General features: G+C 39.4%; 13 protein-coding genes across 34 annotated transcripts; 6 read left to right on the forward strand and 7 right to left on the reverse strand.

Annotated features, from left to right (window-relative positions):
• Positions 1 to 1,150: 1,150 nt before the first annotated feature.
• On the reverse strand, positions 1,151 to 176,426 carry cobl (cordon-bleu WH2 repeat protein). 10 transcript variants are annotated; one of them, XM_051720108.1, is made up of 16 exons: positions 176,056 to 176,426; positions 175,583 to 175,717; positions 90,069 to 90,260; positions 84,631 to 84,841; positions 70,286 to 70,514; positions 69,228 to 69,272; positions 63,924 to 64,012; positions 63,605 to 63,682; positions 43,909 to 44,082; positions 19,939 to 20,470; positions 9,392 to 9,674; positions 6,613 to 6,728; positions 4,570 to 6,365; positions 4,289 to 4,408; positions 3,251 to 3,514; positions 1,151 to 2,382 (listed from the first exon to the last, which is right to left on the reverse strand). In XM_051720108.1, the coding sequence occupies exons 2-16, from the start codon at positions 175,618 to 175,620 to the stop codon at positions 2,299 to 2,301; spliced, it is 4,251 nt and encodes a 1,416-aa protein (XP_051576068.1). In that variant the 5' UTR covers positions 175,621 to 175,717; positions 176,056 to 176,426; the 3' UTR covers positions 1,151 to 2,298. The 10 variants fall into 10 exon arrangements, with proteins under 10 accessions (XP_051576068.1, XP_051576067.1, XP_051576072.1 ...); XM_051720107.1 differs by having other exon boundaries at positions 63,924 to 64,015; XM_051720112.1 differs by lacking the exon at positions 69,228 to 69,272.
• A 2,740-nt stretch (positions 176,427 to 179,166) lies between these two features.
• LOC127453619 (C-C chemokine receptor type 5-like) lies at positions 179,167 to 182,188 on the forward strand. Its single transcript, XM_051720144.1, has 2 exons — positions 179,167 to 179,226; positions 180,125 to 182,188. The coding sequence occupies exons 1-2, from the start codon at positions 179,196 to 179,198 to the stop codon at positions 181,159 to 181,161; spliced, it is 1,068 nt and encodes a 355-aa protein (XP_051576104.1). The 5' UTR covers positions 179,167 to 179,195; the 3' UTR covers positions 181,162 to 182,188.
• Positions 182,189 to 220,033: 37,845 nt separating this feature from the next.
• Positions 220,034 to 224,230, forward strand: si:cabz01093077.1 (C-C chemokine receptor type 4). 3 transcript variants are annotated; one of them, XM_051720141.1, is made up of 2 exons: positions 220,034 to 220,162; positions 222,157 to 224,230. In XM_051720141.1, the coding sequence occupies exons 1-2, from the start codon at positions 220,086 to 220,088 to the stop codon at positions 223,160 to 223,162; spliced, it is 1,083 nt and encodes a 360-aa protein (XP_051576101.1). In that variant the 5' UTR covers positions 220,034 to 220,085; the 3' UTR covers positions 223,163 to 224,230. The 3 variants fall into 3 exon arrangements, with proteins under 3 accessions (XP_051576101.1, XP_051576103.1, XP_051576102.1); XM_051720143.1 differs by having other exon boundaries at positions 220,043 to 220,106; XM_051720142.1 differs by lacking the exon at positions 220,034 to 220,162 and adding an exon at positions 221,657 to 221,836.
• A 2,183-nt stretch (positions 224,231 to 226,413) lies between these two features.
• LOC127453617 (C-C chemokine receptor type 5-like) lies at positions 226,414 to 230,444 on the forward strand. Its single transcript, XM_051720140.1, has 5 exons — positions 226,414 to 226,488; positions 226,593 to 226,752; positions 228,210 to 228,257; positions 228,643 to 228,693; positions 228,800 to 230,444. The coding sequence occupies exons 2-5, from the start codon at positions 226,745 to 226,747 to the stop codon at positions 229,881 to 229,883; spliced, it is 1,191 nt and encodes a 396-aa protein (XP_051576100.1). The 5' UTR covers positions 226,414 to 226,488; positions 226,593 to 226,744; the 3' UTR covers positions 229,884 to 230,444.
• A 25,755-nt stretch (positions 230,445 to 256,199) lies between these two features.
• Positions 256,200 to 493,886, reverse strand: triob (trio Rho guanine nucleotide exchange factor b). 5 transcript variants are annotated; one of them, XM_051720104.1, is made up of 58 exons: positions 493,691 to 493,886; positions 470,026 to 470,076; positions 406,422 to 406,496; positions 404,336 to 404,450; positions 397,663 to 397,852; positions 395,305 to 395,793; positions 393,744 to 393,866; positions 364,397 to 364,588; positions 362,584 to 362,715; positions 362,133 to 362,363; positions 347,472 to 347,594; positions 347,049 to 347,240; positions 344,523 to 344,692; positions 341,743 to 341,917; positions 328,012 to 328,207; positions 322,549 to 322,715; positions 317,884 to 318,003; positions 317,299 to 317,490; positions 316,129 to 316,278; positions 315,909 to 316,023; positions 315,161 to 315,276; positions 311,901 to 312,023; positions 311,366 to 311,560; positions 310,797 to 310,912; positions 310,341 to 310,407; positions 309,543 to 309,652; positions 309,332 to 309,401; positions 308,556 to 308,645; positions 307,880 to 307,972; positions 306,708 to 306,819; positions 306,313 to 306,503; positions 306,079 to 306,180; positions 305,082 to 305,221; positions 304,211 to 304,310; positions 300,786 to 301,029; positions 283,701 to 283,984; positions 281,713 to 281,883; positions 279,622 to 279,717; positions 279,386 to 279,534; positions 274,854 to 274,920; positions 271,860 to 271,963; positions 271,118 to 271,187; positions 270,043 to 270,132; positions 269,837 to 269,929; positions 269,633 to 269,683; positions 269,078 to 269,155; positions 268,551 to 268,742; positions 268,260 to 268,440; positions 266,497 to 267,143; positions 265,117 to 265,358; positions 264,470 to 264,596; positions 264,329 to 264,356; positions 264,047 to 264,212; positions 263,190 to 263,311; positions 262,897 to 262,969; positions 260,970 to 261,170; positions 259,575 to 259,713; positions 256,200 to 259,274 (listed from the first exon to the last, which is right to left on the reverse strand). In XM_051720104.1, exons 1-58 carry the CDS (start codon positions 493,755 to 493,757, stop codon positions 258,729 to 258,731), a joined length of 9,051 nt encoding a protein of 3,016 aa, XP_051576064.1. In that variant the 5' UTR covers positions 493,758 to 493,886; the 3' UTR covers positions 256,200 to 258,728. The 5 variants fall into 5 exon arrangements, with proteins under 5 accessions (XP_051576064.1, XP_051576063.1, XP_051576061.1 ...); XM_051720103.1 differs by having other exon boundaries at positions 264,047 to 264,209; positions 264,458 to 264,596; XM_051720101.1 differs by having other exon boundaries at positions 256,201 to 259,274; positions 264,458 to 264,596.
• A 1,130-nt stretch (positions 493,887 to 495,016) lies between these two features.
• dnah5 (dynein, axonemal, heavy chain 5) lies at positions 495,017 to 729,852 on the forward strand. Its single transcript, XM_051720100.1, has 79 exons — positions 495,017 to 495,109; positions 516,436 to 516,570; positions 516,723 to 516,807; positions 517,737 to 517,876; positions 518,835 to 519,053; positions 519,559 to 519,696; positions 519,865 to 520,041; positions 521,285 to 521,398; positions 521,709 to 521,816; positions 521,902 to 522,024; positions 536,350 to 536,565; positions 538,895 to 539,002; positions 539,093 to 539,178; positions 539,300 to 539,621; positions 539,855 to 540,061; positions 540,405 to 540,576; positions 540,753 to 540,898; positions 541,819 to 541,987; positions 542,887 to 543,117; positions 543,860 to 544,056; positions 545,651 to 545,744; positions 549,455 to 549,597; positions 550,305 to 550,506; positions 551,503 to 551,738; positions 552,098 to 552,316; positions 552,584 to 552,646; positions 554,412 to 554,650; positions 555,226 to 555,466; positions 555,643 to 555,842; positions 555,969 to 556,122; positions 557,648 to 557,811; positions 559,013 to 559,169; positions 560,450 to 560,662; positions 560,755 to 560,979; positions 561,597 to 561,769; positions 563,552 to 563,730; positions 564,692 to 564,879; positions 581,235 to 581,429; positions 582,018 to 582,152; positions 582,360 to 582,467; positions 582,637 to 582,790; positions 583,049 to 583,195; positions 585,964 to 586,205; positions 597,193 to 597,369; positions 605,971 to 606,175; positions 607,112 to 607,254; positions 608,266 to 608,400; positions 613,306 to 613,428; positions 616,819 to 617,032; positions 618,698 to 618,921; positions 626,228 to 626,426; positions 626,664 to 626,836; positions 627,925 to 628,055; positions 631,866 to 632,019; positions 640,749 to 641,016; positions 646,507 to 646,738; positions 646,914 to 647,028; positions 647,113 to 647,289; positions 653,523 to 653,726; positions 658,073 to 658,252; positions 658,886 to 659,023; positions 661,841 to 661,976; positions 665,271 to 665,587; positions 667,332 to 667,487; positions 678,567 to 678,749; positions 689,580 to 689,823; positions 690,070 to 690,184; positions 690,474 to 690,664; positions 696,832 to 696,953; positions 702,886 to 703,035; positions 703,433 to 703,678; positions 704,098 to 704,317; positions 704,929 to 705,134; positions 705,388 to 705,591; positions 710,189 to 710,404; positions 711,764 to 711,976; positions 716,981 to 717,133; positions 719,782 to 720,013; positions 729,006 to 729,852. The coding sequence occupies exons 1-79, from the start codon at positions 495,017 to 495,019 to the stop codon at positions 729,155 to 729,157; spliced, it is 13,905 nt and encodes a 4,634-aa protein (XP_051576060.1). The 3' UTR covers positions 729,158 to 729,852.
• A 132-nt stretch (positions 729,853 to 729,984) lies between these two features.
• LOC127453613 (adenylate cyclase type 2-like) lies at positions 729,985 to 951,909 on the reverse strand. Its single transcript, XM_051720118.1, has 25 exons — positions 951,504 to 951,909; positions 938,870 to 939,067; positions 823,698 to 823,859; positions 779,679 to 779,828; positions 771,642 to 771,790; positions 767,580 to 767,691; positions 767,239 to 767,366; positions 765,052 to 765,210; positions 764,778 to 764,910; positions 762,735 to 762,911; positions 762,538 to 762,581; positions 762,020 to 762,100; positions 761,844 to 761,913; positions 761,581 to 761,678; positions 761,203 to 761,287; positions 757,361 to 757,498; positions 754,225 to 754,344; positions 750,937 to 751,121; positions 745,657 to 745,741; positions 742,058 to 742,216; positions 740,683 to 740,829; positions 740,289 to 740,396; positions 733,771 to 733,885; positions 731,692 to 731,816; positions 729,985 to 730,412 (listed from the first exon to the last, which is right to left on the reverse strand). The coding sequence occupies exons 1-25, from the start codon at positions 951,825 to 951,827 to the stop codon at positions 730,260 to 730,262; spliced, it is 3,405 nt and encodes a 1,134-aa protein (XP_051576078.1). The 5' UTR covers positions 951,828 to 951,909; the 3' UTR covers positions 729,985 to 730,259.
• A 51,121-nt stretch (positions 951,910 to 1,003,030) lies between these two features.
• LOC127453614 (terminal nucleotidyltransferase 4A-like) lies at positions 1,003,031 to 1,019,537 on the reverse strand. Of its 3 annotated transcripts, none has more exons than XM_051720119.1 (13): positions 1,018,745 to 1,019,537; positions 1,018,322 to 1,018,445; positions 1,016,632 to 1,016,678; positions 1,016,414 to 1,016,534; positions 1,015,387 to 1,015,494; positions 1,015,013 to 1,015,141; positions 1,011,979 to 1,012,192; positions 1,010,798 to 1,010,924; positions 1,009,131 to 1,009,234; positions 1,008,852 to 1,009,015; positions 1,008,528 to 1,008,656; positions 1,008,238 to 1,008,354; positions 1,003,031 to 1,004,621 (listed from the first exon to the last, which is right to left on the reverse strand). In XM_051720119.1, exons 1-13 carry the CDS (start codon positions 1,019,380 to 1,019,382, stop codon positions 1,004,463 to 1,004,465), a joined length of 2,181 nt encoding a protein of 726 aa, XP_051576079.1. In that variant the 5' UTR covers positions 1,019,383 to 1,019,537; the 3' UTR covers positions 1,003,031 to 1,004,462. The 3 variants fall into 3 exon arrangements, with proteins under 3 accessions (XP_051576079.1, XP_051576081.1, XP_051576080.1); XM_051720121.1 differs by having other exon boundaries at positions 1,004,490 to 1,004,621; positions 1,008,533 to 1,008,656; XM_051720120.1 differs by having other exon boundaries at positions 1,004,490 to 1,004,621; positions 1,008,518 to 1,008,656.
• An 890-nt stretch (positions 1,019,538 to 1,020,427) lies between these two features.
• ice1 (KIAA0947-like (H. sapiens)) lies at positions 1,020,428 to 1,040,200 on the reverse strand. The gene is made up of 22 exons (XM_051720948.1): positions 1,039,959 to 1,040,200; positions 1,039,494 to 1,039,552; positions 1,039,272 to 1,039,307; positions 1,038,772 to 1,038,789; positions 1,037,590 to 1,037,701; positions 1,036,380 to 1,036,456; positions 1,033,855 to 1,033,892; positions 1,033,590 to 1,033,672; positions 1,033,036 to 1,033,112; positions 1,032,716 to 1,032,753; positions 1,031,507 to 1,031,589; positions 1,031,367 to 1,031,403; positions 1,031,226 to 1,031,276; positions 1,031,023 to 1,031,103; positions 1,030,485 to 1,030,918; positions 1,024,576 to 1,026,948; positions 1,024,312 to 1,024,480; positions 1,023,959 to 1,024,119; positions 1,023,474 to 1,023,664; positions 1,023,267 to 1,023,367; positions 1,022,635 to 1,022,733; positions 1,020,428 to 1,020,821 (listed from the first exon to the last, which is right to left on the reverse strand). Exons 1-22 carry the CDS (start codon positions 1,040,046 to 1,040,048, stop codon positions 1,020,640 to 1,020,642), a joined length of 4,590 nt encoding a protein of 1,529 aa, XP_051576908.1. The 5' UTR covers positions 1,040,049 to 1,040,200; the 3' UTR covers positions 1,020,428 to 1,020,639.
• A 2,522-nt stretch (positions 1,040,201 to 1,042,722) lies between these two features.
• Positions 1,042,723 to 1,071,617, reverse strand: LOC127454024 (U4/U6 small nuclear ribonucleoprotein Prp3-like). Its single transcript, XM_051720949.1, has 17 exons — positions 1,071,399 to 1,071,617; positions 1,069,750 to 1,069,897; positions 1,069,351 to 1,069,481; positions 1,062,076 to 1,062,231; positions 1,060,319 to 1,060,405; positions 1,057,353 to 1,057,618; positions 1,055,640 to 1,055,758; positions 1,054,350 to 1,054,537; positions 1,054,052 to 1,054,218; positions 1,053,349 to 1,053,431; positions 1,053,060 to 1,053,203; positions 1,052,763 to 1,052,862; positions 1,052,458 to 1,052,571; positions 1,051,543 to 1,051,661; positions 1,051,373 to 1,051,450; positions 1,051,218 to 1,051,279; positions 1,042,723 to 1,044,074 (listed from the first exon to the last, which is right to left on the reverse strand). Exons 2-17 carry the CDS (start codon positions 1,069,892 to 1,069,894, stop codon positions 1,043,925 to 1,043,927), a joined length of 2,109 nt encoding a protein of 702 aa, XP_051576909.1. The 5' UTR covers positions 1,069,895 to 1,069,897; positions 1,071,399 to 1,071,617; the 3' UTR covers positions 1,042,723 to 1,043,924.
• Positions 1,071,618 to 1,082,786: 11,169 nt separating this feature from the next.
• On the reverse strand, positions 1,082,787 to 1,095,994 carry LOC127454366 (circadian-associated transcriptional repressor-like). Of its 3 annotated transcripts, XM_051721510.1 has the most exons (7): positions 1,094,908 to 1,095,994; positions 1,094,293 to 1,094,352; positions 1,092,823 to 1,093,214; positions 1,088,715 to 1,088,790; positions 1,088,229 to 1,088,307; positions 1,086,620 to 1,086,806; positions 1,082,787 to 1,086,285 (listed from the first exon to the last, which is right to left on the reverse strand). In XM_051721510.1, exons 3-7 carry the CDS (start codon positions 1,093,207 to 1,093,209, stop codon positions 1,085,752 to 1,085,754), a joined length of 1,263 nt encoding a protein of 420 aa, XP_051577470.1. In that variant the 5' UTR covers positions 1,093,210 to 1,093,214; positions 1,094,293 to 1,094,352; positions 1,094,908 to 1,095,994; the 3' UTR covers positions 1,082,787 to 1,085,751. The 3 variants fall into 3 exon arrangements, with proteins under 3 accessions (XP_051577470.1, XP_051577471.1, XP_051577469.1); XM_051721511.1 differs by lacking the exon at positions 1,094,293 to 1,094,352 and having other exon boundaries at positions 1,092,823 to 1,093,211; XM_051721509.1 differs by lacking the exon at positions 1,094,293 to 1,094,352 and having other exon boundaries at positions 1,094,908 to 1,095,992.
• A 13,006-nt stretch (positions 1,095,995 to 1,109,000) lies between these two features.
• On the forward strand, positions 1,109,001 to 1,129,873 carry ca14 (carbonic anhydrase XIV). Of its 3 annotated transcripts, XM_051721909.1 has the most exons (12): positions 1,109,001 to 1,109,307; positions 1,109,793 to 1,109,813; positions 1,114,278 to 1,114,457; positions 1,117,583 to 1,117,728; positions 1,118,516 to 1,118,611; positions 1,118,708 to 1,118,774; positions 1,122,336 to 1,122,493; positions 1,122,659 to 1,122,785; positions 1,126,574 to 1,126,597; positions 1,126,731 to 1,126,815; positions 1,127,611 to 1,127,664; positions 1,129,493 to 1,129,873. In XM_051721909.1, exons 1-12 carry the CDS (start codon positions 1,109,238 to 1,109,240, stop codon positions 1,129,590 to 1,129,592), a joined length of 1,128 nt encoding a protein of 375 aa, XP_051577869.1. In that variant the 5' UTR covers positions 1,109,001 to 1,109,237; the 3' UTR covers positions 1,129,593 to 1,129,873. The 3 variants fall into 3 exon arrangements, with proteins under 3 accessions (XP_051577869.1, XP_051577870.1, XP_051577871.1); XM_051721910.1 differs by lacking the exon at positions 1,127,611 to 1,127,664; XM_051721911.1 differs by lacking the exon at positions 1,114,278 to 1,114,457.
• A 3,393-nt stretch (positions 1,129,874 to 1,133,266) lies between these two features.
• Positions 1,133,267 to 1,135,186, forward strand: LOC127454119 (C-C chemokine receptor type 5-like). Its single transcript, XM_051721093.1, has 2 exons — positions 1,133,267 to 1,133,650; positions 1,133,752 to 1,135,186. Exons 1-2 carry the CDS (start codon positions 1,133,571 to 1,133,573, stop codon positions 1,134,833 to 1,134,835), a joined length of 1,164 nt encoding a protein of 387 aa, XP_051577053.1. The 5' UTR covers positions 1,133,267 to 1,133,570; the 3' UTR covers positions 1,134,836 to 1,135,186.
• Positions 1,135,187 to 1,153,433: the final 18,247 nt, after the last annotated feature.

The following is a 1,153,433-nucleotide window of genomic DNA, read 5'->3' on the forward strand; positions in this document are numbered from 1 at the left end:
GCTCTTTATAAAAGTACTTGAAATTGATGCATCAGATAACAAATACATTCAAAATGTGTACTGTTGTGTGCCTCCAGGAACAAGGTTGGGAAACAATGCTGTAAATAAGACTCTGTAACCGGTCCTGACTGAACCTGACTGGTTCTGTCTAATATTGACAGTAACAGTAAATGAAAAGCTGATCTAAATGTGGCTCAAAACCCAATAGAAAGCAACAGTCTGGTTCTAGAAAAAAATAAAATAAAAATCTTATCTAGGGTCCTTCTCCAATCGTTTTACAGCTAAAGCTTATCGTTACAATCAGCCTGAGCAAAGAGAGGTGCTCCCCATTTTCAATTTGTGTAATCAATCTTATGATTATCCATGCCAGGAAGGCCTATTGGCTGCATGACAGACTATTTGTCACAGTCTGTTCATTATATGGATAATGCAACAGATTCATGCAATTGCCCAATCATACGTATGTCAGACCTGTTGTCAGAGACAGCCAGGGAACAAGATAAACAAGTTGAGCAATAAACGGAGACATGATGCAAGATGTACTGTATAATCTTTCATGATTAGCCAGTTTGTCCTAACTGGAGACGAACCTTCAAAATCATGTATTAGTGCTTTAAAATGCTGTTCTATATGCTGTCAAGCTGTTTTTAACTAACATAGGAGATAGATTGTTTTTAGGTACCACACATAATGTTTATAAACATGTTAAGAAGCAAGAGGACTGGTCAAAGGATGACATTTAACATTATGTTGAAACTTTTTTAGTTAGTCGTACATCATATCAAATTTAAACTGGCATGAAATATAAATGTAATATGGTACATTTCAGCCTGTGAACTTTGTACATTTAATTTTCTAATTTGTATTTTTGTGTTCTTTTGACTCTTGAGCACTTGGGTTTGCAGCTTGGCACTCCAGTATGTTTATATTTGATTTAATGAAGTTAAAAAATGCAGTGATATGACAAACATATAGCAATGCCTAAAGCATCCAGACTAAACAATGACATGGGGAGCATAGTTTCCAGACACATTATGAAGTGGTTTATGAAGAAAATCCAGCATGAATGCATTTCTTTGGAATGTATGCCTGCAATTTTTCTTTCCTCAAAATAATTCTGCAAGTAATTTAAAAAGGAAAACTCCAATGATAAGTCAAATTTAGTTTATTGATTTACAAGTATTATTTAAAAATGTGAAAATTTCTTTCATTACACTAATGCTGTAGTGTTAAATCTGAAACTGTATATTAGTGTCATACACACACACACACACACACACATATATGTTATATAATTTTTTTTTTTTTTTTTTTACAAAATATACAACTTTTGACTTGTGTATACTTAAGTCATTGATTCAGTAAGATTACAACCATACAGGTATGTCATATAGTATATAGTACTAAATGACAACAACAAAGATTTACAACTTGTGTGAATATATTAAACAATTTACTATAAATTCTAGAAGTGTATAATTTTCCCAATAACATACAATAAAGCTGAAGCACCACGACAGCTCTAGTTTAGATCACAATTGTCTAGTAGCTTAATGAGAAGGCATTGATTATATTATAATTATGTCTTAACCATGTAATTTAGTACCTATTAGTCAAGTGTTTTAAAAATTTGCTTTAGAAAATTATTTTTAAAGATGCATTTGTATTGGTCAAACATGCAGCATGTGTATCTACAATGGTTCAAAAACAATTCACATTGTCAAGAACTGTACCTGTAAAGAACTCTAATGATTATTCTGAGAGTACTGAGAACTGTGAAACTAAACATTTAAAGAGAAAAACATTGTAAAATAACAATTAAATAAAAATATGTCGGTTTAACATACTTCCCACTTTACAACCTAGTGTTGCTTTAAAAAAAGAAAAATCAACAAGCATATTGCCAAGGACTATTGCAGGTGGATTTAACTGCAGCCATCTTATACTGTGATTCAACAGAAAATACCTGCATAATATATTCAGGTATAATAATGATAAAGATATAGAGGTCAGGCAGACTTTTATGAAAAAAAAAAACAAAAAAAAAACAATATTAAACTGCTAGCAGCATTAACCAAGAAATTCAACGTCATCATTAGCATGTCAGTAGAAGGACACAAACTGCCTGAATCTAAGCAAATTATTATTGGCACAGATGTGAAGCAGCATATCACTATAAATAAAGAAGGCTCTGAAGACTGTGTTAGCATTATCTGCAACAGCATTAGCATAAATGCTCAAACACCAGATTTGGCTGTGGATTTATTGAAAACCCAAACAATGATCCAGTGAAAGTTTCTAGTGTCCGTGAGAAAGTGGCGATGTTGCTTGAATGGTGCCAAGTCTCCCATTCACTTGCCTTCTTGTCTGTGTGACAGGTACCTGTGAAATGACGAACCTAAAGTTATACTATCTTTGTGCCATTTATCCAAGAGAGAAATGCTTGGACACGACATGTAACCCAAATCATACTATTCTTTATTTAGTGATCAGAAGTTTTTTGCCCAAATAACTGAAAAGTTTACTCGAAAGTACAGTTGTAACATAACAATATACAATTTAAATATTAACATTTGTATTCATATGGAATAATAATGATTTATTATTAATGAATAATAACATATATTACAAAATTATTTTAGAATTTTGTGTGGATTTAGATTTTAACCAAGAGATCATGTGTTTGCTTTTGAACTTGATGTCATATTTTGTGGCATCTGTAGTATTTTTACAGCATCTGTGACTCAAACAAAGTATACATTTTCATGAAAAGTAGAAAAATAATTATGTTATTGTCTTTTGTATTAACACCTATATCAGAAATTTATAGAAGAATAATGTGGATACACAATAATAAGGTTCCATTTATTAACATTAGTTAATGCATTAGAAATCATGGATTAAAAATGAACAATATTTTTAAGCAGAACTTATTACTCTTGGTTAATGTTAATTAATAAAAACACAAATGTTTATTGTTAGTTCATATTGTTTTAACCTATGTTAACATATGCAACTTTTAATTAAAAAAAAATATATTAGTAAATGTTGAAATTAACATTATACAAGATTAGCAAATGCTATAAAATTACTGTTTATTATTATTCATGTTAACAAATGTAGTTAATGTTAACAAATTGAAACTTATTTTAAAGTGTTACCAATAATGTTAACTTTTCGTAGAAAATTTTGGTTTGAAACAGATAGCGTAGAATCATTGTTATTCCCTATACTTTTGATACAGTCTTACCTTCCTCAGTCGTTGGGCTCCAGAGCCAGAGCGGATGGCCTCCAGAAGAGCCTCTCGGGCCATCTCTGGGTTCCCCCCAGCGGGCAGCACTAGAGGTGGCTTGGCTGGAGCTGGAGCAGGAGGTGGGGGAGGTCTAAAGGCTGGAGGTGGGGGTGCCACAAAAGCAGGAGGGGTTGGAGGAGGTGAGATCATATCTCTCTGGAGATTTCTTTCCTCCTCAGCCTTCCTGTGCTGCTCCAGCTCCTTAGCTGCTCCTGATTTGGTCTAAAAGCAACAACGAAATAGTTCACCGACGAGCACAACCAAACTACATGTAGTTAAATCAGCATTGTCCAGATACAGTATATGATCACGTTTAACAATTACTGCATAATTAATCAGCACAGCTGTACATTATCTGATGGGTCAGTTACACGTGACGTCAGTTTGTAAGTGCAGTAGACACACACATCTCTGCGATTTCTAGGGACATTGCTTATTTGAATATAATAATTACTGTTCAGACATTTGTCAGGAAAACGAATCACGTCTGAATAGGACTACGCTGACAACTACCAAAAACCAGCATATTTAAAAATGACAACGCATTAAAAAAAGCTTTTTCATGAGACTTGAAATCAAAATGTAAACAGGCATGTAACACTTTTGCACATTAGATGAGTCGGTAAGGACATTGGTAAAGGTGTTTACATGCAATGCAAAATTGGAGTAATGGGCAGAAATCTATGTGTGCCAATTGTTATTTGCTTTTACCCTGTTTTTGGCCTTACCCCAATAATGAAAAGCCACTTAAAGGTTTACATGACCTTATACATTGTCGGCTTATTAAGCGTAATCGGTGTAAGATCATCCAAGTAAATGAGCTCAGTGTGTGAACGCACCTTAACACTGCGGTTACACTGCAACTGAGGGATGCAATATGATGCAACAAAACTAGATTGCTCCCTTTATAATCAACAAAGCAGTCTACACTGCAAGCATTGACAGCATATTTGTATTTGTTGTAAATTGTGTAAGTCTGACAAATATTTAGCTTACCTTCTTCAGTCTGGCAGAGTTTCTTGGAGCTCTTATCTCAGATAAAAGTGCAGAATGCTCATTATCTACATCAACGAAAGATGGCTTCTTAACAGTGTAACTGCTAGAAGAATCAGATACCTGGACACAAAAAAAGCAAGATTTTAAATTCCAATCATTTTCCTTCTAGTAATTTTTTAAAAATATTTTTTGGCAAAACCATTCCATCTTATAAGGATGTTCCAAAAAAAGGTGATAATTTCACTTGCGCAGTACAATACATGCTGCGATTCTCAGTTTACCTTTTTGAGGCATTCAACCCCACCTCCAGACTGAATAGCCTCCATTAGCGAGCTATGGAGAGAAGTTTCCTTTTGGACAGGCTTAAAAACAACAGGTTTGATCTTCTTAACTGGTCCAAACATGTTACCCTGGTTTGGTTCAGACAGAATCTCTGATTTGTTTAACTCTGGCTTCTTTGAAAGTGGTGGACATGTGGTGTCTGTTGGCATCTGTCGAGGTAAGGAGATGTCTGGGAACTTATTGACTGATGTGGCTTCTTCTGAATTGGATTCAAAGGATTTAATATAAGTGGAAATACATTTTGAAGGCTGGACTTTGTTATATATGGGTTGTGAGTCCACAAATTTGGTTTTGTCTTCCCCATGCAGAATGCCTTTTTCAACACTACTAATCCGTTTAGAACTTGGCTTTTCCACAACATGACTGGGGTAACTTTGCAAGTGTTTAGAGCCCCCAAAAGAAGGCACTGAACTTTCTGTAGGTTTCAAAGTGGTAGCAGGCTTAAACAATCCCATTGGAAGTGTGTTTGTAGGTCTAATCTCATTATTAAACCTTTGATAGATGGGTAGATTTTGAAAACCAGCATTGGACTCTGTTGGCTCCAGAATGCTATTTATTTTAGTGTTGGTAAAGCCATTGTTTTTAGCAATGGCTGAAGCTACGTATTGGCTAGATGTTCTTCTGGAGGGTTTAAGAAATGAGAGATCTCGCTTTTTAGCTGTGAAATTGGAATACTCTACAGGCTCTGGGATCAATGGCTTACTTGCCACTACAGATATGGGGTTCTTTTCCAACATAATGATCTCTTTGGGCGCTTCCTCAATAAGTGATTTCTCCGAAAGTTTAGAGACTCCAGATTCAATTGAAGGTTTAAACACATCAGCTTCTCTATTCTTCACCATGGGTCCTTGGTTGGTGGTAGTTGATTGGTCTTGCTTCTCTGCAGAGCTCCAGAAAGATTTGGCTTTTCCCAGTGAGGATTCTGTTGCACTAGTGACCTCTTCAGGGCTGCCACGTTTTTCTGAGGCTGTAGTAATCTGCATTTTTGTAACCATGTTGCCCTGTTCATCAATCTTAATGGCACCTATGACTAGAGAGCCCATAGGCTTGGTAGTCTGGGACACAGCTGGCTTGGGAGGAATGACTGTGAATGTTTTCATTCCAAAACGAGAGAAAGAACTCTGGGTGATTTTACCCTGAGTTGCAGGGGCTCTGTTGGTAGGTCTTGTGTCTTCATTAGTAGTCTCTGTGCTATGTCTTTGGACCATAAGTGCGGGCTGTAGTCTGTCCTCAGGAATCTTTTGAATACTTTTAATTGTAGAATATAAAACAGGACTTGGAGGTTTCTGAGATACAATGTCTTTCTGGCTCTTTAGGTCTTCAGTTTCAGCTTTACTCTTAGTGTCAGGGTTCAAGACAACTTTCTGTTCCTTATCATCTGTGAGCTTATTCTTTTGCGACCTCTTCTGAGTAGTTGAAGATGGACTCACGTGTTTCTCAATGTCTAATAGCTTAATGTCTTGGGACTGCTTCTGAGTGGCTGAAGATGGACTCAGGTTTTTCTGCTCTGTCAGACAGGCATTGTTGTTTTTGTTTTGGATCGCCTTACAAGGTGTACAAGGTTGGCTGATGATGTTTTGAGTGCTGCACAATGACGTCGCCTCACACTCACTTGTGCTGCATCGGTCATTATCAGGAACTTCGTCAATGGTTGTAACTGGAATGTCCATGTCAACAATGGACAGTGGGATTTCATCATCTACAAAAACAGGTGCTCCATCTGATTGATTAATGTCTAATACACAGGAAAAACACAGTTTTCGGGTAATTTAGACGTTTATAAGGCAAAAGTGTAAATATTAATGTTATCAAGTCTAAATAAACTTGTTTTCTGACAGTTGCTATTAAACATAATATTAAAGACTGGTTCCATTAAGAAAACAAGAATAGTAATGACCAATTACTAAAGAAGCACAACTGAGTGTTTTAAAATATTCCTTGGCTGAAGATGTTCTGCCAGCTGTTATCCATAAGTAACTTACCAGCCAGATTTGCATCTAAATCGGCTAGGGTTAGGTGTATCTGAGCGGTGATCTCTGAGTCCTCTTCATAGGTGTTCTGTCTCTTGATTGGCTGATGTCCTCGCTGAGTTTTCCCACTATTTGGAATAAGTGAATAAAACATCTCAGCTGGTTGGGCATTTGTAAAAAGCAGCAAGGCAAAAGACAAACAACTTTTATAAAGCTGTTCCTATTACTCTTATAGAAATACTGAAGGTGAAATATGTGGCATACAGTACAGTGCAAACGTTTTAGGCACAGGTGAAAAATGTTGCATAGTGAGGATGTCTTCAAACATAATGCCATAAATAGTTTTCATTTATCAATTAATGTCATGCAAAGTCCAGTAAACATAAAAAAAGCTAAATCAATATTTGATATGACCACCTTTGCCTTCAAAACAGCACCAATTCTCCTAGGTACACCTGGACACAGTTTTTCTTGGTTGTTGGCAGATAGGATGTTCCAAACTTCTTGGAGAATTTGCTACAGTTCTTCTATCTGTTTAGGCTGTCTCAATGCTTCTCTCTCTTCATTTAATCCCAGACTGTTCAGTAAGGTGTCTGTGGGGGCCATGCTATCTGTTGTAGGGCTCCCAAATCTTCTATTCTATTCTAATCTATTCTATTTACAAAAGTAATGTTTGGGAGTCTAAAATTTATATTTCCTATTGACACAATAAAGTTGAAGATATACATAACTATCTTAAGATAAATGTTTTTGTGAAACATCTTATGTGCCTAAGACTTTTGCACAGTACTGTATTTGTCCAGCTATTGCATGTGCCTTCAGTGTATCTTGTGTCTGTACCAACACAGTCTCAAATAGAGGGTTTGAGTCAGACCAATGGTGGGTAAATTACAAAAATGTATTAGCCATAAATATTTCTTAATAATCATGAAACTGTATATTTGTGTCCCTTAGACAATGGAATTATTAAGCTGGTTTTGTTCATGCCTATTTGTGACAAACAGGGCAGGTCATTGTGTCACTGGCAGCATCATAATACGAGATGAACCAGTTTCCTTGGTAAAAATACACCAAAATATGTAGACCTATGATGACTGCGTGTGCATTTGCGTTTGGTGGCTTAATACGAGGAAAATTTCATGTGTTTTGCCACATGGAGTTCTTGATCCTAGATAAGCTAGCAAATGGTTTAAAATGATTACTTACTACAGTTCTTAATAAAGTCACAAGCCAACGTCCATTTTATTAACTCGCAAAAGACAATTTTCACTTCGAATCTGAAGAGTGGTCATTTTGAACCCTTGTTTGAGCACTTCCCTAAAAAGGTGTTTGAAAAAGTAGCACAATTAATATGTAATACATACAAGTACATTTATGTATGATCAAAGACTCTGAATTACAGTAAACGATTAGAAAGGAACTCTTTGTCCAGTGCTTATACAGATTTAGGGTCGTTTTAATCAACAATATGGATTGTCCTTGTCTTCACCAATTTCCATAAGAGCCAGATTGATTCAGAGTCTGTAAAATCATTTTTCTGGATATGGCCCCTTTTTGCACGACACAAATTCTGTTTTTTTTTTTTTTTTTTTTAATACCTTCACCAGGCACTGCAAACTGTTTAAGTGAGGTGTAAAGACAAGAATACAAGCTCAGAAAAATTTGACTTTTTACACCCTTGGAAGACGCTGCTTTTAAAGATGACTGAGTGAAAAACGAATAGCCCTTTCCTGGAAAAGTAAGGCAGCGTGAGAAGACAGTATGGAGTCAAGAAGACAATTTGGAGACAGAGCTGGAGCGACGAGTTGGAGGTAAGTCTGCAGGCTTAGGTGGGGGCTCTGCTCATATACTTCTGGATCGTAGTCAGCACTTTAAGCTCCATAAAGCAAAGTTTTGAAAAGCCAGACTCCACAGTCAGCCCTGGAAGAACACCGGCTGGCTGAAAACGTATAAACGTGAGACTGGCTGAACTGCGGGAATGAATCTATGGTGGTAAACAGACAGAATGAGAGAGATAAATCCTCCGTTCTGTCTCCACTCTGCCTGGGAGAGCTTTTGATGGCTGTCCAGTCGAGGAATAAAAAAGCAATAAAAGGATAGATCTATTTGAGTTTTAGGAGTCCAAATAATGTAGTGCAGTTTAGGCTCTTTGGAAATGACTTCAGCAATGTTTGTTTTTAAGATACTGTATCAGAAACTGTGATGAAAACTGTTCCAATTCAACTGTATGGGTAAAATGTTTCAGAGCCCTGTGTCTTTCTTTTTTTATTGTTTTTATACCAGTCCCTTCTGGAAAATCCAGCTACAACCAGTCTAAAGTCAGCATGAACTCAAAATGTAACACCCACTTTTCATAATCCAATCAATTCAAGGCAAATAAAACCAAGTATCGACCTAAATATTTTATTCTTTTTCTAACTGGATATACTGTTCTACAAAATATGTCATATTACGCAAGTCAGAAATGGTCACAAATGACATTTCATGTTGGCTTTAAGGTGTTAGCTAGTTTCAATCAGGACCAAGATGTTTTAGTTGGTTGACCAGCTTCACTACCAGAAGGTGGGAACCTGGCTGAACTGGTAGACCATCTTGGAACAGCAACAAACCACCTACTATGTTCCAAAAACCACCTCATGCCAAATCCATCTGGATTTTCCAGCAGGAAGTATCACAGGGAGATCAAAAAAATATATACAAATGGCAGTATTACCTTTGCAAGAGGTTTTTGTTTATTGTGAACGTCTGTTGCTGAAGTGGAAAGGTGAAAGTGTGCATCACATGGGTATACCTTTGTCTGGAGCCCCAGGTCGCACAGCCCTCATCGCTGTCACTGGAAGAGTCTTTGGACTGCTCCACAGGCAGAGCTGAGCCACTGTTACAAGAAATTATGTCCACAGGTGATGCAGATTGGATCCTGTCAGATGGAGACACCGGAACCTGAACCTCGGCCATGCCCTCTGATGCTGCATAGCCCTGGTCTGCAAAACTCTCACTGCTGGCCACAGACACCGTCTCCATCTCCTGCTCTGCAGTCTTCTTCGACACAGTCTCGTGAGCTGAATACAGCCATGCTGAGAGAGGAGATAAAATGGCATTGTCTTGATGATGGTACATCAGATTGGGAAAATTATGTTACATGCTTCAAGTCACAAGAACCACAAGAACACAGAGGAGTCCAAAACGTGCCTGTACACACATTCTGTGTAAGCATGCACATTGCAAAGAAGAGGATGGAGGGGAAATGATGATACATCTAACAAAGACACATGTAAGATTGCAAGCAGTCATAATATTTTGTCTCCTATCATAATTATTTAATGAAAACAAATAAAAAAGTTCATCCAAAAAATGAAAATTCTCTCATCTTTTACTCACCCTCATGTCCCTCCAAACCCATAAAGCAAGCATCACTATTACTACTGCACATACTCTGGGTTAGGGATTTGAACAAAACCCTCACCTGAAGTTTTAAACTTCAGGGCGTAACTCAACCCTTGAACTTGTTTGTGTTACGTTCATGAATGATACCTTAAATAATGAAGCTTTTTGAGAAAAGGTGTGCTATTACTATTTAGAATCAATATTTTGGCTTGAGCCAGTAAGCAATCACCTAGCATTGTTCTAGCAACCATTTACAAGACCCTAACAACTGCATAGCAACACCCTGGCAACTATCCACAACACCACTGCATCGTAGCATCGAGTTTCGCATGGCCAAGCACCAATCACATTTTCTTCAGAAAAAGTAAAAATCTAGTTATCTAATCTAGTAATCAAGACTGTTATACATTATTATATATTATACAACAGCTCGTTCCAGTCCTTGAATCTGATTGTGCGAACGGCATTCCAAGAGTGCTGATATACAGTCCAAAAGCACTGGGATGCTTCTCTATTTGTCTCATTCCGCTATTCCATGTTCATGGCTTTCCAAACAGTAATAGGGATTTTGATTTGTTGTTTAATTTGATTTTATTCACTGATTTGAACAGTGACCATTTCTGGAGACTGCATATTTATGCCAGACAAATGAGCGTCTTTTAAGTTATGAGTGAGTGAGTCATTCAATCACTGACTCAACTGATTTGCTAAAAAACAAAGTCTTTTTCACCACCAAAACGAACAAGTAAGATCTGTTTACTAAAAAGATTAGTTAAAAAATACTGATTTGTTTACAAATGAAACGCCACTTGTTCAAAACCATCAAGAGCATGAGAACAGCGAAGAGTTGTGCTTGAACTATTTTAGCAGGCAGAGAAGAAAATGGACAAACTAACTGGCCAAGTTTTGTCTGAAACGCAAGTTATTTAATACTTGTTGATTGAATCACAGTTGAATCACTGTTGTTTTGTTACACGAACAACAGCACAACTGTGATTGTGATATTGCGTAAATATAGTAGCTCTTTTTATGTGTACATACCAGTAAATCTGCACTGCGTAATTTTTCTTGTTCACCAAAGGTAGGATAGGGTAAATAAAAAAAAAGATGGAATGTGGGTCATGGATTCAGACCAAAAGTAATAAACCAAACACAATTCTCAAGAAACCACTTATGCAAATAAATGTTTCTAATTACCCTCCTATTCTTCAAACTGAAGAACATCATGATTTCTCTTTCTCTCGTTCTGCTGTTTCATTATGATTTCAGCTCCTCTGAATGTGTCTTATTCTCTAAACCAATGGTTCTCAATTGGTGGGTTACACAGATCCGTTTTGATAGGGTCAAAGACAACGGGAAAAAAAAAAAAAAAAGCATCTGCATTTTAAAAAGGAAAAAACATATTTTGGTGCAAATTCATCTGTCGCATGGCTATATGGATAATACTAATACAATATTTAGCCTGGTGTTTATTTTAAGCATTAGATTGCAGTTTATGCATTTACAAAATTATTAACTTTCCTATTTCCTATTGTAAACTGTCCTTAAGTCATGCTAACAATTTTTCCTATTGTTGGGCCTGAGCAGTTATGAATTATAATATGAATTAATTTTAATGTTTGACTATTTTTCTTTTTTTGTGTGTGTACTTTGGTACGATGAGCAATTTTGGTAATATGTTGGGTTGCAACTTGATGTCCAATGTAAAATCTGGGTCCTGATGAAAAACCAGTTGAGAACCACTGATCTAAACCCTAAAATCACTAACATAATCATCTGCTATTGCAATAAATACATCCAATTTTTCAAAATATTCAAAACAGATGGGAGATGTAAGGAAGTAGGTTTTACAGGAGGGACCTCTGGGTAAACTCAGAGCACTTTGTGAATGTGTGTGTTCAGGTTTGGGTTGAGTAGTTAGGCTGAGGAGAAGCCTGTTCCTGGATTTATTGTGACTCACAAGCTTTCCCAACCCTTTCCCAGCAGAGCTCATATATACGCCAGCTGCAACCACACAGAGTCTATGTACACACACACAGAATCACTCTCACACTATCGATTAGTGGCACATGGCATTTTGTGTCATGAGTAAACAGTGTCACATGCCACAAAATTATAGATGTTTTCATGAAATAAGAGCCACAACCCACACTGCTAAGTCAAAAATGCAAGTTACAAACACACAGTGTCTTCCAGAGTCACTAAACCCACACCAAACATGACCAAGTGCTTGCATAGGTCCTCATTTAGTAAAATTATACACTTATTCATGCACATACACTGCAAACAAGTGATTGTACCTGTTTTTTATCAAGTATTACAATTAATATTACTGAAATAGTAGCATTGTCTTGATTATACAAACACCCATGCAAAGATCTCACCTACATGCCAGCGTGCTAATGAAACAAACTACCTTAAGTTGCGGTAAACCACATCTTCCCAGGGGACAAATCGTTGCACAATAGAGGTATTCCATTGTACTGAATCTTTGGTTTATTTCCAGAGTGATTTGGCATTAAATGCATACCAAACTAACTATAAGTAGCTATAAGTAGCATTTAATTAAAAATTCCAAAGAAATGAATAGAACCTTGTGGTACTTAATATAGCATGTAGTTATGTAATAGCCTGCAGTGATGGTTTAATAAAAGATTTTCAAAACTACAATATTCAAAATGAGCATTTACTTCATATAACATTTAGCAATCACTTAGCAGACTGTACTGTAGTAAACTTACAAGCTAAACAGAAAACAACAAAAACAAACCATTGTCACTTAGCCTAAATGTTAAGTAGAGAGACAGGTATACTAAAAATACCTTATGCATGATCATTAGCGATAGACCAATATATGAGCCATGCTGATTAATTGGCCAATATTTGGAAATTTTTAGATTACTTGTGCAAAATAACTGTGCCCAATTGGCCGATTAACAGAAATGGTCATTACGCCACGTGTTAGTTTCAAAATTGAATGACATTCTTGTCAATAGGTCTGTTGTCAAATAGTTTTAGTGAATCGTGCAAATATTAAAGGAATATTCTGGGTTTAAGACAAGTTAAACTCAATCGACAGCATTTGTGGCATAATGTTGATCATCACAAAAAATCCTTTCTTGTCCCTTCTTTTCTTTAAAAAAAAGCAAAAATCGAGGTTACAGTGAGGCACTTGCAATGAGAGTGAATGGTGACGATTTTTGAAGGGTTTATAGGCAGAAATATGAAACTTACAATTTTATCAAAGCACTACCATTAATTAATTTGTCAAACTTGTGTATTATTTAAGCTTTAAAGTTGTTTAAATGGTTTTAAGGATCGTTTAAGGGGTTTAAGTTGCATTGGACTTATGCAAAATTGGATATAATACACAGATAAGGTTAGTGTGTTCTAAATAAAAGAACATATAAGATCCAGGACAGACACACTTTGTGAAATCATTTAATAAAGATATGTCACACAGACCCTTAAAGACAAAGTTAAAGCATGTCAAAACAAAGTGCCTAAAATCTGTTTTGAAATTCTGTCAAAAGGTTATAAACTGTATGTTAAACATAAGGTTAAAACCGTAAACCAAACAGCATTTACCATTTCATGCTAATTCAAAGCTAAGTACGTGTAAACATAGACAATATTATTCTCAATTGTTTTCTTGTCACGTCACTAAAATCTGTGCTTTACTTGCCATCAAATACACTGATCAACACAGTGGTACAAAGGAACATTTAACAGTTTTTTAAACAAAAGAGAACATGCTTCTTTTTCCTCTTCTGAAGCAAACCAGCATGCAACAGCATAAAATGAAACTCGTTTCTGTTATATGACCTGTGTGCATGAGGTTTGAAAACTGTGACTGACCTGTGAACATTACATCACTTGCTTTAATATCTCTCAAACCGTTTCCAAAGATCAATTTAAGCTTCTTAAATAAAGTTAAATAAAGAGCAGCCCTTCAGGCCTGATGCCAAACTCTGACCATGCTGTATGCTTCAATTCCTTCACCAGATTTCTTAAGCTAATCAGTTCCGATACAAAAAGGCTTATATTTACAGACAAATAAAAAATTGCTTGAGTCTCACGTGTTGGCTTGCTTTAAGCTTTAGGGAACTAAACATACTGAGGGGCAGTAGCCAAAGCAGAATACAGAAACAGATGAGAAGAAATCAAACAGGCAGAGGAAGGTGAAGCAGAAGAGGAGGAAAAGGTGAAGAAGGGAGAGATGTCATTTCACCGGCGTCCAGAGCGCAGAGAGACGGGTGCACAGCAGTAGACTGCAGAGGAAAAAGAGAGAGGAAAAAAGCAAATACTGCCTGATTACATAATACAGCACTGTATATATGCCACCATTATTAATTTTGGTAAAACAATAAGCCATTCGATGCCCTCACAACACCCCTTAACTGTGGTAAAATGACTGTATAGCACAAGCTTAAACGGTTCATTGCTTTTATAAAACTCCAGACACAACAAAATGATGAAAGACTTCACAAAAACACAAACTATTATTAATAGTTAATAATAATAGTAATATACATTATAAGTTATTAGCTGTTTACAGTACTCATTAATATAGATTAAAAATGTGGAGAGGAAGTTGACTATTTTACAATGGATTCGAGCATGGCACTTCCAACCTAAATTTAAAGCCAGCCAACTATCCGTTTTATAAATTATATTTTTGATTGACAACAAAACACACAGGGGGGAATTCACTAAAAAAGAATTGTGCCGGTTATATGCAAGCGTTCTCTGTGCTGGTTGAGCACCCGATTTACTTTAGGATTTAGGCAGATCAGCCAACAGTGCAAACGCACCCACAAAATGTGTACAGAACTCAATTTGAACGTGTAATTCCGATCTTGAGGGTCGATTCTAAGCACTATACAGAGGATGCAGCAGCAGAACACCGTTATACAGTATGACACACTCTGCTGGGACTGTACAGCATGACTTGCACTACTGTGATCCAGACACCTGAATTATCTCTTTAACATCCTGAAAGTGCACTTGACTACACTGCACATCTGAATATTATGCCAGGTTATAATGACTTCATTTTAACACTCAAGACACAGTGCAATTTCAGTGCTGATTGCGCCTGCTACAATAGATTGCTGGTGGTTAGTGAATAGGGCACAGGTTTTTGCACTGAAATACCAAGTGCAAAAGGGGTGCAACAGTTTTGTGAATCTGCCCCATACTGTATGATCCACAGTTGCCCCTATGTGCAGAACTAGAGTGCATAAAATAGACCTAAATTAGCCTAATCCTTGCTACCTTCTTGTTCCAGTGTGCTATTCTTCTTATGGTACACAGTGTGTAGTATTTACACAAACTTCTGTTGACAGATATGTTTTACAGTTTTGCTCTTCATTTGAAAGAGTGCATTTTTTAATGCAACACCAAGTCTTGGCCACACAGAAAGCATCTTCTGCCAGTATGTCAGTAGAAGTCAAGGACACAAGAGCATGCCAATTGATGTAGCTACACCAAATCTTAAGTGTTTGAAATCATGGCAGACCTGTCCAGAGTTCTGCTACTCCAACACAATGACTAGTATTCTCCAAACAGAAGTCCAACTTTGTTAATTTGACTTCTTAAAACACAAGCTGGATAAAGCAGTTTGCACCAATCTCTTATCAAATAGTGGCAGACCAAACAGGAAATGATACAAGCTGGAATGAACTCTGACAATGACAAGTTTCTTCTGAATCTGTCACAGTTAGGACAGTCAGAACCATGGCCTTATGGGAAATGAGCCTTCACAGCCTTCACACGCAAAGTGGAAAATGAATGACACAATAAACACCATTTACAGAGGCACATCTTCAACCATAAACAGAGATTAAGTGGCTGAGCGAAGGAAAAGTAACACCAAGCTGAAAGAAAAAAGAAAGAAAGATTGAGGTTATTGAGGTAGTAGATGTGGGAGAAGAACTTTGAAGAAAACTGATGAAACAATTTTGTGAGATACAAAGGAGCAGAGACTGAAGAGCTTTAAAAGGGGGTTTGAGGTTTAAGTTAAAGGTCTGGGACAAACACTGAGTTGCTGTCTGTATGTCATTGCATGAGGCATCATAGAGGAAATGGGTTGCAATGGGCTTTATCTCAGTTTTGGTAGGCATTTATGGTTAGCACCTGTGAATGTTCATGATACAGTGAGTATGATTGGTTACAGGAAGGAATCTTTCTCAGCTCTACATTGGGATGATCTTATGCAGCATAGAGGGTTGTTGTATACATAAAAATTTTTTTTATTGCTGATTCTAAATATATGGTTATATATAGCTGGTTTGTTTCTCAAGTACGTCAGGATTACGTTCCAGCTCCAGTCAAAAAAAACTTGAATGTTCTTGCACCCTCTTGAGTAACCCACCTCATTCGAATACTGGGCTTAATTCCAAACACTCCAATGAATAAATAAACTGTGGGTTAGTTATGGATTGAAAACAAAGACATTGAACCAGGAACTGTTTTCAGTATTGGTTTTAGTATATTCAAAGGGCATGAACTGTGCTTTATAAAAGTATAAGCCTTAGGATGCCTGTCCTCTCTTAATTTCTCTCTAAATATCCTTAAAACTAAAAACTGAAATATGTTGTTTGCTTAAGCATTCAGCTCATCCTGTTGCACAAGTATATCAGAATATTTGACAACAGAATAAAAATATAGTTTCTATACTTAAAATCAACAACTTTTTACCAATAGTTTTATATTTTGCCATTGTTTTTAAATTGATTTCATAATTCGCAATGATTTATGGGATTGTAGTTCATGCCCTCATTAAAGATGTTAATTACACTTGTACTTTTGTCTTTTTTGTCTGAATTGCAAATCATTTTTTGCTAAAAACTAAAAATTTTAATGCTGTGATTCACCTCAGAGCTGGTTGGTTTGGTTCATAACTTAAAACAGTTTCATGAAGGATTTTATCAAATCAAATCTATTTATCTAAAATTAATAGGAAAAATACTTCCGGAAAAAAGATGGCTAAAATATTGTCTAGGCACTATTGCACTCTTATTGCAGTGCCCAAGGTATACATGTAAAACAATATGGTGCTAAAATTTTTTGATGAGTTGTTTAGCACCAGACAACCAATCATAAACCGCTTCAATTAATTGAAATCATTAAATATTCATGATCTTTGTACACTTGCAGAAACATTAACGTACTGTTTCATTTCAGCAGCTGAGGAAATGCTAAAAATGACGACAGTGATGGGAAACTGTTTTTCAATTTCTTTTTTAATTTTTTATTATTCTCTTTGTTTTTTTTTTTTTTTTTTTGCTTTTTTAGAATTTCTTTAAGAAACTTAAAGGAATAGTTCACCCAAAAATAAAAATTTGCTGATAATTTACTAATTTACCAAATGACCATTTTGAACAATACACTTATAAAAATACAAATCTACAGCAAAGACAATTCAACTTTTGTACAGCTCTCATTCTCTTGTAAATAATGAAACGCTTCCTGCCTCCTCCTCCACATGTGACATTGCCAACGAGCTTACGTCATCCCTCTCGTGAGTGCGCGTCACAGAGATGTATGGAAGCAAACATTTGTAGTTAAAAAGTATATAAGTATTGTCTTGTTTCTTAAAATAATCAGTCATGTGGATCATTTTGATGCACCCTAAATATGCATTTTGGACCGTACATTCACTTGCATTGTTTAAAGGAGGAGGCCTGAAATGAAATCCTAAAAATCTTAAATTCTGTTTTGATGAAGAAAGAAAGTCAGATACATCTTGGATGGCCTGAGGGTGAGTAAATTATCAGCATATTTTCATTTTTGGGTGAACTATGCCTTTAAGAATATTCAGACATTGGAATCAGAATGTCAAAAAGTAAAATTGGGAAGGCCCCTCTCCATCTCCAACTGTGGTTTTTGTTCCCAGCTCGGAAAACTGTATGGGATTGTTATGTTTTAGATGAGCTTTTAGTTTAGTTGTATTGCCACTTTTTGTTGCCACTGTTTTTAAACAAAGTCGGCATACCGGCTCGTTCACGTTAATGGACTCTCCTCTCTCGTTCGGCTTAAAGCTAAAATGTTCCCACACCGGATATTCCTTTAAGACAGCCAAACAACCACCATTTATGTGCTGACATTTACAGAGATGGACAAGCAGGTTTTAAAACAGGTTGCCTGCTTATTGCATGCTGTAGTTGACCAATCAATGTAATTAACCTCTTAAATATGGAATATATGGGTCGTTCACACAAAAGCCGTTCTTGCGTTCAAAAACTGCTAGACGGAGCGCAACAAAATGAAACAGTAGTCTTGAGAGACATTTTTCAAAGTTTAACTAGTTTTAACATTTAAAAAATGCAGCATTCTTGGAGCGAGACTTGACATAACATCCATCTGATGCAAGTGAACAGTAAATATGCCAACAATTAAATAATAGCATGGATCGGATGCATTGTGTGAATATACAAATACGATAGTTAACCCTAGGTTGACAAATGTACAGTGTGAAATCTTGAAAACCTGAAAACCCAGGATTATTTACTAAACCAAGTTAAAGTATGAACAGTGTGAAAAATGGAAAAAGATAACCAGGGATTACGGTAGTTCAGGGCTGAACAATTTCAAGTGTGACAAACCCAAAAGACAGATTGAGCATTAGTGTAATACACAGGTGTTACATAGATTCATTACACAGCTTGTTCTGTATTGTTGTCTAGTCTCTTCACACCAGACAACTCATCCCTGAGTCTCTCTTGCAGGTCAAGATAAATCTCATTCCCTTAACCAGCTTCTGAAGAGACTCTAAGTGCAGAAGATCGATAAATGTCTCCCACACCTCTCTTTCCTCCTTTTAGCTCTCACACTGAATTTTTCCAGATGCTACTGAAGTCTGCAGCCAATGCTTGCTAAGCATTTTCCAAAAGCACAATTCTTTAATGTTGAAAGTGTTTGTCTTGTTCTACTTTTGCTATATATCTATCATGTCTCTTTATATCCCTTTAAGTCTTGCAGGCAGAGACATATCCATTTGTTTACTGTGCCACATTTAAAAGCAATGTGAGGGCTTTTTTTTTTATTTTTTTTTTTATTTTTTTTTTACAAACATTGTGCACTGTAGTTGACCCTCATCCAAAAAAAATAAAAAATAAAATAAAATAGTGGTGTAGATGAAAGCTTTGGGGTTCACGTCTATTAAAAGAAGAGTATCTGCAAGCGTGCCCATGATGTCAATTACACAATGCAGCCTCATCTCACCTGACACATGATCGTCATGCCACCTCCTAATTAAAGGTTGAATCAATCAACATAGTTTGATGTGTTACGCAACTTTGTCAGCCTAAGAGTTTCAAGGAAACACGTTTCTGTTTCCAGAGTTATCACAATGATTTTGTGCCAAACCTGAAATGCTGTCTCTGTGCTAGAAGTTTGACAAAATGAAGAGCATGGGTGGGTGAAGCAACTGCTTGTCCAAAAACATCATCATCAACTCAAGTGGTATCATCAAACTTTATACTGTGAATTTGACAGATAATCCAGTTAATTTATGTTTTGGGAAATGGGATTTCATTTGCAGGTTGAGAACTGTTCATTGTATATCGCCAGGAACAGTCTTTTTCAGGGGGTGGTATGTTATGCTCACAGAAATCAGTGATGCGTTATAAGGTTGGCATGTAGACAAAAATGGACACCAGATATACTGGTCTTCTTTATCCGTCATCCTCCACTCAATGTTTGCACTCTAGATTCAATTTTAAACTGATTTAGTGTTGTCTTTGGATATCAAGCTGGGATAAGAGGAATTATTTTAACATTGAAAAAATGACACACTTCAGTTTTAAAATGTCAAGTTTCTTGTGTGAAAGTGGCTAATGCTATGTGTCTGATAACAATGCAGCATTTAATAACTAATGTAACTGTTACATCATTCCTCTGTTTCCCAATTTGTTTGGATATCTCTAACAAAAGACATTGTTACATTACCTATTCCACTATTGCGGTTATTCTCCATCTCATCCATTTTTAGCTCCAGTGCTACCTCTGTGTCTTCTGCTATTGAACCTGGTGAACTTGGACCCGGTTCTTGTTCTGTCATAGTGTAGGGAGCTTCTTCTTCCTTGTATTTAAGCGCAGGTTCAGCTTCTCGTTTAGATGTGGTGTAAGCAGCTATCACATGTGCCTGATGTGCCTCAGGTTCCTCAGCTAGACTGCTGCTGCTGGATCCTGCAGCTACATCATCACCACTGGAGCTACTGCAGATGGACCTGGCTGGTTCTGAATCCTCAATACTGTGGCTCAGATCAGACACGGAGTCATCGGCTGGAGACTTGGTGGCAGGAGCTTGCAGAAGTATCCTTTCAGATGGCACAGAGATACTGGGGGCCCGCACAGGCGCGGTGTGCTCAGGGGTGGGCATAACAGGCTCAGGTGTACTGGGGGATGGAGTGGGCGGAGGTGCTGGAGCCTTGCGCTTCTTTAGCTGGTTGTGTGAGGATGGAGAGCCATGCTCTCTTATCTAGAGAGTGAGAAGATAAGCATAAACGTTTGAAATTACATAAAACAATTGAACACAATGTGCCTAAAATTGTTTTCCTAAACAAGTTTTGTACAGTTTCTGAGGAAAATGTGAGTGGTGTTTGCCCTAGCGAAACTTGCCACAACAATGCTAGGGTGGTTGCCAGGGGTGTTGTTGCGGGTTGCTAAGGTGTTCTCAGTGGATTTTACCGCATTGCTATGTGGTTGCTTGGGTGCTACAATGCAGCAGTATGGCTGCTAAAGTGTGGGAGTCCAACCCCAAGTCCCTATAACAGGAAAGCAACTTATGGCACGAGGACCACCACTGGCACGCTGAGGGGTAATCACTGGCACGTGAGCAACATTCAGAGAGAGAGGTATGTACTGTATTTTCTTTATGTAAATGAATTCCTTAATAAATGCATGCCAATCTACCTCTTGATGTATTCCCTCCTCATAACCACGCAGTGTGTATTAATTAGTTATGAGTTTAAAAAGGAAGTTAAACACTATTAAAGTGTGACGAAACTGCGCTAGCCAACACATGAGTGCAGTGCGTCCAATCCATTTGTGCATCATGAGCCACTGATACCGCTTTCACTTTCAGTGAGTCATGCAAGCAAATCCATCTGCTTTGCATCTGTTGCGCTGTGGAGTTAAGTGGATGCCAGACTACATTCTCTTGTTTTATTTGTTGCTTTTTGCTTTCAGAACAACACTTGATGTAAATAAGAAGATACCGCTATCAATGTTAGAGATTTTCACCCCCACACACACGCTCCTTAATCATAATGGTTTTATTATAGTAATATTGTAGTAACCATCACTGTAGTAACCATGGTCAATTTTGTGATTACTATGGTTTGACTACAAATACCATGGTTAAACTATTGTTACTGTAGTAAAACCATGGTTAATTTTCATAAAGGCTCAAAACTACATTGGTTGGCAGTGATTAACAAGGTGATTGTTGTCTAATCTAAAAGGGATTGAAAAATGGCACTTCATGTCAAAAAAAGGTTGCCAACCCATGCCATAAAGTATTCTGGTCCCCAAGTAGGGGATGGGATTTGTTTTGTTTTTTTTCAACAATTTTATTGTCTGATAAAAAGGTTGAACAAATGTTAATGGACCATAAAATGGTTGAAAAAAGTTGGATTGCTTTAAAAAAAAAAAACAATTGCACATCTCTGCTCAACAAGTCACATGATATGAAGTGTCATTGTTAAGAACAGGGGTTTGTTCAGATCCCAAACTCTAAGTACAAGCATTAGTAATAGTGATCCTATAGTAAATAATGTACAGGTATATTGAATATACAGGTATAGTGTAGAGTAAATAGTAACAGTGAATAGTGAAGTATGAGCATTAATAAAAAGGACCAAAAATGTTTAAAGGGCTGCACATAAATATGAATGTAAGCCAAAGAGGAAACTTTAACAACAGATTAATGGACAGAACGAAACTTGTCCAGAGATATTACAGAAAGATGTAAACTTCATCTGGGAGCTCAGTATGAAGCAGCCAATATTAGATCAAAGAAAATAAGTAGATCAAAAAAATACAGTGGAGGTTGAATAGAATGATAACTCCACAACATCTCATCAACTCAAGACTCAAGTTCCTATCAGCTCACTGATGTAAATATACACCATTAAGGGTGTATCAAGTCTTGGAGCACAGATGTAATCAAATTCAAATTCTAAAAAGTTGTCAGGGGACAGACGAAACTGATAAACTCTTACGCTGTAGATTCCAGGGGTCTGAAATGACTGAAGATTCAAAATGACTAAGACAGGCTGCATTATCCAAAGAGGTAAAACATTTTATACATATATATTCTAAATGTAGGAAGAAGTCAATCTCCCTTTAAAAGGGGGGCATTTTGCACATACTCTGCTGGTACATTAGCTTGCATTTTACTGATTGTTAAATCAATCAACTTTGTACAGCTCTGCAGGTTAGTCAGGACAGACAAAGGCAAATAAAGTACATTTTTTCCTGAAAAGTATAGTTTATCAGTTATCAAGAAATTAAGCTGCCAGAAAACCTGTTGTACTGCTTTGTCGTTTCGAAACATCAGCAACCAGACACAATTCCAGTCCAATTCAATGTATGAATCACAAAATCGAAAACAAGCTACAGTAGGTTGGACATAAACAAGCATCGGAGGAATGCCCCCGAGTACATGCATACTCAAATGTGGGTCAGAGGTGAGCAAAACATTGAACTCAGTGACATTTTCACAAGGGGTATGTTGAGGACAAAGCAAGTGGGTCAACTATGTCTGTTACAGCGTTTGTTTGACATTTGCCTCCCCCTTGTAACTGTTCACGTTCTGCTCCTCAAAATCAATTGTTGCAGTTTAAACTGCTTCTGTCAAGATATCATACCATACGCTTGTCAATCGGATAATGGGTCGTGGCTGCAACCACTGAGTCCTACATTGGTGCTATGGTGATGACCTGAAGTGCTTAAATGGCATAAGGTACTTGGGAAATAGACTGGCAAATGGAGAGAGAGAGAGAGAGAGAGAGAGAGAGAGAGAGAGAGAGAGAGAGAGAGAGAGAGAGAGAGAGAGAGAAAGAGACATAAATTAAGATGAGGAAGATCTGCAATTGCCCGAAGCAATGCTGAGTGAGGTAGAGGATAAAGATGTTTCTGTTGTGGTTATAGTTCGTTAAGCTCTGAAGGTGTTTTTAAAGATTTCCTGTTTCAATATCATACCCAAAATTAAAGGCTTATAACATTTAAAATGTTTTAATGATATAGATTATGATACATTCCGAGAAGCTGCAGGAAAAAAAAAAAATCACAAAAAAATGTATTCAGATTTTTACTGGCCCCAACACAAAAATGATAAATAGCTGTTTTTACCATCATGGCTTTAAAAATGTGTCTGAAGATAAATAATTTTTTACATATATTATGTTTTTAAGGCAATGTCCCACAAAATGGAATCACATTTATAATTTGAAAGATATGATTTATGCCTTATTTAATCCCATATAAGCACTTTACAGATATAAATTCATTAATACATCATATTAACCTCAGCCATACTGCCATTTACACATGAGTTTTTAAGTGAAGAGTTCTGTGGAGGAGATGATATGTTTTCAGTCACCCGTTTAGTCATGCTGTCATGCAACTTTTGGCCATGTGTAGTGTATTCACACACAGGATCAAAGATTTAATCACTGAGTTAAAGATGTGATTATTGGCTGAATGTAATAAACATATGAATCCCTGAGAAGAGACTTGCTACCAAATCGGTTGTGACGTGTAATATACATTAGGGAGATATAAGGCCTAATCTGTGAATTAAGAATGTGTATATAACATGAAATCAGACAACCTAAAGACCAACACAGACTGATGCACAAAGCACAAATACAAAAATACCTGTACGGTCCAGAAATGAGAAATGTAACTGGTGTTTCATGAGGATGAAGTAGACTTTTTTGAATATTCATCTTCACCCTGAAGCTAAACAGCTCTGATAATAATAACCTAATAGCCATAGTGATTTTGCTTCTTTTCATATCAAACGCTATTATTATGTCGAATTAATGATTAAGTTTTGAAACAAGCCTAATTAAATCTATACTCACATTTTGGATACTGAGCAGCTTGTGATTCCACATGCATAACTGGAGTTTAACAAAGTTTATTACGTTTCATCCGGCGCTTCATCTCTAAAGGTGAATTAATGAGAGAAAATTAGCTTTTTTTTTTTTTTTACAGTGGGAATAAAACTTGCACTCTGTGCCTTACTGAGAGCGCATGCGCATTAAACAGTTTACGCCTGCATGGAGAGATATGATGATGAGACATATGCACAGAGAGACATGGATTTTCAGTCCTATAGAATGAAACTGTTATTTCTTGTGTTCCAGTGTGTGGATTACTGCTTTTCACCAACATGTAAAAACTAAAAATGTGGGGATTTCACGCACTGTGAACACGGAATGTGTGGGGATACATAAAATGTTGCGCAAGATGTGCAATCCCGCTACGAAATTCATTAAGTGGGTTTTTTTTCCCTTCCATTTTCTACACATTAATAGCTGCTGCTAAGACACTTAGAAAAGAGCAAGGACAGTACTACGATAGTGCACTCGGTGTCTGCACACCACTGTGCCTTGGCACGTCCAGTATATTATGCGCTTGCGCATCTTTGCGAGCTAAATAGAATCGCGCTCATTTGTCGGTTAGAAGACTTCGTTCGCTCAGTGTAATTTTTGTGATCTCTCTCACTTGTTTTCTTGCACTAACGTTATAAATGCAGCACTGGCCCTATCGGGCAAGTGACAGTTCTAGCAACTGGCCCGAATCTCTCTCACACTGGCCCCGGGCCATCGGGCAGTCCTTATTGTCGAGCCCTGTTATATATCTCTAGGTGTAAATAAGGTGGCTCCGACTGCTTTCGTTTAGTTCCCAATCATGTCAACTGTATTTGAGAAAAGTTTTGTGTTGATACAACAAAGCAATCAAACATAATTTATCATAAAACTTCTCCATGTGTCCAAAAGCCTCTCCAAACAAATAAAACATAATAATTGTATATAAGAATGGATTACACATGCAAACACAACAATGATTAAAAGTTTGCATAGCATGCAGACATGATTTTAGTAATGAGATTTCACAGAATGTGCCTTTTGACTCAATGAGTCTGCATCAATTAGTCGGTGTCATTTACTTGGCACCATCTCCTGGTGGCCATATGTAACAATGTGCTTCGTGTGGATAATCTAATGATCTATGCATCCGATTACCTTGTGTTGGCTCGTTTTAAAGATAATCATATCCTCTAAGTAATGGTATGTGATATTTTATGTTCTGTTTATTTTTTGTTAAGTTATAAGTGAAAATGCGGCTTATAAGCAACACCAACATAATTGTCAAAGACATATACTTAGCTATTACTCGCTATCATTTTGAGTAAAACAGGCTAGTTGTATTCTGTATTCTACCTTTCTAACAACATGACACATGGCTGTTTGATGAGTTTGATGTTTTTATTTATTATAACAATATAGTTAGTGCAATTAAAAAAAAAAAATGTATCAAAATGGAACACTTCTGATTTGTCTGCAAATTTCAAAGCACTTGATCAGTTTTGGTCATAATGCCTGCATATATTGCAAATTAACGCTTCTAAGCTTTCAAACTATATCTATTTTATGTTGGTCAAGACTGTAGTTATCAATATTTTGACAATTATTTAGTTTCGATCGTGGACCCGACGGCAGGCCTGAGGGTTAAGAGAAATAACAAGATATTGTGTCTCTGGTAAAGTGTAATGACAAGGGTACATACTTTAAAGTTATTAAAAGCATGTGGATACAAAAAATCCTTTGAAAAACTGTCTGCTAGGCTTACTAGAATCTCATCTGTCATACAAGCTTTGCTGATCTCAAATGCCCATCATTCATAAACTTTTTACACTTCCCCTGCTTCTTATGTGTTTATTAAATATTTTGGCTAATTTTATAATAATTTCAGATACTAAACATGACCACTCTGGGTAGGTTTTGTTGTTAAGTAGCAACTGTTTTACAGGACTGTTCAAGTTCAGATTGTGTTTATGTTATGTTTTTTGGACCGTTCTTTGGTTAATTTGGTACATAACTATTTTTATTTATGTTATTTGTGAAACTTTTTTGTTCAGTTTGAATGCATATCTGATTTTTGTATTTATTTAATTACAAAAATGTTCATGGGTAAGTCATTATTGTTAATTCCATTATAATTTGTTTGAGTGGAATGTTTTCATTCATATTATTGATTTTGAAAACTATTAGCTGATTAATCAGTTATTGGCCTGTTTTCCCACCTTAATATCGGTCTCTGCAAAATCTACTATCGGTCGACCTCTATGGGAAACATTTGGATTTGTTGCAGCTTTTTATGTAATTAATGGGTTTGTGTGCCAATGTTTTTTAAGGTATTATTTTTACTGTTACGGTATTTGTTTTATGGTACTTTACATTTTATTTTTATGATATGTTTGCTGGGTTATGATCATTTTGATTATTTTTATTGTGATCCAGTGATTTATATGTTATTATCATTTATTGCACTTTATTAAATAATGACAGGTGTGATAATGTAATGTGTTTATATATATATATATATATATATATATATATATATATATATATATATATATATATATATATACACACACACACACACACACACTGTTTGGTGACATGGAATGCATTTTTCCCAGTAACATGTGGATTTGGTTTCACTGGGTTAAAGTTCAAAGTAATTATGTGTTCTCTTTTCTTCCTCAAAGTCTTCAAGTCATTTAATGTACACTTAAATGGTGCTCTTAATCTGTGTGGGTACCACACACTTAACCTCGGACCTTTAATCCACAACCGGGCAGTGCAATGACTGATTTCATCCCTCTGGCATGCTAAAGCTTTAATGTAAAGCGGAGAAGAGAGAGGAAGGAGAGAGTGATTAATTACAGTCACACAGGGCTGCTGGGTTACATTTCACCACAGGCTGGCTGGTCATTCATTTTCCCACTCTCTCCCTAACACTGAGCCCTACAAAGTGCTCAGAGCGGGAGCAATACAGGAACATAGCATGCTCCAGGTCGCTCTGACATCCACTCTGGTCAATCACATGTTCAGCATACTGTACTTCAGAAAGGAGAAAGATGTTGACGTTTGCAATAGAGCAATGTAGGTTGCTTCTGGTCTGGTTGTAGTACAGGTCCAATATATGATCTTCTCTGGGCGTGGGTATTATGCTGCCCACAAGTAATGCTTAATTATCATTAGGGAAATTCTGAATTTTCTGAAAACCCATGCTTTATGAATTTGAGGGCGTGCCAATTCAAGAATCACTGCGAAAACTAACTGGTATTGACCATAAGTTGTGAATGCTGAGAATTCACTAAACAGGTGTCTTTTTTGCATATTATTTCAGTACAAAAACCTGCATCATATTCACTAACCACCCGCAATCCTGTTTAACCAGGGTCACTTTACATGGTAAGATGGAAATTCATGCTGATCTAAGATGGTCTTTTCAGCAGTGAAGTATTCATTGACAATCCATTTACTTTATAAAACAAATAACTGTTTTTTTTCACATGTCTCTCTTTTTTTGCAACTTTGGGTGATTTTTCATACCGTTTCCATGGTCAAACTATGGCACCTCTCTCTCCTTTCTTTTCTTTTAATCTCTCTTTCCATCTTGCCATGGCCTCTCACATGAACTGAAGTCATGCTTTTGTTAATTATTAAGATAAATATGGAGATAAATCAAACCTCAGGTCCTTTCCCCTACACTCCACCTTTAATCCTAAAGAATGCTGAGTTTGTGATACATTTTGAATGGTCCCCCGCTAAAGCCTGAACTATTTATTACTCTGTCCTGTGCCCTGGTCATGAGCTGGAACATTTTATTTTTCTCGTCCTTCTGGTGGGACCACACATAGTTCAACTCCAACACACACACACCCACACACACACACACACACACACACGTTGGTACAGCTATCATTATGAGGACTCTCCATAGACATAATGATTTTTATACTGTACAAACTACAGATTCTATCCCCTAACCCTACCCCTCACAAAAAAACCTTCTGCATTTTTACATTTTCAATAAAAAATCATTTAGTATGTTTTTCTAAGCGATTTAAATTATGGGGACACTAGAAATGTCCTCATAAACCACATTTATAGCATAATACCCTTGTAATTACCAGTTTGTAACCTAAAAAAAAAGTCCTCGTAAACCACTTAAACCTGCCCACACACACACACACACACACACACACACACATACCATCTTCTCATCACATTACACACACACACTTTTCACTTACAACCATGCAAAATTACACACAAAAATTAAGTTTTGATCTGAGTCAAAATGTGTTAGGGTGCCTCTTAATGAGCTCCCTAGTTCAGTAGTCAGGGCACTGGTCAGGGAGTCAGTCATTTCTAGGAATATCCCAATAGCATACCATAAAAACTCGGGGAACATCGTTGCTTACGATGTTCCCTTACCGGAAATGTTGTCAGGTCTTCAGAAGTCTCTTAAGTTGACAAATGCAAGTGTAAATATAGGAAGTCAAAGCCTTATTTCTTCTTCAAAAGAGAATTATCTTTCATCCATAATGATAATGAAAAAGATTAAAACTGTTAGATAAAAAAAAACTAAAAAAACATGTGTATTTATTTTTTCATTTATGTCATTTGTCTTTCACAATAACACTGTGCGTTTTAATGTGACGGCAATATCTACACTGAAAGCCCATAATAGTGTCATTTATACAGCGATGTTGCTGATTAATCCCAGCTGTGTTTATAAGCGCAACCTCGTAATTGTATCACAGGTAATTGAGTCATAAGTGTCCCAATGCTCAGAGGATCAGTAACCTTGTCAGTGGAAAAAAATAAAAAATAATCTTAAAAGGAAAAAGGAACCTCTTAAATCACGCTTATGCAAACGCGCTTACTTCATTGTTTAAACGCTGGACAAGAACCCTGATCTCCGAGTTCATGTCACAGGAGAAGGTCAACACTTTTGAATTGATGTAAAAATGGCGAGATGCAACTGGTCAGTAACTCAGCAGAATGGGGCCGTCGTCAGGGTACTGGAACATTCAGTAACAATATGCCGTCTTCCTGTGTGATCATGTTGGCGCAATGAGCAATAGTAATACTACTGTAAATAATATTACCCCTTATAATGTGAAACAATTCATTTTTGCATCACACTTTGAAAAAAATAATAAATAAAAGTTATCCCCTTTTCTCCCCAATTTGGAATGCCCAATTCCCACTACTTAATCCACACATCTTATCACATGGCTCGTTGTCCATGACACCGCGGAGACTCCCAGCATGTGGAGGCTCATGCTACTCTCCGCGATCCGCGCACAAATTACCACGCGCCCCATTGATAGCGAGAACCACTAATTGCGACCGCGAGGAGGTTACCCCATTTGACTCTACCCTCCCTAACAACCGGGCCAATTTGGTTGCTTAGGAGACCTGGCTGGAGTCACTCAGCACACCCTGGATTCAAACTCGTGACTCCAGGGGTGGTAGTCAGCATCAATACTCGCTGAGCTACCAGGCCCCCCTGTGAATTGCAACTTAAGTCTTACTAGAAAAGCAAAAAAAAGGATGCAAATATGAAAGAGAAGAAAAAAGTACGTACGATAAACACCCCAAAATAAACATAAAGAGACAAACATACTGTACATAGGGAGGTTTGTTTTGGTAGAAGAGGCCATTTACATAAAACACAATGTTTCCCTTCATATAATAAAAAAAATGAGATGAGATGTGCTGTAAACATTCTGGTCTCAAGTCAGTAGCATGCTTCCTTGTTTTGCCACGCCTCCTTCTTTTTTATTTTTATGCATCATTCCAGGTCACATTTAGACCTCCACAGTGTTGCCTAATCAGTCATAAATCCAGCCACCGCTGAGAGAAGCCAAGAAAAACACATCTAAATAGGCCAACATATCAGTCAACGTAACAGGGGCACTGAGTCAGATTGGTTTGGGAAGGAGGAGGGATGTGGAGGGGTGTAGCAGACCACTTTATGGCCTTTCATACCTTGCACAGTCATTATATGGAATACCATAGGCCAAAGCAGGAACCTTTTTGACATGAAGTGTCATTTTTAATTTTCCTTTTTAATCACTGTGCCGAACTCCGCCCCCCCCCCCCCTCCACATTCTATGTAGACTATATGTATATATAACTGTGTTTCAAAAGTCAAAGTCCACTTCTATTTTGCATTTTTCTAATTATACAGTAATTTTTTCCCATTACAAATTATATTATCAGCATAACAGCTTGCGTAAAAACTTTAACTGAACAATTAGTACGGATTCAAGAGTTTCTTCATAATTTGGTATGCCCTCTTTCAGCTTTAATAACATACACTTGAGCTGACACAACTGATGATCATGTTTATCAGCATGTTTTGAGAATGTTCCAATGATAATCTTGTGTGCTTCTATGAAAGCAAGAAAATCTTGTATAAAAGAAGCTAAATTTCCATTTTTTCCCCCAGATTTAACTAAGATTTTGAATCAGACTCAGACTTTTAAACCCTACTAGGTGTTTTTGTGGGTTTGCCCTTTCCCCTTAATTATGTACCATCACTGTGGTTTCAGGAGCGCATAAGCTTGGATGAATATCTCAAACATTGTTTTCTTTTTTACATGAAGTATTGCAAAATGGAGCAAATAAAACAAGAAAATATAAGATATCATCCGCTCTCAACGAACAACTCAAAGCAGACGTGTTTACTTGCATGACTCACCAACAGTGAAGCGCAATACTGCACTGCGATATCAGCAGCTCGTAAGTCGAGCGCAGCTTGCGCAATCCATTCATGTATCATGAATGTCGCATTACGTCACATTTGAAGTGTTTAAATTCCTATTCAGCTCATAACTGCGTGATTATGACAAAGTATTACAACAAGTGGTTGATTGGCATGCGACATGCAGGTGCGAGGGACTTCATATAATGCTGGCACGTGTGTCCTAGGTTGCCGGATCCCGGTCCAAAGGATCAAAGGGCGCGACAATATTCAGGAGAAGATTTTAATGACTGTTATAATATTACAGTCCTCATTCATACCATTCAACAACTGTGTATAAAAGCAAGCGGATATTGTGGCACAGCTATACAAAAACAGTTGTACGAGACTACACAAAACCCTATGCATTATTTAAGCAGAGCAAAGGTGAATACTGCATTTTTGGCTAGTGACACACTGATTTATCAGCCAATATTTGGCCATTTTTACATTATCAGCATCTGCAAATGACTGTGTCCACTTGATGGACAGTGATAGATTTCCCTTGTGTCAGTCCCAAAATTTACCAACAGTTTTGCCAATAAATAAGAAAAAAATTCTGTGGAAGAGTACAAATTTAGAGGTGTTTCGAGGTGCATGGAAGGATAGTACCTCCAGATACAGACAAGCTCTGAAAGCTGCCAGATCTACATATTTGAGCAAACTCATAGAAAATAACCACAACAATTCTAGGTATTTATTCAGTACCAAGGCTACAATGACAAGGAACAAAGCTTCTACTGAACCAGATATTCCATCGGAGCGCAGTAGTAATAACTTTATGAATTTTTTTCCTAATAGAATTGAGACCATCAGAAAGAAAATTGAAATTATTCATTCGTCTGCCACAGCACCTCAGAAGATATTGTCTCTGAGTATTCCCTACAAGCAACTTCAGTGCTTCAATGCTATAGGTCAGGAAGAGCTAACAAAACATATTAAAGCATAAAAAGCAACAACATGTATGCAATAGCCTATACCCACTGAGCTACTGAAAGAGGTGTTTCCTGTAATCTTAGAACCTCTTCTCAATATTATTAATTTGTCGCTGTCTTTAGGACAAATTTTAAATAATCCACACGACTCCAGTCGACAAATAAAGGTCTTCTGAACGCAAACGATTGATTATTTTAAGAAACAAAACAATACTTATATACTTTTTAACTACAAATGTTTGCTTCCGTACATCTCTGTGACACGCTCTCATGAGAGGGATGACGTAAGCTCGTTGGCAATGTCACGCATTGAGGAGGAGGCAGGAAGCGCGTCATTGTTTACAAAAGAAGGAGCGCTGTACAAAAGTTGAATTGTCTTTGCTGTAGATTTGTATTTGTATAAGAGTATTGTTCAAAATGGTCATTTGGCATGTGTATCCTGGATGCTTCAACCTTCAGAAACCCCAAAGAAAATGCACGCCTGGAAAACTATGGATTTTCATGGATTCCCTATACAAGATCATGAGTGATTGAAGCTCTGGCTTATTGCGCTGAACCTGGATATCAGTACACCCCTACATTCTCTCAAATATTGGAGGGTGTGCGGTGAACATTTTACCCCTGATGATTTCAGACTATCAAAAAAAAAAAAAAAAGGGTCAATATCTGAATTCATCGGCTGTGCCCGTGCTGTTTTTCCAGCGAACTCAGGTATGTGTGAAAACTTTGTCATTGTCACGCCTCCCTCGGGCTCTGCACCTCCCTCAGCACTCCGCTCCTCATCATCCGATTTCTAATTCACCGCACCTGCACTCAATTCACTCACTCATCACTGCCTGCATAAATAACTCATCTTCATGCCACTTCACTGTCAAGTCTCACACAAAGGACACTTGGTTTCACTAACTACAACTTGTGTGGCTTGAATTCGAACATTTGTAGTTAAAATGTATTTTTTGGTTCCTAAAAATAATAAATTGTTTGGGTTCAGAAGAACTTTATTTGTCGACTGGAGTCGTGTGGATTATTTTGATGCACCCTAAATATGCATTATGGACCGTCAAAAAATGGTGAAAAAAAAATTCACTTGCATTGTTTAAAGGAGGAGGCCTGAAATGAAATCCTAAAAATCTAAAATTCTGTTTTGAGGAAGAAAGAAACTCAGATACATCTTGGATGGCCTGAGGGTGAGTAAATTATCAGCAAATTTTCATTTTTAGGTGAACTATTCCTTTAAGAACTAAAAGTCCATTGCTCTTTGAAAGGGTGTACTTGCATTATTATGCTATTGTCACATTTAAATGTGTTCATGTGGTGTTTTCATACCGTTTATTTTTAAATTAATCATGCTTAGTCATTAGCCATGCTGTGGTTTCCTTGTCATGTGACTCTCTTGTTACACCATATTTATTAGTCCTGTCTTTTCATTGGTTTGTTTGTGTCTTGTTATCTTATTATCAGTTTTGTTTTATTATTTTTTTCCTTTTTATTAGGGCCCAAGCACTGAAAGTGCGGAGCCCTATTGTTCTTCTAAATATTATTATTATTATTATTATTATTAAGGCCCAAGCACTGAAAGTGTGAGAGCCCTATTGTTCTTCTAAAGATTATTATTTTTAGGGCCCAAGCACTGAAACTGCATGTAGTGGGGGCTCTGCAGCACCACCTAGAACATGGGCATGTTCGGGGGGCTCTGTAGCACATCCCTTTTGAGCTACAGTCACCAAACTTTGTACACATATAGATCTCATCAAGCCGGACAACTTTTGTGCTGACAGTCATAAGCTCTGCCCAAAAGGAAGTTGGCCATTTTGGATTGTTTGAAAAATGCATGCTCTGGAATTCGATACACTCCTCCCAGGGATTTCATGTCACAGGTACCAATTGTGGGCGACATCATGCCAAGACATTGACGATGCTAAATTGCGAAAGGATTTCTGAATTATTGAACGGTGTTGCCATGGCGAAGCGATAAAATAATAATGTCAAAAAATTGGAATAAGGAAATGTTGAGATTTAAAACAAAATTGAGCCAAATGTTTGTCCTTGCAGGCTGATCACATTGATGTGGCTATTGTGGGTCACGGTCGTAGCGCCACCAACTGGCAGAAGGAAGTGTGTCACTTTTAACAGACATTGAAATATCTCCTGAATTAACCTGAATTGCTTCAAGACATTTTAGAATAATGTCAAGACTCTTTCTTATCAAGGATTCTTGACATTTTAGAATAATGTCAAGACTCTTTCTTATCAAGGATTCTTGATATCTTAAATACTGTTGCCATGGCAACACATTAAATGTCATCATTCCTTTTTGTGTATATTCACGTTTTGAGGTATTTGGCATGCTTGAATTTAAGTTTATTGTTAATAAACATATTTCAATTACAAGAAATGTCCAATAGAGGGTATCCAAGCTCCATTGTTGAATGATTCCCAACATAAGACTTCTCAGTCGAGAATGGGCGGGGACTGCTCCTCGCTGCTGGGAGTTCATGAGTTTGAGCTCTTTTCCAGTCAAATCCCATAGAAAAATGCAAACAAATGTGTTCCCACTCAATATATCTACTGAGGTGCGGATGCAATCTTTGTTAATTAAAACATATAGTTTTATATGGATGGATTAGAACCTTTAACCTCTTATGCAATGGGCGAATTAATTACAACTAGACCACTCAGTCAGACTCTTTTTACTAGTGCTGATTTATGTACTTCTCTACTGACATACAATATCTCACAGAGATGAAGTTATCAAATTTATTATGGGAATCCCATCCCTTTCCTTTATGTTTGACTGCGGCAAAACAAATGCTTGAAAAATCTGAAGCAGTCGCAACATTTCCAAATATACAGCAGCTGTTTGTATAATCTACATATTAATGGTGTATCCTTCTAAACATTTGCGGCACCGCAGACAGCACACATACATCACAGCTCGCGTTTAATCTTCACCCTGCATGCTGAGAATGAGACACCCCGCATCTATACAAAGAACCCCTAACATTCACTTAAAATCCCCATTAGTTGTGTAATAAAATGTGATTAGAATTTGAAGTGTTATTAATACAGTAGGAGAGAGCGGGGCACAAACTAACACTTTTTGGTTTTCTTAAGTTTGTGTAAATGTACTTTGGGTTCGATGTATTTTTCTTTTTTCACATTAATTTCACACGTGTCTATTACACATATGTGGTCTTATTTCATGAATACAGCGTGTACTTTTTTCGCAATCTACCTCGAAAAAATTTGAAAAAGTGAAATGTTACAATGTATGGGGCACGTTGTAACAGGAGAGGGGCACATTGTAACAAGACAATATAACAGCTTAAACCACCACCCCCAACAACTGTATCTGATCTAATTAAAAAGCCTAGAAGATAAACTACATTTTCATGTCAATAAAAGCCATTTATTAACTTTACAATAATTTTGACACTTGACAATATATACATAACAAAGCCACAGCATTGACCGAAATGATGCATGGATTGATGACAAAACGCACACACGCATTAAAGGGAATTATGTAAATTACATATCTGACTGCATGAAATTGCATATAGTTTTTTGGAATTGGGGCACATTGTAACGCAGTGTTGCCTTGTTGGCGCAACTGGGATTTAAACCTGGCTGGTCACTGCTGCTGGCTATCTGAGAATTAAAAGACTATGTAAGATGCTAGCTAAAAGATTGGAGATTAAAATGATACCAAGTTTGCCTCATTTTAAATTAACAGTAAAAACAGAAATGTAAACTGACTCGTGAATTTGTACTTTTGCTATTTTAAAATGAACTTTTGGCGATATCTTTCAAAGTTTTTTGAATTTTTCTGCAATTGTTTTTTTTTTTTTTTATCTACACAGTGTTGATATGGCAACAAGTAAACAAATGAAGTTTCATCTCACCAGCGTGTGGAAACGTTTAAACCACGTTTGTGACAACTAACCCCCGTGTTAGTTTGTGCCCGCGCTCCCCTAGGCTATGAATCTGAAAATGGCAATATATGCTGAACACTTGTATGCTGAAAGTATATATAGATATAGATATAGATATAGATATATAGATATAGATAGATAGATAGATAGATGCAATATACAGAACATGACAATATGACAATTATGAATTTTCATATAAGTATCATGTTTTTTTAAACACTTGTGGAATTTAAATGTGTACATAAATGCTCAAATATATGAACTCTAATTGTATTTGTTCGTATATGGCCAGTGGCGATTTCTCAGGGCTAGCAAAGCCTTCTCTGCTTTATAACATGCCTAATAAATACATATTTTTTCATCCTTTCATTCTCATTGACCTTTTTGCCTATGTATTTTCAATCGCTTTCTACTCATAATTAATCTACAAACGAATAGCAAAAAATAAAAATGTATCCAATCAGAATTTATTCCTTGATGCTTACAAGCAAAATGTGACAACTGTTTCGCAAATCGCATGTGAGTTTGAGCTCCACCCCGTCAAGCCTTCAGAATTCCACAGAATCCCTCAACAGTGCAAGTGAATAGGCATCTAAAGTCAGATTGTCAGATTCATCAACCAATCAGATTTCAGTGTCAGTGGGTTATGTGATGGGTGTTTGTGAGCTGCACGCAAATTCCTGCTACTGGAGCGGTAAGTTTGTGTCCGTCGCTGTCTGATCTTCGGAGTTCGCAGTTTTTTGGTTTTTTTTCAAATATAGAACGGTCAATAAATGTGTCTGTGTTTCCGCTACTCTCGTCACCCCGCATCTTTTATTGCATTTTATTTTTAAAGTGTAACACCCATCCACTGACATACAGTGGCAGATGTATTCATTTCTTTGTATTTAACAAGCCGTGAAGTTTTTTCGCAAGTGAACAGCCACAGTAGGCTATTCAGCTCTGAATACGTTTATTAGTTTTAATTCTGCTAGAAGCTGGCGCTACTTGTGTTGACGGTGTTTGTGTAATTGCATAGTCCTATATATTAGCTAATATTCAAAATATTTATTTGAAATTTCAACGCAAAGTTTGAAATTATGTTACGTGCCATTCACATGCTTGAATGCATTTGTTTTTGCACTAAAATTACACGCAGCGCCACAAAAGAGCAAAGCGTATGTGTCTCAACTCGAGACGTTTAACAGTTTGTTATTTTTAACATGACAGGGCATCTAAAAACACGAACAAGCCGTCAAAGATGTCTATCTAGCGCACGTTTACATTGAAATCAATTATAAAACAGCGCAGATGGACACAAACGCGCACAATGTGAACGGCCCCTCAATGCCATGGCAATTCACTAAATTAATGGCAAAAATAGGCAAACAGGAAGTGTCTCATATCTTCTGCGTTCATTGTGTAATTTAGATCAAAATTAAGTTTATGTTTTTTCTTGGGGGCTAATCACATGGACGTGGCTATTGTGGGTCACGGTCATAGCACCACCAACTGGCAGCAGGAAGTGTGGCACTTACAACAGACTTTGAAAGGAAGGAATGTGTGGAAGACTTCTGCGCTCTGGCCAGCAAGGTGGATTTCAATGAGATCGCCCCACAGACTTTTTCCGTTTTGGGCTAAACGAGCCCATATCCTATTTCGAGCCCAGAATTAGTTGGACTTTGGTCGAATATATTGACTTTGCTCTTTGACTGAGTGGCTCAGCCTTCACTGTGGGAGTGGCTGATGAGGAACACAGCACTCCTTCAGTAAACATCACTTCCGAGCCCTCAGCCACCCTGATTTAGAAATTGTCCGATTCCACCAAGCCAAAGTTCCCTGTCATGGCCGCCAAGCCAGAGTTCCCCGTCATGGCCGCCAAGGTCCACGAGCCAGCGCCCATGCCTGCCACGGTCAACAAGCCAGTTCTTGAAGCCTCGTCCGTCCCAGAGCCGGCGTTGCAAGCCTCGTCCGTCCCAGAGCCGGCGTTGCAAGCCTCGTCCGTCCCAGAGCCGGCGTTGCAAGCCTCGTCCGTCCCAGAGCCGGCGTTGCAAGCCTCGTCCGTCCCAGAGCCGGCGTTGCAAGCCTCGTCCGTCCCAGAGCCGGCGTTGCAAGCCTCGTCCGTGCCAGAGCCAGTGTTGCAAGCCTCGTCTGTCCCACAGCCAGCGTTGCAAGCCTCAGCCGCCACATCTTCCTCATCATGCCATGTCTACCACGTCATGCCATGTTGCCACGCCTGCCATACCTACCTCATCATACCATGTTGCCACGCCTGCCATTCCTACCTCGTCATACCATGTTGCCACATCATGCCATGTTTCCACGCCTGCCATTCCTACCTCGTCATGCCATGTTGCCACGCCTGCCATTCCTACCTCATTATGCCATGTTGCTACATCTGCCATGTCATGCCATGTAGCCATGTCTGCCTCATCATGCCATGCTGTCCCACCTGCCATGTCAAGCCAAGCCACTACGCCTGCTATGCCTAGTCTAGCAGCCACGCCTTGCCATATCGCCATGTCTGCCCGCCTTATCAAGTCAGCACGCCTATCCCATCATGCCAAGTCACCATGACCCCTGAGCCTGCCACGTCTCCGTCCCCTGAGCCTGCCATGGCTCCACCTTCCCATTCTCCCACAGCTGTGCTCACGGTCATCCGGAATTGGAAGATGAGAAGAAGGATTCCTACTCACCAGGAACTGCCAGTGTTCACGGCCACGGAGACCGTTCCCATGTCACTGCCTGTGCTCATGACCATGGAGGTCGTTCCCCTGTCCCTTCCAGTACTTACAGCCACAAAGGCTGTTCTCCTGTCAATGCCAGTGCCCATGACCACGGAGGTCATTCCCTCGTCAATGTCTGTGCTCACAACCATGGAGACTGTGCTCACAGCCACCAAGAATGTTCCCCTGTCACGGCCAATCCCTGAGACTTCCACGGCTCCATCCTCTGAGCCGCTCCCTCTTCAGCATCCGCAGCCCAGGACCCTGTCCCTGCCCTGTAGCCACCTCCCAGGCCTCCTGACCTTGCTCCCTTCCTGAAGCCGCCACTCAAACCGCCAGACCCCGCTCCCTTCCTGGAGCCATTCCACGCCCTGTCTCGCCACGCCATGCCTCAAGGACACCCCCCCCCCCCCCAGCACCCTATTGAACTCTATATGTAGTTGGGTATGTTTGGGCGTCGGGAGCCACCCCTTGTGGGGGGGATGTGTCACATTTAAATGTGTTTTGTTTTGTTTTCATGCCTTTTATTTTGAAATTAGTCATGCTTCCTGTTCCTGTTTCATGTCATGTTGTTTCCTTATCATGTGACCTTCTTGTTTCACCATGTTTATTAGCCCTGTCTTTTCATTGGTTTGTTTGTCTTATCTTATTATCAGTTTTGTTTTATTACTGGTTCCTGTTTATTAGTCTTGGTATCATGTTCATTAGTTTAGTCCCGTCATTGGTTGTCTATGTCATGTGGTTACCCATGTCCATGTATTTAAGCCCTCATGTTTGCCATTGTCTTTGGTCAAGTATTGTTTTGGTGTAACATTGTCAAGTCATTTATGTTTGTTTCGTTTTGGATTTCATGTTGTTAGGGGCAGTGGTGGATCAGCAGTTAAGGCTCTGGGTTACTGACCGCCAAGATGCCACTGTTGGGCCCTTGAGATAGGCCCTTGACCCTATCTGCTCCAGGGGCGCCGTATCATGGCTGACCCTGCACTCTGGGATATGTGAAAAAAAAAAAAAAATTCACTGTATATATGCAAATGTATAATGTGTGACAGAATAAAGGCTTCTTCTAATAAATACTGCACTTGGGTTCACACTTCATCATCATCGTCTGTTCCTGTCTTCAGCCTGTCCTGCCTGCCCGAACGTTACAATTATATTATTATATCAGTGGCATAAAATGGTCTTAAAATGACAATAATATCGTTTATCGCAATTATTTCTGGGACAATATATCGTCCAACAAATATAGTTATCGTGACGGGCCTACTTGAGACTTATGTTGGCATTTGTGGACAGGCATTTGCATGGTTTAGGTCCTATTTATCTTACCACTTCCACTTTGTTTGCGTAAACAAGGAATTGTCAGATCAAGCACAAGTCAAGTATGGAGATTGTTTGTCTCTCGATGGATGTACTGTTAAGTCGTCTTGTTTAATAGGAATCTGTCCTTTGGAAATTACAATTTCAATGTTTTATAGAACAGCATTCTTCCACCTAAGAAATATTGACACATGCTCTGTTTCTGATGCTGAAAAGCTAAATCATGCGTTCATGACCTCAAGACTAGATTATTGTAATGTACTTCATGGTGAATGTCCTGCAGGATCAATAATATATGCTTCAGTTGTTTCAAAATACAGCAGCTAGAGTGCTTACTAGAACCAAAAAATATGGTCATATTAGCCCAATTTTATCATCACTGCATAAACTAGCATTAACTTCTATCAACTGCAATCCAATCGAACAGCGTGTAACACTTCTCTGACCACTGCTTGCATCACTCCTTTTAAAATGGAATTTTAAGACAATACATAACCAGCTAAAGCCTTTATCAGTCAATTAACAAAGGATACTGCATCTTCTGTATGTGCACTTCCTTAGTCAATTCAGGATGGATTTCAAAGACAATTCATCATTAATCTTACAGTTCAATTAACATCCTTTATTTAAAAATAAAAAATAATTACCCACCAAAAATCGACTCAGTTTAGCCAATTAATACGTGACTTTTTACACATTGCTAATACTAGCATTTTGTTCATGTTATATAGCCAGATGAGAACTGGCTCCCCCAGCTGCACCTGGTTACTTCCAAGTTTTTTGTTTTGTTTTTTCTACACTAACTAACATCTTATGGTGTTTTGGGTTCCATACCACAATCGCCTTTTGCTTGCTCACTTGGGGCCTAATTTTCAATGCATGATTTTCAATGACATTCTTCAATGAAACTGCTCGACAAGGACTTTAAGACAGTACAGCATAACTTTCTGTAAAGCTGCTTTGAAACAATGTGAATTGTGAAAAGCGCTACACAAAAAAAAAATTACTTGACACCGTTTATGCTACGGACATGAATTGTACCTCAATTGTGAAGCTTGGCAAGGAAAGGTGTGTTAATACTTTTATAAGATATCTGACTAATTATTTATATCAGGTAGATGATAAAATATGCATAGAAATCCCATAGACTTATATTAAAGGAGGGACCTGGGCCATATCAAGGGAGCAGAATATAATGGGTGATATGTGATTTTCTGCCTTTTTTCTTTTGAGCATTATATCTGAACTTTTCATCATATCACAGTTGAAAACACAATCACAATATTTGTCAAAATATTTGTTACAATATGTTTGTTGGTTTTTTGACAGAATCGTGCAGCCCTAATGAGAAACACTGTATCCAAAAATCCTCATTGGGCAAACTTTTTTTTTTTACATTTAAGAGTTATGTTTCAGCAGCAGAGCAGTTTAAGGTCTCTGTCATGTGCAGAGTATTTTCTTGAGCTGAGCTCACAGTGGGGTCTCATGATGTCAGAGAGGATCATGTTGAGATGAGTGGATAACCTTCTCTAGTGCATAAGACCCCTTCAATATTCTCATCACAGATATACAGAGGAGCACACAAGGTGAACAATGGCCATGTTTACATGCACATCCTTCTCAAATATACATCCATATTCTGCATAAGATTTTATTCTGAAAAGAGGTGTATATGCTCCACAGCTATTGGAATATTCCTGTATACATGTAATAAGCATAATTTGAATAAACTAAGATGTATTCAATGCATATTCTTGTCTTGCAATTATCTTCTGGAAACACTGGAGATGCTTGCTCTCACTATTTATTTATAAATGAATAATTCTGCACAGTAATTTAATCAATTCATTCTTGTCCTTAACAAAAACACACGAGCGAGATGAACTGCAAAATGTAGGTAAACACTTGCATACATAGGACATGACATTTCTTTTGTTACAAAAAAATGAAAATGTAGATTTCACAACTGTCTGTATCTAATATCACCAAGGGGTACCTTTGTTTGGATATGCAAACATATAAATGATCGCATCATGCTCTTATGGTCTAGGAATCTGACACACACTCGCGGCTATTTTTAGCCTTCACACGGTGCGCAATATTTGAGCGCTACTCAAGAACAACATCTCAGATGTAGATGATCAATAGTTTGGTTCACTTATAATATGCATTTAGAATGGCACCGGAGGTGTATTTTACCAGAATTTGAATAAGAAGCGAATTAAACTACTGTGAACTTGCCTACAAACAGACACATACAGAACTTCCTGGAGTTAAAAAAGTTAAAACCCTGCCTGAGGGTTTTAAAGTTAAAAATTGAGAAATATTACTGTTGTATTTAAAATTCTAAAAGTCAATAATAATAGTAATAATAATAATAATAATGTATTATTATTTGTTTACAAATTATAACAATATTTAAGTTGAAGGGGTTCCAAAACATAACTGTAAATAAAAACTGAACTGATATTTAACAACTACTTTGAACAAAAAAATACATCTGAATCCTTTAAAATCCAGATAAAAAAAAAAAAAAAAAAAAACTGCCTTCTTTTCTACTGAACACTTGGACTGGAATTACTATTAATTTTGCTGCTACACTATCCAGTAGACTAGTTAACAATAACATTCTTCTTAATTAGCTATACATTTACATTGAAATAATGTGTAGTTAGAAGTTTGTGTTTCTTTACATACTACAGAGTACCTCCAATTAGTTCCACACAATAATGTAAAGATATTATAAACTGATTATGCAAAAACACAACACAGGTATCGGATCGGGATCGGTATTGGATGATACTGAGATTCCAGATATCGGATTCGAATTCGGAGAAAAAAAGTGGTATCGGTGCAACCCTAGATGGGATGCAGATAAAAAATTATGATATTAACAACATTAACATCTGTGGAAAAAATAAACACCTCATTTTATATGGCTAAATTGAAATATTCTGAGTGTAAATAAATTGGGTCTTCTTTACAGATTCCTTTCATCAGGCTCCTACTGATTAAACTACAGTCATCTCTTGGAATTTCTGAAAGCAAACAAAAAAACTTACATTTTCCTACAATCAGAGAGCATTACAAGAGTACAGATTTTACATAGATGGAAAACCGATAGCTTGGTCCATAATTATGAAAATACACCATAGTTCTTCCATAGTATCCATAGTTCTAACAATTATATTTGTAATAGTTCATGGTAACATAGATAAAACCATGCATGGCTCCTCACTACCATGGTTAGTAACTATGGTTACTATATAAAGAATTATGCCATTTTTGTAATGAAAAACAGCAGTCTAACTACATTTAGAAAGTTTTTCTGCCACAACTACCATAGGTAATACAGTACAGTTAGTGTTACTGCAGTAAATCTATGGTAAAATATAATAAGTGTTGTGATTTGAGAATTTAAAAGCCTTCTAATTTATGTTTTCTCCTGTTTTCATTGTCAGTGCCATTCAGAATGTGGGGGCTGTTTGTTTTAAACTAGATTTATCACCGAGACATGAGAGTTTTGCAACAGACAATTCTGTACTGCATTCAAACGGGTTTCGCAATCCCCGCCACACATCTTACTGCATCACAAGCGCATTTAAAATAGTCTGTTCAGATGAGACCAGTCCACGAATTTCCGCACCTGCTCTGCCTTCGTGCTGCTTTATTCATGATTAAGCCATGTTGAAAACTGACCCATGTAGCGCTGTTTCATTCCACTTTTGAAGCGAGCAAAATACACTCAAACATACAGATGACAGAGGAAGGCTCATTAATATTCACGAGGAAAGCGCTAACTGATTGTTCAGTGAAACGTTGCGATCCTCTGCAATCCTAAATTTTAGAAATGAGCTCACGGGCCACTCGAAATGAAGCAAGTTTGACACGTGTTATTATGCGGTGACGTCACTGTGAGTAAGTGCATGAATTTGTGTGTGTGTGTGTGGTGGGATCCCTTTCGCAGTGTAAAAAGCACACAGCTGACTGTGGCTGGCAAGCGTTATGTTGCGTCAAGAATATTAAATTAACCATGTGAAATCCTAACAGTGGCGCTCATAATTCAGCAGTGGCGCAGTGCCGCTGCAAAAATGCATACAGGGGACACATTGCTATCATTAGCCAATGCTGGTTATGATGGTGTGCATGTCTATGTATGTGTGTGTGTCTTTCTCAAACCTGTGATGCCAGTGGCACTGTCTGTGTGGGAGCTGGTGGGGGTGCTGGAGCCCTGCGTTTCTTTAACTCCACTTTCGGGGACATCCTGGAGATGTTCATCACAGATTGAGACTGACCCAGAGTGCTGGGACGGGTCTCCACACATGGGCCACTTACCACCATCGACATAATACCCTGTGTTTATAACAAAAAAAGAGCTACAAGTTAGAGATATATGCATAAGGGATGTGCCTGAAGCCGAATACCTTATTCGGAAAGGCACAAATAACGATTTCAAAATGAATAATGCATTCTAACAAATAATAGAAAAAAATAGTCATTTAGACTGATTATCCAATGAACACAGGGATAGAGTGATATTTTAAATAAACATATATAAAATGACAACCTGGTAGTGAGTCTGTGAAGCCAGTTTGACTGAAGTATAAACTTTCTGAATGAAAATGTGCACTGTGATTTCAAATCGGATGGCTGCATTGCAGTCTCCATTTATTGTGCACGTCTCAGAAATCTGAGCTTGTCAAGAGTAACATTAACTGCTTCCATCCAATGGTTTATTTGCGACAAAAGGTGCAGCGCATAAAAGTTTACAGATATAGCTGATGGAAATGCAAATTATCGCTAAAATTTCACAAGTGTCGACATAATATTTTTCCGTTTAACTCTAGCATGATGTCTAGTGTAAGAATGTCGATACTTCAAATGTCCCGAAAACTGGTTTGGAAACACTTTTTGGCAAGATAATTGGCATTAACGCAAAAATATAGTATCACATGAGAGAATTTACCCCAATTGTTAGCCTGTTTTAATCATGACAATAAGGAATACATCCTTGAAAGCCAATTTATTGTATGTGAAGCATTACTCGCACTGTTATGGATTGGTCTTAACGGCACACCTGCACAGACCCGATGCTGCAAACACAACTGCATCATGACACTTCCAGGAGTGCCAACACAAATATCTTGTATCATGCACCTGTCATCGACAAGTGCACGGAGAACAAATGAATGGCCACTTATTAACATTAAATTAATTTATTCATTTAATCGCGTTAGCCATCCGTTTATTTATTAAAGTTGCTTTTCCACACCATTCAAAATAATAGATGGCAGTCATGGAATTAGCCCACAATACAAAAAAACATATCACTTCTATGCACAAAGATGTTTTATATTAAAAATAAATACACAATACTAGGAGAAAAGTGTGCATTTTTGGAACACTAACAGCCCAATTCTATAAAATTGTTGTTTAGATTACTTTCGAAAAATGCCGGCAAAATTCCCTGTATTAAATTAAATAATTACCAAAGGAAAAAAGCATTAAATGAAAAAAATAAATTACCAAATGAAAAAATAATGTTAGGCCTATATAATTGCCTTTTCTTTACACAAATTTAAATTAGCCTTACCCTGTTCTGTAGACAAAAAAAGTCTGCTGAATGACATTCTCAGAATGTTCTACACTATTTTCAAAACTATAAACTATTGAAACTATTTGTCCAATGCTGAGTTCTAGGGCTGTCAAATTAAAATTTGAATTTTGAATATTTGTTGAATTTAAGAAAAAAATGCACATTCGAATGCTAAAACTGTATTCTAATTTGGGATTTGTGCCAAGCACTGACGATGACTTCAGATCGATCTTATTCTTGTGCAATAAAAGGCTAGACACAGTGCAACAAATACAGTTTAACAGAAAGCAGGTGTTTCAAGATGCTTTTTAAAATTCTTTTTAATTAGACACATCATCTAAAAAACAGCACTTCTGCACGAGACACTGAATAAACAAAAACAAAGCGAAACAATGACGTTCGTCTAGAACTTGGAAATGTGTGTCTGTCTCGAGATCCTCGCGTTCGGTTCCCGTGTTGGGCCTCATATATTCAGATAGAAGACAAAGGCAGGCCTAACACAGTCGTAAAACCTAACTCAGACCCACATACCAAGTCATAAATCTTACTGATAAAAACCGCTCCAAAATCAAACAAAGGGAGTCCAAAACAGACTACAAATCCCATGAAGCCTTGCTCACTAAAGGATCGAACTCTCAACTCCTATTGGATGAGGCACACAACGGAACGTCCCTCAACCATGACATCATCAGGAGTAGAAATACCTCTGAAATGCTTCCGGGATTTGCTTCCAGCAACTTTGCTCACTGTGTGTAGACACAGCTCATCGCTGCTCTCAGGTGTAGCCTCGTGGCACAAGGAAGTAACGTCCGACTTGAAACTGTGGCCATACAATCTCCATCTCGCTGGACGAGTTGAGATTACTCTGTGTTCATCCGAACACTCTAATGGATCCGAAGGAGATCGCTGAGCAATCCGCATCTTCATCCGTTTGCCTGCAGAAGTGAAGAGATAAAAGATTTCTCTTCCATCTTCAATCAAGTCGACGTCGCTGATTTCTCCACCAGCCCGCCGAGAATCAGCAGCCGTACCGCCCGCCGACAGAGCGAGGAAACGGCCTCCCATCATCACCCGAGCCTCAAGGAACAGAGTCGGAGTTAAAGGACGTATGAACACACATTCTACCTGTGTCCTCATGCGATTCAAGTAAGAGGTTTATGTCTGGGCAGAGATAGAATATAATAGTGTGTTATTCTTGTGTATCAAGGTTATTGCTTGTACAGTTTACGGACCACCGTGTCTGCTCATTGCGATTAATATTCAAGGTATTAATTATCACGAATGAGATTTGCTGTGTTGTAGTCCAACCACATTGGACTGTTGTGCATTTCTGCCATCGCGCGTGAGACCGGCACACTCAGTTTATCCATTAAAGAATCAAAGAACACGGGACGGAGTGATAAACTAACAGCTGCTTTCTCTCCCACGATCGCGAAATTGGCTTTGGGGCCGTCACTTTATTCTCTCTCTCTCTCTCGTACTAACCACACACACGCACCCACGTGCGCATGACCCCTCACAAACATTCTCATACACATTTTTCCCTGGACATACCCTCCTTACACACACACACACACACACACACACACACACACACTCTCTCACACACTCTAATATTGAGACTGTTATACTATCTGGTTATTAGTCCCTGATTCCAGGGTGGTGCCCCGGCAATATTAATCCTTATTAATATTCTGTTGATTTTTGATAATTGATAATTATCTTTGATGATTGTTGAAGTTGAAGGATCAATGAGCTTGTGTTCATTTTAATTCATGTTTCATCGATGTTATTGATTGGTGATTATCTTTGATAATTGTTGATTTAAAGGATTAAAAAAAGCTAACCTTGATTCTCATCAATGTTCTATTGATTTTAATAATTAATAATTACCTTTGATAATTATTAATTATTGCTAATAACCAAACCCGCTCCTAAACATAGTGCACTACATTTACTGGAGTCCCATATGAGGTTTTAATGAGTTAGATTAAATTAATTAATTTAAATATTAATTAATAACTAAAGAAATAATTATTAATTATTTCTGATAGTAACACTGATCTAAACAACCAGTAAAGCCCTACACCAGTCTGTTGTGTTTCGTCTGTTTGAACAGCCCCTTGCCTGGGCTCATAGTCTGAGCCACTTCACCACCGAGTTCAGCCGAATACCACTGCTATCTGGGAATACTGCTACCCTACATACACTGTAATGAAGAAAAAACAATGTGGTATTTCGCTGTTATTATGAAGTTTGAGTTGGGGGTAGTATACTGTGGCATCAGTAAGTGTAACACCATGTGAACTGTCTAATGAAGAATTCTATTTTTCTTTAATACCTGTGCACACAGCATATACACATCGATGGATGGTCCTTATACTTGATTGCATTTATTTGTGAAATTAAACTGACAGTAAGCTGGCTAATTTCAATGAATTGTCTCAATACTCTCCCCATTTTACAAAGACTTAAAAAGAAAAAATTAGGGACATCTGGGAGACAAAAAGGAACACAATTAGCGATATACACACACTTCTGTATGGAAACGGATTTAGTTTTCGATAAACCAAAACTTATACGACAGTGTTAAGCATGATGTCATCACACACCATTTTTATCGATAAAAGGCCATTTGAATGGAAACAAGCAGAAGACTGCAAATTTGGGAAACTTTTATTTTTTTTACGCATTTTCACGTTTTCGATAACAAAACAGCATGAAAAGTGGATGGAAACTAGATTAGTGACCAAGATTCTATATCACATATATTTTCCACATTTTGAAATGCCTTTGTTAAACACCTTTCAAGTGAGATACACAAGCCTCTGTGTCTCACTCGCTCCTCAAGCAGACAGCATACACCGTGTGAGTTGAGGGAGGGGTGATGGTTTTGATCAATAAGGGCTATTCCTTTCTAAAACAAAGTGAACACAAGTAACATGCAAAGAATAAACATAGACCCTTGTGTAGGGCTGTATAGGGCTGGGATATCATGATGATTTTGCTGGTGATATAAAATTAAGCAATATTGTGTTATATGTGATATGGCCATATGTGATTATTAACCCTCCTTTTGTTTTAAGCAACTGCACCCTCCTTTGTCCTTTGGGTAATTTTTTACCTGTATTGAAAACCATTTAAAATACATAAATTCTTAATAAATGTACAATGGCTCTAAAGACCCCCCTTACACCCTCTCTACGCCGCTGCGGTGTAGACAGGGTATTAACGCAAATCTGTTTTATTGTGATCCAAAAGTGTATAATGATTATATATACTAAATATTAAAAGGAATAACATAATTAAAAAAAAAAATATTATATATATATTTTTAATAATATCTTAACTATATTACAACAATTTCTAATTCAATCTGCTTGTAGAGAATCAACAGTGTACATTTTGGAGTTACAATTTAACCCTTGTGCAACCTTAGGGACACTTTTGTCTTTTTCATTTTAGTTTTTTCGATCATTTTGGCTATGTTAATGCCAATGGCATAAATTTAGCCAAAGGTGTGTATTTTTGGGGGAATATTGATATTTCATCCTCAGTTCCTAAAATGCATCTATAATGCACTGTGTACACAAAACAATTACACTCAGGACCTTGAGGACAAAAATGTCTACAATGAAACTGCAATATTTGATCCCAGTGCCATATTTTCCACCAGATGGCACCATTTTTTTTTTTTCATGTTTAGCCTATGAAGCAAATACATGCTTTTTCCCTATTTTCTGTATGCTGTATTATAGAGCACTGCAGGCCAATTGAATAAATGATGCAGCTAAAATTGTGAGCGTGTTTTGTATGTGTGTATTGAGAAATGTGTGTGTATGTGTGTGTGTGTAAAAAAATAACAGTGGCATTATGTGTACAAACTGGCATTTAAAGGGTTAAAATCCTGAAAATTAATGAATATTTGGTAGTTATGATCAGGACTGATGTTGGTTAAAAAAATCTAAGTTAGTGAAAGTGGAAAATAATATTTATATATAATATTTTTATGGCAGTTTATTTGACGCAGACATTTTTGTCCTCTTAAGGTCCTGAGTGTTTTTTTGTTTTTTAATCTGACAATGCACAAAAAATAATGCACCAAAATCAAAGTTGTTGCTAATCATTGACATATCCCAGACTGTGATAATGGGGGAAAAAAATTCCCCTTAGCATTTTGTATATGGAAAATAATTAATTTTTTGGGGAGGGTCCCCCCCCATAAAAAAAAAAAAAAAAAAAACACAGAGGCATTATATAAATAAACTGGCATTTAAAGGGTTAAAATCCACTAATTGAAAGTGGAAAATAATATTAATATATACTATTATTATGGGAGTTTTTTGACGTTTTAATGTTTGACATTATTGTCCTCTAAGGACCTCTGAGTAACTTTTTTTTTTTTTTTATAGACGCACAAGGGTTAAGTACATTCCTATTTCACAAATGAATCTTTATTGCCTTTGCCAGCATCAAATTGGGCCCAATTTGCATGGCCATTGCAAGCTCATTGTACAAAGTAGGGATGGGCACGAGTACTCGAGGTCTCGGGTACTCGGACATGGCAGCAATAATCGATCATGAAAATGATGATCGATAGTGATCACGCATGATGTGACTTTTCACTTAATTTGAAATCCAGTGACAATTACCTGACATAATAATGAATAGACGATACACTGAAACAACAAGACGCAATGCAGCAGCCATAGACATTTGTTAGACATGTTATATATACAGTTATGAACATGTAATTGCCTCGAGTACTCGACGAGTACTCGAGTAATTAGTCCGAGTACTCAAGTAGACAAAATGACCAAAATGCCCATCCCTAGCAGGAAGGGGCCTCAGTTCTTTCCTGGGAGGCAGCAGATGCCCTAACCCTGCCCCCACCCTAATCCTAAACATAAGCCTGTAAGGCTGAATACCCTGCAAGGAACAACCAGAGGCACCTTTCTCCCATCGCGCCATTGCAACAAATCAATTCCTTCCCACTAATGTCAAACAAGTTGTTGCAGTGTTACAGGGATTTATGAAAATTATATTCAATAGGTCTTTTACTATTGGGGGGCCTTTAGCCCCATTGTATCCTATCATATAAAAGCATGTTAGTAAACTTATTTAATAACATACTACATCTTCAAAACTGTATAATAAAAAAAAAATTAAAAAAAATGGTTCTTCCCATATGGGTCAAAATTGACCTGTTAAGACAACGGAAGGAACAGTTTCTTTTAAATAGTTATTTCTCTAAAACAATTATATACAAAAACAAAAAATAAAAATAATTTTATATAATATATATATATTATATATATATATTTTTTTTTTTATTTTTTTTTTTTTTTTATTTTTTATGGTCTTGACAATGTCACAGCATTGGGTTCCAGTACCAAAAACTATGTGGTATTTATAACATACTATTTAATTTTCCTAAAACAATAGGAGAGTAAAACCACCATGAAATTTCAGTAATGTAAATTAGGCATAGCCAAATTTTTGTAGCAATATTGCCCAGTACTACTGTTGTGCCATTAAGAATTCATGCTGTTGTTGTTTATTTCTGATTCAAACAGAATATTTTTGTATTATATACATTTTTTTTTTTTTTAGGTTTTTTTTTTTTTTTTTTTGACAACAAGGACGATGAGGGTGAGCAATCCATGGTTGACAACACATAATCAGATTTATTGTGCAAGAAAAAAGAATAAAAACAATACAGTATAATTAAACATAATAATAAAAAGAAGAAATAATTGTTTTATGGAAACTATAAAATGGAATAGAGTCACATTTAAAATGGACTTTTCATTTAGCAAGTTTTGACGCACTTCCAGTTTAAGCCACGACCACATCCGATTATAGACAGAGTACAGATACAGATAATTTCGCCATTGCAACAGATACAGATACACATAATGACAAACAATTACAGACAGCTTACAGAAACACACATTTACACAAAATTGACCATCTGCTGAATAGAATACAGTAGAATATAATAGTTCAAAACAGAGTAGAACAGCATAGAAAAGTACAGAATTTATGACCTTCAAATTCAAAAGGAAAGAATGTGTATTGGCTTTTTCCAGGAAGCAGTGCTATTTGTGTGCTATGCGTCCCATTACTTACAAATAATATAGTTAACATGATGCTGAGCTTATTATATTGTAACAATATTTAATAGACTCTTTATTTGATAAACTTTGTTTTGATTTTTGTTTATAAAAATAAAACATTAATTATTTGGAATACAATTAATTAAAATAGATTAACCTTAATTATAAAGTATTATAAAATCAATAAAATCAATAAATAAATGCCATTGTTTCCTGAGAATGATCCATATATATTACTTTGCAATTCATCAGTTTAACAGTATATTGTGGTCTAATATCCTCTGTCTCTGTGTGTGTCTGTGTCTCTGTCTGTGTGTGTGTGTGTCTCTCTGTGTGTCTGTGTGTGTGTGTGTGTGTGTGTGTGTGTGTGTGTTTAACAGCAGTCCTGCAGTGTAGCATGCAGTTATACTTTGTGTAATTATTTAGAAACAGACCTATAGGACAAGCGAGGGAGGGTGAGAAAAATTAAAATTAAAGAATGAGGGAATAAATAATACAATTATCTTTCATTTTCTTTGTGTTTTATACAGCATTTATGAGCAAGATCTGGAAGTGCATATACATTCTAGATTTTTGAGAGCCCGATATATACAGTACTAGTTTTATGCCTGTGAAGAACAGGAGGATGAAGTGTATAATTTTACAATATACAGGTGCATCTCAATAAATTAGAATGTCATGGAAAAGTTCATCTATTTCAGTAATTCAACTCAAATTGTGAAACTCGTGTATTAAATAAATTCAGTGCACACAGACTGAAGTAGTTTAAGTCTTTGGTTCTTTTAATTGTGATGATTTTGGCTCACATTTAACAAAAACCCACCAATTCACTATCTCAAAAAATTAGAATATGGTGACATGCCAATCAGCTAATCAACTCAAAACACCTGCAAAGGTTTCCTGAGCCTTCAAAATGGTCTCTCAGTTTGGTTCACTAGGCTACACAATCATGGGAAAGACTGCTGATCTGACAGTTGTCCAGAAGACAATCACTGACACCCTTCACAAGGAGGGTAAGCCAGAAACATTCATTGCCAAAGAAGCTGGCTGTTCACAGAGTGCTGTATCCAAGCATGTTAACAGAAAGTTGAGTGGAAGGAAAAAGTGTGGAAGAAAAAGATGCACAACCAACCGAGAGAACCGCAGCCTTATGAGGATTGTCAAGCAAAATCGATTCAAGAATTTGGGTGAACTTCACAAGGAATGGACTGAGGCTGGGGTCAAGGCATCAAGAGCCACCACACACAGACGTGTCAAGGAATTTGGCTACAGTTGTCGTATTCCTCTTGTTAAGCCACTCCTGAACCACAGACAACGTCAGAGGCGTCTTACCTGGGCTACGGAGAAGAAGAACTGGACTGTTGCCCAGTGGTCCAAAGTCCTCTTTTCAGATGAGAGCAAGTTTTGTATTTCATTTGGAAACCAAGGTCCTAGAGTCTGGAGGAAGGGTGGAGAAGCTCATAGCCCAAGTTGCTTGAAGTCCAGTGTTAAGTTTCCACAGTCTGTGATGATTTGGGGTGCAATGTCATCTGCTGGTGTTGGTCCATTGTGTTTTTTGAAAACCAAAGTCACTGCACCCGTTTACCAAGAAATTTTGGAGCACTTCATGCTTCCTTCTGCTGACCAGCTTTTTTAAAGATGCTGATTTCATTTTCCAGCAGGATTTGGCACCTGCCCACACTGCCAAAAGCACCAAAAGTTGGTTAAATGACCATGGTGTTGGTGTGCTTGACTGGCCAGCAAACTCACCAGACCTGAACCCCATAGAGAATCTAAGGGGTATTGTCAAGAGGAAAATGAGAAACAAGAGACCAAAAAATGCAGATGAGCTGACGGCCACTGTCAAAGAAACCTGGGCTTCCATACCACCTCAGCAGTGCCACAAATGTGAGCCAAAATCATCACAATTAAAAGAACCAAAGACTTAAACTACTTCAGTCTGTGTGCATTGAATTTATTTAATACACGAGTTTCACAATTTGAGCTGAATTACTGAAATAAATGAACTTTTCCACGACATTCTAATTTATTGAGATGCACCTGTAATGTGTCATTCAGAATTAAATTAAGAATGCCTTGTAAATTCCAGTTCAATTACTGAATTTTCATTTAAACTGAGGTAGCAAGGATGTAAAATTGTAATTTGAATTTAATGGAGTAAAGTTAAAATTGAATAAAAAGAAATTCATGACAATAATTTGAATATAAATAAATTCATATCTGCTGCATGTGTAGTTTTTAAATGGACTGTGGAATTTTCTAATTCAAGTTTATTATGAGTACATTAAAATTAGTTTCGAAAGCTGTGTTAATACGTTTGAAAGTATTAGTTTATAGAGGTATGTTTAACCAGTCGAGAAACAAAAATATATTCCACATATCAGGAAATGAATAGAAACTTTGTTGTGTGACTCTTCCGTTTATTTCAGTTGCAATTCAGTATTTTTTTCTTCCTCTCATTCCAGTTAAACATCACTTGTGGCGTGGCCAATTCAATTCAAATTCCAAATCATAAATTGAAAGGGAGCCAATTCTTGGTGCGTCTTCACACCCCATTTATTTTAGAACCTGGTGTATTTTCTCCCTTAGTTCAGTTTATTTAGGCATATATGAACATGTCAATCGCACTTGAATCTGCACCAAAACAACCAATCTAAGACCACCTCGACAAGGAATTCTTGGTCCGATTTGGTGAGAATAAAATCTGACCCAGCAGACCAACAAACCAACAAATGGAGAAGAAAAAGCTAGAGCTCATAGCCAAGGAAAGGCAATTTTTAATGCCAAACTAACACAAAAGTAACTATTAATGGATACAAATTCTAGTCCATCCAAGTGAAAGATGTTCATTTGTAGCGCAACCTCTGACTGGAATGTGCATTCTGTACCACGTGACGTTGTTTTACATAACCGCAATAAAAACGATGCTCAAAGATTTGTACCAGTTGACACATTTCTACTATTTTAACTGGTATATCATCCACCCCTATGCCATTATACACATACATTCTGACCAATGAAGGGACAGTTTGCTCACATGCAACTTTTATCAACAAAGTTTGGTCCATTTTGAAATTCCTTAAAGTTAATTGAAATAAGGAGAAAATGTAACATTATAACAATTTTAGCCCCTGTTTTGGAATAGCTAATTAAGTTCAGGTCTGAAAGTGCCCTTAAATTTAGAATTTTGCCCAACCAAGGCAGAGACAGGTATAAGTAAGCCATTTGTAGATTGACTTCTTAAAAAATGTGGCTCTGTGGCACTTTCAAAACATTGTTTTTTGATTGAGTGGTCCAATATGAAAACTTCTAGCTCAGCCAATGGTATACGTTTGGGGTGGGACTACCTGTTTGGCTAAGCAATATTATATGGGGATATAAGGAGCATTAAAAATATTTAGGGAGCACTGACTTGAGGTTCGCATGGTTGAAATCTCCGCCGACAATAAACAGTCCGTCAGGGTGTATGTTTTGCAGTTTGCTAATAGCCCGATACAGTTCACAGAGTGCCTCCTTAGCATTAGCACTGGGGGGAATGTACACTCCGATTATGAGGACAGTTGTGAATTCCCGTAGTAAATAAAATGATCTGCATCTAACAGTCACAAACTCCACCAGCGATGAGCAGTAACTAGAAGCTAGCACTGAGTACTTGCACCATTCCGTGTTGATGTAAACACACAAGCCACCACCACGAGCCTTACTGCACAGAGCTGCATTTCTGTCAGCACGAAACGAGGCGAGCCAGTCTAGCTGAATGGCTGCATCCGGAACTCTGTCGCTGAGCCACGTCTCCTTGAAAACAAAGATGCAGCAGTCTCTAAACTCATGCCGCGTAGTCAGCTGGAGTCAGATGTAGTCCAATTTATTGTCCAGGGAGCAGACATTTGAGCAGGATAGACGGGAGAGCCGGCCGACTAGGGTTTGTTTTTAGCCTAGCATGGACCCTAGCCCTCATCACGCTTCCGCTTCCTCGCACACCGCTTACAACGTCCCCTCCCCGGCCACCGGCATCATGTGACACTGAGAACTGGAGGCCTGGTCCCCACAGCAAGCCGAAATCACATAACTTCTCCAGCAGATCATTGTGCAGCTTGGTTGTTGCATGATTCTTATACTTTAGTAGTGTCTGGCGATGGTAGACATGAACACCAGTTGCTCCGATGTCCATGTGCCATAAAAATCTAGCTAAGAAACAAAAATAGCACCATTTTGGATCCGGAGCGGCCAATGCTTGCTACTGCCGCGCTGCCATCTTCTAGAAATGACCAAACCAAATAGCAAAAATTATTATTGTTTCCTAATAGGTTTCCTAAATTCCATAAGCATGTGGACTTTGCAACGAGGGGCAAATGCGCTGGATCTTGTTTACACAAATATCCCCGGCGCGTACCATGCGGAGCCCCGCCCCCACCTCGGCTACTCAGACCACATCTTTGTTATGCTAATACCAGCATACAGACCACTCGTTAGACGCTCCAAACTGGTTCTGAAACAGGTGAAAACCTGGCCAGCAGGAGCCATCTCTGCTCTTCAGGACTGTTTTGAGCACACTGACTGGCACATGTTCAGGGAGGCTGCCACCGATGACGACTCCACCAACTTGGAGAAATACATGGCATCAGTGGACAGCTACATCAACAAGTGCATCGATGACGTCACTCTCTCCAAGACCATCACGCTCCAACCAGAAGCTGTGGATGACTGCGGAGGTGCGTGCACTGCTGAGGACCCGAGACTCCACCTTCAGAGAAGGCGACAAGGCAGCCCAAAGAACAGCAAGGGCCAAACTGTCCTGGGCCATCAGAGAGGCAATGCGCGCACACACCCAAAGAATCCACAGCCACTTCTAGGACAGCGGCAACACCTGGCGCATGTGGCAGGGCATCCAGGCCATCACCAATTACAGGACAACATCACCTGCCTGTGACAGTGATGCCTCACTTCCAGATGCGCTGAACGACTTCTACGCTCTGTTTGAGGTGCAGAATGACGTGGCAGCAACGAAGACCACCCCTCATCCCAACAACCAGTTTCTATGTCTTTCCACGGCTGATGTGAGGAAAACTCTATGCAGAGTCAACTCAAGGAAGGCTTTCCTGGCAGAGTGCTCAGAGGATCTGCAGACCAGCTGGCGGATGTACTTACTGACATCTTCAACATCTGCCTGAGCAGGGTCGTCGTTCCAACGTGCTTCAAGGCCACCACCATCGTCCCCATGCTGAAGAAGTCTTCAGTGTCCTGCCTCAATGACTACCGTCCTATTGCACTCACACCCATCATCATGAAGTGCTTCGAGAGGCTCGTCATGAGGCACATCAAGACCCAGCTGCCCCCCTCACTGAACCCCCTGCAGTTCGTGTATCAACAGACAATGCCATCGCCACCACCCACCATCTGGCCCTCACCCACCTGGACAAAAATTAAAAGTACGTTAGAATGCTGTTCATAGACTTCAGTTCAACATTCAACACAATCATTCCTCAGCACCTGATTGAAAAGCTGAACCTGCTGGGCCTGAACACCTCCCACTGAAAATGGATCCTGGACTTCCTGACTGGGAGACCTCAGTCAGTCCAGATCGGGAGCAGCATCTCCACCACCACCACACTGAGCACTGGGGCCCCCCAGGGCTGTGTGCTCAGTCAACTGCTGTTCACTCAGCTCGAATCACATCATCAAGTTCGCCGATGACACGACCGTGGTGGGTCTCATCAGCAAGAACGACAAGTCAGCATACAGAGAAGTAGTGCAGCAGCTAACGGACTGGTGCATAGCCAACAATCTGTCTCTGAACGTGGACAAAACAAAAGAGATGGATGTTGACTTCAGGAGAGCACAGAGAGACCACTCTCCACTGAACATCGACGGCTCCTCTGTGAAGATCGTCAAGAGCACCAAATTCATTGGAGTTCACCTGGCGGAGAACCTCACCTGGTCCCTCAACACCAGCTCCCTCAACAAAGCCCAGCAGCATCTCTACTTTCTGTGAAAGCTGAGAAAAGCTAATCTCCCACCCCCCCATCCTCACCAAATTCTACAGCGGGACTATCGAGAGCATCCTGAGCAGCTGCATCGCTGCCTGGTTTGGACCCTGCAGAGGATCGTAAGGACAGCTGAGAAGATCATCGGGGTCTCTCTTCCCTCCATCATAGACATTTACAGTGCATCCGGAAAGTATTCACAGCGCTTCACTTTTTCCACATTTTGTTATGTTACAGCCTTATTCCAAAATGGATTAAATTCATTATTTTCCTCAAAATTCTACAAACAATACCCCATAATGACAACGTGAAAGAAGTTTGTTTGAAATCTTTGCAAATTTATTAAAAAAAAAAAAAAAAAAGAAATCACATGTACATCAGTATTCACAGCCTTTGCTCAATACTTTGTTGAAGCACCTTTGGCACCAATTACAGCCTCAAGTCTTTTTGAGTATGGTGCTACAAGCTTGGCACACCTATTTTTGGGCAGTTTCTCCCATTCTTCTTTGCAGGACCTCTCAAGCTCCATCAGGTTGGATGGGGAGCGTCGGTGCACAGCCATTTTCAGACCTCTCCAGAGAGGTTCAATCAGGTTCAAGTCTGGGCTCTGGCTAGGCCACTCAAGGACATTCACAGAGTTGTCCCGTAGCCACTCCTTTGTTATCTTGGCAGTGTGCTTAGGGTCGTTGTCCTGTTGGAAGATGAACCTTTGCCCCAGTCTGAGGTCCAGAGTGCTCTGGAGCAGGTTTTCATCAAGGATGTCTCTGTACATTGCTGCATTCATCTTTCCCTCGATCCTGACTAGTCTCCCAGCTCTCCCATGATGCTGCCACCACCATGCTTCACTGTAGGGATGGTATTGGCCAGGTGATGAGCGGTGCCTGGTATCCTCCAGACATGATGCTTGCCATTCAGGCCAAAGAGACCAGAGAATTTTGTTTCTCATGGTCTGAGAGTCCTTCAGGTGCCTTTTGGCAAACTCCAGGCAGGCTGTCATGTGCCTTTTACTGAGAAGTGGCTACCGTCTGGCCACTCTACCATAAGGGCTGATTGGTGGAGTGCTGCAGAGATGGTTGTTCTTCTGGAAGGTTCTCCTCTCTCCACAGAGAAACACTGGAGCTCTGTCAGAGTGACCATCAGGCTCTTGGTCACCTCCCTGACTAAGGCCCTTCTCCCCCAATCGCTCAGTTTGGCTGGGCGGCCAGCTCTAGGAAGAGTCCTGGTGGTTCCAAACTTCTTCCATTTACGGATGATGGAGGCCACTGTGCTCATTGGGACCTTAAATGCTGCAGAAATTTTTCTGTACCCTTCCCCAGATCTGTGCCTCGATACAATCCTGTCTCGGAGGTCTACAGACAATTCCTTGGACATCATGGCTTGGTTTGTGCTCTGACATGCACTGTTAACTGTGGGACCTTATATAGACAGGTGTGTGCCTTTCCAAATCATGTCCAATCAACTGAATTTACCACAGGTGGACTCCAATCAAGTTGTAGAAACATCTCAAGGATGATCAGTGGAAACAGGATGCACCTGAGCTCAATTTTGAGTGTCATGACAAAGGCTGTGAATACTTGTGTACATGTGATTTAAAAAAAAAAAAATTTTTTTTTTTTTTAATAAATTTGCAAAGATTTCAAACAAACTTCTTTCATGTTGTCATCATGGGGTATTGTTTGTAGAATTTTGAGGAAAATAATGAATTTAATCCATTTTGGAATAAGGCTGTAACATAACAAAATGTGGAAAAAGTGAAGCGCTGTGAATACTTTCCGGATGCACTGTACACCACACGCTGCATCCGCAAAGCCACCAGCATTGTGGATGACCCAACGCACCCCTCACACAAATTCTTCACCTTCCTGCCGTCTGGCAAAAGGTACTGAAGCATTCGGCCCTCATGTCAAACTGTGTAACAGTTTCTTCCCCAAGCCATCAGACTCCTCAACACCTCAACTACCCATTTCATCTGACACTTTCACACTAGAACTGTGTACTGGTCGACACTGCACTGTCTCTTACTGTGCCTATTGTCCTGTTTCAGCAATTATTGTACCGTCTTGTACTGTTTGCACATGTTTGCACATGCATTATATGTAGAAATGTGTAGGTCTTTTAGTTCTGTGTAGTCTCATGTGGTTCTGTGTTTGTTTTATGTTGTTTCATGTTGTTTTTATGTAGCACCATGGTCCTGGAGGAACGCTGTACTATACTGTATATGGTTGAAATGACAATAAAAGGTACTTGACTTGATGCCGCAGAAATGCCACACTTTCATATAAAATAAATAAAATAAAATAAAACCTATAGAGGAGGGACATGCTTCCATGTTCCTTTAAGAGACAGCAGAGAGATTTTGCAAACACTGCCTTGGACAACACTGGATCTGCCAGACCAGAAACTTGCAAGAGTGCTTAAGGGAGTACTCAGCTGTCAGTTGGAATGAGACAGCATTAAAGGGATGGATGGATGGATGGATGTCCTACTGCTTTCATTACACTACACAACCTCTCTGCAAAAAGTTCTGTGTATCTCCCTCTTTTTTTCTCAATCCTCTCTCTGCCTTCAGAACAGAATGTTTAAAGTAGGAATGGCTATTAGCAATCAGTTACTACGGTGTGTTAAAAATGCTTCTCGGATCAGTTTATGATGATATTCTAAATAGCATGCACCTGAACTTCTGTAATTGTGTAACACCACCCAGAGCAGGGAAGAGCCTTGCATAAATCCTTTTCTGAATTGTGAAGACTGTGTGTCATGGAAGTGTAGAGCTAGTTGAAGTTTAAAGCTGTATTTAAATGGTTACACATTTTAGTTATTTTATTTAATATTTTCTAGCACTACTTATAATTTATATTAGTTTTATTTATTGTACTTTTGCATTTTATCTCCTTTTATGTTTGACAAATAAAAATAATGTTTATAAAAAGAAAATAAAGGCATTAGGCTGTTTGATGGGTGAACAGAGAAAATAACTGGCACATTAAAGATGAATCATGGACGCCCAAGCTGTTATGTGCATGTGCGTGAGTGTGCTCAGGAACACAATGTGTTCCTCAGAGTCCAGGTAGGAGATGGTCAGAGCAATATGGGTGTGGATATAAGATCTCTGGCAGGTCGAGTGTGTGTGTATATAGTTGCTGCAGGGGTGATATCACAAAAGGGTCATCTGAGGAGCAGGTGATAAGCACCAGCAGAGATACACACTGAGCACGACAGCTAAACAGTCACATGCACTTGTGACAAGTCATCCAACTCAGATTTTGTTTGAATAGCTTTAGTAAATATTTTCATTTGAATAGGAAAAGATAATACAGTGATAGAGACTTGCAAGAAAAAAGCATAACTTATGTCGATATGTTTTAATCACATAAAAAGTGATAAAAAGTAAAACTGTAACATCTAGGTCAAACATGCTGTTTGTGCACAGAGGGAACTCACTGCATTGCCTTAGTAATTACTGACACCTAGTGGTGACAAAAAAACGAAATATTCTTATAACAAGTAATTTCAGTGTGCAAGGTCGCCTGAGACCTAAAGATCTTCTATATTTATGTTTATGATTTATGTTTGTGAAAATCCCCAAAAATCACTCTTTACACATTTTGTACTTAAGGTACGAGGCCGTGCTACTGTGAATATAATCACGACTAAAGGATGCTGTTTGGCATGACATGCAGCAAAGTGCCTGAAACCCCTTCAGTCAATGATGTATTCACAATACAGTATGGATTTGAGTGCATTGCTGCATTTATAAAACGCAATATAAAATGTAAAACTTTAACTATTTTATTAAAATATTAAAGACACAAATGATCATTAAAAGGCTATTTAATAAACAAATATAAAATACAGTAAATGAAATGCCATCCTTCAACTTGAAGATACAAACCCTGGCGTAATAATAGTTGGTCCTTATGGTGCTGCACAGTCATATACACATTAGCGAGGTAAACAGGTGTTTCTATGTTACTATATTGTATTTTATTTGTTACAATATTGCATTGTTTTTTAGCACAGTTGGAATGTCATCTTGAAAATCAGAATCAGTATACACAGTATATCGTCGCTGTCTGATGAAAAACACGTATCTACAAAATACTAATTTTCAAGTGCATGGAAAAACTTTTTCTCATAAACAATCTTACAAGATACTTGCTAAACAGACAGCCTAATTAAACATCTTTTCATTGGTCATTTTGATGCACAATTCAAACAGTAGGAAGAGGTCATTCAGCGCAGTCCGTCTATATATATATATAAATAAATATATATATATATATATACACACACACACATACAGGTGCATCTCAATAAATTAGAATGTCGTGGAAAAGTTCATTTATTTCAGTAATTCAACTCAAATTGTGAAACTCGTGTATTAAATCAATTCAATGCACATAGACTGAAGTAGTTTAAGTCTTTGGTTCTTTTAATTGTGATGATTTTGGCTCACATTTAACAAAAACCCACCAATTCACTATCTCAAAAAATTAGAATACATCATAAGACCAATAAAAAAACATTTTTAGTGTATTGTTGGCCTTCTGGAAAGTATGTTCATTTACTGTATATGTACTCAATACTTGATAGGGGCTCCTTTTGCTTTAATTACTGCCTCAATTCGGCGTGGCATGGAGGTGATCAGTTTGTGGCACTGCTGAGGTGGTATGGAAGCCCAGGTTTCTTTGACAGTGGCCTTCAGCTCATCTGCATTTTTTGGTCTCTTGTTTCTCATTTTCCTCTTGACAATACCCCATAGATTCTCTATGGGGTTCAGGTCTGGTGAGTTTGCTGGCCAGTCAAGCACACCAACACCATGGTCATTTAACCAACTTTTGGTGCTTTTGGCAGTGTGGCCAGGTGCCAAATCCTGCTGGAAAATGAAATCAGCATCTTTAAAAAGCTGGTCAGCAGAAGGAAGCATGAAGTGCTCCAAAATTTCTTGGTAAACGGGTGCAGTGACTTTGGTTTTCAAAAAACACAATGGACCAACACCAGCAGATGACATTGCACCCCAAATCATCACAGACTGTGGAAACTTAACACTGGACTTCAAGCAACTTGGGCTATGAGCTTCTCCACCCTTCCTCCAGACTCTAGGACCTTGGTTTCCAAATGAAATACAAAACTTGCTCTCATCTGAAAAGAGGACTTTGGACCACTGGGCAACAGTCCAGTTCTTCTTCTCCTTAGCCCAGGTAAGACGCCTCTGACGTTGTCTGTGGTTCAGGAGTGGCTTAACAAGAGGAATACGACAACTGTAGCCAAAATCCTCGACATGTCTGTGTGTGGTGGCTCTTGATGCCTTGACCCCAGCCTCAGTCCATTCCTTGTGAAGTTCACCCAAATTCTTGAATCGATTTTGCTTGACAATCATGAGGCTGCGGTTCTCTCGGTTGGTTGTGCATCTTTTTCTTCCACACTTTTTCCTTCCACTCAACTTTCTGTTAACATGCTTGGATACAGCACTCTGTGAACAGCCAGCTTCTTTGGCAATGAATGTTTATGGCTTACCCTCCTTGTGAAGGGTGTCAGTGATTGTCTTCTGGACAACTGTCAGATCAGCAGTCTTTCCTATGATTGTGTAGCCTAGTGAACCAAACTGAGAGACCATTTTGAAGGCTCAGGAAACCTTTGCAGGTGTTTTGAGTTGATTAGCTGATTGGCATGTCACCATATTCTAATTTTTTGAGATAGTGAATTGGTGGGTTTTTGTTAAATGTGAGCCAAAATCATCACAATTAAAAGAACCAAAGACTTAAACTACTTCAGTCTGTGTGCATTGAATTTGTTTAATACACGAGTTTCACAATTTGAGTTGAATTACTGAAATAAATGAACTTTTCCATGACATTCTAATTTATTGAGATGCACCTGTATATATATATATATACATAAATGAATGTTTATATATAAATGAATAAACTATTTAAAAATAATATAATTAAAAAAAAGAGATTGTTCATTGGTGTAATAAAGCCTATCACCAATCAAACTGACCAGAAAAGAGTATGGTAGTATTTGATTTTGAAACATTCTGAAAAGAACAAACAAATAAAATCGAAAAATTAATAAGTAGATACTAAATTTGTGTAAAGAGTGAAAAGTGAATGACAGATGGAGAGATGGAGTGCATTAGTAAAAGACAGTGGAGTTTATGGGTTAGTACTTACATTAATGTTAGTGTCTGCATTGTCAACAACACTATCATCATCAAGACTGTCCATGTCCTCAGAGGACTGATCTCCAGTCTGAAATAGGAATGTAATACTAGCACAGTAGACAGACATACAGTCCAGGGTCTAAACACTGCAATATACATATATGTTTAAATACAATTTCGTAAGCTATTCAATTCTAATAATTCGCATTCCTTCCAGTTTCGATGTTTGTTGGTCAATATTTTTCAGTGTGTTTGTTTTAAATAAATAAATGAATGCTTGAGCGTGTGAGTTTGAGAGTATTTTGTGTATGTGTGAGCATCTGTTCTACCTTTGATTTTCTGCGATTAAACTTGAGGAACCCCAGCAGACCTCTCTTCTCTGATCCACTAAGGCTCTGACTGTTAGAGTGAAGAGATTCTGCTGAAAGAGAAACATATTCATTCAGCATCTTATACAAAAATACAGGTGAAGCTGTTAGTCTAGCATTGAGTAAGAAATGTATTTATTTTTTGTTATTTATGAGGGGTTAATTGCTGGCTACTGAGAATCCAGGGTATTGGCTAGATCTGCATTTCCTGAAGAAAATACCAGTGCTTACAAACAGCAAAAGAATAGTGCTTCAGTTTTTGGAAAGATTAGGGGTTCTATTTTCGTTCTTATCCAATTTTCATTAGAGCGCTAATTCTAAGTGCAATTTTCATGCCAGTGCAAAGCTCAACTGGGCGTGGGTGGGAGTGTTTGCGCTACTGTGGGTGTACTGTATGTATATGAAGTGGAGAAAAGCGCAATTTGCTATTTCCCTAAGCATATGGTCGTTGTGCAAAGATGTTTCAATACCACGTCTTGTCTCAGTGCAAAGTCCAAATTTATTTCCTGGATTTGAAGTTTGGAGATTCCACCAGCAGGTGGTAATAAATTTCATGTCCAAACTCTTAAAATAAAGTGGGAGATTAATTCCCGGACAATCATTGTTGTAGCCGTTTTGAGAAAGAAAAAAAATAATGATGAGATTGTGCTAATCTAAATGTCATGGCTTATTTTTCAATTGTTATTATTATGTTTATATTTACAATTGCATTTCTGATCTAACTTATATTGGTATTTTTTTATGTCACTGCAAAAGGGGCCAGTGGAAGAAGTTTGACAGTAAAATGTTTTGATTTGATATGATTGTTTTGACCACTTTGCTATTTTGATTATATTTTTATTTTGTTTTAAGTGTAATTTGAATTTAGAAATATATTTGGTTTAATTTTTTTGTTTCAATAAATGAATTAATTTTTTCAATATCAAAATCGACCAGTAGAAGTGAAGTACGTTCCGGTTCCAGTTTAACAAGGTTAATACTAGCCATAATTTGTGTGTCAGCAGATGAAAATTATCAATAATACTTACACTCTTTATAATTTAATGGAGCCTACATCCATATCCTGAACCACATTTTACATGCAAATAAAAGGAGTGTGTCCCGTTTAACAAGGACACAGTTAATGCACAAAATAATGTAAATCTACAGTACTGTGCAAAAGTTTTAGGCACTTGTGAAATATGATGCATAGTGAGGATGTCTTCAAAAATAATGCCATAAATAGCTTACATTTATCAATTAATGTCATACAGAGTCCAATAAACATAAAAAAAAAGCTAAATCAATATTAAGTGTGACTGCATTTGCCTTCAAAACAGCACCAATTCTCCTAGGTACAACTGGACACAGTTTTTCTTGGTTGTTGGCAGATAGGACGTTCCAAGCTTCTTGGAGAATTCCCCACAGTCCTTCTATCTATTTTGTCTGTCTTAATTGCTTCTGTCTCTTCATGTAATCCCAGACTGACTCGATGTTCAGTGGGGGGGGGGGGGGGGGGTGGCTTGGGGGGTCTGTGGGGGCCATGCCATCTGTTGCAGGGCTCCCTGTTCTTCTATTCTATTTGCAAAAGGAACGTTTGGGAGTCTAAAATTTATATTTCCCATTGACACACTAAAGCTGAAGATATATAAAATCTTAAAACAAATGTTTGTGTGAAAAATCTTATGTGCCTAAGACTTATGCACAATAATGTATATTACTATTCTTCTAGTTCATTGCATACAGTCCATTTACACTACCAACTTATGAATGTGCTGTCTTTGTTTATATCACTGGTGCTTGACAGGGAATGGACTGTATAATAGGATGGAGACGGTGCCAGAGAAAAACCCAATTAGTACCTTGCGCGGGCAATTTCTCGAAACCCACTTGCGCCTAGACTTAGCGCATGCTTGCATGAAAATACCAAAACTTCATGGCCATGCTCATTGACTTGCGCTTATGACTTAAGGCATTGTCCTGCATATAACGCTTGTGCTCTTAAAGTAGGGCCCTAGGTTTTTAGGCTTTGGATGTGTGTAAATGAAATGCTGCATCAGCACCACTTTGCTGTTGTCATGACACAGCACGTTATTTTTGTTTTTGGCAATTTCTTTTTCTGTCGGTTGCAAACAAGAATCAACACAGTCACTGTAGAGTGTACAGATGTTTACATATGTAACTTTATATAGTGTCATACAGCAGTATAGAGTACATAATATTGCCTTTTTTCAAGTTTATAACAAAATGATTTGTATAAAAAAATAAAAAATAAAATACTAATAATTAAAAAAAAATATATACATTTTATCCTAGTCCACTGAACTTGCACGTATGCATGTGTTTGTGTGGGTAGAGTTGTTGAGAAATTTCGTATTTTACCACCAAACATGGAAATTTACCAAATAGTATTGATGTTTATATGTACAGTTGAAGTCAGAAGTTTACATACACTTAGGTTGAAGTCATTATACCTAATTTTGTAACCACTCCACAGGTTTAATAATAGCAAACTATAGTTTTGGCAAGTTGTTTAGGACATCTACTTTGTGGATGACATGAGTAATTTTTCCAACAATTGTTTACAGACAGATTGTTTCACTTTTAATTGACTATATCACAATTCCAGTGGGTCAGAAGTTTACATACACTAAGTTAACTGTGCCTTTAAGCAGCTTGGAAAATTACAGAAAATTATGTCAAGCCTTTAGGCAATTAGCCAATTAGATTCTGATAGGCTAATTGGCTAATTGGAGTCAACTGGAGGTGTACCTGTGGATGTATTTTAAGGCATACCTTCAAACTCAGTGCCTCTGTGCTTGACATCATGGGAAAATCAAAAGAAATCAGCCAAGACCTTAGAAAAAAAAACTGTGGACCTCCACAAGTCTGGTTCATCCATGGGAGCAATTTCCAAATGCCTGAAGGTACCAAGTTCATCTGTACAAACAATAGTACGCAAGTATAAACACCATGGGACCATGCAGCCATCATTCCGCTCAGGAAGTAGACACATTCTGTCTCCTTGAGATGAACGTAGTTTGGTGCGAAAAGTGCAAATCAATCCAAGAACAACAGCAAAGGGCCTTGTGAAGATGCTGGAGGAAACAGGTAGACAAGTATCTATATCCACAGTAAAATAAATCCTGTATCGACATAATCTGAAAGGCTGCTCAGCAAGGAAGTAGCCACTGCTCCAAAACCGCCATAAAAAAAACAAGTTTGCAAGTGCACATGGGGACAAAGATCTTACTTTTTGGAGAAATTTCCTCTGGTCTGATTGAAACAAAAATGTAACTGTTTGGCCATAATGACATTGTTATGTTTGGAGGAAAAAGGGTGAGGTTTGCAAGCCAAAGAACACCATCCCACCATGTTGTGGGGGTGCTTTGCTGCAGGAGGGACTGGTGCACTTCACAAAATAGATGGCATCATAAGGAAGGAAAATTATGTGGATATATTGAAGCAACATCTCAAGACATCAGCCATGAAGTTAAAGCTTGGTCGCAAATGGGTCTTCCAAATGGAAAATGATCCCAAGCATACCTCCAAAGTTGTGGCAAAATGGCTTAAGGACAACAAATTCAAGGTATTGGAATGGCCATCACAAAGCCCTGACCTCAATCTGATAGAAAATTTGTCAGCAGAACTGAAAAAACGTGTGCGAGCAAGGAGGCCTACAAACCTGACTCAGTTACACCAGTTCTGTCTGGAGGAATGGGCCAAAATTCCAGCAACTTGTTGTGAGAAAGTTCTGGAAGGCTACCCAAAATGTTTGACCCAAGACAATTGAAAGGCAATGGTACCAAATACTAACAAATTGTATGTAAACTTCTGACCCACTGGGACTGTGATGAAAGAAATAAAAGCTGAAATAAATAATTCTCTCTACTATTATTCTGACTTTTCACATTCTTAAAATAAAGTAGTGATCCTAACTGACCACGGAATGAATGAATGAATGAATGAATGAATATATATATATATATATATATATATATATATATATATATATATATATATATATATATTATTTTATTTTTTTCCCCCTTTGGCTAATTTAATGTCCCAGTGGTTGATTTTTATTAAAACTAACAGATTTCAACTTTTTTCTTTTTGTTATATGAAGGTCACATTAAAACTGGCTTGTATATAACTTGAATATTTTTTTTGGAAATAATTTCCAATAAAGCTGTAATTTTACCAAATTTTGCAAAAAGTGTGAAAATATTCTTTAATTATGTGTATTTAGGATACATAAAATGTTAGCAATGAAATAAGCATTATCAAGACAAAGGAATCGGCCATTTTATTTCAAAAACTTTAAAAAGGTAATTTCTTTCACCGTAATTTATATTAAACACAATATAGAATTTGAGATGTGGTGGAAATGACACTGGGGTGGAAATCTTCATAAATTTCTGAATAAATGACAACAATGACATAAATCTCCTGTGATGCATGTATCTACACTGTTGTAGACACAGTAGACACATTTTGTATAGAGTGTGTTGATTAAGTAGTTCAGACTGAATTAACTGCAGTAGTACTTTACTTAGGGTACAGGGTTTAGAACAAACCCCTAACTAGAATGTTTGATGGATATACATGCAGAGCTGCTTTACAAGTCCTGTAAATAATGCTTTCCCATCATGCATGACAAGACACCCAAACACTTCACTAAATTTCCACATTGTGGCCAGTTCACTAAAAACTACAAAAATAGTTTACATAAGACATTTTAGTGTTTGCATTGTGGCATTACCAAAAATAGCTTAATATATTGTAGATACTTAATACAAACTAAATGATTATGCAGTCAATATAACTAAAGGAATCATGTGAAGTGTTTTGAAGGCTAAATGTAAAGTTCTATTCTGTAGCAACATGCTATAATGCAGTACAAAGTTCTGACATAAGATGGTGCTACACATCTGCAATGCTATAAAGCCACTACATCTATACAACTGGGCAGACTACTTAAGCAGACTATATTGAAAACATCCTGACACAGGCACAAAACCAACAATTTTTTTTGCAAGTTTATTCTAAATGAAAAAAACAAAAAAACAAAAAACATAAGCATCAAACTTGCAATATGCATGGGAGTCAAACATAAGTCATACACACTGCATGTCTTATGTTTAATTTAACCTAAATAATTTTAGCATAAAAAGCTCACGCATGTTCTGTGATATATAGCAGAGTTAAATCAAACTCATAGCACATTCAAGGCAGTTGAACTACACATAAAGCCACTGTGAGTTATCTAAACAGCATCAGTACCTGAGTAGTTCAGGGCAGGTGTCAAAGCCATTTTAGGCTGCAGAACTGAAAACAATGAAACCATGATCACAAGTAAGAGTAAACAGTGAGGTGTTTATGCTTTGCTTCCACCCTGAGGGTACAACACTAGACAGTGAATGACTCTCAGCTTTAACAGTGAAATGTCACAGGCTCTTAGTACCTCTAGGTTCTGTGTATGAGTTTATGTAAAACAACACTGGCTAAACTTATATTCTGTCTTTACACTGAGAGACAAAATGGTACCATAAGTGATACCTTTGAAAAAGTATTTTTGAACAAGAAGAGTTGGACTTGCAAATAAAATATCCATGACTAAAACTGAAACTTCAACTAAAGTAGTGGTTTTCAACTGGTTTGCTTAAGGAACCAGACGTAACCTAGTATCAAAATTGTTTATCGTACAAAAGTAAATAAAATAAATCCTTATAATTCAAACACAGGTTTTTATTAATATTTAGATAAAGTGCAAGGACGACAATATGTAAAATTATTAAAACGACATCAGCTGAATAGGAAAGTTGATAATTTTGTTAATGCATAAACAACAGCAGAAGTATGATTTACCAGGCTAACACATGGAACAAACACTGGGCCAAATGTTTATTAGTATTAGACACTAATGGATGAATTTGTGCCATAAAGCCATAAAGCTGGATGCGCAGCTTTTGTAAGTGCTTTCTCTTGCCTTTTAAAAGTGAATAAACCTGTTTATGTTTACCATTACTGTGCATAATTATATGGTTAGTTGCATTTCTTTATTTGCATTTAGCATTGTTTTTTCCCTGCTGTATCACTGAAAACAAACTACTGATCAATTTTTGGGTAGCAATTTACTAGTTGAGAACCACTGATTTAAACTACTTACTTAAAATGGGAGATGCCTACTTTGCTTTTTAATTTACAGATGAATCATACATCTAACATTTTGGCTACTTGTAAGAGAGACAGATGTAAGAGAACAGAGTGTACAGATAGGCATATCTAAGCGACCACAAAAGTGGCAAATACAAACAAGCCTGATATTTTTTATCACATACCTAGCGTCTGGTCCAGGACATAGAGTTCCCTGATACCAAGCTCACTCAGGGACTTATCCAGGTCCAGCTCGTGGTGGCTGATATTGTCTTGGAACAGCAGAACGTGGGCCGGGTCAAACTCGCACTTCTGACAGATCACAGGCACCAGGGTACGCAGGGGGGGCAATGGATTTACTCTAACCACAGCCTTCTGACTACGGTGATAGTTCACCACCAAACGCACAGTTTTCTACATGATGAGAGAGAAGGAAAGGGAGACAGACAGGAAATAATAAGATAGGGTTATTTAAAGGCATACAGCTTTTAATTAAATACCCATTTTATTATAAAACACAGTCAATACAGTGATTTTATTATGCATTAAAAATGAAGTGTGAAACTTTTTACTTTGTCCAACCAATGACAGACAGGGAGTGAACTTATTTTTGCAATTCCATTTGGAGCTAGTGGTGCAGAAATGACACACTTCACCTTTAAAGGAATATTAAGGAAGTTAAACACAACTTAAGCTTTATGCTGTTGATTACCACTGAATAAATGATTATAACACCATAACGGCACATGATATGAAGTTGTATTTAACCTAAAATATTCTTTTAAAGGAGGAAAGAAATGAAAATGAAAGGTTTAAATACATTTTTGAAGACTAAACATAAATTGTGAACTAGCATGGAACATAATGCTTCGTTTTCTTCAGTTGTGTAGTAAAAATCACTCTGGCACTTGCTCTTTGTTGCTAACAGCACATGATCAAGATAAAATGCTACACAGATCTCTGAAGTTGTAGTTTCATTCAGAGAGGTGGTCAAAATGAGATCTTTCTGTACATGTACAGTAGTGTCATGTAGAGGAAATGTCATAACAATGGCATTGCTCAGAGAGAAGCTATATCAGAGAACTACATTAGGTTTCACAGAATGCCAATTTTCATACAGTATCTTATGGAACTACATGTATGCAAAAACTCATATTGCTTATTTGAAATATTCAAATAACCTTTTATCTTTAGGTCCAGAGGCAGCCAAGTTTCACTGTATCAAACGGTTAAAACCTAACTTTTAATCTAAAGGTACATACACAAGACACTTAATGTGTGCCATTTCCTGTACATAAGCATGCAGACAAACACACACCAGAGAATTCTGAGGTGCCGTTACACAGTGAAACGCAACACATGCTTTTGCTTTGTGGCACTCATGACTTCAGTTAAAGTGTAATCCCACTTAAACAAAAAAAGTGTTATTCCATTTAGTCATGTGTGTGCTCCGATAATAACACACAGCCTCACACTTATATGGATGTGAGAACGTGTGTGCAGGATATGTGTTTTCAGACATCGCACACTTAAAAGCAAAGCACAAAACTGAGGAAAATTTTTACTGTTCAAGTATTGGCATTAGTAACATGGGAGGATATTGTTGTGTTTATGTCTTGTATTGCAATAAATGTATGCCTAGACCAGGGGTGGTTAACTATTTTGGTAAAGGGGCCACATCGGGCTTTAAGTAGTGCATAGGGGGCCACACTGTATTTCTTTTGAGATACAATGTTCCGCATTCATTTGGTTTTTGTATCTTTTAAGCCCAGAAATAGTTGTGTACTCAATTTTCTGAAGTGTATATGTGACTAATGGGACTATTCTGCAATTACCTAAAGTATTCTATTGCTCTACAAAAGGTAGATACTTTTCTATCAGGCATTAAAAAAACTGAAAGGCTGAGCTTAGGTCCGTGTAACGCTTTACAATTCATTTTTCAGACCATACCAATCCAAATGCAAAAATAGAAAAATGGTTTGAAACTTTAATTTTTAATTTTTTTTCTGGTTACTTCAAGAATGGATAACTGATCTTTTCTCGCGTTTTCTTCAAATGTACTTTTTCTAAATTGTGACTTCAGAAATTGTTTTTTGGAATAATTGACTCATCACCAATTTTCTATTTTTCAATTTTTGTGTCTTGCAATTTGCGCTGTGGGCTGTACCATTAGCACGGGGGTGTGGGTTAGGGAATGGATGCTTATTACTGCATGGACATTGAGGAGTTTAAAAGGCTAGCAGGGATCGCATGGGGCTGGCTAAGTGAAGAATTCCCAATTCCGAAAATTAGTCACAAGTAAATTCCTTATAAAGGCGTTAATACATTAAAATAGATTCATACCAATACATTTATGTAGCCTTATTTATTTTTGTTTAAATCGGGGACCATTAACGCAAAAGCGGCTGGTTGGACTGACCAACCGGTATGTGGCAGTTTTCTGCCAATTCGGTAATTTGACTGCTCTAATAGAGCTGTTCAGCTGTGATGTCAATTTGTAGGTGAACCCGGAAGTCTTATTCTCCATGGGTTCCCTCAAGATTTTTCTATGGGTTTTTATAATGGGGTTTTTGAACTTATTAGAAAAAGAAGGTCTGTGGTGTACATTACTTGACAATATATGGACGTTTTGTTCTACAACATAAATTGCACACAGTCATACCTCAAACGTGAATTTTGAAGCCGCCGTGCATTTTTTTTGAAGTATGTAATTCAATACGGCTTCAAAATTCATATTTGAGGTATGACTGTGTGTAATTTATGTTGTAGAACAAAACGTCCATATATTGTCAAGTAATGTACACCACAGACCTTCTTTTTCTAATAAGTTCAAAAACCCCATTATAAAAACCCATAGAAAAATCCTGAGAGAACCCATGGAGAATAAGACTTCCGGGTTTTTGGACTACAAGCTGAACAGCTCTATGGCAAGTAAATTCCATAAAAAGGCATTAATGTATATATCTAAAAGAATAGAATAATGTAATTGTTTGGAGTTAGAGTGAACGAGGAGGGCAACATTTGGAGCTGTTCAGCGCAATAGCAGCTGGCACTCAGCCAGCCACCAATGAGCAAAAGTTTCCTTCCAGTTAGAAATTAATATCGTAAAAGGATAAATGGACCTGGTAAATTGCAAATTAACTCTGTATACAGGCCTTAATGCATAAGAAAAGATAAAAGCAATGAAAAGCAATTCAGAAGAGCTCATCAATGTTTATTGCTATCCTAGTATCCTATGCTTTGTAAATAAACGTGATAAAAAAAAAAATACGTATTTCAAGTGGCAGGAGGACTGACACGTGATCCGTCAGTGCCAGCTTCTGCCAGCCAGCGAGACGTCAAACCTTTATCATCCATTGCACATAGCGAACAACACAAAGCCGAACTGCAAAGCAACCCACTTAAAATGTAGAGACGTGCTTGACGCCAAGTTAGCGCTCAGTAGGTCGCGTGAATGGTTTGTCCACTCTCTTCCTACGGTCCGCGTGCCAACCCCTCAGCGTGGCAAAGGTGGTGCGTGTGCCTTCTGTTGTCGACCCCTGGGCATTAGCCTTTTAAACTACTACTCAACGTATAGTCCGTTCTCTAACTCACACCCCCATGCTAATGGTATAGCCCACAGAGCAAATTGCAAGACAAAAAAAAAAGTAAAAAAAATTTAAAATGTATGATAAGTCAGTTATTCAAAAAATAACTTCTAAAGTCACAATTTAGAAAAAGTAAAATTGAAGAAAAGGAGAGAAAGGGACAATTATCCATTTTTGAAGTAACTGGAAAAAATGAAAAATAAAAGTTTCAAACTGTTTTTCTATTTTTGCATTTGGATTGGTATGGTCTGAAAAATGAACTGTAAAGCATTACATGGACCAGCTTATTATAAATGATTTATTTTACCATCTCTACTTCCCTGTTAATTTATTATTCAATTTAACACTCTCTACATCAGGGGTCTGTTTAAAAAAACAAAAATGTAAATAGAAAATTATATATATATATAATATATATACATTATATAACTTTTAACGTTTGTTGCAAAGCGGGCGAGTTCACTTATTTTATTCTCAAAACATTACCCGTTTACACACTAAAAGGGCCATGATGCGGGTCTCGTCAATGGTTTGACTTTCCATTCAGCACATAACTGAATAAAACAGGCTGCATGACTATGACAAATTATTACTGCAAGAGCTAGATTAACATACAGGTGTGAGGGGACTTCAACATTTCTAAATTGCACAAATAAAAAATACATTACACATATTCGTCTCTTGCTTGCTTTTGCTCACGTGTCAGTGATGCAGAGATCTACTTTTATATTTAATTTCATCACTGAGAAGGTTTACCTACAAACTTAGTAGCGCCAAACTTCATAAGCAGCCTCAAGAATGGACATAGAGTGCCCGTATAACACTTTTCCTTGAGCAGAATATTGCACGAGAGATCGCCAAGCTTGTTCAAAGGGGAAAGCGAGAGCTAGAAAGAGAGCACTCACGTGCATGGTTGCCAGATTGCACAAAATAAGTCTTTTATCTGAATATTTCCAATTTGTGCAAGTATAAATCTTAAATTGGGGGTGTTGCATCTCTTATCTGGCAACCCTGAGCATGTTAAATGCTAGGTTAGGACCCAATGCAAGATAATTGAAATATCCAATGAAAAAAAACTCTTATGATGGGCCACATTAAACCATAAAGAGGGACGGATCCGGCCCACGGGCCATAAGTTACCCAGGTCTGCTCTTGAGAGTCTAGGAATGCAAAAACTATGTATTTACAAAATAGACAAGTCAGAGAGTTGAACGACTAACATATAACTAGGCTGGTTTAGTGTCTGGTTTAAGGTCACAGATCAGACACATTTGTTAGCGATAAATGGATGCTAAGTGCAAAAATGCAATAGAGTAACCGAAATATATTTAACTATAACTATGACTACACTTATAAGGGTATATTACTACTTGATACATCCTATAAAAATTACTTTTGCTGGTGTAACCTAATTTTTCAGGTAAATGTTGTCCGATTAAATAACATTTTTGACTTGAATAAAAGCAGTTAATTTAGATGTTACCATATCAAGCACGTTTTTTAGGTTACTTCATAATTTTTGTTTTCAGTATATAACTTTTTATTGCACAAACTATCATAGTCCTCAACAACAAAATGAGGGCCTACAGTTGAAGTCAGAAGTTTACATACACCTTAGCCAAATACATTTAAACTCAGTTTTTCACAATTCCTGACATTTAATCATAGAAAACATTCCCTGTCTTAGGTCAGTTAGGATCACTACTTTATTTTAAGAATGTGAAATATCAGAATAATAGTAGAGAGAATTATTTCAGCTTTTATTACTTTCATCACATTCCCAGTGGGTCAGAAGTTTACATACGATTTGTTAGTATTTGGTAGCATTGCCTTTAAATTGTTTAACTTGGTTCAAACGTTTTGGGTAACCTTCCACAAGCTTCTCACAATAAGTTGCTGGAATTTTGGCCCATTCCTCCAGACAGAACTGGTGTAATTGAGTCAGGTTTGTAGGCCTCCTTGCTCACACACGCTTTTTCAGATTGAGGTCAGGGCTTTGTTATGACCATTCCAATACCTTGACTTTGTTGTCCTTAAGCCATTTTGCCACAACCTTGGAGGTATGCTTGGGGTCATTGTCCATTTGGAAGACCCATTTGTGACCAAGCTTTAACTTCATGGCTGATGTCTTGAGATGTTGCTTCAATATATCCACATAAATTTCCTTCCTCATGATGCCATCTATTTTGTGAAGTGCACCAGTCCCTCCTGCAGCAAAGCACCCCCACAACACGATACTGCCACCCCATTGCTTCACGGTTGGGATGGTGTTCTTCGGCTTGCAAGCCTCACCCTTTCTCCTCCAAACAGAACAATGGTCATTATGGCCAAAAAGTTCCATTTTTGTTTCATCAGACCAGAGGAAATTTCTTCAAAAGGTAAGATCTTTGTCCCCATATGCACTTGCAAACTGTAGTCTGGCATTGGCTTCTTCCTTGCTGAGCAGCCTTTCAGGTTATGTCGATACAGGACTCGTTTTATTGTGGATATAGATACTTATCTACCTGTTTCCTCCAGCATCTTCACAAGGTCCTTTGCTGTTGTTCTGAGCGGTATGATGGCTGCGTGGTCCCATGGTGTTTATACTTGCATATTATTGCTTGTACAGATGAACGTGGTACCTTCAGGTGTTTGGAAATTGCTCCCAGGATGAACCAGACTTGTGGAGGTCCACCATTCTTTTTCTGAGGTCTTGGTTGATTTCTTTTGATTTTCCCATGATGTCAAGCACAGAGGCACTGAGTTTGAAGGTAGGCCTTAAAATACATCCACAGTTACACCTCCAATTCAGTACACCTCCTATCAGAAGCTAATTGGTTAATTGTCTAAAGGCTTGACATCATTTTCTGGAATTTTCCAAGCTGCTTAAAGGCACAGTTAACTTGGTGTATGTAAACTTCTGACCCACTGGAATTGTGATATAGTCAATTAAAAGTGAAACAATCTGTCTGTAAACAATTGTTGGAAAAATTACTCGTGTCATGCACAAAGCAGATGTCCTAAATGACTTGCCAAAACTATAGTTTGCTAATATGAAATCTGTGGAGTGGTTAAAAATGATTTCTAATTACTTCAACCTAAGTGTATGTAAACTTCTGACTTCAACTGTATGTATTATGAATAATAATGTTGCTCACAACAGGCAATGGACCACTTGCACTGAGCCTCATGACGTACTTCCGCTTTGAAATAGTGCAGCCCGCTAGTTGCCGGTTAAATGTATTTATATGTGCTGTAGGTGTCTTGTTCCCGAAATTAGTGATCGAAAGAGGATTTTACAAGTACGGATCTTTTTAGAGATAGGAGAAGAAATATTCTGAACATTACCGTGTACAGCTTCTTCAAGATTCAGTGGAAGAACAGTTTTCAGAGCTTTAATTCAGCCCGACCGGTTTCAGTGACGTCACTTTTTCCCCGCAGCCTCCATCTTTGTGACCATCAGCTGGAGGAAACAATGCGGTGAATGGAAAAACACCCGCAAAACTATATCAAGAAAAATAATTTTGATTCATGCCAAGTCCCAGGAAAGGTGTATTCATGTCTGAGGTCTGCACAAAAATGGCCAAATTTGACTTTCGCAGACATGTAAATATATTGTATACACGATTCATCTCCGTACGTTGACGAGTCTAATGTGTGACCGGCGAGTACAGACGCCTACCTGTACATCACCGTAAACATCTCTCATTCAGAAGTTACAAATGTGTGTGTTGTTTTCTGCTCTGATTTGGTCAAAATATTACAAAACGTCTGTGATGATCCTGTCTGTATGAATGTAAGAGCTGCTTTAAACTCATTAAGAATACACTAAAAGCGGGGGCATGGGTAGCTCAGCGAGTAAAGGCGCTGACTACCACCCCTGGTGGTAGGGCGTGCTGAGTGACTCCAGCCAGGTCTCCCAAGCAACCAATTTGGCCCGGTTGCTGGGGAGGGTAGAGTCACATGGGGTAACCTCCTCGTGGTTGCTATAATGTGGTTCTCGCTCTCGGTGGGGCGCGTGGCGAGTTGTGCATGGATGTCGCTGAGAATGGCGTGAAGCCTCCACACGTGCTCAACAAGCCACGTGATAAGACGCGCAGATTGACAGTCTCAGACGCGGAGGCAACTGAGATTCGTCCTCCGCCACCCGGATTGAGGCGAGCCACTACGCCACCACGAGGACTTAGAGCACACTGGGAATTGGACATTCCAAATTGGGGAAAAAATAAAAATAAAATAGGGGAAAAAAAAAAAAAAGAATACACCGAAAGTAACCAAGGCATATAGTGAATATGATGAATATACACTATATATTTACATTAAAGTGCTTTTTTATTCATTACAATGTGTTACATTTAACACATACCTTTATACAGTCTGGGTGTTATGAATAGCATCGTCCTATGTGCATTTCCAGTTTAATTGTATCCGAATCAATGATGTTATAAATATAATTGACACATGTACAGATAACTGACCTTGACTTTGGAGAAATGAAGCCTTGTCTCTTAAAATGTAAAAATGTATTGAAAGAAAAATTACATTTTGGCTCAGGTAAGTAAACAGCAGTTTCACCTTTTCAAGATTATAAATAGAAAAAAAAATTTGCCGACTTTTGCCGCATCACACAGCGCAGCACAACGAAGAAATATGGAATTTCCGTCACAAACATGGCGGCGCGGTCATGCAGTGACGTCACATGAAACAGGTCGATATACTCCACTCCCTCACTCCTTACCATGGAAAAAAATCTGGACATTACCATATAAATATGCTATTTCTAACACCTTGTCCTAACCAGACGCCACAACACATCTTTTTCATGTTAATTAGAGTTTTTGTCATAACCAGCCACGACAAATGAGCGACAGGGCTTTCTATTTTTGGAATGGTTTCTATTTCTGCGATGTCGTGCCAGACAGCAGAGTCAACAAATGGATCTAAAATTATTATTTTTACAGTATATTAAAGCCGGCATCTCACTAGCCGGTTCAGAACAAATTGATTTTGACTGAGGGTGTCACACACCTACCGAATGTTGTGCTTGAGGTCTCGTTCTCTTCAGTCGGAGCTCTGTCACAAACACACACAGTTTCAGAATGGCAAAAGGGTGACATACCGGCTCATTCTGACTTTCTCTCCATTTCCCTGTCATGTGGAGATCAGCGAAATAACAACAGGAGTATCACGTGGACATAATCATAACAGACTGAATAAGGCTGCGATTCATAAAGCAACTTTGCCCAGTGTATGTGTGTGACTGTGTATTTATCCCCTTGGGGCTTGCCATAGAAAGCCGTAAAGACGCTTATGTGAGACAATGAGTTACGTTCAATAAACACTGTTCCGTCTGTGATTGCTCAGTTTTCTAAATTTTATTGTCATTTATCATCATTTTAGTGTATGAATATTGTGGTGTCGCGTCGCACCTGGTGTGGACGGACAGATTGCTTGTTGCTGGAATCTTATCGCGCTGCGTCTGGTTAGGACAAGTTGTAACGCTTCTGGTTGTAACAAAGTAAAAAAGATAATTTATGAAATTACTCATAGATATTATCCAGTAAATGCAACCATCAGTAGATATATCCATACCATATTTGATAAGTGTACTTTTTGCAACACATCAGTTGAAGACACAGTACATTTTTTTTTTTTTTTTACTGCCTCTACTCCGTTTCGTATTGGATTGTTTTCAAAATAGACATGACTAAATAATTTAACAAAACCATATACTTAAAACCATGTGACGTTTTACTCTGTTTAGAACCCCCATATACTTCAGTGAACTCTAAATACAAAACAAAAACTATATACTACATTCTGCAACACTGATCTCAAGGTTTATATTGATACCCTTTCAAGTTTGAGAGTACAGAACCCTAGACTTGTAAAATTGGTAAAACTTTTTAAGCTTTCAAATTTATGTAAATGCCCATTATTTTTTTATTTTTCTTTAATCTCTTAATTTTTTTATAATTTCTAATATTTTGTACCTTCTAATATGTAGTATTGTACACAAAAAAAATTGCCTTTGTTTTGTCTATATATTGTTATCATTGCAAATGCAAATAAAGGAAAAACTATGTGTTTCAGTCACTGCTATGTTCCATGTGTGAGGGAGGAGAGAGACGTGATGAATGCATGCATCAACCTGTTTTTATTATATGTATGTTTTAATCTTTATTTTGTGCTATTGTTTCACTGATAAGTACTGAATATCGATAAATGTTGAAATGCAAATGCATAAGAGCTGCCAAAGATAATGAGTTATAATGTTTGAAATAGATTAAATATACACTGATCAGCCACAACATTAAAACCACCTGCCTAATATTGTGTAAGTCCCCCTCGTGCTGCCAAAACAGTGCCAACTCATATCTCAAAATACCATTCTGAGATGCTATTCTTCTCACCACAATTGTACAGAACGGTTATCTGAGTTACCGTAGACTTTGACCTCTTTCATCAACAAGGCATTTCCATCCGCAGAACTGCCGCTCACTGGATATTTTTTGTTTTTGGCATCATTGAGTAAATTCTAGAGACTGTTGTGCGTGAAAATCCCAGGAGATCAGCAGTTACAGAAATACTCAAACCAGCCCGTCTGGCACCAACAATCATACATGCGATTATCTAATCAGCCAATCATGTGGCTGCAGTGCAGTGCATAAAACAGATTGTACATTTGCTGTTGTTACAGTCGAATCAGAGAGGTCAGAGTTTTGTGAAGAGCCTCTAACTCTGCTCAGAGGTCAAACACAAGAGAGAGAGTGTGAGAGAGAGGCCAGCCAGTCAGGCTGAGGAAGAAATAATGCATGGTAACTAAAGGTAAGACACTCATCAAATATTCACACATAAGGGGGAGGAGAAAAGGACACTTGAGAATGAGAGAGAGAAAGAGAGAGAGGGCACACTCAGAGCAAAGCCTTTGAAAGACTCACTGTACCTTTACTCGAACCCTTTTTATGATCACTCCACCCTCCTGATGCATACATGTAATAAGGAAAAAATTACTTTGCCATTTATAAACATTACAAGTTACACGGGTACAACACCTTTATTACACTTTTACCTTCACAGAAGAAAAAAAAAAAACATTATCTATGGAGATAAATCTATATACATTATCTACATTATCAATGGAGTCAAGCATGTTTGTTGTTGACAAAAAAAAAAAAATGGACATTACACTTCTTGAGATTTATATATATATATTTTTTATAAAAAAAAAGGAAAAATTCCATGTAGTGTGTAATATGAACAGGGTTTCTGCAGGTTTTATGAAGTGTAAGGCTGGCACCAGAATGTCTACAACCAAAAGGCGCCATTTCCGGTAAAAGTCAAAGAACTCTGCGAGAATCAACGTCATAGAACTCTCTCACAAAAGCTGAAATCTACACCTGAATATCACCACAGTGTGATAAATTGCAAATCACCTTGCTGCCCCCCCTTCTCTCTCCCCCTTCTCCCCTTCATCAGCTCTGGACCAACACAAAAGACACAAGATTTATATGTAAAAAAATATAACAAATACCATGAAAACAAAGAATGCAACTGTATGTGTTTGATATCATTTAAGAGGTCTTTGTGCGACTGGTATAGTGGTCTCTTTCCCATGTTGATAAAACTAATGGTAACAAAGTTATAAGGTCTTTGCCAAATACTGCATAATTCTGGAGGTGGCTCCCCCTCCTTGACCTACAATTGAAATTATCTCCTGTATGTTAACAAGGTTAAACCCCAGGAAGTCAAGAACACATTCACCCCCAAATCCTCATTGTTCAAAGGATAATACCATTTGGTACACAATGTTTATTCTGTCTGGATATTTAAGGAAAGTTGGCATGAAGTTCTGGGAATCTGTATACAGCCCTCCCATGCTGTACCGGTGCATGTAGTTTTGTCAGGTATGTTTCTTTGACTTGTCTTTTATTTTTAGTAATGCTTGCTTATTCTGATCATGTGAAATTGGCTTTGATTTGAATTTCTGCAACAATGTTTTATATCTTACCTGACAAATAAATTGTTATTATTTGATTTATTCTGAATTCCTCTGAAATCATTACTGGAGCTTTAATATAGGAGGAAGCCATTTAAAGACTCTCAGTTTGAATTTAAACCACTCAGGACAACCAGGTAGGACAACCACTTAGGACAACCAGGTAGGACAACCACCTAGGACAGCCGGGTAGGATTTGAATTTCAATAGACCAGGGTAGACCAAACTGGAGCTTTAATATAGGAGAAACCACTCAGGACAACCGGGTAGGAGAAAGCTATTTAAAGACTCTGTCACAGCTCACCGCCCGTCTTAGCAAGTTGTATGTACGTGACTAAGCGGCAATATCGTCTGGTTATGAGAAAAGCCAAACCAGACGATATTAGTTAACCCTACAACCACTGACTAAGAACGGAACTGGCTATCCATTTTCGGGAGGTTTACGTAATTTAATAACGGCCGGCGTAAGTCTCCAAAGATCAAAAGGACAATGAATAGAAGAGGATTTAGAGTAATCAATAACCTAAAAATGTTGCATTAAAAGAATGATCAGAAATTAATTAGAACTTAAATATAAATTAGAGGTCAACTTAAAATTGGAGTCAGATTAATATAAAATTGGAGTCAGATAAAATGAATAACGGAATTAAATGTGTGAATTAACAATAACTGATTTACTTCAGCGCTCAGAAAAGACAGAACAACGCAGAGACCTTCAAGGGCAATTTATTGAAGTTCCGCTCCGGAACGGATATGAAAATTATTTATCCAGATTCCCTTTTTCTTTTTTACAGAAGATACATTTAAGACTTTTTTAATACCATTTTAAGACCAACTAAAGGAAATTTAAGGAATAAATTTAGGGGAACACAATGTCATCGCATCGCTCCCTAAATTTAAATGCCTTGGGAGTACGAGAACAGTCATATATACTGCATACAGTTGTAACACTTCAAAGTTTAATAACACAACTCAACAGATCTCCATTACTTTTTATTTCATTTTACAAAAAGTAACATGATACAGCTTAAATACCTCTGCCCCTTACCACCAGAGTGTGGAAATAACTTTTACCTTCTGATCAGACCCATTAAATCAACTATATTCCTCTACGACACTGCTGTTTCACTTGAATAGTGTTTAAACAACACCCAAAAATATACTTCAAAGCTCTGTAATAAAATATAAGTTATCACCACCAAACATGTAAAAGCAAGATTTTATTCAAATACATTTGGTCATTAGATCTAGAAGCTCAACAAAAGGAGCATTTTTTTTTCTTTTGTTAAGAACCTCCCTAAAATTCTGCAATCTAAATCCCTTGTCCTAGATTAGCCAATTATATATACATTTACAGAAATGTACACACTGTGCCACTCAGCTGACATGATTGGTGAACGGCAAAAAGATGCCAATGTTGGAGTCAGCACACAAGTGTGGATTATCTTTTAATCTATAGGTGGTGCTGTCTCCAAACTGCTCAGGCATATTCATGATGTCAATTATGCATACAACATTTGTTATAAATCTGACATACATTCAAAAGATATGTAACTTTTTGATCAAAATCAATATGCCAGAGAGGCAATATGACTGATATGGGAAAAATTATATGGCTGATATGGGTATCCTCGTGACCCAAAGAATTCATAGACACCAAACTCATGATTTTAGGTCATATGGTTCAAAAAAGTTATGGGCAAAAATGGCAATTCTTCACATTTCATGACCCATAGGTGGTGCTGTCACTAAACTTTGCATGTACCCTCAGATCATGGTCCTGATGAAGCATACCAAACCAAACCATTGACAAGATATAGCCTTGCTTCCTGTTTTATGTCGACCTTGTTACATTTGTGTTAACGTAACTTTTCAACTAAATCAAAAATCAATTTTTTTTATTATTTATTCTGTGCAGATCAGTCAGGAAATTATTTTTGAGCTATTGTTTAGGCAAATTTAGCAAATTGTAAAGGAATAGTAGGGAATAAACGATAAAAGTCATAATCCAAGATGGCAGCCACTGTAATGGGATGAGTTTTAATTTAAGCGGTCCATTTACTGTATATAATCTTTAGGAGGAGCGTAATTACATGCAAAAATAAATTCTAGGGCAAATCATTCAAAAGAAAAGTGCATTTTTGAACTAGTGGTGGCGCTATAGAGTGACCTAGAGACCATAAATTTGTCATGGGGCTATTCGTGCTCAGAAATTACTCTTCACTTTAAAATGACTTAAATGCAACAAGAAACCAATCCTTCATGCAACATTTAATACCATGACCTTATGAATTTAAGACTTGTTGCTCTGATTTAAGATAATTTTAAGGACTTAATTTGCAAAAGGGCAATTTAAGAATTTTTAAGACTTTTTTCAGTACTGCAGAAACCCTGATTAAGTCATAAAAACCTGCATGTATAATAATTATACAATAATTGGAAAAATTCTTGCTTAATATAGTTCTAGAGGAAGTATGGTCTGTCGCACTGCAGGACACTGCCGTCGAAATGTCATTTTACTACATATAATATATGAACAGGATGAGATCTGTGCACAGGAAGTGAGTGGAACAATTATTAATAAAATACAAAAAGTTAAACATCATATTTTGTATATCATGCACATAATGTCTTTTTCAGTCATACATATGTACATTTTGCTTGTCTATTATCAATGTGTTGCTATGATTATCTATTTTGTTAACATGACTGATGCTGTGGAATGAGAAGTAGACGGCAGTGTGACATATGCCCACCTCTGACCTGCAAACCAAATTATTTACCATACAACAGGATGTCTACAGTAGAGAGCACTTGTCAGTAGTGCAACCAGTTTAGACATCCCATTTCGCCGCTGTCGTTGGCTGGTCATAATGTTAATGGAAAGATTCTCAAGAGTGTAAACTTTATAAGCACAAGGCACACGCTCAAATATCTCTAAGACACTCTTCAGAAAGACACTCACCTCTGGCACTTTGGGTGGAGGTTTCCGGATCACCTTGTCCTCCAGCACTCGCTCTTTGATCAGGGCGCAGGATATGTCCAGGGCACCCAGCAGGGCATTGGGCTTGAAGCTAATGAGCTGAGCATCAGGTGACAGTAGCTCCAGGGTGTGATATGCTGGATTCAGATGGTACTGACTGCACAGGTCCACCAACAGATCCATCAGAGCTTTTCTGAAGAGACACGAGGAGATCCAAGGACAGAGAAAGATTGAGTTACTCACTGGTTTAGACTTGTAATTACATCATGTGATGCAGACAGGACTGCAATAGAGCAAAAGAGAGAGCGAGAGAGAGAGAGAGAATGAGAGAGAAAAAGAGGGAGTCAACTTGGATTACAGGTGTTACGTAAAGCAGCAAACTGCTACATGAATGCTGTTCTAAATGTTTGTGTTCACTAACCAACTGTCAGTAATTTAACCTGCATCTATCAAACTGCTATAGGGACACCCTTCAATCACTGTGTTCAACCTCTGCTGATAAATATTTTAACAAAATATATGGTTTTAATTAGTGGTCGACCAATATATCGCCGAGGCTGATAAATCGGCTGATTTTCAGACTTTTTTAATTAAATCGCATTTATACAGATGTAATAAACCAACCTCACACAACTTCAGCAGATCCAGCATCCTGTGGAATGCTCATAAATCTTCCTCTGAAGCGCATATTCTAACAGTCTCTCCTCAACAGTTCCCTGTAACTTTTCTAATGATAAAAGGCAAATATCAATAAAACTTCTATTATATACCATCTGCAAATATGCATATATCTCGTTTAAAAAGATGTCATTTATGCCATAAATGGCAACTGTCTAATGAAGTCTGATGAAGTTACCAGCTCAGAGTAGAATCTCTGCGTTTTCATCTAGTAATTCCAACACAATGTCAAAGCAACATTAGCTGAACCAACCTGAATATTAGTTGTAATGCAGATATGAGCTGAACTTGCATGACCAGAACTTCCTTCAAAGGACTTTAATGTAACCTTAAAATCTGGACTTCCAAATCATAAAAATTCCTCACACATCTTTGATTTGGATATGATGGGTAAATCATTAAACTACCTCAGCTCAAAATGTGCAAACAAAAAGAAGTCCAATATGGGTCCTATTCATTAATGTGCGTACAATACTTAATTTGACTATAAATGTCTATTCTTATACCACACTCATCTTCCCTTATTTGCTTTAGTCTATCTCCTTTCACATCAAAGGTTTATGATGTCTTTCAATCTCATGGCTATAAATACCAATATTTATCTTTTCAAAGCTGAGGAAACCAAAAGTAACTCTCTGTAGGTATGACCATAACTACAACAAAACAGCATACATCAGTTTACTTGGTATCAATATGTAAAACATATTGTTGATGAAAATATGAGAGAAATAAATAACACAGCAAGATATTACCAATGCACTAACAATATTTTAGAAGAAAAACAACCTTGTTTGAATAAAACTAATGATCCAGTCATAGTATTTTGAGGATTGCCCCGTCTGAGCTGCGGGAGCTGAAAGAACGTCTTGGTTACTTTCGTAACCTCCGTTCCCTGATGGAGGGAACGAGACGTTGTGTCGATGTAGTGACACTAGGGGTCACTCTTCGGAGCCCCAAACACCTCTGCTTTTTGAAAAAAAGGTCAATGGGAATTGGCGAGTGGAATATGCATGCCACTCCCCCGGACATACAGGTATAAAAGTAGCTGGTATGCAACCACTCATTCAGGTTTTGTGCTGAGGAGCCGAGACAAGGTCCCGGCCATTTCAGCAGGTAGTTCAGTGTTGTGGCAAGAGGGACACAACGTCTCGTTCCCTCCATCAGGGAACGGAGGTTGCGAAAGTAACCAGGACGTTTCCTATCTGTCACTCACTCGACGTTGTGTCGATGTAGTGACACTAGGGGTCCCTATACAAAACGCCACAACTAGCTGAACTGTGTTATGTGGACGGTGCGATGGGAGGTGCGAGACAGGCAGATCGCTGTGTGCCTCGTAGCCAGCGCACCAGGCCGTCACGTAACCTCCCCCAACACTCTTATGAGCGTCGAACGGTCCTTCGGGAACAAATTGACTGCCCAACAAATAGGGACAGGCTAGCCCAGCCGTGGCCTCTTTTCCTCTTTATTCTCCCCAAAAAGAGTGAAATTTGTTAACCGACTGGGGGCCATAAATGTCTACGTCGGGGGGGTGTCACTGCCAAGGGGAAGACACCGTGGAGACCACACCTCGCCCAGAGAAGGGGGGGGGGGTATTTTGAGTGGAAATACGTCACATGGTCTTACCGATTCTTGTCGGAAGTATGTCATGTGGAGAAGTCCCATGGTAGGTCCTACCCGAGGGGGGAGGAGTTTCTACAAACATGGTGACCAGAGGGACCTCTACCCAAGGAAGATGCAGTTTACCGACAGGGAAACGATTTAGCGGAAAATATCACATGGGGTAACCTATAGGGAACCACCACATGTGGAGCACCTACCTCAGTACAGGGCCTAATTAGCACACGTACTGGGATGGCAGCGAGTTTCTCCGCAAACTTGTCTGCCACAGGGCTAAGGAGGAAAGTCATCCAGGGATCACAACTTGTGAACACGACTGGGAGTCAAAAGCGCACATCTTCACCTCATGGGAGGGGAAAGGCGCAATGCGCAAGCGGTACACCCGGCCAAGGGGATAATCACGTACCGGCGGGTGGGGCCTCGTGGCGGGGCGGAGCCTGAGGTGCCACGTCGAGGGGTTCGAACCCCGTGGCCGTGCTGAGTCCAGAGACATCAAAGCACATACCTGGCTCCTGACGCCGACCATAAGATTGGTCGAGGAGGGGGGAGGAGGAACATCGTTCCCGCAGTCCATCGGAACCAACCCGGTGTGGACATGTTTGTGCCACAGCTGGGCATGCAGGGGTGGGGGGGTCCACCGCTGGAGCGCCAAACCTGCCAAAATGGGACGGTGGACGGTGGTCATGATGACGGCCGTGCGCATCTGACATGTGACCCAGAGAACAAGGAAACCACTCTTTTGTTGAAGTTTTGGGTACCGCAGCCTCTTGGGCATGCACGAAAGATGAAACAAAATATTCTCCTCCTGGCCTTCCACCGGGGGACGGAGTGATCTGTTTACCAGCTCCATAGAAGCGGGTCTCCTCTTCCCTGGGTCGCCCATCTCAGGGGCGCTTCGAAGCCTTCCTAGGGTTCTTGGCAGCCGGCAATGAGACGGGTGGCGTCTGCTTCCTGCGGTGGGATCCACGCTGTGTCCGGGCCGTGGGGGCGGGCTGCGGCGGAGCCAGTGCTATTGCTGCAGGAGGACACCCTTGGTGACGAGCAGACGGGGTGCGGGGTCTTGAGCCGCGCCGGGGCAGGATGTGTTGAATGGCCTCCGTCTGCTGCTTCACCGCTGAGAACTGCTGTGCAAAGTCTTCGACGGTGTCGCCGAACAGGCCAACTAGGAGATGGGGGCGTCAAGGAACCGTGCCTTGTCAGCCTCTCTCATGTCAACCAGGTTGAGCCAAAGGTGGCGTTCCTGGTACACCAGGATGGACATCGCCTGAACTAGAGACCGCGCCGTGACCTTCGTCGCCTGGAGAGCGAGGTCGGTCGCCGAGCGCAGTTCCTGCATCAATCCTGGGTCAAAACTACCCTCGTGCAGCTCTTTTAGCGCCTTGGCTTGGTGTATCTGCAGAAGAGCCATGGCGTGCAGGGTGGAGGCGGCTTGTCCAGCGGCACCATAGGCCTTAGCCATCAAAGACGACGTAAACCTACAGGCCCTGGACAGGAGATTTGGGCGCCTGCGCCAGGTGGTGGTGCTCTGCGGGCACAAGTGCACCGCGAGCGCTTTATCCACCTGGGGGATCACCGAATACCCCTTGGCCACCCCACCATCGAGGGTAGTGAGAGCGGGGGAGCTGAAAGATCGGGACCGGGTAGTAAAAGGTGCCCCCCACGATCTTGTCAGCTCCTCATGCACTTCCAGGGAAGAAAGGAACCAGGGCAGGGCGCGGCCATGAGCGGCGCTCTGGGCCCAGGAACCAATCATCGAGCCGCGAGGGTTCAGGGGAGAGTAGAGAGTTCCACTCTAGCCCGACACTCGTGGCTGCCCGGGAAAGCATGTCCGTCATCTCCGCGTCGGCCTGAGACTGGGCGACCACACCCGAAGGGGGAAGCCCAGCCGAAGCCTCCACGTCAGAGTGGACGAGCCCGCTTTCCGATGCTGCGCTTGATAGCTCATCATCTTCCCCTAATAAGAGGTTGAACTCGCCTCGAGACGAGCCGGCGGTCTCATCCGAGTGCCCGACCAGGGCAAGTAAGCATGCTGAGGAATGGGAGGTCCGTGGGGGGGTTACCCGGCGGAGGTGATCCCATTGGAGTCCCCATATCGCCCCCAGTGCTAACCGATGCGGCCTCATCCCCGTAGGTAGAAGGACTGAGGCGGGGAGCCGCTGGGGTGGCTTGCTTTCTTTCGAAGGCAAGCCACGACTGCAACGTTGCCATGGTCATGTTCTCACAATGAGGACAAGACCCATCCATGAACGAAGTCTCCACGTGGGCAGCACCCAGACATGTAAGACAGCGATCGTGGCCGTCAGAAGCGAAGAGATAACGACCACAACCAGGAATAACACACAAACGGAAAGGCATCTTTAAAAAGACGTTCCATGTGTGCCGCGCTTTTAGAATTGAAAATATACTCTTTTATTAGAATATACTCTTTTCTTTGTTCTGCCAAAGCACCCTGGGGCGTTCTCTGCACTCCACGGGTGCAGAGGGGGAGAAGCCGCTGAAATGCACCATAAATCCAGCAATTTGAGGTGAACGGTAGAGAGAATTGAATTCAGTGCACTGAATCCGCTCGGCTCCGAAGAGAAAATCTGAATGAGTGGTTGCATACCAGCTACTTTTATACCCGTATGTCCGGGGGAGTGGCATGCAAATTCCACTCACCAATTCCCATTGGCCTTTTTTCAAAAAGCAGAGGTGTTTGGGGCTCCCAAGAGTAACCCCTAGTGTCACTACATCGACACAACATCGAGTGAGTGACAGATAGGGAACTGAATAACGGTAAACTTAAAAGCTTAGTGGGTTAATCACCTTTTTTTTTTTTTACATCCTACATCACATAATACATTAATCAGCTATATCAACAACATAAATATAACATTGCCACTTACATCTGCAAAGACAAGAAAGCAAATGCACAACTGAACTTGTACTAAATTGCATGTATTTTCACAGGCAATAAAGTGAATGTACAGCATGATTTGCATACCTCGCGTTGTGAATAGGCCAGTGCCTCAAACCCGGTTTCGGACCATGCAATCGAATCAAGTGTGAAAACACTATTAGAGTAGTATAGTACTTGGGCACTAGTGCCCATTCCAAAACCAGTGTCACTCAAGAGACATATTCACCTGCCGTCCACATTGATGGTGGTCTGGTACCCTGTAGGCAAAGTGATGTGGAGATCCACACTGGGTCGAAGCATGTTTTCCTTGCTGTCTCCCCCTGAAGACCCTCCTCCATCAGGCACATTACGGAAGATCTTGCGGGGGGCAGGCTGAGGATGTGGAGGTGGAGGGGGGGCCCTGCCCTTCATTTGCCTCCTATAGAGTAAATGCAGAGGAGACGTAAGGGTTTGATGATTGTAAAATAAAATGTAATAATTGTGAAATTGTTGTAGAAAATCATCAAGTGAAGTGAAGCTTAATTCTAAGATGGTTAATCAAGCCCAAACACTCCTGAATAAACCTTGCATAGCCAGAGTGCTAAGAAAACCCTAGTTAGAAAGAAAGAGGCCTTCTGACTGAGTTGTACAATGGTCAATTCCCTTTCTACTAGACGTTTAGGGGTGGTGATACTACAAGTGGTAGCTCATTTAAATAATAGTGCAAGTCTCCGCAAATGGTTGTACATCAAAAAACAACAAAGAAATGAATGGCAATTCCAATTGGCAAATCCAATGACTAGTTCTCACAAGCGATCATTGTTAGGGCTGGGTATTGATTAGGGCTGCAACTAACGATTAATTTGATAATCGACTAATCTAATGATTATTAGAACGATTATTCGACTATTCGGACGATTATTGCAACGATTAATCATTAGCTCTTAAATGATTATTCAGCTTGTGCCCTGAGTTAAAAAGGTTGTATTAAACGTGCTTGCTAACAATAAAGAGGACAGAATCATCTTTTAAAAATACCTCTAAATGACATTCACTGAATAAAAAAAAAAAAAATAAAAAAAAACTTTGTTTAAACCAGTAAAAACAAATCACTGCAAAAAAACCTATCATTATCAAGTGTTTGTCTTGTTTTCCATTTAAAATGGTCTAAAAATACTTAAAATAAGATACATTTACTTTAGAAGAAACATTTAAGATATTAAGAATTGCTTTCAGAGAATGTATCTTAAATATAAGTGTATTTTGTATATGTGCATTTTCATAGTACACTAAAATTATTTCTTTCTTTCAAACTGCTAAACGGAGTGCAGCTATATGAAACAGAATGCAGGGTCTACAAAACTATTTTAAACTTTTCCGGTGTCTCCTGTCAAGCTAACCATGGTTTGCAAATACACGGTTTAGCCAGCCGTGATGAAAACAGTGGTGCGCACTTTAAGACAATTAAAGTAACCTAAAGGAAGAGCAGAGAGATGTGCTTTCTAAGCATTAGTTCATTGAGTTGGCCAGCGAGTCTTCATATAATGACAAAACATCCTATAATAATATGTGAAACACTGGAACAACAAGACGCAATGCAGCAGCCAAAGATATCTGTCTTTCATATGTGTGTATATGCATATACACATTTATCACGTAATGTCATACAAAGTCCAGTAAACATACAAAAATACATAAAAAAAAGCCAAATCAATATTCGGTGCGACCACCTTTGCCTTTAAAACAGCACCAATTCTCCTAGGTACACCTGGACACAGTTTTTCTTGGTTGTTGGCAGATAGGATGTACCAAGCTTCTTGGAGAATTCACCACAGTTCTTCTATCTATTTAGGCTGTCTCAATTGCTTCTGTCTCTTTATGTAATCTCAGACTGACAAGATGTTCAGTGGGGGACTCTGTGGGGCACACGCCATTTGTTGCAGGGCTCCCTGTTCTTCTATTCTGGACACAGTTTTTCTTGGTTGTTGGCAGATGGGATGTTCCAAGCTTCTTGGTGAATTCAACACAGTTCTTCTATCTATTTAGGCTGTCTCAATTGCTTCTGTCTTTTTATGTAATCTCAGACTGACAAGATGTTCAGTGGGGGACTCTGTGGGGGACACGCCATTTGTTGCAGGGCTCCCTGTTCTTCTATTCTGGACACAGTTTTTCTTGGTTGTTGGCAGATGGGATGTTCCAAGCTTCTTGGTGAATTCAACACAGTTCTTCTATCTATTTAGGCTGTCTCAATTGCTTCTGTCTTTTTATGTAATCTCAGACTGACAAGATGTTCAGTGGGGGACTCTATGGTGGACACGCCATCTGTTGCAGGGCTCCCTGTTCTTCTATTCTGGACACAGTTTTTCTTGGTTGTTGGCAAATGGGATGTTCCAAGCTTCTTGGTGAATTCAACACAGTTCTTCTATCTATTTAGGCTGTCTTAACTGCTTCTGTCTCTTCATGTAATCCCAGACTGACCCAATGTTCAGTGGGGGACTCTGTGGGGGACACGCCATCTGTTGCAGGGCTCCCTGTTCTTCTATTCTATTCGCAAAAGTAATGTTTGGGAGTCTAACATTTATATTTCCTATTGACACACTAAAGCTGAAGATTTAAATAACCATCTTAAGACAAATGCTTTTGTGAAACATCTTATGTGCCTAAGACTTACTGTGTGTGTGTGTGTGTGTGTGTATATAGAATATATATATATATATACATATACACATATGATAAATATATATATGTATATATATATATATATATATATATATATATATATATATATATACATATATATATATATATACACACACACACACACACACACACTTTGAGTACTTGAGTAGACAAAATGACCAAAACGCCCATCTCTACCTGCTGTTAGTTTGCCTTTATTTCAGCTTCAAAATTTAACAAAAGCTTTGTCAATGGATAACAAACAATTTCTGTTTTCATTTTTTGGTGAATGTTGTTTACTGTCATTAAATTGTGCCATTAAATTATGGAAATGATAGCCTTTATATAGTCCACCAGCCACCCAGCTCTAAATATCGGATCTGGCATCTGCCACTGAAAATAAATTGCAATTTCTTTGGTCAATGTTCCCAGTGGTTGAGCCATAAAATTAAAGACGACTCATCAGGAATGTATCTAAATTACCTGAATGTACTGTGAAGTCATGAGGTAATAAACAAACAAATGTACATTTAATGAAGTATATACCGTGTGTATTGATTGCTCAAAAATCAATGTGATAATACGTCATTTCACATTACAGTAATAAAACGTAAGTCTATCTGTAGCCCGATACCAAATCCATTCAGCTGATTAGATTGAAATCCTCCTTTTCTGACCATAAAAGTACAACCATAAGGACTCTTGATATTACATAATAAACTAGAGGACAAGAAAGGCAATCAGAAATCTGTCAACACCAGATTGTGTATCAAAATGTCTGTCAATGAGCTTTCCTTTATCAAAAGGCAATAAAACACATAATATTAATACTTTCAGACAATCAACAACCACTTACACGAAAATCTTAAGACTTATATGGACTAATATTTATAACAGTCCACGTATTTGACAAGATGGTAATTTCCTTCCTAGATGAAATTCAATAATATGTCAAATAGATCAAAATTTCTCACATAAAAATAGATCAAAATGTCATATAAATTCAGTATTCTTAACTAATTAAACAATACATTTTAGAGTTAAGTGGAAAAACATTTCAAGTCAAACTTTACTATTAAATAGGCAACTTAAGTTAAATACGCAGACAATAACAACACAATTCACTATTTTTAAAACCTATTGGCAACCTATTATTGACAGGAGAATCCAATGTATTAAAAGTAAACTAACCAACAATGATGTGCTCTAAGATACTACTATTCAGCTTACAATTTCCTTTGATTTTCACACACACTCATTGTTATAAGCCATAATTATAAGCACAGACAATAACATACAACTACAGGTCTGATTTCGATACAACATTTCAGTCATGATTTTGAAGTGGGTAACTGGTAAAACATTAACACATTGAAGTAATAAGAATTCATATCCCATTCTTTCGCTAACTATAACTAGGCCACAAATATCATCCCACAAATCCTGGTCTTACATTCCGCAATGACACCCAAACATAGAAAAATATGATAAGTGCTTGTTTAGTTTCAGCTGTTCAGAAAAGCTAATTCTCTTTCTATAGTGTAAATATTAGCAGTAGATAAAACTGTCCTACTTCTGTAAAGCAGCCATGTGAGTCTGTCTGTAGACTGTATCCAGGAATCACACAGGAGCCGAGCTACTGGAACATGGAGCGTCTACAATCCTGGAAGACTCTTGGCAGCTGAGAGGTGCAGAGCATGTGAGAATGCCAAAATGCTTGGACCTCAAGCAAGTCCAGTTAATGATTAATAAAGACTTGTGCCAATATGCCTGCAATCAACGTGCTGTTGTGTCATTCAACAATTATGCAACTAGGGCTGCCCTCAGCCCCAGCACTGCATCAACTGAATGACCAACAACTCCAAAGCAGACCAAATGACCGCTAAAACACAATGATTTCAATAAGACAGCATTGGAAGTAGTTCAGATTTCAAGAGCCGTAACGTTCAGTAAAACTTCATTTGAAGCATCTATATATCATGAATTAAGGTATTCCTAATCCATACATAATTTACAATATCACACAAGTGTTCTTGTACTGAATAACAGCACTCTTGTTCATGAGATATTGCTTTTTTACAACAGTTCTGCAAAAGACATCACTATCGAGTAATTTTATACAAAATATGGCCAGTTATTTGGTCTTGTGTTGCTCCATTTAAAATAGTTCTAAAAGCTCTGATTGAGAAAATATTTGTTTTTATGGCAACATTCAAAAAGCCAAAACGGATCCATGTTCGGCTTTAATCTTAAATATGGCATAGTGTGAAATTTAACATCATGGTAATGCTGATTTAAAGCCAAGTTGGGCGTTTTTAGTTTTTTCTTTTTTTTTTCTTTTTTTTTTTTGACTAGCAGTAAAAGTTTAAAATAAAGAGAACATTTTAAAAGAGGAAGTTTCATTTATAAAGTATTTAATTCAATGACTGGATTATCCAAAAATAGACAATATGGTTTTGAAATGTATAGACAATTTTTTTTAAATTATTTACCAGAAAAATTTTAATATATCGTGATCAGTGTCGGGTGTTATCCAATTACAAAGTAATTAGTTACTGTAATCTAATTACTTTTACTAAAAAAAGTAGTGTAATGCATTACATTTTAAATTCTTGTAATCAGATTATAGTTACTGACTTTCAATTAATTTAAGTACTTTTAAGCACATTATAGGGTTATGCTTGTTTCTAATATATTATTTATGTTGAATACATGAATTATGGTCCTGTAACGAGTCATCGTGAAGAAAGAATGTGAGGTGCTGAGTGTATGACTCGTGTGTGACAATGAACAAGAAATACAGACATTACTTTTAATTTGTTGGGCGGAAAAGTTTTTTAGAAAGTTACTTAAAATTCAAGTAATTAGTAATGTGATTACTTTTTCCATTAAGTAATTCATGAAGTAATCTGATTTAAAATTTAGAGAAATAATTAATAATTTGTAGTGGATTACTATTTTTGTTAATTTACCCAACACTGATTGTGATATCTACCGTCGTGATTCGTGATATAAAATTCATATCGTGATATAAGACTTTGGTCTTATCACCCACCCCTAACTACAACAACAACATCTACGAAGACGTGAACGTCAGACCCTCATAATTACAGTAATTCCGACTAGGGCAGCAACAGCTAATTGAAAAAATCGATTATCAATAATGGAAATCATCGACAATGAATTTCATTATCGATTAGTTGGATACATGCCACGAGCACAGAAAAGCTCCATCAGTGATGTCACTTTACAGTCCAGTGAAAATGAGTTGCATGATGAAACTCATTTGAAAAACAATGGAGACAAATTGAAGCAGAAAAAACAAGACCCAAGGTGTCCAGTGCACAAGAGCACTTTATAAACACTTCAAAGAAGATCATAATAAGCATACAGTTTGTGAAGCAATTGAAAGAGTGATTGTGTCGTTTGATGCGCTAAAGAGTTGTTTCTCTCCAGCACATGACTTACATTTCACTGCTAATTTGTTTTATAATGTATACATGTTATGAATTCAAAATCAAGCGTGTATTTCCGTGTATTGTGCAAAACTGCTTGTTTTTTCCACATGCAAGTCTCCTTTAAACTTATCTGAGCAAGCGAGCGCGCACATCCACGTCAATCAAACCAATCGTAATGGAAAAAAGGAGCACAATCATTTTGATTAAACTCGTGCAATAGCATACCGTGCTTTCAGTTTCAATGTAATCAATTGTGCATCATTCACTGATGTCACGCTGATGTCTCAGAGGTCAGTGTGTGGTTTAAAGTGTTTTAGATCGTTTCTCATCATGTGAGCGCATGTAATACAGTGAGCACTGGGATGAGACTTTTCAGCGCGAGAGTGAATCTGCTCTGCAGATGATTGCACTATATTAAACTGTATATAATGCTGAATATAATGTATAATAATGCTAAGGGTCCTGATATTTGATCGTCCTGATAATGCCACATGTAATGTCTGATTCCACTAGTAAATTTATACCATGGCAAACATTATTTTACTGGACAAACATACACATATTTTTGAAAACAATAGTTTAGAAAAATGTAATCCGTGACAACACCATTTTAAAACCTACAATATGAATTTAAAACATTTAAAATGTATGTATTCAGTGACAGTGTACAAGCATATGTATCCAACATAATTATGAATTTATCAGCTGGGCAGAATTATTAATACTTCTATTTTGGGGTCACCATTGCCCTCTGCTGGACTGATTTTCTGTCCCACTCCATCCCTAACGGATCATTTTACTCTTTAATGAACAGTACTTTTTGTTCTACAAAGTTTTACAAGTAATGAAAGGAACTGTTTTGCATATGTACTGAAAGTAATAATAATAATAATAAAACCTTTTCATGATTCAGGCTTTGTTCAAAGTTTTGTTAGAGTATAGAATCATGAATTCAGTACTATAAATAGAACCAAATCCTTATGCCCTTTATCATTTCTGTTTTTTAAAAAAATCATATTTTTATAAAATACAGGATTTTTTTTTTATCTGATTAATCAATTAATCAAAGAAATAATAGAAGTTTAATCGATTATCAAAATAATTATTAGTTGCAGCCCTAATTCCGACATGACATGAACACACCATTAGGCCCAGAAAGAATCTGCTGACATTTTTCAAATTTTCTTTGCTAAGGGAAAATCTGCTAAATTCTATGGGAGGGATTATAACATGGTAAAATGTGTTAATTGGTGCTGAGAGTACTACTCTCATATTGGTAGCTGAAAGTATATGAAAAATAACCAAAATAATTAATCAAAAAACATGCAAGGGGTGGGGAATATGTAGAACCTTTATAAATAACATACGTTGTAATTCTGCAGTGGAGCAGAGCTTTTTATAGAGTTTGGCACATGCAGATTCTCGGAGAGCCTGCTTTATATATAGCACATCTTGTAATCAGGTGCACTGTTTGTTCTCACAAATATGTTTTTATGTTAAATTATAATAATTACATGTTTAAGAAGTATCATGCATTAAAAGATTATATGGCACATGAAACTAGGTGATCATGTTTAAATGCATTATAGTCTTTTTATAGTCCTAGAATTATAACTACGAATAGAAAGTATTAAAATGTACCATAACTGTGATTACAATTATTCATGAAAATGAATAATGGATTACAATGTGTATCATAATGCAATGTGAAAATTTTTATTTTTCCTTCATAGGCATTATATATACATGCCAAAGCTGTATAATTATTATTATTATTATAATATAATATATATATATATATATATATATATATATATATATATATATACACGCCATTTTTAAGTGTCAAGCCCAAGAAAGATAATGGCAAAAAATGTTGCACCTGATGGGATTATGCCCTTACGTGTGTGTATGTGTATTATGCATGTGTGGAAGAACACGTCTCCGGTGCAGACAGGAAAAAGGGTTTTGAAAGTGTGGTTTTGTGTCAAGTTGACTGGCTGCTCACATCACACACCTTGTCCAACAAAGAGCCCTTTAGTGGTGAGCCAGCTTCCCTGGGAGAGCAGGAAACTCTCGGTTTCTCAGTTGGCAGCTCCAAACGGATGGCCTTCACTGCGACTGGGTTACTAATGGATTGACTTTGTACTTTTGAGATAATATAATTATCACTGAATAAACAGGGAGTTGATGTTTTACTGTATCCTACTATTTCTGCAGTACATAGTATGTATACAGTATAGTGGTCAACCGATATGGGTATTGTAATGGCCGATACCAATATCCAGAGAGCAGGGTGGCCATTAGGCCGATACAATGCACAATTTAATATAGAATTTATATATATATATATATATATATATATATATATATATATATATATATATATATATATGTATGTATACACACACACACACACACTGTATATACGTATACACATATATTATTGCTAAAACTTTAACTTAGTAAAAACAATCCTAATATATATATATATATATATATATTGTGTGTTTTAAATAGTAGATAGCCGTTTCTTCTGGTTTCTGTTTAGCCCTCCAACTTTAGTCATTTATTTGCACGTTTGAAATTGTTAATATTGTCACATCCACACCGGACTCCCCCTCTCACTCCACACTCTGCTATCTTTCCCCAGACTTTTAATCACCTACACCTGATCCCAATCCATCACACATTTACCTCACATCTATAAATACTCACCCCTCCACTGGGGACTCTCAAGTTCATGAACATTTGTATCGACTCCGCCAAGGCAGACGACAAGTCTCCGACTACGCCCTTCAGTTTCGGACCCTGGCAGCTGCCAGTGGCTGGAATGAACCAGCTCTCCTCACCACCTACCGCCTATGATGACAACATGGGGCTGGAGCGTTTTATCCAACTCTCCATCCGCGTGGCCAACCGTATGAAGTCCTGCCTGGCTGATAGCGCCACCGTAACCCTCTCTCCACCCAAACCAACACCTTCCGTCCGCCACCCCGGGTCTTCTGAGGAGCCCATGCAAGTAGATTCATTTAGTCTGAACCCTTCTGAGTGACAACACCGCATTCAAGCCCACCTCTGCCTTTACTGCGGGGCCACCGGCCATCACATCACCGAATGCCCAATCCGACCACCTAGACTCACAGTGAGTTCAGTCACCAGCTCTCCAACCATCTACTCACCCCTGAGCACCACTGTTACGGTCTCCTCTGCGACCCTTTCCTTCAGTGTCAGCCCTCCTCGACACCAGTGCGGCTGCCAACTTCATCTCACGGGCGCTCTGCCGGCAGCTCCACCTCCAACTAACCGCTTGCTCCAACATGCACCCAATCCACTCCGTCGTTGGGGAAGGGACACATTACCCATCAGACAGCTCTCATTCTCCTGTGCGTGGGTGCAAATCTCCTTCCTGGTGTTAGACGGCTTGACTTCCGACATCATCCTCAGTCGTCCCTGGTTGGTCCAACATTCTCCTGTGGTATCCTGGACATCAGGAGAGGTGCTATCCTGGGGTCCAAATTGTTTCCACGAGTGTCTAATCCTCCCCCGTCGGCAGTCGAGGAATGCTGTTCCCTCCAAGAGCCCAACTCCTACCCAAGTCTTTGCAACCTCCGTTGAGAGTCCCCTACACAACCGCGAGGTTTGCATTCCCCAAGCCTATTCCGAGTTCCAGGATGTCTTCAGCCCTCCGCTAGCCACTCAACTCCCTCCACACTGACCATGGGACTGTGCCATCGACCTGCTTCCTGGTGCCCCACTGCCCAGGGGACAAGTCTATCCCCTTTAACTACCTGAGCAGGAGGCAATGGAGGAGTATATGGAGGAGGCCGTGTCCCAGGGATACATATGACCATCAACCTCCCCTGCCACTTCCAGCTTCTTCTTCGTGGCCAAGAAGGTCAGAGGTTTAAGACCTTGCATCGATTACAGTGCCCTCAACAGTGCCACCATCCAGTACCGCTATCCCCTTCCCTTGGTTCCGGCCGCCCTGGAATTGCTTAGAGGAGCAACGGTGTTCAATAAACTGGACCTGCGCATTGCTTACAATCTGGTCCGGATACGGAAGGGGGACAAGTGGAAGACTGCCTTCATCACTCCCACAGGGCATTACGAATACTGGGTGATGCTGTATGGCCTGGCAAACTCTGTTTTCCAAAGTTTCATGAATGAGATCTTCAGGGAATTCCTCAAATGCTTCGTGAGCATATAAATTGATGATATCCTCATCTTCTCCTGAAACCTCTCTGAGAATATCCATCGTGGTGCAGGTCATGCGGAAGCTCCGCGAACAGTTTGTTCCTTAAGTCAGAGAAGTGCACTTTCCATCTGCCTTCTGTCCAATTCCTGGTTTATAATATCGGCCCAGAGGGAGTAGAGATGGACCAAGGGAAGGTTCAGGCAGTCCAGTCTTGGCCACCACTGACCACGATAAAGGAGTTACAACGCTTCCTCAGATTCGCTAACTTCTACCGCCGGTTCATCCGAAATTACAGCACCCTTGCTGCACCCCTCACTTCGCTCCTCCATTCCAAGCCCAAGTCCCTGTCCTGGCCTACGTCTGCAGCCGCCACATTCCAATGGCTCAAGGATGCCTTCACCTCCGCTCTCATCCTCATACACCCCAATCCCAAACTACCTTTCATGGTCGAAGTAGACGCCTCCACCACCGGTGTTGGAGCGGTCCTCTCCCAGAGGCAGGGGAGTCCCACCAAACTGCACCCTTGTGCTTTCTTCTCATGCAAGCTGTCCCCGGCAGAGCAGAACTTTGACATCAGCAACCGGGAGCTTCTGGCCATCAAGCTGGCGCTTGAGGAATGGCGCCACTGGCTGGAGGGTTCCTGTCACCTCTTTGAAGTCATCATCGACCATCAGGCCTGGTGGCATTGTTCTTCACCAGGTTCCACTTCCACGTAACATATCATCCAGGGTCCAAGAACACCAAGGCGGATGCTCTCTCCCGACTACACGCTCCAGATCCAATCACCTAAGACCATCCTGCCATCCTCTCTGATAGTCAATCCCATCCACTGGACCCTGGACGGCCAGATCTCTGAGGCCACCATTGCCGAACCAGCTCCGCCAGGGTGCCACTCCTCCCCGCCTGCAATTAATGGAAACAGTCCACTCCTCCCTGGGAATGGGACATCCTGGAGTCCAACAGTCCCTCTCGCTTCTCAAGGACCACTGTTAGTGACCCTGAATGTCTCGGGAGGTTCAACGAATCGTCCAATCCTGCCTTGATTGTGCCATCTCAAAGTCCCCCCGTCATCTTCCTTCTGGAAAACTGGTACCACTACCTATTCCTCATCGACCCTGGTGATACAAAAGCACCTTCACTATTTCACACCAGATAAACCCAGTCAAATACCATCTCCAGCTCCCCACACATTATCGTATCTCACCTACCTTTCATGTATCCCTCTTAAAGCCTTATCACACATCTCTGTCTTCTTCCCCTAGGTCCGGTGAGGTTGTGGGGCCCCCTTCCACCACTGCTCTTAGACGACAGCCCAGTCTACACCGTGCGTATGTCTCGACGTCGAAGAGGTCATCTCGAGTACCTCGTCGACTGGGAGGGGTACGGCCCAGAAGAAAGATCATGGGTGGCTTGGGACAACATCCTGGACCTGGCCCTGTTATCCAGCTTCCATGAAGACCATCCCCAGTGTCCTGCTTCACGTGGATGGGGCCGGCCTCGACATTGGGAGTTATGGGCCTCTGGAGCAGCCCATGGAGAGGGGGATAATGTCACATCCACACCGGCTCCCCCCTCACTCCACACTCTGCTCTCTCTCCCCGGACTTTTAATCACCTACACCTGATCCCAATCCATCACACAACTACCTCAACTCTATAAATACTCACCCTGCCACTCCATCCTTGTCTAGTCTCTGCAAGGAACTCTCAGACTTACCTGCTCATCGGACTTCCATCGTGAAGCTACATTAGTGCCCTTGTAACCCTCATCCTCAACATTCCAAAGTTTCATCTTCTTCCTTCGACTTCCTGGAGTGGTGATCCATCAGTATTCTCCCTGGGAACACGAACTCTGTCATTCCAAAGCTAAGTTACCAATTCCTCATATAAACTGTTGACTTACCTGTTCAGTATCGTCAATAAAGCTCCCGCAACAACAACAATAAAGGAAATAAAAACAGTACAACAAATAGTCCACCACCATGGATGGCATGTGCGCATTAGCAATGACATTTTCTCACACAGCATTTGAGAGTAAGAGGAACAGAGTTTTGATCAAAGCTGATAGAATACGTGCTTCAGAGGAAGATATAATATATAAGCGCTCCACAAGAAGAAAAAGCTGGATTTGCTCAAGTTTTGTCAGGTTTGTGAATTATATCTGTGTAAACTATGTCTCCATATACTTGCAGATGGCATTTGATAGAGGTTTTATTGATAGTTGCCTTAATATCATTTGACAATACTTATAGTTAAGTATTAGATCCTTTGTTACTGTGTTGTCGTTTCTTCATGCTATAGACTTATTCAATTTCAGCTTTTTAGAGACTTCAGAATTTTGCAGAACATAGCGTATTGTAATGGCATCGGCCTATTCACAATGAGAGTTAAGCATAGAGCGTAACTTGATTCAGTTCAGCCGTCCATTCGCTTCACTTTCTGTGCAGATCCACGCAGTTCAGTACAAGTTCAACTTTGCTTTTGCTTCATTGTCTGTGCAGATGAACATGTATGGGAATTCATATCCCATTCTTCCTCTAACTTCAACGAGGCCACAAACATCATCCCACAAATCCTGGTCTTACATTCCGCACTGACACCCAAACATAGAAAAATATGATAAGCGCTTATTTAGTTTCAGCTGCTCAGAAAAGCTAATTCCCTTTCCATAGTGTAAATATTAGCAGTAGATAAAACTGTCCATACTTAACATATTGTATTCGTCAACAATATTAATACTGCTTTTGAACGTTATTCAGTGCAGCTGGAAACATCATATCACCAGTGAGATCCTCTCAAAAAAACCAGACAATGTTTTTTTTTTTCTGTCAAAAAAATTAAAAACATCTGACATTTGAAAAGATTACAGCCAAGGTAAGACTGAACTACCATTTAATTATTGTCTATCTGTTTACTGATATTTAGTCGTGCTGAATATTCAAGTTGCTATATTAATAGATTTTGACACTGGAATATTTTTGGCCATTGATGTCTACATTAGGGATGTGCGAGACTAGTCGACTAAACGGTTCAGATGCTGCTAGTCGACACTGGAATTACTAGTCGGTTAATATTTCCCCCCATTAAACTGATCATAATTTTTACAAATTTACGTTTGACTTTATATTTTTACAGAGGCTGCACTTAAATTACTGTCATATTAATGTTACATATTTTAAATAGAATTAATAATACAAATATTATTTAAAAAAGAGGATATCTGGAGCAGATACAGAGTTTAATTTCACCTCAGGCTGTGCGTGCTTCTTCCCTCTTTCTGGCGGCGTACGCAGGAAAATATCCTCTCGCTAAACAAGCAAACTCAGCAAAGTAGTTATGAAATCACTTCGGTGGTGCGGGAATCGGCTTTTCAAACATCTGAAAGTCCCTAAGGATGTTTTCACATTTGAGTCTTCTTTACATCTGTGTATGCTTGGATGTTATTTTTCCACTGTTCAGGCTTTTTCAAGCGCAGGATAGCCGCCTCAGGTGAGTTAAGTCCCGTCTTTCACTGGACCATGTCGACGTGTTAATTTTACTCATCAAAAAATGTATGCTTTTGACTAAGTAGCCTAGAAAATAACTGTTTTAGACTAGGTATGCAATTTTTTTAATCTGCTGATTAAGAAGGCTATTTTCAACAAGGTGCCGACTGCTTAACATGTTAAACTATCTTTTATTTTGTGTGCACGTCATGTTTAGAATACATTAGGTTTATTGCAGGCTACATCACAGGCCTATTTTTTCTATCCTATAGCTACTTTTTTTTTTTTTTTTTTTTTTTACATCGTAACTGTTATTGGTTAACGTTCTTTACAGAACAGCTGTCATATTAGATCAATGGTTAATGCATGACTGCACGTCCTGAAATACGCGCAACTTTTCAGTGCATTTTTTTCTCTCTCATAGATTTGGCTTAGTCTACCTGTTAATTATTTTCAACAATATCCTGACTGTTTCAATATGTTAAGTAACTTTTACTTTGTGATTTCCGTTTAGAACAGGCTTTTAGGGTTGTTCCATTGATCCTGCACTATTCATTCAATTGTTTTCAATAAATAAACCTGTATTCGCTAAAGGTGAATGAGTGTCATGTTCTATATTTAATGTACAATGATCATAATTCAAGGCGAGCATGTCACAGATAAATGCCCCTTCAGTGGAATTTAGCATCGGATTTGGAATAGATTAAGTATTTTAAATGGGTTGCATAAAAACATTTTTTTATTTTTTTTTACTGTTTTCTGAAGGTTGGTTTCTCTTTAGACTAGTCGAAAACTTCCGTTTAAATTAGTCGTATGCCACATCCCTAGTTTACATGTTACCATCATATAAGACAGGCTATTGGTGCAAAAACAGTTTGCATTGGTTTTAAAATGTCTGTCTATTTTATAGTTTTCTATTATGGTATTTTGTGATATTTTGTGACATTTTACATAGGGTTTAATTTCTAAACAGTATTCGATGACATACTTTTTAAAATTTGATCCACAATAAAACACCTAATTTGGGGGTCTTTCCCCATTCAAGTAGATAGGAGCTGTGCTTTCATCCTACTTGTATCCATAAAAAACATCTAATGGATACAATCGCTGCGTTCAAATAGCCATACTTCCCTACTGTACAGTATGACAAGAACAGTATGCCAATGCAGCATTCATAAAGCAGTAAGCGAGAAATACCCAGATGACCTACCATTTCCGGTGAGATTTTGAAGTGCTGATCAACTGGACACTTAACGATCCCATAATCCCTTAGGAGCTGAGACAACATCAGGTTTAAAACACTAGATTTAAAGGAACAGCTGTGAATTGCGAGGCGGGTGGCTCTTTTAAACTGTAAGTGCTTTATATACCATGATAATTGTTCCTTCTGCTTGAATGGTGCTTGTTTAACAAAACCAGAACAGACAGTTTTTGGGGTTGTTGTTCTTACGTCATATATTCGGGTCACGAGACAATGCCCACGTCCCCGGATGATGCATGTCCGAAATCTATTCTACTTGTATGCATACCTAAAAGAACCTACTGTTTTAACAGCCGAGAAGTGCATCCTTCATCAAATACAGTACATACTGTGACAGTACGGGGATCTGGACGCAGTCAAGATGAATTTCTTGCCACCAAGAAATCCGAAATGCCGCCAAGGGGACAGACTTGCCTTGAAAGGGACTTTGGCTTAACTTTTCATTTCCAGTGTGATGATTGGACTTTTTACTTTTTTTACTTTTTTTTCTTGATTCATTATTTTATTGGACTACAAAATGTTTTTAAACAAAATTGGGCTAAAAATGCAAAATAATCTTTTTTATTTCTGAGATGATAACTGGACGCCACTAGAAGAATTCAACAATGTCTACTGTTAAAATGTTTAATGTTTATAATTCTGGGTTCCCACACGTTTTGACCAATTCATTTCCTTGATATTTATATGACTTCTCCAGGACTTTTACCAGTCATCTGGATTACTGGGAAAGGATTTTTAAAAATCATTTTATAGAGATCTTGCTCACAAAGAGCAATTTCTAGCCAATTAAATATTTTAGAGTAGAGCAAAACTAAAAATAATGTCTGGTCATCGAAAGAGATGCACAGTCAATCATGAGTTTATCATAGGCCCACTTTAAATAACAGCACAAAAACTTTACACACTTTTCCTTACACCTTAGAAAGCAAAACTACAATAGGTACAAATAGATCTGGCCAATGAACATATAAAATATGTATGCAATTTTTACAAACAAAATGTTGGAGAAAACAAATAAGCCATCATGAAAATGATAAATGCATAGCTGCCAAGGGCCTATGCTAACTAAATCTTGCTCATCTATGAGATTACAGTATGAAATATTGCCTACTACATATTTAGATTATCACATATGGATTGTGCCAAATCAGCTAGTGTGAAAGGAATAGCCCTCCACTAACCTGGCTGTTTCACCACACTGCTGGAGCACTAGCCTGATTAAAGGATTAGTTAGAATGAGCGTCAACATGACCCAAATCATGACCCAAACAAACTCCCACTTCACAGCCCCCCCCGTCCATCAGACTCTCTGCTCCAGTTAACAAAGCCATCTGCAGGAGAAGAAATGTAAGCTTTTTACTAGTGTATATTCAATATTTTATATAGTTGTATGCAGAGAAACTGAAACAGACACTGCTAGTGTGTCTAGTGCTGTCAACGGAAGTGTTAGTCAAAAAATTCAACCTATCAACTGTTACCCAGAGAGAAGGAAGTCTTCTGATGCCTTATCTGCCCACTCAACTGTGTGCTATCACATGCAAAAAGGAAAACTCAAAGTATCTCTTTAAAAATCAGATAAGAATGCATAAGTTATTTTAGTCTACAGTAGGTGGTCATGCAGACCTTTTGTTGCTGAGAGTTTAATGGATAGTCTTTTATTTCAAGGAAAAGTTCACTCAATTTATTATTCTTTCATAATTTCCTCACCCTTATGCTGTCTCAAACTCGTATGTCTGTCTTTCTTCTGCAGAACACAAACAAAGATATTTTTATAAATGTAAGATGTGTTTATATGCATACAATGCAAGTCAACTGGGTACCAAACTTCCTAAATCAACATCTTCTGAAGCGATGCGACCAGTTTTGGGTGAGAACAGACCACGGTCAGAAATAATGGGGGCTCGGGGCAAAAATGCCATGGAAATGTAAAAAAATGCCCCAGAAATTCAAAATAAAGAGGCAAAAATGCTCCTGCAATAAGTTCATGTATTTTTTTTACAACATCTGATATTGTTACAAATACATACACATGCAATCTATGTTTGAATTTTTGCTGAACATTAGCCTATTTGTTTTGCTTCGTCTGTCGTGCAGATGTTGCAGAGTCAGTGGCGGATCCTCGCACCATCAGGCCACACAGACGGGAACTTGATTCTCTCGCACCGCATCAGTTTGGTGTGATGCTTCAGCTCTTAATTCAGTGACCGTTCACCCATTCTCATTCAAAATAAACTGTCCTAGTTAGTATCACTATCGGTCCCTGTGCTGTAATTCCCTGCCCATCTCGCTTATGCTGCTATCTGTCTGTTTAAAGAACTTCCTTACCTGCTAGAGTCCAAAAGTGTGAGAGGAATGGGTGTTATATATTTAGCATGTTAATCAGGTCTAAGAAATTACAAAATACAATGTAACCAAATGCTAAAATGTACTTACTGATAATAATATTAATAATAATAATAATAATAATAATAATAATAATAATAATAATATTTCATGTATCTGATGGCGCCGTGGATGGCCGCCTCGGTGTGGAGCTCTCCAGTTCTTTTGCTGATTTTGTTTGTTTGTCCTGTGTTTAGTAATGTCTTTTCGATCAGTTTCACCAGAGACGAACTGTTAAATATTCTGCAGCAAACACCAGATAATCTTTTACCGGTATTTGAATATTCGGACGTTTTGTTGGACATTTTAGTTTGAGGAGCTGCAGTGGTGTAAAAGCACACTAAAAACGCAAACAAGGTAAGCGAGCTGGCGTGCTGATCAAACTGCGTCAATGCGGCTTCCGAACTGCAATGCCAAGCATACATCTAGCGATTCTCCACACTCTTCCTAACAAAATGGACAAACTACTTCTCCAAACCCATACAAATAATGACTGCTAACTCTGCTGCTCTGTGATTCACGAAGAACTGGCTGAGTGAAACCATTACGGACAGCGCGTTACATCTGCCGGGCTTTCAGCTATTCAGAGTTATCAGGGAAAACGAGGCAGTGCAACATGCTTTTACATCAATGCAAGTTGATGTACAGATGTAACAGCATTGAAGAAGATCTGCTGCCCTAAAAACACACTGACAAAGAATATTGGAGCGGCAAAAAGAAGCTACTCTGAAAAGATGGAAAACAAGTTTTCAGCTAAAAACTTGCACTCTGCATCAGTGTGGAGAGTCCTGAAAGACTTTACTAACTACAAGACACCATCCCCCAACACTGCAGGGAATCAACAACTGGCTGACGACCTGAATGTGTTTTACTGTAGATTGGAAAAGCCCAGTCTCACTTGTATAAAATCCTGTGCTAACCAGCTGACGGCCATCATCACACAGATCTTCAACACATAACTGGGGAAGTGTAAAATTCCCAGCTGCTTCAAATGCTCCACCATCATCCCTGAATTGCAGAAGCCCAAGACTGCAGGCCATAATGACTACAGACCTGTCGTCCTGACGTCTGTGGTCATGAAGTCATTTGAGAGACTGGTGTTGGCCCAACTGAAGGGCATCACTGGACACTTTCTGGATCCCCTGCAGTTTGCCTATCGAGCTTACAGCTCTGTGGATGATGCAGTCAATATGGGACTGCATTACATACTGCAACATCTAGACAGACTAGGGACTTATGCAAGGATCCTATTTGTGGACTTCAGTTCGGCTTTCAACACCATCATCCCTGCTCTACTATGGAATAAATTAACCCAGCTCTCGGTTACCACCTCTATCTGTCAGTTGATCACCAGCTTTCTGACAGATAGGCAGCAGTTAGTAAGACTGGGGAAATTCACAATCAGCACTGGTGCCCCAGGAATGTGTGCTCTCCCCATTACTCTTCTCCCTGTACACAAATTACTGCACTGCCAAGGACCCCTCTGTCAAGCTCCTGAAGTTTGAAATAGACACTACAGTAACCGGCCTCATCCAAGATGACGATGAGTCTGCATACAGAAGGGAGGTTGAACGGCTGGCTCACTGGTGCAGTCAAACCACCTGGAGCTGAACACGCTCAAAACAGTGGAGATAACAGTGGATTTTAAAAGGAATACACCAACATTAACCCTGCTCATCATTCTAAACAGCACTGTGGCAGCAGTGGAGTCATTCAGGTTCCTGGGCACTACCATCTCAAAGGACCTGAAGTGGGAGATCCACATTGACTCCATTGTGAAAAAGGCCCAGTTCAACCTGCCACAGGCACTGCTGATCCAGTTCTAACCAGCAGTCATTGAGTCTATCCTCTGCTTATCAATAACTGTCTGGTTTGGTTCAGCTACCAAGTCAGAAATCAGAAGACTTCAAAGGTTAGTCCGGACTGCTGAGCGGATTATTGGTTCTCACCTTCCTACCCTCCAAGAACTGTACACCTCCAGAGTGAGGAAAAGGGCTAGAAAAATCACTATGGACCCCATTCACCCAGCACACTACCTTTTTGAACTGTTGCCGGTGCTACAGAGCTCTGAGCAACAGAACCGTCAGGCACAAGAACAGTTTCTTCCCTCAGGCCATTCACCTTATCCAAAAAGGATAGCCACAGCCTGCCGGCAGATTAATATTGTAGAGGATGAGGGTATAAGAGATTTAATGCGCACTGCAACGAATACTCGTAAACTAGTTCTTTCAATTAGTCAAACTCACACTTAGACTTTGGGAAACATTTAATATTACTTCAATTGATGCTATTTAAGTGCATTTCTATCTTTATACTGTAGAAGTTTTTTTTTTTTGAAAATGTTAATAAAGCATTATTTTGTTTTGGGGTATTTTTTTTTCCTAAGAAGGAAATAAATGCATTTTGACATCAGAAGAAATACAGTATATATAATGTCAAATTCCAGCACTTTCAAAATCTGTGATTAATTGGAATTAACTATGAAAAATTATGTGATTAATCACAATATAAAAAAAATTTAATCAACTGACAGCACTAATATAAACACATCATACATCTCTGAAAATATATGTGTTTTTGTTCTGCAGCAAAATGTCATACCAGATTGAGACAGCAAAAGTGTGAGTAAATGATTAAAGAATTATCACATGAATTACCCAATTAAAAGCTACACATTTTGTACAAAGGGTACTTTGTGAGTACCACTAATGCTTTAAAGAACTGTTGATAAATTCTATAGCACCAACTGTCCCCTCTTTTATTAAATATGTTTAATGAGTCATACAAATCTGGCATCCTCCCCCAAACCTTACGTCAGGCTAAAAAAAGACAAAGACCCTCTCCAGTGTAGTAATTACAGTCCATTTTCTTTACTCTGCACAGATGTGAAACTGCTAGCCATAGTATTAGCGCGACGATTGGAACCGCTTTTTTCAACTATTATTTCAACAGATCAGACAGGTTTTATCAAAGAGTGGCATTCTTTCCACAATATTAGACGTCTTTTGAATATCCTCTATTCAACCTCCCAAAAAAAGACTCCAGAGTTAGTCATCTCTATGGATGCTGAAAAGGCATTTGAAAGAGTTGTGTGGGATTACTTGTTTTATACTTTGAGGAGATTTGGTGACCAATTTATATCCTGGATCAGGCTTTTTTATACTTCTCCCCAAGCTTGTGTGCACACAAATAATCATTATTCTAAGCATTTCCCTCTTGGTCGAGGGACAAGGAAAGATTGCCCACTCTCCCGCTGTTGTTCGCTATAGCTATTGAACTATTTGGGGTATATATAGAAATACACAACATGACAATAAATATAAATATATATATATATATATATATATATATATATATATATATATATATATATATATATATATATATATATATATATATACATATATATATATATACATACACACACACACACACACACACAGTTGTGCTCAAAAGTTTTCATACCCTGGCAGAAATTGTGAAATTTTGGATTTTGAAAATATGACTGATCATGCAAAAAAAATCTTTTATTTAAGGATAGTGGTCATAGGAAGCCATTTATTAACACATAGTAGTTTGGCTCCTTTTTAAATCATAATGATAACAGAAATCACCCAAATGGCCCTGATCAAAAGTTTACATACCCTTGAATGTTTGGCCTTGTTACACACACACACACACACACACACACACACACACACACACACACGTTTAAATGGCAATTAAAGGTTAATTTCCCACACCTGTGGCTTTTTAAATTACAATTAGTGTCTGTGTATAAATAGTCAATGAGTTTGTTAGCTCTCACGTGGATGCACTGAGCAGGCTAGATACTGAGCCATGGGGAGCGGAAAAGAACTGTCAAAAGACCTGCGTAACAAGGTAATGGAACCTTATAAAGATAGAAAAGGATATAAAAAGATATCCAAAGCCTTGAAAATGCCAGTCAGTACTGTTCAATCACTTATTAAGAAGTGGAAAATTCGGGGATCTCTTAATACCAAGCCAAGGTCAGGTAGACCAAGAAATATTTCAGCCATAACTGCCAGAAGAATTGTTCAAGATACAAAGAAAAACCCACAGGTAACCTCAGGAGAAATACAGGCTGCTCTGGAAAAAGACAGTGTGGTTGTTTGATGAGCTGCATGGTCAAGTTGCCAGAAAGAAGCCAATGCCACAAAAAAGCCCGGTTACAGCATGTCCAACAACACCTTGACCTGCATTGGATTAATATGAATAAATTTGACAACCCCCTGTCATGGTTAAGCATTGAGAATGCTTCATGCAATTCTTCCACTTTGAATGCTCTTTTATGTTTCCCAATTACACTCTCCCCGCTGAAGTACTCAGATAACGTAATAGTGAAAAACAGTCTTAAAGTCTAGATTCAGTTTTTGCACCATTATGGCTTCCAGGTCATCCAACATTCATTCTAATCCTTTGTTCCTCCCCTCTATTCTGGATGGTGCATATGCCTCCTGGAGGGATATGGGTCTCTTTTCAGTAGCTGATCTTTACATCGATGGTACCTTTGCTTCATTTGACCAGTTAACCGTTTTGTACAACATTTCTAGAAATAATTTTTTCAGATATTTACAAATACAAGATTTTGTTCTTAAAAATTTTGCGAATTTCCCCAATGCGCCAACTTCTTCTGCAACTGACACCATTCTTGAGGTTGACACAGACACACAAGGTGGTTCATAGAGTTTACTGGTCTAAAAGCAGACTTGCTCGGATTAATCCAACCATTGACCCCGAGTGTGATAGTTGTCACTTAGGACCAGCCACACTAACTCATATATTTTGGACCTGCCCAGCCCTCTCTTTGTTTCGGCGGTTAGTACTGTATTTGATTATCTTTCAGCCATTACCTCTGCAGATATCCCACCATTACCTATCGTGGGCCTGTTTAGGGTACTGCCCATCGGTCACTCACTGCCCTCTTAACAAATTTTGTTGCTTTTCTAACACTGCTTGCGAGGTGTCTAATTTTACTGAACTGGAAAAGTCCTCATGCACATTGGATAAAGGATGCCCTATATTTTACGAAATTAGAGAAAATTAGACACTCTTCACCGGCCTAACATTATTTATACTGATATTTGACAGCCTTTTCTTGCATATGTTAAAACTCTCCACCTTGACCCAGACCCCATTGTTTGACTCTGAAAAGTTTTATTTATTTTTGTATTTGTTCTTTTCTTTTTTTTTTTTTTTGTCTGTTCTTTGCTCTTTCTTTCTTTGTAATTTCTCTTCTAAAAATGTTTAAATAAATCATAAATAAAAAAAAATAACATTCTACAGCACCAAGACTCTATAAAACAATCAAAACAATTATATCTTTGTAAATACAACATTATTGATACAGTACAGCTTTATATTTGACAGATAAATAATCAAGATTATTTATCATGATGAAATCAAATCTGTTTTACTATCGTTATAAAACTTTTCATGATTATTCATTTTAGCAGAAAATGAATAATCATGAAAAGTTTTATAACGATAGTAAAACAGATTTGATTTTCATGCTGCTAAGGGGACCAATGTGAAGTTTAGTGATGTATAAAGACATTTAGTGATGTTGTAAGACAACAAACTTGATTCAGCAGTTAAGAACGATGCAGTGGGAGAGGTATGACGAATATGAAAAGCTTGTGTACTGTACTGTTAATGGGGCGTTTCACACATGACAAGGCAAAGGGAAAACAGCACGAGCTGTGAAACGGTTCTTATTATCGTTCATGGCGGCAGCTTCTCAGTCTCCACCAGGCATATGCATCTCAGTAATGACGCGAGTTACAAGATGTGGTGTAGTTCAAACATCTCTATTAAATATCTCCCGATTAAACGGCATTAACAACAGTAGCACCCGTAGAGTCCAGAAACATGCACTCATTCTCCGCTTTCCTTTCATCTCTTGCCGTCACGAGAGAGCGCGTGTTCCCCTCATTCAAGTTCCAGAAGCAACAAGTGAAAAATTAACTATTAATATAGCCATTCAACTAAATGAAAAGGCAGGGAAGGAATATATATTTAAATTTAATAATTCTTTATAAAATATTGAGATGCCATAATATAATGTATTAAATATAATGCAAAAATAAAATAAGGAATAATAATAATTATATGAAATAATGACAATGAATCAATAACCAAAAATGTCACATTAGTTTTAATTGCACCTATGAGTTGTCAGTTTGTCTTCAGTTTGATACTTATATAGTGAATATTTTGTTAGCCTATACTTGTTTTAAAGTCTTTTTAAAAGGTGTACACTACAGTCTTCAAAGACAAAGGACAACTGGCTCTAACAAGGATAGAAAGAGATGTGGAAGGCCAGATGTACAACTAAGCAAGAGGATAAGTACATCAGAGTCTCTAGTTTGAGAAATAGATGCCTCACATGTCCTCAGCTGACAGCTTCATTGAATTCTACCTGCTCAACACCAGTTTCATGTACAACAGTAAAGAGAAGTACAGGCCTTATGGGAAGAATTGCAAAGAAAATGCCACTTTTGAAACATAAAAACAAAAAGAAAAGGTTAGAGTGGGCAAAGAAACACAGACATTGGACAACAGATAATTGGAAAAGAGTGTTATGGATCTTAACCCCATTGAGCTTTTTTGGGATCAGCTAGACTATAAGGTGCGTGAGAAGTGCCCGACAAGACAGCCACATCTATGGCAAGTGCAACAGGAAGCGTGGGGTGAAATGTCACCTGAGTATCTGGACAAACTGACAGCTAGAACGGCAAGGATCTGCAAAGCTGTCATTGCTGCACGTGGAGGATTTTTTGATGAGAACTCTGTAGTTTAAGAAGTTCTGAATTATTTTTTTCAAATTGTATTAGTAATTTTTCACATTATTAATGTCCTGACTATACATTGTGATCAGCTGAATGCCACTTTGGTGAATAAAAGTACCAATTTATTTCCATAAGAGCAAATTCTGTACATTATTCCAAACTTTTGGCCACCAGTGCAAAATGAACAGACCGTCCGCATTCATACCAGAGCAGTGAGTTAAGATGAACCGCTTTAAAGTGCTCTGATGGGCGTACCGTCTACGAAGGCTCACGCCAAACTCCCACAAAAATACAAGCAAGGATTTTTATAGTTTCACTTTAATTTTATTTGCACAATGGCAAATGTCTTAAACACAATGTAAATGACACGCAGGAGGAGACGTTTGCTTGCTCCAGTACTCTCGAGATGATAGATAAAGAAACATATTTTCTAATGCACATAGAATTTCAAATGTTTTCCTTCATGCGAAATAAGGGCTTGTAGGTTTTATCGGAGAGCCTTCACATAACGTGAGAGAGTGAATAATTTAGGACAGTATGGCGGTGTTGTCTGGGTTTCATAAATGATATAATATATAAAATATAACTTTTCATGTCATTCTATCCCTGTGTAATAATTTTTAATGAACAATTCTATATTTATTTATATTATTTATTTACTATTTATTTTATTTATATTATTTTAAAGCCTTAAAATTAATCATATAGCCCCATTTTATTATATGATTTCAAGTTAAATATCAATAAAATACTACTTAAGGTGTAGGCCTTTCTGTCATAAGAATACATACACCTTAAGAAGTATGACAATTTGTATGACAATTGCTTATCATAATAATCACAATTATTTATTAAAAATTATTGTCAGCCAAATGTCATAATCGTAATAGCCCTAGCTGCAATGGGGTCTGAGTTCTTAAGGAGCTGTGGTGTGAATAACAAGAGGTCTGAGACCACATTCATGTGAAGAGGACCAAAAAAGAAACTGAGTCCTCTTTTAAGTCCACTTACATTGTGAACACTAAAAGCACTGAGGTCATTTGTGGCTGGTTCCCTTTCTGGTTCACTTTAACCAAACTGGGTTTGGTTCACTTAAAACATACTATATGTGAAACCACCCTTAAAAAATTCACATATCAAGGTAATTTGTAAAATGTTAAAAGGTCTTGTGACAACAATGTCTGCTATTTAAAAAGTGTATTGTTAAAACGCATATTGCTTCACATACTTTTTAACCTCTCTTTTATTTTATTAAAAGATCAGTAATAGGCAGTAGTGTATACTGTATATTTCCATATTAGCATTACATTCCTTAGCAAAGCCTTTGACTAAACACTTAACAAAACATAACTTTCTATCAAACTCACAGGACCAGAAGTGTAAGCAAACATAACATTATATCTTTAATGTAAGCAAAATTTTAATTCAAGGCCCATCTGAGATTGTCAAAGTTACAAGCTATGCTTAGAGAGATGAACAATCCCAATCTAAATGAGTTTTATTTCACAACTACTCTAAATAACAGCCCAACACTTCTACACACTTTTCCCCTTACATGTGCAAATTCTACACACTTTACTATTTACTGACATCAACACTTCTCATAGTTGTCATGACAACATATCCTAAAAAAAAAAAAAAAAAACGAGAGAGTGAAAGTTTAAATAAAAATCATGTTCCTGGAAAATTAGACACTCCTGGTTCCAAGTCACTGAGGGTCTTTTAAACAGTCATTAGGAAACAGCACTGTGATTCATCCATCACACAAACAAAGCTGCCCTTTTTACTCAAAGGAGAGTTCACAGACCTCTTCTGATGTTGGCTGCACTTTGTTGTGAAGTTCTTGGCCTAATCTTAAAGCTTTGCACTTAACACGGAAACCCTAAGGCTATACAATGCTGATAACAAAGAAAAAGTGTTCCTTTATAATATATTTATATAAATATTTAAACAGAGAACAGGGGAAAAAAAAAAAGTTAGAGTACAGTAAAGTACTATGAACTACATTTATACATGGGGTCTGTTCCAAAACCTAGTGAGCTACCTCCAGAGGCGCTTCCAACGCGAAGGCTGTTCCAAAATTTAGATATAATAATTATGCTGCCTCATAAGATATATCGTTTTGGCCAAATTCTAAGGTATATATCCATCCCCGGGGAGGTGATCCCAGAATGCACCGCAATGAGCTCAGCGGAAAAACAAATCCAAGATAGCAGACGAAGTGAGAAAAATTTTGATTATAAATCTACTTTTAATCCATTCAATACTTTAAAGTATCGATAAAAATTAGCTTTATTTGAAAGAAAACTATTTTACCAAAAATGTGGGTGTGCTTTGCATATTTACGCTCATTAGAGAACTTCATCGTTCCTCTCGCATCACCTATTTTGAAATCAGTTGCGAGTCGAGTTTCTCGTGTGCTGCGAGTAAGATTATATATATATATATATATATATATATATATAAACAGTTGAAGTCAGAAGTTTACATACACTTAGGTTGAAGTCATTAAAACTAATTTTTACCACTCCACAGATTTCATATTAGCAAACTATAGTTTTGGCAGGTAATTTAGGATCTACTTTGTGCATGACACGAGTAATTTTTCCAACAATTGTTTACAGACAGATTGTTTCTATTTTAACTGACTATATGACAATTTCAGTGAGTCAGAAGTTTACATACACCAAGTTAACTGTGCCTTTAAGCAGCTTGGAAAATTCCAGAAAATGATGTCAAGCCTTTATACAATTAACCAATTAGTTTCTGACAGGTTAACTGCCGTCAACTGAAGGTGTACATGTGGATGTATTTTAAGGCCTACCTTTAAACTCTTTGCTTGACATCATGGGAAAATCAAAAGAAATCAGCCAAGACCTCAGAAAAAAAAAATAGTGGACCTCCACAAGTCTGGTTCATCCTTGGGAGCAATTTCCAAATGCCTGAAGTTATCACGTTCATCTGTACAAATAACAGTACACAAGTGTGAAAAGTGCAAATCAATCTCAGAACAACAGCAAAGGACCTTGTGAAGATGCTGGAGGAAACAGGTAGACAAATATCTATATCCACAGTAAAACGAGTCCTATATCAAAATAACCTGAAAGGTTGCTCATCAAGGAAGAAGCCACTGCTCCAAAACCGCCATAAAGCGAGACTACAGTTTGCAAGTGCACATAGGGACAAAGATCTTACTTTTTGGAGAAATGTCCTCTGGTCTGATGAAACAAATATTGAACTGTTTGGTCATAATGACCACCATTATGTTTGGAGGAATAAGGGTGAAGGTTGCAAGCCAAAGAACACCATACCAACCGTGAAGTATGGGGGTGGCAGCATCATATTGTGGGGGTGCTTTGCTGCAGGAGGGACTGGTGCACTTCACAAAATAGATGGCATCATGAGGAAGGAAAATTATGTGGATATATTGAAGCAAAATCTCAAGACATCAGCCAGGAAGTTAAAGCTTGGTCACAAATGGGTCTTCCAAATGGACAATAACCCCAAGCATACTTCCAAGGTTGTGGCAAAATGGCTTAAGGACAACAAAGTCAAGGTATTGGAGTGGCCATCACAAAGCCCTGACCCCAATCTGAAAGAAAATTTGTGGGCAGAACTGAAAAAGCATGTACGAGCAAGGAGGCCTACGAATCTGACTAAGTTACACCAGTTCTGTCTGGAGGAATGGGCCAAAATTCCAGCAGCTTATTGCGAGAAGCTTGTGGAAGGCTACCCAAAACGTTTGACCCAAGTTAAACAATTTAAAGGCAATGCTATCCAATACTAACAAAGAGTATGTAAACTTCTGACCCACTGGGAATGTGATGAAAGTAATAAAAGCTGAAATAATTCTCTCTACTATTATTCTGACATTTCACATTCTTAAAATAAAGTAGTGATCCTAACTGACCTAAGACAGGGAAAGTTTTCTACGATTAAATGTCAGGAATTGTGAAAAACTGAGTTTAAATGTATTTGGCTAAGGTGTATATAAACTTCTGACTTCAACTGTATATGTATGTGTGTATATATGAACTGTATATATATATATATACACACACACACACACACACACTACCGGTCAAAAGTTTTGAAACACTTGACTGAAATGTTTCTCATGATCTTAAAAATCTTTTGGTCTGAAGGCGTATGCTTATATGTTTGCAAATAGTTTTGTAGACAAAAATATAACTGTGCCACCATATTACTTTATTTCATTATAAAACAAAAATTTAATAAAAAAAATAAATAAATATGTTTTTTAAAACTGATGACTTGGACCAAATAATAAAGAAAAGCAGCCAATAAGTGCCCAACAAAGATGGGAACTCCTTCAATACTGTTTAAAAAGCATCCCAGGGTCCTCAAGAAGTTGGTTGAGAAAATGTCAAGAGTACATGTCTGCAAATTCTAGGCAAAGGGTGACTACTTTGAAGATGCTAAAATATAACACAGTTTTGATTTATTTTGGATTTTGTTTAGTCACAACATATAATTCCCATAGTTCAATTTACGTTATTCCATAGTTTTGATAACTTTATTATTCTAAAATGTGAAGAAAAAAAATTATAATAAAGAATAAGTGTTTCAAAACTTTTGACCGGGAGTGTGTGTGTGTGTGTGTATATATATATATTAGGGGTGGGAATCATTTGGAATCTCACATTTATATTCAAAATCAAGAATTGACTTTCGCTTCTTGATTCGATATATGCATAGATTTGATTCTAGATTGCTGTTTTGTGCTACTTTTCCTATTTGACTGCAGTAGACAGTTTAATAGGTCAGAAGAAAAAAATCCCACTGAATCAAATCTTTGACTCTTGGTATAGCTGAGGTACAGCTTTCTCAGTAAAAGCTGACGGGATGGTATGCTATACCTGAGCTCAATTGTGTGGGTCATGTACCAAAAGCCTTAATTATCAATGACACTGTAGGGGCGCAGATCTTTTTAAAAGAAATAAGCTATGGACTGTGTTTTTTCCGGAGTTATTTTCTTTGCCCGTTCAGAGTTGGCTAGAAGTTTAGAAAATTGGTGCAGAGTGTGTTGGCTGACCTGAATGTTTGCTACTAGAGGTTTTTGTTCCGCATCTTTCATCTCTGGATGAGAGCATTCGATGCGAGTCCTCATGTTTGTAGTGTTCCTAACATACTTCACCTTCGCTTTACAAAGCTTGCATATTGCATATGTCCTGTCAAGCTCCTTCTTCCCCTGGAGATGATAAAATCCAAAGTTTGTCCAAACCTTTGCCCTCACTGAAAATGGGGCATGATATATTTGTTTTTCCTCCTCCATAGCTCACGGATACTCCACTGCTGCTGCACTTCCTGCTCACGGCGTGAGGTGTGCGCTCTCTAAACTGTCCGGGTGCTGCACTGCTCTCGCAGTTGACTTCTGCCTTTTTTTGTTCCGACAGCATCACATTATTAACTAACACTTAGAAAATTGATTTCTGAAATTTGTGAATCGATTCGAATCGGTAGAAGATAGAATCACGATTCATATATATATATATATATATATTTAATTTTTTTATATGTAAAGAGTACAAAAGGAGAACAAAACCTGCCATAATAAAAAAAAAAGAAAAATAAAAGAAGTTGATAAAAAGATCTAATGCTATATCTGGTGATAATACATGCAATATGAGAGATTTATAAACAATCTTATTGGGCCATTGATTTTTGACCGGGAACACAAAATGTGTTAGCACAAAATGAACACAACACAAGGGTTAAAAGAGCCGACCCCAAAGTCTGTGATATTCTGGTCCAAAGATATGGCTCAGGGTCCACCTTCAATTCAAGTCCACAGGATTTGTTCACCCGTTTTATTGCAAGTCAGTTTATTGATATTACAAATTGTTAGCCTAATAGTTTTTTATTAAATATTACTAGAGGAAGATAACAAGTGTTAAATAAATTAATCAATGGCCTCCATATGTAAATGGACTGAGCTCATGCTCTAGTGAACTGAGCAGCACAGCAAACAATAGTACTGTTATTAGCCCACATTAATCCTATTAGTTGTTTAGGCTTTTCTGTTTTAGCCCAGAGCAAACAGTAGGATTCAATCTGAAGGGTCCAGAGTGTTTGTTTTTCTCGTTCAGAATAGGCCTTTGTAAGTGTGATTCTTTTTAAGTAATTATTTCCACAGTTCAATGACTAAACATGTTGACTGTTGTCTTTGAAAAGGAAACCAAATGCAAGGGCATTTTAGCTTGAATGAATGTTGCTATATAACAGAAATCTCTGCTTAAAACTGTCATAACTGAGTTACGTACAAAAATAAACCCACTGACAGCACAATAGCACGATACTTGTTGCCTTAAACATTTGAATAATACATTTTAGCTAATATGAAAAAAGGTATGAAAGTTGTGTCTGTCAGCATGATCAACAAAAACTCTATAAATGTCTGAAAAGTCTTTTAGATTTAACACTCTCTCAATCATGGTCCATTTCTTCAAACGTTGCCACCTGTCCATCAGTTTTTGCATGCGGTGTGCTCCATTGAGGAAGCAAGTTTCCTTATTCTGAGTGGCTCAGGAGGGTGAACAACAGTCACATGCCTTTGGGGAGTCATGGTTTTGACATAGCAACCTATTTTTATATCCAAGAAGAGAGAGAGAGAGAGAGAGAGAGAGAGAGAGAGAGAGATACTCCATACCCAAGCAGCTGCAAATTTATGGTTGAAGCGTCACGCAAAGAGTGAATGACCCAGATGACTGGCAAATACGGAGGGACATTCAACCCCATACCAGTGTTTGTTTGCCGTTGCTAAGCACGCTGCCTGCTAGCGCTGCATCTGCCCTTGATCTCTGCTCACAGGGCCTTTTTGTTGACAGAAAGCCCTACCCTTTTTACTGCTTTGAGGGTTAAACTTCCCCATCTTTTGAGGAGCTATAAACAGCACACTGCAATGCTACCATACTGACGACACTAATGCTTCATGTAAAGTGTATTAAAGACTGAAGAACAGAGTGGCATATTTGAAATAATATCATACCAAAATAAAACATGCCAGTGTTTTTGAACAGCTGTTCTATAGTGCTTTGTAAAGTACTGTATGCTCCGTCACAGAAATGTATTTTGGAGCCTTGGCCTAGCGGTTGGCACATATGCTGCAACCCATTGCGTTGCCGTATTCATGTTGGAAACACAAGCTTGAGTCCGTTCCCCATTCTTCTCCCCATCACTTCCTTTAAATGGGGCATTGACATGCCCAGCTGTGTGACATGTTATACTCTGTCTAAAACCATTTTAAACAGCAGACCGATATGTTTTTTTTTTTTAATGGCTAGTGCCGATATCCAGAAAACAGGGTGGCCGATATGCCAATATATCAGACAAATATTAAAGATTATCTGATGCAGTGCAAATCTTTCTCCAATGATTCTAAATCGATTATCAAAAATTCATAATCGATTCTGAGTTAAATTACACCATGACAGTGCAGTGGAGCTTATGTGCATGCCAGAGACAGTGAGATGCTAGAGACAAATAGTCAGACACGCATATACTAAAGCCAAGCGCACACTACAGAACTGATCACAGACTGGATGTATCAACCACTTGAATTAATTCACAAACTCAAATACGTCAACAAACAACATTATCGGCTTGCGTCTGTTATTGCACTAATTTACACAGAACATGAAAAAACAGCTGTAAATAATGATGAGACAGTGGTCAGGGAGACGTGGGTGATGTTTTTAATTTTCCAATTATTTTTTGTCTCCTGCTTCCCAATGCCTTTCTCTCCTCTTGCGGTTTCTTTGGCTGTTGCTCATTGCCAGTCTCTCGCTGGTTGGCAGTGCACAAATGAGATGCTTGATTGATTTCTTAAGCAGCAACCTTGCTATTTGTGTCACTTTACTATCACCTGTGGTGTGGAAAGGAGAAGCTGACATATGCACTCTCACATGTAGCCATCCTGGACCAGTAACAGATAGTTGTAGTTATAGTTATAGGCTAAGGATCGATTAATTCGTAATTAATAATTTAATACTATTTAACACTGAGTGTGTGTATTGATAAAAAAATTGGAGGACAAGATGCATCCAACTGGGAAATCTGTATTCATACCCAGCCCTATTCTACACCAAAAGACCAGTAAAAGTTAACTACAGAATGTCAAAAGGTGATTAAAAATGGTGAAAATCTAATAGGACCGAAGATATACACTGTCCTTAATACAGATTCACATACATTTTAACCTAAAATCTTGATGTTTAATTTTTTTTTAATATATATATATAATAAATATTATATTATATAAATATTTTTTATACTTGGATAATAATACCATGCTAATAGCTGAGGTTACAGGGCGACATGGCACATAACAGGACAATCGCCACACCCTCTGTCTACCCCACAATACTATTCTGTCTCGCTTCAAACACCCACACACGGAAAGAGAGAGCAGGCTGTCTTTAAGTTCCATGGCTGCTGGAACAAAAACAGTCCATTCTCCAGGGAGACAGAAAACTCAAGAGTCTTTGGTGCAAACACACATTGGGATTATGGGGCCAATTACTCACTCTCTCCAGATAGAATGTGAAGGTGAGAGAAACAAAAAGGGTGAGAGAACAGGTTGGGGGCAAGGTGGCATTTTGTCTCTAAATGAAAAAAAAAAAAAAAAGAAAATGGTACAGAAGGAATTGGATGATCTAAATGTAATGTTTATATAACATGATGAGTTACATTTCAAAACCACCATAGCTAGTTAAACATAGAAACTGGTGCATATTTATAGTAACAAGGAAGAAAAAGTAATGTCTTCTACCCCTTGGTGACTCAGTCACAACAACTGTGTGCACCAGGTTTGAGGAAGCAACTTCTAAAGCTGCACTAGGTCCATGATTAAGTCCATTAGTGAGTACATAAAAATTCTGTTCAAAACCCTGTCCTTGTCTTACCCCAATTCAATGTGGTAAGCCTACAATAATGATTTCTATTTTGAACTGTCTGGTCGGATTTGGCACAAAATCACAGGCTTGCATCATTCGTCCTTGCATGTCCGTAATCAGAAAAGTGCCGGCTACTGTGTCGCATTTGTGTGTTTGTGGCTGGAGAAGCTATGGCGGTTCAGTCAGTCGTAGTTTAGGACAGCATTGGGAGGACAACAGTCTCCGGATGGACATTTATTTTATAATATATATATATATATATATATATATTTGTCTATACTTTACCCCTTTACACAGAAACGCAGAAAAGTTTTCACTTTACCTTGCCCTTTTAGCAGATAGTGTTAGGGTTAGAGGTTACAGTAGACAAATCAAAACTGCATCTAAAACACACTTTAGGTACAAGTTAATTCCCCATTAATGTATGCTCATCTCAAGTTGTTTATAATGTACTGATTTTATATATGAAAGAAACAATTAAAGAAATTGTATTACTGTAATTGTTATATTGTATGTTTTTGCTATTCAAGTAGACTTAGGTAGTCCCCAAAGGTTGCCTATGCTCATTAACTCTCATCCTCCACAATATTAATCAGCTGTCAGTCTGTGGTTATCCACATTGCTATAGCAATCGTGAAGCTGGATTCTTGATTCACATCAGGGCATCAACGGCATCCCATATGAAAAGCGCTGCAGACGTCTTGTTCTGCTTATAGCACTGACACTGCCCACGTAATGATACTTCATCCGAATTGTCTGGTAATCACCAGCTGATGCTTTGAAAGATCAGCAGCAACTTAGAGCAAAGTGTCAACAGACCCTCCACTTGAGAAAAACAAGCTAGCTGGCTCCAGCAGTCCCTCATCTGTGCCCTGTATCAAGTGTTTTGGTGATAGTATAGACTTGACATGCGTCTTTTGATAATTAAATTGCACACTACATGGGCTGCAAATAACTTGATTTCTGTCATAAATCACATCTGGATTTGTTTTGTACAACAAAAAGCATTAAGAGGTCCTTTCCCCATCACTTGATCACTGACATGTTTCACTGAGTGTGTGCTTGTGGTGTGTGCATCAGTGTAATAATGTCCCCAGACATATCGCAAAGGTTCTGCAATATTCAATCCAGTGTTCAGAACTCACACAGAGCTGAATAAAATGTCAAAATCTAATATCAAACTGGTAAATGCGTTTATCACGTTAATTTTGACAGCTCTAGTTTCTATATTACATTCTTATTGTTTGCAGTGCATAGACCTACTATTTTAGTATTACGGTTCACTTAAATTGTCAAATGAGGCTTTAGATTGTAATATAAAAATACATTTTCTTCAATTTAACTCAAATCAGCCATATCACGAGTTTCATTTGTTAAACTGATATGTGTCGAACAACAAAAACATTAAATTGTAGTGGACAAAACACTCTAATAAACTAGTGCTGTCATCCATCCATTCATCTTCTATAGCCACTTGTCCTATGTAGGGTCACAGGTAGTGCTGGAGCCTATCCCAACTGTACTAGTGCTGTCAGTCTGTTAAAAATTGTAATCGCTATTGATCGCATAATTTGTTTGAAAGTGCTGAAATTTGACACTATATATACTTCTTTTCCTGTAAAAATGCATTTATTTCCATCTTAGGAAGAAAATTTAACAAAATGTAGCAATATAATGTTTTATTGACATTTTCCAAACAAAACCTTCCACAGTATAGAGACAGAAATGTACTAAAATAGCACCAATTAAAGTAACATTAAACATTTCCCAATGTCTACGTAGGAGTTTGACTAATTTAAAGAACTAGGTAGGGTTGCACCAGTTGTGCGCAAGTTCTCACGTAAGTTAGGAAGTAAAGTTCACACTAAGGGCTTAGTAACGACTAGTTAGTTTGTAACTAAGTCAGTACTTAATTTGGTTGCACCACCTGTTCTTAAAGGCAAGACATAACTAGTAGGTCGTAAGCTCTCCGTAATGCGTAGTTGCATATTATGACATTTACCTGTATTGATCCAATAAGCAGCCTTCAAATTTGTACACAGAAGTGTTAAACAGCTGTGAATTTCAGTTTGATCTTGTTCAAACCTTGTTTGCTCTTAACTGTCAGCTGTAATAAATTATATCACCATTAAAATATGATACGTAATAAAAGTAGATTTGATAAATAGTATATTTGCCCTATGTAAATAACAATATTATAGGAACTGTATCTAAAATAAATGAGGGGTGATAAATAAATACTAATACAACAGGCTGTAAAAACAGACATTTATTCATTTTAATATCCTATATATTATTTGAATATGTTGAAACTTGACACCGGGCGACGCACCCTGAAAACTGCACCGTTTGAACGGTTTCAAGCTGAAGAGCCACTTAAAAGTGCGCTTTTTTCTCTCTCTCTCATACATGTCAACATCATAATGTATGTCGAAATGATTGATGCCTGTCACACAAAACATGAGCTCAATGATGTCATAAAATATCAGTCTGCTTTTTTATTCCATCAGTTACTCCTGGTCAGAGGCTTCCGTAAATATTTCGTTTATACGTAGGGTTACATCCTACCTAAGTTTAATGGTGCAACGCCCAAATATTTAGTAGTGCGTAAACTGTGACTTGGTGACCATTTACGCCACATCTAGGCTAAGTTTTAAGTTACGCACAGCTGGTGCAACCAGCCCCTAGTCCCCACATAGGTTGCATTTTTCAATGCAACAGGCATTAAATCTCTTAAACTCTCATCCTCCACAATCTGCCAGTGGACTGTGGATATTTGTTTTGCTACAGCAATTTTGAAGCAGTGTTCATGATTCGCGTCCGGGCATCAACACCAGTGCCGCTTTGAACTCATTATGAAAAAATAGTCTCATTCTGTGTTTTGGTGATAGTTAAGACTTGACGCCTTTTCTGTGGTAATTAAAATGTGCCTTACATAGACTGAAAAATACATGATTTCTGTCACAAGTCCCATCTGGGCTTGTACATCACCTCCATGATTTTACCACAGAAGCGCTGTTATGTGTGTGTGTGTGTGTGTGTGTGTGTGTGTGTGTGTGTGCAGAGATTCTTTTATTTACTGAGATTACTGCAGCTCTATAATAGTAGAGAGTGTAACAGTCAACTAGCATGTCACGACAGTGTCACCTATAGAATGTATATGGGACCACCGCGTTATGCAATTTTGTTAAATAAGTTTGTAGGCTCGCCTTGGTAGAAGGGCTCTGGTGTGTATGTGTTGTGAAGTGTGCGTCAGTTGAATGACCCCAGGTGGGCACATTACAAAGGTTCTGCCCTTTAAACCAGTGTTTATGCTGGTCTATGTTGTATTAACAGTAAATGCGCTAATTACGGTTAAGAAAAATCAACGCATTAAACTTTTTAAATTAGTCACATTCATTAATGCGTTAATTCTGACAGCTGTAGAAAAAATATATTTAAATATCAAAAGAGTATTCTTTATCTTACTCAAAGCAAGTAATATCTTGGTTATAAATGTTTAAAGAAATATCACATTATCAAAGTGACAAATCTAACTTCCCCCCATAATTGTATTTTTATTTTTTGAGAGCAAAGACATTCTATGAGAGTTCACTTGTGCGTCAGCTCACTCTATGTATTGTCCTTGGTGCCCTCAATTGGTTGTTGTCGGCTCGCTCAATAGCAGTTGTTTGTGGCAATGAACTGACACTAAAATATGGCATAAAAACAGAAATGGCTTTTTATCACACCACAACACTACTTCATGGAAAAAGTCCATTGTTATTGGAAAAGCTACACTATTTTTAAAATAGCTGAGCCACAGTCACGCTACTGCAAAATGTAGTTAAGTTAGTAGTGTTGCTACTTGTAGTAACAATAATACTGACATTTGTGTGCAATAGTCATGAGTAGAAAGACAATCTACAAATTAAGAGACGGTTAAGGTGTAATCATTCATAATACTTGCCGACTTTCTGCTGCATTTTGCATCTAGAGCTGCCTGGCATAGTTAAAAAAAAAGTCCTCCTCAGCAGATGGTTTTAGTGTGAAATTAATGGGTTGATTTCTAAGTTGTCTTTACTGGTTCTGTCTTAAACCAGCTCCTAATCCAATGCCTGTATGGATTTACTCCCACTGTCTGCTATGTGTCACTGGATGATCCATACACCTTTGCACTAATTAAGGGCTGAGAATTAGCAGTCATGTGTAGATGGCTCACAATGTCTGCGGCATTACTACAAAAATAAATGATGCTCAGTGGTGGTTATTAAAATGCTGATTTGGTCTAGCTGAAGGCATTTTCAAATGAGCTAGAATGTTAAATAATAAGTACACATGGGGCAGCGGATGTATAGAACTTTGGCCACGTCCCCATTAATACATTTTCATTTGAAATTTAATAGATGAATGAATTTAATAGATGAATTAATATATGTGCTTTAATTAAAGTATTAGCTTCACATTTTTGGTTTCAAGCCCTCCAAAAATTGGCCAAATTCACTTTCATTTTCCCCATTCACTCCTATTGAAAGTGCCACACTGCAACCTTGATATTGGCTTTTATTTAATGAAAAGGAGGGATGATTCAAAATAAATTTTTGTGGTAATCAACATTATGCCACAAATGCTGACGATTGAGCTTGACTTGTATTGAACCCGGAACATTCCTTTTAGCATTCTGGGGGAATAAAACTTTTAATACTTAACCCCTGAGCGCCAATAAAAAAAAGTTACTCGGGTTACGTGACACCATGCAAGAAACAGACATGTGAGCGACGAGCTCTGCACACTTTGCTAAATTTTTATTGATTTTTATGTTATAATCAGGTGAAATTTGATACACCCATTTACAAATTTGCTCGGAGGCAAGACATGGCAAAGAAGTCAAAATCCTCGTGCTCTGGAGACAATAAAAGACACTTACGTGTTCAGGATGAAAGCCCTGACAGGCCTACAGACCGAGGACTCGATTTGGATGGCGGGAGAGGAGATCCAGCGTCAATTGTCCAACATGTCGGTGATGTTGACAAAGGTTCTTGCTGACTTGGAGGATCTCGCTGTAATACGTCGATCGATTACGGAGATGGAAATAAAATTCTCTGAGACAGTGACTGATGTTGAGAGACTAATCGATTTTCTGGAATCTTCGGAGAGATTTGGAACATCTCCTTGAAAACTTGAAGATCTTGAGAATAGAAGCCGCAGGAATAACATTCGAATTGTTGGAATTCCTGAGCATGAGGAGGGCAAAGATATGGTGTAATTCCTAGACAAGCTTTTCCCGAGTCTGCTCGACATAACAGGCCACAAGCTGGAAATCGAGTGAGCTCAGAGTCCCAGCTCACAGATTTGCTGAGGGAGATAGGCCCAGACCGATTCTGGCCAGATTTTTGAGATCATCTGATAAAGATCTTGTGTTGCGCCAGGCGAGGAGCAAAGGGAAGCTTTCTTGGAAGAACCAAAATATTTTCTTATTCCCGGACTTTGCGAGTTCGACAAGAGAGAAACGCGATCGGTTCAAGGAATGTCAGAAACTCTTACATCAGCGAAAGATCACTTTTGCTCTGATGTTTCCGGCCAAACTGAGAATAGAAACGAAGGTCGGTCGCAAAGTATTTACATGTCCCAATCAGACAAAGTCTTTTATTGAATCAATGGGTGAGTAAACCATTGGGTGTTTCTCATGTGAGTGGGTCGACTTTTCCTTAAAGAAACTTTTGCATTGGCGAAAGATTACTTTTGCACTGAAGTTCCCGGCCAGTTTGAGAGTGGACACTACGGATGACCGCAAAATATCTACATGCTCACACAAAGGATGTCTTTTATAATGTTGACAGATTGTGTAAGTCATGGTATATACTTTTATGCGGCCTCCGAGTGAATTGACTCGACCATCCGGGGAACTGAGATGCCGGTTTTGTTTCTTTTTGTATAGGTTCCGCCTAGCGGCTGGAGCTTGTTCTTTGAAAATAACACTCATTTGGAACAGCTGTGGATTAATCTGTTCGTTCTTCGTGCTTATTCCTCCTGCTGGCTGGAGTTTGTTTTGTTGAGTATTTTTACGGGACATTGGAATGATTACGTCATCCGTTGAACTCATAACAGCCGGCTCACTGAACATATCTGAACGGTTTTATATCAGTTGGAATTTGTTTTGTGGAAGATCACACCTTTGAGACAGTTCTGTGAATGAATCTACACGTTCTTTGTGTTCATTCTTCCTATTGGCTGGGGTTTATTTTACAAAGTATTTTCTGTTATGTAATTTTGCCTCACAAATTTGCCAAAATTGAGCAATCCAATGGCAAAGTTGTCGTGGGGGCTCGTGGGCGTTCATGGACCTTTTGAGTTTAGAGGGATCATCGCCGGTTGGCACTTACGTGTGCGGGGTTAATTCGCACGTTTTTCTTTTTTCTGTTCGTTTTGTTCGGGGGGGAAGTTCAGGGTTTGATTGTTTCACTAATGGGAATGTGGTTTGTATAATTTTGTTTTTGACAGACAATTTATTTTTTGTACTATCAAAATGCCAATGGTTAATATGAGTGTACTATCTCTCTCCACATGGAATGTAAATGGGTTGGGGCACCCCATAAAAAGAAGGAAGGTTATTACTTTTCTTAAACGTAAGAAATATGATATAGTGTTTCTTCAAGAAACACATCTCTCCCCGCAGGAAGCTGAAAAATGTGGGAAGATATGGGGTGGACATGTTTTTTTTAGTCCTGGCTCAAGTAAGAGCAAGGGAGTCATTGATTAATAAACATCTACAATTCAAATTTCTCAAACAGATTAAAGATAAATTAGGGAGAGTCATTATTGTTTTAGCCGAAATTCAAGGGCAAAGATTGATTTTGGCTAATATTTACGCACCTAACGCTGATGATCAGGGCTTTTTTTATAGATCTTGAAGGGATGCTGCAAGCTGCTGGCACCCCTCATGATATAATATTGTGAGGAGACTTTAATCTTTTGATGGACTCAGTCCTTGATCACAGTGAAGCAAAAGTGTGTAAGCCCCCTAGAGCAACACTGACGCTTCACAGGATGTGTAAAAATCTTGGTCTTACGGATATTTGGAGACTTTTGAACCCATCTGGTAGGGACTATACATTTTTTTCATCAGTCCATAAGATTTATTCTAGAATAGATTTTTTTTTTTCTTATATCCAAATCCCTCATTTCATCTTTTGTTGATTGCTCAATTGGAAATATCTTAGTCTCAGATCATGCCCTGGTGAGTTTAGAGGTGTTGCCATATACAGAGAAAAAGAAATCATATAGTTGGTGCCTTAATGTGTCCCTTTTGCAAAATCCTGATTTCCAACAAATGTTAAAGACTGAAATCAATGTTTATATGGAGACCAACTGGTCCTCAGTATCCTCTGTGGGCATGGCTTGGGAGGCACTTAAGGTGGTTCTTAGGGGTCGGATCATACAGTATGCCTCATTCATTAAAAAATCCAAAGCACGAGAACTCGTGGAGTTGGAAGAGAATATTAAAAGTGCTGAGGCAGAGCTGAAGTGCCTTATGTCAACTGATGGCCTCAGAGAATTGACCCGATTGAAATATAGATATAATACTATTTTGTCGCGGAAAGTGGAGTTTTGGTTATTCAGGGCAAGACAGTCATACTTTGAGTCGGGGGACAAAGCAGGGAAGCTTTTGGCTAGATATATAATACAGAGAGAGTCTCTTTCTATTATTCCCTCAGTGAAATCTGCTGGTGGTAAAATTTTTACTTCAACCATTGATATTAATAATGCCTTTAAAGAGTTCTATCTTGATCTTTATAGTTCCACATCTTCATCTACTGATGAAGATATTAGAAACTTTATGGAACCATTACATCTTCCTAAACTGATGATTGAGCAAAAAAACTCTTGATTCTGAGATAACCTTGGAGGAGCTTGACGAGGTAATTAAGTCCCTACCTACTGGCAAGGCTCCAGGGCCAGATGGTTTTGCCACAGAATTTTTTAGATCCTGTGCTACAGAACTGGCTCCACTTTTGTTAGACATTTATACTGAATCATTAAAGAATGGAAAGCTTCCTCCAACCATGACACAAGCCCGGATCAGTCTGATTCATAAAAAGGACAAAGATCCAAGCGAGTGTAAAAGTTACCGTCCAATCTCCCTGATCCAACTAGATGTAAAAAGTATTGTCAAAAAGTTTGGCTAACCGACTAAGTAAGGTTACGACATCTCTTATACATATAGATCAGGTGGGATTTATTCAGGGCCATAGCTCTTCTGATAACATCAGGCTTCTCATCAATATCATGTGGTCAGTAGAATGATCAATCTCCGGTCGCTGCCATCATACCTGCTTTGTACTATTTTTGGGAGTAGCACACACCCCCCCTAAAGAGGCAGATGCTTTGGGAAAGGTGATTGCGGCTTTTGGAAAAGGTCATGAGGCATCAGTGTACTACTCCCTGTTAATTCAGAGTATGGGGGATGGAGCTTTAAATTCTATTAAGAGATTATGGGAGAAAGATTTGAATTTGGTATTGGAAGATGGAGTGTGGACTAAGATTCTGAAAAATGTCAAGTCTGTATCTAGAGATGTAAGGGATCGCCTTATTCAGTTCAAGATTTTACATAGATTCTACTGGACCCCTCTAGACTGTACAGGCTTGGTCTTAAAGACACACCTACCTGCTGGCGATGCCAATCGGAGGATAGAGATATAACCCATGTTTTTTGGGGGTGCGTTAAGATCCAAGGGTTTTGGTTGAGAATTCAGAATTTTGTATTTGATGTCTTGGGCACTCAGGTTTTGTTTTGCCCCAGACTCTGTATTTTGGGAGATGGGGCAGAAATTAATGTGAAGAATAAACATGTGGAGGATTGGGTCCTAACCTGTGTTATGGTCACCAGGCAGGTGATTTTGAGGGGTTGGAAGTCGGTTGGAGCACCCCCGTTTCAGAAGTGGTGCTCGGAGATGGGGAGAGTGGCAGCCTTAGAAGAGGGGTCTTATAGAAGACTAGGGAATCCGGATTTGTTTGTAAGAAAATGGGGTGGATATTTAGCATTCTTGGAGGGTTCTCGGGTGGAATAGTGGAGAGAGAGGGGTAATTGTCAGTGTGTGTGATTTTTATATTTGTATATATATATATATATATATTTGTGTGTGTATATATTTGTGTGTGTGTGTGTGTGTGTGTATATATATATATATATATATATTTTTTTTTTTTTTTTTTTTTTTTTTAATTATTATTATTTTTTCTCTTTTTTCCTCCTTTAGTTGTTTGGTTTTTGTTTTTGTATTCTTTTACGTGTGTTCATCTAAGACCACAGGGATGTTTGTTGAGGTTTGGGGTGGGGTTGGGGAGGAGGAGGGGTGGTAGTGGGTGTTAAAAGTTGATTTTGTGTATTTATAATTATGCTTTGTTTTCCTGTGTTTTAATAAATAAAAATGTTAATCATAAAAAAAAAGTTACTCAGAGATCCTAGAAGACTAGAAAACTGCCATAATATTACCATAACTACCAAATTCATTCATTTTCAGGATTTTAACCCTTTAAATGCCAGTTTGTTTACATAATGCCATGTTGTTTTTTTACACGCGCACACACACACACACACAACTTTCTCAATACACACATACAAAACACACTCTGATGTCCATACCAACACACCCACACAATTTTAACTGCATCATTTATTCAATTGTCCTGCAGTGCTCTATAATACAGCAAACAGAAAATAGGAAAAAAAGCATGTATTTGCTCCATAGGCTAATCATGAGAAAAAAATGGTGCCATCTGGTGGAAAATATGAAAAAATTACAATTTTGAAGCCAGGGCTCCGGAATGAAATCATTATATAACAGAATTCATGATTTTATGCTTTAATGGCACTGGGATCAAATATTGAAGTTTTAATGGGTTTCAATGGGGACATTTTTGCTCTTAAGGTCCTGAGTGTAACTATTTTGTGTACACAGTGTATTTTTAGATGTATTATAGGAAATGAAGTTGAAATATCAAAAATCCCCCAAAAATACACAACTTTGGCAAAATTTATGGTGTTGACATTAGCACATCCAAAATTATCGAAAAAATGAAAATGAAAAAAATGTCCTGAAGGTCGCACAAGGGTTAAAGATCCCAAATTTACTCATAATACCAAAATGTTAAATGATATTTTTAATATTATGTATGTATATTATTAATATTATGTACATTATTGCTGGTACATAGCAGGGCTGCTCACAGCAACCATTTGAAATATTCTGTTAACCACAAGGGTTTACAAACGTTTATTCGGTTATTTGTCAGGAATTGTAACTCGATAATAAAGAATGATTAAAAAGGATAAGTCAAACACTACACAAATTAGCAGGGAATTAATTCTACAGTGAGCTATAAGCTTAAATAGCACAATACATAGATCTTCAAATGATAAAACCACTCACATTAAAGTCAAACAAAAATAATCAAACTGTCACTACCTGCAGCATAGTACCGTTCACCAACAGAAAATAAATGCAAGTTCTAAACCTGATATGTGCTCTGCCTGGGCAGGTTCACATTTCTGTGAGGCAGTGAACACTAGTAATTTCATATGCGTGGAGTTACACTGCTGAGGTTTATTAGCCTCTTCAGGATGCTTTGATTTTAAACGGTTTGGCATTTAACTTGTGGAATTATTGTCTGCACACTACAGCAAAAGGGAAAAATCTGGAATCATGTGTAACAGTCATATGAAGTCTTTCTTTGCAACCTGAACTACTTCAAAATGAATCTTTGTGACACTTATACTAAAAAAGCTAGATGCAGTGCAACAAATGGTAAAACTAGTGTAGGTGTCTCGAGATGCTTTTATAAACATTGAAGTTCTTAATGACCCCATTTACACCTGGTTTTAAGATCCATTTAGAGAGAGATGGATTACGGCAGTCAGATGAGAGAAGGATGTCAAATAAACTGTAACTCTGTCAACAGCTGTTTCTGAAACACCATCAGTAGTGTGACTATTTTTTTAAACTAATGCCAGGGTAATTTAACATTAAGAATAATGTTATAAATGTACACTGAATAATTAAAAAAGTAAATTATAAAAACGTTGCTAATTTTACGCTGCTAAATAAGGCGGAAACACACCATAACAAGCTGTGAAAAGGGTTCATTCCATGCGGGCCTGTTCATGAGTTACAAAAGAGAGGATGTTTGGTGCATGTGGTGTCTTCTTCAGCCTCTAACAGATTAGAATTGGTTACTTGGTTTGTAACTCAATATTCCTAAGCTCTGACATTGATCATATGATGCAGCCATGCTTTGAGAAATATAGATCCATAGGGAGAGGTGGAATTATCTAGAGACAGACCTGAAAAGTGATTTTCAAGGTCTTCAAGCCTCACCAAATTCTGACCATTACTCTAATTATCCACCAAAATCAGACCTGAACTTGAGTTTTTTGGAACAGAGAATAAATATATCATTTTTATTAAGACAATACCATGGCAATAATCAGTCATGGACAGGAGCTTTGGTCAGGAGCACTCCTGCAGCTGAATAAGAGAAGAGGACAGCAGGTGTTTGGGAAACTGCAGGAAAAAAAGCATCTGCTCAGGCTGAGTCTGAGAGAGAAGAAGCCCCAGTGGGATCAGTGAATGGGTGGAGAGGGAACAGCAGGAAAAAATAATTAGAATGTTCCAAACCCCCAGAGCAATTGAATAAATTAGGAATATGCCCCCGTAGCAGATTTTCAATTACTGCTCCTTAACCTGGTCCTGCTGGACCCACACCCAGGTGCTAAGTGTGCTTCTTCTTGAACAAAGCACTATTTACACCATCTGCACCAATAAATCAGCTTCATTTGTTATGTGGATACAAATGTTATGGTTCTATACAAATGTAGTTTATAGCAGTTGGCAGTTTAAGGCGATCACTTTCTGTTCAGTTCTGACACTGATATTTGATCTCAGTTCTATCCTTTGAGAAACAACCTTTGATAGTTATTTTGGATGGTGCTTCCTGTTGCTCTGTGGCCTCAACTGTAAATGCTGCTGAACAGTTCTCATAATACACCACCTGTCAGCAGACTCCCAAAATAGTCACGACATAACAGGCTATGACACAGAGTAGATCAGCCAGGCCCAAAGATGACACAGACACTATGTCTCATTCTTACCAGGGTTAAACCTTGCCACTTTGAAACCTGGTAAATTGCAGTAAAAATTTTGGATTGCCTTTACACATAAGCACCAGTTTTCCATTTTTTTTCTGTTTTTCTACCATTCACACATTAGCCCCAAAATGCCATAAAATTCTGAGATGCTTAGAAATTTTATCAGTCGACAAATTGTTTTATCTGTTGGAGGGGGTACGTAATCAGGTTCCAGGGGGTACATGAAAATAATTGGATTTTGCCATGTTGAACATATTAAAACCAACAGGTGTAATAACAAAATAACAATAAGAAAACCTTTATCGTTAACTACTCTACTGGATAATGCAGCAGCAAATTTAACAGTAATTCCAGTAAAAGTCTTCAGTGAACATGAAACAAGTTCTATTGGCAATTTTATTTTAACATTGTATGTGGACCTGGAATGTGGAATGGATTCTTTAGTGGATCTCTTCTGTGTTCAATTTAGTTGTTATAGCATATCACATTACTCAGTCAATTTAAATTGTATTGTAATTTGTAATATATTATTACTGTTAATAATAATAATAAATATAGCTGCAAGCAGCGATGACGGGCCCAAGCACCATGGGTCCATTTCCACCCAGTGGCTTTCGGAAAACAATGCAAGGTGAACACATGCATTTGGCATTTGACATTATTCTAAACAATTTTGAAGCAATTTGGGTAAATATAAGAGGACTATTTTAAAGTCTGTTTTAAGAGCCACACTTCCTGCTGCCAGGTGGCGGTGCTATGACCGTGACCCAAAATAGTCACATCCATGTGATCAGCCCCCAAGACTAAACATACATCTCAATTTTGATCTAAATCACACAATGCACACAGAAGATATGTGACACTTCCTGTTTCACATTTTTTGCCATTAATGCCTCGCCATGGCAAAACCATTCAATATATAAAAAATCTGTTCACAATTTAACATTTTCAATGTCTTGGCATAATGTTGCCCTCTCCTCCCTCCCCCTCTCCTTTCCCTCATCCTGTTCTTATTCCCAGAAGCCATTCTGCAGAGCGGTGGCCGAGGCACCGCACCAACACCCCCTCTCAAGAAATGGGGGGGTGGGAGTAATTCACAGGCCCGGTGACTCCCTGGCCTGAGTTTGGCGATGAGGTATATGGTGAGCAGGGCGTGGCCGAGCGGCGTCGGGGCAGAGTGAGGACGGAGAGATAAGTGGTAAACGAGTTCCACCTGTGTGCCACACCGGTGTCATGTTCCAGGGAGGAGCGGCGGGAGTATTTAAGGAGAGAAGACAGCGGCAGACGGGGAGAGAGAGAAGCACGGAGCTATGTGTATATCTGTGTCACAGTGACTGCTGAAAAGCAAGGCTGTTGGTATTGTTGAATTTATTTGTTTATTGTGCTGAAAAGCACGTTTATGTTTTGATGTACACTGAAAAGTGTGGCATTAAAGTCTTACATGGATTATTCACCCGGCTCCCGCTTCCTCCTTCATAGGAAGGGCAGAGGTCTGCCACACATAACATTTTAAATTTTATTGCTAACTGATTAGTTTTACATTTTTGCTATAATTTAATATCATTATTTTATTGAAAAAATATATAGATCTGAAGATTATATTGTAATGAAGTCATTTACCATTTTTATATATACTTAAAATTGCTTTAAATTAAATTATCAAATGTAATTCAACGCATTAGGATTTAAGTTGGTCTAAGTAGAGTTTAATATAAGCACATTAGTCATTTAGCCTTGTAATTTCGTTGCAATTATGTGACAATAGGTCTCAATTTCTTTTAGTGTTGCATTTTTTCTCTGTTCTCTTTCAAAATAATAGTACATTAACTTTTAGTTTGCTTTCGTTATTCATATGCACAACTGTTTAAATAGCCTTTAAATTATGTTGGGAAAATAATGACATAAATTAGATTACGCTACTGCATGTCTGCCCATAGAATAATCATGAAAAGCAAAAATGACCAACGGTGGAGAAGTCAGTGGAGAAGTACATCAATCAGCTCCGGTAAATGGAGTCTGACTGGGTGGTCTAGTGGTAATTAATTTGCTCATTGCATAAGAGGTTAAAGGTTCTAAAATGTCCATATGAAACTATATATACACGTGTATACATATGATCGTCCTCCTTGTGGTCACTAGACGAACCGCTTCCGGGGCAAGAACGCTGTGCACGTTTGGCTGCCGCTTCGCACCTGGGCTATCGTTTGTTCTCTGTTTTTGTTTGTGCCTTGTTTGGATTATTTCATTTTTTGATTCCTCAACGTTTTCTGTTTTGGAGTCTCTTGGATCCTGATATTTTGATGTTCCAATTTTGTGCTGCCCGATGCTTGTTCGGCCATCGGCCTGCTGCGAGCTCTCTCCCCGCTTTGTCTGCCACCGCTTTCGGCTCGACTGATGGGCGAGTTAACGCTCTCCGTGTCAGTTGCGCTGATCGTTTACAGTTTGGATGGGTTGCCTTGCTTTTGGTGAGCTGTATATTGGTGATATGATGGTTGGGGCTCTGGCTAACGTGGTATCGCTGGTGGCCCGCATCATATCTATTAGCGTAAATATGCCTCGGGCATTAGCGCTCATTTTGCTTCTATTTTGCTACACTTTTGTTGACAAAACCGAAATGAAAATTGGATACTCACCATCTGCGCCTTGATTCTGTGACATATGAGTACTGTCAGATGCTTGGAATTGCACGTCGTCCATGACATATACACCGCTCATCCAGAAGATCCCTGAACATTCACTGTTCAATGCCTGCTGCTATCCCATGCATCTGGTCTAACAACAGGGCTCCACCTAGGTCTAAGCTCCCTTCTACTGACAGCAGAACATGCCGATCGTTGATATATCTTAACAGCGATGACCAGCACCATAATTCGTCGATCAACCCTGATGTTTCATGTTGTCACTTTGCTCTTCTAAATTGTCGTTCCATCTCTGATAAAGCCTCTAACCTCAATGAAATAATCACTGACAATAATCTTGATGTTACTACTTGTTGAAACCTGTCAAGTACCCAATGATTATTTGCAGCTGAACCTTCTTACACCAGATGGATATAAACACCTGTCCAGACCGCGGCTACATGGCAAGGGGGGAGGCCTTGCTGTCATCTGTCGAAATGATTTGCGTCTTGCCCAACTTGATTTCCACAACACTAATACATTTGAATATATGGTACTGAAGGCTGATTCTCACTGTCCTCTCACAATTATTCTACTATATCTTCCTCCTAAGGCTCAATCTGACTTTTTTTCCAAACTCAGTGAACTGTTGACTCTTGCCTGTGCTTCGTCATCTCATGTCCTCCTACTTGGTGACTTTAATATTCATGTGGATACAGTTTGCTCTAATTCATCTCAACTGTTGTCTGTTTTTGAATGTTTTAATTTGACTCAACAGGTGTCTTTTTCTACTCATACTCATATTCTTGATTTAATCTGTACATTTGGGTTTGATTTAGCTTCAGTGTCTCCTTTTGACACTGGCATCTCTGATCATAAGCTTATTGAACTTAGTTTTAGTCTACCTGCTCAGAAAAAATGCAATAGCAAAATGATATCCTATCATGACCTTAAATCACATTATTTTCTGCTTCCATCACTTCCTCTGCAATTTCTGATGTCTTTGATGTCTCCTGTCCTTCATTGATACTTTCTAAGTACCACTCTGTTATTTCAGAAATTTTGCATGAGCATGTTCCTATTAAGACTAGGTCTGTTCCCACCTCCCACACTTCCCCCTGGTATACACCTGAGATCCGGGCCTTAAAAGTCACTGGTAGACAGCTTGAGAGGCTTTATAGGAAAAAAGGTCTTACTGTTCACCATCTAGCTCTCACTGAACACCTCAGTGCATACAAAATTGCTCTGAACTCTGCACAGTCTAACTATGTCTCTACAGTTATCAATAAAGCAAGCAATAGGCCCAATGTTTTGTTTAATACGATAAATAAGCTCACCCAACCTCCAGCTCATGATGCACATGCATCTGATGAGCTTTGTTGTTCTTTCCTGAATTATTTCCAGGAAAAGTTGAATGCTGTCCGCCAGTGCTTTATAGATGAGGCTTTGGATTTTAGTTTTATGCCAGACCACTCTTGTCAATATTTGTCTAGTTTTACTCCTACAAACCACTCATCTATCAGTGATTTAATACTGAAGTCCAATTCTTCATCTTGCCGACTTGATCCTACTCCCACATCCCTCCTCAAACTCTGTCATTCTGTCATCTCCGCACCTATCTCACATTTCATAAACAGATCTCTAATTTCTGCTTCTCTCCCTTTACCACTTAAAACTGCGGAAGTAACTCCAGTACTTAAAAAACCTAACTTGGACCTTACTGTTCTTTCTAATTTTCACCCTATCTCTAACTTACCATTCATATAAAAAATACTGGAAAGAGTTGTTGCCTCCCAGTTACAATATTTCCTTGTTCAAAATTATCTTTTTGACCCCTTTCAGTCTGGCTTTCCCCCACTTCACAGTACTGAAACCGCCCTTGTAAGGGTTGTCAATGACCTACTTCTCACTGGTGACTCTGGTTCTCTCTCCATTCTTCTATTACTTGATCTTAGCTCTGCTTTTGATACTGTTTGCCATGAATTACTTCTCTACCGCCTCTCGGATGTTGGTGTCACTGGTGCTGCTCTCTCCTGGTTTTCTTCATGCCTCACGGAAAGACAGTTTTACATTTCAATGCAAAATTATCTGTCACCTACTGTTTCCCTGAAATTAGGTGTCCCTCAAGGATAGGTTCTTGGACCTCTACTTTTCATTATACAGTATATATACTGCCTTTGGGTCAACTCATTCGCTGCCATGGTTTCAGTTGCCACTGTTATGCTGACGACATTCAAATATGTACAGCTTGGAGATCTGCCCCCACTCTCCAGACCGGTCCACTATCAACATGTGTAAATGAAATTAAAAAAATGGCTTAACTCCAACTTCCTAAAATTGAACATGGACAAAACTGAGATCATTATTATTGGAACATCAACACTTACGAAAAAATTCCTTATGATTTTGGTTGTGATATTGATGGCACTTTCATCAAACCATCCAATACTGTAAAAAATTTAGGTATCAACTTTGAACCCTCCCTCACTTTTGAAGCTCATATTAAATCTGTTTTAAAATTGCCTTCTTCCACCTTTGCCGCATTGCTCGCCTTCATCCCTTTATTAGTCTCAAAGATGCCGAAACACTGGTTCATGCATTTATATCCTCACGTCTTGACTATTGCAATGCCCTCTTCATTGGTTTACCTGCTAACTCTATTGCTAGGTTGCAATATATTCAAAATTCTGCTGCTAGAATTCTTACACATACCAAGCGCTCAGCTCATATTACTCCATTCCTGTTTGAACTTCACTGGTTACCAGTTTTGTTTTGCATCAAATATAAACTAATCCTGCTTACATTTAAATCACTTCATGGTCTGGCACCTCACTATCTTAGTGAATTTCTTCTCCCCTACAACCCGATCTGCTCGCTTAGGTGTTCTGGGTCCAGACTCCTTTCTGTCCCTAGATCTCGCCTCTCTACAATGCGTGGCAGGTCACTCAGCATAGTAGCACCCAATATGTGGAATTCACTCCCCCTGACTCTTCGCAGCATCTCTTCTATCGCTGAGTTTAAATCTCAACTTAAAACTTTTTTGTTTTCTCAGTGTTACTTACCTTAATGTGTTATGTATTCACTCTCAGTGACTGTGCTATCTGAACTGTGTTTTTGTGACTGTTCGTCGCTTTTGTATTATTGTGTTCCTATTGTAAAGTGTCCTTGAGCTCTGGAAAGGCGCTATATAAATTAAACTTATTATTATTATTATATATTTTAATTAACAAAGATTGCATCCGCACCTCAGTGGATATATATCTTGAATGGGGACACATTTGTTTGCATTTTTCTATGGGATTCGACTGGAAAAGAGAGCAAACTGCGGAACTCGCAGCAAAAAGGTGCGCTCACCACCCATTCTTGATTCCTCAAGTACATCACTGCTGCACATATGTTGCTATCTTACTACTGTATAAATAACGCTTATGTTGTTTAAAATTAAAAGCAGTTCATGAGCATGACGTTGTTATTTTGCTAGCCATCTTAAATGGATCTTCATCTTTATATGTTGTTCTTTTGATAAACATAATTAACTGATGAACGTAGTTACACAAATTTAGACTATACATAACGTAAGAAAGAGGGATCCCTTCTAGACACGACCCGCAAAATCCTGGAGGGACTGAGATGTGGATTTTGAGAATCATTCAACAATGGAGCTTGTATTGTCTATTGGACATTTCTGGTACTACATCTGAACAAGTTAATTGCCACTCAGAACTGGGTTAACATATGGCTTTGATTTTCAAGTATTTTTACATTGCAGTTGATATTTTTATAATTTTTTATTTATATAAAAAAAGTTTGTTCAGTACATTTTCATTACAATAAACTTAAACTTCTATAGCTTTTTTTATTTCACTTTAAAAAACTGCTTGCCCTTACACAATAAACTGCCATTGTAACAGTATTTAAGATATAAAATATCCCTTTACAATTTTACATCAGCAGTGTCTTGACATTATTCTAAATAATTTTGAAGCAATTCACAACTACAAGAGTGTTATTTCAACGTCTGTTAAAATTGCCTTACTTCCTGCTGCCAGTTGGTGGCGCTATGACCATGACCCACAATAGCCGCATAAATGTGATCAGCCCCCATTACTAAACATACAGCTACATTTTCATCAAAATCATACAATGCACACAGAAGTTATAAGGAACTTCCTGTTTCACATTTTTGCCCTTAATTTATTGCCTTGTCATGGCAACACCATTCAAAATATCAAAAATCCGTTCAAAATTTAGCATCTTCAATGTCTTGGCATAAGATTGCCTAAGTTTGGTGCCAGTCACATGAATCCCCTAGGAGTATTCAAAAGTTCAGGGCCTGCAATTTTCAAAAAATACACACTCAATCCAAAATGGCCGACTTCCTGTTAGGTGGAGCTAATGACTGTAATTTTGAAAGTTGTCCAGCTTGAAGAGAACAATATACACTATATTGCCAAAAGTATTCGCTCACCCATCCAAATAATTGAATTCAGGTGTTCCAATCACTCCCATGGCCACAGGTGTATAAAATGAAGCACCTAGGCATGCAGACTGCTTCTACAAACATTTGTGAAAGAATGGGCCGCTCTCAGGAGCTCAGTGAATTCCAGCGTGGTGCTGTGATAGGATGCCACCAGTGCAACAAGTCCAGTCGTGAAATTTCCTCGTCACTAAATATTCCACAGTCAACTGTCAGTGGTATTATAACAAAGTGGAAGCGATTGGGAATGACAGCAACTCAGCCACGAAGTGGTAGGCCACATAAAATGACAGAGCGGGGTCAGCGGATGCTGAGGCGCACAGTGCGCAGAGGTCACCAACTACAGTCAATCGCTACAGACCTCCAAAGTTCATGTGGCCTTCAGATTAGCTCAAGAACAGTGCGTAGAGAGCTTCATGGAATGGGTTTCCATGGCCGAGCAGCTGCATCCAAGCCATACATCACCAAGTGCAATGCAAAGCGTCGGATGCAGTGGTGTAAAGCACGCCGCCACTGGACTCTAGAGCAGTGGAGACGCGTCTCTGGAGTGACGAATCACGCTTCTCCATCTGGCTATCTGATGGACGAGTCTGGGTTTGGCGGTTGCCAGGAGAACGGTACTTGTCTGACTGCATTGTGCCGACTGTGAAGTTTGGTGGAGGAGGGATTATGGTGTGGGGTTGTTTTTCAGGAGCTGGGCTTGGCCCCTTAGTTCCAGTGAAAGGAACTCTGAATGCTTCAGCATACCAAGAGATTTTGGACAATTCCATGCTCCCAACTTTGTGGGAACAGTTTGGGGATGGCCCCTTCCTGTTCCAACATGACTACGCACCAGTGCACAAAGCAAGGTCCATAAAGACATGGATGAGCGAGTTTGGTGTGGAAGAACTTGACTGGCCTGTGCAGAGTCCTGACCTCAACCCGATAGAGCACCTTTGGGATGAATTAGAGCGAAGACTGTGAGCCAGGCCTTCTCGTCCAACATCAGTGTCTGACCTCACAAATGCGCTTCTGGAAGAATGGTCAAAAATTCCCATAAACACACTCCTAAACCTTGTGGAAAGCTTTCCCAGAATAGTTGAAGCTGTTATAGCTGCAAAGGGTGGGCCGACGTCATATTAAACCCTATGGATTAAGAATGGGATGTCTCTTAAGTTCATATGCGTCTAAAGGCAGGTGAGCGAATACTTTTGGCAATATAGTGTATGTTGCAAGTCTGGTGACTGTAGAAAAAACAGACCTTACCACTTTTGTCAAAAGTTGGTGCTACGAGCTCCCCAGCCACGCCCATGTGTTAACTTTTGCCCAGGCCTAATAGCCGACAACTCTGATGTGTATGCAAAATATCATGAAAATTCAAGCATGCCAAGTACCTCAAAAGCATGTGAATATACATAAAAAGGAATGATGATATTTAATGCGTTGCCATGGCAGCACTATTTAAGGTATCAAGAATCCCTTCAGAATTTGACATTGACATTATTTAAAAAAAATTTTTTTTTAAATTAAGCAATTCAGGTAAACATAAGAGGAATATTTCAAAGTCAGTTAAACGTGCCACACTTCCTTCCGCCAGTTGGTGACGGGGCTTGGGCCCTAATAATCCTTAGAAGAACAATAGGGCCTCCGCACTTTCAGTGCTTGGGCCCTAATAATAATAATAATCATTCAGTTATATTAAATTGTAATTTCTTAACTTTAAATTCATCTTTGTTTTAATGTTTTTTGTTTTATTTTTGCATTACAAAAACTATAGCTTATTTGAGAAGTAAATGTATATGCATACTTCAATGACCTTTAAATAAGTGCTGTCTGAAAATTCGCTCCATTGGCCATCCCAGGTGCTACCCCAAAATCTTCACTATGATTGGCAAGCTCCATTGTAGGAGGTGGGCATTCAATACTGCCAGATAGAACCTTGCTGGTTTAAAACAGAGCGGGAACTAAAGCAGTGTCAAGAAATGACAGGTAATTAGGTGGACTCGCGGAACAGTGCGTACAGTCATCCGAAATGAAATATGGATTGAACACACACTATACATTGTGCAGCATTTCATATCCACGTGAACGCAACCACTGAAGCGCACCCGTGAAGCGAGCTTGATAAAGTCAGGTGTGGGAGCATTTCAATATAAACAACGGTTCCATTCATTCGAAACACCATACAACATTACGACTAGCACTATAAGTGAATAGACCAGTACTCTCAAAATTCCCTTTCAGGGTTTCTGCAGGTTCGAAGGAATGAAATGTAAGACTTTTTAAGGCCAAATAAAAGAAAAATTTAAGACCACTTTTGCAGTAATAATAAGAAAATAAAAAAACAAATTAAATAATTCATTAGTTGGTAAATACAAAACCACTGAGACTACTTGGATGTCTCTGGACATTTTTTTTTTATATTTTATTGTGCATTGTGTTTCCTTTTTTAAAATAAGTTAATACAACATTAAAACTCTAAATGAATTCATTAAGAATGCACGTAACCTAAAGTATGTAGCCTATATTGTGACCCTTCTCTTTAGTCTCGTGATGTAATAGACCAATGCTTTGGCAATGTCACCGCTTATGTCAAACACGGACGTGGTGGCAAAAAACAACTTTTATCGGATTACGTTGTTGAAAAATTATTCCGAGGGCTCTAGTTGACTGCTGTGGCTTCAAGCCATCAACAGAGCTGACTGGACTGAGATCATTTCAACTCACAAATTTGCAGCAAAAATTTATAATGAACATGGTTACATTTGTTATTAACTCATTTTATTATAGTAACTGTATCGCTAAGAATATGTTTGTATTTATGATGGTTTTGTGTCATACTTTCGTTTAATCATCTAATCTGTCAAATCTAACACAACAGTCAGTGGGCTTTCTGCCACCACTTACTGCGCATGCGCTGACATTTTTGTAAACAAGAGGATTGGTCTATTATTAGACCTTATTCACAGTAGTGCCATGTTTGATTTTTAATGGGAATGGAAATGAAGCTGTGAGGGATAGACTTACCATCTCTTCAATGGCATGCACAGTATAAATCTGTGAAAAGCTCCAATATCCCATCTGATTTTCCACAACTCGTGTTGTCTGGAGTTTTTTGTCTACTGAGTACCCTTGAAAATATATTTTTCCAATGTTTTGTCTGCGGAACGACCCAAAAACACTTTAAACTGCAGTGCAGCCCATTGAAGAGACTGTACGTCTATCCCTCACAGCCTCGTCGTCATTCTCGCCAAAACTGTAATATGGCACTGCTGTGGATAAGGTCTAGCACGTGCTGAATAACATTTATATTTTTTTTCTTGGCAGATACCTTTCTCAAATACTTTAACAGGTAGTTAAAGGGCAGTTCATTTAAAAATGAAATTTCTGTCATCACTGGTCACCACTGAGTCTGTATGAATTTTTCTCTGCCAAGGAACAAAAAAAGATGTTAAGCAAAACGTTTAGTCTCAGACTGAAACTCCCTAATATCTCCTTTTGATATCCACAGAAATAAGAAAGTCATAGAGGTCTGCAACAGCATGAAAATAAGTGATGACAATTAAAATTTTTGTGTGAAATATCTCAAGTAAAAGTCTAAACTTGTCAGTTACCTTAAAAATGACCGCTTAAAGTTGACAATATGTACTGAAAATGTTAACAAATTAAATTATGAAAGAGAACTGTGCTGCATAATTAGTTATGATGTATATTGAAAACAGATCATATACTAAATATTAAATATAGATCATATATTTTCATATTATGTATATATAAAATTATAATATTAATAATAATTATATTATTATTATTTTGTATATTACATTTTTTTTTTTTAATTGACTGATTCAAATGGCAGAGAAAATACCTGTATATGTCAGATGGAGCTCAAGAGAGGTGGAGATGAGAGATATAACAGGTGCAACTCTGCAGCGGAGTAGTTCTGTTAGCTTTACAGTTATTGACAAAGGTGATGTGAAATAAAAAAGCGGCAAGATTTGAAAGGCATCAAAAGACCGCTCTAACCTCGCGCGCTTGCAAATTGTCATGTTGACAGCTTTGTCGATTATATGCAGGAGCAACAGTGTTAGCGCATCGCTCGCTTACAGAGACGCAAAATAACGCTATTTGCATTTCTGATTAACGGGTTTATGAAGGTTTATACATGTGTAACATCGTAAGTTCAGTAAAAAATTAGCTTCCCTGCACGCGCTCACACTAAACTGAAGCATCAGCTGCTAAATGCATGAGAGAGAGAGAGAATTTTGACTCCCAAAATTTAAGACCTCAGCAAACGAAATTTAAGACTTCTTGTAATTTATTGAAGATATTTAAGACTTTTTATGGCCTTAAATTTTAAAAAGTAAATTTAAGTAAACTAATTCTTCATATTTCATCTTCTTACTCTGACTAAAACCCATTTTTGCATCATACTGTAATTCGCTTGTCAAACTTGAGGATATCTCATTTACTTGCAACTATCTGCCTAAAAACAGATAGCTGCCAGTTTTTTAATAAACATAAGATACGGGGGCCTGGGTAGCTCAGCAAGTATTGATGCTGACTACCACCCCTGGAGTTGCGAGTTCGAATCCAGGGCGTGCTGAGTGATTCCAGCCAGGTCTCCTAAGCAACCAAATTGGCCCGGTTACTAGGGAGGGTAGAGTCACATGGGGTAACCTCCTCGTGGTCGCGTTTAGGGTTTCTCGCTCTCAATGGGGTGCGTGGCATTTGTGCGTGGAGTGCGGAGAGTAGTATGAGCCTCCACATGCTGGGAGTCTCCGCAGTGTCATGCACAGCGAGCCATGTGATAAGATGCACGGATTGACGGTCTCAGAAGCGGAGGCAACTGAGACTTGTCCTCCACCACCCGGATTGATGTGAGTAACCGCACCACCACGAGGACCTACTAAGTAGTGGGAATTGGCATTCCAACTTGGGAGAAAAGAGGATTTAAAAAAATAAAAATAAAACAAATAACCATAAAATACGATGCCACGTGAGATGGAGGGGCCACCATTTCTTGGAGGGTCTGCGGCATTTTCTTGTTCCTGGACTTTGCGGGTTCGATGGGAGAGGGGTGTGGTCATTTCAGGGAGTGCGGGAGGCTCTTGCATCAGCGGTGGGTCGCTTTTGCACTGGTGTTCCCACCAGATTGGGGGTGGATACTGGGGATGGCCGTGGAGCATTCACATGCCCACAGCGGGCATTGTACTTCGTGAAGTCAATGGAGTAAGTTATTTTGTGGTGCTCACATTGCGGCCGGGTGGGCCTGGCTCACTGGGCATTCACTTGGCTGTCCAGGGAAAATGAGAGGCTTTTTTTTTTTTTGTGCTGGTTCCGCCTAGCGGCTGGAGTTTGTTTTGTAGATTGTCTTTTGTTGTGTGGTTCTGTCTCACGGGGTACGTGTGGAGGCACAGGACTTGAGCGTTCTGCCGGCAGGAGTGTCGCGGGGGCTCTTGTGGGTGTGCGTGGACAGTTTGGGTTGGGGGGGGGGTGGATGCCGGTTGGCACTGTCGTGTGCGGGGTTGGTGCGTGCCAACATTGGTACACGTTTTTCTTTTTTCTGTTTGGTTGGGGGGAGGTTCGGGGGTTTGATTGTTGCTCTGGTGTTGGAGTGTGGTCTTTGTGATTTTGTTTTTGACACAATCTATTTTTTCTTGTGTGTCGGGTGTTAGTGTATTGTCTCTCTCCGCGTGGAGTGTGGATGGATTGGGGCGCCCCATGGAGGGAAGGAGGATTGTTTCTCTTCTTGAGCATGGGAGGTGTGGTGTTTTTTCGGGGGGCACATCTTTCCCCGCGGGGGGATGGGAGGTTTGGGAGGATGTGGGATGGATGGGTTTTCTTTGGTGCTAGCTCGGATGGGAGCGGGGGAGTCATTGCGCTGGTGGGTGGACATCTGCAGTTCAAGATTGGGGATGAATTGGGAAGAGTCAGTGTTGTTTTGGCAGAGGTTCAGGGGCAGGGTCTTGTTTTGGCTGGTGTTTGCATGCCTAGCGTTGATGATCGGGGCTTTTTTGTGGATCTTGGGGGGATGTTGCAGGTCGCTGGCACCCCTCATGATGTTGTATTGGGAGGAGACTTTAATCTTTTGATGGACTCGGTCGAGGTGGGGCGGGGGTGTGCGGGCCCCCTGGAACAGCATTGGCGCTTCACGGGATGTGTAGAAATCTTGGTCTTGCAGATGTTTGGAGACTTTTGGGCCCATCTGGTAGGGACTGTGCATCTGGGTCCCTCGTTTCATCTGCTGTTGGTTGATCAGTTGGAGACATTTTGGTCTCTGATTGCACCCTGGTGTGTTTGGAGGTGTTACAATGTACGGAGAGGGGGAGGTCATGTAGATGGCGCTGTGGTGTGTCCCTTTTGCAGGGTCCTGGATTCCAACGGGTGCTGGGGTTGGTGTTTGTGTGGAGACCGGCTGGTCTTCGGCGTCCTCTGTGGTCGTGGCTTGGGAGGTGCTTGGGGCAGTTCTTGGGGGCCGGTTCGTGCAGTGTGCCTCATTCGCCGGGGGATCTGGGGCGCAGGGGCTCGTGGAGTTGGAGGGGATTGTTGAAGGTACCAAGTTGGAGCTGAGGCACCGAGTGTCGTCTGGTGGCCTCAGAGAATTGACCCAATTGAGGTACAGATGAGGTGCTGTTTTGTCGCGGAGGGTGGAGTTTTGGTTGTTCAGGGCGGGGCGGTCGTGCTTTGGGTTGGGGGACAGGGCGGGGAAGCTTTTGGCTGGATGTGTGAAACAGGGGGGTCTTTTTCTGCCATTCCCTCTGTGAGTTCTGCTGGTGGTGAGGTATTTGCCTCGGCCATTGATATTGGTGGTGCTTTTGGGGAATTGTCTTGATCTCTGTAGTTCCACGTCTTCGTCAACTGGCTTTGTGGAGCCATTGGAGCTTCCTGGGCTGGCGGCTAAGCATGGGAGTTCTCTTGATTGTGGCATGGCCTTGGAGGAGCTTGGCGGGGTGGTTGAGGCCTTGCCTGTAGGCAGTGCTCTGGGGCCAGATGGCTTTGCTGCTGAATATCGCAAAAGCTGAATACCAGTACTGAATATCAGCATGTTGTGATTCAGCCATGGCAGCCTTTTGCCTCAGGTAATCAGATTCTTTTCACTTAATGTTTTCATTAATACTGTAAAGCTCTGTTGTGCAGCTTTTTTTAAAACCAAAAATAAATTTATATATATTTTTTAAAGTATTATATTTTCATTTGATTAAAGCTGTACAGTATGTATTTGATTAAACACAATTTGATCATAACATATAATTAAAACATTTAACATGGAATCCAGAAAAATGAAAACAAAAAAGGCATAATTTGTATCTAAGACTTTATGCAGTTCTTTTAGACAAGTAATTTTCTGTGTAATTTCATAAAAAAAATCATCATTTTTTTATTTGTTGCCTAAGTATCGAGTTAGTCAATACTGAAGTACCAGGGCTGGTATCGTACCGAAGCCAAAATTTTGGTATCGGAGCAAACCTAGTATGGGGTGCCACAGCGATCAGTTTTAGGGCCACTCCTTTTCTCCTTATACATGCTTCCCCTGGGAGACATTATCAGGAACCATGGAATTAGTTTTCAATGTTATGCCGATGATACCCAACTTTATATTTCCTTGTAGCCCAACAAAATTTCACAATTCTCCAAGTTAGCAGAGTGTATCAATGATATCAAAGATTGGATGGCTAGAAATTTCTATCTTTTCAGCCAGGCATACCCCAATATATCTATCAACTCATAGTTATGCTGCATTAGTTAGGTCTGCCGGAACTGGAAACACATCTAATATTCTATAAAACTGTTTTAAAGTGAATGGCATCTACGCTAATATTATTCAATTTGTTTCCCTGTGTTCACCTCGGGATACATATCCTGAGGTTACCAGAGCCTGCCAGATCCAGCTCTGGTCCTGCATTATGTCCAACTCTGGTCCTGCCTGATGTCCGACTCAAACTACTACGTGTTGCTGTGTGATGACGACTAACAGCAGCCTCTGCCAGCCAGATATCACTTCAGTCTACTACGATGGACTTCACAGAGGATGAACTGATGCCAGCACCAACAGTAAGACATTGGATACTCACTGGACACTGCCTGAAACTTGGATTTAAGATGGACACTGCCAAATTAATCTGCAACAAGCTTACAGTCGAACTGCAGTGCACCTTTGTGACCAGTAGGTTATTTTTCTCCTTTAACCAACATCTTATGGAGTTTTGTGTTCCTTGCCACAGTTGCCTTAAGTTTGTACACTGGGGGTCTAAATATAAATATAATTATTTTCTATTATTTATTTTAAGGCACAATTTACAATCATGTCTTTTTTTTTTAAACTGCACTATTATGACTCGAAGATGTTACTATATTACAGTTTTTTCTGTTGAAGCATAATTTTCTGTAAAGCTGCTTTGAAATGATGTGTGTTGTGAAAAGCGCTATACAAATAAAAATGACTTGACGACGTGTGTGTGTCAATAACTAAGAAGCTGCGCATGCAGAGTGTAAATTAACATGTTAAACACATTCTTTGCGATTCACAAAACTATTGTTTGGCTTCAAGAGACTCTGGCTATGATCGCACAGGCAGAAAAAATCAAATTTTTTTGGACGCTGTCACTCAAATCCTTTTAGATCTTTGTAGTCTGAACAGGACAAAAACACATTAAATCCGATTTTTACAAGCCTCATCCAAACCACATTCATTGGTGGATGGAATCCGATTAAAATGTGATTTTTCTTAATGCTTCTCAGTCTGAACGGTCAGATCTGATTTCATGTGGGGGTTTTTCGTCATTTGCTGCGTGCAACGGTTGTTATACATCAGGTTTTGCGACGAGAAAACATACTGCACTCCGAAGGCATAATTAATACCTTCACAAGGTACAATTCATTTAATACAATAATGATGGTGTCACTGATGCATAGAATGATGAGGCTCAGGACCCAAACGCAGAGTGAAAAATAAAGGAATTTATTTATATACAAAAATGAAATAAAAATACAAACAAACAAAAACTCCCACAAGGGGGAAAATGAACAAGTCCAGGGCAGAGCTAACTGAAGAGGGGTTGAGGCAGACGAAACAGGGACCAGGACCGACCAGACCGAACAGAAATGGGAAGCCAGACTGATAAGAAACCGACTGGAACACGAGACCAACACCGACTGAACAAACAAGATGAACTGGCACTGGAGAGCAAACACAAGGAGACTAAAAGAGGGAAAGAAATCAACAGGTTAACAAGACAGGGCAGGTGTGACTAACAAACTAATAATGGGCAAACAAGGAGGCGGAGTATGTTGTAAGATGGAGAGACGTGGTGATACAGAAACAAAACAAAGCCACGTGCTCTCACCAGACAACAAAACACCCGAATGGCATGAGCGCACATCGCCAAGACAATAAGGCAATATACGCTCATGCCAACCGACAAAAATGCGTAGCAACGGCAATCAAAGCGATGCCATGCATTCTCACACTAAATGAAACCTGAGCATACATCGCGAGGCAAACGCCATGTGATGCACGCAACAGGCGACAAAAACAAGACAGGACACCTGTGCGAGAGTTTGGCCACACACACACCCGACACCTTAGACCGAAGTGACCGAACCTCAGCACAACATGAAGACAGCTCGCAACCCGGGCACGCAATGCAGTGCGACGCACACCCGTGTTTGCGAGAGACAAACTATTGATGCGAGTGCATGCTGCCAAGATGACAAGCACCCACGTCAATAACAGACAGACATGGAGCACGAGTGGCCGGATCCCGACACCAACCACAACCGAACCAGACAGGAAGTCAGGACCCAGACACCATACTCCAGACATGAAACAAGACAGACCGAAGAGTGCACGGTAGGGAATACAACCGAAACCGTGTGCCCACACAAAGACAACGAAACACAAGACAGACATGGCACGATAATGCCACCGTCCTGTCAGACAAAAACCCAGACTGACAGAGTTAAAGGACCATGACAGTTGGCCACGCAGTAGGATCGTTACAAACAGAATTTTCGATAAAAATAACTTCAAAAGTGAGTTCAGCCTGTTTGGAACATTGGAAGGTGTGGCAGGGCTGATTAAGCCTGAAAGGGATAAGGCCGACCGGAAATGGCAGTGCGACTAAGAGAGAGTTACAGACAGCTGTCCGACACCTACGTGTGTGTTTGTTCTTTTGGTTCAGTTTATCATTAAACCTTTATTTATATTGTAAAGCCGGTTCTCGCCTCCTCCTTTCCATTGATGTGTTACACTGGTGCCGAAATCCGGGAAGGAGGAGGGATGCGGCATAGTAGAGTCCTCGCCACTACCAGCCACCCCAATGGAGCAGCAGAGGCCATCCACCTCTTTAGTTTGTGAGCTTGTCCGCTTGAGAGTGGAGGAATGGCCGCCGACCTCGAGGGGAGGAGGGGCTCCTAACCGACCGCCTGGAGCTGTCAGGGCCACTGCCAGGGGCAGAGGAGACCCCTACCAGCCGCTGAAACGTGGCGGGGTCTGAGACCGCCGACCGCCTGGAGCAGGAGGACCGCTGCCAGGGGTGGGGGAGACCCCTTATCATCCACCGAAAACGCAGCGGGGTGTTTCGTCCGCCAGGGGCCGGAAGACTGCCTCTGATCCGCCCAGGGAGGCGCAGCTGTCATCCACTAGAGGGTGGAGGAGTTGCCGAGGACCAGGCTACGGCGTATCGGAGAACCGGCGAATACATTTTTCTCTCTCTCTCTCTCTCTCTCTCCTGCTGACGCTCCGCGTTGGCCTTTCCCTCTCTTTTTAAATATTACTGTTAATTTGGTACCATCGCCGTTACGGCGTACAAGTACCGCAAGTACCCCTTGTCCCCTCCCAGATCCAGGAAGGTGAGGATGACCTGCCGGCAGATGGGGCGGGGCGGTGTACGTCATGCGGGGGGGCTCCCCAGCCTGAAAGAACGAGGGAGGAATGTGGCAGGGCGGAGGGCGTGGCCGGGTCGTGATTCTGCACACCCGGCCCCTAATTAGGCTGATTAAGCCTGAGAGGGATAAGGCCGACCGGAGACGGCAGTGCGACAGAGAGAGTTACGGACAGCTGTCGGACACCTATGTGTGTGTTTGTCTTTTTGGTTCAGTTTATCATTAAACCTTTATTTATATTGTTAAGCCGGTTCTTGCCTCCTCCTTTACATTGTTGTGTTACAATAGGTAAACAGGACATAGAGATCATCACTTCTTAATGAAACACACCCATATGTCATTTATATGTTACAGGGCATGCAAAGCACTGCAGACCTCTTATAATAATACAGACTTTAGCTTAACTTACCCAAAGAGATGCGCTAAGGTGCAGTTACCCATTCCGGTTGCGAGAAACCACAACAAGGATGTTTCGCTCTCTGCTAAAATACAGGACCCCAAGATAAAAGGCGTCCCATATGAGACATCGTAATTTTGGCCAAAATACAGGACGTCCCCGCTAAAACGGGCAGCAACAAAACTAGCAGCAACAAATACTGCATATGCCACCTCCCATTTTTAAGCTGTTGTCTGTGAAGAATGTTAATTTTTGGATACTGCCATCATGAAAAGCATAATCAATGGTAAAACATCCACCGCTAAAATCTCATGCATGGTGAATATACGCAAGTTTGCTGCATTACCTTGACAACTAATGTGGATGTGATAGCAAAAACGACTGTAGTCTGAACAGAAAAAATCTGATCTGGCGACATATAACTTGCAGTTTGAACAGTCACTCAAAAAATTCGGATTTGAGGAAAAATCTGATTTTCCCTGCAGTGTGAACAAAGCCTTTAAATATAATGCACAAGTCTTATGGACTACTTTAATGGTGCTTTAATGTCATATTGGAGCTTAACAGTAACAAACATGACACAGTAACACACAATACCAGAGCACTGGAAATTTTTCTTTTTTAATGCGCTATTCATCAAGAGAGCGATCACTTAGACTCTGGGGTTGTGTACTTTAATGTTCAACATAAACAATGCATTTTCTCCATGTAAGTGTTTCCGTTACCGGATTTTAAAGTAACGGTTTCAGTGTTTCCCCTAGGATTTTTTTCAGCAGCAGTGCTGCTGTGCATCCACGAGCCTGCAAGGCCGGACCCGTATTTACCCGTATTTTTGTTTATTATTTACTGGAAGTTTGACACTTGAAGCGCTCAGAAAATCACTGAGTGCCACCACGTTCTACACAAGGTGGCACCAGCACCAGATTTGGTAGCAACAGTGGAAATAAATATTTTTTGTCCTTTCATAATTAATGATAGAAACTAATAGTGACATTATTATATATATTATATTATTTTCTTGCTGAAATGCACATTAGACAGTACAGCATTGATTCTGACTTGATGCAACAGTAATATCTAAATTAAAAACAAATTTATATATAGGCCTACCTAATTTATATAGGGCTCAATTGAAATATTCTGCGTGCTATCCTACTGATTATGTACAGTCATCTCTCAAAGCCAGTTACTTTTTCCAACAATCAAAGAGCAGATTTTACACCGAAGAAAAACTGATTGCTTGGTCCATAATAATTAAGAAAAGTTGCCATAGTTCCTCCATTAGTGTCCATAGTTTTAAGTGATATTTGTAACTAGATCACAGGTAGTCACTGGTAAAAACCAAGCATGGCTCCTTACTATGATAGTAAGTAACTTCAACAAAACGATCTATGGCATTTTTGTTATGACAGAAACTATACATTTAGAAACTATTAAAATAAAACAGAAACTTTTTGAAACTGACATAATTGTAACAGAAATTAATTTAATAGGACAATACGAATAATATAAAAATATTTAGTGTGAATATAACAATGCACATCTGCAAAAATACCAGTGTTAACACAGTAAGTGTTACTATAGTAAATCCAATGTACAATTTTGTTAGGTTGGTGATGTGGATTGTACAGCCTTACAATTTATGTTCTCATCAGTGTTGTTTATAATGGTGTGCCGTAAAACTCATTAAATCACTAAGGTAAGAGACACTAAGAGTTTTCATAGTGTTTTTCCACAGCCAAATTAAAATGAGTTTCGCGTCTCGAACCACGCTAGTTCTCACAGGGCTGTACAATGATTTGTGCTGCGTGGGTGAGACTGCTCTGCGCTGGTGCTGCTCTGTTCATTGAGCTGGCTGATAATTGATCCGGGTAGCGGCTAGTGCCGTTACATTCCGTTTTTCTCATATGAAACAGAAAACAGATGCATCACACATAATCAACGAGAGTTGACAAACTCTGTAGACACATTGCTGTGACCTCTAAAAAAATATAAGTCTCACCGGCAGGGAAAACCTATTGCAAGATGCGACCATTTAGTCGCAGTCTGGAGTCCTATATTTCTACTACATTTGCCGAAGAAGTTAGAGTAAAAGTCTTTCCGCTAGAAGAGGTATCATGTCTGGTCTCCTGCTTCTCTGTTGTGTATGTGTACGCACTCGCAAACAGCCTTTGATGGGCTGCTATACGATGACATCGCTGTGAATATGTGCATGTATATGGTGGGGTCCCCTTCTCTTCATACAGGTGTCCCATTTGACTGCACGCAGTATCAGCATGCAACTCACTGGTGCTAGCTAGTGTTACGTTGCATCATGGATATTAATGAACCATGTGAAATGTCAATAGATAATAGTGGCACCACTCCTGAATGCATATAGGGGAAACACTGGGTTTTTGTTCTAATATTCAGCCAAGATTTCCCACCATTTTTCTCTTTTGGCTGAAAACCAAAAATAGCATTTTATGCCATTTTTGTAAAAACAAATTCAGGGGCCAAAATTTCTATTCATCCCTACCTCCAATAAAGTATTTTAAACTATAGGCATTTCCATCTTCCTAAAAAAACACAGTGATCTCAATCCCCTCCGAATCACAGAAATCACAGAAAAAAGGAACCCTGTCCAAATACACTTTAAAATGCTTGTAGTTTTAACAAATTTATTTTACAGTAATGTTCTGGCAACCACAGTTGAAGTTCATGAAGTTGTTTATCACTGCAATTCATTTGGTGCTGCGCTGTGCCAAGAACGCTGGTATATTTGTTAAGCTAATATTAAAAGAGAGAGGCCATGTGCTGCCATGATATGCAAAGCTTGTTTCTCATCTTTCACCTATGGGACATGCTCATTTGTGAATCACTACTTTTCAGAACATCAGACATCTTTGAGTTATGTTTTACAGTTTATGCCAGGTGTGTCTCTGAACTCTAGAGATGATTGTGTTGGGTGTGGTTAGGGAAAGGTTGTGGTGATCCAGTGGTTAGTGCAGCTGATGGATAGGATTATCTGTTTTAGGCTCTATTTTAAGCAACATTGACACATAGGCAGACACAGGGAAGAAGAAATATAAGCTGCAGTGCACTGACGCATACAGATTAGGTTTATGCTAAGGGTGTCAATGGAAGCACTTTAGACTCTGAAGTTCAACAGTGAATGTTGAGATCTCATGGAATCTGGTCTTGCGTAGCTAGAATTTTCACCATTGGCATGAAGTCTAGGGTACGTTGCATCTTATTCTGGCCAAGAACTGCCTATTTAGACAGGAAGAGACTGTCTAACCAATATCCAAAGCAAACAACCAAGTGTATTATGCTTACATGCCACTCAGGGGCGGGTTTATCTGACATGTGTCAATTTTGTGATGAGAATTTCTATCCATCAAAAAGGTCATAAGTACTGATAATTCCACATACATAACTCAAAATAAAACAGAATATACAATTCTGCACATATATATCTAACTCCCGAAAGTTGTCTGAAGCCAATCAGGGATGCCTTTACGTAACTCATCGCTTAACCACCATAGTACGATGTATCATTAGATAAATTGACTAGCTAGTCACAATTGTTTCCCAAAACCGTAGTATGTCGCACATACATCTGTCGAACCACATTGTTTCAACAATGTAGAGCTTTAAAGAATTGTTAATGTTACGCAGGGGGTGGAGAAATAACTTTTGAGGAGATCAAACAAATTAAAAAAAGCCCATTCACACGTACTCCAGAAAGCGGTTTAATGCACGAAAGCTGCTGAAGACTTGAAAGCTGCATGCACTATGTAATGTGACAGATGCATTGCGCTGCATTAGTGGGGTTTCCCTTTACATCATACTTCAGGGTTCCCCCAACGCACTTGAGCACAAACGCACATACGCACTCTTCAAAAACATACACAAACTTCACTTATGGGTTAACATGGATTGGACACTTAAGCCGTGTTCCCAGACAGAAGCCATGTGTGTTTAAGCGCTTTCTCTTAACAGCCTTTAATCCCTTAAACGGCTGCATTTGCGTTTGTGACATTTCAGAACACCCCTTCTGCAAAACCCTGGAATAAGCAGATTTTTTAAGGGCATGTCAAAGTGGTCAAAGTCTTGATAGAATGAAAGATATACAGTATATGGAATAAAAGATATAGAACCCTCAGCGAAGTTAAATGATGTCCACACAGCAAACTAACAAGGAACTAGAACTAGAAATGTAAGCATGAGCGAAGTTCTAGCAGGAAGATATCGGGATTCATCTATCATCTATATTCATCCAATCACAATACAACCTCCGCTTTGAAAGCCAACCAGCCGCCTCTCACTGTTCGCATACTTCGTGTTTTTACTCTTGCACATGTGAGTGAAACATACATCAGACTACATGCTTCTCCAAGCAACACTTGCTTCGTGTCAGATTATTACCTCTATGTCACATCAGGAAAATATGCTAAGTTCTCAGTCTATTCTTCTTTTGGGGAACAATCATCAATGCAAATAGCTGGTGGTAGATGGGGTTCCAGGCCTTCTGCTTCCACTGGTCTCAATTCCCTGTTCATCATAAGCCTTAATGCAACAATACCGCTTCAGTGGCAATATTCCTTTTACTGGAGCATTCGGTCCTCAACGAACATGTTAAGTGATTGTGCGTTGTGTGTTTGATATTGTTTGCATGCCTGAGCATCCTCCTACTGGGGAAACAGGTTCCTAATTCATGCACGTCTTCACTCACAAGTACTCCAATGTATAGGGTCTGATTATGTCCGTAATATGAAGTTCTTGCATTGCGTTTGCACTCCTATCACGTTCAACCATGCGTGTTTTCTTTTCTCACATTCCACATCCACGTTTCCTTAAAGGGGAAGTATCACTATTGCTGCATGCCCTCTGACATCTAGTGGTAGGCATTGCTAATTACATTTCAACATTTCTTTAACAGCACAATGCATTTGCTGCCAATACAAGAAATAATCAAATCAAAACAAAGGGTACCATTCCTAACTAGTTATGTTACATGTTTCATTCATCAGAAGTCATCCTGGCATCTACAGAGTAGAGATTTGTATTATAATGTGCACTGTTAACCATTAATTATTTTATTAATGACAGGACCCTGGAACTTTCTAATTAGGCCTTATCAGCATTTGAATATGTGCTCGTGGTCGGGGCAGTAACATTTAGTAGCAGGTAAGTAAGGCATTCGTATTACCTTTGGTTAAAAATGTGCCGGACTAATGCTTCTTCCATCATCCATACTCATTGTGGTTTAACACAAAGCATCAAACATCACATAATTATTCATTAGTTCCATTTCCTAGGAGCGTCCCATGATACAGCAATGTGTTTTATAATAAAGCATTTAATTCCCTTCACATGGAAAAGCTTGGTTACCTTTGCAGGGGCTTGCACAATTTTTTTATTTTTTATTTCAAGCATGTCGATCCTCCAGCAAGGATACCGTACAATCATATCCGCCTTCTTACTACTGCCATTAAAAATGTTTTTTTTTTTTATAAATCTGGTTAAATCCCAAGGATAAGGGGCTCTCAGTGTGGCTCATGCATATATTGTCAATTTTACCCATTTTCATGGTCAAAACAAAATGTGGGTCACTCATTTCCTGGTCCAATAAAACAGGCCTGAAGTACAGTGAAGTACACTTTTGCAGAAACCCTTGCACAAATAACATTCGACATTGTTAATCTTTCGGCAAAGGGTATTGCACAACAATGTTGCCCTTATCGTAGGGCCCTCACATTACATTGTTCATCCTTTGGCAGAGATCTTGCACAAACAACGGCCGTCCTCGGAGGACTCTTAATCAAACACTATCTATCTTTCGGCAAAGGATATTGCACAACAATGTTGCCCTTATCGTAGGGCCCTCACATTACATTGTTATCCTTTGGATAGAATATTACACTAATACGTTTGCCCTTGTTTATCTCTTAGCAAAGGGTACTGCACAGCAACGTCACCCTTATCGTAGGGCCCTCACATTACGTTGTTCATCCTTTGGCAAAGATATTGCACAAACAATGGCCTCCCTCGTCAGAGGGCTCATATCAAACATTAATCATCTTCAGCAATGGGTTTTGTGCAACAATGTCGCCCTTATCGTAGGGCTCATGCAACATTGTTCATCCTTCAGGCAAGCTTTGCCTTTAATGTTTGCCCTTATCTTAATAAGGGGCAGTGTTGGCTCAGCGGTTAAGACTCTGGGTTACTGATCAGAAGATCAGGGGTTCAAGCCCCAGCACTGCCAAGATGCCACTGTTGGGCCCTTGAGCAAGGCCCTTGACCCTGCACTCTGACCCCAGCTTAGCTGGGATATGTGAAAAAAAAAGAATTTCACTGTATATGTGCAAATGTATAATGTGTGATAAATAAATACAATTATAAAAAAAAAATTATAAAATTATCAAAGGGCTCAAAAGAAAACATTGTATATCCTTCAACAAAGGATATTGCACAACAACTTTTGCCTATGTCGAAGGGCCAATCAGCATTGTCTACCCCCTGCAAAGACATTGCACAAACAAGGCTCACCCATTTGCAAGGGCTCAACAATTCTCATAAGTAGCCTACCCCCCTGCAAGGTATGGCACAAAATAGCATGTCATACATTATACACAGGCCATGTTGCGCCATTCATATTTATTTCTTCTTTCAGATTCGTCTCTCATCTTCCTGAGACATAGTTGCCGTCCTGAGTCTTATCAAATTGTTTGATTTTCTTTTGGGGGCTAGGTTCAAACAGGTTCCTTTGGGGTAAGCTCCACTCCCCTGCCGCCATCACCTCCGGCAGGATCTGATGATTCAAGCAGCATCTGAGCGCTGAACCATAGGACAGGGCTTACGCCAAATGATGTAAATTCTTTCGTTCGTATTAATTCCAATAATCTTGAGACTTTCTAATAGAACTGTAGTTCCAACCACACAAATTTGAGATGCTGTTTGCGTATGTTCATTTGAACTCTGGTTTTGGGAAACACCAAATCGTTGAACTATTTTGGTAACAATGGAACTTGCGACCATGGAACTTGCAGCCAACAATGCTTTTGGGAAACGCACCCCAGATTGGACCTTGCCATTTTTGTGTGCAATATAGGCCTACACCAGACGGTCAGTGAATGGACTTTGGGTGGTCCGTGGCAGTGCTGTCTAAGGCTGAGACTAGGTTAGGTTTGGGTCTAGGTGAACCTTAGTGGAAATTTGCTTACAAGTTCAATGTCAATACAAATGCATACATAGCCTAATGCTTCTGCAGTTCAGGCAAACTATTTTGAATATGAAAATTTAAAAAAATATCTTTTGACTCAATTTTGGTGAATACTGGACAAACGTAGGATAACTATTACTGAAGTGACATCTGTCCGTTTTGCAGTAGTACACAGTATGCCTCTTTTGCTTACATTAAGACCCTCAGTCCATTACAATGGACATAAAAAATTGTGTAATAAATGTAACTCTTTAATATGATATTATGACTTGTCTTCCTAATGTCACCTCTCAGCTTTACTTTAAAACTAAATATCAAAGTATTATTTGATATTATGTAGTTTTAAGATTCCATATTTTTTACCATGTCACATGCCTCCTTGCTTTATTTATAAGGAAGACTTTGATCAAAATGTAACAATGTGTTATTTAAAACTCATAGTTTGATTTAGCAGCATCTAATCTAGTAATTATTTGTGGTTTGGGTTTCACCAAAAATCTTGAAACAAGAAAAGTGATCTCCATTGTAATGACCATGGAGGTTAAGCTATTATTGCATAATAACATTCTAATATTCAATATAAGAACAACAACAATAAAACTACATAATTATTGCATATTATTATGCAGTAGTAATACCTCTTAAGGTCAATGTGTATTTAGCTTATATTGTAAGTGATGAACAAAGCAGAAAATGACATAATTAACAGTAGCTTAAATGTCATGAAAATTAATCGTCAGCCAAAATTTCATAACCGTAACAGGCCTAGGTATACTATAACTCACTAGGACTTTTCACACTTAACCCCAGGTCATTCTAAAACAGGGTTATCCTGTTTCATGTTTCACACTGTTCATCCTTTGCCGTGGGTTAATATTTAATCCTGGTTATTCATGTTCCGATGTTACACACTGTACATTCGTAAACCCCGGGTAAACGTTCTTATTTGCATATTTGCAGAGTCAATAACAATGATTGGATGAATACAACTCGCAACAGACAAGCAACCTGTCAGTGGAGCTGCTCTTCTTTAGAAATGTCGGCAAGCAAATGTGAAATATGCCACGAAAACACAGAATACAGTCTCTTCATCAAGGCAGATATCGCATTTGCCATCACCGTTCAACACTTTAACGGTCTTCCTCAGATGGAGAACATAAAAAGCGCATGAAAGTTGGGGAAAGTTTCAGCGACTGTACAACGCACATGAATATTAAATGAGGTAAGCACTGAGGCATTATATGATTGGTTGTGTGTTGCTAAACAACTTTCTGTAACATTCTAACAATGCATCGTTTCACACTGAATACCATTGGCCCTGCAAAGCGGGATTATCCCCGCAAATGCATTGCTAACCATGCTCCGGAGCAGGGTTTCATAACCCTAATTAAAAAGCAGTGCTAACCCCCTTTCAAAGTGTGAAAACTTGCTTTACTCCAGGTTAAAAGCACGGTTTTAAAAAGAAGTTAACCCAGGATTAAGTGTAGTGTGAAATTGTTAAAGATAACAAACTGTAATTTTAAAGAAAAAAAATCCTAACTGTAGGATATAACTGTACCCCTCACGGGGTGTTGAACTGCAGTCTGACTTTGTCTTTATCTGGATGTCATGAGAAGTACACTAAGTGAAACTCAACCTTTAACTGAACTACTTTGATATTGACAATATTAATCACCGTCTTCCTTATTTTTGGGGATTCTGAGTGATAAGCACCATTTCAAAATTGTAAGACCATCATGCCTAAATAAAACTTGAAGCATGAAACTCAAAAATAAGTGCAGAGACTGACGAATGACCCAGAAAACTCCCTTACTAAATGTCTCTGGAAGACACAAAAAAAAAAAAAAAAAAAAAAAAAAAACTCATTTTGGATTTAAAGGGCACCTATTATGGTTTTTCGAATATTACCTTTCATGTAGTGTGTTATATAGCTGTTTGTGAATGTAAAAAAGTCTGCAAAGTTTCAAAACTCGAAGTGCACGAAATATGGAATTATTGACACCCAAAAGAAAGAACCGATTCTGAACACCTGAAACGAGTCGTTAGTAATTCCAGACTTACTTCCTGTACTAACTTAAGTAATTTGGTAACAAAAAACCCGCCTCTGGTCTGTTTACATGTGCAGCCAGTGCACGCTGTTAGCCTGATAGCTGTTAGCCTCTGCTAACTGGCAAACTCACGTTATTGTCAAACTACATATAAACATACCACTGAGAAACGTCCTGTTCTCGTCGCGATGGTGGTTCGGGTTTATCTTCCGATGCATCATTGTCGGACTCGTGCTCAAATTGGTAAGGTAAAACAGACATTTTTTCAGACAGAGCTGAAACTCGGATTTGGTAGTGGGCGTTTCCATTACAACATGTGCTGTAAGTGGTAGACCAATCACAACAGACTGGGACATCTGACCAATCAGAGCAGAGTAGGCTCTCTGAAAGGAGGAGTTTAGAATGAATCCTTTAGAACAGATCATTGAAGGAGCCGTTTTTGACACTGGGAAAAAAAGGTAATGCTGCAATTTAAATTATGAGCAAATTAAAGTGTTTTTTGACCTTGGATGCATGTAAATCTATTGTATGAGACCTTTAAAACAAAATTAGGCATGTTTAAAAACCATAATAGGTGCACTTTAAGATGACTAAGGCCAGAAACCTATTCTATCCAAGTATGTGAACGCAGCTACACAAGCTTGACTTTGTGCATCACTGCATTCCAAAGTGTGTCATGATATGCTGTACTCTCAACATTGCCATAAGGGGTGCTATAGTTAGCATTCTGTCTTATTTACCGCCAGTTTTCTCATTCAGGTTGTGGCATGGGGGAGTGTGGTTATGTGTCGGTCTGTGGGAGAGGGAGAGCGGTAAGGATCGTCACCTGGGTTATGATTACTTTAACACCTGTCTCTGATTATAGTGGTGGCAGAGGGAGACCTGAAAAGGCACGCCAGAGCGGGGAGAGAGCACCAGGGACGAGCAAGAGAAACAAAGCAACACAGTCATCCCTTTTGTTGAGTTGGCTATAAGCCGTGACATTGTGTGCAAAATAAAGAGACTGACCTTAACTGTTTGCTGTCTCCTGACTCCTCCATTGCCCACGAACAGAGCTTTTCACACAGGTCAATTACTGTCATAGCGGAGTAACACACGCACATGATTGGTGTACACCACATCACGATAAAAACAAAATAGTTGCAACTTTTAGCTGCCTTACATTTCTGATGATGCCAGCAATCTGAACGCTAACACAATCCTGAAGGCGACACATCCATATCTTAATTAATTCTGCCGTTTTATGATTGTGACAGTACCATCACTGTAATGCCATTAAAAACTGATATGAGTATCCGGAAACTTGTGAACTGCAGCATCATTGAAAACAGCACCACTGATATGCAGAATCCCTCTGCTGTTGGCAAGACAACAACACAGGCAGAAAAATCCACCAGACTGATCACACTGTGAATTCGGCAACAGTACATCAAAAGTTTTGCTGCTGACATCATAAATGTGAACCATTGCCTCCAGTGTCCGAAGTGAGAAGTGTTGTTGAACTTATGGGCATGTGTGAGCTCCTGTTTCTGTGTGTAACGTCCAAAGAGTGTTGCCAAAAGCGAGTTGTAAAGTAAGTTGTTTTCAGTTGTAAACAGGCCTAATGTAATATAGTGAAGAGGTATACATGTTTTATACCTCTACCCCTAACCCTAAACCTAACCGTCACTGGAGTTCAAATGTAATCTTACTCCGAATCACTCTCGTAACTGATTATGCAAATGCGATTACTTCCTGGTTTCGAATGCAGGTCTGTGACGCTGCTGACACTGCTGACCCAACAAGCCATCAGTCATGTCCCAGGAGAAGGTAAACACACTTGAAGTGAGGCAAAAATGTCTGATGGGAGATGCCACCTGTCAGTAACTCAGCAGAATGGGGTCCATGTCAGGGTAAAAGTGCTGGGCGATATATCAATTATATTGCTGACAATATAAAATTAAGCAATATCATGAACATTGCAATAATTTTAATGTGCCTTATTTGGCCACAGAATTTCCTAAAGAGTGCGTCATTAGACTCATTTCTCAATCGTTCAGGGCTGCACAATTAAACACAATAACATCAGAATTGCAATGTAGTAATATGTCAATACAAAACCGCAAAAGGCTGTGAATTAATGACATGAATACATGGTCTGTGTGCGCTTCGGAGGGAATGGATGACACGCTGCTGTGTGCACTCGAGGGGCTTATGACACCAAGGAGCTCACATGATACACTGTTCTAAGAGCTCTCAGAGCAGTTCACATGCATTATGCAAGCAAAGTGCTACAGGTTCACACAATAGCACAATTATAAATATTTGAAACCACAACAAGTTATTATACAAATCTAAAAACATGACACAGTATTACAGAAAAGGAAATCTTGGTATCTCAACAGATTTGTAATACACACACTGACACTGCAGTGCACTTTCAATGTTCCAGCAAAATAAAAGCTCCAGGTGAATTTTTTTTTTTTTTAATAATATTCAGTATTATATTATAATATTGAACTTGACTGGGTTCCACAATAATAATTCAGCATTATATAATATCAAACTGCATTCCAAAAAATAAGTGAAAGTAAATTGTATATATTTTAGTAAAAATATACTTAGGTAAATAATACTTTTTATTAGGCAAAGGTTAAAATTGTGGAAAATATGCCTGTGACGAGGAGGAGAGCGGGGCCGGGCCGTGACTACACACGCCCGGCCCCCAATCAGGCTAATCAGCCAAGGAGAGGGATAACTACAGTGGAGAGAGCCACACGCAGCTGCCGTGTGTGCCTTTGTGTTGTTTCATTAAATATTATTTTGACCGTTCAGCTGGTTCCCACCTCCTCCTTTCCCATTTAAACCGTGTTACAATGCCTTCATTATTTTTAACAGGATTTTCACTTCATGCATTAAACATTTTAAATCTATGTGACTAACTGTTATTTAATTGAAATAATGTTTTCTCTGAAAACAAAAACAAATCACTTTCAGACCAAATTCATTGCCTAATTATAAAGATATATATTGAATATAGAGAACTGTTCTCTACCTTGTTTTGCTGTACTGTGTATTGTGCACATTTCTTCTGTTGTATTGTATATATTAGTAGGAAATCAGAGCTCCAGACTGCGACTAAATTGTCGCATTTTGCAATCGTTTTTCCCCCCCAGTGCAACTAAGTTTTGTTACAGGTCGCACTGGTGCGACTACAGTGTTGGCCAACTCTCTATTAAGCAATATCAAACAGCAAACACATACAAAAACTGAACAAAACAGGACTATATCCGCTACCCAGACCCATTTTCAGCACGGCTCAATGGACAGAGCAGTGAGCGCAGAACAGGTGCGTTCACTCGCGAAGCGTAAATCATTACAGCGCCGCGAGAACCAATGAGAAGCACAATGCGAGCGCAGAAAAGGTGCATTTACTTGCGGATCCGGTCTCGAGCTCTCAAACTCACACCACTGATCATTACAACGCTGCGAGAAGCAGTAAGTATGGCACGAGTCGTGGAAACCATTTAAATTCAGCACAGAATTCTCTGGTGCAAACCAAGTAAACTTGTTTAAAACCACATTAGACATTCTGAACAGCACTGACAAGATGAACACGAGCACAGATATAAATAAGACACACATTAGCACCCTTTAAAGAATTACCATGTATTCACTATAGTATTTTAGGCATAAATATATTCATAATAAATATTATCAAATTACTGCTATAGCTCTTTTAAATGTATAATAGGCTACATTTAGGGAGTGAGGGAATATCATTCATTTTTGTTACAACTATGGCAGTTTCTAAATGTTTATATATTTTTACTGTAGTTTTAAATGTGTTTAGTACTGTTTTTCATTACAAAAATGCCATGGTTTGTTTTAGAAAGCATGTTACATCTAACAGTGGTAGGGACAATCCATGCTTGGTTTTACCTGTGGTTACTATGGTCTTGTTAACCACTGTTAAAACTATTTTAAAAATATGGTACATTTTCATAAGGGCAAATGCAAAATAGTATCAAGGGCTTTAAAGCCTGGACCTGTGTGAATTATGGACAACTCTAGTTTTCCTTCTGTGTAAAATCTGTTCTTTTCTAATGCTCTCTGATTGAAGATAAAAATGTATGTTACATGCTAGAAATTTTTTTGCCTTCAAATTTCCCAGAGATGACTGAACTTGAATAAAAAAAATAACCTGATGAAAGGAGTCCCAATTCAGTCACACTGTCAGAATAATTTAGCCCTTTAAAAATTAGGAGTTAACTTTTATCGATGTTATAGATAACCTTCCAGATGTTGATACCAGTAAATTTACATCTGCATACCAACTGAAAATCAGTGCCTTTCTGTCTAATGAGCATTTCAGTGGGGCACAAAATTATTGGTTATTGGATTTATTTTTGTAATAATAATACTAATAATAATAATAATAATAATAATATCACTTTTATTATTTGTTTCTGTCTTTTTTTTTTCATTAAAATTTTTTATTGATTCCATACTCAAATTAACACAAACAGCACATGAAAACACGGAATCAACTTTTAACAATATATAATATACACTATATTGCCAAAAGTATTCGCTCACCCATCCAAATAATTGAATTCAGGTGTTCCAATCACTTCCATGGCCACAGGTGTATAAAATGAAGCATCTAGGCATGCAGACTGCTTCTACAAACATTTGTGAAAGAATGGGCCGCTCTCAGGAGCTCAGTGAATTCCAGCGTGGTACTGTGATAGGATGCCACCTGTGCAACAAGTCCAGTCGTGAAATTTCCTCGCTACTAAATATTCCACAGTCAACTGTCAGTGGTATTATAACAAAGTGGAAGCGATTGGGAATGACAGCAACTCAGCCACGAAGTGGTAGGCCACGTAAAATGACAGAGCGGGGTCAGCGGATGCTGAGGCGCATAGTGCGCAGAGGTCGCCAACTTTCTGCAGAGTCAATCGCTACAGACCTTCAAAGTTCATGTGGCCTTCAGATTAGCTCAAGAACAGTGCGTAGAGAGCTTCATGGAATGGGTTTCCATGGCCGAGCAGCTGCATCCAAGCCATACATCACCAAGTGCAATGCAAAGCGTTGGATGCAGTGGTGTAAAGCACGCCGCCACTGGACTCTAGAGCAGTGGAGACGCGTTCTCTGGAGTGACGAATCACGCTTCTCCATCTGGCAATCTGATGGACGAGTCTGGGTTTGGCAGTTGCCAGGAGAACGGTACTTGTCTGACTGCATTGTGCCAACTGTGAAGTTTGGTGGAGGAGGGATTATGGTGTGGGGTTGTTTTTCAGGAGCTGGGCTTGGCCCCTTAGTTCCAGTGAAAGGAACTCTGAATGCTTCAGCATACCAAGAGATTTTGGACAATTCCATGCTCCCAACTTTGTGGGAACAGTTTGGGGATGGCCCCTTCCTGTTCCAACATGACTGCGCACCAGTGCACAAAGCAAGGTCCATAAAGACATGGATGAGCGAGTTTGGTGTGGAAGAACTTGACTGGCCTGCACAGAGTCCTGACCTCAACCCATTAGAGCACCTTTGGGATGAATTTGAGCGAAGACTGTGAGCCAGGCCTTCTCGTCCAACATCAGTGTCTGACCTCACAAATGCGCTTCTGGAAGAATGGTCAAAAATTCCCATAAACACACTCCTAAACCTTGTGGAAAGCCTTCCCAGAATAGTTGAAGCTGTTATAGCTGCAAAGGGTGGGCCGACGTCATATTAAACCCTATGGATTAAGAATGGGATGTCACTTAAGTTCATATGTGTCTAAAGGCAGGTGAGCGAATACTTTTGGCAATATAGTGTATGTTCCCCCCCCAACATACATCCCAGTGTTCAGATACTGAATAACAACAGACACATATAAACAGACAGTCCAAAGAAAATACTCGATGACATAAAAAGACAATTAACCAACAAAAAAGAAAAAGGGTTCCACATATTAATTAATTACATATATTTAATCCGAATTGTCCCTCTCCACTGCTCCCCCCTGGCAACCCTCTAGGATGGCCAAATAAGTGCCCCACTTCTTGCCATAAGCATCCAAACTGCCCAGCCATCTGTGTGACATCTCTTCAAAAGGTGCCACTCTGCCCAACTCAGTGCACCACTCATGAAATAGGGCCACTCATGAAATGACTTCAATCCCCCAAGAAACACCTTCCTGCCGATCATCACACTGGTAAGGACCCAATTTTTTATATGTTTGTTCCCTACGTTAATACCAGCCCCATCACCCAAAATACAAAGTCTGGGGCAGAATAGAATCTGAGTGCTCAAGACCTCACAGACAAAACTCTGAACCCTTGACCAAAACTCTTGAATCTTAGCACAGAACCAAAAACATGGGCTATGTCCCCATCGTCCAACTGGCATCGCCAGCAAGTATGTGTGTCTTTAAGATCAAGCCTATACAATCTAGAGGGAGTCCAATAAAAATTATGCAGAATCTTAAATTGAATGAGGTGCACCCTTGCATCCCTAGACACAGACTTGACATTTTTTAAAATCCTACCCCATTCTACATCCTCCAGTACTAAATTCAAGTCTCTCTCCCATAACTTCTTAAGAGATGTTAAAACCCCATCCCCTAGACTCTGAATTAGCCAGGAATAGTATGCTGAAGCCTCATGACCCTTTCCAAAAGCAACAAGCACCATCTCAAGAGTGGCTGCCGCTTTAGGGGGCTGCGTACTACACCCAAAGGTGGTACAAAGTAGATGGTGCAGCTGTAAATACCTGAAGAATTGAGATCTGGGAATCCCAAAACACTGTATAATATTTTCAAAGGATCTCAACACTCCATTTTCATACAGGTCACCCAGCGTAGCAACTCCCTTCTCCATCCATTCTGTCCAGCAGAAAGGGAACTTGTTAATGCACAATTTAGTGTTTAAACAAATACTTGTGGCAACGTTCAGGTAATTGTCTGAACTTGAACACGCGGGAAACTTCGGTCCACACTAAATGCATGTGCGAGATAACGGGATGTGTCTTTAATTCTCCGGGCAGCTTGGTACAAAGACTTTGCAATGGCATAATAGTAAAATAAAAACTTGGGGAGACCTAACCCACCTTTGTCAATTGGCCTGTGTGACTTATTAAAATGCATCTGATGACATTTACCATTCCAGATAAAGGATTTAGCTATACTATCAAATTGTTTAAAATAAAAGAGGGGAACTTCAATGGGGAGAGACTGTAGTAGGTAGTTGGATTTTTGAATACAATTCATTTTATCACATTAACCTTCCCTGTCATTGATAAATGTAGTGAAGCCCAACTGTCCACATCGCTCGAAAACCTTTTTATTAAAGGGCCAATATTAATTCTAATTAAATCACACAAATTTGCTGGGAATAAAATACCCAAATACATAATGCCCTGTTTGGGCCACTGGAAGGCACCCGGCTGAAAAGCCATTACCGGGCAGTACTATGTCAGAGCCAAAGCCAATTAACTCTGTATCCCGAGAATTTAGAAAAGCAATTAATAATTCTGTGGAGGCAAGGCACAGATCTAGTAGGGTCAGAGACAAATAATAAAATATAATCTGCATAAAGCAAAAGCTTATGCGCCACACCTCCCGCCACCACCCCTGGAAAATCATCCTCTTTATCGCGGCTGCTAATGGTTCCAGGGCATGACAGAACAATAATGGTGAAAGAGGGCAACCCTGCCAGGTGCCCCTATCCAGAGTAAAATAATCTGAAATGAATCCATTCGTTTGTACTGCCGCTACCGGGTGTCTACAAAGTAACTTGATCCAACCAATAAAAGTATTCCTGAACCCGTACATTTCCAGAATCTTAAAAAGATAACCCCATTCTTCCATATCAAATGCATTTTCGGCGTCAAGTGAGATGGCAGCGACCGGAGTCTGATCATTCGCCACTGACCACATGATATTGATGAAACGCCTAATGTTATCAGAAGAGCTATGGCCCCGAATAAACCCCACCTGATCTATATGTATAAGTGATGTCATAACTTTACTTAATCAGTTAGCCAGAATTTTTGACAACATTTTTACATCTAACTGGATCAGGGAAATTGGACGGTAACTTTTACACTCGTTTGGATCTTTGTCCTTTTTAAGAATCAGACTGATCCGGGCTTGTGTCATGGTTGGCAGAAGCTTTCCATTCTTTAATGATTCCGTATAAACTTCTAACAAAAGTGGAGCCAGTTCTGTAGCATAAGATCTAAAAAATTCAGCGGCAAAGCCATCTGTCCCTGAAGACTTGCCTGTAGGCAAGGCCTTAATTACCTCGCCAAGCTCCTCCAAGGTTAACTCAGAATCAAGAGAATTGTTTTGCTCAGTGTCAGTTTAGGAAGTTCTATTGGTTCCACAAAGTTTCTAATATCCTCATCAGTAGACGAAGATGTGGAATTATAGAGATCAATATTAAATTCTTTAAAAGCATTATTCATATCAATGGCTGAGGTAAATATTTCACCACCAGAAGATTTCATTGAGGGAATGGTAGAAAAAGACACTCTGTTTTATATATCTAGACAGAAATTTCCCTGCCTTAACCCCCGACACAAAATATGACTTGCCCTGAATAGCCAAAACTCCACCTTCCGTGACAAAATAGTGTTATATCTGTATTTCAATTGAGTCAATTCTCTGAGGCCATCAGATGACATTCGGCGTTCAGCTCTGCCTCAGCACTTTTCATATTCCCTTCCAACTCCACGAGTTCTTGTGCTTTGGATTTTTTGGTAAATGAGGCATACTGTTTGATCCAGCCCCTAAGAACTGCCTTAAGTGCCTCCCAAGCCATGCCAGCAGAGGATACTGAGGACCAGTTTCTCTCCATATAAACATTGATTTCAGCCTTCAACATTTGTTGGAATTTGTAGGATTTTGCAAAAGGGGTACATTAAAGCGCCAACTATATGATTTTCTTTTCTCCATATGTGGCAGCACCTCTAAACTCACCAGGGTGTTATCTGTGACTAAAATGTTTCCAATTGAGCAATCAACAACAGATGAAATGAGGGACTTAGATATAAAAAATAAAAAAATAGAATAAATCTTATGGATTGATGAAATAAATGTATAGTTCCTACCAGATGGGTTCAAAAGTCTCCAAATATCTATAAGACCAAGATTTTTACACATCCTGTGAAGCGTCAATGTTGCTCTAGGGGGCTTGCACACTTTTGCTTCACTATGATCAAAGACTGAGCCCATCAAAAGATTAAAGTCTCCTCCCAATATTATATTATGAAGGGTGCCAGCGGCTTGCAACATCCCTTCAAGATCTATAAAAAAGCCCTGATCATCAACGTTAGGTGTGTAAATATTAGCCAAAATAAGACTTGCCCCTGAATTTCTGCTAAAAATATAATGACTCTTCCTAATTTATCTTTAATCTGTTTGAGACATTTGAATTGTAGATGCTTACTTATCAGTGTAATGACTCCCCTGCTCTTACTTGAGCCAGCACTAAAGAAAACATGCCCACCCCATATCTTCCCAAATTTTTCAGCTTCCTGCGGGGAAAGATGCATTGCCTGAAGAAACACCATATCATATTTCTTATGCTTAAGAAGAGAAATAACCTTCCTTCTTTTTATGGGGTGCCCCAACCCAGTGTTTCCCCAACTACTGTGCCTCGGCACACTAGTGTTTTGAAGACTGTCAGGTGTGCCACGGAAAATTATCAGATTCCACAAAATAAATCAAGGCTCCGGACTGAGACTAATTTAAAAAAAAAAAAATTCTAACAGTGCGATTAAACTTTGCAAGAGGTCGCATTGGTGCTCTGTCGTTTTTAGTTCCGTATGAGAAATATCAAACGGCAAACGTTCCAAACGCGAAAGGAAACAGCTTTACCCGGATTTTACTGAATTTTGTCTCCATGGCAGTGATCAATCGACGTATTACAGCAAGATCCTATTTATAGATGAAAATGCCCAATGCAAGCCTGGGAGCAAGCCTGGGAACAAGCCTGAGATCTGTTCAGAGCTCCACCTCCACCTGTACTGTGTGATTAAAAAAGCATACTAGAATTTCAAGGATGCTAGTCATAGTTTGACTAGAGTATCAGCTTTGATTACAACAGAAAATGTTCTTCCAGTGTTCTGTCTCGTAACAACGTGTTCCTGGACGCTTGGTTCTTGTGCTAGGATTAACACTGAAATTTCCTTGAAAATACACTAATAAAAACTAGGGATGTGTGAGATTAGTCGACTAAACGGTTCTGATGCTGCTAGTCGACACTGGAATTACTAGTCAGTTAATATTTCCCCCCATTAAACTGATATTTTTTTTTACACATTTACATTTGGCTTTATATTTTTACAGAGGCTGCACTTAAATTACTGTCATATTAATGTTACATATTTTAAATAGAATTAATAATACAAATATTACTTTAAAAAAAAAGAGGATATCCGGAGCAGATACAGAGTTTAATTTCACCTCAGGCTGCGCATGCTTCTTCCCTCTTTTACTCACGGAGCTTGCAGGAAAATGTCCTCTCGCTAGGCAAGCAAACTCGGCAAAGTAGTTATGAAATCACTTCGGTGGTGCGGGAATTGGCTTTCCAAATGTTTAAAAGTCCCTAAGGATGTTTTCACATTTGAGTGTTCTTTACATCTGTACATGCTTGGATGTTAATTTTCCCGCTGAGCAGGCTTTTTCAAGTGCAGGATAGCCGCCTCAGGTGAGTCAAATAGCCTAGAAAATAACAGTTTTAGACTAGGTATGCAATTTTTTAATCTGCTGATTAAGAAGGCTATTTTCAACGAGGTGCCGACTGCTTAACGTGTTAAACTATCTTTTATTCTGTGTGCATGTCATGTTTATAATACTTTAGGTTTATTGTAGGCTACATCACAGGCCTATTTTTTCTATCCTATAGCTACTTTTTTTTTTTTTTTTTTTTTACATCGTTACTGTTATTGGTTGACATTCTTTACCGAACAGCTGTCTTATTAGTTCAATGGTTAATGCACCACTGCACGTCGTGAAATACTCGCAAATGTTCAGCACATTTTTTTCTCTCTCGTAGATTTGGCTTAGTCTACCTGTTAATTATTTTCAACAATGTCCTGACTGTTTTAATATGTTCAGTAACTTTTACTTGGTGATTTCCGTTTAGAACAGGCTATTAGGGTAGTTCCATTGATCCTGCACTATTAATTCAACTGTTTTCAATAAATATCTCTATTAAATATTCGCTAATGTTCATTCAGTGAATGCGTGTCATGTTCTATATTTAGTGTACAATGATCATAATTCAAGGCGAGGACGTCGCAGATAAATGCCCCTTTCCAGTAGAATTTAGCATTGGATTGGAATAGATTAAGTATTTTAAATGGGTCGCATAAAACATTTTTTTTTTTTACTGTTTTTTGAAGGTTGGTTTCTCTTTAGACTAGTCGGTTACAAAACTTCAGTTTAAACGACAGTCAAATTAGTCATAGCGCACATCCCTAATAAAAACCAATGTACCACTAAAGCTTGGAAAAGGCAATGTGATATGCAAGTTAATAATTAGAGAACAGCCAGTGTGTTTTGACATCTGGTGAAGGCCTTTCACCTCTCTGAAATTACACAGTTCTTAATGAGTTTTGAATCTATTTGCCTTTAATAGATGTTTGAATGAATCTGTCATTCTCAGAGCTAGAAACATAAAATATTAAACATTTAGTCACATTTGGTTTAAAACACATTTCTCGAAGAAATGGTGTGTATAGTAACCACAAACACAAATTTGGGCTTAAGACCAATGTGCATCTAAATCTGAGCAAAAAGGTGAGCTCTACAAGACAGACTGTCAGTAAAGAGACTGAAAGTTTTTTTATTATTATTCAAACTCTAAATTAAAAAGTTATCTTCAATGGACATATTGCATAGCCTAATATCCAAAATGCCAACAATGCAACAAATGCCTGATTGGGTATCTTACAACAGCACTGCTATAGAAATGAAATGAAGATAGTGGTGGGAATGCTCAACAACTGTTCAGGCTTTAAATAACCACAATCATCTACTGCTTTCGCTATGTAATGGGGTCTGATTACATAAAAGCAAAGGGGGATTGTGAGTGCGATCCACAAAGCACTGTTGTGCTGTCAGAGAGAGGCCACTGACTAACATTTAAATGGCCGATGAGATACTTTACCACCACTAGAAGTTTCTGTGAGAATGCAATTCCACTGAAGTTTGTCACACCTGTGTTTATGCGACAGACCTCACAAGGCTTGACTTGAATAATAAAAAAATTGGGTAAATTTTAGTTCAAGTTACTTACTTTTGATATACATAGAAATGTTAAGCAAACAAGTTGTTCATTTAAATGGAATAATGAGCTATTGAGTCAAGAATAGTGGTGGAAAAAAAGGTGTGAGAGTGGAGCACAAAAGCATCACTGGTGGGTGAATGAGCAGTTGTTTGTTTTTAATTTCCTGGTTACTCTCACCTCATGTGGCTGTTAGAATATAGCTTTAATCAAATGTCATGCCAAGTCTTTGTTTAGGGCTGTTATTATTACAGAACAGAATCAGGGATGCATATTTATAGCTAATATGGTCAAAAACACTGCAAGTCCTCTGATGGTGTATTATGTCATCTATGATATCATTCTAACACAGTATTGTGCTTGGATCCACACTAAATAGTAAGAGTTCAACCAGTTACTCTGTGTGTGTGGCTTAAACGAATGCAAACTAGGTGGTCAAGATAGTTTGAAAGATGTTGACCATGTCAAAGTGTTGATATAAAATGGGCACACTTGAATGCACTATCAAGTTAGTGCACGGGGTGGGTTCAGAATATATAATATTCAAATCAAATCTAGTAAGAGCTTTGAACACTCACCCTACAGCAGGTCTGACAGCAGCGTCTCGCAAATTCATCTGACATAAACTAAATCTGCTTTATTCCAACGCTTCACTCTCGTGTCCAGGCGGGGACAATGGGATGAATTTCAAAAACCATTCATGTATTTGCCACCTTTAAAGAAAAAAGCATGAAAGCACTTTAGCAGAACGACATATGAACTTTTCTCCCTCTTCCACTGTAAACACAGCTGACCTTACAACGTGTCACATACAGTCAAGTATTCAGAATGACTTGTCCATTTACCTCAGTCTCACAAGTGTTTAATGTTCATATTTTCGTTCTCAAAAAAGAAAACAACAAATAAATCCCATTCAAATACTTCACTTGTCACGCCGAAGACCGCTAATTACATAAGGTTATCGCAACTATTAACATATAAGTTGCGAAGTCCAAGCAAAAGGAAAACTAACCGAAATATCGCCATAATATAACATTCTGAACATACTTACGTGGATTCCGCTGCACGTCCTCATATATTGTACAGCGGCAGAAGAGTTGTGCATGTGAATTCTGTTCTAATCCTTCCAGCGTTGCTCCCGCGTCTGCTCGAGCACGCGCTCAACGGCAGCCCGCGCCGGGAATTCTTCTGTGCAAGAGAACGCGCCTGAGAGAAGAAACCGCGGGAAGCGCGTGCGTGACAGTAAACGGTTACTGATACCGTGATACTGCAATAAATGACTTCCGCGACTTCAAAAAGTTTTATTTAGAGAATACTCCACTCTACCTTAACTGTAATGACACAATTTGTTAGCTTTGAAAATAATATTAATTTTAACTCATTAACAGTAGGATTCGTGTAAAATCAGTGTGAAACTGCTGTTGCTTATGCAAGGTTTTACAATGGTAACCGGTAATATAAGCTGCTGCGACCGCCCAATTCCATTCAAGTAGTGTTTGTTTACTTCCAGCTTTCTAGCGTTTATAAAAAATAAAAATAAAAAAAACGTCTGTCTCATTGGCTACTCACCCTAAGTCCCGCCTATTGTCCATTTCAGTTGGTCAAAACCTTGTCAAACTGATGGCTTAAATGAATATTCCGGGTTCAATACAAGATAAACTCTGTGGACAGCATTTTGTGGCATGATGTTGATTAGCACAGAAATATATTTCGGCTCGTCCCTCCTTTTCTTAAAAAAAAAAAAAAGAAAAAAAAAATCCAGGTTACTGTGAGGCTCTTACAAGGTTAGTGAATGAGGCCAGTTTTTAGAGGGTTTAAAGGCAGAAATGTGAAGCTTATAATTTTATAAAAGCACTTACATTAATTCTTCTGTTAAATCGTAATTTTTACAGTCATTTTAGTGTTTGTTGACATTATGTCATCATGGCATCAAAGTTGTAAAATTGGCAATAACTTTACACATAAATCATATTAACACTCATACTGTTTACCTCTTGTGGCTATGAAATAGTGAGTTTTTTTATGTTTATGGATTGGCCCCATTCACTTCCATTGTAAGTGTCTCACTGTAACCCAGATTTTTGCTTTTTTTTTAGAAAAGAAAAGGAGGTGAGGGGCCTGGGTAGCTCAGCAAGTAAAGACACTGACTACCACCCCTGGAGTCGCGAGTTAGAATCCAGGTTGTGCTGAGTGACTCCAGTCAGGTCTTCTAAGCAACCAAATTGGCCCAGTTGCTAGGGCGGGTAGAGTCACATTGGGTTAACCTCCTCGTGGTCGCAATAATGTGGTTCACTCTTGGTGGGGCACGTGGTGAGTTGTGCGTGGATGCCGCGAAGAATAGCATGAAGCCTCCACACGTGCTATGTCTCCACGGTAACGCGCTCAACAAGCCACGTGATAAGATGCGGGGATTAATGGTCTCAGACGCAGATGCAACTGAGATTCGTCCTCCACCACTCGGATTGAGGCGAGTCACTACACCACCATGAGGACTTCGAGCGCGTTGGGAACTGGGCAATCTAAATTGGGGAGAAAAAGGGAGAAAAAAAGAAAAAAGAAGGAGGTGCAAGTCAAAATGTATGTTTTTGGTAATCAATATTATGCCACAAATGCTGTCGATTGAGCTTTACTTGTATTGAACTCGGAATATTGCTTTAAGAAGTGAATAGAATCAAAGACTGTTTAAAAGTCTGCATTTTTCATTTATTCATAAAAGAGTATGAAAAAGAATATTTAAAAAATTTAAATAACTTTTGAGCAACAAATTGGTACATAATCATGCTAATGTTTTATAGAGCAAACATTGAATCCATACTGCAAAATGGGATGACAATATGCCATGGTCATTTTACAGTAAAACTAAAGTTCCAGAACCTAAGACTGATTAAAAGAGTACAGAAAGTCAAGGGCACTTTACCCCTTCCTCAAAGAGATTAAAATTATAATTACAACAATGCAAGGGAAATAGAAATAAGTCTTCCATGGTCCCACTGTCGACAAAGTTACAGAATAATGAACGGCAAAAGTATTGTAGTGGTGATCAATAAAGAAAATAAGAAAATTAAATGAGAAGTAAAACAGAGTCTGTCTTTCTCCATTCCAGCACAACAGGACACCTCTGAGTATGTCAAACCCACAATGAACAGATGTACTGGATGTGAAGTGCAGACAGCATTGTAAGTATCTTTGCTTGCTGACTGACACAAGAAATTGACAAACATACATTTCATGGTCAAACACTTCCTCTTAAAGTGTCTCTTCCTTCAGCCACTGCCACCATCACTTTAAAAATGCCTTCCAAGAATGATAGCTATTTATGGAAAGACTCCTTTGCACTATTGTCATGAACCCTAGGAGGGCGTAGTAACACTTCTTAAAGGTTTAACCTCAGATTCACTAGCAAAGAGAGCCATGCAATTTGAAGGTTAACATAAACATCGGAAATACAGGAAATCTGTCAAATTTGGTTATGTACTGTAAATGGAACTATGTTGCAAAAACAAATGAGTATGTGTCTCTAAGCTATATGCATGTTGGAGGTTTTGTATTTGTATCGTAGTATAAATGTCTGCAGGCCCCCTTTCGTATAAAAATATACAGTTTAAAATTTGTTGTGGGCCCCACTGGACCTGTGGGTCCCTCGAATTGTACTACCTTTCACGCTATTAGCTACGGCCCTGAATGTCTGTTTTCTTTAATGCTGAAAAATCCTCTGTTATTTCTCAAAATATTTTTTAAAAGTATTACTTAAATGCCATATACACAAAATCACTGCTAATAAGATATATTAATGAATATAAATATAGTATGCTAAAGAATACAGTGTGGACAATGCCAATATCATTAAAGTATTCATCATATCCCAAAGTGAGCTACATCCTACTATTTTGTTTTATTTATTTATTTTATATTTATTGGAATAGTTATTTTGCAGAAAAGTGTTAATCTGGGGCCATTTAAAGAAGGAATGGATGATCAGACAGTATGCTCTTGTAAAATAACTAAGCACAAACATTGGTCTGTGTTAGTATGTTAAAAATATTTTAAAAACTTTAAAAGCGGTTCATTATTTTCTTTTTTTTAGTCCCGCCTCTGGGAGTTTCAGGAAATAGCACCTCCTGTGATATGCATAGCTTTTTGTCAGTCAGTTTCAAAAAACTCTCACAGACGCAACTGCCATAACCAAGAGACATGACAGAGGAGCCAGTGACTGATGTTGAACGTAGGTGACAAAATATTCTATGATTCAGTATAGTTATGCAATCTTTAACAGTTTTAAATAATGAAAAAAAAAAAAAAAATGTATGATTTAAAAATGAAAATGATTTATCAACATTCATACTGTTTTAAATAATTATCTGTTCAAAGGTAAACAATCTGAAAAATAATAACAATACTTGACAATTATTATTATTATTACTGATTATTATTATTATTATTATTATTATTATTATTATGGGAGCAATTTAAACATTAAATACTTATTGTATCAACCTACATTTAACCTCTGCCTAAACTGTCAGTGTAGAACGGCGGTTCTCAAACTTTTTGACACCAATGCCCCCAATTGTCCACGACAATATTCAAAGGCCACCATCATCCCGAAACTAAAAATTTCAATAGATTAAACACTTAATCATGATTTATTTCATGGTTATTAACATATAAGAAAATATCAATTTATGGTGTTGATTTTTTTATTATGATTTTTGATATATTTTTTGTTAATTTTAAAATAGTTGATTTTGAGCTGCTTTAAGCATTTTCATTTGATTTGATTATTTTGATTTAACCTATTTTTATATAATTTTAAGTCATCTTGTGGCCACCTTGGACATGTGCTAAGGCTCACTAGTGGCCCCTGACCACCTGGTTGAGAACCACAAGTGTCGAACACTAACAATGCTAAAAGGAAATCATGCCTGCTGTGACCAGTAGATGTCATGAAAACCCAGACTAAAAAGTCAAGTATTATACAAGTTCCTCTTTGCTGTATTATTTTATTTAGCCTGTTTTCAAAATGAAAGTTTTCTTAGGATTGATGTTCAGATTCCACAATGTTTTACAAACAGCTGTCTAATGACCCAACATTGTGTTTTTGTGTTCCTTCCAACATGTAGTATACAACTATGAAGGGTACTACAGTTCAGAAGTTAATACTGCATCACCATGCAACTCTGGCAACACAAAGGCCTTCAGTGAGGTTTTCCTTCCAACCCTGTACAGCATAGTCTTCATCATTGGCTTTATTGGCAACGGCCTGGTAGTGTGGGTCCTGGTCAGATACCGTCAAAAATCCAACATGACAGACGTGTGCCTCTTCAACCTAGCCCTATCTGACCTACTCTTTCTTGTGTCACTCCCATTTTGGGCTCATGTTGCCATGGCTGAGTGGATCTTTGGAAAATTCATGTGTCACACCATAACAGGTCTGTACATACTGGGTCTTTACGGCAGTATATTCTTCATGGTCCTTATGACAGTGGATCGTTATATCATCATAGTCCATGCCCACAGTTTCATTTCCAGAAATCGGACAGTAAAAATGGGTTTGATTCTGGCCTCTTTGGTGTGGATACTCAGCCTGTTTGCAGCTCTACCAAATATTATTTTTGCCAAGGAGAACTATGAGAATAATCGGACATCATGTGGATATGATTTTCCAAGTAAAGGCTGGAAGTCATTTACTTACCTTATTCTGAACATCCTGAGTTTTTTCCTCCCTCTAATTATTATGGGCTACTGCTATTCAAGGATCATTCCAATTCTGCTCAGTATAAAAACACAAAAAAGGCACAAAGTCATTAGACTCATTCTGGTTGTGGTGGTTGTTTATTTCCTTTTCTGGACACCATATAACATTGCCATGTTCCTAAACTTCATTCAGTTGCAAAGCTACCTGCTGTCTTGTGAGTGGCAAAATGGTTTGGGCTTGGCAATGCAATGGGTGGAGACTATCGCCTTCAGCCACTGTTGCCTTAACCCCATCATCTATGCCTTTGTTGGAGAGAAGTTCAGAAGAGCAGTCTTTAAGGCCTTAAAAGAGCAGTTTCCAGTGTGCTTCAGCCATTGCGCAACTATATCACGAGGGTTATCTGAACGCAGAAGTTCAGTTTTCTCCAGATCTTCGGAATATTCTAACACACGGATTGCATAGTGCACTGCTGGCGTGACTCAAAGTGATACTGTTCATTCCTCCAAAGTAGAAATGATTTTTCATTCTGAGCAGCTTCTATTTCTCCCAATCCAAAATTGCTACTTTTACTGAATGTATATTGTATCTACATAAAGATTTGAATGTTTTTATTGCTTAGTTTTTGAGTGTTTTGATAAAATAATTGACATTCACTACCGGTCAAAAGTTTTGAAACACTTACACATTCTTTATTATAATTTTTTTTCACATTTTAGAATAATAGTAAAGTCATCAAAACTATGGAATAACATACATGGAACTATGGGAATTATGTTGTGACTAAACAAAATCCAAAATAAATCAAAACTGTGTTATATTTTAGCATCTTCAAAGTAGTCACCCTTTGCCTAGAATTTGCAGACATGTACTCTTGACATTTTCTAAACCAACTTCTTGAGGTATCACCCTGGGATGCTTTTTAAACAGTATTGAAGGAGTTCCCATCTATGTTGGGCACTTATTGGCTGCTTTTCGTTATTATTTGGTCCAAGTCATCCATTTAAAAAACTTTTTTTTTATTAAATGTAAGTTTTATAATGAAATAAATTAATATGGTGGCACAATTATATTTTTGTCTGCAAAACTAATTTCAAACATTTAAGCATACACCTTCAGATCAAAAGATTTTTAAGATCATGAGAAACATTTCAGTGAAATGTTTCAAAACTTTTGACAGGTAGTGTATGTTAAGTTTTAGTTTCTCATGATAATGCAGAAGTTGAAGTTAGTGCTGTTGCAGAGGTTAAAAATATTCTTCTCTGTTTCTGTGTCATTCTTACATTTCAGATTTGCAAATGTTGCAGATAATACTTTTGAGATGAATGATTTTGTTAGCAATTTTTTAGTTTCAGCAGTTTCAACTTTCAAATCTTTTTTTTTTTTTTTAAGAAATATACTGTATTTAGCCTCTGTTTTAAGTTTTTCTTGTAAATCTTTTTAGTGTGTTATTTAGTTGGTTTCTTTGCAATAAAAAATAAATAAAAATACATCCTCGTTTTAATTCATTGTTGTGTTAGTGCTTTTCATTCAACAAACACACAGTTAAATACTTTCTCTGTTCCTTGACGAATCCTCCAACTTCTGCAATGTTCAAAGTAGTATTCCTTGAAATGCAAAGGGAAGATGTCTAAAATTGTGTGCATATGGCCTCATGTGGTTTCGGGTGGGGGGGTCACTGTCTGCCCTGCACAGAGAGGAAGTAGTTTGAAGCGTAGCTGTAAACCACATAGCTGCAGCCATGTATACATGCTTATCTGCTGTTTGTATAGTGCCACTTAGAAGACAGGTGAGGAATTTATTTTCTAAATTATGGGTCCCTTTCTGTCACAAAAAGTTTTGTGTTGCCTCGCAATAAGTTCCGCTTCTGTCACTCACTCGACGTTGTGTCAGTGTAGTGACACTAGGGGTCACTCTTGGGAGCCCCAAACACCTCTAATCTTTGAGAAAAGGCCAATGAGAATTGGCGAGTAGAATTTGCATGCCACTCCCCCGGACATACGGGTATAAAAGGAGCTGGCTCGTAACCACTCATTCAGATTTTTTCTTCGGAGTCGAGCGGTTGTGTCTGCCGGTCCATTCACCTTGAAAGAAGCGTATGCTTTTGGATATACGCCGTGTTCCAGCGGCTTTCTCTCCTTCTGCACGCTTAGTGCAGACTACGCCCCTGGGCGCTTCGACAGCGCTACTAAGAGAGTATATATATCTCTGCAAAGAGTATATTTTCCTCTACTAGAGCAGCACATTGATGTGAACGTCTTTTTAAAGATGCCGTTCCGTCTTTGTGTAATTTCTGGATGCGGTCGTTATCTCTCTGCCTCTGACGGCCACGGGTGCTGCCTCACGTGTCTGGGCCTCCATCCTCTCCTGAGCCCTCGTGGCTAGATGATGGGTTCCTGGGTTCGGGGCGCCGCTCACGGAGTCTGAGACCACCGACCGTGAGGGGCTCCTGGCCGTCTGCCTGGAGTGGGAGGACCGCTGCCACGGGCGGGGGAGACCCCTACCATCCACCGAAAATGCGGCGGGGCGTTCCGTCCACCAGGGGCCAGAGGACTGCCTCCGATCCACCTGGGGAGGCACAGCTGTCGTCCACCAGAGGGTGGAGGAGTGGCCGAGGACCAGGCTAAGGCGTATCGGAGAACTGGCGAGTAAATTATTATTTTTTTTCTCTCTCTCTCTCCCGCTGCCGCTCCACGCTGGCCTTTCCCTCTCTTTTTAAATATTATTATTATTTTTATATTTTAAGTTGGTATCATCACCGTTACGGTGTGTATGTACCATGTTTTTTGTTGTTTCCCTCCCCTTGTCCCCTCTCAGTTCCAGGAAGACGGGGATGACCTGCCAGCAGATGGGGCCAGAAGGGCATGCCCCCCCAGGGAAAAGGGGGGGGGGATGGACGTCATGCCGGGGGCTCCCCGACCTGAGAGAACAAGGGAGGAATGTGGCAGGGCAGAGGGCGTGGCCGGGTCATGATTCCACACACCTGACCCCTAATTAGGCTGATGAAGCCCAAGAGGGATAAGGGCGACCGGAGACGGCAGTGCAACAGAGAGTGAGTTATGGACAGCTGTCCGACACCTGTGTGTGTTTGTGCTTTTGGTTAAGTTTATTATTAAACCTTTATTTATATTACCAAGCCGGTTCTCGCCTCCTCCTTTCCATTTACCTTGTTACGTTTATAATTTAATTATAGACTTTAAAATAAATGTATTATTCGATGAGAGAGTTTGTGTATGAAGCTAAACTTCATGTTATGAGATGAATTTAGTTGGTTATGATTTTTTTATTTTAAATGTTTATTTTATTTTATTTTATTTTAACCACTGGGTAACTTATGCACATCTTATTTTAGCCTGTATCTCTCACACTTTTGAAGGACAATTCTGTTAAATTTATGACTCAATTCTTCTTCTTCATGTTTTTGCGGTTAAATATTCTTTGGTTGGTATTTAAAGATTTCAGACTGATTGCAGACCAACGCGGCTGCCGCTCAAGCAAATCATTCATTATTATTATCATATCAATTATTATTATTATTTTTTTCATCTTCTACGGCAGCTGCTGTGAGACGCACACAGACGCATCAGGGATGTAGGTACATGAGCAGCACGCATAACTGCCCTGCATTGTGCAGTTTCCCACAAATTAACTAGAAAATCATGTCCGTGACAACATGGCCCTAATATTTTCAGTGGGCTTTTCCACTGTTTTTGGATGTAACATTTGCAGTCAAATCGTGAGATGTAACTTCTTAGCGAGTGCTAATTACTACTGTGTTGACTCATTTGTGCAGTCTGTATTTTCCCAAATAATTCAGCAGATAGAGAAAAAAGATTCAGAAAGAAATCTTAATATAGACTATTACTTCTTTAGATAGGGATCATTTTAAATAAAACTAAATTAAATTGAACTGACAAATTGAAAATTAAGTAGAAATAAAAATAAATTAAAATTCGAAAAATAACCTTGGTTGTAACAACTTATGCAGCTTTCACTTTCTTTAGTCTATGTTTGAGTGGAGGAGAAAAAGCAACAAATAACTGAAATGTCAACAGAACACAATAAGAATTGTGTTGAAGTTCAGTTTTGTCTTCATACACCTAAAGCATATGCTTTCATTCTGAAACCAATTTGAAATCTGTTCAGCAGGATACTAATCATAAAATGTATATATGAAATGCAACAGAAGTGTTTTTGTTACATTTATATAACAAATTGTTTTCTTAGTTGTGAAGTTTAAAATAAGCTTAAAATATTGATGTTGAGTTAACAGTTACAATTTTAATTCAGATTCACGAACAGATTCATTCGAGCTCGACTCAGACTGTTATGGACTCAGTCTTGAGTCTGACTCTGCCCCTTTTGGACCCAGACTCAGACTTGATTGTTTAAAGACTAGGACTTGACTCGGACTCGACTAAGGTGGACTGGAACCCAACACTAGAGAGAACACTTGCAAGTGGCAAACTGAGCCCTAAAAGAAGTGGCCAATACTTGGGGCACATAAACTTCCCTAGACTTGAGAACGGCTTAAGACTAGTGCGGTCCAAACTCTAAGCAATTGTCTTTGAACGATAAGGCCTGAAGGTCCTCAGCAGGCTTGACTGAAGCTAAAGCGAGTAGCAGCAAAGGAGAGTATGTGTAATCTTACCTAATGGCTCAAACGGGGAACCCTTAAGTGCATTTGACACCAGCGTCAAAGTCCCAGACAAGGACAGTAGCTGGGAGAGAGGACCTAAGCTGTCAAGCTCCTCACAAAAACTTACTGACCAAAGGGTGTTTTCCCACTGACAAACCACCCAGAGGGTCATGCCCCATCACTATGGCAGTGACACACCTTGAGTGTCGATGGAAGGAGACCTGCATCCAAACACTCTTGCCAAAAGTGGAGCACCATCTGCACAGGGCAACGCGCTGGGTCCTTGCTTTGGGAGGGGCACCAAACAACAAAAAGGTGCCACTTCAGGGCATAGAGCCGACTTGTTGAGAGTGCTCTAGTTTGTAGTATGGTGCGGAGCACTGGCTGCGACAACCCTTGAGTGTCAGATGAGAGGCCAGACATGAAGTCTCCACAACTCCAGCTGGGGATGCCAGATTGTGCCTCAAGTTTGTGAGAGAAGATATATCCTCAAGGGAATTTACCATGGGGGAGCATCCAACAGCTCTACCAGCTCTGAAAACCAAGGGGGGTTGGGCCGCTCCACGCCACCAATAGCACGGTTTCCTTTACTTCCCGAAATTTCCACAACACCTGGGGCCTCATGTATAAAACTCTGCATAGATTTCATCCTAAAATTTTGCGTACGCACAAAATTTTCAGATTTATAAAGCTGTACATACGCCAGAACCTGCGCAAAGTTCACTTTATAAATCCAGCTAGCGGAAGATTGTTCGTATATGCAAGTGATTTATTCCCCACCCTGTCTCCTCCCCAAAATAACCATATATGGAGTATACAATGCTTGTTTTTACTATTCGTAACCTCCTTAAAATACAATTACCATAAGCATATCGCCATCCAGACTGTACGAGATACTATGAACATGGGAGATAATACAGACTGTTAATGCCTCAAGTGCCCATAAGTTAGATGCTGGTGCTAAAAATAATTTCTTAATCTTTGTCTAGTTTTAAAGTAAAATATCTAGACATATTTTAAACAAGATCTGTTAACCCAAGAAACATTATTTTTTAAGATATTAACTTGTTTTCGGAGAATATCTTATCCATGGACAATTTTTTATTGTTGCAAGCATAAATCTATGTAATTCTGCTTATCAGAATTTTTTTTTAAAATTGTTTTATGGGTGTTTTATAGAAAAGTTAAATATTTAATACTGGAAACAAAACAAAGATTATATAGTGATATGTGCAGTAGTAAACTATTGTCTGACATAACTGGATTACTAAAAGAGATTTTTAAAAATAAAATGTGCAAGCTTATCTTTTGTGTTGTATTTGACTGGCTGCACATCCACTACCAATATTTCCTTGTTACTGCTTATATTTGAATGTCTTTTCAGTTAGTTACATAAAATTAATATATACTTTATATTAGCTGGATAACGATTCAATCTGATTCAAGTGCTTAACTACAACATACTTTTTTATAGAATTTGATGAGCTAGAGCCAACATCGAGCATCAACGAACAACCGTAGTTCTGTCTGTGCGGATCTGAATGTGAAAGAACCCAGCTGGAGACCCCCAGAAGGCTGCGCCATGCGTCTGCGTAATGGACTAAAGGGCACAGGGGCTCCTCTGTCACCACAAGAGTCTGAACGCTGCCCACCCTGGGGGGGTCGCCCAATGCCGCCGTTTTTGTCAGCGCTGGTTTTAGGCCTTGTGCAACCGCAACAAGGTTTGAAAACTTTATTGGAACATGGCAAACATTTGGCATGCTGCCAACAGCAGCACAAACAGTTACAGAGCTGGAAATATGTTCTCGATCCCGGCATGCAGCAGCGGGGAGAGCGAGAGTTTCGTTTCGGGACACAGAAGAGTGTTCTAGGCCAGGGGTTTTCAAACTGGGGTCTGCAAGGGGGTTCTAGGGGGTCCACGGAAAATAAATAAATAAAAGTGTAAAAATTAAAAAACAAATTGGACATTGATGAATTTGACATTATTACTGTTTCATTCTGCATACTTCAGAATTCATTTCATTTATTTATTTATAAAGCACTTTTAAATTACACAGTAGACCCAAAGTGCTTAACATCAACAGTACAAATCATAAAATATGCAACAAAAAAACACCATAAAAATTAGAAGGCCACAGAGAACAAAAAAGTCTTCAAACAACCTTTAAAAACAGTAATAGATGAAGAAGCTCTAATGTCAAAGGGTAAACTATCCATAACATCGGACCAGAAATGGAGAAAGCATGATCACCTTTTAATTAAATATGTGCCCGGGGAATACTAAAGTAGTTGATTAGCTGATCTTATGCTTTACCCGAATTATATATATTAGTTAAAAATCAATAGATTAATCATGATTATTTTATTCTTTTGACTGCTGTAGTTTTTTTTATAGGTTTTTAGATAGGTTTTTCACAAACCAATCTAACCTATCTATTTTGTATTCTCAATAAAGCTGCTTTGGAACAATATTTATTGTGAAAAATACATTTGAATTTAGTTTAAAATATTTCTCTTCAGGTTTACATACAAACATTAACAGTGAAAATAAGATAAGAAAAAATATAGAATTTATCTTTAGGAGATAATATTTTACAGATAATATTTTCTTCATATATTCTGGCTTTAGTAGAATAACAATATAAAAGCCAATTATTTAATTTCACCAACATGCTATCTTTAAAATATCACAAAATTTTTCTCATACAGTAAAATTGGGCTTTATACATGAAAATATAGAGCTGCTTTTATATTTTAGGAAGGGGTCCCTTGCAAGGATTTCATATTTGGGGGTCCTTGGCATCGAAAAGCTTGAATACCACTGTTGTAGGCTTTCTTCAGTGCCAGTGTGGACTGTTCCATAGTCTCAAGTCCCCGCTTCAAGGTCCTCAGACCATCAGGAATGTTTGGCTCACCCAGAAGGAGGATTTCGCTGGGAATAGAGCCAGAAAGCACAATTTTGGCTTTTGGCTGTTGTTGCCTCAACGCTGGGTCAGTCTCTGCCTTCAGAGGGAGAGCTAAAGACTCAGGGGCACTTTGCCTGTATGCAACCAATTGCTTCTTGGCTGACTTGGCTCAGGCGCATCAGGCAGAGTGCTGAGTGAGAACTTCTATTAACTCAGCATTCAAAGCCTTCCTCGCTCAGTTTTCCACTCGGCATATGGAAATACCTGCGGGCTTGTCAGTCGAGTGTGACCAGATCTCACCATCAGAGGCCTCCAGCGATATACAGTGCATCCGGAAAGTATTCACAGCGCTTCACTTTTTCCACATTTTGTTATGTTACAGCCTTATTCCAAAATGGATTAAATTCATTATTTTCCTCAAAATTCTACAAACAATACCCCATAATGACAACATGAAAGAAGTTTGTTTGAAATCTTTGCAAATTTATTAAAAATAAAAAACCAAAAAAATCACATGTACATAAGTATTCACAGCCTTTGCTCAGTACTTTGTTGAAGCACCTTTGGCACCAATTACAGCCTCAAGTCTTTTTGAGTATGATGCTACAAGCTTGGCACACCTATTTTTGGGCAGTTCCTCCCATTCTTCTTTGCAGGACCTCTCAAGCTCCATCAGGTTGGATGGGGAGCATCGGTGCACAGCCATTTTCAGATCTCTCCAGAGATGTTCAATCAGGTTCAAGTCTGAGCTCTGGCTGGGCCACTCAAGGACATTCACAGAGTTGTCCTGTAGTCACTCCTTTGTTATCTTGGCTGTGTGCTTAGGATCAATGTCCTGTTGGAAGATGAACCTTCACCCCAGTCTGAGGTCCAGAGCGCTCTGGAGCAGGTTTTCATCAAGGATGTCTCTGTACATTGCTGCATTCATCTTTCCCTTGATCCTGACTAGTCTCCCAGTTCCTGCCGCTGAAAAACATCCCCACAGCATGATGCTGCCACCACCATGCTTCACTGTAGGGATGGTATTGGCCAGGTGATGAGCGGTGCCTGGTTTCCTCCAGACATGATGCTAGCCATTCAGGCTAAAGAGTTCAATCTTTGTTTCATCAGACCAGAGAATTTTGTTTCTCATGATGTGAGAGTCCTTCAGGTGCCTTTTGGCAAACTCCAGGTGGGCTGTCATGTGCCTTTTACTGAGGAGTGGCTTCCGTCTGGCCACTCTACCATACAGGCCTGATTGGTGGAGTGCTGCAGAGATGGTTGTTCTTCTGGAAGGTTCTCCTCTCTCCACAGAGAAATGCTAGAGCTCTGTCAGAGTGACCATCGGGTTCTTGGTCACCTCCCTGACTAAGGCCCTTCTCCCCCGATCGCTCAGTTTGGCCGGGTGGCCAGCTCTAAGAAGAGTCCTGGTGGTTCCAAACTTCTTCCATTTACGGATGATGGAGGCTACCGTGCTCACTGGGACCTTCAATGCTGCAGACATTTTTCTGTACCCTTCCCCAGATCTGTGCCTTGATACAATCCTGTCTCTGAGGTCTACAGACAATTCCTTGGACTTCATGGCTTGGTTTGTGCTCTGACATGCACTGTTAACTGTGGGACCTTATATAGATGTGTGTGCCTTTCCAAATCATGTCCAATCAACTGAATTTACCGCAGGTGGACTCCAATCAAGTTGTATAAACATCTCAAGGATGATCAGTGGAAACAGGATGCACCTGAGCTCAATTTTGAGTGTCATGGCAAAGGCTGTGAATACTTGTACATGTGATTTTTTTTTCGTTTTTTATTTTTAATAAATTTGCAAAGATTTCAAACAAACTTCTTTCACTTTGTCATTATGGGTTATTGTTTGTAGAATCTGGAGGAAAATAATGAATTTAATCCATTTTAGAATAAGGCTGTAACATAACAAAATGTGGAAAAATTGAAGCGCTGTAAATACTTTCCGGATGCACTGTAAATATAAAAGGCTTATTCCTGGTACACAAACTGTTATTGTGCCAAAGAGGTGTTGTCTCAGTGTACAAAAAAAGGTCCACCTGTGATCTTTTCAACTTCTTTCAATGTATTAACCTGTTGATATGCATGCCCCCCCACAGAACTGATGTCACTTTGCTTAAATTAGTTCATATTTACTATTTAGTCTAGTCAAAAAAGAGTTAATAATGTTGAAAAATTATAAAGATGTATAATTTGTCAACATTATGAACAATTTTGAACAGCACACTATATAGTAAATGTGAACTCATTTAAGCAAAGTAAAGTCAAACCCATGGGTGGGGTCAATGAGCATCTTAAAGGAATGCACAATAATTGGTCCAAAGTTTTTTATTGATTTCTTAGACATAACAGAGAAGGGAAGGTTCTGCAGATGAATGGGGTGGGTTATATTTGCCTGTAAGACTCACCATAGGACAGGGGAGTCTGGATTAACCCAGGTTTTTAAGAATCTTGTTTGAAATGCATGATGGTATAGTTCAAATTTAGGAAATTACCTTCATCAGTTTTATACGCTGCATTGTTTTAAGCCGAATTCTGAGTTTCTTGTTCTTTCATACAAATTCAGAAAAAGCTGCATTAAAGTCTTTGAAAAAGCATGTATGTGGTGCTAGTGACAAGAAAATTAACCCTGGGGAGCATGTTCATTTTAATGGTACCAATCCTACCGTGAAGAGCTAATCAAAGAGGAGACTACCTGTCTAAGTCATCCTTGATCTTGTTCAAGAAAGTATGAAAATTACATTTTGGTATAAGTTGTAATGATGGAAGAATTGTGATCCAAAGGTAAGTGAACTGCTCTGCAATAGGAATCATGGGGGGTACGCTAAAATATTCAAATCTTGCAGCATCTTTAGGGGCCTAAATGCTGATTTGTTCAAATTAATTTTGTAACCCAAAAGTGTGCCAAATATGTGAAAGAGTTTCAGGCATTCGATTCAGGGACAAATTCCGAAATATTTGATATCTTCAGCATAGAGAGAGATTTTGTGTGATGTGTTCATGCAGGTAATAGGCCATATCATTGAAGACGGACGCACAGCTTAGGCCAGTGGTTCTATTGACAGGTTAAAAAGTGTGGAAGAGAGTTGACAGTCTTGGCGAGTGGCCCTACTGGGAGTGAAAGATGGAGACAATGAAGAGCCTGTGAATATGCAAGCTGAACAATTGCTATAGAGTGTACGAACCATTTGAAGAAATCCATGTCCGTACCCTACATATTCCAGAACAGTCCAAAGAAAGTTCCATTAAATTCTATCAAAGACTTTCTCTGTTTCTAATGAGATAACTGCAGAGGAAACCAAATAAAAATTTGATCTATTTCTGAAGTCACCTCACGTTGTCTGAAGCATATCGGTCTTTCAGGAAACCAGACTGATCATAGTTAATCACATCACCAACACTTTTATCTAGTCTTAGGGCAAGAGTTTTAGCAAAGAGATTGGCATCAGTAGTAATTAAACTAATAGGCCGGTAGCTGGCACACTCTAAAGGCCCTTTCCCACTGGCAGTAATAAAGCCCGTTTTAGATACTTTTTCCAGGGACTAGTACTTTTTGTCGCTTTTGCATCTGAGGAACTATAGTTTCTCAAAGCCGTTTTATGGGACATTTTTAGCTCCTATTCCGGGGTGGGTACTTTTGGGGTGTATAGGGACTGTGGCAAACTGTGGAAGGTGCTACTACAGCCTGTGACTGGTCTAAAACCTATGATGGGGGGGCGCTGTTGAGCATGATAACGGAGTAGATGCGTCCACCACAGCTCCTGCAAAATTCAAATAAATCTATATGTTTTGAACCTCGATATTATTTAGATTTTTGTATACAGTTCGCTGAGTGACTGGTGACCACATTTACAATGTCACAGAAGCCTTCTAAAGAGCAGAGAGATAGTAGGTCGACAAGAAATACCACCTCAAACTCTATGGCTAACTTGGAAGCACTGGCAAAGGCAACTGATGCCATACGAGCATCAACTGACTCATTTCGAGAGGAGAACCGGGCATCTATTGCCTCAAACTCGACTCAGAGTTCATATGGTCAAAGAATTACAGATTTGATTTGGGATTGAGCGAGTCTGATAGGAGACTAAGCAGTGTGGAATCATCACTCGCATCCATGATTAAAAAGAATGCAACATTGGGAGAAAAGGTGACCAACTTGGAGAACTACACCAGAAGGCAGAATATTCATATTTTTGGAATAAATGAAAATGCAGAGGGACCACGACCAACCGAATTCATCGCCAACTAGCTTATTAAAGTGTTGGTGGGAGAAAGTCTTGAGAAACCGTCGTCCATCGACAAAGCCCACAGAACTTTAGCCCCTAAACCAGCAGAGGACAGCAACACACCACGGTCATTCAACGTTAAGCTATATCACTTACAGACCAAAGAGCTGATCCTGCACCTCGTGAGGGAGGATGACCCTCTCACTTACGATGGATCAGGAATTTACATTTTCTAGGACTTGAGCCCTGATGTCAACAAGCGACGTGCTGCCTTTGCCAAGTCCAAGCAGAAAATTCACCTTTAAATGGCACATGGAACAGAGGTTAATTAACACTACCTTTATTATATTATTAATATTTGCAAGGAGGGTACAACGAAAGTTTGTTGAAATCTAAAACATCTCAGGGGGGTCGCCTTAAGGCATTGGAATATACGTTCTGTTCATTGGGTGTTAAATGATGTTTCAGGGGTGTTGTATTTTTTTTAATTATTGTTTTTGTGCATCACTTTGTGCTCTTTATCACTTCAACTGGGCAGTCATTTTTATATTGAAAGTAAATTTGGTAATTTCACATGGTAATTTGCAAGTAATCCCAGGTAAAAGCAATGTGAACATAATAAGTTGGAATGTAAAAGGCCTAAAGCATGTGATTAAAAGGAAAAGGATATTTTCCCATCTACAGCACCTTGGGGTAGGTATAGCATTCTTACAAGAAACTCATCTTCACAAATAAAGACCACTTCAGAATCCATAGAGACTGGGAAGGGCAGGCCTTTCATTCAGAAATGAATTTAAAAAGTAGGAGAACAGCTATACTCATCCACAAGAATGTTCTGTTCATTGTATCTAAATGTATATCTGATCTACAAAAGCTGAAATAAAATGGAGGAAAACTAGGCTGGCAGTTAATTGTGATATACAGTTGTGCTCAAAAGTTTGCATACCCTGGCAGAAATTGTGAAATTCTGACATTGATTTTGAAAATATGACTGATCATGCAAAAAAACTGTCTTTTATTTAAGGATAGTGATCATATGAAGCCATTTATTATCACATAGTTGTTTGGCTCCTTTTTAAATCTTAATGATAACAGAAATCACCCAAATGGCCCTGATCAAAAGTTTACATACCCTTGAATGTTTAGCCTTGTTACAGACACAAAAGGTGACACACACAGGTTTAAATGGCAATTAAAGATTAATTTCCCACACCTGTGGCTTTTTAAATTGCAATTAGTGTCTGTGTATAAATAGTCAATGAGTTTGTTAGCTCTCACGTGGATGCACTGAGCAGGCTAGATACTGAGCCATGGGGAGCAGAAAAGAACTGTCAAAAGACCTGTGTAACAAGGTAATGGAACTTTATAAAGATGGAAAAGGATTTAAAAAGATATCCAAAGCCTTGAAAATGCCAGTCAGTACTGTTCAATCACTTATTAAGAAGTGGAAAATTCGGGGATCTCTTTATACCAAGCCAAGGTCAGGTAGACCATGAAAGATTTCAGCCACAACTGCCAGAAGAATTGTTCAGGATACAAAGAAAAACCCACAGGTAACCTCAGGAGAAATACAAGCTGCTCTGGAAAAAGATGGTGTGGTTGTTTCAAGGAGCACAATATGACGATATGACTGCGCCAATGCCACAAAAAATCCTGGTTACAATATGCCCGACAAAACCTTGACACGCCTCACAGCTTTTGGAACACTGTAATTTGGAGTGACAAGACCAAAATAGAGCTTTATGGTCACAACCATAAGCGCTATGTTTGGAGAGGGGTCAACAAGGCCTATAGTGAAAAGAATACCATCCCCACTGTGAAGCATGGTGGTGGCTCACTGATGTTTTGGGGGTGTGTGAGCTCTAAAGACACAGGGAATCTTGTGAAAATTGATGGCAAGATGAATGCAGCATGTTATCAGAAAATACTGGCAGACAACGGCACGAAAGCTGCGCATGGGACGCTCTTGGACTTTTCAGCATGACAATGACCCTAAGCACAAGGCCAAGTTGACCCTCCAGTGGTTACAGCAGAAAAAGGTGAAGGTTCTGGAGTGGCCATCACAGTCTCCTGACCTTAATATCATTGAGCCACTCTGGGGAGATCTCAAATGTGCGGTTCATGCAAGACGACCAAAGACTTTGCATGACCTAGAGGCATTTTGCCAAGACAAATGGGCAGCTATACCACCTGCAATAATTTGGGGCCTCATAGACAACTATTACAAAAGACTGCACACTGTCACTGATGCTAAAGGGGGCAATGCACAGTGTTAAGAACTAAGGGTATGCAGACTTTTGAACAGGGGTCATTTCATTTTTTTCTTTGTTGCCATGTTTTGTTTTATGATTGTGCCATTCTGTTATAACCTACAGTTGAATATGAATCCCATAAGAAATAAAAGAAATGTGTTTTGCCTGCTCACTCATGTTTTCTTTAAAAATGGTACATATATTACCAATTCTCCAAGGGTATGCAAACTTTTGAGCACAACTGTATACAAAGAAGCCAAGACCGCCTATAACAAAGCAATACAAATGGCAAGAAAAGATTACTTTTCCAAGATTATTACAAACTCTAGAATATTATTCTCCACTATTGACCAGCTGCTTAACACTGCCCCACCCCCCAACATTACTCCATCAAAATGCAAAGAACTCGCATTGTTCTTAAATAAAAAAATAAATATAAAATATCATCATGATGGTTCTGTGGATGGCTGCCTCGGTGTGGAGCTCCTCAGTTCTTTTGTGTTTTTTGTTTGTTTGTCCTGTGTTTAGTAATCTTTTTCTAGTCAGTTTTAACAGAGACGAACTGCTGAACATTCGACAGCATGTACCAGACAATCTTTTCCCGGTTTTCGAATATTCAGACGTTTTGCTGGACATTTTAGTTGGAGGCACAGCTCTGCTGTTCAAGAGACGCAGGCGAGGGAGACGAGCCGGTGCGCTGGTCAAACTCCGTCGGCACGGATTTCGAACAGCGCTGCCGAGTATTCACTTAGCGAATCTCCGCTCTCTTCCTAACAAAACGGACAAACTACATCTTCTCACCCGCACAAACAAGGACTTTTCAACCTCTGCTGCCTTGTGCTTCACAGAAACCTGGCTGAGTGAAGCCATTCCGGACAGCGCGTTACATCTGCCGGGCTTCCAGCTGTTCAGAGCGGATCGCATCGTGGAGTTAACGGGGAAAACGAGAGGCGGTGGAACATGCTTTTTATATCAATGAAAGTTGGTGTACAGATGTAACAACGTTAAAGAGGATGTGCTGTCCTAATTTGGAAGCGCTCTTTATTAACTGTAAGCCTTTCTACTCGCCCTGAGAGTTTTGCTCGTTTATTCTGGTGAGTGTGTATATCGCACAAAACGCGTGTTTGAACATAGCGGTGCAAAAGCTGGCTGATCAAATCACAGACATGGAACAACAATACCCGGACTCAGTTATTATTATTTTTGGGGATTTTAACAAAGCAAATCTCACACGTGAACTGCCCAAATACAAACAGCACATCACATGCCCCACCAGAGACAGGAAAATACTGTTACACAACAATAAAGGATGCATATCGCTCTGTCCCTAGAGCAGCTTTGGGACTCTCTGATCACTGTCTGGTTCAAATTTTTCCAAACTACAGGCAGAAATTAAAATCAACCAAGCAAGTAGACTGTAAAGAGATGGACCAGTGAAGCAGAGCGGGAACTACAAGCCAGCTTTGATTGCACGGATTGGAGTGTTTTTGAGGCTGTAGCCACAGACCTGGACGAGCTCACAGATACTGTTACATCATTGTAAGGGGGTTTAGTGGAAAGGAGGAGGCGAGAAGCAGATTTCCTGGTTCAGGTTGGCGTTTTTATTTTTCTTACTGCAGCACATACACACTCGCAGGGCTTTATGTTGTTGGAAAACACAGTCTAAAAATATCCACAAACTAGCTTACACAATAAACTCTCAGCTTTGCAATTTTGACAACTTATAACTTCATCGTCCATGCCCAGGCTCTCTCTCCCATCTGAGTGCTGCGTGGCCCTATTTATGCCGCTCTCCCCGTGCTCACTGAAATTAGAGACAGGTGTTAGACATAATTTAGCTCAGGTGTAAGCACCCTTACCGCTTTCTCTCTCTCCGGAGAGATGCTTGACCACGGCCCCGCTGCCACAATCATATATCAGTTTCTGTGAGGATATGTGCATTCCTACTAGGACTTATTTAAAGTTCAACAATGACAAACCGTGGTTTACAGCAGAGCTCAGGCAGCTTCGTCAGGCCAAAGAGGATGCTTACGGAGGTGGGAATAAAGTCTTGTACAATCAGGCCAGGAACACACTGAACAGGGAAATCAGAGTGGCTAAAAGAAGATACTCTGAGAAGCTGAAAAACAAGTTTTCAGCTAACAACCCTACATCAGTGTGGAGTGGCATGAAGCAACTCACAAATTACAGGACTCCTACCCCCAACCCTGTAGGGAACCAATAACTGGCTGACGACCTGAATGTGTTCTACTGCAGATTTGAAAGGCCCAGTCTCACACCCCACACCCACTCTGATCTTCAATTCACACAAACACCAACACCTCCTGCAACCTCCCTCCTTCCCCCTCCTTCTACTCAACCTGCACTTAAGATCTGTGAAGATGATGTGAGCCGCGTCTTTTGGAAACAAAAGACGAGGAAGGCTTCAGGCCCAGATGGCGTCTCACCAGCGTGTTTTCGATCCTGTGCTAACCAGCTGGCCCCCATCTTCACACAGATCTTCAATAGATCACTGGAGCAGTGTGAAGTCTCATGCTGCTTCAAACACTCAATCATTATTCCTGTCCCAAAGAAACCAAAAATCACAGGACTTAATGACTACAGACCTGTGGCCCTGACGTCTGTGGTCATGAAATCATTTGAGAGACTGGTGTTGGCCCACCTGAAGAACATCACTGGACTCTTTCTAGATCCCCATCAATTTGCTTATCGAGCAAACAGGTCTGTAGATGATGCAGTCAACATGGGATTGCATCATATCCTGCAACATCTGGACAGACCAGGGACATATGCAAGGATCCTTTTTGTGGACTTCTGTTCAGCTTTCAACACCATCATCCCAGCTATACTCCAGAATAAATTACACCAACTCTCTGTTCCCATGTCTATCTGTCAGTGGATTACCAGCTTTCTGACGGACAGGCAGGCAGCTTGTGAGACAGGGGATACTCACTTCTAGCACCTGTACAATCAGCACTGGTGCACCCCAGGGATGTGTGCTCTCCCCACTACTCTTCTCCCTCTACACCAATGACTGCATCGCCAAGGACCCCTCTGTCAAGCTCCTGAAGTTTGCAGATGACACAGCTGTCATCGGCCTCATCCAAGATGACGATGAGTCTGCATACAGAAGGGAAGTTGAACAGCTGGCTGTTTGGTGCAGTCAAAATAACCTTGAGCTGAACATGCTCAAAATGGTGGAGATCATTGTGGACTTTAGGAGAAACACCCCAACACTGACACCCTTCACCATTCTAAACAGCACTGTGGCAGCAGTGGAGTCATTCAGGTTTCTGGGCACTACCATCTCACAGGTTCTGAAGTGGGAGACACACATTGACTCCATTGTGAAAAAGGCCCAGCAGAGGTTGTACTTCCTTTGCCAGTGGAGGAAATTCAACCTGCCACAGGTGCTGCTGATACAGTTTTACTCAGCAGTCATTGAGTCTGTCCTCTGCACTTCAATAACTGTCTGGTTTGGTTCAGCTACAAAATCAGACATCAGAAGACTACAAAGGACAGTTCGGACTGCTGAGAGGATTATTGGTTGCCCCCTGCCCCCCCTTCAAGAACTATACACTTCCAGAGTGAGGAAAAAGGCTGGAAAAGTCACTCTGGACCCCACTCACCCTGCCCACTACCTTTTGGAACTGTTGCCTTCTGGCCAACACTTCAGAGCTCTGAGCACCAGAACTGTCAGGCACAGGAACAGTTTTTTCCCTCAGGCCATCCATCTCATTAACAGTTAAATTGCCCCACTGAGCAATAACTATGTGCAGTACACAGTTTAGTCTTTCTTATGTTTATCCAACACATCCAACCTCTTCTGCCATTTCATTCCTCTGAAAAAACAAAAACAAACAGTTGCCTCTGCGGCTGAGACCGTCAATCCACATATCTTATCACGTGGCTTGTTGAGTGCGTTACTGTGGAGACATAGCTCATGTGGAGGTTTCACGCTATTCTCTGCGGCATCCACGCACAACTCACCATGTGCCCCACCGAGAGCGAACCATATTATAGCGACCACAAGGAGGTTACCCCATGTGACTCTACCAACCGGGCAAATTTGGTTGCTTAGGAGACCTGGCTGGAGTCACTCAGCACACCCTGGATTCGAACTCGCGACTACAGGGGTGGTAGACCAATTCCCTTGTTAACTATGTGCCCTCAAGAACACTGAGATCATCTGCTGCTGGTTTATTGAAAGTTCCCAGTAACAGTCGAAACAAAATCTGGAATGCAGCATTTGTCAATTATGTCCCAAAGTTTTAGGACATATTATTTTTAGGGAAGCCAGCTCACTAAATATTTTTAAAAGAAAGTTATAAACTTATATTTTTACTTCAACCTTTAACTAGCAATGACTTTTCTGAAATTCTTTTTGTATTTTATATTGCATATTTTTTTAATGCATTCTATGTATTTTAATTTAATTTTCTTTTATTATTATTATAAAGTGGGTCTCATTTTCAATTTTATGTTACATTAATTATGGCATTTTATCTGTTTTTATGTGAAGCATTCGGTGCTTTTAATATATTTTTTATTGTAAAGCACTTTGAGCTGCATTTCTTGTATGAAAGGTGCTATATTAATAAAAATTTATTATTATTATTATTATTATTATTATCATTCAAACGGGAGATATGTGATTATTGTTGGAAAGTTGTTACAGCTTCATTTAGTATAGTTCATATTTACGCCCCTAATTTCGATGACCAATTTTTTTGAAATATGTGAAACTCCATCCCGAATATGGACAGACATCATCACATTTTAGCTGGAGATTACAATCTTTTAATAGACTTGATCTGGGACCGCTCCTCTCATTTAGTATCAAAACCAAAAAAAAAATCGGTGCAAACAGTTCAAGCATTCATGGACTTAAATAATCTTGTGGACCCATAGAGGTTTAAAAGTCCCATAAAAAAAAAAAAAGTTTTTTTTTTTTTTTTCTAAATAAATCACAAATAATTTCCTAGAATAGATTTTTTTTCTTGTGGATCCTTATTTATTGAGCATAATAACAGATTGTAAATATAATCCAATTGTTATTTCTGACCATGCCCCTGTAGGCAGGTTTGGGGAGTAACAAAATTCATGTAACGAAATTATGTATTTAAAATACAAAATATAAGTAACCACTACAGTTACAATTTAAATCACTGGTAATTAGAATACAGTTACATTCAAAAAGTATTTTGATTACTGAAGAGATTACTTTGCATTTTATTGTCATTTATTTCATTTAATAATTAGTTCTTTCAGATGGAAAACATTTATGCATATAAATGATGCGATCCAAAGTGAAACACTTTCTTATGATGTGTTACATTCATACGAGCAGACAGAGAAGTAAGTTTGAAGTAAGTTTGGAGCAGAAGAAATAGAAATAAACCTTGTGTAAATTGTCAGCTTTATGCTAAGCTAAAATGCTATTTCTAGCCATTTTACATGCACGTTACCAGGCATGATCATTTTTTATCAAGAAAATTCACGTTAGATCATAATTTCTTTTTTTCTTGTAAGACCTTTGATATTAGGACAAAAATCATATTCTTGATAATTTTTTTATTGTTTTCCTGCAAAAATATCTAAAAATCCTTCAAACAAGATTAATTTGATTTATCTTGTTTTAGAAACAACACTGCATAAGATATTTAGGTTTTTCAGAGAATGTATCTTTAACATGTGTATTTTGTCTTACTGTACTGACAGAGTTTTTATAGTCAAAACAAGTGAAAAAAATCTACCAGTGCTGAAATAGTAATCCAAAGTATTTAGAATACGTTACTGACCTTGAGTAATCTAGCGAACACAATACAAATGACATTTTACAGCTTGTATTCTGTAGTGGAATACATTTAAAAAGTAACCCTCCCAACAATGCCTGTAGGTATAAACAACACTTCCAAATCAGAAGATAAAACGGACATGGTGGCTAGACCCACTCTTGCTTGTTGACTCACTTTGTGCAGTTTAATGCAGAAGAAATAGATATCTTTATGGCTACAAACAGGACTGAGGGCATCATAGCCTCAACTCTTTGGGAGATTCTTAAGGCATATCTTAGAGGACAGATTATTTCCTCGCAATGCATATGAGGAAAGTAAATACATGGGTTGGGGACATATCTTATAAAATTAATAGTTTAGATAGACGTATAGCGGTTTCTCCAACCCCTAATGTGATGAAAGAGTGGGTTTACAAGCTGAATTTGATCTCTTAACTACTACTCAAGCAGAGAAGTCCCTGTAAAAGTGTTATAGGGAAAGGAGGAGGTGAGAACCAGCTTGACAAAATAAATAATAATTTAATAATAAACTTAAACAAAAACACAGAAACATAAACACATGCAGGGTAGCTGCCCATAGTTCTCTCTCTCGAACGGCCGTCCCCGGTCGCCTTTATCCCTCGCTCACCTCATCGGGCTGTTTGGGGTCCGGGCGTGCGTCATTCCGGCCCGGCCCCACCCTCCTCTGCCCCACACTCCTCCCTGCGTTGCCTCAGGCCGGGGAGCCCCCGGCATGACGTACATTGACCGTGATTCTGGCAACCCATGGGGACACTCCTCCGCCCCTGGCAGCGGCACTACCGCTCCAGGCGGACGGGGAGTCGATTCCCTCCTCCCCTCGCGGACGGCGGTCTTCTCTCAACCCCTCTGCATTTTCTGGCGGCCGGCAGGGCACTCCTCCGCCCCTGGCAGCGGCTCCACAAATTAGAACATCTGATGGTCCTTTATCAGATGATAATCAAACTATAAATAAACAATTCAGTGAGTTTTATTCTAAATTACATTAATCGGATTCAATAGTAGATGTTAATTATTTTGATGCTTTTTTCTTGGATCTGAGCATTCCAACAATTGAATCCGACTCTAAGGAAGAATTAGAACATATTGGAGGAAATTGACACTGCAGTTAGGTCTCTTCAGAGTGATAAAATCCCTGGTCCAGATGGGTTCCCCATCAAGTTTAATAAAACATTCAAAGATAAATTAGCCTCTCTTTTACTTTTAGTTTACACAGAAGCATTAGAAAATAATGTTCTCCCACCTACACTCCGCCAAGCATCTATTACTTTTTTAATAAAGAAAAATAAGGATCCAGTTGACTGTTCATCATATAGTCCAATCAGTTTGACAAACTGAGATGGTAAAGTGTTCTCCAAAGTCATAGCACTTCGCCCCAAAAAATTTCTTCCTCAAATAATCTCAGATGATCAGACTGGATTTATTAAGGGCTGACAATCTTATTTCAATTTGAGAAGGTTGTATAATATAATCTATACACTCCATCCCCGGAAGCAGTAATAACACTCGACGCCGAAGAGGCTTTTGATAGAGTGGAGTGGCAGTATGTTTTTTAAACACTTAGTAAATTTGGCTTTGGCCCTAATTCTGTTAAACTTGTCAAGCTTATATATGTTAATCCAACTGCCTCAGTTTATACCAATCATATATCATCTGATTATTTTCCTATCCACAGAGGGACCAAACAGGGAGATCCATTAATTCCACTACTCTTCTAGCTATAGGACCGCTTTTAATTGCTCTTAAATGTAACAATAAAATACAAGTGGCTCGCTGTATGCTGATGATTTATTTTTGTATGTGTCTAACCCTATTACAACCGTACCTGAAATCCTTAATGTTCTATCTGAAATTTCTGGGTATAACCTCAACCTTAACAAAAGTATTTCCCTATCACTAGGAATGCTGATGTTTATCCCAACTTGCCATTTAAATGATCAGTTAAATCCTTTACATACTTGGGCGTTAAAGTCACTAAATCTTATTACAGTTTATTTAAAGTCAATTTTACCCCTCTATTATAACAGTGCCAAAAGGATATTAAACGATGTTCTATTTTACCGTTATCTCTTATCGGAAGAGTAAATAGATGAATATTATACCCCCATTTTTATATCTGTTTCAAGCCATACCTGTGTTTATACCTCAATCATTCTTTATGTTATTTAACCAGATGATTTCTTCCTTTATATGGAATAATAAATCAGCTCAAATAAGGAAAGAGTTTATGGTGAGACCAAAGGATATAGGTGGCTTGTTCCTTCCAAATTTTCGTTAATATTATTGGGCTGCGAATTTCAGTGCTATTTCCCTTTGGTTAGTAGACTGGAAAGGTGTAACTCCAGCATGGCTGCATATTGAAAAAAAAAAAAAACAACAAGTAATACACATTCATTGCCCACTTTACTGTGCTCATCTTAGTCATTATTAATTAATAGTTTTCCTGGTAATTTAACTGTATATCAGTCATTACGTATTGTGAAACAGTTTAGGAAATGCTTGGGTATTCAGAATATTTCTATTCAATCACCTATTTAACAATAACCTTTTTCAACCATCTTTACTCGACAAAGGCTTTCAAACTTGGTATGACAGGGGAATTCGATGTGTTGAAGAATTATTTATTGATAACACTTTTGCTAATTTTGATAAATTATCTAGAAAATGTGGGCTACAAATACCCCCCCCCCCCCCCCCCCCTCTGTTTACAAATTAGTGAATTTGTACATTAAAAGTGTAGTAATTTTCCTGACATACCCACACTATCATGCCTGGACTCTATATTAAAGGTTAAAATGTTTAACAAGGGCAGAGTCTCAAAGATTTATCTAGCGATTATGAGTAGGTGTAATCCCTCTGTATCCAATATTAAAGAGCAGTGGGAACATGATTTAGGGATTCCTCTATCAAATGAGGAGCGGAGCATGGCTGTTTCAAATGTCCATTCCTCCTTGCTCAAGGCATGCCTTAATACAGTTTAAAGTGCTACACCGGCTGCATTTTTCTAAAGCTAGACTTGCAGGAATGTTTCCAAAAAAGTCCCATATGTGACAGGTGCAAACAGACCCCAGCCACCATCTATCACATATTTTGGGCCTGCCCAGAAATAGAACATTTCTGGTTATCCATTTTTGACACTGTTTGTAAGACTTATGATTGTGATCTTATGCCCTCTCATGTTATTGCTATTTATGGTATTTTACCAGTTCAAGATGTCTCTGCTAATCTTCCTGCTCATCTACATGGGGTCATTGCATTTTCCTCTCTGTTAGCAAGACGTTTAATTCTGTTTAAATGGAAAGATGTAACTCCTCCATCACATAGCCAGTGGATTAAAGGTATAATGTTAAATATTAAGCTGGAAAAAATTAGATGTACTCTTAATGGGTCCATTAAGAAATTTTATAAAACCTGGGAACCATGAATAACTTATGTGAATAATTTACCTGGTTTGGAACTATGAATCTATACAGGTGATTAGTCCTTGATACTTTTATGTCTGTGCACAAAATGATACATACCCCTGTGTGTGTGGGTGATTGTTGTTGTTTTTGGTGTTTTTTTATTTTATTTATTTTTTATATATGTTCTTGTATAACAGATAATGTCATTGATAAGAGATAATGTTTCATTATCTTACAAATGGAAAATCTTAATAAGTATATATATATATATATATATATATATATATATATATATATATATATATATATAAAAAAAAAACTTAGCTCCTAGCCTGCTACTCAGAGGACTGTACTAATTTTACAATTTCCTTAACAGAAATAACATATCGCAAAGTATCCAAAAAGGGTCACCTGTTTCACATATGATGGGCTGTATTTCTGTACAGTATTTTATGTTGTGTCATAAAAGCCTTTATTGTAAAAGATTGTGTTGATAAATAGGTTCATAGTGCATTTTCAACATGATGTCCGCTCACTTTAGCATGTGCTGCGTGGTTAAAGAGCGCTTTGGCGAAAGGAGGGACACCTCACGTGCCCCAGTTTAAACTGTAACCTGAAGACAAAGGCTGCATCAGAAATCTGGAAAATGCCTTCAGAGGCTGTGTAAGGATGGATGAAGGTATGATGAAATAAGGTGCTTTTTAAACTGTTCAGAGGGATCAATTCATCCAAAAATGCTGTGGTTTAAACCGGTTTAAATTTTCCAATGCAGCCAAAGCTTGTATAAAACAGCCTAACAAAAGTTTTGCTCCGATCCCGGCATCCTCCGTCAGTGTTGTTGATTTTGTTGATGTTGTTGTTGCTGGTACTGAATCGCGTTTGCAAATAACGCACAAGAAAAATGGTTGATACTAAATGACTTCACTATGAGGGTTACTTCTGTGAGTTGGAATGCAAAAGAGGAAAATTCTCCACGGTTTTCCGTTCCTCGTAAGAATTCTCATCAAGAAAGTAACTAAGGGGAAAGTACTGGGACTGTAGGTGGGAAAGGGCCTTAAAGGGTCCTTGCCCTTCTTCAGTTAGAGAGTTATAAGGGCTGTGTTCTAGTCCCTATGAAGTGCTCCATTTTCCAAGGCAAAATTAAATGAGTTTAGGACAAGTGGCGCCACTATATCCCAGACATCAGGAACTAATTCAGAAGGGATCCCGTCACTACCTGGAAGTTTATTTCTTTTCATGGAGTCTAGAGCTAATTTTAATTCTTAGATTGACAGGGGGCTATCAAGCATGTTGCGGTGATAATCATCTATTTTGGGGAGATGTCTGGATGACACGTATGGGATGCATATACAGTAGCTGTTTATAGAAAGCCATAAATGTCCTATTTATATTCTGGGGTATATAAAACACACTCTTTCTTAATGGCATGTATGTTTGCTCTCATCAAGTTTGATCCTTAATGCTAATAATTTACTAGGCCACTTACCGTTAAAATAATAAGACTGTCTAGTGTGATGCATAATGTATTCAGCTCTATAACAGAGTATTCCCTTTAATTCAGATTTTAAGTGCATGTAGGCTCTTTGCTTTCCACTGACAATCATGACTTTTAAGTTTATGCTCCAATATGTGTCATGGTCCTGTCACTCTGTCAGTCTGGGTTTTTGTGTGACAGGACCGTGACATTATCGTTCTATGTCTGTCTTGTGTTTCGTTTTCTGTCTCTGTGTGAGCGCACAGCTTTGGTTGTTATTTCCCTGCCGTCCGCTCCTCGGTTGGTCTCATGTTTCATGTTCGGAGCACGGTGTCTGGATCCTGACTTCCCTGTCTGGTTCGGTTTCAGTTGGTGTCGGGAACCGGACACGCATGCTCCGTGTTCTGTCTGTTATTGGCGTGGGTGCATTGCGCTTACGTCATCTTGGAGGCATGCACTCACATCAATCATTTATGTCTGTCTCTCGCGACCATGGATGTGCTTCGCATTGCGCTGCACGCCCGGGTCGTGAGCTGTCTTCATGTTGTGCTGAGGTTCAGTCACATTGGTCTGAGGTTTGTGTGTGGCCGAACTCTCGCACAGGTGTCCTGTCTCTTTTTGTCACCTGTTGCGTGCATCACGTGGTGTTTGCATCGCGTAGGCTTTGTCTAGAGTGAGAATGCATGGCATTGCTCTGTTAGCATTGCCGTGCATTCTCATCTCATCTGTCGGTTGACATGAGCACATGTTGCCTTTTGTCTTGGCGCTTGTGCCATTTGAGTGTCTGCGGGAACATGCTTGTTAACCTGTTTGATTTCTCTCCCTATTTTAGTCTCCTTGTGTGCTGTCCAGTGCCAGTTTGTCTTGTTTGTTGGTCATGTTTGAGTCGGTCCTGTTGCCCATCCAGTCAGTCCTGCATGTTTTTCCCTTTTTCCCCCAGCCCATCCTTTACCTTGTTTTTTCCCCTTCGGGTGTAGTTTGAGTCTTTGTTTATTTTTGTATTAGTAAAGTTTTTTGTTTTTTACTCCTGCCTCTGGTGATTCATGACAATACGTAAATCTGTCTCTCTAACTTAGCTTCACGGCTACCCCTAGATTTTGGATGAAAATAAGAAAAAAATATGCTCTTCCCTCTAATGAAGCATTTCGTAGCCTCCCAGAATGTCTGAGGGTTGCTTGATGATTTGCTTTTAAAATTGAATGAACTATAATAGGGAGGTACACAATTGAGGTAGAAATTTTTCATCATGAAGTAGAGATGTGTTAAACTTTTAATGTTTGTGTCCACAGGGCAGCGAAAATGGAAGAAAACATAAAGTTACCGGAGAATGTTAACATTACCAGTGAGCGGAATGAGAGTGGCCGATATAAACAGGTAATCAATCTGTGAATAGCTCTTGTGGAGAGCTGAAAAAAATGTGGTCTATAGCACCATTATTTGTTAGCTGCCAGATATTATAAATATTAGTTTGTGTAATTAAATCATTGAGCATATTAGAAAGAACTGAATCAGATAGGTAATTCTGAGACCTGTCCAATAAGGGATAACACACAGCATTAAAATCGCCTATTACACATATTACAAGGTGGTAGTCATTAAAACTCAGAATAATATGGGCGAGTTCTTTGTAAAACTCACTATCGTGTTGGTTCAGCGCATACACCAAACCGAAAGCACATTTTATATTACTCAATGTACCGATAACATAAGCGATGTGACCTCCTGCACCCAAAATTATGTATGGAAAAGAGAAGGCACCTTGCCAACAATATCAAAACCCCCTTAGTTTTATTTGAGGTGGATGAGGAGAATGCTACTTTGAAGTATCTATTGTGAAAGCGGTGTACATCACAAGTACATGGGACACTTAGGTACGCTTTGGTCTCAAATAGTCCAAACATTTAATTCTCTTGACTGCACCGATTAGATCAATGACATTCCAAGACACCATACTTATAGCCACTGGCGAGTTGGAAATTGTGAGGAGGTACGCCAGGCGCTGAATTTTCTTAATCAGTCGGGAGGGGGATAAAGATGAGCTGGAGGTGCCAGTTAGAGAGAGAGAGACACACGCGCGGCCGCTGTTTGTGTGTCCGTGTGTTTATATTTCTTTAAGTTCATTTATGTCTTTAAAGTTTTGTTGACTGTTCTGCCGGTTCCTGCCACCTCCTTGCCCATCTTGTGAACCCCGTTACAGAAATATAACAGATGACACATCCTCATAAGTTGTCTACACAAAATGTTGTTTACAGTATACCCCTGCACAGCATGTGGTATATTAAAAGTGTAAAAGAACAATTTAAACTTATGTAGCCAGTCTAGGGCATCTTGAACAATGAAAATACAGCAACAAAAATAGAACAAAGCGACAGTAAGAAGAGAGTTAGAACCGACTCTTCTTCCTACCAGCAAAATGAAACCTTTTGGATACGTAGCCATCACAACAGTCAGTTGCCAAAGTCCAAGGGCTGACCTGGCATCCAAATTCATAAATGGAGGACTCATCAGACTCATTCACTTCAGGAAGGTCCTAGTCAGCTCCTGAGCCCTCTAGAGTGCCATCATCTATCATTTTAGATGACATGTCTTCAGGTGAAAGCAGCGGTGATGGGCCTTGCATGTTGGTTGGTGTTAGAATCAACTTCAGCAGTTGTCTTGAGAAGAGAAGTTACCCCCCGGTGAGTCACCTTGATCACGGCGTGGTAGATCATGAAGGAGCTGATCCCTAGCTGTGTAAGCTTTTTTCTGAATTGATTCATTTCTAATCGTCTTGTGAAAATTTGGTTGCTATAGTCTTGGAAGAAGAGAAGTGAGTTGTCATTGTACGTAGTATCCGACCAGCAGCTTGGGCTCCGTTGAGGATTGCGTTTCTATTGTGGAAACGTAGTAGTATAAAGTTTCTATCACCATTATAGATGCAATGTGCCCTTTGTACCTCAACTGATCTGTTGTTAAGAGAGGGAATCCACTGGGATAAATGTTCTTTTATTAAGCCCACCATGTCACTGCCTTCTTTACTTTCTTTAAGGCCAACAAAACAGATATTACTCTGACGGCTCTTGTCTTCCAGTCTCGCCATCTAATCTTGTAGCATGTCTATGGCTAACTTGACTTCTACCGAGTCTTGCTTGACTTTTTGGATTGCCATCTGCATATTGTCAAAGTTGCTGCTAATAAATCTAGTCTCTTTCTCCAGGATACTGATTTTTTTCAGCAACAGGTCTAAATTCCCTAGATTTCCCTAACAATGCCATGTTGTAGCTTTAGCTCGACAGCTAAAATGGCACATAGTGTTTCATACTCTGGCTCCTTTGGTCATTTCTTCTCAAGGGAGGACATCAAGAGCTGGCGTTATGACATTGTGTGTTATTTAACAATCACAAGGACACAAAACAATGAGCTTTTAACTAAGCAGTAACTAACCGATAACTTTTTGATGCAAGGTCAGGGAGCTTCAATCCTAAGCGACCATCTCGGTAGACAGGTCACGTGATCTCTTAGTTTAAAAAAAAAGGGTTTTTTAAGGAACAAAATTAGATATATACAGATATACTGTTCAATATGAATAGACTGATGTGTGAAGGAAAAGCTGATTGTCTGAAGTACAACAGGGAGAAGAAAATAATCCACTCACTGTTCAAGTTTGCAATTTCAAGAATATGAATCGATAAGTCGGGCTTGCAGAGTACAAGAGATGAAATCAAAACCCTGAAGAGAAAATTTCAGATGAAATAGCGAAGTGCTCCGGTGTATTTGCTCGCGATGTCACATGCATAAGGGATGGAGCATTAAGCATCATCTGCCAATGAGATCAGCGTGAATTCATACCAGCTTCAGAGATTGTCACTCCATGGAAGAGTTCCCATAGTGTCAGCATCTGATGCAGTGTCAAAGTAACAGACTTGAAAGGGAACCATGGTTTTATTACAGTAACCATAGATTAACTTTGGTACTGTATTTGAAGTAAAACCATAGTAACTACAAAATGTATCATTGTTTTACTACAGTAACTTTAGTTCAGCTATCGTATTTGTAGTAAAACAATCGTTATTACAAAATTGACAATGGTTTTACAAAACCATATTTTAACCATAATATTTGTGTTAAAACATTAGTAAGATAAAGAAAAAACAAAACCATGGTAAAAGCAAATCATAGTAAAAAAAAAAAACAAAAAAACATGGTTAGTTTACTAAAATAACACCATGGTTCTTACTAAAATAATGGCACTGCAGTCATGGTTATTGCAGTTTTACCCTTGTGAAACTTGTGAAACACTGAGAAACCATGGTTCATTTTCACAAGGGCATGATTTTTATGGTTGAAACTATGGTTTTAAAACTATGGTACTTGTACCACAAATTAACTAGGGTGTCACTATAATAAAACTGTAGAGACAATGTTTTTGATTATGAATGATTATGAACTTTATTACCATACTTTGGTTTTCCAGAATTATTTCTATGGTTAAAAATATGGTTACTGTAGTAAGACCATGATACATTTTGTGGTTATGCTTTTACTCCAAAAACCATAGTCCAACTATGGTTACTGTAGGGGGATGAATTAAACTATTGTGAAGGAACCCAAAAGTTTCACTGTTTCAATTTCAAATTTCAATGTTACTTGCACACTCGCACACACACAAAACACTTTAAATCAATGTGTTTTATGTGGCTCTTTAGCCTCTGCTGCTGGGGGGCTTTTTGCCTCAAATACTATCATTTAACTTATTGGACAATTATTAAAAAACTTTTGATTTAATCACATTGAACAAAACTTAAAATAATAAAAAAAAGAAAGTATTTTTTCAAAAATATAAATATGATAGTTTTTTATAAGCAACATCAATTTGCAACATTTAAAAACTATATTAAATATTAGATCAAATAACCGCCAAAATCAGTCTTTAGACATTGCATGCAATGATTTCATGGATCGGGAATATTTGACATGGATCGGGAATCATTATACTGACAAACAGGTGTTAAGGAAAGTACTGTGGTAGTTTTTGGTACTGTTTAGTGTTTTGGGAGAAAATACAATCAAAAGTGCCTTTTACCCTGGGGAGCCTTCAGCTCTGTTGTACCCCAATCTTGTACCATTTTGACATAATGTCACTTAAATGCATTTTATAAAGCGTACTTAAAGGAATAGTTCACCCAAAAATAAAAACAAATGCTGATAATTTACTCACCCTCAGGCCATCCAAGATGTATCTGAGTTTCTTTCTTCATCAAAACAGATTTATTTATTTTTTTTTGGATTTTTCCACTTTTTCTCCCAATTTGGAATGCCCAATTCCCAATGTGCTTTTAAGTCTTCGTGGTCGTGTAGTGATTCGCCTCAGTCTGGGTGGCAGAGGACGAATCCCAGTTGCCTCTGTGTCTGAGACCATCAACCCGTGCATCTTATCATGTGGCTTGATGAGCGCGTTGCCACGGAAACATAGCGCATGTGGAGGCTTCACGCCATCCACCGTGGCAACCACGCTCAACTCACCACGCGCCCAACTGAGACCAAACCACATTATAGCGATCACGAGGAGGTTACCCCATGTGACTCTACTCTCCCTAGCAACCACGCCAATTTGGTTGCTTAGGAGACCTGGCTGGAATCACTCAGCACACCCTGGGACTTGAACTAGCGAACTCCAGGGGTGATAGCCAGTGTCTTTACCACTGAGCTATCCAGGCCCCCAAAATAGAAATTAAGATTTTTTAGGATTTCATTTCAGGCCTCCTCCTTTAAACAATGCAAGTGAATGTACTCCATTTTTTGACAGTCCAAAATGCATATTTAGGGTGCATCAAAATAATCCTCACCATCCGACCAAAGGCTGAAAGTATGACTGCACTGTGGCATGATGGTCACATGCTGGGTGCCGTGGCACCATGCCCACCTCGGGACTCGAGTCTGTAGCCAGTGCTGAAGCGGTCTCATATGCATCAACCTGAGGGGGAGAACCGCCGCCGAGGATGCCATGTGTCCCAGAAGCCTCTGAAATTTTTTCACTGGCACTGCTACCTTCTGCCTGAAGGTCTTCTGGCAGGTCAGCACTGACTGAGCACGTTCTGTCGTAAGACGTGCCTTGAGAGTGACCGAGTCCAACTCCATACCGAGAAAAGAGATGCTCTGCACAGGGGAGAGCTTGCTCTTTCCCCAGTTGACCTGCAGCCGAGTCGGTCGAGGTGTTGAAGCACGAGGTCCCTGTGTGCAAACAGTAAGTCTCACGAGTGAACTAGGATTAGCTAGTCATCGAGATAACTGAGAATGCATATGCCCTTCTTCCTCAGTGGGGCCAGGGCAGCCTATGTGACCTTGGTAAAGATGTGAGGGGACAGGGACAGACCGAAGGGGAGGACCTTGTACTGGTATGCTCGTCCCTCGAAGGCAAACTGAAGAAAGGGTTTGTGTCGACGAAGGATCGATACGTGAAAGTACGCGTCCTTCAGGTCAATGGCCGCAAACCAATCCAATGATGTCGTACTGACGCCAGGATGCGCTTCTGCATTAACATCCTGTAAGGCTTTGTTCAGGCACGCAGATCCAAGATTGGGCGCAACCCTCCTCTCGCTTGGGCATGATAAAATAAGGGCTGTAAAAGCCCTCGTGCAACTCAGCTACGGAGACGGGCTCTACTGCTCCCTTCGCCAGAAGGGTGGCAACCTCCACCGGGCAGACGGAGACACCCTCACCCCACACTGTAGTGGAGAGGATGCCACTGAACCTGGGCGGGTGTCTGGCGAACTGGGTTGCGAAGCCGAGGCGAATCGTCCTAATGAGCCACCGCAAGGGGCTGGAGAGCGCTAACCAGGCCTCCAGCCCCCGTGGCAGCGGCACCAAGGGACGACTGGACTTACCGTGCCCAGGCAGGGAGGTTCGCGGGCTTGCAGAGCAGGTGCCCCACCTGGAAGACGGGGGGACGTGCTGCTCCGCAAGCCCGCAATACTTACCTGTTTGCTGGCTGTCTCTCGACAGAGAACGAGGGAACGGGAGGACTTGCATTTGCCTGATTGACCGGAAAGACTTCCAGCACCTGGTCATCATGAGTGCGCTGGCCAAGGAAATGAGGGGACTGCCCTTTTACTTACCATGTGGGTGCCGAGGCCCAGGGGGCACTCGGGGATATAATACACACCATGCGCTGGCCCAGGGGCGATGGTGGGGCTGGAGAGATCACCCGGGCCAGACCGGTCAGAGGCAGTCGCCACATCCCTGGGCTGCCCATGTCAGGGCCGCCCTCGAAGCCGGTATGTGGTTCTTGGGGGCTGGCTGAGGGGCAGGTGGAGCCGACTTCTCATGGGAGGATCTCTTTCTCTGAGACCGGTGCACGGACTCCGATGGTTTGGGAGCCAGGGCTGGCACCACAGGGGAACAGCTCTGATGAGAAGCAGACGGGGCGCAGGACTTCGGAGGCATGGAGGCGGTCGAGTCACGCCGTGGCAAGATATGCTTAATCGCCTTGGTCTGCTTTCTCACCTTTGAGAATTGATGGGTGTCACCAAAAAGCCCCCCTTGGGAGATGGGCGCATCGAGAAAGTGGACTTCCTCGGCATCACGCATCTCTGCAAGGTTGAGCCACAGTTGCCTCTCTTGGACCACAAACTAGTTAGCCTAGTTAGAATTCATCTGCCCAGATGTTACCTACTATGACTTCCCAGGTGTCAAATGCCTTTATGAACTGTTAATGAAACTAAGCTTCCAGAAGCTAAGCTTATGCTAACCCAGGTACAACCTTTGAGTTGTTTCCAGGGACCTGGGAACTATTAAACTTTTGGGTTGCTCTCAAGGACCGTGGCAGGAACCCCAACTTTAAGACCAAAGGGGGGGGGGGGTATATGGCCTTGGCCCACTCAAAATGGCAGCAGAGACCACATGGCCCTTTGTTCTATAATCAAAGGAGAGACAATGAAATCATTTTCCCAGGATCCTTCACAATTTCACAACTGGATGGGATTGCTATTGCTTTTCAGAGGCAGGTGGTATTAGGGGGAGGGACATTCTCATTGTAGAGCACATTTGATTGGACAAAATTGTTTTTTCTGGAAGAGAAAGTCTGTAAAAGTTAATTGTTTGCTTAAAGTTATTTTTGTCAACTTTTAGGAGAACAGTAACATATAGATGGCCACAAAGTTAATAGACATTGACTAAAACCCATAAAACTCCATTTTTTTATTTCATGGGGTCTTTAAAACCTATAAAGGTTGTTCCCTATCTGTCACTCACTCGACATTGTGTCGATGTAGTGACACTAGGGTTCACTCTTGGGAGCCCGAAACACCTCTGGTCTTTGATAAAAGGCCAATGAAAATTGGCGAGTGGTATTTGCATACCACTCCCCCGGACATACGGGTATAAAAGGAGCTGGTATGCAAACACTCATTCAGATTTTCTCTTCGGAGCCGTCAATGCTCACTGAGCTGAATTCCCACGGTTGTTCATTCACCTCTTCTGGATCTGACAGCGCATTTCAGCGGCTTCTCCCCGCTCTGCACTGGCGCACTACAGAGAATGCCCCTGGGCGCTTCGGCAGAAATAAAAGAGTATATTTCTCTAAAAGAGCCGCACACATGGAATGTCTTTTTAAAAATGCCTTTCCGTTTGTGTGTTATTCCTGGTTGTGGTCGTTATTTCACGCCTTCTGACGGCCACGATCACTGTCTTTCGTGTCTGGGCGCTGCACACTCAGAGACAGCGTTCGTGGATTGGTCATGTACCCATTGCGAGAACATGTCGATGCGGTCGCCTCGGTCCTTCTACCCACGGGTATGAGGCTAGCGCGGCTAGCACTGGGGATGATTTGGGGACCCCAATGGGACCACCTCCACCAGATATCCCCCCACGGACCTCCCATTCCCCAGCACGCTCGTCTGCCCCGATCGGGATTCCGGATGAGTCCGCCGGCTTGTCTCACGACGAGTTCGACCTCTTATTTGGAGCCCGCGAAGGTGATGAGCTCTCGAGTGCAGCATCGGAGAGCGGTGCTCGTCCAGTCGGACGCGGAAGCCTCAGCTGGGCTCCTCCTTTCGGGTGTGGTCGCCCAGTCACAGGCTGACGCGGAGATGACAGACATGCTTTCCTGGGCAGCCGCGAGCGTCGGGCTAGAGTGGAACTCTCCGCTCTCCTCTGAACCCTCACAGTTCGATGATTGGTTCCTGGGCTCGCGGCGCCGCTCACAGCCACGCCCCGCACCAGTTCTTTTCTTCCCGGAAGTGCACGAGGAGCTGACAAGGTCGTGGGAGGCACCTTTTACTGCCCTGTCCACAGTCTCACTACCCTCGATGGTGGGGCGGCCAAGGGCTATTCAGCAATCCCCCCCGGTGGATAAGGCGCTCGCAGTGCACCTTATGCTCTCCGGGCGATGAAGGTCACGGCGCGGTCTCTCGGGTGGGCGATGTCCACCTTGGTTGTCCAGGAGTGCCACCTTTGGCTCAACCTGGTTGAGATGGGAGAGGCCGACAAGGCACAGTTCCTTGTTGCCCCCATTTCACAGCTTGGCCTGTTCGGCGACACCGTCGAGGACTTTTCCCAGCAGTTTTCAGCGGTGAAGCAGCAGACGGAGGCTATCCGGCACATCCTGCCCTGGCACGGCTCAGGATCCCACACCCCATCTGCTCGTCGCCAAGGGTGTCCCCCTGCGGAGACTGCACCGGCTCCGCCGCAGCCCACCCCTGCGGCCCAGCCCCGGCATGGAGCCCACCGCAGGAAGCAGACGCCACCCGTCTCATGGTCAGGCTTCGAAAGGCTTCGAAGCACCCCTGAGATGGGCAACCCAGGGATGACGAAACCTGCTGTTGGAGGGCCGGGAGAAGAATCTTTTGTTACCTTTGCATTTAATTGCGCCGCATGCCCAAGTGGCTGCGGTACCCAAGAGTTCAGCAAGAGCGGTTTCCTTGTTCCCTGTGTCACATACCCAGTGTGCATGGCCATCATCATGACCACCGTCCACCATTCCATTTTTGCAGGTTCGGCGCTCCAGCGGTGGTCTCCCCGCCCCTGCGCGCCCAGCTGTGGCACAAATCCGCCCCTGATGTGACAGTCTCCATGGGTCATGAGGACAGGTCTCTTCCTCCCCCATCCCAGACTGTTCCGGGAGTGGTCACAAGGAGCCAGGTAAGTGCTTCGATGTCCCTGAACTCAGCCCGGGCACGACATGGCATGGCACCTCAGGCTCCGCCCCGCCACGAGGCCCCACCCAGCGGTATGTCCGACGACGTTGTCCCCTTGGTCCTCCTCGCCCGGAGCGTGGACGCGTGGCTTGCGCTTTCCAACCCGTCGCGATGGCTGGTCCGGACCGTCTGACTCATCTATGCGATTCAGTTCGCCAGGCATCCACCCAGGTTCAGCAGTGTCCACTTCACCTCGGTGAAGGGCGAAAACGCCGCTACCTTGCGTGCGGAGATCGCTACCCTCCTACGGAAGGATGCGATAGAGACTGTCCCTCCGGCCGAGATGAAGAGGGGGTTTTACAGCCCCTACTTCAATGTACCGAAGAAAGGCGGTGGGTTGCAGCCAATCTTGGACCTGCGAGTACTGAACAGGGCTTTACACAGACTCCCGTTCAAGATGCTGATGCAAAAGCGCATTCTAGCGAGCGTCCGGCATCAAGATTGGTTCGTGGCGGTAGACCTGAAGGATGCGTACTTCCACATCTCGATTCTACCTCAACACAGACCCTTCCTGCGGTTTGCATTTGAGGGTTGGGTGTATCATTACAAGGTCCTCCCTTTCGGCCTGTCCTAGTCCCCTCGCATCTTCACGAAGGTCACAGAGGCAGCCCTTGCCCCACTAAGGGAAGTGGGCATTCGCATCCTCAACTATCTCAATGATTGGCTAATCCTAGCTCACTCTCAGGATGTGTTGTGTGCACACAGGGACCTGGTGCTCTCACACCTCAGCCGACTAGGGCTTCGTGTCACCTGGGAAAAGAGCAAGCTCCTCCCAGTTCAGAGCATCTATTTTCTCAGCTTGGAGTTGGACTCAGTCTCGTTGACGGTGCGCCTCATGAACGAGCGCGCACAGTCAGTGCTGACCTGTTTGAAGGCATTCAGACAGAAGACAGCGGTTCCACTGAAACTGTTTCAGAGGCTCCTGGGGCATATGGCATCCTCAGCGGTGGCCACTCCTCTCGGGTTGATGCATATGAGACCGCTTCAGCACTGGCTTCAGACTCGAGTCCCGAGATGGGCATGGGACACATCGTGTGGCCATCATGCCAATCTGTCACTGCCTCTGCAGCCCTTGGACTGACCTCACGTTTCTACATGCAGGCGTTCCCCTAGAGCAGGTCTCCAGGCACCTCGTGGTTATAACAGATGCCTCCAAAAGGGGCTGGGGCGCTGTATGCAACGGGCATGCAACCGTCGGCTCATGGACAGGCCCGCGGCTATGTTGGCACATCAACTGCCTCGAGTTGCTGGCAATTCTGCTCACCCTGCGGAGGTTTCGGCCGTTGATCCAGGGCAAGCATGTGTTAGTTCGGACAGACAACACGGCAACGGTAGCATATGTCAACCGTCAAGGCGGTCTGCGCTCCCATTATATGTCACATCTCGCTCGCCATCTCCTCCTCTGGAGTCAGCAGCACATTAAGTTGCTGCAAGCCACTCACATCCCGGGCGACCTCAACACTGCAGCGGACGCGCTGTCACGGCAGGTTACCCTCAGGGGAGAGTGGAGACTCCACCCTCAGGTGGTCCAACTGATTTGGAGTCGATTCGGGCAGGCACAGGTAGACCTGTTCGCCTCCCAAGAATCCTCCCACTGCCCACTCTGGTACGCACTGACCGAGGCACCTCTCGGTATAGACGTGCTGGCACACAGCTGGCCCCCTGGACTTCGCAAATATGCGTTTCCCCCAGTGAACCTACTTGCACAGACCCTGTGCAAGGTCAGGGAGAACGAGGAGCAGGTCGTCCTGGTAGCACCCTACTGGCCCACCTAGACATGGTTCTCGGACCTCACGCTCCTCATGACAGCCCCCCCCGGCGAATTCCCCTGAGGAAGGACCTTCTTTCTCAGGGACGGGGCACCATCTGGCACCCGTGACCAGACCTCTGGAATTTCCATGTCTGGCCCCTGGACGGGACGCAGAAGACTTAAGCAGCCTACCACCCGCGGTGGTAGATGTGATCACTCAGGCGAGGGTCCCCTCTACGAGGCACCTGTATGCCTATAAGTAGCGTCTGTTCGCTAAGTGGCGTTCTTCCCAACACGAAGACCCCCAGAGATGCGCAGTCGGATCAGTGCTTTCCTTCCTGCAGGAGAGGTTGGAAGGGCGGCTGTCCCCCTCCACCTTGAAGGTGTATGTAGCCACTATAGCGGCACTCCACAACACAGCGGACGGTAAGTTCTTAGGGAAGCACGACCTGATCATCATGTTCCTGAAAGGCGCCAGGAGGTTGAATCCCTTCAGACTGTGCCTCGTTCCCTCATGGGACCTCTCTGTAGTTCTTCAGGGTCTACGGAGAGCCCCCTTTGAGCCCTTGCAGTCAGCTGAGCTTAAGGCACTCTCTTTGAAGACTGCCCTCCTGACTGCGCTAACTTCCATCAAGAAGGTAGGAGACCTGCAAGCGTTCTCTGTCAGCGAAACATGCCTGGAGTTCAGTCCGGGCTACCCTCACGTGATCCTGAGACCCCGACCGGGCTATGTGCCCAAGGTTCCCACGACCCCGTTTAGGGATCAGGTGGTGAACCTGCAAGTGCTGCCCCAGGAGGAGGCAGACCCAGCCCTGACGATGCTGTGTCCGGTGCGTGCTTTACACATCTATTTGGTTCACACGCAGAGCTTTAGAGTCTCTGAGCAGCTCTTTCTCTGCTTTGGTGGACAGCGGAAAGGAAGCGCTGTCTCCAAGCAGAGGATCACCCACTGGCTCATTGACGCCATAACAATGGCATATCATGCCCAGGATGTGCTGCCCCCGGCAGGGCTATGAGCCCACTCTACCAGGGGTGTAGTGGCCTCCTGGGCCTTGACCAGTGGCACCTCTCTAACAACAGCAGGCTGGGCAACACCCAAAACATTTTTGAGGTTCTCAATCTCCGGGTGGAACCGGTTTCATCCCGTGTAGTGGCACACACAAGCAGGTAAGTCCAGGACAGCTGGCCAGGTGTATCGCTTGTGCATAGCGCCTTTCACCTCCCCTGATCTGAAGATGTGCTCTGTTGACTCCCAGTAGTGTTCACAAACTGTGTTCCCTGGATGATTTCCTCCGAACCCTGTGGCAGACGAGTTCGCGGAGAAACTCGCTGCCGGCTCAGTACATGTGCTAACTAAGCCCTGTACTGGGGTAGGTGCTCCGCATGAGGTGGTTCCCCATACGTAACCCCATGTGATGTATATCTTCCACTAATTCGTTTCCCTGTTGGTAAACTGCGTCTTCCTTGGGCAGAGGCCCCTCTGCCCCAGTCACCATGCTTGTAGAAACAACTCCCCCGTAGGGTAGGACCTACCATGGGACTTCTCCACATGACATACTTCCGACAAAGTTCAGCAAGACCATGTGACGTATTTCCACTCAAAATCCCCCCCCCCCTTTCTGGGCAGGGTGTGGTCTCCGCAGTGTCTTCCCCTTGGGACGTAGACCTGGTGGCCCCAGTCGGTTAATTCCTTTCTTTTGGGGAGAGGAAAAAAAAGAGGATAAGAGGCCACGATTGGGCTAGCCTGTCTCTATCTTTTGGGAAGTCGACTTGTCCCCAAAGGGCCGATCGACACTCATAACAGCGTTGGGGGAGGTTACGTGTTGGCCTGGTGCTCTGGCTATGAGGAACACAGTGGTCTGCCCGTCACACACCGCCAGTTCACGTAACACAGTTCAGCCTGTTGCGGCTTTTCGTATAGGGACCCCTAGTGTCACTACATCGTCACAACATCGAGTGAGTGACAAATAGGGAACGTGCTGGTTACTTGCGTAACCTCCGTTCCCTAGACGTTGTGTCCCTCTTGCCACAATGCTGAACTACCTGCTGAAATGGCTGGGACCTTGTCTCGGCTCCTCAGCACAAAACCTGAATGAGTGGTTGCATACCAGCTCCTTTTATACCCGTATGTCCGGGGGAGTGGTATGCAAATACCACTCGCCAATTTTCAATTGATCTTTTGTCAAAGACCAGAGGTGTTTCGGGCTCCCAAGAGTGACCCCTAGTGTCACTACATCAACACAACATCTTGTTCCCTCCATCAGGGTACGGAGGTTACGCAAATAACCAGGACGATTCTTGTAACAAACCCATATTTCAATTTCGAATAAGCCTTCTTTTTACTAAGTTTCCTGAAAACTGACTCATTGTCAAAGGTTGAAAGATCACAGATATTATTCTTCATAGTGTTCACTGGTGTGAGATGACCTTGGTTTCTGACGATATCTATATATACTGTAATTTAAAAGCCTTCGCTGTGGGTGGGGGGAGTTATTAGCGTTCATTCAATAGCCGGCAAAATGGTTGATGACTCAGATTTACTGTTTTATCTTCTCCACGGGAATTTCCTTTGTGCATCCAGACCTGCTAACCTCAGTACAGTGACAGGAAGCACCTTACCTTCCCCTTGCAAGATACAATAATGCACAAAAGCACACTCACACACATGCAAAGGCTTCATTTTACAGGAAATTGGCTGCAAATGCACAGAAAGAAGGTTAAATTTACTAGCCTCACTTCCATGAACATATGCATCAAGTCTTAACAAGCGTAAGTGTCAATATCTCACATCAACAATTTATCATGGATGATGGGCATACAGAAAGGTAAACAGAATTTTAATTAACTTGATTTACTTTACTTCATGTTGTATTTAAAAAATGAAATTTTTATAGATTAAAGAGAGACCAGCCCTGAAATATAACCAATGTGCCTTAGTAGGAGCCCAGTAGATACAATTTTAAAGTTGTTAAAGAAAGTTTTGCTGTTAAATACAAAAAATTTACTATACAATAGTGAAAGCTGTGGTTAATACCATGTAGGACTCTTTTAATTTACTGTTTCAGAAAGTGATTCACAAAAAATAGTAGGTGAGATCTGTTGACAGTAGTGGGATTGCAGTGGGTCAGGGGCATGTGGTTAATCAGCGTGTTGCGACCTCCTTCTGTTTGTACATACTGATATTTGAAAACACTGCGATCTGCATGCTGCAAGGTTTAGTTAGTGGCCCTTCAAACCATTTTCACCATGAAATTTTGTATTTAAAATATTAGAAGTCTTTATAAAGTGCAATGCCTTCCTGTCAAATATTTAGATAACACTTAGGATAAAAATAAGGTTGTATATGTTAGCATTTGTTAACACAATTGTTAACATGAACTGACAATGAACAATACTTTTACAACAATACTTGTGCAACTTTGGCCAGTATCAGTGTTTAAATGAACAGTTAGCATAATTTATTTGATTTGTTTTATGTACAGTATTTGTGTTCATGTTTTTACTTGCATACTTTGTTTACGTTAATTGTTACAATGTTTTATGCTGCCATTTTTGCTAGGTCTCTTTCAGAAAAGGGATTTCAATTTCAAGAGACTAACTTTGTAAATTAAAGGTATAAATATATATTTTTTAATTATTCACCGGTTAATGTTTATTAATTGGTCAATTTTAATTTCAGTGTTGGGTAAATTACTCAAAAACGTAATACACTACCAATTACTAATTAATCTAATATTGTAATCAGATTACTTTACAAATTACTTCATAGGAAAATTTGTCACATTACTAATTACTTTACTTTTAAGTTACTCTCTAAATCACTTTTCACAGAAAAGTTTTTGTTTTTCCACTCAACGATTTCAAAATAATGTCTATATTTTCTCCTTGTTCATTGTTGGGCACAAGTTAATACGTACGGACATACATATTCACATAATAATTTTTTAAAATTGATTATTCTATTTTTTTTTTTTTTTTAAATATGTGCTACCCAAGTAATGTACTTAAAAGTAATTAACTTAATTGAAAGTCATTAAATATAATCTGATTACAAGAATTAAGAAATGTGTTACACCACTTGTTTTTTTACTAAAAGTACTTAGATTACAGTAAATAATTACTTTTCAATCAGATTACAACAAACACTTTACATTAAAAGTTTTATACATTAACATTAGTTACTGCAATATGAACTAACAATGAACAATAGTATATTTCTAAATTAACATTAGCCAAGATTAAGAAATATGGTGAAACAATATTGTTCATTGTTGGTTCATGATACCTTATGTGTTTGTTAATGTTAATAGAAATGTATTGTAAAGTGTTACCAGCCTTTATTAAAAGAGTTACAGTACAAACACTTGATGAAATTCATGTAAGTCTTATATACTCCATTAATTTGCCATAATAACGACATGCATCCTGTTGAGAGTGCATCTGCCATACACTCTACACTAACCATTAAGCACTCAAATATCTCAGGATTAAATGGAAATGTAAGTCTACATGCAGCACTTTGTTACTATGCATGATTAATTTAAAAAGTAATCGGCATGTGTCTCATGACTCTCAGTTTTATTAAGTTGATAAAGTTCCCACTGATAGATATGTTAATGAATGCATCATAACTTGTTGACACCCTTACTTTAGTACCTTGACACCTTGTTATTGTTGCATGTTTTCCCTCTCAATGTCAGTTCTGTAGTTTCCCTTTGTGGTTTCAATAAGCAGTATCATCAACTGTATTAAGACATTCCATAAAAACTTGCTATTGTTTTTATGTATCTCTCTAAATAACATTTACTATTTGTTACAGAATGGATACAACACTGAACTATGAGTACGAAATCGAAGGCCTATGCACTACTGAAGATTCGTACCTAAACTTGGATTTAAAGGCTGTCATTTTCTTTATGGTCTTTGCGCTTGGCCTCATTGGAAATATCACTATCATATGGGTCCTCCTGAAAGTCATGCATCTGAAAAGCATGACCAATGTCTGCCTTCTGAATCTGGCAATATCAGACCTACTAATGGTCCTTTCTCTGCCTTTCTGGGCTCTCTATGCCCAGGGTCACTACTTTAGAGCCAATGCAGTATGTCAAGCTATGGCAGGTGGATACCAAGTGGGATTTTACAGTGGCATCCTGTTTGTGACCTTGATGAGCGTGGATCGCTATCTGGTTATCGTACATGCCGTGGCGGTGCTGGGTGCGAAGATGCTGCGCTATGGAGTTTTGGTGAGTGTCATTATATGGGTGGTTTCGATCTGTGCCGCCCTCCCCGAGGCAGTATTTGCAGCAATGGTCACGGAGGATAACATTACCAACTGCCAGAGAGTTTATCCTGAAGGCACCGCCCGGATGTGGAAGCTTTTCCGTAACTTTAGTGAAAATACAGTAGGGGTTTTCATTTCTTTGCCAGTTATAGCCTACTGCTACATTAGGGTCCTATTGGTTGTGCAGAAGACCAAAAACTCAAAAAAGGTTCGGGCTATAAAACTCATCTTTGCCATTGTTGCCATGTTTGTGGTCTTCTGGGTGCCCTATAATGTGGTGGTGTTTCTGAAAACATTGCAGTTGTTTAAGATTCTAAGTAGCTGTGAAGCTTCACATCATATCAACATGGCCATGGACTTGACTCAGACAATCGCACTGATGCACTGCTGTGTAAATCCAGTGATTTATGCTTTTGTTGGAGAGAAGTTCCGGAAAAGCCTAACAAGCGTGTTTTCAAGATATCTTTTATGTGTGAAGGTCTACCAAGCAACATCTATTCATTCAAAAGTTTCAGACAATGAAACCTCCAACACGGCTTTGTAAGGAACGGATATTTTTTATTTTTTTAAATGATCCACAAAAGAGCACAACAGTCGGGTTCCGGAAGTAAAAATCTGCAGGCAACGTTATCTTAATAATAAATGATGGACCTTTAAAGACAAACCTACCATGAGCTCCGAGGCTGTTAAACGACGGTATATGAAAATTAAATGATGCATTAAATGACTTTAATTTGAGCATTTAAACATACTTTCCACTTTTGTTGATGTATGTACCAGCTTCACACTTCTTTTCCTCAGTATGTTAAAGCCATCACCACTCAACCCTGAAAAAACTTTCAGCACAGGTTCTATACAGCATAGCCAATAACCACAGGTTTCAGCAACAAAGACAACCCTTAACCACACACGCTTCAAAGGAACAACCACAAAGATAGGCTATGGTCTTAATAAAGTATCCGACGTGGTTTTCTGCTGTTGTAGTCCATCCGCCTCAAGGTTCGATGTGTTGTGCATTCTCAGACGCTATTCTGCTCACTACAGTTGTACAGAGGGGTTATATGAGTCACCGTAGCCTTTCTGTCAGCTTGAACCAGTCTGACCATTCTCCATTGTCCTCTCTCATCAACAAGAACTGCCGCTCACTGGATGTTTTTTATTTTTGGCACCGTTCTGAGTAAACTAGAGACTGTTGTGTGTGAAAATCCGAGGAGATCAGCAGTAACAGAAATACTCAAACCAGCCCATCTGGAACCGAAAATCATGCCATGTTTGAGCCACTGAAATCAAATTTTTCCCCATTCTGATGGTTGATGTGAACATTAACTGAATCTCCTGAGCCGTATCTGCATGATTACATCTGCATTTTATGCACTGCTGCCAGAGGATTGTCTGATTAGATAATCGCATAAATAAGTACATGTACAGGTGTTCCTAATAAAGTGCTCATTGTGAAGGAAGGATGTGTCAATAATAAGTGTACTTTAGTAAAGAATGTCTTTCTGTATTACAGTCTTTCTGTATTACATTCATAATGTCTGTCACTACTTATTTCAAACACACAAATGTGAATGCAGTATGTCAAGAAATTAATCAATATGTAAATATATAATTCAACCACAAACTTCTGTTTCTAAAGTGTGTTGTAATGCTATATTTTACCACACGAGCCCTCCCTAACACAAAAGGCATAATACTATAGTCACATACTCAGTTAACACTAATAACTAATCAGTCCTCGTGGTTGATTTTAAAAATAAAATAATTTTTATTTTATTTATTAAAAACAAATAACTGCCTCTGCATATAGCCTCCTAGTGTAACTAATAATGTTGAAAAAACTTGTGGTAAAATGTGTTTTGGGAGCAAAACATTCAAATGCGTCACTTTACTCTAACCTTTGACTTTATCTTTAAAGGTATAGCAGAAAGCCACATGTTTCTGAAGGACTAAAGAGAGATGCTCTGCAGAGAGACAGATTTCCTGTGTACGTTGTCTGATGCAAACACAGTACATTAAGAGTGCTGACATGACCCTGTTACTTCAAGGAAGTAGCACTAAATAGTCTAAAAGAACAAAACCTACTTAAATATCTTCATACTAAATTGATCAAATATATCTATCAAAATAATCATTTTTTACTCCAGTATTCGATGCAACTCTTGATGTATCCATAATGTAAGACACACAAGTTCATTCATTGATTTCTTTGATTGGACGATTGTGATTACACAACCACTTCCTCATAATGAGGTACATGTGATTTAATCTACATGCAAATTGTATGGTTACGACCACATTCAGTGACAACAATGCAACATCCTGAGCAGTAATAAGGAAATGTAAAGAGTATTTATGCAAAATACACCAAAATCCTTCTCAACCCTGCTACAGTGGTACACTAAACTTCACCAAGACAATTTATGTAAATTAGTCAAGCAGTTAAGTCAGTTACTAAAATAATGCTTGACAAACAGAACACAACACTAAACTGTCAAAAAGGTAGGAATAAGCATGAAAAACCACAGCAGATACTTTACTTGCAACAATTAGTTTTGGTTGTGAGATTCCAAAGGTTCAGGAAGCAGTAAAAAGGATCAGCATTAATAAAGGTTTCACCGGAATGCAAACAGATACTTGAGGCACCATTTGGGGTACCTCACATGCTACACCAGTGGAACCCTCTGGAGAACCTATAGGCACCCTTTAAAGGAACCTCAAATATCTTGTTTATGTACTTAAGGACCTTCAAGATCTTTTACTAGTGCCTTGAAGCCTTTCCCTAAGGTTACTGAAGGAACTGTTGACAGTTTCTAGAGTTATTTAGTGTTCTTGTATGAACTAAAAGGATGTTTCTCAGAGGGAGCATCTCCAGAGGGTTGCGGCCGTGTGGCAGCTGAGAAGCCCCAAATGGTGCCTCGAGTATCTTTTAGTTTTTACAGTACCTAAAACAATGATTGTGCATCCTTGTTTCCTTTCCTTCCTGCTTCCTACTGTAGCACCATCATCTTAGGATGCTAAGAAAGGATGCAAGTACGAGAAGTGAGGACAGAGTGAATTAAAAACATCGTCTTTGCCAGCTGCATTACCTTGGCGTGCTTAAGAGATCTGCAGTTACAGTATGTTGTTAAAACATTATTTAAAACTGTCAGATGTAAAGAGGGAGAAGAATGTATAGAGGATTGTGCTGCAAAAAACTATGTTGAACTCTTGCAAGTCAAGCAAACACCCACACAAGGGCTAAGGTTTAGCATCACCTCAATCTGCACCATCGTTTAAGTGTAACTAATTCAAATGTCAGATATTACATCAAGTAATGACACAGTACTTGAAGAATACTAGAGGCTAATAAAACATAAAAAATTGCCAAAAAATACATGTGACTGTTTAGTGTATGCACCTTTATGTGGCTGGGTGTGTGCAAAGTGTGTAAAGCTAACACCATTGCTCAGATGTTCTGACAACCCATGTAATGTTGGACATGTTTTTAAGTTGTTTAGTTCCAGAATATATTGTATATATACAAATCATTATAGCACTAAATTTATATTGCAATATTGCACCAATACTCTTCCCTTTCACATATATAAAAAAAGAACATCAGTTTACTCATGTAATTTCCTCTATACTTTTCGAAACATGGAGGGAGCCAATCATGTCATTGCTATTGAGTTAATCACTTGTGAAACTAGTTCTGCAGCTGCATAGACCCTAACCCAATTTACCCAAAGGAAGTGCCAAACCAGTGCCCCAAAAAGGGTCTAGATTAGATCTAATTTCGCTTGGCTGATCACAAACAATTTTATCTCTTCTCATCGCAACATATTCTGGGATGGAAGGTCAGAGGGCTACTCCATTTATCACGCTTGTGTGAGTATTCCTGATATGCTAATTTATTTTACGTTTTCTTTAAATAATCCACACAAATATATACTAAATGAGATCATTGATTAAAATTGGAATTAATATTCTAGGAAAGCACAGTAACCCCTATTTTCATGGCAAACACCTGAGGAGTATGTTTTCACACTTCCCATAGTGACACTTGGTCTCTTAAGTTGGTAAACCAGCTGTTGAGTGTCACAAAATAAACCTGAATGTCACAAGTGGTTAGCACCGCAGATCGATGCACAGGTATGTCAAATCTTCTATGTAAAAATAATAATCATCTGACTTATCTTTAAAGCACCTGACAGTACATGTTCCTACATTGGAAAACATTACACACAAACATTGTAAGAAGACTTTGGTGATATCCTCACAGAATACTATGGTAATGCAGACAGTTTTGTTTTAATATGTTTGGCCAGTACAAGGAGCCATATGTTTGTGCTGGGTTAAAGATGTAACAATGCTTTAAAGTTGGACACCAGCTTTTGTAATTAAATAAGGCAACTTTTACATTTACCACAGAGAGAAACTAAACAGTAAGTGATTCATCTTATTCTGATGAAGATGATGATAATAATTAGTATCATTAGTAGGTTAGTAACATTGAATTTGAAATAGAAATATAATAGAACAGCACAATATTTTACCAGTATAAGTGCCTGCTGATTCACTCTTGTGCTTTATGACCAAGGACATTTCTCCACTGTTTGCAAGACAAGAATTGAAATACATAATTTGTAAATATTACTAAATAAAAATGTGCATGATGTGTGGGTTTGATCTTTCACCCATGTTGGGTGCACACTTTTTCAGGGAGTTGCTTTTACTTAAAATTGCAGTCTTAAGCTGTGTTGATATGTATGCATGGAAAGTTCAAATAAAAAACAAAACAAGACTTTTACTATACTATAAATGACAAAAGTACACTTTTAGGTCCCACTTTATATAAGGTGTCTTTAACAACTATGTACTAACATTACATACAATACAATGTACTTATTGTGTAATTACATGTTGTTTTGCAAAATTCTTTCAAGATTCACATTTGCTTATACTGAGGTTGAGGTATGGGTAGGTTTAGGGTTTAGATTAGGGTAAGGGTTGGAGTAGGGTTAGGAATTAGGTTACCCGTGTAACTACAGATGTGCATAAATACATAGTAGTTAAAGACACCTAATATAAAGTGGGTCCCAATTTTATTATCCAATTTAAAAAATAAAAATAATTCTGTGTAAACTCTGCATAACTTTAGATCAATGATGTCACAATAATAGGCCAGCATGCGACAAAGTGATTAAATCCAGCAACTATTGTGGTTTATTGGAAGTGCTCATTGTAGCAGCCTGTTACCTTGTAAGCACAACATTTTTTTCTGCACACTGATAAAATTCTGTGTACCCTAAACCACTTGTGTAAAGCCACTCTATCAGATTGGAACTGGTTTTTTTTTCTTTCTTTTTTTTTTTTTTTTTTGTCAGTTCTTGCTATTTTTGTGAGCGATCAGATGGTGCATGGATGCTACTCTGCTTCTGTAGAAATTGAGCATTATGCTGATGATGATACAAATACATTAATTCAGATTTTTCTACAAATCACTAATGCTCAATCAGCCACATGTAATGTTATTAATGTCTTCCTAATGCTTTAAAGATGGTCTATTAGCAACATTATTATTAAACTGTTATTTGTCTTCCACACAGTTCTAATACCTCTGGTTCGATTATGAATTCTTCTGATTTCCTGCTGAGGTAAGACCAAATATCACCCCATAAAATATTTCTATTAGCTAGAGCAGTCTTCAATTAATCGGCTAAAATAGTCGCAGTAAAACTCACACCATTGGCCATTCAAACAAACAGCAATGTTTCGATAGTGGCATAGCACCAGTGTTTACACTTTTAGAGAGAATCTACATACAAATGGCTTGCTTATAGTTATAACTTCTGTACGCCATGACTGATGGCTATTACTGCATTACACCTAACCAGAGTGTTTTTCTTGATAGTACAGATGTATAGTTCCTACTTTCAACTACAGTATGTTCATTAAAGATGCATACAGTCTGCACTAAGTAATACATTTCTTTGATTTTCTTATTGTTGTCATGAACTTGACCACTAAACTTCCTTCCAGGACATGGATGGTAACCATCGATACCCTACACCTGAATAGTACATCACCCAGGTGAGGTCATATCATATGTTCATATCATCAAAGTACATTAAAGTCATCTTTATTAGTCAATATTTAAAGTGTCACTTTGCTTTTTTCTTTATAATCTTCTCAAAAGTGTGAATAGGACATTAGATGATGAACTACATACTGAAGCACAATATGACTATTATGGCTACTATGAAAGTATGGATCCATCAGCGTTCTCTCCCTGTGATTATGGAAATCATGCAACAAGCATCCTCCCCATGTTATACTCCCTGTTTTTCGTGGTGGGTTTTCTGGGTAACATGCTGGTGGTCTGGGTGCTCTTGATGGGTGTGAAGATGAGAAGCATGACAGACATCTGTCTCCTGAACCTGGCTTTAGCTGACCTGCTGCTGGTCTCCTCCCTCCCTTTCCTGGCACATTATGCAAGAGACCAATGGATCTTTGGAGGGTTCATGTGCACTATGGTCCTCAGCGCCTACCACGTTGGATTCTACAGTGGGATTTTCTTCATTGTACTCATGAGTATTGATAGATACTTAGCTGTAGTTCATGCTGTGTTTGCTTTGAGAGTAAGAACCAGAACATATGGGATCTTAGCCAGTGTGGTCATCTGGATCATTGCTGTTTCAGCATCCTTTCCAGAGCTGATGTACCTGAAAATCAGTTATTACAATAAAACAGAAAAACACTGTACAGCTTATCCCACAGATGATACAAATTCTAACCATTCTTCAAAGACTTTGGGTATCTTTAAGATGAACATTTTAGGCTTAATTATCCCACTCATTGTAACTGGATTTTGTTACTCAATGATTCTGAACAGACTCCTCACAGCTCGCTCTTCCAGGAAGCAGGCTATGCGCCTTGTCATCATGGTGATGGTTGTCTACTTCATCTGTTGGGCTCCATACAATGTTGCAGCTTTTGTGAAAGCCTTTGAGCTTAAAGAACTCATTGGGCACTCATGTGAAAACAGCAAGAGAATCACTCTTAGTCTGCAGTTTACAGAGGCTGTGGCTTACTCACACAGCTGTCTGAATCCCATTCTCTATGTGTTTGTGGGAGAGAAGTTTAGAAGGCATCTGTTCAGACTTCTGTACAAGACACCCTGCAGCAGACTACAGTTCATGAAGAGTTACTTTACACAGGCCACAGGATCTGTTTATTCACAGACCACAGGTGTGGAGGAAAAAGCTACAACAGCAGTGTGAAGGGAAAATAATCAGGGTAGGGAATACAGACAAAAATATTTGCATGATGCAGCACAGTCATCCAGGGCAGCACAGTGTACTTGCACAATGCTCTCCGCTTTAATGAAATCACAACATAAAATGTGATCACATGTGCCCCATTTCTAATATACGTAAATCTACTGATGTACAGTTACAATTTTGCTTGGTTAAAGGTGCACTCAGTAAAATTCATGGTTGTGTTGCACCAGCATGTTAACATAAGAAAAAAAAAAAAAGAAAAAAACTACTTTTACTATTTCTTTCTGCTTAAAAGTTTAAGAATTACAATAAATAAATAAAAATAATAATCACTGAGAGCACCTTTCCAAAAAAGTTACGTGGGCAAGTTTTGAACATTGGACTGCTCGCAATAAAACAATCATACCACAACAACAAAACACCATAAAAGCCTTAGTGTTATTTGTGAATGTTTATATTTATTTTTAATTTGGCCGTTTATTGTTTATAGATTTTTTTTTGTTTGATATATATATACACACAGTGCATCTGGAAAGTATTCACAGCGCTTCACTTTTTCCACATTTTATGTTACAGCCTTATTCCAAAATGGATTAAATTAATTATTTTCCTCAAAATTCTACAAACAATACCCCATAATGACAACATGAAAGAAGTTTGTTTGAAATCTTTGCAAATTTATTAAAAATAAAAATCACATGTACATAAGTATTCACAGCCTTTGCTCAATACTTTGTTGAAGCACCTTTGGCACCAATTACAGCCTCAAGTCTTTTTGAGTATGATGCTACAAGCTTGGCACACCTATTTTGGGGCAGTTTCTCCCATTCTTCTTTGCAGGACCTCTCAAGCTCCATCAGGTTGGATGGGGAGCGTCGGTGCACAGCCATTTTCAGATCTCTCCAGAGATGTTCAATCGGGTTCAAGTCTGGGCTCTGGCTGGGCCACTCAAGGACATTCACAGAGTTGTCCCGGAGCCACTCCTTTGTTGTCTTGGCTGTGTGCTTAGGGTCGATGTCCTGTTAGAAGATGAACCTTCGCCCCAGTCTGAGGTCCAGAGCGCTCTGGAGCAGGTTTTCATCAAGGATGTCTCTGTACATTGCTGCATTCATCTTTCCCTCAATCCTGACTAGCCTCCCAGTTCCTGCCGCTGAAAAACATCCCCACAGCATGATGCTGCCACCACCATGCTTCACTGTAGGGATGGTATTGGCCAGGTGATGAGCGGTGCCTGGTTTCCTCCAGACATGATGCTGCCATTCAGGCCAAAGAGTTCAAAATTTGTTTCATCAGACCAGAGAATTTTGTTTCTCATAGTCTAAGAGTCCTTCATGTGCCTTTTACTGAGGAGCTTCCGTCTGGCCACTCTACCATACAGGCCTGATTGGTGGAGTGCTGCAGAGATGGTTGTTCTTCTGGAAGGTTCTCCTCTCTCCACAGAGAAATGCTGGAGCTCTGTCAGAGTGACCATCAGGTTCTTGGTCACCTCCCTGACTAAGGTCCTTCTCCCCCGATCGCTCAGTTTGGCCGGGTGGCCAGCTCTAAGAAGAGTCCTGGTGGTTCCAAACTTCTTCCATTTACGGATGATGGAGGCCACTGTGCTCATTGGGACCTTAAATGCTGCAGAAATTTTTCTGTACCCTTCCCCAGATCTGTGCCTCAATACAATCCTGTCTCAGAGGTCTACAGACAATTCCTTGGACTTCATGGCTTGGTTTGTGCTCTGACATGCACTGTTAACTGTGGGACCTTATATAGACAGGTGTGTGCCTGTGTCCAATGACACATGTCCAATCAACTGAATTTACCACAGGTGGACTCCAATCAAGTTGTAGAAACATCTCAAGGATGATCAGTGGAAACAGGATGCACCTGAGCTCAATTTTGAGTGTCATGGCAAAGGCTGTGAATACTTATGTACATGTTATTTTTTTTCGTTTTTTATTTTTAATAAATTTGCAAAGATTTCAAACAAACTTCTTTCACATTGTCTTTATGGGGTATTGTTTGTAGAATTTTCAGGAAAATAATGAATTTAATCCGTTTTGGAATAAGGCTGTAACATAACAAAATGTGGAAAAAGTGAAGCGCTGTGAATACTTTCCGGATGCACTGTATATATGTGTGTGTGTGTGTGTGTGAGATTAATATTATATTACTAACACAAAACAGCTTAAACATTATTATGTTGCATGCTTTTTTTTTTTTTTTTTTTTTACATGTTTTGGGCAGGGTTGTATTTTACTGGTTGATTTTGCAGTCTATAAAATATCGACTAACTCTGAAATTGTAATTGAAATTAATTTATTTTTATTTTATTTCAACTTCTTTCTATATAAAAAAGTATTTGCTTACTAAAATTATGTCTAAATGAAACATTTTTATGAATCAAATAAATTAATTACATAAACGTATATAAGTGTGTGACTTACCTTGTAGAGTGATTATTGTTCACCAGCGAGAACATGTTTTTTTTAACAATCTAACTAAAATGCTCTTGATGTGGTCTGGCTACATGAACGGACTGCAACTTCTTCACAAACAGCAGAGACTGGATGTCTCTTTTATCACCAGGCCCACATAGAATCTGCACCTATGGAACTTCAGCTGAAGCTTCGCAGAATTTGATTGAAAATCTATCATTCACAAAATTTAAATGTTTGAGTAAATGTTGAAGTTAAAATAAAAAATAAAAAAAATAAATAAAAAAATAAAATATATATATCCAAAAGGAAATATGGCGCTTCTCGGAGGTCTATTGCACATGCAGCTTTTCAGCCATGCGTACAAGCTCAATGCGCTCTCTTAAACGGTCTTTACTCATACTTGTAGTCTGAAAGTCTGATTCATTCTAGTAAATTGTTTCTTTCGGAGAGTTCATGTTTGCCAAATGATTCATTAATTAGAGTCTCTGTGCAGAAGTCCCTGTATGGCATTTTAAGTCTTCCTTTTAAAACAAAATACTTTTAATACCCTGATTAAATATTTTAGGACCGAGTATAATTAATAAAATATATTAACTATGAAAATTCCCATGATTTTTCCATGACTTTGGAGATTTTATTAATTTCCATGACTTTTCCAGGCCTGGAAATCACAATTTTAAAATTCCCTGATATTTCCAGGTTTTCCATGTCCGTGGGAATCCTGCCACCATGACTTCACAGTTAGGAGGAAAGATGTGATATGCGATAAACTTGGATAATGTGGCAGCGATATGCGATAAATCGTCATGGTTACTGGTGTAACCTCCGTTCCCAGATGGAGGGAACGAGACGTTGGTCCCCTAGTGTCACTACATCGACACCAACGTCGAGTGAGTGACAGATAGGGAACTATAATTAATGGGTCAAAATCAAATGTTCTCTTTTTAAGAACATTTACCTCAAGAAAATGATATCCAAGGGACATGAAGTGACATCTGTAAAATGTATTATCCAGCATTAAAAGGAAATCTAAACAAAGGGTAGGGTAAATGAAAAATGTACATGTGCAAAATAGATTTAAAGTCACCTTTAGAATATCTGAAGGCAAACATGGCCAGTAAGAACAGGAGTATGATAGAACAAGAAGAAAAAAAAAAAAAAAGATTTTAACCCCTTTAAGTTTTCTAAGTTGTACTTGCCTTTTTTCCAATGTTCTTCCATTTTTTTAACAGTGGCATTTGTAATGATAAATGCCATAACCACAGGTCAGACCATGAATGGCTCCACAATATTGTGGTTAGGCTAATGTAGATAGTCTACTAAAAAATAAACTATAGGCTAGTATTTGATACGAAAAACTAATGGCCTAAACGTTTAGAAACCTTTAACTACAACTTCAAATTTAATAATTAGAATTTAATAAAAGGTGATATTGGGTGGATTAAACTCAGTCACCATTCAATTTCATTGCAGCTTTATACACAAATGGAAAAATACATTATTTTTTTCATTCATGGAAGAAAAAATTCCTACAGGTTTGGATCAAAATCAAGGTAAGTGAATGACAGAATTATTAATAATGAAAATAAAGTCTTATAGACTCGCCCTAATAATTTTAATATGCATCTATACCAGATACCAGTTAGTGTTACTGTGGTCAATACATTTTAGTTTGGTTGTTGATGTGCATTTTAAAAACCTAGTAGTCGATGTTAATGCATTTCACACAGCTGTCTCTTTACTTCTGTGCTGTTAATGTCAGGGATGTCTAGCAGTTTGAGAGGTTCAAATTCCTCCATATAGAGCTTAATACTAGAACGTTCTCTTTAGAATTCAAATGGGTCACATACGTTTTACGGTCTCAGGTCTCTGCTGGCCAACGTGATATCACGTAAGCATGCTTTATTCGCTCTGCATAGATGTGCATGCCAGATGTGAGAAGAATATTTACTGCTTATAAAGCGCTGAACACAAGATTAATACAATTAAATTTGCATAGGCTACGGCTACCCACCAATGTGGCTAGTATGAGTGACGGAGTTACTAGCCACATCTGATTTCTACCCGTATATGGCGGGTGGGAGGGTGTTAATGTCAAGCCCTAAAGACTAAAGACATTTTTGATCACAAATGCCTTATTTAATTGACAAAATATTATTTTTAAATCTATTCCGATGTTCTTCTCTAATGTGCAAAATAAAAAATGTATTGGGAGTTATACTGGCATCTTGAAATCCTGCCCCTCAGACACAACCATTCAAATTTTTTATTTGTCTTCCTCAAGAGGGCACTTACCGGCTGAAAAACATTTGCACTCAATCACCATGTGCTACACGGACGGATTTAACCATTGCGCACCTTCTCTGTGTTTACATCAGTGTCCTCCGCTGAACGTGTTTTCATACGTGCCTTCACGAGAAGGTTGACAGAAAGAATATGGTGGAGGATGCCGCAACTGGGCCCCCTTACAGTTAAAAGAGCCAATCACCTTTTAGGTACAGACATCACCTGTCAATCAACTCTAGAACGTGCATTAGTTATACAAGCGGGGAAATTTGTTTAATGTAATCTGAGGTAAAGAATCACAATTTATGATTCTAGTATTGTCAGATTTTATTGCAGATTTGAAATCTGTTCTTTGATCGTAACCTTGACCAACTGTTTTTGAGATTTCGGTGTTCCCCCATTCAAGTAGATAGGAGCTGCACTGGCAAGACTGAAAATAGCTTCCTGAGAGCATTCCCAAGAAGGCCGACAGTGGACTGACTTGCTAGAAGGACTTTGTTAGAGTCCAGCAAGAGCACGTGCACTGTTTAACAGCTTATGCCCATTTTACACATGATGCGTATGCAGCAAGTAATTTTTTCAGTGCCCATGTTAACAGGTTAGAACATTCAGACCGCACGCGGGTGCAGCAGTGCAGCAATCTTTCCGCTCCGAGTCTATTTTTGCTGTTGCACGCGCTGAATTAAAGTGATAGCGCATTGTTCGTGGTCAAAATTAACATGGATTGACACGAAAATGTAGCAATTTCACTATAAATCTCTCACGCACATCATAGGATTCTCTGCATCCCTTATTTCCACCCATGTTTATCACAGGTGGTACCACTTCCCATCTTTCTTCCGCCTCATCCAGCCAGCTTTGGTTCTCTGATGGATTTAGGAGGCAATTGCAGGATGCATGCTGCAGTGACCAAAGAGTCAGCATTTGGCTACACATTCATCCTTGTATGGAGTACTCTCCAGCTGGATGATAGAATGCCAAAGGCACACTCCACAACTATACCCAATGGTGAACTACTTACCCATTGTTGTATTTGTAGTATACAGAAGCTGCGGTTCAGTTACGCACTGCAAACGCATCTTATGTGAAAGCACAATCAAGTGTGTGCTGCTTCTACTCTGCCTACGCACCGCATCAGCACTGCATATGTAATGTATATGCATCATGTGTAAAATGGGCGATGCACATAAACAAAAGACGGTGATTCCGTTAACGGCAGCTAACTAAACATTGCCAGATGATAATGCATCTATGGTGCCTGATGCGTAATTTCTTTGCGCAAAAATAGCAAAAACAAAACAGGTTAAACTGGTGGAAATCAAGTGTCTTGTTCACAGGCGCGAGATGCTGCACCGTTGCTATGGTTATCACTCGTCAATCATTGCAATAGACCTTTTTCACACTCCAGGTTTTGGAACGTGGAAGTAAACGTTTGCAGGGTAAACTTCGACAGCGGTGAATGGAGATCACTTATCACTTACACATTTCAAGACCAAAAGAAAAAATTCACTGTTACGTTTGAATTACTTTCCAGATGAGGAAAAAAATAGAGAGCGGTGGATTACGACAGTAAAATGGGAGAAATGACAAATTTACTGTCACTCTCTCAGCAGTTGTAATAGAAACCCCCTTGCAGCTGTGGTAATTCGTTTTGTAAAACTAATTCCAGGGTAATATAACACAAAGCATAATGCTATAAACTCACACTCAATATTTTAAAAATGTATAATGTAAAACATTTGACAAGATTTACGCTGCTAAATAAGGCGGAAACGCGTCACAGTCTGTGAAAAAAGTCTATTGTGGGAGTCAGTCCTGTGTTCCGTGCACGTACATGGAATGAAGAAATAGGGGATTCATTCCCTCATTTAAATGCGGTTGTCACACCTGAAACTTTGTAGTGTGTACGTGGCCATAGAGGACACAATTCTTGCTAAGTGTTTTCAGATGACTGACAGGGAAGAAACAGTGTGAACACGTGAAATGCGCACGTTCAGCAAGACGGCTCGCGCCAATAAACCTCTAAACATTTAATTAGACACAAACAGAGTGCTGTAAGAAATGGAAATTGTTCTGTAATCAAATTGTTTGCCAGTGAAGAAGGTCTGTATTACAGAAAGTTCAACACTTGCATGTGCAACTTTTGAACAGCTCAAGACATTTTCCAACCAAAGAGTATCAAGACTCTAACCGTACATGAAAGCACAAAGTACCATAGCATTACCATGTTGTTTTTATTAGAGTACGTAAATACCATAGTGCATGAACACAGTAATGATTTAGTAACATGGTATTATTTTTTTAAATGACAACTTTGAGAAACTTCAACAAGTGCTGTGTTATGTAAATAAGTCTTTTAAGTGCTCTGTAGCCTAGTACATTGATGCAACACAATATGCAGTATGCATATGCATGTACAGTATGTGTGTGTTGTTAAAAGGTTAAAAAAATGTCCCTGTGCTTTACAGTAATTTGTCTTCTTTAAATTATAATAAGCTTGTAGGATATGCCAAATTTCCCAACACTGTTGTCAATGAATAATGTTCAAATTATAGTGAATGTTATCCATATTTTAACACATCACTTGCAAAATAGGCACTAAACAAGACATGTAGAGACACACTCATGTAGAGCTACAAACATGGAAACTGGGTCACAAGTTTAACCACAGACCACCAACCATTACTGCTGCAAAACTTTGAGTGATTAAAACTGTGCTCAGCTATGATTCTCCCATGCTGAGCAGATGATACGTAGACTCAAACTTAGTGTCATCATGAGTAATAGTCTCATTATGGCCCTTGTAATGTAATCATGTGCGGTCTCTTCTCATTTTGTTATGATGGTTTGGTTTCACCGACCAGTCAAGTTTAAACATATTGTATGTGTCAGTGTATTGAGATGCAGGACTTAAATGCAGGTGATAAAAAACTTAATGAAACGGTCAATGAAACTCTGAGTAAACAGTATAGTAGGAAAGGTCCGTGGATGGCTCGTGGAGCAGAATAGAAGGACACCCAGGGAGAGAACACACATCAGGGGCCGGTAGCACCAGCTGTGCATAAGTTAAAACTTAGCCAAGTTGTGGTGTAAATGGTCACTTAGTCACAATTTACGCACTACTAAATATTTGAGCGTTGCTAAGATGTAACCCTACGTATAAACTAAATATTTACGGCAGACTCCGACCAGGAGTTATGAATGTAATAAAAAAGCAGACTCGTTTAATGACATTAATGAGCTCATGTTTTGGCTGGCAGGTATCAATCCTTTCAACATATATGATGGTGTTGGCATTTACGTACACTCATTTACATTTACAAGATTGAGAAAAAAAAACTCTTTTAAACAGCTCTTCAGCTTGAAACCGTTCAAACGGTGCAGTTTTCAGGGTGTGTTGGCCGGTGTCAAGTTTCAACATATTCAAATTATATATAGGATATTAAAATGAATAAATGTCTGTTTTTATAGCCTGTTGTATTAGTATTTATTGATCACCCCTCATTTATTTTAGATACAGTTCCTATAATATTGTTATTTACATAGGGCAAATATACTATTTATCAAATCTACTTTTATTACGTATCATATTTTAATGGTGATATAATTTATTACAGCTGACAGTTAAGAGCAAACAAGGTTTGAACATCAACCTTAACAAGATCAAATTGAAGCTGATGGCTTTTTAACACTTCCGTGTACAAATTTGAAGGCTGCTTACTGGATAAATACAGGTAAATGTCATAATATGCAACTACGCATTACTTTACGGAGAGCTTACAACCTACTAGTTAAGTCTTGCCTTTAAGAACAGGTGGTGCAACCAAATTAATCACTGACTTAGTTACAAAATAACTAGTCGTTACTAAGCCCTTAGTGTGAACTTTACGTCCCAACTTACGTGAGAACTTACGCACAGCTGGTGCAACCCTACCCAGGCACCTAGCGAAGCATCACCACCAGCAGGTCCGTGGAGTCTGGCTGGAAACAGAGGAGGCAGACACTAGGCTGGCAGCAGAGAGGACAATAAACAGAGAGCGGGAAATCGCTCAAAAATATAAACGGCTAGAACTCTTCAGCGAGACTAACACAAGATGATACAGTCTGGATATAAACCAGCAACAAACTGTCGAGCTGAAGGGAAAAAAATACACTCGGACAAATGAGACACAGGTGACGACAGTCAGATCTCCGACCGGCGCGCTGATTACCCCGACGGGTCACACAGGAGCGCCGGCACGTGACAACTGTGACAACTGAAACACCAAACACAACAAAGAATACAAGCCTACGTGCTTGCACACACACACACAGTGCTCGGCTCAGCGTCTCGACAGTATGGTAGACATCAGTCAGTCATCAAACTTTTATAAGTAACATGCTCAAACCTCCTGAGGGACTATCCCCATTGCTGACATGAAACTGCTGCATACATTGTTTTTGCTTTCTGCAAATTTGGAAAGTTTTCTGAGAAAGAGAGAGAGAGAGAGAGAGAGAGAGAGAGAGAGAGAGAGAGAGAGATGTTTGAATTTTACTGAATTTTAAAAATTGAATTTTAAAACATACTTTAATTACAAATAATTTTCACATCAATTTGTTCATTAAAACATTACCCAATAATTGCACTACACAAAAACACACATTAGTCCATATTACACTTTAAAAATTGTATAATTCTATAAGTTCCCCTTCACACAATACAATCTGAAAAAAAAAAAAAAAAGAGTTCATCATCTATAACAAAGCACAGTACATTCTCATGATTCCATACATTCTTAAAACCTTCAATATTCTTCATAGATTTATAAAACAAAAACTCATGTCTTATCCTTGCTTTTATCAGGTTTTTAAAAGTTTCATCCACATCTTTTCCTTTTTGCTCTTGTATTTTTTTTTCTTCTTGTCAAAAATATTGCTGTCTTTGCTTGGCCAATTACAAAATTTAATAACTGCCCCCTTTCTCTATTTTCTCTCCAATATTTGAAACCATAAATAAAACCAACATTTGAAAATAAAACTTTAAAATGTACAAACATCTCTTGAAGTCTCATAAATAAAACCTTAGGTCTATCACAATATAATAAACAGTGAAATTTTTTTTCTCTTTGTTCACAAAAAGGTCATTTACTTTCAGTTGACCTGTTTGTAATACTAGTAAACGCATTCACAGCAATAATACCATGCAGTATTTTCCATTGCAAATCTCCAGTAATTTTGGTCAATGGTGGCTTGTACAAAACTCTCCACTCAGGTTTACAATCATTTTCAGCACCAAAATGAGAACTCCATGGAGCACTTGTCCTACTCTTCAGCTTGTTTTTGTTTAACACTTTAACACTCAGTTCATATAACTTTTTTCCACCAACTAAACTTAGTTTTAAACCATTCACTCTTTTTGTATCAAGCAATGGGTAAGAACAGTCTTCTTCTGTAAGCTCAAGTGAAATTTCCATATCTGGAAAAGGATCACTTATGTTGGATACATCTCCATTATTATATTTCATAATTAGACTCAGATCTTCTTTTGATAAAGTTCCCTTAACTCTCTCCAGAAATGCTCCTACTGTCCTTCTTGATTTCATTTTAAAATGATGTGCTGTTGTATCAACTGTATCAAAGTTATATCCACAAATGTCCAGCATATGTCTCAAAGTGATCACTTTTGTATTCATTAAACTGTTGAGTATCCCAGATGTTGCCATTTCAGAAATTTCTAATCTTGCTCCTCTCAACAAAGGTTCTTTTAAAAGCCAATAGAGCGACAAAGTAGATGTATTCCTCGATAACTTCACAGAAGTCCATGCTTTTAGAACGCTACATTAATATGACATATTGAAAAGTCCTTTCAAGTCTTATTCCACACACTTAGTCCAAAAGAGATTTTTTGTGAGTCCCAAACCTCCAACTTGTTCAAGAAGGAGACTAGCTCCTGCCTTCCATGTGTTGTTTTCACAATATAAGAGTTTTTGAACAACTTGTAACCTAAAAGCTGTTTTTCGACTTTCCAAGTGTACGAGACCTTGCCCACCCTCATCTCTTTGTAAGTACAAGACACATTGAGGAATTCAATGCAACTTGTTCCTAGAAAAAATCAACAGTTAGAGCTTGTATCTTTGACAGAAGACTAGCAGGTGGTTCAATTGATGCTAGATGGGACCATAAAGTTGATGCCACTAAGTTGTTAATAATAAGTGTGCGCCCCCTATATGACATTCGAGGTAACATCCATCTCCATCTTCTCAGTTTTCCTTCAATCATTTCTACTATCCCTTCCCAATTCTTCTGAACAGTTTGCTCATCACCTAGATAAACTCCCAGATATTTAACTCCACTTGGCCCATGACAAACCTCCTGGCAATCTTGGTTCCCTATCTGTCACTCACTCGACGTTGTGTCGATGTAGTGACACTAGGGGTCACTCTTGGGAGCCCGAAACACCTCTGGTCTTTGATAAAAGGCCAATGAAAATTGGCGAGTGGTATTTGCATGCCACTCCCCCGGACATATGGATATAAAAGAAGCTGGTATGCAACCACTCATTCAGATTTTCTCTTCAGAGCCGAACAGTCATGCTCACTGAGCTGAATTCTCATGACTGTTCATTCACCTCTGCTGGATCTGACGGCACATTTCAGCGGCTTCTCCCTCCTCTGCACTGGTGCACTGCAGAGAACACCCCTGGGCGCTTCGGCAGAAAAAAAGAGAGTATATTTTCTGAAAGAGTATGTTTCTCTAAAAGAGCGGCACACACACAGAACGTCTTTTTAAAGACGCATCTTTTTAAAGATGTCTTTCCGATTGTGTGTTATTCCTGGTTGCGGTCATTACCTCTCAACTTCAGATGGTCACGATCGCTGTCTTTCGTGTCTGGGCGCGACCCATATGGAGGCAACGTTCGTGGATGGTTCATGTTCTCACTGTGTGAGTATGACCATGGCAATGTTGCAGTCGCGGCTTGCTTTTTTAAGAAAGCAAGCCACCCCTGCGGTTTGAGGCCAGTGCGGTTAGCACTGGGGGCGATTTGGGGACTCCAATGGGATCGCCTCTGCCAGGTATCCCCCCGCGGACCTCCCATTCTCCAGCATGCTCGTCTGCCCCGATTGGGCTTCCGGATGAGTCCGCCGGCTCGTCTCACGGCGTGTTCGACCTCTTGTTCGGAGCCCGCAAAGCTGATGAGCTCTCGAGCGCAGCATCGGAGAGCGGGCTTGTCCAGTCGGACACAGAAGCCACAGCTGGGCTCCCCCTTTCGGGGTCGATTGCCTAGTCACAGGCTGATGCAGAGATGATGGACATGCTTTCCCAAGTGGCCACGAGCATCGGGCTGGAGTGGAACCCTCTGCTCTCCCCTGAACCCTCACGGCTCGATGACTGGTTCCTGGGCTCACAGCGCCGCTCAAAGCAGCCACGCCCCGCTCCAGTGCCTTTCTTCCCGGAAGTGCACGAGGAGCTGACGAAATCGTGGGAGGCACCTTTTACTGCCCGGTCCCGATTCCTCAGTTCCCCCGCCCTCACTACCCTCGATGGCGGGGCAGCCAGGGGCTATACGGCGATTCCCCCGGTGGATAAGGCGCTCACGGTGCACCTATGCCTGCAGATCTAAGCACCAGATCTGATTCAGGAACTGCGCTCGGCGACCGACCACGCTTTCCGAGCGATGAAGGTTATGGCGCTGCCTCTCGGGTGGACGATGTCCACGTTAGTGGTCCAGGAGCGCCACCTTTGGCTCAACCTTGTTGAGATGGGTGAGGCTGACAAGACACGGTTCCTTGCTGCCCTCATCTCCCAGGCTGGCCTATTCGGCGACACCGTCGAGGACTTTGCCCAGCAGTTCTTGATGGTGAAGCAGCAGACAGAGGCTATCCGGCATATCCTGCCCCAGCGCGGCTCAAGATCCCGCACCCCGTCTGCTCGTCGCTAAGGGTGTCCCCCTGCGATGACTGCACCGGCTCTGCCACAGCCTACCCCTTTGGCCCGGCCCCGGCGTGGAGCCCGCCACAGGAAGCAGACGAAGGTCATGGCCCCTGAGAAGGGCGACCCAGGGTCGGCGAAACCCACTGCACTGGAGCTGGTAGTAAGACCACTCCATCTCCTGGTGGAGGGCTGGGTGGAAAATAATTCGTTGCCTTTTTATTTGATTTCGCCACATGCCCAAGTGGCTGTGGTACCCAACAGTTCAGCAAAAGAGCGGTTTCCTCCTTTCCTGGGTCACATCCCCATTGTGCACGGTTGTCATCACGACCACCGTCCATGGGTTTTTCCTTGCAGGATTGGCGCTCCAGTGGCGGTCTCCCCGCCCCTGCATGCCCAGCTGTGGCACACATCCGCCCCCGATGTGACAGTCTCCACGGGTTGTGAGGACAGACCTCTTCCTCCCCCGTCCCAGGCTGTTCTGGGGGTGGTCACAAGGAGCCAGGTAAGTGCTTCGATTTCCCTAGACTCAGCACTGCCACAACATGGTGTGGCACCACGAGCTCTGCCCCACCGTGGTGCCCCACCTGCCAGTACGTCCGACGACGTTGTCCCTTTGGAGCCTCTTGCGTGGAATTTGGATGTGTGGCTTGCGCTTTCCAATCCGTCGCGATGGCTGATCTGGACTGTAGCAAATTAGCTTAAAAAGGGAATTATTTATAATTAATTATAACTGGTTATAATTAATAATAAATATTTAGATTAGATCTTAGAATTAACTGTAGCAGAATCGATATTACAATTACTTGATCTGTCCGTCCACCGAGCAGACAATATAAGTATTTATCAATTCTAGGAAGATTACTTTCCTGGCCAAGGAACGATAGCCTTCCTACTTATACAGTGCTAGCAGTAGTTTAGCATGTAGCAAGGAGCAACATTCAGTGACTTTGAATTGTGAGCGGAACACAGAGACAATCAATTGTGAATATAAGGGATTTAATAAATGAAACTATAACTAACATACAAACAAACTAAGCAAAACATACATATATAGAATGAAGGAAAGTAAGGAAAGGAGAGAGAGAGAGAGCACAGAATGGCAATATTTCACATCAATTAACCACAACCTAAATGAGAATCATCAGAGGCACAATTCACCTTAAAAGGGGTTCAAACTTAAACGCGCATCTAATCAGTTGTAAATGGTTACTTGCATTGGTTTGTTGCTGAATAAGAGTCTTGATGCGGTAGACGAGGTTCTCGACGATTTCTTTAGGAGTGAGTTGAAGAAGTCCACAGGAAATCCACAAAGTTACTTGAAGGTAAACACTGCCAGAAGGTTAAACTCAAGAGGAGAGTTTTGGAGTGTGTTGGTCTCAAGAAGAAGAGTTTTTGAGCGATGATTAGTCTGCGTTCTGGAGTTTTGATAGTTCATTGCCGCACCCATTTTGTGGGTGGAGTGGCCAATCAGAGGCATGCATTTTGAGCGGGAGAGACATCCTTTGTCTCCGTTTATGGCCCATTCGCATTTTATTGCTGATCTGGACCGCTATTGCAGCTTTTAATTCAAAACATAGTAAGAATTGTTCGATGCATTTCACGATCACATGGTGTACATTTTGGTGTGAGAAATAAAGAGAAGATCATTTTGATACCAAGAAGGTAACCTCCAGATGATATTAAAGCAGAGATACACTCATACACTTGAATATAGGCGTTTAACGTCTAACTAATACAAGTAAAGGGTTTTAACTAAGTTAATATAATATACATACAACACATGCATATAGCAGATACATTTATAACTGCTTACTATGGCCTAAATAGAGAAAATGTCTTTAGGTGTGTGTGTGACGTGTATTGGAATTACTGGAGACAGACAACTGCTCTGGTGCCTGGCACGGGGGGGGGTCACCCCCCTTTCTGTGGAATGTGTTTGAAGCTTGATGGAGACACTCCAGAGGCGACCTGTTTTAGCATCCTTTTGATAGTGATAAAGACCATCTGCAATTTAGCACCCATATAAATGTAAACGCGGAGGCCAGGTCAGTAATTTATATGCAAATGTCAAAAGGCTAAAAGGTTTTTTTTAAACAAAGTGTAATTAACCATCACTGATCTTACACAGACGTTACAGGACTGTCCGACTCGGCTACGCGATTCAGTTCGCCAGGCATCCGCTCAGGTTCAGTGGTATCCACTTCACCTTGATGAAGGACGAAAATGCTGCTACCTTGCACGTGGAGATCGCTACCCTCCTACTGAAGGGTGTGATAGAACCTGTCCCTCCGGCTGAGATGAAGAAGGGGTTTTACAGCCCCTACTTCATCGTAGCGAAAAAAGGCAGTGGGTTGCAGCCAATCTTGGACTTGCGAGTACTGAACCGGGCTTTACACAGACTCCCGTTCAAGATGCTGAAGCAAAAACGCATTCTGGCGAGCGTCTGGCATCAAGATTGGTTCGCAGCGGTAGACCTGAAGGATGCGTACTTTCACATCTCGATTCTACCTCAACACAGACCCTTCCTGCGGTTTGCATTCGAGGGTCAGGCGTATCAGTACAAGGTCCTCCCTTTCGGCCTGTCCTTGTCCCCTCGCGTCTTCATGAAGGTTGCAGAGGCAGCCCTTGCCCCGCTAAGGGAAGTGGGCATTCGCATTCTCAACTATCTCAATGATTGGCTAATCCTAGCTCACTCTTGGGACATGTTGTGTGCACACAGGGACTTAGTGCTCTTGCACCTCAGCCGATTAGGGCTTCGGGTCAACTGGGAAAAGAGCAAGCTCCTCCCGATTCAGAGCATCTCTTTTCTTGGTTTGGAGTTGGACTCAGTCTCTTTGACACCGTGCCTCATGAACGAGCGTGCACAGTTTGTGCTGGCCTGTTTGAAGGCGTTCAAACAGAAAACAGCGATTCCACTGAAACTCTTTCAGAGGCTCCTGGGGCATATGGCATCCCCAGCGGTGGCCACCCCGCTCGGGTTGATGCATATGAGACCGCTTCAGCACTGGCTTCAGACTTGAGTCCCGAGAGGTCTCCAGGCACGTCGTGGTCATGACAAACGCCTCCAAAATGGGCTGGGGCACTGTTTTCAATGGGCATGCAGCCGCCGGCTCATGGACGGGCCTGCAACTGTATTGGCACATCAACTGCCTCAAGTTGTTGGCAATTCTGCTCGCCCTGCGGAGGTTCCGGCCATTGATCCAGGGCAAGCACGTGTTAGTTCAGACAGACAACATGGCAATGGTAGCATATGTCAACTGCCAAGGCATAGCCGGCCGGGTGTATCGCTTGCACATAGCGCCTTTCACCTCCTCTGAGCTGAAGACGTGCGGCATTAATTCCCAGTAGTGTTCACAAACTATGATCCCTGGTTGACTTCCTCCGAGCCCTGTGGCAGCCGAGTTTTCGGAGAGACTCGCTGCCGGCCCAGTACACGTGCTAACTAAGAGCCCTGTTCTGGGGTAGGTGCTCCGCATGTGGCGGATCCATGTAAGGTAACCCCATGTGATGTATCTGCTACATTTCTTTTGCCCTTAGTATGGGGCAATGGAGGTACGTGGAGAGCGCAGCAGGCCTAGCAGTGACTGTGTGGAGCGAGGCCGGGTTGGACATCTGCAGCGGATTATCTCGCCCAGCTGTTGCTGATTACAGCTAATGGGCGAGAGATAAAACCGCGGCGAGAGCTGCAGTCGGGGAGAAACACATGGAGAGAGAGAGATTCAATGAAGCTGTTTATGTATAGTGAAGCTGAAAAGCAAATAGAGTTTATGTGTAGTGTTGAGCTGAAATGCAAATAGAGTTTATGTGTAGTGTTTAGCTGAAAAGCAAATAGTTTATGTGTAGTGTTGAGCTGAAAAGCCAACAGAGTTTATGTAGTGAAACTGAAAAGCCAACCTTTTGTGTACTGCTGAAAAGCGGCCTTATTGTGTGTGACTGAAAATTGCAACAATAAATGTCTATGTGTTTTGTCAAGCTGGCTCCAGCATCCTCCTTTTCCAAGAACTGCGTTACCATGTCTAAAGGATTTAAGTCTGTCATGCAAAACATGAGCTCATTGATGTCTTTAAATATCATTTGATATTTAATGCATATGATGCTTTTTTATTCCAACCATTACTCCTGGTTGGAGGCTGCCATAAATATTTAGTTTATGCATAGGGATATGTTCTACCTAAGTTTAATGGTGCAACGCTCAAATATTTAGTAGTGTGTAAATTGTGACTTAGTGCTCTTTTACACCACAACTAGGCTAAGTTGTAACTTACGTATAGCTGGTGCAACCAGCCCCTTGATATTAATTAATTTGCCTCACCTGCTTTCCCTCATTACCCACCTGATTTCCTTCCCTATTTAATATCCTTGTGCGTTATGTCCTGTGCCAATTCGTTGTCAATTGTCATAGGTACGTATGGATCTTCCAGTCATGTCGGTCTGTGTTCCTGGAGATTCCTGTTTGGAGCCCGTACCTCAAGGCCCCCCTTCTCAAGCCCTGTCACCGAATTCCTGCCAGTTGTGGAACTACTACGGGGTAGTTTCTGCTTGTTTTGTTTATTTTGTGATTATTATTAAAGACAATACTTACCCTGCACTTGAGTCCTCGCCTCTCTTATCCATATTGTGACAGTCAAATTGCCCAGTGCACATCTATGGACTGCCCTCTTCATGTCATTATACAGATTCTCAATGGGATTTAGGTCGGAAATCTGACTAGGCCACTCAGCCAACATTAACCTTGTCCTTTAGTCACTAGTATGGTTGCTTTGGCCTTGTGCTTTGGGTCAATTATCAGGCTAAAACTTGAGCAATCTTCCCATTTTCAACTACTCCCAACCCCAGAAAGACCTGAAATTGCTTCAAAGTTGCCAGTGGCCTCTTTGTAGCCTCTCTGATCAGTTTGGTGGGACAGCCTGATCTATGCAGTGTCCGGGTGATGCCATACACCTTCCACTTCCTAATAGCGGTCTTCACTGTGCTCAGGAGTAATAGAAAAATCCTTTTACATCTCTTTACATCCATCTCCTGACATTCCACAACTTTCTCTAATGGATCTTTTTAAAGGACCTGTTCGTCCATAATGGATTCTTTGTTTTGAATTGCACTACTAAGCAGTGAAATCCTCTGTAAACAAACGCTTTCATTCTGAACAAATCAAAGTCACAACATTTGATCACAGATGGAACCTAATTCACAAGATTTGTGCCTGGAAGGTGGTTGGTTATACCTCAGTAAGTTTGCAACTGCAATTTTAAAGGGGGTGTTCACTCAAACACTTTCAAATTTGAATTTTTGATTTTTTGTTTTTTGTTTCTTGGATATTGTGGGTGTAATGATAAGTCAATGGAGTTGAGATCCATGTGCAGCTTTAATCATAATAGATGTAGTAATACAGACAGGCAGGGGTTCAATCACCAGCAACATTACTATCAAAGGAACTCCAGAGTGGTAGCAAATAAACAGGCAATAGGTCAGGGCAGGCGGCAGACAATCACAGGTTATATATCCAGGAAATCAAGGCAGTAATAGTAGGCAGGCAGCAACAGGTCAAGACAGGGTAAACGGACCAGAATCATACACAGATAAGACAGAAAACTCAGAGAATGCTTAGAAATGTCAGCCAGGGCAAAACAAGACTTTGCAATGACAAAGAGTGAGTGTGAGACTTAAATAGCTGAATAGACTGGAAACAGGTGAACCGGTAATCATTGCCAGGTACGGGGATTATGGGGAATGGAGTCCAGAGAGTTAAAGTCAATCTCCAGGTGATGGAGCCCTCTGTTGTTGAGTGGGAGGAACAACAAAGGCGGAATTCATGACAGTGGGCTACTATGTTTAAATAAACCAAGAAAAAGTCTTTCTTGTTTTCATTTTAGGCTGTAAGGCAGCAAATGTCAGGATTCAGTCACTTGTGTCGGTTTGTTTATTGTTCTTTGTGACTGGATTCTGACACCCATGTCTCATTGTTTGTGTTGTGTATGTGTGCACATGCTTTCTGCCTGTTTCTCTGGTCATGTGCGCTCTTGTCGTCCTGTCTTGCTTCTTACCACGCCCCCTCGTTTGCCTTGTTATTAATGAATTTGCACCACCCGTCTTCACTCGTTACCCTGCTCATTTGCTTCCCTATTTAATGTCTTCTGTCTTGTGCCAGTTTGTTCAGTTCTGCTCTTGCCTTTTTCTTGCTTTGAGTTTTCCCCCCTGCCAGTGGCCTGCATCTTGGTTTTGGACTTTTTGGCATTTTCTGTTATTTACTTTCTTTTTTTGGATCTAGTTTTTTCATAATAAAGATTTTTTCTGTTTGCTCTGATTCTGTCTGTGTCCTGTTCCCCAATCCCTGACAGCACAAACTGGCCAGATTGGACTCTGCAGACAATGGGAATATTTTTGACACCCCTCCCAGCTGTGGACCCATCTCTTCCCTTTGTTGCCCCCATGTTGCCTGTCTGTGTGAATTTGTCTCCATGGCTCTCAGCCTCATGTTGGGCAAAAGCTCTATAGGGGATAAACTCCCCTTGCCTGAAGACCTTGTCTGCATTATGTGAAGGTATTCGATCAGTGTTTGGTCATCTCATCCGTCTTGTTCCAGCGGCCGTGGTCTCAGAGGGTTCCTTCCTGGCCGCCAGCTCCCTGGTTTCTGAGTTGCCTGAGCCCGCTGCTACTGCCTCAGTCTTGGTGGGTCCCTGAGCTTTCCCTGAGAAGCTGAGGCAGAGGAGGAGGAAAAAGGGTGCAACACTTGGCAGCTTCCCTGGAGGTGGCCAAGTGTGCAGCAGCTCCCCTGGTGGCTGCTGAACCCACCACTGACTGCCGGGGGCACCCGAGACCGCCACTAACCGACAGAAGGCGGCCTAGTCCCCAAGTGACAGCCAGAATACGGCAGATTTCACAGCAGCTCTTCCCACCACCCTCAAGAGGAGAAGGAAGAGACAGGTCCCTGTGTCCGAGTTAGCTGCAGCTACTCAGTAGGGGTCCGAGTTAGCTAAAAGGTGAATATTTTGAAAGAGAGTCAAGTAATTTTATTTGTATAGAACACACATCATTTCAAAGCAGCTTTAGAGATAATGATGCTGTAAAAGAAAATTAAGCTGTAATGTCTTAGTCATCATTGTATGGTTTGAAAGCATGATTGTAGATTATGCCTTAAAAAAAATTAATAATAATTATATATATATATATATATATATATATATATATATATATATATATATTTCACACGCAGTATACAGAGAGAGAGACTTTATGATTAATGACAAAGTCTTTCAAGTCCACCCTGAATTAAATGCAGAATTGCACACAGATGCAATATCTTTTGTACATTTGTTATTTGTAATATGTATTCCATTTAAGAGAGTGTAGTCCATCCTTTGACCAAGATGATGCAGGGAGAGGACAGTGAGGGGCATCGTTGTCCAGCTGGAAGCTTTCAGCAGTTAATTTCCAGTGAAGTCTATCCTAAGTACAAGGTTCAGGCAGCGGCCAGTTAAGTATCCCATGTTTTACGGTTGAAGTTGACAGCAGTTCCTCCTCTGTAAAGTCCATCGTAGTAGGCTGAAGTGCTGTCTGGCTGGCACAGGCTGCAGTTAGTCGTCATCACTCAAGTGGGTGTTTGACATCAGGCAGGACCGGAGCTGGACCTGCAAGGCTCTGGTAACCTCAGGATACATATCCCGAGGATGAGATAGAAAAACAAATAGAATAATATTAGCTGAGAAGGCATTCACTTTAATGCAGTTATAGATTATGAGAATGTGATGACGGAATACGATGAGTGATTGTTTGTGTTCCACGACTGCTATCATCCTTGAATAACGTATAATGTGCAAGGAAGTTTCTGGTACCCCCCTAGGGTAAGACTGCGTAATATGCGTATAGGGAGTGGCAGTATTGCATCCTTTAATAAAAGTTATTTTGCAAAGTTTAAATCATATTATAACTGGTTCGCAAGCAATCCACTCTGATATGAGCTAAAAAAAACAACAATGCACATACATAGTCCAAAGCACGGTGAAACAAGACGCGCACACACATACAGTATTATCCTGACCTGCACTGATGTGCACATTGCCAGAAATACATTAAAACGGTCAAAGATGTCCCTCTTTTGCATGTTTTCATACACCAGCAATACAAAATAGTGCATCCATGAGTTTGTGCTCAAAACAGACGCTAAGCAGTTGAATGAAATAGAATGGGGTCTCATTTTAAGAGCTGTAAATTGACACTGCATCTTTTAAAAGTGGTATGAGATACAAGTCAATGGCCGAAGACATCAGTCTAGTGCATGTTTATATATAGAAATAATTAAAAATAGTCCAGATAGGTTCGCTTTGGTGTTCAGGAATAGTTAGGCCACAGTAGACCGTTTGACCGTCTCTCTCTGTTTACGGACTGAAGCACCAGTGGACGGGGCCAAGGGTGCGATGATGTAAATTAGGCATTAATGTTGTTGCTGTAAAGGCGGTCATGAATTAATGGTATGTAGAGAATGAGGCAGTTTTGTAGTTTGGTTTCAATAAATGCTTTTATTTTAATGTGGATTAAGTTTTGAGTTCTGAAATTTACAGTATGTTTTTATAGTCGATTGACCTCTTATATGTCAAAATATAAAGGACAATTTGATTCCTCATGATATGACCCCTTTAATAGTAAAATGCTATTTATTAGCTTTAAAGCTATAAAATGGCCACTCATTTTAAACTGATTATGATGGAACACTTAAAAAAAAAAAAAAAAAAAATATTGTCACACTGCAGGGTCATTGAAAAGCACTAGCGAAATTATGTAAAAAAAAAAAAAAAAAAAAAAATTTTTTTTTTACAAATGTATAAATTTGAACCTAAAACCTTGATGTTAAAAAAACCTATACTGTATAATACCAGGGGTATCCAAACTACAGCCCATGGCCCATTTGTGGCCCACCGACTGCTGTGATGCGGCCTGCATGAGATTTTGAAAAATGTAAAGGATTTTGGCCCGCTATTGTGAAATTATATAAAATTCATATTCTGAACACTGGGTGTCGCTATCACATACAGCCACATTACAGCATTGTCTCCACTAGTGCGCTCTCATTCTCTTTGCAGTTGCCACCAGCTTCATCCAGTGGCAAACTTCAACAGGAGTTTGGAAAATTTCAGATTTCCTAAGATGAAGCATCACGCAAAAAGAATGATGTGTTTGCTATTGAACTGGATTCAGGTTAGATACTTTGCCCATTTATTCTTTCTCGTTAAAATGTCACAAAACCATTCATCATGATACAGATGAGTAGAGGTGTTGTTGTGCGAGCGACTGCACTGAGTTTATTGAGCGCGCACAGAAACGCGTGAGCCATGTTAACATTCAAGGGCTTCCCAGCACCACTGGTGTAACTCAGGGATCAGTGCTTGGACCCCTCGTTTTCTTGATCACTCGGACCTTTCATTAAGGCACATGATTTTTCCTACTAATGCTACGCATATGATATGCAGCTTTACCTGTCGTTCCAGCCTAACGACCCCACTGTCTCCGCTCTAGTTTCTGCCTGCCTCTCGGAGATCTTGGCCTGGATGAAGGAACACCACCTTCAGCTCAGTCTGGACAAAACAGAACTCTGCGTGATCCCGGCCAACCCATCTGTTGACCACAACATTTCTATTCATCTTGGCTCAACTACACTAATGCCAACCAGGACAGCCTGGAACCTAGGAGTGGTGGTGGATGACCACCTTGACTTCACTGCCAACATCTCATGAACCATCCTGCAGGTTCGCACTTTACAACATCAGGAAAATCAGACATTTCCTGTCTGAATATGCTACATATCTCCTGATCCAAGCTCTGGTCATTTCAAGACTAGACTGCAGTAATGCTTTGTTGGCCGGCTTTCCAGCTAGCACGATTAAGCCACTGCAGATGGTCCAGAATGCTGCAGCACATCTGTTTTTCAATCAGCCATTGAGGGCTTGCATCACCTCAATCTTGATTTTACTCCACTGGCTGTCAGTAGATGCCTGCATCAAATTCAAGGCTTTAACACTGGCCTTCAGTGTAGTCTGTGGAACAGCACCCTCTGACTTCAATTCACTCCTCCAGGTCTATGTCCCAACTCGCTCTCTGCGGTCAATGTACGAGCGGAGCCTGGTGGTCCTGTCTGCGCATTGTTGTCCTGTCACAAAGAGGCACAAAGTCCATTTCACAATCATTCACACTCTCTGGTCCTCTGTGGTGGAATGAGCTTCCAACCTCCACACGATCTGCTGATAAAATCTCAGCATTCAAGAATCAGCTGAAAACACATCTGTTCTGCCGGCACCTAACCAATCCACACTAAATGCACTTACTATTTAACAATAACAAATAATAAAAAAAATGTCTTCTGCGCTAGCATCTTTACTACTCCAGCCACTGTGAGAACTTGGCAGTGCGAAAATGAAGATATTTTTGACTTTTGTATGACAAATTGCTTATGTTCCTCATTTGTAAGTCGCTTTAGATAAAAGCATCTGCTAACTGGCTAAATGTATCTCCTGCTACTACATCAAGACTTTCTCTGCAGCAGAATTGTAAGTAATTATTGAAAAAAAAAAAAAAGTGAATTGTTAAATTGTTAATTGCTAAAGTTATTGTGCAGGTGTCGCCTCCTTGAGGTCATCTGTACAGATCAGAAGAGATGAAACCAAGACTAAGCAGAGTGAGGTTACAGGAATTATTATTAGAAAATTATTTTTGCTATTTCAATTCAGCACAGTGTAAATACATTACTGTATGTTGGCAAATCTGTTAAGTTCATTGAACCATCATTTTGTGTAATTCTGAAATAAATATGAGTTAAGTGCATCACAGTGAAAAAATCATCACTGTCCGACAATCATCACTATTTCTCAAATTAAAACACTATTTCAAAATAAAATGTAGAAAGATCTGCAGTGTTGTATAAGATGCCATTGTTTCTACATTCCAATGACATTGGAATTTTTACGTTTTTGTCACAGATTTAATTACAGTACGAGTAGTAATTTGACAGCATTTAAACATATAGGTATACAAATATTACATAGATGATACAAAAATATTATTAATAATAAAAAAAAAAATGTCTGACTAATGTTAACAATATTAACAAAATTAACCATCTAAAATAGAAATAGTAGTAACTTGATGTGCATGGGTAAATTTAACAATTCCAAGAATGCATTATTTGCAAGGCAATTGCTACAATATATATATATATATATATATATATATATATATATATATATATATATATATATATATATATATATACCGTTCAGCCACAACATTAAAACCACCTGCCTAATATTGTGTAGGATTCCCCCCATCCCCCACCCCACCCCGGGCCCCCAAAGCAGCACCAACCCGAATCTCAGAATAGCATTCTGAGGTTATATTCTTCTCACCGCGGTTATCTGAGTCACCATAGACTTTGTCAGTTCTAACCAGTCTCACCATTCTCTGTTGATCTCTCTCATCAACAAGGCATTTCTGAACACAAAACTGCTGCTCACTGGATGTTTTTTTGTTTTTGGCATCATTCAGAGTAAATTCTAGAGACTATCATGCATGAAAATCCCAGGAGATCAGCAGTTACAGAAATACTCAAACAAGCCCATCTGGCACCAACAATCATGCCACGTTCAAAATCACTGAGATCACATTTTTTCCCCATTCTGATGGTTGATGTGAACATTAACTGAAGCTCCTGACCTGTATCTGCATTATTTTATGCACTGCACTGCTGCCACATGATTGGCTGATTATATAATCGCATGGATGATTGTTGGTGCCAGACGGGCTGGTTTGAGTATTTCTGTAACTGCTGATCTCCTGGAATTTTCACACACATCAGGTTTTAGAATTTACTCAGCTGTTTTGGCAGCACGAGGGGGACCTACACAATATTAGGCAGGTGGTTTTAATGTTGTGGCTGATCGGTGTATATATACTGGCAAAAAAAAATGGGACGTTAACTTGAGTGATTTGTCAACTCATTGACACTACTGACAGGTCTGAACGATACACAATTGCTTGGCAACATTGTGAAGTTTTCAAGAGAGGGAAAAAAGACCCACTTATTACCAGAGCACTTTTTTTTTTATTTTTTATTTAATGCATGTATGTAATGTATATTACATATTATAATGCCCAGTAATCTCTTGAAATGTACTGTCGACTGTTTATGTATTTTATAAGAATTGTGATGTTATTATGTAGGTCAATGTGTTTCTCTATATCTTTATTTTGTCTATGTGTTTCTATTGAATTTGTTATTGCATAAAAAATACTTCTGGAATCGAGAATAAAAAAAAGAAAAGCTATACAAAGTCCACATATTAAAGAAAACAACAACAACAACATGGTTATATACAGTACTTCACATGATCTGTGAGCAGTATCCTTGATGCTTTTGATCTAATATATACTGTACTGTATCTACAAAAAGGTTTAGAAAGAAAATATGATAAATATAATATAATAATATTAATTAAAAAAAAATCTGTTAAACGCATACAATTATCAGCTAACATCAGGATTACATCATGTTTTCATGTTCCACCAAAAATGGCATTTTCAGCGAACCGGTAACTTTTTCTATTATAACTTATCAGTAATCTCGGAAGAGACCTGATTAAATCATTACCACAGTTACAAACCACAATTATAATATTCTGATAAGCTGTAGACTAAAACAAACTCAAACAGGATAACAGATAAGCGCTAGACTAGAGGACCCTCAGACCTCTTGATCTTATTCAAGTGTGCCTCCTGGTGGTACTTTGAATACAGTGTTAACAAACAACCATTTTCAAACCTGAATGACTTTTAGCAAAAGACAAAAATGACTCAAAATACCTATGTTCACAATTTCTTAGAAAGCTGTTTCAATGGGGACATTTTGATTCGTGCAGGTATGAGTTGGAAGTCTGTTCTCAATGTAAAATGTGAGATCAGTCAACTGTTAGTTATCTTGTACGTCAAGAGATTTCTCAAAGCCTCAAAAGAGTAGATACCATCGAACTGTAACTATTTAGCATAATTCAGGAGTGATGTATATGAAACTAGAGGCATATCACATGTTTTTCAAAGAGAAAACAGTTTACGGATAGTAATGTGTGGGTGCCTGCAGAGCAGCATTAGCCAGAGCGTGTACTCTAACGCCTATGCTCTGATCACACCTCTTAAAAAACAAAGCAGTTATATTCACACAATCAGACGAACAACCACAGAACCTACAAGTGTAAAAAACAACCCTGTATCAAATCATTAATCTATCAGGAAAATGCATAGTGTTTCTTTTTTTTTCTTTAAACAGGTATGTATGCATGCATTTTAGCAAAGATACAATACATAAATGCTCTCTGTGTCTCTCTCTCACATGTAGTTTAATCTTAAACTAATTTAAAAAAAATTTTCCTTCCAATTCTTCTAGAATTATTATACTTGCTACATGCTTTTATGACCTCATATTAGGTAACTGAGAGCCTACATGGAACATTTGTACTTTTAAAAAATGCATTCACACCACAGGACTTTTAAAATGAATTAGTGTAGGCAAAAAGAAATGGTGGCCAGTTACAAGACCTAAAATATACACTTTCCCTAAAATATACACATTCATATACATTTCAGAACAGTTCATGGCCATATACCAACTACCCATATAGTTTATATGAATTTACAAAAAGGTAAAAAAAAAGAAAAAAGAAAAAAAATTGGCCTTGTATACCACCTTAATTTTATAGTCTGCATCTGGAAAAATGATACTTCACCTCTGCGATAAGATCAGGGGAAATTTAATACGTCATTTATCTGCTTTTGAGATCTAAAACATTTCACAGCACCTGCAGCTGCACTTTCCACTGTTTCCTCCACTGAGGATATCTACATGGTCTGATCGAGGCCTCCAGAGACCTCCACAGGAAATAAATAAAAAGGTCATTTTAATGTGTAATGCTACTGTACTGTGCATGCACACAAGCCAAACTACAATTACAAACAATAAAAACATAAAAGACTAGTTGTACCAATAAAATGTTTCAGATGTTTAATCTCAAAAATAACTGAGGGTAAAGTAATTTATGTACAGCACAGAATGTGCAAACATGTATGGTTTCTGTACAAAGAAATATACATGCAAAATTAATATCAAGTCAAAAACATTCAAAATGACATTATACTGTAATGTAAAATACAGGGTGTCGCTACGTCTAGGTTTCATGGTGTCTGTACATCTATACATTATGAGAAACTTAAAAAAAACTGAAAATATGAAAAACCATACTTTACTGACCCATCATGTTATTTATCTCTATTTTAAATTCAGCATTAGAGTAATTGCAAATAGGTTTTAAGGACATGCGTTGACAGTTGCTTTTTTGGGTTATTGTACTACTGCAACTCGCCTCTTAAACCCACGCTTTGGTGCTGAAGAAACTAGAATTGGTGCGTTCTCCTACAACAGATACAGTATTTAAAACAAAACTAACAGAAAGCAAACATCTCATGGGAATGGAATAATTACTAACTCGTCATTTAGTCATGCAAACTTACATTAATAGGCTACTGCCACAATGAGCAGATACACAAATCAAAATTCATAATCATTTGACATCATGAAGCACTACTTATCTTCGATTAACAAAAAACTGAACAAGACACAATAAATAAATCAACAATCAATACATGTAAACTCCAGCTCTAGAAGTCAGAATTGACCACCAAACAGGGAGAATTATTTAGGTACATGAGGATTAACTTTGATATTATGATAAAACTCAGTAACAACATTCATAACGGAAGGGTGACATAGACATAAATGATTTTCACCAATAAGGTTAAGCTTTTACAAAATAATATTGAACACAGGGAACCCAGCAAAACAGCCACAGACACATCATATGTCAACTCGCGGTGGCTGATACATGTACTTAACAATGTCGATTTATCACCAAGTATTATAAATAACTGCAAAATGTTAAAGCCCCAACATTGCACATAGAAATTTCAACAAATTACAAAGAGTGCACATTTGCCGTGGTTACCAACACTTTTTGTCTTCAGTGGCCAATGAGAAAGCATTTCTAACACTGCAAATTAACATTAATGAAGGCAGGTCCAGTTTATTTACAACATAAGACTGATAGACACATGAATCGAAATGAAAAGCTCATCTTTTACTCTTTATAAAAAGAGTTGCAGCTGTTAAAAGTTGCTATGGTAGGATTTCAAATATGCATATCAAACATGAACATTTGCATACAGCTATAATGATCTTCAGAGGAATGCCATAATTATTTTCCCTATCTTTAAATAAGTTTTTTCAGGATAAAGATATCATATCAACTGTGCTTCTATACATGGTTTGTACAAAATGTAATCTTTCCTGAATGTAGCTATTCAAATTACAGTACTCTACTGAAACAACCTGATTGAAATACTGTCCGAACACAAAGCTGGTTTAGCTTTGGCTCAGGTAACGTAAAAACAAAAAACTAAACAAAAAAGACATGAACCTTTCCCCTTTTCTTTATTCACTTTTTTTTTTTTTTCTTGTGAGTGCTGTCTATACAAAAAGAGCACATACATGTAACTGAAATTATTTTTTTAAAGAGTAAGGGAAGGGGATTTCAAAGTTTTTTCAGCAGCAGTTTATAAAGACCCAGAACCATGTAATTGGCTCTAAAACAAGGATGAGATTTCAGCATATATTCTTTCTTCATTTTCAATATTTTCTCCTGCTTTCTTCCATTTTTTGCTCAAAACTGAAGGAGAGAGTGTCATTAAAGGGATAGTTCTGTTATTATTAGCTCACCATCAAGCCGTTCCAAACCCATATGACTTCCCCCCCATGGAACTCAAAAGGAGATATTTAGTAGAATGTCCATGCTGCTCTTTTCCATACAATGAAACTGGATGGTGACCAGGGGTTGTCAAGCTCCAAAAAGGAACAAAAAAGTATCATAAAAGTAGTCTATGCAACTTGGGCACTATTTTCCAAGTCTTCTGAAGCCATACAATAGCTTTGTGTGAGGAAGAGACTGAATTTTTATGTTATTATGCTATTCATTTCTCCTTTAGTGTTCCATGGAAGAAAGAAAGTCATACAGGTTTTCAAAGATGTGAGGGTTTTTAATTTTTTTGGGTTTAACTATTCCTTTAACACAGATTTTATTTTGCCACTGTAACCTTAACTCAGGAGATTGTGGTTTGTTCTTTGAGGGCTATCTTTCTTTCAGGCCTGGCTGAGTAGGCGACTATGCAGGAAGGCTTTGAGACTGGCCACAGGTCGCAGGTCATTCAGGTGTTTCCTCCGCTCTATAAAGGAGATGAGTCTGGAAGTTTCGAGGCGAGCCACTCCAGGTGCTGCGTTCGGCTGCAGCCAGGGCTCCTCCCGCAGGCAAACCTGCGCAGAGGGACGTCTGCATGGTTTTCTTTGCAGTAAGATGCATACAAAGTCCCGCGCAGCCTGACTCACGCCACGGAAGTAGTCGTCCGGGAAGCTAAAGTCGAGGCGGCAAATGTTAAGGCAGGTCTCCTCGACACTTTCATCCAGAAAGGGGGACGCCCCACTGAGCATCACATACGCAAGCACACCCAGACTCCAGAGGTCAGACTCCAGAGCTGCAGGCTCACCCAAGACCAGCTCAGGGGCGGAGAACTCCGGGCTACCCAGCAGAGGGTGGATGTAAGGGGTATTGGAGAGATGCGCAGCGTCACCGAAGTCTGTCAGTTTGACCAGAGGTTGGGTTGATGTGTGCTCGATCACTAAATTTTCAGGCTAGAAGAGTAACATAACACAGATGTTTAAGCTATTGTAACTCGAAATACTCAAAAAAAAAAAACTGCATTTTTGTATACAAACATCTGCTAAACATAAAAAAAAAGGATGGATTTAGATACATTCTAAATAACAAATGTCATGAAACTCTGCTGAAATATGTTTTCATAATAAAAACATCTCAGCACCATATTGCAGATGTGCAAACTCAAAAAAAGTTAAAAATAATACATTTTGGTATGAATAGATCTTCAAGTGACAACAGGATTTTTAATTCAATAGGAAGGCCCACTGTCTCACCTTCAAGTCTAGATGAGCTATCCTGCATGCGTGAAGGTAATGTAAAGCTTCTAGAATATCCCGTAGATAAAGAGCCACTTTTTCTTCAGTCAGGTTCCCCCAGCTAACAATATAGTCGAGGAGACGACCTTGATCAGCGCTGAAGTGGATAAAAAGGAGAAAACATGTTACAACAATACAGAAATACTAAAGGAATATTCCAGGTTCAATACAAGTTAAGCTCAGTTGACAGCATTTGTGTCATAAAATTGCTTACCACAAAAATTAATTCTGACTTGCCACTCCTTTTTCTTTTTTTTCTTTTTTTTATCCCCTTTTCGTGGCTCGTCGTGCATGACACCGCGGAGACTCACAGCATGTGGAGGCTCATGCTACTCTCCGCGATCCACGCACAACTTACTATGCGCCCCATTGAGAGCGAGAACCACTAATCGCAACCATGAGGCGGCTAGCAACTGGGCCAATTTGGTTGCTAAGGAGACCTGGCTGGAGTCACTCAACACACCCTGGATTCGAACTCACGACTCCAGGGGTGGTAGTCAGCGTCAGTATTCGCTGAGCTACCCAGGCCCCCCCCAGCCCCTCCTTTTCTTTAGAAAAAGCAAAAATGTGTGTTTCGGTGAGGCACTTACATTGGAAGTGAATGGGGTCAATTTGTAAACATTAAAATGCTCTTTTGAATGTTTCAAAAGTATAGCCACAAGTCAAAGGATATACATGTAAACACGATTTTAGTGTGATAAAATCACATACTAAACTTTTCTGTGTAAAGTTATCACCAATTTTACAACTTCATTGCAATGGCGATGTAATGTCAACAAACCCAAAAACGACTGTAACAATTACAATTTAAACAAATTTACAGCTCAAGTAATACATGAGTTTTATAAAATTATAAGCTTCACATTTTTGCCTTTAAACCCTCCAAAAATTGGCCCCATTCACTTCCATTGTAAGAGCCTCAGTGTAATTTCAATTTTTGCTTTTTTTTTAAAGAAAAGGATGGGCTAGTCAAACATATATTTTTGTGGTAGTCAATATTATGCCACAAATACTGTTGATTGAGCTTAACTTTTATTGAGCCCAGAATATTCCTTTAAGCTCAATTAACAGCATTTGTGGCATAATGTTGGATTACCACAAAAAATAAATTAGATTCGTCCCTTGTTTACGAAAAAAAGCAAGTTATATCCAATACCAGGATTAAAGGGTTTCGTTGTTGTGGCAACAAAGTTGTAACATTGGATAAAACTTAAGGTTAGTAAGCAATTTTATCACACTAAAATAATCTTTAACATGTTTTATCAATGTTACATCAAGCTTTGATAATGTAGGTTTAGCATAATGACATTAGGACACAATAGTAATATGAAAGAACCAGAGAAGTCCACGTACATCTCTAGGATGAGAATGTAACTGGCTGGGGTCTCGTAGGTGTTGAGCAGGCCCACCAGATGTGGATGCTGAAGACACTGCAGGACCCCCAGCTCCTGAACTACTTGCTCTCGACGCATTAGCTTCTTATTCACCAGCTTAGCGGCCACCGATCGCCTGCTCCCTCTCTGCTCACACCACTTTGTGACGGCAAACCTGCCTCTACAGACAGAGAGACAACACTCATTATCTACACAGCATCAAATTGTTTCCTTAATCAGTATTTTTAAGGCTGTCAATTGATAAAAATTTTTAAGGATTAATTTAGATGATTAATTAAAGCGCAATCAGTCACACATACATCCCCCGCAAATAAATATAGTTCAATATACAGTAATTAAAATAATTATACATGTATATAATAGAGTAATTCAGATAATCCCAGTACAATATATTATTGTGGCAGACTAGTTTTATTTCTATATAATTGAACATAAGCCTATCACTGGTGTACAGTCCATTGCAATTCATTTTGGAATAGAGTTTGTCAATCTGTCTGATGTAGATTTGATTTGTTTTCACAGAATGCATCCTTGCATTGCATCTGTGCTGTTTATAGTCTATGTACACATCCGTCAGATGGATGCTTTTAGAACGAAGCACTTTTGTTTCGTCACTTCTCTTTTCACTGTTTCGTTGCTTAAACAGCATGTTTTAAGACACTGTGTCAAGTTACATCGAGACCCCTAAATTATGTCATGCTCTGGTTTAAAAAAATACAAATAATCACACTTATACCATGATCTATTCGAATCCTCAATTATGATTGGCTGCAATGCGTGCATTAAAATTGTTTAATGCACAGGTTGTTCCAGTCGGTTTTAATCATTGTTATATTATATTATGGGTACATTATATTAATGGTTTGACATTCAGCAATGTTTTGCACGGAGGGGGAGAGAAGAAAACCGGGACCTATCAAATGCATCTTTCATTGTCCAACAAGACGAGGAAAAAAGAGGTAAGACAATTTGAATTGTAATATGATAAAATTCATCCAAATTTGCTGCACTTCTCAGCATACACCCACTAGAGAGAGAGAGCTGCTTGATCAAGCAGCACTGACTGAAAGCTGAATGCAGACTGTTTTATAAAACGCAGCCTTTTGCTGTTTAGTAATTGCACAAAGCCATATTACACTTTTATTCTTAATTCAATCAAACATTCAGCCACAATGGATCTCATACTGATGTCTCGGAGGTCAAAGTCTGCAGGTTTCAAAGCGTTTTGTATGGTTTTCATGTAAGTGCCACTTTAGCAACAGTCACGTCTGCATCACTGGATTTTTCTCATTAATGTAAAAAATGACAAAGGATAGAAATGTTCTTAGGAGTGCAAACCTTCTACAATATGTGGCTAGTATTATTTCTGGATTATGCATTTACATTTTTACAGAGTGTGTTGTCTCCAAAAACTCATGTCCAATTTTCCAATTTTTCATACAGCTTTTTATTTAATTCATAAAAATAATTTTAATCTTATCGCACTACTTTTTCTCTGTTTCTAATTTAGAAACGGCAGAACTCTAGATATAACGACCCGTAGATAAAGTTAACAGTTATTGTTATTCTTCCAGTCGAAATTTACACTGCAAAAATTAATGACAGTTTTAACTAATCAATGCTGACAAGAGACCGTGGTAAAATTGGTTTTAAATCTAACAATAACATAAATCTAACAAAAATGTATTTAGCCCTATATTCATATTGCTTTAAAGATGTTTATATTTTTACAGGAAAACAAGACAAAGATGCAAATTAAGAGAAAGTTTTTTTTTCAGTGTAGTCTATTTGTTTGCAGTGTGCAGAGAGACAAATGGGTTCATGTTGTTTAGTTCCATTTAGCCAGTTGAAGATGTGAGTAGGCCTAAATAGAGTATGTAGTGTACCTTCCCAGTTCCATGACCTCAGTGAAGAGGGACTCAAAGTTATCCTTCCAGAGGATACCATCACAGGAAGTGCCTGTGAAAAACAAAAACAACAAAATCAGTGACTTAACTTTATAATTATACTTTTATAACATAGATAAAGTCTAGGTTGGACAATTATGGGGAAGTTTAATTTAGTCCAGGATTCATTTTGTCAAGAACAATTTAGGTAGTGATAAATAGAAGAAAGTAGAAGTGGAGATGTTGTGGAGGTTTTATGCTGAGCATTGTGATTTGTGAACGAATTAACTGACCAAGGACTCTGAGATAGGCTGATGATGTCACTGAGCCCACGTCATTAGAGGCGATGCAGGTATAAGTGCCGCTGTCGTCCAGAGTAGCAGGTGAGATACGGAGGGTCACTTCACCTGTCTCACTGAACACAAAGTAAACAATTATGTGGCTAAATAGACTTGTCTATTTAAAGAAATATTCCAGATTCAATACAGGTTAATGTCTAAGGACAACATAAGAGGCATGCTGTTGATTACAACAAAATCATTTTGAAAGACAGTAAAAAAAAAGAAGAAAACAAAATGTGTGTACAGTAGTGCATTTACAAAGGATAAAAAAATGACTTCCCCATAAACTTTCATTGAAAATACATAGATCAATTTAAAATGTTTTTACTTTTTACATCAAAATTAGTTAACATTTTTTAATTTTATTTTTAAATTCTTTAAAGTAAGTAATTTTGTAATTTTTGGCCAACAGACCTTCTGAAACTTTTTTTAACAAAGGTTTGATATTTGAAAATGGATTTGCGCTAACATTTTTATAGCATTTATTTAAAATTTAACATTTGGCTCACGAAGGAAATCAGATTTTACATAATCTAAATACAAAGAAGAGAGTTGGAGATTTTTGAGTTTTGCTGTCCGAATAGCCAAATGTTACCTAATGTTGTCACTAAATGAAAAACTAACATTTAGACAATTTCACAGAAATATTCAACATGTTTTTTCAGTAAAGAGTAAGCATGAAAGACACAAAATGACTGTATTCATCCCACTCAATATATTGGAACAGAAACCATAGAGAACAAGTGCCACCTGCAGTCCATATAACTACATGACATGCATAATGCTGTGCATACGTGTCCTGGTTTCACCTGTGTGTGAGAGTGTATCTGCCAGCGTTGCTGAGAGTGCTCTGGTCTGGTCCTCTCCAGGAGACTGAGGTTTTGGGCTGCCCACAGATCTTACAGCGGAGAATCACGCTGTCGCCCCTGTCACACACCACCTCACTCAGAGGGACCACAAACTCTGGGGGGACTGCTGCCAGCAATATACAAAACTTACAGTCATTCAGCTATTTCTCATTATGACGCATGAGCATGTTTCGTTCATTGAAGAGAGACTTCCAAGAATGAAAGAACAATATTCTGACTTACCATCATAGATGTAGTTGGGATTCAAAAGCTGTTAAAAAATGAACAGTTAAATAAGTAACAGTGTAATGTTTCATATGTAAAAACCATGAAATGAACTCATTACATAATGGATTAGATTTAGGGCAGCACCTTTACAGAAACCTTATTGACTGTTGCATCTCTAGACTTGCGATAGCCATTCTCCGGTTTGCTCTCCTTCCTGCCCTCTTTATCTCTCTTTTCTGACTTGCGTCTGATGCGGAGAGCTGTGTGCCATGATGAAGACTTCCTGTATGTACAGTGGAGGAAAAACTGAAAAAAAAAATCTATCTATCCATATTTTTTTGTCTTTATAATCTTTCACTGCCTGTGAAACTACTTTCTTTTTTCGGCTGATGTCACCAAGCCCTCTTATTTTTTAACTACTTTTCACAATTCAATTAATTTCCAATGAATAAAATCAGGTCCCACTCAGATTTTCTTTTCTTGTTGAATATCTTTTTTCACTTTGAAATACATCACATTAAGGAAGTAAAATGGGTTGTGAACGCCATTTCACTTAAACAGCAATTTTCTGTTAAGAGGTTTTGTGTAAACATAATGGAGCTCAAAAACTGACAAAGAAGTTCTATATTGAAGCTAACGTGTAAACAAAGCAGTGACATTAAAGTTACAAGCCTGTAAAAGTTTACAAAGCTCTGACATAAACAGTCTGAGCCAATCACAATGCTCTAAAATTAGTTTCCCCAATTAGTATTAGCCAATCTTACTGATCAGTCTATCAATAACAATCAATAAGCAGTCCTTACTTGAGGGTTCCATCGGGGTAGTCGGAAATGATGGTGGAGGTATGACCCAGAACATAGCCGGGGATCCAGCCCTCGGCCGCTGGGCCTTGTTCTGTGGCGGGGCGGAAAACCAAAAACATGTTCTGCTGATTGGAGGCCAATATCTGCACAACCTCTCCTTGATATACACTGATCTCATCCTCCTTTAGAGCCACGTAGTCCTGGGTCACCAACATGGTGGACACACTGCTGCTGCTTTCACTCTAAGAAGAAAAATACACGCAGAACATCAGAATTATACATACATTTGACATTATTAATATTAAGCTCTACACTTAAGCTATATAGAGTATGTCTAACCACTTAAAAAATTAAGACTGGTGTGTTGAAGACATTTAGTGAGCTGGACTTGTTAGAGAGCAAGATTCAAGCAATTAAGACTACATTTTTAGGAAAAGACAGTTTACATGGCAAAGATACTCAGTTAAAGTCTCTTGAAGTCAAGTCATGTTGCTTGGCAGCCATCTTAGTAAGGCCCTTGGGTAGCTATTTTCTATGTAGCCCACAGTCAAAGAAGTACAGTCTCTATTTATTTAAATAGGAAAGACCAAAATCTCCAAAACGGTTTGTCAAGCTTTCATTCATGATAATATATTTAAAATCAGATATAAAATCAGGCATGATAGTGGTATCATAATCTTGGCTTCTTTAACTCAAATTACTCTTAAAAAATCTTTCAGGCTGGTCCAGTTGATGTGCCTGTGCATTCTTGGGTAAACAAACTCGTTTAATTGAAAGGCAGGACTTCCATTCTTACAGCTGCAAAATTGCATGTTATGATTTCTCCCCTTTATTTTCTACAAGTGGTCCATCTCCTCTTCCTTATACTGTCTCTGCTGCAGTTTATATGATCCTCTTCAGAACTACACTGATAGCTCTGTTGGTAAGCAGAAGGAATCTAACACCCTTAAAAGCCTGCTGCAATCTTTGTAAAAGTTGTCTAAAAAATGCAATGCCTAAATGCAAATTGGTCAAAAAAGCATGGTTAAAAACAAGTGTTAGTAATTGTTAGTTTGCTGGTGTACGTGCTCCAAATGCTTGTTTGCCGTTAGAGAAGGACAATCCTGCAAGTTCAGAGCAGACAGAGTCAGCAGAAATGCTCAACTGCTGTGTTGAGTTTCTGAGAAACTCTCGAGGAGTTATCCTTGTTACAGTGTATGTTGTTAGTTGCTTAGCACAATTAAACCAGGCTGGTTAATATCCACAACAGCCTGTGAGAATCCTCTTCAAGTTCCAGAACGATGCACGCGCACACACCCCAGCAGGTTAGTATGAAGCCAGTGGAGCAGTTGAAGCAGGACTAGGCCTCACTGAAGCCTGCAGCTAGAGTTTGGCTCTTACCCCATTGCTGTGAGTGGAGTGCAGAGACTGCTCACTGGTGGATGAGCAGGTGCTGATACGGTCCAGTTCCTTACTGTGGGTGGAGTGCCTGCGGGTCTGACTCTGGCTGCGACTTGGTGTGTCACTCTGTTCTGCGTAAGAACCATGCCTGCCAGTGGGCGAGACTGCCATCGAGGCCCAAAACAGGGAGCCCTTCTGGGCTGGGACGCCTGGTGCGAAGGGTGTGAATGTCTGAGGGCTCAAGGGGGAGAGAATGGATGAGGGGACCCCAAGACGGGGCTTCGTTAGGGTGAGAGACAGGGGAGCAACTGTGGCTCTTGGGATGGGCATCCCTGACTGGGCCTCCTCGCACAGCTCCTTCATGGGGCTCTCCATGACTCGCATTCTGGGGACCTCACTGTTTAGGCCCAGGTCAAGAAGAGGGCACGTACCTGAGGTGCGGTCGTCTGGGGCAGGGGAGTGGTGGTGCTGCACAGGCTGGGGGACACGAGAGGAAGGCTGAGGGATTCTGGAACCTCTGGACCGGGAGCCACAGCTGGGACCCATGACTGAGCTGCTGCTACCCCCTGGGAGTCCACTACTGCTGGGTCCTCCAAGACCGCTCGACCCAACATGGTTCCGCTGGTATTCAATAGGTGAAGTCAGTGCTAAGAAGAAACATTATTGAAGACATTTGTATAGATAAGAAGTAGTGTTGTAAAGTCAAAGAGCAAAGCTATAAACATTTCCAGTAGGGGTGGGCGATATACAAGTTAACTTGATTTACTAGTAGAAATGTGTAAGCCGGTATAAATTTTTGCGTATCATTTCCACCGTGGTTATGTGAAATGCTTTCGTGGAACTGACCCTCAACTTAGCTCCCTTCCCCTTAAGTTAGTGACTATGTTTACATGGACACCAGAAAGCCATTTATTGTGAGAAAGCTGCTTAAAGCTCAAAATCAGTGTATGCGTTTACATGAACTGTGTTACCCGGCTTTCTCTTTACTCCCGTATACATGCGGCTCGGTCAGTAAGCAGCTTTCTCAACAGCAATGTAATTTCCCTGTGACGCTTGTATAAATAACAAACATGACATCCGAGGAAGACTTTGCTCGAGTATTACTGTAAATGCTGATCTCCTGGGATTTTCACACACAACAGTCTCTAAAATTTACGCTGAATGGTGCCAAAAACATAAAAAACATCCAGTGAGGGGCAGTTCTGCGGATGGAAACGCCTTGTTGATGAGAGAGGTCAACAGAGAATGGCCAGACTGGTTCGAACTGACAAAGTTTATGGTAACTCAGATAACCGCTCTGTACAATTGTGGTGAGATGCAGGTTGGCGCTGTTTTGGTGGCATGAGGGGGACCTACACAATATTAGGCAGGTGGTTTTAATTTTGTGGCTGATATCATGATATATATATCGTTAACAACCAAATATCTTAAGAATATAGCAATATATATTTTGCTTATATCGCCTAGCCCTAACTGTCAGTTTTCTTTAGAACTAATTAGTGATTTAGTTGACACTTTATCTAATCTAAAATTATACTGTCAGGAGACAGTCCTCCTGGAGAAACTTGGAATTAAGTGCATTGCTCAACAGCGTAATGGTCAAAACAGTGGTTTTTAGGTCATTTTGTAACCACTAGGCTACCTCACCACTTGTAACACCTTTATAATTCACCCACTCATTTCAAATCTACCTCAGTACATCATAAAATGCAACACCTATCAGCCAGAGGTGTAGTTTTTTTGGAGATAAGTTTTACCAATACCATTGAGGAAGTTTCTCTGGTTCTCCAGGATGCTGCTGATCTGCTGCATCCAGGCCTGGCAAACTACCCGGTTGGAGGAGTGGAGTACATAGTGCTCTGTGCTGCCAGCCGATGACCTCGACGTCAAAATAAACTTACAAGGGTCATTGTCAGGACTCTCCTCCAGACCCAACCAACTGACCTGCAGGGCAGAGAGATAGATTTTCAGTCAAGAGAATAAAATGAATGTGTACAGTAAGAAAAGAAGCTTTGCTGTGTCTAGGGCACATGGTTTCAGCAAGATCTACACACCTTTATGCTGTTCTTAAACAGAAAGCCTGGCATGGAGAAGCCCTTCTTCTTATCAAGAGGTTCACTGAAGATAACTATCTGCTCAAAGAGGAAGACACGCCTCTCCTTCATGCGGGAAAGAAGACCACCGTCCTGGTCTGAGACCATGAAGGTGTCCTGGAGAAGCAGTCGGCCCTGGGCTATGATTTTACCCTGAAAATAGACATAACAGAATAAAAAGTGTTCAGACCTCAGAACAGTGCTTTAAAACAAAGGTAAACCAAACAAAAATATAAAAGTAAAACAAGAAGTACAAATGAAATTGAAATCATCAGACAAGACTTTAAAAGGAAAGAATGCACCTTGATTAACTTCTTCACACCTAGTCTGAAATATCATATAGCAATGATCCAATGATTTTCATTTATTTATTTTTGCAACTTTTGGTTTAGTTGCAGCTGATCTGCTGTCAGTGCCCTGTTCAATTTTGAATTGATTCCCATTTGCATGCTCATAACTGTAGTAAAGTAAAGAAAAAGGCTTCTTACATCAAATCCTTGGAGGCGTCCAATGTTCATCATGTCATTGCAGCGTTTAGGAACAACACACATCACCTCTACTGCTTTCTGTGAGAGAACACAAGAGAAAAATATATGTAATTTCACAACAATGTTACACACAACTAGGGTGTTGTGAGTGTTATGAGGGATTTTTAGCATGTTGCTATGCGGTTGCCAAAGTCTATATGATATTCTGGTCCCTAGATATGGCTTAAATGGAAATGGTTTATGGGATTTTTTTAACCTGTTCTATCGTCAACCAGGCAAAAATCCTAAGTCTGATCGCTTATGAAATTAATAGCACACTTCTCCTCAATAAGCAGCACTACTTGAGGTATAATTCCTGTATAAAATACACCAATGTTTAATACTTATTGTTTGGGGTTTGTTCAAATCAGAATGTTGCCTCAATAATCATTCACTTTCATTGCATCTTTTTTTAATACAATGAAAGTGAATGGTGACCCATTTTGTGTTTTGTGAACAAATAAATTCAAATGTGTTCTAGGGAGAACCATCCCTTTAACTCTGTAACAACCTTACCTCTAATTCTGTGGTGTCCAAACCAGCTTTTTTGGAGAACTTGAGGAAATCCTAAAATTAACCAACCAGAATAATGGTTAGAAACCATAAAAAAAAAGAGAATCAAGATAACGATAACTTCTCTCTAAAACACCATTCTTTACGCAAGCATGAGAATGTGTAGGTCAGTAGTACTGGAAGAGCATGTCATTTCCCCTGCCTGACCTTCAGCAGAAGCTGGTACTTCATGATCCTCTGCACTGGCTTGATGAGCAGGTCTGTGATCTGTAGCCTGTGACCCAACCTCTGCTTTAGATCCTGATGCAGATAAAGACCAGAAATGAAGAGTGTGTGGTCATGTTATGCTTTCTCATTTTCCATGAATCATGTTTAAATGTCAGGCAGGACGTGGGCAGCAACTTAGGTCTTACCTCAAAGTATGTATCGATGTACTCAGAAACAATGTGCTCTGATTTGGGCTTGTTTTGGCAGTAGACAATGTACATGTGCAATCTTCGTTCCTGTAAACATAATAAAATAATTTCAGACAGAATGCAATTATTGTACTAAATTCGATTTTTGAAACATTCCAGCTGGAGTCTGATTGGTCAATGCAGCTTTCAAGTAGTGCTGAAATACACAACATATTACCAGCCGAACTATGCTGTAAAACTAGATACCCTCTAGTCTCACTGTACAGCACCCACAGAGGCAAACTACTACCATTAGTTTACATGTCTGGGACTATACTGTATATTATTGTAGTATGATGGCATTTAATAAATTTGCTTAGTAAAATAATGTTTTAATGATATTTGTGTTCTTAATATTATTATCATGTGGGGCCTGGGTAGCTCAGTGAGTATTGACGTTGACTACCACCCCTGGAGTTGCAAGTTCGAATCCAGGGTGTGCTGAGTGACTCCAGCCTGGTCTCCTAAGCAACCAAATTGGCCTGGTTGCTAGGGAGGGTAGAGTCACATGGGGTAACCTCCTCGTGGTTGCGATTAGTGGTTCTCGCTCTCAATGGGGCGTGTGGTAAGTTGTGCATGGATCACAGAGAATAGCATGAGCCTCCACATGCTGTGAATCCCACGGTGTCATGCACAGCAAGCCACGTGATAAGATGCGCGGATTGACAGAAGTGGAGGCAACTGAGACTTGTCCTCCGCCACTCGAATTGAGGTGAGTAAGCGTGCCACCACGAGGACCTAGTAAGTAGTGGAAATTAGTGGAATACCATGTATGGTAGTAACAGTTTTAGAAAAGGAATAAGACACTCTATGCCATGCTATAATGTGGTGCCTCACAACGGCTTTTAGCTTTGACTACATTCACCACAGCAACATAATGTGACAAAACTTAATTAATGACATGATTTAGGGAGAAACTATTGGTTTCTTGACCAATGGCAGACAGGGGTGTGCTTGGGAAACTTTTTTGGGAAACTTTATTTTTAAGGTTTTCTTTTGTAAGAGTGAAACCACACATTTATCCATTTCATACTTGTCTGATAAACAGGGTTGCGAGTCTATCAGGATCCTCCAAGCACTTCTCAACTTCACCCAGAAAGAAGCTAAAAAATACAGAGAGGTAACATTACATGACAGGAATGGACAGTCGTTGGACAGTGTTGGACTGCAGACTTAACATTAAAAATGTACTGATATGTATATTTACTCAATTGTTATGGGTTCTTATTGGTTCTTTATATTGGGTCTAATGATAAATGGCAAAATCGAATTAAACTATCTCTGTTTGGAAACATTCCAAACCATTCTTTTTTCATAACTGACTTATTTCATCAACAATACTATTTTCATAATTATATTTATTATTAAAATATTCACAGTAAATTACAAAATAATGTTTTTATTTGTGTAGTCTAATGAATATTTAGATATTAGTGTTTTAAAAATGTCATAGTATAGTACAAAAGAGAGGGGAAGCTCGTACACAATGTGTAGCAAAAGTCTTAAATTTTTTTATTTTACTGAGAGGCCAAAAAGTGCTCAGTGCAAAGACAAATAGTTTTCGATTTACATCGTCATCAGTGTCCCATCAGTGATTTAAAAAATAAAATAAAATAGAAATAAAAACAATTAAAAAACATTTTCTGCATATTGGTTATCGGAAACTAAAACATTAAAATAATCAGTATTGGTAATAAATAAAACAAAACTGGTTGATCTCTGTTCAGCATGGTAATTGAGAAGGAATGGGAGCTTTGCATCTTATCATTACTTACTCTTTATGCCAGTCATAGATCTGGTGAATGTTTCCAAAGACGATTTTGTCTTTGCCCTTCATATCGTCGGGTACCCCCTCCTCCTTCATCCTGCTCATGTAGCCCTGCAGGTGCCGCAACACATGGACACAGTTACCATGGAGGCAGTGACATGTACAAAACATGTGATCTCAATGAGACACCATTCAGAGGAAGTAGCAAACACAAACTGCTCTCATTTCCTGTGCAACACTGAGGCATGACACAAAACTGTGCCAACACAGCTGACACAGGCCATCCAAGAGACACTCTTACCAGTCAAACACATCACGTAATCAATTCAAAACACAACAGTATATAACAAATCCCGCAACAGAGCACAACACTTGACTTCCAGCAGTAAAAATCCCATTCATTTTCTCCATAAAGAAACTGATTTATAACGATGATGTATACAACTTTAAGGTAAGACCAGCCATGAGCTCCAAGATTGTTAAGCGATGATATATGTTTTGTAGGAGCCACAACTTAATGTATTTTCAACATCATTAAAATAAAAATACAAACATTCCATTTAAGAACTACACAACCCATAATCCTCAAGATAGATCCATCAATCAGAGAAGTAACTGTTACTATGGAAATAAAAATCACAGCCACCACCCATCCACACAAAGCATTGTGGATGGCGTAATCAAGATGGTCTCCCTACCTTCTCAAACTACTAATTAACATATTGCAAAATAAACAAACATGTTGCTTTTTTAGTTATAATCATATATTTTAGATATAATTAATCACATATATACTTATATTAAAAAAATCAAGATGTAATTCACAGTGCTGCATGGAATATTATGGCAGGGTTTCTCTCTAACTGTCACGGTGAAGAAAGGTTGCTACATTGGATCGTGATGGAACAACACAATCAAATGCCAAGCAGCCAACAGATAAAGCTGCTCAGACAACTGCCAGACACACCTCTTATGGGCTAGGAAGGAAAGCCCCAAATCCACCTTCACGTTGGAAGGAACTTCTCATTGGTCCACGGGTTTCTTAGAGCCAAAATCCTTTGGCACACCTTGATGCCCATCCTAAGCTAAGATGGCCATAAACAATCCTTAGGACCTCCAGATGCAGCATGCTAATTAACTGCCCATATGGCAGCATTGGCTGAAACAAAAAGAGGCCACAAATTCATCAATACATATGCTTAGAATTCTTAAAATGGACATCAACTGCAACACATCCACTCCATGTTTGTTCACAGAACTGTTTATGTTAATTGCAGTTGTTTGATTAATACGATTCGCAGTAGGTGACCTATTAACATTTACATGAATGTATGGCTAATAGTTCAACCTTTCAGCATAATATTTGGACTCTTTGCATTCAGCACAATGCCAAGAGAATTTTGGAAATGGTTTGGAAATTGAACAATGCTAGGTAAAACCTTAAACTGTCCTAATTGTGAACTTTAGACTATGCAAATTAATTCCACAATGAGAAGGAAGGGTGGGCCACACTGTGTGTGCCACCACTGATTTCAACAGCCAATCAGAACACTGGAACAGAAAAGCGTCAAACTGCAATCTCCTCCTCATGAGAAAGGGATAAAAGTATCCTTCTAAAAGGCACACCCCATTCTGGTCTCCAGCCTGGAATAGGTAGAAGACAATAACAGTAACACTCCCATGTTCTGAGTCTTCAGTCCAGAGAGGAAGGAGACAATAGTAATGATACTGTTCTGAGTCTACGTTCCAGTGAGACAATAACAGACACAACCAGCAACAAGGTTAAGATCTCACAAGTAAACCCTCTCTGCACCAACATCAGGGCTTCATCTGCGTGTTCCAGATTGTAAGGACCCTCTCGGTGCTTCAGGAGATCAGCATTCCTCAGCGTTTCATGTTCAAGGATGTTGAAGCAGAATTCAGCTCCTTTCCTACTGCAATGCACCCCAGCACAACCAGTGGAAGATGTCGCCATCGGTGAGCTCATTACTCGATCAAGCGGAATGTAAATATCACTATCAAAACTTCTTTCCAGAGACCTTGGCATTAGTGTATATTACCAACTTATGATTACCGGTTTACCAGTTCTTTAGATTGCATAACCTGTTTATCCAATGTCTTGCAAATAATCTTTGAGTTATTTGTTTAATTAGTATTAATTAGTCTTCACCTTATTAGTTAACAGAGAAACAGCAGTTTATCTTTCCGTAAGATAATAGCCAACGTCTACCATAGCAACATCCAACTCAACCACTTGCATCTTTCTATCCTATGCATTCTATTTTGTTCTCTATTCATAGCTTCTTTCGCATATTAGTACCATTTTGTTGTTGTTGTTGTTATTCTCGTTTATCTTTTGTAAATAAAATTAATTTTATTACGACTGTGTCTTCCATGTGTTGATAATAAAGTAGGAGCTCTAAAGGTTAGGCAGAATTTTACGAAATCCTTCAGATTATTCAGATGACCAACTCCCTCAATTTACATATTTCTAATTTACTGAATGGTCCATTTGGATGATTTGGACACACACTTGTGGTGTTCAAAGTGTCCTATGTGAGGTCCACTGCATAATTGGCTGTGCGATTATCACTATAATATAATATAATACAGTAAAAAAAAAAAAAAAAAATTGTATAATACAATACACAAAGTACACAGTCTTGTACCTTAATGTTTTTTTCAAATTTTCAAATACTCTTGCTTCAAATCAAAGTATGTAATTAAACTCAGATTAAACTCAGAGCTGGTTAGTTTGTTTCATGGCTTGTTTTATTACTTTTTATTGAAGGATAGTTTTGAAATCCCTATAGAGAAAATGAATGGTAAAATATTCTTCTGGAACAAAGCCCATTAAAAATGTATGCGTATGCTGTCGCACTATATAGATTAGTGAACAAATATTTTTATTAATTAATGCGTTCAGTCAAATGTGGTCACCATAGTGATCTTACTGCAGAATTTGTTAGGAGTACTGTGTAAGAAAAGAAGATACACCCACCTCTACGACTGCACCAAGGTCTCTCACATAGTCTCTCTCTGTCTCCACCAGCTCCAGCAGAACATAACTGAACACAACAGAAACACATGATGTTCAAATTCAATTGAATCATTCATATTGAGTCTCAATTCCAAAGGCAGAGCTGCATGTACCATTTGCGGAGAAGGCAATCCCTGACAAGCTCAGTGAAAATATTTATCCATAATGGCAGATGATTCAAGGGAAATGTAAATTATCAATTTGTCAATACTTTATAAATCCATCTCATCAATACTGAAAATTGTAGATATAAAAATGCATCCCATTTAAAAATTTGCACTGTGTATTTCTATGCTTATTTGAATATCACATTGTTAGCTTAGCAACATGCTAATGTCAAACTTTATTTTGTCTCCTAGGTCCAGTTGCAAGAAACCCATTAAGTTTAGAAAACGTTAGGTTACATATGTAACCCCAGTTCTCTGGGCCGTGGCCTTGGGCGTGACCAATCATGGTAGCAAACAATAACAACACATCTGTCCAATGACACACAAGTCACAGCAGTGACCAGGAAGCCCCTCTCTCCTGATATTAGCCGCTGTCACCTTTACGTCATTCTCAGCATATCTCTTCTCTGTGCTGCCCCAAGGAGTTAAGTTCAGTGAGATACCTCCAGGATGCAATTTGCTGGGGGGGGATTTCCCTCCCTCTGCTTTTGATATCTCCCCTTCAGGTCATTCATTTTTTATCTCACAGAGGGGTGCAATTCTTTGGTCGAAATCATGACCCCGTACACACACATGCTAGAGGGTTCCATTCTTTTTGCTCCGCTTGGTTCAGCAGTGGCCATGATCCAGTGATCATCCACCAGACTCACCATCACTTTCTCTTATTTATCTTAAGTGAATATGATAAATGACCCCTCGATGGTGCAGCAATAATCACCAGTTCTGACCATTGGTGATCTAGAGATAGAAAAGGATATAGAAAATACCCACCGTAATTTGCTGGTATATTCCCTAAACAAAATACAGTTTTTGAAAATATCACTGCATTCGGAGACGTACCTTGAAGGCTCCATCCAAATACATCTCCACAGTTGAAGAGAACTAGAATGATGTAAAGGTAGGTGACAACGGCTTATATCAGGGCTTCCTGGTCACTGCTGTGTCACTGAACCGATGTGGTGTTATTAATTGCTGCCATGATCGGTCACGCCTGAGGCATTTCCCAAAATAAGATACTGAACAAATTTTAAAAAGAGAGCCCTTTGTTATTATTGTAAGGCTATTGTCACAAAGGGTTTTCTTAATGAAAGGTTTTTTTTTTGCAACCAGCTGCAGAGTGCTTCGGGTGAGGGGCATGTCATGTGGAGTTCCTGCCTATAGCATCCTATAGTTCTTTATGCAGCTAAATGCATTCACTCCTAAAATCTGAACAAAAATTCAGTATCAGGCTGCAGATGATGTCTGGACCACTCCACAGTTTAGCAGAAATGGGACAGTGGTAATCAGTACATAGATTGAGAATTTAGAATGTTTATTTTTATTTTAACATGGTTGGCAGTGATTGGATGATGCTGGACATTAATTTAAATCTAAATTAATTATGCTAATTTCTGATGTTATGTCTGTTAAATCTCAAAAACATGACCAACACTCCTAAAAACATAATAAACAATTTGATGAAAACAATATGACTCTCTTTAGCTTGGGACTATTTAAAATTTCACAACTAAGTCCCACTGTCTACATACACCGATCAGACACAACATTAAAACCACTGCCTAATACTGTGTAGGTCCCCCTCGTGCTGCCAAAACAGTGCCAACCTGCATCTCAGAATAGCATTCTGAGATTATATTCTTCTCACCACAATTGTACAGAGTGGTTATCTGAGTTACTGTTGACTTTGTCAGCTCGAAACAGTCTGGCCATTCTCTGTTGACCTTTCTCATCAACAAGGTGTTTCCATCCACAGAACTGCCGCTCACTGGATGTTTTTGTTTTTGGCACCATTCTGAGTAAATTCTAGAGACTGTTGTGTGTGAAAATCCCAGGAGATCAGCATTTACAGAAATACTCAAACCAGCCTGCCTGGCACCAACAATCGTCCATGCGATTATCTAATCAGCCAATCATGTGGCAGCAGTGCAGTGCATAAAATCATGCAGATATGGGTCAGGAGCTTCAGTTAATGTTCACATCAACCATCAGAATGGGGAAAAAATGTGATCTCGGTGATTTGGACCGTGGCATGATTGTTGGTGCCACATGGGCTGGTTTGAGTATTTCTGTAACTGCTGATCTCCTGGGATTTACACACACAGCAGTCTCTAGAATTTACTCTGAATGATGCCAAAACAAAAAACATCCAGTGAGTGGCAGTTCTGTGGATGGAAACGCCTTGTTGATGAGAGAGATCAACAGAGTTCGAACTGTCAAAGTCTATGGTAACTCAGATAACCACTCTGTACAACTGTGGTGAGAAGATTATCATCTCATAATGCTATTCTGAGATGCGGGTTGATGCTGTTTTGGTGGCACGAGGGGGACCTACACAATATTAGGCAGGTGGTTTTAATGTTGTGGCTGATCGGTGTATGTGGACATTAATTTTTTGGAAAAAATATAAATCTGCTCGTTTATTAGGTGCTACTTGTTGCAAATCAAAAAGGGAAATGGAAAATGCACACAGCAGTCAAGCTCAGGTCTCAGGAAGTTAACCAGCGAGCTTCCCCAATTTAAAATTTTTATGGACTTTATTCAAGTGAGAGAACTTGGCACTTTTATATTAATCAGAGTTTCCAACTTGTATTTACAAGTGATGTGAACAAAATTTACTAGTAGGGAACTCGTAATTAGAGTAATTCCAAAATGGCGTGAGCAGGCCATTTACAATTGTATAAAAGAGATACATACAGATTAGTATGTGAAAGTATACACTACCAGTCAAAAGTTTTGATCTGAAGGGGTATGCTTAAATGTTTGAAATTAGTTTTGTAGACAAAAATATAATTGTGCCACCACATTAATTTATTTAATTATAAAACTAAAATTTAATTAAAAAAAAACAAGTTTTTGAAATTGATGACTTGGACCAAATAATAAAGAAAAGCAGCCAATAAGTGCCCAACATAGATGGGAACTCCTTCAATACTGTTTAAAAAGCATCCCAGGGTGATACCTCAAGAAGTTGGTTGAGAAAATGTCAAGAGTACATGTCTGCAAATTCTAGGTAAAGGGTGACTACTTTGAAGATGCTAAAATATAACACAGTTTTGATTTCTTTTGGATTTTGTTTAGTCACAACATAATTCCCATAGTTCCATTTATGTTATTCCATAGTTTTAATGACTTTATTATAATTGTTTTCACATTTTTGAATAATAGTAAAGAATGAGTAAGTGTTTCAAAACTTTTGACTGGTATATTTGAGTGAGGAGTCGAACAGTTTCTTTGCCGCATCTGTGCTATGTGTGATTAAAATGAATTTTATTTTTACTTTTTCATCAACAACTGACTGCAAAGAACAGAAAGGATATTAAGAGACATTATTATATGAAAGTAGAGTGCATGGATCTCATCTTTGATGGACATACATTACACAGAATAAATGTTCCGTTTAAATTTCAAGCACTTTTAAGCCCTTTTCAACTAAATCAGCTGATTTTCCATGTATTCCAGTACTTACATTTTTCAAAGATAAATTCAAGCATTTTAGGCACTTAAAGGGATAGTTCACCCAAAAAAGATAATTCTCTCATCATTTACTCTCCCTCATGCCATCCCAGATGTGTATGACTTTCTTTCTTCTGCAAAATACAAATGAAGATTTTTATAAGAGTATCTCAGCTCTGTAGGTCCATACAATGCAAGTGAATAGTAACCAGACCTTTGAAGCTCCAAAAAGCACATAAAGGCAGCATAAAAGTAATCCATACGACTCCAATGGTTAAATCTGTCTTCAGAAGTGATATGATAGGTGTGGGCAAGAAACAGATCAATTTTTATGCCCTTTTTTTACTATAAATCTCCACTTTCACATTCTGAAAGCAAAAATGGAGATTTATAGTAAAAAAGGCTTGAAATATTTATCTTTTTCTCACCCAAAGTGTTTGCATTGCTTCAGAAGACATAGATTTAACCACTGGAGTTACTTTTATGCCATCTTTATGTGGTTTTTGGAGCTTGAAAGATCTGTTCACCATTCACTTGTATTGTATGGACCTACAGAGCTAAAATACTCTTCTAAAACTCTTCATATGTGTTCTGCAGAAGAAAGAAAGTCATACACATCTGGGATGGCATGAGGGTGAGTAAATGATGAGAATTTCCATTTTTGGGTGAACTATCCCTTTAAGGACCTTGTGCAAACCCTGTTCATCAGAAAGACCATGTTGGACCATGCAGATACCGACATAACCAACATTAAACAACATGACATTTCGGAAAAGACCAGCTTAGACCAGCATGAATTTCCATGCTGGTACAAGTTGGTCTTTTCAGCAGGAAATACATGAATATTTGAGGGAATGTAAGAGAGGGACGCACTGTCGTCTCTTAATGAAGCCAGTCTTGCGTTCGTCCATCTCATTGATGGGCGAGGAAGAGGACAGGAGGGAGTTATCTGAGGGGTTGCAGGAGGGGCTACTGTTGTCTCCTTGCTCTACAGGGAGAGAACTGGGCCTGTCCTCCAATTTCTGAGAGAGAGGAAGACAATTAAGAGGACCATATAAAATACTGAATGTCAAGAGATGGACTGACATTAGTTAAAACACCTCTCCTACCATTTTGCTCTTGACGAGTTCCTCAATGGCGCTGACCAGCTCAGCTGCACTCGGTGTCTCTGAGCTGCTGGGACGTCCAGAGAGGCGAGAGGTAGCCTATGTAATAAAAGAAGAAAGAAGCAATGTTAACAGTCTCACTGTGGTGGAAGTATTGTCATTTGTTATGATTACCATGCTGAATAAACAGCTTAAACCAGCTTGGCCGGGCTGGGAGACCAGCTGAAAACCAGCTTGGCCAGGCTTCAGTCTCCATTTATGAAGTGAATCTGTAATGATGCTCACCATTGTAGTGCTCGGACACTGAGAGCGGAAACATTCCAGTCCAAATGTGGTAATGGGTGTGGTTTCTCGATTCACCAGCCAGTCAGGGACTGATTTCAGAGTGGTGGATGTAATATGGGGTGGAATGGAAATAGGAACTATGGTTTGGAAGATCTGGGTTGTTTTGGGTAAAGAGTAAGTGCACCACACATGACCGCCCGCTGCATGTGATTGAACGCACTCCTGAATACATTAAAGGCACATGACGGGTCATGAACAGAAAGGCTTTCTCAAGCTAAAACTGTCAGGAGTTCACATTTGTATAAATACTAAAGGACAGGATCAGTTCTGTGCCTCAAGAAACATGTTCTGATAAAGCACAACTGATAAAGGGCTTGAGGAGTATTCAAACAACTGTTAACCAATGACAAGACAAAAATATAACATGAGGATTAGGTTTAAAGTAGAAAAGAGATTGAAAAGATGGAAAAAAGAGGAGAAGACTGCAGGAGAAAAGACTACATCGAGAGATAGGGAAACTGAGACAAAACAGAGTCAGAACAGAAATCAACATAATGCTGGAGAACATTAAAAACAAAGAGAAAACACATGGCAGTTAGAGACCTATCAGACACCTCACTGATCCTTTAAGCTATATCATCAAGGGTCTTAGGTTAAAGTCAGCATAAAATGGCATTCAAAACCCACTTTACTTCTGCAAGTGACATATATCTGACTGAAAAAGAATATTCAATGAGGAAATATTGTAGGCGATACTTGATACATTGTAGGCAATGGCGCAAACACGGCCACAAAATCTGTGCTGAACGCATTTTGCACACACAATTCTGATATCACTGGCCAGTTCTGAGCATTATATAGCGGAGGATGAAGCAGACCACTGTGAACATGGCACACTCTGATGGGACCGTACATCATCACTCCACTACTGTAATCGTAAAACATCTTTTTAACATGCCGAAAGTGCGCTTGTGCGCTTGACTACATTGCGCATCTGGATATATGCCAGGTTATAATGCTCTTCTCCATCATTTGATCATTATTTGACGAATTACTGCTGCCATGATCAATAGAAAATGTACACAAATACCTCTTTTCATCTGGTGGTAATACCGCGATATAGACTAGGCTGGACCATTTTTTGAATGAAGCGCAATCTATAATGAGCCTAATTTATTTAGAAAGGAGGCATGTTTGTGTATAAAGGAATGACAATGACTATTTTTAAATACTGAAAACATCTGAAAATAGCTGTGCTATTTCAGAGCAGATTGCTTCTGCTTAAACTAGATTGAGGGTGGTTAGTGAATAAGATGCAGCCTTTTGCTCTGAAATACCACACACAAAAGTGGCTCACCAGTTTAGTGTATTCACCCTGATGTGTTCCAAGGGTAGTAAACCCATGACCTTGACATAGCTAGTGCCATGCTCTACCAGTTGAGCTTCAGAAACATAAAATAATATGAATATGAAAGATCCCAAACATTTTTTCTTTGGAATAACTTGCACTGATGAATCTTGCACAATATGACTAAGTGTTTCAATTTGAATTAAGAAAGTAAATCATGTTAGTTTTGATTTCATGTTGACTTCAAGGTAAATACAACCTCTGAATTAATCTATAATAGTGTTATTATCCCAAAACGATCAAACAATGAATAAAACAATGCATTCACAATGCAAAGAACTCATCAAGAGCATGCAGTAAAAATGATGGCTACTGCTCAAATAATGAATGTGTAGCATCTAATGATGGTGGATGATGGAGGTTGTTGCACTCAGTGGAATGTGACACTCAGTGACATTTACCTTGTCCTCCTGTGAGTCCTGATGTAGAAGACTGTGCTGCTGGATGGCCATGGGGGGCGGCAGAGGAACAGAGTCTGGGCCTTCTTCTCCCTCCTCCTCACCACAGCTCTGCATCCCTGATGATGATGACTTCGACAGAGTGCCACTGCTCAATCCCTCGTTTCTCATCCTCTGTGTGAATAAAAAAAAAGAAAGAGAGAGAAAATATAGATAAACAGTGTTATGCTGTAAAACAGTTTAGCAGCTGTGGCACATTTTTATACCAAAATAGTTCCAGCGGAAGCACAACGCTGTTTTTATAACTGCTCTATACTGGAAACCACAAGACATAAATAACAAGGGCTGGGTATCGATTTCGAGATTCGATTCCGATTCCCAAACTCTCGATCTCGATTCAGGGTGCAGCTGCCCATGTCGCCCATGCCTAAATCCACCCCTGTATATACATTTTAGTTGCATAGCACGAAATTTGGTTGCAAATGCGAGTGATTTCCTGTCATTGTAGTGGACTGCTGCACATTGAGTAAAAGATCGATCTTGGGATTTAAGAATTGATATCGAGATCATTCAAATGAAGTGATGCATCGGAAAATACATATTTTTACCCACCCCTTTAAATAACACTTAGACCATTACAAATTATATCGTGCAGCATTTAAAAGACAGATACAGTTCCCTTTTGCCTTTATTGACATTTCAAATGATGCAGCAACCAGGATATGACTGACAAGTAACATAAAATAACATGAACATTTACTCATCTGGGAGCTGTTTTGACCAAACACACTGTTGCAATAGATCTCTTTGGCAATATGCATAAAGAAAAGTTATCTAAAAAATAAATAGGATAGCGAAATGTTAACTCTGAATGATACGACATTCAAAAGTAAGGGCAGTTGTCGCATAACATGTCTATGAGCTTTTTCTAAATCAACATCCAGTGTTGGGTAGATCACTTCTAAAATGTAATCTGGTACTATCTTTGTGATTACACATTTTAGGCAATCTAATCTGATTACTTTTAGATTTAGCATTTTTTATTTTATGAAAAACTAATTTTAAGTGTATATTAAGTGCCATTCCTTTCATTAATCACAAACAGGAAATCAAACGATGTAGGTAACGTAAACCTTATATAATCAGGTAATCCACAAAAAAGTACCGGTAACTGCAATAGTATTACATTAAAAAAGTAATGTAATCTAATTACAAGTATTATATTTTTGTAATCCACATTATATGTAAACCATTACTAACCAGCACTGTCAGCATCAAGATTTTAGGCTCAAATTTATAAATGTACACTATAAATTTACATCAATGTACATTTTTGTAGACAATATAATCAAAAAATATTTGTGATCACACACTTTTTTTAAAGATTTTTTCAATTTATGCATTTGAATTGTATGCAAAATTTCCATCAAACTGAATAATGTACATTATTATGAATTAGTCATAAATGTGAAGTATTTAAGTTTAAATGAATACTTCACATTATGCTTAATTAATTATAAAGTACATTATTTAAAGATTGCACACTTCAGTTTGATTAATTAAATACTTAACATTATTTTTAATTAATAATAATGTACATTATTACAAGATTACTAAATTCAGTTTGATGGGAATTTGTTATACAACTGAAATAAAAATTGACAGAAATATATATATTTATTTTGGACTGTTAAAATAAAAATGTATATTTTAGGTGCCACAACTGGTCATCAATTAAGTTTTTCACCATTTTTAATCACCTTTTCTCTACACTAGTATAAATATACCATGTACTCTGTCAACTAATATGAGGCCATAAAACAGTGCTTAATGATTATAAACAAAATGCTGTTTAAAATTGTTTTAGATGAAGTATAGCATGTCACACCACAGAACATGTTTTTCTTGTCAACTACTCACCGACAAACTAACAAAACTAAAGTGGCAGGGCAGTCAGGAGTAGTTTGTGCACTGGTTTCCTGGTCACTCACCTCTTCTATGGTCTCATCCTGCGGTGTGGCAGCACTGTCATCGGAGTCTTTCTGTGAGCCGGCATCTGCGTTCCTGCGCATGTCTCGGCTCTTCTTGTGCTTGTGTGCGAGTTTCTTTACATGTCCATCTGCTTTGCCGCTGCTGAGACGTCTGACGGGGCTGGTCAGCCACTTACGCAGAGTGTTTCCGGGTCGCTTGGGTCCAGGGGAACTGTGCAAATGACCCGGCTGAAGTGTGGCACTGCCTGACAGACCTCCTTCATTACTGGACACTGACAGCGTGTCTAAAAGAGAGAGTGAGAGAAGACAGAGCTGTCATTTTAGATGTTTAGCTGGACTTTACAGTTAGATAAAGTGAAGGTCAATGTATTTTCCTACAGCAGAGAACTGCTGAAGAAACATTTCATTGAGAAGACAAAGAACTAATTTTACTACCTAAAACAAAACTAGATTGTCATCTTTAATGACGCCTTGTTTTGTATAGTGGTCCCAAAAATTATTTGGACACTTAAGTTACACTTAAAATGTATGAATGTCCATTCATTATATAGCAAAGTATCAAACCAAGTGGCAAACCAATGATGTTAGACCTTTTCTCAGAACTAACTTTAAGCCATTTTTGCAATTACTTTTGCAATTAAGTTTGCCGACCTATTGTTTCATAATTAAAATCCTTCTTTATGTTAAATATTTTGCTGGAAAAGTGTGCTTGGATATATTTCTGTAAAATAAATACCACTTGGTGTGATATATTGTTATCTAATGCAATGACAATTTAAGTGTGGATTAAGTGAATACATTTAGTGGCTACTGTATATTGAGATGAAGTATAGACCTATGCAAGCAACAATAACACTTTGTGGTAATTTTCATTAATCATTAATAAGTTATTAATAAACATGATGCAATGCTTAACAGATCAATAGCATTCAAATATTCTGTAACGATATATGACACCAAGGCTACAGAAATGTAAAACTGTTTAAATATACTGTACATTAACTAATGATTTGTTTTCATTGGCATTATATAATGTGGCTAATAATGTTATTAATGAAAGTTATAATAAAGTGCAACCTGTAACACATATTTTTAAAAGTTTTTGAAAGTGTTTTTTTTTACAGTACTGTGCACCATGGGGTTTATTGTCAGGTTTAAGTGCTTTTTTCTCTCAGCAAGGTGACTCTCATAGTAATGCAAATCGTGGCTCTACTTTTCACTTCAGAGAGCTTTGTCAAAACTGAACCTGCAAAACGCTCTGTAAAGACCTCGCTCTCTTCCTTAGAAAGCATGTCCTTACATAAAGCTTGCATAAGATATTCTTTTCAGTCCATTGATGAGCAGGAGAACCACCTTCACGGCCTCTGACAGACCTCCTTCAGAGCAGAGGAAAAATCAAGAGCTAATGAATACATCTTTATTGTTCTTTCATATGCTTTATCTCAACCGTCACTGTCATTACTCTGACCCCTCACATTGGACACTATATTTTAGCTGACCCTAGTGTGACCTCTCGGTCAAAGTTCATTCCCTGTGAAACATATTTGTATTACACTAACAAAAAGTGTGGTAATGTACTTTCAGTCATGTATTAGTTTTAAGATACCACTACTTACAAGAAAAACAAGACAAGTGTATCTTTAACTACATGTTGTCATATGAACAACCAGTCAGTAATCACACTGATTTAAGTCTCATGACACCGTAACAATTCTTCCATCATCTGGAGTCAGTCATGATGAAAGTAATGCATCTCATTAAGTGAGTCAGATTAGTTCCATAATTGCTGTGACTGATTTAAAAATGTTTTTGATTCATTAAAACAAACTGGCTCATAAGATGTATTCATTCAGAAACACGACTATGCTGTAAGCACCACCACTGAATAGCGCTGCAGAAAAACACTGTGACAGTATTTTATTACGGTGTTCCTCCCGCATTGGGGGAGGGATGCACCTTCAAGTCTGTTAAGGGAAACTGAATGGTAAAAGTTCTGAAATGTTTTTTTTAATATGGAATCGGTTCTGAATAAGAGGCGATTCTCGGTTCCCATCCCTAAATGTACACACACACACACATATGCCCTTTTGCCCTCCTGTTATGAGCCCAGAAGCTCCAAATATCCATGAATGTGGAGCTGTACTATTGGTATCCCCTGAGTCACGCTGGCCCCTATGATTGGGAGAGGAGCGTGGACTGAATAACTTCACAATTATGAATCACCACGAAGCAAGATAAATATTAGGGCTGCCACTATAGATTATTTTTGTAATAGAGTAATCTAATGATTATTCTGACGATGAATCGAGTAATCAGAAAGATTTTTTGGTTCCGTTTTGGAACTTCCGCTAGACTAGCCGTTGAATTAGCCACGGCCCCACTTTCTAAAACCGCACACTCCAAAGACATGCGCGCACACACAAAAGAATGTTGTGCTGGAGCAGATGGAAGGCCATGGTCCCCCTGAACATTTCACTGTCTGACCCTTAGCGTTTTGCAGGAGTAGGACACCATACTGGCACTTACACGAGCATATATGGGCTGTCCTCTGCTCTGAACGTGCACAATAATTGACAGACAGAATGTCTTCTGATTAGCTAAATAAACAATCTGCGGACATCTTTTACCCCACTGTTTACCAAGCCTAGGGCTGTTACAGGGACAGGTGTGATATTTCATGGTACCTATTTCAATGATATATGACAGGTAATAAGGAAGTTTTCTGAATGTGATTTAAGATCAAATCCCTTGCAGCACCTTTAATAATTTAGATTGCATAATGTTGTCAAGTTGAAGTCACTCTTGGCTAAAATGCATTCATTAGCCTACGTTTAATGAGCCTGTGATGTACTCGATGATTGAATAACAAATATAAAACGATTCTGCAAACAATACCGAAAGCCAACGGAGATCCAAAGCAGGTCTATAATATATATATATATATATATATATTTCAAGCTGGCAGACATTGGCTACTCCAGGTGTGCCCAAATCTTTTTTTGCAAGATCTTCTTTTTTCATTAACTAGTTCAACACGATCTACCCATTTCAGTTTAGAACTCAAATATGGCAAAACAGACCATGGAAATAAAATATTTTATCTTTTCGAAAACACTGTCTGCCCACCAATCTTGTTTAATGAGAATTAATTATAATTATATATATATATATATTTTTAATTATCATTTAAATGCAACACGAAATACAAAAGGCTATTTGCAGTATTGCGTAATTGAGAGATGTTTTTACTCTCTTGCGTTGAGCTACAGCAGTTGCGGGCATTGTAGAGCTTGTGCTACATACTGCACAGATCGCAAAAGCTTGTCGCTTACCACATACCATGTAAAATACCATAAAAGACATTTAGTTCCTTCAAGTAAACACTCGTAATAATTTCACATGCGAGTAGTCATTACTTCCAAAGGGTAAGCCTGTTTCATATTGCGTTTGTGGTGTGGAGAGGCGCGCATCCGTGCGGCTTTAACGACAAGCTCATGTTGAGCTTTAACTGACATCATACAGACTTGCGGCTTTATTCAGTAAATAAAGTTCTCTAGGTTCCTACGTTGAGTTTTACTTAATGATAATGGCCATAAACTATAAATTATTTATCGCAAGTAAGGCATTTCCAACTATTACAAACAAAATAATGATGAAATCTAATTTACATGAGGAGAAAGATCGCATTTACTTTCAAACTGTAATTAATGTACACAGATCTCAAATCACAATTTGCTGAAAATAACATTCTTAGATCGTCTGTATACAGTCAGATGTATTAAACAGAAAGTGTTGTGCATCAGCCACTGCGTGTGTACTGTAACTTTATTTAAAGCTGAAGTATGTCATTTCTTCGCCACTAGCGCCACCAAACAGTGCATAAATAAACATTGTTTTCAAAACATCTTTCTGAAAACGCCCCCCTTCCGCCGTTGATCGAAACAACAGATAATTCTGCCCCCAACTCACGCAACTGGTCGAGTAAATGTTATTGTATCTCGAGACAGACGCACAAAACAGAGGAATTTTTATGGCGCCACAGATACAGTGTTTACAGGTTTCAAGTAAATGTTTTACTTACGACTGTCTCTGCATATTAAGCTGGGATAGGAAAAAGTATTTGAACACTGAAAAAGTTAGATACTTCAGCTTCAAGTCTGACGGATGTCTTTCTCATTACATTATTTTATGTTGTTTCTAGAGCTGTCAGAATTAATGCGTTAACGCATGCGATTAATTAAAAATGTTAAAATGTTTAATTTTTCTTAATCGCGATTACCGTATTGAACATTATTACAGATGAACAATGGTGTGAAGGTGTAAAGTGTCCAAGGATAGCCTACAACTCAGCATTAGTGGCGGTCCCATTGACATTGTATGGGCGAAACTGTCTTAACACCCTAAAGTTGACCGTTACGCTCTCTCCTACGAGGTTCTCTGACAGCGCTTCCCTGAAAGGAGCTCTAAGTGCTATTTGATGAATAAAACAAAGCCCAGATGGGACTTGTGACAGAAAACAAGTATTTTTCAGACTATGTAATGTGCATGGTGAGTTCAAAGCGGCGCTGAACGCTGGTGTTGCTGCCCTGATGTGAATCATGAATGCAGCTTCACGATTGCTGTAGGAAAGCCATAGCCAAAGTCTACCGGCAGATTAATAGTGTGTATGATGAGAGTTTAAGAGATTTAATGCCCATTGCAATGAATACGCAACCTATGTGGGGACTAGTTCTTTCAGTTAGTCAAACTCCCACTTAGATTTTGGGAAACGTTTGATGTGACTTAAATTGGTGATATATTAGTGCATTTCTTCTTTATATTGAGGAAGGCTTTGTTTGGAAAATGTTAATAAAGCATTATATCGCTCATATTGTTTTGTTTTCTTCCTAAAATGGAAATGCGCAGCAACAAAGGGCTCGACTTCTCTCCCTCATCTGGACGCAGCACCGCAATTCGCATACAGTCTAACTAGTTAACTTACCATGCTGTGTCTGGTGGGTCTGTGAAAACTGGATGTCTTCTTTTCAAATGATGTTGCATTGCTGAAGTGATGTTATGGTTTTGCAGGTCGACATACAACTAAATTTTTATTTATTTTTTAATCTGCTGACACCACTTGTCGTTATGTGTTCGGACCCTCGTCAGTGGACTGCATCACTTCTGCCTTATTTTCAATTTGTAGATTTGGCCATTTTTTTATATAAACAGAGGAATTTTTTTAATCGAGTAATCTTGACATCCCTAATAAATATAATCTGAAGGGTTAAAATCCACAACTGCATTAATTTCCAAGTACATTAGCAAGATATAAATGTTAAATGAGACAGCAGAACACAAGCATGTTAATTTTTTCCACAAGTACATTTTTTACCAGTAGTGAAAGTATGTGATATAAATGCAGTTCTATTAGACATTCATAAATGGTCCTGTCGTTAAATTCACACCTGAACAAACCCAGCCTTCAGTGCCACAGAAATGGGCCCTATGTTGCCTTTAGAGGACACTAAGAGTATTTGTCCTGCTGTCCCCTCATCTGAACCTTACAGTCATTTATACATTATATTACCAGATATAGGCTTGATTTAAACATGAAATATTGGTGAGAAATCCAAACAGAATTTTTTAAAGAACCATTTACAAAGAAACTTTCTGTTCCGACCCAGGTAACATTCATTATTAAACAGCTCTCTGGAATACTTGATTCTGATTTGTCCACTGTGGCATTCTATGGTCAAATATTTTTGTATAATGACAGTAAAACTGTATCCTTGAGCATTGTCCCAGACAATCGCTTTCCTACATATCTGTGCTAGTTTTATGTCTCTTGTATCACTCGGCAGTCTCTTTCTTCTCACAAAATATAATAATTCCAACTTAAATCAATATTTCATGTTCATTTATTTATTAATTTATTTCATAAGCAGCCATGCAATAAGTGAGATAGTGTGCTGTTAGCTAGTCTTCATTGTAAAATAAAAGACCTGCTTTCTCCCTGTCTGGGTTTATCTTGTGCTAATGACCGGCTGACTGTACATTATACTTTTCTTAACCAGTAAGGGGCATGACATCACAGTGTGCAGACATGATAGAATGATGCTGTCACATTCTTTGAATCTCTAACTTCAAGGGCTTATGGATAATATTAGAAAGAGGTTTGCATGTCACTTTATGAGCAGCTCTGATTTATGACAGAAATGTTTGAGTGTTTGTGTTCAAACAAGCTTAAATCATCTTGCCTGTTTTTAAAAAGCTTTTTGGTTCTGAATTAACAATGGTAAAGACACACAAATATTGGTTTCACAGTAGCCGCTTTCCACTATCGGGCCAAATGAGGGCGTGCTAATGTGTGCCAGGGCTAGTTGCGTTACCACTGTCACTTCCAGGACTTCATCATGCCTCCTCGGGGCTTTCTCGGGGACCAGCGGCCAATGGCCTTTGACCCGCCGATTACCCTTGGGCCAAACAAGGCCAACCGGGGTTTGTGTTCAATATCAATGGCGGAGTTTCGCCTAACTTCCAGGTTGTGTATCCAGAGCAAAATGCAGGTACAGTACAAATCCATTAAAATGCCCAATGGACAAAACAGTGCCCAAAGAAATTACTTTCCATGGTTCAGTGAAATTTCATAGATGGTGTGCTGGGACATCGTCCCATTGTTAGTGGAGGGACCAGTCGGGACACCATGACAGTTACAGTCGGTGAGTTGTCAACGCTAATTTATCTTGCTGTTTACATTATATATAAAATCGATATTCTAAATAACTAGATAAAATGATACCTCAGCCTGAGCTCCCCTCTTGCTTGTGAAATGGGCAAGGTGTGTGACATTGGCACCGCAACGGCGTATTAAGGGCAGGTTTTTGTGCAACGCTGCGGAGTTATTGGCCCGATGGTGGTAATGCAGATAGATTTTGGTCTTGCAGCTCGAGGTCCGAGGCTATTGGCCCCGGCTGGCCAGTTGATAGCCCTGGCTTGATAGTGGAAAAGCAGCTAATGTTTTGTGTGTGGGAACCTTTATTAAGGTTACAGACTAACCCAGACTGTATATCAGACAGAGCCCTTATCCAAAGCATGTAAACAGCAACATAACATCTCAATCAATCAGCTGTGAACAAAAGCCAAATATAAACACCATCAAAAATGTATCCTTTTCACTTTCGAATTCTAAACAAAAAATGCCATAAACTACTTTTAAATGCATGGCAGTCCAACCCTAAGAAAAAAATCAGGATTATGTAAACAATTTACTGAAGTGAGAATGAGGTTACACAAATTAATCTAAAGAACATTCTATAGACACCTGAACATCCCCAAAACTAATAGACGTCAATGTCAAATTTGGACAAATATTAGAATTCAGGGACAGGACAAACAGGGAATAATTATCAGCTGAAGCAGCTAATTTTATGATCAGGAGATCATAAAAAAAAATAAACAATTATAAAAATAAATAAATAAATAAGTAAATATATATATATATATATATATATATATATATATATATATATATATATATATATATATATATATATATATAATATATATATATATATAAATCAATATCACACTGTTGTACTGAATATCAGCACGACTGCAGCCTTGGGTCTACTTCCATATAAGACATAATATGGGCAGTTATTTTTTGGTCTGATAAATAATTCCAAACTAAGAAAATAACTTAAAACGAAGCCAAAGCAAGCGATGCATCGCCAAGCAACAAAGACAAACACAGACAAGTGGAATGATACATGCTGATATACTAAATATCAACACTCTTGAAGCTCTGCTTGTCCAATCAGATTAGAGGACCAAATCTAACTGTTGTATAATACTTTTTTCTGAAAAATGATGTATAATGTAGATTTCTGCATAAATCCCAAAAAAGCATCTAATATGACCAACAAAACATGCTTTTTAAACGTTCTAAAAACTTTCTAGGTAAGTTAAAGCCAAATTCATTTACACAACTTCAATACACCAGAATGTACGACAGATACTGTATTCAGTCCTGACACCATTTTTGTCCAGTGTAAATCACATACCCAAATCCAGAAGCCAATACTTGCAGTTCTCTGAGCGTCCTGAAGCCGAACCCATGTGACAGAGTGGACTGATTGATAAAAATGAGTGTATTCCATGTGCCATGTCAAAAAGTGATCCAGAAGGAGGAGGCAAACTTAACCTACTCCTTTAGACTGAAAGGATTTCACCATATGACGCTGAGAAGAGAGTGATGGACTATGAAAGAGAGAGAGAGAGGGGGGAGACGGAGAGAAAGAGGGAGGTTTGGTGTTCCATGCACAGCTGTGAGTTATGCTCAGAATGAGAGAGAGGGAGGAAGGGAAGGCCGGATGAGAAGATTCAAAGAGAAGAGAAATTAGAGCCAGCAGTGGTGTAATATATAACCTACATGCTTAATATGAAAGATGGCATTCCAGAAGAGCCAGATCTTCTCAACTTATTCTGAGAAGTGTCTTCTAATTGGATCTCATCTTATAAAAACATACCCCAAAATACTAAGAAAAAAAAAATATTGCTTTAAGAAAAGGACATTTTTTTAACGACCTTTTTTGTTGTTGTTGCATTGCAACATTTTCTGGACAATTAAGAACATTTTCTCGCATTACCGTAATGTGTCTGTATGTTTTACTTTTCACGTTTATAAATTATTATTTTTTTTTAATTCCCATTATCATCAACTGTGATTCTCATTACATTCTCATTATGTAATTCAAATGTATTTGTATTTAAATCTGTATACATTTAAGGCAGGTCAACAAATACTACCATGATGTATAAATATTTTACAATAAATAATACATTGTTGTTTTTTCGTATTATAGTAATTTTTTTAATGGATTATAGAAATGAGAATGTGCTTAATTGTCAGGAAAATGCCACAATGAATAAATCTTAACAGTAGTAAAATTAGGCTTCATTTTCTTTAAGCAAAATATAAAATATATAATTAGCATTTTTTTTCTTTGGATTTTGCGGTGATATATTACACAGATGATCTTGAGAAGTTTTGTTCGATACTTAAAATCGAAAAAAATCTGACAACATTATTTTCTATGGGAAATAATGCTGTTTTAGATCATCTTAGAGTCTGTTATATGTTAACATTGAGTATGTTAACATGCACACCAATATGCTGACACCTACCAAAAATGCAAGAAAACACTGTTTACATGAGATTTTACATCAGGTTATTTTCTGCTTCTGACATCAAAACGTAAACAGTAATGCGCACAACACTTGTGCACATTGGTTAAGCTGGTAAGAACACGTAAAGGTGTTTACAAGCAACACAAAATCAGGGTAAAGGGCAAAAATCTATGTGTGATTATTGGTTTATTCTAAATCCGTTTATGATCTTACCTTGATAAAGGACGTTTACATGACCACATACTGTATGTTGTCAGCTTATTAAGCATAATTGGTGAAAGATTGTGCATATAAACATGCACATTGAAAAAAAAAAGCCATGTGGATGATAACATTCACCAAAACAACATCAGTCAGGCTTTGACCTGTTGGCACATTTTCTGCATTTTTCAATAGGAACACGGTAATAATACGTCCCAGCGGTAAATGACAGTCTAACAGCGTACAGTGGGACTGACAGGTATGGCCAATATCAGGTCACAGCATGAATATCGCATATACAAACAACTACTTCTATATCACAGGCCTCTCACAGAGCCTGCACCGGGGCAGCTACAAAGATCTCCCTGTTAAAGTGTGTTTGGCTGCTTCACAGTAGCTGGGCTGTGGCCAGTCAGACTGCTTCCTTTGCCTACACACACACACACACACACACACACACTTTTACACATACAGACTGGTAACTGCTCATGGTAAGACTAATCAACATTCTACCTTAGTCTTACTGTGAAAAGTTAGATTTTTCAGCTCCTATGGATACATTGCAACACACCAGCAGCCTTATAAATATGCCTAGAACATTTCTTAAATAAAACTGTCCAGCAATTTTAAGAGTTGAACACACTGGTCATTATGAGTTATGGTGGCTCATATTTCACATTCTATAAATACTGATTGTCCCAGTTGAAAGAGAACCGGCAATTTGACATTTCCCACAACCTTTGCCAAAGGAAATGTGCTTGTCTACTTTTAATAATGTCATAAAAACGAGGCATCAATGACACAGGTATGGGAAATCTGAATGTGTAGAATTGTTATGGAAAGATAATAATAAAAAGTCTCTTAACACCAATAGTTCCAAAATTGACTCTTATAATACTTTATCTATAAAACATTAATTGATACAAGTTTAAATTATGACATTAAATATTGGTATTTCTCATGAAAGCAACAAGGTACTAGATTGACAGACAGACAGACAGATAGATGATAGATAGATAGATAGATAGATCAAAACACTAAACAGCATCAAAAACTATCACAGTACTTTCCTAAACACCTGTTTGTCACTATTGACTGCTAAAAAGATTTTAGCGTGCAATGTCTAAAGTTTGATTTTCAGGTAATTTGATCTAATATTTAATATATATATATATATATATATATATATATATATATATATATATATATATAAAATGTAATTAAAAAAATTTATGTAGCCAATAAGAATCCTTGAAATTATCACATTTACTTTTAGAGAAAATACTTATTTATAATTTTCAGCTTTGATCAAGGTGGTTAAATCAATAGTTTTTTAATAACTGTCCAATAAGTGAAATAGGGCTGAAAGGATTAGTCAAGGTTATCGACAACATCAACAATAAAAAAAAAATTGCCGACAAAAATATTCGTTGTCGAACAGTCGTTTGATCTCATTTAACGTAACATGAGATCAAATTAAACTCTAATGATGATGCACGAGAGCAGCACTGCAGCTCGCGCCTGACTGAGGAGAACGTTTTTTTTTGGAGAACGTTGAATACAATATTTAATATTGAAATATTAAAAAATATTAAAAAATAGCCTACTTAAAACAAGAGACATTTACCTGTTACAGCACTGGCAGAATTATGAACAAGTGAAAAGATACACTTATATACAAAATACACTTATATTTAAGATACATTCTCTTAAAGCAAGTCTAAATATCATATATGTTGCTTCTCAAGTAAGTGTATCTTGTTTTAAGGATTTTTAGATAATTTAAATGAAAAACAAGACAAAAACACTTGATAACAATAGGATTTTTTGCAGTGAATTTCTTTACTGAATTAAACTTACAAATATTTTTTTTTCCCTTTAATTCAGTGAATGTATTTTAGAGGTATTTTTAAAAGACGATTGTCTTTATTGTTAGTAAGCACGTTTAATACAACCTTTTAAGTCGAGGCACAAGCAGAATAGTCGGTTAACAGCTAATGATTAATCGTTGCAATAATTGCCTGAATAGATGAATAATCGTTCTAATAACCATTAGATTAGTTGATTATCAAAATAATTGTTAGTTGCAGCCTTAAAGTGAGAGGATGGTATTTGAGGTAAAAAGCCTCACAGTTGCAGGGGCTAAAGGCCCCCATAAAGCACACTGATTTTCTTAAGTGGGGCGAATACATTTGTTAAGAATCTTTTTAAAAGTGGGCTAACATTGACTGATCAAATCACAATAGTGATTAATTTATTTATACTTGAGATGTTATACTTAAGATACTTGAGATGTTCTGAAATACCAAATGTGATTGAAACGAACAGAAAATGTTCAACCCTTTTCTGAAGTGGTTATTCTGAATAAGTATCTTAATTTGTTCCTCAATAAAGCATCATGCAGTCTCAAAGTTATTTGCCTAAGTTGACAAATTTTGCCCTATAACTATTGTTCCTATATTTACATGATTTCACTATAACCCCCCTGGGGGCCTTTTACCCCAAATGTGGGGCCCTTTTACCCCAAGTGTGGGGTAAAAGGCTCCCTCGCCACCTTAAAAAAAATATATTTTTAATCAAAACAACCTTCAATTATCATTTATTTTCACACAAATTTTGTTGCTCCATCAATATTCATAAAAAAATGTTGATACACTTCGTGACCAGAAAAAAAGCACATTTCCCCATTGTACCCTACTATTTTCTGGTCTTAGAATCACGTTACTATATCCACATTTTTGCTAAATTATTTTTAAGTGGCTCGTTGTACATATCGAAGCAGTTTCCTTGTGAAATAAACACTAGTGGTGCAACAACAACTTTTATATATTTTCACACAATTTGCAAGTAAAACGGCAGATTATAAGTTAATAAACACTTCCTTTTTGTCATGCTCTTCACACAATGCTATCTTATGACATCTAAACACTTTTACTACAGTGCAGTGGTGTCTTTACTTTTTCTACTGAAGGCCACATGCAAAAACAAATAAGGTGTCAAGGGCCGCACCGCTATAGTAATAATAAAAAAAAGGCTAAATGCCACTATTGCATCATCTTTATATAGTATGCTTAATATTATGCAAGTTTTAATCACATTTTGTGTTATACACCAAGAATGCTTGTAATAGAACAGTGATGCAGGGTCAGAAATTAAGGGGGGCTAGGAGCAAAAATGCCCCCAAAAGTGAAGAAAAATAAATAAAATAAAAAATGCCCTTAAGTTCAAAATGTGGGTTTCTTTTTTTTATTTACACCATCTGATATAGCTCTTAAAAATTGACTTTAAGAGTAGCATTTCACACTACTACATAAAATATGTTTTGCATAAACGAATGACAGTACATTTTTATATGTTTAGCTAAAATGCCCACATAAATACAAAAATTCCCCTGAAAATTATACCCATAGGGCAATTACTGGCCCCTTTATGGAAACATTAATTTCTGACCATGCAGTAATGTAACAAAAATTATACTGGGTAAGAGCTTGTTACTTTCAATGCCCTTGGATTTTGCGTTTTTATTTTTTGACGTCTATTCAGTGTCACTGTAAAGTACAAGCAGTTTTGGGTGTGATGCATAACAATAATCAGAATAAGTTACATTTTCCTGCTATGACGTGATTCAAGGAATTACTCTTTATTTATTAGTAATTCAGTCATAGTTTCTGTTCTGTTGTTACTTGTGTTACAAATATGATTTTAATTTGATCAAAATGATTGCGCTCCCTTTATTTGGTTGATCCGCAAGTGAGAGCTGAGAGCACGCAGTACAAGCAGAGATGCAAGAGTGCATCATTCTTTTTGCATGGTGCTTCATCCGTGGATATCTGGAGGATTCCAAACTCCTGAACTCTTCCAGTGCATGAAGCTGGTGGCAACTAAAGAGAACGCACAAGTGGACACAAATGCGCTGTGAAATGTGGCTGTACGCGAATTTCATATAATTTCTCATTAGCGGGCCAAATTATGTTATTTTCCAAAATCTCTCACAGGCCGCATCAGAGCAGTCGGCGGGCCGCAGATGGCCTGCGGGCTGTAGTTTGGACAGCCCTGTTATAGTGCATGACTTGTAAGACTATACATTTTAAAGCTTGCATTGCATAACCAACTACATTTACAAGCTTGTTCAAGTGTGATCTAATTGCGCAGTTGCTCAGCTGCATACCACTTGCACTCCAAATGACTGGGGCCTTAAGAGAACACAAGTTGACACATGAGCCGAAAGTGTCATAGAAGCACCACATAATGATGTGGTTGCTTCAGCAATCACGTTTTTCCTTTCACATTTGCTTAAATCACATTAGCAGTAAGGTTTTGTTGATTTAAAACTCGATACAGCATTAACTTTTAAAACCACATCTGTTTGAAAGAACATTTAACTCACTTTGAGCACAAAAAAAGTAAATTTCACCTCAGAACTGCTTAGATATGTGTAATGAACCAAGTAATAACTTTCACAAAATTGTCGCTACAGTCATGCAATTTTCATGAGATCAGGCAGATTTTCTAGAACACTTAAGCAGCCCTTTCTTACAAAATCAAGAGCTAAAATTACTACTGTCCCTAAGTGAGTTTCAGTAAACTCCCTAGAATTCCCCAAACTGCACACCACACCCTGCACACACTAATGATCTGCTTAGATGCTGCCCAGTCATCCTTATGTGGGTGACCTCAAAAATTTTTGCCTGCTGACCCTTTGAGTTTCACCACATGCTCTTTCTTTGTAATAATTTCTTTGTCACAAAACACGGCCTGTTCAGATGTATTAACAACACTGACTAACTGTGGTGGATTCCATGTTACACATCTCTGATCATGAATTTTACACACTCTTACAAGATTTCAAGATAAAGACACTCTACAACTCTACAATTGCTGCAACTAATGTATTACAGCTGTACTCAAACCTCTAACACCTGTAGACAATAACACTGCATAGTCCTAGGATGACCTAAAGACAACATGAAATCAAATTTGAACCCATTTTCTCTCTGTGACAAGGAGCAGGGCAGGGCCGGGCCATGAGGACAAACGGCAGGCCCTGAATCGGGCTAATCAGCTGGGAGGGGGATAAAGACGAGCTGGAGGTGCCAGTTAGAGAGAGAGATGAACACGGCCGCTGTGCATCTGTGTGTCTTTAAGTTCATTTATTTCATTAAACTTTATGTTGACTGTTCAGCCAGTTCCCGCCTCCTCAATGCCCATCTCTTACCTGTTACAGTAGTGCTGAAAACCGGGAGGGAGGAGGGATGCGCTGTGGTGGAGTCCTCGCTGCTGCCACACACCAGGGGAGCAGCCGCGGCCATCTGCCTGGGGACGGAGGGGTCGCTGCCGGCCGCCGAGGGACAGAGGAACTGCTGTCAGCCGGCGAAGAAGGGGAGGAGTGGTTTTGTCCGCCAGGGGCCGGAGGACTTGCTGCTGTCCACCGGGGGAGGAGCGAGCTGGCGTCCACCAGAGGGCGGTGGAGTGGTTGAAGACCGGGCGACAGCATGTCCGGAACCGGTGAACAAGTTTTTCTCTCTCTCTCTCCTCTCTCTCTCTGTCGCTCCGCCTCGCTCTTTCCCTCTCTCCTTTCCCTCCCCTCGTCTCTCCCAGGGCTCCAGAAAGGCGAGGAAGACCTGCCGGCAGGCTGAATCAGGCTAATCAGCCGGGAGGGGGATAAAGACGAGCCGGAGGTGCAAGTTAGAGAGAGAGAGAGAGATGCACGCGGCCGCTGTGTGTCTTTATGTTTTATGTTGTTTTAAGTTAATTTATATCATTAAAATTCACGTTGACTGTTCAGCCGGTTGCCGCCTCCTCTTTGCCCATCCCTTACCTGTTACACTCTCTTAATAAACATCTCTGGTCTTTTGGTGCATTATTCTAAAGAATATTTTTTTTTTTCTTAAAATGTTATAACTTCCAAAACCAGTCATGTGGGTGGGCGAGGGGGAACAATATTATAATAGCCAACAATCAACAGTAACATGCATGAGATGACCTTCGACACTTGTTGTAGGAAACCAAAATCACAAGATTACATTAACTATCCTGTCAGCAAGGATACAGTTTAGCAGGGAAATCCCCTGCAGCCTGGCAACCCTGCTTATCACCTGACAAAGCCCATCACCATGGTTACCACATGCTCACTGCACTTCAACCCTAATAAGAATGAGCAAAGCTGGATGGCAATTAAAATTATATTCAGTTAGAGGGAGAGTCAAGAACAGACACTCACACCTGTACACTGCTTTGATCACTAGTTTCGGATACACACCTTAGAATAATCTCATCTGATTACACTTTGATTTAGCACAGCTAGAAAACCTTAGCCATAACAAATAATATGACAGTTTTGCATAAGTGACCTCAGGGCTGGGTGATAAATCGAATATTGATGATTTTGCTGGTGATATAAAAGTAAGCAATTCTGTAAATACTATGATGATAATAATGTGTTTTTCATTTGACCATTACATTTCCAAAAGACTAGTTTTTCAATCCTTTATTGTCTCGTGACTCGTGAGCATGTAAAAACAGTGTTAAAGAGTTGGCAAATTCGATTATTTAATATCAGTTAAAAATGTCTGTTTCAAATCTCTGATTCAACTATTAATTTGTCTCATTGCTCAAAAATGTTCACGGAAGTCCCCACGTTTACTAAATGTTTTAGTAAAAATATATGTACACACTGCATGTGGTAATAAATGTAGTAATAAATATGGCTGTTTATTACTGTGTAATACTAATATTACTATTGTTTTTATTAGTGCATTATAAATGAACATTATTAAATAGCACTGGCTGTATGTTCATTTAGTAAAAAATTTGCAAAAAGTACATTTTAACTGTATTTTATTTCTTGCATTAAACATCTTGGATCAACTTGGCCATATTGGCTCTTGGTTGAAATGAAACATCAGAGAAAAATAAGAGTTTTAAACCATTTCAGAGCAAATACATAAATACTGACATAAATATTTTAAGAGTTTCCCAGACAATTTCCCTATTTCCTACTGAGTCAAAAGACGTTACTTAAAAACTTTACACAAAGGAACTGCTGCAAACCCCAGACGCATGTGCTGACGTGTCTTTGAGTAATCCCTCAAGCATGCATATAAAGGATCTTCCCATGAATGGACGGGAACATAAAACACTATTCCAAATTTGTCTAAGGACTGCACAAGGTCAAAACACTGTCCAGCCTCTTTGGAATGTACTGTAAATCTAAATGAATGTCATTCTAAACCCTGACCCCATACAATTATCCCACAATTCTTTCAGATATAAGCAGGAATTTCCAGCAGGAAAATCAAATAACATGAAGAAACATCTAAAGAGAGTCTTGTCAACATTTACTCACCCTCATGTCCTTCCAAACCCATACAACTTCTGTGAAGTTTTTTATAGCCAAATATTCAAGATGTTCTTTCCATACAATGACAGTAAATCGTGACCATTGTCATTGATTTCAGTGAATTACAACTTAAATTTCATTCTGTTAATTTCAAAAATATGGCTTCAAAGGACTAAATGGTGATTTTTTTCTTTTTGGGAGCTTGCCAGCCCCTGGTTAACATCCACTTTCATAGGAAGAGACCAGCTTGGACATTCTGCAAAACTTCTCCTTTGATTTTTATGAAGAAACAAAGTTGTATAGGTTTGGACATAACTTAGTCCAATCAAACTCAACCCATCCCAATCTTAAAGAAATAGAAAAGCTTTCCATCTTACCTTTAGGGTTAAAAATGCCCTCCATCTCCATACTGCTGCGGGAATGGGCGATGCAGAGCATGGCACTGGGTACCAGGCCCTCCTGGGCAGGGGAGCGGTCGGTGGTTCGGACCAGGCACCAGTCGGGCTTGTCCTGGGGCCTTTCCAACAGCTCCACTGTCTGACCTCTACGTACTGTCAACTCTGAACCATTACTGGCCATGAAGTCATGGATGACCACCGTCAACTCTGAGCCACCGGACAGCTGTAGAGGAAGAAGTCAACATCACATTCAATATTTAAAATATATCCACAAAAACAATAACAAAAGAGCAAACAAAAAAATGTTAAAGGGATCGTTCACCCAAAAAATACAAAATCTGTCTTCAATTAATATGACTTTCTTTCTGCCACGGAACACAAAAGGAGATGTTAGGCAGAATGTTAGCCTCAATCACCATTCACTTTCATTGCATCTGTTTTCCATACAATGAGGCTCTCAGTCCTTAACATTCTGCCAAACATCTCCTTCTGTGTTCCACAGAAAAACAAAAGTCATTCAGGTTTGAAACAACATGAGGGTAAATAATGACAATTAAATTTTCAGGTGAACTATCACTTTAAGTTCAGAACAAACCTACCCACTGGTAATGTGGCATCGCCAGTGAACTCAAAAGGTGAGCCACTGACCCCGAACCTTCACACGCCATGTTTCAACCAAAACAAAACCCCTTAGTACATCCTTACGCAGACAATCACACAAACTGACGGTCTGTGTCAAAAGTCCCCATCTTCAACAATGCCGTATCCTTCAATTTGAAGATGAACATTGAATAACCGTCTCTTCTTATCAGAATAAATCTTATCTACAGAAGCATTCAAGATTCCATTGAGGTAAAGTGGCAGGCGGCTGAAGGCTGATGACACATCCTCGCATTACCACAGTGATGGAATCAGTCTGAAGGAGTGATGGCTGTGCCAAGATTTAAAGGAGCAGGAGGCAAATTAATGCTTATTAGAAGTGATGTGCAGGGACTGGTCTGCTTCTCGGAGCTTCACCTTTTCACCTCGCCATGAACTGAGAGGGCTCTACATGTGTTTAGATGCTCGAAACAGTGAGTCATTGAAAGAGGGGCCATCAGGGTATACAGTATGAGGGAATTTAGTGACAGCTAGGTACTTTTTACATGTTTGTGTATGACTGCATATTAGATCTGGGCGATATACTGAATATTCCCAATATATTTTCCATGATTTTGCTGGCAATATATTGTGAACATCGGAATTATTTTAATTGCTTTTTATTTGTCCACCAATTATTTCAAAGAGCATGTTATTACACTAGTTTTACCATTTTCCCGTGTCTTATAACTTGCAAGTATGACAGCATTAAGACAAATGTTTTAAAAGCATCTCTGAATTAAAGTTACAGTAGTAGCAAAGCTGGTGATAGAGTTGGTAAATTCGATTCACTTCTGCGAATCAGTTCAAACTGTCGGCTTATATTAATCGATTAAAAAGTATGATTCATTGATTTGTTTTAATTTTCACAGAAGTCTTTTGGTGGTATTATTGCTTTTAATTAAAATATAAGTAAATAATAGACTATGAATAAATACTGCATTTTTGATATTTTAGTAATTAAATGTTAAAATGTTAATATTTTAAAATATGAAATTATTTTCATAAAAATGATATGTAGGAAAATATTGATGTTTATATATACAGAATATATATATATATATATATATATATATATATATATATATATATATATATGCATATTAATTATTATTTTTTATTTTTTTATATAATTCTTGCTAGTGTCAAGTTAGTGAAAAACATTCCTGGTTTAATTCTCATTACATTTTTTTAGTTAGATAGTTTAACTTCTTGCTTGAAACATTATGAATATAATTGGTTAGGATGGCTGTTTGGTGAAACAATTTATATATATACTGTATATATTGAATATTTATTGAAAAGGCTGAAAAATATTGAGAAACAATTATGAGCTATACCACAATACTGTGTATTTGTGTATGTATGAGACACAGAAAATAAGACAGGAAAGAGAGAGATATAAAAGCAGAGACGGTGTGTCCAAGTGTTTAAATCTGCAAGTATCAGCAAGTGGTTTGTGTGTTGTTGTAGGAGGCTCACGATACATATCGGTGACAAAAACAGGCACGTGTGAGGGCGTGTGAGAGAACTGCTCTGACTGTGAGTGGGAGATCAAGCGTCTGTGCTGCTAAACCCAACGCAACCAAAGAAACGCTCACAATATTTCCCAGTAAGGGAACCTTCATGACGTCCGTCTCTAATCAGGTTACGGGAATATTAAGATAACTAGACGCCACCCTGTCAAAACTCTAAGTGTGGCCATTCCTCAAAGAGAACTTAATTCTTGTCCTGGAATAAACTGTACTTTCAGTGATTCTTTATTAAACAATGTTTTATTGTAGGCAGTGTCAAAAATTAAAACTCGCCAGGCACCAAAAGTGTGTAAAAATTGGCTTTGGCAAGTAAATAAAACGAGTTACTTGCCAGTGACTGGTAACTTCATTAGGAGATGGGTTAAATCGATTGTAAGAATTATAGTCTGATCTTCGCTTATGTGATAAGTGATGTGCCTGAATCACATCACAGACATACGAAGTTAAAAAAAAAAACCATATATATCAACTCGCGTGACTATTGATTTTATCATCAGAGGTTAAGACGTAAGTGTCTTGATGTATTTGTGACAGATATTGTTCAACTCGAGTGACAGTCACATGTACTGTTTGTCACAAATACGACATTTCTGAAAAGAAAGTAAACCCAAAATATTTAGGTTTTTCTGATTTTAGGAAACATGGTTAAAGGCTATAAGTAGATTTTCATTTACTTTTAACCAGAAAATGGCTGTGTCGCTAAATTGCAGAGATATAGCCTCACTTCCTTTAGCATCTTTGCTAGCAAATTTGTTGTCAGGGTTTTTCTGCTAGTGAACAATGCTGAACAATGTCTTTCAGTAGCAGTGATAGCAGCTCAGCTGTTGTCAGAATAGTGTAGCTTTTACAGTGACAAGCTAGCAACTTTTTCCATTGAGTAGTAGTGTAGCGTGTCAGAATACTACATCACTCTTAGTGTAGCTAACTGCTAAGTAAAAAGATTAGCATTTATAAAAAGATTAGTATTTGGTTTTTAAGCTGCAGTCTAAAAATTTGCTTTCCCAACATTGCCTAAAATAATATTAAAGGAGGTAAAACACATTAAGTCTTTCACCTTTAGGGTGAGGCTTTAGCATTTAATATAGACATAAAATAATTTTCCCTGTCTGAAACTGCTGCAGATCAAAACATGCTACCACAACAGCAGTGGTTTGAGCTCTGCTGAATGCTTCAGTAGGTGTAGCTGTTCATGGCACTTTTAGATGAATGTCGAAAAATGTTCACACTCACCTTGTCACTATCCAGCGTGTTCTGGGAGGTGCGAGAGGCAATGGAGACTGTGTCTGGCTGACTGCTTGCATCACCCTGGCTGTCTAGATCCTCTCCATCCCTGTGATTTTATATGTATTGGTCAAAAGAGCAAGAACTAGCTAGATTTTACATGAGTACATGTGGGACCATGTGACATCTATTGTGAGGTCCCAAAGTCAAAAAGCACATTGAAAATCTGGGATTCAAAATCTAATTCAAGCCAGGAAACAAATAGAAAGTTTTAGTACTTTGAAATATGTAAAACAAAGAACTGCTATGAAATGAGAAGATTCTGCTCTATTTCTTGGCCAATAATTAAATAAGAACATTTGTGACATTGATCATGTTAACTTTTTTGTACAAAAGGTCAGATTTCCTTGCTTCCATTAAAGCACACAAGATGGTCTTTGAAACATTTTCAGATCATGCTGGATAACATGGATCATCAGGTTTTGCACAAACTTGTGGAGTCCATGCCAGCTCGAGTGCATACTGTCATTAAAGGGAAAGGGGGACATACCAAATACTATGAACTTCTAGAATTCATGGTTATTTGTCAATAATACATTTCACAAAATGTATATGCTGATATTATCATTTGTAATAAAGAAAATCTAGAAAATTTGAAAAATGCCAAGTGCAAGTTCTCAAACCTTTGTACCTCCACTGTATGTCAAAATTGCTAACTTGAACAAAAAATTAGAAAGACAATTCTGTTTTTTTCGCGCCCTTATTTGACAGTCAACAGGACCCGGGTAAAAGTTGCTTCTTTTGTATCACGGCTGAAATTTATGGCCCTAGATCCATTCCAGTTTATCAGATTTTGGACTGATATAATTGGTTAACATACCGTTTGCCCTTGTGCTTGGATGCAGTAGCTTTGGGGATGTGAATCGGTTCTTTGAGTGCCCCCCGCAAATGGATGGTTCGCTCCTGGATAACTTCACGAACATGTTTGATCCATTCCTGTTTGTTTTCAATACAGGAAGCCTGAGGGTGCATTTACACACACAACCACACACAATATTCATTAACTAAATGTAAAGAGATATTATGTGTATATATATATATATATATATATATATATATATATATTTCTTGTGAATATCCTGTTTCACTCAGAAATAAATAAGATTATTGTAAAATATTAAGTAAAATGGGTGGTAAATAGCATTTCATGTTGACTGTAAACTGTAACCCAATCTAAACTTATTACAAGTGAACATGCAATCATCCATTTTAAATCCCTGCATGTGTGTATGTACATGTGAAACACATGGAATGCCATATGACTCAATATATGATTCACTGTTGTCTTCAGAGATGTAGGGCAATCATTCAGAGACACAAGTTACATAAGTGCTTATTTAAAATGCTTAAAGGTCTTATAAAATGCATTGATTTTATACAATAGCATGACTCAAAGCCAGAACTTCTTGAAAATATATCTGATCCAGTTCAAGGATTCCAAGAGCAGCAATACTCTTTACCACAAAGATCAATGGAAAGTCAGGTTTGATTGAAGAACAGCAGCAAACCAAAAAGTAACATACATGAATGCAGAGCCATTTTGCCATGTTTAATTAAAAATAGATTTGCTAACGCTGCTTAAACCAGCCTAAGGTTGTTAGCTGGTCTTCCAGCCTGGCCAAGCTGGTAAGGCTGCTCTGTTTTGATGCTTTTAGATGGTTTTTGGGCACGCTAGGAGACCAGCTAGACCAGCTGAACACTAGCTTATCAAGGCCAGGAAATTAGCTAAACCATTTTAAACCATTTTAAAAGTTTGTAGAGGTCAATAAGAAGTTATAATTCTACTGGTCCTCTGAAGAAACTCTCTTGGAACGTACCTTTAGAACAATTTTATTGTCTGAGGTAGGTGTCCTTCCAACCCAGAGTGCAAATTTGCAGGGATCTCCTTCCACGTGTTCAGTTACTCCCAGTCCTGAGGTCTAGACAGAGAAATCAGAGCTCAAACATGGTAAAAGTATATTATGAAGTATCACTACCAACAATAACCAGTTTAAATAAGTAATAAGCAAAAATAATAAAAATTAAAAGCTAAACATAATTTATTTCATTACCATGAGCTTGCTCTTGTAGAGGTACTTGCTCCTGCCAATGGAGTCTTTGACATCCTTGCTGAAAATGAGGGACATCTCAAAGAGAAAGAGATGCCGCTCACGGCCCTTACGGATGAGTGTCTTTGGATCCCAAACCTGGAATGACTCCTGAAGAATCAGCTCACCCTGAGACTCGATGTTCTCATCAAAACCTAAAAGAATTGGAAGAGAGGGACAGACAGAGAAAAGCATAGACAGACTAAGCATCAAAACATGGTTTCAAATAAAGATTTGGCTTTAATACTGCAGATACTGTTGGCTTTTGCATGACAAATTACTTGTGATGTTCCTCATTTGTAAGTCACTTTAGATAAATGTGTCAGCAAAATAATTTAATGTGCATGTTTGTGACTCACCCTCCAGCATGCTGAGGTGCATAGCATCATTAGCTCTCTTTGGCACGCTGAGCATGACCTCCAGACCATCTTTAATCTCACCTTTACCCTCCTCACAACACGTCAACAGTTCCTACGAACATAACAATTAAACTTTTAGACTAAATAATAATAATAATCAAAGGCATTGAATTTTTTGGTTTAGGTCTGGGCTTGGTCATGGGTCTGTGCTCAGTAAGTGTCAGGCCTGTGCTACATTTGTGTAAGGTATGTTTGGGTTTGTGATGCGTGCTCAGTTTGTGTCTAGTCTGTGCTGGGTTTGGATACGGCCTGTGTTTTGTCTGTGATGGGCTTGTGATAGGCCGGTACTCAGTTTGTTTCTGGTTTTGTGGATCCAGTTTGAGCAAGCTCTGTGTTAAGTATGTGCTTGTATTTTTGTCTGGTCATTGCTTAGTTTGTGTTAGATCTGTGCTTTTTCTTTGCTGTGTTTGTTTTTGGTCTGTGCTGGGTTTGTGTAGGGTCTGTGCTGGGTGAGTGTCTAGTTTGTGCTGGGTTTGTATTGAGCCTGTGCTGGGATTCGGTCTGTGCCATATTTGTTTTAGGTCTGTGTTCACTTTGTGTCTAGTCTTTGCTGGGATTGGGTAAGGTCTGTGCTGGGTTTGTGATTGGTCTGTGGTAGGTTTGTGTTTAGTCTGTGATAGGTCTGTGCTGTGATGTGTTGGACTGTGCTGGCTTTGTGTTGGGTCTGTGCTGGCTTTGTGTTTGATCTGAGCTAGGCCTGTGTTGGGTCTGTGCTGGCTTTATGTTTGGTCTGTGCTGTGCTGGGCTTGTGTTTGGTCTGTGCAGGGCTTGTGCTGGGTCTATGCTGGGCTTGAGTTGGGTCTGTGCTGGGCTTGTGTTTGGTCTGTGCTGGGATTGTGTTGGGTCTGAGCTGGGTTTGTGATTGGTCTATGACGGGTTTGAGTTTAGTTTGTGCTGGGTTTTATGTTGGGTCTGTGCTGGGTTTTACATTGGGTCTGTGATGGGTTTTACACTGGCTCTGTGATGGGTCGACATGTAGTCTGTAATGGGTCTGTGATGGGTTTTACGTTGGTTCTGTGATGGGTCTATATGTAGTCTGTATGTAGTCTGGGTCTGTGCTGGATTTTGTTGGGTCTGTGCTGAGTTTGTTTGATGTATGGCAGAACACAGACCTTCAGCAGCAATTGGTACTTGGTGATCCTCTGAACTGGTTTAATAAGGTATGAAGAGATGGAGTTGGCCAGCCTGTGCCTCTGTTGAATTTCCTATACAAACACACAATTCCTCTAATATAAACAACAAACATCTTCCACACAAAGCAATTTTGATAAAGCAGAGGTCAATGCTACAGTCATTCATACAGTGATTGCCTGGCAACAATTTAACACAGATTCACACAGCAACAGTGAGGCATCGTTAGTCCCCCACGCACTCCTAGACACAGGAAATGCCCTCTTTCTGAGCCCTCCACCTACCAGTTGAAAAACATTATCTGATCAGCAGACCACAAGAACCACCCCCCCCACCCCCCAACACACACTCACGCACGCACGCACACACACGCAGATTTTACCACATTTATATATATATATATATATATATATATATATATATATATATATATACACACACACACACACACACACACACACACACACAAACACAAATATTCATACACACACCCACATTCCCTTTTAAATAGACACAAAAGGGTTACATAATCACTGTATATATAAATCACTGAACTTCCTTGATTCAAGAGTACAAGAGGGGTACTTAAACAGTATCTTGTCTTTGTGAACTTGCTTGTATGTGAAGAATTTAATAATTAGTTCACTCAATACTCACATCAAAATAGGCCCCTGCATGTTCCACAATTAGCTGAGTGGAGTCAGGCTTGTTCTTACAGTAATTCACATACATCTGAAACTTATCCGCCTGAAAAAACAACATATCAAATCATTCAAACATACAAAATATACAAAACATTTTTTAACATTATGAACATGAAGATGTTTTAATTTAAAAAAATTATAATATTTGGTGCAGATATACTCTGCTGTATAGCTGTTCAGAAACTATGAGTCCAAAGCAAGATACTGTTTCAAAAGTTACTTGATTATTGAGAGGTCTGTGAACCAAAACAATTTATGTAATTTTCAAACATTATCAACCATTAACCTCGAATGAAAAAAAAGCTATTATTTGACATGTTATTTAGTAGTAAGTCTATTGTATAGTGATGGTATCAGATGGTAATGCCATGGTACTCCAATATATAACATGGTACTGAATGATTATCATAGTCATGTACCATGATTTTACATGATACTCCAAGAATACTATGGTACTACCATGGTACATGTCCAAAAATACATATATAAGGGATTCTAGAAATAAATTCAATTTTGCTTGATACTTCATAAATTACACAATCTTAACAAACTTGTGTGAGCAATATAAAAACATTATATTCCTTAAACATCTATCCTTATTTCTCTCCATGTTTTAACAGTTACAGATATGTGTTCTAATGATCTGGTTTCATGTTGTCATAACTACTAATTACTATCAAGACTACTAACTAGTCTTGATAAGATTACCCAGTACACTGAAACACTCACCCATGTGACGAAACAGTGACCCACATCCTCTGGAAGCTGCTCATATTTCTCCAACTCTTTGAGGAAAATGCTAGAAAAAAGGAAGAGAGAGATAAGGACAGAGATAAGGAAATGATAAATGGAAAGAAACACATGGGGGTTAGATCAGAATTCTTTTGAATAATTCATGATCTCAACTCAGAGGTACAGTGCATAGTTAGGGAACACTGACTTGTGATGGAACTCGTATAGGTCTTGCATATTGCCGAAGATGATGTGCTCCCTGTTGACAATCCCTGGAGGAATCTCCTCCACGCCACTGGTCATCTCCCAAAGGTATGTCTGAAACACACACACACACACACACACACGCACACTATTTAAGACAATATGTAATAGCATTTACTATTTGGGTAGGGGTGAAATATGTCAATGATATTATTAGTTAATTATTATATTATTGGTTATTTTCCCTGTCTGTGCAGTCTTAGTTACATAATTCCAGAAAAAAATTTTTTTTGCTCTTGAATGTGCACTGATAAACTGTGCACAAGAAGACCAGTGAGATTTATTAAGAAAATAAATACATTTTTAATATTACTAAAATACAACATAATGTACAGTAAGAGTGAGAAGCTCCAGTATTTCCAAAAGAGAATAATGCTAATAACATGTACAATCCAGAGTATATGGATTTTTTAATAGATTTGGAACATGTAAACCACTTTTTTGTTTGTTTTTTTGTTTGTTTGCAAAGGCAAAAAAGAAAAAAGAAAATAAAGCCTTAAATAAAATATGGACCTTAATCAGACAATGATATGCATGTAAACGTGGTCAGTGTTTAACACTCAATCTCACTCAAACAGCAGCTATTCCCAGATAAACAGGATTGTTCTAGTACTGTACTGCTGTGAACTCTACATTTATAGCACAGGGCTTTTCTTGATCTGTCTAAAGTGGACACTGGTGTACCACACCCTCTCAATGAACACTCGGTCCATACGAAGCAGACCTTGAAAACAACACTTACATCCATACACTCCCGCAGGTCTCTCACATATGCCTTCTCAGTCTGAATGAGCTCTGCCATTATAAACCTAAAAGAGAACAGGGGAATCCACCAGGCAACTATTGTCAACATTTGTTTGAAAGCAATCTTTCACACAAAGACTTTGGGAGTGGTTTCGATCTGTTATAAAACCCTCAAAATGAAAATATTGAGTTGTTATTTTGATATGCACACTCAAAAATCTAAAAATCCTGTAAATAAGATACATTTACTGATGCACATTTATCTTAATATCTTAAGCTAAATTGCTTAAGATATTAAGACTTGTTTTCAGAGAATATATCTTGAATTAGGTAATTTTTCCCACCCATTGACAAATTGTAAAAAATGATTTGCTTGAAATCTAGTGTCATCACTTCCCCTTAAGCACTGCCTGTTGTTTGTTGGTGATCATATAATGAGGCCTGTAGGACATACTCTTTTCTGCGGGCTGATTTGCGCTTCTCCTCGTTGAGTTCATGGTTAACATCTCTCAGTTTGACCTCAGCACCATGAGCACTGGCTGGAATGATGTCCAACTGCAGATCTTTACTCTGAAACCACATAGAAACATTTCAAACACACATCTATTTTTTTTTTTCATAAGTTGACCCTTTGCTAAGCTTCACCCCCTTTCTACAACATACTCATTGTGAATGGTACTGTGAACTCTTTGGTTAATATTGGAACTACTATGACTTAAATACGTAAAATAACGAATGCTAAGTCGTAACATCAATTTGCCTTGTAGCAAATATACTGTAGGTGTCCTAACTGATGTTATACATGTTCATTTTATATTATGGCAGACGGCAACAGCTGGTAAGGCCAGTACTGTTTTTAAGGCGGGGCTCAGCAAAGGGTCAATTGACTTGTCATTGCAACTCTTACAGCATAGTAGAAGACAATGCTCATAAAGAACTCAAGCCATCACACAGATCATGTCAACACTAGCATCACATCTATTCACACACACACACACATACACACACACACAGTCCTCTCACCGCTTTGTTGGAGTCTGTGGACAGGCCAAGCGCTTTCTCCAGACAGGAACGGTATTTGTCCATACGGAGGGAAAAGTCACGGTAGCGTTTGTCCACCGAGGCGACCCATTTCTGAATCTCGCTCGCATGGGCGTGGCCCTTCTCACAAAAACCATCGGCCAGCTGAATCAACAACTTTACCCGCTCTTTAGTTTGCTGGAGAGAGAGAGAGTCAGAGACCTGAGCTGATTCCACACTGACACAGATCAGAGTGTATACATCATCTGGAGTACTATTGTGCTCTACCGTGAGGGCCTGTGACTTGATAAACCATTGAGAGGCATGTGGTCATTGAAAACCACAACTGCAAAGTACTTTGAATTATCTTAGCTGTAGAATTAAAGTGATGGTTCATCCAAAAATGACATTTATGCCATCATTTACTCACCCTCATGTTGTTCCAAACCTGTATTGGATGAGCCATTGTAAAACAGCCATATATGCACACGTGACTGCAATGCACCAAGCTGTACAAACAAACATGCTGCACACACACCTTGGCTGTGATCTGGAATTCCTCATGTTCCTTGAGCAGTTCCTGTGTGTGGTGTATAGTGGAGCCTGTGGAGGTGTGTGTGGACAAATAAAACTCTCCTGTGTCGTGGATCCACTCCAGAGCCTGCAGAAGAAGTCAAAAAGATGTTTAGAAGATTAAAGCTGTTTATGTGTGTGCATTTCTCAGAGTGTATTTTTCTTAATTTGCGTGAGCAAAAGTTCAAAAATGTCCTAGCACAACCTCATCAAATCATCTTGTGTGGACGTGCTCACAAATAAATATATGGTTAAATGATGCAAAGGTGTATTTTAGGTTTAGGATTAATTTATACTAATTAGAATGGATCCTTCCCATATTTTCCAGGTTTGAAACACTATTAAACTAGTAAACTATAGCAGGGTAATCTTCTATAGCAAATATTATTTTTGCGATTCAACAGCAAAAAAAAACAAAAAAAAAAAAACACTATTACGTTTCCAAAAACTTTCCAAAAGAAGGAAAAAATATGTCAGGTGACTATAACAAAAAGAATAATGCTATAAATGTTAAATAAATTTAAAAAATGAAAATACAAAAAAATTCTTGATTTATGCTGTAAATGCATCATCGCAATCTGTGAAAAGGGTCCATTAGCTTATATTAAAAACAACAGTTGTTAAAGGGAAGTCTGTGTGTACATGTTACACTCCCATGTCTCCACAAGAGGGAGTGAAGTCTCTAAAAGCACTCAAGGGTATTCTGAAACCCTGTTCCTTTTATATTATTGTAGAAGCCAATGATACCAATACAATACAATAAAATATAATACAATTTTATTTCTATAGAAAATTTAAAAATAACTGCAACTTTTTAGTATGGTCGAATTAATTGAAATAGAAGTGAATCTGTTCCTAATCTCATTGGTGGAGGAAGAAGAATCAAAAACAATACATTCTGTCTTATCACTATTAAGCTGAAGAAACTTTCTCTCCAACCACGATTTAAGGTCTTCCAGGCACTGAATGAGGGAACTGAAAGACTGACTGTCTCCTGGTTTGAGTGGAATGTACAACTGTGTATCATCAGCACAAAGATGATAAGAGATTTTATGCTTGCAGAAAAGGAAACATAAAGGACACATATATGGTAAGAATAAAATAGGCCCGAGGACAGAGCCCTGAGGAACACCACAGCTTAGGGTTGCTGATGAGGAACACAAACTTCCAATGTTGATGCAAAAGGTCCTGTCAGTTAAATAAGATCTGAACCAACTTAAGGCAGTACCGCAAATGCCAACCAGATGAGTACCAGATCAGTGTGTCTCTTACCCACCCTATTCCAGGATAAGTTCCTCAAAAGAAAAACGAATATGACTTTAAAACAGTACTTTGTGGTCAAACAGGACATGGAGTGCTTCCTCGTAATTACAAACCATTTAAAGACAGAGAAAAGAGAGACTCCTTTTTCCATAGATTTCCTGAAACACTATACTGTAATTCTGCAACATGACACAGGTCACAAAACTTTAGAACAGTACATATGAGGAAAACTTTTACTGTTATTTTCTTGGCAGATGCTTATCATCGAAGTAGAGTGTTGTGGCCATTTAATGAAAAATACAAATCACATGCTAGTAAGACCTTTATTTTGGAGTATATGATACATGACAGTTGAACCTCTACTGAGCTTTTAAAGCAGCCACAGAAATCCCTGAATTCTTGATCTCACATGATTCTGTTTTTTAAGATTCCAGAAATAGTTGTTGTGGTCTGAGGCGGCTTAAAAAAGTTTGATTTGGATTTGAATTAGCATGAATCTCTGTCTAAACATTTTTTTTTTTTTTTTTTTTTTAAAGAAATTGGAGAGCTAAACCAACAAAACATTCTTATGGATATCTACGAAGCTTTCTAAATGTTAGTTTTGGCTTTGCTCACAGACTGTTTGATGCATTTTGCACACAAAAATAACAAAAACGTCTCATAATTGCAAGCTTTACTTTGTTTGGCTAGCTTTGATACATTTCTAGAATCAGGGAGCACAGGCTTTTATCTGTCCTACAGGAAAAAAAGTTGTGTTTAGGAGGTACAAGTTTGCTCCAATGAATGCTTCAGTGGAAGAACTGAACACTGCATTTGTCAAAGTTTGTGAGGTTAGTGGCAATTAATTAAAATACTAGAGAGTGAACTAGATAACAATGAGGAGAAATGTATATTCAGCTTTGTTCAGAGTTACTGATCGTTACTCTCCACCCTCTCTACTCTGGGCATCACAGGAACTGTGCTTGACTGGTTTATTTCCTATCTCTCAGGTAGGTCCTTCAAGGTAGCCTGGAGAGGTGAGGTGTCCAAGTCACATCAGCTACTTACTGGGGTACCTCAGGGCTCAGTGCTTGGGCCACTTCTCTTCTCTATATACACAACAACACTGGGACCCATCATTCAGGCACATGGTTTATCTTACCACTGCTATGCCGATGACACACAGCTCTACTTGTCCTTCCAGCCCAACCACACCACAGTGACTGCTCGAACCTCTGCCTGTTTGGCAGACATCTCGGCCTGGATGAAGGAACGTATCAAATTCAAGGCTCTGATGCTGGCATACAGAACAGTCACTGGGTCTGCTCCAGCATACCTAAAATCATCTCTGCAGAGCTACGTTCCCACCAGAAGCCTGCGGTCGGCTAAGGAACGGCGCCTTGTTGAACCAACACAAAGAGGCACCAAAACACTTTCCCGGACTTTCGGTTTCACTGTATCCTGTTGGTGGAATGACCTTCCCAACTTCATCCGTGAAGCTGACTCACTCTCTGTCTTCAAAAAACATCTTTTCCACAAGCACTTATACAGTCACAAAAAAAAAAAATAAAATAAATAAAATTCTTGCTGCACTTGAATCTGTCTTGAATACTACTATTCTGATGCTAGTGAAACTTTGTAATACAACACTTTTCGTACCACTGTCTCCTTAAGATGAATTGCTTATGTATTCCTCTTTTGTAAGTCGCTTTGGATAAAAGCATCTGCCAAATGAATAAATGTAAATGTACTGTATATCTGTGAAATTATCAGTACTTATTACATTTGTCAGATGGAAATTCCAGTCTACATACATTTATATAAAAAAAAAAATAATAAAAAAAAGGTTTTGCCTTTACAACCATTTGCTATACCATTATGTGAATGAATTTCCACTTTGTGGGACTTTCTGCTGTACCGGCTTTGCACTGGTTCAGACTGCTGGCTAAAACTTGTTTGTACCGACAGGTCAGTTGTACTGACCTGTTTGGCGCTGCGTTCAAACACCACGTATTGCTGACACTGATCCAGCCTCCTCTTCCTCATAGTCCAGAAGTGCAGAACCCGATTCTCCCTCTGCAGCAGTTCATTCAGGATATCTGCAAAGCGCAGAGACTGAGAATCAGATCCACCAAACACAGAACATACCTGAACGCTGGAGTAACATGAACCATATTCTAAATAAAAAATTATACAGTCTTGGATATTTTATACAATTTCAGCAAAAGGCAACATATAACATTACAACAAAAGTATTAACATATACAACTAACAAATTTAAGCTGGCACAGGACCATGGTAAAGAAACCAGTCCTAAATGTGGCTTAAAGAAATAGTTCAACCAAAAATGAAAATTCTTTCATTATATTATGACCCGTTCCAAACCAAATTATTTTGTTCCAAATCTGTATGCACAATTTTTTTTCCAGTGGAACTTCAGCATTTCAGCCTGTTCCTCACACAAAATTATCGCATGACTTCAGGAGGCTTAGAATTCAGTACCTTTTGTATGATTAATTTTTATAGTGCTTTTATTGCTTTTTTAGAGTTTGACAGTCACTAAATGGAAAAGATGAAGATTCTTAAAAATTCACAATTTGTGATCCATGGGAAAAAATAACAGCATATGGTTTTGGAACGAAAAGAGGGTGAGTAAATGATGACAAAATTGTTGGGTGAACCTTCTCTTTTTAACCATGAAAAGGCTTTTAAAATGAGAATGCAGTCATACTCTTGACTTGTTGTTCAGGGGCTTTGACATGTGCGAGCATTCCCGGCATATTCACACTGTTTCTGTGCAGATACTTGAGGAAGACATCAGCGTTGCGTCTGGCAAGTGTGCATGCCTTCGGAGAAATAAAAAGACTCAATAAGTGTAAATCTGAAATAAAGCACCAAATCTATCACACTATCATAAATAATCCAAGAGCATGTGTGTATGTGCTGTGTACCTTGAGGAAGGCCTCTTTCTGCTCCAGATGTTTACTGATCATAGGCGTCACATGCTCAGACTCTGAGTTTGGTCCCAGTTTATCGGTCCCTCCACACCAGTCCTCCTCTCGCTTGTATTCCTGCTCTAAACTCTCCAAAACACTACACACCTGCGTAACAAACAATAATATGACCAAACACACAGATACCTAGCAGGGTCAGAAATTAACTATGGATCAAGTAATTTTGATCAGGGCATCATGCCATTGAGAGCGACTGTAACACTTGGGACATTTAGGTTTAGCTTGTCCCTGTGATTAATCCCAGCTGTGTCTTGTTACCCTTGTTAAGTCTTGTGTATATAATGCCCACACGCTACCTTTGTCTTTGTCAGTTCTTTTCCTTCATGGATGTTACGGTTTGTTCTGTGGTTTTGAGTTCTTTGTTTATTTCTCTGAGTTTTTTTATTACAAAGCCTGCACATAGATCCTCCTTCTCTCACCTCGTTACTGCAAACGTTACAGTGACACAATTGGCTCAGATATTTAAAATGTTTTAAAATATATTTATATAAAATACATTTACCTGCAGTCTAACATCTGTTTTCATGTATAATATCATTTTATATGCCAATCTAGCCAATCTCTTAGTGCCTCTGAAGACAATGTAGTGATCCTGTAGCTGTTTAAAGCACACTTTTGTTGAATGTGTAGCTAATATGATAATAAAGAAATAAATAACAACCTAAAATCCTCTTTACTTGAAGAAAACCCTGCCGATACCAATAACCTGAAACAACATTCAAATCTACTGTTACAGTTTTGATTTCATTTTAAAAGTAGCTGCCAAAATTGGTTACATTTTGAAATTATTAATTCTACTGAGGTGACATAACTGGACAGCATGTTGTATGTTTTCATATGGTTAGAAATATATGTCTTAAAGTAAAAAAATAAATAAAAGCCTCTGAAAATCAATTCCAGGGGGCAAATATTCCTCAATTTTAAAGGAAGTTAAATAGGAACTTAGTAATGTTTTTAAAATAAAAAATGAAAACACTTTTCAAAAACATTATTTACATTATAAGCCACATTTCCTTTTGAGGATGTCCATATAATGAGGAACCTCCAGTGCTAAAAGAGAATTACATCACAACATCAATGGGTCAGTATAAAGACAGCCGCATTGACCTGCTCTGAGGTCTTGTAAAAGGCCACTGAGGCGTTGACCAGTTTGAGCCGGTCTTCCATCTTCAGCATGAGCTGCTGCCAGTGAGACGCCACCTTCTCTGCGCAGTCACGGATCATTTCCATGTCATAGTGATTGGCCTGAAGCAGAGCCTCTGCCTTCTGCTGCACCTGCAATGCACTCTGATGGGTTTTCTGCAGAGAAAGTGAAAGAGGAAAAAGAGTGATATGAGAGATAAAGTAAAAAAAAAAATTTTTTAAATGGTAAAGCATATTTTAAATGGGTCATTTCATACAATACATTTTTAAATGTATGTGTTGCTACTTATTTCATGCAAATATTTTAGGCAATCATAACATTTACATAGACGTCTTAAAAATTGCAAACCAATGTAACTGTAAATGTCAGAGAGAATTTGGGAAAAGTGAATGTAAATATCATGTCAAATTTAATTACAAAACAATTGTTTTTGGTACTAGAAGCCTTGACTACCATTATAAGTGGACTAAAATTATAAAATTAGATCCCTGTAGCACAGTAGTATGCTAGTACGGTTGTGCATGTGTGTGTGAGTAATTGTTTGGTACCTCAATGGCATGCTGAAATTGCTCATGTTCTCTCTGTAACTGCTCTGCCTCCTGTAGGGAGCTGGCTGTGATGAGACCTGCATTGAGCATTGACTCCCCATTACGGATCCAACCCAGCACCTGAAAGAGACACGCGCAAGGATTTAAAGGGGGCAAATATCTCAGGGCTGTCTATAGTTATCACTATCTAGAGCCATTCTCATATTTAATGAAGGCAGGTTGTAATTTTAAATGTTAAAATATATTGTGTATTAACAACTAAACAAACTAATCCATGGTCATTTTTATTATATTTTAGTTTGTTTTGGAACCATGAAATGCATTTTAGTTTAGTTCGAGTTTTTTCCAATTATGTTAGGTTTTAATTTTTATTTAGGTTAACAAAAATGTTTTTATTAAGTTTTTATTAACAATAATAACACTGGCACACACACTGTCTTGTAAAGGTAAGCAGTTAATTCAAAACCCTGACTGCACACCCACTAAACACCACAAACCCACTAAAAAACCCTGTGTCCACATCAGGAATTAAACCACACTGGCTTCTGGATATCATTCTTTCCTCTAGATCAGTCCAGACAAAATAAATATATAAATACTAAAATAAACAAATAAATGATAGGATGAAATGAGATTAGCAGCTGATGCTCCTATCCTAGTTTCTCCTCCTCATTTCAAGCCCAGTGCTGTAAAACTGCCCTGTTTACCATCAGCTCCCGCATGTTTTCTCAGAACCTAAACCTCACTTAAGTGACTACAGTTTACAATAAGGTCCCATTTACTTACATTAGTTAACAACATTAGTTAACATGAACTAACAATGAACAATACTTTTACAGCATTTATTTATTTTTTCAACAAATATCTTCTTTATTTCTTACATGGGCGTTTGCATACACACTTCATACAGTGGCCCCAAAAAGTATTCAGACACTGCTGTCACAACTGAATGTCATTTTATTAGATATAAAAAATTTAACCAAGTGGCATCCGCAAACAAATGAAGCTAGACCTTTTCTCAGAACTAACTTTTCCGAGACATTTTTGGAATTAAGGTGATTTTATTTTATTTATTTTTTTATTTTATTTTTTGTCATTAGTAATTTTTATTGATTCTAAACTTAAATTAACACAAACAACACATGAAAACACGGAATCAACTTTTATCAAAATGCCCAACTCTGTGCACCACTCATGAAATGAGGGCGCACCCGGCAACTTCCATCCCTTAAGTATCACTTGCCTGCCAATTATCAAGCAGTTAAGGACCCAGTTTTTTATATGTTTTTTTTTTTTAATTTTATTTTTATTAATGCCCGCCCCATCACCCAAAATAAAAAGTCTGGGGCAGAATAAAATTTTAGTGCCCAAGACCTCACAGATAAAACTCTGAACCCCGACCAAAACTCTTGAATCTTAGTACAGGACCAAAAAATATGTCCCCATCCTCCAACTGGCATCGCCAGCAAGTAGGTGTGTCTTTAAGGCCAAGCCTATAAAATCTAGAGGGAGTCCAATAAAAACGATGCATAACCTTAAATTGAATGAGGCGCACTCTTGCATCCCTAGACATAGACTTGACATTTTTAAAAATTCTACCACATTCTCCATCTTCCAGTACTAAATTCAAGTCTCTCTCCCGTAACTTCTTAAGAGATGTTAAAACCCCATCCCCTAGACTCTGAAATTAGCCAGGAATAGTACGCTGAAGCTTCATGACCTTTTCTAAAAGCACCATCTCAAGAGTGTCTGCCACTTTAGGGGGCTATGTACTATACCCAAAGGTGGTACAGAGTAGATGGTGCAGCTGTAAGTACCTGACGAATTGAGATCTGGGAATCCCAAACCACTGTATAATATTTTCAAAGGAACTCAACGCTCCATTTTCATACAGGTCACCCAGCGTAGCAACTCCCTTCTCCATCCATTCTGTCCAGCAGAAAGGGGACTTGTTAATGCACAATTTAGTGTTTAAACAAATAATTGTGGCAACGTTCAGGTAATTGTCTGAACTTGAACACGCGGGAAACTTTTGTCCACACTAAATGCATGTGCGAGATAACGGGATGTGTCTTTACTTCTCTGGGCAGCTTGGTAGAAAGACTTTGCAATGGCAAGATAGGGGCAAGGACCTCCTGTTCAATGAATAGCCAGGGAGGAGCTCTCTCAGGTGGAAGCGACCAATGCGCCAAATGTCTGAGACCAAAAGCATAAAAGTAAAACAAAATCTTGGGGAGACCTAGTCCACCTTTGTCAAATGGCCTGTGTAACTTGTTAAAATGCATCCGAGGATGTTTACCATTCCAGATAAAGGATTTAGCTATACTATCATATTGTTTAAAATAAAAGAGGGGAACTTCAATGGGGAGAGACTGTAGTAGGTCGTTGAATTTTGTAATACAATTCATTTTAATAACATTAACCTTCCCAATCATAGATAAATCTTATGAAGCCCACCTGCTCACATCACTCGAAAACCTTTATATTAAGGGGTCAAAATTAACTCTAACTATATCACACAAATTTGCTGGGAATAAAATGCCCAATACTTAATGCTCTGTTTACATTTATGCATTTGGCAGACAGTTTTATCCAAAGTGACTTACAGTGCACTTATTACAGGGATAATCCCCCTGGAGCAACCTGGAGTTAAGTGCCTTGCTCAAGGACACAATGGTGGTGACTGTGGGGATCAAACCAACAACCTTTTGCTTACTAGTTCAGTGCTTTAGTCCACTACGCCACTGGAACGCACCCAACTGGAAAGTTGTTACTGGGCAGTATACTGTCAGAGCCAAAGCTTCGGATTTAGACAAATTAACTCTGTATCCCGAAAATTTAGAGAAGGCATTAATAATTCTGTGGAGGCAAGGCATAGATCTAGAAGGGTCGGAGACAAATAATAAAATATCATCTGCATAAAGCAAAAGCTTATGCGCCACACCTCCCGCCACCACCCCTCTGATTATTCAGAGCTCATTTTATCCGTAACATGATGTTTTTAGTTTTCACCGTCATTGTGATTTGTATGTTAAATGATCAGGTCCACACGTGTTGCACGTTCTCCTGAGCACGATAGGAACCATTGGACTGCGGAGAATTTAAAAATAAAAGTCATCAATGTTTCTTTTTTTTTCCTCCCCTTTTCTCCAAAATTTGGAAAGTCCAATTCTCAATGCGCTCTATGTCCTCGTGGTGGCGTAGTGACTCGCCTCAATCCAGGTGACAGAGGACGAATCTCAGTTGCCTCTGCATCTGAGACATCAATCTGCGCATCTTATCACGTGGCTTGTTGAGCGCGTTACTGCGGAGATCTAGCATGTGTGGAGGCTTCACGCTATTCTCCGCAGCGTCCACACACAACTCACCACGCACCTCACCGAGAGCGAGAACCACATTATAGCGACCACGAGGAGGTTAACCTAATGTGACTCTACCCACCGGGCCAATTGGTTGCTTAGGAAGCCTGACTGGAGTCACTCAGCACACCCTGGATTCGAACTTGCAACTCCAGGTGTGGTAGTCAGCGTCTTTACACGTGTACTATTGTTAGTTCATAATACATTAATCAGTGTTCACATATTTAACTTTTAATGTTGAAGTCTGTTGATAGAAATTATGTATGTGTAATAAAATGAAATAATAATGTAGAAATGAACATTAACCAAGATTAATAAATGCTGTTGAAGTACTGTTCAGTGTTAGTTCTTGTTAACTATTGCATAAATTTAGTGAACTTAAACAACGTTATTTTAAAGTGTTACCAAAACAGCTACCGTTATGTACTTACTACTAAAATAGCCTTTGACACAAACTAGCTATGTCTCTTTTTTCTCTAGTTAGTAAGTTTAAAGTTATTTAGATTTATAATTTTCTAAAGACAGGTTGCATATATTGTAATAGCTGTTCTGAGCAAGTATACATTTATACACATCTTTTGAATATTTGCATATTATGAGATTAATTAGTATTGTTTGCTGGAAAAAAGACACCACCTATTGTAATATAACCTAAGTTATAAGATAATGTGATATCAAATATACTATATGTACCAAGGCATCAGAGGTGTTTCTGAGGTGTTTTTTAACCATAGTTTAGCCCACATTTACAACCCATGAGTCACTGCTCAGGTACAGACAGAGAAGGAAATTCCACCTCTAAAATAAGATATCTATATAATCAATTAATTAAGCATGACACATATTAAACTTGATGGTGAAAGTGTCTGGTTGTATTAGGGTTTGAAAGAGTGGCCGGTTCAGTGCAACTGTGGTAGTTGCACTACAGTCTCCACAGCGAGACATCAACAACACCTTAGTGCTGCGCTTTGATGACTTACAAGCTTTTTCTGTTGGCTGGTTGGCTAAATGTTGGTTTAACGTCTTTTTCAAGGGCACAATGGCAGTGGAGCAGACCTGAAGTGGAATTTAAACCTGTAATTTAAGTCAATGAACGTATGTGCATGTGCGTCTAAGGCTTGAACACTACACAAGTATGTGAACACAAACACTTCTAGCTATTCATTCTTGATTGTGTGCATTGTTGTGTTCTGAAATGTGTCAGATCTCAATTTATAACAAAACACAAGTATGCATAGACAGATAGACAGATCGATAGATAGATAGATAGATAGATAGATGGATAGGGTATAGGTGTACATTTTACCTGTTTGACCTCGGCCTGTAGGTGGCGCAGCTGTACGCATTGCTCCAGGTGTCGTCTGTGCTGCTCTGCAGCTGCATCCAGCTCATGCTGTTTCTCATGCAGGAAATCCAGCAGGTCCTGCACCCGCGTCGCCATGTCAACATCACGATCACACAACAACTCCACACCTGGAGACGAAAGGACAGACATGTACAGTAGAGACAGGTGTAACACAAGGGTGTGAATAATCTCCACCTAAATAAATAAATCTAGCTTTTGTCATAATGGATTTTGTTTGCTCATTCAAAAACCTGTCAAGAACATATTTGGGACATATTTCACCCCTAAAACAAAATAAGAAATTATACTTAACATACAGAAAATAATGCCAAGTTTAGGACATTACTGTTTTTGTCACATTGTGACATTACTTTCATGACAATTGATTACAATTTCCCACACATTTCTCATTACCATAATGATAAAAAATTATAAAATATTATTTAAATTGTAAAATATTTACACATTTTATTACAGTATTACAGAAAAGAAAATCTCATGGGAATAATTACTGAAAATAATGAGAATTATAAACAAACTCAGACAAACTCAGTAGTAGTACAATTTCTTTTCTTTTTCTTTAGATGTGGGGGTGATATATGATGCAGACAGACACGTTCTTGACAGACTTTGTGAGCTTTACCTATAAATATCTATCCTCTGATATGCAAAAATATGCTTAAGACCATCACCACATTTGCAAAAAAGCTTGACTTTAGAGGAATGCTGTGAGCACTTAGAGATCAGGGAATGGAATATCAACTAAATAAAACAAAAAAATCTTCACATGTGAAAGACAGGATATGTTGGTCATTGGAAAGCAAAAAGCTTCAAAGTAGCTATGATTTTTGGTGTAAATTCTGTACATAGATCAACAGGGCAAAACAATGACCTGATTACAGAACACAGGAAATTAGGCAGGCCAAAATCAACAGCACTTCGAGAAGGATTTATTTTTACTCTATATTAATTTAATGATGGAATTGCACAAAGAAACAGGTGAATTGTTCCCCCAGAAAATGACCAAACCACAGACACGCAACACTCATAGTCACACTGAACATAATGACGGAGGCTAACAGGTGATTATGAAACTGCATTCACCTTTAACTTCTGTAATGTGATGCATTTTATTCAGAATATATTCAGAAAGAAATAATAAATGAAATAATATTAGGATTTGATCGCCATTGTGTTATATTTGGATTGTTGGGTGTTATTTTTGTTACACTGGCAGCGCCTGCTATCTCTCCTGAACGCCGCCAGAGATTGCCATCTCCAGAGTACTAACTCTTCCTTCACAAACTACATTTCCCATAACCTTCCGCTCAGATTGATTACTCACCCACCTGTTTCACATTATCTCTGTCTATTTAAGTTCCCTGTTTACATATTCAGTGCGAAGTCTTGTTCTGCCTAGTCTGCAATTCTGAGCGTTATTTACCATTACTGTTTTCCCTATGTTTTGACTCCTGCTTGTTCATCATATTTCCCAGCCTGCTTGTGTGTGTTTTTGGACCTATTGCCTGTTTACTGGATTACCCCTCTGTCTCTTGGTTTGCCTTTCTTGGACTGTCTTCCTGTGTACCGAACCCTTGCCTGCTTTTTGTTTACTCTCTGATTTGCTACTTTGTTGTACTGTTTATACTTTTATTATATAATTATGGATCTTAACATTACTGCCCCAGCATCTTCACTACAGTTTTGTTGGTTAATATAATTTTTTCCCACCCACACAGCCTTGATTACATCGGCAGAAAAGAAGAGTTGTTTTAGTGACTAAGAAGTTATTACATTTTCATGAAACATTATGAAAAAACAAACCTTTTTGTCTTAAGAATAAAATGCACTGATGAATCATGTGGAATAAGAACAGGGACATTTATGAAGAAAGTAAATTGGGGCAAATTTGACTTTAATAAGATTAAAGCAACAAAACCAAACCAAAAGCACTGAGCTAAATCAACATTACAAAACATAAATAATCTATTCACAACCAGCTGAAACAGAAGGGTCTTAGCATTCTTACATACACACGCATGCCATCGCGCTCTCTCTCTCTCTCTCTCTCTCTCTCACACACACACACACACACACAAACAAACTCACATTTGACACCTGTAGCCCATAGTTGCATTGGGCAAAAGTTTTGTGTGTGCTCTAGCTTTGCATTTGTATATGTGCCTTCAAAGATGCCCAGTAGTGAAATGAGGATTCGTTTTGCTCTCTGCAGGCTGTGTGTGCTGTCAGATGTCAAATCTCATGTGTGTTTGTGTGTGTGTCTCAGTAATTTTGCTAGTGAGTCTATAGGATTTCAGTGCCGGGATGGGGGTAGAGTAGGGGAGGCTGCCGGGTGTCTGCTCGGGCCTGCTGTGTTTGGCTTTAAAGTTTAGCTTTTAGCTTTAGTAAGGTTGGCTTACTAAAGCATCGCACAAACACACTCTATTCGTCGACGACTCATGCCCAGATGTCAAATGCACATCAGCTCACAAAAAATGCATTCGTACACACACATAAAGATGGCATAAACATTATGGACCAGGACCCTTAACAGATCTGAGAGTGTGTGAATGTGCACACATTGTAACCTGTACTTCAGTGATGTACTATAAGAGGCCTTTTGTATGAAAGTGTGTGTGCACACTTAAAAATAAGCCGTTCACAGTAAAAAAAAATCATGATATTACTGTGGTAACATGTCCAAATATAAAAAAACAAAACAACAACAAAATAAAAACATAGTATTACTGTGACACCATGTACAAAAACAAACTTGATATTATCATGGTGCCATGTCCAAAATAAAAACATGGTATTAATGTGGTACCATATCAAATAAATAAATAAATAACATGGTATTACCGTTGTCTCCAAAAATATACATGGTATTACGGTGGTACAATGTTAAAAACAAAAAACAAAACAAAATTATATTACTGTGGTCCCATGTAAAAAAAAAAAAAAAAAAAACACACACACAAAAACAAAACATGATGTTACTGTGGTCCCATGTCCAAAAACACAGTATTATTGTGGTTCTATGTCAACAAAAAAAAAAAAGAAAAAAAAAAGAAAAGGATATTACTGTTGTACCATTTCCACAAAAAAAAAACAACAACAACATGATAATACCATTGTACAATGTTCAAAAGCCATAATATTACTATGATACCATGTAAAAAATAAATAAAATAAATTATATAACTGAGGCTCTATGTCTGAAAAACCTTGATATTACCATGGAAATGTTGGGCCTCATGTACTCAAATAGGAGACAAAGGCAGGCCTACATACAGTCATAAAGCCTGACTGCGGTCTGTAGGAACACTAGAAGCCTGATAACACAAACGGCGCCAGAATCAAACAAAGGGAGTCCAAAACAGACTAAAGATCCCATCAGACCTTGCTCACTTTACACCTAAGTGTAAAATTCTGAAGGATCGAACTCTCAACTCCTATTGGATGAAACGCATGACAGAATGACCTCAATCATGACATGATCGAGAATATAAAAACCTCGGAGGTCCTTCTAAGCTTTGCTTCCAGCGACAGTATGTGCCTCGTCTAGATGCAGCCCTGCTGCTCCCAGGTGTAGCCTCGCTGCCCAAGGAAATAACGTAAGTACCTGAACTTTGGCCATACAAACTCCATCTCGCTGGATGAGCCGAGATTTCTCCGTGTTCCACCGAGCACGCTAACGGATCTGAAGGAGACCGGTGAGCAATCCGTGTCTTCACTCTTTTGTCTGCAGAAGTTAAGAAAGAAGATTTCTCTTCCCTCCTCAACCAAGTCAACTTCGCTGATATCTCTGCCAACCCGCCGAAAATCAGCCGCTGTACCGCCTGCCGACAGAATGAGGAAATGTCCTCCCATCATCACCCGAGCTTCGAGGAACCGAGTCGGAGTCAAACGATGGACGAACACACATTCTACCCGTGTCCTCACATGACTCAAGTAAGAGGTTTACGTATGGGCAGAGATAGTTTATTATAGTGTGTTACTCTTGTGTATCAATGTTATAGCTTGTACAGTTTATGGACCGCTGAGTCCACTCATTGCTGCTAATAATACTCAAGGTATTATTGTAACTTACTGTTACCACGAATGAGATTTGCAGTGTTGCTGTCCAAACACGTTGGACTGTTTTGTACATTTCCACCATCAAGGGTGAGACCGGCACACTGAGTTTATCCATTAAAGAACCAACGACTGCAGCAGACAGATTACAAGCCGTTCACCACATCTCTGAGTGATAAAATAACGGTTGCCTTCTCTCCCACGATCGTTAAAACCGGCTTTGGTGCCGTCACACTGTACTCTCTCTCTCTTACTAACCGCACACACACACGACCCCTCACAAACATACCCGCACACACATTTGGTGAGCAGATAACTTGGCGATAAAGCCAAGCTTTGTCCCTAAGTTATCATAACAGCGGAGACGCGTTAAATGGGCAGACGCCATTAAACAGTCTCTCCGCCCACATTCGCGGCCACATTCTCTGGCCAGAAACCTCGCGTGACGTACTCTCCACAAGAGCCATGACTGCTATTTTGTGCCCTCCTTCTCTCCTTACACACATACACCCATTCACACACACACACACACACACACACACACACACACACACACACACACCCTCCTCTCATGTATTATAGGCTTATCTGTTACCATATCTAATCATGTTACTGTTTAGTTTGTAGTTGGAAGTCGGAAGTTTATCGACTGCACTGTATTGATTATTAATTGCTATTACTGAATCAATACATTTTGTTATACTTTAAAGAGAAGTGTTTGGTATTGTTCTGCGTGCACCTGTGTCAAGAGCTGGCAGGGGATGTCAGTGCTTGGATTCAAGCCTTCATTGTGTTCCTTTTGAATGTCGATGTTCTCCGGTCATCGACTTTTCTAAGAGAACAATCCAATATTGAGACAGTTATACTGTCTGGTTATTAGTCCGTGATTCCAGGGTGGTGCCCTGGCAATATTAATCCTTATTAATATTCTATTGATTTTGATCATTGATATTTATCTTTGATGATTGTTGATTTGAAGGATTAATAAGCTAATGTTGATTCTAATCAATGTTCTATTGATTTTAATAATTATAGTTATCTTTGATAATAATTAATATTCTATTGATTTTGATAATTGATAGTTATTGTTGATGATTGTTGATTGAAGGATTAATAAACTAATGTTGATTCTAATCAATGTTCTATTGATTTTAATAATTAATAATTATCTTTGATAATTATTAATTATTGCTAATAACCAAACCCACTCCTGAACGAAGTGCCCAACAGAACTATGTCCAAAACAACATAGCACTTTTTGGCACATTTTTGTTCAACTGCAACTGATGTCCAGTGACTTTCTGCAGACCCTCTCATTCTTGTATATGAGAGTGTGTGTGCACTCACCTGAGGCCTGCACCTCTGTGACGTACTGCAGCAGCTCCTGTCCCTGGTGTATGACGTGGAAGGTGAGGTTGTTCATAGTGAGAGCTTTATCAGCATGATGCTGCAGTCTCTGCTCAGCCAACGTCAGATCTTCAGTGTCAAACTCATTCATCTGCTGAGACAGCTCCTCATTCCACGACTCCAGGTCTGAGATCACCTATTCAAACCATACAGTACACACATACAACATCATCATGACAGCTCCAAAATAATCCCATATGAAATAAAATGATAAAACAAGACCACTTCCGCTGTCTGAGTGTGTGTGTGTGTTTAAGTTACCAGTAAGCAGAAAGGGGTTGCAAACTTTGTTTATTTCCACCAGTGTGTGGAAATACAAGAGCAAAAGAGGTTCTTTCATTGACACTCCATGCTAATAACAGCTATTAGAGGAATAGTTCACTCATAATTTTCTCACCCTCATGTGGTTTAAAATATGTATGACTTTCTTTCTTATGCAGGGGACATTTTAAGAAATATACTGGTCCATCTTTTCAATACAACAGAAGCTGATAGTGACTCACTTTAAAGTTTACAGGACCCAAAAGTATAATAAAAATAGTCCATGCAGCTAATGCATATTCCAAGTCTTCCAAAGGCATACAACCTGAAATTAAGTTATTTTTCAGTGAAAATCTTGATGTCCGTTTCGTGTTCATGACAGCTATGAGAAAAGCTTGTTTACAGTAACTTGCATGTAGCGTTAAAGCAACACAAATTCCCGCATAAATGCTCATGCCACTGTTTAAAAACATTAGTAAGAAAGGTATAAGAAAGACAGTCATATGGGTTTGGATTGAGTAAATAATGACAGAATTTAAATTTTTTGGTAAACTATTCCTTTAATAAAAAATTTATATCCGCCTGAGACCTGAGCATGACTGCTGTGTGCATTTTCCTTTCCCCTTCTTGATTTGTAACTAGTAGTCCCAAAGATCAGCAGCGGGGACTGTTGGGTAGTAGACCACTGTGGATCTCACACTGATGCGGGCTCAGCCACCGGGAGCATTGAGGGCGCAAAAGGGGCACCAGTGAGATCCCGTCTGAGTGCTAAAATGTCAAATGGGACACCCTACTGTCTCGTGGAATTCGCGGGGACGGGCAAATGAAGGCAACGAGACCACAAGTCGACATCAAGCGTGCCGTTTGGGACAGGGCCTGATTTGTTAAAAAACAACAAAACAGAATCGTTCACCACCAAAACAATGGAAGTGCACAAGAATGATTCGTTCACTTAAAATTTTCCTTCAGAAACACTGATTTGTTTGCAACGAAACACCACTAGTTTAAAACAGAGTATTGAGAGCAATGCAGAGATTGGACTTGTGCTTGATGCTTTGGCTTCTTTTAGAACTATTTTTGCTGCCGCAGAAGAAATGTACAATCTGGCCAGTTTTTGTCTTGCTTGTGTGATACTGCTTAATTATTGCATGGAAAAGAGCAGCTTGAAAAACATCTTTTGTGTTCCACAGTAGAAAAAAAACTATATGGGTTTGGAACAAGCATGAGTTCTTATTTTGGTGAACTATACGGGTCTGGAACAAGCATGAGTTCTTATATGGTGAACTATCCCTTTAAATAAAACAGATGTTAAAGAAACATAAAAAAAAAAAGAAAAAAATAAAGAAAATTATAATTAATAATTTTTAGACCAAATATTTTTCCTAAAAATGGACAGTGGGACTAAGTTGTGGAAAGTCTGATTTTTTTTACTTTTATCAAATTGTTTATTATGTTTCCAGGAGTGTTTGTTAGTCATGTTTTTGAGGCATTACAGACATTACATCAGAAATTAGCATAATTAATTCTGATTCAAAGTAATGGCCAGCATCATCCAATCACTGCCAACTATGTTAAAATAAGATTTTGCATGAAAAATTCTGAATCTATGTACTGATTACCATTGTCCCATGTCTGCCAAACATGTTGAGTGGTCCAAACATCATCTGCAGCCTGAAACTTTTGGTCGGATTTTTGAAGTGAATACACTTCAAGTGCATAGGAAAGCTCCCTTGCTCCCTAATTAGGGAATGATTTCCAGTGTGGTGTCTGTCTGCACTGGTCTCAGAACAGTTTGAAATGCACTTTATGTTCATCCTAACTCCCTATAAAGCCTCTGAAATCAACATTTTCCAGCATTTGGATGCATCCATTGATTCTCATTGTGATAATGCACAGTGAATATAAGGATATTTTAAGGAAAATAAGCCTATATTCCACGTACGTGGTCATTGTGTTTAACAGCGTGCCGTTTCAGTATAAATCGCAGAATTTTTTTAAATGGCATATCAGATGAAACTAAAGACTCTTATCTTTTGATTCAAACAGGTTTTAATGTAAAAACTTAATTAGGTTTCTTACCAGATGAAGTTGTTTTTTTATTGTTGCCGTTTTTCCCAAAGACAAACTCAGCTGAGATTGGCACCATGTTGCTTTGACTCTGTGCGTCAAAAGTTTAACCCTTTAATGACAGCCTAGAGTCTCCTGGACTGAGATCAGTCTGTTTAAATTAAATTAAATTATGCATAGCCTATAGCAAAGCCAAAATTTAATGTCCACGCATGTGGACGTGGGGTCTCAGGAGGTTAAACATCTTAAAATACACTGTAGTTGTTTTATATTTAAAGATTTCATTTTAAAGTTTTGCACATACACATGTATCTTCATATTTGAGTCAGAAGATAGTGAGCTGTTGGCAAGTTTAAATCAGGATTGGTCTTAAATTTAACAGTTCCGGTCAGATCGGGTCACATGTCTTGCTTACGGGCTGGGTTCCGGCATCAACTTAATGAACATGCAGACTGCTCTCTCTCTCTCTCTCTCTTCTCATTCACACGTATGCATGCACACACACACACACACACACACACACACACACACACACACATCAACAGAGTGAGTCATATCACTAACGCATTTCAAAAAACAACTTCAATAGCTCCTTCCTGTAATATTCCTACAATCACCTGCAACTGAAGCAGTTCATGGCCATCTTTTGAACATGCAGGAAGAAGTAAAGAGATTGATGAGTTGCCCTGACAACAAGTGGATAAAACTAGGAGCAGCATGAATCAGAGAACAAGCACTTTGCCAACTGTTCAGTAGCCAAAACATGTGCAAACACCCACACTTCTAACAGGGCACCACACAGAGCATATATTATAACCTGAACAACCTTGCTCACTGAATTACAAAAAAAAAAAAAAACTACAGAACACACACACACACACACACACACACACACACACAAAACAGTACTTCACACCGTAAAAATTGAAAGATACTTGAGGAAACCTTTGGGGCTCGTCAGATGATATACCAGCTGAACTGCTAAGCACCCTTCCCGTTCTCTGAGAAACATACTCTTAATTCCTGCAAGAACTCTAAGGACTGTCATCGGTTCCTTCAGTAAACACATCATAAGTGTTTAACGTATCTTTTAATTGTCAAAAACATGACATTTGTCATTTATAGAGTGATAGGTAAATCTTAAAAGCATGATTTTAACAAACAATCCTCTCTATTGACCAGTCAAAGGTCTGAAGCACTCACTCTGCACCGTTGTCTGGTTGACAACTCTTCGTTCCCTAATGATCACGACCATCTTTGTCCCAGTTGTCCTGAGCGAAGGGGGAATAAGGACAGAACACAACCGCTTTCTCTGAAGTGAAAAAGGAGCGCTTGGGAAATCACACACCCTCTGTTGTGCCCTGTGGCGCTCCGTCGGCTTGACTGACTGCGCTGACCCGCCCTGCTCTGAGTAATAATTTTAATACAACTACCTCACATCTGATGTATGAAACACTTCTGTGTTCACCTACCCTACCAATTGCCACCTACTACTTAATGCATACTGAAAATTACACTTGAAATCCACCTATGCTGTATGTGTATGGCTTTGACTTGGAAAACCATATCAAATGGTCCTCTCAGATTTACCTTATCTATCAGCAAGTATCAGTGGAACTTGAGCGCCCTCAAAAACTCCCCATGGAATGTGACACCCCTTGATCTATATTGGATTATGTTAAAGAGAGAGATATCACTTTTACTACAAAAGAGCTGGCCCGTTTTGTGCACTCTGATTACTTCATATAGGGTTTCCAATGTACAAAACATTCAGCTAATTTAACAGCCACCAGAGGTCAATCGCAAGGAATGATGGGTGTTTTGCAGAGGAAGTGGAGCTTGCAACTTATATAAAATTCAACATGACATCAAAATGGATCCTGTTTGCTTTCTTAAAATACGTTCCTGGTCTTATTGTGAACGATTCATCACAATATGAAATTGAATGGATTTGGCAAATGCCATTTCATGTTGACTTTAAAGACCATATGAAATCACTTGATGAGTGCAGGGTTTGTTTGTTTGTTTGTTTTTTCCTGTGTCGACATGTTTCCTATTGACACATGAATATGGGGAAGGACAATTCCTCTTTAAAAAAGAAAACAGCTAAAAGGTTTTAGTTTACATCACAGCAGTGAACCATGATTTGCTACTTGCATTTGCCAGATAGAAGCATGTGCTATTATGGGGAGGGGACACTGGATGAAATAGTGAACACACTCATAAGTGCAAGATGTGTCATGAACATTTCGGTCTGTTTTTCTAGAAAAGAACTACTATTGATTTTAAATCTGTTAAAAGTTCACTTTGTCACCTGTTAGGAGTACTCTAGCATATAGATGACCTCGAAGCTATCAGACGTTCGAATAGCACTCAGTGCACAGGAGACTGAACTCACAACTGTTCCCTATCTGTCACTCACTCAACGTTGTGTCGATGTAGTGACACTAGGGGTCACTCTTGGGAGCCCGAGACACCTCTGGTCTTTGATAAAAGGCCAATGAAAATTGGCGAGTGGTATTTGCATGCCACTCCCCCGGACATACGGGTATAAAAGGAGCTGGTATGCAACCACTCATTCAGATTTTCTCTTCGGAGCCGAACGGTCATGCTCACTGAGCTGAATTCCCACGACTGTTCATTCACCTCTGCTGGATTTGACAGTGCATTTCAGCGGCTTCTCCCTCCTCTGCACTGGTGCACTGCAGAGAATGCCCCTGGGCGCTTCGGCAGAAATAAGAGTATATTTCTCTAAAAGAGTATATTTCTCTAAAAGAGCGGCACACACGGAACATCTTTTTAAAGACGCGTCTTTTTAAAGATGCCTTTCCGATTGTGTGTTATTCCTGGTTGTGCTCGTTATCTCTCGCCTTCTGATGGTCACGATCACTGTCTTTCGTGTCTGGGCACTGCTCACAAGGAGACAGCATTCGTGGATGGTCATGTACTCATTGCAAGGACATGTCCATGGCAACGATGCGGTCGTGGCTCGCCTTCGTAAGAATGCAAGCCACCCTAGAGGCTCCCCGCCTTGGTCCTTTTACCCACGGGTATGAGGCCAGCGCGGTTAGCACTGGGGGCGATTTGGGGACCCCAATGGGACTGCCTCCGCCGGGTATCCCCCCGTGGACCTGCCATTCCCCAGCACGCTTGTCTGCCCTGATCGGGCTTCCGGATGAGTCCGCCGGCTCATCTCATGACGAGTTCGACCTCTTATTCGGAGCCCGCGAATGTGATGAGCTCGAGCGCAGCATCGGAGAGCGGGCTAGTCCAGTCGGACGCAGAAGCCTCAGCTGGGCTCCTCCCTTCGGGGACGACTGCCCAGTCACAGGCTGACGTGGAGATGACGACATGCTTTTCCGGGCAGCCACGAGCGTCGGCTAGAGTGGAACCCTCCGCTCTTCCCTGAACCCTCGCGGCTCGATGACTGGTTCCTGGGCTCACGGCGCCGCTCAAAGCGACCCCCACCCCCGTTCCTGTCTTCCCGGAAGTGCATGAAGAGCTGACAAGGTCGTGGGAGGCACTTTTTTACTGCCCGCTCCCGATCTTTTCAGCTTCCCCGCCCTCACTACCCTCGATGGTGGGGCGGCCAAAGGGCTATTCGGCAATCCCCAGGTGGATAAAGGCGCTCGCGGTGCACCTATGCCCGCAGAGCGCCGCCACCTGGCGTGGGTGCCCAAAGCCCCCGTCCAAGGCCTGTAGGTTTACGTCATCTCTGACGGCCAAGGCCTACGATGCTGCTGGACAAGCCGCCGCCGCCCTGCAAGCCATGGCTCTCCTGCAAGTCCACCAAGGCACTAAAGGAACTGCACGAGGGTAGTTCCGCCCCGGGATTGATGCAGGAACTGTGCTTGGTGACCGACCTCACTCTCCGAGCGACGGAGGTCACGGTGCGGTCTCTCGGGCGGACGATGTCCACATTAGTGGTCCAGGAGTGCCACCTTTGGCTCAACCTGGTCGAGATGGGTGAGGCCGACAGGACAAGATTCCTTGCTGCCCCCATCTCCCAGGTGGGCCTATTCGGCGACACCGTCAAGGACTTTGCCCAGCAGTTCTCGACAGTGGAGCAGTAGAGGGAGGCTATCTGGCATATCCTGCCCCGGCGCGGCTCAAGATCCGGCACCCCGTCTGTTCGTCGCCAAGGGCGTCCCCCTGCGGTGACTGCACTGGCTCCGCCGCAGCCCGCCCCAGCCCACCCCTTCGGCCTGGCCCCGGCGCGGAGCCCACCGCAGGAAGCAGACGCCACCCATCTCGCGGCCGCCCAGAACCCATGAAAGGCTTCAAAGCGCCCTTGTGACGGGTGATCCAGGGACGACGAAACCCGCTACTCTGGAGCTGGTAAGCAGATTTCTCCATCTTTTTTTTTATCTTTGCATTTAATTGCGCTGCATACCCAAGTGGTTGCAGTACTCAAGAGTTCAGCAAGAGCGGTTACCTTGTTCCCTGGGTCATGTAACCGTGTGCACGGCCATCATCACAACCACCGTCCACCACTCTATTTGGCAGGTTTGGCGCTCCAGCGGCGGTCTCCCGCTCCTGAGCGCCCAGCTGTGGCACAAATCCACCCCCGATGTGACAGTCTCCACGGGTCACGAGGACAGGCCTCTTCCTCCCCCGTCCCAGGCTGTGCCGGGGGTGGTCACAAGGAGCCAGGTAAGTGCTTCGATGTCCCTAGACTCAGCACGGCCATGACATGGTGTGGCACCTTGAGCTCCACCCCGCCATGAGGCCCCACCTGCCAGTACGCACGGAACTTGGACGTGTGGCTTGCGCTTTCCAATCTGTCGCGATGGCTGGTCTGGACCGTCCGACTCGGCTATGCGATTCAGTTCACCAGGCGTCCGCCCAGGTTCAGCGGTGTCCACTTCACCTTGGTGAAGGACGAAAACGCTGCTACCTTGCGTGGAGATCGCTAACCTCCTACAGAAAGGCGCGATAGAACCTGTCCCTCCGGCCGAGATGAAGAAGGGGTTTTACAGCCCCTACTTCATCGTACTGAAAAATGGCAGTGGGTTGCAGCAAATTTTGGACCTGCGAGTACTGAACCGGGCTTTACACAGACTCCCGTTCAAGATGCGGATGCAAAAACGCATTCTGGTGAGCATCCGGCATCAAGATTGATTCATCGTGGTAGGCCTAAAGGACGCGTACTTTCACGTCTCGATCCTTCCTCGACACAGACCCTTCCTGCGGTTTGCATTCGAGGGTCAGGCATATCAGTACAAGGTCCTCCCTTTTAGCCTGTCCCTGTCCCCTCGCATATTCATGAAGGTCGCAGAGGCAGCCCTTGCCCCGCTAAGGGAGGTGGGCATTCGCATTCTCAACTATCTCGATGACTGGCTAATCTTAGCTCACTCTCGGGACATGTTGTGCGCACACAGGGACTTGGTGCTCTCACACCTCAGCCGACTAGGGCTTCGGCTCAACTGGGAAAAGAGCAAGCTCCTCCCGGTTCAGAGCATCTCTTTTCTCGGTTTGGAGTTGGACTCAGTCTCTTTGACAGCGCGCCTCACGAACGAGCACACCCAGTTGCTGTTGGTCTGTTTGAAGGCGTTCAAACAGAAAACAGCGGTTCCACTGAAACTTTTTCAGAGGCTCCTGGGGCATATGGCATCATCAGCAGTGGCCACCCTGCTCGGGTTGATGCATATGAGACTGCTTCAGCACTGGCTTCAGACTCGAGTCCCGAGATGGGCATGGTGCCACGGGACACATCGCGTGGTCATCACGCCGGTCTGTCACTGTCTTTTCAGCCCTTGGACCGACCTCTCGTTTCTACGGGCAGGTGTTCCCCTAGAACTGGTCTCCAGGCGCGTCGTGGTCACGACGAACGCCTCCAAAATGGGCTGGGGTGCTGTTTGCAACGGGCACGCAGCCGCCGGCTTGTGGACGGGCCCGTGACTGCATTGGCACATCAACTGCCTCGAGTTGTTGGCAATTCTGCTCGCCCTGCGGAGGTTTCAGCCGTTGATCCAGGGCAAGCACGTGCTAGTTCAGACAGACAACATGGCAACGGTAGCATATGTAAACCGCCAACATGGTCTGCGCTCTTGTTGTATGTCACAACTCGCCCGCCATCTCCTCCTCTGGAGTCAGCAGCACTTCAAGTCGCTGCGAGCCACTCGCATCCCGGGCAACCTCAACACTACAGCGGACGCGCTGTCATGACAGGTTACCCTCAGGGGATAGTGGAGACTCAACCCTCAGGTGGTCCAGCTGATTTGGAGTCAATTCGGACAGGCACAGGTGCACCTGTTCGCCTCCCAAGAATCCTCCCCACTGCCCGCTCTGGTACGCCCTGACCGAGGCCCCCCTCGGCATAAACGCGCTGGCACACAGCTGGCCCCCTGGCATGCGGAAATATGCGTTTCCCCCAGTGAGCCTACTTGCACAGACCCTGTGCAAGGTCAGCGAGGACGAGGAGCAGGTCGTCCTGGTAGCACCCTACTGGCCCACCCAGATGTGGTTCTCGGACCTCACGCTCCTCGCGACAGCCCCCCCCCCGGCAAATTCCCCTGAGGAAGGACCTTATTTCTCAGGGATGGGGCACCATCTGGCACCTGTGACCAGACCTCTGGAATCTCCATGTCTGGCCCCTGGACGGGACACCTGCGGTGGTAGACATGATCACTCAGGCTGGGGCCCCCTCTACGAGGTGCCTGTATGCCTTTAAGTGGCGTCTGTTCGCTAAGTGGTGTTCTTCCCGATGGCAAGACCCCCAGAGATGCGCAGTCGGATCAGTGCTTTCCTTCCTGCTGTAGAGGTTGGAAGGGAGGCTGTCCCCTTCCACCTTAAAAGTGTACATTGCCACCATAGCAGCACACCACGACGCAGTCGACAGTAAGTCCGTAGGGAAGCACGACCTGATCATCAGGTTCCTAAGAGGCGCCAGGAGGCTGAATACCCCCAGACCGCACCTCGTTCCCTCATCGGACCTCTCTGTAGGTCTTCAGGGTCTACAGAGAGCCCCCTTTGAGCCTTTGCAGTCAGCCGAGCTTAAGGCACTCTCCTTGAAGACTGCCCTTCTGACTGCGCTCACTTCCATCAAGAGGGTAGGAGACCTGCAAGCGTTCTCTGTCAGCGAAACGTGCCTGGAGTTCAGTCCGGGCTACTTTCACGTGATCCTGAGACCCTGACAGGGCTATGTGACCAAGGTTCCCACGACCCCTTTTAGGGACCAGGTGGTGAACCTGCAAGCGCTGCCCCAGGAGGAGGCAGACCCAGCCCTGTCGTCACTGTGTCCAGTGCGTGCTTTACGCATCTATTTGGATCACACGCAGAGCTTTAGGATCTCTGAGCAGCTCTTTGTCTGCTTTGGTACACAGCGGAAAGGAAGCGCTGTCTCCAAGCAGAGGATCGCCCACTGGCTCATTAATGCCATAACTATGGCATATCACGCCCAGGACATGCCGCCCCCGGTAGGGCTATGAGCCCAGTCTACCAGGGGTGTAGTGGCCTCCTGGGCCCTGGCCAGGAGTGCCTCTCTAACAGACATTTGCAGAGCAGCAGGCTGGGCAACACCCAACACCTTTGCAAGGTTCTACAACCTCCGGGTGGAACCAGTTTCGTCCCAGGTAGTGGCACGCAATACAAGCGGATAAGCCCGGGATAGCCAGCCAGGTGTATCGCTTGCACATAGCACCTTCCACCTCTTTTTGAGCTGAAGATGTGCGGCATTAATTCCCAGTAGTGTTCACAAATTTTGTTCCCTGGTTGACTTCCTCCGAGCCCTGTGGCAGTCGAGTTTTCGGAGAGACACGCTGCCGGCCCAGTACAAGTGCTAACTAAGAGCCCTGTTCTGGGGTAGGTGCTCCGCATGTGGCAGTTCCCTGTAAGGCTAACCCCATGCGATATATATCTTCCACTAATTCGTTTCCCTGTTGGCAAACTGCGTCTTCCTTGGGCAGAGCCCCTCTGCCCCAGTCTCCATGTTCATAGTAACTCCTCCCCCAATGGGTAGGATTTACCTTGAAGACTCTCCACATGGTCAGAAAGACCATGTGACGTATTCTTCCACTTAAATATCCCCCCTCTCTTTGGACGAGGTGTGGTCTCCGCGGTGTCTTCCCCTTGGGAGGGACACCCCCCCGACTAGATCTGGCGGCCCAGTCGGATAATCCCCCTTCTTTTTTAGGGAGTGGAAAAAGAGAAAGGGAAAAGAGGCCACGACTGGGTTAAGCCTGTCTCTATCTCTTGAGTAGTCGACTTGTCCCCAAAGGGTCGTTCGACACTCATAACTATGTTGGGGGAGGTTACGTGTCGACCTGGTGTGCTGGCTATGAGGCACACAGCAGCCAATTGTGGCGTTTTGTATAGGGACCCCTAGTGTTACTACATCGACACAACGTCGAGTGAGTGACAGATAGGGAACGTCATGGTTACTTGTGTAACCTCCGTTCCTTGATGGAGGGAATGAGATGTTGTGTCCCTCCTACCACAACGCTGAACTACCTGCTGAAATGGCCGGACCTTATATCGGCTCATCAGCATAAAACCAGAATGAGTGGTTGCATACCAGCTTCTTTTATACCCGTATGTCCGGGGGAGTGGCATGCAAATACCACTCGCCAATTTTCATTGGCCTTTTATCAAAGGCCAGAGGTGTCTCGGGCTCCCAAGAGTGACCCCCTAGTGTCACTACATCGCCACAATGTCTCATTCCCTCCATCAGGGAACGGAGGTTACACAAGTAACCATGACGATTTAAATGCAGGTGATGCATGAGGAATGACACGGTACTCTATTGCAGGGCTATTCAACTTCATAGAAAAGTAGGCCAGGTGGAAAAAAATCTTCAGGGCATGCGGGCCAAGCCAGAACATTTTGTTAATGAAAAGCTTCTATCAGATATTGTGTTATAGTAGGTCTATATTTTATGTTCACTATATCGATAAAACATCGAGAGAAATTTTCCAGAAAGGGGAAAAAAAAATGAACTAAAAAGTGATTTAAAATTGGTCCATAACTGAAAAAATGTTAATCAGATTGATAAATTTTTTTTTTGAACAATACCAGTGAAGTGTGTTATAGAAGCAATGATTTGAACTTTTCAAATCAAATGTATACTTGACCAAATTAATGAAAATAACTTTTCTGTTTCTCTGAACTCACACTTGTCAGTTGTTCATGATTTTAGTTGTGTAATCTTCCCATATCATCAAAATTATGGATAATGATTATTTGTAGCGCAACCTCTGAAAGCATCTAAAAGCATGCCGCTCCTGCACGAGAGACTGTAAAAACATTGAAACCTGACGTGACTTCCGTCCAGCGCAAGTTTACATAGGAAAACTACTGAAAAACAGCACAATCAGACACAAAACATGTTCGGTGTGCCCTAACAGCCCCTAAGACAATGGACAACCTCAAGCGGGCCAGTGAAAATGTAAAACGGGTTGGATTTGGCCCACGGGCGGCCAGGTGAATAGGCCTGCTCTATTGAATACATATTAAACATACATAGCACACACATTTTGGGTGAAGTAGTCAGTTTTCTATTATTTTAAACTATATTTTATTGATAATTTTCAGTACTGAATGGATTCTAAATATACTAATAATCTAAAATAAATAAATAAAAAATGACATTTGTATTTTAGGAGGCAGCGTAATTAAGATACCTACCTTTTGGATCAGCCTTAGCGTTAGGAGCTCAACTATAATGCCTTAAAATGCCACCTTTGAATGTGAACTTGATTAGGTGAAGCTGTCGGCTTCTCAAACACCCTTTTGACAAAAGTATAACATATTTTCGCACATTTAGAGTTACAACCCTCTGTGACTCACAGCATAGACTGCCTCTCTCCAGTTCAATCAATGACTGTCATCTTTTAGCCCCTGGTTCTTTTGATCAGATCAAGGAAACATGAGAAAGATAGAAGGGACAACACATGGGATGTAGTCTTCTACCTGTGATGAACAACCTATTCACTTTAAAATAAGTGTAACCATGGAGGCACTATTGGGTATGAAAGATCTGAGTGAAAGCTGCAAACTCAGTCTCAAAGCCTTCAGCCTATGGACCAGTCACCATCTAAATAGAGATGTAGACTCAAGTTTGAGAGGAGCATGTTCATTAAAACTTGTTATTCATGAATGCATAGTTGTTAGGTGTTGGGTATCTCATGTGAAAATTCTTCCAGCATTCCTCTAGAACTTCACCTTTATTTCTAATATTTTGTGGTGCTTGCGCTAAGTGGTGCGATTGTGTTAAGGCACAATTATTTTTTATACTTTGGGTTTAGGCATTTCAACACTTAACCATGAGTGTTACACTTCAACATTTATGACCAATATACATTTTAATACAAACTTTAAATTTTGGCTTGACAATGCCTAAATAACCTTCAAGTCTAAAGGTTATTTAGTCCTAATGTAGTCTAAAACTTGGGTAGTTTGAAAAAGATGGATGGATGGATGAATACATTGATAGATGGAAAGATGTGTGAATGATGGGTGGAAATATGCATGGATGGAAAGATGCATGGATGGATGAATGAATGGTTGGAAAAATGCATGGATGGATGGATGCATGGATGGAAAGATGCATGGATGGATGGATGCATGGATGGAAGGGTGCATGGATGGAAATGTGCATGGAAAAATGCATGGATGGAAGGATGCATGGATGGATGAATGGATGGATGCATGGATGGAAAGATGCATGGATGGATTAATGCATGGTTGGATAGATGGATGGATGGATTCATAACGGATGGATGGATGGATGGATGGATGGATGGACGGACAGAAATATGGGTGGATGGATGGACGGACAGATAACGAATGGATGGACTGATAATGTATGGATAGATAGGCAGACGGACAGACAGACAGGTAGATAGGCGAATGGATGGATGGATGGATGGATGGATGGATGCATGAATAGAAGGAAGGATGCATGGATGGATAGATGGATGGAAAGATGCATGGATGGATAAATGCATGGTTGGATGGATGGACTGAAACCAGATTGATGGATGGATGGATGGACAGAAAGATAGGTGGATGAACAGACGGACTGATAACAGATGGATGGACTGATAATGGATGGATGGATAGGCGGACGGACGGACAGACAGATAGATAGGCGAATGGATGGATGGATGCATGGATGGAAGAATGCATGGATGATAGATGGATGGATGGAAAGATGCATGGATGATGAATGCATGGTTTGATGTATGGACTGATAATGGATCGATGGATGAATGGCAGACAGATAGATAGATCGATAGATAGATAGACAGATAGACAGACAGACAGATAGATAGATAGACAGATAGATAGATAGATAGAAGCCAACAGTAGGCTAGCTTTATCAAGTGTAATGTGTGCACTCACATCAATGGCATCTCGTTCAAAGATCCTGAGCTGGAGGAAAAGCTCTAGTTTGATCTTGCGTTCCTGAAACAGTTCCTCCATCTGAGCCTGAGCCTCATCCAGCTGCTGCAGCACACTCTCGATGTGAGCCATAGAGCTGTTATGAGGAGTCTTATTGCTGGAGATCGCAGAGTCTCTGCCATTAGAAAGGATGGAAAAGAGTGTGAGTGAGTATGAGAGTATTTACATACCCCATTCAACTATTATGGAGCGAGACTAGAGCTAACTTAGTCTCGGAAGGTTTGGAGATGAATTTGGTGTTGTGTGACTGACTGTAGTAGCGTGTATTTGGAAATTAATTTAATGGAAATTGATTTCAATTTGTGCTTAAAAATTGTTTTGGGACCTGAAGAGAGCAAATTTAAACAGACGTGTTGCATACATCTGAGTGTGTATTGGTCTGGAATTTCTTTTTACTACAGACTGTATAGTCCCTGTAGACACAAAACTAAATATTAGAAGTGTTAGAGAGAGTGAGAATTTGAGCAGTGGAGCTACTGAGGGACATTATAGAAAAACAAAACAGTTTTACAGATTTATTGACAGAATTGTTGGTGTTTCACTGTTAACTGCAGTTTGCTTTGCAGCAAAATATTTAAAACACGTTTCAGATATATTTTATGATGGATGAGGAGTTATTATTGGAGGTGTTAATCAAGTGTGTTTTTGAAGCCCTATAAATTTGTTCTGTTGATCTGTTAAAGGTGAAGTATGCTATTAGGGCTGTTAATCAATTACAATTTTGAACTGAATGAATTACTTGACATGCTGAATAATTATTCGAATTAATCCCAATTAATTGCACATATTATTTGCTGAGAAAGGCCCTTAAATAAAGATAATTCAATTTAATTGACAATAATAATTTAAATAATTATAAATACTTTATAACTTACAGGGTCTATAATAAATATAATTCAGAAAGAAATATAGTGCATTATTTTGGCAGACAAGTACAGCATTGATTAGAAAAAACTAAAGTGGCTTTAGAAGTTAACATATTGTCTTATTGTTTGTTTTGTTTTTTATGTCATTGAACAAGCCAATACTCATCAGCAATCCATTTTACATTGAGTTCATCAAACTAAGTTCATCAAAGGATGCGTTTTTGAATTCCATCTGTGCTAGACGCTTTTCACTGGTTTACAGCTTCATAAACGCTGCGTTTCTAGGATGGTGAGTCAAGTTAAAAGTACTTGAAACGTTAAAAATCGCATCTCAAGATCCCTGTATTCGGTTGTGTTTTGTTCAGCTGTCAACCCGTCTTGCTCTCATTCTGTGGCTACGCTGCTTGTGAGGTTTTTTGAGGGCAACTGCCGCCTTCTGTTGCAGCTCATAAAAACACATGTTCTTCAAGCTTGAATTGCTCCTATGGTAGGAAAATATGTACTTTTATTACAGAATTGACATAGGGGTCAGGGGGCATAATTAAAAGTGTTTTATTTTTATTTTTTTTGTATAGTCAATCACACTAAATTAATGCGTTAAATCAACATCTAGTCAAAATACTTTCTCCTATCCCAGCTTAATATGCAAAGAATTTAAGAAAACCATTCGTAGCATGATTCCCGTGAAAAATGTAAACAATATGGCGCTATCAAACATTGCTGTTTGTTTGAGCATTCAGACTAGCCCAACACAGCAACATTGGCTCAACCAATGGCTCAACCTTGTTTATTCAACCAATAGCTGGATTTTCATCAAACTATTTTTATGCAAATATTTTATTATCTGTAAAAGGAAATGCTTTATGTGCATAACCTCTCATAATTCGCTTGAAAGTTTATGCGCCAGGCAGGGATTTCATTTTCAAGAGTTTCACATTGTTCAAAATGCACAAAAAGGTGATGGAAACAGTTTATTCACAAAACAATGACAGATTTTGACCTTCTGAGCATGTGCTATGGGTGTGCGATAGCTGGCTGGCCCACAGAAAGGTCCAACCATGGAACACAATTATTCGAATGAAGTGGGACCTCACAATCCACCAGAACAGTTTTGAGTGCGGGCGCTCCCAAGTATTCAGAGGATGGCGGTGTATGCAATCATTACAGCCCAGAATATACAGAATATAACACTCATTCTGCGGCGTCTCCTGGCAGCTTTTAATAAAATGATGTACAATTGCTCCAATCCTGCAAATACACCTCTCTTTGAAGCAAGGAATTCATTCAGCTGCTCCGTCAAGACAAGGCGGGCTCCCTTGAGATAATGCGCATGACGTAGTGGATGGAAAAGCGAAATGAACCACATTTTCTTTAGTCGAAACGTTAGAAATGCACTTAAAATTTTTTAAACATTTGGATGGAAACACAGCTAATAGAAGACAAGGGGGGTGATCGGGGAAAAAAGTTTGAAAGAAATCATTATACTGTATATGCAATTCCATTTGGTGCACTAATGGCGCAGAAATGTTATTAATAAAGATTAGTAAAGAACTCTTTATGGTATAGAGTCTCTATGGCTGAACAGTTTGGTTGACATTTGGGTCCCATTTGGTCCCCACAATAATAGCAAACTTACAATGGTTTTTGGACCCACAGGGACAATAGCTTCATATAGGTACTCAGTAATCTCACAAACAGTTTCCAAAAGGTGTCTATGTGGGGTCTGTGAGGTTAGAGTGTACAACATACCTCAACTGGTTGTCCCCACCATTACATAAAACATGTATGTGCTTGTATGTGTGAGCATTCTCATGGCATTCCACAGAAATGAAGTTCTGAATGATTGACCAGTACCTGAGCTGCTGGATAAGTTCCTCCCCTTCTTTAATGACGTTGACGGTGACCTGCAGGGTGGTTTGCTGCTGCTGACCGAAGCGTTTGATGAGCTCCTGCACGGCCTCTACTGACTCAGCATAAACATCATCCAACAGCTCCTTCTGAAGCTCCTCCAACCACGTCCACAGCTGCAGATAAATTACATAATCAACAGCCAATCAGATTAGAGACTTGACAATGTTTGAACCAATCAGTGAACTTCTTAGATTTTCAATTCATTTGATTAGACATCCACTGACTGCATAGGGTGCATGTTAGACAAGTGATTTCAAACATTTGTGCTAAATATACATACAGTGGCCCCAAAAATCATTTGGACACAAATCTCACACTTACAATGTTATGGACTTTATTTCATTAGATAGCAAACTATCAAATCAAGTGGATTTCCATTTCCCAGCATGCTTTGCATGGGACTCGATAGGGAGAGTAAATGTTCAAATTAATTTTGTGTTTTTGTGCAAGATGTAAATAAAGGGGGATAGCTGTTAAGTGTTTAATGTTTTACTATGTTGAGATTTAGAAGAGTTTATGTTATGTTGGAGTTTTGGGGGTTACCATTACGGTGAAGAGTGAAGCTTGAGCTAACAATGAGGACAGTGCATCCAGAAAGTATTCACAGTGCTTCACTTTTTCCACATTTTGTAATGTTACAGCCTTATTACAAAATGGATTAAATTCATTATTTTCCGCAAAATTCTACAAACAATACCCCATAATGACAATGTGAAAGAAGTTTGTTTGAAATCTTTGCAAATTTATTAAAAATAAAAAACCAAAAAAATCACATGTACATAAGTATTCACAGCCTTTGCTCAGTACTTTGTTGAAGCACATTTGGCACCAATTACAGCCTCAAGTCTTTTTGAGTATGATGCTACAAGCTTGGCACACCTATTTTTGGGCAGTTTCTCCCATTCTTCTTTGCAGGACATCTCAAGCTCCATAAGGTTGGATGGGGAGCGTCGGTGCACAGCCATTTTCAGATCTCTCCAGAGATGTTCAATCAGGTTCAAGTCTGGGCTCTGGCTGGGACACTCAAGGACATTCACAGAGTTGTCCCGGAGCCACTACTTTGTTATCTTGGCTGTGTGCTTAGGGTCGTTGTCCTGTTGGAAGATGAACCTTCGCCCCAGTCTGAGGTCCAGAGCACTCTGGAGCAGGTTTTCATCAAGGATGTCTCTGTACATTGCTGCATTCATCTTTCCCTCGATCCTGACTAGTCTCCCAATTCCTGCCGCTAAAAAACATCCCCACAGCATGATGCTGCCACCACCATGCTTCACTGTAGGGATGGTACTGGCCAGGTGATGAGCGGTGCCTGGTTTCCTCCAGACATGATGCTTGCCATTCAGGCCAAAGAGTTCAATCTTTGTTTCTCATGGTCTGAGAGTCCTTCAGGTGCCTTTTGGCAAACTCCAGGCAGGCTGTTATGTGCTTTTACTGAGGAGTGGCTTCCGTCTGGCCACTCTACCATACAGGCCTGATTGGTGGAGTGCTGCAGAGATGGTTGTTCTTCTGGAAGGTTCTCCTCTCTCCACAGAGAAATGCTGGAGCTCTGTCAGAGTGACCATCGGGTTCTTGGTCACCTCCCTGACTAAGGCCCTTCTCCCCCGATCACTCAGTTTGGCCAGGCGGCCAGCTCTAGGAAGAGTCCTGTTGGTTCCAAACTTCTTCCATTTACGGATGATGGAGGCCACTGTGCTCATTGGGACCTTCAATGCTGCAGAAATTTTTCTGCACCCTTCCCCAGATATGTGCCTCGATACAATCCTGTCTCGGAGGTCTACAGACAATTCCTTGGACTTCATGGCTTGGTTTGTGCTCTGACATGCACTGTTAACTGTGGGACCTTATATAAACTGGTGTGTGCCTTTCCAAATCATGTCCAGTCAACTGAATTTACCACAGGTGGACTCCAATCAAGTTGTAGAAACATCTCAAGGATGATCAGTGGAAACAGGATGCACCTGAGCTCAATTTTGAGTGTCATGGCAAAGGCTGTGAATACTTATGTGCATGTGATTTTTTTCGTTTTTTATTTTTAATAAATTTGCAAAGATTTCAAACAAACTTCTTTCACGTTGTCATTATGGGGTATTGTTTGTAGAATTTTGAGGAAAATAATTAATTTAATCCATTTTGGAATAAGGCTATAACATAACAAAATGTGGAAAAAGTGAAGCGCTGTGAATACTTTCCGGATGCACTGTAGCATATGAAATTGACTGCTCGCTCCATTGAGCAAATGCCGTGCTAACATTAGCATAGTTTCTAAACTACATTCTGTAGTGCTTCCAAGCAGCAAGTATTTAGCATGCTAACATTCACTTTCACTAGTTGGTACATAACAAAATAAAAGAGATTTATTTGAGTTACACTGACATGTCTAATGTTGTTAGGTTTACCCAATTCAACTAGGTTCTTTCTAAGATTACACAGTAATTTTAAGTAATGGAGCCATTGCGCTTACCGCAGTCTTACCTCTTTGCTATGAGTGTGGAAGGCCACAGACATGTCGAGCAGGACTTTGCGTTGCTCAACGCGTCTAACAAAGTCCTGGATGCGGTCCTCCAGCTGGTGGGCAGCCTGGTAGATCTCTTCAGGGTCACACTCGCCCGTCTGTGCTAGCTGCTCCGCCGCCTCCAAGAGTTTGTCAGCGTTGGTGTAGGTGTTCTAAAAGACATGCGAAAATAGTTTGGTCAGATGCCCATGTCAGTCAGCACATAGAGCAGTGAAGACACAGGAAAGAGTAAGGAGTAAGTTCAAGTAATAGTTCACCTAAAAAAAAAACTAAAAAAAAACTCTTGACTGGCTAATTTTGACTCAGGGAGGGGTAAAGTAGATAGACATTTGAGCAGTAGCCAAAGTGATGCCAAGTAGACAAGTCTTACTCTTCCTTCCTACCTGAGCCACTTCTTCAAAGTCCTCATGACGTTTCTGCAGCGCTCTAGCCCTGTGCAGAGACTTCCCCACCCCTGTGTGCTTACTGAGGAATGCCTCACCATGATTCTCAATCCAATCTAGAACCTGGAAGAGAAGACATTCACAAACCATTTAACACCAAGTGAGGAACAAGACCAAATAAACTTTACCCATGATCCTAAAATAACACATGAGACATGTGAGCTGAGGGTTGTTTAAATGCAGAGGTGAAAATACAACTGTTAGGAAATTGTTACATCAGTGAAGCTATAATACATTTCAGGGTTCTTATATCTTTTGACCAATCTTTAATTTCTTTAAATGACTTTTAAAGTCATTTGTAACTAGTGAATAAGGTTTTTCTTAATAATTGCAAAAAGATGATTCTAACAAAGAGCAATTTTATCCAAGCTGGGCACTAGAAATACTAGAAAAATGTATTGTCACCACAAATTTCTGGGGTTTTATAAGATTGTATTAATTTCCAAGACCTGGACATTATATTTTTATAATAAATTACCTGAAAACTATATACTGTATACAACCCCAATTCCGAAAATGTTGGGACAGTATGAAAAATGCTAATAAAAGCAAAAAGGAGTGATTTGTAAATTATATTCACACGTTGCTATATTGAAAGCACTACAACTACACATTATATGATGTTTTACCTTGTGAATTTCATTGTATTTAAAAAAAAATTAATGAACAGTAATTTCAAATCAGATGATTGCAATACACTCCAAAAAATTGGGACAGTCAAGTATTTACCACTGTGAAACATCACCATTTTTCTAATAACACTTATTAAGCATTTAGGCACTGAAGATAGTTAAGCATGTTGGTTTAAAAAGTGGAATTGTCCCCCATTCATCCATTATGCAGGTCTTCAGCTGCACAATTGTACAGAGTCTTCGTTGCCATATTGTGCGCTTCATAATGCACCATACATTCTCAGTTGGAGATGGTCAGGACTGCATGCAGGCCAATCTAGCACCTGCACTCTCTGCTTATTTGGCCAGTATGTGGTTTGAAGTTGTCCTGCTGAAAATGCCGGGATATCCCTGGAAAAGACTGTGCTGGATGGAAGTATATGCTGCTCCAAAATTTTTACATATCTGTCTGCATTAATGGTGCCTTCACAGATGTGGGAGTTACCCATGCCATGGGCACTGACACACCCCTGGCCAATACAGACACTGGTTTTTGGACCTGACGCTGACAACAGCTTGGATGGTCCTTTTTCTCTTTGGCCCGGAGAACACGACGGCTGTGTTTTTCAAAGCTATTTGAAATATGGACTCATCGGACCATAAAACACAGTTCCACTGTACTACTTTCCATCTGAGATGAAAACGAGCCCAGAGAATTCGGCAGCGCTTCTGGACAGTGTTGATGTAGGGCTTCTGCTTTGCATAGTAAAGTCTTAACTTGCATCTGTGGATACAGTGGCGAATGGTGTTGAATAACAAAGGTTTACTAAAGTAATCCAAAGCCCACGTTCATGATATCCATCACAGATGAATGATGTTTTTTAAGAAAATGATGACTGAGGGATCAGAGATCACACACATTCAGAAGTGGTTTTGCCCTTCTTGCCCTTTACGCACCGAGATTTGACCAGATTCCTTGAATCTTTTAACTATATTGTACAATGTAGAGGGTGAAATGGCCAAAATCCTTCCAATTTGTCTTTGGGGAACATTGTTCTCAAAGTGCTGGATTATCTGCAGAAGCATCTGTTGGCAAATTGACAAGTCTCGAATGATCCTTGCTCTTGAAAGACTAGACTGTTTTTGGAGGCTCCTTATATACTATGACACGATTGCCTCACCTGTTTAACATCTCCTGTTTTACATTACCTTGTTATTTTAACTCGTCAATTTTATTTTATAAGTCTTTAATTGCCTCTGTCTCAGCTTTTTTGTAGCGTGTTATAATCATCTGATTTAAAATAACTATACATAAAAAAAATGTAAAAAAACTCACAAGGTAAAACATCATATAATGTGTAGTTGTAGTGTTTTCAATTTAGCAAAAGGTGAATATAATTTACAAATCACTCCTTTTTGTTTTTATTAGCATTTTTCTTGCTGTCCCAACTTTTTTGGAATTGGGGCAGTATATGCAGTACATATATACATATGTGTTGTGACACATTCCTCCCGTAACCATCTTTAAAATTGTCTGTGACTTGTGCCACAGTAGACCTTCTTTCAGTTGAGACCAGACGGGATAGCCTTCATTGCCCTTGCACATCGATGAGCCTTGGGCGACAAACACCCTGTTGCTGGTTTGTGGTTTGTGCCTCCTTGGACCACTGTCGGTAGGTACTCACCACTGCTGACTGGGAGCACCGCATATGCCTTGCCGTTTCAGAGATGCTCTGACCCAGTCATCTGGCCATAACAATTTGGCCCTTGTCAAAGTTGCTCAGGTCTTAACTCCTGCCCATTTCTCCTGCATTCAACACGTTGACTATGAGAATTGTTTCGCTAACCATCTAATCAATTTCTAGTGAATGAAATATATTAGAGCAGGGTTTAACTAAAAAAATGTATTCACTATAAATTTCCATGACTTTTTAGTATGTTATTACATTCCATGAATTTTTAAAGGCCTGAAAATGTAACATTGTAAATTTTTCCATGATGAACCCATCAAACAGAATCTTTCAGTCATCTTGTTTAATTTCTTGGTTACACTTTACAATAAGGTTCCATTTGTTAAAATCAGTTAATGCATTAGTAACAATGAACAATATATTTATAACAGTATTTATAAATCTTTGTTAATGTTAGTTAATAAAAATACAGTTGTTCATTGTAAGTTCCTGTTAGTTCAAAGTGCATTAATTTTAACATACACAACTTTTGATTTTAAAAATGTTTTCTATAAACTGGCGGCCAAAAGTTTGGAACAATGTACAGATTTTGCTCTTATGGAAAGAAATTGGTACTTTTACTCACCAAAGTAGCATTCAACTGATCACAATGTATAGTCAGGACATTAATAACATGAAAAAATTACTATTACAATTTGAAAAAAAAATGTTCAGAACTTCTTAAACTACTTCAAACGGTTCTCATAAAAAAATCATCCACGTGCAGCAATGACAGCTTTGCAGATCCTTGGCATTCTAGCTGTCAGTTTGTCCAGATACTCAGGTGACATTTCACCCCACGCTTCCTGTAACACTTGCCATAGATGTGGCTGTCTTGTCGGGCACTTCTCACGCACCTTACAGTCTAGCTGATCCCACAAAAGCTCAATGGGGTTAAGATCCATAACACTCTTTTCCAATTATCTGTTGTCCAATGTCTGTGTTTCTTTGCCCACTCTAACCTTTTCTTTTTGTTTTTCTGTTTCAAAAGTGGCTTTTTCTTTGCAATTCTTCCCATAAGGCCTGCACCCCTGAGTCTTCTCTTTTCTGTTGCATATGAAACTGGTGTTGATGTACTTGTCCTCTTGTTTAGTTGTACATCTGGCCTTCCACATCTCTTTCTGTCCTTGTTAGAGCCAGTTGTCCTTTGTCTTTGAAGACTGTAGTGTACACCTTTGTATGAAATCTTCAGTTTTTTGGCAATTTCAAGCATTGTATAGCCTTAATTTCTCAAAACAATGATTGACTGACCAGTTTCTAGAGAAAGCTGTTTCTTTTTTGCCATTTTTGACCTAATATTGACCTTAAGACATGCCAGTCTATTGCATACTTTGGCAACTCAAAAACAAACACAAAGACAATGTTAAGCTTCATTTAATGAACCAAATAGCTTTCAACTGTGTTTGATATAATGGCAAGTGATTTTCTAGTATCAAATTAGCAATTTAGCATGATTACTCAAGGATAAGGTGTTGGAGTGATGGCGGCTGGAAATGGGGCGTGTCTAGATTTGATCAAAAATGACTTTTTTCAAATAGTGATGGTGAAGTTTTTTTACATCAGTAATGTCCTGACTATATTTTGTCATCAGTTGAATGCCACTTTGGTGAATTAAAATACCAATTTCCTTCCGAAACAGCTAAATCTGTACATTATTCCAAACTTTTGGCCGCCAGTGTGTTAAAAATTAACATTAACCAAGATCACTAAATACAGAACAATTATTGTTAATTTTTAGTTCATGTTAACTAATTTTGTTAACTAATGTAAGCAAATGGAACGTTATTGTAAAATGTTACCAACTTCTTTTTAATGACAGCGTAGGCTAATAGGTTTATTCTCAAAAAAAGAAAAGATTACAACATTTCATTTTTTTAATAATATGTTCAGATAAATTCATATCACCACAACACAAAATCCCTGTGCCAAAAATACTGAAAGCTGAATAATATTTAAGATGAAAAGCTGCTTTATATATTGGTTTAAATGGTTTTAACTATTCTATATATGGTTATTTATATACAGTATGTATATAAAAAATTTCCGTAAGAGTTGCTCCTGTTTCTCAACTGGTGGAGCATGACACTTGCAACGCCAAGGTTGTGGATTCGATTCTCAGGGGAGACACAAACTGCTAAAATGTAAAATTAGTTAGTTCAACTTCAGTGTAATACCACCAGGGGGCAACTGAAAACAGCAGGAGTCACTGCGACATCTCAAAACCTCTATAAACATTAGCACCATGCAGGCAGTGAGGTCATCCTGCAGATTAAGAGAGCAACACTCTCATGTCTGCTCTGCTGGCATCCTAATTATGTTTTATATATGTATATTTGACTATTGGGAGTAGTATCTGTGGCTTTTTGCAACACGTATGCAGGATTTTACCTATAATAATAGTGTATTTTAAGTAACAACGCAAGATTGTTACAAACAACTGTTTGACAGGTATACCCCACAAGCCCCCCGTCTGTCCCCGTCCCGTCCAATGGAATACAGTGACTGAATTTATTCCATTGGACAAAAATGAGATGTTACCATTTACTGCATCTCTTCCATACTATGAAACTTATTGGTGTCTTTCTACCTAACATCTCCTTTTGTACTCCATGGGAGACAGTCAAACGGGTTTAGAAAAAAAAAAACATGAGGGTGAGTAAATAATGGCAGAATTTTCATGTTGGGTGGACTATTCCTTTTAGTTAGTTTCAAATGTCTGTTATTTCTGAGATGTCTCATACATCCCAATGTATAAAAAGCTTAATATTGTACCTGCCTCTAAAGATGCCACAGCACACTGCAAAAAAACACAGTGAGTTCTCTCCTCATGCATATTTCATTATAACACCTTTGATCTGGATAGATATGCCACACACAGAAATATTCAGAGCTGTGTGTGTGATGGCATCTGTCAGTACAAGTGTGTGTGTATATGTGTGTGTGTGTGTGTGTGTGTGTGTGTGTGTGTGTGTGTGTGTGTGTGTGTGTGATTAAAAGGAAATCATTTGTTGTGCAGATGTTGAGTCTCCTGCTCTCGTGGCTATTTTCTGATGTCTAGAAGGTTTCGAGGTCCCCTATGCCTGCATCATTTTATGGGGTAAATCCTAAACATAATGAGCCTGCCGAGCACGGTTACCATGACAACTGTTTTCGAACGCGTCTACAAGAAAAATAAAAAAAGAACACAGTGTGGGACAGACCGAGTGTGAAAGAGAGAGAGAGAGAGAGAAGGTGAGAGAGAGAGAGAGAGAGAGAGAGAGAGATTTGGCTACTGTTGTTAAAAAGGATAAAATGGAGAACATTTCTCATTTAAAAAAAGTTTCTAAAGTGGCGAAATAAAATGATTTAATGCAGTGTTGCCTAAAATCTCACTTTCTAATATATATTCTGTTCTTAAGTGAGCGGTAAAATTCTATTTTAAACAGATAGGAACTCACTTTATATTCAACATAACGATGCCTCACAGGCATTCTGACATCTCCATTTTTCACTAAAGACGTTCCGAAAAGGAACAAAAAAAGATATTCTTAACCACATGCTCCTGATTTATTATCAAGACTTGGGATTTTAGTGCTTTTTGTGTTTTAATGTCATTTATATTCACATGTAAACTATATAGAATCCGACTAATCAGTTTGTGTTTTGTACCACAAGATAGACTTAGGCTGTAGTTTCAGGATGAGATTTTGTGTTCCGTCTGTACACTTGCGGCAGAGGGATGCTTTTGGAGTGTCTAACAGTGTTTGTGTAATGTTTCATGGGTTTTGAGTGTCTTTAGCCTTAAACGCCACGTTTTAAAGGGATAGTTCACCCAAAAATTACAATTCTCTCATCATTTACTCCTTTTCATACCGTCCCATATGTGTATGACTTTCTTTCTTCTGCAGAATACAAACACAGATTTTTGTCTTTGTCTTCAGAAGCGATATTATAGGTGTGGGTGAGAAATAGATCAAAATTTCAGTCCTTTTTTACTATTAATATCCAGTTTCACTTTCACATTCTGAAAGTAAATGTGGAAGTGGAGATTTCTGATAAAAAAGATTGAAATTATGATCTGTTTCTCACCCAAACTGATTGCATAGCTTCAGAAGACATACAGTTGTGCTCAAAAGTTTGCATACCCTGGCAGAAATTGTGAAATTTTGGCATTGATTTTGAAAATATGAAAAAACTATTTTATTTAAGGATAGTGATCATATGAAGCCATTTATTGTCACATAGTTGTTTGGCTCCTTTTTAAATCTGATCAAAAGTTTACATACCCTTGAATGTTTGGCCTTGTTACAGACATACAAGGTGACACACACAGGTTTAAATGGCAATTAAAGGTTAATTTCCCACACCTGTGGCTTTTTAAATTACAATTAGTGTCTGTGTATAAATAGTCAATGAGTTTGTTAGCTCTCACGTGGATGCACTGAGCAGGCTAGATACTGAGCCATGGGGAGCAGAAAAGACCTGCGTAACAAGTTAATGGAACTTTATAATGTTGTAAAAGGATTTAAAAAGATATCCAAAGCCTTGAAAATGCCAGTCAGTACTGTTAAATGACTTATTAAGAAGTGGAAAATTTGGGGAACTCTTGATACCAAGGCAAGGTCAGGTACACCAAGAAAGATTTCAGCCACAACTGCCAGAAGAATTGTTCGGGATACAAAGAAAAACCCACAGGTAACCTCAGAAGAAATACAGGCTGCTCTGGCAAAAGGCGGTGTGGTTGTTTCAAGGAGCACAATATGACAATACTTGAACAAAAATGAGCTGCATAGTCGAGTTGCCAGAAAGAAGCCTTTACTGCGCCAATGCCACAAAAAAGCCCGGTTACAATATGCCTGACAACACCTTGACACGCCTCACAGCTTCTGTCACACTGTAATTTGGAGTGACGAGACAAAAATAGAGCTTTATGGTCACAGCCATAAGTGCTATGTTTGGAGAGGGGTCAACAAGTATTGTGCTCCTTGAAACAAAGCTGTAATCATTTCTTTTTTTTTAAGTCTGGGGCAAAACGAAACCCGAGTGCCAACCACGTCGCACACAAAATTCTGAACCTTCGACCAGAATTTCTGGATCTCGACACACCACCAAAAAATATGGGCCATGTATCCATCCTCCAACTGGCATCTCCAGCAGGTGGGTGTGTCTTTAAGACCAAGCCTATACAGTCTTGAGGGGGTCCAATAAAATCTATGCAAAATTTTGAATTGTATAAGACGCATCCTTGCATCTCTAGATGCAGACTTAACGTTTTTAAGAATCTTAGCCCACACTCCTTCCTCCAATGCCAAGTTGAAATCTTTCTCCCAAACTCTCTTGAGAGAAGTTAAGGCTCCGTCCCCCAGACTCTGAATTAACAGGGAGTAATACACTGATGCTTCATGACCTTTTCCAAAAGCCACAATCACCTCTCCCAAAGCATCTGCCTCCTTAGGGGGGTGTGTGCTACTCCCAAAAATAGTACAAAGCAGGTGGCACAGTTGTAAATACCTATAAAACTGAGGTCTGGGGATCCCAAAATGTTGGACCAATTTTCAAACAATCTCAACACTCCACTTTCATATAGGTCACCGAGTGTAGCAACCGCCCTCACAATCCACTCTGGCCAGCAGAAAGGGGACTTGCCAATACACAATGTTGGGTTCTGCCATATGCTCGAGGCAACATTTAAAGAAGTGTCCAATTTAAACAATCTGGACACTTTAGTCCATACCGAGTGTAGATGCGAAATAACGGGGTGTAACTTAACTTTTCCGATTAATTTGATAGAGATGCTTTGTAATGGCGAAATAGGGGCAAGAACTGCCTGTTCAATAACAAACCAGGGAGGGGCTCTCTCAGGTGGAAGTGACCAATGAGCCAAATGTCTGAGACTGAACGCATAGTAATAAAAAAAAAAATCTTGGGTGGGCCTAGCCCACCTTTGTCTATCGGCCTATGTAACTTATTAAAATGCAATCTGGGACGTTTACCATTCCAAATGAAGGACTTCGCTATGCTATCAAATTGCTTGAAATAAGAGAGGGGGACATCTACAGGGAGAGATTGTAGCAGGTAGTTAGATTTTGGAATACAATTATTTCTAATAACATTAACCTTCCCAATCATCGATAAATGTAATGAAGCCCACCTGCCCACATCGCTCTAAAACCTTTTTATTAAAGGGTCAAAATTAACTAACTAAATCAGACAAATTTGCTGGGAATAAAATCCCCAAATACATAATGCCCTGTTTGGGCCACTGGAAGGCGCCCGGCTGGAAAGCTGTTACTGGACAGTACGCTGTCGGAGCCAAAGCTTCGGATTTAGACCAATTGACTTTGTGTCCTGAGAACTTGGAAAAGGAATTAATAATTCTGTGGAGGTAAGGCACAGATCTAGTAGGTTCAGAGACAAATAATAAAACATAATCTGCATAAAGCAGAAGCTTATGGGCCACACCTCCTGGAACCACCTGGAAAATCATCCTCCTTTCTTATCACGGCTGCTAATGGTTCCAGGGCAAGACGGAACAATAATGGGGAAAGAGGGCAACCCTGCCGAGTGCCCCTATCCAGAGTAAAATAATCTGAAATTAATCCATTTGTTTGTACCGCTGCTACAGGGTGTCTATAAAGTAGCTTAATCCAACCAATAAATGTACTCCCGAACCCATACATTTCCAAAATCTTAAAAAGATAATACCATTCTACCATATCAAACGCCTTTTCTGCGTCAAGTGAGATGGCAGCGACCGGAGACTGATCATTTGCTACTGACCATATGATATTGATGAGACGCCCGATGTTATCAAAAGAGCTGCGGCACCGAATAAACCCCACCTGATCTATATGTGTAAGAGATGTCATAACCTTACTTAATCGGTTAGCCAAAATGTTAGAATTTTTTTTTACATCTTGTTGGATCAGGGAGATGAGATGGTAACTTTTACACTCGATTGGATCTTTGTCCTTTTTAAGAATCAGACTGATCCGGGCTTGTGTCATGGTTGGAGGAAGCTTTCCATTCGTTAATGATTCAGTAAAAACTTCTAACAAAAGTGGAGCCAGTTCTGTAGCATAGGATCTAAAAAATTCTGCTGCAAAACCATCTGGCCCCAGAGCCTTGCCAGTAGGTAGGGACTTTATTACCTCGTCAAGCTCCTCCAAGGTCATCTCGGAATCAAGAGTGTTTTTTTGCTCAGTCTTCAGTTTAGGATGATCTAATGGTTCCACAAAGTTTCTAATATCTTCATCAGTAGACGAAGACGTGGAACTATAAAGATCAAGATAGAACTCTTTAAAGGCATTATTAATATCAATGGCTGAGGTAAACATTTCACCACCAGCAGATTTCACTGAGGGACTGATAGAAAGAGACTCTATCTAGCAAAAAGCTTCCCTGCTTTGTCCCCCGACTCAAAGTATGACCATCTTGCCCTGAATAACCAAAACTCCACTTTCCGCGACAAAATAGTATTATATCTATATTTCAATCGGGTCAATTCTCTGAGGCCATCAGATGACATACAGCGCTTCAGCTCTGCCTCTGCACTTTTAATATTTCCTTCCAACTCCACAAGTTCTCGTGCTTTGGATTTTTTGATGAATGAGGCATACTGTATGATCCGACTCCTAAAAACCGCCTTAAATGCCTCCCAAGCCACACCCACAGAGGATACCGAGGACCAGTTGGTCTCCATATAAATATTGATTTCAGTCTTTTACATTTGTTGGAAATCAGGATTTTGCAAAGGGATACATTAAGGTGGCAACTATATGATTTATTTTTCTCTATATGTGGCAACACCTCTAAACTCACCAGGGCGTGATCCGAGACTAAAATGTTTCCAATTGAGCAGTCAACAACAGATGAAATGAGGGATTTGGATATAAAAAAAATCTATTCTAGAATAAATCTTATGGACTGATGAAAAAAATGTATAGTCTCTACCAGATGGGTTCAAAAGTCTCCAAATATCTGTAAGACCAAGATTTTTACACATCCTGTGAAGCATCAGTGTTGCTCTAGGGGGATTACACACTTTTGCTTCACTATGATCAAGGACTGAGTCCATCAAAAGATTAAAGTCTCCTCCCAAAATTATATCATGAAGGGTGCCAGCGGCTTGCAACATCCTTTCAAGATCTATAAAAAAGCCCTGATCATCAGCGTTAGGTGCGTAAATATTAGCCAAAATCAGACTTTGCCCCTGAATTTCTGCTAAAACAATAATGACTCTTCCTAATTTATCATTATACTGTTTGAGACATTTGAATTGTAAATGTTTATTTACCAGTATAATGACTCCCTTGCGCTTACTTGAACCAACACTAAAGAAAACATGTCCACCCCATATCTTCCCAAATGTTTCAGCTTCCTGTGGGGAAAGATGCGTTCCTTGAAGAAACACTATATCATATTTCTTACGTTTAAGAAAAGAAATAACCTTCCTTCTTTTTATGGGGTGCCCCAACCCATTCACATTCCATGTGGAGAGAGACAATCCACTCATATTATCATTTGACATTTTGAGATAATAGAAAAAATAAATTGGGTGTCAAAAACAAAATTATGAAGACCGCATTTCAACATTAATGCAACAATAAAATCCCGAACTTCCCCCCGAACAAAACGAACAGAAAAAAGAAAAACTTGCACATTAATCCCGTGCACGACAGCGCCAACCGCCATCAATCCCTTTAAACTCAAAGGGTCCATGTATGCCTACGAGCCCCCACGACAACTTTGCCATTGGATTGCTCAATTTTGCCTCACAAATTTGTAAGGCAAAATTACATAACATCAAATATTTTGTAAAACAAACCCCTGCCAATAGGCAGAATAAACACAAAGAACGTGTAGACTCATTCAAAGAACTGTCTCGAAGGTGTTCCTTCACAAAACAAATTCCAGCTGATATAAAGCCGTTCAGTTTCCTCGGTCAGACAAACGAATCTTCAGTGAGCCAGCTGATGAGTGCAGCAGATGACATAATCATTCCAATGTCCCACGAAAATACTCCACAAATCATATTCCAGCCAACAGGAGGCATAAGCACCAGGAACTGACAGATTCATCCATAACTGTCCCGAAGTAGTGTTATTTAACAAAACAAGCTCCAACTGCTACGCGGGACCAGCACAAAAGGAAACGAAACACGCATCCCTGTTCCTCGGATGGTCAAGAGTCAATTCACTCGGAGGCCGCAAAAAAGTATATCCCATGATTTACACAGTCCGCCAACTTTATAAAAGACATGCTTTGTGTGGGCATGTAGATATTTTGCGGTAATCCGTAGTGTCTATTCTCAATCTGCCCGGGAACTTAATTATAAAAGTGATCTTTTAAGTGTTAATCCACAAAACAAAACAAACTCCAACCACTCGGCGGAGCCAACGCAAAAAGAAACAAAAATGGCACCCAGCTTCCTCCGAGAGCCAGAGTATGTACAGTGAGTCAATCCACTCACAAGAAAAACACCCAATGGTTACTCACCCATTATTTCAATAAAAGACATTGCTTGATTGGGACTTGTAAATACCTTGCTGCCGTCCTTGGTGTTTATTCTCAGTCTGGCTGGAAACATCAGAGCAAAAGTGATCTTCCGCTGATGTAAGAGTTTCTTGCATTCCTTAAACCGATTGCGTTTCTCTCTTGTCGAATTCGCAAAGTCCGGGAACAAGAAAATATTGTAATTCTTCCAAGAAAGCTTTCCTTTGCTCCTTGCCTGGCGCAACACGAGATCTTTATTTGATGATCTAAAAAATTTGGCCAGAATCGATCGGGGCCTTTCTCACTCAGCAGATCTGTGAGCTCGCTCGATTTCCAGCTTGTGGCCTGTTATGTCGAGCAGACTCGGGAAAAGCTCATCTAGGAATTTCACCATATCTCTGCCCTCCTCATGCTCAGCAATTCCAACAATTCGAATGTTATTCCTGCGGCTTCTATTCTCAAGATCTTCAAGCTTTTCAAGAACACGTTCCAAATCAACTTTGGTTGTAGGCAGATTAGCGGCTAATTCCCTCTGTGATGCCTCCAAGTAATCGATTCGTTTTTCAACATCTGTCACTCTTTTGACTAGCTCAGTGAATATTTTTTCCATCGCCGTAATCGATCGACGTATTACAGCAAGATCCTCCAAGTCCGCAAGTACCTTCGTCAACATCACCGACAGTTGATGCTGGATTCCTTCTCCCGCCGCGCCATCCAAATCAAGTCCCCGGTCCACAGGCCTGTCTGGGCTTTCATCTTGAACCCGTAAGTGTCTTTTAATGTCTCCAGAGCCCGAGGATTTTGACTTCTTTGCCATGTTTACCTCAAACAGTAAATGTGTAACTGGGTGTATCGAATTTCACCAGATTATATCATGAAAATAATTAAAATAATTAGCAAAGTGCGCAGAGCTGTCTCTCACACGTCTGCCCTTCGCATGGCGTCACGTGGCTCTCTCTGTACTTTCACTCTTGATAATGTCGCTCTGCTCAAACCAAGGAGAATTAAGGGTGTTTCACAGCCTTGGCTAAATTACATCACCCGTGCTCTCAGACAAGAGTGTAGAAAAGCAGAGCACAAGTGGAAAAGAGACAAGCTTCAGGTCTCTTTTGACATCTTAAAGGTGTCTTTAACAAACTATCAAAGAGCAGTGAAAGAAGGAAAAGCTAAGTTTTTCTCTAAAGTAATCTCTGATAATGCAAACTGACCAAAAGTATAGTTTAATACTATCCATTCTGTCTGGCTACAGACCCTTGCACAGTACTGAATCTGCATTGCACAAGGTTACTAATGATATTTTTCTCTCCATGGATTCAGGCTTACATGTTGTCTAAGTCTTATTAGATCGTTGTGCTGTGCTCGACACTATCGACCATAACATTCTTCTCAATCGTCTCGAGTGTAGGGTTGGCATCCAGGGTATGGCCCTCCAGTGGTTTGCCTCCTATCTAAAGGATAGGACATTTTCTGTAAATGTATTAAATTTCTCTTCTACATCGGCTCATTTATCATGTGGCGTCCCTCAAGAGTCAATTTTAGGACCCTTATTATTTTCCTTGTATATGCTTCCTCTGAGCTCTATTTTACAGAAGTACAGCATATCCCATCGCTGTTATGCTGATGATTCCCAATTTTACTTACCAGTGAGCTTAGACAAGAAGTGTTCATTTGATAACATCCAAAATTGCTTCGAAGATATTAAACATTGGCTGGCAAACAATTTGTTACAATTAAACGAAAGCAAAACCGAAGTTCTGATTTTAGGTCCCTCCATGTCCTCCTTACCTGGCCTGGCCACCCAGTTAGGTCCTCTGTCATTGAATGTACAAGATCATGTAAGAAGTCTTGGAATGATTTTAGATTCATTATTAATTTTTAATAAGCAAATTATTGCCATTGTCAAAGGTACCTTTTTCCACCTGAGATCTATCGCTAAAGTCAAACATTTTCTTTCCAGCAAAGACCTGGAAATTGTGATCCACTCACTAATCTGATCAAGGTTAGACTATTGTAACTCACTGTACATTGGCCTCCCTCAAACTGCGTTATCCCGCCTACAGCTGGTTCAAAATGCAGCAGCTAGACTTTTGACAGGGTCAAGAAAGAGGGATCACATTACCCCTGTATTAGCGTCTCTACAGCATGGCTTCCCGTTAAATTCAGGGTCGATTCTAAAATTCTGCTTTATGTTTACAAGGCACTATCTGGTCTTGCGTCCAAATACATCAGTGACCTTCTCATCCTTTACTCCCCCACCAGAGCACTCAGGTCTTCTTATCAACTTCTTCTGAGGGTTCCTCGTTGTCGCTATAGAACTAAGGGTGATTGTGCCTTCTCTGTGGTAGGTCCTAAACTCTGGAATAGTCTCCCTTACCATGTGAGGTCAGCTTCTTCAATAGCCATTTTAAATCCTCTTTGAAAATGTATTTATATTCTTTAGCATTTGAACAGGACTTTTTAATAGGTTAAATTAGGTAAATACTTGATGCAGTTTTTAATTGTATCTATTTATTTATTATTATTTCTTTTTTTGTATGTATATAATTCTGTCATTGTATACAGTATTTATTTGATTGATTTGTAAAGCACTTTGGGTCAGCTTCTGTTGTGTTTTAAATGTGCTCTATAAATAAAGGTTGACTTGAGTTGAAAATGTGGGATACGGGATGAAACTTGTAGGTAACGGGATGAAACAAATCAGACACTCTCTATGGAACCTCTACAGAGTTTATACATAAAAAGCAGCAGGTGTATGAAGTACTTTTAGTTGTGAATAAGCGTCTGACCTGCTGGACGTCCTGTTGGAAGACGCAGAGCTGTAGGCGCTGATGGAGGCGGAGTTTGCGGTGCTGCCAGATATTCTCCAGCTGTCTCTGGTGGTGCAGCACCTCATGAATGATATCCAGGACGTGGTGCACTGCCTTGGAGTAGTTAGCCGTGGATGTCAGGGAATCTGCACTGCCTGGGGTCAAAGGGCGCTGTAGCTTATCTAGCAGGGCTTTGCCATCCTGACTCACCTGAGGATGTACGGGCAATACATATAAAGACTTGAAGATCTTATTCAGAGACAAAAATCACAGTCTTAACTGATTATTCTTTACTTGGTTCTTACTCGGTTTTCGAGGTGAGATGAGTTTACACAAACATAAGCAAAAATAAGTCTCATGTCCTGACTGACATTTTGAGTAACACACTTTGTGGTGTAAGTATCCCTATACAGCATTATTTTTTCCGCACCTCAGAATAGGCAGCATTGATGTGTTCATAGACACCCTGGTGGTGGTGGATGGTGTCTTCTAGGTCCTGTAGCTCAGAAGGAAGTTCTCCCTCACCACAGGCCTTACACCATGAGTCCATGTTGCTCATATACTGGTAAGAGACTAAATGAAATCAGCGTGACACATACACAAAACCATGATACTACAAAACTCAAACACTACCTCAGGTTTCCCAGAAACAGACAAATAGTATCCGAGCCATAATTTAAGGAATATTTGCTGTAAGTGAGATTTTGAACAGAAACAATGTTTTTTATTATTATTATTATTATTATTATTAGTGCTTTTGAGGAAGAACTAATGACTAGATTTTAGGGATGTGCACAAGTAATCGATTAATCGAGTACTCGTTCAGCTTTAAATATTTGACTAGTAAAAACACTACTCGAATATTGCAATTTGATTTTCCTTTGTGCCTTTGCCTGCCATGGGCAACACTGAAACTGCTTATCTCACCTAAATGGTGCCGTTAGTTCTCCCAAAAAGAAAAATTCTGCCATTAATTAAAGTGTTTGTATCGCTTCAGAAGACTTGGAAAGTATGTTTCTGTGTGTGAGTGCAAATGATTTTTTGTTTTGTTTTTTCTAATTATCTTATTGTTTATGCATAATGCTCATTTTTTCATAATAAAAACAGGTTCAAAAGTTGAAGGTTCAACTTAAATTCTAAATTTCAAGTAAACAATTACTCGTTTTTTTATGTGTTAGAGTACCGACTACAAAATTACTCTAAATGCCCATCCCTACTAGATTTGCCATCATGTTTTGGTCTCTTTGAAGTTTTGAATTAGTTATAGGTATTCAGACTTTTGTTTGAGGAAAATAGTAGCAAGTAAAGTACATATCCACAAGCAGAACTGTATATTCTGCATTGTTTCTGAGTTATATCTGTGAAAGAATCAGTACTTTTTACTTTTGAATGGACAGAAATTCCTATAACAAATTCTATATACATTTTCCTCTATCATTTCCTGATTTAGTGAGTGAATACAGTATATGATCCAATTATATAATCCAACATTACAAGTATTACAATATTGTAAAACCTTTCATTCAAGCTCCAAACAATATTTATCCAAACATCACAGTTGATATAACTGCCTTAGACTTTCAGCTGAAGTAAATGTAACTTTTGCAAGATAACTTAGGGCCGCCCACCACTGAGTGTATTACAACACTGTGTTATTTAGAAAAATAATAAATACATTACAATCTGTTGGAAGGGGGCTGCAAATACAGATGCTCTATTTTTTCTGTGTCTCACTACAGCCAAAATAAAAGCAGAACAAACAGAGTATCAGCCTAATAATGACACTGACAGCAGATAATTGCTCAAATAGAAAGATAAAAGACAAAAAGATGAAAGGAAATTATTTCATTCATCCGTTTTTAGCACACAAACCTATCTGCATGATTCGAAGATTCTGCCTAAAGCCTTGCAGTGTTTTATACACATAACACACAGATAAACATCTGAGTTATATATCTGCTAACTTCAACATCATGGATTTCATACAGGAGAAAAAGCATTAGATTTGCATTTAAAATTATGATATATCTATGCATATACGATCTCAACTTAGGGGCCATTCAGTCGAACATTGATTACCTATCAATGGAAGATGGTCAATATTCTTTAAAGAATATGTAACAGTATGTGATGTCTGTGTATAAATGTGAGCATATACACAAAGTTTGTTTGCTCAGTGTGTGTGTGTGTGTGTGTCTATATTACTGTACCTGTTTGCATGTGTCTGCACATATAGGCCTCACCTGGTCAGTCTTCTGATGGAAGTTAGCGGACATCTCCAGCAGTGTGCTCCTTTCATCCAGAGCGGCTGCGAACGCTTTCCACTCCTGCTCGAGCTGACTTGAGATCTGCTGGATCTGCTGTGTGGCATAATGACCCGCCTCCAACAGCCTGTTCCCCACTGACATGATCCGACTGATGTTCACATACACATTCTGCAAGAGACACAACAAACACTTTGAATGCTGTACACACTGCATCATATCCTAGATGGACTGTTAACAACACAAACTGAAAGTAAGCCGTTTGTAGGTTGATTCCCCCGAAAAGTGTAAACACTGTGGTTCTGTGCTACTACAGAGACATTGCCCTGTTTGTTTGAGCATTCTAATCAGCCCGACACAGCAACGTTTGCTAAACCAATGCCACAAGTTTGGGTGGGACTATATTTTGGTCTGGCCAATGCACTCCAAAAAATTATTTCAGTACCCTTTCTTAATTGAATGATAGAAAAGTGTATTTATTTATTTATTTATTTGACACGTAACTGGATGTCTTTAATTCAGAATAAGTCAGTTTTATTGAGCCAACATCATTTAGTTCGATTAGGTCAAATTAATGTATTTTAGCAGTTTTAACTCAACTTCATTAGATCCGTCAAACTCAATTTACTACGTTTTTTTATTTAGTTTTCTTATGTTGGTTCAACTTAATTTATATTATTAATCATTAGTATATGCCACGTGAGCAGGTGTAAGCACAGTGAAACTGTTGCACTGTCAAGCAGCACTAAAATCGAATATCACTTGAAAGTGAAAGTCCATCCTCAACCTAAGCACAAGAGCCAATCTTCACCATAATGGTAACCCCCAAAACTCCAGGATAACAGAGACTCTTTTTAAATACCAATATAACAGAACATTAAACATTAAAAAATTTCCTTCTATTCTCATCTTGCTCAAAAATGCATAAAATATCACTTAATTTCAACACTTGTTCACCCCATCCAGTCCCATGCACAGCATGATGGGACATGGAAATCGCCTCCCTAGTTTTATCAATACTACATTAACACCACAAAAAGTATTCATGAAGTCCCAACTCAAATGGATTAAGTAAACTTCCATTTTACAAATTTCAGTGGACAGAACACAGTGAAATCAAGACAAAATGTTTTAGAATTGTGTTGCTTTAGTCATTGTAATTAGGTAAATTGAACAAGCAGCAACAATCCTTTATTAGAGTGTAGCAGTCAGGGAGTGTATGTTCGGGAAATCATTATTATTAAAAACATTATTTTTGAGATTCGGTTTGATGACACTTTAGAGCAGAAATTACACACTTTGGCTTTAAGATGTAGAGATTTAGTCATATTTTACATGAGTACGTGGTATAGGTGCAGCTAAAAAAAAAGCGCTATTTACTGTATTTCTCAAACTAAGCAATGGGTTTTTAACGCTTAAAATGTAGAAATGTGCGTTTCAAGATCATCGCGTTCTGTTCAAATTCTGTTGTTCTCTGTCTTTTTAAATAGCCCCTGGGCTCAGATTCCAAGCGCTCCACCACTGTGTTCAGCCGAATACCAATCTTATCTGGGAATTTTATCACCCTACATACAACTGTAATGAATAAAAAACACTGTGGTATCGCCATTATTATGAAGCTTAAGTCTGGGTTAATATACTGTGGCACCAGTGCAACACCATGATTAAGCTGAAGTATGTAATTTCTGTGACACTAGCACCACCGAATGGAATTTCAAAAATAAACAACATTTTCAAAACAGCTTTCTGAATACGCCCGTCATTTGCCGTTGAGCAAACGAACAAATAGACATGCCCCCAATTAATGCAATTGGTTGAGTAATGTTGTTGGGGCAGGTCTAAACGGGTCACTAAAAACAAACAGGAATTTTTATAGCACCACAGAGACACAGTGTTTACAGTTTGAGAAAATTAACCTAAAGGAGCAAAGAGAAAGTATTTTAACACTGAAAAAGTTACATACTTAACCTTTAACACAGAACAGTCTATTGAAGATTCCCCCCATTTTTTACGTTTTACTTAATAATTGAGAAAATAAACTGAATACATCTTTTTTTTTTTTTTTACTGAATTTTATGTACTTTAACAGTCAGGAATGTTCTTTGCACAGTGCTGTTATTCGTTGCACCCTCTTATGGACTAATAAACAATGCCGATTTTTAAAAATCTGGTGACATTAAAATTAAAATCGAATTTTGCTTATATTCAAGGTAAAAATGAGAATTTATTTAACAGCCCTAGTGTTCAGTACTCTAAAAATAAAAAGGACAATAGAGCAGCTATGAAATCAAATGTATCCCTATTTTAATTTTTTTTCTTAATAAATGTCCCTTGTCTTATTGAGCACAATTCATCAGTGAGATCGGTGAGTGATTCATCAACCTAAGTTATAAAAATAAAATGTAAAAAAAAATCACAATCTTTAATTAAAATGCAAGCGCTTTGTATGCCTCTGAAATGACTTTTCTTTTCTGGTGACATAAACAAAGCAGTGTGGGCAGGGAAAAACAATGTTAACCAATAATATCGCAGCCATCTTTTCAGTCTTCACCAATCAAATTCAAAGTCCCACCCTACATTTCACTCTAGATATCAATTATTATTCATATTGTTTTAGTATAATTTGTATTATTATGTTCCCCAATCAGTTGTACTTCTGTTCCTAATATGACCATAATCAATACAGACAAGGTTAAATCTTCAGTAGATGCTTCAGTAGATCAGCTCTTCCACACTCACATGCCTCATGAATAAAGTTTGAGCTCTCTGTAATGGGAGTTGCTGTAGTATGTGTGTTCTTTAGGGAGAACTAAAGTCTTATGCATAAGAGCACTGGCAGAAAGCAGCACTCTGGTTACCACACCATTTCCTCACATGGAGGTAATTACACAGCCCAGAGGCATTCAAAAGGGTCCAGGATCAATACACGGATAGCTGCCGGATGAAAACCTGATGGGAGTTTGATATCGGCCAGAGTGCAACATTATACTGAAGCAGTCGTGTCTGTACATGTGCAATTCAGGAGCAAAATCACACAGTCAATCATTATGCAAACACTCTTGCACTCTGTGACTTCAAATCAAATTCTAAAACAGTCAGTATGTGTGACAAGGAGGAGGCGTGGCTGGGCCGTGATGGAGCATGGCCAGCGCTGAATCAGCTGATCAACGGGAGAGCGAGATAAAGGGGAGCCGGAGACGCCAGTTCGAGAGAGAGAGAGAGAGACGCACGTGGCCGCGTTGCATATGTGTCTGTGTTTGTTTACATTTGTTTTATGTTGAGTTTCTTATTAAACTTTATGTTTACTGTTCAGCCGGTTCCCACCTCCTCTTTGCCTGTCCTTTATACTGTTACAGGATGTGTATGTTCATGAGTTATATAGCAGGTTTTTGAGAAGTCGAGCTACAGTCTTCATCTGTCTGTTCAAGTGTACATGACACAATGTGTAATCGATTATTTAAAGAAAGGACATTAAATACACTCGGTTGTGCATCAACTCTGTCTTTTGGAGCATGTGCACAATACCGTGTCCAATTGTGGTCCGATTAATGTGTATACATGCTGGATGAAGCCGAGCTACAAATCGCATTATCTAGGTCTGTTAGTCTGACTTCTCAAAAATTGGACATATTTAACATTTTCAAAAGTTTTATTATTTTTTGGGTCTGACAAAAATCGAACTTTTAAAGTGCTTGTTAACATACCAAAAGATTTGTATTTTATTTTTTGTCTGAAGAAAATGTGAGGACTACTCACCTTTGGAAAATTCACTGACGCAATGCTAGGGTGTTGTGGGTGGTTGACAGGGAGCTACTAAGCAGATGCTAAGGTGTTTTGAATGTGTTTTAGTGCATTGCAGTGCGTTTGCTAGGGTGTTGCTATGCGATTTCTTACTGGCCTAAAGTGTATATGATATTCTAGTTGCTAGATATGGTTCTGGTCGCTCCTTCCTTGTAAGTCTAACATATTGTTTTTACCTTTTTTATCGTCCACCAGGCGAAAATAGTATACCACTTATAATTATCTGTATCAGTCAAAATCTCAATATCATGTTATACATTTCAGCTACGCAGAATGCTATGGACTATGGAAGATGTGTGCACCCACTGAATCTGTTTTCAATTCTACCAATAATTGCAATTGCAATTTAAAGGTGACCACTTTAACTAATCCAGCTTGCATATATAGATAAGACACTGCAAAGCCACTGGTGTCTAAATGCATGCATGTACTGTATATATTTAGCTCACATGCAACATTAAATGCATTTCTACAAGTTATTATTGCCATAGAAAATAGGGTTTCCAACTCTGTATATCACACCCTGAGCTTCGTTTCAGAGCTGTTCGCAGGAGATAGACATGCACCAGTAAACACAAATTCGTCACATCCCTCCATTATGCATAACAAGCCTTGTGGATCACATCATGGAAACAATGAAGTGCTTCTGGTATCTAATTTTCATGTAAATCTAATGCAGCTTAAAGTAACCACTGGCTAAACATATGCTAAATATGATGAGGTGCTACTGTTATGCCAATGGCAAGCTGGTGGTATTTTTGTACAATTTACTTTCACATGGAAGGCACATCAAAGAAATCAGTTTGTACAATTACATGATTTCAAGTTACTTAATGGAAAAGAAAATGCAACACAATCACGTGTGTTCCTGGAAAGACAATGAACAAAGTACTACACATTTTATAGTATGCATCAATTATTCCACATTGAAAGGACCAGAGTTACTGGTCACCAACATATGTTGTGTTTTGGATGTTGGTATGGTGGTGTCCCCACCAATATTCTTAACTAGCTTAACCAGCAAGACTTCAATGGTCAAATAGCTTCACTAGAAATATAATTTTGCTCTGTGTTGGTCAACCGGCTAGACCAGCACCAAACCAGCACTAACAATCATTAACCACCATGGACCAGCATGGGATTCAATTGGTCTAAGCTAGTCTTTTCAGTAAGGTTTCCTACAGTACATAATTTCTTTATTAATTCACAATAAAGTTATTAAACTATTTTTGCTCAATTAGTGAAATAGTTAAAAGAAAAAACTTTAGGTTACTCATGTAACCCCAGTTCTCTGATAACATGAAGTGAGGTATCTCACTAAGGGAACGCCTCAGGCATGACCGATTGCAGAAGCTCCAATGACACAATGTCTGTCAAGACTGACAGACCAATCGCTGCAGCCCTTACGGAGTCCCACCTCCCCAATATAAACCACAGTTACCTGTTGCTGCCACATTCTCCGCAAATCTCTTCTCCATGCAAACTGCAAGGAGGGCAATGGTGTGAGATACCTCAAAAGAAAGCTTGATATAACTAACCCATCAAAAACAGGAAGAACTCAAAGGTCTGTCAAAATAAATACATGAAAACTCTATTCAAATGAATGCGTGAAACTGAAGACAGAAAAATATAACTACTGTATACAAAATGTATATTCAAAAAGTGTCAGTAATACTCATAATAACAATTATGTAATATTAAATGGTTGTATTATTATTATTATTGTTATTATTATTATTATTATTATTATTATTATTATTATTATCTGTAAGCAATATCACAAACGCAAGCAGCCTTGTTCTACAGGTAATCACATTTTTTTTCATTAATATTTTCATTAATACTGTGAAGCTCTGTTGTGCAGCATTTTATTTTTCCAAAAATAACATTGAATTCTTTTGTAAAAAAAAAATAAAAATAATAATTATGATATTTTTATTTGATTAAAACTGTATGTATCAATTTGATTAAACACCTTTTCATCATAACATTAAATTAAAACATTTAACATGGAATCCAGAAAAATTAAAACGGAAAACGCATAATTTGAATCTGTAAGACTTTATGCAGTTCTTTTAATCGTCATTTTCTGTGTAATTTCATACAAAATCTGAGGCTTTTTATTTGTTAATTATAGTATCGATACTGAGGTACCAGGGCTGGTATCATACCGAAGCCAAAATTTTGGTATCTGAGCAACCCTACCGCTTATGCATCCCTTCCCAACATATTGGGCTGTTGAAACATATGTATTTGTGCTTACTGTACAGTGTATTGCATTCCTGCCTAAAGGACAGAGTGAGCCACAGAAGGCTCTGTAACATCCAGTCAATAAAATCTTAGAAATGTGTAGGGGAGATGACCAACTTGCCGCAGCACAAATCTCTTGGACTGAAATGTCCTTGAATAATGCCCAAGATGTGGCCATACCTCTGGTGGAGTGAGCCCGTAGACCCTCTGGGGGTTGATGATTAGAGCTATTATAACCAGGGACTATAAACGAAATGTTTTTCATTTCAGTTCGTTCTGAGCAAAAACTGTTCCGCAGCCTCCTTTCCAAAAGGTTACCGGTTAGAACAAAATAAAAAAACGGTTAATAACGTTCTTTTAAAAATTACAATACTCTGCACAAAGGGGTGGGTGAAATACCAATTGCAGTGTTGCCAGATCTCGCAAGAGAAACAAGCGACCTGGTCTGGAAAAACAAGCCCAAAATAAGCCACTTGCCCCACCAAAATAATCAAAAATAAGCAATTTTCTTTTTTCCTGTGAGGTGGATTTATCAGCATAGAAATCATAACAAGCAGTTAATTAACAATAAAGTATAATTTAATTTACAAATCTGCTTCTGAGTCAAAACCCAGCTGCATCAAATCTGTATTAATGCATCATATCTAGCAATAATTCAGTGAAGACTTGGAAACAACTGAGAAATTTACTTTTTTTACCTCGTAAAAAAATTATGATTTTTTTCCTTGTACTTGTATCAGCCATGCATGTATATGTAGTAATTATACATAGTTGTTAAAAAAGTTTTCATTCACAGAATGTGACATTCACAACTGTGTGATGTAGCAGTTTTCTTCAGGATTAAAGCACGTGTTTTATTTTTTCAGGCAACATGAAGTGTAGTTCCAAAAATTTACTATGATAATCCCTTTGGCTTTTAGTTTAATGAAAAAATTATCTGCACAAAATTAACCGGTTATAATCGGTTACCAGGATTTTAAAATAAAGTTTTCACTCTGGAACAACTGAAAATCACTTTGTTCCAGTTTTCTGTTACATTCTGCTAAAATTTCATTCGTTTCGGTTTTCGTTCCTTGAACCGTTTTTAGTCCCTAATTATAACATAACAAAATCGCATTTACTACCCAATGAGAGAGGCGCTGGCGAGAAATAGGTTTATCCTTATGAGAGTCAGACCATGAAATAAAGAGCTGACTATTCTCTCGTCGGGCTCTCATCTTTTGCACATATGCACACAGAGCTCATACTGGGCACAAACAATGTAACCGCTCTTCCTCGGTTACATTGTTTGGGCACAAACAATGTAACCGCTCTTGTCGGCCTTTCACCGGCGGGTACCTTCAGACCTCCCTGGGTGAACCACATGCATGATGAATGAACTGATAGTGCATGTAGTTCACTAAAACACTTAGCAGTTGTGAGAGCAAGTAACAAAGCTGTCTTTAAAGAGAGCAACTTTAATGTGATACTCTCTAGCTGATCAAACTGGGGCTGAGACAGCACGTTCAGAACCACGGACAGGTCCCACGGCGGAACGACCTGTCTAGAAACCAGGTGTAACCTCCAAGCGCCTCTCATAAAATGACAAATACGTACTGTAGGTGCTGGCCCAAAGTGCCAGAGTCGATGCCCAGAGGACATGCTGATATAGCAGCCAAATAGACTTTGACCATAGAAAAGGCTCTGCCCTTATCCAAAAGATCTTGCAGAAAACACAATACATCCATCACCGAACAAGTACGGAACGATATATCTGTCTGCATGCCATTGTTCAAACACTCCCCATCTGAGATCATATAACTAATGCGTTGAGGCTGCTCTTGCGCTCTGGATCGTTTCAATCTCTCTCAAGTCAAATCGATGTTATTTAAGTTTAGCCTCTCTCGGGCCAGGCCCAGAGATCCAACATCTGAGGAGAGGGATGGAAAATCTCCCCGTGCGCTTGAGAGAGATGATCTCTGCACAGCGGTAGAGGCCATGGGTGGTCCTAAAGCAGTTGAGCTATCTCTGCTATCCACAACTTTCCTGGCTAGTTCGGAGCTATTAGAATAAGAGAATGACCGAACTCCCTCACTCTCCACAGCATTGGTCCGATCAGGCTCAGTAAGGGAAACGCATACACTAATGCGTGAGGCCACGGGTGGGCTAGCGCAACCACACCCAACGGTGCAACGTCGCCCACCAGGGAGAAGAACAGAGGACATTACACATCTCTGCGCAATGCAAAGAGATCTACGGCTGCCTGTCCATATCTCTGCCATATGAGGCTCACCACTTGAGGGTGAAGCTTCCATTCTCCATATAGAGGATTTCCTCTGGACAGCAAATTCACTCCCCTGTACATCATGCCCGGAACATGCGTTGGACGTAATAACAACAGGTTCGTGCTGCTCTACACAATCAGTTTCTCTGCCAAACTGTGAAGCTGGTGTGAGCGGATTCCCCCTTGCCGATATATATAGACTATCACCGTCGTGTTGTCTGTTCTGATCAACACATGATGATTCCTGAGAAAACTCACGAAATTTCTGAGAGCTAGAAACACTGTTAGCAGCTCCAGAAAGTTTATGTGCTTTTCTCTCAGTGCGGGAGTCCAAACACCTCTCACTGTTCTGCCCTCAAACACAGTGCCCCAGCCTGTGAGAGAAGCATCCGTCATCACCACTTTTCTCATAAATATGGGGCCCAACAGGCATCCTGTCCTGAGAAAAGACGGGACTCTCCAATAACGGAGAGCGTTCATGAATTCTGACAAGACGATCACTCTGTGACTGAGGCGCTGACAGCCCGAGCACAGTGGCACTGACCAGTTCTGAAATTCCCTCATTCACAATAACCCCAGGGGAATCACGACCACTGTTGAGGCTATCAAGCCCAACAGCCGGAGACACATCCTTAGAGAAACTGATCTCCCCCGTTGAAAAAGGGCGATGTAGGTGCGAAACGCTTAGAGGTATCAGAGCCGACTCCACACATTTGGTAAATACCCGAGGTGCTAGAGAAAGTCTGAAAGGGATTTTCACACACTCGTAGGCTCTGCCCTGATAAGTGAACCTGAGATATTTCCTGTGAGTAGGAAAAATGTCTAAGTGAAATTACGCGTCTTAGAGCTATATTGATTTATACCAGTCTCTGTGACGAATAGAATGAGACAAAGTTCTGAGCGTGAACATTTTGAACTTGTATCTCTTGAGGTGTTTGTTGAGAATGGTATGGAGACCTCCCCCTCTTTTCGGAATAACAAAATACCGGGAATAAAAACACTGATGGTGTTCTTACAACGGTATCATTCTTTTCACTCCCTTGCTCAGTAAAGAGAAAATTTCTTTCTCTAATATCCGTGCTGCCTCCCCCTGAGCTGCTGACATAACCACTCCATTGAAAAGAGGTGGCTTTACAGTGAATTGAAGCCTGTAGCCCTTCTCTACTGTTTTTAAAACCCAGGGATGAACTGCGCATGCCCGCCAGTTCTCGGCATGAGCAGAGAGCAGGCCTGACCATCTACGCTCACTAGTGGTGCAGTGCCGCCATCTAGTGGAGAAGAGGGGAGCTGCGATAGTTCGTAGAGTGGGCTTTCTTAGAAGACAAACTTTGAACGCCTCTCCCTCCTTCTTCCGAATGTCACATTGTTGGTGCATAGCTGAAACAGTGGCACCAAACAGAACATTCGGATACACAGAGGCATCCAAAAACTCCTCACTTTTTTATTTGTCTGAAAGTCCTGACAGACTCCGCCACAAAGCTCTTTCTCCTACAAAAGCCAAGCCCATGTTTCGCCCACAGCTCTGAACTGCGCCACGTGACAAGTGCAAATTCAGTTCCGCAATTATGTAAATCAATTGCTTCGCTGGTGGGAGACGTGACGGGAGCCTTTTTCCATCATACAGATCTCAAACAGCTCCTGGGCCTGCCGGCTGGGTTTGGCCACTCTAACAACAATATGGCTGCGACCCTGTGACAGACTTCAATGAGATCCAGATCAGCTTGCACAGGGGAAGGGCCGTTTACTTCCTGTGCGCTCAGAGGCCGGGACAAATTTGGTGGGAGAATAACATCCTCATCATCTTCCTCCTCTTCCTAGAGGATATCTGACGACACTTCATCCTCGGCATCATCTTCCTCTCCCGCTAACCGGTCTTCAAACAGAGAGTATGTGAATCCTTTGCAGAAATCCACACAACGCATGCACATGGCTGAGGAAGAAGGCCTTTCCCCCCAGGGTTCTCAGGAACTTTGGCTGTGGCCATGATAGAGCTAGAATACTCTACGTACAGTAGGTCCACCACGACATGAAAACTCAGTAGTACAGAGCAGTGTATTAATAGAAAACACTTTTTCCCTTCTCTTAAAAGCGGGGTGCGCTCTGTAAAAGTCAGAAAAAAGCACTGAAAAGTGCTAAGAGTTTTCTTACAGATGAAAAAGAGAAATCTCGCCTTAACGTGTTAGTTAACACTTTTGTAGTCCACAAACTAATTAAATTGCCACTCAACAAAAACGCGGAGGGAAAACTGTTAAGCAATAATCTATAAATGCGTATTCTGAAAATCTTCCATGGGGAAGAGAGCGAGAATGAGGTAGCAACAGGTAGCTGTGGTCTATATTTGGGAGGTGGGACTCCTTAAGGGCTGCAGCGATTGGTCTGTCAATCTTGACAGACGTTGTGTCATTGGAGCTTCTGTGAGATACTGAACACATGTTAGAAAGAGAACTGCTTTGTTACCTTGGAGTTATTTCAACTTAATCAAACCTCTAAAAATGACTTTCATTGGTGTAACCCACTGTGGTCAGGTTGATTCAGTCATATCATATTTTGACTTTAGTAGAAGCAGTTAATTCAGATGTTACCGCATGAACCAACAGTCATTATCTGAAATAGAAATTAAGAAAAAGACATGGACATGTTGAGTAACTTAAGCTTAAAACATGGGTACAGACAGAGGAAGAGCTTTACCTACCTTTGCAGAGATAAAATTACAGGACCTGAACACAGCCAAGAAACATGCCACAGAACTAAACTCTTCCTCACATGATAAAATAACTGACTGCACTTGATAACTGTATAGGACATTGAAGTCTACTCAAACAGAGGCAGTCATAAAAGGACAGTCTACCCTTCACTTTAAGAGGCGTCTAAAAGACACACACATAAAGCTCACTTTAAGTTAAGGCTTAGAAACCCAACAAAATCAGAATTGTCATTTTGTTTCTTTTAGCCCATGTCTATTAGATATCAAGCCATTTACAGTATATGCTAGTGTACTCCTAAAAGTAGACAAAGCATTTTAGCAGATACACATTTATATTTGCAATCTTTCTCTACCGGAAAAAATGAACCAAAAATATTGATGACTAATCCTGTGCTACACAGATTTTTGTCCAATCAAATGCTCTCTAGAATGAGAATTTTCCCTCCCCAAATACCAAACCAACAAATAGCAAGTAGCAAATCATGGTTCATGGCTGTGATGTGAACTAAAGTCTATTGACTAGGAAAACAAAAAAAAAAATATGATCCCTTTTATACCACCTGTCAAAACTTCCGATTTCAAAGGCTCTTAAATTTTTTTGGTCATGACACATTAAAAAGTTATCAAATTAGTGTGTTAACCCCTTAAACCCTGTGGGTAGGTGGAGCCGGGAGTGTGTTTTTTAAATAGCACTAAAATAGTCATATTTGAATTATCCAATGTTATATCACAGATGTCCAGAACAAAATATGCAGTCCAGCAGAAAAAGCATTATAAACAAATCATCTGCAAAATATGTTTTCTACTATTGATGATAAAATGTTTTATTCTAAAAGATTTGTATAAATCTTTTCTCAGCTTTCCATAGAAACCTAGATTAAGCTTCTAGTCCATTCAGAGTCCGAATTAATCAACCAAAGAGCTGGGAAGGTGCATGGGAGTTATCAGCTGTGTATCAGTGCCAACTGCATTTCAGATCTGTATACTGTAATGCAAGGTGATAGAGAAAAAAAACATATCTGCTGCCATCAGGTGGAATGAACCAACACTTTTTGCAGGTACATAAAACAAACAGAGCCTGAATTTCAGGCTTTTAAAAATAGCACAAATATAAAATGTTATCCTTGAAATGTTTTATATATTTAAATGTATGTTAATCATTAGATTGTAAACACACACATTATTTATGAATTTTTGGAATCTTCGGACAGAATCACGGAATCCAGTCATAATAGCGGAATTAACTGTAAAATTAATTAATTAAAAATTAATTTAATAATCCCCCCAATTATGTTACATAATTTGAAAGTGGAGACTTTGTTTTACCCCAAAAAAACAAAAAAAAAACATAAAATACAAAACTCAGTATTTGTGTTTTTTGCTTAATTTACTCAATGCAACTTCGATGCATTGCACAATTTTAAAGTTTTGATAATAAATTCAGCAGGCTTACGCATCATGAATGTGAGACCAAACCTTGCGTTTCTTGAATTCAAGCAGATGGAGGGCTACATCTGGGGCCTATAAAATAAAAATGCGTACACTCCAGACAGGAGCAAATAATAAAAGTGATATTGTTCATATATTTTACATTTGCCTTTTTGAAATCTTTTTTTTTTATTAATTAATTATTTCTTTTTTTATAGTTTTAACATTGGCATTTGTAACAAGACCATAGCAAACACATGGAAATATGGATCTTCTTCACTACCATGGTTAGATCCAACATGATTTCTATAAAAAAATAAATTAAAAAAAACCTATGGCATTTTTGTAATTATAAACAGTAGACCTACTCTAAACACATGTAAAAACAATAAATACAAAATATAAATATTTATAATTTGTAACAAAAAATAATTATATTCCCTCACTCCCCTAATGTAGCCTATGACAAATTTAATAGAGCTGAAGTAGTGACATGACAATATTTATTATCAATCTATTTCTGCCTAAAGTACAGTTAGTGTTACTATAGTAAATTCAAGGGTGGTGATGTAGAATTCTGTGCCGAATTCAAATGGTTTCCGCTTCTTGTGACTTGCTTGTCACTGATTCTTGCAAAGCTGTGAGTTTAAGAGCTCGAGCTTTAAGAGCTTTGTGCTTGCGCTGCTCTGTCCATTGAGCCGTATCCATCTACAGAACCATACAGATGCATTAGCCGAGGTTGTGCCTCCACCTGTGTATTTGACGCTGCTAAACTTCAGATGCGTCGCTAGAATTCAAAATCAGATGAACCGTGGTACAAATGCATACCAACCCGTATAATTGAGAATCAACTGATATACTCCAAGTCTAGATAAATGTTTTATTGTAAAGGGGAACTTGACGATAGATTGAATCATTATGACTGATAAACACCCCCAATTTGTAACCTAACGCCGCCCTCTCCACTAATTTGCTCTCAGCGCCCCATGGCATCTTTTGAACGCCCCTGCTAAGAACCCCTGTCCTAGAGTGATGATTAAACTAAATAAATATACAGTCTGCATGTGCTGCGCTCTACAAAGTGTATGTGTGAAGCCAGCCGCTCATACACGAGCAAGCATCATGAGCATCAAGCGTGCTTTGTATAATAAATGGCAGTGCACTCATTCACTGCGAAGCACCCAGCATATGATGACTATATATTTATAGAATTAAATTGCAGCCTTCTGAGGATTAATAAGCACATTATGCCATATAGCAAACTGCTTATTCAGAGGTGAGAAGCTGTCGTCAAACAAACTGAGTTGGATTAATTTTTTGTTTTAAGCTAAATAAAAGCTCAATTTAACTAGATGTGTGAAATTGAAAAATTGCAACTGTCACGTATTCCCTGTGTTTTTGTTTAGACTTTTATTTTGAAATTCTTGTTTAGTTCCCCATTCCTGTTTCCTGTTAATTTTGTAGTCTCTTTTCATGATTGGTTCTCCCCTGATTGTTTCCCCCAGGTGTTCCTCATTTCCTTGTTTGCCCATTTGTATTTAAGCCCTTGTTTCCCCTGGTTTCTTTGTCAGTCTTCACGTGTTGTCACGTTCTGTGCCTGGTTTCCCGTGTTTCGTTTCGTTTCGTTTCGTTTCGTTTAATTCTGAGTAATTTGTTTATCTTTGGTTTCCATTAAAAGCTGCATTTAGATCCTCATTCCTCACCTGCCTCCTCACAGAAAGACTGACCAAGGAATGGATCTAGCGGCTGTCAGAATTCTACTCTTCAAACAAGGGGACCGTCCAGTTAAGGATCATGTCAGTGAGTTTTTAGAGCTGGCAAATGAAGTGCACTATCCAGACCGCTCTCTGGTGGTTTTCTTCTGGGCCGGTCTGAATAGTGCACTGAAGGAACTGATGCCTCCGGCTGATCCTCACTGGACACTCGGCGAATATGTGGAGAAGGCTCTGGAACTTTGCGGTTCCCATTATACAGTGGATTATGGCGGGAACCGCGGGCCAAAACTTTCGTCTTCGGCTCCCTTGTCGAAGCCTTCCACGGCCCCCGTCTCGAAGCCTTCCACGGTCCCTGTCTCCAAGTTGTATGATCTGCCACTGATGTTGGTGTGTAAGTCCATGAAGACCCTACCTCAAAAATTGTCTGTGCCCACGCTTGCCATGGTCAACGAGCCAGCGCCCACGCCTGCCACGGCCAATAAGTTGCCAGCCTCGTCCGTCCCAGAGCCAGCGTTTCCAGCCTCGTCCGTCCCAGAGCCAGCGTTGCCAGCCTCACCCGTCCCAGAGACAGCGTTGCCAACTTCGGCCTTCCAGAGGAGGAGGGGGAGGAGAAGAAAGGTTTCTGTTCCCAAGTCTCTTCCCGTGTACATGACCACGGAGGTCGTTCCCGAGTCTCCGCACATGCCCATGACCACAGAGGTCATTCCCAAGTCTCCGCCCCTGTTCACGACCACAGAGGTTGTTCCCGAGTCTCCGCCCACGACCACGGAGGTTGTTCCCGAGTCTCCGCCCATGCCCACGAATGTCATTCCCGACTCTCCGCCCACGACCACGGAGGTCGTTCCCGAGTCTCCGCACATGCCCATGACCACAGAGGTCGTTCCCAAGTCTCCGCCCCTGTTCATGACCACGGAGGTTGTTACCGAGTCTCCGCCCACGACCACGGAGGTCGTTCCCGAGTCACCGCCCATGCCCACGACCACGGAGGTCGTTCCCGAGTCACCGCCCACGACAACGAATGTCATTCCCGACTCTCCGCCCACGACCACGGAGGTCGTTCCCGAGTCTCCGCACATGCCCATGACCACAGAGGTCGTTCCCAAGTCTCCGCCCCTGTTCATGACCACGGAGGTTGTTACCGAGTCTCCGCCCACGACCACGGAGGTCGTTCCCGAGTCGCCGCCCATGCCCACGACCACGGAGGTCGTTCCCGAGTCACCGCCCACGACAACAGAAGTCGTTCCCGAGTCTGCACCCATGCCCACGACCACGGAGGTTGTTCCCGAGTCTCCGCACATGCCCATGACCACAGAGGTCGTTCCCAAGTCTCCGCCCCTGTTCATGACCACGGAGGTTGTTACCGAGTCTCCGCCCACGACCACGGAGGTCGTTCCCAAGTCTCCGCCCATGCCCACGACCACGGAGGTCGTTCCCGAGTCTCCGCCCACGACCACGGAGGTCGTTCCCGAGTCTGCGCCCATGCCCACAACCACGAATGTTGTTCCACGGAGGTTGTTCCCGAGTCTGCGCCCATGCCCACGACCACGAATGTCGTTCCCGAGTCTCCACCCATGCCCACGACCACGGAGGTCATTCCTGAGTCTCTGCCCACGACCACGGAGGTCGTTCCCGAGTCTCCGCCCATGCCCACGACCACGGAGGTCGTTCCTGAGTCTGCGCCCATGCCCACGACCACGACCACGACCACGAATGTCGTTCCACGGAGGTTGTTCCTGAGTCTGCGCCCATGCCCACGACCACGAATGTCATTCCCGAGTCTCCGCCCACGACCACAGAGGTCGTTCCCGAGTCTCCGCCCATGCCCACGACCACGAATGTCGTTCCCGAGTCTCCTCCCATGCCCACGACCATAGAGGTCGTTCCCGAATCTCCTCCCATACCCACGACCACAGAGGTCATTCCCGAGTCTCTTCCCATGTTCGCGACCACGGAGGTCGTTTCCCATTCATCCAGAACTCTTTGTCTCGACCCTCCCACGGCTCCACCCCCAGAGTCTTCCATGGCTCCGCCCCCAGAATATTCCAGGGCCTCCTGACCCTGTCTCTGCCCTGCGCCAGCCTCCCAGGCCTCCTGACCCTGTCTCAGCCCTGCGGCCGCCTCCCAAGACTCCTGACCCATTCCCCACCTTGAGTTCATCTCCTTGGTCTCCTGGCCATCCTCCTAATCTGCTCTGGTCTCCTGGCCATCCGCCTGATCTGCTCTGGTCTCCCTGGTCTCCTGGCCATCCGCCTGATCTTCCCTGGTCTCCTTGGTCTCCTGGCCGTCCGACTGATCTGCTCTGGTTTCCCTGGTCTCCTGGCAGTCCGCCTGATCTGCTCTGGTCTTCCCTGGTCTCCTGGCCGTCCGCCTGATCTGCTCTGGTCTTCCTGGTCTCCTGGCCGTCCGCCTGATCTGCTCTGGTCTCCTGGCCGTCCGCCTGATCTGCTCTGGTCTCCCTGGTCTCCTGGCCTCCCGCTTGATCTGCTCTTGTCTATATGGTCCTTCGAGCCTGCAGCGTCTCCCTGGCTCTCCATCCCACCGGCTCTGCCTAGGTTTCAAGCCTCCCTGACTTTGCTTGTTCCTCTGCTCCCCTTGCCCCTTGTGCCCCCCTGAACTACCTGTTTTCCCCCACACCCCATGGACAATTTGGTTTTTTGTTTTGTTTTTAGGAGCATCTGGAATCCGCTCCTTAAAAGGGAGGGCTCTGTCACGTATTCCCTGTGTTTTTGTTTAGACTTATTTTGCAATTCTTGTTTAGTTCCTGTTAATTTTGTAGTCCTTTGTAGTTTCTTTTCATGATTGGTTTTCCCCTGATTGTTTTCCCCAGGTGTTCCTCGTTTCCTTGTTTGCCCATTTGTATTTAAGCCCTTGTTTTCCCTGGTTTCTCTGTCATTAAAAGCTGCATTTAGATCCTCATTCCTTGCCTGCCTCCTCACAGCAACAGAATTATATTACTACTGTATATTAAAATGTAGTAATAATAATTAATGATAATAATAACTATACTAATAATAACACTATCAATAATAATTATATTATCACAAGCAAGAGTGCTGTTGTTCTGAAAAAAAAAAACGTTTTCATAAAAGCTTTCACTAATACTTTGATGCTCTGCTGCGCAGCACTGTATTTGACAACCCCCCCGCCCCCCACTTTCTGGGGCGAAGGTTCATCTTCCAACAGGACAACGACCCTAGGATTGTGCCTGGAGGATCTGTACAGCAGCACTTTATTTGATAAAAAGAATAAACTGGTATGTTGAAAAGCATTTGTTCTGTTTTCATATAATTAAAATTCTATAAATTAATTTAATTAGACAGTATGTTGATGATAAAATGTAATCAAAATGCTAAGTACAGAATATGGGGAAAAATACCACTGAATTTGGAGTTCATAGCTATGTGCTATGTGTTTAAGATGAGGTTTTAAATTTTGGTGTGAAAAATAGCAAGTGGCAGCCAAAAAATTCAGCAAATGAGAGTAAGTGGTTAAACAAGGATAACATGAATTAATACATAAGCCTATATTTTTACTGTCATATGCGGAAAGAGCTGATTCTCTCTTTTTTCTTACAAACACAGGATAATAAGAAAAGGAGTGCACAGAACATTATCTCTCCCTCTGGATATGTCTGATGCTAATCAATACCCCACCATGATGAGAGATTATGCAGCCATGTGTAAAATGCTTTTAGACAGAGGAGGGTTTCTACATGTTGTCCTCTGCACTGTCTTTCATAAGAGAGTGGGTGCTGAGTTAATTTCCAAACTGACAAGCATAACATTCTGCTGAGGTGACACTACCACTGGAACTAAATGACACAGCTGCTTAAACATGTCTATTACCAAAATTAACAACCAGGCCCCCAGCACGCCAAGCAATGGACACTGACGTCTCCATAAAACAGCTACTAAAATAGTGTCAATGCACATGCCACATGACCTGCAGGCTATCAAACTGTAAGGACCCTGGACTTCTCTTGGAGGTGGGCTGTCAGCAAAGCGCTTTATTGTCAGCAGTCTACTCCCTCAAGATCACAGTATCAAAGAAGAGTGACACAAAGGATGAAGCATTTTGGATATGTGAGGCGGGAAGATACATTAAAGGGATATTTAACCTAGGAAAAAAAATCATCATTTACTCACCCTCATGTTGTTGCAAACCAGTATTACGTTCTTTTTTCATACAACACAAAATGTTAGGTAGAAAGACAGCCTCAGTCACCTTCCTATTTCATTGTAGAAAGAAAAAAAAAAGAAAAAAAAAAGACTTGTATTCTGTGAATGTGGGATTACCTGAAATATGAACAATTGACTTGTGGTGTCCTTTGATGTAAAAAAAAAAAAAGCAACACTACTTTATTTATAAACTTATTTTCCAGAGCCAATGTAACTAAAAAGTGCTGACATCCTTTCAAGCCCCATGTTAGGACAGGAAGTAAGGCTCCTAGGACTTCCTGAGGAGGTGACTTTATTGCCATGGCTGCCTGGCAGTCGTGCTAACCCAAAGCAAACAGTTGACACAGCATTTCATCCGTTAAGTTGTGCTCAGTTATAGCAGCGTGAGAGGGGGTGGGTTGTTCTCACAGCTCAGACAAGACATATGATTTTAGCACACTCAGCCAAAGCCAACACACTAACAAAGAGTCTCATAACAAACAATAAAAACATCCTAGCAAGTGTTATGTGGTTGTAGCCTTAAAACATGTAATTATTTGAGGAAGGAGAAAATCATGCAGGAAAATAATATTTACATGAGCTGCATTAACACTTTAAAAAAAAAAATTTTCATTAATAAACATTATTGCATTATATAATGCATAACAGATCACAGATCAATTGCCAGTTCAAATGATTAGTTAACTTACCTGAACATACTATTTCTTGCCTCATATTTAAGGTTAGGGATTTGAACAAACCCCTAACCCTACCTAACCCTCTTAATCTTTGTGTGTAAATTTCCAGTATTGTCTGTTGTATGGACATGACTCATATCTCAAATCATGCAGCTTGTTGAGGAGAGGTGTACAATTACTTTTCTAAGTTATCAGACTTACAATTTGTGCCAAGTGGACAATACAACAGGTAAAAAACCCACAGACATGCATTAAAGGAGAAATATTTAGGGACCAGAATATCATAGATACTTAAGGGGTAGACTTTTCTGACTTGGGCTTACATTTGTTTTATGTTTTTTGTCGTCCTAATTTGTAAACATGTAATTCTGGTTCTGTTCACTCAACTTCACTTTGAAAAGTCTCATTTTATTCCACTAGGTGGCAGAAAGCACTAGACAAAATATTATTTCCATCACAATATACAGATCTGAAATGCAAATGGCGCTCTAACACATTTTAGCCCTCACAGATGTGCTCGTCCATAGACATTCAGTCAAATGTTCAGATCAAGCACCACTCTTGTTGTTTAATTAAATATCTTAGCCTCTGAGTGGACTAGAAGCTCAATCTAGGTGTCATTAGAAATCTGAGATCCTCCCCTTTAAGGTGATATAAAACATTTTATCATCAATGGTCGAAAACATATTTTCTGATTATTTATGTTTTTTGCATGCTTTTCCTTCTGGATGGCATATTTTGTTCTGGACATCTAAGATTTAACATTATTCAGCCAAGGAAGCTCTCAGAAAAGTAAACAATGGCTCATATTTTAGAGAACTTCCTAAGGTAAAAGCAGGTATAAAGATTTTAGCTATATGGGGCTCACAGCAGCAGTTATCGGGGCATAAAAGAGACGTTTGCATTTGAAGACTTACAGAAATCATATTTCACTTTGTGATTCATTTGAAAATCTTTCGAACTGTGGTATTAGGGCACCAAAATTAACTGTACAGTCACATTCCTGAGAGTGGGAGCTTTCATTTGATATATGACTTGTCCATTTATGTGCTACGTAAAGGACTTTTATTTTTATATAAATACAGTGCATCCGGAAAGTATTCACAGCGCTTCACTTTTTCCACATTTTGTTATGTTACAGCCTTATTCCAAAATGGATTAAATTCATTATTTTCCTCAAAATTCTACAAACAATACCCCATAATGACAACATGAAAGAAGTTTGTTTGAAATCTTTGCAAATTTATTAAAAATAAAAAACAAAAAAAAATCACATGTACATAAGTATTCACAGCCTTTGCCATGACACTCAAAACTGAGTGCATACTGTTTCCACTGATCATCCTTGAGATGTTTCTACAACTTGATTGGAGTCCACCTGTGGTAAATTCAGTTGATTGGACATGATTTGGAAAGGCACACACCTGTCTATATAAGGTCCCACAGTTAACAGTGCATGTCAGAGCACAAACCAAGCCATGAAGTTCAAGGAATTGTCTGTAGACCTCCGAGACAGGATTGTATCGAGGCACAGATCTGGGGAAGGGTACAGAAAAATTTCTGCAGCATTGAAGGTCCCAATGAGCACAGTGGCCTCCATCATCCGTAAATGGAAGAAGTTTGGAACCACCAGGACTCTTCCTAGAGCTGGCCGCCCGGCCAAACTGAGCGAACAGGGGAGAAGGGCCTTAGTCAGGGAGGTGACCAAGAACCCGATGGTCACTCTGACAGAGCTCCAGCATTTCTCGGTGGAGAGAGGGATCTCTGCAGCTCTCCACCAATCAAGCCTGTATGGTAGAGTGGCCAGACGGAAGCCACTCCTCAGTAAAAGGCGCATGACAGCCCGCCTGGAGTTTGCCAAAAGGCACCTGAAGGACTCTCAGACCATGAGAAACAAAGATTGAACTCTTTGGCCTGAATGGCAAGCGTCATGTCTGGAGGAAACCAGGCACCTCTCATCACCTGGCCAATACCATCCCTACAGTGAAGCATGGTGGTGGCAGCATCATGCTGTGGGGATGTTTTTCAGCGGCAGGAACTGGGAGACTAGTCAGGATCGAGGGAAAGATGAATGCAGCAATGCACAGAGACATCCTTGATAAAAACCTGCTCCAGAGTGCTCTGGACCTCAGACTGGGGCGAAGGTTCATCTTCCAACAGGACAACGACCCTAAGCACACAGCCAAGATAACAAAGGAGTGGCTACGGGACAACTCTGTGAATGTCCTTGAGTGGCCCAGCCAGAGCCCAGACTTGAACCCGATTGAACTTCTCTGGAGAGATCTGAAAATGGCTGTGCACCGACACTCCCCATCCAACCTAATGGAGCTTGAGAGGTCCTGCAAAGAAGAATGGGAGAAACTGCCCAAAAATAGGTGTGCCAAGCTTGTAGCATCATACTCAAAAAGACTTGAGGCTGTAATTGGTTCCAAAGGTGCTTCAACAAAGTATTGAGCAAAGGCTGTGAATACTTATGTACATGCGATGTTTTTTTTTTTTTTTTTTTAATAAATATAAAGATTTCAAACAAACTTCTTTCACGTTGTCATTATGGGGTATTGTTTGTAGAATTTTGAGGAAAATAATGAATTTAATCCATTTTGGAATAAGGCTGTAACATAACAAAATGTGGAAAAAGTGAAGCGCTGTGAATACTTTCCAGATGCACTGTATTTCTACCCCATTACCTCAGGGGGGCACTGATTTTCAACACAAATGTTTTGAGGCCTTATTTTGTTATTTTAAGTAACATAAATGCAGAAGTGATGGTTATCTCTGAAATATTGAGATTCTAAGCTTTCAAATGATACTTCATATGCCTCACTTATGTATAGGAAGACTTTTTTTGTAATATAGCGCCCCCCTTTGGACCCGCCGTCCAGTTTAAGGGGTTAAGTAACCACCTAGAAACAACTCAAAACAACATAACTACATAACAATATGCTAGAAAATGCACAGAATACCTCAGCAACCACTTAGAAACCACACAACATCATAGTGGTGAGTTTTGCATGGGCAAGCACCACTCACATTTTCTATTTAATTCTGAAAATGTAGAAATCAATTAAAAATATTTAATTAAAATTCAATATCTTTTCATATATGAGTGTTTCTTCCACTTCAGGGAATTACTAGTCGAATGGATGGATTTGCTATATGAAGGTCTCATTAAAACTGACTTAAACTTTTTTACCAGGCCTTTATCATTTATTTTTGCTACGTTTCAAATGCCTATATGTATAGATTTTTACTGTTTTACCCTTGTCCCAGACCCAGACTTTCAATATTAAACTATGACAATCGACTGACAATGACATTTTTTAAATTATGATAATCTAAACAATGCCTGAAATAAACATAATTGGCCATACTGTGAAAAATGGCAGTAATTTTAATGGTTAAATAATGTAAAAATGCTACAGTAAAAAAAAAAAAAAAAAAAAAAAAAATTAATTGGTTAATGGGTTTTTACCTTAAACTATACGGTAAAAGAGAGTTCACGTGACGCCATGCGAGAAGCAGACGTGTGAGACACGAGCTCTGCGAACTTTGCTAGTTTTTTAATTATTTTTATGTTATAATCCGGTGAGATTCGATACACCCAGTTACATACTTGCTCTTTGAGGTAAACATGGCAATGAAGTCAAAATCCTCAGACACTGGAGACAATAAAAGACACTTACGTGTTCAAGCTGAGTCCTCTGGTGGCCCTGCGAGCCGGGGACTCGATTTGGACAGCACATCGAGAGAAGAAATCCAGCGTCAACTGTCCAACATCTCGGTAATGCTGACGAAGGTTGTTGCTGACTTGGAGAATCTCGCTGTAATACATCGATCGATTACGGCGATGGAAACAAAATTTCAAGAGTGACAGAAGTTGAAAGATGGATCGATTATCTTGAGTCATCAGAAAGGGAATTATCCGCTAATCCGTCCGTGTCCAAAACAGATTTGGAATTCATTTCTGAAAAACTGGAATATTTCAAAAATATGAGCCGAAAGAATAACATACGAACGTTGGAATTCCTGAGCATGAAGAGGGCAGAGATATGGTGAAATTCCTGGACGAGCTCTTCCCGAATCTGCTCGACATAACAGGCCATAAACTGGAAATCGATCGAGCTCACAAAGTCCCGGCTCACAGATCTGCTGAGGGAGACAGGCCCTGATCGATTCTGGCCAAATTTCTGAGATCATCCGAGATCATCCGATAAAGATCTCGTGTTGCACCAGGCGAGGAGCAAAGGGAATCTTTCTTGGAAGAACCATAATATTTTCATGTTCCCAGACTTTGCGAATTCGACAAGAGAGAAACGCGATCGGTTCAGGGAATGCAAGAAACTCTTACACCAACAGAAGATAGCTTTTGCACTGATGTTCCCGGCCAAACTGAGAATAGAAACGAAGAATGGTCGCAAAGTATTTACATGTCCAAAACAGGCACTCTCCTTCATAAATACATTGGAGTAAGCCATTTGATGTTTCTTATATTAGTGGACTGCCTCGTGGTTGAGGAACTCTATTATCTGAGAAAACTGGGTGCCATTTTTGTTTCTTTTTGCGTTGGCTCCGCCTAGCGGCTGGAGTTTGTTTTATGGCATGACTCCAAGAAACTTTTGCATTGACGGAAGATCTTTTTTACACTGAAGTTCCCGGCCACATCGAGAATGTACACTATGGATGACTGCAAAATATCTACATGCTCACATAAAGGACGTCTTTTATAAAGTTGACAGGCTGTGTAAGTTATGGTGTTTTTTTTGTTTTTTGTTTTTTTTTCGCGGCCTCTGAGTTAAGTTTGGTTCTTGATCATCCGAGGAACCGAGATGCCGGTTTTGTTTTTTGTGCTGGCTCCACCTAGCGGCTGGAGATTGTTTTGTGGAATTACACTACTTCGGGACAGTTGTGGATAAATCTGTTCATTCTTTGTGCTTATGCCTCCTGTTGGCTGGAGTTTGTTTTTGTGGAGTATTTTTAAGGGACAGTAGAATGATTACATCATCTGCTGCACTCATAACAGCCGGCTCGCTGAACAATTGTTTGTCTGTCCGAGGAAACTGAACAGCTTTATATCAGCTGGAGTTTGTTTTGTGGAGGAACACACCTTCGAGACAATTCTGTGAATGAATCTACATGTTTTTTCTGTTATTCTGCCTGTTGGCTGGGCTCTGTTTTACAAAGTATTTTCTGTTATGTAATTTTACCTCACAAAATTTGTGCAGAAACACCGGACTTGAATAATCCGATGGCAAAGTTGTCGTGGGGGTTCTCGTAGGCGTACATGGACTCTTTGAGTTTTGAGGGATTGATGCCGGTTGGCGCTGTCGTGCGCAGGGTTAATGCGCACGTTTTTCTTTTTTCTGTTTGTTTTGTTCGGGGGGAGGTTTGTGGTTTGATTGTTGCATTAATGGGGAATGTGGTCTGTGTAATCTTGTTTTTGACACACATTTATTTATTTTTTTATTATATCAATATGTCAAATGTTAATATAAATAAGTTGTCTCTCTCCACATGGAATGTGAATGGGTTGGGGCACCCTATAAAAAGAAGGAAGGTTATTTCTTTTCTTAAACGTAAGAAATATGATATTGTGTTTCTTCAAGAAACACATCTTTCCCCGCAGGAAGCTGAAAACTTTGGTAAAATATGGGGTGGACATGTTTTCTTTAGTGCTGGTTCAAGTAAGAGCAGGGGAGTCATTACAATGATAAATAAGCATCTCAATTCAAATGTCTCAAACATATTAAAGATAAATTAGGAAGAGTCGTTGTTTTAGGAGAATTTCAGGGGCAAAGGTTGATTTTGGCTAATATTTACACACCTAATGCTGATGATCAGAGCTTTTTTATAGATCTTGATGGGACGTTGCAAGCTGCTGGCACCCCTCATGACATAATATTGGGAGGAGTCTTTAATCTTTTGATGGACTCAGTGCTTGATCATAGTGAAGCAAAAGTGTGCAAACCCCCTAGAGCAACACTGACACTTCACAGGATGTATAAAAATCTTGGTCTTGCAGATATCTAGCGACTTTTGAACCCATCTGGTAGGGATTATAAATTTTTTTCATCAGTTCATAAAATTTACTCTAGAATAGATTTTTTTTTCATATCTAAGTCCCTCATTTCATCTGTTGTGGATTGCTCAATTGGAAACATTTTAGTCTCAGATAATGCCCTGGTGAACATAGAGATGTTGCCACATACAGAGAAAAAGAAATCATATAGTTGGCGCTTTAATGTATCCCTTTTGCAAAATCCTGATTTCCAACAAATGTTAAAGACTGAAATCAATGTCTATATGGAGACCAACTGGTCCTCAGTATCTTCTGTGGGCGTGGCTTGGGAGGCACTTCAGGCGGTTCTTAGGGGTCGGATCATAAAGTATTCAGTATCATACAAAAAATCCAAAGCACGAGAACTCGTGGAGTTGGAAGGAAATATTAAAAGTGCCGAGGCAGAGCTGAAGCGCCGAATGTCGTCTGATGGTCTCAGAGAATTGACCTGATTGAAATACAGATATAATACTATTTTGTTGCGGAAAGTGGAGTTTTGGTTGTTCAGGGCAAGACAGTCATACTTTGAGTCAGGGGACAAAGCAGGGAAGCTTTTGGCTAGATATATAAAGCAGAGAGAATCTTTTTCTACCATTCCCTCAGTGAAATCTGCTGGTGGTGAATTATTTACCTCAGCCATTGATATTAATAACTCCTTTAAAGGATTCTATCTTGATCTCTATAGTTCCACATCTTTGTCTACTGATGAAGATATTAGAAACTTTGTGGAACCATTAGAACTCCCTAAACTGACGAATGAGCACAAAAACTCTCTTGATTCTGAGATAACCTTGGAGGAACTTGACGAGGTAATTAAGTCCTTACCTACAGGCAAGGCTCCAGGGCCAGATGGTTTTGTCGCTAAATTTTATAGATCTTATGGTACAGAACTGTTTTTTGTTAGAAGCCTATTCTGAATCATTAAAGAATGGGAAGCTTCCGCCAACCATGACACAAGCACGGATCAGTCTGATTCTTAAAAAAGACAAAGATCCAAACGAGTGTAAAAGTTACCATCCAATTTCCCTGATCCAGCTAGATGTAAACATTTTGGCTAAAATTTTGGCTAACTGATTAAGTAAAGTTATGACATCACTTATACATATAGATCAGGTGGGGTTTATTTGGGGCCATAGCTCTTCTGATAATATTAGGTGTTTCATCAATATCATGAGGTCAGTGGCGAATGATCAGACTCCGGTCGCTGCCATCTCACTCGACGCTGAAAAGGCATTTGATATGGTTGAATGGGATTATCTTTTTAAGATTTTGGAAATGTACTGGTTCGGGAGTACCTTTATTGGTTGGATCAAGTTACTTTATAGACAACCTGTAGCAGCGGTACAAACAAATGGATTAATTTCAGATTATTTTACTCTGGATAGGGGCACCCGTCAGGGTTGCCCTCTTTCCCCATTATTGTTCTGTCTTGCCCTGGAACCATTAGCAGCCGTGATAAGAAAGGAGGATGATTTTCCAGGGGTGACGGCGGGAAGCGTGGCGCATACGTTTTATACAGATGATATTTTATTATTCGTCTCTGACCCTACTAAATCTATGCCTTGCCTCCACAGAATTATTCATTCCTTTTCCAAATTCTCAGGATACAAAGTCAACTGGTCTAAATCCGAAGCTTTGGCTTTGACAGTTTACTGTCCAGTAACGGCCTTCCAGCCAGGCACCTTCCAGTGGCCCAAACAGGGCATTAAGTATTTGGGCATTTTATTCCCAACAAATTTGTCTGATTTAGTTAGAGTTAATTTTGACCCTTTAATAAAAAGGTTTTTGAGCGATGTAGACAGGTGGGCTTCATTACATTTATCGATGATTGGGAAGGTTAATGTTATTAAAATGAACTGTATTCCAAAATTTAACTACTTGCTACAGTCTCTCCCGGTAGATATCCCCCTCTCTTATTTCAAGCAATTTGAGAGCATAGCAAAGTCTTTCATTTGGAGTGGTAAGTGCCCCAGATTACATTTCAATAAGTTACATAGGCCGATTGACAAAGGTGGGCTAGGCCTACCCAAGATTTTGTTTTATTATTATGCATTCGGTCTCAGACATTTGGCTCATTGGTCGCTTCCACCTGAAAGAGCCCCTCCATGGTTCTGCATTGAACAAGAACTTCTTGCCCCTATTTTGCCATTGCAAAGCCTTTCCATCAAACTAAATAGAGAAGTTAAATCACACCCTGTTATTTCACATTTGCACTCAGTATGCAGAGTGTTTAATTCAGATATTTATCTAAATGTTGCCTCGAGCCTATGGCTAAACCCCAAACTATGCATTAATAAGTCCCCTTTTTGTTGGTCAGAGTGGATTATGAGGGGGGTTAATTCACTCGGTGATCTTTATGAGATCCTTTGAAAATTTGGTTCAATATTTTGGGATCCCTAGATCTCAGTTTTTTTAGGTATCTTCAGTTACGCCACTTGCTCTGTACTATTTTTGGGAATAGCATACACCCCCCTACAGCAGCAGATACTCTAGGAGAGGTGATTTCTGCTTTTGGAAAGGGTCATGAAGCATCAGTGTATTACTCCTTATTAATTCAGAGTCTGGGGGACGGTGTCTCAACTACTCTCAAGAGATTATGGGAGAAAGATTTAAACCTGGAATTGGAGGAGGGAGAATGGGCTAGGATTTTAAAAAACATAAAAACTGCATCAAGAGATGCAAGGGTGCACCTTATACAATTCAAGATTTTACATCGGTTCTATTGGACCCCCTCTAAATTGTATAGGCTTGGTCTTGAAGACACACCCACCTGCTGGCGATGCCAATCAGAGGATGGAGACATGGCCCATGTTTTTTGGTGGTGCGCTGAGATTCAGAAATTTTGGTTGAAGGTACAGAGTGTTGTGTGTGACGTGTTGGGCATTTGGATTTCGTTTTGCCCCAGACTCTGTGTTTTGGGTGATGGGGCGGTCATCGACATAGGTGACAAAAACATAAACAATTGGGTCCTCACCAGTGCGATGATAGGCAGGCAGATTGTTTTAAGGGGTTGGAAGTCAGTGGGAGCACCCTCAATTCAGGAGTGGTGCGAGGAGATGGAAGGGTGGCAGCCTTCCATATATTGACATTATATATATATATATATATATATATATATATATATATATATATATATATATGTGTGTGTGTGTGTGTGTGTGTGTGTGTGTGTGTGTGTGTGTATGTATGTGTGTGTGTATATATATATATATAGTAAAAATTACAATTTTACTGTAGAATTAAAACATTTATACTATGTTTAACAAGAGCGTACATGTACCCATCACATTGCTTTATATTTTATGGAAATAGATATGTTTCTTCTTATTTTTGGTATCAGTTATGTACATTGGGGTGCTTATGCAGTTTAGTTAATGTTCAATGCAATAACTTAGTGTCACATATGTTACTCTGATCGTATTTTATGTTTGTGTGATCAACACGGTGCACTGTCTATAGTTCCAGAAGGTTAATCTATTAATTTTATATAATTTAATAATATAAACAGTAGTGAACGATTAAATATACAAGCATCAAAATTACAGTACATCCCATCAGTAATTTCCATCAGTGTCATTTCCACCACAGAATTCTATTAAACACAATACAGAATTTGAGATGTGCTGGAAATGACACTGTGGGAAAATAACATAAAATGACATAAATATTCTAAGATGTATGTATAAATACATACATCATTGTTGGACAATGATAGTAGATGTTTAAAAGAAAAATGTTGAGAGGGTATCCATTTTTTTTTTTTTAAACAAGACTACTTTCTAGATGTTCACAGTGCTAAAAGTGCCTGAAGTTGAAGAATCACCCATACAAATACTTGTATCAGTAGACATATACCACTGGACCAGTAGTTAATATACGTGCAAGACTGCTCTTCCTGTCCAAGTTGGCGGTTCTTGGCCAGAATACGCTGCAATATGGACCTTTTGCCATTTCTACACAAGACTAGGCATCACATACACATACACACACACACACACACACACACACACATGGTGTCTTTGTGTTTTCCTATAGTGTCAATGTGACTCTTCACCACGGTGACATTACAGAACTTGAGGCATATATTGACATGACTATTATATGACAACAGAAATTCATGCAAGCATGGCTAAATGAGTCAGGTCACATATAGAAACCCACATCATTTTAATCATGTAACACACATCAAGCTACACTGTCATTATGCCTCAGGTGGTTACAGATATTACTGCAGGACCACTGGACACAGTCTTACCATGCAGTTCATGGCAAAGTGATTGTGTTGAGTCTGCAGCTCCATCACGTGTTGATGGTTGGCTCCTATATCTGTGTAGGTTGTCAGGAACAGGCCTTTATTATGGATAATCCAGTCAAACATCTGTGGAGAGGAGAAAGGTAAGGTATCGACTGTGAAAATACTGAAAAATGTGGCACTTTTAGGTGTAACAAATGGCTACAACCTTGCAAATGCACAGAAATACATTCAGATGTGTGTCATTGTGCTGCTTGCAAACGATGCTTGCATTGCATCGTTTACACATATTGTATTAATTAGAAATAAACTCAGAAGCTCTTATTGTTATACACAGATTTGAGAGGGGAGATGTGATATAGATTCCTTGTCAATTTTCAAACTTTGAATTGCAGCAATTCTAAAGCCCTGTGATGCACAGCCTTTTGTTTGTTGTCATGTTGGTACGCCTATTACACGACTGACTGCAGAATGGATGAATTAACTACACTACCATTCGTCCCAGACTGAAACTATGATCCCCAAATTCATTTACAAACTCGCACACATAGCAACGGGAGAGTTAGTTCGTAAAAGAAGGACTCGCGTCCATTATTGCAATGATTAGTACAGAACGGGAAAAACTGCAACAATAATGATGAGACAGCAGTTTGGAGAACTGGATGATGTTTTATTTTATTTTCTAGTTATTGTTTGCCTCCTGCTTCCCAATTCCTTGCTCTCCTCTTGCGCACTCTCCATATTTTATTGGCTGTTGCTCATTGCCAGTCTATTGCTTGTTGGGACAGAGCGCACAACTGACTTTTAGGCACCATGGTAATACAATTTTTTTTAATTTAATTTTAATTTTAATTTTATTTTTTATGGCACCATGGTAATACCATGTTTTTTTTTGACACGGCACCATGGCAATACCATGTTTTTTTTGGACAGTGCACCATGGTAATACCATGTTTTTAACACAGCACAATGGTCATATAATTTTTTGGACAAAGTACCAAGATATATATATATACGTATACATCTGCTGGGCAATACTGTGGTATTCTTTGAGTATCACGTAAATACCATGGTACTCAAAAATGGTAATCGTTCAGTGCCATGGTATTACCATCTGATAACATCACTGTACAATGATACTATCGCCGTACTTTTTCATAAGAAATGTAAAATAAAAACACATGATTTTCTTTTTTTAAAATCAAGCATTAAGTATCCTCCTAGGTAGTATCTTCAATATTATTTTATGATGACTGTGACTGAGACTGAGAAGATTCTTTTCCAGGATTATTCCTAACCTTAACCATTAACAACCCCTAAAATAAGACAGAAGTGATGTTCAAGCCCCAACCAGTTTTCCTAAGCCTGACCGTAACCCTAAAATCTCTGAATAATTCATACAAATGTTGTTTGAGGACCAACAAGGACCACATCACATCAGGCACTGTACACCTGCCATCACACTACTACAGTACTACAATGCATTTTGGGACCTCTGATTCCCAGTAATTCCAGTTCTCCCCATTAAGCCTGATATAGTACCAACTACTGTAAATGATCACACCTTCTCTGCATCCTGCTGGAAGAGTCTTAGCTGAAAGCACTGATCCAGTTTGACTTTGCGCATGTGCCAGGCCTGGTGTAGATGTTGCCGTGTGCCGTGGAGTTTATCCAGCAGCGCCTGGACTTTGAGAGCTAAGCCCTGGATATCTCCTCGGCCTTTATCACCACTCTGGATCCGTTGGAGCAGACGCTGGCCCTCCGTATCCAACTCCTCTACAGGAGCTTTAGTAACCTTCTTCTTCAGAGAGGCATGCTCCTCCATGGCTCGCCGAGACCCATCCAGGTCTGATGGCAGCTCACGCTGTGACACCATATCCTGGAGCTCCTCCAAACGGGCCAAGGTGCGAGTGGCATTGCTCGTGAACTCCTCAAAGGCCACTCGAACCTCAATCCACACCTCGTGGTCATAGTCCAGACTGCCCTCGAAGTCTGGAGTCAGCTGGGAGGGATCGACCACTTTGGTCAAGCCCTCGAGGGACACCATGATGGTCTAAATGGAGGACAAAAGAAGACTGATATTCATATTGTGAACATACATGAGGTCCAAAAGTCTAAGGCCACTAGGAAAAATGCTTGTTTTGCAAAAGGAATGCAAAAAGGAAAAGTCTCCTTTTTGCTTAAATGACATCATGCATTTAAACTGACCTGGATTCTACAAGTTTGAGTAAAACCTGATGATCCATGTTATCCAGCATGATTTAAGAATGTTTCAAAGAGCATCTTGTGTGCTTTAATGGAAATTTTATCTTTTGTACAAAGGGGTTAACATGGTCAATGTCACACATTTCCTTATATTTGATTACTGACCTTGAAATAGTGCAGAATCTTAAATATCTCTCCTTTATTTTACATCATAACCTTACTTTGTTAAAACATTGTTTATTTCAAGGCTTAAATGGAGAGAAAATATCCAAAATTTTCAATGTGGTCTCAGACTTTGAACCCCACTGTATCTGATATATAAGAAAAAAATATTTCTTACACTATGTAGAGTAAACTTAATTTTTCCCATAGCGTGGGAAATGGGTAAAAATAGCATAAATGTTAACATAATGTTGATATCTGTATGATATCTTGCTGTAATGTTGGATATCTCTACACTCTTTCCATAATTCTTGATATCTGTTTATATTAAACAAAAGAGTGATTTTGGACACTTGCAATTCTGCAATATAATACCAGAATGTATTCTTTTAATTGTGGGTATACTTTGTAGTTTAATTTAATTCGACAGCTTTATAACAACCAAAAAATTATTTTGTCAGTGACTCAGTGGGAGGTTTCCAAGAAGCTGAATTTTTTTTTATAAAAGACAATGCAATTAAACAGTGAGGGCATGATGAATATGCACCCTATCAGATCAGTTTCATTTAACGCTTTAGTCAAAGGGAGCCAGAAAAACATTCAAGAGACTGCAGCTCAGGTCATGTTATTAAAGACAACAGCAGACACAAGAGGGGACATTAGACTCTTGGGACTGAGTGGTGGACAAAGGATAGAACTTTAAGACACTCTGATCACCATTTTAAGCAACTTTAAATGCAATTTGTGATGCAGTTATAAATAATAATTCTGCATTTTGTCATCAATTACATTTTTATTACAATGTAATAACACCTTTTAATCTTGTACTGTGCTGGATAAGGTAATTTGAGAAGGCTCCATTGGGAGATTAAGGCTACAGATTAAGTCCAACACTTTCGTGGGTGTCTTCCTCTCAGTTCACATCTGAAATAGGTCAGAACTCATTTTGAAAGCTCCACTTTCACACCAGCACCATGGAACATTCCAGTAAAAGATACATAAATTGTGTTATCTACTGTACATCTCCAAGAAAAGACACTGCCGTAAAAACAGGTATAGTTTTAAAAAGCAATGCTTTTGCCATTGCAATCTCTGTTACTTTGATTCTACAATCTGAGATGATAGATTTAGGAAAAGTTGGTAGAATCAATCTTTCTGATTTCAATGCACTGTATAGAATACATAGAAAACAGAACTTTTACAGACAGCTTCTTTCATGTATATTCATATGTGTAAACCACCTTACCTGAAATTTAAATTTAGATGTAGGACAAGTTGTTGTGTCAGTTTTGTCCTAAGTCAAAGCAATATCTACTCGAATATCCCAAAAAACAGAACTTCTGATTTACTGCTACCTTCTTTTATGTAATTTCAAGAGTATAAACTAAACTGCCTTACCACAAATTAAAATTTAGACCTAGGAAAAGTCAGGTAAATGAATGTATTTCACGATTTCAAACCAATATCTAATTGAATGCACCAAAAACAGAACTTTTAAGCATCGCCAGCTTTTTTTCTTATTATTATGTAAATTCACAAGTATAACCTGCCTTACCTCAAATTCAAACTTTGAACTGCCAAAATTGGTCCTCTGCTTCTGCCAGAAGTTGTCAGGTTTGATGATGAGTGTGACGTGGATGCAGGATGGAAACTCCTGCAGGATCTTCAGCAGAGGTTTGATAGAGTCCCATTTGGATCCTCGCATATCCACAATGACCGTGAAGCCATGTCTGCTCACCTCCTCGCTATACAAACAAACAAAAACATAACATCAGCTCTTCTGCAAGCCACTGGCACTCGCATCTTTAGGCAGAGGTAAATGAGAGGCGTTGCTTACAGAGAAATCTACAAATCCCACTTGATTAAAATAAATATCAGAAATGAAGTGTAGGGAGCTTGCATGAAAAATAGCACTTACCCCAATATGTTTTGTAAAAAAAGATAAAAAAATAAGGAAACCTTTCTTGCTAAATTGAGAGAACTGCTACACAAGAAAATAAACAAATAAATAAAAGTAAAAAAAAAAAGCAAACTAAACAATTCTCTAGCTTGAAAAACAGCCTGTTAACTTAAGGGTGTTTTCACATCCACTGCTTCTCTGCTGACAGCAGTGAGTTCTGAACAGCTCTAAATCATTAAAGAGAGAGAGAGAGAGAGAGAGAGAGAGAGAGAGAGAGAGAGGTGGGGGAGGGGGGATGAGGAGGAAGAGGTAGTGCAAGAGAACACAGAATGAAGATGGATGAGATGAGTGAGACAGAGAGACAACGAGAGTGGGGAATAAATTGATTTGGGGTGATAGTATGGATGGACATGTCGAATTTAGTATAAGCAAAACTGAGAAAAAGACAGATAATTTAGAATTCAGCAATTACATAATAGGCTTAAAAGAATTTTCCGGGTTCAAAACAACAGCAAGTCAATTTCAACAATTTCAACTTGCCCCTCAGTTTGTAAAAACAAACAAATATTTTAAGGTATTGTTTTTACAATGAAAGTCTATGCATGGGGAAAGGCATTCTGTAACGTTAAAAGTAGAAATATAAAGCTTGTATTTTTGTTAAAAGTGCTTATAATAATTTTCCCATACAAATGTGTTATTTTAGTTGTGAATTGGTTTAAATCGCCCTTTTAGCTGTGGGACTACTGGTCTAGGCCGATGAACTTCTAATTATGCATAATCAATGTAATTCTTCAGGTGAAGGTTGTCCACGTACAGTAGGCTAAACAGTCCCTTTCTGGTATCCGTGCACATATCGTGTAAAAGTTAATCGTTTTACAAATATTGGATGTAACTATGCACGTACAAGTATAACAAGCAATTTTATTGCATTAGTCTTATATTAACACTAGTACCGCCAGTCAATTAAATTTTTTAATCGTGATTAATCACATAATCTTTTGTAATTAATCTCGATTAATCGCAAATTTTAAAAGTGCTGAAATTTGACATTATATATACTTCTTTTCTTGTCAAAATTCATTTTTTTCCTTGTTAGGAAAGAAAACAAAACAATATATAACAATATAATGCTTTATTAACATTTTCCAAACAAAGCCTTCCACAGATAGAAATGCACTAAAATAGCACCAATTCAAGTAACATTAAATGTTTACCAAAGTCTATGTGGGAGTTTGACTAATTGAAAGAACTAGTCTCCACATAGGTTGCATATTAATTGAAATGGGCATTAAATCTCTTAAACTCTCATCCTCCGCAATATCAATCTGCTGAAAGACTGTGGCCATTAGTTTTGTTACAGCAATAGTGAAGCTGAGTTCATGATTCACGTCAATGCCAGTGCCGAACGCTGCTTTGAACTCACCATGAAAATCACCTGCAAACAAACACGCGTTTTGCAAATCTGCGTTTTGGTGATAGTTAAGATTTGGTGTGCTTCTGTGGTAATTACAATGCACCTTACATAGACTGAAAAATACTTAATTTCTATCATAAGTCCCATTTGGGCTTGTTTTGTACATCAAACAGCACTAAGAGCCCCTTTCTTCATCATTTTATCACTGACAGGGAGCACTGTCAGAGATTCTTTTATTTACTGATAACAACCTCCATGGCTCTAACATAGGAGAGAGCGTAACAATCAACTAGCATGTTACAACAATACTGCCCATAGAATGTCTCTGGGACCGCCGCATAAAGGCGGTTTTAAACGGGACGTGGTCACCACGCATTCTCTATTCATTCATTCACAAGAAACCTGCCACTTTTTTTGTGCACAACTGCTTGCACACACGTGCAAGATAAAAATATTTTATTTTTCTGCGGCTGCCGCTTGTCACTGACCAATTAGAGCTGAATTTATTCACAACCAATCAAACAACATTTAATTTTTATGTACTCAGAAACAACATGGAGACAAATATACTCGCTGTTGCTGAATTTCCTGAGCTATATAACGTTTCTTTGTGCATTTATAGAGATATAAATAGGAAAACAGCCAAGTCGGTGTACCAGGTGAAAATAGGCTATGGATACTTGCATAGTTTATTTTAGGAAGACAGACGACTGCAATATACACAAATGGGCCATGGACCATCTACTTAAATGTTCTCTTCTGCAACAGGTGTCTGAAACATTAACTTTAGATAAACAGATAATACATTTCCCATGCGGTTTATTAGCAGAGTGTTTTGTGGATTTTTAATGTTCATTTGTAGCCCTCCCACTTTAATGATTGATTTGATATTATTTATCCTATATCAATTTGGCAATAAAAACAAAGTAATGCAGTCTGTTTCTATAGTCATTAAAAAATGCAGAATTCATCAAATGTGGGGACAGATGGCAAGACGACATCAATATTTACAATTATATTGTATTCCATCCATGAATTGTCTCTATCACTCCACTCTCTCCTCTCCACCAATAGCTGGTGTGTGGTGAGCGTACTGGCGCACTATGGCTGCTGTCGCAATATGCAGGTGGATGCTGCACACTGGTGGTGGTTGAGGAGAGTCCCCTGTTCACTCATTCATATTATGTAGCTATTTAACCTTGATATAATTTTACATTAATTAAAAAAAAATAAAAAATAGATTATTACAATATTTCTAGTCATAACAAATTTTTTTGGAGAAAGTAGTGCCATTTTATTTATGTGCAATAACTTACATGAAAACTAATACAATATTTACAGTAATCACCTCAGAGACCCAGTGTCTGAGCAGAAGCAGTAGGGGGCATTGTTGCACTTCTACTGGCACGTTTCGCACCGCTTCTCCTGTGAATGGAAAATGCCTGTACAAACAAGAAGCGGCAAGATCGCAAGCAAAGCCTGCCGCACAGGTGTAAAGCTGCCTTTATGCAGTTTTATACAAAGCTTGTAGGCTCTACTTGTAGAAGGGCTCTGGCGCTGCTCTGTTTCTGTTTGTGGCATGTAAGGACTCCATGCGGACACATTACGAAGGTTCCGCCCTTCACACCAGTGTTTATGCTGTATTAACGATAAATGCGTTAATCGTGATGAAGAAAAATTAACGCGTTAAACTTTTTTAATTAATTGCATGCATTAATGCGTTAATGCGTTAATTCTGACAGCTCTAGTTAACACGTATAATGATAATGCCTTGTGTCTTTACTTTTGAAACAATGTGCATTTTTAAATTAATATACAATATTGAACCCTTTAAGCTCAGATGGACCCTTGAGCAAAAAAATAAATAAATAAATAAATAAATACAAATAAAAAAATTATAATAATTACAGTCTTGACCAACATAAAATAGGGATTGTTTGAAAGCTTAGAAGCTGTACTTTACAATACATGTAGTCATTATGACCAAAACTGAAAAAGTAATGCCAATGCAATGTTATAACTTTTGATTGCTTTGTTAAATCAACACAACATTTTTCTCAGTTACAGTTGACATGATTGGGAACAAAACAAAAAATGTTCAGGGCTACCTTATTTACACCCAGAGGTATATAATGTCAAATCAGAAAAATAAGAAACATTTTTGTGATTTTCCAGCAGTTTCTTAGGCTCAGAGTCTCAGAATTTATCATAATCTATATCATTAAACAATTTGAAAAGTTTTCTTTACAATGATACCAAATACTTGCCCCATGGACTTTTATTGTGAGTGCATTACTATAAACAATTTTTTTTGTTGGTCTTTACAAACTAAGGGACATGTTGAAATTCCAAATTTTGAACTTATTTTGAACCCAGAGAATTTCTTGTAGAAGAATGAGAGAGCAAGAGAAAGAAAAAGAGAACGTTCTCATAGAAATGGAAGAGGGATGGAAGTCGACCAGTGTGGCACAAAAAAATGCAGTTCCAAGCCAAACAGCATATAGTATCTATACCCCTGAAACACACCAGACAGCAAAAACTAAGTCGAAAGCGTCTATACTTCCTCACTGAACTGCTTGTTTTCCTAACCAGAGGCTACATCTGGGTATCCAACATAATACTGAATGTCTGCATCTCCAAACAAACGGTCAGAAGTTCATTATTCCTCTTCAAACCATCACATATTTTATGCAAAATTGGCTCAACAAGGATGCTTATGGATACCAGAACAGGAGTAAAGTTTGGCCAAACCCCAAGGCAGATGCTAACCTAGATAAAGTTTTGAACTGTGCAGAATTGGATCCCTCTGGCTGAAAGCAGAGATTCACATGGAGCTGGTTGAGTATCACAAAGAGTCAAATCAATACTAACTACAGAAGGACACAGTAGAGGAAAGACAATTTGGCCATGTGATGTTTAATTAAACCAGAAACCTGGGGGTGAAGTGCTTCAAAACAAAACATAAAAATAATGTCAGGACTTAAAAAAGTACAGTAACTAGATTTTTACATTTTCTGAAGAAAATATGAGTTGTGCTTGTCTGTGCAAAACTCGTTGACAATATACTAGGTTGTTCTTGATGTCTGGCAAGGTATTGCTATGCAGTCGCTGTAGGTGATGTAGTATTGTAGGTGGTTGCATCCCAAGTCTCTTTGATATTCTGCTCCCTAGATACACTATATTGCCAAAAGTATTCGCTCATCTGCCTTTAGACGCATATGAACTTAAGTGACATCCCATTCTTAATCCATAGGGTTTAATATGACGTTGGCCCACCCTGTGCAGCTATAACAGCTTCAACTCTTCTGGGAAGGATTTCCACAAGGTTTAGGAGTGTGTTTATGGGAATTTTTGACCATTCTTCCAGAAGCGCATTTGTGAGGTCAGACACTGATGTTGGACGAGAAGGGCTGGCTCGCAGTCTTCGCTTTAATTCATCCCAAAGGTGCTCTATCGGGTTGAGGTCAGGACTCTGTGCAGGCCAGTCAAGTTCTTCCACACCAAACTCGCTCATCCATGTCTTTATGGACCTTGCTTTGTGCACTGGTGCGCAGTCATGTTGGAACAGGAAGGGGCCATCCCCAAACTGTTCCCACAAAGTTGGGAGCATGGAATTGTCCAAAATCTCTTGGTATGCTGAAGCATTCAGAGTTCCTTTCACTGGAACTAAGGGCCAAGCCCAGCTCCTGAAAAACAACCCCACACCATAATCCCCCCTCCACCAAACTTCACAGTTGGCACAATGCAGTCAGACAAGTACCGTTCTCCTGGCAACCGCCAAACCCAGACTCGTCCATCAGATTGCCAGATGGAGAAGCGTGATTCGTCACTCCAGAGAACGTATCTCCACTGCTCTAGAATCCAGTGGCGGCGTGCTTTACACCACTGCATCCGACGCTTTGCATTGCACTTGGTGATGTATGGCTTAGATGCAGCTGCTCGGCCATGGAAACCCATTCCATGAAGCTCTCTACGCACTGTTCTTGAGCTAATCTGAAGGCCACATGAAGTTTGGAGGTCTGTAGCGATTGACTCTGCAGAAAGTTGGTGACCTCTGCGCACTATGCGCCTCAGCATCCGCTGACCCCGCTCTGTCATTTTACGTGGCCTATCACTTCGTGACTACCACTGAGTTGCTGTTATTCCCAATCGCTTCCACTTTGTTATAATACCACTGACAGTTGACTGTGGAATATTTAGTAGCGAGGAAATTTCACGACTGGACTTGTTGCACAGGTGGCATCCTATCACAGTACCATGCTGGAATTCACTGAGCTCCTGAGAGCGGCCCATTCTTTCACAAATGTTTGTAGAAGCAGTCTGCATGCCTAGGTGCTTTATTTTATACACCTGTGGCCATGGAAGTGATTGGAACACCTGAATTCAATTATTTGGATGGGTGAGCGAATACTTTTGGCAATATAGTGTATATCTCCAGACTTTTTTGTCCGTTTTAACACCCTCCAGGCAAAAACAAGTCTGATTGCTAAGAAAAGTAATACATACCTCTTCTCAACAAGAAGAGCAAGCACTACTTTACTAATAATTGCTGTGAAAAATACTGTGGTATTTATTTAGATACAGCAAAGAAAGATAGAATTATCCAGAGATAAACACTCATTCCCCTACAATGCAATTGAAAATCACCACTTGTCACTGAATTGGCCATTTCAAATGAATTGGCCAGAAATAGACAGATTGCTGAACTATCTTTCCTTGATCAGCTTAGGGTTAAGAGACATGGACACATTTGTGACTGGACTGTATATTCATTATTACAGTAGCTGGCTGGCTTCCACACCTGTGCTGTCTTTTCCACTGACTGCACCTGATCTATTTCAACAGCTATGAATTTTGTTGCATAATAACACACACACTGGCACACAGACAAAAACCCACACATGCAAGTAGTACCTTGGGATTCCGGCAAGGTACGCAATGAGTCGTCTGAGGTCCTCCTGTCGTATTCTGTCATGGTTACTTCTGGCTGGAAATGTGAGGACTGGCCCTCCACGACGATCTCTTCCACCTGCAAGCAAATACATTGTACATCTGATTCTGGAAAAACTCCAGCCAAACAGTCTGAGAACATGACAGAGCCTCTCCAAAAATCTATGTCAGCCAAGCATTAGTAAAATAAGACAATGGCTATTCTTGAGAAACACATCAAGTTCAGCATACCAACTGTTCCTACACATAGATGTTTTGGATCACTATGACCAAATTATACAGTAAACGTGAAAAAAAAAAAAAAAAAAACTTTTCTGAATAAAATTGTTTGTACTTTACAGTGGCGTTCACACAGCGATTTGCAGCAAGAAAATGTGTCACTGAAAACTTGTCACAGTGCGTCTAGTTAGGACTAGTGGTCGACTGAAATATTGCTGTTGCTGATAAATCGGCCGATATTCAGTATTTTTAAATCACGAGCATTGGCCAATTGATTTTCCTGTTTGGCCGATTCCTTTCTCAAGCCGTGAGGGTGCCAAGAATCGACTGTTTGAAAGAATTGTCTGAGACGTGTAAACAGACAATCACAGTTTGTTCTGTTGCTGCCTGCCATCTCTCTCTCCTCAACAGTTCCCTGTAACTTTTAACTGTCTTGTCTTACAACATGTTTTCACTTCCAAGGCATCAAAAACTGACGCTTTTGCAAGAGACCAGCGCATCAATCTATAGACGCCAAAAGTGCCCTCTGGCGTAAGTATCCGACACAACTGGCAAGTGCGTTCTTTTCAACAAAAAACCTTTGATGTCAACTGACTGACGTGAAGGGCATCAGAATTATTATTCCCTGTTATTTAATTATACATTGGGGTACAATTTTCTCATTGTGACATATGTTGGGGGAATGATTTTCATTTTATTTTAAATCAGCAACATTTCTTCACAGTGGTTAATATTTAATCCAGGGGTATATATATATATATATACACACACACACAAGCAATATCACACGAGCAAGAGTGCGATATGGCCCTACATCAGCACTGTAATTTTTTTAATTAAGTTATTTACTATATTAAATTGTGTGATGTATTGGCATTATATTATCCTTTCGGCCACGCTGCTCCCTAGATATCGACATCCACCATTAAAAAACCCCATAATGGTCGACCACTAGTTAGGACACAGTGTAATACTGAATACAATTCTTGCTTCATATCCTTGCGTGCCTTCATATTTTCATTGCTTCATATAGTAAATGTATACCAACCTTCATTAAACTCTCTTCTTTGAAGTACAGTGGTGGAAAAGGGCAAAATTGGAAATGAGTTATATCTGTATTTAAGGCAAGCTGAGCTGACGATATGCAGTTTGGCCTGCCAAAGAGTAAGATATTGGTAAGCTATCTGGGTCAGCAGCCAGCTCAACACTCACTGCAATTCCCCAGTGATGCCACTCTGCCTTTGAGCACACATATCTGAGAGTTAATGACTGTCATTGCAAATAAGTGTTCTCTCATTAAAATTCATCGAAATCTGTGCCCTTGGACACACAGGGAACACTTCTAAAATAAACGACTTAGAATTTCATATGAAAAAAAAAAATTAAAAAAGCTTCTTTGGTCTAATTACTATAATGCAATAAATAAATAGAATTATATATTATTTAAATTGTAAAGTACAATTGCAATTTATAACATGGTAATTTGTTGAACTGAATTCAATTTATGCTGATTTTAAAAACAAATCACTTTGGTAAAGATGGTAATGAAATAGACTTTCTTCATGCAAAATATTATTATTATTGTTGTTGTTGTTTTTATTTTTTATTTTTATGACCAAGACATTTTCTGTGAAATTCACCAATGTACCATGATAATAACATGCATTGTATATTGTATATCAAAGTACCATGGTATTATCATTTGATCCCATTTTCACGAGGGTTAGATTACTAAAATAATTTTCAAGAAACTTGCTTGAACTAATCCTCTGAAAAGAAGCATGGTAAAAAAAAAAAAATAATTACACATTAACATGGATTTTTGGCTCACCTGATAAGAATGCCACCTTCTCTTTAAGAATGGGTAGAACTTCAATGGCCTTCATGTCCTCATTCCTGTGGAACCCTAGAAGAGTTAAAGAATGTATCAGTCTTCTAAGCACATGAAGACAAAGACACTCATAAACACAAACGTGGAACTTAAAAAAGCAAAACATTATATCATTTATTCATAGTCTTGATAAGTCTACATTAATGAATCAGCACTACATTAATGAATTATGAGTGGAGAATGAAACTATGTACCAGCTTATCCAAAAGAGCAGAATTAAGATTTCTTAATGTCTTTAAAGAGCACTGATAGCATGATGTGTGCTTTAAATAACATATTTACAGCTATGGCAAGGCCTTCATATTCAGAGCTACAACCCCTCCTCTCGAACCCTGATCCTCATTCTCTCCCTGTCCTGCCTACTCACCAGATGGCAAGATCTTAATACATCCACAGCCTTACCAATGCATGAGCACATACAACATGCAAAGGTACACTCATTGACACCAAAACATAATCCTAGTCAAAATCTTTCATTATAAAACTATAATCTATTTATCAAAGAAAATCACAAAATACTGCATATATCACCTGTCTAAAGAATAACCAGGTCATACAAAAGTTACAAAATGCTACAAAACGTACAATAAAGGCACAGAAAACCTTAATAACAGTTAACAAAAAAGTGCAATGCCTGGAAAGAATCACGTTAAAATCTTCAACTTTAAATGAACACTTATTTGACAAAATATTTACTCAAAATGTAACATTTTTAGTATACAAATGTGCATTAATCATTAACAATGATGCTGACAGATTTGGGACATGAGGGAAACTCATCACTTCTGCTAATCGGCAAAGCTGTTGCATGACTATTGGAAAATAATGTTTTTGGTGACGATTATCTTAAAATAGGCAAATATCAGTAGATTATTCAGCCTAGTCAATATATCTGCCAATATATCACTATTTCTAAACCTCAAGTGACACATTACTGACCGACTAAAAATTAGTCTACATCTTACAGATGAAAACATATACATGACATATGTGTGCTAGCAGGGTAGTGGAGAAATGCCATACATTCACAGCGATGCAGAGTAAAATAACTGAAACATAAATTCTGTAAACATAAATACATAGGTGTTTTACTGTAAAATCACTCCTGATTTTATTTAATTTTTTATTATCATTGAGTGTGGATTTTTGGTTTCACAATGACAAGGCTGAATGTGTGAATATTAATGTAAATGTTAATAGTAGGTTAATCTCCACAGGAAGCAGCAACTGCCTTTTAAACACCCCTAGGGAAACAACATTAACATTTCAAACCCTGCACAGTCCAAATTCACATAACAGAACAATTTCAAAGCACATCATAATATTTTTACATATTCTTATAAGTTAACATGGCTGGGCCACTCAAGGACATTCACAGAGTTACTCTTGCATTGTCTTGGCTATGTGCTTGGGGTCATTGTCCTGTTGGAAGGTGAACCTTCGGCCCAGTCTGAGGTCCTGAGCACTCTGGACAAGGGTTTCATTAAGGATATCTCTGTATTTTGCTGCGTTCAGCTTTCCTTCAACCCTGACCAGTCCCCCAGTCCCTGCCACTGAAAAACACCCCCACAGCATGATGCTACCACCATCATGCTTCACCGTTGGGATGGTATTGCACAGGTGATGAGCCAAACAGTTCAATCTTCATTTCATCAGACCAGAGAATCTTGTTTCTCACAGTCTGAGAGTCCTTTAGGTGATTTTTTCAAATTCCAAGTGGTCTATCATGTGTCTTGCACTGAGGAGGGGCTTCTGTCTGGCCACTCTGCCATAAAGCCCAGATCAGTGGAGTGATGCACTGCTGGTTGTCCTTCTGCAAGTTTCTCCCATCTCCACACATGATCTCTGGAGCTCAATCAGAGTGACCATCAAGTTTTTGGTCACCACTCTTACCAAGGCCATTCTCCCCTGATTGCTCAGTTTGGCCAAGAAGCCAGCTCTATGAAGAGTCCAGGTTGTTCCAGACTTCTTCCATTTGAGCCACTCTGCTCCTGAGAACCTTCATTGCAGCCAAAAAATGTTTTTGTAGTCTTCCCCAGATCTGTGCCTCGACACAATCCTGTCTCTGAGCTCTGCAGGCAGTTCCTTTGATGTCATGGCTTGGCTTTTGCACTGATATGCATTTTCAGCTGTGAGACCTTATATAGACATGTGTGTGCCTTTCCAAATCATGTCCAATCAATCCAATCAAAGTGTAGAAACATTTCATAGATGATCCAGAGAAATGGGATGCACCTGAGCTCAATTTCAAGAGTCATAGCAAAGGGTCTGAATACTTATGTCAATGTGATATTTCAGTTTTTTCTTTTTAATAAATTTGCAAAGTTATCAAAAATCTGGTTTTTGCTTTGTCATTATGGTGTATGGCGTGTAGACTGATGTGAAAAAAATTATAATTTAAAGCATTTTAGTATAAGGCTGCAACATAACAAAATGTGAAAAAAATTAAGGGGTCTGAATACTTTATGAATGCACGACAGTAGAGTCAAACCACTCCGTAAAGTCTTCTCCAGCTCATCCCAAAGACTTTCAATGGGATTAAGGTCAGGTCTCTGTGGTGGCCAATTCATGTGTGAAAATGATTCCTCATGCTCCCTGCCCCACTCTTTCACAATTTGAGCCAGATGAATCTTGGCATTGTTGTCCTGGAATATGCCTGTGCCATCAGGGAAGAAAAAAATCCATTGATGGGATAACCTGGTCATTCAGTACATTCAGGTAGTCAGCTGACTTCATTTTATTGCCGCAAAACATTGCTGAGCCTAGACCTGACCAATTGAAGCAACCTCAGATCACAACACTGCCTCCAGAGGCTTGTACAGTGGACATATGCATGACGGGTACATCGCTTCATGTGCTTCCATTCTTACCCTGAGCCCATCGCTTTGGAATAGTGTAAATCTGGAGTCATTATACCACATGACCTTTTTCCATTGCTCCACAGTCCAATCTTTATGCTCCCTAGAAAACTGAAGTTATTTTTTCCGATTAGCTTTACTAACAAGTGGCTTTCTTGTGGCCACACAGCTGTTTAGTCCCAATCCTGTAAGTTCTCATTGCATTGTGCATGTGGAAATGCTCTTACTTTCACTATTAAACATAGCCGTGAGTTCTACTGTCGATTGTTTACGATGTGACTTCAACAAGTGTTTTAGTGATCTCAGAACACGATCATTCAATATTTTTTTTCTGACCACATTTGTTCCGTGAAGCTGATGGTTCACCACTATCCTTCCAGGTTTTAATAATGCATTGGACAGTTCTTAACCCAATTCCAGTGATTTCAGCAATTTCCTTAGTTGTTTTCTTTGTCTGATGCAGGCCAATAATTTGCCCCTTATGAAACACAGTAACATCTTTTCCACGACCACTGGATACGTCTTCCAACATGGTTGTTTAAGAAATGAGAAGCTACACACTGCATCAATAAGGGTTAAAAGAATTGTTGCCAGCTGAAACATATTAATCACTGCAATAATGATCCAATCATCGGCTCTTTAGTATTTGCTTATTTAAATCCAAACAGCGACTTTTATTTTTGGCCAGGCAGTGTATATTTCCCTTTGGTTTAAAAAAAGCGCAGTCATTAAAAAGACCTTCTTAACACCAGTTATATGCATATTTATATATACAACGATCAGTCACAACATTAAAACTACCTGCCTAATATTGTGTAGGTCCCCCTTGTGCCACCAAAACACCGCCAACCTACGGTTCTCACCACAATTGTACAGAGCGGTTATCTGAGTTAACATAGACTTTGTCAGTTCGAACCAGTCTGGCCATTCTTTGTTGACCTCTTTCCTCAACAAGGCATTTCTGTCCACAGAACTGCCACTCACTGGATGTTTTTTGTTTTTGGCACCATTCGGAGTAAATTCTAGAGACTGTTGTGTGTGAAAATCCCAGGAGATCAGCAGTTACAGAAATACTCAAACCAGCCCGTCTGGCACCAACAATCATGCCACGGTCCAAATCACTGAGATCACATTTTTCCCCCATTCTGATAGTTGATGGTGAACATTAACTGAAGCTCCTGACCCATATCTGCATGATTTTATGCACTGCAATGCTGCCACACTGTCACGTTTATGTGTTTTGTTCATGTTTTGTGTTCATGTCTTTTATTTTGAAAGTTTAATTCCTGTTTCATTGCCATGTCATGTGATCCTCTCTTGTTCCATATGTTTTGTTCACATTGGTTTGTGTTCATGAGTCTTGTTATCAGTTCTGTTATGTCATTGGTTCATGTTTCATTGTCTTATTATAAGTTCAGTCTTGTGATTGGTTGTCTTGTTTACTTGTTACCCATGTCTGTGTATTTAAAACATACAGTGAGTGGCAGTTCTGTGGACAGAAATGCCTTGTTGATGAGAGAGGTCAACAAAGAATGGCCAGACTGGTTCAAACTGACAAAGTCTATGTTAACTCAGATAACATCTCTGTACAACTGTGGTGAGAAGTACAGCATCTCAGAATGCTATTCAGAGATGTGGGTTGGTGCTGTTCTGGTGGCACGAGGGGGACCTACACAATATTAGGCTAGTGGTTTTAATGTTGTGGCTGATCGGTGTATATATACACATATACAGTATTTATATTTAAATGGGTTAAAAAGACCTGTATAATAACTGCAATTTTCTTAATCCAAAGAAAAGTAAACAAGACTAAAGCCTGATAAATATACTCATAGTATCTGGGTCAACATATTGCTGTGCAGCTTTAAAGGCCAAGTGTATGCAGTGTTTGTTTGAATTATTTAATTTTATATTAAGTCGACTGTCACATCCCAATATAAGTTTCATAATAAAGTCTGTTCCTAGTTCAGCTATTCAAGTCTTTTATTTGCTAGTTGCTTATATATAGACACAAATACACAGAGCAAAGTGCGAAATTATTTATCAGAAAGTGATGAAGTAAATACATTTTAGAGTAATGAAAATATTTAGTAAAGCTTTAGTATTAACAATTATGCTACATTTTAATTGTTGCTGCATTTAGTGGAAAATTTTGTTGCAGTTAATAATAATAATAATATGTTTCATTTTTTTTAAAAGAGTTTTTGTTTTAGTTTTCATTGGTGACAATAACAGTAGCTGCGTTTACATGGCCCCTGGTAATCCATTTGTGATTGGACTAGAAGCTCAGTCCAAATAAAAAAGTCTCATGTAACCACGTCAATCGGATTAAATTGGCCACATCGATTTAAATGTCATTCGGATTGTAAGGGGTGGTGTAAACCTTTTCTAATCCGTTCGAAAAGAAAATGTTTGCCATGTATACACTTGATCAGATTGCTTTGTGAAACTGGGACGATCTGTCCATGTTCAGTACTGACGCAGTAATGGCGTGACGACGTTTCACACACACATCACACTTTCATCACAGTGGCCATATCTATGACCATCAGGGTAAAGAAGCAACAGCGGTGAATGGAGAAACACCTGTGAAACAATAAAAGCATCAAAATTTTGCTTCTGATGCATGACAAGTGCCAGGATGTCAGCAGAAATGTTGCCAGATTTGACTTTCGTGGACATTTAAATATATTTTATTCACGATTCATCTCCGTACCCGACGAGTCTGACGTTTGATCGGCGAGTACACACACCCAGCAGAATATCACCGTAAACATCTCTCATTCAGGAGTTACACATTGTTGTTTTCTGGTCTGACTGGGTCACTTTATTACTAAACGTCTGTGATGATCCCGCCTATGTATATGAAAGATCTGCTTTTAGCTCAAAGAGAACACAGAAAGCAACCGAGGCAAAAAACATATGCAAATATACATGGAGTTTTATTACTATTGTGTTTTACATACACTATATTGCTCAAAACTATTCACTCACCCATCCAAATAATTGAATTCAGGTGTTCCAATCACTTCCATGGCCACAGGTGTATAAAATGAAGCACCTAGGCATGCAGACTGCTTCTACAAACATTTGTGAAAGAATGGGCCGCTCTCAGGAGCTCAGTGAATTCCAGCGTGGTACTGTGATAGGATGCCACCTGTGCAACAAGTCCAGTCGTGAAATTTCCTCGCTACTAAATATTCCACAGTCAACTGTCAGTGGTATTATAACAAAGTGGAAACAATTGGGAATGACAGCAACTCAGCCACGAAGTGGTAGGCCACGTAAAATGACAGAGCGTGGTCAGCGGATGCTGAGGCGCATAGTGCGCAGAGGTCGCCAACTTTCAATCGCTACAGACCTCCAAAGTTCATGTGGCCTCAGATTAGCTCAAGAACAGTGCGTAGAGAGCTTCATGGAATGGGTTTCCATGGCCGAGCGGTGCATCCAAGCCATACATCACCAAGTGTAATGCAAAGCGTCGGATGCAGTGGTGTAAAGCACGCCGCCACTGGACTCTAGAGCAGTGGAGACGCATTCTCTGGAGTGATGAATCACGCTTCTCCATCTGGCAATCTGATGGACGAGTCTGGGTTTGGCGGTTGCCAGGAGAACGGTACTTGTCTGACTGCATTGTGCCAACTGTGAAGTTTGGTGGAGGGGGGATTATGGTGTGGGGTTGTTTTTCAGGAGCTGGCCCCTTAGTTCCAGTGAAAGGAACTCTGAATGCTTCAGCATACCAAGAGATTTTGGACAATTCCATGCTCCCAACTTTGTGGGAACAGTTTGGGGATGGCCCCTTCCTGTTCCAACATGACTGCGCACCAGTGCACAAAGCAAGGTCCATAAAGACATGGATGAGCGAGTTTGGTGTGGAAGAACTTGACTGGCCTGCACAGAGTCCTGACCTCAACCCAATAGAGCACCTTTGGGATGAATTAGAGTGAAGACTGTGAGCCAGGCCTTCTCGTCCAACATCAGTGTCTGACCTCACAAATGCGCTTCTGGAAGAATGGTCAAAATGTCCCATAAACACACTCCTAAACCTTGTGGAAAGCCTTCCCAGAAGAGTTGAAGCTGTTATAGCTGCAAAGGGTGGGCCGACGTCATATTAAACCCTATGGATTAAGAATGGGATGTCACTTAAGTTCATATGCGTCTAAAGGCAGATGAGCGAATACTTTTGGTAATATAGTGTATGTTGTCATGCATATGTTGTCTCTTTGTAGCGTGGTTAATTAAAAAATATCCAACATTTTCCATATTGTGTAAATATTTTTACATTGTAGTCTGGTGGCGTGAGTAAATTTTGTGCTTCAAAATCTTATGTGTTGTTTAATGACCAGCGTTTGTATACTGTATAGTCTTTAATTAAATATATACTGTATAGTGACATTATATTGCTTTTTATACAATATGTTACAATCGTCACACACCTTACACGGCCGTGGTATTATAAATTGAAGTGTTTAATCGCTGCTCTCCCCCTTCATCACTGGTTGACTTAGTGATTTTGGCTCTGTTATGTAAACAGCAGTATCACTTTATTAAGCTTAATAAATAGAAATAAAGGTTTGGCTGACTTTTGTCGCATCCCACAGCACAGCACATAGAAGGTATATGGAGATTGGTCCTGTACTGTATATGGCAGCGAGGTCATTTAATGATGTCACATGAAACAGGTAAATAAAACTGACATCTTGGCTCAATTCAAAGGTGGTATATTTCAAAGCTGAATGTTTTCATTGTTGCTGGAAAATGAGTAGATATTATATATAAACATTTTGAATGTATTTTTTGTTATTTGTGATGTATTGATTATTAAAACCACAAGCCGTCAAGCGTAACATCATATCCTCATTTGTAAAGAAGTCCGAAATTATTTTGTGTGCTCGAAGTCAAGTGTGAACACCCCTTCAAACGGTGAGGGAATGCTGTATAATTGTGCAGTGCACACACATCACAACAGCAATTCTGATCTGATGCTTGATACATATAAATGCTCACATCAATCCGATCACTTTATGCAGCGTTCATGTAAATAGTACATTCGGAATTATCGATCTGAATGATTTCATTCTGATTTAAAACACAAAGTGTCCATGTAAACTCAGCTAGTGTTTCAACACTTTTGGAAAGCTTGGCTGCTAATAAGAGTGCAGAATAGGAGATGACGACATATTCATAAGTGAAATTTCAGGCCACCAAAGCTAATTTTTATTTTCAATGCAGGAAAAACCCTATAGTTAAAAGGCACAGAGGGCAGTGCACATTTTCACAGCTATTGATTTCATTAGCTTTAGGAGGGAGTCAGCAGTAGTCAGGCCTGACTGCCCATCATAACAGATTTTGTCATTAGGCTAAATTGCCCACCACTTCCTGGCATAAGGATATGGTTGTCTGTGGGGAGATATAACACAAGCTGGGGCATGTGCAATATAGTATCAGGGGACTTTATGGGGAGTGCTACTCTGTGTGTGTGTTATTCCCCAACAAGAATGTCCTCATCACAATCCAATATTCACAAAACACATGTGTTATACTGTACGTGTGTGGGCTTGCATGTTTGCCACTAATTCTACCTTCTTCAATGACCTCATCTCAGTCCAATACCCACATAACCTTTACACTGTGTAATATACTGAACATACACATATACATGTGTGTTTGTATTATGGTGACATATTTTATTTCTGAGACTCATTAACATTCAGCTTACAGAGGTCTACATCGGACACTGTGGCACTAAGGTGTTTTTTCATACTGTACGTGTTTTGCTCCGCAAAATAGCTTTCATATTACCAATTTTTCATGCAAACTGTTCTCTGTTTCAGGCAAAACTGCCAGTGTGAAATCCCCCTAAAACAACAGGAGCCAGATGCTATTTTGCTTTGCAAGTCTGCAGGTGCCGTTTGTAGACGATCTGAACAGCGCTCCAATGGCAACACAAAACTTTGTACAGACCCACCGCTAATCTCAGTCTCAGACCAGAAGGCATAACCACAGAAATATCATGGACAGGGTGCACAGGTTTTTATCAGTCCATTTGGAAACAAAGTTGTATTCACAAGACAGTGTTTGGGAAGCTACTTTGAAACTAGCATTTTTGCGTTCCAAGTTGGTCTTTTTATCTGGCACAAAAACAATGAGGACCCCAATTAGAGTGACAGCATTAAAGTTCAGAAACACACTTCAGCTTTAAACTTGAACAGATAAACTAACAAAATGAATCTGACTTCCCAATGCTATATACATAATGGATAACAGTGGGATACCGATGACCACAGCTGCTCAGGCAGAGCTGTCCTTTTTAAAACAGAGAAATGTCCCAAAAAACTTAACTTCCCCCTGCTGTTCCAAATAGGGCTGGGCGATAGGACGATGCTGATTGCAAACAGATAATGAACGACGATATCGGGAAATGGCAAAACTATGGATCTGGGAAGTCACCAAATATATTAAACAGTGGCCAGGGTGTGAAACTAGCACCCACCACCCGCCAAATGCAACAAGGCTGAATCCAGTTCGCAAGCTCCTTGTCCAAATGTATTTCATGCGTGGGTAAATTTGCTCATCTACCCGCAACAGGCAGGTGACCTGTAAGACATCTCGGAGTGACACATGACAAGAAATGCAGTTAGTCGCAAAGACATGGGCTTGAAGAAACACACTTTATTATATTTTTAAGAACAGACAAAAGGAAAGCCGTCAATGTTTGTGTCTGATTCGCTGTTTGTTCAGAGGTGTGCAGCACGAGCCTGTCTCCTTGAACATGCGCATGTCGAAGTGCAGCGCAAGCCTGTCTCGTGGAACGAGCGCATGTAAAGAGTTTTCACTGTTTTTTCTCTACTTCATTCGTCTGTAAACTGTTTGCAAGAATAATGTTGTGTATGAGAATGCTGCAAATTATCTCCGATCATCTCAGGAGTTGCCATGAGTTTAGTTCGCTTTATTTTCACGTGGTTAGCATGCACTGTGATTGCAACTCTGCAAGTTCAGTAATATATACCTTTGTATTAAAGAAACAAAGACGAAAGTGATTAAATCATAAAGTAATACAAGACATGTTCACCTTGAACATAAAATTTAGTTTTATTTATAATACAAACACAAATTCGATAAGAACACACATTTGGCAGCATTATTTTGGGAACACAAGGGAATTTAATAGACTTATTTATTTTGATTATTACTGTCTTTACATTTATAATTGTCTTTAGTTCTTAATCTGTAGGCTATTAGTCATTTTCCACCTGCTGTTGTTGATGGATGTTTGCGTGATGGCAAATGGAGCCGTTGGAGACGGTAAATGTTTGGATTTGGAGAGGTGGTTAAATACATTTTTTGATCACTTCATTATTTTATTGCTTTTTTCGTTTAGTTTAAAGTGAAATTTGAATTTAGAAATGTCTTTTGTTTATGTTTTTCGTGTTTCAATAAATTAATAAAAATTTTAACGCAAAATCAGTAAAGCAAAACAATTCACCGACCCTCGGCAGTGGGGTTGACGATGTAATTGGATTTCGCAATATTTTTTAAGGTGATTATCGCCCAGCCCTAGTTCCAAAGTTCATTCCATTCTATTCATTACTTACACTATCCTCATGGATGTTACAGAAAGTGCTGATCAGCAATACGAGACACCACAAGCATTGCACAATCACAATATGGAGTTAATTAACAGAGGTTCGGGAGGAGCATGTTAATTTTAATCTGACAAATCACAGCCCACAAGCAGGAGTATATAAGCTGCTGCTTACCTGCTTCCTGTGACAATTCTCCTGACATCCCACCTCCACCCCATTTCCACATGTTCTCTAGATTCATTATCTAAATAAGTAAAGTCCGGGGGGGGGTACTCAGGACTCGAGTTAAGTCTCGAACTCCGAGCCCTCCAGTATACGGACAGCAAGCCAAATACGTTTACTGCTTCAACACAAGATTACATTAACACATGAACTACTGAACTTCCAGAGTAATCCAATAGTTGCCAATGTCTAAATCATGATCTAAATGAATTAAATGTCTAATATTGTGACAAAGCTGTGCCAAAACCCAACCCAAAAAAGTTTGCATAGCTCAAAGAAACCAAACAACCTTTCCTACTGTCAAAATATCATACAACAGCACAATGGGATCAAAATCCTAACACTCAGCAGGCAAGCTTTATTTAAAGAAGAGACATGCTGTTTCCAAAACAAAAACCAAAAGACTGCATCCGGTGTCTCTTGACAGTCTAAGGCAGTATTATTTAAAAAAATAAAAATAATAATAATCACGATTATCACATGATTTTTCATAGATAATCACGATTAATCGCAGATTATAAAAGAACTGAAATTTGACTCTATACTGTATATACTTCTTTTCCTGTCAAAATGCCTTTAATTCCTATTTTTTTTAGGACAGAAAACAAAATAATAAATAATGATTTATAAAAAATTTCCAAACAAAGAATTCCACAGAATAAAAACAAAAATGCACGAAAATAGCACCAATTCAAGTAACATTAAAAGTTTCACAAAGTCTAAGTGGGAGGTTGACAAATTGAAAAACTAATCCCAGTATTTTGCATATTCATTGCAATGGGCATTAAATCTTTTAAACCCTCATCCTATACAATAGTAATGGTTGCTATCCAGTTTGCTACAGTAATTGTGAAGCCGCATTTACATTATTCAAGCCGCTTTGAACAGTCCTCTTAACTATACTTCATCCTAATTGCCTGGTAAGACGGAAGTGCAACGTGATGCTGGGGAAATGCTGATGTTTCACTCCAATGGGTTGCGTGAATGCGGCTTATCACAAGTCCCATCTGGGTTAGTTTTGTAGAAAAAATTACGGTTAAAAGGTCCTTTCTCCATCACTTGATCAATGACACGGAATTGCTGTTATGTGTGTATTTTGGGTGTGTGCCTGACACACTGCAAAGGTTCCACCCTATTCAAACCAGTGTTTACAACTCACACAGAGATGAATAAAATGTCAGAATGTAATGTCAAATCTATAAATGTGTTAATGGCATAAAAAAAGGGGAAAAAAAGGTAACACTTTACAATAAGGTTCCATTTGTTAACATAAGTTAACAACATTAGTTAACATGATATTGTTCACTTACAATGAACAATGTTTTTAAAGCATTTATTAATCTTGGTTAATGTTAATTTCAACATATAGTAATATATTATAATCGCATGCGTTAATGTGTTAATTTTGACAGCTCTAATAATTAAATAACTTCAGATTAAAAATAATAATATGTTCTGTAGTGATCCCTAAATTAACTGGTCTTCCAAGCATGAAATACAAGTTGTCAATCAACCCTCGGATCCAGTAATGCATTTGTGGCAGACCTCTGCCTTTCTTACGAAGGAAGAAGTGGGAGTTGGGTGAACATCCACATTGTATACACACTTTTCAGTGTCACACATAACGGGGTGCTATTCAACACCACTTCAAACACATAGACAGACACACACACACATACACACACACACAGACAGCTTTGTGCGTCTCTCTCTCTCTCTCTCTCTCTCTCTCTTTCTCTCTAGAACTGCGGCTCTGGCTTCTCCTTATCTCTCTCCCAGCTGATTGTGATAATTCTCCCCCAGCCGTCCATCCTTATCGCTCGGCCATGCCCTGCTCACCACAGCATTATTAATGACATTAAACCCATCTAATTTTTAACTCTAACTTTAAACTTCTGCCAAAAGAAAACTAAACTTGCACACCTCTGTACACACAGCTTAACATACGCAGTATTACCGGAACTATAGCACATTAACATGCAGGAACTAAAGTGTCACACCGAAATACTAAGTAGCACAGCCATAATTGCTCTCATGTACAGAGCAAGCAGAGGTGTTTTATAGTGCACAGAACTAGTCATTAAGCTTTTCTTCTGAAAAGCACCACATTTCTTCAAGCTCAGTCACTCAGACTGCTAGTGCCAAGAGTAAGGCCAGAAACATACTCTATGCAAATACGCAGACACAAATGCTTGGCCAACGGATTGCAAGCACATGATGCACATAACTGTGGCGATAACACATTTCAGTACTCAGGGGGGCGGACACATCCAGTGACTCCAGTCTAATATGCTCAATAAGGCCACGTCTAATAAGTTTTTGGTTGAAAACTCAGTTATCTGTTTCCTAATGTCATCGTTTGATGTAAATGTACCAAAATCAATGTGCTTTCAACTGAAAACGCATTAGTGTGGTGAAGACCTAAGATTCTCTTGTAATTGTTGCTCTGCCATGACAGTAGTTAACCTGAAATAGAAAAATTACTGTAGAAGACAATTTCACAATTGTGCTCCTTGCTGCAATGCTGCACTTGCGTTACATTATGAATTGGGGTCTGATATTTCAGGCGTAATTGCGTACCTTGAAGCGTTTGCATTTATGTACTTGCATAGGGTATGTTTCAATTGTGCACAGATGATGTTAACTGGACAGGCATGCAAAGACGTGACTACACAGTGCATAGAATGGATAAAATGAGAGGTGTAGCCCAGAGTTACCAACCAGGACTGGTACCTAAACGATAGCAGGTTTGAACCCCACAAAAGGCTGTTGCTGTAACTTATGACAGCACCATTCCAAGGTGATGTCGTGTATGTGTAACAGTGCCTTTAGTTGTGTAAAAAATCAACTGGCCCTCATTTGTGTGGAAGTCAATAAAGATTCCGATCGATAAGCTACTTTAGATCAAGGACAGTCGTGCATTACATTTTAATTATATTGGCAGCAGAGTGATCAAGAGATTCTAACTAGCTTGGTGGTATGATTGGCTACCAATGTATGCCTTCAATGCAAAATGAAGAACCACAATCCATTGTAAATGTATTTAATGTTAAAAAAATTAACCTGTCAAGCTCACCACCATCTGTTCCTCTTTATTCCTATACTACAATTAATTTACAAAACTGTAGGACTAATTCTAATGTTTTAGCCATTTCAAGCTACCTTTCAAACACAATGATTAAGTGGAGTATATTGAGTAAAACTGACCAGCCTGGTTGGAGGGCTTCTATATGAGAAAGTTCCCAAGTTATTTGAGGTTTCTGCAAAATAGACAGGAAATAAATGGGTGTCTGGCCCTATCCTATGGCTTAGTCTTCACTCTAATCATGCAGGGATGGAAACTTTGGCTGTGTGTATGTTTCTGTGTGTGTGTGCATGTATATATGGGCTGGTGCTAGGCTACATTTCCTTTTTTTGGCTCCTGTCTAAATATAGGCCAGCCTCAGAGGTAATGATGTGCCACTTTCTCAGCTTTGGGGATTGTGATTAAGCAGGCCAGTCCTCGGACATGCCTCTGTGCACCAAGCCTGGTTTACATCTCATTCTGTCAGTCCACATCAATCACAAAGTCTGAGACATACCTGACAGAATGAGGTGAGAGATTAGCAGACAGCTGTTCTAAGGTCTGTATGAGCAAACAGGGGGTTGAAGGTGAAGATATTCGTTTCTAGATCAGTAGTTCATTAGCACCTACTTCTCAGGTAATGCTTCGAAGGAAATGGGGCACATCAGTCTCAAGTGTATCTCTATTGATGCAGTCTGTTTAAACTCATTTCTGCTACTATACATACGTATGTAGCCCTGACCTTATGACAATGATATGATCTCTCTTTATAGAACTGCTCTGGGATCAAGATTCAGAAAAGGTTGCTTAAATAAGCTGTGCAGCTATGTTCCAAACCTACTGTGCTGTGGGTGGTGTCTAGGGCTGCCCCCTGATAGTCGACCAGACCTTAGTTGATGAGAAGAGTCTTGGTCGACCAAGTTTTGATTGGTCGGTTGGTCGCAAAAAACAAAAACAAAAAGAAATTCCACAGGAAACCTACAAACACCAGTATTACCGCTTGTTGGACGCTAGCTTGTACTATGGGGTAATTTTCATTAAACAGAACTTCGAACTTTATATTTTATTTATTTTAACTAAAAATTCAAATGAAACTGGAAAAAAATTAAGTGCAATTAAAATGAAAGATGGTTTTACAACAGTTGTCAACATCTCTCTGGCAAAGAACCTCCTTCATTTGTGCATTCTCTACCGAAAGGGTATTTTGTTGTCTGGGAAAATACATCGTGTGTGAATACATTAGTTTTGTTCCCTCCTGCACGATATATATATCACAATATCCAATTACATCGGCAACCCCTGGGCTGACGGATCTGTGAATATTCTTGCTTTAGTGATTTAGCATTGAAAATTAAACAAATTTATTTGAAAAACGAAAACTTAAATCAAATACATTTCTAAATTCAAACTGCACTCCAAATGAAACGAAAAAGCAAATAAAATAATGAAGTGATAAAAGAATAATATATATATAAGTAACCACCTTTCCATTTACCGTCAGGCAAGTATCCGTCTAAACTTGCAGGTGGAAAATTACTTAAGAAATGAAGACATAAAAACAATTATAAATGTAAAAATAATCATTATGATGATAATAATCACTGAAATATAAATCACGGTTCGAGGTGAACATGTTTTTGTATTATTTTATGTTTTAATCACAAATGTATAGGCTGCAGAGTAGCTTTCACAATGAACTGCTCTGTGGAAATAAAGCAAACTGAACTCAAAGAACCTCCTGAGCTGAGAAATCTGAGGTCATTTGCAGCACTCATAAATGATACTGTTCTTGCAAAAACCAATTCAGAAGACAGAAACAAAGAAAGAGTGAGAACCTTTTACATGTGCATGTTCCACGAGACTGCACGCCTCCGTACAAACAGCGTGTCATACATGCGCATAGACGGCTTTTCTGTCATCTGTTCTTAATAATATAATAACGTGTTTCTTCAAGCACATGTCTGTGTGTCTACGGGCAAATTATTTGTAATATTAATTTGATAATAGCCTAATAATAATAATAATAATAATAATCATTTTATACATTAATAGGAAAACGAGCCAAATAACGTCTTGACATCGTCAAAGGCATCAGCTATTGGTGATCACTCTGACTATCGTTTATCCCCGATGTCATCGTCTGTCGGCACAACCCTAATGTGCATTTCACTCTAAATTAACGAAATGTTCAGACAGTCTCCTTACTGGTTTTTCCGACACATTCAGAATCATTACCACTTTTGCCGGTGTCGCTGTGGCTCGCTTCGTGTGTGCGCTTGTAAAATTGATATTTTAAAGGCTCATTATTACGGTTTAGTATTTCTCTGTGATGTAGAACAGTGTTACTTATAACATTCTTTCTCAGCCCTGGAACTCAAACCATTATCTGATGCCCCCAAAATTATATTTATATTTAAGTAATTAAATTATTATCATAAATGTGCGACTAGACTAATGACTTAAATTAACGTATACTAGTCGACTAGGAAAATCCTTAGTCGGGGGCAGCCCTAGTGGTGTCACATTTCAATGATGAAAAGACCGGCAGTGCAGGTCACCAGCATATGTTGTGTTTTGGAATGACCAGTTGATCAGGCTGAAAGACCAGAAAAGACCAGCAAACCAATTTAGGCAGATTTAAGCCATTTAAATGAGCAGTCATCCTTGACAATCTCACTTTTCTGGACAGTATGCAAAGTGTGCGTCTGTGCACTTTATTTCTGTGTTACCGTTCAGTAGTCTTTTTCAACATGAACAATTGGGCTGTGATAAACTGTTGAAGGGAATCATCTTTCAAAACATTGTGGAACTTGATTATCTCAATTTGCTTGAATCTTGGTCAACCGTCTTAACATTTACTGGGGCTAACCAGTAAACCACCTACATTATTCAGAATATTAACCGACATCCAAGGAAAGAGGAACCACCCCAGTCATCTTTCATTCTAGATACAACCACAATTTTTAAGAATACGTTTAAAAAACCTTCCAGTCTACATCAGCAATTCCCCACAGAGTTCAAGCAGTCATAATGAGAGCCAACAGAGTTATACACCAACATTGTACTTTACATTTGTAATTTGGATCTTTTTCCATGGCTGTTAGAGATGGCTGAGAGCATGTCTGAGCTACCGCCAGCTCATTTCTCTCACACATCAGTGCCTCTCAATACAGTCTCCACCTCACATGAGTTATGATCCCTCAGCCCATTCTCACATTTACAGGCTGCATTTCTCCCCCTCTCCTCTGCTTCTCCATTGGCAACCTTTACCGACCCATTCCCATACCACGCTTTTATTGGCCTTGTTCACAAGTCTTGATTACTTGTTGTTTTACAACCTGTGATATTCTACGATGAGTCTCAACAAGGGAGAGCCAGGCAAGTTGAGACAGGGTTGCACAATCACATGTCCCTTCAAAATGACACAGGCATTGAGGAATAATTCCTCAGACATGATTTCATTTCACACTGCCATCCTTGTGACGAATGGCCTTCATTTTTCAGAGCTGGGCAGGCATGGCTCGTAATTTGTATTATGTTTGATCAGCATGGGAAGCCAGACTTAGTGCAGAAATAAGTCATAAAAGCTGTGGAGTATTTGTTTGTCTTCACTGATTGAAAGGAATTCATTTGAAGTGGAGTGCAGTCATGTTAATCAAAGTCAATTCGAGTCAAGGCCAAAATACAAATCAAAAACTGGACAAAAACGCCAAAAAAGTACAAGATGGTGTTGCAAACAACCAAAGCCAACTTTCATTACCTAAAAACACTAAAAATAAATAGTGCCCACTGATAGTGTTGTTTATTTGCACTTGCTGTCTGCGTTTAGTACCCGATTCACTAAAGGAATTATGCAAATCAGGTACAGGTGCAAATGGCAAAAGCATGCTGAACGCAATTTGCACTGTGCAATTCCCCATCTTTCAGGTTGATTCTGAGGGCTAGGTTGTTGGGGATGCAGCAGACCACAGAATCTGGCATGCTTTCCTAGGACTGTACAGCCATTGCAATCCAGGCACCTGAATCTCCTCTTTCAAATGCTGAATGTGCACTCGACCGCTCATCTAGATATATGCCCGATTAAAACGCTCTTGCCATGCCCACTAGAATATACACACAAACATTTCTTGTTAGCCAAATTCCGTTTACCACCTGCAAAGTTCTACATTAATTGCACCAGAAACATATCCCTGATTTTTGTAAATACTGCATTTATTATACGACTCATTAGCATATAAATGAGGCATGTTTGCGCAGACAAATATGACGATGGTTGTGCATGCCACAGCCAGCGTAAATGCTACTTTTTAAACTGGGTTGTGCATGGTTGTGCACAACGTTTTGCGCTAAAATACTGCATGCAAAAGATGCACAGCTATTTAATGAATTACTTATTTCTAAAATGCTTTTCTCCCTCATCAATCCAGTCGTTGATGTAAAATAATACTGTGCTACACTATTACAATATTGTTCTCTTTTGCCTCGTTGACTTAATAGAGAGTACTGTATCTCTACTCAAGCTCTACTCTAACAAATCACATACCAAAACCCTTACAATCAGACAATTTGTAAACAGCAATACGTCAGAATACCTGAGAGTGGGATCAGTCTCAATCCTGTTTGAGCATACTGCCAAGAGTGGCTATCCGCAACCATTCCCATTATACAGATACATTTACTGCCCTCAAAACTACAGATATTGCATTTGCTCCCTGAGATTCTGTGAAAGAATAGTCAAATGGAGGACCTCAAAGGGGAGGTGAAAATGGGAACTTTGGCAATGAATGCTGTTACACTAATGGCTTGAATAAAAGAAGGCAGTGACAATCAAATTCAGCTCCCTTACCACTGCAGCTATTCACTTCATGACCCCACAACAAGACAAGATTTACTGGTGCTCCTCTGTGTGTGTGCACTCAGAAGCTCTGGGGCTCTCAAGCCTGGCAAGCACTCAGAATAAGTGCAGATTTATACTGAAATAGGTTTTGTTGATGGCCTTTAATCCACCTGTTAACCCTCTGGGGTCTGAGGGTGTTTTGGGTCCTGGAGAAGTTTTGACATGCCTTGACGTTTGTGCTTTTTTCAGTTGCTTAAAAACATATTAATGGCTAAAGTCTGAAATCACTGTATTCAGCACAAATGGAGCTATAATAATATGTGAGCAACATGCATGTACATGTTTGCATTTTTGAGAAAATAACGTTTATGCGTGGTTTTTGAAAAAACAAAAATTTTAAGTCACTGAAATAAGGCCATATAACACATACTAAACATTTGTTCACAAGACTTTTGAGAACTAGATCTTGTAGCCTAGAGTTTTAGCTACAAAATGATGTGAAAACCATCCTGATCACTCATTCATACAAAACAATATAGTCATTTAAGTTTTGTAAGACACTTTTAGTGTTAGAAAGGCCATATGCGAGGAGGCGTGAATGATCATGAATATTAATGTGATTCACACCTGAGGAGACAAAGACCCCTCCCTTGAGAGAGAATGAATGTTTGTAGCTTATTCACAAAACCAAGTTTAAGTTAAAAGAAGTAATCTGACTATACATTTTCTTTACATAAAGACTTTACTTTAGATCTACACTACCATTTAAAAGTTTTATATCTGTAAGATTTGTTAATGATTTTAAAAGCAGTCTCTTCTGCTCACCAAGGCTGCATTTATTTGATCCAAAATACAGCAAAAACAGTGATATTGTGAAATATTTTTACAATTTAAAATAACTATTTTCTATTTGAATATATTGTAAAATGCAATTTATTCCTGTGATCAAAGCTGAATTTTCAGCATCATTACTGCAGTCTTCAGTGTCACATGATCTTCAGAAATCATTCTAATATGCTGATTTTCTAATATGGGCATATTTACAGCACATTTTACACATTTACACCTGAACAGATATTTGCAAGCACAAGCTTCATTGATGATAATGAGGCAGCATAAACACTAGTTAAAAATATAATCTAAACATTCATATTATTTTTATATCATATTACATATCATATTGATATCATACAGCATACAATTTAAATACCTGCTTTAGCCGAAACAACATTTAAATGTAACTAAAACTTGCCTATTAGGACATATTTCAAATGTCAATACTCTGAATCCTGGCTGGCAAGTCTGGGAATAGTCCAACTAGTAAAATATGTACGTTTATATAAAATAGCATGTCAACTAATGTAAGTAAAACTAAATGACTTACTCATCCGAAATTGTATCCTCGTCGGATTCCCGCTCTTCTTCTGAGGAAAATGTGAACCCTTCCTCACTATCTAGGACCATCTGTAGAGCTTCCTCACCTGTGTAGCTTGCCATACATGCAGAAAAGTGAATGAACTTGATGTTTTTTAAGGCATTTTTGGGGGCGTTTACCATTTGCATTGATCGCCTCAGCACATTACCGTATGAATAGCGCGCTCTGCTGGTGGGTGTGATCTCATTAGAGATAATGTTTCATACAGATTACATTGTAGGAGAATATTTGTTTTATTTAAAAGTAGACATTTTAAGCTTTCTTTAGACATATGTTTCATGTTTGTGTGATAAATATTCACAGAGTTTCAGTTCATTTTCGTGACGTGTTTCAGAAAGATGCTCGCGGAGACAGAGACAGCTGAAAGCGCACCCTGTTTATTTTCTTTATTTTACAAAAGCACAAGGTTTTGTTGTTATTGTGAGTGTACACAAATAAAAGTAGACCCTTTATGGTTTCTAATGATGTCTTACACTTATCTGTATGCCCAAATATGACTATTTTTTTAATGTATTTTAAGTTGTTTCCGCTTGTTATGCGGAAAAAATCCAGCAGGACGCGCCGGCGCGTCCGTCGACACCAAAGCGTTAACTCCCAGATCCCTTGTACACTCACTGTGCCAAACATATTCAAACATGGAGTCACGTGACACCATGCAAGGATAGGACGTGTAAACTGCGAGCTCTGTGCACTTTGATAGTTTTAATACTTTTAATGACATAAACCGGTGAGATTCGATATACTCTGTTCCATTACTGTTCTAGGAGGACAATATGCCAAAGAATTCAAAATCCTCGGGCTCTGGAGACATTAAAAGACACTTACATGCTCAAGCTGATGCCCCCAAGCAGGCTGGAAGCCTGGGAGTCGATTTAGTCAGGGAGGTGCAGGAAATGTGGCGGGAGATGCTGAACTTGATGGCAATGCTGACGAAGGTCGTTGCTGACTTGGAGGATCTTGCTGTGATACGTCGATCGATCACTGCCATGGAGGAGAAGTATGTGGTTACAAGAGTGAGGGATGTCGAGAAACGGATTGATTACCTGGAGTCATTGGAGAGGGAATTATCTGCTAATCCGCTAGCGACCAAGGTGGATTTGGAGCGTGTCTGGGAGAAGTTGGAGGACATGGAGAACCGTAGCCAGTGGAATAACATCCGTATCATTGGAATTCCTGAGGGAGCAGAGTGACAGGATATGTTGAAGTTCCTGGATGGGCTCTTTCCGAATCTGCTCAACATAGCAGGCCATAAGCTGGAAATCGAGCGAGCTCACAGGGTTCATGCTCGGCGATCCGTGGAGGGAGACAGGCCCCGATCAATTCTGGTCAAATTTCTGAGATCATCCGATAAAGATCTTGTGTTACGCGAGGTGAGGAGTAAAGGAAGGCTTTCTTGGAAAAACCACAGCATTTTCTTGTTCCCAGACTTTGCGAATTCGACAAGAGGGAAATGTGATCGATTCAAGGAATGCAAGAAACTTTTACATCAACAGAAGGTCACTTTTGCACTGATATTCCTGGTCAAATTGAGAATAGATGCTAAGGATGGCCATAAATCATTCACATGCCCACAGCAAGTGATGTCCTTCATGTCATGTCATGCAAGTGAAGTCAATGGAGTGAGAAAATAATCTTGTTGTGCTCACATTGCAGCCGAGTGGACCGCCTCACTGAACATTCGCTTGACTGTTTGAGGAACCTGAGCAGTTTTTTTGTGCTGGCTCCGCCAAGCGGCTGGAGTTTATTTTGTAGAGTAACACACCTTCAGGGCTGTTTTATGGATGAATCTACATGCTCTTTGTGCTTATGCCTCCTACTGGCTGGAGTTTGTTTTGTGGAGTATTTCTTGCAAAGTATAGAAACACCGGACTTAAGCAATCTGATGGCAAAGTTGTTGTGGGGGTTCTTGTAGGCGTGCAGGGATTGTTTGAGTTTGGAGGGACGGATGGCAGTTGCAAAGTCTTATTTTGGCTAATATTTATGCACCTAACGTTGATGATCAGGGCTTTTTATAGATCTTGAAGGGATGTTGCAAGCTGCTGGCACCCCTCATGATATAATATTGGGAGGAGACTTTAATCTTTTGATGGACTCAGTCCTTGATCATAGTGAAGCAAAAGTGTGCAAGCCCCCTTGAGCAACACTGAGGCTTCACAGGATGTGTAAAAATCTTGGTCTTACAGATATTTGGAGACTTTTGAGCCCATCTGGTAGGGACTATAACTTTTTTTCATCAGTCCATTAGATTTACTCTAGAATAGATATATTTTTTATATCTAAGTCCCTCATTTCATCAGATGTTGATTGCTCAATTGGAAACATTTTAGTGTCAGATCACGCCCTGGTGTGGTTAGAGGTGTTGCCACATATGGAGAAAAATAAATCATATAGTTGGCGCTTTAATGTATCCCTTTTAATGTATCCTGAAATCGGATATCAGAAGACTACAGAAGACTACAAAGGTCAATTCGGACTGCTGAGAGGATTATTGGTTGCCCCCTGCCCACCCATCAAGAACTATACACTTCCAGAGTGAGGAAAAAGGCTGGAAAAATCAATCTGGACCCCACTCACCCTGCCCACTACCTTTTTGAACTATTGCCTTCTGGCCGACGCTTCAGAGCTCTGAGCTCCAGAACCGTCATGCATAGGAACAGTTTTGTCCCTCAGGCTATCCATCTTATGAACAGTTAAAACTGCCCCATTGAGCAATAATTATGTGCAATTTACAGTTTAGTCTTTTTATATTTATCAAACACATCCTACCTCTTCTGCCATAACATTCCCTTGCACTGTATGTAACAGAATTGTATTTAAATTTGCACTACGTATGTGCATGTGTGTATGTGTGTATGTGTATATATATGTATGAATTTGTGTATATGTGTATACAATATATATATATATATATATATATATATATATATATATATATATATATATATATATATATATATATGTCTTATTGTGTATTCTATATATATATACTTTATTTTCTATTCAATTTTTATTTTATTCAATTTATATTTATTTTTTATTATTATCTCTGTCTTGTTGCTGTATTGTATTGTTGTGCACTGGAAGCTCCTGTCACCAATACAAATTCCTTGCATGTGTAAGCATACTTGGCAATAAAGCTGATTCTGATTCTGATTTTGCAAAATCCTGAATTTCAACAAATGCTAAAGTCTGAAATCAATGTCTATATGGAGACCAACTGGTCCTCGGTATCCTCTGTGGGCATGGCTTAGGAGGCACTTAAGACGGTTCTTAGGGGTCGGATCATACAGTATGCCTCATTCACCAAAAAATCCAAAGCACAAGAATTCGTGGAATTGGAAGGGAATATTAAAAGTGCCAAGGCAGAGCTGAAGCGCCGAATGTCGTCGAATGGCCTCAGGGAATTTACCTGATTGAAATACAGATATAATACTATTTTGTCAAGGAAGGAGGAGCTTCGGCTATTCAGGGAAAGACAGTCATACTTTGAGTCGAGGGACAAAGCAGGAAAATTTCTGACTAGATATACACTATATTGCCAAAAGTATTCGCTCACCCATCCAAATAATTGAATTCAGGTGTTCCAATCACTTCCATGGCCACAGGTGTATAAAATGAAGCACCTAGGCATGCAGACTGCTTCTACAAACATTTGTGAAAGAATGGGCCGCTCTCAGGAGCTCAGTGAATTCCAGCATGGTACTGTGATAGGATGCCACCTGTGCAACAAGTCCAGTCATGAAATTTCCTCGCTACTAAATATTCCACTGTCAACTGTCAGTGGTATTATAACAAAGTGGAAGCGATTGGGAATGACAGCAACTCGGCCACGAAGTGGTAGGCCACGTAAAATGACAGAGCGGGGTCAGCGGATGCTGAGGCGCATAGTGCACAGAGGTCGCCAACTTTCTGCAGAGTCAATCGCTACAGACCTCCAAAGTTCATGTGGCCTCAGATTAGCTCAAGAACAGTGCGTAGAGAGCTTCATGGAATGGGTTTCCATGGTCGAGCAGCTGCATCCAAGCCATACATCACCAAGTGCAATGCAAAGCGTCGGATGCGGTGGTGTAAAGCACGCCGCCACTGGACTCTAGAGCAGTGGAGACGCGTTCTCTGGAGTGACGAATCACGCTTCTCCATCTGGCAATCTGATGGACGAGTCTGGGTTTGGCGGTTGCCAGGAGAACGGTACTTGTCTGACTGCATTGTGCCAACTGTGAAGTTTGGTGGAGGGGGATTATGGTATGGGGTTGTTTTTCAGGAGCTGGGCTTGGCCCCTTAGTTCCAGTGAAAGGAACTCTGAATGCTTCAGCATACCAAGAGATTTTGGACAATTCCATGCTCCCAACTTTGTGGGAACAGTTTGGGGATAGCCCCTTCCTGTTCCAACATGACTGTGCACCAGTGCACAAAGCAAGGTCCATAAAGACATGGATGAGCGAGTTTGGTGTGGAAGAACTTGACTGGCCTGCACAGAGTCCTGACCTCAACCCGACAGAGCACCTTTGGGATGAATTAGAGCGAAGACTGCGAGCCAGGCCTTCTCGTCCTACATCAGTGTCTGACCTCACAAATGCGCTTCTGGAAGAATGGTCAAAAATTCCCATAAACACACACCTAAACCTTGTGGAAAGCCTTCCCAGAAGAGTTGAAGCTGTTATAGCTGCAAAGGGTGGGCCGACGTCATATTAAACCCTATGGATTAAGAATGGGATGTCACTTAAGTTCATATGTGTCTAAAGGCAGATGAGCGAATACTTTTGGCAATATAGTGTATAAAACAGAGAGAGTCTTTTTCTACCATTTGCTCAGTGAAATCTGCTGGTGGTGAAATATTTACCTCAGCCATTGATATTAATGCTTTTTGAAGAATTCTATCTTGATCTCTATAGTTCCACATCTTCGTCTACTGATGAGGATATTAAAAACTTTGTGGAACCATTAGATCTTCCTAAACTGACAACTGGGCAAAAAACTTCTCTTGATTCTGAGATAACCTTGGAGGAGCTTGGCTACAGGCAAGGCTCTGGGGCCAGATGGCTTTGCCGCTGAGTTCTTTTATATCTTATGCTACAGAACTGACCCCACTTTTGCTAGAAGTTTATACGGAATCATTAAAGAATGGAAAGCTTCCACCAACCATGACGCAAGCCCGGATCAGTCTGATTCTTAAAAAGGACAAAGATCCAAGCGAGTGTAAGAGTTACCGTCCAATTTCTCTGATCCAGCTAGACGTTAAAATATTATCAAAAATTTTAGCTTACTGATTACTTAAAGTTATGACATCTCTTATACATATAGATCAGGTGGGGTTTATTCTGGGCCGTAACTCTTCTGATAACATTAGGCATTTCATTAATGTCATGTGGGCAGTGGTGAACGATCAGACTCCGGTCGCTGCCATCTCACTTGACGCCGAAAAGGCATTTGATATGGTAGAATGGGATTATCTTTTTAAGATTTTGGAAATGTATGGGTTCAGGAATACTTTTATTGGGTGGATTAAGTTACTTTATAGACATCCGGTAGCGGTGGTTCAAACTAATCGATTAATTTCAGATTATTTTACTCTGGATAGGGGCACCTGGCAGGGTTGCCCTCTTTCCCCCTTATTGTTCTGTCTTGCCCTGGAACCATTAGCAGCTGCGATAAGAAAGGAGGATGATTTTCCAGGGGTGGTGGTGGTGGGAGGTGTGGCGCATGAGCTTTTACTTTACGCAGATTATATTTTATTATTTGTCTCTGACCCTACTAGATCTATGTCTTGCCTCCACAGGATTATTAACTCCTTTTCTAAATTCTCAGGATACAGAGTGAATTGGTATAAATCCGAAGCTTTGGCTCTGACAGCATACTGCCCGGTAACAGCTTTTCAGCTGGGCGCCTTCCAGTGGCCCAAACAGGGCATTAAGTATTGGGTATTTTATTCCCAGCAAATTTGACATTTAATAAAAAGGTTTTCGAGCGATATGGGCAGGTGGGCTTCATTACATTTATCTATGACTGGGAAGGTTAATGTTATTAAAATTAATTGTATTCCAAAATTCAACTACCTGCCACAATCTCTCCTTATAGATGTCCCCCTCTCTTATTTCAAGCAATTTGATAGCATAGCGAAGTCCTTCATTTGGAATGTTAAATGTCCCAGATTATATTTCAGTAATTTACATAGGCCAATTGACAAAGGTGGGCTAGGCCTACCCAAGATTTTGTTTTATTATTATGCATTTGGTCTCAGACATTTGGCTCATTGGTCGCTTCCACCTGAGAGAGCCCCTCCCTGGTTTTGTATTGAACAGGAAGTTCTTGCCCCTATTTTGCCATTGCAAAGCCTTTCTATCAAACCAACCAAACAGAGAAGTTAAGTTACACCCCGTTATCTTGCATTTGCACTCGGTATGGACAAAAGTGTCCAGAGTGTTTAATTTGGACATTTATTTAAATGTAGCCTCGAGCATATGGCTGAACCCAAAATTATGTATTAATAAGTCCCCTTTCTGCTGGACAGAGTGGATTGTGAGGGAGGTTAATACACTCGGTGACCTACATGAGAGTGAAGTGTTGAGATCCTTTGAAAATATGGTTCAACATTTTGGGATTCCCAGGTCTCAGCTCTTTAGGTATTTACAGCTGTGCCACCTGCTCTGTACTATTTTTGGGAGTAGCATACACCCCCCTAAAGCGGCAGATCCTCTGGGAGTGGTGATTACTGCTTTTGGAAAAGGTCATGAGGCATCAGTGTATTACTCCCTGCTAATTTAGAGTCTGGGGGACAGAGCTTCAGCTTCTCTCAAGAGATTATGGGAGAAAGATTTAAACTTGGTACTGGAGGAGGGAGTGTGGGCTAGGATTCTAAAAAACATGAAGTCTACATCTAGAGATGCAAGGGTGCACCTTATGCAATTTAAGATTTTACATAGATTCTACAGGACCCCCGGGTGGAAGGGTTTAATTTTAATTTGTTGAATGGAATCAATAAAAATTGTTAATAATAATTCAAAAAACATATTCAAACATTGCTGCTTGTGTACAAGACTTATGTACAAGTTTGCTCATTCATGCTGGAGTATTGGCCTCGAGTACAACTAACTATGATAAGCCACATCAACAGCATATCCTTAAAACTAGGGCTGTCAATCGATAATTTGTTTTTTTAATGGAATTAATTACATGATATCCCGATTAATCAAATTAATTGCATTTATAAATATTTGCTGAGAAAGGCCCTCAAATAAAAATGATTTAATATATTTGTATTAAATAATTATAAATAGTTATATTTAAATATATATAAATATAATAGATATTATAAATATAATAATTCAGCTAATTTAAATGCAAGTTATTATTGTGGCAGATGAGTACAGCATTGATAAGAAAATACAAAAAGTGGATACAGAAAGCAATATATTGTTTATTTCCATATCACAGAATATAACAGTCCACAGACATAATATTTGCAACTGAATTCATCAATCTGTCTGAGATAGATTATGAGGGATTTACTAAGGATGCGTCTACGTACACATTTGCCAGAAAGACACTTTTAGAGCATCTTACTTTGGTTGTGTCGAGTCATATACACCAATCTTTTAGGTCACTGCATCAAGTTAAACATAGTTTGAAATTTGAGATCCCTGGATTTGGAATTGCGCTCCGTCCAGCTGTGTTTGAACATAAGGATGACATCTCATCTTGTGTTGTTGCTAGTGTCAAGCAATGTAATATCCTAATCTGGTTAAAACATGGAAAATTGATAACAGTCTTACAATTTGACACACGCTTTTGTCATTTTATACATTATCACCAACTTAAGATATTTTCAGTGACTAAAATGAATGAATATGACATGACAATATACACAGATGAGCCAAAACATTATGACCACTCACAGGTGAAGCGAATAACGTTGATCATCTCCTAACAAGGCCACATGTCAAGGTCTGGGTAGATTAGATGGTAAGTGAACAATCCGTTCTCATAGTCAATGTGTAGAATGCATGAGAAATGTGCAGGAGTTAAGACCTGAGTGACTTTGACAAGGGTCAAATTGTTATGGCCAGACAAATGGGTCAGAGCATCTCTGAAGCGACAAGGCTTGTGGGGTACTCCCGGTCAGTAGTGGTGAGTATCTACTGACAGTGGTCCGAGAAGGGACAAACCACAAACCAGCAACAGGGTGCTGGGCGCCCAAGGCTCATCGATGAGTGAGGGCAATGAAGGCTATCCAGTCTGGTCCGAACTGACAGAAGGCCTTCTGTGGCACAAGTCACAGAAAATTTTTATGATGGTTACGGGAGGAATGTGTCACAACACACGATTTGACACCTTGCTGCATATGGGGCTGCTGCAGACCTGTCAGAGTGCCCATGATGACCCCTGTCCACCGTCAAAAGTGACTAAAATGGGCATGCGAGCGTTGGAGCTGGACCTTGGAGCAGTGGAAGAAGGTCGCCTGGTCCGATGAGTCCTGTTTTCTTTTACATCATGTGGATGCCGTGGATAGAGTCCATGCCTTGGCAGTTCGGCGCTGTTTTGGTGGCACGTGGAGGACCAACAGCATATTAGGCAGGTGGTCATAATGTTTTGGCTCATCAATATATTTGCTAAATTTAAAGGACATACAGGTCAAAATACTAAAACTATGAATAATAATAATAATTAAAAAAAAAAAAACTGTGTACAACCCAGAATATAAATGAGCTGTTGAGTTTAAGAACATTGAACTGGCATTATTCTATCACAGATATCTGTCCTATACTATTAAAATCTACTTATCAGCCAAATTGACAATATAATGTAGGTTTAAATCTATACATATATGACACAATCTGCAATCTACAGTTCACTTATATATTTAATCTGCAATCTAAAGTTCATTTATAGATTTATGTTAATCAGCTAAGCAGTTATTGTTTATTGGCCAGTGTCTATATTGGTCTATATAGCAGCAAGCGTAAATATCACTTAGTTAAACTGAACTGTGCATGTTTAGTAAATAATGCTGAGTTCCAGACAACTCGGAACCCAGAATTTTCCCACCTCCTACTTGAAAATAATGATTGAAACACCTCTCGAAGTTGGACATCCAACTTGTGAAGTGCGGGTAGATCGTTCAACCCCGACCTCAGTGAGAAGCGTCATTTCACGTCATTCGGAACTGAGGTTGTAAGAAATATATATTGAAAATTCAGTTTGAAGCGATCTTACAGCAAGACTATCATGATTGTTCTCCCTTCGAAGTGCCCTTTAGAGGCTGACTTATCCAGTTTGAAATGCAGTGTGTGCATTTGGCATGTGTACATGTGACTGTGACGTGTGATTGACTGGAAAACTTTGAGGTCAGAAGTGGGAAATTTCAACTCAGGTATTCCCGCCTCCGACTTCGTTTGGAGTGCAGCATAAGACACTGGCTTTTGTGCTAAAACAATGCATGCAAATGTGGTGCAAACAAAACAAAACAAAAAAATCAAACAGAACTAAAAAAAAAAAAAGAAAGAAAAGAAAAAAGAATACAATTAAAATAAAGAATACAAGCCAATTAATTTGTCTGCCCAATATCTGGGTATACCACTACTCAAATCAGTGTTCTTACATTTATCATCTCCCCAACCTTCACCATTAGGAGCTACAAGCAACTTGGGGTAGTTCCTACTCTACCAGTCATTACAACAGCAAGCTTAAGGCATACTTGTCTAAAGAAAGTTCTTTTAAACACAGACCTACCTTTATCAGAAGTTGGAAACAAACCAGTGAGGTGCCCTTGCCTGTTTCGTATAAAGCCCCCAGAGAAAAAGCGAAAGAGCGCTGTGAGGCTTGCCATGACTGCTATGAGTAATCAAATCAATCCATAAATTATATCATCCATACAACATGATTGTGTCGCTGACTTAAGCTTGGCGAACAGAGTACATGTGGATGTTGTCTTCACAACAGTCCTGTGAAGTCTGAGGTCACAATGCACTAAAAGTCCCCTGTCTAAAATAAACAGAGAATGCTGTCAGTCACAGGCTGAGTCAGCTGTCCATCAAAGAGAGATGGATGGAGAGAGTGAGAATGGATGGTCCTAAAGAAGAGTTGCAATGTGGTTGCTGTAGAATGGTTGCAAGAAGCCCAGCTGCACCATTCCAAACTGGGAAAGCGTTGCACATGGCCTTTGGTTCTAATCCCCAAAATGCCCCCTGGCCCCATTTAGTACCACTCCAAATCAACCCCCCTGCCCCTCGAGCAAGTGACCAAATGCAAAACCCATTGTTGTTTAATAATAACCTCTTTGATGCCACAATGGGATTTAGTTTGTCCTTTTGCACACATGTACCCCACCATGTGATGATACTATGGGTGGGAATCCACAGGGACCTGGAGATCTGATATTAGGGGTGGGCGATATACCGGTAGACATGATAAACCAGTAGAAATTTGCCAACCGGTATACATTTTGGATTATCGTCTCTATCGCGGTAATGCAAAATTGCCACACGAGAAATGTGTACAGCACATAACACGCACGCATTACACACTCTGTCGGGTAAATGGAGGAAGGTGGAGGGACTACTTGTTCCTCAAATTCATTTGAATGAGAAGATGAGAGGAGATTATGAAGGAAAAACGTGGTCCTCCATGGTGTGGAATTAGGTTTGGCTTTAGAAAACGTGATACAAAGCAGAAAACAGCCATTTGCAAGGTTTGTACATTGTGTACGTCAGTATATCCATGTGCGCATATATATCAGTGGTCAGGACTTCAGAAAACATGACACTGAATCCACTTCTGTGGCATGAAATTTCGCTTAAGCCACCATCAAAGCAAATTCAATGACATTCATCCCGCTCTCCAAACATCCCTCCCATCCAAACACGTGCAGCTGTGTTTTGTGCGAGTGTTGCACACGCAGTCTGAAAAACGCAAGTGCGTGCGAGTCTTGAAGTCATTCCAGTCCCATCATTTGTGCTCCTGTGACAGACAAAGCACAGCTCACACCCACTACTCATTCTGGTTTCTCTCGATGTCAAGTAGATTTTTAAAATACACATCAAAACCCTTTCTAAAATTCAGTTCGACCGATGTTTGATACCAGGAAACAAACCAGCCATATTTTCCTTCAGATATTTTATATGTTCTTATCTAGAGATTACTAAAAACACAAAGAGCCTAATTACGTGTTTTGTTTATGATATTTTTATTTGTTATTTTACTTTTTGCATTGCTTTGAGATGTAAAGTTTCTTGAGGAAAGTTATAACAATAATCATAATAACAACAACAACAACAATAATAATAAAAAGAAAAAGAAGAAAATTGGTGCACATCATCAGACTGAAATGTGGCATTTATTTTTTTACTTTGTGTGTCAAGTTCAAAATAAAGAGAAAATGATATAAGATGAAGTAGTTTTCATTCATAAAGTATTTAATTCACTGACTGGATTGCTCAAAATTACACATGGTAACATGGCTTAATATATAATAAAATTGTATTGATTTTTTCAGAAAAATGTATCTATATCGTGATATATATCATTATTGTGATATAAAATTACTCATATCGTGATATAGGATTTTGGTCATATCGCCCACCCTTATCCGATATTATGTCAAAATCTGAGTTGCAATGCAGTAATATTGTGATTATTTATCTTTAGTGTGTTACGATTCAAAACTGTCAGTACGTTTGCATGTGCAGTTATAATCGAGCTAGAGCAGTTTTTGCATATTCCAGCTAATGCTACAACTGTCTGTCCAAATATACATGGTGATGCAATATGTAATCGATTATTTTAAGGACATCAGCTAAGGAAGTGATGTAGAAATTTTCCAGTTGACATTCTGTGTAAAAACTATTTTCTTCTTTTTTGGGGGGGATTTTTTCCTCTTTTCTCCCCAATTTGGCATGTCCAATTCCCAATGTGCTGTCATTTCTCGTGGTGGTGTAGTGACTCGCCTCGATCCGGATGGTGGAGGATGAATCTCAGTTGCCTCCGCTTCTGAGACAGTCAGCCTGCACATCTTATCACATGGTTTGCTGAGCGAGTTACCACAGAAACCTAGTGTGTGTGGAGGCTCATGCTATTCACCACGGCATCCACACACAAATCACCACGTGCCCCACTGAGAGCGAGAACCACCTTATAGTGGCCACGAGGAAGGTACCCCATGTGACTCTACTAACCCTAGCAACTGGGCCAATTGGTTGCTTTGGAAGCCTGGCTGGAGTCACTTAGCACACCCTGGATTCGATCTAGTGATTCCAGGGGTGGTAGTTAACATCTTTTCTTGCTGAGCTCACCAGGCCCCATGGCAGCTTTTTTTTAAAAAGTTTGCTTTCACTTGTTTTTCGTCTGTTCATACTTTTAAGAATGTTTAGCTCCTTCAGCTGAAACAACTTGAATGCCGTCTCATCATCCATCCAAAAATGTACATTTCTAGCATTTGCCATGATATCTCTAACTTGTTTATGTTGTGTTTGACTTCATCTTCAGTTAAATACACCTTGCACGTCACCTCTGTGTTTTTGGAGCAAGCATACAATGCTAAGGCCAATGTGAGCCGATCAATGTGTATACAAGCTGGATGAAGCCAAGCTACAATCGCAATCTAGGTCCGTTTGTCCGATTTTGCAAAAATCAGGCTTGTTAGATTTTAGTCAGACTAAGAGTTTGTTGACCAAAAGCCACAACACTTTTCATCTTTTCACAGACTTGCTCTAAATAGTGCTCAACCCAATTTTTTTTTTTTACAAAAAATATTAACGTAAAAAGGTAGCCTAACTAAAATGATTGATTCTTGGTGGTAGAACACAGTATCATGAGGTAAAATATTATGATATTTTGAAATGTCTCCCACCACCCAATTTGATTCAGTGACCACGTTTATATGCACTTAAGAGAAATGGTTTATTCCAGGGTTTATTTCAGAAAGTGCCATTCTGAAACATCATGTAAACAAGAAAGCCATTTTCCTTACGCCACACGCATGTGCATAAACAGAACAAATAACAAACGTCATAAGATGGAGCCCAACAAGTCAACAAAGTGGAAAGAATTCAACATTGCTGGGAGTACAATTGGAAAAGCACACACACTATAAACTATGTCCATTTATACACACCAGTGTAACATATCAACTGTCCCTCAAGTTTGCTTAAATGAGCTCGTACATTGGGGGAATTAAGGAGTTTGACTTAAGATGGAAACCCAACTACTGCAGCTCAATTCTGCTACAGGCCGCTATAGAAAGTTAAGGAAACAAGCACAGCAACAACTCTGGAATATCTCCAAATAAAGCAAAGCAACAGAGAATAAAAAAGAGAAGGCATGTTTGTTATTTGCACAAGCGTCATGGGGAAATTATGTTGCTGTGGAGAAAGCAGCTTACTCACCAAGCTGCATGTTTACGGGAGTAAAGACTATGCCGCTTATACAGTGCATGTAAACAGGAATGCCTGCACTTTCTCTAAATAGGCCACTTTTTGGTGTCCATGTAAACATAATCAGTGACAGTCTTTCTCAGTAGAGCTGAATGTACTGTACTGCCAGTGACTGAGTGGCTCTCTGTCAGAAAACAGTGACCAAGTCATCCTGTAAAAGAGGGCTGTGTTTATCAGTAGACTTTTCAGCCAAGGGCAACCCCTCGAAGTTGACTTTAGGGAGTCCCACAAGGCTCTTCTATGAAATCTTCAATTGTCAGTCTCCACACTGCTCTACATAAACAACTTACTGACAGAAAAAAAAAAAAAAAAAAATGCATTCTGAGAGAAAGAACATCAGCAGAGCATAACTTTTGCAGCAGAATACCAGGCTGCTGACACTACAAAATGACTTTTATTCACACAAACTGCCAGCTGCTTGCAAAGGGATACATTCAAACAACAAATCCTTGTGGATTTCACTTCTCTTTACTATAGTTCTTCACAACAATGGGCAAAGTAAATGACAAGTCAAAAGTAATGTATTTATTTCTGCCTTGGCTAACAGTAGTGCATATGTTTATGTGTATTGTTGTGGTGGTGTTGCTGGTGTGCGCAGCTGATAGCTATATAGCTTCTAATGCAGTGTTGACTGGTCTCATCCTGCTTCTCTGACAACAAATTCTGTTGTTGTCTAAAACAATTTCAGTGAAAAAAGTTGGCTCTGGAGCTGCATATAGGGACTTTTCCAGAGAATATCTTAATCATCTTATTCAGATCATGGATATCTAATTTATTAATTTATTTTCCCTCTAGGTAGCATTTAATTAAACAGTTTGCTAATAATACAGCTTGAAATTTCAAAGAGCTCAAATAAAAACATTAGTGCAGCCTATTTCTAAATTAATTATATAATTGTCATGTATCCATTGTCCAATTGAGTGTTTTTAGATATAAGCATTTTAAGGATCAGCAATGGTTGATAAGAAGAGTGAATATTGCAATAATTTTAATGTGCTTTTTTGCAGACTGATCTCAAAATGAATTCTGAAACAGTATGTTGACTTTTCTTGAGCTAAACTCAGCTCCCTATCTGTCACTCACTCGACGTTGTGTCGATGTAGTGACACTAGGGGTCACTCTTGGGAGCCCGAGACACCTCTGGTCTTTGATAAAAGGCCAATGAAAATTGGCAAGTGGTATTTGCATGCCACTCCCCTGGACATACGGGTATAAAAGGAGCTGGTATGCAACCACTCATTCAGATTTTCTCTTCAGAGCCGAACGGTCATGCTCACTGAGCTGAATACTACTGTTCATTCACCTCTGCTGGATCTGACGGCGCATTTCAGTGGCTTCTCCCCCCTCTGCACTGGTGCACTGCAGAGAATGCCCCTGGGCGCTTCGGCAGAAATAAAAGAGTATATTTCTCTAAAAGAGCGGCACACACGGAACATCTTTTTAAAGACATGTCTTTTTAAAGATGCTTTTCCGATTGTGTGTTATTCCTGGTTGCGCTCATTATCTCTCGCCTTCTGACGGTCACATTCACTGTCTTTCGTGTCTGGGCACTGCTCACGCGGAGACAGAGTTCGTGGATGGTCATGTTCTCATTGCGAGAATATGTCCATGGCAACATTGCGGTCGCGGCTCGCCTTCGTAAGAAAGCAAGCCACCCCAGAGGCTCCCGCCTCGGTCCTTTTACCCACGGGTATGAGGCCAGTGCGGCTAGCACTGGGAGCAATTTGGGGACCCCAATGGGACCGCCTCCGCCGGGTATCCCCCTGTGGACCTCCCATTCCCCAGCACGCTCGTCTGCCCCGATCGGGCTTCTGGATGAGTCCGCCGGCTCGTCTCACGGCGAGTTCGACCTCTTATTCGGAGCCCGCGGAAGTGATGAGCTCTCGAGCACAGCATCGGAGAGCGGGCTCGTCCAGTCGGAAGCCTCAGCTGGGTCCTCCCTTTGGGGTCGATTGCCCAGTCACAGGCTGATGCGGAGATGACGATATGCTTTCCCGGGCAGCCGCGAACGTCGGCTAGAGTGGAACTCACTGCTCTTCCCTGAACCCTCGCGGCTCGATGATCGGTTCCTGGGCTCATGGCGCCGCTCAAAGCCACGCCCCGCCCCCGTTCCTTTCTTCCTGGAAGTGCATGAAGAGCTGACAAGGTCGTGGGAGGCACTTTTTACTCCCGGTCCCAATCTATTCAGCTTCCCCGCCCTCACTACCCTTGATGGTGGGGCAGCCAAGGGCTGTTCGACAATCCCCCGGTGGATAAAGGCGCTCGCGGTGCACCTATGCCCACTGGACACGCCGCCTCCGCCCTGCACGCCATGGCTCTCCTGCAAGTCCACCAAGGCGCTAAAGGAACTGCACGAGGGTAGTTCTGCCCCGGGATTGATGCAGGAACTGCACTCGGTGACCGACCTCGCTCTCCGAGCGACGGAGGTCACGGTGCGGTCTCTCGGGCGGACGATGGCCACACTAGTGGTCCAGGAGCGCCACCTTTGGCTCAACCTGGTCGAGATGGGTGAGGCCGACAAGACACGATTCCTTGCTGCCCCCATTTCCCAGGCGGGCCTATTTTGCGACACCGTCGAGGACTTTGCCCTGCAGTTTTCGATGGTAGAGCAGTAGATGGATGCTAGCTGGCATATCCTACCCCGGCACAGCTCAAGATCCCACACCCCGTCTACTCATCGCCAAGGACATCCCCCTGCGGTGACTGCACCGGCTCCGCCGCAGCCCGCCCCTTCGGCCCAGCCCCGGCATGGAGCCCACCACAGGAAGCAGACGCCACTCGTCTCACGGCCACCCAGAACCCGTGAAAGGCTTCAAAGCGCCCTTGAGACGGGCGACCCAGGGACAACAAAACACGCTGCTCTGGAGCTGGTAAGCAGATCTCCATCTCTTTGTTACCTTTTGCATTTAATTGCGCTGCATGCCCAAGTGGCAGCAGTACTCAAGAGCTCAGCAAGAGCAGTATCCGGTGTGCACGGCCGTCATCACGACCACCGTCCACCACACTATTTGGCAGGTTTGGCGCTCCAGTGGTGGTCTCCCGCCCCTGAGCGCCCAGCTATGGCACAAATCTGCCCCCGATGTGACAGTCTCCATGGGTCACGAGGACAGGCCTCTTCCTCCCCTGTCCCAGGCTGTTCTGGGGGTGGTCACAAGGAGCCAGGTAAATGCTTCGATGTCCTTAGACTCAGCACGGCCACGATGTGGTGTGCCACCTCGAGCTCCGCCCCGCTGCGAGGCCACACCTGCCGGTACGTCCGATGATGTTGTCCCTTTGGTCCCCCTTGTGCGGAACTTGGACGCATGCCTTGCACTTTCCAGTCCGTCATGAGGGCTGGTCCGGACCATCCGACTCGGCTGCGCCATTCACTTCGCTGGGCATCTTCCCAGGTTCAGCGGTGTCCACTTCACCTTGGTGAAGGACGAAAACGCTGCTACCTTGCGCAGAGATAGTTACCCTCCTACGGAAGGGCGCGATAGAACCTGTCCCTCCAGCCAAAATGAAGAAGGGGTTTTTCAACACCTACTTCTTCGTACCGAAAAAAGGCGGTGGGCTGCGGCCAATCTTGGACCTGTGAGTTCTGAACTAGGCTTTACACAGATTCCTGTTCAAGATGCTGACGCAAAAACGCATTCTGGCGAGCGTCTGGCATCAAGATTGGTTCACGGCGGTAGATCTGAAGGATGCGTACTTCCACATCTCGATCCTTCCTCGACACAGACCCTTCCTGCGGTTTGCGTCTGAGAGTCAGGCGTATCAGTACAAAATCCTCCCTTTCGGCCTGTCCCGGTCTCCTCGCGTGTTTACGAAGGTCGCAGAGGCTGCCCTTGCCCCGATAAGGGAGGTGGGCATTCGCGTTCTCAACTATCTTGACGACTGGCTAATCCTAGCTCATTCTCGAGACATGTTGTGCGCACACAGGGACCTGGTGCTCTCACACCTCAGCCGACTAGGGCTTCGGGTCAACTGGGAAAAGAGCAAGCTCCTCCCGGTTCAGAGCATCTCTTTTCTCGGTTTGGAGTTGGATTCAGTCTCCTTGACGCCGCGCCTTACGAACGAGCGCGCCCAGTCGGTGCTGGCCTGTTTGAAGGGGTTCAAACAGAAAACAGCGGTTCCACTGAAACTTTTTCAGAGGCTCCTGGGGCATATGGCATCCTCAGCGGTGGCCACCCTGCTCGGGTTGATGCATATGAGGCCGCTTCAACACTGGCTCCAGACTCGAGTCCCGAGATGGGCATGGCGCCACGGGACACGTCACGTGGTCATCACGCCGGTCTGTCACCGTCTTTTCAGCCCTTGGACCGATCTCTCGTTTCTACGGGCAGGTGTTCCTCTAGAACTGGTCTCCAGGCGCATCGTGGTCACGACAGATGCCTCCAAAATGGGCTGGGGCGCTGTTTGCAACAGGCACGCAGCCGCCGGCCTCTGGACGGGTCTGCAACTGCATTGGCACATCAACTGCCTCAAGATGTTGGCAATTCTGCTCGCCCTGCGGAGGTTTCGGCCGTTGATCCAGGGCAAGCACGTGTTAGTTCAGGCAGACAACATGACAATGGTAGCATATGTCAACCGCCAAGGCGGTTTGCGCTCTCATTGTACGTCACAACTCGCCCGCCATCTCCTCCTCTGGAGTCAGCAGCACTTCAAGTCGCTGCAAGCCACTCACATCCCGGGCAACCTCAACACTACAGCGGACATGCTGTCAAGACAGGTTACCCTCAGGGGAGAGTGGAGACTCCACCCTCAGGTGGTCCAGCTGATTTGGAGTCGATTCGACAGGCACAGGTGCACCTGTTCGCCTCCCAAGAATCCTCCCCACTGCCCGATCTGGTACACCCTGACCGAGGCCCCCCTGATGCGCTGGCACACAGCTGGCCCCCTGGCATGCGCAAATATGCGTTTCCCCCAGTGAGCCTGCTTGTACAGACCCTGTGCAAGGTCAGGGAGGATGAGGAGCAGGTCTTCCTGGTAGCACCCTACTGGCCCGCCCAGATGTGGTGCTCGGACCTTACACTCCTCGCAACAGCTGCCCCCTAGCGAATTCCCCTGAGGAAGGACCTTCTTTCTCAGGGACGGGACACCATCTGGCACCCACGCCCAGACCTCTGGAATCTCCACGTCTGGCTCCTGGATGGGACGCGGAAGATGTAAGCGGTCTACCACCTGTGGTGGTAGACACGATCACTCAAGCTAAGGCCCCCTCTACGAGGCGCCTGTATGCCTTTAAGTGGCGTCTGTTCGCTAAGTGGTGTTCTTCCCGTCGGGAAGACCACCAGAGATGTGCAGTCGGATCAGTGCTTTCCTTCCTGCAGGAGAGGTTGGAAGGGAGGCTGTCCCCTTCCACCTTGAAGGTGTACGTTGCCGCCATAACAGCACACCACGACGCAGTGGACGGCAAATCCTTAGGGAAGCACAACCTGATCATCAGGTTCCTAAGAGGCGCCAGGAGGCTGAATCCCTCCAGACCGCACCTCATTCCCTCATCGGACCTCTGTAGTTCTTCAGTGTCTACAGAGAGCCCCCTTTGAGCCTTTGCAGTCAGCCGAGCTTAAGGCACTCTCCTTGAAGACTGCCCTCCTGACTGCGCTCACTTCCATCAAGAGGGTAGGTGACCTGAGCCCTGTGGCAGTCGAGTTTTCAGAGAGACTCGCTGCCGGCCCAGTACACGCGCTAACTAAGAGCCCTGTTCTGGGGTAGGTGCTCCGCATGTGGCGGTTCCCTGTAAGGCTAACCCCAATGCGATACATATCTTCCGCTAGTTCGTTTCCCTGCTGGCAAACTGTGTCTTCCATGGGCAGAACTGCCCCAGTCTCCATGTTTGTATTAACTCCTCCCCCATTGGGCAGGATCTACCTTGGTAGAAAATGGTTGGAAAGACTATGTGACGTATTCTTCCACTTAAATATACCCCCCTCTCTTTGGGTGAGGTGTGGTCTCCGTGGTGTCTTCCCCTTGGAGGGACACCCCCTGACTAGACCTGGCAGCCCAGTCAGATAATCCCCCTTCTTTTTTAGGGAGTGGAAAAAGAGAAGGGGAAAAGAGGCCACGACTGGGTTAAGCCTGTTTCTATCTTAGTCGACTTGTCCCCAAAAAGGGCCGTTCGACACTCATAACTATGTTGGGGGAGGTTACGTGTCGACCTGGTGTGCTGGCTATGAGGCACACAGCAGTCTGCCCACCACACACCACCAGTTCACGTAACACAGTTCAGCCAGTTGTGGCGTTTCATATAGGGACCCCTAGTGTCACTACATCGACACAACGTCGAGTGAGTGACAGATAGGGAATGTCATGGTTACTGGTGTAACCTCCGTTCCCTGATGGAGGGAACGAGACGTTGTGTCCCTCCTGCCACAATGCTGAACTACCCGCTGAAATGGCCGGACCTTACATCGGCTCCTCAGCATAAAACCTGAATGAGTGGTTGCATACCAGCTCCTTTTATACCCGTATGTCCGGGGAGTGGCATACAAATACCACTTGCTAATTTTCATTGGCCATTTATCAAAGACCAGAGGTGTCTCGGGCTCCCAAGAGTGACCCCTAGTGTCACTACATCGACACAACGTCTTGATCCCTCCATCAGGGAACGGAGGTTACACCAGTAACCATGACGTTTCCTATGCGGCTGATGCAACGCACTTCCTGGACTGCCACAAGAAAAGTTAAACACATTTGAACCGATGCAAAGGTGTCTGATGGGAGATGGTGCTTGTCAGTAAAGGCCCCAGCATACTTCCTACGAAATCAAAGAACGAACGTGTGTGACGCCATTTAGAACAAAATCTGTGTTTTGTGTTCGTTTTGGTGGTTTGTAACAGGTCACTAGGGCAAACTTTCAGAAAAAATTTCTTACCGGCTGCTAAGCACCTTACTGCCACTGGTCCGCATCATTGTTAGGTGTGACATGAAGCCTACTTTGAGGCCAACAACAATTTCCTGTTCAGTCAGTTAAAATCAGTCGACATGAACACACCGGCATGCAGTTATTAGCAAACTGGTGCAAATTTACCTACATCTGTACGATTGTTCGCGTAAAGACATTTTCCAAGACCATGTCATGCAATTTTGTTTTTGTTTAATTAGTCTACAAAAGGAATCAAATCTACTTCAATACTCTTAAGTGCCTATTCACTCTCTTGTTTGATATGCTGCCTCACTTATGTGCCGTCTGCAGCCCAAGACATTCACACATCTGCCCAAGGTAAGATATGCCTATCATCATTATTGTGAATTTATTCTGTCCATTAACACTCTTTTATACACCCATGTTTGCAGTAGTATGAGTGTCATCATAAATTATAATAACAGTGTAATCGGTGCATATTTAGGCCGTGGTTGCATGCTAGCGTATTAGCGCCATGAATTCAGAATGAAAACAAGACAAATTACGCATTTTCTACTGCATATATGTACATAACTTTAAATCATTAAGTGGTTAAGAAAAGCATCTTTTACTGATCTTGTGTGAATTCTACTCATAGAATGAAGCATGAAGCCATTGATAACACATTTTAATGTCACATTAGTTGTGTTTGCATGTACTCTTGTGCATCCTTGTATTAAATGCTCCTCTAAACTGCTCTAACAGTCTTAGATATCTTTTATGTCTCTCTTTCCAAACTCAATCAGTGACATGCATTCGTCCACCCATCTCCCTTTCATTTTTAAGTAGAATACTGACACCACCCTGCATCTCATCTCATCTGCATTCCAGTATGACAAGAGCTGCTTTATATTCTGTCAATATGTACACAACTGATCACAGCGCAGAACTCCATTACAACATGCAGCAGCACATTTCAGTTTACATCTCTCACATGACAGGCACGTACGGAACATTGCCCTGGGGTCATATCAGTCAATAAGAGCAGTGATTGTGTTGAGCGTGCTGCTGGCCTGGGAGAAGAAACACATTACGCTGGCCTGACTGAGCTGCATGTAATTTGTTGTGTTGTGCTGTCATTGCTGTATGGTCAGAGAGGACAGAGGATATATTCCCCTAGAGTCAACACACAGGGCAGAAGGGGTAGCCACTTTGACATAAAGAAAACAAAGACAACAGTACGAAAGAGAGCAGAGATGATGGAAGGATTAAAAAAAGGAGAATGTAGGCCTTTGCCTTCGTTTCGCATCGTCGCTTTGCCTCTGGTGTGCAAAAGCCTTAGGTCTGTATTTCTAATGTGGAATACAAGTACGTAAAACTTTGCTGGTGATAGGAAAGAATGAATTACTACCATGAGTTACTGGCTTTTACCTACTATAAAACAACCTTTATACTGATCCTGTGTGAACTGACCTGTTGGTAAAAAAGTAATTGAATCTGCACTGTCCAGCCTGTGCATCCTTTACTATGGTTGTTTTCAAGTTCTCCAAGTTTCTGAAGTGGATATTCATCAGATGACGCAAGAAAGGTGCGCTTCACAAAATATGTCCAGGAAACTAATCCTGTCCGAATAGGGCTTAAGTTTCCCACAATAAAAGCTTTTTATTTCAGTAGCGGCCAAGCAATTACTTGCATCTGTATCAATGGTTTGAGCGTGTTTGACTCGAGACAAGAGCATTGCGAGCTGACATTTGCTCAAGTGATTCTTAGTGGCCGTCCTGAGGAGAGATCAGACATGAAGTGCTCAAAAGCTGCTAAGAAAAAGTTTCAATAGGCCCTTTCCCACTGCAGGTACTAAAGCCCATTTTAGGTACTTTTCCCTGGGACTAGTACTTTTCGTCGCATTCGCACCAAAAGAACTATAGATTTTTAGCTCCTACTCTGGAGTAGGTACTTTGGGGGGTATAGGGACTGTGGGAGACTGTGGGAGATGCTGCAGCCTGAGATTGGTCAAAACACTATGACACACAAAGCACTGGGAAAGGAAAGGAGTCCAAAGCCGCCATTAGTAAACAACTAGCCGCTAGCCTGCTACTCAATTTTAAAACAGAAATAAAATAAAACCAACAAAGCATCCAAAGAGGATCACCGTTTCACATGTGTGAGTGTGTGTGTGTGTGTGTGTGTGTGTGTGTAACTTCATTGGGAGACATGCTTTGAGTTTTCATCTGTACTGTTTGTACTGTGTGACTATACAGAAAATAAAGTGATTTCTGGATTACTGTATCAAATTTTTCCTGGGATGATGGCTATAAATAATCAGATGTTCATCTGGAGTGGGTAATTGAACTCTATTGCACACTAAACCATCAAGAAATGTAGATTACATGAGGGAAGTATTACTGTGTGTTAACTTGCATCAAGACGTATTTTTTAAGTCAATGAATGAGTATTTCAGTACAGTAATTTATGTTGAGTCATAAAAGCCTTTATTGTAAAAGACTGTGTTGATAAATAGGTTTTTGGTGCTTTCAGCATGTTGTCCACTAAATTCAGCGTGTGTTGCGTGGTAGTCTGACCGCCTCTCTTCTCACTGAAGCTGCAGCAGCACGGAGCTCCACACGCACAGCTCTCACACCCATTTAAACTGTAACCTAAAGACACAGACTGCATCCGAAAACATGAAAATGCTGCCTTCAGGGGGCTGCACTGCAAAAAATGATTTTCAAGACAAGTATTTTTGTCTTGTTTTCCAGTAAAATTATCTAAACATTCTTACAAAGTGATTTATTTACTTGACAAGCAAACTTCCTTAAGATTTTAAGTCTTGTTTTGAGAGAAATCTAACCGAATCTAGTAAAATAAATGCTTAAAAAAGAAAAAAACTGTTTGCCAATGGGGCAAGAAAAATAAACTTAATTCAGAGTTTAAGTTTATTTTTCTTACCCCACAGGCAGATTTATTTTCTTGTTTAAGTCTCAAATGCACTTAATTTTGTCAGATTTCTCTTAAAACAAGACAAAATGTCTTACACCATTTTGCTTGACAAGTAAATAAATCACGTTTTGAGAATGCTTAGATAATTTTATAGGAAAACAAGATGAAAAATGCTTGTCCTGAAAATAATTTTTTGCAGTGATATATAAGGAGGTAGGATGAAATAAGGTGCTTTTTAAACTGTTCAGAGACCAGTTTCCTTTAAAGATCCATTCATCCAAAAACACTGTCATTTAAACCATTAACTGATTAGGCAGCTGCCTACGTTTTCAGATGCAGTCAAAGCTCATGTAAAACAGCCCTAACAAAAGAGTAACTCTGATCCTAGTGTCCTCTGTCGGTGTTGTTGATTTCAGTGTTGTTGCTATTGAATCCCGTGTTCCAACCTTGTCAGAAGAAAAATTGTTGATACTAGATGACGTCACTACGGAGGTAACTATGTGAATGTGAATGCAACAGGGGAAAAGTTTCCTCATATTAGTTCTCATCTAGAAAGTTACTAAAAGAAAAGTACCAGGACTGAAGATGGGAAAGGCCCTAATGAGAGTTAGGAATAGAGTGGGCCCGATCACGTGACGGGTGATGGAAGAGTGCAGCACGGGACTTTTTTGTCATTAACTATTTTTATTGATTCCATACTCAGATTTAAACAAACAGCACAAGAATACATAGAATCAACTTTTATCAATTATACGATGCAGAATCTTAAATTGAATGAGGTGCACCCTTGCATCTCTAGACATAGACTTGACATTTTTTTAATTCCTACCCCATTCTCCATCTTCCGGTACTAAATTCAAGTCTCTCTCCCATAATTTCGTAAGAGATGTTAAAACCCTGTACACTAGACTCTGAATTAGCCAGAAATAGTACGTTGAAGCTTCATGACCTTTTCTAAAAGCAGCAAGCACCATCTCAAGAGTGTCTGCTGCTTCAGGGGCTGCGTACTACACCTAAAGGTGGTACAGAGTAGCTGTAATTATCTGAAGAATTGAGATCTGGGAATCCCAAACTGCTGTATTATATTTTCAAAGGATCTCAACGCTCCATTTTCATACAGGTCACCCAGCGTAGCAACACCCTTCCCAATCCATTCTGTCCAGCAGAAAGGGGACTTGTTAATGCACAATTTAGGATCCAACCAAATACTTGCGGCAACGTTCAGGCAAATGTCCGAACTGAACACGCGGGAAACTTTTGTCCACACTAAATGCATGAGCGAGATAACAAGATGTGAACACTAACGATTCTCGATACAAAAATCATATTTCTAGATCGATGCACATAAATCGAAAGGGATAAGTAATAAATACATTGAAAAAATTTGTGTATTGTTACACCCCAATTAAATACCATTATTCCTTATGTTCACATTGCAAAAAAAAGTGATCGGTCAATACAAAATTTTTACTGTTTTGTTTTTCTTGCTTTAAACATTTTAAATCTACTTGGCAACAAAGGCTGTTTGGTCAAAATGATTGATCCTTAGATTAAAAAAGGGGAAAAAAATACCAATCAAGAAATAAATTGATTACTGTCAAAGCTATGCTTAGCCCCAGCATCCAAAACTCTTCGAACTTGCCTTTCCCAACATTTTTTGCAAGTCAAAAAGTCAAAAGACGATGAAAAAAAAAGAAAAAGCATGGATGAAAGGATGCAAACTTCGAAAATCCACAGAAAGTAGCAATCCATCTGGGTATCTTTCACATACTGTTTCAGCATACTATAATACATTTTTATGTACTAATCCTAATCTTGCATACTATATACTGCAGATATGCAAATTGTAATGGAGCCTATAAAAGAGGGAAATTACAGAAGAAAAATTTAGTGTAGTTTGATGAGACGCAGTTATGTCATATATATTTTATTAAAAAACTTGAATGAATATGGTATAGTGTTCATTACTTTATGTGCAACCTATGTCAGACGCACAATGATTCATACATAGCAAGCGATTGTCGGGGGCCAAGCACATATGGTGAGATGACCAAAATAATCAAATTTGACAGAAAAGATCCAGCGAATGCTGTGGACACAGCTATTTTGATGTGATATTTCAATTGCATTGAGCACAGTTGAAAAATGAGGATTTTCAAAAGTTACAGTACCCCCTAGCATAAAAAATGAATGAAACTTGGCATGTTACCTCAGAATGTTCTCTTGTCCATGTGTACAAAGTTTTGTTAAGTTTGAAAATTGTGATCACAAGATACAGGCTAATTAGTCAACACATGCCATGCCCCCAAACATATTTGTTTATACCTTCGGAACAATTTGACATATCGAAATTCTTTGAACAACTTTTTGTCAGGAGGGTCTGTAGATGATATATACAACATCAAAGTCATAGAAATGGTCTGTTTCAGAAATAGAAATTCATGTGACCATATCATTTGGGGGCACTGATGGATTCAGAAAAGCTTAGAATTTTATTATAGCCTATACCATTCCGGAGATATTTACAAAAATGCAAATTAGCTAATTATAGCAACACCGTGTGGCTGATTGTCACAAAATCTTAGATACCGCCTTGTGTAGGCACCCTGTTTGTGTACAGTAAGTTTCATGACCATCGGCCATTCTCAATGCGAATCATTAGGTGCTGAAATTTGATTGGCAGAAATTTGATTGGCCACTGGTGGCCATATTTGTTTATCATATTTGATTTTTTTAAGAATATGTTAGCATTTGAACCAAAGAAGAACTCTGTCACTCAAACAGCTGTTTGAGAATTGGGCAAACGGCCTAGGACGAGTTCGAAAAAGTAGTTTTTTTGAATAAATCTAAATTGTAAAAAAAAGTTTCTTGCGGAAATGGAAATTCAAGTGACCATATCACTGTGGGGCACTGGTGGATTCAGAGAAGCTACAAATTTGTATTGTAGACTATATTGTTCCGGAGTTATGCGCAAAAACGCAAATTAGCTAATTATACCGCCACTGTGTGGCCGATTGTCACAAAATTTGATATGCGGCTTCGAGATGACACCCTGCTTTTGTATAGTAATTTCCATAACCCTCGGCCATTCCCAATACGAGTTATAAGGTGCTGAAATTTGATTGGCCGTTGGTGGTCATTTTTGTTAATTTGTCGAATCTATTGTTTTTAAGAATATGTTAATATTTGAACCAAATAAGATTCATATTTCATTTGAACTTTGTCACTCAAACGGCTGCAAAGTTATAACAGTTTTTTAGTTGTAGCGCCCTCTACGGGCATAACTGAACAAAAATTTGCATGCATCTTCAACATGGCCCGTTGACGATGTAGCTAGTTTCATTACGTTTGGACTTTGTGTTAAGTAGATATTGATCAATGAATCTAATTACATTCTAATTAAGGAATTGTATCGCTAATATCTTCGGAACGATTTGACGTATCAAAATTATTTTTATATCTTTTTGTCATGAGGGTCTGTAGACAATGTACACAACATCATTTAGTGTGAATCGGACAAACGGTCTAGGAGGAGTTCTAAAAAGTAGGTTTTACAAAAAATTCAAAATGGCAGCTTTTTTTTTTATGGAATCAGAGGAAAAATAATTTTGATTCTAGCCCTTACGATTGCACAGATATAAGCCAAAATGTAATAGTGTTTATTATAGCGCCCATGATGACCCCTGTCCATGGTCGAAAGCGCCTTAAATGGGCAAGTGAGCGTCGGTACCAGACCTTGGAGCAGTGGAAGAAGGTCACCTGGTCCGATGAGTCCCATTTTCTTTAACATCACGTGGACGGCCGTGTATGTGTGCGCCGTTAACTTGGGGAAGTGATGGCACCAGGATGCACTGTGGACATCAATTTGACACATGCCACCTACCTAAACATTGTTACAGAACAGGTACATCCCAACATGGCAATGGTATACCCTGATGGCAGTGGCCTCTTTCAGCAGGATAATGTGCCCTGCTACACTGCACACATTGTTCATGAATGGTTTGAGGAACATGATGAAGAGTTCAAGTAAGAGTTCTTAATCCCCGGTTGTGTGGTTGTTATGCAAAAATATCAGACCATTAAATGGTGCCATTGACCAATCAGAAGAGTATATTTATACACACATTAATTGTAGCAAATGTGATGTACAAAACTGTTGAATTTAAATCAAAGCTTCTTTTATACATTTTCTTAAAACTAAATTTAATAGGCCAATAAAAAGAACATGTGCTCTATCCATTGACAGTGGACAGATTTTGTATGTTGTAGATTCTGTACACTGCGCTACCCCCAAGCCATTTCTGTCGCCTAGATGTCAAAAACATGGAACTAATATAAACTACAAGTCTCTGAATGATTGAGTTACACAAAAGGAGATGTTAGGCAGAAAGTTAGCCTCAGTCTCCATAAACTTTCACTGTATGGGGAAATAAATGCAATGAAAGTGAATGGTTACTAAGGTCTAACATACTACCCAACATCTCCTTTTGTGTTCCACAGAAGACAGAAAGTTGCACAGTTTTAAAACAACAACATGAGGGTGAGTAAATGATGACAGAATTTTCATTTTTGGATTAACTATCCCTTTAAGGCAGCTGTCAAGGCATTTGACCTAATCAATTCTCATTGGATTTGAGGTATTCAACAAATCTTTCCAGATGACAAAAGCCTTAAGTCCTGGCGCCTCATCCCACTAACATAAAGTAGGGGGTCCACAGTATGCTTCTGTTTTTCATTGGTCTGTATTGACTGTAACATATAATTTCACAAATGAGAAGTGCAAGATAAGAGGAAGGCGGAAAAACTGTACACAGAAGTCATGTTATTTCTTGAAGCCATGAGTACTCAGGTTGTGTGTTGAAGATGGACTCTCACTTTGTCTCTCTCTTTCTCTCTATCTCTCTCTCTCTCTCTCTCTCTCTCTCTCTCTCTCTCTCTCACACACACACACACACACACACACACACACACACACACACACACTGCCTCCCCCCATCTCTCTTCCCAATTTGCACATAATTACTGACAGACCGATATGTCAGCCAAGCGATTAATTGGTTGATATATGGCCAATTTGAGATTATCAGCATCGACCAATAACTTTGCCGCTTGGACGATTTATAGAAGATTTAGTTCCCCCTTGTGTCAGTTCCAAAATCTATGAACATCTCTAGAACATTTTCTGTTTTCAAATGTCTCTTTTTAGTCAGATATAAGTAAATATTAAACAAGTGCTCATTTCAGCAATTTTACATTTGCTATAATTTAATTATATTACACATAATATATTAAACCATTATATCAGTCATTGGGCACCATGCTCTCTAAGTACAGGGTACCCACACCTTTAGACCAATACATTTCCATGATTTACCCATGATTTTCCAGTCATTTGAATTACTGGATAAGGAGAAAAAAAAAAAAATGTATAGAGATTGCACTCACAAAGACCATTTTCCAGGCAATAAACTCTGCACAGCATAACTAGAAAAAAGTATATTCTCTATAAAGATTTCCATGACTTTTACATCTTTTTGAAATTCAACTAATTCCCATTACTTTTTCAAGCCTGAAAAATCCCTATTTTATTGGCATTGGCCAGAGATAAACCCATGTCGGTCGACCATTACACATAATTTATTCTGAATTACCCACTCTTGTGGGTAATTTGTCCTCTGTGTCAGAAGAATATATCTGTTTTTTAGATAACAAAAACTGCATTGTCTATGTGTCTATTTGAACTCTCTGTGAAACCTCTTTATTACACTCATCTGATATTGTGATATTGATATCATCTACATTCAGCCGAAGCGTAGGCCGAGCAAGTGTTTTACTCCAGAGCGTCCACACTGCATTAAAATTCACTGTTGTTTTCAAAAGCATGCAGTGAAACATCAAAAAGAGACTTTTGGACACGGTGCTACAAACCCAGTAGAATATTCCATTACCAGGAAGCTACAAACTCTAAATCATTAATGAGCCTGGCAGTCCTATAAATCTCAATCACAGCATCATCAAAGAGCAAAAGTTTCCTTATTTTACTCGAAATGTCTGAATAAAGACTGAAAAATAGGACGAGAGAGAGAGAAAGAGGCATGCGGCTGCAGCTCCTAATTTTGGAAACACTGCTCTTATTTTGATAATTGCAGGTCTTTTAAACTGGGTTTCCATGCAAACATACAGCGCACAACCACAACTGCCCAAACTCCACCCTGAAGCCCTCCAAAATACAGACTTCAGAAAGAGGACATTCCTTTAAAACTTACACCAAAGAAGAAACTGCAGTGGTGTTTAAACACTGAACATATTTTAGATGTATATTTAAATACCATTTTATTTAAAATACCATATCCAAGTCCATATATGATGATATGATATCATTTTGCACAAAAAGTGTCAAATTCTCTTCAGATGCTTAAAAGTCTGATGTTCAGAGACCAGTCTCCAGCTTTTAACCAACTGCAGACAGGTGTCTCCCCAGCAGGTGTCAGCATGCACTGTATATTGTTCCATATTTTGAACTAGGCTACACACTAGCCTCTTCTGTTGCCAAGATAACAAAAAACATGGAACTAATTAGCAGTCTCTGTAGTATTAAGTTGCCAAGTACACCATACTCCAACAGCAAAACTCTTCCAAAACAAAGCTGTAATTGAAGTGGTTACTCACATGGAAAGCTGCATGGAGACTTACATTGTAGTTGTAAGGAGAGTTCATGGATTATCCAAATATCATTCTGGTCAACCAGCTTGACCAGCTAGGTTTTGCTGGTGAAAACCATGGCTATGTTGGTCCACCAGCACTTACCAGCAGAACCAGCCTAGGCCAGCATGGGAAGCTGGTCTTTTAAAAATGGAACCGGTTCCCAATCTCTATTTATAAGGATGTCATAAAGCATTGATATATCGGTTATTTATCGCAAAGTTATTTAATTGATATATTATTGAGGCATCAATGTATTAAAATGAGCCGATATTTAAATTAGAAGCCTAATTTGCGTGTGTGACGTTTTGTTTTCCAAAAATAATATCTAAAACTCCTTTAAAACAATGTACATTTACTTTAGGAGCTATACTGCAGAAGAAAAATTTTTATTGGAGAATGTTGAATACAATATTTAATATTTAAATATTTTAAAATATCTAAAAAATAGCCTAATTAAAACAAGAGTCATTTACCTGAGAAGCAACATATAAGATATTTACACTTGCTTTTAGAGAATATAGCTTGTATATGAGTATATTTTTTATATATACTTGTATGAACAAGTGAAAAAATACACTTATATACAAAACATACTTATATTCAAGATACACTGTGAAAGCAAGTTGAGAAGCAACATCTAATATGTTGCTTCTCAAGTAAATGTATCTTGATTTAAGGATTTTTAGATCATTTAAATGGAAAACAAGACAAAAACTCTTGATTACAATAGGATTTTTTTGCAGTGAAATTTTTACTGAATTAACCTAAATAAAAAAAGAAAGTTTTTTGTATGTAATTCAGTGAATGTCATTTAGAGGTATTTTGAAAAGATGATTTTGTCCTCTTTATTGTTAGCACGTTTAATACAACCTTTTAAGTCAAGGCACAAGCTAAAAAGTCGGTTAAGAGCTAATGATTAATCGTTGCAATAATCAACTGAATAGTTGAATAATCATTCTAATAACCGTTAGATTAATCGATTATCAAAATAATCATTAGTTGCTGCCCTAATCCAAAATACAACATATGCTTTTTAACATGTGTTATCTGTGTTTGTGCAGAAAAAAAAAACAAAACTCAAAAAACACAAAAAACAAACACATGAAGCACGAAAAGTGATCTTAAAGAATGAGCTTTCAACAATGTTACTTGAGAAGTTCTGGTGATTTTGGCAGCTAGTGTCTCCAATTTGTACCATTTCCTCTAAAAGATGGATGAATATTGACAACATTGTAAAATATTTAGAGCCCATGAGGTTGTGGAATTTCCTGAGATGAGAATTCACAATTAACCCCCAGTTTCCCAAAGCATTTAGCCATTTTCACTCGAGAACATGGAAAGCAAATGAAAACCCATTCATCAAGGAATTAAAATGTATTTCACAACTAAAAGGCAGGAGCAAAAACATATGCTGATGATGTGGTGAATATTTTATTGTACTAACTGCAGTATATCTCTGAAATATGGGTCAATCTACTTCCTGTCTGGAGGGTCTTCCATTAAATCATGACTAGCTGTAATGAGATGATTCCTTGCACACATTTTCATATATATACCATGCAACAGAATGTTAAGATGGATGCACTGTGTTTTGAACGCATTTGCTCTCTAGGGCATCTCAAGATTAGCCAAGACATCTGCACTGTCGACAGGGAGTTGGAGTGTCTCCAAAGAGCCACCTTGTAGAACAGGTGCCAAGATAAGGTCTGATAAAAAAAAAAAAAAAAAATACAAAATACAAAAATACAAAATACAGGCGCTAGGCCTTCACCCCATTTTGTCAGTTATGTCTAAATCACATGTATGCAGATTCTTCTGGGATCCATCACAGTATTAAATGTTCCAATATTTGGCTTGTTGCAAGGATGTATAAATTTTTTATTTATTTATTTTTTATCCAAAGAATGCACTCTGAGAATGTCCATAACCCTTACATATAAATACCAATACTTGTACTTACAATAATGCACATACTTTATTTCCTTTAACAACAAGTGTTGGGGAAGCTATTTTAAAACTGTAGCTTCCCCAGCAAGCTACTCACAAACTAAAGTAGTTGAAATGACTGAAGTTCAGCCATGTTACTCTGTGTGGTGCAAGCTGATAGGTTCTTTGAACTTGTTATCTGTTAACCAATCGGCTTGCTCATATGTGACATATTAAGCCAATCGGCTAGCATGATGTAAGCTGATTGCTCCTTTGACATGTAATCGGGCAGCCGATCAACTTGTGTCTCCTCAGATGAGGAGATGAGCCTGGTTTCATTGCAGGGCGCTGCGAGAGTTTTTCTCTTAAACCCTACTCCACCCCAGCTCCACCGGTCTAGATAAGCTACATAGGGATTGTATGTATGTCTATTTGTGCAGCAGCACGTCATACATGCTCGATGCAGCATGTCTTGTATTTCTCTAATTGTGCAGCAGCAGCATGTGCACATGCTTGACTCAGTATGTCTGTGTATGTTCTAGTATTAGCAAGTCTCTGTACTTGCTCTGCAGCAGCGTATCAGATCTAGTGTGCCAAGACCAATATATTATCAATATGTCATACCCACATTAACATAAATCTTTCAGAGAGTTTACATGACTGAACTACAGTCAAGTTATTCTTTTTAAAAAAGTAGTTAGCTACACTACAAGCTACTAACTAAAAGTAGCTAACTACTTTGAAGCTATTTTAAGAAGAAAATAATTTTAGATATATAACAATCAGATTATATTATTTCTTTCTGCAATCTGTCATATTATCACCTGATAGTTATACAGTAATATATTATTATTAGGGTGACATTTCCTATGAAAAGTAACCATGGTTTTACAACAGTGACCATAGTTTAACCATGGTCTTTGTAGTAAAACCATAGTGACCACAATATAAACCATACTACAGTCATGGTGGTTACTATAATATTACTATAGCAAAACCATGGTTTAATTAGTAGAACCATGGCTAACTTTCGTAAGGGTTAAACAATTAGGGTGTCAACATTAAATTGAACATACATTTATACTTAATACAGTATATACAAATGAAACTAGAAAAACCCCTTTTTATACAACTAAATAGAAATATAGAGATACAAAGTAGTAATATACCAAATATTTAACTTAAACAAAAGAAGGCACAGTCCCTTTAAGGCTGCGCAGGGCTCAAGAGAATCAGTGAATCATTTATGTGAACTAGTTCATTTACATGAGCTGTCTGAAAGAACCTACTAACTAGAATGAATCAGAGTTCCCAACGCTACATATAAAGGAATCTTTTACTTTAATTGGTTATTTTATGACCTGTCCGAAAGACTCGATTCATTTCAATAATCTGGTTTTCCCAGCGCAACATGAGATAGATTCGGATTTAGTGAGCGCATCTGATTACTTACTCGGCTCCGTTGCTGTGTTCACAATTCATTGTGACAAATACAGCATTTTGTGACGCTACAATGCTACTCATTGGAAAATATAACTCGTTACTGGAAAAGCTACACCATTGCTAAGCTATTGTAATGGTACTGAAAAATGTACTTACGTTAGTTGTGTAGCTACTTATAGTTAACTACTCCCCAACATTGTTCTCAACCATCAATTGGTTGCAAAAGAATTGGCTGGAATTTTTTCATTTTGAAAGTGTCTTCATTGCTTTCATCCATGGTTCAAGTTGTCTACTGTGGTTTTGCAAGGCTGTGACATGAACAAAAATAAATTTAAAGCAATGTATTTATTTATTTTAAAGGACAAGCTATTTGATATGTCCCACCCCAACATCTTGTTCCAATAGGAAATACGTCAATACAAGCAAAACAAACTGTACTCGTTAAAGCATTTAAGTACATACATTGAACTTCTGTTTTGCAATGCATTGAGATTTTATTGCATTACTCAAAACATGTGGCAGTGGCTAACTGTCAAAAAGAGGGCAAAATCATATAGGCAAATTAATCTAACGGCCTCTAATCACACCGCAATATATCCTTCAGACATTTGAGGCCTAAGCCAATGAAAACATGGAACCCATCAAAGACACATATAGCTCAGGGAACCAAAGATCAGTCCATTCTGACTATTTATTTATGTAAGGCTGAACATAATATGGCTGATATAACATAAAACACTGTTTAGAGCTAAAATAAATAAATAAATAAATACAAAATAAAAATGATAAATATAAAGCATAAGCGGAAAATGTTGTATTTTAAAGACATTTCCCATCCAAAATCCAGACGCACCAAAATAGACAGCAAGCATGCGTCTACTTTGAAATAGGGCATCATCATGGGTAATCAACGATGAGCTGTTTTTGAAATTTTAATCAAGACACAGAGTGGCTGGAATCCAAACATAGTCCCAAGATATGCTGGTACATTAAACTGAGTAAAAGGCACAACAAACTGCATAGTCACAGCAGGTATCACAGAAACATCACTTACAAATGCCTGCAGAGAGGATCTGCAAGGCCATTATTCCTCATCCAAACCATCCAACACAAATCTTCAGCCACACACACAAACAGGCTCAGCTGCTGCAGGAAGGCCACGTTTGATGGAACCGGTTCGTAGTGAGCTAGAATTCCTCTCTTCCCTTCCCTTTCACTGCCATCTTTCCTCTCATCTCCTACAGTCAATACACGGGCCCCTGCACGCAGCTCTGTGACAGAACCCTTTATGAGCTCATGGGTTGCCATTGGCCAAGAGCTATTCTCAGTGGGATGTGATTGGTAAGTGGGGTGGTTGGGGGCAGGGCTGATCAGATAGTGGTGATTTGAGCATCAGAGACATGGACCCAGCTGACATGCATGGATGCTCTCGAGGAATAGGCAGCAGTGTGGTGTGTTTTTAGGTCTTGTGTGAATGCTGTGCTGGAAGGTGTAATAATTATAGTATAATAGTTAACTAAGAACAAAACCTAGTTTAATCTGGGAACATCTAGTTCAACATTGCAATATATATATATATATATATATATATATATATATATATATATATATATATATATATATACACACACACACACACACACACACACACACACACACACACACACACACACACACACTGGTCAGCCACAACATTAAAACCACCTGCCTAATATTGTGTAGGTCCCCCTCGTGCCGCCAAAACAGCACCAACCCGCATCTCAAAATAGCATTCTGAGATGCTATTCTTCTCACCACAATTGTACAGAGCAGTTGTATGGCAGAGAATGGCCAAACTGGATCGAACTGACAAAGTCTACGGTTACTCAGATAACTGCTCTGTACAATTGTAGTGAGAAGAATAGCATCTCAGAAAGCTATTGGTGGCACGAGGAGGACCAACACAATATTAGGCAGGTGGTTTTAATGTTGTGGCTAATCGGTGTATATATATATATATATATATATATATATATATATATATATATATATATAATTAAAAAAAATATTTGTGGAACTCAAATAAACATGCAGGTTTTGTGTGTGTGTGTGTGACATAGACAAAATGGGGTCCAAAAATCTATTAGAATTTTTTTCTCCATTCACCCCCCCCCCCCCCCCCCCCATTAAAATTTATATTATCAACATTACAAGAGTGAAAATTTCAATTGAAAAGTAAATACAAATTTCAGAATTTCTTCAATTAGATTTTGAATCTCATACATTCAAAGTGAACTCATTGTTCTTCTCAGATGTTCATAATTGTCATTCTTATGTCCTTTAGATACACTATACTTTATAATTCAGTTTGGTATTTAAAACTCCAAGACCACTGATGGCCTTATTGTATTTGTGTCAAGCAACTGAAAATTGACAGCAATTTAATTCTTTATCACATTAGCAAGGTCATACAGAAGAACACAATCACCATAAAGCTTCAATACACTGCCAAAAATGCCAATAAAATGTCTCAACACCCTGAAGACTTTCAGAAAACGAGATGCAGGCGTGATATTCCATTTTTAGAGCAATTCCAAATCCTCAGAGGACAATTATACTGCCTGTTTACGTTGAGTAAACACACTAGAATTAGCCCACACTGCGCTAACTACATGGTGCTATGTAAACAGCAGGGAGGGCCATTTACATAATGTAATTTCATGCATAAATTGTCCAGTAAAGCTCTTTTTTCTGTAAATATCTTAGTCTTTTCCATCTGCCTTCTGGAAGATTCAGGAAAACAGGAGAAATAGAGTATGTATGTGTATATATATATATATATATATATATATATATATATATATATATATATATATATATATATATATATATATATATATATATATACACTGGCGGCAAATAGTTTGGAATAATGTACAGATTTTGCTCTTATGGAAAGAAATTGGTACTTTTATTCACCAAAGTGGAATTCAACTAATCACAATGTATAGTCAGGATATTAATAATGTGAAAAATTTCTACTGCAATTTGATTTTTTTTTTTTTTTCAGAACTTCTTAAACTACTTCAAAGAGTTCTCATCAAAAAAATCCTCCACCTGCAGTAATGACAGCTTTGCAGATCCTTGGCATTCTAGCTGTCAGTTTGTCCAGATACTCAGGTGACATTTCACCCCACACTTCCTGTTGCACTTGCCATAGATGTGGCTGTCTTGTCGGGCACTTCTCATGCACCTTACAGTCTAGCTGATCCCACAAAAGCTCAATGGGATTAAGATCCATAACACTCTTTTCCAATTATCTGTTGTCCAATGTCTGTGTTTCTTTGCCCACTCTTACCTTTTCTTTTAGATTTTCTGTTTCAAAAGTGGCTTTTTCTTTGCAATTCTTCCCATAAGGCCTGCACCCCTGAGTCTTCTCTTTACTGTTGTACATGAAACTGGTGTTGAGCGGGTAGAATTCAATGAAGCTGTCAGCTGAGGACATGCGAGGCATCTATTTCTACTCTGCTCTGTCTACTCTGATGTACTTATCCTCTTGTTTAGTTGTACATCTGGCCTTCCACATCTCTTTCTGGCCTTATTAGAGCCAGTTGTCCTTTGTCTTTGAAGACTGTAGTGTGCACCTTTGTACGAAATCTTCAGTTTTTTGGCAATTACAAGCATTGTATAGCCGTCATTCCTCAAAACAATTACTGACTGTCGAGTTTCTAGAGAAAGCAGTTTCTTTTTTGCCATTTTTGACCTAATATTGACCTAACGACATGCCAGTCTATTGCATACTGTCAACTCAAAAAAAAAAAACACAAACACAATGTTAAGCTTCATTTAACAAACCAAAAAGCTTTCAGCAGTGTTTGATATAATGGCAAGTGATTTTCTAGTACCAAATTAGCAATTTATATGTTGTTGTTGCAAGACGGGCTGGTTTGAGTAGTTCTGTAACTGTTGATCTCCTGGGATTTTCATTCACAACAGTCTCTAAACTTTACTCTGAATGGTGCCAAAAAACATCCAGTGAGTGGCAGTTCTGCCGATAGAAACACCTTGTGGATGAAAGAGGTCAACAGAGAATGGCCAGACTGGTTCGAACTGACAAAGTGTATGGTAACTCTGATAACATCTCTGTACAATTGTAGTGAGAAGAATAGCATCTCAGAAACCTATTGGTGGCACGAAGAGGACCGACACAATATTAGGCAGGTGGTTTTAATGTTGTGGCTGATCAGTGTATATATATATATATATGTGTGTATATATATATATATATATATATATATATATATATATATATATATATATATATATATATATATATATATATATACACACTACTGGTCAAAAGTTTTGAAACACTTGACCGAAATGTTTCCCATGATCTTAAAAATCTTTTGATCTGAAGGTGTATGCTTAAATGTGTGAAATTAGTTTTGTAGACAAAAATATAATTGTGCCACAATATTAATTTATTTCATTATAAAACTAAAAAAAAGTTTTTGAAATTGATGACTTGGACCAAATAATAAAGAAAAGCAGCCAATAAGTGCCCAACATAGATGGGAACTCCTTCAATGCTGTTTAAAAAGCATCCCAGGGTGATACCTCAAGAAGTTGGTTGAGAAAATGTCAAGAGTACATTTCTGCAAATTCTAGGCAAAGGGTGACTACTTTGAAGATGCTAAAATATAACACAGTTTTGATTTATTTTGGATTTTGTTTAGTCACAACATAATTCCCATAGTTCCATTTCTGTTATTCCATAGTTTTGATGACTTTACTATTATTCTAAAATGTGAAAAAAAAAAAAAAAAAAATTATATATATATATATATATATATATATATATATATATATATATATATATATATATATATATATATATATATATAATAAAGAATAAGTGTTTCAAAACTTTTGACCGGTAGTGTATATAATTATTTGTGGAACTCAAATAATTACACAGGTTTTTTGTGTGTGTGTGTGTGTGTGCGTGCGTGTGTGTGTGTGTGAAATAGACAAAATGGGGTCCAAAAATCTAATTCAGATCCATAACACTCTTTTCCAATTATCTGTTGTCCAATGTCTGTGTTTCTTTGCCCACTTGTTTCAAAGTAGCTTTTTCTTTGCAATTCTTCCCATAAGGCCTGCACCCTTGAGTCTTCTCTTTACTGTTGTACATGAAACTGGTGTTGAGCAGGTAGAATTCAATGAAGCTGTCAGCTGAGGAAATGTGAGGCGTCTATTTCTCAAACTAGAGACTCTGATGTACTTATCCTCTTGTTTAGTTGTACATCTGGCCTTCCACGTCTCTTTCTGTCCTTGTTAGAGCCAGTTGTCCTTTGTCTCTGAAGACTGTAGTGTACACCTTTGTACGAAATCTTCAGTTTTTTGGCAATTACAAGCATTGTATAGCCTTCATTCCTCAAAACAATTATTGACTGTCGAGTTTCTAGAGAAAGCTGTTTCTTTTTTGCCATTTTTGACTTAATATTGACCTTAAGACATGCCAGTCTATTGCATACTGTGTCAACTCAAAAACAAACACAAAGACAATGTTAAGCTTCATTTAATGAACCAAATAGCTTTCAACTGTGTTTGATATAATGGCAAGTGATTTTCTAGAACCAAATTATCAATTTAGCATGATTACTCAAGGATAAGGTGTTGGAGTGATGGCTGCTGGAAATGGGGCCTGTCTAGATTTGATAAAAAATTACTTTTTCAAATAGTGATGGTGAAGTTTTTTACATCAGTAATGTCCTGACTATACTTTGTGATCAGTTGAATGTCACTTTGGTGAATTAAAATACCAATTAGCTAAATCTGTACATTATTCAAAACCTTTGGCCACCAGTATATATATAGGCATTCCGTTGAAATCTAAGATGGTTTAATGCATGACTGGTCAAGTATTCAGCATGGAGTTATTAATGGCAATCTAACACCTATAGATAAAACTGGGGGGTGAATATTAACCAAATGACTATCAGACAATAGCATTCTGATTGAATTAGGTATTGCAAAGTGACACTGAGTTATGATCAGGGCAATGGATTCATATTCAATTTTAATCAAAGCAACCAATCAGAAAGGTTTTTGCTGTTATAGACTCAATGTGTTCTATAGATGAGAAGACATTACTGATTATTGTATAGGATGATTACACAGATACACGCTTTATGGTCTTTACATTTTGACGGACACATATATTACAACCTTTATTTGCAAACTAAATGATTTTAGACATGACAAGTAAATGGTATAGCAATCTTGTTACGGATTAAAAAATGAATGAATATACTGTATAAGTGTAGTGGTCGACCGATATATCGCAGAGGCCGATGTATCGGCTGATAGTTGGTATTTTTAAATGATCTGCATCGGCCGATACATTTTCCCATTTGACCGATGTGTTGTTGTTAGATTTCTGCACTCACTGGATCTGCATGAGAGCAATAGAGCAGCTTCTAAGTAAAAGCGCTTCACCTGCGCTATAAGTACATGTCATATTCACTGTGCTGTATGTGAATTAGTTTGATTCTGACTTTTTGTGAGAAAATGCAATTGCTAATGGGACATACCATTTGTGGTTACTGGACTTTTGTGTGCACTGATGTTATTTCCTACTGTATTACAATTTCTTTATGTGCAAACAATAACTAAAATGGGAATACTAAAAGAAACTGCTTTCTACCATCTAAAACACACAAAATTATATTATAAAAAAATAAAAAAAAAGATATTTTTCTATATATTTTTTACAAAGTTAATTTTTTGTGTGAAAGTTAGAATAAATATAATACTAAATAAAAGTTCATTTAATTTTTAGACAATTTATGTATATTTTATGTGTGCCATTTACTGTTATATTAAAATGTGTGATATATCGGCATTATAACGGCCTATTGACCACTCTGCTTTCTGGATATCGGCATCAGCCATTAAAAAACCCCATCTTGGTCGACCTCTATATAGGAGATATGTACAATATTTTCTATGTTAAAATTTAGTGAGAGAAAAAAAAAATGGGGTGGGGCTTTCACTTTGTCCAACCAGTGGAAGATGGGGGGAGACTTTGGGAAACAACCCATTTGGTGATGCTAGTGGCTCAGAAATTTCTTCAAGAAGAAAACATCCAGTTTCACAATATAGCCTATAACCATTATGCATTAGCTGCATGAAAGATGCCAATGTCACATCCTGTAAGAAGACAAATAAGTCAAACATTCAGCTACAAAACTGCATTAAAGCAGATGATACAATGCAAATTAAAATTCTTGTCATAATTTACTTAGCCCTACAGAAGAAGATGTTAAGGCAGAATGTCTGAGCTTCTGTTTTCCATACAAGAAAAGTGGATGGTGATTTATACTGTCAAGCTAAAAATATAAAAGTATCACAAAATTAGTCCCAAATTGTCTTTCATCGATAATCTTCCCCTCTGCCATTGCTTTGGAGCTAGGTAGTATAAATCACTATCCACTTTCGATGCATGAATTGTGGGGTTGGAAACACATGAAGGTTATTATATGATGAGAGAATTTATTTTTGGGTGAGCTATCCCTTTAAACTCAAATTGAAGCTACCAACACTTACTTGCAGGCCCTATTTCAGAGGCAACCTGGAAAACAGTCTACTTGGACTCGGTCAGCTATTTATAAATGCTTTTGAAGGGAATATGTCTCTAGCCAGTGTAGTCCAGTGTAACCTTTTCAATGTTAAAATACTTTCTCCTATCCAAGTTTAATGTGCAGAGACAACTATACTGTAAGTAAACCACACCTACGTAGGTTGATTTCCCTGAAAAGTGTAAACACTGTGGCTCTGGAGCTTTCCACATTGCTGTTCGATTGAGCCAAGGAGATCTATAATATGTGGAGAAAGCTGTCATTTAGCATTCCCATTCATCTAGAAGGCCATTGCTTGGCTGGTTCGTGTTTAAAAAAATGTTTCTCAGAACATTTGCCCTTTCTGAAACTGACCTTTCTGACCTCAAAAGTATTTTCTGTTAACCTCCGTTCAACCTCGAAAACAAGCCTTTCTATGTCGGACTAAGAGAACATCTTTGTGTAAGACATCACCTGCTTGAAAGCTGCTCTGAATGGAAGCCTACAAGAGTGTTTGGATGAATATAGTATATTTGTGTGTGTATCTGTCAGAATGAGGTGTTTTGTACCCATGAGGTTCTGTGTACTAGAGAATCTCTGAAACCAACAAGTTTGGTCCATTGATTGGCGGTGAAGGGCATGTCGAAGACTTTGGCAGACAGCACAAAGACCTCCTCTGGAGACATCCATTGTACTGGTGTCTCCCTCCGGACCTGAGAACGAACCAGATTCCGGCACATCTCGGCATGGGTCTAATACACTTCAGTCTCCAATTAGAGAAAGAGCAATCCACTGCTGGGAACAGGGCAGAGCTTGCTCGCCTAGTACAACCAGCAACCTAAAATCTAAATCGCTCGATTTTAGGTTTAAAAATGAGTTAAAAAAAGAAAATCTATCCTTCAATTAAGTGTTTCCTGAAAACTCAAGAGCGAATTCATGTTAATTCTGACAGCTCTAATATATATATATATATATATATATATATATATATATATATATATATATATATATATATATATATAGTAAACAGTATATACACACAGTTACATGATTGTTTTGTTTACAATCATAATTTGTAATATTTTCAAGTATTAATATTGACATGCAGAACAAGTGCTAGAAAGGCACTGTCTCTTTAAGAATAGTGGCAGTTCAGTGAACGTCTAAGTGTATTGGTTGAACACATATTAACGGGAATGGAGTCCTCATCTGTGCAGTGTGTGCTGTGTGATTAGAATAATTGTTAATGACAAATGGATTGTGTAGATCTTGTCTTTGGACACATTAAACGGAACAAGTGAAACCACACTTTTACGCAGTGAAAGGATCTCTGTGCTGAACTTCTTTGCTACTCGATCTGAAAATTAACCAGCAAGTGGCTAATCACAGATATATTTAGTCACAGTACAAAATTATGTCAACTATGTAAGTCATTTAATTGCATAGATCTTGGGATTAAATAATCTATTTTGGGATTGTTCAAATAATGATTGCAATGTATTGAAAAATATATATCCTTACTCACCCCTAAATGTGACTGCATTTAATTATTGGGACTTGGGAAAATGTAAATAATACTGTAACCATCACAAGTTGAGAACCAACTAGATAACAACTGTGCCACAAGCATTATTTCTTGAGGTTTGAAGACTCTGTGAAGATGATTACTGCGATAATCAAATGATCAACCACAGTTATGCCAAGATCTTTACTAACTAGATTAGTGAATTAAATAGCATGAAAAAATTTACTTAAGGTACAAGAACACAAAAAAGCTAAGAACACAAAAAAGCTAAGAATGACTGCCAGTTGATGAAAACATTGTCTTGGGATGAGCAAACGTTCTGACTAATATTAGACATAACTGGGTCAAGTGTAGTTACTTCGCAAACAACCACAGACCTCACAGCTTCCTGATACTAAATAAATAAATAAATAAATAAAAATGCTTTCCTGATATAAGAGTCTGATTTCCTGGATTAAACTTCAGCAGACTTAACACAAAGTAAATCTAGATCTACACAATCATACAATTCAATTTACTATCTGAGAGTGGCACTTCTACTAAATCTAAATCTACACAAAATAAATAAATAAAATAAAAAATTTAAAAAAAAAAGTACAATATAAGAGTTAAAAACATTTTCATATACAGGAACCCAATACAGCATGACTTAATGAAAGCAAACAAACACATTTAGATAAATCAATAGATTAAACCAGTTAAAGGCCAAATGAGATCTTGCCCTGTGTTGTTGAAAACATTTCCATTGTTCTTAGTTCTTAAAAGAGGCAATCGCAGAGATTAAATATCATATTCTACACTCTGAACCCAGATTTCAGTATATTGAAACCAGTCATGACCTGTGGCAACCTGCCATAATTGAAAGATTAATTCATTCAAAATCCCACACACTTAACCAGTGCTCATGGAATCAAACAAAACAAATGCAGACTTACGCTTGGAACATTGTGCAAAAGACTTTGAGAGGCCAAACTTGAATGAATGAAACATCTTTCTTACACAAATCAACCCAGTGACAACACGAAACACAGGGAATATAAACAACCATAAAACTATTATGGCTCAATAACAGTAAAAGTTAAAGGTTAACATAAGACACAAACATACTTTAATACAGCTCAACCACACAATTCAAACATTGCAGTCTCCTACCTGTGTGAGTGGGTAATTCAAGCTTGGGTTCACATTTTGGAAAAGAGGATTCTGAAAAGGCAGAGACAGAGAGAGAAAGAGAGAAAAAGAGGGGTTAGATGTTACATTCACCTTCAATCTTTCCCCCTGAAATGAAGGAGGTTCTTTAAGACTTTGAAGTGAAGTTTTGAATAGGCACAGGCATTTAACATCATAAGACATATGGTCTAACACAGTTACAGAACTCAATGCCAAAGAACCACTCACCCTACATAAGATCAAGTTTGGAAGAGGTAGAGGAATAATTTGAAGTTCGAAAACCATAACAATTGCTAAATTAAACATTTAAATGTTGCTGTTAGGGTGTGTGTGTGCATACTTTAGACTGTGTAGTGCTTTTATGGTCTATTGCCTATTGAGCATCCCGCTGAGATTGTGTGATACAATCTGCTCTGAAGGAGTCGACCTCTGATACAGCTAAGCCCAAATCCTCCCTTATTACACACCAAGGACCAGAGGTGGAAAGTAACAAATTACAACTACTCTCGTTACAGTACTTGAGTAAATTTGTCACATTTTTCAACTAAGTATAAATAAATAATAGTAGTTTTACTCGATTAAAAATGAAGTATTCAACTTTGCTACAATTATTTTTCACCACAATTACGAAGTACCAAAAAATACATAATATTTCTGAATTTTTGGGAAGAAGAAAGTTATAAGCGCTAAATCTGTTTATAAATTAAAAAGCGATGTGCGCGGCACGACGTAAGCCCGCAGGGCACAGCATCATGACTTTCTGCCCTGTCACTATACAAGAACTGTAATACTATGATTTTCTGCATATTTCATTTTATTCTGGAAAGGCCATTGATTCAGGTACGAGGGAACCGTCTGAACATGTTTAACCTCTGATCAAACTTCACTTGTTTTTAAGGTAGGCAATGTTTTAATTGTGTCAAACATTAACACAATGTAGTTTGACATATTTGTGGGGATATCTTGTTTACTTGCTACTATATGTCTAAAACAAACTTTTTTAAATACCTTAGAAAGATATTGCCAGTAGTGTAGGAAATTAACATATACATACAGCTGCCCTGTATGTGTTTGTGTCTTTTTGTTTACGTTAACCATTAAATATTATTTATATTGTTAAGCCGGTTCTCGCCTCCTCCTTTCCCTTTTACCTTGTTACACTGGTGTCAAAACCCTGGAAGGAGGAGGGATGCGGCGTAGTAGAGTCCTCGCCACTACCATCCACCCCAACGGAGGAGCCCGGCCGCCTGAGAGCGGGGGAACGGCCGCCGATCGCGAGGGGAGGAGGGGCTCCTAGCCGACCGCCTGGAGCAGTCAGGGCCACTGCCAGGGGCAGAGGAGACCCCTACCGGCAGCTAAAACGCGGCGGGGTCAAGAGTGGACCGCTGACCGTGAGTGGGGAGGGGCTCCTGGCCGACCGCCTGGAGTGGGAGAACCGCTGCCAGGAGCGGGGGGAGACCCCTACTGTACGCCGAAAACGCAGCAGGGTGTTCCGTCCGCCAGCGACCGGAGGACTGCCTCCGATCCGCTCGGGGAGGCGTGGCTGTCGTCCACTAGAGGGTGGAGGAGTGGCTGAGGACCAAGCTACGGCGTATCAGAGAACCAGCGATTAAATTGTTTTTTGTCTCTCTCTCCTCTCTCCCGCTGTCGCTCCGTGTTGGCCTTTCCCTCTCTTTTTAAATATTATTGTTGTTGTGATTCCCTCCCCTTGTCCCCTCCCAGATCCAGAAAGGCGGGGATGACCTGCCGGCAGACAGGGCCAGAAAAGAGGGGGGGTTGGATGTACGTCATGCTGGGGGCTCCCCGGCCTGAAAGAACGAGGGAGGAATGTGACAGGGCAGAGGGCAGGGCCGGGCCGTGATGCTGCACACCCGGCCCCTAATCAGGCTGATCAAGCCCGAGAGGGATAAAAGCAACCGGAGGCAGCAGTTCGAGAGAGAGAGAACTACAGGCAGCTGCCCTGTATGTGTTTGTGTTTGTGTCTTTTTGTTTATGTTAACCATTAAATATTATTTATATTGTTAAGCCGGTTCTCGCCTCCTCCTTTCCCTTTTACCTTGTTACATACAGAATGTAACTTAATAGCCAAAATACTTGGACATACGTGAATGAGAATAAACCTGAAAGAGGAATGTGTTTCAGTCACAATGCACATTATGTAGTTTAGAGATGATTTAGAGACATTTAGAATGTTACAAATGACTATTTCTATTTAAATAAATGTTGTATTCTGTTTGTCCAAGAATCCTCTAGCAGCAATGCAGGTCTTTGGCATTTAGAAGCTGCTAGTTTAGGACCTGTGAGGAGTCTGTTTCTCAAACTAGAGACTGATTTACTGTGATTTGTCTTTTGTTTGTGCATCTGGGCCATCTACTTCCCTCTCTATCCTGGTTAGAGATTATTTTTTCAAAACAGTAATGCATGGAATAGCCTTCATCTCTCTAAAACAAAAGACTTTAGGAGAAAATAGAATTTCAGGAGAAATGTGTTTTATTTTGCCTATTTTTAAAACCATAATTTGACTTGCAAGTGTAAAGCAATTTGTAAGAACTCAATACCTCAGCAAATGGGGAAAAAACCCACAGTATTGTGATTTCCACATGATAATGCAACCATTTTCAATTGTTCTAATAATAAGAACAATTTCCTGAGTACCAAATTAGCACTTTAGAATGCTTTTGTAAGGAATAGATGACACAGTATATGTTTGCCATCACAGGTAAATAATACAATTGAATAAATATCACTTAAAACAATTATTTCAAACCGTAATAATATTGGTAATTCATGATTTTGACAGTATTTTTGATCATTTTAATGCATCCTTGGTGAAAGGAAGCATCCATTTCTTTCAAGAACACAAATATCTTTGTGTGCTAAAAATGGGAACGTATATACTATATATATATATATATATATATATATATATATATATATATATATATATATATATATATATAATATACTTTTCTTAAAAGTAACTTGTAATAACCTGAGTATTTTTTCAGCAAACTACTTATTTACTCTTACTTGAGTCATAATATTTCTTCAGAAGCAGTACTTTTACTAATGTAAAAAAAAATCAGTACTTTTTCCACCACTGCCGAGGACTGACTCTTACTGATAAGAACTCTCTCACCTGGTGGCCTTCCTCACTGACACTAATTCAGAAATCTTGGCCTTTACCCTAACATCAATATTACATATTAATTGTTAGCACTGATCTGTGAGCATCTGCAGGAAAGACCATCAGTCAGACATTAATTAGCTCTTGATCAGATAAGGGTTATATGGCAGTATAACCCCAAGAAATGAATAAGTTACCAGGTTTTTAGCTAAATGAAACTGTGGTGGTACCATCACCATGCTGATGTATGTACTTGCAAACACACAATGTGAAATAAAAAAAAAAAAATTTGACAACTTTATTTTATTATTAAAGCTGAGGTATGTAATTTCTGCATGACTAGCACCATTAAACGGAAATTGCAAAAATAAACTGTTTTCAAAACAGCCCTCTGAAAATGTCACCGTCTGCTGTTAATATAAAATAAAATAAAATAAAAAACATAGTCCCACCCCCAAATCATGCCATTGGTTGAGTCAATGTAATTGTTTCTCTTGAGACGGGTTGCTCAAAACAGAGGAACTTTCATAGTGCCACAGAGATACAGGGCTGGACGATATGGCCAAAAAATTAATCATAATATTTTTTTCGATATTTATCATGATATACATTTCATACCATTAATGGGGTAGGAACTGCATTCCACATGTTTGTTTGACCTCAAAAATGAATTAAAAATAACTTAAGTAAACTCCAGAATGTAAGCTACCTTTAAAGTATACTCAGTTAAGATTTAAACCAACATAAGGTGTGTGAACTCATTTTGATTAAATTCAGCCAATTTCATCCTCTTCAGCTGACCTTTGACTCCACTAAAAGACTTTCTTTTGATGCTTCACAATCCAGCTCAGTAGGTGGCAGTAATGCACCATAAGCTGGATTACCAACCGCCAGTAAATATCACAAGAAGAAGAAACACTTTCTCGCCTGTGACAGCGCTATGGATCTTGCAAAAATGATTAACTTAATAGTACATAAATAAACAGCAATGGTGTTGATGTCGGAGTTGTAGTTGTGTTCAGTCGATAGCTGTATTACATTGTCAGTGTCAGTCTTGTTCAGTACACATCAATGTTAAATTAGCCGGATAGTTTGCTGCTAGCTAGCGGCTACTGAGCCTCAGTGCCCGTTTCCATGACAGCAGGGCTGCCTGTTAATACTTCCTAAAAGGCTGATTTCATGACTGTGATTCAGTTAGCTAGTTGTGTATATAACTTTGCCGAACTGCTTGCGTTTTTAGCAAGACGTACCTGATTCCATTGTCTAGATTTAGAAAATAGGCTAAATATCGAAAATTACTCAAAAGTTTATCATCAATATCAAAAATGTATTATTTCCGATAAATATCGGTATTGTTTTATCGCCCAGCCCTACTTTAATGTCTTCAACTTTAATGTAAATTATTTTAACTTATACACACTAAAATCATTCCAAACCTGTATGACTTTCTTTCGTCCATGCAACAAACAATCTTTTGCAGGATATCCATTCAATTTAAAAATACAAACATGCCATGTGTCTTGATTAGCCGTGTTTAAATGTGTAAAACCACAAATGTGATTTGAGAGCTTTGGCAGAGAGGAAAATGTTCCGTTAATGACAACTTACATTTTGGCATATTCCTCACACAAAGCTATTGTATATGTTTAGAAGGCTTGGAGTAAAGTGAACAAACAATAAGGACTTTTTTTCTTTCTTTTTTTACTTTACAGTTTAAATGACTATGTTGGAAAAGAGCAGCTTTTGATTTTGAAAATCATACAACTTTCAAAATATCTCCTTGATAATGGTATTTAGTGGAATAAAGAAAGTTACATGGGTTTGTAACACATGAGGGTGAGTACATGATGACAGAAATGTAATTTTTGGGTGAACTATAACTTTATTTTAATAGCATTATTAACATCCAAACAGTCTTTTCCAACTGTCCACACATCACACAGTGAGTGAACGAGTGTGGTTGTGACTTTTGAAAGACATCAGGAAACTGTTAAGCATATGTGTGTAGACACTTCCTCTCCTTGGCAGCCCATTGGCTTCATCTGCCTTCTCCTCAAAATGCAACTTTGATATACAGTAAACACATACATAACATCATCCCCTCAAACATCTGTTCCTCAATGTAAGAACAATTTACTCTAAACTCTTCAGGAGATGGAGAGAGAGAGATTTGTAAACTGAAAGAGTCTTCTTCCAATTAAAGAGGATGACATAGCATCATCTTTTCAAGGATCATAATGCTGTTGTGAATTTACAATCAACTGCAGCCGAATTACAAAAAACACTAATATGAATAGTGAATGGAGAGATTTCAAAGGAATCAATCTTTTAAGCTGATACTTTTCAATGGAGGTCCATCAGAGGTTGTACTTCCTTTGCCAGTTGAGGAAGTTCAACCTGCCACAGGCGCTGCTGATACAGTTCTACTCAGCAGTCATTGAGTCTGTCCTCTGCACTTCAGTAACTGTCTGGTTTGGTGCAGCTACGAAATCGGATATCAGAAGACTACAAAGGACAGTTTGGACTGCTGAGAGGATTATTGGTTGCCCCCTGCCCTCCCTTCAAGAACTGTACATTTCCAGAGTGAGGAAAAAGGCTGGAATAATCACTCTACCCCACTCACCCTGCCCACTACCTTTTTGAACTGTTGCCTTCTGGCTGACGCTACAGAGCTCTGAGCACCAGAACCGTCAGGCACAGGAGCAGTTTTTCCCTCAGGCTATCCATCTCATGAACAGTTAAAACTGCCCCATTGAGCAATAATTATGTGCAATTCACAGTTTAGTCTTTTTATATTTATCCAACACATCCTACCTCTTCTTCCATTACATTCTCTTGCACTGTATATAACAAATTTGTATTTGCACTGCATATATACTGTATGTATATGTGTGTGTGTGTGTGTGTGTATATATATATATATATACACAATATATATATATATATATATATATATATATATACACATACATTTGTGCTCAAAAGTTTGCATACCCTGGCAGAAATTGTGAAATTTTGCCATTGATTTTGAAAATATGACTGATCATGCAAAAAAACTGTCTTTTATTTAAGGATAGTGATCATATGAAGCCATTTATCATCACATATATGTTTGGCTCCTTTTTAAATCATAATGATAACAGAAATCACCCAAATGGCCCTGATCAAAAGTTTACATACCCTTGAATGTTTGGCCTTGTTACAGACACACAAGGTGACACACACAGGTTTAAATGGCAATTAAAGTTTAATTTCCCACACCTGTGGCTTTTTAATTTGCAATTAGTGTCTGTGTATAAATAGTCAATGAGTTTGTTGAGCTCTCACGTGGATGCACAGAGCAGGCTAGATACTGAGCCATGGGGAGCAGAAAAGAATCTTCAAAAGATCTGAGTAACAAGGTAATGGAACTTTATAAAGATGGAAAAGGATATAAAAAGATATCCAAAGCCTTGAAAATGCCAGTCAGTACTGTTCAATCACTTATTAAGAAGTGGAAAATTTGGGGATCTCTTGATACCAAGCCAAGGTCAGGTAGACCAAGAAAGATTTCAGACACAACTGCCAGAAGAATTGTTCGGGATACATAGAAAAACCCACAGGTAACCTCAGGAGAAATACAGGCTGCTCTGGAAAAAGATGGTGTGGTTGTTTCAAGGAGCACAATACGATGATACTTGAACAAAAATGAGCTGCATGGTCGAGTTGCCAGAAAGAAACCTTTACTGTGCCAATGCCACAAAAAATCCCAGTTACAATATGCCCGACAACACCTTGACACGCCTCACAGCTTCTGGCACACTGTAATTTGGAGTGACGAGACCAAAATAGAGCTTTATGGTCACAACCATAAGTGCTATGTTTGGAGAGGGGTCAACAAGGCCTATAGTGAAAAGAATACCATCCCCACTGTGAAGCATGGTGGTGGCTCACTGATGTTTTGGGGGTGTGTGAGCTCTAAAGGCATGGGGAATCTTGTGAAAATTGATGGCAAAATGAATGCAGCATGTTATCAGAAAATACTGGCAGACAATTTGCAATCTTCTAAACTAAATTTGCACTAAAGCTGCGCATGGGATGCTCTTGGACTTTCCAGCACGACAATGACCCTAAGCACAAGGCCAAGTTGACCCTCCAGTGGTTACAGCAGAAAAAGGTGAAGGTTCTGGAGTATATATATACAGTATATATGTGTGTGTGTGTGTTTATATATATATATATATATATATATATATATTGTCTTATTGTGTATTCTATATATACTTTATTTTCTATTCAATTTTTATTCTATTTTTATTTATTTGATTTTTTAAATTATTTTTTATTATTATCTCTGTCTTGTTGCTGTATTGTACTGTTGTGCACTGGAAGCTCCTGTCACTAAGACAAATTCCTTGTATGTGTACAGTAGGCATACCTGGCAATAAAGCTGATTCTGATTCTGATCCTAGTTGATCTGGTTTACAAATTGGACAGAGCAATTAGTTCATGAATCAGTCCGAATTGCCCACAACACACTGAGTCATTGAAGAAAGAAAGTCATATGTTACATAACGATTATTTTGATAAACGATTATTAGAACGATTATTCTGCAATTATTGCAACGATTAATCATTAGCTCTTAACCGATTATTCGGCTTATACAACTTAAAAGGTTGTATTAAACGTGCTTACTAACAATAAAGATGACAAAATCATCTTTTAAAAATACATCTAAATGACTTTTTATTAAGTTTAAAAAAAAAAAAAAAACTTTTTATTAAGTTTAATTCAGCAAAGAAATTCACTGCAAATAAAATCCTATTGTTATCGAGGAAAAAAAAATCTTTAAACAATTACTTGAGAAGCAACATATAAGATATTTAGACTTGCTTTAAGAGATTGTATTTTAAATATAAGTGTATTTTTTTCACTTGGTTATACTTCTGTGAGTGCAGTAAAGACAAAATATACTTATATTCAAGATATATTCTCTAAAAACAAGTCAAAACTTCTTATATGCTGCTTCTCAGGTGAATGCATCTTTTTAAAGGATTTTTAGATATTTTAACATATTTGTATTTTTAATATTATATTCAACATTCTCAGATAACAATTATTTTCTGCAGTATAGCTGCTAAAGAAAATGTATGTTATTTTAGGTTTTAGATATTTATATTGGAAAACAAGCCAACAAAAAAACAAATCAAAAACTTATTTTGTTGCAGTGTATAATGGGGTGAAGACTACACTCTCTCACCTTTTCGTTCAATTCAATCCATCTTTAACTCACAAAAACAAACTCTCTCTTGTTAATAAAGCTGTGTATTGCCAGTTTTCCTCACAATAAGAAATGCACAGTGACATATATTATGATTCAATAAGTCGTGAGCCATCACGTTATAATCTAGCTGCATTACACGTGCGCGTCCACGAGACAGAGTGTGAATCAGCCGGCTGCAGTTTCAATCTCTCCCCCTTAGATCGGGACATTTGCGCAACTCATAGAAGAGGCACTGACCACACAGAGAATGGCAGAAATGCCAGTTTCGGAGTTTGTAGTTATTTACATGATCTGCTTCTGTATTTATTTGAACTTTAATAAAGCTATAATGCATTAAATATAACTGCATTTAAGATGTAACGCCAGGTGTTTCCTTCAAAGATGCTCAACATGCAAGTTTTGCTTCAGCAGAGCAGCTGCTCCAGCTCCACTTATTCCACAACGAGAGTGCTTCTGTATTTACTTATTTTGTATTTTTCTACATCGCCTTAAGCTGTTTGGAAGGTTTAGACTGCATCTGGACTGTGAGCTGTGTAATTCCTATTCTCCTCAGTCAGGTGTGACCGTCTCGGTTACGTACGTAACCTCGGTTCCCTGAGACGAAGGGAACGAGACATTGCATTTGCTAATGCATATGGGGAGTGTCCTTCCACACAACCTAGTTGAAACCTCTCTACAATAATGGCAATATTCTAATACTGGCTATGGTGTTTGAGCCCGCCTTTTTAGGCATGAAGCTGTCTGCTATAAAAGCAGGCGCGCAAACACCATTCCTCAGAATTTTCTGACTGAGGGACAAGGAGCGCGTCGCTCGCACCTCAAAAGGACTCTGAGTCTTGTAGTGCGGCCAGCATTCACAATGTCTCGTTCCTTTCGCCTCAGGGAACTGAGGTTACATATGTAACCAAGACATTCCCTTACGACTCAGTACACTTGACATGCGTTTGCTAATGAATATGGGGAACAGAATCCCATCACGCCGCACATAACCTTCCAGGGAGGAACATGAGACAATAGTCCCACGGGACGGCAACCGACATGAGTATGCCGCAAGTGAGAGACCCTCATGTTGGGCCAGGAGGGGAGCACTCAGAATGAATATATGATCTATAGTCATATAATATGAAATAACCCCTTCACGAACCCAGTCGGGAAGGGAATTTATTTATAATGAAAGTGCTTGTGACTTTATGGTAAATTACAATGGCCTGAATGCAGGCGGTTGTGTAAAATGGAGGGGAGCCCATACTTAAAGGGAGGGGCATAAGTATATTTTTGGCAAACTAAATAGCAAGCGCCCTAAACAGAGAGGACTTGCGAAGAGAGAGACGTTATGTCTAGGTTGTAAATCCTTGTGAATGTGTTTTGAGAAGACCATCCTGCTGCAAAACATATGTCTTTTAAAGACACACCGTTCGTGCATGCCCATGAGGAGGCCATGCCTCTAGTTGAGTGTGCTTTAACACCGACTGGGAAAATCTTACCCTGCAACTCGTAAGCCAGGGCAATCACATCAACGATCCAGTGAGAAAGTCTTTGCTTGGAGACGGACATTTGTGCGTCCTCCATAGCACACAAAGAGCGGATCAGACCGTCTGAACTGGCGAGTGCACTCAACGTATGTGTGTAGTGCCCGAACAGGGCATAACAAATGCAAGGATTGTTCCTCATCTGATTTAAATGGAGGAGGGAAGAAGGCTTGAAGGTGAACCACCTGCGCTCTGAAGGGCGTGGTTGGAACCTTAGGCACATAGCCTTTTCTGGGTTTGACAGTGCCTTTTGAAAGACCGGGCCAAACTCCAGACATGAATTGTCACTTGATAGTGCATGTAAGTCACCGACCCGTTTTACTGAGGCCAGAGCCAGCAATAGAGCGGTCTCGAAGGGGGGGCCCTGTGAGCGCTTTTAGGACCAAAGTTAGGTCCCAAGTTGGGACTGTAGCCGGCCAAGGTGGATTTAATCGTCTTGCTCCTCTAAGGAACTTTATGATTAATCATGTTTGCCAAGTGGCGCCGGCTTCAAGTGTGTGATACGCAGACATAGTTGCCAAATAAACTTTGAGCACTGACGGAGTGAGCCCTGCATCTAATCGCTCTTGAAGAAATATGAGAATTTCATGTATGGGGCATTTTATTGGGTCTTTGCCATGTGAAAGACACCAATCAGTTCCATTTTAGCACATAGTGGCGTCTCATGGATGGTGCTCTGGCCTGTAAAATGGTGTTCATGACTGAATGTGTCAGTTCTGGTGTGTTTAGCACGCTCCGTTCAGGGGATACACATGCAGGTTCCACAGCTTGGACTGGGGATGCCAGACTGTGCCTTGCGCCTGAGAGAGGAGATCCCTCCTCAGCGGTATTTCCCATGGAGGCCCGTCCAGTATTTCTACCATCTCCAGAAACCAGGACTGATTGGGCCATTTCGGCGCAATTAAAAGAACTCTTTCCATGTCCACTCTGACTATGTTGATGACAGAATGAAGGACGCACACCGGGGGAAGCGCATACTTGCATACCCACATATGGCCAGCGCATCATGGTGACATATATACACCACTACTGTTGAGTTATCCGTACGAATCAGAATGTGGTGATACACAATATCAGAATGAAAAGCTCTCAAAGCTAGAAAGACAGCCAGTAGCTCTAGGCGGTTGACATATCACAGCCGTTTCACATCTTTTTCCAGGTGTCGAAAGTCGGGTGTCCATTACACACTGCGTCCCAACCTGTGTTGGATACATTTGTGATCAGCACTTTCTTTCTGAAAACTTGACCCAACATAACACCCTGCTAGTAGAAGGCTGGTGCTGTCCATGGTGCTGGAGCAGCCAGACAGTGGCGAGTTACCGCGATGCACATGAAAATGAAATGACTTAAGTGGTAATGAGGTTTTTTTTTTTCAGTTTGAACTGAAACAGACACCGAAGAATGGTATGTATGAGCTTGTCCATGAGGTGCGCACGCATGAACTCCTAAAAAGGAGATTTACTGGCTGGGGAAAAGTGTGCTTGACATTAGACCAGATTTTCCATATGGCAAAGTAGCATGTGACGAGGAGGAGGGCGGGGCTAATCAGCAGAGGAGAGGGATAAGTGCAGCGGAACGTGGTTGTTCGAGAGAGAGAGAGAGAGAGCCACACGCAGCTGCAGTGTGTGCGTTTATGTTTTGTGTCTTTTTGTTTTCATTAAACATTATTTTGATGGTTCAGCCAGTTCCCGCCTCCTCCTTTCCCAGCCTTATCCTTGTTACACAGCAAGTCTCTGTGTTCACTCAGTAATGCCTCTGATTGGCTAGTAATAACCAATAGCTGAGGCAATTCAAAACACACACACCATTCATTTTCAATGGGGCAAAGTGCTGCATCGATACATTTTGTGAACGTGTGGGGAGCCAGAGACAGACTGAAATGAAGGACTTAAAATTGATACGCAGTTCCCTCGAACGTGAATCTAAAAAGCCACCTGTAACATGGTGCAATTGGTACATGAAGTACGCATCCTTCAGATCTATTGACGCAAATCAGTCCTGAGGACGGATGTGCGATATGATCTGTTTCCGAGTTAACAATTTGAATAGGCGCATCACGAGTGCGCGATTCAAGCGTCTCAGAACTAGAATAAGCCAAAGCCCGCCTTCCTTCTCCAGAACGAGGAAATAATGGCTGTAAATCCCGCTGTTTCGCAGTCTGTGCACGTAACAACGGCATATCGTGTGGTCAGACCACAGATTGTGCTCAATCGTTGTAATCACCAGCTCTGTCATGCCCGTGAGGACTTGCTATGCATTCGTGCAGCAGGACAGCAGGCTTATTAATTCATATGAAACAACCTCTATAGTGTTCTTTGCGAGAAGATTATGTATTTTGGCTCATAACACTGGTGTGTCTTCGGACGGAACCATGGAAGACAGAGCACAGTTGAAACGGGCGGCCAACATGCAAATTGGATCGTATAACCATGTTTGATCCTTTTTTAGCACCCAGTCGGAATCCCAGTAAGAGCTCGCCACGCATCCGCGCAACGAGACAGAGGGCAATTTGGTATGTTCATAACATAATATAATGCGCCGCTCATCATTGGGAAGCGGTTGCGCATAATGTGAGGCTTTGAAGAGGGAAAGCTCTTTATTGAAAAAGTGTGAGCGTCTCATGCATGTGCAATGAGCGCTGTAATCTTTTTCCAATCCTTGCAATTCATTACAAGATATAATGTGCCGCTCACCATTGGGAAGCAGTTGTGCAAAATATGTGGGCTTTGCAGTGGAAAAGGCCTTTATTGAAAAAGTGTGAGCGTCTCGAGCATTTGTGTTCATACATAAGGCGCCACTCACCATTGGGAAAGTGGTTGTGCATAATGTGCAAACTTTATTGCATGTGGTTGATGTGAGACACAAAAAACAACATATTAAACAACATTTTGAACAACAATATTCCTTTCACGACAAACAGCATTGGGGAAGAGGGGAACAGTATTGTGTGTCAGGAGCGCTTTGCTGCACGGGGGGTTTTCCCGTCGGCGCAGGCCTGCGCTGAGGCGGCTGCCTTCATTTGGGCCACGGTTTGCATGGCTTTACCTGCTACTCGCCGGACAGAGGTGTGTTGCTACTGCCTCTTTCAGGGGAGGTAGTTGGGCATAACCATTTTCTTCCCCCTGATCCACATTAGAGAGCATGTAATCACTGCGCAGGTGAGCTGAATAGGGTGCGTGCCAGGGTTTTGACAGTTTGTTATGAACTTCAGGGAAGAACGGGTCAGATCTACGGGACACGGTCACTTGACGGCGTCCGGACTGCAGGAACATTCATCAAGGCGAGATTATGTAGGTTCCTCTGGTGGAGACCACTCGATATCGAGCTCTTCGAAAGCCCTTGAAAGGATGCGAAGCATATCCTTGTCAGTAAACGCTCCTCACCCTCGCTAGGGGAACTGGCGGTAGTGTCATCCACTGACCACTCACCTGATACAGCGAGAGACATGACATCGTCATCATCCCCAGCGTCAGAACCGCTGAAAGAGATGAGGCCGTGCACTCTCGTCACGCACATAATGTATCGGCATAGACACATTACGTGGAGATTGAGGGGCACGCAGGGTGTGTGCTGACATGAGGTCCGCCTCAAATTTATCCTGATCGAGTATTGCGGCCCCACCATGCCTCCTTGTGTGATCTCTCGAGTGTCACAGAAGAGGCGGGTGGGAGGCCGCGGGAGGCTGAATCGTCCCTCAGAACGAGTACAATTCACGAGTGAAGCGTCTTGAGACTCATGCCCTCGCAGTGAGGGCAGTCTGTCTCCATGAAAGCGGACTCTGTGTGCGTCCTTCATTCTGTCATCAGCAAAGTCAGAGTGGACATGGAAAGAGTTCTTTTAATTGCGCCAAAATGGCCCAATCAGTCCTGGTTTCTGGAGATGGTAGAAATACTGGACGGGCCTCCATGGGAAATACCGCTGAGGAGGGATCTCCTCTCTCAGGCGCAAGGCACAGTCTGGCATCCCCAGTCCAAGCTGTGGAAACTGCATGTGTATCCCCTGAACGGAGCGTGCTAAACGCACCAGAACTGACACATTCAGTCATGAACACCATTTTACAGGCCAGAGCACCATCCATGAGACGCCTCTATGTGCTAAATGCAGCTCTCATGCTGATCTGACGTCGGGATGTGCCTCTCGCACAAGTTACACTTACGGAACGACATCTTTAAAAAGACGCAAACACATAAGCGACTTTTTTATATATATATGTATATATACACACACACAATATACATTGGCTTATAAGGATACACAACTCCTGCCGAAGTACTGCGGGGAATCAGGATGGTGAAGCGGCCTGTTCACCAGCGAAGCGTCAAGTGGCGAGGTGGAGCGATGTTCACCGGAACACTGCAGGGGAGCGGAGAGTCTTCTCGTTACCGTGAAGATCCCGCCCATTGACTCGTGTTGTCGACGACGAAGCAGTAGAGGGCTTCTAGATGAGAGATGAATCGCTGTCTTGAAGGAAGAAATTTCTGAGGAATGGTGTTTGCGCACTTGCTTTTATAGCGGACAGCTTCGCGCCTAAAAAGGCGTGGCTCAAATACCATAGCCAATATTAGAATATTGCCGTTATAGCAGAGAGGTTTCAACTAGGTCGTGTGGAAGGACACTCCCCATATGCGTTAGCAAATGCAATGTCAAGTGTACTGAGTCGTAAGAGAACTGCAGTGCTGCTCTCGCGCGTCATTATTAGAGTTTAATGTGATCTCGTTACGTTAAATGAGATCAAAGGACTCTTCAACAACTAAAATTTTTGTCTAAAATTTTTTTATTGTTGACGTTGTCGATAACGTTGACTAATAATTTTAGCCCTACTGTGGATGTGCACTCGCTGCGGAGAAAATGTATTCTTAATATTATATATATTCCAATATTTAAGGTATTTCAAAAATACATCTGGCCATCTAAAAACAATTAATAGGCAAATTCTCTTTCTCCTGCATGAATGCTTACACTGTTTGGCCAATGTTGGCCTAAACATCATCTTATGCGGTCCGAATAATTTTATATTAAACGTAATAATTATTTAATACTTTTATTTTAATTATTCATTTTAATTACAGATCTGTATCTTGGTCAGAACCCAGCATAACAATAATTCAGTGAAGACTTGGAAACAACTGACAAATTTACTTTTTACCTCAATATTTTTCCTTTTTCTCTGGATTAACCTTGCATGTAAAACATAGCAATTATGTATAGATGTCTAAAAGGTCTTCAGCATGTCACAGAAGGCTACATCCACAGCGTGCATATAGGAAAAGAAATGTGTGATGAAGCAGTTTCCTTCAGAATCAAAGCACATGCTTATCATGTTCAACTAAAAAAGAAGCCTAATTTTTTGGGCAACAGTAAGTGGTATATTTCCAAAAATGTACTGTAATAAACCATTCATGCTTTGGTTTCAAGAAAAAAAGGGAAAAAAAGGAACAAAATAACCAGTTATTAAAGGGTTAGATCAACCAAAAATGAAAATACTCATCAAGTGTCATAAGCGAAATGAAGCATTCACGTGAGAAGTCAGAAGCACGTACTTTGTATACAACAGAGGAACGAATGTCATGCTAGAATTAGGTCATAAATCATTTCAAACAAAAATCCAGCACTGGATGGAAGCAATGATTTAAAGTTGAAAACATTTTGATTATCAATTTGTTTCCTACACCAACCTATCAGTTTGCTTCAGAAGACATTAATTAATCGACTGGAGTCGTGTGGATGACATTTATGCTGCCTAAATATGCCTTTTGGACCGTCAAATAGCCAGCAGACTGATGGCACCCATTATCTAAAATTTTATGGACAAAAAGAGCTGAAATGTGCTTAAAAAATCTTCACTTTGGTTCTGCTGAAGAAGTAAAGTCACACACATATGGAATGGCTCAAAGGTAAGTAAATCATGAGAAGATTTTCCTTTTTGGGTGAACTATTCCTTTAACCAGTTACCATAAAATAACATTTTCACTCCGGAAAAATTGAAAGGGACTTTGTTCCCTTTTTTGTTTATGTTCTGCAAAAAAATGTGTCTGTTTTCGTTTTTGTCCGTTTTCATTCTCTGCGTGTGTGCTCCATTTTCCATGTGAAATGTCTACAGAGGGGCGACAAATGCGAGTTGTTTTCATCTGTACAGGCTGTAATACAGTTAAGAGGAATGCATATTTTATAAACTGTACCCTCCAACCCAAACCCCAAATCTAAACCTAAGCCTCAATGCAGTAAAAATTTTACATCAGAGTAAAAAATGCAACCTCAGAATCTCTCTTGTCAATGATTATGCAAACACAATTACTTCCTGGTATTAACATGGGATCCAAACCCCGGTCTCACACGCTGCTGATGCAAAGTGCTTTCGGTCGTGCCACAGGGGAAGGTAAACATGCTTGAGCCGAAGCAAAAATGTCTGATAGGAGATGGCGATTGTTGGTGAGTCGGCATAATGTGGCTGATCCTAGGGTACCAAAACAACATGCCAACTTCCAGTGTGATCATGCTGATACTTGCCGAAAACTTGCCTTTATGGTAATCTGTGCATCTGTTGTGTGTTTAACCTTAGCACTTCCCAGAATCCAACATAAACTGTCCTTCAGAGAGGAACATTTGATCTCATTTTTCATGTGATAGTCAAATGTGTAATTGTCAAATAACATGTCTCTCTCCACTGTAATTATGTTTTATAGTTTATCAAAGTGAGGCAATGTTAGGAAATATCCCAAGCCACAATCCTCCCTTCACTTTTAGCTAACCTCTAATTACACATAAAAAGTAGAGAATGAGTTTAGCAATGACAGATCTCTTCAAAGAAGTCACCAATGCATTACAGAAAAGAGCAATTAGTCTGCATTTGGTAAAATGGCACAATGATTGCTATGCCAATCATTTCATCTGCAGTTAAAAATTCACTACAATATCTGAGTTAGTAAATTAGCATCTTATGGCGTGGCAACTGTTAGTTTAATAACCCTCCTCTCTTTCCACATCGAGACCACAAGGACAATTCACACCTCTTTTGAATCTGTAATTTCAAAAACAGGCTGTTCCTCTTCAGTTATGCGATTAAAAATTTGGAAAGTTGATAAACGACCCTCTGGAAATGTTTTGCATGAATGCCACACAGCCACCACAACAGAGAATCAAGGATTCAGGAGTCGTGATTTCTTGCTCTACATTGCAACAGACTTCAAAGGAGGTTTGGGCGTACCAATTACAAGAGCAGCAAAGGGTTGAAAAGAGTAACTTCTCAGACTGTTACAATTTTAATGGCAATGGTTTGCTGCTGATATACTGTGAGGGAGGGCTCAGATTTAGTGTGATCCAGCCTTCAGTTGTTCTGCCACTTTGTGAAATAGGCTGAGTGTGTCATGACAACCCCAATCACCCCACAAGTGTGTGCTAATAAGTAGTGCTGTCATTAAAGAGCTATATCTTCAAGACGGAAGAGGAGGACATGGATGTAACAGGCTGCAGAATCTAATGCAACAAATTAATATTTATGTAAAGTTTCAAGTTGCATATGTTGAGAAAATGTGCACAGTTCTGCCCCTAGCTAATGGTCAAACTTTTGTTTTTGTTTTTTTTTTAAAGGTTGATGCTGATATTTCAAAAGCATGTTGGGCGATATAATGCTTATACTGTATGTATAATGGGATTTAAAAATAGCAAAAAAAAGATGCACAAAAAATTGCTGAATTTTAGGGTCATTGACAAAAAGGTTATCCCAGGTGATAAAAATGAGAAATCATTTAAACAAACCTTTTACACACAATCTAGTTTAAAACACACGTTAAGTACTGTTTGTAAAAATGTAATTTTTGTGTTCAATTTGGTTACATATTTTTTTGAAAAACAGCATTTTCTTCAAAACAAAATTTATTTAATTACTTAAATGTCATGTGGTGTAACCATAAAGTAAACTGTATTAAAATACTTTCCTTGCACCTTGAATAGATGAGAGTGTACACAACTTAATAATTCATTTAAAAAAGTTTTTTTCAAGTTATAATATATATATATATATATATATATATATATATATATATATATATATATATATATATATATATATATATATATACATATATATATAAATGCTTCACTGCTTATTTTTCAACAAAATAATAATAAAACAAATCTGATATTCTGAAAAAAACTAAATTCAAAGTCATTTCGATTTTTTTTTCTGGGGCTTAAAGCAGGGCTCTATGCTAATTATGTGTTTAGGAGCACCTGTGCCCCCAAGTTAAAATTTGTAGGGGCAGAGTCAAAAATGTAAGGGCACAATTACAGTAAAAAAAACATTAAATAAAATAAGAGAAAATGTAACATTACTGTTTTACAACATATGCATAAGCAGATGCTGAAAAAAAATTGAATTAAGAATTACTAAAGCAATCTGCAACATAATATATAGGCCTACTTGATAAATGACAAAAACACACATTAGACATCTTCACTGATAAACTTTTTCAAGTGTATATTAATCTCATACTCGCCATGATGCAACAGCTGATGCAGCTGATCACCTTTTGAACAGCTGTCAAACAAAGATGAATTGGTAATGCTTTATAATATAATTATTATAATTAGTTATTAGCAAACATTGCTTAACAGATCAGTTCATGAACATTTAAATATGAATATACAGGGAAATATATCAATCAAACATTCATGACATCCATAACTATTTGAATGTGTTTTATCTTATGATCTGTTAAGCATTATACAAAAATGAACAATGCTTGTTAAAATTATTAATGACATGCCTTCTTTGAGGTGCACATAAACTACCTCACATTTTATTGACACTGTGATTTAGTCCTATTAAGGTGAAGGCTTTGCTTCAGTATATGTGGCTACTAAGAGCAATCCTTCAATAAAATAACAATAAACAATAAAAATAATATTCAATAAAAAGCCTAAATAGGGCCTGGGTAGCTCAGTGAGTAAAGACGCTGACTACCACCCCTGGAGTTCGTGAGTTCGAATCCCAGGGCATGCTGAGTGACTCCAGCCATGTCTCCTAAGCAACCAAATTGGCCCAGTCTCCTAAGCAACCAAATTGGCCTGGTTGCTAGGGAGGGTAGAGCGACATGGGGTAACCTCCTCATGGTCGTTATAATGTGGTTCGCTCTCGGTGGGACGTGTGGTGAGTTGTGGGTGTATGCCGCGGTGGATGGTGTGCAGCCTCCACACGCGCTATGTCTCCATGGTAACACGCTCAGTCCGGGTGGTGGAGGACGAATCTCAGTTGCCTCCGCATCTGAGACCGTCAATCCACGCATCTTATCACTTGGCTTATTGAGTGCGTTACCATGGAGACATAGTGTGTGTGGAGGCTTCACGCTATTCACGCTAGTCTACGAACACATCTCACCATGCGCCCCACTGAGAGTGAACCACATTATAGCGACCACGAAGAGGTTACTCCATGTGACTTTACCCTCCCAAGCAACTGGGCCAATTTAGTTGCTTAGGAGACCTGGCTGGAGTCACTCAGAACACCCTGGATTCGAACTCGTGACTCCAGGGGTGGTAGTCAGCATCTTTACTCGCTGAGCTACCCAGGCCTCCATTTTGATGCTATTTTAAGGTCATGAGTTTTAATTGGGTGACAGATGTCACTCGCACTGGTGCTCTCAAATAATTTTCCATATTCGCACGGAGCAATTTTCACTCGCAAATGCTTTAGATACAACGCATCAGGGCAAAATGTAAACAAACTGATAAACAAACAATTAAATTGAACATGACTAATGACAGCAAGTTGTAATAACACAGTCACACAATTAGACAGTAATAACACAGTTAGAGAGGTATAATCTGCATCACCATTTCTCCTGCTGCAGGCACTGTGCGACACTTATCTGCCACTGATTGCTTTGCATCTTGTTTTTCTCTACAACACAGGGTAGACCCACACCACCAATCTCCTAAAGTATGTCTCCTCATAAAGATGCTTCTGTCTGCCTCAACAGATGCATCTCTATTCCGTACTGATTCTGTGCCACTTATTTTACTTGAGATCAAAAGGTAGTTCAGAATGCATGCCAAGGTTGGTGTGCAAGATCTGCTACAGTCTTTAAAACGGCACAAAAGCTCTTTAGGTGGGTGTCTAACCCCAGAGTGTCTGCACTCAATGCTCAGTGACTAAGAGGGCCACTGATGAGACATCCAATGCTCCGGAAACACAAGATGTGTTTAATGCAAAGACAGCCAGAGAGAAAGCTTGTCGGTGCCAAGGCTTGAGTGTTGAACAAGCCTGGAGCAACTGACAGACCCACTGGAGAGAAAGGCCTTTGCTCTGAAACACTGGCATAGACTGCTGCAGTGCTGTATAACAGACATCTTGATATAACGATTTTGCTCTGATGGGAAATCTCACTAATAGGAAGTGTGAATTTCACTCTAATAATACCTTGGATCTTGACATTTCAGATCATAAAATAAATTGAGCCACCCACCAGTTTACTGTGTAAGTAAAAGCACTTAAACAACAGTCTTTATTAACTTCATGAACCATGTAGTGACATAACCAAAGGTACCATTCTAACATGATCACACAGGAAGTCGGCGTGTTGTTTCCGAGAGATCCGGTACCCTAGGATTGGCCACATTATGCCGACTCACCATCAAGCACCATCTCCTGTCACGGTCCTGTCACTGTCAGTCTGGGTTTTGGTCTGACAGGACCGTGGCATCATCTTCCCATGTCTGTCTTTGTGTGAGCGCGGTTTGGGTTGTATTCCCTGCCGTGCGCTCATCGGTCAGTCTTGTTTCATGTCTGGAGCATGGTGTCTAAATCCTGACCCTTCTGTCTGGTCCGGTTTTGGTTTCGGGATCCGGACACTCATGTTCCATGTCTTGTCCTGTATTGGCGTGAGTGCATTGCGCTTGTCATCTTGGTGGCATGCACTCACGTCAATTACCTATGTCTGTCTCTAGCGACCGCGCATTGTGCTCGCTTTGCGCTGCGTGCCTGGGTTGCGAGCTGTCTTCACGTTGTGCTGAGGTTCGGTCACTTTGGTCTGAGGTTTTGAGTTTGTGTGTGGCCGAACTCTCGCACAGGTGTCCTGTCTTGTTTTTGTCGCCTGTTGTGTGCATCGCGTGGCGTTTGCCTCGCGATGTATGCTCAGGTTTCGTTTAGTGTGAGAATGCATGTTTCCAGTCTTGTGTGCTTATTTGTTCCAGTCGGTCGGTGTCATCAAGTCGGTCTTGTGTGTGTTTGGTCTTGTTTCAAGTCGGTCCTGTTCCCGGTTCATTCTCCCATCCCTGCCTGGTCCAGTTGGTCCTGGGTCAAATTCTTCTCCAGGCTGGATTATATTATTCCCCTACGGGGTAGTTAATGTTTGTTTTTCCCCCTTGTGGGAGTTTTGGTTTGTTTTCCCCCTTTTGGTTATATTAATAAATCCTTTGTTTTTAAAACTCTGCGTTTGGGTCCTGCCTCTGCATTCCGTGACATCTGCTATCAGACATTTTTGCATCGACTACAGTGTTTACCTTCCCCTGTGGTGCGAACAGAAGCAGGTTGCGTCAGCAGCATGGGAGACCCGAGTTTGGATTCGGTGTTTAAACCAGGAAGTAAACATGCTCGCATTATTAGTGACGAGTGCGATTCGGAGGTTGCATTGTTCCCTCTATCATTACATTTTTTTCAAAACTGATGGTTTGGTTTGGGGTTTGGGTTAGGTTAGGGTTAAGGCCGGTTTATACTTCTGCGTCAAACCTACGCAGTAGGCTCCGCATAGTGGCCAACACGTTGGTTTGCATTTACATTTCTGCATTGGTGTGTCTGTGTTGGTTTATGAGTACACTGCCAAAAATGCTATTGTACTGACAGAAAATGTTGCCTACAATGCAGAGAGACAATAAATCAGGCATATGGTATGCTTGCTTTTGAGTTGCTTAAATAATAATAGATCAATATTGTGGTATAAATTTGAATACATTTATAAATAACTGCTTGCTTAACCAACACACAGTGGGTTTCATTTTAAAGCTTAGAATCTTTAAAATGCATTTAGGCAAAATAATCAACTCTTAACAGGTGCTTTTTTAATCTGCTGACAAATACAAAAGTGTTATTTGTCATAACTTATGAAATAAGATTACTTACTGCACCATACTGTCAATCATACTGTCAAAACACCATACAAACCAGAAAGTTCTCGAGTAGAATATGCCAAGTATTTTGTTACTCACATTACCAGATATACAACAAAGTGCACAGCTATATAATCACAGCTGTTGTCGTCTGTGTCGCCACGATATGCAGTTACATATTTGAAGTGGTGCATGTCAGGCTATGGTGTAGGTTTGATGCAGAAGTATAAATCTGCCTTTAGGGTTAGCCTAGCCCAGTGTTTTGCATTTTGTTAAACCTACTGTTTCCTAATTCACAGTGAGATCAGTTTGCGCACTGTAAAGGCATGAATTTAACTTTTTTTGGGTAATCGGTACATTAAAAGTGGTTTCACATATAGTACGTTTTATACTAACCAAACCCAGTTCAGTTAAAAGTGAACCAAAAAGGGAACCAGCTGCAAATGACCTCAGTGCTTTTGGTGTTCACAATGTAAGTGGACTTAAAAGTGCACCCAGTTTCTTTTTTGGTCCTCTTAGCAACACAATGACACACAACTAGACCTTCGTAAATCTTCTGTCTTGTGTAAGGACAAAAAGTCATATCCTGGAAATATTTGTCCAAATCACAAAGCATGTTCATATTTTTCTCTAGAGAGCCCACTGGGCTTTTATACTTGAGTGCATCAATTTCCTTTACCTGCAAAGACCCTGGGAGGCTTGCATATAACATTAGTCCTTTTTAACACCTTATTTGCTGTCATATACTGCTTGATTGCTGCACAAAACAAAGCTTTCTAGCTAACTAACATGCACCATATAGAGCATGTGCATCACCAGAGATCGTAGACAGAAAAGTCCTGCTGTCACTCAATGTATGGCCCATTACAAAGTTACCTCCTTTGATGCACCTGGTACTGCAGAAACAGCTGACACGAAAATTACAGCAACAGCTGACTTTAACAACCAGTACACTACTAAAGTAGTGTGCGAAAAGAGGCAGAATGAGGTTGAAATGCAGTGAAACGTGATGGAATGTAGGGCAATAGTGTATTACCCTAAACATGACATGACAAACACAGGGAGCAGACGCACATACAGCTGGTGATGGCAGGCAAGCATGACATCGAGATGGACGCGCCAGTCAAAAATCGATAGTTACTTGATCTGAGTCAAGCTTTATGACGTAATCTCAGTAAACTGATATCAGCCGTCACGTTTATAAACGTATGAGAGCAGGTTTTAAGAAAAATGTGCTGCTCCGCAGACACACTTGAAAAGCATATCATGGTTTTGAGCACAGGCTCTCAACCGACGAGTTTGTGCGCAGAATAGTCTTCAACGCACTGGCTTGGAAGATAACTGGTTGTTTTTATATCAACGCGCACGATTACAGCACGCATATTGAAGCGTGACGTCATGTGTCATACAAATGATGTCATATAAAAGCACACAAAGTGCTTGACCTACATGTTTTATCTGCCAACTCTATCTTAGCACGAACAAAAATCAGATTCACGGTCACCATATGAAAACGATATTCACAGCTCGCGCTGTTCGGTCACGCGTCGTTTGCGCGAGCTGCGTTCAGCGTTCCATCATCACGAAAACAGAGAGCCTCGCGCCCCCTCTTCTTCTCCACTTACCGGATTTGAAAAACGCCGCTATGTCGGCCGCCTCATTAGATGTATCCTCTCCCTCCCCCGAATTCATCCTCGAATGAAAAACTCCCAAAACAAACGGACTGGTGTGGGTTTTTCCGAAATGAAGAGCCTGGTCAGGATTAAATCCGCTTTATTGAAAAGCAAACAGCGGCGTGCGTGGATTCGAGCCTGAACTCGCTAAGCACGGACCCTCCATCTTGGCTTTCGTTTGAGAGGTGTCGGTACCGATCGGCGGCGCTCCTGAGTTTCAACGGGGGGAGGAGGGGGATGATGAGGATGGAGGGAGGGGAGGTCTTCTGCAATAAGGGGGTCTCCAGGAATCCCCTACTATCCCACACGCCCCCACCCCCACAGACCATCTCAGCTGTATTACAAGCTGTAAACATATATATTTACAAAATATATGCATATGTACTAAACATGCTCAGACGCAATTAGGTGCTTAGACACAAATAAATAGCTTATATGCCGCTTATGGGTGGAAATGTTGGCATATCGTGAGCCATTTGCATCATGATGCATGCCAACCATATACTTTCTAAGGAATACAGTCATACAACAGTGATACATGATGCAAAGCCGCAATATTGTTGTAATATTAATACAGCAGTATATTTACCTAGCTGTTCACAGACCTAACGTCTAATGAGATGAAAACTGAAAACTAAAACAATTGCGTCCTCTAGTGAGGGTGCTCGAGAATTACACCGGTACAATAGCGCCTCTAGAGAGTGTGATTAAGAATTGCAGTAGGTAACAAACTCGGACAAACACTTCGCAATTATCACTGCATCCGTGCAAGTTTGATGCAACGTCGGCACATTTCTGAAATATCATTTATTTAAACTTTAAATCTGATGAAATGCGTTTGGTTTATATTAGCTGCATTTCAATGATCCGGCCCCTACAGTAACGTAACAACAAAAATGTACATTTAAACAGTACAGGTTCGCATATATATATATATATATATATATATGCTCTTTATATGGAATTAAACAGTTGCGTCCTCTCTCTCTCTCTCTCTCCCTCTATTCTGTCCTCTGGTACTGACCCAGGCTCGGGCAATTTCGTTTTAGCCCTGAAAACGTTACCCCTGACGTCGGCATCTCCATGGTAACTGCTAACAACAATTTACAAAGGAGAAAGTAAAAGTGTTATCTGGGCGTCGCATTCACAGCATGGTCAACACTAAAATCCCTCCGGACTCCGAGAAGACAGCAGCAGGCCATGGAAGACCATAGTTCAGCTTTAAGATGAGATTTACAAACCTATAAACTTCTTAAAAGGTCAATAGAGAGAGAGATCATGGCTTTGAATGTCCGGTCAATGAAGTCAAACATCAGATCTAGAGGGAGGCACCAGCCATCTGCTCCTGTGGAGAACATCAAAGAGATGCAGGTCTGATCAAATTCACTTTGTCACATTATATTTTTATAGTCACACACACTCAAGTTATTATTTTACAGTTGTGTGGGTTCAATCCACAGGCTTGCAGTTTCTTCTAATTAGCTCTGAAGGATCAACAGCAGCCCAGACTTTCTTTTTATTATTATGTTGGCTTGACAAATCCAAACTACTGGTCTACAAACTTTGTATAGGGTCTTTATTGCCATTCAGAAGAAATGTATTCCAGTTTCGAATCAGTAGATGGCAGCAGAACTTTACCAAATTTGCAAATAAAAGCTTAAAACCCAAACGGAAATAAGCCACAACACAAATAAATGAAGCCACAGCACAACAATATTATCAGAAAATAAAACATGTATAGAAATGCTGTACTTATCTGTCCTGAAGTGTTCTGGACAATGCATACCTGGTTTGGTTTCTTCCAGAACTCTCATTGCACATAACTTAATTTTACACCTTTGGAAATGTTGATAAAGTTATATTCAAAGGGACATTTCTAGCATACATAGAGTCTCTTCTGTCTAGATATCCACGATGGAAACCCATTACACGTTGACCTGGTGGGAAACTTCTCTTGTTAATGACTTGTAGTGGGACAACCAGCTTCTTCCGAGAAGCCTCATGATCTCGCATGCTTTAACACAACCCCTATGCAGTGCAAATGTTAATAACTAACACCACTGGTCTGAGATGCATCCCAGAGGACAATGTTAGATGTTGCTCTTTTATAACTCTTTCATTAGGAGATGAAGTGACCATTTATTATGGTTAAGTATCAACTTTCTCTCATATGTTTCTCTTAAAAGTCTTAAGGTGTAATGAAACTAAAACAAAATGAGATGATTGTTGATGCAAAGTAAGAGTATAGACCTTATTCACAGTAGTGCCATTTTTTTATTTTTGACGAGGCTATGAGGGAGAGACTTTTAGTCTCATCAATGGGCTGTACTGTTGTTTGAAGTGTTTGTGGATCGTTCCGCTGACTAAACATTGAACACATATCTTTCAAAGAAATTCATTAGACAAAAAAAAAAAAAAAGAAAACATGAGTTGTGGAAAATGAGATGTGATCTAGGAGCTTTATGATAGCTTTATACAGTGCATGTCATCGAAGAGATGTTAGGTCTACCAGAGTTGGGAGGGTTACTTTTGAAATGTATTCCACTACAGATTACAGAATACAAGCTGTAAAATGTCATTTGTAACGTATTCCGTTAGATTACTCAAGGTCAGTAACGTATTCTAAATACTTTGGATTACTTCTTCAGCACTGGTAGATTTTTTCACTTGTTTTGACTATAAAAACTCTGCCAGTACTGTAAGACAAAATACACATGTTAAAAATACATTCTCTGAAAAACCTAAATATCTTATGCAGTGTTGTTTCTAAAACAAGATCAATCAAACTCATCTTGTTTTAAGGATATTTAGATATTTTTACAGGAAAACAATAAAAAAATTATTATCAAGAATATGATTTTTGCCCTTATATCAAAGGTCTTACTAGAAAAAAGAAATTATGATCCAACGTGAATTTTCTTGATTAAAAAAATATGATCGTGCTTGGTAACGTGCATGTAAAATGGCTAGAAATAGCATTTTAGCTTAGCGTAAAGCTCACAATTTACACAAGGTTTATTTCTATTTCTTCTGCTCCAAACTTCAATCTTACTTCTCTGTCTGCTCGTTTGAATGTAACACATCATAAGAAAGTGTTTCACTTTGGATCACATCATTTATATGTATAAATGTTTTCCATCTGAAAGGACTAAATATGAAATGAAACAAATGACAATAAAATGCAAAGTAATCTCTTCAGTAATCAAAATACTTTTTGAATGTAACTGTATTCTAATTAGCAATTATTTAAATTGTAACTGTAGTGGAATACAGTAACTTATATTTTGTATTTTAAATACGTAATCCTGTTACATGTATTCCGTTACTCCCCAACCCTGAGGTCTACCCTCACAGCCTCATTTTCATTCCCGTCAAAAATCAAAGATGGCGGTATTGTGAATAATGTCTATAGGGTTCTGGAGGAGACCCAGGGTCTTTCCTCACAACAAAATTCTGAGAACCAGGAGACTTAAAGCTAAAGTGTATAATTTCTACCGCACTAGCATGAACAAAGGGAATTGGCAAACAGATTTCCCAAACACTCTCCTATTTTTCATTGACTGGACAAACAGTCCTGCTTCAAACTCAGGCCATTGGCTGAGCCAGTGTTGCTATGTTTGGATGATCAAACAAACATCAATGGTTTGATAGTGCCATAAAGTAACAGTGTTTACACTTTGAACATCTGGCTTAGAGTTGTCTCTGCATATAAGCTGGAACAGTAGAAAGCATTTTAAATGAATATTCCGGGTTCAGTACAAGTAAAGCTCAATCAACAGCATCTGTGGCAAAAAATTAATTACCACAATAAAAATAAAAAGAATAATTTTTGACTTGTGCCTCCTTTTCTTTAAAAGGCACTTACAATGAAAATAAATGGGGCAAATCAGTAAACATTAAAATACTCACTGTTTCAAAATTATAGCTAAAAGACATAAACAATAGGTGTGTTAACATGATTTTGGTGTGATAAAATCACTTAATAACCTTTTCTGTGTAAAGTTTTAGCCCATTTTACAACTTCGTTGCCATGACAATGTAATGTCAACAAACCCTAAAATGACGGTAAAAAATGACTTTAAAAATGACTGTAAAAGTTACTAAGATTTAAGCTCAAATAACACATTAGTTTGAGCAAAATAATAAATGTAAGTGCTTTTATAAAATTATAAGCTTCACATTTCTGCCTTTAAGCCTTTAAACAATTGGCACCATTCACTTGTAAGTGTCTCGCCATAACCTCAACTTTTGCTTCTTCTTTTTTTAAGAAAATGTTTTGTGGTAATCAACATTATGCCACAAATGCTGTTGATTGAGCTTAACTTGAATTGAACCTGGAATATTCCTTAAATGTGTATACATGCTGGACGAAGCCAAGCACATTTGTATTATCTAGGTCTGTTAGTCTGACTTCACAAATATCGGACTGGTACAAGTCTTTAACTTTAACTTCAGATAAATTACACACCTTTCACCTTTAAGAAAATCCCATGCAATTCCCATGCTTGTTTAGGTTAATGCTGGCTAGTGTTGTTTTGGTGTTGGTCTAGCTTGTGCACCAGCATAGCCTTGCTTTTTACCAGCAAAACCTAGCTGCTGAAGCTGGTTAACCAGCGTGGTCTTTCTGATGAAGCTTGTTAAACTAGTTTAAAAGCTTGGTTGGGACACCAGCACACCAGCATCCCATGCTAGGGGAACCAGCACCCAAAACATAACATAAGCTGTTGACCAGCAGTGCTGGTCTTTTCAGCAGGGAAGGTCTCCACTTTATGTAATTGCTGTCTTGGGGAAACAATTAAGAGGAGCTCTCATTTGTGTTTTTTCTATCTTTCGGAATGAAAACACCTCATCCATGAAACTGGACTGGATCCAATGTTTGCTGTAACCTGGGTGACAGACAGAATGAAATGCAAACAGTTATTGATCATATATTTAAGTCACTTGGAAACTCAGTCACTCATTTCTTATTTCATTTTGTCCATTCCTTTTCCCTGACTTATATATGATGAACATGTTAGTTTAAAACATTGGAGTTAAACGTCCATACTAGGCCTGATATATGTATGTTGTAAAGGTTTCCTTTCAGTATTTAATAGTGCAGAGCAATAATAAAACCAAAAGCAGCTTGGTCAATTATTATTATTATTACTATTATTTTATTTTATTTTTTACATTTTGATGATTTTGATACAAACCCGGCCATCATTGTCATATAAATGCTCCAATCATCAGCCCACGTGCATTATGGTTTTGCTGTGTATTATGGTATTATTATGGTATTATTAATTATTATTATTATTATGGTATATGGTATTATGGCATTATGGTATTACTTTGTATGTGTACAACGGATTCAGAATAGCATAACTCCATACTAGTCTTACATTTTCAGCAATATTTAGTATGCATAATATTTCATGATATGCAAATTGTTGGCATGGAACAACAGAGCACACTGCAATCATTGCATAATGCATTCTATTTCACAAACCGTTTTTAAAACAATAGTAGGCAGTTTATTTACTCTTCATTCAGTGGCAGCATCCGAAAGCTGAAAAATGCTGCCTTCAGTTGAGGTAGGGTGAAAATAAGGTGCCTTTGAAGGTGTTCTGAGACCAGTTTCCTTAAGAGGTTAATTCATACAAAAACACTGTTGGTTAAGCCATTAACTGAACAGGAAGCAAAGCACTAAAGCAGCTGCCTTAGCCATCAGATGTGGCCAGAAAGTAGTAAGCTAGTTTTCAGTGCAACCATAACAAGTGAGTTCTCCTTATTAAAAGACAACACACCTTTAATACATTACACCTGTGCAGTAAGAGGTCTCTGAGTAAAGATCGATTGCTCATGTACAGGTAAATATACTAGTGTACTCGTTAGTGCTGATGGAAATCATTATTGTTTTTTTGCACTTGTACAAGGTATTTTCTTTTGTTAGGCCCTGAGCCTTATGCCTGACTCAGTACTTGAGGATACCAAGTGGACTGAACTCTGTTAATGTGTAAAAGTGTGTACTGTAAGTGTGTGTGTGTGTGTGGGCAGGTTTAAGTGATTTACGAGGACTTTTTTTTAGGTTACAAACTGGTAATTACAAGGGTATTATGCTATAATTGTGGTTTATGAGGACATTTCTAGTTTCCCCTTAAGTCAAATCGCTTAAAAAACATACTAAACGATGTTTTACTGAAAATGTAAAAATGCTAAAAGTTTTCAGTGAGGGTTAGGTTTAGGGATAGGTTTAGGGGATATAATCTATAGTTTGTGCAGTATAAAAATCATTATGTTTATGGAGAGTCCTCATAATGATAGCTGCACCAACATGTGTGTGTGTGTGTGTGTGTGTGTGAATGGTGGCATGTGTGTATGTCCTTTGCATAATTTAGCAGGAGACTCTTGTTACATGGGCCCATCGCAGTAGGAAGATCCCATTAAAAAAAATTAAAATCATTGCCACTGTGAAATATTCATATCTTTGTGATCATTTTCCTTGTATTAAATGCTCAGGCTCCCCATGTGAGCACACAGTATTCTGTGATTCTGCATTGATAGTGGCATGTGAGATTGATGGCTCTAAATTGGTTGGTATAGCAATGACTTATATCTGACTTGCTGCTGCTGGAAATCATTTGAGCACTCATTGAGATAGTTTCAAGAGCTTTTGCATGGTCTCTAAAATGATGCCTTGTGCTACAGTGCATGTAACATATACACTCACTGAGTACTTTATTAGGAACACTGTGGTCCTAATAAAGTGCCAAATGTGGTCTTCTGCTGTTGTAGCCCATCCACCTCAAGGTTGGACATTGTTGTGCATTCTGAGATGCTATTCTGCTCACTACAATTGTACAGAGCAGTTATCTGAGTTACCGTAGCCTTTCTGTCAGCTCGAACCAGTCTGGCCATTCTCCTTTGACCTCTCTCATCAGCAAGGCATTTCCGTCCACAGAACTGCCGCTCTCTGGATGTTTTTCGTTTTTTGCACCATTCTGAGTAAACTCTAGAGACTGTTGTGCCTGAAAATCAGCAGTTACAGAAATACTCAAACCAGCCTGTTTGGCACCAAAAATCATGCCACGGACGAAATCACTGGTTGATGTGAACATTATCTGAAGCTCCTGACCTGAATCTGCATGATTTTATGCACTGCACTGTTGCCAAATGATTGGCTGATTATATAATCGCATGAATAAGTAGCTGTACATGTCTTCCTAATAAAGTTCTCAGTGAGTATATTTTTCACAATATGGTCATGAGAATCTCATAATGACATAATTAAATCTTTTTTTTTATTTCTTTTTTTATTGCAGAGTTCAATGAAAATAATGTCACAATGAAAATAAATAACTAATAATAATTATAATTAAAAAAAAACTTAACGGCCCTAAAAAGGGTTTAATTTCTATATGCTAAATATGCAACATTTCTTGTTTGTTTCTTTTGTTTTTGGAGTACAGTAGGACCAAGATTTTTTTATTAACAAGTTTTGTGAGAATTACCCAGTAGATGATTAAATGTTACAAATAAATGTAAACCAGAAAATCATAAACCAGACTTGGGGGTGCAGGCTCTTGGGTCAGTAAGCAACTGCCAACATGGGAATCACCTGTTACATTTATTTTAGAAAATGCAGAAATATACAGTAGCTACTTATTATTACTATTATTATTATAAAAACCTGCTCTAAATTTTAGTCAGTGTTGAAAAGAAAAATTTGAGAATTATATAATATCACTTACTTTTGAACCTCTGTGATTCTAACCCAGTTTCTTTCTAATTAGAATAAAATTAATTTGTATTCATGAGCCTGTAGGCCAGTTCAACCAGCTGTGAATGGTCATATGTTACTAGGCCATTCAAATTATGCAGATGCCCCTTCACAATACAAATGAATAGCTGACTTGTCTTCTGAGGGTCTTAGTGATGAAAAAGTGAGTGATTGTGTAGAGGTGTAAAGATTTCCTCTCATCCTTCAGAAGTTCTGTCTGTAACTGTATCCTTAACAACAATAGTAAATTTAGCCCTATATGCTAGTTGATATCTGAGAAGGGCTAATCATGACCTGTTGTTAACCACCTCCAGGACAGGTGTCCACCCAACACCAAAGCACCAGTTAGAGAGACACTAAAGGGGAAAACAATGTCCTAATTTGAAGGAGTTAGAACTAGATTTCAATAATTTACTTATGGCAACAGCACTGTTTTGTGATATCATGCAGTGTTTTATTAAACTGGAATTTATTTGAACACTAGGCTTTACTCAAGGTTGAGATGCTGCCCCAAACACCTGACTTTCAAAACAAGGTAAGATGAACCTTTGCTTCTCATGTTTACTGTGCTTGTCGAATATCAAAAGAACCAAGAAGAGTCGCCATGATGTATTTGCTTACACAGAGTTTTGTGACTCAGAGCATTTAAATTTTATTGTCTAAAATTTTGCCTGTTTTATGAAGTGTAAGCAAGTTAGACAAATTAGAATGAAGGCATATGTTTAGAAAGAATTGAGAATGTAGTGCTGTCATGATTTGCCTTGTTATAATATAGACTTTCATAATTCATAATGGAAAAGTTATTTATTCATCACATAGGTTTAACTCATATGAGACAGCAATTAATGAGATTATGCTTTATAAGTTTTTTTTTATTTATTTATTTTTTGAGCGTTTAAAATAATTTTATTTTAAATTGCTCTAAAATAGTTTGTGGAAAAGTTCAATGCATAATTAGTCATCAATTTTTGATTAGATTTAGATTTGATGAGCCATTTTAGATTGCAAAGTGGTGCAATAGTTACATTCATGTGTAGTCTTTAGTTTTAAACCTTATACCTGCAAGTACCACACAACACTTTAAGTGGGGTCAACAACTCCTCGACCAAAAGAGGATTAGAAAGATGTCATTCAGACAGGGCTCTGTCACTCATTCAGCAGTATAACAGAAAAGGGCTGTTATACACTCTGCTTGTGTGAAATTGGGACTATTACACTCCTACTGCAAGATGTAGCAGTGGTAGCTAACTGTTGTGTCTGTTGGTGTATCCCAAATCACATACGTCTTCACTATTCTACGCCATTTTGTAGTGTAAGAGTATCATGTTTACACTGAAAATGCAGCAGAAAATAAGTGTACTATGTGAACACGGATGATGTAATTCTTCAACTGAAATAATGGAGTGTGGAATGTTGGACAATTCATGTACTCAGCAGACACGACTTGCCCTACGTAGCCAAAGGAGCAGGGTTACCTGGCCTGAAAAAAATATTGAAAGACAGTGCCTTACAAATGTGAGTTGAATGCTTAATAACCATCCCCCACTGTGTGAATATGCACATTATTTGAGATATAAGTGTTGGACAGTGGTTGGCTAACATGCTAAAGCTAGCAGCAACACATTGCATGCGTTAAAAAACTATTTTCAATATATTCCACATTAAATAAATAACTATGACATTCTGTCTTACAGAGCCCATAAGAGTACAGGAATGGAATTTATTTTATGAAATAGCTTTGTGTTCCCATGCAATACAATTTTTGGTTCCCTCACAATACATTTTGCGTTCCTTTGCAATAGTTTCACATTCTCTTGCACTTATTTTGGGTGCATTTGCAACAGTTTTATCCATAATCTATTTACACAGTATGGTTAATTTTAGAGTTTTGGTTTTCCTGTATTACGTTTTTACAACAAATGTCTTAATTAAAATATGGATTTTCCGATTCATTGCAAACTTCATTTGAATGATCTCGATATCGATTCTTAAATCCCAAGATCGATCTTTTAATCTATGTGCAACCCTTTACTACAGTGAGAGGAAATCACTCGCATTAGCAACCAAATTTACCGCTATGTTACTTAAATGTATATTTTTGGCAACTGGCTGGTAAATGTTTGCATTTCACTCAACAGTAATTGTGTAGTGTAGTGATGGAGTATTCAGCAGCGAGATCCTTTCACTACATGTTGAGAGTAAAAGTTGTCCAAAAACTAGATCCACGACCCATCTGTCATTGAATAATATCTCTTTTAATACCCTTTCAGTTCTCTACAGTCAGTTGTTGATAAAAATAAAAAAAATAAATATTGTAATCATGCATAGCACAAATGAGATAAAGCCATTCGAGTCTCTCTCATTAACATGCGCTCATCTACACGCTCTTTACAAAATGTTGTGTTTGTTAAAGAGACAGTACTGGTTTTAGCACGTTCAACAAATCAGTATAATTGCTTGTAAATAGTACAAATTGTGCAATTAAACAATAAACATGTACCAAAATATAAAATATGCAATACACACTCACTAAGCAATTTATTAAGTACACCTGTACACCTACTTATTCATGCAATTATCTAATCAGCCAATCATGTGGCAACAGTGCAATGCATGCAGTCATGCAGATACAGGTCAGGAGCTTCAGTTAATGTACACATCAACCATCAGAATGGGGAAAAAAATGTGATCTCAGTGATTTTGAACGTGGCATGATTGTTGGTGCCAGACGGGCTGGTTTGAGTATTTCTGTAACTGCTGATCTCCTAGGATTTTCACGCACAACAATCCCTAGAGTTTACTCAGAATGGTGCCAAAAAAAAAAAAAAACAAACAAAAAAAACATCCAGTGAGCGGCAGTTCTGTGGACAGAAACGCCTTGTTTATGAGAGAGGTCAATGGAGAATGTTCAGACTGGTTCGAACTGACAAAGTCTACGGTAACTCAGGTAACCGCTCTGTACAATTATAGTGAGCAGAATAGCATCTGAGAATGCACAAGGTGTCGAATCTTGAGGCGGATGGGCTACAACAGCTGAAGACCACGTTGGGCACTTTATTAGGACCACAGTGTTCCATGCTAGGTGAGTGTAAAATCATATTTATTGATTGAATATATGGATTTGTTCATTTGAAAAAAGCTAAAATGTGAAAAAATGATGAAAAACTAATAATATATAATTAGTAAAATTTATATTTTCTTAATGTACCTAGTAAGAAGGTCCTCTGTATAATTAACAGCATTAGCTGGGAGATAATTTATTTCATATGTAAGCAAAAGGGACATTATAACATATAAATGTACCCATATGAATCGATATCGTATCAAAATCGGAATCTGTATCAATACCCAGGCCTAGAGGAAATGCAAAGCTATTTCAGAAAATAAATTCCTTTCTTGTCCTATAAGGGGCTCTGTACATTCTTCAATGGAAGAAGTGAAATTTTGATTATTGCTGATGCAGCTCTTTTTCCATACTATGAAAGCGAATGGTGTCTGAGGCTGCCAGTCTCTAATATTCTGTCTAGCATGTCCTTGTGTTCCAAGAAAGTTATACGGTTTTGAAACAACTTAAAGGTGAATTAATAATGACAGAATTTTCATTTTTGAGTGAACTTTCCCTTTAAGTTATTGTTTAAATATGTTTTTTAACTTGTCTTTGTGGCACAGCAATTCCCAAGGTCTTTACTGCTCTTTGTTGACACAGGCTGTCACGTTCATTTGCAGATTGTTGGACAAGATTATCCCTTAACTAAGGTTATCCCTTTATTTGTTTGCTGTGTTCTGTTGCTAGGTGACCGATGGCATTTCAGGCGTTATCATTTATTTCCAGTTGTTTTGGCATTGGCAGTCATGGTTGAGGAGGCACTGGCCTGTCATTCATTCACACGCTAACCAAACACTCCCATTAGCTCCAGAGGTCAACTACTGTGTATGTTTCTGCTTGCCCAGGCTTGTTACCCCCTGTTTGCTTTGGTGTTTGACCCTACACTGGGTTATAAATCTTCATCCACTTCTTCCACTGTCACCTTTGGTGGTTTCACTTGCCTTCAGAGTCTGTACCCATGTCTTACTTAACTTGACAAAAAAACATGGAGGGTCGAGTGTTTGGTATCATTGTAAAGAAATCTTTTACATTTTTTTAATTATATAGATTATGATATCTTCTGAGACTCTCAGCCTAAGAAAATGCTGAAGAATCACCAAAAAAAAAAAATAAAAAAAATAAATGCCAGAAATGACTTTTTTATCTTATTTTTCTTATTTGACATTATATACCTCTAAGTGTTAATAAGGAAGCTCCAAAAACTGATTTTGTTTTGTTCCCAATCATGCCAACTGTAACTGAGAAAAATGTTTTGTTGATACGACAAAGCAATCAAAAGTCCTAGCATTACAAAAATTATTTATCATAGTGTCCAAAAATGTATCAATGTGTCCAAAAGACTTTCCAAACAAATAAAACATGGTAATTGTACATAAGAACTAATTACACATGCAAACACAACAATTACTAAAGGTATGCATAGCATGGAGACATTATTTTAGTAATGAGATTTCACAGAATGAGTGCCTTTTGACTCAACATGTTTGCATCATTGAGTCTGTGTCATTAACATGGTGTTATCTCCTGGTGGCCATATGTAACACTGTGCTTCGCGTGGATTATCTAATGATCTATGCATCCGATTACCTTTTGTGGGCTCATTTGAAAGATAATCACCTCCTAAGTAATGGTATGTGATATTTTATGTTCCGTTTATTTTTTGTGGAGTTAAAAGTGAAAATGTAGCATATAAGCAACACCAACATAATTGTCAAAGACATATACTTAGCTATTACTCGCTATAATTTTGTCTGTGAGTAAAACAAATAGGTTGGTTGTATTCTACTCTTTGAGAGCTTTCCAACAACATATGACACATGGCTATTTGATAAGATTGATGTTTTTACTGATTGAAATACTATGTACAGTGCACATTTTGTTTTGATAAATTATCAAAACGGAACACTTCTGTTTGTCTTCACATTTCAAAGCACTTGTTCAGTTTCAATCATAATGCCTGCATGCATTGTAAAGTAGAGCTTCTAAGCTTTCAAACAATACCTATTTTGTGTTGGTCAAGACTAGTTATCAGTATTTTGCCTGTTTGTTTTCTCTCGCTGGCCTATTCGGGCCCATCTGAGCTTAAAGGGTTCAAATAGTAAAGGTGGATCACACTTTGTACTAGGTGTCTTTAACTACTATGTACTAACATTAAAATACATACATTACAATGTATTTACTGTCTAACTACATGTTGTTTCAAGATTCACATTTGCTGCTACTGAAGTTGAGGTACGGTAAGGTGTAGGAGTAGGGGTAGGGTTGATGTTAGGGTTTAGAGTTAGGTTTCAGGGTAAGGGTTGGGTTAGGGTTAGAGGGAAGGTTAAAGGTGCACTCAGTAATTCTAATCTAATACACTTTTTGTCAAATTCTGCAAATATCTCCTCACAGTCTGCTAGCTGTTTGTTCTGTGGGTGGGCTGAAAAAAAATCTAGTATTTGTACACAGCCCTGGCTCTGTAAATGGGACAAAAACAAAGTGGATCAGACCGATCCACACAACACTACTCCAGCCAATCAGCAACAGGGGGTTGTTCTTGCGCGTGCACAGGATGGGGGGTGGGGGCAGAGCGAGAGGGAAATTCATTAGAAGAGCGACGGCAAATCTGGCTGATGCGAACTTTCTAAACTCCAAGGAGGACAAATGGCTGAGAAACAGGCCAAGAGAAAAAGGTCAGAGGAATATAAACTAAAAATGAATCAATATCGGCGAGGCTTTTCAGCGGTGGAGAGACCTCCGAGAGGTAAAAGGAATGAATTTGTGTGCATGAATTTGGAGGGCGGAGCTTCCAAATGAGCACTGAAGGGAGGGGTGTGTTTGTTTTGGCAGTTGAGGTCGAATATCAACAGTGTTTCTCAGGAATCGCTGAGTGCACCTTTAACAGTGTTCAGATGCAGCCTTTTAGAATGCATGTCAAAGGGAAACAGATCCTGTGACATCACACGGTATGACGCAACATTAGGTGGTACAGGAGAGACATGATCAGTAGAGGGCAGTTGTGTTTCATTCTTTGAACCAAAACTGATTGCCAATGGTTTAATCAGTGAGTTAATTTCTCACATGGGACAACATTACCCAGTTTAAAAAAAATGCACAGCAAGCAATACTGATCAGCAATGGCCATAAACTATTGGTGACTTCATATCACTGACTATGAGTATTAATGTATGAAAGTGTCGCATGTTTCATTTTGATATATACTATTTTGATAGGCTATAATAATTTTTCACCGGTCCTTTCTCGCACCGAAGCGATGCACGGCTTGTGCTTGGAGGGGATCTGTGAATATCTCTCACAACCGTAATGCAGCAGGCAGCGGCAAAGCACGTCAAACGTGGACAAACCATTTTAATTGTGTGTGTATACTGTGCACATGCCGATAAACCACTAATGATTCAGTTACAAAAAGCTATTTTATTTGGTATGCACATTCAGATTATATTGATGCATAAATACGCGCATTACACAGTGCTCGGTTTTATTATGTTCTGGTTTATGGAGTTCAAAGGACATTCTAAAACGCTTAACGTGGCTTTATTGCTACTCAAAACAATGACCAGGAAGAAAACACATTTTATCACACTTTCCTTTGTCTTATTCACTACTTCAAAACGTCAAGATCTCATAATCTAAACACAAAGCGCATAGTATTGCGTCAAGATTTTTCCATAGAAAACCGTTAAAAAGAAGAAGAAAAAAAAACGTAACATCAGTGGCCATTGTTGAAATATAAAAAAACTGACTACAAACGAATGGATGACCCAATTAAATGCAAAGCGTGAAGTTTCTGTGTTTTTTTTTTGTTGTTTTTTTTTCGAAGAAAATGGCTGGCTTAACATAAAAATATTTCTTACCATGTCACAAACACGATCTACTGCAAAAAATAAATAAATAAAAAAACAAGTGGAGTGAGAGACATTTGGTTCTTGTTGGTCATTATTTTAGTCTATTACACAAAGGTCTATTCAAAATATCAAATATTTTTTCAGATATTTCCCATAAGGTGCCACTTTTGAATGAAGGGGGAAAAATGCCATGGGGAAAAAAAAAATGGTTTCCTTAAGTTTGTGTAAATGTACTTGGGGTTCAAAGTATTTTTTATTTATTTTTTTTTTCACATTAATTTTACACATGTCTGGTACAAATATGTGGTCTTGTTTCATGAATACAGCATATACTTTTTTTGCCATCTGCCTGGAAAGAAGGAAAGTGAAATGTTACAACAGGTGAGGGGCACATTGTAACATGACATATGACATATGGAGCTATTTGCATTATAAAATAAAGAATGTAATTTTAATGAAATCATTTTATAAATTAAAAAATCCCCTTTTATCAATGTTCTCTGATCTAATTAAAATATATACTGTAGATAAACTGAAGTTAAACTAAAATATAATGTCAATTAAAGCCATTTATTAACTTTGTCATATATAATATAGCAATAATTTTGTCACTTGACAATAAATACACAACAAAGCCATAGGATTGGCCAAAATAATGCATGGATTGATGACAAACACGCACGCATGCACGCTTAAAGAGGAATTATGTAAATTACATATCTGACTGCATGGAACAGATTTTGAGTTTACATCGTTTTAAATAAACACTAAAAACAGAGATGAAAATAAACTTTCAATTTTTTTTTTTACTTTTGCTTTTGAACCATGTTCAAAATGTTGGCCATATCTTGAAAAGTTGTTTAATTTTGCGGCAATTTTTTTCTCTACACGGTTTTGTAATGGCAACAAGAAGGATAAACAAATAAAGTTTCGTCTAACCAGTTTGTGTGGAAACATTTGAACCATGTGAGTAGCCCCGCGTTAGTGTGTGACCTGCTCTCCCCTACTCTTTGCGAACTTCAAGACATTTGGATAAAAACTGAATTTCTATCATTTTCAGGACTCTGTCTCACACATCTACGACCACAAGGGTCTAATTGACTTGTGTTTGACAGTGGGCATAGATTTGGCAGTGGGCAAAGATCATTTATTTATGTTCATTAATGTTGTGTCAAATGTTTATTTTACTTTATATTGTATATTGGATATTGTTAGTATTATTTCTATTACCGTTACTTGGCAGTTCTTTACTGTTGTTTGAAGAGAAAGAGAGTCTTCCCTTTCTTATACCACATATGCTGTTTGAAATTTAAATACACCATTTGTGGTAGGGCATAAAAAAATGGCATGAGATATTGTTTACATGTACAGTAGGCTATTTGACAGCACATGGCGGATATAGCCAAGTCTGAATTTCACACATACACTGTGGCCTAAAACCCCAGAGCTTAATGTGTAACAGCCAATTTAACTGGTTTTATTCCAGCAAAAAAGGTGGTTTATTTAAAAATTATTTGGTAACATAATATTGACATTATAGACAGTAATGCTGAATACTTGCAGTTAAATTGTGCATTTAAATTTATATGGTACCCTATTCCATTGTTAATGTAAAATTAGGTATATGCATCAGAAACGTTCAGATAAACGTTCCGTAATATCACACCTACACTTGTAATGTACGTAGGTGTAATAATAAACTTGAGCATGTACCTTTAATTTTTTTTTAACGTTTTTATGTCTTTCAATTTGAATGTGAATTTTTAAGCTATATGAAGATATACGCGTAATGTTATCTGATCACTTTCTTTATAACATTTAGGCCTACCTTGAAAAAATATAATCCTTCCCTCCCCCAATTTCTAGCTGACTCCCACAAAGGAGAGACGTGTTAGAAGTGAAACAAAAGAATCATGAATGGGGCCGTTTGAAGCTTATGTTCTTTTTAAGAATTTAAGCTTTAAAGGTGCAGTATGTAACAATTTTCATGTATTATTCGCCTTTTTTTTTTTTTTTGTCAATGTGTGAACGGCGTGTAACGCAACTTAAAAAAATGAGCTCTTCCCAGACTATATTGCCTATTAAAGCCTTTAGACTGATTTTCATGCGAAGGGAGCGGTTTGGTTTTGCTGGGAAAATCCAAAGGTTGTGACGTTTATGCGTGCTCCCGAGAGCCTTCTACTGAATCCCGTCTGGCTAAGCGGGAACGTGATCGTGGTCGAGTGAAAACTAGAGTGAACATCGGAAGGGCATTTGATTCCTGGCGGGACCTTCGTTCAGATTTGGGGATCAGAACCGACCCTGAATTGGCGTTCTTGTTATTGGACAGGTAAGCTTACATAACTGCAAAGCATGTGAAATATAGTGCCATAAGGATTCATCTGTGTAATTGTAGCTAACTTGATCTTGCCTGCTAACGTTGACGAATTGCAAGCTACCTTGCTTCGTAACTTTAAAATAATTTTTGATTTGAGTACTATTTTTGATTTTGAAAATTATACTAAAAGTCAGGTATACAGGATAAATGTAAGCAAATACGCTGGTTTCTTGATCGTAGTACAACATATGACATACAAAATGTACAATAGTGCAACATAACAGTGCAGTGCAACAGTAAACTGTCTGGTATAGTTCGGTAGTATGTAGCTGTATGTGTGTATCAGTGTGCTATGTTAGCTGATAAGTAGTTTTAGTCTCAAAGTTTGTAGTAAAATGATCATAACTGTGTAATTTTAATTATGCTACCTCATCTGTCAGCATGATGCCGGTGGATCATGTTCAGTCTCTTTGTACGTTACTTCATTGTTTTGGCCGACGCTCGCTCGCTCGTGTCCCTATGGAGTGTGTGCACGAGCACGAGCAACAGGTAACTGGCTGCAGTTCACTTAATGGCCACAGGTGTCATTAATAACAAGGGTTTCTGAATCTTACATACTGAACCTTTAAGTAATCAATTTGTTGCAGAGAACAACTAGAATTATAGAATTATATGATAAAATGCATTTAAGATGCACTAAATGTAGCTTTGGTTTACGACAATAAATAAATGTAAATATGATACTAAAGTGTCACATACCTTTACAAACATCAAACAGGCTGCATACAATTACATAACTATTTAACTTCAACCTAGGCAAATTATAACCCAGAAATTTTCATAAATATTTCAAAAGTGCTTTGTATTTTAGACATTTAAATTAATATAGCAACAATTTCCCCATGTGCAGGCTACGTTTTTTTTTTCACTTCTAAAAATAATTTTCGAAGCAAAATAAAACAGAAATGTCTGGACCGCTTGAATCAGATATGCCAGCGGTCCACACCGACAATGTCATGCAGTGATGACTTGAAAAGTTTTGGAAGTTAAGATAAAATCCAGTAGAGACAGTCTTCTTCACAAGTTTGAGGACGTGTCTGATGAATTTATTTCCACCAAACGCGTCTCGGTGCTGGCTCGTTCAGAGTTTGATTTGATTATTATTGATTTGAATGTTAATGGATATAATTAAAAAAGGAACTCTACAAACTTGTGATGAACTTGTTTTCAATGCTACTGTTATCTATAGCCCATGCTTTAATCCAAGAATAGCACCATTTATTAAATCATTTTACATTTTACAACAAATATTAAATAAAGATATTCTCCATGCCCATGAAGAGTTTGTAAAATATGCATTCATCTTCACTAAACTGTGTCATTTACAACTAAACACAACTCGTTTAACAACTCGCTTTTAGCGCTACTCTGTGGGCATTTCATCTTGAAATTGAAGCTCACACAAGCCTAAACGTTCAACAACAATTCCTGCTTCGCCCACTTGAATTTCAATAAGTACAAACCGAGTTAAGCTCAAGAAATGTCAACCTGTTTCCTAATTCAGTGAGATCAGTCTGTTCCAGCATGATTTGAAAATATTCCATCTTGTACATCTTGTGTTCAATGGAAACAAGGAAATCTGACAGTCTAATATGATTAGTGACCTAGAAATAGTACATAATCTTAATTTGTTTTTTCTTCTTCATTTTAATGTCGTAACATTTCTTTCATTTACATACAGCACTGTATATTCATTTTGAAAGGGATTTTGTTGACTGATTGAATATAGAATATTTTGGGGACCAAATGTAAAAGTTTAGGAAAACTGTTTGGTCAAATGGAAAACCTCACTAATCTGAATTAGTGCAACATGCCCCCTTTATTTCTATAGTGGTTACGGCCTTCAAATATCACTTTGTGTTCTCTCTGTTTAATCAGTAATGTGGGTTAATTCAAAGTGTGGTCAGCTTAGAGTCTACATTTCAGTGCCAGAGGTGACTCATTCTTCTCATCCAAATCCTTCTGGTACCAGTTTGATTGGTGCCAATTAAGTGCTCAGCTAAATACACTTTATAAATGCTATAAATGCTGTTTAAATTCTGCATTGAAATAAAAAGGAACATCCAAACTTCTCCCAACTAAGAGACAGTATGATGGGAAACATGTTAGGGGCATTTCGGCAATGGGTAAATAATGTTTTTTTGTAATGTAGTTATTCTGGTTGTATCATTCTCTTTATTAACACTTTGGGGCATACATACTCACCATTGTTCATGTAAATGTGAATTCTTCCTTGTTTCCGTGGGACCAGAACCTGTGTCTTGAAGATTGTTTTTGCGACACGTTGTTGATAGTGCCTCAGGGAAAGGTGAACTAGTTTGAATTGATGCAAAAATTCGGGAGATAGGAGACGGAGTGTGTCAGTAATTCATGAGTATGGGGTTGATTTCAGGGTACATGACCATTTGGAAGCAATGTGATGTAGGATCTTGCCCCTAATTTCTTGGGTTTCTGTATGAAATGGACAACCTAGTCTCATTTTTGCAAAACAAGTTTTATGTGCCACTTTCTATGTTTTGCTGCAGTCTCTTGGGGAAATTAACACTAAAGGCTCTACAACAACTCTGTGTTTAATTCACTTTCACACAAACCATGGGTACTATGGCTGTTTAAGGCTTTAGAAATTTGCTCTATTACTCACACACTGCTATGCTTTGAAATCGAAACACTTTTACTGTAACACATCATTTGAAAAACTATCAGTTTTAACGCTTGTATTACAGACCCACCTACGTTTACACACTTATTCCAATGTGATTAACTCCAAAGTAGCTCACCTGAAAGAGTGTTGGACTTTGGACTTGAAGACTGAGCCTCGAGCCCAGCCAAAGACGCTTAAAACGAAATTGAAAGATGAGGTGAAAGTGCCATAGAAGCGACACGAAATGACATGGTTGCTTGAAATGTCAAATTTGCTTTTTGAACACTATCGGTTAGGTTTAGGGAAATTGTGTCTGTTTTGTTTACCTCTCATTTATCTTTTTTAACAATATTGATTAGGTTTAGGTGTTGGTTTAGGGTATGGATGTCTGTTTTGTTCTCCTCTTATTTATGTTTTGAACACTATTGATTAGGTTTAGGTGTTGGTTTAGGGTATGGATGTCTGTTTTGTTCACCTCTCATTTATGTTTTGAACACTATTGATTAGGTTTAGGTGTTGGTTTAGGGAAATTATGTCTGTTTTGTTTACTTCTCAGTTATCTATTTAAACACTATTGGTTAGGTTTAGGTGTTGGTTTAGGGTATGGATGTCTGTTTTGTTCACCTCTCATTTATCTTTTTGAACACTATTGTTTAGGTTTAGGTGTTGGTTTAGGGAAATTATGGTTGTTTTTTTTTTTTTTACCTCTCTGTGACGAGGAGGAGGGCGGGGCCGGGCCGTGACTACGCACGCCCGGCCCCCAATCCGGCTAATCAGCCAAGTAGAGGGTTAAGTACAGCGGGATGTGGCAGTTCGGGAGAGAGAGAGTCACACGCAGCTGCCGTGTGTGCATTTATGTTTTGTGTCTTTTTGTTTAAGTTTAAATTAAAATATTACTTTGACTGTTCAGCTAGTTCCCACCTCCTCCTTTCCCATTTTTAACCCTGTTACACTCTCACTGATCTTTTTTAACACTATTGGTTAGGTTTAGGTGTTGGTTTAGGGTAAGGATGTCTGTTTTGTTCAACTCTCATTGATCATTTTGAACACTATTGATTAGGTTTAGGTTAAAGTTTTAGGTTAGAGAGGTACATTTTACTCATTAAAGCATCCATCTAATATTCACCATAAAAACATAATTTCATTTTTGACTGGGAAACTGCAGCCAAACATGTAATGAAACACATAATGTTGGTTTGCAAAAATGTTTCCATGGTCACATATATTTAATTAGATGTACTGGTTTAACCAGTCTCATGATGTTCCATTTGATGTGAAAACAATGTTGGGGTTCATACTTCGAGAGGTATTGTTGTGAAGAAACTAAATACCGAAAGAAAACATTTGAAATCTCTGTTGTATCAGCACAGTAAAAGATTGTTTAAGGAATGGAGACTTTAAGCACATAAACAAAATAAGAACATGTTTCTTGAGCATCAGTATACGGCCCACAAAATGTTGCTTGGTTTATTGGCTCATTTTTGTTTTTTTACAGTGTTACCTAGCACCCCAGCTAAGCAACTTTTACTATCATTGCTTCGACGAGGGGCCCAGTCTGCTCTGTCAATTTGTTCAGTCCACTTTCTTTTATTCTGTACGGGGGCCCTAAAACATTTAACCTTTTACTGTCAGGAGAAAAGTGAGGATACGACGGAGACAGATGGTCTCCGTCGTATCAGATGGTCATTTGGACAAATGATTTGGACAGTCCAGACTAGACTACAAGATCTGTCCTCTACAACAGCCTAATCAAAGCACTTTTTCAGCACTTGGAGGTTTGGCACATTACCATTGGGTTTGGATTTACTGTATACTCCTTCTGTCCACTCGGATGAAGATAAGACAAAAGGATATTCTGGCAATACACTGATCTGGTTTTTTTTGACAAGAGACTTTTTAATTTGTATGTGTGATCAGTATAATATGAGTGAACAGAAGTCTGTGAGATCTAAGGCAGAACTGCAGTCATCAATAATCTCAAACAGTCAGATCACTGCTTTAAAAGTATGTATGGTCTCCGTGTCCTGATGCTGCTTTGCTTGCTTACTTGAGTTATGTTCTTTGGTATTTTTGCAGTTGCTCCATTAAACGATACAAATTGTTTAATAATGCAAAGAAGAGGAGCATGTTTTAGGTGTAATCTTTTTCAGGGCTTATAATCAAAATACTATGTAAGTAAACACGTTCGTTTCGTGTAAGTATAAAATAACTTATCTCTCAGTTGTTTTTCAGAATCAAAGTGATTCAGTGGAGATAAAATGGAGAAATTTACTTAAGTAGAGCAATGCAACATTCCTCTGTGTTGATGTATGTTAAAAAAAAAAAATGGTTTAGCAAGGAGGTTTTGATTAGCATGCTCAACAGCTGATGATTTTCTAAAATATCTATCTATCTTAATTAATATTTACATTATTACTGGGTGATTTTTAAATTAGAGGAACTTTCCTGTCCCCTAGGATTATTTCCTTTTTTTTTATTATTGTCTCTTTATTTACTTTTTAAATGACACATTTTCAAGACTGTTGAAATGTGAAATGTTCCATAATGCCTCTATTGTGTGCTACCTAGTTTAAAGTTTAATTTAAAATCTACTGCAAGCTATCTAGTGTTATCAAAATTCTTTACACAAAAAAAAAAAAAAAAAAAAGGTTATTACCATAACACATCATTACAATCACACCCACAATCTAAAAGCCACCACACATTATTACCAAAATCCACTTGAAGGTTGATCAAGGCCATGATAAGATCCTCATTCTATGTAATAAACATTTGAACTATTAATTTTTAAAACATAGTTTCAAGACGTTTAATTTTTCATATTTCAAGTAGTCAAAAGTGCCCCTGATTGAAGAATCACCCTTCACCCTACCATATATCCTATTTGTTATTATTCATAAGTTACTAAAATAAACTAGAGAAAACTCTCTGATCCTCATCTATCACCTCATTTTCTTATCACATAGCACAAGCTGAAGGAAGAGCGTGAGGCCAAGAGAGCGCAGCTGGACAACAGGCATGACTATGTTCTCAGCATTGTATCCTCTTGTGTGGGTCTGGAGAAAGCTGAAGTGGAGGATGCCATACTGGAGGGCACACAGGTTAACAGCATTCCACAAACACAATTTAATTAGATTTTTAAGAACATCTTCACATTTTCTGTAGTCATGAGTCATGCATTACAAGCATTACTTAGCACAGAGATTAAAGTATGGGAGTATAATTTGATACAATATTGTGTCTGATCTTTAAGATTGAGCGGATGGAGCAGTTCTTTGCAGCTGATGGCTTTCCTCACCTTATTTTGTATTACCAAGATACAGAGCCTGTGGAAGCAGGTTAGTAAAGCCTATGAGTGGATCTCAAGAAAACATGTCTGGGTCAAATTACTTTCTTTCTTTCTTTCTTTCTTGAAGACAGCAGTTAAAAAAATGCATCTTTCTTTTTTCTTTTTTAATTTTTTCTTTCTTGAAGAAAGTGTTTCAACAAATACTTCTTTATTTAGTTCATTCGTTCGTTCATTTGTTCATTCGTTCATTTGTTCATTCTTTCTTCTTTCTTTGTTGAAGACAACAGTTCAACAAATACCTATTTTTTCTTCCTTTTTCTTTCTTTCTTGAAGACAACAGTTAAAAATACATCTTTCTTTTTCTATTCTTTCTTTCTTTCTTTCTTTCTTTCTTTTTTCTTTCTTGAAGACATCAGTCCACAAATACTTCTTTCTTTCCTTTTCTTTCTTGTTCTTTCTTTTTTCTTTGTTGAAGACAATCTTTCAACAAATACTTCTTTCTTTCTTTCTTTCTTTTTCTTTCTTTCTTTCTTTCTTTCTTTAAAGACAACAGTTCAACAAATACTACCATGATGTATAAATACTTTACAATTGAATTAATATGCCATTATTGTTAACTTTTTATTTACAGTAACAAAAATTATTGTAAATTATACGATACTATACGATACAATGCAATACTACTTTATTCATCCCCAGATGGAAATTAAGGCATAATAAATAAATACCAAGGACAGAAATAACAGTACATTAAATTAAAATACAAACTAATACAGTAACCCAATATAAAGAAGACAATAAAACAAACCAAGTCATCATCATACTGCACTGATAGTAAAATTTAAAATCAAACTATACATTTTAAATAGTAGTTGTTTGATATAGTACTTAGTAAAATTTAGTAGTTTGAATTTGAAGGGTTTCATCAACATATGTGATTGGTTGAACATGATATGTTTTTCTGTCTTTGTTTGATAGCTGCTTCCTCCACAATGAGTCGCAGTAAAAAAGCCAAAGTGTTCGTGACGGAGGGCACAGATGTGGCCCTGACTGGCATTTGTGTGTTTTTTACACGGGCAGACACCTCCAAGCCTATCACATCAGAGAACATCCACAGGGTAAACAGAAACCAGAGAAAATTTATGAAATGCTTCCCCTAAGGAGTCTCCTCAAAAATCTCTCTATCTGTTGACCATGTCAATATCAAGATAATTGCTATTCTTTCTGTACATAATTATTGCTTAAAGGGACAGTTCACCCAAAAAGGAAAATTCTGTTATCATTTACTCACTCTCATGTTGTTCCAAAGCTGTGTGACTTACTTTTGTTCTGTGGAACACAAAAGAAGGTTGAATGTTAGCCTCAGTCACCATTTACTTTCATTGTGTGTGTGTGTGTGTGTGTGTGTGTGTGTGTGTGTGTGTGTGTGTGTGTATATATATATATATATATATATATATATATATATATATATATATATATATATATATATATATATATAAAATAAATAAATAAATGGTGAAATTAAATGGTGACTGAGGCTAACTTGCTGCCCAACATCTTCTATTGTGTATAATGGAAGAAAGAAAGTCATACTAGTTTGGAACATGTTAGGGGTATGCTGTGTCATGTCAATAGTAAATTGAATCATTGGGGAAAATGTGAATGATTTGCTAAATAAAATATGAACATACATAAGAAAAAGCTATTTACTGATGAACAATCCCATTCCAAAGTCTTGTTTTGCTTAACATTATTCACATTTTCATAAACCAGCCAAAAAATTAAATGTTTAAAATTCAGAATATTTGAATGTAGTGAAACGATTTTCAATAATTTGTAGTGTTAATAATATTTGTACTAGTGTTTCCTGCATTTAGAGGCAACGCTTACTATCACTATTATTGGGCCACTGACATATCTTACCCCAAACATATGCATTTATATATCATGTGCATCTCTCACTCAATTAGAGCATTGATTGTTATAAAATATGTTGTTTATCATCAAAACCACAACACAAGACTCTTTATCTTGTGTACAAATGTATCCAGTCCTCTCTGTTTGCTCTCATAGGATGTGAACTTTAACATGTTGGACACTACTGGTGGTGGTCTGCTGAAGAGTGTGGAGCAGCTGCTATCCGAGATCTTCATTCCCACTCTGAGAAAGATGAACCACGGCTGGGGGGAGCTGGCCAGCCCGCAGGCCCAGACTGTCAAACAAGACTTCATTAACTCTCTAGAGAGTTTTGTCTCTGTGTTAGCTGGAGCACAGCAGAGCCTGCAGGAGAAGGTCTCACATAAAAACAAAAGCACAAAGAGAGAGAGAGGCATACTTTTACAATAACACATAAACACACTCACACACCCAACTCTAGTTTTATATTGATCTAGTGTCCTCTCAAAGATTAATTTGATAGTGGTAGATGAAATATTGAAAATTCAAAGCTATTTTTTTTCTCAACTTGAAAGCCATATGGATCTTTTTGTCTTTTTCTTCAGGATTCATAAGATCTTAAATTGTCTATGGGTGGGTTGTTCTGGGTGAAGCTCTATTCTTTCTTTTTTCTTTCTTGAAGACAATTTTTCAACAGATACTTCTTTCTTCTTTCTTTAGGTGAAGCTCTATCAACAGCAAGTTGCTATATGTGTTTAAATAATTTTCTGTGGCAGTAAACATTATGCCACAAATGCTGTCAATACAGCTTGTATTAAACACTCAGAACTTGCATTGAACACTCAATATTTCTTTTTCAAAAGTTTTTCAAAAATCGATGACAAACTGTTCAATATCTCAGGTGAACCTGAAAGAGTGTGACGCATTCGACTTAAAGACGCTGAAAGGTCCTTCAGATTTCACAGCTGTGGCCAACAGCTCAGAAGCTCTGGAAAAGATCGAAGCCTGCATGAAAACCTGGATCAAACAAATCGAACAGGTTCGATCAGAAACTTTGTTGTAGAATCTAATAAACTTGCCTTTTGTTACATATAGTTGATTATGGGTTAAAGTTAAACTGCCGTACCCGAAACATTAGATCTTTCTAAAATTTGTTTAAAGTTAGATCTCTAGCATGTAATATTCACTGTACAACAATGCTCTAAAGGTCCTTGCGGAGAGTGATCAGCTGAGGAAAGAAGCAGATGACCTTGGCCCCCGTGCAGAGCTTGACCATTGGAAGAAACGCATGTCCCGTTTTAACTACCTGCTAGACCAGTTGAAGAGTCCTGAAGTGAAAGCAGTGCTGGGGGTTCTCTTAGTAGCGAAATCCAAACTTATTAAGGTGGGCTGATTTTCTGTATTTTGGTAGCTGACATGTCTTGAGATGCTAATGCAACATTAATTAGTATTTATAGGTATTCGTACATAAATTTTGATCCTCTCACGTGAACATTTACATAAATTTGCATAGACACTGAAATGTACAATAATAACATATTGACAGCATCTAAAATGTAAATCCAACTTCAATGACCTACAAATGTTTGCAAATCATTTGGTGTTCAAAATTTCAAATGTTTAGAAAAAATTGTGACAGCACACACACTTAAGTAAATATGTGAAATACACGCTATTGTTACAACTTAACATCAATAGTGTTTTTTACTTGTTTTTCATACTTTCTGAGCTTTGATGATCATTAAATTCAGCAATAAAAAAAGAAATAGAAATCATTATATTTTAGTAAGTCCCATCATGATGTAACTTATACATACATACTGTATGGCATTAAAAAGATTTTATCTGATAAAGTTACTCGTTTTAATTGCTGTGAATACTTATTGTTCTTTTCAGCATCTATCTAAATGTAAAAAAAATATACATGTAAACCTCAAGAACGAATATCACCCTGGAGATCTAAAACTACTCTATCTAAAATTAAAACATTAGTTTTAGTTAGAGTTTTAGATTATTTCTAAATATTATGCATTCAAATTGTATGACCTCATATTAATTCAGAAACTATGGAATACAAATTATATTATATAAAAAATTGTCACACTTCTGGACCATTTGGAAATGAGCAAGTGAAAGAAAAAATGTGATAAAAAATTATGAAAAATAAAATGAAATGATGCGCAGTTACAGGACCTAAGATATAAAATTTTCCTTATACATTATTATAAATGTTTACTGAATATCTTGGTGTTGATAAAACAAAAGTCCACGGACACAATATGCAACGACAGCTTTCTATTCGCAGTTGAAAACTGCAATTAGCTATTGGGTAACACGCAATATACAACAATGAGCCAAAACATTTTGACCACCTGCCTAATATGCTGTTGGTCTAATCTCTTCCTACATAAATTTGAAGGTAAACTCGTGCCTCTGAAATTTGTAATTCAGTTTTCTTCAAATAGTAGGGGAAATGTCGCTTCTTTCTTTTTCCCCCACATTGTTGATGAAGCAACAATGGCTTTTTTTTTTTTTTTTCAATCCTGTAATGCCCCTAATTTAACTGTTTCTTCTTTCTAGACAGTTTGCTGTCTAATTTTCGGCCCCGAAATTATTTTCTCCTGCAGGTTTGGCGAGAACTAGACATCAGAATCACTGATGTGGCAAATGAGGCCAAAGACAATGTGAAGTACCTGTACACCCTCGAGAAGTTCTGCGACCCGCTGTACAACAGCAACCCTGTAAGACTTCCTCTGCTATGGTTTTCAAGCCATATGCTTACTACATTTGTGCCAGCAAACAATGATGAAGAAAAAAACTAATAAGCAATAAAAGTGTGCCATTTTTTTAATCAGTTTCTGGTTACTGATTGTTCATCTATAATCATACTGCTATGTGTAGATACATATGGCCACAAAACTGATATGATATCTAAGGTCATGTTTACAAATGTTACGTGCCACACAGTCTAATGACATTGTTATAACTAGTTCATGAAATGTTTATTACACCCTTTAATATTACTTGTGTTATTGGTGTGGCTTAATATAGGTGTCCATGGTAGAGGCCATTCCTGGGCTCATAAATGCGATCCGTATGATCCATAGCATCTCTCGTTATTACAACACCTCCGAGAGGATTACCTCCCTGTTTGTCAAGGTAAGAGTGAGCTGACACCCAAGATAACTCAATTTCATTTTACAGCCTTAATACTTTAAGCTAGAAGTATTATCTTTCTCCTTAGGTTACAAATCAAATGATCACCGCCTGCAAGGCCTACATCACAAATAATGGCTCGGCAACCATCTGGGATCAGCCGCAGGAAGTGGTATCTGAGAAACTCAAAGCTGCCATTCGCTTGAATCAGGTATGCTACTGTGTGAATTTTAGCTGGAGGATGGGTTTATATACCGATAGAGGGCCAGATAATTCGGCTGAACATTCTTTAAAAGAAAAAGGAGAAAAATGTGACACATTTGCCTTGGCCTTTAATGTAAAAAGTGGGCCTGTCACGATTATTAAATAATCATCTGATCGCGGTTATTTGATTTAACCGAGGTCATTTGAGATAACAGTGATTATTGTGCACTTTAAATTCCAGTCAGATTATACTGTCCAAATAAGAGAATGCACGGCGCATTTGAGTGTCTTTGTCTTACTCAGCAACACCGCAGACTGCACTGAGTACAGCTCTCGAAGAGCGCATAAAGAAACCTCTTCTGAACCAGAATTGAAGCTATGATGCACGCTCTCTCTGCAGAGGTTCGCTCCAAACTCCTGCGAAAATATAAACGAGGACTTTAGTGAACGCAAAGCGCTCCGGTTTCACTTTAATTTAATGTAATGGCAAATGTTATTTGTCGTTGTACACTGGTGCCTGCAGCTGTACACACTGTGCGTACAATGAGTACAGTGATATGGTGTCCTACTCATCCCTGTATTTGCTGCATCTAAACTCTTCAGCACGACTGGCCACTGGAATTGGCAACCGTTGCTTCACCCTAGGTATTGCTCACCGACCCTGTTATGTGCACCGGGGATCTCGCCACAATCATTGTACGAGTGAGCCTGTCGTCTCATCGGAAGGATATAACATACCGGCTGTTTGGTCCACCTCTCGCTGTTTCTCCACTAATACAATGTTGGGAAAGGAAGTGTAAACTCTGCCCATCTTTGTTTACTGAATATCTACCTTCGAAGATGTTACCTGACTTCATTGACCCCCCAATTACAGTTCACCCATCAGTCAAAATGGCCCTTGTGAATGCCAGGTCACTGACAAACAAAACTTTTATCTTAAATGACTTTTTTAGCTCTCGTACATTGGACTTTTTATTTGTAATGGAGACCTGGTTAAATGATGGTGATCTGTCATCTCTTGGCGAGTTGTCTCCTCCTGGTTGTACTTTTTTTTAGTTATCCAAGGACTGCCGGTCATGGTGGTGGTTTAGCCACTATCTTTAGAGATTGCTTTAAATGTTGACTGTTGCCTGTTGATGCTTTTTCAAGCTTTGAGGCTCAGCTTTTAAAAGTTGATCTCAATGGCCCACTGCTTTGTGTATTAATGTATAGGTCTCCATTAATGAGTTCTCTGAGTTTCTCTCAGATCAAGTATCACGCTGTGACAGAATACTGGTTTTGGGAGATTTTAACATTCATGTCTGCTGCCCTTCTAAACCCCTGGTCAAAGACTTTTTAAGCCTTATGGACTCTCTTAATTTTGTTCAATCTGTCTTATGTCCAACACACAACAAGGGCCATACACTTGATCTTGTTTTGACTCATGGTTTTTCTGTACGTAATCTTGAAGTATTTGATGCTGGTATTTCTGATCACAATTCAGTTGTATTTGAACCTGTTATTTCTTGTCACCTGCCCATTCTCCCTCTATATACACATTATTCTCATGTTATACACTCTTCTACAGCTTCACATTTTTCAGAGTTTTATATTACTCTCCTCTTAAATGTTATTGTTGCTCCTCCTTGTGATATGGATACAGAGCAGCTGGTTGAAGTTTTTAATTCAGTTTGTTCAGCTGCTCTTGATACAGCTGCCCCACTGAGGCCTAGAAGATGCAAAGCTAAGGCAAATCCTCAGTCCTCTCTTAAGCAAGAGTGCTGGAGGGCTAAGTGCAGGTGGAAAAAATGACAGACCTCAAGTCTCCTACCAAATTCTGAGGGACAATTTAAAAATGAAAGCTCTGTCAGTGAGGCTAAATCAAAATATTTAGCAGATTTAATTGCCAAAAATGCTAATAGGCCTAAGGTACTTTATTAAAACTATTGACTCTGTTCTTAATCCTATTGCTTCTTCCCCTTATGATGCTACTCCTGAGACCTGTGAAAATTTTTTGGAATTTTTTGTCAGAAAAATCAAGGATATCAGATCTCACCTTTTGCCCTCAGATATGGATTTCCCTCAGTCAGTGTAGCCACCTAAATCAAAATCAAATCAAATCAAATCACTTTATTGTCACACAGCCATATACACAAGTGCAATGGTGTGTGAAATTCTTGGGTGCAGTTCCGATCAACATAGCAGTCGTGACAGTGATGAGACATATACCAATTTACAATAACATCAAATTAACACAACGCAATTTAAACATCTGTTATACATAATTAAACTCGACTTAAAACATCAAATTAACACAACACAATTTAAACATCTGTTATACATAATTACACTCAACTTAAAACATCAAATTAACACAACACAATTTAAACATCTGTTATACATAATTACACAACTTAAAACATCAAATTAACACAACACAATTTAAACATCTGTTATACACAATTACACTCAACAATATACAAATAATAACATACACTGTACAGTATACAATATGCTGTTTTTTTTTTTTTTTGTTTTTGTTTTTTACTATATAGATACTATATAGATACACATTATTCAATAAAAATTAAAATATATATGAAAAAAAGTATATATATAGAATGTACAGTATTGTACTGTATTGACATTCAGGCTGTCGGTTGATAGTCAGTTGTTAAGAGAGACATAATATAATGACAGTAATATAATTTATGACAGTCCGGTGTGAGATAAAAGAGTAATAAAGTGCAGGGCTGATGTATTTTGATCGTGGGAGATCAAGAGTTCAGAAGTCTGATTGCTTGGGGGAAGAAGCTATCATGGAGTCGGCTGGTGCGGGTCCTGATGCTGCGATACCGCCTACCTGATGGTAGCAGTGAGAACAGCCCATGGCTCGGGTGGCTGGAGTCTCTGATGATCCTCCGAGCTTTTTTCACACACCGCCTTGTATATATTTCCTGGAGGGAGGGAAGCTCACCTCCGATGATGTGTTTGGCAGTTCGCACCACCCTTTGCAGTGCTTTGCGGTTGTGGGCAGTGCTATTGCCGTACCAGGCGGAGATACAGCCAGTCAGGATGCTCTCCACAGTGCAGGTGTAGAACCGTGTGAGGATGTGGCGGTTCATTCCAAACTTCCTCAGCCGTCTCAGGAAGAAAAGGCGCTGATGAGCCTTCTTCACAACGACTTCAGTGTGGACGGACCATGTGAGTTCCTCAGTGATGTGGACACCCAGGAACTTGAAGCTGCTGACTCTCTCCACTGGTGCTCCATTGATGGTGATTGGACTGTGTTCTCTGTCTTTTCTCCTGAAGTCCACCACAAGCTCCTTTGTCTTACTGACGTTGAGGGAGAGGTTGTGCTCCTGACACCAGTGTGTCAGAGTGTGCACCTCCTCTCTGTAGGCTGTTTCATCATTGTCAGTGATCAGACCTACCACCGTCGTGTCATCAGCAAACTTAATGATGGCATTGGAGTTATGTGTTGCCACACAGTCATGTGTGTACAGGGAATACAGTAGTGGGCTGAGAACACAGCCCTGTGGGGCTCCAGTGTTGAGGGTCAGTGATGAGGAGATGTTGCTGCCTATTCTAACCACCTGGCGTCTGCTTGACAGGAAGTCCAGGATCCAGCTGCACAGCGAGCTGTTTAAGCCCAGAGCCCGGAGTTTCTCATCTAGCTTGGAGGGCACTATGGTGTTGAATGCTGAGCTGTAGTCTACAAACAGCATTCTCACATAAGTGTTCTTTTTTTCCAGGTGGGAGAGAGCAGTGTGTATTGTAGATGCAATGGCATCATCAGTGGAGCGGTTGTTGCGGTAAGCAAACTGCAGCGGGTCAAGATTGAGTGGTAATACAGAGCAGATGTAATCTCTGATTAGTCTCTCAAAACATTTGCTGATGATGGGGGTCAGAGCAACAGGATGCCAGTCATTTAAACAAGTTATTTTCGATTGTTTTGGAACAGGCACAATGGCGGATGTTTTAAAGCATGTGGGGACTACAGACAAAGAGAGGGAAAGGTTGAAAATGTCCGTAAAAACACCAGCCAGCTGGTTCGCGCACGCTCTGATGACGCGGCCCGGAATGCCGTCTGGACCCGCGGCTTTGCGGATATTCAACCGTCGGAAGGATCGGGTTACATCCGCTACAGAGACGGAGAGTGAACTAACCTCTGTACCTCTCTCCGCGAGGGCAGTGTTATTTCCCTCGAAACGAGCATAAAAAGTATTTAGCTCATCCGGTAGAGAGGCAGCGGTGTTCATGGCGGAGTTTTTATTCCCTTTAAAGTCCGTGATGATGTTAATTCCCTGCCACATGCTTCTAGAGTTGGTGGTGTTAAACTGTCCCTCAATCTTACTCCTGTACTGGCGTTTTGCTGTTTTGATAGTTTTTCGGAGGGCATAACTGGCTTGTTTATGCTCCTCCGCGTTCCCGGAATTAAAAGCGGAGGTCCGCACATTAAGTGCCGCGCGAACATCGCTGTTGATCCACGGCTTCTGATTCGGATAGATTCGCACAGTTCTGGTCAGAATCACTTCCTCTACACACGTTCTGATGAAACACATTACGCTATCAGCGTAAAGCTCGATGTCGTCATCAGAGGCGGACCGGAACATCTCCCAGTCCGTGCGATCAAAACAGTCTTGTAGCGTAGAGTCTGATTGGTTCGACCAGCACTGGATCGTTCTGAGGGTGGGTGCTTCCTGTTTCAGTTTCTGCCTGTAAGCGGGCAGAAGCAGAATGGAAGAGTGGTCCGATTTGCCAAATGGTGGGCGGGGGAGGGATTTGTAGCCATCCCGGAACGGAGAGTAGCAATGGTCCAAAACCCGGTCCCCTCGTGTGTTGAAACTAATGTGCTGGTGATATTTTGGTGCGACTGATTTTAAACTGGCTTTATTAAAGTCCCCGGTCACAATGAACGCGGCCTCAGGGTGCGCGGTTTCCTGCTCACTTATACTCCCATACAGTTCCTTGAGTGCCCGGTCTGTGTCGGCTTGTGGAGGAATGTACACAGCTGTGATAATGACCACTGTGAATTCCCTCGGTAGCCAGAATGGTCGACACAGAAGCATAAGAAATTCCAGATCAGGAGAACAGAAAGACTTGATGGAATGTACGTTCCTCTGATCACACCAGGATTTGTTGATCATAAAACATACACCACCTCCTCTAGTTTTACATGAGAGGTCTTTCGCTCTGTCCGCTCGGAGCATGGAGAACCCCGTGGGTTCAATGGCTGAGTCTGCAATCTCCGCAGACATCCAAGTTTCCGTAAGGCAGATAACGCAGCAGTCCCTCGTCTCTCGTTGGAAAGAGATCCGCGCTTTCAGCTCGCAGAGCTTGTTATCCAGAGACTGAACATTTGCCAGTAGAATAGTGGGTAGCGGGGGTCGATTTGCGCGGCGTCTTACTCTGATGAGAACGCCGGCTCTGTTTCCCCTTTTCCTCCTGCGTTTCCGCGGCCGTGCTGCCCAGACAAAGGGCTCCGCTTGCGTGTTTGTAAACAGCGGGTCGGCATTGAGGAATGTGAAGTCCGGTTTACGGTGTGAGATCGCTGAGCCAATGTCCAAAAGTGTTTGTCTGTCGTAGACAATAAGGCAGACAACATCCAAGACAAAAAACATAAGAATTGTAAACAAAACAAACAAACCATTGCTATGTTGTGTCGGAGCTCGCAACGCAGCAGCCATACTCGGCGCCATCTTGAGTCCGTAACCTAGCTACTTTACTCATTTTCAATCTGTGTCTTAAAGTCAATTATCCAAAACCATTTCTCGTATGAAGTTCACTTATTGCCCATCAGATGTACTGCCTGCTTGGTTGTTTTGTGATGTTTTTGATACCATCAATCCGATTGTTGCCACTATAATAAATAGCTCTCTCACGATTGGAGTAGTTCCAGTTAGTTTGAAATGATCCATAGTTCAGCTTGTATTGCAAAAATCCTATCTAGACTCTGCACTTTATAATAATTTCAGACCCATCTCAAAATTGCCTTTTATCTCAAAGGTTTTGGAGAAATTATTTATTTATTTATTTACTTATCTCGATAAGTACAACTTTTTAGACAAATTCCAGGTTTTAGAACAATGCACAGTACAGAGTCACATTTTATTGTCCCTTGACTCCAGGTCATGTGTTATCTTGGTATTGTTGGATCTAAGTGCAGCATTTGACACTATTGATCATGATATACTTTTAAAATGCCTTGATCTTATGGTTGGCATCCAGGGCCTGGCTTTACAGTGGTTTGGATCTTTTTTAAAGGGCAGGACTTTATCGGTGAAGATTGGGTCATCTTCATCTGCACCCATTTTGTGTGGCATTCCACAGGGATCCATCCTAGGGCCTCTGTTGTTTTCTATCTATATCCTTCCACTTAGTTCCATTCTTCAGAAATATAACATTTCGTATCACTGTTATGCTGATGACTCACAACTTTACCTCCCTATCAGGTCAGATGATTCTTGCTCAGCTGACAATCTCTTAACATGCCTAGATGAAGTAAAGTTGGATGCCTAACAGTTTCCTACAATTGAATGAAAATAAAACTGAGGTTATCTTGCTAGGCTCTCATGCCTCCACCAATACCTTCAGAAGTCAGTTCATGAGTCCATTTGCCCGTATAATCTTTAAGCTATTAAGGTTAAACTTATTTGGCTTGCTGTCCACGGAGGGGCTCGATGAAGCAGCTCTAAATGTAAGTCTAAGGGTGATCGGGCCTTTTCTGTAGCTGCCACTAAACTCTGGAATAATCTACCTTTGCACATCAGGGACTCACTGTCGATAGTTGCTTTTAAATCTAGCCTAAAGGCCTATTTTTATTCATTAGCATTTAATACTTTTTAAAGTTTTCTCTGAGTTTCAAAGTCAACTGATCATGCATTTTCTGATTGTATTAATCTATTTTGTTTTATTTTCCCTTTTTATTTATTTCTCAAGGTTATTGCTCTGTTTCATGCTGTACTGCACTTTGGTTGAACTCCTGTTGTTTTAAATGTGCTCTATAAATACATTTTTACTTGACTTGATAGCGTGTGTCCTGTATTTCTGTTGGCTGTTTAAAAGAACTAGCAATGCATGATTTGAGAATGAATCATTCTTTTGAGTCTGTTCTTTTTAGTGAATTGGCCAAACGGGCTTGTAAAACAGTCTGATTGTTTCGTGATTCAGTACAATTCGTTCAGACTGCTCTCTCACTGAATCATTTGGAGTGGTTTCTCACACAGTAAAAAAGTATTGGCATATGGGCGCTGGATATTTCAAATCAAATCAAATCAAATCACATTTATTGTCACACAGCCATATACACAAGTGTAATGGTGTGTGAAATTCTTGGGTGCAGTTCCGATCAACATAGCAGTCGTGACAGTGATGAGACATATACCAATTTACAATAACATCAAATTAACACAACACAATTTAAAGTCTAATATACACATAATTACACACAACACACTATACAAATAATAACATACACTGTACAGTATACAATGCGCACAATGTAGATACACATTATTCAATAAAAAAATAAAATAAAAAAGTATATATAGTAGTATATATAGAATGTACAGTAGGTTGTATTGTACTGTATTGACATTCAGGCTGTCGGTTGATAGTAAGTTGTTAAGAGAGAATATATATAATAATAATATAATTTATGACAGTCTGGTGTGAGGTACAAGAGTAAGAGTAATAAACTGCAGTGCTGATGTATTTTGATTGTGGGAGATCAAGAGTTCAAAAGTCTGATTGCTTGGGGGAAGAAGCTATCATGGAGTCGGCTGGTGCGGGTCCTGATGCTGCGATACCGCCTGCCTGATGGTAGCAGTGAGAACAGCCCATGGCTTGGGTGGCTGGAGTCTCTGATGATCCTTCGAGCTTTTTTCACACACCGCCTTGTATATATTTCCTGTAGGGAGGGAAGCTCACCTCCGATGATATGTCTGGCAGTTCTCACCACCCTTTGCAGTGCTTTGCAGTTGTGGGCTGTGCTATTGCCGTACAAGGCGGAGATGCAGCCAGTCAGGATGCTCTCTACAGTGCAGGTGTAGAACCATGTGAGGATGTGGTGGTTCATTCCAAACTTCCTCAGCCATCTCAGGAAGAAGAGGCGCTGATGAGCCTTCTTCACAACGACTTCAGTGTGGATGGACCATGTGAGTTCCTCAGTGATGTGGACACCCAGGAACTTGAAGCTGCTGACTCTCTCCACTGGTGATCCATTGATGGTGATGGGGCTGTGTTCTCTGTCTTTTCTTCTGAAGTCCACCACAAGCTCCTTTGTCTTACTGACGTTGAGGGAGAGGTTGTGCTCCTGACACTAGTGTGTCAGAGTGTGCACCTCCTCTCTGTAGGCTGTTTCATCATTGTCAGTGATCAGACCTACAACCGTCGTGTCATCAGCAAACTTAATGATGGCATTGGAGCTATGTGTTGCCACACAGTCATGTGTGTACAAGGAATACAAGAGTGGGCTGAGAACACAGCCCTGTGGGGCTCCAGTTTTGAGGGTCAGTGATGAGGAGATGTTGCTGCCTATTCTAACCACCTGGCGTCTGCTTGACAGGAAGTCCAGGATCTAGCTGCACAGCGAGCTGTTTAAGCCCAGAGCCCGGAGTTTCTCATCTAGCTTGGAGGGCACTATGGTGTTGAATGCTGAGCAGTGTGTAGTGTAGATGCAATGGCATCATCAGTGGAGCGGTTGTTGCGGTAAGCAAACTGCAATGGGTCAAGAGAGAGAGGCAGCACAGAGCAGATGTAATCTCTGATTAGTCTCTCAAAGCATTTCCTGATGATGGGGGTCAGAGCAACAGGACGCCAGTCATTTAAGCAAATTATTTTTGATTGCTTTGGAACAGGCATAATGGTGGATGTTTTAAAGCATGTGGGGACTACAGACAAAGAGAGGTAAAGGTTGAAAATGTCTGTAAAAACACCAGCCAGCTGGTTCGCGCATGCTCTGATGACGCGGCCCGGAATGCCGTCTGGACCCGTGGCTTTGCGGATATTCAACCGTCGGAAGGATCGGGTTACATCCGCTACAGAGACGGAGAGTGAACTAACCTCTGTAGCTTTGGCTGCGAGAGCTCTCTCCGCGAGGGCGGTGTTATTTCCCTCGAAACGAGCATAAAAAGTATTTAGCTCATCCGGGAGAGAGGCAGCGGTGTTCATGGCGGAGTTTTTATTCCCTTTAAAGTCTGTGATGATGTTAATTCCCTGCCACATGCTTCTAAAGTTGGTGGTGTTAAACTGTCCTTCAATCTTGTTCCTGTACTGGCGTTTTGCTGTTCTGATTTTTCGGAGGGCATAATTGGCTTGTTTATGCTCCTCCGCGTTCCCGGAATTGAAAGCGGAGGTCCGCACATTAAGTGCTGCGCAAACATCGCTATTTATCCATGGCTTCTGGTTCGGGTAGATCCACATTGTTCTGGTCGGAACTACGTTCTCCACGCACTTTTTGATGAAACACATTACGCTATCAGCGTAAAGCTCGATGTCGTCATCAGAGGTGGACCGGAACATCTCCCAGTCCGTGTGATCAAAACAGTCCTATAGCGTAGAGTCTGATTGGTCCGACCAGCACTGGATCGTTCTGAGGGTGGGTGCTTCCTGTTTCAGTTTCTGCCTGTAAGCGGGCAGAAGCAGAATGGAAGAGTGGTCCAATTTGCCAAATGGTGGACGGGGGAGGGATTTGTAGCCATCCCAGAAGTGAGAGTAGCAATGGTCCAAAACCCGGTCCCCTCGTGTGTTGAAACTAATGTGCTGGTGGTATTTTGGTGCGACTGATTTGAAACTGGCTTTATTAAAGTCCCCGGTCACAATGAAAGCGGCCTCAGGGTGCGCAGATTCCTGCTCACTTATACTCCCATACAGTTCCTTGATTGCCCGGTCTGTGTCGGCTTGTGGAGGAATGTACACAGCTGTGATAATGACCGCTGTGAATTCCCTCGGTAGCCAGAATGGTCGACACAGAAGCATGAGGAATTCCAGATCAGGAGAGCAGAAAGACTTGATAGAATGTACGTTCCTCTGATCACACCAGGATTTGTTGATCATAAAACATACACCACCACCTCTGCTTTTACCTGAGAGGTCTTTCGCTCTGTCCGCTTGGTGCACGGAGAACCCCGCGGGTTCAATGGCTGAGTCTGGAATCTCTGCAGACATCCAAGTTTCTGTTAGGCAGATAATGCAGCAGTCCCTCGTCTTTCGTTGGAAAGAGATCCGCACTTTCAGCTCGCAGAGCTTGTTATCCAGAGACTGATCATTTGCCAGTAGAATACTGGGTAGCGGGGGTCGATTTGCGCGGCGTCTTACTCTGATGAGAACGCCGGCTCTGTTTCCCCTTTTCCTCCTGCGTTTCCGCGTCCGGACTGCCCAGACAAAGGGCTCCGCTTGCGTGTTTGTAAACAGCGGGTCGGCATTGAGGAATTTGAAGTCCGGTTTACGGTGTGAAATTGCTGAACCAATGTCCAAAAGTGTTTGTCTGTCGTAGACAATAAGGCAGACAACATCCAAGACAAAAAACATAAGAATTGTGAACAAAACAAACAAAACACTGCCATGTTGTGTCGGAGCTCGCAACGCAGCAGCCATACTCGGCGCCATCTTGAGTCTTCAAGTCTTCAAGATTGTTTTTTTTAGCATCTTTCACAGATGCGCTGCATTTTTAGACACTGTGTAAAGTAAGAAGAACTTCTTGAACTGATAAAAACGCATCTCGAGACACTTGCGTTCTGCTCTTGTCATTGCGCTGTGTCTTGTTTTTTTAGTGCGAGAAAGCATTTGTTTTGAACGGTTACTGGAAGAAATGCTTTAGCCAATAATAACATGAACCCTACTCATACTCAAGAAAATAATTTTAAAAAATGCTTATCTCAAAGTCACCAGAATCGAAAGCTTTGGTGTTATTTTTGCAAAAAATCCCCTAGATATAAGGGTATATTAGTTAGATTTCTCAAAGTTCTATAGCATATAACAGCTTATAATATTATATTACCACTGGCGGTGGTAGACACTATCACTCAGGCCAGGGCTCTCTCTACGAGGCAGCTGCATGTCTTGAAGTGGTGTCTGTTCATGAATTGATGTTCTTCCCGAGGTGAAGATCCCCAGAGATGCGCAGTCGGGTCGGTACTTTCCTTCCTGCAGGAGAGGTTGGGGGGGCAGCTGTCCCCCTCCACCTTGAAGGTGTATGTGGCTGCTATAGCGGCACACCATGATGCGGTGGACGGTAAGTCCTTGGGGAAGCATGACCTGATCATCAGGTTCCTGAGAGGTGCCAGGAGGTTGAATCCTCCTAGGCCGCACCTTTTTCCCTCGTGGGATCTCTCTGTGGTCCTGCTGGGCCTACAGAGAGCCCAGTTTGAGCCCCTGGAGTCAGTCGAGCTAAAGGCCCTCTCATTGAAGATGGCCCTCCTGACTGCGCTCACTTCCATCAAGAGGGTTTGGAACCTACAGGCATTCTCTGTCAGCGATATGTGCCTAGAGTTCGGTCCGGCATACTATCACGTGATCCTGAGACCCCGGCTGGGCTATGTGCCCAAGGTTTTAAGGATCAGGTGGTGAACCTGCAAGCACTGACCCGGGAGGAGGCAGACCCAGCCTTGTCGTTGCTGTGTCCAGTACGTGCTTTGCATGTTTACTTGGATCACACGGAGAGCTTTAGACGCTCTGAGCAGCTCTTTGTCTCTTTTGGAGGACAGCAGAAGGGGAAGGCTGTCTCCAAACAGAGGATTGCCCACTGGATCATGGATGCCATCGCTTTGGCATACCAGGCCCTGGGTGCGCCGTCCCCCCTGGGAGTACGAGCACACTCCACTAGGAGTGTGGCATCCTCCTGGGCCCTGGCGAACGGTGCCTCTCTAACAGACATCTGTAGAGCAGCGGGCTGGGCAACACCCAATACCTTTGTGAGATTTTATAATCTCCAGGTTGAGCCAGTTTCGTCCTGTGTGTTAGCAGGTACGAACAGGTAAGTATGATGGCCGGGTGTACCACTTGCACACAGCGCCTTTCCCCTCCCCGAGGGGAAAACGTGCACTTTTTTCATCCACGTGAGTTCCCAGGACCGGTGAACCCTGGATGTCTTTCCTCCCTCAGCAGAGGAATTCGATGTCAGGCCCAGTACTTGTGTTAGTATGCCCTGTCAGGTCAGCCCCTGTACTGGGATAGGTGCTCCATATGTGGTGGTTCCCTGTCGGTAACCCCATGTGACGTATTTGTCCATGGTACGGTTTCCCTGACAGAAAACCCGTGTCTTCCCTTCGGCAGAGCCTGCTCTGCCACCAGTCACAGCGTTTGAAGAGTTCCTCCCTTTCGGGTAGGACCTACCGTGGGGGCTTCTTTCCATATGTAGTACTTCCCGGTTGGTAAGTCCATGTGATGTATTCTCCATGTTAACCTCCCCTTCGGACAGGATGTGGTCTCCGCGAATACATCTGGCCCCAACTCAATGAATTTTCATTTTTTGGGAGAAAAAGAGGAGAAAATGCTGAAGGGGCTGGTGCGGCCTGTTCCCATTGTAAGTACGTCTTGTACACTACCCCCCCCCCCCCGGGGCACGAGCGACGTATGTGGGGCATTGGGAAGGTTATGATGGGGCCGGGTGCACTTGATACTAGGCACGCAGTGGCCTGCCTGCACCTGCACTGCCGATACACGTAACACAGTTCAGCTGGTTGTGGCATTTTGTATAGGGACCCCTAGTGTCACTATATCGACACAACGTCGAGTGAGTGACAGATAGGGAACGTCTTGGTTACTGTTGTAACCTCCGTTCCCTGATGGAGGGAACGGGATGTTGTGTCCCTCTTGCCACAACACTGAACTACCCGCTGAAATGGCCGGGACTCTGTCTCAGCTCCTCAGCACAAACCTGAATGAGTGGTGCAAGCCGGCTCCTTTTATACCCGTATGTCCAGGGGTGTGGCATGCAAATTCCACTCGCCAATTCTCATTGGCCTTTTCTCAAATATCAGAGGTGTTTGGGGCTCCCAAGTGCGACCCCTAGTGTCACTACATCGACATAATATCTTGTTCCCTCCATCAGGGAATGGAGGTTACAACAGTAACCAAGAAGTTCCAACAACAGCAGTGTAAATGCAATGGACCAAGACTAAAGTTTACCAAAAAGAGAGACAGACATTTTAAGTCATTTGAAATATTTTAATAATTAAAACATTATTTTTAATGGAATTCATAAGTTTTTAAAGTCTTAAAGGAAATTATGTAAAATGTAAATATGAATAAATTACTTCAGTTTATGAAGCATACGTACACCCATGTCAAAAGTATGACAATGATATTGTGAATAATCGTGAAAGCCCTGAAACAGAAAATGAATCGTCATAATTGCAAATATTTGTTTGACAATTAATCGTCAGCCAAATTTCATAATTGTGACAGGCCTAGAAAAAGTTTACATAAAAAAAAAAAAAAAAAAACTCTTTCAGTGGCCTGAAACAAGCTCCAATAACACTTGAAGCATGTTTTTTTTTTTTACCAGTGTTTTTTTAAAGCAATATTCTGGGTTCAATACAAGTTAAGCTCAATCAACAGCATTTGTGGCATAAATTTGATTACCACAAAAAAAAAAAATTTTGACTTGTATTTTGACAATATGAATCAAAAATCAAGGTTACAGTGATGCACTTACAATGGCTTTTAATGGGGCCAATTTTTAGAGGGTTTTAAAGGCAAAAATGTGAAGCTTATAATTTCATAAAAGCGCTTAAATGAATTCTTCTATTAAAATTGTGCATTATTTGAGCTGTAAAGTTGTTTTAATTGTCGTTTTTACAGTCATTTTAGGGTTTAAGGTGTTATGTCGTTGTAAAATTGGTTATAACTTTACACAGAAAAGGTTAGTAGATGATTTTATCACACTAAAATCATGTTAACACACATATTGTTTACGTCTTGTGGCTATACTTTTGAAACAGTGAGTATATTAATGTTTACGGATTGGCCCCCATTTACTTCCATTGTAAGTGCCTCACTGTAACCCAGATTTTTGCTTTTTTTTTTTTTTTTTTAAAGAAGAAAATGGACAAGTCGAAATTCATTTCTGTGGTAATACACTTTATGCCACAAATGCTGTGATTGAGCTTAACTTGGATTGAACCCAGATTATTCCTTTAAATCTATTATTTCAGTTGATTACAGACATCCCAAAATATAATAAGGCATAGTATTTAAACTCATTAAATATAAAAAAATGTCCTTGCCTAGAGGACAACCTAAGTAAAACGTGGCTTACCCCACTCTCCCCCTGCTGTAAGTTGCTTTACAAATTTGTGTCTTTGAAATGATGAAATGTAAACACTAATCGTAGCTCTCACTGTTTCAGGAATACCAGAAATATTTCCAAAAAACCAAACAGAAGCTGGAGGAGAATCCATTGGAGTGTCAGTTCGACTTTAGTGAGATGTACATCTTTGGCAAATTTGACACGTTTCAGCGACGGCTGAACAAAATCCTAAACATGTTTGACACCATTACCACCTACAATGCCCTGCTGGACTCCAAAATTGAGGGCCTGGAAACCAAGGCAACCAGATTTCAGGTATTATGATGTATTAATCAGGGTAGTCTATTTTTAGATTTGCACAGAACACAAAAGAAAATACACAAAGATAATAGTCTACATATATAATTTACTTTCTTTTGACACAGTTATTTTTATTTTTTATTAATTAATATTCAGAGTATTAATGCATAGCCAAACACCTCCGAAGAGAGATACTGTCAAATTTTGTAAGATTTATGGTAATGTTCATGATAATGTTAACACCTCATACAGTATAGCAAGAATATCTGAAGCTATTGTACAGTGTAATACAAGTTTGATTCGATATGTAAGCATTTTATGGCTGTGATAACTGTTAACCTGGTCTAAATGGCTTTTGTTCTCTCTGCTGCCCCCTCTGGACAGACTGCAGACATGCAGGGGAAATGGGAGGTAACTGGCATGAAGGAATTATGTGTCTCATACATGTCTCATACACATAGTGCATGTCTCAAATGTTAACCAGCATGGGAACTAAAGTCATGATTTTGACTTATAGCTAAGAAACTGCCCTTTCATGTTGATCTGACATCAGCATTGTACTTTATCTCATAATGATGAAGGCCATGATTTAGGTTGGCAGGCCAGTCCTGGATTTGCATGAAAGGGCATGTAGCATTTGTGTAGCGTTAACCTTGTATCTTTGTTATGATTCCATTAGCATTCGACTCATCTCTTTATTGCAGCCACTCGTTTATTTATTCACTCTCATTTTGGAGTCCATGGCAACAAAGTTCCGCCTCAGAGGACTCCATGCTCCAGGAGTGCTAATAAATGAACAAAAGCTGATAATGATCTACCTCCTGTTCTTTGTGAAATTTGACAATCTGTAAGAGTCAATGAACATTTTACAGTAAACTTCTCCTCTGGGTATTTAAGGTGTTCTGGTACACACTTAGTGCTGTTGTGACAAGCAGTTGAATGTGTGTCTTTCCAGCTGGGAATGCTGTCAGTACAGACCCTCACATTTGTTTTATCAAGAGCCATTAAAGGGATATTTCCCCCCAAAATGAACACTCTGTCATCATTTACTCTCATGTCACTCCAAAATATTATGACTTTATTTCTTCTTTGGAACTCAAAAGAAGATTTTTTTGAAGAATGGTCTTTCCTATATAAACAAAGCATATTTTGACCATGGGCTGTCAAGCTCCAATAAGGACAAAAAGTATTACAATTTAAGTTGTTATTCACTGAAAATATTGCCTTCTGTTGTAGCTCTTAAATCTCATTTACATTTGCACATATGCAGTCATGCCAGGTTTGACATAAATTTCAATCAGCACTGTTTCTCACTGACTACGTTTACATGGACACCAGAAAGCGGCTTATTGCCAGAAAGCAGCGTTTCCGTTTACATGCACTGTATAAGCGGCTTTCTGTTTACTTCTGTATACTTGCGGCTTGGCTATTAAGCAGCTTTCTCCACAGCAACATATTTTCCTGCGACACTAATGTAAATAACAAACAAGGCATCCGATGAAGACTTCGTGATTTCATTGTCCGTTACGTCGCTTTATTTCCAGATATTCCAGAGTTGTTGCTGTGTTTGTTTCCTTAACTTTGCATCGTGACCTGCAGCGGAATTGCACAGCCATAGTGTTTTCCCAATAAGGTTTCCCTCTTACGTAAATCTCTGGGATTCCCCCAAATGTTCGAGCGCATATATGCCAACATGATGAACATTCAATATTTTACATTGGTGTGTATAAATGGGTTTAATTTATAGTGTATGTGTTTTAACTGTACACCCAGAAATATTGAATTTTTTTCGCTTTGTTGACTTGTTGGGCTCCATCCTATGACGTTTGTTATCCAGTCTGTTCACGCACATGCTCACTCCTCAAAATCCTGTAAAAACGGCGCTTATGCCTTTACATGGCCACATAAACCACGTTCTCTGGGAGAAACCTGGGTGTGTTAAACAGCTTTCTCTTCAGCCCCTTAAATGGTGTAAGGAAAACGGTGCTCTCGTTCTCGTTTATTTTGCTTTCTGCAAAATTCTGGAATAAACCATTTTCTTAAGTGCATCTAAACGTGGTGACTGGTCTTGTAAATGATGCACCAAGTTTGAATATTTAGAAGCACAAATTATTTTCAAAGAAGATTTTCAGTGAATAAAGACATAAAAAGCTATTAGTCTTCAAAATATAGTGCACCAGTCATATGGACTGCTTTTATGGTGTTATTTTGTCCTTTTTGAAGCTGGACAGCCCCTGGTCACTGTATTCTTTCATTATATGGAAAAGTATGTCATTTTTTTTTTTTTTTGCCTTTTAATAATTGTGTTGATATTTAATAGTTATGTTGTCCTCTATATATCCAGGCCATTGTGTTAACCATGAAGAAAAAGCAATACAGTTTCTTGGACCAAAGAAGGACTGACTTTGATCAGGACTATGATGCATTTTGTAAACAAACTAGTGAACTACATGTAAGTAGGTTGTTTTGTGTAAAACTTTGATTTGTAATATGAAATTATTGTTATTAAACCATTGCTGAAACTTGAAATATTTCTTTCTAGAACCAGTTGAAAACTTTCATGGACAACACCTTTGACAAAATTCAAAATACTCAGCGGGCCTTAAATGTTCTCAAGCAATTTGAAAGGTAATATCTGACTTTTTTACCTGTTTGCCTAGTGTTTCATTAACAAAAAAACAAACAAACAAAAAAAAAAAACAATAAGGAAATGATTATCCAAAATGTTCCTTTTTTAAACATTGTCCAGACTCGGCATCCCAGATTTGGGCATCAGCGAGAAGTACCAGAAGATTCTGCAGAACTATGGCAAGGACATTGAAATGGTCTCTCGTATTTACACCAAGCAGAAATTGGATCCCCCCATCGGCCGAGACCTCCCTCCAATCGCGGGAAAGATCTTGTGGGCTCGGCAGCTGTACCGCCGCATCCAGGAGCCCATGGATCTCTTCCAGCAGCAGCCCGGGCTGCTCAGTACCTCAGATGCCAAACAGATCATTCGAAATTACAATCGGGTTGCAAAAGTGTTACTTGAGTTTGAGATGCTCTATCATCATAGCTGGATGTCACAGGTCAGTGGCCTTAGTGAGTCTAGAGATGCATGATGTTTCAAATAATGTTGTTTTTTTTTTACCACTGTAACCATTTCATTTACTTACTTTACTCCCTGTTCAGATAATCATGATAATCCTAATGCAGTTCCATTTGGTGACACTAGTTTAAATGAACCACTTCAACTTCCTATTTTATTATTTTTTTTACAACATTAAATATGGCAACATACAACATAAAAATATTTTTACAGATAGATGTGGTTAAACTGGGCCTGCAGGCTTCATTACTGGTCAAGAGTCCAGAAACAGGGGTGCTGTACGTGAACTTTGACCCCCAGATTCCAACCCAGATCCGAGAGACAGACTGCATGATCAGGATGGGACTGGAGATTCCACCTTTAGCATCAATCCTGCAGCAGAGAAAGGATGTTTTAAAAAAGAACTACAACAGACTTCAAGTACAGTATATCTGTTTATCATGCCCCTATTCAGCACTTCCTGCACTCTTTTGTTCTCCTGTCTTTCTTTTGTTGTGAGCATGTGAAAAATCAGTCAAGATTTGTTTTCCATCTTTTTTCTTTTTTTAATCAGAAAGTAGGATTCTGTTGAATACAGTTGTTGTTTTAAGATGTTGCATTGACTTTTATAGTCTTGTATCCCATGTTATGAAAGAATATTAATTTAAATAATTTTTCACCATTCAAGTTAACTCAGTTTGCATGCTGTGCTATTTGTAGATCCACTAACAAGGTCATTTTCTTTGCTTGTGTGCTCTGTTGCCTTGTTTGTTTCTTGCCACAGCTGATGCTGATGGAGAACGCCAGGGTAAGGTCTAAGATCCAGCCAGCTTTTGAACAACTGCTAATGCCACATGTGGCTAAAGTAGATGATGCCATCCTGCCCGGTCTGACCTCCCTCAACTGGACCTCCCTGAACATTGAGAAATACCTCAACCACATCTCTGCTGCACTTGGTATGAGACCTTACTTTATAGTGACTTTCATCATGACCACATCATGACAAAATATTGGACATAGATAGATGTCTCAAATGAAAGTGTTCATCTTTTCCATCCTCTGTCTAACAGATTTTGTCTTTTTTTCATTGTATTCTTTTTTCTATAATTCTCCTCTGTCACTTGGTATGCAGATGACCTTGAACTTGTGCTGCAGAGAGTGAATGACCTAGTGGAGTTCAGAATCGATGCTGTGCTGCAAGAAATGAGCACAACCACTCTGTGTGTGTTACCAGATGATGAGCCATGCACTTGCGAGGAGTTTGTCCAGACCACCAAGGTACACACACATCTACATATGTATACTCGTAAAGTATATACAGTATATATATATATACAGTACTGTACAAAAGTCTTAGGCACATAAGATGTTTAACAAAAACATTTGTCTTAAGATGGTTATTTAGAACTTCAGCTTTAGTGTATGAATAGGAAATATACATTTTAGACTCCCAAACCTTACTTTTGCAAATAGAAAAGAAAAGAAGAACAGGGAGCCCTGCAACATGGCATGACCCCCACAGAACATTGAGTCATTCTAGAATTACATGAATAGACAGAAGCTATTGAGACATTCTATATAGATTGAAGAACTGTGGTCAATTCTCTAAGAAACTTGGTACATCCTATCTGCCAACAACCAAGAAAAACTGTGTCTAGGTGTACCTAGGGGAATTTATGCTGTTTTGAAGGCAAAGATGGTCTCACCAAATATTGATTACATTTTATTTTATTTTATTTTATTTATTTATTTATTTTTAGGTTTACTGGATTTTGTATGACACTATTTGATAAATGAAAACTGTTTATGGCATGATTTTTCTCAGTAGGCTATAGCAGTACGAGTTAAATGTCATCCAATACCAATTTCGATACAACTATTGTTGTTCAAACTCTACTGGTGACAGTGCTTAGCCACAATAACAATGATAAGTCACTGAATAGAGTCAGTAGTGATGATACTGTAGAAAGACTAGTATCATTATATTTTTCATACAATTTTTGTTTCGACTTGGTATCAAAGTAACAATACTTTTGGCATCCTACTCAATAGTCTTGTTGGGGGCATTGTTACTTCTACAGTTTGCTATTTAAATCTTTGTTAAACCCATTTTCTTGTCATGACTAGACCAGCACATTTTTTTGAATTAAGGAATAATCAATCTGAATCATGCTCATCCAATTTATTTCTCATTTTAGGAGCTTTGCATCAAGGGAGCCCAAATGCTGCATACTAAAAGCTCATTAGTGGAGGAGGCAGCCAATGAGCTGATTAATATGTTACTGGAGTTTGATCAGAAGGAAGAGGAAGAAAGAAACCGTGTTGAGAGCAGAACGGAGAGCAAAGTGGAACAAGTGGACAGTGATGGTGAGACCTGCTGTTGAACATCTAGATGCTGCGGAACTGAATTTACATAAAAATGAAAATGCCCATCTTGGTGTTTATTTAGCTTATGGAACAGAACATGTACAAAGAAATTACACTGGCATCTTTTTGACTCTTTGTTCAGTAATTGCACAAATCATAAAAAGTCTTAAGATAAAAGAGCTTGATGTACTATAAAAACACACTGTGACCTTCAAAACTCAAAGCTTCCTCCCCAGTCCTAAAATTGAAACAAAACTGCAAAATCACTCTGAACTTGCACAACTTTCTGAGATCAGGTAGATGATTACATCAACACCTGACCATCCACACTTACAGATCAATGATGAATACTGGGTGATCAGAAACAGCCATGGTGAGGAAATAAGGAGAAAGCAGTATAAAAGCTATTATTCCTAAACACCAGAAGAACTAACTATAAGAATAAAATTAGTCAAACCTTGTGCTGTTCCTGGCTTTTTTGTTGCACCTGCTGCTCTGCATATCCTTCTATATGACCAGTTAGAAACGAGCAGCTGAAGTTTATATTTAACATGATCCCTGATCAGTTCAATCTGACTTTAATTGTTTGAGTATGGATTGTTTTGTGAATCTGTCAAAATGCAATGCAGGTAGTATGCTGCAAAGAGGCTGTTTTTGAAGGATGGGGCAGTTAAATTAAATTTTTCCCCCACAGCAAACTTGCAGCAAAATACTGTTGCTCATTTCATACATTTCATAGTTTTTGAAGGCGTAGCTGCACCCTTTCAGAAGGCACATAAAACTTAACTAACATGTCAAATGCACCTAAGGAAAAAATAAAAATAAAACAATGTATGATATGACCCGTTTAAAGCTGCATCATTAAATACATGATGTTCTGTTTCATGTATCTAAAGGAGAGGAGGAGAATAAATCAGATGGCCGCCTTCTGTCTCGTAGCACCACGGCCCCAAGCATCTCATCTCCACAGATGAGAAAGAAGAAAAAGAGGGACGTGATGGAGGAGGAGGCACAGGAGCTGCTGTCTCATTTTAACCATAGAAATGTAGATGCATTACTGCGTCTCACACGTAACACACTGGAGACTCTACGCAAGCGGATCCACGCATCATCACTGATGCACTTCTTGGGTTTGTGATGTCATTTCCTCCCATAAGCTTTATATTATCTGATGTTTTTTTCAGATATTGCTTTAGTAATAATCCAAAGAATGCTATTAAAAAGAGTCTTATTAAAGGAATTGTCCTTCCAAAAAAAAAAAAAAAAAATTTTTCATTCAAACACCATATGCCATTATTTTTTCAATGGAACACAAAAGTAGAAATTTTCAAAGAATTGTTTCGCACCAGGGGCTGTCAAGCTCCAAAAGGACAAAGAAATACCATAAAAGCACCATAAATAAAGTCCATATGACTTATGCACTTTATTCAAAGTCTGTTTTGAAGTCATGTGATAGGTTTGTATAAGGAATAGACCAAATGTAAGTCATTATTCACAAATAATCTTCACCTCTTCCGAAGCTCGCGTCTAGCCTGTGTCCACGTCCAGATTCGAAAATGGCATATTAACACCATTTACACAAAAATAGCATTTATCAACAAGTATGTAGAATCCAAATGTGATGTGCCACGTTTGAATTCTGGACACAAACGCAGGCTAAACTCAAGATTTAGGGGAGGGCAAGATTACCAGTGAATAATCAGTAAAAAATAGTAGCATAGGGGTTTGGAAAGTCACGGGGGTGGCAAAAGAATTACATAATTTTCATTTTAGGTTGAACTATTCCTTTAATTCAGGGATTCAAGGTTTTCCTCATTCTTTTGTCCTAGCATAAAGCATTATATATCTTGTTTAATTCTGCTTCCCATGCAGGAGAGACGGACTCCCACAGCCGGCAGAAGGGAAGTGGGCCACAGCCCATTTTTAGGGCTGGGGTGTGTTTGGCCATACCCAACATCATCATGGTTCCAGGGTTAGATGAGATTCAGCAGGCATTAAACAGAGCCGTGGACTGTGTGGTCAGCGTCATTAAAGGAATAGGACAGTGGAGCAAAGAAAGGATTTCCAAGGTAAAGAACCTGTAGTTTACTTTTATTATTAGATACGTAATAATAATAATAATAATAATAATAATAAATAGACCTTACTTAGATAATAACAAAAGTCCAAACATGAAATCAAAATTGATTGATGCTGTTTACTTTCTGTTCCTGGTCTTATTCTAAACGATTCATTAGTGGACATTTCGGTCAGGACCACTTCCGTCAAAGTAATTACTTTTATTGACCTAATGACTATTTGAAGAATGGTGTTGACGGTATGAATTTGGTCAAACTCCCTGCCCATCCATGAAGCAATACATAGTCAGAGCGAAGAGAGCAGTGAATCACCAGGGGTAACTGAACAGATCCATCAGAATTAATTTACGATAGTGTAGACTTCATATAATTTTTAATATTTGAATAAATTAATGGAGGACTTACATGTGTCCAAAATTATATTGGTAGCAGCATGAATCAGCTGAGCGTCAGCTCTATGCAAGCTTGACTAATGTGACCTGTTCTATGGTCAGATGAAACAACAAAAAAGAGCTTTTTGGCAGCAAACACCAGAGATGGGTTTGGCGCACACAGAGATGAAGAAGTACCCAATGCCCACGGTTAAATGTGGCGCTGGATCTTTAATGTTGTGGGGCTGTTTTTCTGCCAGAGGTCCTGGACATCTTGTTCGGATACATGGCATCATGGACTCTATCAAATACCAGCAGATAAAAAATCTAAACCTGGCTGCCTCTGCCAGAAAGCTTACAACGGGCCCTGGTTGGATCTTCCAACAGGACAATGATCCAAAACAAACATCAAAATCAACATCAAAAATGGTTCACTGACCACAAAATCAAGGTTCTGCCATGGCCATCCCAGTCCCCTGACCTGAACCCCATAGAAAATTGTGGGGTGAACTGAAGAGGAGTCCACCAAATATGGATCTCTGAATTTGAATGATCTGTAGAGATTCTGCATGGAGGAATGGTCTCAGATCCCTTGCCAGGTTTTCTCCAATCTCAATAGGCATTATAAGAGAAGAATCAGAGCTGTTATCTTGGCAAAGGGAGGTTGCAAAAAGTATTGAATAAAAGGGTGCCAATAATTATGGCCAATGCGTTTTGGAGAAAAATATGTATTTAGTAATGAGATATTTCCTCTGTTTTAATTGTTTTACTTCAATTAAAGGATAGATTTTTGTGATTTTTTTAATTAAAGATCAGCCTTCTTTGCTCATATTTTCCAAGGGTGCCAATATTTTTGGCCACAACTGTACACCCACTAAAAATGACATTAAGAACAGGCTAAGAAAAGTGAAGTTTTGAGAAAACCTCTGACATCATTTGTTCGCAAATGATACTTGCTTTGATATTTTATTATTGAGTGCAATGGCATTTTAAGTGTTTTTTAAACATTGTGTACAAATACTTTTCGGGACCACTGTATGTATGACACTATAATTTAGGTTTTGTTTTAGTCACTTTTGTTATTGAAACTTGAAATTATATTGCTTTCTTGAACTGCTGTGAACTTAAAAGTTGCCATACCAAATGTACATGTATATAATTCTTGTTTGAGTGAGTTTGCAAAATGTAAGACTTGAGTATTTTTGCTGTCACAGAGGAAAATGTGTGAGCGACGCATAGCTGCTTTAAAACAGAACAGCCAGGAGAGCGAATTAGAAGATGGAGAATCAACCTATCGCAGCATTGCTGGTATGAATTTTCCTCACCCTCTCTAATTACACAGCTCAGCAGAGCACAACAAGAGCTAACAGTTCTATGGTCAGTTCAAAATGTGTCTTTATTAATGGTTGAAAATTAATGCTCTGGATGGATAAGCTGATCTCCAATCATTCGATAAATGAAATTGGGGAATAAAGTGCATGCAGAAAGTGGATGAAGTTTTATAACGTGGTGTCATGTCCCAAGTGTCGTGGTAACATTTTGGTTACGACTGTAACCTTGATTTTCTGAAAGGAGAGAACGAGATGCTGTATCAGTAGCTGATGCTATGGAACTGATCCCATGAGTATATATATATATCAGTGGGCGTGACCCATCGCTATAGATGCTACATATACTTTGAGTGTGGATGGAGTAAATCCTGCATCCAAGTGCTCTTGCACTTTAAGGCATATAGCCTCCTCGTTGAGGGGGCACTGGCTTGTAATATGGTGTCAAGCACATGCTGTGACAACACGTCTTTGTCAAATGAGCCCCGTTCAGGGGCCAGACATGAAGTTTCCTAAGCTTTGGCTAAGGATGTCAGATCGTGCCTTGAGCCTGTGAGAGCAGATCCCTCCTTAGTGGAATTTTCCACAAGGGCGCATCCATCCAACAGCTCTACCAGCTCCGGAAACCAAGGGTGGTTGGGCCAGTCTGGCTCAACCAACAGCACAGTTTCCCTAAACTGCTGGATTGTGTACAACACTTGGTGTAGCAAATGAAGGGGAGGGAATTCATAATTTGTTTCGCAGGCCATTTGTGAGCAAGGGCGTCCAAGCCCAGTGGAACCTGAGTCATGGTGTACCAGAGGCGACAGTGCATGTTCTCACAGGCCACAACTGCAGTGATGTCCTTGCAGATCAGACCGTGAACCTGCACGTCTGGTGGAAAAGCTCTCAGATCCATGAGGACAGCAAGCAGTTCTAGCTGATTTATGTGCCATGAAGTTCGCTCACCTGACCAGGTGCAGAAGACCAGACAACAGTCACATGGGGCTTCCCGGCTTGTGTCGGATGTGTCCGTCATGAAAACTTTGCGCCTGGCCACTCTGATAGTGGCCTTTCTCCACATAGCTAACACGGTTAACAATAGCACGTCACCAGGAGAAGTAACAGACCATGTCGCCACATGTGATGAGGGACTCTCAGTTGACCAAACAATGGAGAGGCCTCATATGTAATAAGCCCTAAAGGGTTACAGCTGTTTCCTTTGGCAGCCATCAAACCCAAAACCCACTGGAACTGTTGCAGAGGTAGGGCCTACCCCCGGCTTGAACTCGTCAAACACTGAAGTAAAGATTGAGTGCGTTTGTTGGTCAGATGCATCGGCACGGCCACTGATTCAAGTTTTATACAAAGAAGGAAACTTACCGATTGGCATCAACATACTTTTTGCCCAATTGACTTTGAGGCCCAAAAGCTCCAAATGTGCAAGCAGAAGATCCCTGTTTTTGCACGCTTGTTTCATGGATAGTGCTAAAAACAGCCAATAAATGAGATACAGTACATGGACACTGCTCAGGCTCCATGTATTGAACAGGCAGATTCTATGATAAAGTGAAGATTCGGGCATCCAGAGCATGAGAGATCTCATCGTGACTCTGAAATTTTTTTTATAAAATGGTGCTGTGCTCAGGCTTATATGCCCACTATGACGTGCCAGTAAGTAGCAGAGCATCAAGTGCCATCTGCCAATAGATTTTTAAGGGCGTCCGAGATCATCACTCCTGGGAGGAGTTGAAGTAACTGACTTAAAGGAGAACAGAATACATTTACATTCTGTCACTCTCTCTTTCTCTATGTCGCTTGCTCTCGAATAGAGAAAATTGCACAAGTAAAACAGTAGTTCTACAACAGCATATCTCTACTTTACCATAATAATAGCTCTTTCTCTGTAAAACTCTATCGTAAACTTAATCTCTTCAAGTACAGTGGTGTGAAAAAGTGTTTGCCCCCTTCCTGATTTCTTATTTTTTTGCATGTTTGTCACACTTAAATGTTTCAGATCATCAAACAAGTTTAAATATTAGTCAAAGATAACACAAATAAACACAAAATGCAGTTTTTAAATGAAGGTTGTTATTATTAAGGGAAAACAAAATCCAAACCTACATGGCCCTGTGTGAAAAAGTGTTTGCCCCACCTGTTAAAACATAACTTAACTGTGGTTTATCACACCTGAGTTCAATTTCTCTAGCCACACCCAGGCCTGATTACTGCCACACCTGTTCTCAATCAAGAAATCACTTAAATAGGACCTGCACAAAGTGAAGTCAACCAAAAGATCTTCAAAAGCTAGACATCATGCTGAGATCCAAAGAAATTCAGGAACAAATGAGAAACAAAGTAATTGAGATCTATCAGTCTGGAAAAGGTTATAAAGCCATTTCTAAAGCTTTGGGACTCCAGAGAACCACAGTGAGAGCCATTATCCACAAATGGCGAAAACATGGAACAGTTGTGAACCTTCCCAGGAGTGGCCGGCCGACCAAAATTACCCCAAGAACGCAGCGACGACTCATCCAAGAGGTCACAAAAGACCCCACAACAACATCCAAAGAACTGCAGGCCTCACTTGCCTCAGTTAAGGTCAGTGTTCATGACTCCACCATAAGAAAGAGACTGGGCAAAAATGGCCTGCATGGCAGAGTTCCAAGACGAAAACCACTGCTGAGCAAAAAGAACATTAAGGCTCATCTCATTTTTGCCAGAAAACATCTTGATGATCCCCAAGACTTTTGGGAAAATACTCTGTGGACTGACGAGACAAAAGTTGAACTTTTTGGAAGGTTTGTGTCCCATTACATCTGGCGTAAAAGTAACACCACATTTCAGAAAAAGAACATCATACCAACAGTAAAATATGGTGGTGGTAGTGTGATGGTCTGGGGCTGTTTTGCTGCTTCAGGACCTGGAAGACTTGCTGTGATAAATGGAACCATGAATTCTGCTGTCTACCAAAAAATCCTGAAGGGGAATGTCTGGCCATCTGTTCGTGACCTCAAGCTGAAGTGAACTTGGGTTCTGCAGCAGGACAATGATCCAAAACACACCAGCTAGTCCACCTCTGAATGGCTGAAGAAAAACAAAATGAAGACTTTGGAGTGACCTTATCAAATTCCTGACCTGAATCCTATTGAGATGCTGTGGCATGACCTTAAAAAGGCAGTTCATGCACGAAAACCCTCCAATGTGGCTGAATTACAACAATTCTGCAAAGATGAGTGGGCCAAAATTCCTCCACAGCGCTGCAAAAGACTCATTGCAAGTTATCGCAAATGCTTGATTGCAGTTGTTGCTGCTAAGGGTGGCCCAACCAGTTATTAGGTTTAGGGGGCAATCACTTTTTCACACAGGGCCATGTAGGTTTGGATTTTGTTTTCCCTTAATAATAACAACCTTCATTTAAAAACTGCATTTTGTGTTTACTTGTGTTATCTATGACTAATATTTAAACTTGTTTGATGATCTGAAACATTTAAGTGTGACAAACATGCAAAAAAATAAGAAATCAGGAAGGGGCAAACACTTTTTCACACCACTGTATATTAAGTTAGAGTGCTCTGCATTTAACTGATCTGAGTTCATACAATAATATTACTGAATTTTTCTTTTAGATGTACCTCTCTACTTCATTTCTCTCATTTCTCATCTCTGTGTTTTCTCATTTCAGTAAAATTAGTGTTTTGTTTTTTTCAGAAGGTAGTACCTCGGATGTCTCAGCATCTGCAAACCAGGCCATTCCCATTCAAGTCAAGAACTACTACAAGAGCATCTCTGAGAACAAAGAGATTGTAAAACTGGTGTCTGTACTGAGTACATCCATCAACTCTACCAAGAAGGTCTGCTGTTGTGTTTTTTGATTTGTTGTGTTTTTTTTTTTTAAATTTTATTTACATTTGCAACACAATTTTATCCAAAGTAACAGATTTTAGCTACTATTTCCAATTGGGCTGAGTCTGTTCTTAATTGCTTAAGTCAGTAGATTCTGGGCTAGTCAGAGTTTCAGAATTTACAGAATATCACATAGTATATGTTAGGTACAGACTCTAGTTTCTTATCCTCAGACTATGATTCCATGTAGTAGGAGTATATAATTTTTTTTGTTATATTTTAGAGCCGAATATAGAAGAAATCTACGATGCTCCAAAACTAAAATCTGAAGTCATACAGAAATTGACCATGTGGGGATACTCGAAGTGGAAAAGTTAGTTCAGTTTTGGCAGAGCCACTACAATGTCAATGACAAGCGCTAAGGGGAGGGTTTTTCATTGTTGTGTTCAGATCTACTTTACAGTTGGGTAGTGTGTGATCCTCAGTCATTTGGTGTGTGATACCTTTTATTTTCTTCTGCTATATCCATTTACATAGTTAGTGTGTTAAACCTAGTATTTAAAAAAGAATCCTAATTTGAAGTCTGGAAAGTGTAATCCAGCCTTTATAGTGTATCCAAGGAATACATTTATAAGTGTGTTCCCAGGGAATAGCTACCAGCAGCTAGAGGAAGACAATAATGTGACTTTTACTTTTGCCATGTACTTTTATACAGGAAGTAATGAATGCTTTGGATCGCTTTAGACTCTATCACCACATCTGGAAGAAAGACCGAGAGGAAACCATCCAGAAGTTCATCCAGGGGAACCCTCTGCTCTCTGAGTTTGAGTCTCAGATCCTGTACTACAGGGAACTGGAGCTAGAAATTACTGCAGAGCCTGAGTTTATATCAGTGGGAGCTCTGGCTCTATATACAGGTAGAGAAAATGGCTGAAGGAGTAATCAAAGGGATGTTGTGAGCTGCATACATGTTTATTATTGCTGTTCTTGTTACTATGTTATAATATGTATATACAGTATATGTATGTTTTATATATATATATATACACACTACCGGTCAAAAGTTTTGAAACACTTGACTGAAATGTTTCTCGTGATCTTAAAAATCGTTTGATCTGAAGGCATATGCTTAAATGTTTGAAATTAGTTTTGTAGACAAAAATATAGTTGTGCCACCATATTAATTTATTTCATTATAAAACTCAAATTTAAGTAAAAAAAAAAGTTTTTGAAATTGATGACTTGGACCAAATAATAAAGAAAAGCAGCGAATAAGTGCCCAACATAGATGTGAACTCCTTCAATGCTGTTTAAAAAGCATCCCAGGGTGATACCTCAAGAAGTTGGTTGAGAAAATGTCAAGAGTACATGTCTGCAAATTCTAGGCAAAGGGTGACTACTTTGAAGATGCCAAAATATAACACAGTTTTGATTTATTTTGGATTTTGTTTAGTCACAACATTATTCCCATAGTTCCATTTATGTTATTCCATAGTTGTGATGACTTTACTATTATTCTAAAATGTGAAAAATGAGTAAAGAATGAGTAAGTGTTTCAAAACTTTTGACTGGTAGTGTATGTATATTGTTAATAATTATGTATAATTATTTACTAATAATTATATTATTAATAATTTTACTAATAATCATAATAACTGTACTTTTTTTTTACTTTTGTACAACAAACTATTTTTGTACATGTAAAATCAGGGTCCTAAAGCAAAACCAGTTGAGAGCAACTGCTCTGCAATATACACATAGCAAAGTAGAGGTGTATTTCTTTTTTCTTTTGTAGGGCAGAATCAGTTATCCTTTTTTTTTTTTTTTTTTGGATTTTACATTGTGTTACTGTGATGTTTGTCAAGCTACAAAAATGCCCCTGACTCTTTATGTGTTGATGAACTTACCTTCAGCTAATCTGAAATTGGCCCTTACTGCCGAGACAAAGAGCTGGATGGTGGATTTCGGTCACCATTGCAACAGGAAGTATCGCATGGAGATGGAACAGATCTTCACTTTTGTGGATGAGGCGAGCAAGAAGCTCAACAGGCAGATTAAGGACCTGGATGATATCCGCATTGCCATGGCAACACTCAAGGAGATCAGAGAGCATCAGATCTCCATAGACTTTCAAGTTGGTCCAATTGAGGTACTGAAAAACAAAAAAATAATTGATTGAATGGTGTGTGACCACAGGACGAAGTAACACTTTGAAAAAAATAAAAATAAATTACAAATGAGTTACAAATACTTGGCAGCAATTATACTGTAAGCAATTTATAGCTTGATCTTAAAGACCATGAAAATGGCATCCGCAACACAATTAACTTCGATTGTCTGAAGCTTATCTGTTTTGCTATTGCTTCATATTTTTTCCTGTCTGTGTTGATTATCTCAACAGAAATAAAAAGTTGTTTTAGAGGCAGAGAAAGTTATTACTGTGCATTCTGATGAAAGATTTATGAAAAGGATTAATTCAGTGTCTCTTGTCCTGGTTTTGGCCTACAGGAATCATACAGCATGCTGCACAAATATGGATTGTTTGTGGCCAAAGAAGAAGCTGAGAAAGTGGACACCCTTCGGTACACCTGGGAGAAACTGCTGGCCCGTAGCACAGAGGTGCAGAACGAGCTGGTGTCCCTGCAGCCCAAATTCAGAGGAGAACTCATAAGAAATGTTCAGACATTTGTGGATGACTGCCAGCACTTTTACCATGATTATGAGAGGGTGAGTCCTGAGGGGATGGTAAACTATATCCACCCACTTCTCTTGCTTTGAGAAGGTTACTCAAGCAATTATGGTGTCAAGCCAAAACAGTTGTTTTTTCTGCATTTCTGTTCCTGTGGGTGTTCTGCGACATGAAATGCATGAAATCAAAGCACTGAAAAATCACAGTGTTTCTTTGAGGCAACACTTGAAAACAAAGTCTTTGTATTTCATAAATTAACAATATGTGCATATGTTTCTTTGATTTTGTGCACATCAAATCCTCAGGATGGTCCAATGGTGGTGGGATTGGCTCCTCAGGATGCCAGTGACAGGCTTATTATGTTTCAGGTACAATTTCTCGTTATTTACCATGCCTAGAGCTACATTGGAAAAATTAAAGATATTTTATCAACTAGTTCAGCACATTTTTTTAAGGTGCACTCAATTAACTTGCCTGCTTAGGCATGAAATACTTTAATAGATGAGTTGTTAAAAACACAAATCTAACGCAAATGAAAATATTTTGGTCTAAGTTCAGTCAGTGTTCTACAAGGTGCCTATTAAAATCTGGCAGAAGTTCTAGAATGGCTAACATCACTGCCTTGCAGCACCTTTAAGTTAGTCGAATATGTATCTTATGTGTAGACAACTCTTATTTATGTGTTATAAAATAAAACAAAATAAAACAAATAGGTTGAATCAACACAGTGTATCTAATTTTCTCCTCAGTATTCCCTAATACAACAAACTCTACTTTTGTGGCATTGTGTTTACAGGATGAAAAATTATTTTAATGAATCAAGGTCCAATTTTACTAAAGGATCACTAATCTCCCTAATGGTGACTTCAAACAAAAAAGCTATTTGCAACAAACCTTCATGAAAAGCATAAATTATTAAAAATATCACATTTATACATCTCCATATGGCACCATGATTTGACCAAAAACACAAAAGTAATTTATTGAATTGCAAAGGCTTATTGGTATTTCATCAGCCTCAAAGCTCAGTAGCAGATGCAACAATATGAAATTCATTGTGCTAAGCCATAATAGCTTCACAACAACAAACTTTAAATTTCCACTAAATGAACAATCCCAAGCAGTTCTTTTGCAAAATATGTTGTCAACAATGATGGTCCAAATACCAGTTATGCATTAAACATAAGTAAATATTACTTAGCAATATATATATAGTATAAATAAACGTAATATTAAATAAGAATATATTATCACATTATAATTATCACAATAATTAATTTGCTAGTTGCTAAACTTTTAAACAGAAAGTAAAAAGTAAAAAGAATAGTGTTTTTTTTTTTTTTTTTTTTTTAATGATAAAAGGGATAATTCACACAAAAATGAAAATTCTCTCATCATTTACTCACCCTAATGTCATCCCAGATGTGTATGACTTTCTTCTGCTGAACACAAACGAAGAACATCTCAGCTCTGCAGGTCCTTTCAATGCAAGTGAATGATGGCCAGAACTTTAAAGCTCCAAAAATTACATAAAGGTAGTATAAAAGTAATACATATGTCTTCTGAAGCGATGCAATCGCTTTGGGTGAGAAACAGATTATTATTATGTCCTTTTTTTTACCATAAAACTCCACTTACAATTTCACTTCAGAATGTGAAAGTATAAATGGATTACTATGCCGCACTTATGTGACTTTTAGAGCTTAAAAGTTCTGGCCACCATTAACTTGCATTGTTTGAACCTACAGAGCTGAAATATTATTCTAAAAACCATTATCTGTGTTCTGCAGAAGACTTTTTCATTTCTGAGTGAACTATCCCTTTAAAATGCTATACAATCACATGAGATGAAGACTCTAGTCATAAAGCTGCTTTATTCTACAAATGGTACATAATGTGGAAGCACAGCCGATTATTACTTATTTTATCTCAATAATCCACTGTTACATAACATCAGGTTCAATCAACCGTTGTATACCAAATTGGAACAAAAAGATTTTTAGAGCATACATGCAATTTAAATCTATCTATTCTGTTGGTAATATTCTATCATGATTTTACGATATGTGATGTATAGTTATAGAAATACATTTCTAATGGTTATTTACTTTACAACAATCTGGTATTGCACAGAATCACTTTGACAACCTGTTCCGCAAGTACATCACATACACAGGAGGGGAGGAGCTCTTTGGCCTACCTGTTACCCAGCATCCTCAGTTGCTTGAGATCAGAAAGCAGCTGACGCTCCTCCAGAAACTCTATGGACTCTACAACAACGTCATCGACACTGTCAATGGCTACTATGACATCTCATGGGCCGACATCCACATCGAGAGGATCAACAACGAACTCCTTGAGTTTCAGACGAGGTGAGAAGGTTACCGAAGTCAAACCAAATTTCTGCCCCTCACATTTTCTGAAACGGTTGAAGGTTCTCCCTCTGGCTATCATGTAATAAGTTACATTGAAAGGCATGAATGGGGATTTCAAATTTATCGGCCTGCTACAGGTTATTGCAGAAACCTATTTTAGAATAGATTCATTCTCCATGCCTGTCAAGGACTGAAATAAAAGTCAGCTGTGTTGGAGCAGGTACCAGTGTAAGGCAAAAAATCTTTACAGAAAACAAGGTTGAACTAAGAGTTTTCTGTCCGATTCAATTTAAAGTGCTCTCAAAAGTTCAATACAACAGATGTGAACACTACTTACAACAAATAGCCAATTGCAGCGAGATATCTCCTGTAACACAACATTATAAAATGGTTAATCGGTTAAAGGTTACCTTAAAGGTACATGTCAGAGAAGAGACAAACAACTGTTATTTTTTTTTTTAAATAATGCTTACAGTTTCACATACTATTTTTAAAAACATAGTAAGTGTTCAGGACTCAGTAAGTAGTAAACTAGTTTCTATTCTGAACATAACCTAATGACTGCATTGCAGGTGCCGTAAGCTGCCACAGGCCCTTAAAGGGTGGCAGGCATTTTTGGAACTAAAGAAAACCATTGATGAGTTTAATGAGTGCTGCCCCTTGCTGGAGCTAATGACTAACAAAGCCATGATGACACGCCACTGGAAGAGAATCACTGAGGTTACAGGTCACATCTTTGAGGTAGAAACTGATAACTTCAAGCTGCGCAACATCATGGAAGCCCCACTGCTGAAGTACAAAGAAGAAATAGAGGTTAGAAGTAGTTTTTAATTAACAAAACTTCAATTAACTAGATGGATGGGTGGGTGGGTGTTTGGTTGGTTGGCTTAGGTAGGTAGGTAGACAGACAGACAGACAGATAGACAGACAACCAGACAGAAAATTTCAGTAAAGAATTCCATTCTAATTGTACCAACACATTTGGATAGGACATCTGTATCAGTGCTGTTAAGGAGCGTGACATCGAGCAGAAACTCAAGCAGGTGATAGCGGAGTGGGACAACAAGACCTTTACTTTTGCCAATTTTAAAACCAGAGGCGAGCTCCTTCTGAGAGGAGACAGTACGTCAGAGATCATTAGCAACATGGAGGACAGCCTGATGGTGCTGGGATCCCTCATGAGCAACAGGTGGGCCATTAAACAAGTGCAACAATTTTCTGAATCTATAAAAAGATTCAATCATGGATTGTGGAGATGAGTTGTGGCATTCAATTTGAATGTGTATCCTGTTATGAGTGTCTCGTATCTCTACAGGTACAACACTCCGTTCAAAGCTCTGATCCAGAAATGGGTTCAGAACCTCTCCAACACAACAGACATTATTGAAAACTGGATGACTGTGCAAAACCTCTGGATTTACCTTGAGGCTGTATTTGTTGGTGGAGACATAGCCAAACAGATGCCAAAGGTAACATCAGTGATTAAGGTTTACCCTCATACATTAAGATCAGGAAAAGTAATAATGGGTAGCTCAGCATGTAAAGACGCTGACTACCACCTCTGGAGTCGCAAGTTCGAATCCAGGGCGTGCTGAGTGACTCCAGCCAGATCTCCTAAGCAACCAAATTGGTCCAGTTGCTAGGGAGGGTAGAGTCAAATGGGTTAACCTCCTCGTGGTCACTAGAATGTGGTTTGCTCTCAGTGGGGCATGTGGTGAGTTGTGTGTGGATGGCACGGAGAATAGCGTGAAGCCTCCACACGTGCTATGTCTCTGTGTTAACGCACTCAACAGGCCACATGATAAAATGCATGGATTGACGGTCCCAGACGTGGAGGCAACTGAGATTCGTCCTCCACCACCCGGATTGAGGCAAGTCACTACGCCACCAGGAGGATGTAGAGTGCATTGGGAATTGGGCATTCCAAATAAAAAAATAAATAAAATAAAAAAAGATCAAGAAAAGTTTTGAACCTGCATCTACCGCATGAACATCGAAGTGCAATTTGTCAGAGCATTTGTGCTAACTTCCAAGCCATGGCTCTGACATACATATGTATTAAATTGGTTTAAAGGATTAGTTCACCCAAAAAGGAAAATTAATTCATTGTTTACTCACCCCTGTGTTGTTATAACCCTATTTAACCCTATATATTTTTCTTAAAACAAAGGGAGAAATTGTGAAAAAATTTGTGCTCAGTGATGTCATACAATGGCAGTTTATGGTGACTACCTCTTCAAGCTTCAGAAGAACGCAAAAGTATAATTCAGAAGTCTAATAAATTATACCGTGAGACTCATGATTGTTATGAAAGCATACAAAAAGGTTTGGTGAGAAACAAACTGAAATCGAATGTATTCTTTAATGAAAATTTTCACTGACCGTTGATCTCCTGTGCGTGTTCATGATAGGGCACGAGAGCAACAGTTAACACACCCCCCTGGTGTCATTGAGGCGTTCAAGTGGAAACTCATTTTGTTTATTGAAACAAAGGAAACACAGTGATAGTGACAACAGAACACAACACAGCTGCACAAAAACCAGAGAACAGAACTTACTAAACATGTCTAAAGAGTTTTTAGTCAAAGAATTGATGCATTTCTATGCCCAGCCTTATTTACACAAAAGCATAATTCATAAGTCTCATGGAATCATTTATTAGACTTCTAAATTATACTTTTGTGTTCTTTTGAAGCTTGAAGAGGTAGTCACCATAAACTGTCATTGTATGACATCACTGAACACAGACGTTTTTCACAATTTCTCCCTTTGTGTTAAGAAAAAGAAACAAAGTCATATGACTGAATTTTCACTTTTGGGTGAACTATCCCTTTAAGATGCCACACAGTATGTATTATATTTCTGAACGATTAATATTTTTCAGTCTTCTGCAAACTATGTCAAAGATTTATTGAGGTAATGTTTTTAAAACATTATGTGAGATTTTACTAAAGATTTCATGTGAAAGCCACCAACTTTGCTTCTCTCTTTTAGGAGGCAAAGCGCTTCTCCAACATTGATAAGTCTTGGGTAAAGATCATGACTCGAGCTCATGAAATGCCCAACGTGGTCCAGTCGTGCGTGGGAGATGAGACTATGGGTCAACTACTGCCTCACCTGCTAGAACAGCTCGAGATGTGCCAGAAATCCCTCACAGGGTATGTTACACATCCATCAAGCCCAGTTTATATATATATATATATATATATATATATATATATATATATATATATATATATATATATATATATATATATATATATATATATATATATATATATATATATATATATATACAATACTGTGCAAAAGTCTTAGGCACATAAGATGTTTCACAAAAGCATTTGTCTTAAGATGGTTATTTATATCTGCTACTTTAGTGTCTCAATAGACAATATAAATGTTATACTCCCAAACATTCCTTTTGCAAATAGAATAGAATAGAATAGAGAACAGAGAGCCCTACAACAGATGTCATGGCCCTCACAGAGCCCCCCATTGAACATCAGGTCAGTCTGGGATAACACGAAGAGACAGAAGTAATTGAGATAGCCTAAATAAATAAAAGAACTGTGGCGAATTCTCCAGAAGCTTGGAACATCCTATCTGCCAACAACCAAGAAAAACTGTGTCCAGGTGTACCTAGGAGAATTGGTGCTGTTTTAAAGACAAAAGTGTTCACACCAAATATTGATTTAGCTCTTTTTCAGTTTACTGGACCTTGTATGATGTTAATTGATTAATGAAAAGTATTATATCATTATTTTTTTTAAGAAATCCTCACTTTGATAGTTTTTCACAAATGCCTAAAACTTTTGCACAGTACTGTGTATGTATATATAATATATATATTTATTTATTTATTGTTTTATTTATTTATTTATTTATTTATTTTTTACTTGCCCCACCTTTTCTTTAAAAAAAAAGCAAAAATCTGGATTCCATTGAGTCACTTACAATGGAAGTGAATGGGGCCAATCTGTAAACAACATACATGTTAATATGATTTTAGTGTTAAGATTGCTAACCTTTCCTGTGTAAAGTTACAGGTATATCCAATGTTGATGTAATGTCAAAAAGCCCTAAAAGACATGTAAACTTTACAGCTCAAAAAAATACAGGAGTTTTAGCAGAGGAGTTAATGTAAGTGTTTTTATAAAATTATAAGCTTCACATTTCTACCTTTAAACCCTCCAAAAATTGGCCCCATTCACATCCATTGTAAATGCCTCACTGTTTAAATTTGTGCTTTTTTTTTAAAGAAAAGGAGGGACAAGTCGAAACAATTTATTGTGGTAATCAATATTATGCCACAAATTCTGTCAATTGAGCTTAACTTGTATTGAACACGCTTTACAGGTATCTGGAGAAGAAGCGCTTGTTGTTTCCACGTTTCTTCTTTGTATCGGATCCTGCTCTGCTGGAGATTTTGGGCCAGGCGTCTGACTCACACACAATCCAGGCCCACCTGCTCAACATCTTTGACAACATCAAATCTGTCCGCTTTCATGATAAGGTGATCTACAGTACTCTTAAAAAAGAAAACAGCACCTTGATCTGAGCCTACATTGGCTAATACCAGTTTCCCACAGTCATGGAGAACCTTGAATAAAATATCAGGAAATTTTAAAGTTGTGAATTTAAAGCCTGGAAATTATTGGACATGAATAAAATTGTAAAAAGTAATGGAAATTACTGTTGTGAATCAAAATTTCCTAAAATATTTTATTGGGTAAAAATGGTCCTTCATATGGAAGCCCATTTGTGCCACACAGAACAAAATTGTGCTTTGGTAAGTCAAAATTATGATACAAAGTCATAATTTTTAGATAAAAAGTCATAATTTTGAGATAGAAAGGCATAATTATGAGATAAAAAGTCAAAATTATTAGATAAAACATAACTATGTTTAAGATAAAAAGTCATAATTACAAGCTAAGTTAAAATTATGAGATACTAAGTCCAAATTATAGATGCAAAGTCATATTTATGAGATACTAAATCATAATTATAAGTTAAAAAGTCAAACATTTTAGATAAAAATTCAAAATTATGAGATAAAAAGTCAAAATGATGAGGTACTTATTTATAATTATGAGATTGTAAAGTCAGTATTTTGAGAAAAAAAGGCTAAATATGACATACAAAGTCATAATTTTGAGATAAAAAGTCAGTTGAGATAAAAAAGTAATAATTATGATATTAAAAAGTCATTATGAGATAAAAAGTCAAAATGTTGTGATACTAAGTGAAAATTATGATCTGCAAAGTGATATTTATTAAATACTAAGTCACAATTATGAGTTAAAATAGATACAAATTCAAAATTTTGTGATAAAAAGTAATTTCATAATTATGATTTAGTAACTTAAAATTATAATAAAATATAAAAATAATAAAATTTAAATAATATCTCATAATTATGACTTGGTGTCTCATAATGTTGACTTACCAAAGCATTTTCTTATTTATTTTTTTTATTTTTTGTGTTAGAAATGGGCTTCCATAGGGCTTTGTGAATGCAATGTTTATAAAACATTATCCAGTAATCACAAATAAAAAAATGAAAAACAAAATCACAAAATGGAAAGTTCTTGGAAATAAAAAATAAATATTGAAAACGTGTCAAACCATGTGGGAATCCCTGTAATAATATATTAGACAGACAATTCAGACAGGCGACCAGTTTTCTGCCACAGCAGCATGCCATTGTCATGTTTTAGGATCAGATTTTCAACATATAGTTTGCTTTAAAATTTCTACATTAAAAGCAAACTCTGCTGGGTTTGATTTCAGATGTATGATAAGATTCTGGCAATTTCCTCACGTGAGGGTGAGACAGTAGAACTGGACAGACCCGTGACAGCGGAGGGAAATGTGGAGGTCTGGCTTAACGCACTACTGAAAGAATCCCAGAGGTCTTTACACCTTATCATCCGTCAAGCTGCTCTTGCCATTCAGGACTCTACTTTTGAGTTGATCGACTTTTTGGACTCCTTTCCTGCACAGGTATTTAAAATAGTGACAGTAACAGCAACTTATTAAATTAATTTAGACATAACAGTGTATATTAACAGGACTGTTGGGTTTGTGTGGTTAAGGTTGGTTTACTAGGAATCCAGATGATATGGACAAGGGATTCTGAAGATGCTTTGACCAGTGCCAGATATGACCGTAAGATCATGGCTAAAACCAATCAGTTCTTCTTGGAGCTTCTCAATCTTTTGATTGACATGACCACAAAGGACCTCAGAACTGTGGAACGGACCAAGTATGAAACATTAATCACCATTCACGTACACCAGAGGGACATCTTTGATGATTTGGTGAGTGCTAGAATTGGATTAGGAATGAAAGAGAGAGGCTTATTGGTGTTAATCCATTTTCATAATTCTTGGACTGATTTTTGAGTAAGAAGTATCACCCTGGAATAAACTTTAGTAGTTTTGAATCAGTCAGACCCTCATTTAAGACTTATGTTTACACTCTCTGCCTCTATTATTCTAATAAAGTCTCTGCATTGTTGCCAATTGCTCATTTGAGTTTCGATAGGAAGGGTAAACTGTTTTTGTTGGGATTTTAGAACTTTAATAACCTTTGGCAAACAAACCGCCTCTGCAAAGCTGCACAAAAGCCAGAGGCAATTTAGCTAATTACTGCCACCCCAATTACCATTGCAGTCGCTCTTGGGTTTAATACGGCTTTATTTCTTAATGCTTTGAACTTCAGCTTTCTTGTAGTTTGGATGTGTCTTAATGTCAACCGGCAAGGTTGGATGTCTTAATAACTTATGACTAAATGCCATATTTCATAAAGAAATCATTGAGTATGTCACACCTCTCACACAATTTTAAGCATTTGCAGATGCGGATTTGAGTCAACTCCAAAAGATTACCAGCCAACAGAGACTTATCCCCCTGCAATTTCTGTTCTTCTCCTACAGTGTCGTTTGCACATCAAAAGCCCCACAGACTTTGAATGGCTGAAGCAATGCCGGTTTTACTTCCATGAGGACTCAGATAAGATGATGATCAACATTACAGATGTGGGCTTCATCTATCAGAATGAGTTTCTGGGCTGTACTGACAGGCTGGTCATCACTCCACTCACTGACAGGTGCTGCTGAGAATTACAAGCTTGTTTTCCTCTAGTTTCCAACTGTGGGGCCATTTATATATCATATGTCAAAACAGTATTACATTTTTAGGCAGATCTGATTTCTCATATATCACACAACATGTTTTGCCCAGATCAGTGTGTTACTCAAGAAATTATCTTGTGTATAAAGATAAAATAACATTAGATATTTTGTGACATTATTTTCATGACAAAACCTCTTATACTCTGCAGGATTTTTGGGCTGCCGCCTGAACGTTTTCTCACACAAATGTAAAAGCTACCTGTTCACACATATAGTGGACTAATTTCATAAAAATGGTCTCATTTTACAGATAACCCGCTATATTTTAAGAAATGATTGCAATAATTAATAACATTTTATATGTTTACAATTTTATGATAAATATATTGTATTTTATTTGTTTATTTTTTTTTTTCTAAAATTTTAAAGCATGCCATTTCAGTTCTGTGTCTATTTTCAAGCAAAAATCTTTATTTTATTCCACTGGATGGTAGCAAGTACTAGAAAAAAAATATTTTTCCTCTATCACCTTCCATCACATTATAATGATCTGAAATGCATTTTTGCCCTCACATCGTAGCTTCCACATTATTTTGGTTGAATATCTTGGTGTCTGAGTTGTGTAGAAGCCCAATCTAGGTGCCATTGGAAAGCAGAGAATCCCAGCTTTACAATGATGTGTTCTTAAATATCTTAAAAAAATAAAATTATATATATATATATATATATCTGAAAACAGCTTAAAGGAATAGTTCACCCAAAAATGAAAATTCTCTCATCATTTACTCACCCTTATGCCTTCCCAGATGTTTGACTTTCTTTCTTCTGCTAAAAATAAATTTATATTTTAGAAGAATATTTCAGCTCTGTAGGTCCATAGAATGCAAGTGAATGGTGACCCAAATTTTGAAGCTCCAAAAGCACATAAAGGCAGCATAAAAGTAATCCATATGACTCCAGTAGTTAAATCCATATCTTCAGAAGTGTTATGGTAAGTGTGGGTGAGAAACAGATCAAAATTTTAGCTCTTTTTTAATTTCAATCTCCACATTCACTTTCATATTCTTCTTCTTTTATTTTTGCCGATTTGCATTCTTTGGGCATATCGCCACCTACTGGGCAGGAAGGAGAATTTATTGTGAAAAAGGACTTAAATAATGATCTGTTTCTCACCCACACCTATCATATCACATCTGAAGACATGGATTTATCCACTGGAGTCATATGGATTACTTTTATGGTGCCTTTATGTGCTATTTGGAGCTTACAAAGTTTGGTACCTATTCACTTGCATTGTGAGGACCTACAGAGCTGAAATATATTTTTTAAATCTTCGTTTGTGTTCAGGTGAAGAAAGAAAGTCATACACATATGGGATTGCATAAGGGTGAGTAAATGATGAGAGAATTTTCATTTTTGAGTGAACTATCCCTTTAAGACAGCCTATGGTGATTAGCTGGTCTCCAGACTTGGACAATCTGCTTAGGCTGGTCTGTTTTATCTGTTTTGGAGGGTTTTTAGGCACTTGTTAGCTGATCAGGCTGGGAGACCAGCTGGCCAAGCAGCTAAACCAGCTAAACAACAGCTTTGCAGACCAGCTGGACCAACTAAAGAACAGTTTGGCTTGGCTTGGAAGCTAGCATAACCTTCTTAGACCAGCTAAGACCAGTAAACCACCTTAGGCTGGTTTAAAATAATTTTTTTACAGCATGGATTTTTGCTTGAAATGATTTTAAAAAGTTTAATCTATTTCTCAGGTGCTATATTACTTTAGCTCAAGCTCTGGGAATGAGCATGGGCGGAGCTCCAGCCGGACCGGCAGGAACAGGAAAGACAGAGACCATTAAGGACATGGGCCGCTGCCTGGGCAAATATGTGGTGGTGTTCAACTGCTCCGACCAGATGGACTTCAGAGGCCTGGGCAGAATATTCAAAGGTGTCGCACATTTGTGTTAATCAGTGCACATGCAAGTTAATGGAATGATTCACCCCAAATTGAAAATAATTTTCTCACCTTCATATAATTTCAAACTGGTATGACGGTGTGCATTTTTTAAGAATATCCTGGCCACTCCTTTCTGTATAATCAAAGTGAATGGGGACTGAGATCGACTTAATTACACATTTAAAAAAACACAACAAAAGGATCATAAAAATAGTCCATATGTCTGTATTCCAAGTCTTAGGTAGCCATTCAGTAGCTTTTTATAAGCAACAGATATTCACTGAAATTCATGCCCTCTGCTGTACTTCTCAAATTGGCTGATATTGATGTCAATGACATTTGTGAAATGCACAAGAACCAATGGCTTTTGGCATCAATGATGTCAAATGGCACTGATGTTGCTTTTGTGTAGTCCATATGACTTTTGTAGTCCATGTCAGAGGTTCCGTGACAGGGAAGATTATCAGTAAAAATGTACTTACATTTTGGTCTATTCCTCACAAAGCTGTAGTGCACAAGTTATATGGCCCACTTTTATTATACTTTTATGGTGCTTGTTTGTCATTCTGGAGCTTGACAGAATCAGACCCCATTCATTTTCATTATATGAAAAGAGTGGCCAGGATACTCTTCAAAATTTCTCCTTTTGTGTTCCACGGTAGAAAGAACAACACAAAGGTGAGTAAATAATGAGGTTTGGGTGAACTATTCATTTAAATGAAACCATAACCATGTAATATAATCATAAATGACAAAGCATTTGAACTTTGTTAGCAATCATGTCTAATTCATTACCCATATGCAAGCAATATTCGGATGATATGGTCTGTGAAATTAAACATGAGAAACCCATCACTTTGATTTCTGTAATTTCACCAATGTGTTCGTGTTTTGCTTTTTTTGTGTGTGTGTGTTAGGCTATGATAATATTCTTTCATTTTTAAATCTATAGGTCTTGCACAATCTGGCTCCTGGGGCTGTTTTGATGAGTTCAATCGTATAGATCTGCCCGTGCTCTCAGTGGCAGCCCAACAAATCGCCATTGTTCTCACATGTAAGAAAGAACGCCGCAAGAACTTCATCTTCAGTGATGGAGATAATGTGGAGATGAACCCTGAATTTGGCATCTTCCTTACCATGGTGAGCTGGTGCATTGACTTGATCTTAGAAATATTACATAGCTTACAGCAATTTAGTTTTTTAATACTAAAATATTTATAAAATAAATAGTTTATACTCTTCCATTGTAAAATAGCCAAAATACACTGATGAGCCAAAGCATTATGACCACTCACATACCATTGATCATCTCCTAACAAGGCCACATGCCAAGGTCTGGGTAGATTAGATGGCAAGTGAGCAATCAGTTCTCGTAGTCAACGTGTTGAATGCAGGAGAAATTGGCATGAGTAAAGACCTGAGCGACTTTGACAAAGGCCAAATTATTATGACCAGATGACTTGGTCAGAGCATCTCTGAAACTGCAAGGCTTGTGGGGTGCTCCCAGTCAGCAGTGATGAGTACCTACTGACAGTGGTCAGAGGAGGGACAAACCATAAACCAGAGACAATGTGTTAGGCACCCAAGGCTCATCTATGTGTGAGGGCAACAAAGGCTGTCCCATCTGGTCCGAACTGACAGAAGGTTTACTGTGGCACAAATCACAGAAAATTTTATGATGGTTATGGGAGGAATGTGTCACAACACACAGTGCATCGCACCCTGCTGCATATCGGGCTGTGTAGCCGCAGACCGGTCAGAGTGCCCATGATGACCCCTGTCCACCAATGAAAGTGCCTTCAATGGACATGCGAGTGTCGGAAACTAGACTTTGGAGCAGTGGAAGAAGGTTGAGTGGTCTGATGAGTACCGTTTTCTTTTACATCACGTGGATGACCGGGTGTGCATTGTTTACCTGGGGAAGTGATGGCACCACTGTGCACTGTGGGAAGACAAGCCGGTGGAGGGAGTGTGATGCTCTGGGCAATGTTCTGCTGACACATGCAACATACCTAAACATCGTTGTAGACCAGGTACACCACTTCATGGCACTTATTGACAGTGGCCTCTTTCAGCAGGATAATGCGCCCTGGCACGCTGCACACATTGTTCGGGAATAGTTTGAGGAACATGATTGTAACAGAGATCATATTTTCAGGAGTCAGGAGGCAGCAGAAACAGTCAGCTTGAGTCTTTTATTACTTTTCAGCATTGTTCACAAAACTTAAACAAAAGGGCACTCAGTGGCCAAGTAATCACACACAAACAAGTCAATAATTCTTGTCGCACACACAGGAACAGTCTCTCTCTGGTCTCTCTCTTTCTGCCAACTGATGCATCTGTCGGCCTTTTCAGGTCTCCCTCCGCCATCACTATAACGAGAGACAGGTGTTAATGATAATGACAGCCCAGGTGACAAGCCTTATCACTCTCCCGCAGACAGATATGAGGCCACGCCCCTATTCCCACACACCCCCACCGCCTGACTCAGGCCGGGGAAACATCCGGCCTGCCAACTCTCCCCCCCCCCCCCCGCCCCCCATTTCTGAAGAGAAGTCAGTCATAGCCATCTGCGCCCCCAGCCACAGCCATCTGCGCCCCCGGTCTGTGGATCACCTCAAATATAAACGGCTGAAGTGCCAGGTATCAACGGGTGATCCGCACATTGGTATCTTTCATGCGGTGGAGCCATTGGAGTGGGGCGTGATCTGAGCAGAGGGTGAAGGCCCACCCAGCAGGTAGTAGTGGAGGGTGAGGACAGCCTACTTGATCGCAAGACACTCCTTCTTAATAGTACTGTACTTTGTCTCCCTCAAGGAGAGCTTGCGACTTATGGCCGTTCCTCCCCACCACCTCCTATGAGAGCAACGCCCCCAGCCCCTTGTTGGATTTATCCATCTGCAGAGTAAAGGGGAGAGAAATTAGGAGCATGTAAAGGTGACTCCCCCCACAAAACGTGGACTTTACTTTTAGGAAAGCCTGTTGGCACAACTCCGTCCACTGGACCGGATCGGGGGCCCCCTTTCTAGTAAGATCAGTCAACGGGCTGGCGATGTCAGAGTAACTAGGCACAAACCTTCGGTAGTAGCCAGCCTTTTGGTCTTGGGCCTCAGGCAGGCCATGATCGCTGTGGTTTGGTTAACCTAGGGTCACATCTGCCATGACCCAAAAGGAACCCCAGATACCAAATTTCCACCTGCCCAATTGCGCACTTCTTCGGGTTGGGCGTGAGCCCTGACCGTCGCAGCGACCTCAGGACAGCTCTCAGATGTTGCATGTGCCGCCGCCAGTCATTACTATAAATAATAATATCATCTAAATTCGTGGCGGCATATACTGAATGTGGTCTGAGAATTTTGTCCATGAGATGCTGAAATGTGGTAGGGGCCTGAACAAAAGAGTCAGAAGAGTCACAAATTGGTGTAAGCCGAACAGTGTGGAAAAATCCGTTCCCTATCTGTCACTCACTCGATGTTGTGTCGATGTAGTGACACTAGGGGTCACTCTTGGGAGCCCGAGACACCTCTGGTCTTTTATAAAAGGCCAATGAAAATTGGTGAGTGGTATTTGCATGCCACTCCCCCGGACATACGGGTATAAAAGGAGCTGGTATGCAACCACTCATTCAGATTTTCTCTTCTGAGCCGAACAGTTATGCTCACTGAGCTGAATTCCCATGACTGTTCATTCACCTCTGCTGGATCTGACAGCGCATTTCAGCGGCTTCTCCCTCCTCTGCACTGGTGCACTGCAGAGAAAGCCCCTGGGCACTTCGACAGAAATAAGAGTATATTTCTCTAAAAGAGTATATTTATCTAAAAGAGTGGCACACACGGAACGTCTTTTTAAAGACGCGTCTTTTTAAAGATGCCTTTCCTTTGTGTGTTATTTCTGGTTGCGCTCGTTATCTCTCACCTTCTGATGGTCACGATCATTGTCTTTCGTTTCTGGGCACTGCTCACGCGGAGACAGTGTTCGTGGATGGGTCATGTACTCATTGCGAGGACATGTCCATGGCAACGATGCGGTCACGGCTTGCCTTCATAAGAAAGCAAACCACCCCAGAGGCTCCCCGCCTCGGTCCTTTTACCCACGGGTATGAGGCCAGCGCGGCTAGCACTGGGGGCGATTTTAGGACCCCAATGGGACCGCCTCCGCCGGGTATCCCCCCGCGGACCTCCCATTCCCCAGCACACTCGTCTGCCCCGATCGGGCTTCCGGATGAGTCCACCGGCTCGTCTCATGGCGAGTTCGACCTCTTATTCGGAGCCCACGAAAGTGATGAGCTCTTGAACGCAGCATCGGAGAGCGGGCTCGTCCAGTCGGACGTGGAAACCTCAGCTGGGCTCCTCCCTTCGGGTGCGGTTGCCTGGTCACAGGCTGATGCGGAGATGACGACATGCTTTCCCGGGCAGCCGCGAGCGTCGGGCTAGAGTGGAACCCTCCACTCTTCCCTGAACCCTCGCGGCTCAATGATTGGTTCCTGGGCTCGTGGCGCCGCTCAAAGCCACACCCCGCCCCTGTTCCTTTCTTCCCGGAAGTGAATGAAGAGCTGACAAGGTCGTTGGAGGTACTTTTTACTGCCCGGTCCCGATCTTTTCAGCTTCCCTGCCCTCACTACCCTCGATGGTGGGGTGGCCAAGGGCTATTCGGCAATCCCCCGGTGGCTAAAGGCGCTCACAATGGACCTATGCCCGCAGAGCGCTGCCACCTGGCGCGGGTGCCCAAAGCCCCCATCCAAGGCCTGTGGGCTTACGTCATCTCTGACGGCCAAGGCCTATGGTGCCGCTGGACTAGCCGCCTCCTCCCTGCACGCCATGGCTCTCCTGCAAGTCCGCCAAGGCGCTAAAGGAACTGAACGAGGGTAGTTCCGCCCTGGGATTGATGCAGGAACTGCGTTCAGCGACCGACCTCGCTCTCCGAGCGACGGAGGTCACGGCGCTGTCTCTCGGGTGGACGATGTCCACATTAGTGGTCCAGGAGCGCCACCTTTGGTTCAACCTGGTTGAGATGGGTGAGGCCGACAGGACACGGTTCCTTGCTGCCCCCATCTCCCAGGCTGGCCTATTCGGCGACACCATCAAGGACTTTGCCCAGCAGTTCTCGACGGTGGAGCAGCAGACGGAAGCTATCTGGCATATCCTGCCCCGGCATGGCTCAAGATCCAACACCCCGTCTGCTCATCGCCAAGGGTGTCCCCCTGTGGTGACTGCACCAACTCCGCCGTGGCCCGGCCCTGGGAGGAGAATATTTTTGTTACCTTTGCATTTAATTGCGCTGCATGCCCAAGTGGCTGCAGTACCCAAGAGTTCAGCAAGAGTGGTTTCCTTGTTCCCTGGGTCACGTATCCGATGTGCACGGCCGTCATCACGACCACCGTCCACCACTCTATTTGGCAGGTTTGGTGCTCCAGCGGCGGTTTTCCGCCCCTGAGCGCCCAGCTGTGGCACAAATCCGCCCCCGATGTGACAGTCTCCAGGGGTAACGAGGACAGGCCTCTTCCTCCCCCGTCCCAGGCTGTTCCGGGGGTGGTCACAAGGAGCTAGGTAAGTACTTTGATGTCCCTGAACTCAGCATGGCCACGACATGGTGTGGCACCTCGAGCTCCGCCCCGCTGTGAGGCCCCACCCACCGGTACGTCCTACGAGATTGTCCCTTTGGTCCCCCTCGCGTGGAGTTTGGATGCGTGGCTTGTGCTTTCCAAACCGTCACGATGGCTGGTCCGGACCGTCTGACTCGGCTACGCGATTCAGTTCGCCAGGCGTCTGCCCAAGATCAGCGGTATCCACTTCATCTTGGTGAAGGACGAAAATGCTGCTACCTTGTGCGCAGAGATCGCCACCCTCCTACGGAAGGGTGCGATAGAAACTGTCTCTCTGGCCGAGATGAAGGGGTTTTACAGCCCCTACTTCATCGTACCGAAAAAAGGCGGTGGGTTGAGGCCAATCTTGAACCTGCGAGTACTGAACCGGGCTTTACACAGACTCCCGTTCAAGATGCTGATGCAAAAACGCATTTTGGCGAGTGTCCGGCATCAAGATTGGTTTGCGGCGGTAGATCTGAAGGACACGTACTTCCACGTCTCGATTGTACCTCGACACAGACCCTTCCTGCGGTTTGCATTCGAGGGTCAGGCGTATCAGTACAAGGTCCTCCCTTTCCGCCTGTCCTTGTCTCCTTGTGTCTTCACGAAGGTCGCAGAAGAAACCCTTGCCCCGTTAAGGGAAGTGGGCATTCACATTCTCAACTATCTTGACGACTGGCTAATCCTACCTTACTCTCAGGACATGTTGTGTGCACACAGGGACTTGATGCTCTCACACCTCAGGCGACTAGGGCTTCGGGTCAACTGGGAAAAGAGCAAGCTCCTCCTGGTTCAGAGCATCTCTTTCCTCGGTTTGGAGTTGGACTCAATCTCTTTGACAGCGTGCCTCACGAACAAGCGTGCCCAGTCGGTGCTGGCCTGTTTGAAGGCGTTCAACAGAAAACAGCGGTTCCACTGAAACTCTTTCAGAGGCTCCTGGGGCATATGGCATCCTCAGCGGTGGCCACCCGCTCGGGTTGATGCATATGAGACCGCTTCAGCACTGGCTTCAGACTCGAGTCCCGAGATGGGCATGGTGCCACGGGACACATTGCATGGTCATCACGCTGGTCTGTCACCGTCTTTTCAGCCCTCGGACCAACCTCTCGTTTCTACAGGCAGGTGTTCCCCTAGAACAGGTCTCCAGGCATGTCGTGGTCATGACAGACGCCTCCAAAATGGGCTGGGGCGCTGTTTGCAACGGGCACACAGCCGTCGGCTTGTGGACGGGCCCGCGACTGCATTGGCACATCAACTGCCTCGAGTTGTTGGCAATTTTGCTCGCCCTGCGGAGGTTTCGGCCGTTGATCCAGGGCAAACATGTGTTAGTTTGGACAGACAACACTGCAACGGTAGCATATGTCAACCGCAAAGGCATTCTGCGCTCTCACTGTATGTCACAACTCACCGCCGTCTCCTCCTCTGGAGTCAGCAGCACTTCAAGTCGCTGCAAGCCACTCACATCCCGGGCAACCTCAACACGACAGCAGACGCGCTGTCACGGCAGGCTACCCTCAGGGGAGATTGGAGACTCCACCCTCAGGTGGTCCAGCTGATTTGGAGTTGATTCGGACAGGCACAGGTGGACCTGTTCGCCTCCAAAGAATCCTCCCTCTGCCCGCTCTGGTACGCCCTGACCGAGGCCCCCCTCGCCATAGACGTGCTGGCACACAGCTGGCCCCCTGGCCTGCGAAAGTATGCGTTTCCTCCAGTGAGCCTGCTTGCACAGACTCTGTGCAAGGTCAGGGAGGACGAGGAGCAGGTCGTCCTGGTAGCACCCTACTGGCCCACCCAGACGTGGTTCTCGGACCTCACGCTCCTCGCGACAGCCTCCCCCCCGGTCGAATTCCCCTGAGGAAGGACATTATTTCTCAGGGACGGGGCACCATCTGGCACCCACGATAAGACCTCTGGAATCTCCATGTCTGGCCCCTGGACGGGACACGGAAGACCTAAGCGGTCTACCACCCGGGGTTGTAGACACAGTCACTCAGGCTAGGTGCCTGTATGCCTTTAAGTGGCGTCTGTTCGCTAAGTGATGTTCTTCCAACAGGAAGACCCCCAGAGATGCGCAGTCGGATCAGTGCTTTCATTCTTGCAGGAGAGGTTGGAAGGGTGGCTGTCTCCTTCCACCTTGAAGGTGTACATTGCTGCTATAGCAGCACACCACGACACAGTCGACGGTAAGTCCTTAGGGAAGCATGACCTGATCATCAGGTTCCTGAGAGGCGCCAGGAGGCTGAATCCCTCCAGACCGCGCCTCGTTCCCTCATGGGACCTCTCTGCGGTTCTTCAGGGTCTACAGAGAGCCCCCTTTGAGCTTTTGCAGTCAGCTGAGCTTAAGGCACTCTCTTTGAAGACTGCCCTCCTGACTGCGCTCACTTCCATCAAGAGGATAGGAGATCTGCAAGCATTTTCTGTCAGCGAAACGTGCCTGGAATTCGGTCCGGGTTACTCTCACATGATCCTGAGACCCCAACTGGGCTATGTGCCCAAGGTTCCCACGACCCCTTTTAGGGACCAGGTGGTGAACCTGCGAGTGCTGCCCCAGGAGGAGGCAGACCCATCCCTGTCGTTGCTGTGTCCGGTGCACACTTTATGCATCTATTTGGATTGCACGCAGAGCTTTAGGATCTCTGAGCAGCTCTTTGTCTGCTTTGGTGCACAGCGGAAAGGAAGTGCTGTCTCCAAGCAGAGGATCGCCCACTGGCTCATTGACGCCATAGCTATGGCATATCACGCCCAGGACATGCCGCCCCCGGTAGGGCTATGAGCCCATTCTACCAGGGGTGTAGCGGCCTCCTGGGCCCTGGCCAGGGGTGCCTCTCTAACAGACATTTGCAGAGCAGCGGGCTGAGCAACACCCAACACCTTTGCAAGGTTTTACAACCTCCGGGTGGAACTGGTTTCATCCGAGGTAGTGGCACGCAATACAAGCGGATAAGCCCAAGATAGCCAGCCGGGTGCATCACTTGCACATAACGCCTTTCACCTCCTCTGAGCTGAAGCCGTGTGTCGTTAATTTCCAGTAGTGTTCACAAACTATGTTTCCTGGTTGACTTCCCCCGAGCTCTGTGGCAGTCGAGTTTTTGGAGAGACTCACTGCTGGCCCAGTACACGTGCTAACTAAGAGCCCTGTTCTGGGGTAGATGCTCAGCATGTGGCGGTTCCCTGTAAGGTAACCCCACGCAATATATATCTTCCGCTAATTCATTTCCCTGTTGGCAAACTGCGTCTTCCTTGGGCAGAGCCCCTCTGCCACAGTCTCCATGTTTGTAGTAACTCCTCCCCCATTGGGTAGGATCTACCTTGAGACTCTCCACATGGTCGGCAAGACCATGTGACATATTTTTTCCACTTAAATATCCCCCCTCTCTTTGGGTGAGGTGTGGTCTCCGCGGTGTCCTCCCCTTGGGAGGGACACCCCCCGACTAGACCTGGTGGCCCAGTCAGATAATCCCCCATCTTTTTTAGGGAGTGGAAAAAAGAAGGGGAAAAGAGGCCACGACTGGGTTAGCCTGTCTCTAACTTTTGGGTAGTTAACTTGTCCCCAAAGGGCCGTTCGACACTCATAACTATGTTGGGGGAGGTTACGTGTCGGCCTGGTGTGCTGGCTACGAGGCACACAGTGGTCTGCCCGTCACACACCGCCAGTTCACATAACACAGTTCAGCCAGTTGTGGCATTTTGTATAGGGACCCCTAGTGTCACTACATCGACACAACGTTGAGTGAGTGACAGATAGGGAACATCACGGTTACTTGTGTAACCTCCATTCCCTGATGGAGGGAATGAGACGTTGTGTCCCTCCTGCCACAACGCTGAACTACCCGCTGAAATGGCCGGACCTTGTCTCGGCTCCTCAGCATAAAACCTAAATGAGTGGTTGCATACCAGCTCCTTTTATACCCGTATGTCTGGGGGAGTGGCATGCAAATACCACTTGCCAATTTTCATTGGCCTTTTATCAAAGACCAGAGGTGTCTCAGGCTCCCAAGAGTGACCCCTAGTGTATCTACATCGACACAACATCTCAGGGAACGGAGGTTACACAAGTAACCATGACATTTTGTCTTGGGAGATTGGAGTTAAAGGGATCTGCCAATAACCCTTTGTTAAGTCCAGTGTCGAATAAAATTGAGCCCTCAGTCGATCCAGCAACTCGTTAATCCGAGGCATCGGGTACTCGTCAAATTTGGACACCGCGTTCACTCTGCGATAGTCTACACAGAACTGGACTGTCCCATCGGTCTTAGGTACCAGAACCACCGGGCTGGCCCAATCGTTGTGCAACACTTCTATTATGCCTATCTCGAGCATTGCCTCCAATTCTTCCTGAACAACTCTTTTCTTGTGTTCAGGAAGGCGATAGGGGCGGCTACAAACCACCACCCCCGGGTGGTCTCAATATGGTGTTCTATGTGGTTCATGTGACCAGGGAGAGGCAAGAACATGTCCACGAATTCCGCTTGCAACTTGGCCACGTCTGTGATCTGCGATGGCGAGAGGTGGTCTCCACACGGGACCAGGGTGGATGAATTTGGTTTGAGACTTACCTCCGGCCTGTGCTCTGCCCTCTCTGGAACTACCATTGCCAAGGCCACAGGGACCGCCTCCCACGATTTTAAGAGGTTGAGGTGGTACATTTTACGTGCTCCGCCCCTGTCTGTTCGCCTAACCTCATAATCAAGATCTCCGACTTGTCGTGTGACTCAAAGGGCCCTTACCACTTGGGAGTAATTTAGAGCTTGAGGTGGGCAGTAATACAAGCACTTTATCTCCTGGTGTGAATTCCCATAGTCGAGTGCCCCGTCATACAGTCGGCTTTGACGTTCCTAAGCTTGGAGCGAATTCTCCTGTGTTAATTGACCCAAAGTGTGGAGTTTTACTCTAAGATCAAGAACGTATGCCCATACAGCAGCTCAAATGGGGAAAACCCTGTGGAGGCTTGTGGGACCTCTCGCACTTCAAATAACAGCCACTTATCCCAATTTCTAGCGTCCTCATGTATGAACTTATGAATCACATTTTTTAAGGTTTTATTAAATTGTTCCACCAACCCATATGTTTGTGGGTGGTAAACACTGGTGTGAATCAATTTAATACCTAACAACTTGTACAGTTTGCGTATTGTTCATGACATAAATGTAATGCCTTGATCAGTGAGGATTTCTTTTGGAATCCCCACTCGGGAGATAATTCTGAAGAGCGCCTCCACAACACTATGTGCTGAGATGTTGTGCAGGAGCACTGCTTCCAGATATCACATTGCGTAGTCCACCAGAACTAATACAAAGCAATGCCCGCGTGTGGTCTGTTCTAATGGCCCGACGAGGTCCATGCCAATTCTTTCGAAGGGGACCTCCATTAGCAGTGGAGGGCACAATGGCACTTTTGGATCAGTGCCCATCTCCCTCACTGGACACCGATCCTGGCAGTGCCCGGCTTCCCCGCAGGTCACACAGACCGGCCCAGGCTTCCCTACCGTGCCCATGGGGGCAAACTCGACAACCTGGGGGGAGAGCAGAGGGAGACAGGGGAAGGGTGAGACATAGACAAGGGGATGGGTTTGGGTAGGGCTCCTCCCCATTTCCAGGGAGCTGGAACAGGACAGAAACGGGAGGAGGGGGGTTTAAGAGGTAGGAGAGAAAGAGAGAGTAGATAGAGAAGAAAAAGCCTCTGGTTCGCTGCCTCATGGAAATGCCACCATGTAGTCTTCTGCCAGCTGGACGGCCTCTTCCAGCGACGCCGGGCTGTGGAACTGGACCCACTCGGTCATCCCATGAGGGAGTCCAGTGTCACCAAGTTGACAATATCCATGGCGCCACAGGTTCCCTCAGCCAGCAGCCATCTTCGACAGGTATCCCGGAAATGTTGCGTGAAAGCTTCCCAAACTTCAGGGTCCTTAAGTGCTGGTGGTTTTGCTCAGGACTACAGCCAAACCGTTGCACGATTGCCTTCTTCAGGTCTCTGTTGTTGTGGAGCCTGGTGGCAGGAAGTTGCTGGGCCACTAGCTGCGCTTCTCCGGAGAGCAAAGGTAACATGCAGGCTGCCCATTTGTCGGGTGGCCACCTCCACACCTTGGTCGTCTTTTCAAATAAGTAGTGGTAGGCCTCGGGATCATCGCTTGTCCCCATCTTGATGAGGGTAACAAGGGTTGTGGGCTCCGGGGTCACAGCTGCAGCCTCCTCTCTGGCGATCAGGCTCCGGAACGCCTGTCAATACTCTGCTTGGGCCTGGAGCAGGAGTTGGAAATTCTATTCCTGCTCCAGGCGTAAATCCATGAGGGCATGATGTTGGTTCTTCTTGATGCTGGTGAGGGACTTGATTACTTCGCCCAGTGGTGAAGGGTCCAGGACGACGTTGTCCTCCAAATCCCGGGTTTCGGCACAAGTGTAATAGAGTTCGAATTTTCAGTGCAAATGGAGGAGTCAGGAGGCAGTGGAAACAGTCAACATGAGTCTTTTATTACTCTTCAGCATCGTTCACAAAACTTAAACAAAAGGGCACTCAGTGGCCAAGTAATCACACACAAACGAGTCAGTAATTTTTGTCGCATACACAGGAACAGTCTCTCTCTGCTCTCTTTTTCTGCCGACTGATGTGTCTGTTGGCCTTTTCAGGTCTCCCTCTGCCATCACTATAATGAGAGACAGGTGTTAATGATAATGACAGCCCAGGTGATGAGCCTTACTGCTCTCCCTCTCCCACAGAAAGATACACGACCATGCCCCCATCCCCACAATGATGAAGAGTTCAAGGTGTTTCACAGAGGTGGTGCTTAAGCACTAGTGGATTATCGCTGCACCAGTCAGATAGGTTGAGAGAATATACCAATAAAGTCACATGGTGACATAAGCGGAGCTCTGAGGATGATAAGCCACAGTAGCTCAGTATTTAGTCTCTTTCGCTTTCTCGCCAATATAAATAGGACATTTATTTCATCATCTCGCCATCATTACGTCGTCATTCATCATTACGGTTGTATCCAAAGGGGTGCAATGGATCTGCCCATCATGCTTGGGAGATTAGCATTTAAAGGATGCTCTCACATACCCGTGTTTGCACTCCAGTTTTCTGCCTGTACTCTAGCGTCTATGGCCGAAGCTGATTGTACTGGTGTGGGACATGCGGCGGAGATAGTTGCAGCTTTGGTAGTGTGTCCTGACGAGGCACTGTGAGGTAATGTTCGCTGTCCTAGTGCACAATGTGGACGTATGGATTCACTTTTGAAAAAGGAATACAAGTAAGTCACCTACATAACTCGCACGGAAAACCCTATCTGTCTGTTACTCCTTGCTACCACCAGCACGTTGGAGTCTGCAAACTGTTATCCCTCTGTTTAGCAGTTTCTGCAAACTGCTCTATTGATCATGGGTCATGTGATTTGTGAATTGGCTACATTGTCTGCTACACTTCTTACAGCTCGCCGTCAGGTGTGGTTTGCCCAAGCGAGGCTGCCTGAAGAATGTAAGTGGACCTTGCAGTACCTGCCAATTGTTCCAGGGCTCTTGCTTGGGCCATATGTTCCAGAGTTGCTGGAAAAGTGAGTGTAGATGTCGGAGGCCACTCGGCAGCTGACACAGGTGCAGTGTGCTCCTGCCTATAGGATACCAACAGCTCACTGTTTTTCAACACCAGAGCAGCGCATTTCGCCATACTCCTCAACCCCAAGCCCCACAGAGGCCTCAGTCGATCAAGAAGCTTGGGGCTATCGACCTCCTCACCAAAAACATCTGGAGGGCCGTATCAATGCTGAACCACCCCCCCCCCCCACCCCGCTTAAAGCCATACACATAAAGCTTTAGGTACTACATCAGTTGGATTACTGGAAAGCCACAATTTCAACAACCCTAAGCAGGTGTTTTGCTCTACAGGTCCGACGCCGGCCACCCAAATTTTCAGGAGTCATCCTTACAGTTATCAGGGATGCAGTTTGTTCAACGGCTCTCTCTCTGGTGATTTGTTCGCTGTTTAAGAAAGAAGCCATAGAAAAGGTTCATTCCCTCAGTCAGAGGGATGGTTTCTATTAGACTTACTTCCTGGTTCCGAAGAGTGATGGTGGTTTCTGCCCAGTTCTAGATTTAAGGTGTCTAAATTTGTTCCTGAAAAATCTTCGCTTCTGGATGTTGCTCACAGCTGATGTTATTTGGTCTGTGACGAGCGAAGACTGGTTTGTGAGTGTCGACCTGAAGGATGCATATTTTCATGTTCCGGTTGCAGTTCATTATCGGAAATTTCTTTGTTTTAGTTTTCAAAAGCAAGTCTACCAATTCAAGGTCCTGTTATTCGGCCTGTCTGTGGCTCCTCATGTTTTCATGAGATGTGTGAGTGCAGCTCTGTCTCCCCTGTGGTCCAGGGGAATGCAAATCCTGCCTTATTTGGATGACTGGCTGCTTTGTGCCCCGACAAGAAGTCAGGATGTCCACAACACCAGAAAGCTTTTGGAGCATGTGCAGAAGTTAGGTCTCACGCTGAGCGATACAAAGATTTGTTTGATTCTGACACAATCAATTACATTTATCAGAATGACTTTGGACTCTTGTACAATGTCGGTCACTCTGTCACATGCTCAGGCAAACAATATCCTGAAGCTCCTTGCTCGTTTCTGACTGGGAACGATACTGCCATACAGAGTGCTCTTTCAGTTTATAGGGATGCTGACAGCTGCCACTTCTGTGATTCTACTGGGCCTGCTCAACCTCAGGCCAGCGGTGGAACAACAGTTTGCATTTGAGCCCCACCAGACATCGTCATCGATGATTGTTGTTTCCAACAGTTGCATCCAAGCGTTGACACAATGGAACCAGTGGGAGTTTCTCACAACTGGTGTGCCTCTAGGTATCATTCCCACTTGGCAGGAAGTACTCACGACCGATGCTTCCCTCAAGGGATGGGGGCAATATGGTATCAAAGGGGCATGTGCAGCCGTTGGACTCCAGATCAGTCCACAGACCACATCAACCTGCTACGTGCGGTTTACCTAGCTCTACAATATTTCCTACTGGTCCTGGCAGGCTGCCATGTGCTTATTTGGTCCGACAACACCTCGACAGTGTTCCATCTCAACCATCAGCGCAACACAAAGTCTCTCAGGTCCTTGGTTCTCACTCACAAAATTCCCACCTGGTCGATTTCTCGGCTTGCATTGTTGAGGGTGGTTCACCTTCCGGGGCCAAACAATCAGGTGGCAGATGTTCTCTCCAGAAATTGTATGCATCTGGGGCAATGGAGGCTTCATCCAGATGTAGTGCAGAGCATTTGGCAGTGGTTTGGGAAAGCAGAAGTAGATATTTTTGCTCCGGAGGTGACCACTCACTGTTGCTTGTGGTTTTCAAGGACAGAGACATCCAGCCCTATGGGACTTGATGCACTGTCTCACAAATGGCTGAACTGCTTTATGCATTCCCTCCTTTTCTGCTGTTGTGGGAGACAGTACACAGGATCTCCCTGTTCAACCACAGAGGGATCTTAGTAGCACCTTAATGTCCAGCCAGGCCTTGGTTCCCCCTACTCTTGGAGCTCTTGGTGGGCAGTCCACGGCAGCTTCCTCTCAGGAGGGATCTCCTCTCACAGCTGGACGGTGGTGTATGGCACCCGGACCCAGCCTGCTTTGGGTTTGGCCTCTGGGTCCAGCCCTCTTCCAACTGATTGTGAACCTGCTGTTATTCATACTATTGCCAGTGCTAGAGCTGCCTCTGTGCATCAGCTCTATGCCTCACATTGGAATCTTGTCTCTTCGTGGTGCACAAACCGTGGGGTTGATCTTATACACTGTGAGGTTCCAAAGGTTTTGAGTTTCTTGCAACATCTTTTGGATGCAGGCAAGGCAGCCTCTACACTGAAGGTATATGTTGCAGCCATTTATGCTTATCATGTTCCTGTTAGTGGTTATTCCCTTGGTTCTCATACTCTTGTTAGCAGTTTTTTAAAGGGTGCAAGGTGTTTAAGGCCAGCCCGCAATCTCCATTTTCCAGTGTGGGATTTGTCACTTGTACTTGACTTCCTTTGCTCACCACCATTCGATCCATTGCAGAATAGTGAATGGGCATCCTTGAAAAAAAATCTTTCTGTTGGCTATAGCTTCAGCTAAGCAAGTTGGAGAGTTGCATGTGTTGTCTGTTAGTGAGTTCTGCATGCATTGGTTGCCGGATGGATCCGGGAGCAGACGGGAGAACTGCTGTGACTTGCATTCTGCATGTGACTTGCATTCCTCATGACTATTTTGGTATGAGTCATCCACTAGTGCTTAAGCACCACCTCTGGCGGTCAGGAGGAATGAAACAGAATGCTAGTTATAAATGTAACTGTGGTTTTGTGAATTCTGGATAACTGCCAGAGATCTTGGTCACTCGGAAAGCACGAGAAAGGCGTACCGAGACTGAATGCTGAGCTACTGTGTCTTATCATCCTCAGAGCTCCGCCTGCGTCACCACGCAACTTTGCTGGTATATTTTCTTGACCTATCTGGCTGGCACTGCGATAATCCACTAGTGCTTAAGCACCGCCACTGGTGGTCATCCGGAATTCACAGATCCACATTTACATTTGTAACTAGCGTTTTCACATATGGAATGAGACATCACATAAGCTTGCGCAAGTGATGTGCTTTGCTCTATTGTAGTGTAATTCTGGAGCGCACACTTTAACCAGGCTTCCTTCGCTATCAGCGGTCCAGAGATGGGATAGTGCAGAGCTGATCATTTGATATCGCGGTAGCTTCCCTTGATGATCACAAGGCTTACCTTGATATCGTGGCACAGGCTTCTTAACTTAAGACCTATTTGAATTCTGAAAATGTATAGTTTAAAGCACTATTGAGAAAGTCTTCTGTTTTTTTTTTTTTTGGACATTTTTTTCAGCTTTGATAAGGAAAAAGACAACACTTTGCATGCATCAAAATAAAGGTTTTCTAAATTACACTTCATCACCCTTTCTTACATTTATCATGGTTTTGTCACGGTATATACTGTGTATATATGATATATGCAATTTATTATATATTATAATAAGACATATTTATTGATGGAATACATGGAATTTGTGCATTTTTAAAAGCCTGTGAATCGGAATCGAATTGGGAAATCTGTATCAATACCCTGCCCCACTAGGCAAATGTAAACAGCCTATAATTAAGCAAATGTACTGTATAACTTGGCAGAAAATTGTTTATTCAGATTGTAATGAATAATTAATGTAACTGTTTCTTGAACATTGGTGTTTATTTATCATGTTGTTATTAATTTTATACCTTTTTGTTAAAAAGTAATCAGCCACTCAAGGTTGTGTGTTAGGCACGATGCAATGCAGAGAACATCCTTTAATCTTGGAACAATCACAGTAACACACAGCTTCGAGTGGCTTTTCGTTTCCTTGCAATATAAAACACATGGGAAATATTAGAAATATGGTTACTTATAAATAAATATCGTTAACACTTTACAATAAGGTTACATTTGTGTACATTAGTTAACAACATTAGTTAACATTAGTTGTTGAACTAACATGAACTAACAATGTACAATACTTTTACAGCATTTATTAACCTAGGTTAATGTTAATTTCAACATTAAGTAATACATTTTTAAAACATTTTAAAAACATGATCTAACAATTGACAGTTTTTATTATTATTAACTAGCATTAACAACGATTAATAAATGCTGAAAAATACACATCGTTCATTATTCATTAGTTCATTATTTCTAATGCATTAACTAATGTTAACGAATGGAACATTTTTTGTAAAGTGTTACCTAAATCTCAAGCACACAAAATCTCCTGAGATCTTACAAAAATGAGACAAGACCAGTGAAATGAACGATTACCCTTATTCTTACACTAACCATAATATAAACAAAATCCCTGTATGGTGTAATTTTCCCCATGTTATTTTTCTTCATCCGTACAGAACCCTGGATACGCAGGGAGGCAGGAACTTCCTGAGAATCTGAAAATTAACTTCCGTTCAGTGGCGATGATGGTTCCTGACCGACAGATCATAATCAGAGTCAAACTGGCAAGCTGTGGCTTCATTGACAATATCGAGCTGGCCAGGAAATTCTTTACTCTATACAAACTCTGTGAGGAGCAGCTCTCTAAACAGGTGACTATCATTAGTAATAATTGACTTAATGGCTAATGTTTAACAGATTTTGAGTTCTGCCACACTCATTGTAAACTAGATTCATACAGAGAAGGCTAGAAATTTTATGTGTTCATATATTATAAGATATAAACCAGCTGACTTTTCGCTAGGCCCCGCTTTAAAAATATTTCTGAGCAATCCTACCTTAGCAACATATGCTGTGCAGCATATAATCATAAAAGCTTTTGCTCTTTTCTAATATAAGTGTACGGAAGTGGATTTGGATTGTTTTTAAATGGCATTTTATTTAAAGTATCCAAAAACATTGTAACATGTTGTTTGAGGGGGCACTTATAAAAGTGACACAAGGTACCCAAATTCCCAAATGAAGGAAAATCAAGGTCAATTACAAACTGTCTCACACTTGTTTGACACATGTTTGAGCTAAACAGTTCTGCATTTAGCACTTTAAAAATTACATTAGTGAAATAGTATTTGAAAATTCACCGATATGTTCCAGATTTGTTTGATTTAAAATCCACTTTAATTAACAATTTAAACAAACTAAAACATTTATTCTTAGTTGAATTTCCTCTTCTCTCCCAGGTTCATTATGACTTTGGCCTCAGAAACATTCTGTCTGTCCTGCGCACTCTTGGTGCCGCGAAACGGGCTAATCCAAATGATACAGAGTCCACTATTGTTATGAGGGTTCTACGAGATATGAACCTGTCCAAACTGGTAAGACTGTCAGCACACATACAGACAACATTTTTACATATGACCGACCAAAGTCACACCACATGTCACTCTTTCTTTGACCATTGATTCTCTCTCATATCAGTTTGCAGCTTTGCATTACAATATCCTTGAAACATTTCACAATATATAACTATATTTATAAATCTAAAATATAGCAGTTAAATAAGATTGTCTCTTTCCTTCAAGATTGATGAGGATGAGCCGCTGTTCCTGAGTTTGATTGAGGATCTTTTCCCTGGAATTCAGCTGGATAAAGCTGGATACCCTGATCTGGAAGCAGCCATAGACAAACAGGTTGGGAATATACAGTAATAACAGTTCTAATATCCATAAAAACAACACAAGAAAGCATTTTTGTTATTCAGAAATATACTTGGTGGATTATTTGCACCTTGCATTAAAAAATGCAGTTTGAAAGAGCTGGGAATTAGCAGGGTAGTTTGTGTATTTATTTGTTTACTAGGTAACTGAGGCTGGTCTGATCAATCACCCGCCCTGGAGGTTAAAGATCATCCAGCTGTATGAGACTCAGAGAGTCCGTCATGGGATGATGGCACTAGGACCCAGTGGAGCAGGAAAAACAACCTGCATCCTTACCCTGATGAAGGCCATGTCTGGTGAGAAATACAGTAGACAGTACACACAAAACAGTCATTATGGTACAGTAAACAAGGGCTCTATACCAAAGCAAGACTACATTACTGCATCTACAGGATGTTTAATAGCTTAAGTTATTATTAGGCTTGTAATACAATTATAATTAAATAGTAATGTTTAAATTATTCAATGGGTTTATTAATTGTCAGATATTATGTGTTAGAGCTGAGATTCCCAATGATTTAAAATAAGTAAACTATCTGATTTTGTGTGTTTAGACTGTGGCTGGCCTCATAGAGAGATGCGTATGAACCCTAAAGCCATTACTGCACCCCAAATGTTTGGACGACTCGATGTGGCAACTAATGACTGGACTGATGGCATCTTTTCCACGCTTTGGAGGAAAACACTTAGAGCCAAGAAAGGTAGATCACAATATGGTGAAACATTTTTTTTTATTTTATTTTTTTTTATAAAATATGCATGACAAGTGGAAGATGACACAATAAAATGAAAGATGTGTTCAGCTCTGAAACGTTTTGCTGCATTTTCCTGGTGAAATTAAAACTAGAGGTGCTACAACAACTGTGCGTTTAATTTACTTTCACACAAATCACAACTACAACTACAATGGCTGATTATAACTTTATTAAAACATATTTTTCACTCTATTACTCACACACTGCTATGTTATTGTATCGAAACACTTTTACTGTAATGCATCATTTGAAAATAAAAATACAATAAAATAAAATAATATATATATACTCCAGGGATGCTTGTGTCTGATGCACAAGCATCCCTGGAGTAACCATAATTTGCACTGTAAATTTATTTCCCTGCTAAAATTTAAATATATATTTAAATTTAACTTATGCAGTTAAACTTTGTGAAAATTCTGCATGTTATTGCACCCCTGCTAGTTTTTGATGCTCTTTGTTTTTATTTTTTTTTTTTTTTTGCCTTTTACTGCTGTCGGTGGTGCTTTATTCTCGTGATATCAAATAATTTCACTATACACAAAGCACATAATAGTACACAAATAAAACAAAACACCATACATTTTTATGTAGGCTATATACTGTGTGGTAATACAATATAACGTGCTAACGTTACTACACTCATACTAGCTACAATGCTTAACAGTTTATTGTGTATTATGAATTTGTTAATTAGTTAGAGTAATAATAAAGTATTAACAGTTTTCCTATTTGACTAATAAAAGGAACAGTAATGACACCTATTAATTTAAATATATATTAAACATCAAGTTACCATACCATTGTTCTTAGTAGTGTACTCTACACCATGCCAGAAAGAAACTTACCCTGATATACATTTTGTAAGTTTATGTGGGACTATAATTACAATAGTAATTTTTTTTTTTTTTTTTTTTTTTTTATGGGAAAAAATTAAATAAATTCTTACACATTTTACATATGTACTGTATATAAATGTTAATTAAATGTTAGTTCATTTTAAAGGTCAGGTCCATGTGTTTTTTTGGGGGTGGGGGTGGAGGTGGTAGCACGTAATTTTTGTTTGCAAAAATGTTGCCATTGTCACTTAAATTTCATGAGATCAGGCTGGTTAAACTATACACTGATGAGCCAAAACATTTTGACCACTCACAGGTGAAACGAATAACACCAATCATCTCCTAACAAGGCCACATGTCAAGGTCTGGGTAGATTAGATGGTAAGTGAACAATCGGTTCTCGTAGTCAACATGTTGAATGCAGGAGAAATGGGCAGGAGCACAGACATGAGCAATTGTGACAAGGGCCAAATTGTTATAGCCAGACGACTGGGTTAGAGCATCTCTGAAACGGCACTTGTGGGGTACTCCTGGCCAGCAGTGGTGAGTACCTACCAACAGCGGTCAGAATAGGGACAAACCACAAACCGGTGACAGGGTGTTGGGCGCACAAAGCTCATCGATGCACGAGGGCAACAAAGGCTATCCCATCTGCTCCGAACCGACAAAAGGTCTACTGTGGCACAAGTCACAGAAAATTTTAATGATGGTTACGGGAGGAATGTGTCACAAAACACAGTGCATCACACCCTGCTGCGTATGGGGCTGCGTAGCCACGGATCAGTCAGAGTGCCCATGATGAACCCTGTCCAACGTTGAAAGCGCCTGCGTGTTGGAACTGGACCTTGGAGCAGTGGAAGAAGGTCGCCTGGTCTGATGAGTCCCGGTTTCTTTAACATCACGTGGACGGCCATGTACATGTGTGCCGTTTACCTGGGGAAGTGATGGCACCGGGATGCACTGTGGGAAGACGACAAGCCGGTGGAGGGAGTGTGATGCCCTGGGCAATGTTCTGCTGGGAAACCCTGGGTCCGGCCATTCACGTGGATGTCAATTTGCCACCTGCCTAAACATTGTTGCAGACCAGGTACACCTCTTCATGGCAATGGTATTTCCTGATGGCAATGGCCTCTTTCAGAAGGATAATTCCCTCTGCCACACTGCACACATTGATGAAGAGTTCAAGGTGTTGCCCTGTTCTCCAAATTCCCCTGATCTCAATACGATTGAGCATCTGTGGGATGTGCTAGACCAACAAGTCCGATCTACAGTGGCTCCACCTCGCAACTTACAGGATTTGAAGGATCTGCTGCTAATGTTTTGGTGCCAGATACCACAGTACACCTTTGGGGGTCTTGTAGAGTCCATGCCTCGGCAGGTCAGCACTGTTTTGGCAACACATGGAGGACCAACAGCATATTAGGCAGGAGGTCATAATGTTTTGGCTCATCAGTGTATTTCTGGTCTGAAATTTAAAAAGCACTTCTAATTTTGAATGGGCTAATGTTCTGATCAGTTGTGCAAAAAAAAAAAAAAAAAAAAAAGCTAATGGTTTCTAAAGTGATTAAAAAACCTCTCTAACAGGAAAGGGTGTTCTATTTCCTTCCTCTATATAAAAGGCTGTGAGATCTATAACACATCAAACAGAATGGTACATTTGGATAGGAAAAACATGCAGAAACCTATTGACTGGGTTTTTGAAATCAATAAACAAGTGCAGATATCAAACAGGGCTTTAGAAACTAATGGCCAAACCAATCACCCATAAGATGTCAAATGTTAATCATTGATCAAAATGATTGACACATAGCATTATGCTTTTGAGCGTCTACACCTGGTACATTTCATATTTATACTGTGTGTTTTTCGCTTTAGGGGAGCACATATGGATTGTTCTTGATGGGCCGGTAGATGCTATATGGATTGAGAATCTTAACTCAGTCCTGGACGATAACCGCACACTGACATTGGCTAACGGTGACCGGATCCCCATGGCCCCCACCTGCAAGATTGTGTTTGAGCCACACAACATCGATAATGCCTCCCCGGCCACAGTGTCCCGTAACGGGATGGTGTTTATGAGCTCCTCTGTCCTTAACTGGAGCCCAATTTTGGAGGTGGGTGATGAGGAACCAGTGTTAAATGATTACATCTTTAGGTATTATGGATGTAGATCATTTTAATAATCAAAAAGTTATAGTCATATTAGAAACAGAATCATTAGAATTACAAATATTTAATCAACTAAACCGTGTCCACATATACATTCACTTTGGTGGTCACCATTCAGAGTAAACGTGTTTTTATTACATTTGCATTTTATCATAAGAAACATACAAATGAGGCACATCACAAGTAATTTGTCATACAAGTACCAGCAATATCTGCAGTATCTCATTGCCAAGTTTTAGTTTCAGAGCAGAAGAGATACAAAAAGTAGAGAATGGGAAGTGCCTTTGTTCATTACTTAAGATTGCATTAAACTTTAAAGTAATTGATCACCCAAAACGAAAAATTCTGTAATCATTTAAAATTGTCTTTATTCCATGAGGAGATATTTTGCTTCCAAAAGGATATGTATTTCAGAATGTCAGGCTCTGAAGCACACAGTGGTCAGGACCTCTAAAAAACAAAGTACAATAAAAAAATATGTGAAAGTAGTCCATATGAATGGTCCGCTATATTCCAAGTCTTCGAAGCCATACGATAGCTTTGTGTGAGGTACAGACCAAAATATACGAAAAAAAGAAAAGAAAAGAATGCTACAGTAGGGTATATTTAGGTCATTATAATTCAAAGTAATACAGATTTCAAACAACCTGACGGTGAGTAAATGATTAACAATGCCATTTTTAATGTTGGGTTTACTATTTCATTAAACCATCCATCATCCAGGAAAATCTAAGCTAACAGAAATTCAGAAGTTCTAAGATATTGTATTCGAGAACAACCAGAATCTACAATCTCTTTCTCCACATTGGCTCATTTGCATCATAAAAGCAAAGGCAAGAATAAACAGCACTCCAACTGTAGAAACCAGAGATTCTGCTAGTCAGTCTTATTACTACACACTGAATGAATCCAGAATTCCCAAGGCAATTCTCTCTGTTTTAATTTCTCTCTCTGTCTTCTCTGACTTCAATGTGTTCCAGTGTTCCGTGCTTAAAGAGTAGAGGAACGAGATAATTGAATTTATTCATTCATGGCATAGTTGGAGCACTAAAGGATTTAATTTCTGATTAACCAGTGTGAATGTGTTTGGATTTCACTGCAAAAAAATATTAGGACTTATCTTCAGAGAATGTATCTTTAATGTAAGTCTATTTTGTCTTGTGGCAGTTCTAGATTGTGTTTCTTATTTTTCACATCTATGCTTAAAATAAGTAAAAAAAACAATCTGCCAGTGCACAAGATAAACATGTGACATTGAAAACACAAGAACTTCTTAACACTTTCATACGTACCATCACACATAAATGGGCTAATAAATGGGCTCTGCAGAGTAGTATCACACATATGTGTTTCTGCAACAGCCAGTTATGTTACAAGCTACTAGATTCAAGTTAGCTTTCGCGCCGACACAGGCTGTGCTGGTCAAGCGTCTGTAATTTATATTCGCTCATACAGTTGCTCATACAGTCTTTTAAACCACAGAATATGTTTATTTTATATACATACATCTAACTCATCACCAAAGTATTGAGATAAAAAGTTTACAGCTCTTATTCTTATAATGCGTGCTGCTGTTGGGCCTCATGTATTCAGATAGAAGACAAAGGCAGGCCTAACACAGTCGTAAAACCTAACTCAGGCCCCCACATACCAGGTCATAAATCTTACTGATAAAAACCGTGCCAAAATCAAACAAAGGGAGTCCAAAACAGACTACAAATCCCATGAAGCCTTGCTCACTAAAGGAGCGAACTCTCAACTCCTATTGGATGAGGGACACAACAGAACACACCTCAACCATGACATCATCAGGAGTAGAAATACCTCTGAAATGCTTCCGGGATTTGCTTCCAGCAACTTTGCTCACCATGTGTAGACGCAGCTCATCGCTGCTCTCAGGTGCAACCTCGTGGCACAAGGAAGTAACGTCCGACTTGAAACTGTGGCCATACAATCTCCATCTCACTGGACGAGTTGAGATTACTCTGTGTTCAACCGAACACTCTAACGGATCCGAAGGAGACCGCCGAGCAATCCGCATCTTCATCCGTTTGCCTGCAGAAGTGAAGAGAAAAGATTTCTCTTCCCTCTTCAATCAAGTCAACGTCGCTGATTTCTCCGCCAGCCCGCCGAGAATCAGCAGCCGTACCAACCGCTGACAGAGCGAGGAAACGGCCACCCGTCATCACCCGAGCCTTGAGGAACCGAGTCTGTGTTAAAGGACGGATGAACACACATTCTGCATCCTCATGCGATTCAAGTAAGAGGTTTACGTCTGGGCAGAGATAGAATATTATAGTGTGTTATTCTGTGTATCAAGGTTATTGCTTGTGCAGTTTACAGACTGCCATGTCTGCTCATTATTAATACTCAGGGTATTAATTGTCACGAATTTGATTTGCTGTATTGTAGTCCAACCACATTGGGCTGTTGTGCATTTCCGCCATCGTGGGTGAGACCGGCAAACTGAGTTTATCCATTAAAGAATCAAAGACCGCGGGATGGTTTACGAGCCATCCACCGCATCTCTGAATGATAAACTAACAGCTGCTTTCTCTCCCACAATCGCGAAATCGGCTTTGGGGCCGTCACTTAATTCTCTCTCTCTCTCTCGTACTAACCACACACACACACACACACACACACACACACACACACATACACACACACGACCCCTCACAAACATTCTGGCACACATTTTTGGCTAGTAGATAGCTTCGTGATAAAGCTCAGCTTTGTCCCTAAGCTATCGTACAAGCGGATACACGCGGTAACTGGTAGACGCCATTGACTGGTTTCTCTCCACCCACATTCGCTACCATATTCTCTGGCCGGTAGTCTCGCGTGACATAATCTCCACAAGAGTCACGTCCATCATTTTGTGTGCGTCCCTCCTTACATACACACACACACCCTCGTGTGTTATAGGATTATTTTAGTTTCCATATCTAATCCTATCACTGTTTAGTTTGTAGTTGTAAGTCGGAAGTTTATTGACTGCATTGTATTAATTATTAATTGATATTACTGCATAAATAAACTTTGTTATATTACAAAGAGAAGTGTTTTGGTTTGGTTTGCATATACCTGTGTCATGCTGACGGGATGTCAGTGCTCGGATTCAAGCCTTCATTCATTGTTTTTTTCCCGAAAATTGATATTCTTCGGATGTCGATTTTCCTAAGAAAACAATCTAATATTGAGACTGTTTTACTATCTGGTTATTAGTCCCTGAATCCAGGGTGGTGCCCCGTCAATGTTAATCCTTATTAATATTCTATTGATTTTTGATAATTGATAATTATCTTTGATGATTGTTGAATTTGAATGATCAATAAGCTAGTGTTAATTTTAATTAATGTTTCATCGATGTTAACAATTAACTATTATTTTTGATAATTGTTGATTTAAAGGATTAGAAAAGCTAACATTGATTCTCATCAATGTTCTATTGATTTTAATAATTAATAATTATCTTTGATAATTATTCATTATTGCTAATAACCAAACCCACTCCTAAACGTAGCGCACTACATTTACTGGAGCCCCATATGAGGTTTTAATGAGTTAGATTCAATTAATTAATTTAAATATGAATTAATAACTAAAGAAATAATTATCGATTATTTTTGATAGTAACACTGATCTAAACAACCAGTAAAGCCCTACACTGCCATTTGTTTACATTAGTAGCGTTTGTCATTTGTCAAACAAACAGCTACTCAAAGTGTTTTTCAAGCACATAATATGTTTATTTTATGTAACAAACAGCCTAATTATCACCAAAGTACCACAATAAAAGTTCACAGCTTGTATATGCACAGCCATCACATCTAAACATGATCTTCCCATGCACGCAGCCACATCTGCTGATTAGGTGCAGATGTTGTTTTCATTCACGCAAACAGCAACTCAAACAGTCTTTTCAGGCATATAATATGTTTGTTTTCTGAAACAGACAGCCAAACTATCATAGGAGCACCACGATAACAGTTTAAAACTCGTATACTTATTTTTTTATGACAAGAAATAAAAAATGGAAAAAATAAATAAATAAAAAATACTCTACAGTCTGCCCACCTCTACCGGCTGCAGAAATAACTCACTTCAGGGGGCACTTCAGGGGGCACTTCTGGGGAATTTAGACCCTACTCAAGAAAGGGATAACAAGATTTCTTAGTCTTACAAAGCACTGTGCTAATGTTTCTTGGCCTCTTTGATATTTGCAGCCTAATCTCATGAAAATTACATAACAATGGAAACATTTTTGCAAACCAAAATTAGGTGATTCATCACGTTTGGTTGCAGTTTCCCAGTGAAATGTCCAGCGGGGGGCGCCAAAAGCAAGTGAAATGGTGTCATAATCAGACAAGGATTTTAAGGTGAATATTAGATGTCATTAGTTTTAATGACTAAAACATACCTCCCTAACCTAAAACTTTAGCCTAAACCTAACCAATAGTGTCCTAAAAGATAAAAAAGAGGTGAACAAAACAGACATCCTTACCCTAAACCAACACCTAAACCTAACCAATAGTGTTAAAAAAGATAAATGAGAGGTGAACAAAACAGACATCCTTACCCTTAACCTATGCATAAATCTAACCGATAGTGTTTTAAAAGCAAATTTGACATGAAAAGCACATCTTCTGAAGCAAACACATCATTTTGTGTCGCTTATGTCACTTTTGCTTCACTTTCATTTCAAGCATCCTTGGCTGGGCTAGAGGCTCAGTCTCCGAGTCCAAAGTTTTTTTCTGTAACTGCTGGTTAGTTTCTCCTAACCAAATCCAAATCCTAACTGTCTGTGGGACGGGCAAAGCTGACTCTCGGTTGCTTCCATGCCGATGGAAAAACAAATCATGCATATTCTTGCTCAATTCACTGCAATAATCATCAACAGGCATAGTATGGAGACGTAATCAAATAAGAAAATAATTAATTTGGACTGTTGTTTTTAAATGGAACGTACAATATTTTCGGTAAAATCGCACATTTTTATGGAATGTATGGTGAAAATTTCAAAATGGCAGCTTTTTAAACTCGACCTCAACAGATTAAATAGCAGAGGGTTTAATTAAGATATTTTGGTGTGTTTTTATTTTGTTTTATTTTATAATTTTTTTTATCCCCTTTTCTCCCCAATTTGGCCCTTGAAACAACCACACCGTCTTTTTCCAGAGCAGCCTGTATTTCTCCTGTGGTTACCTGTGGGTTTTTCTTTGTATCCCGAACAATTCTTCTGGCAGTTGTGGCTGAAATCTTTCTTGGTCTACCTGACCTTGGCTTGGTATCAAGAGATCCCTGAATTTTCCGCTTCTTAATAAGTGATTGAACAGTACTGACTGGCATTTTCAAGGCTTTGGATATCTTTTTATATCCTTTTCCATCTTTATAAAGTTCCATTAAGTGCATAAACATGAGAGCTAACAAACTCATTGACTATTTATACACAGACACTAATTGTAATTTAAAAAGCCACAGGTGTGGGAAATTAACCTTTAATTGCCATTTAAACCTGTGTGTGTCACCTTGTGTGTCTGTAACAAGGCCAAACATTCAAGGGTATGTAAACATTTGATCAGGGCCATTTGGGTGATTTCTGTTATCATTATGATTTAAAAAGGAGCCAAACAACTATGTGATAATAAATGGCTTCATATGATCACTATCCTTAAATAAAAGACAGTTTTGTTGCATGATCAGTCATATTTTCAAAATCAATGCCAAAATTTCACAGTTTCTGCCAGGGTATGCAAACTTTTGAACTTTTGATATATATATATACACACCGATCAGCCACAATATTAAAACCACCTGCCTAATATTGTGTAGTTCCCCCTCGTGCTGCCAAAACAGCACCAACCCACATCTCAGAATAGCATTATGAGATGCTATTCATCTCACCACAATTGTACAGGGCGGTTTTCTGAGCTACCATAGACTTTGTTAGTTTGAACCAGTCTGACCATTCTCTGTTGACCTCTCTCATCAACAAGGCATTTCCATCTGCAGAACTGCCACTCACTGTATGTTTTATGTTTTTGGCATCATTCAGAGTAAATTCTAGAGACTACTGTGTGTGAAAATCCCAGGAGATCAGCAGTTACGGAAATACTCAAACTAGCCCGTCTGGCACCAACAATCATCCATGCGATTATCTAATCAGCCAATCGTGTGGCAGCAGTGCAGTGCATAAAATCATGCAGATATGGGTCAGAAGCTTCAGTTAATGTTCACATCAACCATCAGAATGGGGAAAAAATGTAATCTCAGTGATTTGGACCGTGGCATGATTGTTGGTACCAGATGGGCTGGTTTGAGTATTTCTGTAACTGCTGATCTCCTGGGATTTTCACACACAACAGTCTGTAGAATTTACTCCAAATGGTGCCAAAAACAAAAAAACATCCAGCAGTTCTGTGGACAGAAATGCCTTGTTGATGAGAGAGGTCAACAGAGAATATATATATATATATATATATACACTGTATATTAGGGTTGTCACACGATAATAATATTTAATCTCGATTAATCACTTAATTTTTTGTAGTTAATCGCAATGTCTTTATAAACATGAGTGGACAAAATATGCTTCTTCCAGATATATTTTTCAGTTATCCACACTAAACCTACCCCACCAACAGAGCTGAACAACAGAAAATGAACAGAATACAACTCATTTCAAATTATGTACAAAATTTGGTAGTTGGAAGTGTATTATGACAGGATTTATTCGCTTCTTTTTATGGAGTTTTGACAGACGTAATCTTTCCAGGAGCACAGTGGAATTAAATAGCTCTGGTCATATGACTATTTGCACCAGTCATTTACAACTGACAACTCTGTGCAAAATACATCAAAAAATACTTTTAGACCCCAGTCACAATTGTAACCGGTGGGATTAAATGGGTTAATGTCAGTGTAGATTAACTGCAGGGTTTCAGCAATGTTTCCAACTTCAGCATTGGCTAGTGGACTATCAAACAGAGATGCTGTGACAGAATCTTGGTGACAGCAGCAGGGTTTCTGTTAGCCGGTAATCAGTACTGCTGCTCCCTATATGCATATTACGCAGTCTGCGTAGGGCACCAACTCCCTAGGAGGGCACCAGAAAGTCCACTGGCTACCCTTACTTGCTCGTTATATGTTATTCAAGGACCCGATAGCGGTGACAGAACACAGACGATCGCCTTGTGCTAACACTTTCACTTCGCGCTCGCACTGCACCTTGCAACTTTTGTCTCAAGCTCACACCGTGCCTCGCAGTGCAAGGATGGTGTTCAAATGGCAGCTGTCTTGCCGCTGCAATCATGTTACAAAGTTCAAAGCTCTATCTGTGCTTTGCGGGCAAGTTCGGTCTACTGCTGTGCAACATTGATAAAATGCTTGCCGCAGATATCAGCATAATGTCTCTCACCATCTGTTTTCCCGACAGCAATGCATGTGACATTAGCATCGTTTGCGCAAATTGACTTCCTTCTCATGAACTATGGTTTATTCAAAGGATCATATTACATGTTAATGGCGTTAAAACAATGAATGCCGTTAAACTCATTTTGCGCTAACGCGTTATTAACATGTTAACTTCGACAGCACTAATATCTACACTGGGGGCTAAAAGTTTGGAATAATGTAAAGATTTTGCTGTTTCGGAAGGAAATTGGTATTTTAATTCACCAAAGTGGCATTCAACTGATCACAAAGTATAGTCAGCACATTACTGATGTAAAAAACAGCACCATCACTATTTGAAAAAAGTCATTTTTGATCAAATCTAGACAGGCCTCATTTCCAGCAGCCATCACTCAAACACCTTATCCTTGAGTAATCATGCTAAATTGCTAATTTGGTACTAGAAAATCACGCCATTATATCAGACACAGTTGAAAGATATTTGGTTCATTAAATGAAGCTTAACATTGTCTTTGTTTTTGAGTTGCCACAGTATGCAATAGACTGGCATGTCTTAAGGTCAATATTAGGTCAAAAATGGCAAAAAAGAAACAGCTTTCTCTAGAAACTCATCAGTCAATCATTGTTTTGAGGAATGAAGGCTATACAATGCTTGAAATTGCCAAAAAACTGAAGGTTTCATACAAAGGTGTACACTACAGTCTTCAAAGACAAAAAACAGCTGACTCTAACAAGGACAGAAAGAGTGGAAGATGTGGAAGACCAGATATACAACTGTAACAAGGTTAAATTAGGAAAGGAGGAGGCGGGAACTGGCTGAACAATCAAAGTAATATTTTAATAGGAACTTAAAAAGACACAAAAAATAAACGCACACTTGGCAGCTGCATGTAGCTCTCTCTCTCCCGATCTTAGAGTTCAAGGGACTGAATTATTTATTTATTTACCAACTCAACTTCTCTTTTGAATACAAACAAACTGTATTTAGTAATCTACAACATAAAACTAAACTAACACATACAGACAAACATGAGGTTAATTAATGGGTTTTGACCACTGATACTGTTTTCACCATATTCAGCCCCGCCCCTTTTCATGGCTTTGCTCTTCTGAATTTTGTCATCTAACTTCCTGTTTGTATTGAAGCTACTGAGAAGAGTCGATCTAAATGGATTACGTGTTGGAGCACAGAAAGTATTTTTCATCAAATGGTGTGAGTCTACACCACCCCTTTACTCTGTGAAAATGCTTGTGAGGTGTATTTCTATCACTTTCTGTCAATTGGACCTGCAGATCACTTTCAGATCGCTATGACACACTGCACTTTTTCATGATACATGATAGGTTTTATTGTTATACATGTAATTCTGCTTCATTTTTTAGGGTTTCAACTTGTTAATAATTTATGTTAAAATGTGTAGTTGACATGAAATTTCAAACAGGACAGCTTATATTATTGCCAGCAGCAATATCACCCTAGAACTCTTGACTGCTTACTCACTAAAGCTAAGCAGGGTTGAACCTGGTCAGTACCTGGATGGGAGACCTCCTGGGATAAAACTAAGGTTGCTGCTGGAAGAGGTGTTAGTGAGGCCAGCAGGGGGTGCTCAGCTGTCAGTTGATAGTCAGTTGCCAGTGTGTTATTAAGGGAAGTATAAAATGTTCACTCTGAGGCTAATAAAGTGCAGTGCTGATATATGTATTGTAATTGATCAAGAGTTCAGAAGTCTGATTGCTTGGGGGAAGAAGCTGTCATGGAGTCTGCTGGTGCAGGTCCTGATGCTGCAATACCACCTGCCTGATGGTAGCAGTGAGAGCAGCACATGGCTTGGGTGGTTGGAGTCTCTGATGATCCTTCAAGCTTTTTTCACACACCGCCTGGTATATATGTCCTGGAGGGAGGGAAGCTCACCTCCAATGTGTCTGGCAGTTCACACCACCAATTGCAGGGCTTTGCGTTTGAGGGCAGTGCTGTTGCCGTACCAGGCAGTGATGCAGCCAGTCAGGATGCTCTCTCCAGTGCTGGTGTAGAAACGTGTGAGGATGTGGTGGTTCATTTCAAACTTCCTCAGCCATATCAGGAAGAAGAGGCACTGGTGAGCCTTCTTCACAATGGCTTCAGTGTGGACGGACCATGTGAGTTCCTCAGTGATGTGGACACCGAGGAACTTGAAGCTGCTGACTCTCTCCACTGGTGCTCCATTGATGGTGATGGTGCTGTGTTCTCTGTCTTTTCTCCTGAAGTCCACAACAAGTTTTTATTCCTTTTGATGTCTGTGATGATATTAATTCCCTGCCACATGCTTCTAGAGTCGGTGTTGAACTGTCCTTCAATCTTGTCCCTGTACTGGCACTTGGCTGCTCTGATAGTTTTTCCAAGGGCATAACTGGCTTGTTTATGCTCCTCCGCGTTCCCAGAATTAAAAGCGGAGGTCCGCGCATTAAGTGTCGCACAAATATCGCTATTAATCAGTGGTTTCTGGTTAGGGTAGATCCGTATTGTTTTGGTTGGTACAACATCCTCTATGCACTTCCTGATGAAACATGTTATGCTATCAGCGTAGGCCTCGATGTCGTCATCAGAGGCGGACTGCAACATCTCCCAGTCCGTGTGATCAAAACAGTCTTGTAGCATAGAATCTGATTGGTCCAACCAGCACTGGATTGTTCTGAGGGTGGGTGCTTCCTGTTTCAGTTTCTGTCTGTGAGCAGGCAGAATATAATTACAGTAAAGTAAGTTTGGTGATTGTGTCAAAGTTCCTGGATTAAGATGAGATGTCCCAATATACAGTATGTATACACATGGAAAGTTCATTTTGTTCATTTGGAGAGATATCATTTTGTCAGCTAAAAAGATAATACAAAGGGATCATTTCAAAGAAAGACTGTTCAAGCTCTTTTGTCTTGGATGAGTTTTTAGCATGTGATGGTCAGCTGTGTCTCATGCTCCCTTATTAGTCTAATTTTTAAATGTAGCAAATTGGTTATATCAAAGAACAAAGAGGGCTTTAGTTCTGGAATTATTGGTTTCCATGGCAATGTTCCTTCAGCTGAGAGTGTTAATAACCATCTTGTTGTTCTGTGACAGTTGATGGTCTTCAGAAAACAGGATGTAGCCTTGGTCATTTTAACTTTATTGCTTTGAGGAATTTCTGGTGTGGATTACGGGGACTCTGTATTATTATCTTAAATATTTTTCTGCCTCCAATCACTACAACTGTACATATACAGTATATTACATTTCTGTTGAAGTTGCTTTAGAACTAAATGTATTGTAAAAAAAGTTCTATTCAAATAAAACTGAAGAAAAGTTAACATCTACACTTTTATTCAAGAAACATTCTCTGAAAACAAGTCTTAATATCTTATTCAGTTTGGCTTATAAGGTAAATGTATATTGTGGTAAGGATGTTTAGATATATTTTTCAACAAGACAGATATAATCATTAAGAATATATCCTACTCTGTGTGAGTCTTTCCTCATGTGTGTGTGTGTGTGTGTGTGTGTGTTCTCAGGGCTGGCTGAAGAACCGCTCCCCTCAGGAAGGAGTGGTCCTGAGGAATCTCTTCTCCTCCTCTTTCTCTGAGCTCTATCGCTTCAGTGTTCAGTCTTTGCAGTATAAGATGGACATGCTGGAGGCCTTCATCATCATGCAGTGTATCAACATGCTGCAAGGACTTATTCAGCCCAAGGTTGTGATTCAGCAGCTGTAGTTCTAATTAACCCAGATTTGGTAGTGTTTATTACAGTGCCTGCACAGCAGCAGTGTATTCATATTGCTATAACAATAGTTTGTTCTGAACCCGTAACCCTAAAGGCTAGGGTATACTTCATTTTTTTCTGAATACTGTTATGTCACATGAATGGTTGAGTGTTCTAGCCTTTCAAAGTATATTATTTTCACGAGTTTGCATGTCCACCTAGAACAACCATAAATAGTTTAAGCAAAACCCTAGACAAAAACTTAGATTTTTGCCAATTTCATCAAAATGCTATGCATATAAACCCTTTTACAGGTGTATTGGTGACTTAATGTGCACTGTAAAAAAAAACAATCTTGTTGTTTCAACTTAAAAAGTAAGTGTTCATGATCCCTTAAAATTTTATTTTGTATCAACTCAAGAGGAAAAGTTGTTTAAACAGAACATATAATTGACTTAAAGGGGTCATGAAATGCTCTTTTTTTAAATAGTTTTATTATCTTCCCTGAGGTCCACTGATAATGTTAGAAAAAAAAAAATGTTTGCATTAAAACTTAAATTTAGTAATATATGATAATTTTCCACCCTGTCTCTGGCCCTCTGTCTGAAACAGTCCATTTTAGCATAAGCGCCTCCATAAAACTTTAACGTGAACTCCACTCCAACATTATAAAACTACATTTCAGGGGTTACACATAACGCACATCCAACATATTGCATCTGGATATATTAAACTGTTCATCTCAAGCACAACTGTTAACACTCACACCTTAACGCCTGTCTACACGGAACTGAGAGTCGCGTCAAAAGCAATAGAACCCATTATAATCAATGGTGCTATCTACCATGGAAGCGTCAGTTGCGGCGCGTCACTTTGCGCCAACAGTAAACAGATGTCTCGTTCCATTTTGCATTGCACACGCTGGTGCTACTACTGTCAACAACACAAATAAACAGTTTAGAAAGTTTGTGTCGACGCGCCCGGAGTAGACAGGGTGTCAGCACCATAAACTATCAAACAGTCATGACATTTGAACTATTCATGAATAGAACTGTTTACTTACTGTTTTGCATCAGGTCCAAGTGTTTTAACTGCCCCCTCCTTCAATAACAGTTCTTTTGCAAAGCTTTAATCATATTATGACTGGTTCATAAGAAATCCACACTGATATGAGGCGAAAAAACATGCAATCCATGCTGAAATACGCTGAAAACACATCCACACGCACATAGTCCAAAGCAGGTTGTGAACTGGACGCACACACATCCAGTTTCCAGTATTATCCTACACTGAAATGCACATTGCTGAAAGCGCATCTAAGGGTGTGTTCACACTTGGCAGGTTTGGTTCGATTAAAACGAACTCTGGTGCGATTGCTCTGTTAGTGCGGTTTATTTGAACAAGTGTGAACGCTGCCATCCGAACCTTGGTGCGCACCAAACAAGCGGACCGAGACCCCCTGAATAGTGGGTCTTGGTCCACTTCCAAACGAACTCTGGTGCAGTTCGATTGATATATGAACACAGCATGGACCAAAGACGTCTAAACGGACAAATAACAGGAAGTAATTTGCCTTTAATACTGACCTCAAGCATACCTGGTTCTTCTCATCATAGGAGCTATGTTGCCCATTACAGTTTGGTACAGGTGTCAGAACCACCGTCAGCCGTCCTTGCAGCGTATCTTCGTCTGTGTGCAACAGAGGAATTCCTGGCGCTGTTTTGACTCCTTTACACATTTTATTAGCTCTTCGTTTGTTCTCAGCTGGTAAAAATACCACCATATATACATATATAAATCCAACGAGCACATTATGCCCAGCAGCCAGCATTGTTTTGGATGTTCGGCAAGTTCCGTCGCAAAATATACGTCATAAAATCTGTCTAATCAGGTTGTGACTTTATCCTGATGCCTTTTGTTTTGTATCTTTAGGTTTGGTGTTAAAAATGCCAGTGTGAATGCTAAGCGAACCAGGACTAAATGTATCATTTTATTTTTTGGTCCAGACCAAGAGAACAGAACTACAAGTGTGAACACACCCTAAATGGTTTAAGACATCCATCCACCACATGTTTTTATACACCAACAATTAAAAATAGCGTAGATGGGTGAAAGAATGTGTCCATGATGTGTTTGTGCTCAAAACAGCAAGAGGCAGCAGCTGAATTACAGAGAATGTCTTCTCTTCACAGCTGTAACTTGACACCGCATCTTTTAAAAGCGTCCCGAGATATGTATCAAGCGGTCAAAGATGTCTGTCTGTGCATGTTTAAATACAAAAAAAAATGAAAATAGTCCAGATGGCTCCCCTTTGGTGTTCATAAATAGTTAGGCCACTCTATGCCTGTTTGTCCTGCTCTCTCTCAGTTTATGAACTGAAGCACCGACGGGTGGGCCCAAGGGTGCGATGATGTAAAGTAGGCATTGATGTTATTGCTGTAGAGGCGGTCATGAATTAATGAGCCTCCAAATGATGTAGGGATGTCGCGAATGTAGAGAACAAGTCGTTTTTGCAGCTTGATTTCAATAAATGTTTTTATGCATTGGAGATTATGTTTTGAATTCTAATTTACAACATTTTTCTATACTAGAAAGACCTCTTATATGTCAAAATATCAAGGAAAATTTGATTCCTCATGACATGACCCCTTTAAATCAATATAACTTGTTAAAGGAGCTTAATGTCTTTTTAAGTAAACTTGACTTTCTTAGTTCAATCAACTTTAACTCTAATTAAATTCAAACTGTATATAGAAGTTCAATTACTTATATTATAATTTATTATTGTTAATAACCATGAGTATTTAGTGCCATCCCCTTGTCAGTGGTAAAATTAGCTGCCATTTAATTGTAATTGGCTAGTTGATGATAAGAGACCATCATCTGATCCCTCTATAATATTCAGACTTAAGCTTGTCAAGGAAACACACATGGACCTCAACACTTTATATGCAAATCACAATGATGGTGACAATCATCAAACACATCATCGAGTAAAAAGATGAGCTTTGAATTATTGCTACATGACAAATAACAACAAACCCAACATCCAACAGCATAAATAAAAGCAGCAAACAGTAAAAAAAGAAAGAAAAGACAGTAACACTGCAATTTGCATAATTTATTAATGCAGAAGTGCATTACAGTGTACGCATATCTGATTGACATGATTTTTTATGTCAAAGCCCGAGAAAAAACTGGTTGTCTTGCGTTGTTGGGCTTTTGTAATTAAAATTGTATTATTTGAAAATAATTTAGTTATCAATAATTGGTTGTACGTGTAAATGCACTCATTGATAGATTGTTTGATTTATTTGCATGCATCTCACCATTTATATAACCGCATTTACACTGTACAGCAACAGTGTTGATTCTTGAGTGTGAATGACTGATAATAAGATCTAAGTGATGCAGGATTTTATTTACACAGAATCAAAGACTAAAACCTAAGCTTAAAGGATTAGTTCACCCAAAAATGAAAATTCAGTAATTGTTTACTCAACCCTGTTTTTATAAGCCTATATGACTTTCTTTCTTTTTCTTAACACAAAGGGAAAAGTTGTGAAAAAATGTTGTGCTCATTGATGTCATACAATGGCAGTTTATGGTGACCACCTTTTCAAGCTTCAAAAGAACACAAAAGTATAATTCAGAAGTCTTATAAATGATGCCGAAAATAGAAAACAAGCGATCGATAGAATGTACCGTCGCTCGTCACTGCTGGTTAGGACAAAAACTGATTAACATTGAAAAGAAACCTTTTATGGTGTGTCATTTGCCATCAGTTTAGGATACGTTGTGACTGTGGCTGCCTGTAGCCTCTTCTATGTTTCTGTTTGATTTCCGAATACTCCATTCAAAAAAATAAGGCTGGGGATAGAAATGCACCAATTCTTCGACTACAAACTCTTCAGACATGTTTAGTAAGTTCTGTTCTCTGTTTTGTGTGCAGCTGTGTTGTGTTTTGTTGTCGCTATTGCTGTGGAGGACCTGTTTTTTGATAAAAGAAACAAGTATTCACTTGAATGCCCCATGCCACGAGGGGGCTGCATGAACAGTTGCTCTCGTGCCTTATCATGAACGCGCCCAGGAGATCAATGGTCAGTGAACATTTTCACTAAATAATACATTCGATTTCGGTTTGTTGCTCACCAAACCTTATCGTATGCTTTCATAACAATCATGAGTCTCATTAAATAATTTATTAGACTTCTGAATTATACTTTTGAGTTCTTTTGAAGCTTGAAAAGGTGGTCACCATCAACTGCCATTGTATGACATCACTGAGCACATTTTGTTTTTGTTTTTTTTCACAATTTCTACCTTTGTGTTAAGAAAAAGAAAGAAAGTCATATATAGTTATAACAACACAGGGGTGAGTAAACAATTACTGAATTTTCATTTTTGGGTGAACTATCCCTTTAAACTTTAACACTATTTAAACTCTGCATTGCAAGCACTTGTTTTTTCTTCAGGATATGAAAATCTGTTGCTAATTCATTCATACATCTGAAACAAATTATAAATTTGCATATCTGACCTAATCATACATAATCTAAGTTTAATTAAGAATTCATATCTGATCTAATATGTATGGGAACATTTTTAGCGATAGAATATTATTTAGAACAGCTGATTCACCTCCTGTGCTTGAGAGGTTTCACTTATTGCATGCATGATTGCCAAATAAATACACATACAAAATATTCTTGGTACCTACATGGTCTTTATTGGACATTGTACCATGTTAATACCATGGCTTTTTGTTCATGCACCATTGTAGTAACATGGTATTATTCAAACCAGCATGTACATACCATGTACATTAATATTTTAATCATTCAGTCCATTGTATCAAAATACCATTACCATCTGATCCCATCACTTTACTACAGTTAAGTCAAAATATTTTCTGTAATGGTTTTTCACCATTAAACATTAATATTTTCAAAAACCAGTTTAAACATCAAAATCATTTATCATTAAAAAAGCATGGCTGTGGTGAAGAGATTAATGCACATGCTATCTATAAACTAAGCCATACTGCTCATACAGGTGATGCAGTTTCGAGTCCAAGAGTGTGTCCTGTTCCATTCACTTTTTTTTCATTCCCAACAATTTTCTGTCACTCTCCACTATATCTATAGTATCTAATAAAAAGACAGAAACCTGAAAATAAGAGTAAAAACCACCTAGCAAACAATTCATTTAACTTATCAACACTGTCTCCCACAGAACTGCCCATATCTACACTGGCCTGCAAGCTAACACCATTTCGCCACATTTCATGCAGAGTGATTTGACCAATCTTTTGACAGCACTTATTTAAAACCAGTCATTAAACAGAAATATCGAATGCTCATTTACCATTCATAGCTAAATATTCCCCACTGCATTAGAAGAAAATCAAATATGTAAGCAGATTATGATAGAATGCGATATAAGTACAATAAACCTAAATCAATCAAGAAGTGTGAATATACACATTTTTTAACCGTTTTACTCAATGCTTGTCTCTTTGACATTCAACACTGCTCTTCTGCTTATCTGAAATCCATGAATATGATAAGGGTAAATTGTCCCCAGTAAATGTCACACTTTATCCCCCACATTGTCATTCGTAAAGCATTTAGTTGTGAGATACACACATTTTACAGCCCTATTGTCCTCATGCTATCATTCTATTAAAATTCCAGTCCATTTAAGCATGAGCTGAATATGGATTACATGTTCTGTAAAAAAGAACTGTAACCTTTCAAAAGCAATTTGTGCTTGATGTAATTCATTTTACACGCTGTGTATTGAGAACTAACAATGCAACCTGCAAAATATTATGTGATTGAAACATTTCAGTGAAGGGCCATAATGTAGTAAGCGTGTAAATATAATGAATTGGATGTTGTAGAATATTTACATCTCACGCTGTAGTCGCAAAACAAAAACATTGATCCCTAAATGACTGGCCTGGGAATATACTTAATTAGATTTTGCTACTGTACCATTTTAAGACTAACTTTGGTATGTAAAAGTGAGCTGTAGTATTTGCTGATAGTTCTGATACCCTAAAGGCCCAGGTATATTTTATTTATGCGTGTTCGGGATCAGACCGTGCCCAGCAGAATGCATTGCCTTTCTCAGTATACTTTTCTGACCACGAATGAATATGAGCGCGTTTGATGCATGCGCAGTACAACTGCTTTGTGACATTCTTCTAGTACAGTCAATGGCCAGCGCTTGCGGAGATGGCGTGCACAGACGAGGACCACGTGCACAAGTCAAGAAAATCTAGGTGGCTGTGGTTAAGAAACACAGCTGTGCTGATGACTCAATTTGCATCACACATACTGTGCGTGGAGAGATCCGCAACGCGAACACCTGAAGTATACTTTGGCCTTAGGGAAGACACATTCCTAATGACCATTTTTTGTAGCTAAGTTTCAATGTGTGGACTGGGGAGGAAGCTTTGTGTGGGGAACATTAGAGATGCCATCAAATTGGAGTCTCAAAAGAACAAAGACAATCTGGTTTTCCATCATATATCCACTATAAAATATCTTATTATTTTTCTTAAAGTATATTTAAATGAATTACCTTTAGAACACTTATTGTTTATGTGGTACGTTCATGTACTTTCAAAAGATTTTGTCCTCATTAACCCAGATTTTTGTAGCTGTTTATTTTCTGTTAATTGCTAAATAAAACCTTGATCTGAAACAAAACAGATATCCACATATCTAAATTAATCATACATGATCTCCTTTTAATTTTAAATTAATATCTGATATGCAATGTCTAAAGTTTGATTTTCGAGGTAATTTGATCTAATATTTAATATTTTTTAAAATGTTGCAAATTTATGTAGCTAATGAGAATACCTGAAATTATCTTTTTTCCATTTTCAGTTTTGTTTAAGGTGATTAAATCAAACGTTTTTTAATTATTTATTTTTATTTTTTTATAGCTGGCCATTAAATGAATGGATGATATTTGGGTAAAAATCCTCCCTGTTGCAGGGCTAAAGACCCCTAAAAACCACATTGATTTTATTAAGTGGGGCGAATAGATTTATTCAGAAAATTGTTCAAAGTGGGCTCACATTGACTGATCCAATCACAATGGAGATTTGTTTATAGAATACTTGTTATAAAGATGTTATAGAAATGTTATAAAATGCCAAAATGTGATTGAAAATGGTTAACACTTTTCTGAAGTGGTTTGAATAATATTATCTTAATATGTTACTCAAAAAGTACCTTGCTGTCTCAAAAGTGTTTGCCCAAGTTGAAAATATTTACCCTATAACTATTGTCCCTATATTTACAAGATATCTCTATAACCCCAATAGAGCAAAATAGTCACTTCCGGAGAAGTTGTAGCCACTGTGACTCTTTTATTAATAAAATACTAGTGGTCGGGGCCTGGGTAGCTCAGTGGTAAAATACGCTGGCTACCATCCCTGGAGTTCGCTAGGTCGAATCCCAGGGCGTGCTGAGTGACTCCAGCCAGGCTTCCTAAGCAACCAAATTGGCCCAGTTGCTAGGGAGGGTGGAGTCACCTGGGGTAACTTCCTCGTGGTCGCTATAATGTGGTTCGTTCTCAGTGGGGCATGTGGTGAGTTGAGCATGGATGCTGCGGTGGATGGCGTGAAGCCTCCACACGCACTATGTCTTACGCGCTCAACAAGCCACGTGATAAGATGCACGGGCTGGTGGTCTCAGACGCGGAGGCAACTGGGATTCGTCCTCCGCCACCCGGATTGAGGCAAATCACTACGCGACCATGAGGACTTAAAAAAAAAAAAAAAACATTGGGAATTGGGCATTCCAAATTAGGGAGAAAAGGAAAAAAATAAAAAAAATAAATAAATAAATAAATATATAAAATACTAGTGGTTTAGAGCACACAGACAAAAACACTGTAAACTTTGTCTCATGTCTGGGAGTGACAGCGTGTCACACAGTTCTGGGAGCACTATGTGTGTGCATTCCTTTTTGGATCTATAATATATTTTCAGAAGTGTCAATAAATCTGCTCTTCGGCACAATTCAAGTTTGTATTAGAATTATTTGCTCTGCAAACTCTATGCAGGCTTTGGATTTTCTAGACACCATTATTTCAGGATCATGATCAGAGCAACATTTTAGATGTGATGATTGATCCGCTGGTTAGTCCAGTTATTCAGTCACATGACTTTTTTTGATGTGCATCTTGTATTCCTAATAAATCCAATAGGAGTTTATTTGGTAAATGTGTTTTCATCATAGTTAATGTTAATTTCTTCTTATCGAATAAAAAAATTATCCACCTCAAGCGAGCGTATACGTGTAAAAATACGTAGATGGAAACCCAACTGGTGGTGCATGGTTAAGATTTTGTAAGATAAGCATGTTTTGAACAAAGTTCATTGTATGGCAATGTTAAAATGGACCAACAAAGGGTTAGATTTTATTTATTATTTTTTATTTTTTATTACTTTTGGTGTATTCAATAATGTATAATTTCTGTTCTCTGGGTTTATGAACACAAGAACAGTTTTTTAGCCCTGTGAGCTTGGGCAGATCTTTGATGATGTATTTGATGATGTAACTCAGGAGCAGGGAGGAGAGCTCTCTCAAGAGCACATGGAGCGTCTGTATGTCTTTGCTCTGATGTGGAGTGTGGGAGCCCTCCTGGAACTGGATGATCGAATTAAGTTGGAGAGCTGGCTCCGTCACCATGAAAACATCCACTTGGACCTTCCCGACATCCCGGCCCACAGCGAGGACACTATGTTCGACTATTACATCACTAATGATGGTATCTAACACTCTTTTTTTGTTTTCATTATTTTGACACATCAGTCTAGAAATGTCTACCTCTATTGATCTTTGTCTAAAATTGCTAGTCCCCAAATGTATAAATAAAGCAATTTTCAGATAACTTTTCCAATTGGTAAATGGCAGGGAGAATCCTTGGAGATGTTAAGTAACAGTAACTATAGCTTGTTCCTCTGAACAAGAGCACGTTGGTAAAATACTCTCACTCTATGTCAGTACAAGTCTTGCATTTGTAGACAGTGTCCCACTTTGTGCCTGGCAAACTGACAAGGCGCTCACCCAAATTAATAAAAAATAAATTAAACAGGGTGACCATATAAAACAAGAAAGGTGATATTGGCAGGATACAAATTATCGAGTTTGGGGGTCTAAACCCCCTAATTACCCACTACCCCTAAAAAATAAAACATAAATTAAAATTAAAATAAAAAAAAAATAATTCAAGTACATATTTGTTGAAGTCTGTTTTATGGAAAACTGTACTGCCACACACAAATTGGAGACTCCAGACATTTTCTTTTAATGTGAGTTTTGATTGCAAGGAGTGTTGATAAAATATTTGATGGACCACAATGTAAGTAATTCCAGGCTTACTTATGTTATAGATTGTTTTTACAGCTTGAAGCAAAATAGCTTAGACCCAAAAGTTTACAAGTTCAGGGTCATTTTTAAATATTCATATTATTTGCACGCATTACTTAAAAAAAAATAAAATAAAATAAAATAACATCTCATTTGGGAACTTTGTCTTATGCACTTTGCAATTCAAATTTTTGCTTTTAATTGGCTTTATTCATGCCTAAACAAAATAACATTCCCAGCACTTGCATTTTCATACCAATACTTCACCTGTCAGTCAGAGCTCAGCCTAATAACACTGTTTAATTATGGAATTTTAATGAATGTGTTTTCACAGGTCAATGGATTCACTGGAATACCAGAGTGGAAGAGTACATCTACCCATTTGACTCAACGCCAGATTACAGCTCCATACTGGTGCCCAATGTTGACAATGTTCGCACTGACTTCCTTATCCAGACCATTGCAAAGCAGGGCAAGGTGAGTCTATTAATTAAATTGAATAAAAATAAAGTATTTTGGTTTTAAAGCTCTCCCAAAAGTGAAAATTCCGTAATTATTTACTCAGCATCATGTTATTCCAAACCGTATAACTTTTTTTAATTCTATGGAACACAGAAGCAGAAATGTTGTCATGCTGTTATGCTCAAAAATGACAAAAAGCACCACAAAATTATTACAAAGTAGTCCATATTCCAAGTCTTCTAAAGCCATATGATAGCTGTTCTGAGGAATAGAACAAAATTTAAGTTGTAGTTCACTGAAAATCTGCTGTTGCTCTCAAATACAAAATGCCATTAGAAGTGCTGTGTTAGGTTTGACATCATGATGTTTGGTCACGAGAATGCACTACTTTTGTTGTTCATACGACTTTAATACTAAAATGTAAGATGTTTGGCAGAAGATTATCAGTGAATAACATTTGAAAAACTTGGAAAATAGAGCATGGGTTGTATGGACTACTTTTATGAGGCTTTATGGTGATTTTTTGGCATTTTGAGACTTGACAGCCCAAGTCAAGGGAATTTTACGTGGAAAAGAGTGGCCAGTACATTCTTTAACATGTGTTTCCTGTGGAACAACATTAGAGTGAGTAAATGATGACAGAATTGTAATTTTTTTTTACAAACAGTTTTTTTAAAAAACTATTCCTTTAAAGCTTTATTCAGAAACCTCTGCTTTCTGTGTCTTATTGAATTGGACTGCAATTGCTGGTTATATGCTAAAACCCTTTGCATTTGTCTCAAAAGACTTTTTCTTTTTGCAAAGTACTCGGCAGATCAGAGAAGTCTGTTGTCTAGTGTCGCTTCTCAACAATGACACCTGCAGCGCTGCCTTATTGATTTCACTGAGTGAGGCTTGTTTAAAATGGACAGCTAATTTGTTTGTCATCAAGACTTTTCCTGTGCTGCCAGCACTATGATTAGCTGTGCACAAGGACAGATGGCCGCCCTCTCTGGAGTCTACTCGTGTTTTCTTCATGTGTTTCAGGCTGTGCTTTTGATAGGAGAGCAGGGCACTGCCAAAACTGTCATCATCAAAGGCTACTTGTCAAAATATGACCCAGAGTCCCACACTGCCAAGAGCCTCAATTTCTCCTCCGCCACCACACCTTTAATGTTTCAGGTACCTGAAGACTGCCTTTCCCTCATTCCTCTTTTTCTTTTTCCCCTTTTTGGGTGAAACCTGGCAAATACTGTTATGGTATTAAGTAAAATATTTGTTTTTCTTCTATAAATATGAAGTCTGCATGTATAATGCATTAAACATTCATTATTTATGTGTTATAATACATTTATAATGCAAAATAATTGCAACCATGGTTATAAAACATTGTAATAATTAGAAATAATAAATATATATTATAGTATTATATTAGAGTATTTTAAACACATGGTTTCATGCATTATATGTAAGGGATATTGTACGGTCAGCCAGTCATAATATCAAAATAAGTGTTGTGTCTTGTATCATCCTCAGGTAGTGTTTTTTTTAAAATTATTTTTATTTTATTTTTTTAGACAGTGTCTGGCTGACTGTATATTATTCTGCTTATTGCATGCCTACTTAGCAAATAAAAACATAAATGCAAATGAAATACTGATTTATGTTAAAAACAATCGGTTGCCTGGGACAACAGACAGTTATACAGGTTAGCGCTCATTACACAAAAATATTTGACTACAGAAGGCTGCAATTGACTAATTGCAATCAAGTATTCTAGAGAGCCTTGCCATAAAATCTGGTTTCATGTTATCATGTGTTATAATGGATTATAGTATTTAAAAGATGAACAATATATAGTCAAGTATTACAATGTATGATGACTTAAGTTACAATTAGCTTATTTATGGGAACATATAACAGAAGACAATGTCAGTAAGGCATTCTTAATACCTTAAAGGGATATTCTGGGTTTAATACAAGTGAAGATAAATCAATAGCATTTGTGACAATGTTGATTACCACAAAAAATTATTTCGACTCATCCCCCCTTTTCTTAAAAAAAAAAAAAAAAAATCATGGTTACAGTGAGTCACTTACAATGGAAGTGAATGGAACCAATTTTTGGAGGGTTTAAAGGCAGAAATGTGAAGCTCGTAATTTTCTAAAAGCACTTACATTAATTTCCTCTGTTAAAACTCATGTATTATTTGAACTGTTTTGAGTTGTTTAAATGATTATTTTTACAGTCATTTAAGGGTTTCAAATCAAAATCAAATCAAATCAAATCAAATCACTTTTATTGTCACACAACCATATACACAAGTGCAGTAGTGTGTGAAATTCTTGGGTGCAGTTCCGAGCAACATAGTAGTCATGACAGTGATGAGACAATTTACAATAAACATCAGATTTACAACACAGTTTAAAATCTAATATACACATAATTACACACAACACAATATACAAATAATAACATACAATGTACAGTATACAATGCACACAATATAGAATACACATTATACAATATATATAGTATATATAGAATGTACAGTAGGTTGTATTGTACTGTATTGACATTCAGGCTGTCAGTTGATAGTAAGTTGTTAAGAGAGAATATAATATAATAATAATATAATTTATGACAGTCCGGTGTGAGATATAAGAGTAATAAAGTGCAGTGCTGATGTATTTTGATCGTGGGAGATCAAGAGTTCAAAAGTCTGATTGCTTGGGGGAAGAAGCTGTCATGAAGTCGGCTGGTGCGGGTCCTGATGCTGCGATACCGCCTGCCTGATGGTAGCAGTGAGAACAGCCCATGGCTCGGGTGGCTGGAGTCTCTGATGATCCTCCGAGCTTTTTTCACACACCGCCTGGTATATATGTCCTGGAGGGAGGGAAGCTCACCTCCGATGATGTGTCTGGCAGTTCGCACCACCCTTTGCAGTGCTTTGCGGTTGTGGGCGGTGCTATTGCTGTACCAGGCGGAGATGCAGCCAGTCAGGATGCTCTCTACAGTGCAGGTGTAGAAACGTGTGAGGATGTGGCGGTTCATTCCAAACTTCCTCAGCCATCTCAGGAAGAAGAGGCACTGATGAGCCTTCTCCTGAAGTCCACCAGAAGCTCTTTGTCTTACTGACGTTGAGGGAGAGGTTGTGCTCCTGACACCAGTGTGTCAGAGTGTGCACCTCCTCTCTGTAGGCTGTTTCATCATTGTCAGCGATCAGACCTACCACCGTCGTATCATCAGCAAACTTAATGATGGCACTGGAGCTGTGTGTTACCACACAGTCATGTGTGTACAGGGAATACAGGAGTGGGCTGAGAACACAGCCCTGCGGGACTCCAGTGTTGAGGGTCAGTGATGAGGAGATGTTGCTGCCTATTCTAACCACCTGGTGTCTGCTTGACAGGAAGTCCAGGATCCAGCTGCACAGCGAGCTGTTTAAGCCCAGAGCCCGGAGTTTCTCATCAAGCTTGGAGGGCACTATGGTGTTGAATGCTGAGCTGTAGTCTACAAACAGCATTCTCACATAAGTGTTCTTTTTTTCCAGGTTGGAGAGAGCAGTGTGTATTGTAGATGCAATGGCATCGTTAGTGGAGTGGTTGTTGCGGTAAGCAAACTGCAATGGGTCGAGTGAGGGAGGCAGCACAGAGCAGATGTAATCTCTGATTAGTCTCTCAAAGAATTTGCTGATGATGGGGGTCAGAGCAACAGGACGCCAGTCATTTAAACACGTTATTTTGGATTGCTTTGGAACAGGCACAATGGTGGACATTTTAAAGCATGTGGGGACTACAGACAAAGAGAGGGAAAGGTTGAAAATGTCCATAAAAACACCAGCCATTTGGTTTGTGCACGCTCTGATGATGTGGCCCAGAATGCCATCTGGACCCGTGGCTTTGCGGATATTCAGCCGTCGGAAGGATCGGGTTACATCCGCTACAGAGACAGAGAGAGAACTAACCTCTGTAGCTTCGGTCGCGAGAGCTCTCTCTGTGAGGGCGGTGTTATTTCCCTCAAAACGAGCATAAAAAGTATTTAGCTCATCCGGGAGAGAGGCAGCGGTGTTCACGGTGGAGTTTTTATTCCCTTTAAAGTCCGGGATGATGTTAATTCCCTGCCACATGCTTCTAGAGTTGGTGGTGTTAAACTGTCCTTCAATCTTGTTCCTGTACTGACGATTTGCTGATCTGATATAACTGGCTTGCATAACTGGCTTGTTTATGCTCCTCCGCGTTCCCGGAATTAAAAGCGGAGGTCCATGCATCAAGTGCTGCGGGAACATCGCTATTAATCCAAGGTTTCTGGTTCGGATAGATCCGTATCGTTCTGGTCGGAACGACGTCCTGTACGCACTTTCTGATGAAACACGTTACGCTATCAGCGTAAAGCTTGATGTCGTCATCAGAGGCGGACCGGAACATCTCCCAGTCTGCGTGATCAAAACAGTCTTGTAGCATAGAGTCTGATTGGTCCGACCATCGTTCTGAGGGTGGGTGCTTCCTGTTTCAGTTTCTGCCTGTAAGCGGGCAGAAGCAGAATGGAAGAGTGGTCTGATTTGCCAAGTGGTGGGCGGGGGAGGGATTTGTAGCCGTCCTGGAAGGGAGAGTAGCAATGGTCCAAAACCCGGTCCCCTCATGTGTTAAAACTAATATGTTGGTGGTATTTTGGTGCGACTGATTTGAAACTGGCTTTATTAAAGTCCCTGGTCACAATGAACGTGGCCTCAGGGTGCGCGGTTTCCTGCTTGCTTATGATCCCGTACAGTTCCTTGAGTGCCCGGTCTGTGTCGGCCTGTGGTGGGATGTACACAGCAGTGATAATGACCGCTGTGAATTCCCTCGGTAGCCAGAATGGTCGACACAGAAGCATGAGAAATTCCAGATCAGGAGAGCAGAAAGACTTGATAGAATGTACGTTCCTCTGATCACACCAGGATTTGTTGATCATAAAATAGCGGGTTCAATAGCTGAATCTGGAATCTCAGTAGACATCCAAGTTTCTGTTTGGCAGATAATGCAGCAGTCCCTCGTCTCTCGTTGGAAAGAGATCTGCGCTTTCAGCTCGCAGAGCTTGTTATCCAGAGACTGAACATTTGCCAGTAGAATAGTGGGTAGCGGGGGTCGATTTGCGTGGCGTCTTACTCTGATGAGAACGCCGGCTCTGTTTCCTCTTTTCCTCCTGCTTTTCCGTGGCCGGGCAGCCCAGACAAAGGGCTCTGCTGGCGTGTTTGTAAACAGCAGGTCAGCATTGAGGAATTTGAAGTCTGGTTTGTGGTGTGTAATTGCTGAACCAATGTCCAAAAGTGTTTGTCTGTCGTAGACAATAAGGCAGACAACATCCAGTACAAAAAACATAAGAATTGTAAACAAAACAAACAAAACACTACAGTGTTGTGTCGGAGATCGCAACGCAGCAGCCATACTCGGCGCCATCTTGAGTCTATCTAAAACCCTCGTTTTGAGGGTTTTAGGGTTTGTTGACATTGCGTCGTCATGGCAACAAAGTTATAAAATTGGCTATAACTTTACACAAATGGTTAGTAAGTTATTTTAGCATCTTGTGGCTATACTTTTGAAATAGTGAGTATTTTAACATTTATAGATTGGCCCCATTAACCTCCATTGTTAATAGCAGTCTAACTGTAACCCAGATTTTTGCTTTTTTATAGAAAAGGAGGGCAAGTCAAAATTATTTTTGTGGTAATCAATATTATGCCACAAATGCTGTCGAGCTTAACTTGTATTGAACCTGGAATATTCCTTTAATAATGCAGTCAGCACCTTTATAATGTAATAAATATACACAGCTTAATTGAAAGTGTCATCATTTGGCCAAATCTATAGGGCAAATGTTACACCAATCAACCCACATGGAACTGAATGCATGCTTAGGTCCTCAGGCTCAGATGTGAAAGGGTTATTTAATCTGGCTAATGTTTTCATCATACTTGCTGCTTTTTTATTGACTATTGCATTTTGTTTCGAATCTCATCTGTGCTTTGTCATTTATGGGTTGCTGTTGGATGTGTTTGTAAGCAATCCGCATGTCTGTGATTTGCTTCTGTGTTGGTGACTTTACAGCGCTCCGTGGAGAGTTATGTCGACAAGCGAATGGGAACCACTTACGGCCCTCCAGCAGGGAAGAAAATGTCCATCTTTATTGATGACATCAACATGCCTGTGATCAATGAGTGGGGTGATCAGGTAAGAAATAGCAGGCATTTTTGCTGCATAAATAGTTGGTTTTGTTTAGCTGCAAAATAGAGTTGAGGTACTCGAGTTTGGACTGGGACTCGAGTCCGGTCTCAAGTCCAAATTTAAATGGACATGGACTTGAATGAATGAATGAACGTTACATTTCAACAATCAATGTTACAACATTACTGTCTTTTTTAAACTTTTGATCAAGGCCATTTGTGTGATTTCTGTTATCATTATGATTTAAAAAGGTGCCAAACAACTATGTAATAAATGGCTTCATATTATCACTATCCTTAAATAAAAGTTTTTTTTGCATGATCAGTCATATTTTCAAAATCAATGCCAAAATGTAACAATTTCTGCCAGGGTATGCAAACATTTGAGCACAACTGTATATAGTGCTTTTCTGACACTACACTCAAATCACTTTACATTGTGACCTGGGGACTCTCCTCAACCACCACCAGTGTGCAGCATCCACCTGGATGATGCAACAGCAGCCATAGGGCACCAGTACACTCACCACACACCAGCTATTGGTAGAGAGGAGAGTGATAGAGCCAATTCATGGATGGGGATTATTAGGAGGCCATGATTGATAAGGGCCAATGGGGGGAATTTGGCCAGGACACCAGTGTCACACCACTACTCTTTATAAGAAGTGCCCTGAGATTTTTAATGACCACAAAGAGTCAGGACCTCAGTTTAATGTCTCATCTGAAAGACAGTGCCATTTTACAGTATAGTGTCCCTGTCACTATATTAGGACATTAGGACCCACACTGACCACAGGGTGAGTACCCCCTGCTGGCCTCACTAACACCTTTTCCAACAGCAACCTGAATTTTCCCCTGGAGGTCTCCCATCCAGGTACTGACCAGACTCAACCCTGCTTAGCTTCAGTGGGTGACCAGGCGAGAGCTGCAGGGTGATATGGCTGCTGGCTTGGACTTGTCATGGACTCAAGCCTTTCAGAGTGCAGCCGAGTCCATGGCATTAGAAAGAAAAAAAAATCAAGAAAAAAAAAAAAACGCATCTCGGTCTGCATGCAGCTGTAGCACCCCCCAATGTCGTAGCCAGAATTTGTTTCACCTTGTTGAGCAAACACACACGTGCACACACACAGGCACACTCATCAGTCAACTAATATGCTTGAATGGTACTAGGGAGAATAATGTATAACATATACAGTGGAAAGAATTACCTGCATTTACTGTGTGTATAAATCTGTCTTAAAATTTGTTTTGATCATCATCTTCAAGTTATTATAAAGACCAAACACAATCAGTTTTATCTAATAACACAAAGAGTATTGTATTGTTCTTGTACATATTGAAAACATAATTTAAACATTCACAGTATAGGTTGGAAAAAATATGTGAACCCCTAGGCTAATGACATCAACAAAAGCTAATTAGAGTCAGGAGTTGGAAAACCTGACATCCAATTAATGAAACAATATTGGAGGTGTGGGTGCAGGGTTAGAGCTACTTTGACTTATAAAAATGTATTCAAACATTTTGAGTTTGCTATTTACAAGAAACATCTGCTTATGCAGCCCATGTCTTGCAAAAAAAGATATCTCAGAAGACTTATGATCAAGAATTGTTGATTTGTATAAAGCTGGAAAGGGTTACAAAGTTATCCCGAAGAGCTTAGATATTCCTCTGTTCACAGTAAGACAAATTGTCTATAAATGGAGACAATTTAGTACTGTGGCTCCTCTAACTAGAAGTGGCCGTCCAGCCAAGATGACTCAAGGGACACACTGCAGAATGCTCAATGCGGAAAAAAAGAACCCTAGATTGAAAGTTAAGACTTGAAGTAATCATTGGGACTGGTTAACATCTCTGTTCATGAATCTACTATACAGAAACATTAATCAGGCATGGTTTCCATGGCAGGACACCACAAAGGAAGCCATTGCTTTCCAACTAAACCATTGCTGTGTGCCTGAAGTTTGACAAAGACCACCTTGACACTGCACAACACTACTGGGAAAATGTTTTGTGGACTAATGAAACTAAGAAGAACACGCAGCACTATGTTTGATATAAAAAGGGCACCGCATACCAACATGAAAACATCATCCCAATGGGGAAGTACAATGGAGGGAGCATCATGATTTGGGGCTGCTTTGCTGCTTCGGGGCCTGAAACGCTTGCCATCATCGAGGGAAAAATTAATTCCCAAGTTTATCAAGATATCTTACATGATAATGACTGTGTTCCAGCTGAAGCTCAGTGGAAGTTGGGAGATGCAGCAGGACAATTAACCTAAACATCTAAGTAATTCCGCTACAGAATGGCTTCAAAAAAAGAAAATCCACCTTTCGGAGTGCCCCAGACAGAGCCCAGACCTTAACCCAATAGAGATGCTTAGAAATGACCTCAAGAGATTGGTTCACATCAGGCATCCCGAGAATATGGCTGAGCATAATCAGTTCTTCTGTAAGGAAGAATGGTCCAAAATTCCTTCTAAACGTTGTGCAGGTCTAATTCGCAGATACCAAAAACACTTGGATTTAATAACTGGTCGATCCTCCTTTGGCAGCAATAACCTCAACCAAGGTTTCACTAACTTTTTCCCAGCACTGTGAATGCTTAATGGGATGTGTTCAAGATATGAAAAATTGTTTGTGTGTTGTTAGCTTAAGCACATTGTGTTTGCATATACTTGTGATCTTGATGAAGATGGGATCACATTTTATGACCAATTAACGCAGAACACCAGCTAATACCAAAGGGTTCACATACTTTTTCTTGCCATTGTATTTCCTAGTGCATGACTGCTGATGTCTACTGAATGACAAAGACAGGAATGTAGCCCACATAGTATAAATTAAAAGGCCATTTCACACAAGACCAGGTGGTAAAATCTGGTTATCAGATGGTTATCAGATTCAGATTCTTTTGACTATTATGGACTCTGTCTTGAGTCTGACTCAGCCCCCATTGGATGCAGAATTGACTTGGACTGGACAAAGGTGGATCCGAACCCTACACTACAGACAGAGTCCAAAATGAACCCTTTTGCCACCCCTGCCAATGGCGAGTAAATTGAGAAAACTTACTGGCTATAAATATTTCCTAATGGCAACGAAACTGTATTTTGAATATTTTTTATTAAAATGTATATTTTCATCCTTTGAAAATATAGTTTTATTTAGTTGTTTTTTTCTTGTATATTTGTGATGAACAGTGCATGTCACTCGAAGCATCATATATATTAGATGAGCCAATCTCCATCTCTCAGTAAAAATGCACCTGTCCCATTGTCCTCATAGAGTTAAGGGAAAGTTTTAGACTCAATGTCAACCCCAACACACACACACACCCCAAAGCTTTAATCTCTGAACAAAATGTTCACAGAATCCATTTCTTCTCTTCAAAGGTCACCAATGAAATAGTTCGGCAGTTGATGGAGCAGAATGGCTTCTATAACTTGGAGAAACCAGGAGAGTTCACCAACATTGTGGATATCCAGTTCTTGGCGGCCATGATCCACCCTGGAGGGGGCCGGAATGACATCCCCCAAAGACTGAAGAGACAGTTCTCCATTTTCAACTGTACTCTTCCCTCCAATTCCTCCATAGACAAGATCTTTGGTCAGTATTGTAAATTGCCATTTGCAACACAGTTAAAATCAATAGCTTTAAGACTATAGATCAAAAGACCTACAGATCTGTATGTAATGTCAGTTTTAGGCAAAATGGTTTCCTCTGTGTTTGCAGTTTCCCCAAAATTGTGGTTTTAACATGCATTTCATTCCAAATCCAAATATGTCCTCCAAATAAGACAGAAATATTATTCTTATTCTAAAAATGGTCTTATTCAGGGTATTGGAATATTTTCTCCTTAGTATAAACTATATTTTCTCCTTGGTGTAAACTCTAGACCTTCAGAACTCATTAGAGTGATTCTCATGAAACCTGTTAAGTAAATGTTCTGGTCATTTTTAACCACAAATGATTCCAAATAAATATAAAATTGAAATTCCATTTTGCATGAAAAAAACAGATGTTTTCTATGATGATTCTCATTACCGTAACTGTTATACAATGAGTTTTTAAATGAAAATCAACAAACATGAAAGTAATACAATACCACGTGAGTACTACTATCGTGTATTAATACTTTACAATTAAAATAATATCTATAATTTTTATTATTTCTTATTCTTTTTTTACCGCACTGCGGTAATGAGAATTAGTAGGTATACACTGTGCATAACTGTCATGAAAATAATTTCACAATGTACAAAATTGTGTCGCCCTAAAACTAGGCTTAACTTTTATATGCAAAATATAATGTCTTATTTGGTCCTATTGATTTTAGAGTAAAATAGGACCAGAACATTTTCTATACAGATTTCTTGAGAATTACCCATAAGGCTATATATATTATGTCAAGCTGAATAAGTACTATGAGGCTGTAGGACAAGCATGAAGTATAAAAAACATATTTTGTTTAGAATATCACAGCCCTTTCTTCTTCTAAATTGGAATATTGCTTATCAGAAGAGTGTTCTGATGTTATAATAGCGTATTCAAAGATCCGTCTTTATTTAGTCAAGTAAACAACATCTAAGGTCTGTGCAACCAGATCTGATGTGCATGAGCAGCACTGGTACATCATAAAATATATAAGTGCTCTTATCCATGGATACAAGTTTTCTCTAAAAAAAAAACAAGCTTATTCGAAACAAGAGCCATACTGCAGGAAAACAGAATTCAGCTTTTAAATTAATCACCTTAATGTTATCTCTTGTTATGCATGATAATATTTAATGAATGAAAAATCCCCAAAGGTACCCCTTTTAAATTTAATGGACCATATGATTTTGCACGGCCCTGAGAAATCTGATTTATCGCATTTCCTTTAATTTGGTTAAGGCTGTCCACCACATTGCTTAAGCAGAACCGATTCTATAATTGCATATTGATTGTGACTAAGTTCTGTTGTTAGGGGCTCCCTCCTTGCCTGAAGATCTGATTCTTTTTATTTGCATTTTTTTTTTTTTTGTATTGAAATGATATTTCATGCTCACATGAAGGTTAGCCTACACACTTCAATATTTGTGACATATTGACATTTGAGACTATTCTTTTTCAGCTTAGTGTTCTATCCTACAGAAAGACCATGTTTGCTTAAATCTGTCCTTCACCATGTGACCTTCCTGTCTACAATAGCACAACTCTTTCCCATTCTCTTCATTCATATTTTATGCCTCCATACAATTCTTTCTTTCTGTCTCTCCTTCTCTCTCCCAGGTGTGATAGGTGCAGGCCATTACTGTTCCCATCGGGGATTTTCAGAGGAAGTGCGCAACACAGTTGTCAGGCTGGTTCCACTGACCCGAAGACTGTGGCAAAGGACAAAGGTTAAAATGCTGCCCACTCCCGCCAACTTCCACTACATATTTAACCTGCGTGACCTCTCCCGCATCTGGCAGGGAATGCTCAGCGTCACCGCAGAGGTCATCAACTCGTCCGATGTGAGTTAAACTGTAATTCTGATCTCATTCAGACACTGATGGGGACAATCTGAATGTGTTTGGAAGAATATTAACTCTGATTTAAATGATCAAATACAGTGGAGAAAATTGGATTAATCGTTTAACCACTATTACCCATTGTTATCAAATTAACCTGAAGTTCACATACATTTAGGGATAGGAAGCGTAAGCAGTCTAAAGAGATAATTCACTCAAAAAGGAATTATGCAAACATGCTCAATGTTAGGCAGAATGTTAGAATTTAACATAGAATGTAACATAGAATTTTCATGTTTGGATGAACGTCATGGTTACTTGTGTAACCACCGTTCCCTGATGGAGGGAACGAGACGTTGTGTCGATGTAGTGACACTAGGGGTCACTCTTGTGAGCCCGAGACACCTCTGGTCTTTGATAAAAGGCCAATGAAAATTGGCGAGTTGTATTTGCATGCCACTCCCCCAGACATACGGGTATAAAAGGAGCTAGTATGCAACCACTCATTCAGGTTTTATGCTGAGGAGCCGATATAAGGTCCGGCCATTTCAGCGGGTAGTTCAGCGTTGTGGCAGGAGGGACACAACGTCTTGTTCCCTCCATCAGGGAACGGAGGTTACACAAGTATCCATGACGTTCTCTATCTGTCACTCACTCGACGTTGTGTCGATGTAGTGACACTAGGGGTCCCTATACGAAACGCCACAATTGGCTGAACTGTGTTATGTGAACTGGCGGTGTGTGGTGGGCAGACTACTGTGTGCCTCATAGCCAGCACACCAGGTCGACACATAACCTCCCCCAGCATAGTTATGAGTGTCGAACGGCCCTTTGGGGACAAGTCGACTACCCAAAAGATAGAGACAGGCTTAACCCTGTCGTGGCCTCTTTTCCCCTTCTCTTTTTCCACTCCCTAAAAAAGAAGGGGGATTATCCGACTGGGCCGCCAGGTCTAGTCAGGGGGTGTCCCTCCCAAGGGGAAGACACGGCGGAGACCACACCTCGCCCAAAGAGAGGGGGGGATATTTAAGTGGAAGGATACGTCACATGATCTTTCAAACCATGGGGAGAGTCTTCAAGGTAGGTCCTGCCCAATGGGGGAGGAGTTACTACAAACATGGAGACTGGGGTAGCCCAAGGAAGACGCAGTTTGCCAACAGGGAAACAAATTAGCGGAAGATATATATCGCATGGGGTTAGCCTTACAGGGAACCGCCACATGCAGAGCACCTACCCCATAACAGGACTCTTAGTTAGTGCGTGTAGTGGGCCGGCAGCGAATCTCTCCGAAAACTCGACTGCCACAGGGCTCAGAGGAAGTCAACCAGGGAACAAACTTGTGAATACTGCTGGGAATTAATGGCGCACGTCTTCAGCTCAAAAGGAGGTGGAAGGCGCTATGTGCAAGCGATACACCCGGCCGGCTATCCCGGGCTTATCCGCTTGTATTGCGTGCCACTACCTGGGATGAAACTTGTTCCACCCGGAGGTTGTAGAACCTTGCAAAGGTGTTGGGTGTTGCTCAGCCCGCTGCTCTGCAAATGTCTGTTAGAGAGGCACCCCTGGCCAGGGCCCAGGAAGCCGCTACACCCCTGGTAGAATGGGCTCGTAGCCCTACCGGGGGCAGCATGTCCTGGTCGACATATGCCATAGTTATGGCGTCAATGAGCCAGTGGGCGATCCTCTGCTTGGAGACAGCGCTTCCTTTCCACTGTGCACCAAAGCAGACAAAGAGCTGCTCAGAGATCCTAAAGCTCTGCGTGCGATCCAAATAGATGCGTAAAGCACGCACCGGACACAGCGACAACAGGGCTGGGTCTGCCTCCTCCTGGGGCAGTGCTTGCAGGTTCACCACCTGGTCCCTAAAAGGGGTGGTGGGAACATTGGGCACATAGCCCGGTCGGGGTCTCAGGATCACGTGAGAGTCACCCGGACCAAACTCCAGGCACGTATTGCTGACAGAGAACGCTTGCAGGTCACCTACCCTCTTGATGGAAGTGAGCACAGTCAGGAGGGCAGTCTTCAAGGAGAGTGCCTTAAGCTCGGCTGACTGCAAAGGCTCAAAGGGGGCTCTCTGTAGACCCTGAAGAACTACAGAGAGGTCCCATGAGGGAACGAGGCACGGTCTGGAGGGATTCAGCATCCTGGTGCCTCTTAGGAACCTGATGATCAGGTCGTGCTTCCCTAAGGACTTACCGTCTACTGCGTCGTGGTGTGCTGCTATGCGGCAACGTACACCTTCAAGGTGGAAGGGACAGCCTCCCTTCCAACCTCTCCTGCAGGAAGGAAAGCACTGATCCGACTGCGCATCTCTGGGGGTCTTTGCGTTGGGAAGAACACCACTTAGTGAACAGACGGCACTTAAAGGCATACAGGCGCCTCGTAGAGGGGGCCCTAGCCTGAGTGATCGTGTCTACCACCGCAGGTGCCAGACATGGAGATTCCAGAGGTCTGGCGCGGGTGCCAGAGGGTGCCCCATCCCTGAGAAAGAAGGTCCTTCCTCAGGGGAATTCGCCAGGGGGGAGCTGTCGCGAGGACAGCTGTGTGCCAGCACGTCTATGCCGAGGGGAGCCTCAGTGAGGGCGTACCAGAGTGGGCAGTGGGAGGATTCTTGGGAGGCGAACAGGTCCACCTGTGCCCATCCGAATCGACTCCAAATCAACTGGACCACCTGAGGGTGAAGTCTCCACTCTCCCCTGAGGCTAACCTGCCTTGACAGCACGTCTGCTGTAGTGTTGAGGTTGCCCGGGATGTGAGTGGCTCGCAGCGACTTGAAGTGCTGCTGACTCCAGAGGAGGAGATGGCGGGCGAGTTGTGACATACAATGAGAGCGCAGACCGCCTTGGCGGTTGACATATGCTCTCACGCCCTGGATCAACGGCCGGAACCTCCGCAGGGCGAGCAGAATTGCCAACAACTCGAGGCAGTTGATGTGCCAATGCAGTCGCGGACCCGTCCAGAGGCCGGTGGCTGTGTGTCCATTGCAAACGGCACCCCAGCCTGTTTTGGAGGCATCTGTCATGACCACGACGTGCCTGGAGACCAGTTCTAAAAGAACACCTGCTCATAGAAACGAGAGGTCGGTCCAAGGGCTGAAAAGATGGTGACAGACCGGCGTTATAGCCACGCGATGTGTCCCATGGCTCCATGCCCATCTTGGGTCTCGAGTCTGGAGCCAGTGCTGAAGCGGCCTCATATGCATCAACCCGAGCGGGGTGGCCACCGCCGAGGATGCCATATGCCCCAGGAGCCTCTGAAAAAGTTTCAGTGGAACCGCTGTTTTCTGTTTGAACACCTTCAAACAGGCCAGCACCGACTGGGTGCGCTCGTTCGTAAGGCGCGCCATCAAGGAGACTAAGTCCAACTCCAAACCGAGAAAAGAGATGCTCTGAACCAGGAGGAGCTTGCTCTTTTCCCAGTTGACCCGAAGCCCTAGTCGGCTGAGGTGTGATAGCACCAGGTCCCTGTGTGCACACAACAAGTCTCGAGAGTGAGCTAGGATTCCTGGGTCGCCCGTCTCAGGGGCGCTTTGAGGACCTCCGTGGGTTCTTAGGTGCCAGCTGTGAGACGGGTGGAGTCTGCTTCCTGCGGTGGGCACCACGCTGGGGCCGGGCCGAAGGGGCGGGCTACGGTGGAGCCGGTGCAGTCACCGCAGGGGGACGCCCTTGGCGACGAGCAGACAGGGTGCGGGATCTTGAGCCGCACCGGGGCAGGATGTGCTGGATTGCCTCCATCTGCTGCTTCACCGCAGAGAACTGCTGGGCAAAGTCCTCGATGGTGTCGCCGAATAGGCCCGCCTGGGAAATGGGGGCTGCAAGGAACTGTGTCTTGTTGGCCTCGCCCATCTCGACCAGGTTGAGCCAAAGGTGGCGCTCCTGGACCACTAGTGTGGCCATCATCTGCCCGAGAGACCGCGCCGTGACTTTCTTCGCTCGGAGAGCGAGGTCGGTCGCCGAGCGCAGTTCCTGCATCAAATCTGGGGCGGAACTACCCTCATGCAGTTCTTTCAACGCCTTGGCTTGGTGGACCTGCAGGAGAGCCATGGCATGCAGCGCAGAGGCGGCGTGTCCAGCAGCGCTGTAGGCTTTTGCCGTCAGGGACGACGTGAGCCTACAGGGCTTGGATGGGAGCTTAGGGCGTCCGCGCCAGGTGGCGTCGCTCTGCGGGCATAGGTGCACCGCGAGTGCCTTATCCATCGGGGGAATCGCCGTATAGCCCCTGGCCGTCCCGCCATCGAGGGTAGTGAGAGCGGGGGAACTGTGGAATCAGGGCCGGGCAGTAAAAGGTGCCTCCCACGACTTCGTCAGCTCCTCGTGCACTTCCGGGAAGAATGGCACTGGAGCGGGGCGTGGCTGCTTTGAGCGGCGCCGCGAGCCCAGGAACCAATCATCAAGCCGTGAGGGTTCAGGTGAGAGCAGAGGGTTCCACTCTAACCTGACGCTTGCGGCCGCCCGGGAAAGCATGTCCATCATTTTGGCATCAGCCTGTGACTGGGCAATTGTCCCCAAAGGGGAAAGCCCAGCTGAGGCTTCTGCGTCCGACTGGACAAGCCTGTTCTCCGATGCTGCCCTCGAGAGCTCATCATCTTTGCGGGCTTCGAACAAGAAGCCAGACTCGCCGTAAGACGAGCCGTTGAACTCATCCAGAAGCCCGATTGGGGCAGACGAGCGTGCTGGTGAATGGGGGATGCCCGGCGGAGACGATCCCATTAGGGTCCCCAAATCGCCCCCGCTGCTAGCCGCGCTGACCTCATTCACGTAGGTTGAAGGACCGAGACGGGGAGCCGCTGGGATGCCATGGTCATGTTCTTGCAGTGAGAACATGAACCATCCACAAACGCTGCCTCCATGTGGGTCGCGCCCAGACACGAAAGACAGCGATCATGACCATCCGAAGTTGAGAGATAACGACCGCAACCAGGAATAACACACAATCGGAAAGGCATCTTTAAAAAGACGCGTCTTTCAAAAGACATTCCGTGTGTGCTGCTCTTTTAGAGAAATATATACTTTTTTAGAGGAGGAAAAGCTCTTTCAGAAAATATACTCTCTTGTTTTTCTGCCGAAGTGCCCAGGGGCGTTCTCTGCAGTGCACCAGTGCTTGGCTCCCAAGAGTGACCCCTAGTGTCACTACATCGACACAACGTCGAGTGAGTGACAGATAGGGAACTATCCCTTTAACGATTTTGATTCTGATTGCACTTAATGATTTTGATTCCTTAATAATTCCATTAATGATTGTAATCAGAATATAAAACATAAATAACTATTTTTGGTAACATATTGTAATATATATTTTTAATGAAAGCACCATGTATTGCAATAAACTTTACGTACTTTCAAATGTGTATCTTTAACTACATGTTGTCATATAACCAGTCAGTCAGTACCGATTTAAGTCTAACAAGCTTTAAGTGAACATAAACTGAAAATAACCAGATTAAAAACTTGAGATTGATTTTTAAATGTTTTTTTTTTTGTAATTGTTTTATTAGAGCTGTCAATCGATTACATTTTTTAATTGAAATGAATTACATGGTATGCCGATTAATTAATGGAATTGATCACAATTAATCGCATATATAAATATTCACTGAGAAATCCCCTTAAATAATAATAATTAAATAATGATAAAATATTTAGATATAGTTATATTCAAATAATTATAAATAAAATATACAGTATATTTTACTAAAAAATAATAATAATTAAGATAATTAAAATGCATTACATTATTGTGGCAGACGACTATTAAATTGATAAGACAATATAAAAAATGGCTTTAAAATCCAATATATTGTTTATTTCCATATTATTATTATTATTATTATTATTATTTATTTTTGTATTATTGTTATTATTTTTTTTAGTCCCCTTTTCTCCCAATTTGGAATGCCCAATTCCCACTACTTAGTAGGTCCTCGTTGTGATGCGGTTACTCACCTCAATCCGTGTGGCAGAGGATAAGACTCAGTTGCCTCCGCTTCTGAGACCGTCAATCCACGCATCTTATCAAATGGGTCGTCATGCATGACACCGTGGAGACTCCGCATGTGGAGGCTCATGCTACTCTCTGTGATCCATGCACAACTTACCACATGCCCCATTGAGAGCGAGAGCACTAATTGCGACCACGAGGAGGTTACCCCATGTGACTCTACCCTACCTAGCAACCGGGCCAATTTGGTTGCTTAGGAGACCTGGCTGGAGTCACTCAGCACACCCTGGATTCGAACTTGCAACTCCAGGGGTGGTAGTCAGCATCAATACTTGCTGAGCTACCCAGGCCCCCTTATTTCCATATTATTGAACTTAAGCCAATCATTGGTCCACAGTTCACAGCAATCCATTTTGCAATTAAATTCGTTAACCAGTCCAAGATTTATTATGAGGGCTTTTCTAATGACGCGTCAGACAGATGCTTTTGGAGCATCTCACTTTGGTTGTTTTGCATCATAAACATACTGTTTTTAGGTCACTGTGTCAAGTTAAATGTAGTTTGAAACTTGTGTTCAGATTTGCGTTCCAAAAAGCTGTGTTTGCATGCAAGAACATGTTCTCATAATGTGCTGTCTGCTGTCCATGAGTGTGGTTTGTTCTCTGTCTGTTTGAGCTGCGTGTTGCCTATACAGCTGAAGTTTCGCTTACTGTCCCCTGGAGAAAACAGGTGGTACTTCAAGCTTAAATTGCTCCAATGGCAGGAAAATTCCTTATTACGGTCCGGAGACATGATTAATTGCGTTAATTTTTTTTAATCGGCAGGCCTATTTTTTATTTATTACAAAGAACTGCCTTGTAAGAGTCGTTCGTTTGTGAATAGAAACACTGGTTTCATTGCTAGCAAGATTAGTGCAATTGAAAGATATGTGGTCTACTTATTATCTTTGGCCATATACACACTAATCCATTTTTGTCTGAAAACTCTGTTTTCAGTATCCAACATCATTGTTTTCGTCATACCAAGTATGTGGTAATGGAGAGAGTTTTTGGTGGAAGAAAACTCCATTTTGATGTAAATGATGGGTGTGAACGTAGGAAAATCAATGCGTTTTTAAACGAAAACATATTAGTGTGGACATGGCCTTTGGATTGTCTTTCTCTCTCACATTCAGTTCAGACTGCAAGCTCACAACTCAGCTAAAACATAATATATTTTGCCATGGAACTGTAGATTCAGTAGTGCTGCCTCTGAATACTGGTGCAGGAAACACTGTCTGAGTAGTTTAGTATGCTGTTACATCTGTATTGGCACAAGAATGCAGAAATGATTCAAGAACCTTTAACAGAACCTAAATTTTTTGCTTCTACAGGTCTTACTATGGCTGTGGAAGCATGAGTGCAAACGTGTTGTTGCTGACCGATTTACCGCCCCAGAAGACGTGACCTGGTTTGACTCCACACTGGCCAAGCTGGTGGAAGAAGAGCTTGGGGAAAATGGGCAAGTGGTGGTGGATCTCGGGGTGGACACCTACTTTGTGGACTTTCTCAGAGATGCACCTGAGGCCACAGGTGACAATCAGATACAAATTTGTATTGAAGGTTGAGATTGTAGGATAACAATTTGGATAAATAAAGCTAAAGTCTGTAACTGCTGCGCCAAATGGGATTACTAGAATAATATTTTCAAACAGGTTTTCCAAACACTCCTAGCATCTGATATTGCTCAAACAAACAGAGTGTAGCTTCTCTAAGATTCTCTTCTGAATTAGAATGAAATGAACAATGATGTGTTTTATATCTGACCAGGTGAGGAGCCTGAAGGCACAGATTTTGACATGCCGAAAGTGTATGAGCCCATCAAATCTTTTGATAGCCTGATGGAGAGGTTGAACATGTTTTTGAGTCAGTACAACGAGAGCATCCGAGGAGCAGGCATGGATATGGTCTTCTTCAGGGATGCCATGATTCACCTGGTTAAGGTACAAAAAATATATTAGTACACTGCTGGTTCTTGTATCTAGGTAGGACAGTGTTGGGAAAGTTACCTCAAAAAAGTAATAAAAAAATTTAATTACTCTCTAAAACACTTTTAACAGAAAAGCTAATTTTTAGGCTCTATGAATGCAAAATAATGTCTATATATTCCTTGTTCACTGACTCATTAGGGGTTGCACACCCTTCAGCTGTCACAAAACGCAAACAGATGTACATGTTAATGCAATTCATGTTTTAAATGTATTCTACATATATAATATTATTTTAGAAATATGTGTACTTTTGGTACTACAAAAGTATTTGTTACAGTAATTAAATACTTTGTAATTAAATGACACCAAACACTGGTAATGAAATGCTTGGGAAAACGTTACAGACCATCTTAAATATAATTCTGAAAATTATTTTACAATTACTGTATCATGCAGCTTTTATGACCTAATTTTAATTGAGGAACTACATGGAATCTTGGTACTTTTAAAATAAATGAATTTATTACAATTAAAGGACTGTTTAAATTGAATTAAGGCACAAAAAGGTGATTTACAGGATGTAAGAAATACACTTTCCCTTATACATTCATATAAATTTTAACCTAAAAACCTGACGTTGATATATGGATATACACGCTATTTGTCAACTACCCATATCATCTCAACCCATTTCAGCTACCCATATTTTCTTATGACATCATGTTATCATGACTGAATCAATATGTCATAACGATGCTAGTGTCACTGAGGTTAGCAAGCCCTCTTCAGTTGCTCCATCCCTCAAAACAGAATAATATTAGCAATTCATCTTTTGTCTATTGACAGAATAACCTTGCTATAATGCTATTAGCATCCTTCTAACATGAAAGAGCAAGATGAATGCAGTGCTCAGAAGCAATTTAGAGTTATTTCAATTAATCTTCCATGCTGATTACTAGAACCAGACATGTCCTACTTTGGAGTACAAACAAGTGCTCTGGCTTTATGTAAAGTGTGTAAAGTTTTGCATAGTAATGAGGTGGTATCTGTCTCACTTTCTCCCTCGCTCCCTCTATCTTTATCTGACAATTTCTCCCCAGATTTCTCGGATCATCAGGACCCCTCGGGGAAATGCCCTCCTGGTCGGTGTAGGGGGGTCTGGAAAACAGAGTCTGACAAAACTTGCGTCTTTCATCGCCGGTTACAAGACTTTCCAGATCACGCTCACTCGGTGAGTCACCTTTACCTCCACACACTCTAACTTTTTTCAAATTCAGTTTTCCCCTCCAGGATAAAATGAGTTTTCATCCATCTCCTATATTTTGGTGCAAGAGAATTCTCAATTCAAATTTGCATTAAACATTATTATACATCATCACATGGCCAGATAGTCTGTACTGTGCAACTATTTTATAACATAGTAATGACATAGTTAATAACATAGTTATAACAAATTAGTAACTAGTTCATAACTTCGTAATACACATACGACACTGTAATAATAGTATTTTTGTTTCTTTTTATGAAAATACTAAATTTTCCTATGTCATAAAGACAAAAACTTTTAACATATATTACCTACCTGGTAGGCAAAGGATAACCAAGGATTCAATTATTTACTTACACTTTCAGAAATTACACAATTTCAGGTGGTAATGTGGAAGCACTAAATGTTGTTGGAATCATGGTCTAGTGGTTAGCACACATGCTTTGAAACTGCTGAACCATGGTGCTCATGTGGACAGCAGTAGTTTGAATCAGGCTCACAACATTTCCAGAACCTTTCTCCCCCCACCCATTTCCTTTTTGCAATATAATATAAAAAAAGCCCTAAATGTTGAATTTATTGAAATATGCATAGCTAGTTGAACTTTGTCTGATGTAATGCAGTTTAGTTGTGCTCCAGTAGATGGTATCTGTGTATAAGAGTGTTTTGGCTTCCACTATCCCATTCAGCCCTGTTGTTGTAGACTTTAGAGGAAAGAAACCATAACCAGTCAACTGTGCAGTCTGCTTTAGACAATGAGACAAGACATTTTCAATTTAGCCCCTTGCCTTCCAACGCAACTGATAATCTGGTGCTAAAATTGAAAGCTGGAATATCTGCTAATCATTAAAGTGTGTAGAACGACAGGGGGCCATCTGTCAGGTGGATCTTTTTTTAGAGTGGCTTGTTCTTGACTCGGTGGGTTTTGGAGGGAATCGTTTTCTGAGGTGGGAATGGAACTTCTTGCCGACTGTAATTCCACAGCACTTTTCTTTGCTTGCTCTGCGATGATGGCAGCAAGCCTTTGGCAGTTTGACTCATATTTGGAGAGTGTTTATCATTGGCACATATATTTAATATTAATATAATTGAATCTGGTGTTCCTGTCAGAGTGTGTGTACATGTGTGATAGTCTCTGGAGAAAACATATGGCTTTTACCTTGCTGCCTTCAAAACACAGGCTGCAGGCAATGTTGAGAGAGCCAGGCAATATTTTCACACCCAGTTCCTTAAAGACACATGCTGGTTTGCATGCACAAACCTGTTGTGTTTCTAGGGAAGTAAAGTACTTGAGTAATTGTGCTTCATTACTATACTTAAGTATTAGAATGGCAGTTTGTACTTAACTCGAGTATTACTGAAACTGAATACTTGTATTTCAGCTTACAACCCCAATTCTGAAAAAGTTGGGACAGTATGAAAAATGATAATAAAAACATAAAGGAGTGATTTGTAAATTATATTCACCCTTTGCTATATTGAAAGCACTACAACTAAACATTATATGATGTTTTACCTTGTGAATTTAATTGTTTTTTTGAAAATGTATAGTAATTTCAAATCAGATGATTGCAACACGCTCCAAAAAAGTTGAGACGGGGGCAATTTAAGACTAATAACAATTTGACGAGTTGAAATAACAAGGTAATGTAAAACAGGAGATGTTAAACAGGTGAGGCAATCATGTCATAGTATATAAGGAGCCTCCAAAAACAGCCTAGTCTTTCAAGAGCAAGGATCATTCGAGACTTGTCAATTTGCCAACAGATGCTTCTGCAGATAATCCAGCACTTTGAGAACAATGTTCCCCTAAGACAAATTGGAAGAATTTTGGGTATTTCACCCTCTACAGTGCAAAATATAGTTAAAAGATTCAAGGAATCTGGTCAAATCTTGGTGTGTAAAGGGCAAGACGAAAACCACTTCTGAATGCGAGTGATCTCTGATCCCTCAGACATCACTATCTTAAAAAGCATCATTCATCTGTGATGGATATCATGAACATGGGCTTGGGATTACTTAAGTAACCTTTGTTAGTCAACACCATTCACCACTGTATCCACAGATGCAAGTTAATACTTTGCTAAGCAAAGCAGAAGCCCTACATCAACACTGTCCAGAAGTGCTGCCGACTTCTCTGGGCTCGTCACATTTTAGATGGAAAGTAGAACAGTGGAACTGTTTTTTGGTCTGACGAGTCCACATTTCAAATAGTTTTTGAAAAACACAGCTGTCGTGTTCTCTGGGCCAAAGAGGAAAAGGACCATCCAAGCTGTTATCAGAGTCAGGTGGTGTGTCAGTGACCATGGCATGGCTAATTCACACATCTGTGAGGGCACCATTAATGCAGACAGATATTTAAAAAAATTTGAGCAACATATACTGCCATCCAGCACCGTCTTTTCCAGGGACATCCCTGCATTTTCCAGCAGGACAACTTCAAACCACATACTGCCCGGATTACAAGTGCATGGCTGTGTAAGCAGAGAGTGTGGGTGCTAGACTGGCCTGCCTGCAGTTCTGACCTGTCTCCAATTGAGAATGTGTGGTGGATTATGAAGCGCAATAGATGGCAACGAAGACCCCTTACAATTATGCAGCTGAAGACCTGCATAATGGATGAATGGGGAGAATTCCACTTTCTAAACTTAACAGACATGTGTCCTCATTGCCCAAATGCTTAATAAGTGTTATTAGAAGAAATGGTGATATTTCACAGTGGTAAACATTTGACTGTCCCAAATTGTTTTTTTTTTTTTTTTTTTTTAAACAGCCAACAAAATGTATTTCAGTTTAAAATGTAACTGGCCACAACTATGGTTGTTTCTCCTTTTGAAGGGACCAGAGGGTGGAATTTATCAGTATTTCAGCGCAAAAACATGCTTATAAACTAACCAACCGCAATTCAGTCTAAACAGGGACTAAATGCACTGTAATTGCAGTATGCTGTGAGCATTTAAATTAAGTTATTGCCAATCTTTTCAGTACAAACATCCCTCTTTTCTATGTAAATTATGACAATGTGTTATGCTACTGGAAAGGACAAGATGAGAGAGTGGGGATCCAAATTTAGAACTATTTATTATGGAACTCAGAAGATGAAGAAGTAGAAACAATGATGAAAAAGCACTGGAGCAAAAGGGAAATCAAACATAACAGCAGTTTGCTGGCTAACATGCTACACTAATGTGCTAACAAGAACCAACAATGGGTGACGTAAACAAGAGGGTATATTATATCTGCAGCCAAACGTGTAATGCAGCACGTAATTTCGTTTTATCTATGATGTTGTCACGGTCACATAATTTTCATGAGACCAGGCTAGCGGTCAAAGACATCCACCAGATGCAAAAGTGTAATCAGTGTGAACGGCCCTTAAGAGGCGGTTACACTACACTTTGTGCTCCATTCACTCCCATTCAAACACGAGAGACTGGAAGCGCAAGCTCATGCAAAGAAATGTCATGCAGAGGACATGTGACCAATAGCAGATTGAAATGTCACACGCTGACCATTTGGCTCAATTATTGTTGCAGGAAAGTAAATAGACAATACATTTTAACATTTTAAATATAGTATTATTTGTCATCCAGGTTTGTTGCTTTTTTTCGAAAAAAAAAAAAAATTGCTCGCTCAAAGCTGAGTATGATACCCCCTTTAGACTTTTAATGGAGTAACATTTTGACACAGTATCCATACTTTAACTCTTATTTTAACTTGCTCTGGAGCCTACTTTTAACACCACATTGTGTTGAACTCTCCCTCTCTCTGTAGTTCCTACAACACCTCCAACCTGATGGAAGACCTGAAGAGCTTGTACAGGACTGCCGGACAGCAGGGCAAAGGCATCAGCTTCATCTTCACTGACAACGAGATCAAGGACGAGTCTTTCCTGGAGTACATGAACAACGTCCTGTCATCCGGAGAGGTCAGAGAACTGTTCTGAAATCACACTTATAGAAATGCTCTTCCTCACAGGCCTTTACAACATCAATTCCATAATTGTTTTTAGAGATCATCCTAAAATAAGCCAGGCTACATGTGGTGATTGAGCTCCCAAGGTCACTGCATATGTTCTCCTGAAACTCAACCTTTAGTTTATCATAAATGAGTCAGAAATCCTGAGGCGCTGTAATGAAATAAACAAAGGGAGCATGTTAGCCTGTCCTCTGACAAATTACAGAGCTCATTCTGTGTGGTAATGATTCACAAATAAATGAGAACTGTGTGGTACGAGATGCATTGCTTTATATTGGGGAGACAGATGGATTTGTCAAGGAAGGGGAAAAAAATGGCAGCTCTGCATCCTGGAATGTACAGGTGCATCTCAATAAATTAGAATGTCGTGGAAAAGTTCATTTATTTCAGTAATTCAACTCAAATTGTGAAACTCGGGTATTAAATAAATTCAATGCACACAGACTGAAGTAGTTTAAGTCTTTGGTTCTTTTAATTGTGATGATTTTGGCTCACATTTAACAAAAACCCACCAATTCACTATCTCAAAAAATTAGAATATGGTGACATGCCAATCAGCTAATCAACTCAAAACACCTGCAAAGGTTTCCTGAGCCTTCAAAATGGTCTCTCAGTTTGGTTCACTAGGCTACACAATCATGGGGAAGACTGCTGATCTGACAGTTGTCCAAAAGACAATCATTGACACCCTTCACAAGGAGGGTAAGCCACAAACATTCATTGCGAAAGAAGCTGGCTGTTCACAGAGTGCTGTATCCAAGCATGTTAACAGAAAGTTGAGTGGAAGGAAAAAGTGTGGAAGAAAAAGATGCACAACCAACCGAGAGAACCGCAGCCTTATGATTGTCAAGCAAAATCGATTCAAGAATTTGGGTGAACTTCACAAGGAATGGACTGAGGCTGGGGTCAAGGCATCAAGAGCCACCACACACAGACGTGTCAAGGAATTTGGCTACAGTTGTCGTATTCCTCTTGTTAAGCCACTCCTGAACCACAGACAACGTCAGAAGCGTCTTGGCTAAGGAGAAGAAGAACTGGACTGTTGCCCAGTGGTCCAAAGTCCTCTTTTCAGATGAGAGCAAGTTTTGTATTTCATTTGGAAACCAAGGTGCTAGAGTCTGGAGGAAGGGTGGAGAAGCTTATAGCCCAAGTTGCTTGAAGTCCAGTGTTAAGTTTCCACAGTCTGTGATGATTTGGGGTGCAATGTCATCTGCTGGTGTTGGTCCATTGTGTTTTTTGAAAACCAAAGTCACTGCACCCGTTTACCAAGAAATTTTGGAGCACTTCATGCTTCCTTCTGCTGACCAGCTTTTTAAAGATGCTGATTTCATTTTCCAGCAGGATTTGGCACCTGCCCACACTGCCAAAAGCACCAAAAGTTGGTTAAATGACCATGGTGTTGGTGTGCTTGACTGGCCAGCAAACTCACCAGACCTGAACCCCATAGAGAATCTATGGGGTATTGTCAAGAGGAAAATGAGAAACAAGAGACCAAAAAATGCAGATGAGCTGAAGGCCACTGTCAAAGAAACCTGGGCTTCCATACCACCTCAGCAGTGCCACAAACTGATCACCTCCATGCCACGCCGAATTGAGGCAGTAATTAAAGCAAAAGGAGCCCCTACCAAGTATTGAGTACATATACAGTAAATGAACATACTTTCCAGAAGGCCAACAATTCACTAAAAATGTTTTTTTTATTGGTCTTATGATGTATTCTAATTTTTTGAGATAGTGAATTGGTGGGTTTTTGTTAAATGTGAGCCAAAATCATCACAATTAAAAGAACCAAAGACTTAAACTACTTCAGTCTGTGTGCATTGAATTTATTTAATACCCGAGTTTCACAATTTGAGTTGAATTACTGAAATAAATGAACTTTTCCACGACATTCTAATTTATTGAGATGCACCTGTATATATCAAATTTTTTTTTTTTAAGTAAATTTACAGTTAAGATGATTGTGCCTTTTACTACCATTGACCCAAAAATAAGAATTATCTCATAATTTACTCACCATCATGTCATTTCAAACGCATTTGACTTTCTTTCTTATGTGAAGCTCAAAAGGAAATGTTTTAATGAATATCTCGATCTGTCTTTTCAATACAATGGCAGTGGATAGTTCCTCACTTGTAATGAAGAACAAAAAAAAAAGGATCCAAAAGTATCATAAAAGTAGTCCATGCGGCTTGTGCATCATATTTAAAATCTTCTACAGGCATACAATAGGTTTTGATAAGGAAAAACCCAGAATATAAATCATTTCTGAGTGAAAATCTTGATGACTGTCATAAAAGAAGCTTGTTCACAGGGGCGCACATTCTCATGCGAGAACGTGTGCCCCTGAGTTGTTTAACACTCAAAATAACTCGTTATCTCGTTAACATGTGTATTCCAAAAAAAAAAGAAAAAGAAAAAAAGAAAGTCATACAGGTTTGGAATGAGGGTGAGTAATCAGACTGATCTTACAGTGAAATCGGAAACAGTAGGTTGACTTTTTTTTTGTTTTGTTTTTTTATATAACAATTTGTCTGTGCTTACCAAATTCGAAATACTGCCCCCAGTGGTCAAATCGGTAAGTGTTGTTGGGCGAATGGGCACGTGTGAGCACCATTTTCTGGGGAGGGGCGCCATAAGCGAGTTGAGAAGTGAGTTGTTTTCAGCTGCACAAGTTGTAATACAGTGAAAAGAAATGCATATTTTATTAAACAGTTACTGTGAAGAGGAATGCATATTTTATAAACTGAAGCCCCCAACCCAAACCCCAAACCTAAACCTAACAATCAGTGGATTAAAAATGTAATGTTAGAGAGAAACATGCAACCTCCGAATTGCTTTAATTATGCAAACGCGATGACTTTCTGGTTTCATCATTGGATTAGAACCAGGGTCTCCCACGCTGCTGACACAACTCGCTTCCATTCACAAAAAAAAAAAAAAACGTGTGGAAAGAGAAACGGATCCTGCAATTTCACGCAGTATTGTGCACCGTCAGGCAGCACAGGAGATGATCAGGAGGGGGCAGTTGTGTCTCATTCTATGAACAAACACTGATTTCTAATGATTTAGTCAACCTGTTAATGCAAGTTAGAGATCTTTGCCTGTCGGTTTTTTAAGTATGACTTTGGGTTCGGGTTTGTAATTAATGAAAACATAAATTATAGGGCAGGATGAAATGCACATGAAATGATTCAAATATGTTTAACGCTGCTAAGACATTTACTTTACATTAGCCTTGATTTCTAAGAACTGTTCAGTACACACAAGCAACAGCCAGACATGCTCCTGGATCAGTAAATGATAAGAAACGTTGTACACGTTAATGAGAAGTCCATCAGAGTACATCAGCAGCAAAACATGTTACATATGTAAGAACAGTGTACTGTACATCCAAGCAGAAATTGCTGTATTATTTAATGCAGATTTGCATTTCTGTGCATTGTGATATATATATATATATATATTGATGAGGCTCTAAAATGTAAAGATTAAAATTGTAAGTGCTTAAGTAGAGTTTAGAACCAGCGACACACTAGTCTAGAAACTGGCTGTTGGATGTTTTTTCATCCTTTTGAACTGTATATATTTTATCTAGGGCTGTCAATCAATTAAAATGTTTAATCAAATTAATTACATGGTATACCAATTAATTAATCAAATTAATTGAAATTAATCGCATACATAAATACAGTATTTGCTGAGAATGCCCCTCAAATAACAATAATTCAATGTATAATGACTAATTAACTATAAATAGTTACATTTTAATAATAATAAATAAAATATATATATTTTAAAAAATTATAATACAGAAAATTACATTATTTAGGCATACAATTTAAGCATTAAAAAATACAATACAAAAAGTGGCTTTAGAAGTCAATGAATTGTTTATTTCCACATTATTGAACATAAGCCAATCATTAGCCTACAGTTCACAGCAATCCATTTTGCAATTGAATTCATCAATCAGTCTGAGATTTATTATTAGGTCTTGTTGTCTAAGGACACGTCAGTGTACAGTTGCATCACACGGACGCTTTTGGGGCATTTCGGTTCCGTTGCATCATAAACATACCGTTTTTAGGATGCTGTGTCAAGTTAAACGAAGTTTGAAACTTAGAAAAACATGTCTTGAGATCCCTGCCTTTGGATTTTTGATCCATCAAGATGTGTTTGTATGAAAGAAAATGTTCTCATCTTGTGTTGTCTGCACTCGGTAAGAGTGTTTTGTTCTCTGTCTGTTTGAGCTGCACGTTGTCTATACAGCTGGAGATTTGCTTACTGCCCCCTGGAGAAAACAGGTGGTGCTCCATGCTTGAATTGCTTACAAGGAAGAAATATTCCTTATTACAGTCTGGGGACATGAAGTTATTTGTATATAATTAATCGCACTGAATTAACATGTTAAATTGATGGCCCTAATTTTATCTTAACCTAATTTAAAGTTACTGTATGCCATTACTGTTCTTACTACTGCTTGCAGGTTCATTTGATCTTTTCAACCTCCCATGCACCACCTGGTGGATATTGTGAGAAGCAAAACAAATGTATTTAAATTCCAAGAAGTCCGCCAGACCAATCCTGTGCGAGATTGCATGATGTGTTGTGTGAAGCTGTCTGAAAAAGCACACGTTTTAAAAGGCCACATCTGTAAACACACTGTAGCCAATGCAGAAATGTTTTAATAGGTGGGGCTTGTCAGTGAGTATCGCTACATAGTAGATCAACTCTTTTATTTGAAGAGAGAGAGAGCAGGTAGCTACAGGGAGGATACATTTAAGTCTTCTTGAAAGAGAATAAGCACTGTTAAGTGCGAGGAGCTTTACAGAATGTGTGTAATTAACACCATGCACCAATGTATCTTTCCCTCTATTCCTGAATATATAAAGGTGTTTGAGAATAATTGGATGTCATTCAGCAGCAGGGTTCACCTCTCCAGCCCTCTGGGTTTTTACCTCAGTCATAAAGTCTTAAACAGCTTTTTGGTCAGCTGGGTTAGGTTAATGCTGTTATTTCATTAATTATGCTGTTAAGTACATAAAGAGAATCGACTGCACCAGAAAAGAGCACTCGAGGACCCGGGAAGAGATGGCCCTGCTCAGGAATATTAATGAAACACACAGGCCCTCAGTTATATTGAGGATCTCAGGGCTTAGTTGGGAAACTGATGAGGCGAGACTGGGGTGTCATGGAGGAAGACAGAGGCAAGAACAAATGCAGTTCAGTGAAAGATATTATCCAAGACTCTGAAAAGAGCAGAGCAGCGAGATAAATCCTAAAGAGACATGACTAGACAGGCTCTTCCAGCATTTTCTCTCATGGTAATTGCTGTATTTCTGTAAAACTGAGAGTATTATCTGTGTGGTACTCTGTCAGGCAGTGCAGGTCTGAATAGTGAAACTAAAGTTGAAATATATTGCCTTGTTTCAGTCATGCACTGATCAATTTGTAATCTTTCTGAGTGTTTTTTTTTTTTCTCTCTCTTAAAAAACCCTTGTAGTGTAGTCAAAAATAATAAGTATTTCAGCACAGTTTATGTGTGTTGTAGGTAGTTGGTGTGAATGGCTTTGGTTTCAACTTCCATGTTTTTTCCACACTAAAAAAAAAAGAAAAAGAAAAAAGCTTTGTCTGAAATTGTTTCAGTCATGGACTGTGTTTCCGCGTGTTTGAAATTAGTTTTATTAGCTTACTATTACTATGTTATCTCTACACAAACACTTTGTGTAGAAAGAACCTAGTTAAACTGGGTAAACCCAACACAATAGGATATGTCAATGTAACTCAAATAAATCTCTTTTATTTCTTTATGTACTAAGTAGTGAAAGTGAATGTTAGCATGCTAAATGCTGTGGCTTTCCTACAGCAATTGTGAAGCTGTGTTCATGATACGCGTTAGTCAAGCAGCGCTTTGAACTCCACATGAAAAGCTCATGTGTTTTGATGATAGTAAGAATTGACATGCTTCTGTGGTAATTAAAATGTGCCTTACATAGGAAGAAAAACACTTGATTTTCATCACAAGACCCATCTAGGCTTGTTTTGTACATCAAATAGTGTAAAGAGCTCCTTTCTCCATCATTTGATGTGCTGATGTGTGTGTGTGTGTTTTGTGGTGTGTGCGTCAGTTTAATGAGGAAATCCTCCTCCCAGTTTCATCAATGCTACTTTAACACCACAAAAATTATTAATCAAATAAATTGAGTAAACTTCCATTTTACAAATTTAATTGGATAGAAATAAAGTGAAATCAGATTTTCTAGAATTTAGTTCATTTTAATTAAATAAATTCAACAAGCAGCATAACCATAGTGGGCTTGGTGATATAGATTTTTGGATGATATTCTACATACATATCAGTGTTTTTGCTCTGAAATGGCTTAAAAGGGTGGCATAGAGAGGACAGTTTGAACTGATTCACAGAAATAAACAGAATTTACCAACTCTATTGGCACTTTTGCCACTGAAGTCAGAGACACTATTTAAAAGTTTCCGTCTCAAGTCATGAGACAAGGAGATATCGCAAAACTAATATAATGACATTGTTTTTTGAACACAATGTGGAAGTGTAAAGCACATTGTGATTATAAATGTTGCTTAATTTAATACCTTCAGCAAAATAGTCACAAATACATTGTGAATATTCAATATTTTGTTCAGCCCTAGTCCATAGTGTTTAAATGAATTTATTCCCAATGAGTTTGATCACATTAATGGAATAATTCACACAATAATGAAAATGTTTTGCATAATTTACTCGTCCTTATGCTGTTCTAAACTTGTATGGCATTCTTACTTCCATAGAACAAAAAAGGGGATGTTTTGAAACTAAAGCAACAGAGATAAGGGGGTTTCATAGATTAAAGAAGTCCATTGAAGTAGTCCTTTTGACTCATGCACTATATTCTTAACATATTCCAGATATCCCTAGGTCTTCTAAAGCCATATAATAGCTTTGTGTGAAGAACAAGCCAAAATTTTAGTCGTTTTAACCTGACAATCTTGTCGACAGCTGTAGCTCTCAAATATTGTTCACTTTTGATATGATGTCTTGTGATCAGTTATGAGCATTACTGACGTCAATCCTTGCATAATAAAGCCCTGTTTGGATGGCAATTGTTTCTCATGGTGATGCCTGTAAAAGTCAATTTGCATCGCTCCTCTGTGATCAAACTCATGCATTCAGATGACAGTTAAATCATGGGGGACGAGTGAGACTATTCATGGATCACATGATTCTAAGTTGTGCTTGTTAAATAGACAATTTCTCAGTTCACAAACTGTGTCCTCTCTATTTGCATTCAAATATGTTTGGAATTATTCTAAAGTGAAAATATAGTTTTCAAAGCATGTATGAGGGAACAAGCTGCAAAGCGCTGCGGACATTTACAGTGTACATTTTCACATTCGGCACAAGCCAGAATAATTGCGAAGAGCAATTAAACTAATCAAGAAACAGTAAGGACAAGACTGTTTGACAATTCAAGCCAAATAAATTTGTCAGTTGGGGTACGCATGCTTCGTTTCTCACCCGTACTTAAGGAGAGAGAGAAGCCGCACATATCACGGACAGTAAAGATAGTTAAAATTAAATTTGAAGCGATATGGTTAAAATGGTTTTCTTATGTTTTATCTATCAAAATGATGGACGTCATTTGAATTTATCCATCAGTGTTTTATTTAAAGTGAAATTAAACCTTTTAAATAAGGTAGACATTGACCCAGCCACTTTTCTGGGACTAGTCACAAGACCCATATAAACAAGTAGTTGTGCAAGCCCTATGTATAAATGTAAATAGTACACGTTTCTATATTAAAATGTTATATATGAAAATTTTATTACATACCTGATGCTGCCATAATAATGGCCCATTTCAAAAGTTTATGTGATCTGGCTCTCGTTTTTCTTTTCCTTATACTTAAGAGTTGCCACTCACTGGGGTGGAGTGGCGACATAATTTTATTATTGTGAATTATTTTTGTAAAAATCAAACATTTCTGTCACATAATCCACCGTTGTTGAAAACTGTACATTACCACCAAAGCTGTTACTGTGCAGTGCAACTTACAGTGGTCAAAAAAATATTTCCAAATCAACTTTTGGATTATAAACTCGGAGGTGTGGATTCGGACGGTAATTAAATTAACACACGACCTTGGTGTTTGTCAAAAAGCAGTAGGTAATTCGGCCGGGAATTTCCTCGCTGGAGGTGGTAGAGATTCGGACAGCAATAAAATCACCGTCTACCCCCTGTAAATGTTGGAATTACCTCACATCCCCAAAATAAATGCCATCCGAATAGGGCTTAATTTGAATTGAGTTTTGAGAGCTACATGATTTCAGGGTGAACAAGCTTCAAAAATATCTCCTTTTGAATTCTACAAACAAAAGAAAGTCATATGAGTTTGGAACAACATAAGGGTGAGTGAAATTTTGAAAGAATTTTCATTCTCGGGTGAACTATTCCTTTAACTGATTCAGAGATTGGACAAAAAGCTTTTCTATAGATTTTTACAAGAATGACAAAAAATCGTTTTAACATCTCCCCTCCCTCGCAGGAGTAATTTTTCTCTCAGGTATGTCGTTATGTCTAGACTGAACATTTGTCAAAAACTTCCAGCAAAATCAGCGCTAGGTTTAATCTAATAAGGTGTGAAATATTCTCTCTGACACAGGTGTCCAATCTGTTTGCCCGTGATGAAATTGACGAGATACTTAGTGACCTAATTCCAGTCATGAAGCGGGAGTTTCCACGGCGACCACCCACGAATGAAAACCTGCATGAGTATTTTATGAGCAGAGTGAGACAGAACCTTCACGTGGTCCTGTGCTTCTCTCCAGTTGGGGAGAGGTTTCGCAACCGGGCTTTGAAGTTTCCTGCTCTCATTTCTGGGTGCACCATGGACTGGTTTAGCCGCTGGCCTAAAGATGCTCTGATTGCAGGTCAGTGAAATGTGTTGGTCAGACTCAAGGAAAAAAGTTTATAATACCTGGAGAGAATTATCTGTTAGCATTCCCATTTATCTCAATGGCAGCTGATCAGCTGGCGCATACAGCCCTAGAATTATACAATTGGGGGGCCACCATCATTGCGTCATGGGCACTGGGTTTTGGGGACTTTTTTTTAGCCATTTATGTGAGCTGTAAAGATCATTAGACACTAATCACTCTATATTAGAACTAGATATAGAACAGTTCTATATTAAAACAGACAGTAAAATATATTTCTATTCATGCTATTAAGAGACCTCAATCGGCAAAGGTGGAACAACTGCTATAATATATACCAAGCAGTGTTGGGAGGGATAATTTTAAATGTATTCCAGTACAGATTACAGAACACTCAAATATAATTTGTAAAGTATCCATTTAGATTACTCAGGTTAGAAACATAATCTAAATACTCTGGATTACTTCTTTAGCACTGGCAGACTTTTTCACTTGTTTTTACAATAAGCACACTGTAAACCCTAATAAGTTAGCAGAACTAAAAAAAAAAATTAGGCAGTCAGTTACATCACATTTGACACATGTTAATGTTTTAAAACTTAAGTTAATAGAATTTTCAGATTTTTATTTGGTACTAGACATGCATGTTAATTGCTCTTAACTTGAAATATTGAGTAAGCTACTATAACTCATACATTTTAATAGCACTTAACTTTAAATTGAACTCTTTGGCTGAACTTAATACTTAATACTTCAAGAAGAGGCAATGAATGCTAGCATGCTGAATACATGGTAATTGGAAACACTATGCTTTAGCACAGCTAAAGTTAATTAAACTCAAAACTATAAAAGAATTCAGAATACTCAAATCAAATCAAATCAAATCAAATCACTTTTATTGTCACACAACCATATGCACCAAGTGCATCAGTGGGTGAAAGTCTTGGGTGCAGTTCCGAGCAACATAGCAGTCATGACAGTGATGAGACATACTGTATACCAATTTACAATAAACATCAGATATACACAACACAATTTACATATCTAATATACACATAATTACACACAATAAACACAATAATAATATACAATGTACAGTATACAATACACACAATATAGAATACACATACAATATACAGCAGAAATTGTGAAATTTTGGCATTAATTTTGAAAATATGACAGATCATGCATGAAACCTGACCTTGAGTCATATTTTCAAAATCAATGCCAAAATTTCAAAATTTCTGCCAGGGTATGCAAACTTTTGAGCACAACAGTAAATAGTATCTAAAGTATATATAAAATATACAGTAGGTTGTATTGTACTGTATTGACATTCAGACTGTCGGTTGATAGTCAGTTGCCAGTGTGTAGTTAAGAGAGAATATATTTATGACAGTCCAGTGTGAGATAATAAGATTAATAAAGTGCAGTGCTGATGTATATTGATCGTGAGAAATCAAGAGTTCAAAAGTCTGATTGCTTGGGGGAAGAAGCTGTCATGGAGTCGGTTGGTGCGGGTCCTGATGCTGGTGTAGAACCGTGTGAGGATGTGGTGGTTCATTCCAAACTTGAGAGATTGTGCTTCTGACACCAGCATGTCAGAGTGTGCACCTCCTCTCTGTAGGCTGTTTCATCATTGTCAGTGATCAGACCTACCACCGTCGTGTCATCAGCAAACTTAATGATGGCATTGGAGCTATGTGTTGCCACACAGTCATGTGTGTACAAGGAATACAAGAGTGGGCTGAGAACACAGCCCTGTGGGGCTTCAGTGTTGAGGGTCAGCGATGAGGAGATGTTGCTGCCTATTCTAACCACCTGGTGTCTGCTTGACAGGAAGTCCATGATCCAGCTGCACAGCGAGCTCTTTAAGCCCAGAGCCCGGAGTTTCACATCAAGCTTGGAGGGCACTATGGTGTTGAATGCTGAGCTGTAGTCTACAAACAGCATTCTCACATAAGTGTTCCTTTTTTCCAGGTGGGAGAGAGCAGTGTGTAGTGTAGATGCAATGGCATCATCAGTGGAGCGGTTGTTGTGGTAAGCAAACTGCAATGGGTAGATGAGTAGATGTAATCTCTGATTAGCCTCTCAAAGCATTTGCTGATGATGGGGGTCAGAGCAACAGGACGCCAGTCATTTAAGCAAGTGATTTTGGATTGCTTTGGTAAAGGCACAGTGGTGGACATTTTGAAGCATGTGGGGACAAGGAGAGGGAAAGGTTGAAAATATCCGTAAAATCACCAGCCAGTTGGCTCGTGCACGCTCTGATGACGTGGCCCGTAATGCCGTCTGGACCTGCGGTTTTACGGATATTCACCCATCAGAAGGATTGGGTTACATCTGCTACAGAGACGGAGAATGAACTAACCTCTGTAGCTTCGGCCGCGAGAGCTCTCTCCACGAGGGCGGAGTTATTTCCCTTGAAAAGAGCATAAAATGTATTTAGCTCATCTGGGAGAGAGGCAGTGGTGTTCACGGCAGAGTTTTTATTCCCTTTGTAGTCCATGATGATATTAATTCCCTGCCACATGCTTCTAGAGTCAGTGGTGTTGAACTGTCCTACAATCTTGTCCCTATACTGGCGTTTGGCTGCTCTAATAGTTTTGCGGAAGGCATAACTGGCTTGATTATGCTCCTCCGCGTTCTCGGAATTAAAAGCGGAGGTCTGTGCATTAAGTGCCACGTGAACATCGCTATTAACCCATGGTTTCTGGTTGGGGTAGATCTGTATTGTTTTGATCGGAACAATGTCCTCTATGCACTTTCTGATTAAACATGTTATGCTATCAGCGTAAACCTCGATGTCGTCATCAGAGGCGGACCGGAACATCTTCCAGTCCACGTGATCAAAACAGTCTTGTAGCGTAGAATCTGATTGGTCCAACCAGCACTGGATCATTCTGAGGGTGGGTGCTTCCTGTTTCAGTTTCTGCCTGTAAGCGGGCAGAAGGAGAACGGAAGAGTGGTCTGATTTGCCAAATGGTGGGCGGGGGAGGGATTTGTAGCCATCCCAGAAGGGAGAGTAGCAATGGTCCAAAACCCAGTCCCCTCGGGTATGTTGGTGGTATTTTGGAGCATTTGATTTGAAATTGGCTTTGTTAAAGTCCTCGGTCACGATGAACACGGCCTCAGGGTGTGTGGTTTCCTGCTCACTTATACTCCCATACAGTTCTTTGAGTGCCCGGTCTGTGTCGGCTTGTGGTGGGATGTACACAGCAGTGATAATGACCGCTGTGAATTCCCTCGGTAGCCAGAATGGTCGACACAGAAGCATGAGAAATTCCAGATCAGGAGAGCAGAAAGACTTGATAGAATGTACATTCCTCTGATCACACCAGGATTTGTTGATCATAAAAAATACACCACCACCTCTGCTTTTACCTGAGAGGTCTTTCGCTCTGTCCGCTCAGTGCACGGAGAACCCCACAGGTTCGATGGCTGAGTCTGGAATCTCCTCAGACATTCAAGTTTCTGTAAGGCAGATAATGCAGCAGTCCCTTGTCTCGTTGGAAAGAGATCCACGCTCTCAGCTCGCAGAGCTTTTTGTCCAGAGATTGAACATTTGCCAGTAGAATACTGGGTAGCGGGGGTCGATTTGCACAATGTCTTACTCTGATGAGAACACCGGCACTATTTCCCCTTTTCCTCCTGTGTTTCTGTGGCCGGGAAGCCCAGACAAAGGGCTTTGCTGGGGTGTTTGTAAACAGCGGGTCGGCATTGAGGAATTTGAAGTCCGGTTTTCAGTGTGCAATTGCAGAACCAATGTCCAAAAGTGTTTGTGAATCATATACAATAATGCAGACAACATCCAAGGCAAAAAACATAAGAACTGTATACAAAACAAACAAAAAACTGCAATGTTGTGTCGGAGCTCGCAACGCAGCAGCCATACTCGCCGCCATCTTGAGTCCACGGATACTTAAACGGTGTCAGTTTCGTGAACTCAAAAGAAAGTTCAAAATACTCATCAATGTTTATTTATTTGAACTAATTTGTTTGATTTAATTTTTCTCTACTTAAAACAGTTAATTATTTTGAACATTAGGGTTTACAGTGAAAAAATCTGCTAGTCAAAATACACTTTTATTGAAAATACATTCTCTGAAAAAAACCTAAATATCTTATGCAGTTTTGCTTCTCAAGTAAATTAATCTTGTTGATTTAAAAAAAATAATAATGTTTTACAGGAAAACAATACATAAATTCTCATTCTTTTTTGCAGTAAATCATTGCCTAAAATCAAAGGCCTTTCTATAGAAAACAAAATATGATCTGAAGTGGATTTTCTTAATAGAATTTATTAAAAAATATAACTCTGTGTGTTAACAGGCACATGTATTAGCGTTTTAGCTTAGCATAAAGCTTAATGTTTACATGATACTTTACTTAAGGTTAACTGTTCCTGGTGCTCCAAACATACTTCAAAACCACAGAGTGTATACAAAGTTATCTTTTTCTAATTGTATGTGGATTCTGATCATAGAATGAGGCATAAAATATAATATTTGTTGTTTTGTATATGATTAAGTAGGGGTGTAACCCTGGTGTCCTGGCCAAATTCCCCCCACTGGCCCTTATCAGTCATGGCTTCCTAATAATCCCCATCCATGAATTGGCTCTATCACTCTCCTCTCTCCTCTCCACCAATAGCTGGTGTGGTGAGCGTACTGGCGCACTATGGCTGCCGTCGCACCATCCAGGTGGATGCTGCACACTGGTGGTGGTTGAGGAGAGTCCCCTGTTCACTGTGTAAAGCACTTTGAGTGTAGTGTCAGAAAAGCGCTATATAAATGTAACGTTCATTCATTCATGATTCTAAAAGCTAAACATACTTTATTCTTGTAAAAAATCACCAAACATTTAAAATTAAATATGTAACTTCGTTACAAATTCTGTTACTCTGCAAAACTGACTATAATTATGCAAAAATAAAAAATAAAAAAAATACAATTTCATCAGATTACACGGCTGCTTTTGAATGACAGTCAATAGAGAAATATGCTTTTGGTTACATAAAGATACTTATGGCATCTTCCAGCAGGGGCTAAATTCCAGATCTAACCAGCCAAACCTTGACCCCCTGGTCAGGCCAGATTTACATGTAAATGATCAACATTCAACTCAAGGTCTTACCAGCTAATTGTCCATTCGCAATATAGCCACCATGACTTACTGCCAAAGTAAAACTGCTTATCTCGCACTGTTTAACTCCGAACAGATAAACAAGGAATTAAAGCAAGGCACAAACTGTTCCACAATCAATTTAAATCAATCCCATTTTAGAGAACATCACTTCAGTGGAAGGGTTACTGTAGCTAAAAGTGAAGCTACAAGCAATAATTTAAACAAGCATATTGAAAAACAATCAAGAGAAACATCACTGCAATCATCCATAGCAGAATGAGTGTCCTTGCTGAATAAACAGTGTTTTTAATGTGTAAGAGTAAGAAAACAACAAGTTTTTTGTTTGTTTTTCCTCAGTGTCAGAGCACTTCCTCTCCATGTATGACATAGACTGCACACCCGAGGTAAAGGGAGAAGTAGTTCAGTGCATGGGCTCCTTTCAGGATGGAGTGGCAGAAAAGTGTGCTGATTATTTCCAGAGATATCGACGTTCCACACATGTCACACCAAAATCCTACCTGTCCTTCATCCACGACTACAAGACCATCTACAAAGAGAAGCATTCAGAGGTTCAGACTCTCGCTGACAGGTCAATATTATCTAAACTAGTTCAACTATGAGATTTTTTATTTATTTATTTTTATTAGAGAAAAATTATAAACACACTATACCGATACTGACCAACTGAGTTTATTGGAAAATAATCTATGGAGTGTGAAAGCATGTGTCATAGATATTAATGCCCAAGTGTATTATTTTACTAGGATGAACACCGGCCTCCAGAAACTCAAAGAAGCTGCCGAGTCAGTTGCTGCCCTCAGCAAAGAGCTGGAGGTCAAGGAAAAAGAACTTCAGATCGCTAATGAAAAGGCTGACATGGTAACTGAATGTATATTCTTGAGAAGCATGAAATGCCACAGCTTTTACAACATTGATATTAGTGTTTTCATTTTTCTTTATCAGGTGTTGAAAGAGGTGACCGTGAAGGCTCATGCTGCAGAAAAGGTCAAAGTTGAGGTTCAAAAGGTTAAAGATAAAGCTCAGGCCATCGTTGACACCATCTCTGCAGACAAGGCCATTGCTGAAGAGAAGCTGGAAGCTGCCAAACCTGCTCTGGAGGAGGCTGAGGCCGCACTGCAGGTCAGAAACTATATGGAGCCAAAATATAACAGAGAACAACAGAGTTATAAAGAAGATAAGGAAGAACGGTTCTGTATTTTATTTTTTATTTATTTATTTTTTTTGCCCCACTTTATATTACATGTATACAAAGCTACATAATGTAACTTTTGGCCCTCTAGCGGTTAAAAAATAAAACTGCATGTGTCTTGTGGAAGAACATTGTTTTGGTAATGACGTTAGGTGTGGTTCGGCTCTGCTCCTCTGCGTGGATGAATGTGGTTCGAGGCACCGGTATACACTGGATACAGGACATCTTATCAGAGCGAATGGATATATAAATAAATAATGAAAGAAAGGAAAAGACGTATATCCGAAAACATGTCATCTGAGCAGATAAGCGCCATATCTTATGCTGTTGTTTTGACTTATTGGAAACATTGATGTTTTGAAATAAATGACGTTACAAAAGTTAGGCAACATTTGTTAACATTAGACATAATGATTGTTAGTCTTGATAAGGTCAAATGTTGTACATTTTTAATAACTGCAGGATATAGTAATACAGGCCAAATAGACCTCGATAGTAACTGATTTATAGATTGTCATTGTTACCAACCAGTGGCCAACATAATTTCAAGACTCACATGTCTTTGGCAAGCCTAGGACTAAAAGATTTATTTATATACAGGTGCGTCTCAATAAATTAGAATGTCGTGGAAAAGTTCATTTATTTCAGTAATTCAACTCAAATTGTGAAACTCGTGTATTAAATAAATTCAGTGCACACAGACTGAAGTAGTTTAAGTCTTTGGTTCTTTTAATTGTGATGATTTTGGCTCACATTTAACAAAAACCCACCAATTCACTATCTCAACAAATTAGAATATGGTGACACGCCAATCAGATAATCAACTCAAAACACCTGCAAAAGTTTCCTGGTCTCTCAGTTTGGTTCACTAGGCTACACAATCATGGTGCTGACTGCTGATCTGACAGTTGTCCAGAAGACAATCATTGACACCCTTCACAAGGAGGGTAAGCCACAAACATTCATTGCCAAAGAAGCTGGCTGTTCACAAAGTGCTGTATCCAAGCATGTTAACAGAAAGTTAAGTGGAAGGAAAAAGTGTGGAAGAAAAAGATGCACAACCAACCGAGAGAACCGCAGCCTTATGAGAATTGTCAAGCAAAATCGATTCAAGAATTTGGGTGAACTTCACAAGGAATGGACTGAGGCTGGGGTCAAGGCATCAAGAGCCACCACACACAGACGTGTCAAGGAATTTGGCTACAGTTGTCGTATACCTCTTGTTAAGCCACTCCTGAACCACAGACAACGTCAGAGGCGTCTTACCTGGGCTAAGGAGAAGAAGAACTGGACTGTTGCCCAGTAGTCCAAAGTCCTCTTTTCAGATGAGAGCAAGTTTTGTATTTGATTTGGAAACCAAGGTCCTAGAGTCTGGAGGAAGGGTGGAGAAGCTCATAGCCCAAGTTGCTTGAAGTCCAGTGTTAAGTTTCCACAGTCTGTGATGATTTGGGGTGCAATGTCATCTGCTGGTGTTGGTCCAATGTGTTTTTTGAAAACCAAAGTCACTGCACCCATTTACCAAGAAATTTTGGAGCACTTCATGCTTCCTTCTGCTGACCAGCTTTTTAAAGATGCTGATTTCATTTTCCAGCAGGATTTGAACGTCACTGCCACACTGCCAAAAGCACCAAAAGTTGGTTAAATGACCATGGTGTTGGTGTGCTTGACTGGCCAGCAAACTCACCAGACCTGAACCCCATAGAGAATCTATGGGGTATTGTCAAGAGGAAAATGAGAAACAAGAGACCAAAAAATGCAGATGAGCTGAAGGCCACTGTCAAAGAAACCTGGGCTTCCATACCACCTCACCAGTGCCACAAACTGATCACCTCCATGCCACACCGAATTGAGACAGTAATTAAAGCAAAAGGAGCCCCTACCAAGTATTGAGTACATATACAGTAAATGAACATACTTTCCAGAAGGCCAACAATTCACTAAAAATGTTTTTTTTTATTGGTCTTATGATGTATTCTAATTTGTTGAGATAGTGAATTGGTGGGTTTTTGTTAAATGTGAGCCAAAATCATCACAATTAAAAGAACCAAAGACTTAAACTACTTCAGTCTGTGTGCACTGAATTTATTTAATACACGAGTTTCACAATTTGAGTTGAATTACTGAAATAAATGAACTTTTCCACGACATTCTAATTTATTGAGATGCACCTGTAAATAATTGCCATTATAAAGAAAAATACACATGTGTGCTAGCAAGTGAAAAGTTCTTCACCGAATACAGTATGATTATTGTATTTTCACTACACACACACAGAAGTGCATTGTATCAAATGCTTAAGTACATTGTAATTAAAGACACCAATATAAAGTGGCTCCTTTTTTTTTTTTTTTTTTGGGTGGAGAGGGGAGAGGAGGGTTGCTTCAGTTGCTGCTGTGTGATGTTTGTGGGGCATTAAGGTGCCTGCAGCTTTGGTGTAATTACATGCTGCCTTGTTGGGTGTAAAAATAGTCTGTTTGATGGCAGGGTTGCTGTAGGGGGCTGACAGCAGCCCTCTCTAACCAACCCAACACACCCACATACACACCCACTCAATCATACAACCACCCAAACATATACCCCACCCCTTCCCTTCACCACCCGTCCACTGCCTACCTCCCATGAATCCTACCATAATGAATCCCATAATTATTGGGAGTCGCTCTTTTTCTCTATTTTCCCTTTGCTGTGTAAATCTCTAGATCTTTCCTGCGTATCTTCAGTGGGATTCCCAAAGCTCTTAAAGTGGTCATGAAATGCTCTTTTTTTTAGTTTTATTATCTTCCCAGAGGTCCACTGATAATGTTAGTAAAGGTTTTTTTTTTTTTTAACAAAACAGTCATCATTTAGTAATATATGATCATTATCCAACACATTGCATCCGAATTTATTACACTGTTCATCTCAATGTCGAGATGAATGACAATGGTCAAAGACATCTGTCTAGTGTAAGTATATATTCAAAAATAATCCAAAATAGTCCAGGGCTGCATTTCCCAAAAGCATCGTAAGCCTAAGTAGATCGTAGAATCCACCTTACGATTTATCTTAGTTTTGCGGCCCATTTCCCAAAAGCATAGTAACTTAAAGCCGGAGTATGCAATTTATACCAGAAGCATTTTTTGTTATACTGGTTGAAAGTTTTTGCATCCTGACAGCAATCAATAAATCAAGTGCTCTGATACCAAAAAAAAAAAGGTTATCTGTGGCAGTCACAGGCCTGTAAAAGGCCCATCCAATCATTTCATTCGGCCTGAATGCAATGATTGGATGGCCTACCTGCCTGTCTAAATACGTACCTGCCTACCTCCACGCTCTCTGCCCGTGCACTCAATGGCGTGAGTTGGGGGTGGGACTATCTGACTGTTTGAACAACTGCAGGCAAGGGGCATATTCAGAAAGCTGCGCTGGAGTCACAGAAATGACATGCTCCAGCTTTAAGTAGTACTTGAAAATGCTCGTAGATTTACGAGTGCTCTAGAGTAATCGTACAGCGCTAAGAGCACTGTAAGCACATAGACTTATACAGACACCTGCAGGACAAATGCAAAATTATGCTTCATACTATTTAAATACCAATAGCTACACTTTATGCTGTGACTTTAATATCAAGATATATGTGTTTTATTTATTTTTATTTTAACAGACAATTCTAATAATAATAATAATAATAGTGAAATGCATAAAATAGATAGTCTAAATGGATGAATAGATTAATTAGTAAAAAAATTAAGTTATTTTTGTGGACCAGTTGGGCTAGTTGGTAACAACAAAAGTGTTTGCATGATTGATGCAGAAAACTGTATAAATTAATATTAGTGAGAGAAAAAAAAAGTCATTAACTCTCTGCATGCATAAAAATTATCTGTATATATTTGCTCATCCTACATTTGCATTTATTCATTTGGCAGACACTTTTATCCTTTACACCCAAAGGCTCTCTCACCAGCACTACAGGTTATGGAGCACCACACATGCAGCATTGCTGTCACCGTTATCACTTTTGGCAGTAAAGAGCTGACCTCCGCTTTATTGGTGAATGTCCCATAAGCGCATCTTCCAAACGTCTCCTTATTTTGCGCTCCACGGATAACACATTGAACCTTGTAATATTCAATGAATGCTTCACTAATCCTGGAAGCTTTTATATTGAGAGGAATTTGTGAAAACAAAATATTACAAATGCACATCTGATTATGGAAGCAGACTATGTAAAAGAAAAAGATTGTTCTTCACAAAATTATTGTAAAAACAATATGTAAATATATAGTTAATTAGGTCAAATATTTAAGAAAATATTTAAAAAAAATTTGGTGAGATAAATTACAAATGATTGTAAAGTTATGTACAAATATAATGAAATTACAATGACGAATAGCACTATACGGTCACATTTCAGCACTGTCACATGGACAGTGACACTCACTTCATGATGACACTTAAATAGCACTTAAATCGCGTCCTTGCACGTTCATGTTAAGTGCAGTTTTGGGAAACGCAGGTTCGTAAAATTGCTTGTAGAAAATCCTCTTAACCGCTAAAATGGATCGTTATTGGGAAACGCAGCCCAGATGGGTCCCTTTTGGTTTTCAGGTATAGTAAGCCCACACTAGGCCTGTTTGTCCTGATCTCTCTTTTGTTGTACAAACTGAGCACCAGCGGGTGGAGCCAAGGGTGCAGTGATATTAAGTAGGTGTTGATGTTGCTGTAGAGGCGGTCATGAATTAATGGCCCCCCTAGTGACGTAGGGTAGTCGCTGAAATAGAGAACAAAGTGTTTTTGCAGCTTGGTTTCAATAAATGCTTTTTATTGCATTAGGGATTAAGTTTTGAGTTATGAAATTTACAGTATGTTTTTATAATAGAATGACCTCTTAAATGTCAAAATATCAACGAAAATTTGATTCCTCATGATATGACCCCTTTAAAGGGATAGTTCACCCAGAAATGAAAACTCTCTTAAAAACGTCTTTCCAAATCTGTTTGACTTTCTTTCCTCAGTGGGGGGAAAAAACAAAAGATATATTGCAGAATATCAAGAGTGTTCTTTTCCATACAGTGAAAGCATATTGTGACCAATGGCTGTCGTTCTCCAACTATGACAAAATAAAATACCAAAAATGAGTCCATATGACTTCTAAAACCATATGATGGCATTGTGTCATCAACTGATCAAAATTTAAGTTGTTATTTGCTTAATATATTGCCCTTTACAGTAGCTCTCGGATCTTATTCATTTCACATATGATGTGTCAAGATGCATTGTACAAGGTGTGATGCCAATTTTGATACACCTGAGAACCAATGAAGTTTGTTTTAATTTATTTCAAATCTGGTATTATATGCCTTGACGTGCCATATTTGACTTGAATGTACATTTTGAAGCTCAACAGCCACTGGTCACTCTATACTACGCTAGACAAAACACACTTTCTGTTAAGTAACTGATTGAATCCAGACAATTTTAGCAGTTTATAGCTATACTTTGGGGTTAGTGTTCCCTTTCGTTTAAATTAATCACAATTTGTATATGCAATGATATTTTTTTATAATTGTCAATGGCCAACTCCCAATAGTATTTTATGGCCATTATTGAAGAAAATATTCAATGTAGTAACCCAGAAATCACTGTATTTTCTTATTCTAGTATAAGACACAATATTCTGGTTTCTCTCTTTCTCTCAACTACATCTTTCACCATTCAGCACACATCTTACTTTTTCAAAGAATCTTTGTCTCTCTTTTTCTTATCTCTACTCTTTTGTACCTCACATGCTCACTCTCATACCTGTCTTCCCATTCCTAATTCTCCCTTTCTGTGTTTCTCCACACCCCTCTCCCCCACTTCCCTTTCTCTGCTCCCTTTCCCATTGACACCCTTAATTACCCTCGATATTGCCACATATACTCCACCCTAAGCTATCAACACCATAATGTTCTCCAGAACTACACCTTTCTTCACCACCTCTCTTCTCTCCTCTGGTTCACAACTGAATGCACCTTTCTGCCTTATTCATAAAGATAAATGCATTACGTTAGGCCGGTGTGCAGTAAATTTTATCTTCACACATTTGCCTCTCGGATGAATAATCTGCTGTGTATTGATTAACATCTCAAAATGTTAACAAGGTGTATCTTTCTGTCTCTCTCTGTTTATCTGTAAACAGACCATAAAGCCATCAGATATTGCTACGGTGCGAACACTGGGCAGACCGCCCCACCTCATCATGCGTATCATGGACTGTGTGTTGTTGCTCTTCCAGAGGAGGGTGAATACGGTGAAGATAGATCCGGAAAAAAATTGCATTATGCCCTCCTGGCAAGAGTCACTCAAACTCATGACTGCTGGGAACTTCCTGGGCAGTTTACAGGTACTAGGGCTCACTTTAACTGATACAGTAGTTGTGCTTAAATTGAAAAGAATTGGTGTATGATATGTAGTCAGTCTATATCAGAAAGTGTTTTTTTTTTCTGTGCTCCACCTCTAATGTTAATCAACTTTTCTTGTACCAAAAAGATAATTTATCATTTAGTTTTATATGACTATGTTCCACCATTTTCCCTTTTTTTGCCTTCTGTACCTTTAGCTTTTTAAGCCCTCCTGCAGGTCCGACGAGAAAATAATAATTATCAACATATTAATAACTACAGTCTTGACCAACACAAAATAGGTATTGTTTTAAAGCTTATAAGCTGTTCTTTACAATGCATACAGGCATTATGACCAAAACTGAACAAGTGCTTTGAAATTTGCAGACACATCAGATAATTTTGCACTGTACATATTATTGTAATCAGTAAAAACATTAAACTGATCAAATAGCCATCTGTCATATGTTGTTGGAAAGCTCTCAAAGAGTAGAATACTTTTTTTTTATTATTTGTTTTACTCACAGGTGTTGCTTATATGCCAGATTTTCATGTATAACTTCCCATAAACCAATAAACAGAACATTGATACAGTGTGTATATATATATATATATATATATATATATATATATATATATATATATATATATATACACACACACACACACAGGCAGCCAAAAGTTTGGAATAATGTACAGATTTTGCTGTTTTGAAAGGAAATTGGTCCTTTAATTCACCAAAGTGGCATTTAACTGATCACAAAGTATAGTCAGGACATTACTGATGTAAAAAACAGCACCATCACTATTTGAAAAAAGTTATTTTTGATCAAATCTAGACAGGCCCCATTTCTAGCCGCCATCACTCCAACACCTTATCATGCTAAATTGCTAATTTGGTTCTAGAAAATCACTTGCCATTATATCAAACACAGTTGAAAGCTATTTGGTTCATTAAATTAAGCTTAACATTGTCTTTGTGTTTGTTTTTGAGTTGCCACAGTATGCAATAGACTGGCATGTCTTAAAGGAATAGTTCACCCAAAAATGAAAATTTGCTGATAATTTACTCACCCTCAGGCCATCCAAGATGTATCTGAGTTTCTTTCTTCATCAAAACAGAATTTAAGACTTTTAGGATTTCATTTCAGGCCTCCTCCTCTAAACAATGCACGTGAATGTCCTCCATTTTTTGATGGTCCAAAATGCATATTTAGGGTGCATCAAAATAATCCACACGACTCCAGTCGACAAATAAAGGTCTTCTGAGCGCAAACAATTGATTATTTTTAGAAACAAAACAATACTTATATACTTTTTAACTACAAATGTTCACTTCGGTACATCTCCATGATGTTCGCTCATGAGAGGGATGATGTAAGCTCGTTGGTAAGGTCACGCGTCATGTGGAGGAGGAGTCAGGAAGCGCGTCATTGTTTACAAGAGAAACTTGTGCCGTTCACAAACCAAAACAGTCCAAAACAATTTTTAAAAAATCATTTCCAAATAATAATAATTAAAAAAAAACCAATGACGTGCTTCCTGACTCCTCCTCCACGTGACGCGTGACCTTACCAACGAGCTTATGTCATCCCTCTCATGAGCGCAGGTCACAGAGATGTACTGAAGTGAACATTTGTAGTTAAAAAGTATATAAGTATTGTTTTGTTTCTAAAATAATCAACCGTTTGGGTTCAGAAGACCTTTATTTGTCGACTGGAGTCGTGTGGATTATTTTGATGTGAGTAAATTATCAGCAAATTTTCATTTTTGGGTGAACTATTCCTTTAAGGTCAATATTAGGTCAAAAATGGCAAAAAAGAAACAGCTTTCTCTAGAAACTCATCAGTCAATAATTGTTTTGAGGAATGAAGGCTATACAATGCTTGAAATTTCCAAAAAAACTGAAGATTTCATACAAAGGTGTACACTACAGACTTCAAAGACAAAGGACAACTGGCTCTAACAAGGACAGAAAGAGATGTGGAAGGCCAGATGTACAACTAAACAAGAGGATAAGTACATCAGAGTCTCTAGTTTGAGAAATAGACACCTCACATGTCCTCAGCTGACAGCTTCATTGAATTCTACCTGCTCAACACCAGTTTCATGTACAACAGTAAAGAGAGGACTCAGGGGTGCAGGCCTTATGGGAAGAATTGCAAAGAAAATGCCACTTTTGAAACATAAAAACAAAAAGAAAAGGTTAGAGTGGGCAAAGAAACACAGACATTGGACAACAGATAATTGGAAAAGAGTGTTATGGATCTTAACCCCATTGAGCTTTTGTGGATCAGCTAGACTTTAAGGTGCGTGAGAAGACAGCCACATCTATGGCAAGTGCTACAGGAAGCGTGGGGTGAAATGTCACCTGAGTATCTGGACAAACTGACAACTAGAATGCCAAGGATCTGTAAAGCTGTCATTGCTGCACTTGGAGGATTTTTTGATGAGAACTCTTTGAAGTAGTTTAAGAAGTTCTGAAAATGTTTGTTTTTTGTTCATCAAATTGTAATTTTTCACATTATTAATGTCCTGACTATACATTTATGTATTTGGCAGACACTTTTATCCAAAGCAACTTACAGTGCACTTATTACAGGGACAATCCCCCTAGAGCAACCTAGAGTTAAGTGCTTGCTCAAGGACACAATGGTGCTGGCTATTGGAATTGAACCAGCAACCTTCCACTTACAAGTTTTGTGCTTTAGCCCACTACTCCACATACATTGTGATCAGCTGAATGCCACTTTGGTGAATAAAAGTACCAATTTCTTTCCATAAGAACAAAATCTGTACATATATATAGAGAGAGAGAGAGAGAGAAAGAAAGAGAGAGAGTGAGAGTGAGTGAGTGCTCTGGAAAAAATTAAGACACCACTGCAAAATTACCAGTTTCTCTGGATTTACTATTTATAGGTATGTGTTTGAGTAAAATGACATTTCCCCCAAAATCCAAATAAAAATATTGTAATTTAGAGGATTTATTTGCAGAAAATGACAACCGCTCAAAATAACAAAGAAGATGCAGTGTTTTCAGACCTCGAATAATGCAAAGAAAACAAGTTCATATTAATTTTTAAACAACACAGTACTAATGTTTTAATATAGGAAGAGTTCAGAAATCAATATTTGGTGGAATAACCCTGATTTTCAATCACAGCTTTCATGCGTTTTGGCATGCTCTCTACCACTCTTTCACATTGCTGTTGGGTGACTTCATGCCACTCCTGGCACAAAAATTCAAGCAGCTCAGCTTTGTTTGATGGTTTGTGGCCATCCATCTTCCTCTTGATCACATTCCAGAGGTTTTCAATGGGGTTCAGGTCTGGAGATTGGGCTGGCCATGACAGGGTCTTGATCCGGTGGTCCTCCATCCACACCTTGATTGACCTGACTGTGTGGCATGGAGCATTGTCCTGCTGGAAAAAACAAACCTCAGAGTTGGGGAACACTGTCAGAGCCATCAAACAAAGCCGAGCTGCTTGAATTTGTGTGCCAGGAGTTGCATAATGTCACCCAACAGCAATGTGAAAGAGTGGTAGAGAGCATTCCAAAACGCATGAAAGCTGTGATTGAAAATCAGGGTTATTTCACCAAATATTGATTTCTGAACTCTTCCTAAGTTAAAAAAATTAGTATTGTGTTGTTTAAAAATTAATATGAACTTGTTTTCTTTGCAATATTCGAGGTCTGAAAACACTGCATCTTTTTTGTTATTTTGACCAGTTGTCATTTTCTGCAAATAAACACTCTAAATGACAATATATTTTTATTTGAAATTTGGGAGAAATGTTGTCAGCACTATTTAGAATAAAACAAAAATGTTCATTTTACTCAAACACACCTATAATTAGTAAATCCAGATAAACTGATAATTTTGCAGTGGTCTCTTAATTTTATCCAGAGCTGTATATATAGGAGTCTTTATTTATTTTGCATTTTTTTCAGTACTATTAGTAGTGTCAGTACTGATAGGAATATTGTATTTATTTTTTTTTTAATGTATATTCATTTGATGATGCGATAGTAATTAGATTTTTTTTTTTTTGGTAGTTAGAAAAGCCCTTGGACAAAACTCAGTTTAAAAATTGGTACAAACAGGTTTAGCCCTGACAGTTAATCAGTACTGCATCTCACAGACATACATTATTCAGATATATCTTACTGGCCATATTTTAAAAGTTCTTACCACTTTACAGAAACCTGTGCTACAAATATAAAATTAATATTATCATAGTCAAGAGCACATTTCCAAATATGTTCTATAAACATCAATATTGCTTCCTATTGTATCCACCAAAATCATTTCCTTTCATTTAATGCCATCTTGTGTTTTGTTCTCTAGCAATTTCCCAAAGACACCATCAATGAAGAAGTGGTGGAGCTGCTCTGTCCATACTTTGACATGGCTGACTATAACATTGAAACAGCCAAGAGGGTGTGTGGCAATGTCGCAGGGCTCTGTTCGTGGACCAAAGCAATGGCCACTTTCTTCTCTATCAATAAAGAAGTGCTTCCTTTGAAGGTGGGATTGTTTTTTGGCCAACGGGCTATTTTTTATAGCCCTGTCAAGATATCACTTTACTAACATGCCTCTACACTGTCGAAACTATGGATAAGTCTATACATTTTTATTACTTGATTATTCATGGAATTTCTATTAATAATTTTTTTTTATTTTATCAAGTTTTGATTGAATAGTTTCCTTTTATCTGGGTGCCTAAGCCCTTAGATGCACACTTTTAAAGACCCTATTAAATTAAAATTGGAGTTGTGTGGCTTTTAGTATATGTCAGCTGGCTTTGAGGCCATATAAATGCTAGTGTACTCTTAAACGTTGACAAAATAGACTTTTGGCAGATATACACAATTAAAATGAACTGTATTTTCTCTTCTTGGAAAAGAGACTAAAATATTGATGACTCATCTTACACTCAGCCAAAGCCATTTCATGGGGTCTTTTTAAAAAAAATAGTTTTCCAGTGGTTGTCCCATCACAACAACCGTTTGAGTTGTGTACTTTTTGAACTAGAAAATGATTTATATTTTCCTATGAATGCATGCTGCTGCAACCTGTGGTTTTCCAGGAGCTTGATCATTTGCTGGATCATTTGCTCTCTTGTCTATCTCTCTTACTCTTTTTCTCCATCACCCTCAGGCTAATCTGGCAGTGCAAGAGAACAAGCTAGCCAGAGCTAATGTGGACCTTCAGATAGCTCAGGCCGAACTGGATGCTAAACAAGCAGAGCTTGACGTTGTTCAGGCTGAGTATGAGAAGGCAATGATGGAGAAACAGGTAACTACTTCAGAAAATAAAAAAATAGATAAAAAAAAGTAGTCCAGTCTGTGATGCATCAGATCCTATTCTGCTCAATTCACCTAGTGTGGCACTGTTTTAAGCACTCTCCGCCTTGATCTGCTGCCTGCTTCTAGCAGTTCAAAAAGCCGATAACAACCCCACGCTCTTACGGTTCCTCCACCTCGAATATCACAAATGAACCCCTGATTATACTTAACGAAATTCAAAATTAGCTACCATTACTGAAACGACAATAGAACAAGAAATATAAAAAGTCATTAAATATATTTAGCTTAATAACCCATCTAAAATGAGCATTAATAATTTAAGTGCTACACCTGATATTTGCTCTGCCTGGGCAGGTTCACATTTCCATGAGGCAGCAAACGCTAGAATTTTCACGTGTGTGGGGTTACAGTGCTGTGGTTTATTATCCTCTTTAGCGATGCTTTGATTTTAAATGGTTTAGCATTTAACTTTACTGTATGGAAGTATGCTCACCAGAGCAAAAGGAAAAAAAAAAACATAAAAACATTGGCTTACCGTTTATTAAGCACTGAAATTTAGCTGGGTGAAAAACAATCTAGAGTCATTTGTAGCAGTCACATGAAGTTATTTTTGCAACCCGAACTTTTCAGAACATTGAATCTTCATGACACCTGCTCTAGAAAAAGCTAGACACAACACAACGAATGAATTGAACGAAATGAAAAAGCATGAATTTATGCATATGTGTGAGTGACGAATTCTGCATGTGATTTAAAGAAGGCTCTAATCTATTGCAACATGTTGCGAGCAATGACATGCAAACTTAAAGAGTTTGTCTGTCCTGTTGCTAAAAATAGAATATTTTGGATATATCTATATTTCAATAGGGTGTAATCATCAAACCTAAATTAAACCTTTCAGCTTTTTTTTTATTTTTTTTTTTACAGTTGAGCATTTCATAGAAAAATTGCTGACAAAACGTTAGTTTTTTTTTTTTTTTATTATATATATATATATTTTTTTTTCTTAAATTCCAGCTGTGAGCAAAATAACTACAATCCAGAATTGTTCGCTTTTCTCTTTAATTTTTCAAAGAAAAATTATGAATCAGCCGTCTTTTAGTGCCTGGAGTAAATACCTAATCACTCATTTGCATTTTTGCATTAAATTGAATGTAATCAGCAATCTTTTAAATAAACCTAAAACTATCCACGAATGAATCACACTGTCTGTACTCTGTTTGCTTCTACAAAATTTACACTTGCTTTATAAATGGATTGAAGCAAACACCAATGTTCCCACTTACAATGTATAATGAGCTTTCCTAACATTTCAGTAATTAGTTGATAATTGTGTGATTAACAGCCTGTGACTGACTGAGCCTTTAGTGTTGATTTGCAGTACGTCAGGCCTGGTCATACCTTACAAAACAGATGTTGACTTTAATGATTGAATAAACATCCAAGTTGACTTTAATTAGTTTTCCTGATGTTCTGAATGCTACATACTAAAAATAGAAGACATCTTGAAAAAGAGTGATGGTGCAGTGGTGGCGCACTTGTTCGTTTTTTTTTTTTTTTATGTATAATTTTTATTGACTATTTTAATTACACATGAAACGTACAATATAGTGCTCTCTAATAATAATAACTACTTACATTTATATAGCATCCACCTGGATAATGCGATGGCAGTCATAGTGTGCCAGTATGCTCACCACACACCAGCTATTGATGGAGAGGAGAGTAGAGTGATGTAGCCAGTTCAGGGTTGCGGATTATTAGGATGCCATGATAGATAAGGGCCAATGTTTATAATTCTTGAAAGGATTTCTTGGTCGTCATATGAAATAAGTGTAGAAAATATTTAATACCTTCTGTTTGCCATTTCTGAAAATCATTTTCACTTAAGGCCTTATAAAAATCAGACTTAAAGGCGAGGAGGAGGGTGGGGCCGGGCTATGAGTGCGCACGGGCTAATCAGCCAAGGAAGGGATAAAGCTGAGCTGGATGCGGCAGTTCTAGAGAGAGAGAGCTTTTTGATTACAAACAGTGTTTGCTATAGAGAATTCAGAATTCAAAAGAGTAATTTGCTTGTGAATCAGACTATACTGGTTGCACTGTGATTTTGTGTGCAGCCCGCAAGGGCAATTAAATAAAAAGTTGTGTTTTCTTGCCATTCTTTTTGGCGATACACTGTCTTTTTTATCTCATTGATTTCAATTTAGATTGCAATATTATTACTTGAGTAAAATTTCTTGACAAAATAATTTAAATTACATTCAAGGCATACATTTTATTTTTTTTTCCCGGTTGAGTTCCCTGGGAACTGAACCTCAACCCTGCTGTTGCAAGTGCCATAGTCTACCAGCTCTACCATTTACTTAGTTGTGGTTTCAGGAGTGGCATTGTATATTCAGTAGTGGCGGAGCACTGTTGCTGGAAAGTGGTGCAGAAAACACTGGATAAAGCAACGTTTATTAGGTTAAATCACACTGCTTATCCATCAGGGTTGAGTGCCATTCACTTAATTTCCAAGATTGCTGTCATTACAAAGTCTCCAAAATGGAGGCAAACAACATGAAGCACACTTACAAACAGACCACCTACAAAGTTAACTGTTCATGGCCAGTTTGTTGTTGTAGCCAATTTAACTAAAATTCCAATTCATAAATTGAGTAAATTCTTATAGGGATTGTAACTATCCCCTTAAATTCTGAGTTTTGCTTGAACTCAATTGTCCATGCTCAACAAAAATAACAGAACAGCACAGTTTTTTTTTAATGTTTTTTTTTTTTACCTTCCTCTCTCCCTCTTTCTGTCTCAGACTCTACTGGAGGATGCAGAACGGTGTCGACACAAGATGCAGACGGCCTCTAGTCTGATCAGCGGGCTTGCAGGAGAGAAGGAGCGTTGGACAGAATTGAGCAAAGATTTTGCTGCTCAGACAAAACGTCTTGTTGGTGGGTTTTTACATTAACCCTTCAGGCAGTTTTTCCAGAATTTGACTCTATGAATTTTTAGACCTACTTTTCGCTTCTTAGAGTTTTTATCCTTACATGACTTGGCTGTCTGCTTTTTGAAGTGATCAGCTTTAAGTTCTAGATATGCTACTGTATTTCTATTCACCAAAAAGTTTTGCAGACAACATTTTGAGAATGTTTTTGTCAGATGTGGAAGTCATTCTTTTAATAGGAACTAAAGCAAAGCAAAGATATTGAAACATGAGAGCTTGTTAGTGCTGCTTACTAAGGTTAGACACTACTTTTTCTCATACTTTAGGGTTAGGGATATGAACAAGCCTCTTACCCTAAGTCATGGCTCTTCAATTGCTTTCTTATAGGAGCCAAATTGTCCAAATGAATACTTGATGGGTGCCAAATATTTTTCCATATTTATCTAAGATAGCACTTTCATTGTAAATAACACGTTAGCATAAACACCATTATTACATGTTTTTTTTTTTTTTTTACATTACAACAGTCAGTGCTATTCAATTAAATTTTTTTTAAGGTCTGGCCATTAGTTCCTTCTTAAGGTCTGGCTGAAGAACAAACATGACTTCGTAGCCTCAACAAATAGGTTTCAATCAACTTTACTTTGAAAATAAAACATATTGATCATTTTAACATATCAGGGCTATTGCTTACAAACTAGATAGATCTGCTAAAACCCATATCTTATCATTGGACCATATCTATATCAACCCACATAAGAAAACGTTGGCAATCTAATAGAACTCTCATTTAACATAAGAATACATTTAAAACTGAAAAAAGAGAAATAGTCTATTCTGCTTCTTTCTCTATTATACTCCCTTTCAAGAGGGAAAAATTAGCCTTCCCTTGTCTTGCAAGTATTATACATTTGCACACAAGAGACAGATATTTGTGCAGATAAACACTGGTAAACATAAAACAATCTGATTTGATGATGTTCAGGATTGAGAATGCTGACACACATCTGTATATAAAATAGAACCAAACATAGTCAAGATACACTCACTGAGCACATTATTAGCAACACTATGGTCCTAATAAAGTGCCCAACGTGGTCTTCTGCTGTTGTAGCCCATCCACCTCAAGGTTCAACGTGTTGTGCATTCTGTGATGCTATTCTGCTCACTACAATTGTACAGAGTAGTTATCTGAGTTACTGTAGCCTCTCTGTCAGCTCAAACCAGTCTGTCCATTCTCCATTGACCTCTCTCATCAACAAGGCATTTCTGTCTGTAGAACTGCCGCTCACTGGATGTTTTTGTTTTTGGCACCATTCTAAGTAAACTCCAGAGACAGTTGTGCGTGAAAATCCCAGGAGATCAGCGGTTACAGAAATACTCAGACCAGCCCGTTTGGCACCAACAATCATTCCATGGTTGAAATTAGATTACTCATTCTGATGGTTGATGTGAACATTAACTGAAGCTCCTGACCAGGATCTGCATGATTTTATGCACTGCACTGCTGCCACACGATTTGCTGATTAGAAAATCGCCTGAATAGGTAGATGTACAGGTGTTCCGAATGAAGTGCTCACTGAGTGTATATTCATGTATGCAGGTTCAGTGGTGCTTTGCGTTATCACTTTTTACGAGCACTACAAAACAGAACAGATGAGACAGAGGGTTTATGCAAGTAACCTAAAGTTTAACACATGAAGTAGGGAGAATAAAAGCAAACGTTTCTTTGCAATTTTCTTTGAAGGTTTGCTTTTCATCATCGATTTCTCTTTTGTTTAATGAGATTGTGAATACGAGCTGTCACCACTTCTGTAACAACTGCTGTGGTAATATATTTTACGGTTATAGATTTGACTGCTCTCCACACTGCAGCTAAGAAATGTTTCATGAACACATTTGATTGAATAAAACAATATCAAATATGCTCACCTAAACAGTGCTGGTTCGTGTTTTGTGACTGAACCATAGCCAGAAAAACATAAACATGCGTGCCCCGGTCCAGATCTGTGTGCTAACTGACGACCGCTGAATGCTGTGGCACACGCCGCTGAGTGTTTTTAAAGAGTTTTGTGCTAAGAGCACATTGATGATCAGACTGCTTGGCGATTTGATCAAAATCAGACAGAGGCCCAGATAGAAATGATTGGCGGGCCACCACTTAAATGGCCCTGCCCAAAGTGTTAAACTTTTCCACATACCTTGTCCCGTGCCATTTAGGCTACGGACATGAATTATGCCTCAAATTGTGTTGCTTGTTGAGGAGATGTGTACAGTTACTTTTCTCAGCATTCAGACAATTTCTGCCTGGCAGATGATAAAACATGCTAGAAATCCTATAAACCTATAACCTATATAAAACATAAAACCCTATAAACTTACATATTACTTTCTTTCTTCTACTAAACACAATCAAATATTTTTAGAAGAATATTTCAGCTCTGTAGGTCCATAAAATGCAAGTGAATGGTGATCAGCCCTTTGAAGCTCCAAAAAGGAGATAAAGACAGCATAAATGTAATCCATCATACTCCAGTGGTTTAATCCATGTTTTCAGAAGCGATCCAATGGGTTTTGGGTGAGAACAGACCAAAATATAACTATTTCACTGTACATCTTGCCATTGCGGTCTCTAGGCACAATCATCATTTCAAGCTCAATTACACTTCCTTGTGCTTGATGCATGTGCAGAGTGCTAAACGGTGCCATAGGGAGTGTAATCGATTTGCTAGAGAGACATTCAGAGACATCAAGATGTACAGTGAAAAAGGAGTTACATTTTGGTCTGTTCTCACCCAAAACCGACTGAATCGCTTCTGAAGACTTGGATTACACCACTGGAGTCTGATGGATTACTTTTATGCTGACTTTATCTCCTTTTTAGAGCTTCAAAGCCTGATCACCATTCACTTGCATTACATTGACCTTCAGAGCTGAGTTATTCTTCTAAAAATCTTTGTTTTCTGCAGAAGAAAGAAAGTCATACACATCTGGGATGGCATGAGGGTGAGTAAATGATGAGAGAATTTTAATTTTTGGGTGAACTAACCCTTTAAAAACCCTTCAGAGTACCTTACCGACCATGCAGCAATGCTCTGGCACTAACCCAAAACATCCTAGCAACCACCTAGAACACCTTAGCAACCGCATAGCGACACATTAAAAACCACTCAGAACCCCTTATGATCAGTATGGCAAGTTTTCACAATCATATTTACTTCAGAAATGTGAAATTCCAGTTACTCTTGTTGCTTGATAATTTCTCTATGTCTTACTTTAATAATTTGTTTCCCATGCTCAGGTGACGTGCTCCTGGCTACAGCTTTCTTGTCCTACTCTGGACCCTTTAACCAGGAGTTCCGCAACCTCCTTCTCACTGACTGGCAAAGAGAGATGAAGTCTCGCAGTATTCCTTTCAGGGCCAATCTGAACCTCACTGAGATGTTAATCGACACTCCAACAGTGAGTGAATGGAACCTCCAGGGGCTGCCCAATGACGACCTGTCAATCCAGAACGGGATTATTGTCACAAAGGCTGCCAGATTTCCCCTGTTGATTGATCCCCAGACTCAGGGAAAGATCTGGATCAAGAACAAAGAGTCAAAGAATGAGCTCCAGGTGACCACTCTTAATTTAATCTCTTTTACATTCAAGTTATCGTGATTTTGTGCAATGTTGTTTATGAGTCTTCATGACATCATTTGCAAAATGGAAGAAATGCAAAACAGTTTTGGGGAAGTTACTTTGTAACTTTTGCTTGCCAAGCTACAAGGTACTCATAATTTAAAGCAGACAAACTAAAAGTTAATTTTTGAAAATGTAGCACACTAAGCTTCTAACAAAAAGTAATTATATTGAAGCTACTTAAGGGGGCAATATTTAAAAAAAAAAAAAAAAAAAAAAAAATATATATATATATATATATATATATATATATATATATATATATATATATATATATATATATATATATATATATATATTATTATCAGATTATATAAATGATCACAAAAAACAACTTTTTTACCAATGAATTTCCAGGACTTTTCTAGTCATTAGTATAGTGGTTTTTGGAAAGTGGTTTTTAAAAATCGTTTTATGGTGATTTCACTGGCAAAAAGCAATTTCTAGGCAATTTCTAGGTTAAATATTTTAGAGCTGAGTGTAAACAGAATAAATTATATTGACTGTAGAAATTTCAATTACTTTTTTAAGTTTAAGTAGATTTACAAGACTTTTCCATGCCTGGAAAGCACAATTTTAAAATGTGCAATATTTCCTGGTTTTCCGTGATGAGAATCCTGTAACAAACTTTTTCAATTAGCATGACAGAATTAACTTTAAACTTGCAGTTGAGGTGGTTTAAATAAAAAACACACATACAATTAAACATGAATGACTAAGTAAGCAAACAGTTGATTTGCTTTCAGCCCTATGAATGATATTTATCATATTATTTATGTTTATTATGGAACTAAATCTTGGGCGGACGGCTGCGATGCATGCTTTTAAATCTGAGGTGCGTGCACCATGGGTCATCTCGGTGGCAGCGCGATTACCAGCTTCCCCATTCTTTACATGTTGGGACAAAGGAAAGAGACGGGTCTCTCGAAGGGAGTGTTAATTCAGCATTTAACGAGAGTGGTATCAAGTGACAAGTGATCGTTATTGCTCCCCTGCACTCTCATGCTCTCTTCTCCTCTTTAGGTAGCCTGCTCTTCATTTCTGGACAAAATAGTGGCACTGATGCGAGTGGAGGCGGCCGATTCGAGACCCGTTCCACTAGTGTTTTGTTTAATAAAATCTGTCCTTTTTTCTTAAATTATGCTGCCATATTTTCAGGCTTGTAACATTGTAAACACTGCTATGACATTTTCTCAACCTGCTTGATCAGCCCTGTGCACTAACGATCTACAACTAGGATCAGAATCAGTCATGGTGGACAAAATTAATCTCCAGTGAAGGTTTTAATTGCAGGTTAAAATTTTAATCTCTGATTTGTAAAACCGTATTTAAAATTAAGTGGTGCAACAACTCAAATTTAAATAAAACTTGGATCAATAAACCCTGTATTAGCTCTAATCTCGGCTTAATTTAATCCTTATTGGTTCAACCCACCCTAGGTCTCTACAGATTTGAAACTTATTTGCTTACACTCTCATATCTGATTTATATTCTTGGGAATTGTGTTGAGTATTAATAAGAAATGCAAAGCTTGCATTCATGCATGGTTTCTCTTGAAGAGGCCAGGCATCCTTTTCGAAGCATAGCCTAATAACAAATCATCTGCTCCTCAGGTAATAGCTTTCCCCAGTAGCAGAATTTGAGCTGAGTCAGTAATGAGGTCTTGCTATTTTCACAGATCACCTCACTGAATCACAAGTACTTCAGAAACCATCTAGAGGACAGTTTATCTCTAGGACGCCCACTACTGATTGAGGATGTTGGGGAGGAATTGGATCCTGCCCTGGACAATGTCCTGGAGAAGAACTTCATCAAGATGGGAACCACATATAAGGTATTTTGAGAGGTTCTCAAGTTTTAAAAGAGGCCTGACTTTGTTATATTACCAGTTATCATTGTGGTAAATATAAATGCCATTTCCCGGGACATTTTCGGTACATTTTACCATAGAAAATACGGTACATTTTGTTGTCCCATAACTTTTTTTTAAGCATTAAAGGTACACATCCAATGTTTTCTACTGAGAACAATTAGACACTTTTGGGCTCTGTTTTTTACCTGCGTTAGATGCAACGCTATGGGTTATGACCGTGTGCTACGTCTTATCCAATTTTCGAGAAAGCGCTAAATCTAAGTGCAATTTCCATACCTGGGCATTGTGCAACTGGCCATGGATTGTAATATTTGCACTACCTATGGGTGTATTTGTGCAAATAGTAGGTGTATTCGCAAAAATATAAGGGAAGTCCATGTAAATGAAATGGCGCAAAGCCTAATTTGCTATTTTTGTGAGAAATAAGTAATTGCACTTAATAGAACAACGTCTATTCTCAGTGCAAAGTCAGTCCCTTTGTTAAAAGAAACAGCAAAAAAAAAAAAACCTTGTTAAACCGCCATCCCCACTTACCATCCCATTAAGATCAATTGTGTCATGCATTACTTCATTACTAATCATTCAAATATATTTTTTTTTTGTAAGTTCCATATGATAAATAACAGATTTTAATTGGCTGATCAGAATTTAATATTCCAAAGAAAAGCAAGGTAATAGGCATAGATTTAGACATGTTTGGGGTTGCCATATATCAAGAGATGCAATCCCCCAATAAGATATTGACTCTTACACAGTTTGAAAAATTCTGCCACTGTTATGCTTTACTTGCTCAATCTGGCAACCATGAGCGCATGAGCTATCTCTTCATGGTGAAAAGGCGCTGGGTGGTCTACACCACCAAGTATGTTCAAGTTTAGCGATGGTTTGATGTGTCCTTCCCAGTGTTTACATGAAACTTAAGGCTCCGATATACTTCATACAAAATCGAAGAATGAATGGGTTTGACAACATTTTAAACAAAATCTGGCCAAAGCGAAGTTGTTTTTGAGCTTGTTTCATGCTTTGTAACAGCTCTCCAGTGTGAACTTCTAGGCAAACTTCATACCAGCTGCTAAATACCTTCTTACTGCCATTGGTCTTCATCATTGGTAAGTGTGACCTGGAGCTCCACCTACTTTGAGGCTGACATCTATTTCCGGTTACATTGTTCATTCAGTTAAGATCAGGCATGAACATGCCAGCGTGAAAAGTTATTAGCAAGCTGGTGCAAATGTTCCTCTATCTGTATGGTCGTTCACCTAGAGACATTTACCAAGAGCATGTCATGTGATTTTTAGTGATCCTTTAGTAATTAGACTACTAAAAGAATCACATCTGCCCATTCACCTTGTTGTTTGATATGCTGTGCCATCTGCAGCTGAAAGCATTCACACATCTGCCCAAAGTGAGATATTCCTCTTATCATCATTCTTCTGTCTGTATTCTGTCCTCAATTTGCCGTGAGTATACTGCGACCCGAAGCCACTGAAGGTAATGCAAGTTTTCGCCAGTTTCACGCACATTCAAAAACGGCCAAGAGTTTAAGGAAATCTTTTAACCTTCTTTAAAAAGAAGAGAGCAGAAGGTAAGATGTCGCTAAATGTTTTAGGACATTTCCAGAGACTTAAAAACATTGGAATACACAACTTTTAAAACGTGCAAGTTTTTAACTTAAAACATTTTCAGGTTTCTGTTCATAAATGGTTTTGTGTGTAGAACTACATCCTTACACCACTGTTTAAGCGTTCTTCATAGAAAAAGCCCAAGCCTCAGTTACTAGTTTTGTTATTAGAGTAGAAAGAGATGTAAAAACTTTTTCTTGATCTTATTGTGGATTCTTTTCACAAAACTCATCATACAATTCAATAACAAAGGGTAACAGGTGCATATTATGACCACGTATCGCAATAGCACATTGAATCTTTGCCATGAATGCAGAATGTAAACATAACAAACTACAAATACTGTAATCTATTGCATAGAGTATATAAACTTTTAATCATCATCATTGAGTGGTTAAAACAGCTTCTTCATGTGGATTCTATTCATAGAATGAGCCAGAAAGCAGATTAATTATAGAATATGCAGCATGGAGCAAATGACAGCTACAGTGACAGCTCTGTCATTTCTATAATAAACACATAAAAACACAAGAGACTGCTTGGAAAATAAGGATAAAACCGCATGGTATGTGGAAGCCTCTGTCACGTGTCATGATGTAATAACTTCTAAAGTCCATATGTGGCATAACAGCAGCCTCCTTAAACAGCTTGTAATTTACACAATATGAGAGTATTAGAGCACTTTAGTGCTTCAGAATCCATAATTTAGTTGAAAATGCACATGAATGACAATTCTTTCTTAGTTATTTTGATATGTTGACATAAATTAAGAAATTACTCTCACTGTAACATTTCTATAATAAAACTGTGGTGAAATATCAAAGCTGGAGTGCACCTTTCTAATGATGCATAGGATGTCACAATTAAATAAGACTTGTATAGTAATAACATGCATTAAATGTAAACAATACTGACCGTGAGGTCGCTGGTGATCTTTGCATGATCCATTCCCAGAAACAAAGAGACGTATGATGAGCCCACCATCCCCCTTGGATTTTTTTGTTTCTTCTACAAATCGGTCACTGAGTGGAACATTAAAAATGATGTCCTTGACAATTGCAGTTTATACTAGCCATGTTGTTGTATGTAAGCAGATCAATATGATTAAATATACTTACATTTTCTATAATTTAGCAGAGCCTACATCCAATTAGTCTAGATGAGAACCACCTTTTCCGTGCCTATAAAGAGTGTGTCATAGATGTATATCTGACATTCAAGAAGGATACAGTTACTATGTTTCTGATTTCAGCAGGACAGTCAGACAGTTTATTTCATAGTCTAATCCAGTATATATGTCTATGCTTTATGTTTGATTGGTTGCTCTTCATTTTCAGTGATCCTGTAATGCTGCATCTTGATGATTTACAGCATCTTCACTCTCTCTTTCTTCATATTTGCTGAACAAATCTGATATGTTTAATTATTTAATAATTAATATTTAATAATTTAATGATTTTAAAAAAAAACTTTGTCTCTAGATATTGTTAACTTTTGAATGACAAATTGCTTGCTATGTTCCTCATTTGTAGGTTGCTTTGGATAAAAGCGGCCGCTAAATGACTAAATGTAAATGTTAATAAGTAATCTTTTTATTTGAGTTTGAACCCTCTTCTTACCATTCATAAAATATTTAAACTGCGCTACATTAAGTATTATCCTTCACAAGTCAGTAAGTATTGCATCCTCGTTCCTCTCGATTGTTTAGGTCAAGGACATAATTCAGTGCCTCTGCATGCAGTGTGTTTACTCTTGCTACCAACATTTTATGAATGGACTGTCTTCATTTATCGCTTGTGCTTTGTGTAGCACTTAAAATCATACAACAAGACCATAAATTACTTTTGTCTTAATCTGACTGATATTTAATTAATTGTAGTAAAAACACATTTTTATAATTATAAAATCTATAATAAAATCTAATAAAATTTTATAGTCAACCCAGTTATCACATGATTTTCCCTAATATCAAATAATTAATAATGTAATATGAAATATTACCCCAATATGAAAAATTCTTTAAAATTGCGACATCCTAGAAAGTAAGATAATTTGGACCATTTCTACAGCATGCTGGAAGGCAAATAATTGATCTGATTCAATTTTCTCAATTTTAACATAAAATGTAGTGTTGACTTTGTCACTTTGAGTAGTGTTGAATTTGTCAAGTTAAGGCCTTTTAGAGTACCATGGATATTCTAAGAAAAATTATAAAATAAATATTTTTCTTTAAAGGATTAGTTCATCCAAAAATGAAAATTCAGGCATTGTTTACTCATCCCTGTGTTGTTATAATCCTATATGTCCTTCTTTCTTTTTCTTAACACAAAGGGAGAAACTGTGAAAAAAATTGTGCTCTATAATGTCATACAATGGCAGTTTATGGTGACTACCGCTTCAAGCTTCAAAGGAATGCAAAATTATAATTAAAAGTCTAAGAAATTATTCCATGAGACGTTTTATGAAAGCATATGATAAGGTTTGGTGAGAAACAAACTGAAATCTAATGTATTATTTAGTGAAACTGTGGACCTGTAACGATGCGCTGGCGCTAACGATGATGAAGACGTGAAGTAAAGATGAACCCAAGTGCAGTTGATTTACATAAGTGATATCCAATAACCCTAACTATAAACATGAACTAAACAAAACATAAACATGAACTTGACTTAACTTTGACTTGACTTGACTTAACATGACAATGTTACCAAACATAATACCTGACAAAGGACAATGGAAAACATGAGGGCTTAAATACATGGTAAAACAATGATGAGGGAACCAATGAACAAAAAGAACTAATAACAAGATAATCAAACAATAAACCAATGAAAACAAGACACATGAACCTGGAGGGAAACATGACATGAAACAGGAACTAAACTTTTCAAAATAAAAGACATGATAAACATGAATCAACAAAATACACATGACATATCCCCCCACTAAGGGGCGGCTCCCGATGCCCCAACACATAAACAAAACACATAAAACATAGCATAATTTTCAAAGTTCAATAGGAAACTGGGGGGGGGAGTCTTGAGGCATGGCTTGGCAGGGCGTGGAGCATGGGATCAGGGCGGAGCCCATGGGGGGCGGAGCCATGAGAGGCTTGAGGGGCGGAGCCATGGAAGGCAGAGCCGTGAGAGACTCGAGGGGCAGAGCCATGGAGAACTGGATACCTGGAGAGTAGCCAAAGACTCGAAGGACCAGGGTGGAGCCGGAGGCAGGGAGGACCAAGGCGGCACCGGAGGCTCAGAGGAGCAAGGTGGAGCTGGGGGATCGGAAGACTGAGGCGGAGCTGGTAGGACTGAGGATCAAGGTGAAGACGTAGGGATGGAGGTCCCCGGTGGAGCTGATGGATGAGGCATAGCCAGAGGATCGGAGAGCCAGTGCGGAGCCAGGTGACTGACTGACCAAGGTGGAGTTGGAGGGACGAGGGACCCCAGTAAAGCCAACAGGCTGAAGGACCGCATTGGAGCCGAGGGAACGTAGAGTCGAGGTAATGACGAGAGATCGACAGGCCAAGGCGGAGTCCAGGGCTCGGAGGGTCTAGACGGGGTCAGAGGGTCAAAAGTTCCCCTTGTCTGATCAGGAGAACTAAGGGTGGGTACAAGGGCGGGAACCATCTCTAGGTCCAATAGCTCAGATGTGGTTATGACATGGCGTGGAGCAGACTCAGGCATGGCTTGTGACATGGCATGGAGCAGGCTCAGGTGTGGCTGAGACGTGGCATGGAGCAGGCTCAGGCGTGGCTGTGACATGGCATGGAGCAGGCTGAGGCATAGCTAAAGATGGCGCTAGCCCAGCGACCATGATGAGGAACTCTGACTTGGCGGCCATGATGTGGAACTCTGGCTTGTCGACCATGACATGGGACTCCGGCTCGGCATCCGCCTCCTCTGCAGTGAACGTAGAGCCAATAATCTGCAGGGCAAGGTTGATATACTGAGCCAGGCCATAAGTACTCCGACCTCCAGGCATCAGGGAGGAAACTGGCTCACTCAAACCTGCCCGGAAAATGTCCTTGAGGGCTATTTCATTAAGGTCCACCCGGCAGGCCAGAGTGCAGAAGTCCTCCACATAATCCTCTAGGGGACGACTCCCCTGACGCTGGATTAGGAGTTGGACCGCTGGGTTCATATTGTGTAGGTCAGGTATTTCTGTAACGATGCGCTGGCGCTGACAATGATGAAGGTGTGAAGAGGAGTCTCTGCCCAAGGAAGATGCGGGTTCACCAAAGGGGGAACCGTCTCGTGGAAGATACATCACACGGGGTTACATATAGGCAACAGCGCATGTGGAGCACCTACCTCAGTACAGGGCCAAGTTAGCACACGTACTGGGCCTGCAACGAGTTTCTCCGCAAACTCGCCTGCCACAGGGCTAAAGTCCATGACTTCGTGAACACAACTGGGGGGTAAAAAGCGCACGTCTTCGCCTCCGGGAGGGGAAAGGTGCTATACGCAAGCGGTACACCAGGCCAGCTGTCCTGCAACTTACTTGCTCGTACCTGACAACACACGGGACGAGACCGGCTCAACCTGGAGATTGTAGAAGCTCGCGAAGGTATTGGGTGTTGCCCAGCCCGCTGCTCTGCAGATGTCTGCTAAAGAGGCACCACTGGTCAGAGCCCAGGTGGCTGCCACACTCCTAGTAGAGTGTGCTTGTAGCCCCGAGGGAGGTGAAATGTCGTGGGCATGATATGCCAAAGCGATGGCATCAATGACCCAGTGGGCGATCCTCTGTTTGGAGACAGCACTCCCTTTCCGCTGTCCTCCAAAGCAGACAAAGTGCTGCTCAGAGCGTCTAAAACTCCAGACGCAGCAACGACAGGGCTGGGTCTGCCTCCTCCTGGGGCAGCGCTTGCAGGTTCACCACCTGATCCCGAGATGGGGTTGTGGGAACCTTGGGCACAAAGCCCGGTCTCAGGACCACGTGAGAGTATCCCGAACCGAACTCCAGGTACGTGTCGCTGACAGAGAAGGCCTGCAGGTCCCCTACCCTCTTGATGGAAGTGAGTGCAGTCAGGAGGGCAGTCTTCAAAGAGATTGCCTTTAACTCAACTGACTCCAGGGGCTCAAAGGGGGTTCCCCGCAGGCCGCAGGCGGGGTGCGGCTGTGAGCGGCACTCCGGACCCAGGAACCAGTCGTCTAGCCACGAGGGTTCAGGGGAGAGTGGAGGGTTCCACTCCAACCTGATGCTCGCAGCCGCCCGGGCAAGCATGGCCACCAGCTCTGTGTCGCCTGCGACTGGGCGAACCACACCCAAAGGTGGCAGCACAGCCGAGTCCTCAGTGTCAGACTGGACAAGCCCGCTCTCTGATGCTGCGATCGACAGCTTATCCTCTTCGTGAGCCCCGAATGAGACCGCGAACTCGCCCTGAGATGAGCCGGCAGCCTCATCCAAGAACTCGACCGGGGCAAACGAGCGTACTGGGGAATGGGAGATCCGCGGGGGATTACCCAGTGGAACGGCTCCCATTGGGGTCCCCAAATCGCCCCAGTGCAAACCAACATGGTCTCATACCCGTAGGTAGAAGGACCGAGGCGGGGAGCCGCTGGGGTGGCTTTCCCTCTGATGAAAGAAAGCCGCGACCGCAACATTGCCATGGTCATGTTCTCGCAGTGAGGACATGAGCCATCCACGAACGCTGTCTCTGCGTGCGCAGCACCCAAGCATGTACGAATGTGATCGTGGCCGTTGGAAGTGGAGAGATAACGACCGCAACCAGGAATTATACATAAACCGAAAGGCATCTTTAAAAAGACGCTCTCTGTGAGTGCCACTCTTATAGGGAAAATATACTCTTTCAGAGGAAGAATATATTCTTTTAGTCTGCTGAAGCGCCCAGGGGCGTTCCACCAGTGCGAGAGGGGAGAAGCCGCTGTAATGCGCCATAAATCCAACAGCTTGTAGAGGTGAAATGGATCGGCGGAGGAATTCAGCTCAGTGAACACAACCGCTCCGCTCCGAAGAGCAAATCTGAATAAGTGGTTGCGAGCCAGCTCCTTTTATACCCGTATGTCCTGGGGAGTGGCATGCAAATTCCACTTGCCAATTTCCATTGGTCTTTTCTCAAAGATCAGAGGTGTTTGGGGCTCCCAAGAGTGACCCCTAGTGTCACTACATCGACACAACGTCGAGTGAGTGACAGATAGGGAACAATGACTGAATTTTCATTTTTGGGTAAACTATCCTTTTAATATATTGGAAATATGCATTAATTAGTAACTACAAGTAAATATTTGGTCTCAAACCTACTGACTACTGAGTACTTTTTTATTTTATTTTAATGATTAATTGCTTAATAAGGTTTTAACTGTGTTTAGACAAAACACAAATTTTTGTAATAGGGTTTGATAACAGGATTTACTTTAATAGGATTTAGTCTGACAGTCAATATTTTCTGATGTTTAAGCAGCTCCTTTCACTGAGCATTTTCTGAAAAAGAAAAAAAAATGTCTCACCTTAATTTGTTTCTTGTTTGTGGAAAGCAAATCCATAGTTTTGATATACAGTTATTTTCCTCTGTATTTCACCATAAATTGATCCTATATAAACCAACAAATAATATAATAGTGCTTGCTTGGAAGAAAATAGGGACATACTCATTAAAGTGAGCATTGTTGTCCTCAGCAGTTGCAGTCATTTGCAGAAATGTATTGCATGAATTAGCCTTCCCTTTCATTTACTTTTTGCTAGGGAAAAACAACAAAATTGCTTTGCCTAATGAAAAGATACACCAATGAGCCAAAACATTACGATCACCTGCCTAATATGCAGTTGGTCCTCTGCATGCTGCCAAAACAGCGTTAACCTGCCAAGGCATAGACTCTACAAGACACCTGAAGTTGTGGTATCTGGCACCAAGACATAGTAGCGGATCCTTCAAGTCCTGTAAGTTGTGAGGTGGAGCCTCCATGGATCGGGCTTGTTGGTCCAGCACATCCCACAGATGCTCAATCGGATTGAGATCTGGGGGACTTGGAGGCCAGGGCATTACCTTGAACTCTTCATCATGTTCCTCAAACCATTCCTGAACACTGTGTGCCATGTGGCAGGATGCATTATCCTGCTGAAAGAGGCCACTGCCATCAGGGAATACCATTGGCATGAAGGGGTGTACCTGGTCTGCAACGATGTGTAGGTAGGTGGACGTGTCAAACTGACGTTCACATGAATGGCCGGACCCAGGGTTTCCCAGCAGAACATTGCCCAGAGCATCACACTCGTCTTTCCACAGTGCATCCTGGTGCCATCACTTCCCCAGGTAAATGGCATACACGTACATGGCCATCCATGTGATTTAAAAGAAAACTGGACTTATCAGAACAGGCAACCTTCTTCCACTGCTCCAAGGTCCAGTTCCGACACTCTCGTGCCCATTGTAGGCGCTTTTGATGGTGGACAGGGGTCATCATGGGCGCTCTGACCGGTTTGCAGCTACGCAGCCCCATACACAGCAGGGTGTCAAATTGTATGTTGTGACACATTCCTCCTATAACTACCATTAACATTTTCTGTGACTTGTGCCACAGTAGACTACCTGTCGGTTTGGACCAGATGGGATAGCCTTTGTTGCCCTCATGCATCGTTGAGCCTTGGGCGCCCAACACCCTTTCATCAGTTTATTGTTTGTCCCTCCTTGGACCACTGTGGGTAGGTACTCACCACTGCTAACTGGAAGCACTCCACAAGCCTTGCCGTTTCAGAGATGCTCTGACCCAGTCATCTGACCATAACAATTTGGCCCTTGTCAAAGTCGCTTAGGTCTTTACTCCTGCCCATTTCTCCTGCATTCAACATGTTGACTACAAGAACTGATTGTTACGCTTACCATCTAATCTACCCAGACCTTGACATGTGGCCTTGTTAGGAGATGATCAACATTATTCACTTCAACTGTGAGTGGTCGTAATGTTTTGGCTCATCAGTGTATATTTTAACAGAACACCTGCTCCTTCCTCTCATTAATCTCTAAGTTAAATTATAGAGCAGACAGGTTGCAACTGTATTAAACATCCTATCCTTCAGTAAACTTTAATGGAAAGCTATTTATATTTTGTGAATTATAGACAGAAAAGAAGTGCTTGGAAAGAACAGTTCTTTTGCATATGCTGCAAAACGTATCCGTTTCTAGCTGCTCACGCATGAATGCCTGGCACATAGACAATATAAGCTCAGAAAACGAAAAAGGACATACAAATTGACTTCTCATAAAGCAAAGTCTGAGGGGCAAATTCACTAAACAGTTGTGTCATTTTAGCACACTGTATCAAAAACCTGCATCTTACTCACTAACCACACGGGAATCCAGTTTAACCAAGTGCTAAATGCTCTGAGATTCTGAGTATTGCATAAACTCAATGTTATTCTTTACAGAGTAAACACGGCTTCTTTCTTTACAGAGATAGCATGGTTTATTCCTATGTAAATTAGGCTTATTTAATGTTAAATTAATGTTGTACTATTAGCCTCAGTGGAAAACTGAATTTTAAAACTAAATTACATTTTACCAGCCAGCAAGATGGGCAATTGCGCAGTGCAAAATGCATTCACTACCAATTTTGTGGGTGTGTTTGCAGGATTGCCTGATTTGTATATTTCCTGTAGAGAATCGGGTGCTAAAACAACACAACACTATATATAAACAATATAAGCTTTTCAGCGGACACAAATTATTCTTAGTTAATTCGCGCCTGAGTTTCTGCACTGTTAAAATTTAGCTGAAATTGGCTGCCAGTTCCTGGTCGGGATGACGGCACCAGCTGCTCAAACTGTTTACTTCTAGTGCGGGACACGATAGTGAGTGACAGTCATGAACTCTCAGGCATCTCTTTCTTCATCTCATTATCAAACATCCTGTCACTCTGAACATGTGACCTTACTTCATCTTCACCCATAGCAGCTGCTTCACAATTTCAAGAAAAATCTAGAAATAGCAGGCAATAGAGAGTGCTCTGCCTCTGACAGGTTTAACTAGCCAGCTCTATTAATACAAAGGCGCAAACACCTGATCACATGTTTTTTTATAGCTGAGACGGAACATGGGATGTTGACGTTGCTTTATCATTGTCAAACCACTGCATAATCACTTACCAGCCCTGCGAAGTCTATTCCCACTAACTGGCATGGAAATGAAATGAGTTACTCCCTTGCGAGATAATTGGCATATTATTTTAAATTAACTTCTCCAATGCCTTTTATGTTAGAATGGTCATTTACATGGCTCTATTAGTAACTTCTCTCTAAGGGTCTAATGTGCAAACCTTTGTGATTCAGAAGAAGCATCTTGATTCATAAAGTATGTCATCCACTGAGGTTTGTTTTTATACTCCAGATGTGTTTTTGTGCTGATATCAGAGCAGTTCTTTATCTGGATGCTTTAACTCTGATCTCTGATTCATGTCATCAGGTAAAAGTTGGTGATAAGGAGGTGGATGTGATGAAAGGCTTCCGTCTCTATGTGACCACCAAGCTTCCCAACCCAGCATACACACCCGAGATCAGCGCACGAACATCCATCATCGATTTCACCGTTACAATGAGGGGTCTGGAAGATCAGCTACTGGGGAGAGTCATCCTCACCGAGAAACAAGTATGGACCCTCTGAAATTAAACTCAGCGAAAAGTAGATTTTGAATAAACAGAGAAGAGAAGTGAATGAATAAACAAACATGCAAATTAAATTAAATTACATTACATTAAATTACAATAAATTATCAAATTTCTATGATCATTTTGCAATTTTTGTTAAATAGACTAATAGAACTTGCATCCCCATAGGGATGTAATAGTACTTGCTTGGCTCAAACCTATTTTATATAACCATTTACAGGGGCGTAGATTCCGGGTGGGGACAAAACAAAGAAGTACAACCCCCCCCCCCCCCCCCCACACACACACATTATTTACACCATGATCAATGGAAACATGGGTAAATAGTTCACGCTGCAACCCCTCAATGTTCAAGCCAAATCTACGCCCTTGACCGTTTACCTAAAAAGATTCAATGCTGTCTCCAGCATATCATGAAGCTTCTCTTGACAGACACTAGAACAAACTCTAGAATAGAGTATGGGCTCATTACATGGTTCAGACTGAATCTGCAGACTTTCTTTGCATTTCCTGCGATGATGCTAGGGTAAAATGTGCAGAATTCTAAATGGATTTTTAAATGGTAAAATGTAAATAAAGTCATTACCCTTAATTTAATTTGAGAAAGTTTTTACAAGCAGTTTAATTTATTTCATTTCCAATTAAGTCAGTTTCATTCAGCAAACATAATTTAGTTGGACAAGTTCAAATCAATGTACTATAGTAGTTTTAACTCAACTGTATTAAGTTTGTTAACCCTCTGGAGTCTGAGGCATTTTTTGGATCCTGGAGATGTTTTGACATACCCTGACATTTGTGCTTTTTTCACTTACACCATATTAATTGCAAAAGTCTCATTACACTGTATTCAGCACACATTGTGCTACAATAATATGTGAGCAACATGTATGTACACATTTGTATTTTTGAGAAAATAAAGTTTAAATTTGATTAGAAAAAAAAATAATAATAAGGACACTGAAATAGGGCAATAAAACACACACTAACATTTTTTTCACAAGACCTTTGATTGCTGAATTCTGTAGACCAGTGTATTTGCTACAACATATTGTGAAAACATCCTGTCCATTCATTCACATTAAACAATACATTTATTTAACTTTTGGAAGTCACCTTTTGTTTTTGAAAAGCTGTATGCAAGGGAGTGTCAATGGTCTTGAAAATTGATGTACACTACTGGTCAAAAGTTTTGAAACACTTGATGAAATGTTTCTCATGATCTTAAAAAACTTTTGATCTGAAGGTGTATGCTTAAATGTTTGAAATTGGTTTTGTAGACAAAAATATAATTGTGCCACCATATTAATTTATTTCATTATAAAACTAACATTTAATAAAAATTAAAAAAAAGTTTTTGAAATTGATGACTTGGACCAAATAATAAAGAAAAGCAGCCAATAAGTGCCCAACATAGATGGGAACTCCTTCAATACTGTTTAAAAAGCATCCCAGGGTGATACCTCAAGAAGTTGGTTGAGAAAATGTCAAGAGTACATGTCTGCAAATTCTAGGCAAAGTGTGACTACTTTGAAGATGCTAAAATATAACACAGTTCTGATTATTTTGGATTTTGTTTAGTCACAACATAATTCCCATAGTTCCATTTATGTTATTCCATAGTTTTGATAACTTTACTATTATTCTAAAATGTGAAAAAAAAATTATCATAAAGAATGAGTGTTTCAAAACTTTTGACCGGTAGTGTAATTCACAACTAGGGTGATAATGGCCCACCCCCTAATGTTTTGTTTTTATTGTGAGTGGACACAAATAAAAGTAGACCCTTTACAGTTTCGAGTGATGTCTTCCTCTTATCTGTAAGTCCATCAATGCCGGAGTATTTTAAATCATTGCTGTTGTTATTAAAAAACAATCCAAGTGATCGTGCCGGCACCTCCGTCGACTCCAGAGGGTTAAACTTAATTTACTAATGTTTAATTTAATCAGTTTTCTTATGTTGGTCCAACTAAATGTACTTTATTATTTTATTATTTTTTTGTATATGCCAGGTGAGCAAGTGTAAGGACACTGAAACTGATGCACTGACAATTTAATAGAAACTGCTTATAGAGCTAAGCAGCACTCAAATCAAACATTATTTTAAAGTGCATCCTCAACCTAAGCACAAGCACCAATCTTCACCATGGTAACCCCCAAAACTCCAGCCTAATAGACACTCTTTTTAAATACCATTATAACATAACATTAAACATTAACAAATCTCCTCCTATTCTCATCTTGCTCAAAACTTCATAAAATAACATTTAATTTCAACATTTGTTCACCCCATCCAGTCCCATGCAAACCATGCTAGGAAATGGAAATCCCCTGCCCAGTTCATCAATGCTACAAAAAGTATCCATGTAGTCCAAACTCAAATGGATTAAGTAAACTTGCTTTACTTAAACTTGCTTTAGTTCATTTTAATTAAGTAAACTGAACAACCTGCAAAAAAAAAATAAATAAAAAAAATAAAATAAAAATGGAAAGGCTTTACCTTAGATAAAAGTCTCAATTGAAAAAACTAGTTTTAACGACTTCATTTATCTGTTTATCAAACTTAAATGTGCAGTATGTAAGATTCAGAAACCCTTGTTATTAATGACACCTGTGGCCATTAAGTGAACAGCTACCTGTTGCTCGTGCTCGTGCACACACTCCATAGGGACGCGAGCGAGCATGGGCCAAAACAATGACGTAACGTACAAAAAGACTGAACGTGATTCACCGGCATCATGCTGACAGATGAGGTAGCATAATTAAAATTACACAGTTATGATCATTTTACTACAAACTTTGAGACTAAAACTACTTATCAGCTAACATAGCACACTGATACACACATACAGCTACATACTACCGAACTATACCAGACAGTTTACTGTTGCACTGCACTGTTATGTTGCACTATTGTAAGTTTTGTATGTCATATGTTGTACTACGATCAAGAAACCAGCGTATTTGCTTACATTTATCCTGTATACCTGACTTTTAGTATAAAGAGAAGATCATTGAAATTATTTGAAAGTTACGAAGCAAGGTAGCTTGCAATTCATCAGCGATAGCAGGCAAGATCAAGTTAGCTAAAATTATACAGATGAATCCTTATGGCACTATATTTCACATGATTTGCAGTTATGTAAGCTTACCTGTCCAATAAGAAGAACACCAATTCAGGGTCGGTTCTGATCCCCAAAACCGAATGAAGATCCCGCCAGGAATCAAATGCCCTGCCGATGTTCACTCTAGTTTTTGCTCGCCCACAATCACGTTCCTGCTTAGCCAGACTGGATTCAGTAGATAAATGTTTTTTCAGTTTTTTTGTTTTGCTTTTTGGCTTACTCTGAGTTTGTGTAGGAGTCGGTGTTGTGCTGGGAGCCGGACGTTTGCTGGATTCCATCTCTAAGATAACGTCACCTAGTGTTGCAGTTTGTTGTCGCTGTTGAATAGCGGAAGAGAAGCTAGTACTGTCTGAGACAAGGCTCTCGGGAGCACGCATAAACCTCACATCCTTTGGATTTTCCCGGCAAAAGCAACCCACTCCCTTCGCATGAAAATCAGTCTACAGGCTTTAATAGGCAACATAGGAAGTCCGGGAAGGGCTCATTTTTTAAGTTGTGTTACACGTTAGCAAAAAAAATAAATTAAAATTGTTACATATTGCACCTTTAAGTGTGCTGTCACATACAAAGCCTAAATTTTTAACTGACAATTTAAGGAAAGGGGCCAAATGTCCCAAATTAACATTGACAGAGCCAGCCATCTCAGAAGGGCCAAACATAACTATCTCTGTTTTTGAGTCATTGAGGCTTAAAAAGTTTAAAGACATCCACAATTTCACCTCATTTAGACAGGTCATCAGGGGATCTAATGCATTCCTTTTATTCATTTTCAGCGGTAAGTAAATTTGGATATCATCTGCATAACATTGATGTGAAAACTATGCTATTCAAGCCCTCTGTTGGTACATTCAGAGACACTTTTTATTCATTTTCAGCCTGGTATTCTTCATTAAGGTCCCTACAGCACTAAATGAAAAAAATAAAATAAAAAAATACATCCCAGAGGACTGTTTCTATGGCAGAGTGTGCAGGAGGGAGAGAACGCTTAGATAATTTTTGGGTCACTGGACAAAGAGCTTGAATTGTGAATCTCTGTACACTACTAGACTGCTAACCTTCAAAATAGACATAAAGACTCAAGGCTTTCAATTCACATAGTCTTTTCCACTGAAATATGGGTATATGATGCATAATATGTACAGCTTTTGTTATCAACATCAAGATTTTAGGTAAAAAGAATTTATAGGAATGTATTAGGTAAACTGTATATTGTAAGTTGTGTGACTGGTCTCCATTTTAATCACCTTTTTGCCTTCACTGTTTTTTCTCTGTTAATTTTTTTAAATTACAATTATTCCATATAGTTTCTCAATTAATGTGAGGTCATTAAAGGGATAGTTTACCCACAAATTAGCATTCTTTCATCATTTACTCACCCTCATGTTGTAACAATCCCATATGACTTTCTTTCTACCATGGAACACTGAAAGAATGTTGGCAGAATGTTAGCCTCAGTCACCATTCACTTCCAATGCATTTTTTATTCCATTATTTTAATCTGCTTAACATCTCCTTTTGTGTTCCGTGGAAGAAAGTAAGTCATGCAGGATTGGAGGAACATGAGGGTGAGGAAATTACATCATAGTTTTATTTTTTTGGGTGAACTATTCCTCATATTTATATGAGGTCATAAAAGGATTAGCAAAAGGCTTATTAAAATAGGTTTAGATGGAGTATCCTAAAATATGTCACACCGCAGGACATGTCAACTACCCATATGTGCATTTCCCTAGCTTCTTATTATCGCAAGCATTGCATGCTTTGTGTGCGCTCAATCCTTAAAATGGTGCTTGACTTAGAAGATATTTGTATAGCACCTCAAATTGGATGCTAGAATCTGCCTAGCACAGACACGTCAAGCCTAATTTAAGAATGAGCTGAATTAAAGGAGCATTTTCTATCAGCATTGCACATTGTTATGGAGAATCGCTGCCGTATTGGCTCATTTTAGCCCGGCACAGTCAGATGGGCTTTGATAGCGTCTGTGGATTCCCAGCTAGAGAAAATGAAAGTGGCATTCAGTGCATATTTACTGCTGGACATTGATTTGTCAATCAAGATTAAGGGCCTGGAATTCATGTCACCTTTTTACATTCATTCTAATAAGAGTACAGAGGCACATGCCGTCCAGCCCAGCAGCCACATGAATAATAATAGCTTTGCATTGCCTTGCCTTGCCTCAGGCTGGTTAGTCATCTTTACCTGACCAGGAACTGCATTTTAGATTATTAGTATCAAAGGGGGACATTTGGAAATTAGGGAGAAAAGACTGACTGGTATTGCTCGGATTGTGGATCGACTGCGTAGTAAATAACTTAAATTGTGAAGCTGGTAAAAACTATACATTAGAATTCTTACTCATGCTTCATGGTCATGAATGACAAGCGCTGGCCTGTTATCTCAATGTTCTTACATTAAAGACCATTTTTGAATATCTGGTCAACATGAATGCCGTCCTGGTTACTTGCGTAACCTCCATTCCCTGATGGGGGGAACGAGACGTTGTGTTGATGTAGTGACACTAGGGGTCACTCTTGGGAGCCCGAAACACCTCTGGTCTTTGATAAAATATGAAAATTGGCGGGTGGTATTTGCATACGGGTATAAAAGGAGCTGGTATGCAACCACTCATTCAGGTTTTATGCTAAGGATCCGAGACAGGGTCCGGCCATTTCAGCGGGTAGTTCAGCGTTGTGGCAGGAGGGACACAACGTCTTGTTCCCTCCATCAGGGAACAGAGGTTACGCAAGTAACCAGGACATTCCCTATCTGTCACTCACTCGACGTTATGTCGATGTAGTGACACTAGGGGTCCCTATATGAAACGCCGCAACTGGCTAAACTGTGTTACGTGAACTGGCGGTGTGTGACGGGCAGACCACTGTGTGCCTCGTAGCCAGCGCACCAGGCTGACACATAACCTCCCCCAACACAGTTATGAGTGTCGAACGGCCCTTTGGGGACATGTCGACTACCCATAAGATAGAGACAGGCTGACCCAGTCGTGGCCTCTTTTCCCCTTCTTTTTTTCCACTCCCTAAAAAAGAAGGGGGATTATCAGACTGGGCCGCCAGGTCTAGTCGGGGGGTGTCCCTCCCAAGGGGAGGACACCTAGGAGACCACACCTCGCCCAAAGAGGGGGGGGGGATAAGTGGAAAAATACGTCACATGGTTTGCCGACCATGTGGAGAGTCTCATGGTAGATCCTACCCAATGGGGGAGGAGTTTCTCAAACATGGAGACTGTGGCAGAGGGGGCTCTGCCCAATGGGAAACGAATTAGCGGAAGATATACATCGCATGAGGTTACCTTACAGGGAACCACCACATGCGGAGCACTTACCTCAGGACAGGGCTCTTAGTTAGCACGTGTACTGGGCTGGCAGTGAGTCTCTCCAAAAACTCGACTGCCACAGGGCTCGGAGGAAGTCAACCAGGGAACATAGTTTGTGAACACTACTGGGAATTAATGGCACACGTCTTCAGCTCAGAGGAGGTGAAAGGTGCTATGTGCAAGCGATACACCCAGCTGGCTATCCCGGGCTTATCCGCTTGTATTGCGTGCCACTACCTGGGACAAAACCGGTTCCACCCGGAGGTTGTAGAACCTTGCAAAGGTGTTGGGTGTTGCCCAGCCTGCTGCTCTGCACATGTCTGTTAGAGAGGCACCCCTGGCCAGGGCCCAGAGATATGCCATAGCTATGGCGTCAATGAGCCAGTGGGCGATCCTCTGCTTGGAGACAGCGCTTCCTTTCCGCTGTGCACCAAAGCAGACAAAGAGCTGCTCAGAGATCCTAAAGCTCTGCGTGTGATCCAAATAGATGAGTAAAGCGTGCACCGGACACAGCATCGACAGGGCTGGGTCTGCCTCCTCCTGGGGCAGCGCTCGCAGGTTCACCACCTGGTCCCTAAAAGGGGTCGTGGGAACCTTGGGCACATAGCCCGGTCGGGGTCTCAGGATCACGTGAGAGTAGCCCAGACCAAACTCCACGCACGTTTCGCTGACAGAGAACGCTTGCAGGTCTCCTACCCTCTTGATGGAAGTGAGCGCAGTCAGGAGGGCAGTCTTCAAGGAGAGTGCCTTAAGCTCAGCTGACTGCAAAGGCTTAAAGGGGGCTCTCTGTAGACCCTGAAGAACTACAGAGAGGTCCCATGAGGGAACGAGGCATGGTCTGGAGGGGTTCAGCCTCCTGGTGCTTCTCAGGAACCTGATGATCATGTTGTGCTTCCCTAAGGAATTACCGTCCACTGTGTCATGGTGTGCTGCTATTGCAGCAACATACACCTTCAAGGTGGAAGGGAACAGCCGCCATTCCACCTCTCCTGCAGGAAGGAAAGCACCGATCCGACTGCGCATCTCTGGGGGTCTTCCCACCGGGAAGAACACCACTTAGTGAACAGACGTCACTTAAAGTCATACAGGCGCCTCATAGTGGGGGCCCTAGCCTGAGTGATCGTGTCTACCACCACGGGTGGTATATCGCTTAGGTCTTCCATGTCCGTCCAGGGGCCAGACATGGAGATTCCAGAGGTCTGGTCGTGGGTGCCAAATGGTGCCCCATCCCTGAGAAAGAAGGTCCTTCCTCAGGGGAAATTGCCGGGGGGGGGGGGTTGTGGAACCACGTCCGGAGGTCTGAGAACCATGTCTGGGTGGGCTAGTAGGGTGCTACCAGGACGACCTGCTCCTCATCCTCCCTGACCTTGCACAGAGTCTGTGCAAGCAGGCTCACTGGGGAAAACGCATATTTGCATAGGCCAGGAGGCCAGCTGTGTGCCAGCGCGTCTATGCTGAGGGGTGCCTCTGTCAGGGCGTACCAGAGTGGGCAGTGGGAGGATTCTTGGGAGGCGAACAGGTCTACCTGTGCCTGTCCAAATCGACTCCAAATCAGCTGGACCACCTGAGGGTGGAGTCTCCATTCTCCCCTGAGGGTAACCTGCCATGACAGCGCATCCACTGTAGTGTTGAGGTCGCCGGGGATGTGAGTGGCTCACAGCGACTTGAAGTGCTGCTGACTCCAGAGGAGGAGACGGCGGGCGAGTTGTGACATACAATGAGAGCATTGACCGCCTTGGCGGTTGACATATGCTACCGTTGCCATGTTGTCTGTCCAAACTAACACGTGCTTGCCCTTGATCAATGGCTGAAACCTCCGCAGGGCGAGCAGAATTGCCAACAACTCAAGGCAGTTGATGTGCCAATGCAGTCACGGGCCCGTCCACAAGCCAGCGGCTGCGTGCCCATTGCAAACAGCGCCCCAGCCCATTTTGGAGGCATCTGTCATGACCACAATGCGCCTGGAGACCTGCTCTAGGGGATCACCTACCCGTAGAAACGAGAGGTCGGTCCAAGGGCTTGAAAGACGGTGACAGACCTGTGTGATGACCACGCAATGTGTCCCGCGGCGCCATGCCCATCTTGGGACTCGAGTCTGAAGCCAGTGCTGAAGCGGTCTCACATGCATCAACCCGAGTGGGGTGGCCACCGCTGAGGGTGCCATATGCCCCAGGAGCCTCTGAAGGAGTTTCAGTGGAACCACTGTTTTCTGTTTGAACGCCTTCAAACAGGCCAGCACCGACTGTGCGTGCTCGTTCGTGAGGCTCGCTGTCAAAGAGACTGAGTCCAACTCCAAACCGAGGAAAGAGATGCTCTGAACTGGGAGGAGCTTGCTCTTTGCCTCTGTCGGGGCAGGATATGCCAGATAGCCTCCATCTGCTGCTTCACCATCGAGAACTGCTGGGCAAAGTCCTCGACGGTGTCACCGAATAGGCCAGCCTGTGAGATGGGAGCAGCAAGGAACCGTGTCTTGTCGGCCTCACCCATCTCGACCAGGTTAAGCCAAAGGTGGCGCTCCTGGACCACTAATGTGACCTTCATCGCTCGGAGAGCGAGGTCGGTCGCCGAGCGCAGTTCCTGCATCATATCTACTCTCGTGCTGTTCTTTAAGTGCCTTGGGTTGGTGGAACTGCAGCAGAGCCATGGTGTGCAGGGCAGAGGCGGCTTGTCCAGCAGCGCTGTAGGCTTTAGCCATCAGGGACGACGTGAACCTACAGGGTTTGGACGGGAGCTTTGGGCATCCGCGCCAGGTGGCGGCGCTCTGCGGGCATAGGTGCACCGCAAGTGCCTCATCCACCGGGGGAATCGCCGTATAGCCCCTGGCCGCCCCGCCATTGAGAGTAGTGAGGGCGGGGAACTGAGGAATTGGGACCGGGCATTAAAAGGTGCCTCCCACTATTTCGTCAGCTCCTCGTGCAGTACCGGGAAGAACTGGAGCGGGGCGTGGCTACTTTGAGCGGCGCCGCGAGCCCAGGAACCAATCATCGAGCCGCGAGGGTTCAGGGGAGAGCGGAGGGTTCCACTCTAGCCCGACGCTCGCGGCTGCCCGGGAAAGCATGTCCATCATCTCTGCATCAGCCTGTGATTGGGCAATCAATCCTGAAGGGGGGAGCCCAGCTGAGGCTTCTGCGTCTGACTGGACAAGCCCGCTCTCCGATGCTGCGCTCGAGAACTCATCAGCTTCACGGGCTCAGAACAAGAGGCCGAACTCGCCGTGAGACGAGCCGGCGGACTCATCTGGAAGCCCAATCGGGGCAGACGAGTATGCTGGGGAATGGGAGGTCCACGGGGGGATACCCGGCAGAGGCGATCCCATTGGAGTTCCCAAATCACCCCAGGTGCTAGCCGCGCTGGCCTCAAACCCGTAGGTAGAAGGACTGAGGCGGGGAGCCGCTGGGGTGGCTTGCTTTCTTACGAAAGCAAGCCGTGACAGCAACGTTGCCATGGTCATGTTCTCGCAGTGAGAACATGAACCATCCACGAATGCTGCCTCCGTGTGGGTCACACCCAGACACGAAAGACAACGATCATGACCATCTGAAGTTGAGAGGCAACCAGGAATAACACACACTCAGAAAGGCATCTTTAAAAAGACGTGTCTTTAAAAAGATGTTCCGTGTGTGCCGCTCTTTTAGAGAAATATACTCTTTCTGAAAATATACTCTCTTTTTTCTGCTGAAGCACCCAGGGGCTTTCTCTGCAGTGCATCAGTGCAGAGGAGGGAGAAGCCGCTGAAATGTGCCATCAGATCCAGCAGAGGTGAATGAACAGTCGTGAGAATTCAGCTCAATGAGCATGACCGTTCGGCTCCGAAAAAAAATCTGAATGAGTGGTTGCATACCAGCTCCTTTTATACCCATGTGTCTGGGGGAGTGGCATACAAATACCACTCACCAATTTTCATTGGCCTTTTATCAAAGACCAGAGGTGTTTTGGGCTCCCAAGAGTGACCCCTAGTGTCACTACATCGACACAACGTCGAGTGAGTGACAGATAGGGAACAACAGTTTAAGCTGTTTAGTGTTTTTAAACCATTTTCAAATATTGTTCCAACGTGGATGCCAGCAGTTTAAGCTGTTTAGTGTTTTTAAACTATTTTAAACTATTTTTCCAGCATGGACGACAACAGTTTAAGCTGATTGGTGTTTCTGACTATTTTGCCAACATAGATGCCAAAAGCATAAGTTGTTTGGTGTTTTTGACTATTTTTCCAAAGCAGTGTAAGCGACTTCAATTAACTAATATCAACATCCAGATACTTTTAGTAAACTGTGGTCAACAGAAGCAGAGTGTTTTATTTTTGCTCAGTAATGGGCTGCTTTTAAACAGCATGCTCTCTCTTGTTCGATTTTCAGGAACTGGAGAAGGAGCGCACCGACCTGCTAGAGGATGTGACAGCCAATAAACGCAAGATGAAGGAACTGGAAGATAATCTACTTTTTAGGCTGACCAGCACGCAGGGCTCGCTGGTGGATGACGAGAGCCTGATCACTGTGCTGGGAAACACCAAACGCACTGCTGAGGAGGTCACACAGAAACTCCAGATTGCTGCAGAGACCGAGATCCAAATCAATGCGGCCCGCGAGGAGTACAGACCCGGTGGGGGCTTAAAGCATGTCTTTTCTTTAGTGCTTTTCAAATAAAGATGCATGGAGAAAATTCCTTCACCACTTCCATGCTGGTTAGGCTGTTTTATTCGGCACAGTGCTGGAAAAAGGGCAGCATAGCCATTTTCTTTACCATCAATTTATGGTCTGTCTTGTGAAGCTGGTTGAGCAAAGAAGTCTTGCAAGGAACTACTACAAACTGTAAAACTGTCAATTGTGACTTCTTTTCTCTCTGTAGTTGCCACAAGAGGAAGCATCTTGTACTTTCTGATCACAGAGATGAGCATGGTGAATGTGATGTATCAGACCTCCTTGCGCCAGTTCCTGGGCTTGTTTGACTTTTCCTTGGCCAAGTAAAACTCTTCATTATCATTTCATACCTATTTATAATCAGTTGCTTTTCAAAGAAAAATAGGATTCTACTTTGAGCCATAACTGTTGTTTGGTTTTCCGGAATGAGAAAATTCACATGAATTTGATCGGTAAACAGTGCCTGATGGCAGAGCCCCACTAAGGTCCCTACTGTAGCCTACTCATTGGGCCTTGTAGAGAGGGAGCGAACCCATAAAGACACATACAGATATTTCTGGATCATTATCAGTAAATCCCATGTAACCTTTTGTCTTCTTTCCTTGGGAGTAGGTCCTCAAAGAGTCCAATTACAGCCAAGCGGATCGCCAACATCATCGAGTACATGACCTTTGAGGTGCATAAGTATGCAGCTAGGGGGCTGTACGAGGAGCACAAGTTTCTGTTCACTCTGCTGCTCACTCTCAAGATCGATATGCAGAGCAACAGAGTCAAACACGAGGAGTTCCTCACCCTAATTAAAGGTCAGAACCTGACCAGGCCTGGTATGGTCTGGTCAAATCTTTCTTCTTCATCAAATATCTCTCTTTTCTAGGTTCTCCTTTGAGAGAATAACTCAAACAGAAATGTATCTGCCAATACTCTAGGACAGTAGTTATTTATGAGCCTGCATGACTTGCTGCTAAATGTTATTGAACAAACATAGCTGTAAGGTGATGCATATGCTAAGAATGTATTTGTGTCAGTAAATACATGTTACATTAGTGACCTAAAACTTAAACACAATAAAATTATTTACTTTTACTTTTATCAATGATTAATTCATTAATCTTTTTATTTTATTTTTTTATTTTTTTATTTAGCCCAGGCTAAATAAAAAAGCATCACAACAATTGCTAATAGGCATAAGAGACGGGGTAAACCCACCCCTTCATAGTCGATACAGGACATGAACCAAAGTTAGGAAAGCAGTTGTTTTTCTAAAGCGTTCACACAAAAATGAAAGTTCTGACATTATTTACTCACTCTTATGTTTTTCAAAACCTGTATGTTTTTTCTTCTTCCAAGGAACACAAAAGGCTGTAATTCTACCTTTAACTATTCATTTAATGTGTTACGCTACCCCAAAAGAACCAACCAAGAACATGTTTGTAGTAGTTTACAAACTGCTAACAAAAAGTAGCCACCTGTAGTTATAGAAGGGGGCAGTGTTTCCTTGCGCTTTTCTGCAGCAGCTGAAATTTTGTGAGTTTGCAGTCTGAATTGAATTTGATGAAATAAAAAAGACAGTGTACCATGAAATAATGCCAAGATGGCACTTTTTTTATTGCGCTGTTTTTGCAGACGACACTCAAAAACAGTGATACAGAGTGACCAGTGTTGTCGGAATGTATGAGTCTTTGAGCTGGTTGTTTTAATGAATCCCTAATCCCTAATTCACATAGTAACTAGGCATGTAACGATACACAAATTTCACAATACTATACGATACAAAGCCTTACGATACAATGCGATATAAATAAAAAAATAAAAAAAATAAAATAAAATAAAAACAGCACCCACAAATATTTCACTCAAATTTATTCAAGGATTCAACATAAATGTCTTTTAAATCAAAAATTTCACAGCAGTGTCTGACATTGGCAACAAAATATAGAGCTCTATAATAAAGTAACTTAAACAATAGAACTGCATTTATTCTGTTTGATTGTAATGAGAAAAACTCTTATGAACTCACAATTTCCATGTTTCTTGAGAAGAATATGTTTGCCTACACTCAATTTATATTTGTATATCACTTTTCACAATACACGTTGTTTCAAAGCAGCTTTATAGAAAATCATTCCTTAATGTACACTATATTGCCAAAAGTATTCGCTCACCTGCCTTTAGACACATATGAACTTAAGTGACATCCCATTGTTAATCCATAGGGTTTAATATGACGTCGGCCCACCCTTTGCAGCTATAACAGCTTCAGCTCTTCTGGGAAGGCTTTCCACAAGGTTTAGGAGTGTGTTTATGGGAATTTTTGACAATTCTTCCAGAAGCGCATTTGTGAGGTCAGACACTGATGTTGGACGAGAAGGCCTGGCTCGCAGTCTTCGCTCTAATTCATCCCAAAGGTGCACTATCGGGTTGAGGTCAGGACTCTGTGCAGGCCAGTCAAGTTCTTCCACACCAAACTCGCTCATCCATGTCTTTATGGACCTTGCTTTGTGCACTGGTGCGCAGTCATGTTGGAACAGGAAGGGGCCATCCCCAAACTGTTCCCACAAAGTTGGGAGCATGGAATTGTCCAAAATCTCTTGGTATGCTGAAGCATTCAGAGTTCCTTTCACTGGAACTAAGGGGCCAAGCCCAGCTCCTGAAAAACAACCCCACACCATAATCCCTCCTCCACCAAACTTCACAGTTGGCACAATGCAGTCAGACAAGTACCGTTCTCCTGGCAACCGCCAAACCCAGGCTCATCCATCAGATTGCCAGATGGAGAAGCGTGAGTCGTCACTCCAGAGAACGCATCTCCACTGCTCTAGAGTCCAGTGGCGGCCTGCTTTACACCACTGCATCCGACACTTTGCATTGCACTTGGTGATGTATGGCTTGGATGCAGCTGCTCGGCCATGGAAACCCATTCCATGAAGCTCTCTACGCACTGTTCTTGAGCTAATCTGAGGCCACATGAACTTTGGAGGTCTGTAGCGATTGAAAGTTGGCGACCTCTGCACACTATGCGCCTCAGCATCCGCTGACCCCGCTCTGTCATTTTACGTGGCCTACCACTTCGTGGCTGAGTTGCTGTCATTCCCAATTGCTTCCACTTTGTTATAATACCACTGACAGTTGACTGTGGAATATTTAGTAGCGAGGAAATTTCACGACTGGACTTGTTGCACAGGTGGCATCCTATCACAGTACCACGCTGGAATTCACTGAGCTCCTGAGAGCGGCCCATTCTTTCACAAATGTTTGTAGAAGCAGTCTGCATGCCTAGGTGCTTCATTTTATACACCTGTGGCCATGGAAGTGATTGGAACACCTGAATTCAATTATTTGGATGGGTGAGCGAATACTTTTGGCAATATAGTGTATTAAAGCCCCCAGTGATCAAGCTAAAGTGACTGTAGCAAGGAAAAAACTTCTTTCAATGTTATTTAGCGGTGAAAAGAAAACCTGACCTCTGGTTTTACATGTACATAATCCAAGATTATTTAGCGGATTGAGCAAAAGCCGGTTGGCAAACGTAATTGTTTTGGCCTCTTCCCACATTTCACGTTGCATGTAAACTTTACATGTGCTCAAGTGTTGTGCTCATACCCATTTACATTTCGACTTCAAAACATTAGTGTTATGTAATCAGTTTAATTTTTAATCAGCTTGTTTTTGTTACTTACTAGCCTCTTGCTCAGTGTCATGCTCCATGTCATCTGGGAGAGGCTGGATGTTAAATTTGCTGCTGCCTTATTTCTGCATCGCAAATCCACCAAATTGCACGATGATGTCAGTGTAAATAAAACAACATGTTTGATGTACTGTAGATATGTTGCTCTGTTTTCCTGTGAGCGCTCAACTCTCCCACAGCACCATCAAAAAGTGTCAAGTACCCTTTATTCGACACAAAACCAAAGATGTGTACCAAAGATGAAATATAATTTATATACAGTATATAAATAGAATATATATTTAGATATCATTCACGATGTTTATTCATCAACAACAACAAAAACAAAACTGGACCAAATGATGCATATATACATATATTGTTAGGCCTACATGTTTATTGTTTACATGCACAACATGTCTCTTTAAGAAAACTGGCAATTCCGCATTTTGTTTTGTTTGGGAGCATATTAATGAGAGTGGAATGGTACAGGTTCTTTATTATAAGTAAAGGCGCTGTAAGTGATTTATGTGCTTTGATGTGCTTTCTGCCTGCCATTTTCAATCAATGAAGCCAAACTTTTACCCTCAAAACACAATGGATCTCGGTGCTTAACTTTGCATATTAAAAGATTAATCTTTGAATGAAGATCACGATTAATAGGGAAATCTATGTTTTTGCCCAGCTCTTATCCCTGTTATTTTTATTGTAATTCATACGTTTTGTTTTATATGTTAAACAAAGCAAAATCCAATTATTTTTGCATACCCCCTAGAGCCTGCTTTGCTCCGCATACCCCTGGTTGGAAATCACAGCACTACACTACTACTTGTTGGTAAATGTAGTTTTGTTATTGGAAAAGCTGCACAATTTTGTAACTATTTGCTAAGTACTCACCAACACTGCGGCACACGCCTTTTAATTAGTCAGTAGAATCAGGCATTTCATGAAAACAATTAGCTATGTTTTGAATTGCAGCACTGTTTGAACATTACAGTTCTCCCTTCATGCAAGGAGGTTTGTATTATTAATATAATGTATTGTTAATAGAGTACAGTTGTAAAGCAGTCTATTGGAGCAGCATGTTCAGGCAGGGCTGAGCTGCAAGGACACATCAGTGCCAAACTTCTACAGCTGTTAATGGACTATTAAATGAAGCACATAGGTGTTCTTTGACAAGCTGTGAGGTTCACTGCTGGTAAGGATTATGTTTTAGGCTAATGCAACACATGCATATATATATATATATATATATATATATATATATATATATATATATATATATATATATATATGCAAAAACTGAGTCATTAATTAATATACTCAAACTTTTATTAAATGATAGCTCCGGGTTCAATACAATCTGTGCCATTATGTCAATTACCACAGAAAATAATTTGTACTCACCCTTAATTTTGTAAAAACAAATACATTCAATGCACTTTCAGTGGAAGTCTCAGAACATGAAACATGTTCTATGACGTCTATGAAACATGGTAAGGAGGAATATTAAAATACACACTGTTTCGATGCTTTTAGATTATTAACACTTATAGTGTTAACATGAGATGATGTATTAAAATGACTTACCAACCTTGTCTTTGCAAAATCATATCTAATATTTCTACTCCTGTTAGGAACATCTAAAGCCAAAAATATGGTAACCTTCAAATGATATCCAGATCTACCTAGTGCTATGTAATTAAAAACAAATTCATGCATACAGCGACAGGCTGACACTGCAAGAAGAGTTTTATAATGACTGAATAGACAAACTTGGCTGTTGCTTCACAGAGATTTCAAACCAAATGCACAATAAGGAGAGAATAGACATTGATTTTGAATTTTTTTTAAGTATATACCTGTTTTTATTGGTAACTTGCTTCCTAATATCATATTTAATACCTCTTCGCAATTTGTGATCTATACATGTTGTGCACAGCGAGTCATTGACTAGTCCATGAACTGATTAACTAATATGTGATTATCATGCTGTTTCATGTGGTTTTTGCTTCTGCAAAAGCATCAGAACCTAAATTTAATAATTGAGAGATCAGGTGGCCTTGCGGTCAGAGAAGTGGCCCATTACCCAGAAGGTAAATTTGATTTCAACACACGTCAAGTCAGTTAATACCATTCTGCTCTGTAATGAACTCTTGTGTGAGCCACTTTCCTCTTCTGTGCTGCACTGTAGTTTGTTTCACTTTGTTCCTACAAGACATCATAGTGAGGTATTATATTGGTAAAATATGATAGGTTCCATTGTACCTTTGCAACAGAGTAAAAATACTGTGTTAAGAACTTCTTTGCTCTTTGGCCCTGTTTCCACCTGGTATTAAGATCTAAAATCTGGTGGATTTAATCTAAGCACAAACGCGACATGTCAGGCAAAATTATCCATTATTTTAGAGGATATCCTGTATTAAAGGAGCTAAGTGTTCATGCTTGTCATCTGTGTTGATATCATACACACGAAAGAAGATCTATGAAGCTCTTGTGATTGTGTATGTATCCGCTTTTTTAAAATTAAAGCCGCTCCTAAACGGCAAAGTTTAAACTCTTGTTTTAGCACAGCGGTTGATTGACAGATGAGGGGCGGTTCTTCACTGCTTCCGGGATGCATACAGGACACATTAGAGTTTACACCTCAAATGCGATGTGGACACATGCGTTTTTGACCACATTCTTATGTAGTTTCTGTGATCCGATCACAAAACCTTTTAGACCCCGTTTAGACCTGTATTTAGGGCTGACCACATGTGATCAGATCACCTGAAACACATCTTAATACCAGGTGGAAACAGGGTCTTTGTAACACCAGCTTGAGGCAAGAGATTTGTTAGCACCTAGTTGCAGGGATTTTATTAATTTAAAAATAGATTTTTAAGTCTATTCAGGACAAGATTCTCAAAACAAGGCGAGAGTAATTAAGCTAAAACTCACCAAACAACCACTATATCAACAACTAAAGGGGTGTAAATACCACATATGAATGTTTAGATGCCCCATTAGCAGTTGTTGCCAATTACAGTGCATATGCAGCACTTTTGTAAGAAGTACTAGCCTAGGCAGTACAGAGTATATACTGCACTGTATTCAGTAAGAAGTAAGCTGGTATTCCATTCTGAACAAAGCCACAAACATGAAACAACATCTTCAAAAAAACAGCCAATAGGAAAATATAAAAGTTAAACAAAGAGATCCTCAAATCCCTTGCACTCTGTTGCATATTTCACCATTCTGTTCTCATAACAAGAAAAAGGCCAAACGGACAGCATATGATCTGGTTTCTTCATGTCTGGACAGGAGGAGCCTCGCTGGACCTGAAGACCTGTCCGCCCAAAGCTGCAAAATGGATCCTGGACATAACGTGGCTCAACCTGGTGGAACTGAGCAAACTCTGGCAGTTCTCTGACATTCTAGATCAGGTGAGACATTTTATACAGACATGATCTCTTAAAGAATCATGCACATATATACATGGATCAGACATAGTGGCACACACACACACACACAGTATCTGTCACTTTGAGCTCCCCCTTCTCATTAAATCCTTCTCACTGCTACTGCTCAGTGGTAAACATGTCAATATTTGATAATCTGGTCTCCACACACACACACACAGGCACAAATACATTCACGACCACTCACACTGATGGCTGATTGGCAGGCCGCGACTGCCCGGGGGAACTTCATGCTCAATGCAGTGTGAAATGAGCTCACTTTGGCAAACTTTGTCAATTACTTTTGGCTGAAAGAAACCAAATTAACCATTTCTGGCGCTATACTGCAGCGACACAGGCACATTGCTAATCCGCACACAAGATTTTGTTACACAATCTGATGACACGTCAGGAACCCCGCTGCCTGAGAGTCATTGCTTTTGGTCTTTGTTTTTTGAATTATTTTTATTTGACAGAAACATTTAGGATGTTTATCTGATGATTCATTTGGTTTCAACCATCACTAAAACAATGCTGAAAAAAGTAAATCAAAATTGGAGTTTTGTGGCGTTTAGTCAAAGTCCCTTAGCTTTGAGACCACCTACAGGCTTGTGTACTTCTAAGTTGACAAAATACACTTATTTTGTCAACTTAGAAGTACACAAGCCTATATATTAGGCATGTAATAATACAAATTTCACTATATGACACATAGCCTCATGATACGATACAATACGATACGAGCACCCACAAATGTTTAGTTTAAACTTATTCAAGGATTCGACATAAATGTCTTTTAAATCATAAATGCCATAAAAGTGTCTGATATTGGCAACACAAAAGCAGAGCTCTAAGTAACTTAAACAACAGCACTGCATGTATTTTGTTTGATTGTTGAGAAAAACTAATATAACTCTACTCAGTTATATTTGTATAGCACTTTTCACAATACACATAGTTTCAAAGAAGCTTTATAGAAAATCATGCCTTGTTGTCTGAAAGCCCCTTATGAACAAGCTAAAGTGACTGTCGCAAGAAAAAACTCCTTTCAATATTATTTAGTGACTTGAGCAAAAACTGATTGGCACATGTAATTTATTATTATTATTATTTTTATAAAAAAATTCCCCATGTTTCACTTTGCATGTAAACTTTACTGGGTTTATCGCTGGCTTATAACATGTGTGCAAGAGTTTTTCTCAAAGCTGTTTTTACATTTCAAAGTCAAAAGCAGATAATTATAAGTTCCATCACTCTCATGTAATCGCGGGTTTCTTACGTTGTTGGTTTTTTGAATAAGCTGTTTTTTGATAGGTATGACTCATAGCTTATGAGCGTCTTGCTGTGTATGTCACACTCAGTGTCGTCCGGTTAAACTTACTGCTGCCATTTTTTGCGTCACAAATCCACAGATTTGCGTGTTGAGGTCGGCGTGAATAAAACGACATGTTTGATGTATTGTAGCACCAGGACATGATGGCGTTGTTTGGCAAATTCAACAAGCTGTACCGCTACAGTACAGTCTACTTGCCGTATGCCATCAATCTTCTCGCATCTGTACTGTAAAAATGTGTTGCTCTGTTTTCCTGTGAGCGCTCAGCGCTGCCTCTCACGGGAGGAGACTGTTCCGTAGCTCTCAATATTGCATTGCTTGGTTTTAATTACACTATAATGTGTTTATGTATGTACGATACATACGACACGATATTTTTTTACACCCCTAATATATATATATATATATATATATATATATTAGGGGTGTAAAAAAATATTGTGTCGTATGTATCGTACATACGTGGTCTTCTGCTATTGTAGCCATCCGCCTCAAGGTTTGATGTGTTGTGTCTGAGCAGGGTTGTGGAGTAATGGAATACATGTAACAGTATTACAAATTTAAAATACAAAATATTAGTAACTGTATTCCACTATAGTTACAATTTAAAAAGTATTTTGATTACTGAATTAGATTACTTTGTGTTTTATTGTCATTTGTTCCATTTAATATTTAGTATATAAAAAAATATTTAGTAGAAAAAAAGTGAAAAAAATCTACCAGTGGTGAAGAAGTAATCCAAAGTATTTAGATTACAGTACTGACCTTGAGTAATCTAATGGAATACATTACAAACGTTCAAAACAGTCTAGCCATTCTCTGTTGACCTCACTCATCAACAAGGCTTTTCCATCCATAGAACTGGATGTTTTTTTATTTTTGGCACCATTCGGAGTAAATTCTAGAGACTGTTGTGCGTGAAAATCCCAGGAGATCAGCAGTTACAGAAATACTCAGACCAGCCTGTTTGGAACCAACAATCATGCCACGGTCCAAATCACTCAGATCACATTTTTTCCACATTCTGATGGTTAATGTGATAATTAACTGAAGCTCCTGGCCCATATCTGCATGATTTTATGCATTACAATGCTGCCACATGACTGGCTTATTAGATAATCGCATGAAGAAGTAGATGTACAGGTGTTCCTAATAAAGTGCTAAGTGAGTGTGTATATATATATACACTAAATTGCCAAAAGTATTCGCTCACCCATCCAAATAATTGAATTCAGGTGTTCCAATCACTTCCATGGCCACAGGTGTATAAAATGAAGCACCTAGGCATGCAGACTGCTTCTACAAACATTTGTGAAAGAATGGGCCGCTCTCAGGAGCTCAGTGAATTCCAGCGTGGTACTGTGATAGGATGCCACCTGTGCAACAAGTCCAGTCGTGAAATTTCCTCGCTACTAAATATTCCACAGTCAACTGTCAGTGGTATTTTAACAAAGTGGAAGTGATTGGGAATGACAGCAACTCAGCCACGAAGTGGTAGGCCACGTAAAATGACAGAGCGGGGTCAGCGGATGCTGAGGCGCATAGTGCGCAGAGGTCGCCAACTTTCTGCAGAGTCAATCGCTACAGACCTCCAAAGTTCATGTGGCCTTCAGATTAGCTCAAGAACAGTGCGTAGAGAGCTTCATGGAATGGGTTTCCATGGCCGAGCAGCTGCATCCAAGCCATACATCACCAAGTGCAATGCAAAGCGTCTGATGCAGTGGTGTAAAGCAGGCCGCCACTGGACTCTAGAGCAGTGGAGACGCGTTCTCTGGAGTGACAAATCACGCTTCTCCATCTGGCAATCTGATGGACAAGTCTGGGTTTGGCGGTTGCCAGAAGAACGGTACTTGTCTGACTGCATTGTGCCAACTGTGAAGTTTGGTGGAGGGGGATTATGGTGTGGGGTTTTTTTCAGGAGCTGGGCTTGGCCCCTTAGTTCCAGTGAAAGGAACTCTGAATGCTTCAGCATACCAAGAGATTTTGGACAATTCCATGCTCCCAACTTTGTGGGAACAGTTTGGGGATGGCCCCTTCCTGTTCCAACATGACTGCGCACCAGTGCACAAAGCAAGGTCCCTAAAGACATGGATGAGCGAGTTTGGTGTGGAAGAACTTGACTGGCCTGCACAGAGTCCTGACCTCAACCCGATAGAGCACCTTTGGGATGAATTAGAGCGAAGACTGTGAGCCAGGCCTTCTCGTCCAACATCAGTGTCTGACCTCACAAATGCGCTTCTGGAAGAATGGTCAAAAATTCCCATAAACACACTCCTAAACCTTGTGGAAAGCCTTCCCAGAAGAGTTGAAGCTGTTATAGTGGCAAAGGGTGGGCCGACATCATATTAAACCCTATGGATTAACAATGGGATGTCACTTAAGTTCATATGTGTCTAAAGGCAGATGAGCGAATACTTTTGGCAATATAGTGTATATATACAGGTGCATCTCAATAAATTAGAATGTCATGGAAAAGTTCATTTATTTCAGTAATTCAACTCAAATTGTGAAACTCGTGTATTAAATAAATTCAATGCACACAGACTGAAGTAGTTTAAGTCTTTGGTTCTTTTAATTGTGATGATTTTGGCTCACATTTAACAAAAACCCACCAATTCACTATCTCAAAAAATTAGAATATGGTGACATGCCAATCAGCTAGTCAACCCAAAACACCTGCAAAGGTTTCCTGAGCCTTCAAAATGGTTTCTCAGTTTGGTTCACTAGGCTACACAATCATGGGGAAGACTGCTGATCTGACAGTTGTCCAGAAGACAATCATTGACACCCTTCACAAGGAGGGTAAGCCACAAACATTCATTGCCAAAGAAGCTGGCTGTTCACAGAGTGCTGTATCCAAGCATGTTAACAGAAAGTTGAGTGGAAGGAAAAAGTGTGGAAGAAAAAGATGCACAACCAACCGAGAGAACCGTAGCCTTACGATTGTGAAGCAAAATCGATTCAAGAATTTGGGTAAACTTCACAAGGAATGGACTGAGGCTGGGGTCAAGGCATCAAGAGCCACCACACACAGACATGTCAAGGAATTTGGCTACAGTTGTTGTATTCCTCTTGTTAAGCCACTCCTGAACCACAGACAACATCAGAGGCGTCTTACCAGGGCTAAGGAGAAGAAGAACTGGACTGTCACCCAGTGTTCCAAAGTCCTCTTTTCAGATGAGAGCAAGTTTTGTATTTCATTTGGAAACCAAGGTCCTAGAGTCTGGAGGAAGGGTGGAGAAGCTCATAGCCCAAGTTGCTTGAAGTCCAGTGTTAAGTTTCCACAGTCTGTGATGATTTGGGGTGCAATGTCATCTGCTGGTGTTGGTCCATTGTGTTTTTTGAAAACCAAAGTCACTGCACCCGTTTACCAAGAAATTTTGGAGCACTTCATGCTTCCTTCTGCTGACCAGCATTTTAAAGATGCTGATTTCATTTTCCAGCAGGATTTGGCACCTGCCCACACTGCCAAAAGCACCAAAAGTTGGTTAAATGACCATGGTGTTGGTATGCTTGACTGGCCAGCAAACTCACCAGACCTGAACCCCATAGAGAATCTATGGGGTATTGTCAAGAGGAAAATGAGAAACAAGAGACCAAAAAATGCAGATGAGCTGAAGGCCACTGTCAAAGAAACCTGGGCTTCCATACCACCTCAGCAATGCCACAAACTGATCACTTCCATGCCACGCCGAATTGAGGCAGTAATTAAAGCAAAAGGAGCCCCTACCAAGTATTGAGTACATATACAGTAAATGATCATACTTTCCAGAAGGCCAACAATTCACTAAAAATGTTTTTTTTATTGGTCTTATGATGTATTCAAATTTTTTGAGATAGTGAATTGGTGGGTTTTTGTTAAATGTGAGCCAAAATCATCACAATTAAAAGAACCAAAGACTTAAACTACTTCAGTCTGTGTGCACTGAATTTATTTAATACACGAGTTTCACAATTTGAGTTGAATTACTGAAATAAATGAACTTTTCCACGACATTCTAATTTATTGAGATGCACCTGTATATATACCAAACCAAAAATATTGTCCTGCACTCAAAGGGGCATCCACTTTTTTTGTCCAATCAAGTGCTCTCCAAAAAAGAAAATGTTCCCACCTCTAATACCACCTCCCACAAACTAGCAATAGCAAGTAGTAAATCATGGTTCAAGGCTATTGTCTGTTTAAAAAAGGGACAAACCCTTCGATATGTCTTGCCCAAACTTTCTGTTTCATTAGAAATTACATCAACACAAGAAAGAAAACTGTGCCTGTCAAGCCATTTTCATGGGGTCTTTTTTTGTGACGTTTGTTTTCTAAATGTTTAATCACATTTTGGCCTTTACTAGTTTTAAATGGTTTTTCAGTGCAGTCCATGTAGTCTCTCAGTGGTTATGAGATCATAAAACTGCATTCATAATAATTACAAAAGTATTAGCATATTTCTTTGATGATTGAAAAAGGTTTAGATGGAGTATTTGAGTAATAGATGTCAACTTCCCTAAAATATTTAATGTCAACTGTCCAAATAAGCACCAGATTCACCCAGTATGCTTTTGTATGCTTATGTGTGTGCGTGTTATCAGATTGGCCGTCATGAGAAACAATGGAAAAGCTGGTTTGATCGTGAGGCACCAGAAGAAGAACCGATCCCAAATGCATATGATCAGGCTCTGGACTGCTTCAGGCGACTGCTCCTTATTCGATCCTGGTGCCCAGATAGAACCATTGCTCAGGTATGCCACTTATAAATTAACCAGTGAAGAATTATAGTTAATTTGATCCTCACATTACATTTGTGACCCAATATTTGGGTGGATCTCAGAAAAACTGTCAAGAAATGTTTCATGTTTCATCCCAAAATAAAGATGGAAATAAAATAAGTCATAAAATAAGCTTCTTCTTTTTTTTATTCAAAAAAGTGTTTTATTTGTTGGTTCTGAAAGCCCATTTTATCACATTCTTAAGACCCAGATGATTGAATGTTACACTATGATTACATTGTGATTAAAACATTCCTATTTGCCCATGACTCCGTCAGTCTTGTGTATAGTTGTAGTATTTCTTGACTGTCTGGATTGCCCTTTTCATCACATCAGACTAATTATATGTTGTTCCATGTGTAATTGAAAGGCACGGAAGTACATCATGGACTCGATGGGGGAGCGGTACGCTGAGGGGGTGATTCTGGACCTGGAGAAGACCTGGGAGGAGTCAGACCCCCGCACTCCTCTCATCTGCTTCCTGTCCATGGGTTCTGACCCAACAGACTCAATCATCGCCCTGGGCAAGCGGCAGAAAATAGAGACTCGCTATGTTTCCATGGGACAGGGGCAGGAAGTTCATGCACGCAAGCTTCTGCAGCACTCCATGGCTAATGTATGTTTTCACACATTCACACAGTTCATATGTGTGTTCATATTTATGTAAACAGTATGGAATTTTACTTTTCTGGTTCCAACTTTGGCTTCAATTTCAACTTTGACTTCATTGTTACACCACTTGAAACTGAAAACTCATGAGTGCGAGACTGATTCATTATAAGGAAGCAGCTCATAACAGTCATTCGTTTGCGAATTAGATCACACTGGTCACACTGTTTGCTTATTGTTGCATGCAACCAACAAGTACAAATCAAAAGTAAGATACCGTATCTTTTCTATTGATTCTCTTTGTATTATTTCACAACGTCCAGTATTTCTCTGTCATCAAATTAAATTCACACCGCAATATTATTACATTCTTTAAGTTAACTGACAAAAGATGTTACAGTGTGTATATCTCTTTATCTCTCTTAGGGAGGATGGGCTTTATTGCAGAACTGTCATTTGGGTCTGGATTTTATGGACGAGCTCATGGACACGATCACAGAGACAGACAGTGTTCATGACACTTTCAGACTCTGGATGACCACTGAAGTCCACAGACAATTTCCTATCACTCTTCTGCAGATGTCAATCAAATTCACCAATGAGCCTCCGCAGGGACTGAAAGCTGGGCTTAAGAGGACTTATGGAGGTGAGCCTGGCCTCTACTCATATTCAGTCTTTGTTCGGCTGTCAGTTTTTCATATGGACTTGACTCAATGTCAAGCTCAGGCTGGCATCAGAAAATTTTCTATTCTGTCTTTTTGAGATTTGAGAAGATTGTGCTATGAAGCTACTAATGGATTTTAGACAATAATGGAACTATATAAATCTGAAAAACATCTTTCTGGGCTGAATGATTATTTATAGAGGACTTAATTATTTTAAGATGAGAGTTTCTTTTTATTAAAGGAATAGTTCATCCATAAAGCAAACTTCTATTTATTCTATTTATTCATCACCATGTTGTTCCAAACCTGTGTGCTGTTATTTTTTTATCGTGGCATGCAAAAGGAGAATATTTTGAAGAATGTTCACGCAGTTCTTTCAATTCAATGTCATTGTGCTATATTCATGGTGCAATTATTGTGTTTTTAAAGAATTTTTTTACTGTAAAATGTGGTTGTATGGAAAGAGCTGTGCGAAGATTCTTCAGATATTCTTGCGTGGACATGAGGGTGAGTAAAAAATGAGAAAAGTTTTATTTTTGGTTACACCATTCCTTTAATTGATGAAAGTCATGAAACTGATAATATCTTCCAGGTATCAGCCAGGATCTTCTGGATGTGAGTAATATGGTCCAGTGGAGGCCGATGCTGTATGGTGTGGCATTCCTTCATTCCACCGTCCAAGAGAGGAGAAAGTATGGACCTTTGGGTTGGAACATCCCATATGAGTTCAACCAGGCGGACTTCAATGCAACCATACAGTTTTTCCAGAATCACCTGGATGATATTGACATCAAGAAAGTGAGAGCAACAATTCAATTGCATTATTTATTTTCATTTTGTATTACTTGGATTCTAGTCAAATGTCTTTCCAGTGCTGTATTATTGAATAATGACAAAGTAGTTTTAGGCTTTTTCCACCTTTGCGGGAAGGTGCTTTTATATATAAAGTATGGATCAAAATTGCTTTGATTTACTCTGTCAAGGGTCTATGCAAAACATTTCCAAATGCACTTGGCAGCTTGCATAGTCATTTGAATGAGTGTTTTTGCAGGGTGTGTCCTGGAACACTGTACGGTACATGATCGGTGAGATCCAGTATGGCGGCAGGGTGACTGATGACTATGACAAGCGTCTCTTGAACACGTTTGCGAAGGTGTGGTTCAGCGAGAACATGTTCAGCCCTGATTTCAACTTTTACAAGGGCTACAGCATTCCCAGATGCAGTAGTGTGGATCAGTACCTCCAATACATTCAGGTGAGATATGGACAACAGAGTTTCAGATGAGACTGCTTGGTCAAGTGGCTCTCTTGGGAGTCAGTGCTGTATATTTTACTGGTTTTGTGTCTTTAGATAAAGGCGAGAGATGAAGTGAGACAATGTGTTGGAAGATAGACAGTGGTGGTGTATTACTGTGGACTGAAGTCCAGTGGGTTCACAGCAGAGTTGATCCAGTACCCATAACATTGGCCAATACTCTGCATTGTATTGTAATAAGCTGCATTGTCATCTAAACAAACTAATAAAAAAGTGTCAGCGGATATAATAAAGTGCTCCAAGCATAAACAAAATTCCCTGCACCTCCTCAAAACATAAACTGGGCAAAGTTTCAAAACAGAGCTTTACATAATGAGTAGGTTGGCAAGTCCCCTGGCTCTTAAGTATAATTCTTGCGCTATAGTGTGTTTTACGAAGAGCATCATTTCAGCTTTTGTGCAAGTCCTTTATTTTATTCTCGCTTAAAATACTGTAAAAACTCTGCTTAAACTGCTCATATGGACAAAAGTATATTGTACTGGGGGAGGCATGTCCTTTGCTTGCCTGCAAAGGAAAATAAATTGTAGCGGTCCTGCTGGAAAATGTAGTTTAAGACAGTAGCTGTTTTTTGGAACTTGGTAGCTAGTTTCCAGCTGGTCCAAGCTCATCATTGTCTGGTCCAGTCTGGTCATTAGCTGGTTATTACCTGGTCCAAGAAGGTCATTAGCTGGTTACTAGCTGTTCCAGGTAGGTCACTGGCTGGTTCAAGTTGGGTATTAGCTGGTTATTATCTGGTCCAAGCTGGTCTTTAGCTGTTCCAAGTTGCTCATTAGCTTTTTCAGGCTTGTCCAAGCTGGCTATTAGCTGGTCATTATCTAGTCCAAGCTGATCTTTCGCTATTCCAATCTGCTCATTAGCTGGTCAAGGCTGGCCATTAGCTGGTTCAAGCTGGTTATTAGCTGGCTATTATCTGGTTCATACATAGTGAATTCGCTGCAACTACAACGTAACACAATTTTTGTTCCTGGGTAGCGTGTTATTTCCTAATTGCTTATGCCTCAAAAGTATAGAAAATGACTATTATTCCCCACAGACTTTGCTTTTTGACCAGGACAGTGATATTTTGAAATGTACCTATTTCCAATGAAAAACGGGTGAATTTTGTGTCTTTTCGTTCACATAAAGTCTGAAAAAAAAAAAAAAACGGGGGGATTGAATGGGAAGTTTGTGGGGAATAATAGCCATTTTCTATACTTTTGAGGCATAAGCAATTAGGAAATAACACTTACTACCCAGAAAAAATAAAAATAAAATTGTTACACAGTGTATTGAGGCATGATGCATTTTTAAGCCATGTTGTTCATAACAATTGTCAGCTGCTGGTGCTATTTTTCAGCTGTTGTTTTTAACAATCATTTGTGCTCTCTATAAAGCTAATTTTGGTATGTTTGGAGTTCAGGGTTTTGGAAAGAGGGGGCGTGGCTAATCTAATGGCTCAGTCTCATGGAAGTAGAATGGCTGAAATCACTTACAGCTCCTTTAAACGTGCTTACTAACAATAAAGAGGATAAAATCATCTTTTAAAAATACCTTTAAATGACATTCACTGAATTACAAACAAAAAAACTATATATGTAAAAATAATATATTATCAAGTGTTTTTGTGTCGTTTTCTATTTAAAATGATCAAAAAACCTTGAAACAAGATACATTTACTTGAAAAGCAACATAACATTATACTTGCTTTCAGAGAATGTATTGAATATGTAAGTGTAATTTTTATAGAAGTGTATTTTTTCACTTTTTTCACAAAAAATATACTCGTATTTCTATATCTTGTTTTAAGGATTTTTAGATATTTTAAAATATTAAAATATTAAATATTGTATTCAGCATTTTCTGATAACATTGTTTTCTTCTGCAGTATAGCTTGATTATGTTAATGTATGTTTTTAAGGAGTTTTAGATATTCATATTGGAAATCAAGCCAAAAAGACAAATCCATTTTCTTTTTCTTTTTTTGCAGTGAATAATAGGCTGAGACTACACTCTCTAACCTTTATGTTCCCTTTGATCCATCTTTAACCCACAAAAAACAAACTCTCTCTCTCTTCTTAACAGAGCTGTGTGTCGCTGATTTTCTTCACAATAATATATACACATCGTGACACATATATTATGATTCACTATGTCACGAGCTATCACGTTATAATCTAGCTAAAGCAAGTGCGCGTGAGGGACAAGTGTCCCTGCACCAGAGTGTGCATTAGTTGGGAGAAGATTCAATATCTCCCCTTGGGTCACTTCACGTGACACATAGAAGTGGAGCTGACCGCACAAAGAAATGCCAGTTTCGGAGTTTGTTTATTTACATGACTCGCTTCCTTATTATTTGAACTTCAGGATACATTAACGATATAACGCCGGGCTCATTTTTAGATGTGCAAGTTTTGCTTAAGCGGAATGCCAGATCCAGCTCCGCTTTATATCACGATGACAGTGCTTCTATATTTACTTATTTTGTATTTTTGCATAATAATTCCCTCATACTTTGCGATCTACATCACCTTTTAGACTGTTTGGAAAGTTTGGAATGCGTCTGGACTGTGAGCTGTGTTTTCTTCCTCTCCTCAATAAGGCTGGAGCTGCAGTGCTGCTCTCACATGCCATCAATAGAGATTCATATGATCTCATGTTACAATTATTAATATTCATGACCTAAGGGTTGCCTGGCACAGTTTGTACACACTGACAGAAAGTAAACTTCCTGAGAAGAGAACACATGAACAACAGAAGTCTTTGACACAAACATGCACTTTTATATTCCTGGTTGTTGCAGCAATGCTCTTGGCCCAATTATTAAACTTCTGTACTAGAGTGACACATTTCTGGAATGCCAGCACTCGTGTTTTGAGAGCCTGTTGTCTTTTCATGTAGTCTTTTGTTGAATATTTTTCAGGGTTGGCTGTTTTGCCTTGCTGATGCATGCTCAGTGTCATGCATTTTTATATACTGGCAATTTGATATACCGGTGTAGCTACATCTAAGTTGTAATTGACTGTAATTACATCTGTAATTATTTGCTCTCATATTCAAGAACTACACAGTACAAGTACAAATATTTAGTGTAAGATATTGGTGGTGTGAGGAGAGGAATGAGGATCTAAATGCAGCCTTTTTAATAAGATAAAGGTAAACCATGTAACTCAGAACATAATGAAACAAAACACAGGGAACAAAGCACAGCATAATACAGATGAAGACTGAGAAAAAAGACCAGGGGAAAACAAGGGCTTAAATACACAAGGGAAAACAAGGGAACGAGGAACACCTGGGGAAACAATCAGGGGAAAACCAATCATGAAAAGAAACTACAAAGGACTACAAAACTTACAGGAAACAGGAACAGGGAACTAAACCAGAATTTCAACATAAAAGTCAAGACAAAAAACAGGGAATATGTGACAGGTGGTAAGAACACTCAAAATGTCAGTCTGGCATATGAAAAACTAGTGAACTCTGTCTCTTCAAATTACAGTGATTCATCATCCTTGAAAATAGTGCTGCTCAATCAAAATCCCAAATTTACGTGTTACCAACCTCATAATAGCCATTACGGTGCAGAGGAACATAACCAGCCTCTCTCTGTACTTAATATATTCTTGTTGTACAATGAAGGCAGTGAGTTATGTAAAGCAGCAGTGTCCTCATGAGAGGTTTAGTACAGCTGCCGGCACTGGAAGGCTGATCTTTACTCTTTCTGAGCTGATTGTGATGGATGTTTTAAGCCCAACTCACTGCAGGATGAATCTCTCAGACTCAAAGACAAATGCTGTTTCAAGAACCCATCTCTGCTAGCCACAACGTTGTTACACACAATGAGCTTATCACCATTAGTGAATGAACCCGCACACACAAACACACTAACACAACCACACACAAAAGCTCCTGGAAAAACATGCGAGACATTTTGCTACACAAAAGAAAGAATGGATGGAAAAAAATCGATGTCCCGCTAGCTTTTATTTCAGCTGTTTAGTGTAACAAGCGCATGTTGTTTACAGGTGGCTTTTGTGTTGAATGGAAGTAATGATGAATGAATGAAGAATGCAAGATGACTTGTATAGTTGGGACACAATGCTGAACATACACATTAATCAGCTAATTAACATCTTTAATGATGACTGTTCTTCAAAATGTAAGATAGATGTGGAAAAAACTATTTCTGTTTATCAAAACAACAGCAAGAAGCATTAGTTTAATAAGGTTTTCATCACAAGTGCTCATAATATCAAACAGCCACCTTTTAAACAATTGTGTACCATGGTGCACTGTTAAAAACCTGTGTACCCTGACCCCTTGAAATTACCACTCTGCATTCCAAACAGCATAAATGATGTACTTCAAAGGGAGAACATGTAGCTATTCTGTAGAGTTGCTTCAAACAGAATTTCCAATAAAGATTACTTTTAAAAATGCATTATGAATGACCATTATTTTTGAGCCCCACACTTTTCCGTCACCTGAGGCTCCCATAGTGGAGGGTAAAGTCTTTTAACTACTCCCTCCCTGACTCAGTGATGTATGTCTCTGTCAGGGTCTCCCTACATACGACACCCCTGAGGTGTTCGGCCTCCACCCCAACGCAGACATCACCTACCAGAGCAAACTCGCTAAGGACGTACTAGACACCATCCTGAGTATCCAACCAAAGGACAGCTCCAGCGGGGGCGGAGAGACCAGGGAGGCGATCGTGGGCCGGCTGGCAGATGACATGCTGGAGAAACTGCCTCCAGATTTTGGTCCATTTGAGGTAAGGCTCCAGACTGGGCAACAATGATGCAGCAAAATAATTCAGATGGTTTATGGAGGGGTCAGAGTTCCCAATGTTTGCAAATGGCCTTGGCTATCTTGAGCGTGACTCCTGTGGGGACATGCTCAGGGTTGATGGATGGTGCTAATGCAATAGACTGCCTACTCTAGTGCATTTCTCTTTCTTTGGGACTGACGAATGTTTAACACCTAACTGCAGGTGCTTATGACACATATAAGCAATAACTGGCTGCTACTTTTCAACCAATTAACAGCTGGAAAAAAATGTGCCCTAAGGTGCACATGGGTTTTTTATGTTCATTAACTCTCACAGCAGACTGCAGAAAAGCATATTTTTCTCAATCACAAGCTTTCCTAAAATATTCAAAACTCAGGGATGGAAAATCGCTATGCCCTCCCTTTCTGGCAATCATGAAAACTCTATTATTAATAACAATAGAGAAATTAATGACTTTCTTAGTATAAAAAATAAAAAAAACATTGTGAACACTGAAATGAACTCTGGGTTTCTAATCCTAAAACACAATTGCTGGTTAAATGAAACACATATTTACAATGGACGTTGTCTATCTTTTCCGACCCAGGGACCCCCACCCAGATTTTTAACTTACCCTTTAAAGGAATGTTCCGTGTTCGATACAAGTTAAGCTCAATCGACAGCATTTGTGGCATAATGTTGATTACCACAAAAATATGTTTTACCCATCCTTCATTTATGTAAAAAGAAGCAAACATTGCAGTTACAGTGAGGCACTTACAATGAAAGTGAATGGGGCCAGTCCATAAACATTAAAATATGCACAGTTTGAAAGTATAGCTACAAGACACAAACATTATATGTGTAAACATGATTTTATTGTGATAAAATCGCTTACTAACAATACCTGTGTAAAGTTATACCCAATATTACAACTTTGTTGCCATGAACACTCTAAGTGATTTTATCACACTAAAATCATGTTGAACAGAGATTTTATCCCACTAAAATCATGTTAACACATATAATGTTTTCATTTTGTGGCTATACATTTGGAACAGTATGTATTTGAATGTTTACGGACTGGCCCCATTCACTTTTACTCTTTACTGTTACTGCAATTTTTGGCTTTTTTTTTTTTTTTTTAGAATCAAGGGCCCTTAATTCGAACAATGAGAACCCATGCAATAAATTTGTGGACCCAGACCCCTGATTGAAAACCCTGGATTTACAAGAACAGTATTTGTCCCGGATGCTGCATGATGAGTTCCACTTTTATCCCTTATGGATTACTTTTTTAGGATGAAGCACTTGTAGGAAAGGTAGGCTGCATTATTTATTGTAATTTCCTCATTTATCCAGGTGAGAGAGAGACTGATGAGCATGGGTCCCCTGCAGCCCATGAACATCTTCCTGCGGCAGGAAATTGATCGCATGCAGAGAGTGATCGTGCTGGTAAGGAACACACTAAGCGACCTGAAGCTGGCCATTGATGGAACCATCATCATGAGCGAGAATCTGCGAGATGCTCTGGACTGCATGTACGACGCTCGAATACCTGCACGCTGGAAAAAGGTTAGATGTCATCGCCAGAATATACACCAAATATACACTATTTTGTAATACATTTTATTAACCTCACCATAGTAAACTTTGCTAGCTACCTAGAAACAAATGAGTTACCTTGGAATTGGAAAATTGACAGTCATGAGTCGCCATGTACTAAAGCCATTCCACCAGCATGGTTGAGCATGGTTAAGCACAGTTAGGTAACCGTGGTGAGAAATCCGGTCAAAGAATGGTTTGTAATCCTGCTGGACCATGCTCAAGTTGACAGCTACTGGTACCATACCTTACTGTGCTCAGAACAGTTTGACCCGATGGTGAAAAAGCAGCTTTTTACTGCCCTGTTGGCTTGTGTCATTGTACCAAAGCCCTTTGCCAGGGGACCGTTCTGCTCCACTTCTTCCCACTAAGTGGGAAGGTGTGTTAAGACATTGGACCACTACCCGGTATGGCTAGTGTCTCTGTCTTGGCATCGAGCCATATGGTTTATGTTTTTTTTTTCAGTATGAAGAGGTGGTTATTGCAATGCTTGTCAGTAGCACGTCATTATGGCATTACGGCTCCCACAGCGTCAGCTACTGATGCAGCATTGAATTTACTGACTTGAAAAGGATTGTCTCAGTTACTGATGAGACTCTGTGAAGCCATGCTGCACTACTGGCTTTTCACTGTTAAGGGACTGTGAGATTTGGTCACCTTCCTTCAGTTGGAAAATCCTGATGATGTGGTGCTGGGCTCCAGCTTATATGCTCGCAATGACGCAAGCATAAGGCTGAGCTCCAAGCATCATCAGCCAATCAAATTGGCATGATGGAATAGGGTTTCAAGGTCACTGCCCCTAGGAGGAGCTCCTACAGCAACAGCTACTGACGTAGCGTATTATTCCCTCTTTTCAGAGAACCATGGTTACATCTGTAACTGAGATTATTTTTATTTTTTTACTTTTTATAAATGAATTGCTTAGAAAAGTAATAGCACACTTCCTCGACAGATTTGAGGTATCATTCATGTAGCATGGGATTAATTATCGTCGAAGTTTAATAATCAGCAGGGGTTTGTTGGAAACCCCCTAACCCTAAGTATGAACAATAGTTATTGTGACCACTAATACAACTTATAATAATCACACACACACACAAAAAACCTTTTCTTTTAAAAGTAAAAAAAAAAAAAATGTTTTTACAAGTAATATTGTATACAGTAGTTCACTAAACCCATCTTTAGAGCGAGTATCATAGCAAAGATAATTCTATTTCCTGCATTATTATAAAATTGCATTGATATGTTTCGATATGTCATAGTTGTGTATATATCGGCTATTTTAATATGGCCTTGAAATACAGCTCATTTAATCATAATTTTCAGGAGGAATATTTGTTTTATAAATTATATCTTAAATATTCTGAAAATATTTTAGGGCTGTCAATCGTGTAAACATTTTAATTGAATTACATTTACATTTACATTTATGCATTTGGCAGATGCTTTTATCCAAAGCAACTTTCAGTGCCCTTATTACAGGGACAATCCCCCTGGAGCAACCTGGAGTTAAGTGCCTTGCTCAAGGACACAATTAAGGAATTAATAAAGGAATTAATTACATAAGATGCAAATAAATTAATCTAATTAATCTCAATTAATTAATTTTCTGAGAAAGACCCACAAATATATATATATATATATATATATATATATATATATATATATATATATATATATATATATATACAGTGCATTCAGAAAATATTCAGACCCCATTTTTTCATTTTGTTATGTTGCAGCCTTATGCTAAAATGCTTTAAATTATGATTTTTTCCCCCACATCAATCTACACTCCATACCCCATAATGGCAAAGCAAAAACAGATTTTTGATAACTTTGCAAATGTATTAAAAGAAAAAACTGAAATATCACATTAACATAAGTATTCAGACCGTGTGCTATGACACAATTTAGCTCAGGTGCATATAGTTTCTCAGGATCATCTTTGAGATATTTCTACACTTTTACTGGAGTCCACCTGTGGCAATTTCAATTTATTGGACATGATTTAGAAAGGCACACACCTGTCTATATAAGGTCTCACAGCTGAAAATGCATATCAGCAAAAACCAAGCCTGTCCGAGGTAGACTTAAGGGCTGTTCTCACAGGATGTGTTCTTGCATCTGCACTATTTATGATGTACACATGCATCAGATGGGCACTTTTAGAGCGTCTCACTTTGGTTGCATTGCGTTGCACTGTTTTTCGTATCTTGTGCTGGATTTAAGGACACTCTTTGATGTCAATTTCAAAATTTGAAACTTTGAAAAATGTGTCTTGTGTCCCCTGCAATCAGAGTTGTGCTCCGTCCAGCTGTTTTTGAAAACAAGAACTGCCTGCTCTTGATAAGCTCGCACAAACATGAAGATGGTACTTAAAACTTAAATTACTCCACCGGTAGGAAAATTACAGATCAGGGGGCATGATAAATTGTTATTTTTTATTTTACACGTGTTACTTTTTAGATAATTAATCGCACAGAATTAACAATCTTAAAATATATATATATATATATATGTTTATTATTGTACAGTATATGATCACCACAGCACTAATATGTTCCCTTGTCTAATTTGTAGAGCTTTAGTTAATCAAATTTTGTGTCATAATTCTTCTGAGAGCTGTGTTATGAAACCCTTGAGCTGTAATGAGATGATTATTGGATTAAAGGAGCAGTGCATTATTTCAAAGCCATTGTGAAACAGAAAGAAGAGCTCAAGTTACACAACCAGCTTTATATAACTCCTCACCTCATCTGCAGCCCAGCAGCACAACAGCTTCTCTTTAACTTTGCTTTCATATGCTACTCTAACTGAGCTAATAACTACAGTAGCTACAGTGGCAAGAAAAAGTATGTGAATCCTTTGGAATTAGCTGGTTTTCTGCAGTAACTGGTCATAAAATGGGATCTCATCTTCATCAAAATCACCAGTATAGACAAACACAATGTGCTTAAGCTAACAACACAAAAACAATTATAATCATTCATGTTTTTATTGAACACATCCTATTAAAAATTCACAGTGTTTTGGAAAAAGTAAGTGAACCCTTAACTGGTCGACTTTGACTGTCCAAAAGTCATATTTAGGCAGCAAAAAAGTAATCCTTGCGACTCCAGTTGATCAATGAATGTCTTCTGAAGTGAATCGGACTGTTTTATGTAAGAAACAAGTCGATCAAAAGTGCTGGCACCTGTGTTCTTCCATTATAAGAACCTGACAGAGCTATATCTTCTAAAAAAATTTATTTGTGTTCTGCTGAAGAAAGACAGACATACACATCTGGAATGGCATCAGGGTAGGTGAATAATTAGAGAATTTTAATTTTTTTGGTGAACTATCTCTTTAAGGTCTGGGCTCTGACTGGGCCACTCCAAAAGGTGGATTTCCTTTTTTGAAGCTATTCTGTAGTGGATTTTTTTCAGTGTTTATGGTCATTGTCCTGCTGCATCATCCAACTTCTACTGAGCTTCTGCTGGTGCACCGCCACCCTGACATTATCCTATAGGATATCTTAATAAACATGGAAATTATTTTTTCTCTCTATAATGGCAAATGTTCCAGGCCCCGAGGCAGTAAAGCAGCCCCAAATCATGATGCTCCCTCCAGCTTACTTCACCATTGGGATTATGTTTTCATGTTGGTATGCGGTGCCCTTTTTATGCCATACATAGTGCTGCATGTTCTTCCCAAACAATTCAACCTTAGATTGATCAGTCCACAAAACATTTTCCCAGTAGCATTGTGGAGTGCCAAGGTGGTCTTTGGCAAACTTCAGGCGAGCATCAATGTTTCTGTTGGAATACAGCAGCTTCCTTCGTGGTGTCTTGCCAAGGACATCATGACTGTTTAATGTTTTCTGTATAGTAGACTCATTAACAGAGATGACCAGTTCCAATGAATCCTTCAAGTCTTTACCTGTCACTTTAGTGTTCTTTTTTTTTTTTTATCTCATTGAGCATTCTGCTGTGTGCCCTTTGAGTCATCTTGACTGGACAGCCACTTCTAGTTAGAGTAGCCACAGTACTAAATTGTCTCCATTTATAGACAATTTGTCTAACTGTGTATAGATGAATATCTAAGCTCTTCAAGATAACTTTGTAATCCTTTCCAGCTTTATGCAAAGAAAACATTCTTGATCATAGATCTTCCGAGATTTCTTTTTTTGCGAGGCATGGTCCACATATGCAGATGCTTCTTGTGAATAGCAAACTCAAAATGTTTGTGTGCTTTTTATAAGTCAGAGTTTATAAAAAGCTCTAATCCACATCTCCAATCTTGTTTCATTTATTGAATGCCAGGTTTGCCTTAATTTGCTTTTGTTGATGTCATTAGCCTAGGGGTTCACATACTTTTTTCCAACCTTCACTGTGAATGTTTGAATGATGCATTCAATATGTAAAATAACAATACAATAATTTGTGTTATTAGGTAAAATAGATTGAGTTTGTTTGTTATTATAACTTAGATGTAGATCAACCCAGATTTTAAGACAAATTTATACATAAAAGCAGGTAATTCCAAAGGGTTAACATACTTATTCTTGGCACTGTAATTTAAAACACTGCCTCTTGAATGACAATCAGGCTGCAACATAGAGTGTGTAAAAATGCACGTGTTGTGTTTGATTGAGCATATATGTACCTGTTTTACTGTTTTGTACTAGCATACTGCAAAGGCCTATCCGCAGTGCCTTATTTGCCTCTGATTACCTGAACTATTCACTACATAATGAATCAGAATCTACATATTGAAGACAGAATCATTTTTTAATGTAATAAATATTTTTTGTTTTGGTTATGTCTTTGTAATGCCTTTCTTTGTACAGGTATATGTGTGTACACGCATGTACCGTTTGCTTCAAGCAGCTGTGAGATCTGGATTTGCTAAGAATCACTCTATTTCTGTAGAACGTGCTAACAATGGTTCTGCTCAGCTGATTTACTGTGTGTACTGTATGTGTGTGTTCAGGCCTCCTGGGCTTCTACCACACTGGGGTTCTGGTTCACAGAATTGCTGGAGCGGAACCGGCAGTTCCACTTATGGATCTTTGAGGGACGACCAAACTGCTTCTGGATGACAGGCTTCTTCAACCCGCAGGGCTTCCTGACAGCTATGAGACAGGTGGGAAACTACACACACACACACACACACACACACACACACACACACACACACACTTTAACTTAACTCTGTTAAACTCCATTGAGAAGATCATTAGAGAGCTGATTAAAAGTGTTTTAATATCACTTTATTACAAAAGTCATTTTAATTATGTCTTTTACAAGGCAGCGCTGTTTGTTTTTGCATTTGAATATTGAAAATGTATTTTGATTTTTATTGATGTTTTACACTGAGGGGAAATTCAGCTCAAAATGAATTGAGCCTGCTGATAGCGATTATCAGTGTTGGGTGTAATCCGATTACAAAATAATTAGTAACTGTAATTAATGATTTTTAAAGTCAAAAAGTACATTACATTTAAAATTATTGTAATAAGATTAAAGTAATGAATGAATTAAAGTTATTTCTAAAATAATATTATTTATGTATAATACATGTTCATATGTACATCTGTTTGCATTTCTATGACAGCCGAATGGTCTGTCACTAATGAGTCATTGTAATGCAGAAATGTGTGGTGTTGATTGTTTTGACTTTTGTGCAGAAATGAATAGGAGGAAATATAGACATTATTTTGAATTTGTTCAGTCGAAAAGTGTTGAATTTAAAAGTAAAGTAATTAGTAATGTGATTATTTTTTTCAATTAATTAATCAGTACTATAGTTGCAATTTTAGTTAAGTATAAGTAATATGTAGTGGATTACTTTTTTGAGTAACTGTTCCTACACTGTTGATTATTTGCACATTAGTCTACGTTGTTTTAGCACCCGATTCACTAAAGAAATTATGCAAATCAGATAACGCACAAACACACCGAATGCAATTTAAACTGGATTAATGGTAGTTAGTGAATACGTCGTAAATTTTAGCACTGAAATACAATGTGCAAAAGTGGTTTAATCATGAATTTGCTCCTGAATATGATTATGTAATGGCAAACATCTGGACTAAATGTTCCCTAAACATATTGTCTGTTTTTATTTTAGTGGCAGATTAGCAGTCCTGGGTAGTAATGGATTACATGTAATATGGATTACACAATCAGATTACAAACATCAAGTATTTGTAATTGGATTAAATTACATTTAAAATACTTGTAATCAGACTACAGTTACTTTTTATAGATTACATATTAACAAGGCAACGGCAGTAAATTGTTAATAATTTATTGATAATTTTCATATCAATATCATCATATCCTTAACCCATAGCGTAATAGACTCACAGATGAATATTTTAAGTATGTGCTCCTTTTACGTTACAACAGTAAGATGTGCACCTCAACAAAGGAATTGGTGATGGACTATTACTAAGTAGTAAGGGTGAACAGTGTGTCACAGTTTTGAGCTGTTAGCCTTGACCTAGCAATGTCATTGCTATTGATTTCAGGATCATTACTGTTTGTTCATGTAATGTTTCTATTGTTTTATATATATATATATATATATATATATATATATTTCTTACTACCTCACCAATGCTGTGCAGCTCACACATTGAGCTTAATTGCTTCAAAGTATCTAGTGGATGCCATCTCCAAGGGTCCTGCCTGCAGAGTACACAATAGTTCAAAGAATGGAATATCTTTTCTTCCTCTTTGTACTTTTGTGTTAAAATGATTATCCTACTCAAATGCATGTGACATATAATAAAATAGAATTAGGTTGAAAGTAATACAAAAGTAATCCAAAAGTAATTGGATTAGATTACCCCAAAAATGTTATCTATTAGATTGCATTACTGATTGCATTTTTGTCATGTAATTTGTACCTGATTACAATTCACAAGTAATCCGCCCAGCACTGCAGATTAGTATCCCTGATGGATTTAATAATAGTTGATGATAATAGTTTTGAAAAATTATCAATAATAATAGAGTTTCAAGATGTTTGGGTCTGTGGAAGGGAACTGCTCTGCAGGGAATGTTCTGGCTAATGTCTTGAGGGGAAAACAGCTTGCAAGAAAAAGGAGTCTTTTTTTTTTAATTTTGCACCCATGCTGTTTTCAGCTCTCAGCTGTGTTTCTGTGCCAACACCTGCAGCTCTGAGAATAATCTTATGGAAAGAACACAGACACTTCATATCAGGCACAGCTAAAAATGTTTGATTTTATTTAAATATTTTTTCTTTTTTTAATTATGGGTTTGTTTGTTGCTTTAATTGAGGGGCAAAAGAGTAATCTGCATAATCTGATTTGAGTAGAACAACATGAGGTTTTTAGAGTGAATTATATTGTATTACTAATTATATATCATTTAATTTTTCTATTGTGTTCTATTCCGATCCTTTTAAGCATTAAGGTAATAAGGCTACCTAACACTAACACTAACCCTATTTTCACAAAATAGTGCAGCATCAAATGCCTTATTGCTTTTAGAAAACCTATCAAGGACACACATTTTCATTAGAAATGTAATTTTTAAAAGCAAATGCATTAAGTGCCATATTTCCTTTCAAATATATAGTCTCTGATACAGTGCTTAGGTTAAACTTTATGGGTGCTACATAATGATATGAGAGTGAGTTGTGTCGTATTTGCTCACTTTATTATGTATTTTAGCAGGGCTGCAAAGCTGTATTGACCAATATCCATGAAATAAGTTAGAAGCATATCTACACATTATTCTTAACTCTGTCTCACTTGCCAGGAGATCACTCGTGCTAGCAAGGGGTGTGCGTTGGACCGGATGGTTCTGTGTAATGAAGTCACTAAATGGATGAAGGATGACATCACACAGCCACCTGCGGAGGGGGTGTACGTCTACGGTCTCTATTTAGAAGGGGCCGGCTGGGACCGCAGGAACTGCAAGCTCACCGATTCTAAACCCAAAGTTCTGTTTGAGATGATGCCTGTGATCAGGATGTATGCTGAAAACAATGGTGAGGATGCCTTTTGGCTGATTAGAATTTTTCTTTGCTGTATATAGTACTATGCAAAAGTTTTAGGCACTTGTGAAAAATATAACATATTGAGGATGTCTTCAAAAATATTAACATAAATAGTTTTCATTTATCACTTAATGTCATACAAAGTCCAGTAAACATAAAAAAAGCTAAAACAATATTCGGTGTGACCACTTTTGCCTTTAAAACAGCACCAAATCTCCTAGGTACACCTACATCACAGGAGGTAGGGCAAATGTTTGGTAGAACAGGAAATTAGACTGAAATAGTCTTAAAACATAAAAGAGTTAAACAACAACATGTCAGTTAAAACTGATGGAATAATCTTTTAATGCTTGGACCCTTGATGGTCCATTAGAAATCAATAAATGTGGCATGATACTGTGGGACACTCTTTGTGGACCCAAGCTTATGATTCAAAGATTGTCACATCAGGCTAATTGTCTCAACAATTTAATGTCTCGGTTACTGTCATAACCTCCATTCCCTGATGGAGGGAACGAGACATTGTGTCAATGTAGTGACACTAGGGGTCACTCTTGAGAGCCCCGAACATCTCAGATTTTTGAGAAAAGGCCAATGAGAATTGGTGAGTGGAATTTGCGTGCCACTCCCCCGGACATACGGGTATAAAAGGAGCTGGTTTGCAACCACTCATTCAGGTTTTAGGCTGAGGAGCCGAGACAGGGTCCCGGCCATTTCAGCAGGTAGTACAGCATTGTGGCAGGGGGGACACAACGTCTCATTCCCTCCATCAGGCAATGGAGGTTACGACAGTAACCGAGACGTTCCCCTTCTGTCACTCACTCGTTGTGTCGATGTAGTGACACTAGAGGTCCCTATATGAAATGCCACAACTAGCTGAACCGTGTTACGTGGACTGCCAGTGCAGGTGCAAGCAAACTGCTGCGTGCATAGAAGCAGGTGCACCGGTCTGCACATAGCCTCCCCCAACACCCCAAAAAGCGTTGTATAGTTCCCCACATCCCTGGGTGGGGGGGGAGAGACACGTATCTAGTATGGAAGCAAGCCACGCCAGCCGCGGCCTTTTCTCACTATGTTTTCTCTCCACAGAGTATTCAGTTATTCGGCTGGGGCCATTTTAATGCTCAATATATGCGCCGGGGAAGGTTTTCTTTTCCTATCCAATTCTTTCAGGAGGAAAAGACCCCGTGGAGACCACATCCTGCCCGGAGGGGAGGTAACATGTGACAAGCACATCATGTGGGCTCAGAGCCGCACATAGAAGAGGCGCGGTGGTAGGTCCTGCCTGAAAGGGGAGGAGCTCTACAAACACAGCGACCGGGACAGAGAGGGATCTGTCGAAGGGAGACACAGGTCTGCCGACAGGGAGACCGTACTGTGGAAAATACATCACCGGGGGTTACCGGAGTAACCGGCACCTGTGGAGCACCTACCTTAGTAAGGGCATATTAGCACACGTTCTGGTTCCAGCTGTGAATTCCTCTGATGAATATGTGAGCCACAGGGCTAGGGAGGAAGGACATCCAGGGTTCACGGTTTTGTGAACTCGCATGGGAAAAGAAGCGCACATCTTCGCCTCTTTGGAGGGGCGATCAAAGCTCTGCGTGCGATCCAAGTAGATGCGCAAAGTACGCACTGGACACAGCAACGACAGGGCTGGGTCTGCCTCCTACTGGGGCAGCACTTGCAGGTTCACCACCTGATCCCTGAAGGGGGTTGTGGGAACCTTGTGCACATAGCCTGGCCGGGGTCTCAGGATTACGTGAGAGTCACCTGGATTGAACTCCAGGCAGGTATTGCTGACAGAGAACACTTGCAGGTCCCTGACCCTCTTGATGGAGGTGAGCACAATCAGGAGGGTCATCTTCAAGGTGAGAGCTTTCAACTTGACTGACTCTAGCGGCTCAAAGGAGGCTCCGCGAAGGCCCAGGAGGATCACAGAGATATCCCATGAGGGGAACAGGTGTGGCATAGGAGGATTCAGCCTCCGGGTGCCTCTCAGGAACCTGATGATCAGGTCGCGCTTCCCTAAGGACTTACCGTTCACTGTATTGTGGTGTGCCGCTATGGCGGCCACATACACCTTCAAGTTGGAGGGGGACAGCCGTTCCTCCAGCCTCTTCTGCAGGAAGGAAAGCACTGACCCGACTGCACATCTCTGAGGGTCTTCAGCTCGGGAAGAATACCAATTCACGAACTGATGCCACTTCAGGGTATAAAGCTGCCTCATGGAGGGAGCTCTAGCCTGAGTGATCATGTCTACCACTACTGGTGGTAGGCCACTTAGGACTTCCGCGTCCCATCCAAGGGCCAGATGTGGAGGTTCCAGAGATCTGGGCGTGGGTGCCAGATGGTGCCCCGTCCCTGAGAAAGAAGGTCCTTCCTCAGGGGAATTCGCCAGGGAGGGGCTGTCGCGAGAGGTCTGAGAACCAAGTCTGGGTGGGCCAATACGGGGCCATGAGGGTGACCTGCTCCTCATCCTCCCTGACCTTGCACAGGGTCTGTGCAAGTAGGCTCACTGGGGGGAACGCATACTTGCGCAGCCCCCAGGGCCAGCTGTGTGCCAGTGCATCTGGGCCGAGGGGGGCCCCCGTTGGAGAATACCAGAGGGGGCAGTGGGAGGTTTCTCGGGAGGCAAATAGGTCTACTTGTGCTTTGCTGAACCGACTCCAAATCAGCTGGACCACCTGGGGGTGGAGTCTCCACTCTCCCCTGAGCATCACTTGCCGTGATAGTACGTCCACTGTGGCATTGAGGTTGCCCGGGATGTGAGTGGCCCGCAGCGACCTCAGTCGCCGCTGACTCCATAGGAGGAGACGGCGGGCAAGTTGCGACATGCGACGTGAGCGTAAGCCACCTTGGCAATTTATATACGCTACTGTCGCTATGTTGTCCGTCCAGACCAACACATGCTTGCCCCGGTTCAATGGCAAAAGCCTCTGCAGGGCGAGCAATACTCAAGGCAGTTGATGTGCCAACACAGTTGCGGTCCTGTCCAGGAGCCAGCGTCTGCATGCCTGTTGCACATGCCGCCCCAGCCTCGCTTGGAGGAGTCTGTCATAATGACGACGCGCCTGGACATTTGCTGTAGGGGAACACCTTCCTGTAGAAATGCAAAGTCTGTCCAAGGGCTGAACAAGTGGTGGCAGATCAGTGTGATGGCCACTGCTGAGTGCTGAAGCGGTTTCACATGCATCAACCATAGTGATATGACTGGTGCCGAGGATGCCATATGCCCCAGGAGCCTCTGAAAGTGTTTCAGTGGAACCGCTGTTCTCTGCTTGAATGACTTCAGGCAGTTCAGCACCGACCGCATGTGCTCGCTCGTGAGGCGCGCTATCATCGAGACTGAGTCTAACTCCATGCCGAGAAAAGAGATGCTCTGAACTGGGGAGAGCTTGCTCTTTTCCCAGTTGACCCGAAGCCCTAGCCAGCTGAGGTGCCTGAGCACGAGGTCCCTGTGTGCGCACAGCAACTTTCGAGAGTGAGCTAGAATCAGCCAGTCATCGAGGTAGTTGAGTATGTGGACGCCCACTTCCCTTAACGGGGCAAGAGCTGCCTCTGTGACTTTTGTGAAGACATGAGGGGACAGAGACAGGCCAAAGGGGAGGACCTTGTACTGATACACCTGGCCGTCGAAAGCAAACCGTAAGAAGGGTCTGAGTCGAGGTAGAAACGAGACATGAAAGTGTAACGTCTGTGTAAGATCAGTGATGGCTAATTACACTTTGTTTAAAAAAAACCCTTTTAGCCTTTTGACATTTGCATATAAATTACTGACCTGGCCTCCGCGTTTACATTTATATGGGTGCTAAATTGCAGATGGTCTTTATCACTATCAAAAGGATGCTAAAACAGGTCGCCTCAGGAGTGTCTCCATCAAGCTTCAAACACATTCCACAGAAAGGGGGGTGACCCCCGTGCCAGGCACCAGAGCAGTTGTCTGTCTCCAGTAATTCCAATACACGTCACACACACACCAAAAGACATTTTCTCTATTTAGGCCATAGTAAGCAGTTATAAATGTATCTGCTATATGCATGTGTTGTATGTATAGTCCCCTATTATATTAACTTAGTTAAAACCCTTTACTTGTATTAGTTAGACGTTAAATGCCTATATTCAAGTGTATGAGTGTATCTCTGCTTTAATATCGTCTGGAGGTTACCTTCTTGGTATCAAAATGACCTTCTCTTTATTTCTCACACAATAATGTACACCATGTGATCGTGAAATGCATCGAACAATTCTTACTATGTTTTGAATTAAAAGCTGCACTAGCGGTCCAGATCAGCAATAAAATGCGAATGGGCCATAAACGGAGACAAAGGATGTCTCTCCCACTCAAAATGCATGCCTCTGATTGGCCACTCCACCCACAAAATGGGTGCGGCAATGAACTATTAAAACTCCAGAACGCAGACTAATCATCGCTCAAAACTCTTCTTCTTGAGACCAACACACTCCAAAACTCTCCTCTTGAGTTTAACCTTCTGGCAGTGTTTACCTTCAAGTAACTTTGTGGATTTGCTGTGGACTTCTTCAACTCACTCCTAAAGAAATCGTCGAGAACCTCGTCTACCGCATCAAGACTCTTATTCAGCAACAAACCAATGCAAGTAACCATTTACAACTGATTAGATGCGCGTTTAAGTTTGAACCCCTTTTAAGGTGAATTGTGCCTCTGATGATTCTCATTTAGGTTGTGGTTAATTGATGTGAAATACTGCCTTCTTTGCTCTTCTCTCTCCTTTCCTTACTTTCCTTCATTCTATATATGTATGTTTTGCTTAGTTTGTTTGTATGTTAGTTATAGTTTCATTTATTAAATCCCTTATATTCACAATTGATTGTCTCTGTGTTCCGCTCACAATTCAAAGTCACTGAATGTTGCTCCTTGCTACATGCTAAACTACTGCTAGCACTGTATAAGTAGGAAGGCTATTGTTCCTTGGCCAGGAAAGTAATCTTCCTAGAATTGATAAATAATTATATTGTCTGCTCGGTGGACAGACAGATCAAATAATTGTAATATCGATTCTGCTACAGTTAATTCTAAGATCTAATCTAAATATTTATTATTAATTATAACCAGTTATAATTAATTATAAATAATTCCCTTTTTAAGCTAATTTGCTACAAAAGTACGCATCCTTCAGGTCTACCGCCGCGAACCAATCTTGATGCCGGACACATGCCAAAATGTGCTTTGGCATCAGCATCTTGAACGGGAGTCTGCGCAAGGCCCGGTTCAGAACTCGCAGGTCCAAGATTGGCTGCAACCCACCGCCTTTCTTCAGTACGATGCAGTAAGGGCTGTAAAACCCTTTCTTCATCTCGGCTGGAGGGACAGGCTCTATTGCACCCTTGCGCAGAAGGGTCGCGATCTCCGCACGCAAGGTGGCGGCGGTTTCGCCTCTCACCAAAGTGAAGCGGACGCCACTGAACCGGGGCGGGCACCTGGCAAACTGAATCACCTAGCCGAGTCGGATGGTCCTGGCCAACCACCGCAACGGGTTGGAAAGCGCTAGCCACGCGTCCAAGCTCCAGGTGAGGGGCACTAAGGGGATAATCACGTTTAACGTACCTGTGGGTGGGGCTTCGCGACAGGAGGGAGTAGGGGATGCCACATCGAGGAGCCTCGCTTCGTCTCGAACTCGTGGCTGCGCTGAGGGGACCCTCAAAGCACTTACCTTGCTCCATGTACCCGGCTTCGGGGGGGTCGGCGACGGGGGAGGAGGGACTTTTTGACCATCCTCGTAGTCCGTCACAACCACCTGGCCGTGGGTGTGAGGAGGTGGCGTCTAAGTCGCAGGTGCTCAGTGCCCAGTTGTAAACACTGGCTATGTGACCCAGGGAGTGAGGAAACTGCTCTTTTGAGAATGTGGGTACCGCAGCCCATTCGGGGTGTGGCAATCATAAAAGAAAAGGAAACCTTGGATTTACCTCCCGGCCCTCCACCGGGGGATGGAGTGGTCTGGATACCAGCTCCGGGTTTGCAGCAGATATCTCTCTCCCTGGGTCGTCCATCTCAGGGGCACTTAGGAGCCTTCTGTGTCCTCGTGCCGGCCTGTGAGGCGGGGGGCATCAGCTTCCTGTGGGGGGCTCTACGCTGGGGCTGAGAACTGGGCTCGGGCTGAGGCGGAGCCGCCTGGGCTTTCGCCGCCGCAGGGGGACACCCTCGGCGAGCAGATGGGATATGGGATCTTGAGCCGCGCCAGGGCAAGATATGTTGTATAGCCTCCATCTGCTTCCTCACCGCCGAGAACTGCTGGGAGAAGTCCTCGACGGTGTCGCCGAATAGGCCGATCTGGGAGATGGGGGCATTGAGAAAGCGAACCTTGTCTGCGTCCCTCATCTGGACCAGATTCAGCCACAGGTGGCTTTCCTGGACCACGAGGGTGGACATCGCCTGCCCGAGTGCTCACGCCATGACCTTCGTCGCCAGGAGGGCGATCACATCGGGATCAGGACTACCCAGGTGCAGTTCCTTTAGTGCCTTGGCAGGAGGGCCATGGCATGCAAGGCAGAGGCGGCCTGACCAGCGGCACTGTAGGCTTTGACCATCAGAATCTATGTCATCCTACAGGCCTTGGAAGGGAGTGCCGGGCGATCTTGACAGGTGGCTGCGCCTTGCGGGCAGCCTCCTTATCTACCTGAGGGACCTCCTTATACCCGTGGGCCGCCCCGCCATCGAGGGTAGTGAGAGCGGACGAGCTGGGAGGTCGGTTTCGAGCAGAAAAAAAAGCTGACCTCGTCAGCTCGTCGTGCACTTCCAGGAAGAAAGGGACCGGGGGGGCGTGGCTGTGAGCGGCGCCCCGAACCCAGGAACCAATCTAGCTGTGAGGGCTCAGGGGAGAGGGTGGAAGGTTCCACTCCAACCCAACACACACGTCGGCCCGGGCAAGGATGGTGGTCATCTCACCGTCAGCCTCAGACTGGGCCGGCCGACACGAAGGTGGCAACCCAGTCGAGTCCTCGCCATCTGAAATCGCCAGAACGCTCTCCGATCGAGCACTCATCCCACTCTGAAGCTCCAAAAGGGACACTAAGCTGGCCTTCCCCGACCGTGCTGGGGAATGGGAGGTCCGCGGGGATTTACCCGGCAGAGCCATGCCCATTGAAGCTCCCAAATTGCCTCCAGCGCCAGCCAGGCCGGCCTCGTACCCGGAGGTAAAAGGCGAGGCGCAGGGGGCGGCTAGAGTGGCTTTCCCCCAGAAGAAGGAAAGCCGCGACCGCAACGTTGCCATGGTCGTATTCTCGCAATGAGAACATGAACCATCCACAAATGCTGCCTCAGTGTGATCGCTGCCCAGACACGTGAGGCAGCACCCGTGGCTGTCAGAAGTGGAGAGATAGCGACCGCATCCAGGAATCAAACAAATACGGAAAGGCATCTTTATAAAGACGCGTCTTTAAAAAGTCGTTCAACGCCAATGTGTGTGCTCTAATACAGAAAATATACTCTATAGCAGTTTTAGCACTGTCGAAGCACCCAGGGGCGAAATCTGCACTCTTCATGCAGAAGGAGAGAAAGCCGCTGGAAATGCGCTGTATATGCAACAGCATACGCTTCTTAAGAGGTGAATGGAACAGCAGTAGTATTCAGCTCACTGATAGTACAACCGCTCGGCTCCGAAGAAAAAATCTGAATGAGAGGTTGCGAGCCAGCTCCATTTATACCCGTATGTCCGGGGGAGTGGCATGCAAATTCCACTCACCAATTCTCATTGGCATTTCCTCAAAAATCTGAGGTGTTCAGGGCACTCAAGAGCAACCCCTAGTGGCACTACATCGACACAACGTCGAGTGAGTGAGTAACAGAAGGGGAACTTCAATCATCAATTAACTATATAAATAATCTAAAGTATATATGGATGAACTTGGCTCCATGTCACTCAGTCATTCTATATAATTGAATGTACTGTATCTCTAATAATAGTAATATAGTGTAAATTGTCCTTGAGGAATAATGCTGAAACACATGATGACAACAGACATGACGGCACCAGTAATTAGTATTTAAATTAGATGACAAATAGCTGTGATCCAAGGGAATCATGTGCAGCCTGGTGTGAGTGGAATGTGAAAACAATGTGATATTTTTTTTTATGTTGGCTTTTTATGTTGGTCGGTCTTACTGTAAGGTCTGTAAAACCTTCAAACCCCCAAAAACTCAATATCAGCATCTAGTTTTCTCCCTTTTTTCTCCCTTTCCAGATGTGTTAAAACTCATTTTTATTCAGACTGATTCACTTTTGATTGCTAATCAACACTGATTTGTGAACCGTTTTGACTAATACATTAACAAGAACTGACTCAAAACTGGCTGCATTGCGAGCCATTTTATTCTACATACTGTAAGAGCAAAAGCAGATTAAATATTTTGGAGCAGAGCATAACTAGAGAAATGTCTATTATAAAAAGTTTCCATAACTTTTCTTTGACTTTTAAGATTTCACGACTTCTCATGGTCTGGAAAACACAATTTTAAAATCCCCATAGTTTCTTGTATTTAACCTTGTGTGGCCCCGAGTACTCATGTGTGGACGTTGTATTTTGGCTTCGCTATATGCAGCACATAATTTAAATTAATTTAAACCAATTGAATACTGTTCACAAGACTCTAGGCTGCTTGCTCTAGATTTTATTTATTTTTTGCTTGTTTATTAGGTGCTACTAGTTACAAATCAAAAAGGTAAATGGAAAATGCACACAGCAGTCACGCTTGGGTCTCAGGAGGTTAAACAAGATCAGATAAATAAAGAATACTGAGAGGTTTGCCTGAGCTTCTGTTGTTTAGGAGTAATATGTTGTTGTTTTTTACCAGAAAGGTTGGAGTAATTTATAACTTGTGCCCTGCCATTAGTGTGATGCCTTTAAATAGGCTCCTGTCTTGGAACGAACATATGGCAAACGTATATGTAATGGGAAAAAAAAAAAAAATTATTAACTAACTCATTCGATTATTATCATTCCTCAGGTGTCAAAGATTCTCGCTTGTACTCGTGTCCAATATACAAGAAACCTGTTCGAACGGATCTGAACTACATCGCAGCTGTTGACCTGAAAACGAGTCACCCTCCAGAATATTGGATTCTTCGAGGAGTCGCCCTTCTGTGCGATGTCAAATAATCCACACAGTTATATGCACATGTAGATGTACACCTTCCGATCTTTTTCTGTATTTTCAAACTAAAAACTGTAATTCTTAAGATGCTTAAAATAAATGTTTTGGAATGGATAGTTACTCTGTTAACCAATAAAATAAAAATTGTGCTGTCAAGTGCAGTTATCTGTAGTGTCATACAGGAGATCTCATAAACCATAGCAAGACCTGTGAATCTAACATAAGTAGTATATTTACTCAACATATGGTTTTTCACCCATCACAACTTGAGTGCCTCTTGAGACCATCTGCTGTCTCATCTTTAAATGTATGAACCTGACGAGTAAAGGCCAAATATAAGCCTGCTGATTAACAGCCCAGCTGAAGCGTAATTCAGATGTGCAAACGTTTCAGGTGTTCAAGGCTATTGGCCTGAACACCTCAGCCCATTTTGAACAGTTCATTAAACACCATTTATTCTGAGATGCAGTCTAACAGGTGCAAAATTTATGTCAGAAAATGATTAGAAAATGAAGTTATTTTCCATCTGCCCCAAAGAAACATGTTCCATATGTGGCACTGTATTGGCAAATGTCATTAAAAAAAAAAAGAAAATAAAGTGTGTTTGCATAAGACTAAGTAAATATAGGAAGTCATTAATAGTACATTTACTTTTGGCACATACTGTATAAATGTCTTCTACCAAAGACAGCAGTTAGATTTACATTGGTCTGGGTTATTAAGTAAAATTTTAAAATGTTAGTTAGTGCAGCAATACCATAAAGAAAAAAAAACATTTAACTATATAAAACCCCATTAATATATTAAATAAAGATGCCCAAGGAAGACAAAGTACATATAAAGTTTAATGAAGTTTTTACAAAAAGAAAAAACAATGGCATTAAAACATGAAAACACTTTTTTGTTATATTTAATTTTCTTATAAAATAATTGCTACCATACTTACATAGAGTACCCTGTGCACAAACCCTTCTTACTGTATGAGATACAGCAGAAATTGTATCACTGTCAATACATCCAAGATCTCGTGCATCTAAAGACTAGGCGCAGTTATTTACAAATGTCTCTTTTATTCCTGTTTGTGGATGTCATGTCTGTTGTTATGATTCATGGCATTACATTCCCCTGGGATAAAGACCGGCTCATCTCAGTGTGGATGAAGTATGTTTTCAGCTCTCCTTTCCCCTTTACATTTATAATTCCTCTGCATGTGCACATGTAGCCTAATGTCTGTAAGATACGACTCGTCTCTTCTGTAACCTGCACACACACACAAAAAAGAAACTGAATGGATTTATGGGTCATTGTGCTGTGAATTGTACATTGCATGACTTTTCTGTCTACACACACAAGTGGCAGTCACATACACTTGCTTCAGCCTAATCAAGCCTTCACTAAAAGGGACTGATTTAGGATTTGAGGCAATTAAGATATGGAGAATTTACAGGGAAGCAGAAGTAGGATTTATATATATATAATTTATATTATATTTATAAGCCTAATAAAAGCTGATTTTGGATTTATGATCTTTTACATGGGCTGTCTTATGGGGGGGCTGCCATGAATTCGCACTGAAATCACATGACCAGTCGAACACTAATGACCTGAAGTTCAGCACAGGAAACTCTATGGTGCAAGCCGATAGGTTCCCTCAAAGTGATCTTGGTAGCCAATCAACTTGTTTCGACCAATTACATCAAACATTTAAATAAGCTTACCTGGCATGTTACCAGCAAGCTGGTCACACTGCGCAAACTATGAGAGTGCATCTGGTAAGAAACCTCTTACATTTTTTTCATTGTAACCTGTTTGGGTGTAAAGAGTAGCATCTCGTTTTGTTTGATATGACGCTTTAATCAATTCATTTTTGCACGTCAGCGCACTGATAAACATGATGTCCACGTGGATTTTGGGACATTATTCCCTCAAAAGTCGAAAAAACCTTAGTTATTAAAACATCTGTGGGTCATTTTGCTTAATTTTAATATAAGTTATATTTTATTTTGTAAACACTGTACAGTTCTGTTCATTAACATTAGTAAATGCATTCATTTCCTGTGCATTTTCACATTGAGAATCGGTGGGTGCATCCAAATCTCGGTAGCCAATCAACTTGTTTCGACCAATTACATAAACATAAATAAGCTTACTTGGCACCTTACCAGCAAGCTGGTCTCACTGCGCAAGCTATGAGTTTTTCACAATTACCTTCCTCCTCCCCAGCTACATGAGTCTAGATCTGCTTCAGGGATATGTGCATGTCTTGTTTTAGTCACAGCAGCATGTATTTGCATGCTTGTTGTAGCATGTCTTTGTATGTATAGAAGTAGCAAGTCTTCGTACTCACTCTGCAGCAGCAGCAGCGTAAGCAGATATGGTCCACCAAGACCAAACCTACTAACTATCATTTTCATAATAAACATTTGAAAACTTAATTCCAAGAGTTGTCATGACTGAACTTTATCTCTGTAGTACCCCTGTCACTAGACTCTTTCACTCACAAATTTACATAAAAAAAAAAAAAACACAAGCATTTAACCTGTATTTTCCCCAGCACCCCTGTGCTGTCCATTCTGCTGGCTACATTCACTGTGTTGCCCCAGATGTCATACTGCGGCTTCTGAGCTCCGATCACTCCAGCAATCACAGGCCCATGATTAATACCTGCAGAGGTATAGATATATACAGGGTAATGTAAAATTACTTTAAATTCAAAGAATGTTTTGCTGATATTGATTTAGTATTTAAGTATGTTTTGACACTGTTGGTTTACCTCCTTTGGTTAATAAACTATGCTTTTCTCAGTTTTAATTAGATTAGGCAAGATAATACTTTATTGTGCAGTACTTTGAAAAAATTTCTTTGGCTTCTCGTCAAGATGAACAAACACAACTACATAAAATCAAATAAATAAAACATCATATATTGCAGAAATAACATAATATTTCCCAAGAAAATCATAATTATCACTGATGCTACTTTTACTTACTTTTCTGTCTTTACACATACACAAGAAAAGCACACCCTCAAACTCAAAGGAAGAACAGGCATTTACAGAACAGGTAAGGTTTCAGAGTACATTAGTGCTCTCGGAATCACATAATGTGACATAAGCTTTTTGTGATTTTCAAATAAGTCTTTGCAAAATACAGAAATAATTTCCCTTTTTCTTTTCTTTTGCATGTTTTGTGTTTTTCAGCTTTGGATTTTGTCTCAACAATGTATAATTTTATGTATCTCATTAAAAATATAACACATAAATAAAATTTAACATAGTCAGCTGGACCATTTTTAAATATTGAATGATTTACAACATTAAGAGTAATGTTAGATGACTGTAAGGGTTGCTAAAATTAAAAACTAATTTTTATTCTCAAAAGCCAAAAGAACATTTTGAAAACAAGCAAAAACATTTGTCTAAATAAATATGTAACTCTAAAAAATAATAAAAACAAAATAGATTCTGACAGGTCAATCATATAATTCTGTGGTCAAATATTATAATGACTGCTAAACTGTCCAAGGCAACCAACTTCCTAAACAGCTGTTCTAATTTCATGTCTCTCATATCACTCTGTGATCTTTGTCCTCGCATAGTAAAATAATATAACTCAAAATCATTGAAATCAATATTTCATGTCCATTTATGTATTTATTTGGTAGCCTGATTTGGTAGCCTGACTGGCTGCCTGTTCATTATCCCTTACATAATTTAGTGGTTTCAGAACTATCCCCTTGCTTAGGGTACATTTTAAGTGGGCCAACGAATCTCAAGCCACATTTGCTATGGCCTGAACTAAAGGGATGTGAGGCAGATTAATTATTCAAATAATACCTCGTGGTTGGGTCCATTCACATGGAAACCAACTAAATTAACATTTAATGTTAATGTTAGACATTTCCATTATTTTAGGAAAGAACTTCATTGGACAGGACATGCTTAAATGAAATCCTGTGCAAAAGCATGCAATCATACATACAGGATAATGTAGAGTCTGAAAATTATTATCGCAAAACAAACTTCAACAGGGTGATCATGGCTTGTATCATCCTAAAGTGGTTTATTCTGCAATAATGACAGACTGACTTTACATTATACAGTTTCTTATTTACAATTATGCTTTTACACAGGAGTAAACCCTTTCAGAGCTGAGTTATTTTTCATGGACCATGTAAATCTGACAATGCTTTATTTCTACTCTAGACAGACTTACCAAATAAGTTATCAAATAAGTTTGGACATGAAATGTTTAAAAAAAATAAAAATATTATTATTGTGTGAAACGAACAAAGATCTTTTTCCTCCCCTCATTCAAAAGTTATAGGCTTATGAGTCAAATCAAATGTTTTCAAAGGAATATATTTTAAATAATCCTATTGCAAGAATCAAAAGGTAATTTGATAGATAGAATTTCATAGATAACAGGAAGATTTAGCACAGCTTAGACAAGGAGAGGCATCACAGACATCCCTGCTCACACATGCGAGTCAAGCTCCAGTGGTAGTGCATTAGTTAGGTGTAACTTGTACCATAAAATAATTTTTAGCAGCAGGGACAGGATCATGGCATTTGATCCTTTGCTTTCAGCCTACTGTTTCATCTTTTGCTCTCACTTACCCACTCTGAGTTTGAAGTCATTGAAGGAATGTTTATTGATGACATCCAGCTTCCCCACCAGTGCAAAGGCAAACTCCACCATGGTGCCAATGTGCATATACTGCCTGTCATGCTCCTATTAATACAAACAGCAAATAAATAATGAACTCACCCTAAAGACTTCAGTCCCATTTTTATGATTCAAAGTTTGGGTTTGGATCAAAAGAAAAAAATAAAATATAGAATATGATATAATAAAAGAATGATAGAACGATAGCTAGCACGATAGTTAGCAGATAGAAAAATATATAAAATGATAGAATGTTCAATAGAATGATAGGTACCACAATAGTTAGCATGACAGAGAAATATGTAGCATGATAGAATGTTACACAGAATTATAGAAAGATAGCTAGCATGAGAGTTAACGTGATAGAAAAATATGAAGCATGATAGAAGGTTGGATAAAATAACAGAACGATAGCTAGCAAGATAGTTAGCACGATAGAAAAATATGTAGCATGACAAAATGTTAAATAGAATATTAAATAAAATGATAGAATGATAGCTAGCACAATAGTTACCACAATAGTATGTTAGATAGATTGATAGTATGATAGAACAATAGTTAGCATGGTAGAAAATATGTAGCATGATAGAATGTTAAATAGAATGATAGAACAATAGCTAGCACGATATTTAGCATGATAGAAAAATATGTAGCACGATAGAATGTTAGATAGAATGACAGAATAATAGCTAGCACAGTAGTTAGCACAACAGAAAATATGTAGCATGATAGAATGTTATATAGAATGTTCAATAGAATGATAGAAAGATAGCTAGCATGATAATTATCACAATAGAAAAATGTTGCAAGATAGAATGTTAGATAGAATGAAAAAAATGATAGAATGATAGCTAGCACGATAGTTAACATGATGGAAAAATATGTAGCAATGATAGAATGATAGCTAGCATGATAGTTAGCATGATAGAATGTTAAATGAAAGGATAGTATGATAGAACGATAGCTAGCATGATAGTTAGCATGAAAGGAAAATATGTAGCACAATAGAATGAAAAAATGATAGAATGATAGTTAACAGGATAGTTAGCACGATAGAAAAATATGTAGCATGATAGAATGTTAGACAGAATATTAAATAGAATGACAGAATGATAGCTAGCATGATCTTTAGCACGACAAAATGTTAGATAGAATGAAAGAATGATAGTTAGCACGATATTAAGCATGATAGAAAAATATGTAGCGCTACAGAATGTTAGAATGTTAAATAGAATGATACAATAATAACTAGCATGATAGTTTGCACGATACAATGTTAGATAGAATGTTAAATAGAATGATAGAACGATAGCTAGCACAATAGCTAGCACGATAGTTAGCACAATAGAATGATAGAACGATACCTAGCACGATAGTTGGCACGATAGAAAAACATGTAGCACGACAGAATGTTAAATAGAACAATAGAATGATAGAACGATAGCTAGCACGATAGATAGTACAATAGAAAAATATGTAGCATGATAGAATGTTAATGATAGAATGCTTAAACAATAGCTAGCATGGTAGTTAGCACGATAGAAAAATATGTAGCATGATAGAATGCTAAAACAATAGCTAGCACGGTAGTTAGCAAGATAGAAAAATATGTAGCATGATAGAAAGTTAGATAGAATGACAGAACGATAGTTAGCACGATAGAATGTTAGATAGAATGAAAACTGATAGAACAATAGTTAGCAGGATAGTTAGCATGATAGAAAAATATGTAGCACAATAGAATTTTAGATAGAATGAAAACTGATAGAACAATAGTTAGCAGGATAGTTAGCATGATAGAAAAATATGTAGCACAATAGAATTTTAGATAGAATGTTAAATAGAATGACTGAATGATAGCTTACATGATAGTTAGCACAATAGAATGATAGCTAGCACAATAGTTAGCATGATAGAAAAATATGTAGCACAATAGAATATTCAATAGAATGAAAACTGATAGAACAATAGTTAGCAGGATAATTAGCATGATAGAAAAATATGTTGCATGATATAATGTTAGATAGAATGTTAAATAGAATGATAGCTACCATGGTAGTTAGAATGATAGCACGATAGAAAAATATGTATCACAATAGAATGTTAAATAGAATGATAGTATGATAGCTAGCATGATATTTAGCACAATAGAAAAATATGTAGCACAAAAGAATGTTAAATAGAATGATAGAATGATAACTAGCACGAGAGTAAGCATGATAGAAAAATATGTAGCATGATAGAATGATTAATAGAATAAAAGAATGATAGAACGATAGCTAGCATGATAGTTAGCGCAATAGAATGTTAGAATATTAAATAGAATGATAGAAAAATAGCTAAAACGATAGAAAATGTAGCATGATAGAATGATAGAAAGGATGATAGAACGATAGCTAGCACAATAGAATGTTAGATAGAATGAAAGAATGATAGAAGAATAGCTAGCACACTAGTTAGCACAATAGAAAAATATGTAGCTCGATAGAATGTTAAATAGAATGATAGAACGATAGCTAGCATGATATTTATCACGATATAATTTTAGCATGATAGAATATTAAATAGAATGATAGAAAGATAGCTGACATGATAGTTAGCACAATAGAAAAATATGTAGCATGATAGAATGTTAGATATAATAAAAGAATGATAGAACAATAGCTAGCACGACAGTGAGCATGATAGAAAAATGTAGCATGATAGAATGAATGTTAAACAGAATGATAGAACGATAGCTAGCATGATAGAATGATAGAACGATTTAAATATATGTAGCACGATAGAATGTTAAATAGAATGACAGAACGATAGCTAGCATGATAGTTAGCACGATAGAAAAAATATCAGAATCAGAATGAGCTTTATTGCCAAGTATGCTTACACATACAAGGAATTTGTCTTGGTGACAGGAGCTTCCAGTGTACAACCATACAAAAACAATACAAAAACAGCAGCAAGACATAGATAATAATAAAAAAATAAAACTAATTATTCACATACATACACACACATACATACACACACACATACACATGGGTAGTGCAAATCTAATACAATCCGTTATGTACAGTGTAAATACAAATCTGTTATGTACAGTGCAAATGTTTTTTTTTTGTTGTTTTTTTTATCCAGAGGAATGAAATGGCAGAAGAGGTTGGATGTGTTGGATAAATATAAGAAAGACTAAACTTTGTATTGCACATAGTTATTGCTCAATGGGGCAATTTAACTGTTCATGAGATGGATAGCCTGAGGGAAATAGCTATTCCTGTGCCTGACGGTTCTGGTGCTCAGAGCTCTGAAGTGTCGGCCAGAAGGCAACGGGGGGGGGGGGGGGGGGGGTCAACCAATAATCCTATCAGCAGTCCGAACTGTCCTTTGTAGTCTTCTGATGTCTGATTTCATAGCTGAACCAAACCAGACAGTTATTGAAGTGCAGAGGACAGACTCAATGACAGCTGAGTAGAACTGTAACAGCAGCGCCTGTGGCAGGTTGAATTTCCTCAGCTGGCGAAGGAAGTACAACCTCTGCTGGGCCTTTTTCACAATGGAGTCAATGTGGGTCTCCCACTTCAGGTCCTGTGAGATGGTAGTGCCCAGGAACCTGAATGACTCCACTGCTGCCACAGTGCTGTTTAGAATGGTGAGGGGGGTCAGTGTTGGGGTGCTCCTCCGAAAGTCCACAATCATCTCCACCGTTTTGAGTGGACCCTGGACAGTGGTGTCATCTGCAAACTTCAGGAGCTTGATAGAGGGCTCCTTGGCGATGCAGTCATTGGTGTAGAGGGAGAAGAGTAGTGGGGAGAGCACACATCCCTGGGGGGCACCAGTGCTGATTGTACAGGTGCTGGAAGTGAGTTTCCCCTGTCTCACAAGCTGCTGCCTGTCCGTCAGAAAGCTGGTAATCCACTGACAGATAGACAAGGGAACAGAGAGTTGGTGTAATTTATTCTGGAGTATAGCTGGGATGATGCCGTTGAAAGCCGAACTGAAGTCCACAAAAAGGATCCTTGCATATGTCCCTGGTCTGTCCAGATGTTGCAGGATATGATGCAATCCCATGTTGACTGCATCATCCACAGACCTGTTTGCTCGATAAGCAAATTGAAGGGGATCTAGAAAGGGTCCAGTGATGTTCTTCAGGTGGGCCAACACCAGTCTCTTAAATGATTTCATGACCACAGACGTCAGGGCGACAGGTCTGTAGTCATTAAGTCCTGTGATTTTTGGTTTCTTTGGGATGGGGATGATAGTGGAACGTTTGAAGCAGCATGGGACTTCACACTGCTCCAGTGATCTATTGAAGATCTCTGTGAAGATGGGGGCCAGCTGGTTAGCACAGGATCTAAGACATGCAGGTGAAATGCCATCTGGGCCCTGTGCTTTCCTTTTCCTTTGCTGTCGAAAGACATGGCTCACATCATCTTCACAGATCTTAAGTGCAGGTTGAGTAGCAGTAGGAGGGGGGAGGAGGGGGGTTGCAGGAGGTGTTGGTGTTTGTGTGAAGTGAAGGTCAGAGTGGGTGTGGGGTGTGAGATTGGGCCTTTCAAATCTACAGTAGTACACATTCAGGTCATCAGCCAGTTGTTGGTCCACCACAGGGTTGGGGGTAGGAGTCCTGTAATTCGTAAGTTGTTTCATGCCACTCCACACTGATGCAGGGTTGTTAGCTGAAAACTTGTTTTTCAGCTTCTCAGAGTATCTTCTTTTAGCCACTCCGATTCCCTTATTCAGTGTGTTCCTGGCCTGATTGTACAAGACTTTATCCCCAACTCTGTAAGCATCCTCTTTGGCATGACGAAGCTGTAAACCATGGTTTGTTGTTGTTAAATAAGTCCTAGTAGGAATGCACATATCCTCACAGAAACTGATATATGATGTAACAGTATCTTTGAGCTCGTCCAGATTGGTGTCTGCAACCTCAAAAACACTCCAATCAGTCCAGTCAAAGCAGGCTTGTAGTTCCAGCTCTGCTACTTTGGTCCATCCCTTTACAGTCCTTAATACAGGCTTAGCAGATTTTAATTTCTGTCTGTAGGTTGGAAGATGAACCAGACAGTGATCAGATAGTCCCAAAGCTGCTCTAGGGACAGAGCGATATGCATCCTTTATTGTTGTGTAACAATGATCCAGTATATTTCTGTCTCTGGTTGGGCATGTAATGTGCTGTTTGTATTTGGGCAGTTCACGTGTGAGATTTGCTTTGTTAAAATCTCCAAGAATAATAATAACTGAGTCCGGGTATTGTTGTTCTGTGTCTGTGATTTGATCAGCCAGCTGCTGCAGCGCTGTGTTCAAACACGCATTTGGTGCGATATACACACTCACCAGAATAAACGAGGAAAACTCTCAGGGCGAGTAGAAAGGCTTACAGTTAATAAAGAGCACTTCCAAATTAGGACAGCACATCCTCTTTAACGTTGTTACATCTGTACACCAACTTTCACTGATGTAAAAGCATGTTCCACCACCTCTCATTTTCCCCGTAAACTCCGTGATGCAATCTGCTCTGAACAGCTGAAAGACCGGCAGATGTAACACGCTGTCTGGAATGGCTTCACTCAGCCAGGTTTCTGTGAAAAGTCCTTGTTTGTGCAGGTGAGATGATGTAATTCATCCGTTTTGTTAGGAGAGAGCGGAGATTTGCTAGATGAATACTCGGTAGCGTTGTTCGAAAGCTGCGCCGTCGGAGCCTGACCAGCGCTCCTGCTCGTCTTCCACGCCTGCGTCTCCTAGCGCATTGAAACAACACAGCCATGCCTCCGACTAAAATGTCAAACAAAACGTCCGAATATTCAAAATCCGGGAAAAGATTGACTGGTGTATGCTGTCGAATGTTCAGCAGTTCGTCTCTGGTAAAACTGACTGAAAAAAGATTACTAAACACAGGACAAACAAACAAAAACAACAAAACAATAGAAGCGCTCCACACCGAGGCAGCCATCCGCATATGTAGCATGATAGAATGTTAAATAGAATGATAGAACGATAGCTAGCATGATAGAATGATAGAACAATAGCTAGCACAATAGTTAGCATGAAAGAAAAATATGTAGCACAATAGAATGTTAGATAGAATAAAAGAATGATAGAATGATAGATAGCATGATAGACAAATATGAAGCACAACAGAATGTTAAATAGAATGACAGAATGATAGCTAGCATGGTAGAATGTTAGATAGAATGAAAGAATGATAGAACAATAACTAGCATGAAAGTTAGCATGATAGGAAAATATGTAGCATGACAGAATGTTAAATAGAATGATAGAACGATAGCTAGCACAATAGAATGTTAGAATGATAGAATGATAGCTAGCACAATAGTTACCACAATAGAAAAATATATAGCACGATAGAATGTTAAATAGAATGAAAGAATGATAGAATGATAGCTAGCATGATAGAACAATAGACAGCAGGAAAAATACTGTATAGTTAGCATCATATACTGTAAATACATACCTGTATATACTCTGGGCCCGGAGTTGCATTTAGCCCAGTGGCTGCCATATATGTGCTTCCAATAGTCTTTATCTTTTCCACTCCACTGAACTTTGGCTTAGAAAGCAACTATATAGGGAAGAGTAGATAATTCCATAACCATACCAAAGTACACATAACAAAAAACATTAAATTGCTTTGTGAAGAAGGGCTGCATTACTGCAATGACAAAGCTTTTTGATATAATGGAAGTCTTGTGGACAAAACATGTACTTTAGCATGTTTATACATGAGTAATGTCACAGCTAAGAGAGCAGAATTTGAACACTAAGTTAAAAGTTTGTTGAATAATTTAAAATTTGAGATTTATAAAATAAACAATTTCTACGAAATACTTGAAGAAACAACACATTACCTCATCAAAGTCTGCAATGATTTCGTTGAGTAGTCTGAGGCACTCAAGTCCCTCTTTGTTTACGTCTGATTCTGTGTAGAACTCTTTGAAGTCCGGGATAGAAGCAAACATCACACACACCAGGTCATATGACTGGTGATACAGATCCTGTCATTCACAGAGGAAAAGGAGGCATAAATATCTGATGACTGACTTTCAAAAATAACAAAAAGAAGCCATTATATAAACAGTGTACCTTCAATGGATTTACCTCTAAAGCAGGGATGCTCAAACCTGTTCCTGGAGATATATCTGACTGCAAAGTTTGGTTCCAACCCTACCCTAACACATCACCTTACTATTATAAAGTGAACCTTAAAACCTTGATTAGCTGGTTCAGGTGTTGGTGATAATTGGTGATAAACTCTGCAGAAAGGCAGATCTCCAGGGGTGTTTCTCAATTCTAAGAATGTAAAGAACGGACTTGCATTCTTGAGCAGACCGATCTTGTCAAGCCACCTTGACCACTCGGAAGGACAAGAGGACGTAGAACGCATCTATTGCAAGCTTTGAGATGTGCTGCAATCTTTCTGTTGTGCAGTTAACCGTCACAGCTCATTTGAGGCTGTGAGAGAACTACTGGCATTATCACACCAGTGACAGCATTATTATCATCACACCAGTGAGGTTTTGCAGGACTAGTAAATGTCCTTCGTCTGCCACTGTAATACTGGGTTCTTGCTCACAAGTCACCATCTGATGCAGCCTCGATATTCGGCCTGATCAAGAACACATCCGGGTCATGCATTCTCAGTATACTTGTGTTCTTGTGTATTGGAATTGAACTTTGGCAGTGGATGATGACGTCGAATGAGTCCACGAGAACATAAGAACACAAAAGAACGCACATTGAGAAACAGACCAGGATCAGGATTGTGTACCTCAGGTTTTCATTTAATCACATAACATACTGTACTTCTAAGAATAAATGTTTGCGCTGGTTAAGTACTAGAGTTAAGTACTACTTTTAAGTATAAGGTAAGCCAGTATGCCAGTATTGGGAATCAGTCCACTTGTGTAGTGCAAGGGATTGTGAGCACACTAACATTGTAACATTCGCAAGGTAACACCATGTTTTTTGGACAAGGTACTAAAAAGTGCCATTTTTTTGGACTTTGAAATACAATGTAAATACCAGTGTACATGAATATGGTAATGATTCAGTACAATGGTATAATTAAAGTACAGTGCTATTATCATCTATACCATCAGTGTACACTACAATGTATCACCTAACTAACTTCCTAACATCCTACAACCTTACCTTGCATACTTCACAGGGCAGACAGTAAGTAAATGACATGCTGTATGATTCAGCTTAGATCTACATGCTCACCTCGTTCTTCCAGTTCCTGGCCAGGAAGTGCTCTGCAACATGGGCTGGCAGAACATTTTCCAGCAGAACGCGATTGAGATTCTCCATGGTCTCAATCTCCTCGCACTCCTTCTTAAACTTGTTTTTCCACAGGAAATCCAACCTACAGTAATATTCATTCTGTTACAAGAGGACACAGAATTAAAGAGACTGGAGGTCACTGCACTTTATTCAGTGACAAACACCACACAGAGAATATCCAAATAATGAGAGGAAAATTATATTCTCACGGGAATAGTTCACCCAAAAACGAAAATTCTGTCATATTTATTCACCCTCAAGTTGTTTAAAATATGTAAGACTTTGGGGTTTGGGGATTGTACTTGCTTGTTTTGATTATTGAGAAGAGTTACCCCGCCCCCTACCCCCACACCCCGCACCCAGGAAATCTACGCCCCTGGTTGTCACCCTTTTGTGTTCCACTGAAGAAAGAAAGCCATACAGGGTTGGAACAACATTAAGATGAGTAAATGATAACAGAATGTATTTTTTAGAATTATTCCTTTAACACCTTATAATCAGCACATTTCTCTGTACGTTACCATTTACATTTATGCATTTGGGAGATGCTTTCATATTTTATCCTTCATATTTTATGCTTTCATATATTATGAGACAGTGTAATTCTGGGGACATTAAATTTGTGGCTAAAAAAGGATAAATAACTGTCTAATGAATCAATGTAAACCTCATACACCAATATAAACCACATTACAGGTCTATTTATTTGTCTGCGTTCAAAGAATCACAGCTCAGCACCAAGGGCTCTTGAAATTTATTGCAAGTACGTATAGAAAACTACACCCTTATTCCTTTAATAAACAGAGATGTGTCTGTGGTCGCTCTACAATACTGTGAACATGAGGGACTAATGAAGATATGAATTAAATCAACACGTCTGTCTGAAATGATGTGACTAAGGGAGGCTGGACAGACACCCCGAGGACAGCAGAGAGTGACCCTGAATATCAATCTTTTCATCTGCCCTATCTGCTATTGCACTGCTACTTTTACCAAAAAATGTGTGTTCATGTTATACACAATAGCATGAACACACATTTTTTTGTAAAAGTAGCAGTGCAATAGCATATACGGCGATGAGAAGATTGATATTGACATTAGCAAGTACTGAGTAATATAATGAAGAACAGGTGCTTCATGTTCATCATGTACTCGGATAGTTGATGCATACTATGTCCTTTTTTTATCAACATCACTATTTTACATTAAAAATAATTACGTATAAGGGAAAGTGTGATTTGCAGGTTCTGAAAGTCTGTTTTATAATCACTTCAAACTAATCAAAAAATACAAGGTCATTTAAGATGCATTCATCATACTGAAAGAATTATTTAAATGCTGTTTACAACGGTTTACAGAAGTAAAGCAAGACATCAGAACGTCAACTTCCGATTTCTTTCTTCTCAAATTATAACATGATTCCTATATTTCATGTCCATTTATTTATTTGTTTGGTTAGTAGACGTGTATTTAGACATGCAACTATACATATTAAAATTGTGTTATTATGGGAGGATAAAGAAATGGCTGAACAGCTGATTTGCACCTCCAGTTTGCGAGTTCTGTGTTTATTTTGTGAAAATAACCATCTGACTGCTCATTATGTAGCTTTTAAAAAGACTACTTGCCAAATAAATAAATAAGTAAATGGACATGAAACACTGAAATGAGTTGAAATTGTTTTATTTGCCTACTTGTGGAGATTGCAGAATAATCCAAGAAATAGGAAAGATGACTCGCAATACCCGGATGATCGGTCTGATATGTCTTAATCCCCAGATGTGCAGTTGTTTCTCAGAAATATCAGATCAATACATGGCACCATTGACCAATCGGAATCAAATATTCCAAAGACCTGTGTAATAATTTGCAGTATCAACCGGCTGACTGTACATTATCTCTTACATAATGACAGCTAAATACTGCTGTAATTGACCATTCTCCCAGGCAACTGATTTCCTCCATAGCTGTGCTAGTTACATCTTTCTAGTTCCACATAATAAAATAAGGCAGAGGCTATATGTACCCCTAATTAAATACTAAAATACAGTAAAGGGGCATCACTGCAGTGTATTTATTGTGTTTATTTAGAGTCCCACAGAGACCCTACACCAACCCTTACCCTTAAACCCAAACCTAACCTTCCCTTATAAAAATTAACCATGGTTTTTACTACAGTAAACATAGTATCACCATGTTATTTTGTAGTAAAATCATAGTAAACACAAAATTAAATGTGGTTACTATATTAACACCATATTACTGTAGTAACACCGGCTAATTGCATTAAAACTATGGCTTCCACCAAAAAACACGGATACTACAATATTACTATAGTAAAACCATGGTTAATTTTACCCCAATCAAACCTGTGTCTCAACTTCCCGACCTTCACCTTGACCAAATCACTGTAAGGAAATCAACCATTTTTATTTAATATTATAAGTAGTATTAAAGGAAATATCAAGAATGGAGACAGGAAACAGGATTGGAAAAAAGTGGAACAAAAGGCAAAATCGAATGCGGGTCGTCCACACAAAGAAAAGCAAATCCACACTGTTGTTACCCCCACACCACTGCAGCAACACTAGATTGCTGTTTGTCTTTCATTTCTGTGTTTCCAGCAAACTATTGAAGTGCAAACAGCCGCACTTTGTGGCAGGTGCAATTTACACCAAGTGCAAATAGTCACTCCTATAAAATAATTTCAACTCAAATCAGTAATTCAGTTCCATTTATTTATTGATTTAGTTATTAGCCTTGTAATAAATGGTATCATTTACAATCATCCAGTCATAATTGTAACATTTAAATGCTGCTTGATTTTAATGTTTCGTTTTCAAATTCAGATTTACACTCCCATTGTGGGGAGAGACATCTGGGGTGAGGGGTGGGCTGTTACTGGGGAAAAACACTTCCTATAGATCTGTGAATGTGGGCTAGCCCAACTGTCCTGCACCTCTGAGTGCTGTTGCTCAAAACAGCAAAGATGGATGATGTTGCTATGTATAGAAACATACACAGTGGTGCATTTCACACTTTGTCTTTGCAGACATTTAGACAACATATTCACAACAGATTGTGCAAATATTTGATGTCAGTATTTATGTATAATCTGAAAACAAACGTTGAGAAAAAGCATTATATATAATGCATATACATATATAATTTATATTAACAATATGCTGTATATTCTATAAAAAGAGCATGTGATAATTTATATTCTGTCAAAAAACGTGTACATTGTAATGATGAAATTTTGATGTTGATGTTATTTGTATGAATTGCAATTCATTAAATTCCTCTTTAATTCAAATTCCAATTCAACATCATGTGGTGCGTGGTCAATTAAATTCAAATTCAAACCCACAAATCCAAAGAGAGCTTATTACTAAATTAAATTTTGCTGAAATTGAAAAAAAAAAAAAAAAATGCCAAGAAATATGCATACAATATGTACATAATATTCAAATTCCAATGTCACTTTTGTTATCTATGAATGAGATAACTTAAATTTGGCTTTTGAAAAGAAGACTCACCTGTCTAGCTAGAACAAGCAAGGTGACAAAGAATATGAAGAGAGACACAGAGCCCATCGTTTTCAAGTCTTTCAGAACTCCTGGCCTTTTTTACGAGAGAGAGAAAGAGAGAGAGAGAGAGAGAGAGAGAGAGAGAGAGAGAGAGAGAGAGAGAGAGAGACAGAAAGATAAGGCTTGTCAGCATCGCTGTTTTTTATGACAAATCATGTCTTCTGTAGCTCAGGAAGGGCCTGCAGACCATGACCACCCCAGATGTCAATTAACAGGAAGTGTCTATGCTGGTTTACTGTACTTTATTCTCAACATCCATCTGTGATTTCAAGACGAAAATTGGTAATCCTGGACTTGGACAAAACCAAAAGAGAAGCATAAGGAGATTTTGGAAAGGACTGCTGCCAAACATAGCTGATCCAAATTATTCCTTTCACTCTGTATGGGCCTGCTTTAATTTAAAATTACTTCTTGGGAAGAGAGAAAGAGAATGAACAGCAAAGGAAACAGGAGTTGATGTCTGTGAAAGTCACTTCGGATGACCTTAGCTGAGCACAGTTAGCTGTGAGAGTGTTCAGCTTCAAGATCAATAATGCAAAAGCTACAAGTTCAGGGACTAAGACTTTGGAGATGTTTCCTAAAACAAGAAAACAGAGAAAAATACAGCTGTACACATAAACTTTCATGCATGGAGTCTTTCCTTGTTGAATTTAAAGGGATAGTTCACCAAAAAAATAAAAAAAAATAAAAATGAAAACTTGTTTCAAAGTATGACTTCCTCTCTTCTGTAGAAGATTTAAAGTACATTTTTGAAAAATATCCTGGGTGTCTATATCCTTACGATTTCAGCTCGCAAGCTTAATATCATATATTAAAAGTGAATGGGAACTGGGGCTGTTGAGCACCAAAATGACACACTGAAAAAGAGGGAAAACACAGGTTGTCCAATTTAATAAATCATATTATTTGTGATCAACAATGATATGTTTTGGTGTTTTCTTTGCTTTCGATAAATGTGATTCTCTAAATTCTAAACTGTAAATTCTCTGTGCTCTACTAGATTACATTATGTAGGGTGAATGTGAACCAATCAATTATATTCAACAACATAGGCAAGGAGATTTGGGCATGGCATTTGCAGTTCCCAGCATGCTTTGCATGGTACTTGATTCAGAGAGTAAAAATTTAGAAATTTATGTTATTTTATGTATTTTGAGCAAGATGATAAAAGGGGAGACTTAATAGTATTTAATGTTGTAATTTTGGGTTTTAGAACCAATTCTGTTACAAATTGTGGTGAAGAGTGGTGCTTTTTCTTAGGCTGAGGACGAGTAAACAAACAACATGCTGTATAATACTTAGCATTTAGCATGCAAATGTGTGCTATTGCTAGCTAAAAGTTAACTAACTAGCATAACGCCTAGGTTACTGTCGTAACCCCCGTACCCTGATGGAGGGAACAAGACGTTGTGTCGATGTAGTGACACTAGGTTTAACTCTTGGGAGCCCCAAACACCTCTGATGTTTTAAGAAAAGGCCAATGAAAATTGGCGAGTGGAATTTGCATGCCACTCCCCCGAACATACGGGTATAAAAGGAGCTGATGTGCAACCACTCATTCAGGTTTGTGCTGAAGAGCTGAGACAGAGTCCCGGCAATTACAGCGGGTAGTTCAGTGTTGTGGCAGGAGGGACACAATGTCTCGTTCCCTCCATCAAGGAACGGGGGTTACGACATTAACCTAGACATTCCCTATCTGTCACTCACCCAACGTTGTGTCGATGTAGTGACACTAGGGGTCCCTATACGAAATGCCACAACCAGCTGAACTGTGTTACATGGATTGGCGGTGCAGGTGCAGGCAGGCCACTGCGTGCCAAGTAACAAGTGCACCGCCCCATCATAACCTTCCCAACACCCCGTGCACGTCGTAAAGCATAAAAGGGGGTCAGACGTGCCCACAATGGGAACAGGCCGCACCAGCTGGTTCACCCTTTTCTCTTCTTTCATCTCCCGGAAAAAGAACTCGCTTGATTCCAGCTGAGGCCAAACGTATTTGTGTCGGTAGGTGTCCTTGGAAAAAGACACTGCGGAGACCACACCCTGCCTGAAGTGGAGGTAATTGTGTGGAAATATATCACGTGGGCTTACAGATTCTTTATCGGCAGTATCGCATGTGGAGGAAGTCCCCGTGGTATGTGGTAGGGGATGGAGCTCTACAAACATGGTAACCGGTGGCAGAGACACGGGTCTACCGTCAGGGAGACCGTACCATGGAAGATTATGTCATATGGGGTTACCAACAGGGAACCAATGCATATGGAGCACCTATCCCAGTACAGGGGCTGACCTGAACAGGGCATACTGACACAAGTACTGGGCCTGGCGTCGAATTCCTCCACCGAATTTGCTTGCCGCAGGTGCTGGGGGAGGAATCCAGGATTCACAGATCCGGGAACTCACGTGGATGAAAGAGCGCATGTCTTCCCTTCAGAAGGGGAAAGGCGGTTGTGTGCCAGCCGTACACCTGGCCAGCTGCCCGCATCCTTACCTGTTTGTACCTACCAACACACGGGACGAAACTGGCTCAACCCGGAGATTATAAAATCTTGTGATGGTATTGGGTGTTGCCCAGCCCACTGCTCTACAGCTGTCTGTTAGAGAGGTGCTGTTGGCCAAGGCCCAGGAGGAGGCTACGCTCCTGGTAGAGTACGCTCGTAGTCCCAAAGGGGACGGCGCACCCTGGGCCTGGTATGCCAACACGGTGGCATCCACAATCCAGTGGGCAATCCTCTGTTTGGAGACAGCGTTCCCCTTCTGCTGTCCCCCGAAACAGACAAAGAGCTGCTCGGAGTGTCTAAAGCTCTCCGTGCGGTCCAAATAGATATGCAAAGCATGTACTGATGTGGGTGAGCACTAGGTCCCAGTGTGCACACAACAGATCTCGAGAGTGAGCTAGGATCAGCCAGTCATCGAGATAGTTGAGGATTCGGATGCCCACTTCCCTTAGCGGGGCAAGAGCTGCCTCTGCAACCTTCGTGAAGATGTGAGGCGACAGGGACAGACCAAAGGGGAGGACCTTGTACTGGTATGCCCGACCCTCGAAGGCAAACCGAAGGATTCAACCTCCTGGTGCCTCTAACGAACCACAAACCGAACGGTCTGTGACGAGGCAGGATCGAGACATGAAAGTACGTGTCTTTCAGGTCTACCACCACAAACCAATCTCTGTGCCGGACACACGATAGAATGTGCTTCTGCGGAAGCATCCTGAACGGAAGCCAGTACAAGGCCCGATTCAGTGCCCGCAGGTCCAACATCGGTCGCAACCTACCGCCTTTCTTGGGCACGATGAAGTAGGAGCTGTAGAAGCCGCTCTTCATCTCGGCTGGAGGGACCTTCTGCAGAAGGACCGCGACTTCCGCATGTAGAGCAGCGGCTTTCTTGCTACCTACCGAGGTGAAACAGATGCTGCTGAACCTGGGCGGGCGCCTGGCAAACTGAATTGCATAGCCGAGTCTGATTGTCCTGGCCAGCCATCGTGACGGGTTGGAGAGCATTAACCACACCTCCAAACTCTAGGCGAGGGGCACCAAGGGGACAACCGCTGCTGACATACCCGTGGAACGGGTCTCGTGGTGGAGCGGGGCGGAAAGTGCTATGTCGGGGGGCCTCGTGTCCCGATCTCGCTGTATAGGGAGAGACATTAAAGCACTTACCTCGTTCCACATACCCCACATAGGACTGGCCATCAGAGATGACATTCAGAGGTGAATGGATTGGCAGTGGAATACATCAACACTGCTCGGCTCCGAAGAAAAAATCTGAATGAGTGGTTGCACACCAGCAACTTTTATACCCGTTTGTCCTGGGGAGTGGCATGCAAATTCCACTCGCCAATATTCATTGGGGTTTGGGGCTCCCAAGAGTGACCCCTAGTGTCACTACATCGACACAACTTCGAGTGAGTGACAGATAGGGAACATTACAATATAAATCAGTAATGTGACTCGAAGATATTATGTTAAACTGAGGAGATGAATCATGTTAGGCACACACATAAAATAACTTTGTGGCTACTTAATTGGGTCATTTAAAAATAACTTTAATCCATTATGTTGAAATTACGCAAACAAATTATGTTTTCTGAAACAGAATAAATTATCTAAACTAAGAGGAAAATATATGTTGATGTAACGTAATTGATTCATGTGAAACCGATGTACATGATTAAATCATGTAAATTCAAAGCATTTTTTCAGTGCATAAAAGTCAGAGGAATCAATGGAAACTAAAAGAGCAGCATCAGCATTCTTCAAAACATCTCCTTTTGTGTTCATTGGAAGACAGAAAGTCAAACGATGTAAATGATGACAATGTTAATTTTTGAGTCAAAATTTGTGTTAAATTATGTGTTCATTATTGAATGATATCTCAAACAAAGAAATAACATGCAAGAGGTTAATGGGGACTGTTATCAAATGTCTAAACCAACATAGTCTCATGACAACTTGTAATAATTTATGAGCATAGGGGCAGTGGTAGCTCAGTGGTTAAGGCTCTGGGTTACTGATAAGAAGGTCAGGAGTTCAAGCCCCAGCACCACCAACATGCTGCTGTTGGGCCCTTGAGCAAGGCCCTTGACCCTATCTGCTCCAGGGGTGCCATATCATGGTTGACCTTGCACTCTGACCCCAGCTTAGCTGGGATATGTGGGGGGGAAAAAAAAAAGAATTTCACTGTATATGTATAATGTGTGATAAGTAAAAAAAAATTATTAGTTTGGATGAGATGGCAAAATTGTAAGATATAGTACAACTTGGCTCATATGAAAAGGTACAGCTTTTATTCCAACACAGACCAATCAATCAATAAACAGATACAATACAGGCATCACATTTAAGCTAAACTCCTATATAACACTTTATTTTAAGAAAGATAACATCAGTAAAAAAAAAAATCTGTTAATTATTCAATTTTTACTTATGCAATATAAATGTACTGTATGTCAGTAACCTGTAATAGGCTTCCTGATGTTTGCTTTTTTCCATTCAACACAAAAGTTACTTTCCTATAAAAATCATGGTTAGGTTTAGTGTTTGGATAAGCAGTTAGACTTTATGGTTAGGTTTAGGTAAGTTAATAAGTTAAACTTATGAAAAATTGCAATAACATTGTTCGTTTGTTTAATTTATTCTCTAGGGGAGTAAAAGTACATTTTTGAATGAGCCAACTCATATGGTTTCCTACTAAATGAAACATTTATAACACTATATAACAGGTTCTCACCTCTCCAGGATTTCTGTTTTGTAAAGGAATTTGCTGTACTCGTCAAGCAGTGATGCATGTGTTTCAAGTATGATGACGTTGTAGAGCACCACTGCTGTTAGCATGATGAGCATCTTCAGCTCATAGTTGATCCTCAGGAACACTGAGCAGGACATCAGGCCCAGGATGCAACTGTATATAAAATACTAACAGCAGAGAAACACAAGAGTCATAAATATGTTGATTCCATAAATATCTTGATAATATCAAAATACGTAAAGTACATAGTATTTAAGCATATTTTAGTGTACTTGAGTTTCTATTGTGAGTTTTCATTATTACTTTAATCAATTCTGACTTTTGGACAACAAACTCCTAAGTGTCTTCTTTCAAATGAGATGCCTGTAATTTTGCCTGTAATACAAAAAAGTGATGACCGCTGGAGTCGGTGACGCCATGCGAGGACTGGACGTGTGAACGGCGAGCTCTGCACACTTTGCTAGTTTTAACACTTTTAATTACATAAACCGGTGAGATTTGATACACTCTGTTCCATAACTGTTCTAGGAGGCAATATTTCAAAGAATTCAAAATTCTTGGGCTCTGGAGACATTAAAAGACACTTATGTGCTCATGCTGACACCCCCAAACAGGCCCAGAGCCAGGGAGTCGATTTAGTCGGAGAAATGAGGGAATTGCAGAGAGAGATGTTGAACATGTCGGCTGATGAAAGTCGTTGCTGACTTGGAGGATCTAGCTGTGATACGTCGATCGATCACTGCCATTGAGACAAAATTCTCTGAGGTGGTTACAAGAGTGGGGGATATCGAGAAACGGATCGATTATCTGGATTCATCGGAGAGAGAGTTATCTGCTAATCTGCTAGCGACCAAGGTGGATTTGGAGCGTGTCTGGGAGAAGTTGGAGGACATGGAGAACCGTATCCGGCAGAATAATGTCCGTATTGTTGGAATTCCTGAGGCCGAAGAAGGTCAGGATAAGGTGAAATTCCTGGACGGGCTCCTTCCGAGTCTGCTTGACATAACAGGCCATAAGATGGAAATCGAATGAGCTCACAGGGTTCCTTCTTGGCGAGTTGTGGAGAGAGGTAGGCCCCGATCAATTCTGGACAAATTTCTGAGATCATCCAATAAAGATCTTGTGTTACACGAGGCGAGGCGTAAAGGAAGGCTTTCTTGGAAAAACTACAGGATTTCTTGTCCCCAGACTTTGAGAATTCGACAAGAGAGAAGCGTGATCGATTCAAGGAATGCAAGAAACTTTTACATCAACAGAAGTTCGCTTTTGCACTGACATTCCCGGCCAAATTGAGAATAGATGCTAAGGATGGCCATAAAACATTCACATGCCCACAGCAAGTGATGTCCTTCATAAAGTCAGTGGAGTGAGTAAGTTATCTTGTGGTACTCACGTTGCAGCTGAATGGACCGGCTCACTGAACATTCACTTGACTGTTCAAGGAAACAGAGCACCTTTTTGTTTTCTTTTTGTGCTGGTTCCACCTAGCGGCTGAAGTTTGTTTTGTGGAGTAACACTCCTTCAGAACAGTTTTGTGGATGAATCTGCATGCTCTTTGTACTTATGCCTCCTGTTGGTTGGAGTTTGTTTTGTGGAGTATTTCTTGAAAGACATTGGAGTTATTAGGTCATTTGTTGCACTCATGCTGCAGCCGAGTGGGCCGGCTCACTGAACATTCGTTGGACTGTTCGAAGAAACTGAATGCCTTGTTTTCTTTCTTTTGTGCTGGTTCTGCCTAGCGGCTGGACTTTGTTTTGTGGAGTAACACACCTTTGGGACAGTTTTGTGGATGAATCTACATGCTCTTTGTGTTTATTCCACCTATTGGCTGGAGTTTATTTTATAGATTATCTTTTGTTGTGTAATTCTGTCTCACAAAATTTGTATAGAAACACTGGACTTGAGCAATCTGACAGCAAAGTTGTTGCAGGGGTTCTCGTAGGCGTACATGGACTGTTTGAGTTTAGAGGGATGGATGCTAGTTGGCGCTGTTGTGCGTGGGGTTAATGCGCACGTTTTTCTTTTTTCTGTTTGTTTGGTTCTGGGGGAAGTTCGGGGTTTGATTGTTGCACTAATGTTGGAATGTGGTCTTTATAATTTAGTTTTTGACACACAATCTATTTTTTCTTATATGTCAAAATGTCAAATGTTAATATGAGTGGATTGGGGCACCCAATAAAAAGGTTATTTCTCTTCTTAAGCATAAGAATTATGATATAGTGTTTCTTCAAGAAACGCATCTTTCCCCGCAGGAAGCTGAACATTTTGGGGTGGACATGTTTTCTTTAGTGCTGGCTCAAGTAAGAGCAGGGGAGTCATTACACTGATAAGTAAACATCTATAATTCAAATGTCTCAGACAAATTAAAGATAAATTAGGAAGAGTCATTATTGTTTTAGCTGGAATTCAGGAGAAACAGAGAAACATGAAGGCATATGTAGGAAGTGCCATCAGGCTGGAACCGGTGTTGCTCGACAAGCAATCAGTGGAACGATCGGCACCACCCTGAGAACAATGAACGTTCCCATGGAAACACCGATCATGCCAGTCGAACGCGCCTGCGAAACACGAGGGAGAGAAAATGACACAACTTAAAACAAACCTGCAGGCTTACCAGAACCGTGACACTACTAGACTGTGATAACTTTTGCCTAAGGCTTGTTCTTCAGGCTAAATTGCATTTGCCCAAAGCTAAATGTCTGGAAGAATTTGACTTCTGTCTCTGCAAGATTAAGATGCAAGTCTTCTTCAAAGCTTAGAAATGAATTCCTCTTGGCAAATTTTAAGCCCCTAAAAGACTTCCTATTTTTAATCAAGTAAACTGCACTTAAATATTACACTGATTTGCATATAAGTAACAGTGGAAACAGTGGTAAATGTTCTAAACTGGTCAACATAATTTTCTTTTTAAAGAATAACAAAGTTAAGAAAAGAGGCATAATGTTCTGTATCAGAAAAGATTTTAACATGGTGAAACTAAATTCCTAAATGAAAAACTGTTACTGTATTAAAGATGTGACCATAATACTATAATAACATCAACCATGCTAATCAAGAGATTAAGTATGAAAGATGACCTTGACATGAAATGGGGAAAATATCAATAGAGAATATCTAAATATTTAGCAAAAAGAGTTAAAAAGAGAAAAACTTCAAATGTCCCCAGGTGTTATTATGAGCTAAAAAGATGAAAATGTGACTTTTACCCATGACTAGATGTTTGATTTGATAAAAAATGACAATGAGGACATGTAAAACTAATGAACTCACAGGAAGGTAGTAGGTGTTTTTGTCCAGGTAAGATATGGATTGTCCATCAGGGAGAAGAAGTGTCTCATTTGATTTATTATAAATGGCATCTGTGGATGTTAGGTTGTCTTCTACAAAGAACTGCAAAAAAAGAATAATAATAATAATAATAATATATATATATATATATATATATATATATATATATATATATATATATATATATAAAATGAAAGCTTTGGTGGTAACACTTTACAATAAGGTTCCATACGTTAACATTAATTAATGCATTAGGTATCATGCACTAGAGTTGGGGTACTTGAGTTTGGACTCGGACTTGAGTCCGAGTCACGAGTCCAGTTTTAATGGACTTGGACTTGTCATGGACTCATATGTATTTTTACTAGTACTTGACTCAGACTCGAGCATTTGGGACTTGGGATTTTTTTCAGAGTCCAACTGAGTCCATGACATTTGTGATGCAATGAAAAAATTTAATGAATGAACACATCTCTGTCTGCATGCAGCTGTATTAGCCCCTGAAGTCGTAGATGTAGCCAGAGTTGTTTCACTGTTTAAGCAGACACACGCATACACACACACATACGCACGTGCACAGGCACACTCATCAGTCAACCAAGCTTGAAAGTTACTACAGAGACTACTGTATAACATCGTCTACCGAGGTGGCTGGCACGACGAAAACATATAGATGGGTATGTATCTAGTGTAATAGAAACTAAACAAGGCAGTTTCACATGACACGGGACCTGACAACTGGTAAGATTGCATGTGGCATTTGTGCAGCCAACATTTGCAGTCAAATCGTGAGATGTAACTTCTTAGCGAGTGCTAATTACTACTGTGTTGACTCATTTGTGCAGTCTGTATTTTCCCAAATCAGTCGGCAGATAGAGAAAAAAGATTCAGAAAGAAATCTCAGTATAGACTTTTATTTCTTTAGATAGGGATAATTTTAAATAAAACTAAATTCAATTGAATTGACAAATAGAAATGAAGTAGAAATAAAAACTAAATTAAAATTTGAAACATAATAACCTTGGTTGTAATGACTAACACAGCTTTCACTTTCTTTAGTCTATGTTTGAGTGGAGGAGAAAAAGCAACAAATAATTTAAATGTCAACAGAACGCAATAAGAATTGTGTTGAAGGACAATTTTGTCTTCATACACCTAAAGCATATGCTTTCATTCTGAAACCACTTTGAAGTCTGTTCAGCAGGATACTAATCATAAAATGTATACTTGAAATGCAACAGAGGTGTTTTTGTTACATTTATATTGACAAACTGTTTTTCTTAGTTGTGAAGTTTAAAATGTTGAGTTTATGGTTACAATTTTAATTCAGGTTCATGAACAGACTCATTTGGACTCGGACTCAACTCGGACTCAGCCCGTTATGGACTCTGTCTTGAGTTCGGCTTGGCCCCTCGGACTCGATTGTTTAAAGACTCGGACTCGAACGCAACACTATAATGCGCGAACAATTAACAATATTTTTTCCACAGCATTTATTAATTTTGATCACTGTAATGTGTAATGCATTAATATGTACAACTTTTAGTCAGTCAGCATATAATGAAAATTCACGCTATCTATTTTCTAAATGCATGTTATTGATCTTATTGTGAACGATTAATCCATGCATATGTTTTATACAAGTGTTTATTTTATTTTTGACCTCCTAATCTTTAATCAATATGTAATAACTCGATCTTCCGGTGAAATGACAGACTTCTCTCTGGTGACATATGCAGGACTTCTCCAATCATTTAGTCAGCTTAAACCCCACCCCTTTCTTATAAATATCACAACCTTGTGTAGAGTTGAACAAAGCGTCAATCGCATGTTGGTGAAGATGGCAAGGTGTAATTTCGTCTATTTTCCTTCAAGACCATCATTCCTTAACCCAAACTTCCTTGGTTATGGGTCAGCTGGCTTGAATTTACATTTCAAATGAGGGGGAATAACGGCGAATTCAAGGTTGTGTTCGAGACATTTCAAGCCTGAATTACTGAGGTGAACAATAATGAATACAACGATTCGGAAGCCTCTGGATTTTATTTATATTTTTGAATGCAGTTATCTTGGGATGCACAGCACGAGTAAGTGTTTTTCCCCCTTTATATTTAGTGTATTGTGATTCAAAACGTTAAAATGTGGTTATTTTTTACTCACTCGTTTTTTAACGGCTACAGCCTCTTTGTAAACAAAGACCGTGATGTACTTGTGTGTTTGTTTTAATTTTAAAAGTGTATTAATCTATGTTGAAATTAACTGTAACCAATATTAATAAATGCTGTAAAGTTACCCCTTTTGCTTTAAAAATGATTTATTCCTTGTGCTACAAAAATTATGCAATTAATCTTATTTACAGGACAAGAGCTTTCATATATAGATTTTGAAAATGACAAATATTAACAGTGATCTGTGGCTCAACCGATCTATTCTTAAACCTGAAGTGTTATTATTTGGATGTTACAATACTTTCTTCTTTCTAAGACAACTATAAGTAAGCTATCTGTAGGTTGATTTCCCTGTGTTGTTGTAAATGTAAAAACATTGCTCTGTTTGTTTGAGCATCCTGACCAGCCAGAAACAAAAACATTGGCTCAACTAATGGCGTGATGTTAGGGTGGAGCTATTTGTTTGGCCGACCAATAGAAGACAGGGGTTGTTGTTTCAGCTTTGTTGAAAAACAAATTAACATACTGTAATAAATCAACTGTTTAAGAACAACTTATACACAATTTTACTAATTGTCATTCTCTTTTGAAGGATTTAGCCATCATATCATTCATTAGAAAAATCAGATGATTTTCTGCTGCCCACCACAGACAGAAAGATACAATTTTGAAAGTGACAAATTTGCTTCATGTTTGTTTACAAACAGGGACATATGCCATGAGTGGAATGGCCAAATCTGGAGACCAAACAGCTTTGTACAGCCAGGGTGCAGATGGACACACATTCTCTGCCAAGAATCTACACAATAATGCATGTCAGCCCACTGCGATCAATTCCTTTAATGTAAATGTGTGTGATCCAATTAGGAAATGTCTCAGTGTCTGATTTGTATAACCATAAGCACAAAAACATCCATATGAAATTTCCTGGATCATTGCGATTGACATACCATATTGAAGACAGCCATGACCAGGATGAGGGCTGTGGTTGCCATAGTGATGGTGATGCGTGGCCAGGGATTGTTCGCAATGATTCCCGAGGATCTAAGGATCCAGAGCCAAGATGCGGAGGCTGTCTTATTGCAATGCTACAGAGGGGAGGTGTTTGTTGGTCAACAACACATGGAAATAATGCAGAGAGAATCATTTGAACAAATTCTGTGAAGGGGAAATCTTTTATTCATAAGTTCCAAAAGACAGAATCTCTCACTCATTAAAATGTGTCTGAACTGAGCATAATTAATTATTATTATTGTAAAATGATTTAAATGTACAACAGAACATATAGATTGCATTAGTGCAGTAGTGAATGATGTGATAGATTATTGTATTGTTTTAGCATGCCATCGGAAATCATGACAACACATCCTCATATGACAATGTTATCGCAAGGTCACGGTGAAGAATAAATACATGATTTACTTCATTTCTCAAACCATTTTTTTTTTTTTTTTTTGCGTGCACATTTAGGAAATCTTACTGCAGTTGATGCTTCTGGGAAATATGAATTAAAGCTACCAATTCATGCTGCGAGCTGAGTCAACATAACTACCACAACACTGAACAAACACATGACCTTCCAAAATAGTTCTATATCCCAAATAGATTGGATGAGCTGTGAAAAACACACCATTCTGCAAAAAAAACTTTCAAATATGAGGCATGTATTCTCATCCCACAACAAAGATGTGTGTTAGATTCCTACCATGATCACATTTTCATGAGAACCTGGTAGCAATTTCAGGGTTGGGAAAATGTATACTCCGAACATGATCTCAGTACCAAACACTAAGTGCCAAGCAATAACAACATCTAAAATACATAATTTGATATTATCAACAGAGTGATAATCTTGCATACACTGTTTATGGTTCGTATATAGCAGTTGCTAAAAAACCCTAATGTTTTAGAGTGTCAAAATTGTCCCAGTGCACTCAGAGGATGACTACAATTCTAAATTTATTAAGGCAAAGCCTTCTGTTTGTTTGTTTGTTTGTTTTCTTGACCACGGCAACATTTTTGCAAACCAAAATAACATGCTGTATTACATGTTTAGATGCAGTTTCCCAGTGAAATATCCAGCAGGGGGCACCAAAAGGGAGTGAAATGATGTTATAATCAGACGAGATTATAAGGTGAATCTGTTAAGTTACCCTGTACCAACGCCTAAATATAACTGATAGTGTTCTTGTCGCAAATGCAACATAAACAGCACATTTTCCGAAGCAACCACGTCATTATGTGTCGCTTCTATGACCCTTTCGTCTCACGTGTCAGCTTTCGTGCTTGAACTGCGGTCCTCTGTGTCCAAAGTCCAACTCTCTATCAGGTGAGCTACCACCAAAGCTAATCACACTCGAATAAGTGTGTAAATGTAGGTGTGTCTGTCATAGAAGCATTAAAATTTATAGTTTTTCAAATTATGTGTTCGAGCCAAAGTGTTTCAATATCGTAACATGGCAGTGTGCGAGTAACAGAGCGAAAAATTACTGTAAGTGTTTATAAAGACATAATCAGCCGTTGTACCAGTGATTTGTATGAAAGCGATTAAAACAAACAGTTGTAGTAGCACCTGTTGTGGTGCTTGTTGTAGTGTTAATTAAACTAGGAACCTGCGGAGAAAAACTCAATTTACAAAAATGTAGTTATAGTAATGTTTATTCTATGTGATTAGATTTCAGCATGTTTATTAGGAATGTGAGTCATAAGGAATTTAATGATTCCAGTTCTCATTCCGATTCCTCTTACTGTTCTGATTCTGGTTCCTTAATGGTTCCATTAACGATTCTTTTAGTACTTTTGAGGAAGAAATATTTGGAAATAATGCATTTTTTTATTTTTATTTATTTACTGCCCTTAGCAGCCTGTTACCAAATGATAAGATCATTTAATATTTTAACAGGATTCTTGCAAAAGATGTGTTAAAACTGACTTTTTAAATACGTTTTTTTTTATTATTATTTATTCATTGAGTCATTTAAATAAAAAATAAAAATTTTTTTTTAAATAAATAAATAAATATATATATATATCACTAATTGCAACAAAACTCATAATGTGTATCTTTAACTACAAACTGTCATATCAACAACCATTCAGTAATTATTTAAGTCTTCCAAGCCTTAAGTACACATACTGTAACACAGTTCCAGTTCTTGGTTCATGTTTAGTCAGACATAACGAAATGATTGACTTGCAATTCAGAAGGTTTTTGATTCACTAAAAAGAACCAGCTGATAAGAGTCATTCTTCAGGAGGTAGTGCTACAATGCTGGTTGCACTGAATGTTTTGCGCTGCTGATTTATTAGTGGTGTTGCAGTGCCGTTGAATGGTAGCACTGGAAACACTGTCTGAGTATTATAGCATGGTGTCCTGTCCACATCGCTGGAAGAATGTATATTCGGAAATTGTTAACGGAACCAAAAGGCATGACATTTTTTTTAAATGAATAAGAAAGAATGATTCTCGATTCCCAACTCTATTGTTCGTACTATATGTATTTTCTTTCATAACTGCACTGTATTTTTTTTACGTCTACAATGAAGGTGCACAATGGTGTCTTATACAGTGATTTTGTCAATAAATACTAGCTGTGTTTAATACACACAATGGTCTAACCTCACAATGGTATCGCAGGTAATTGAGTCAACAGTGTCCCAGTGTTTAGTGGATAAATGTCCTTGCAATTGCCCAAATTCGTGTTCACGATATACTGATTCACATTGGACTGTGGGATGTGACACAGCCTAAGAGAAACCTCTGGGGTAAAGTATAATGTTTCATCTTTCTCATGTCTAGTCACTTTCTTGAGATTGAATGAAGACTGCACTGGTCAGTTACAAACAGACGTGGAACTTCAACAATTCTATGTGCACTACAACAGTGGGTTACAGGTTAGGAGAGTTGAGGTATTCCAGGCCGGACTCAGACTTAAGGTCGAACTCGGATTTGAGTATGGTCTCGAGTGTAACTATATCCATAAATGGATAGTTTTACCCCTGATAGTGACACGTTGTTTTTTTTTAGTTGAAGAGGTTAAATAAGCTTAAAATATTTATGAAATGGCTTAGTGATTAGTTTACAGTTGCAATTTGAATTCAGCTCAGACTTTGGACTCTGACTTGGCTCGAATTTGATTGTTTATGGACCAAGGCGTGGTTGCAAGAAACCCAAATCTGTAGTTATAATTGTAGATGTATTGTCACCAAGGTTTTTCTTTACTTAAAGGGTTTCTTGCAACCGGCAGTTGGTCTTGACTCAGACTCTACTAAGATGGACTCAAACCCCACACTATAGGTCTGTTCAGACAGGATTTCAGACATCAACACAATGCTAAATGCAAATGATCAGTTCAAACTAACCATATAATTGTGCATAGTGTGTATTGCAATATAAATAGGCTTATAAACTTTTAGAAGGGACAAAAAAAAAAAAAAATGCCTCCCATATCTTTTGTTGTTTATGTCAAAGGCTTTGCGTCCAATCACATTCTATTGTATATTGGTGTAAATTCATCTGTCAGTTGTTAGAAGCTAGACAAATTAAACAGATGCGAACATGGACAGTTTGACATATCATCATCTTCGAAAAACATGAACAAAACTATGCAAGGTAAAAGTAAATAAAATTTAACATCTGGGTCCAGAAGCAAAACCAGTTAAAAAAACACTGCTCTACACATTCAACACCCTAACTGAAAGCAGACACATCTGCGTTTCTTCCAAGAACAGCAAATAAAAAATAGCATGCAAATGATTTAGCAAACAACCACTTCGCTCAATTGACACTTACCAAGAAATGGCCAATGAAGCAAATGAGCAGAATCACAGACAAAATTAGGAAGGAAATTCCAAATGATATTCCCAATACTGCAGTTCTGAAAAAGACAGACACAGAGCACATGATGAATTAAGGAGCGGAAGAGAGTGAGAACATGTGTTTTTGCTCAAAAATTAATCCTGGCAACACCACCTCAAACTCAACAAATTCATCCTGACAGCTCCAACTCTCCCATAAAAATATAGAAAATATATACAATCATCTATGGTAATACTGCAAATTTCTATACTGTTAAACCGATCTGCAATTAAACCTGTCTGATATCTATCGTGAAACATTTTGGGGTTTTGTATGCACTGTAAAGCATATTAAGACATTGAACGAACATACTTTGGCAGGACCAGGACCTGCACGATGAAAATGCAAAAGAAGATCAAGCAGGCACAGGTGATGTAATATTTGAAGGCTGGCAGGGTTGTTGCTCTGTACTGCGGGAAAAAAAGAAAAAACTGTTCGCATAGAGCATACAACGCTTTTTTATTGTGTAAAATTGTGGGTGAAAATTCCAATTATTTATGTGTTGAAGTTCTATTTATGCACTACGGATGGCTGTAGCTCAGTTAAATAATGACTGGCAGAGTGTCAATGCTCACCTCTTTTTCCAATGCTTTATTGTGGAAAAACAAAGATATTCTCTGAATGTCCTCTGATTTGAGCCACTGTCTGTGGAAATTAAAAAGATAGGGATAGGTAAAACCAGGCAGGCAACAAAGATAACTAGAATATTCAACATCATGGATAAACACAGCTGAGATATGAGATGACCTACTTTTGAGAATTGATGCCATCGAAAGTTCTAATCATCCTCTCGTTGAGTTCCTCCTCAAAACGCTTCTTCTGAGATTTTGTTCTAAGTAGGACACCGATGACTCAGAACTATTTTTGTCATATATTCACAAGCAATGAAAAATATTTGCCATTTCTATAATTTCTATGCATATATATATATCCAATATATTCCAATATATTACAGTGGCCCCAAAAAGTATATGGACACTTTGGTTACACATATGAATGAATTTACATTACACAACAAAATATCAAAGCAAGAGGCATTTATTTTAAAGAAATAAATAAAACACAGTTCTAAAGCAATTCATAATTGTATTTATTTATTTATTTTTTGCCTAACCCTAACTAACCCAACCCCAACCAACTCTAACCCTAAAATTATAATAAAAAAGATACTTTCTGGTTTTTAAACATTGTGGTTCATAGTTCATGTGATGAACTACACCTGAAGGTTACTGACTGACTAAAGAAAGTGAAAGTCTAAGAAAGTCTCACCTCTCTGAACGTCTTTGAAAGTGGTATTGGCCCAGTGGGACATCCTGTTAAAGAGAAAGCAGAAAGTGGTGAGTAATTTCAGTGGCAGGGGGAAATTCCTAATGCCTTTATCAGGGCTTAAACAAAAGTCTAATATGCAATGATGATTGAGTTATGTAGTGTAAGTAGAGTTTAAAGTGTTTCAAAGGAAGACTCACAGCGGTGTTGATCTTTCCATTCTCATTTGTCATGCTGTCTCGGTGGTGAAGATTGGCAAAAGGCTTAGCTGCACCCCAGGACTCCAGGTATCGGGTCATCCTCACTGAAGCTCTCATCTTCGGCCCATCTATGGCGTGTCTGGGTCTGTAGTGGTTTTGAGGGCTCTTCCTCTCAGCCTGAAAACACAGACCACAGGAAATTTCACTAAACCTTCTCAATTGTTTTAACTTTCAGTAAGTACCTTGGGCGAAAACAGGTGATACAATGCATTATCTACAGTATACACAGTATACATTATGGGGTAAAACCTTGCATCTTATTCACAAACTACCCACAATCCAGCTAAAACAGGTATTAAATGCACAGAAATGGCATTGAAATTCTTGACCTAGGAGAACTCGGCTCATGGGTGTGGTTTGTATGTGATGTATAGGCTAGTTTATACTTACTGGTCGAACAGGCTTCTTTTTTTTTTTTTTTTGTAAAAAATAGACGAAATGCATTGACGTTTTTGTTCTGCTAAGCAGGGTTAGAAATTGAGGGGGGCTCGAGGCAAAAATGCCATCAAAAATGCCCCCAAAATGTAAAAAAGTGCTGGCAAAAAATGCTCCTTTAATGAATTATTCTGTTTTTTGTTTGTAACATCTGAGATAGTTCTTAATATTCTATTATAATCCTAGTTATACATATTATGGCATGAAATATTAATTAATGTTGATTTAATTCTTCACGAAGGGAGAAAGGTGGGAGACGTTGTTCCTGGCTACTCAGCCTAACAGGCTCCATGTGGTTAGGATTAAGAATGGGGGTGGGGTTAGGGCATCTGCTGCCTGCCAGGAAGAAATCTAGGCACCTTTATCCAATGGGCTTTATTCTTTAGATATAGATACTCTTTAGATATAGATACCTTTAGAAGAGTTAGTAAATTCTCTATCTTAAGAATTTTTATCCATGAATAAATTAAAGTGATGTATTTGACATAAACAGATGAGACACAGTTTGATTAAAATGGTAATAAAAAAATATGCCAGCATAAAGGTAAAAAAAACAGGCACCTGAAAATCAAATACAGGGGCAAATATTGTCCCTTAATGTAAAAGTTAATTTCTGACACTGCTGCTAAAATTTTTGTTTGGTGATATTTCTCCTGTTCGCGCATATTTCTAAAATTCTTGACCTAAGAGAACTCGGCTACTCAAGAAGCATTTATAATTGGTTAAAACTAATTGTGGGTGTGGTTTAGATGTGATGTTCTTTATTTATTTATTTCCCTCAACAAACTAATTTTAAAACAACAACAAATATAGAATTATCGCAGGCTTTGTTTGCTTAGGATGCTTAAGTACTGCAGGAAAAAAAAAAAAACTTTTTTAAATAAATTAGGGATTTTAGCACCTCCTTTCTATGCAAATAAGGCTAATTATAGAGTGTGTCATAATCAGAAAAGTTAGAGCTATTTGCCATTAAAGTTCCACTATTCTGACCTATTAATTACAGGTGGTATATGAAATTTTATTAAAAAGAGAAGAGTCTGTGTACATTTTTAAATGATTTTGATGGCAGTCATTCATCAAATGATGATTACATGATGTAGATGAGTGTTACAAATATATCCAGATGCACTGTGTAATCAAGAACACTTTGGGCATTTTAAGAGCTGATTCAGGTGTAGTTCTGGATCGCTGTAGTGGAGACTTGCTGTACAGTCCCAGCATAGTATGCCAGATCGTGGTTGTCTGCTGGATCCACCACAACCTACAGCACTCATAACCAGTCTGGGAGATGGGGAATTGTGCCATGCTAATTGCGTTCAGCACAAATGTTTGTCCTGTTACCTGATTTGTATAATCCCTATAGTGAATTGGGTGCTAAAACAATGGCTGCAATTCATTCAAAGTGAATTCCCCCTATACTGTATGTATTGTCACAAAAGTTCAATGTTCAACAAGGATGTCATCACCAACAGCACAAGCCGGAGTACATTTAGACTAGAGGGAAAGAAAAGGGATTGTTTCCCTTTGTTTTGGGTATGTTTTTTGTACCTTTGGGTTGATTACCAAGTAGGTTATAACTCCATGTTCTTTTAGATAAGAATCTCGTTCCTGGCCATCTCCATCTTCAACTTTATACGCCCCGTTCAGGTGCTCAAGAGTTACTGAGGTGATGTGGACTCGTCTGTTCATCAAAAGAGCTTTAAATTACTATTCTTTTCTCACCAGATCCTCAGCTATCTACTACAAACTGAGAATGAATACTGACTAAAATATTAAGCATGCTATTTTTTTGAAAATTAACAAGTAAAAAACACTGGCTTACCCAGGTACACCCCCAGCTTCCATGTGATTGGCTAAAGTCACATCATGTGACCAGACATCATATTGCCATTTCTGGAGGCCAATCACACCACAGAGAACATTTCCAGAGTGAACACCCACTCTCATGTTAATGTCTACGCCTGTGGCATCCCGTACTTTCCTATATAGAAAACAAATATGAATACAAACACATCCTCCTCAGAACGTATCGATTTCACCTTATGCTGTAACCTGATAAGAAATACATTTGGACGAGATATGGTTTTGACCTTTTAAAAAGCATGACCTTTTGAATGTTGTTTTTGTCATTCCAAGTTCTTGAAGCACAAGAAAGTTGCTACATGAGGCAAGGTCAACCAAAAGACTCTACAGGCCAAAGTTACATATTAAAATACCTGAAAATAATTTGTTAACGCTGGGTTTAAGTCAAGATCTCCATTACCTTTATCAAGCACTCAAGCGAGAATGATTCTAGTATTAGGGGCACTTTTGGCAACTCAAAATCTTCTGAAAAAAATTAAACTTTTCACCAATGTTAAAACATTTATCACATATCTGAAATTAAGATCTGATCATGGCCTGTATCATCCTTCAACTGGATTTTGATATAATGTGTGAATTTTTGATGTCGAGTGTGAAGGTAATGTCCTTTCTCAGTGAGAAAAAGCTGAATAAGCCCATAAGAAGTTAGCTAGCAGTCAATTAAAATTCTCAAATACTATCTAATGTGTTAATGAAGCCAAATAAAGCTACCCTCACTTCATAAATTACATTTATGATCTTCAAACTCACTCTGCGGCCAAATAAAAATAAGCTCCTCAGTCCATTGTTATTTCCATGATAATCAAATAAAACTTTGGTCCCACTTTATAATAGGTGTCTTTAACTACTATTTACTAACATTTAAATACATACAATACAATGTACTTATTGTGTAACTATAAATTGTTCTGCAAAATTCTCACAAGATTCACATTTGCTGATACAGAGTTTGAGATACGGGTGGGTTTAGGGGTAGTGTCAGGGTTTAGATTAGGGTTAGTGTAGGTTAGGTTTAGAGCCCAAAACAGGAAACAGAAATGGCAGCAACTCTAATATAGAGATAATGTTCTTGTAGGCTTCTTCAGAACAGGTAGAGATAAGAGAAAGACAGCTCTTTTGTTGGCACTGAGCGCCAGTCATTTTCCACAGTCTGTCCTCTGACGTCTCTGACTCACTATCAGGATGGCCAGGTATCATGTCCCTCACAGCATCACAGATGATTACAACACTGAAATAGAGGCTTTGCTGCTAGACTGACTCTGCCAAATTTCTCCTTATTAACAGAGCTACATTAATATACATGATACTCTCTCTTATGAGAGAAGTTCCTAAACCTGGTCTATGTATTGTATAATAATTCTATATATTTCATGCCAACTGAAGTTACATGTATGCAGAAATTGCTGTGTGAATGAACAACAGAGCAATAATGCCAGGTGTTCAAAAAGTTGTTGCTCAGAGACAAATGCTTGAACAGGTTTGTAGAATAACCCCTATTTATACCTGGTAAATAATTAAGCATCTAGGACAGATGTTTTCAAGCTAAATCAGTAGCTAAAAATCTGTCATCTAAGATGTAGAAGAAATCAGTAGATAAACAAGCCCTTTGAAAATGTACAGTGATTCACAACTGGTTTTGCTTCAAGAACCTAATTTCTGTACCAAAATTATGTATCATACAAAAGTAATCAACATTTCTTTAAAATCAAGCACTTTATTAAAATTTCCATGAACTGCATAGGCCCAACAATATGTGAAATTATTAACATGGCACAGACTGAATAATACAAAAACAACATTAGAAGTGTGATGTATCAGTTTAACACTTGGACCAAACACTGGGCTAAATATTGTATTTTTAATATTAGCCATATTATCAAGTGACAGGTAAATTTATGCCAGAATACAGTAATATTTTTATTGGATGCACAGCCTTTGACGTCAACAAAAAATATATGATAAGAATTATTTATGATTAATTGTATTATTTGCATTTAGCTTTTTTATTTATTTTGTTCACATGTTGTCCATGACCCTATTAAAACAGACCTGCGACACATTATTGGGCCATGACCCACCAGCTGAAACCATTGCTTTAGAGAAAGTGTAAAGTGTTTTAGATTCTGTTATGTCGGGCCGAACTTACTTAATGGCTTCACACATGTCTAGTCCCATCTTCACACAGTTTTTGGCATGGTTTGGCAAGGACTCTGGGAGGCCAGATACACAGTAATAACAGTCACCTAGAATTTTAATTCTCATACATTCATTTTCCTGAAACACACAGAAACAATTAAGGACTTCAACAGACAGAAAATATCATAACAATAATCTACACATTTATTTACACTTGGCGTGAGTTTTATAAAGGAATTTAGTTTCACAGCAAAAGCAAATGGTACTTAGTGTAAAAGATAGTATAAGTACATCCAACAGAATTGTTGCACTGTGTATAACTGGGCTAATTTCTGGACTGAGTCAGTTTACCTTGGCAATCTGATCAAATTTGCCAAATAGTTCATTCAACATATGCACCAGCTCTCCAGGTGAGCAATCACTGGCCAAGCGGGTAAATCCAACAATATCAGCATACAAAATGCTGTAAGAGAACATACATTCAAGTGACAATGAATGAAAAAAGATTGAACACAAAGTTTGGACACACTTGAATGAAATCATGTTTCTTGTGATCATAAAAATATTTTGATCTAAAGGATTATTCTTAAATGCTTTAGAATAAGTTTTAAAGACAGTTGTAGACAGTTTGTAACATGTTTCTTAATGATTAGTTCTTCAACAACTGATAGCTAATGGTAAAGTTATCCCTCAAATCATGACAGTATGAACCCCAGCAAGACCAGAATGTGACCCTCAGAATATTAAGTTCTGTGTCTCAGGCTCTGTGTGAACATGTGGCACTTTGTGTAACAGAACTATTTTGTACTCAAATCTCTGACCTTTCCATTAGCATTAGCCATAGCAGCAGTGTTCTGCTAATGCTTCTGTCTCACAGAAAATGAAATTACAGGTAATCTGGATTACTTAATCATATTACAAAAAATCAAGTACTTGTAAATAGATTAAATTATATTTTACATAGTTACATAGTTGCAATGATTAAAGTTACTGTTACTTTTCATATTAATCAGGCAAAGGCAGTAAAATACAGTGGCAAGAAAAAGTATGTGAACCCTTTGGAATTAACTGGTTTTCTGCAATAATTGATCATACAATGTGATCTCATCTTCATCAGAGTCACAAATATAGACAAACACAATGGGCTTAAACTAACACACAAACAGTTATAATATTTCATGTCTTTATTGAACACATCCCATTAAACATTTACAGTGATGTGGATTTAATAACTGGCCGATCCTCCTTTTGCAGCAATAACCTCAACCAAGCGTTTCCAGTAGCTGTGGATTAGACTTGCACAATGTTCACAAGGAATTTTGGACCATTCCTCTACAGAAGAACTACTTAAGCCATATACTTAGGATGTCTGGTGTGAACAGCTCTCTTGAGGTCATTCCACAGCATCTCTATTGGGTTAAGGTCTGGGCTCTGACTGAGACACTCCAAAAGGTGGATTTTCTTTTTCTGAAGCCATTCTGTGGTGAATTTACTTCGATGTTTAGGGTCCTTGTCCTGCTGCATCACCCAACTTCTTCTGAGCTTAAGCTTGTACACAGCCACTGTGACATTATTCTGTAGGATATCTTGATAAACTTGGTAATTAATGTTTCCCTTGATGATGGCAAGCGGTCCAGGCCCTGAAGCAGCACAACAGCCCCAAATCATGATGCTTCCTCCACCGTACTTTACTGTTGGGATGATGTTTTTTATGTTGATATGCGGTGCCCTTTTTATGCCATATGTAGTGCTGCATGTTCTTCCAAAACAATTCAACATTAGTTTCATCAGTCCACAAAACATTTTCCCAGTAGTGTTGTGGAGTGTCAAGGTGGTCTTTGGCAAACTTCAGGTGAACAACAATGTTTTTATTGGAAAGTAGCGACTTCCCTCATGGTGTCCTGCCATGAACACCATGCCTGTTTAATGTTTTCCGTATAGTAGACTCATGAACAGAGATTTTAACAATTTCCAATGAATCCTTAAAGTCTTTAGCTGTCACTCTCGGTTTCTTTTTTAACTCATTGAACATTCTGCATTGTGCCCTTTGAGTCATTTTGGCTGGACAGCCACTTCTAGGGAAGTAGCCACAGTACTAAATCGTCTCCATTTAAAGACTAACCATGGACATACGAATATCTAAGCTCTTAGAGATGAGTCTGTAACCCTTTCCAGCACTATGCAAAGCAACATTTCTTGATCGTAGGTCTTCTGAGATCTCTTTTTTGGGAGGCGTGGTCCATGTCAGCAGATGCTTCTGTGAATCTTTGTAATGTGTCCGCCCAGAGTCATTACACTGATGCACACATCACAACAAACTAGAGCTACTGAGTGGAGCCTACAAGCTTAGCATAAAATAGCATAACGCGACTGTACTGTTGTAACACGCTAGTTGACCCGCTTTCTCCTATGACAGAGCCACAGAGGTTGTTATCTCAGTAAATTAAATAATCTCTGCACACACACACACTCACACACACACACACACACACACACACACACACACACACACACACACACACAACATCGCTTCAGTGCTAAAATGATGGAGAAAGGACTATTTGATGTACAAAATAAGCCCAGATGGGACTTGTGATAAAAATCAAGTATTTTCAGCCTATGTAAGATGCATTTTAATTACCATATAAGCACGGCAAGTCTTAACTATCATGAAAAAGCTGATGTCTGCAAATGCTCTTCGTATGGATTTCAAAGCACCGCTGGCGTCGATGCCCTGATGTGATTCATGAGCTGCACGATTGCTGTTACAAAGCGTATAGCCACAGTCTACTGGAAAATGTATATTGTGGAGGATGAAAGTTTAAGAAATTTAATGCATATTGCATTGAAACTGCAACCCATGTGGGGACTAGTTTCAATTAGTCAACCTCCCACTTAGACTTTGGGGAACATTTAATGTTACTTGAATTTGTGCTATTTTAGTTCATTTCTATCTGTATAGCCTACTGTGGAAGGCTTTGTTTGGAAAATGATAATAAAGCATTTTATTGTTACATTTTGTTTTTCTTTTCTTTCCTAAGATGGAAATAAATGCATTTTAACAAGAAAATAATTATATACTGCATAGTGTCAGATTTCAGCACTTTCAAAATCTGCGGTTAAATGTGATTTACTACAAAAAAGTATGTGATTACTCGCGATTAAAAATTGTAATCGACTGACAGCACTGAAATTTATTCATATTGTAATGCAGGTAATTCCAAAGGGTTCTTTTTCTTACCACTGTATTAGTAATTTATTGATCCCTCTATTTCCTCTTATTTTTAAATGTTTTACATTTTTCATTCTAATTCAGGGATAAATCTGGTTTGGAATTGCACACAGACTATACTAGCCACCAGCCATAATTACACTGTCAATGGAGTGGTATACCACACATAAATGCTAATTAATAAACACATTAGTGCAGTAAAGTTTGTTTTAGATCCGCAAATTGCTTTCACTTTGATTGTATAATATACTTAAATGTGCTTTTGACTTTTGAGACTTTTGTTTTATATTATAATATAACTGGTCTGATCTGTTACCGCACATGGATGCCATTTATAATGGCAAAATTGCCAGAGTAAGAACATTGTAAGTGCCATTTTTAATTTCGCTCAGAAACTGGCAAATAGCAAATAAAACACACACAAAATCAATTCTCATATTTTGATCCATTAAGTTTTACTTAATACACTTAAGCAACATTATGTCAAAATGGTACAAGCTTGTCCTCCTATGCATGTGACATCAAACAAACGAGAAGTATTCCAAAAGTAATCAGATTAGATTACTTTAAAATGTAATTTAAGATATTATGTTGCTGATTTTTTTTCTCATTTAATTTGCAATAATTACCAGATTAAAATGTATAAGTAATCTACAGTACCCAGCACTATGTACTTATATGAAAATTTAGATTTTTGTAGTATTTTGAAATATACAGTATGTTGCAAGTATGTATTTTTTTTTTTCAGTGAAAATCCTACATATATCAGATTTCAGCATGGGTTAGTAAATGGAATTTAACTAATTTCAAATACGTTTTATGTTGGTACCACTTAAACTTTTGTTTTAAACACACATCATTCATTGACTATCCAGTGCACTTATTTCCAATGCTTAATGGATGCTTCTCATAAATATTTAATAATAAATATTATGATCTACTATTTCTCATTATAGCCTACTGTAATTCTATTACAGCACATATAAATGCTTCTTATACCAAAGAATGTCAGGTAGATTTGTAGTACTTTATTAGTTAGTACTCAAGACTGTGGACAATGAAAGATCATCAATTTATGATGAAGGTTATGTTTAACTCCATTATGATTCATAATAAGTGTGATTGTGATTAGAAATAGTCATTTCTGCTGTTTTAGAATTAGAAAGTGACATGAGACGCACCTGACGTTGGTGTGACGTTGTACATATAAATTATGGAAGTTGTTGGTGTTTTCCACCTGGCCAAACTTTGGCCCCTGCAGCCTCTGTATGATTTCAGCTTTCATCACTCGGGCGATGTGAGCAGGAAGCAGAGACAGTAACAGACGCTCCTGTAGCAAAACCACAGCACAATGGAGAATTAGCATGCGATAATTAGGCCTCATATGCACAATCGTGTAGACTGTCTCTTTAATAAGTGCAGCAGACACTTGTGAGTCTGTTAAATGTTTACTTTAAAAAATACATAGGCACACAGTCTTCAGAACTAATAACCCTGGGCATAATTTCCCAAAAGCATCGTAAGCCTAAGTAGATCACAGAATCCATCTTATGATTGATCTTAGTTTTGTGGCCCATTTCCCAAAAGCATTGTAACTTAACTAGTACTCGAAAATGCTCGTAGATTTACGAGTGCTCTGGAGTAATCGTACAGTGCTAAGAGCACTGTAAGCACATCGACTTATGCAGACACCTGCAGGACAAACGCAAAATTACACCTGTTACAATTTAAACACCTATAGCTACACTTTATGCTGGAACTTTAATATCAGGATACCTTTGTTTTATTTATTTTTATTTTAACAGACGAGTCTAATAATAATAATAATAATAATAATAATAATAATAATAATAACGAAATGCATAAAATAGATTGTCTATATAAATGGATGAAAAAATGTATTAGTAAACAAATTAAGTTATTTGTGTGGACTAGTTGGACTAGTTGGTTACAGCAAAAAGGTTGCATTATTGATGCAGACAACTGTATAAATTAAAATCAGAGAGAGAAGAAAAAAGTCAATGACTACATGAAAATCGTCAGTATATATTGGCTTATCATCGTTTTCTCCTCTTCCTATCTGAGACCCAAAGGCGCTCTCACTAGCACTACAAGTTGTGTGGCAATGCGCATGCAGCATTACTGTCACCATTATCAATTTTGGAAGTAAAGAGCAGACCTCCGCTTTATTGGTGAATGTCCCATAAGCGCATCTTCTAAACGTCTCCTTATTTTTAATTGTAATTAGAAGGATCATGCACAGGGCCTCCGCTGTCTTCACTAATCCTGAAGCTTTCATATCAAGAGAAATGTGTGAAAACGAAATATTACACATGCACAGCTGATTATGGAAGCAGATTGTGTAAAAGAAATAGATTGTTCTGTACAAAATTATTGTAAAACAATATGTAAATATTTAGCTAATTAGGTCAAATATTTAATAAAATATTTTTAAACAAATATTAGTGAGGTAAATTACAAATTATTGTAAACTTATGCACAAATATAATAAAGTCACAATGACGAGCAGCACTATAGATTTGTATTTCAGCACTGTTACACGGACAGTGACTCTCTTAAGTAGCACTTAAAGCACATCCTCGCTCATTCATGTTAAGTGCAGTTTTGGGAAAAGCACGTAAAAAATAACGAATGTTCGTAGAATCGCTCGTAGAATGCTCTTAACCGCTAAGATTAATCGTTATTGGGAAACAAGGCCCAGCACTACTCAACACGTGGGCTGTATGTGGCCCTCAAGCCTTCTTTTTGCAGCCCGTGATATGTTGTCATCATCAAAAATCTATCTGTCAATATCAAATGTGTATGAATTCTGAGGTGTACATACATTTTTACGATCAGGCTATTTACGGCAATTCTCTGTATTGCTGAATTGCAGAACCGTTGGAGAAGGAATTAAGCTGCAAAGGATGCAACTAATGAATTATATGATGGTACCTACATGAGAGCGGTTGTCAGTCTGTGTGGGCATTCATAGAAACAGTGTGTGCACTCAAGCGCGGTCTGTCAATCAAAAATGCTTACTCTCAATCTCATTTGAGAGTCTCTCATAACAGTGTAAATCTGTGTCAAACCTGCTTGAAGACAATAAAAATAAAAATAAAAATATGACAATAAAATGCAAAGTAATCTCTTCAGTAATCAAAATACTTTTTGAATGTAACTGTATTCTAATTTCCAATGATTTAAATTGTAACTGTAGTGGAATACAGTTACTTATATTTTGTATTTTAAATACGTAATCCTGTTACATGTATTCCGATACTCCCCAACCCTGCATGCAGGTTTGCATTTTATTGTCATTTGTTTCATTTAATATTTAGTCCTTTCAGATGGAAAACATTTATCCATATAAATGATGTGATCCAAAGTGCATTTGAACAGCATTGAAACACTTTCTTATGATGTGTTACATTCATACCAGACAGAGAAGTAAGTTTGAAGTAAGTTTGGAGCAGAAGAAATAGAAATAAACCTTGTGTAAATTGTCAGCTTTACGCTAAGATAAAATGCTATTTCTAGCCATTTTACATGCACATTACCAGGCACGATCACATTTTTTTTATCAAGAAAATTCACGTTAGATCATAATTTCTTTTTTTCTAGTAAGACCTTTGATATAAGGACAAAAATCATATTCTTGATAATAATTTTTGTATTGTTTTCCTGTAAAAATATCTAAAAATCCTTAAAACAAGATCAATTTATCTTGTTTTAGAAACAAAACTGCATAAGATATTTAGGTTTTTCAGTGAATGTATTTTTAACATGTGTATTTTGTCTTACTGTACTGACAGAGTTTTTATAGTCAAAACAAGTGAAAAAATCTACCCGTGCTGAAGAAGTAATCCAAAGTATTTAGGATATGTTACTGACCTTGAGTAATCTAATGGAATATGTTACAAATTACATTTTACAGCATGTATTCTGTAATCTGTAGTGGAATACATTTCAAAAGTAACCCTCCCAACCCTGCCTGCACGTCATGGTAACAGTAATAACAGAAAAAAATACAATAGTTAATTCTGCAATGACTCAACACAGCACACACAAATAGCACTCCGAACGGGAAATTCACAATTGATTTCAGTAGACTTTGATATTAGCATGTTGCTAAGCTAACTGCGCAGTATTTAATGAAATTTATGTTTATTTATAATCTTGTTCAAATGCATTCTACTTGAAGGATACATGCAGTGCTGCTGTAATAGGTCTTTTTCATGCGTCACATCCGACTCTGATAGTTGTGTAAACGAACACAACAATTTTGCAGTTTTGTTAAATTAATTAAACTATCTTAGTTTAACTTTTGTATCCAAACATTACAAAAAAGTAACATTTCCATTTTTCCTGAAAATTACAATTTGAACTCACGTCTGACATTTTTCTTGTCATATACATTTGTCACCAGTAAACATTGCCCGGTCATTCCACTCAATAATTTTATAACTAAATGTTTAAGAAATTTAAAGCAGTAGTGTCCAAAAAAACTCAAACTCTAGGGTGCAAGGATTCTTTTATTTCATCATTTGAAAGTTGGTCTTAAAGCATACATGAGATTATAACATAGTCACATGACAACTTGTAATAATTTAAGATAGATTACGATTTGGCTCATATGAAAAGGTGTCAATCTTATTCCCATCGAGACCAACCAATCAACAAACAGAATTTCAAATGGACACAATATTGTTAGCTAGCCTCCTATCCAAGGACAGATTAAGAACTGAGAGGCCCATGGGCCCATGGAGGCCCCCAGAATGTCGATTTGTGACACCAGCGCTGAAAAAGCTTGATGCAGCGCAACAAATGGTTAAACAGAACACAGGTGTCTTGAGATGCGTTTATAAATATTGAACTTATTGAGGCCCCCATGACATGACTATGTTCACCTTTATGTGGTACAGGACGTTTGGAAGATTTGGTTGGTTTTTTTACGGGCTGTTCACACGTGTGTCGAGGCCATGTAAACATGCACTGGAGGGACGTCTTTGATCGTTATGCCACAATTCACTGTAAAGTTTAAAATAATTTGTATATTTATAAACGCATCTCAAGACACCTGCGTTCTGTTTTACAATTTTTTTGTGCAGGACCGTCGCATTATTTTTACACACTGTTAACTTAAAAATAAGTTCAATATTTATAAAAGCATCTCGAGACACCGGTGTTCTGTTCAGTGTTGGGTGTAATGCATTACTAAGTAATTAATTACTGTAATTAAATTACATTTTCACTGAAAAAGTAAAGTAAGAGATTACTCTTAATTTTCAGTAATTTAATTACAATTACTTCTGATGTAATTGTGTTAAATACTGTATAGAATATAGAACAATTCTATATAAAACAATAGTGAATTTAAAAATCAAAATGTAACATCTAATGTTAAAAATTTATGTTTTCTAATTTAATGCAGCCCCCATAATTCTTTTCCCAGTTCATGAATAATTTATTTGATTTTATATGATTTATTTTAAAGAATTAAAAGAACAATTTCATGTCTATCCTTGTATTTTTCATCTGATCGATGTTGATAAGGGTTTTCGAAAGTAATCAGTAATAAGTAATGCAATTACTTTTCAGACAGAAAAAGTATAGTAATCTAATTACACTGTAGAAGATGTAATTAGTAGTTAGTAATTAATTACTTTTTTAGAGTAACTTGCCCAACACTGGTTCTGTTCTTGATGCGCTGCATCAAGCTTTTTCAGCTCAGGTGTCACAAATCGACATTCTGATGAAGTTCAGTTTGCAAAGAGGACTTAATGTGACTTTTACACATGATTTCAGATTGTTTTTCACCTGGCAAAGTTTCAGCGCTTCATAAACCGAGAACCAATGTTTTTACCCTTTTGCTCTGCTGTACAGACAATAATTACACAAGTTAAATTCTGAATCATTTAAAAATCAAAGCATCCCGAAGAAGTCCTATAAAGTTTGTTGCCTCATGGAAAGTGACAGAATTACACATTTTCTATTTATTAAGAATAGGCCTACTATGTTGCAGGCAGTGACAGAGATCATTTTTGTTCGACTTTAATATGATTTTATCATTTGAAGATCTATGTATTGTGCTATTTAGGCTCAAAGCTCGCTGTGCTCACTTTATTCCCTGCTAATCTGAGATTCTGTCTGATGCATCCATGACATTAAACATTCTTTATTCCCGAGTCCCGACAAATAACAGAATAACCGCTCGTGAACTCTTGCAGTTAACCAAATATTACAAACGGTTACCATGCACATATTTAGGGTATTAAGGCATCTTTTGCTTTATCATTAAACATTAAATCCATGCAGGACTTAATCAAGTCATCGTACTGTTGCAGGAATTATGTAGCTTATATGAATTTAAACCATCATATTTGTACACTGCCAGGGAAAACTGAACCTTATCTTTGTGTTTGGGAGCATTTTGTAAATCAGACGCTGTTCTCTGTAGTCCTTTAAATAAACGCGCTGCACCTGTGAGACGCAGATTCCCTGAGCGCGCACTAGAGTGCCTGTGCTTGCGCTGCTGTTGTCCAGCACGCATTCGGCCGAACAAATGGTATTTCACTTTAGGCTGACATTAATGTGTATTTATAATAGATATAGCAAAATAAATAAATAAATAATTGATTTAGAACTCGGGCCCTTTGGGATTTGAGGCCCCTGGGCAATGGCCCAATTGGTCTGGTGGTTAATCTGTCCCTGCTCCTATCCAACACTTTATTTTAAGAAAGGAAACAACTGTGAACAAATTTGGTTACTCATTTCATACATACTGTATTTATGCAATACAAATTACTACTGAATGTCAATAACCTGCAATACGCTTCCCTTGCCTTGTTCCAAACCCTGATTTTTGGGTAAGGTTTTTAAAGTAACACTTTTTGGTTAGGTTTAGATTTAGCTTAACATTTTTGTACGAGCCACCTCGTACAATTTCTTACAATTTCACCATTGCTGCCTATGTTGAGCCTTCCAAATTCTTCACTTAGAATGCAGGTGCATATGTAGGCAGTAGGCAGCAAACAATGCTTTAGAAGAGAGCTTTAGTGATTTTCTGCTACATACAATAGTATCTATAATAGATGAGAAGCTCTAGTGTACCTTTTATAATACACCATTAAAAATGAATATTAAACACAAGCAAATCAAGTGGCAGAGAAAATTCCTGCTGCACATTAGTTCTGCAATATTAATGTCACCTTACTGTGAAGCTCTTCAAGCAAATTATGCCTTTGCTCAGATTTTTCACACCTAGGCTTTGAGAGTTTAATTGAAATCCATGAGTCAAAGGCAACCTGTAATGTGATATTCTAGTGCATCTGGGAGTACTATAACTGGGATACAGTGGACTTTCCTGAAAAGGTAAAACTAAGATAACCACATCTAATCTTCAGATTTTATATATTACAAGGCAGAAAGTGTGAATGACTTTAATCAGATTTAACAGGAAAGCTCTGGAAGGTCATTATGATGGCTCGTGATCGCTTGTCTCTGCGCTAATTTCAGGAGAAGGTTAAATGCCCAATAGGTCTGGTATATTTCCCCTAATCAGCCATAATGAACTAATAAAATCATTTTTAAATCTTGATAATTTTATTACCTTGAACATAAAAGCTATTTACATTAATTTACCCAATGACAAATGCACCAACATTAACCTTTTTCACTAATTAATGTGGCACAAAATGAATCTAGGATCTACGGCTACAATAACAACAACAGCTGAGAACTGCGCAACGCTCAAACAGAGACAACAATTCATCACCAGCAGCCAGACAGGATGTTCTTAAGAGTTTAATCCAGAGAAGGGGAGTGAGGCAGTATTTGACCTCTCACAGAGCACACAGTTTGATGGACGACAGCCAACATGCCAGCAGCAGTCCCCAGATCTCACAGACACAGCAGTGGGCTTCAGTCACACCATCTGCCTGTGTGCTCCAGCCTGAACTGGAAACTGAACATTACACCAGCGTCCTGGTTTCCACTCAGTAGCAAGTGGTCCGAAAAGAGAATAACTTAGAGGTATGCAATATCTCAAAGTATACACATGCAGTGCTGAATGTCAAACATATGGACATAGTTATGGGAGTGTGTCTAGGCAACAAATTATAATCTATGACTAAAATGACCCAATCACAATGACATTGATTTAGTCGCTGAAGGACATCAAGTCACTGTATGGTTGCAAGCCCTTTCAACATTTAATCACGTGCGGGATATGAATTATAGATATCAACAATTCAATTTCCACTAATTAAAATGCTAATTCATGATATCAGGAATAGAATTACCAGTGGAAACGCTATTTTTTTACTATCTGCCAAAACGCAATTACAGATATCTATAGTACTGTTTAAAAACAATGCTTAATTTTGCAGTTATATTCGGTGGTGCTAATGGCGCAGAAGTTACACACTTCAGCATTAATAAGAATAATATGATAATAAATAAAAATGGTACAATAGGTATAAGGTATAATAAGAAGAATTGTATAATATGTATAGATATTATAGTATAAAATAATAATAATAGGATAAAGAATGTCATAAGCCAATGACAAGTTGTTTTTTTCTCCTAGAGGAAGTTTTTTTTTATTTTTTATTTATTTTTTTTATTTTTCTATTAAAATATATCTCTACCATTTTGAGTTGTAAGGAGTTGTTTGTGGAGAAGCACAATTATAAACAAAACATCTAAGCAGCATGGAGCATGAGTAAACCAATAATCAATTTCACCAGTGAACCTACTATAAATATTTACACAGACCGTAGTGGGATTTTTGGACTTTCCGTCTGGAATCGGATTAAATTTAATTAACTATTTATAGCAGGTTCACTGGTGAAACTAATAAACACTTTAATCAATTAACATCCCTACTTAAAAGGCTTTGTTACTAGATAGATATCTGAAATTAACATGGCCACTAGAAGAAACCAAATTATCTGTATCAAAAATTCTCTGTCATTCTCTCAGCAACCTGACATATAAGAAAAAAAGCTTTTAGTATTCTGGTACCGGGCCCAATTCACTCCTGAATTTCCCACTGTTCAGTCTCCATCAGCATTTAGTGGTTTGCCAAATGAAACATAGGATCTCATACTTGAGACTTTTCTTCTGGCCTCCTGGTCTTTCAACACCAGCCACAGACGAGTTGACGGAATAAAACATCAGAACTGAGATAAAGTAATGGGAGGATGATACTGAACCTGTTGACGCTTTTCAAACTCCAGTTTGATGGGTGATTTGATACAATTGCAGGTGTCTTGATATGTCTGCTTTAGTGCCAGCTCCATCAGGTGCTTATGGTATGCTCCCGCCAGGTTCCCACATATGAAAATGATAATATTCGCCAGGACCTAGAGGAATAAAACACATAACAGTAGAATTTGAGTTTTTAGAACACCAGAAGGCATAAAACTCTCACATCAATCTACACACTGTACCTCACAATGACAAAGAAAAAAACAAATTTTTGATAACTTTGCAGATTTATTAAAAAGAAAAAACTGAAATTGACATAAGTATTCAGAGCCTTAACTCAGTTCTTAGTTGAAACACCTTTGGCAGCGATTACAGCCTCAAGTCTTTTTGGGTATGAAGCGACAAGCTTTGCACACCTGGATTTGGGGGTTTTCTGACATTCTTCTCTTCAGATCGTCTCAAGCTCTGTCAGGTTGGATGGGGACCGTAGGTGGACAGCCATTTTCAGGTCTCTCCAGAGATGTTCGATTGGGTTCAAGTCCAGGCTCTCGTTGGGCCACTCAAGGACATTCACAGAGTTGTCCCTAAGACACTCTTGCGTTGTCTTGACTGTGTGCTGTCAGGGTTGTATGTGTTTTGTTCCATGCCATGTTTGTTCCTGTCATGTGATCTTGTCATGTGGTCCCCTGGTCATGTGATTTCATGTTTCCCTCCATGTTCATGCGTCTTATTTTCATTGGTTTATTGTCTAGTTACCTTGTTATCAGTTCTGTCTTGTCATTGGATAACTTGTTTGTCTTGTTACCCTTGTCCATGTATTTAAGCCTCGTGTTTGCCATTGTCCATTGTCAGGTATTCAAGTCAAGTCAAGTCAAGTCATGTTTATGCCAAGTCAAGTTATAGTCAAGTCCATGTTTTGTATTTTTTCACGTTTATAGTTAAGGTTTTTGGATTTCACGTTTGGAAATAAAACTGGGTTCATCACACATCATCGTCTCTTCGTCTGCCTGTTGCCAGCATTGTTACATGTGCTTAGGGTCATTGTCCTGTTGGAAGGTGAGCCTTCGGCCCAGTCTGAAGTCCTGAGAACTCTGTACCAGGTTTTTATTAAGGAAATCTCTTTATTTTGCTGTGTTCAGCTTTCCTTCAATCCTGACCAGTCCCCCAGTCCCTGCCGCTGAAAAACACCCCCACAGCATTATGCTACCACCACCATGCTTCTTTGTTGGGATGGTATTGCACAGGTGATGAGCGGTGCCTGGTTTCCTCCAGACATAACACTTGGAATTGACGCCAAACAGTTCAATCTTCATTTCATCAGGCCAGAGAGTCTTGTTTCTCAAAGTCTGAGAGCCTTTAGGTGCTTTTTTATGTGTCTTGCTCTGAGGAGAGACTTCCGTCTGCCACTCTGCCCTAAAGCCCAGATTGGTGGAGTGTTGCAGTGATGGTTGTCCTTCTGCAAGTTTCTCTAATCTCCACACATGATCTCTGGATCTCAACCAGAGTGACCATCGGGTTCTTTGTCACCTCTCTTACTAAGGCCCTTCTCCCCCGATTGTTCAGTTTGGCAGCTAGCTCTAGGAAGAGTCCTGATTGTTTCAAACTTACTCCATTTAAGAATTAAGGAGGCCACTGTGCTCTTGGGAACCTTCAATTCAGCCGAAATGTTTTTGTAGTCTTCCCCAAATCTGTGCCTTGACACAATCCTGTCTCTGAGCTCTGCAGGCAGTTCCTTTGACCTCATGGCTTGGTTTTTGCTCTGATATGCATTTTCAGCTGTGAGACCTTATATAGACAGGTGTGTGCCTTTCCAAATCATGTCCAATCGATTGAATTTGCCACAGGTGGACTCCAATGAAAGTGTAGGAATATATCAAAGATGATCCAGAGAAATGGGATGCACCTGAGCTAAATTTTTAACAGTTTTTTTCTTTTCTTTTTAATAAATTTGCAAAGTTATCAAAAATATGTTTTTTGCTTTGTCACTCTGGGGTATGAGGTGTAGATTGATGTGAAAAAAAATAATTTAAAGCATTTTAGTATAAGGCTGCAACGTAACAAAATGTGAAAAAAATGAGGGGGTCTGAATACTTTCTGAATGCACTGTATATACTGTGCAAAAGTCTTAGGCACATAAGATGTTTTAAAAAACATATGTCTTAAGGGTAAAACTTTTAAAAAAAACTACACGGTATAAAGTATTTGTAATTGATCAAAAATAAATTATTGTTCCTACATTATTAATACATTAATATGCTATATATAAATAGTATGTTATTTGTTTCTATTCACTTTAGCAAATGATTTATTATTGTTTAATAAGTTCATATATAGGCAGTTTGATAATGTTTTTTATCCTTAGTAAACAGTTTGTTAATCATACCTAACTGATGTATTTTAGTTGATGCAAACCAGTGGTAAAGAAGTGTTTATGAGAACATTAAGAAAGCATAAATTCATAGTTAATAAAGATATGAAATATGTAATGAATAGGATACAAATTTCTGCTTAATAAATGTGTATATTAATGTTTATGATACACTTACTATTAAATCAATTAATGCTTAATAAAGGTCGTAATAAAGCACTTACTAATGGCTAGCTAAGCATTTTGCGTGACTTAATCTAAAGTGAAAACTATATATGCCTAATTTAACATTTATTAACATGGTTCAACAGTAAGCATGGCCATTTGGCCCGGGGCCAGTGTGAGAGTTTCAGTTGTCACTAAATCTTCCGCTGATCTTGTAAATGTGTTGACATGTGTCCTAGTCTGATTATTAAACCACAGCAGCCTGTGATTTCATTTAAGAAATATCCAGTTCTCTTGTGTTGCACGCTTCAAAGTGATGTGTGAAGGCACTGACCTGCTAAAAACACCACATTATGACTTCGGTAATCTATGTATTAGATGACAGAATGTGAAATGCTCATTTAATGTGAAGCGCGCAGCACATTCCAGACTGTTCATTTAATGAAATTGCAGCCTCTTACGGTGTAACAATCAAACGACCAAGTAGCGAACTGCTTATTCAGAAGTGTGAAACTTCTGTCAAACAGACACAAAAACTAACACAGTGATCCATCAAAATAAAAAGTTTGGTTTAAATGGATGTGTGAAATGGAAGAAATTATGACAAAAAATATATTAATACTGCATAGTAAAAAATTACTTTAATTTTAATAATAATAATCATTCAAATCTTAGGACGTTTTGTCATACTGCAGACATTTGTACATTAAATACTGTGCTTGTATCTTTTTACTACATTGATTGGTACCTGAGATACAAATCCACCCCTGCAATTTCTCGGCTCAGAGCCGGGAAAGGTAACATGTACGGCATTACAACGTCGCTTGTACACTTCAGCACTTTTCACTAATGGAGTTTAATAGGCACTGAATTGGCAAAATATAATTTAAATTCAATAATATAATGTTACATGTTTTTTTATTTTTTTTGCCATTTCATCGCTGTCATGTAAACGTGGTGACGTGCTGGCTGTTTCCAGAGCACGCGCACAGACCGTAGCGGGATTTTTGGACTTTCCTTCTGGAATCGGATTCAATTTAATTAAATATTTATAGTAGGTTCAACGGTGAAACTGAATTAAACAGTCATTTTAATTGCCAATAATGAGAACAAGTCTGCTCATAAAGCTTAAAGCTTTAATGCTAAAGTGGCATTTGAGCAATTAGAGGATCTCTTTTAATAAACTGGATTTTCCTCTCTCACTTTTATTCCTGTACTTTTGTGTTGTGTCTGTTTTTTTGTTTTGTGTCTGTTTTGAGCCTTTGTGATTGAGATGCTGTGGAGATGGTTATTTTACGGCCAAATTTTCAGAGTAGTGGATCATTAATAAATGTTTAATTAGGCATATAGTGTTCACTTTAGATTAGGTCATGCAAAATGCTTAGTTAGCAATTAGTCAATGCTTTATTATGACCTATATATTATGTAATAATTGTTTTAATGGTAAGTGTTACTAAAACAGTAACAAATACATTAATTACGTTTAAATGTAAATTCAATTAATTACATACATAATTTCTTTATTTACTATGAATTCATGCCTTGTTCATGTTAAAAAACATCATCAAACTGCCTATAAATGAACTTATTAAACAATAATAAATAATTCGCTAAATATAAACAAATAACAAACTATTTATATGTAGCTTATTAATGTAGGAACAATCATTTATAAATTATCAATTGACTATACAGTGCATCCGGAAAGTATTCACAGCGCTTCACTTTTTCCACATTTTGTTATGTTACAGCCTTATTCCAAAATGGATTAAATTCATTATTTTCCTCAAAATTCTACAAACAATATCCCATAATGACAACATGAAAGAAGTTTGTTTGAAATTTTTGCAAATGTATAAAAAATAAAAAGCGAAAAAAAAATCACGTACATAAGTATTCACAGCCTTTGCTCAATACTTTGTTGAAGCACATGTTGGCACCAATTACAGCCTCAAGTCTTTTTGAATATGATGCTACAAGCTTGGCACACCTATTTTTGGGCAGTTTCTCCCATTCTTCTTTGCAGGACCTCTCAAGCTCCATCAGGTTGGATGGGGAGCGTCGGTGCACAGCCATTTTCAGATCTCTCCAGAGATGTTCAATCGGGTTCAAGTCTGGGCTCTGGCTGGGCCACTCAAGGACATTCACAGAGTTGTCCCGTAGCCACTCCTTTGTTATCTTGGCTGTGTGCTTAGGGTCGTTGTCCTGTTGGAAGATGAACCTTCGCCCCAGTCTGAGGTCCAGAGCGCTCTGAAGCAGGTTTTCATCAAGGATGTCTCTGTACATTGCTGCATTCATCTTTCCCTCGATCCTGACTAGTCTCCCAGTTCCTGCCGCTGAAAAACATCCCCACAGCATGATGCTGCCACCACCATGCTTCACTGTAGGGATGGTATTGGCCAGGTGATGAGCGGTGCCTGGTTTTCTCCAGACATGACGCTTGCCATTCAGACTAAAGAGTTCAATCTTTGTTTCATCAGACCAGAGAATTTTGTTTCTCATGATCTGAGAGTCCTTCAGGTGCCTTTTGGCAAACTCCAGGTGGGCTGTCATGTGCCTTTTACTGAGTTGTGGCTTCCGTCTGGCCACTCTACCATACAGGCCTGATTGGTGGAGTGCTGCAGAGATGGTTGTTCTTCTGGAAGGTTCTCCTCTCTCCACAGAGAAATGCTGGAGCTCTGTCAGAGTGACCATCGGGTTCTTGGTCACTTCCCTGACTAACGCCCTTCTCCCCCGATCACTCAGTTTGGCCGGGCGGCCAGCTCTAGGAAGAGTCCTGGTGGTTCCAAACTTCTTCCATTTACGGATGATGGAGGCTACTGTGCTCATTGGGACCTTCAATGCAGCAGAACTTTTTCTGTACCCTTCCCTAGATCTGTGCCTTGATACAATCCTGTCTCGGAGGTCTACAGACAATTCCTTGGACTTCATGGCTTGGTTTGTGCTCTGACATGCACTGTTAACTGTGGGACCTTATATAGACAGGTGTGTGCCTTTCCAAATCATGGCGATAAGGCTATAACATAACAAAATGTGGAAAAAGTGAAGCGCTGTGAATACTTTCTGGATGCACTGTAAAATAATGCTTTATTATAAAGTGTTACCCTTAAGATGGTTATTTATATCTTCAGCTTTAGTGTGTCAATAGGAAAAATAAATCTTAGACTGCCAAACATTACTTTTGCTAATAGAATAGAATATAATAGAATAGAAGAACAGGGAACCCTGCAACAGATGGCATTGCCCCCACAGAGCCCCCAACTGAACACCGAGTCAGTCTGGGATTACATGAAGAGATAGAAGCAATTGAGATAGCCTAAATAGATAGAAGAACTGTGGTGAATGCTCCAAGAAGCTTGGAACATCCTATCAGCCAACAACCAAGAAAAACTGTGTCCAGGTGTACCTAGGAGAATTGGTGCTGTTTTGAAGGCAAAGGTGGTCACACCAAATATTGACTTAGCTTTTTTAATGTTTACTGGACTTTGTATGAAACTAATTGATAAATAAAAAAAAATATGTACATTATTTTTGAAGAAATCCTCACTATGCAACATAATGCAACAAGTGCCTAATTCTTTTGCACAGTACTGTGTATATATATATATATATATATATATATATATATATATATATATATATATATATATATATATATATATATACATCAGAATCAGAATCAGCTTTATTGCCAAGTATGCTTACACATTCAAGGAATTTGTCTTGGTGACAGGAGCTTCCAATGTACAACAACACAAAAACAATACAAAAACAGCAGCAAGACATAGATATTAATAAAAATTAAAAATAGTTATATACATATGTACATACACACACAGACACACACATACATACATACAGACATACACATAAGTAGTGCAATCTAATACAAATCTGTTATCTGTTATGTACAGTGCAAATACAAATCTGTTATGTACAGTGCAAATGTTTGTTTGTTTTTTCAAGAGGAATGAAATGGCAGAAGAGGTTGGATGTGTCGGATAAATATAAAAAAAGACAAAACTGTGTATTGCACATAGTTATTGCTCAATGAGACAATTTAACTGTTCATGAGATGGATAGCCTGAGGGAAAAAAACTGTTCCTGTGCTTGACCATTCTGGTGCTCAGAGCTCTGAAGCGTCAGCCAGAAGGCAACAGTTCAAAAAGGTAATAGGCAGGGTGAGTTGGGTCCAGAGTGATTTTCCAGCATTTTTCCTCATTCTGGAAGTGTATAATTCTTGAAAGGGGGGCAGGGGCAACCAATAATCCTCTCATCAGTCCTAATTGTCATTTGTAGTCTTCTGATGTCTGATTTCGTAGCTGACCCAAACCAGACAGTTATTGAAGTGCAGAGAACAGACTCAATGACCGCTGAGTATAACTCTATCAGCAGCGCCTGTGGCATGTTGAACTTCCTCAGCTGGTGAAGGAAGTTCAACCTCTGCTGGGCCTTTTTCACAATGGAGTCAATGTGTGTCTCCCACTTCAGGTCCTGTGAGATTGTAGTGCCCAGGTACCAGAATGACTCCACTGCTGCCAAAGTGGTGGGGTGTTCCTCCTAAAGTCCACAATCATCTCCACCGTTTTGAGTGTATTGATCTCAAGGTTGTTTTGAATGCACCAGACAGCCAGCTGTTCAACCTCCCTTTTGTATGCAGACTCATCGTCATCTCGGATGAGGCCGATGACAGTGGTGTTGTCTGCAAACTTCAGGAGCTTGACAGAGGGGTCCTTGGCAATGCAGTCATTGGTGTAGAGGGATAAGAATAGTGGGGAGAGCACACATCCCTGGGGAGCACCAGTGCTGATTGTACAGGTGCTGGAAGTGAGTTTCCCCTGTCTCACAAGCTGCTGCTTGTCCATCAGAAAGCTGGTAATCCACTGACAGACAGAGATGGGAACAGAGAGTTGGTGTAATTTATTCTGGAGTATAGCTGGGATGATGGTGTTGAAAGCTGAACTGAAGTCCACAAAAAGGATCCTTGCATATGTCCCTGGTCTGTCCAGATGTTGCAGGATATGATGCAGTCCCATGTTGACTGCATCATCCACAGACCTGTTTGCTCGATAAGCCAATTAAAGAGGATCTAGAAAGGGTCCAGTGATGTTCTTCAGGTGGGCCAACACCAGACGTCAGGACGACAGGTCTGTAGTCGTTAAGTCCTGTGATTTTTAGTTTCTTTGGGACAGGTATAATGATTGAGCGTTTGAAGCAGCATGGGACTTCACACTGCTCCATTGATCTATTGAAGATCTGTGTGAAGATGGGGGCCAGATGGTTAGCACAGGATTGAAGACACACTGGTGAGACACCATCTGGGCCAGAAGCTTTCCTCGTCTTATGTTTCAGAGAGACGCGGCTCACATCATCTTCACAGATCTTAAGTGTAGGTTGAGTAGCAGGAGGGGGGAGGAGGGGGGTTGCAGGAGGTGTTGGTGTTTGTGTGAAGTGAAGGTCAGAGTGGGTGTGGGGTGTGAGATTGGGCCTTTCAAATCTGCACTAGAACACATTCAGGTCGTCAGCCAGTTGTTGGTCCACCACAGGGTTGGGGGTAGGAGTCCTGTAATTTGTGAGTTGTTTCATGCCACTCCACACTGATGCAAGGTTGTTAGCTGAAAACTTGTTTTTCAGTTTCTCAGAGTATCTTCTTTTAGCCACTCTGATTTCCTTGTTCAGTGTGTTCCTGACCTGATTGTACAAGACTTTATCCCCACCCCTGTAAGCATCCTCTTTGGCCTGACGAAGCTGCCTGAGGTCTGCTGTAAACCACAGTTTGTCGTTGTTAAACATTAAATAAGTCCTAGTAGGAATGCACATATCCTCACAGAAACTGATATATGATGTAACAGTATCTGTGAGCTCGTCCAGGTCTGTGGCTGCAGCCGCAAAAACACTCCAATTCGTGCAATCGAAGCAGGCTTGTAGTTCCCGCTCTGCTTCATTGGTCCATCTCTTTACAGTCCTTACTACTGGCTTGGTTGATTTTAATTTCTGCCTGTAGGTTGGAAGAAGATGAACCAGACAGTGATCAGAGAGTCCCAAAGCTGCTCTAGGGACAGAGCGATATGCATCCTTTATTGTTGTGTAGCAATGATTCAGTATGTTCCTGTCTCTGGTGGGGCATGTAATGTGCTGTTTGTATTTGGGCAGTTCACGTGTGAGATTTGCTTTGTTAAAATCCCCAAGAAGAGTCCGGTTATTGTTGTTCCGTGTCTGTGATTTGTTCAGCCAGTTGTTCAGCCAGTTGCAGCGGCGCATTCAAACACGCGTTTGGCGCGATATACACACTCACCAGAATAAACGAGGAAAACTCCTGCGGTGAGTAGAAAGGCATACAGTTAATATAATAGTGCTTCCAAATTAGGACAGCACATCCTCTTTAATGTTGTTACATCTGTACACCAACTTTCATTGATGTAAATGCATATTCCACTGCCTCTCGTTTTCCCCGTTAACTCCACGATGCGATCCGCTCTGAACTGCTGGAAGCCCAGCAGATGTAACGCGCTCTCTGAAATGGCTTCACTCAGCCAGGTTTCTGTGAAGCACAAGGCAGCAGAGTTTGAAAAGTCCTTGTTTGTGCAGGTGTGGAGATGTAGTTCGTCCGTTTTGTTAGTAAGACAGTGGAGATTTGCAAGATGAATGCTCGGCAGCATTGTTCGAAAGCCCCGCCGATAGAGTTTGACCAGCGCACCGGCTCATCTTCCTCACCTGCGTCTCCTGAACAACAAAGCCGCACCTCCAACTAAAATGTCTAGCAAAACGTCTGAATATTCAAAAACTGGGAAAAGACTGTCTGGGATAAGCTGTCGAATGTTCAGCAGTTCGTCTGGTAAAACTGACTGGAAAAAGATTACTAAACACAAGACAAACAAACAAAAACAACAAAACAATAGGAGTGCTCCACACAGAGGCGGCCATCTGCGGCGCCATCATGATGTATAAATATATATATTTATATATATATACACACTACCGGTCAAAAGTTTTGAAACACTTGACTGAAATGTTTCTCATGATCTTAAATTTTTTTTGATCTGAAGGTGTATGCTTACATTTTTGAAAACAAAAACAAAATAAAAAAAATACAAAAGTTTTTGAAATTGATGACTTGGACCAAATAATAAAGAAAAGCAGCCAATAAGTGCCCAACATAGATGGGAACTCCTTCAATACTGTTTAAAATGCATCCCAGGGTGATACCTCAAGAAGTTGGTTGAGAAAATGTCAAGAGTACATTTCTGCAAATTCTAGGCAATGCAGCACTACTTTGAAGATGCTAAAATATAACAAAGTTTTGATTTCTTTTGGATTTTGTTTAGTCACAACATAATTCCCATAGTTCCATTTATGTTATTCCATAGTTGTGATGACTTTACTATTATTCTAAAATGTGGAGAAAAAAAAAATGTATAATAAAGAATGAGTAAGTGTTTCAAAACTTTTGACTGGTAGTGTGTGTGTGTATATATATATAAATGCCCAAGAATGGGAAACAGGGTTGCAATTTATCTTTGAAGCTATCTTGGCTTGGGTCGTAATGTAAATTATCAATAGAGTTATTAATAATCTTATATTTCCCATAAATTTAAGAAAAATATTTATTTGGGTAATTTGGGTAACAGGGTGGAATGGTTGAGCTTGACGGATGCATTAAAAATTTAAAAAATTGAATGAGATAATATACATATTTACATGATTATTATATATGTAGAATTAATTTATCTGATGATATCAATCAATTCAACAGATTGTAAAAATTATAACATTGTTGCATGATTGGAATTTTTGAGACAGACTATAAGGTCAAGTCCACAGGCCAATATATATATATATATATATATATAATTTTTATTTATTTTTTAATTTTTTTACAGATATGTGATGTTTAAATCTAGCTGATAATTTTATTGTTAGATAATAATAGGTATCACTAAAAAGAAAAAAAAAAGTATATATATATATATATATATATATATATATATATATATATATATATATATATATTAATAAAAACATGAAATGAATGCTTTAAAATGGAACACCAATTTGTATCCTATTTGTGGAAAATCCCAGAAATATATATATATATATATATATATATATATATATATATATATATATATATATATATATATATATATATAAAATAATTTTTTAATTTTTTAATTTTTTTATTTATTATTTATTATTGAATCCCAATGCAGTTTCAGAATAACAGTTGAGCAAGGTTTGTGCAAGGAGCCCAAAAATACACTACTGGTCAAAATTATTATTCTTTTTATTTATTTTTTTTTAGAATAATAGTAAAGTCATCAAAACTATGGAATAACATCCGTAAATGGAACTATGGGAATTATGCTGTGACTAAACAAAATCCAAAAGAAATCAAAACTGTGTTATATTTTAGCATCTTCAAATTAGTCACCCTTTGCCTAGAATTTGCAGACATGTACTCTTGACATTTTCTCAACCAACTTCTTGAGGTATCACCCTGGGATGCATTTTAAACAGTATTGAAGGAGTTCCCATCTATGTTGGGCACTTATTGGCTGCTTTTCTTTATTATTTGGTCCAAGTCATCAATTTCAAAAACTTTTTATTTTAATTACATTTTAGTTTTATAATGAAATAAATTAATATGGTGGCACAATTATATTTTTGTCTACAAAACTAATTTCAAAAATTTAAGCATACGCCTTCAGATCAAAAGATTTTTAAGATCATGAGAAACATTTCAGTCGTGTTTCAGAACTATTATAGTCAGTATTAGCAGCAATTAGAAGTGCTTGGGTCCCCAGCTTTCCATACTGTTCACACCTCTTTCCTTACTCTTTCATACTCATTCAATTACTGCCCCAATGTTGAAGGGCAGTGTCCCTGATTACTTCCTGTCTTTGAGCTAAGCCCTTCTGTGCTCCATCTTTTCAAAGCTTACAATTCAGTAGTGCATCAAAGGCTTGGCTTCATGAGATATTTTTTTAATTGCTCTTGGACATCCATGTTATTCGGGTCGCTGTGGTCTCAAATTCATGTCGGCTGTCACAATTTGAACCATGAAAACTTCAAAAGACATCAGGTGTCACTGACATGGATGGAATGAAAATGAAGAGTCATTCACAGTGACAGAAAGCAGAAGTTTCATACTGAGTATACTTGTGAAAACACAAGAGGAAATTCACAAGGAATAAATAGAATTACAAAAAACATTCTACCTTTAAACTCACTGCACAGGTATATCAGCATCTTATTCACTAATCACCCAAAATCTAGTTTAAACAGACATTAAATTCTCAATCTCGGAGTCGCATGACGCCATGCGAGGATCGGACGTGTAAACAGAGAGCTATGTGCACTTTTCTAGTTTTTAATTATTTTTATGTCATAAATTCGATACACCCTGCTACATATCTGTTCTTTGAAGTCAACATGGCAAAGAATTCAAAATCCTCAGGCTCTGGAGATATTAAAAGACACTTACGTGCTCAAGCTGGTGCCTCGGACGATGGAAACGAAATTCTCCGAGTTGGTTACAAGAATGTCGGACGTCGAGAGACGGATCGATTATCTGGAGTCATCGGAGAGGGAATTAGCTGCTAATCTGCTAGTGACCAAATAGACTTGGAATGCATTTGGGAAAAACTGGAGGATTTGGAGAATCGTAATCGGCGAAACAACGTCCAAATTGTTGGAATTCCTGAGCATGAAGAAGGCTGAGATATGGTGAAATTCCTAGACGAGCTCTTTCCGAGTCTGCTCGACATAACAGGCCATAAGCTGGAAATCGAGCGAGCTCACAGGGTCCCGGCTCGGAGATCCGCTGTGGGAGACAGGCCCCAATCAATTCTGGCCAAATTCTGAGATCATCCGATAAAGATCTTGCGATACGCGAGACGAGGAGCAAAGGAAAGCTTTCTTGGAAGAATCACAGCATTTTCTTGTTCCCAGATTTTGCGAATTCGACAAGAGGGAAACATGATCAATTCAAGGAATGCAAGAAACTCTTACATCAACGGAAGATCGCTTTTGCTCTGAAGTTTCTGGCCAAATTGAGAATAGATACTAAGGATGGCCGCAAAATATTTAAGCATTGTCTTTCATAGAGACAATGGGGTGAGTAAACCATTTGGTGATTTTCATATGGCCCCCAAGTGAGCTGTCTTGCTGTACATACACTTGACTGTCTGAGGAAGCTGGGCACCATTTTTGTTTCTTTTTGTGTTGGTTCCGCCTAGCAGCTGGAATTTGTTTTGTGTAGTAACACTCCTTCAAGAAACTTTTGCATCGACGAAGAATCGCTTTTACACTGAAGTTCCTGGCCAAATTGAGAATAGATACTAAGGATGGCCGCAAAATATTTACATGCCCACAACAAGCAATGTCTTTCATAAAATCAATGGACTGAGGAAGTCATGGTGTGTTTCTCACATGCCTCCAAGTGAGCTGACTCACTGAACATACACTTGACCGTCCGAGGAAGCTGGGTGCCTTTTTTGTTTCTTTTTGTGTTGGTTCTGCCTAGCGGCTGGAGTTTGTTTTGTGGAATAACACACTTTCGAGACAGTTGTGGATGAATCTGCTCATTCTTTGTGCTTGGTCCTCCTATTGGCTGGAGTTTGTTTCGTGGCATATTTTTTGCAGGACTTTGAAATGATTAGGTCATCTCCTGCACTCTTGAAACAGCCGGCTCACTGACCATTCGTTTGACTATCCGAAGAAACTGAACGGCTTTATTTATTTATTTTGTGTGTGCTGGTCCTGCTAGTGGCTGGAATTTGTTTTGTGGAGGAACACACCTTCGAGACAGTTTTGTGAATGAATCTACACATTCTTTGTGTTTATTCTGCCTGTTGGCTGGAGTTTGTTTTATAGATTATTTTCTGCTGTGTAATTCTGTCTCACAAAATTCGTATAGAAACACCGGATTTGAATCTGACTGCAAAGTTGTTGCGGGGACTCTCATAGGCGTACATGGACTGTTTGAGTTTAGAGGGATGGACACGATGGCACTGTCGTGCGCAGGGTTAATGCGCACATTTTTCTTTTTTCTGTTTGTTTGGTTCAGGGATAAGTTTGGGGTTTGACTGTGGCACTAATGTTGGAATGTGGCCTTTATAATTGTATTTTTGACACACAATCTATTTTTTCTAATATGTCAAAATGTAAAATGTTAATATGAGTGGATTGTCTCATTCCACGTGGAATGTGAATGGGTTGGGGGCACCCCATAAAAAGAAGGAAAGTTATTTCTTTTCTTAAAGGTTAGAAATATGATTTAGTGTTTCTTCAAGAAACACATTTTTCCCCACGGGAAGCTGAAAAATTTGGGAAGATATGGGGTGGACATGTTTTCTTTAGTGCTGGCTCAAGTAAGAGCAGGGGAGTCATTAAATTGATAAATAAGCATCTAAAATTCAAATGTCTCAAACAGATTAAAGATAAATTAGGAAGAGTCATTATTGTTTTAGCTGAAATTCAGGGACAAAGGTTGATTTGGGCTAATATTTATGCACCTAATGCTGATGATCAGGGCTTTTTTATAGATCTTGAAGGGATGTTGCAAGCCACTGGCACCCCTCATGATATAATATCAGGAGGAGACTTTAATCTTTTGATGGACTCAGTTCATGATCATAGTGAAGTAAAAGTGTGTAAGCCCCATAGAGCAACATCGACACTTCACAGGGTCTTACAGATATTTGGAGACTTTTGAACCTATCTGGTAGGGACTATACATTTTTTTAATCAGTCCATAAGATTTATTCTAGAATAGATTTATATATATATATAAGTTCCTCATTTCTTCTGTCATTGATTGCTCAGTTGGAAACATCTTAGTCTCAGATCACGCCCTGGTGAGTTTAGAGGTGTTGCCACATACAGAGAAAAATAAATCATATAGTTGGAGCTTTAATGTATCCCTTTTGCAAAATCCTGATTTCCAACAAATGTTAAAGGCTGAAATCAATGTTTATATGGAGACCAACTGGTCCTCAGTATCCTCTCTGGGCATAGCTTGGGAGGCACTTAAGACAGTTCTTAGGGGTCAGATGATACAGTATGCCTCATTCATCAAAAAATCCAAAGTACGAGAACTCGTGGAATTGGAAGAGAATATTAAAAGTACAGAGACAGAACTGAAGCGCCGTATGTCATCTGATGGCCTCAGAGAATTAACCCGATTTAAATACAGATATAATACTATTTTGTTGCAGAAGGTGGAGTTTTGGTTATTCAGGGTAAGACAGTCATATTTTGAGTCAGGTGACAAAGCAGGGAAGCGTTTGGCTAGATATATAAAGCAGAGAGAGTCTTTTTCTACCATTACCTCAGTGAAATCTGCTGGTGGTGAAATTTTTACCACAACCATTGATATTAATAATGCTTTTAAAGAATTCTATTCTAACTATAATTCTAAAGTTCCACGTCTTCGTCTACTGATGAAGATATTAGAAACTTTGTGGAACCATTAGATCTCCCTAAACTGACGAAATAACCTTGGAGGAGGTAATTAAGGCCCTGCCTACAGGCAAGGCTCTAGGACCAGATGGCTTTGCCGCTGAATTTTATGTTACTGAACTGGCTCCACTTTTGTTAGAAGTTTATATGGAATCATTAAAGAATGGAAAGCTTCTGCCAACCATGACACAAGCCTGGATCAGTCTGATTCTTAAAAAGGACAAAGATCCAAGCAAGTGTAAGAGTTACTGTCCAATTTCCCTGATCCAGCTAGATGTTAAAATTTTGTCAAAAATGTTGGCTAACCGATTAAGTAAAGTTATGACATCTCTTATACAAACAGATCAGGTGGGTTTCATTTGGGGCCGCAGCTCTTCTGATAACATTAGGCATTTCATCAATATCATTTGGTCAGTGGTGAATGATCAGACTCCGGTCGCTGCCATCTCACTTGACGCTGAAAAGGCATTTGGTATGGTAAAATGGGACTATCATAAACCAAGATTTTGGAAATATATGGGTTCGGGAGTACTTTTATTGGATGGATTAAGTTACTTTATAGACACCCAGAAGCAGCATTACAAACAAATGGATTAATTTCAGATTATTTTACTCTGGATAGGGGCACCCGGCAGGGTTGCCCTCTTTCCTCATTATTGTTCTGTCTCGCCCTGGAACCATTAGCAGCCGCGATAAGAAGGGAAGAAGATTTTCCAGGGGTGGTGGCGGGAGGTGTGGCGCATAAACTTTTGCTTTATGCAGATTATATTTTATTATTTGTCTCTGACCCTACTAAATCTATGCCTTGCCTCCACAGAATTATTAATTCCTTTTCTAAATTCTCAGGATACAGAGTTAATTGGTCTAAATCTGAAGCTTTGGCTCTGACAGCGTACTGCCCAGTAATGGCTTTCCAGCTGGGCACCTTCCAGTGGCCCAAACAGGGTATTAAGTATTTGGGCATTTTATTCCCAGCAAATTTGTCTGATTTAGTTAGAGTTAATTTTGATCCCCTAATAAAAAGGTTTTCGAGCGATGTGGGCAGGTGGGCTTCATTATATTTATCTATGATTGGGAAGGTTATTGTTATTAAAATGAATTGTATTCCAAAATTCAACTACCTTGCTACAATCTCTCCCTTAAGATGTCCCCTTCACTTATTTCAAGCAATTTGATAGCATAGCGAAGTCCTTCATTTGGAATGGTAAATGTCCCAGATTACATTTCAATAAATTACATAGGCCGATTGACAAAGGTGGGCTAGGCCTACCCAAGATTTTGTTTTATTATTACACATTCGGTCTCAGACATTTGGCTCATTGGTCACTTACACCTGAGAGAGCCCCTCCCTGGTTTGCCATTGCAAAGCCTCTCTATCAAACTAGTCGGAGAAGTTAAGTTACACCCCGTTATTTCACCCTCTAAAATGCTTGTCTATTATTTCTTCTGTATGGATTTAAACAAAACATTAAGTAATATACCTGTTAGATAGTTTAAGATGAGGGTTCATTTCTCAATTCACATACATTATAGTCTTTGTTGATCATTCATCCAGTGATGGGCAGTAGCTTCACTACATTTCTCAGTAGAGAGGTGGTAGCTCTAGTTTTTAAACCATGTAGCTTTTCAGTAGAGAAGCTATTTTATTGATTATGTAGCGATGTAGTGTTGACAAAAGCTATACCATTACATTTGTCACCAAGCCGTGTATCTGGTGTTTACTGTTGCCAGTTTTGAATCAGAACTAAAGATGTCAGATTCACCAACACACTCTCACAGTGAAATCGTCAGGATTTGTACAACTTTTCTAAATTTGGCTTTTTTGTATGATATCGTGCGACTGCACTCGTTTGAATTCCTTGAATTCCTGCGCATCTTATCACGTGGCTTGTTGAGCGTGTTACCGCGGAGACATAGCGCATGTGGAGGCTTCACACTCTTCTCCGCGGCATCCACGCACAACTCACCACACGCTCCTCCGAGAGCAAGAACCACATTATAGCGATATAGTAGGTCACCCCATGTGACTCTACCCTCCCTAGCAACCGGGCCAATTTGGTTGCTTAGGAGACCTGGCTGGAGTCACTCAGCACACCCTGGATTCGAACTCGCGACTCCAGGGGTGGTAGTCAGCGTCAATACTCACTGAGCTACCCAGGCCCCCGAAGAAAGTTTTTATTAAGTTCAACACATGTGCAGCTTGTGAGCTTGTGAAGAGTAACACAACACTTAGTTGCCCTCAAGAAAACACATAAAAAATTACCATGGCGTTACCATGATTTTTGGACATGTATCTGTGAGCACTATGTAAATGCAATGGTATATGAATATGATAATTATATAAAAGTACCAGGGTAGTACCATGGTATTCTTTAAATTAACCTGAAACACCATGTTAATATAATAGTATATTAATAAATAAATAAATAAATAAATAAATGAAGTAGCTTGAATGTATCAAGCTACTTTTGGCATGTAGATTTTAGTGTAACTAGCTACTTTCTCTAAACTGTAACCTTCAGCTAGCTTGACTAATTTTTTCTGTTGAGTAGTTGGTAGCTAAGCTAGCTAATTTTTTTTTAGTTGGTTGCCCAACACTTAATTCATCTGTTTCATGTTGAAAATCTATTTTCTAAAGAACTGATAACAGTTTTGTTTATCTAAAACATCAAAACTCTTCTGTCTTTATACAGTTGTGTGTAAAATGGGGAGAGGCTGAGGATTTGTTCATGAGGACTTTTAAGTAGACGTGAGAATGTTTTTTATTCAAATGTACATTCAGTTGAGGGGTAATTTTAACTCTTTGAAAATGCTGACAATTTAATATCAGCTGTGCGTCTTGCGTCATCAACCCAGAACTAAAGTTCAATTCAGTTAGATGCTGTGAACCAGCTCGACTGGTTATTTGCTGAGAATCGGCTCAAAAGAATGATTCGTTCAAGAATCGGATAACACTAGTTTTCAATGCAGCTGTGAAGCTTCTCTTGAGTGAAGAGTGTCACTATCTCTCTAACACACACACACACACACACACACACACACACACACACACACAAACTTGTTTTTATGTCATTGTGGGGACTCTCCATAGACTTCCATGCATTTTATACAGATCTAATGATAATTTCTGTCCCCTAAACCTAAACCTAACCCTACCCCTAAACCTAACCCTCACAGAAACATTTTGGCATTTTTATATTTTCCAAAAAACATCGTTTAGTATGTTTACTAAGCCATTTCCCTCGTGGGGACCGCTGGCTAGGCCCCACAATGTAGGTGATCTCAGGTTTTACTATCCTTGTGGGACATTTGGTCCCCACAATGTAGCATAAACATGTACACACACACACACACACACACACACACACACAAAAGCCTGTTGTTCCATATTTGATTCACTCATTTCAACATGATTTTTCTATAAATTAATTTATGAGTTTTTAACAAATCACAACTTTAATTCAGCAAATATTCATTTTGAAATATTAGTAATAAAAACATTCTTGTTATTTTACTTTATCAAAATCAGCAGATTTCACAGCAAAAATACATGTACATCACAATAGGGGTGTGCAGCAAAGCCATTATCTGTATCTGCACCTGTTACTATGACAAAATTATCTGTAACTGTATCTGCATTCTGATAGAACCGGATGTGGGCATGGTTTAAACCGGAAGTGTGTCAAAACTAATTTTAATATGTAACTCTCTTACATTTAGGCTATAGCTTCTGTACATAAAGTATGCCTCGGATAGGCCTATTTAATTATATTAATAATAATAATAATAATAATTATTATTATTATTATTATAACATTTTTATTATTATTATTATTTAATTATATTAATGATGTATTCTTTATTTTTTCTCACCAGGTGAAGCTGAATATGTAGGTTACATAACTGTGGAATATGATGTTAGCTGTGGTTTCTCCTGTTATTTTGGACATTAATATCTGCTTAAGCAAAATTTCCGTTTATGTCTGTGCAGTGTGCAAGAAACAATGTTATTCTGGAGGCACAAGGTGTCAAGCAATTGTAAAATGTCAAGCACACATTTTTCAGTGAATATTAAATACAAATATGAATATTAAAAGAAATAAAAATAAATTAATATAGCCTACAATCTGAAAGCACCGTAAATCTCTATCAGAAAGTTTTATGATACATAAAATGTATTATTTTTTGTGTTCACATATTTTTGTGGAGGACATAATTAATTAGTTAAATTACATGTGCAGAATTAGTGAAATGCAGTGGAATAAATTGCAAGATCAAGCCTCTATATATTTCTAGAAATAAAAAATGAAAAAAAAAAAAATGCATGTCAGTGTGCAGGAATGTTCTGAATATATTTACACTCTTTGAAGTATTTAAACCTCTATGGAGCATTTAAAAATTTTTGGAATAAAGAATTAACCAGATAATTACATTAATGTGGATATAAATGTGGTCAACTAACAGTCGAGCTCCACTATAAAATCATCACTTCTTGGTCAGGAATTAAACATCGCACTCAGGTTGGTTTATGAATCCTTACGTGTGAATTGTGTGAAACATTTGTTGTTAATGTGATTAGACATTTCAAACAGACATTTCAAGAAGTGCAAAATGTTTATGATATAGTTAATACTCTTTGCAGCGAAATGTGCCTGGAGTTCGGGCTATGTGCCCAAGGTTCCCACGACCCCTTTTAGGGACCAGGTGGTGAACCTGCAAGTGTTGCCCCAGGAGGAGGCAGACCCAGCCCTGACGTTGCTGTGTCCGGTGCGCGCTTTACGCATCTATTTGGATCGCACGCAGAGCTTTAGTGTCTCTGAGCAGCTCTTTGTCTGCTTTAGTGGACAGCGGAAAGGAAGTGCTGTCTCCAAGCAGAGGATCGCCCACTGGCTCACTGACACCATAACAATGGCATATCACGCCCAGGACGTGCCGCCCCCGGCAGGGCTACGAGCCCAATCTACCAGGGGTGTAGCGGCCTCCTGGGCCTTGACCAGTGGCACCTCTCTAAAAGACATTTGCAGAGCAGCGGGCTGGGCAACACCCAACACCTTTGCGAGGTTCTACAATCTCCGAGTGGAACCGGTTTCATCCCGTGTAGTGGCATGCACAAGCAGGTAAGTCCGGGAGAGCTGGCCGGGTGAATCACTTGCGCATAGCGCCTTTCACCTCCCCTGAGCTGAAGACGTGCGCTGTTGACTCCCAGTAGTGTTCACAAACTGTGTTCCCTGGATGATTTCCTCTGAGCCCTGTGGTAGACGAATTCGCGGAGAAACTCTCTGCCAGCTCAGTACATGTGCTAACTAAGCCCTGTACTGGGGTTGGTGCTCCGCATGTGGTGGTTCCCCATAGGTAACCCCATGCGATGTATATCTTCCGCTAATTCATTTCCCTGTTGGTAAACTGCATCTTCCTTGGGCAGAGGCCCCTCTGCCCCAGTCACCATGTTTGTAGAAACTCCTCCCCCCTTAGGGTAGGACCTACCATGGGACTTCTCCACATGACATACTTCCGACAAAGTTCAGCAAGACCATGTGACGTATTTCCACTCAAAATACACCTTCTCTCTGGGCGGGTTGTGGTCTCCGCAGTGTCTTCCCCTTGGGAGGGACACCCCCCCGACGTAGACCTGGTGGCCTCAGTCGGTTAATTCCTTTTTTTTGGGGGAGAGGAAAAAAAAGAGGATAAGAGGCCATGACTGGGCTAGCCTGTCTCTATCTTTTGGGCAGTCGACTTGTCCCCAAAGGGCCGTTCGACACTCATAACAGCGTTGGGGGAGGTTACGTGTCGGCCTGGTGCGCTGGCTACGAGGCACACAGTGGTCTGCCCGTCACACACTGCCAGTTCACGTAACACAGTTCAGCCAGTTGCGGCGTTTCGTATAGGGACCCCTAGTGTCACTACATCGACACAACGTTGAGTGAGTGACAGATAGGGAACGTCCTGGTTACTTGCGTAACCTCCGTTCCCTGATGGAGGGAACGAGACATTGTGTCCCTCCTGCCACAATGCTGAACTACCCGCTGAAATGGACGGGACCTTGTCTCGGCTCCTCAGCACAAAACCTGTATGAGTGATTGCATACCAGCTCCTTTTATACCAGTATATCCGGGGAGTGGTATGCAAATACCACTCGCCAATTTTCATTGGCCTTTTATCAAAGACCAGAGGTGTTTTCGGGCTCCCAAGAGTGACCCCTAGTGTCACTACATCGACACAACGTCTCGTTCCCTCCATCAGGGAACAGAGGTTACATAAGTAACCAGGGTGATTTTCACAGAGTGGTAAAAAGAAGAGATAGTCTATATATTTGACTGCTAAATTTGAAGAGAATGCTCCTGGAAACAGATTTAAGGGTTTAAAAAGTAGCATACACAATCAAGTCTTTTCTTTCAAGCTCCCTTTGGGGAAATGGCCAAAAATGGCATTTTTTGACGAGTCATGTAAAAAAGATTTCCATATTAATGTCCATACATTATCAGCAGGCATATGAGAATGCCAAGGACCTGTTGTTTACTAAAAAAACACTGTTATATATGAGTTGTAAATGATTTACAACAGTCATCAGCTGTCTACGATTAAATCATGGATGACTCATTTCTGTCAGAGAGGCAGAGAACATCCTTATTATTCTGACATGAGTGGGATTATCCAGAGTGCTTCAGAAAATATTCTGTTTCCTGACAGATGGATGGAGAATTCATCAATTTTTATATATGTTATTTCAAATTTAAAGTTGCAACTATGGTTCCTAGCTAGTTTAAGATGCAATAAGCCCAGACCTTTTGAAATGTTAGTAAAAAATCTGGCTATGTGGGACTAAGTCAAACATAATAAGAGCTCTGCAAGCATGAGAGTTTACTCTCAAGGGTGAATTCACTAGTCACACAGTATTTCAGTGCAAAAACCAGCATCTTATTCACTAACCATCTGCAATCCAGTACCATTTAAATTAAGTTATCATCATTCTTGTCAGCCCAAACACACCTCCTTTCTATGTAAATTAGGCTTATTATACTGTGCACCTTATTCATAAAATTGCTTGGTGCAACTGACACTGCACTATGGGAAGCAGGTGGTAAATGGAATTAGATTAAAAAGAGATGTTTGTATACAATTTCTCTTGATCATGGCAGGAGTATTTTATCAAATGATGGAGAAGAACATTATAACTGGCCATGTATCTAGAGACACCACATATTTATCCAGACGCACCATATATTTACATGTATTCATATTAAAATAATCATAAAATAATTATATATTAACACAATTAATGTATCAAGAGAAAGGGCCTAATTTACTATTGGAGTATATTTTAACCCAGCATTTGAAGGGCAAAATCGTAAACTCCAAGTAAGCATTTAATCCTTGAGCATACATTTATTTCATCATTACAAATCCATTCAGAGATGAGACAAAAACCACATCTCTGTGAAAAATAAGATCGATAAATAACAGGATTATCTGATCTTGAGCTTATAATCCACCTCAAGAAGAATGTCTGGGGATAAGCCACAGTGATCTGATCTACAATCATCATAGGGGAGTGCAGCTGTTTTTAATGAGCCATTAGTATGATACACTGTCTAAAATCAATTCTGCGTGTTCCTCTTAAAGACACAATCCTCAGTGTTCTTTAAATAGCAACAGCCAAACTCAAATAATCTTTTCTCTATATTCATATTTGATATCTCTTTCTTTAAAAAAAATAAAAAATGTTCATGGGCATCACTTTGCATTAATTAAACTGCAATCATGCTTTTCATTTTGAGACAACAGACAACAATTTCTGTGTGGTACATTCACAGTTAAACAGTGTCCATTTAATCCAAAATTAGATTCACCCACTCACTCAGATTCACCCACTCTTTGTTTTTGTTTTTTTTGACCCGGTGACCGCCCACCCAGACATACCCATAATAATGTATATACAAATGCTCAATTTCCTTGGTAAATATGTATACTCAATTTCCTCAATAACTTTAACAAACATATACGGTACATACTTCATTCTAAACTATTGTTGAGCTAGTTTCTCAATTATCAACCTTAAAATCCTTGGCCATGTATAGTCCAGCTGAAAGATTTGCATGTGCTTTGAACTAAATTGAATATTTAGAACATTTAGAAACATATTCATTTTTTTAAAAGAAATCTTAAGTGTTTTACATCAGTCCACAGACCCTTGGTTGAAAACCCTAGTTTATTCATAATTAATTTATTCATAATTCAATGACCAACCACTGTGCTGCTCAAATATGTAGCAGCCTTATCAAGCAACATACTAACTTTGTACTTACATAAAATGTTACAATTTCTGTTGTAATAAAAGCTGTTTACTAATTGGGTAAAATATACATTTTTACCACCACTAAACCAGTTATTATAATGTGACAAGCTCTGAGGAGTAATGTTATCCTTGCAAGCCAAGATGATAAAAAGTGATAACCTGCAACTGTTACCATAAGAAGCTATTTCTACCTGATCCAAACCTTAAAATTAGTTGTTGGTGTAATCTAATATATTCAGGCTGATTCAGTGATGTTAAGTAACATTTTTGACTTTAATAAACCAATTAATTTAGATGTTAACACCTGAAGCACACTTTAGAAGAAAAAAAAAAATCAGTGTACATATCAACATATTTAAGATAGATTTAAGAAATTGTGAAAATATTTAGAAAAAAATAGTTTTCATTGTAAGTGTGGAGACCAACTCAGCGGTAATGATCCAATAAATATCACTAGTACATTTATGAGTCTCCAATCAGCTATCTGTGTGTCAGTGAAATACTATAATCAGATTATCTCAGACAGCATGTGGGAATATACTTAGAGTGGATTTTGAAACTCACTAAGATAACTAATACAGACACAGCTGCAACTAAAGGTCATGACTACTGAATTTTCATGACTTCACAGTATGATAATAAACTATATATATATATATTTGTGCTTTTGTAATGCTTAAGATGCACACAAATACAATAAAATTCACAGCCAACTCCTGAATCTGACCCATAAAACAAGAAATGCACTGTTACTACCTAAAGCTTTCTTAATACCTTCCATAAAACCAATGAACCACTCTGAGGTCATACCTCAAGCACACTAAAGCTCTGGCTTACTATCCTTTCTTTTGCAATCTAAGAACACATGTCCAGATTATGGTTAATCCTGAAAAGCACATGGATTTCTGCTGCAGGCTCATTCAGCACCTGATCTCTCCAAAGATGTTTACACAGACACACAACTTCAAGAAATGTTCAAATCTGGAAGATGGCAGGAGAGAGAAAGTTCAAAAGGTCACAGACATGCCTCCAAAATAAAGAAAATGTTACAGCAAATGTGTGCAAATGGAGGCTCAGTTTTTATCCTGTATTGTGTAACACAAGGAGATATTAGGAAGAACTTTATCCTTAGTCTCTATTCACTTTCGTTGAAAGTTAAAGATTAATTGTACGGCAATGGTGACAGAGGCTGTCAGACCCTAATATTCTGCCAATTGCCTTACATCTGCTTTTGTGTTCCACAAAAGAAAGAAGGTCAAACAGGTTTGAAACAACATGAGGTGAGGAAATAAATAACGACAGAATTTAATTCTATTAATATGACCAACTCAATTAAGTTTGTTCATTAAAACTTAGATTGTTGTCATATAAGTCTTGACGACCTGGATCGGTCTGAATCATGGGAAAGGTAAAGTAAGAGATGTTAAGAAACACAGACTGCAGAGCTCTATGAACGGCACAGCTCCATCCCTTGTGTTAAATAATTTGGACAAGCGGAACTCCAAGGAAGCAAAGTTTGGTGCTTAGTGTGGCCATGTCATCCTGAAGAGTGCATTAGCATTTAATCACTTAATTTGCATACTTCCAACAAGGCTCGGAGAGATGATGTATTTCTTTACCAGCTGTTTGGTTGGACAAAGAGATGGATGGACGGACAGATTTGCCAAAGTTTGCCAGGTTTGAGGCAACAAATTTTGGAAGATACTCAATGGTTTTATTAGGCACGTAGTATTAAGTTAACTAAATATCCATGAACATAATTGCAATGTCTGCTTTGTTTTGAGTTTTGATGTTGAGATATGTCTGTGAAATAATCAATATGATCACACTGGAAGTCTGCATGTTGCTTCCGCAAAGTTCCAGTACCCTGACATTGGACCCATTTTGCAGAGTTATTGACAAGAGCTATCTGCCATCAGACATTTGTGCATCGGTTAAAGTGCACAAAGTTTTAAGTTTAACTTCTCCTGTTGTGCAACCAGAAGCGTGTTGCATCAGCAGCGTGGGAGACCTGGGTTTTCATCATGCATTGAAACCAGGAAGTAATCACGTTTGCGAGTGTCGAGCATGACTCTGAGGTTCCATTTTCCCTCTAAGACACAAGTACTCAACTTTGCAAAGCCTTTTTGTTTTTACATATTTCTTATATGTATTAATGAGGTGAGTAGACTACGCTAAACATTTTAATTCATCATGGAAACATGTAATTAACAAGAAAAAAATAAAACACATTATATATAGATATATACAGTAGCTTAATTTTTGTAAAAGTTCATTTTTTAAAAACAAAAAGAACTGCATAAAGTCTTACAGATAAAAAAAATATGCCTTTTCTGTTTTAATATTTCTGGATTCCATGTTAAATGTTTTAATTAAATGTTATGATCAAATTGTGTTTAATCAAATACATACTGTACAGCTTTAATCAAATGAAAATATAATCATTTATAAATAATTACTTATGGTAAAAAAATAAAAAAGATGTACAACAGAACTTTACAGTATTAATGAAAACATTAAATGAAAACAGTCTGATTACTTGAGGCTGTCATGGCTGAATCAAATCATGCTGATATTCAGTACTGGTATTCAGCTTTTGTGATACTGCTTACAGATAATAATACTAATAATAACCATTTAATTTTATATTATTGTTATTATGAGTAGTAATGCTACTACTTTGAATATTACACTTTTATACATTAGTAATATTTTTCTGTCATAATGTCTTCAATTTCACGCATCCAGTTGAATAAAGCTCTCATTTCAGGACTTTTATTTTGAAAGACCTTTGAAGTTCTTCCTGTTTTTGAAGGGTTCGTTATATCAAACTTCCCATGATTCCTGACCTGAAATCTCCGAGCAGTGCCGGTGAAAAATTTAATTTGAGTTCACAGCCGTTTATACACTCTACACACTGATCTTTGGCTCTGCAGAATGCAGATGGATACTACTGGACACACTGCATGAGGATCAATTAGTAGTAGTAGTGTGTGTGTGTGTGTGTGTGTGTGTGTGTGCACGCACACCTGTGTGTGAAGGAGATGACAGAGCAGAGCAGAGCCTCTCATTCATTCTGTGGCTCGCAGGGCATGTGACTGTATATTATTTCATTAAATGACATCCTTCTGCAGTTTAATGATTACACCTGGCCATATCAAGACTTTTTTATTATTTAAAAATTGTTTTTTTTATTTTTTTATTTCATCTCAAAACTCTCACATTACATTACATTTTGTTAATGGCAGCATACTTTAACTATGGTACCGAAATTAACAAGATGATATCGTACCGTTTTACATTTTTTGGTATCGTGATATTTCATTAGGTATCGTGATATTTCATTAGTACCGTTAGTAAACTAAGTATGAGTAGACTACATAAGTATGTAAGTTTTTTTTTTTTTAATCAAAGATCCACACTTTTACAAGATATACTGCAGAAAAATGCCTCACACTAAAAATTACAAAAATGTACATTTTGTAAAATTCCAACATTTATTGCCATATGTAGAAAGCAGATATTATCAGTTCTGTTGTTACTGTCAAAGATCATCATGATACACTTGCTACCTAGTTTAAACACCACACACGTGCACATATTGCACTTACAGTGCATCCGGAAAGTATTCACAGCACTTCACTTTTTCCACATTTTGTTATGTTACAGCCTTATTCCAAAATGGATTAAATTCATTATTTTCCTCAAAATTCTACAAACAATACCCATAATGTAATGAAAAGTTTGTTTGAAATCTTTGCAAATTTATTAAAAATAAAAAAACGGGGAAAAAAAAAAAAATCACATGTACATAAGTATTCACAGCCTTTGCCATGACACTCAAAATTGAGCTCAGGTGCATCCTGTTTCCACTGATCATCCTTGAGATGTTTCTACAACTTGATTGGAGTCCACCTGTGGTAAATTCAGTTGTTTGAACATGATTTGGAAAGGCACACACATCTATATAAGGTCCCACAGTTAACAGTGCATGTCAGAGCACAAACCAAGCCATGAAGTCCAAGTAATTGTCTGTAGACCTCCGAGACAGGATTGTATCGAGGCACAGATCTGGGGAAGGGTACAGAAAAATGTGTGCAGCATTGAAGGTCCCAATGAGCACAATGGCCTCCATCATCCATAAATGGAAGAAGTTTGGAACCACCAGGACTCTTCCTAGAGCTGGCCGCCCGGCCAAACTGAGCGATCGGGGGAGAAGGGCGTTAGTCAGGGAAGTGACCAAGAACCCGATGGTCACTCTGACAGAGCTCCAGCATTTCTCTGTGGAGAAAGGAGAACCTTCTAGAAGAACAACCATCTCTGCAGCACTCCACCAATAAGGCCTGTATGGTAGATTGGTCAGATGGAAGCCACTCTTCAGTAAAAGGCACATGACAGCCTGCCTGGTGTTTGCCAAAAGGCACCTGAAGGACAAAATTCTCTGGTCTGATGAAACAAAGATTGAACTCTTTAGCCTGAATGGCAAGTGTCATGTCTGGAGGAAATCAGGCACCGCTCATCACCTGCCCAATACCATCCCTACAGTGAAGCATGGTGGTGGCAGCATCATGCTGTGGGGATGTTTTTCAGCGGCAGGAACTGGGAGACTAGTCAGGATCGAGGGAAAGATGAATGCAGCAATGTACAGAGACATCCTTGATGAAAACCTGCTCCAGAGTGCTCTGGACCTCAGACTGGGGTGAAGGTTCATCTTCCAACAGGACAATGACCCTAAGCACACAGCCAAGATAACAAAGGAGTGGCTACGGGACAACTCTGTGAATGTCCTTGAGTGGCCCAGCCAGAGCCCAGACTTGAACCCGATTGAACATCTCTGGAGAGATCTGAAAATGGCTGTGCACCGACGCTCCCCATCCAACCTGATGGAGCTTGAGAGGTCCTGCAAAGAAGAATGGGAGAAACTGCCCAAAAATATGTGTGCCAAGTTGTAGCATCATACTCAAAAAGACTTGAGGCTGTAATTGGTGCCAACAGTGCTTCAACAAAGTATTGAGCAAAGGCTGTGAATACTTATGTACATGTGATTTATTTATTTTTTTCCGTTTTTTTTAAAAAATACATTTGCAAAGATTTCAAACAAACTTCTTTCACGTTGTCATTATGGGGTATTGTTTGTAGAATTTTGAGGAAAATAATGAATTTAATCCATTTTGGAATAAGGCTGTAACATAACAAAATGTGGAAAAAGTGAAGCGCTGTGAATACTTTCCGGATGCACTGTATGGTAGTCTATAATTAGATTTATTTTCATGTCTTTTTTATTTAATTCATTCATTACATCTATTGACAATGTTTATACAAATAAAACAATGTTTTTTGGTGGAAATCATAGTTTGGATGCAGTTAACCATGCTGTTACTGTAGTTACTGTAAAAACTACGATTTTACTACAAAATAGCATGGTGATATATGGTTACTGTAGTAAAACCATGATTAATTTTTTTGTATAGGATGGTTAGGGTTAGGTTTAGGGGCAGGGGTTGGTGTCTGTGGGACTCTAAATAAACACAATAAAAACACTGCAGTGATGCCCCTATACTTTATGTTAGTTTTTAAACAGGGGTGTAATAGTACCTGTCACTATTTGCACTTAGTGCAAAGAAGATGCTTTTTGTTGCTTTTTACACTTAGTGTAAATAGCATCTGTCTAATTTTATATGATGACAACATCACGTGGGCCTCAAAAAGATGGTTCGAGGTCTGAATGCAGCTCTAAGATTAATTTTTTACCCCACTGACGGTTAGGTTTGGGGTTTGGGTTTGGGGGGTAGAGTTAATAAAATATACATTCCTCTTCATTGTATTACATTATTTACAACTAAATGCAAAACTGGAGCTCTCATGTGCCCTTACATTCAAAAACACTTCTCACTTCGGCCACTGGGAGCAATGCTTCGAATTTTGGTAAGCACAGAAGTTTAGCTCAAGAAAATACAACTTTTGTCGCCAAATTCACTGTGAGATCAGTCTAAACGTTTACACCTTTTAGTTTTTTTTCTATATAAATGTCCATGGACATCATCACAGCATTATTTGAATTAATTGTTTTCTACACTGATCTATTATTCTGGTAAAATCTGTTTCAAACAAACCTGCCCCTAAACAAATTGTAAAAAAAAAAAAAAAAAAAAAAAAAATTGTTATTGGTCATTTTAAATGGTATCTTCCTGTCTAAGTGGGTGGTTCTTGGACAAAATAAGATGCAATGAGAACCAGACCTTATTTAAAGTAAAAACTCTCAAGCTGTGTGAGACTAATAGAAACTTTCCCGATTTGTACAGAAAATGTGAAGCAAATTCAATTAAAAGGAGAACTCTAGAAATAAGTTTAATCATACTTGCCTTATCCTTTTTGTGTGGTGAACAGCTGCCAATTACTACTACGGAAGCAGATTATCACCTGCGACTGGCTTCGGTGGTTTCAATAAATGAATAAGTACTTTGAGCATCATATTAGCATAATGTAATGACTTGCACATAAAGCAGTGATGATGGTATGTATATTATGCAATACAGTTGACAGGTGAGAGAGGGTCTGGTGTGGTATTTATAGCATAGCACAACACTGTTGTCAGTTTCATGCTATGATAAGCTGTTTGAATGTACCCTCAATATGACCTCAGATTCAAAGGTAAAGTGGGGGCCTGTATTATATATATATATATATATATATATATATATATATATATATATATATATATATATATATATATATATATATATATACACACAGCTCTGGAAAAAAATGAAGAGACCACTGAAAAATTATCAGTTTCTCTGGATTTACTATCCATTTTTTTAATTGTTGTGCCAGGAGTGGCATGAAGTCACCCAACAGCAATGTGAAAGAGTGGTAGAGAACATGTCAAGATGCATGAAAGCTGTGATTGAAAATCAGGGTTATTCCACCAAATATTGATTTCTGAACTCTTCCTATATTAAAACATTAGTACTGTGTTGTTTAAAAATGAATATGAGCTTGTTTTCTTTGCATTATTCGAGGTTTGCATTTTCTGCAAATAAACACACTAAATTACAATATTTTTATTTCATTTGGGAGAATTTTTTTTTAGTACTTTATAGAATAAAACAAAAATGTTCATTTTGCTCAAACACATACCTATAAATAGTAAATCCAGAGAAACTGATAATTTTACAGTGGTCTCTTATTTTTTTCTAAAAATATAGAAAACTGTAAACAGTTTGTTGTGCAATTAAGTAATGTATAGCTTGTCTTAACTCACACAGGGTTAGAGCACAGGGCTTGACCTAAAACACACAGATACAAAAGGCAAGGGTTAATTGTCTCGCACTAGGATGTTGTGGTCAGAGGAAGCACCCCAATCAGAACTGGAGTCATGTTAATAAATGTTATAAACGCAAGTTCTGGAGGAGCATGTCCATTTAATCTTGCCAATATGAATGCTCTGGATATACAGTATAAAAAGCTTCTGGCATGTCTCCAATTTCATCTTTATTTCTATAATCAATTATTTCAAAGCAGAGTTGGACATATTGAATACTAAACTTAGCAAGTGTTGATAAATACACTTCTATCAAAATATATCTGATAAAATAGCTGCATTTCATGCACATTTTCTGATCTTTTCCTAAAATGAACACATCCAGGCAATGGACAATGAGGAGACATGTGAGAGTTTTATATTAATATTGTAACATGCAAAGCTATTTTTTTTATTTATTTATTTATTTATTTTTTTTGTGTTCAAGCAACGTACATATGTCATTCTGAGCAAAAATACACTAAATTGACATCTTTTAGTAATGTTCATGTCTCACAATGAATATGGCAGTTCCTTTTTTCTATGTCTCACAGGGTTTCATTTCTTTTTTTTTTTTTTTTTTTTGAACAACCTGAAATGAATAAAATCATTGGATTTTTGTTAAGGTCTTATTTTTTAAGTGGTCAAAACATCATGACAACTCAACAAATCATGAAAAATTCATATTTGAAGGCAAAATCTTAAAATATTGTACTACTTGACTCATATGAAAAAAAATTTTGTTGGTTCATTGGTTAATTTATTTTTCTCTATGGGAGTAAAATTTTAGCATGTTTTTGTATGAGCCAACTCAATTATTTAGATTGCGCCACTTGTACAATTATTTAAACGTGTCATTATACCAGGTTGGGTAAAATATTGCCTCCACTTGTTTTCCTGAATGGAGCATCTTTTAAACATGCCAATCAAGAGAGCTGACACGATTTCATATGCATGACTGATCATATAATTATTTTCACCCTCACCCAAACAGCAACCAAATAAACAATCACTTCTAATAGTTTTGTTAAGAATACTTCTGCTTATTCTCTCTCCTCTCCACCAATAATTGGTGTGTGGTGAGCGTACTGGCACACTATGGCTGCCGTCGCATCATCCAGGTGGATGCTGCACACTGGTGGTGGTTGAGGAGATTCCCCCTATACTATGTAAAGCGCTTTGAGTGCCTTGAAAAGCACTATATAAATGTAAGGAATTATAATTAATAATTATTATTATTGACACTTGAGAGACTGTTAATTGTGTGGTGTGCTGCAGGCCAGATCAAAGATAAACAGCTTTCCGGTGAATTGATCTCACAAATTCAATTATTTTTCACTTAGCTCTTTTATACAATCTAACATACAGTACACTACTACAATACTACAAGGGAAGACCCTCTGGAGCATTTTGTAAGCAGAGGTAACAACACTTTTCATACAAGTTTCTCAAACACTCCCCTCTTCTGCCATTGGTTCTATAAACAGATTGTTCTGCCCCAAAATCTCACCATTGGTTAAGCCAGTGTTGTGTTGTTGGGCTAATGGGGGATGGTCAAACAAACTGAGTATTAATTTGTACACTTTTCTGAGAAATTAGCCTACAAGTGGCATACTTAGTTGACCCTGCATGTTAAAGGATTAGTTCACCCAAAAATGAAAATTCTCTCATTATTAATTTGCCCTGATGCCATCCCAGATGTGTATGACTGTTTTTCATTAGCAGAACACAAATTAAGATTTTTAGAAGAAGATAGAGCTCTGTAACGTCCTTAAAATGGAAGTACATGGGTGCCAGCACTTTGATGGTCCAAAAGTCACATTTAGGCAGCATAAAAGTAATCCATGCGACTCCAGTCGATCAATGAATGTCTTCTGAAGCGAATCGATAGGTTTGTGTAAGACAAAAGTAGATAATTAAAAAGTTTTTAACTTCAAATCGGCGCTTCCATCCATGGCTCTGATGCTGTTTGAAATGGCCGAACGCTCGTGCGATGTTCGTTATTCTGTTGTAAATAAGCGCCGCTTCCGAATTCTCACAAGAACTCACCTACACGCTTCACGACTCGCATCACGCTTCGCCTCTGCTGCTAGCAGGAAGTGCTTTTAAAAGTTAATAACGTTTTAATTATTTATTTATTTTGTACACAAACTTATCGTTTTGCTTCAGAAGACATTCATTGACCGACTGGAGATGTGTGGATCCTTTTATGTACTTTTATGTTGCCTAAATATGACTTTTGGAACGTCAAAGTGCTGGCACCCATGTACTTCCATTATAAGGACCTGACAGAGCTCTATCTTCTTCTAAAAATCTTCTGCTGAGGAAAGACAGTCATACGCATCTGGAGTGGCATCAGGGTAAGTGAATAATGAGAGAATTTTCATTTTTGGGTGAACTATTCATTTAAACTGGAATAAAAGAAAGTATTTTAACATAAATTATCAGCACAGATCTTTAAACCATTATGTAACCACTATCAAGTTATTCCCAGGCCTTCTAAAACCCATTTTGAATTAAGAAAATTAAGAGTATCTAGCAATATACTTTTAATGATTATTTGAATATGACTGACAAATAAAAACTTTGAAAAATCACTCCTAAGAGCAGAATTGCTTACAGGTTTAACACATCCAAACGACTAATCATAGTTAATTCATAAATCCAAAGCTTAAGGGTTTATTCTATGGTGTAAATCTGTTAAAACAGGCAGGAGATTTGAGATCACATTAGATGGTATTCATTACATTCTGACAACTGCTAAATTCAATTTTAAAACTAATCTGAGGACTGGAATCAGATAAGGCTTCTTAAAATGATTAAGAATTATACTGTAAATTGACTTGTTCCTCAGCCAAATGAACATTTTAATCTCTGGCATAATCATAATAATTCCTTTTCAAAATAATGGCTGTTTCAAAAAGGTTTCCAGAACAAACCCATCTTCCAGTGGTTGGTAAACAGTTATATCCGCTCCAGACTCACGCCACTGAATAAGTCAATGTTGCTGTTTCAGACTGGGGTGCGTTTCCCATACAACTATGTAACTCGCTGCTTAACCACTACAGTACGATGCATCATTGGAGAAATGTACTAGCTAGTCACAAATGTTTCCCGAAACCTTAGTAAATATCAGAAGATCAGAATCAGAATCAGAATCAGCTTTATTGCCAAGTATGCTTACACATACAAGGAATTTGCCTTGGTGACAGGAGCTTCCAGTGTACAACAATACAAAACAACAGCAAGACATAGATAATAATAAAAAATAAAAAATAATTATACACATCCGTACATACACACACAGACACACACATACATACATACATACATACACATACGTAGTGCAAATCTAATACAAATCTTTTATCTGTTATGTACAGTGCAAAATACAAATCTGCTATGTACAGATATGTCGCACATCCAACTTGTGAACCATGTTGGTTCAAAAATGTAGGGCTGTCGTTAAGCAGGGGTGGAGTAATATCTTTTGCGGAGATCAAATTATAATAGCTCACTTACACATGCCCCAGAAAGCTGTTTAATGCGCGAAAGCTGCTGAAGACATGAAAGCTGCGTGCACTATGTAAATGCGATGATTGCACTGAAATGGTTTCCCTTTACATCAGACTTCGGGATTCCCCCGACGAACTTGAACACATACACACATAAGCACTTTTCAGAAACATATAAGAACTTCACTTGTGCATTAACATGGTCACATAAGCCGTGTTCCCCGACATAAGCCATGTGTGTTAAAGTGCTTTCTCTTAACAGCCTTTAATCCCTTTACATGACGTTTCAGAACACCACTTTCTGCAAAACCCCGAAATATGCAGCTTTCCTAAGTGCATGTAACATGGTCAAAGTATTGATTGAATAAACAATATACAGTTTATGGAATAAAAAATATAAGCCTCAGCGAATTGAAAAGATGTCAACACAGCAAACTAACAAGGAACTATGCTTCTTACCACAGGTGGAGAGCTGTAGTTCCATCCACACAACTTTGCAATGCTGTTTGCGAATGTTCATTTGAACTATGGTGTAACGAATGAGGCTGGTATCCCTTCAGCCGACTGCCAGAGGGAGCCCTCTCCCGAATACTGACACTGAACCATTTCTTCTATGGTGATTGCCTGTATCATATAAATAGCCATGCCTTGCCATTGTGACCTTGTGAATTATTGCCAGTTTCACTGTCTTACCAAGTGTTATTCTCATTGTCTGTTTCATTGCCTACTTGTTATGACCATTGTGCCTGCTTTACTGGATTACCGATTTTGGATTACTGTTTTGCTCTGTTTGCCTGGTTGGACTGATTACCTGTGTAACGACTACTTTGCCTGCTTCAACGATTACATCTCTGCCTTGTGTCTTGGATTTTTTTGTTGATTGTAATAAACTTCTTGCATATGGATTCTGCCTTCACCTCCATGTCGAGTCCCTTACATATGGTCTCGGGAAACACTAAATAGTTTAACTATGTTGGTAACTATGGAACTTGCAACTATAGTTGGCTAATGGTGCGTTTTTTGGGAAATGCACCCCTGGTCAGGATTCTCAAACAAAAAGAACAATGTTTTAATAGCACAGTGTTTACACTTTTCAAGGGCAGTCAACCTACAGTTGGCTTACTCATAATTGTTTCTGCATATTAAACTGGGATGAGGAAAGTATTTTAACATCTGAAAAAAAATATTTTAATTTTTTTTAAACAACACATGATTTCTTAGACAAAGAAAAAAAACATAAATAACATTGTTACTTATATTGTAACATTGTACATGTGTGAGTTGCAGATACAGAGAGAGAGAGAGAGAGAGAGAGAGAGAGAGAGAGAGAGAGAGAAATGGAAAGGGTCAACAGATTATTTACAGTTAAATCAAATCAACATGATACAGTGTCCGTTCAGGTAGGATTGCATCAACCCATTAATCTTTTGGATTGTACTGCTGTCCTCCCATCCAGCAGCCATTTAAACCTATGGCTCTTCCCTTCTCATTACACTATAAAATGCATAAGTTCCTATTTGCCGAGAGCCCCATGGGGAAATGCTAAGCTGTAATTAAATATAACCCTGCTTTTCAGCCAATGACTTCAAGATCAGATCCAATCAACTCACCCTGAGCAGCAATGAGACACAACACTATCACAGTTCTGGAACACAACACAGACAAAACAGTAATTCTAAAACTACACCTAAAGGCAACAGACCAAATAAGAGGCTCTGAGGACATACAGTATTCCTTTTTAAAAAGGGGGAGAGGTCATTTTATCTGTGTCTGATTCAGAGTATTTAAAGCTGGATGAACAGAACATGTACATGCAGACAGTTGGCAATTTATTTTTGTCTACAAAATTAATTTAAAGGATTTAAGCATGTATTTTTGGATAAAAGACTACTGGTCTATGCTGTGTGGTTTAGTTATGTAGCACAATTATCTTTGTCACAATTTTCTGAGTAAATTTCTATCTGTCACTAATAAAATTAGCTTGTCAGACACACAAATCATAGGTGGTTTTAATTTTATGCTTTTCTTTCATCTTCCATGAGGTCCACTGATAATGTTATTAAAGTTTTTGTTTGCACCAAAACAGTCAACACCAATTTAGTAATCTGTGATAATTTTCCACCTTTCCACTCATAATTTTCTGTCACTCACTTGACGTTGTGTCGATGTAGTGACACTAGGGGTCCTTATAGAAAAATGCCACAACAGCTGGACCGTGTTACGTGAAAGCAAGCTGCTCCATGCATAATAGCAGGTGCATCAGTCTGCACGTAACCTCCCCCAACACCCCACAAGATGTCATATAGACCCCCACATCCCAGAAGGGGGGAAGCGACGTAACTAGCATGGGAGCAGGCCACGCCAACCGCAGCCTTTTCTCTCTATGTTTCTCTCCACAGAGTATTAGATTCTGCTGGGGCCATCTAACGCTATTATATGCATTGGGAAAGGTGTTCTTTCCCTTTCCTATTCTTTCAGGGGGAAAAGACCCTTCGGAGACCACATCCTGCCCGACGGGGAGGTAACATGTGTTGATTTTCATATCTGTTAAATAGCAATTTAACTGCATAGTTTGGTCCAAGATGATTTAGCAGAGATGGGCCACTTCTATTAAATAAATGGGAGAAATTGGAACCTCCAACAGCCAACGGATGTAGAAAAGGAACTCCTGCCTTAGAGGTAAAAGAGCCAGTCACCTTTTAGATACAGACTTCGCTTGTCAATCAACTCAAGAATGCACATTAGCTATACAAGCTGGGAAATATTTTTTTGTTTCTGTTTTTCATAATCTGAGGTAAAGAAGCACATTTTATGAAACCAGTGTTTTCAGATTTTACTGCTGATTTTAAATATGTTCTTTGATCGTAATCTTTACCAATCATTTTGGAAAATTTCATTCTTTCTCCATTCAAGGAGCTGCACTTGTTTGGTGCTTGTTTACACAGAAAAATAGCTGCTCAAATGCGTTCCAAAAATGGCCACCGAGTGGACTGACTTGCTAAAAACCACTGTGGTTTGGACCCTGTTGTTAATTTTTAAAATTCGAAGATATTCGATAAAATATTTTTGTAAAGTACCAAATAAGGTATCTTCTATAATTTACAGCATTAGCTGAGAGAATTTCTTTCATATGTAAGCAAAATGTACATTACAATCCAAATGAACCACAATCTTATCAAAATCTAAATTGAATCGAGAGCTTGTGAATCGTAATCCAATCACATCTGAAAAACTGTGTCGATACCAAGCCCTATTTACAGCTTCAACATATTTTATTTTTATTTTTACATGTCTTTAACTTAAAGTTAACATATGTGCACAGACACCCATAGCCACACATTGACAGTCAAACTTAAGCTCTACCCTTAAAATGACTTATTCGTTTTAAAAAGAAGTACCAGTGCTTAATCAAATCAAAATACATCACTAAATCACAAAATATTCAGTGGTATGCATCTATGTTCAACAGTGAAGTATTATTTAATGTAATCAAGCTATTCTGAAAACTGGCCCACTTCCATCCAGGTCAAGATAAGGTAATGAGGCATCTTGTACTTACAAAAAAAAAAAAAAAAAAAAGGTCTTGGGTGCGGTCATTTGATGTTGATTAGGAGAGCTGGCAGAAATGGCAGAAAGATCACACAAGCTACTGAGACTCTGGCACAGTCCTGTATTAGAGCCTTCCAACCCTGACACCCAAATGGGGCACAAATCTGTTCCCTCACAGTTGCTAAGCTAACATCTCTTAGAGCAGAATAAAAACATGCTTTTTCTCTGCACCAGAGAAAACAGCCAACCTGACCAACAGCAAAGCATCTAGTTCCATTCTGTGGGCACAGTCTCAGATGTGCATTCATGTAATGCAGATACCGCCAAAACTAACTGCTTGTATTTTGCCAAACATATCAAGAGTATGTTAAAACATTGCCCATAATGAGTAATATCATTTATATTTTATCATATACATCAGTGGTCCTCAACCTTTTTGTTTTTGGATGAATGCCCCCCTACTTCATTCCCTTACCCCACCCCCCCACCCCCAAACTTTGTTGTACCAAAAAAAAAAAACATAAAACACAAAACTCAATATTTGTGTTATTAATTTGCTCAGTGCAACTTCAATAAATTGCATAATTTTTAAGTTTTGTTAATAAATTAATCAGGCTTATGCATCATGAATGTGAGACCAAACCTTGCGTTTCTTGAATTCAAGCAGATGGAGGGCTATATCTGGGGCCTATAAAATGAAAATTCAAAGACAGGAACAAATAATAAAAGTGATATTGTTAATATATTTTAAAATTGCCTTTTTGAAAAAAAAATATTTATTCATTAATTATTTATTTTTATAGTTTTAACAGTGGTATTTGTAACAAGACATTAGTAAGCAAGCACATGGAAGCATGGATCTTTTTCACTACCATATGGTCAGGGTTGGGAGGGTTACTTTTGAAATGTATTCCACTACAGATTACAGAATACAAGCTGTAAAATGTAATTTGTAACGTTTTCCGTTAGATTACTCAAGGTCAGTAATGTATTCTAAATACTTTAGATTACTTCTTCAGCACTGGTAGATTTTTTCACTTGTTTTGACTATAAAAACTCTGTCAGTACAGTAGACAAAATACACATGTTAAAAATACATTCTCTGAAAAACCTAAATATCTTATGCAGTGTTGTTTCTAAAACAAGAAATATCAAATTGATCTTGTTTTAAGGATTTTTAGATATTTTTACAGGAAAACAATAAAAAATTATCAAGAATAAGATTTTTGCCCTAATATCAAAGGTCTTACTAGAAAAAAGAAATTATGATCCAACGTGAATTTTCTTGTTAAAAAAATACAATCGTGCCTGGTAACGTGCATGTAAAATGGCTAGAAATAGCATTTTAGCTTAGCATAAAGCTGACAATTTACACAAGGTTTATTTCTATTTCTTCTGCTCCAAACTTACTTCAAACTTACTTCTCTGTCTGCTCGTATGAATGTAACACATCATAAGAAAGTTGACCCGGTGTTCAAATGCACTTTGGATCACATCATTTATATGGATAAATGTTTTCCATCTGAAAGGACTAAATATTAAATGGAACAAATGACAATAAAATGCAAAGTAATCTCTTCAGTAATCAAAATACTTTTTGAATGTAACTGTATTCTAATTACCAATTATTTAAATTGTAACTGTAGTGGAATACAGTTACTTATATTTTGTTATGTTAATACGTATTCCTGTTACATATATTTCGTTACTCCCCAGCCCTGACCATGGTTAGATGTAACATGATTTCTATAAAAACAAACTATGGCATTTTTGCAATTATAAACAGTAGACCTACTCTAAACACGTAAAAACAATAAATACAAAAAGTTGCAAAAATTAATTATATTCCCTCACTCCCCTAATGTAGCCTGTGACAAATTTAATAGAGCTGAAGTAGTGACATGACAATATTTATTATCCATCTATTTCTGCCTAAAGTAAAGTTAGTGTTACAATAGTAAATTCAAGGGTGGTGATGTAGAATTCTGTGCCGAATTCAAATGGTTTCCACTTCTTGCGACTTGCTTGTCACTGATTCTTGCAAAGCTGTGAGTTTAAGAGCTCGAGCTTTAAGAGCTTTGTGCTCACGCTGCTCTGTCCATTGAGCCGTATCCATCTACAGAACCATACAGATGCATTAGCCGAGGTTGTGCCTCCACCTGTGTACTTGTCACTGCTAAACCAGATACTTCAGATGCATCGATAGACTTCAAAATCAGATGAACCACGTTATGCGTACCAACCTGTATAATTGAGAACCAACTGATATACTCCAAGTGTTACACCGGCCGCACCTGCTATCTCTCCTGAATGCTGCCAGAGGTCACCATCTCCAGAGTACTAACTCTTCCTTCACAAACTACATTTTCCATAACCCTCCGCTCAGACTGATTATTCACCCACCTGTTTCACATTATCTCTGTCTATTTAAGTTCCCTGTTTACACGCATTCAATGCAAAGTCTTGTTCTGCCTAGTCTGCAATTCTGAGTGTTATTTACCATTACTGTTTTCCCTGTGTTTTGACTCCTGCCTGTTTATCGTATTACCCAGCCTGCTTGTGTGTTTTGGGACCTATTGCCTGTTTACTGGATTATGCCTCTGTCTCTCAGATTTACTTGGTTTGCCTTTCTTGGACTTTCTTCCTGTGTACCGAACTCTTGCCTGCTTTTTGTTTACCCTTTGATTTGCTACTTTGTTGTACTGTTTATACTTTTATTATATAATTATGGATCTTAACATTACTGCCCCGGTGTCTTCGCTACAGAAGACTTCACCCAACCTAGATCCAGCATCCTTCCAACAGTTACACAAGCTTGTTACAGCGCAAACATCAATGCTTACCAGTCACCATCAGCAGCTGTGCAAGCTCACCTCTATCATGGAAGAACTCTTTAAATCCATGCAGCCATAACCACAAGTATCTCCATTTGGAGTTTCCACTAGCAACTCTGCCAGAAGCACATCACACTCTACAGCTGTTGTTAATCCTCGACTCTCGCTTCCTGAGAAGTTTGACGGATCACCCAGTAAGTGTCGAGGATTTCTCTTGCAATGTGAGCGTTTTCTCTCTCAACTACCTCAAATGTATTCCAAATGTAACCACTCCTTTTAAGTGCATCCTAGGTTTACAACCCCCACCCTTTCCCTGGTCCGGGGAGCTGTCCGATGTACCTGCAGTCGACAACTGGATGCGGCGCAGTGAGGATATCTGGGATCAAGCTCACGTCCACTTACAACATGCTATTCACCGACAGAGGGAGCAGGCCAATCTCCATCGGCGGACTGGCCACAACTATGCTCCAGGGCAGTGGGTTTCTTCGTCATTGGCTTCCGTGCAAGAAATTAAGTCCTAGGTATGTTGGTCCTTTCAAAATCCTTCGTCAAATCAATCCTGTGTCCTTCAAGCTTCAGCTCCCTGCTAATTACCGTGTTTCCCCCACCTTTCATTTTTCCTTACTCAAACCCGCAGCGTCTCCGAGAGAGGAAGGCTCTTAAGACCCCTAGAGACCCCTTCCATTCCTCTTTGATGGAGAGGAGGCCTTTTGGGTACACAAGCTCTTGGACTCTCGACGCTGGGGTCGGACTCTCCAATACTTGGTTGACTGGGAGGGCTACGGTCCTGAGGAACATTGCAGGATGAACTCAGAGGACAATGTCAGGAGCCGCTCGCGGGGGGGGGGAGCTCTGTTACACCAGCAGCGCCTGCTATCTCTCCAGAGGTCGCCATCTCCAGAGTACTAACCCTTCCTTCACGGACTACATTTCCCATAACCCTCTGTTCAGACTAATTACTCACCCACCTGTTTCACATTATCTCTGTCTATTTAAGTTCCCTGTTTACACGCATTGAGTGCGAAGTCTTGTTCTGCCTAGTCTGCAGTTCTGAGCGTTATTTACCATTACTGTTTTCCCTGTGTTTTGACTCCTGCCTGTACGTCATATTTCCCAGCCTGCTTGTGTGTTTTTGGACCTATTGCCTCTTTACTGGATTATCCCTCTGTCTCTCGGATTGATTTTGTTTGCCTACTTTTTGTTTACCCTTTGATTTGCTACTTTGTTACCCCCTGGCATCCTTTGAATGCCCCCTGGGTGGTGGTACCGCCCCGTTGAGAACCCCTACTATACATAATATTGCCAATTTTTTTATGCATTGGATTTGCATTACTTCAGACTCCAACTAGACTGGAGGATTATAAAATGACATTAACCACCACAAGGGATGCATATTAATGATGCTTTTTCTTTCTTTTTTACTTTCTCAATATACTGCTCTGCAACAGTGACTTTTTTTTCTTCTTCCAAAGATGGCTAGCAGCAGTATGCCAGAGTGCCTCTCAGCCTTGTGCCCATGGCATTCCAGATGTTAGAAACTTAAAGCTTTCAAGACTCTCTCAACCCGGGACCAAAGACACAGCATGAAAGAGAGAAAGTGTAAGAAATATTCACGTTTTATAGTTACATTCCGTCTTACTGTTCATATGAAGTTTGACCTTTTACACAGAATTTAAAATACATAGAATTATCCTACGTCCTTCAGAGAAATTGTCTTTTACTTAAAGGTCATATTTGCTTGTTTGCTATGTGGAGCATTTATTTGAACTAAGATGGGAGCGAGCTAGCTTCCTGGATTTTCTAAACAAACAGTCTGATTGAAAATGAAAACAGCCATAAGGAGGCGATAAGTAATGCGGTTCTCGACAAGAAAAATAAGGAGAGATTTTAACAAAATTGATACAGACAACATTGGTAACCTGTTTTTACTATATTGAGCAAATGGGTACATATGAAATTTCAACATTCAGTGATGATGAAACTTTGATTTCTTGAATATGAAAATGCCTAAATAAGGAACATTATACTAAGGGAAGGTCAGTTTGACTTTATATTTACAAATAGAGGAGACTGGGGCCAATTGTGCCAGGGGGCGTGTTTGTGAGGGATACAGTATGAAATAAAAGTTGAAAGATTCAATCTTTTAAATGTGAAATAAACATTGTTTAATTAATTTGTCAAATTAATTAAATTTAAATTGTTTAGTTGAAGACTGTATGTTTGCATTTTAATAAAATCAGCCTTCCGTTTTTATTAATTTTCACTTTAAGTTGCCCCATCAATATTAAATAATAAGAATTGCATTTTTTCAATCTTAATACACTTTGCGATCAGAAAAAGCTAATTTTCCTATGGGTGTCTTTAGCCCAATTGTACCCTACCATACAGTATATATGTGAAAAGTATTTAGCAAGTATTTAAAGCAACTACATTACTAATATTGTGAGATACAGAGGGTTACAGTTTTCCTCGATTGCTAACACACTATAACTAATTATAGAGGCCCAATTCCCATAACCATTACAAAACAAAGACACATCTCAAAACTATTACTACAATTCACTTGTTTTTACACATGTTCCAGTTATTTTATATATATATATATATATATATATATATTACTCAAAACTGTAGACAGAATATATACAGTGTATATATATATTTATACTGTGTATATATTCTGTAAAACTACACAAAAATGCCCTCATTTTGCACAGGTTAAACCATATTCTCATTCAGAAAGCATCAAAACCTGAACTTAGTTAACACACATTTCTGCATGTGTGAACACCAAGTCGCAAAATTGTTCACATGCCAGTTTGGATAAATAAAAATGGCCACAGATGATTATGTGCTTTGGAAAATGGATTCTAAAAGTGTTTGAAGGTATGGAAGGAAGAGAGACAGCAGACAGTGGGGAAGAGGAATATGAAGGAGCAGAAGATAAGTTGTAACTGCAGTAACTGAAACTTACTGTAGACAAGTAGGAAACCTCCAGGGCTTCTATGCTACATTACTGCAGTTTAGAGGCCATGTACTGTACTGTGTAGTGCAAGTACTGCATCACATGTTCATGACACTTGCTCTGATCATTTGTGAAAATGGATGAATTTGTGTAGTTTAAAAAAAAAAAAAAGTTTACTTTTTTAAAACAGGAATAGTGTTTATAATTTTGAGAAATTAGTCTTTAGTTATTTTTCTTATTTGAAAAATTAAATTTTGGTTTATGGTATTTGGCTCATGGAATGGATTACTGAGAAAAACTGTAATACATGAATTAACCATGAATATCAACCATCACACACCCAAAACTATTGAAAGCACATATCTATTCAAAAGCAAGTTATCAATATGGCAATAAGCACAAGTGTATTAACCACAATAAGAGTCTCTGACTCAGTGGTCGCACACACAATTACAAAGCAATTGGCAATGGTCTTACTCAACAGACAAGGAACACTTCAACAGTTGGCGCACAGGGTAAACTTTGCAGTTCTTGGCAGGAACATCGAAAGACAGACGGGAGAGCACTGACCTGCCACACTAGGGGCTTTGCATGGTCGTTCGTAGAAGAAAGGCAGGCACTGAGGACAACAGTATGAGAGGACGCGGTGAGCACGCTGGCTATGATGGCATCCCTCATAGAGAAGGGAAGCATGGTGTACACCACAAAGATGATGAACAAGAAGAAAGAAACCTGGAAACACAGGGGGAAAAGAGTACAAGGTTAACAAGGAAAAACTCTTGAAATTGATAAAAAAAATAAATAAATAAATAAAAAAACCGTGTAAATGATACAATGATCATGCAATTATGCAATTGCTGAACTCTGAATTTATTAGGATCATTTGGGACTGGTTTTATGACAGGTTCTTTTGGTTATGTCAAGTTATAGAGCATATTAGGGCTAGCTGCCTCACAATTTACTCCAGTGAATATTTCTCAGGGTAGGTTTATTTATGATATTGTGAGCTTGTCGATCGTGTGTATGTTGTACAGTGAGTTGAGTTCGACAGAGCAATTAAATCTCCTGTTTTCTGACTTGTAAATTATATGTTGTCAACAGTAATGGCAGGAATCATAGTGTTGGTTTAACCTTGTGTATACAAGGTTATTTTGTTTATACAATACCTCCACTGACACCTGCATACTCAAAACTATGATTTATCAGGTAACAAATCAAATCTTTTTATTTACATATGGCAAGGCTATAGCTCTGAAACATTTACACTTCCAAGTAGGGTGTGGATCATTGTCCTCAGAGAAACACAATTTTCAAGGCTAAAGTATTCAGCCTAAGCTACATAAAAATGGTATGCAAAGCCTTATTCTAATTTGTGCTTACGTTTCATATTGGTTTGCCAGTGATTGTTGTGGAATACAGGATCTTTTCCAATATCTTGCTGAAGCATTGGATTTTGCAGTGCACTGTGTCGTTCAAAAGCTACTTTAGAGAGGCTCTTTTTCTCCATTTGTACCTTTTGTAATACAGTATGAGCCAAAGATCTCTTTGTGGCTTTTAGAGCAGCTCTTAACTAGTTCTGCTTCAGAACCCAACTGTATTGGCAATCCATTAATATTGCCATGAACTGCATAGGCCAAACTATATGCAGCATTATTAAAATAGGCTGAATATAAAGGTGATAAAATTATGTTTACTGTAACTTAAAATGCAGACAACTTAAGCCAACTATGCGCTGATCAATTTAATCAAAACAAAGTTGAACTGAAAGCTTGAGAGGATTATATTATCCTGGTAATTGAGAGAAATATATTAATTTATTAAGCAATTTTATGTTTTTTTTTTTTTTTTTTTTTTTTTAATAATTATTATTATTTAAAAAAATGATTAGTATATGTTGAAATTAACATTAACCAGATTAATAAATGTTGTAAATGTATTGTTCATTGTTAGTTCATGTTAACTAATGTTGTTAACTAATGTTAACATATGGAACATTATTGTGAAGTCTTACCGGAATTTATAACCTATTTATCATGGTTTTTACAGTGATTTCCTGAATAACTAAATATCTGTTGTGGATCGACCAGTAATGCTGGCGACTGTTCATGTAATAATTTTAATAAAAAAAAATTTTTTTTTTGTATCGAACCTAGAAAACATAGGAAAAGACTACACAAATTTCCAGGAGCACATCACAGCCATAAACACTGATATAAAGATAAAGCAACCTCATTTCAAGAAAAGCCAAGAACAAATAGAGGATGAGACAGAGACCTTTCCATTTCTGTACGGTTACCACAACTTGTGAGTATTTGGTGTTTGTAATTTTATGAAAATGTCTAAAAAATTATAATTTATACAATATATACATTTTCAATAATAATGTAAAATAAATTAATAAAAGTTTATGTATCGAGGAATTATTATGGATGAATCTGCTTTTTCCATTTTCTCACAAAATGCATCTTTTTGCCTTGTCTTCAGTAACCCATTCATTGAAGTGAATGCCATATTTGTCCATTTTTTTATTTTTATTATTATTATTTAAAAAACGAAAATAATAATAATAATAATATACAATGCATCTGGAAATTATTCACAGCGCTTCACTTTTTCCACATTTTGTTATGTTACAGCCTTATTCCAAATGGACTAAATTCATTATTTTCCTAAAAATTCTACAAACAATACCCCATAATGACAACGTGAAAGAAGTTTGTTTGAAATCTTTGCAAATTTATAAAAAAAAAATTAAAAAAAATCACATGTACATATGTATTCACAGCCTTTGACATGACACTCAAAATTGAGCTCAGGTGCATCCTGTTTCCACTGATCATCCTTGAGATGTTTCTACAACTCGATTGGAGTCCACCTGTGGTAAATTCAGTTGATTGGACATGATTTGGAAAGGCACACACCTGTCTATATAAGGTCCCACAGTTAACAGTGCATGTCAGAGCACAAACCAAGCCATGAAGTCCAAGGAATTGTCTGTAGACCTCCGAGACAGGACTGTATCGATGCACAGATCTGGGGAAGGGTACAGAAAAATTTCTGCAGCACTGAAGATCTCAATGAGCACAGTGGCCTCCATCATCCGTATATGGAAGTTTGGAACCACCAGGGCTCTTCCTAGAGCTGGCCGCCCGGCCAAACTGAGCGATCGGGGAAGAAGGGCCTTAGTCAGGGAGGTGACCAAGAACCCGATGGTCACTCTGACAGAGCTCCAGCATTTCTCTGTGGAGAGAAGAGAACCTTCCAGAAGAACAACCATCTCTGCAGCACTCCACCAATCAGGCCTGTATGGTAGAGTGGCCAGACGGAAGCCACTCCTCAGTAAAAGGCACATGACAGCCTGCCTGGAGTTTGCCAAAAGGCACCTGAAGGACTCTCAGACCATGAGAAACAAAGATTGAACTCTTTGGCCTGAATGGCAAGAGTCATGTCTGGAGGAAACCAGGCACCGCTCATCACCTGGCCAATACCATCCCTACAGTGAAGCATGGTGGTGGCAGCATCATGCTGTGGGGATGTTTTTCAGCGGCAGGAACTGGGAGACTAGTCAGGATCGAGGGAAAGATGAATGCAGCAATGTACAGAGACATCCTTGATGAAAACCTGCTTCAGAGCGCTCTGGACCTCAGACTGGGGTGATGGTTCATCTTCCAACAGGACAACGACCCTAAGCACACAGGCAAGATAACAAAGGAGTGGCTACAGGACAACTCTGTGAATGTCCTTGAGTGGCCCAGCCAGAGCCCAGACTTGAACCCGATTGAACATCTCTGGAGAGATCTGAAAATGGCTGTGCACCGACGCTCCCCATCCAACCTGATGGAGCTTGAGAGGTCCTACAAAGAAGAATGGGAGAAACTGCCCAAAAATAGGTGTGCCAAGCTTGTAGCATCATACTCAAAAAGACTTGAGGCTGTAATTGGTGCCAAAGGTGCTTCAACAAAGTATTGAGCAAAGGCTGTGAATACTTTTGTACATGTGATTTTTTTTTTTTTTTTTGTTTTTTCGCTTTTTATTTTTAATAAATTTGCAAATATTTCAAACAAACTTCTTTCATATTGTCATTATGGGATATTGTTTGTAGAATTTTGAGGAAAATAATGAATTTAATCCAATTTGGAATAAAGCTGTAACATAACAAAATGTGGAAAAAGTGAAGCGCTGTGAATACTTTCCAGATGTACTGTATCTAAAGGTGATAACCCATATTGATTGGTTAACACTATCACTTCAGTGAGTGGGTTAATTAAGACCACAGGATTTTCAGTTCCATATACTGAATTGTCATCACAGTCTGACAGTAGATCGATTAAAAGATTTGAATTAATTACATACCAAGGTGATTACAGTAACTGCAAATAATCATACACTGTGTATATATATACATTTTTTTTTTTCTAGGGATGTAATAGCTCCATATTCAAAACTTCAGAGACAAGGGACATGATCTATTGCTGTACACACCTGTAAGAGCTGTCAGACATTCACAACTGAGACTTATTGCCTCTCATTGCCTAACTCTTTGTTATTACGGACATTATTGTGGTAGGACAATAAATAAATATATAATGTTAGAATTATAATTTTCATTCAATATAAAGGTCTTAGGTTACACAGGGTTACACTTCTGTTGATGACATTCGACCATTTTGATGACCATTCAGTTCAGCCAATTCACTGGTCTGCAGTCTGCAAATGCACATAATTTTAACTTGATTTTAGATTGCAGTGTTTGTGTAGATCAGTATAATTTCAAAAGTAATTGGATCTGACAATGATTGTTTAAATATTTAAAAAATAGCACATTAAGTCTGACTGGAATTTATTTATTTTTAATATTCTTTCAGCTCAGGAGAGATCTTAAAAATGTCATTGAAGACATTAACTTTGTGCCGTTTAAGAAATCTGAAGAACTTTGGAGTACAGGACCTAAACTATTTTACGATTTGCATTGACCAGCCTTTAGGGCCTCTGTTCTGGACCGGTTATTCTGTGGTTTGTTTTCTCCTGGGTTTCCCAGCCAGTGTCATGGTACCACGGGAACTTTGTCTAAGACATCGACAGAACATCTCTAATGACTTCTTTGTGTTCAGTCTGACCTGTATTGACATAGCTTTCCTAAGTGTCCTCCTTTTCAATGTTGCTAATTACATGGTTTGGCACAATTTTAAGTTTGAAATTTTTTGTAATTTTATGTATTCACTTACCATATCTGGCAGACCTCTCTTCATGACTTGTGTCTGTGGAGAATATTATTTTGCTGTGGTTCATCCCATCATTTATAAGACCAGCAAGAGCATTACCATGATCAGGAAGGCTATAACCATGACAGTCTGGTTGTTTATAGCTGGTTTTGGATTACTTATAGTCTTATATCCTTGGATTTTTGCAACTGCTTTTACATCTATACCCCTGTTTATTGCCCTGCCTGTCATTGGTTTTTGTGATATCTCAGTTTTTCGAGCTCTCAAAAAAAAAAAAACAGATCCTTCAGGGAAAATGAATGTACATCCACAGAAGAAGAGAGCCCTACGTACCATCATTAACAGTTTTGTTATGACTTTCACAACATACCTGCCACCATCGGTTATCTTTTCACTGGGAGAAAAAAAATATACCACTGAAATTTAAAGTGTACTACTGTAATTTAATCTTTCTTGCAGTGTGTTGCATGGTCTCGGGATGTGTCATTATGCCAGTTCTACATTTGGAGAGTGCAGGTCAGCTCAATATTCATAAATGGTGGAAAAAATAAAATGGAGGGGATGAAAATAGAATATGACTTTTTGTGCCTACTCTTTTTGTTTTTATTTGTTGATATATTGGAATTCTGTGTGAAAATTATTCTTGTGAATGTGGTCTTTTGTGGGTTGACAAACATATTTCTTAAATCTATATTGCCTAAATTCCTAAGCACTTTTGGACATCTTTTGAATTTGTGTACATTGAAAATAATTAATATCTTTTATGGGTTTTCTTGTATACTCTGTGACAAATATTTACGTATCTAAATAAACTGGACTGCTTTTAAGTGGTTTAGTGTTTGTGCTTGCAACTATAACAGTATATTCATTGTGACAAATTACCATTCATTCATTTTTTAGATTAAAACAGACTAAACACTGATTAAATAAATAAAACAAAAAACAAATATTGTGTATAAAAAAAAAAAGATACTAGGACCATTGCATCAGTCCTCAAAAGTATGACATAGGTATATTACTACCTTTTCATAGTTCAATTCTGTTCAATTGTTTGCAAAAACAAAATGAAAAACAATTCATGAATTTCATGAACAACATTTACTGAAGCCTAGTTAAACAAACTGAATGAACAAGATGTGCCAATATTCATTAATAAAAAAGCAAACCAAGAACTGTTTTTTTCACACATTTATAAACTTTGATTTTTTGAAATTATGAAATGGATATGTACTTGGTTTGGGTTGGTTTGGTTTGATTTGATTTAATTTCTTCCTTGTTGGTCTGGGGAATTCTATGAAATCTGAGCAGTGCCGTGTCATTTATGCTTTGCTTACATTGCAATCTGTCAGAAGCCTTCAATGAGACCTCAATATTCAAAACTCTGATTTAATCTGTCACTGTACACATACTGCAGTCACGCACAACAAGTGACCATCAAAGCAACTTCTTTCCATGTTACATAACCCCTGCATATGACAAAAGACGACCGAGTTAAGACCGGCCCCCTTTCAATTCCATAAGAAAAATAGGGAAATAAAAAAAAGAGTACAAGGAATTTATGAGAATGTATTTGTGCCATAAATTGAATGAAAATGCATATCCTGAACTTACTATTATACCAGCACACTTTACTGAAATATTGTCTTTATACATAAAATGTCATAAAATGCCCAAATCCATCAGGTTTTGCAAATGTTGCTTGGGAACCTGACAATTTGTTCTGCTTTGTTCTGACAAGGCAAGACAGCTGCTATGGTCAGGAAATGTCATTTAAACAATCAATATAGAACATTTTTGAGACATGACTCTTCACATGATTCCACATCTAATTTTCATAATAATAATTTACTGTTTGCCTCCTCTAAATAAGGTTGCCACTCGACCAATAAAATACGGGATCGACCCGTATTTAAAGATGAAATGATGCACTTTGATTCGATATGGGATGCATCATTTCATCTTTAAATACGGGACAATCCATATTTTATGGGGCTTGTGGCTACCATATTTGTCCTGTGTTTAGGCTGGTTAATTTAAGTTCAATATTCGTTGGAGATTTTGCCTAAGATTGGTAAGGGAGCATCCGAAAGGTCCACACATTGTGCGACAACGTGCTAAAACTCTGAAGGGGGTGTGGTGAGGGATGATCTTCCCCACCTCCCTTTAAAACTCTAGAGTGAGTGTCTCATATTTTACAACTTAAAAGTGGCAACCCTACCTCTAAATTAGCTAATATTAGCTGTTGCTAAACATCTGCTTAAATTAGCTAGCTAATGACAATAAATGATCATCGCAACTGTGTTTTAGCTAGCTAGTTAGTGTTGTCAAGGAATCAATTACATCTTGCAGCTTATGTTAACTAGCTGTGCATTTGTCTAGTCGGGTCAGCTAGAGGTACCTATCAATAATGTTCACTAATCTTAGCTATCTAGTAAAGCAGCTACACCTATTGTAACACAGAGAAGAACAACATGACCTTTGGTAATGGTAATCCATGGGAGACAATTTTGGAACACAAATGTCTGAAAACAATTTAAAATGAATTGAACACAACCAAACTATTGTAAAGCTCTACCAGAGGCATTGGCTGCATCCGAATGTAAACGTAGCTACCTTGTTGCCTAGCTGATCAATCACTCAATGACCAATGCTGTCGTTTGTGTATAGAAATACCTCAGAAAACTAGTTTCATACAGGCTTTCGAGGCAGCACTACGTCACATCGTTGCTAGGATACCAGCATTCATTCAGTCCAACCACACCACAATGGACTATTAATTTAGAACCAAATCAACGACGTTTTGGCGATAACCAGGCGTATATTTAATAACTAAAATACTACTTTCTTGCTATAAATGGAATCAAAAGTTGGAAAAAGTGGGAAAAACGTACATGTATACACAAACTGGCTATAAACTGCCTATTCGGACACCATTTTCTTTCTTCAGCTCAACTGTTGTCGATACGCATGCACAGGATTGTGGGATTTGATAGGTAGCGGAGACATCTATGCTGCCAAAAATGTATCAGATCTTAGCAGACAGGATGAATTTGGACGTGCCATGGTCCATTCCTACCACCGTATACAGCCTCTGGAGGCAGCATTTTCCTGGTTTCAGATGCAACCATTTTCAGGGGCGGTTCAAGGGTCAGTGGATATTCGGGCTTAGCCCAGACCTCTGTGGATACCAATGGAGCCATCCTTTGATGAAATATTGGAATATTATACACTTGATAATAAAAGTTTAAATGTTACATCTGTGATATATAAAGTAAATGTTTAAATATAAATGGAACTAAGACTAAAAGGTCCCATTAACTTTTGCCTCAGAATCTAGTGATGGGACGATATATCAAATTACAAAATATCATGAACCAAAAAAATAACCATATCGAGGCAAAAGTCAATATTTAGAAATTTGCGACATTGTTTTCTGTCCATGTGATCATAAATTAAATGTAAATCATTAAAATCTCTTTGTTGCTTTACCCTACACTATTTAGTCCATACAAATGCATTTCCATTATTTGAAAATGGCTGCAGACGGCAACAACAAAGCCGACACAGAGACTGGGAATATGCCATCTATGATGAAATCGCCATTGTAGCATCACTTTGGTTTTCCTGTGAAGAACAAAAACAACACACAGGTAGTTGACAAGATGCAGACTATCTGTAATTTATGTAAAACCTAAAATCTTACACAGCTGTCCCTTGCATGTAATAGAGTTTTGATTGCAATCCGTCACATTTTTCAGGGATGTTCTGTTAAGTCATGTTTCTTGTCCTGAACCTGTTCAGCATGAATGTAGCCAACTATTCTTGAAGGTTTAATTTGTTTATGATCTTTTTCTTATGTATATGAGAAACTGAACACTGATAACACCGCATCATAAAGATCACGCATGTGCTGTGTGTGCGTAGATGACAAAGAGCAGAGCATATATTCACTATGAAGTGCACAGCACATGAATACTACATATTTATTAGTGCTGTTGAAGTTAACTAATTATTAACGCATTAATGCAAGATTCGTTTAATGCCACTAATTATTTTAACGACGTAATATGACCCTTTGAATAAACCGTAGTTCATGAGAAGTGAGTCAATTCGCGCAAACGCCACTAATGTCACATGCATTGCCGTTGGGAAAGCAGATGGTGGGAGACCAGCGGTAAACATTTTATCAATGTAGCACAGTGGTAGAACATGCCCGCAAACCACAGATAGAACTCCTAACATTGTAATATCATTGCAGCGGCAAGACAGCTGCCATTTGAACACCAGCCTTGCACTGAGAGGCGCATTGCGAGCGCGAGGCTAAAGTTGTGAGGCACGGTGTATAACTAAGGTTGCGAGGCGAGGTGCGGTGCGAACGCGAGGCTAAAGTTGCGAGGCGCAGTGTGAGCGCGAAGTGAAAGTGTGAGCGCGAGGTGATCGTCTGTGTTCCGCAACTGCTACCGGGTCCTTGAATAACATATAACTTGCGAGTAAGGGCAGCCGGTGGACTTTCTGGTGCCCCCTAGGGAGTTGGTGCCCTACGCAGACTATATAATATGCATATAGGGAGCAGCGGTACTGATTACCAGCTAACAACAGTGACCCCTGCTGCTTTCTCCTAAAGTTCTGTCATAGCGTCTCTTTTTGATAGAGCACTAGCCAACGCAGAAGTTGGAGACATTGCTGGAACCCTGCAGGTAATCTACTCTGTCATTTAATCCCACAGGTTACAATTGTGACTGGGGTCTAAAAGGAGTTTTTGATGTATTTTTCACAGAGTTGTCAACTGTAAATGACAGTGCAGACTTTTTTGCATGTCTGTCAAAACTCCATAAAAAGAAGCAAATAAATACTGTGATAAAACACTTACAACTACCATATTTTGTACATAATTTGAATTGAGTTGTGCTGTGTTAATTTTCTGTTGTTCAGCTCATGTTTATAAAGATATTGCGATTAATCGCGATTAAAAAAAAAAAAAAAAAAAAAGAAATTACGCAATTTTTTTTCAATTAAAATATTTTAATTGTTTGACAGCCCTAATATTTATATAATTAAATCACAGCCTTTTGTGGTTTAATAAGTACATGAAGTCATATAGCAAACTGCTTATCCAAAAGTGTCATCAAAAACAAACAAACTAAAAGTGCTTCATTCAGTTTTTCGCCAAAATATAAGTTCAGTTTAGGCAGTGAATTGAAGATATTGCGACAGAAATATATTACTACTGAATAATAAAGTGTAATATTCAATGTGGTATTAATAGATAATAATAATAATAATAATACATAATAATAATTTACGTATTTCTCCACACTGAGGTCACTGCTTTTAAAACAATGAACACAGTAATCTGAACACTAATTATCCTAAACAGATTGTGCTTTTTTCTTAATTTTCCTAATTTTCTCGAAACACTACACAAATTTCTCTGATCCACAGTTCATGCTTTCAAAACAGTTAACTCAGACAAATAAATTAGTCATATTCTCAAATGCACATGTCAGGTTGCCAGATCCCTTCATATTAATATCGGCTGTGTTAGTTAATGCACACAGCAAAGAAAATTTTTCATACAACTATAATGACTCTATCTATAAAAGGGGTAACATGAAAATTCAGAGCAAACAAACAAAGAGAAAGAAGAAGAAGAGGAAGAGCAAGACAAGAAGAGGTGCAAACTGAGAAGAGGTAGAGTGGGTAAAGAAAGAGGAAATCGGAGGAAGTGATGAGAAAAGGGGAAAGTTTTCTCAACTCTTTCAGGGGTGAGCATGGAAAGACTTGAGGAAAGACCAAATGGAGATGGTGTAATGATGGTGAGCAGAGAGAAAGAGGACAGCGGGGTGAAAGAGTAGAGTAAAGATGACACATAAGAGGCTCAAATGATCTGAGACTACCTCTAATTGATCATGTTATAAATCACAGTCTCTCTGAAACACACAAAGTGTCCGGCCTAATGTGAGCAGATCTACAATGACTTCAATCTCAACAAAAAAGAAGAAGAGGGAGGAATGGCATTGGTCTGCATGCCACAATCAATGTCCACGATTACTGTACCATCTGTGCTTATAGTGGTGTCTTATGTCCATACAATTTTACAGCAAAATAAATAAATAAATAAATAAATAAAAAGAGGAAGAGCATGGACACTAGAAATTTAAAGCAATTTTATGAGAACACATGGAAAAACATGTTAATTCAGAAGTAGACTTGTGTGTCTAAAGCTGAAAATGTTATGATTTCAATAGAGAACACATCTATAGTTTTGATGTCAAATCAAATCAAATCACTTTTATTGTCACACAACCATATACACAAGTGCAATAGTGTGTGAAATTCTTGGGTGCAGTTCCAAGCAACATAGCAGTTAGTACTGTATTTAGTTTTAATCAGTGCATTATCAGAAAAGATTACAGTGTTTCATTATGCAGTGAAATTGAATTGTTCTGCAAATTTGAATGTGTTTCATCGGCTGTGTGAATAGTTTTGGGAGCACTGATTATAGTTTGGAGAAATGTATAAAATTGACTGAGAAAAACTGTAAGTAATATCTCACAAGCAAGAGTGCTATTGTACTAAATTAAAGTTTTCAATATAAGTTAACAATTTGTGTATGTTATGGTATGTTAAAAGTAATGATTCTGTTTTTATTCTGTTTTCAGTTGATTTAAGTTCTATTAATTTATTTGATTAGACAGTGTTTTTTATGCTAAAATAGAATTCAGAAAAAAGTTCATGGAAAACACAGAATTTGTAAAAAATTAATGGAATTTGGGGAAAAAAAATTAATGGATTTCATAGAGCCTAACCCTTATTATTTTAACTTTGAGAATTTATATTCTGTAAAGGAACTTTATTCTGATGAAAATGTATAAACTGCATTTTGCACAAAACATTTCCCAAAAAATAAAAAAATAAATTCTGTCATACTTTGTGGTTTAAGTGTTGTATCGAAACAAGATTATATCGAACCGTATATATCAAGCCGATTCGTGAGATAACCATATCATTCCATTCCTATCAGATATGCTCAAAGATTAGAAGTTGTGTGCTTTTCACCTTGAGTAAGGCAAGGCAAGTCTTACCTATGTACCTTTGAGAGAAAAAAATAGTTGCTAGATTTGCCAAAGTTTGCAAAGTTCGTGGCATCACATCTTAAAAGAGTTTGGCAAAAAACACAGACAGGACATCTGTTGCCAGGACGGCTTGTGATATTAAGTTTGCAAATTCCTCGAGCATATCTTTATATTTTATTGCAGTACTGTGCAAAGGTTTTAGGCACTTAAGATGTTTCACAAAAACTTCTGTCTTAAGATGGTTATTTATATCTTCAGCTTTAGTGTGTTAATAGGAAAAATAGATTTTAGACTCCCAAACATTACTTTTGCAAACAGAAAATTAGAATAGAAGAACAGGGCGCTCTGCAAGAGATGGCATTGCCCGCACAGACCCCTTACTGAACATTGTGTCAGTCTGAGAATACATAAAGAGACAGAAGCAATTGAGACAGCCGAAATAGATAGAAGAACTGTGGCAAATTCTCCAAGATGCTTGGAACATCCTATCTGCCAACAACCAAGAAAAACTGTGTCCAGGTGTACCTAGGAGAACTGGGGTTGTTTTAAATGCAAAGGTGGCCACACCAAATATTGATTTAGCTTTTTTACGTTCACTGGACTCAGTGGCAAATTCTCAGGGCCAGCAAAGTCTTCTCTGCTGGCCTAACATGCCAAATAAATAAATATTTTTCATCCTTTTATTCTCAATCACCTTTTTGCATATGTATTTTTAATCGCTTTCCACTCTTAATTAATCTACAAACAAATAGAGAAAAATGAAAAGTTTATCCAGTCAGAATTTATTCCTTGATGCTTACAAGCAAAGTGTGACAACTGTTTCACAAATCGCATGCCCAAAGCAGTGCATGAGTCTGAGCTCCACCCCGTTAAGCCTTCAGAATTTCCACAGAATCCCGCAACAGTGCAAATGAATGAGCAACTAAAGTCAGATTGTCAGATTCATCAGCCAATCAGATTGATTTATTTGTTATTGATGGGTGTGATCTTTAGGATATGTCCCAGTTGAGGCCTTCTAGCTGGCCTTGAGTAACGCAATCATGCTTTAAGTGATGTACGTAATTCAAGAGCAAAAAGTGCAAGATCTTGCTGACAGTCGGCTGTCACTGCCGCTATCGCCATTGAGAAAGAGATCCTTATGGATTTACAAGCACGAGATGTTCTGCATGACCGTGTGATTGCTTAATTTATTAAACAGGAAAGGAGGACTGATTGTCACTTCAAGCAAATTGGTAAGTGCTTTTTTCATTGTTATAGCAACATCAGGAGTTTTTTAAGTGTAAATTAGGCTGCTTGAGCATTCAGTGTCGGATCAAGTTTTGAAAAGTAGTGCTACATTCCATTCAACTCGGAAAGTCAAATTTTACATCTTCCTACTAGGAAAAGTGCAATTGAATGCATCTTGAAGTCAGAATTACAACTTGTAGGCTGGTGCAGAAATTCTCAACTCCGATTTCGTCAAGAGGCAGGGGCATGATATCACACAAACATGTCAACACTCAGGGAGATATACAAAGTAAGTGATAAACATTCACTTTATTAAGTAATATCGTTAAATGAGTTAGTTTCCACATTACATGATATTAAAGCTTGTTTAACAAATGCCTGCAGAAACAGGTGTATAAAACATTATAATCTCTTTTGATAATCGTACACCTGAAGCACAAATGCTAGCGCTGCAGCACTGTTTATCAGTTGGGTTGCTAGGAGACATCTCTAATGAGAGTCAAACCCCTGCTGAGCTAACAGGAGCCTTGCAGTTCTGAATATCGGGGAATGGAATGCATTTATGGTCGGAGAATATCAAGTAGGAATATCCCACATCCAACTTGAATGGAATGCAGCATAACGTGTACCCTGACGAAACGAAATTTATTGCATGCAACATTTAAATCGCAAATATTATTAGATAGATTTTTCAAGGTATTATAGACCTCCTTGGTAGATTCATATGAAAAATTATGATTTTTGAATGTCTGTTTGGGAGACCTTCATTTCACAAACAGTCATGCTGCAGTTAAAATTAGGCTTGCTTGAGCATTAAGTGTCATTTCAAGTTCTGGCTTTCGTGCGGGGACGTGTTTTTAAAATGTCACTTGGTATTGCTAGTTAGCTGTAAGATAATGTATGATGCCCAAAGACATAGGGTGTCTTATTCATTGTGAAGCAGTGTTTTCTTAGTGCATGGCCCGTCACTGACTGGACTTTGTATGATGTTAATTGGTAAATTAAAACTATTTATGTCATTATTTATTAAGACATCCTCACTATGCAACATTTTTCACAAGTAACTAAAACTTTTGCACAGTACTGTATATCTAAATATTTAGTACTGTTGGGCCTCATGTATTCAGATAGAAGACGAAGGCAGGCCTAATACAGTCATAAAACCTAACTCAGGCCCCCACATAACAAGTCATAAATCTTACTGATAAAAACCGTGCCAAAATCAAATAAAGGGATTCCAAAACAGACTACAAATCCCATGAAGCCTTGCTCACTAAAGGATCGAGCTCTCAACTCCTATTGAATGAGGCACACGACAGAACGCACCCCAACCATGACATCATCAGGAGTAGAAATACCTCTGAAATGCTTCCGGGATTTGCTTCCAGCAACTTTGCTCGCCGTGCGTAGACACAGCTCATCGCTGCTCTCAGGTGCAGCCTCGTGGCGCAAGGAAGTAACGTCCAACTTTATCATTACTTTACAATTATTAGGGACCGGTTGTATCGAATGACGCAGGACACTCAGACCCATGAAAATAAAACCCAGTTTTTAGTCCCGAGGAGCCGTCAGGAAACACTTTTCCAGGCGGCTCACCACAATCCTATGGTGGGTCACTTAGAACAAGAAAGAACACTACACCGTTTAATGGCTCACTTTTATTGGCCGGGAATTCACAGGGATGTACACAGTTGGTGTGCGGCATGCTGTGAATGTCAGCTGGTGAATCCACGGCCACCCCAAGAGCACCATTGCGCCCATTACTGTTAATCAAGGCCCCCTTCGAAAGAATTGGTATGGACCTTGTCGGACCATTAGAATGGTCAGCATGCACTCTTCAAAATTATCTCCCGGGTGGGGATTCCAAAAGAAATCCTCACCGACCAAGGCACAACGTTTATGTCACAAACACTATGCAAACTTTATGAATTGCTGGGGATTAAATCGATTCGCACCAGCATTTATCACCTGCAACCTGATGGGCTGGTGGAACAATTTAATCGAACCCTGAAAAATATGATTCGCAAGTTCAGGCACGAGGACGCTAGGAATTGAGACAAATGGCTGGAACCCCTATTATTTGCAGACAGGGAGGTCCCGCAAGCCTCCACGGGGTTTACATCCTTCCAGCTCCTGTATGGGTGATTGACGTCATACAGGAGGTGTGGGAGGAAGAGTGATGAATAAGCCTGTTGTATAATAGGGGTACCCAGCTATGGGAATTTGCACCGGGAGACAGAGTACTTGCATTACTCCCCACATCAAGTTCAAAATTGCTCAACAAGTGGCAAGGACCCTTTGAGGTTACACGGCGAGTTGGGGATCTTGATTATGAGGTTAAGTTAGAGGCGGAGCATGTCAAATTTACCACCTCAACCTCCTTAAATTATGGAGGGAGGCGGTCCCCATGTCCATGGCGATGGTAGTTCTGGAGAAGGCAGAGCTCGTTCCGGAGGTGAAGTTCCCATTCACCCCAGTCCCTTGTGGAGACCACCTCTCACCGTCCCAGCTCACGGAGGAGGCCAAGTTGTTATCTCCTCTTCCTGGTTGTACTAACCTCATACAACACCATATCGAGACCCACCAGGAGTGGTGGTGCGTAGTCGGCCATACCACGTACCCGAGCACAAGAAAAAGGTGATTCGGACGAATTAGAGGCAATGCTCTAAATGGGGGTAATGGAAGAATCGCACAGCGATTGGGCCAGCCTGGTTGTTCTTGTACCCAAGAATGAAGGGTCAGTCCGGTTCTGTGTTGATTACCGGAAGGTCAACGCAGTGTCTGAATTTGAACCCAATGCCCCGAATTGACGAACTGCTCAATCGGTTGGGTGTGGCTCAATTTTATTCAACACTGGATTTAACTAAGGGATATTGGCAGATCCCCTTAACTCCATTATCCTGAGAAAAAATATGGCCTTTTCCATACCGTTCGGATTACACCAATTCATCACTCTTTCGTTCAGTTTGTTCGGGGCTCCCGCCACGTTCCAGCCACATGCTGCATATGCCGCCGCCTACTTGGATGACATCATTATATACAGTAATGACTGGCAGAGGCATATGCAGCATCTAAGAGCCGTCCTTAGCAGGCCGGACGTTACCCAGTTCTAAGTCATGCGGTGGGTGTATGTGGAGTGGGACGTGGTCATGTGTCTGTCACTGAGGAGAAAGGAAGCAGTAAGGGAAATCAACTGGTGATTATTAATACTAAACACCAGTGTCTTGTTTCAGTGACGACAGAGATGGGCTTGAAAAGGCCGCTGAGTACGCCAGAAGAGAGAGAGAGAGACCGAGACACACACAACTGAAGCTCAGAGCTGAAAATCTAGTTATACCGTACCACGTGAAAGTGTTTATTGTTAGTGTGAAGCTGTGTGTGAAAACAATAGAGTTGGTTGTGAAGCTGAAAAGCCCAAGACTGTGTTTGTGGAACTGAAAAGGCATTAAAGGTTTATTTACCCAGACTGCAATCCCGCTTCCTGCTTCCTTATTGCTGGAACTTCTACAGATATATATACAAAATACAATTCATAAATGCACAGCACAATTCACATTCTTCAAAATCAAATTCATGAATTCAAAATACAATTCATAAATACACAAGTGAGAGCACAGATATTTCCTCGATTGCCCACACAAGTACATCTCACTTTAATAAATTCAAAATGTTTTCACAAATATGTATCTATCAAATTCTTGAATTAATTTGCATCAAAAATATGAATTGATTGTTGAATCTGCATTTGCAAATCGTCACATGTGTGTGGATAGCTTTGGATTTGTGTGTGGCTATTTTTGAGAACTTCCTGCCAGGTTGCGATTCACAAATAGCGTTTTTTTTGGGAGAAGTCCTCTTTAGCCAATCACACAGCTTTTAATCCACCAATCATAACATGCCATGCTGATCTGACTCGAGAAGCATAACGTTATGTTGTTTTGCACAATGTGCCTGCATTAGTGCACAGAGAGAGACATTTTCAGCGTTTCAAAATTACAGCAGGCTTTCTATGTCTCATGGCATTTTATGTCTCATAATATATTATGCGGTTGGTTTTTGATAATGAAGTGTGGCATTTGCAGAGCTGCAAAGCTAATGATAATGACCAGTAGCCACACTTTTTCAACAGAAGCCAGCCATCTTTAAAATTAAGAAAAAAATATATTTTAACTCTAATGTTTGTAAGAAGGTCGTAGTAATCACAGGTACCACATGAGTGGGGAAAACTGTAAATAATATCTCTTTGCCATGGTTTAGTAAATGTAACAATTTCACTGGTTTCATTAAAACAACCTATGTTTTAATCATGAAAAAATTGTTTTGCTGTCACATTATATGGATTGAATTTACATTATTTTAGCCAGAAAACCATAGGTACCACATTTAGAATTACTAGTAATTGAAAGGAAAATGGTACAATTTTAGCTTTACACCATTATGTCATAATTATTCAGTGATCTAAGTGTATGTAAAGTCAACGACTACTTGATGTCTATATTTTTCTTTATTCAGCAACAAACATCAGCACAGTTCCCTATCTGTCACTCAATCGACATTGTGTCGATGTAGTGACACTAGGGGTCACTCTTGGGAGCCCCAAACACCTCTGCTTTTTTTGAAAAAAGGCCAATGAGAATTGGCGAGTGGAATTTGCTTGCCACTCCCCTGGACATGCGGGTATAAAAGGAGCTGGTATGCAACCACACATTCAGATTTTCTCTTCGGAGCCAAGCGGTTCTATTCATTGAAGCTGAATTCATCCGCAAAGTTCATTCACCTCATCTGCTGGATTCTATGGCGCATTTCAGCGGCTTCTCCCCCTCTGCACCCGTGGAGTACAGAGAACACCCCTGGGCGCTTCGGCAGAAACAACTAAAAGAGTATATTCTAAAAAGAGTATATTTTCTTTCTAAAAGAGCGGCACACACGGAACTTCTTTTTAAAGATGTCTTTCCGTTTGTGTGTTATTCCTGGTTGCGGTCTATATCTCTCCACTTCTGACGGCCACGATCACTGTCTTACGTGTCTGGGCACTGCCCACACGGAGACATCATTCGTGGACGAGTCATGTCCTCATTGCAAGAACATGACCATGGCAACGTTGCGGTTGCGGCTTGCTTTTGTAAGAAAGCAAGCCACTCCAGTGGCTCCCCGCAACGGTCCTTGTACCTATGGGTTTGAGGCCGCATCGGTTAGCACTGGGGGTGATTTGGGGACATCAATGGGACCACCTCTGCCGGGTATCCCCCCACAGACCTCCCATTCCTCAGCACGCTCGCTTGCCCCGATCGGGCTCTCACACGAGACTGGTGGCTCATCTCAGCAGAAGTTCGACTTCTCGTTTGGAGTTCCGGAAGAGCATCGGAGAGCGGGCTCGTCCAGTCTGACGCAGAGGCTTCGGCTCGGCTTCCTCCTTTGGGAACGGTCGCCCAGTCTCATGCCGACGCGGAAATGACAGACATGCTTTCCCGGGCGGCCACGAGCGTCATGCTAGAGTGGAACCCTCCACTCTCCCCTGAACCCTCGCAGCTCGACGATCAGTTCCATGGCACGGGGCGCCGCCCACGGCCACGCCCCACCCCGCCCCGTTCCTTTCTTCCCAGAAGTGCACGAGGAGCTGACAAGATCGTGGGAGGCACCATTTACTGCCCGGTCCCAGTCTTTCAGCTTCCCCGCTCTCGCTACCCTCGATGGCAGAGTGGCCATGGGGTATTCGGTGATCCCCCATGTGGACAAAGTGCTCGCGGTGCACTTGTGTCCGCAGAGTGCCACCACCTGGCGTGGGCGCCCGAGACTCCCGTCCAGGGCCTGTATGTTTACGTCGTCCCTGATGGCTAGATCCTGCGGTGCCGCTGGACAAGCCACCTCCTCCCTGCATGCCATGGCTCTCCTGCAAGTACACCAAGCCAAGGCGCTAAAAGAACTGCACAAGGGTAGTTCTGACTCGGGATTGATGCAGGAACTGCGCTCGGCAACCAACCTCGCTCTCCGTGCGACAAAGGTCATGGCATGGTCTCTCAGGCAGGTGATGTCCACCCTGGTGGTCCAGGAGCGCCACCTTTGGAGGAAGGCTTCGAAGCGCCCCCAAGACGGTCGACCCAGGGGCGAGGAGACCCACTTCTCTGGGGCTGGTCGACAGACCACTCCATCACCCGGTGGAGGGCCTGGAGGAGAATCTTTTTTCACTGCATGCCCAGGAGGCTGCAGCACCCAAAAGCCTGACAAAAGAATGGTTCCCTCATCTCCTGGGTCACTCATCCTGTGCGCAAGGCCGTCGTCACGACCACCATCCACCATCCCATTTTGGCAGGTATGGCGCTCCAGCGGCGGACCCCCCGCTCCTGTGCACCCAGCTGTGGCACAAACACACCCACATGGGATTGGTTCCAGTGGACTACGGGGATGAGATTCCTCCTCCCCCCTCCTCGGCCAATCATATGGTGGGCAGTAGGAGCCAGGTAAGTGCTCCAATGTCCCTGGACTCAGCACGGCCACGAGGCTCAAGTCCCCTCGATGTGGCACCTCGAGCTCTACCCCGCCTCGAGGCCCCACACGCTGGTACATCCGACGTGATCATTCCCTTGTTCCCCCTCGCCCGGAGTTTGGGCGCATGGCTCGCGCTTTCCAACCCGTCGCAATGGCTGACCCGGACTGTCTGACTCGGCTATGCGATTCAGATCAGCAGGCGCCTCCCCAGGTTCAGTACTTGCAGTACTGCTCGCCCTGTGGAGGTTTCGGCTGTTGATCCAGAGCAAGCAAGTGTTGGTCCGGACAGACAACACAGCATCGGTAGTGTACATCAACCGCCAAGGCAGTCTATGCTCCCACTGCATGTCACAACTCACCCACCATCTCCTCCTCTGGAGTCAGCAGCGCCTCAAGTCGCTACAAGCCACCCAGGCAACCTCAACACCACAGCGGACATGCTGTCACATCAGGTTAACCTCAGGGGAGAGTGGAGACTTCACCCTCAGGTGGTCCAGCTGATTTGGAGTCGATTCAGTCGAGCATGGGTAGACCTGTTTGCTTCCCGGGAATCCTCCCACTGCCTGCTTTGGTACGACCTGACTGAGGCACCCCTCGGTATAGATGCACTGGCACACAGCTGGCCCCTTGGACTACGCAAATATGAGCCTACTTGCACAGATCCTGTGCAAGGTCAGGGAGTACGAGGAGCAGATCATCCTATTAGCACCCTACTGGCCCACCCAGACGTGGTTCTCGGCTCTCACGCTCCTCGTGACAGCCCCCCCGGTGAATTCCCCTGAGGAAGGACCTTCTTTCTCAGGGACGGGGCACCATCTGGCACCCGTGACCAGCTCTCTGGAATCTCCACATCTGGCCCCTGGACGGGACGCAGAAGACCTAAGTGGCCTACACCCGCAGTGGTAGACACGATCACTCAGGCTAGGGATCCCTCTACAAGGCGCCTCTATGCCTTGAAGTGCCGTCTGTTCGCTAAGTGGTGTTCTTCCCGATACAAAGACCCCCAGAGATGCGCAGTCAGATCAGTGCTTTCCTTCCTGCAGGAGAGGCTGGAGGGGCGGCTGTCCCCCTCCACCCTGAAGGTGTATGTAGCCGCTATTTCGGCGCATCATGATGCAGTAGATGGTAAGTATTTGGGGAAGCACAACTTGATCATCAGGTTCCTGAGAGGCACTAGGAGGTTGAATCCCTCCAGACCATGCCTCGTCCCCTCATGGGACCACTCTGTAGTCCTTCTGGGTCAACAGGGAGCTCCCTTTGAGCCCTTGGAGTCAGCTGAGCTTAAGGCACTCTCTTTGAAGACTGCCCTCCTGACTCCACTCAGTTCCATCAAAAGGGTAGGGGACCTGCAGGCCTTCTCTGTCAGTGAATCGTGCCTGGAGTTTGGTCCGGGTTACTCTCACGTGATCCTGAGACCCCGACCGGGCTATGTGCCCAAGGTTCCCATAACTCCTTTTAGGGATCAGGTGGTGAACCTGCAAGTGCTGCCCCAGGAGGAGGCAGACCCAGCCTTGGCGTTGCTGTGTCCGGTGTGAGCCTTAGAAGCTCCAAGCAGCTCTTTGTTTGCTTTGGTGGACAGCGGAAAGGAAGCGCTGTCTCCAAACAGAGGATCGCCCACTGGGTCATCGATGCCATGATGGCATATCAGGCTCAGGACGTGCCACCCCCTGCGGGGTTACGAGCCCACTCCACCAGGAGTGTGGTGGCCTCCTGGGCCCTGGCCAGTGGTGCCTCTTTGGCAGACAACTGCAGAGCAGCGGGCTGGGCAACACCCAACACCTTTGCGAGGTCCTACAATCTCCGGGTTGAGCCGGTCTCATCCTGTGTATTGGCAGGCATGAGCAGGTAAGTTCCAGGACAACTGGCCGCTTGGGCATAGCGCCTTTCCACTCCTTTTAGGTGAAGACGTGCGCTCTTGACTCCCAGTCATGTTCACAGACTGTGATCCCTGGATGACTTTCCTCCTTAGCCCTCTGGCAGCTGAGTTTGCAGAGAAACTCGCTGACCAGCCCATTACGTACGCTAATGAGAACCTGTACTGAGGTAGGTGCTCCACATGTGCTGGTTCCCCGAAGGCAACCCCATGTGATATCTTCCGCAAAAATTGTTTCCCTGACGGCAAACTGCGTCTTCCTTTGACAGAGGCCCCTCTGCCCCCAGTCGCCATGCTCTGTAGAAACTCGGAAACTAGGATCTACCATGGGACCTCTCCACATGACATACTTCCGATAAGACTCGGTAAGCCCATGTGACGTATTCCACTCAAAATACCCCCCCCCCTTTTTGGGCAGGGTCTTGTCTCCGCGGTGTCTTCCCCTTGGGAGGGACACCCCCTGATGCAGACACTTAAGGCTCCCAGTCAGTTAACAAATTCCACTCTTTTTGGGGAGAAAAGAGAGGGAAAAGAGGCCTCGGCTGGGCTAGCTTGTCTCTATAGTTGGGCAGTCAACTTTTATTCCTGATGGACCGTTCGACACTTGTAAGAGCATTGGGGGAGGTTACGTGACGGCCTGGTGCGCTGGCTACGAGGCACACAGCAGTCTGCCCGTCACACACCCCCAGTTCATGCAATAGTTCAGCTAGTTGTGGCATTTTGTATAGGGACCCCTAGTGTCACTACATCGACACAACGTTGAGTGAGTGACAGTTAGGGAACATCCTGGTTACTTTCGTAACCTCCGTTCCCTGATGGAGGGAACGAGACGTTGTGTCCCTCTTGTCACAACGCTGAACTACCCGCTGAAATGGCCGGGACCTGGTCTCTGCTCCTCAGCACAAAACCTGAATGAGTGGTTGCACACCAACTCCTTTTATACCCGTATGTCCGGGGGAATGACATGCAAATTCCACTCAGCAATTCTCATTGGCCTTTTTTCAAAAAAAGCAGAGGTGTTTGGGGCTCCCAAGAGTGACCCCTAGTGTCACTACATCGACACAACGTCTCGTTCCCTCCATCAGGGAATGGAAGTTACGAAAGTAACCAGGACATTACTTGTTTAAAGCTCTGATATGTTCAGTAAGGTCTGGATGTTTTTTTTGTTTTTTGTTTTTTCTTAATTCCTTAGGAATCACTAAAGTGTTGCGTCCTCCAGCATTCTCCACTACCATATGGTCAGGGTTGGGAGGGTTACTTTTGAAATGTATTCCACAACAGATTACAGAATACATGCTGTAAAATGTAATATGTAACATATTCCGTTAGATTACTCAACGTCAGTAATGTATTCTAAATACTTTGGATTTCTTCTTCAGCAATGGTAGATTTTATTTTATTTTTTCACTTGTTTTGAATATAAAAACTCTGCCAGTACTGTAAGACAAAATACACATGTTAAAAATACATTCTCTGAAAAACCTAAATATCTTATGCAGTGCTGTTTCTAAAACAAGATCAATCAAATTGATCTTGTTTTAAGGATTTTTAGATATTTTACAGGAAAACAATACAAAAATTATTATCAAGAATATGATTTTTGCCCTAATATCAAAGGTCTTACTAGAAAAAAAGAAATTATGATCCAACGTGAATTTTCTTGATAAAAAAATATGATCGTGCCTGGTAATGTGCATGTAAAATGGCTAGAAGTAGCATTTTAGCTTAGTGTAAAGCTGACAATTTACACAAGGTTTATTTCTATTTCTTCTGCTCCAAACTTACTTCAAACTTACTTCTCTGTCTGCTCGTATGAATGTAACATATCATAAGAAAGTGTTTCACCACTGTTCATAAGTATACATTTTTCCATCTGAAAGGACTAAATATTAAATGAAACAAATGACAATAAAATGCAAAGTAATCTCTTCAGTAATCAAAATACTTTTTGAATGTAACTTTATTCTAACTACCAATGATTAAAATTGTAACTGTAGTGGAATACAGTTACTTATATTTTGTATTTTAAATACGTAATCCTGTTACATGTATTTCGTTACTCCCCAACACTGCGTATGGTACATGTCTTAGAGACATGTCTTAGCTCTGGACACTGGAATACCTGTAATTAGGTGTGGATGTCTCCTGACACCAACCACAAACTAATCAGCTATGTCTGCATGCCATTCTTTATATCACAATTGTAATGTGTATTCACATTGGGGGAATGATTGCAAAGTACTTTCAGAGAGTAGTTGGTAAAAATAAAAAAAATCTCTTTCAGGTACATCAAATACACACTACTGCTATTTACATTGGCTTTTTGACTCAACACCCTGAGATGCTATGAACTCAACAGTGTGTTCTCAGGGAAAATGAGTGTCATGTTTGTGAGCAATATATTTCTTGGCACTTTCAATGTTTCAAGGGATGTCATGTTTTATTAAGTACAACATTATAATCTTTGGTGGAATAGATTTGCGAATGGTAAGATTGTGCTTGTTTTTCTTGTTTTTCTTTTCTGTCTTTAAAGAAGTATTCTCTTTCATGAATTTACATCCACACCTGTTAATATTTATTCTATAGATAATGTACCTGGAGTGAGGCTGTGAGTGAATGTGGGTTTCCAATGAGGTAACAGTATGTATTAAATTAGAAACGTATATATTTGCCAACCTTTACTGTTGTCACACAATACTGCTGTTATCTCTGCTTAACCTGCTAGTCCATAATCAACTGTGTATAACTAATGCATCGTAATGTTTGATGCTTTGTTTGTAGACTGAGAGGTGATCATGGAGGTGAAAATGTAGAAGTAGCACAGCTACTCTGAGCTGCTCTCACTTGTGTATTTATGAATTGTATTTTGAATTTATGAATCTGTATTTGAGAATGTTAATTTTTCTGTGCATTTATGAATTGTATTTTGTATATATATTATTTTTTAGATCATTCTGGCTCCATAATAGAAGGGTTATGTTTATCATTGCAGAGCAAATACCTGAGGATATTCTGTTCTATTTAAAATACTTGTTTAAATTACTATAGTGGTTTCTTATTTGGTAATGCAATAGCCCCATATTCAAAACTTTGATCCATTAATAAACACACCTGTGAGACTTGACATCACTGACAACCAAAGCCTGTTGCCTCTCATGCTTCATCACGGTCTACATCACTGAGGTAAGATACATTTTAGATAATTTGATGAATGCTAGAATATTTTCTTCAATATATATTACTGAGGTATAATGACACTGAAATTAGATAGTATTTTGATCAGCAAATGCATGCTTATTAAAACTGTATTAAGTAGGGATGTCCCGAATCCCGATACCATTTTTTTGAGACTTAGTACGAGTAATGATATTTATTTTTATTTTTATTTTATTTTTGGTCCTCGCCGATACCGAGTCCGATACCCGTTTTTTTTTTTTTTTTTTTTTTTTTTTTCTAAACTGCATATCAACAGTTTAGTTTAATTTTGTCATCAAATGGTGTTTAAATAAATAAATTCATTAAAACTTTAATCAAATGAAAGAATAAAAATTTATTTTCAACATGATATTGTATTATTTTTGTCAAATAAAGTGCTGCATAAAAGAGCATCACAGATGTAAGATATTGCTTAATACAATTACTATTGATTTATTATTATTGCTAGTAGTAGTAGTAGTAGTATAACAGTGAGTATTACATTTCTGTCATACTTTTTTAATTTAAATGTAGATTTTATGTTGGTGTAGCTTTTATTTTGAAGTATTTCTGTGTTGTTATGACCAAGGAGCTCTCACATAAGATGGTAGCTTCCCACTCCAGAAAAGCCAGTCACTTCGTGACTCAGAGTGATTATTAAACTACAAAAGACTGCTATTTAAATAAATATGTACTCTGTATGTGCCTAGTGCTACAAATTTAATTTGCGCTCTGTTCACTGTCATCTGCTACGAACAGAGCGCTCCATGCACATGATGGTGTTTTCCCTGTATGAGCCAAGGAGGAGCTTTAAAAGGAATGTGCAGCCGGCACCACACTGTCTCCACACATTCACAAGTCCTCACATTGTCACATATTCCGTTTTTTGTCTTGACTTTTATGTTGAAATTCTTCTTTAGTTCCCATGTTCCTGTTTCCTGTTAGTTTTGTAGTCCTTTGTAGTTTTATTTTATGATTGGTTTTCCCCTGATTGTTTCCCCAGGTGTTACTTGTTCCCTTGTTTGCCCCTGTGTATTTAAGCCCTTGTTTTCCCTGTTGTCTTTGTCAGTCTTCACATTTACTGTCATGTTTTCTACCTGGGTCCCTGTGTTTTGGTTTCGTTTTTATTCTGAGTTACCTTGGTCATCTTTTGTTTACATTAAAGTCTGCATTTAGATCCTCCATCCTCGCCTGCCTCGTTACAGAAAGACTGACCAAAAAATGGATCTAGTGGCCTTCAGAATTCTGCTCCTTCAACAAGGGGACTGTCCAGTTGAGGATCACGTCCGTGAGTTTTTAGAGCTGGCAAATGTAGTGCACTATCCAGACCGCTCTCTGGTGGTTTACTTCCGGGCCAGTCTGAATGTGCACTGAGGGAACTGATGCCTCCGGCTGATCCTCACCGAATGCTCGGCAAATATGTGGAGAAGGCCCTGGAACTTTGCGGTTCACTTTATACAGTGGATTATGGCAGGAACCCCGGGCCAAAACCTGCGTCTTCGGCTCCCCTGTCTCAAAGCCTTCCGCGGCCCCTGTCTCGAAGCCTTCCACGGCCCCTGTCTCCAAGTTGTATGATCTGCCACTGATGTCGGTGTGTAGGTCCATGAAGACCCTACCTCAAAAATTATCTGCGCCCACGCCTGCCACGGTCAACGAGCCAGCACCCATGCCTGCCACGGTCAACGAGCTAGCGCCCACGCCTGCCACGGCCAATGCGTTGCCAGCCTCGTTCGTCCCAGAGCCAGCGTTGCCAGCCTCGTTCGTCCCAGAGCCAGCGTTGCCAACTTCGGCCATCCGGAGGAGGAGGAGGAGGAGGAGGAGGAGGAGGAGGAGGAGGAGAAGAAGTTTCTGTTCCCCAGTCTCCTCCCATGCCCACGACCACAGAGGTCGTTCCCCAGTCTCCTCCCATGCCCACGACCACAGAGGTCGTTCCCCAGTCTCCTCCCATGCCCACGACCACAGAGGTCGTTCCCCAGTCTCCTCCCATGCCCACGACCACAGAGGTCGTTCCCCAGTCTCCTCCCATGCCCACGACCACAGAGGTCGTGGGCATGGGAGGAGACCACAGAGGTTGTTCCCGAGTCTCTTCCCATGTTCGCGACCACAGAGGTCATTTCCCATTCATCCAGGACTCTTTGTCTCGAGCCTGCCATGGCTCTGCCTTCCATGGCTTTGCCCCTTGAGCCTCCCATGGCTCAGTCTTCCATGGCTCCACCCCCAAGAGTCTTCCACGGCTCTGCCCGCTCCCCCAGAGACTATTCCTCCAGCAGCTCCGCCCACTCCCCCAGAGACTCCTCCTACAGTGGCTCCTGCAGCTGCATCCCAGTCCTCCTGACCCTGTCTCGGCCCTGCGGCCACCTCCCAGGGCTCCTGACCCAGTCCCCACCTTGAGGTCATCTCCTTGGTCTCCTGGCCATCCACCTGATCTGCTCAGGTCTCCTTGGTCTCCTGGCCGCCTGCCTGATCTGCTCTGGTCTCCTTGGTCTCCTGGCCATCCGCCTGATCTGCTCTGGTCTCCTGGCCATCCACCTGATCTGCTCCGGTCTCCTGGCCGTCCGCCTGATCTGCTCCGGTCTCCTTGGTCCTCACTCCCACCGGTTCTGCCTCGGTCTTCTGAGCCCCCAGCTCCATCTCAGCCCTCTGAACCTTCCAGCTTGGTCCTCTGAGCCTGCAGTGTCGCTCTGGCTCTCCATCCCTCCAGCTCTGCTTTGGTCTCAAGCCTCCCTAACTTTGCCTTGTTCTTCTGCTCCTTGTGCCCCCCTGAACTACCCGTTTTCCCCCACACCCCATGGTTTTGGAGTGTCTGGAATCCGCTCCTTAAAAGGGGGCATCTGTCACATATTCCCTGTTTTTTGTCTTGACTTATGTTGAAATTCTTGTTTAGTTCCTGTTAGTTTTCTAGTCTTCTGTGGTTTTATGATTGGGTTTTCCCCTGAATGTTTCCCCAGGTGTTACTCGTTCCCTTATATTCCCTGTTGTCTTTGACAGTCTTCGTGTGTGTGTGTGTGTGTGTGTGTGTGTGTGTGTGTGTGTGTTTTTTTCTGAGTTACCTTGGTCATCTTTTGTTTACATTAAAGGCTGCATTTAGATCCTCGCCTGCCTCATTACACACATACAGTATGCAGTGCGCCACTCGTGCAAACTATATATTTATAACATTAAATTGCAGATTTTGCTGTAAAATAATCTCTCTAGGACATAACGTGATTTTAATTTGTGTTCTGAATGTTTACGTAATGACAACTGTACGTCAGATGGTTTCGGTTTTTTGTATCAGCGCATTTTTACAAGTACGAGTACATGAGCGCTGTATCAGACCCGATTCCGATAGCAGTATCGTATCGGGACATCTCTAGTTAAGGACTGAATGTCAATGCAGTGTCTGTGCAGATCAGTCACATTTCAAAAGTAATTGAATCTGACAAATATTATCACAGTAAGTCTCAATGGGATGATTTCTTCTTTCAGTGTGGGAAATTCAAATATTAAGAATGTCAGTAGAGACATTATCTTCATCACAGCATTCTTCAGATTTCTCAAATGGCACCCAGGACCTAAATTATTTTATGATTTGCATTGACCAGCCTATAGGACCTCTGTTCTGGACCGGTTATTCTGTGGTTTGTTTTCTCCTGGGTTTCCCAGCCAGTGTCATGGTACTACAGGAACTTTGTCTAAGACATCGACAGAACATCTCTAATGACTTCTTTGTGTTCAATCAGACCTTCATTGATATTGCTTTCCTAAGTGTCCTCCTTTTCAATGTTGCTAATTACATGGTTTGGCACAATTTCAAATTTGAATGGTTTTGCAATTTCATGTATTCACTCACTGTATCTGGCAGACCTCTCTTCATGGCTTGTGTCTGTGGAGAATATTATTTTGCTGTGGTTCATCCCATCATTTATAAGACCAGCAAGAGCATTACCATGATCAGGAAAGTTATCTCTGTTTCACTCTGGCTGTTCATAGTTTGTTTTGGATTATTTGCTGCCTTATACCCTTGGATTTATACAACTGCTTTTGCATCTATACCCATGTTTATTGCCCTGCCTGTCATTGGTTTTTGTGATATCTCAGTTTTTCGAGCTCTGAGGAAAGCAGATCCTTCAGGGAAGATTAATGTACATCCACAGAAGAAGAGAGCCCTACGTACCATAATTAACAGCTTCATTATGACTTTTACTGTTTATCTCCCACCATCAGTTATTTTTGCTGTGGGATACAATACACAATTTAGTTATGAATCATATGACTGTATTTTAAATATTATTGCAGTGTGCTTCACAGTTTCAGGCTGTGTTATTATGCCAGTTTACTATCTGGAGAGTGCAGGTAGGCTGAACATAAAAAAAATTGTGATGAAAATAAATAATATTGTTAGAATGAAACAGATTATGACAAAATGAGAACAGGTTTTTTTTTATTTTTTATGCCTAGTCTATTCTTTCTGCTCTGTTATGTGTTTTAGCTAGTGATGAAATGTTGGAATTGTGAGTGAAAATGTCTTATATGAATACGGGAAATCACAATAAAATTTATTTCTGCACAAATCTCTTTCAGTATTCATCAAAAAAGCATAACTAGGCTTAAAAAGGAACAAAAAATAGGTAAAGGTTATCTTGTCTCACCAGACCTCAATATACACAACCAGCCAAATGTTTGCACCTACTTTACTGAATCTATGTTTTTTACATGGTCTTTAAAACTTTGATATAAAAGCTTATGGTTAAATTACCTTGGCATTGCTGGAGCTATGCTCTACCAATTGAGCTACTTTAACACAAACAGATGATAGAAGGAATTATGTTATTCCCAAAACAAACACGTTGCACATATGTAAACATCACTTTCAGGTTCGGACACTGGGGGCAGTGGCACGATTTTCGGTAAGCACAGCCCAATTTCAGCTGTAGAAATTTTAACCTACTGTCGCTGAATTCACAATGTGATCATTTATGTTACCTTGGCTGATGGGTGCTATATATCCATATGTCCAACTATATGTACCTGTTTTCCCACACAATAACAAACCACAACACTGAATCTGTAAAATTAGTTTACATATAATGGATTGTGTCTTGCTGTGTTTTGGCAGTGCGTGCTCCATTTGTGTTTGTTTGTGAGACAAAATGGCTTCCTGTCACACTGTGTCATCTGTTAAATTATATGTTTATATAATTGCTGGGTAAATACCGGTACATTCAGTATACAGCACATTTACTACTTAAATATTTGTCTAGGGACTAGGAAGACAAATAAAAAAAATATTTTAATGCTATGATGGCAGTGCCATTATTTTGTAAAAACTACTCTATTACTCTACTCGACAGCTGGTTTGTTTTTCTAGTGATGTACATATTAGCTCCATATTCATAACTTCAGAATAAAACGATTTGACTCAATATTGTCATTCACCAACACAGCTTTATGCCTCAATAATTAACACAGCTTTATGCCTCATAGTCTCCCTCTAAGTTATTAAGGACATCATTGAGGTAATCAAACATTTTTACAGTTTCTTTTAATATTAATAACTCAGATAAAATAAATGGAATTCATCACATTTTAGTTCAGCCAATTCAGTTTGCAATCTGCAAATGCATGCTTATTAAGGCTGTACTGTAGCTTGATGTCAGTAAAGTTTCTGAACAGAGAAGTTTAACTTCAAATGTAACTGGATCTGTTAAGTTTTATTAAAATGTTTACATTATACCACATTAAATCTCACTAGGATGTTTATTGTCATTCATATCCAGAAAGTTGAATCTTAAGAATGGCCGAAGAAACATTATCTTCATCCCAGAGTTCTCAAATGACACCGCGGACAATTTTTGCATCAGCCAGTCTATACAGTAGGTCCTCTGTTCTGGACCGGTTATTCTATAGTTTGTTTTCTCCTGGGTTTTTCTAGCCAGTGTCTTGGCACTATGGGAACTTTATCAAAGACATCGACAGAACATCTCTAATGACTTCTTTATGTTTAATCTGACCTTCATCGATTTTGCTTACTTAAGTTTTCTACCTTTTAGTGTTGCTAATTACATGGTGTGGCGCAACATTGAATTTGAAAGGTTTTGTAATTTCATGTATTCACTCACTGTATCTGGCAGACCTCTCCTCATGGCTTGTGTCTGTGGAGAATATTATTTTGCTGTGGTTCATCCCATCATTTACAAGACCATCAAGAGAATCGCCATGATCAGGAAGATTATCTCTGTGACACTCTGGTTGTTTATAGTTTGTTTTGGATCATTTACAGCCTCTTTTCCTTGGACTTATTTAACTGTTTTAGAGCCTTTACCTCTGATTATTGCCCTACCTGTCATTGGCTTTTGTGATATCTCAGTTTTGCAAGCGCTGAGGAAAAAAGATCCTTCAGGAAAATCTCATGTACATCCACAGAAGAAGAGAGCCCTACGTACCATCATTAACAGCTTTATTATGGCTTTTACTGTTTATCTGCCACCATCAGTTATCTTTTCACTGGGACACAATACACAACTGGATTCAGAAACACATCAATGTATCTTAATCTTTGTTGCAATATGTTACACAGTTTCAGGCTGTGTTATTATGCCAGTTCTCTAGCTGGAGAGTGCAGGTAAGCTGAACATAAAAAATAAAAAAAAGTTTGTGGAAAAAAATAAAAAGGGTATTATGAAACAATTAGAACCATTTTGTTTTTGTTTTTTGTTTTATCATTGTATGAGAGTGAAGGAAAAAAGCATTTTGAAGAGACTTAAGTAAGAATATTTTACTTGTTTAACAATTGTCATGTCATTGCAATTATAAAATCCAATAATTTTCATTTATGGATATTAATTTCTGCAGATGCTGATGAAGCATTAACATTTGCTTGCTAAGCAATAAATGGAATTATCAAATCTTGCCAGTATCCTTTCGAAAAACAAAACAAAAAAAGAAACTGAATAAGTTTCACAAAGTTTATTTATTTATTTTTTACTTTCCAAACATTTGGGGAATTATAATATGGATACACATCTGAAACATGTCCCTCTTTCTTTTGTTTATATCTTAATAAGATAAATGAAATTTCACATCTCTATTAACATTGACATCAGCCTATCTTGGTTAATATTAACACATTCTAGCTATAGTTGTCAAGTGATAAGTTTGCATTTGTTGTTCTGAAATGTTGAGGTGTAGAAAGTGTACATTTTGTCCCACATTACCTTAATTCACACTCTGTCATTTTATTTTTGCATTGTTTACCAAGTGACCAGTCAAGATATTTCCATCACACCTGATATTCAAAACTCTAAGGCAATGTAAAATATCATCAATCAAGCTTTGTTACTTTTATTTTCATAAAGTTGGGGTTAAGACAAGAATGAGAATTTGTAATCATAAAATAGATCTGTAAATTAGTTCCCATGTAGAATGGTCCTGCATATAACAAAGTTAACAGTGTCCAGAGCTGGGATTGGTCCCATTTCAATTCAGCCAATTCACAAGATTATTAGGGATTAATAGAAAGATAAAATTGAAATAATAATTTTAAAAATATGACAATGTATTACAGTCAAATTTGTATCACTGTAACATTTTTGGGAAACTTGGCTGTTCTTTGAAGTACTTTTTATATGTTCTTGTGCTTGTTTTCCAGAGGTGGGAAGAGTAGCCAAAAACTGTACTCAAGTAAAAGTACAATTACTTGAGTAAGAGTAAGAAAGTATCCAATTAAGAGAGTACTCAAGTAGTGAGTAACTCTTTACTTTCACAAATGACATAATGGACGTTAATTCCCCTATATTCCATTACATAATACACATTTAACATGTATTACAGAATTATTATTATTATTATTAATGGGAATTCTGTCATCATTCACCATCATGTTGTTCCAAACCCTTATGACTTTCTTTCTTCCATGCAACACAATAAGGAGATATAAGACAGAATGTTTGCCTGAGTCAATATTTAATTTCAGTGAATGTTTTTATTCTCTCCATATTTTGAAAGTGAATGGTGACTGAGACTGTCAGTCCCTAACATTCTGTCTAACATATTTTGTGTTCCACATAATACAAAGGGTCACACGGGTCTGGAACAACATGAGGGTAGGGAAATGATGACAGAATATTAAATTATTGCTGAGCTATCACTTTAAAGGGATAGTTCACCCAAAAATGAAAATTCTCTCATCAATTACTCAGCCTCATGCCATGCCAGATATGTATGACTTTCTTTCATCTGCGGAACACAAATTACGATTTTTAGAAGAATATTTTAGCTCTGTAGGCCAAAATTTTGATGCTCATCAAAAAGCACATAAAGGCAGCATAAAAGTAATCCATAAGACTCCAGTAGTTAAATCCAAATCTTCAGAAGTGATATGATAGGTGTGGGTGAGAAACAGATCAATATTTGTCATTTTTTGCTAGACAATCTTCTCCCTGCCCAGCAGTGTGCGATATGCAGAGAAGAATGTGAATCACCAAAAACACAAGAAGAAGAATGTGAAGGTGATCTGTTTCTCTGTTTCTCATCCACACCTATCATATCACTTCTGAAGATATGGATTTATCTATTATCACATCGCTTCTGAAGATACTGATATAACCACTGGAGTCTTATGGATTACTTTTATGCTGACTTATGTGATTTTGTTTAGCTTTAAAATGTTGCCACCCATTCACTTGCATTGTATGGACCTACAGAGTTGAGAAATTCTCCTAAAAATCTTCATTTGAGTTCAGCAGATGAAAGAAAGTCATACACATCTGGGGTGGCATGAGGGTGAGTAAATAATGAGAATTATAATTTTTGGGTGAACTATCCCTTTAAAGATCTGGATGAATTTGTCAATATGAAGAGTGGTTTAGAAACACTTCTAGTAATTATTATGGTGAAAACGTGAAAATGTCCCACAAGGACATTATACTGCTGAAATATAAACCAAAGCAAGATCATGCTTTATTAATGCCTACTTTTGCTATTTCATAGCTTTTAAAGTCCTGCGTGGATTCTTATTTCAGTGTAGTTACAGTTTTCAGTGTCGAAAGAATTTAGATCATTAGTTCTGTACAGCAGTACCGCCACTCTCTAAATGCAGAGTACGCAGCCTGTGTAGCCAACCTCAGTCGTGGAACACTCGCTGTGTCTGAACCCCTCCCCCCCCCCCCCCTCCACTATATAGTGCACTATTTCGAGTGTCCGCCATTTTGTAGGAGTGTCTGAATTCTGAGTGAGCCACTCGTTCCCTACTTTTGTTCACTCATTCTTACCCACAATGCACTCTAATTTCGAGAGTACTTTTGATGTACACTCGACAGCGGTTAATTGCCCACAATCCACCACGGAGAAGATGTACCAGCTGGGAGTTTACTGCTTTCTTAACTCTTGTAATTTTTTATTTCATGCTGAATGTATTAAATAACTTTTTAACAAATAATTTCTTGATTAAAATAACATATAGAGAGGCAAAACAAACAGATACATTTTAAAATGTACTCTTTATTTGATCAAATGTGTTTACTCTTTATATTAACACACAGTATATATTAAAAATGACAAACAAAATGAAGATTTATTGTATTAATATATTATTTAATAAGAATAACATGTAAGGCCCAAGTATTTTAAAAGTTCATATGTGACGCTGTTTCTGCGACAGCCCCAGAGCTCTGACCCTCGGTGTATACTGTACATCAGCGTCTGAATTCACACACTCATTTCGTGCACTCACTGCCATTCACAATATAGGAAATAGTGAATGAGTGAACGATTTCGGACACAGCCACTCTCTTCACCATACGATCGCTGCGCACCCTCACATCTCTCACGAGGGTGCCTCGAGTCCCTCGCTGTGCACGTGCAGAAATGATGTCTGTTCGTGCTCCAGCTGTCAATCACATGAATGGCAGCGCAAAACGCATTTACACTTAACTTGGATGTTTACATGGATTTATACAGTTAATCCGCCCGAAGTAGTTGCAATAGTTTCCAGTAAATGCGTAAATACTGCTCATGACATGCGGGACATGGTACAAAGCGCACTGATATATTGCTGCACTGATTTAAAAATGTACACTTAAAAACTGATGTCAGCAGAGCCCAGTTACATTATAACCCTGAAAAATCACATTACACAGAAAAGCCCGTGTTAGCATTAGAGCCAAAACTTACCTCAGCATTCTGCCTTAAATTGAAGCTGAGATTTTAATCTTGAAATATCAGCTTGTCCTGGTGTTAAATGAAGGCACTGCATGACGAAACTATTCTTTTTTCACTGTGCGGAGCTAAGAAATTGTTTCACTTTTGAAGAGTTTGATGCTGCAACATTGATGACCTGAGTGACAGTCTGTGTCAGCAGTGTGAACTTCCGCTCTCGTAAAAGTCCCATTCAATAATCTCTCAATAAATTACACATTAATTAAATCAAACCCAGTAATGTAACGACAGGAATGCTGCCCATTGTAAAGAAGTAAAAGTAAAAAAAAACGTACTTGAGTGAGAGTAAAAATTACCCACTTTTAAACCTACTCTAAAAGTAATTTTTTCCCCTAAAAGTAAATGTAACAGTAAATGTAGCACATTACTACCCACTTCTATTGTCTTCCTTGCTTAATACAGTACCTTACTTGTTGAGTCCTTGTGTGATAAATCATTAGTTGATGAGTATTTACAGCCCTCTGTCTAGTGTCATTTATTATATGATGTTTCTTGGTGGTGAGGTTCTCTGCTTAATTTGGGGTTACGTTTTTCTTATCATGTTGTAGAATTTTTTGAAAACTTGGAATTTTTCTCGTTATCTTCTTAATTAAACTTTTCATGGTTTCTTACCTTCCACTTGCCTGAGCTTTATTGTAACAATCATGAATTGAATGAAAACGCATGTGTTGAATGGTTTATATTGACTGATATATGCAATGTATGTTGGTATCAAACCAGAAAATCTCACTGGCATCTTTTCATGCTCAGTAAAAAGTAAGGCGCAGAAGTGAGCTTTTCACAACAGTTGTGAATTTCAATGCAATCTTTTGGGCAGCCGCTAAAATTGACAGAGCCCATGACAAACTTCTATAGGCCCCCTCTCGCCTAGCCCCAATGAGTAGGATAATATACCTTAGAGCATGGGTTTTCAAACTTTTCGATGCCAAGGACCCCCAAATATGATGATATCCTTGCGAGGGACCCCCCTTCCTAAAACATAAAAGCAGCTTTACTGTATATGTCCATGCATAAGACCCAAAAAAGAGCTCTCTTATCTTATTTTCACAATTTATCTTTGTATATAAACCTGAAGAGAAACAGTTAAATTTATATATATTTGTATAGTGCTTTCAAAATAAATTTCTTTCCAAAGCAGCTTTACTGAGATAACTACTGTATAACATCAACTACCGAGGTGGCTAACATGATGAAAACATAAAGATGGTATGTATCCAAAGTAATAGAAACTAAACAAGGCAGTTTCACAAGACACGGGACCTGACAACTGGTAAAATTGCATGTGGCATTTGTGCAGCCAAGACAGTGCTCGCGTTGTGGTTTCATTGTGGTTAAAAACTTTATAAGTTCAATAGAACTTCATTGAGTCAAGTCACCCAAATCATGTCTCTCACAGTTTACTAAAAAACAGCATATCGAAATAAAAACACATAAAAATAGCATTAATATTGGATAATAAGACTTTTTAGGCATAATGTATCTACACATGTAGGCTTCTGTAGTCTCTTGTGGTCCACGCAGTGTTGTCAGCTTGAACTGGTCCATAATAGCTTGATGAATTAACTGTGTAACTTTTTAAACAGTCGGGCAACAAATAATTGAAATGTCAACAGAACGCAACAAGAGTTGTTTTTGTTACATTTATATTGACAAACAGTTTTCTTAGTTGTGAAGTTTAAAATAAGCTTAAAATATTGATGTTGATTTTACAGTTACAATTTTAGTTCAGATTAAAAATGACAGATTCATTCGGACTCGGACTCGATTCGGACTCGGCCTGTTATGCACTCGGTCTTGAGTCTGACTCAGCCCATTTTGGACTCGGACTCAACTCGGACTTGATTGTTTAAAGACTCTGAATTGACTCGGACTTGACTAAGGTGGACTCGAGCCCAACACTAATACACAGTATGGTTTTATTTACCCTTTCACAACCATGGTTGGAAAAGTAGGTTTTATTTCTTTATGAGAGTGCTGTGACTTTAAAGGGGCAATTCAACAATAGCAGCCTACATATAGGTGTCTGTGTCAATTACAGACAGTAGCACACCTGTAATAAGGGATTAGGCTATTTATGTATGTAAAAAGTGTTCTAAACACAGAGGACTTGTGAGGAGATGGACGCCACGTCCAGGTTATAAAACCTCGCAAATGTGTTTTGTGAGGACCATCCTGCTGCCAAACATATGTCCTGTAAGGACACACCATTTGTCCATGCCCATGAAGAGGCCATACCTCTGGTTGAATGCACTTTGACACCAATAGGGCAATTCATGCCCTGTGATTCATAAGCGAGGGTGATCGTATCAACTATCCCGTGAGAGAGCCTTTGTTTAGAGACGGACATTCCTTTTGTGCAACCTCCATAACAAACAAAGAGCTGGTCCGACAGCCTAAACTGGCGGGTGCGCTCGACATATGTATGCAATGCCCTCACTGGGCATAACAAATACATAAACTGCTCTTCATCTGAATTAAATGGTGGAGGAAAGAAGGCTTGTAAAAGGACCACCTGAGCCCTGAAGGGCGTTGATAAAACCTTAGGCATGTCAGTTGACAGTGCCTACATGTCACCCACCCGTTTAAATAAAGACAAAGCCAACAGGAGTTCGGTCTTTAAGGAAAGCACCCACAACTCAGCAGATTCCAATGGCTTGAAAAGGGAGCTTGTGAAAGCACCATAGCAGGGCGAAGGGGGTTGAAACGCCTCGCTCCTCTAAGGAATTTTGTGACTAAATCATGTTCGCCTATAGAGGAGCCAGCCTCTGGGGTGTGGTATGCAGAGATAGTCACCACATAAACCTTGAGTGTCAATGGGGTAAGACTAGCATCAATCTGCTCTTAAAGGAATGTAAATACTGTATCTCAGCAATGCTCTAGCCTGTAAAATGGTATTCATCACCAACTGAGCCATTCTGGCTCGTTCGATGTTCCTTCTGTTCAGGGGCCACACGTGTAGTCTCCAAAGCTCCAGCTGGGGATGCCAAATCATGCCTTATGCTTGAGAGAGGAGGTCCCTCCTCAGCGGGTCTAGTATTTACATCATCTCCAGAAACAAGGACTGATTGGGCCATTTCGGCACAATTAACAGAAGTTTCCTTGTCCTCGCGGACTTTGCTGATGACCGAATGAAGGAGGCACACCAGGGGAAACGTATACTTGCGTTTTGCCAACCATTTGTGGGCCAATGTGTCCACGCCCAGTGGGGCTTGGGACATGGAGTACCTAAGGGGACAGTGGGCATTCTCTGCAGAGGCGAACAGGTCGACTTATGCTTTGCGAATATTTCCCAAATCCTCAGAACTGTCTGAGGATGAAGTCTCCATTCCCCTGGTAATACTCCTTGGCATGACAACAGATGCAATCTGTAATTCAGATGGCCTGGAACATGTGTCTCACACAGGGAGAGGAGATGATGCCTGCTCCATTGGAGGAGACATTGCCTCATGCTCATTAATTGTGGTGATTGGAAATCAACCCTGGACTCTAGGCGGTTGATGTGCCACGCTCGTTCCGCACCTGTCCAGGTGCCGAAAGTTGGGTGTCATCGCACACCGCACCCCAACCTGTGTTGGACGCATATATGGTCACCACTTTCCGCATGAAAGTCTGCCCCAGCATAATACCCGGCTCTGTCCATGGAGCTAGAGTAGCCAGGAGAGGTCTCATGTATAATAGACCTAATGGTATGATGGCAGATGCTGCCACCCAGTATTCTCTAAAATGACTTCAGTGGAAATATTTTCCCTAGATTGAACTGAGACAGACACTGAAGAATGGTCTCTATGTGCTCGTTCGTGAGCCTTGTGAGATTGTGAATCTCTGTGTACAACACAGGCATATCCTGTGGTCGGACCACAGATGGCAAAGCCGGTTGCCGGCATATGTACTGAATCGTATAGACGAGTTTGAATGTTTTTTAACACCCAATCTGACACGAATATGAGGGCTCACCATGCATTTGCACAGTGGAACATTGGGCTAATTGATTTGCTCACTTTAGGAGAGTGCTGCTCACTATAGGGAAGTGGTTGAGCATAATGTGTGGGGTGTATGAGGTGTGAAGAGGAAATAACCCTTTTCCTGAGAATGTGTGTGTGCCCCGTGTTTTTACAACAGGTACTTTTGTTTTTTTTGTGAGAACATTCTTTATTTTAATGGTACATACAGAAGCAACATTTTAAACAATGTCCCATTCTCAATGAACAGCAGTGAGGAAGAGGGGAGAAACACAGTGTACCTTGAATCGAGCCTTCCTCGGCTCCGGGCCGTGAATAACGGTGGGCTCTGGGCTCCTCTTCACGGGGCTGGGCATGTCAGGAACGCATCTCTGTGAGAGTTAGTCAAATATGCCTGTCCAGAACCACCAGGTTGCTCATCACTTTTCCGATGGCGTGAGTGGTAGCTTCCGTGGCTTGCAGTGCCAAATCTGTGGTGGAGCAGAGCTCTTTGAACAGCTCTGAATCGGGGCCTTGCTCGTCCATCTGTTTGAGGAGCTTGGCCTAAAACACCTGGAGCACCGCCATGCTGTGGAGTGCTGAACCAGCTTGGCCTGCCGCTGTATAAGCTCTTCCAGCCAGAGCGGACGTCAGTCAACACGGCTTGGAGGGATAGGCAGGGTGGGTTTTTCATCCCCTTCCATTCAGGAAGAGGTGGGCTGCGACCACCTGTTTTACCTATATCTAGACGATGTGTTACCAGTCTTGTAGACTTTTTCCTTGTCGTTGTCCACTCTAATGAGGACGGCAGCTCCTCCAATCTATGTGCGCATAGAGTAGGGTGCACGCCAGGTCTTCATGAGCTCCGCATGGACCTCAGGAAAGAATAATGTGCTCCTCTGGGCCGCGGTCTGTTGACGACGGCCGGTTTGCAAAAACTATTCATCCAGGTGAGACTTTTCTGGCTCTTCCAGAGGGGACCACTCAAGACCAAGCTCCTCAACTGCCCTCGCGAGGACACAAAGAAGCTCCTTGTCAGTAGCGTGTGCAAGCTCCTCCCCCTCGCTGTGGGAAAGGGCGGCAATGTCCTCTGTGGACCACTCACCTGAAGCTGTGAGGGAAACAGCCTCATCCCCATCGTCAGAGCCACCAAATGTAATGAGGCCGTGCGCTCCAATAGAGGGCCAGAGCTCATCACGTGCATAATGCACAGGCGAGGACGCTCGCTTCGGAGGGGTCGCGAAGCTTGCGCTGGCACAAGGTCCTCCTCCAATTCATCCATCTCGACCTTGCGGCCCTGCCTTGCCTCCTCATGTGGTCCCTCGGGACTTAACACAGAAGAGGTGGGTGGGAGAGCGCTAGAGGCTGGATCGTCCCTCAGAATGATTTTTATTATTTTATATATATATATATATCTTGTTAATTGCATTAATTTCTGCATTGAAATATTTCTTTTAAGTCTTCATTTTCAGTTACTAATGGTTCTTTGTTATTTTCATAAACTCTTTGTAGCCTACTAAAGCATACATTAATTTTGCAATCGCTGTCCGTGACTTCTAGCCTGAAGCTTTAGAGACAGATGACATGTCATTAAGATGAGTGCGAGAGTTTTGCTACGAGTGAGTTTGACAGATATGTATTATCCTAGGTCAAACAAAGTTCATTTAACTCTGCATTTTTGAAACCAATGGACTTCATATTTACACCAAATGTGTGACAAATGTGAAGAAAAGAGAGAGCAAATCCTGTCAAATTGAGGCATTTCAGGACCACTGAAAATGAACAGCAAAGGATCAAACAGAAAGCATTGCATATATTATATGACAAAACTGATTGACAGTCCTGCTGATATCAGAAATAGTTTGCAAATGTAAACATCAAATTAATAAATACATTAATTTTCTTTCAATAATGTAATATCATGCATTCGTGTGGGTGCTGCTGCCTCATAGCAGTCCACGTGGACACCTCAAAACTGCAGTGCGGCTTATCAAGTTTAAAAGCAAATGTTTTGGACCCGGCTCGTTTATGGGTAGTTGACGGGTATGTTAAAGAGGTAGGCAATGGATCATTCCATTCCATGGATCATTCACATTATGATCATTTATGTTACCTTGGCTGATGGGTGCTATATATCCATATGTCCAACTATATGTACCTGTTTTCCCACACAATAACAAACCACATATAACACTGAATCTGTAAAATTAGTTTACATATAATGGTCTTGCTGTGTTTTGATAGTGCATGCTCCATTTGTGTTTGTTTGTGAGACAAAATGGCTTCCTGTCACACTGTGTCATTTGTTAAATTATATGTTTATGTAATTGCTGTGTAAATACCTGTACATACAGTATACAGCACATTTACTATTTAAATAGTTGTCTAGGGACTAGGAAGACAAATACAAACAAATATTTTAATGCTATGAGAGCAGTGCCATTATAGGTGTATTCTGGACAGGGCCAATAGGACCAGTGCCCAAGGGCCCTTGACTACCAGGGGCTTTCCTGAGAGAATTGCAACAGGCAGGACTCATGGCCAACCTGAAGAAGTGTGCAATTGGGTGGGTGAAAGTTCGGTATCTGGGGTTCCACTTGGGTCATAGGCAGGTGCGTCCACAGGTTAATAAAACCGAAGTGATCGCATCTTGCCCGACACCCAAGACCAAAAAGGAGGTAAGGCAGTTTTTGGGGCTGGTGGGCTAATACCAGAGGTTTGTGCCTAGTTATTCTGATGTCACCAGCCTGCTGACTGACCTTACTAAAAAGGGGGCTCCTGATCTGGTCCAGTGGAAAGAGTCATGCCGACAGGCTTTCCTTAAGATAAAGTCTGCACTTTGTGGGGGGCTGCTGTTACATGCACCTGACTTCTCTCTCCCCTTTATAGGATGCATCTGACAGGGGGCTGGGGGCAGTGCTTTCGCAGGAGGTGGGAGGGGAGGAACAGTCGGTGCTGTTTATTATTCACAAGCTCTCCTTCAGGGAGACAAAGTACAGCACAATCGAGGAGGAGTGTCTTGCAATTAAGTGGGCTGTTCTTACCCACCATTACTACCTTCTGGGGCGGGCCTTCACCCTCTGTTCCAATCACACTCCTCTGCAGTGGCTCCACCGCATGAAGGATACTAATGCATGGATCACCAGTTGGTATCTGGCTCTTCAGCCCTTTAAATTCTCTCCAGAAATGGGGGGAGTAGGCAGGCCGGATGTTGCCCCGGCCTGAGTCGGCGGTGGGGGTATATGGCATGGGGGGGCATGGTCTTGTGTCTGTCTGCAGGAGAGGGAAAGGGGTAAGGCTCGTCTCCTGGGCTGTAATTACTCTAACACCTGTCTCTCATTATAGTAATGGCAGAGGGAGACCTGATAAGGCTCGCCAGAGCGTCAGAGAGGGAGAGAGAGAGTGGCTCAGAGAGTGGTGTCTGAAGGATCAGCAGCAAAACAGAGACTGTTTATATTGAGAGCCCTTTGTGTCTTGGAGAATATTATTTTGCAGTGGTTCATCCCATCATTTACAAGACCAGCAAGAGAATCGCCATGATCAGGAAAGTTATCTCTGTGACACTCTGGTTGCTTATAGTTTGTTTTGGATCAATTACTGACACATTTAATTGGATTTTTACAACTGCTTTTGCATATACTGTATACCCCTGTTTATTGCCTTGCCTGTCATTGGTTTTTGTAATATCTCAGTTTTTCGAGCTCCGAGAAAAACAGATCCTTCAGGGAATATTAATGTACATCTACAGAAGAAGAGAGTCCTACGTACCATCATTAACAGCTTCGTTATGACTGTCATGGTTTATCTGCCACCATCGGTTATCTTTTCAGGGAAAAAATACACAAACGACTTATGCAACACACTACTGTATTGTATTGTTTGTTGCAGTGTTTTACTGTTTCAGGCTGTGTCATTATGCCAGTTTTCTATCTGGAGAGTGTAGGAAAGCTCAACATACAAAAAAATTTGGAAAAATTTAAATTGGGGAGGATGAAATCAATTCTGTCCAAATGATAAGTGCTATTTATGTACAGGTATTTAATTATTTAGCCTAGCATGTTGTTCTGTTCCTCTCTGTGTTGGCTTTGGCATTGTGTATAATCTAATGTTTATTTTAATACTAATGGCACCTTCAATTGACTGACAACCATTTTTATTTATTTTTTTGCTATATACTGTGCAAATAGCTTGAAATCTGAAAGGGACATTCTGACATTCATCAAAATCCAATGTTTTTAAGAATAAATACAATTATATCATTTTATAAATGGTTAAGTCTTATGTGACTTAAATGTGGATTAAACTGAATACAATTTATTTTTGAAGTACAAACAACAATCCATCATTAGTAATCCTTCTTGAAGTAGAATAATTACTCAAAGGAATCACATTACATTTCATCATAATTGTTGCACAAATCTGTCTCAGCATTAAGTGCTCTTGGTATTAAATTAATAAAAGTATAACTTGTATTTTGAAAGTATAAAAAGGTAGGTGTGGCAGGGTGGAGGGCGGGGCCAGGCCGTGATTCTGCACACCCGACCCCTAATTAGGCTGATTAAGCCTGAGAGGGATAAAGGCGACCGGAGACAGCAGTGCGACAGAGAGAGACAGTTATGGGCAGCTGCCCGTAACGAAAACGCGGCGGGGCGTTCCGTCCGCCAGGGGCCGGAGGACTGCCTCCGATCCGCCCGGGGAGGCGCGGCTGTCATCCACTAGAGGGTGGAGGAGTGGCCGAGGACCAGGCTATGGCGTATCGGAGAACCTGCGAGCAAATTTTTTTTGAACGAGGGAGGAATGTGGCAGGGTGGAGGGCCGGGCCGTGATTCTGCACACCTGGCCCCTAATTAGGCTGATTAAGCCCAAGAGGGATAAAGGCGACTGGAGATGGCAGTGCGACAGAGAGAGAGAGTTATGGGCAGCTGCCCGATACCTGTGAGTGTTTGTCTTTTTGCTTAAGTTTATTATTAAAATATTATTTATATTGTCAAGCCCGTTCTCGCCTCCTCCTTTCCCTTCTACCTTGTTACAGTAGGCTAATAAGTCCACAACATGGATGTAAGTGTGAAAGGCTAGTATGTTTAATTCAATTTACAATTTCAAACCACCTCTTAGAATAGTGTGACATAATGACCTTCCCAAAAAGACCAATAGACAACTGCAACTCATTCAGAATGCTGCTGCCAGGATTCTCACCAGAACCAAAAAATCTGAGCATATTACTCCAGTCCTCATGTATTTACACTGGCTTCCAGTTACATTTAGAATTGATTTTAAAGTACTATTACTCATTTATAAAAAAATTTTAAAAAAAACTCAATGGCCTAGGACCTAAATACATTGCAGATATGCTTGTTGAATATAAACATAACAGACCTCTCAGATTATTATGATAAATTCAGTTAGAAATAACAAGGGTTCACTCAAAACAAGGTGAGACAGCGTTTAGCTATTATGCCACCTGCAGCTGGAACCAGCTTCCAGAAGAGGTCAAATGTGCTCCAACAGTAGCCACATTCAAATCCAGACTGAAAACACATCTGTTTTGCTATGCATTTACAGACTGAGCACTGGGCTGCACTTACTGATTGCACTGCATCATTTTATTTACAATATGTACTTTTTATTCTTATTTTTATTTTCTTGTTATTAAGTGATTTTACAGTGGACTTTTATGTATCTTTGAATTACCACTGTGTATGAAATGTACTATATAAATAAACTTGCCTTGCCTAATATCATGTGATTTTTAGAGCATGGAAAGTAGAGTTATCTTGAGAAAACATGCTCTTTTTTGACTACCATGATGAAAGGTCTTTCACATTTAAACCTTTACATGGCAGAAGTTGTGGGGACTTTGAAGAAATAATAGAAACAAAGAAACCATAATCAAAAGTAAATCTACTGTCTTTACAGAAACAATAGTCTAGACAAAGTTAAATATATTCCTAAAAATCCAGATGTATAAAAGACACAATATCAAAATTCCTCATACCATAGTTGTGGTAAAGGTTTCCATACCTACAATAAACCTGTCTCAGCATACTTGCACATTACAAATTCATGTACATTCAAGTGTGAATATATGCCTATATATGAAAATTTGGTAACAATTTAAGGTTGTACTCCTTAACATTATTTAACTACATTAGTAAACATGAACAATACTTGTACAGCATTGATTTATCTTGGTTAATAGTTTTGTTTACTTTAAAAATTGTTATTAAACTTACATAAACCATGATTAATAGATGCTTTAAAACATCACTGGTCATTGTTCATGATATCTAATGCATTAACTAATGTTAACTAATAGAACCTAGTAAAGTGTAACTGATATGTGTAACTACTTAAATGTCCAAAAATGTATGATCTATTAATGTAATGTAATATGTAAATATTATCAATGGTAAAGCAAAAAGTTATTATAAAGGGTTACCAATGAACTAAAAATTATTTTATTTTTATTTATTTTTATTTATTTTTTTGCTCGTAGGTGAGATGAAAGGCAATGCAGCTTCATGTCATGATATATATGCTTTGTTTATCTACTTAACTGTCAGGAGATTTCAGTGACACCTGCATATTCAAAACTTAATATAAGAACTCTGTTGCTGTACACACATATTGCAGTCACTCAAGCTGTGATGTGTTGGGTCAAGACAAAGTTCATGTTTATTCTTAAAATGGATCTGTAATTTTTTCAATTTTAAATGCTCCTGGATATGAAAAAGCTAAAATAGTGGCCAGAGCTGGGAACTGTGATAATGTAAGATAGAGATTATGTTTATTGTAACATATCTTTAGATCTAATAATTATTTCCATGTTAAATTTTCCTTTTAGGATTTTCACTTGACCAAAATTCACAAGAATATTAGGAATAAAGCTTGAATTCACAACTTGAAATACAAAAAAATATTGCTGCAATGTTCATAATAAAACATAGCATATCTCACTGAAATGTTTTGCTTTTCATTCAGACAGTGTCGGCAGAGGCAGTATTCTCATATCCAAATCTGTCAGCCATCACAAATGGTACCCAAGAGCCAAGCTATTTTCAGTACTGTGCTGACCAACCCATGGTAGGTCTGATTTGGTCAGTTTTCTCTTATATCTGTGTCGTCTTGGGTTTGCCAGCCAGCATAATGTTAGTAAGGCAACTTCATCAAAGACAACAACGAAACTTCTCCAATGATGTCTTTATATTTAATCTCACCATCATTAATCTCGTTTTCCTAAGCGTCCTGCCTTTTAGTGTGTTTAATTACATGGTGTGGTACTCCATCGAATTTGAGCATATTAGTAACTTGTAGTCTGTGGAGACTGTATTTTGCTGTTGTTCACCCCATCATGCACAATACCAGCAAGAGAACCGCAATTATCAGGAAGGCAATCTTTGTGACAGTCTGGTCACTTATATTTTCCTTTGGATCTGTGATTAGCTATTGTTTCTTAAACTATGAAACACCTTTGGTGGCTGCTCCTCTCACTGTACCCATCATTGCTTTCTGTGATATTCAGTACTTCAAGCTCTGAGAAAGCCAGATCCTTCAGGGAAAAGCAAGCTGCATCCACAAAAAAAGTGAGCGCTTCATGCTATCATGAACAGTTTTGTTGTGACTTTCATTGCGTACTTGCCACCAGCAACAATATTCTCAATGCCTTCACTGTCATACCAGACACACGAGAACAAGGTATTGTTCTTTTGTACATTGTTGTTCATTGGGATAAGCTTTGCTTCTGGATGTTTTATTATGCTCATGCTACACTTGGACAGTGTAGGTAAACTAGGCCTACTGAAAGATTATTGGAGGAAATGAATGTTGGTGAAATTGTACACCTTTGCAAAACAATTAAAGAAATAAATTAAACACTAAAATAGTATAACAGCTAATTATTTTGCTTATGGTACTTTTGATAATATTTTAGCAATAGATATCGTACTGTAGATTGTAAGTAGGCCTATAGGGGAGACTGGGGATAGTTGTCACATGGGTAAATTAAGACTATATTTTAGTCAGTGTTGCGTAGTAATGGACTGCATGTAATCTGGAGTAATCAGAGTACAAAAATCAAGGAATTGTAATTAGATTACATTGCAATTTTTAAATGTGTGTAATCAGATTACAGTTACTTTGCATGTATAACAAGATTACATATCGGTTTATCAGTCTTGACTTAGACTTTCAAGTACTAACAATTACTATAACACAGATTTAAAAGCATGTTTACAAATGATTAATGAAAGGATTGTAAATTGGTATTTAATGCACTTAAAATTAGATTTGCATCAAAACACGTAAAAAGTAGTCCAAAAGCAATCAGATTTGATTACCTAAAAAGTGAAATCTAAAAGATTACGTTGATAACTGCCATTTCCAGCCTGGTCATGAACATTATGTGACTGTGGCAACAGGAATTGAGTCCTTCATTACACATTTCGCTGCAGTTTCTTAGTGCAATTTCCAGAAGGGGTCGCCAAAAGCGAGTGAAATGGTGTCATAATCAGACAAAGTTTTTAATGCGAATATTAGATGGAGGTTTTAATGAGTAAAATGTACCTCCCTAACCTAAAACTTTAAACTAAACCTAACAATAGCGTTTAAAAAAACAAATGAGAGGTGACCAAAACAGACATCTTTACCCTTTACCAATGCCTAAACCTTTCCAATAGTGTCATAAATGCAAGTGAGAGGTAAACAAAACAGCCATCCTTATCCTAAACCAATACACAAACCTAACCGGTAATGTGGAAAACGCAAGTGCGACATGGAAATCACATGTTAGCTTGCATCCTTAGCTGGGCTCGAGGCTTGGCCAAGTCCAACACTCTATCAGGTGAGCTACCGTGGAAGATAATCATATTGGAATTAGTGTGTAAATGTAGGTGGGTCTGTAATATAAGCGTAATGTTTTTTTTTTTAATATGTGAAAAGTGTTTTGATATCATAACATAGCAGTGTGTGAGTAATAGAGCAAAAAATGTGTGCTTATAAAGTCATAAACAGCCTTTGTAGTCTACCCAATACTGATCTTAGTAAGGTTTTGAGTCAAAAATCGAAAACTCTATTAAACTGTATTTGTTGCGCTGCTTCAAAGTCATTGTTAGTGTGGCAAACATCCAAAATTTGAATGCACAGTTTTATTTTAAATTTGACCAATATTCAAATTTTTATTTGACAGACTTAACATGAATTCTGGAGCGCAATGCTGCTGACATTACCGTATTGTGAGTTTGCTGCAGTGAGTGCAGCTGTACAAGCACACACTGCCTAACATGTGTGTGGCAAAAGACTCAGATTTAAATGTCTTTTCAGGAGTGCTGTAGATTTCTTTACAAAGAGTGATAAATGATCAGACGTGATGAATTCCTGACACAAATTAATGTGCAGAGCAGATGCCATGTGAAAAGACTGAGGCATGGCCAAAGGAAATACACATCCCAGGCTCAACAGCATAGGGATTTTTTCTGTAGGCATGATCCAGCCAGTTGTTCAAATTTTGACTTGCTCTGCCAACATTTAAAATGGCCAAAAAATGATAACACTCTTTTAAAATGTTTTTATTTTATTTTTTATTTATTTTTTTATGTATTTTTAAATGTGCCAAAAAAAAAAAAAAAAAAGTATTTATAAAAACGAACAAAAAAATTATAACTAGCTGTTGTAATCCTAGGGTGTTGTGGGTGGCTGCCTGGGCCTTGCTATGCATTGCTAAGGTGTTTTGAGTGGATTTTGGCCTGTTGTTATGTGGTTGCTAGTGTGTTCTGGGTGGTTGCTAGGTTGCTGTTTACTAGCCCACTGTAAAAAACAAAAATTCAGGTATCCTAAAAAAATTTTAATGACAAAGTTAATCTGGAAACATCTACAGTAGCTTGTTTTAATCAAGTCAAAAATATTATGTAATATAACTAAATTAACCTTACTTTATTAGGTTACACCAACTAAAGTAATATTTAATGGTCAGATCAGATAGAAAATAGCTCCTTAAGGTAACTACTGCACAGTTAAAATTTTACATTGCAAGCCAAAAATTCAAAAAGGCCAAGTCTATATGATATTCTGGTCTCTAGATATGGCGTGTTTCCCTCTTTCAATGTAAGTCTGTCAGATTTTTTTAGTTCGTTTTAACATTGATAAGGTGGGAATCGTAAATCCGATCGCACTGATTAGCACACCTCTACTCAACAAGCCACATGATTTGAGGTATCATCAAATGTTCTTAGCAGAAACGGTGCAGGATGAGCTTTGTGCCAACATGAAATTGTGGTGCCTTAGCAAGCACCACTAATCATACAGCAAAACAATGGCATATGGTGCAAAACAGTCATGATTTGTTTATAATTTTCAGCGCATTCTGATTGTTTCCAAGACGATCACAAGTCATTCTTGCAATTTCAAGAAAATATAATCTGTTAGCCAGCTAGATCAACATGATCACACGAGAGGTCGGCATGATTTTTCCCAGAGTTCCAGTACCCTAGGATTGGCCAAATTAAGCCAACTCAATGACAAGTGGCATCTCCCATTAGCCATTTTTGCTTTGGCTCCAGCGTTTTTTTACCTTCCCTTGTAGTGTGACCGGAAGTGTGTTGCATCAGTAGCGTAGGATAGTGGTTCTCAACCCTGTTCCTGGAGCCACCCCAACACTACACATTTTGTATATCTCCCTTTTCTGACACACCCAGTTAAGGTCTTGGAATCTCCACTAATGGGCTGATGTGTTGAATCAGGTGTGTTTGATTAGGAAGATATCAAAAATGTGTAGTTTTGGAGCGGCTTCAGGAACAGGGTTGAGAACCACTGGCATAGGAGACCCGGGTTCGCGTCCTGCATTGAAACCAGAAAATAACTGCATTTGCATAATCAGTGACGATTCGGAGGTTGCATTTTTCCCTCTAACATTACATTTTTACTCTACTGATGGTTAGGTTTAGGTGTGCAGTTTGAATTGGGAGGTACAGTTTAAAAAATATACATTACTCTTCACTGTATTACAGCCTGTACATCTAAGAAATTACTTGATTCACAACTCGCTTTTGGTGCCCCTCCATGGACATTTCACCTGGAAAATGGAGCTCACAGGTGCAACACCCAACAACACTTACCGCTTTGGCCACTGGGGGCAGTGTTTCGCATTTTGGCAAGCACAGACTGATTTAAGCTAAAGAAAAGTCAACCTACTGTTTCCGATTACACTGTAAGATCAGTCTGAGAAGATAACATTTCCTTGGTGACAGTTTACGATGCACATAATAATTAAGTTGTTTAAAATACATGCAAAACAATTACTACTGTAAGATTTGAAGAGAATGCAGCACTGGCCCGATAGGATAACATTTTTATTTTCTGTTAATGCATGATTTTCTGTAAAGCTGCTTTGAAATGACGTGTGTTGTGAAAAGCGCTATACAAATAAAAATTACTTGACTTAACAGTTCTTTCAGCTGGCCTGAAACTCTGCCTCATGGGCCATCAGGCCCTCTTTATTGTAGAGCACTGCACATCTTTAATGTTTCCCACCAGAGCTGGGCTGAGCTTTTTCCTCACGCTACTATGTATAAAACAGCTTTCATTTCCCATTTAAATCAAATGGATCCCTTATCCCCGGCCCAGAAAGCCTGCTTGGTCTCCCTGAAGTGGGGAAAAAGCTTATCTATTGCGGCCAGCCCAGCACCCCTGCTGAGAGAAGGAATGGTGGGAGGATCTCTCAGAGGTTCCACTGTATGCAGACAGCTAAGACCATTCAGGGCAATGCTAAAATGCATAACATGCTTAACTATGAGGCAAAAGTAAATAGTCTTTTAATTTCTTAATTGAATTGTTTATCTAAGTGGCAAATAATCATTTATTGCATTAACAACTAAGCTTGGTTCTGTAAACACTGAGAAGACGTAATGTAAATACTGTTGTTATTCCTTGTGCACTAAACCAATTGAATTTTCAGGAGCGAATTAAGTTTTAGAATGAGGTTCCCATGCCCATAAATAACTCTAAATTAAATATTTAGAAGTGGAGTGACAACCATATTGAACTGCACTGTGCTCGTGGCCGATGCGGTTTCACAGACAATTTGATAATATTTATGGATACTTTGATGTTGGTCGTCACACAACCTATATCTAGATCTATAGCATGTTTGGGTGTTGCTAATATGATTTATAAAGAGTAATAATTTGCTTAATTTTAGCCCAAGCTAATAGCTATTGTCTTCTGGTAATTAGAATTGATCTGGGTGATATGGGGCAAGTTTTAGCCAGATGCAAGGCTGAGGTAATCTTACTGCATTGCTGTCATTTGTTTTATACCTGCACTAACTGATCTGCAGTTAGTAATTATGATGAGATAATACAAGCCACAGTTGAAATGGCTGTCCAGAAATAGACCAAAAATCCGACCACTAAGTGGTCATACGAGCTGGCACAATCCACAGGACGCCAAGTTTCATGGTTGCATTTCTGTTCAAAATAAAGGTTACTCTATCTGTGCCTTTCTTTTTTTAATTCCCATATGTCCTGCCACATAATTGAGTTACCAGCGTTGGATTTAAGGGCTCTAAAGTGGCCCTCAGACCGAAACAAATTGAATCTGAATTTTAAATAACAAGTGCTCATTATCAAACCTAATGGAACCTACTGTCATGGCATTATAAATTTGTGCCACGTACCACACATAAACCCAATTATTGATGAGCTAATGTTAGGAGGGTGTCTACAGTCCCACAATTATAGCGGATAGATGCAGCCGTTCAGGTTGATATAATTTTTTTTATTGTACATATAAAATGACTGAATCTTGTTACATCATGTTTAACAGACATAAATAATTTCATATCAAATGTTTCTTTTGCTCCTATCTCATAACTATCTGAGCCTGAATATCTAATAGCTTTAAGGCTTACTATTAGTTTTGAGTTGTTAGGAACCAAGAACAGTCTGACCCCCAATATAATTCCAAATAGATTGTCCACAGCTGCCTTAAGTACACCCACAACTGAGAGCTTGCTACCCTACTGAGTAGAAAATAAAGACAACACTACCTCACAGGCGAGGTACAGAATTACCTATGAATTCAGAGTAGCATTCATTATCTTCAAAGATCTAACTGATCATTCCAAGGAGGAATCTATAATACCTGGAGAGGGCGATGCTGTAGCATTCCCATTCATCTCAGTGGCAGTTGCTCGGCTGGTGTGATTTGAATTCTGCCATTTTTGCTTAATTAAATCTCCTTGATACATGATTGACAGGAAAAGATTCCATTTGATAAAATTAGTTAAAGTGAACTAACAATAAACAATACTTTTACAGCATTTACTAACCTTGGTTAATTTCAACATATAGTAATACATTTTTAAATTCAAATGTTGTATTAGTTAACATTAGTTAATGCCCTTTGAACTAAGATGAACTAACAATGAACAATAGTTTTTTTATTAACGAATTTTAACTAAGATTAATAAATGCTGTATACAAATGTATCTAATACATATACATTTACTTTAACATTTTTAAAAGCAAAGTCTAGATTCTGAATATGTGTAAGCAGTGTAATCCTTCACTGACTTTTATATGTCATTGTAGATCAAACATATGTGATCCGTGGCCATGCAATCCAACTGGTAACTATCAGAACAGAATTCATGCATTTCTTTTTCACACTTCAGTGAGCAGGCGCAGATCGCTGTCACCTTCATTCAGTACCAGCAGTGCCTCACTTGAAATTGAAATTGGAAAAAAGAGAGCAATAGCAAGGGAAGTCAGCGGAGAGGTGGTGATGTGGCAGATATTAATTGATTGGGGAGGAAGCTTCAATTCACGTAATACTTGAAAGAAAATATTTCAATCAAGCAGTATTAGCAAATTAACATAATTATCAAGTGGCCTTTAATGTAAACATAGCAAGTAAACTGTAGGACTGGGAGAAACCCAACCAAGTATTGGCCAAAAACAAATTATTGGCTCTTAAGAACAAATAAATATAGCATTGTATCTTATTTTTGTTGTGCTGTGGCTTTTCTATTGTGTTGTGGCCTAATTTCGATGTGTTGTGGTTTTTCAGCTGTGTTGTGGCTTAATTTCATTGTGTTGTGGCTTATCTCCACCATACCTACTTCCACTTTCTTTTTCTATTCAAGTATTTTCTTTCATGACCAGCTGTTAAGTACTGTAAGTGTAAGTGCTAGGCTGTTCAAAATTAAATAGTCATGTGTTGCAGACTTGTTATGCCTGGTGGTGATATAAGATGAAATACATGTTATTAATTTAAATTAATTTGTTGTTTAAATGATAAACAAAACAGTTGGCATTAACACCAATTCCTAATCTTTAGCGCCCTAGTCCCTAAATTACGAAGTTCAACTGTATGATGCTTTTATACACTGCAATTTTTTTGTCAAATAATATAAAAATTAAAAAACTCATACAGTATGGTAACATCTAAATTAAGTGGTTTTATACAGGTAAAACTTATCAATTTTGACCTAAATATATCAACCTAAACACATTAGGTTAAACCAGCAAAGTATTTTTTTAGGGTCATGTCCGTTAGAAACTCCTTAAAGGAATAGTTCCCCCAAAAATAAAAATTCTGTCATCATTCAGTCACCCACATGTTGTTCCAAACCTGTATGACTTTCTTTCATGGGGCACAAAATGAGATGTTAGGCAGTATGTTAGTTTGAGTCACCATTCACTTTTATTGTATGGAAAAAAGATGTAAAAGAAAGTAAATGGTGACTAAGACTAACATACTGCCTAATATCTAATTTTGTGTTTTACAAAAGAAAAATCATTTAGGTTTGAAACAGCATGGGGGTGAGTACATGATGACAGAATTTTCATTTTTGGGTGAACTATTCCTTTAAGCGAACAACTACATGTAACGAGTTTTTACCATTTAAAACTCAACAGTATTGGCATAGCATCTAGGGACATTGTGCAGTACGTTGTAGGCAGATGTTGGCAACATATATCAGTGCATATGTCAGTTTTCCTTGTCCAGGTGAAGGATTGGTATAATTACACTACAACACAGCATAAAGTACATACAAACTTAATGGTACTGTATCACAGTCCCAAATGAGCACATGAACTGAGGATGAAAGTGTCTGTTCCTGTCTTGATTGGATTTCCATAATGAAAGATTGCACTGAAACATGGGAACAAGAGGAACACTTCTAGTTACTATGCATGTGATTTTTAAAGGCATGCTGTTACCCAATGGATGGACGTGGATACACAAACCATAGCTGAGATTGCTGCTCTGATCAAATTGCCCCTTTTGTTTGCCATCTAGACAATGGGACAGATCTGCTACACGGCAGTTGTCATGGCCCGTAAACAGAGGATAACTAGAAGACGTAAAGCTATTGAAAATGAACAGCAGCTTAGCTGTCATGCTAAATCAGGCGATACAGGACAATGTGAAGATTTATTAACATGAAAGAAAGATCAATAATGGTGGGGTTTCGCATGAACAGGTTGTTAGAATCCCTACAATACCATTATACTGATGGATGACCAGAAAATATTTTTAGGTCTATTAAAAGACTCTGATACAAATTCATTTGACCAAATGAATACATGATGAGAATCGTTTTAATAGAAAATTCAATTGAACAGTTTTTTTTTTTTTTTAGTATACAGTAACTGCAAAACCACAGATCTAACATAGCTCTAAAAACAGAATATATTGTTGTGCAGTTGATTGGAGTATATTACATGTGGAAATTATTTCACAGAGTTTACTGCACTTCTGGCACAGATGTAAGTCACAGTTCACAGTACACTCACCAACAGTATGATGTTCAATTATACACACTTTGTGTCAGGTTGATGCGGCTGATGGCACAGAAAAAGGTATTGTTTACCTTCAGATACAAGGTTGCTGGAGGTTGTGGTTTTATAACAGAACTAATTCAAGAATAGAAGAAGATATTAAAGAGCACCTATTATGGTTTTTCAAATATTACCTTCCATGTAGTGTGTTATATGCTGTTTGTGAATGTAAAAAAGTCTGCAAAGTTTCAAAAATCTAAGTGCATGACAAATGGAGTTATTGACTCCCAAAAGAAAGAACCGATTCTGAACACCTGCAATGAGTTGTTAGTAATTTCAGACTTACTTCCTGTACTAACCTACATCATTTGGTAACAAAAAACCCGCATCTGGTCTTCATTGGCTGCTCACGAACAGCTTTGACCAGCACCTCAAACACTACACTAAGCGGTAGACCAATCACAACAGACTGGGACATCTGACCAATCAGAGCAGAGTAGGCTCTCTGAAAGGAGGAGTTTAGAATGAATCCTTTAGAACGGATCATTGAACGAGTCATTTTTGACACTGGGAAAAAAAGGTAATGCTGCAATTTAAATTATGAGCAAATTAAAGTGTTTTTTGACCTTGGATGCATGTAAATCTATTGTATGAGACCTTTCAAACAAAATTAGGCACATTTAAAAACCACAATAGGTGGTCTTTTAAAATAGTATGATTTGATGCACAATCAGGACATAACTCAGTTATATGAGGACATCTAGAATGAGGAGATAGCCCATTACCTCTTGATGCTTGAAAATGATGTGGAGAGTTAAATCTGTTTCACTTGTGAAATGTTTTTCTTCATTGGCACATGCTAAACAGTTCAGACTGAGCCTCAGTTAGACACGCATATGATTATTACAAGTGGCATGTAAACATAGCCTTATATATTATTACGTAGGAATGCACTGTAATAGCCCCTAACTTAAATAATGACCCTTCTACAGGAAATTGAAAAATACAAATGCTCAGACCTAATGAAAACATGTTACAGTAAAGAATACTCCATTCATAAAGTTGCATGAACAGTCCCATAAAGCACTTTTCCAGAAATTATGGAATGTTGTAAAAAAAAAAAAAAAAAAAAAAAAAAAAAACATTAAGAAGACATTAAGTATTAAGAGAAATTAAGTATAAAATGCATTCAGAATGTACTAGCACATTGCTTAAAACAGCCTTCTGGCTTAAAGTAATTGAAGAAGAGATGATAGTCTCTGACTTAAAAGATTTTTCCATTCCATTCCACGTATAAAGGAAAAAGCTAAGACCATGAAAGCTGCTTTTGCTTAATCAGTATGCTCATATGTTTCGTACAAAGAAAAATGAATGTTCCTAGGCATGAATAATCCGAGCGTCCCTCATAAAATACAGTGTTAACTTGTGACATATGGATTTCACCGCCCTCATTATTAACACCAGTGATGTTTAAAATCAATTGTCATCTCCTTGACCCCCTGTACACTCCCTGGTAATTAAATATAACTAAATCTATCAAACAAGGATGCGCTTCAAAGTTTCCCTTTGGATCTCAGACTTCTCTGTTCAGCTATTACTGCTTGGCAATACACATCAACAGTACATCAGATTTGTTGATGAAGCTACAAGAAGTGAAATTATTGAAAATGAATGGCAAAGCAAAAGAGTGTCAGAGGAATAACTTGGACTGGAATAACAATGAGATTAAAGAGTTAGAGAAACTATAAAGACACACAGAGAGAAAAACATGCTGATCAGACACTAGTCATGGACACGGATTCAGCTGTCTTAAGTTAGTCTCTGAAATAATTACACTAATTATATTCTAACTATACTCCTCAGACTTGTTCTACAGGACAGTGATTCTAAACTAAGATTTTTACATTGGACATTAAGTGGAGACTAAAAACAGTACCAGAATTGTAAACGAAAATAAATGTAAAATAATTTTTAAAAAAAAGATATGGGAAGAGTTTTCTCCTTCCCTTTCAAAGTCAATAAGCATATTTATTTTGCCATCCTAACTAAACAGGATTATACTGTTAGAATTGTATTATTTTATGTATAGCCTGTTGTCCACGATCCTTTCAGAATACATATGCTTTATTTTTGGGTTCTGACCCAATAATTAAGGACTGCTGCTTTAATAGTCATGCTATTAGGAAGAATGATACAAGAGTGTGGGGTTCCAAAAGCAGAACTATTTATATTTATTATAATCAGAAGAAAAGGAAAAATTGAAGCATTTTTGGGCCGCTGCCAGCAATTTTACACTTAAATTTAAAAGCTCACCATTTACACATACTGTTGATTCTGAATTTATTTTATTTTTTTTCAGAAACACCCCCAAATAAAAAAATATTTTAATTATGCATAAACAATATTGTATATGTTTTTTTAAATTATGATTTTTTTTTTATCCCCTTTTCTCCCAATTTGGAATGCCCACTTAGTAGGTCCTCATGCTGGTGCGGTTACTCACCTCAATCCGGGTGGAGGAGGGCAAGTCTCAGTTGCCTCCGCTTCTGAGACAGTCAATCCGTGCATCTTATCACGTGGCTCGTCGTGCATGACACCACGGAGACTCCGCATGTGGAGGCTCATGCTACTCTCCATGATCCATGCACGACTTACTACGCGCCCCATTGAGAGCGAGAACCATTAATCGCAACCACGAGGAGGTTACCCCATGTGACTCTACCCTCCCTAGCAACCGTGCCAATTTGGTTGCTTAGGAGACCTGGCTGGAGTCACTCATTCGAACTTGCGACTCCAGGTGTGGTAGTCAGCTTCAATACTCGCTGAGCTACCCAGGCCCCCCAATATTGTATATGTTTACAATCTTATGATGAATAGAAAAAAATATTTTGTTGTTGTCCTAACTTTTTGTAAATATTTAATTTTGGTTCTGTTCACCCCATCTCCCTCCTTATTTTATTCCACTAGATGGCATGAAGTACTTGAAAATATATTTTTTCTGTCACAAAATACGACTTTGAAATGTAGGTGGCGCTATAATGCATTTTAGCCCTCACAGATGTGTTCGTCCATAGACATTCAGGCTAATTCTCAGTTCTTGTACCACCCATAATTTTTCATTGAATATCTCGGGCCTCTGAGTGGACTAGAAGCTCAGGTGTCATTAGAAAGCTGAGATCCTCCACTTTACGATGATGTATAACATTTTATCATTAATAGCCGATAACATACAGTATATTTCTGATGATTTGTTTAGCATGCTTCTCCTGTGGTAAGATATAACATTGGATTATTCACACAAGTAAGCTGATGATTTAAGGCCTTATTTTGTTATTTTAAGCAAAATAAATGCAATGATGGTTATCTATGAAAAGTTCAGATTCTAAGCTTTCAAACAATACTACATATGCCTGACTTATACATATGGGTACTTGAGTATTTTAAGCGTAAACTGTTTTCGCGATATAGCGCCCCCTTTTTGACCCGCCGGCAGTTCCACAGAAGATGTTATGGCATGTCCCCCTCAGTTATAATGGTTCTTACGCCCCTGCATATCAAAACTGCCAATCATGATTCCTCGTAGTCTTAGAGCTTGTTCGTTCTTTGTCGAGAAAACCTTAGTGTGCTGTTGCGTTAAATTCACCATAATTAGTTGCTTTGTAACTATGGCAACTAATTACTATACCATCACTTATCCATGATCACTTAATACAATTTAGTAAACACAATGTCAATACAATTATTACAATGTACAATTTTTCTTGTAGATAATTATATTTGTCTTGGTATATGCTGAATCGTATTTACCTGGAGGACGAAAACTAGATACAGTATGTGAAACCAACATGCAAAATCACTGCTAAAGAAAACAAGCTTTTATGTAAGCTTTTGACAAGTGGAAAACTGTGTCGATAGATGCAGAAGACTTCTGCGTGAACAGCCCCTTTGGCTGTTGCGTCTTGCTCTCTTAACAGTGTTTCTCAGATTACTCAATGGGTTTTAAAATGCTTTGTTAGGAAAAGAGTTCAATTTAAATACACGTGTCTTGAGATCCTCGTGTCCTGTTCCATTCTGTTGTGCTCCGTCTGTTTGAACAGCACCTGGGACCAGAGACTGAGCCGCTTCACTACGAGTTCAGCCAAATACAACTACTATTTGTAGACCGCGAGCGCCTTTATCCACCGGGGGGATTGCCGAATAGCCCTTGGCCGCCCCACTATCGAGGGTAGTGAGGGCAGGGAAGCTGAAAGATCTGGACCGGGCAGTAAAAAGTGCCTCCTATGACCTTGTCAGCTCTTCATGCACTTCCGGAAAGAAAGGAACGGGGGCGGGGTGTGGCTTTGAGCGGCGCCGCGAGCCTAGGAACCAATCTTCGAGCCGTGAGGGTTCAGGGGAGAGCGGAGAGTTCCACTCTAGCCCGACGCTCGCAGCTGCCCGGGAAAGCATGTCATCATCTCCGTGTCAGCCAGTGACTGGGTGACCGCACCCGAAGGGAGGAGCCTAGCTGAGGCTTCCGCGTCCGACTGGACAAGCCCGATCTCCGATGCTGCTCATCACATTCGCGGGCTCCGAATAAGAGGTTGAACTCGCCGTGAGACGAGCCGGCGGACTCACCCGGAAGCCCGATCGGGGCAGACAAGCGTGCTGGGGAATGGGAGGTCCGCGGGGGGATACCCGGAGGAGGCGGTCCCATTGGGGCCCCAAATCACCCCCAGTGCTAGCCGTGCTGGCCTCATACCCGTGGGTAGAAGAACCGAGGCAGGGAGCCTCTGGGGTGGCTTGCTTTCTTACGAAGGTAAGCCACGACCGCATCGTTGCCATGGACATGTTCTTGCAATGAGTACATGACCCATCCACGAATGCTGTCTCCGCGTGAGCAGTGCCCAGACACGAAAGACAGTGATCATGTCTGTCAGAAGGCGAGAGATAACGAGCACAACCAGGAATAACACACAAAGGAAAGGCATCTTTAAAAAGACGTTCCATGTGTGCCGCTCTTTTAGAGAAATATACTCTTTTAGAGAAATATACTCTTTTTATTTCTGCCGAAGCACCCAGGGGCATTCTCTGCAGTGCACCAGTGCAGAGGAGGTCACTGTACAAGCTTGTTTTTCGACACTCACAAAGGTACATTGGACCTGCAGATCACATTCAGCTATGACACACTGCACTTTTTCATGATACAAGCGTTTAATTGTTATATGTGTAATTCTGCTTAAACTTGTTAATAATTTGTTAAAATGTGTAGCTGACATAAAATTTCAAACAGGATAGCATTGTATTATTTTACATGCAAGTTCATGACATTAAAGGAAATTATGTGTACTTTTTTAAATAATTTTTTCACCTCACATTTTCAAGAGGCTTAAATGAGATTAAAATAGTTGTAAACGGAATATAAAATAAAACGTACAATTTATAATATATATATATATATATATATATATATATATATATATATATATATATATATGTGTGTGTGTGAGTGTGTTTAAATATAGTAGCACTGAGTAGCACCCCTTCCCCCATCCCGGTTTAACACTCAAAAAATCTACTCACCTGAACAATAACATGATCGATGGGTGAATGACATGAGAAGATGGTCAGAGGTGTCTTACAGAGATATTTTAATGACTTTGTGTTGTCTCTTGTAGTTTCATATACACAGAAGAATATCAGTACGTCCACAACGTGAAGGTAGGATCTTGTGGATTTATGAATGAAGTACTCTTGTTTTAAAACCTACCTGCTTTGCTTCTGGTTGTTATGACATCCCCTGAACACTTTAAAATACTCATGATAACTTTTGGCAACTATACAACCCGTAAATCCACTTCGCTAGCTAATTACACTTAGACATCAACACCATAGAAATCTATATAGAATGTGCTAGATCGGAAGATCAAAGACAATTTTTAAGATGCACTTTTTTAACAGCCAGGAATGTACTGTGCAATAATCTAACACGGTGCTGTTTGGCTTATATGTATTTGTTCTGCCCTCTTGTGTGCTAAGGGAAAAAAACATCAATTAATAAATCTGGTGGTTTTAAAATTTTACCATAATTCGAATTTTGGTAATATTTCAGATACACACATTAATTTAGTTTCTCAGCCCTGTTGACAGCTCTAATTCATTTAGATCTGAATTACCCTCAGTTTGACCCTGTTAGCTACCCTGTAAACCTGCAGGTAGTTTTCAATGCACTTGTGAGAACTGTTCTACATAACAGCAATGCACAGACATCTACAGAGAATTCTCAGTGGAATCACTGTAATGGCCAGGGGCACAAATGACATCTAGGGTTTAGACTGTTAGTGCAATATCATAACGAAAAGCTACCAACAGGTGTACATAATTCAAACTAGAATTATTATTATTTTTATTTAATTTTCTGCAGGTTTGTACATATAACTATTAATTCTGTCATCAAAATTTGATAGAAACAGATGGAAGGGACGGAACCGAGAACGAGCAAAATCCCATGAAATTGTTGCAAATGAGTGCGTGGCTGTGAGCAGACAATAACTGTGAATTCGGTGAGAGTAGATCAAAAGTTTCACTGCTGAAATCGGTCTGTGATTGCCACAATTTTATTCACCGCACCAGTGGCCAAACCTGGAGATTTTGTTGAATGTACGGGTGCGTGTGAGCTCCAGTTTACGGGTGAAATGTCCTCAGATTAGCGGCAAAACAAGTTGTAATTTTAGTTGTTAAGAACCTATGTCTTGGAGGTTGCTCACACAACATGCTATCAGTAGCACTAGAGGGAAAGGTGGTCAAGATTGAAGTGATGCAAAAATGACTGATGGGAGATGGCGCTTGCACTTTCGGAAGCTACATGTCAATTTCCCATGTGATTTTGTTGGCTGTCCTTGCCTATATCGCCTATGCCGCAATCCACTACTGGTTCTGTCTTGAGATGATTTTGGAATGTTGAGGAACACTAAGAAAGACTGTCGTTTAGGGGTGTCACATATTAATATTGCAAAATAATTTTGAAGACTTCTGTACTGCAGCTTGTCTACTTATAACCCATAAATAATAGATATGTTCAGTCATGATGTCAATTTGTATGCCTTGGGAATTTCCAGGGTCTCTGGCTAACATTACTTGAAGGGACGTTTTGTTCAACAAGATATATTTTATACAGTTAATTTTGGAACTGTTGTGTGCTTTAAAAATGTAGGTTGCAAACTAGTTGCTCCATAAGGTTGTCTGATTCATCAAGCATAAATGATTAAAAATTCACATTTAAATTTTGAATGTACGTAATTAATGTTGGAGAACAAGTGAAAGTCTCTTCAAGTAATTTTAACCACAGACCTTATTTTCCTCACACATAAAAAAAAAAACTATTATTTTAAAAACCCATTTTCTCGAACAAACTAATGGCTTGAAAATGCTAATTATCTGAGCAATATGTTAATTATCTATAGAAGTTTGCTGAGGCCCATTGGGTAACCACTGCTTTAAAACACTGAGTTATCCAGAAAAGATTCAGGTCTACAACCCCTTCAGCCAAGATCTAGTGACGCACCAGGTAATGCCACCCAAATAGTGAAAGGGTTTCTTTGACATTAGTAGTGGTCTGTAGCCACTGCTGTTAGGAATAGTATCTCTTCTCTTTACGAGTGCCATTATTCCTTTTTAGGGCAGACAATTATCTCCAAATGCTATCTGTTACTCTGCCAACATCTCATGGGCTTCACACAGAGAGGAACTGATTGGCCATTAAGAGACGAGATGACACTGGTTGCCTCAGCCAATGGGATTATCGTCTAAAGACATTAGCAAAACTGTGACACCACCTGCTGAGAGGGTTCTTTTCTCTTGCCACCACATACAGACCCATAAATGTGAATGACAAAGAAAGAGAAAGGCAGGGGTGGGCAAGTGGTTTCATGATGACTTACATTCTAATGACTTTAATGAGATTTTTATGACCACACTACCAACGTCCTGCTAGCACTGGAAACCCCACCCGCCTGTCTTTATGACCTATAACAGTTATAAACTAAACTGCAAATTGTTCCTGCGCTATTATTGAAATCTTCAGGGCCCCTTTGGTCATCTTCCACATCTACCTGTTTATGATTGTGGAACCTCATTCAGGAAATGGCTTGTTTTCTGCAAATCTAACCAAATAATGAAGCAGATGTCAACAGCCATAAAGCCCAAGGCACATGGATACAAGAGCCTGTTTGGTGCTGGAAAGCACACATCCTTGGCTTCACCGAACGTGACTGTGTCTTGACCTTTACTTAGAAGGTTTCCTAGCTACCACTTTGACGCTCAGAAACAGCATGAAGTCTCCTCACAAGCTGAGAGAGGGGAAAAAGTAGGAAACTAAACATCAAAACAGGGTTGTTATTTGTCTGCTCAGACATAGCAAACTATACATTTTATACTTGTCTGAGATTAGCGCGTCAGTGTTGGTGAAGCTGCTCACACCTTACCGTTCCAGGAAAGGCAAGTGCATTCTCACCATATCTTATATAGGTCATGCCTTTCGGTCTGTGATTTTAGTGCTCCACATATAACTAAGTAACTATTGATTTTCTCAGCCAGACAGTTGTCTGCAGAATCTACGTATAAGATTGTGGCAGACTCTCAATAAGATCTGTCGGCAAAACTGTCATGGTATTGAACATGTGGGCGAGGTTTGTCATATTAGCTGCCTTGCATTAAAATAAGATACAATGTGGTCACATTTTTTAACGATTAAGGCCATACTGCACATATTTTGATCTTGTTTTATCTAGTAATCCTTAAAACAAGATATATTTACTTGAGAAGCAGAATTGTGTCAGATAAAAAGACTTGTTTTCAGAGAATATATCTTGAATTTGAAATGTATTTTTCTAATTCAATTTAAAAAAAAAAAAACATTTTAAGAATAATTCTAACAAAATCTAACAAAAGAGGTTTATAATTAAAACAAGAAAAATAAATACATTGGGCTGTGAAATAAATTAGCTATAAAAATCAATATACATTTTCTGACAACAAGTCTTAATATCTGACACATTTTCTTCTCAAGTAAATGCATCTTGTTTTAAAGATGTTCAAGCAATGTATTTTTCCTAGAAAACAAGACAAAAATTCTGATAACAAAAATTATTATTATTTTGTTTTTTTGTAGTGTATTTGCCAATAAACAGTGATATGTGATGGAGAATAATAGGACTCACGATACCAGGTAGGAGACCATTATTTTGGTCTATCAGAATAATACACATCCCTGCTGTGTAATCAGATTTTTTCAATTGGATTATTTCAAATTTATGCTCAATAGAGCGCAACAGTCTGGTTCCGAAACTAAAAATCCCAAAAAATGTTTCCATGGGTGAATTGATATACCTTTAAAGACAGACCTACCATGAGCTCTGTGGTTGTTCATCGATGGTATATGCTTCCGTTGAAGCCATCAGTCTGCGTTATTTCAACTTCATTGTTTAAAAATCATCTTTAATAGCTGAATTCCTGTTAAACAACTACATTACCCATGGTCCAGCAACGAAAGATCCACCAATCAACAAAGCCCACGAAATAAGCCAGAAAGCGACCACCCACTCCCATGACACACTCAGTCAACGAGTCAGTCTCTTTACCCTTAAACTACTTATATATTTGTGTATATCAGAATTTTTCGCAATAAACTTGAACTATACTGTTTCTGTCCTTAAAATCAACAACCTAAAATCAAAAGTTTTATACATTTCCATTGTTTTATATTCAATTACGTCATTCACAATACTTCATGGGATTGTAGTCCGTGCCCTTATGAAAGAAAATAAGTACACAGACTTGTACCTTTGTCTTTTTGTCGGATTTTCAAATATTGTTTGCCTTTAACAAAGTCTTTTTTTAATTTTTTTTATTTGCAGAATTGGTTGGTTTGTTTCATGCTTAACAGCTCTTTAATGCAGGATTTTATGAAAAGTCTATGAAAGAAATGAATAGGAAAAAATACTTCCGGAAACCCGGACAAAAAAGTGGGCAAGCTATGTTGCGCTCTATAGACCCTGTCAATATCAGTCTAAATAGAAATTAACAATCAGAGACTGAGAACAAATTTAATCCATAATTAAAAATAAAATTTACTGAAAAAATGGATGTGAGAATATTTGTAATTAGACAGAATATTATATGTCTTTTATATTATCTAAATCTACAATACTATTGTCCTTTCTGTACGTAATACATTATCTTAGAGGCATAATTCTGAGCAATATATTAAGAACATATATGGGTGACTCTTAGAATATTTCCAACCTTGTCAGAGTATCAAGTCTTACTGTGATGAAGAATAATCTGTAACTGGTTTCTTTACCCTGCAGCTAGCACGACTCAGCAGACACGAGAGACTCTCTGCATTTAAAGCAGTAGCTGAGCTGTTCCTTACACTGGAGACTCTTTGTGATTTTGAATCGTGGACTGAGGATGAACTCTATAAGTTTCACTCTAGGTGATATCCACATGAACAATTGTTATCAATGTGGGCCAGATGGGGTAACATACAGTATTTAGTTACAGATAAAGTGTATATGTTTGGTGGTAGTATAAAGTGTAATTGTTTGGTGGTAGTATAAAACTGTCTGAGTAATTATTTAAAGTATAGCTCTGATTTCTGTCAGTCTGATTCAATCCTCAGAACCACAGGATCAGGGTTAACATATTAAAGGCATTACAAACAACTACAGCAAAATTGTTTGCGTGCCAGAGCTTTTTAAAGGATCATGTTTACATGTAACACTAAAACATGTTTTTCTAGAAGTTAACAGATTTGTATGTGCTGCGGATTATGTAATACAATGATAACAAGCAGTGTTGTAGTACTTTTTTCATGGTCTTGGTCTTGACATGGACTCGTGAGCAATTTGACTCGGTCTTGACTCGTACTCAAACAAGTGTGGACTTGGATTTAACCCCGATTCCAGTCGAGTCTCTTTTAAAAAAATATATACAGTGAAAACTTCAAATGATCTGAAAGCAATTTTTGACTGACAATATCAGAGATCTTGACGTTTGTCCCGCATTTCAATCTGCTGCATAGAATCAGAACTAGTGATGCCCGATTCACAAATAAATAATTCTATCGAGTCAGTTCTTTCAGTGAATTGGCCAAACAGGTTAGCAAAAAGGTCTGAATCGACTGGCTATTCAGTCCGATTAGTTCGGACTGCTGTCTCACTGAATAATTTGCAGCAGCTTCTCACTCATTAAAACAGCATTTGGATATTTTAGAAAACGGAAAACAAACTAATTGTTGGATAAAGTGGATAATTACCTACAGTCAATAAAAGACTGCTTTTTTGAGAGGTAACTTTGAGAAACTTCCACTGGTGCTATGTCTTGTTAATAAGGGGCTGTTCACACCAAACGCGTTATTGTGTCCACCCATGCTGTTTTTCAGTTGTTTTTCTATGTAAACTTGCTAAACGGATGTCTTTGACCATTGCATTACGCATCGCTGTGTTTTTGGCGTCTCGTTCAGGAGCACCCCAATTTATTTTTTAAGTTCTTTTGTCAAGTTAAAAAGAACATCAACTGTTAAAAAACGTATCTCGAGACACCTGTGTTATACTCTTTTCCCTGATAGCACTCGTACAACACACAGACGCCTATTTGATGTGTGTGTTTACATCTGGAAGACGTCTATTTTACCTTGGTTGCTCTTCTGCTATATGTCTGTAAGACATATGCCAATAAGTATGTCTCAGATGTCAATAAGACATTTTACAAATGTCTTTGAGACGTTTATGATTTAGAATGATTGTAAATCTGATCTTTTTAAGATGTTTAGCAGATGTTAGATGCTTTCCAAATGAAAATATCTAAAACAGACATCTCGGAGACATACATGTGCTATCTGGGTTCGTTGCACTGTGTTGTTCTGAACGGCCTCTAATCTTTTAGAAATACTTTAGCCATTAGTTACATGAATGATACACATACTAGAGAAAATATAAAAATACTTCTTTCAATGTCATTAGAATTTAATGATTTCTGTATGTACCCTGAGATGAAATCTTGCAGGCAAAATTAAGCAGAAATGCTTACTTGACTTATTGTTAACAAATTAAATGTAAATGTTTATATTCACTTTCTGTATAAACTTTATCATATTTAATAAATTATTTTTTTGGATTTTAGGCCCATTTTAGTTATAGTACAGTAATACTGTATTTTGTAAAGCAGAAATGTTTACTTGACTTGAATGGAATATAATAGTATACAGAAGCTGGTAGTTTGTATTGCCATGCTGAGCCACATAGGCACTTTGAACCTTTAATTTAAGTTTTTCACTGACATTTTGTTAATATTGACATGTCATAATTGTAATACCAAATTGTTCACTTAACCTAGGACGTGGCATTTATTTCATTTTTATTTTCAGCTGGTAATATTGTTTAACCAAGCGCCTAGAGTCAATAGTTCTTTAAATTATACATTTAATACATTCATAAAAAAACTCTTGTCTTAGACTCGGCCTTTACAGGTCTCAGTCTCGACTCCAACTTGGCCCTCTCAGGTCTTGGTCTTGACTCGTACTCAACCATCTTCTGGTCTCAGTCTTGACTCGAACTCAACCTACTCTGGTCTCGGACTGGACTTGGACTCGGATGAGCTGGTCTCGACTACAACATTGATAGCAAGCATTCATTTTAATTTCAGGAAAGTTGATAATTTAGGGAATCTTTGGGCTATTTTCTTATTCCTGGTTTAAAATCAATACCTATTTCAAGGACTCACTTTATTTTAGGTGTCTTTAATTACTATGTTCTTAAGCATTTGCTACAATGTACTTATTATGTAGCTTACATACGTGTTGTTGCATTGTACTTGCATTTAAAGCACCTGTATTTAATTGCATATGTCGTTACACTGTGAACCCAGCCATATAGTTGATTCGTCAGCTATATGCCGGTCCTAAGCCTGGATAAATGGGGAGGGTTGGGGAAAGCAATGGTGAACTACACTGTAAATTTTTTTTTCACCAGAATACTTTATGGCAAGATTTCAACATGTTTCAAATATGGATACAGACAGTGGACCCTCCAGGCTAGATGGTAGCCTACGACCCACTGGGCAAGAGCAAGGGCCTGTGCCTAGTAGTCAGGGAAAAGCTCCATCGCCTCCACAAAGACACTCCCTGGCACTGACTGTAACACAGACCATCAACTGTTAGTGGCCAAAGTGAAGCTCAAACTGTGCAAGATCAAGAAGAGTACCACCCAGAAAAAGTTCAATGTTGACAACATATCGGCGATGAATGCTGTGGAAGTGAAGAACAGGTTCAACCTACTCAGCCTAGAAGGGAGAGATCCAGATGAGCAATAGCGAGAGATCCGAGATACCATCATCAAAATCGCTGAGAAACATGCTCCATACCAAATGCCAAAGAAGACAAACAGGTGGCTGTCAACACCATCAAAATACCCAATCATCGAAGGGTGGCCAAAGCCAGGGGCAACAAGGACAAAGTCAAAAAGCTGAGTGCAGATTTCCAGCGCGAAGTTAGGAAGGACAAGGGAAGACAGCTGGACAGACAATGTAAACATCTGGAAGAGGCCAATAGGAAGGGACACACCAGAGCCATGTTTGCTGAAGTGAAGCTGATGCGATCCAGTTTCTCTCCCTGAAAAGGAACGATCAGGGATCACGATGGAATTTAATTGAGAGACCAGCAGAAGATCAAGAACAGGTGGAGAGAGTATAAAGAAGAGCTATATGCCAGTCAGACTGAACACCAAGAAGATAATGATATTGGCCAGATGGTCAGGAAACCCAACATTTTGAAGAAGAAATAGCATGGGCTATGAGACAACTGCCAAAAAAGAAACTTGTAAATGGCCAAAGGACTGGACAAGACCTGTGTTTATCCCATTACCAAAAAAAGGGGGATGCCCGAGATTGCTCCAATAACTGCACAATAGCGCTGATTTCTCATGCCTGCAAGATCCTATTGAAGATTATTCAACAGCGGCTACAGCACGTCATCGATCAGGAGCTTCCTGACATCCAAGCTGGCTTCAGGAAGGGGAGAGGTACTATAGATCACATCGCCAACATCAGATGGACTACTGAAAAGACCCGCAAATACCAGAAAGATCTGTACATGTGTTTCATCGTACAGCTTTCGACTGCGTTGAACATGACAAGCTCTGGGTGGCTCTGTGTGACCTCGGTGTCCCAGTTCATTTGATCAAGCTTATTAGATCGCTGTATATTGACCAGGAAGCAATGGTGCGAACACTCTATGGTGATACAGATTGGTTCAGGATCGGCAAGGGTGTGAGACAGGGCTGTATTTTGTCCCCTTTTCTTTTCAACCTCTATTCTGAGGTGATCATGAGGAATTTAGACCTGGACTCAATATTGGAGTGATGTTCGGAGGAAGAACCATCAACAACTTGAGATATGCAGACGATACAACCTTGCTGGCCAAAAAGGAGGACCTGATACATCTAATTTTGAAAATTAAGGAAGAAAGTGAAATAATGGGGCTGCACCTTAACATCAAGAAAAACTCTTCCTTGGATCAAAAATCGACCGTGATGGAGAATCCACCCTCGAAATCAATCGCAGGATCGAACTGGGCCACACTGCAATGGTTGGCATGAATAAGCTGTGGAGGAGCAAATATATCACTCTAACTACCAAAAGCAGATTAGTCAGAGCCATCATCTTTCCAACGGCAATGTATGGGTGTGAGAGCTGGATGCAAAGAAAGGCCGACAGAAGGAGAATTGATGCATTCGAAATGTGGTGCTGACGGAAATTTTTACGAATACCATGGACAGCCAGGAAAACAAACAGAGAAGTGCTGGATCGCATAAAACCAGGGACATCACTAGAAGCTAAAATCACTAGACTATGACTGACTTATTTTAGCCACATCATGCGTGCAAACTCGCTAGAGAAGTCAATTAATTTTGGGAATGGTCAGTGTAACCAGAAGAAGGGGCCGGCAAAGAACATGCTGGCTTGACACCATCAAAGTGGATACCAAAATGTAGAGTTGGGGTACTTGAGTTTGGACTCGGATTCGAGTCCGAGTCACGAGTCCAATTTTAATGGACTTGGACTTGTCACAGACTCGGATGCATTTTTACTCGGACTTGACTTGGTCTCAAGCCTTTGAGACTTTGGATTTTTTTTCAGTGTCCAGCCGAGTCCATGACATTTGTGATGCAATGAAAAAAAAAACTGAAATTAATGAACACATTTCTGTCTGCATGCAGCTGTAATAGCCCCTGAAGTCTTATGGCACTTTTCCACTGCACGTTATGGTTTGACTCGACTCAACTCTACTCGCTTTACTTTTCTGAGCTTGCTTTTCCACTGCAGTTTAGTGCAGCCTCAACGTGGGTGGGATTATAGGCTGATCATCATAGATGCGCCGCCTCTTCGTGTCGCCCCATCCAGCTCTCATTGGATCCTCTCCTCAGCTACTAACAAGAGGAACATCTGCACCTCGTTTATTGACCACGGCGTGGATTTGTGCAAAGCCATTTCTTTTTACAATTCGAAAGTTGCGTGAACAAATGATACTGCTATCGCTGTTGCTAACTTTAAAACTAGTGGGTTGATGTCCCGTGTTGCAAATCCAGTGACGCTGGTAGTGACGATTCTCTATGAACAATCGGTGATTCTGCGGCAGCTGTTGCGAGACGCACATGGCTGCATCAGGGATTTAGGTACACGAGCAGCACGCAGAACTGCCCTGCACTGTGTGGTTTCCCGCAAATTAACTCGAAAATCATGTCCGTGATGACATGGCCCTAATATTATCAGTGGGCTTCTCCACTGTTTTTGGATGTAGCATTTACAGTCAATTCATGAGATGTAACTTCTCAGCAAGTGCTAATTACTACTGTGTTGACTCATTGTATGTACTAGTGTTGTAGTCAAGACCACCTAAACCGAGACCAAGTCAAGATAAGGCCAGAGTGTATCGAGACCAAGACAAGACCAAGACTTTGAGGGGTTGAGACCAAGTCAAGACCAAGACCAAGGCAGGGCAAGACCGAGTCAAGACCAAAACCAGACCAGTGCGAATCCCACACTGTATGACACACTTACGATAAAATGTGGAACATGTAAACCATAGGCACTCCTCAAATTGATCTGAAAGATACACATTCCCATAAAAACACTCACAGGAAACAAATAAAGATTCCTCTTCATTCACCTCTTTTATTGCCATATACTGTATATGTGTGTGTGTGTGTGTATATATATATATATCAGTGTACCATAAGAAATGTCTTGATAAAATAATCAAAAGTCATTGCAGAGGTGAATTTTATGTGTGTGAATTTTCCTTCGTTATCTATGAGCAAACAAATACAAACACTAAGGAGCTGAAATCAAATTAACCATATTTATTCAACTCTCCTTTTCCAAGTTTTACCATCCACCTAAAACAATAAAATTTTTGTGCAAGCATCGCATCAGGTTTTCTGGATGACTCTTCCCCTAGAAACCATCATTAAGTACAGAATATATCAAACAATCATTCAATACTTAAGTCTTTTTATTCTCCCCTTTTCTCCCCAATTTGGCATGCCCAATTCCCAATGCGCTCTAGGTCCTCACAGTAGCATAGTGACTTGCCTTAATCCGGGTGGCGGACAATGAATCTCAGTTGCCTCCGTGTCTGAGACCGTCAATCTGCGCATGTTATCACGTGGCTTGTTGAGCACGTTACCGCGGAGACCTAGCGCATGTGGAGGCTTCATGCTATTCTCCGCGGCATCCACACACAACTCACCATGTGCCCCACCGAGAGCGACAACCACATTATGGCGACCACGAGGAGGTTAACCCAACATGACTCTACCCACCCTAGCAACCGGGCCAATTGGTTACTTAGGAAGCCTGACTGGAGTCACTCCCTGGATTTGAACTTGCAACTCCAGGTGTGGTATTCAGTGTCTTTACATGCTGAGCTACCCAGGCCCCCCACAATACTTAAGTCTTCACTTTTCTCTCTCTTTTCTTCAACAATATAGTAAGTTGTTTGTTGTTTTTGAACCACAATAAGCCTTGTATAAATGTGTGCAATTTGCTAACCACATAGTTAAATCTAGAAAATAGAACAAAGATTGCCAAACATAGGCAAAGCAGCCTATTTAAAATGTAAATGTTTCATATAAGTGGAGGCGCATTACTCTGCTGTCACATCTCTAGCTCTCTCACCCAAGTGAGTGAGTGTTACTGTGGCCTGTAGTGTTTATGTCAGAGCTGACATTAGCTAATGTTGATGTAACATAATTTTATATACATTAGCTACATAAGCTTTATGTGGCCTGTCTCATCGTTGTTTATCACAAGCAAAAACATAACTTGGGAACAACAATTTGTCACTACATGCCCTGTCCCCTCAATCTCTAACAAAGTTAACACTGCATTAGCTACATCCCTCAATATATGTTAACTAAATTAGGTAGTTTGCGCACCTAGCTAGGTGGCAAATATCTGGTAAGCAACTGAAACTAGCGCCCTAAAAAACAGTAAATACATAGGTAGTTAATATGTATAGCAAATACTTGCTAAATCTCTTTGAGTGAGGGGTGAAGATGAGTTTAGGTACAAATGCAGATATTCCACTTGGTATCTCCGATCTCCGACTAAAGGCATTCCAATGCCAGATGCTCGGAAGATTACGTTAAAGGAAACAATACTGCAACGCTTCTGTTAGCTTAGAAGAAGATCTCCAAGCAACCTAAACAATTCATAAACAATCTGCAACACTAGCATTTGTGCTACAGGTGTACGATTATCAAAAGAGAGCATAATTTCAACTCGGTCTTGAGTCTGACTCGGCACCTTTTGGACTCAGACTCAACTCGGACTCGATTGTTTAAAGACTCGGAATTGACTCAGACTCGACTAAGGTGGACTCGAACCCAACACTACCAATATGAACATCAAGCAGTTGAGAGATGTAGTGCTCGACAGGATAGCATGGAGAACGCTTGCCTATAAAGTCTCAGAGAGTCGGACACGACTGAATGGATGAAAGGAGTTACACTGTGAACCTTACCCTAATCTTAAACCTAACCCTACCCCAACCCTTACCCTAAACCTAACCCCTAACCCTTCCCCTATAAACCTACCCGTATCTCAACCTCAATAGCAGCAAATGTGAATTTTGTAAGAATTTTGCAGAACAATATGTAGTACATTGTATTGTATGTATTTTAATGTTAGCACATAGAAGATAAAGAGATCTAATATAACATGGGACATATTCCAGTATCATTATGTTTTATATGTACACAAGATTTGAGCTCATACACATCATTGGTTTCTCTTGTATAAGAGAGTGGCATAGAATAACAGTCTTGAAAGTTATTGTAAATGCAAAAGCACATTAACATATATTATAACAGTATAAAAGTGAAAGGCTCATCAAGGCTCATCGTAAAATTACCTATGTATATATTTGGAATGTTTTGTGAGCTTAAAAAAAACTGTATAATATATTTGTGCATTTTGCATATAATTGTGAATAACAGTGTGCATTTGTGGGAAACTTTGATACAGTTAACAAAGCGAAAAAAACTAACAGGATAAGAAAGGAGTTTTTTTCAAAACTCAGGATTTTTCAAAACTCAGAATTGGCTGAAACACGGGCTTCATGATACTTTAAAGACCCCATGAATTATAATTTTTTATTTTGTAGGTTTGAGACCATGTCTGTTAGCTTGGAGGCCTAAAGGCTAGTGTCTTAAAAAAAAAAAAAGAAAAAGAAAGAAAAAGAAAGAAAAAAAAAGGCATGAGCCCTTTGATATGTCCACAACAACTTCTGGTTAAACCTGGTTGAGAATTAGCATTTTCAATCCATGGGTTACCTCAGCAATTTTTAATTGGGTTTTTTTTATTTTTATTTATGAGTAAAATAAGGTCTGTGCTTGTCCAGTGAACTGCATGTCATTCATCAAGCTTGTAAAGTTGAAAGGCATATGACAAATGGCATGTAATATATCGGACAACTACTGTAGTCCTAATGTAGCAAATCGTTGGCATCGTACATTTTGAAATTAATGTTTAAGGTATGATTGTGTGTAATTTTATGTTGTAGAACAAAACTGAAAACTTTCATCAAGTAATGTTAACCACAGTAGAGGTCTGCACAGGCCTTAAAATGAGACCCGAACCCCTGAGACCGTGTGACCGAACCCTACCTGACCCAAACGGTACCATCAGATTTTAAGCCCGCACACTCCTTATAATTTCTTGTCCAAGCAAGAATTGTTGAAATAGGCTGTATTTTATGTACAGTGGCAAGAAAAATTATGTGAACCCTTTGGAATTACCTGCATTAAAGGTGCTGTAAGCGATTTTAGATTTTCCACAAGCTGTCAAACTAAGCCGTTGGATTAGCCAAGCCCCCTTTTTCCAAAACCCCACATTCCAAAGATAGCAAATTAGCTTTATTGAGACCGACATGAGCAGAAACGGTTGTCAAAAACAACAGAAGCAAAATAACGCCTTCAACTGACAACTGTTATGAGTAACGGCATAAAAATGGCATTATGCCTCAATAATTAGCTAAAACTACAATACAATGAGAACGTGCAAAATGATCGACAGGCAGAAAGCGTCATTGTCCGCAGCCCGCAGACACATTTTTGTTTGCTGTTTACAGAGTCTAGAGCTGTCACAGAGACCGATGAGATATCTCATGACACTTATTTCATTAATATCTTTGAGGGAGTAGTAATATTTTTAGCATACCTTTCCATGAAAAAATCGCTTACATCACCTTTAATGTCAACTTGTTCTCATTCCCTAAGCGTCCAATTTTGACACTTATGCAGAAGCCATTTGTGTCTATATGATGACACCAAAGGTGCCCCCTGGTGTCCTCTCATTGACGCGGTGAGAAACTCCATTGTTTTCAAATTCAATTTATCAATTTTTGAATATTATTTTGTGTTCTTAACCTCAATGTTTTATAATACTTATAAATATATTAGTGTGATATTACATTATACAATCATATATAATATTTTAGATATCCTAACCCAACACCATTTCTAAACCTAACCGATAATCAACAATATAAAACATGAAAGACACTTAGATATTCATAATTTGATATACATTACACTATTTATAGATATTTTTAAGCACCCAACCACACATTTATGCCTAAACCTAACCAGTGCTCAACAATATAAAAGACGTAACAAGCAGATAAAGTACAATCACGATTTATTTTTAAAAGTGCACTATAATTATATTCCAAACCATACGATGGCTTTGTGTGAGTAGCAGAGTGAAACTGAAAGTTTTAAAATGAAAACCATACCGCCAACCTTTGTCACGATGACAAAATTGTACCCCAACGTATAATTAAACAATGCTAAAATTGTAATGCCCATCACATCAGTCAGTTGACGTCAAAGGTTTCTCGTTAAAAAGAACGGACTTGCCTGTTGCGTCGAAAACTGATGTCAGAGGGCGCTTTTGCCATCTGTAGATTGATGCACTGGGCTCTTGCACAAGCATCAGTCTTTGACACCTTGGGAGTGAGAACATCCTGGTTACTTGCGTAACCTCCGTTCCCTGATGAAGGGAACGAGACATTGTGTCGATATAGTGACACTAGGGGTCACTCTTGGGAGCCAGAAACACCTCTGGTCTTTGATAAAAGGCCAATGAAAATTGGCGAGTGGTATTTGCACACCACTCCCCTGGACATACGGGTATAAAAGGAGGTGATATGCAACCACTCATTCAGGTTTTGTGCTGAGGAGCCGAGACAAGGTCCCGGCCATTTCAGCGGGTAGTTCAGCGTTGTGGCAGGAGGGACACAACGTCTCGTTCCCTCCTTCAGGGAACCAGGACATTCCCTATCTGTCACTCACTCGACATTGTGTCGATGTAGTGACACTAGTGGTCCCTATACAAAACGGCGCAACTGGATGAACTGTGTTACGTGAACTGGCGGTGTGTGATGGGCAGACCACTGTGTGCCTTGTAGGATCACTGGGGAAAATGCATATTTGCGAAGTCCAGGGGGCCAGCTGTGTGCCAGCGCGTCTATACCAAGAGGTGCCTCGGTCAGGGCGTACCAGAGCGGGCAGTGGGAGGATTCTTGGGAGGCGAACAGGTCTACCTGTGCCTGCCAGAATTGATTCCAAATCAGCTGGACCACCTGAGGGTGGAGTCTCCACTCTCCCCTGAGGGTAACCTGCCGTGACAGCGCGTCCGCTGCAGTGTTGAGGTCGCCCGGGATCTGAATGACTCGCAGTGACTTGAGGTGCTGCTGACTCCAGAGGAGGAGACGCCGGGCGAGTTGTGACATACAACGGGAGCGCAGACCGCCTTAGCGGTTGACATATGCTACCGTTGCCATGTTGTCTGTCCGAACTAACACATGCTTGCCCTGGATCAATGGCCGAAACTTCGCAGGGCGAGCAGAATTGCCAGCAACTTGAGGCAACTGATGTGCCAATGTAGCCGTGGGCCCGTCCATGAGCTGGCGGCTGCGTGCCCATTGCATACAGCGCCCCAGCCCGTTTTGGAGGCATCTGTCGTAACCACAATGCACCTGGAGACCTGCTCTAGGATAACGCCTGCCCGTAGATACGTGAGGTCTGCCCAAGGGCTGAAGAGGCGGTGACAGATCGGCGTGATGGCCACGCGATGTGTCCCGCGATGCCATGCCCATCTCGGGACTCGAGTCTGAAGCCAGTGCTGAAGCAGTCTCATATGCATCAACCCGAGCGGATTGGCCACCGCTGAGGATGCCATATGCCCCAGGAGCCTCTGAAACAGTTTCAGTGGAACCACTGTCTTCTATTTGAATGTCTTCAAACAGGTCAGCACCAACTGTGCGTGCTCATTCGTGAGGCGCGCCATCAACGAGACTGAGTCCAACTCCAAGCCGAGAAAAGAGATGCTCTGAACCGGGAGGAGCTTGCTCTTTTCCCGAAGCCCTAGTCGGCTGAGTTGCAAGAGCACCAGGTCCCTGTGTGCACACAACACATCCCGAGAGCGAGCTAGGATTAGCCAATCATTGAGATAGTTGAGGATGTGAATGCCCACTTCCCTTAGCGGGGCAAGGGCTGCCTCTGCGACCTTCATGAAGACACGAGGGGACAAGGATAGGCCGAAAGGGAGGACCTTGTACTGATACGCCCGACCTTCGAATGCAAACCACAGGAAGGGTCTGTGTCGAGGTAGAATCGAGACGTGGAAGTACGCGTCCTTCAGGTCTACCGCCACAAACCAATCTTGATGTCGGACGCTCACTAGAATGTGTTTTTGCATTAGCATCTTGAACAGGAGTCTGTGTAAAGCCCGGTTCAGTACTCGCAGGTCCAAGATTGGCCGCAACCCACCGCATTTTTTCGGTACATTGAAGTAGGGGCTGTAAAACCCCTTCTTCATCTTGGCCGGAGGGACAAGCTCTATCGCATCCTTCCGTAGGATGGTAGCAATCTCCACACGCAAGGTAGCAGCGTTCTCGCCCTTCACATAGGTGAAGTGGATGCCGCTGAACCTGGGCGGACGCCTGGCGAACTGAATCGCGTAGCCAAGTAAGACGGTCTGGATCAGCCATCGCAATGGATTGGAAAACGCAAGCCACGCATCCAAGCTCCAGGCAAGGGGGCCTCGCGATGGGGCGGAGCCTGAGGTGTCATGCCGTGTTGTGGCCGTGCTGAGTTCAGGGACATCGAAGCACTTACCTGGCTCCTTGTGACCACCCCCAGAACAGCCTGGGATGGGAGAGGAAGAGGCCTGTCCTCGTGACCCGTGGAGACTCACATCGGGGATGGATTTTTGCCACAGCTGGGTGCGCAGGGGCGGGGAGACCGCCGCTGGAGCGCCAAACCTGCCAAAATGGAATGGTGGATGGTGGTCATGATGACGGCTGTGCACACTGGGTATGTGACCCAGGGAACAAGGAAACCGCTCTTTTGCTGAACTCTTGGGTACAGCAGCCATTTGGGCATGCGGCAAAATTAAATGAAAAGGCAACAAAAGATTCTCCTCCCTGCCCTCCACTGGGAGATGGAGTGGTCTGCTTACCAGCTCCAAAGCAGTGGGTTTCATCGTCCCTGGGTCGTCCCTGGATTTGAAGCCTTTCGCGGGTTCTTGGCGGCCATCCGTGAGACGGGTGGTGTCTGCTTCCTTCGGTGGGCTCCACGCCGGGGCCAGGCCGCAGGGGTGGGCTGCGGCAGAGCCGGTGCAGTCACCACAGGGGGACGCCCTTGGCAACGAGCAGATGGGGTGCGGGATCAGGAGCCGCGTCGGGGCAGGATGTGCCGGATAGCCTCCGTCTGCTGCTTCACCGCCGAGAACTGCTGGGAAAAGTCCTTGATGGTGTCACCGAATAGGCCAACCTGGGAAATGGGGGCAGCAAGGAACCGTGCCTTGTCGGCCTCTCCCATCTCGACCAGGTTGAGCCAAAGGTGGTGCTTCTGGACCACCAAGGTGGACATCGCACGCAAGAGAGACCGTGCTGTGACCTTCGTCGCCCGGAGAGCGAGGTCGGTCGCCAAGCGCAGCTCCTGCATCAATCCCGGGGTGGAACTACCATTGTGCAGATCCTTTAGCACCTTGGCGGACTTGCAGGAGAGCCATGGCATGCAGGGCGGAGTCAGCTTGTCCAGCGGCACTGTAGAATTTGGCCATCAGGGACGACGTAAACCCACAGGCCTTGGACGGGAGCTTTGCGCCAGGTGATGGTGCTCTGCGGGCATAGATGCACCGCGAGCGCCTTATCCACCGGGGGAATCGCCAAATAGCCCCTGGCCGTCCCACCATCGAGGGTAGTGAGGGCGGGGGAGCTGAAAGATTGGGACCGGGCAGTAAAAAGTGCCTCACATGACCTTGTCAGCTCCTCGTGCACTTCCAGGAAGAAAGGAACTGGGGCGGGGCATGGCTGTGAGCGGCGCCGCAAGCCCAGGAAGCAATCATCGAGCCACGAGGGTTCAGGGGAGAGTGGAGGGTTCCACTCTAGCCTGATGCTCGCGGCTGCCCGGGAAAGCATGTCCATCATTTCTGCATCAGCCTGTGATTTGACGACCATACCCGAGGGGGGGAGCCCAGCTGAGGCTTCCGCGTCCGACTGGATGAGCCCGCTCTCTGATGCTGCATTCGAGAGCTCATCACCTTTGCGGGCTCCGAACAAGAGGTCGAACTCGCCATGAGACGAGCTGGCGGACTCATCCGGAAGCCCGATCAGGGCAGACGAGCGTGCTGGGGAATGGGGGATCTGTGGGGGGGATACCTGGCGGAGGTGGTCCCATTGGGGTCCCCAAATCGCCCCTAGTGCTAGCCGCGCTGGCCTTATACCCATAGGTAGAAGGACCGAGGTGGAGAGCTGCTGGGGTGGCTTTCTTTCTTAAGAAGGCAAGCCGCGACCGCAACATTGCCATGGTCATGTTCTCGTAATGAGTACATGATCCAACACTGTCTCCACATAGGTCGCGCCCAGACACGAAAGACAGCGATCGTGACTATCAGAAGGCGAGAGATAACGACCGCAACCAGGAATAACACACAAATGGAAAGGCATCTTTATAAAGATGCATCTTTAAAAAGATGTTCCGTGTGTGCCGCTCTTTTAGAGAAATATACTCTTTTATTTCTGCCGAAGCGCCCAAGGGCGTTCTCTGCAGTGCACCAGTGCAGAGGAGGAGAAGCCGGTGAAATGCGCCGTCAGATCCAGCAGAGGTGAATGAACAGTCAGCTCAGTGAACATCGAACGTTCGGCTCTGAAGAGAAAATCTGAATGAGTGGTTGCATACCAGCTCCTTTTATACCCGTATGTCTGGGGGAATGGTATGCAAATACCACTTGCCAATGTTCATTGGCCTTTTATCTAAGACCAGAGGTGTTTCGGGCTCCCAAGAGTGACCCCTAGTGTCACTACATCGACACAACATTGAGTGAGTGACAGATAGGGAACATGTGGTTAATGGATAAATTTGTCTTCAAATCTGGTTAGATTTTTATCTAAGTTACAATAATGAACAAACACAATCTGTTTTAACTAATAACACACAAATGATTATATTGTTCTTGCACATATTGAATACATCATTCAAATATTCACAGTGTGGGTAGGAAAAAATTATGTGAACCCCTAGGCTACTGACTACAACAAGGTGACTCAAAGGGCACACCGCAGAATGCTCAATGAGGTAAAAAAAGAACCCTAGAGTGACAGCTAAAGACTTGAAGGATTCATTGGAACTGGTAAACATCTCTGTTCATGAGTCAATTATACAGAAAATATTAAACAGGCATGGGGTTCATTAGGGGTGTGCAGCAAAGCCATTATCTGTAATTTGTATCTGTTTGTATCTGTATCTGTTGATATGACAAAATGGTCTGTATCTGTCTCTGTATTTGGATAGAACCGAGTGTGGGTGGGGCTTAAACCGGAAGTGCATCAAAACTAAATGAAAAGCCCATATTTAAGTGTTGCTCTTACATTTATAGTTTGTATTAATAAAATATGCCTTGTATATGCCTTTTCATAATAATAGCATAATAATAATAATTATTATTATTATTATTATTATTATTATTATACAATAAATATTATTTTTTCTTATCAGATGAAGCTGAATTTGTAGGCTACATTAACAGTAGAATATGTTGTAGTTTCTCCTGGTATTTCAGATATTAATATCTGCATGAAACAAAATTTTCGTTTGTCTGTGCATGTATAACAACATTATTCTGGAGGCAAGAGGTGTCAAGTCAAATGACAAAAGTCAAGCACACATTTTGCAGTGAATAATAAATACAAATTCAAACATTAAAAGAAATTAAAATAAAATCAATATAGCCTACAAACAGGTAAAAGTCCTGTAAGTCTATCAGGAATTTTTATGATAGGACATCATTATTTAGTTAAATAATAATAATAATAATAATAATGTTAAATTTATATAGTGCCTTAACAGAGTTTAAGAACATCTAACATTTTCAAATTTAGCACAGTTTAAATAAGAAGAAAAAAGATTGAGAATGTTTCAGTTTCTTTGTTTTACATAAGGAGGAATATTCCTAATAGATGAATACTCTATGGAGCATTTAAACCTTTATGGAGCATTTTAACTTTTTTTCTGAATAAAGCCATAACCAGATAATTACCTTAATCACTGATGTGGATATAAATGTGGTTAACTTTAAGAGACGGATGTCATATCTTAGTTAATGTTACACTTGACAAGCTTCAGATGCACACAATTAACAGAGACCGCACACGGAGTTAAGATCGCATCCACCCAAGATGCTGACTACAATAGCTGGAGTCACAAGTTCAAATCCAGGGCATGCTGAGTGTCTCCAGTCAGGCTTCCTAAGCAACCAATTTGCCTGGTTGCTAGGGTGGGTAGAGTCACGTTGGGTTAAACTCCTAGTGTTCGCTATAATGTGGTTGTCGCTCTCGGTGGGGCACGTGGTGAGTTGTGCGTGGGTGCCGCGGAGAATAGCATGAGCCTCCACATGCGCTAGGTCTCCATGGTAATGCGCTCCACAACAAGATGCGCGGATTGACGCTCTCAGACGCGGAGGCAACTGAGATTCGTCCTCCACCACCCGGATTGAGGCAAGTCACTATGCCACCATGAGGACCTAGAGCGCATTGAGAATTGAGCATACCAAATTGTGGAGAAAAGGTGAGAAAATCCAAATAAACAAAAAACAAAAAAAAAGCTCTGTAATCTAAATGAAAGCAGTCTGGAATGTAAATTTACATGCAACCTTTTAATCATTGTTTGATTTACCATTTTTCATTGTTACCTCGTTACAAAAGAGCATATTAATTATCTGCCTTTTGGTTTGTCTCACCTCGTTTCACAGGAAAATGAAATATGCTCTACAGCATTAACACCATGGTTACCAAACATTAGAGCCGTAGTCATTTTAATTGAGCAAGAGAGGTGTTCTTTCCGTGACGCCTCTGACCCAGTCCTGTCTACACCCCATCTGACTTAGAAAGATGAAGGGAGCATCAAAAAAATAAGCGTTCATCTCTTTTGTGCTACCTGAAAGATCCATGATTCCACTTGGCATTTCAGATGCAATTTCAGGTGCAATTACCCAAAATGTGTGAGCCGCTGTGACCTGACACCTGAGACAAGCCATTATGTGCAGGAAAGTGTTTTGGATTCATGCTTTCCACTATCATTGAGGTGCATAAAGCATTCCTGCAGCATCTGGCACTGGGAGTTGGCTTTTGGTGCTAAGAGATCCCAGAAAATGTGCACTCATAGCAGGCTGCAGTTCAATGTACCACTGCAGTGTGTCCCAGAGAGTAGAAGTTTTAATGGTGAAAATGGTTTAGGGGCCACAGAGCAATTGCAGCAGTATGTGGCTAAGGAGAGGTTTCGTCTTCAAGAGAGCTGCCCATTGAAGCGCTAAAATCACCTTTGACGTTTGAGTAACCTCAGAGCTGCGTGAGATGAAAGCCTGAGACCTCACCACCTCCATGTACAGGGCAATAAACACAAAGGTCTGCAAAAAGTGTTGCTGGGTGAATTTGTTTTAGAGGCCAAGATGCGTGCAGACACAAATCATAGTGAACAAAAACTACAACAAGATAAAAAGAGAAAAAACATTACACTGTAAAAGCAAACAGTATACCTTATAATAAAAATAATTGTACATTTGATTTTAACCAAAATTTTGTGTTTACTAAAGATTTTAAATTGTTGTTAAAATGTTAGATCAAATAGCTCGCAGAACTAACAGAACTGAAGTAAAATTATTCGAAATGTCTAAGACATTTTGTCAGGCATGCGCACTCAAGCACACTTTCCCCTCCCCCAACCACACCTGACTGAAGCACATGGACAGAGTTCAATGGCTCAGACTCGTGGAAGTTTCAGAATGGCTAAAATCACTTACAGCACCTTTAAAGGTGTACTCATTACAAAGTTTCCTCATTACAAAGTTTTAAAGAAATAAACATAAATTTTGAAACAAGTATAAAATCGACCACTCACATGAGACCCCATATCAGTAAACTTATAGGCCTAAAAGTTTTTATATTCTATATTTTATATTTTATATAAATCGAAAGTTTATATTCTGTCTGTCTGCCTGTCTGTCTGTCTTTTTGAAGGTGGTATAGAACAATGATAACAAGGAAAATATAAGATGACACTTCATGTCAAAGTGGCAAACCCCTGCTCTACATCACTTGATTACTTTTAATGGCTCTGCAATGTAAACATCATAATGTATGTGCATACATGGTACCATACACATGTTATATTCTAAGTATTAAATGCAACACTCCATTTTACACTAAATGTAACAAGGGGGTCCCTGCTTCATTTCTCTCTCCTTTAAAAGGCTGAAGACCCCTGCACTACAGTAAAAGTGTTTAGATTATTAGTGAGTAACAGGATGTAATGGAAGTGTTATAAACTGATAATCTGCTGCTGTACTAGTGATTTGTGGAAGGAAATAAAAGTTATTGTTGTTGTAGCACCTCTAGTGTTCATTTCACCAGGAAAGTGTTAAGTACAACAAACCATGTAAAAATCATTTTGCAAAAATGTAGGTATAGTGATTCTATGAGACCAGGTTGCTTAATTTGCGATAATATCCAGAAACTGTACAGATATACATTTTTAAACATACTTTTGTTCTGGAAAGCAATGGAATATGACACTAAAACATTTCTGATTTGTTTATAATTTCTAATTACTCACCTTTAAAAGTGGTGTAGCCAGAAACGAGACTCTGGGTGTGCCAAGCAGTAACAGGGTGTGAAAGAACCAAAGCACAATAAAGTGACATGTACCATTGACAGTCACTGCATTAATTTATTTTTAGCTCAAAATTAGTTTTAGCCATGCTTTAACTGTTATAATGACTTAACCAATAAATGCTACTTTTAACAGTGGATTAGGTAGGCCTGTTAATGTATAAAAATATAAGGCTTCAAATATAATCTTGAAATCTAAATTTTGGTCATGACTCGATTTTGCTTTGTAAAGAGGAGGCGAGAAGCAGCTTTCCTGGTTCAGGTAAGGATTTATTTTTCTCTCTGCAATATTCACTAAGTTGAACTTTAATCACACACCGCTTCACCAAAATAAAACTCTCATCATAACAAAAACTCTTGCTTCTTGTTCGGCTCTGTGGTGCCCAGGCTCTCTCTCCCTTTTCTACTTGCGGTGTGGCTCTATTTATCCGCTCTCCCCGTGCTTACTGAAATTAGAGACAGGTGTTAGACATAATTTAGCTCAGGTGTAAGTGCCCTTACCGCTTTCTCTCTCTCTGGAGAGATGCTTGACCACGCCCCCGCTTCCACATGCTTATTTTGGAACAATTCAGAATTATTTTACAAAATATTCTGAAGACAAAAATATAAATGGAGGTACAATTTGCACTATTCGGGAACATGTAGTAAAGTAGGCAAATATAATATGTAATACAAAAATACACCTATAGTACATTCACTGGCTCAAAAAATAATTTTGCATTGCGCGGAACACAAGAACGCACAGCAGAGAGAAGATTCCAAATCTTTACTGAACATTCTTTGCATTAGGGAGTACAGGGAGATTTGGTTTATATGTGACAGCAAATATAAACAGAAAAATAATATTGATGTTGCATTAATTATTTACCCAATATGAATAAAGCATAACACCATGTCTGACTTTATGCAAACTAACAAACACGGTAAGTAGACTGTTCATCATGCATAACGGTGATTTACATGCAGACGCATGCAGTGATTTACATATAATCTAACGGGAACATTAAGCTACTGAACATAAATTTAAATATAAATGAAATCTGACATTAATACAGGCAGATAAGTCCCATCTTTATAAATCAAGCAGGGTCACAAAATTAACAACTTAATGGTGTAGGCCAATAAGACGTAAAAAACATCATTTTCACGAGTAAAGGTAGTAGTACTTGTTCAAGTATGTTCTCCAAATATCCCATAATTTGCACAATATAGCGGTGAAGAACAACAAATCTCTTATTTTGCTCAAATGGGCACACACAGTTATGCATAAAGACAGAGAAAGCCGACTGAGTAACAAAAATGTTCTTAATTTAAAGGGGTCATGAAATGGAGTACATCTTGGTTACTGTTGTAACCTCCATTCCCTGATGGAGAGAACGAGACATTGTGTCGATGTAGTGACACTAGGGGTCACCCTTGGGAGCCCCAATCACCTCTGATATTTGAGAAAAGGCAAATGAAGGGACGTACTAACTGCCTTTTCTCTTCTTTTTCTCCCTCAGAAAAATCATTCAGCTGGGGCCAGATATATTCACGTCCAGGAAGGTTTTCTTTTTCCCAAAGGGAAAAGACACCACAGAGACCACATCCTGCCTGCCTGAAGGGGAGGTTAACATGTGAAGGATACATCACATGGATTTACCAACTGGTAGTACACATATATAAAGAAGCCTCCACGGTAGGTCCTACATGGAGGGTAGGAGCTCTACAATGCAGCAACTGGTGGCAGAGGAGGCTCTGCCCCAGGGAAGACAAGGATTTGCCATCAGGGAAACCGTACCATGGACAATACCTGCCAACACACGGGACGAAACTGGCTCATCCCGGAGATTATAAAATCTCGCAAAGGTATTGGGTGTCACCCAGCCCGCTGCTCTACAGATGTCTGCTAGAGAGGTGCCGTTTGCCAAGGCCCAGGAGGATGCTACGCTCCTAGTGAAGTGTGCTCGTACTCCCAGGGGGGACAGCACGCCCTGGGCCTGATATGCCAAGACAATGGCATCCATGATCCAGTGGGGCATCCTCTGTTTGGAGACAGCCTTCCCCTTCTGCTGTCCCCCAAAACAGACAAAGAGCTGCTCGGAGTGTCTAAAGCTCTCCATGCAGTCCAAGCAGATACGCAAAGCATGTACCGGACACAGCAATGACATGGCTGGGTCTGCCTCCTCCCGGGGCAGCGCTTGCAGGCTTACCACCTGGTCCCTAAAAGGAGTAGTGGGAACCTTGGGCACATAGCCTGGTCGGGGTCTCAAGACCATGTGAGAGTATGCCGGACCGAACTCCAGGCACATATCACCGGCAGAGGACATCTGCAGGTCCCCAACCCTCTTGATGGAAGTTAGCGCAGTCAGGAGGGATGTCTTCAGGGAGAGGGCCTTTAGCTCAACTGACTCCAAAGGCTCAAAGGGGGCTCTCTGCAGGCCCAGCAGGACCACAGAGAGATCCCACGAGGGCATGAGGCGTGGTCTAGGAGGATTCAACCTTCTAGCGCCTCTAAGTAACCTGATGATCAAGTCGTGCTTCCCTAAGGACTTACCGTCCACCGTGTCATAGTGTGCTGCTATAGCAGCCACGAACACCTTCAAGGTGGAGGGGGACAGCCGCCCCTGCAACCTCTCCTGCAGGAAGGAAAGCACCGACCCGATTGTGCATCTCTGGGGGTCTTCACCTTGGGAAAAACACCAATTGGTGAACAGACGCCACTTAAAGGCATATAGCTTCCTCATAGAGGGAGCCCTGGCCTGACTGATAGTGTCTACCACAGCCTGTGATAGTCCACTTAGGTCTCCCACATCCCGTCCATGGGCTAGACGAGGAATTTCCAGAGGTCTGGGCGCGGGTGCCAAATCGTGCCCTGTCCCTGAGAAAGGAGGTCCTTCCTCAGAGGAACTCACCAGGGAGGGGCTGTTGCAAGGAACATGAGCTCCGAGAACCAAGTCTGGGTGGGCCAGTACGGTGCCACCAGCATGACCTGTTCTCCATTCTCCCTGACCTTGCACAAAGTCTGTGCAAGCAGGCTCACTGGGGGAAACGCATATTTGTGCAGGCCCCGGGGCCAGCTGCGTGCCAGCATGTCTGTGCCAAGGGGGGCCTCGGTCAGAGAGTACCAGAGCAGGCATTAGGAGGACTTCCGGGAAGCAAACAGTTCTACCTGTGCTTCGCCGAATCGACTCCAAATCAGCTGAATCACCTGGGGGTGGAGTCTCCACTCTCCCCTAAACATCACTTGCCATGACAGCACGTCCTCTGCGTGGTTGAGATCGCCCGGGATGTGAGTGGCCCACAACAACTTCAGCCACTGCTGACTCCAAAGGAGGAGATGGCGCGCGAGTTGCGACATGCAGCATGAGTGTAAACCACCAAGTCGCCATGTTGTCCGTCCAGACCAACACATGCTTGCCCTGGATCAACGGCCGAAGCCTCCGCAGGGCCAGCAATACTGCCAGCAACTTGAGGCAGTTGATATGCCAATGCAGTCGAGGTCCTGTCAAGGAACCTGAGGCTGTGTGCCCATTGCAAATGGTGCCCCAGCCTAATTTGGAGGTGTCTGTTGTGATGACGACGTGCCTGGACACTTACTCTAAGGGGACCCCTGCCCGCAGAAATACAAGGTCCGTCCAAGGGCTGAACACGCGGCGACAGATCGGTGTGATAGCCACCCGATGCGTGCCGTGGTGCCATGCTCATCTCGGGATTCGAGTCTGAAGCCAGTGCTGAAGCGGTCTCAAATGCACCAACCTGAGTGGCGTAACCGCCACGGAGGATGCCATATGCCCCAGGAGCCTCTGAAACTTCTTCAGTGGGACCGCTGTTCTTCCCCTGAATGACTTCACGCAGTTCAGCATTGACTGGGCACACTCGTTCGTGAGGCTCGCTATCATAGCGACCGAGTCCAACTCCATCCTGAGAAAAGAAATGCTCTGCGCCAGAGAAAGCTTGCTCTTTTCCCAGTTGCCTGAAGGCCTGAAGCCCCAGTCGGCTGAGGTGTCTGAGCATCAGTTCCCTGTGTGCACACAATAGGTCTCGAGAGTGAGCTAAAATCAGCCAGTCATCGAGATAATTTAGGATGCGGACGCCCACTTCCCTTAGCGGGACAAGGGCTGCCTCTGCGACTTTCGTAAACATGCGAGGTGACAGGGACAGTCTGAAGGGGAGGACCTTGTACTGATATGCCTGGCCCTCGAAAGCGAACCAGAGAAACGGTCTGTGTCAAGGTAAAATTGAGACATGGAAGTACGCGTCCTTCAGGTCTACCACGCGCTTCTGCGTCAGCATTCTGAACGGGAGCTTGTGCAGGGCCTGATTCAGTGCTCGCAGGTCCAAGATTGGCCGCAACCCGCCGCCTTTCTTTGGAACGATGAAGTAGGGGCTGTAGAACCCCTTCTTCATCTCGGCTGGAGGGACAGGCTCTATCGCATTCTTCTGTAGAAGGACTGTGATTTCTGCATGCATGACAGTGGCGTCCTCGCCTCCTACTGAGGTGAAACAGATGGCATTGAACCTGGGCGGGCACCTGAAGAACTGAATCGTGTAGCTGAGGTGGATCGTCCTGGCCAGCCAACACGATGGGTTGGAGAGTGCTAGCCACGCCTCCGAGCGAGGGGCACCAAGGGGACAATCGCATTTGATGTATCTGTGGATGGGGTCTCACGGCGGGGTGGAGCAGGAACTGCCACGTTGAGGAGCCTGGTATCCGAGCCCGTGGCTGTGCTGAAAGAACTTCCAAAGCACTTACCTTGCTCCGCATGCCCACCATAGAACCGGTCAGCGACGGGGGAGGAGGCTGAGCGTCCTCGTGGCTCGTCACAACCGCCTGAGCGTGGGTGTGTATGTGCCGCAGCTGGGTGCGCGAAGGCGGGGAAACCCGAATGTTCAATGTATGGCGGTCATGACAATGACGGCTGTAAACACCAAGTGTGTGACCCAGGGAGTGAGGAAACCGCTCTTTTTTTGAAAGTGTGGGTGCTGCAGCCCCTCGGGCATATGGCGAAATGAACACAAAAGGGAACAAAGGATTCTCCTCCCGGCCCTCCACCGGGGGATGGAGTGGTCTGTGCACCACCTCAAGAGTTACAGTGGGTTTCCTCGCCCCTGGGTTGCCCGTCTCAGGGGCGCTAAGAAGCCTTCCTGGGGTTCTTGGCGCCGATCGTGGGACGGGGGCTCTACGCCGGGGCCGAGTGGTTGGCTTAGGCTGCAGCAGAGCCAGTGTTGCTGCCACAGGAGGATGCCCTCGGCAATGAGCAGATGGGGTGTGGGACATTGAATCATCCCAGGGCAGAATATGCTGGATAGCCTCCTTCTGCTTCTTGACCTTCGAGAACTGCTGAGCAAAGTTCTCGATGGCGTCGCCGAACAGGCCAGCCTGGGAGATGGGGGCATCAAGGAAGTGAACCTTGTCGCTGTCCTTCATCTCAACCAGGTTAAGCCACAGGTGGCGCTCCTGGACCACCATGGTGGACATCGCCTGCCCGAGAGCCCACGCTGTGACCTTCATCGCCTGCAGGGTGAGGCCGTTCACCAAGCGCAGCTCCTGCATAACTCTCGGGTCAGTACTACCCTCGTGTAGCTCTCTCAATGCCTTGGCCTGGTGGACTTGCAGGAGGGCCATGGCATGCAGGGCGGAGGCAGCCTGTCCAGCAGCACTGTAAGCCTTGGCAAATCAGGGACGACGTAGACTTACAGGCCTTGGACGGAAGTCTCAGGAAATTCCGCCAGGTGGCGGTGTTTTGTGGGCACAAGTGCACCGCAACCACCTTATCCACCTGAGGAATCTCTGTGTACCCCCTGGCCACCCCACCATCGAGGGTAGTGAGAGTGGGGGAATTCTGATGCTGGCAGTGAAAGGTGCCTACCATGACTTCGTGAATTCCTCATGCAATTCCAGGAAGAATAGAACCAGGGTGGGGCATGGCTGTGAGCGGCGCTCTGAGCCCAGGAACCAGTCATCAAACCGTGAGGGCTCAGGGCAGGGTGGAGGGTTCCACTCAAGCCCAACACTCGCGGCAGCCTGGGTAAGCATGGTGGTTAGCTCTACGTCGGCCTCAGACTGGGTGACCACACCCAAAGGTGGGAACCCAGCCGAGTCCTCTGCATCCAACCGTACCAGCCCGCTCTCCGACGCTGCGATCAAGAGCTCATCCTGCTCTCAAGCCCTGAAAGAGACATTAAACTCGCCCTGGGGCGAGCTGCCTTTCTCATCCCAGAACTCGACCGGGGCAAACAAGTGTACTGGGGAATGGGAGGTCTGTGGGGATTCACCCGGCAGAACTGCTCCCATTGGGGTCCCCAAATCGCCCCCAGCACTAACCGTCATGGCCTGATACCTGTAGGTATAAGGACCGGGGCGGGGAGCAGCTGGGGTGGCTTTTCCTCTGAAGAAGGAAAGCCATGACTGCAACGTTGCCATGGTCATACTCTCGTAGTGAGAGCATGAACCATCCATGAATGCTGTCTCCACGTGGCTACAGCCCATACACGTGAGGCAGCGATCGTGGCCGTCAGAGGCGGAGAGATAGCGACCGCATCCAGGAACTACACACAGACAGAAAGTCATCTTTAAAAAGATGCTTTCCGTCAGTGCTCACTCTTTTAGAGGAATGCTCTTTTAGATATACTCTCTTTGTGTAGCTGCCGAAGTGCCCAGGGGTGTTCTCTGCACTTATCCATGCAAGAGGGGGAGAACGCGCTGCAAAACAGCTTAGAATGCTTTTTTTGCTTCGAGGTGAATGGAACAGCAGTGGAGTACATAGACACCGCTCGGCTCCAAAGAACAAATCTGAATGAGTGGTTACAAGCCGGTTCCTTTTATACCCGTATGTCCCGGGGAGTGGTATGCAAATTCCACTCGCCAATTTTCAATGGCATTTTCTCAAATATCAGAGGTCGTCGGGGCTCCCAAGGGCCACCCCTAGTGTCACTACATTGACACAACGTTGAGTGATTGACAGATAGGGAATCAAATTTTCCTTGATATTTAGACATATAAGAGGTAACTGTACTATAAAAACATACTGTAAATATCAAAACTTCCTCCCCAGTCTAAAAAGAGCATTTATAGTTGGCACCCTGCTGAAACGTCTCATTTTTTAAATCTGTCTGTTTGTGACATCACGAAACATTGCTCATTTGTATTAGCCACTGATATATATATATATATATATATATATATATATATATATATATATATATATATATATATATATATATATATATAACTGGATTGCTCATGTCGTCAGAACAGTGAAGCCACTGCGCCACCATATTGCTATGCCCAAATATTCCAATGTCCCTATTGACTTAATAGGATATCATCTTATTTCAGCGAGTAAACATAAATCATTCAATTACTGATTTTATATCTGAAATCTGCATGTACATCCCTACAACGCAAACGTCCTACACATGTAATTATTTATTTATTTATTTAAAGTCTGGAAATTTCCTGTTTCATGAAAGCATGAGCGAGTTATATCTACTGTATATAAAACAGTATCCACCTCTAACAAACTTCATTAGCGAACAGATCAGCTGAATGTAAACAAGTTCACTGAAACTGAGGTACGTGATCACGTGATCTCATGAGAATGCGTATGTATTCTTATGTAAAATTTGGTACTAGCAAATGTACATTCTCTTACATTTCCACAGACACTGAAATGTACAATATAAAATGTTTTATTCTGGGTGTTGTACATGTGCTATCAAGGAAAAGAGTATAACACAGGTGTCTCGAGACATTTTTAACAGTTAATGTTCTTTTTAACTTGACAAAAGAACTTAAAAAAAATTGTGGCGCTCCTGCACGAGATGCCAAAAACACAGTGATATGTAATGCATTGGTCAAAGACATCTGTTTAGCATGTTTACATAGAAAAACAACTGAAAAACAGCATGGATGGACGCAACAACGCGTCAAGACACAGCACCAATTGAAGTTTCTCAAAGTTACCTGTGACGAGGAGGAGGGTGTGGCTGGGCCGTGATGGAGCATGGCCAGCACTGAATCAGCTGATCAGCAGGAGAGCGAGATAAAGGGCAGCCGGAGACGCTGGTTCGGGAGAGAGAGAGACGCACGTAGCCGCGCTGCATGCGTGTGTGTTTGTTTATGTTTGTTTTATGTTGAGTTTTACATTAATCTTTATGTTGACTGTTCAGCTGGTTCCTGCCTCCTCCGTGCCCAATTACCCAATTACATTACCTTTTAAAAAAGCAGTCTTTTATTGACTGTAGGTAAATATCCATTTTATCCAATGAACGAATCGGACTGAATAGCCAGTCGATTCAGACCTTTTTACTAACCTGTTTGGCTAATTTGCTGAAAGGAACTAGGATTTATTTGGGAACTGGGCATCTGATTAATTTTGATTCTACTCAACAGATTGATATGTAGGACATGACGTCAAGATCTCTGATATTCAGTCAAATATAAGTCGAAGCTTTTCATTGTATATTTTTTGAAAAGGGACTCGACTGGACTCGGGGTTAAGTCCGAGTTCGAGTCAAGAACGAGTCAAATTGCTCATGAGTCCATGACAAGACCATGAAAATATGGTCTTAGAAGTGCTACAACACTGATTCAACGATCCCCGTCTCCATCTGCCATAGCGCCCCTGCTGTAACCGTCAAGCAGCGTTGCTTTCGTTTTCATAATTAAAAAATCCCCGCTGTCATAATCAAATGAGTCTGCCCGTGAAAATGGGTCCGTGTCTGACATCATAGCAATTCCATTGACACATAAAACTTTTAATGAGGTCAATATTCACTGCCTGAGCAGAAATCCTACAATATCGCTTTATGATATATGTCAATATAACTTTGTAAATATGACATTTAATGATATTTAGATCATATGTTACACAGTATATTTGGCAATATGTGCCACAGAATTAGCCTTCTGAACCACAATATTACAAAATATTTCACTTATTTACACACCTTACAATTGTATATGCACACCAGCTATTATGACTCAAGATGGCGCCGAGTATGGCTGCTGCATTGCGAGCTCCGACACAACGTGGTAGTGTTTTGTTTGTTTTGTTTACAGTTCTTATGTTTTTTGTCTTGGATGTTGTCTGCCTTATTGTCTACGACAGACAAACACTTTTGGACATTGGTTCAGCAATTACACACCGTAAACCGGACTTCACATTCCTCAATGCCGACCTGCTGTTTACAAACACGCAAGCGGAGCCCTTTGTCTGTGCTGCACGGCCGCGGAAACGCAGGAGGAAAAGGGGAAACAGAGCCGGCGTTCTCATCAGAGTAAGACGCCGCGCAAATCGACCCCCGTTACCCAGTATTCTACTGGTAAATGTTCAGTCTCTGGATAACAAGCTCTGCGAGCTGAAAGCGCAGATCTCTTTCCAACCAGAGACGAGGGACTGCTGCATTATCTGCCTTACGGAAACTTGGATGTCTGCGGAGATTCCAGACTCAGCCATTGAACCCGCAGGGTGCACCGAGCGGACAGATCAAAAGACCTCTCAGGTAAAAGCAGAGGTGGTGGTGTATGTTTTTTGATCAACAAATCCTGGTGTGATCAGAGGAACGTACATTCTATCAAGTCTTTCTGCTCTCCTGATCTGGAATTTCTCATGCTTCTGTCAACCATTCTGGCTACTGAGGGAATTCACAGCGGTCATTATCACTGCTGTGTAAATCCCGCCACAAGCAGACACAGACCGGGCACTCAAGGAACTATATGGGATTATAAGCAAGCAGGAAACCACGCACCCTGAGGCCACGTTCATTGTGACCGGGGACTTTAATAAAGCCAGTTTCAAATCAGTTGCACCAAAATACCACCAGCACATTAGTTTCGACACCCGAGGGGACCGGGTTTTGGACCATTGCTACTCTCCCTTCCGGGATGGCTACAAATCCCTCCCCCGCCCACCATTTGGCAGATCAGACCACTCTTCCATTCTGCTTCTACCCGCTTACAGGCAGAAACTGAAACAGGAAGCACCCACTCTCAGAATCCAGTGCTGGTCGGACCAATCAGACTCTATGCTACAGGACTGTTTTGATCACACGGACTGGGAGATGTTCCAGTCCGCCTCTGATGATGACATCGAGCTTTACATTGATAGGGTAATGTGTTTCATTAGAAAGTGCGTAGAGGACGTCATTCTGACCAGAACAACATGGATCTATCCGAACCAGTAGCCATGGATTAATAGCGATGTTCACACGGCACTTAAAGTGTTGACCTCCGCTTTTAATTCCGGGAACGCGGAGGAGCATAAACAAGCCAGTTATGCCCTCCGAAAAACATCAGAACAGCAAAACGCCAGTACAAGAACAAGATTGAAGGACTATCAACTCTAGAAGCATGTGGCAGGGAATTAACATCATCACGGACTTTAAAGGGAATAAAAACTCCATCATGAACACCGCTGCCTTTCTCCCGGATGAGCTAAATACTTTTTATGCTCATTTTGAGGGAAATAACACTGCCCTCGCGGAGAGAGCTCTCGCGGCCGAAGCTACAGAGGTTAGTTCACTCTCCATCTCTGTAGCGGATGTAACCCGATCCTTCCGACGGGTGAATATCCGCAAAGCCGTGGGCCCAGACGGCATTCCGGGCCGCGTCATCAGAGCATGCGCGAACCAGCTGGCTGGTGTTTTTACGGACATTTTCAACCTTTCCCTCTCTTTGTCTGTAGTCCCCACATGCTTTAAAACATCCACCATTGTGCCTGTTCCAAAGCAATCAAAAATCACTTGCTTAAATGACTGGCGTCCTGTTGCTCTGACCCCCATCATCAGCAAATGCTTTGAGAGACTAATCAGAGATTACATCTGCTCTGTGCTGCCTGCCTCACTGGACTCACTGCAGTTTGCTTACCGCAACAACCGCTCCACTGATGATGCCATTGCATCTACAATACACACTGCTCTCTCCCACCTGGAAAAAAAGAACACTTATGTGAGAATGTTGTTTGTAGACTACAGCTCAGCATTCAACACCATAGTGCCCTCCAAGCTAGATGAGAAATGCCGGGCTCTGGGCTTAAACAGCTCGCTGTGCAGTTGGATCCTGGACTTCTTGTCAAGCAGACGCCAGGTGGTTAGAATAGGCAGCAACATCTCCTCATCTCCAGCAACCCTCAACACTGGAGCCCCACAGGGCTGTGTTCTCAGCCCACTCTTGTATTCCTTGTACACACATGACTGTGTGGCAACACATAGCTCCAATGCCATCATTAAGTTTGCTGATGACACGACGGTGGTAGGTCTGATCACTGACAATGATGAAACAGCCTACAGAGAGGAGGTGCACACTCTGACACACTGATGTCAGGAGCACAACCTCTCCCTCAATGTCAGTAAGACAAAGGAGCTTGTGGTGGACTTCATAAGAAAAGACAGAGAACACAGTCCCATCACCATCAATGGAGCACCAGTGGAGAGAGTCAGCAGCTTCAAGTTCCTGGGTGTCCACATCACTGAGGAACTCACATGGTCCATCCACACTGAAGTCGTTGTGAAGAAGGCTCATCAGCACCTCTTCTTCCTGAGATGGCTGAGGAAGTTTGGAATGAACCGTCACATCCTCACATGGTTCTACACCTGCACTGTAGAGAGCATCCTGACTGGCTGCATCTCCGCCTGGTACGGCAATAGCACAGCCCACAACCGCAAAGCACTGCAAAGGGTGGTGCGAACTGCCAGACACATCATCGGAGGTGAGCTTCCCTCCCTCCAGGACATATATACCAGGCGGTGTGTGAAAAAAGCTCGGAGGATCATCAGAGATTCCAGCCACCCGAGCTATGGGCTGTGTTCACTGCTACCATCAGGCAGGCGGTATCACAGCATCAGGACCCGCACCAGCCGACTCCATGATAGCTTCTTCCCCCAAGCAATCAGACTTTTGAACTCTTGATCTCCCACAATCAAAATACATCAGCACTGCACTTTATTACTCTTACTCTTATATCTCACACCAGACTGTCATAAATTATATTATTATTATATTATATTCTCTCTTAACAACTTACTATCAACCGACAGCCTGAATGTCAATACAGTACAATACAACCTACTGAACATTCTAGATATACTATATATAATTCTTTTATTGAATAATGTGTATCTATATTGTGTGTATTGTATACTGTACAGTGTATGTTATTATTTGTATATTGTGTTGTGTGTAATTATGTGTATATTAGACTTTAAATTGTGTTGTGTTAATTTGATGTTATTGTAAATTGGTATATGTCTCATCACTGTCACGACTGCTATGTTGATCGGAACTGCACCCAAGAATTTCACACACCATTGCACTTGTGTATATGGCTGTGTGACAATAAAAGTGATTTGATCTGATTTGAAGGAAAATTAATTTTGTCCGGAGCAGGTTTAGCACATTTAAGAACATTTAGCTAAAACCAACTTTCCTAAAACATGTCTTTAACACATGATTGTTTTTTATTAAATAAATATGTTCATTAATTATGTGAAACCTGTCAAGTTATTGTCATATCTATGCTTTTCACCATTTCAAAGCCGTCGTGATAAAAAACAGTCACCCCCTGAGAACTCTATTTCACGGGCTTACTCATTTGATTATGACACCACCTCAAGAAGTACGAACACAGGTTTTACGACAGTGATGTCAAATGCTTACTGGCTCTCAAGTGTCCCGTGAGGGATATGTAGGAAAAGGCCTTCCGGGACTGAGGTGCACACAGAGAATCCCGTGGGCAAACTTACCTCACCGGTGACAAGGGCAGTTGGCGACGACTGGACTGAGAGTAGAGTGTGCATGGTAGGAAGCATCGTAGATTCCGGAAGCGATCCGGAAATGGAGGAAGAAGTGTTTGGAGTGGAAAATGGAGGGAGTGGAAGTAATGATTGGAATATAGTGGAAAATCGGAAAAGAAAGAAAAATTGGGGTCAGGTTTCGGATTCTGTTAGCGAAAGAGGAAGTCATCAGGAAAGGAAAAGGAAGGAAGAATACAAGGTAATGTTAAAATTCGCATCTGATCCTGTATCTGCAATAAATCTGTTGAAGTTAACTAAAACGATTAAAGATGAGATAGGGCAGATTGAAAGTGCAAAAACGTTGAGAGATGGGAAATTGCTTTTATTCTGTAAAGATAATAGGCAACAGAAAATTGCGTTGGGGTTGAAGATTATACTGGTTAAAAAAGTGATATGTTCAATTCCAGAAGATAAGAGGGGAATGGGTAAGAGGGGTAATATCAGGAATTCCAATTGAGATGACAACAGAGAGGATTAAAAAGAACATTTCCAGAGCAGAAGTAAAGGAGGTAAGACGACTTCAGTATGTCAAAGATAAAGAAAGGAAGGATAGTCTTTCTGTGATGATTCATTTTGATGAGGACAAATGCCTGAAAGGATATATCTAGGTTACATGAGTTATGTGGTCAGACCGTACGTACCTCCTCCGTTAAGATTTTATAAATGTCAAAGATACAGCCATGTGGTGACAGTGAGTAGAGGTAAACAAAGATGTGCAAGATGTGGGGGAGAACACGAATATGGCAAATGTGAGCAAGGTGTAAGTCCCAAATGCTGTAACTGTCGGGGAGAGCATAGCGCAGGGAATGGAGGATGTCAGGCAAGACAAAAAGTCTTGATAGTGTAGAATGTCAGAGCAGAAGAAGGATTAACATATGCTGAGGCCCTGAAGAAAGTTGAACAGACAACAAGAACAAAAGAAAATAGAGGAGTATCACCACAGAAAATGAAGGAATGCCAAGAAAAAACTAAGGAGAATTCACTAGAGGTTGATAAAGTGTCATTCATTGCATTTATGGCGGAGGTGGTGAATTGCTCTGCACAAACAGAGAATTAAAATCATAATTAAAGCAGCGCAAAAGTATTTGGATGTAGAGGGAATTAATGTGGAGATGATAAATGAAAAATTAAAGGTACAGGTAGGAAACACTCAGGCAACATGTGGTGGTTCTTAATGGGTTTAACAATATTGCAATGGAATGCAAGAAGTTTGATCACTAACGGACAGGAATTTAAGAAATTCATATTAAAACAAGAAAGATGCCCAGATATTATATGTGTTCAAGAATCATGGCTTAAACCAAGCTTAAATTATACATTATATGGATATATTGAAGTACATAGAGATAGGCAAGGTGGAAATGGCGGTGGAGTAGCAACTTTCATAAAACAAGGTATTGGATACAGAATCGTAGAGGTAAATAAGGAACAAGAGGTAGTGATAGTTGAAATATGGGAAGGATCACAAAGTATTAAAATTGTAAACCTTTATAATCCATGTGGGAAATTTAATAAAGAAAATCTGGAAAATATTGGTGGGGAAGGTAATCAGAAGATGGTTTGGTGTAGAGATTTTAATGCACAGAGTACATTGTGGGGGAGTGAAAACACTGATCATAATGGGGTTGGTAGTGGAGGAACTGCTAGATTTGAGAGGATTAGTGTGTATAAACGATGGGTTGGGCACAAGAATAGATATAGGTCATGGAAAGGTTTCTGTGATAGATTTAACGTTGGTATCAGATAATTTAGCAAGGAAGAGTACATGGAAATTATTGACTCGAAGCAATATAGGAAGTGATCATTTTCCAATTTTATGTCAAATAGGGATTGATATTCAAAAAGTGAAGGTAGAGATAATGGAGAGATGGAAGTTTAAAAAGGTTAATTGGGATAAATTTAAGGAGATTTGTAAAAATATTGTGGAAGTGTTTTTGGATATAATGGAGGATGTAGATGAATTTAATACAAAAATAAGAGAAGTGATATGGAGAGCAGCAGAAGGAGTAATTGGCAAAAAGAAAGTAGGAAAAGGGAAAAAAGTGGTACCTTGGTGGAATGAAGAATGTAGTGAGGTAGTGTCAAAAATAAATACATCTCTTAGGAAAGTAAGAGGAAGCCTTAACTATATTGACTTAATAAGCTACAAGAGGGCATAAGCAATAGTAAAGCGTGTAATAAGAATAGAAAATATTGGAGGGAATTTTGTGAAAGCACTGGAGAAGACATTGAAATTAATAATATATGGGGGATGATTAGGAAGATGAGTGGGATTTAGAGATATAGCAGTATACCAGTACTAATAAATAAGGATAAATTAGCAGTTTCTGATTGTGAAAAAGCAGAAGTATTAGCAGAAACATTTATGACGGTGCATAGTAATGACAATATTTCTGAAGAAATTAGAAAATTTAGGAAACAATGTTTAAGAGAAAATCCTAAAATCTTGGAAAAAAGAGGGTATGAAGGTAGTATAATAGAGGCAGAGTTTACATTATATGAAATGAAGAGAGCGCTCACGGGGGTTAGACAGACCTCTCCAGGAAAAGATGAAATTTGTGTTGAGATGATTCAAAATTTATCGTAAACATCATTAAAGACTGGGTTTGTTTAATAAAATATGGGAAACATGTAAATTACCATCTGTGTGGAAACATGGGATTATAGTGCTGTTTGTTAAGCCAGGGAAAGATCAGTCTCAACCAAGCAGTTATAGGCCTATAGCACTAACCTCAAACTTGTGCAAACTTATAGAACGAATGGTAGTGTCAAGACTGATGTATTTTATTGAGGAAAAAGGGTTATTTTCCCAATACCAGAGTGGTTTCAGGAAACGGAGGAACACAATGGATTCTGTAATTAGTTTGGAGGTGGCAATAAGAAAGGCTCAAGTGAATAAAGAGGTAATAGTTGGAGTATTTTTTTATATAGAAAAGGCATACAATATGTTGTGGAAGGAGGGTTTGTTAATGAAACTTGATAAAATGGGAATTTCAGGACAGATGCATGATTGGATCAAAGACTTTTTATTTGATAGGACCATACAAGTAAGAGTTGGGACTTCATATTAACAAGTATATTCTATAGAAAATGGAACTCCCCGAGGTAGCGTATGCAGTCCAATATTGTTTAATATAATGATCAATGATATTTATTCACAAATAGACACAGGAGTAGGTAGATCATTGTATGCAGATGATGGTGCATTATGGAAGAGGGGAAGAAATGAGACATATATGTAGTGAAGAGCCTGCAGGGGGCAGTAAACAAGGTTGAGAATTGGGCAAATACGTGGGGTTTTCGGTTCTCAGTAGCGAAAACGCAGATCATTTGTTTCACAAAAAAGAGGAAAAACCCTAAAGTGAGTGTTAAAATGTATGGACAATAGCTGAAACAAGTAGCAGTAATAAGATTTTTAGGTATGTGGATGGACTCAAAATTGACATTTGCTGTACACATTCAAAAGTTAGTAGACAAATGCAAAAAAGGAATAAATGTAATGAGGTGTTTGGCTGGTACCGAGTGGGGAGCTAGTAGACAATCACTAAGAAGAATTTACAATGCATTGATTAGATCTGCAATGGATTATGGGAGTTTGAGATACAGTACTGCATCCGCAACATGGCTTAAAAATATCGAAGTAGTTCAGACTCAAGCTCTAAGGATAAGTTGCGGAGCATTTAGAACATCTCCAGTGTCATCAATTCAAGTGGAGATGGGGGAAATACCTCTAGAAATTCATAGGAGAAAATTGAGAATGAGATATTGTATCAGTGTTAAAGGGCATGAAGTAAGTCATCCAATTAAAAAGGTACTGGAAAACTGTTGGGAATATGAATATGGAAGATTAACAAGTTTTTGGTTGGGTAGTCAATAAGGAGACACAGGAAATGGGGCTGAATGAGATAGAAGTATCTCCTTCTGTGATAATTTCAACTATACCCCCGTGGCTATACCCAATGCCAGAAACAGACCTATATTTACATACATTTACACAATAATGAACAAAATATGCCATTGAAAATAATTGTTCATCAATACATTAATCAAGCATCATGGTTGGGATGGTTACTTTTGAAATGTATTCCACTACAGATTACAGAATACATGCTGTACTTGCTGATTACTCAAGGTCAGTAAAGTATTCTAAATACTTTGGATTACTTCTTCAGCACTGGTAGATTTTTTCACTTGTTTTGACTATAAAAACTCTGCCAGTACTGTAAGACAAAATACACATGTTAAAAATACATTCTCTGAAAAACCTAAATATCTTATGCAGTGTTGTTTCTAAAACAAGATCAATCAAATTGATCGTTTTAAGGATTTTTAGATATCTTTACAGGAAAACAATACAATTATTATTAAGAATACGATTTTTGCCCTAATATCAAAGGTCTTACTAGAAAAAAAGAAATTATGATCCAACGTGAATTTTCTTGATATAAAAATATGATCGTGTCTGGTAATGTGCATGTAAAATGGCTAGAAATAGCATTTTAGCTTAGCGTAAAGCTCACAATTTACACAAGGTTTATTTCTATTTCTTCTGCTCAAAATTTACTTTAAACTTACTTCTCTGTCTGGTATGAATGTAACACATCATAAGAAAGTGTTTCACTTTGGATCGCATCATTTATATGGATAAATGTTTTCCATCTGAAAGGACTAAATATGAAATGAAACAAATGACAATAAAATGCAAAGTAATCTCTTCAGTAATCAAAATATTTTTGAATGTAATTGTATTCTAATTACCAATTATTTAAATTGTAACTGTAATGGAATACAGTAACTTATATTTTGTATTTTAAATACGTAATTCAGTTACATGTATTCCGTTACTCCCCAACCCTGTCAAGCATATAACAACATGATTCAAATATATATACAGATGGATCAAAAGACCCAAAATCTGGTAGAACAGCAGCAGCAGAATATATTCCTCAGAACAAAGTTAAAATAGCAAAAAGAGTGACTGATCATATATCGGTATTTACGACAGAATTGATAGCTTTATCCCTGGCATTACAGTGGGTGGAAGATAAACAGCCTGAAAGTTATGTGATATGTACAGATTCACAATCAGCACTAGTAAGTTTATCGAGTGGAGTATCTTCAGCAAGACAAGACATTTTATATGAAATTCTACAGAGTTTATTTAATAGTAAGCAATTGGGGTTAGGGTTATTTTTTTGTGGGTTCCAGCGCATGTTGGAGTAAAAGGGAATGAGGAAGTAGATAAACTGGCCAAGGAGGCATTGAAGGATCTGGATATTAATATCAGGGTAAAGATGAGTAAAGTGGAAACTAAGGGACTGATTTTAACAGAAGTAAAAAGAATTTGCAGAGAATATGGGACAACGAAATAAGAGGAAGGCATATGTATAGTATACAAGGAAATGTAGGGGTGGAAAGAAGAACAATTAATAACAGGAAAAAGGATGTGACAATGACTAGATTGCGAATTTGGCATACAACACTATCAAAGTTTATTTACAATAGGGAAACATGAAACAGGTAAATGTGGAAAGTGTGGACACCCAGAAACAGTAAAACATATATTGCTAGAACATAATGCATACAATAGAGAAAGATTGCAATTATCCCAAGCACTTAAAGAACGGGGAGTAAGTAATTATTAATTCAAGGATATATTAGGAGAAGAAACAGATTATAGAATTCATAGGGAAGTATTTAGATTTTTGAATGTTACAGGATTGGTAAATAGGATTTAATAGTATTTATTTATTTTTTTCTCAACTAAGTTGTGCTCCATACTCCAGTCCAGTAGGTGGTGGAAATGCACCATCTAGTTGGTTTGCCAACTGCCATATAAACAACAGAAGAAGAAGAAGTGTCCCGTGACCTTTGTGACTGCTGTATTCTGCTATGTGTATGTTTGAAGGAGATTTGACAGCGCTGTTACAGATTGTATCAGTAGAAGATTTACAGCGATTAATAATTAAAATTTCATTCTCTACCTCACACAAAGCTATTGTATGCCGGCAGGGAGCACATTGGATGGAGCACATCACCCTCTGGACTACTTTTGTACTGAATTTTGCTATTTTTTTCAGAATAAATTATTGTGATTACACTATAAAACTCATAACAGGCAGATACATTTAATGTCATTACACTATACAATTTATCCAAGCCCTAAGCCCAAGATAACTATGTATTCAAATGCAGCTGGCTCACCCTAATACTTTAAGTGAAGCATTGGAGCTCGCTGTGGAAAGAGAGATAGTAGGAAATGGAATGGAACAGGATGTCATTTCACCAATGGTGCGAACTGCAATTATGACTGACCCACCCACCAGACAGCCTATACGATGAGATAACACTGCACAAGCAGCAGCACTGCAGCAGGGCCACACAATATCAGATCTTCGCATACGTCGTCAGCTCCTAAGCTGCTGGAGGTGTGGCCAACCAGGCCACCTGATTAGACAATGTCCCAGGTTCAGTGGCATACAGGGAAACGCCCAAGGGCCCTTGTAGATGGGAGGACACGAGCCTGAGATGATAATCCCCAGGGTACGCCCACGCCTCGAGATGGGGAATGGTAGGTGGGGGAATGTGCTATATTGGCCCCTATAGAGACAGTAATGACAGTGGGGTGGTCGGAAATTTCTGCCACATACCAATTTTAGTGGAGGGAGTCGTATGTACAGCCCTGGTCAACACAGGATCAAATGCGACTTTGGTGCTTCCTGATCTGCTCCCAGTGGGGACTGCAGTAGAACCGATAACAGGTCGACTAAAAACTGTGACTGCAATAAAAGGAAAGGGATCCTTTCTGTTCAATGTCGGAGGCCTGTCTGTGTCATTCCACATGTGGGTGGCTGAAGTGCAAGACCCCTGCATACTTGGCTTAGACTTCCTGAAGGCCATAGGTTGTGTAGTAGACTTAAGCAGAGACTTACTTCCTCTTCCTGACGGACGCTCTGTGCAAATGACCCCGCCATCCCCATGCCCATGCCCCTCGCCCATATCTGTGTATGCTATGGAGACCTCAAATCACGCTCCTGCTGCTGTATCCTCAGACCATAGTCTTCTGCTGCACGCCATGCCTGTGTCCCACAACAATCTCCCACCGAACACGCATCATACTACTGATGCTGTTACCGGGCCCTCTCATCTGATGACCCATCCAGCAACCCCCCATCAGCAGCTCGACCCAAGTTGCTTTTCAAATTCACAACACATGCTACTCCAGGTTGCCCCTGCCCAAAACCCCATACAACTCAGTGAGCAGGATTTGGAATGGGTTTCGGCAGTAAGAGACATCTGGGCCAAAAACAGTGATGGGCTGAACCAACATCAGCAAGATGACTTATGGCAGGTCATGTCAGATTTCAAAGACATTTTTGCTCTTAATGATAATGTGGTAGGCCTCACCCATCTTGTGCAGCATGTTATCGATACCGGAGATGCCCGCCCCATCAGAGTACGACCTCGACGCCTTCCCATTGCATGACAGGATGCGGCAGACAAAGAGCTAGAGTTAATGTTGAAGGCAGGTATAATTGAGCCGTCTTATAGCCCTTGGGCCTCAGCAGTTGTCATGGTGCTCCAGAATAAAAGTTCCAGATGGCGGTTCTGTGTAGATTACAGGCCGCTAAATAAAGTAACAAAAAAATACTCATATCCCCAACCTAGAATAGATGAGTCACTCGACTTAGTGTACGGTTCATCCTGGTTCTCCACCCTTGACCTTCGAAGTGGCTACTGGCAAGTGCCGCTATCACAGAGTCTGCTCCAAGTTCTGCACAAACAAGGGTCTCTGGCAGTTTAAAGTTCTCCCCTTCGGCCTTTGCAATGCCCCTGCAACGTTTGAGAGGCTCATGGACAAGGTGCTGAGTGGAGTTCCCCATCAGGAGTGCCTTTTGATGACCTTTTGATCCATGGTGGGTCATTCAAGGCAGCCCTCGAAGCCCTGTGGCGAGTGCTGGAGAGGGTGGCGGCAGCCGGCAGCTGGCTTGAAGTTGCACCCTGATGAATGCCACTTTATGAGACATGAGGTGGAGTTTCTGGGCCACAAATTAGGAGGTGAAGACATTGGCACTTTAGAGGAGAAGATTTGCACCATCAGAGACTGGCCGACCCCCACTGACCAGAGGCAACTGAAAAGTTTTCTGGGGCTAGCCTCCTATTATAGGAGATTTATGAAAGGGTTCTCTTGTATAGGAACGCTGCTCTGCCGCCTCCAGCAGAAAGACTGTACCTTCGATTGGTGTGAGGACTGCCAGAAAGCATTCAACACCCACAAACAAGCATTGATTGAGAGCCCTGTCCTTGTTTCCCTTAACACTGCTCTGCCTTTTGTCCTAGACACGGATGCTAGCAACGTTGGCATGGGGGCAGTACTGTCGCCAGAAGGGCCAGACGGAGAGAAAGTCATGGCTTATTTCAGCACGGTGCTCAGTAAGAGTGAGAGGCGCTACTGTGTCACTAGATGGGAGCTCCTCGCCGTGGTGATGGCCATGAGACACTTTAAATATTACCTGTATAGGGCAACATTCACAATAAGAACTTCAATGGCTAGTGGCATGATGGCTGGAAGAGCTTCAATCATATGACTTCACGGTGGTCCATAGAGATGGGTCCACTCACTACAATGCGGATGCATTTTCTAGACACCTATGCGCTGCTGAAGGCTGCCGCCACTGTGGGCTACGTCAAGAGGACATGGCGGCACAGCCCACCTGTGGGATGCTTAAGGTGGTTGAAACATCAGAATGGAGGCTGCAACAGGAACAGCACAAGGATCTACAGCCCATGTTGAGATGGCTAGAAGAACAACAGAGGCCCAACCGGGGGGACGTTGCAGGACGCTCTCCAGCTACTAAAGGATTGTGGTCTAAATTTGACACACTGCGACTGAGCGATGGAGTGCTCCAATGGGCATGGAAGGAGCCTGCTACTGGTGAGAAGAGATGGCAGGTGGTACTGCCAAAAGCATTAAGAGGACCAGTCCTAGTGGCTTGCCATGGGAGTACAGGGTCAGAACATTTCGGGGTGTCCAAGACACTTCGCCGTCTCCGCCAAGGTTTCTACTGGGGCCAGCACAGAAGTGATGTGGAGGATTTCTGCTGAGGATGTGATGCTTGCGCTGCCTATAAGGGTCCTCTTGACCAATCCCATGCAAAACTCCAGCAGCAGGCCGTAGGATCGCCAATGGAAAGGCTAGCGGTGGATTTCATGGGGCCTTTCCCCTGCACAGAGAGAGGCAACCGCTTTGTACTTGCTGCAATGGACTATTTCACTAAATGGCCCAAAGCCTACGCACTGCCAGATCAGGAGGCATAGACCGTGGCAGATGTGTTAATAGAGGGGATGTTTAGCAGGTTCGGTACTGCAGAGACCATTCACAGCGACCAAGGAAGGAATTTTGAATCGAGACTATTTAATGCCCTGTGTGAATGGCTTGACATGCAAAAAACACTTCCATACAGGCAAGTCAGTTTGGGTATACAGCCCAAGAAGGTAAAAAGGATGCTGCCCAAAGCTAGAGTGTCACTGGGTGGGCCCATGTCTGGTTCTGGAAAGAATAGGAGAGGTGGTATACAGGGTACAAATGCCACCTAAAGGAAAAAAGGTAGCCCTACATAGAGACAGACTAGCCCCATACAGAGGTCACTCCACCCCCTCTTTTTAAAAAAAAATTGTCCAACCCCCGTGATACACAGAACAACATAGGAAGTGACCCCCTGCCCACATCAGAGACTTCAGTGGCCCAAAATGTCCCTTCCCAAAAAATCCCACATGCAGCCACCCCACATGGACTGTCCCCTAACCCAGTTTTTCCACTTCCATAAAAACTCTGACCTGCAGGGCCATGGGAGCCCTGCCAGGCCAAAGAGGCAGAGGCGACAACCTGTATACCTGAGAGACTTTATTTGCCAACTCAGAGATGAGGGTCTTTCTTTTTGAAGGGGGGGCAGTGTAATGTCATTACAGTTACATTACTAGGTTCATAATGAAAGTTACATTACTAGGTTCATAATGTTCAGTATTACATTAGTTAAATAATAATGTTGTGTTTATACCTCATTATGGGAGTGGGGTGGAGTTATGTTGGAGGAAGAGAGTTTTTCTTGTTGTTCATACTCCTCCGGGAGAGTGAGAGGTGTGTGTTGTGTGCAGCGTGTCAGAATATCTACACGGCTGTGAGATTGAGAAGTGTAAAGGTGTGTGTTACAGCCATAACAGTAGCCCTATCTTTGTGAAGTGTTCAATAAACACTAAAAGAGTTCAACTGGCATTGTATTTGAATGAGAAATGCTACAATATGCTTAATAAATGTTAATTTTTAGGTTTAGGAGTAGGGGTGGGATTAGCGGCTGTTAAATATATATAAATTAATATATTGTAACAAAATTTATAGTCACTGTACATTAATCTACTTTTTACATCTTTTTATATTGTAGAAAAGTGGTTATGTTAAGGGGTTGTGGTGGGGTTTAAGGATCTAAAATATCTCCAAAACAGTAAAAATTTACAAATATATTTATAATAGATTTGTGTATTCAAATATATTTGTCATGGATTATTTCACGTTTCTAAAGCTGTAAATACGTTTTAAAAAATTACGTTTTAGATGCTTTCAAACGTCCATATTGAACGTTTTAGTGTCTATTCAAACATACAAGCATGCATGTTTAATTGTTACAAATACTAACATACAAATGGCTATGTACTGTATATACACTATACTGCCAAAAGTATTCGCTCATCTGCCTTTAGACGCATATGAACTTAAGTGACATCCCATTCTTAATCCATAGGGTTTAATATGACGTCGGTCCACCCTTTGCAGCTATAACAGCTTCAACTCTTCTGGAAAGGCTTTCCACAAGGTTTAGGAGTGTGTTTATGGGAATTTGTGACCATTCTTCCAGAAGCGCATTTGTGAGGTCAGACACTGATGTTGGACGAGAAGGCCTGGCTTGCAGTCTTCGCTCTAATTCATCCCAAAGGTGCTCTATCGGGTTGAGGTCAGGACTCTGTGCAGGCCAGTCAAGTTCTTCCACACCAAACTCGCTCATCCATGTCTTTATGGACCTTGCTTTGTGCACTGGTGCGCAGTCATGTTGGAACAGAAAGAGGCCATCCCCAAACTGTTCCCACAAAGTTGGGAGCATGGAATTGTCCAAAATCTCTTAGTATGCTGAAGCATTCAGAGTTCCTTTCACTGGAACTAAGGGGGCCAAGCCCAGCTCCTGAAAAACAACCCCACACCATAATCCCCCCTCCACCAAACTTCACAGTTGGCACAATGCAGTCAGACAAGTACCATTCTCCTGGCAACCGTCAAACCCAGACTCGTCCATCAGATTGCCAGATGGAGAAGCGTGATTCGTCACTCCAGAGAACACCTCTCCACTGCTCTAGAGTCCAGTGGCGGTGTGCTTTACACCACTGCATCCGACGCTTTGCATTGCACTTGGTGATGTATGGCTTGGATGCAGCTGCTCGGCAATGGAAACCCATTCCATGAAGCTCTCTACGCACTGTTCTTGAGCTAATCTGAAGGCCACATGAACTTTGGAGGTCTGTAGCGATTGACTCTGCAGAAAGTTGGCGACCTCTGCACACTATGCGCCTCAGCATCCGCTGACCCCGCTCTGTCATTTTACGTGGCCTACCACTTCGTGGCTGAGTTGCTGTCATTCCCAATCGCTTCCACTTTGTTATAATACCACTGACAGTTGACTATGGAATATTTAGTAGCGAGGAAATTTCACGACTGGACTTGTTGCACAGGTGGCATCCTATCACAGTACCACGCTGGAATTCACTGAGCTCCTGAGAGCGGCCCATTCTTTCACAAATGTTTGTAGAAGCAGTCTGCATGCCTAGGTGCTTCATTTTATACACCTGTGGCCATGGAAGTGATTGGAACACCTGAATTCAATTATTTGGATGGGTGAGCGAATACTTTTGGCAATATAGTGTATATGAGATCAGGCTGGTATAGCCTAATTATAACAATAACAGAGTTTCTCGCTCAACATATCAACACTCTATACTTGATAAAATCAGAAACATGAAAACTGCAGAAATGTGGTTTTATTTCCTTAATAAAACACACAGGTACTATTTTGAAAGAAGTGCGTAGTGAATTTTTGTATATAACAAAAAGCCAATGGAGCACCAAAGTGCTACGAGAGAGCTCACTTACATTTTTATTCAACATATTTGCCATTTTATAACTCCTTTTTATTATTTTTATTATTTATTTATTTTTTTTTCCTGTCTTTTCTGAAAGGGAATTTAAAATAATACCTGGAATTTGTATTGATACAAGGTGAATAAAAGTGATATTTAAGGACATATTGGACTTTTTGCTATTGATTTAAATTTTCAGGGATTACATATCAAATAAAGAAGAGAAAGATAAGTCTCATGCTCTTTCCATAGTGAGAATTGTTCTAAACAGGGATGTGAATCATTAGGAATTTTATGATTTCATTTCCGATTCAGATTCCTCTCAACAATTCTGTTTCCTTAAAGGAATAGTTCACCCAAAAATGAAAATTTGCTGATCATTTACTCACCCTCAGGCCATCCAAGATGTATCTGAGTTTCTTTCTTCAACAAAACAGAATTTAAGACTTTTAGGATTTCATTTCAGGCCTCCTCCTCTAAACAATGCAAGTGAATGTCCTCCATTTTTTGACGGTCCAAAATGCATATTTAGGGTGCATCAAAATAATCCACACGACTCCAGTCGACAAATAAAGGTCTTCTGAACCCAAACGGTTGATTATTTTTAGAAACAAAACAATACTTATATACTTTTTAACTACAAATGTTCACTTCAGTACATCTCTGTGACCTGCGCTCATGAGAGGGATGACGTAAGCTCGTTGGTAAGGTCACGTGTCACGTGGAGGAGGAGTCAGGAAGTGCGTCATTGTTTACATTGTTTTTTTGATTATTATTATTTGGAAAAAAAATTTTATTATTATTTTATATTGTTTTTAAATTGTTTTGGACTGTTTTGGTTTGTGAACGGCATAAGTTTCTTGTGTAAACAATGACACGCTTCCTGACTCCACGTGGGTTAGTTAAAAATATATAAGTATTGTTTTGTTTCTAAAAATGATCAACCGTTTGTGTTCAGAAGACCTTTATTTGTCGACTGGAGTCGTGTGGATTATTTTGATGCACCCTAAATATGCATTTTGGACCATCTAAAAATGGAGGACATTCATTTGCATTGTTTAGAGGAGGAGGCCTGAAATGAAATCCTAAAAGTCTTAAATTCTGTTTTGATGAAGAAAGAAATTCAGATACATCTTGGATGGCCTGAGGGTGAGTAAATTATCAGCAAATTTTCATTTTTGGGTAAACTATTCCTTTAACGGTATAGTTCACCCAAAAATGAAAATTTTCTCATCATTTACTTTCAATGAGGTATGACATTTTTGAGTAGATGTAAAATGAAAAAGGAGTTACATTTTGGTCTGTTCTCACCCAAAACCATCTGGATCACTTTAGAAAGACATTGATTAAACCACTTTGCTAACCTTGATTGCCTTGCTGACTTTATCTACTTTTTGGAGTTTTTGGAGTTCTGATCACCATTCACTTGCATTGTATGGACATACAGAGTTGAGATATTCTTCTAAAAATCTTTGTTTGTGTTCAGCAGAAGAAATTAAGTCATACACATCTGGGATGGCATGAGGATGAGTAGATGATGAGAGAATTTTAGTTTTTGGGTGAACTATCCCTATAACGATTCCTTTAACGATTATTTTAGTACTTTTGGGAAAATGAGAAATGCAATTCTTATTTGATTTACTGTTCTCAGCAACCTGTTACCAAGTGGTGAAATCATTTCATATTTTAACAGAATACATTCTTGCAAAGGGTGTGTTTAAACAGAAGTTTTAATGAAGATATGTGGTGCAGCTGAATGGTAGCGCTGGAAACACTATTTTAGTGCGGTGTTCCATCTGCATCAGCAGAAGAATGCAAGTACAAGAACCATAAATGGAAGTGAAAGTCATGAAAATCCTTTGGTTATGTTTTTTAGAAAAAAAAATAATTGTTGATTCCAAATAAGAACCGTTTCTCGGTTCCCAACCCTAGTCCTACATTTTCCCAAAGAACAGCAGCAACAAAATTTATTAAAGCAATACGACACAAGCAAAATTGCGATTGTACTGAATATCAGCACAGCTGAGATTCATCCATAGGCACAAGGCAACAGGTAATCACAGGCATTCTATCACAAAGTAAACAATGAGAAAAGTACGTTTCGGGACACTGAACAGTTAGATCGTATTTTTTTTTTTTTCACCAATTAAAATAGTTCCAAAAAGCCAAAGCAGAATCAACTGTTGCTTGTCTCCGAGCAACGCACAGCCCGAAAGCCAGTCTGAAGCACCGTAAACATAGACAAGTGAAGTGATACAAACAGTGAAGCATCCCAGTACTGTTATACTAAATGTCAGAACTCTTGGAATTCCACTTGTCCAGTGAAATTAGAGGATCGGAACTAACTGCTGTAAAACGGTTAACATTCATAATTTGTAGGCTTTCTTAATTAAAGATTATAAGCACAATGCAGAACTTAAAAAAACATACTGAATATTAAAGTTTAAAATTAATATACAACAAATTAAACAAATAATTATACACGGGCACAGTTTCTGGCATAGACCCACCATGAGGATTTAAAAAGAAGTGACCTGGTTGGTTTCAGTGACTCAACAAAGCCTCCACAGAGGCCCCTTAATCTGGAGCCAAGCAGAGATATTGACTAACACAGGAAGTCATCCCTTCTTACATGTCTGACATTAGCCTTGTTTGACTTTCACCATATGCTGCCTACTCCAGAGATAGATTATGTCAGTGACAAACACAAAGTCTTATTTTAACACGTCAGATCATTAGCTGCTTATATTCTCTATCTAGTGAGTTTTTATTCCATTTCACTTGACAACCTGGCAATGTTTTTTTTTTTTTTCTTAACGAGTAAATTAGCTATCCCTAATAGGAAAGTGCAAAATAGCTAGGCAATGCTTGTGATCATGCTTCTGATGTGAATTCCCAGGTCTAATCACACATTTGCAGAATTTTGATTAATGTAATAATCCTTACAGGACTCGCAGGTCAAACATGCATGTGGCTCAGCTGCCATGGGAGTAGAACACACAGGTAACTTATTTAATCATCATTAGAGAGGGAGGAGAGAGCTGGATATTTCTCATTTTATAGTAGAGGTCTGTAAAATGCATGTCTGAAGTTACATTTTTACACCTTTGACGTAACGTGTTTTTAATGGGGTCATATTCAGTCATGCATTTGGACAGGTCAATAACTCAGACAAAACAGAGAATCTATTTATAGGTTATATTTGCTTTGAAAAGCCAATACAAGATTACTGACACAACACATTGCAGAATAGCTAAATTCCGCCACCTCTTCAGTATCACTTATCAGTGGTGTTTCAGAGTAAAGACAAAATAACAGTGACATAAACACCAAGGAAGCAATTCCAAAGAAAAGATTATAGAATGCAGTGTCTGATCTTAAATCTTAACAAATATCATGGTGATATAATCCCTGGTGGTCTAGTGGTTAGGATTCGGCGCTTTCACCGCCGTGGCTCGGGTTTGATTCCCGGTCAGGTAACAAATGTATTTGGTATATGTCTCACCTATGTCTCTTCACTATCACAACTGCTATGTTGATTGGAACTGCACCCAAGAATTTCTCATACCATTGCACGTGTGACAATGAAGTGATTTGATGTGATTAACATATTACAGGAAAGCAGATGACCCAGCAAAGGCTACACTTCCAAGTTAACATGGCCCTGTGCCCCTCTGAAGTCTGCATTAAGATGAAATGCTGAATAGAAGGCATATTAAAATATGCCAGCTCTGGCAGCTATATCAGTGATGGCTCTGATGTTTCGTTACCACTGTGTAAATTAAATGCCACATGTTTTCTGTCATCTGTGCACAAGAATCATCAACCAGCTTTCAAGCATTTGATACATTAGCTATGTTTAAGTTGTGAATTTAATTAATTGCACTATGTGTAAATAGCAGCCAAAAGCATCTTCTTTGCATTAAGTGCACTATTAACACAATATTACAGTAGTAATACCATGGTCAATTGCATTAAAACTATGGCTTCCGCCAAAAAACATGGTTACTACAATATTACTATAGTAAAACCATGGTTAATTTTACCCAGATCATACCTTTCTCTCAACTCCCGACATTCACCGTGACCAAATCACTGTGAGGCAATCAACCTTTATATTCAAGTTTATTTATTATTATAAGTAGTATTAAAGGAAATATTTAGAGTGGAGACCGGAAACAGATTGGGAAAAAGTAAGACAAAAGGCGGAATCGAACCCAGGTCTTTACACATTACACTCCACGCCATTGCAGTAACACTAGGGTTGCTGTTTTTCTTCAATTTGTGTGTTTCTACTAGACCAGGGATATTAAATTAAAGTTCCAAGAGGTCCGGTCTCTACATTTCCATCCCACCAAAGGTCCGGACAATAATAACTTGTTTCGTAGTCAAACACAACCAAAGTAGTGGACTTTGGGGGTCATCTACTGTTTAATTATACAGTATATATATATAGAGAGAGAGAGAGAGAAGGCCTTATGACTGAGGAAAGATACTTTATGGGGGTTAAGGGGTAAACCCTTGAGAGAAAATGTTGGTAATGTAAAAGTCTTAATGAACCATTTTTAAATTTTCCTTAAAATGCAAATCTACCATATACAAAGAAACGATGTACATCAGAATATTGCAGTTTACAAATACTGTTTGCTATATTTAAGTATAAATGGGCTGACTATCAAATAATGGAAATGTTTTTCATCATGGTGTTTTTCATCAAACAGAGAAATAGTCATTAAATGTTTTGGTTGTCTTTCTTGCCATCCATGGCAGAGATGATGCTAACTCTGACTGACTAATTTCCACAAAACTTAAACAAAAATCTCTTTGTTTATTATCAATAGGCCCGAAACATGTTAATTAATATGTTAGTTAATAATCTAGTCTAAAGGTGCTATGGAACCATGATGTCATGATGTCCTGTCACAAATCTTGCTTAGCTGAACCATTTAAGTCATATCAGACACATGAAGATTGTTTCTGCTTCATTTTCATTGAAGCAAAAGTGTGCAGTGTGTTTTAGCAAAAGATGCCGGTATCCATCTATATCGCTGCTCACTGTATTTCTGCTATGGTCTACTGTCATTAAAATAATCGTGTCTGCAGCTCTACTATGCAGCACCTCATATCCCGGGCCGTGGAAGAGAGTCAACGCATGCGGAGCACGAAAGGGCATTAATGTGCTAGAGAAAAACATTAAAGGATATAGCACTGAATGATCAGTGCTATCTCTGGCCTGGAACGCGTGCAGTGTACACCACTCTGTTGTTTTGTTGTGCTGCTAAACTAAAGTGTAGAAACGATGAGATGGGGAACCCGATGTCATGATGTCTCGCGGTCCAGATGGAACTAATCTGGGATCCAGACCCGGACTGCGGTCTGCTAATTGGTGACCACTGTACTAGACTATTGGAGTGCAAATAGCGGCTCTGTGTGGCAGGTGCTATTTACACCTAGTGCAAATACGTAGTCATTTTGTTTAATTTATGCACAAAATCGGAATATCGTTTGCTTGTGAATAAAGCAGCATATTCATCACATTTTATAGAGAACAAAATCGTCACTTTTGGGGAAATTGGTGCAAAATAAAAATGAAAATGGAAGTTGAAGCCACTGTAACTCTTTTCTTAAAAGTAATTAAAAAAAAATTGCAGTTTAGAGCACGCAGACAAAACGCTCTGACAAACTTTGTATTTGTTAGTGTTCAGCGGCAGATGCGTTGTGTGGGAGTGAAAGTGTTTCAGACAGTTCTGGGAGGTACCGCATAGCCAATCATTTTGATGATAGACTATATGTCCAGCATTTTTAAATGACCAGAACAACATTTCAGATGCTATGCGATGATACTGAAACTATGTATTCACTTGGCTTGTTTTGGTAAAGTCACATTACTTTTTCATGCGCATCTACCTGTATATTCCTGTATAAATGTTATATATTCAGTAAATGTGTTTCTACCGTAGTTTATGCGCAAGTCTTCTTATCTAATCAAATATTTATTCACCTTAAGCGAGCGTATACATTTTGCACATTTTGGAGATTTCATATGCCTCTTGTTGTTTTCATCCAGAATTTGTTTATGCTATATATTTCAAAAATTTGCATAAAAATATGTGGAACGAGACCCAGCTTTTATTTTCTGCAATATGATTCCTGTGTAAATTCCTGTCTGTGCTGCATTATAAAAAAGTTACAACTGTACATACAGTAGGTACTCAACCAGAATGAGCCTTATCATCGCAGGGATTAACACGGCAGTAAAAATTTTAATTCTCACACGTGAGACTCATTTGCAAAATCACCACCAGGAGACGAAAAGGGACAATTTTGGCACCATAGTTTAGTGTAAAGAAAGTTAGTTGATTAAAAATGATAAACAATGTTAATATTATTATTTATATTGTATTTTTTACAATGCAAAATTAATGGCAGCATTAAAGTTATAGCTTAGTTATCTGAAGAATTTATAAATAGAAAAAATACTGGAATGTCAGCCTTTTTCAATCAATTAAAACTGTTGCTTCATAGATATTAGTTATTCAAATATTTTCCTGGAAATCAAAATCAAAATACATTGTGAACATTCATAATTTTGTTTGTTAGTGCAACTGATAAAAACAACACTTTTAATTAATGGTGTTAACCCATGTTATAAAGTCTGTAGTGATAGATTAAAATGTGCTTATTTTGTTGTTATTATATGTGATATGCCTTTAAAGTTACAGAGGATGGTGTGGAGTAGAAGAAAGCTCTGTACGACTCTTAACATGCAGCTAATGTGCTGCCTTAGCAGTCCAAAAAACGGCTCTAGATCAGGCAAATCAAAGCAGAATTTGTAGATCAGGAAAATCAAACCAGAATTGAATTGGCTCATCTGGGGCAGCAAGGGGGTCCTGTACCCTAAAACACAACCACCTTCCTATTTGACTGAAGTAGTAAGCTATTCTTCCTCTCATGTTACTCTCTCCCACTGGATCTCATGCATAAATGAAAACAACCTTAGGGGCCGATAACACACTCGTCTTACCTGATCCCAGGGACAGATGATGCCTCCAAAAAACATAAAGAGGTATCCCATTGCAACCAGGCAGGCCCAGATCACCAAGGAGAAAACACGGAGCAGCTTCTTGAAGATGGACTCGATGCAGACCAGAACAAAGATAGTGAGGAAAATAGCCAGCGCAGTGGGGACAGTGATTACAAAGGCGACGTGATCCTCGATATCCTGCGGAGAGATCGCAGTGTTACAAAAATACCTTTAACTGCTCCTTCCAACTGTGCCTGCACATCAGCCACTGGATAATAGTTTATCTGATAAACTAATGACTGCCAATCAACCCAGACCCCCATGGATTCTACCATCTTACTGGGGGCTTGAGCACTGACTTTTTCTAGGAAACTATGTGTAATTGCAATTAGTTTCACAAAAGAATTATACATTGGCCACGTACACACTGCAGTAAATATGGATGCCGCTCCTCTTCTGACTGCTTAAAGAAATGTTCCTGGTTCAATAGCTCAGTCGACAGCAATTGTATCATAATGTTGATTACCACCAAAAAATATTTTGACCCATCCCCCATAAAAAAAACAAACAAAAAATAAATAAATAAAAACAAAAGCTAAAATGATTGGCACAGTGAGGAACTTACAATGGAAATGAATGGGGCCAGTAAATAAACGTTAAAATACACACTGTTTCAAGAGTACCACAAGATGTCAACTTATATGTTACGTAATCATATAGATGATTTTAGTGTGATAAAATCAGGAATTTAGGTGTTATAGCGTATATCAGATTACAGGGTTCACTGCAGTTACGTCGTCATAACAATATAATATTGGATATTTAGTATCTATACACAGATAAAATTAATAAGCAGTTTTATCACACAAAAATCATGTTAACACATATCATGTTTATGTCTTGTGGCTATACTTTTATAACAGTTTGTATTTTAATCCTATAAAGCCTGAAATATTAAATAATGGTTAAATTATTTTTAATGGAGCTGTTTTATATATATATATATATACAGTATATATATAAAATCAATTATTATCATATGCTTTTTTATGCGCCAAACCCTATATTGACATTTAAATAAGCAAGATTGGACAACCTTTTCTTACTTTTTATAAAAATTATGTCAGTATTTTCATAGATCTGTGTTTTTATTGTGGTGGCATGAATGTAATGTAATGATGATTGAGACATACACCTCAAAAGTCTGTTGCATCATTTTTGATACACACGTCAACATGAATTTTTATTGAAATAATGTACAAAATTTTAACCAAGCACAAGTCGCTTCAATTCAGCAAATACTCATATTGGAATAACACAACCCGTTCTCACTCATGAGGCGTCAAATATGGCCGCTTGTGCAAGAGTCCAGCACATCAATCTACAGACGGCAAAAGCACCCTCTAGCATCTGTATCCAACGCACGCAGAGGCAGTCTAAAAGGGAGGCGTCACTGCCAATATTCGGATAATATTGCGTGTTTAACCGCAGTATGATTTATTATACTTATATATTATTGTGGTTATATTACACAATCATGTTGATTATTTTAGATCTCCTACCACAACTCCATTTCTGAACCTAACCAATTGTCAACAATATAAATCATGAATGAGGTTTCGGGTTGAACATCATTGATAATTGGTTAGGTTTAGAGATGGGGTTGGGTACATTTAGTAACAATAATTTTAATTTACATTACAGCATTTTTTTATATATATTTTTAAGCACCCAACCCCACCATTATGCCTAAACCTAACAAATTCTCAACAATATTAAAGACATAACAAGCAGATAAAAGTACAGTAACAATCATTTATTTAACATAAAAATGATACAAAAGCACTATAATAATTCCAAACCATACTATAGGATTGTGTGAGTAACAGAATGAAACCGAAGATTTTAATCGCTGAAAATCCCCATCCGAGAAGGCAGCGCCATCCAATACCGGTCACACATCTAATTCAGAAGATACATTCGAACTTGAGCTCATCGTAATCGGTCACAAGTCGCACTGATGCCGTCTCGTGGTGGCGATTTTTTCATTTGTAACTAGAACGAGTCGAGAGCTGAATGTGTTACGCCGGATGCCGGTGGACCGCAAAATAAAAACTTACATTTGAGTCGGTTCCTCACACAAAGAGATACATGGAATACACCCGGAACTGAACAGGTCACTTCAGCAGAACAGAATGTGTATATAAAATAACGGATTAAACATTACCACTGTAAAATAATACATGTTGCTGATTATACATTACCATTGTGAATAAACGTGGCTGATTTCAAACATTATGAAAATCATAACCCTACATATCTTGTCAGAATGACAAAATTCTTCCCCAACATATAATTTGACATGATAAAAATCAGATTCCCTTCGTGTCAGTCTTTGACACCGAATGTTTTTCATTGAAAGCAATGTGCTTGCCGGATGCGTTGGAAACTGACGCCAAAGGGTGCTTTTGGGCTCTTGCACAAGCGGCAGTATTTGACGCTTCGGGAGTGAGAATGGGTTGAATATCAATAAAAATAAAAACGTCATTGTAACTTTTACTGTACCTAATCAAAATCAGCAAAGATTTCAAAGCAAAAAGACATGTGCATCACAATATGAAGGCATACAAAATCAACACCGCAATTTCATGAACGATTCGATAATTAAATGATAATGTAGGTGATTCACTTCCACAGTTAAATGTGACTGTCTTTCCTGAATTATTGCAGTGTGTACGTAGCCATGAAGTGCATGTAATTCATTAGTATGTGAATACTGTAATATAAAGTGTGACCCAAAATATTGTAATTTCCTTTTAGACTATTTGTGTTTAATAACCATAACATTAAGCACAATGCACAAAGCATCCTTAAACAATGTAATCATAATTAACTAGCTATTCAGATATCATACACCACTCTATAATTACCAATATATTTTTGTTGTATCTTTGGCATTAATATCGGGCAAGATGAATAACTCAAAAGTAACTTGTAAATGATTGCACATCTACATCTCTTTTTATAGCTGTGAATTCTCTCTCTCCTTATCAATGTAAGTCTTTTAATTGCACTTCCTCAAAATAAATATAGGCTAGTTGCTTGGCAATAAGCCATTTTTGCTGAATCTGTAAATATTTGGCTGCCAAACAATAGAATATTATACTGGTAGAAGAAGCCTGGCTCTAAGTAAGTAATCAGTGTGTGCCTTGAACATATTTCACGTAGACCATATTGATTAAACAGAGTTAGGTGCACTAAAACAGATTGCTGTAAATATCCATACACTTTGTGCAATGAGTAGACTTTATTGACTTCACAGCACAGGCTTTAATGTCCCAAGTCTGTTTTAGATAGTTATCCAAATAGCACATTGACTACACAGAGCATTAGGTTTATTCTCCCATGTGTTCTAATAACTTTCTCTGTAATTATTTTTGCAGGGATACAGCTGTGAGTTAAAAGCATTTATTTGGGTCAGTAAGTTGCCAGCCCATGACCTCTACAATGACCTCTGCCCTTTTAGCAGTAGGTGGCCATTAGTTGGGTTTAGATACACTACACATTAACACATATAAACATTCCAGGTGCAATGCAGAGTTTTTAGTAATATAGGGTAAGCCTAATTTTTCTTCTTAAAAATCTTTAACTTTTTATCCCTGCTGCAAAAAAACATACCAAAGTTAGCATGCATGAAGGGACCGTGGTTAAGTAATTTAGCCATATTCAAAATGCTCGTCCTGCTTCCCCAATTTGAGATAAGGAGTTGAAATAGCTTATCACATGACATTCCATCTCCTCCTGGGGAACAAATTTGCCTTTCAATGGCCTTCAGTCATGACCATTTTCTTCTACTTATGTCATCTTTGGATATGACCTTTATTAGTTTGCAAATTTAAAATAGATTTTTGTTGAGTTTTCATGAATCTCGATTTGTAAATATAAATACTCTCTTTTTGTTTAGATTATGCATAACACAACACATTAATGCATTTATATGCATAATTCTTCTTAACAGGAGCATGACCTGCAGAAACATAATTTCACTGCCTATGCCTGTGTGTATACTGTATGTGTGTGTGACAAATAAAAGACTTTGACTTTGTTAGACAGTCAATGAAACTCTACCGACTCAATAGAATTTTAAATGTGACTGTTCCTTTTAAGAAAAAAAACTTAGCTTGCTGTAAGTGATGGTTGCAATGTCCAGTCAGAGTTCTTTTCCACAGTCTAAAAGATGAATGGCATACTAATGCTGTGTTCCATTCAAAGCATGGGCCAAAGGGCATTTGCATGGTACAAAAGAACAAAGAACAAGTGACCAGCATGTCTGAAATGTTTGTTTACAACATGTGTTTTTACAGAAGATCGTCTAGTATGATGGACAGTTGGATGTGGGCTTGGTTGGAATACATTATTTTTGATGCAATGTGCAAATTCAAACAGTTTGGCATTTATTTGTGCTTTAATTTAGAAACTACATTTAAAACAGAAACCAAATGCCCTGTCTGTATTTGAGGATTGTATTTGCACTTTCAATGCAGTGTATCAATTTCAGTAGCTACACATGAACACATAGCTAGTTGACACACACACACACACACTCACTGAGCACTTTATTAGGAACACTATGGTCCTAACAAAGTAACCAACATAGTCTTCTGATGTTGTAGCCCATCCACCCTCAAGGTTCAATGTGCTGTGCATTCTGAGATGCTATTCTGCTCACTACAGAATGGTTATCTGAGTTACCGTAGCCTTTCTGTCAGCTCGAACCAGTCCGGTGTTTCCGTCCACAGAACTGCCACTCATTGGATGTTTTTCGTTTTTGGCACCATTCTGAGTAAACTGTTGTGCGTGAAAATCCCAGCAGATCAGCAGTTACAGAAATACTCAATCCAGCCCGTCTGACACCAACAATAATGCCACGGTCAAAATCACAGAGATCACATTTTTTTCCCTATTCTGATAGTTGATGTGAACATTAACTGAAGCTCCAGACCCGTATCTGTATGATTTTATTCATTGCACTGCTGTCACATGACTGGCTGATTAGATAATCACATGTTAAGTAGGTGTACAGGTGTTCCTAATAAAGTGCTCAGTGAGTGAAGAATAATTATTAAAATATTTACAGGTATATTTAGAGAACATTTACAAGTATACAAATATAGAGAACATACAGAAAGTCCAAATGCTTCTTAAGATTATTAATGTAAAAATGTAAGTTATTTTTGCATGTGGTCAAATGAGGAACAGGACCACATTGGAAATCACATATTTCAGGCAGAAATTTCAGACTGCTCTTTTAAAATTTAAGAGTATAATTAGTACATTACAAACTAGTTATTGCCTTTGGCCAACTGATGATGTAATCAAGAATGTAATCATGTAATCCATAAATATCTAACTGTAACCTGATTATGTACATTATAAAACATACTTGATTTTTGAAATCTGATTACATAATCCAGATTTATCCAGATGTACTCTGCTAATACCCAGCACTGTGTGTAATGTAGGAACTTTGACTCATTGATGCTTTTTATTTACTAAAGTTTATCAACAACACTGCAAATCTTCCTAGGTACCACCATGTTTTCGTGACGTCAGGCACTTTCATCTTGCCGAAATTAGAGCTGAGAATTTTCGCACAAGTTTCCAAGTTTGAAGTCTGACTTCAAGTGGCATTCCATTACCTTTTTCCAAGTAGGAAGTTAGAAATTCCAACTTTCCAAGCTGAATGGAACACAGCATAACACCTTACTATATCTTCCATGGGTTTGTACAACCTAAATGTTCTAAATCACGTTTAATTATCACAACACATTTTTCTGGGGTTTAATTGGATGTTTTATAGCTTGACATACACTACTGGTCAAAAGTTTTGAAACACTTGACCGAAATGTTTCCCATGATCTTAAAAATCTTTTGATCTGAAGGTGTATGCTTAAATGTTTAAAATTAGTTTTGTAGACAAAAATATAATTGTGCCACCATATTAATTTATTTCATTATAAAACTAAAATGTAAGCAAAAAAAAAAAAAAGTTTTTGAAATTGATGACTTGGACCAAATAATAAAGAAAAGCAGCCAATAAGTGCCCAACATAGATGGGAACTCCTTCAATACTGTTTAAAAAGCATCCCAGGTTGATACCTCAAGAAGTTGGTTGAGAAAATGTCAAGAGTACATGTCTGCAAATTCTAGGCAAAGGGTGACTACTTTGAAGATGCTAAAATATAACACAGTTTTGATTTATTTTGGATTTTGTTTAGTCACAACATAATTCCCATAGTTCCATTTATGTTATTCTATAGTTTTGATGACTTTACTATTATTCTAAAATGTGAAAAAAAATAAAAATAAAAAAATAATATATATATATATATATATATATATATATATATATATATATATATATATATATATAAAATAATAAAAAATGAGTGTTTCAAAACTTTTGACCGGTAGTGTATGTTTTGTCAGCTGAATGATCAAACACAAAGATGTTAAACAGTACAACACATTGAACTATATTTATCCCTCACAGCCTTGTGTTATATTGTGGAAATTTACTAATACCCTGACGAAGGTTTATAATTGAAATGTTGTACACATTCATGCTAAATCTAGCAGTTTCTTAGGGATCAATGGGCAAGGAATATGAACCGTCAGTTGTAAATTTTGAGTTGTAGTATAATAGATGCAGCTCTACTGATGAATTGATCAATAGGAAGGTGTCAAAGAGAACAAAGAAAAACTTGGAACTGGATTCATTTTTCAATTATAAACACAGAGTCCATTTTATCTTTTCTTTCCAGTAGCTTTCCAGTTTCAAACTTCCATCATACTGCAAGGGCTTTAATCAGTGAATTCTCCCAGTCTATTCTCCCTTTGTATGTGTAACAGTATAAGGACGGGCAAGGAGGAGGCAGAAACCAGTTGAACAGTAAACATAAAGTTTAATGGTAAAACTTAAATTAAAACAAACATAAACAAACACAGATACACATGCAACGCGGCCGCGTGCTTCTCTCTCTCGAACTGGCGTCTCCGGCTCCCCTTTATTTCGCTCTCCCGCTGATCAGCTGATTCAGCACTAGCCATGCACCATCAAGGCCCAGCTACACCCTCCTCTTAGTCACACTCATCCCCTGCCCGATTCAGGCCGGGGTGCCACCTGTCTGAATAACCCCACCCCCCCCGAAGAACTTGCTTGCTGGCTCCCAGTCCTCAACTGCTCTCCCACCCTCTGGCGGAGACCAGCTCACTCCTCCCCTGGTGGATGGCAGCGAGTCCTCCAGCTCTCACCGGCCGGCAGCGACCCCTCCATCACCAGGCAGAAGGCCACGGCTGCTCCCCGGGCGGATGGCAGGGGGGGCAGGGGGATTAAGTCGTTCTGGAACTTTCGCCAGCCTGAATCGGGCGGTGGGGGTATGTGACGAAGAGGAGGGCATGGTCGGGTTGTGAGTGTGTGCGCCTGGTGTTTAGCGGCCCATTCAGCGGGAGAGAGATAAGAGGAGGAGTCGAGAGTGCTGGAGAGAGAGAGACACACACACGGAGCTGTGTGTATGACACACGGAGCTCTGTGTGTCGTCATGATATTATGTTCCAGTTCAGTGTTTTAAATTGTAATTAAAGTCTTGTTGAGTCAATCTGGTTCCTGCTTCCTCCTTTACTGATGAACAAGAGGCTTGTCTGTCACACCCACACAGCAAATTTTAGCTCTGTTCCAAAACCCAGTGAGCTGCCTTGCACCACTAGTAGTACATTCACTAACTGTCTGATCCATATTGTACAAAAAACTGGAGAACGCTTTCTTGAACTAATAAATGTTAATTTGATTGGCCTTGATGCAACTTCCGATATCAAGGGCACACAGGATTTTTTATCAGTCTGTAAACAGTTGTATTTATAAGGTGAGCAGGATCTTAGCTACTTGTCTAGTATGCAACTTCATCATTCTCAAAATAAGACAGCAATATACATGAGACTCCAAACAGGGATATCAAAATGGATTCAAGCTCTAATCAGTCACATCTGATGGTTTTGGTGTGTGAAGAGCCCATGATGTCTGTGAAAAGCCTAGTCAACCCATGGCATCATAATTACAGCAACAAAGCTGGGACAGTAAGAAACTGGCCGATTATCAACAACATTTACTGCAATCATTTTCTCTCTGCAGAACTACACTAAGTAAAAATACTAAACCTCTCATCTGACATCGCCAAACAAAGGTAGAGCTCAGGCCATTTAGCACGCTGTCACCAGTATATCCATACCCAACTAAAAAGTGTAAGGAAAAAATACGGTGCTAGAAGTTATACGAGGTGACATGGTGTGAATTTGACGAGGTCTCGTCTGGCTGTTTCACAACCACAGTGTTTCCTTATCTGCTCTAATGTACTTACTATTACTGCTGAATCCATTTATATATATATATATGTTATGCAAAACCTTTAAAAGTCCATCAATCCATCTTGTAGAGTCACTTGTCCTATGTAGGATCACGGGTTGTGCTGTAGCCTATCCCAGCTGTCTTGGGCCAAAAGCAGGGAAACACCCTGTACAGGCCAGGCCAGTCCATCACAGGGCAAACACACACAGACATTCACATTCACACACTTACTCACACCTATGAGCAATTTAGAGTTTCAAATTCACTTAACCTGTATGTTTATGGACTGTAGGAGAAACTGGAGCACCCGGAGGAAACCCACACAAACACAGGAAGGACATGCAAACTCCACACAGAAAGGTATTTAGATCTTTCTCTTTCTTCTGAGTTCACAAAACTGAAACTTTTTAAGTAACCTGAATTGTTTTTTATGTTAGTTTAATGAACTTGTACAAGAACTTAAATTTAACTCAAACTTGGCAGGGGATTTTTTTATTTTCCAGCATGCTTTGCATGGCACTCGACAGGGAGAATACATTTTAAAATTAAGCGTAATAAAAGGTGTCTTTGTGCAAGATGAATGTAAAGGGGGAGAATTCTTAGTGTTTAATGTGTTGTTGTGTTATATAGAAGAATTTCTGTTATTTTGGAGTTTTGGGGTTATCATTATGGTGAAAAGTGGAGCTTGAGCTAGCGATGAGGACAGGTACAATTTAAGATTATTCTACATTGCTTTACTCATTGAGCAATTGCTATGCTAATAGCAAAGCATAGTGTTACCAACTAGCATGCATTCAGCAAGCCAGCATTTGCTGTACTAGCTATTTCTAACCACTTTTTCTTTTTCTCCCAATTTGGAATGCCCAATTCCCAATGTGCTTTTAAGTCCTCGTGGTCATGTAGTGATTCACCTCAGTCCGGGTGGCAGAGGAGTTCTGTCATGAGATCGTCAACCCGGGCATCTTATCACGTGGCTTGTTGAGCACGTTGCCACGGAGACATAGCACGTGTGGAGTTTTCACACCATCCACCAAAGCAACCATGCTCAACTCACCACACGCCCCACTGAGAACGAACCACATTATAGTGACCATGAGGAGTTTACCCCATGTGACTCTACCCTCCCTAGCAACCAGGCCAATTTGGTTGCTTAGGAGTCCTGGCTGGAGTCACTCAGCATGCTCAGGGATTCGAACTATCGAGCTAGCGAAGGTGGTAGCCAGCGTATTTTACCACTAAGCTACCCAATTTTAAGTTCAGCAAAAGAGTTCAATTTAAAGTTAAGTGCCATCAAAATGTATGAGTCCGCTTACTCGGTATTTAAAGTTAAGAGCAATTCACATGCATGAGTATAAGAAAATGAAAATCCGAAAGTTCTATTAACTTAAAACTTAAATTAAGTTTACGTCTGCTAAATTATTAGGGTTTACAGTGCACAAGACAAAGCCCACTTACATGAGATCTACAAGGCTCTGAGATTTTTTTTTTACATCTGTGGACATCTTTGGACATCTTAGGACAGCTTCTATAAGTTTGCAGGATTTAATTAGATTTTTGAAATCACAAATCAAATTATAATATAAGATTTAAACAGTTTCTGATCAACTGTTTCTGCTGAATCCAGTAAACAAGTAGGGAAGGCAAGGAAACCAATAATAGCACTGGAAAACTACAGAAAATCCATGCATAATTGATGATAGCCAGCTTTCAGAGATACATAAGGTATGGAAACCCTGATAAAAATGGCAGAGAAATTCTGTCATGTGGAATGGAGGGTTGCCATTATAACATTGTAGAGCCGAGGAGGGCGGGGCCGGGCTGGAATGAGACACACCCGGTCCGGAATGAGACACACCCGGTCCCCAATCAGCCTGATGCGGCGCGCGAGGGATAAGAGAATTGCAGGCAGCTGTACTGTGTGGTTTTTGGTTGTGTGTTTGTTTAAGTTGTTTATTAAATTATTATTTAAGTTGTCAAGCCGGTTCTCGCCTCCTCCTTTCCACGGAACCCCCTTACAAACATCAACATCCAAGATAGTTGCACTGCCTCATCTGTTTTAGCATAGAGCACACAGAACCAGCCTGTCATTGCCAAAACATGCAAGCACGATCCTCTACTAAATGCCATGAAGCAGTCAGGGGGCACGTAAACCCTGCGGCCACTTATCGAATGTGAGAGGCGTAAGTAAAAACCGGTCATGTGGGGAGCGAATCATCAGGGTTCACAGTATACACACACACACACACAAAATCGTCCTGAGAGTGCAAGTGTGCTCCAAGGCTTTTTTCACAATCAATGTGATGTGTGCAACCACTGGAGACACAGAAAGCATTGCGCCAACCCAGGGCGGGCTCGACAGCCACTGTGATGTGAGATTTAGGTCAGGCAGTCAAAAGACAAGAGAGAAAGTAGCGCAGACATTGAGAGTGTGTATCTGCAAAGGGGTTGATGTCATACTGTGAAATGTCGCATACTTTTTCACTCCTCGATCTCCCTAATGCATCAAAGCTGATTTAATCGGGTGAAAAACACACTACTCTTATTTCCCTGTAGATTCCAGATATTTTTGAAACACTACTGGTCTTAAATTGGAAGGGTAAAGCAAACAGAAATCGCGGACGGCATGGCAGCATTTTGTAGAGATATACTCATGTTTTTTGTCAAGATGAATTCTGTTTTTTACACAAACAGTAATGGAAATACCCCAGAACTTCTGGGAAAGCCTGTCTTACCATGTGAGCAAGTGATGTCTTTAAACATTTTTAATTCAGACATGCAGCTTTAAAAACACTGCATCTTCTATTTCTCCTGGGTTTCCAGATCCCCTTTAGCTTTTGCATTTGCTGCATCTGCAGTACATAAAGTGCATATAGGGATACTTCAGATATTTCCAACACTTGAAATGAATAAATCAATATTGATGTTATAAGAAAATAGCCTTAAACTCATTTAATTAATAATTTTGGAATTAGAGACTTTAAATAAAATCTATTTCAACTAGCATACTAAGCCAGTAGTGGGTTGTTGACATGAAATACTTTTAGAAAGTTATTTTGCTAATTATTTACAAAAATGATGCATGCATATTATATGACCTCATTCATTTAGAGCAACACAGAATATTTGGAATTTTTTTAATTAATTTATCAACGAATGAACTAGTGAAAGCTTAAAGGTGATTAAAAATGGTAAATAAATAATTAAATATTATTATGAACACATTATGCATCAACTACCTTCACTTGATTTATTAGAATAATCTAATTCAATTCAGACACTTCATAGATACCACAGCCAATGGTTAACTCATCATTCTCGGCAGTATGGAAGAGCTTATTAACCAAAGGGCTTGAATTCACAGGGAATTCCATTTTGCTCCAACTGTGCTAGAATGAATATGAGAGGAAAATTCAAACAGCTGTATTGTTGACAGGCTAATAGTTTCTGCTTGATCCATTCTGCTTAACTGCCCATGATTAAATCCCCTGATTTTCCAAATACACTTGTTCCCCTTCCTTCCAGACATTGATTATTCCCTGCGTGCAGTATCTTTATGGCTTTCACATGAATCACAGAAATTATGCTTTGAAGGGAGAGATTACATACTGCATAATGTAAACTAAGACATATGGCTGCTGCAATCAGTGCAAACAATGCTGATTGGCTGGAACTTACTCTAATGTGTGATGTTTTTGTGCACAGAAAATTAATTTTTGGATACACATGATACTTGTGTCTCACTCTCATGTTGTTTTGTTTTAAACCCGTATGACTTTCTGCCATGGAACAAAAACGGCAGGATGTTAATCTCAGTCACAATTCACTTTATTATAATTTTTTATCCATACAATGAAATTTAATGGTGACTGAAGCTGTCATTCTGCCTAACATCTTATCTTTGTGTTCCATGGAAGAAAGTCCCTTTAAGAGTTTTAGGAACCCTCTGCATTTAAAAGTATGTTACTGTAGCCCAATGGGTAGAGCATTGCACTAACAACTCTAAGGTTCTTGGTTAAATTCACAGGGAACACATGAACTGTTAAAAACGAATACCATGAATGCATTTTCTCTTTAAATAAAAGTGTCTTCCAACTGCATTATTGTAAATTTATAAGTTATATTCCTTTTCTACTTTCTTAGCAGCAACAACAGAGCTCTCCCCCTCATTACAACCCAATATTGTTCCCTATCCCTCTTTCCCAGTCACCTTCCCCCTAGTCTCCAAACACTCACAAGCCCAGAGGCGAAGAAGACAGCCAGCAAAGCCAGACAGGCGCTCATCACAATAAGTAGAAGAAAAACAATAAGTGGGTGCTGCTGGCTCATCCGATGATACGAGTCATACAGCCAGTCCGGGGACCTGTGTCTCTGGCCACGCACAACTCCTACTCCCCCTGTTCCATCTCCTCCTGTCCGGGAGCCCCTCTCAAGCAAGTAGGTCCTCTTATGCATGGCGTCCCTCCACATGGAGCTGGTGTGGTCTTCCTCCCTGTCAGGTGATGGCTGGGGTTTGTGAGGGTCTCGCTTCTCCTCACACAGGTCCTTCAGATGGAGCATTGACGCTCAGGCTGTGGTGCGTGACCAGTACACCGGCAGGATGGCTTCCACTGTGGAACGCAGCATCGCTCAGGCAACATGTTGAACCGCAGACTGGCAGAGTGAGAGTGAGAGAAGGCAGTGTGTGTGTGTGTGCGAGGGGGAGAGAGAGAGAGAGAGAAGGGAGAGGGAGGGTCTAGGTTGAGGCAAAGAAGGAGGGAGAGAGACAGGGTGAGATAGTGAGACATATGGGAAGAAAGCCAGACAATAAGGGGTGACTGGGTGGAGAGAGATTCCTGACAAAACAAAGATGTGCCAGGCTTTGTTGGTTCACCAAAGTTAAATTATAATGTTTTAGACAATAAAGCTATTCAAGATAGCACTAAACACAGCTGGGTTATTCCTGTTATGCAGTACCTTTAGTAACAATTAATGAATATGCTTGTGCTTAAATTTGAAGAGCAATACACTCTCATGACGAAACGTCACTGGGTCGACTTTTGCCTGAACCACTAAAAACTTTGTAGATTAGGGATTGTAACAAGGTTGGAATGGGAAATGAGGAGGCAGGAACTGGCTGAACAGTCATAATAATATTTAATTTAAACAAAATACACACAACACAAACACACACATGGCAGCTGCATGTGGCTCTCTCTCTCCCTGACTACGCAAGCCCGGCCCCGCCCTCCTCCACATCACACTCCTCCCTCCTTTGCCTCAGGCTGGGGAGCCCCTGGCATGACATACACCCCCCCTCCTTTCCGTGCCTTCTGGCCCCGCCTGCCGGCAGGCTTTTCCCAGCCTCTCTGGGGCTGGAGACGAGGGGAGGGAAAGAAAAAAAAAGAGGAGAGGGAAAAGGCAAAGTGGAGCAACAGCGAGAGAGAGAGAGAGAGAGAGAGAGAGGAATAACCTGGTTCACCGTCTCCCAAATCAGCCACTTCCCAACCTCTGCCGGACGACAGCTGCTCCTCCCCAGGCAGACCAGAGCAAGTCCTCCGACCCCTGGTGGATGGAACACCCCTCCGCCTTTTGGCAGCCAGTAGGGAACTCCTCCTCTCCTCGTGAATGGCGGCTGTTCCTCCGTGTCCAGGCAGCCGGCAGCAACTCCTCCGTCCCCCAGCAGATGGCCACGGCTGTGCCTTTGGGTTGGCTGGTAGTGACGAGCACTCCACGACAGCGCATCTCTCCTCCTTCCCGGGCTTCAGCACCAATGTAACAAGGTTGGAATGGGAAAGGAGGAGGCGGGAACTGGCTGAACAGTCAAAATAATATTTAATTTAAACAAAAAGACACACAACACAAACACACACATGGCAGCTGCATGTGGCTCTCTCTCTCCCGAACTGCTGCGTTCCACTGCACTTATCCCTCTCCTCAGCTGAATAGCCCAATTGGGGGCCAGGCGTGCGTAGTCACGGCCCGGCCCTGCCCTCCTCCTCGTCACAGGATGTCCCGGATGACACAAAACCATTTTTTGAAGACTGAATACAGATGCTGATTCTTCCTTTTAGTGCTTGCAGATACTGATACCTGTTTTTGAATGACTTTTTTATAATGTAGCAGTTTTCAAATACAAGACTGTGAGACATGATTTGAGGACAGCATGTTATGTTTCAGCAACTGTAACTCAAAAGACATGAAAAAGTTCATTTTAGCTGTTACAAAATTATAATAAATGATGTATTATTTTTTCCAAACTATTTTTAAATTATTTCACAAATTCTGTTTTATTTTATTTTTAAATTGTGTATTTGACAGGATAATTCAATGGTTTCATCAAAAGGGTGTCTAAATAAATGAATTGATTAAAACTTTAAACAAACGAAAATATAACAATGAATTTTCAGGGGGCCTGGGTAGCTCAGCGAGTATTGAAGCTGACTACCACCCCTGGAGTCGTGAGTTTGAATCCAGGGCGTGCTGAGTGACTCCAGCCAGGTCTCCTAAGCAACCAAATTGGCCCGGTTGCTCGAGAGGGTAGAGTCACATGGGGTAGCCTCCTCATGTTCGCGGAAGTTGTGCATGTATTCCAGAGAGTAGCATGAGCCTCCACATGCTGGGAGTCTCCGCGGTGTCATGCACAACGAGCCACGTGATAAGATGCGCAGATTGACGGTCTCAGAACGGAGGCAACTGAGACTTGTCCTCCACCACCCGGATTGAGGTGAGTAACCGCGCCACCACGAGGACCTACTAAGTAGTGGGAATTGGGCATTCCAAATTGGGGAGAAAAGGGGATAAAAAATAAAAATACAAAATAATAATAATAATAATTTTCAACATAACATTGCATTGTTTTTACCATACAAAGCACTTTTAGACAGATCCTCACACCACAATCCAAAAAACATTGAGTTGTTTTTGTCAAATAAAGTGCTGTACAACAGAGCATCACAGATGTAAAATATTTTTTAAATACAGAAACAATTATTATAGATTTAAAGGTGCTGTAAGCGATTTCAGCCATTTTACTTCCACAAGACTAAGCCGTTGAATTAGCCGCACCCCTGCTTTCCAAAACCCTGCACTCCAAAGATAACAAATTAGCTTTATTGAGACAGAATTGTACAGAAACATTTGTTTAAAACAACAGCAGCAAAATAGCGCCCTCAACAGACAACTGTTATGAACAACATGGCTTAAAATTTGCAGTATGCCTCAATAATTCGCTCCAACTACAATTCAATGAGCAAAATGATTGACAGGTGAAAAGTGTCAATGTCCGCGGTCCGCGGACACATTTTTGTTTGCTGATTACAAAGTCTACAGCTGTCACAGAGCCTGGTGAAATAGCTCAGGACACTTATTTCATTCTTTATATCTTTAAGGGAGTAGGAATTTTTTTGCATTCCTTTCAATGAAAAAATAAATTACAGCACCTTTAACCCTTTAACGCATACCTCGGGTCTTTAGAGAACTGGAACCTCATTTCACCCCCTGTACCTCCATTTTTTGGAGATGTGCCCACACCTCTTTAGTATTCCTCATTCTATCTCTTATTAATACTGTAGAGTGACACATAAAATACCAAAATTGCAACAAAAAAAAAAATAAATGGTTTATAATGGTTTAAGTATAAAAAGTGTATAGGATCTCTAGAATTCAGGGTGTGCTGAGTGACTCCAGTCAGGTCTCCTGAGCAACCAGATTGGCCCGGTTGCTAGGGAGGGTAGAGTCACATGGGGTAACCTCCTCGTGTTCACGATTAGTGGTTCTCGCTCTCAGTGGGGCATGTGATAAGTTGTGCATGGATCGCGGAGAGTAGCTCTCATGCTGTGAGTCTCCACGGTGTCATGCACAGTGAGCCACGTGATAAAATGCGTGGAGTGACGGTCTCAGAAGCGGAGGCAACCGAGACTTGTCCTTCGCCACCCGGATTGAGGTGAGTAACAGCACCACCACAAGGACCTAATAAGTAGTGGGAATTGGGCATTCCAAATTGGGAGAAAGGGGATAAATATAATAATAATAATAAAATATATATATATACATTGTTTTTCTGTAAAAATATCAAAAATCCTTAAAGCAAGATAAATTTAAGTGAATTTTCTTGCTTTATTTACTTGTTTATAGTCAAAACAAGTGAAAAATTTGCCAGTACTGAAGAAGTAATCCAAAGTATTTAGATTATGTTACTGACTTTGAGTAATCTAATGGAATACATTACAAATTAAATTTTACAGCATATATTCTGTAATCTGTAGCGGAATACTTTTTAAAAGTAATCTTCCCAACCCTGCACATACATAACACATGTGTAGATTAAGTGTTATGTGGATCTCAATATGTTTTTGACAGCCAGTTGCATCTTATGAAATTTCAGAATGAAATCTTGATTTGTCCTGATTTATTGCATTGTCTCATCAAAATTTATCAAAATATATTTTATTTTATTTTTTCTAATTGTCTTGAAAATACACTATATGGGCAATTTGTACATCCATTTTTTTATAGATATCAGAGTGTTTGGGAAAATGACCATGCATTTAAGGGTTAATATTATTACTGTAAATATTATTTAAAGGTTCAGTATGTAAGATTCAGAAACCCTTGTTATTAATGACACCTGTGGCCATTAAGTGAACTGCAGCCAGTTACCTGTTGCTCGTGCTCGTGCACACACTCCACAGGGACACGAGCGAGCGAGCGTCGGCCAAAACAATGAAGTAACGTACAAAGAGACTGAACGTGATTCACCGGCATCAGATGAGGTAGCATAATTAAAATTACACAGTTATGATTGTTTTACTACAAACTTTGAGACTAAAACTACTTATCAGCTAACATAGCACACTGATACACACATACAGCTACATACTACCGAACTATACCAGACAGTTTACTGTTGAACTGCACTGTTATGTTGCACTATTGTACATTTTGTATGTCATATGTTGTACTACGATCAAGAAACCAGCGTATTTGCTTACATTTATCCTGTATACCTGACTTTTAGTATAAAGAGAAGATCATTGAAATCATTTGAAAGTTATGAAGCAAGGTAGCTTGCAATTCATCAGCAATAGCAGGCAAGATCTAGTTAGCTAAAATTATACAGATGAATCCTTATGGCACTATATTTCACATGCTTTGCAGTTATGTAAGTTTACCTGTCCAATAAGAAGAACGCCAATTCAGGGTCGGTTTTGAACCCCAAAACCGAACTAAGGTCCCTCCAGGAATCAAATGCCCTTCCGATGTTCACTCTAGTTTTCGCTCGACCACGATCACATTCCCGCTTAGCCAGACTGTTTGTTGTTGCTGTTGAATAGCGGAAGAGAAGCACTGAGGCAAGGCTCTCGGGAGCGCGCATAATCGTCACATCCTTTGGATTTCCCGGCAAAACCGACCCGCTCCCTTCACATGAAAATCAGTCTACAGGCTTTAATAGGCAACATAGGAAATCAGGAAGGGCTCATTTTTTAAGATGCATTACAAGCCGTTCACACATTGGCAAAAAAAAATTGTTACATACTGCACCTTTAACTATAAAGTAGTGATATATTTCTGTCATATTTTTTATTTATTTTTTATTTTTTTTCATTTAAATGGAGCTTTAATTTTGGTGTAAAACGTTTATTTTGGCCTAAACACTTTCAGTTTCTGTGTGTTTTTGACGGTAGTTTCTCACCTCTGGAAAAAGCTTTGATTTAATTAAATAAATACTCTCACTGAGCACTTTATTGGAAACTCTATGGTTCTAATACAGTACCCGACGTGGTCTTCTGCTATTGTAGCCCATCTGCCTCAAGGTTCAATGTGTTGTGCATTCTGAGATGCTATTCTGCTCACTACAATTGTACAGAGCAGTTATCTGAGTTACAGTAGCCTTTCTGTCAGTTCGAACCAGTCTGGCCATTCTCTGTTGACCTCTCTCATCAACAAGGCATTTCTGTCCAAAGAACTGCCACTCACTGGATGTTTTTTGTTTTTGGCACCATTCTGAGTAAATTCAGATCACATTTTTCCCCATTCTAATGGTTGACGTGAACATTAACTGAAGCTCCTGACCCATATCTGCATGATTTTATACATTACACTGCTGCCACACGATTGACTAATTAGATAATGACATGAATAAGTAGGTGTACAGGTGTTCCTAATTACATGCTAAGTGAGTGTATATTGTCTGAAATAATGAAATAATAAACGTGTTGTGTGCTGTAGAGCAAATTCGCCCTCTGCTTTCTGTAATCTACTACACACAAGAGTGTGCATGATGATCATGATGTGTTTTTTTTTAGTGTATGAATGGCCAGCTTCACACATTCACTTTGAAGCATGCAGCACTTACTGTATATATTTATTTCATTAATTCACAGCCTTTGTGGTTTAATAATCACACTAGGACATAACATGATTTTAATTTGTGCACTTAATGACATTCGTATATCAGATGGTGTCGGTGTTTGGTATCAGAGCATTTTTATGAGTACGAGTACAAGTACTTGAGCGCAGTATCAGACATCACTAGTTAAAAAATTTTACGTTCATTTGATTCCGTATTCAACTCATTTCAGAGTATACCCTTACTTTACCCAAGGCTAAATTTCAAAATTAAATGATAAAAAAAAGAATTATTTCATCATTTGCTAATGCTTTATAATAACATTTTTATATAATTACAAAGGGAGTTTTCAGGGTGTCCAAATTGCAGATCAAAAAATTAGAAAAGAACCATAAAATGATAATCAAAATAATCCTCTCTTCGTGCGTTAGCTGTTTTCCGGGTCTTCCAATCCCATGCGTTGGTTTTTCAGAGTCATTTGGAATATTTTATAGTATACTTTTATAAAACTTTTATACATTTTTGACAGTTTTTGAATAAATTATTGTGACTTTATTGTATCTGCTTATATTGTTGAAAATTGGTTAGGTGTAGAGGTGGGGTTAGGTGTTCAAGAATATCTATATAATAATGTAACTAAAATGATTGTGACTATACATTTACCTGCCTGCTAAATGTTTTATATTGTTGATCAGGATTAGGAATGGGGTTTAGGTTAGGGGATCTAAAATACTGAAATGATATTACAGTGTAACTAAGATAAATGTATTTCTAAGTATAATAAAACATTGTGGACCTACACATGCAATAATAACAGAAGATTGACGAGCATGTGACGGAATCCTCCAAACTGATGTGACAACGGCATGACAATGACATTTTCATGATGCAGGCAAAATGTCCCTACGGTGACGTCTCCCTTATGAGACTGTCCTATAAAAGATATTTCTATAAAAGTGTATAGCAGGCTTTCACACATATTCTCTGGTCAAGCTCAAGCACTTAAATTACTATTATTAATTATTATGACTTGATGATTTAGACAATAGTTAGAAAATTAACAGGATGTGTAACAAGATGGAACATAATAGAGTGGACAAAATGTGAGCGACTGAGAGTTGGTTTACATGGAGGTGTCAACTTTAATTTTGATCTTTTTTTAACCATCATTATTATTTTTTAAATTATACTGATAACGATTTCTGTACAGGATGGAACATTTTAGAGTGAGAAAAAACAACCAATACCACAAAACATCACAGAATTTATAGAATTCATATTAATTATAACACTAACTTATTTTTGTGCTTATATTTGTGTTGCTTCTGCTAACTAACATGTTTGGATAGAAACATTTTAATTAGAGAAAGGAAAAAGTAAGAAACTAGATATTTCAAAAAAAAAAAATGAAATAAAGTGACATGGCAAAACTGGCAACATCCGCTCAAACCAAAGTAGTGAAATTATTTAAATTCACCCCTCTGTAAGAAAACGTATTAAATTATGAGTTTAATATTTTATCCAATATATTAAGGCATATATGACGAATACATCCATGAAAATATACTGCATAGGAATGACCCAGATCTGAACTCTGTTACATTCGAGGCATTGATTAAACGCTCTTGTCTTCACCCTACCTCCCCTTTCTCCCTCCATTCCTCGTCTTTCTCCTTCTTCTTCTTCATCACCTCTTCCTGGACAGTTTATACATTTAACCTTTTTCCAAATGTCAGGATAGCTTTCTTCTCTCGCCCAGCTTCTTTGTTTAGCCATTAAGGTGGCTGCCAGATGCTGGTGAGCTTTGCAACAAGTAAAAGAGAAAGAAAACCACACAGAAGTCCCAGTCAATAACTGCTTTTTCTTCTTCTGAGACAACCTGCCATTTATAAATAGAATGGGCTCTGCTGGGGACAGAAAAAATCATTGCAAATCATCTGCTTTCATGTCCACTTTAAAAGTAGCGAAGCCCATAACCAGTTTATGAGCTGATAAACCTCCTGCCTTCTCAATTTATGAGCTAAAAATATATCATTTGAGCCCGTTTGGTGAAGAATTATCACCCACAGAGATATCTCCAAAAGAATTAAAGGGATAATTCACACAAAAATGAAGATTCTGTCATCATTCACTCCCCCACATGATGTTGTTCCACACCCATATTACTTTCTTTCTTTTGTGGAACAAAAGGGAGATGTTATGCAGAATGTTATCCTCAGACACCATTAAATTTCATTATACTGTATGAACAAAAAAGATGCAATGAAAGTGAATGGTGACTGAGGCTAACGTTCTGCCTAACAGCTCCTTTTGTGTTCCATGTAAGACAGAAAGTTATATGGGTTTGTAACAACATGAGGGTGAATAAATGATGACTGAATTTACATTAAAACTGTTCCGTTGACTTTTTGAACTATTCTGCATAAAGATTTAGACTGTGCAAAGCTTAAATGGGCTGTATGCATGAGGCTGCATTTTAATTTCCACTTTAAAAAAGAGGACCTGGGATGCCTTAACAGATCAACACTAAAAATAACAGGAAAATTGTCTTCAAACTAGGAACCTGGTAGCATGGTGTCTTTGGATGGGTGTTTCAGACAGTACATCATTCAGTGTGGTTGCATATTTGACACTGGAAAATTTGAATACAGTACTGTGTGACACTAATTACAAATGTCTTAAAACATTAAAGGGACAGTTCACCCAGATCACCTTTACCCTTATGTTCTTCCATATGATGTTCTGTCCATTCATGCTACTCTTTTCCACACAATGAAAGAGTATTGTGACCATGGCTGTCAAGCTTTGAAAATGACAAAAAGCACCATAAAAGTAAACAATACCAGTAGTCCATATGACTTGAGTGCTATATATTGAGTGCTAAATAAGTCTTCTGCAGTTATATAATACCTTTGTGTGAGGAACAGACTGAAATCGAAGTCATTATTCACTGAGAATCTTCCCTCTGCTAAAATAATTGATTTGTCATCCATGCAATGTGAATATGTGCATATTCCAATTTGACGTGTCATGATTGGTAAATAACCCAAATGTGGTTTGCATTATTGATGTCAAACCTGGAATGAAGTGTCTTAATGCGTCATATTTTTATATATATTTTAAACATGAATGAGATTTAAGAGCTGCAGCACTGAGAATATTATCAGTGCATAACAACTTAAATTTCTTTCTGTTCCTCACACAAAGCTATCATAAGAGTTCAGAAGAATAGGAATATAGCACACAAGTCGTATGAACTACATTTATGATCCATTTATGGTGCTTTTTGTCATTTTTTTAGAAAATAACAGCTTGTACATTCTGCCTAACATCTCCTTTTTTATGTTCCACTGAAGAAAGAAAGTCATATGGGTTTTGAAGATCATTAGGGTCAGTAAATAATGACAGAATTTTCATTTTAGGGTGAGCTTCCTTAAACTTGTCAGCTATTCTTTTGTGCTCGTAAGCTTGAATAATTTGTGTAACCAAGGATCACCGTGAGCACTGTTTGAATGTTAATGCAGGAATAACAGGGTTTAGAAAACCCGACATGTACTAATGATGCAGTTAATCACAGTTATTGCAGCACAGCTCAGGGCTGCTTGTCTTCTCAAAACTCACCGTCACGACAACCCTTGGCACAGACATGAGAATGACCTCAGCTAAATGACCAAAGGGTTTGCACAGTTCATGTAGATATCAGCCCAGAGACACAGAGCATATAATTGGGAGCACTGACCCCAACATGGGAAGTTTGTAAACAAATATGTTAAAATCATAGATGTCTCACTGGAAAAATGTACAATCAAAGAATACAATACAACTCAATAGTTTGTTTTTTCCTCAATACATTTGTTCCTGAAAAAAATGAAAAGCCAACAAGTTATGGCCGACTGCAGTTTGCAATAATTATTGTCAAGATGCTTCTGTATAGCCTGTGAAATTTGACTGAAAATAAGTGTTCGAGGAGCTACTTTGAAGCTTTAGTTTGCCAAGCTACTTATAATAGTTCATCTCTGTCAAAAAAAAAAAGGTTCATTTTTTCATTACAAGCTACTAATAAAAAGTAACTACATTTACTGCAAATATTTTTTTATAGTTTTTAGTACTTATTTTTGTTTAAAAATATCTAAACATTCGCAAAATAAGAATAAATTAATTGTAAAAAGCAGAATGACATAAAAAATTAAGTCTAGTTTTCAGAGAAATTTAACAAAATTGAGTTTCAAGAAAACCTATTTGCCAGTGGGGTAAGATAAGTAAACTTGTTTTCCTTTTTTGAATATTTTTTTTGTATTTCTTGTTATAAGCATAAATGTTACTAAATTGTTTTAGAATTCTCTGAAAACAAAACAAAATATCTTGTGTCATTATCTTTTTTTTAAGCATGTTTTGGTATTTTTACTGGAAAACAAAGATAAAAATACTCAACAAGAAAAATATTTATCACAGTGTTGCTACTTTAGAGGGCATTATTTTTTTTAAATATAACTAAACAATCATATAAATGTAGGCGCAGCGTAGTTCTAGCGGGAAGACTAGCAGCTGTACACCATCACATGTAAGCCAATGCTTTATAAGTCAGCTCACAATCTATCACATTGCTGTTTCAGTGTGCTAACACGGCAACCTCCACCACCCCACCACCACCAGTTGAGTCCCGTCCTGCACGAGGGTAGGCCCTTGCCCATGCCTCCTATCTAAGGCAGGATATGATGGTTCCGAGTACAAATTCTCCGGACTGCCAGACGGGGCTTACACCAAAGACAGACTTTACATTTCTGTTTTATATCAATCAAATAAATGTCATCTTCAATTTCACTCAAGTCTGCAAGTCTTCCTGATAGAACTTATAACAAGGGCTGTCAATTGATTCAAATTTTGAATCAAATTAATTACATGGCTTACTGATAAATTAATCAAATTAATCACATTTATAAATATTTGTGGAGAAAACCACTCAAATAAAAATAATTTAATATATAATGATGAAATTATTATCAATAGTTATATTTAAATAATGAAAATAAAATATATTATTCAAAAAATAATAATTTTGATAATTCAAATGCATTCCGTTATTGTGGCAGACAAGTAAATCATCGATTAGACTATGCAAAAATTGGCTTTAGAATCCAGTATATTGTTTATTTCATATTATTGAACATAAGCCAATTAGTTCACTGCAATCCATTTTGCAATTGAATAATCAGTCCAAGAATTATTATGAGGGCTTTTCTAAGGACAATGTACACCTGCTTCAGACAGATGCTTTTGGAGCATCTCACTTTGGTTGCGTCGCATCATAAGCATACCGTTTTTAGGTCACTGTGTCAAGTTAAACATAGGTTGAAACTTAGAAAGATCTCTGCATTCGAATTTGCGCTCCGTTAAGTGTTTGAATGCTAGAAGGCGTCGTCATTTTGTCTGCTGTCGGACAGTTTGGTTTGTTCTCTGTATACAACTGGAGTTTTGCTTACTGCACCCTGGAGAAAACAGCTGGTACTTCAAGCTTGAATTGCTCCGATGGTAGGAATATTCCTTAATACGGTCAAGGGACATGATCAGTTGCGTTAATTATTTTTTATTATATTTATTTAAAATGTATTATAGTTATTTTTATATAATCAATCGCACTAAATTAATGCATTAAATTGATAGCGCTACTTATAACTAAATCCATAAACATATAACCAAAACCATATGTATTCATATTTTTCTGGCACCAAAACAATTAAAGTTTTTGAACAAATTATCTAATTTAAGGTGACAGAAAATGTATATAAAATAAAAATAAATAAATAAATACAAGACAGCTAGTTCAAACACAGTTCGCTCAGCTGAAAAACTGCATGCACAATACATTTAAAAGTAGAGCTACACTGCTACTTGCTGGAAAAACTAGCTTGTTACTGGAAAAGCTACTACAAAACAGTTAAAAACAGTTTAAATACTGTAAAGCAACTAAAAAATATAGTTAAGATAGTAGCGGCACTACTTTTAGTAAGTCACTTCCCAACACTGACGTGCACAGAACGGGGGCTACAGGGGCGCAAGCCCCTGCCCCTTTCCTTCACAAATCTAAAAGTGCCCTTTTGGTCGAGGGGAGATTTAAGCGGAGGTGTCTTTAAGAGCGCACGCTACAGCACAATCCCCCACTGACAGGCTGAAGTGGGCAGCACAACACCCCCTCCCCACAAATGTATTGTCAATGACTTAAAGTGTTTAAGCACATTGTAATGACTGGATTATACTCTAAATGTCCTGATATAGAAAATATCTAAACTAACTTTAAATGCTAGTATGTTGATATGTGTTGGACAACAATCTAAGATAACACCCTGTTTGTTATGCTGTATGTTAGATGGATTCATAAATCTCAGGGTTTTGAATATGATAGACTCAAACTAGGTTGTTCCACAAGTGAGTTGACTAAAAATGGATGAGGGTCTGTACTCTGTGGAAATGACAGCTACATGCACTAATATTGTAAATGAGAAAATTATGTGTTCAGAGATTAATATATGTGCATTAATGTCTTCAGAGAACTTTGTAATTTCATAATTGATATGAAAAGATTTTGTAGAGAGAAAGACTGGGTTGGACAATATGAACCTACAAAGCGTTGCTCCTTATTCAGTATCTAAATGGAGGAATGTTCTAGCATTCAATTAATATATATATATATATATATATATATATATATATATATATATATATATATATATATATATATATATATATATATATATATATACATCCCTGGTTCATCCTTATTCCAATCAGTTGGGACTTGTTGTTCCCAACTTTTCTCTATATGGTTCATGTCTCAGCAGCAGGTGCTTTGACTAAAATTGTTTGACTTGTCTTGGAGCTTTCTTTGGAAATGCCATTAGCCTTTCACAGCTGCAGTTGCTTTTGCTGGGAGATTACCTTGCTTGCTAAATACAAAAATAACAAATAAAGAAAATAAAATTCAGTCCCAAGGTAGGTCTTTAATTATGCCTAATGCTTTAATTGGTTTTTGGTCATTTAATCTGACTGTTTTACCTTATTATTAGGGGCCAAGCACCACAGATGCATTGACACCTATGGTATGGTAAATTTGGCACACTGATAGGGGTGGGTATGACTGGCCACACACAAAATTCGGGGTGTCTAGGACAAACCCTATAGTGCCACCACCAGTTAAATAATTCATTTCTAGGAACACAATTATTTTTTCCACTGATTACTCTCCTCGTATAGATTCTAAAGGACACCTAACAATAAAACTCCAACCATTACAGTGGCAGCTATCTTGGATTACATTGTTAATAATTTGTTTGCTTTTTCTCATACAAATCTGGTCTGGTTGTCACAATTTTTTTCTCAGATGATTTTCAGACTGAGCCACACAAAATATATCAAAAGCTTTTTGATTTACGCAATGTTACAGAATTACGCTGTAACAAAGTTAAAATGGTTACACCCTGTCTACACCTGGAGCATCCGTTGATGCGACACAATGACTTGAGGCTGTCTACACTGGACACGTCGACACAAACATTCTAAACCGTTTATTTGTGTTGTTGGCAGTAGTAGCGCCAGTGCTTGCAGAGCAAAATGGAATGGGACACCCGTTTACTGTCAGCGCGATGCACCACAACGGACACTTCCATTGTAGACAGCATTACTGATTATAATGGGTTTCTATTGCTTTTGACGCAACGTGCTGCTCGTGTCCGGTGTGGACAGGGTGTTAGTGTAAAACAGGAAGTGAGGCTGTATCTCTGCAATGCTTTGTCCTATAGATGCGAAACTTAAGATGCTTCATAAGGACCATGACCTGAGGTACTTGCGAAGTTTGGTGACAGTGTCAAAAAATCTAAAAAATTGCTATTTTGCCCGATAACTTTTAAATAGTTTGTCCTGGAAATCATGAAGTGGGTGTATATGGATTCCTTGGGTCATTAAAATATCGGCTGTATCATAACACATCTCCGCCATTTTGTATTTTATTACAAAGTAATGTATCTTTTGAATGCTCTGTCTTATTTTAAGAAAATTGGTATGCGTCTTCAACATCATGTCCCGAGGGTATCTGAGCAGTTTGGAGACAGCGCCACATAGTGGTCAAAATGCTTTGTCAATTTAAGCTTAACTTTTTTTGGATCGTTGCTTCCCTATTCTAAGTCTTCAAAAAATGGCGGAGAGAAATTTCTAAATATGTGTTTGTTTTTTGTTTTTTTATATGCATGAACAACAACATTTCAGCCACAATTTTAGAAACAAAAGCTTTTTTGTTTTACAATATAGCCCGAGGTCATGACATAAAGTTCTAAAATTCTTAAATTGTCCTTAATTGCTGCTTGCAGCTATATTTAGTTAACTGAAACTGAAAAATGTAGGTGCAGCTCAGCTACTTTGCAGTTTAATATATGCTTAATGGAATAGGTAACCCAAAAATGAAAATTCTATCATCATTTACTCACCCTTGTTCCAAACCGATATGACTTTCTTTCTGTCTTTTGTAGACCACAAAAGGAGATGTTAAGCAGGATGTTGACACTGCTGTTTTTTCATTTAACTAAATTGAATGGTAAATTATGGCCGTCACACTCCAAAAATGACTCATAGCATTATAAAGCAATAAAAGCAATTATCAAGGCATCTACTGCTGCTATTGGCAGAATGATGTCATCTTAGTTTATATATATGACACAGGGAGAGTCTGAAGGGGTTTCTTATTGTTTTTCAGTTCAGTTCTCATGAGCTGTGATCTAATACATACTGAATCAGTTTTTTCACAACAGCATGGTCTTAGTCTAAGCCCATTTTTAGCATATGTGTTAGGAAGCTCAGAGTACAGGCTCTCTTTGAAGGATGGACATTTAATTACTTTAATGTTCTTGTGGAATATACTGATCATTTTGACATGAAAGTTCTTCCAGGCATATCTCATAACATTTCTTAAATTACTAAGCCAATAATTATGCAAAAATTATGCAAAATTAGTTATGTGCTCATTAATATTTTAATGTCTATTCAGAATTCAAAAATCTCAGTCCCAGTGAGAGAAAGAAAAAAAGAGAGAGAATAACATCAAGTGAGTGAGAGAGGAAGGCTATGTTGGAAAAATTAATAACATACTATTGTCACTACTATTTCTGCAGTTACATAACATGTGCACACTAAGCAAATATTGTGACCTATATTTTGCACACACACACACACACACACACACACACACAAAAAAGAAAGAAAAACAAATGCAGTATACAACAACTAACCCTAACAGATCACAGAATACTGTATATCCCTCAATGCAACAAATGAGCCAAATATAATATTAGCCAAGATTTCTTACATCCCTATATTGACTTATTATTTCATCAAACTGCCAAAAGTTAAGACATTTTTCACACTTCAATTTAACTGAAGATATGAAATAACCATTTTTATTTCTAGCCCAACAATGTTAAAAATAATCCAACATAATGACCCAATATGTGTAACCAAAGTGTTGGGTATAAAAAATAAAACATTTTTTTTAGAGTGTACTTTTTGAAAAACATTTTGTGGAAAATGCCTACTTTTTGCTCTATCACTTTTATTTTAAATAGAAGTCAGTATACTGCAAACTATAAAAAAGTGCTATCCTACTCTTCCTTACCGAACATAGCCAAAGAGAGGAAATAGCAAAAAATAACTAAATACTCTATAAACTATCCTCTTTTTCAAGTTCTATAAATATCCAGATAGATTTTAAGCAAATTGCCAATTAGAAGTCAATATATTGTTTATTTCTATTAGGGGTGTGCAAAGCAGCCATTATCTGTATTTGTATCTGTATCTGTGACTAGTGATGGGGAGTCGACTCCAAAAGAGTCAATTCCTCGACTCTGACTCGTCCTTGAATCGGATTCGACTCTGATACAGGAATCAATTTACGAACAGGACGTTGTGATTGGCTCAAAATAATAAATTGGCAAGAACCAATCACATCCTCTACAAACACCTGTTGGTTGTTATTCATCATGTGCGTTTGTGTGAGAGATAATGTGCGTGCGTGCAAAAGAGAGAGAGGGTGCGACAGATTTTGAAACAGTAATGCCTCTTACACACTACATGACTTTCAAAGACGTTGGATTGTGGTGCCATTCATATTACACAACTGTCTGTCTTGTAATGGAAGTCGAAGGGTTTTCAAATTACACGAGGAATCGGTGGCGGGTGAACACATTTCACTATTGACGAATCCCCAACGACTCTGCCTGGACTCCAAATTACGTTTTACAACAGAGTACACGCGAGAAGTGATACGAGAATTACACAAGATTACGTGTCTCTACCTAGTTGCTTACCTGACTGTCCAAGAGAATTGGCAATTTCTCTCCAAATCTTCTCTTTCTCCACTTGGTTGTGGTACAGTTCAGAGGAAACATCAAATAGGCACTGGTGCTCCTGCCAATGTTCCACTCATTTTTCCTATATTTCTTCGGTCCAATGAGACTTTCTTGATACCGCAGCCATGCTAGTTGATGTTCTGTTGCAGGTACATCAGGACTCCTCCCACTGAAACTTCCCGTGCCCCGTTTCTTGCTCTCTCATTGGCTGTAGGTCAACGCTGCAGTTGTATTCAGTCAAAACACATTTCACATTGTGCGATTTGGAATTGCAGACAGGTCCAGATATTTAACATGCTAGATATCTCGCTGACATCGGCAACGCGTCGGTTCTTCTCTCAGATCGCATCTTTGATAATTCAAACATTGCATTTTTCACTCACGGGAGTTAGCTTTGATTTGCCTATTTCGGGCTTTTTGTCGGCGATCTCCACAAAACTGTCGGCGAGTGAAAATCGGCCTAAAATCGTGTAGTGTAAACTCGGCATAAGGGACAGTGATTGGAGAAGTGGATTCTCCCAATCTGTCTAGTTTCTATATGACAATGAAATTATTTCCGATCCAGCATGTTTCTTGTTATTTTCCCTCTTAAAATTGGATATCAGCAGCAACTAGGGAATGACATTGTTACCAGTCATTTTAAGGGAAAGTTATGCAATGTCTCTTATTATTATAGCAGGAGTTTATGTCTTCATGTCACACATTTTAAAAACTCTGAAGAGAAAATAGCAACTACATTTAGTGTGCGATTAAAGACTGCAATCTACACAGGGCTATCATCAGAACATTTGGAATAGGAAACACTATTAACTTACAGATAAGATAGTGATATTTTATCAAAGCAATAACCACACCAATATACCTTTATTAAACCAACTGCTATTTAATCTGTTGTGGTTGAGACTGTTGAGTTTAAAAAGCTGCCTTTTTAAAATTTTCACCATAAGTTCCATGAAAAACGTCAGACGTAATAAGCAGTGGTTTGAGTGATGATTTTCATAATTCAGTTAATTTTCCACTCATGCCTTACAAGCAATTCTGGGTGGTGAAAATATGTCACTTGGGAAGGCACTGCCCACTAATGGCCATCCCTGGTGATGCTCTGAATTTTGAAACTATCCTGACTGAAAATACAGATACAGATAATTTTGTGATAGACTCAGATATGGGACTCCAATGGCTTGAGTCGGGAATCGGATTCGATTCCTAAAAACTCCCCAATATCTGAGACTATCACAAAATTATATGTATCTGTCTCTGTATTACGATAGAACTTAGTGTGAGCGGGGCTCAAACTGAAATCTGTATCCGTCTCTGTATTCAGATAGAACTTAATGTGGGCGGGGCTCAAACCGGAAAACTAAATGAAACACCCATTTTTAAAATGTAACACTGTATACATGTATAGTTTCTATAAATAAAATATGCCTTGTATATGCCTATTAATAATAAAAGCCTAATAAAAATTATTATAATTGTTATTACTAGTAGTAATATTATTATTATTATTGTGCTATCATTGTTGCATTATATTATTATTTTATTTTTCTTACCAGATAAAGCTGAATATGTAGGCTCATGAACTGTAGAATATGTTGTTAACTGAGGCACAAGGTGTCAAGCAGTTGTGAAATGTCAAGCAAACATTAAATACAAACATTCAAAGAACTTTGAATAAATCATTATAGCCTACAAATAGGTGAAAGTCCCATAAATATATCAGGAATTTTAAACTCAAAGCTGATTTGTGCTCATATTTTAACATAATGTGGAGGACATAATTGTTTAGTTTAATTACATGTACAGAATTAGCTAAATAGTGGGAAAAGAATAATAATAGTCTAATAATAATACATTACATTAACATTTTCAAATTTAGCACAGTTTAAAGGGAGGTAAAAAAAGATTGCACATGTTTCAGTTTCTTTGTATCACATGAGCAGGAATATTCTGAATAGATGAACACTTTATGGTGTATTTAAACCTTTATGGAGCATTTAAACTTTTTTGGAATAAAGTCTTAACCAGATACTTACCTTAATCTGTGATGTGAAAATAAATGTGGTCAACTTTTAGAGGTGAATAGATGAGGTCCGCTGTGAAATCATCGCTTCAGGTCAGGAATATAACATTGCACTCAAGTTGGTTTATAAATGAATACATGGAAATCATTATGTGTGGATCATGTGATACATTAATATAGACATTTTAAGGAGTGGAAAATGTAGCCTATATGAGGAGGTGTCTTAGTTAATGTTACACTTGACAAGCTCCAGACGCGCACGATTAACGGAGACCGAGTCGAGACCGCGGCCATCCGATTTGAAATCACACCGCGTGCATTTTCATTCATAAGTTTTACACTTTAGTAGGCTACTAATATTGACTTCACAGACTCATAATTTTGTTGTAATTTTGGATGTGTTTATTTCAAATGTAGGAAGACGTCAGGCCAGTGGAGGGAGTGTGATGCTCTGGGCGATGTTCTGCTGGGAAACCCTGGGTCCGGCCATTCATGTGGATGTCACTTTGACACGTGTCACCTACCTAAACATCATTGCAGACCTGATACACCCCTTCATTGCAATTGTATTCCCTGATGGCAGTAGCGTCTTTCAGCAGGATAATGCGCCTTGCCACACTGCACACATTGTTCAGTAATGGTTTGAGGAACATGATGAAGAGTTCAATGTGTTGCCCTGGCCTCCGAATTCCCCAGATCTCAATCCGATTGATCATCTGTGGGATGTGCTGGACCATCAAGTCTGATCCATTAAGGCTCCACCTCACAATTTACAGGACTTGAAGGATCTGCTGCTAATGTCTTGGTGCCAGACACCACAGGACACCTTCAGGGGTCTTGTAGAGTCAATGCCTAGGTGGGTCGGTGCTGTTTTGGTGGCATGTGGAGGACCAACAGCATATTAGGCAGGTGGTCATAATGTTTTGACTCATCAGTGTATATACTAAATCATGACAATATTGATAAAAATTGCAGATTTACTTTTGGCTGTTTAAAAATTAAAGTATAATATTGTAAGCACAGCAGGCATTGTCTTTCAAGAATTCCAACAAACAAACAGAAGTTTTTCAAACGTTCTCCAAAGTGCCAATCTCTCTGCCCCTCATTATGATGCCAGCATGATTCAGTTACTACGATCAGACATTTACATCTCAGCTTCTCTCCTCTATTGGCTTTCAGACACCCAGATATCTGAGAGTCCCTCACCTGAAAGAGTCATTGTGTAAAATAGTCTCCCATGCAGAGAGAATAATGTGTGTCTTTCACTGAGAATAAACACAAATAACTGTTCTATGGCCAGCTGGAGGTGACGAAAGCATTTGCACTGTTTTATGGAGTACGAAGGTCAGACAGGAAACAGGACTTCAAATGAGGTGAAAGAATTATTGGTTTCATTGTTTTTGTCTCCCTTTGACCTGATAAAAAGCTGAATACATGCTCAGCTGCTGAAAACATGACAGAATGGGCACATCAAAAAGGTATTTTTACAGCAAACATTCATTTTTAAAGATTTTGAATTGAAACAATGAATTCCTATAGAGCCGTTCGCACATTGTGAGTTTTTTTTTTTTTTTTTTTTTTTTTTACAGTATGTTGTTTTTTTCTCGCCCAGCGATGAAATGCCCTGGCCAATAAAGTATAAGCTTTAAATCACGTGTCTGAAGCCGCTGCAGTCACAAAAACCAGACCACCGGCATTAAATGCTGAAGTATATCGAGGAATGAATCCTGAACCTGCAGTGAGTATGTGCATTTTATTTGCATCAAATGTCATAAAAACTGAAACATCTCTCTCATATGGGTTCATTTAACATGTAAATTATATTGGTGCATCACTGCCTTCCATCCCGTTAATAAAAAGAAAAGTTTGATCTTACAATTGTCTTCATAATGTATTTCATATTGCTGCATTTTTGCCTTTGCATTTAATCGTGCGTGAGTTCTCTTCACAATAGAATATATAGCGGCATCTTTGCCTTTGCAAACACATATCTTAAATGTGTTTCTTAGCCCAATTATTAATAATATTAATACTATTGCTGTGACTTGCGGTACACTCTGTATATGTCTTAGGCTACAGTCACACAGCAGCAGGGTAATTCCTATTTTCAGGACAGTTTCATTTCTCCATCACATACTGTATGTCTTCATGTATTGGATAAAATATTAAACTAAACATTTTTAAAGATGGAAATCATATTAGTTAGATTTCTTTTATCACAATATCCCAATAGATCTTGTTCACAGTAGCGCCATCTCTGATTTTTGACGGGAATGAAAACGAGGCTGTGAGGGATAGACTCTCTCTTCAATTACATGCATTGAAATTTCTTGGAAAGATTTTTTTTAATGTTTCGTCAGTGGAACGAACCAAAAACACTTTAAACAACTGTCCAACCCATTGAAGAGACGAAGACAGTTCTTACATTATGTGCAGTTATTACATTATGAGTTGCTACAATCCCTCACAGCCTCTTTGTCATTCCAGTCAAAAATCAAAGATGGAGCTGCTGTAAAGAATGTCTATGGACTCCATGCACGGCACGTAGCTTACGTATATTCTGTCAAATCTAACGCCGTAATTCACACATACTTCGTGAGCGATGCGTGAGAGAGGCGTGAGCAACGTGTCGCATTTGGGCTTTCACATTGGCCGCATCTCTTTTCTAGGTTCCTATGGCAACTGCAGGCAGTCACTTGCACTTCTTTATCGTCGTACTTGGTCGTGATTGGTTCCCTTACGACTCAGCACACTTGACATTGTGTTCTGCTAATGCATATGGGGAGTGTCCTTCCACACACGAATATTCTAATATTGGCTATGGTGCTTGAGCCCCACCCTTTTAGGCGAGAAGCTGTCTGCTATAAAAGCAGGTGCAAACACCATTCCTCAGAATTTTCTTCCTTCAAGACAGCGATTCATCTCTTGTCTAGAAGCCATCTATTGCTTCGCCATCAACTACACGTGTCAGTGGGCGGGATCTTCACGGCAACCAGAAGACTCTCGCTCCCCTGCAGTGCTCCAGTGAACATCACTCCGCCTCACCGCTTGACGCTTCACTGTTGAACGGGCCGCTTCAGCATCCTGAGGGACGATTCAGCCTCCCGCGCCCTCCCACCCGCCTCTTCTGTGACACCCGAGGGATCACAAGAGGAGACACGGCGGGGACGCGAGTTTGAGCAGGATGAATTTGAGGTGGTTCTCGTGCCGGCACACACTCCGCGAGCCCCTCAATCTCCATATAACGCATCTATGCCAAAATATTATGTGCGTTATGAGCTCGCATGGCCTCATCTCGTTTGGCGGTTCTGATGCTGGGGATGATGATGATGTCATGTCTCTCGCTGCATCAGTCGAGTGGTCAGTGGATGACGCTACCACCCCTCCCCCCAGAGAGGGTGAGGAGCATGTACGAGCAACTGACAAGGAGATGCTTTGCGTCCTTTCAAGAGTGGTGGAAGAGCTCGATATCGAGTGGTCTCCTCTAGAGGAACCTTCACAATCTCACCTTGATGAATGGTTCCTGCTGTCCAGATGCTGTCAAGTGCCCCGTTCTTCCCTGAACTTCATATAACGAACTTTCAAAATGGCAAGTCAATGAGCAACCTGGTGTTTTTGGATCGTCACATCTGGCTGACCCTCATGGAAATGCGTGATGCAGGAAAAGCCGCTCTATTTGAAGCTCCGCTGTCTGCAGCCGGCCTTTTTGGAGGCTCTGTGAATAGAATTGCTGCAACAGCAACACTCACAGGCTATGAGACATTTTATGCCAAAACGGAGCAATACTTCATCACAAATGGCTCACTCCTGCTCTGTCTTGGTCCAACGCCCAGCTAAAATCCCCACACCAGCTGCCTCAGCGCCACCAAATGTCACCGCTGAGCCGCTGGTAAAGCCACGCAAGCCGTGGCCCAAATGAAGGCAGCCACCTCAGCGCAAGCCCTGAGCTGACGGGAAACCCCCCCACCCCCCCACGCAGCAAAGCACTCCTGACACACAATACTGTTCACCATATGAAGTTGTTTCATATGAATTAATTAGCCTGCTGTCCTGCTGCTTGAATTCATGGCAAGTCCACATGGGCATGTCAGAGCTGATGTTTACAACGATTGAGCACAATCTGTGGTCCGACCACATGATATGCTGGTGTTGCAGGCACAGACTGCGACACACAGCGGGATTTACAGCTGTTATTTCCTCGTTCTTGAAAAGGACGGCAGGCTTCGCCCCATTCTAGTTCTGAGACGCTTGAATCACGTGCTCGCGACATGCCCATTCAAAATGTTAACTCAGAAACAGATCTTATCGCACTTCCATCCTCAGGACTGATTTGCATCAATAGATCTGAATGCGTACTTCATGTTCCAATTGCACCGTGTTACAGGTGGCTTTTTAGATTAGTGTTCGAGGGAACTGCATATCAATTTAAAGTAATTAATTTCAAATTAAAGTCTCTGGCTCCCCGCACGTTCACGAAATGTATCGATATGGCGCTCGCCCCATTGAAAATGAATGGTTTGTGTGTTTGAATCACCTCAGCGATTGGTTATTACTAGCCAATTAGAGGCACTACTGAGTGAACACAGAGACTTGCTGCTTTGCCACATGGAAAATCTGGTCTAATGTCAACTGGGCGAAAAGCACACTTTTACCCAGCCAGTAAATCTCCTTTTTAGGAGAGCGTACAGACCATTCTTCGGTGTCTGTTTCAGTTCAAACTGAAAAAACATTACCTCTGAAGTAATTACATTTTCATCTGCATCGTGGTAACTCACCACTGTCTGACTGTTCTAGCACCATGGACAGTGCCAGCCTTCTACCAACAGGGTGTTATGCTGGATAAAGTTTTCAGAAAGAAAGGGCTGACCACAAATGCATCCAATAAAGGTTGGGGCGCAGTGTGTAATGGATGTCCGACTTCAGTCCTGGTTTCTGGAGATGGTAGAAATACTGGACGGGTCTCCATGGGAAATACCCCCGAAGAAAGATCTTCTCTCTCAAACACAAGGCACGGTTTGGCATCCCCAGTCAGAGCTGTGAAGCCTACACGTGTGGCCTTTGAACGGACGCATTCAGTCATAAACACCAGAGCGCTGTCAACGAGACGCATCTATGTGCTAAAATGGAATGTGTTCACTGATTGGTGTCTTTCACATGGCAAAGACCCAGTAAACTGCCCCATACATGAAATTCTCATATTTCTTCAAGAGCAATTATACGTAGGACTCACTCTATCAACGGTCAAAGTTTATGTGGTGACAATATAAGCATATCACGCACCTGAAGCCGGCGACACTATAGGCAAGCATGATTTAATCATAAAGTTCCTTAGAGGAGTAAGACGATTAAATCTACCTCTGCCAGCTACAGTCCTGACTTGGGACCTAACTTTGGTTCTAAAAGAGCTTGCAGGGCTCCCCTTCGAACCTTTGGACTCTGATGGCTTGTGCATGCTCTCTAATAAGACCGCACTTACTGCTTGCTCTGGCCTCAGTAAAACGGGTTGGTGACTTACATGCACTATCAATTGACAATTCATGTCTGGAGTTTGGCCCCGGTCTTTGAAAAACCACTGTCAAACCCAGAAAAGGCTATGTGCCAATGGTTCTAACCACGCCCTTCAGAACCCAGGTGGTTCACCTTCAAGCCTTCTTCCCTCCTCCATTTAATTCGGATGAGGAACAATCCTTGCATTTGTTATGCTCTGTGCAGGAGCTACACGCATACATTGAGCGCACCTGCCAGTTCAGACTGTCTGATCAGCTCTTTGTGTGCTATAGAGGATGCACGAAAGGAATGTTCATCTCCAAGCAAAGACTTTCTCACTGGATTGTTGATGCGATTGCCCTGGCTTACAAGATTTACCCCTCCTGGCCCAACATGAGGGTCATTCACTGTGGCATACTCATGTTGCTCCCCATCCCGCGAGACTGCAGCGTCATGTTTCCTCTCTGGGAGGTTATGTCATTTAGTGCTGCGTGATGGGATTCTGTTCCCCATATGTGTTAGCAAACGCAATGTCAAGTATACTGAGTCGTAAGGGAACGTCTCGTTTACGTACGTAACCTCAGTTACCTGATACGAAGGGAACGAGACATTGCGAATGCTGGCCGCACTACAAAACTTGGAGTTCTCGAGGCATGAGCGATGCGCTCCTTGTTCTCAGTCAGAAATTCTGAAGAAATGGCGTTTGTGCACCTGTTTTTATAGCGGACAGTTTTGCGCCAAAACAGGCAGGGCCCAAACACCATAGCCAATATTAGAATATTGCCATTATTGTAGAGAGGTTTCAACTAGGTTGTGTAAGAAGGCACTTCCCTATATACGTTAACAAATGCAAAGTCTCGTTCCCTTCATCTCAGGGAACCGAGGTTACGTACAAAATCGAGATGTTAATATATCAAAAGTCCCTTTCAAAGCAAGTCAGTCAACTGCGGTCATCTTTGGAATGCTCTCTGACAGGCTGGGCAGCTTTTATTTTTTTTTAAACAAGCGGCATAAAAGTACAGGTCCTACTTTAATGTGGAAAGACTGAAATGTCCAAAACAGTTGGACATGATTAGGATCAAAGAGCATATTTAAAATCAGCAGTAATATCTGATAACAATAGTATCATAAATTGTGCCGCTTTACCTCAGATTACACTAAAAAACGCCCTTTTTCAGGCTGGATCAACTAATGCTCATGCGTATTCTTGAGTTGATTGACAGGCGGTGTCTTTATCTAAAAGGTGATTGCCTCTTTTACCTGTAAGGTGGGCATTCCAATTTCTTCCATTCATTTTAATACCAGTCTCTTCTAAACTGTCTCTGTATATAAACAACATGGGCAAAAGTTCAGTTTATTTATTTATTCTTCCATTTATTTAGTTATTTTGTGTTTGTTTGTATGCAGACCTATACATTGTAGTGTATAGTAGGTTCAGTTTAAATATTGTTTATTTGCCTTTGTGTCTTTTCTATAATCTCCTGGGGCCGGTTGCACCAGCTATACATACATTACAACTTAGCCTAGTTGTGGCGTAAATGGGAATTAAGTGAATGGGTACTATTTGAGCATTGCACCATTAAATTTAGGTAGAACGTAACCCTACGTATAAACTAAATATTTACGGAAGCCTCTGACCAGTAGTAACGGATGGAATAAAAAAGCAGACTCACTTAATGACATCAATGAGCCCAATGTTTTGGTTGACAGGCTTCAGTCCTTTCGACATATGATGGTGTTGGCATTTACACTCGATTACATTTATGGGAGAAAACATTATGTAAAAAACATACCCCTTCAGCATGAAACCGATCTAATGGGGCACTTTCCTGTGTACTAAGCCCGGTGTCAAATTTCAACATATACAAATAGATAATAAAACGAATAAATGTCTATTTTTTTTTCAGCCTGTTGTATTAGTATTTATTTATTTATTGTCCCTTATTCATTTTAGATACAGTTATTGAATATTGTTATTTGCATAAGCTAAATATATCATTAATGAAATCTTGTTTATTGCCTCGTATTTCAGTGGGGATATAATTTATTACAGCTGATAGTTAAGAGCAAACAAGGTTTGAACAAGATCAAACTGAAATTCACAGCTGTTTAACACTTCTGTGTACAAATTTGAAGGCTGCTTATTGGATCAATAAAGGTAAACATCACATTATGCCTATGCATCACTTTACAGAGAGCTTACGACCTACTAGTTAAGTCTTGCCTTAAGAACAGGTGGTGCAACCAAAGTAAGATCTGACTTAGTTACAAACTAACTAGTAGTTACTAAGCCCTTAGTGTGAACTTTACGTCTCAACTTAAGTGAGACCTTATGCACAGCTTGTGCAACCCTACCCTGATTATTTTAATTTTCTGCTACACCCAGAGCCGCTGAGTTCAGCGTGAGCAGCGCTGCAAAAATAGACTCGACGCCGAAACTATCCGCTCACTGCCACATCTGGGACACTTCACCTCGCAACTCTCGCTTGCAATGTAAAGGATGTAATCTGTTAACATGGGCGCCAAAACGAAAATGCGCTTCCCACGCCTCACTCACGCCCTGCTCACGGAGGATATGTGAAACCAGCTGAGCGTTTTTGTTTCATTGTATCAAACAATGATACAATAACACAACATTATTTATTGTGTCAAATTATTGTGTCATTGTTAGCTGTCACTTTTGGCTTTTCTGCAAATAAAAGGAAAAAAGAGAGAGTAAAAAGGTTCTCACAAGTATTCCTCCATCATAAGGGCTCTCTCTCTCTATAGTTTGGCAGAGCTCTGCCCACACACATGACAAATCTCGCAATCTTTATTAACATAAATGACTATATTTTATATACTGCATAAATACAGTGAAACGACCTAATATTGACCACTATTAGACAAATGGTATGGATAAGGGCAGAGGTGTAGTCAAGACCAGACCCTCCAAGAACCAGACCCAGACCAAGACTAGACCCCTTGAGACCAAGACAAGACCAAGACTATAACCTCCAAGACCCAGACCAAGACCACGTTTATATGGCCTCGAGACATCTTGAGACCAAGATCACAAGATCAAGACCCCACCTCTGGAAAATACCCCTGTTCATTAACAAATCAAAATATTGTAATATGATAATAAGAATTGTCATTTTCATTGAAAACATGGCTGGCCTAAATTGCCTTGTGATGATAGTCATCACTAGTATGAAATCAAATATTATTTTACATCATTTTCATTTGAAAGAGTTTGCAGATTGGTAGGCATGGTTATGTACTTTAATATTGTTATATGTTAAAATTGTCATTTTAAGAAAGTTAGCAGTCTAGCAAATGGGAAATTATATATATATATATATATATATATATATATATATATATATATATATATATATATATATATATATATATAAACATGTCAAAGACAATGTGACTAACTTACCTATTGAATGATGATGTTGTACCACGTGCTTCACTTATTAATGTGTGACATATTTTGCAGGTTGCTCTCCATTTCTTATTTTCAGAATCTTCTTCAAAATTTTCAAATGCAAATTTTACCACTGCAGGCTCTGACACGTTCCAGACTGCTATATAGAGAAAACAGTCTTATAGTTTATGTGATGCCTTCGTAATCCAAATATGTATAAAATAATACAACTAAAGTGAAGTGACTTGAATTGGCTAGTGCACAACAATTGAAGTCTGCATGGCATTAGTCTGAGTTTCACTGCATGTATACTATTAATAATTATGTATACTATTAAACTATTCAAACAACTATGCATAAAGTTATGCACTGAAAATAACAGTGAAGAAACAAAGCAAGAAAAATGCTGATGTGAAATATTCGCAATAATTGAAAATCACATTTTGAAAGAACTGATTAATTGAAATTAGTCTCCCTAGACTTCCCAAAAGCATGGTTAATTGAGAAATGTGTTTCATATGCATTATTATTCTAACAAAATAATACTATTTATTTATTTTTTATTTTTATTTTTTTTATCTGTACGTGCTTACTGCCACACTCTCAAGCAAGGAGTAAAAACGATGTAAATAAGAAATGTATTGTGCAATTACGACAGCTTTATTGATTATAATGAGAGTTTTGGGGTGAGTGCAGAACTCAGTGAGCTTGCGTTTAACTGAAGTGATTGACAGCTTCAGTGATTATAAATGGAGCGCGTTTTGCCCGCTTTCTGTATATAATTTAATCACAATTTAAATAAGTTTTATTTCATGGTGCCAAGAAGAAGAACACTGTAAAGTTGTCCATTTTGTCACTGTCTTAATTTAGGCTACTAATGAATAAATAGAATGAACTAATTCATGAACACAGTTCTCAGCTTGTTTGGGATGTGTAGCTGCCTAAATATGGCATGCAATAAAATTATAGTAATAGATCTTATTAATAGCGATTACAATATCAGGGGAAAAAATCTCTCATTATGATTTTAGTCATAATCATTCAGCCCAACTCCCACCAATAAAGAACACCTCACAACGTCACAAGTTTATTGGGTCGCGCGATTACCCCAAGTGAAGTCACGGCTTCTACATGGCGGATGTAATCATAAATCATTAATGATTGCTTTGTGTTGTTAAACCATAGTTCTTGCATTTACATTCATGTAAGAGATAGTGCTTGCTAACACATGTGGTATGACCGAGGCAGAAGTACTGTGCTTGCAAATTCTCAGTAATGGTAAAGATGCAGCACCAACTAATGGCTGAAATAATAATCGCATTTAGTGCACTGGTAAATACACAGCGGTCTTGACCATTAAGACCATAGGCCGAGATCCAGACCAAGACTTTAAATGTTGAGTCCAAGACCTAGACCAAGATACTGAGTAACGAGATCCAGACCATGACCACGTTTATATGGTCTTGAGACGTCTTGAGACCAAGACCACAAGATCAAGACCCCACCTCTGGGTAAGGGTATTACTATATTAGTAAATACTGAATATTATCGTTCACTTCCGCATTTGCTGTGAAGCTAGAGTATCATCAACTGTCCACCTTCCTGAACGCGGAAGTGTTCCACAATTCATAACAAAAGTCTGTTTTAGCATTCTGGTCTGTTTCACATGCATCAGCATTTGTTCTTAGGGGATAAAGTTATGCTTAGAGTATTACATTTGTAAAACTTGCCACAAAAAAGCATGTGGCTCCCTTTTGACGATGCTTTACAGAGTTGCAATGACCGTTTTTTTGATAGTGTCTCTGTCAAAGTTTAAGGAGTGGGTGGATGACGTAAAGCTGCGGCGCAATGTTAGTTATGTTGATATTAGGTCCCATTTACACCTTGCATTAAAGTGTTTCATATCCGAATAGTAACTGGATGTTCTTTGGCCGGATTGTATTTACACCTTGCAGTTAAATGCATCTCAACTGTGATAGGATAGTGATCCGATCAAAGTTACCCGTGCAAAATGGAAAACTTTTTTGCAAATTTTAAAAACATTATGGATGGATAATTAAAATGCTTTATATCACTTTGACTAAGGGTTGTTCCTTAATTTAATTTTTTTTGGCAGCTGACAAAGCTAAATTTCGGGTCGCCAAAGCAAATCTAATGATATTCATCTCACGTTAGTGCTTTGTAAGTCCTAAATATGCTTGTCATCTGAAATGCACGAGTGATGCCTGGTTTCACGTGAGTGTAACGGGTGATTAGAAAACAGGAGACAAGCCCCATATACACATGCAGCGACAAACCAAGCGATCTTATCTCATTCACTGTCAATGAGTGCTGGCGACTTCAGCCAACACAAGCGACAGTGACCTCTGGTGAATAGATGTGGCCATGGCGAGCGACACGATACATTTCAGAGAAGTTTAACTTTATGCAAATGAAATATTGTTCATTTTTTGGGTGACTAGATTGCAAGACTACAGTGTCTGTAGTGGAGTTCACATTGTGATGGCAGAATAAACAATAAAAGCCAAGAACCTGCAACTCAGCGCTTTAATAACGGATGACTGTAGCCCAATATCATCACATAATTAATTACTTACGTAGTTGTATCCGGATAACTAAAATGCATGTGCATTCAGACCTTTGAATGTGGTCAGAATCCGTGCCTGACCACCTCTGAATGTGATTTCAGTGATCCGATCATGATACGATCACAATGCGTCTTGGGTGCATTTACACCTGTCATTTAATGTGGTCAAGTGCCATCCGATAGTGATCCAATCACCGAAAAACACATGTTAATGCAAGGTGTAAATTGGGCCATAGTCTCAGCCACAGCTGGCACTCCTCACGACTGCCCACATTCTGTGCTCTATGCCGGAGTCATAGGTCTGGCTACACAAGACTATGTTGATATCATATACTACTCTGAGTTGTTATGACAGCCAGCAACTGCACATGTTGAGTCTGAACTCATGTGTACGCCAGCTAGGCCTAACACTCAAGATGGTTCTCCATCTAGAATGCTCATATTATTGGCTTTTGCATTGATTCTTATGGAGACCGGAACCAGAAAACAGTCCAGCGGCAATTAGTATCATCATTGCGGCACCTAGTTGTTGGTCAGGAAAATGTTTTTATACATTTGAAATTTTGTTTGTTGATTGGTTGGTCTCTGTTGGAATACAAGTGGGAATAATGTTTGTACAAGCACAATACTTTGTGTGCTGAACCTACATTAGTCACGGAAGATTGCACAATGTTTGCTTTCTTTATTGCAGGTAAAGTGGAACTGAGATTTTACATATTACAACCAGAGGCATTATTCATTTGAAAAGGTTATGTGCTGCTTGATATAGTGCCTGCTGTGTGTACAAGAAGAAAGTCCAATTAAAGACTATACTATTTTAATACCAATAAAGGAGTATTTTTAATCATTTTAATTTTTTAATTTTTTTATGTATAAACATGATATTACTATAATACACATAATATAACATGATTGTGATGAGGAGGAGGGCATGGCCGGGCCGAGAGGATGCACACCCGGCGCTGAGTTGCCCAATCAGCGGAAGAGAGATAAAAGGAGGAGCCAGGGACGCCAGAGAGAGAGAGAGAGAGATGCACAAAGCTGTGTGTGCATCATTGTTTATGTTTCAATTTTATGTTGAAAGTCTTCGTCAGTGTTTTATTAAAAGTCTTGTGATTGTTAATCCGGTTCCTGCTTCCTCCTTTCCCTACCGAACAAGAGGCTTGTCTGCTACACTGGTGCCGATACCCAGGACTGGAGGAAGACGTCACAAGACTTTAATTCCAACATAAAACACTGACACACACACATCTTCGTGCATCTCTCTCTCTCTCTCTCTCTCTCTCTCTCTCTGGCGTCCCCAGCACCTCTTTTTATCTCTCGCTGATTGGGCAACTCAGCACCGGGCGTGCATCCTCTCAGCCCGGCCACACCCTCCTCTTCGTTACAATGATATAAACAGTATGTAGGCTACTGTTATGAAAATATGGATTTGTGAGAGTTTAACGGAACAGAAGGTGTCAGAATAAACACCTTGGTAATGGAATTGGTATTTCTGCTATAGAGTGACATAGCAGAAGCAGTAAGAGTAGTATGTAAAGTATGCAATTGCGAACACAGCCCATAAAACACACATCATTGTTGTCACATTGTGAGTCTAGCCAATCGCAAATAAGTTGTGTTGTTATTCAGAATAAAATATAAACTGCGCTGGCTGAGCCAGACGGCTGCTCTCGAATCGTTCTCGCGGCACTTTGATGGCATACTGTATGTCATGGTGATGTGGCGGTGGCATTATCTCAAGTCGGACAACATTTCTCATCGACATGCACTGCTTCAAGTCCAGAGCCGATCGGTCTGTACAGTGCTGCAAGAAGTTCAACATACCTAATATCTCCATTTTCCAATGCAATTACAGCATTTTCAAATGTATCCACCTGGGAGAGCGTTTTCGAAAAGCTCAGTTTTCGCTGAACAAAAATACTGTCTCAGTGTGGATGGAAGGCATTTTCAAACGAAAACCTATAAGTGTGGACGTGGCATAAGAGCCCTTTTCAGTTTTTTTTTATTCTGGGTGTGAGTGAGACAGTGAAAGAGGGTGAAAAAGGCAACATGCTAACAGTGTTATTCCATTTCCGACCACTCTACTCTAGTTTCAAGTTGGTGTTTTATGTAACAGCATAGCAAAGGTAAAACAAAGGGCCTCTCCATGCCCAGAGACATTGGTTCCCTCAGGATCCCATACAGCACCGCTGAAGAGTTGCGTAACTTCTATATCTATGTTTAGTGTGGAGTCCGAGGAGTAGGAGTCCAGAGAGAAGTTTCATTGTGCTGAAGGGGCAGAGATTGTGTTTTGTAATATATGTCATGATTAAATTAGCACAGTCCCAGACGTATGGTCCTATGTATAACAGAGGACTGGGGTTTCTGGAATAACATGAGGTAAAATACTCTATTCCCTTTATGGAAGGAAAATAAAGCTCATGTGAACAGGTGGGCGGAGAGGCTGATGGACACTGGCAATTGTGTTAAATTATAGCAGCCTATTCTGTGTCTCAGGGGGCTTTGTATGGGAATACACCAAATGAATGTAGCTAAAGTTGGAAGACTGTCAAGTTTTATAATATGCAGAAAATGCTTTTAAAAACCACCTCATTATGATGTGAAATGAAATTATTTAGGAGAGTCCAAAGAAGTGACAACCTAATTCCACATACAGTGACCCTAAAAGTATTTGGACACTTAAGCCACACTTAAAATCTGGCTTAAAAGCTACAAAAAAAAACTAAAAAGAACCGATTAAATATGTACACAGTATATATACAATATATATATATATATATATATATATATATATATATATATATATATATATATATATATATATATACACACACACATACAGTATATATATAGTATATATACAGTATATATATATATATATATATATATATATATATATATATATATTATGAACAATCAGTTCTCATAGTCAACATGTTGAATGCATGAGAAATGGGCAGGAGTAAAGCCCTGAGTGACTTTGACAAGGGCCAGATTGTAATCGCCAGACAACTGGGTCAGAGCATCTCTGAAACGGCAAGGCTTGTGCAGTGTGAAAAAATGTGACTATGCATATGTTGTTCCAAAATGCAAAACGAAGCTCTCAAGCTCTTAAATTTAATCACACACAAGAACCAATGTGTGTCAAACCAAGTGTGACACATCAATAACTGTTCAATCTGAGCTATAGTGAAGGGGAAGAATACAAATCTAACAACTTTAATTTTTGCCCGTTCCTCACAGAAGGTTTTTGTATGACTTCAGAAGACTTGGAATATAGCTGACAAAATGAATGGACTACATTTATGATTCCTTTATGGGGCGTTTTTGTCCTTTATGGAGCTAGACATTTGTCTTCAGATATTTTTAATGCAGTTCCACTCCTGTCTTTGTCTTTTGTGGCAATGTCTTTTTCATTTGATAGAGTGTTGTTTTATTGTGCTTATGCACAAGGATTTGGCACTGGTTAGACAAATCATGGAACCCAGCTGTTCACACAAGTTATTGCTTTACAGTCTAATGTGGTGATGGTGGACTCTCCTACTAATTGGAGCCCTGTTTCCCAGTAACGATCGATCTTAGCGGTTAAGAGCATTTTCGATGAGAAATTAAATGAATGTTATATTTTACATATAACGGGCTAGGACACACTTTAAGTGCTACTTAAGAGAGTCGCTGTCCATGTGACAGTGCTGAAATATGACCATATAGTGCTGTTCGTCAATGTAATTTCATTATATTTGTGCATAACTTTACAATAATTTGTAATTTACCTTGCTAAAAAATTTTAAAAATATTTTCTTAAATATTTGACCTAATTAACTATATATTTATATATTGTATTTACAATCATTTTGTGCAGAACAGTCTATTTATTTTACACAATCTGCTTGCATAATCAGGTGTACATTTGTAATATTTCATTTTCACAAATTCCTGTCTGTATAAAAACTTCCAGGATTAGTGAAGACAGCGGAGGCCCTGTGTATGATCCTGCTAATAATAAGCATTCATTCAATATTATGAGGTTCAACGTGTTATTGCGGAGCGCAAAATAAGGAGACGTTTGGAAGATGCACTTATGGGACATTCACCAATATAGCGGAGGTCTGCTCTTTACTCCCAAAAGTGATAATGGTGACAGCAATGCTGCACGTGTGGTGCTACATAACCTGTAGTGCTGCCGAGAGAGCCTCTGGGTGTCAGAGAGGAAGAGGAGATAAGGATAAAAGCATCTGCCAAATGAATAAATGTAAATGTAGGATTATGAGCAAATATATATGGACGATTTTCATGCATGGCAGCAAGTTAATGACTTTTTTCTTCACTCACTAACATTAATTTATACAGTTGTCTGCATAAATCATGCCACCACTTTTTTGTTACTAACTAGCCCAACTAGTCCACACAAATAACTTTATTTGTTTACTAATTAATCTATTCATCCATTTAGACTATCTAATTTATGTATTTCATTATTATTATTATTATTATTATTATTATTAGACTTGTCTCTTAAAATAAAAATAAATAAAACACATATATCCTGATATTAAAGTCTCAGCATAAATTGTAGCTATTGGTATTTAATTTGTATGAAGTGTAATTTTATCTGCAGGTGTCTGCATAAGTCTGTGTGCTTACGATGCTCTTAGCGCTGTACGATTACTCCAGAGCACTCGTAGATCTATGAGCATTTTCGAGTACTAGTTAAGTTACAATGCTTTTGGGAAACAGACCGCAAAACTAACATGAATCATAAGTTGGATTCTACAATCTGCTTTTGGGAAACGAGGCCCAGGATGTGGTGTGTAACTAACACTGAAGGCACCTATCTGTGAAATGAGTCTCTGCAGTACTGAATATTTAATACTTCTAAGGGTGTCTGCACCTGGGGGTTTAATACTGGAGATGCCATAAAATCACCATAGACTGAGACTATAAGATATGTACGCTCCTTTGCTATAGAAATAAATCTAATTTGAGACAGGAAAAATAATGTTCCAGTTATATTTTTAATCAGTCTGTTCAAAAGCTTGAAGCTGTGCATCAAGGTCAATCTATCACTTCAAACCATCATTAACCTTCTATGAATTTATCAGTGCTACAGTACATACTCACATATATTTAGCTTAAATTCAAAACAGGCAATGGTCTCTGTTCCACTTATCTTTCTCAAATAAAAGGTTGATTTCAAATGATATTGTTTGTCAGAGTAAATATAGCCTATGTAACATGATTCGTTTTCTTCAGTGGCAATTTATAACAACTTTAATAGTATTATTTAAGCATTTGTTAATGACATTAACACATATTATTGTATTATAATTTGCTTGAAATATCAGTAATGTACATTCAAATAGTTGTGTCATGAAACATAGATTCATATATTTTCATATGTATTTGAATGTACAAGAACAAATTATCTGTTCAGCTTAAATATTTGCTATAAAACAGATAGTTCCGGTCCTAAATTCCATGTTAAAATACATGATATAGTATGTCTCCAAATACGTGTTTACTACGCAACACCCATAGAGGTCTATGGGTCAACTATTACATGTCAACATAACTATTACTATGTCAGGGAATATATCCTCTAGTGGAAGGATGCCACATTAAGAATTAATAAAATAATATTCTGATAAATATGTCTTTTTTTTTTTTTTTTTTTTTAGTTGCTGTTGTACAATTATACCTCTTATAATTGGTATTTGTCCATTTGTGCTGCCAGAGAAACTATCTTCTAAAAAAAGAAGTGCTACTCGAAGTGGTTTAAAAAAGATTTGGGAAAGAATCTATTTCCAGAACAGTTCGTATTTCTTATCACTGTCCTTTCAAATGTGTCTGAGTGGATGCTTAGAAGTCTTCCCTGTAGTCTGTTTGATGTTGCACAACACAGTAATCATATACAGAGAATGTGTGCTGAAAAAAGTGAGAAAAGAAGATGGAAAATAATAAACAGAATGTACTGTCTCATAATAGATTTGACAGAGGAAAAAACTACAAAGTGGAAAAAAAAATGTGTGTGTGTGTGTGTACATTTGTGTTCGCACGTACAGTATATTTGCAAATGAGCTACCTCAGGGGTTTATCTTACAATGGCACAGCAGTAGGAGACAGACAGAGAGAGAGAGAGAGAGAGAGAGAGAGAGAGAGAGAGAGAGAGAGAGAGAGAGAGAGAGAGAGATTGGGGTAGAATCCAACAAATCATTAAATCCTGGCCTGGAGACACTGTCGAAAGAAGAGCGGGTATTAATGAGGGTGACTGGAATTGTAGACAGAAGTCTTTTAACAGCACTGAAGTTGTTCCTTTATTTCACCTCTTTTGTGAAATCTGGCCATGGAGCCATGTGTCTTTCCTCTTCCTCATAACATCAGGCTTTCAGAACAAACCATCAGACTGGAAGCAATAAAAGTATTCTGGCCCAGAGACAGAAGCTCTGTTCCAAAACCTGGTGATCTGCCTAACTTCTCAGCCTTGTAAGGCATCATAGACATGCTTTAGATATGAAGGCTTTTCCAAAAGGTTGGCATAAATGCCTTGTTTTTATCAAATTTTAAGGCAGCATCGCATGGATCCATTGTGGAGAATGTAATTCCAGAATCCATAGCGATGAGCTCAACTGGACGAAGTAAGAGAAATTTTAACAATTAAAACATTTCAATCAATATTGACAGTATCGATTAAACTATTTAATCAAATTAAAAACTTAGGGGTTAGGGAAGCTACTTTGAAACTGTAGCTTCTCAAGCTACGAGCAACTCCTAACTTAAATTAATCATGGTTTAACTACAGCAAAAATAGTTTAACCATTGTATTTATAGAAAAACTATAGTAACTGCAGAATTAACCATAGGTACTACATTAATGATTATTATACAAAATTACTATAGTAAAACCATGTTTACTATATGAATAATACAGTACTACTGTAGTAAAACAATGCTTAATTGTATCAAAGCTATCTCTTTAAGGCTGTGCAGGGCTTAAGTGAATCAGTAAATTAATAATGTAAACTAAATTAAATTTAGTTTAGTAAACAAAAACTAATTAAATTAAATTGAAGTTCCCAATGCGAAATGTAAGGGAATTGTTTATTTTAATTGGTTCATTTAATTACATGAACTGTCTGAAAGAAACAATTCATTTAAATTATTTGGTTTTCCCAGCAATACAAGAGAGAGGAAGGTGAGCATGTTTGATTACTCCCTTGGCTGCACTGCTGCATTTACAATACAATGTGACAAATCAAATGTAGTGTTTTATGACGCGTCAAATATACAATTTAGCAGTCACTATAAAAAAATATGTGGCCACAGAGAGATTTGATTGACCAGTCAGAATCTAGTATTAGAGCTTATTAGAGCTTGTGTTGATTGCTTAGCATCAAGCTAACATCACATTCTGTTGGAACAAATTCCATTTAAGGTAAGTCAGTTCACTCAGCGGACATGTTCGCAACACCTTTGTGCAGCTATTTTCTGTGAATACAAGTACAGTTGCTATCTACTTGAATAAAGAAAGACCAAAATCTCCAAAATGGTTTGCCAAAATTACAATCAAATACATATTTCAAATGAGCAATAAAATCCAACAACAATCACATGATAAATTGTGTTTCTTTAGCTCAGATCACGCTAAAGTAACCCACTACTTTCAGGCTGGTCCAGATAATACACATGCGCGTTCTCACTGAAAACTGCCAGGCTATGTCTCTAAGGCAATTAGCTCTTTTAACTGTAAGGTGAAACTTACATTCCTACAGCCAAAATATTTAGCATTATGATTTCTCCCATTCATATGTATACCAGTGACCATCCTATACTAATGACAATCCTATACTGTCTCTAATTGGAATCAATCATGAGTCAGATTTTTTGTGCTTCAAGGCAGTTCACTAGGTTTTGGAACATACTGAGCTAGGGAATGAGCATACATATACAAAATACAATGGACAGGACAGTGGCGACATGGAAAAAAAGCCATCATGTCCTAACAAAATCATATTTTTTACAATATAGCACATATTGATCTGCTTGCTTATCATTAAAGCTAATGTGTGTAATTTTTTTTTTTTTTTATGTTTAAATGCTAACTTTTCTCTTATCCCAATTTAAGTTGAATTAAAAAGTAAAATGCACCTAAAAAGCATAAACACTGTTTTTCTGTGGAGCTTTAAACATTAAACTATTTAATTGAGCAGTCCAACATGTCAACTTCTGTCTCAGCCAGTGGTGTTAGTTTGGGGTGAGAGTTGTAGGAAAATGACATCATGACAATGCTTATAGTACACAAGAACATGCATAATCTCAAGCCCTTGATATCAAAGGCAGCAGACAGCAGAAAGTAACTCCAATTCCCAGTTTTAAACACCCTCCCAAAAATGTTGTCACTTGCATAACATCTACTATAATATAATTAAATATTTGAAATTTTCATGTTGCTTGCATGCAAACCTCATTAGGGATCACCACCTTACCATGGCAGAGGGGTTTGAATGCCCCAGTGACCCTAGTAGCTGTGTTGTCTGAAGCATTAGCTCCTAATAGAGTTTTCCTTGGCAAATTGGTCCCAGGCGAGAGGCCAGATAAAGGGCGATCCAATAGCTAGTCATGGATTGGCCATAACAAACACCATGTTCAACATAAGGTTGTTTGTAAGTGTACTTGGTACCAGAGCACATTAAGCCAGTTGTCGTTTCATCAGACCTGCAGCCGTATGTTTTGTACTTGGGTAAAGAGAGGAGCAGAGCTGTCAATTAATCACCACCTGGTGGTGAGTTGTATCAGATGGCGGGGAGGCAGCCGGAGAGACCTGTCAAGCCAAAGCAGATTGTGATGTTGAACTGGAATATCTGGCAGAGTCTCCTGCCCAGAAGATATTTAACTACCACTTCCGGAGGAGCTTTTCCCAAATCCAGAGAGAGGTTGAGGAGATGAAGTCAGAGTGAACCATGTTTAAAGCTTCCATCGTAGAAGCGCCTGCTTGGAGCTGTAGCTTGAAGGTTGTTCGTGCCTGTCATGGTGGTAACACATGAACCTGTTGGTGGACACCTGCGGTGAAGCAAGCTGTCAGGCTGAAAAAGTAGGCCTTTCAGGATTGATTAACCTGTGGGGCTCCTAATTCAGCAAATGGGTACCGGCAGGCCAGAAGGGCTGTGGCTGCGGTAGTTGCGAAAACAATAAACTCGGGTGTGGGAAGAGTTTAGGGAAGCAATGGAGAAGGACATTTGGTTGGCCTTAAAGAGGTTCTGGCAAACTATCAGATGGCTTAGGTGGGGGAAACAGGGTTTTTTCAATGCTGTTGTTAGCCGGGAAGGAGAACAGCTGACCTCATCTGGTGATATAGTCGGGCAGTGGAATGAACACTCTGAACAAATTCTGAACCTGACTGACATCTCCTCTCTGAAGGAGGCAGGGACGGAGGACTTTGGGGAGTCTTAGCCCATTTCTATGGCTTAAGTCACTGAGATACTTAAGTCAAAAAGCTCCAAAGTTGCAAGTAAAAATGCTGAAGGCCCAGGATATTGTTGGGCTGTCATGGCTGACACACCTTTTCAGCACCGTGTGGAAGTCGGGGACAGTGCCTGGGAATTGGCAAACTGGTGTGGTGGTTCCCATTTTTAAAAAGGGGGACCAAAGAGTGTGTTCCAATTGTCATCAGGGATTACACTTCTCAGCCAACCTGGGAAAGCCTATGCCAGGGTGTTGGAAAAAGAAGACTCTTTACCCTGGCGAGGATCCTAGAGGGGGGTGGGAGTTTGCTCATCCAGTCTACATGTGTTTTGTAGACTTGGAGAAGGCTTATGACCACGGCAGTAAGTCAAGCTTGTTCCCAGTGGGTGTTGGACTCTGCCAAGTCTTTCCCTTTTCACCTATCCTGTTTGTGATATTCATGGACAGCATTTCAAAGTGCAGCCGAGGAGTGTGTCCAGTCTGGGGGCCTTAGGGTTGCATCTCTGCTATTTCTGGACGATGTTGTCCTGACGGCATCGTCAGACTGTGACCTCCAGCATGTACAGGGTGGTTTGCGGCTTAGTGTGAAGCAGTTGGGATGAGATTCAGTGTTTATTTATCTTGGTTGGCCTGGGAATGCTTTGGGATCCTCCAGGAAGAGATGGAGGATGTGGCTGGGGAGAAGGATGTATGGGCTGTCCTTCTTGGTCTGTTGCCACTGCGACCTGGACCTGGATAAGCGGCATACAATGGGTGGATGGATGAATATTTATTGCAAAATATTTAAAAACATATTAAATAAATATATTATTCTAATAAAAATATTAGTAGTCAGAATATTTTCTTTTTGCCCACAGAATGATGTATTTAGAGCACCTACCAGCAGGGCATAAAAGGACCATGCTAACCAGTCTATTCGAAATATGACAATTCCATTTTGTGCTTCTAGCTGTGCAGAAATTAAACACTGTAGCTTTAAACAATAGGCATTGTCTTCATACAGGTAGTAGTACAAAAAGGATTATTATCTTACAATGACCATGTTTGCTTTGGGAAAATGCTAAACAAATAATGACTATATTACAGCATTTTACATTTTTAAGGCAAAAAAAAATAAAAATAAAAAAATGTAATAATTCCTGCCTGTGGGTGAAGCAGTGGCCAAGAAAACTTATGGCTTCTATTGGTTAATGGTTGTGTTTTGTTATCTACAGCCAAAAAAAAAAAAGCAATTTAAGGACACTTTTCCGACAACAACACTTCCTCCTCAGTTTGACACTTAAGAATGGTAGGAAATTAATAATCCACTGTTCAAATTACCTGCCACTCCCAGATCCCCTAGTAAGTCCTCAGCAGATAAACAAAGGTCCACATTACAACCAGTTTTATCTCTGTCTGTCTCCTCTGTTTAAAGGGATAGTTCACTCAGAATGAAAATTCTGTTGTCATTTACTCACCTTTATTTTGTTCCAAATCTGTATGACTTTCTTTCTTCCGTGGAACACAAAAATATGTTAGGCAGTATGTTACTGTCAGTCAACATACACTTTCATTGCATTTTTTTTCTCTCCATACACTGAAAGTGGTGAGTGAGGTGTATTCTGTCAAATATCTAATTTTTTGCTCCACGGAAGAAAGATAGTCATAGGGGATTGGAACAACATGTGAGTGAGTTGAAGACAGAATTTTCATTTTTGGGTGAACTATTCAGGCCTTTAATATACATACAGACATAAAACAAGGCAGTCGGTGTTTATGTGTCATGTTTTCATCCCTTAAAAAAGTGATCTCACTCTTTTTGATTCATTCTTTTTGACATAGGCTATTGTGGGAAGTCTTCAGTGACAGCAGAATTTGCAAATGTATCTGTTTTGTGTATCCATGTATACAGCAGACGTTTGGGTTGACAGATTTTGACCTTCAGAAAGCAGAGTGGGCTTATTCATTCTTTCCAATCTCGAAGCAACACAAACACACACAAACACACACATTCCCATTCTGTTCTCCTGAGTTTTCAGCAAAGACAAGCATCCAGAGAGAGGCTCTTCGGCTGGCCGGCTTGCTGACAACATGACAGGAAAATAGTTTCCCTGGGATACCTGCCTTCTCCTTTACACGAGCAAAGACAGCCTGCAACGTTTTTTTTTTTTTTCTCTCTACAAGAACCTGTTCTCACACTTCTCAACACCAGAAACTGTCTCTGGAGTGACATAAACACAAAAATAAATAAAATAAACATTTAGATCCCTTATACAAAAGAATGAAAACACAGTGTGAAGAGTTATCAAGAGAGACTAGTTGCCATTGCCTATATAATCTATAGAACAGCAAGAGGTAGTGGAGAGATAACATTGATACAAAATTACTAGCACCTCAGGAGTTTGGCATGTGTGCCAATTTTGACATTGTAAAACAGATTACATAATGGTTTGTAAAATAAAAAATTATTGACCACATAAAGTTTGGAGATGTGTAATAAACAGTGTTGGGTGTAATCTGATTACAAAGTAATTAGTTACTGTAATCTAATTACTTTTATGTTCAAAAGGTACATTTTACATTTTAAATTCTTGTAATCAAATTAGAGTTACTGACTTTCAATTAAATTGATGAATTTTTAGTACACATTTTTAAAATAATATTATGTATAATATATTAAAAAAATTAATTCATGTTCATGCAGTATGTATGTCTGTTTGTGTTTCTGTGACAGCTGAGTGGTTTGCAATAATAAACAAGGACAAAATGTAGACATTGTATTTCATTTGTTGAGCAGAAAACTGAACTTTTCTATGAAAAGTGTAAAGAAAGTAACTTAAAAGTAATTTAAATAGTAATGTGAAGTAAAAAACTTACCATCATGTGACAATAATAGCTCTGTAATAGCCACCTACAAAAGGCAGCTACCTTGTAGGTGGCATCCTAACTGAAATAAAACCTAATAACTGACTGATTTGGAACGTTCTGCATAAGCAGCAACTTAGCACACCACACAAACAGAACGTGCAATGCTCATGGGAGACTTAATCTAGTCCAACAGAGTTTGACATTAGCATGTTGCTAAGCTAACAACGCAATACTTCTAAGGCTAGAGTTTGCTTTATTTTTCTTTGGGTTTTTGTGTTTCACACATGGTCAAGCAATCTAACCTTTGAAAGTATAGTGTGTTGATCATGAGTGCATACTACAACGCATGCGCACAGCGACTGCTTTGTAATAATTTTTAATACAGTAAAGGTACATACGCTGGGCTGCACAACTGTACTTATTTTGAAGACCTGAGTCTCTGAAATAATTGCAGGAAATTAATATATTGAAGTATTGGCTACTTATTAAGTTACTGTATTCTAAAATCTTGATGCTTTAGGGACTTATTAATTTTCTGTGTTTTAGACAGTTTAGGATATTACTTTGCTTGTAGTGCATTTTTACAGTCACAGCATATTCACAACACAAGTTAAGCATTGTGACTAGCGAGTATTAGATTCATACTAAATTAAAGTTCTTCTGTTCATTGGCTTCATTGTCTGTGCAAATGTAAGTTGTAATATTACAAATATGTTGTGGATATAGTGATTAATCTTGTGTATAAATGGGATGAGTTTGAGTAATTAACCCATTTGTAAAGTGGTTTATTTTTCCAGTGTCATCATGATGTGCCTTTTTTTCTCTTCTTCGTTATCATTGAAAACATCAAAAAATCCTTCTTCAATGAGCCTTATCATAAGTAATGTTGTTGACAAAATTAACACTGATCAACTAATATAACTAATAATACAACTCACTTTTGTCATCAGCTTGTGAACAGTTTACCTCAACAACTCTTTCAGCTTCAACCACTAGGGGCAGTGGTTCGAATTTTGGTAACCAAAGACCGATTTCAGCAGCAGAACTTTTTACCTCCTGTTGCCAAATTCACAGTGTGATCAGTCTGACAAGCGATGTTCCCTTTTGGCTACAATTTGGCCAAAAGAAGAAACCAAAAGAAGAACCATAATGTTGCTGCCTACCTTTTGGATCAGCCTTCATGTTGGTAGGCGTGCCTATGATGCTATAAAATGCTGTCTGGGTAGGCTGCCAACTAGGAATTGTAACAGAGATATTGTAAAGATCATTTTGTATTTCCACTATTCTTTTTAAAGTGCTGGAAAGCAGTATTACACAGCAGGCGGGTTTGAGTTTCTCCAGTGTTTAATTCCACAATTAAAACATGTAGTCATGAAAATATATTAAACCATTTGTGCTCTTCTGTCAAGTCACTATATACTGAGCATTAGAATTTCACAGAGAAAGATAAGAGTATTCAGATTTTTTACAAAAAAAAAAAACTGCTCTGTGGATCAAAGCACTCATCAGCACACAAGAGATATAAAACTGCAAAGAGAAATTCTTCATGGTTGTAGAATGCATTTTGCACCATGTACATCTATCCCAAATGACATTGACCTATCTGTTATCCGTAGATTTTCTCAGATGAAAGACGATGTAGCACCCTACAGCAGCCATTTGCTGTGCACACACCAAAAGAAGAGCAGATACTTGTTGAAAACAAAGGTTTCTTTTGGATTCTTCAAAGGTGGCACATTATATAACGGGCATGTTATATAATTATTCTTATATAAGTTTAAGCATTATACTGTATGTCAGTGTGTTTGTGATTTCAAAGTTTATAAATGATCTTATCTACCAATTTCCCATTCTCTCTCTCACTCCCCCACAGTCACCAACAAATGAGTGAAAATTATGTAAGAAAGCACCAAAACACTGACTTTTACTAGATGATTGTTCCTTGTGGCCATTTTTGCATTAGACTAGTAATCAAGCATATTTTTCCTCTCTGTGCTGATCTCTCTCTCTCTCTCTCTCTCACTGACTCTCTTTATCAGAAGTGACTGCTGAAGCAGAATTAGGCATAATTTGTCTCTTTCATTTATAAGCACAGAGCACTTTTAGTAACTATGTTCTGCCTCTGCTGAAGTCTATTAAATTAGCTGTTTTGCAGTGTTGGCTGGTGGTCAAGTTAATTGATTTGAACTATAGAACATATAGGCCATTTCTATGTAAATTGTAGCCAAGTGTTGAGCTCAAAACTGCCAATAACACTTAAGTCAATTTAAAGAATTACTCTCAAAACAACTTTAGTCAGCTTTGTCCCACGTTATTGTGGCTGGTTTCTAGGTGTTACTAGAGTGTTCTGGCTTTTTGCTAGGCTGTGTTAGCTTGTTGATAGGCATTATTAGGGTATTTTGTCAGGGATGGACGGATGGATGGAGGAATGGATGGATGCATGGATGGATGGATGGATGGATGGATGGATGGACGGACGGATGGACAAATGGGTGCATGGATGGATGGATGGAGGATGAATGGATGGATGGATGGACGTATTTATGCATGGACATATGTATGCATGGATGGATGCATGGATGGATGGATGGATGGATGATGGATGGACAGATGGATGGATGGATGGATGGATGGAGGAATGGATGGATGGATGGATGGACAAATGGATGCATGGATGGATGGATGGACAAATGGATGCATGGATGGATGGATGGACGGATGGATGGATGGATGGATGGACGGACGGATGGATGGATGGATGGATGGATGAATGGATGTACAGCTGGATGGATGGATGGATGGATGGACAAATGGATGGACGAACGGATGGATGGATGGACTAACCCTAAACCAAGTCTGTAAAATAACAATATGTTGACTTTGGTAAGCTAATATAATGATGGATATTTCAGGGTTAAGTTTTTACCTTGACATTAGTGCTGAAATCATGTGCACAAATTCTATGTAACAATATTACTTGCTCCAAAACACATCCAAAGCAATCTTTTATAAAATGTTCTTCACTCAGAACAAACTGGATCATTAAAAAATTATGTATGGCTTAAACTGCATAACTAAAATATGTATATTTTTTGTGTTGTGTAGCTGTTTTAGGGCCAGATCAAAGTTATTTGTGGATGAAATTTGGCTTTGCTTGTTGCATGTACACTCACACACACACACTCACACACACACACATACACAAAAACAAGTATTATCATGGGATTGCTATAGATATTAACACAGCCATTCTTACTAAACACAGACATTGTTTAAAGACTAGTGGCTAATCCACCTTGTCAAACTGACTGTGAACTTTCCTCAGAATCTTTGCACAGGAACAACAAGCAGAGCCGCATCAGCTGAAAACACCTTTGATAAAAACGTACACTAACAATCCACACAAAAAGAGCATTCCCCAGTCGGACTGTACCCTGCTGCATTTTGTGAAATTATCATTTTAATCTGCATCGTATGATAAAAGTAATGTATCTCATACATATTAATTAATGTGCACCTGGGGGACAGTATTGATGCCTATTTTGATGTTATGTGGTGGGGAATCTACAGTAGCCTATATCCATGTAGATAAGCCTTTTATAAAAATGCCATTTCATACATAAAAAAAAAGGATTCTTACACAAGAGACTTCAACAAAACATAAAACTTCTTGTTACTAGATTTTTATATTTATTTTAAGAAAATGCTTGGTATGTGGTTGCTAGGGTGTTGGAAGTGTTTGTATTACACTGCTGTGTGATTGCTAGGGTATTTAGGTTGGTTTTTTTACTGACCTAAATCAAAAGGACCCGCCCCCAAGTCTCTTTAATATTCTGGTCCCCTCCTTCAATGTCAATCTATGGGATTTTTTTTGCCTATCATCTACCAGATGAAATTGCTTAGAATTGATGTGATGTTTGCCATAACTAATTTAAAATAAGCTGTTTTAGGTGCATGTTGAATTTTGCTCACGATTTCTATGAAAGTCACACTATGCTAATAAGCATATTTTGAAAATAAATCATTGTTTTGTAGTTCATTAGGAAGACAGCTAGACAAGCAGACTGGATTGCTATTTTTACACTGTGTGATGATGATGATGAATGTGAACTCAGAGCTTGGAAATTACATGCCGTGTGTGTATAACATTATGGGACTTGATGAGGCTCAGCTCCCATCTCTGTGCTTTTAGGCTGTGGCAAGGACAGTGTCATTTATTTTATATGCAAATATTATTAGGTAATAATTTAAAATAATTTTAAGATTTTCTAAATAATGTCTTTGTCTTTAATTAATTCTGAATTTTGTACAGCATCTCCTAAGAGTCTTCTTTTAAAAGAGACCATTTTATTTTGAGGATTACTCACTGAAAGCAAGATATATGACTTTTGTACCAGGCACCTGATATCTGGTGTGGCTCACTACATTTGCAATGTTGCTAATGTCACACAAGTTTAGAATGACTTGAGGGTGAGTAAATAATGACCAAATTGTAATTTTTGGGTAAACTATTCTTTTAAAATACATTCTCCTATCCCAGTTTAATATGCTGAGACAACTATGAGTAAATCAATCGTAGATTGATTCCCATATGAAAAGTATAAATACTGTGCATTTGGCTATTCTGTTTGGTGATGCTAGTGGCACAGAAATACACATTGTACCTGAAACATCTGTCATTAAGTATCTGCTTTATAGTGAATTTACACAATACTCCATCATGAAGCCTTCTTAGTACATTAAATGCTCCACTGTACTGAAAGTTTACAAATTAGTTTTTCACACCAGACCAACTGTGACTCACAAGCCCTTAAACAAAAGACTAACACATCAGAATGAATGGAATTATCATTATGTATGGTACTTAACATGTTTCATTCATAGAAGGCAATTTAGGGACAGCTCAACCTCAGATTGTTCGGGAACACTTGGGAGGCTGGCCACCTCAAAAAAGAGAAAACAGTTCCTGGAAAACAAATTTCATAATTCAATGTTTTTTTTGTTTTTGTTTTCTCAGAATTTGAGGCACATTTAGCCAGTTAAGGCCTAATGCTTTCATAAACTTTTAAGCATAATATAGATCTTTGGCTTTGGTTAAAAGAACACTTTGTGTTGATGATTTATCTTCTAATGTAAATTTTCTTCTTTCGTGTTTCCAAGGATAACACATGGGCAAAAAATATAATGTAAATAAAGGCAGGGCAGTTGAGGAACTTTGTATTATATCACCATGCCTTTGGTAGTCTAATCCATTAGGAATTACATTATTACTTGTTTCATGGCTCATGACTTTTATTACATGGCTTACATGAAAAAGTAAGTGAACCTTGGATTTAATAACTGGCCAGTCCTCTGGCAGCAATAACCGAGTGTTTCCTGTAGCTGCGCAACGTTCACAAGGAATTTTGGACCATTCTTCCTTACAGAACTGTTTCAGCTAAGCCATATTCTTAGGATGTCTGTGTGAATTGCTCTCTTGAGGTCATTCCACAGGATATTTATTGGGTTAAGGTCTGGGCTATGACTGGTACACTCCAAAAGGTGGATTCTCTTTTTATTTTTTTTTCTAAGTCATTCTGTAGTGGATTCTCTTTAATATTTAGGGTCATTGTTCTGCTGCATCACTCAACATCTACTGAGCTTCAGCTGGTGCACAGCCACCCTGACATTATCCTGTAGGATATCTTGATAAACTTCAAGATGACGATGACGGCAAGCGGCCCAGGCCCCAAAGCAGTAAAGCAGTCCCAAATCATGATGCTCCCTCCACCATACTTCATCGATGGGATGATGTTTTCATGTTGGTATGCGGAGCCATTTTTACGCCATACGTAGTGCTGTGTGTTCTTCCAAAACAATTCAACATTAGTTTAATCAGTCCACAAAACATTTTCCCAGTAGCGTTGTGGAGTGTCAAGGTAGTCTTTGGCGAACTTCAGGCGTGCAGCAACATTTTTGTTGGAAAGCAGCGGCTTCCTTCATGGTGTCCTGCCATGGACACCATGCCTGTGTAATGTTTTCCATATAGTATACTCATGAACAGAGATGTATTTACCTGTTTTTACAAGTCTTTACCTGTCACTCTAGGTTTCTTTTTTTTTTTTAGCTCATTGAGCATTCTGCAGTGTGCCCTTTGAGTCATCTTGACTGGACAGCCACTTCTAGAGAGAGTAGCCACAGTACTAAATCGTCTCCATTTATAGATAGTTTGTCTAACTGTGGACAGATGAAGTACAAGGTAACTTTGTAACCCTTTCCAGCTGTATGTAAAGCAACAATTCTTGATCTTCTGAGATCTCTTTTTTTGTGAGGTATGGTCCACATCAGCAGATGGTTCTTGTGAATAGCAAACACAAAATGTTTGAGTGATTTTTATAAGTCAAAGCAGCTCTAACCCACATCTCCAACCTTGTTTCATTAATTGGATGCTAGGTTTGCGAACTACTCTATCTTTTGTTGATGTCATTAGCCCAGGGGTTTACATACTTTTTCCAACCTACACTGTGAATGTTTGAATGATGCATTCAATATTTACAAGAACAATACAATAATTTGTGGTATTAGTTAAAACCGATTGTGTTTGTTCATTATTGTAACTTAGATGATGATTAAACCAGATTTTAAGACAAATTTATACATAAATGCAGGTAATTCCAAAGGTTTCACATACTTTGTCTTGCTACTGTGGTCTCCAATCATCAAGTTCATATAATGCTCTGAATTCTGCTGTATTTTAACATGATTTTGTGACATTTGCTTTCAGTATCTATTTGATTCTTTTTTTACCTGTGATAAAATGTCTGCTGCAGACATACACATACTGTGGTGTTTCAAATCCTCCATCTCTTCACATCTTTTCCATGAATTGCTTGTAGCCACAGCAGTTTTCTTATGGCTTCTTTTTATTTAGGTTGGCAGTCGTGAAAAATAAAAATTCCGTTCCTGTTTTTGTTCAAATGACAAAAAAACCAAACAGCTTTAAAATAAATAAATAAAATTAAATTTGGTTGTAAAAAGTCAAATCTATCGGATATTTCTCCCTGTTTTCCTAATAGGAATGAATGAGTAACTGTGGTCACTAGGATTTGTTTTACCTCATGAGTGGGTGGGGCCTTGTTGTATCTACTATAGCAATAAAGCACAATTGTCTGGTTTTGTAAGTAAAAATCCCATTCATTTTTTCCACAGGGTAAGTGATTATTAACTATAACTTATAAACCATTATACACAGACCTATCATGAGCTCAGAGATTGATAATGGATGGTATATTCTTCTGTTGAAGCCATCAGTCAGTGTTATTACAACTTTATTTTAAAAAAAATCATGTTTAATTGTGATATTCCATGTGAAGAACTACACCATCCATGATCCTGATGGGGAAAATCCACCAATCAGAGAATCACAGCAAAAGAGCTCAGCAGCAACCTCCCACTTCCATGAGGCACTGTGAATGACAGCAGAGTTGGTCTTCTTACACTTAAACTACTTACATACTTGTATATATCAGAATATTTTGCAGCATACATTTTACTATTACTTTATTATATATATATTCTATACTTATAAAAATCAATTATATTTTTACATTGTTGTAAATTCCATTACGTAAGGCATTAAGTGCACAGTATTTGTCAGATTTTCAAATACGTTTTTGCTTTAATTCAGAGTTTGTAGTGTAATTCATCTCGGAGCTGGTTGGTTTATGGTTTATAATGCATTTATGAAGAATTTGCTGAAATTCCTATGGGAAAAATGGTTTTTAGAACAATCAGTTTTAGAAACAAGAAGTTAATAGAGTAAGTTCTATTTTAGATCCAATATGGCCAGTATTTTTTTTTTTTTTTTTTGCTCCACCAACAAAAAAAGTTCCAAACAAAAGCCAAAGCAGGATCAACTGTTGTGTCTCTGAGCAATACACAAACTTTCACCACAAACACAGACAAGCAAAGCTATACAAACAGTAAAACATCCCGGTGCCGTTATACTAAATATCAGCATTCTTGAAATGCCACGTTCAATCAGATTAAAGGACCAGAATTATCTGTTGTAAAATTAGCAATAAGGATCAACTGACTGTATATTATCCCTTACATATCACATTCACAGAAAACAACCATTTCCAGCAATGTACACCCCTGGAAGAGTCAAGTTTTATGGATTCACAGGACTAAGATATGTTTTAACCATTAATATAGATGTAAACTGAACTACTGTTTAAACAGGACTTTGTTTTTTAAAGATGTACATGTTAATTACAGCTAATGCTAGACTCACAATCGATGTTTAAGTCAGAGGTAACCACACTGTGACACTAACAGCCTGCTTGTACACTTTGGATAGACTGATGACTATCAGACATTCAATTGGATTACTTTGTGTAATGCAGGCCAAGATTTGCATTGCAATGTCAATGTCTCAATTAGGAGGCTCACTACAGCTTTTAGTAATATTACAAAATCAGGGCCTTTCCAGCACAAGACTCAAATAGGTAGACGAATGCAAATGAGGATGGACGTGTAATCTTTTAAACCTCTTTAGGTAATTTAAAATGAACCCAATCTGTAATGTGGGCCAAATTAAAAGGAAATAAGAGTGGCTTGTGGACACACTGATGACAGAAAACCTTTAAAGTGTTAGACATCCTTAACAGTGGTCACAATGGAGTCAAGAGGAGCTTAAAGCGGTGTGATGCAAGAGTGCCTCCGTGTGGATCTCAGGCAATGTGCATGAAGCGAATTGCTAAAAGGGGACATGGAGGAATCTAATTTTCCTTGATCATTTGAAAAATGAGCTTAATGAACTATGAAAACATACTGTAACTTTCAGAACTCAAAACCTCCTACCCAGCCAAAAAGCAGCTCTTTCTAAACTTACCCATCATTGAGATGAATACGTCAAAGACACGACGGCCCACATTTACACAAATAACGCTGTTGGGCGACCAGAAATTTGACCCGCCCAGTCACGTTGAGGCAATAAGAATAGATGCTACCATTATTAAAAACCTGAAGAACTAAAGTAAATGTTGGAAAGTTCATTAAACTGTGACAATGACAATTGTCATTACAGTCTGATCTTAATTTGTGGCACATTTCATTGCATATTATTTTGTGATGTTCTGTGAGCTTCCAAAACTGTACTGAGAAAAAGTAACTATTCATTTCAGTTTCAGAGTTCCAGTACAACAGAATTAGGAAACCCATACCAAATAAAAGGCTACGGTTTAAAATGTTTATTTAAAAAAATAATTTGAGTACAAAACATACATAAAAATGTAAACTGAAAAACAAGTCTTAAATTTAAGACATTATACATTACATTCAACCAGGACCTGCATGCAGGTTTGAAGACTGCATTTGGTCTGTATATATAGTTTAGTGTTTGACAGCTAAAGTTAAAAAACTGCATTGCCACAAAACTCACCCTCTCTCAAGACCCTTCAAAGTGATAAAAAGTGGACAACACACAGATCAAGATCTCCATCTGGTGGCAGAACATAAGTCCAAAAAGGCAACATTAGTCTGTTACATGCATTTAAGGGTGGGGAAAACACCCCAAAGGAAGGAAATATGGAACTGGTTAGGAGGGCATGCACTGCTATAAGTAGTACGGACATAAGTGATCCCTTGTGTAAACAAAATTTAAAAGAATACTGATCGGTTAACCAAAGTCAGCACATTCATTTCATCCTCAAATATGTAAAAAAGGGATAGCTCATCCAAAAAAAAAAAAAAACATTTACTCACCCTCATGTTCTTCAAAATCAATGACTCGTTTTTTTTCCAGTGTAACACAAAATGAGACATTAGGCAGAATATAAGCCTCAGTCACCATTCACTTTCATTGCATGATTTTTCCATACAATGGAAGTGTTGAATGTTCTTTAGTGTTCCATGCAAGCTGGTCATATGGGTTTTAAACAAAACAAAAGTTGAGTAAATTATAAATCATTTACATTTTGGGTGAACTATCCTTTTAATGCATTAAAATAAATACATGTAAGACTTAAGCATTAAACGTATGGCAGTATACAAGTCTGAGAGAGAGGAGATGATTTTGGTAGAAAGCAATTATTAGCTGGCACAAAAACTGAAGTGCATGTCTGAAAGGCCAGCAGATGGGCAAGTAGTACATTCAAGATTTTAGCATGCACAAAACCACAATCCCAACAATAAAACTGGTTGTGACAGGGATTTGAACATGATAAAATTCTTTGTACATCCAAAGCGAGCCACAGTGGATGTCATCTTACATTTAAACCTAAAAAAAACTTAAGATTAACTTAAAATTGAACTAAAAACAAATAAAAACACCCATATTGCACAAAGATGGTACTTAATGTAAAGATTTACAGTACAAAAACAAGCACAGCCTAGCAGTACTGCCAAACTGACTTCGGTTATCAAAAACATTCCCAAAAAAGAGAAGCAAAAAGGAATCGGACAATGTCACACAAACAGAAATGTCATGACAGAACAGAGATGAAAATGTAAAATGAAAACGGGTAAGTCCAAATGTGTAGTCACAGGTAGAGCTGGACTGGAAGAAACACTCAATAGTGCAGTAGAGCCATGACGTGTAACATGGCGAGGTGCCCATCTTAAGTGGAAGTGCTACCTTTGAAACCAAAGGAATGCCCAGCAGAGTGGGTGGCACTATCTGCTGAGGCTTATGAGAGCAGTGTCCCTCCTCTGACGTTGCCAGCTGCTACGACCATACTGAGGCTGATGTCCTCTGAGGCCAGGCATGTCATTGCGCTCAAAACCATTGGAGTGTTGAGCCCCTTTTACAATGAACCTTTGGCCATTCTGAAACTAAAAGAAATTGAGAAAATGAAGAAAGGTCCATTTTAATAAAAATAGCCTGAACAGCCGCGTCAGCAAATTTAAATATGGATAAAGATGCATTTCAATTGTTTGAGGGTCACAATCCGATATAACCTCGATTATATCGATTCGATACAACAACACTTATGACTAAGTATGACAGAACATTTTTTGTTTATTTTTTAGAAAAATGATTGAGCATTTAATACACAGTACAAATGCTAAGTTCAAATAAGAGTTTTGCATATACCTCTCTTTAATAAAACAAAATAAAAAAACGAATAAACCTTCAAAAAGTTATGTTCAGGCTGATCAGGTACAGGACAAGCAATTTAACTGAACATTAATCACATTTTACCTCGTGTTAAAATGACAATTCTACATTCTATCAATAATACTGTCATGAAAATACATATTATGATATGCACTTTCACCATTTGAAGTGATGTGTAAGATTTAAATGTATTTACATTGAGCTTACATTCATTTGAATAACAAGCAGGGGTTCTGTTAACCGAAAATATTCTGCCATTTACTGATTTTTTTTATTTATTTTTTTTTAACATTGATGGATAATTCCAAATGCTGCCTGTCATTTTGACAAAAAAAAAAAACAATTTCCTTGTGCATCAGTTTTGACTTTACTCTCTCTCTCTCACTCTCCCGCTGTGTGTGTGTGTGTGTGTCCCTTGTTTATCCCTGGTATCAAAGACTTGTTTTGGGTGATCCGATCAGAAGTGGGAAGGTGCCATCACCTGGTAATACGAGTCTCTTCCACTTGTGTTCGAGTGGAGGGTCTCAAATTTCATGACTGCATACATTAATCATTACGTCAGTGCATGATAAAAAGCCCGAAAAAGCAAATAAACCCATCCAACTGCCAATTTTCATGCATTTACTCCAAGTTTAAAGCAGACATCTCAGTTATTTTAGTGGAGTACTGAATGAGAAGAGTGTTTGTCATCTGTGCCACTTTGTTGATATCATGCACACTGAAAAAGTTCCATGAACATGTATGCATGCGCTTTTTCAAATTTTCCAATAGGATGGTTTATTTCCTTTTAAAGCAGTAAGTAACAAGCATAAAATAAAAATCTTTGAGTGCAGCGTTTGCTTGACAGGTAGAACTTTCACCATAGAACTCCTTGGATTCACCACACTCGCTCGGGGAGTCAACATATTATACACCGATCAGCCACAACATTAAAACCACCTGCCTAATATGGTGTAGGTCCCCCTCGTGCTGCCAAAACAGCACTAACCTGCATCTCAGAATACCATTCCGAGATGCTATTCTGCACACTACAATTGTACAGAGTAGTTACCGGAGTTACCGTAGACTTTGTCAGTTTGAACCAGTCTGGTCATTCTCTGTTGACCTCTCTCATCAACAAGGCATTTCCGTCCACAGAACTGCCGCTCACTGGATATTTTTGGTTTTTGCCACCATTCAGAGTAAATTCTAGAGACTGTTGTGTGTGAAAATCCCAGGAGATCAGCAGTTACAGAAACACTCAAACCAGCCCGTCTGGAACCAACAAACATCCATGTGATTATCTAATTAGCTAATCGTGTGGCAGCAGTGCAGTGCAAAAATCATGCAGATATGGATCAGGAGCTTCAGTTAATGTTCACATCAACTATCAGAATGGGGAAAAAAATGTAATCTCAGTGATTCGGACCGTGGCATGATTGTTGGTGCCAGATGGGCTGGTTTGAGTATTTCTGTAACTGCTGATAACCGTACTACACCATTATAATGGATGCTATGCCCCTGAATGTAGCCCATTACTTAGTAAATGAAAACAAGTATGATGGATAAAAATAAACCATGATGGAAATTTTAATAACGCAGTCCGTCAGTGACAAATAAAGATTTTTTCTAGCACACCCTCCAATAACAAGCTCTAAAATTATACAGTCTCTAAGAGTTCAAGCGTCTTTCTGCTCCGTGCACATTAATGTGAAAAGAGTGGCACGGTTTCTTTACCACATCTCTGCTATGTGATTAAAATTAATGTTTTTTTCTTTTTTTTAATCAAAGACTGACTGTAAAGAAGAGAAAGGATATTAAAAGACACATTATTCCATGAAAGTGGAGTGCGTAGATCTCATCTTTGATGGACACACATTACATGGAAAAAACTGTCAGTTTTAATCAAGCACTTTAACAAAACAAGACAATTTTCCAGGTATTTCAGTAATTACATTTCTAAAAGCTAAATGAAAGCACTTCAAGCACCTTGTGTGAACCCTGTTAGTGTAGAAAAGAGAGAGAGATTTTGATGTTTGACGAGTCATTTCATTTACGATCACAGACAGAAAACGGTGTTGCAAATTCCAAAACATAGAATTATGCCTCAATATGGTTAGTGGTATTTCAAAATTTGATGTCTCATCCCAATACTATACCAGTTACGAATGTCATCTACAAAGAATCAAGTTTACATACTTGAAGATATCAAAGTGTGTGCAATTTCAGATTAGGGTTAGGTTCAGGCTTAAACAGTCAGGGTCACACAGTCTTGGGTACGAGCTGGGTTCGGGCTTCAACTTAACGCAGATCTCAAATTCCAATTTTCTTCCAGTTTCAAGTAATAAAGCAAACACTCAATTGGTAGTCCCTGTTTCAAGCATTTCTTCCTTTTATTTTGCCCAACCAAAATAAAAATTTTGGGATTCTCTTTCAGGTAACAGAAGAATGTGTGAGTGGGGCTTGCCCATGCAAAACTTGCCACATCAATGCAAGGGTGTTGGTGTGCAGTTGCAAAAGGTGTTATGAGTGGTTTTTAAGAGTGTTCCTATGCAACTGTCAGGGTGTTGTGGGTAGTTGCTACAGCATTACAAGGAGGTTGCAAGGCATTTTCTTACTGTTCCAAGTCAAAGAGCCCAAAATGGCTCGATCCCCTCCTTTAATGCAAGTCTATGGGAACCTCAAATTTTACGCAAGGAATAATTGACAGACCGCTAAATAATTGAAAAATAACGCACACCCCAAGGTGGTAATATGGTCCCAACACGCAGCAGTCATTACACCTCGGGTGTGCATTATTTTTCGGTAATTCAATGGTCCATCGTATCACATGCCACACCTTAAAACATTGTTCAGGGTTTTATCTCAAGACATTTTCTGGTTTGTCCCCAAAACCCTCATGTGAGCGGAACCATGTTTGTGTGTATGCATGCGTGCGTGTCTGTTTGTGAGAGCAAACGAGCGGGAGAGCGCAAGTGTGCTTTCCACAGATTTTAAAAGTGGTTTCAGATTATACAGAAACTGTTGTATTTTAACTGAAGTAAATTTAGGATATTATAGACAATGTTTATCATTCTTATCTGATTTACTCATCAATTAAAACAGACATTGACTGTGTTGTAGCCTGTACGGCTCTTTGAAATAACTGAAATAATTTGGTGAAGTGATATGGAACGGTTACTCGGTCAAGACCTGGAACTACTTCATAGCCATGTGTTTACTGAAAAAATAATAGCACACTTTAGAACATCTATCAACCAATCAGAATCAATCATTCAACAGACCCGTGGTATAATTGAAAATAAACATTAACAGTGATATGAGCAGATTAATACTACACTAGTCTCTTACATTAGCATGGTGACTGGGGCTGGGTATTGAGCTGGAATAGACCGGGGGAGAGATGTGGACCACTCCATTCACATAAGTTGACCCATCCATACACGGTTTGCAGAGTAGCGGGTGTGACTAAAGCAGGAAGGGTGCAAAACAGGACAAGAAAATGTTACTATGAAAGTAAAAGCCACCAACAGACTATGAAAGTTAGGCCTCAGACCACACTTCGTCTCCACTCAGAAATTAACAAACAATACCAATGCAGGTTGTTTAACAGTGTATTACAGCAGCTCACCCAGCCTTACCTGACCTCTGGAAAGCAGGAATGCTCCAGATGTGTTTGTCTTCCTCTGTGGATTCTGACTGGCATCAATCACACAGGACACTGGGAAGATCTCTTGAAGAACAGAAGCTCTGCTTGGCGGGTCAGAATCCTAATGAGATTGAAGCAGAAAATTACAAATCAACTGGGAGATGTAAAATGTAGCGTATTGCAAAGCCAACTTCATGACAGCAAACCTTCCATGTTTTGCATTGCACTTAAAAAAAAAAAAAAGTTTTGCACAGACTGACTGAAGTGTTAAATGATTAGGGTCAAGAAACCAGTAGAAACTACACCATGAACTTACAATATCACTACCAGAGACTGAGGACACAGAGGAAGATGAAGAGGACGAAGAGTGATGTTTAAGGCTGGACAGGGACACAGGTGAGCCTGCACTGTGAGGTGATGAGGAGTCTCTCTGCTTCTCACTCAAGTTCTGCTCCTCTGAGTCTTCTCCAGCATTCTGGACTAAAATTGTTAAAACACTGTACTTTCATCCTCTAAACACTGAACAGTTAAAAAAAGCACTTGATGAACAGAACTCAATTTAACTAAGGGATATCTTGTGATTCAAATGTCTTACCTTTTCTGTCCATCTTGGCATTGTGTCTGTTTTCCCACTGGTGAATGATCCACTCCCTATAGTTAATCACTTCTTGGGTCACTTTAATGATGCGCCCCAATGTGCTAAAGATTAAATTCAGAAAATCATGATTTTTCTAACAAAAAGTCTAGATGTATGCATTAGTGGCAGCATGTTAAGATCCAAAAGACGCATTTGAAAATGAAACAAAATGAATAAACACAGTATATTCAAAATCTCACACAATCAAGACTTTCGAACATAATTTACACTTACACTGGAGGCCAAAAGTTTGGAATAATGTACAGATTTTGCTCTTATGGAAAGAAATTGGTACTTTTATTCACCAAAGTGGCATTCAACTGATCACAATGTATATTCAGGACATTAATAGCGTAAAAAAATTACTATTACAATTTGAAAAAAAAATTTTCAGAACTTCTTAAACTACTTCAAACGGTTCTCATCAAAAAAATCCTCCACGTGCAGCAATGACAGCTTTGCAGATCCTTGGCATTCTAGCTGTCAGTTTGTCCAGATACTCAGGTGACATTTCACCCCACACTTCCTGTTGCACTTGCCATAGATGTGGCGGTCTTGTCGGGCACTTCTCACGCACCTTACAGTCTAGCTGATCCCAAAAAAGCTCAATGGGGTTAAGATCCATAACACTCTTTTCCAATTATCTGTTGTCCAATGTCTGTGTTTCTTTGCCACTCTAACCTTTTCTTTTTGTTTTTCCGTTTCAAAAGTGGCTTTTTCTTTGCAATTCTTCCCATAAGGCCTGCACCCCTGAGTCTTCTCTTTACTGTTGTACATGAAACTGGTGTTGAGCGGGTAGAATTCAATGAAGCTGTCAGCTGAGGACATGAGAGGCATCTATTTCTACTCTGCTCTGTCTACTCTGATGTACTTATCCTCTTGTTTAGTTGTACATCTGGCCTTCCACATCTCTTTCTGTCCTTATTAGAGCCAGTTGTCCTTTGTCTTTGAAGACTGTAGTGTACACCTTTGTATGAAATCTTCAGTTTTTTGGCAATTATAAACATTGTATAGCCTTCATTCCTCAAAACAATGATTGACTGATGAGTTTCCAGTGAAAGCTGTTTCTTTTTTGCCATTTTTGACCTAATATTGACCTTAAGACATGCCAGTCTATTGCATACTGTGGCAACTCAAAAACAAAGACAATGTTAAGCTTCATTTAATGAACCAAATATCTTTCAACTGTGTCTGATATAATTGCTGCTGGAAATGGGGCCTGTCTAGATTTGATAAAAAAATGACTTTTTTCAAATAGTGATGATGCTGTTTTTTTACATCAGTAATGTCCTGACTATACTTTGTGATCAGCTGAATGCCACTTTGGTGAATTAAAGTACCAATTTCCTTCCGAAACAGCAAAATCTGTACATTATTCCAAACAACGCCAGTGTACATTTATGCATTTGGCAGATGCTTTTATCCAAAGCGACTTATAATGCACTTATTACAGGGACAATCCCCCTGGAGGAAACTGGAGTTAAATGCTTGCTCAAGGACACAATGTTGATGGCTGTGGGGATCAAACCGGCAACCTTCTGCATACCAGTTCTGTGCTTTAGCCCACTACACCACCACCACTCCACATCATTGCCATCAGTTATGGATTCTTGATTGGGACTAACCTCTCCATGTTTCTGTTATGGTAGGAGCGTGATAGTGGAGATACAGCGTGACTCAAGATGAGATATGCGTAGTTGAACACCTCCTTTACCTGCATGGCACCATAAGAGCTCCGGCCAACATCATTTCCTAACATACAGAGACACTTTCACAATAGAAACACAGGCACAATCCAATGCCTTTTTGTATGATTTTTAAAGTGGTGTGCATTTTTTTATGTTAAAATACTTTCTAGTTTCTTTCTCCTCCAGCTTAATATATAGTACTTAATAGACAACTATAAGAAAGCCATTTGATTTCCCAGAAAAATTTTACACTTTAGCGCTATCAAAACATAGCTTTACTGTAAGATGGACTGGTCCGAATGCTCAAACAAACATTGCCAATATTGGTAATAACCAATATATAACCAATGGTGCCAGTTACGAACGAGACTGTTTGACCAATGGAAGGCAAGGGAGTGTTTATGAAACCAGTCTGTAATTACTTTTGCATTTTCGTTTAGTAATGTTAGTGGTACAGAAATTACATCAACTTCAACTTTCACGTTTGAAAGACTAAGACACTGTATACATTAACACCAACCTTTTTAAACCATGAAACGGTAGGTTAACAATGTTTTGCCATTATGTTTCTTCAGTTGTGCTGTTCCGTAATGTACTCTGAGCTACTTCCAAGCACTAGGGATGGCTATTTTGAATAATTTTGTAGTCGAGTATTCAAATTCTAAATTTCAAGTAATCGATTCCTTGTTTTGTGTGTTAAAGTTCAACCCTCAACTTTTGAACCTGTTTTGCTTATGAAAAAATTAGCACTATGCATAAAGAACAAGATCTAGAACATTAGCACATTATCACATTTTGAAACATTCACTTTAATTAATGGCAGAATTTTCTTTTTGGGAGAACCAACGATTTACGCGAGAGCAATTTTTCAATGTGCCCATGGCAGGCAAAGGTACAAAGGAAAATCAAATTGCAATATTCAAGTAGTGTTTTTACCAGTCGAATATTTAAAGCTGAACGAGTACTCGATTAATTACTTATGCACATCTCTACTTGATGCTTCAAAAGATCAACTTCAACACAGATTCTGCTGCTACTAACAATCTTCTCAATATACTAAAAACTTAAAGACAGACAATAAATCTTGTCTCGTCGGTCTGTGGTGGTGTGTCTCATACCAGGTAAGTTTGGGTCCTCAATACACAGCATTGAGGGTCTGTATCCATTCTCCATGACCTTCACGATCTCCTCTTTATCCAGGTATGCTCCTCCATCCTTCACACGGATGCCCGTTTTCAGATAATTAAAATGCCTCCCATACAACTCGAAGAACTCTATGAGCAGGATGCCAATGTTAATATTGGAGGCTTTGCAGTCTATTCTGGGATGAAGCTGCAAAGAACACCAGAAGACATGGTGTGGCTTTTTTTTTTTTTTTTTACACTGTGTATATTTGATCAATCATGCATTTCAAGAATTCTCAGGGATGACAAATAAAATGCTCCTTTATTATCATTATACTATTATTAGCAACAGAGATAAAACCTATCCGAAAATGTGATGCATTAAAAAAATAAAAATAAATGAAAACTAGGGACGGGTATGTGTACTCGAGTACTCTGAAGTGACAGCGATGCTCGATCGAGAAAACAATGAGAGATAAGGATCATGTGTGACACAACTTCTAAATTCGAAATTCAGTAACAACCGGCCATAAACGTGTCAAAGACGGGCCTTATTGTTCATTTTGAGATTATGTAATGACTTTTGGCGGTACCTTGCACTCTGAATCACAGTAACAAGCTCCAACATTCTTTCCGGGTTAGAGACAGCGCTCAACAATCTTGAGAAGTGCTTACACTTCATTTCAAACACCTAGATGGAGCACAGCTGAATGGAACAGAATGTGGCGAATTAAAAACGCAATGATTATGGCCAGGGCCGGATTTAGGGGGTTAGGAGCGCCTGGCCTGGATTTGTTGGGGTTCTACCTACACCCAGGTTTGGGAAGTAACGGAGTACATGTAACGGGATTACGTATTTAAAATACAAAATATAAGTAACTGTATTCCACTACAGTTACAATTTAAATAATTGGTATTTAGAATACAGTTACATTCAAGAAGTATTTTGATTACTGAAGAGATTACTTTGCATTTTATTGTCATTTGTTTCATTTAATATTGAGTCCTTTCAGATGGAAAAATGTGCACATATAAATGATGTGATCCAAAGTGCATTTGAACACCGGGTCAACTTTCTTATGGTGTGTTACATTCATACGAGCAGACAGAGAAGTACATTTGAAGTAAGTTTGGAGCAGAAGAAATAGAAATAAACCTTGTGTAAATTGTCAGCTTTACGCTAAGCTAAAATGCTATTTCTAGCCATTTTACATGCACGTTACCAGGCACGATCATATTTTTATATCAAGAAAATTAACGTTGGATCATAAAGACCTTTGATATTAGGGCAAAAATCATATTCTTGATATTTTTACAGGAAAACAATACAAAAATTATCTAAAAATCCTTAGATAAATTTGATTGATCTTGTTTTAGAAACAACACTGCATAAGATATTTAGGTTTTTCAGAGAATGTATTTTTAACATGTGTATTTTGTCTTACTGTACTGGCAGAGTTTTTATAGTCAAAACAAGTGAAAAAAAAAAAATCTACCATTGCTGAAGAAGTAATCCAAAGTATTTAGAATACGTTACTGACCTTGAGTAATCTAACGGAATAAGTTACAAATTACATTTTACAGCATGTATTCTGTAATCTATAGTGGAATACATTTCAAAAGTAACCCTCCCAACCCTGCCTACACCATAAAATACTGTGCCATCATTTCAGAAAGAAAAATTAAAAAGGTATTTGAGAGAACCAAGTAGCACTGAATGGTTCCGACTCTAACTACAAACACAGAGTGGTGTCGATTTCCCTTCCCCACTCAAAGTATTCCGTAACTCACCAAAGCAGAGTTTTGAAAGCACTAAGTAGTACGTTAGTTGCATGCAAGTAGCAGCTTCCTAATCTCAGTAGGAAGTAAAAACGTTTGTAAATTAACGAGAGAACCTTGGACCCTTTCGTAAATCCATTGTGCAATTATCTTTTTTTTTTCTCTTTTTTAAGGCATTTAAAACGGTCTCTGCGTATGCGACGTGATAAGCTTATAAATTATTTGACAGATAGGCCTAGCCTATTTTTGTTTATGAAATTCATTAATATTCAATAACTTTCAGCACCTGAAAGTTGAAGATAACATACAATTTCCATGTTTGGCAGTGTTTCCACACCTTTTAAGACGCACAGCTTCCGTATCAAAGAACTTGTATGAAGAACAAATAACAAACGATCTATGTGCTGGTTTGGGAAATAACCTACAATGGTATGACATTAAAAGAGTTTGGCTGCAGAGTTATACCCAGACCATGATGGAAATGTTACAACTCTTTATTAGCTATTTTTAACGCAATACCATCCCCCATGTCATTTACCCCCACCCCCCATTTCATTTTATACATTTTAATTTAAAAAGGTCAATATATAGGGAACATTTTCCTTTAAATCAGCTGATAAAATTGGACAAACACAAAAATATATCTAGCGCAGCAGCCGCAGTCAGCACTGACTGGTGAACTTTTCCCTTCATAAGAGCGCATGGGAAATGACAGAAATCAACTGCAGAGAAGGATATAGCTGCAAGCAGAGCTCCAAAAAGAGGCGAGAGCTCTAAACTGCCAACAAAGTTATGGGGAGCCCTTAACCTAACCCTTTCACTAACCCTAACTGTGAGTGGAAGTGACGCCCCTCTCTTGGAGTTGGCGCAACCCTGTTAGGTGACATACGTTATGCTCGTGATAGAGCGATATCTGAGCGGTCTTTCAGCGAGAGAAAATGGTCTGACGCTCTATAAGAAAAACCTCTTCTCCCTCTGGCAAAATCATGCTCCCACTCTGGACTTCTCACATACACCGTTTGTTTACTTTTTGTAACAAACAGACTACATTAGAACAACCTACAATAATGAATATGCAAGACACTGGAACAACAGCAAGACGCAATGCAGCAGTCAAAGATGTCTGCCTGGCATATACAGTCCCCCCCCAGTAATTACTCAAGTAGACAAAATGACCAAAATGCCCATCCCTAATGAAAGGTGAATGATGTCAGAACAACATAATGAGAAACTCTTTATGATGTCTAACCTGCAGGAAGCTGATGCCCATTAAAATAAGGCTGTAGGAACTGATGCCGCCTGAAAACACCTCGTTCAGATCTCTTTGGAGCAGGAACTGCTTCAGTACAAAGATCAGGTATGGCAGCACAGAGTATTTCTGCATGCAAACATAAAAAAATAAAATAAAAACAAAAAGTACAATCAGAAATACTCAAAATGATCAGATGTAACCAGAAATAGGATAAATATCAGTAAGTGATAAAGGTTATATCCAAGTGTGTAACTACCTGCTTTAAGATCTTTCTAGAATACTAGATACTACAGACTATTAACTACAGGTTCTCAAGTTCTAGACCTCAATAAGGCTCAATGAGCTGTTCAAATGAATGAGAAACATCTTACCTTAAGATGGTCCTTTATAAAACGAACTGCTTTGACACCAGTTTCAACATTAAAGCTGATGTCCACCTTCACATCTGTCTCTCTGTCAGTCAGTTTAATTATTGGTACCTGCACAAAAAAGGCTTCGATTACTAGATTGATTCATCTGTAAGCAGAATATTATTACTTTTAGAATTATTACCATTATTATTATTAAATTTTCAATAACCATGACCAGTGCACTTTATTCAGTGTCTGCTGTTCTTTCCTCCTCAATAGCGGCCCTGATTACACACTTTGAAGTGCTCTGCAATTGTTACGTATACGGAAATCTACACCCGTAGAGCTCCACAGAATTCGAATATCCATCATTTACAATGCCACACACCCTTTTTCCTTATAACTGCATTTTTAAAGAGTCCTGAAGAACTAACGAAAAGAGTCAAATGTGTGCAACTTGCGCTACTTAATTCTATTACTTTTTCGGCACCAAAAATGTAGCAGGAAACTTCTATAAAAAAGGCAGAGACTGGGGGGCAGTAATACGGACCTGGGTAACTCCGTGGTAAAATACGCTGGCTACCACCCCTGGAGTTCGCTAGTTCGAATCCCAGGGCGTGCTGAGTGACTCCAGCCAGGTCTCCTAAGCAACCAAATTGGCCCGGTTGCTAGGGAGGGTAGAGTCACATGGGGTAACCTCCTTGTGGTCGCTATAATGTGGTTCGTTCTCAGTGGGGCGTGTGGCGAGTTGAGTGTGGTTGCCGCGGTGGATGGCGTGAAGCCTCCACACGCGCCATGTCTCCGTGGCAACGTGCTCAACAAGCCACGTGATAAGATGCGCGGGTTGATGGGCTCAGACATGGAGGCAACTGGGATTCGTCCTCCGCCACCCGGACTGAGGCGAACCACTACGTGACCATGAGGACTTAAAAGCACATTGGGAATTGGGCATTCCAAATTGGGAGGAAAAAAAAAAAAAAAAAAAAAAAAAGCAGAGACTATGGCCAAGAAGCGTTCACTAAACAACACAATGCTGATAATGACTAACCGTAGCTTTGTCAAGTAGTTTAATGGAGAAGGGCTCAGCCATGTTCTTCTGCCTGAGTGCCTGGTCCAGCTGCTGTAGAGGTGGCTGTTCCCATTTTCCAAACACCACCAGGTCAATATCGCTTAAAATAAATAAATATAAGAACAATAATCACATTAATAACTATAAATGTACAATATATCTTTTCATAAGTTCATGTGGACAATCAGGTACAATACCTGGTAGGAAGATAAAGTCCTGTACTGAAGCTACCAAAGATTTGAACCTGAAAATGAGAAATGACACTTTAAAGTCAGCAGGAAATCAAAATTGACCCCATTTATTCTATTAATGCATGTAGCTGGTCTTATTGTGAAAGATTCATCCATTTCAATTTGCTATTTAAAGGTGCACTCAGTAATTTCTTCATTAAAAAAAAAAAAAAAAAAAAAAGTTTACCTCCTAAAGACATGAATTGTAATTTTGCAATATATGTAGGAAATCATGAACACTCGCATTAAAATGAAGTCATATCAGTAACCTTATAAAAGCTGTTTTATTCTACAGAGAGGATCCACACATGGGGGCTGCCATGTTAGAATCACATGACCAGCCAGATACTACTCGCTTATTCTCAGTAAACGTCCTGTAATTTGACACTTTCACTCATTGATTCAAGTAATCATGGCTGACTGTGAATACTACATTTCTACAATGGCATCTGAAACTGAAAACTATTGATTTTAAATGATGCTGCATCCAAGCCGCTAGGTGTCAATGTAAGTCCAAGATGACACAAAGACAAAAGTTAAGATTAAGCGAGTAGTATTCAGCAGGTCATGTGATTCTAACATGGCAGCCCCCATGTGCAGACCCTCTCCATGTAGAATAAAACAGTTTTTATAAGGTTACTGATATGATGGGAGTCTTCATTTTAATGCGAGTGCTCATGAATTCATGTCTTTAGGAGTTAAACTTTTTTAATGAGCAAATAATAACGAATGCACCATTAAGTTTAGTCCATTTATGCACTTCTGCCGTTATAGCCAAAGCACTGCATGAACAATATAATGAAATACTCTGATTAATGTCCGGTATTTGTGGGGTGTTGAGGAGAGATTAAAGTATTTTGCGGATTCTGTCCGACAATGCTTACATACATAGTTGTGTTTGAAAAGGTTAAACTGCTCGATATCCTGAACTAGGTGTGTGCCCGCAATATTTTCCTGCAGCTCTGCGCTACATTCAGTCAGAACTCACTTAAAGCGATTTTTATTGGAAAATCTGTTGGGACATCCCTACAGCACAGATTGTGTTCCCTTAAAAAGTGCCCTGCAAATGCATGATCAGATGCACTGATTGGTTGTAGGGGAGGATGCATTCTCATTCTAGAAAGCATTTCATTGGACAAGGTTTATCAACCTGTGTGACATTCTCGGAACTGCACCCAAGAATTTCACACACTATTGCACTTGTGTGACAATAAAAGTGATTTGATTTGATTTGACAACATGGAGTCTTTTTAGCCAGAAGAGAGAGACTCCAGGTTTAAAATGCTTATATCTTCTAAACGTTGACACAAATAGTTTTCAGAAGTACACTAGCATATAAATGAACGTAACGCTAATAGATATGGACTAAAAGAAAGACTTTCAAAGAGAGTCTTTAAGGTCAAAATGTCCTACTTCAAAAAACAGACTGAGGTTGAATGCCAAACACGACACTGGAGGTAACTGTACATCAGATTTATATCGGCTTTGCGAAGACACATTTGTGTAGTCGAGTGCAAATTGCAAATCGTACTGCAATCCAAACATTCAAGATGCATGAAGCGACCAAATGTAAATTGGCCCAGAGGAAAGGGTCAATTTTGAAAATTTTAGAAACATAATACAGACACTTACAAACAGTAACCTGAGAATCTCTCACCTTTGCTGTAGGCCACAGGTCTTTGATCACAGCTTCAATACGATTGACCACATCTCTCCTCATTGCCTCCTCCTCTGGACGTGGAGACATGAAATGATAAAAGTCCACAATCTCCTCATGGAGGCTGGAGAGGACAAACATCACAGTCTTTTAAAACATGAAAATATGTGCGGAGTTCAAAGCAATGCAAAAAAAGCAATGTAATGGTGCAAAACTGGGTTTCTGGTTTAAATCACAAGACAGACACTATAGTCTATACTGTACTTTATAACTAACTGTAACCAAGTATCCAGTCCGATAACCCCACTTTCTCCACCCCACAAAAGCTACGATTTCTGCCTAGCTTTTAAACAAACATTGAATAACACAACAAGATATTAAGTGAAACGTTATCCAGACCAGAAGTAATGGAGATGCCCTTACCCATTAATACCTGGACTGTATCTTCTGGTTGCCCAAGGTGTTCCACATAAATAACTGCCACTGGAGTGGGACAGAAAGTAATTTATTCCGTATGTGCTCGCTTTATTGTCATGTCTCTTTCGTCCTGGATGGTGTTTGTGATGGTTTTCTATCATTATTTGCGTCTGTCGGCGCTGATAATGTTGTTGTTGTAAACAGTTATTGACATTGTGCATGTGTTCAGTGAAGTTAAAGTGAAGTCTGGCTGGAATACTGCTCGTACTGTCACCGGAGCCAGAAGAAGAGTCTGATGTTGGACTGTCGCTCTCGGAATCTCCTGAAGATATCGGTGATAACGAGTCACAACCATTGAGTTCGACAGGAGTGACACACGGAGGTGGAGGACCAGGACAGCCGTTTGGGGGTCTCAGGGCACCACCATCATTATAAAGTTGACCGGTGCAGCTGCTAACCGGATTTCCAGGTGTGGTGTTGGGAACCAGCGTTAACGGTCTCACAAAACCGGCCGCCAGCGCAGAGGTGTTCCCCTGCAGAGGGTGACGGTGGTTTCGTCTCTGCGAGGTTTCCCACACGCGCATCCATAAAGCGTTGGCAGGTCCTTTCTGTTCGGGCTGAATCCAAGCCACCCGAGGATCCATTCAAGTTTACAACCACAAATCTCACAAACACGCTCTCGCCAGAGGACAAACAGGCGTCCTCAAGGGTTAAAAGACTTACGTGAACGTTTCAGGTGTCGAGTCGATGTTTGAACTGAACAGACCCTCTGAAGCGAGCCGCTGTGTGAACTGTTCAATCCAGACTAGAGCATTCCAATATGGCGCACAGGGAATTTCGCCTGGAGTACGCATGTCTCAGGGAATTTAAACTCGAAGAGTAACACACCCCTTCTAGTTCCCCACCCACTTATCCAACCACCCTATGAACATTTACAGCTGCATGTTGGGGAGCTGGTTTTGGCAGTTTGGTAAATGAATTCCAGTCCAGTATTATAGATGTTGGGGTAGTTTCTCATTTTTGGTTGTACTGAATTATATGATTTTACCACAGAGTCCCATAGTGATGTGCAATTAGCCTCAATTAATTTATGGATAAAGCTCATGAGCTCAGTCTAATGTGCACATTCTCTATTTAAATTAAAGCTACCTATTATGTAAAAAAATAAATAATAATAATAAAAAAATTAAAAAAAAAAGTGCTGATTCTGCATAAAAATAAAAAAAAAGTGTCAATCGATTTGGGTGGAAGGAAAACAAGCTTCACATGGATGAGCTGCTTTCTCCGTCTCTAGATTTACCTTCACTTTACCATATTATAACCTGAAATGTTTTCCTATTCACAGAAAACTTTTGAAAGGTTTCCTATTTACATGAAACCTTATTTTTATATTCTGCCTAAGAAATTAAATGAAAATAATAATAATACTAATAAATGAATGTGGAAAACACAAACTCAAGATCAATGCAGTGAATCATATATATATAAAAAACAAAAAAAAAAACAACAAAAAAAAAAACAACCCAAACAAACAATGAACAATTTTTTTTTTTTTTTTTTTTTTTTAAGAGTAGCCTATACAAATTCCAGTCCAAAAATAAGAAACTAAAAAATAAACAAATCATACCTGTTGAAGTGTTTATATGGTGATAATGACAAATTTGACAAGTCAAAGGAACAACCACATGGTAAAGTTCAAATACAAATGCTCTTTATGGTATATAAACTTAATATCTTTAATCTACATACAAAATATACACAAATGTACATGAATGGCATGATTGTTTTTCTGTAATGAACAGATATTCTGTAACACATTTTTTAGAGTAAGTTCACAGTCACATTTTTAGGATTTTTATTTTTTTATATAAAAGAACATGTGCAGATTTTAAAATACAAGATCAGGATTTTATTTGGCGACAAAGTGAACCGATCTGTGTGATGCAGCTAGTCACAGCAGTGGGTACTGGCTGTGTGGTCTCACTCCGCCATGATGCCAGAGCCTCCAGGGCATCTTTGGGATTGCAGGGTGCCAGGTCATAAATGGCATAGACAGCAGATAACTGCACCTCCTTTGGTACACCTGCAATCATAGCAAGTGGTTAGTGGTTGTTTTTAAGGGTCTGGGCTGCTAACACAAAAGTTGTACAGTGGTGGCCAAAAATATTGGCACCCTTGGTAAATATGAGCAAAGAAGGCTGTGAAAAAAATATCTGCATTGTTTATCCTTTTGATCTTTCATTCAAAATATTCACAAAAATCGAACCTTTAATTGAAGTAAAACAATTGAAAGAGGGGAAATATTTCATTAAATAAATATTTTTCTCCAAAACACATTGGCCACAATTATTGGCACCCCTAGAAATTCTATTGAGTAAAATATATCTGAAGTATATTCCCATTCGTATTTTACATTTTTTAGTGCACCTGGGTGACTAGGAACATGAAATTGTTCAGCCATGATTTCCTGTTTCATAGGGGTATAAATGAGGTAACACACACAGGCCAAATTCCTTTATTCATCAATCACAGTGGGTTAGACTAAAGAATATATTTCTATTGTGCGGCAAAAGGTTGTTGAGATTCACAAAATGGAAAGTGGCCATAAGAAAATTGCCAAAGCATTGAAAATACCCATTTCCACCATCAGGGCAATAATTAGGAAGTTCCAGTCAACTGGAGATCTTAAGAATTGGCCTAGAAAAGGACGTGTGTCTATATTGTCTCCAATCACAGTGAGGAGGATGGTTCAAGTGGCCAAAGAATCTCTAAGGATCACAGCTGGAGAATTGCAGAAATTAGTTGGGTCTTGGGACCAGAAAGTCTCATAAAAAATATCAGACATCACCACAGGATGTTTGGGAGGGTTTCAAGAAAAAAAGCCTCTGTTCTCATCCAACAACAAACTCAAGCATCTTCAGTTGGCCAGACACTACTGGAACTTCAAATGCGACCGGGTTCTATGGTCAGATGAAAAAAAAAAAAAAGAAAAAAAAAAAAAAAAAAAAAAAAAAAAGAGCTTTTTGGCAGCAAACACCAGAGATGGGTTTGGCGCACACAGAGATGAAGACGTACCCATTGCCCACGGTTAAATGTGGTGCTGGATCTTTAATGTTGTGGGGCTATTTTTCTGCCAGAGGTCCTGGACATCTTGTTCGGATACATGGCATCATGGACTCTATCAAATACCAACAGATAAAAAATCTAAACCTGGCTGCCTCTGCCAGAAATCTTACAACGGGCCCTGGTTGGATCTTCCAGCAGGACAGTGATCCAAAACAAACATCAAAATCAACATCAAAAATGGTTCACTGACCACAAAATCAAGGTTCTGCCATGGCCATCCCAGTCCCCTGACCTGAACCCCATAGAAAATTGTGGGGTGAACTGAAGAGGAGTCCACCAAATATGGATCTCTGAATTTGAATGATCTGTAGAGATTCTGCACGGAGGAATGGTCTCAGATCCCTTGCCAGGTTTTCTCCAATCTCAATAGGCATTATAAGAGAAGAATCAGAGCTGTTATCTTGGCAAAGGGAGGTTGCGAAAAGTATTGAATAAAAGGGTGCCAATAATTATGGCCAATGCGTTTTGGAGAAAAATATGTATTTAATGAGATATTTCCTCTGTTTTAATTCTTTTACTTCAGTTAAATGTTAGAAATGAAAGCTCAAAAGGATAAATGATGCAGATTTTTATTTACCATAAAAATCTGCATCATTTATCCTTTTGATCTATCCTTAAATATTTTAAAACTATTTGCTCATATTTACTAAGGGTGCCAATATTTTTGGCCACCACGGTAGGTGTATTTACAACCTAAAAAGATCAAATTAAACTATGCTTAGTTGTAAAACTTTGCAATTTCAGTAGTTTCATTATTACATGTTCAGTACCTTCTGTAATCCCATGTTTGCCAAAGAGGTTTATGGCTTTTGCAACATTTTGGACTGATTTGGATAGACTCTGCTTCATCCCTAACTGACCAAGTCGTCCTGGGAAAGAAAGAAAGAAAGAAAGAAAGAAAGAACGAAAAAGAGAGAGCGAGAGAACATTTAGCAAAAGATGTCAAACCTTGTTTTTATCTTTCAGATGGCTTAATTTTCTTTTATTATTATTATTATTTGTGGCCTTTTAATGCCTTTTTCTTTGGAAATTATAATTTAACTTTAGCATTTTAATAACATTATTTTAAACTTTTAATTGTATATAAATAAAATGAAAAATTATTTTCTTTAAATTCAATAGCTTTATATTTGTATAATTTAAAATTGTTTTAATTACCTTATTTTATTAAACTGTTTAAAAATGACTTTATTTTATGCAAATTAAATAACTTAATAAATTCAGTAACTACATTTTTTATTAAACTTTGTTTAAAAAATAAATTACATTTGTTAAATAATTTGATGACATTCAAAAACTTTTTAACTTTATAATTTTACTTAAAAATTGACTTATTAAACTATTTAAATTTAAATAAATTACTTAATTACTCAAATAATTTCAAGCAAATTCATTAACTTACCAATCAATCGCAGAACAGCTGCTACAGAAATATCCCGGACTGGGGATTGCTGAGGCCTCGGCTGTGTCACCCATGTGTTCATGATCGGCCAAAGCTCTTTGCTATTTAATTAAAAACCAAAAGGTCATTATACATTTTTTTAATAAAATGTTCTTTTTTGTAAACATTAAATGATTTAACATTCTGTGGGAAGTAGATAAATTGTACCCAATTATAAAGTCGTGTGTCCACTTCCACTTCATGTGTGTACACAGGATATCCAAGGTGTAAATGTACTCCCAGGTAGTAAGGCAAAGGTCATCACCGTGGCGATGATGCTTCTTAAATGTCAAATCTTTGTCTTCCTGAAGTGCCTTCAGTGTGTTGCTGATCAGTTTTTGGATATCATCAGGGGGGCTCTAGAAAATAAGACAACTGTTATTTAAACTGAAATATCTAAAAAAAATAAAAAATAAAAAAAAAATAAAAAAAACTTTACATTTTTTTTTTTTTGTGTGTTGATTCAAAGGGTACATGTGTAACAAAATAACACTGCCAAAAATATAATTAACAGGGTCTTGCAAAAAATTACATTAAAACACTCTTTTAACTGATTGCTTTGTTATACAAATTATTGGTAATGGCATGTGTTGTTGGCTTCAGTTCTCAATTGAAGACTTCAGGCAAAAGATAAGGCCATGAAGAGTTCCAACCTTATCCCAGTGCAGATATTTGGTGAGGTACTCCAAAATTTCTCCTCCTGCTTTTAGCTTGGCCACTGTGTGGATGGCTTTGCACAAGGAGGTCTTATGGAGAAGCACACTTGGCCATGTTGTGACCATGAACAAAATTAGCTTAGGAGCATCAGGGAAGTCTGTGAGTAAAGAAACATGACTGAATGAACAATAAATACATTTCTAGACAAACCTTGTTTTAAGCTAATGGTACTTTGCTTATTTAACTCTGAGACCCTACAGCAATAATACCAGCACGTTAGGATAAACCACTGAAATTATCCCCCGTTTAATGAAGATAAACATCATGGAATAAGTTGCTATAAACTCACCCTCTTTAAGGATGCTGTATGCAAATGCATGAGCTTTCTGATAGTCCCCTATTTGGCGACATAAACCGGTGTAGACTCTACAGAGAGCTTGTAAATATTCACAACTCAGAATGTTCCTCTCCTTCTTCAGTTTTGACAAGATGGCAGACATGAGCTCTTCTGCTGAAGACTGATGAAACAGAGAAAAAGCAAAGATGCATCAATGTCCACAAGCTTGTATTAACTAAGACAACCATCTCAATTCCCAAAAGCATGGATGCTTACCTGATTTACACAGAACTCAGCAATGACAGCCTTTTCTTCATCAATCAAAATTGGCACCTGGGATATTCTCCCAAGAAACACATGGCTCTTGACAACAGGCAACACTTCAAAACAGGACAACCCTATTCTGGAAAGTGCTTCCGAGATCTGGAACTGCTTGTCATTTCTCTTGTTGTCCAGCTTTTCATCAATTTTCTGGTCTTGATTGCTTTGTATTTTCTGGCAAGATTCAAGGGACTCAAGGGTTTTAACGAATGGTTGATGATCCATTACTTGTTCTGTAGGAGAAGCCACACCTGGAGGAGCAGGTGAACAGTTGTCAAGTCGGAGTCTTTTGGCACTCTTTGGCAAAAGCATGTTCACACCTGTCCTTTTTGGTTTTTGCTCGGTCTTGGTAAAGGCAGTGGATGAAGAACTGATCGATTTATTTCCTGATATCTGGTTAACAGTTGGAGGGGAGGCACCATTCTCATTACAAGTTCTGTTCAGGTTAACATTCCCACGGAGTATGTTTAGAGTGCGGGCACGTGCGGAGAGCTCAGGATACATAGTGTCAAGCATCTGCATGGAATTCTCCTGAGAAGCAGCAGGAGGTGAGGAAGATAAAGCAGTTGACGGGAGTCTTCCTGGGACTGGAACAGCATGTTTTGGAGTAGCTGATCCAAACTGCAGTGGTGAAGAAGGAACTCCAGAAGAAGGTGATGGAGTTGTCAAACATGGAGACATTTTGGATGCATCTGGAAGAGCTGCATCACTAACAGGCACTGGTGGCAGATTCTTAGGATAACTTGGTCCATCAGTTGATAATCTTGAGGATGATGTAGTAGGCTTTGAGGCAGTGAGGTGCTTTCCAAATCTTGGAGGAGTAGCAGTGAGTGGCATAACAACTGGAGGTAGGGGTGGACCCATCTCGGTCCGAACCCTTCCAAGAGATAAACAAGAGGTTGGTGTAATTGGAGCTTTGGTGTCGAGACCTGAAAAAAGTGAAGTATTTCCATTGTTCTCTAAATCTTTCTCAAAGGTAGAACTTCTTGGTTCAGGAGTAACTTGGCATGGTGTGCTGGTACCCTCAAGACTATCCAGTGCAGAGTCTCCTGATGTTCCCTTGTGGTTTGAAACATCACTGACCACATTTTCAACACTAGAGCCAAGGGCATCAGTTGACATTTCATCTTTCTGTTGAAAAGATTTGGTGATGATTTGAGTTGAAATTTTTCTTGAGTTCTCTGCATCATCTTCTTCAGTATTCTTAGGGTTATTTTCTTGACTCAGTGACTTGCAAACAGTCGGAACAGTTGAGTCAATTTCTGCTGGTTCAGAACCTCTTTCATCATCAGACTTACTTTCTGTGGAAAGTCCAGTATGCGATAATTCTCTGCTTTCTGAATACAATCTGGACATTTGCTTCGGAGAAGAACACTGCTTAAACTCTGACACAACGTCCAACTCATCTGAGGGGGTCATTGCTTCAGACCTTGAGCGAATCCCTCTAACCTTTCTTTTCAAACCAAAGAACCATTCATCTTCTGATGATGATTCTTTATCCTTCAAGGACCTTAACAGGCAATCACCTTCATTTTCTCTCTCATCAAAGCTCTTCTGGTATTCTGTAGGTTTTAAACTGCTATCCTCAGTAGCTGCCTTGTTGGTCTGCATATTCTGAATGTCATGTGTTGATATGTCTGCAACAGTCCTTATTCCCAGGGGTGTAGAGCTCTCTAATTCCTCACTCCTCTTACTATAGTTTCCTTCAACTATTGTTGAAACGCTGTTGACCTTCGACGTCAATGCATCATTAGGTTGTACCTTAGAACTTTCGGATTCTGCAGATTCAACAGAATATGTGGACACTGGGTCAGATTCAACATGCTGCGGAGGAACTGAGTTTTCTGGTAGATTTTTAATCTCATCTGTGACTTTTGTATCCTCAAATTTTGTTCTTTCATGGTTTTGATTCATCAGCGGAAGCTCTGCTTCAGTTTGAGTGGTGTCATTTTCTAAGTTATTCTCTGCTCTGTGTCCATTCACTAAACCTGGTTCTGTATTCTTCTGATTTTTGGTGTTGTCCACACAGTTATGATTTACTTCTGATATATCCTCTACCTCCATGTATTGGCTGTCAAATGATGTGTTTTGAAGGTCCATATCATCATCATCAGATACAGCTGATTTTGTTTTCGGAGGAGTGCTTGGGAACAAGAGAAATGAAGACTTTTCCACTTTTTCATTCTTCAATAATTTCAGATCTTCGATATCTGAAGGTTTTAATTTTGTGCTATTTTCAAGAGTATCTGAATGAAAGCTTGATAGTGCTTCTGATTTCCTATTATTTAATAGATATTCCTGCTCTGGCAGGTCGTCATTGAGGCTGACCTGAAAGAAAAACATTTCACTACAGGTCAGACAGTAACATTAAAATAGCTAAACTTTACAAGCCAGTGTTAAAAGGAATTAACTATTTGCCCTACACAATTATTAATGAGTAGGGCTGAGAATTGCCACAGACCTCCCAATTCGATGTTCGTACTATATTTTCATGCCAATTCAATATGTATTGCGAATTTTTAAGTATTGTGATTTGATGTTTTTATATATTAAGTTGTGCTAGCTCCTTTTTCTCATGAAGAAATTTTTATTTATTTTATTAAAGAACAGTTGTGTCTAAAATTACATTTGTTTCACCCTGTAATACAGAATTTGCAGGTAGGGATGTGTAAAACTACCAATGTAAAACTACTAATCGACAAGTCTGTGCACTGTCTGAGCTATTAGTTGACCAGTCAGTGTTAAGGAACCCACGTACCCATGTATATGTCCATGTTACCCAATCATATGTGTTTCATAAGGACACATGGATTCTAAGCACAGCCATTTAACAGCATAACTAACAGATATTCAACTATTAAATAGGTTAAAGATATAAATCCCACAAAACTACTAAAGTATGAAACACGAAAAGCTCCAATAAGTGCGGCACAAAACCGCTTATGCGCATCCCAGATGCTGAATGACGCGTTTCAATTCGCTTTTGCGCATCCAGATGCAGATGATATGCTTCAAGTAACCGGAGCACTTGAAGTCACATGGCGATTGGCTCCGCATTCAAAAGTGCACAGCTGTTAGATTATAAATATTGCGTGGGCGCGACATGTTGCTCACTGCATTCAACAGTTTGATAAGCCTTTATACAGCTAACCTATTTATTAAAGCAGTGTCAGACAGAATCTGCAGAATGACTCCTGACAAATACTCTCCACAGCAATATCTTTCTATATTTATCTATCAATCATTGTATTAAATGTGTAATTAAGCTAAACGTGTAATTTTTTTAAATCAAAAATCGATTTTTCATCAGGTAGACAATTTTAAAATCGTTTGTCTCAAGAATAACGATTTGTAACAGAATATATTTTTTTTCCTCACCCCTAATAATAAGCAGTATGGCAATACATAACGTGGTGCCAGGAAGGGAGGGAGAGAGAGAGAGAGAACGCAAATTAAGATGGGTAATGCGCTAATTTGGTTTCATGCCTCATAAATGGGTTACTTGTAATGGTTTTTTACAGCATTTTGGAATTATCCGGTTAACGTAAACTCAGGCTCTAATCACTTTACATTATGTTCATTCTGAGAGAAAATGAGGAAGAGCTTGTTAATAAATCCCTGCATTCTCTGTGGTGTGAAACTGACTCTCTGCAATAAACCCGGCTGCCCTTAGTTACTGTTAATGATGCCGTCAAGCTTTCCTACCGGCATCTGTTCTCCCACAAACAGAGAGAAAAACGGTCGCACATAGTAAATAACCTCAGGAATGATTAAATAACACCGTTGTTAACCATGCACTTACAGTTGAAGTCAGAAGTTTACATACACTTAGGCTGAAGTCATTAAAACTCATTTTGTAACCACTCCACAGATTTCATATTAGCAAACTATAGTTCTGGCAAGTCGTTTAGGATATCTACTTTGTGGATGACATGAGTCATTTTTCCAACAACTGTTTAAAGACAGATTGTTTCACTTTTAATTGACTATAATCACAATTCCAGTGGGTCAGAAGTTTGCATACACCAAGTTAACTTGCCTTTAAGTAGCTTGGAAAATTACAGAAAATGGTGTCAAGCCTTTAGACAATTAGCTTCTGATAGGTGGTGTACTGAATTAGAGGTGTACCTGTGGATGTATTTTAAGGCCTACCTTCAAACTCAGAACTCTTTGCTTGACATCATGGGAAAATCAAAAGAAATCAGCCAAGACCTCAGAATGAAAATTGTGGACCTCCACAAGTCCGGTTCATCCTTGGGAGCAATTTCCAAACGCCTGAAGGTACCACGTTCATCTGAACAAACAATGGTATGCGAGTATAAACACCATGGGACCACGCAGCTATCATACCGCTCAGGAAGGAGACGCATTGTCTCCTAGAGATTAACGTAGTTTGGTGCGAAAAGTGCAAATCAATCCCAGAACAACAGCAAAGGACCTTGTGAAGATGCTGGAGGAAACAGGTAGACAAGTATCTATATCCACAGTAAAATGAGTCCTATATCGACATAATCTGAAAAGCTGCTCAGCAAAGAAGAAGCCAATGCTCTAAAACCACCATAAAAAAGCCAGACTACAGTTTGCATGTGCAAATGGGGACAAAGATCTTACTTTCTGGAGAAATTTCCTCTGGTCTGATGAAACAAAAATTGAACTTTTTGGCAATAATGACCATCGTAATGTTTGGAAGAAAAATGGTGAGGCTTGCAAGCCGAAGAACACCATCCCAACTGTGAAACATGGGGGTGGCAGCACCATGTTGTGGGGGTGCTTTGCGCAGGAGGGACTGGTGCACTTCACAAAATAGATGGCATCATGAGGAAGGAAAATTATGTGGATATATTGAAGCAACATCAAGACATCAGCCAGAAAGTTAAAGCTCAGTCGCAAATGGGTCTTCCAAATGGACAATGACCCCAAGCATACCTCCAAAGTTGTGGCAAAATGGCTTAAGGACAACAAAGTCAAGGTATTGGAGTGGCCAACAAAGCCCTGACCTCAATCTGAAAAAACTGAAAAAGTGTGTGCGAGCAAGGAGTCCTACAAACCTGACTCAGTTACACCAGTTCTGTCTGGAGGAATGGGCCAAAATTCCAGCAACTTATTGTGAGAAGCTTGTGGAAGGCTACCCAAAAAGTCTGACCGAATTTAAACAATTTAAAGGCAATGATACCAAATACTAACAAAGTGTATGTAAACTTCTGACCCACTGGAAATGTGATGAAAGAAATAAAAACTGAAAAAAATAATTCTCTCTACTGTTATTCTGACATTTCACATTCTTAAAATAGTGTGCCTAACTGACCTAAGACAGGGAATGTTTTCTACGATTAAATGTCAGGAATTGTGAAAAACTGAGTATAAATGTATTTGGTGTATAAGGTGTATGTAAACTTCTGACTTCAACTGTAGGTTTCCAGACCACTATCCAATGTAAGGCTAAATCCCCCGAAAAATGCGGGACGGAGGGGTTTGCTTCATAATCAAAGCAAACGCTTATTTTTAACTAGAGAGAAGTCTTTTTTTTTTTATTTTTTTTGGCTTGGATTGAAAAACAATGCTGAGTTGCCTAGATAAAACAGATCAAATATTATTTTTAATATTATTATATTTAATATATTAGTTATGTATTCATTACAAGTTTTTTCATTGCAACTGACATGACTACCATTAGGCTACTTTTGACATTGTTTTAAATAAATCCAGATGTTTTTGAATCCCATCCTCTGAATCTCTCTGGAAATCATAGTTCTGCTTGTATCACCATGAAACTCAAATTGCTTCAGAGGGACTGTCACTGCAAACTCTAAAAACAAAAAACCACTAGAATAACAATGTTATCGAAACAATTAATGTTGACTTACCAGCACTATTGAAGGGCTACGCACAGGTGATAAAGCTGCAGGCAAAGGCTTGAACCACTCTTGAATGTCCTCCAAATCTGAATAATAATTTTCAGGTAACAAGTCTCTATCATTCCTTTCCTTCAATGAGGACTCATTAGCATAATCAGTCCAGGTGTTCATTTGTTCAAGCACATCTGAACATACTTTCCTCTTTCTGCTTGGTGTAATTAACTGGTCTTTGTTCTGCTTGTTCAAGTTCTGAGGTGATGATTTAAGTGTACTGATCTCTGGAGATGCTTTCAGTGTGGAGCTTGAGAGTTTTGGAGATTGCAAGTGAGTTTCTGGACTGGGCTTCCCAGGAGATGGATGAGAAATCGGTCTTCTTACAGGACTGATAGGCAGCGGTTGAGGTGGTGTTCTTTTAAGTTGTTTTTTCAATGGTGTAGGCTCTCCTGTAGAAGAAAAATGGGTTGCCTCTAACTACAAAGCTGAGGGACTTGACATGAAGACATTTTCTCAAAGTACAGTTTTGATCAATCAATTCAAGAATGATTACCAGTAAGAAGCAATTTTTCTTTGGTTTGTGATGAAGGTTCCATGCAATGCCAGAGCTCTTCCAGAAGCATTCTGACTTTGCCTGAAAAGAAAACACATTAACAATGGCCAACGGTATCCAGACATTTTGTAGGAGCAGCTTTCTTTCAAAATACCCAAGGATTTCATAAATAACAAAGTGTAGCAGCTTTAAACAATGCACACCTTTGTCAATTTGCTGTTCAGCCTCTGTTTGGGAAGATGTACTCCTTTTCTCTAAGATAAAAAAATGTATTTTGTTTAATGGCTAAAAACAATGGCTCAAATAATATAAAGTTACTAGATGTAATTATGCATAAGTCATACCTTTGTTGAACTCCTTCTCAAGTTTGTTTAGCCTTTGCTAAATATAGTAAGGAAACAAATATCAACAATGATAATAGCTCCCACAATATTGCATTTTTTATTTCATCAGTAGATATTCAGCCTAAAAGTACAATTCCAACCTGTGTCGTGTGCAGAATTTCTTCAGTCCTTCCTTTCTCATTCTTTAGGTCATTTATTTGATTGTTCTGTTGAAACTTTGTCTCTGTGCGCACATAAAATAAGATGAGACCAAAATTATCTCCAACTTTACAGTACACTATAAAACAGATGTTGAACAGTGGTGTCAAATGCTTAGGTATGGGGATTATTAAATGATCCAAGACTTGCTTTAATAGGATGTCACAGTCCTTATTCAGAAATCATATATATATATATATATATATATATATACACACACACACACATACACACAAACGATCAGCCACAACATTAAAACCACCTGCCTAATATTGTGTAGGTCCCCCTCGTGCTGCCAAAACAGCGCCAACCTAAATCTCAGAATAGCATTCTGAGATGCTATTCTTCTCACCACAATTGTACAGAGCGGTTATCTGAGTTACCATAGACTTTGTCTGTTCTAACCAGTCTGGTCATTCTCTGTTGACCTCTCTCATCAACAAGGCATTTCCATCCGCAGAACTGCCCCTCACTAGATATTTTTTGTTTTTGGCATCATTCAGAGTACATTCTAGAGACTGTTGTGTGTGAAAATCCCAGGAGATCAGCAGTTACAGAAATATTCAAACTAGCCTGTCTGGCATCAACAATCATGCCACGGTACGAATCACTGAGATCAAATTTTTTCCCCATTCTGATGGTTGATGTGAACATTAACTGCAGCTCCTGACCCGTATCTGCATGATTTTATGCACTGCTGCCACACGATTTGCTAATTAGATAATCACATGGATGATTGTTGGTGCCAGATGGACTGGTTTGAGTATTTCCGTAACTGTTGATCTCCTGGGATTTTCTCACACAACAGTGTCTAGAATTTACTCTGAATGGTGGCAAAAACAAAAAACATCCAGTGAGCGGCAGTTCTGTGGATGAAAATGACTTGTTGATTAGAGAGGTCAACAGAGAATGACCAGACTGGTTAGAACTGACAAAGTCTTCGGTAACTCAGATAACTTCTCTGTACAATTGTGGTGAGAAGAATATAATCTCAGAATGGTATTCTGAGATGCTGGTTGGCACTGTTTTGACAGCAAGAGGGGGACCTACACAATATTAGGCAGGTGGTTTTAATGTTGTGGCTGCTCGGTGTATAAAAAAAAATTAAAAAAAAATCACTCAAGTGTAATGGTAAGAGAACAAAAACAGACCTTTCAGCAACAAAAGTTCATTCTCAAGGTTTCCTTTCCTGAGTAGGGGAAAACACATTACAGAATATAAGCAACCTGGGATATACTTTTTTTGCACCTGGAATTCCAAATTAAATTCAGTACCAGTCCTGCAAACATATTCTTAATACACATAAACACTGATGGGAATCTTAAGGATAGGTTGTGGTACACTAACACAGTGTTTCGATTTGAAAGTAGAGTGTAAAATAGCAGATGACAGAAGTAATATATCAGAGTAACACTACTGTTGTACAATTATAGTTGTTTATTATGACTGTAACAGACTCAGTTGGACTTACAGAATCAGTGTCTTGGCATTCTCCAACTTGAGATTCTCAAGCTCCTCAACGGTCTGCTGAAATTCCCTGAGGGAATCCTGGAAATAAAAATAAAAAAATCAGTAAGACTGAAGACACAATGACACAATAAATTAAAGTCAAAACCCAAGAGACTATAGATTTATAGCCAATCTAAGGTGGTAGTTATAAATATTTATTTGCTTGATGAAGCCACTCACATGCCAGTATACCACTTTGATTACATTAACAAAATCAGAGAAATCCTGCAGAATCGTGAAAACTAATGCCAGTTATACAATATTAAAAGGGTTATGTCATATTTTTTTTTATCATTTCATTTCTTCACCAAGTCGACTTATGATTTGAGTAAAATTAGTAAGATATATTTTAGATTTTAATGAACACTTTCCACCTTCTCATTTGCCCTTAGAATGAAATGGTCTATAAGACGCTATTGGAACAGAAGATTACACAACCTACGTACAGCTTTTACTGATTGAACAAAGATTTAATAAAGGTAGCAAGGGCTCATTGTTAACTATAAAGCATCTAACCTGAGTTTTCAGCAGATTGTCCTCCAGTGTTTTCTTTTCAGCTCTGAGCTTTTCATTCTCCAGGTTTTGTCCATGCACTGCGTCTGTGAGTGGAACAATGACATGTTGATGGGCAACACAAATATGATCCAGGAATCCAAGGAGATTACAGATCATTGATTCAAGTCTGGTTTCAGTTTTGACGTTTTGTATTCTGATGAATATGATTTCCTTCAGCAATTACTGATTTACATGTCCTGATCCTAAAATAATTAGTCCTACATACCCTCAGCCTTCCTTAAGGATTCTTCAAGTTTGTCTTTGCTGGGGAGAGATATACAAATAATGTGAGCAAAAGACAACATCACAAAAGCAACTAATCAACAGTGGAATTAAAGGTGCACTCAGTAATTTTTTCCTCATTAAGACGTTTTACTTCTAAAGAAATGAACTGTAATTTTTAAACATATGTATAAAATCATAACCATTCATATGAGATGAAGACTCCAGTCATATCAGTAACTTTATAAAAGCGGTTTTATTCTCAGGGTATCTGCAGGTTCGAACTTTTATCGGATTATGTTGTTGAAAAATTATTCCGAGGGCTCTAGTTGACTGCTGTAGCTTCAAGATCATCAACAGAGCTCACTGGACTGAGATCATTTCAACTCACAAATTTGCAGCATAAATTTATAGCGAACATGATTACATGTTTGTTATTAACTCATTTTATTATAGTAATTGTATCGCTATGAATATGTTTGTATTTATGATGGTTTTGTGTCATACATTCGTTTAATCATCTAATCTGTCAAATCTAACACAACAGTCAGTGGGCGTTCTGCCACCACTTACTGCGCATGCGCTGACATTTTTGTAAACAAGAGGATTGGTCTATAGACCTTATGTTTGATTTTTAATGGGAATGGAAATGAAGCTGTGAGGGATAGACTTACCATTTCTTCAATGGCATGCATGGTATATATCTGTAAAAACTCCAATATCCCATCTGATTTTCCACAACTCATGTTGTCTGGAGTTTTTTGTCTACTGAGAGTCCTTGACAATATATTTTTCCAATGTTTTGTTCACGGAGCGATCCAAAAACACTTTAAACTGCAGTACATCTCATTGAAGAGACTGTACATCTATCCCTCACAGCCTTGTTGTCATTGTCATTAAACATCAAAGATACCGCTGCTGTGGATAAGGTCTAGCATGCGCTGAATAACATTTATATATTTTTTCTTGGCAGATACCTTTAACAAATACTTTAACAGGTAGTTAAAGGGCAGTTCATTTAAAAATGACATTTCTGTCATCACTGCTCACCCTTGAGTCTGAATTAATTTTTCTCTGCCATGGAACAAAAAAGGAGATGTTAAGTAAAACGTATAGTCTCAGTCACCATTCACTGTCACTGCATCTTGTTTATCATTCAAAGTAAGTGAATGGTGACTGAAACTCCCTAATATCTCCTTTTGATATCCACTGAAATAAGAAAGTCATACAGGTTTGCAACAGCATGAAGGTAAGTGATGACAATTTTCATTTTTGAGTGAAATATCTCAAACATCAGTTACCTTAAAAATTGCCGTTTAAAGTTACATTTACATTTATGCATTTGGCAGACGCTTTTATCCAAAGCGACTTACAGTGCCCTTATTACAGGGACAATCCCCCTGGAGCAACCTGGAGTTAAGTGCCTTGCTCAAGGACACAATGGTGGTGGCTGTGGGAACTGAACCAGCAACCTTTTGCTTACCAATTCAGTGCTTTAGTCCACTACACCACCACCACTCCAAGTTGACAAGATGTATTGAAAATGTTAACAGATTAAATTATGAAAGAGAAAGAGAGGGAGAGACACTGTGCTGCTGCTTTCCCCCGATTGGTCTGAATAACTCGCAGCATCATGCAGCTTGCTGTCTTGTCTATCTGTGCGCTGTCAGTGTCCTCTTTGCTCCACGACATTATCATTGCATGAGAAAAGTGACATGTGGCGTGAGAGCGTGAGAACAGTGTCAATTATGTTGGCAGCCCTAGATCTAGAGAGATGGAGATGAGAGATGTAACAGGTGTAACTCTGCAGCTGAGTAGTTCTGTTAGCTTTACAGTTATTGTCAAAGGTATAATGTAAAATAAGGAAGCGCAACGATTTGAAAGGAGTCAAAAGACCGCTCCAGCCTTGCGCGCTTGCAAATTGTAACATTGACAGCTTTGTCGATTATAAGCAGGAGCGACAGTGTTAGATACGCAAAATAACGCCATTTGCATTTATGAAGGTTTATACATGTGTAGCATCGTATGTTCACTAAAAATGTGCTTCCCTGTGCGTGCTCACACTAAACTCAAGCGTCAGCTGCTAAATGCACGAGAGAGAGAGAGAGAGATGATTTTTACTCGTCTCCTCCATTCATGCCACAAAATTTAAGACCTCAGCAAACGAAATTTAAGACTTCTCGTAATTTATTTAAGATATTTAAGACTTTTTATGGCCTTAAATTTAAAAAGTAAATGTAAGACTTCTTAAGGACCCGCGGATACCCTGATTCTACATGAAGATTTTAATCACATGACTAGCCGAATACTACTCGCTTAATCTCGGTAACCATCCTGTTATTTGACACTTTCACTCATGGATTAAATGAATCATTGCTGATTGTGAACAGTGAATTTCTACAATGGCATCTGTAACGGAAAACTACTGTCTGAATGATGCTGCATCCACGCCACTAGGTGTCAGTGTAAGTCCGAGATGACACAAACAAAAAAGTTACTGAGCGCACCTTTAAAGTATAGCGGTCTTACAGAGTGAGTGTCTGGGCATTTTCAGCTCTCAGTTTATCAGCATCCTCACACTTCTGCTGGTAAGATCTCAAATCAGCCTGTTGTACAGAAGAAAAAGTAAGAAATCAACATGAATATTTTAAATGATCAGCAGTTAGATTCAGCTTTTCTAACTCACAATGCATAATTCAAAAGACTTGGATGTAGGGCTGGGCGACATGACGATATATATCGTGGCGATGATATAAAGTGTCAACCGATAGAGATTTTGCTATATCCGGTATATCGCGATATGTGAACATCCATGTGCGCAGCGTGGGCTTATCTATGAGTGGGAAGGGCTTCACGTGAGACAGAGAATTAAAGAAACATGGACAGGGTTTTTTCTGACATTGAACATTTTTCTGCGGCCGCCCAAACAAATTCAACGACCTTAATTGCACGCTTTAAAAGCGAAATATTCTTCTCATCTGACACACGAATGTTTCACGTGACTGTGGCGTGTGCTGTCTCTGGAGCTCCGTAGTGCGTGTGAGTCCAGGAGGCTGTCAGATATTTGTGCTCCAGAGACAGGAGAGCTCAGAGCTACTCAATCATTTTTGACACAGGAAAACCCCAAATGGAGAAAGAAATCTCCACAGAACAGGACGACTCCCAAACAGGTCAAGAAAAAGAGGAGCTTGTTATTAAAACAGGTGCGACATGGTGTACAGAGCAGAAAAATGTAATCTGCAAACTGTTTCATATGACCAAAAGAATCATTTATTTATTTAGCGAGAAGTGTTTATTTTGTTTTTTTTTTGCTTTGAGAAGATCTTAAGTTGAGCAAACTTTATAATAATAATATTGGACAACAACATTTTAAACTGAAATGTGGCATACTGTTATATTTAGCATTTTGATAAGGTAGATTTTTGAATACGAGTTGATTTTTATTTATTCATTTATTTACTTTGACACTGTTTGTCTTGTTCCAAATAAAGAGGAAGTAGTTTTAATTGATTAAGTATTTAATTCACTGACTGGAGTTCCAAAAATAGGCATTACAATATGGTTATTTAATATATAAACAAATTTTATTGGTTTTCTAGAAAACTTTTACTATATCAAAAACTGTTATCGTGATATAAAATTACTCATATCGTGATATAAGATTTGTCATATCGCCCACCCCTACTTGGATGTTTTAATGTACAGTTATGGGCCATAATTAGCATGTTTGAACACATACCTTAGTTTTCTCCAGCTCTATCTTCATCTGTTCATACTCCACTGTCTGTTTCTCTAATGGCTCAAGCTTCAGCAGCACCTCATCCAGCTGCCTGTGCAGTTTACTGCTCTCTCTAAGAAACAAAGGAACACAATAGGGCTGTCAAACAGGCTGGAAAAAAAAAAAAAAAAAAAAAAAAAAACTACATTTGTATTATACACTTAAATATTAACAAAACTGTAATTAAATTTTAATTTCAGAGACATTATTTCAGGTAGATGAAAAGGTAGCTGCAAGACATCTGATTTTTAAAACGGCATTGTCTCCTACATCTATAAGAGGGTGCAATGAATCAATATAAACCAATCAGCACCGTGTTGTAGAGATTGTTAATTGCAAAGAACATATCTGGCTGTTAACAAAAATGCACAAAATGATTCAGTCAAAAGATTGAGCCAGTTCATATGCTCAAATCTTATGTAAAAATTAAAACAAGAAAAGAAATGCTTCAATAGATGGTTCTGTGTTAACTTAGTGTTGCACAGTAGCCTATACCGGTGCCATAGTACTACCAAAAACACAAACTTCACAATACCGGTGGTACCGCAGTGTTTTTCATTAAATAGTTGTACGTACCGAATGCTTTTACAGTGAGACACTATAAGAGAGCAAGAAACAAAGGCTAAGACCTCCATCCAAAGGGCCATTCACTCCAAACACGTGCGCAAGACGGATGTCTTTTTACCTTTGTGCTGCATCTTGCTGTAAAATGCTCATTTTAGCATTCGAATATGCATTATCTTATAAACGATGAATATTCAAATTCCGAATTTTTATTTGACAGCCTTAGAACAATTTTTTTATATGCTTTCCCCAATACCCATTTCATCATAAAAATCAGTTTCTTTTTTTACTCTTAAAGGTGGAGTGTGCAATTTGTTCTGTTAAAATGTTCTCCTATATTCTCCTACAACGATATGAGAACCATTCTTGTCTAATTTCTTCTTTTTTTTTTTTTAAATCGCAGGATTGGCTCAACTAATGGCATGGATTAGGGGCGGGACTATCTGTTTTATGACCAATAAAAGACAGGGGAGTGCTTGGGAAACCTGCTAGAGTCGTTATTTTTGCAATTCAGTATGTTGACACTAATTGCACAGAAATTACACTTGTTGAAATTTAAAAAAAAAAAATCTGTCTTACCTCTGTGATTTCTGAAGCTGTAATTTTTGGTCAAGAAAAACAGAGATGGATCCATAGAATATACTCTGAAAGTTGTCTAAACTTATATTTCAGCATCTTATTTATTAAGTTATCATCATAAACTTTAAGGTGGTTTAGGGTTCAAACATCCAAGTAGGTATAGCTGCAGGCTGGAAATCTCTAAACGGGGGAGGGGGGGCAGAATCTCCAAAAGAAGGCGGAGTTACTCCAAAAGGGGGTTGCGCCAACTCCAAGAGGAGGCGTCACTTCCACTCACAGACCCTTTTTGGCGCTCTGCCTGCAGCTATATCCTTCTCCAAACATGGGGCAACAACAGCGTCTAGCTAATTAAATTCAGCACAAACCACAACATACAAGTGTCCTAGTTTGCAAATAGTTAAGTGTTTTATTTCACTAAATAAATTAATACAGTAAATCAGCAAGAAGCTGACAAAGCAGACAAGAATATGGAATTGCCCAGAATAGATTTAAAAAGGATATCACCACACTTCTCTTTGTATTCACTCAAGAGACGGCTGAAATAAAAATGTAAAAAGGTTACAGGCTGATAATAATGTAATTTGTTTGTATTGTTTTAATTGACATTGCATTGGGATAATTTCAGTGCTTCAAACTAGTCAAGCAAAAGTTCTGTTTTATAACCTTATAGTTGATTAGAGTTTAATATATTGGAATAATTCATCAATTAGATATTCACTCACTCTGTGTCGATGATCTTCTGCTTAAGAGTTAACAAAGCAGCCACATATTCATCTAAACTCTGAAAAACATGTAAGACAACAGCATTATATATATCAGCAACAGTCACTACCATTAATAAGGCATTTCATCAATTTTACAGGAATATCACCAGTATCTCCGTATTAAACTCTAGAAATGAATTTGATCATGCATTCTGTTCCAACGTGTTGCATTATGTTAAGCACAATGTTACTCTAAAATGTTTTGCCTGAATAATAAAAATCTACAGTGTCTGAGACAGATACTTTAAACGCCACCTATCTTGAAATCATCTACACAAACTCAACATGTTTTAGTAACAAATGCCACTCAGGTTAATATCATATAAACTCACTCATTAACTGACCTGGTCTCCATTACTATGTAAACTAATATAGTAACCACATTCCTGGACTGTCAGTGAGTTTGAGGAATAAACTTCTCACCTGATTTAAAACAGTGCAGTTTTGACAAGTGCCAGTAGTCGCTTCAGAGGCGATTCCTCCGGCTTTGGACTGGTTCTCCCCCGGCATCATGGTATAGATTCAATAATAACAGCGGAATCGTATGCGTGTGTTGAAATCCCTCATAATATGTAAAACCGTGCAACCAAAACAACCCATCAGATCATCGCACATACAAACGTTCCGAAACACGTTGACTGAGGACCCCACGGGAAAGACCCCGGCTGTCCGTCGAAAAGCCTGATCCAAAAACGTGAGAAAGTTTTAGAAATGTAAAAAGAATTATAATAGTGTTATTTCAAACATAATTTACATCACTTAATAAATAAATAATGTACAGTATGAAACTGAACCATAAATTAAGTACATTAATATGGTAAGGTCTCAGGCATAGTATGGCGTGGAAATGCGTTCTGAAATAAAAGCATGTAGAAAGGAGAGTTCGTACGAAAAATATGTGTCTAACGGCGGGATTTTGTGTCCCAAGTGTTGGCTTTGATTGGTCTAGTACGACGCCTCTTACAAATAAACCTTCTGTTTTATCTCTCCACAGTGTATTTTCAATTGTTCAGAATCATCCAAGGGGGAACGGAAGCGCGATGTCACGTGGTGTCTGAGACTTTTCAAAGCGCTGTGATCAGGTCAAAGGGACAAGCGCAGATGTCATTATAGGAACTTTGGTAATACTTGTTGGCGCCAAAACAACGACAACAACAACAAAAAAAGCTGTGACGTGCACGTTGTTGTGGCACATCCAAAACACATTTTATGGCGTAAAATGTACTGGGAATAGAGCTGTTCAGCTTGAAGTCCAAAAACCCGGAGGAGAATTCTCCTTAGGTTCCCTCAGGATTTTCCTATGGGTTTTTATAATGGGGTTTCTGAACTTATGAGTAAAATAAGGTCTGTGGTGAACAGTACTTGACGATACATGGACGTTTTGTTCTACAACATAAATTACACACAGTCATACCTCAAACGTGAATTTTGAAGCTGTATTGAATTACATACTTTAAAAACACGCACACACACAAGAAGGCTTCAAAATTGACGTTTGAGGTATGACTGTGTAATTTATGTTGTAGAACAAAACGTCCATGTATCGTCAAGTACTGTTCACCACAGACCTTATTTTACTCAAGTTCAGAAACCCCATTATAAAAACCCATAGTGAAATCACCTTCAAATGACGTCACGGCTGAACAGCTCTATAAAGATTAACTGTAGATCATTTTATGAAAAACAAAATGACAGTTTATTGTATACATAGTAATACACATATCTAGTAATATTATTAAGAGTAGTAGTTGTACAGTACTACTACTAATTTCAGATTATAAAATGAATTTCAATTACAATGAAAACAAAAAGGCTTAATTTTCCCTTTTAAAAGTTTAGGAACACTAAGACAGTTAAAAAAAAAAAAAATGCTGCTTCTTTTCACCAAAGATTAATTAAATTGATCAAAAATGCTGCAAAAACATCAGTAATGTTGCAAATTATTATAATGGTTTGAAACGGGTGTTTTATAATTTGTATTTATTTTAAAATAAAATTTTTACCCATGATGGCCAAGCCCCATTTTCAGCAGTCATTGCTCCAGTCTACTAAGTAGTAAACCAACAGCAGAACAAAAGCTGTAGACGTTGTTGTGGAGCGTGGAAAACTTCTTCCCTCTCAGTAAGAAAACTCTGGAAGTCAGGAGTTCCAGGTGTCAAAGGTTAGTTTATTGAGCAGACCAACAAACCCCAGATGTCAGCTGAGATCTGAATCCCTTGGTCCAGACCCTCATCTTTTTTACAGTTTGTTATCTGGTATTACCTCATGTCAATGCCTCTTTATTATTTTTTGTAGTCAATGGATACTGTCCGCCACCATTACTTCACAGAGCCTTTAATTTCTTTTTAATGGTGGAAACCTGGCTTTTAGTATATTTTTTTAAAATAACCTTTTAAATTCATTTATTATAAAAGTATACATTTTGAGTAAATATAACAGTCTTGAGCATAATATGGTCACTTTGACCATTGGCTGTGTTAATCTTTAACTTAGCTGTTTCCCAGTGCTTTCTGTTATCATGGTACCAGTCTCTGCTACAGCTGAGTGCACTGTGTTTCTTGCTGCATAAACACTTTTAACCTCATATGCTATCTCCTGGGTCACACAAAGTCCAGGCTATTCTATATAAGTACTTTTCTATGTTTGATATATAAAAATACACTATGATATAGAAAAATATACTATAATGTCCACGACAAATACTGAAAGGGCTTATATTTCCAAGTAGCTTTTGGTGCATAAGCTCAAAAAAATCATACAACAGTCCAAAAGAGAGGGGAAGCTCGCACACAATGTGTAGAAAAAGTCTTACAATTACCATAAACTAAAAAATTGTAAGACTTTTTCTACACATTGTGTGCAAGCTTCCAGTCTAAGAAAATAATTGGAGCTTTAAAGGTCTGATCACTATTCACTTGCATTGTATGGACCAACAGAGCTGAAATATTCTTCTAAAAATCTTAATGTTCTTCAGAAGACAGAAAGTCAAACATCTGGGATGGCATGAGGGTGAGTAAATGATGAGAGAATTTTCATTTTTGGATGAACTACCCCTTTAAGAAATAATCCTCAAGAAATTAAAACGTGCCAATTTGGTCCTCAAGAACAAATTAAAAATGGTTGTTCTACTTAATGAAGTATGGCCAAAAAAGAAACACATTTCATCATTCAGTCTCTAGTTTGAGAAACCGACTCCTCAGTGGACCTAAACTGGCAGCTTTAATGAACAGTACATGCCAAACACTTGCATTGCTGCAATTATAGAGGATTATTGGATGTTTGAAGAATACAGCATTTATTTAAATATAAAGTAATTTGTAACATTCCCTTTACTGTAATTCTTGATCGATTTAATGTAACCTTGGTGAACAGAAGCATTAATTTCTTTCAAGAACAAAAAATGAGTTCTAAAACTTTTGAACGGTAGTGTAGTAGGATATGGATAAATTATTGCCACGCTACCCCATCTATTAAATCATATTGTTCACACAACTGACCTAAATGAAGTAACCTCCCTTTGTTTTTCTTAGATCAACAACTATGTCGACTAGAATCTTAATAAACATAGATCTAAATATTTTAATTGAAACAACCTTGATTTTCTTTTTTCTTCCAGCTTTAATCACCAGCATTTGGTTATTTGAAGTTTATGTACAGTTGATATCTGCATTTGAGTCCTTGTCAAGAGAAAACAAATGGGAAAAACAATAGGGAACAAAAAACAAAAAGATGTGCCATAAGCAGATTTATCAAGCCAGGTTGTCTCTTTCTACTGGAAATTGGTATGTCATCCAAAATGAAAACAAAAATCCTCATTTTTTTAAACATGCATGGCAACACTTTAAAATAAACCCTTGTGTGTTATATAGAAACCAATGCTTTTCGTTATGCACTGAAACATGTCTGCTCATTAAGTAACAAACTACACAGTGTCAATTAACTTCTTATAACAGGAGTGAGGCTTGCTTTTTTTTTTTTTTTTTTTATAAGACTGCATCAATACATCAAACAAGGTGGATCCAAGGAAGAAGCCATAAAACATGATCACAAACTGCTGATTACAAGAGACTGTTACAAGAGATACAAAACCATTGCATCAACTAAAGTCCTTGTTCAATCTGCCAACATGTGTCCTGCAGTATAAGTATGTTAACAATTCAGTTAAACACAACAACTCTTGCTCTTAAGCTTTGCATTATTTTACACCTGTAAGGCAGGCACGCAAAACACTCATCATCATTCTTTCACACACTCGAGCTGTATTTACACACGTTTCTCTATGCCAGTCCATTCCACTTTGCTCAAAAACAAAAAATAGCTGTGCACCCGCCACAGACTCCACTACATTTTCTTGTGTCGTTTCAGTTTCTGCTACATTCTGTCCATGTCTCAATCATCGGTTGTCTCCAGCACGCTCTGACTCAGAGCTAAGTCCCAGTAGTGCTCGGTGCCATGCTTCTTAAAATGTTCCCGAGCCATGCTCTCCGTAGGACACTGCTTAAACTTAATCTCTCCATAGCTACGTTCCTTGGCTGTGCCCTGAAAAAAGGAAATGTATAAGAATTTATAAGAAAGTACATACGAGTTTATTAAATTCAACAATAAAGAAAAAAAAAAAAGATATTATTTTGCTTTAATAGCCCCATGAAATCAAAGTTGACAAAATTAGATTTTTCTTATAATAAATATACAGTGTATACAATGCATATATATATATATATATATACACACACACACACACACACACCCTGATCAGCCACAGCATTAAAACCACCTGATTAATATTGTGTAGGTCCCCTTTGTGCCACCAAAACCGCGCCAACCCGCATCTCAGAATAGCATTCTGAAATGCTATTCTTTTCACCACAATTGTACAGAGTGGTTATCTATGTTACTGTAGACTTTGTCAGTTCGAACCAGTTTGGCCATTCTCTGTTGACCTTACTCATCAACAAGTCATTTCTGTCCACAGAACCGCCGCTCACTGGATGTTTTTTGGTTTTTGGCAACATTCTGAGTAAATTCTAGAGACTGTTGTGCATGAAATGGAGATCTCCCAGGAGATCAGCAGTTACAGAAATACTCAAACCAGCCCATCTGGCACCAACAATCATGCCATGGTCCAAATCACTGAGATCATATTTTTTCCCCAATCTGATGGTTGATGTAAACATTAACTGAAGCTCCTGACCCTTATCTGCCTTATTTTATGCACTGCACTGCTGCCACACAATTGGCTGATTAGATAATCGCATGGATGATTGTTGGTGCCAGACGGGCTGGTTTGAGTATTTCTGTAACTGCTATCTCCTGGGATTTTCATGCACAACAGTCTCTAGAATTTAGAGGAATTTAAGAAGTCGGCTGGTGCGGGTCCTGATGCTGCAATACCGCCTGCCTGATGGTAGCAGAGAGAGCAGCCCATGGCTCGGGTGGCTGGAGTCTCTGATGATCCTCTGAGCTTTTTTCACACACCGCCTGGTATATATGTCCTGGAGGAAGGGAAGCTCACCTCCGATGATGTGTCTGGCAGTTCGCACCACCCTTTGCAGGGCTTTGTAGTTGAGGGCAGTGCTGTTGCCGTACCAGGCAGTGATGCAGCCAGTCAGGATGCTCTCTACAGTGCTGGTGTAGAACCGTGTGAGGATGTGGTGGGTCATTCGAAACTTCCTCAGCCATCTCAGGAAGAGGAGGTGCTGGTGAGCCTTCTTCACAACGACCTCAGTGTGGACGGACCATGTGAGTTCCTCTGTGATGTGGACACCGAGGAACTTGAATCTGCTGACTCTCTCCACCGGTGCTCCATTGATGGTGATGGGGCTGTGTTCTCTGTCTTTTCGCCTGAAGTCCACCACAAGCTCTTTGGTCTTACTGACGTTGAGGGAGAGGTTGTGCTCCTAACACCAGCGTGTCAGAGTGTGCACCTCCTCTCTGTAGGCTGTTTCATCATTGTCAGTGATCAGATCTACCATCATCGTTTCATCAGCAAACCCTGCGGGGCTGTAGTGTTGAGGGTTAGTGATGAGGAGATGTTGCTGCCCATTCTAACCACCTGGCATCCGCTTGACAGGTAGTCCAGGATCCAGCTGCACAGCGAGCTGTTTAATCCCAAAGCCCGGAATTTCACATCAAGCTTGGAGGGCACTATGGTGTTGAATGCTGAGCTGTAGTCTACAAACAGCATTCTCACATATGTGTTCCTTTTTCCAGGTGGGAGAGGGCAGTGAGTAGTGTAGATGCAATGGCATCATCAGTGGAGAGGTTGTTACGGTATGCAAACTGCAGTGAGTCCAGTGAGGCAGGCAGCACAGAGCAGATGTAGTCACTGATTAGTCTCTCAAAGCATTTGCTGATGATGGGGTTCAGAGCAACAGGATGCCAGTCATTTAAGCAAGTGATTTTGGATTGCTTTGGAACAGGCACAATGGTGGACGTTTTACAGCATGTGGGGACCACAGACAAGGAGAGGGAAAGGTTGAAAATGTCCGTAAAAACAACAGCCAGCTGGTTTGCGCACGCTCTGATGACGCGGCCCGGAATGCCGTCTGGACCCACGGCTTTACGGATATTCACCCTTCGGAAGGATCGGGTTACATCTGCTACAGAGACGGAGAGTGAACTAACATCTGTAGCTTCAGCCGCGAGAGCTCTCTCCACGAAGGCAGTGTTATTTCCCTCAAACGAGCATAAAAAGTATTAAGCTCATCCGGGAGATAGGCAGCGGTGTTCATGGCGAGGTTTTTATTCCCTTTGAAGTCTGTGATGATATTAATTCCCTGCCACATGCTTCTAGAGTCAGTGGTGTTGAACTGTCCTTCAATCCTGTTCCTGTACTGGCGTTTGGCTGCTCTGATAGTTTTGTGGAGGGCATAACTGGTATGTTCCCAGAATTAAAAGCGGAGGTCCACGCATTAAGTGCCGCATGAACATCGCTATTAATCCACGGTTTTTGGTTTGGGTAGATCCGTATAGTCATCTATGCAGTTCCTAATGAAACACGTTACGCTATCAGCGTAGACCTCGATGTCTTCAGAGGCGGACTGGAACTTCTCCCAGTCCGCGTGATCAAAACAGTCTTGTAGCATAGAATCAGATTGGTCCGACCAGCACTGGATCGTTCTGAGGGCGGGTGCTGCCTGTTTCAGTTTCTGCCTGTAAGCGGTTTGCCAAATGATGGGCAGGGGAGGGATTTGTAGCCATCCCAGAAGGGAGAGTAGCAATGGTCCAAAACCCGGTCCCCTCGTGTGTTGAAGCTGATGTGTTGGTAGTATTTTGGTGCTATTGACTTGATGTTGGCTTTGTTAAAGTCCGCGGTCACAATGAACGCGGCCTCAAGGTGCATGGTTTCCTGCTCACTTATACTCCCATACAGTTCCTTGAGTGCCCAGTCTGTGTCAGCTTGTGGCGGGATGTACACAACTGTGATAATGACCGCTGTGAATTCCCTCAGTATCCAGAATGGTCGACACAGAAGCATGAGAAATTCCAGATCAGGAGAGCAGAAAGACTTAACAGAATGTATGTTCCTCTGATCACACCAGGATTCTGAGTCTAGAATCTCCGCAGACATCCAAGATACTGTAAGGCAGATAATGCAGCGGTCCCTCATCTCTCATTGGAAAGAGATCCGTGCTCTCAGAGCTTGTTGTCCAGAGACTGAACATTTGCCAGTAGAATACTGGGTAGCGGGGTTAGATTTGTGTGTCGTCTTAGTCTGATGAGAACGCCGGCTCTCCTTCCCCTTTTCTGGCTGCGTTTCCGCGGCAGGGCTGCCCAGACAAAAGGCTCCACTGGCGTGTTTGAAAACAGAGGGTCGGCATCGAGGTATTTAAAGTCCGGTTTTCAGTGTGCTATTGCAGAACCAATGTCCAAAAGTGTTTGTCTATCGTATACAATAAGGCAGACAACATCCAAGACAAAAAATCAGACCAGGCCATCTTCTTCCATTGCTCCATGGTCCAGTTCTGATGCTCACGTGCCCATTGTAGGCACTTTCAGTGGTGGACAGGGGTCAGCATGGGCACTCTGACTGGTCTGCGGCCACGCAGCCCCATACGCAGCAAGCTGCTATGCAGTGTGTGTTCTGACACCTTTCTATCATGGCCAGCATTACGTTTTTCAGCAATTTGTGCTACAGTAGCTCTTCTGTGGGATCGGACCAGACGGGCTAGCCTTCACTCCCCACGCACATCAATGAGCTTATATATATATATATATATATATATATATATATATATATATATAATATATAATTATACAGTTGAAGTCAGAAGTTTACATACACTTAGGTTGAAGTCATTTAAACTAATTTTTTATCCACTCCACAGATTTCATATTAGCAAACTATAGATATGGCAAGTCGTTTAGGACATCTATTTAATCATTTTTATTAATTAATTTTTTCCAACAGTTGTTTACAGGCAGATCGTTTCACTTTTAATTGACTATATCACAATTCCAGTAGGTCAGAAGTTTGTTAACTGTGCCTTTAAGCAGCTTGGAAAATTCCAGATTATGTCAAGCCTTTAGGCAATTAGCTTCTGATAGGCTAATTGGAGTTAATTGGAAGTGTACCTGTATATATATGTTAAGGCCTACCTTCAAACTCAGTGCCTCTTTGCTCGACATCATGGGAGAAATCAGCCAAGACCACAGAGAGGAAAAAGAAAAAAGAAAAACATTGCGGACCTCCACAAGTCTGGTTCATCCTTCGGAGCAATTTCCAAATGCCTGAAGGTACCACGTTCATTTGTACAAACAATAGTACGCAAGTATAAACACCATGGGTCCATGCAGCCATCATACCTCTCAGGAAGAAGACACATTCTGTCACCTAGAGATGAACGTAGTTTGGTGCGAAAAGTGAAAATCAATCCCAGAACAACAGCAAAGGACCTTGTGAAGATGCTGGAGGAAACATGTAGACAAGTTTCCATATCCACAATAAAATAAATCCTGTATCGACATAATCTGAAAAGCTGCCCAGCAAGGAAGAAACCAATGCTCCAAAACCACCATAAAAAAAGCCAGACTACAGTTTGAAAGTGCACATGGGGACAAAGATCTTACTTTCTGGAGAAATATACTCTGGTCTAATGAATCAAAAACTGAACTGTTTGGCCATAATGACCATCATTATGTTTGGAGTAAAAAGGGTGAGGCTTGCAAACAGAAGAACACCATCCCAACCGTGAAGCATGGGGGTGGCAGCATCATGTTGTGGGGGTGCTTTGTGCAGGAGGGACAAGTGCACTTCACAAAATAGATGGCATCATGAGGAAGGAAAATTATGTGGACCTATTGAAGCACCATCTAAAGACATCAGCCAGGAAGTTAAAGCTCGTTTGTAAATAGGTCTTTCAAATGGATAATGATACCAAGCATACCGCCAAAGTTGTGCCAAAATGGCTTAAGGACAACAAAGTCAAGGTATTGAAGTGGCCATCACAAAGCCCTGAACTCAATCCGATAGAAAAGTTGTGGGCAGAACTGAAAAAGTGTGTGCGAGCAAGGAGGCCTATAAACCTGACTCAGTTACACCAGTTCTGTCTGGAGTAATGGGTCAAAATTCCAGCAACTTTTTGTGAGAAGCTTGTGGAAGGCTACCCAAAACATTTGACCCAAGTTAAACAATTTAAAGCCAATGCTACCAAATACTAACAAAGTGTATGTAAACTTCTAACCCACTGGAAATATGATGAAAGAAATAAAAGCTGAAATAAATAATTCTCTCTACTGTTATTCTGACATTTCACATTCTTAAAATAAAGTAGTGATCCTAACTGACCTAGAAAGTTTTCTACAATTAAATGTCAGGAATTGTGAAAAACTGAGTTTAAATGTATTTGGCTAAGGTCTATGTAAACTTCTGACTTCAACTAATATATATATATATATATATATATATATATATATATATATATATATATATATATATATATATATATATATATATACACAAAATATACACACACACACACAACCGGTCAAAAGTTTTGAAACATTTAATCATTCTTTGTTTTTCTTCACATTTTAGAATAATAGTAAAGTGATCAAAACTATGGAATAACATAAATGGAACTATGGGAATTATGTTGTGACTAAACAAAATCCAAAATAAATCAAAACTGTTATATTTTAGCATCTTCATAGTCACCCTTTGCCTAGAATTTGCAGACATGTACTCTTGACAATTTCTCAAACAACTTCTTGAGGTATCACCCTGGGATGCTTTTTAAACAGTATTGAAGGAGTTCCCATCTATGTTGGGCACTTATTGGCTGCTTTTCTTTATTATTTGGTCCAAGTCATCAATTTCAAAAACGTTTTTTTTTTTTTTTTTTTTTTTAAATAAAATTTTCGTGTTATAATTAAATAAATTAATATGTTGGCACAGTTATATTTTTGTCTGCAAAACTAATTTCAAACATTTAAGCATAATCCTTCAGATCAAAAGATTTTTAAGATCATGAGAAACATTTCAGTCAAGTGTTTCAAAACCTTTGACCGGTAGTGTACATATATGTATATATATTTATATATATTAGAGCTGTCAGAATTATCACGTTAATGCATGCAATTAATGTAAAATGTTTAACACGTTTAATGCGATTAACGTATATACCAATTGTGACATTAGATCCTGACATTTTATTCAGCTCCGTGTGAGTTTTAAACACCGGTTGGAATAGGGCAGAACCTTTACGATGTGTCTGGGCTCATTACACAGAACACACTACAAACACAGAGGCAACAGAGTGATGGAGAAAGGACCTCTAACAAAACAAACCCCAATGGGAATTCTGATAAAAATAAAGTACTTTGTGTCCTTTGTAATTTATTTACCACAGAAGCACATCAAGTCTTAACTGTCACCTAAATCCAAACACGATAAATGGCACTGATGAAGGACCGCTGCAGCCAGCTAGCTTTTGGAGTTCTCCCGTGGAAGATCTGTTGAAGCACTGCTCAATGTTCAAACAATTTAAACATGCATCAGATGGATGCTCTTTGAGCGTCTCGTGTCATAAACATCACGTTTTTAGATCGCTGTGTCAAGTTAAACAAAGTTTGTAACTTAGAAAAACACATCTTGAGATCCCTGCGTTTGGATTTGCGCTCAATCAAGCTGTGTTTGAACGCAAGACAGGTTCTCATTTGTGCTGTCTGCTCTCGTTAAGTGTGGTTTGTTCTCTGTCTTAGCTGCGCGTTGCCTATACAGCTAGTTTTGCTTACTGCCCCCTGGAGAAAACAGATGGTACTTCAAGCTTGAATTGCTCAGATGGAAGGAATATACCTTATTACAGTCTAGAGACATGATTAATTGCGTTAATTTTTTTAACACGTTATTTTTTATATAATTAATCGCACCGGATTAACACGTTAAATCAACAGTCCAGATGTTTTGTTTTCTTTCCTAAGGAAATATATGCATTTAGACAGGAAAATATGTATATTTAGAATCAAGTTTCTACACTTTCAAAATCTGCGATTAATCGCAATTAACTATGAAAAATCATGCGATTAATCAAGATTAATATTTTAATTGACTGACAGCAATAATAAAAATACACATTTAAAATTCAGTCTTTTTTTTTCAGAGAATTGCTGCTGAAACTGTTGTGTAAACAGTTTCTGACTTGGACAAAAGAGGCTTTAAGAGAGTAACAGGTATATGATTACCTCCCAAACCAAGGTACATTTATTGTTCTTCCTGGTACCCTCATCATCAGACCCTTCAGGCTCTGGCAGAAATACAAAAAGTCAAAGGTCAAATCCTAATACAATCACATACAAATCTGCATGTTCAGTCTGGGAGATCTCGAGTCTCCTCTTACCATCTCTCTTCGAGTTCGGCTCATCCCATTTGATCCTATTCAACATCAGCCGCTTAAACTTCTTCTGTGCTTTGGGTCCTACGAGAAAGGAGTCGTCATTTAAAGACAATTAATAACAATCATCTGTGAAGAAATGAATGAATCCTTGCTTTATTTGCTCAATCACTCACCTCCCTCCACTACTACAATGTTGACATCTTTGTGTAGCACCACTGTACCGGTGAGGTACAACTGGTTTGCGTTGGCCTCCACCTTAAATTTCTTGGCTGGGTTATGCAGATTTCGGATCCTGAGGACAAAGCAGAGGAACTACATGAGTAAATACCAGGACAAACAAGACAACTACGCATAAAAGGCCTTCATTTACAAATAAACCATAGCTGACTGCACAGTTCATACATAGTTTCCTTGTGTTGTATCACATTTAATTCAGATTAATCTTTTCTTTTTTTTTTCTTTTTTTTGAGGAAAATGTCCATCAAATTAGTCAACAGTTCATCATGTCATATTCATTCATTTTAGTCCATATTAATCTGACTGAAATAGCATATTTTAGTAGCAGAAATTTGTGCAGAAATGTTCCTTGTCTGTAATACTATTTATGTTGTGGATATGGATGATTAATCTCATTTATATATAGGGTGTGTCTGAGTGAGGTAATTAACCCATTAGTAAAGCAGTTCAGGTTTAATCTCTTGTTTCCCACAGCTCAAACTAAGAAATGCCTCAAAATACTATGACTGGATTATTTGAATAAATTCTTTCTACATTTTTCTTGTTCTTAAAACATTATTTGTGCATTGTTAATATCTATCTTGTATAATTTTTCCTCATCATATTTTCTACAACAGTATGATTTTATTAAAATAATTTTATTATGGTCATGATGTGTCTTTTGTACCTTATCTTCTTTAGCATTAACAGAAGTTTTTTCAATAAACATATCCGCCAGTAATTTCATTAACAAGATCAACACTGCTATTAATAAGTATTAATTCATGACTTATTCAATGCCAGAAAGACCAGATAGCAGAACGTTTTAAAATCCTAATGCATGATTTTAGTAGACGTGTCATGTTTTGTACCTGTAAACAGTGATGTGAACCCCGTGACTCAAATCCTCCTTGAGTTTCTTGACCTTCTTCTCTTTCCTTTGTTCTGCTGTAAGTTTACGTGCTGCATTTGCCTCCTCATGGGCCCTGATCACACACGGTAGAAAACATCACTGTTATCAGAGAGCCCCATGAATGAATTTGTTTCAGAGTGTGTTTATTTACATGCAAGAGAGCGAACAGTATTACTAAGTGTTTGTTTGAATAGAATAATAGTGGCTTTCATTTTAATACTCTGTCGTGTGTGTGTGTGTGTGTGTGTGTGTGTGTGAGCTCACTTTTGTCTCTTGGCCATTTGTGCTCGAACATGAGCTTCTACTTTAGTGGGGTCCTGCACAGCCTCCGTCCCCAAAACCCTCATCAGATTAGAGATTCGCACTGGGGAGACAAATAAAAATACACCATATTCCTAAGAAACAGGATTTATTTAATACACAACTGCACACATAACTGTCAACAAACTGATAAATACCACAAGCAATCAGTATTAATTCATAAATTTGATACTACATACAAATACATATTGAATTCTTTGTTTTAAATGTCTGATTAGCAGGGTCTGGTTGTTTATGTACCTTTGGGTTCAGGTGGAGGCATGAGGCCCAATCGGACCTTCTCCTGCATTTCTTTCTGTGCTTCCCTGCGAGTCTGTCTCCTCAACTTCTTTTGTTCCTTCTTAGTCAAATATACACCCAGAGTCACCGGCATATCTGTATCCACTGAGAGAAGCAGAGAGACAGGCAGAAAGGAGGGAATGACGATAAACCTTTAATCAATGAGGTAAGGTTTTGATGTTCAAACTAACTGAAATATTGTCTTTCTGTAACCTATTGAGCTAATTTGATTATGTGCATCTGTGAATACCTGATGGGGCCATCTGAATCGGGTGCTCAACTAGGTTAGTGACTCCATGCAGTTCGATCACATCCAAATTTGTATTTGCAGATCTGAGATGCAAGAAACAAAGAAAGGAAAAAAAAAACAGAAGACATGTAACAAAAAATAAATCACCAGTTTCACTTATTTCTGTTATTAATTATCAAAGGAAACGTCTTGCATTTTATGCTATTTATTTTGTTGTAAAAAAACTACAGGAAAATGTCAATATGTTAAAGGAGTAGTTGACCCAAAAATTAAAATGGTCATCAATGACTTTTGTGTGAGGAACAAACAGATGTCGTTACTGACTGAACATCTTGCCCTCAAATCTCATTTGCTCTTCTGCATTTTAAAACATAAGTCATGGTGGAATATTAGTGAACAACTTTCATTTTGGACCTTTTGCAAAACTTTTGCATCTTATGGTTTCAGAAAACTTGGAATTTAGCACACAAGTCAAGTGGACTATTTGAATGGTACCCTCTGGTGAGTATATGCTTTTGTTGTATGAAAAAGTAGCAGCCTGAGTTATCCAGAATATCTCCTTTTGTGAAGGAAGAATATCATACAAGTTTGGAACGACATGAGGGTGAGAAATACATCATTTTAAATTGGATGATCAACCCCTTTAAACCCATTTTTCTCTTTCTGAAATTCTCTTGCAGATTTAAGGGCTGTTGTCTCTTACAGCTCTATGTTGGATGGTAGGATGTAAGAGTCCCACCACTCTATATGAGGAACCTCTCGCTCTCCTAGCTCCTTCTTAGGGGCAATAAGAGCCAGTTTAGTGGAGGCCTGAATGCCTGTCTTCTTAGCAGCCTGAGCGATCTCCATCTGTAGCTTCTCCAGCTGAGACTAGAGGTCAGAGAGAAAAATCACATTAAATAAAGTAAAAATGCAATTTCTCAGTTGTTAGTGACGCAAGCCATGATATATTTCAGTGCATTTCAGTGTCTTCGGTAAGGATGCAGGGGGCTGTTGCTCACCTTGGTGCGTATACGTTGGGCGATCTTCTCAAAGCGGCCCTGTTCATGGAATCTGAAACCTTTTTTGGCTCTTTGCGCTGGAGCGAGTAACACACGTGGGTCAAAATAAGAAGTGGATTCCAGATCATCGCTTGGCTTTTCCTTTAACTGCTGCCGAAACTGCTCCCTCTTCACCGCTCTGATGTTTGCTGGAGAGAGAAAGAGAGGAAAAAAAAAAGAGAAAGAGACCACAAGGTTTATAGTTCCTGCCAAATCACAAATAAGAGAGAACAAATATATATATGTGTGAAACAATGCATTATGCAACATTACATGTTTTATTTTGATACTACAAAGCAATCAAAAGTTGTAGCATTACAAAAACAATGTGTCCCAAAAGCCTCTCTAAACAAATAAAACATAAGAATTTTACATAAGAATTACACATGCAAATACAACGACTAAAGGTTTGCAAAGCATGAAGACATGATTTTAGTAATGAGATATTCACAGAATGAGTTTCATTCTGTGCCATTTGAGTCATCGAGTCTGTGTCATGTACTTGGCCCATCTCCTTGTGGCCATATGTAATTACTGTGATTGATCAAATGACCCTCTGCTTAAATATGGAGGACTATCAACACTGGTTGGAGCAGTCTGAACCCAATCTGATTGGTTTAGCATTCCATAACGCTACAACATTTCCAATAACGTCATCAGATCCAGGAAAGCTCACGGGTTTTTAGCCAGATAGCGAGATGCAAAATAGCCAGATGATGTGTGCGCATTGTGCTTCGTGTGGGTTATCTAATGATCTATGCATTCGATTACTTTGTTTGTGGGCTCATTTTAAAGATAACTGACCCATCTAAGTAATATTATGTGATATTATATTTTTGTTTATGTTTTTTGAGTTTATATTTTAAAACACAGCATATGAGCAATAGCTGTTCACATGAAATATGTATCTCAAAGACATGTACTTAGCTATTACTTGCTATATTTTTGTCTGTGAGTAAAACAAATAAGCTGGTTGTATTCTACTCTTTGAGAGCTTTCCAACAACATATGATACATCGCTATTTGATCAGTTTGATGTTTTTACCGATTACAAGAACATCCAAGCTTAAAGGGTTAAATAAAGTTACTCTTACTTGAGGACACTCGCTGAATACAAAGGACATGTCCTATATAGCAACAGCCTTCGTAATGAGACACACCTTAAATGTGTGTACTGTGCACATTTTTACATCCTATATACTGCAGAAACAGTAAGAGTAGTATGCTATTGACAACAGATAGGTGAATTACCTTTCAGGGTGGGCATACGATGTGTGAGCTCAATTTCTTTGCCACTGGCATCAACGGTTCGTCCAAGCTCATCCAAAATAAGGGGCGTTGGTTTTGTGATCTCACGAGGCTCCACTTTACTGTGAGCATATATGAAATATCCTTTAATTCATCAACTACATTTCACCTCAGCATGAAAGAACATTGCAATAACATTTTAAATGTAATACTGGAATTAGGGCTGCACGATTATAGCAAAAATCATAACTGTTGATTCTTGCCCTTGATATTGTAATCGCGATTAATAATGTCGATTAAAATATTAAATTACCGTGACGTCACAAAGCAACCGTGTGGTTCTTCAGAGTAGCAGATTTCAATGGTGGATATGAGCTGTGCTCCAGTTTCTTTTCAGCATCTTTTAAGCATTAAATATTGTAATAATATTTGTTAATGTTAGGCCAAATAAAAATTAGTTTAAATGGATATCTATGGTATAGATTAAATACAATTATTGCTAAATTACTTCTTTAATTATTAGTCCACATACAGTAAATAATGACATATTCAATATTCAAGCTTATTATCAGCCGATTTAAATTGACCAAGTTACTTACTGCGTTCAGTAAGCACTTTGGTGGCGAGATGGGACCATTCATCCCGTTAAATCTTCAATGGTGATCTTGTTCATGTAAGATCATCGTTAGATAATTTTTGGCCTCAGTGGTGCACTTTGGAAATAAAAAAAGTGTCATTTGCGATCAGAGTTTGTGCGATTCGTGAAAATGTTAAATCTACTAATACCAGCTCTGTGGCAAATGGGTCTTATTAGAGCAGATGCAATAACAATGACAGTGATTTCTGAAATCTGCTATTCATGCCATATTCTTTATGTTGGCTACACCTCCAAAACAAACTAAGAACAGTTAATGAATTACTTTATTGCTATTTTGTACAAATCAAATTCACATTGGCCTACTTATTAACATGACAAAAATTAAATTGTACACAGAAATCAAGCAATGCGACAAACTCAATGACTGCTGTCACTCACTGCAGGTTTACACTGTTTGAGACCTGCATTTCGACGTGAGCTCAATGACGCTCCGCACAAAGCTCTGCACTCTCGCAAATGCTCTCATTAAAACAAAGATGTCTAATCAGCATAATATATCAATTATTTACACCGCGTCTGTGCCTTGATTAGAACGGGAGTGTTTTAATTTTGTCGTGTTGCTCATTTGCAGTTTATTTAACATCTACGTTCAAAGCGAGCGGTGCAATATGCAATGAATCCATAATAATTCCAAGGTGTTTTCGCTCTTGTTCTACAGCTTCTTTTCGAGTGTCAGGTGATGTTTCTCCAGTATTAATTTTCGTGTAAAACCACAAACAGAGGTGGAACATAAAGCAAGCATCTGGGCATTCAGACAGTTTAAAACTTGTGTATTAGGATCAGTTGTCATTACTGATAGGACAGAGGACTCATTTAAGTGGCCGTTTCATCGCTCAACAGACATGTTAGTGATTGGTTAGAATACTCAACCGCTGAAAAAACACGTTGTAAAAAGAAACCATTGATGCAACAGTAGCAGACTTAAATTGAATGCTGTAATCATCAGTTTTCACGATTACATAATCGTGGCAGCCGTAATCAAATTGCAATTAGTTTTTCGATTCATTGTGCAGCCCTAACTGGAATACATGATGAATGTCCCCAGTATTTTCACTCACGGTGGTGCGATGCCCATGGCGTGCAGGTTGGCCAAGGCCATCAGGTTATGTGGCCCTGTGTTGTTCAAAGCACCTAGAATCCCTGGTTTCATAGCCAGCGTGGACTGGATCTTGGCCTGTAGCTCAGCTGCCTTACGGGCCTTCTCTATAGCATCATTCATGAAGTTAGCTGCCTGGGAGGGGGCGATAGACTGGGCTGAACCCACCGATGGGATGTGACGTGGAGCACTGGGGTCTGTCTGAGGGGGAATCACCGAAAGTGTAGGCTATAAAAGAGAAGGGAAAAAGTTCTGTTTAATAACCTTAGATAAAGGATGGCATTTGCTTGCATATGAAAAAAAATTCTCCCTCACAAATGCTGTTTATAATAAGGGGGACTTTTTCACTGCGTACATTATGAAAATATATATTTTACAAATTATATTCTATGTAGAGCTGTCAGAATTAACGCATTAACGCACGCGAATCATTAAAAAAGTTTAACGCGTTAAATTTTCTTAATCGTGATAAACACTTTTACCATTAATACAGCATAAACCAGTATGAACACTGGTTGGAAGAAACTCAGAAACTTTGCGATGTGTCCACCCAGAGTAATTACACTGATGCACACACAACAACACACAAAGCAGTGATTCAGTGTCAGTGATAAAGTGATGGGGAAAGGAGCTCTTAATGCTATTTGATGTACAATACAAGCCCAGACGGGACTTGTGACAGAAATCAAGTATTTTTCAGCCTCTTTAAGGTGCATTTTAATTACCATAGAAGCACGGCAAGTCTTAACTATCACCAAAACGCAGAATGAGCCGTTTTTTTTTCCTGTAAGCGCTTTTCATGTGGAGTTTAAAGTGGCGCTCGACACTCGCGTTGATGCCCTGACGCGAATCATGAATACAGCTTCACGATTGCTGTAGCAAAGCGGATAGCCACAGTCTACCAGCAGATTAACATTGTGGAGGATGAAAGTTTAAGAGATTTAATCCCCACTGAAATGAATATGCAACCTATGTAAAGAACTAGTTCTTTCAATTAGTCAAACTCCCACTTATACTTTGGGAAACATTTAATGTTACTTGAATTTGTGCATTTCTATCTTTATACTGTAGAAGGCTTTGTTTGGAAAATGTTAATAAAGCATTATATTGTTACATTTTGTTTTGTTTTCTTTCCAAAGGTGGAAATAAATGCATTGTGACAGGTAAATAAGTATATATAGTGTCAAATTTCAGCACTTTCAAAATCTGTGATCAAACAAATTCTCTCACATACTACAGCATGTTAGGGTCAAATAAATTAATACTACAAATATGTGAACATGCCCCCTTCCCAGTTTGCTTCATATTTTTTTCAGTAGATTTAAGCTTGCATGTCATTAAAAGTCTGGCAAGTAAAAACTAAAATTTACTAGCAAATGGTGATTCTCTCACGTTCATAAGAAAATGCACAAATAAATGATACACTGTTGTAAGCTCACAATACTCTTCACAGAAATGCACTAGTCATTTTCTATCTGTTATTTAATGTGCAAATAAATGCCAAGTCATGTGCTCTGTATTCAAAATAGGGGAATGTTTTTTACACTTTAAGAACTTATGAGACTTATTCCAAGACACTGACTCACAAATATAAGTGCTTAGATCAGAGATTGTAAGTGTTATCCGCCTCTCAAAAGAGCCCCAGTCCACCTCACCACACATCTCGCAAGTCTCACGTAATAAATGCGTGTTGCGCAAAAGTTACCTGGCTGCAATGCTGGTCTAAAAAACAATTGTAAATAATAGATAATGTAGCAACTAGCGAAACTTTAGTGAAGACAGCACCTTACATATGTGAGATGAAAGTTTTACCATCACCCCACACTGTGTGAATATGTTTAAGATACACTGCAAGTGTTAAACTGAGGTTGGCTAACAGGCTAAAGCTAGTGGCAACACATCACATGCGTTTGAAACGTCACTTTTGTTAGATGATAAACGGCAAATGCTTCCGTGTAGTGAAAAAAAGAAAAGAAAAAAAAACGTTAAGTGTTTCATTTGGGACGATACTACACTTTAAACATGTATACACTTCATGGCTGTGTACATAGTGTATTGAGTAACTTGGGACAAAGCTATAGTCATGTGGTGTCATGAATAATAATCATGAGATGGCACCTTCTCATAGGATTAGGCCATGCAGTCTCAATGATAATAAACATCCAGTGACGTTAACTCGATGTTGATTTTAAACCCTAAGATGAAAATAGCGCAACAAATCCCTAAATTAAACACTTTCCTTCTAAAATTAAAAGCACGTCGCAAAGCACGAAATTTGGGCGCGTATCCAAGGGATTTACTTGGATTGTAGAGGGTTGCCACAGAGAGTCAAAAATGTATCTTGGGATTTCACAATCAATATCAAGATTGGGAAAAAAAAAATCTATATTTTCACCCAGACCTAGTTATATTTATTTGGTAATTTTATTTGTGTAAAGTGTGGTGGCACTAATTGCATAGAAATTACACATTGCAGCTTTAACTGAAGAAAATTAAATAATGAGATTAATCATAAATGTTTAATTTATTCAGTCTGAACTAAAAATATATACCAATCGCAGGTTATTTTTTGGTTCCCTATAAGCTCATATAAACACACAGGCATTACAGAGCAGGGATAGTTCACTCAAAATAGCTCACCCACACCTATTAAATAGCCTCTGAAGACATGGATTTAACCACTGCAGTCGTATTAATTAATTTTATGCTGCCTTAATGTGTTTTCAAAAGTTTTGGTCCCTATTGATTTCCATTGTATGGCCAACAGAGCTGAAATGTTCTTAGAAAAATCACTGTTTGTGTTCTGCAGCAGACAGAAAGTCAAACATCTGGGATGGCATGAGGGTGGGTAAATGATGAGAGAATTTTCATTTTTGGGTGAACTGTCCCTTTAAATATAAAACAGGGGGTTTGGTGTCCATCTCTTACCTGAACAATGGGAGATGGAGTCGCAATACTCAACTGTTTCTTCCTCTCCTCAATCTGGCGTGTGGCTGCTTCCATCATCTGCTTGATCTGAGGATAAAGTATCAAACACAGTATGAACACAGAGATCAAATATTCAAAAATATGTAAGGAATAAATGACCTGTTGAATTGTTCAAAAATAATGCACAATGCAGTAATTTCATATGCGCAGTTACACCTTGGGTGTGCATTATTTGTCAATAATTCAACGAGCCAGAGTCAATTATTCTGCTAATACCAGGGTTACCACAAGTTAATATATCGTTCAAGGTTTTATATCTCGGAGAGAGTTTGCGTGCGAGTCTGTTTTTGAGGGATTGAAAGAGAGAAACTCAAACTGAGAGAGATCGCTTCTGGGATTACCTTTATTTGTTGCAGCTCTCGTCAGAAGCAACATCGCTTCAAAATCACCAATGATGTAAGTTTAAGCAGCAAGTGTCACAATTTTTCTGATGTAAATCATAACAACTGTTTTCAACCCCACTGAGATGCAGGTGTGCGCTGACATGACGGCTCTGTTTTTCGCTCACGAGTGTGTGCGTAATGCATATAATGTATGCATGAGGGTGTTTCCCACAGATATTGTATTGATTAAGTGTATCTAGCTTTGATAAACCTCACTTTAGAACTAGCAACAGAGGATGTGTTGCTTTTTGGTATTGGAGTAACAGTGTAGTGCGTGTGTGTGTGTGTGTGTGTGTGAGCGGGGGGGGGGGGGGGAGGAGGGGCAGCACGGTGCTTTCCACTATAGCTATGTGAGGCTGATTAGGACGAACTACATTGAAACATAAAAAGTTTCATATCTTAAAAGTTATTTCGGATAATAGAAACTGTTGTATTGATCAAGTCGTGGAGGTGCGGCTCTATTTGTTGGTCACGACACGAGTCTCTCTGTGTGCGTGTGTGTGTGTGTGTGTGTGTGTGTGTGTGTGTGTGTGTGTGTGTGTGAGCGTGTAAGTGCAGGTGAGACAAGGAACGCGAGAACTCTCAACTGAAATTGAAATAAATGTAGGATATTATAGACATCGTTTGACATTCTAACAGATTTACTTAAATGGTTTATAAGGTTATTTTGCTGTGGTAGCATGTACGGTGTGTGTGTGTGGATGAGACGAGAGTGAAAGAGAGACAAAGATAGAGATAGAGAGAGAGAGAAAGAGAGAGAGCCCAAGGACACTTTTCAATCGAAATTGAAATAAATTTAGGATATTACAGACATTGTTTGTCATTCTTATTCGATGTACTTAACCAATGTCTTTGTTTTAATTTGTTATTTTGTTGTGGTAGCCTGTAGGGCTCTTTGAAATAACTGAAAATATTTGGCGGTCAAGACCTGGAACTGCTTCATAGCCGTGCATTTACTGGAAAATAATTGCACACCTTAGAACGTTCGTCAAATCAAAATCAAGCATTCAACAGACCCGAGGTATAAGAAATGATAAGCATTTGATTAGCATCTTCAGTGAAATATATGTGAACTTTCATACTTGTGCAGCATTAAGCAACATCAGTTATGGCCAAAGGCATCTCTAGTCTGCTGATTTATAGTTTTTCTTCTTTACTGTACCAAATAACTAAATTCATTTCTCATTTTATTAAATTCTTTTCTTTATCTGCTGGTTCTCAATGGATCAGAATAAAACCAGATTAAGTGACAAAGTATGTGTTGCTAACAGATGCCTCTCAGTCTATCTTTCTCGATGTGTTTGTGTGGGTTACCTGCATCTTGGTGAGCATGCCAGGGCTCTCTGTAGGGGGTGCAGGTATAACAGCTGGTTCCTCCACCTCCTCAAAGCGAGGAACTCTCTTCTTCTTCACCGCTGATTCGACACGCTCTTTATCCTTCACTCCCTCCACCTCATCTCCAAACACATCCTAAACACAGAGAAAGAGGAAACAGAAAGAGAAAGACAAAACATACAAGTTAGAGAATGCCTTCTAGGCTAACTAGAACATCAATTCAAAATGTCCATGGTTTTATTGTGCAGGTTATTCTTATAAAAAATAAAAACAAATAAAAAATTCTTAACTTTCATTAAAATGTAATAGGTTTCTCTGCCTCTGAAATAATTTTGGTGAAACCCAAGGACACGTTGACAGAAAACAAATATCATCATTGATCTTCTATTGCAATCCAATAAAAATAAATAAAAAATCCCACCCTAAATTATTTTATAGTTTTTTTTGTTTGTTTTTTTAAGCAAAACACACTGAACAATGAAAAAAAAAACTGTCTCCACAGAAAGGCTGTCAAATTAAAATTTGAAATTGTAATATTCATCAAATTTAAGATAAGAAGCACATTTGAATGCTAAAACAGTGCATTAAAATTTTTGGATGTGTTCCCCTGGGCTCAGAGTCTGAGCCGCTTCACCACTGAGTTCAGCCGAATACCATTACTATCTGGTAATTTATTTATTTATTTTTAGCGCCATGTCAGCAACAAGGTTATCCACACAGCGAGAACAGATTAAGTATCAAAAACTTAAAAATTAAATAAGGAATTTTAGTTTTATGTTAGACAGAAACTAAGACATTTTTAGGTGATACATTTTTAAAAATGTCTGTTAAGCTTGTTTCTGAGTAAAACCTTTGTCTAATAGTATTAAAAGCAGCGCAATCCAATAAAATGTGCTTAATAGTCAGTATAGTCTGACATGAAAGACATGATGGATGTTCTTCACCGATAATTGCTGCTGCCGAAACTTTATTATCTGCTTTTGATCCATCAGTGAAAACAGGTTTATGGAGAGGAAAAGCACATCTTATATCTAAAAATTGCTGGTGGTACTCATGAGGGTGTGTCTCTGTCTTTTTGTGCTGGGTCATTGTCAAAATGATATTTGGCCTTTTCAGATCCCACGTGGTATATGACAAACATGAGCTTGGTTTAAGTTGTCCAAATTGATATCCAGATTTTCTAGATAAGGTTTCATCCTCATTCCAAAAGTCTTACTATCTGGGAATATTACTAGCGTACATACAACTGTAATGAATGAAAAACACTGTGGTATCGGCATAAGTATGAAGCTTAAGTCTGGGGTAGTATACTTTGGCACCAGTGCAACACCATGTTAAAAGGTTAGTTCACCCAAAAATTAAAATTCTCTAATGATTTACCTGCCTTTAAGTCATCCCAGATGTGTATGACTTTCCTTCTTCAGCAGAACAGAAGTAAAGATTTTTATAAGCATATTTCAGCTCTGTTTGTCCATACAATGCAAGTAAATGGGTGCCAACAGACTGCTGGCTATCTGATGGTCCAAAAGGCATATTTAGGCAGCATAAAAGTAATCCACACGACTCCAGTCGATCAGTTAATGTCTTCTGAACAGAATCGATACTTTTGTGTAAAAAATAAATAATTAAAACTTCATTAACTTTATATTAAAAAATAAATAAAAAAAAAGCACAATGGCACGTTCACAGGAGAAGTCAGAAGCGCGCGCTTTGTATACAACAGAGGAACAAACATCACGCTAGAGTTAGTTCATTTCAAACAGCAATACAGCGCTGGCCAGAAGTAATGATTTAAAGTTAAAAACGTTTTAATTATCGATTTGTTTCTTACACCAACCTATCGATTTTCTTCTGAAGACATTAACTGATCAACTGGAATCGTGTGGATTACTTTTATGCTGCCTAAATATGGCTTTTGGACCGTCAAATAGACAGCAGACTGATGGCACCCATTTACATCCATTGTATGGACAAAAAGAGCTGAAATGTGCTTATAAAAATCTTCACTTCGGTTCTGCTGAAAGAGTAAAGTCATACACATCTGGGATGTATTAAAAGTAAGAGCCTGTTGAGGGGTAAGCATGATTTTAGGAAATGATTTAGTGGGTGGCAAAGTCTTTCCTTCTCCAACTGTGTCTGAAGAACCTGATTGGTCTGCTCAAAATGATTTCGTCATGCAGTTTTCTGCTACTTTCCCAGCGTGTGCCGTAACTCGTGCTCAATCACAGAAATTTGAAAATGTGATCGTTCTTTCTGATTCCTTTCTGTTTTCCCCACAGACTGTAGAGAGTGAACTTCACACCAGTCCTGTATCGTCAGAATCAAATGGCACGAGCAGTAAAGGTAAACTCCCTACATAAGTCAATAGAATACAGTTAGCTGCTGCACAACGTTCCGATTTGTCGCTTGCTACATGTATTGTGGTACTGTAGACAAGGCTCTAATCCCTCAAATGACAGTGGGTTATTTTTGGGATGATGACGTTCTCATGCGTTGGTGGAGACCACGTGCCGCAGATGCAGAATTTTTAACTGTGTTTCAAATTGTATTACCTGATGCTTACCGTAATCAGATTTTGAAATTGGCTCACGAACATGTGTGTTCAGGACATTTGGGTGTTACGAAGTATCATCGAATTGCCAGGCACTTCTTTTGGCCGGGCATGAAAACCACTGTGTCTAGGTTTGTACGTTCATGTCACGTCTGTCAGTTAGGTGGAAAGCCCAATCAAATAATTCCACTTGCCCCACTACAGCCCATTCCAGTTTTTGGAGAACCATTTGAGAGGCTCATTATTGACTGTGTAGGCCCACTGCCTAAAGCTAAAACTGTTCACCAATACCTTTTAACGATTATGTGTGCAAGTAGTCGGTACCCTGAAGCTGTTCCGCTATGATCTATTCAAGCTAAAACGATAGCCCGTGAACTTAAGTTCTGTTCAGTTTTTGGCTTACCGAGAGTCATTCAAAGTGACCAGGGGTCTAATTTCACTTCTAAATTGTTTGAGGTGACGAAAGAGTTGGGTGTAGAGCATCAGTTGTCCACTGAGTATCATCCAGAGTCACAAGGAGCTCTGGAAAGGTTCCATCAGACCCTGAAGTCTCTGTTGTGTATATACTGCACTGAGACTGGTAAAGACTGGGTTGAAGGTTTGCCATTTCTGATGTTTGCGGAGAGAGGAACCATGCAAGAATCTCTAGGATTTAGCCCCGCTGAGCTGGTTTTTGGTCATTCGGTTCGCCGCCCGCTAAAACTCCTAAGTGAGCAGTTCCTAGCTAAGGAACCCCCTCGTAAGTCTGTGTTAGACTATGTGAGTACTGTGCGAGGGCATCTTCACAAAGCATGGGAGTTAGCTAGAGTTCATCTTGTTCATCTTCGCTATGACAAGGGTAGTCTTCAGCGTTATTTCCAGCTTGGTGATAAGGTCTTGGTACTACTTCCTGTCTCTGGTTCACCCATGCAGGCAAGGTTTTCTGGACCTTTTGAGATCGAGAAAAAGCTGAATGATACTAATTATGCAGTTTCTACTCCTGATCGTAAGCGTAAGTCTCATGTGTGTCACATCAACATGCTTAAGGATTATATTAGTAGAGACAGTGATAAGTCTCAACTTGATCCTGTTGACCCTCTTCCTATTGCTGCTAACAATGCTGTTAACTTGTCTTCTGTGTACTCTCCTGAGTTAGATAATCTTTGGAGTAAGGATGCCATTGCTTCATGTGGTACAATGTCCAACTCTGCCACCTTGTCTAACTTAGAGTCACATCAATCTTATTTGCCTGCAGTCCAGTGTGATTGTGTGGTCAAATTAACTGAAGAATATTGTATGCTGTTTAATGATGTACCGTCACAAACTACTGTGGTCACTCATGACATTGATGTTGGTGAATGCAAGCCTATCAAACAGCATCCATACCGTGTAAATCCCCATGAGCGCCAGGTTATGAAAATCGAGGCAGAGTACTTGTTGAGTCACGGCTTTGCAGTGTCAATTCAGAGTCCGTGGAGCTCACCGTGCTTGCTTGTACCTAAACCTGATGGCTCGTGCCGATTTTCGTAAGGTGAATGCTGTAACTAAGCCTGGTTCCTTTCCTCTTCCCCGAATTGAGGACTGTGCTGACCGGGTGGGATCATCTAGATTTGTTACCAAGTTAGATCTATTAAAAGGATACTGGCAAGTTCCTTTGACACCCCGTGACTCAGAAATCTCAGCGTTTGTGACCCCTGACTGTTTCCTTCAGTACACATCCATGGCTTTTGGCATGAGAAATGCACCAGCAACATTCCAGCAGTTGATGTTGAAGGTACTATCAGGTGTGTCAAACTGTGAAGTCTATTTAGATGACATAGTTATTTACTCTGTAACTTGGGAGGAACATATGCAAACTCTCGAGTTGGTGTTCAAGCGATTGCTGGAAGCTCATCTTACCTTAAACTTAGACAAATGTGAATTTGCTAAGGCAAGAGTGACCTACCTTGGCAAATTAGTTGGCCAGGTGAGGCCTGTGCAAGCTAAGGTAGAGGCTATTGTGGAGTTTCCAAGGCCAAGTAATATGCGGGAGCTACGCCGTTTTCTGGGAATGACTGGATACTACCGTGGTTTTTGTAAGAACTTTGCTACTGTTGTCACACCCTTAACTGATCTTCTTAAAACAGAACGAATATTTGTGTGGAATGCTGAGTGTGAAACTGCATTTAATTCTGCTAAAGATCAGTTATGTTATGCTCCTGTGTTGTCAACTCCAAATTTTGACATGCCTTTTGAGCTACAGGTGGATGCTAGCGGGGTTGGTGCTGGCGCAGTGCTGCTGCAAGAAGGCAAGGTGGGAATTGAACGAATTGTATGCTACTTTTCGAAGAAGTTCACCAGGTGTCAAAGAAATTATATTACCATTGAAAAAGAAGCCCTAGCCTTGTTGGCACTGCAAAATCGAGGTCTACCTGTGTAACGGTAATATGGCTCTTATTATTGTATTCACTGACCACAACTCTCTAGTCTTCCTGTCCCGTATGGCAAACTCAAATCAGAGACTAATGAGATGGTCACTGATTCTGCAAGTGTTTGTTCTTGATATAAGGTATAAAAAAAAGGAGTGGACAATGTAGTAGCAGATGCTTTGTCAAGTGCCTATAGTGATGACTCTATACCACTTGTGTAAAATGTGTGGCAAGTTTTACAAACTAGGAATTTTTGGCAAGTTAATAGTTTGTAACTACGGGTGGGGGTGTTATGTCCAGAGACGTATTCTTTATGGTTGGTCCATCATAAGAACTGTGCTTTCTTTAATGTGTTTTTGTGTGCTTTTTTCTGTGTTTCTTCCTCTGTTTTCCCTTTGGCTCCTTCAACTCAATCTATCTGGCAGGTAGCTGATTGCCTTCAGCTGTGCCTGCTTACCAGTCCAGAGTGAGGCAGCATAAAAGCAGAGAAGAAACTGCCAGAGTTTGAGAAACGTTCCCACAAGAGCTTTCTCCAGAGCATTGTCTTTGTCCTGCCCAGTTTGTTGCAGCAGTTTACAATCTTGTTGTTGAACGTGATGACTGCTTAACTTTCTACTCTGTGGTATTGTATTATTATCCCTATTTGATTTGTTGTGAGTATTTCCAACATTTACCCTTGCAGTTTAAGTGTGGAGGTTATCATTATATATCTTTATTAAGTTTGTCTTTTCTTTGTGTTACTGCTGTTATTTTTTTAATTAAGTTTATAAGTTACCTTATTGGTTGATTATTTGATGTTTATTTGGAAGCTGTAGGGAGGTGGGCGCCATTTTTGTTGAACTCTGTTTTCTCCTGTTTTGGGGCCAGGAAGGGAGTTAGGGTATAATTGTGTCATTTATTTTTCTTTTCTTTGGTAGTTTAATAAGAGGTTTACTTCTTTAGTTTGCTTTTTGTTTGTTATTTTGGCCTTGCCCTCTCCAGAAGCCACTGCTTCCCTTTTTAGTCTTTTGTTGTCTTTGTTCCATGAGCTGTAAATAAAGATCTTGACAGTAATCTGTTTGCTTGAGGTGCTGTGGCAGGGCTCAGACTAATGCTCTTTAAACTTTTTATATTTGTTACGTCTGCTTATACCCCTAGACTCACGTGGGACATAACAAATTGGGGGCTCGTCCGTTCGTTCAGTTATTTTGTGGAACATAATAGTTTGTTTCTTTGTTTGATAACCTGACTTTTTGTAGTCATAGTTATCATACGTTTCTTGGCAGCTTCGAACTTGTGCGGGTGAGGAAGCGTACACGTTATTGGGTATGGAATTTTATTTGGTCAAGTTTACTTTGTCTCAAACAGTGGAAGCGTTTGACAGGTGTAGAAAAAAAAGAGCTGATTGTGATTGAAGAATTTTTTAATATTCCTGTCAACAAGGAGGCAAAGAAACAATGCATCAAAGATGAGTTGTACAAGAAGCTTGTTCAAACAGGTTTTTTGCCAGCAGATTCTAATTTGTATAAATGTATAAAAACTAGTTACCACAGCTGCGATTAAGTTTCTAATACAGCTGCTGAAGGAGTAACAGAAAATGTGTCCTCTTTGTAATCCAAAGCTCTCTATTTTTTTCTTCTTTTGGAAAGATGTGAAAGCACAATAGTGGATTTATTTCTTGTACTGCTTGAGTAAACAGGTAAGCAAAAATTCTATTTTCTGTAGTCTCCCACTGACCACTATACAAGTTTACCGTGCTACAGTTTACTTCCCCATTCCATGCGGAATATGTGAAAAGGGTCCACCTTTATGTGATATGTGAAAAGGGTCCACTGCGCATTGTTAAAACTCAACAGGGCTTTTCACACTTGAACTTCTTAACCCTGGTTAAAAGAAATCCTGGGTTATTTTGTTTTATGCTTCACACTGTTCATACTTACCGTGGGTTAATAATTAATCCTGGGTATTTATGTTCCGAGGTTTTACACTATACATTCGTAAACCCCGGTTTAACCTTCTTATTTGTGGTGTCAATAAAAATTATTGGACTAATACCACTCGCAACACGCAACCAGTCAGTGGAGCTGTTCTTCTGTGAAAATGTCGCCAAACAAATAATCTCTGTTTGAATTTCATCTTCTAAAACATACCAAACACAAAAGGATTACTGTCTCTTTATCACGCCAGTTATCGTGTTTGCCATCATTGTTGTTCGACATTTTACTGCTGCTAATGCCCTTTCACGATTACAAGTGTGGAACTTTGCTTTTATGCAAGGTTAAAAGCTGGGTTTGAAAAGCCAATAACCCATGGTTAAGCGCAGTGTAAAGCCCTTACCTTGAGTTCTCTTTTGCGGTTCTTCTCTCCTGCTCCTTTATTCCCACGAGAGTTTCTGCTTTCCTCCAGAGCCTCAAACAGTCGCTCCACAAAGCTGCTTGCCGAATCATCAAGAAACGGCCTAAGTTGATCTAGAGGAAAGCAAGAAGGATTGCATATTATTATCCGAAAGATCCTCATGGAATTCTCACTCCCTTGTCCCAGTACACTAGGTACAGAGTTACTATGTCCCAGTACACAGTTACTATCTTTAAACTGATGTAAGATCTTATGAGAGGAGAACTATCTGCAATTGGCATAATTGACAGATTTTTCATCTATCTGCTCAGGAATTCATTCAAGTCAAATTAGCATGTGATTACTACATCTTTGCAGGGCAACCTACACAAGCACACTTACCTGTGGTTTTTCTCTTGTCCAAGCCTTTTCCAACACAGTGTAATGCAGCAGTTACCACAGTGGGTTCGGAAAAGCCAAGGACCTTCTTTACTGTCCGCTCCACCCATGGCCTCAGCTCATCCACCTCACGCTTGGGCAGAGACATATTCTGACAAACAGAGAAGGAGGATAACATTAAATATTGTGGACACCGATCAGTTTCAGATGAGATTAATATCTGACATTAACAGACAGGCATTATGATTTTGTTGCAAATGCTCACAGCACTCTATTACAAAGAGTTGTTTATTGTGGTTCTCAGTCACTCAAGGTCAGCATCTGAGCTGGACTGTCCATTTCTTGACCATATTTCATCCCTCATTAGAGTGTGTTTTCAATTGTTATGATAAAGCAACATGAGTAGAAAGTCTGTGGTTAAAGCAATAGTTGACCCAAAAATGAAAATTCTCCCATAATTTACTCGCCCTCATGCCATCCCAGATGTGTATGACTTTCTTCAGCAGAACACAAATTAAGATTTTTCGAAGAATATTTCATCTCTGTAGGTCCATACAATGCAAGTGAATGGTGACCAGAACTTTGAAGCTCCAAAAAGGAGATAAAGTCAGCATAAAAGTAATCCTTATGACTCCAGTGGTGTAATCCATGTCTTCTGAAGCAATCCAATTGATTTTGGGTGAGAATAGACCAAAAAGTAACTCCTTTTTCACTGTACATCTTGACAGCAGTCTCTAGACACCATCACGATTTGAAGCTCGATTATACTTCCTATCCCTTGACACATGCGCAGAGTACTAGATGAAGCTATATGAAGTGCTATATAATCTAGCTTGAAATCATGATCCCTGAGGAGACTGCTGATGTCAAGATGTACAGTGAAAAAAGTTACATTTTGGTCTGTTCTCACCCAAAACAACTTGGATCGCTTTTAGAAGATATGGATTATGTTTATGCTGCCTTTATTTGCTTTTTGGAGCTAAAAAAAAGGGTCACCATTAACTTGCATTGTAAGGACCTACAGAGCTGAAATATTCTTGTAAAAATCTTCATTTGTGTTCTGCAGAGGAATGAAGGTCTTACACATCTGTGATGGCATGAGGGTGAGTAAATGATGAGAGAATTTTGGGGATCTATCCCTTTAAGGTGTCAAACTAAACTGGACTTAAGAGTATGAAGAACAGCTTTGTATTTGGTTGGTTTGATCTAGTCTCCATCTATAAACTTTTTGACTTTATAAAAATTAAAAGTGCAACAAATATACGCGTTATTCTGTAGATAACCATCCACTTTCTTACAGCTTTCATTTACTACACATGTAACCAGAATGCACGCAATTTAGATCGACCAGTTTCAGTTCAATGGTGTGTTATTGACTGCATATGTTCACTGCAGTGTCTCTGGTCACTATAATGAACATATGAGGCCAATACACTCTGATCATTACAGAAATGTACCTTAGTAACCATACCATTACTGATACTTACTGAAAATTCACATTAATGCACAATATGGTATTATATTGTTGATGACAGTGGCGTTCATAACAAATTACCACTGTGCTGTACAGTACTTCGAAGGAAACAATGGTAAATTCTTTTAAGGGTGGCTCTGATACCAAATCAACCGGACCCCGACAAAAACCCAATTACCTCTCACTGTGTTCAGCTGTTTTGCAGCGACCTGCCAACTCTCTCCGCTTCTTGTGTTTTTCTTCCGTTACAGCAAATGACGATAAAAAAAATAATAAATTAAAAAAAATCAACTGCTCAATATTTTAATAAGGGAAGAAAATGTCCTGAAATGTTTCTGGACTTTTCTATTCGCTCAGTTCTCTCTCAACGTTTTCCAAATGGCGAGACGGAAACGGAAGTTGCTTGTCCAACTTTCCGCCGGAAAGCCACACAATGCTGCCTCACTGCTTCCACCTTTCGAGCTGGAGCGCAACATTGTTCCAAACAAGACACTTTCCAATTTTCAATATTTAATTTTGTTCAATTAAATACATGGTAAATATCAGTAAAACTGTTTATATGTTATATATATATATCTATAATATATAATATATTTCTGACTTGGTAAATATTGTCCTGTTACTATCCAGAAAGACATGGACTGCTTATAAGGCACTGCCACTGAGTGACGATACTGATATCATTACAGTAAACATTATGAAATGTTTTACAATTCCTCCAATAGGAGGCAGCAAAGTAACGCAATTAATAAAGCAGCCCCTCATTCTCAATTTCTAAACAAAACAATTTTCTTCACATTTCTTTAGGAATCTTTAAAGAATCACTCCCCAAATACACACTCACACACACACCATCTCACACACAGTCTCACACACACACACACACACACACACACACACACACACACACCATCTCACACACCACACACACACACACACCATCTCACACACACACACACACACACACACACACCACACACACACCATCTCACACACCACACACACTCACACCACACACACACACATCATCTCACACACACACCCGCACGCACTCACACCACACACACACACCATCTCACACACCACACACACACACACACACACACCATCTCACACACACACCACATACACACACACACACACCATCTCACACACCACACACACACACACACACCATCTCACACACACACCACATACACATACACACACTCACACACACACACACACACACACACACACACACCATCTCACACACCACACACACACCATCTCACACACTACACACACACACTCACACACACTACACAAACACACACACACACACACCATCTCACTCACTCATTCACACACACACACACACACACACACACCATCTCACTCACTCATTCACACACACACACACACACACACACACACACACACACACACCATCTCACTCACTCATTCACACACACACACACACACACACACTCACACACCATCTCACACACACCACCTCACATCTCTCTCTTTCTCTGTGATGTACAGTAGGTCATGTGAGTGCAGCAGTAGTACTATGAACAGCAGTGATGAGCCGGGGGCAACACTCCCTATAGAGTCCTTTCCCCACCTCCTTTTCTTCAACCACACATTGCCACACTACGGGAATGTTTCATAACATTACACCAACCTAAGTGTGTTTTATACGATCCTAAACTACAGCAGAACTACTACAGTAGCAATACATATCCACACCACTGCAATCTTATGAATTATTCAGTGTCTATATCAAATTTACATTTATGCATTTGGCAGGCATTTTTATCCAAAGTGACTCACAGTGCATTCAAGATACATTATCAGTGCATGCATGGGAATCAAACCCATAACATTGGCATTGCATGCATCATGCTTTACCAGTTAAGTGACAGGAGCACTGTTAGTGGACCTCCCTTTGGGGACATTTGGGGTGTTCTCGATTGGAAAAATTATGAATACACAAAATAAATTATGTTTTCTGTAACATTTTAATGTTCCTATTGTTAAGAGTTTAAAAATGGGCTCATAAATTAATTTACCAATGCATGCTAAATCATTGATATGTGTCTATAACAACATGTATAAAAAGGGTGAAGTAAAATATTGAGTCATTTTACCTCACATGTTATAAATGCTTTCTTACACTTATTTAACATTAGTAACCTCAGAAAATGTATCTTAATGTAAAGCAGACACACATAAAGCATTTATTAAGGAGTTGCCAGCATTAGACACCTATGTAAATTCTGTATGGTTTGATGGTCAGATTGGGCTTTATTCTATGATATTTGCTGTGAATGAGCATGAAGACCTAAAACGTGTTTTTGTAGGGGAATTTAGGTAACCAGGACTAGGTAAGTTGGGACAGCACTTGGAGTAGCATCATTCTTTTGACATCAACATATAACAAGGAAAGTGACGACACAAGTGAGTCAAAACATTATTGTAGTTATATTAAGCAGACTGTAGCAAAATGACATAATTCCTCCTTGTAATCTCACTATAATAATCAATTGTTACTGCATTGTGACATAATTATGAATTAGGGCATTTTATGCTTTTTTATTAATATACATATGAATAAGTGTATTTATTAAGCATTTATAACATGCCTAATAAAAGTTAAAATGCTTACTATTTGAAAAGTATTGCAGGGAATTTGCCCTTTTTATTCATGCTGTTATAACTGTATATCAGTGATTTATAATGCATTTGTTAATCACTTATTAGTCATTAACAAACCTCTTTACAAAGTCTAAAAAGGGAATACATTCATGTACAGTATATCAAGTGTTACCATGTTTTCTTCAAAAAATGCAAAGAGGTTATTCTACAGTAATTACTGTGTAATTGGCTCTAAATAAATACACAAAGTCTTTGGTATGTCCTTATTTAGAAAGCTAAGTGTCTGTGTGTGTGTATGTGTGTGTGTGTGTGTGTGTGTGTGTTTGTGTGCGTGTGTGTGTGTGTTTGTGTGAGTGTGTGTGGTGTTTGTGTGTGTGTGCGCGTGTGTGTGGTGTTTGTGTGTGTGTGTGTGTGTGTGTCTGTGGGTGTGTGTGCTTACATGTTCATGTATTGGAATCATTATAAATGTGCATATGTCAGTGAATGTTGGCATGTCTTCTATTACATAACTAACACGGATAATTTAGATATATTTTTTTTTAAACAGCACTCACACTAGTGCAATCCCATTTCATTATCCTGTGCCAAAAAATAGGCTATGAACCTCATCCATTGACAATATCCTCCCATTCTGTCTTCAGTACGATATAAAACTCTCATGGTTTTAATATGCATTAGAATGAATGAGCAGTAAAATCCATTTAGAATCTTGATGTAACAGTAGAGTAAAGTTCAGCTGCTGATATGTGCTGTCATTGAACCACTCTGTGCTGGAAGGTTTCATCTCCCACTTTAGTCTGTCATCAGTTATGTGGACTAGTGTTTTGTTAGCGAAGCTGGGATTGCAGTTTGTAAAACACCACAATAAATACAATGTCAGACCAGGATGAAGATAAAAGTGTTGCTATGATAATGTTTTGTGTTTGCATGTTGCAGGGTGCACCACTAGCATGCAGACAAGCTTCTCTCTTGTAGTGGCCAAAATAAAAAAAATAAAAACTTAATTTACATATTCTCTCTGTGTCTGTTTGTTTGCAGTTGTGTTAAGGGCAGATCAGATGGGACTGCTATGGTCTTACTCACACACTCACATCACATATACACACTCATAGAGGATGGCTGTCCCAAATACAAAATAGAGACACACATACACACACACACACACACACACTAGCCAAGCCTGGAGGAATAGAGTAGGTTGGCCCCTGAATCAGAATCACTGTCCACCTTCCCCCTGAACTGTACTGAATGAAGATAGTGAGAACACCCATCTCCACAAACACAATTTGTCATTCAGAGAGTACTGAAAACACTACAATACACTATAAATGTGTCACACACACAGCGCAGTAATAGAGTGCCAAAGGCAATTGTGTCACATTCATCACTCAATCTGTCGTAACAGAGAAAGCTTGTAAGAGCAGACCAATCCAGACAACATCCTCAATGTCTTCTTTTTGTATTCCCGCTGGCTCATCGCCAAAGCATCTAAACCAACTAAAACCATCATGAGGCACTGAAGTGCCCACTAACAAACAATATACATTCAACCTACAGTGTGAGTCATGTGCACTACCCACAAGGTATGTCTACAAAATTAAACCACATTTTCCAATCATATTTTTATTTTATTTTTTTCACTTTTGAAACATCTCTCTTGGAATTTTTATTACAGTAAAACAATGACTATGAAGAATGAAAAAGATTTCCTGCAACAGTTTGTGCAATGATGCTGTTATGCGTATGTCCGTATTTAATTCAAATGCTTGTGTGTTTGTGTCATGAGTGTGAGACACAACAGCATGGAGAAAAATGGAGCCACAGAAACCAAATATCAAGCTTGTGCCAAATTAAGGTGTGTCTCTCCGCCACTAAAATACAGCCTATCAACAACCATTCACTTTTCTGTACTATTTCCAAACAAAACACTTCCCTAAGCCTTTGTTTGTGAAAAATTGTGACTGATATATATTTCTGATGAAGATGAAAGCAGGTTCAACATCAGGACTGCATTCTGTGAAACATTTAATGAGTAGTAATGTTCGATTATTTTACAGTTTATGGTTATTGCTCATTATTTTATTATGTTTAAAGCTATTTTAATCAGCAGTGTATGAGTACTTGAATAAGTTTGCATGTGTGCTTTAATTTGCATTTGTGTATCACAGCAGTGTTGCAGAATGTTTTATGTGTGTGTGTGTGGGGGGGGGGGGGGTAAGTGCGTATAGCTCGCGTGAGTACTAATGGAAAGCTCTGAATGAACGGGGGAGAATGACAGACCAGACAGACTCGGGCAGGACAAGTGAGTAAGCACATCATCCGCTCTGCCTTCCTTCTCCAGACATACACCATAATCCCCTTCAGTTTACTTCCATTCATTGCTATTATGGAAACACACTTACACACATTTTCCTTTCTAAGCATCTAAAAAGTAATACACAAAGAAATAGTAAAACAATTCTTTCAAATTTGGGAATACAGACTTTTTGAATTAAGAAATACTTTATACACATATGGTACATCCTTGGTCGCACATGCAGAAATTCTGCTGGTTTAAGAATTTCACAAAGTGTCATCATTGTACAGCATTCCAGATTAATATTAAGTCACCTTCCCTCTCCTTAAATGTCCTACACATGAGACACAGAGGCAATACATTCTCCACACGCTCCACTTGCTTTTGCCCCTAGTTTTTCTCCTCCAATAGGGAAGAAGAGAGGCAGATGGAGGGAGGGATGGAGAGGGAGGTTGGTAGTAGGACGGGGGTTTGGGGGGGGGGGGGGGGGGGATTTTGCTCTCTGCCTAAAACTGCATGGATACAAGGGGGGAGGGTTGTATGTGTATGTGGGTGTGTGTCAGAGTGTGTGTGCATGGCATGCTTTATTGCTAATTTAAAACATGCATAGTTTTTGTGTGTTTAGTGTCCATGCATGATAATGTGTTAAATGGTGTTCATAATATTTTACAGTGAAAGTGTATATGTAAATGTGGTGGGTGTGTGTGTGTGTGTGTGTGTGTGTGTGTCAATCCTTGTAGAGTAGAAGCACACTAGAGATGTAGTGATCTTGTCCACTCAATCATGTGATATTTGTGTTTGTGTGTATTTATGTCTGTGCAAGTACATCCATACATTCATTCTGTAAAGCAAGTAAACACCATAACAATGTGATTATATGGGTCTGCTGAGTTAACAAACCCAAAATAGTAATGTTTAATTAACCATATGATTTATTTTAAATTGAAAGAAAATAATTCAGCAAAATTAAATCACAAAACAAACCACAGTTTTGTAATAGTTTTATTACAAAAGGCTGTTTGTATCCTTTTACCAGTTCAAGGTTTCATCATGTGCGTGCATGTGCATGCATGTGTGTGTGTGTGTGTGTGGCTCTGAAGCACCTGAACATTTGTCACATGATGGACAAACTAGTGAAGGTGATTATTAATAAAACAGGGAAAAAAGCTGTCTTATCTGTAGTTACCATGGCTACAGGGAAATTTGTGCCAAAACTGGATCTGGTAGTTCATTTGAGGGAACCAGATTTTTTATTTCAGATGTGAATGAATTTATATCTCCTTTAGATAAAGAAAAACAAGACAAAAGGTGAACAAACAAACAAAAAAGCATCTGTCATCTTGTTTGGTTTAATAAAAATGCAATAAAGTGTACAGAGTATATATATATGGTCTTTGGCAGCTTAATTCCCAGACTAAATCACCATGAAGGCATTAGCACATGAAAACAAACACACAACTTATTTACTCACACACACACACACACACACACACACACACACACACACACACACACAGGTGCCTAAATGGAGTCATGGGGACCAGCTGGGATGGGGTTAAATCCCACACAATCCACAACAGATTAAAACAGTCAAGTCTACCCATTACAGTACTCAACTCCGGTTCTCTTCCTCAATCCCTTCTAGAACCGTCTCTGAAAAATGTGAATGTTCATAATCTGCACCCCCTACAGAGCCACAGCTGCCTCACTAGAGCTCTGCCTAGCAAACAAAGAATGTTGTCTCAACATCGCCAAACTTCTACCAACGTTGCAACATTGTGGCCAAAACATTGGCAATATTACGTTGTGTGGTAAAGGTTGTCACCAAAGTGTTACAACTTTGCTGATTTACCATTGTTCAGAGTCATAAAAAAATGCCGTGCTTACGTTGCGTTGACTACCACTGTATGACTTATACTGTACACATCACTGTCCTGAAACGTGAATATGATTTACATTTCAACTGACAGTTGGGCCATGTGAAGCGGATCTGCTGTGATTTATCGAGGATATGTGAGTATACTTTAAAGGTGCACACTTTTTTCTTCATTAAAAAAGTTTAACTCCTATAGACATGAATTGTGATTTTGCAATATATGTAGGAAATCATGAGCACTCACAATAAAATGAAGACTCAATATCAGTAACCTTATAAAAGCATGGAGAGGGTCTGCACACGGGGGCTGCCATGTTAACATTTCAATCAGATTCAAGGGCAGGAACTAACTGTTGTATAATTAAATTTGACACCAATCAGCTATGAATTAATCAGTGGGGGTGTTCTTGTATTGTTTGAGTGTATTGTACAGCTGGTTTAGATATGACACTACATTTGTTTGAAATATTTAATCTTACAGCAACCAGCTATTCCACATGTACAGGATGGTTTACTAGACCTCTTCTCATTATAAATAAAAGTAAGTAGTCATAGACATTGTCTGCACATGCTCTGACATGGTAGCGCTTGTGTGAGGGTGACCAGAGCTTGAATTGTCGTGTTACTCCCTACTCTTCTCCCGGCCATTTTCTGTCACTTCTGCATGCCCCTGTCCCATTAAAAACCTCAAATTTAATAAAAAGTTCATAATAATTTACTTGAAATTTAATTATGTTTAAACAAAATATGTTTAAATGTCTCAAGCTTCAACAGAATGTGCAAATGTATAGGAAGAACATTATTATGCCAGCACAATATAATGTTATGTATCTCTTTTTCAGCTGACCAGTCATCTCAATTAAATACATTCAGTATTTAAGTTTTAAGACTGTGAGTTTTTATTTTTAATTATGTTTTACAGTAGTATACATAATGTATACTACTGTACATGTTTTGTACTTTTTGGTACTTACTTTTTGGTAGTGCAATTACAAAAATTACAATGCCATTGTAATATGTATTAATACAATTTCACCTATGACTGTGTTGCATTTTTACTGTCCAAAATTGTCACGTTAACTATAATTGATTATTTTATGGTAAACGTAACTTTTAAAGAACGATGTGAAATATTAGCAATATTAAAATTTTTATTACATAATTTGCTATTTTATTTTGAGGCTTTATGTGTTTGATTATACAAATATCTAAACCCCAAAATATAAGAAAACAAAGAAATAATGGGTAATCAAGAGTATTGTGTTGCTTTGGCATAAGGTATAAAAAATTTGGTTGGAACGTGTCTCGCAGTTGCTGTAGGTTGCACAAATTCTCATGTCTTACATTTCTATGTTGTCACAATGTGGAGAACACATAGCAAACAACATTGCAAAGTAAAAATGAAACATGGGTTGCTGGGTGCCTTGTAAAGCATTCCCTCACTAGAGCTCAGCCTTACTACAGCACAGCTTTAGTATAAAGCTTTGACTCTCTTGCACTAGTGTTGTCTAAAGTGTAGTGCTATCCTAGAGCACTGCATCAGTATTGAACTCTGCCACAATAGAGTGATGCCTCAAAATAGAGCTCTACCTCATTAGAGTGCAACATCATTATATAGCTCTGCCTCAGTAGAGTGCTGCTTCAGGAGAACTGTACCTTACTTGAGTGCTGCATCAGCATAGAGTTCTGCCTTACCAGAATGCTGCCTCAGTATAGAGCACTGTCTCAGTATAGAGTTCTGCCTCACTAGAGTGCTGACTCAGTATAGAGTTCTGCCTCACTAGAGCACTGCCTCAATAGAACGATGTCTCAGTATAGAGCTCTGCCTCACTAGAGCGCTGCCTCAATCTAGAGTTCTGCCTCACTAGAGCACTGCCTCATTATAGAACACTGCCTTGGTATAGAGCGCTGCCTCATTATAGAGTTCTGGCTTACTAGAGCACTGCCTCACTAGAACGCTGTCTCAGTATAGAGCTCTGCCTCACTAGAGCGCTGCCTCAGTCTAGAGTTCTGCCTCACTAGAGCACTGCCTCATTATAGAACACTGCCTCAGTATAAAGCGTTGCCTCATTATAGAGTTCTGACTCACTAGAGCACTGCCTCAATAGAACGATGTCTCAGTATAGAGCTCTGCCTCACTAGAGCGCTGCCTCAATCTAGAGTTCTGCCTCACTAGAGCACTGCCTCATTATAGAACACTGCCTCAGTATAAAGCGTTGCCTCATTATAGAGTTCTGGCTCACTAGAGCACTGCCTCAATAGAACGATGTCTCAGTATAGAGCTCTGCCTCACTAGAGCGCTGCCTCAGTCTAGAGTTCTGCCTCACTAGAGCACTGCCTCATTATAGAACACTGCCTCAGTACAGAGTTCTGCCTCTCTAGAATGATGTCTCAGTATAGATTTCTGCCTCACTAGAATGATGTCTCAGTATAGAGTTCTGACTCACTAGAGTGATGTCTCACTAGAGCACTGCCTCATTATAGAACACTGCCTCGGTATAGAGCGCTGCCTCATTGTAGAACACTGCCTCGGTATAGAGCGCTGCCTCATTATAGAGTTCTGGCTTACTAGAGCACTGCCTCAATAGAACGATGTATCAGTATAGAGCTCTGCCTCACTAGAGCGCTGCCTCAATCTAGAGTTCTGCCTCACTAGAGCACTGCCTCATTATAGAACACTGCCTCAGTATAAAGCGTTGCCTCATTATAGAGTTCTGACTCACTAGAGCACTGCCTCAATAGAACGATGTCTCAGTATAGAGCTCTGCCTCACTAGAGCGCTGCCTCAATCTAGAGTTCTGCCTCACTAGAGCACTGCCTCATTATAGAACACTGCCTCAGTATAAAGCGTTGCCTCATTATAGAGTTCTGGCTCACTAGAGCACTGCCTCAATAGAACGATGTCTCAGTATAGAGCTCTGCCTCACTAGAGTGCTGCCTCATTATAGAACACTGCCTCAGTATAGAGCGCTGCCTCATTATAGAGTTCTGGCTCACTAGAGTGATGTCTCAGTATAGAGCTCTGCCTCACTAGAATGATGTCTCAGTATAGAGTTCTGACTCACTAGAGGAATGTCTCAGTATAGAGTGCTGCCTTAGTATAGAGTTCTGGCTCACTTAAGCACTGCCTCAGTATAGAGCGATGTCTCAGTATAGAGCGCTGCCTCAGTATAGAGTTCTGGCTCACTAGAGTGATGTCTCAGTATAGAGCTCTGCCTCACTAGAATGATGCCTCAGTATAGAGCTCTGCCTCACTAGAGCGCTGCCTCAATCTAGAGTTCTGCCTCACTAGAGCACTGCCTCATTATAGAACACTGCCTCAGTATAAAGCGTTGCCTCATTATAGAGTTCTGACTCACTAGAGCACTGCCTCAATAGAACGATGTCTCAGTATAGAGCTCTGCCTGACTAGAACGCTGCCTAAGTCTAGAGTTCTGCCTCACTAGAGCGCTGCCTCATTATAGAACACTGCCTCAGTATAGAGCGCTGCCTCATTATAGAGTTCTGGCTCACTAGAGCGCTGCCTCTGATAGAGTTCTGCCTCACTAGAGCGATGTCTCAGTATAGAGTTCTGCCTCACTAGAATGATGTCTCAGTATAGAGTTCTGACTCACTAGAGTGATGTCTCAGTATAGAGCGCTACTTTAGTATAGAGTTCTGGCTCACTTGAGCACTGCCTCAGTATAGAGCGATGTCTCAGTATAGAGTGCTGCTTCAGTATAGAGTTCTGCCTCACTAGAGTGATGTCTCAGTATAGAGCTCTGCCTCACTAGAGTGATGTCTCAGTATAGAGCTCTGCCTCACTAGAGTGATGTCTCAGTATAGAGCTCTGCCTCACTAGAGCGCTGCCTCAGTATACAGCTTTGCCTCACTAGAGTGATGTCTCAGTATAGAGCTCTGCCTCACTAGCACGCTGCCTCAGTATAGAGCTCTGCCTCACTAGAGTGATGTCTCAGTATAGGGTTCTGCCTCACTAGAGTGATGTCTCAGTATAGGGTTCTGCCTCACTAGAGTGATGTCTCAGTATAGAGTTCTGCCTCACTAGAGCGCTGCCTCAGTATAGAGCTCTGCCTCAGTATAGAGTTCTGCCTCACTAGAGTGATGTCTCAGTACAGAACTCTACCTCACTAGAGCTCTTCCTCAGTACAGAGCTCCACCTCACTAGATCACTTTCTCAGTATTGAGCTCTGCCCAAAGTATAGAATTCTGCCACAGATACACAAGCATAACCAAATCTTACACATTGACCATGTCAATATTGAAAAAAAGCATAGCAAGACCACACATATACACCACTAAAAACAAAACACTGTCTAATGCTTCCTATAAATGTAATGTTTATTAAAAGGTGTGTTTTTGTTGAAAAAAAGCAGAAGAACTTTAAAACTGCAGCGAAAAAGTGAGGATGAAGATGGGAAATATAGGCAACAGACAATATGACTGGAAAGAAGGATAGACAGTACAAAGAGGATAGATTTTTTTTTTTTCCAGTGGGGAAAGTGAGATTACAGTAACAGTAGATAAAAAAGGCAGTTTAACAACCAAGATATATGATCAACCCTCCAGGTCTATACAGCATAAAACATGACATTTTTAAACAAAAAGTGCAATGTAAAAAAGTCAATTATACATAATAAAGTTGATGCCCAAGACTGCATCAAAATGTTCAGTTGTGTTTTTTAGCATTTCTATTGCTAGGGGCAAGTAACTCGACTCTAAGCAATTAAAATCTTGTTTTTTTTTATCACCAATTTAGCAGCATGTGAAGTTGTTGCAATTTGTTTGTCCCTCATTGTTTACATCCACCAAAATTCAGTTTTCGAATTTATTTTTTTAATCCACTGATACATGAGCATATCAACATTATATTTCTTTAAGCCCAGAAAAAAATATTAATCCAATAAATATTTTTTTAACAAACCATCAACTTCCTGGGTGCATCACAACTACCTGCAGAGATTGATCAGAAGATACATCACTTCGAATGTTGCTATGACTACCAACTGGCATAGTTATTTATTATCATTTAAACTAGAAACTGTAGTTCACTGTGTTTTTATTGGTCACTGTTTACTGTGTATTCAAATGCAGTATTCTTATGAACAAAATGTATGCATTACAAAAAGTTTTGAGCTTTTGTGTTCTATATCATTTGATAAAAATACACAATCAACAAGTATGCATATTTACACACATCCTTTTGGAGAAAAGGCACAGGTTTCCCAATCTGAAATTTCCTTTATCCCACCTCTTCCATTACACAGATATTAAAAACTTCAAACACAGCAACTCCAGTCCATGAAAAAGAGTCCACACAAACCAAGCTCTAATGAACTCAGCTGCCTTTTGAATAAATACATATACAAATAAACATAAATAAATGTTGAAAACAACAAAATAATAAATAAAGATTCCTCGGGTTGGCATCTTAGAACTGTTTTATCACGGTGACTGCCCTCCTTCTTTTGACTGTTGACCCTTGTTCAAGCGGATGTCTAGCATCACAGTCCCATCCACGCACTTAAAGGGATAGTTCACACAAAAATGAAAATAATTTCATTATTTACTCATCCTTATGTTGTTCCAAACCTGTATGACTTTCTTTCTTCCATGGAACACTTCATACCTGGAAATAACACGGAGGCAAGACACAAAATAGTTTGAAAACTTATGAATTTTGAAATGTTAGCCTTAGTCATCATTCATTTTCATTGCATCTTTTTTCTCTCCATACAATAACAGTGAATGGTGACTGAGGCTGTCAGTCCCTAACATTTTACCTATTACTTCAGAAGACAGAAATGTCATACAGATTTGGAACAACATAAAGGTAAGTAAATAATGACAAATGATTTTTTTTTTTTTTTGTCATATATGAAAGCAAGGTTTTTCCATCTACCCAGCTTTCACTATGCAGTCTCTTTAATAGACAATCAGCACCGTACACATACGTAAAGGATATCACATCAACGAAGCAGACACAGACGCAGACATTTTCCCTTCTCTCCCAACCAAGCTAGTACATCATTTTCTTTCATTGTATCAGGTTGAGAATCACGGAATATGCCACTGGCCATATCTGAATTAGTTACGCAATTCAGCCACGCTAACTTAATGTAGCATTGGTTGGTAATTCTTCCACTTCAAGTGGTTTTCACACAGATTCTACAGCAAATAAATAAAGTGGTTTCATTTACATTTCAAATCCCACAACTGCAAGCACAAAAAGTTCCACTTGGATGGGAAAAATGTATTTCCTTTATAAAATGCAGTAAAAAAAAAATAAAAAGAAAATGCTAAAATCCTCTGTTACAACCCACTCATAAATTCTTAAGGAGTCAGATATTAGAAAGTCAGTTATGTTGCTGCTACATTTTTTTCCTTTAGAGCTACAAAAAGCGCCTTTCATGCCAAATCTGTGTTGTCTAACTGGCTGCTTTGTCAAGTTTTAATGACAACCAACATTCTCAGTAGCAATTTTAGAGACAACACAGTCATGGCAAAAACAGACCCTTTTTTATGTTATCTCTTCAATGATATAAAGTATTCAAATGATTGATCCTGCCAGCAGTTTGACCTTGTGTTTACCTTTCATTAAAATGATTGCCTTCTGGTCTTAATTTGACCTTATTTTGGGATTCAAAGCAAAATCAATCACTCTTCTCCCTCAGATTTTAACACTCTTGCAAACACTCCAAATTCACAACTGATATCACATTTTCTTAAAGGTGAATTGTTTCATTTTTTGGGTGTTAAAAGCCATCTGTAGACTCAGGCCAAGTCCACACTAATACGTTTTCATTTGAACACGCATGTTTTCCTCAACGTTTTTGGCCTCCCGTCCAAACAGAGACGCAAAAACTGAGCTTTTCGAAAACGCTTTCCCAAGTGGATAAATTTGATAATGGCGTCTTCGCATTGTAGTGTGGACGGTTGAAATGGAGATATCTGAAAAACAATGCAGTCATGTGATCTATTCAACCCAAAATAATCTAGATGTTGTAGCGGCGTTGTTGTGCCCGCTATTCACTTTGATGGCGTAGTTAAAGATAAATGTTACTTTGTACAACTTTCACTTTTTTACTCTGAATTGCTGTCCCTCGACGGAACACAAGGACAATTGCGTTTCAGACCGTACATGGAAGGGTGATTTTTCGCATGTGCAGTAAGGGGATTTAAGAGTTTTCATACATTTCAGTGTGGACGAGCAAATTTTGGAAAACGTTTGAACGATGGAGAGCGTTTCGAAAATGACAAAGCCGTTATCAAATGTATCTGGATTAATGTGGACGTAATAGTCTAATTCCCCCGAAAAGTGTAAACACACTTTGATGCAAATAAAACACTGGTGTTTGTTTGAGCATCCAGACCAGCCTGACACAGCAACATTGGCTCAACCAATGACATGAGTTTGACTATCTGTTTGTCAGACCAATGGAAGAGAGTCATTGCTTTTGCAACTGGTGCAACGGTACATATATTACACACTTCACCTTGAATTTAGGTACTCTCATTTGCAGTCCAATTTCCAATTAATATCAAAATTCAAGTCTTACATGTTGAGTTTAAACTTCTCCAAGATTCTTTAGAAATACTGTTGCAATCATTGTAATAGACAAAACTTTTAAACATCTCAACGCTTCAGTCCTTCACTCTTCTTTGCATTCTCTCTGACACAGAGAAGATTCTCTGCTGGTTGTGCTTGGTGTTTCTGCATCAGGTTTGTAAAGGGCTTTGCTGCTCTACCAGGCTTGAAGGCTTCATTGTGATTGGTGGAGTCTGGGTACACCCCTGTAACGGACTTGCATTCCCCAAGGTGACAGGCTGGGATTGGCATCCATTTGGCTCTGAAAAAGGTGTGGTGGAGGAGATGGAGCTGTCCTGCATGGCTGGGCTGATCCTGCTGGTGACAGGAGACACTGGAAGAGGGACATAGCCGCTCCCTCTCTCTTTAGCCGCTCCGCCTTTATGAGAGGGACCAGACTTAGGTGGGGAGAAGATAGGAGCGAATTGCACCCATGTTAGGCTTGAACCTGACCACCGGATTGCCTTGTGTGCCGAGGTTTCACCTACTCTCTTTTCTGATTGGTTAGTGTGTGAGGAATGGGGAGAGGCCCCTGAAGAACCCTCCCCTCCATCAACATATGACCACTGATGTTGCTCCTTACAGCATTTGATTTTGGAGCGCTTACACACCACGAGAGGTGAGGAGGAGGGCGAGTCTGTGTCCGACCAGCTCAACCTTCGCTTCTGCAAAAGCAAAGAAAGAACGAGACATTTTTAAATCCACATTTTGGGAAATAATAAAGTGCCTCAAAGCTAACACACATGGACTAAAAGCCACAAAATTCAAATTTTGATTTTATGGGGTCTTTAAGACAGAGAAGAAGCCTCCGCCTACTAAATGAATGAACAAGTGGTAATCCTGTTATGGCTAGTACTCTCTTACCTGCCTTTCAGCAAATCAGGACTACTGGGCAAATGCTGCTTCACCTAATTAATTTTCATGAGTCTGGCTGATAGGGTTTATAATGTGTCACCCCTCTTTTTTCAGATCCTTCCTATGCCGCTGGTCTATACTAACCTTGACTGGAATGTGTAGTTGGTCTTTGTGCTTGTGGGGGGGAGTGATCTTGCTGCTGCCATGGCTGGAATTGTTCTGAAGTGAAAGGTCAGCAGGGTTAGGTGTCACAGAAGCTTGAGAAATCACTTGGGGAAACCAAAGCTTCAACATCACCTCTATCTGCAGCAAAGTGGGCAGGTACTTCTCCCTGCAGAAAACAAGGGATAAAGACAAATAAGCAGAATATTAGATTACTATAATGTATAAGCAGGCTGAACACACAAACATGTGTACAAAATTCATCTTTTATATTTCATGTTAACATATACTGTATATCTGAAAAAGGTTCAAATGTAAGTGTCCAAATACTGTTAAGGGTCACTCACTATATCTCTGGCTTACTACTTTGTTTATTCTGAACAATTTCTAAAAACCATGAAAGCTAATTTGATTATCAGTTCAGTGCCCATTAATTCAGAGGTTCTGCTTGAGGTTCAATTAAAAACAAACACCATCAAAATTACCCTTAAGACACATAAAACTGCTAGAATGAAAGGAATGTAATAAACTTGTACAACCCTTTTCTGCGTGACTTTATTGAAGTAATAATGCAGATTTCAAAAGCTATTTCTATTATTTAGGTTAGAAAAGCCAAAACGGGAGCAACATGCACCCATATCAGGCTCTGCTTAGACCAGCGTATGACCTTGTGTTCTGATTTTTGCCCTCTCTCTCTTGTCTGATTGGTCCGTGCGTGAGGTGGGAGGATAATTCTGTCTCTTATAACAATGTGCAATTAGGAGGTATGCAATGGGATCATGAGAGAGATATGAGCAATTGATAACGCAGCAGAAGGCGTGATGGTTTCTATATATTATAAATCAAATTTATGTCTTTTAGCTTTAAACTTATAACACAATGTAGTTTGAGATTTATGTGGGGATATCTTGTTTACTTGCTACTATATGTCTAAAACAATCTTTTAAATACCTTAGAAAGATACAATGCCAATAGTGTCGGAAATTAACAGGGACTCTGGGCAAAAATGCCACAGAAATGGACAAACATATCCCAGAAATCCCTCAAAATACAAATGAAATGATTGTTGAAAATACTGTTGCTTAAATACTGTTTTCTTTTCCAGTAATAATGAATCCATTATGAAGGAGTTTTGTCAGTAACACTTTATTTTACAGTGTCCTTGTTGCACATATTACATGTATCGACTACAGTAATGACAGTCAATTATGCATAATTAAAAGCAACTGACCCTAAACCAAACCCTTACCCTAAACCTATAGTAAGTACATGTTGTTAATTAGTAATAATCAGTAATTACTTGTGTAATTACACTGTAACAAGGACACTAAAATAAAGTTTAACCGTTTTGTCATAGTAAACAACTGAAAGTACATTTTATTATCATAAAAATAATACTGTAATGCAATAAAATCTTTATAGCCTGCATTTTCATATTTTATTATTGTTGATTTTGGAGTGAAATGTGACCTGCAAATGTTCTTGACAGGTTTCACCCATTTAACAAATACTGTACTTTGCATACAAAAAGATGACATTATGATGATATTATTATATAGATCAGTTCTTACTGATATTAATTTCCTCTTACCCACTATGTGGTTTCTGCAGGACTCCCACAATCCTCTGAATTCTGTCCATTGCAACACTTTGCTGAAAACTGCTCAGACCTGTCAATCAAAAGCAGCAAAATTACTGATAAAATCTCAGTTCTTCAAGAGACATGCTGTATTCATCAGATCTGAGCTTAGATTAAATCACTTCCTGCACAGTCTGGTGTATGTAATCAAATGGGCAAAAACTGAAAACTGAAAGAAAATTTACTTTGCATAAATAAATAAGGCCTTGGGCTGCACCTTGTCAGAGTTGCATAAGAAATAAATACAGATTTACAAGAATGAAGACAGTCAAACAACAAAACTCTTCAATGGAGACGGGAAAATAAATAACCTCACATATAAAGAGGTTGCTACAGACTGTGCAGCTTATTACAGGCTCATTACAGTTGTTGTGTAACTTTACCTAAAACAGTGATGTTTCAGGTTGGACACACACTGACAATTTGCTTTTGTCTCACCTTTGTCAAATCGTCCTTTCTTCAGTCCGTTTAGAAGCTCCAGCAGAGGCCTGACAAATCCCTGGAGCTCTGTACACTGAGAGATAGAAAGCCAACGTCAATGTGATATTCAAATATTAAGTCTTTCAACAACTGACCCTTTGCCAAGCCTCACCCCCATGGTTACTGTTGACTGAAGACAAGTTTTACAGAGTGTCCCATAGGAATGAATTGAAGATTTTCATGAACAGTATGATTTTCAGGAAAATGTGGTAAAAATGGATTGCATACACAGTGCGCCCAGATTTTCTCCCTCAGGATCGTGGATAGTGTAATATTAACCATTTAAAAAAATTTTTTTGAAATAATGTAGATTTATAGCTTCAGCAGAAACAACCACAGAGCTCACGGTAGGTCTGTCTTTAAAGGTTTGTAAGTTATAGTTAATAATCAATTCCCTTATGGAAAAAATAAATGGGATTTTTACATCGGGAACCAAGACTGTTGAGCTCTGTTATTTTTTTTTTTTTTTTTTTGGGGGGGGGGGATTTTTCCCCTTTTTCTCCCAATTTTGGAATGCCCAATTCCCAATGCGCTCCAAGTCCTCGTGGTCGCATAGTGATTCGCCTCAGTCCGGGTCTGAGACAGTCAACCCGCGCATCTTATCACGTGGCTTGTTGAGCGCGTTGCCACGGAGACATAGCGCATGTGGAGGCTTCACGCCATCCACCGCGGCAACCACGCTCAATTCACCATGCGCCCCACCGAGAACAAACCACATTATAGCGACCACAAGGAGGTTACCCCATGTGACTCTACCCTCCCTAGCAACCGGGCCAATTTGGTTGCTTAGGAGACCTGGCTGGAGTCACTCAGCACGCCCTGGGATTCGAACTAGCGAACTCCAGGGGTGGTAGCCAGCGTATTTTACCACTGAGCTACCCAGGCCCCCTTGTTGAGCTCTGTTATTCTTATGTGGGTGATTACATTTTCCTTCCGTATTTCTTTAAAGAAATTGTTTATATTAGGCGTCTTTAACTACTATGTACTAACATTAAAATACATACAATACAATGCATTTATTGTGTAACTACATGTTGTTCTGCAAAATTCTCACAAGATTCACATCTGATGCTACTGAGGTTGAGATATGGGTAGGTTTAGGAGTAGGGGTAGGGGTAGGGTTGGTGTTAGGGTTTAGAGTTATGTTTCAGGGTAAGGGTTGGGGTAGGGTTAGGTTTAAGGTTAACAGTGTAACTACAGATGTAATTAAATTCAGGTGCTTTAAATGTAAGTACAATGCATCAATACGTATGTACATAATAAGTACATTGTATCAAATGCTTAAGTACATATTGCATTGCATTGTAAGGACCAACATAGCTGAGAAATTCTTCTAAAAATCTTTGTTGGTGTTCTGCAGAAGAAAGAAAGACATACACAACTGGGATGGCATGAGGGTGAGTAAATGAGGAGAGAATTTTCATTTTTAGGTGGACTATTCCTTTAACATTAATTTACCAAATGTAGCAAATGTAGATGTCTTTACTCATGCTATACTTGTTTATTTGGGAATGAGGGCTGACAAATAGTTCAATCCATCGAATGTACTTCTTTAGATATATGTAGAGATTTGGAAAAGGGAACAAAAATACAGTGTATCCTCTTTCAGTAACTTTTGTCATTATTGTAATGCCCTGGAACCAGAGGTGGAAAGTAACAAATTACAACTACTCTCATTACAGTACTTGAGTAAATTCTTCTACTTTTTTAAGAATAAATAAATAATAGAAGAAGAAAGTTATAAGAGCTAAATCTATTTATAAACTAAAACGTGCTGTGCATGACAGCATCATGAGCACAGCAGCTCTCATAAACTGCCACCGGTGTCCTCTCTTCTCTAGCTTCTCCAAGACTTTCTGTCCGGTCACTATACAAGAACTGTAATACTGTGATTTTATGCATATTTCATTTTATTCTGGAAAGGAGCCATTCATTCAGGTATGAGGGAACTGTCTGAACACGTTTAACTACTGATCAAACTTCACTTGTTTTTAAGGTAGGCAATGTTTTAATTGTGTCAAACATTAACACAATGTAGTTTGACATATATGTGGGGATATTTTGTTTGCTTGCTAATATATGAATCTTTTAAACACCTTAGAAAGATTAAATGCCAATAGTGTCAGAAATGAATGGGGACTCAGGGCAAAAATGCCACCGAAATTAACAAAAACATCCCCGAAATTAAAAATATGGAGGCAAAAAATGCCCACACAACGAGTTCCCGTGTTTTATTAATAATATCTGATATAGTTACAATTACATACATTGCAATCTTCTTTTGTCTTTTCACTGAACATAATTTTTATTACGGGCTCTCCACTTCTATCTATCCGCATCAGTTCGGTATCGTACTCCCGCATTAAATTCCGTAACTGTTCGTCCCACTTGTTCAAAATAAACTGTCCTAGCGGGTAACACACTCGCTCATGGTGCTGTACTGTACTTAACTGCTCTGTCTCACCCGCTAGAGGCCAAAAGTGCACAAGTGTTGGATGTTATATAAAGAAGGTATGAGAAATCACAAAATATAATGTAACCAAATGCTACTATTTACTTAATAATAATATCCCAATATATTAAATAACCATGATGTTAATTAATACTTTATAATTACAACTGTAATACAATAATACATATACAGAAAACCACTTTTAGAGTTTGAATCAATCATATCTCTCACCAAACACTGTGTGAAATGTTTATTTTTGCCTTATTTTTTTCAGATGGCATGTAGGAGTTGATCATTTGCTTAATAATCTCATTCCATATCTGGATAATTGCTGCAATATCATAGAGATACATTTCCTCTATGATATTGCATTATATTAGTTTTGTACAGTATGTTAACTTAATAGCCAAAATACTTGGACATAAGTGAATGAGAATAAACCTGAAAGAGAATGTGTTTCAGTCACAATGCACATTATGTAGTTTAGAGATGATTTAGAGGCATTTTGAATGTTACAAATGACTATTTCTATTTAAATAAATGTATTCTTAAAATGTTCTGTTTGTTCAAGAATCCTCTTGCAGCAATGCAGGTCTTTGGCATTTAGAAGCTGCTAGTTTAGGACCTGTGAGGAGTCTGTTTCTCAAACTAGAGACTGTGATTTACTGTGATTTGTCTTTTTGTTGTGCATCTGGGCCATCTACTTCCCTCTCTATCCTGGTTAGAGATTCTTTTTTTCAAAACAGTAATGCATGGAATAGTCTTCATCTCTCTAAAACAAAAGACTTTAGGAGAAAATAGAATTTCAGGAGAAATGTGTTTCGTTTTGCCTATTTTTAAAACCAAAATTTGACTTGCAAGTGTAAAGCAACTTGTAAGAACTCAATACCTCAGCAAATGGGGAAAAAACCCACTGTATTGTGATTTCCGCATGATAACGCAACCATTTTCAATTGTTCTAATAATAAAAAAAATTCTTGAGTACTAAATTAGCACTTTAGAATGCTTTTGAAAGGAACAGGTTGACACTGTATATGTTTGCCATCACGGGTAAAGAAAAAATGGAATAAATATCACTTAAAAGAATTATTTCAAACAGTAATAATAATTTGCAATTAATGATTTTGGCAGTATTTTTGATCAGTTAAATGCATCCTTGGTGAAAGCATCCGTTTCTTTCAAGAACAAAAATGTCTTTGTGATCTAAAAATAGAAGTGTATATACACTATATATAATATAATTTTCACAAAGTAACTTGTAACATAATAACTTGAGTAGTTTTTCGGCAAACTACTTATTTACTCTTACTTGAGTCATAATATTTCTCAGTACTTCTACTTGTACTCAAGTGAATTATTTCTTCATTAGCAGTACTTTTACTTAAGTAAAATAAAAATAAATATCAGTACTCTTTCCACCACTGTCTGGCACTTGAAAACTATATTTTTTGATAATTTATGTAATTTCTGTAAAATTACTGCTTAAAACACAGAGGATTTTCATAGTCTTACATTACAAAAGACCAAAGCTTGTCTGATTATATGGAGGACGGAAACAGTTGCTAAGGTGAGCGCTTACTGAGGGGTCAGTTGTATTGATGGTGAATTTCTCACCTTACGAGCAAACAGCAGGTCTCCTTCAGATCCTCCTCCATCTTTCCCTCGCTCGCTCTCAGAGCAGCTCCAAACCAATCCAGACGAAGTCGAGGAGGAGAGGGACAGGAACGATGACCTATCTTGACCATTGTCCTCTGATCTCTCCGAGTAACGGGATTCACTGAACCCATCACACGCCCACTGAGATCCAGGACGCTCCAGCTCTCCGTCCACACTGTAAAGACTACCTCTAGAGGAATTGGACTGAGCTGAGCGGGATACACGTGTCATGTCCCTGTCTTCCAAGAGGAAGACATCCGGATTGTCTTCACTGAACAGGAAACTGTCTCTGGAGCTCAGCGAATCCTGTGAGGGCTGAGAGGAAGTACTTCCTGTGGACTGCATGACTGCTGGAAAAAGAACAGACACAACAACAAATAAGGATGGTATGAGAAAAAGTATGATCAAAGAAACTGGAGTATTAACAGGGCAATGTGATAATTGTGACAAAGTGAAAATGTGAGTCAAACAGAATTGAAGGTTACAAAAGTTGTACTCTACCGATTGAAAATATGTGATTCAAAGTTGTACAATTTTAAATGAAAAAAGAATAATACAGAATAAGCAATATTTTATATTCTACACTATTTCTACATCTCTATTCAAGCAAATTTGTGACTTTGACCATATTAACTTCTTTGTACAAAAATTCTGATTTTCCTGCTTCAATTGAAAAACACAAGAATGTACGAAATTATTACGATTAAAAAAATCATGTAAGGATAAAATGGATCATCAGGTTTTCATGTCGGTTCCAGTGCTTGCTTAATTTTTAATTCAAATTGTACCGCTAATATTATAATTTGTAAAGAAAACATTTGTTTTTAAATGAGAAAAATTCAAAATAGAAGTATTTTTACTGGTGTTCTCATACATTTGATACCTTCTGTACACTCTGAAATAAAAGATAACAAAGAAACCCACAAAATGCTTAATTTGTATCATCTACACAGTTTTGTCTTAGCCATCACAGAGCAAAAATGTGAACACGGACAATATAAGAGCACATCTAGACTCCAGTGAGATCAGAGAGAAACGAGGAACGAGGAACTTGCACTTCTGTGCGAGTGTATAAGTGTGTGTGGTCTAGAGCAGGAAAATAGGGGGATGTTTTGGCACTAGTGGTTTAAAAGGCAGCAAGGGTCTCTCTACTTCCTTTTCACTCCTCTCCTCTCCCTCTGGTACACACACACACACACACACACACACACACACACACACACACACACACACACACACAAGCAGAGACATGCAAACACACCCAGAGGCACATACAGTATACACACACTGTCTTACCCCTCCCCCAACAATTTTTACTATTCTCTCCCTCATTTTCTCAAGTGCACCACTGTTCCTTGCAAACCTGCAGTTCATATAAAACCTCTCTCTCTCTCTCTCTCTCTCTCTCTCTCTCTCCTCGTGTCTTACTTTACTGAGTTTTTCTGTCCACCCATCTTGTCTTTCAGTCTTCGACTGTCTCTTGGTTTTCTTCAGGAGAAATGACAATGACAGAGTAAGGGTCAAGTAAGGCTCATGCTACTACTGCTCACCTTCCAGTGTGTATGTGTGTGTGTGTGTGTTTGAGTGTTATTATAAAGAATATATTTTCACAAGAACCAAAAACAAGGATCTCACTACAGGAATTCATTACACCATCACTAGATCTTCCCAAATTTACCTGCATTATGCTGCACTTCTTCATAAATCTCAATCATTTTAATTGTTAAAGTCTCAATAACTATATTCTCAATTGTATATATGTACTGTGTTTAATCTGGGGGTCCAGGTAACTAATATATATATTTATACACACAATTTCCAGATCACAATGGTGAAATTGCACTTAAAACCGTAAAAAATTCTTGACACAGCACAATGACAGATACATGCTGCATGCAGGCTTGATCAAATATCATCATTACAATACAACATGAGCACTGTTAAAACATAAACATAATTACGTGCTGTGTAATAGAACACACACACACACACACACACACACACACACACACACACACACACATATATATATATAAATCTCACCTTCAGGGCGCCTGTTAAAGCAACGCGAACCCTTCTCGACGGTCCTGACTAGTCAGTCTATCACACAGATGATCTCTCTTCTCTGGGTTCATTCTCTTTCTCTCTCCTCCCTTTCACCAGCGTCAACATGTGCATGGACACACGTGCCAGAGCCCCTCCCCCAGGCTCGCGCCTTCAAGGTTAGTGAAACAAACGCGACGGTACACTGGCGAGGAGACAAGTGGCCGTTTTTTTGAATGGATGTCAATGGACGACATACTTTAGTACGCCGAATAAACTCAGAATATAACGAATTAGCCACATGTTCGCTAATCTTCAACATGATTTAAAGTAAACCGTTCTTTTGGAGAAAACTAGGCGCGGAGCTTACGATGCTAAAATTGCTATTTTATAATAGAAGGCACGGACAGTTTTGCAACAGGTAGGTGTGAGTTTACGGCTCTGCGTTCATTTGTATGGTATCCGCAAACGGTGATTTACTGTCGTTACATGCTGAAATGCGGTTCATTTGACGTCAGGGCCATTGTATGATTGGCTAAGAAGACTCACGTGACGAAGTTGACGTTACGTTCTGTTACGGTATGTTTATGCTCCATGTCCTATGGTAGAGCCGCGGAGGTAGGTGTTCCATAATATGAAAGAATCTCTGCACGTGCCCAACTGAGTGCCATCCACGCACAGCCTCTCATTGGCCACTGCCGTCAGATAGTAACAATCTCATTGGCTGACGGCCTAGCCAGTAATTGCTCTGCTTCTGTGCGATTCGCCGGCCAGTGTCTTGTAGTTCCGCCCACTTGTGTCATATGTGTGTCGCTGCAGAAGAGTAAACACACGCCGGGCGAAATAACAAACAAACAAACAAACAAATAAAAAAATAAAAAAATAAAAAAAATAGTACGTATTGTGTGTGTATGTGAGGCTCGTTCACACATATTATGGGAGAGGGAACAAGATCATTACGCAAGACAATCATAAAATAATAATATCTCATTCTCACTATCACGTTGTAAGCTTACATTTGATATGCTGTACAGTCTGTTGGCAGCTGATTCACAGACCCTGCTGAATGTCAAGAACATTCACCTGACACACGTGGACCTGTCTGCTTTCATTTTCGCCTGAACAAACTGCACTTTACATGTATAAGTCTTTGTTTATGATTGCAATGTATGAAAAAGTGATGTAGGCTGCATATTAAAGGTGATGTAAGCTATTTTTTCATAGAAAAGTATGCAAAAAACTTTCCTACTCCATCAAAGATATTAATGAAATAAGTGTCCTGAGATATCTCACTGGTTTCTGTGACAGCTGTAGACTTTATAAACAGCAAATAAAAATGTGTCTGCTGACCACAGACATTGACCCTTTTCATCTGTCAATCATTTCACTTGTTGTCATAGTGTTGTATTTGAAGCAGATCATTGAGGCTATGATTCATAATGTTTGTCAGTTGAGGTTGGACGCTATTGTGCCACTGTTGAATTTGACAGCCACAGGAACAAACAATGCTGCTCTTTTGCTCGGTTTTGGTCTCAAAATGATCTTTGGAGGGGAGGGTTTTGGGGTGAGGGGGCGTGGCTGGCTCAGTCACCTGAAAGCTTAAGAATGCTAAAATCGCTTACAGCACCTTTAAATGTTACTATAATTAATAACAATAAGAACACTTACAATAAGAGACCAGCTCCACAAATGAATTACATATTAAGTAAAATTTTCATTGATATTACGCAATACTTAATATACCTAATATAATAATAATAATAATAATAATAATAATAATTAATATACTTAATAATATAATAATAATAATACTTAATAATATAATAATAATAATACTGAATATACTTAATAATAATAATAATAATTATATTTAATAAAGAATACACAATTACACTGTAACATGTCACCCAAAAAAAAATGTAAAAAAAAAAGGAATTCACTTTGAAGTTTGAAATCAGTTTCGCTAGATGATCTGTTGCAAAATGAACCACCTTGTTGACGTGTTAAATGCAAAAAGGAATAATGTAAGCATAATTACTGTTATGAAAATTCTTTGTTCACCAAGAGCACTTTTCCTTTGTTCTTCTTCCATAAACTTATCTTTCAGACTCTTTTTCATGGTATTCAAATAAATGTATTATATTATTGGAACATTCATATTTATATTTAGTTTTACACTCATTAAATTTACTTCAAAAGCATTTTGAGTGTTGATTATTTTTATTGTCTCTTATTTCAAAATGATGCTTTTATTAAGGTGTTGCCAATAAAGTGCATTGTTTACTTTGTTTAAAATCCTATTCGTTAGAGAAAAGAAACTGTACACTTTGAGCACAGCGATTATCATGCTATTCTCTAGGTGTATCATGTAGCATCAACTCACTTTCAGTTCACACACACACACACACACACACACACACACACACACACACGAGGCCACTGACAAAGTCAATTCAGATCCCTTGCTCCTAATTTAAGGCAACTGTAGTTCATAATTTCGGCATTTTTAGATTTTAATTAAGTCATTGTTTGGCCAATGTAATATATACTGTATATATATATATATATATATATATATATTAATTAATTGATTGATTTTTTTACACACACACCGCTGTGATAATTTTGAGACTTATATCTCTGCAGAACAAAAATGGGCTTTTCCCAATCAGTGGGTGTTTTCAAACCATTGAGATTCCCTACTTTCATTGGATAGTTTAGAAATGGCCATCCCAGTTTGAAAACGACCCATTACTATTCTGCAGAGACCTATACTTGATAATTTTAGGTGAGCTTTTGCATTATGCCATCACAACTTACATTAAAACCATAAAGATGTCGGATCTCACATACATATATATATATATATATATATATATATATATATATATATATATATATATATATACACACACACACACACACACACACACACAGTAAGTCTTAGGCACATAAGATGTTTCACAAAAGCATTTGTCTTAAGATGGTTATTTAAATCTTCAGCTTTAGTGTGTCAATAGGAAATATAAATGTTAGACTCCCAAACATTACTTTTCCGAATAGAATAGAAGAACAGGGAGCCCTGCAACAGATGGCATGTCCCCCACAGAGTCCCCCACTAAACATCGTGTCAGTCTGAGAATACATAAATAGACAGAAGCAATTGAGACAGACTAAACAGATAGAAGAACTGTGGTGAATTCTCCAAGAAGCTTGGAACATCTTATCTGCCAACAATCTAGAAAAACTGTGTCCAGGTGTACCTAGGAGAATTGGTGCTGTTTTAAAGGCAAAGGTGGTCACACCAAATATTGATTTGGCTTTTTTTAAATTTAAAAATATTTTTTTTATGTTTACTGGAAATGTATGACATTAAGTGATAAATGAAAACTACATCCTCACTATGCAACATTTTTCACAAGTACCTAAAACGTTTGCACAGTACTGTATATGTATATCATCTGATAAGACATGAGCAATTAGCTTGAATAATGTACGAGATCGAGATCCTTCTCGAAGGCATGTGAACGGGTTCTACCCCTTTAAGAGCAACGTGCACATGGGCTTGAACTGTACATCCAAATGGGGGCGGGATCTCCAAAAGGGGGCGTCACTTCCACTCACTGTTAAGGTTAGCAAAAGAGTTAGGTTTGGGGCTCCCGCCCCTTTTTGGAGCAATGCCTGTAGCTATACCATTCTCGAACTGCAGCCTGAGAGATTTGTGAATGAACTCCTTAACCACACCCCCAACAACGACTCAACCAATAGGAGTTCTAAAAATAGTCCTGACACGCCCTATTCGTCGAAGACCGACCAATGGCGCTTCATGGGGCAGGACCGTTGCGTAAGGTTGTGCAACGGTTTCACGTTTAAACTGATGATTACGCTGTGAATTTTGAGTAGGCGACACGGGCAAACCGTGACTGACACGTTGAATGATGTCATTTGGGCTGTTTCTTAAATGAGACGTTAATTTTCAATTGGGCGACAGCGTGCCATTTGAAAAAACACATGCAAGAAGTCTCACAAGACTGAGCTGCATTACATCATACACGTCAAGAATTTACTGAAATTAAAACAGGGACTATTTTCAACGGAAATGCAGGGAAATCCAAACTTTAATCTATATGCCTCAGTATTGTTTCATGTTCTTCAGAAAGTTTTTCATTTAGATATCAATCACTCTGATTCCTGATATCAATTAAATGCACTATTACATGCAATAACGAGTGTTAATGAGTGAGATATAACCTTCAAATGAATGAGCACATTCGTAATTATACCAATAATCACTGAAAGCTGTTCTCAACATTAATGCAGATTTGCATATGCAGGACTGAACGATAAAGGATAGTCTTACAATCCTTGATCATGTAATTTTACGCCCTGCAAAATTAAACATCTGGATTTATGTGATGTACTAAATTTGTTTTGTTGCCAATTCTGCTCATTTAAACTGATTAACATTTGTAAACACACAAAGATACTGCGCTCTTCAGAGATGACAATTCTAGTAAATAAAGGCCAATCATTTTATTAAGTAAAATAAATAAATAAATAATAAATAAATAAATAAATAAATAAATAAATAAACTTCTTTCAAGGCTTTTACAAGTTTGTATCAGGTTTTATTGCTACATTTTTTTAGAATTTGTATTTTTAATTATATGTACGTATATAGCACATCATAGATCATTTCTTTCTTTCTTTTTGGGTCAGCTAAATAAAATAAAAAAAATAAAAATTAATTTTGACCAGTGGCCTAGCAGTCTGTGTGTTGTGTTTTCCACAATGTTGAGCAATGATGCTTAAAAAGGTGATGCAAGTTTGAATCTGGCTCTCTACACACACGTATGTGTGTGTGTGTATGTCTTAATTTTTTAAGCTAACTTTTTTTTAAACTATTTATATGCAAAACAAAACACTGCTGAAATGGACCTTTTTATCCTTTACTGAGCATTTCTGTGTTACTGTGTAGTTCAGTGCTAAGAGGAGATGATTGATGAATAGGGTTTTACTGCCCTCCAGTGTTTGATTCATGAATTGCAAAAATAGATTTAATCAGTTGTTCCATGAGGTCAGTTGCAGCTTTATTCTAATCCGATACATTCCTGGTTCAGTACAAGTTAAGCTCAATCAGCAATATTTGTGCCATAATAGCCTATTGACTACAACTAACAATGACTTTGACTCGTCCATCCTTTTCTTTAAAAAAAGCAAAAATCTGTATTCCAGTGAGGCATTTACAATGGAAGTGAATGTTAAAATACTCACTATTTCAAAAGTATAGCCACAAGACATAAACAATATGTGTGTTAACATGACTTTAGTGTGATAAAATCACTCACTAACCTTTAGTGTAAAGTTATAGACAATTTTACAACTTCATTGCCATGACGATGTAATGTCAACAAACCCTAAAATGACTGAAAATGAAAATGTAAATAACTTTACAGCTTAAATAATGCATGAGTTTTAACAGAAGAATTAATTTAAGTGCTTTTATAAAATGTTAAGCTTTATATTTCTGTTTAAACCCTCAAAAAATTGTCCACGTTCACTTCCGTTGTAAGTCCCTCACTTTAACCCAGATTTGTGCCTCTTTTTTTATTTTTTTTATTTTATTATTTTTTATTTTTTTTTATAAGGAGGGACAAGTCAAAGTTAGTATTTGTTGTAGTCAACATTATGCCACAAATGCTGCCGACTGAGCTTAACTTGTATTGAACCAAGAATAATCCTTTAACTAAAATTAACATAAAAATTATTTGTGGCAGTTAAATTATAATAAACTTAAGAAATTCTGACAAGTTAGAATAAGTAAAGTTGTTAAAACCTATTGCTTTTTTCTATACTGCACAAATAGGGTACTTACCAGAAAACACATGCCATGAGATGCCTTTATCTGTCACACTGTACAATTAATTTCACACAGTAAGAATTTCGTTGTACTGTGTAACACAGTTTCTTGTACATATGACTCTTAACTCTTAACTAACTTAACTAACACATCAGCTGAATGATATGAGGCATCCTGTGACATGCACTGGACACACATGTAAAGAAGTAAACATTTACAATCATATGTTTGAACTAAACCCATTTAACCACATCAATTACACTGCATGTTCTTCATTTTTCTTTTCTTTTCTTTTCTTTTCTTTTCTTTTCTTTTCTTTCTTTCTTTCTTTCTTTCTTTCTTTCTTTCTTTCTATCTATCTATCTACAGCTCTGGAAAAGAGACCAATGCAAAATTATCAGTGTGGCAGCGGGGGCGTGGTCAAGCGTCCGTCCGGAGAGAGAGAAAGTGGTAAGGGCGCTTGCACCTGAGCTAGATTATGTTTAACACCTGTTTCTAATTCCAGTGAGCATGGGGAGAGCAGCATATAAGCAGCCACACCACCAGCAGAGGGGAGAGAGAGTCTGGCACAAGGAAGGCCACGGTGCTCCTGAAGCTGTTGCGTTTAATCTATTGTGTTTGTGAAGCTGATGTGTTTAAGTAACTACATGCCTGTGAAGCTGATGTGTTTGTGAAGTTGTAAAGCACTGAAGTGGCCGATTAAAAGTCTTACCTAAGCCTGGAAAACCCGCTTCCCTGTGTTCTCCTTCCCTTCTGCTGTGTCTCCGTGTTACACTGGAGCCAAAACACGGGATCTTGAAGGTACGCCCCATGGAGTCCTCCCAGTTGGCAGAGATCCTCAAATCCCTCGCTGGCTTACACCAGTCCCACCAAAATTCCCTGCTTGAGCTGCGGCAAGATCAAGATCGCCGGTTCTTTGAGGTCCTTCGGGCTCAAGCATGGATTGTTGGTGGGACTGGTGTAAGCCAGTGAGGGATTTGAGGATCTCTGCCAACTGGGAGGACTCCATGGGGCCTTCTCAGCCAGGAGAGAGCCCCGGCTGCGTCCCCGGACAACCACAGCCCCATGCCCCCGCCCACACTCTTGAAGTTGGGGGCAGAAGATAACCCAGAAGCATTCCTCAATCTATTTGAGCATACTGCTGAGATCTGGGGCTGGCTGCATGATCAATGGGCGGCCAGGCTCCTTCCGTTGCTGTCCGGGGAAGCCCAGTTTGCAGCACAACAACTGCCAGCAGCAAACCTCCTGGCTTATGAGGACCTTAAGAAGACCAGCCTACAACGGGTTGGCCGCAGTCCGGAGCAGCATCGCCAGCTCTTCCGGTCGATGAAGTTGGAGACGACCGGCCGCCCGTTTGCCTTCACCCAACAGCTCCAAAACGCCTGCTGGAGATGGCTGCTGGTGGCCGATCGTGACGTTGAGGGAGTAATCGATTAGGTGGTACTGGAGCAGCTCGTCCATCGGCTACCGCGAGAAACTGCGGAATGGGTCCAGTGCCACCGCCCGGCGTCGCTGGAGGAGGCTGTTCAATTGGCGGAGGACCATATGGCGGCGTACCTGAGGGCAGAAGAGCCCTCCCACTCTCTCTCCCCTTTCCCTATGTTTTCACCGTTCTCTTCCCCCTCCCCTCCCCTCTTCTCTTTCACTCTGCTCTCTCCCCAGAGCCCGTGCCTTTTTTTTGGTTTTGCATCACCCACAACATCAACAGTGCCACGCCGCTCTCCCCCTCAGGTGGAAGTGTCCGCCGATGCAGGTGCGGGCGTGGCGTCTGGGCTGGTCTGCTGGAGTTGTGGGGATCCGGGACACTTCTGGGATCAATGCCCTGTGATGGAGCTGGGAATGGTGGTCTGGATCCCCGACACTCTGCAGGCTGCCCCCGATCGGGCCGTAGCGTACTGGATACCGGTAAGTGTCAAGGGGGGTACTCCCCAGACATGGGGATATTCACAACTGCCCCATGGTGACCCTCGTGATAAAATTCCGGGGAACAAAGCATAGAGTGGAGGCCGCGGTTAGTTCCCGCCTCACACATCTGCTGATTTTGGGGACTAATTGGCCTGAATTCAGAAATGTATTAAAGGGTATATGCGCAAATGGGTCCTGCACAAAAGCGACAAGATGTGAAATGTGTGATGCTCTGGCAGGGGAGGCGGAGCTGGAACCATCTTCGTCAGCTCCACGTCAGGATGACATGAGGGGGCGAGAGGCTGCAGCCCCTCCCATCTTCAGGGGATTTCCTGAAGGGGATTTCCCTGTGGAGCAGTCACGAGATGAGACCCTCAAGCACGCCTTCGACCAAGTGAGAGTGATCGATGGTCGACAACTCCTGCCGAATGTCGCACTTTCTTATCCCTATTTTGCAATTATAAACGAGCGGTTGTACAGAGTGATGCAGGATGCTCAAACAAAGGAAGATACAACCCAGCTCTTATTATCTCGGAGCCATCGGGAAATGGTGTTCCAGGCAGCTCATTATAATCCCGTGGTGGGTCATCTAGGGGAAAGAAAAACATTGAACTGATTAATTGCTGATTTTTATTGGCCGGGCATTGGCGGCGATGTTCGCAGGTGGTGTGCGGCTTGCCGTGAATGTCAGCTGGTGAACCCACCGGCCACCCCAAATGTGCCATTGCACCCCCTTCCACTGATCGAGGTCTCCTTCGAGAGAATTGGCATGGACCTCGTTGAGCGGTCAGCATGTGGACATCGCTTTGTATTGGTCCTGGTGGACTATGCAACGCGATATCCGGAAGCAGTGCCTCTGCGCAGCATCTCAGCACGTAATGTTGTGGAGGCACTCTTCAAAATAATCTCCCGGGTGGGGATTCCGAAAGAAATCCTCACTGATCAGGGCACAACCTTTATGTTATGGACATTATGCGAGTTTTACAAATTATTCGGAATTAAATCAATTTGCACCAGCGTTTACCATCCACAGACAGATGGCCTGGTAGAGCGATTTAAAAAAAATCGTAAAAACATGATTCGTAAATTCGCGCACGAGGATGTTAGAAATTAGGACAAATGGCACTATACCCTGTTATTCGCAGTACGAGAGGTCCTGCAGGCCTCCACTGGGTTTTCCCCATTCGAGCTGTTGTATGGGTGGCGCCCACGCAGCGTACTTGATGTCAAACGCGAAGTTTGGGAGGAGGGACCTTCCACCAGTAAGAATGAAATTCAATATGTTCTTGATCTTAGAGTAAAACTCCACACCTTGGGGCAACTAACACAGGAGAATTTGCTCCAAGCCCAAGAACAACAGAGCCGACTGTATAACAGGGGAACTCGGCTGCAGGAATTTGCACCGGGAGATAAGGTACTCGTATTACTCCCCAAAATTGAGCTCCAAATTACTCGCCAAGTGGCAAGGACCCTTTGAGGTCACACGACGAGTTGGGGAACTCTATTATGAGGTAAAGCAAACTGATAGAGGGGGCACACGTCAAATTTATCACCTTAACCTCCTGAAATTGTGGAGGGAGGCGGCCACTGTGATGTTAGCTACAGTGGTTCCAGAGAGGGCGGAGCTCGGGCCGGAGGTAAATACAGAACACAATTGCATCACCCCAGTCACTTGTGGAGACCACCTCTCACCGTACCAACTCGCAGAGGTTGCCAAACTGCAACAGGAATTCACAGATGTGTTTTCCCCTCTACCGGGTTGCACGAACCTCATCCAGAGACCAAGCCATGGGTGGTGGTACGTAGCCATCTCTACCGATTGCCCAAACATAAAAAAAATAGTCCTGGAAGAATTGGATGCAATGCTTGATATGGGTGTAATAGAGGAATCCCACAGCGATTGGTCCAGCCCGGTTGTTCTGGTTCCTAAGAGTGACGGGACTGTACGGTTCTGTGTGGAATATAGAAAAGTCAACACAGTGTCTAAATTTGATGTCTACCCAATGCCATGTATTGATGTGATGCTCGATCAGTTAGGCTCTGCTCGATTTTATTTGACACTGGATTTGACAAAGGGTTATTGGCAGATCCCCTTGACACCAATTTCCCCTGACAAAATGGCCTTCTCCACACCGTTCGGATTACACCAATTTGTGACTCTTCCATTCGGTTTGTTTGGGGCTCCGGCCACGTTTCAGCGCCTCATGGACCGAATCCTCAGACTGCATTCGGCTTACTCCGCTGCCTATTTGGATGACATCATCATTTATAGCAATGATTGGCAGCGGCATATGCAGCATCTGAGGGCGGTTCTGAGGTCGTTGCGTCGGGCGGGGCTCACAGCAAATCCCAAGAATTGCGCGATTGATGGGGTGGAGGTACAGTATCTGGGGTTTCACATGGGCCACGGGCAGGTACATCCCCAAATTGACAAGATGGTGGTGATTGCGTCCTGCACGAGGCCCAAGACCAAAAAGGGGGTGAGACAGTTCCTGGGGCTGGCTGGCTATTATAGGAGATTTGTGCTTAACTATTTGGACGTCACCAGCCCACTGACTGATCTCACTAAAAAGGGAGTTCCAGACCCAGTCCAGTGGACGGAGCGGTGCCAACAGGCGTTTACGCAGGTTAAAGCCGCACTTTGCGGGGGGCCGCTTTTACATGCACCTAAATTCTCTCTCCCTTTGTATTGCAGACGGACGCTTCAGACATGGGGCTGGGGGCCGTGCTCTCACAGGTGGAGGAGGGGGAGGAGTGCCTGGTGCTGTACATCAGCTGCAAGCTCTCCTTGAGGGAAACAAAGTACAGCACCATGGAAAAGGAGTGTCTGACCATCAAGTGGGCGGTCCTCACTCTCCGTTACTACCTGCTGGAGCGGGCCTTCACACTCTGCTCATATCACACCCCACTCCAATGGCTCCACCGCATAAAGGATACCAACGCGCGGATCACCCGGTGGTATCTGGCTCTCCAGCCCTTTAAATTTAAGGTGGTCCACAGACTGGGGGCGCAGATGGCTGTCGGCGCCTTCCTTTCCAGAAATGGGGGGGGTAGGGGGGAGTGGTAGGCAGGACGGATGGCTCCCCGGCCTGAGTCGGGCGGTGGGGATATGTGGCAGTGGGGGCGTGATCGAGCGTCCGTCTGGAGAGAGAGAAAGCAGTAAGTGTGCTTACACCTGTCCCTAATTCCAGTGAGCATGGGGAAAGTGGCATATAAGCAGCCATGCCACCAGCAGAGAGAGAGAGAGAGTCTGGCACGAGAGTCTCACGGTGAAGCTACTGAGTTGTGACGTTAAAGAGTTGTGATAAAGACTTTGTGATGATTAAGAGGCTATTACTAGGAGCCTGTGATGCTAAAGAGTTTGTGAAGCTGAACAAGTTACTGTGCCAGTTGTGACTGTGTTACCCTGAAGTTTGTGATTAAAAGCTCACCTGAGACCTGAAACATCCTGTCCCAGTGTCCTCCTTCCCTCATTCTGTGTGTCTTCCCTTACATGAACATATTTGTTTTATTCTATAAAGTACTGACAACATTTCTCCCAAATTATAAATAAACATATTGTCATTTAGAGCATTTATTTGCAGAAAATGACAACTGGTCAAAATAACAAAAAAGATGCAGTGTTTTCAGACTTTGAATAATGCAAAGAAAACAAGTTCATATTCATTTTAAACAACACAATACTAATGTTTGAACTTAGGAAGAGTTCAGAAATTTGGTGGAATAACCCTGATTTTCAATCACAGCTTTCATGCATCATGGCATGCTCTCTACCACTCTTTCACATTGCTGTTGGGTGACATTATGCCACTCCTGGCACAAAAATTCAAGCAGCTTGGCTTTGTTTGATAGCTTTTGGCCATCCATATTTCTCTTGATCACATTCCAGAGGTTTTCAATGGGGTTCAGGTCTGGAGATTGGGCTGGCCATGACAGGGTCTTGATCTGGTGGTCCTCCAACCACACTTTGATTGACCTGGCTGTGTGGCATGGAGCATTGTCCTGCTGGATAAACAATCCTCAGAGTTGGGGAACATTGTCAGAGCAGAAGGAAACAAGTTTTCTTCCAGGATAACCTTGTACGTGGTTTGATTAATGCGTCCTTCACAAAGACCAATCTGCCACATTTCAGCCTTGCTGAAGCACCCCCAGATCATCACGATCCTCCACCTGGTCGTCTAATGGTTAGACAGAGACCTGGAGAGAGGCCTTCAAGCCACAGTGTCTCACACCCACTGTGAAATTTGGTGGAGGATCGGTAATGATCTGGGGGTGCTTCAGCAGGGCTCCACACAAAGAGAGGACACTAATGTGAATGTGCACACTGATAATAACAGTTTGAACTTGCATGAAGGGAAATATTCACAGTGTTACAACTGTACTCGGTCTACCTTAAAATATAAAATAGGCCAATCAAAAGATCACATCCCTGTCAATCCTGTTATGTTTACATTTTTTTTTATTTATTTATTTTTTTTTTTTTACAATCATTTACACACATTTCTCAATACTGAGAATGTATTTTCAAAACTCTTAACATAGTCGTCTGTACCAATATTTATACTAGCAGAGCAGTTAATTGTTCATCCAAAACGCCCTACAACCATCACAAAACTTTGTACATCTCTCAAAATCAATTCATTTGACTGGCGAACTGTTTCTCCCAATAGAAATACTCTGTCATTCAAAAACACATTACCTAATAAACACAAACAACAGGAATCACTACAAGATGTTTAATTTATGGCTCACTGTAGGGTATGCTTGACTTTTTACATATGTAAACCAATATTCTGTTTCAAAGCAAGAGAGGCACTTCACTGTGTAGAATGAACTCCATTCTACACTAACAGTATGGAATGAATCTCAAATACTGACATTTTCTTCAGTGTGTTTTATTGTATTTTCACATATGTTTGCATGTTGCACAATAATTCCAAAATAACAAAAAAGCTCAAACTGAAAAACAAGTTACAAGGTCACAGTCAGTTAGGTCCACTTGCTGAATGCATATCTTACCTGTTTGTTTGTTGAAATATTCGCACAATGGATGCCACTGTTGAGCGTGGGAGATTGGCTGCACTCTCAGGTCAGCCTCTCTCAAAGATAGACAATGGTTTATCACATGATCCATAATAGTAGCCCTTATCTCATCAGAGACTACAGTTCTTGGTCTAACTCATTGGTCTTCGACTACACATTTGCACTCCTCTCCTTCTCCTGCCAACTTCTCTTTCTCTGTTACCTACTTGTTGATCCATGCTTGGATCAACAAGTACCATTCCAAAAATGTTCTTTTGTAGAGATGGTAATGGAATAGAAGACAAAACACATGGGCAGGTCTTCAGCTAAAATCGGCATCAGCTGTTTTTTTTATTCTTGATCATGGATATATTTCAGTATACTATTATTATAGAAATATCACAAATTCTGTCAATTTTAGTTTTGTGCGAGGTTTTGAACCGAAGTTTAACAGTATTGAAAACAGTATGAAAATGCTGCATTTGCATAAAATTTTGCTGGTTGTTAAGTGTGAGTGACAGAAGATTTCATGATTTTTGAATGGATTTTGCATTAAAGCAATGAAAACTGACCCACAGTTTAGTCCACATAGACTGATGATGTGCTGATTGTGTGACGGGTTTTGAAAATGCGTTCTCAGTATTGAGAAATGTGTGAAAATGATTGTAGAAAACTGTAATTAAGGTCTGCATGAATTATCTTTAATCACTGATACCTTTATCATTCTTTGTTTGTTGCCATAGCAAACCTTCTTCAATCTCTGTTATTATTTATTAAAATGTGATATTGCAGATTTGGTTTAAGAAAATGTTAAATTAAATGTAATTATTCGTATAGCTGTTTTATTTACAATACATGTTTTTCCAAATCAGCTTCACAAAGAGTAGCGCCTTACAGTGTTGTCAGTCTAACAAAATGTCAATAGTTAATACCAATTTCTACACCTCAGCAAAAACAAATTTCTAAATCAAGTAAACTTTGTTTCAAGCTCTCAAACAATTATTCAGTTATTCAAGTTATAAAACAAATTGCCAGCAATAGAATAACTAAGGACAAGAGAACAAATATATAATTTTTTTTCAGCTATCTAAAGTTCTGAATTGATGATTGCTTTATTTTTTGTAAACAAAATATTCTCCAGTTCTCACTCATTCAACTCTCTCTATTCTCACCTCAGTACCTCTTTTGAATCAGGCTTTCCCCACTCCCCCCACTCCATTCTTCCCCCTCTTTCGGCTAGTTGTGTCATCCACATTTTTCAGTGGCCAACACTAACTGATTTTCTCGTTCACTTGTCCTTTTCTCCTTCCAGTTCTCGCTCTCTCTCACTGTTGCAACCCTTCATCCTCCTCTCTGCATGTGATGGCCTCTCTTTATTCATCTCACTGGGCCACATCATCCAGATAAAGAAAAGGACCAAGTATTCATCTTTCTTTGTGAACTTTTTGGGATCCGTGGGATACTTTTTGGGAGACCTGGATTTCCACCAGTCGTCCAGTGCATCGGCGTGTCTATTCCCGTTTCCCAGGAGAAGGGTGAAAGCATGGGCCTGGTCTGGATAACAGTGGCTGTTTTACTTCTGTTTTTGAAATTTGTGAACTGCTCAGGAACTGGTAAGAGTGTGATTATCTTAAGCAGTATTAGTGCAATGGACTGTTGTAATAGAATTTGAGCTCTTAATAGTGATCAAAGCTACTAAACACAGACGAATACAAGAAAACAGAGGGATAATAGTATTAAATTATACAAATGGTTATTGGTTAATTTTTGATGCATTGGATGTTTTTGGTTTGAATGTAACTGTGGAATTATTACACTGTAGTGACTGTATTTGTTATTTCAGTCTTCATAGTTTTTTCAACTGGTATAGCATGCCGTGAGTAATGCCAAGGTTGTGATACTGATAAAATAAAAGTGTATAACTTGTAATGTAGACTGTAAATGTGAACTGTAAGTTGATTTGGATGAAAGTGTCTGCCTAAATGATAACAGAGATTACAAAAGAATTGTTTCAATCAGACTAAATCTGTTAGAAATTCTCTGAAAACCACTGAGACCCTGTTTTTAACCCTATTGTATTCTTTCTTTTTATTTTTAGCTAAAGAATGGACATATGCAGGTAATAATGCTCTTTATTTTATTCCTATTGCCACTTGCGTTGATACTGCTGTGATGATGTTTTCATACAGTAAATAGCTGATATAGCAGATAGATATATGTTTCTTAGAATTACTTTGTTTTGTAATTATTTGGTTGTGCATGACAAAGACATTTTGGTAAGAGAAAATCATTTAAATTCACTTTTCAATTTTTTTCATCAAGCTTAACTTCTCCAATTCTCTATCTCTTTTTCTCTCAAATTCTCTATCTCTGTTATTTCCAGTTTATTTCTTCCATCTCACAAGCTTCACACACTCACACTGAGAGAGAGAGAGAGAGAGAGAGAGAGAGAGAGAGTATCAGCAGGTGCAAATAGTTGCATATAAGTAGGAAGCTTAAGAATGAGTGTTTTCACTTGATACAGAAGACTTGAATGGATAGCATGATGAAGAATAGGAGACTGCTCTGCTTGGTGCATGGACACACACACACACACACACACACACACACACACACACACACATAATATATGCAGTATTGATCACTGTTTACCAAATAGACAGAGACTTCATTGTCATATCCTTTTTGTCTGAATATAAAAAAGAAAACTTGAATGAGTAGAGCTAAAATATAAAATGCAGTAGTTTACATGGCATCTGTCTTTTCCTACATAGTAATACCATTTCAGGGCAACTCTTATGACATTCTTAGCATAATAAAGTCTTTGGAAAAGCTTATTTGGGCATATTTTGTATTGCAAGTGCTAAATTCTTAAGGCCTAATAAGCATATCCCACAAAAATACACAACAATCTGAAAGACTAACTGTATGTGCCAAGTGTGCCAAGAACATGTGCAGGTCATATTTCACAAAACAATATAAAAATAAAATAAAAAAAGAATAAAGAAATTACATTTTGCATTAAAGGGATATTTCACCGAATTCTCTCTTCATTTACTCACCCTCATGCCATCCCAGATGTGTATGACTTTCTTTCTTGTGTTGAACACAAATTAAGATTTTTAAAAGAATATTTCAGCTCTGTAGGTCCAAATAATGCAAGTGAATGATGGCCAGAAATGTAAGGTCAAAAAAGCACATAAGGGTAGCATAAAAGTAATCCATAAGACTCCAGTGGTTAAATCAATATCTTTAGAAGTGATATGATAGGTGTGGGTGAGAAACAGATCAATATTTATGTCCTTTTTTTTTACTATAAACTTTCATCCCTGCCCAGTAGGTGGCGATATGCACAAAGAGTGTGAATTGCTAAAAACAAAAGCAGAATGTGAGTGAAAGTGGAGATTTATTGTAAAAAAGGACTTAAATATTGATCTGTTTCTCACCCACATCTATCATATCACTAATCATAATCCAGATATGGATTTAACCACTGGAGTCATATGAATTACATTTATGTTTGTTTTATGTGATTTCTGGACCATCAAAGGTCTGGTCACCATTCACTTGCACTGTAAGGACATACAGAGCTGAAATATTCATACACATCTGGGATGGCATGAGGGTGAGTAAATGATGAGATCATTTTCATTTTTGGGTGAACTATCCAATTAAGAAATGAAGCCTGGGATCTTTAAGATTTTTTTTACATTACTGTGAAAAATATAATCCAAAAAAAAAAAAAAGAAAAAAAAAAGAAAATATTTTGTAAACAATTGCAGAGTGTTTATACAGTACATTATGGTATTTGTTGTATTGTCATTCATTTATGCTGATTTTAATTGGAAAAATCTTTGTATTTCAGTATTGTATTTTTATTGTAATAATATATATATATATATAAAATCTTATGAGAATAAGCATTGAGAATAATGGGAATTGAAAAAAAAAAGAAAGAAAGAAAGAAAGAAAGAAAGAAGAAAAGGGTCAAAATCAAAATATCCAGATGAATGATAATTGCATGAGAATTGTGTTAGGAAATGTGCTTAATTGTCATGAATGCAAAACATATTGGCCCTTTAGGCAAAGTATACATATATTTACATACGTATTTATGTAACATGGACACCTGGCATAAAACAGCTGGTATGTTTTTCAGAGCTGTGTATGTGAGTGTGATTTCTGAACAGAGTTTACTGAGTAAGTGATGCTTTGTTCCCCATCCATGCTTAGGACAGCATGTGAGAGGTAAACTGGCAGAGGCTTGGAATATGTGTCTTGCAGTTGTCATAGAGATCACCGTGGCAACCGCAGATCAATGAGGGTAACTTTCCCTCCCCCTCCCAATTTGAACAGGGTTTGGGGGGATATACTCGATGAACAGTGAAAATGAGCGGGCCTTTAATCCCTGTGTACACACAATTCACTTGGCAAGTTGGCACCTAGCTGAAACACTGAATTGTGTGCAAAATTATTAAATTATTGTGCAATAAAAATATTTATTTTTGTAATCTTGCTAATGATTCTTGATCTTTGCTAATGTTTTGCTGTTTTCTGTCACTTTGTTCCCCTGTTCTAGTTACACTACACAGAACTTTTCTGCATTGAAAAACGTGCTTGTGTAGCTCATGCCTTTGCAACAATGTGTCTACTCATTAACTTTGCATGACTAAACACCTCACTATAAGCTTTCAGAACATGATAACATGATGTAAATGTATCATTCTACAATTGCAATGGCAGATGTCACTTACTCAAAAGTCAATGTGCAATGAGCTCAATTTCTATAGAAATCCAGATATTCTGTTTATCCATATTTTTAAAAGCATTCGCAATACTCTAACTCAAAATAGTATAAATTATCTTTTTATGAATATTTACAATTGTTGTCATTTTGAAAGTCTCTTGAAATGTCTGATAATGTAGTCACTGTTCTATTATGCAGCTGAAGCATTTTATAGTTTATAAAAGTAAAAAAAGTAGCAGAAAAGCTGTTTTTTTGTAAAATATAGTATCTTTTACATAAATTGAAAAGTAAAAAAAACCAAAAAAAACATTGTTTGTAAAAACATCTTTAAAAAGACATGAATAGCCATGAAAACTGTCAATATTTTTTTTTAAAGGGGTCATGAAATGCTCTTTTTTTCTAGTTTTATTATCTTCCCTGAGGTTCACTGATAATGTTAGTAATTTTTTTTTTTTTTTTTTTCATTAAAACAATACTATATGATCATTTTGCACCCTGTCTCTGACCCTCTGTTTGAAACGCTCGGTTTTGGCATAAGCGCTTCCTTTAAACTGTTCTGTTTGACTAACATTGTGCAACCCCTCGAATAGAGCCATTTTTGAATCTCAATAGGACGAAACTGAATAAGCAACAAATTATTATAAATGTCAGGGTTTACACATAACGCACATCCACCACATTGCATCCGAATCTATTAAAATGTTCATCTCAAGCACAACTGTTAACACTCTGTCTACACCGGACACGAGAGTCGCATCAATAGCAATAGAACCCATTATAATCAATGATGCTGTCTCCCATGGAAGCATCTATTTCGGCGTGTTGTGCCGTCAGTAAACAGATGTCCCGTTCCATTTTGCGCTGCAGGCAATGGTGTTACTACTGCCAACAACACAAATAAAAGGTTGAAAGTTTGTGTCGAAAGAGTAGACAGGGTGTCAGCTCCATAAACTATCACACAGTCATGACATATGAAATATTCATGAATGAGACCGTTTACTCATGGTTTTTGCAAAAGCGTCCAAGTGTTTTTAACTGTCCCATCCTTCATTAACATTTTCTTTGCAAAGCTTGAATTGTATTATGACTGGTATGATATGAGCCAAACATACAATCCACCCTAAAATACGCTGAAGACACATCCACATCCAGTTTCCAGTATCATTCCTTCATGTTTTCATACACAAACAACTAAAAATAGCACAGATGGGCGAAAGAACGCGTCCGTGACAGAGAGCATCTCCTCTTCAGAGTTGTAACTTGACACTGCATCTTTTAAAAGCAGCCCGAGATATGTATTGAGTGGTCAAAGACATCTGTCTGTGTATGTTTATGTAGAAAAACATTTAAATCCAGACAGGCACATGAAGATGTCCTCTGTAAGTGCACTTAGGATGAATCTCCCATGACAGGCCCCATTTCTCTGCTCTTCACATGTGTGACTGACTCTGAGCACCAGTGGGCGGGGCCAAGGGTGCAATGACGGAAAAATAGGCATTTCATATGCAGATGTATTTGGACCTTGTGACGTCACAAGTTCCACAAATTCCAAATGAGCCGTTTTTGCAGCTTGGTTTAAATAAATGCTCTTCTTCTATTAAGGAGGAAGTTTTCAGTTCTGAAATGTACGGTATGTCTTTATAGTAAAATGATCAAAAGATCAAGGAAATTTTATTCCTTATGCCATTTGAATAATCAGTGGTGATACCCAGATATTTATGATAGGTTGTTAATAAAAAATTATTTGAAAATATTTAACAATAAAGAGGAATTAAGATCAGTGCTAGCATTTTTTGTTTCTCACACTTCTGTGGCATGCTTTTGTGGTTGTGTTAGGTGCTGTGGGCCAGTCAGAATGGGCTGAATTTTTTCCTGACTGTGGTGGCTCTAGTCAGTCACCCATAAATTTGGATACATCTCACACACTGCATGACCCAACATTAGTCCCCGTGCAGCCCCTGGCATACAACCAACCTGGCAATAAGCCCTTCATCCTCTCCAATAATGGCCATACAGGTAATGCTCTATCTCACCCACTCAGAACAGTCACCGGTTTTAGATAAATACGCAGACTCCTAAGCTCTCTGCTAAATCCTTTGCTGCCAACCTCACAGTTAGTTAGCATCACACTTGGATGGATTATATTCAAACATTTGCGTGATCATTTAGAAAAGAAAGTGGACCCAAAAAGTAAGCATGTATATGGACACTTCAATCACACTTAAAAATTTAGCCTATTAATGTCAATGCATTATAAGAAAAGAACAAATCAAACAACGTTTATAAGAAAGATAGCACAAGAATACTTTTCAAGCAAAACATTTCACAATAAGAAGTCTGATATGTTTAAATGATCAAACAATATATACTGTTAGTAATATAATATAATATAATATAATGTAATATAATATAATATAATATAATAATAACTTTGTGGGTATGAGCATGTATGCTGTTTGTTTTAGCTGTCTTCCAAGTATGTGAATTCTAAAGGTCCCGGAATAGTCACAGCGAAGTTCTTCTTCGTCCTTCGTTCAGAGCCAAAAAGAAGTTCGAAACAGCTGAACAACGGCATAAGGTTTGCAAGCATTAAGACACCGGCCACACTGCTGAGGGAGGTGTTTAGAGGAGCATTTAAATATGAGGATGCACAAGACTACATGTAAATCCTTAACAAATGTGACATTGAAATGTGTTACCAAAGCCTTCATTCCTCATTTTATGAGTAGACTTCACATGAGGTCAGTAAAAGAAGGTTTTTTTAACCATTCTATGATGATTTAAATAAATATACAGGAGCAAGAACAAATATGTGAACCCTTTGGAATTACCTACACTTGTGTATAAATTTATCTTAAAATCTGGTTTATTCTTCATCTGTTAAAATTATGAACAAACACAATCTGTTTTAACTAATAACACACCAATTATTGTACTGAGTTTGTACACACTGAATACATCATTCAAATTTTCAATGAGTAAGTTGGAAAAAGTATGTAAACCCTTAGGCCAGTGACGTCAACAAAAGCTATTTAGAGTCAGGAGTTGGCAAACCTGGCATACAATTAATGAAATGAGATTGGAAATGTGGGTTAGAGATACTCTGACTAATAAAAAACACTCAAACATTTTGAGTTTGCTATTCACAAGAAGCATCTGCTGATGTGGACCATGCCCCACAAAAGAGATCTCAGAAGACCTACGATCAAGAATTGTTGCTTTGCATAAAGCTGGAAAGGTTTTTCAAAGTTATCTCGAAGAGCTTAAATATTCATCTGTCCACAGTTAGAAACAATTTAGAAGATTTAGCACTGTGGCTACTCTTCCTAGAAGTGGCTGTCCAACCTAGATGACTCAAGAGGCACACAGCAGAATGCTCAATGTGGTAAAAAAAGAACCCTAGAGTAACAGCTGATGACTTAAAGGAATAATTAGAACTGGTTAACATCTCTATTCATAAGCCTACTATCCGGAAAACATTAAACAGGCATGGTGTTCATGACAGGACACCATGAAGGAAGCCGCTGCTTTCCAAAAAAACATTGCTGCTTGCCTGAAGTTTTCCAAAGACCACCTAGACCCTCCACAATGCTACTGAGAAAATGTTTTATGGACTGATGAATCTAAGGTTGAATTTTTTGGGAAGAACTTGCAGCACTACGTATGGCGTAAAAAGGGCACGAAAACATCATCCCAACTATGAAGTACAGTGGAGGGAGCATCATGATTTGGGGCTGCTTTGCTGCTTCGGGGCCTGGACCACTTGCCATCACTGGGGGAAAAGTTATTCCCAAATTTATCAAGATATCCTACAGGATAATGTCAGGGTGGCTGTGTGCCAGCTGAAGCTCAGTAGAAGTTGGGTGATGCAGCCGGACAATGACCCTAAACATCGAAATAAATTCACTACAGAATGGCTTCAAAAAAAGAAGTCAGAGTCCAGACATTAACCCAACAGAGATGCTGTGGAATTACCTCAAAAGAGTGGTTCACACCAGACATCCTAAGAATATGGCTGAGCTGAAGCAGTTCTATAAGGAAGAATGGTCTAAAATTCCTTCTGAATGTTGTGCAGGTCTAATCCGCAGCTACCGGAAACACTTGGTTGAGGTTATGCTGCCAAAGGAGGATCGACCAGTTATTAAATTCAAGTGTTCACTTACTTTTTTCCACAGAACTGTGAAAGTTTAATGGGATGTGTTTGATAAAGACAAGAAAGATTATAACTGTTTGTGTGTTGTTAGCCTAAGCACATTGTGTTTGTCTATATTTGTGACTTTGATGAAAATGAGATCATATTTTATGACAAAATAATGCAAAAAAAAAAAAAAAAACAACAACAACAACAACAAAAAAATACAGCTAATTACATCTTGCCACTGTATATGCATTAGATAATGTTTAATTTGTCTTTTTTACATTCTACATTCATAGCACTAAAGCCCTAACATGCTATACGCATCCATAATATGCGCCGATTACACTCTGTTATTATAATTTATGATGACACTGATACTACTGCAAAGATGAGTGTATAAAAGAGTGCTAATGGGCAGAATATGGCAAAAGAATGATGATAGGCATATCTTACTTTGGGCAGATGTGTGAATGGCTTTTAACTGCAGATGGCACATGAGTGAAGGAGAATATCAAACAACAAAGTGAATGGGCAGATATGATTCCTTTTGTAGACTACTTAAACAAACAAACAAACAAATAAATAAATAAATAAAAGGAAAATGTCTCTACGCGAATGATTGTACAGATATAGGAACATTTGCACCAGCTTGCTAATAACTCATGTTGTCTGATCTTAACTGACTTAATCAGAATTAACTGTCGGCCTCAAGGTAGGTGGAGTTTCAGGTCACACCTATCGATGATGTGGACCAATGGCAGTAAGAAGGTGTTTAGTAGCCGGTACAAAGTTTTTCCTGAAATTTTGCCCTGGCAAGCCATTACGAACCACCGAAACAAACTCAAAAACACCTTTGTTTTTGCCAGATTTTGTTCTAAATGATGTCAAACCCCTTCGTTTTTTCGATTTCGTATGAAGTGTACCAGGGCCTTAACAGTTCAGACTCTCATAAGCCTCTAAATCTTCTCACAAACTTTTTGTTCTCTCTTTATTTCTCAAACAGTACAGATGACACTGCCGCGTTGGATGGGAGTGGCTGGGTTGCCATTGCATTACAGTGCTGTACAGCTGCACTTGCACTGGGGTAATGGAGTGGGCGTGGCCACTGGGAGTGAACACACAATTAATGGGCTGAGCTCTTCAGCAGAGGTGTGTGCTAGTACATGTGTATCTTCAACCACATAGCCTCTTTCCAAAACCCTGTCCTTTCCAAATCGGCAAACCCTGTGGGATATTCAAATTAAAATGGCTTAAAGCAGTCTTAAACACAAAAATGTGTTTAAACCACTAAGTGTGACCTCTGTGATTATCAAGCTGATGGTGGTTATGCGTTTACTCTAATAAAATCAGGTCAAGTGGAATTCACTAAATAAAATAAATTCAAGGTGATTAATCAAATAAATATAAACTTCTGCCTCCACGTCACTCTGCACATGTGCCATGCACACAAACAATCTCACACAGCACCGATGGAGCAGGTGGTGTGTGTCGCAGGGTTTTGATTTTTCCAAAGGCTCTGGAGAACATAGTAGTGGACCTTTGACCATTCCCGTCTCTGTGTCTCCAGTGGGATGGAGATACATAAAGGAAGATGGGATGGGCTTTGAAAGGAACTGTTAGATTATAGGTAGTGCATAATTGTAAGTGTATATTAATGTTGTATTGTTGAATAATGGGGTATTTAATTAAACATAATCAATTAAATTAGAATAATGTGATATTTAATTCGATTTGTAATTACTGTATACCAGTGATGTTGCCAACCCTTCATTCTATTGATCTACTCTTGTATGTCTATGTAGTCAAAGAACTGGCACAATTTATGAAGACTAACTGATTTAGATTTACAAAGAATTTTAGTGTTAAACCAACCATTAAAACATTTTATTGGAATAATGCATTATAATACACACTCTCTGTGTCTCTTGTCTATCAGCTCCATATTGTACATTACAATGCAGAGTTTTATGCAAATATGACAGAAGCTAAGACACAGGAGAACGGCCTGGCTGTATTAGGGGTTTTGATTGAGGTAGGTTATCTACAACTTCCATTAAATTAGTATTAAAAAATGCAATTTCTACTGTTACACTGTTTCTTTATCTTAATTTATTTGTTGCTTTCTCAGGCAGGTGAGGAGACTAACCAGGCATATGGTAGGATTCTCAACTATCTGGATCACATCCGATATGCAGGTAGGTGTTTTTGTGCCTGTGTATACACATGTGTGTACCAGTGATATTTTACTTCAGCGATTCAGTTTCTTCATATAATAAGTAAATAATCATACAAGAACTTTTTCATATGCCATACTTTATCACAAATTTGACAATCAAACTTTCAAATGTTTGTTAATCAGCAGACCCAGACAGAAATGGCTGATTTCACATTTTCAGTGCTGATTTTGGGAAAATCTGCAGAATTCTGTGAAATGAATTCAAGCACAGTAAAATGAGCTGAAAGGAGTACAGTCTTATTGATAGCTAAAAGCCTAATCAAATTAGCCAAAACACACAAGGGGTGTGCAGTGTTGGGTAGTAATAGAATGCATGTAATCTGGATTACATAATCAGATTACATTTTTTTTCGTAACAATTTCTATGAAGCCAAAATGTATAATTCATTGTAAAGGAATTATAAATGCATTATAATGCATTCATGCTGTCTCATAATACACCTTATAATATGTTACAACTTCTCATAAATTATTGTAATTACAGTTATAATACATTATATAATACTTAACCTATTCATAGTTATACCTTAAATAGTCTAATACCTTATATCACAGTTGACATCCAATTTTATCCATAGATGTTGTAATGTAATTGTGGTGTCATGCAAAAGCAGCATAGTGTCATCAGCCATAAGGCTTTATGATGTGATCATATACAATTATAAGTGGTCTCAGCCTGCTTTAACTAAAGCTACAAAAGCAATTTCTTATATACAGCCATAACATAAAGGTTTAACACACAATACATGTTAGGCTTATAAATTATATAAAAAAGGCACAAAATACAAGACATTTTGAAAGATAAAGAAATGTTTTGTGCTTCCCAACAGGGTGTAATTTCAGTGGAACTTAGGCCATGGAATATAATGAAAATATTTATTAAAGCTTGCAAATATATGAAAGTATATAATAACTATTTTACAAGCTTTACTTGTAATGTCTTATGACCTCTAATGGATGTTTATAAGAAGACATTGCTTTTGTCACTTTACTTAAAGCATACCTAATACAGTATATATATATATTACAAATATGTATATTACACTATGACTTATGCTGCTAAAATTTAATGTTGGTTAGAGTATAATACATTATACTCTAAGATATGTATAAATATGACAAGGTATGTATTATAATTGATTATAATTGTGGAGACAATTATTCATGCAAAAATATAAGATATTATAAGGTGTATTATGAGACATCACAATTTTATAATGCCTTAACAGTGCATTATAAATATGGTCTTCATGGAAAGTGTTACCAAATCTTTTTTTGTGATGGATTACATGGTTACATTTTTTATTACATTACCAATCAGCTAAAATACTGTGAAATTTACTGATTATACTCCTAAATTTTAAAATACTGGTCTGAGCCAGAGCCTAGAATATGTGCGATAGGCCTTGCAAGGTAGCACTACACACATTTAAGTCCCGTTCCTCATATAACTACATACAAAATATCTTTCAAATAGAAATGGTGATAAAATAATTGAGCAATTAAATTATATCCATTGAAAGACTCCACATTCAATCTTAAGAATCTTAAAGCACTATTAATGCACTTTTGCATTTGTAATGGTTAGTTTTGATAGTTTTGATTACCTGCCCATAATTAGACACTCTTCTATAAAAACATTTTGGAGGTGTTGGTCACATGCAACTTTGCCAAGGTCTCACAATGGTAGAAAAAGAGCCTGTCCTAGGTTAAGACCACTTCTCATGAATAAATCTGAGCAGGCACTAATCATACATCTCTAAAAGATATACAGTACAGAGAGACATGAACTCATTATTCAAATTTATAAAGAAATTAAATTTGTGTATACTGTGTATATATATATATATATACATATTTCATGCTTAAAAAAGCATTTCATGCTTACTCATGTTTAAAGAAAGCAGTGTGAATTGGTACTTAATAAACCCCTTATACTCTATGGTCTCCATATACATAAGTCAGGCATATGAGGTATCATTTGAAAGCTTAGCATCTGAACTTTTCAGAGATAATCACTTTTGCATTATGTTACTTGAAATAACAAAATAAGGCCTCAAAACATTCGCATTGAAATTTAGCGCCCACTAGAGGTAATGGGGAAGAAATATTTATAAAAAAGTCCTTCACATAGCACATAAATGGACAAGTCATATATCAAATGAAAGCTCCCACTCTCAGGAATGGGACTGTACAGTTAATTTTGGTGCCCTAATACCACAGTTCGAAAGATTTTCAAATGAATCACAAAGTGAAATATGATTTCTGTAAGTCTTCAAATACAAATGTCTCTTTTATGCCCCGATAACTGCTGCTGTGAGCCCCAAATAGCTAAAAACTTTATATCTGCTTTTACCTTATCCAATTTTATATCTTAGATGTCCAGAACAAAATATGCCATCCAGAAGGAAAAGCATCAGCATGCAAAACAAATGATCAGAAAATATGTTTTCGACTATTGATGATAAAATGTTTTATATCATCGCAAAGGGGAGGATCTAGATTGAGCTTCTAGTCCACTTAGAGGCTAGGATATTAAAAGAAACAACAAGGGTAGAGCTTTTAAAATTGAGTGTGAAAAATGGCATTCGGCAGCCCAAAAATGCACCAGAGTTTATATTCAGAATTAATGATTAGATTACACATGCTATATGTAATCCAAAAGTAATCCATCCATAACATTTCAGAAGTGATCTACCCCTGAGTGGGGATGTAGAACTTTGTGAATGACGGGTGTTGGTCCTGCTAATCAGCTTAAAAGAAAGAGAAACCCCAAAATCATATTTCTCGCATCATTTACTAACCATTGTACCATCTCAAACTCATATTACTTTCTTTCTTCTGCATGATGCATGATGTGTGTTTGTCCATTCAATGCAAGTCAATGGGGTCCAAATCTTTCAAGCTTCAAAACAGATATAAATGCAGCAAAAAGAGGGGTTTAATCCACATCTTCTTAAGCAATGCGATTGGTTTGGATGAAGAAAATAAACCAAAATGTAACTCTTTTTTCAATATAAATCTTGACATCTGTAGTCTCCTTTATGCAATCATGATTTGAAGCTCGATTACACTTCCTCACACTTGATGCATGCTTGAATCATGTACATGCTCTGAACACGCTCTGTGCATGCGTCAAACGTGAGGAAGTGTAAAAGAGCTTCAAATCATGATCAAAACTGCAGATGTTAAGATTTACAGTCAAAAAGGAGTTATTTTTTGGTTAGTTTCTCATCCAAATCTCTTCAAATGACATGGATTAAACCACTTTAGTCATCTGGATTACCTTTGTGCTACCTTTACCTCCTTTTTGGAGTTTAAAAGTGTTGGATGCCATTGACTTGCATTGTAACACACATACATCATGTATTTATAAATGTTTTTTAGTCTGTGTTCCGCAGAAAAAAAGTCATACCAGTTTGAGATGGCATAAGGGTGAATAAATTATGAGAGAATTATCATTTTTGTGTGAACTGTTCCTTTATACATGTATTTGTTTTACTTATGTCCTGATCTGCAGGCCAGCAAGTAGCTATCCCTGCGTTTGATGTAAGGTTACTGCTGCCCAATGACTTGGGCCAATATTTCCGTTACAATGGCTCACTCACCACTCCACCCTGCCACCAGAGCGTCCTCTGGACCATCTTCAATGAGAGGGTTAAAATCTCTCACTTACAGGTACAGAGAGACTGAACGAAGGGACAAGAGATGCAAACTTTTCACATTACAGTAGTTACATAATGGATATGATGCTCTTCTTCTCTTCTCTTCTCTTCTCTTCTCTTCTCTTCTCTTCTCTTCTCTTCTCTTCTCTTCTCTTCTCTTCTCTTCTTCTCTCATTAGCTGATGAAATTAGAGACACTGCTGTTCTCCAGTAAGGCAGAAGCGGCCGAGCCCACAGCTCTTCAGGATAACTTCCGTGTCACCCAACCACTTAACAACAGAACTGTCCTGTCCTCTTTCATTCATGGTAGGAGAGAGATAGAGAGAGAGAGAGAGAGAAAGAGAGAGGGAGAGAGAGGAGAAAAAGAGAGAAGAGGGGAGAATGTAGCTGAGCTTTTTGTTTATGTGATGGCTGATTAGTTTTTCAAAATCTCCTCTGAACACAGAGCTTATTGTAATCATGTGATTGTGTGCTTGTGTGTGTTAATGTGAGTGTGTGCAGGGTGGGTAAAAAGAGAGAGACTGATAGAGCATTACAAAGCAGTAATAAGAGCTATATAAGAATTAGTGCTGTCAAGTAACATTAAACGTTTACCAAAGTCTCAGTGGGAGTTTGACTAATTGAAAGAACTAGTCTACCCATAGGTTGCATGTTCATTGCAATGGGCATTAAATCTCTTAAACTTTCCACAATGTTAATCTGCCGGTACTGTGGCTATCCACTTTGCTACAGCAATCGTGAAGCTGTGTTCACGATTCACGTTAGGGCATCAACACCAGCGCAGCTTTGAAATCCACACGAGAAGCGTTTGCAGACAAAAACGTTTCATTCTGCGCTTTGGTGAGAGTTAAGACTTGGCGTGCTTCTGTGGCAGAGCTCCGCTCAAATATTTGCTCATGTGCGATTGCTCAACTCCAATGCAAGTTCAAAAGTCATCGCTCATGAGCGAGAGCGATGTTGGAGCGGAGCGGCATGAAATGAGAAACATTCTTGATCATTTTTTTATCCCTCGTCATATTGGCATACGACCTAATATTTCATGGCATAAATAACAACTACACAAACAGTGGCTTGATTTTGGCTACTTTAAAAAATATAGCTTTGTTCTCTCTGCCCTATTTGGATGTGGTTATTTTATTTGGGGGCATGGGGTAATGTAACAGCCTAATTACCAGAGCTTCTCATTGATTTCAGTCCTGTGCTAATCATTCATGTCAGTAATTTTTCTGGACTTTTTGCAGCCTAAGCGTTCCCGCACCGGAAAAAGATAATAGCGTCTTTTACCTATCAAACGCTCTGGAAAAATAACCCGTTTTTCTTATCCCGTGCGAATTGACATGTTGGTAAAAAGCCAGTGAATCTGCACTGTTCAGCCTGTGAACCCTTTAACTCATTGTTTCTAAAGTTCACCAAGTGTCTGAAGTGGATGTTGGTCATTGAGAAGACACCAGAAAATGTAAAACACGCTTCAAAACTTCATCTAATGCTGGCTGTTGCGTTTGGACTGATGCATGAGAAACAAACAAGCATTATTTATTTTGATTAGGAAAATTAGAAAAGGACACAAGTACTAATTTTGTGATCTGAGCAGAGTGAAAGGGGAAATTTTTTTTTGAGCCCCGCGTTTCGTAACTTATAGTATCTTCCGGAGGAACAGATAAAATTACATAATGTGAAAAGATTGTCTATATTTTTAATTCAATGGTATACTGTAGGATTACTGGCTTGCTAATGTAACCAGTTCTGTTGTATTTTGCCAGATATTCCAGTAAATTTCTTCTAATAATCCCAGATACATATGAACATGTTTAATACTTACTTCATAATTAATCAGCACAGCTAAATAGCATACATTTTCTGATGGGTCAGTTATGCATGACAGCAGTGTGTACATGCAGTCGACACTCTCATCTCTGTGATTTATAAAGACATCGCTTATCCTGTGCGAATCGACTGTAAACCTTACAGATGTCTGCGGTAGAATTTTAAAAAATAAAAATTTACTTTACAGACGTATGTCCAGGAAACTACTCTGTGTTGAAAACTGCCGCCACCACCAGATATTTGTCAGTGTAGAAGCACACACATATTAATATTAATAGTCCCATTTGGGCCTTGTTTTGTACAGCAAATAGCATTAAGAGGTCCTTTTCCATCATCTTATCACTGAAGCGCTGTTGTGTGTGTGTGCAGAGATTCTTTTATTTACTGATAACAACCTACACAGCTCTATCATAGGAGAGAGCGTAACAGTCAACTAGCATGTTACACAGTACAGTCGCGTTATGCTATTTTAGGCTAAGCTTGTAGGCTAGATTGGTAGAAGGGCTCTGGTGTGTTGTGATGTGTGCATCAGTGTAATGGTTCCGGATGGACACATTACAAAGGTTCCGCCCTTACCAACATGTGTTTATGTTGTATTAACGGTAAATGCGTTAATTGCGATTAAGAAAAATTAACGCATTCAACTTTTTAAATTATTCACATGTGTTAACACGTTAATTCTGACAGCTCTAATTAATATACTTAAGTAATTCAGAAATTTGTAAAATGTTGCCTATTTAAATAAGTGTTATATGGGATTTGATCATTCAAACTCTCTTTCTCTCTTCCAATGGAATTCATTTTAAAGTTCAGCCAAATTGTAAGAGCTGCTTGACAGGAAGTTCACCAAAAAAAAAAAAGAAAAATCTGTCAATTACTTACTCATGTCATTCCAAAACATATGCTGCCACTGTATTTTATCAGTGGAACACATAAGGAGAATTTGTAAAAAAAAAAAAAACCTTCAATGTGACCTTGTCTGTCAAGCTCCAAAAAGGAGTACTTTTGTAAGACTAATTTTATGGTACTATTTAGGATGTTTTTTTGTCCTTTTTGGTGCTTGACAGACCTGGTAACCATGAATAGTCATTGTTAAGAGTTGCCGTGAAGAATTTTCAAAAATGTGAATTATATGTTTCATTAAAAAAAATGAAAGCATACAGATTGCAATGAATTTGTTTTTAACCTAAAATGTTTTTCATGTCGTATCATCAAAATTAACTAGTTTTATTCAAGTCAAAAATATGATTTAACATCAATAAATCAACCTGAATACATTAGGTTACAGCAACAAAACAAATTTTAAGGATTAGATCAGGTAGGAACAGCTTCATTATGGAAGTATATTAATGACAAATGTCTCTGAAACAAAAAAGCACAATGAATTGCACTAATTGAAAAATAAACGCATTGCAGTAACATTGCTTGCATTTTTAGGGGATGCAATTCCATATGGTTATATTTAAGCTGTGATTATTTCAATTGAAACATTTTGCATTACAATTCATCATTAAAAGTTTTATTATAAATATTCACCTTCCAAAATTCAGTTCCAAAAAATGCAGTTAAAAAAAAAAAAAAGTTAACTTTATTATTCAACAGGTAATGTTTGGTCCATTAAATTTCACTTTGCAAATTCGCCTCTAAAATTTCAGTGGTTCAGTGGACATTGCAGTAGAGTGCTGATACACAATCTCCATTTGCCACTACTAGGCTTCACCACTATGCAATCAGGTGTTGATGAAGACCAAGAGTAACATGGAGAGGACCTGTACAATTGCCAGTTTTGATAAACCAATTAAACTAACTCGACAATAAACTATAAAGACATTTTAAACAGTTTCTTCAGTTTGACACAGCACTTTACTATGCGCATCATCTTCTGTTTTAATGTACATTATCTGAGTGACCAGCTTAAATATAAAACTATGTGAAATTGCAACACCAAAAAATGCAAGAACTGTTAATACAATGCATTTATTTTTCAGTTACTGCAGTTCAGTGTGCTTTTTTTGTTACACAGACATTTGTCATTAATATACTTCCATATCCTTAAGGTAACTATTGTAGTTTACCAATTGGAATGAAATGAGGATGAGTAAATAATGACAGAATTTCCATTTCCTTTAAATATCTGTTTGTGTCATTTTTAATGATTTAGTAATTTATGTTTCTAAAAGAATGAGCAAAGTGTTTATGCTGGGTCTAACCGCCACCCCCCCCCCCCCCTCTTTCTCTCTCTCTCTCTCTCTCTCTGTTTCACTCTATAGTTTCGGCTAAAATGTATACAACAGGTAAGAAAGTCAATATTATTTATCAAGCTATTTCCTTTGTTATCACTTCCAAGAGCTTTATCAATCTTTATGCTGATGTTTGCTCAATTATTGCAATTCTCTTGATAACTTTATCTTCCTGACTCTGTCTCAGGTGAAATCATAGCCATTGTGATAGGATCTCTGTGTGGATGTGTAGGGTTGGCTGTTATCATCCGCTTCATTGTGAAAACCATTCGGTAAGAATATCTACCAACCCACACATCTCTCATAGGTCTAAAAAAGCCGGTTAGAGATGCTGAGTTATGTAATGGCCTTCAATAGTTTTGTACGTGCTTATTTACACACACGGTCATATGCACTTTATTCAAAATATGCCAAGAATGTGTTCTGAACCGTGATAAAACTGTATGATCCGTGTTTGAAGCCTCAAATAACTTCCTGCTTTTCAGTCTTATCCAGTTTTAATGCTCACCAACTTTCACCCAAAAGTACATTATTGTGGGTTTCAGCAACAGATTACATAAAAGCATGCACTTTGCAGTTGAGGTTATTCAATTACTGTAAAGTGTTTGACATAACAAGATGACACTCTGTGTTTTATATGGTTAGAAAAAAATGCCCTCATTGAGGTAAAAATTCCCCTGAAAATCAACACCATGGTTTAAATATTGTTAATTTCTGACACTAATTTCCTCTTCACAAAGAAGTTGGTTTGATTCCTGTGTTCAGGCTTTCCATTCTTTTACTGGGTTTACTTCAGCTCAGAAATTACATTTGAATCTGTATTTATCCCAAAAATGACAAGAAACTAAGAAGCAATCTTGAATCATTCATCTGGTGTTATAATTTTGTGGTTAATCCCACATCTGATTCTAAATCAATGAATCATAATAACATGTAGTTTAGATAATAGAATCATGTAGTTTGTCTTGTTTGTCTGTGTTCGTCTTTACCATATCATATTTTGATCGTGTTTGTTTATTATTGTTTCATGACTGGTCATATGATTGTGTCTCCTGGTCATATGACAGCTCAACGTCGAGCTGGGATGTCCTGCCAAGTATCCGACCTGCACCTCAGCACAGGTCATACACTTCAATGACCTCCGATTCATGACCTCTAACCCTAGTAACCACCTCAAATCAACCATACAATCTAAAATCACATATATATATATATTTTTCATGTAAACCTAAGAATAATTAGCCTGAATCACACATTTTTAGTTAACCCATTAAATTGGTTGTTGTATAAGCAAGTAAGCTAATTTGATTTATATTGCATTATATAAACAAAAATTATAAGCCTCAAAACAAATCAGAGGAGCAAATTTTTACCCAGACTCATTGTGCACTGCACACACTCAAAATTGTGCATAATGTTCTGTTTAACTTTTGAGTAAAACGAAAAATGGAATAAACATCACCAGGTAAAACAAACTCATTCACAAGCTTTACAGATTGTTATTAATCTTAGTAAATATGAAGTCTGATGTATAATTTTCGTCTTCTTTTGGGTTTAGCAGATACCTTGCACTGTTTTATGCACTCCTGCTAAACACATAATTACACTTAACATAATGGGCTCAATTATTTTATTTTGTTTTAGCTGTGTATGTCACACAGTCTAGCTACCCTTATACTTGTTACCTATCATATCTCAGTGCATGTCATTTAAAGGGATAGTTCACCCAAAAATGAAAATTCTCTCATCATTTACTCACCTTCTTTCCATCCCAGATGTGTATGACTTTCTTTCTTCAGCAGAACACAAATGAAGATTTTTAGAAGAATATTTCAGCTCTGTAGGTCCATACATTGCAATTGAATGGTGACCAGAACTTTGAATCTCCCAAATCACTTAAGTTAGCATAAAAGTAATCCATATTTTTTAGAAGCGATATGGTTGGTGTGGGTGAGAAACAGAACAATATTTTAGTCTCTCTTTTTTTAACCATAAATCTCCACTTTCACTTTCACTTTCACATTCTTCTTTTGTTTTTTGGCAATTCGCATTCTTCATGCATATCACCACCTACTGGTTGGGGCCAGTCAAAGGTGGAGATTTATTGAATAATTTTTAATTATTGATCTGTTTTTCACCCACATCCATCATATCGCTTAAGAAGATATGGATTTAACCACTTGAGTCTTATGACTTACTTTTATGCTGACTTTATGTGATTTTTGAAGATTCAAAGTTCTGATCACCATTCACTTGCATTGTATGGACCTAAAAACTGAAATATTCTTCTAAATCTCTTTGTTTGTTTTCAACAGAAGAAGAAAGTCATACACATCTGGGATGGCATGAGATTGAGTAAATTATGACCAAATTTTCATTTTTGGGTGAACTATTCCTTTAAATTTTTCACCAATGCATGCATTTACATGTCCATGTCTTTTCACCTAGACCAGCAATCACTCTGACAGAACAGAGAACCTTGTTCTAGTCTTGGAATGCTTTACCTCATGTGTTGTTTACAGTGGCGTAGATTGGGGGGGGGGGTGGTGGATGGGCTTGCAACGTGAGGCATTTACATTTATCAATTGATCATGGTATAAAAATATGAGTGGGGGGTGGGTGGGGGGGGGGAGGTTTGGGGGGGCTGCACTTGCATGTTTTGATTATTGGTTGGGGGTTACCTGTCTTCCATCCCCCCCAGAATCTACGCCCCTGGTTGTTTGTCTAAGAGACTGAAATATTATGAAATATCCTGTTTATAAATGAAATGTTATTTGAATTATATTGTGCTTTGTGCTTAGGCAGATCATTTTGATGCAATAGCACCCCCATCTGTTTTAAAAAGCAAATTACACTGAAATAACTAAGACAACAAAAATGTACTCTGTTTATTTATTAAACTAACCAAAGCATTCAAATTACATATGTGATTTTGTTTTCACCCTACAGTACAAAAGATATGGCAAAAGAACCCAAACAGGATATGGCTTTAAAGACGACCTCTGACCCAACAAATCCAGAGGAAGCTACTCCTCAGCCTGAAACTTGACACTAAACCTTCCATGTGTATCATGACCTTTTTGTCTTGATGAGAAAGCATAGACTTTGCATCAGTATCTCCAACTATCTTCTTCTCATCTATCAGTAAATCTTTAACTTGTTTTGAAAACATTCTTCTTAATTTGCACCACTTTCTCACTTGAGAGACCAGAGTCTCTCTCTCTCTCTCTCTCTCTCTCTCTCTCTCTCTCTCTCTCTCCACACTGTTGTTATATATTAGTTAGGTTTTCTGAAAATTCCCTCTGTGCTAATTATGACTGTGAATTTCACTTGTACATTTTATAAATAAAATAGTAATTTACTATAATGATATGATGACCACCCCCTGTGGTGACATCTGTGTTGTATGTTGATTATTATTCTATAATTTATGGGCAGATATCGAAACACTTAAAGGGACAGTTAATCAAAAAAATTAAAATTCACTCATCATTTACTCACCCTCACGCCATCCCAGATGTATATGACTTTCTTCTGCTAAACACAAACAAAGATTTTTAGAAGAATATTTCAGCTCTGTAGGTTGATGCCAGTGAATGGTGACCAGACGACCTTTTAAGCTCCAAAAAGCACATTAATGCAGCATAAAAGTAATCCATACGACTCCAGTGGTTAAATTAATGTCTTCTGAAGCAATATGATAGGTGTGGGTGAGAAACAGATCAATATTTAAGTCCTTTTTTACCATTATTTACCATTTTTTTACAACTCTCACTTTCACATTCTTCTTTTGTTTTTGACTATTCGCATTCTTCATGCATATTGCCACCTACTGGGCAGGGAGGAGAATTTATGGTAAAAACATCATCATTTACGTGAGATTTTCATTTTTGGGTGAACTATCCCTTTAATTCGTTCCAACTCTTTTCATTCTTTCATTGTACATACAGTATGTGTCAGCTTTAATTAACTTTTTATTATTTAAGGACAACAATGTAACATTTGTAGCAGCCAAAAGGAAATAGAATCATTTAATACAAATAGTGCAATAGGAAATAGTGCATAGCACTTACATAAATGTGTGGTAAGACCATAAACTTGCAATACTGCAGGGGGTTCACCATTTAAAAAAAATAGTTAAGAAGCTATATTCAGCTAAATGTTTTATTGTCCCTCCCACATTAAAATGTTGAATTTATGGGGGCCTGGGTAGCTCAGCAAGTAAAGATGCTGACTACCACACCTGGAGTCACAAATTTGAATCCCAGGGCGTGATGAGTGACTCCAGCCAGGTCTCCTAAGCAACCAAATTGGCCCGGTTGCTAGGGTGGGTAGAGTCACATTGGGTTAACCTCCTCGTTGTCGCTATAATGTGGTTCTTGCTCTCGGTGGGGCATCTGGTGAATTGTGCGTGGACGCCACGGAGCAATAGCGTAAAGCCTCCACACACATTATGTCTCCGCGGTAACACGCTCAACAAGCCACGTGATAAGATGCGTGGATTGAAAGTCTCAGACGTGGAGGCAACTGACATTTGTCCTCCGCCACCCAGATTGAGGCGAGTCACTACGCCACCACGAGGACCTAGAGTGCATTGGGAATTGGGCATTCCAAATTGGTGAGAAAAAGTGAGAATTTATTATAGTGCACCAATTTTCATGTTCAATGTTCACTGAAAACAAGTAAAAAAAGTTAAGTATTAAAAAGGTTTTATTTAATAAAACAAAAACTTTTGTTTAAAGTCCCAACGTCCATGCCCTTCAGATGCAGAATAACAACATGTTAATGTATAATTGGATACTATTGTTCTTGCCACTTAATCAGGAATATGTTACATTTTAGTCTAATTAACTATAAATAGTCTGGTTTAATAAACATCACGTTCATCCATTTTCAGAACCACTGCATAAATATTTTAGTAAAATAAGAAGTTAACAAGAAAACATTTAAGGCCTCAAACTTTAGTCATTCATATTTAAAGGAATACAACTCTGTTATTTAATTTTATTTTAAATTTTGTTTTTATTTGCACTTTGGGTTAAAGCTTGTGCTAACCACTTCCTGTTTCTGAGCCTGAAAACAGGTATTATTCAGGAATGGGAAGGCTGGACACAGATTAGGGCATCCATCCGTCCATCCATCCATCCAGTATGTGGACACTTAAAAAATGTGTGAATGTCATTACATAACAAAATATTAAAGCAAGTAGCTATTATAAAAAGCAAGTACTTATTTTGAAAAAAATGAAAATAATATATATATATATATATATATATATATATATATATATATATATATATATATATATATATATATATATATATATATATATATATATATATATATATATATATATATATATATATATATATATATACACACACACACACACACACACACACACACACACACACACACACACTTTTCAAGCAAAACATTTCACAAAACGAGACTTGTGTGTTCTTCTGGGCCAATATAACCCTGAGACTGGATACTCATTCTTAGAGCATATTTTAGCCTTATTTATTTTCCCTAAGAATGTTTTTTGAGCAGAAAACAATGTCATGTTAAAATAATTTTTAATTTAGAAATATCGCTAAGAACTACATTTCAGTTTAGGATTTGTTATTAATGTAAGAAGTAAAATGACAGAATTGGTTAGAAGCCTAAATTACTATGTATATTTCAGTTATGCACCATTGCTTTTTCCTACACACACAAACAGCATATTTGGTAGTTTCCTCTTTAGTTTTGCTGAGCACTATAAACTGGTGGGAGCCAATCATATAATTGCTTTCTGAGTCTTGAAGAATGACTCAAATTGTGAAAGTAGTTTGGTTCCTTTTTGAAAAGCCCCTTTCTACATTTCTCCAGAAGAAGTATCAGAGACCAATGAAACCAAAACATTGAAATCTTAGAAAATTAAAAATGAAAGCCCACATGTCTGTGATTATTCCTGACATGCACATTGATTTGATATGTTTTAATAATATGCACAAACATACTCTGTGTGTGTTAATTTATACATATTGGAATGAATATGCCTGGAGAACACAAAAAGTCAGATTGCTAACCACCATCATTGCAAACACATTGTGGAGAACCTCTCATGGTGATATCTGCTCTCTTACTGTAAGCTGATAAACCAGCTGTCAGAAATATTCGGTCACAGAATAAGCCTAAATGTCACAGGTGGTTTGCAGGTACAGTATATGTGAAATCTTTTATAAGACATTGGTTCCGTCAATTTAGGCAGTATTTTAAGGCATTACAGCCCCTAAAAGTTCTAAATGTGTTCCATTTCTGTTAGGAAGATGCCTTCGAAAGCTGCTTATGACTCAAAAATAGCTCTTTAGAAAAACTTGATTCAATTGTGGACAGTGGTTCCACTTGTTTGAAATTGGTTTTATTAACCTAAAATTACTATGTAAACTCAACACAAACACTTTGTGTAGAAAGAACCTAGTTGAATTGGGTAAACCCAACAAAATTAGATGTGTCAATGTAACTCAGATAAATCTCTATCATTTCTTTATGTACTGACAAGTGAAAGTGAATGTTTGCATGCTAAATACATGCTGACTGGAAGCACTACAGAGTGTAGTTTAGTAACTATGCTATGGTTACCACAGCAATTAATCAAAAATGCAAACAATCAACTCCATGTGTGACATCTACCTGTCCTCACTGTTAGCTTTTAAACAGATGTATTAGCATACGTTCAGTATGAACATTTGGCAAAACATATTTCTATGGAATATACTTTTTATCAAAGATAATGACTCAGACCTTCTATGCAATGGAGCTCTGTTTATACAAAGTTTACATACTTCTGCTCTTCTCTGCAAAACCCAGAGGAAGTGGCGCAATGCTCCCAAAAACTCTGTTTTAGATCAAGTGCATTAGTCATAAAAACTAAATTTGATCAGACAACCCCTAGCTCTCATTATTATCTGTGTTCATTGCAGCTTCTTATCAACTGAGTAATACAATCTTTTGCCTATTTTTTGTATAGCAGTGGTGTGTCATGAACAGGAACACTTCACTTCTTTTAAGGACAGGGATGGTAACCATCGGTACCCTACACCTGTATCCTGCATCACCCAGGTGAGGTCATATCATATGTTTATTAAAGTACATTAAAGTCATCTTTATTAGTCAATATTTAAAGTGTCACTTTGCTTTTTTCTTTATAATCTTCTCAAAAGTGTGAATAGGACATTAGATGATGAACTACATACTGAAGCACAATATGACTATTATGGCTACTATGAAAGTATGGATCCATCTGCGTTCTCTCCCTGTGATTATGGAAATCATGCAACAAGCATCCTCCCCATGTTATACTCCCTGTTTTTCGTGGTGGGTTTTCTGGGTAACATGCTGGTGGTCTGGGTGCTCTTGATGGGTGTGAAGATGAGAAGCACGACAGACATCTGTCTCCTGAACCTGGCTTTAGCTGACCTGCTGCTGGTCTCCTCCCTCCCTTTCCTGGCACATTATGCAAGAGACCAATGGATCTTTGGAGGGTTCATGTGCACTATGATCCTCAGCGCCTACCACATTGGATTCTACAGTGGGATTTTCTTCATTGTACTCATGAGTGTTGATAGATACTTAGCTGTAGTTCATGCTGTGTTTGCTTTGAGAGTAAGAACCAGAACATATGGGATCTTAGCCAGTGTGGTCATCTGGATCATTGCTGTTTCAGCATCCTTTCCAGAGCTGATGTACCTGAAAATCAGTTATTACAATAAAACAGAAAAACACTGTACAGCTTATCCCACAGATGATACAAATTCTAACCATTCTTCAAAGACTTTGGGTATCTATAAGATGAACATTTTAGGCTTAATTATCCCACTCATTGTAATTGGATTTTGTTACTCAATGATTCTGAACAGACTCCTAACAAATCGCTCTTCCAGGAAGCCGGCCATTCGCCTTGTGATTTTGGTAACAGTAGTGTTTTTCAGTTGTTACACTCCGTACAATGTTGCAGCTTTTGTGAAAGCCTTAGAGCTTAAAGAACTCATAGGGCACTCATGTGAAAACAGCAAGAGAATCACTCTTAGTCTGCAGTTTACAGAGGCTGTGGCTTACTCACACAGCTGTCTGAATCCCATTCTCTATGTGTTTGTGATTGAGAAGTTTAGAAGGCATCTGTTCAGACTTCTGTACAAGACACCCTGCAGCAGACTACAGTTCATGAAGAGTTACTTTGCACAGGCCACAGGATCTGTTTATTCACAGACCACAAGTGTGGAGGAAAAAGCTACAACAGCAGTGTGATTTTAATAAATTGGTAATCAGTAATTTTGGATCTCCCAGTATTGTTGCAGGGAAGATTTTACATGTTGGGGAACTCTTTTGAAAATAAATAAATAAATAAATAAATAATAATAATAATTAAAAAACAACCATACAGAAGTACCAGTGTTACAGCATCACCCATGAGCAACCATTTTCATTTGTGTTGGCACTGTAGAAATGTACTATTCGCTGTCAGCCATAATAAATATTTTCCTAGAATGAAAGCATCCAATTACAGTGGGTTATTGAGATAAATAAAAATCAAATGAATAAAGTCATTTTCAGCTGGTCATATGATCTCCACAACATGTTGACACTCATGACTGTCCATCCAGCAACATACTCTATTTGTAGAATAAAGAAGCTTTTTCTGAAAGACTGATATAACTAGAATCATTTGCGTAACTACCAGGCAAGTGAGTAAAAGGTTGCAAAATGTCAATGTTTTGAATCACAACACTCTAATCATGCAGAATAAAGAATACTTACTTGTGTCATAAAGCTGCCCGTTGGCAGAAATCCTTAAAAAACTCCTGCCAACTCCTTCACAATCAACTCTAGTTGTTTAAATACAAAGTAAATACAGCGTGCACGTGCAAGCAGTGCATTCCATTGAGAAGTGATCATCCCTATGCCATGTTCCTTTCAAGGATTTTACCCTCCACTATGGGAGCTACAGGTGTGTGAAAGGCGTGTCGCTTAAAAATAATGGTCATTCGGAACATGCTTTTTTTTAAGTCATTCTTACTGGAAATTCTGTCTGGAACGACCCTACAGCAAAGCTACCATGAGTTTTCTCCCAACAAAGTGCCCTGCAAATGCAGATATGCTGAAGGCATACTGTACTGTATTTATAATGCATTCTTGTTCGGGATGATGTTTGATTGGAAAAATTTCCACACCACATGTAATTGTCATTCATTTTCCCAGAAGAGAGAGACTGTAAATTTAAAATGCATATCTGCTGGATGTTTTGGAGTGCACTAGCATATAGATGACCTTAAGACGTGGACTAAGAGCCACAAAATGTAAATTTTGATTTCATGGGGTCTTAAACAGTGCACAATATTTATTAGTGATGGGTCAAATCAAAACATGCTTTGTGAAGCTCTTAAATATTTTAGATTTTTCTCATTTAAATCAGTGCTTTACAGTGCGTATCAATTTGGCCAAGTCACTTGATTTTAGCAAACGATACTCTGATACGTCAGACTAGTTGAATTTGATTTTTGTACTGTCACAGTACATACTGCATTTGATGAAGAAAATAATTCACGGACATTAATGATGTACTTTCTTTAGGTATGAAGGATTATTCCTTGATTATTACAGGATTTTTTTTTTTGATTGGCTTTATAAGATAGTTTTTTTTATAAGTAAATAAACTAAATATTAATTATTAGTATTAGTACAACAAAACTTACTTTAACAACAACAACAACAACATATATAAACAAACTCATAAAATCATAGAAAGTCTTACTGATATTTTTTAAGTTCAAAATATCACCAATTCAGGGTGTTTACCTGCCCTCACCCTGAGACATCTGAAATAGGCTCCAGCATGCCTGTGAACCTACATAGGAAAAGTGTGTGTAAAAAAGACGGATGGATGGACAGATGGATGGGTGAATGGATGGATGGATGGACGGACAAATGGATGGACAAATGGATGGATAGACGGATGGGTGAATGGATGGATGGACGAATGGATGGACAAATGGATGGATGGATGGATGGATGGGTGGATGGATGAACGGATGGGTGGATGGATGAACGAATGGGTTGATGGATGTTCAGATAGATGGATGGACAGATGGACAGATGAATAGATGGACAGATGGATGGATGGACGGATGGACAGATGGATGGATGGACGGATGGACAGATGGATGGATGGATGGATGGATGGACAGATGGGTGGATGAATAAATGGACAGATGGATGTTCTGTAAAGATTTAGAACTTTGTATTTAGGAAATTGTAGAAAATGTATGACAGTAATTTCCAAAAGCATCGTGTTATTGAAGCTGTTTTTGTCTTGAGTCTTTCCTTGCTTAGGTGTGCAGCGTTTCGAGCACTTCCAAATATATGGCCTGTCCTAATACCCACATTTGCGGTCTTTGTACTTACATACCTAGTAAACTGTGTTATGCATTTCTGGTATTTGGCCACTGTGTGCAAAGTAGGTCTAGTCAAAATGTCATGTTTTCCTGGCATTTTACACACTCCACATAGTCACTGGAAAATTGCTAAAGGGGTTGTTTAATTGTGATTTCTGATCATTGTATGTGTGTGTGTGTGATATATATATATATATATATATATATATATATATATATATATATATATATATATATATATATATACAGTGCATCCGGAAAGTATTCACAGCGCTTCACTTTTTCCACATTTTGTTATGTTACAGCCTTATTCCAAAATGGATTAAATTAATTATTTTCCTCAAAATTCTACAAACAATACCCCATAATGACAACATGAAAGAAGTTTGTTTGAAATCTTTGCAAATTTATTAAAAATAAAAAACAAAAAAATTCACATGTACATATGTATTCACAGCCTTTGCCATGACACTCAAAATTGAGCTCAGGTGCATCCTGTTTCCACTGATCATTCTTGAGATGTTCCTACAACTTGATTGGAGTCCACCTGTGGTAAATTCAGTTGATTGGACATGATTTGGAAAGGCACACACCTGTCTATATAAGGTCCCACAGTTAACAGTGTATGTCAGAGCACAAACCAAGCCATGAAGTCCAAGGAATTGTCTGTAGACCTCAAAGACATGATTGTATCAATGCACAGATCTGGGGAAGGGTACATAAAACTTTCTGCAGCACTGAAGGTCCCAATGAGCACAGTGGCCTCTATCATCCATAAATAGAAGAAGTTTGGAACCACCAGGACTCTTCCTAGAGCTAGCCGCCCGGCCAAACTGAGTGATCGAGGGAGAAGGGCCTTAGTCAGGGAGGTGACCAAGAACCCAATTGTCACTCTGACAGAGCTCCAGTGTTTCTCTGTGGAGAGAGGAGAACCTTCCAGAAGAACAACCATCTCTGCAGCACTCCACCAATCAGGCCTGTAATGGTAGAGTGGCCAGACAGAAGCCACTCCTCAGTAAAAGGCACATGGCAGCCCGCCTGGAGTTGCTGGATTAAGCCCCTCCTTACTACCCCATTTAATTTCCGCTCCAACTCTCATGCAGAACTTGCCCGGTCCACACTCACTTCCTACAACTCTGCCTGGGCTCACTATTCCTCCTTCTGCCAATCACACAGTACTCCTCTATTTTCCACTCTGATCTCCCAGTGTGCGTGTTAATTTCCTTTTTGCTTTCACACTAGACATCTAAAATTTCCTCCCCTATTCATCACTCCATCCCTAGCCCCCATGTCGCACTACTGGTTCGGAAACCACCTCACCGCTACTCTAAAACTGGTCTTCCATAATCTCAAGCATGATTTTCTTTGCATTGGTATTGCACAAGCCAGCTCGCCCTCGCCGGAAAGCTCACACTATCATGGGATAACTTTCAACAGGGTATTGCAGGACAACATCGGCATTATCGTATGGCTTTATATATGCTGTTCAACTTTCGGCAAAGATAACCATCAAACAATGTCCACCCTCACCAGAGGGTTCATAATCAAATGTTGTTTTCTTTCAACGAAGGGATTGCACGCAACATCGCCATTATCGTATGGCTTTACGCTACATTGTTCACCTTTCGGCAAAGATATCTCTAACAACTCTTCCCTCATCAGAGGGTTTTCATAATCAAATGTTGTTTATCTTTCAACAAAGATACTGCACAACAACACTGGCCTAATGTAGGGCCTCATACCACATTGTTTGTCTTTGGCAAAGTTTCTGTACAACCAGGGGCTCCTCGACGGAGAGTCCAAAATCGCACTCAAGGACAAGGATAAAAAAAAAAACTAAAAAAAAAAAAAAAAAAAAAATCAAGGAGAAAAAAAGGCTTTTCCTATTGCAAAGGTATTGCACAACCATGCCAGAGATATCACGCACCATGTCAAATCTAGGTGTTCACATCTCTCTCTTTTTTCCCCTCTTCTCCAGAATAAACGCCTAACACAAGACCTGGTTTGTACCTGACTAGATCTTCTCTTTTGGGGGTAGTATTCTACTTTCTCTCTCTTTTGGGGTAGGCTCCTCACCCCTGCCTCCTATTTTCCAGAAGGACATGACGGTTCCATGTACAACTTCTTCAGACCGCCAGACGGGGCTAATGCCAAAGAGAGACATTACATTTTCTGTTTTATATTCATCAAATAAATGTCATCTTGAATTTCACTCAAGTCCGCAAGTCTTCCTGATAGAAATATAAAACAGAGAGAGTCTTTTTCAACCATTCCCTCAGTGAAATCTGCTGATATTACAAATGCTTTTCAAGAATTCTATCTTGATCTTTATAGTTCCATGTCTTCGTCTATTGATGAGGATATTAGAAACTTTGTGGAACCATTAGAACTTCCTAAACTGATGACTGAGCAAAAAAAAAAATGTCTTGATTTTGAGATAACCTTGGAGGAGGGCGAGGTAATTAAGGCCTTGCCTACAGGCAAGTCTCCAGGGCCAGACGGCTTTGCCGCTGATTTTTTTAGATCTTATGCTACAAAACTGGCTCCACTTTTGCTAGAAGTTTATACGGAATCATTAAGGAATGGAAAGCTTCTGCCAACCATGATACAAGCCTGGATCAGTCTGATTCTTAAAAAGGACAAAGATCCAAAAGAGTGTAAGAGTCACCGTCCAATTTCCCTGATCCAGCTAGATGTTAAAATATTGTCTAAAATTTTGGCAAACCGATTAAGTAAACAAGTGACATCTCTTATACACATAGATCAGGTGGGTTTATTCGAGGCCGTAGCTCTTCTGATAACATTTAGCTTCATCAATATCATGTGGTCAGTGGCGAATGATCAGACTCCGGTCGCTGCCATCTCACTTGATGCAGAAAAGGCATTTGGTATGGTAGAATGGGATTCACTTTTTAAGATTTTGGAAATGTTCTGGTTCAGGAATACTTTTATTGGATGGATTAAGTTACTTTATAGACACACTGTAGTAGCTGTACAAACAAATGGATTAATTTCAGATTATTTTACTCTGGATAGGGGGACCCAGCAGGGTTTCCCTCTCTCCCCATTATTGTTCTGTCTTGCCCTGGAACCATTAGCAGCTGCAATAAGAAAGAAGGATGATTTCCATGGGTGATGGCGGGAGGTGAGGCGCATAAGCTTTTGCTTTATGCAGATAATATTTTATTATTCGTCTCCGACCCTGCTAGATCTGTGCCTTGCCTCCACAGAATTATTAATTATTTTTCTAAATTCTCAGGATACAGAGTTAATTGGTCTAAATCCAAAGCTTTGGCTCTGACAGCGTAATGGCTTTTCAGCCGGGCACCTTCCAGTGGCCCAGACAGGGCATTAAGTATTTGGGTATTTTATTCCCAGCAAATCTGTGTGATTTAGTTAGAGCTAATTTTGACCCTTTAATAAAAAGGTTTTTGATCGATGTGGGCAGGTGGGCTTCATTACATTTATGTATAACTGAGAAGGTTAATGTTATTAAAATGAATTGCATTCCAAATTTCAACTACCTGCTACAATCTCTCCCTATAGATGTCCCCCTCCCTTATTTCAAGCAATTTGATAGCATAGTGAAGTCCTTCATTTGGAATAGTAAACATCCCAGATTACATTTCAGTAAGTTACATAGGCTGATTGATAAAGGTGGGCTAGGCCTACCCAAGATTTTGCTTTATTATTATGCATTCAGTCTCAGAAATTTGGCTCATTGGTCGCTTCCACCTGAGAGAGCCCCTCCCTGGTTTTGTATTGAACAGGAAGTTCTTGCCCCTATTTTGCCATTGCAAAGCCTTTCTATCAAACTAACTGGAAAAGTTAAGTTACACCCCGTTATCTCGCATTTGCACGCGGTATGGACAAAAGTGTCCAGAGTGTTTAATTCGGACATTTATTTAAATGTTGCTTTGAGCATATGGCTGAACCCAAAGTTATGTATTAATAAGTCCCCTTTCTGCAGGACAGAGTGGATTGTGAGGGAGGTTAATATGCTCGGTGACCTATATGAGAGTGGAGTGCTGAGATCCTTTGAAAAAATGGTTCAACATTTTGGGATTCCCAGGTCTCAAGTTTGTAGGTATTTACAGCTGCGCCACCTGCTTTGTACTATTTTTAGGAGTAGCATACACCCCCCTAAAGCGGCAGATATTCTGGGAGTGATGAAAAGGCCATGAGGCATCAATGTATTACTTCCTGCTAATCTCTCAAGAGATTATGGGAGAAAAATTTAAACTTGGTATTAGAGGAGGGAGGGTGGGCTAGGATTCCAAAAAAATGTCAAGTCTACATCTAGAGATGCAAGGGTGTGCCTTTTGCAGTTTAAGATTTTACATCGATTCTATTGAACCCCCTCTAGATTGTATAGGCTTGGTCTTTTTGTAATTAAAATGTTTTATTAAATCATACACTAGCTATATATATATATATAAAAATCAACATTTAAACCCCACAACCCCCCCTCCCCGACCCCGCTCCCTCAAAAAACAACCCTGTGGTCAAACATAAGAAAATATATAGAAATAAAAATCCAACCGACACACATATATACATATATATAAAAAAATATATACATATATACATACATACATATACAAACACAAATACATATACATATATATATATATATATATATATATATACACACACATACATACACACACATAATAATCATACTAACTATAATACACTACTCTCTCCACACCCCACCTGAGAGCCCTCCAAAAACTCCAAATACCTGCCCCATTTCCGAATAAACTTATCCAAGCCATCCAATCTTCCCGATGACGCCTCCTCATAAGCTGCCACCCTCCCCACCTCCGTGCACCACTCCGGATATGGGGGCGCACCAGCTGACCTCCAACCCCTCAAAATAACCTGCCTGGCAATCATCACACATGTCAGAACCCAGTTCTCTATATGGCCATCCCCCACATCGATGACCGCCCCATCGCCCAGAACACAAAGTCTGGGGCAAAACAAAACCTGAGTGCCCACCACGTCACACACAAAATTCTGAACCTTCGACCAGAATTTCTGGATCTCGACACACCACCAAAAAACATGGGTCATGTCTCCATCCTCCGATTGCCATCTCCAGCAGGTGGATGTGTCTTTAAGACCAAGCCTATACAGTCTAGAGGGGGTCCAATAAAATCTATGCAAAATATTTAATTGTATAAGACGCACCCTTGCATCCCTAGATGCAGACTTAACATTTTTAAGAATCTTAGCCCACATTCCTTCCTCCAATGCCAAGTTGAAATCTTTCTCCCATACTCTCGAGAGAAGTTAAGGCTCCGTCCCCCATACTCTGAATTAACAGGGAGTTATACACTGATGCCTCATGACCTTTTACAAAAGCCGCAATCACCTCTCCCAAAGCATCTGCCTCCTTAGGGGGATGTGTGCTACTCCCAAAAATAGTACAAAGCAGGTGGTACAGTTGTAAATACCTATAAAACTGAGGTCTGGGGATCCCAAAATGTTGGACCAAACTTTCAAACGATCTCAAAACACCACTTTCATATAGGTCACCGAGTGCAGCAACCCCCCTCACAATACACTCTGGCCAGCAGAAAGGAGACCCGCCAATACACAGTCTTGGACTCTGCCACATGCTCGAGGCAACATTTAAATAAGTGTCCAATTTAAACAATCTGGACACCCTAGTCCATACCGAGTGTAAATGCGAAATAACGGGGTATAACTTAACTTAATTTGATAGAGATGCTTTGCAATGGCGAAATAGGGGCAAGAACTGCCTGCTCAACAACAAACCAGGGAGGGGCTCTCTCAGGTGGAAGTGACCAATGAGCCAAATTTCTGAGACTGAACGCATAGTAATAAAACAAAATCTTGTGTAGGCCTAGCCCTCCTTTGTCTATCGGCCTATGTAACTTATTAAAATGCAATCAGGGATGTTTACCATTCCAAATGAAGGACTTCGCTATGCTATCAAATTCCTTGAAATAAGAGAGGGGGACATCTACAGGGAGAGATTGTAGCAGGTAGTTAAATTTTGGAACACAATTCATTTTAATAACATTAACCTTCCTAATCATTGATAAATGTAATGAAGCCCACCTGCTCACATCCCTCGAAAAACTTTTTATTAAAGGGTCAAAATTAACACTAACTAAATCAGACAAATTTGCTGGGAATAAAATCCCCAAATACTTAATCCCTGTTTGGGCCACTGGAAGGCACCCGGCTGGAAAGCCGTTACTGGGCAGTACGCTGTCAGAGCCAAAGCTTTGGATTTAGCCCAATTGACTTTGTATCCTGAGAACTTGGAAAAGGAATGAATAATTCTGTGGAGGCAAGGCATAGATCTAGTAGGTTCAGAGACAAATAATAAAATATGATCTGCGTAAAGCAGAATCTTATGCGCCACACCTCCCGCCTCCACCCCTGGAAAATCATCCTCCTTTCTTATCGCGGCTGCTAATGGTTCCAGGGCAAGACAGAACAATAATGGGGAAAGAGGGCAGCCCTGCTGAGTGCCCGTACTCAGAGTAAAATAATCTGAAATTAATCCATTTGTTTGTACCGCTGCTACAGGGTGTCTATAAAGTAACTTAATCCAACCAATAAATGTACTTCTGAACCCATACATTTCCAAAATCTTAAAAAGATAATCCCATTCTACCATATCAAATGCCTTTTTCGGCATCAAGTGAGATGGCAGCGATCGGAGATTGATCATTCACTACTGACCACATGATATTGATGAGATGCCTGATGTTATCGGAAGAGCTATGGCCCCGAATAAACCCCACCTGATCTATATGTATAAGTGATGTCATAACTTAATCAATTAGTAAACATTTTTGACAATACTTTTACACTCGCTTGGATCTTTGTCCTTTTTCAGAATCAGACTGATCTATGCTTGTGTCATGGTTTGAGGAAGCTTTCCATTCTTTAATGAATCAGTATAAACTTCTAGCAAAAGTGGAGCCAGTTCTGTAGCATAGGATCTCAAAATTTCTGTGGCAAAACCATCTGGCCTCGGAGCTTTGCCAGTAGGTATGGACTTAATTACCTCGTCAAGCTCCTCCAAGGTTATCTCAGAATCAAGAGAGTTTTTTTGCTCAGTCGTCAGTTTAGGAAGATCTAATGGTTTCACAAAGTTTCTAATATCTTCATCAGTAGACGAAGACATGGAACTATAAAGATCAATATAGAATACTTTAAAGGCATAATTAATATCAATGGCTGAAGTAAAAATTTCACCACCAGCAGATTTCACTGAAGGAATGGTAGAAAAAGACTCTCTCTGCTTTATATATCTAGCCAAAAGCTTCCCTGCTTTGTCACCCAACTAAAGTATGACTGTCTTGCCCTGAATAACCAAAACTCCACTTTCTTCAACAAAATAGTATTATATCTATATTTCAATCAGGTCAATTCTCTGAGGCCATCAGCTGACATACAGTGCTTCAGCTCTGCCTTTGCACTTTTAATATTTCCTTCCAACTCCACAGGTTCTTGTGCTTTGGATTTTTTGAAGAATGAGGCATACTGTATGATCCGACCCCTAAGAACCGCCTTAAGTGCCTCCCAAGCCATGCCCACAGAGGATACTGAGGACCAGTTGGTCTCCATATAAACATTGCTTTCAGTCTTTACATTTGTTGGAAATCAGGATTTTGCAAAAGGGATACATTAAGGCGCAACTATATGATTTATTTTTCTCTATATGTGGCAACACCTCTAAACTCACCAGGGCGTGATCTGAGACTAAAATGTTTCCAATTGAGCAATCAACAACAGATGAAATGAGGGATTTGGATATCAACCCCATATCTTCCCAAATTTTTCAGCTTCCTGCGGGCAGAGATGTGTTTCTTGAAGAAACACTATATCATATTTCTTTCGTTTAAGAAAAGTAATAACCTTCCTTCTTTTTATGGGGTGCCCCAACCCATTTACATTCCATGTGGAGAGAGATAGTACATTTATATTTACATTTGACATTTTGATAAAGTAGAAAAAATAAACTGTGTGTCAAAAACAAAACTATACAGACCACATTCCCCATTAGTGAAACAATCAAACCCCGAACTTCCCCCCAAACAATACAAACAGAAAAAAGAAAAACGTGCGCATTAACCCCACACAAGAAAGCGCAAACCGGCGACAATCCCTTTAAACTCAAAAGGTCCATGAACACCCTCGAGCCCCCACGACAACTTTGCCATCGGATTGCTAATTTTGCCTCACAAATTTTTGAGGCAAAATTATATAACAAAATTTCTTTAAGGAAAAGTGTTATTCACAAAACAAGCTCCAGCTGCTAGGCGGAGCCAATGCAAAAAGCAAAAAGAAACCAAAATGACACCCAGCTTCCTCAAGAGTAAGTACAGCGAGTCGACCCACTCACATGAGAAACATCCAATGGTTTACTCAGACATTGATTCAATAAAAGACATTGCCTGATTTGGACATGTAAATACTTTGCGACTGACCTTCGTTTCTATTCTCATATTGGCCGGAAACATTAGAGCAAAAGTGATCTTTCGCTGATGTAAGAGTTTCTTACATTCCTTGAACCGATCGCGTTTCTCTCTTGTCGAGTTCGCAAAGTCCGGGAACAAGAAAATATTATGGTTCTTCCAAGAAAGCTTCCCTTTGCTCCTCGCCTGGCGCAACACAAGATCTTTATCGGATGATCTCAGAAATCTGGCCAGAATCGGTCGGGGCTTGTTTCCCTCAGCAGATCTGTGAGCTGGGACTCTGTGAGCTCGCTCGATTCCCAGCTTGTCGAGCAGACTCGGGAAAAGCTCCTCTTGGAATTTCACCATATCTCTGCCCTCCTCATGCTCAGGAATTCCAACAATTCGAACGTTATTCCTGCGGCTTCTATTCTCAATATCTTCAAGCTTTTCAAGGAGATGTTCCAAATCAGCTTTGGTTGTAGGCGGATTAGCGGTTAATTCCCTCTCCGAAGATTCCAAAAAATTGATTCGTTTCTCAACATCAGTCACTCTTGTAACAAACTCACTAATTTTGTTTCCATTGCCATAATCGATCGACGTATTACAGCGAGATCCTCCAAGTCAGCATGAATCTTCGTCAACATCACCGATATGTTGGACAACTGATGCTAGATTCCTTCTCCCGCCGCGCCATCCAAATCGAGTCCCCGGTCTGTAGGTCTGTCGGGGCTTTCATCCTGAACACGTAAGTGTCTTTTAATGTCTCCAGAGCCCAAGGATTTTGACTTCTTTGCCATGTTTTGCATCAAAGAGCAAATGTGTAACTGGGTGTATCAAAATTCACCAGATTATAACATGAAAATAATTCAAAATTTAGCAAAGTGCACAGAGCTCACCGCTCACACGTCTGCCCATTGCATGGTGACACATGACCTCCCCAGGCTTGGTCTTAAAGACACACCCACCTGCTGGTGATGCCAATCAGAAGATGGGGACACAACCCATGTTTTTTGGTGGTGTGTTAAGATCCAAGAATTTTAGTTGAGGGTTCAGAGATTTATGTGTGATGTATTGGGCACTCAAATTTCATTTTGCCCCAGACTCTGTATTTTAGGCGATTATAAAAACGCATAGAAAAATCCTGAGGGAACCCATGGCAAATACATTTCAGGGTTTGCCTACAAATTGACATCACGGATGAACAGCTCTCTATTGTAAAAGATTGATTTAGGAAGTGATTCATGGAGTAATGTAGGGCTTTACTGGTTGTTTAGATCAGTGTTACTATCAGAAATAATTAATAATTATTTCTGTAGTTATTAATTAATATTTAAATTAATCAATTGGATCTAACTCATTAAAACCTCATATGGGGCTCCAGTAAATGTAGTGTGCTACGTTTAGGAGCAAGTTTGGTTATTAGCAATAATTAATAATTATCAAAGATAATTATTAATTATTAAAATCAATAGAACATTGATGAGAATCAATGTTAGCTTTTTTTAATCCTTTAAATCAACAATTATCAAAGATAATCGTTAATTGTTAACATCGATGAAACATTCAAATTAACACTAGCTTATTGATCATTCAAATTCAACAATCAAAGATAATTATCAATTATCAAAAATCAATAGAATATTAATAAGGATTAACACTGGCGGGGCACCACCCTGGAATTAGGGACTAATAACCAGATAATAAAACAGTCTCAATATTAGATTGTTTTCTTAGGAAAATCGACATCCGAAGAATATCCATTTTTGGGAAAAAAAAACAATGAATGAAGGTTTGAATCCGAGCACTGACATCCCGTCAGCATGACACAGGCATATGCAAAACAAACCAAAACACTTCTCTTTGTAATATAAACAAAGTTTATTTATGCAGTAATATCAATTAATAATTAATACAATGCAGTCAATAAACTTCCGACTTACAACTACAAACTAAACAGTGATATGATTAGATATGGAAATAAAATAATCCCATAACACATAAGGTGTGTGTGTGTGTGTGTGTGTGTGTGGGTGTGTGGTTAGTACGAGAAAGAGAGAGAGAGAGATGATTAAGTGACAGCCCTAAAGCCGATTTCACGATAGTGGGAGAGAAAGCAGCTGTGTTTATCACTCAGAGACGCGGTGGACGGCTCGTAAAAGTCCTGCGTTATTTGACTCTTTAATGGATGAACTCAGTTACTGTCTCACCCGCGATGGCGAAATTGCACAACAATCCAATTTGGTTGGACCACAATACAGCAAAACAAATTCGTGATAATTAATACCCTGAGTATTAATAATGAGTGGACATGGTGGTCCGTAAACTGTACAAGCAAAAACCTTGAAACACAAGAATAACACACTATAATATTCTATCTCTGCCCAGACGTAAACCTCTTACTTGAATCGCATGAGGACACAGGTAGAATGTGTTTTCCTCCGTCCTTTAACTCTGACCCGGTTCCTTGAGGCTTGCGTCCAGTGAGATGGAGATTGTATGGCCACAGTTTCAAGTCGGACGTTACTTCCTTGTGCCACAAGGTTGCACCTGACAGCAGCGAAGAGCTGCGTCCACACGCTGCAAACAAAGTCGCTGGAAGCGAATCTTGGAAGCATTTCAGAGGTATTTCTACTCCTGATGATGTCATGGTTTGAGGGACGTTCTGTTGTGTGCCTCATCCAATAGGAGTTGAGAGTTCGATCCTTTAGTGAGCAAGGCTTCATGGATTTGTAGTCTGTTTTGGACTCCCTTTGTTTGATTTTGGCACGATTTTTATCAGTAAGATTTACAACTTGGAAGGTGGGGGCTTGAGTTAGGTTTTTACGACTGTATTAGGCCTGCCTTTGTCTTCTATCTGAATACATGAGGCCCAACAGTAACATACCTTATTGACAACTGGTTGTTGTCCAGCATCTTTAGAGCAACTGAAGGGCCGAACAGTTCTTGTCGGTTCACAGTAACCTGTGGGTTACGCCATCCATGTATTCCTGATAGGAAAGAGAAATGGTTGCACAGTCCATACAGTTCGTTAGAGTTCACTGAGGCTTTATCGTCTGGACAGAGATTGAGGCACATCTGGGCATAGAACTTCTAGCTAATTCTAAAACTACATTCATCACACATAAACATTTCAAGTTATTGGAAGGCACAGCATTAACCATAACACAGTCCTTTGTTGTTCTTTGGTCATAACACAAAATCAAAGTAGAACCTGACATTGGTTACTAGGAACAAAATGTTAGAGGAAAGGAAGGTTAAAGGTTAAAAGGCTTATCCTTGGAAATGATGGGGTTAACCTGTGGGATGGGCTCAGACTGGTGTGTAAAACGCGGCTGTATGAGAAGTGAGTCCAGTCTGGCCTGTAGGTGTTGAATGTACCTGTACATGGCGTGTGCAATAATTGCGATGATGATCCAACCACTAAGGAGGAGCCAGAGGGCAACCAAACTGATAGGGTGTTCTCGGTAAGATGATGATCTGCTTATGTGACTATGAAATATAGTGGTCAAGCCAGTCGGTTTGAGACTGAACTTCACTAATTTCATCCCTTCAGCCTGAAGCTGCTGTTGAAGGGTGTCATCAACGGTGAGGCTGTGACCTCTAAATGCGTCCATGATCTCAATTTCTGCGTCATATTTGTCGACGTTGAGATGATGGGGGACAATATCGTCAATGTGCATGGTGGCTCTTTGGGGAACCATTAAGAACACCGTTTGGTTTGGTAGCCTTAGTTTAGTGGCTGTATCATGGCAGTCGTATGACTTCGGTGGCTGGTGTTAACGAGCCAGCGATTGCCTGCTCGCTCTACCTTTGTCTCTGTTCCTTCATCTTTGATGGACATGCTACCATGACACTTGTTCAGGGAGGTAGTTAGTCACCTCTCTAACAAAGGGGTTGCATTTTGACAAACCCAATGAATGTACTTTGTCTTAGTACACATGTTTAGGTTAGAGATAAGGTAGAGCGAGGGGTCCTCATCATGGTCGGCGAGTGTTGGTGGTGTTTTGAGGTGAATGTGTGCATTACCTCTCTGAAAACCAACATTAAATACAGATTTTAGTCTATATATATTCTGCCTATGATGGTAGATTGAGGATAAATCCTATTTTGAGGTTCTGAGGATTTACATGGATTGGAATTTCAATGCCAAACTATATGCCATGTGTATCTGTGAAGGTTGCACAATGGAGATAGTAGCAGATCTAAGGATTTGTTCGACAAGGTCTAGGGAGACTAGGTAAACTGGAATCCTTCCACCACTCAGACTGTTGACTGAGGAGCTAATTTCCCTGAGGTCCTGCATTAGATCTCTAACGATACACGCATAAGTTTTTTTCTCTGACAAAGTCCCTAAAGCATGCAAAGTGTTATTGATAAGAACGGAGTGCAAATTTACAGTGACTATAGTACCCTGAAGGGTTTTACCCAGGCCCTGTAATTGTACTTATTGGAGTCGTCGTCTCTGCTGGATTTTTGGACGATGGCGACGTGTGCATCTGAAGCAAGCGAACTGTTTTCTGGACCAAGTGGTCTTGGTATGTCAACCTGAGCCCACATGTGTCCACGACGGCAGTCAATGAGCAGAGCCAATCGGTTCAGTAGGTCCTGGCCAACTAACAGTGGTTCCGTATTAATGGGACATATGTAAACAGGGTCTATTAGCATCATCCCTTGAAAGGTGCCAATCCAGGTCCGTTTTGTGATAGAAAACCTATCTTGCTTGTAGCTTGTGATGCTTACATTGCAGGTCTCTGTCTATAAGGGTTTGCCAAGGGAGAGCTTTGCTCTAGCCACCTCTGCGAAGGTGTTGGAACCCATTAGACTATTTCGGAACCGGTGTTGAGTAGTGCGTGGGAGCTGAATGATCCATGTGCCAGGCGTTGCCCTTACGGTACAGATCGCCCAAGAAGGTCAGAAAAGGAGGGTGTGGCATGTTAGGAGTGACTGTTTTGGGGAGCAACTTGGACACTGTTCCCCTTTTCCCGACCTACAAAGTAAGCTTTGGCGTTAACGGGAGGGGGTACATCGTCTAGTCATACTAACGGGGTTTCAGTGCCGTGTTCCTTTGAGGAGGTCGACGGACCTGGTGAACAACGGAGCATGTCAAGCTTAGTTACTAACTCAGTCAAGCATCTCCTTATGTCCTCCATTTTCTCTCTCAAATCTTGTTCTCTGAGGGGATTTGAAACCTTGCCTACCCACTCACCTTCTTGTTTGGGTTTTCGTTCGAACTGCGTATTTCCTTTCGGCCGGCGAACGTTTTGTTGTTTAGGCCTGCCGTGACCCTGGGGATGTGTCTGGTCACCACCCCCCTGGTTCTGTTGCCTACCCTGCTGGCGGGGTGATCGGTGCCTCTGGGGTCCTGTTCTAGCGTTCACCTTAACACGAGGCATTTCGTTGCCTTCAAGCGCTAGGTCTGCATATGAGGCTTGGATCCCCAGGGCTCTAGCATCGCCTTTGTGCCCTCGGGCAGGGCGCACGCGTGTCTCCCATGCCAGTTGCGCGTACTTTCTGATTTCCTGCATGGTGGGGTTGTCCATTCTGCAGTGCATTGTGACGTCATATCGCACGCACTCGTGGAGGTTGTGAAGGAAAAGAGACTTGAAAGCTCGTTCCTCCTCCAGACCTGGTGCGTTACTTCCTTGGAAGTACGTGGTTCTCAGGCGTCTATAATACTCACGCGGAGGCTCGTGCTTCCTCTGGGTGATGGCGAAAGCAGCTATGGTCACGGAGGCTTCGTCGATATACAGTGAATACTCCTCGCGTAAGGCTTTACACAGAGCTGAGTAGCGGTTTCGTGTACCAGTCGGTAGCGTTTCCATGAACGCATGGACACTCCTTACTGTGGTCTTCCATATAAGCTTGAGTTTTTCACGCGATGAAGCATTAGGCAAGTCAACCAGGCAGTGCTCAATTTCCCTAAGATAATTGTCGATGTTTGAATCTCGATTATTTGGGTCAAAGCGTTCTATGTCCCTTGCGAGGGACTCGAGTTGTCGGATGCGCAAGCGTTGGTGTCGGTATGACCACGGGTCGTCAGAGTCATCCGAAACATCATAGTCACTCGGATCGCTATAGCGATGAGGACGACTTCCTCCCCTTCGTGGTGGGGAAGGAGTCCAGTCGACGCGTGGGGGTGCATACAGCTCCCTGGCTAATAGGATATTCGAGCCGCTTACACCACTCTGGGCTTGAAAATAATTGCCCCCCCTCCATGGTGTGGAATTAGTCGGTTTGAAATGCAAGGTGGCGTGACTGAAAGCTGACTGAAGAGGGCAACTGTAAGGAGGGGCACCTGCATCCAACCAGCGGGCCGCTGGAGGATTTTGAAAGGTGTCTTGGAGGACGAAGTCAGAGACTGTACCACTAGGGGCAGCTCGGCTCCTAGCGTGTGTCCCTGGGTTTCTCAGGGGCACATTTCTATGCGTATCGCTAAAAAGGGGGCCCTCTTCTATGTCAGATGTCGTGCGGTGCGTTTCAGCTGCACTTACCTGATCTGACTCCACTTTTAGCTGGGCAGCTTGAAGCTGCCTGCACTGGGTTTCGTTTTCCTCCTGCATCCAGGCATTATCTTCCTGTGCCTGGACTTTCTCAGCTTGAGTGCACCTAACGTCTTGGTGCAGGCTGAGATTTTCTTTCTGCACCGCTTGGTAGCTGCTCTGCAGCTGGGCGAGCTGGGCCTGGTGCTCTGCGGTTTGCAGTTGGGTTTTGCGGTGATGAAGAAGGAACATTTGGCCCACAAGGTCCAGGATTGTGCGCATAGGCTTCCCGACCGGGTTGTTGACATAATCAACTAGTTCCTGCAATGCTTCATCACAACGACTAATATTGTAGCCGTTAAGGTTCTCTCTCTCCTCTATGGAGAGACGGAGGACAGCAGCAACTACATCTTGCAGTGCTGGGTTGACTAACCTCTGTGGAGCTTCAGCTCCAGTCACACAGGGCAATTGGTGACTCATTTTACTGGGGCCGTAAAAATTCTTGTGACAGTGGCTCTGATAGCTTGTTGTTTTACAGTTGATATAATGCTAACACGAAAGCACAGGTGAGAGGCTTCGACCTGTGGCTTACGGTCTACTGTTATGTAATGTGCAAATTTCACCACGTTCTCTCTTTGGTGGATGTCAATGAAGTGACTTGGCACCTCTCTGTAACATCTAAATGAAAGTGTTAGGAGTAAAATAACAACAACAGCAGATTTTAAGCAGACTATAGTAAATTTACCAACCCCTAATTCACTCTTAAGAGCACTTTCACACCACACTGGCTTATGTTGGGCAAGTTGTGAGAAGTAAATTGTTAAACAGAACCAAACTTGATTCATATTATTACTTTGGATTCTTATGCATACACACTGTGACAGAACTGGCACAAAGGATTCCTCACATGGGGCACCAATTATTATGTAAGGCTTTACTGGTTGTTTAGATCAGTGTTACTATCAGAAATAATTAATAATTATTTCTGTAGTTATTAATTAATATATAAATTAATCAATTGAATCTAACTCATTAAAACCTCATATGGGGCTCCAGTAAATGTAGTGTGCTACGTTTAGGAGCAAGTTTGGTTATTAGCAATAATTAATAATTATCAAAGATAATTATTAATTATTAAAATCAATAGAACATTGATGAGAATCAATGTTAGCTTTTTTAATCCTTTAAATCAACAATTATCAAAGATAATTGTTAATTGTTAACATCGATGAAACATTCAAATTAACACTAGCTTATTGATCATTCAAATTCAACAATCAAATATAATTATCAATTATCACAAATCAATAGAATATTAATAAGGATTAACATTGACAGGGCACCACCCTGGAATTAGGGACTAATAACCAGATAGTAAAACAGTCTCAATATTAGATTGTTTTCTTAGGAAAATCGACATCTGAAGAATATCCATTTTCGGGAAAAAAAAACAATGAATGAAGGTTTGAATCCGAGCACTGACATCCCGTCAGCATGACACAGGCATACGCAAAACAAACCAAAA

This window comes from Myxocyprinus asiaticus, chromosome 16, assembly GCF_019703515.2.
Source record: "Myxocyprinus asiaticus isolate MX2 ecotype Aquarium Trade chromosome 16, UBuf_Myxa_2, whole genome shotgun sequence".
Taxonomy (NCBI): domain Eukaryota; kingdom Metazoa; phylum Chordata; class Actinopteri; order Cypriniformes; family Catostomidae; genus Myxocyprinus; species Myxocyprinus asiaticus.

What these genes read in the sequence shown, in the direction of transcription:
- cobl (XM_051720107.1), bottom strand. Translation starts at nt 175,620, where the DNA reads ATGAATTTGCGAGACGCTGCTGTCAGACCTGCTGTAGG. An exon ending in ACCATCAATGTGGACGGCAG is followed by an intron (nt 84,842 to 90,068) that starts GTGAATATGTCT and finishes GTGTCTCTTCAG; the next exon opens with AAAAGCTCTGATGGATCTGT. An exon ending in ACTCTGCCAGACTGAAGAAG is followed by an intron (nt 3,515 to 4,288) that starts GTAAGCTAAATA and finishes TGTTGCTTTTAG; the next exon opens with ACCAAATCAGGAGCAGCTAA.
- LOC127453619 (XM_051720144.1), top strand. Translation starts at nt 179,196, where the DNA reads ATGACAGAGGAGCCAGTGACTGATGTTGAAC. An exon ending in GCCAGTGACTGATGTTGAAC is followed by an intron (nt 179,227 to 180,124) that starts GTAGGTGACAAA and finishes TCCAACATGTAG; the next exon opens with TATACAACTATGAAGGGTAC.
- si:cabz01093077.1 (XM_051720141.1), top strand. Translation starts at nt 220,086, where the DNA reads ATGCATCAAGTCTTAACAAGCGTAAGTGTCAATATCTCACATCAACAA. An exon ending in GATGATGGGCATACAGAAAG is followed by an intron (nt 220,163 to 222,156) that starts GTAAACAGAATT and finishes TATTTGTTACAG; the next exon opens with AATGGATACAACACTGAACT.
- LOC127453617 (XM_051720140.1), top strand. An exon ending in TCTTCTGATTTCCTGCTGAG is followed by an intron (nt 228,258 to 228,642) that starts GTAAGACCAAAT and finishes ACTTCCTTCCAG; the next exon opens with GACATGGATGGTAACCATCG. An exon ending in CTGAATAGTACATCACCCAG is followed by an intron (nt 228,694 to 228,799) that starts GTGAGGTCATAT and finishes TCTTCTCAAAAG; the next exon opens with TGTGAATAGGACATTAGATG.
- triob (XM_051720101.1), bottom strand. Translation starts at nt 493,757, where the DNA reads ATGAATTCGGGGGAGGGAGAGGATACATCTAATGAGGCGGCCGACATA. An exon ending in GTTCAAAGTTTGAATTTGAG is followed by an intron (nt 395,794 to 397,662) that starts GTAAGGCAGGTT and finishes TCCTCCATTTAG; the next exon opens with ACCATCATGGTGTCCCTCGA. An exon ending in ATCTATGACTGGCATAAAGA is followed by an intron (nt 271,188 to 271,859) that starts GTAAGTAATGAT and finishes TGTATTTTTTAG; the next exon opens with CTTCTTTCTGGGTGAAGTTG.
- dnah5 (XM_051720100.1), top strand. Translation starts at nt 495,017, where the DNA reads ATGGCTTTGAATGTCCGGTCAATGAAGTCAAACATCAGATCTAGAGGG. An exon ending in AGCAGAGCCTGCAGGAGAAG is followed by an intron (nt 519,054 to 519,558) that starts GTCTCACATAAA and finishes TCAATATCTCAG; the next exon opens with GTGAACCTGAAAGAGTGTGA. An exon ending in TTTACCATGATTATGAGAGG is followed by an intron (nt 552,317 to 552,583) that starts GTGAGTCCTGAG and finishes TCAAATCCTCAG; the next exon opens with GATGGTCCAATGGTGGTGGG.
- LOC127453613 (XM_051720118.1), bottom strand. Translation starts at nt 951,827, where the DNA reads ATGCTCCATCTGAAGGACCTGTGTGAGGAGAAGCGAGACCCTCACAAA. An exon ending in GACATGTGTGAAGCCATTAA is followed by an intron (nt 765,211 to 767,238) that starts GTAAGTTCGGCC and finishes TTTTCTATATAG; the next exon opens with GAAAGTACGGGATGCCACAG. An exon ending in TTTCAAAGACGTTCAGAGAG is followed by an intron (nt 762,101 to 762,537) that starts GTGAGACTTTCT and finishes TGTCCTACTTAG; the next exon opens with AACAAAATCTCAGAAGAAGC.
- LOC127453614 (XM_051720119.1), bottom strand. Translation starts at nt 1,019,382, where the DNA reads ATGGATCCTCGGGTGGCTTGGATTCAGCCCGAACAGAAAGGACCTGCC. An exon ending in AACTACTTGACAAAGCTACG is followed by an intron (nt 1,015,495 to 1,016,413) that starts GTTAGTCATTAT and finishes TTTTTTGTGCAG; the next exon opens with GTACCAATAATTAAACTGAC. An exon ending in CAGTCTCTGGTAGTGATATT is followed by an intron (nt 1,008,657 to 1,008,851) that starts GTAAGTTCATGG and finishes CAATCTCATTAG; the next exon opens with GATTCTGACCCGCCAAGCAG.
- ice1 (XM_051720948.1), bottom strand. Translation starts at nt 1,040,048, where the DNA reads ATGATGCCGGGGGAGAACCAGTCCAAAGCCGGAGGAATCGCCTCTGAA. An exon ending in TGAACAGCAAATTGACAAAG is followed by an intron (nt 1,031,104 to 1,031,225) that starts GTGTGCATTGTT and finishes TTTTCTTTTCAG; the next exon opens with GCAAAGTCAGAATGCTTCTG. An exon ending in AATATCTGCACTGGGATAAG is followed by an intron (nt 1,023,665 to 1,023,958) that starts GTTGGAACTCTT and finishes CTTATTTTCTAG; the next exon opens with AGCCCCCCTGATGATATCCA.
- LOC127454024 (XM_051720949.1), bottom strand. Translation starts at nt 1,069,894, where the DNA reads ATGTCTCTGCCCAAGCGTGAGGTGGATGAGCTGAGGCCATGGGTGGAG. An exon ending in TCGTATGCCCACCCTGAAAG is followed by an intron (nt 1,054,538 to 1,055,639) that starts GTAATTCACCTA and finishes TTCTCTCTCCAG; the next exon opens with CAAACATCAGAGCGGTGAAG. An exon ending in GCCTCCACCTGAACCCAAAG is followed by an intron (nt 1,052,863 to 1,053,059) that starts GTACATAAACAA and finishes TTGTCTCCCCAG; the next exon opens with TGCGAATCTCTAATCTGATG.
- LOC127454366 (XM_051721511.1), bottom strand. Translation starts at nt 1,093,209, where the DNA reads ATGCAGTCCACAGGAAGTACTTCCTCTCAGCCCTCACAGGATTCGCTG. An exon ending in ACCTGCTGTTTGCTCGTAAG is followed by an intron (nt 1,088,791 to 1,092,822) that starts GTGAGAAATTCA and finishes TCTATCTCTCAG; the next exon opens with TGTACAGAGCTCCAGGGATT. An exon ending in AACTACACATTCCAGTCAAG is followed by an intron (nt 1,086,286 to 1,086,619) that starts GTTAGTATAGAC and finishes TTGCTTTTGCAG; the next exon opens with AAGCGAAGGTTGAGCTGGTC.
- ca14 (XM_051721909.1), top strand. Translation starts at nt 1,109,238, where the DNA reads ATGGGCCTGGTCTGGATAACAGTGGCTGTTTTACTTCTGTTTTTGAAA. An exon ending in GGATCACATCCGATATGCAG is followed by an intron (nt 1,118,775 to 1,122,335) that starts GTAGGTGTTTTT and finishes CCTGATCTGCAG; the next exon opens with GCCAGCAAGTAGCTATCCCT. An exon ending in CGACCTGCACCTCAGCACAG is followed by an intron (nt 1,127,665 to 1,129,492) that starts GTCATACACTTC and finishes TTCACCCTACAG; the next exon opens with TACAAAAGATATGGCAAAAG.
- LOC127454119 (XM_051721093.1), top strand. Translation starts at nt 1,133,571, where the DNA reads ATGAACAGGAACACTTCACTTCTTTTAAGGACAGGGATGGTAACCATC. An exon ending in CTGTATCCTGCATCACCCAG is followed by an intron (nt 1,133,651 to 1,133,751) that starts GTGAGGTCATAT and finishes TCTTCTCAAAAG; the next exon opens with TGTGAATAGGACATTAGATG.